Below are 1,139,041 nucleotides of genomic sequence, written 5' to 3' on the forward strand. Positions count from 1 at the left end.
TGGTGTGTGGGGTCTGTATACAGGGGGAGAGGACTGGTGTGTGTGGGGTCTGTATACAGGGGGAGAGGACTGGTGTGTGGGGGGTCTGTATACAGGGGGAGAGGACTGGTGTGTGGGGTCTGTATACAGGGGAGAGGACTGGTGTGGGGGGTCTGTATACAGGGGGAGAGGACTGGTGTGTGGGGTCTGTATACAGGGGGAGAGGACTGGTGTGTGGGGTCTGTATACAGTGGGAGAGGACTGGTGTGTGGGGTCTGTATACAGGGGAGAGGACTGGTGTGTGGGGTCTGTATACAGGGGGGAGGACTGGTGTGAGGGGGAGCTGTATGCTTATATACTATACTATATGTATGTACACTCTATATATATGCTCTATGTTATACTGTATGGCGGTGAGTGCGGCTCTCGGGGTTATACCAGTGTTATGCGCTTATGATATTATTTTAGTTATTTTAGCCTCTGAGTCTTTTTCAATGTGTTGAATAAATGTATTTTCTCCCCTCACCTTTATGACGGCAGCACAGGAGTTACCTCATGCCCCAGGGACAGAAGAGCACAGACACAAGAGGTTAAAGATCCCCCCCCGTTTGATGATTTATTTCCCCCTTACCAGCAGGGATCGATCGGGGTTTAACCTCCGTCCTTCCCAGGGAGGCGGCCGGCTGATCTTTGGATCTTGGGTAAGGGATGGCCCGCTGGTTCTTCTCGTGCCATCCCTTACGTGGCGTGGGCGCGCAAAGAGTTTTCCGTTGCTGCAACCTTCGGCCCTCTCCTTTGTATGTGCGCGTCCTGGGACTGGTCATGCTGAGGCAGGCACTGCGGCCTAATGGTTGGACGCTTACGACCTACTTCCGGTCGCAATGTACGTGCGTTTGGCGGAGGTGAGGCCTGAGGCCTAGTCTTTCAGTAGTTCGTATCTACTGCGAACGACGTCTTATTCAATGCGAACAAGCAACGATAAAAATAGGTTCAGGTCTTATAAAGCGATCAACGATTTCTCGTTCGGTCGTTAATCGTTAACTGCTATTCAACCGAACGGTTATCGTTTAGATTTGAACGATTTACCGATAATCTCAACGATGATCGTCCGGTGGAATAGGGCCCTAATATTATTTTCCTCTTTAACTTAAAGGGGTACTCCAGGCTAGGAGTATTTTCTGTGTATGGCCGGGGAGGATATAGATGCCGCTGGTCACTTACCTCCCCGGTTCCATTGCTGGGTCCCAAATTGTGCTTCCCCGTTCTCCCGTCCCGCTTCCTGACCTGAGCTCCGACTCCTGCTCCTTCATAAATGGCCGGTCATATACCAGGGGAGTTATTTATCACACTGGCTCAGCAGCTTCTCCCTAATGTCCTACATGATCCTGGGGCGACTTCTGAGGGAATAAAGGAATACTGTATATAAAGCAGCTTCTCCTGTGTGTGCAGTGGATGCAGCCAGTCTCCAGCCTCCATGTCCTGAACAACTCACAACTAGACTAGATGGAGCAGGTGGTCTTTTCCTGCTGACAATATTCTTTGTTTCTAACTAATATTCACCATACACAAAGAAACACTGCTAACAATGCCAGATACCTGTAATATAGATGTCACACATAGTGATATAGAGAGGTCACACATAGTGATATAGAGAGGGGTCACACATAGTCATATAAAGGGGGTCACACATAGTGATATAGAGAGGTCACACATAGTGATATGGAGAGGGGTCACACATAGTGATATACAGGGGTCACTGTGGGGGTACGCCAAAGCGCACACACAGCCTGCTGCAGCCATAGTGCTCTCACACACACACACACACACGCTGCTGCAGCAATAGCATGCACACACATACATACACACACAAAGCCTGCTGCAGCCATAGCACACATACACACACAAAGCCTGCTGCATCCATAGCACATACACACACACACACACACACACACACACAGCCTGCTGCAGCCATAGTACGCACACACACACACAGGCTGCTGCATCAATAGCATACATACACACACACACACACACACACAAAGCCTGCTGCAGCCATAGCACACATACACACACAAAGCCTGCTGCAGCCATAGCACACATACACACACACACACACAGCCTGCTGCAGCCATAGCACACATACACACACACACACACAGCCTGCTGCAGCCATAGCACACATACACACACAGCCTGCTGCAGCCATAGCACACATACACACACAGCCTGCTGCAGCCATAGCACACATACACACACAGCCTGCTGCAGCCATAGCGCGCGCGCGCACACACACACACACACACAGCCTGCTGCAGCCATAGCACGCACACACACACACAGCTGCAGCCATAAAACACTGGAGAAAAACACACTATCTTCTCCCAGAGAGAAAACACCACACTGATGACAGAGGTTACTGCTGCACTACTTATGCCTCCTCCTCCTCCTCTATATTACACAGGATATCTTCATATTACACTGCTGCTCATATACAGTCATCCAGCATCCAGGAAGAGAACAGCACAGATCTCCCCCCACACAATGGACTCTTCCAGCTCACAAACAAACTGCCAAATAGTGACCGACAACTTTTCCCCGACCACCCTTATGTAATAGGGCCAGTGTCCTATTACTGATATATTCCCCGACCACCCTTATGTAATAGGGACAGTGTCCTATTACTGATATATTCCCCGACCACCCTTATGTAATAGGGCCAGTGTCCTATTACTGATATATTCCCCGACCACCCTTATGTAATAGGGCCAGTGTCCTATTACTGATATATTCCCCGACCACCCTTATGTAATAGGGCCAGTGTCCTATTACTGATATATTCTCTGACCACCCTTATGTAATAGGGCCAGTGTCCTATTACTGATATATCCCCCGACCACCCTTATCTAATAAGGCCAGTGTCCTATTACTGATATATTCCCCGACCCCCCCTTATGTAATAGGGCCAGTGTCCTATTACTGATATATTCTCTGACCACCCTTATGTAATAGGGCCAGTGTCCTATTACTGATATATTCCCCGACCACCCTTATGTAATAGGGCCAGTGTCCTATTACTGATATATTCCCCGACCACCCTTATCTTATAGAGCCAGTGACCTATTAGAATGTTGCTCATAATATATATTGATGAGCAAAACTAATAAAATTCATATTAAGGGTACAAACCCACACACCGTATACACAGCAGATACGCAACAAATACGCAGCAAATACGCAGCAGATTTGTTGGTACAGATTTGATGCTGTGTTCAGTTATTTAGATATAATCTGCTGCGTTTTTGCTGCGTATTTGCTGCGTGTTTGCTGCGTATTTGCTGCGTATCGCAGCAGTAAATACGCTGCTTATACGGTGTGTGGGTTTATACCCTAAAACTCAATTCTAAATTTTTTAAAGATTTTTTCTAACTTTGACTCCAGCCAAAACTAGCAACAACTCAGACTCCCGACTCCACAGCCCTGCTTAAAGGACACGTCTGGCCAAATGTGTTTTTTAATATGTTATTACATGAGAAAAGTTAGACAAATTCCTAATATACACTAAAGTGGTATTTTCCTCAATTTAGTAGATCAGCAGAGTTCAGTTTCTCTACACAGACCGTGACGTCCCGAATCAGAGCAGGGTTGGGTGTAATTCCTATGGAGTGTCCAGCAGGGGGCGCTCTCTATGTAGAAGTCAATGTGTAATGTAGTGTCTATGTAGTGTAACCTATCTAGCTGAGCCTGCATGTATTCACGATAGGGAGAGGTGTGTAAGATGTCCACCGGCTCCCACAGATCTCTAGGAAATGCAGCTCTCCCACTCTTGTACTACAACCCTCAGCAGACTCTTATGTCCTGGCTGCTGCTCAGGCTGCACGGCAACAGGCAGCAGGGGAGAGAGATGCATCTACCTTCCCCCCTCCCTCCCCTGCTGCCCTGTGCAGGCTGAGCAGCAGCCAGGAGTGTCTGCTGAGAGTTTGTTATACAAGAGTGGGAGAGTGGCATCAGATGCCCCCACACAGGGCCGGCGTTAGGGGGGGGGGGCAAGCAGGGCAAATGCCCAGGGCCCCCATCCCCCAGGGGCCCCCTACCGCAGTTCCAGCGGAGAGGAGAGCACAGACCGCGTCCTGCAGTGTCTGGGAATGATCCCTGGCTGCTGCTATCAGGGGTCACGCAGAGGCTGCAGGATGCTGGTCTCCGTGTCTGCTCCCCCTCCCCCTCCCTCCAGCTCCTCTTACTGCACGTGACTTTCTCCTCTGGTGGAGCTGTCGGGACGATGGAGGAGAGGGCTGCCGGGTGCAGGGTGAGGATGACAGCCTGCTGCTGCTGCAAGGAACATGAGGGGGATTCACCACTACACCCAGCATGCTAGAGGGGGTAAGTATATTGTACATGTAGTGTGTAATGTGTATGAATGCTATGTGTATAATGCATGAATGTAGTGTGTGTTACATGTCCTGTGTATAGTGTATGGACTGGATGGTTTGTATCTGTATAATGTGTTTTCATGGGTGTGTGAGTGTGTGTGTGTATATATATATATATATATATATATATATATATATATATATATATATATATATATATATATATATATATATATATATATATATATATGAGTGTGTGTGTATAAGCACTGCTGACTCCAAGTGTTGAGATGAATAGACTGTATATAGGAGCTGCAGCCATTCTCCGGCCTCATCAGTCCTATGTAATTGCTGCAGCTCCTATGTATAGTGTATGATGACATCACTAAGGCAATACGGTGTATTTTATTGAGAAAAAAATAAGGTGGTATTCAGTCCTTAGGTGGTGGTCACTCTATGGCGGTAATATTGGTCTGTATATAGTGTCATTATGCAGTAGTCACTCTTTGGCATTAATATTGGTCTGTATATAGCGTATATATATATATATATATATATATATATATATATAGTCATTACTGCCATAGATTGACTACCACATAATGACACTATATACAGACCAATATTACCGCCATACAGTGACTACCACATAATGACACTATATACAGACCAATATTACCGCCATACAGTGACTACCACATAATGACACTATATACAGACCAATATTACCGCCATACAGTGACTACCACATAATGACACTATATACAGACCAATATTACCGCCATACAGTGACCACCACATAATGACTATATACACTATATACAGACCAATAGTACAACCATAGAGTGATCGCCACATAATATTGGTCTGTATATAGTGTCATTATGCAGTGGTCACTCTTTGGCGGTAATATTGGTCTGTATATAGTGTCATTATGCAGTGGTCACTCTTTGGCGGTAATATTGGTCTGTATATAGTGTCATTATGCAGTGGTCACTCTTTGGCATTAATATTGGTCTGTATATAGCGTATATATAGAGTTATTATTGCCATAGATTGACTACCACATAATGACACTATATACAGTACAGCCACAGTACAGTATATATAGTACAGCCATAGAGTGATCGCCACATAATTTTGGTCTGCATACAGTGTATATAGAGTCATTATACAGAGGTCATTCTATGGCAGTAATATTGGTCTGTATATAGAGTCATTATGCAGTGGTCAGTCTATGGCGGTAATATTGGTCTGTATATAGAGTGTATATAGAGTCATTATACAGGGGTCAGTCTATGGCAGTAATATTGGTCTGTATATAGAGTCATTATGCAGTGGTCACTCTATGGCGGTAATATTGGTCTGTATATAGAGTGTATATAGAGTCATTATACAGGGGTCAGTCTATGGCAGTAATATTGGTCTGTATATAGAGTCATTATGCAGTGGTCAATCTATGGCGGTAATATTGGTCTGTATATAGTGTGTATATAGAGTTATTATGTGGTGGTCAGTCTATGGCGGTAATATTGGTCTGTATATAGCGTATATATAGAGTCATTACTGCCATAGATTGACTGCCACATAATGACTCTATATATACACTATATACAGACCAATAGTACAGCCATAGGGTGACAGACACATAATATTGGTCTGTATACAGTGTATATACAGTCATTTATTATACAGTGGTCAGTCTATAGCGGTAATATTGGTCTGTATATAGTGTATATAGAGTCATTATGCGGTGGTCACTCTATGGTGGTAATATTGGTCTGTATATAGCGTATATAGAGTCATTGTGGGGCGGTCACTTTATGGTGGTAATATTGGCCTATATATAGTGTGTTTTCTATAATAACGGTATGGAGGTAATATTTGGTCCTGATTATAGTGATTTTTTTAAATTTATTTTTTTTAAGCAATTCATATAACTAGTTCTTGCGTTTACACCACTAGCGGCAGTCCTTACATGTAGTGGCATTCCTAGAATGTAGCAGCGGTCCTGACATGTAGGGGCAGTCCTGACATGTAGCGGCGGTCCCGGCATGTAGCGGCAGTCCCGGCATGTAGCGGCAGTCCCGGCATGTAGCGGCAGTCCCGGCATGTAGCGGCAGTCCCGACATGTAGCGGCAGTCCCGACATGTAACCTTCTGAACTGAGTAAGGGCCCTAATACATGGAGCGAAAATTGTCCGAATCAGGATGCTATCGCTCTGTGAGGGCACCGGGGAACGTGATCAGGTAGTATATATCACAGACAAGGCCTGAGGGCACCGGGGAACGTGATCAGGTAGTATATATATCTTTATTGTTTACTATATACAGGATTGCACACACATCACTAATGATATACTGTATATATACACATAGGGGGAGATTTATCAAGCATGGTGTAAAGTGAAACTGGCTCCGTTGCCCCTAGCAACCAATCTGATTCCACCTTTCATTACTCACATTCTAAGTAGGTGGAATCTGATTGGTTGCTAGGGGCAACTGAGCCAATTCTTCTTTACACCAGTTTGATAAATCTCCTCCATAGCTTTTGCTGTAGTAGGCTCTCTAAGCAAGCTCCATTCTACCAGATTGGCGCTCACTTCTGCAGAATATCAGGCCGTGTAATACGGCCTTAAAAGTGGCCGTACGCTTCCAATAACTGCTGGCTGAACAATCCTTCAGCTGACAATTATTTCTCCCATCTGGTCCCATCCTCCCCATACACAGAAATTTTGCACATCTGAGTTTTCCTGTGTTCTCTATGAGAGGGGAAAGCCATAGCCATACAGATCTGATGGCGGCTTATCTCTCTTAGAACAAAGAGGTTGGGCATTGATTTTCCATCAAGCTCGACCCCCTATGTCCACTGATATCATCTGTCAGAGGACTGTCCAGAGAGCCCCATACACCTTACACTGATGGCCGAACCCACCAGGAGCAACAGGTACCACCAACAAAAGAGTAAAATGTATGGGGACCTTAAATTGTTGCTAAAATATTTCAGCATTTGGGGCCCCACCTTCAACTTTGCCCAGGGCCACATCTAGTCTAAAACCGGCCCTGCCCCCACATATAGTATGCCTCCCTCCTACCCCCTATATACCCCAGATGCCGTAGGGGCTGAGTGGACATCTTACACATCTCTCCCTATCGTGAATACATGCAGGCTCAGCTAGATAGGTTACACTACATAGACACTACATTACACATTGACTTCTACATATAGCGCGCCCCCTGCTGGACACTCCATAGGAATTACACCCAACCCTGCTCTGATTCGGGACGTCACGGTCTGTGTAGAGAAATTGAACTCTGCTGATCTACTAAATTGAGGAAAATAGCACTTTATGTGCATTTCCCATAATTAGTGTATATTAGGAGTTTGTCTTACTTTTATCATGTAATAACATATTAAAAAATACATTAGGCCGAACTTCTCCTTTAAGATGTCATATCTCAAGCCGCAGCTCAGCCCACGATGCGGCAGCGAGACGGAAGAACGGGGCGACGCAATCCAGGACCCGATGCTGGAACCGGGGAGGTAAGTGACCAGCAGCTTCTATATCCACCCCCTCCCCGGCCATACACGGAAAATACCCCTTACCTGGAGTACCCCTTTTATTAGGATGTACAATCTCTTTACACCTGTTTGACTGTTCCTTTTTGTTTTGGACATTATGCAGTGACTGTGTGATCATTGTGTGTGTCAGGTTCCTATAAGGTGTCAGGACGTGGCGGTCTATTTCTCCATGGAGGAGTGGGAGTATGTAGAAGGACACAAGGATCAGTACAAGGATGTGATGCTGGAGGATCAGCAGCCCCTCCCATCAGCAGGTAATAGACAGGACTATATACACACCTCCTCTCTGTATTATCTGGATGGAAAGAATGAATTCAGTCTCTGTATGTGTTCCCTCCAGTCAGATCCAGTAAGAGAACAGCACCAGAGAGATGTCCCCGTCCTCTTCTTCCACAGGATCAGGTAGATGGAGATGTTCCCTATGATCTGTACATCCCACCTGACTTCTCCTTCTGTCTGATGACTTTTACAATATTTCTCTCCCATCTTATGAATCAGGGGGAAGATGGGAACAATATTGATGTTTCAGAGACAGATGTGAGCAGTGATGAGCAGTATAAAGAGGAAATTACTATAGGGGAGGATCTGAACCATAAAATGGCCATGGACAAAGTAGTAAAAGAAGAAGAAGAGGAGACAGATGACAGCAGTGATGAGCAGTATAAGGAGGACATCACTAGAGGGAAGGAGCTGAAGTCTATTAATGATACAGACATTATGGTAAAAGAAGAAGAGACAGATTACAGCAGTGATGAGCAGTGTAAGGAGGACATCACTACAAGAATGGATCTAATCCCTATTAATGATACAGACATAAGGGTGAAAGAAGAGACAGATGTGAGCAGTGATGAGCAGTATAAGGATGACATCACTACAGGAAAGGATCTAAACTGTATTAACACTATACATATAATTAAAGAAAAGACAGAATACGGCAGTGATGAGCAGTATAAGGAAGACATCACTACAGGTAACCGTCCAGGTGAGTAGTGACCACTAAATGCAGAGAACAGTCACACATTCTCCTCAGTCACCGGCTGTAACTATTTATAGTGACCATCTTGTTGTCTATGTACTTGTACTATGTATGATCATGTTACCCACTCTGCAGATACAGCAACCAGGATCGGCTTTGCATAAACTATTTGAACCAATCGTTTATACATCCTACATATACAGTATTGGGGCAGTCTGTGCGGGAACTACATGATGGTGCTGTGTATGCACGCTCAGTTATACGTTACCTGCATGAACTATATGAACATACGGACACTTAGGGCTCTATTACACGGAGTGATAATCTGCAGATTCACCCGATTATCGTTCCATGTAATAAAGACAACAAGCAGCCGAAGAACCGATCAATGTCCGATCGCCATCTTTCTAATATGTTATCGGTATGCAGGGGGTCAGTAGTCCTATGTTTTATTTGAGAAGAGTTTCCATTACTTTTCTTACTAAGGACGTCATCCCCCCGGCCTCCAGCTTCTAGATTCTTCTCCCTGACACTTCCTGTGGGTGGGAACAGATCTGATCATTCTTATTATCTATATGATAAAAATCAAAGTCTGTCTGTCTGTCCCGGATAGACTCCCAAACGCCTGAACCGTTTGACCCCAAATTTGGCACACAGATACATTGGGTGCCCGAGAAGGTTATTGCGAAGGTCCCGTCCCCGCCAGATGTACAGGACGGGAGGGGGAGGGGGAAGAGCGGCGCCCCATAGAGATGAATGGGAATATCTCCTCACTGCACACACAGGTGATATAATTAGCTGCAGCAGACACGGCAGTTGGAGCCTTAGCAACCAATAGGATTACTGCTTTCATTTTCACAGGGAGCAATGGTTGCTAGGGAAGCTGCCTCACAACATCCACAGAAATATATGGTAGATAACACTGCCACACCAGACCTGACAAATACCGCCACACTGTGACTGGATAACACTGTCATACCAGACCTGACCAATACCACCATACCGTGACTGGATAACATCACTATACCAGACCTGACCAATACCGCTAGGACCGGCTCCAGGTTTTTGCGGCCCTTGGGCGACAGAGCCTCAGAGGGCCCCTCATTTACACACTATGCACAATAACGTGAGACACCACTAACATGTACAAACAGACATTATAGACATAAACACTGACTGACTGACACTAACGCTCAGACACTGACTGACACACAGCACATACAGCTCAGTCTTCTCCCTCTTCCTCTCTGGGGCTCTCCACACTGTAAGGTTGAGGATCTTTAGGTCATGTGATCAGGTCCTTATCCCTTTTCTCTCTCTGTGTGCAGGTCCTGCTCCATCTCCAGTGTCTTCTGATGTTCAGTTCTCCCCCTGCATTACAGTGATCAGGCTGAACATCAGAAAACTGGGCCCCTCTCCCTCTCTGGGCCCCTAGAGATGCTGTGGGCCCAGGTAAGCCTTGTGCTGACGCCGGCCCTGAATACTGCCATACTGTGCTGGATAACACTGCCGTACCACACCTGACCAATACCGCCATACTGTGCTGGATAACACTGCCGTACCACACCTGACCAATACCGCCATACTGTGCTGAATAACACCACTATACCAGACCTGACCAATACCGCCATACTGTGCTGGATAACACTGTCATACCACACCTGACCAATACCGCCAAAATGTGCTGAATAACACCACTATACCAGACCTGACCAATACTGCCACACGAGGCCTGACCAATACCACCTTACTGTGACTGGATAACACTGTCATACCACACCTGACCAATACCGACACACTGTGACTGGATAACACCGCCATACCAGACCTGACCAATACCGCCATACTGTGACTGGATAACACTGCCATACCAGACCTGACCAATACCGCCATACTGTGACTGGATAACACTGCCATACCAGACCTGACCAATACCGCCAAACTGTGACTGGGTAACACTGTCATAACACACATGACCAATACCACCATACTATGACTGGAAAAAACTGCTATACCAGACCTGACCAATACCGCCATACTGTAACTGGATAACACCGCCACACCAGGCCTGACCAATACCGCCACACTGTGACTGGATAACACTGTCATACTACACCTGACCAATACCGTCATACTGTAACTGGATAACACTGTCATACCAGACCTGACCAATACCGCCATACTGTGAATGGATAACACCGCCATACCAGACCTGACCAATGCCGCCATACTGTGACTGGATAACACTGCCATACCAGACCTGACCAATACCGCCATACTGTGACTGGATGACACTGCCACACCAGACCTGACCAATACCACCATACTGTGACTGGATAGCACAGTCATACCAGACCTGATCAATACCGCCATACTGTGACTGGATAACGCCGCTATACCAGACCTGACCAATACCGCCATACCCCCCTCGAAAAGACACCAGATTTTCTGGCAAGTCTGAACGGGAGGGTACTGCCTCTCTGCAAGGTGCTACCCTACGCACCAGACCATGGGTGCCTAATAATATACAGGACACTACAGGTTTACAGGACCCCAAAACTATACCCTACAGGTGCACGGGACCTCCACCAACTATATACTACAGGTATACAGGACCCCAAACTTTACACTACAGGTATACAGGACCCAAAAACTATACACTACAGGTATATAGGACCTCCACCAACTATATACTTCAGGTATACAGGACCCAAAAACTATATACTACAGGTATACAGGACCCCAAACTAAACACTACAGATATACAGGACCTCCCTCAACTATACACTACAGGTATACAGCCCCCCGAACCAGGGGCAGATTAACTTTACCATAGGCCCCGGGCTGTTCACCAAGCCTGGGCCCCCCCACCCCACTGTAACTATGGCAGCACTAGCCTGGCGTTCATAGTACGGGACAGATAATGTCATAATGTCCTGATTTGTGCAAAATTGCCATAAAAAAAGTGACGGAAGTGTAGCCAGGAGACAGTACACCACTGAAAGTATAAGTCTTTTTGGGTGGTCATGGGCCCCCCAGGAGCTCAGGGCCCTGGGCTCCCGCCCGAAATGCCCCTATTATAATCCGCTACTGCCCCGGACTATGCACTACAGATATGCGAGACCCCTAAAAACTATACATTGTGGGTATACAGAACCCCTCCAACTGTGCACTACAGGTATACACTAATTCCACTGATTAACTCAGATGAAATAATACCTTTAGCTTGGCCTCCTGGGCACCTTAGAACAAATCTAATTAACACACTGACACTTTATACCCGGGCAGCGCCGGGTTCATTTTATAGTGTTACATAAAAAAGAGTAACTTTCCATGTCTGCAATATGTTTAAGCTTCTATTACTGGGAAATAAGATAAATGCTGTTTTCTCCTTTGCAGATGATTCTACCAGGAGCTCAGGGGGACATCAGATCTCCTCAGAGGATCATATCACACAAGATACATATGAGGAGCCGTCCACTATCCCAGATACACCCTCAGCCCCTCACAGCAAAGATCTCTCATCTCATCCTGTTATACAAGTCCCATCTTCTGATCCATCACAGCAAGCTGACATTTACAGAGAAGACGATGGACATCAAAGAGAAAATACAGGAAAGCCTCAGTTTTCAGATTTACAACTTGAAAAATGTTTTACTCACAAAAAATATCTTACAGGGAAGAAGCCATTATCATGTTCTGAATGTGGGAAATGTTTTAATTATACATCGCATCTTGTCAAGCATCAGAGAAGTCACACAGGGGAGAGGCCATTTTCATGTTCAGAATGTGGGAAATGTTTCTTTCAGAAATCCGACCTTGTTGTGCATCAGAGAACTCATACAGGGGAGAAGCCATTTTTATGTTCGGAATGTGGGAAATGTTTTAATGTTAAAGCAGATCTTGTTTTGCATCAGAGAACTCACACAGGGGAGAAACCATTTTCATGTTTGGAATGTGGGAAATGTTTTACTGTAAAATTTAATCTTGTTGAGCATCAAAGAACTCACACAGGAGAGAAGCCATTTTCATGTTCAGAATGCGGAAAATGTTTTACTCTAAAATCAAGTCTTGTTAGCCATAAGAGAACTCACACAGGAGAAAAGGCATTTTCATGTTCAGTATGTGAGAAATGCTTTTCTCTGAAATCAAATCTTGTTAAACACCAAAGAATTCACACAAAAGAGAAGCCATTTTCATGTTCTGATTGTGAAAAATGTTTTACTCTGAAATCAAATCTTGTTAAACACCAAAGAATTCACACAAAAGAGAAGCCATTTTCATGTTCAGATTGTGGGAAATGTTTTACTGAAAATTCTAATCTTGTTAAACACCAAATAATTCACACAAAAGAGAAGCCATTTTCATGTTCAGAATGTAAGAAATGTTTTACTCGTAAATCAAAACTTTGTGAACATCAAAGAACTCACAAAAGAAAGTAGCCAGTTCCATGTTTAGAATGTGGGGCTGTTTTTCCTCAGAAATCATGTACTTTTAAAAAATCTGATGAATCTGGTAATCTTGTTAAAAATCGAAGAATTCACACAGAAGATAAGCCATTTTAATATTCAGAGTGTGGGAAATGTTTTACTCCGAAATAAAATCTTGGTGCTAGAGATGAACAATTTCTCAATAAATTTCAACAAAACAGCCAAACTATAGCAGCTGCAGTACTGGGACTATTACAGAAGGACCAATGTGTTAATGCATGTTCTTGTAAAATTGTCAAAAGTTGGAAAAATCACAATAAAAAAAAAAATTAAAAAAAAGTCAAGCGTTCAATTTCCGCCATAGACAGCAGTGGACATTGGCGGGTCAGCAGCGTAACATCAATTTTCTCCCAGGAAAGCAGTGGATATTGGTAAATGAGCGGCGTAAAGTGACACTATCTCCAAGGACAGCAGTGGACATCGGTGGGCCAGCCTCATCAAATTAGGTTTTCTCCTAGGACAGCAATGGACGTTTGTGAATCAGCTGTGTATACTCACCTCTTCTCTATGGACATCATTGGACCCTGGTGGATCAGCGGTGTAAAATGTCACTTTCTCCCAGGACAGCAGTAGACAGCGGCAGCACATGGACTCTCTTCGACCCTGAGGAGCCTAGCACAGACAGCTGACGGTGGTAACTGTAGCGGGATTTACCGTTCTATATAAAGCTCCCAATGAATTTTCACACTCATCACTTTTTTATTTTAAATGTTAGGTAAAATGATTATACTACGACTATTGAGCTGAATGGGCTTCCTGATATGATCTGCAGTGAACGGACATGGAGGGTAGGTGGCACAGCTGGATTTCAAATTTTTAAGTCCATGTTGAATGCAACATCTCCCCCCCCCCTTATGTCCCCCTAAGTAGCCAGATATGTGCAGGGTCCGGGGTTGAAGTGTTGCCAATGCTCGGCCCCAGACACTGGAAAATAAGTCCAGACAGTCAGGGATTACAGGAAACAGCGGCTTCTTTACTGAAGAAATTTTCAGGTGCAAAACAATACAGACAAAGCCCCTCCCGCTGTATCCACCCTCTCCACGGAGCGGGCAGACAGTGGGAATCATTGCCGAGAGTTCAGGTTCGTACGAACCCGAACCTTGGCAGGTTCGGACCATCCCTATTTATATCCTATGAATCAATTCCATGGCTGAAGGAATAAGGGATTGTTTCCAATACTTGGCCAATAAACATTTTGCTGCCGTTAAGAGGTGAAGAAGCAACCGAGCCGACCGTTTGCACAAGAACTTAGGCGGCACATTCAGAATATATTTCAGGGGCTCTAGTGAAATTTCCTGTTGAAATATGGATGTCAACAATCCACACATACCTGTCCAGTAGGGTTTCAGTAAAGGACAGTGCCAGAATATATGTCTCAGGGTACCCTCCCCCATGTTACTCCTGCAGCAAGTGGAGGGGGTCGCAGGAAACATGCGGTGTAAGAGATCCGGGGTATGATACCAGTGAAATAATATCTTATACTGATTTTCTCTATAGGCTATGCAAGAGGAAGATTTGACCGCTTGTGACCATCTGCTAAATACTAAGGGGATGGGTCTACCTAGGTAATGTTCCCATTTAAGCATATAGGGGTGGACTCTTTCAGAGTCATCTGTAGGAGAATTTAGGATGGAGTAAATGGAGGATATCAGACCCTTGGTAGTAGACTAGCTTTTACAGAGGAGCTCGAACATAGTAGGCTTAGCAAAAGGTTGATGATCTGTAATAGCGGAGGCAAAGTAGGAAAGTTGTTAATGAAAGGTAGCTGCACTGAGGGGCAATTTAAACCTATCTCTGAGGTCTTGGAACGGCAACACCTTTCGTGAAAACGGATATAGCACGTCTGCAAATTGAAAAAAAAGGCGAGCTGTTTGCCATGGCCATATGGCTGTTCGATCATAGCTTACGTGTAACAAATCAGTGTATAGAAAAGTATCGAGAAGGGAAGGGGTAGATTTCAAGGAAAACTTAACAGCTATCACACAGGTCTCCCTGGTGTGAATGGCTGCAATTAAATAGCAAATAATTACTGTTATTTTAAAACAACGTCCAATATTTGTCATGATGGCTATACAGTCAATTTCAACAGTGGGAGAACATAGCCTTCTGTGTTCTCAATCCACTCCTGGTTTTGGTTGCAAAATACGGAGCAAAAATACTGTATGTAAACATAGCCTTAAAAATGATACAATAATGAGAAAAAAAAATCTATTTAATTTCCATCATGGGATTGAACCAGAGAATAAACTGCTGGCAGGTCTCTAGACAGGTGAGTTACCCCTAGACCACAGCTCAAATTTAATTATACCTATGTGTTTCTTTCAGACATAAACTGCCTACAGAGGACTGATCTGCAATCTGACAGCTGAGCGAGCAGGAGGCCGGGCAACATTGATTATTCATGAAGAGGGAGGAGGATGCATGTTGAGTGTGGCACGAACAACAGCTCTGTGACATAAGATTGTACATAATCCGCTGCACGGAAAATTACCAAAAAGGCACCATGCTCACTGGAAGCTGCTAGCTACAGCACACGGTCAGCACCTTAGGTAGGGCCCAGGAGCTGACAGATTCCCTTTACGTCAATTTCTGGACACAGACAGCCTGTCTCCCAGGTAGAAGGAGATACAAAGTGGCTTAATGAGCTCAATCTGTTCTTTAATAGGTTTGATCACACACCAGCTCCTCCCACCCCAGCATCAGTCTCCTCTCCTACACTAACAGGGACCTCACCTCCCGCTGGGAGCTCTCACCTCCTGATCAGTGAATGTGACAGTCAGTCATCTGACTCCAGGCTGATCTTCACAACTGCCCAGGTGAGAAAGAAACTCAGAAAGATCAAGGCTGGAAAGGCTGCAGGGCCAGATAGCATCAGTGCCCGGCTACTTAAAGGGGTTGGCCACTTTATTGTAAAATTGCTCAGTATACAGTATTAGTAAGTGTACTCACTGTATATACTGACAGCAGCTCCCTGTGTACCTCATAGAGCTAATATCAGACTCCCCTCCTCCAGGCTGTGCTGTCCTGCTCTGTGGTGTTTTGGTCCATAAGATTGCTGACATGGAAGAGCATGTGACCATGCCCCGCCCCCCAGTGTCCAACACACAGCCTGTATATGTCTATGAAGGACACAATGGACAGGGCCTGGTTACATGCTCCTCCATGTCAGCCATTTTGTGGACTGAAACTAAACAGCAGGGCAGCCCAGCCTGGTGAAGGGGAGTCTGATTTTAGCTCTATGAGGTACACAGGGAACTGCTGTCAGTATATACAGTGAGTACACAGGGAGCTGCTGTCAGTATATACAGTGAGCACACTTACTAATACTTTGTACTGACCTATTTTACTATAAAGTGGCCAACCCCTTTAAGACTTGCGGGGACCAGCTGTGTGGTATTATTATATGTAATAATGTTTAATATGAGCCTGAAGCTAGAAATGGTACCACAATTGTGGAAATCATCATGTGTGGTACCAGTTCCAAAGACACCACATCCAAGGGACCTGAACAGCTAGAGACCTGTAGCACTGACATCCCACCTGATGAAGGTCTTGGAGAGATTGGTTCTCACACATCTCCGCCCTCTAGTGAGCTCAGCCATGGACCATCTCCAGTTTGCTTATCGGCCGGCCATTGGGGTGGATGATGCCGTCATCCACCTACACAGAGCCCTTTCTCACCTGGAGAAACTGGGGAACACTGTGAGAATAATGTTCTTCGATTTCTCCAGTGCTTTTAACACCATACAGCCGAGGCTACTGAGAGACAAGCTGGCCTTTGTTGGAGTGGATCTGCATCTTTCAAACTGGATCCTAGACTATCTCTCAAATCGACCTCAGTATGTGAGAGCCAGGGACTGTGTCAGACACTGTCATCTGTAATACGGGGGTCCTCAGTATGTGAGAGCCAGGGACTGTGTCAGACACTGTCATCTGTAATACGGGGGCACCTCAGGGTACAGTTCTTGCTCCCTTCCTCTTCACACTGTACACTGCAGACTTCAGGTACAACTCACCTACCTGCTACTTACAAAAGTACCCTGATGACTCTGCAATAGTCGGCCTCATCACAGGTGAAGACGACACGGAGTACAGAGAGGTGAACAGGGATTTTGTTGATTGGTGCCAGCGGAACCACCTGAGGATTAATGCTGAAGAGACCAAGGAGATGGTGGTGGATTTCCGCAAGCGCAAATTTCCTCCAAGTCCAGTGGACATCCAGGGGACGGACATTGAGACAGTGAACAGGTATAAATATCTGGGTGTGGTCCTCAATAATAAGCTGGACTGGGCTGATCACATGGACACAGTGTACAGAAAGGGCCACAGCAGGGTCTACCTGCTCAGGAGGCTGAGGGCCTGTGGAGACCAGGGGCCACTTCTTAGGACCTTCTATAACTCTGTAGTGGCATCAGCCATCTTCTTCGGAGTGGCCTGCTGGGGGAGCGGCATATCAACCAGCGATAGGAACAAACTGGACAAGCTGATCAGAAGGGCCGGCTCTGTCCTTGGAAGCCCCCAGGAACCGGTGCAGGTGGTGGGGGAGCGAAGGATTTTGTCAGTGGTCAGCTCCATACTGGAGAATGACTCCCATCCTATGCACAAGACAGTGATAGCACTGGGCAGTACTATCAGTGACCGACTGCCTCACCCAAAGTGCGAGAAGGAGCGATATCGGAAGTCTTTCCTTCCTGCAGTGGTTAGGCTGTACAACCAACACCGACCCATGCTGAGATCACTGCATAAAAAGAAATAATAGTCTAATGTTTTTATTGTATCTTTTTTACCTTTTCTTCTCTTTGTCTACTTTAATCGTAATGCCTTTACTTTACCTTTTTGTATGTGTAATATCTATGCAGCTGTAACACACTGAATTTCCCCATGGTGGGACTATTAAAGAGGATGTACCACCAGGTACATCCTCTTTCACCTGACACAGGGATAGAACAGTGCTGTCACGGGCAAGCCGGTGCCGCGGTCCGTTTTTCGAATTCCCTCCCACTTGGGGTGGCCCGGCCGACCTCCAGTGCTTGAACACCGGCCGGTAAACGTGGATAGAACGGCGCCGTACACAGGAACTGGGCCATGGTTCAAAAAATGGACCACGGCAATGGCTTGCCCATGATGGCGCCGTTCTATCTCTGTGTCAGGTTAAAGAGGTGGTACATCCTCTTTAAGGGATTATCTTATCTTATCTCATTATGTATTGTTGTATATACATAGGTAGGGGTGGCTGTCCTTTCTACTTGTGAATATAAATAATAATGTAAATTTGTTCTAGACTAAAAATCACAATTGCTCTACTGTGTACACATACAGCTCAGCTACATGTACATTACACACATACAGCTCAGCTACATGTACATTACACATATACAGCTCAGCTACATGTACATTACACATATGCAGCTCTACTGTGTACACATACAGCTCAGCTACATGTACATTACACACATACAGCTCAGCTACATGTACATTACATATATACAGCTCAGCTACATGTACATTACACATATACAGCTCAGCTACATGTACATTACACACATACAGCTCAGCTACATGTACATTACACACATATACAGCTCAGCTACATGTACATTACACACATACAGCTCAGCTACATGTACATTACACATATACAGCTCAGCTACATGTACATTACACATACAGCTCAGCTACATGTACATTACACACATACAGCTCAGCTACATGTACATTACACACATATACAGCTCAGCTACATGTACATTACACACATACAGCTCAGCTACATGTACATTACACATATACAGCTCAGCTACATGTACATTACACATATACAGCTCAACTACATGTACATTACACATATACAGCTCAGCTACATGTACATTACACATATACAGCTCAGCTACATGTACATTACACATATACAGCTCAACTACATGTACATTACACACATACAGCTCAGCTACATGTACATTACACATATACAGCTCAGCTACATTATACACATACAGCTCTGCTACATGTACATTACACACATACAGCTCAGCTACATGTACATTACACACATACAGCTCAGCTACATGTACATTACACATATACAGCTCAGCTACATGTACATTACACACATACAGCTCAGCTACATGTACATTACACATATACAGCTCAGCTACATGTACATTACACACACATACAGCTCAGCTACATGTACATTACACACATACAGCTCAGCTACATGTACATTACACACATACAGCTCAGCTACATGTACATTACACACATATACAGCTCAGCTACATGTACATTACACACATACAGCTCAGCTACATGTACATTACACATATACAGCTCAGCTACATGTACATTACACATATACAGCTCAACTACATGTACATTACACATATACAGCTCAGCTACATGTACATTACACATATACAGCTCAGCTACATGTACATTACACATATACAGCTCAACTACATGTACATTACACACATACAGCTCAGCTACATGTACATTACACATATACAGCTCAGCTACATTATACACATACAGCTCAGCTACATGTACATTACACACATACAGCTCAGCTACATGTACATTACACATATACAGCTCAGCTACATGTACATTACACACATACAGCTCAGCTACATGTACATTACACATATACAGCTCAGCTACATGTACATTACACACACATACAGCTCAGCTACATGTACATTACACACATATACAGCTCAGCTACATGTACATTACACACATACAGCTCAGCTACATGTACATTACACATATACAGCTCAGCTACATGTACATTACACATATACAGCTCAACTACATGTACATTACACATATACAGCTCAGCTACATGTACATTACACATATACAGCTCAGCTACATGTACATTACACATATACAGCTCAACTACATGTACATTACACACATACAGCTCAGCTACATGTACATTACACATATACAGCTCAGCTACATTATACACATACAGCTCTGCTACATGTACATTACACACATACAGCTCAGCTACATGTACATTACACATATACAGCTCAGCTACATGTACATTACACACACATACAGCTCAGCTACATGTACATTACACACAGGGCTCTGCTGCAGGCATATATAACACACACATACACAGCTCTGCTCCACACACATCACACACACACAGCTCTGCTGCATACACATCACTTCAGCTCATCCAGCACAGCAGAGTCCTGCATACACTGAGCAGCAGCCCCTGATCATGTGACTCCTCCTCCTCCATGTGACTGATCACATGACTGTGACATCACGGCAGGTCCTGGAAGCACACGGCTCCTGTACAGCTCTGCGGTTGAGACTAGAATGGTAGAGCCTAGAATGTATCCTCTCCTTTGAGTTTCTCACTGTAGGGGATACATTCTAGCATCTTCAGTAGTGAAAATGCTAGAATGTATCCTCTCCTTTGAGGCTCTCACTGTAGGGGATACATTCTAGCATCTTCAGTACTGAAATGGCTAGAATGTATCCTCTCCTCTGAGTGTATCCTCTCCTCTGAGTGTCTCACTGTAGGGGATACATTCTAGCATCTTCAGTACTGAAATGGCTAGAATGTATCCTCTCCTCTGAATATATCCTCTCCTTTGAGTTTCTGCAGGGGATACATTCTATCATGTTTAGTATTGAAATGTCTAAAATATATACCCTCTCAGAGGAGAGGATACATTCTAGGCACTATAATGAATCCCCTATAGTGAGACACTCAGAGAAGAGGATACATTCTAGCCATTTCAGTACTGAAGATGCTAGAATGTATCCCCTACAGTGAGAGCCTCAAAGGAGAGGATATACTCAGAGGAGAGGATACATTCTAGCCATTTTAGTACTGAACATGCTAGAATGTTTCCCCTACAGTGAGAGCCTCAAAGGAGAGGATACATTCTAGCATGTTCAGTAGTGAAAATGCTAGAATGTATCCCCTACAGTGAGAAACTCAGAGGAGAGGATATACTCAGAGAAGAGGATACATTCTAGCCATTTCAGTACTGAAGATGCTAGAATGTATCCCCTACAGTGAGAGCCTCAAAGGAGAGGATATACTCAGAGGAGAGGATACATTCTAGCCATTTTAGTACTGAACATGCTAGAATGTTTCCCCTACAGTGAGAGCCTCAAAGGAGAGGATACATTCTAGCATGTTCAGTAGTGAAAATGCTAGAATGTATCCCCTACAGTGAGAAACTCAGAGGAGAGGATATACTCAGAGGAGAGGATATACTCAGAGGAGAGGATACATTCTAGCCATTTCAGTACTGAAGATGCTAGAATGTATCCCCTGCAGTGAGAAACTCAAAGGAGGGGATATAGTCAGAGGAGAGGATACATTCTAGGCATTTCAGTACTGAACATGCTAAATGTATCCCCTGCAGTGAGAAACTCAGAAAAGAGGATACACTCAGAGGAGAGGATACATTCTAGCATGTTCAGTACTGAAGTGTCTAGAATGTATCCTCTCCTCTGAGTTTCTCACTGCAGGGTATGCATCCTAGCATGTTTAGGGCTATGTTCACACATAGTATTTCGGTCATTCTTTCTTCGACCAAAACCGAGTGCTGTGTTTTATGTGTGAACATAGCCTAGTAATGTAAAGTCCATCGAGTATCCTCTCCTCTGAGAGGGCATACATTCTAGAATGTTTAGTACTGAAATGTCTGGAGTGTATCCTCTCCTCTGAGAGGGCATCTCCACCAGGTGTACCCTCTCCTCTGAGAGGGCATCTCCACTAGGTGTATCCTCTCCTCTGAGAGGGCATACATTCTAGCAAGTGCAGTTTTGAAAGGTCTAGACCACAGGTGTCAGACTTCATCCCTTGGCTGTTACAGACTACATTTCCCATCATGCCTTACTTGTCCAGACATGGTGGGAATTGTAGTTCTGCAACTGCTGGAGGGCCTGAGTTTGACATCTCTGGTCTAGAATGTTCTCTTTTCTAACTGCAGGGTATACAGTCTAGTATGTATCCTCTCCTCTGAGCGTATCCTCTCTTCTGAGCTTCTCCCTGAGCGGGTCATATTACACAGCATGATTAAGAGGTGAAAACGAGCGGCGATGTTTTAGGTCAGTGCTTTCTTCCCCTTTGTTCCCTGCACATTTTCTGTGTTATTACACACACAGACAGTGACTGGGGGAACTGCGGGCAGCTGCGGGAGGGGCAGCCCAAAAAATCCTTAGATTGTTCAAGCTGCCCATTCTAGACAGCAGCACTATCGTGATCTGGATTACTCGACCAGTTTGAAGACCACAATCAGCTGATAACATGGATTATTACACCAAATGATTATCAGACGTAACGGCCAGGAAACCTTTGGTGTAATACACCATTGTCTGTACAAGGAACAGGACTGGTGTGTGGGATCTGTATACAGGGGAGAGGACTGGTGTGTGTGGGGTCTGTATACAGGGGAGAGGACTGGTGTGTGTGGGGTCTGTATACAGGGGAGAGGACTGGTGTGTGGTCTGTATACAGGGGGAGAGGACTGGTGTGTGGGGTCTGTCTACAGGGGGAGAAGACTGGTGTGTGTGGTCTGTATACAGGGGGACAGGACTGGTGTGTGGGGTCTGTATACAGGGGGGAGAGGACCGGTGTGTGGGGTCTGTATACAGGGGGGAGAGGACCGGTGTGGGGGGGGGGGTCTGTATACAGGACGACAGGACTGGTGTGGGGGGGGGCTGTATACAGGGGGAGAGGACTGGTGTGTGTGGTCTGTATACAGGGGGAGAGGACTGGTGTGTGGGGTCTTTATACAGGGGGAGAGGACTGGTGTGTGGGGTCTGTATACAGGGGGAGAGGACTGGTGTGTGTGTTCTGTATACAGGGGGAGAGGACTGGTGTGTGTGGGTTCTGTATACAGGGGGAGAGGACTGGTGTGTGGGGTCTGCATACAGGGGGAGAGGACTGGTGTGTGGGGTCTGCATACAGGGGGAGAGGACTGGTGTGTGGGGTCTTTATACAGGGGGAGAGGACTGGTGTGTGGGGTCTGTATACAGGGGGAGAGGACTGGTGTGTGTGTGTTCTGTATACAGGGGGAGAGGACTGGTGTGTGGGGTCTGTATACAGGGGGAGAGGACTGGTGTGTGTGTGGTCTGTATACAGGGGAGAGGACTGGTGTGTGTGGGGTCTGTATACAGGGGAGAGGACTGGTGTGTGGGGTCTGTATACAGGGGGAGAGGACTGGTGTGTGTGGGGTCTGTATACAGGGGGAGAGGACTGGTGTGTGTGGGGTCTGTATACAGGGGAGAGGACTGGTGTGTGTGGGGTCTGTATACAGGGGGAAAGGACTGGTGTGTGGGGTCTGTATACAGGGAGAGGACTGGTGTGTAGGGTCTGTATACAGGGGGAGAGGACTGGTGTGTGTGGGGGGTGTATACAGGGGGAGAGGACTGGTGTGTGTGTGGGGTCTGTATACAGGGGGAGAGGACTGGTGTGTGTGGGGTCTTTATAGAGGGGGAGAGGACTGGTGTGTGTGGGGTCTGTATACAGGGGAGAGGACTGGTGTGTGTGGGGTCTGTACACAGGGGGAGAGGACTGGTGTGTAGGGTCTGTATACAGGGGGAGAGGACTGGTGTGTGGGGGTCTGTATACAGGGGAGAGGACTGGTGTGTGGGGTCTGTATACAGGGGAGAGGACTGGTGTGTGGGGTCTGTATACAGGGGAGAGGACTGGTGTGTGGGGTCTGTATACAGGGGGAGAGGACTGGTGTGTGGGGGGTCTGTATAGAGGGGGAGAGGACTGGTGTGTGGGGGGTCTTTATACAGGGGAGAGGACTGGTGTGTGTGGGGTCTGTATACAGGGGAGAGGACTGGTGTGGGGGGGGTCTGTATACAGGGGGAGAGGACTGGTGTGGGGGGGGTGTATACAGGGTGAGAGGACTGGCGTGGGGGGGGTCTGTATACAGGGGAGAGGACTGGTGTGTGGGGTCTGTATACAGGGGGAGAGGACTGGTGTATGTGGGGGTCTGTATACAGGGGAGAGGACTGGTGTGGGGGGGGTCTGTATACAGGGGGAGAGGACTGGTGTGGGGGGGGTGTATACAGGGTGAGAGGACTGGCGTGGGGGGGGTCTGTATACAGGGGAGAGGACTGGTGTGTGGGGTCTGTATACAGGGGGAGAGGACTGGTGTGTGTGGGGTCTGTATACAGGGGGAGAGGACTGGTGTGTGTGGGGTCTGTATACAGGGGAGAGGACTGGTGTGTGTGGGGTCTGTATACAGGAAAGAGGACTGGTGTGTGTGTGGGGGGGTCTGTATACGGGGGAGAGGACTGGTGTGAGTCTGTATACAGGGGGAGAGGACTGGTGTGTGTGGGGGGGGTCTGTATACAGGGGGAGAGGACTAGTGTGTGGGGTCTGTATACATGGGGAGAGGGGACCAGTGTGGGGTGTCTGTGTACAGGGGTTCTCTCCCCCTGTATACAGACCCCACATACCAGTCCTCTCCCCTGTATACAAACCCCACATACCAGTCCTCTCCCCCTGTATACAGACCCCACACACCAGTCCTCTCCCCCTGTATACAGACCCCCCCACACACAAGTCCTCTCCCCCTGTATACAGACCCCACACACACGCCTGTACTCTCCCCTATATACAGACCCCACACACCAGTCCTCTCCCACTGTATATAGACCCCACACACCTGTCCTCTCCCCCTGTATACAGACCCCACACACCAGTCCTCTCCCCCTGTATACAGACCCCACACACCAGTCCTCTCCCCCTGTATACAGACCCCATGTACCAGTCCTCTCCCCTGTATACAGACCCCACACACCAGTCCTCTCCCCCTGTATACAGACCCCACATACCAGTCCTCTCCCCCTGTATACAGACTCCACACACCAGTACTCTCCCCTGTATACAGACCCCACACACCAGTCCTCTCCCACTGTATATAGACCCCACACACCTGTCCTCTCCCCCTGTATACAGACCCCACACACCGGTCCTCTCCCCCTGTATACAGACACCACACACCAGTCCTCTCCCCCTGTATACAGACCCCACACACCAGTCCTCTCCCCCTGTATACAGACCCCACACACCAGTCCTCTCCCCCTGTATACAGACCCCACACACACCAGTCCTCTCCCCTGTATACAGACCCCCCACACCAGTCCTCTCCCCCTGTATACAGACCCCCCACACCACTCCTCTCCCCCTGTATACAGACCCCCCACACCAGTCCTCTCCCCCTATATACAGACCCCCCCCACACCAGTCCTCTCCCCCTGTATACAGACCCCCCACACCAGTCCTCTCCCCCTATATACAGACCCCCCACACCAGTCCTCTCCCCCTATATACAGACCCCCCACACCACTCCTCTCCCCCTGTATACAGACCCCCCACACCAGTCCTCTCCCCCTGTATACAGACCCCCCCCCACACCAGTCCTCTCCCCCTGTATACAGACCCCCCCCCACACCAGTCCTCTCCCCCTGTATACAGACCCCACACACCAGTCCTCTCCCCTCTATACAGACCCCCCACACCAGTGCTCCCCCCCTGTATACAGACCCCCCACACACCAGTCCTCTCCTCCTGTATACAGACCCCACACACCAGTCCTCTCCCCTGTATACAGACCCCACACACCAGTCCTCTCCCCCTGTATACAGACCCCACACACCAGTCCTCTCCCCCTGTATACAGACCCCACACACCAGTCCTCTCCCCTCTATACAGACCCCCCACACCAGTGCTCCCCCCCTGTACACAGACCCCCCACACACCAGTCCTCTCCTCCTGTATACAGACCCCACACACCAGTCCTCTCCCCTGTATACAGACCCCACACACCAGTCCTCTCCCCCTGTATACAGACCCCACACACCAGTCCTCTCCCCCTGTATACAGACCCCACACACCAGTCCTCTCCCCCTGTATACAGACCCCACACACCAGTCCTCTCCCCCTGTATACAGACCACACACACACCAGTCCTCTACCCCTGTATACACACCCCACACACCAGTCCTCTCCCCCTGTATACAGACCCCACACACTAGTCCTCTCCCCTGTATAGACCCCACACCAGTCCTCTCCCCTGTATACAGACCCCACACACCAGTCCTCTCCCCTGTATACAGACCCCACACACCAGTCCTCTCCCCTGTATACAGACCCCACACACCAGTCCTCTCCCCTGTATACAGACCCCACACACCACACCGGTCCTCTCCCCCCTGTATACAGACCCCACACACCAGTCCTCTCCCCCTGTATACAGACCCTACACACCAGTCCTCTCCCCCTGTATACAGACCCCACACACCAGTCCTCTCCCCCTGTATACAGACCCTACACACCAGTCCTCTCCCCCTGTATACCCCTCCATGCTACTATGGATATTGCAGCTTCCTTCACTCTGTTTCTGCACAGTAAATGGTGCAGCAGCTCACTACTTCCTACTTCCGGTCGAGGCCCCGCCCCTCCTGGTGACATCACACCTCAAAGGAGAGGATACACTCTAGCATCTACCAGACTAGAATGGAGTGTCCAGAAGGAGGTCTCCCTCTGGACACCATAATCTAGCCCATTCTGTGTATCCACCCTCTGCCCACTGGCTGCCAGACAGGTAAGAGTTTTAAAGTGTTTAGGGGAGGGGGCACTATGGATGGGGGGATATTAAGGGGGAGCAGTGTGGAGGACAATGGATAACCACTTTAACCCTTTGAGGACCAGGCCCAAAATGACCCAGTGGACCGCGCAAATTTTGATCTTAGTGTTTCCTTTTTCCCTCCTCCCCTTCTAAGAGCTCCAGCACTCTCAGTTTTCTATCTACAGGCCATGTAAGTGCTTGTTTGTTACAGGAATAGTTGTACTGTGTAATGGCGTCTTATATTTTACCATAACATGTATGATGGAATCCCAAATATATTATTTATGAAGATATAAATAGGTGTAATTGTAAATAAGAATGCAATATGGTAACGTTTGGGGGGTTCCTGTGTCTACGTAATGCACTATATGGTAACAGCGACATGATACTATTATTCTATAGGTCAGTCTGAACACAACCATATGCAGGTTACACAGATTCTCTAATGTTATATATATTTTTTAATGAATTTTTATTTATTTTTTTTGCAATTAATTAATAATAAAATGGGCCTATTGTGACGCTTATAACAGTTTTATTTTTTTTACCTACGGGGCTGTATGGGGCGTCATTTTTTTCCGCCATGATCTCTAGTTTTTATTAATGCCATATTTGTGAAGATCGGACGTTTTAATCACTTTTTTTATAAATTTTTTAAAATATATAATATAACAGAAAAATCTGTAATCGTGCACTTTTTCCCTCTTTTTGTGTACGCTGTTCGCCATGACGCTTGTTATATTTTAATAGATCGGACAATTACGCACGCTACGGTATATTATATGTTTTTTTATTTATTTTTACATCTTTTCTTTGTATAATGGGAAAAGGGGGGGTGATTTAAACTTTTATTGGGGGAGGGGCTTCGGGGTAGTGTAATAGTGTTTTTTCCTTTTTTTTATTTACACATTTTAAGTCCCTTTGGGGGATTGTTACATTCATTTATTACATTACACACTGATCACTGCTATGCCATAGGCATAGCATTGATCAGTGTTATCAGCGCTCTGCTCATTGAGTCTGCCTGTGCAGGCTCAATGATCAGATCGCCGATCGGACTACACGGAGGAAGGTGAGAGACCTCCGGTGGTCCGTTACAACGATCAGGACCGCCACAGTCACACTGCGGGGGACCCGATCGTTAAGTAACAGGGGAATCCCTCTGTCACTTACACTTAAACGCCGCAATCGCTGATTTAGTAATAAAACAGGAAACTTCTAGGCCAATCTGGAAAGGGCTCAAATCCCATTAGATTTTTTTTTTACCCAAAGCAAATAATTGACTGGCTGGGCAGGTACAATACTGACCTTTATACCAGCACTACTTCTCCCTCCCCAAACCCCGATACACTGCTCAATAAAGTTACACCTCCCCATATAACGCCAGAACAACTCAACTTTCCTAATGCCCCCATCTTCTCGACCAACGATAAAGCGACTCTGTACCCACAATCTGAACCCCCAAACCACTTGTACCTCCTGATAGCTGCTTTTAATCCAAGATCTGCACTGGGGTCCGTTCGCCAGGTGATGCAGTTATTATCCAAAAATCTACTTTTAAACTTACAACCCCGTGCCCTACGGGAGTATCTGTGCCCTAACTTTGCACCACCCCTCCGTCCCTCCTCCCCGCCCTCTTCATCATAAGGAATGCCACTGGCACATTTTCTCCATGCTGAACATTTGCACAGGTGTATTAACAATCCAGCCAATGTGCTCTGGCAACACAGGTGAGGAATAGGAGGCAATCTGCCTGGAGCATTCCTAATGATGAGGAGGGACGGAGGGGTTGTGCCAGCCTAATGCATACACAATCCAGACCACGCCGGTAGGGCACAGGGCTGCCAGTTTAAAAGTTGTTTTTAGCACTATAACTGCATCACCTGCCGAACGGACCCCAGGACAGATCTTGGATTAAAAGCAGCTATCTGAGGGTACAAGTGGTTTGGGGGGGGGGGTCAGATTGTGGGTACAGGGTCACTTTAAGGAAACCATTGTGTCTCTTAAAAACTCTTGGGCCTGCTTAAAAAGCAATTGGGCCTGATGGCTACACGAGTACATATTATAAACTCCTCAAAGCTCAAATATCAGACACTTTGATGGTCATCTATAAAGGTGCTCTTGGGCCTTAATAAAATGTATAAAACATGGCCACTTTCTTTCAGAGACAGCACTACTCTGGTCTCCAGGCTGGGTGCGGTTTTTAAACTTGGCTTAATAGTAAACCACAGCGGACCTGGGGACAAGAGTCGTGCTGTCTCTGGAAGAAAGAAAGTGGCCATGTTCTTCTAACACTGGATAACCCCTCTAAAAGTAGGAACACAGTGACCTTTGGAAGGTTGGGTTGGCGGCCAGGTTAACCTCTTGCACCAGGGCCCGTGAGACATTAGCTGCCTCGCCAACCCCCCCCCCCCCCCCCCCCCCGTCCCTCAGTGCAGTGCTGAGTTGTGAGGATGAAGTTTTCTTTCTCATCTCTACAGGGTCCTCTGCTGATATCTTCTATATAAGAGACCGACCCATCAACCATGGAGGGAGACAGAGACAAGATGGCCGAGAGGATAATAACCCTCACCCTACACATACTCTTCCTGCTTACTGGGGAGGTGAGGGATTCTGGGAGTGATGTCATCATTACATCATTCTTATCTATGGAATAACAGATGGATAGGACTGGAGAGGTGAGGGATTCTGGGAGTGATGTCATCATGACATCATTTTTATCTATGGAATAACAGATGGATAGGACTGGAGAGGTGAGGGATTCTGGGAGTGATGTCATCATGACATCATTCTTATCTATAGAATAACAGATGGATACGACTGGAGAGGTGAGGGATTCTGGGAGTGATGTTATCATGACATCATTCTTATCTATGGAATAACAGATGGATGGGACTGGAGAGGTGAGGGATTCTGGGAGTGATGTCATCATGACATCATTCTTATCTATGGAATAACAGATGGATAGGACTGGAGAGGTGAGGGATTCTGAGAGTGATGTCATCATGACATCATTCTTATCTATGGAATAACAGATGGATAGGACTGGGGAGGTGAGGGATTCTGGGAGTGATGTCATCATGACATCATTCTTATCTATGGAATAACAGATGGATAAGACTGGAGAGGTGAGGGATTCTGGGAGTGATGTCATCATGACATCATTCTTATCTATGGAATAACAGATGGATAGGACTGGAGAGGTGAGGGATTCTGGGAATGGATGGAGTGATAGTAATGTGTCTCTCCATACACAGGATTACACAGTAGTGAAGAAGTCCTCTAGTGGGCGCTGTGGGGCCCCTGGGTGTGAAGGATGGGGAAGAACCCTGAGCCCAATCCCGGGGCCCCTGATACATGAGGAAATGGAGGAAGAGAAGATCCTAGAAGTCACCAACAAGATGGTGGAGCTGCTGAGTGGAGAGGTGAGACTGTGGCTGCTGGGAATGCTGGGACATTATACAGTAACACCACTGGAGGGGCGGGGGAGATGACTGTGTGATCATTGTGTGTGTCAGGTTCCTATAAGGTGTCAGGACGTGGCGGTCTATTTCTCCATGGAGGAGTGGGAGTATGTAGAAGGACACAAGGATCAGTACAAGGATGTGATGCTGGAGGATCAGCAGCCCCTCCCATCAGCAGGTAATAGACAGGACTATATACACACCTCCTCTCTGTATTATCTGGATGGAAAGAATGAATTCAGTCTCTGTATGTGTTCCCTCCAGTCAGATCCAGTAAGAGAACAGCACCAGAGAGATGTCCCCGTCCTCTTCTCCCACAGGATGAGGATCAGGTAGATGGAGATGTTCCCTATGATCTGTACATCCCACCTGACTTCTCCTACTGTCTGATGACTTTTACAATATTTCTCTCAAATCTTATTAATCAGGGGGAAGATGGGAACAATATTAATGCTCCAGAGACAGATGACGGCAGTGATGAGCAGTATAAGGAGGACATCACTATAGATAACCGTCCAGGTGAGTCACCATCTTCTTAGGTTTTAAACCACCGCGAGAGCATTGTAACTTGTGTGATCACTTAATCCACTATACATCACTAACTACATACATACACATACAGGGGTACCTCTGTTCTCCAACTTAATCAGTTCTGGAAGGCTGTTCCAGAACCGAGCAGTTCAAGAACCGAGCTGTAAGCTCCTATAGGGAACAATGTAAATCTCATGAATTGGTTTTTAGACTCCATGGCTGAGGTGCAGAGCGCCCGGCCCACAGAGCGTAAAGACTATCAGTAAGTCCCCGCTCTGTTTTCCCCAGATAGAGAGGCAGCAGCGGGCGGCTGTTTAAAATTTCCGCGCTGCTCCTGCCTCTCTGTTACACCATGTAAAGAAGATGGGATTCCCGTCATAATGAGGGGAATCCCGGCTTCTTAGGGTCATATTCCACGGAGCGATAATCGGCCGAATCGGGCCGATTATTGCTCCATGGAATAGAGACAACAATCCGCCGATGACCATTTATTTAGGTTCAAACCTAAAATCATCGGGCACTGACCGCGCATCATTGCGTGGAATAGAGATGCGCGGCGGGTGACCGACGATTTCACAAGCATTATGCTTTACCTAAGCATGTTGCAGGGCTTCTCCTGGGCTCCTTCTTCCTCCCGGTCCTGCACGCAGCAGCAGCTTCGGTGCGGCCTATCTGAGCTGCCAGACCTCTCAGCCAATCACTGGCCGGGTCCGCCACGGCAATGATTGGCTGAGCGGTCTGTCAGCTCAGACAGGCTGCACCGAAGCTGCTGCTGCGAGTGGTACCGGGAGGGAGAAGGAGCACAGGAGAAGCCCTGCAACATGTTTAGGTAAAGTATGGTGTTTAAACTCACAGAATAGAGTATAATAGAGGGAAATCTAAAATGTAACTTTTAATAATTTAAGTTAAAATAAGTTAAAATTTATATCCAAGGAAAAATAACCAGACCAAAATAGAAACAGATGAACTAGGAAAATAAGTTTCTTACCACTCAACGGTGACTGCTGAGTTGGGATGTACTGGAGGGGTTGTGGACCATTCAGATCACCGTAGCTGTCCTTAATCTTGAATGGATACCACAGCAGGCGGCTGAAGTCTTCTGCATACGTGCAGCCTTTACCCTTTCATTTTTTGTCTAAGTGGCGCTGTAATATCTATTTCATCCCCTGATGATTCCCCTAACGGGAGATGAAATGCTTTGGGACACAGCCACATGTAATTATTAGGGTTTAACTAGGGACCCTAGGAGTGAGTGTGGCGAAGTCGCCCTTATTAGGGCGGGAGCTCTGTCTGGAGGGACCGAACCAATAGGGTGTAATAGGACAGTGTCCGGGACCGGCTGTCCTATCTCCCACGCAGTGTACACCCTAGTTTGTCTTCTACTTTTTACATTTACCAGAAGACTTCAGCCGCCTGCTGTGGTATCCATTCAAGATTAAGGACGGCTACGGTGATCTGAATGGTCCACAACCCCTCCAGTACATCCCAACTCAGCAGTCACCGTTGAGTGGTAAGAAACTTATTTTCCTAGTTCATCTGTTTCTATTTTGGTCTGGTTATTTTTCCTTGGATATAAATTTTAACTTGAGATTATTAAAAGTTACATTTTAGATTTCTCTCTGTTATACTCTATTCTGTGAGTTTTGGTACTATTTAGTGAGAGTATTCTTGTGGTATTATTATTATTATTATTGGATTAGTATGGTGTTTAAACAAGGGCTGCAAGGACATCGGTAACAATGTCCCTGCAGCCCTCGCTGAACGATTATCAGGCCGTGTAATTGGCCCAGTAAAAGAGCGACGATCTAGCAGATCGGCGCTCGGTTACATTATTGATCAGGCCCCCATCGGCCCGTGGAATAGCAATATTACAGGGTGTCCCCCGCAGCTGAGAGAAGCAGGAGCAGCACGGAAAGTTTAATCAGCCGCCCCCTGCTTCCTCTCTCTCTGTTGCGAGGAACAAAGAGCGGGGATTCCTGTCATTATGATGGGAATCCCGGCTCCTGTTTCCGAACACCTCACTGACTGTCAGCTGAAGTATTGTTCTCAGTTATCTGCTGTGATTTTGTTTCGGATACTGAGCAAAACATTAGGGCGAAATTTTGTTTGAATACTGAATTGTTCAAACACCAAAGTGTCCAGGAATCCAGTTATTACTGTGCAATATGTCAGCTAACCGGCCTATATCTGCTCGATTCTTCCCAAGGGCCCGTTCACACTGAGCAATATGAAGAGGAAAGATTGCTGCTTGAACTTCCTCGCCCATTCAGCTCTGGTAGAATAGGAGCAGAATTCAAGCCCCATTGACTTCTATAGGTTTCATCTAGCGGAATCCGAGGTGGAAATCCTATTAAACTTAAAGGGAACCAATCACGCCGAAATTGCCCCCATTGATAAGGAAGCGTGCTGGTACATCAGCCAGCACGCTTCCCAAACATCCCCCTGTCCCCTCCGTCCCCTCTTTTGTTAGCCCGTAATCTTACTTTTGCGATGTCCCGCGCCGTATGCTAATCAGCCCTAAGTAGTCCGGGTGGGCTGAACTAGTCAAGGTGGGCTGTACTAGTCACGGGCCTGGGCGCTGTAATCACGCCCAGAGGGGCGTGATTCAAAGACCTTCGCTCCACCGACGTCATCTCTGGCCCACGTTCACGTCGGCGGCGCGCCGCGTCTTTCGCATGCCGCGCATGCGCAGTACGGCGGGAGAAGACGCTGACGTACTGTGCGTGCGCGGCGTGCGGAAGACGTCGGCGTTGGAACGCAAGCGCCGCTAACGTCTTCCGCACGCCGCGCACGCGCAGTACGTCAGCGTCTTCTCCCGCCGTACTGCGCATGCGCGGCATGCGAAAGACGCGGCGCGCCGCCGACGTGAACGCGGGCCAGAGATGACGTCGGTGGAGCGAAGGTCTTTGAATCACGCCCCTCTGGGCGTGATTACAGCGCCCAGGCCCGTGACTAGTACAGCCCACCTTGACTAGTTCAGCCCACCCGGACTACTTAGGGCTGATTAGCATACGGCGCGGGACATCGCAAAAGTAAGATTACGGGCTAACAAAAGAGGGGACAGAGGGGACAGGGGGATGTTTGGGAAGCGTGCTGGCTGATGTACCAGCACGCTTCCTTATCAATGGGGGCAATTTCGGCGTGATTGGTTCCCTTTAATAGCAATTGCTCTGCACCAATTTTTCTTCGGATGTAATTTTAAGCACGGATTCACCAAGGAAATTCTTTGCCTTTTGCTCGGTGTGAACTGGCCCTAACACTTCTTGTGGATTTATAATTCTTATTATGTTACATAAAAAAGAGTAACTTTCCATGTCTGCAATATGTTTAAGCTTCTATTACTGGGAAATAAGAGAAATGGTGTTTTCTCCTTTGCAGATGATTCTACCAGGAGCTCAGGGGGACATCAGATCTCCTCAGAGGATCATATCACACAAGATACATATGAGGAGCCGTCCACTATCCCAGATACACCCTCAGCCCCTCACAGCAAAGATCTCTCATCTCATCCTGTTATACAAGTCCCATCTTCTGATTCATCACAGCAAGCTGACATTTACAGAGAAGATGATGAACATCAAAAAATCCACACAAAGGAGAAGACATTTTCATGTTTAGAATGTGGAAAATATTTTACTTTTAAAAGAAATCTTATTTCCCATCGAAAAATTCACGCAGGGGAGAAGCCATTTTCATGTTCAGAATGTGGAAAATGTTTTACACAGAAATCAACTCTTACCTGCCATCAAAAAATTCACACAAGGGAGAAAACATTTTCATGTTTAGAATGTGGAAAATGTTTTACTTTTAAAGGAAATCTTATTTCCCATCAAAAAATCCACACAGGGGAGAAGCCATTTTCATGTTCCGAATGTGGGAAATGTTTTACACAGAAATCAACTCTTACCTGCCATCAAAAAATTCACACAAGGGAGAAGACATTTTCATGTTTAGAATGTGAAAAATGTTTTACTTCGGAAGGAAATCTTTTTTCCCATCAAAAAATTCACACAGGGGAGAAGCCATTTTCATGTTCAGAATGTGGAAAATGTTTTACTTCGAAAGCATATCTTCTTATCCATCAAAAAATTCACACAGGCGAGAAGCCATTTTCATGTTCAGAATGTGGGAAATGTTTTTCGCGAAAAACAAACCTTGTTGAACATAAAAAAATTCACACAGGGGAGAAGCCATTTTCATGTTCAGAATGTGGAAAATCTTTTATTCTGAAATCAAATCTAGTTGAACATCAAAGAACTCACACAGGGGAGAAGCCGTTTTCATGTTCAGAATGTGGGAAATGTTTTACACAGAAATCAACTCTTACCTGCCATCAAAAAATTCACACAAGGGAGAAGACATTTTCATGTTTAGAATGTGAAAAATGTTTTACTTCGGAAGGAAATCTTTTTTCCCATCAAAAAATTCACACAGGGGAGAAGCCATTTTCATGTTCAGAATGTGGAAAATGTTTTACTTCGAAAGCATATCTTCTTATCCATCAAAAAATTCACACAGGCGAGAAGCCATTTTCATGTTCAGAATGTGGGAAATGTTTTTCGCGAAAAACAAGCCTTGTTGAACATGTAAAAATTCACACAGGGGAGAAGCCATTTTCATGTTCAGAATGTGGAAAATCTTTTATTCTGAAATCAAATCTTGTTGAACATCAAAGAACTCACACAGGGGAGAAGCCATTTTTATGTTTAAAATGTGGAAAAAATTTTGCTCAGAGATCAACTCTTTCTAATCATCAAAGAATTCACACAGGGGAGAAGTCATTTTAATGTTCAGAATGCAGTAAATGTAAAAGGAAACCAGAACTTGTTAAACATCATCATCAACCAGAACTTACATGGGCGATGTCAGATACTGGTTATGATGGTGAAAATTTTTTAATTATAGCACAAGTTTTGTTAAACCTCAGAGGATGCACACAGGGGAGAAGTCAGTTTCATGCCCAGAATATGAGAAATGTTTCAAGGCTAAGTAAAGCATTGTTCATGTTCAGAATGTAGGAAATGTTATACTTTGAAAGCAAGTCTTAATAATAATAAAAACTTCAGGTAGCACTGATGCAATTTTCATGCTCTCATTGTGGGAAATGTTTTATTGTGAAATCAATGCTTGTTGATCAGCAAAGTCACACAGGAGAGGAGACATTTCGATTAGAGATTCTTCACATCCGAACCTTAACCCCTTAAGGATGAGGCCGAGTTTTGTGCTTTAGTTTTTTCTTCCTCATGTTTAAAAGGCCATAACACTTGTATTTTTTCACCTACAGACCCACATAAGCCCTTATTTTTTGCAACACCAATTGTACTTTGTAATGACAGACTCATATAATTTGCTGCAAAACCGGAAATTAGCTTTTGCGCCAGGATCTGTACTTTCTATCGGTACTGTACTTGCGTATATGCCACTATTTGATCACTTTTTATTACAATTTTTTAAGATTTTATGTGACCAAAAATCAGCAATTTTGCACATTGGTGGAGTTTTTGTTCTTATGCCGTTTACTGTGCGAGATCAGGAATGTGATAGTTTAATAGTTCAATAGTTCGGGCGATTCTGCACGCAGCCATACCAAATGTGTTTGTTTTATTTAATTTTATTTATTAAATGGGAAAGTCGCTCACATTACAGATATTTAAACAGTTTCCCCGCTCCTGGGCTGATATTGATACATGATGCCGTGCGGTGAAACAATTAAGGACACGCATTCACCGTCTGTGTTTCACAGACAGGACACGGAACGTGTGAAGTCAGCTTAAAAAGTCCCTGTTTGTAGATAGAGTTCCTCTAGCACATAGCAAGGCGTGTCCATTAGGGTCTCTGCATAAAATAGTCACCAAACACCATCCTTTATAAACAGACGGCAGCAGCTATTGTGGTCGTAGCGTCTAAACCCCCCATAACAATAGGCAGTTTTACTGTAACATACATGGTGTAATGACGGGGTTCTTTTCTTTGTTTCAAACAAGACACAACTTTAAAACTTTGTCCAATTGGGCCATGACATAAAGAGGAGCTGCCTCAAGGGTGCATAACAGGGTCTCTGGCTGTCCATACTGGGCACCTCGAGGCCTCAACCTGCAGACCCCTAGAAAGTGTACAATTGGGAGTCTATGGACGTAGAAGAGGCAGCCAATATGGTTGAAGATACTTCCTTTGGTTCCGGGAGAACAATTGCCACTACGGAAGTAGGTCCTTCCCGGGGGAATATCTGGCTAGTCCTGTGTTTCAAGACTGTTAAATGAGGCACCATTGGCTTTTTTTTGCATATTAATGTTTCCCAGGGAGCAATGCATCTAGGATTTCACTGCATTGAGCGCTTTTAACCAGCAGCTGACAGTGTTATCTTTGTCTGGTCTAGATCAGTGATCTGTTTCTCTTACTACAGAAGAAGGTGAGATGATGTATCCCAACTTTGGGATTGGACCTAAAGCAAAAGGTGATATGGTGTGTCCCACTGTGGCACTGCCATTGAAGCAGAAATTGAGGTGGTGTCTAACCACCACTAGAGAATTGAGATGGTGTCTGTCCCCTTGGGGACTAACACTAGAGGAGATCATGAGATGATCTCTGCCAACTTGGGGACTGGTGCTAGAGGAGAAGTTGAGATGGTGTCTGCCAACTTGGGCACTGCCTTAGAAGTAGAAGGGATTGCCGAGGTGAATTCGGGAGGTGGATGGTGAAGGTGTGAAACACAGACCTTCAAGCATCTCCAGCAGGGCCTGCGCAGGTTGTTGTGGCTCTTCTTCCTCCCACACCACAGGTTCTTTTGCTTATGGTGGTTCCCAAGGCAACACACCCTCCCGGGTTATGGCAGCAGCCCACCATCCTCATTGCCCTCGCATAGGTGTGTACGAAGGGGCAAATTAACTTTACCATAGGCCCCGGGCTGTTCACCAAGCCTGGGCTCCCCATCCCACTGTAACTATGGCAGCATTAGCGTGGTGTTTATATAAAGTACAGGATAGATAATGTTATGATGCCCTGATTTGTGCAAAATTGCGGTAAAAAAGCAGCAATCTTTTTGCAAATCATAGCAGGACTGTAGCCAGGAGACATTACACCACTGAAACTATCTATTTTTGGATGGCCATAGGCCCCCCCAGGAGCTCAGGGCCCCAGGTTACTGCCCAAAAAGGACCTGTTATAATCCGCTACTGTGTGTACTTCACCTCCTCAACAGGTTCAAGATTGTGCATATAGTCCAGGAGGTAGCCCCTCTTGTGGTTACAAAAAAAAAAAAGCTCATCTTTGTTACCCCTGAGAAAGCCGTATCCTCTCACTTTATCAATGTCCGATTTATGACATTCCAGAAGTCTTTGCACTGTCCAGTCCTGCTCTTTCGTTTCTCTGAACAGCTCCTATACGTCTTTGGTGGACCGGAGAGAGTATATTCTGCCACAGGATTGGTATCTTTTCTCTCTGACAGCTCTCTGAGCCTAAGCCACTTGGAGGGGGCTCAGGCAAGCTTGACGGCCTCTCTGGGACTGCTGCACACTTAGTATGGCTTGACGGCCTCTCAGACTGCTGCGCGCTCAGGTATGCTTGACGTCCTCTCATACTGCTGCAAACTCATTTTGGCTTGATGGCCTTGGTGGGACTGCTGCACGCTCAGGCATGCTTGACAGTCTCTCTGGGACAGCTGCATGCTCAGTATAGCTTGACTACCTCTCAGAGACTTCTAGACTCCAGCCAGTTACTTCAGCATCTGGGCCCAATACGGCTTCCCAGTAGGATGGTGGTGGACTGCTTGAAACTGGCTGTTTATCCATTTCAGAATTAATAGCCTCCCAGTAGCTGGGGGTTGTTGTCAAGGGAGCCACTCTCCATGATACAATGTCTTCCTCCTCCTCAGGCCACCCTATAAGGACTCGTGGACATTGTCGCTCCTCATCCTCAGAGACAAGACGACGATCACTTCCTGGATGACCCATGAAGCCTATGCCACTCTTTACATGGAACTTAGAAGACAACTGCAGAAGTTCTTCAATAACCTCAGATTGTCTGTTGCATGTTGGGTGGCAAACATCCAACATCAGGACACCCAATTGAGTTCTGGCAAGTGGCACCGTTTCCCAGCTGTGTGGGTGTTGTGGATGGCAATCACATCCGGATCCAGAAGCCTCAACACATCGGCAACCAATACTACACTTACAAGAAGAACAGTACTTTTCTATCATCCTAATGGCCATCACTGATGCTCAATATAAGTTTTGTTTTTTTTTTAACAAATCTTTTTATTTGTTTTTTCCATAAAAGAGTACAAATAGGCCCAAACAAGGGCAAAGCAATAAAGGAGCAATGCACTCAAAAAGACAAGTGAACGTGCCCAAATACAAAATAGCATACAATAAGAGTAAATCCTATCATTGCCTTATATCCACCTGGTCAAATCACATGTTGAGGCCTACCATCAGGGTAGGACATGAAACAAAGGCCCATCCAAGTGCTGTAGCTAAATGGTCTCACCACTTGATGTATTTTCTCGGTGGAGTAGTGTGGCAGTAAAAACATGCGCCATTTAGAAAAAAATCTTGGCTGCTTCCTTTTCCTTGTGTTTTTCTGTTTCTATTCTGTCAATCCCTAGAAGGGATTTAAGGAGATTTGTGAGTTCCGGGATGCTTGGGATGTCCGCCTGCAACCAATGTTGAAGTAGGAGCCGTTTGGCAGATAGTAATATGACGTGTAATCTGAGGAACAGATTTCACGAGCACAGCTACCCCTTCCATGGGATCCATGTAATGAAAAATAATCACTTGTGGACTTTTCTGCAAGTCAACCTTCCAGTCCTGGTTAACATAATGTATTACCTGCCCCCAATAGCTCTGTGTTTGTGCACAGGTCCACATCCCGTGCCAAAAATCGGTGGCAGCTACATGGCATTTAGGGCATGCCGTGATACGGTCAGAAAATGCCGGGGAGGCTGGAAGGTTAAAGCCATAGATGTCCCGGTGTACAATTCGGAAATAAGTTTCTCGCCATCACTGTTTATAATACACGCTATAACCTTTACCGGCCCCTGCCGTATTTTAGTACTAATGTCGGGGTCAGATAAGATACTCTCCCATTTAAGGCCCTATTCCACGGAATGATTATCGTCCGTATTCGGCCGATATCGGCCGCTACGAACGATAATCGTCCCGTGGAATAGAGTGCAACGATCAGCCGACATCGTTCATGTCGGCTGATCGTTGCAGTCACTTGTTTTTCAACATGTTGAAAAACAAGCGACTGATATAGCAGCGATCTGCTGCCCTCGCTCCATTGAATAGGAGCATCGGCAGCAGATGCTGCTATATCCTATGGGCTGCCCGGACGATCAGCGATCCTCCGAGCAGCCCCCCCGCAGCTCCCCGCCGCCCCTCCCGCACTCACTCGCGTTGAATAGCGGCGGCAGCGAGCGGGGAACGAGGAGCAAACGAGCACCGAGAGCGCTCGTTTGCTCCTCTCAACGACCCGTGGAATTGGGGCATTAGAGAACACTTGGACAGCTGAGACTTTTAGAAACTTATCCCTGAATGCGTTATAAAGAGCTAACAAAGATATTTGGCGCGGCCCTGTCCCTATAATGTCATCAAAATCAGTGGTTAACACTTCCTTTTGTATATTCCGAAGTCTACTCTTACAATAGGAAAGCAACTTAATCGTTTGTAAGAAATGAGAGGATGGAATGCTAAAAGTTGCCTGTATTTCAGATGTTGTCATTCATCTCTTTTCAGCAACATGTATAAGTTGTTTAGCCACACAAATACCTTTTTCTCTCCATAGTGCATATTGTGGGTCCTCCCTCCCTTGTGTGAAGTTGGGATGATCCTACAATGGCATACTTTGGTGATTAAAAAGGCCAGGCCAAAGACCTTTCTCTTAGCGGTATTGATACGGTATTCTGAGAAGGTGCCATAATGTGTGATGAAAGAGAGCAAGGGGCGTAGGTGCATTCTGGGGTCAGACATTAACAGTAGTGCGTCATCTGTGAATAAGGTAAGTTTAATTTACGTTTGCCCCATCCTGATGCCTGTGTATAAGTCAGAGTCTTTGAGGTACCTCGCCAGGGGCTCCAAGGCCAGATCAAAGAAAAGAGGAGACAGGGGACACCCCTGGTGAGTTCCCCTAAATAAGGGAAAGGTCTCTGATAGGAACCCTTCTGTATGAATTCTTGCCACAGGGTTGGTATAGAGACTCTGTAGCATGGTACGGAATTAGCCCTGTAGTCCAATTTTTTGTTGAGCATCAACCCCAGCCAGTCCCAGTTGACGCTATCAAGCGCTAGCGCAAGTCTAGCGCTAGCAGAATTGGGGACTGGTCTGGCTGCATGCACAAACTAAGTCTATCTGCCATGATTTTTGACAGGACCTTTAAGTCCTGGTTGATGAGGGAAATGGGCCTATAGGAATTATGATCCAGCGGGTCCTTCCCTGGTTTCAAGAGGAGCTTTATATGCACCACATTAGAATATGCTGGCAGGGGGCCCCTTGTGCAAAATTTTATTGTACATTTTGGCAAGTGTCGTGGCCGTTTGATCCACCAAAGCCTTGTAAAACTCTCCTGAGTACCCGTCCGGGCCCGGAGCCTTGCCAGAAGGTAGACTTTTAATAGTGGATTTGTTCAGTCACCTCCATATTTAAGGCATCTAACTGGTCCTGTGTTACCGTGTGTAGGGCAACCGTGGACAGAAATGCTTGCCCATGAGTCCCCTGTGCGTCAGTGGGCCCATATAGAGTAGCAAAAAAGTCCCTGAGGGATTGGTTAATCTCTTAAGGGTTATTTATAACCTGATTTGTGGTCGTCCACAGGGCTATTATATGAGTGGGTTGGAATCTTCCCTTGGCAAGGCGGGCTAAGAGTCTCCCTGACTTGTTGCCAAATTGGAACAATTCATTCTGGTAATGAGACCAGTGCATCCTTTTCTTTCTATCTAAGCACAGGTCAAAGTCTTGTTTGGCCTGTTTCAAGATTCCATGAGGGGCGACGTGTTTTTTTTTATAAAAGCTGCATACGCTGCTCTGAGTTTTGTGCTGGAGTCAGCATAATGCTGTGCCACTTTTTTGCGTAAGCTAGTGATATAACTCAGCAAGTTGCCTCTGAGGACTGCTATTGCCGTGCTCCAGTACAAAAAGGGATCCTCTTAAAGTTAAAAGTTGTTTCGAACGCCAACCACCAGCCCCTCATCGTCCCCAGGAAACCATCATCCTTCACAAGGTAGGATGGGAATCTCCAAAGGAAGTCCAATCCCCTTGGAAATTCATCCTGTAAATCTAATAGAATTGGTGAGTGGTCAGACAGAACCATATCCATAATGTCCGCCTCCACCACTTTCCGAAGGAGTGCCTCACTGAGTAACCAATAGTCAATGCGCGACCAGGAACAATGGGCATGTGAGTAGTGGGTAAACTCTCTACTATCAAGATTCGCCAGTCTCCTTGGATCTTGTAAATTGGTCTGTTCCATAAAAGACTGCAGAATCTGATCCCTCTGTCGTGTGGTTCTATTAGGGGGTGTAGTGTATTTCCTGTCCTCTGCCACATATATATATATATATATATATATATATATATACACATATATACCGTGTTCAAGTCTCCCCCCATCAATTTTTGCGGAATAGGGTCTGCCTGTATAACAGTTGCTAGAGAGGTAAAAAAAGGATCTATTTTCCCCATTTGGGCCATACACATTATAGATGCTGTACACATTTTGCTGAGTTATGCGGACCCACCTGCCCTCCCTGTCACACAGAGAATTCCCAATAGTAACCGGATAATTTTTATGAATCAAAATGAGTAATCCGGCCTTGCCGTCTTTGGATGCTGAGCCGGCCACTATTCCCACGCAAAACCTTCGCATACGAAAGAAATCTTTTCAGGATGAAGCTTTTTAAGGTGGCGCAGAATAGCAGACCTCTTGTTGGAGGACCGAAGTCCCTTTACGTTCCACGATATAATCCTCATGGAATTACCACTAGATGCCACAGACAAGAAAAAAAGGAGTTAGAGGGAAGGAGGGGGGAGGGATAAATAAGTCAAATAAATAATAGAAAAAGAGAAGAGGAAAAAAAAAGGGGGGGGGTAGGGGCGGGTAAGTAAGAAAGGGTAGGTCGTACTAGAAAAGAACCTACAAAAACAATGAGTGTTAGAAGGGGGAGAACCCCAACTAGGGAGTCCTACTTCCCTTCACCTATATCTATCTTGATTACTACACATATAATGAAAAGACACAAAGGTTAACTGTCCTCTACACTAAAGGCCCTCTCCGGCTAATATGACTATGGTTGTGCGATTGGGCTATGGATTTCACTTTTTTCTGCCCAAAGAGTCCAGTACATAGGCCATATGCCCAACATAAACCGGGACCCACACTGGAACCCCTGCCGATAGGAAAAGGTAACAGTCTAGCAATACAACCACTATTCCCCTGTGAAGGTGCATTCTTACATATGGGGAAGCACAGGCCTGATACAGGGAATAAACAGAAAAGACAAACAATATCTGGAACAAATTCAAACTAGAAGCCTGAAACACTTTGGCATAAGGGAAAGGCACAATACCCTTGGAACCGTTCATAATACAGTTCTGGTCATCAACAGTCCCCATCTCTGTCTCCTGATGGTCTGCGGCTGTCACGGACAGAATTTCGCCTCCTGTTCAATCTTTGGGGTAAGGGGCTGAGGTTGTTCCTTTCTCTGCGTTGACGTCCATCTGGTGCACTGTGCGCCGCCCCTTCGGAAGGTAGTGTGGGTGAGCGGCGCTGTATATGAAGCTCACTTTCCTCTTCCTCCGGTGAGTGGTAGAGGTCCACTTTACCGTCCTCATGAAAGAATCTAAGCACAGCAGGACACTGTAGTTAGAAGCGTTTATTCTTGCGGTACAGCATGGTGCAAATAGAGCTAAAGGCCCGTCTCTTCTTGGCTACCTCTGCCGAGAAATCCTCAAAAAGAAGCACCCGGTAGCCTCTGAGCATGATCGCTGTATCCCTGCGCCTGAATGCCGATATCATGGCCACTTTATCATTATAATCCAACAGCTTCATAATCACCTGCCGCGGTTGTGACGCAGGTCTCGCTACGTTGGGGCCATCTCTCACCCAGCGGGATCGGTCAGGGCCTATTCTGTGAGCTCGTTCCACTCTACAATAAAAATTCAGACCCAGCGCCTCAGGGAGCTCCTTTTCACAAATACGAAACAGTTCAGTTTGTTTCACGGACTCATGTAGTCCTATTAATCTCAGATTACTTCGTCTGGACCAGTTTTCCAGGTCATCCAGCTTTGATTTCAGTGTGGCAATTTCCTTTTTCTGCAGGGACAGCTTGCACTGCAGGTCATTGCTGGAGCCCTGCAGAGAATTCACAGAACGCTCCAAAGTGTCCACTCTGCCACTAGTTAGGGTTAAGTCTGCCTGCAATTGTGAAAGGGAAGCAGCTATAACACTCTCCACTGCCTTTTTGTATATCAGGGGATATTCTCTGCGCCACTTCTGCAGCCAATTTCTGGCAGTCAACCTGAAGTGAGGGGGTGGTATGCAGGTCAGTCACCTCTATTGTGAGCGGGGGTAGGCTAAAGAGTTCATCCTCACTGTCCCCTGTGTCATGCTGCCACGCTGTCGGCGCCATCTTGGAGGCTTGCTGTGTCCCTGGAGGGTCTGCTATGTCAGCGCTTGAGAGCTTCTGAGCACTCCGGAGTTAATGTCATCTCCTGGTGAGTGGCAGGGTCAGCTGGGGGTGATGTGTGCTAGTGATAGCACGGATTTAGGCAGCCGTGGCACCGGAGCTCCCCGCACTGTGTCCTCACATGGCAGCGCTGGAACCGGAAGTCATGCTCAATATAAGTTTGTTGCTGTGGAACTAATGACTCCCCCGTCTTCAAAAACTCTGCTATGGGTCAGAGGATTTACTCTGGAGATTTTGGACTTTTTCAACCAAGGCCACTTCATAGGACTAAATGACCTCCCTTGCCCTTTGTTGTTGTTGCTGATGAAGCCTTCCAGATGTGCTAGAACCTTTTCAAGCCATACTCCAGCCCAGACCTTAATTTGTGCCAAAGGATCTACAATTACAGACTCACGAGAGCCAGACGTTTTGTAGAAGGTGCCCTTGGAACCCTGACAGCAAAATGGAGTGTAGTCACCCTGCCCATACAACTTCAACATGATGTCGTTGATGAAGTGGTCAAGGCTGCAGTTGTACTGCAAAACTTTGTGCTAACAGAAGAACCACTTCCATCTGACCCTTAGGAAATAGATAACACGTCGTCTGGAATTAGAGGCATTGTTTGCCGTTCATGTGTTGCTGTCAACCACATGAGGGACCCCAAAAAAGACAAATTTGGTCAGCTCTCCTAGAACACCATTCACACTAGGCAGGAGCACGTTGCTATGGCTGAAATTGCAAACACACAAAAACACAGAGAAAGGTAACAGCTCACCGCAATGGCATTGCAGTGAGCTGTTGCATTTTTCTGTGTTTTGCACGATTGTCAGTTACGAATCTACGTCTTCTGGTAGGGGGAGAGATCTGGCCGTCGCTGGCACTGGGCAACATCCTGAAAAAATCTGGATCATGACATACGTTTTGAACGCGTCAAAATGGATAAAAATGGTGACAAAAATGTCAGGCCTCAATAGCTTTTTTTTCTGGACTTGACTATAGATTTTCTCCCTCAAAAAAACTGCACCTTTTAAAAAATATTTTTTTCCCCAACAGGAATCACTACACTACATAGACCCCAACTTTCTATTACCCCCAAAATTTACTTTTAAATCCTCCAAAAATGTGATAAAAAGATAAAGTAATAACAGCAAACAGGGATCACTGCACCCTGCATAAAACATAACATGTGATACAATATTATTCTTCCTCCTACTGCAGAACACCTTTCCGTTACTATCCGTCATCATTGCCTAATAACAGAATCGCATCTTTCATTCTTGTTCTGTTTTTTTGAACGGAGAAAAAAAAGCTGCTGCAGGATTTTTCTTTCCATTCACAATAACTGAAGACTAATGGAGTAGATGAAAACCGAGCACGACAATGACATACGGAGCACAATAAAAACTCATAGAAATAAATAGGGCGTATGACGGATATGTCAGATTCCATTTAGGCGTTTAAAATAACTAAATTCTGACGGAGAGAATAACGTCAGTGTGAACCTGGCCTTAGAAAAGTTGCATTCAAGTTCAAAAAACAAGTTTTGGAGAAAGACTTAAATAATTGTCAAAATAAGGGGAACAACATGCAGACAAGCACAGCTTTTACACGCACAGATATCGCGCGCGCTGCAGGCATATATAACACACACACAGCTCTGCTCCACACACATCACACACAGACAGCTCTGCTCCACACACAGACAGCTCTGCTCCACACACATCACTTCAGCTCATCCAGCACAGCAGAGAGTCCTGCATACACTGAGCAGCAGCCCCTGATCATGTGACTCCTCCTCCACGTGACTGATCACATGACTGTGACATCATGGCAGGTCCTGGAAGCACACGGCTCCTGTACAGATCTGCAGGCGGAGGGAAGGAGCTGGGGACAGCGGGAGGATTAACCCCTTTAGGACTGAGCGGTGTTGAGTTGTGAGGATGTTTTTTTTATACCTTTCTTTTTTTTGACGCATCACAAGAGCCTGAACATCTTTACTTACTTATAATTAGTTTTTTTTCTATCGCTGTGTTTTGTTTGTTTTTTTTTGCCGGACAAGTTGTACTTTTTCTTCCCATTCTTTATTATCCATTGTATCCTCTACTTTCTATTCATCTCTCCAGGATCCTCTGCTGATATCTTCTATATAAGAGACCGACCCATCAACCATGGAGAGAGACAGAGACAAGATGGCCGAGAGGATAATAACCCTCACCCTACACATACTCTTCCTGCTTACTGGGGAGGTGAGGGATTCTGGGAGTGATGTCATCATGACATCATTCTTATCTATGGAATAACAGATGGATAGGACTGGGGAGGTGAGGGATTCTGGGAGTGATGTCATCATGACATCATTCTTATCTATGGAATAACAGATGGATAGGACTGGGGAGGTGAGGGATTCTGGGAGTGATGTCATCATGACATCATTCTTATCTATGGAATAACAGATGGATAGGACTGGGGAGGTGAGGGATTCTGGGAGTGATGTCATCATGACATCATTCTTATCTATGGAATAACAGATGGATAGGACTGGAGAGGTGAGGGATTCTGGGAGTGATGTCATCATGACATCATCCTTATCTATGGAATAACAGATGGATAGGACTGGAGAGGTAAGGGATTCTGGGAGTGATGTCATCATGACATCATTCTTATCTATGGAATAACAGATAGGACTGGAGAGGTGAGGGATTCTGGGAGTGATGTCATCATGACATCATTCTTATCTATGGAATAACAGATGGATAGGACTGGAGAGGTGAGGGATTCTGGGAGTGATGTCATCATGACATCATTCTTATCTATGGAATAACAGATAGATATGGCTGGAGAGGTGAGGGATTCTGGGAATGGATGGAGTGATAGTAATGTGTCTCTCCATACACAGGATTACACAGTAGTGAAGAAGTCCTCTAGTGGGCGCTGTGGGGCCCCTGGGTGTGAAGGATGGGGAAGAACCCTGAGCCCAATCCCGGGGCCCCTGATACATGAGGAAATGGAGGAAGAGAAGATCCTAGAAGTCACCAACAAGATGGTGGAGCTGCTGAGTGGAGAGGTGAGACTGTGGCTGCTGGGAATGCTGGGACATTATACAGTAACACCACTGGAGGGGGGGGGATGACTGTGTGAGCATTGTGTGTGTCAGGTTCCTATAAGGTGTCAGGACGTGGCGGTCTATTTCTCCATGGAGGAGTGGGAGTATGTAGAAGGACACAAGGATCAGTACAAGGATGTGATGCTGGAGGATCAGCAGCCCCTCCCATCAGCAGGTAATAGACAGGACTATATACACACCTCCACACTTTCCATGTTTGCAATATGTTTAAGCTTCTATTACTGGGAAATAAGAGAAATGGTGTTTTCTCCTTTGCAGATGATTCTACCAGGAGCTCAGGGGGACATCAGATCTCCTCAGAGAATCATATCACACAAGATACATATGAGGAGCCGTCCACTATCCCAGATACACCCTCAGCCCCTCACAGCAAAGATCTCTCATCTCATCCTGTTATACAAGTCCCATCTTCTGATCCATCACAGCAAGCTGACATTTACAGAGAAGACGATGAACATCAAAGAGAAAATACAGGAAAGACTCAGTTTTCACATTTGCAACATGAAAAATGCTTTCCTCACACAATATATCTTATAAGGAAGAAGACATTATCATGTTCAGAATGTGGGAAAGGTTTTACTAGGAAATCACATCTTATTAAACATGAAAGAATTCACACAGGGGAAAAGCCGTTTTCATGTTTAACATGTGGAAAATGTTTTACTGTGAAATCCAATCTTGTTGACCATCAAAGAACTCACACGGGGGAGAAGCCATTTTCATGTTCAGAATGTGGGAAAAGCTTTACTAGGAAATCAAGTCTTCTTCAACATCAAAAAATTCACACAGGAGAGAAGCCATTTTCATGTTCAGAATATGGGGAAAGCTTTACTAGGAAATCAAGGCTTCTTCAACATCAAAAAATTCACACAGGGGAAAAGCCATTTTCATGTTCAGAATGTGAGAAATGTTTAACTACAAAATCTTCTCTTGTTGAACACCAGAGAATTCATATAGGGGAGAAGCCATTTTCATGTTCAGACTGTGGTAGATGTTTTAAAAGGAAATCAAAACTTGTTAGACATCAAAGAACTCACACAGGGGAAAAGCCATTTTCATGTTCAGATTGTGGAAAATGTTTTGCTCGGAAATCACATCTTGTTAACCATCAAAGAACTCACACAGGGGAGAAGCCATTTTCATGTACAGAATGTAGTAAATGTTTTACTCAGAAATCAAAGCTTGTTACCCATGAAAAAATTCACACAGGGGAGAAGCCCTTTTCATGTTCAGAATGTAAGAAATGTTTTACTGAGAAATCAAAGCTTCTTCGGCATCAAAAAATTCACACAAGAGAGAGGCCATTTTCATGTTCAGAATGTGGAAAATGTTTTATTCAGAATTCAGCTCTTAATTCACATAAAAAAACTCACAAAAGGGAGAATCCATCTTTTTCAGAATGAGGTAAATAAATATAAAGGATTGTAAATGATCATAAAGGAAAATATATTTTTGTTAATCATCAGAGAACTTACACAGGGGTGATACTGTGTTTATTCAGTGAATGTGTGAAGTGTTTTAATTCCAACACAAATTGATTTTTTTTGTCTTATGGTGAAGTCAAACCTTGTTTAACATCTAAGAATACACACAGGGGAGAAGCCATTTTCATTCTCAGTATGTGGGAAATGTTCAAACGAAAATTAGTTCTAATTTCACATGAAAGACCACAATTTCATGACACAAACGTAGAAAAAGTTTTATCCAGATCTCACATCTTAAAATGATATAGTGCCCCCTTTCCATATCATGAGTTCTCAGCTTATATTGTGGACATTTCATATCTTACTGTATAAGGGATTTCTTTGTGGTCTCTCCCCTCAAAACTGCATATTGTTGGTGGACAATGCTATAGGGGTGTGGCTTAATGTACGTGATAACCCATATCTCCGCCCATATTGGCACCGTAGGCCCCACCCCTCTTTCACGGCATCAGCTTCTAGGCCCCCTTCACAGTCAATGGAATGGGCTGACCTAGAGGGGGGCGGGGTTTCTAGGTTGGATCATTCCAATGCCTGCAGAGGGGGTGGGGTCTACGGGGGTAAAAATGTATTTTTTACTGGACCGAGCACCAAAAAATGTATTATAAAGTAAGGTAGGAAAACGGCAGAATTTAGGCTTTACAGCTGTGTAGAGACGTCCTCATACAGAAAGGGGGGGACAGGATATGTAAAGGGGTCGGCCCCTTTATAGTAAAAAAGTTCTGTGTATAGTATTAGTAACTGTAGTCACTGCACTTACTGAAAGCAGCTCCCTGTGTTCCCCTATAGAGCTTTAATTAGGCTCCCCTCCTCCAGGCTGTGCTGTCCTGCTCTGTGGTGATTCTGTCCATAAGATGGCCACGCCCATGCCCCTCCCCCAGTGTCCTCCATAGTCATATACAGATGTATTTTAGTAGTTCAGCAGTACTATGCAGTTGGTGCTCCGTGTTCCTGTTATGTTCTGCTACATATAAATGGGGTGAGATTACCCTCTTGGCGTCCTCAGTGGGAGGGACCCTCGTTCTTATACAAGGTGATCTGAAGAGGGGGAAATGTACCTTATACCTGGATATTCTGTCTAAACGCCTACAAGTATAAGATTATAGGAGAAGTATAAAGACTTTGTAAAATGTGGTCAACAAGTATTATAGTGGGGGGAAGGGAAGCCAGGACGGGAGCCGGATAAGGGGGTGTGCGGGAACCGACTCCGATGGGCTAAAAATAACACATAGGGGACACATATGAAGAGCGGTGTACGAGTATGTCAGTGTATAGTAAAGTCAGTGCTAGATCGCCGCTCGTTTACTGGACCTATTACACGGCCCGATAATCGTTAAACAAGGGCTGCAAGGACATCGTTACCGATGTCCTTGCAGCCCTTGCATAACTATATACATTACTTATCCACGTTCCAGGGCTGCTGCTGCGGTCTTCTTCTCCCCGGGTCCCGTGCGCTGTAACGCAGGGCTCCAGATGGCGACCAAAATGGTCGCCAATGCGACTGATATTTTGCAAATGGCGCCCAGATTTATTAATCTGGGCGCCATTTGCGACTGGCCCCGGCGGCGGCGCACTGTCTCTTTAAGTATCCCCGGCTGATGCGCGGCTGCTGGGGGTGTCCCGTCCTATCCCCGGCAGCGCGGCGCATCAGTGAGCTGCCTGGGGCCCTGACTTCCGGCACAGGAAGCGCGCGTCAGAGACGCTTCCTGTGTCAGAAGTCACAGCCCCGGCGTACAGGGAGCTCACTGATGCGCCGCGCTGCCGGGGATAGGATGGGACACCCCCGGCAGCCGCACATCAGCCGGGGACAGCGCCTGAAGAAGAAGAGGATCGCCGGGGGAGCGGGTTGTCAGGTGAGTTTGTGTGTTTGTTTTTTTTAAATACTGCTTAGCATAGAGGAAAGGGGGAGGGGCATCTATAATGGGGGGAGAAGAGAGTGCCATCTATAATGGGGGGAAGAGAAGGGGGGGCGTCGATAATGGGGGGAGAAGAGGGGCCATCTTCAAGGGGGGGAGAGGGGGCTAGTTATAAGGGGAGGGGGTATCTATAAGGGGGGGAGAAGAGGGGGCATCTATAATGGGGAGGAGGAGGGGGCATCTATAATGGGGGGAGGAGGGGGCATCTATAATGGGGGTAGGGGGGGTCATCTATAAGGGGAGGGGGTATCTATAAGGGGGGAGAAGAGGGGGCATCTATAATGGGGGGGAGGAGGGGGAATCTATAATGGGGGTAGAGGGGGTCATCTATAAAAGGAGGGGGTCATCTATAAGAGGAGGGGGCCATCTATAAGGGGAGGGCAAACTGGCTGCAGACACTGGGAGATAGATATATGCACAATTATTATTATCAGGGCCCCTCAGGTGTCTGTATTGTAGGGGGTCACTTGCATTAGTCACTAGGTGAGAGATATATCTATCTATATACACATCTTGTGGGGGGTCACTACGGCTGCAGTCAAGCTCAGTATGTATAGACTGTTGCAAGCTTTTAAAGGGAACCTGTCACCCCCGGTGCCGGGGTGACAGGCTCCCAACCCCCCGTTAGAACCCCCTATACTCACCTCATCGCGCCGGGTCCCGCTTCTGGAGGTGGTCAGGTCTTGGAGATCTCAGCCGCTGCAGCCCGGCGCGCACACTGAGAGATGAGTCCAACACTCATAGAGAATGACGGAGCACTGGACTCTCCCGTCATTCTCTATGAGCGTTGGACTCATCTCTCAGCGCACGCCGGGCTGCAGCGGCTGAGATCTCCGTGACCTGACCACCTCCAGAAGCGGGACCCAGCGCGATGAGGTGAGTATAGGGGGTTCTAACGGGGGTTGGGAGCCTGTCACCCCGTCACCGGGGGTGACAGGTTCCCTTTAAGTTCAAGTTCAGAAGAGTAAGCCTCATTAAAAGGCTAGCCAAGTGAGGCTGAAGTACTGAGTCAGACTGTATATGGTTGTCAAGTTGCAAGTTTCCATGTTGAACATTTTCAAACTAAGAAAAGAAAGGATCTAAAGGAGGAAGATGCTGCCGCGGCCTCTGCACACAGTAAGTCCCATGTAACATAACATTAATTTTACATGGTTTAAAATGTTGGCGACCAAATATTCTATTTGGCGCCTAAATTTTTCAGGTTAGGAGCCAATGGCTCCCAGGTAAATTTTTTAGTCTGGAGCCCTGTAACGTCAGAGTGGCCTATCAGCTGACAGGCCACTCAGCCAATCACAGGCCGGGACCGCCTGTATATCGTTAGTCGCCGCCCGCTGATCGTTGTATTTATTACATGGAACGATAATCGGTCGAATCGGAACGATAATCGATTCGGCCGATTATCGTTCCGTGTAATAGTACCCTTAGGAGCCAGCTAACAAGGACTATGTCAGTGTGACAGATGGAAGACATGAAGCTATGAAGCTTATTTATTCCTATTATTAACCAGAGAGGAAGCCTCATCATCTTCACTCACTAGATACTGTTTTATGCTGAGGGATAATTTCTTAAGTTCTTCTGGGATCCGAAACGTTGTGGCTTACAGCCCGGCCCAGATAACTGTAAAGGACTCTCATCCCACTGGATAGTGGTTCACTGACTCCACATAGACCAACAATCTCCACGGTAACAGCAGTCACCTATTTCTGGCAGTGTTGAAAGATATTAAGCATAAAGAAACTGTTCAAGTTATATACTTCTTATGCAAGTAACAGTCACTGTTGTACCTCACTGCCCCGACTCCCTGTTGTCTGGATTATTCTGCCCCTCATCACCGTTAGAAAAATCTATATCTATGTCTATATTCATACTATAACCAATATTAGAGTCATACTAAAATATATTCATAGAATAGGTATGCGCTTATGGAACTTATGTGATTGCGCCCAATCTTGAAGATGGAGAAGCTTATTAAGGCAAGATATAATGGTTTGCAATAAATTAGAATATCAACAAAAAGTTTTTTTTGTTTTTTTCCAGTAATTCAATTCAAAAAGTGACCTTATGTATTCTATAGGGTCATTACATACAGAGTAAACTTTTTTAAGCGTTTATTTCTGTTAAAGTTAATGATTATGGATTACAGCCAAGAAAAACCCAAAAGTCAGTATTTAAGAAAATTAGAATATTAGATAAAACCAACTCAAATGTCGATGAAATAAAAGTCTGTAAATGCCCTCATAACTTGGTCGGGGCACCTTTTGCATGAATGACGGCATCAATGCAGCCATGGAGGCGATCAGCTGATGGCACTGCAGAGGGGTTAGTGATGCCCAGGTTGCTGTGATAGTGGCCTTCAGCTCGTCTGCATTGTTGGACCTGGTGTCTTTCATCTTCCTCTTGACAATACCCCATAAATTCTCTATGGGGTTAAGGTCTGGTGAGTTTGCTGGCAAATCAAGCAACGCTTCTGGCGTTGTTTATTGGTCAGGAGTGACACATGGGATGCAGCACTTGTGGCCCATGTCCTGCAGACATCTGGATGTGCTTGTGGCTTTTGAAGCACTGACTCCAGCAGCAGGCCACTCTTTGTGAATCTCTCCCAAATTTTTGAATGGCATTTTCGTTACAATCCTGTAAGTCTGCGGTTCTCCCGGTTCCTTGTGCACCTTTTTCTACCACACTTTTTCCTTCCACTCAACTTTCCATTAATATGCTTTGATACAGCACTCTGAGAACAGCCAGCTTCTTTAGCAATGAATTTTTGTGGCTTACGCTCCTTGTGGAGTGTGTGAATGACTGCCTTCTGGACATCTGTCAAGTCAGCAGTCTTCCCCATGATTGTGTTGCATACTGAACCAGACTAAGGAACCTTTTATAACTCTTAGGAAGCCACTGCAGGTGTTTTGGGTTAATTATTCTAATTTTCTGAAATACTGACTGACTAATACTAATTTCATCGACATTTGAGTTGTCTTGGGTTTTTGACTTTTGGGTTTTTCTTGGCTGTAATCCATAATCATTAACTTTAATAGAAATAAACGCTTAAAAAAAGTTCACTCTGTATGTAATGACTCTATAGAATATATGAGGTCACTTTTTGAATTGAATTACTGGGGAAAAAAAGACTTTTTGTTAATATTCTAATTTATTGCAAACCACTCTATATAACCAAGATGTAGACAATATTTATCCGAAACGTATATCATAGGTTAAGTACTGAATATATAGAGATGTTAGATAAGATAGTGAAGAGGCGTAGGTGAGCGGAAATAAAGCCTAGTGCCCTTTGTCTGCTCTCTGCACTTCTACGTTAACCACAAGACCCATGTATTTAATGTGAAAACAAGTTGTACTTTGTGGAAGCTCTTCTTGAATTAACTTGTCGACAAACAATAAATCTTAATCTTATACTCAGATCATCTGTGATTGATAGACAAAGAAATTCTCCTGCCAATCACCATCAAGGGCTTCTCCATTAACACCTCAGGCAGCAGTACAAGTACCATCATCACCACACACCTGGGTTCCGTCCCTCTCTGTAACCTCTGTGGCCGTATTTACCTCAGGAGTTGGGAGAGAGTTATTACCCCTCGGCCTGTGACAGGATATATCTTCACTTATTCATCATAACCTCCATCCTCCCTAAGATACATTTAGGCTGTACAACCAACACCGACCTATGCAGAGATCACTCCACAAAAAGAACTAAAATAGTCCAATGTTTTTATTGTATCTTTTTTACCTTTTCTTCTCTTTGTCTACTTTTATTGTAATGCCTTTACTTTACCTTTTTAGCTTTTTGTATGTGTAATATCTATACTGCTGTAACACACTGAATTTCCCCATGGTGGGACTATTAAAGGACTATCTTATCTAACCTGTGGTAGTTGTACCCAAATAGGCACGAAACTATTGCCAAAGAGTAGGGCCGGATCTGCACCTTCTCAGGGGCGCAGTGATAGTAAATGAGCCCCATAGAAGATGGAAGTAATAGAGAGGAGCAGCTGGAGGGGAAAGAAGATAGAAGTGAGAAGTGTTGTGTGCAGGAGATGGTGTCATACTACTGATACTGTTTCACCTATTGAACAGTCTGGGGAGGCTTATAGGATGTGCGGAGTCCAGTACAGCATAGGGCAGATGCACGATAACACGGCTGATGGACGCTCAGCTTGGTTGCATGTGCTTCCTGGCAGAAGGATGTTCCAGAGGAAGGTGAAAAGCAGATAAACATTACAGCTACTGGCAAATAACAATGCGGTCATAGGGTTAGATACAATGATATATAGAGAAATATAAGGGGATAACTATAAGGGTATAGGCAGTAGTAAGTCCCATAGAGTGGATATCATGAGGTCAGAGGGACAGACAGGTGACACTATGGTAAGAAATATGGACAATCCAAGTCCTACCTGGGCAATGTGAGGACCTGGAGGGGGATATTGTATCCACAAGGGAAGGAAATGTCTCAGAAAGGCTGGAGTGCCTGGAGAGGAAGGATATATAGATGTACACTGTGACACCCCCACTAGGCACAGCTGCCCTGGAGTTACCATGGTGGTGTTATAGTGTACAGGGCAGGTGTGTCTAGTGGTGGTGTTATAGTGTACAGGGCAGGTGTGTCTAGTGGTGGTGTTATAGTGTACAGGGCAGGTGTGTCTAGTGGTGATGTTATAGTGTGCAGGGCAGGTGTGTCTAGTGGTGGTGTTATAGTGTGCAGGCAGGTGTGTCTAGTGGTGATGTTATAGTGTGCAGGGCAGGTGTGTCTAGTGGTGGTGTTATAGTGTGCAGGGCAGGTGTGTCTAGTGGTGGTGTTATAGTGTGCAGGGCAGGTGTGTCTCCCCTACACAGTGTGAATAGTACAGAGACAGCCCATACTACCTGTATAACATCCGTAATCCAGTCATTGTGTTTCTGCATAAACAACACCGGCCTAACCTTCATGGAGGACAATGCTTCAGCTCACAGAGGTCACAGTATTATTGGGGAGCGGCTGCCGGAGACTGGGGGACCTCACATGGAGCGGCTGCTGGAGACTGGGGGACCTCACATGGAGCGGCTGCTGGAGACTGGGGGATCTCACATGGAGCGGCTGCTGGAGACTGGGGGACCTGACATGGAGCGGCTGCTGGAGACTGGGGGACCTCACATGGATCGGCTCCTGGAGACTGGGGGACCTCACATGGAGCAGCTGCTGTAGACTGGGGGACCTCACATGGAGCGGAATGTAATCTCCATACTTGAATCACACTGAAGACCAATGGAATGAGCTGAGTGTCTGTGTAGTGGCTGGTAACTCTCTACCCCAGAATCTCAGTGACCTGGGGGCCGCCCCACAAGTACAGTGGGATGCCATACCGCAGCAGACAAAAAGGAGACATGTGACCAGCAGGAGACGGCATTGTCATCAACATTTTACGCTTTCTATAAATTCCACCCGCAAGCAAAATATCCCTAACTTTTTGTAAGTAATGTATATATCATAATTACACACATACAGCTCAGCTACATGTACATTACACATATACAGCTCAGCTACATGTACATTACACATATACAGCTCAGCTACATGTACACTACACATATACAGCTCAGCTACATGTACATTACACACATATACAGCTCAGCTACATGTACATTACATATATACAGCTCAGCTACATGTACATTACACCTATACAGCTCAGTTACATGTACATTACACACATATACAGCTCAGCTACATGCACATTACACACATATACAGCTCAGCTACATGTACATTACACACATACAGCTCAGTTACATGTACATTACACATATACAGCTCAGCTACATGTACATTACACACATACAGCTCAGCTACATGTAAATTACACATATACAGCTCAGCTACATGAACATTACACATATACAGCTCTACTGTGTACATATACAGCTCAGCTACATGTACATTACACACATATACAGCTCAGCTACATGTACATTACACACATATACAGCTCAGCTACATGTACATTACACATATACAGCTCTACTACATGTACATTACACATATACAGCTCTACTACATGTACATTACACACATATACAGCTCAGCTACATATACATTACACATATACAGCTCAGCTACATGTACATTACACACATACAGCTCAGCTACATGTACATTACACACATACAGCTCAGCTACATGTACATTACACACATACAGCTCAGCTACATGTACATTACACACATACAGCTCAGCTACATGTACATTACACACATATACAGCTCAGCTACATGTACATTACATATATACAGCTCAGCTACATGTACATTACACAGATACAGCTCAGCTACATGTACATTACACATACAGCTCAGCTACATGTACATTACACATATACAGCTCAGCTACATGTACATTACACACATACAGCTCAGCTACATGTACATTACACACATATACAGCTCAGCTACATGTACATTACACACATACAGCTCAGCTACATGTACATTACACACATATACAGCTCAGCTACATGTACATTACACACATACAGCTCAGCTACATGTACATTACACACATACAGCTCAGCTACATGTACATTACACACATACAGCTCAGCTACATGTACATTACACATATACAGCTCAGCTACATGTACATTACACATATACAGCTCAGCTACATGTACATTACACACATACAGCTCAGCTACATGTACATTACACACATACAGCTCAGCTACATGTACATTACACACATACAGCTCAGCTACATGTAAATTACACATACAGCTCTAGGCTATATTCACACTACGTAAGAGACCGGCCGTTCCGTGACCCCAGCCGGGTTACCTAAGTGCTGGCCGGATGCTCCGTCCGGCCGTAGAGCTCTGATGCGGGCGCCTCATCCGCGCGCCCGCATCAGAGTTTCCCATAGCACACAGTGAAGCAAACGCCAGAGCCGCTCGCTTCACTGTGTGAACTGACAGGGCTTTCTGCGGCCGGAATTGACTGAATTCCGGTCACAGAAAACTGACATGTCAGTTTTTTGCGGCCCTGTATGGGATCCCGGCCTGGAGCGTGTACAATGTGTGTACTCTCCGGCCGAGATCCCATAGCTTCATAGGCTGTGTTCCTCTGCACTAAAACTACGGCCGTTGTTGCCATTGGCAACAACGGCCGTAGTTTTACGCAGTGTGAACATAGCCCTGCTGTGTACACATACAACACATACAGACAGAGTCACATCACACACACAGCTCTGCTGCATACACATCACTTCAGCTCATCCAGCACAGCAAAGTCCTGCATACACTGAGCAGCAGCCCCTGATCATGTGACTCCTCCTCCTCCATGTGACTGATCACATGACTGTGACATCATGGCAGGTCCTGGAAGCACACTGGTTCCTATTTCCTGCTTGTAAGCTCAACATAACTCCGCCCCTCTTGCTGACATCACACTCAAAGGAGACGATACACTCTAGCATCTACCACAGCTCTGCAGGTGGAGGGATAAGTGGAGTCACCGCAGGGAAGGAGGATTAACCCCTTCAGGACTGGGCAGTTTTGAGTTGTGAGGATGAAGGTTTTCTGTTTTCTTTCTATGACATCACAAGAGCTCAAACATCTTACACATTCATAACTTGTCTCTTCCTATCACTGTGCCGGGATTGTTGTAGTTTTTCTTCCCATTCTTTATTATACATTGTATCCTCTACTTTCTATTCATCTCTCCAGGATCCTCTGCTGATATCTTCTATATAAGAGACCGACCCATCAACCATGGAGAGAGACAGAGACAAGATGGCCGAGAGGATAATAACCCTCACCCTACACATACTCTTCCTGCTTACTGGGGAGGTGAGGGATTCTGGGAGTGATGTCATCATGACATCATTCTTATCTATGGAATAACAGATGGATAGGACTGGGGAGGTGAGGGATTCTGGGAGTGATGTCATCATGACATCATTCTTATCTATGGAATAACAGATGGATAGGACTGGGGAGGTAAGGGATTCTGGGAGTGATGTCATCATGACATCATTCTTATCTATGGAATAACAGATGGATAGGACTGGGGAGGTGAGGGATTCTGGGAGTGATGTCATCATGACATCATTCTTATCTATGGAATAACAGATGGATAGGACTGGAGAGGTGAGGGATTCTGGGAATGGATGGAGTGATAGTAATGTGTCTCTCCATACACAGGATTACACAGTAGTGAAGAAGTCCTCTAGTGGGCGCTGTGGGGCCCCTGGGTGTGAAGGATGGGGAAGAACCCTGAGCCCAATCCCGGGGCCCCTGATACATGAGGAAATGGAGGAAGAGAAGATCCTAGAAGTCACCAACAAGATGGTGGAGCTGCTGAGTGGAGAGGTGAGACTGTGGCTGCTGGGAATGCTGGGACATTATACAGTAACACCACTGGAGGGGTGGGGGGGATGACTGTGTGATCATTGTGTGTGTCAGGTTCCTATAAGGTGTCAGGACGTGGCGGTCTATTTCTCCATGGAGGAGTGGGAGTATGTAGAAGGACACAAGGATCAGTACAAGGATGTGATGCTGGAGGATCAGCAGCCCCTCCCATCAGCAGGTAATAGACAGGACTATATACACACCTCCTCTCTGTATTATCTGGATGGAAAGAATGAATTCAGTCTCTGTATGTGTTCCCTCCAGTCAGATCCAGTAAGAGAACAGCACCAGAGAGATGTCCCCGTCCTCTTCTTCCTCAGGATCAGGATCAGGTAGATGGAGATGTTCCCTATGATGTGTACATCCCACCTGACTTCTCCTACTGTCTGATGACTTTTACAATATTTCTCTCACATCTTATGAATCAGGGTGAAGATCTAATTGAGATTAATGCTACAGATATGACAATAAAAGAAGAAGAAGAGACAGATGACAGCAGTAATAAGCAGGATGACATTCCTATGGGGAAAGATTTGAACTATATTAATTACACAATAGTAAAAAAAGAAGAGACAGATGACAGCAGTGATGAGCAGTATAAGGAGGACATCACTACAGGTAACCGCCCAGGTGAGTAGTGACCACTAAATGCAGAGAACAGTCACACATTCTCCTCAGTCACCGGCTGTAACTATTCTGTGTGGAATATTATAAGCTCTGTGTCCTGTCAGTTTTCCAGCTATATAATCATTTAGCCTAAATTCTAATATAACATAGATGAATATGTGACACGGCTGCAGGGAATAACACATGATGTGTGTATAATATATAGAATATAGTCATATAATGTGTGTGCGCTTGGTTGTGCCACTCTTAACCCATTGTCTACAAATCACATTTTAGTTGTATATACATATATTGATATATCCTTAACCCCTTCCGGCACCACGATGTACAGTTTTGTCACTGCCGGTAAGATGGTATAGAGAGGATGGCCCTCACCTCCTACTAGTAACTGGGGGCTGCTGCTAATAGCCAGCATGGATGCGATCATCTTTTCCAACTACTTAACCATTTATAAACTGTCAAAACTGACCACCCTGTTTTCTATCACACAACCAGTTACTTACCCATTTGCATACTTTTTCCCCCGAGTCCCAGCATCCACATTTTATAGACCAACCTTTCATGCGGCACAGTATCAAATGCCTTTGAAAAGTCCAGATACACAACATCCACAGCCTCCCCCAGGTCCAGTCTGTAACTCACCTCTTCATAGAGGCCGATCAGATTAGTCTGACAGGACCGATCCCTGATAAACCCATGCTGGTGCATCTCTTACAAACCCCTCAAATACTTTACCTACTATAGATGTTAGACTTACGGGCCTGTAGTTTCCAGTAGGGCTGGGCGATATGGCCTAAAATTTATATCACGATATAATTTGATGCATGCACGATATAACGATATATCACGATATATAAATTTTTTTTTGTGTGTATACTCACCCCCCCCCTTGCCAGTCATCAGCCTTCCCCTGTGCCAGTGATCAGCCCTCCCCTATGCCTTCAGCCCCCTTTGTGCCAGTTATCACCCCCCTTGCCAGTCATCAGCCTTCCCCTGTGCCATCAGCCCACCCTGTGCCAGTGATCAGCCCTCCCCTGTGCCATCAGCCCCCCTTGCGCCAGTCATCAGCCCCCCTTGCCAGTCATCAGCCTTCCCCTGTGCCATCAGCCCACCCTGTGCCAGTCATCAGCCCTCCCTTGTGCCAGTTATCACCCGCCTTGCCAGTCATCAGCCCCCCTTGCCAGTCATCAGCCTTCCCCTGTGCCATCAGCCCACCCTGTGCCAGTCATCAGCCCTCCCTTGTACCAGTTATCACCCGCCTTGCCAGTCATCAGCCCCCCGTTGCCAGTCATCAGCCCCCCGTTGCCAGTCATCAGCCCCCCGTTGCCAGTCATCAGCCCCCCCCCAGTGCCAGTCATCTCCCCTCTCAGTTTTCCAGCCATTTCATGTGCCAGCCATCATGTCCCCCCAGCCAGGGCCATCATCAGCCCCATGCCAAGCCATCTGCCGCCCCCGACCCCTCTGCTACTTACCTTTCCTGCAGGGCTGGCTGATGGAGTCCGCGAGGCGAGACGGGCCGTGTCTTCTTCCCAGCATGCACTGGGAGACCTGACGTCACACGCATCAGCGCGCTAGCGCGCTGACTATGCGTGAACGGAAGGCCCTGCAGCGCGGTACCACGGAGCGGTAAGTGAGAAGCTTATTCACTACCGCTCCGTGGTATATCGCGATATGACGATATGCCAAAAATCTATATCGTCAACCGAATTGATGACGATATTTTGGCATATCGTTTATATCGCCCAGCCCTAGTTTCCAGGATCACTCTTTGACCCCTTTTTGAATATTGGTACCACATTAGCTATGCGCCAGTTCTGTGGAACAATCCCTGTTATAGAATCTATAAATATTAGAAATAATGGTCTGTCCAACACAGTACTCAATTCTTGCAAAACTCTAGGATGGATACCTTCTGGGCCCGGTGACTTATGGATTTTAATGTTTTTAAGGCATCTTCCCACTTCTTGTTGTGTTAGGCAGGTGAGATTTATGGGAGGATTTACATTATCCCTAGTCATGTCGTCTGTTATGGCATTCTCCTCTGTGAATACAGTAGAGAAGAATGTATTTAGTAGATTGGCCTTTTCCTCTTCCCCCTCCACCATTACACCCAGATTATTTTTGAGGGGGCCAACATTTTCGGTTTTCAGTCTTTTGTTATTTATATAGGTGAAGAACATTTTGGGATTCGTTTTACTTTCTGTGGCTATCCCTCTTTCTGTTGCAATTTTTGCTTCTTTTATTTGTTTTTTACACATTCTATTCTTCTGTCTATAGTTGCTCAATGCTTCCCCACTACCTTCTTGTTTTAGTAGTCTGAATGCTTGTTTCTTATCATTTATTGCACCCCTTACAGCTGTAGTTAACCACATTGGTTTGCTCCTATTTCTACTACTTTTCCCATATGGTATGTGTCATTCACACGATTTACCCAGGATGCTCTAAACCCCTTAAGGACCGGGCCAATTGTCACTTTTGCGTTTTCATTTTTTCCTCCTCGCCTTCTAAGACCCATTACTGTTTTATTTTTCCACCTACAGGGCCATGTGAGGGTTTGTTTTTTCAGGAGCAGGTGTACTTTGTAATGGCACCCTTCAATCTGCCATAAAATGAATGACAGAACACCCAAAATATCATTTATGGGGTGAACTTGGGTCAAAAAATGTGATTCTGCAATTTTGGGGGTTTCATGTTTACGTAATACACTTTACTGTAAAACTGGCATTTTTCCTTTATTCTATAGGTCGGTCTGAACACAGCGATATGCAGGTTTACTAGGTTTTCTAACATTTTACTATTTTTATTAGCAGTAAAACTTCTTTTTTTTTTTTGCAAATAGGTGGATTTAAAATGGCCCTATAGTGACTCTTATAGCGCTTTTATTTTTTCACCTACGGGGTCGTATGGGGTGTCATTTTTTTTCATCATGATCTATAGTTTTTATTAGTAACATTTTTTTTAGATTAAATGTATTGATCGCTTTTTATAAATTTTTTTATACATAAAATGTCATTAAAAAAAAGCAATCTCTGCGGTTTTTTACCACTTTTCGTTCACGCTGTTCACCGTAATAATTACGCACGCTACGGTATATAACATGTTAATTATTATTATTTTTATGTGTTTTATATAAAAAATAGAAAGGGGGGTTATTTCCATTTATTTCTTTTATTGGGGGAGGGGCTTTGTGGCATTTTGTAAAACATTTATTTTTTTATTTATTTACACTTTTATAGTTCCCTTAGGGAACTATCACATTCATACATTGGATAAGTAACACTGATCCCTGCTATGCAATAGCATTGCAGGAATCACTGTTATCTGTGGTCATCTGGTAGAGCCTGCCTGTGGCAGACTGAATGAGAAGATTGAAGACCTAACTGCACGGAGGAAGGTAAGAGACCTCAGGCAGTCAGGCCATACGATCGGGAGCGTGGCTGCGGGGGTCCCGATCACTAAGTGACCGGAGATGCCCGGTCACTTATACTTAAACGCCAATATACTTAAACGCAATTGCAGCATTTAAGGGGTTAATTGCGGGCGACTGCCTGCTATTGAGGGTGAGGGCCTGTCTGCAGATAGCAGCTGTTCCTCACCCGCTATGGAGCGAGCTCAGCTCGTGAGCCTGCTCCATACCCCGGCAGTGCGTACATTTACGCCCTCCTGCGTTACGGCACAGGCAGTGGGGGCATAAATGTACGCCTGTGGTTGTTAAGGGGTTAAATATGTCCCATTTCTCTTGTGTACTTTTATTTCTGAAGGCATTGTCCCAGTCTATGTCCCCAATGTCCTCTCTTAGTTTTTGGAAATTAGCCTTCCTGACATTTAATGTTTTTGTAGCCCCTCTACTAAGCATTTTATTGAAGGATAATTGAAAACTTACTATGTTGTGGTCACTATTACCTAGGTGACCCCCCCACCTCTATTTTTGATATTCTGTCTGGCCTACTGGTTAAGATCAGGTCCAGAAGTACCCCCCTCTTATTGGTTCCTGTACTAGTTGGGAAAGGTAATTATCTTTTACTATTTCCAAAAACCCAGGTAGTTAAACTCCCCCATAATAATGACTTCCCCCTGCTTTGCTGACGCATCTATTTGTCTTATAAAGAGATTTTCTACTTCTTCCACTATACTTGGAGATTTATAACTCTCTCCTATAAGAATTTTATTATTCTTCGTCCCTCCCCTTATTTCTACACAAAGAGACTCCACATTATCATCACTTATATCCTCCTGCAGAATAGGCAGACCCCTCCCCCTTTCTTATTTTTATGGTAATTTCTGAATAGACTATAACCCTGGATATTAACCGCCCATCTATAACTTTCATCCAGCCATGTCTCGCTTATCCCCACTATATCATATTTCTCTTCCACTATTATGAGTTCTAATTCCTCAGCTTTATTAGTGAGGCTTACTCTCAGATGTAATAACAGATATCAGCTCTTTATAAGGGACATATCAGAGTCCAGAACTTTCCATTTCTGCAATATGTTTATGGTTCTATTACTCCAAAATACCAGAAATGCTGTTTTCTGCTTTGCAGATGATTCTACCTGGAGCTCAGGGTCACATCAGATCTCCTCAGAGGATCATATCACACAAGATACATATGAGAGGCAAGTCTCATTTTCTGATCCATCACAGCAAGCTGACATTTACAGTAAAGACTATGAACATCAAAGAGCAAATACAGCAAAGCTTCAGTTTTCATGTTCACAGTGTGAAAAAAGCTTTACTCATAAAAGAAGTCTGAAGAGACATCAGATAACTCATACAGAGGAGAACCCATTTTCATGTTCAGAATTTGAGAAATGTTTTACTCAAAACTCTTCAGTTGTTCATCATGAAAGAATTCAAACAGGAGAGAAGCCTTATTCATGTTCAGAATGTGGGAATTGTTTTGCTCAAAAATCAGATCTTGATCGACATAAAAAAACTCACACCGGAGAGAAGTTATTTTCATGTTCAGAATGTGGGGTATGTTTTACTCGGAAATCAAGTCTTTTACAACATCAAATAATTCACACAGGAGAGAGGCCGTTTTCATGTCTGGAATGTGGGAAATGTTTTAAACAGAAATCAAGTCTTTTTTACCATAAAAATATTCACACGGGAGAGAAGCCATTTTCATGTTCAGAATGTGGAAAATGTTTTGCTCAGAAATCAACTCTACTTTACCATAAAAACATTCACACAGGAGAGAGGCCATTTTCATGTTCAGAATGTGGAAAATGTTTTAGTCATCAATCACATCTTGTTGGACATCAAAGAACTCACACAGGGGAGAAGCCATTTTCATGTTTAGAATGTGGAAAATGTTTTAATCATAAATCACATCTTGTTGGACATCAAAGAACTCACACAGGGGAGAAGCCATTTTCATGTTCAGAATGTGGAAAGTGTTTTAGTACGAAACCAATCCTTCTTAGACACTCAACAATTCACACAAAAGCGAGGCCATTTTCATGTCCAGAATGTGGAAAATGTTTTGCTCTGAAATTAACTCTTGTTAACCATCAAATAACTCACACTGGGGAGAAGCCATTCTCATGCTCTGAATGTGGAAGATGTTTTTCTAGGAAATCAGCTCTTATTGCACATCAAAAAATCCACAAAAGGGAGAATCCATTTTCTTGTTAAAAATGAGGTAAATGAATATAAAGGATTGCAAAATGATCATAAAGGAAAATAGGTTCTTGTTAAACATCAAAGAACTCTCACAGTGGTGATGCCGTGTTCATGCAGTGAATGTATGAAGTGTTTTAATTCCAACGCAAATTTTGTTTTCTGTTTTAAGGTGTAGTTAAACCTAGTTGAATATCTAAGAATTCACAAAGGGGAAAAGTGATTTTCAAGTTCAGAATGTGGGAATTATTGTACTTTGAAATCAATGCTTGTTAGACAGCATTTGGACCTGACACAAGTTTCTGACAGTGTTATATAGGTCACAGCACCCTATTCAACATGGTACCTGTAGCTTATCCGTCCATGTAGCAGAAAATGTGCAATCTTAGTGTGACCGAATGTAGGTGTTACTGAGCGCGGCACAGCCATTTGGTCACGCTAAGATTGCACATTTTCTGCTACATGGATGGATCCAAGTGCTGACAGGTTCCCTTTAAGAACTCACACAGGGGATTAGCCATTTTTATGCTCAGACTGTGGAAAATGTTTAAACCAAATATTAGTGGGAGGGACACTTGTGATCTGAAGAGGGGGAAATGTACTTAATACCTGGATATTCTGTTTAGACTCCTACAAGTATTAGATTATATAAGTATATAGGCTTAGGAAAATTTGGCCAACAAATAGCAAGGGGGGGGGGGAGGTAGGACAGGAGGGAGCTGGCTAAAGGGCATGTGCAGGAACCAACTCCTATGGGCCAAATCCTGTGGAGAACTTCAGGGCCCCGTAAGCCATATAGTAAGTGTGCACACAAAACCAGAGATTTTCTCCTATTTCCTTCCTTATCTAAATATGTATTGTGAAATACAGGCATGGGACTAACAACTAACAAATGTATATACATGTAAAAAGCACCTAGCTTGGTTGATAATTTTAACTCACATTTTGTTGTGCTCGCTATCTGTTTAAAATGGTTGATTAAAAGTTGTGTGTTACTTATTTCCCAAAGTTGTTAATGCAGATGACTTTCATCCCTAGGTCAAAAGGATAACAATCTGTTCCACTGTGTGTGTGCTCTGAAGTCTTCGTCACATTAGGAACAACCCATCTCTAGCAGATGGGCTACCTCTTAAGAGGCATATACAAAAATAAAAGTCAGATTCTAGTCTATTCCTCTCTAAAATAAAAGGTATGGGGGTGGCTTTGCTTTATCTTTGTTCATTGGCTGCAGGTTTTTAGATTCTTCTTAATCGTCTGAGAAGGTGAAATCGGCATACATAGTTGGAGTTGCTTCTTCAACATCTGGAATTCCTCCTGAAACAATATCTATTAGCATCAAGTTAATTTCAATCCTCGTCATAAAGAGCTAATAGAGAAGTTATTGAGAATTGGGCTTAATCGCTGTATAGTTCTATCGATTTGTGGTTGGTGATGGATAGATATCAAAGGGATAATGGTAATGGAGTGTATTCTGAGCAGAGACTGGTTACAGGTGGAGGCCACAAGGGTCTTTTCTGGGTACAGCTGTTTTAATATGGTTGAAAGTGACATAGAAGGTTTGGTAGGTAAAGATAGTGACATAGGGGAAGGTTTGGTAGGTAAGGATAGTGACATAGGAGAAGGTTTGGTAGGTAAGGATAGTGAGATGGGAGAAGGTTTGGTAGGTAAGGATAGTGACATAGGAGAATGGCTGGTAGGTAAGTAGAGTAACATAGGAGAAGGGTGGGTAGATAAGGTTAGGGACATAGGAGATGGTTTGGTGGGTAAGGATAGTGACATAGGAGAATCTGTTTGTTAACACAAATGTGTGCAATAGGGCTAGTATTCCTGGAAGAGTCTGTAATATGAAAATGATTTAGCTTTACTAGATAAGTGGCCCAAACAATGTATCAAATGTGTCCAAACATGTCATATCAGTAATACTGGATTAGCAAAGACTTTAGAAGAGAAGGAATGGTAAGGTTATAGGCAGTAGTGAGTCCCATAGCGGGGATACCATGAGGTCAGAAGGACAGACAGGTGACACTATGGTAAGAAATATGGACAATCCAAGTCCTACCTGGGCAATGTGAGGAGTAACGGGGACAGAAATATTGTATCCAGAAGGGAAAGTAACATCTCAGAAAGGCTGGCGTGCCCGGAGAGGAAGGAAATATGGAGTCAGAGCCGGAGGTACAAGATCTAAACTAGAAATACACTGTAACACAACCACTAGATACACCTGTCCTGGAGTTACCAAGGTGGAGTTATAGTGTACAGGGCAGGTGTGTCTCCCCTACGCAGTTTGGATAGTACAGAGACAGCCCATACTACTTGTATAACATCAGTTATCCAGTCATTGTGTTTCTGCATGGACAACACAGCCACATAATGTCATCTTCATGGAGGAAAATGCTCTAGGTCATTGAGGTCACAGCATTATTAGAGAACGGCTGCTGGAGACTGGGGGGCCTCACATGGAGCGGCTGCTGGAGACTGGGGGACCTCACATGGAGCGGCTGCTGGAGACTGGGGGATCTCACATGGAGCGGCTACTGCTGGAGACTGGGGGACCTGACATGGAGCGGCTGCTGGAGACTGGGGGACCTCACATGGAGCGGCTGCTGCTGGAGACTGGGGGACCTCACATGGAGCGGCTGCTGCTGGAGACTGGGGGACCTCACATGGAGCGGCTGCTGGAGACTGGGGGACCTCACATGGAGTGACTGCTGCTGGAGACTGGGGGACCTCACATGGAGCGGCTGCTGGAGACTGGGGGACCTCACATGGAGCGGCTGCTGCTGGAGACTGGGGGACCTCACATGGAGCGGCTGCTGCTGGAGACTGGGGGACCTCACATGGAGCGGCTGCTGGAGACTGGGGGACCTCACATGGAGCGGCTGCTGCTGTAGACTGGGGGACCTCACATGGAGCGGCTGCTGGAGACTGGGGGACATCACGTGGAGCGGCTGCTGGAGACTGGGGGACCTCACATGGAGCGGCTGCTGGAGACTGGGGGACCTCACATGGAGCGGTATGTAATCTCCAGACCTAGAAAACCTATGGGATTAGCTGAGTGGCTGTGTAGAGGCTGGTAATTCTGTACCCTAGTAACCTGGGGGCCGCCCTTTAGGTGCAGTGGGATGCCATGCCTCAGCACACAATAAGGAGACATGTGACCAGCAGGAGACAACATTGTCAGCTGTAATTGATGCTCAGGGTCACATGTTGTTGGGGTGTACAGTACCCACCACCAGGGGAGGATTTTGTTTCAGTAAATTAAAATGAGGAAATTAATATATTCCCCATGACATAATATAACTAGATCCGGAACTTTTTACGTTTTCTATTAATTCTACCACCAAGCAAAATATCCCTAACTTTTTGTGAGTAATGTATATATCATACTTACACATATACAGCTCAGCTACATGTACATTACACACATACAGCTCTACTGTGTACACATACAGCTCAGCTACATGTACATTACACATATACAGCTCAGCTACATGTACATTACACACATACAGCTCAGCTACATGTACATTACACATACAGCTCCGCTACATGTACATTACACACATACAGCTCTACTGTGTACACATATACAGCTCAGCTACATGTACATTACACACATACAGCTCTACTGTGTACACATACAGCTCAGCTACATGTACATTACACACATACAGCTCAGCTACATGTACATTACACACACATACAGCTCAGCTACATGTACATTACACACATACAGCTCAGCTACATGTACATTACACACATATACAGCTCAGCTACATGTACATTACACACATATACAGCTCAGCTACATGTACATTACACATACAGCTCCGCTACATGTACATTACACACATACAGCTCTACTGTGTACACATACAGCTCAGCTACATGTACATTACACACATACAGCTCAGCTACATGTACATTACACACATACAGCTCAGCTACATGTACATTACACACATACAGCTCAGCTACATGTACATTACACACATACAGCTCCGCTACATGTACATTACACACATACAGCTCTATGGGACTCGCAGACAGTGAAGCGGGAGAGCACAGGGGCGAGCGGCAGAATCCGTGCAAAGTTGAGCGGATTTCTCAGTGTGAACGCACCCTCAGAGCTCCATCTGGTGGAGATGAGAAAATTTACAATATAAGTGAAGCACTCCATTAGCTCGGCTTGCCAGGCTGCTGCCTTTGATCTCTGTGCCGCTCCTCTGTGGGTGCCGGGAAAAGTTGGAGCCAGTCTCGGGAAACTGGAAGAAGTTTCCCAGGACTGGATTGAGCTTTTCCTGGCACCCACAGAGAAGATCAAAGGCAGCAGCCTGGTAAGCCGACTGCTGAGCTAATGGAGCGTCTCGCTTATACTGTAAATTCGCTCATCTCTGTCATCTGGTAGAGATGAACATAAAAATTTCTCCTCCCAGTGGACTAGCTGATTAAATCTGACAAGCATTGATTTCACAATAAAACATTTCCCACATACCATAAAAATTGATTTGGTACTGTGTGAATTTCCTTATGAATAATAAGACTTGCTTTCATGGTAAAACATTTCCTACAGTCTGAACATAAAAATTGTTGCACCCCTGTGTAAATTCTCAGAATTTTCACTTAGCTTTGACATACTGCTCACATTCTGGGCACGAAAATAGCTTCACCCGTTTGCATCCTCTGAAGTTTATCAGAAAATTTGAAGTAAAACACTTTCCACATTCATTGCATGAACACTGCATTGCTCCCGTGTAAGCGTGCGGTTTTTCTTTTATAGCATTTACAACATTCTGAACATTAATAAGATTTCTCCCCTGTGTGCATCCTTTGATGTTCAACAAACTTTGATTTCTGAGTAAAACATCTCCCACATTCTGAACATGAAAATGTCTTCTCCCCTGTTTTTTTTAAGCTTTATTGGAGTAATATACAGAAAAAACAAGATTTTTTTTTACAAGACAACCAAAAGCAAAAGTGTTGTAGTAATCCAACAAAGTAATATACATCCACATAGCCCAAAACATTTAGGGAAGAGACAAAACAACGGTCCAATATGAACCTTTATACAGTCGTCACAAGTAACATATTAATTGGTTCGGCCCTGACTTCATGAGTTGAGGAAGCTGTCAGCGGAGAATCGCACCACATAAATATAAAATAATCCTGAGATCTTGCAGTTTTCATTCTCACCACTGGGGCTAAAACTAAGCTGAGACTTCCTGTCGTGTCTGTGGTGATAAGAGGAGGCTGCAGTAAAGAGATCTGTACAGCATTGCAGCATCATGTGACACCAGTAGTTAGAGGAGACAATAGCAGCTCCCTGTGGAAGGACCTCTTCACAGGTCACAGAGCGCGCTCAGTAATGTTTCACATTCATATTAAGGGGATAGACTGTCTATTGTCGTCTATGTCCATGAGTCTGTACACACATTAGTCTGTACACACCTTTAATCTCACTCAAAACTGGAAGCCTGACAGATAAAAGATGAGAATAACTGGAAAGTCAAAACTTTTTCGGTATATCGGAACACTGGAAAACTGTGTGAGTAGCGGCTTGTACTTTCCGGATTGTTTTGTGGATCGCCATAACGATGCAGTTAGTCAACTGCTCCATAGTCCTGTAAGACCGCTAGGGGCACTGGGGGGCCCCCCCATTGACGATCCGGCCCACTCTATTGATTAGCATTAGATAGGGGAGGACCGGCTGGGAGCAGATGGGGCAGGTCAGTGCTCCCAGCAATCTTAATGAACCAAAGACAAACGACCGGATGTAGCCAGCGGGGTCCAGGAGAGGGACACGTCACTGTGTTCGCACCGTAACGGGTGACTAAAACTTTTTGTTTTCCCCCCCACCCGTAATGAATTCCCCCCCCCCCCTCTGCCGGACTTCTCCTTTAAACCACAGTAGTGTCCGTAATTAGTTATGATGGAGATCGCTCTGGGAAGAGACTGGTCGGGCTGTGATAGGGCGGGCGAGCGATAAATCAGCAAGTTCGGGATGCCCGGTAATATACTATGGGGGAGATTTATCAAACTGGTGGAATTGGCTCAGTTGCCCCTAGCAACCAATCAGATTCCACCTTTCATTTTCCAGAGTCTGTGAGGAATGAAAGGTGGAATCTGATTGGTTGCTAGGGGCAACTGAGCCAGTTTCACTTTACACCAGTTTGATAAATCTCCCCCATATCTTCTGCGCAGGGTGGCCAAAGGCTCAATGGACAGGATGAAGCGTAGGGATGACAAGGGGCATCTTTTTCTCCTCCCCTGACCGAGCCGAAATGCAGGGGACAGTAACCCATTGAGGGCAATAGCAGCCTTGGGGCAATGGTATAAAATAGGACCAAAGCAGAATAGGACCGCCACGGCCTCCTGTCGCTCCTCCAATGCGATAGGGGCATCGAGTTCTAGTCTCCTCTGTGAGTTCAGGGAGTCGGCTATCGGCAAGGATGAAGGCTATATCATCTGCGGAGGGGACAAGGCAAGACGAGTACAATTCTGAATAAAAGGAAGCGAATCCACAATATTGAAGCTCGGCGTCAACACTCTACCTAGTTAAGATAATATCTTGAACACAGCTGGAGTTGCATTATTATTATCAACTGAGCATATAGACTCTGTGTGAATTTTTTGATGTTGAAGCAGCTTTGATTTTTTAGTAAAACATTTCCCACATTCTGAACATGCAAATGGCTTCTCCCCTTTGTGACTTTTTTCATGGTAACTGAGATTCGATTTGTGAGTAAAACATCTTCCACATACTGAACATGAAAACGGCTTCGCCCCTGTGTGAATATTTTGATGGTAAAGAAGATGTGATTTTTGGCTAAAACATTTCCCACATTCTGAACATGGAAATGGCTTCTCCCCTGTGTGAATTTTCTCATGTGTAAGCAGATGAGCTTTCTGAGCAAAACATTTGCCACATTCTGAACACGAAAACGGCTTCTCTCCTGTGTGAATTTTTTGATGTTTACGAAGCCTTGAATTCTGAGTAAAACATTTCCCACATTCTAAACATGAAAACAGCTTCTCCCCTGTGTGAATTCTTTGATGGTAAAGAAGTCTTGATTTCTGAGTAAAACATTTCCCACATTCTGAACATGGAAATGGCTCTTCTTTTATGTGAGTTCTCACATGTCTAACAAGATCTCTTGTCCTAGTGAAACATTTTCCACATTCTGAGCATGAAAATGGCTCCACTGTACGATATTTTTTGTTAGTTAAGCACTTTTCATCTTGTAAACCTGAAAACCGAGGCTTTCCTGTATTTTCTCTTTGATGTTCATCATCTTCTCTGTAAATGTCAGCTTGCTGTGATGAAGCAGAAGATGGGACTTGTATAACAGGATGAGATGAGAGATCTTTGCTGTGAGGGGCTGAGGGTGTATCTGGGATAGTGGACGGCTCCTCATATGTATCTTGTGTGATATGATCCTCTGAGGAGATCTGATGTCCCCCTGAGCTCCTGGTAGAATCATCTGCAAAGGAGAAAACACCATTTCTCTTATTTCCCAGTAATAGAAGCTTAAACATATTGCAGACATGGAAAGTTACTCTTTTATGTAACATAATAAGAATAAGCCCCTTGTGGGCCCCGGACGTACAGGTACACTCTGAACCGTGCGGCTCCTCGCTGCTATAAGCAGCTGGGGACTGAGGGTGTTCCTTGTAAAGGAATTAATCCTGACTTCGCACTCCATTGCTCTGGGCTAAAGCAGCTCAGAGCAGTGGAGCACTGATCTCATTGATCAATGCAGTATGTATATACTGCAATAATCTCTATGAGAGATAAGTATAGTTATAATAGAAGTCCCCCAGGGAGATTTTAAATTACTGTGTACAATAATAAAATAAAGGTTTTTTTTTCTCAATAGAAAATCCCCTCCCCTAATAAAAGTTTGAAGCATCCCCCTTTTCCAATTTAGAAATAAAAATAAATAAATAAATACATGATGTGCATAAATCGCTCGAACTATTAAATTATCACATTCCTGATCTCGCACGGTAAAGGGCGTAAGCACAAAAAATGCCAAAGTACAAAATTGCTGATTTTTGGTTGCATCAAATCCAGAAAAATTATAATAGTATATTATAATAGTATAAAAGTAATAAAATTGTTAGCAAATTAAAAAATATATCTAAATATTTTTTTCAATTCTACAATTCTACTGGTTTCGCTGCACTTTTTATGGAAAAGTTAAGGCTGTGATGTCACAAGAGCTTTATACAGCGGGATCACAAGTTCCCTCTGCCTCCCTGGGCGGTTACCTGTAGCGATATCCTTATACTGCTCATCACCGCTCACATCTGTCTCCTCTTCTTCTTTTACCCTTATGTCTGTAGCATTAATATAATTTCGAGTTTTTTCTGTAGTGATGTCCTCCTTATACTGCTCATCACTGCTGTCATCTGTCTCCTCTTCTTCTTTTACCATCATATCTGCAGTGTTAATATTATTCAGATCTTCACCCTGATTCATTCGCTGTGAATAAAATAGTGTTAAAGTCATCAGAGGAGACATTAGGAGAAGTCACATGGAAAGTTTTATATCAGCAGAAGAGACCAGAAATGAGGTGACAGGAGGAGTTATCTGAGCCCCAGAGCTGCAGGTCTCCTAGATATTAGATGACTCCGTATTAACCTCATACACAGGCTCGGACTGGGCCACCGGGGGGCCGGGGAAACCCCCGGTGGGCCCCGAGCTGGAGTGGGCCCCCTGCTCCTAGGGGGGCCGGGGGCCGCACCTCCCTTTTTAACTGGAAGCGATCGCAACAATCGCTTCCAGTTAAATGTAAGCAGTGTTGTGATTGACAGGGCGGGAAGCCTACGGCTTCCCGCCCTGTCAATCACTCTTGTGACCGCAAGCAGAGATTTGTTTGCGATCACAAGAGTTACGCAAGCTCCGTTGTGAAGTCCCGCCGGCGCCATCACTGACCTCAGTGTGCGCCGCGGCGGCTAGGACTTCCGGTTCATCCAGCCACTTTGAGGTCAGTGATGGCGCCGGCGGGACTTTACATCGGAGCTGCTGTCAGAGAAGAGGACACCGGCGACCGACGGGGGAGCGTGTGGTTAGGTGAGTTGTCTTGTGTTTTTTTGTTTTTTTTTTTATCAGAGGTAGCAAGATAAGGGGGGGCTGTATACAGGGGGAGGACAACATAGGGGGGTCTGTATACAGGGGGAGGACAACATAAGGGGGGCTGTATACAGGGGAGGACAACATAGGGGGTCTGTATACAGGGGGAGGACAACATAAGGGGGTCTGTATACAGGGGGAGGACAACAGAAGGAGGTCTGTATACAGGGGGAGGACAACAGAAGGGGGGCTGTATACAGGGGGGAGGACAACATAAGGGGGGCTGTATACAGGGGGAGGACAACATAAGGGGGGCTGTATACAGAGGGAGGACAACATAAGGGGGGCTGTATACAGGGGAAGGACAACATAAGGGGGGCTGTATACAGGGGAAGGACAACATAAGGGGGCTGTATACAGGGGGAGGACAACATAAGGGGGCTGTATACAGGGGGAGGACAACATAAGGGGGGCTGTATACAGGGGGAGGACAACATAAGGGGGGCTGTATACAAGGGAGGACAACATAAGGGGGTCTGTATACAGGGGAGGACAACAGAAGGGGGTCTGTATACAGGGGAGGACAACAGAAGGGGGTCTGTATACAGGGGGAGGACAACATGAGGGGGGCTATATACAGGGGGAGGACAACATAAGGGGGTCTGTATACAGGGGAAGGACAACATAAGGGGGGCTGTATACAGGGGGAGGACAACAGAAGGGGGTCTGTATACAGGGGGAGGACAACATGAGGGGGGCTATATACAGGGGGAGGACAACATGAGGGGGGCTATATACAGGGGGAGGACAACATAAGGGGGGGCTATATACAGGGGAGGACAACATAGGGGGGCTGTATACAGGGGGAGGACAACATAAGGGGGGGCTATATACAGGGGAGGACAACATAAGGGGGGGCTATATACAGGGGAGGACAACATAAGGGGGCTGTATACAGGGGGAAAACAACATAAGGGGGGCTATATACAGGGGGAGGACAACATAAGGGGGTATATACAGGGGCAGGACAACATAAGGGGGTATGTATACAGGGGCAGGACAACATAAGGGGGTATGTATACAGGGGGAGGACAACATAAGGGGGGCTGTATACAGGGGGAGGACAACACAAGGGGGGCTGTATACAGGGAAGGACAACATAAGGTGGGTATATACAGGGAAGGACAACATAAGGGGCTGTATACAGGGGGAGGACAACATAAGGGGCTGTATACAGGGGGAGGACAACATAAGGGGCTGTATACAGGGGGAGGACAACAGAAGGGGGCTGTATACAGGGGGAGGACAACATAAGGGGCTGCATACAGGGGGAGGACAACATAAGGGGCTGTATACAGGGGAGGACAACATAAGGGGCTATATACAGGGGAAGGAAAACAGAAGGAGGCTATATGGGGCAAGGACAACATAAGGGGGCTATACGGGGGAATAGACAACATAAGGGGCTATATGGGGGGTAGGGATGGACAACATAAGGGGGCTATCTATATGGGGGAATGGATAACACAAGCGGGCCAGTTAAAAGGGGGAAAACACAGGGAGCCATCTATAAGGGACACTGGATGGAGGCAATTTATAAGGAGGACAACACTGAGGAGGCATCTATAAAGGGCACTACACAGAGGGGGACAACAATGGGGGGCATCTATAAGGTTAACTATACTGGGTGCGGTGTGTATACAATAGGCTATAGGGGGCATCTACTTTAGTGGACTACACAGAGGGGTCATCTATAAGGGGACTACACAGAGGGGGCCATATACTATAGGGCAGGAATAGGGAACCTTGGATCTCCAGCTGTTGCAGTTGTTGCAGGCATGAAGGGAGTTGTAGTTTTGCAACAGCTGGAGAGCCGAGGTTCCCTACCCCTGATAATAGGGAATGCACAGAGGTTGTCATCTACTATAAAGGGATTACTATTTCCCTCCTGTATACTGGTTTATTGGTAATATCTGTCTTGATATACAGGATTTGGTCAGTTACTGTATAGCGGTAATATGTGTGGGGATATTTGCTCTTTATATACTGGTGTTATTGGTAGCATACAGTGTTATCATGCAAATAAAATTGTCTTATAGCGCGATTACACCGGCCAATAATCGGTAACAAGCGCTCCTAGGAAGTCTATTCAGCCGATGATCAGCCCATGTAAAAGTGCCAGAGATTGGGTAACATGCCAGCAAATGCCCCATAGTCAGCTGATTTGATCTTTTGTGCGGCTAAGATCATTGCTGTCGGCTGCACATCTCTATATATTCCTGCCCTGCTGATTAGCAATCATTTGCAGCCCTATGCTGCCCCATATCACGGCGTGTTAATGTACCTTTATTAATGTTACCGTAGATAAGTGTGGTGGCAGAAGGGTGGGCCCCAAGAATGATTTCCCCTGGTGGGCCAAGGCACTCCAGTCCGACACTGCTCATACACTATACAGTAGTAGTAGGGAACATCTCACTCCTCCATAATCAGAACCTCCCACTCCGCCTCCAAGACTTCTCTCGTGCTGCACCAGTTCTCTGGAACACTTTACCAAAAGACCTCAGACTTCTTTCCAACACCCACAGTTTCCAGTGTGCCCTGAAGACCTATCTCTTCAGGCTTATAACATTCCCTAATCTAGTCTCCCTCTCTGCTATCCCTTCTCCAGCTACTCCTCTTCGATGCCATGTCTTTTCTACCTTAACCCAGACAATGGCTTCTGACTGGCTCACTTAATAACCTATAGGCACTTTGAGATTCTATGTACAATGACTTGGAACATTGGCAAATAAAGCACTTACTGCCTCTTGTGTCACATCCAGTCATCCTAGTCTGTAAGCTTTCATGAGCAGGTCTCTAACTCTGTTTATATCGGGGTTTTTTTGGTGTTTTTTTTCAATTTATTGTAAAATGTAATATAGATATATAATCTGTATAATATAATTTTTTTTTTTTAAAGCACTGAGGAATCTGTTGGCGCTATACAAATAAATATTATTATACAGTAGTAGTAGGGAACATCTCCATCTACCTGATCCTGATGAAGAAGAGGATGGGGACATCTCTCTGGTGCTGTTCTCTTACTGGATCTGACTGGAGGGAACACATACAGAGACTGAATTCATTCTTTCCATCCAGATAATACAGAGAGGAGGTGTGTATATAGTCCTGTCTATTACCTGCTGATGGGAGGGGCTGCTGATCCTCCAGCATCACATCCTTGTACTGATCCTTGTGTCCTTCTACATACTCCCACTCCTCCATGGAGAAATAGACCGCCACGTCCTGACACCTTATAGGAACCTGACACACACAATGATCACACAGTCATCCCCCCCACCCCTCCAGTGGTGTTACTGTATAATGTCCCAGCATTCCCAGCAGCCACAGTCTCACCTCTCCACTCAGCAGCTCCACCATCTTGTTGGTGACTTCTAGGATCTTCTCTTCCTCCATTTCCTCATGTATCAGGGGCCCCGGGATTGGGCTCAGGGTTCTTCCCCATCCTTCACACCCAGGGGCCCCACAGCGCCCACTAGAGGACTTCTTCACTACTGTGTAATCCTGTGTATGGAGAGACACATTACTATCACTCCATCCATTCCCAGAATCCCTCACCTCTCCAGTCCTATCCATCTGTTATTCCATAGATAAGAATGATGTCATGATGACATCACTCCCAGAATCCCTCACCTCTCCAGTCCTATCCATCTGTTATTCCATAGATAAGAATGATGTCATGATGACATCACTCCCAGAATCCCTCACCTCTCCAGTCCTATCCATCTGTTATTCCATAGATAAGAATGATGTCATGATGACATCACTCCCAGAATCCCTCACCTCTCCAGTCCTATCCATCTGTTATTCCATAGATAAGAATGATGTCATGATGACATCACTCCCAGAATCCCTCACCTCTCCAGTCCTATCCATCTGTAATTCCATAGATAAGAATGATGTCATCACTCCCAGAATCCCTCACCTCCCCAGTCCTATCCATCTGTTATTCCATAGATAAGAATGATGTCATGATGACATCACTCCCAGAATCCCTCACCTCTCCAGTCCTATCCATCTGTTATTCCATAGATAAGAATGATGTCATGATGACATCACTCCCAGAATCCCTCACCTCCCCAGTCCTATCCATCTGTTATTCCATAGATAAGAATGATGTCATGATGACATCACTCCCAGAATCCCTCACCTCCCCAGTCCTATCCATCTGTTATTCCATAGATAAGTATGATGTCATGATGACATCACTCCCAGAATCCCTCACCTCTCCAGTCCTATCCATCTGTTATTCCATAGATAAGAATGATGTCATGATGACATCACTCCCAGAATCCCTCACCTCCCCAGTAAGCAGGAAGAGTATGTGTAGGGTGAGGGTTATTATCCTCTCGGCCATCTTGTCTCTGTCTCTCTCCATGGTTGATGGGTCGGTCTCTTATATAGAAGATATCAGCAGAGGATCCTGGAGAGATGAATAGAAAGTAGAGGATACAATGTATAATAAGGAATGGGAAGAAATAGTACAACAATCCCGGCACAGCGATAGGAAGAAACAAGTTATGAATGTGTAAAGATAAGAGATGAGCGAACCTGGAGCATGCTGGAGTCCATCTGAACCCGAACTTTCGGCATGTGATTAGCGGTGGCTGCTGAAGTTGGATAAAGCCCTAAGGTTATGTGGAAATCATGGATATAGTCATTGGCTGTATCCAACTTCAGCAGCCACCACTAATCAAATGCCGAAAGTTCGGGTTCGGATGGACTCCAGCATGCTCCAGGTTCGCTCATCTCTAGTAAAGATGTTTGAGCTCCTGTGCGTCAGAAAAAGAAAACTTGATCCTCACAACTCAGCACTGAGGGGGGGGGGGCAGCTAATGTCTTATGGGCCCTGGTGGAAGAGGTCAATGTGGCTGCCCACTACCTCCCCTCCCAAAGCCACTGTGGCCATTCACAGTGCACTTCCTTCTCTCCCATAAACGCTTTAAAACTTCTACCTGTCTGTCAGCCAGTGGGAAGATCCCTGGAAGCCGCCTGCAGAGCTGTACAGGAGCCGTGTGCTTCCCCTGTGCTTCCAGGACCTGCCATGATGTCACAGTCATGTGATCAGTCACATGGAGGAGGAGGAGTCACATGATCAGGGGCTGCTGCTCAGTGTATGCAGGACTCTGCTGTGCTGGATGAGCTGAAGTGATGTGTATGCAGCAGAGCTGTGTGTGTGTGATGTGTATGCAGCAGAGCTGTGTGTGTGTGATGTGTGTGGAGCAGAGCTGTGTATGTGTGTGTTATATATGCCTGCAGCAGAGCCCTGTGTGTAATGTACATGTAGCTGAGCTGTATATGTGTGTAATGTACATGTAGCTGAGCTGTATGTGTGTAATGTACATGTAGCTGAGCTGTATGTGTAATTTACATGTAGCTGAGCTGTATGTGGGTAATGTACATGTAGCTGAGCTGTATATGTGTAATGTACATGTAGCTGAGCTGTATATGTGTAATGTACATGTAGCTGAGCTGTATGTGTACACAGTAGAGCTGTATGTGGGTAATGTAAATGTAGCTGAGCGGTTTGTGTACATATCTGACATTGGTCGATATGTGTTACAGGTAGAGAATACAGCGTGCTGTGTGGTGTTACAGGTAGAGAATACAGCGTGCTGTGTGGTGTTACAGGTAGAGAATACAGTGTGCTGTGTGGTGTTACAGGTAGAGAATACAGCATGCTGTGTGGTGTTACAGGTAGAGAATACAGCGTGCTGTGTGGTGTTACAGGTAGAGAATACAGCGTGCTGTGTGGTGTGACAGGTAGAGAATACAGCATGCTGTGTGGTGTTACAGGTAGAGAATACAGCGTGCTGTGTGGTGTTACAGGTAGAGAATACAGCGTGCTGTGTGGTGTTACAGGTAGAGAATACAGCGTGCTGTGTGGTGTTACAGGTAGAGAATACAGCGTGCTGTGTGGTGTTACAGGTAGAGAATACAGCGTGCTGTGTGGTGTTACAGGTAGAGAATACAGCGTGCTGTGTGGTGTTACAGGTAGAGAATACAGCGTGCTGTGTGGTGTTACAGGTAGAGAATACAGCGTGCTGTGTGGTGTTACAGGTAGAGAATATAGTGTGCTGTGTGGAGTTACAGGTAGAGAATACAGCGTGCTGTGTGGTGTTACAGGTAGAGAATACAGCACGCTGTGTGGTGTTACAGGTAGAGAATACAGCGCACTGTGTGGGTGGGACCACAATGAAATTATAAAGTACTGCATTTAACTCAGTAACACAATGAAACCACAATGTGTGGACTCAGTCTAGAAGTTCTGCAACAGCTGAGCTGAGCTGTATATATGTGTAATGTACATGTAGCTGAGCTGTATATGTGTGTAATGTACATGTAGCTGAGCTGTATGTGTGTAATGTACATGTAGCTGAGCTGTATGTGTGTAATGTACATGTAGCTGAGCTGTATGTGTACACAGTAGAGCTGTATGTGGGTAATGTAAATGTAGCGGAGCGGTTTGTGTACATATCTGACATTGGTCGATATGTGTTACAGGTAGAGAATACAGCGTGCTGTGTGGTGTTACAGGTAGAGAATACAGCGTGCTGTGTGGTGTGACAGGTAGAGAATACAGTGCTGTGTGGTGTTACAGGTAGAGAATACAGCGTGCTGTGTGGTGTTACAGGTAGAGAATACAGCGTGCTGTGTGTTGTTACAGGTGGAGAATACAGGGTGCTGTGTGGTGTTACAGGTAGAGAATACAGCGTGCTGTGTGGTGTTACAGGTAGAGAATACAGCGTGCTGTGTGGTGTTACAGGTAGAGAATACAGGGTGCTGTGTGGTGTTACAGGTAGAGAATACAGCGTGCTGTGTGGTGTTACAGGTAGAGAATACAGTGTGCTGTGTGTTGTTACAGGTGGAGAATACAGGGTGCTGTGTGGTGTTACAGGTAGAGAATACAGCGTGCTGTGTGGTGTTACAGGTAGAGAATACAGCGCGCTGTGTGGTGTTACAGGTAGAGAATACAGCGCGCTGTGTGGTGTTACAGGTAGAGAATACAGCGTGCTGTGTGGTGTTACAGGTAGAGAATACAGCGTGCTGTGTGGTGTTACAGGTAGAGAATACAGCGTGCTGTGTGGTGTTACAGGTAGAGAATACAGCGTGCTGTGTGGTGTTACAGGTAGAGAATACAGCGCGCTGTGTGGTGTTACAGGTAGAGAATACAGCGTGCTGTGTGGTGTTACAGGTAGAGAATACAGCGTGCTGTGTGGTGTTACAGGTAGAGAATATAGTGTGCTGTGTGGAGTTACAGGTAGAGAATACAGCGTGCTGTGTGGTGTTACAGGTAGAGAATACAGCGTGCATACCTCCCAACTGTCCCGGATTCAGCGGGACGGTCCCGATTTTGGGGTCACGTCCCGCTGTCCCGGTACAGCCCCTGTGTGTCCCGCCGCACCCCCCGCACATTGGCAGAGCAGGAAACATCAGCTTCCTGCTCTGCTAAAACTCTTGTGGCCGAAGGCGTCATTCTGCCTCCGGCCACAAGAGGCCGCTCTCTCCCCCATAGCTCCCAGGGCCGGATTATCACAGGTCTATGGTGCGCCCCCTATACACCATCAGTACCTGACAGAGAGAGCTGTGGCCGGAGGAGGAGGCTGCCGGGGTCCAGAGCACATGACCTGCATCAGCCTGGAGGGAGGGAGAGCAGAGCAGCGGTGAGTGCTCCGGGGAGGGGGGTCTGTCAGGTGTCCCTCAGCTGTGCATGGTGCTTATCCCCCCTCCTTCCCCAGCTCTGTGCCCCCTGTGCTTATCTCCACCAGCTCTCTGTGCCCCTGTGCTTATCTCCACCAGCTCTCTGTGCCCCTGTGCTTATCTCCACCAGCTCTGTGCCCCTGTGCTTATCTCCACCAGCTCTGTGCCCCTGTGCTTATCTCCACCAGCTCTGTGCCCCTGTGCTTATCTCCACCAGCTCTGTGCCCCCTGTGCTTATCTCCACCAGCTCTGTGCCCCCTGTGCTTATCTCCACCAGCTCTGTGCCCCCTGTGCTTATCTCCACCAGCTCTGTGCCCCCTGTGCTTATCTCCACCAGCTCTGTGCCCCCTGTGCTTATCTCCACCAGCTCTGTGCCCCCTGTGCTTATCTCCACCAGCTCTGTGCCCCCTGTGCTTATCTCCACCAGCTCTGTGCCCCCTGTGCTTATCTCCACCAGCTCTGTGCCCCCTGTGCTTATCTCCACCAGCTCTGTGCCCCCTGTGCTTATCTCCACCAGCTCTGTGCCCCCTGTGCTTATCCTGGTGTATCTACTATATGAGGGCACAGAGGGGGTGTATCTACTATATGGGGGCACAAAGGTGGCGTATCTACTATATGAGGGCACAGAGGTGGCGTATCTACTATATGAGGACACAGAGGTGGCGTATCTACTATATGAGGGCACAGAGGTGGGGTATCTACTATATGAGGGCACAGAGGTGGTGTATCTACTATATGGGGGGCACAGAGGTGGCTTATCTACTATATGAGGGCACAGAGGTGGGGTATCTACTATATGAGGGCACAGAGGTGGGGTATCTACTATATGAGGGCACAGAGGGGCCTAAGTACTATTTGAGGGTCCACAGCAGGCCTAAACACTACATGGTAGCATACAATGAGCACTGTTACAGTGCAGAGCAATATAGATGGGGACTTTGTATAGATGGTGAGGATGGTGCAAAAGCAAAAAGCCTAAAATATTTGTCGGTCAGATTCTTCAGGGATGAGGCATTGCCAGGAGTGGTTTTCATGATGGACTGTACCAGATGGAGAAGAAGAGAAAAAGTGAGCAATTCCGATCAGAGAAGACCCCCCTGTGAGTCACTGAATGTAGCTGTACTGTAATCATGTATGTGGTGTAAGGAGCCTGTGCAGCATTTGTATCTACCTCCATATGGGTCAGTGTATGGGGAGATACTGGTCTTTGTATAGTGGATGTTATGTAGTAATGGTATGGGGGGGTATAAGTCATGATGTGGTGATATTTGTTTTTTATATAATGGTAATAGGTGACGTGGATATGAGGGCGTGGCTATAGGGGCGCGGTGCATTGCCATGACTGTCCCTCTTTCCTCTCAGCAAAAGTTGTGAGGTATGAGCGTGCTGTGTGGGTGGGACCACAATGAAATTATAAAGTACTGCATTTAACTCAGTAACACAATGAAACCACAATGTGTGGACTCAGTCTAGAAGTTCTGCAACAGCTTCTGGTTGGGGAATGGGCAGGGTAAAGGACTGTGATGAACGGATGAGGGAAAGCATTGCATTCTGGAACCTGTAGTACTGAGCTACTGCTCAACCAGGAAGTACAACCACACAATACAGAACTAAAACCAAATGGATTTTTGGTAATTTCAAAACTGGTTTAGCAATGCTATATGCTTCTGCAGCAGGTTTGGTTTTTTACCTCTACCTGGAGTTCTCTTTTAACAGAAACAAAGCCATGAAACATATACAAACTCTCAGAATGGGAACAGTTCAAGACATGGTCAGAGGAGGCAGCAGAGAGCACATTGTCAGCCTGAAAAGACACCAGCCATACAGCCTAGGTCATCTCTATTCATGATGAATGTAGTATCGTACAAATACAACAGAATGAGCTGTAATAGGGCTCAGAAATTATATTCTGCACTTTGATGGAGTCTGGAGACAATAACCATGTGGATACATCTAGGCCGGTGTGGTGTGTTACACAGAGCCAAGTGCACGTAAGATTTCAAATCATCACTGTGTCCAAAAGAGTCAAAGTAAGTTTAGAAACATCCAGCAATAACATTTCTGTCTTACAACACTATTCCACCTATGGTGCAGGTGGCCGTGTGCAAGGTGCTTACCTGGAGTCTGTCTGTCCACGAGTGCTTATAGGGTGGCCCAAGGAAGATGAGGAGCCCTGCTGTCGACCAGTGCTTTTAGGGTGGCTTGAGGATGAGGAGCCCCGATGTCCACAAGTCCTTATGGGGTGGCCGGAGGAGAAAGACATGGTGTCATGGCAAGAAGTTCCCCTGACACCATCGCCCAGCTACAGGGAGGCTATCCAGTCTGGTTGGGATGAGCAGCCAATTCCACGCAGTCCACCACCATCCTACTGGGAAGCCGTATTGGGCCCAGATGCTCAAGTAAGTGACTGAAGTCTAGAAGTCCCAAAGAAGCTGTCAAGCTCTACTGAGCGTGCATCAAATGCCATCAAAGCATATCAAGCAGGTGGCGGTCCCTCTGAGGCCTTCACAGTCCCAGGTAGGCCCTTAAGTTATACTGGGTGTGCAACAGTCTGAGAGACCGTCAAGCCATACTGAGGGTGCAGCTGTCCTAGAGAGGCCATCAAGCCATACTGAGGGTGCAGCTGTCCCAGAGAGGCCATCAAGCCATACTGAGGGTGCAGCTGTCCCAGAGAGGCCATCAAGCCATACTGAGGGTGCAGCTGTCCCAGAGAGGCCATCAAGCCATACTGAGGGTGCAGCTGTCCTAGAGAGGCCATCAAGCCATACTGAGGGTGCAGCTGTCCCAGAGAGGCCATCAAGCCATACTGAGGGTGCAGCTGTCTCAGAGAGGCCATCAAGCAATACTGAGGGTGCAGCTGTCCCAGAGAGGCCATCAAGCCATACTGAGGGTGCAGCTGTCCCAGAGAGGCCATCAAGCCATACTGAGGGTGCAGCTGTCCCAGAGAGGCCATCAAGCCATACTGAGGGTGCAGCTGTCCCAGAGAGGCCATCAAGCCATACTGAGGGTGCAGCTGTCCCAGAGAGGCCATCAAGCCATACTGAGGGTGCAGCTGTCCCAGGGAGGCCATCAAGCCATACTGAGGGTGCAGCTGTCCCAGAGAGGCCATCAAGCCATACTGAGGGTGCAGCTGTCCTAGAGAGGCCATCAAGCCATACTGAGGGTGCAGCTGTCCCAGAGAGGCCATCAAGCCATACTGAGGGTGCAGCTGTCCCAGGGAGGCCATCAATCGTGTAGCAGTCTAAGGGGGCATTCACACGTCTGCAATTTTGTGGACGCTACAGATGGGGAAGGCAAGAGCCATAGTGACAGAGTTGTACGGCTGTGTCATTACAGTGCCACGGCGATTCAAAGATTTTTCCCGCTGCCGATGTGATATTGACACATCATGGCCAGGCAGGGAACGAATCCATTATTTGCCTTCCCCGCCCATAAAATTGCAAATGGGCGAATGCCCCCTAAGAGAGGCCGTCCTATAAAGGGATATTGAGTGTAAAGTGAAACTGTCTCTGTTGCCCCTAGCAACCAGATTCCACTTTTCATTCCTCACAGACTCTTTGGAAAATGAGAGGTGGAATCTGATTGGTTGCTAGGGGCAACTGAGCCAGTTTCACTTTACACCATGTTTGATAAATCTCATAACCCTATTACACATACTGTCCACTACTTTTGGACCCCCCAGTTTACAGTATAACCAGTAGCGGATCATAATAGAACCTTTTCGGGCGGTAGCCCGGGGCCCTGAGCACCTGGGGGGGCCCATGGCCACACAAAAAGACATACTTTCAGTGACGTATGGTCTCCTGGCTATAGCTCTGACATTATCTATCCTGTACTATGAGCAACACGATAGTGCTGCCATAGTTACAGTGGGTTAGGGGGCCCAGGCTTGGTGAACAGCCCAGGGCCTATAGTAAAGTTAATCTGCCCCTGAGTATAACATATATAAAAGATCCTGTACTGTATCCTGGATGTACACTTACTATGAAGGCCACATCCCGCAGCCAACCAATAGTACATGTATGTATACACAATAACAATACACAGCATACATCTATCCCAACATGTATACCTAGAATATTATAATAATAATAATAATAATAATAATAATATATAAACAGATTCTGCAGCTCTTTATGTGTATTTATATGTACACATATATAGTCAACTATGATGTTATACTTATATTGCTATATACACACACAGAAGGCTGACATTTATTATAATTGGTTCTAAGTGTATGTTTATCCAGGGCCGCAGGAAAGAGAGAGCCCAGATAGTGTTACAGTATAGATCCCCTAGGATTGTCACCACCCTCTCTACGGACTCCACCCTAAATCCACTCCTTATACCTTACAGTGGGGGAAATGTAGAATGTTGCTCAACTGGTTAAACTGGTTTCTTCCTACCCTCCGGGTCTTTGAAATGCTAATGTACAAATGGCTTTTGGACACACTGAAAGCTCGCTAAATGACTCTCACTGCCTACTCAGTGTATACTATATACATCTACCAGGTATATTTATATGTGATCACATGCAGATGTGTAATCTGCCGATTACAGGACCAAGAGTCGAATCCACACCAGGTATAATAAGCGCAGGAGTATTCAGATTTGCACACAGCGGTACAACCAGGGATCATCCAGAGGTAGATGGCATAGTAAACATATACTCTTTATTGCAACGCGTTTCGGCCCTATATTGTCTAACATGGGCCTTTATCAAGCATACAGAGCAGACACTACATGAGCAATATATAGGCACATCTTAATGACATCATATTGGGCTATAAAATGCATATAGAGTTGTGCCTAAATTTTGCACAACCTATCCAGGTGAGTGGATCCCTGTAAGACCCTGCTACCATTTACCTGGTCATCTTTTATTACACGAGGAAGCGCCCCCTGTCTCTCTCTTTCTCATTATATGTGATCACGGCTCCTGTAACACTGTCTAAGCATTCTAAGCATGCAGCAGTCCCTCCGAGGCCGTCAAGCCTTACTGAGCACGCAGCAGTCTCATAGAGGCCATTAAGCCATACTGAGGGAACAGCCGTCCCAGAGAAGCCGTGAAACCACACTAAGCATGCAGAGGTCTCACTGGAGCCATCAAGACATACTAAGCATGCAGCACTCCCATTGGAGACATCAAGACATACTAAGAAAGCAGCTGTCCCAAAGAGGCTGTCAAGCTCGCCCAAGCCCCCTCCAAGTGGCTTCGGCCTAGAACGCTGTCAGAGACCAGACACCCCGTTCTGTAGCAGAACCTACTCTGTCCGGTCCACCTCAGCTATATAGGAGCTGGTTCAGAGAGAAGAAAAGGCAGGAGTGGGCTGTGCAAAGACTTTTGGAATGGCTGAAATCGACAGAACATTGTCCTGTACGGAGAAAAGCTGTGGTCCAGTAATTTGATAAAGTGAAAGGATATAGCTTTGTCAAGGATTGCAAAACTGGGCGTTCTTTTTTTTAGTCAATAATCCATAGTCTCATTGGCTGATTTCTACTGCACCTCACCAACACTAAGGGTGTAACTGTATGCCAGTGATCCACCACTGTCCACAGCTCTCCTAGGTGAAGTTTACCCAGGTGGCCTGTACTAAAACTGTCTGGCAGCAGCATAAATGTCATTGACAATTAAATTTATGATACTGCCAGACACAGTTTTAGCACAAGTTTAGAGCAGAAAATGTGTTGTACTTGTGATTGAGTCTGGTAAAATCCTTGTCGCGAATCTAACGGCAGTTATTTTAGGCGTTGCACACTGAGGAGTGGTGAGGCGTCACCACTCACCAAGTGTTAATCTGTAGTAACTAGGTGTGTGTGAAGGACGGTACTGCTCCCAAATGTTTTTTTTTTCTTTTTTTTTTTTCTTGCATATCTCTTTAAGACACAGCTTTAGAACAGGCCACCTGAGGTAACCTGACAGGTGACTCACTGGGTTAACTTCACCCAAGAGAGCTATGGACAGCCTGTACTGACACACAACGTGATTGGACAGGAGCCATTTGACAGTTATGATACTACCCTCACACAATCCTCTATCTGTCCCTGATACTGGATCCCCTCTAACCCTGCTTTATCTATATCTCTCTAGACAGTGTAAATGTATGTGTTCAAATCACTGTACAGAAGCTGACTTGCTCCAAGCTCCAACATATATGCACTGCTAAAAAAAATTAAAAAAATAAATAAAGAGAACACTTAAACAACACAATATAACTGCAAGTAAATCAAACTTCTGTGAAATCAAACTGTCCAATTAGGAAGCAGCACTGACTGACAACCAATATCACATGCAATTAGCAAGACACACTCAATAAAGAAGTGGTTGTGCAGGAAATGACCACAGATCACTTCTCACTACCTATACTTTGCCCCCAATAACACCTTCTCAGGGGGACCCCATTCGCTCCACTCACACGACTGCTAGTAGAGGTATCAGGTCTAGCAGTAGCCATAGTAGCTGGTTTTGCCTGCACATCACTTCGTTATGACTATAAATCCACCAGCTGTTCAAAGCAGACAGCAATGTACTGTACCTACAACATTGACCAGCAGCAGAAACACCAGGTGGTGTATTTTGGATTGCAGCCCATGCGCCGACACCAGTATCATCCAGAAACAAATCCCCCAACACTAAGGGTCCTATTCCACGGGGCGAGGAGGGCCCGATCAACGATGTAAACGAACAGCGATCTGCTAGATCCCCGCTCGTTTACTGGGCCTATTCCACGGCCCGATGATCGTTGAGCGAGGGCTGCAAGGACATCGTTACCGATGTCCTTGCAGCCCTTGCAGTATCATACATTACCTGGCTGCAGGGCTTGTCCTCCACTCCGTCTCCTCCCCGGGTCCCCCGCGCTCTATCTTCTGAATGGCCGGTCAGCTGACAGGCCACACTCAGCCAATCACAGGCCGCGGTGGTCCCGGCCTGTGATTGGCTGAGCGCTCCGTCAGCTGACCGGCCATTCAGAAGATAGAGCGCGAGGGACCCGGGGATGAAGACAGCGCAGAGAAGAAGCCCTGCAGCCAGGTAATGTATGATGATGCTGCTGCTGTTTCTTCTCAAATCGTCGGTCGCCCGCCGCGCACCGCTATTCAACCGTAGCGATGCGCGGTGGGGGAACGATGATTTTAGGTCTGGCCCTAAATGAACGATCAGCCGATGACACGATCATCGGCTGATCGTTCTCTCTATTTCACCGAACGATAATCGGCCAGATCGGCCCCATTTGGCCCGATTCGGCCGATTATCGTTACTGTGGAATAGGGCCCTAAGGGTCACACAGAGGACATTTCCCCTATTGTTAGCGACAGTATCCCTGGTACTTGTGCTAAGGAATAATAGTATTAGTGTCCGGCTTTTACAGACAAGCGACGTGACGTGACTGTTCTTGGGATTGTTACACTATCACGAGGGTAGTTAGATACCACCTACCATATTTAGGGTGCGTTCACACGTGGCTGGTTAGAGGAGACCAGCAGCAATATGTAAATACACTCTTGGGGGTGAAGGTTTTTTGGGAGTGACCAAAGTGAGGGTGTGAAGGTCGCTCTTATCCCCCATCAGGGGATTTCTCAGTTCAAGCCTGTGGGTTACAGGTAAAACACCACAAGACATACATGTTATGGGTTGCACGCTGCTCTTCATCAAACTAGCGTCTCTATATATCCATGTCTTGTCAACACCCGTAGGCCCTGATCCAGCAGGGTTCACACCAGAATAGTAGTGACCATTTTAAACCCCTTCAAGACTCGGCCCAAAATGACCCAGTGGACCCGACACCAATTTTCATATTTGTGTTTTCGTTTTTTCCTCCTCCCCTTCTAAGAGCTCTAGCACTCATTTTTCTATCTACAAGGACATGTAAGGGCTTGTTGTTGTTTTTTACAGGAATAGTTGTACTGTGTAATGGGGTCTTTCATTCTACCATAACATGTATGATGGAATCCCAAAATTATTATTTATGAAGATATAAATTGGTGAAATCGGGAAAAAGAATGCAATATGGTAACGTTTGGGGGGTTCCTGTGTCTACGTAATGCACTATATGGTAAAAGCGACATACCATTATTCTATAGGTCAGTCCAAACACAACCATATGCAGGTTTACACAGATTTCCCCAATTTTTTTTTTGTTGCAATTATTAACCTCTTAAGGACAGAGCCAATTTTCGTTTTTTCCTCCTTGTGTGTAAAAGGCCATAGCAGTTGCATTTTTCCACCTAGAGACCCACATGAGCCCTTATTTTTTGTGTCACTAATTGTACTTTGCAATGACAGGCCGAATTTTTGAATAAAGTACACTGCGAAACCAGAAAAAAATTCAATGTGTGGTGAAATTGAAAAAAAAACACGCATTTTTTTTTTTTATTTAGGGTTTTTTTGTTTTTACGCCATTCAACTAACTTGTTATCCATGTTCCTCATGTCGTTACGATTACAACGATATGTAACATGTATAACTTTTATTGTATCTGATGGCTTGTAAAAAATTCAAACTATTGTTAACAAATATACGATCCTTAAAATCGCTCCATTCCCAGGCTTATAGCGCTTTTATCCTTTGGTCTATGGGGCTGTGTCAGGTGTCATTTTTTTGCGCCATGATGTGTTCTTTCTATTGGTACCTTGATTGCACATATATACGACTTTTTTTATTGCTTTTTATTACATTTTTTCTGGATTTGATGCGACCAAAAATTCTCAATTTTGCACTTTGGGATTATTTTGTGCTGACGCCGTTTACCGTGCGAGATCAGGAATGTGATTAATTAATAGTTCAGAGCGCGGCCCCGCTCTGAACACCTCTTGCGGACGCATGACGTACCGGTACGTCATGCATCCTTAAGAGGTTTAATAAAATGGCCCTATTGTGACTCTGTATGGGGTGTCATTTTTTGCGCCATGATCTCTAGTTTTTATTAATACCATATTTGTGTAAATCGTACGTTTTGATCACTTTTTATCCCTCTTTTCGTTTATGCCGTTCGCCGTACGGGATGGCGATTGTCATTGGACAATTACACACGCCACGATATATAATATGTTTATTTTTATATGTTTTACTTGTATAATGGGATAGGGGGGTGATTTTAATCTTTATTGGGGGAGGGGCTTTGGGGTATTTTTGAAAACATTCTAACTTTTTTTTTTTTACACATTTTAAGTCCCCCTGGAGGGCTTATAAACTGATCATTGCTAAAGGCATAGCATTGATCAGTGTAATAGGCGCTCTGGTCATCGAGCCTAGCGCCGATTGGACCGCACGGAGGAAGGTAAGAGACCTCCAGCAGTTCAGCACAACGATTGGGACCCCCGCAGTCACACTGCAGGGGGTCCCGATCGATAAGTGACAGGAGCTGCTCCTGGCACAATTAAACGCCGGCGTTTAAGGGGTTAATGACAGGCTGCAGCAAGATCGGTGCAGCCTGTCATTAACGGTGAAGGACCGGCTCCTCATTGCAGCCGGCCCCCACCTGCTATGAAGAGCGGTCTGCTCAGGAGCGCACTTCATAGCACATCAACGACGTACGGGTACGTCCAGGGTCTTCTGGTGACAGGCGGCCAGGGCGTACCCGCACGTCCAAGGACGTCTAGGGTTTAAACCAGTAAAGTGACAAATTCTCCTCCAACTTTAAGGAGCAGAAACATTTGCCACTTTTTAGACCATAAAACAGCTATAAAGCCTTCTCGAATCTGGGCTATTTTTCTTTTGCTTTTTAAACCTCATGGATCTTGGTGGTGGGGTTGGTTGTCTATTTAGCCGTATCCTACCTGACTAGGTGTTATTTTCACCGTCCCTATGAGCTCAACGCTAACATTTCTTAATATTTAAAAACAGATGTGCACGTATATTTTTGTTTGAAGCTTTTTCTTTATTTTTTAGATGAAAAATTGAAGAAGGTGCCACTACTGATTGCACCCTCAACTGGCTGTACTAGGCCATACTGGGTTCAGGTGAGTGCTACTAATTCCACCCTCAAATGGCTGTACTAGGCCGTACTGGGTTCAGGTGAGTGCTACTAATTCCACCCTCAAATGGCTGTACTAGGCCCTACTGGGTCCAGGTGAGTGCTACTAATTCCACCCTCAAATGGCTGTACTAGGCCCTACTGGGTCCAGGTGAGTGCTACTAATTCCACCCTCAACTGGCTGTACTAGGCCATACTGGGTTCAGGTGAGTGCTACTAATTCCACCCTCAAATGGCTGTACTAGGCCCTACTGGGTCCAGGTGAGTGCTACTAATTCCACCCTCAAATGGCTGTACTAGGCCCTACTGGGTCCAGGTGAGTGCTACTAATTCCACCCTCAACTGGCTGTACTAGGCCATACTGGGTTCAGGTGAGTGCTACTAATTCCACCCTCAAATGGCTGTACTAGGCTGTACAGGGTTCAGGTGAGTGCTACTAATTCCACCCTAAAATGGCTGTACTAGGCCGTACTGGGTCCAGGTGAGTGATACTAATTCCACCCTCAAATGGCTGTACTAGGCCCTACTGGGTCCAGGTGAGTGCTACTAATTCCACCCTCAACTGGCTGTACTAGGCCATACTGGGTTCAGGTGAGTGCTACTAATTCCACCCTCAAATGGCTGTACTAGGCCCTACTGGGTCCAGGTGAGTGCTACTAATTCCACCCTCAACTGGCTGTACTAGGCCCTACTGGGTCCAGGTGAGTGCTACTAATTCCACCCTCAACTGGCTGTACTAGGCCATACTGGGTTCAGGTGAGTGCTACTAATTCCACCCTCAAATGGCTGTACTAGGCCGTACTGGGTCCAGGTGAGTGCTACTAATTCCACCCTCAAATGGCTGTACTAGGCCGTACTGGGTTCAGGTGAGTGCTACTAATTCCACCCTCAAATGGCTGTACTAGGCCCTACTGGGTCCAGGTGAGTGCTACGAATTCCACCCTCAAATGGCTGTACTAGGCCCTACTGGGTCCAGGTGAGTGCTACTAATTCCACCCTCAAATGGCTGTACTAGGCCCTACTGGGTCCAGGTGAGTACTACTAATTCCACCCTCAAATGGCTGTACTAGGCCCTACTGGGTCCAGGTGAGTGCTACTAATTCCACCCTCAAATGGCTGTACTAGGCCCTACTGGGTCCAGGTGAGTGATAGTAATTCCATCCTCAAATGGCTGTACTAGGCCGTACTGGGTCCAGGTGAGTGCTAGTAATTCCACCCTCAAATGGCTGTACTAGGCTGTACTGGGTCCAGGTGAGTGCTAGTAATTCCACCCTCAAATGGCTGTTCTAAGCCCTACTGGGTTGAGGTGAGTGCTACTGGTGTCGCCACCTTCAACTTTGTCCTAGGCGCAGTGCGATCACTTACACTGTGGCCAAATCTGTTACAGGGCAAGTAAGGTCTAAATATGTCTTACAACTGTCTGTACACAGATATCCATGTTACCATTACGGACTACTTCTTGCACTAATAAGATGCCGTCCTCCTCACCCAATACCAGCAGGATAAACAGGCACAGCTACTCCCAACAGATGAAGTATAAAAAAAATACTTTATTAAAATAATAATAACATGTATAAAAGGCTCTGCCCGGCTGGGTCACAGAACGACCGGTGTTATACGCAATGTGAATGGAGCCCTAGTCTAAGTTTGTTCACACGGTTATTAGAAATCACACTTTTTGATGCATTTTTCAGTGCAGTTTTGATGCCTGGAACAAATGCTCCTAATAAGTGACATTGGTCAACAAGTTTTTATTTCATAGTAAAACATCTCCCACATTCTGAACTTGAAAACGGCATCTCCACTATGTGAATTCTTGATGGAAAAAAATCAAATTTGTCAGTAAAACATTTCCCACAATCTGAACAAGAAATGTCTTCTTCCCCATGGGAGTTCTTTGATGGGCAACAAGATTTGATTTCACAGTAAAACATTATGAACATGAAAATGGCTTCTCCCCAGTGTGAATTCTTTGATGCTTAACAAGGTAAGATTTCCGAGTAAAACATTTTGCACAATCTGAACATGAAAATGGCTTCTCTCCTGTGTGAGTTCTTTGATGTTCAACAAGTTTTGATTTCCTTTTATAACATCTCCCACATTCTGAACATGAAAACGGCTTTTCCCCTGAGTGAACTCTTTGATGGTCAACAAGATGTGATTTCACAGTAAAACATTTCCCACACTCTGTACATGAAAATGGCTTCTCCCCTGTGTGAATTCTTTGATGGGTAACAAGCCTTGATTTATATGCAAAACATTTCCCACATGCTGAACATGAAAATGCCTTCTCCTCTGAGTGATTTTTTCGATGTGCAACAAGCTTTGATTTCTGAGTAAAACATTTCCCACACTCTGAACATGAAAATGGCGTTTCCCCTGTGTGAATTTTCTGGTGTTTAGTTAGAGTTGATCTTGAAATAAAACATTTTCCACATTCTAAACACGAAAATGGCTTCTCCCCTTTGTGAATTTTTTGATGGTAAAGAAGAAGTATACTCCGACTAAAACATTTTCCACAATCTGGGCATAAAAATGGCTTCTCCCCTGTGTGAATTCTCTCATGTTCAACAAGTTTTGATTTCCTTCTAAAACATCTCCCACATTCTGAACATGAAAATGGCTTCTCCCCTGTGTGAGCTCTTTGATGGTGAAAAAGATTTGATTTGTGAGTAAAACATCTCCCACAATCGGAACATGAAAATGGCTTGTCCCCTGTGTGAATTCTTTGATGAGTAATAAGCCTTGATCTGAAAGTAAAACTTTTCCCACATTCTGAACATGAAAATGGCTTCTCCCCTGTGTGAATTCTTTGATGTTTAACAAAATTTGATTTCTCAGTAAAACATTTCCCACATTCTGAACATGAAAATGCCTTCTCCCCTGTTAGATATGTATTGTGAGTAAAGCATGAGGATGTATCTGGGATATTGGACGGCTCCTCATATGTATCTTGTGTGATATAATCCTCTGAGGAGATCTGATGTCCCCCTGAGCTCCTGGTAGAATCATCTGCAAAGAAGAAAACACCATTTCTCTTATTTCCCAGTAATAGAAGCTTAAACATATTGCAGACATGGAAAGTTACTCTTTTTTATGTAACATAATAAGAATGATCTGATCTGTTCCCATCCACAGGAAGTGTCAGGGAGAAGAATCTAGAAGCTGGAGGCCGGGGAGATGACGTCCTTAGTAGGAAAAGTAATGGAAACTCTTCTCAAATAAAAAATAGGACTTTGACCCCCTACATACCGATAACCTGCTGGACCCCAACCACCATGGCGTTACTGGGGGCAGATCACTGCTTTTCTCTCATTTTCTGCATAAGTCACATGGTGCAGTGACGTCACCGACCCGGCCGGCCTCTGGAAGTCTCTGAGCACTTACCAAGGACATATGTAGCCAAACAGCTCTCTGGATGACCCTTCCCGAACAAGGGACGTCACAGCGACAAAGGGCAAAGTATTATGTCTGTTAATCTGGAGTTTTTACAACAGGTACGCTGTAAGATGAGGACAGTCACTATAGATGCAGCAGCAGGAGACTGATAGTGATATATTGTCCGCTGGGACTGTGCTGTATATATTAGAATTTAGGCTGAATGATTATATAGCTGGAAAACTGACAGGACACAGAACTTATAATATTCCACACAGAATAGTTACAGCCGGTGACTGAGGAGAATGTGTGACTGTTCTCTGCATTTAGTGGTCACTACTCACCTGGGCGGTTACCTGTAGTGATGTCCTCCTTATACTGCTCATCACTGCTGTCATCTGTCTCCTCTTCTTCTTTCATCATATCTGTAGCATCAATTAAGTTCAGATCCTTCCATGTAATGATGTCCTCCATACACTGCTCATCACCGCTTACATCTGTCTCCTCTTTTACCCTTATGTCTGTATAATTAATGGAGTTCAGTTCCTTCTTTGCAGTAATGTTTTCCTTATACTGCTCATCACTGCTCACATCTGTCTCCTCCTCTTCTTTTATTGTCTTGGACATAGTAATAAGATCTTGTTCTGTAGTAATTTCCTCCTTATACTGCTCATCACTGCTCACATCTGTCTCTGGAGCAATAATATTGTTCCCATCTTCCCCCTGATTCATAAGATGTGAGAGAAATATTGTAAAAGTCATCAGACAGTAGGAGAAGTCAGGTGGGATGTACAGATCATAGGGAACATCTCCATCTACCTGATCCTGTGGGAGAAGAGGACGGGGACATCTCTCTGGTGCTGTTCTCTTACTGGATCTGACTGGAGGGAACACATACAGAGACTGAATTCATTCTTTCCATCCAGATAATACAGAGAGGAGGTGTGTATATAGTCCTGTCTATTACCTGCTGATGGGAGGGGCTGCTGATCCTCCAGCATCACATCCTTGTACTGATCCTTGTGTCCTTCTACATACTCCCACTCCTCCATGGAGAAATAGACCGCCACGTCCTGACACCTTATAGGAACCTGACACACACAATGATCACACAGTCATCCCCCCCACCCCTCCAGTGGTGTTACTGTATAATGTCCCAGCATTCCCAGCAGCCACAGTCTCACCTCTCCACTCAGCAGCTCCACCATCTTGTTGGTGACTTCTAGGATCTTCTCTTCCTCCATTTCCTCATGTATCAGGGGCCCCGGGATTGGGCTCAGGGTTCTTCCCCATCCTTCACACCCAGGGGCCCCACAGCGCCCACTAGAGGACTTCTTCACTACTGTGTAATCCTGTGTATGGAGAGACACATTAAAGGGGATATCCGGGTAACAAAAGCAATATTCTAAACAATTCCCCTCCCCAATATCACCCTATGTCTAATATACTTGTATAACCTATCTTGCACCATTTCCCTGTTTTCTCTCACTCTTATATGCTCTGGATTTTTAAAAACCTCTTCTCTGGGTCCACTCTGACCACACTCCGCTCCCTCTTCCCCCCTCCCTTTGTACTCACAGGACATGTGATCTCCTCTCTGGGGGCCAGGTTAGCTGTCTATTGACTAGGTAACTTGGCCCTCAGGAGACATTATCTGAATCATCTCCATGCACCTGTGCTGCTTCCATAGACTTACATGTGTCCCTGAGCCTAGGTCTCTTTAATATGAAACGTTATAGTTCTATCTCTGCTTGCTGCCAGTGAATGCAGGCATATGTACCTGTCCATGTGTCACAGCTCTGTATATTGTGTTATAGATGTTCTTAAGAGTCTGGATGGAACTAGAATGTTTTCATTCACAGTCAGCAAGCAGAGATCTAAACCTACACCCCCCCACCCCCGGTAAACAGATGCCCGTTATGATGCACATAGCTACACCACGCACGGGTCAGCTAGTATGGAATACATATTGAGGTTACACAGTCCTGTTTAATAGTAATGACAGCAGTGGGCAGGAAAGAAAGCTAAGGGGGAGAGTACACAAACAGACCAATCAGGAAGATGCATGATGGGAAATGTATTTTTCTGTCTGGCACCATTTTGGATATAGATCGGCTTTTAGAACAACTTGTAACTTAGGAACGGCAGCAGCTAGAAAGACAGGAGACGACTGAAAATACTCAGGGGGACTTGGCGAGTTAGGCCAGCTGGCATGAATTTTTTTGCTCTCAGGTGGATAACCCCTTTACTATCACTCCATCCACTCCCAGAATCCCTCACCTCTCCAGTCCTATCCATCTGTTATTCCATAGATAAGAATGAGGTCATGATGACATCACTCCCAGAATCCCTCACCTCTCCAGTCCTATCCATCTGTTATTCCATAGATAAGAATGATGTCATGATGACATCACTCCCAGAATCCCTCACCTCCCCAGTAAGCAGGAAGAGTATGTGTAGGGTGAGGGTTATTATCCTCTCGGCCATCTTGTCTCTGTCTCTCTCCATGGTTGATGGGTCGGTCTCTTATATAGAAGATATCAGCAGAGGATCCTGGAGAGATGAATAGAAAGTAGAGGATACAATGGATAATAAAGAATGGGAAGAAAAAGTACAACAAACCCGGCACAGCGATAGGAAGAGACAAGTTATAAATGTGTAAGATGTTTGAGCTCCTGTGACCGGATCTGTGATTGTTCACCCTTTGTGACTTAAACGTCTTGGTTTACTCATATTACCTATGTACAGTAAACAAGCAGCATATATAACAGCTATTGTGATTGGCAGACATATCTTGAAGGTTGGACCCTATTGGATAAATTATAATTCTGAGTGTAAGGAAACATCCCAGGGATTTTGGAAGGTGCAGTCAGACCTCGTACATACTGAGCAGCCCTATGTGCTTTGTGCCCGGCCGGCTCTCCATCTCTCCCCCAGAAAGGTAATAAATAGAATTGGAAGCTCACAGACCCTAATATTCTGGGATCATAACTAAGAATTACTATAACCTCCTTACTATCCCCCCAGCCACAGCGCCCCCCTCCTCCTTACTATCCCCCCAGCCACAGCGCCCCCCTCCTCCTTACTATCCCCCCATCCATACTGCCCCCTCCTCCTTACTATCCCCCCATCCATACTGCCCCCCTCCTCCTTACTATCCCCCCCATCCATACTGCCCCCCTCCTCCTTACTATCCCCCCACCCATACTGCCCCCCTCCTACTTACTATCCCCCCATCCATACTGCCCCCCTCCTCCTTACTATCCCCCCAGCCACAGCGCCCCCCTCCTCCTTACTATCCCCCCAGCCACAGCGCCCCCCTCCTCCTTACTATCCCCCCATCCATACTGCCCCCTCCTCCTTACTATCCCCCCATCCATACTGCCCCCCTCCTCCTTACTATCCCCCCCATCCATACTGCCCCCCTCCTCCTTACTATCCCCCCACCCATACTGCCCCCCTCCTCCTTACTATCCCCCCATCCATACTGCCCCCCTCCTCCTTACTATCCCCCCAGCCACAGCGCCCCCTCCTCCTTACTATCCCCCCAGCCACAGCGCCCCCCTCTTCCTTACTATCCCCCCATCCATACTGCCCCCCTCCTCCTTACTATCCCCCCATCCATACTGCCCCCCTCCTCCTTACTATCCCCCATCCATACTGCCCCCCTCCTCCTTACTATCCCCCATCCATACTGCCCCCCTCCTCCTTACTATCCCCCCATCCATACTGCCCCCCTTCTCCTTATTATCCCCCCACCCACAGCGCCCCCTCCTCCTTACTATCCCCCATCCATACTGCCCCCCTCCTCCTTACTATCCCCCATCCATACTGCAGCCCTCCTCCTTACTATCCCCCATCCATACTGCCCCCTCCTCCTTACTATCCCCCCATCCATACTGCCCCCCTCCTCCTTACTATCCCCCCATCCATACTGCCCCCCCTTACTATCCCCTCCCCATCCATACTGCCCCCCTCCTCCTTACTATCCCCCCATCCATACTGCCCCCCTCCTCCTTACTATCCCCCCAATCCATACTGCCCCCTCCTTACTATCCCCCATCCATACTGCCCCCCTCCTCCTTACTATCCCCCCATACTGCCCCCTCCTCCTTACTATCCCCCCCAATCCATACTGCCCCCCTCCTCCTTACTATCCCCCCATCCATACTGCCCCCTCCTCCTTACTATCCCCCCATCCATACTGCCCCCTCCTCCTTACTATCCCCCATCCATACTGCCCCCCTCCTTACTATCCCCCCATCCATACTGCCCCCCTCCTCCTTACTATCCCCCCATCCATACTGCCCCCCTCCTCCTTAGCACAGCTGGATGCCCCCTCTCCCCTGAACACTGTAAATCTCCTACCTGTCTGGCAGCCAGTGGGCAGATCCCAGGAGGCAGCAGCAGCAGCAGAGCACACTAGCAGGAGGAGGGGGAGGGGCAGGAAGGATTTCCACATGTACCTTGTGTCTGGCCCCTCCCCCTCTCCAGTGATTGGTGCTCAGGAGGCAAGGGGCGGGGCAGAGAGGTGAGCAGTGACCCAGCATTAGTACATACTGTGGGCTGGGAACGTGCGGGACAGTCCAGCAGCAGCTGATAAGTCAGGAAGCCGCCTGCAGAGCTGTACAGGATCCGTGTGCTTCCCCTGTGCTTCCAGGACCTGCCATGATGTCACAGTCATGTGATCAGTCACATGGAGGAGGAGGAGGAGAAGTCACATGATCAGGGGCTGCTGCTCAGTGTATGCAGGACTCTGCTGTGCTGGATGAGCTGAAGTGATGTGTGTGGAGCAGAGCTGTGTGTGTGTGATGTGTGTGGAGCAGAGCTGTGTATGTGTGTGTTATATATGCCTGCAGCAGAGCCCTGTGTGTAATGTACATGTAGCTGAGCTGTATGTGTGTAATGTACATGTAGCTGAGCTGTATGTGTGTAATGTACATGTAGCTGAGCTGTATGTGTGTAATGTACATGTAGCTGAGCTGTATGTGTGTAATGTACATGTAGCTGAGCTGTATGTGTGTAATGTACATGTAGCTGAGCTGTATGTGTGTAATGTACATGTAGCTGAGCTGTATGTGTACACAGTAGATCTGTATATGTGTAATGTACATGTAGCTGAGCTGTATGTGTGTAATGTACATGTATCTGAGCTGTATATGTGTGTAATGTACATGTAGCTGAGCTGTATATGTGTAATGTACATGTAGCTGAGCTGTATGTGTGTAATGTACATGTAGCTGAGCTGTATGTGTGTAATGTACATGTAGCTGAGCTGTATGTGTGTAATGTACATGTATCTGAGCTGTATATGTGTGTAATGTACATGTAGCTGAGCTGTATATGTGTAATGTACATGTAGCTGAGCTGTATGTGTACACAGTAAAGCTGTATATGTGTAATGTACATGTAGCTGAGCTGTATGTGTACACAGTCTTGTTTAAAGGACAACTCCGGCGGGACCCCCCCAAAGAAAAGAAAACACAGACACCATACTCACCATCCCTCCGGTGACGATCGCCACTCCATTCGCCCGCCGTCCGCCTCACCGTCACCGCCGTCCAGCGATGTCTCTGACTTTCGGGTCCAGGGGATGGAAAAGGCTGCCCGTGCGCTTGCGCACGGGCAGCCTTTTCATTGACTGAAGCGCATCACATGGCTTCCAGCAACCTCATCCAATCAGGGCTGAGCAGGCTGGAAGCCATGTGATGCGCTCCAGCCAATGAAAAGGCTGCTGATGCGCATGTGCACCAGCAGCCTTTTCCGTCCCATTCACTCTCTATGAAGACGCCGAGGAGGAAGAAGACCCGGACCGCCCCCCGGCTCTGACGTCGTCGTCACCAGATGCGCCCCGGGAGAAGAGGACCGTGACGATCGTAATAGGTAATGTCATACCTCCCAACTTTTGCTGAGAGGAAAGAGGGACAGTCACGGCAATGCACCGCGCCCCAATAGCCACGCCCTCCCCATAACCACGCCCCCATAGCCAAACCCTTATATCCACGTCACCTATTACCATTATATAAAAAACAAATATCACCACATCGTGACTTATACCCCCCATACCATTACTACATAACATCCACTATATAAAGACCAGTATCTCCACTACACTGACCCATATGGAGGTAGATACAAATGCTGCACAGGCTCCTTACACCATATACGTGATTACAGTACAGCTACAGTCAGTGACTCACAGGGGGCGTCTTCTCTGATTGGAATTGCTCACTTTTTCTCTTCTTCTCCATCTGGTACAGTCCATCATGAAAACCACTCCTGGCAATGCCTCATCCCTGAAGAATCTGACCGAGAAATATTTTAGGCTTTTTGCTTTTGCACCATCCTCACCATCTATACAAAGTCCCCATCTATATTGCTCCGTACTGTAACAGTGCTCATTGTATGCTACCATGTAGTGTTTAGGCCTACTGTGGACCCTCAAATAGTACTTAGGCCCCTCTGTGCCCTCATATAGTATATACACCCCCTCTGTGCCCCCATATAGTAGATACACCACCTCAGTGCCCCCATATAGTAGATAAGCCACCTCTGTGCCCTCATATAGTAGATACACCACCTCAGTGCCCCCATATAGTAGATACACCACCTCAGTGCCCCCATATAGTAGATAAGCCACCTCTGTGCCCTCATATAGTAGATACACCACCTCAGTGCCCCCATATAGTAGATACACCACCTCAGTGCCCGCATATAGTAGATACACCACCTCAGTGCCCCCATATAGTAGATAAGCCACCTCTGTGCCCTCATATAGTAGATACACCACCTCTGTGCCCTCATATAGTAGATACACCACCTCTGTGCCCTCATATAGTATATACACTCCCTCTGTGCCCTTATATAGTATATACACCCCCTCTGTGCCCTCATATAGTAGATACACCTACACCACCTCTGTGCCCTCATATAGTAGAGAAGCCACCTCTGTGCCCTCATATAGTAGAAATACCACCTCTGTGCCCTCATATAGTAGATACACCAGGATAAGCACAGGGGCACTGAGAGCTGGTGGAGATAAGCACAGGGGCACTGAGAGCTGGTGGAGATAAGCACAGGGGGCACAGAGCTGGTGGAGATAAGCACAGGGGGCACAGAGCTGGTGGAGATAAGCACAGGGGGCACAGAGCTGGTGGAGATAAGCACAGGGGCACAGAGCTGGTGGAGATAAGCACAGGGGCACAGAGCTGGTGGAGATAAGCACAGGGGGCACAGAGCTGGGGAAGGAGGGGGGATAAGCACCATGCACAGCTGAGGGACACCTGACAGACCCCCCTCCCCGGAGCACTCACCACTGCTCTCCCTCCCTCCAGGCTGATGCAGGTCATGTGCTTTGGACCCCGGCAGCCTCCTCCTCCGGCCCCAGCTCTCTCTGCCAGGTACTGATGGTGTATAGGGGGTGCACCATAGACCTGTGATAATCCGGCCCTGGGAGCTATGGGGGAGAGAGCGGCCTCTTGTGGCCGGAGGCAGAATGACGCCTTCGGCCACAAGTGTTTTAGCAGAGCAGGAAGCTGATGTTTCCTGCTCTGCCAGTGTGCGGGGGGGCCGCGGGACACACGGGGGCTGTATCGGGACAGCGGGACGTGACCCCAAAATCGGGACCGTCCCGCTGAATCCGGGACAGTTGGGAGGTATGGGTAATGTATACATTCTTTAACTTCCGGGCGGGGGGGTCGGGGGTCCGAAAGTGGGGGAAGGGGGCCAGACCGGGTATTTAACCACATTACAAAGTTATATAACTTTGTAATGTGTGTTAAATAAGCTAAAAAAAAAATTCGTGGGAGTTGTCCTTTAAGGTCACAGAAGATCATCCCACCTCGAGCAGCTGACAAACCGCTGACAAAAAAGTAAAGTGTATGGGGACCTTAAATTGCTGCTACAATTTTTTAGCATTTGGGGACCCACCTTCAAGTTTGCCCAGGGCCACATTTAGTCTAAAACCGGCCCTGCATAGTGTACAGGTGGATGGAGAGATGTTTCCGGTCTCTTCCTGAGGTAACCGTACATAGTGTACAGGTGGATGGAGAGATGTTTCCGGTCTCTTCCTGAGGTAACCGCACATAGTGTACAGGTGGATGGAGAGATGTTTCCGGTCTCTTCCTGAGGTAACCATACATAGTGTACAGGTGGATGGAGAGATGTTTCCAGTCTCTTCCTGAGGTAACTGTACATAGTGTACAGGTGGATGGGAAATGTGGATCTGTTTGTTTTTAAGTCTTTTCTACAGATGAGCTGAGAGACCAACGGATGGAGAAGAGGTACCTGGGGAAGATGGTGTCCAGACAATAAATAAGAAACTGTGTTTGCCGCCCACCTTGTATCTTACTGTGAGTTATTGGACAAAACCAGCGGCCATGTGTAATGTGGTGTAGTATCCCCACATTGGGCAGCCCAGGGGTCAACAAATATAGCAGAGAGGGTTGTGTAGGGATGTATTATCTACACCTGTCATAACCTACTGTAAGTAACACCGTAAAGTGCCTGTCTGCATAGTCTGTGACCATCCTGCCTGTTTCAGGGAATGTAAGTGGACTTCATCCAACTGCCACAGGTGGCCTATATAGGTATGTCCTTATAGGTGGCCCATATAGGTATGTCCTTACAGGTGGCCCATATAGGTATGTCCTTATAGGTGGCCCATATAGGTATGTCCTTATAGGTGGCCCATATAGGTATGTCCTTACAAGGGGCCTATATAGGTATGTCAACAAAACACAACAATCACTGAACTCAGGGAGAACAGTGAAAAATTCCAATGGAGTACTCATTTACGAGTCTCCATTGATTGTCCCATACAAAATTTAAATATGCAAAAAAGGGGTCCGTGGAGCCTCAGTTACGAGTCTCAAAACACGGGAATAGCCAGATATCCCTCTCTCCAGAGAAGGAAGCCCATTGCCAAGGGGTGCCTCCTAGTGGGGAGAGCACCAAACCACCCTGATACGTAGTCCCTCAGGTCCTACCTCTGTTGCGAGCTTTAGGACCCAAATAGGGAAACACCAGGGTGGCCCCTGTGAGTCAAAGTCTAACTCTGTGGCGAGTATAACGACATAAGACAAGGGTTACCAAGGCTAGGCATCCATCCACAGACTGCAGTTTCGGGGTATTTGCCCCTCGTCAGTGTGGAGCAGGATTCTGGCTAGGAGGCACCCCTTGGCAATGGGCTTCCTTCTCTGGAGAGAGGGATATCTGGCTATTCCCGTGTTTTGAGACTCGTAACTGAGGCTCCACGGACCCCTTTTTTGCATATTTAAATTTTGTATGGGACAATCAATGGAGACTCGTAAATGAGTACTCCATTGGAATTTTTCACTGTTCTCCCTGAGTTCAGTGATTGTTGTGTTTTGTTGGTCTATTTATCATTGCCCCAGTAGCCAGAATCCTGCTCCACACTGACGAGGGGCAAATACCCCGAAACTGCAGTCTGTGGATGGATGCCTAGCCTTGGTAACCCTTGTCTTATGTCGTTATACTCGCCACAGAGTTAGACTTTGACTCACAGGGGCCACCCTGGTGTTTCCCTATTTGGGTCCTAAAGCTCGCAACAGAGGTAGGACCTGAGGGACTACGTATCAGGGTGGTTTGGTGCTCTCCCCACTAGGAGGCACCCCTTGGCAATGGGCTTCCTTCTCTGGAGAGAGGGATATCTGGCTATTCCCGTGTTTTGAGACTCGTAACCGAGGCTCCACGGACCCCTTTTTTGCATATATAGGTATGTCCTTACAAGGGGCCTATATAGGTATGTCCTTACAGGGGGCCTATATAGGTATGTCCTTACAGGGGGCCTATATAGGTATGTCCTTACAAGGGGCCTATATAGGTATGTCCTTACAGGGGGCCTATATAGGTATGTCCTTACAGGGGGCCTATATAGGTATGTCCTTACAGGGGGCCTATATAGGTATGTCCTTACAGGGGGCCTATATAGGTATGTCCTTACAGGGGGCCTATATAGGTATGAGACAATAAGGTGTGGCTATTTTGGTATCTATCAGGTGATTGGACGGATATGCTACCACTATGTAAATGCAACTGAGAATTGTATTTGTATCAGCAGCAGCGGCATCTGATGAGGATTATTTATTATTATTGTCATAATTAGACTCTGTAATTCTACATCTGATTGGAAGATGGTTTCCATAAGTATACATGTGCGATGTGTGTGTATATATATATATAATGTGTGTGTGTGTGTGTACTAGAGATGAGCGAGTAGTGAAATATTCGACTTTCGAGAATTTGAATCGAATAGACACCGAGATTCGACTATTTGAACGAATTTTCAATCCCATTATAGTCTATGGGAAAAAAATTGCGGCACTTGGAAATCCAAATTCGACCACTTGGAGGTCGCCAAGTCCCCCATGAAACCTCCATAAACGATGCCAACACCTCCAGAATGACACTGGGACATTAGGGGGAGCATGCCTGGGTGCACCCAACACCCCAAAATCGCAGTATAATGCCACTCTCTGCAGTTGCGAAGGAAAAATATTTGCGAATGCTTTGCGAACGTTTATGTCAATGTTCACACATTTCGTTCATATTTCTTGCGCAGCGTTACATACATGATTCCAATGTGCGTCGGCAGAGCGTCATGTTATTTGCGCGTATCACGCGTCATGCTGAACGAACGTATCAGTATTCCCTTTCGGTTATTGCAGATCTACCTACCACATCTGCTGATAGTTTGTTCCGCCATCAATAACTTTCAATTAAACAATTAGTACTATTTTTGTCTATCCTATGGTGATGCCCATAAACTAATGGGAGTCCTTCAGGGTCTCTTCCAAGTGGTCTTATGCATAATACTGATCTGTTTGTCAGTAAAAGTGTTTGTGTATTCTCTCTCTTGTATGAAACCTCGACGAACAAGGAGAAGGTCGACCATCATATAGGTGACTAATGTGATTATGTTTTCATTCTCTTATCGGTTCTCTTGAATCTGTGTGGCCTGGACATTTCTGGGGGTTGGATGCTGGACTAGTACTCGGAGGATGAGTTTGCCCATGACCCCTTGATCAACCCGCGGCTCAGGACAGAACCCTTGAAACCTCCGGCAACAAACCAACCACCAGTGATGATCCAAGTCCGTGCTCCACGGAGGTCCAATGGGGGAATGATAAGGCTAGGTGATACCGTACCTGTGGGACTACACCTATATATACAGGTCTCTGAATTAGAAGATGATCAGAGCGAGACAGAAAGATGGTCTGGAAGGAAGGAAGGAATGGGAACTCTCGCTCACAATGATATTTTCCAGGAACTCTGACGCATATGTTACGTTTGCAATACTTGAATACACTGCGCATGAGTAACACCGCCCCATATTCTGTCTATAAAAGCTAACACAAAACAATAAAGGGGGCGCTTCACCCAACTTATGTTACTGATACGTACATCAGCTGTCTGTGTCTGTGATTTTATGTTGTAAGCAGAACTGCAGCTGCTAACTCTCATTAGGAACCATTCTATCCTGGGGAAAGTCTGGCTTCATAAAGTCAGGCAAAACAAAAAGGTAAACTCATCAATGTACACATAGAGCTGTATGTGTGTAATGTACATGTAGCTGAGCTGTATGTGTGTAATGTACATGTAGCTAAGCTGTATGTGTGTAATGTACATGTAGCTGAGCTGTATGTGTGTAATGTACGTGTAGCTGAGCTGCATGTGTGTAATGTACGTGTAGCTGAGCTGCATGTGTGTAATGTACGTGTAGCTGAGCTGCATGTGTGTAATGTACATGTAGCTGAGCTGTATGTGTGTAATGTACATGTAGCTGAGCTGTATATGTGTAATGTACATGTAGCTGAGCTGTATGTGTGTAATGTACATGTAGCTGAGCTGTATATGTGTAGTGTACATGTAGCTGAGCTGTATGTGTGTACTGTACATGTAGCTGAGCTGTATACACTCACCGGCCACTTTATTAGGTACACCATGCTAGTAATGGGTGGTCTTCTGCTGCTGTAGCCCATCTGCCTCAAAGTTGGAAGTACTGTGTGTTCAGAGATGCTCTTCTGCCTACCTTGGTTGTAACGGTTGGCTATTTGAGTCACTGTTGCCTTTCTATCAGCTGGAACCAGTCTGCCCATTCTTCTCTGACCTCTGGCATCAACAAGGCATTTCCGCCCACAGAACTGCCGCTCACTGGATGTTTTTTCTTTTTCGGACCATTCTCTGTAAACCCTAGAGATGGTTGTGCGTGAAAATCCCAGTAGATCAGCAGTTTCTGAAATACTCAGACCAGCCCTTCTGGCACCAACAACCATGCCACGTTCAAAGGCACTCAAATCACCTTTCTTCCCCATACTGATGCTCGGTTTGAACTGCAGGAGATTGTCTTGACCATGTCTACATGCCTAAATGCACTGAGTTGCCGTCGTGTGATTGGCTGATTAGAAATTAAGTGGTAACGTGCAGTTGGACAGGTGTACCTAATAAAGTGGCCGGTGAGTGTATGTGTACACAGTAGGGCTGGGTTCACACTACGTATATTTGAGGCTGTATGTTTGAGGCTGTATAGCAACCAAAACAAGGAGTGGATTGAAAACACAGAAAGGCTATGTTCATATAATGTTGTAATTGAGTGGATGGCCGTAATTTAATGGCAAATATTTGCTGTTATTTTAAAACAACGGCTGTTATATTGAAATAATGGAAGTTATTTACCGTTATATGGCGGCCATCCACTCAATTTCAACATTGTGTGAACAGATCCTTTCTGGGTTTTCAATCCACTCCTGGTTTTGGTTGCTATGAGGACCACAATACTGACTGAAATATACATAGTGTGAACCCAGCCTAAAGCTGTATATGTGTAATGTACATGTAGCTGAGCTGTATATGTGTAATGTACATGTAGCTGAGCTGTATGTGTGTACTGTACATGTAGCTGAGCTGTATGTGTGTAATGTACATGTAGCTGAGCTGTATATATGTGTAATGTACATGTATCTGAGCTGTGTGTGTAATGTACATGTAGCTGAGCTGTATATGTGTAATGTACATGTAGCTGAGCTGTATGTGTGTAATGTACATGTAGCTGAGCTGTATGTGTGTAATGTACATATAGCTGAGCTGTATATGTGTAATGTACATGTAGCTGAGCTGTATATGTGTAATGTACATGTAGCTGAGCTGTATGTGTGTAATGTAAATGTAGCTGAGCTGTATATGTGTAATGTACATGTAGCTGAGCTATATATATGTGTAATGTACATGTAGCTGAGCTATATATATGTGTAATGTACATGTAGCTGAGCTGTATGTGTGTAATGTACATGTAGCTGAGCTGTATATGTGTGTAATGTACATGTAGCTGAGCTGTATATGTGTAATGTACATGTAGCTGAGCTGTATATGTACATGGACCAGACATCTATCAGGACCATAAAACTTTCACACTTCTGATCCTCAACAATTCCCCGTTATGTAATGTGTAAGAGGCTGCGGGGGTCTCCCGGCTTCAGAGATGGTGGAGATCGGGGGTCACTCTGTGTCGCCTTCAATTGTTTGTCCTTGAGAAAGTGATGTGATATCTTGATACGTGTATATGTATATGTGGATATGAAATGAATAGAACCTAGTGAAGAATATACTGAACCAGTTTTTGATTTGGATGTCCCAGTGTTTCTCTCCAGATGCTGAAAGATGTTTCAGGGAGCAGAGACTGAAATGAACGTCCACTGAAATCAGAAAGAGAACCTGGAGGTGTGTGTGTGTGTGTGTGGGGGGGGGGGGAGCGTAACCTCTGCGCTTCCTTCTACAATGATACTTACTGTCTCCTCTGATGTCACCTTCGCTCTCCATTGTTTGGTATTTCGGTGCTCGGGGAAGTGGGAGATCACCCCGGGAGGATGGCAGCGAGCCGGGCAGAGGTCTCTTTGGACGTGTTACATTGAGGAGTGACGAAATCCTCACCTCTCACCAAGTGTAATTTACCATTTCTAAAGACTAGTTCACACAGAAGACGTTTCCGCTCCCACACTCTTTTTTATTATTTTTAGCATCGCACCACATGCAGATATAGACAGTCTACGCTGCATTTTCCACATTCTTCCTTTTTCCCCATAGACTAATACAGAGGGGATAAAACACCATTTCTATATACATGTTGGGGTTTTTTGGAGTGTTTTTCCCCAATTCTTTAACAGAAATTCTGGCACAAGATAAAGAATCACATGACTTACACAAAAAACCTGTAGGGGATAAAACGCAAGAGGAAAGAAATATTTATAGTAATTTATACATAAAGGGGTATTCTGCAAATACATAACTTTTGATATGTTGCTGCCCATGGTGAGACTAACAATGCATCCTATACTTGTTATTACCTATTCAGTGTCCTTCCCCCAGTTCTGAGCTCTGAGTGTAAGCTTTTCTCTCTGTCTCCCTCTCCTCCCCCCCTCCCATCTGATATAAACAGGTACCTCGCAGGCTTTGACTATGTTCCCACAACGTATTTTTAGTCCAGATTTTTTAAAATGACATCTGTTATTTCGCGGTTTGGTCGTCTGTCAGTGCAATGACAGCTAGTAATACATTATTCCAGTTCAAGTGGACTGATCGCTCATTGGATGTGTATTTAATTAAAAAGTCCATTGAATTTAATAGTAAGGACAGTGAAAAAAACAAAAACTGTGTGTGAACAATTAAAAAAAATAACGTCCACTGTTTGCAAAAGACGTCAGCGAATAAAAAATACACCTTCTCTCATTTTTACTTGGTGTGATCATAGCCTTTTTCTGCAACTATGTAGCTTCTTTGTAATGCACAAGTTGCAGATAGGGACTTGTTTACATCAGCAGTCTCAGAAGGGAGGGGGGAGGAGGAGGAGACAAAGAAAAGCTCACACACAGATTTTCGTGTCTTTATTAGAAAGCAGCAGCTCAGAACTGGGGGAAGGAGACTGAATAGGTAATAACAAGTATGGGAGGAATTGTTAGTCTCACCATGGGCAGAGGGGAGGCTGATTATAGCTCTATGGGGTACACAGGGAGCTGCTGTCAGTAAGTGCAGTGAGTACAGTTACTAATACTATACACAGAACTATTCTACTAGACATGACCGAATTTACAGAAGGAATGAAGGGAATCACTTTGTTCCTATCTGACATCTGCTCATCAGGCTGCAATCTTTTATGTCTGCTCCGCTCCGTGCCGCTCCTCACCGGGTGCTGGGAAAAGATGGATCCAGTGCTACGAAACTGGGAGAAGTTCCCCAGGACTGGATCCATCTTTGCAAGCAGACTTCAAAGCCGGCAGTCTGATGAGCAGAAAGCAGATAGGAGAAGCCATTCCCTTCGTTTGTACTGTAATTCACTCAACTCTATTTTTAACTATAAAATGCAGATTTTTCTTCATCATCCTTTAGAATTCTTTATATTCATTAACCTCATTGTGAAGAGGAAAATGGCTTCTCCATGCTGTGAGTTCTTTGATGGACACCAAGATGTGGTTTCGAATTAAAACATTTTCCACATTCTGAACATGGAAATAGCTTCTCCCCTGTGTGAATTCTTTGATGGATTACAAGATCTGATTTCTGAATAAAACATTTCCCAGATTCCGAACATGAAAATGGCTTCTCCCCAGTGTGAGTTCTCAAATGCTTAACAAGACATGATTTATTAGTAAAACCTTTCCTACATTCTGAACATGAAAATGGCTTCTCTCCTGTGTGTGTTCTCTGATGCGTAACAAGATCTGATTTCTGAATAAAACATTTCCTACATTCTGAACATGAAAATGGCTTTTCGCTTTTGTGAGATCTTTGATGTCTTTCAAAAACTGATTTCTGAGCAAAACATCTTACACATTTTGGACACGAAAAAGGCTTCTCCCCTGTGTGAAGACTTTGATGGGTAACAAGACCTGATTTCCGAGTAAAACATTTCCCACATTCCGAACATGAAAATGGCTTCTCCCCAGTGTGAGTTCTCTGATGCTTAATAAGACATGATTTATCAGTAAAACCTTTCCTACATTCTGAACATGAAAATGGCTTCTCCCCTGTGTGTGTTCGCTGATGCTTAACAAGATCTGATTTATTAATAAAACATTTTCCACATTCTAAACATGAAAATGGCTTCTCCCCTGTGTGAGTTCTGTGATGTTGAACAAGAGATGATTTCTCAGTAAAACATTTCCCACATTCTGAACATGAAAATGGCTTCTCCCCTGTGTGAGATCTCTGATGCTTAACAAGATCTGATTTCTGAATAAAACATTTCCCACATTCCGAACATGAAAATGGCTTCTCCGCAGTGTGAGTTCTCTGATGCTTAACAAGATATGATTTCTCAGTAAAACATTTCCTACATTCTGAACATGAAAATGGCCTCTCGCTTTTGTGAGATCTTTGATGTCTTTCAAAAACTGATTTCTGAGCAAAACATCTTATACATTTTGGACACGAAAAAGGCTTCTCCCCTGTGTGAAGTCTTTGATGGATAACAAGACCTGATTTCCGAGTAAAACATTTTCCACATTCTGAACATGAAAATGGCTTCTCTCCTGTGTGAAGTCTTTGATGGGTAACAAGACCTGATTTCCGAGTAAAACATTTCCCACATTCTGAACATGAAAATAGCCTCTCGCTTTTGTGAGATCTTTGATGTCTTTCAAAAACTGATTTCTGAGCAAAACATCTTATACATTTTGGACACGAAAAAGGCTTCTCCCCTGTGTGAAGTCTTTGATGGATAACAAGACCTGATTTCCGAGTAAAACATTTCCCACATTCTGAACATGAAAATGGCTTCTCTCCTGTGTGAAGTCTTTGATGGGTAACAAGACCTGATTTCCGAGTAAAACATTTCCCACATTCTGAACATGAAAATGGCTTCTCTCCTGTGTGAATTTTTTGATGTTCAACAAGTTGTGATTCCCATTTAAAACATTTCCCACATTCTGAACATAATGCCTTCTTTCCTGTAATATATTGTTTGTGGGTAGAGCTTTTTTCACGTAAATCTGAAAATTGAGTCTTTCCTGTATTTTCTCTTTGATGTTCATCGTCTTCTCTGTAAATGTCAGCTTGCTGTGATGGAGCAGAAGATGGGACTTGTATAACAGGATGAGATGAGAGATCTTTGCTGTGAGGGGCTGAGGGTGTATCTGGGATAGTGGACGGCTCCTCATATGTGTCTTGTGTGATATGATCCTCTGAGGAGATCTGATGTCCCCCTGAGCTCCTGGTAGAATCATCTGCAAAGGAGAAAACACCATTTCTCTTATTTCCCAGTAATAGAAGCTTAAACATATTGCAGACATGGAAAGTTACTCTTTTTTATGTAACATAATAAGAATGATCAGATCTGTTCCCATCCACAGGAAGTGTCAGGGAGAAGAATCTAGAAGCTGGAGGCCGGGGAGATTACGTCCTTTCAATTATTTCTTCTTTATTAATTTTATATAAAACATAACAACTCAGATTAAATACAAGTAATAACAAACAATTAAACCCATACAGAACGGGGACAACCAGAGATTCACTGAGTATAATTGTCCAATACATTATTACATAAATTATTCTTGTTCCCCAGAGTCACGGCAAAATGACAGTAGCCCCATGAGTCTCCGGCTACTTACTAACTCCGTGTATAACACCCCACACACTTCTCCTGCCAATCTCCTTAGTACCAATTTCCAATTTCTCTTGAGACTTTTTTCCTATTTCCATAGATCTCCTCCCAACTTTCTTCTGATATCCCCTAATTCTTCTGGCCACTTCTGCTTCCTTTTAGTTCCGACCACTGTGAAGCTGTTCTAGTATTTATATATCATATATTCCTAATAGTATGCTTTCTTATCCGTACAATGAATACATTCTCAGCGCCCAAATCTAGATTTTTATTTACCTCAGTAGTTTGAATCGCATGTCCCAAGCGCCCATAGTCAATCCAAGCGCTCCCTGCTAGTTCAAATTCTACTCGGGCTTGTTCCCAATTTTTTAATGTATTACCCGCCCATATGTCTCTTATACCAGTTATCCCAGCTCCCTGTAATGTCTTCACATATCCCAGTTTCATTACTTCCAACAAGTTGTTATTATTCCATAACGGTGAAAAGCCCATAACCCCTTCTATTTTTTTATTTTTACTTCAATTCTTTCCAGGACTTAAAAGGGAACTCCGGGCACAGGTAAAAAAAAAATGAACCTTCTGCAGAAGCATATAGCATTACTTACCTATCTATCCCAGTTTTGAAACTACCAAAAATCCATTTGTTTTGGGGGGTTTTGTTCTGTTTTGTGTTTTTTGTATTTCCTGGTTGAGCAGATGTACTCAGTACTACAGGTTCCAGAATGCAATGCTTTCCCTCAGCTGTTCCATCACAGTCCCCCACCCTGCCTATTCCCATCTAGGCTGTGTTCACACATTGCAGTTTCATTGTGTTACTGAATTATTTGCAGTACTTTATCATTTCATTGTGTTCCCGCACAGCACACTGTATTCTCTACCTGTAACACCACACAGCACACTGTATTCTCTACCTGTAACACCACACAGCACACTGTATACTCTACCTGTAACACCACACAGCACGCTGTATTCTCTACCTGTAACACCACACAGCACATTGTATTCTCTACCTGTAACACCACACAGCACACTGTATTCTCTACCTGTAACACCACACAGCACACTGTATTCTCTACCTGTAACACCACACAGCACACTGTATACTCTACCTGTAACACCACACAGCACACTGTATTCTCTGCCTGTAACACCACACGGCACGCTGTATTCTCTGCCTGTAACACCACACGGCACACTGTATTCTCTACCTGTAACACCACACAGCGCTGTATTCTCTACCTGTAACACCACACAGAGCTGTATTCTCTACCTGTAACACCACACAGCTAACTGTATTCTCTACCTGTAACACCACACAGCACGTTGTATTCTCTACCTATAACACCACACAGCACGCTGTATTCTCTACCTGTAACACCACACAGCACACTGTATTCTCTACCTGTAACACCACACAGCACGCTGTATTCTCTACCTGTCACACCACACAGCACGCTGTATTCTCTACCTGTAACACCACACAGCACGCTGTATTCTCTACCTGTAACACCACACAGCACATTGTATTCTCTACCTGTAACACCACACAGCACGCTGTATTTTCTGCCTGTAACACCACACAGCACGCTGTATTCTCTACCTGTAACACCACACAGCACGCTGTATTCTCTACCTGTAACACCACACAGCACACTGTATTCTCTACCTGTAACACCACACAGCACGCTGTATTCTCTACCTGTAACACCACACAGCACACTGTATTCTCTACCTGTAACACCACACAGCACACAGTTACTACCGGTAACAACACACAGCACGCTGTATTCTCTACCTATAACACCACACAGCACGCTGTATTCTCTACCTGTAACACCACACAGCGCTGTATTCTCTACCTGTCACACCACACAGCACGCTGTATTCTCTACCTGTAACACCACACAGCACACTGTATTCTCTACCTGTCACACCACACAGCACGCTGTATTCTCTACCTGTCACACCCCACAGCACGCTGTATTCTCTACCTTTAAGGCACACACACATATGATCAAGCATCTTTTATCTTTGAAGTTGATTTCCACAAAAAGGAAATTATCCAATACCATCTTACATGGGATAAACTGTTTATGCCTTGTTTTTTTGTGCAGGTGGGATTGGCAGTGCCGGCTCTTATCCTCTCTGCTGTTTAGCATTATCTATTTGTGTTAATGCATCATTTTTGTGCAGATACTGCAGTACTGCAATGACACTCCAACATGAGTGAACACAGCCCTAATTTCTCTGTAGACTTTTGCACAATCAGTGAAGTTAAAACACCTGCTTCTGGTCTGTTAGAGATGGTGAATCACTCCCTCCCCCTCTCTGCATCATCAGCCTGTGTCAAGCAAACACACACAATGTGAGACAGAGGCATGGAAGATTTGTCTCCTAAGGGGGGAGAGCAGAAGGAGCAGGAGACAATGTGGATTGGCACAGAGGCCATTTTTCTTCACTTCCTGGATTTCTATCAGCTACCAGTGTGGTAGAACCGCACAGATACAGTAATACATTATATAGACACGACTATATAACTTTTAATGTACTTTTAATAGAAAACAATTTTCCTTATCCGGAGATCCCTTTAACCATAGCCTTGGCCGTCACCAACTTCCTCCCTTCATCTCCTCCAATATATCAAAGATATTACCATTTCCTGCACCTACTCTCTTTTCCAAGGCCAGGTAAAACTTGCTCTGACGAAAATTATGAAATTATATCATGAAAAAGCGGATTGAAGCTCTCCCCCCTGTCTTCATGGTTCTCTATGGAGAGGGGTGGAGGGAGATGAGGCACCAAAGAGTTAATTTACAGCTACATCACGGGGCTATCGCCTCTGAAGTCAGCACTGACCTCTCTGACCTCTAAATACCAGCTTTCACACAGCTCCCACTTTGTAATCCTTTGTTCTCTGCTGCCAACTAATCTTCCTCCTCCCCCCCTCCCCTCTCCATAGATTAGACAGGGCTCGACTGATTTAAACAACCGTATTTTCCGGCGTATAAGATGACTTTTTAACCTCGAAAAATCTTCTTAGAAGTTGGGGGTCATCTTATATGGCTCGTATGGTCCCCCCATTTGGTGGGAGGTTAAATATGGCCCCATCCCCATCATATGGGGCGACCACTATAAAAAAAAAAAAAAATTACCTCACCTAGGCCCCATTCCCGGCATCGGCGACGTGACGTACAGTACCTGCGCCGTAGATCGCCGAACCTCTCCCGGCCAGCTGAGCGTCTTATTGGAGAGGCTCGGAGACGCTTGGCTGACGGGCAGTCAAGCGTCTCCGAGCCTCTCCGATGAGACGCTCGTCGGGAGAGGTTTGGTGATCTCTGAAGCAGGTACTGTACGTCACACTGCCTGTGCCGGGAACGGTACGGGAGGCGTGCCGATGCCGAGAACAGGGTCCAGGTGAGTTAAATGTTAGTTTGTTTTTTAATTTAGCTGCAGTTAAAATTGCCTGTAGTTTTGATTTCTGACACTTTAACCAATAAACCTGTGAAGTAAGGAAGTAATTAAAAACATCGGGAACACTCAGCCTCCTTTAGCCGTTGGGACACACAATCCCTCAAGTTTCATCCTTACTCTCTTCCTGCCCCAAATTAAAGAGTTAAACAAAGCTCTAATCCGTATTGGATTATTCTCCAACCACACTGGAGCCGCTCCGAAAACATACAGCAATTTTGGCAGGATTACGGCCTTTATCAGGCCTATTCTATCTACTCTAGAAAGCCACAATCTCTGACAAATTCCGGCCTTTCTTTCTAAGGTAACTATACTTTATTTAACATTCAACATATTATAGTCAGCAATATTTCTGGAGACATGAATACCCAAGTATGAGAAGCTACCCCCTTCTTCCACCACACGTAAGGGCGGGAAGGATAACCCCTCATTTACTTCTAGAGGCAACAGTACCGATTTGGCCCAATTTATTTTAAGGCCTGAGAATGAGCGCAACTCCTGGATTATATCAATTACTCTGGGAATTGCTACCAGCGGATCTGCATATAAAGAGATTCTGTCCCCTCCCCCCCTCGCCCCAAACCCCTCCAACTCTGGACAGGATCTAACATTATTGCCACAGGTCTAAATACATAGAGGGGAGAGAGGACAACCCTGCCGAGTTCCACGGGACAAGTTAAACATCCTAGAATGAGTTTCATTGATGCTCACCACGGCTTTTACATTTGTATACAATAACTTGACCCACCAAATTAATCCCTCCCCAATGCCAAACCGTTTCATTACTTCCCATGCATGATTATATAGCTGGAAAACTGACAGGACACAGAACTTATAATATTCCACACAGAATAGTTACAGCCGGTGACTGAGGAGAATGTGTGACTGTTCTCTGCATTTAGTGGTCACTACTCACCTGGGCGGTTACCTGTAGTGATGTCCTCCTTATACTGCTCATCACTGCTGTCATCTGTCTCTTCTGCTTTTGCCCTTATGTCTGTGCCATTCATATCGTTCAGATTCTTCCCCATAGAAATGTCCTCCTTATACTGCTCATCACTGCTGTCATCTGTGTCTTCTTCTTCTGCCTCTTCTTTTACCCTTATGTCGGTAGCATTACAACAGTTCAGATTATTCCCTCTAGTAACTTCTTCCTTAGACTGCTCATCACTGTTTGCGTATGTCTCCTCTTCTTTCATCATCATATTTTTAGCATTAATAGAATTCTGATCCTTCCCTGTAGTAATGTTCTCCTTATACTGCTCATCACTGCTCACATCTGTCTGTTCTTCATCTTTTACGGTCATATCTGTGGCATTGATCTCAATTAGATCTTCCCCCTGATACATAAGATATGAGAGAAATATTGTAGAAGTCATCAGACAGTAGGAGAAGTCAGGTGGGATGTACAGATGATAGGGAACATCTCCATCTACCTGATCCTGATCCTGTGGGAGAAGAGGACGGGGACATCTCTCTGGTGCTGTTCTCTTACTGGATCTGACTGGAGGGAACACATACAGAGACTGAATTCATTCTTTCCATCCAGATAATACAGAGAGGAGGTGTGTATATAGTCCTGTCTATTACCTGCTGATGGGAGGGGCTGCTGATCCTCCAGCATCACATCCTTGTACTGATCCTTGTGTCCTTCTACATACTCCCACTCCTCCATGGAGAAATAGACCGCCACGTCCTGACACCTTATAGGAACCTGACACACACAATGATCACACAGTCATCCCCCCCACCCCTCCAGTGGTGTTACTGTATAATGTCCCAGCATTCCCAGCAGCCACAGTCTCACCTCTCCACTCAGCAGCTCCACCATCTTGTTGGTGACTTCTAGGATCTTCTCTTCCTCCATTTCCTCCTGTATCAGGGGTTCCGGGATTGGGCTCAGGGTTCTTCCCCATCCTTCACACCCAGGGGCCCCACAGCGCCCACTAGAGGACTTCTTCACTACTGTGTAATCCTGTGTATGGAGAGACACATTACTATCACTCCATCCATTCCCAGAATCCCTCACCTCTCCAGTCCTATCCATCTGTTATTCCATAGATAAATATGATGTCATGATGACATCACTCCCAGAATCCCTCACCTCCCCAGTCCTATCCATCTGTTATTCCATAGATAAGAATGATGTCATGATGACATCACTCCCAGAATCCCTCACCTCTCCAGTCCTATCCATCTGTTATTCCATAGATAAGAATGATGTCATGATGACATCACTCCCAGAATCGCTCACCTCCCCAGTCCTATCCATCTGTTATTCCATAGATAAGAATGATGTCATGATGACATCACTCCCAGAATCCCTCACCTCTCCAGTCCTATCCATCTGTTATTCCATAGATAAGAATGATGTCATGATGACATCACTCCCAGAATCGCTCACCTCTCCAGTCCTATCCATCTGTTATTCCATAGATAAGAATGATGTCATGATGACATCACTCCCAGAATCCCTCACCTCCCCAGTCCTATCCATCTGTTATTCCATAGATAAGAATGATGTCATGATGACATCACTCCCAGAATCCCTCACCTCCCCAGTAAGCAGGAAGAGTATGTGTAGGGTGAGGGTTATTATCCTCTCGGCCATCTTGTCTCTGTCTCTCTCCATGGTTGATGGGTCGGTCTCTTATATAGAAGATATCAGCAGAGGCTCCTGGAGTGTTGGGAGATGAATGAATAAAAGAGGAGACAATGAAAACTCAACTCATCACAAACTTGAGCAAAAAAGTAAAAGTTCTGGTCCCAGTAATGTATCAATACAGGGTAGAAAACTACCCAGTCCTGAAGGGGTTAATCCTCCCGCTGTCCCCCAGCTCCTTCCTTCCACCTGCAGAGCTGTACAGGAGCCGTGTGCTTCCAGGACCTGCCATGATGTCACAGTCATGTGATCAGTCACATGGAGGAGGAGGAGTCACATGATCAGGGGCTGCTGCTCAGTGTATGCAGGACTCTGCTGTGCTGGATGAGCTGAAGTGATGTGTATGCAGCAGAGCTGTCTGTGTGTGATGTGTGTGGAGCAGAGCTGTGTATGTGTGTGTGTTATATATGCCTGCAGCAGAGCCCTATGTGTAATGTACATGTAGCTGAGCTGTATGTGTGTAATGTACATGTAGCTGAGCTGTATATGTGTGTAATGTACATGTAGCTGAGCTGTATGTGTGTAATGTACATGTAGCTGAGCTGTATGTGTGTAATGTACATGTAGCTGAGCTGTATGTGTGTAATGTACATGTAGCTGAGTTGTATATGTGTAATGTACATGTAGCTGAGCTCTATATGTGTAATGTACATGTAGCTGAGCTGTATGTGTGTAATGTACATGTAGCTGAGCTGTATATGTGTAATGTACATGTAGTTGAGCTGTATGTGTGTAATGTACATGTAGCTGAGCTGTATATATGTGTAATGTACATGTAGCTGAGCTGTATGTGTGTAATGTACATGTAGCTGAGCTGTATATGTGTAATGTACATGTAGCTGAGCTGTATATATGTGTAATGTACATGTAGCTGAGCTGTATATATGTGTAATGTACATGTAGCTGAGCTGTATATGTGTAATGTACATGTAGCTGAGCTGTATATGTGTAATGTACATGTAGCTGAGCTGTATACAGGCCCGTATCTGCCATGAGGCGAGGTGAAGTGTTCGCCTCAGGCGGCAGATAACACAGCCCTTGAGGGGGGCGGCATCAGCGTCCTGTGTCCTTATCATTACAACTAGTTACGGCTCAGTGCCCAGCTGTGTTTCCTGTCAGTTGCCTCATGAGAAGCGCTGAGGAGGCACTGGAAGCCTCGTATTCACAGGTATTCACATCACATAAGACAGATATAGTGTCTCCTGCTGTTAACCCTTTAAATAATGCAGAGTTATTATACTCTGTATCACTTACACACTGTAGAAAAGAAAAAGTTACCAGCAACGGGGACGCTATATTATGTCTTCTCTGCACTGCCGACCTCCGAGCTGACCTCAGCATAGTGCAAGAGCAGGAGAAGAGGCATAAAAGTCATGTTCTGCTCTGCTGTTAACTCTTTCTGTATAGCAGAATGTAAGGGATGCACAGTAATACTCTACATTCTGCAGTACTGAAAGAGTTAACAGAGCAGCCCGTTTTATGGCTCTTCTTGGCTCCTGAGGTCAGAGGTCAGCAGTTGCAGATTGTTGTTTGTTTTGAAGCTCCCAGGGGGCCCATAGTGGCTCAAACAGTTAAAAAATCTGGTCACCGCACGGCGCACTGTTATCTCTAGTGCTGTCCCATACACACTGCACACTGTTATCTATAGTGCTGTCCCATACACACTGCATACACTGTTATCTATAGTGCTGTCCCATACACACTGCGCACACTGTTATCTATAGTGCTGTCCCATACACACAGCGATGCTGCACTGTGCCTGTCCTGGATCTTCTCTCCCTGATTATTGCTCTGAGGTCCCTGCAGTTTAGACTGCTGTCAGGTCACAGCATAGGATACTCAGCTGAGGCATTAATCATGTTGAATGGGGGGACCTGGGAGTGCTGGAGTTCTTGTATGGGGAATGTGAGGGGCACTATGGGCATGGTGATATTACAGGGAATGTGAGGGGCACTATGGGCATGGTGATATTACAGGGAATGTGAGGAGGGAAGGGGGCATGATAATCTTGTAGGGGGAATGTGGGGGAACAGAGATATAATGCTGAAATGCAATTTTTCAGCTCATTCAAGTACAGCTGCTAGTTCTGCTTCATCTGTGTCTTGGTGTATTTTTTCTGCTTATTTAACATAAAAATAGAAAATCGAGATTTAAATCGAGAATTGTCTCAAAATAAAATAAAAAAAAATGTGAGATTTAATTTTTTGGCCATATCGCCCGGTGGGGGTGGGTGGTGGGGTGGGGGGCAGGGGCGCTTTGTCAGTTCTCGCCTCAGGCAGCAGAAAAGCTAGAATCGGCCCTGGTATAAAGTGCAAGAATCCCTCCTAAAACACTGCTAGAAGCCAGGGCCGTATTTACCACTAGGCACCCGTGGTCCGGTGCCTAGGGCAGCACCTTGCAGGGGGGCAGCACCAGGGAGCAGGGGGACAGAAAAAAACTATTTTTTTTGTTTTTATTTTTTTAGTTTCTCTCCTCCCGTTCAGACTTGCCAGTAAATCTGGTGTCTTTTCCAGGGGGGTGGGGGGTATGGTGGTATTGGTCAGGTCTGGTATCGCCAATAGGTGCGTGTAGATAGGGCGTCTTCAGGTTTAGTGCCTAGGGCAACAGCAGCTGTTAATACAGCCCTGCTAGAAGCCCAAAAACACAACAGTAGAGAGCACACCTGCGTAACATCTTCCCCCTCCCAGCTGAAGCCTTCGGTGTATGGATCAATAAACCACTTTTCTACTGACCGGTGAGTGCGGAATTCTTTCTCTCCACTACGTACTATAACAGAAAATATACTGTTGTTGTATCACAACAGGTGTGTAGAAGAGATGAGCTGCTACATGTGCCAAGCAAAGTCAATCAGAGATAACACATCAAATGAGAGAGGAAATTCAGATAGTAAATAATACCAAGATGAGGGACTCCATGTCGGGGTCCACTAAGGGCTTAGTGGACCCCGACATGGAGTCATTCATCTTGCAGTGCCACCCGTTTTATATGGTATGCCTTTTCTGCTTTGCTGCAAGAGGTTCTTATGACACCACCGTTCACCTACGGGGGGCTATCCAATCCAGCTGGGATGAGCAGCCAGTTCCACGCAGTCCACCACCATCCTACTGGGAAGCCGTATTTGGCCTTGATGACTGGGATCTAAAAGTTCCAGAGATGCGGTCTACCTATACTCAGTGTGCAGCTTTCCCAGAGAGGCCGTGAAGCTTTCCTGAGTCCCCTTCAAGTGGCTTAGGCCCAGAATGTTGTCCGAGACCAGATAGCCCCTTATGTAGCAGAACCTACTCCCTCCAGTCCACCTGAGAAGTATAGGAGCTGGTCTTGAGAAAAGAGCAGGAGCAAAGACTTTGGGAACCGATAGAACAGTGTCCTGTATGTAGAAAAGCTCTGGTCCAGGAATTTTATAAAGTTAGAGGACACGGCTTTGTCAGGGAATCGAAAAACTTAGTGTTCTTTTTTCGCGAGTCAATAATGTCTAGTCTCTCTGTTGGCTGATTTTTACTGCACCTCACCAACACTAAGGGTGTCATTGTATGCTAGTGATCCAACACTGTCTACAGCTCTCCTAGGTGAAGTCTACCCAATAAGTCACCTATCTAGTGGCCTGTACTAAGAGTGTCTGGCAGAGCCTAAATGTCATTGCCAATGGAATTTATGCTGCTGCCAGACACAGTTTAAGAACATCCCATCTGACTCTCATTCTGTTGGACTGCATATGGTGATCTTTTCCAATTTTTTTTCCTATTCTCCATTTTTTGTGGTCATATTTTGTTTTACCGGGTCTCTGTCTAGGTAGAGATGTTGGATTTTTGTTATTGTACATACAGTCCAGAGTCAGAGTGGTAGATTAGTCCTGGCTGGAACACCAGCAGGACTTATGGTGACATTTTAGTGTTTTTAATGTAGAGCAGTATTTGGGGTGTTGTCTCCCTCATTTTACTATTCCTGTACATTTATTTATTTATGTGGTATTTTGAATCCATGTCAGTGTTATAATAAAGATTTTCTTGATGTGCTACCATTTTTGTGCATATGCTATTTTTCTTTTGAGAGGACAGTTTAAGAACAGGCAACCTGAGATAACCTGACAGATGACTCACTGGGTTAACTTCACCCAGGAGAGCTGTGGACAGCCTTTACTGACACACAAAGTGACAGGACAGGAACCATATGACAGCTACACAGCTTGAACTACTACCCCCACACTTCTTGTATAACCTAATCAACCTTATATAACCTCTGTAACCCTGACTCTCACTAGCTAGTGTAAATGTATGTGTTCAGTTCACTGTACAGAAGCGGACTTGCTCCAACATATACTTGGAGAAATTGTAATGGAGAAAGTGTGATCTGGAGGGGGGGGGGGAGCAGAGGCTTGCAAGGAACTTTAGATAACTACTTACCACTGCACTTTTGCTAAAATGTACAGTCATGGCCAAACGTTTTGTAAATGACACAAATATTATATTTTCACATGATCTGCTGCCCTCTGGTTTTTATGTGTGTTTGTCAGATGTTTTTATCAGATACAGAAATATAATTGCAATCATATTATGAGTAACAAAAGCTTATACTGACAGTTAGAATGAGTTACTGCAGCAAGTCAATATTTGCAGTGTTGTCCCTTCTTCAGGACCTCTGCAATTCTCCCTGGCATTCTCTCAATCAACTCCTGGACCAAATCCTGACTGATAGCCGTCCATTCTTGCACAATCAATGCTTGCATTTTGTCAGAATTTGTTTGTTTTTGTTTTTTGTTGATTGACCACAAGTTCTCAATGTGATTAAGATCTGGGGATTTTCTAGGCGATGGACCAAAAATCTCTTTGTCTTGTTCCCTGAGCCATTTAGTTATCACCTTTGCTGTATGGCAAGGTGCTCCATCATGCTGGAAAAGGCATTGTTGATCGCCAAACTGCTCTTGGACGGTTGGGAGAAGTTGCTCTTGGAGGACATTCTGGTACCATTCTTTATTCATGGCTTTGTTTTTAGGCAAGACTGAGAGAGCCAATTCCCTTGGCTGAGAAGCAACCCCACACATGAATGGTTTCAGGATGCTTTACAGTTGGCATGAGACAAGACTGGTGGTAGCACTCACCTCGTCTTCTCCGAATAAGCTGTTTTCCAGATGTCCCAAACAATCGGAAAGGGGATTCATCAGAGAAAATGACTTTACCCCAGTCCTCAGCAGTCCACTCCCTGTACCTTTTGCAGAATATCAGACTGTCCCTGATGTTTTTTCTGGAGAGAAGTGGCTTTGCTGCCCTCCTTGAGACCAGGCCTTGCTCAAAGAGTCTCCGCCTCACAGTGCGTGCAGATGCACTCACACCTGCCTGCTGCCATGCCTGAGATAGCTCTGCACTGCTGGTAGCCCGATCACGCACACTTTTAAGAGACGGTCCTGGCGCTTGCTGGTCTTTCTTGGGCGCCCTGGAGCCTTTTTGGCAACAATGGAAACTCTCTCCTTGAAGTTCTTGATGATGCGATAGATTGTTGACTGAGGTGCAATCTTTCTAGCTGCTATACTCTTCCCTGTTAGGCCATTTTTGTGCAGTGCAATGATGACTGCACATGTTTCTTTAGAGATAACCATCGTTAACAGAAGAGAAATAATGATGCCAAGCACCAGCCTCCTTTTAAAGTGTCCAGTGGTGTCATTCTTAATCATGACAGATTGATCTCCAGCCCTGTCCTCATCAACACCCACACCTGTGTTAATGGAGCAATCACTGAAACAATGTTAGCTGATCCTTTTAAGGCAGGGTTGCAATGATGTTGAAATGTGTTCTGGGGGATTAAGTTCATTTTCTAGGCAAATATTGACATTGCAAGTAATTGCTGTTAAGCAGATCACTCTTTATAACATTCTGGAGTATATGCAAATTGCCATTTTAAAAACTGAAACAGTAGACTTTGTAAAAATTAATATTTGTATCATTCTCAAAACTTTTGGCCATGACTGTAATGTACTGTGTTCGGCTGCCATTTCGGATGAACTTCAGTACAAACTTTTGAAAAATCTGATTCATTCCCAAACTAAGCACGGTTCATTCATCTCTAGTAAAGAATTGTCTGGTATTATCATTATACTTGTCTGGCAACTGTCATCATAAGTCAGTGATTCACCAATGCCCTCTGCTCTCCTGGGTGAAGGGAGTTACTCTGCAGTTCCTTGGCCTGTCATCACAACCAGGCTTTGTCCCCAATAATACATTCTCAGCTATTGATTCCACCCTCAAATGCTGATGTTTGACAAGCGATTTTGCAATAAAACATTTTCCACATTGAGAGCATGAAAACTGCTTTGTGTGTAAATTTTCTTATGTTTAATAAGATTTGCTTTCCGAGTATAACATTTTCTACATTCACGTTACCTTGAAACATTTCTCACATTCTGGGCATACAAATGACTTCTCCCCCATGTGTGAGGTTTGACAAAATTTGTGTTGTAATTAAAAGATTTTCAACATTCACTGAATGAATACAACATCGTTCATATGAGTTCTTTGATGTTTAACCCCTTAACGACACAGGGCATAAATATCTGCCCTGGCGTTGTTAAGGACGTTCAGAAGGGGCCCGCGTGGCGGACGATCCTCGTGCCCGCTAATTAGTTTTTTTAATGCAGCTGTCAAAGTAGACAGCTGCATTTAAAAAGCTTCTTTTCCGGTCCCCGGTGGTCTAGTGGGGGGGGGGGATCGCGAGATTGCGGAGGAGCGATCCCCACATCTTCAGCCGTCCTGGGTCTGCGATGTAATGGCGTTGATCCCGGCTCGGCATTCTATTGCTTTTGGCAGCCGAAAGCAATAAACACTGATCTCATCGATCTATGCAGTATATCTATACTTTATCTATACTGCATAGATCTCAATGAGAGATCAGGGCAGTGATACTAGAAGTCCCCCAGAGGAAATAATCCTGACCCCGGTGGAATAACAATAACCCCAGAGGGACTTCTAGAAAGTGTGTACAAAAACAACATTTTTTTTTAATTAATAAAAAATCCCCTCCCCCCGAGCTCCTGGTAGAATCATCTGCAAAGGAGAAAACACCATTTTTCTTATTTCCCAGTAATAGAAGCTTAAACATATTGCAGACATGGAAAGTTACTCTTTTTTATGTAACATAATAAGAATGATCAGATCTGTTCCCATCCACAGGAAGTGTCAGGGAGAAGAATCTAGAAGCTGGAGGCCGGGGAGATGACGTCCTTAGTAGGAAAAGTAATGGAGACTCTTCTCAAATAAAAAAAAATTGGACTATTGACCCCCTACATACCAATAACCTAAAATACAGAAAGTGCAACAGCAACCTACAGGTGTAAGCACTTACATTATATACTCCCCCCAGTGTACTCACGATAAAAGCCTGCTCTATAGATATTACAAAATGAGGATCTTCACAAACTATTTGATCCAACAGAGTGTCCCATATCACCACATTAAGGTGCCCTTAGAGACATGGTCCCTACTTCAGCCTTCTCACACTAGCAATGGCCTCTCCTGGGCTGAAGAAGCCTACAACGAGGCAGATAGGAGGCAAATCTCAAGGGCTTAGTGTGTATATATATACACATATACATACAGGGGACAAATGTAGCGCCCAGGAGTAAGGTACCTGTGATCATGGACACCTGCAGACATTCACTATAATGGAAGGCCATCACTATCTCACTTTATTGTACTTTCAGGGGATAACTTGCACTGTGTTGTTCTGTTGTGCACACTTGTACTGTTTTGTAGTATAGAACTTTGCTCGGTATTTAAGGTTTTTTTGTTATGTTCACTGTAATTGCACTGTACCTGCACCATACTCTGAAGGGGTTAATATAAAACCAAGCTATGACACAGGAAGCTTGGAAACCTGTAGTTTTCCACTGTTGCTGTGAGATAGTGTGCGAGGTGAGGTTTTGGAGGGGGGAAAAAAATAGACATGCTGATCTTTTCAAAGTTGTATATGTCTAGAAAGAAGCTGCTGTGTCGGGGGCGTGACCGGAAGCTGATGGGAGCAGACGCTTAACTCCGTGCTCCACTCCTTGCTGCCACCAAATTGCGGTTTATACCCTCCTATCCTACACCGAACCCGCCTGTCATGGGTTTCAAGAAGTCCCAGAAGTTCTTCACGAACTGGACCATCGGGTGCCCCACTAACTGGTCCCCTGGACTCTTACCTCCATGCTGCGACACAGCAGAGCGTCGGACCCAGGATCACCGCTGCTGGAGGCGCTGCAGCTCTCCCCTCCTCGAGCTCTGCTCCTCCGAGATCCACGACCGACATCATCTATGATTAAGGGCGAATAACCAGAAACGCGTTAGATGTGTACCTTTCTTATTTTTGTATCTGCCTGTCTATTTTAATGGAATAAGAAATAAAAGACAAAGCTTTTACTGGATGTGCTGACCCACGATTTTCATTTCCACTCCCGACATCACCCTGGACCTCTCTTAATGGTCAGAGAGCCAGCAGCCTGCGGCCCACTGCCATCCCATTTCGGCCTGATCACCTGACGGGTGAGGGAGACAACAAAACATGTGGTGGTTTAACGTCACCGCCTGTCCTCATGGCAGCACCAGGAGCCCTGCAGACACAGACCCCCTGCAGTCTAAGCCGCAACAAGTGAGTACGGGCAAGGGGCTCCCTCTCCCTGATAAACTCTCTGATCCCCTTACCCACCTGGCCATACCTATGCAGGCCCAGCACCGCTCTGCATCCCATAGGGGGGAGACTGGTGAGGAACCAGGGGAGTGGTGGTCCTCCCAATCCACATCTTCTGAAGGGGATGCAATGGGGGATGACAGGTGGTCCCGCTTTCTCCACAACATTCTGACCAAAGAGGACTTTAGATTCCTTATATCGGAGGTTCGTGAGGCTTGTAAAACTGAAATTACCACAATGCGACAGGGGAAGATGGGGAAGATGATCATGATCATACCCGTATATACAGGAGCTGCATTCTACTATCTCCTCACAGCATATGGCCATTTGTACTTATCAACGGCATTTAGAGGACATTGAAAACCTGGGCCGTAGACACAATACGGGGACTTCCGGAAGCCACCCATGATAATGATCCGCATGATACCGTTGAAGCCATCTTTAATCAGATCTTAGATGCTCCACAGGGTCACAAGGTCAAACTGGACAGAGCACACAGGGCATTACGCCCCAGTGAGGCCTCCTCTTTACCGAGAGACATAATATGTTGTGTAACAGATTACACCCTGAAAGAATCCATCATGGCCAAAGCCCGCACAAAATGTGATTGATTATGATGGAACACCACTCCAAATACTGTCTGATCCCTCCTGAGTGACGCTACAAAAAAGGAGAAAGCTGTGCCCTCTCTTGCAGATCCCGCGTCGCCAGAACATACCCTACAGATGGGGCTTCCCATTCATCCTCACGGCACGGCGAGATGAAAAATCTGCTACTATACGGGTCACGGAAGACCTACACATGTTCTGCAAAACGCTTGGTGTAGACATCCCCCGGCTGCAACCTTGGGAGTTGACCCCCTTCTCCTCCCCCACCTCCACCTGTGTGGACACAGGTTTCAGCTCACAGGAAACGCCCACCGCAAGGCGCCTCTCCTACTCAGCGAAGATCACCTGGCCGAAACCGTCGTGCCTGAGATATGTAGGACGTTGCCCTTTGTATCCCTTACAAACTCATGCCGTGGGTTCGGCCTCAGATTTGTGATACCGCAACATTTTCTGCAGTTTAGGGCAGCATAAGAGCTGATTTTCATCACTGATTGTTCTTATTACTCTATTGTTAACCTTTATGTGGCTACTGACATTCTCTACCTTTTCTTCAATGCAAGTTTTGTAACTGCTCAGTTTGCTTCTGCCACTCTTCCCCCTTTCTCTGCTGTTGGTCTCCTGACCCCCTCTGTTGGTGACTCTGTATGGTCTGGTCACCTGTGGGTGTTTATCCTATTTCTATGATAGCCTTCAGCCGTCACTAGGAGTGGGGGGGTTCCTCCCCTGGTATAATTCTTGCCAGTGACTTTCTCTTGTTTTTCTTTTTTCCCTTGTCTCGTCTTTTTATGTCGTCTCTCCCCCCCCCCCCCCCCGCCCCCCCTGCCCCCATGTTTAGTTGTTGCCTTCCGATGTATATCCTATATTTCTTCTGGTGCTGTGAAGCTGCCTGCAACCTAGCCGATCTCCTACATTCCACTCACAGTAGCTGTCTTCCACAATGGACGGGAGCTCACTGGGACTCTGTTCTTCCACGCTCCTTCTCTGCCTGGCAGAGATCAGGTACAACTTTGTTGTTTGGCTTCTCATCCTGAACCATCATGGTGTGATTAGTTAGTCTTAATGTAAAGGGCTTCAATTCCGATCTTAAGATGAGACTTTTACTGCGAGAGTTGACTTAGCTACGGACAGACATAGCATTTATAAAGGAAACGCATCGCAATGGGTCAGGTACTTTTAAGTTCACATACCACAAATTCCCCACTAAATATTCTGCTCCAAAAGACAAGAATAGGGCTGGCGTAGCCATAATGACAGGGGCTTCTTGCCCACTCCAGGTTGATACCAGTGAAGTAGATACTCAAGGATGTTATATCATTATCTCGGGTAAGCTGGAGGGTGTCCAGGTCACCCTTTGTAATATTTATTCCCCTAATGAAAAACAGCTGCACTTTCTTAGAAAGATCCTTGCCAAACTGTCCCGCCTTCCCCCATCTTTGCTGTTGGTGGGTGGGGACTTTAACTTGTCGCCATCTGAGACCTGGGATAGACATACTGTTACAGCTCGCACGCCCCCTAGGAACATAGCTCAACTCTCTTCGGCTTTCCGTAGGCTTATTAGGCAACACCGTCCGTTCAACCTTTGGCGAACTTGTCACCCCCCTGGAAAAGACATACAGCTTCTACTCCCACCCGCATTCCATGCATACCCGAATAGGCCTCTTTCTGGGGAATGTACTGGGCCTGCGCTCCACCATGCGGTCTGAGATTCACTTCATCATATCGTCGGATTATGCCCCAGTCTCTCTGGATATTTCAATACTACCTCATACCCATAGGGTCTGCCATTGGCGCCTGAATGATATGCTTTTTAAGCACCTTCCCCACAGAGAGGGCTTGGCAACGGGTTTCCGGGAATACTTCCAATTAAATACAGGTAGTGTTACCGCCCCTGCCTGTTATGGGAAGCCCATAAAACGGTATTCCGCGGTAACTGTATCGCCCTCTCCTCCTGTCTTAAAAAGGACGCCCCGGCCCAAGTTGTCACCCTAACGCTACAATTAAGATAAAAAGAAGCCCTTATGGCTCGACATCCCACCATCTCTCTCCTTAGTGAAATAGTGGCCATCCGTAACTCCCTGAAAGATGAAGCTATATCGCGGGCGACCCGGCTGCTGTCATATACCAAACATAAATATTATGACAAAGCTAATAAAGCCTATACGTTGTTTGAACTGAGAGATCGTATGGTCCAACAATCTTTCTTTGTGATAAAGGACAGAACGGGTAATTTACATTATGATCCCGCCTGCATAGCTTCCCCTTTCTCCGACTATTATGCCTCCCTCTATTCCCTTCCTAACTCCCTTCCCACCGGTCGATCAGAGAGGAAACACCTACTCCGATCCTATCTAGCAGAACGCCGTTTGCCTAAACTACTCCCTGAAGACTTGTCCACACTCAATGCACCCATCACGGTGGAGGAGATCGCAGACATAATTAAAGATTTTCCCTCCTGGGAAATCGCCTGGGCCTGATGGTCTGCCGTACAATTATTACTTTATATTATAACTTTCTCAGGACTGTCTCACTTGGCCTCTCTCATTAATTCTTTTCTGTCCACTATGTTAGACTCATATCACAATTATACCTAAACCTGGGAAGGACCCATCTGACCCTGCTAGTTATAGACAGATATCACTGCTAAATGCTGATTAGAGAATATTCACTAAAATACTGGCGATTAGATTGGGGGCACTCATGCTGACCAAGTTGGCTTTGTGCCGAATCGTCAGGCTGGGGATAATACGCAGCGGATCATAGATCTTTGTTGACGTCCTTACCAGGACTGACTCACAGGGGCTACTCCTAAGTCTGGATGCAGAAAAGGCCTTTGACAGGCTCAGTTGCCCCTTCTTGTTTACCGCCCTGGAGGCTTATGGTATTTCAGGGCCTTTTCTGCAGACAGTCAGGGCTTTGTACTCCACCCCATCGGCACAGGTGCGCCTGCCGAATGCTACTTCGGTGCCTCCCCGTATGCACAGTGGGACCAGGCAGGGGTGTCCCCTATGACCGCTTTTGTTCATTCTCAGTATCGAGCCCCTAGCGGCAAAGATACGTCTTTTTCCTGATGTCAGGGGGTGATGGTTAGGGGCAGAGAATTCAAACTGTCTCTGTTTGCTGATGATATCCTACTTACTCTTACAAATCCTTTGGTCTCCCTCCCTAACCTTTACTCCTTGATAGCTGAATATAGCAACCTCTCTGGATTCAAAATTAATTCCCATAAAACTGAAGCTATATCTGTTTGTCTCTCCTCCACTGTGATCCCTCCAATTGTCCTATCCATATAAGTGGGTAACTGATGGTCTACATGTAATCCGTGTACCGGGCTCCCCAGGATACAGCGAAGTTATGAATGAGGAAATCGACTCCAACACCAGGTTTAACAAAACTGTACTTTACTGAAACATATCCCAAAATTATATACAACAAGCCGAGACCCCTGTGCTACACAGCATGCCCCCGGAAATATGTTGTATAAATACAAACATACTAAATTTACCTACTAGCGAGTTCGGATAGGCCGGCCGCCATATACCTATTAATCCCCTAAATACTCAGGAGCTATCATGTATGGGTGCGTCTCATGGGCGTTTGTGGTGTAGCACAGCAGCTTACAATCTTATAAACTATTTACACTGTTATCAAACCACAAATAAGAACATAACAGGATAAATGGACGAGTATGCTGGGATGTCTCTTACACAGGATAATGTGGTCTGTCACAGACAATAGCCCTAACTAAACTATCTACAGGCCCAATATTTGTCCTGGAAAGCTTAACTTGCACGCTACTGACCCGGGTCTCTTTTAGATAGATTTAACACCTACATTTCCCACCCTCAAAACCGATAAAAAACATGAAAAAACAGTAATTTAGATATCAAATTTTATTATCACAAACATCCAGATAATTAAAAACACCCATAAAAAGTTAGGGGGGGACCAGGTATTGGAAAAAACAGGGCAAATAGAACCAAGTATATGATATGAGAAAATTATCTAAGAAAAGACAAAAAAGGGGGTCAAATAGGAAAGCTTGAAGGAAGTATTGAAGGGTCGTACATGATTAAAGTATTTGCAATCTGTGCCACATCATCCTGTAAAAAATATGCACCACCTCAAAAATATATATACACACACCTACCTAAATCTAAATAAAGTGCAAGTGCATAAAGGTAGAGATGTAAAGCATATGGCAGTGATAGTTAGCTTAAAAGATATAAAGTGCCAATGCAATGAGGTAGGTAATAATATATAACAAAAAACAGGTTAATCTAGAACGCAATGAAGCACAGATATATTCAGACCACTTCATATGCCCTGTACCTGACCAAAGTCACGAACCCCCGTTACCATGTGCGCCTCGACACACGTTTCGCTAGTCGCTTTGTCAAGAGGCCATCTACTAGTGTCTGTGCTAAGTCCCTCTGGGTCGAAGAGAATCCGTGTTCTGCCGCTGTCTACTGCTGTCCTCGGAGAAAGTGCCATTTTACACCGCTGATCGGCGTCCAATAGAGAAGAGGTGAGTATACACAGCTGATCCACCAACGTCCATTGCTGTCCTAGGAGAAAACCTAATTTGATGCGGCTGGTCCACCGATGTCCACTGCTGTCCTTGGAGATCGTGTCACTTTACGCCGCTCATTTACCAATATCCACTGCTTTCCTAGGAGAAAATTGATGTTACGTCGCTGATCCGCCGATGTCCACTGCTATCTATGGCACTTTTACAAGAACATGCATTAAGACATTGGTCCTGCTGTAATAGTCCCAGTACTGCAGCTGCTATAGTTTGGCTGTTTTATTGAAATTTACTGAGAAATTGTTCATCTCTAGCACCAAGATTTGATTTCTGAGTAAAACATTTCCCACACTGTGAGTGTTAAAATGGTTTCTCTTCTGTGTGAATTCTTAAATGTTTAACAAAATTTCATTTGTCATTAAAACATTTTCCACAATCTGAACATGAAAATGGCTTTTCGTCTGTGTGAATGCTTCGTTGTTTAACAAGATTTGATTTATGATTAAAACATTTCCCACATTCTGAACATGAAAATGCCTTCTCTCCTGTGTGAGTTCTCTTATGGCTAATAATATTTGAGTGCAAAGTAAAACATTTTCCACATTCTGAACATGAAAATGGCTACTTTCTTTTGTGAGTTCTTTGATGTTTACAAAGATTTGATTTATTAGTAAAACATTTCTTACATTCTGAACATGAAAAAGACCTCTTCTGCGTGAATTATTTGATGTTTAACAAGATTTGATTTCAGAGTAAAACATTTCTCACAATCTGAACATGAAAATGGCTTCTCCACTGTGAGATCTCTTTGATGGTCAACAAGACTTGATTTCACATTAAAACATTTTCCACATTCTGAACATGAAAAATGCTTCTCTTCTGTGTGAATTATTTGATGTTTCACAAGATTTGATTTTTCAATAAAACATTTCCCACAATCTGAACATGTAATGGCTTCTCCCCTGTGTGAGTTCTTTGATGGTCAACAAGTCTTGATTTCACTATAAAACATTTTTCACATTCTGAACATGAAAATGGCTTCTCCCCTGTGTGAATTCTTTGATGGCGAAGAAGACTTGATTTCTTATTAAAACATTTCCCACAATCTGAACATGAAAATGGCTTCTCCCCTGTGTGAATTCTTTGATGGCGAAGAAGACTTGATTTCTTATTAAAACATTTCGCACAATCTGAACATGAAAATGGCTTATCCCCTGTGTGAGTTCTTTGATGGTCAACAAGATTTGATTTCACATTAAAACATTTTCCACATTCTGAACATGAAAAAGGCTTCTCTTTTGTGTGAATTATTTGATGTTTCACAAGATTTGATTTTTCAATAAAACATTTCCCACAATCTGAACATGAAAATGGCTTCTCTTTTGTGTGAATTCTTTGATGTTTAACAAGATTTGATTTCAGAGTAAAGCATTTCCCACAATCTGAACATGAAAATGGCTTCTCCCCTGTGTGAGTTCTTTCATGGTCAACAAGTCTTGCTTTCTTAGTAAAACATTTCCCACATTCTGAACATGAAAATGCTTTTTCTCCTGTGTGAGTTCTCTCATGGCCAACAAGAGTTGATTTTGTAGTAAAACATTTTCCACATTCTGAACATGAAAATGGCTTCTCCCCTGTGTGAGTTCTTCGATGCTCAACAAGATTTGATTTTACTCTAAAACATTTTCCACATTCTGAACATGAAAATGGCTTCTCCCCTGTGTGAGTTCTTTGATGCTCAACAAGATTTGATTTTACAGTAAAACATTTCCCACATTCCGAACATGAAAATGGCTTCTCCCCTGTGTGAGTTCTCTGATGCAAAACAAGATCTGATTTTCGATTAAAACATTTCCCACATTCTGAACATGAAAATTGCTTCTCCCCTGTGTGAGTTCTCTGATGCACAAAAAGGTCTGATTTATGAATGAAACATTTCCCACATTCTGAACATGAAAATGCCTTCTCCCCTGTGTGAAGTCTTTGATGTTGAATGAGCTTTGATTTATAAGTAAAACATTTCCCACATTCTGAACATGATAATGCCTTCTTCCCTGTAAGATATTTTTTGTTAGTAAAGCTTTTTGCACGTTGTAAATATGAAAACTGAGGCTTTCCTGTATTTTCTCTTCGATGTTCATCGTCTTCTCTGTAAATGTCAGCTTGCTGTGATGGAGCAGAAGATGGGACTTGTATAACAGGATGAGATGAGAGATCTTTGCTGTGAGGGGCTGAGGGTGTATCTGGGATAGTGGACGGCTCCTCATATGTATCTTGTGTGATATGATCCTCTGAGGAGATCTGATGTCCCCCTGAGCTCCTGGTAGAATCATCTGCAAAGGAGAAAACACCATTTCTCTTATTTCTCAGTAATAGAAGCTTAAACATATTGCGGACATGGAAAGTTACTCTTTTTTATGTAACATAATAAGAATGATCAGATCTGTTCCCATCCACAGGAAAACTCTTCTCAGATAAAAAATTAGGATTAGTCCTACCAGTAGGCTGGTTTCTCCGAAAGCTTCACGACGGCAGCACAAGAGTCATGACGTACCTTGGGCAGGAAACACAACACGAGAGGTTGAAATCCCCCCCCCCTTCACTTCACTAGTGTATTATAACATAATTTCTAGCACCACGTGAGGCAAGGTGGGTCAGTGGTGCCGTTGTGAAGCTTTCCGAGAAAAAGGCTTACCAGTGGGGCTAATTCTAATTTTATCTCATCAGCTTCACGATGGCACCACAGGAGAATGCCAACATTTACCTTACGGAGGGACCACAGCTTATAGAACCTTCCTCCCGAAGGCTAGGTTGTCACTGCTCTAAGGGCGGGTTCATACTACGGAATTCTCGAGGATAAACTCAGCGGAATTCCGCAGTATGTCCACGCGCACGGGCGCGCGCCTTTCCGCCGGCTCCATAGATACCATTCTATGGGCCAGCGTATTCCGCTATCCGCCGAAAGAATGACATGACACTTCTTTCGGCGGAATGCGGAATATGCCATATGCCGGCCTATAGAATGAGAAGAAGGGAGACAGGGGGCGCTTCCTCGTGCAATAAAAGATAGCCAGGTGGATGGAAACAAGATCTTACAGGGATCCACTCACCTGGGTAGGTTGTGCAAAAATTAGGCACAACTCTATATGTAGCATGAAAGAGTATACTCCGCAGCTGTACTGGGGGACGTCACCACCAACGGTGGGAGAAGCAAATGTAGATGTGTAATCAGCTGATTACACATCTACATTGGCCTATAGAATGGTGTCTATGGAGCGTGCGCGTGGACATACTGCGGAATTCCGCTGAGTTTATCCGCGAGAATACCGTAGTATGAACCCGCCCTCAAGCAGAAGTCTGTAATGGCGAGTGTATGTTGTGATGTCCATATGTTTTATATTTTCTATGGAAGTTGAAGCTCTTTCAGCCCAGGAAGTAGAAATGGATCTAGTAGTGTGAGCTCTAATCAATAAGGGAGATGCTAAATTATAGGCCTCAATGATGGTTCCTCTAATCCATTTTACCAGGACACTTGGAGACTTTTTTGCCTTTATTACATCCCTGGAATTGAATAAACAAATTTTGATCTTTTCGCCAAGGTTGACAGATGTCTGAATATTGAAGGACAGATATTTGGACATCCAGGGTATGGAACTTTTCTTCCAGATCATTCTTTGTATTTTCACAAAAAGATGGAAGAACAATGTCTTGTGATCTGTGGTAATCTGAAACCAATTTAAGAAGGAAGTTAGGATCTGTATTCAGGATTATCCTATCATCTTGGATGACACAGTAGGGACAGGCTATGGTTAGAGAATATTTCTTACGGTAGGATTAATCCTTGATGCCGCTTTTATAAATCTCTTGATCGATGGTCGGCTAGGTTGGTATCATACATACTGTAGCAGATAAAGCAGAAACTCGAACTATAAGGAGAGCAGGTTTAAGACCTTTAACCAAACCTGCCTGCAAGAAGTCCAGAATTTGAGGTATGTTGGGTGGTGATGGTATCTGAGGTGGAGAGTCACACCAGGTCCAAAAAAAACTTTTCACACCTTCAAATATATCTTTGCTGTGACTGGTTTCCTGCTTTTTATCAGCGTGGAAATCACCACATCTGAAAGTCCGCTATTATTAAGGATGGACTTTTGAGGATCCAGAGGCAGAAAGATGAAGATGAGCTGGGTTTGGATGGTATACCGGACCCTGATGAAGGTCCTGTAGAAGAGGGAGATGTAGCGGATGGTCTATCGCTAACTTTTGAAGAAGACCAAACCAACTCCTCTTGGGCCAATAAGGGACAATTAGTATTACAGTGCTCCTTTCTGTTAGGATCTTCTGTAGGACCTTTGGCTCGGTGAAAGGACCACAGTTGGTCTAGAGCATCTACTGCTAACGGTCAATCTTTTGGATTTAGTGAAAAAAGATGTCCACTTTCCGGTTGTTCCAGGTAGTGAACGGGTCTCTCTCAGGGACTCCCAGTGAGAGGAGGCCTGATTAAAAATGGCGTTCTTCAGAGACCACTCGCCTGGATCTATGATGTTCCTGCTGAGGAAGTCCGCTTGAATATTCATTGTTCCCCTGAGGTGGGTAACAGACAGAGATCTGATGTTTTCTTCTGCCCAGATGAAAATCTTATCCGATAGGGACTGCAATGCGGTCACCTTTGAGCTGACATGTTGTCCGATAACACGTGAACGTGTGAATTCTTTAATGTATGTTCAGCTTGAAGAAATAACATCTGCACGGGCTTTAGCTCATGTGGGGAGGCCATGTTCCCTGAAATAATTGAGATCCGATCTGGGCTCTGCACCCTAATTTTCTGGCATCTGTGTACACTAGCATTTTGTGGTGTAGATTGCAGGAAACTACTTTGATTAAGTTGTTGGTCTGAAGCCACTACTTTCGAGATATTCTCACCAAGGGTGTTAGAGTGTGTTTAGGCCCCAAGTAGTTGTTGGAGGCATCTGGAATGGGCTTGGCTCCAGGACACCGCTGGTATGCAGGAAGATCCAAGGATTGATATCGCCTCCCGTATCTTGCACTTCTTATTCCGGATTCTCGAAATTAGGTTCCCTTTTTTGTCTGCTGGGAGAAAACACATCTGTAATTTTGAATCCACCAATATTCCCAGGAATACTTTCTGGTGATACGGAGTTAAATCAGATTTTTTTAGATTGATTATTCATACTACTGATCCCAGTAGTGACTGAGCCATCTGGAGATCCTCCTGTAGTTTCCGGGTACATTCTGCAATCAGAAGAAGGTCATCCAAGTATGCGATGATGTTGAATACCTTCAGATGAAGGTACGAGATTACCTCTCCCATGATGCTTTAAAAAATTTTGGGGGGCTAAAGAGATCCCAAAAGGAAGCGCTGTAAACTGAAAGTGTTTTATCTTCTTTTCCTTAAAAATCTTTGGTTGAAAAGATTAATCGGTATATGGAAATAGGCATCTTGAAGATCTAGAGCAGGGGTGTCAAACTCAAATACACAGTGGGCCAAAATTGGACAAAGTCGCGGGCCAACCTTGATAATTATTGAAGCGCAAATGCGGCCGTCCTGGCACTGTCAGAGTAGCGTGCGGTGTTCCTGGCACTGTCAGTGGTGTGTGTCTCCCAGCGCTGTGCACTATTATAAATGACATGATAAATTGCTATTATATGATTAAACTCAAACCCATGTAATAGCTAACCCCCCAAATATTGCCCTACGTAGTAGTCAACCCAACCAAAATTGCTCCACATATTAGCCAGCCTTCCCCAATAGTCTCATATAGTAACCAGCCCTCCCACATAGTCTCTTTTATATAGTAGTCAGCCCTCCCCAATAGTCTGATATGTAGCCAACCCTCCCCTGTAGTCTCTTATATAGTAGCCAGCCCTCCCCCCATAGTCTCTTATATAGTAGCCAGCCCTCCCCTGTAGTCTCTTATATAGTAGCTAGCCCTCCCCCCATAGTCTCTTATATAGTAGCCAGCCCTCCCCATTAGTCTCATATAGTAGCTAGGCCTACCCCATAATCTCATATAGTAGCCAGCCCTCCCCATTAGTCTCTTATAAAGTAGCTATGGTAGGCCAGTTGTAATTTAAACTCTGAATTGCCTGGCGGGCCAAAAATAATGGCACCGCGGGCTAGATTTGGCCCGCGGGCCAGAGTTTGACATGACTGATCTAGAGAGACCATCAAGGTGTTGACTCCGATCAAGAGGGTCGTGGATCTTATAGACTCCATCTTGAATCATTTGTACTTTATGTATCTGTTTAAGGGTTTCAGATTTATTATTAGTTGATAAGAGCCGTTGGGCTTCTGGACTAAAAGAAGGTTGGAGCAATGACCCATTTTTTATTCTTTCTTGGGAACTGGTTGAACTACTTCTTGGGAAATGAGTTTTTTTTACACTGGACACCAACTCCTTTTTGAGGGAGGTTGAGGACTGTCAGGAGACATGATACTTCTCTGGAGGACGTTGAGAGAACTCTATTTTGTATCCTTCCTTCATGATGCTCAGTATCCATTGATTCTTAGTGACGGTGATCCAGGTGTCCAGAAAATCCGACAATCTCCCTAATTTGCAAGTGTCATTGTTTGTCTTTGGAGAAAAAAACATTCTTCCCCTTGCCTGCATTTGGATAACTCCAAGGTAATTATCCTGCAATCTGGGTGTCCGGTATGGTTCCTTTTTCTTTACTGGTTTACCCTCTGGTAGAGATCTTTTCTTATCTCCGGATTTTCCTAGGATTTCATCCGGGGCTGACCCAAAGATTTATTTCCCTTAAAATGGGATACCGCAGAGCTTAGACAATGAGGTATTGTCACCCAACCAGTTTTTTAGTCACAAGGCTCTCCTGGCCGAATTGTTTAAGGCCCCGTCTTTTGCTGCTATGCGAACAGACTCTGCAGAAGAATGTGCTAAGAAGGAAATCGAGTCTTTTATGAGTGGAAGAGAAGCAAAAATTTGCTCTCACGGCTCTTGTCTCTGAGATGCTCCTCTAATTGGTTATTCCAAACTTGCATTGCTCTTGCAGCATACGTTGCGGCAAATCTTCATCCTTGAAGGGTAACGGCTCCTTATTTCTTCTCAGGATCTGCCACTCATCTCCAATTAAAGTTTGTAAGGTTTCGTGAACAGGGAAAACTAATTTCTTTTTAGATTTAAGACCAGAAAATAATTCATCTCTTCCTGGGTATCCTCTTCTGAAGAAGCCGGCTCGGTGCTTTGTCTGTACTGATTTGCACTTGAAAATTTCTTTAGTAAAGAAGCCGCTGTTTACTGCAAACCCTGACTGTCTGGACTTTTTTCCCATTGGGGTGAACCACACCTTACCATCCTATCAGCAAAGCAGCAACACGTGGTGACACCTCGACGACCACTGGCAACACTACAACCCCGGGCGCTGCGCACAACTGACTGCTTAGGGGACATAAGGGGGGGTGCAATCAACATGGATTTTAAAAATTTTAATACAGCTGTGACAAAATGATCCATCTACCCTCCATGTCTGTTCAGTGCAGATGGTATCAGGTAGTGATTAAAGAGAAGGAGGGGGAGAGGGGGCAACCGTGTGTTATTCCTGTGAAGATATTGAAGGGCAAAGTATTATGGTGCGTTTACACAGAGATTTATCTGCCAGATTTTGGAAGCCAAAGCCAAGAATAGATTTGAAAAGAGGAGAAATCTCAGTCTTTCCTTTATGGCCTGTTCTCTATTTATAGTCTGTTTATGGCTTTGGCTTCAATAATCTGTCTCTCTCTCTCTCTCTGTGTAAACGCACCATGAAGTCTGTTAATCTGGAGTTGTTGTCAGTTTCTATAGAAGCTATAATATATTGGGAGAATATAGGGCCAAACCGTCTACGCTGAATAGTGGTGGGAATACAGGGCCATGAGGTCTTGTCGGAGGCCTTTCCTGCATCTACACTAAGTATAATGGTCAAAGGTCATGAGGTGTCGTGAATTTGATCACTTATAAATTCTTAACTCTGGTAACAAACACTTGAGCATTTTAGTTCTCGCTGAACATTACGGTCAGTCATTACCGAGCCATGTCTGTGAGCGCTGGGACTTTCTGTGTTTTGTCTTTTTTTTTGAACAGAGAAAAGACCAAATATTGTCACAAAGGGAAAAAGGAACACTTTTTAAAATAAAGTGAGTATATTACATGGCTGCTAGTGATCACAACCCCTGTCGATTGTTTTTTAAAACATGTCGCAACAGGTACCGCAGGGACTGTGATGTATATTAAAATTTAGGCTGAATGATTATATACCTGGAAAACTGACAGGACACAGAGCTTATAATATTCCACACAGAATAGTTACAGCCGGAGACTGAGGAGAATGTGTGACTGTTGTCTGCATTTAGTGGTCACTACTCACCTGGGTGGTTACCTGTAGTGATGTTCTCTTTACACTGCTCATCACTGCTGTTATCTGTCTTCTCTTCTTCTTTTACCCATACGTCTGTGGCATTCATAGAGTTCAGATGTTTTCCCATAGGAATGTCTCCCTTATACTGCTCATCACTGCTGTCATCTGTCTCTTCTTCTTCTTCTTTTACTACCTTGTCTATAGCAATTTTATGGTTCAGATCCTCCCCTATAGTAATTTCCTCCTTATACTGCTCATCACTGCTCACATCTGTCTCTGGAGCATTATTGTTGTTCCCATCTTCCCCCTGATTCATAAGATGTGAGAGAAATATTGTAAAAGTCATCAGACAGTAGAAGTCAGGTGGGATGTACAGATCATAGGGAACATCTCCATCTACCTGATCCTGATCCTGTGGAAGAAGAGGACGGGGACATCTCTCTGGTGCTGTTCTCTTACTGGATCTGACTGGAGGGAACACATACAGAGACTGAATTCATTCTTTCCATCCAGATAATACAGAGAGGAGGTGTGTATATAGTCCTGTCTATTACCTGCTGATGGGAGGGGCTGCTGATCCTCCAGCATCACATCCTTGTACTGATCCTTGTGTCCTTCTACATACTCCCACTCCTCCATGGAGAAATAGACCGCCACGTCCTGACACCTTATAGGAACCTGACACACACAATGATCACACAGTCATCCCCCCCACCCCTCCAGTGGTGTTACTGTATAATGTCCCACCATTCCCAGCAGCCACAGTCTCACCTCTCCACTCAGCAGCTCCACCATCTTGTTGGTGACTTCTCGGATCTTCTCTTCCTCCATTTCCTCATGTATCAGGGGCCCCGGGATTGGGCTCAGGGTTCTTCCCCATCCTTCACACCCAGGGGCCCCACAGCGCCCACTAGAGGACTTCTTCACTACTGTGTAATCCTGTGTATGAAGAGACACATTAACGTTCGTTTTTGCGTATTTGTTTTTTCCTCCTCGTGTTTAAAAGGCCTTGCATTTCATTTACCTAGAAACCCATATGAGCCCTTATTTTTTACTCCAGAAAAAAATTATATGCACGGTGAAATTGAAAATAAAACGCAATATTTTTTATTTGGGGTGTTTACACCGTTCGCCCTATGGTAAAACTGACATTATCTATATTCCTCAAATCAGTACAATTACAATGATAGGCAACTTGCATAATTTTCATTTTATTTGACAGCTTTTAAAAAATTAAAACCTTAAAAAAAAAAAGTTCCTTAAAGAGGACCTGTCACCCCCAGTGCCAGGGTGACAGGCTCCCGACCCCCCACTGGAGCACCCTATACTCACCTTATCCCGCCAGGTCCCGCTTCTGGAGGTGGTGACTGAGATATCAGAGCCCGACGCGCGCTCCTCAGATGAGTCCAACGCTCATAGAGAATGACAGGTGAATCCGACGCTCCGTCATTCTCTATGAGCGTTGGACTCATCTGAAGAGCGCGCACCACCTCCAGAAGCGGGACCCGGCGGGATCAGGTAAGTATAGGGGGCTCCAGCGGGGGGGTCGGGAGCCTGTCACCCTGGCACGGGGGGTGACAGGTTCCCTTTAAAATTGCTCTATACTGATCCTCATAACACTTTTATCCTTTGGTCTATGGGGCAATTTTGCACTTTGGAATTTTTTATTTTTATGTATAAAATGGGAAAAGGGCGTGATTGAGACTTTTATTAGGAGAAGGGATTTTTTTATTAATAAAAAACTTTTATTAAAAAGCACTGATCCCCTGAGAGACTCCTATATACACAGCACTGATCCCCCTGGGAGACTCCTATATACACAGCACTGATCCCCCTGGGAGACTCCTATACACACAGCACTGATCCCCCTGGTGGACTCCTATATACACAGCACTGATCCCCCTGGGGGACTCCTATACACACAGCACTGATGCCCCTGGGGGACTCCTATACACACAGCACTGATCTCCCTGGGAGGCTTCTATCTACACAGCACTGACCCCCCTGGGGGACTTCTATATACACAGCACTGATCCCCCTGGGGGACTTCTATATACACAGCACTGATCCCCCTGGGGGACTTCTATATACACAGCACTGATCCCACTGGGGGGCTTCCATATACACAGCACTGATCCCCCTGGGGGACATCTATATACACAGCATTGATCTCCCATTGAAATCAATGCTGTGTATATTATACAGCACTGATTCATCAGATCAGTGTTCTATTATTCTGGTCTGTTGCAGACCAGATACATGGATCGCCAAACCGTGATAAGCGTCATTCTGATGCTGAGTCATGGCCTGGCCGGTATAACGTATCTCTTCTCCGCAACTGCATAGTGGGGGGAGATCTGTCCACTAGAACACCACAGGCTGCAAAGAACTTTTAAATGCAGATGTCATGTTTGACAGCTGCATTTAACTGTCCTAATTAGCGGGTGCGGCCACTGGCCACACCTGCTAATATTTGCGGTTCTGGGCTGTATGATGGCGGTGGTTCAGAGCGGGGTTGCGGCATAGCCCCTCTCTGAACCTCCCCACCCACCACAGGACGTGCTGCTACATCCTGCGGAGGGAAGGGGTTAATATCACTTCATCCATTCACAGAATCCCTCACCTCCCCAGTCCTATCCATCTGTTATTCCATAGATAAGAATGATGTCATGATGACATCACTCCCAGAATCCCTCACCTCTCCAGTCCTATCCATCTGTTATTCCATAGATAAGAATGATGTCATGATGACATCACTCCCAGAATCCCTCACCTCTCCAGTCCTATCCATCTGTTATTCCATAGATAAGAATGATGTCATGATGACATCACTCCCAGAATCCCTCACCTCTCCAGTCCTATCCATCTGTTATTCCATAGATAAGAATGATGTCATGATGACATCACTCCCAGAATCCCTCACCTCCCCAGTAAGCAGGAAGAGTATGTGTAGGGTGAGGGTTATTATCCTCTCGGCCATCTTGTCTCTGTCTCTCTCCATGGTTGATGGGTCGGTCTCTTATATAGAAGATATCAGCAGAGGATCCTGGAGTGTTGGGAGATGAATGGAGAGAAGATGAGACAATGTAATATATCTGGTATCGCTCAAAACCATAAAAAATAACACTTCATACATAACACTGCTCAGTCCTGAAGGGGTTAATCCTCCCGCTGTCCCCCAGCTCCTTCCCTCCGCCTGCAGAGCCGTACAGGAGCCGTGTGCTTCCCCTGTGCTTCCAGGACCTGCTATGATGTCACAGTCATGTGATCAGTCACATGGAGGAGGAGGAGTCACATGATCAGGGGCTGCTGCTCAGTGTATGCAGGACTCTGCTGTGCTGGATGAGTTGAAGTGATGTGTGTGCAGCAGAGCTGTGTGTGTGTGTGGAGCAGAGCTGTGTATGTGTGATGTGTGTGGAGCATGGGGTATATATTTATTTCCTCATTTTAATTTACTGAAACAAAATCCTCCCCTGGTGGTGGGTACCGTACACCCCAACAACATGTCACTGTCTCTATAACTTGTCATGTGACCTTGAGCTTCAGCTACAGCTGACAATGACGTCTCCTGCTGGTCACATGTCTCCTTATTGTCTGCTGCGGTACGGCATCCCACTTGTGGGGCGGCCCTCACTGAAATTCTGGGGTAGAGAGTTATCAGCCACTACACAGACACTCAGCTCATCCCTTCAGTCTTCAATGTGATTCAGGTCTGAAGATTGCAGGCCGCTCCATGTGAGGTGCCCCAGTCTACAGCAGCCGCTCCATGTGAGGTCCCCCAGTCTCCAGCAGCTGTTCCATGTGAGGTCCCCCAGTCTCCAGCAGCTGTTCCATGTGAGGTCCCCCAGTCTCCAGCAGCTGTTCCATGTGAGGTCCCCCAGTCTCCAGCAGCCGCTCCATGTGAGGTCCCCCAGTCTCCAGCAGCAGCCGCTCCATGTGAGGTCCCCCAGTCTCCAGCAGCTGTTCCATGTGAGGTCCCCCAGTCTCCAGCAGCCGCTCCATGTGAGGTCCCCCAGTCTCCAGCAGCAGCCGCTCCATGTGAGGTCCCCCAGTCTCCAGCACCCGCTCCATGTGAGGTCCCCCAGTCTCCAGCAGCAGCCGCTCCATGTGAGGTCCCCCAGTCTCCAGCAGCAGCCGCTCCATATGAGATCCCCCAGTCTCCAGCAGCCGCTCCATGTGAGATTCCCCCAGTCTTTAGCAGCCGCTCCATGTGAGGTCCCCCGGTCTCCAGCAGCCGCTCCATGTGAGGTCCCCCAGTCTCCAGCAGCCGCTCCATGTGAGGTCCCCCAGTCTCCAGCAGCAGCCGCTCCATGTGAGGTCCCTCAGTCTCCAGCAGCCGCTCCATGTGAGGTCCCCCAGTCTCTAGCAGCAGCCGCTCCATGTGAGGTCCTCCAGTCTCCAGCAGCCGCTCCATGTGAGGTCCCCCAGTCTCCAGCAGCAGCCGCTCCATGTGAGGTCCCCCAGTCTCCAGCAGCAGCCGCTCCATGTGAGGTCCCCCAGTCTCCAGCAGCCGCTCCATGTGAGGTCCCCCAGTCTCCAGCAACCGCTCCATGTGAGGTCCCCCAGTCTCTAGCAGCAGCCGCTCCATGTGAGGTCCCCCAGTCTCTAGCAGCAGCCGCTCCATGTGAGGTCCTACTAGTCTCCAGCAGCCGCTCCCTAATAATGCTGTGACCTCAATGACCTGGAGCATTGTCCTCCATGAAGATGACATTATGTGGCTGTGTTGTTCATGCAGAAACACAATGACTGGATAACTGATGTTATACAAATAGTATGGGCTGTCTCTGTACTATCCAATCTGTGTACAAGAGTTCTGAATGCACTTTGGAATTTTTTTGTGCTTACACTGTTTAGCGTGTGAGATCAGGAATGTGATAATTTTAATGATTTGGCAAACACGCACGCAGCGATAACAAATATGTTTATTTATTTATAAAAATGAGAAAACCCCTGGGGGAAAAGACAAGAAAAGATGTTTCTCCACAGATGACGTATTTTCTTGAGGTCTCCGGGGAGGAGATATACACCCCTCTCACGTCACATAAAGCAGTCTACAAGACAATAGTCACTCCATACTGTATATGAACACTATTGTCATTGGTAAACAGATAAACCAACTCATATGTCACTTATAAACATATTAAAAAGAACACACCCTTCTGGCCCCCACTTGTAACCAGCCTCTGCTTAGAATACACACTATTAACCACAACCCCTGATATTTATCCATGAGCCAATCACAAATCCACTGAACTAACAACAACTTCTCAAATCAGTGGCTGAAACTAACTTGGTTATAGATTTTTTTCCAAGAGAAAGAACAACACGTCTTCGAGGAACAGCTAGATGTTATTACCATTCCACATGGTGAAGAAGCAACTCCAACTACGTATGCTGATTTCACCACCTCAGATGATTAAGAAGAATCCAAAAGCCTTAAGTCAATAAGAAAAGAAGTGAAGTCACCCCATACCTTCCATAATAGGGAGGAATAGACTAGAATCTGACTTTTGACTTTCATTTGTATAAGGATTGTTAAGGATGTGATATTTTGTATATTTAGTGAAACCAGTACAATATGGAGCTGACCTTCTAAACATGTAGAGATGTTACATTCCGTAAAGCTTATGTAAGTAACCGCTAGTGCTATGTAAATAACTGTTCTTGTTTGTCAGCGAATGAAGTACTGACACAAGCCTTAGTAGAAGAACACCTGCCTTCAGGATCAGTGTTGGACTGGGATAACTGGGGCCAACCAGAGGAAATGATCCTTGGGGCCCACCAATATAAAACCAGTGAGACACGACATGCTGACCTGCTCCTTTCCTTGATTCATTTGTGACAAATCCCTTGTGAATAACATTTTTAGTCAAACTAAAAATCTCAGAACCCCCTACATTTATACAGCTCTCAGGGTATGCTGGGAGTTGTAGTTTCTTAGAGGACAACACTTTAATAAATCACTGTGTGCAGAGGCTCATGTGGCTGCAATCTGTGGGTGACAACCATCAGCCCTGAAGGTCCAGCAATACATCTGTCTACAGCGGCAGTTATCAGAGGATTGTACTACAACTCCCAGCATATTCTGAGGGCTGCAGACTGTCAGTACATGCTGGGGGTTGTAGTGCCTGCAGCTGTTGTAGTTGGGTCCTAGGTGCATTATACACTGGATGCTTTGTGGCATATAAGAATACATAGATCCACTGGCGTAGCCACCGTGGTCGCGGGGGTCGCCGCCGCGACCGGGCCCGCCACAAGGGGGGCCCGCGGGGCCCCCCGATCAATCACTCTTGTGACCGCAAGCATTGTTTTGCCTGCGGTCACAAGAGTCTGGCTCCGTCTTTCCCACGGCTGCTGCGCGGCTGCCGGGGGTGTCGCGTCTTACCCCCGGCAGCGCGCGCATCCCAGAACTCCCTGCGCGCCTTGGGCCCTGACTTCCGGTTTCCGGCACGCAGGGAGTTCTGGGATGCGCGCGCTGCCGGGGATAAGACGCAACACCCCCGGCAGCCGCGCAGCAGCCGGGGACAGATCGAAGGAGTGAGGATCAACGTGGGAGCGCGATGTCAGGTGAGTTTTGTTTTTTTATCAGCCTGTACGGGTGGGGGGAAAGGAGGGGGCCATCTATGAGGGTGGGGGGAAAGAGGGGGCCATCTATCAGGGTGGGGGGAAAGAGGGGGCCATCTATGAGGGTGGGGGGAAAGGAGGGGGGCATCTATGAGGGTGGGGGGAAAGGAGGGGGGCATCTATGAGGGTGGGGGGGAAGGAGGGGGGCATTTATGAGGGTGGGGGGAAGAGGGGGGCATTTATGAGGGTGGGGGGGAAGGAGGGGGCCATCTATGAGGGTGGGGGGGAAGGAGGGGGCCATCTATGAGGGTGGGGGGGAAGGAGGGGGCCATCTATGAGGGTGGGGGGAAAGAGGAGCCATCTATGAGGGTGGGGGGAAAGAGGGGCCATCTATGAGGGTGGGGGGAAAGAGGGGCCATCTATGAGGGTGGGGGGAAAGAGGGGCCATCTATGAGGGTGGGGGGAAAGAGGGGGGCCATCTATGAGGGGGGGGGGAAAGGGGACCATCTATAAGGGAGGGAGGAAGGGGATCATCTATAAAGGGGGGGAAAGGGGACCATCTATAAGGGAGGGGGGGAAGGGGACCATCTATAAGGGGGGGGAAGGGGACCATCTATAAGGGAGGGGGGGAAGGGGACCATCTATAAGGGAGGGGGGGGAGGGGACCATCTATAAGGGAGGGGGGGGAAGGGGACCATCTATAAGGGAGGGTGGGGGGAGAGGGGGCCATCCATAAGGGAGGGTGGGGGGAGAGGGGGCCATCCATAAGGGAGGGTGAGGAGAGAGGGGGCCATCTATAAGGGAGGGGGTAGAGGGGGCCATCTATAAGGGAGGGGGTAGAGGGGGCCATCTATAAGGGAGGGGGTAGAGGGGGCCATCTATTTGGGGGGGGCAACATAGGGGGAGAGGGAATACACAGAGGGGGGCATATATTATTAGGAGGTCACATAGAGTCAGGGCTACCCACTAAATGAGGGTGTAAAGGGGACAGTACAGATGTGCAGTGTGTAGAGAGATGGAGATGGTGTCAGAGTGTGGAGCCTAATATGTCTGTCTGGCAGATTCTGTGGATTCGTGGCTCAGAGAAGTTCTCATAACGGCCTAGGACGGATGGAGAAGATGATGAAAAGGAAAGAACTCCGATCAGAAAAGACGTCTCCTGTGAGTCACCTGATATAACTGCACTGTAATGTATATGGTGTATAGAGCCTGTGTAGAGCTGGGGCCACCTCTATATGACTGGATGAGGTGATTTAGTGTACTGGATTTGGTCAGTAACAATATGGTGGTGATGGTAGTGGTTGTGGTGTGGCGGTAATGTTTCCTCCCTATATACTGGTATTACTGGTAATATTGGTCTCAGTATACAGGATTTGGTCTGTAACAGTATGGCGGTAATAGGTAATATCTGTCTTGGTGTGTGTGTGTGTATATATATATATATATATACACATACAGTGGTACCTTGGTTTAAGAGTAACTTCGTTTAAGAGCGTTTTGGTTTAAGAGCTCACAGTTTTTCAAAATTGTGACTTGGTTTAAGAGCATTGCTTTGGTTTAAGAACTTCCTGTATTGGGTGGGAGCGCGAGTGGAGAAGGGGCATGGCCTGCATAGCGGGGTCTACAGCACTGTACTCTAAACACCTTCCAAATCATAGCAGATCCCCTTCAGGCTGGGGCTTACATCAGGGGACAGGACTGTGGGGGGGGGTAATCTCTCCATAGCTGTATAGCTGTAACCCCTCTCTCCCCGGACAGAGAGTGCTGCATGTATGTGCCCACATCTGCCCTGCTCATTCCTTCATGCTCCCTGCAGTCTCTGTCAGCCCTTGTGTTTCCCATCCTCTCCATTACTGTACAGTACAGAATAATAAATATATTTGGGGTGTGGAACCAATTGTCTGCATTTACATGATTTCTTATAGGAAAATTTGCTTTGGTTTAAGAGTGGATTTGGATTACAAGCACGGTCCTGGAACAAATTATGCTCATAATCCAAGGCACCACTGTGTGTATATATATATATATATATATATATATATATACATACACACACACACAACAATAGCATCACTTGGTCGTGAAAGGAGGGGGGGGGGGCCCAAGTTGGCCTCTCGCACCAGGGCCCAGGAGACATTAGCTACGCCCCTGCATAGATCTGTGGGAGCTTAGTGTAGGGAAGTGACCCCAGAACAGCACTAATAGGGGATAGAACAAAAACATCTACCATATTATCACAATACTGTGACCACCTCCATTACACCACAGGGGTCATTCACATATCTGTAGAATTTTATCCACACGCGGAATGGACCTGGGAGCTCCCAGCATCAGGATTAAGTATGATGTCGGGAGCTCCTAGGCAGTTTAAAAGTTTGCGCTAGTGTACTGTAATGACCGTGGGGCTGTGTCAGTACACTAGGGCAAACCATACACTGACCTATTTAGACACCAATGGTACACAGGCTCTGCACACTATATAAGTGATTACAGTGCAGTTACTAATGACTCACAGGTGACGTCTTCTCTGATTGCAGTCACTCACCTTCTTCTTCATCTGGCGCAGCCATCATAAACTCGTCTTGTCAACTCGTCTGCAGGGGAGGCAGCTTGGAGTGAAAGGGGCAGGGTGGCCGCTGGGGGTAACTGGGGCAGCTGGGGGTAATGGGGCTGTTGGAGGTGACAGGGGCGGCAGGGGGAGCATCTGGGCGTGACTGGGGCAGGAGAACCAACTGGAGGTGACAGGGGGACAGCTGGGAGTGACTGGGGCAGGAGGGGTAGCTGGAAGTGACTGGGGCAGCTGGAGGTGATAGGGGACAGCTGGGAGTGACTGGGGCAGGAGGGGTAGCTGGAAGTGACTGGGGAAGCTGGAGGTGATAGGGGACAGCTGGGAGTGACTGGGGAAGCTGGAGGTGATAGGGGGACAGCTTGGGGTGACGGGGACAGCTGCTGATGGGGCTGCTGGGGAGACAAATTGGGTTGCTGGGACAGACAGGGGAATAGCTGGGGGACAGTTGGGGTGACAGGGGGATAGCTGACATAAAACATCCTCTCCAAGTATGGGTCAGCTGGGCGCACGTCCAACGGAAATGAAAAAATGTTTACCATAAAGTAAAAATAAATAACCACATTTATTAATCAGACACAACACGTTTCGAGACCGGTCTGGTCTCTTTATCAAGTGTCATATACCTGGGCTGCTGGGGGTGACGGGGATAGCTGGGAGACAGCGGGTGCTGCTGGGGGGACAGCTGGGGCTGATGCAGGGACAGCTGGGGTGACAGGGCAATAGCTGGGGCTGCTGGGGCGATAGCTGAGGTGACAGGGGGATAGCTGGGAGTGACAGCGAGACAGCTGGGGGTGACAGGGGGATAGCTGGGGGTGACAGGGATAGCTGGGGCTGCTGGGGGTGACTAGGGGATAGCTGGGGCTGACAGCTGGAAGAGTCAAACAAATACCCCTCCCTCTCTTCAGCTCCGTCACACGTCTCTGGTCTCTGGAGGGAGAGGAGGCCGCAGGGACCGACTGATTCGTGTAAGGCACTGCTGGGGTGGAAGGATGGGCGGGCGTACGTGCGTGCGCCCTTGCCGACACCGTTTGGGGGGGTAAGTGAGGGCCCAGTCAGATGACAGCATTAATAGGGAGCAGCATGTAGCACTGTCTGGGGGCCCTGCCGTACGACAGACAGTGTGCTGCACTTGTGTGGGGCTGGGGCCTTACAGAGGATCCTCCGGTGGCCCAGTCCGACACTGTTCAGGATATATACACTGGCAGCCATCTTTGAATAAAGGAGATCCACCTTAACCATCAATGTTTCAGGTTGTTTGATTCTCAGTGCGCACTATAAACTTTATAATCTGTTATTTGGAACAGTCGCTATGACAGCACTCTTATAGTACATCCATAACAATGGCTTCCTGGGCCTTGTAGTTCTCCGCAAGATTTAATGTGGATTTAGGATCTGAATGAAAGATGTTTTATTGGCTGATAAAACAATAATGTGGTGCCTATTCGCGTATGACTACACCAGGTGAGCCTTTTGTTTGTTTTGTTTTTTTCAACAATCAGTGTGTGGATTCTTCTTCATGGAAAAATAAGACCTAGCGCATCTTTGGGAGCAAAAATTTATATAAGACTCTGATTTTCAGGGAAACAAGGTATTATACACATCTACAGCTGCTGGAAGCAGGCCTGGTCGGAATTAGTAAGAAGGGTGGACAGAATCACCACAGAGCAGGACAGCACAGCCTGGAGGAGGGGGGCCTGATTATAGCGCTATAGGGTACACATGGGGCTACGGTGCTCATGCGGTCAAAGAAAAGGGGCACCATGAAATGTCCACAATATAAGCTGAGAAAGGTGCGGAAAACTCCTGACATGGAAATAGGGGGGGGGGGGGGGGAGAGAGAGAGACAATATCACTTTAGGAAGATGTGAGTTCTGGATAAAATCTTTCCCACGTTCGTGTCATGAAATCTTCAGTTTAAACATTTCCCACATTCTGAGCATGAAAATGGCTTCTCCTCTGTGCGAGTTCTTAAAGGGAATCTGTCAGCACTTGGACCCAAAGCGAAATGCTATGTAGCAGAAAATTTACAATCTTAGTGTGACCAAGTGTCAAGGAGTAGTCGCTGGCAAAGATGAGACGTGCCGGAGAGCCGCAACTCTTCTTTGACATGCAATCTTAGTTTGACCAAACATTTTCTGCTACCTGGATGGATAAGCTACAGTACCCGGTTGAATAGGGTGCTGTGACCGATATAAGACTGTCAGCAACTCGCTTTGGGTCTGAGTGCTGACAGATTCCCTTTAAAAGTCTAAAAGGCAGTAAAATATTTCCCATATTCTGAACATGAAAATCACTTCTCCCCGGTTTAAATTCTTAAATGTCTAACAAGGATAAAGTTGAAATCAAAACATTTTCCACATTCTGAGGGTATGTGCACAATGAGGATTACAGACGGAACCTCCGTCGCGTAATCCTCAGCTCGCGCACGCTCACGGAGTGCAGCAGGCGGGCGTCTCCGCCCGTGTCATAGATTCCATTCTATGCACGGGCGGATTCCTTCCTCCGTCCAAATAACGAACTTGATCATTCTTTGGACGGAGGAAGAAATCCACCCGTGCAAAGAATGGAGTCTATGACACGGACAGAGACGCGCGCGCCCGCTGCAGGCGTGAGCTGAGGAGTACACGACGGAGCTTCTGTCTGTAATCTTCAGTGTGCACATATCCTGAATATGAAAATGGCTTTTCCCCGTGTGACTTCTTTGATATCCAACAAGATGTGATTTCTGATTAAAACGTTTCCCACGTTACAAACATGAAAATGTCTTCTCTCCTGTGTGAATTCTTTGATGTTGAAAAAGATTTGATTACCAAGTAGTACATACCCCACGTTCTGAACATGAAAATAACATCTCTCCTGTTTTTTTTTTAAATGTGCTACGAGATGTTTTCTGAGCGAAACATTGCCCACAGTCTAGACTAAACTAAATTTCAGTTGAAATTAAAATATTACACGCATTCACTGCATTCACACAGCATCACCCCCACATGAGTTTTCTGATGTTTAATAAGAATACATTTTCCTTTATGATCATTTACAATCCTTTATATTCATTTACCTCATTCTGAACAAAACATTGATTCTCCCTTTAGTGAGTTTTTTGATGTGTAATAAGAGCGTATTTCCGAATAAAACATCTTCCACATTCTGAGCATGAGAACGGCTTCTCCCCAGTGTGAGTTTTTTGATGGTTAACAAGGGTTGATTTTACTGCAAAACATTTTCCACATTCTGAACATGAAAATGGCTTCTCCCCTGTGTGAGATCTTTGATGTCTAACAAGTTGTGATTTTTGATAAAACCATTTTCCACATTCTGAACATGAAAATGGCTTCTCCCCTGTGTGAATGTTTTTATGTTGAAGAAGATATGATTTCTGAGCAAAACATTTTCCACATTCTGAACATGAAAATGGCTTCTCCCCTGTGTGAGTTCTTTGATGTCTAACAAGATGTGGTTTGTGATAAAAACACTTTTCACATTCTGAACATGGAAATGGCTCCACCTTTATGTGAATGTTTTTATGGTAAAGAAGATTTGATTTCTTAGTAAAATATTTCCCACATTCTGAACATGAGAAGGGCTTCTCCCCTGTGTGAGTTCTTTGGTGGTCAACAAGATTTGATTTCCGAGTAAAACATTTTTCACATTGTGAACATGAAAATGGCTTCTCCCCTGTGTGACTGCTTTGATGGTTCACAAGATGTGCTTTCCGAGTAAAACATTTTCCACATTCTGAACATGAAAAGGGCTTCTCACTTGTGTGAGTTATTTGATGGTCAACAAGACTTGATTTCTGAGTAAAACATTTCCCACATTGTGAACATGAAAATGCCTTCTCCTCTGAGTAAATTTTTTTATGCTTAAGAAGCTTTGATTTCTTAGTAAAATATTTCCTACATTCTGAACATGAAAAGGGCTTCTCCTCTGTGTAAGTTCTTTGGTGATCAACAAGCTTTGATTTCTTAGTAAAACATTTCCCACATTCTGAACATGAAACTACATTCTCCCCTGTAAGAATTTTTTTGTGGGTAAAGCATGAGGGTGTATCTGGGATAGTGGATGGCTCCTCATATGCATCTTGTGTGATATGATCCTCTGAGGAGATCTGATGTCCCCCTGAGCTCCTGGTAGAATCATCTGCAAAGGAGAAAAGCATTTCTCTCATTTCGGAGTAATAGAACCTTAACCCCTTCCCCCAAAATGACGTCCAGGGACGTCATGAAAAGCAGTGCCAGACTACCTCATGATGTCCCTGGACGTCATACTATCCCTCTGCTTCCCCCCTCTGTCCTTTGGTGAGATCGAGCAGCGGGAGGAGGCTGCCGAACATTGCCTCCTCCCACTGCTACTGTCCAGAGAGGAGCCGCAGTGAGGCAGGGCCATGATCATAAGTACTGTATGAGCTGTCAGTGTAAAACTGACAGCTCATACAGTTATAATGCATTACAGCATAGAACGATCTGTGCTGTAATGCATGAGATAGATAGGAGATAGATAGACAGGAGATAGATAGATAGACAGGAGATAGATAGATAGACAGGAGATAGATAGATAGACAGGAGATAGATAGATAGACAGGAGATAGATAGATAGACAGGAGATAGATAATAGATAGTAGATAGGAGATAGATAGATAGATAGATAGATAGATAGATAGATAGACAGGAGATAGATAGATAGACAGGAGATAGATAGATAGACAGGAGATAGATAGACAGATAGATAGATAGACAGATAGATAGATAGACAGATAGATAGATAGACAGATAGATAGATAGACAGATAGATAGATAGACAGATAGATAGACAGATAGATAGATAGACAGATAGACAGATAGATAGACAGATAGACAGATAGACAGATAGACAGATAGACAGATAGATAGACAGACAGACAGACAGATATTGTAGAAAATAGCCCACAGCACTCCAAAGGTAACAGTTAAAGTGTTCTTTTATTCCATAGTTAAAACCATTTAACACTGTGCTGTGCTGTTTCACTATGGAATAAAAGAACACTTTAACTGTTACCTTTGGAGTGCTGTGGGCTATATATAAGTGAAGTCTTGACTGGACTATACCTGCTGGCACCCACCCTGTTCCTGAGTAGTGCTGCTCCAAGATACAAAGAATATAGATAGATAGATAGATAGATATGTAAAAAAAAAAAGTAAAAAAAGCACACACAATAAACGAATAAAAATAAATAAATAAATATAAATATACACATTCTCCATCCCCCATTATAAATGATCCCCTATAAATAAAATACACAGATTTGGTATCGCACCGTCCATAATCACCCCCTCTAATAGCCTGTTATATTAATTATCCCGCCTGATTAACACCGTAAAAAAAAAAAAAAACTAACCAAAACTAAAATTTTTTGTTAATCCTGCCCCCTAAAAAATATAGAAAAAAAGCTTTCAAAATGTCACATGTACCCAAAAGGTGTACCATTAAAAAACGTCAGCTTATGCCGCAAAAAAAAAAAAAAAAGCCCTCACATAACTCCATTGCCGAAAGGATAAAAATATTACTGCTCTTATAATATGCAAAACACAAACAGTATGTATAGTATAAATGCCATAAACTATAACAGAAGCTATGGGTATCACTGTAATCGTGCCGACCAGACGGAATAACGATAACATGTCATATGTAACGTATAGTAACCGCTATATAACATGGATATCACTGTAATCGTACCGGCCTGACAAATAATGATAAAATGTCATATGTAACGTATAGTAACCGCTATATAACATGTCATATGTAATGTATAGTAACCGCTATATAACATGGATATCACTGGAATCGTACCGGCCTGACGAATAACGATAAAATGTCATATGTAACGTATAGTAACCGCTATATAACATGGATATCACTGTAATCGCACCGACCTGACGAATAACGATATAATGTCATATGTGATTTATAGCAATCGCTATATAACATGTCATATGTGACGTATAGTAAACGGCGTACAAAAAAAAAAAAAAAACAGCTGCAATTTTTTTTTTTTTATTAGTACCACCTCATAAAAAATTAAATAAAAAATGATGAGGGTGTCACATGTCCCCCAGAATGGTACCGATGAAAACGCCAACTTGTCTTGCTAAAATATTTTGGCACCGCAAGGCCTCAGTGACATGGTGTAATGGCTAAAAAAAAAATAAAAAGCTGAAATAAAAAAAAAAAGACCCCAAAATTCCCCAGGTCTCTGTCATGTCTGCAGCCTGTGGTTGAGTCAGGTGACGCACTGCGGCCACATATGGGGGATTTCTAGAAACATTGGAATAAGAGGAATAAATAGCGAGTTCCATTTCTCAGTTAGTATTTGCTGTGTTAGAGGGAAAAAAAAATGAATTAAAATGGAATATCTGCCAGAAGAATGTAATTTTTAAATTTCCCCTCCAACTTGCTTATATTTTTGCGAAACACCTTTTTAAAAAAAAAAACAAAAAAAACTACTGAGTGTATCAACCAAAGTATACCACAAACATAAATAGGAATAGTCTCAGAATTACCGCAATAGTTAAAAGCATCACAGAGTTACTACTACAAGAGAGAGACAGGTCAGATTTAAAATAGGCCCTGGGCATTAAGGCCAAAACAGGCTGCGGAGGCAAGGGGTTAAACATATTGCAGACATGGAAAGTTACTCTTTTTTATGTAACATAATAAGAATGATCAGATCTGTTCCCATCCACAGGAAGTGTCAGGGAGAAGAATCTAGAAGCTGGAGGCCGGTGACGTCCTTAGTAGTAAAAGTAATGGAGACTCTTCTCAAATAAAAAATAGGACTATTCACCCCCTACATACCCATAACCGGATTTGAGAATAATAGAGCCGATAATCTTCTTATCCTAGAATCATCCCCTGCTGATCACTTGTTCTCCCAATGTGAAAAATCTAAGAATTGTGGAGGAGCTCACAATCTACTACAGGGGACAGAGTTATCTATGCTATAACTAACCCAGAAAGTCATATAAGGCTGGGTTCACACTACGTATATTTCAGTCAGTATTGTGGTCCTCGTATTGCAACCAAAACCAGGAGTGGATTAAAAACACAGAAAGGATCTGTTCATACAATGTTGAAATTGAGTGGATGGCCGTCATTTAATGGCAAATATTTGCTGTTATTTTAAAACAACGGCCGTTATATTGAAATAATGGCAGTTATTTACTGTTATATGGCGGCCATCCACTCAATTTCACCATTGTGTGAACAGATCCTTTCTTTTTTTTAAAGGGAACCAATCACCCAGAAAATCAATGTAAAGACAAGGATATGTGCTGATAGATCACCCAGCACACTTCCCAAATATGCCCCTGTAACCTCTGTGCCCCCCTCAATTAGACAGTAATCTTACTTTGTTCAGGTCACGCGCTGTATGTAAATTTTTGCTAAGTAGTCCTGGTGGGCGTATGTAGTCCTGGTGGGCGTATGTAGTCACGGTCCGGGGGCGTATCTAGTCACGGTCTGGGGCTGTAATCACGCCCAGAGGGGCGTGATTCGGAGGCTTGCGGTCCAGTGACGGCAACCGGCGGCTTGCGTTCCGTGTCGCGGCCGCGCCGACGTGTACGGGAACCCGCGCATGCGCAGTACGGCGGGAGACGACGCTGACGTACTGCGCATGCGCGGGTTCCCGAACACGTCGGCGCGGCCGCGACGCAGAACGCAAGCCGCCGGATGACGTCACTGGACCGCAAGCCTCCGAATCACGCCCCTCTGGGCGTGATTACAGCCCCAGACCGTGACTAGATACGCCCCCGGACCGTGACTAGATACGCCCCCGGACCGTGACTACATACGCCCACCAGGACTACATACGCCCACCAGGACTACATACGCCCACCAGGACTACATACGCCCACCAGGACTACATACGCCCACCAGGACTACTTAGCAAAAATTTACATACAGCGCGTGACCTGAACAAAGTAAGATTACTGTCTAATTGAGGGGGGCACAGAGGTTACAGGGGCATATTTGGGAAGTGTGCTGGGTGATCTATCAGCACATATCCTTGTCTTTACATTGATTTTCTGGGTGATTGGTTCCCTTTAATCCACTCCTGGTTTTGGTTGCAATATGAGGACCACAATACTGCCTGAAATACACGCAGTGTGAACCCAGCCTCAATGTATAAAAACCAAATGTAACAACTGATTGTACAGTCCAAGTATCTTCTAAATGCCGATATATACGACTGGACATAAAATACATTAAGAATTTCATGAGTGTCTGTATATATAAGCACTAGAGATGAGCGAATAGTGAAATATTCAATTAGATTGGATTCAATTCCTATAGCGTCCGATATTCGACTAATCGAACGAATATCGAATCCCATTATAGTCTATGGGAGAAAAATCCTTGGGACCTGGAAATCAAGATTCGACCACTAGAAGGTCACCAAGTGCCCAATGACACCCCAGGAAATGATGCCAACACCTCTGCATGCATATGGGACAGCAGGGAAAGCATGTGTGCCAGGCTGTGAATTGGCATTACTTCGCTGCCCCCACTAGAAGGATCGTTCAATATTTCCTCCTCCTCTGCCTCCTCTTCTCCCCATCCTCGCTGGACCAATGGGACGCACCGCTAGCCTCGCCGACAGTGTGGCCAACAGCCTCCTCCTTCTCTTCTTCCTCTAGGAATCGACACTGAGAAGCTGAGTGTAGTGTGACTGTCTAGTTAAGTCACGTCTCCTCCTATCCCGACCTCCTCTGCGTGCAAGGCGTTCTCCCTGATGGCGATGAGGGATTCTTTGACGACGCATAGGAGTTGGATGGTTATGCTCACTATGGCATCGTCACAGCTGACCCTCTTGGTGGACTCCTTAAATATCCTTAAAATTTCGCATAAGTCTGCCATCCATGGACACCCATGGTTAACAAACTGAGGGAGCTGATTTGAAGGCACCCGTGGGTTTTGTAGCTGGTATTCCATGAGGGCTCTCTGCTGCTCACACACCCTGGACAACATATGATATGTGGAATTCCAGCGAGTGGTGACATCGCACAACAGCTGGTGTTTGGGCAAATGTTTTTGTAGCTTTTTAAGGCTAGCAGCCGCCACGGTGGACTTGCGAAAGTGGGCGTACAGGCGCTGCACTTTCACCAGTAGCTCCAGCAGGTCGGGGTAGGTCTTTAAAAAGCGTTGCACCACCAAATTAAAAACCTGGGCCAGGCATGGAACGTGTTGGAGTTCTCCAAGCTCCAGAGCTGCCACCAGGTTACAGCCATTATCACACATGACCATGCCTGGTCCCAGCTGCAGCGACGACAGCCAAATCAGTACTAGCAAAATAAGAGCTATTATCCCACACTCACAGTATACAGCCGTATACCAGACATCAAATTGATATTGAAAATAACCGAATTAAAGGGCTTGTCAACGCCTTCACAGGATGCAGACTGCGCTAATAAGTAGTAGCAAGATAACAGCTATTATCCTACACTCTTCTACTATCCTGCTGCAAGATGGCATCCCTTACCTCTGGGGCACTGTGCTTTTTATCACCTAAGCTGATAAGCTTGAGCACGGCCTGCTGACGTCTTTCCACGCCAGTGCTGCAGCGTTTCCAGCTCACCGCTGAGGGCGATGTTACGGAGGAAGAGGAGAAGGAGGGGTTATCAGAGCCTGTGCTGGCAATCTTAAGTATTATCCCACACTCACAGTATACAGCCGTATAAAGGATATCAAATTGATTCTGATCTGATCCTGACTCTTGCCTGTGTCGCTGACTCGTCTGTCCTTTGGACATCCCTCTGCCTCTTTGCACCGTTTTTGGTGCTGCGCGGGCCTCTACACCTCCACTATTTTCTCCACTGGACAAATCCCCCTTTGCCAGGTCGGGTCGTTCACATCATTGTCCAGCCCCTCCTCTTCCATCTCCTTACTCTGCTGATCCTCCTGCACACTGGACAAGCCAACTGTTTTGATTAACGGCAATTGGGTCTCTCTGGGGATTCTCCGGTAGCTCCGGGGATTCATCAAGTATTTCAACACTGTCCACTTGGGAAAAAGGACCCAAAAAGAGCTCCTCGGAGTGGGCAAGGGTGGGATGACTATGATGGATGTATTGTGCAGGTTTGGAGACATGAGTGTCACTCTTTGCTAGCCTCTATATTGGAGTGAGTGGACAAATAACTGGAAGCACCCTCCGCCATCCATCGTAACATTTGGTCACGCTGATCGGGCCTCGACAGTTGTGTACCCCGCCCCCTGCACAACTGTTCTATAAAGCCCAGCAGCATTTCCGGGTCCCTGTCCTCTTCGCTTCGCCTTACGCATTGTAGTAGCTGTTTAACTTTTTTCAATTGTTCTTACAATAGAATTGTTTTTACAACAATAGAAATAAAGGGCTGGTCAACGCCTTCCCTGGACGCACACTGCGCAAATCTGTAGTAGCAAGATAACAGCTATTAATCACACACACACTGTATACAGCCGTAAACCGGATATAGAATTGATTTTACAAAAATAGAAATAAAGGGCTGGTCAACGCCTTCACTGGATGCAGACTACGCAAATCTGTGGTAACAAAATAAAAGGTATTATCCCACAATAACAGTATACAGCTGTATACACTATCACAGGGTATACACACTGCCTGTCTCACAACAGCTTATACAGTGTAGACACACTGCCTGTCTTACAACTGCTTATACAGTGTGTGTATACACTGCCTGTCTCACAACTGCTTATACAGTGTGTGTGTGTGTGTGTGTGTGTGTAAACACTGCCTGTCTCACAACAGCTAATACAGTGTGTATACACTGCCTGTCTCACAAACTGTTTATACAGTGTGTATACACTACCTGTCTCACAACAGCTTATACAGTGTAGACACACTGCCTGTCTCACAACTGCTTACACAGTGTGTATACACTGCCTGTCTCACAACAGCTTATACAGTGTATACACACTGCCTGTCTCACAACAGCTTGTAAATCTCAGATTTTTTTTTATAGTTTTAGCCCTAACAAGGGCTTTTGGGGTCCCTTCCTACCTAGCTTCACCTAAAAGCTCTTTCTCCCTGGTATATAGTCTGTCCCTCTCTAGCTCCAAACAGCAAGTGACACGAATCTCAAATCACTATTCTTTTATTCAGGAGGTTACATGGTTTAGCCAGCCAATCACAGTTAGAGGTTTTTTTTTTTTCAAAGTCCTGCCTATTCCTAGTGCCTGTCGCTACCCCCTGCATGTTTATTGGCTGGAAAAAAGCGCCAGGGGATGTGGGAGGGCGAATCTAATTTTTACTGCGTTTTGGCACGAATATTCGACCAGAGTCGAATACCTCGAATAGTGTACTATTCGATCGAATAGCTGATCGGTCAAATAGTATTCGCTCATCTCTAATAAGCACATGTGGTGGTATAGGAGCCTGTAGTATAAAGATTCATAGAAAAACTGCAAAACACGATCCTTGCAGTAAATATTGTAATCTGTATTCTTTATTCTTCTTCCAGCTTCTTCTTTTCCTTCTGCGATTAATACAGCCCAAAGAACTTTGTACACAGACTTCATTTAAACTGCGTTTCGAAGCCCTCGGCGGTGACAGGTGTGCTAAGTATTTTTAGTTTCGTACGGAATTATCCTTTTTACGAAATAACGTTTAAAAAACCCTATGTCAGGTAGGGGGTCTGGGAAAACAAGACGAGTGCAGCCCTAGAACTGGCACCCACCCCAGCTGGCCCTACCTGCTTGCCGCGACAGCTCTAAACAGCTGCGGACAACTGGGCGGTGTTCCCTAACCTGGCAAAGTGCATACACGAAAAACAGAGACAAGACTAACAAACAAGCAAGGGAAAGTCAGAGGTCCGAGTCGGTAACAGCCGGTCAGTATAGGTACAAAATCGTGATCCAAAGAATAGTCGAGGTCCAAGACAAAAGGTCAAGTATCAGAAGTACAAAGTCACAGTAACGCTAGGTCAAGATACACAGGAGGAACCAGGTTCTATCGCAGGCAAGAAATGAGACCACAGGGCTGATATTTATGGAGCCTGGAGTCCCAGCCCCAGACTTGATTGGGGCTGAGGATCCAGGTCCTGCCAGATACAGAAAGCTAACTGGTAAGTCAGCTGTCAATCAATAATCAGTGCAAACACCCAACACCTATGCTGAACAGCCAGGGGAGTGAAACCCTGGCCTCTGCTATAACAAAGAACAGCAGAGCTGAGTATGTGAAAAACATGTGAAGCATTATGGCTGAAAAAGCCGAGCCGAGAGCACGACTCGAGTACTAACACCCTAATTTCCTGACCCAACTCCTGTGTACAAAAGAAGCCCGTATGATTCGGCTCCCATCTATCCCCTTGCTCCGAGACATAGTGGCAATACGCAACGAACTGAAGGAACTGGCTATGTCTAAGGCCAGCCGCCTTCTTTCATTCACAAAACATAAGTATTATGACAAGGCGAACAAGGCCCATACGCTGTTGGCATCCCAAGTGCCAGACCAGACTGTCAAGAAATCCCCATATGTCATGAGAGACAGCCGGGGCAACCTCCAATATGATCCCTCAGGTATTGCCACTATCTTCGCGGCTTACTACACTTCCCTATACTCTTTTCCTAACACCCTCCCCCAAGACCCCTGTGATAGAGTCAACCTCCTCCGATTCTACCTTGACTCTTGTAACCTGCCAAAGCTATCCTCCTCTGATCTGGACTCCCTGAATGTGCCCATCACCGCAGAGGAACTAGGGGAGGTATTTAAGGGCCTCCCATCCGGAAAGTCCCCTGGCACGGATGGCCTGCTTTATGCTTACTATAAATCATTCAGCGATATCTTACAACCTCATATGCTCTCTCTGTTCATTCATTACAGTTATCCCCAAACAAGGGAAGGACCCCTCTGACCCCGCCAGCTACAGGCCTATCTCCTTGCTTAACGCTGATTTGAAGATATTCACTAAGGTACTGGCGATAAGTTTGGGGGCCCTCCTGTCGAGTCTAGTGCAGGCTGATGAGGTCGGATTTGTGTTGAACCGGCAGGCCGGTGATAACACTAGATGTACCATAGATCTAATAGAGGTTTTAAATAAGACGCACTCCCAAGGTCTGCTCCTAGGTCTTGACGCGAAGAAGGCCTTTGATAGGCTAGGTTGACCCTTCCTATTTGCAGCTCTCCGATCCTATGGGATCTCGGGACCCTTTCTGCAAGCCGTTCAGGCTCTATATTCATCTCCTACGGCTCGGGTCAAAATGCCCCACGCCACCTCCGTTTCCATACCTATTTACAATAGGACTCGGCAGGGGTGCCCCCTCTTGCCACTTTTATTTATTTTGAGTTTAGAACCGTTGGTGGCTCGCATTCTCCTTGCCCCCGACATCTGGGGAGTACAGGTCAGAGATAGGGAGTTCAAACTTTCTTTATTTGCAGACGATTTCTTACTAACCCACTGATTTCCCTCCCCAACCTCCATACCTTATTAGAGGAATATGGTGCTTTGTCAGGTTACAAGATTAATTCCCATAAAACTGAGGCCCTCCCGGTGAACTTGTCCGCCTCCTTAGTTCAATCTCTTCAAAGCTCCTATTCTTTCCGCTGGGTGGACAGTACTTTAAGATACCTAGGGGTTAACATTTCCCAATCATTTTCCACACTCTATAAACATAATTTCCCACATTTTTCCTAGATATCTCCACACAACTTACTAAATGGTCCACCTTACCGCTGTCCTTGATTGGGAAAATTAATGCGATTAAAATGAATATCCTACCCCAATTCTTATACCTTCTGGAAACTCTTCCCATTCCCATTCCATATACTGTCTTGAGTAGGTTCCAAGGATCTCTAATGCCTTTCATCTGGGGTGTACGACGTCACCGCATAGCTAAATCAGTACTATGTGCGAGAAGGTCCTCTGGGGGACTATCGGTGCCGAATGTATCCCTTTATTACCTGGCTGTCCATCTGCATAGGATTGCCTCATGGACATCTTTGTCTGCCTACAACAAATGGACTGAAATTAAAAAACTGTGGATGGCGCCGATTCTCCCCAGTGAACTGATATGGTCCCCACAGTACTTGGGTACCACAAACTGGCCCTTGGGGCCCATGCGACACACTAGAGGAATTTGGTTAAAAGGGGACCGGAATCACTCTCTCAGGGCTCAACCGTCCTTGCTTACCCCCTTTTTATACACGGATCCTATACAGAACAGCTATGACCGCGCCACTATACTCCCGTGGCAGATTGCCCGGCTGTTTCACTTTGCTGATATTGTGTCCGATTAAAAGGCAGGCTTTGCCTTTTCGAACCCTCAGAGAGAGATTTGAATTACCCACAGGAGACGCTTTGTATCATGAACAGGTGTCTTATTTTGCTTCTAAAATCACGAACAATAGACCATTCCCAAAGCCCACGGGGTTTGAGCTACTTTGCAAGAGAACCTCCTCCACCAGGGGCCTTATCTCCGAGATCTACGCTATCCTTAACACCCCCCCCCAGCTGATAACCCGGCACCCTTTCATAGCCAAGTGGGAACAGTTTTTACGTAGACCCATCCCTCCCAACTTGTGGCAAGTGATCTGGTCCCAAGCAGCCAAATCCTCCTCCTGTATAACCTACAAGGAGAACCAATACAAAATCCTGCTACATATGGTACCATACACCTGACCTACTCCATCGCTTGTTCCCAACTATCCCTCCTACTTGCTGGCGCTGTTGCACAGATGTAGGTACTCTTCCGCATGTTTTTTGGGACTGCACGGTCCTGAGGCCATACTGGTTGGGAATCCAGGGCCTACTGAATGCAATCCTTCATGTGACTATACCTTTGGACCCCCTAATATATCTACTGAATGTGCCTCCCAAGAACATGCGGAAACCTGCAGCTCGACTTCTCCTGTATATACTTACTGCGGCTAAGTGTCTGATAGCAAAATATTGGAAGCAGGCTCTTATTCCCTTTGCGGTGGAGCTTATCAACAGGGTGCAGGAGGTCAGGAGGTGCGAGTACTTATCTGCCTCCAATAAAGACCGTGTAGAAACTTTCAATGAAGTATGGTCCCTGTGGGACACTTATTATGAGCTGTTCCGTTCCACAACGACTACTCCTGTGCCTGTCACCCAACCACCTCCCTAATGTTCCTGTCTTGTTGTTGTCGGTCTGTGTTGTACTGTGTTTTATGTCATATATTGCTAAGTTTACTCCCACCTCTTGGGACTTTTGATTACACTTGGTTATTCTTGATTTTTGATTCCTCATTCTGGGAGTTTAGACTAGCGCCTTAAAGGTGTCTTGTGCTACGTTCTTTGTTGCTCATCCTCGCTCCTTTTACCTTGCATTTTCTGGTTATTATATCTTGATTTCTGCTAGCACATGGGCATGTTATTACTTATTACTACTATTGTTTGTTATATTATTGACCAATAATATGTGTAACAGTATTTTCTATTTGTATGGAAAAACTTAGAAATAAACAATTATATATACAATATAATACAATATAAAAACAAAACCCTAATTTTCCACAGGTAATAACCGCCATACAATAGAACACTAAAAGCCAATCACAGCACATATGCAAATAGTTGCAATGTAGCAGCCAATAGAAACTCTCAGGTCTGGTCAGTCAATGCCTGACAACATCCCTGCTGTCACATGTCCACTATTGGCCAATAGAAGATGTAGAAGATGGAAGGTCCTTAACCATTTTGCCTCACTGACATAAATATAGATTTCCACGATTGTCATGGTAACCGACCCCTCTCTATACCGTCTAACCGGCACCAACATAACTGTACACGGTGGTGCCGGAATAGGTTTTATTACCTGCAGCCGTGTCACATCCTCATCTATATTATATTAGAATTTAGCTGAATGATTATATAGCTGGAAAACTGACAGGACACAGAGCTTATAATTAGAGATGAGTGAAATAGGTTTGGGTTTAAGTCCATCCGAACCCGAACGATCGGCATTTGATTAGCTGGGGCTGCTGAAGTTGGATAAAGCTCTAAGGTTGTCTGGAAAACATGGATACTGCCAATGACTATATCCATGATTTCCACATAGCCTTAGGGCTTTATCCAACTTCAGCAGCCACCGCTAATCAAATGCCGAAAGTTCGGGTTCGGAATGACTCGAGCATGCTCCAGGTTCGCTCATCTCTACTTATAATATTCCACACAGAATAGTTACAGCCTGTGACTGAGGAGAATGTGTGACTGTTCTCTGCATTTAGTGGTCACTACTCACCTGGGCGGTTACCTGTAGCGATGTCCTCCTTATACTGCTCATCACTGCTGTCATCTGTCTCTTTTTCTTCTTTTGCCCTCATGTCAGTGCCATTCATATCCTTCAGATGTTTTCGCGTATGAATGTCTCCCTTATACTGCTCATCATTGCTGCCATCTGTCTCTTCTTCTGACGCTATGTCTGTAGCATTAATAGAGTTCAGATCTTTCCCTGTAGTGATGTTCTCCTTATACTGCTCATCACTGCTCACATCTGTCTCTTCTACTTCCTTTATATCTGTAGCATTAACAATGTTCATAATTTTCTTTGTAGTGATGCCCATCAAATACTGCTCATTATTGCTAATACATGTCTCCACTTCTTCTGATGTTGTGCCTGTGTAATTAGGGTTTAGATCCTTCCCGGTAGTGATGTCCTCCTTATACTGCTCATCACTGCTGTCATCTGTCTCTTCTTTTTTTACTGTCATATCTGTAACATTGATCTCAATTAGATCTTCCCCCTGATTCAGAAGATGTGAGAGAAATATTGTAAAAGTCATCAGACAGAAGGAGAAGTCAGGTGGGATGTACAGATCATAGGGAACATCTCCATCTACCTGATCCTGTGGAAGAAGAGGACGGGGACATCTCTCTGGTGCTGTTCTCTTACTGGATCTGACTGGAGGGAACACATACAGAGACTGAATTCATTCTTTCCATCCAGATAATACAGAGAGGAGGTGTGTATATAGTCCTGTCTATTACCTGCTGATGGGAGGGGCTGCTGATCCTCCAGCATCACATCCTTGTACTGATCCTTGTGTCCTTCTACATACTCCCACTCCTCCATGGAGAAATAGACCGCCACGTCCTGACACCTTATAGGAACCTGACACACACAATGATCACACAGTCATCCCCCCCACCCCTCCAGTGGTGTTACTGTATAATGTCCCAGCATTCCCAGCAGCCACAGTCTCACCTCTCCACTCAGCAGCTCCACCATCTTGTTGGTGACTTCTAGGATCTTCTCTTCCTCCATTTCCTCATGTATCAGGGGCCCCGGGATTGGGCTCAGGGTTCTTCCCCATCCTTCACACCCAGGGGCCCCACAGCGCCCACTAGAGGACTTCTTCACTACTGTGTAATCCTGTGTATGGAGAGACACATTAACCCCTTCCCTCCTGGGCCAATTTTCGTTTTTGCGTTTTCATTTTTTCCTCCTAGTCTTTAAAAGGCCTTGCATTTTTTCACCTAGGGATCCATATAAGCCCTTATTTGTACGCTAGAAAAAAGTTATATGCGCGGAGAAATTGAAAATAAAACGCAATATTTTTTATTTTATATGTATTTATATATATTTTTTATGTTCCTCAAATCAGTACAATTACAATAAGAAGCAACTTGCATAACTTTCATTTTATTTGACAGTTTTTAAAAAATTAAAACCTTTAAAAAAAAAAAGTTCCATACAATTGCTCTATTCCCATCCTTATAAGTTATAACGCTTTTATCCTTTGGTCTATGGGGCTGTGTGAGGTGTCATTTTTTGTGCCATGATCTGTACTTTCTATCGGTATAATACTTGCCTATATGCAACTTTTTGATCGCTTTTTATCATAATTTTTCTGGATTTGATACAATCAAAAATGTGCAATTTTGCACTTTTTAATTTTTTCCCGCCTACGCCGTTTACCGTGTGAGATCAGATAATTTAATAGTTCGGGGGATTGCACAGGCGACGATACCAAATGTGTTTATTTATTTATATTTATAAAATGGGAAAAGGGGGGTGAGTCAGAATTTTAATGGGGAAGGGGATTTTTTATTCATAAAAACACATACATAATTAGAAGCCCCCTGAGGGACTCCTATATACACAGCACTGATCTCCCAGGGGACTCCTATATACACAGCACTGATCCCCTGGGGGACTCCTATATACACAGCACTGATCCCCCTGGGGGATGTCTATATACACATCACTGATCTCCCTGGCGGACTCCCATATACACAGCACTGATCTCCCAGGGGACTCCTATATACACAGCACTAATCCCCCTGGGGGACTCCTATATACACAGCACTGATCCCCCTGGGGGACTCCTATATACACAGCATTGTACACAGCATCTCCCATTGATGCTCATATACACAGCATCTCCCATTGAGATCAATGCTGTGTATATTATACAGCACTAATTCATCAGATCAGTGCTCTATTATTCTGGTCTGCATCAGACCAGATACATGGATTGCTGAGTCCCAACCTGACCAGTGTAACAGATCTCCCCCCAACCCGATCCCCCCCCCCCGGCCACTAGACACCAGGGAGAGGGGCTGTGAGGGACTTTTAACCCTTTGAGGACCAGGCCCAAAATGACCCAGTGGACCGCGCAAATTTTGATCTTAGTGTTTTCGTTTTTCCCTCCTCCCCTTCTAAGAGCTCTAGCACTCTCAGTTTTCTATCTACAGGCCATGTAAGGGCTTATTTGTTACAGGAATAGTTGTACTGTGTAATGGCGTCATTCATTTTACCATAACATGTATGATGGAATTCCAAATATATTATTTATGAAGATATAAATAGGTGAAATCGTAAAAAAGAATGCAATATGGTAACGTTTGGGGGGTTCCTGTGTCTACGTAATGCACTATATGGTAACAGCGACATGATACTATTATTCTATAGGTCAGTCTGAACACAACCATATGCAGGTTACACAGATTCTCTAATGTTATATATATATATTTTTTTTTTATGAAATCCTTTTTTTTGGCAATTAAATATTAATAAAATGGGCCTATTGTGACACTTATAACGGTTTTATTTTTTCACCTACGGGGCTTAATGGGGTGTCATTTTTTCCGCCATGATCTCTAGTTTTTATTAATACCATATTTGTGAAGATCGGACGTTTTGAACACTTTTTATAGATTTTTTTTTAATATATAATGTAACAAAATCGGTAATCTGCGCACTTTTTCCCCTCTTTTCGTGTACGCCGTTCACAATGACGCTTGTTATATTTTAATAGATCGGACAATTACGCACGCTACGGTATATTATATGTTTATCTATTTATTTATTTTTATATGTTTTATTTATATTATGGGAAAGGGGGTGATTTCAACTTTTATTGGGGGAGGGGTTTTGGGGTAGTGTAATAGTGTTTTGAACTTTTTTTTTTTTTTTTTTTTTTTTACACATTTGAAGTCCCTTTGGGGGACTTCTACATACAGTACTTAAATTTTTACACTGACCATTGCTATGCCACAGGCATAGCATTGATCAGTGTTATCGGCGATCTGCTCATTGAGCCTGCCTGTGCAGGCTAAGTGCAGCAGGTCGCCGATCGGACCGCATGGAGGCAGGTAAGAGACCTCCGGCGGTCACACTGCGGGGGTCCCGATTGGTAAGTGACAGGGGACTCCCCCTGTCACTTGCACTTAAATGCCGCGATCGCGGTGTTTAAGGGGTCAATGACACGCGGCAGCGCGATCGCTGCAGCGTGTCATTACCGGTGAGGTCCCGGCTGCTCACTGCAGCCGACCCCCACCTCCTATGAAGCGCGCTCCGCTCCGGAGCGCGCTTCATAGCCGGAGAAACACCCAGGACTTAGGGTTACGTCATGGGTCGTCTGGGGACAGACTTCCATGACGTAACCCTACGTCTAGGGGTTAAATGCAGCTGTCATGTTTGACAGCTGCATTTAAATGTACTAATTAGCGGATTCGGCCATCGGCTGCACCCCTTAATAGCTGCGATCCTGGGCTGCAGAAAGCAGCCGGGATCACGGTGGTTAGTATCACTCCAGTGGTTAATATTATTCCATCCATTCCCAGAATCCCTCACCTCTCCAGTCCTATCCATCTGTTATTCCATAGATAAGAATGATGTCATGATGACATCACTCCCAGAATCCCTCACCTCTCCAGTCCTATCCACCTGTTATTCCATAGATAAGAATGATGTCATGATGACATCACTCCCAGAATCCCTCACCTCTCCAGTCCTATCCATCTGTTATTCCATAGATAAGAATGATGTCATGATGACATCACTCCCAGAATCCCTCACCTCTCCAGTCCTATCCATCTGTTATTCCATAGATAAGAATGATGTCATGATGACATCACTCCCAGAATCCCTCACCTCCCCAGTAAGCAGGAAGAGTATGTGTAGGGTGAGGGTTATTATCCTCTCGGCCATCTTGTCTCTGTCTCTCTCCATGGTTGATGGGTCGGTCTCTTATATAGAAGATATCAGCAGAGGATCCTGGAGAGATGAATAGAAAGTAGAGGATACAATGGATAATAAGGAATGGGAAGAAAAAGTACAACAAACCCGGCACAGCGATAGGAAGAGACAAGTTATAAATGTGTAAGATGTTTGAGCTCCTGTGATGTCAGAGAAAGAAAACTTCATCCTCACAAATCAAAACCTCCCAGTCCTGAAGGGGTTAATCCTCCCGCTGTCCCCCAGCTCCTTCCCTGTGGTGACTCCACACATCCCTCCACCTGCAGAGCTGTACAGGAGCCGCCTCTCTCCTAAACACTTTAAGGCTGGGTTCACACTACGTATATTTGAGGCTGTATTTGGTCCTCATAGCAACCAAAACCAGGAGTGGATTGAAAACACAGAAAGGATCTGTTCACATAATGTTGTAATTGAGTGGATGGCCGCCATATAATGGTAAATAACTTCCATTATATCAATACCACAGCCGTTGTTTTAAAATAACATCAAATATTTGCCATTAAATGGCGGCCATCCACTCAATTACAACATTATGTGAACAGATCCTTTCTGTGTTTTCAATCCACTCCTGGTTTTGGTTGCTATGAGGACCAAATACAGCCTCAAATATACGTAGTGTGAACCCAGCCTAAGGGTAAATTCACACGGGCGGATCCTATGCGGCGGGGGGATTAATGGCGCTTTGACGTACATACTCCCAGTGGCATGTAAATCCAGCTGCGAGTATGTATCCTCATTGAATTTACCCTAAAACTCCTACCTGTCTGTCAGCCAGTGGGCAGAGCTGTACAGGAGCCGTGTGCTTCCGGTAGATGCTATCTCCAAGTGAATCTATGTACCCTTGATGACATCACGCCCATGTGACTTGTGTGGGAGGAGCTTATGGTTTCCCAGTGTTTCCTAGCAGTAGTGAGGAAGCAGCCGGTCGGGGTCAGTCAGGACTGTGTAGCTGCAGGGTCTGTCTGTGTCCCGGGATTTCTGTGAGGTAGAAGATGGCAGTAATGGCCGTGTGAGGAGTTTCTGGTTATTGGAATTGGTAAGCTTCTCTCTGGGGGCATTTTTTATGAAGTTTTGCAGGGTCAGGGGTCTGTACTAATGTGTTATGCGATGATCTGCGGCAGGGGTCTGTAATAATGAGGTTATGTGATCATCTGCAGGATCAGGGGTCTGTAGTAATGATGTTATGTGATCATCTGCAGGGGAAGGGACCTGTAGTAATGTTATGCGATGGTCTGCAGGCTCAGGGATCTGTAGTACTGTGTTATTTGATGATCTGCAGGGATCTGTAGTAATGTGTTATGCGATGGTCTGCAAGGGCAGGGGTCTGTAGTACTGTGTTATGCGATGATCTGCAAGGGCATAGACCTGCAGTAATGATGTTATGCGATGGTCTGCGGGGTCAGGGGTCTGTAGTAATGTGTTATGCAATGATCTGCAGGGTCAGGGGTCTGTAGTACTGTTATGGGATGGTCTGCATGGGTCTGTAGTACTGTGTTATGCAATGGTCTGCAATGGCATGGACCTGCAGTAATGATCTTATGCAATGGTCTGTGGGGTCAAGGGTCTTTAGTAATGTGTTATGCGATCATCTGCAGGGTCAGGGGTCTGTAGTAATGTTTTATGCAATGATTTGCGGGGTCAGGGGTCTGTAGTAATGATGGTCTGCAGGGTTAGGGGTCTGTAGTAATAATATGTGATGGTCTGCAGGGTTAGGGGTCTGTAGTAATAATATGTGATGGTCTGCAGGGTCAGGGGTCTGTAATAATAAGATATGTGATGGTCTGCGGGGTCAGGGGTCTGTAGTAATGATATGCGACGATCAGCAGGGTCAGGGTTCTGTAGTAATGTGTTATGCGATCATCTGCAGGGGCAGGGACCTGTAGTCTGCGGGGTCAGGGGTCCCTAGTAGTGATATGCAATGGTCTGCGGGGTCAAGGGTAATGATGTTGTGCAATGATTTGCAGGGTCAGGGGTCTGTGGGAGCATTCTGCGATGTGCTGCAGTCACGTTCTGTGGGAGCCAGTGGCGTAGCTATAGGGGCCACAGCGGTCGCCAAGGCGACTATGCCTGCATGCTAGGGGCCTGCCGGGCCCCCTCACCACCTCCTATCACTCTCCAGTTCTCCTGAATCAGCTGATAGTGACAGCCGGTTGGGGAGAACTGACCTGAGCCTGCAGGCTGCTCTACTTTCCTATTGTAGGAGCATTCTGCAATGTGCTGCAGTCGGGGCCTGTGCACTGCTTAATCAGCAGCTGAGGGCTGAGAACGTCCTCCCTCCACAGTGGTCCGCCAGCGGGGGGCGTCGCTTGTCACCTGTTCAGCAACTCCACCCATCCTCCCTGCGTTCTCCTCATTCTCCTTTCGGGGCAGGCCCTGTCTTTGTCCAACACTGCCGGCACCGAAAGATGAAAGAAGAATGAGGAGAGTGCGCAGAGGATGAAGGAGGTGCCAGGAGAGCAGAGCCCGAAGAGGATGAAGGAGGTGCCGGGAGAGGAGAGTGCGCAGAGGATGAAGGAGGTGCCAGGAGAGCAGAGCGCGCAGAGGATGAAGGAGGTGCCGGGAGAGGAAAGCGCGCAGAGGATGAAGTAGGTGCCGGGAGAGGAAAGCACGCAGAGGATGAAGGAGGTGCCAGCAGAGGAGATCGCGCAGAGGATGAAGTAGGTGCCGGGAGAGGAAAACACGCAGAGGATGAAGTAGGTGCCGGGAGAGGAGAGCGCGCAGAGGATGAAGGAGGTGCCGGGAGAGTGCGCAGAGGATGAAGGAGGTGCCAGGAGAGCAGAGCGCGCAGAGGATGAAGGAGGTGCCGGGAGAGGAAAGCGCGCAGAGGATGAAGTAGGTGCCGGGAGAGGAAAGCACGCAGAGGATGAAGGAGGTGCCAGGAGAGGAGAGCGCGCAGAGGATGAAGTAGGTGCCGGGAGAGGAAAGCACGCAGAGGATGAAGGAGGTGCCAGGAGAGCAGAGCGCGAAGAGGATGAAGGAGGTGCCGGGAGAGGAGAGTGCGCAGAGGATGAAGGAGGTGCCAGGAGAGGAGAGCGCACAGAGGATGAAGGAGGTGTCGGGAGAGGAAAGTGCGCAGAGGATGAAGTAGGTGCCGGGAGAGGAAAGCACGCAGAGGATGAAGTAGGTGCCGGGAGAGGAGAGCGCGCAGAGGATGAAGGAGGTGCCGGGAGAGGAGAGCGAGCAGAGGATGAAGGAGGTGCCGGGAGAGGAGAGTGCGCAGAGGATGAAGGAGGTGCCGGGAGAGGAGAGCGCGCAGAGGATGAAGGAGGTGCCGGGAGAGGAGAGCGCGCAGAGGATGAAGGAGGTGCCGGGAGAACAGAGCGCGCAGAGGATGAAGTAGGTGTCGGGAGACGAGAGCGCGCAGAGGATGAAGTAGGTGTCGGGAGACGTGTGCTGCTTCGAGAACGGGAACCAGGGAGCAGGAGACAGGTGAGTTGAAGTTTTTTTTCTATGCAGGGGACACAAAGGGCCAATAAAATATATCTGGCAAAGAGGAGGGCATAAATCTTATTGGGTGGCACAGAGGGGCATAAATCTTGCAGAGCAAGGCATACATCTAATTGGGGGGACTAAAACTGATTGGGGGGCTAAAATTAATTGGGGGCACAGAGGGGGGGGGGTGCATAAAACAATTGGGGCCCAGAGGGACATATATCTGGCACAGGAGGGCATAAATCTGTGAGGGGGGGGGGCTAAAACTGATTGGGGGCACAGATGGCTTAGGGCTAAAACTGATTGGGGGCACAGAGGGGTTGGGGGGCTAAAACTGATTGGGAGCACGGTGGGGGTGGGGCTAAAACTGATTGGGGGGCACAGAGGAAGGCCTAAAACTAATTGGGGGCACAGAGGGGGGGGGGTGCATAAAACAACTAATTGGGGGCACAGGGGGGCAAAAATCTGACACAGAGGAGGGCATAAATATCGGGGGGGGGGGGCTAAAACTGATTTGGGGCACAGGAAGCTAAAAATGACAGAGCACAGAGGGGATGAGGGCATAAATCTGATTGGGGGGCACAGAGGAAGGCCTAAACTTATTAGGGGCACAGAGGGGGTCCCTAAAAGTGATTGGGGACAGGGGGGGGGGGGGCATAAAACTGGTTGGGGGCCACAGAGGCATATATCTGGCACAGAGGAGGGCATACATCTGGTTGGGGGGGCTAAAACGGATTGGGGGCACGGGGTGCTAAAACGGATTGGGGGCACAGAGGGGGCATAAAACAACTAATTGGGGGCACAGTGGGGCCAATAAAATATATCTGGCACAGAGAAGAGCATAAATCTGATGGGGGCATAGAGGGGGGATCTAAAATGGGGCACAGAGGGGGAGGTCCCTAAAACTGGGGGCACAGGGGGGGAGGTCCCTAAAACTGGGGGCACAGGTGGGGCCCTAAAACTGATTGGGGGCACAGAGGGTAGGCATAAAACAAATAATTAGGGGCACAGAGGGGCCAACAAAATATATCTGGCACAGAGGAGGGCATAGATCTGATTGGGGGCACAGAGGAGGGCCGAAAACTGATTGGGGTATCTGGCGATGGGGGAGTGGGCATACTTGGTTGTCTCATGGCTGAAGGGGGCATAGCCGGCTACAAGAGCCATACCTACCTACTAGGGGCATACTCGGCTACAGGCCTTTCTGTCTAAAGGGGCATATCTGGCTACAGGAAGCATTGCATTCAGCTACAGGGTGGGCATTATCACTGGCCACAAAGGGGGCATTAATAATGGCTACAGGGGCATTATTAGTACAGAAGGAGGATTTATTATTGGGGAAGGGGACATAATTACTGACTAAGGGGGGGGGGCATTATTACTGGGTCCTACAGGTCAGTCAGATTGTTATGGGGGGGATCTGATCTGGGAATCCATTGCTGACAGAGCCTATGGCTCATTAAGGCAACTTTTTTTTAATCAATTGCATCCTTGGGGGTACTCAGCGGGAGCATCTCATGAAATGGGGGTACATGACTTCAGTTGGGATGTAACGCATCCTCACTTAACCCCTTGGGTGCCAGATTGTAAGCAGCTATCTGCACAGATGCTACATACTGTAAGGAGCAAAACACCTGTCAAAATGATGGGTGTTCTGCTTCTTTTTTTTGTCTCTCTCCTTTTTGTTTTTCAGATCTCTATATCCAGAGTATTCTGTATTCCATGGACTAGATCAATGTTTTGGTTTAATAAAATGATCAACGAGAAGTGTGGAGGTGTTTTTACTTGAATAAAAAATATTTTTCACTTGTGTCTTGTCTTTTTGTGTTTACTTTGCCGTAGGGCTGGGTGATCAAATTAATTCACCCAAAATGTGATAATCGATTATATTTTCTTTTTTTTTTTTTTTTGGAAAATTGATTAAAAAAAAAAAAACATTGAACGGAGGTGCGTTGTTGGCGGCTGAAGCAGAGCCTGGGGAGGGAGAGCGCCCAGCAGTGTCCTCTATCCCTGCCGTTGACCTGCCCCCATAGCGGGATGAGTATACTTAAATAAGTTCAAGGGAGGCCTGGATGCTTTTCTTGAACAATATAATATTACAAGTTATGGGCATTAGATTTCCGGTGATACGTTGATCCGGGGATTGTTCTGGTTGCCATTGGAGTCGGGATGGGGGGGGGGGGGGTGTGTTTCTCCATGTGGTGGGGCGGTTGTCGTCAGCCTCGCGGGGGTTTTTTGCCTTCCCTGGATCAACACAGTAGGGTTTCCCTAGGTTGAACCTGATGGACTCTAGTCTTCTTTCAACCTTGTTTACTATGTTACTATACGCACTCCCGGCCGCACACGCCCCCATAGCGGGATGAGTATACGCACTCCCGGCCGCACACGCCCCCAGTCTCTGGAGGAGGCGGCGGCCTCAGGGACTGCAGGATAGGGTGACTGGGGCAGAGACGGTAGCATCCTTGTGGTTAGTGGAGCTGTACAGCAGGATCGGGGGTCTGCACTGCGCCCCCGCTGTACATTTGCTATGGGACCCCATGACTCCTAGCTACGTCCCTGCCCCTCATCTGTTCCTGTACTACTATTACACCCCTCATCTGTTCATATACTATTACACCCTACCTAGATCGAGGCACAAAGAAGATCTCCTATACGATATGGGGCACAGAGGAGGCTTGTCTACTACATTGGGGCACAGGGGGGAGCACTGTTACACTGGGAAGCAATACAGTTGTCTCAAGGCTGGTGTTATTAGGGTGGGGAGGGCCAAAATAGATGCACATTCCCACTCTGGTACAACTAGTCTGCTGATTTTATTTTTATTTATTTTCCCTAGCTGGTCATGGAAATAGGGGGGGGGGGACCCTACACTTTTTTCTTCTTTTTTTTTTAATTTAAAAAGCAGGGGACCCCACACTTTTTTAAAGGGGTGTAGGGTCCCCCCTTTTCCATAAGCAGCCAGTTAAAAAAAAAAAACAGCAGCCACCTAACTACAGCATAGTAGGAGCTGAAAAAAAACAGAGAATTGATGAACTATGGTAAATGGAAGGAACATTAGAAAACACGGATCAGATAACATGCCCAAAATAAAATCTATACCAATTATCTTTACACGGGCTCAGTCATTACACCCGCTATAGGATGCTGTAGTGGCCCAGTCATTATACCTGCTATAGGATGCTGTAGTGGCCCAGTCATTATACCTGCTATAGGGTGCTGTACAGGCCCAGTCCTTACACCCGCTATAAGGTGCTGTACATGCCCAGTCATTACACCCACTATAAGGTGCTGTACAGGCCCAGTCATTACACCCGCTATAGGGTGCTGTACAGGCCCAGTCATTACACCCGCTATAGGGTGCTGTACAGGCCCAGTCATTACACCCGCTAGAGGGTGCTGTACAGGCCCAGTCATTACACCCGCTATAAGGTGCTGTACAGGCCCAGTCATTACACCCGCTATAGGGTGCTGTACAGGCCCAGTCATTACACCCGCTATAGGGTGCCGTACAGGCCCAGTCATTACACCCGCTATAGGGTCCTGTACAGGCCCAGTCATTACACCCGCTATAGGGTCCTGTACAGGCCCAGTCATTACACCCGCTATAAGGTCCTGTACAGGCCCAGTCATTACACCCGCTATAGGGTGCTGTACAGGCCCAGTCATTATACCCAGTATAACGTGCTGTACAGGCCCAGTCATTACACCTGCTATAAGATGCTGTACAGGCCCAGTCATTATACCCGCTATAAGGTGCTGTACAGGCCCAGTTATAACACCCGCTATAGGGTGCTGTACAGGCCCAGTCATTACACCCGTTGTAAGGTGCTGTACAGGCCCAGTCATTACACCCGCTATAGGGTGCTGTACAGATCCAGTCATTACACCCACTATAAGGTGCTGTACGGGCCCAGTCATTACACCCACTATAAGGTGCTGTACAGGCCCAGTCATTACACCGCTATAAGGTGCTGTACAGGCCCAGTCATTACACCGCTATAAGGTGCTGTACAGGCCCAGTCATTACACCCGCTATAGGGTACTGTACAGGCCCAGTCATTACATTCACTGCAAGGTCCATTAGCCCACTTGGATTTAGTATTATTTTGGCTAATGTACTACCCACTTTGGGCTCCATTAGCCCACAATAACTTACTTAGGCCAGTTTTGCACTTGCTGCATCACAGTGGATTTCACGCTGGGAGTTCCTCAGGAAAATCCATTGCGATGCTCCGTAATGTTTCCTATGAATGTAGCCCCCACCCACGTACCCCACCACTGCCCGGCTAATACATTACCTGCCCACGTACCCCACCACTGCCCGGCTAATACTGTCCGATCAGCCGACATAATGTCTTTCAACGGGCTGAATCAAAACAATACCAATGGTCTGCTGGCAGCTGGTCCGTGTAATAGGGGTGGTGACAGCAGACCGCTGCTATCTTCTATGGGGTCCCCCAGTCTCCAGCAGCAGACGCTCCATGTGAGGTCCCCCAGTCTCCAGCAGCCGCTCCATCTGAGGTCCCCCAGTCTCCAGCAGCAGCCGCTCCATGTGAGGTCCCCCAGTCTCCAGCAGCCGCTCCATGTGAGGTCCCCCAGTCTCCAGCAGCCGCTCCATGTGAGGTCCCCCAGTCTCCAGCAGCAGCCGCTCCATGTGAGGTCCCCCAGTCTCCAGCAGCCACTCCATGTGATGTCCCCCAGTCTCCAGCAGCAGCCGCTCCATGTGAGGTCCCCCAGTCTCCAGCAGCCGCTCCATGTGAGATCCCCCCAGTCTCCAGCAGCCGCTCCATGTGAGGTCCCCCAGTCTCCAGCAGCCGCTCCATGTGATGTCCCCCAGTCTCCAGCAGCAGCCGCTCCATGTGAGGTCCCCCAGTCTCCAGCATTGGACTTCAGGATATGGTGTGAAATCTGTAAACAACGTTACATGGGTTCCAACCTTGGATGAATTGTCTGTTTCTGTTTATACTAGTGTAACGCTAAACATTACATGGATCCCAACTTATTAAGGGGTTGATAAATGTTACACAGGTTCCTGAGGTTGATAAAACAGAATTGTTGCAATGTTGTAACCAGGGCTGTGGAGTCGGAGTCTGGAAAAAAATTTAGAATTGAGTTTTGATATGAATTTTATAAGTTTTGCTCACACTGTGTGTGTTTGTGTGTGTACTGTGTGTGTGTGTGTGTGTGTGTGTGCTATTGCTACAGCAGGCTGTGTGTGTGTGTATGCTATTGCTGCAGCAGGCTGTGTGTATGCTATGGCTGCAGCAGGCTGTGTGTGTGTATGCTATGGCTGCAGCAAGCTGTGTATGTGTATGCTATGGCTGCAGCAGGCTGTGTGTGTGTATGCTATGGCTGCAGCAGGCTGTGTGTGTGTATGCTATGGCTGCAGCAGGCTGTGTGCGTGTGTGTGTTATGGCTGCAGCAGGCTGTGTGTATGTTATGGCTGCAGCAGGTTGTGTGTATGTTGTGGCTGCAGCAGGCTGTGTGTGTTATGGCTGCAGCAGACTGTGTGTGTGTGTGTGTGTTATGGCTGCAGCAGACTGTGTGTGTGTGTGTGTTATGGCTGCAGCAGGCTGTGTGTGTGTGTGTGTATGCTATGGCTGCAGCAGGCTGTGTGTGTGTGTGTCTGTATGCTATGGCTGCAGCAGGCTGTGTGTGTGTATGCTATGGCTGCAGCAGGCTGTGTGTGTGTGTGTCTGTATGCTATGGCTGCAGCAGGCTGTGTGCGTGTGTGTGTTATGGCTGCAGCAGGCTGTGTGTATGTTATGGCTGCAGCAGGTTGTGTGTATGTTGTGGCTGCAGCAGGCTGTGTGTGTTATGGCTGCAGCAGACTGTGTGTGTGTGTGTGTGTTATGGCTGCAGCAGACTGTGTGTGTGTGTGTGTTATGGCTGCAGCAGGCTGTGTGTGTGTGTGTGTATGCTATGGCTGCAGCAGGCTGTGTGTGTGTGTGTCTGTATGCTATGGCTGCAGCAGGCTGTGTGTGTGTGTGTGTTATGGCTGCAGCAGGCTGTGTGTGTGTGTGTATGCTATGGCTGCAGCAGGCTGTGTGTGTGTGTGTGTGTGTATGCTATGGCTGCAGCAGGCTGTGTGTGTGTGTGTATGCTATGGCTGCAGCAGGCTGTGTGTGTGTGTGTGTGTGTGTGTGTTATGGCTGCAGCAGGCTGTGTGTGTGTGTGTATGCTATGGCTGCAGCAGGCTGTGTGTGTGTGAGAGAGGCAGAAATATAAGGTGTTTTCTGGGCAACAGTGAAAAATACAGGGGGGGTGGTTGGTTCATAATAAAGAAGTCCTATTTACCCGTCCCCGTGTCCCCACAGTGCAATGTGCCCCCAGTCCTGTGATGTTAAGGCCCCACTCAGAAATGACCACTCAGCCAATCAGTGAATGAGGTGGGGCACAGCTGTAGTCACTAACTGGCTGGGCGGGTAGTTCCTGTGGGTCCACGGTGATTCAGGAGAGCGGACACTGACAGAGAGCTGACACATCTGGGCCTATGGCTGAGCCCTCTATATCACTATGTGTGACCCCCCCCTATATCACTATGTGTGACCCCTCTCTATAGCACTATGTGTGACCCCCCTATATCACTATGTGTGACCCCCCTATATCACTATGTGTGACCCCTCTATATCACTATGTGTGACCCCTCTATATCACTATGTGTGACCCCTCTCTATATCACTGTGTGACCTCTCTTTATATCACTGTGTGACCCCTCTATATCACTATGTGTGACCACTCTCTATATCACTATGTGTGACCCCTTGTATATCACTGTGTGACCCCTCTCTATATCACTATGTGTGACCCCTCTATATCACTATGTGTGACCCCTCTCTATATCACTATGTGTGACCCCCCTATATCACTATGTGTGACCCCCCTATATCACTATGTGTGACCCCTCTATATCACTATGTGTGACCCCTCTATATCACTATGTGTGACCCCTCTCTATATCACTATGTGTGACCCCTCTCTATATCACTGTGTGACCTCTCTTTATATCACTATGTGTGACCCCTCTATATCACTATGTGTGACCCCCCTATATCACTATGTGTGACCCCCCTATATCACTGTGTGACCCCTCTATATCACTATGTGTGACCCCTCTCTATATCACTATGTGTGACCCCCCTATATCACTGTGTGACCCCTACATATCACTATGTGTGACCCCTCTCTATATCACTATGTGTGACCCCCCTATATCACTGTGTGACCCCTCTATATCACTATGTGTGACCCCTCTATATCACTATGTGTGACCCCTCTCTATATCACTATGTGTGACCTCTCTATATCACTGTGTGACCCCTCTATATCACTATGTGTGACCCCTCTCTATATCACTATGTGTGACCCCCCTATATCACTGTGTGACCCCTCTATATCACTATGTGTGACCCCTCTCTATATCACTATGTGTGACCCCCCTATATCACTGTGTGACCCCTACATATCACTATGTGTGACCCCCCTATATCAATGTGTGACCCCTCTATATCACTATGGGTGACCCCTCTCTATATCACTATGTGTGACCCCTCTCTATATCACTATGTGTGACCCCTCTCTATATCACTATGTGTGACCCCTCTCTATTACTATGTGTGACCCCTCTATATCACTATGTGTGACCCCTCTATATCACTATGTGTGACCCCTCTCTATATCACTATGTGTGACCCCTCTCTATTACTATGTGTGACCCCTCTCTATTACTATGTGTGACCCCTCTCTATATCACTATGTGTGACCCCTCTCTATTACTATGTGACCCCTCTCTATATCACTATGTGTGACCCCTCTATATCACTATGTGTGACCCCTCTCTATATCACTATGTGTGACCTCTCTATATCACTGTGTGACCCCTCTATATCACTATGTGTGACCCCTCTCTATATCACTATGTGTGACCCCCCTATATCACTGTGTGACCCCTCTATATCACTATGTGTGACCCCTCTCTATATCACTATGTGTGACCCCCCTATATCACTGTGTGACCCCTACATATCACTATGTGTGACCCCCCTATATCACTGTGTGACCTCTCTATATCACTATGTGTGACCCCTCTCTATATCACTATGTGTGACCCCTCTCTATATCACTATGTGTGACCCCTCTCTATTACTATGTGTGACCCCTCTATATCACTATGTGTGACCCCTCTCTATATCACTATGTGTGACCCCCTCTCTATATCACTATGTGTGACCTCTCTATATCACTATGTGTGACCCCTCTCTATATCACTATGTGTGACCCCTCTCTATTACTATGTGTGACCCCTCTATATCACTATGTGTGACCCCTCTCTATATCACTATGTGTGACCCCCTCTCTATATCACTATGTGTGACCCCTCTCTATTACTATGTGTGACCCCTCTCTATATCACTATGTGTGACCCCTCTCTATATCACTATGTGTGACCCCTCTCTATATCACTATGTGTGACCCCTCTATATCACTATGTGTGACCCCTCTCTATATCACTATGTGTGACCCCTCTCTATATCACTATGTGTGACCTTCTATATCACTATGTGTGACCCCTCTCTATATCACTATGTGTGACCCCTCTCTATATCACTATGTGTGACCCCTCTATCACTATGTGTGACCCCTCTCTATATCACTGTGTGACCCCTCTATCACTGTGTGACCCCTCTATATCACTGTGTGTGACCTCTATATCACTATGTGTGACCTCTCTCTATATCACTATGTGTGATCCCTCTCTATATCACTATGTGTGACCCCTCTCTATATCACTATGTGTGACCCCTCTCTATATCACTATGTGTGACCCCTCTTTATATCACTATGTGTGTCCCCTCTCTATATCACTATGTGTGACCCCTCTCTATATCACTATGTGTGACCCCTCTTTATATCACTATGTGTGACCCCTCTCTATATCACTATGTGTGACCCCTCTCTATATCACTATGTGTGACCCCTCTTTATATCACTATGTGTGACCCCTCTATATCACTATGTGTGACCCCTCTATATCACTATGTGTGACCCCACTATATCACTATGTGTGACCCCTCTATATCACTATGTGTGACCTCTCTATATCACTATTTGTGACCCCTCTATATCACTATATGTGACCCCTCTATATCACTATGTGTGACCTCTATATCACAGGGATCTGGCATTGTTACCAGCGTTTCTTTGTGTATGGTGAATATTAGTTAGAAACATAGAAGATTGTCAGCAGGAAAAGACCCCCTGCTCCATCTAGTCTAGTTGTGAGTTGTTCAGGACACGGAGGCTGGAGACTGGCTGCATCCACTGCACACACAGGAGAAGCTGCTTTATATCTTTCCTTATTCACTTAGAAGTTGCCCCAGGATCATGTAGGACATTAGGGAGAAGCTGCTGAGCCAGTCATTTATGAAGGAGCAGGAATCGGAGTCGGTCCTGATAAAATTCAGGAGTCGGAGTTGCAACTTACCGACTGCACAGCCCTGAGTTTAACAAATGACACTTGGATAAACTTCTGACTCCTGTGAACGTCCTTGGTCCGTGCTGGCCTTTGCATATACCCCACATTCATCTTTTTGTTTATTTTTATCCCCCAAAATAAGGCATAGTGGAGGATTTACAGGAGAACTTAACATAAGGCGCCCCCTGAAAGTAAGACCCCCACCGGGGCACACAATAACACTTTAAGAAGATGTGAGTTCTGGACAAAACCTTTCCACACGTTTGTGTCATGAAATCTTTCATGTGAAAAGAAAATTAATTTTTCGATTTAAACATTTCCTACATTCTGAGCATGAAAATAGCTTCTCCCCTGTCAGCACTTGGAGCCAAAGCAAGTTGCTGACAGTGTTATATAGATCACAGCACCCTATTTAACCTGGTACCTGTAAGCTTATCCGTCCATGTAGCAGGAAATGTGAAATCTTAGTGTCACCAAGTGTTAAGGAGTAGTCACGGCCAAGGATGAGACGTGCCAGAGAGCCACAACTCCTCTTTGACATGCAATCTTAGATTGACCTAACATTTTCTGCTACCTGGATGGATAAGCTACAGGCACCCGGTTGAATAGGGTGCTGTGACAGATAGAACACTGTCAACTCGCTTTGGGTCTGAGTGCTGACAGATTCCCTTTAAATTTTAAAAGTCTAAAAAGCATTGATTTCACATCAAAACATTTTCCACATTCTGAATATGAAAAATGGCTTTTCCCCGTGTGAGTTCTTTGCTGTCTAACACGGTGTGATTTCTGATTAAAACAATTTCCACATTCTGAACAGGAAAATGACTTCTTTATGGTGAAGATTTGATATCTGATTAAGACGTTTCCCACGAACAGGAAAATGGCTTCTCTCCTGTGTGAGTTCTTTGATGTTGAAAAAGATTTTATTTCCACGTAAAACATACCCCACGTTGTGAACATGAAAATAATATCTGTTTTCTGAGCGAAACATTTCTCACATTCTAGACTAAACTAAATTTCTGTTGAAATTAAAATACTACACGCATTCACTGCATTAACACAGCATCTCCCCCGCATGAGTTCTATGATGTTCAATAAAAACGTATTTTCCTTTATGATCATTTACAATCTTTTATATACATTTACCTCATTCTGAACAAGAAAATTGATTCTCCCTTTAGTGACTTTTCTGATGTGTAATAAGAGTTGATTTCCGAGTAAAACATCTTCCACATTCTGAGCATGAGAACGGCTTCTCCCCAGTGTGAGTTTTTTGATGGCTAACAAGGGTTGCGTTCAGAGCAAAACATTTTCCACATTCTGAACATGAAAATGGCTTCTCCCCCGTGTGAGATCTTTGATGTCTAACAAGTTGTGATTTTAGATGAAAACATTTTCCACATTCTGAACATGAAAATGGCTTCTCCCCCGTGTGAGATATTTGATGTCTAACAAGATGTGGTTTGTGATAAAAACATTTTTCACATTCTGAACATGGAAATGGCGCCACCTCTATGTGAATGTTTTTATGGTAAAGAAGATTTGATTTCTTAGTAAAATATTTCCCACATTCTTCACATGAAAAGGGCTTCTCCCCTGTGTGAGTTCTTTGGTGGTCAACAAGATTTGATTTCCGAGTAAAACATTTTTGACATTCTGAACATGAAAATGGCTTCTCCCCTGTGTGACTGCTTTGATGGTTAACAAGATGTGTTTTCCGAGTAAAGCATTTTCCACATTCTGAACATGAAAAGGGCTTCTCCCCTGTGTGAGTTATTTGATGGTCAACAAGACTTGATTTCTGAGTAAAACATTTCCCACATTGTGAACATGAAAATGCCTTCCTCCTCTGAGTGATTTTTTTTATGCTTAAGAAGCTTTGATTTCTTAGTGAAATATTTCCTACATTCTGAACATGAAAAGGGCTTCTCCCCTTTTTGAATTCTTTGGTGTGTAACAAGCTTTGAGTTCTTAGTAAAACACTTCCCACATTCTGAACATGAAACTACCTTCTCCCCTGTAACAAATTTTTTTGGGGTAAAGCCTGAGGGTGTATCTGGGATAGTGGACGGCTCCTCATATGTATCTTGTGTGATATGATCCTCTGTGGAGATCTGATGTCCCCCTGAGCTCCTGGTAGAATCATCTGCAAAGGAGAAAACACCATTTCTCTTATTTCCCAGTAATAGAAGCTTAACCCCTTCCCCCACAATGACGTCCAGGGACGTCATGAAAAGCAGTGCCAGACTACCTCATGACGTCCCTGGACGTCACACTATCCCTGCTTCCCCCTCTGTCCTTTGAGATCGAGCGGCAGGAGGAGGCTGTCAAACATTGCCTCCTCCCGCCGCTACTGTCCGGAGAGGAGACGCACTCCCCCCCGGGCAGTTAACCCCATAGACACTGCGGTCGGTGGTACCCCAGCGTCTATGGGGAATGCTGAGGGAGATTCACTTCCTCCGACCCCTCCTCTCCATAACCATAGCAACCCATACGCTGCCCAGTGCGTCTGGGTTGCTATGTTGTCTAATGATCAGGCCCCTGCTGTGAAGCAGGGACCTGGTCATAAATACAGTTATAATGCATTACAGCACAGATCGATCTGTACTGTAATGCATGAGAGATATATTATATATATATATATATATATATATATATATATATATATATATATATATATATTATAAGTAAAAAAAACACCATAAAAGAATAAATTAATCAATAAATAAAATAAACACATTCCCCATCCCCCCATTATAAATGATCCCCTATAAATAAAATACACATATTTGGTATTGCAGCATCTGTAATCACCCCCTCTAATACCCTGTTACATTAATTATCCCGCCTGTTTAACACTGTAAAAAAAAAAAAATAATAATAATTTTTTTTGTTAATCCCGCCCCTAAAAATATAGATAAAAGCTATCAAAATGTCACATGTACCCAAAAAGTGTACCATTAAAAAATGTCAGCTTATGCCGCAAAAAAAAAAGCCCTCACATAACTCTGTTGGTGAAAAAATAAAAATATTACAGCTCTTACAATATGCAAGATACAAACAGTTTATATAGTATAAATGCTATAAACTATAACAAAAGCTATATACCATGGATATCACTGTAATCGTACCGACCTGATTAATAACGATAACATGTCATATGTAATGTATAGTAACTGCTATATAACATGTCATATGTAGCGTATAGTAACCGCTATATAACATGTCATATGTAGCGTATAGTAACCGCTATATAACATGTCATATGTAACGTATAGTAACCGCTATATAACATGGATATCACTGTAATCGTACCGACCTGACCAATAACAATAACATGTCATATGTGATTTATAGTAACCGCTATATAACATGTCATATGTAACGTATAGTAAACGGTGTACAAAAAAAATTGTGAAAAACAGCTGCTAAATTGTGTTTTTTATTAGTACCACCTCATAAAAATTTTAAGAAAAAAAATGATCGGGGTGTCACATGTCCCCCAGAATGGTACCGATGGAAACATCAACTTGTCTTACACAAATATTTTGGCACCACAAGGCCTCTGTGACATGGTGTAATGGCTAAAAAAAAAAATGAAATAAAAAAAGGCCCCAAAATTCCCCAGGTGTCTGTCATGTCTGCGGCCTGTGGTTGAGTCAGGTGACGCACTGCGGCCGCATATGGGGGATTTATAGAAACACTCGAATAAGCGGAATAAATAGTGAGTATTTGCTGTGTTAGAGGTAAAAAATGGAAAAGCTGCCAGAAGAATGTAATTTTTAAATTTCTGTGAAACACCTAAAGGGTTAATAAACTTTTGAAATGTTACTTTAAATACAGTGGAGGGATTTATGGGGATAACTAACATACAGGCCCTACAAATCTACTTCAGAACTGAACTGGTCGCTAATAAAATCAGAATTTGAAATTTTCCAAAAAATTAAAAAAAAAAAAAATCGCTGCAAAATTTCGAAGCACTTTAACATCCTAACAAGTAAAAGGACATTCACCAAATGACGTCACCATAAGGTAGACATGTTATAGACGTTGCAGTAATAATTAGTTCATGTGACATGACTATCTTAGAAAAAGAGAATTTTAAATATAAAGAAACGTAAATTTTTCAAATGTTTCTGCAAATATTGTTGTTTTTTATTTTTTTACAAAAAAACTACCGTGTAGCAAAAACAGCCGTGTAGCAGTGCCAACACCCGCACTACATAGCAGAGCTGAGGCAGCCGTGTAGCAGAGACGACACCGGCACTACGTACGTAAATTGACGGTACCCAAGTCGCTCTTAAAGGGACGGTACTAAGTATTTTTAGTTTCGAACGGATTTATCCTTTTTAAGAAATTTACGTTTAAAAAACCCTAATTTACCATAGGAAATAACAGCCACACAACAAAACACTAATAGCCAATCACAGCACATATGCAAATAGCTGAAATGTAGCAGCCAATAGAAACTCTCAGGTCTTGTCAGTCAATGCCTGATAATATCCCCGCAGTCACATGTCCACTATTGGCCAATAGAAGATGTAGAAGATGGAAGGTCCTTAACCATTTCGCCTCACTGACATAAATATAGATTTCCACATGATTGTCATGGTAACCGACCCCTCTATATACCGCCTTACCGGCACCAACATAACTACATTGTGATGCCAGAAGAGGTTAAGGATATATCAATATATGAATATAAAACTAAAATGTGATTTGTAGACAATGGTCTAGTGTGGCACAACTCAGCGCACACAGATTATTATATATTCTATATATTATACACTCATCATGTGTTATTAGCTTTAGCCGTGTCACATCCTCATCTATATTATATCAGAATTTTAGCTGAATAATTATATAGATGGAAAACTGACAGGACACAGAGCTTATAATATTCCACCCAGAATAGTTACAGCCGGTGACTGAGGAGAATGTGTGACTGTTCTCTGCATTTAGTGGTCACTACTCACCTGGGCGGTTACCTATAGTGATGTCCTCCTTATACTGCTCATCACTGCTGTCATCTGTCTCCTCTTCTTCTTTCATCATCATATCTATAATGTCTGTGCCATTCATATCCTTCAGATGTTTTCCCGTATGAATGTCTCCCTTATACTGCTCATCACTGCTGTCATCTGTCTCTTCTTCTGACTTTATGTCTGTAGCATTAACAAGGTTCATAATTTTCCTTGTAGTGATGTCCATCAGATACTTCTCATTATTGCTCATACATGTCTCTACTTCTTCTGATGTTGTGTTTGTGTCATTATTAGAGTTCAGATCCTTCCCGGTAGTTATGTCCTCCTTATACTGCTCATCATTGCTGTCATCTGTCTCCTCTTCTTCTTTTACAGTCATATCTGTAACGTTGATCTCAATTAGATCTTCCCCCTGATTCAGAAGATGTGAGAGAAATAATGTAAAAGTCATCAGACAGTAGGAGAAGTCAGGTGGGATGTACAGATCATAGGGAACATCTCCATCTACCTGATCCTGATCCTGAGGAAGAAGAGGACGGGGACATCTCTCTGGTGCTGTTCTCTTACTGGATCTGACTGGAGGAAACACATACAGAGACTGAATTCATTCTTTCCATCCAGATAATACAGAGAGGAGGTGTGTATATAGTCCTGTCTATTACCTGCTGATGGGAGGGGCTGCTGATCCTCCAGCATCACATCCTTGTACTGATCCTTGTGTCCTTCTACATACTCCCACTCCTCCATGGAGAAATAGACCGCCACGTCCCGACACCTTATAGGAACCTGACACACACAATGATCACACAGTCATCCCCCCCACCCCTCCAGTGGTGTTACTGTATAATGTCCCAGCATTCCCAGCAGCCACAGTCTCACCTCTCCACTCAGCAGCTCCACCATCTTGTTGGTGACTTCTAGGATCTTCTCTTCCTCCATTTCCTCCTGTATCAGGGGCCCCGGGATTGGGCTCAGGGTTCTTCCCCATCCTTCACACCCAGGGGCCCCACAGCGCCCACTAGAGGACTTCTTCACTACTGTGTAATCCTGCGCATGGAGAGTCACATTTTTTTTATATTAATATCTTTTTATTTGTTTTGTTTATCATTTTCCCATACAAAACAATATCATTACTACATCAAAGCAATTTTTCATATACAAACATGTATTACAAGAATAACCATAAAAAAAAATTCAAGTTACCCCTCCCCTCCCTACCCCCCGATCTGCCCTAAGAGTGACATTAACCCCTTCCCTCCCAGGCCAATTTTCACTTTTTCCTCCTCGTGTTTAAAAGGCCTTGTATTTTTTCACCAAGAGACCCATATGAGCCCTTATTTTGTATGCCAGAAAAAAATTATATGCGCTGTGAAATTGAAAATAAAACGCAATTTTTTTTTCTAATTTAAGGGTATTTACGCCGTGTGTCCTATGGTAAAACTGACATGTTATCTATGTTCCTCAAATCAGTACGATCATAGTGATATGTAACTTGCATAACTTTCATTTTGTCATCTTTTAAAAAATTTAAATAAAATAGCTTTTATTATTTGGTCTATGGGGCTGTTTGATGTGTAATTTTTTCCGCCATGAACTGTACTTTCTATCGGTACCATACTTGCGTATATGCGACTTTTTGATCGCTTTTTACCACAATTTTTCTGGATTTGATGCAACCAAAACGTGCAATTTTGCGATTTTTTTTTGCTCTTACGCCGTTTACCTGTGAGATCAGATATGTGATAATTTAATAGTTCAGTGTTTTTTATTTATTTATTTATAGAATGGAAAAAGGGGGGTGATTCAGACTTTTATTGGGGAAGGGACACTAGACACCAGGGAGAGGGGCTGCAAACGACTTTTAAATGCAGCTATCATGTTTTACAGCTGCATTTAAAAGTCCTAATTAGCGTGTTCAGCGATCGACTGCAACCGCTAATACCCGCAATCCCGGGCTGCAGAAACCAGCCGGGATCGCGGTGGTTCAGAGCGGGGTTGTGGCGCGGGCCCTCTCTGAACCCCCCCACCCACCAAAGGACATGCCAGTATGTTCTGCGGAGGGAAGGGGTTAATATCACTCCATCCATTCCCAGAATCCCTCACCTCTCCAGTCCTATCCATCAGTTATTCCAGAGATAAGAATGATGTCATGATGACATCACTCCCAGAATCCCTCACCTCTCCAGTCCTATCCATCAGTTATTCCAGAGATAAGAATGATGTCATGATGACATCACTCCCAGAATCCCTCACCTCTCCAGTCCTATCCATCTGTTATTCCATAGATAAGAATGATGTCATGATGACATCACTCCCAGAATCCCTCACCTCTCCAGTCCTATCCATCTGTTATTCCATAGATAAGAATGATGTCATGATGACATCACTCCCAGAATCCCTCACCTCCCCAGTCCTATCCATCTGTTATTCCATAGATAAGAATGATGTCATGATGACATCACTCCCAGAATCCCTCACCTCCCCAGTAAGCAGGAAGAGTATGTGTAGGGTGAGGGTTATTATCCTCTCGGCCATCTTGTCTCTGTCTCTCTCCATGGTTGATGGGTCGGTCTCTTATATAGAAGATATCAGCAGAGGATCCTGGAGAGATGAATAGAAAGTAGAGGATACAATTAGAGATGAGCGAACCTGGAGCATGCTGGAGTCGATCCGAACCCGAACTTTCGGCATTTGATTAGCGGTGGCTGCTGAAGTTGGATAAAGCCCTAAGGCTATGTGGAAAACATGGATATAGTCATTGGCTGTATCCATGTTTTCCAGACAACCTAAGGCTGCATTCACACATTCCGGGAAGTTGTCGGTGCGCACGGACAATTTTACAGTCCATTGCTTTCTATTGGGCTATTCAGATGTTCCGTGATCCATTCCATTAAAAAATAGGACATGTCATTACTCGGAATGGATGCACGGGAAGGATTCCCCATAGAAATCAATAAGATCCGTGTTTTTCACGGATGTACATGGATGTTACATCCGTGTTCATCCATGAAAAACACGCATGTGATGTAATCAATGTAATTTAAAATGCTTTAAATGCATGCAGCCTTAGAGCTTTATCCAAGTTCAGCAGCCCCAGCTAATCAAATACCGAACGTTCGGGTTCGGAACGACTCGAACCCGAACCCGGTTCGCTCATCTCTAGATACAATGTATAATAAAGAATAGGAATAAAAAGTACAACAAACCCGGCACAGCGATAGAAAGAGACAAGTTATAAATACGTAAAGACGTTCAGGCCTGTGTGATGCGTCAGAGAAAGAAAGGGGGGGGGGAAACACACATCCCTCCACCTGCAGAGCTGTACAGGAGCCGTGTGCTTCCCCTGTGCTTCCAGGACCTGCCATGATGTCACAGTCATGTGATCAGTCACATGGAGGAGGAGGAGTCACATGATCAGGGGCTGCCGCTCAGTGTATGCAGGACTCTGCTGTGCTGGATGAGCTGAAGTGATGTGTGTGCAGCAGAGCTGTCTGTGTGTGATGTGTGTGGAGCAGAGCTGTCTGTGTGATGTGTGTGGAGCAGAGCTGTGTGTGTGTTATATATGCCTGCAGCAGAGTGCTGTGTGTCATGTACATGTAGCTGAGCTGTATTGTGATGTACCCCCGGGCTGATATATCGGAGGAGTGGCCGGTCACTTGCTAGGTGGTAATGTGTGACTCCACGCCGGAGGTGGTTGGCCGAGATACAGCCGGACCTTGGAATGTTACTTTGTGAGGCCAGTGCCGGATTGGCATAAAGGTGTGAGGGCACGCCTGCTTTTAGTTGACAAGGCTGGTTGTACCCTTTTCCCCTGTGGCCAGTGTCCTGCCGGGTTGCTATGGGGTCGCTTGGGTTAGGGTGATCACGGACAGTGGCGGTCTTTGGCACCAAGCACCCCAAGCGATCGCTTGGGGCCCCCAACATCCAGGGGGGCCCCCACACCACGCTCTTGTGCTCATGATCGCTGGACAGGGCCGCTGCCCCGCTCGCTGCTGCCATCTGAACTGTAATTATGAGCACTCGTAATGAGCGCTCATAGTTACATGCAGCAGCACTGACAGGGCGGGAGACATTGGCCCCCTTCCTGTCAGTCACTCTTGTGGCCGCTTGTGGCAGCTTTGTCCTTGTGGTGCCGGCGCTCCAGTGACATCACTGGAGCATCGGCGCCAGGACAAGGGGAGTGCAGCCTCCTGTGATCGCAGGGAAAACCCTTCCTGCGGCCACAAGAGTGAAAAGAAGAGGAGACGCCCGGACCCAGGTGAGTATAAGTGTTTGTTTTATTGTGTTATATACTATATGGGAGGGGGAGCACACAGGGGTCTGTTTAACTGGGGGAGTGCACATCGGGGGTCTATATAAATGAGGGAGCACACAGGGGGGCTATATAACAGGGGGAGCACACAGGGGGGCTATAGACTACTGGGGCTTCACAGAGGGGTCTATATACTACTGGGGGCAGCACACAGGGGGTCTATATACTACTTGGGGCAGCAGAATTGGGTCTATATACAACTTGGAGAGCACACAGGAGTCTATATACCACTGGTGGGGCACACAGGGGGTCTATATACTACTGGGGGAAATACAGGGGGTCTATATACTACTTGTGAGGCACACAGGTGGTCTATATATAACTGGGGGAGCACACACGGGTCTGTTTACTACTGGAGCAGCACACAAGGGGTCTATATAATACTGGTGGGGCACACAGGGGGTCTATATACTCCTGGGGGAACCACACAGGGGGTTTATATACTACTGAAGGAGCACACAGGGGTCTATATCCTAGTGGGTGAGCACACAGAAGGTCTATATCCAAGTGGGTGAGCACACAGGGGGGCTAAATACCACTGAGGGAGCACACAGGGGGCCTATATACTAGTGGGGGAGCACACAGGGGGTATATACAACAGTGGGCAGCACACAGGGGGTCTATATACAACTGGGGCAGCACACAGGAGGTCTATATACTTCTGGGGGAGCACATGGGGGGCTATATATAACTGGGGGAACACACAGGGGTCTATATACTACTGGGGGAAGCAAACGGGGTATATACTACTGGGGCAGGACACAAGGGATATATACTATTGGGGGCAGCACACAAGGAGTATATATTACTAGCGGTAGCGCACAAGGGGTATATACTACTGGGGGCACCACACAGCGGTCTATTGTTTTGGAGCGCGTCTCGAGCGGGGGGCCCCAGACATAACTTCGCTTGGGGCCCCAGAAATGCCAAGACCGCCCCTGATCACGGATGGCCAGAGTGGTGTAGTGGCCTTCCCGGACTATCGGAACCGCCACCCACAGAAAGGGGAAGTGTCCCAAGGTTGCGGTGTCTGCTGTGTCGGTGGAAGGCAAAAGATCAGTCTCTTTAACTTTAAGCTCTTCCCCAGTCTCCAGCGGCCGCTCCATGTGAGGTCCCCCAGTCTCCAGCAGCAGCCGCTCCATGTCAGGTCCCCCAGTCTCCAGCAGCTGCTCCATGTGAGGTCCCCCAGTCTCCAGCAGCCGCTCCATGTGAGGTCCCCCCAGTCTCCAGCAGCCTCTCCATGTGAGGTCCCCCAGTCTCCAGCATCCGCTCCATGTGAGGTCCCCCAGTCTCCAGCAGCCGCTCCATGTGAGGTCCCCCAGTCTCCAGCAGCCTCTCCATGTGAGGTCCCCCAGTCTCCAGCGGCCTCTCCATGTGAGGTCCCCCCAGTCTCCAGCAGCCGCTCCATGTGAGGTCCCACAGTCTCCAGCAGCAGCCGCTCCATATGAGGTCCCCCAGTCTCCAGCAGCAGCCGATCCATGTGAGGTCCCCCAGTCTACAGCAGCAGCCACTCCATGTGAGGTCCCCCCAGTCTCTGGCAGTCGCTCCATGTGAGGTCCCCCAGTCTCCAGCAGCCGCTCCATGTGAGGTCCCCCGGTCTCCAGCAGCAGCCGCTCCATGTGAGGTCCCCCAGTCTCTGACAGCCGCTCCATGTGAGGTCCCCCGGTCTCCAGCAGCCGCTCCATGTGAGGTCCCCCAGTCTCTGGCAGCCGCTCCATGTGAGGTCCCCCGGTCTCTGGCAGCTGCTCCATGTGAGGTCCCCCGGTCTCTGGCAGCTGCTCCATGTGAGGTCCCCCAGTCTCTGGTGGCTGCTCCATGTGAGGTCCCCCAGTCTCCAGCAGCAGCCGCTCCATGTGAGGTCCCCCAGTCTCCAGCAGCCGCTCCATGTGAGTTCCCCCAATCTCCAGCAGCCGCTCCATGTGAGGTCCCCCAGTCTCCAGCATCCGCTCCATGTGAGGTCCCCCAGTCTCCAGCAGCCAATCCCTAATAATGCTGTGACCTCAATGACCTGGAGCATTGTCCTCCATGAAGATGACATTATGTGGCTCTGTTGTTCATGCAGAAACACAATGACTGGATTACTGATGTTATACAAATAGTATGGGCTGTCTCTGTACTATTCGAACTGTGTAGGGAAGTTCTGAATGGACAAGACACAAAAATGCACAATTTAGCATTTTGGAATTTTTTTGCACTTACGCAGTTTACCGTGTGAGATCAGGAATGTGATAATGTAAAAGATTGGGCAAAAACGCACACAGCGATACCAAATATGTTTATTTATTTTCATTTATTAAATGAGAAAAGGGGGGTGAGTCTGACTTTTCGTAGGGGAGGGGAATTTCTAGTTATTATATATATTTTTTTTTTTACACGCACAAACTAGAAGTCCTCTGGGGGAAAAAGCAAGATGTTTCTCCACAGATTATGTATTTTCCCCTCTCACATCACATAATGCAGTCTACAAGACAATAATCATTTCGTTGTGTATATGAACACTATTGTCATTGGTAAACAGATGAACCAACTCATATGTCACTTATAAACATGATGTTATAACCATTTCACATGTTGAAGAAGCAACTCCAACTACGTATGCTGATTTCACCACCTCAAATGATTAAGAAGAATTCTGAAGCCTAAAGCCAATAAGCAAAGAAGTGAAGTCACCCCATACCTTCTATATTAGGGAGGAATAGACTAAAATCTGACTTTTATTTGTATAAACCCCTTAAGAGGTAGCCTATCTGCTAGAGATGGGTTGTCCCTAATGTGATGAAAACCTTGGAAAACGCACACACAGTGGAATAGGTTATTAGTAGAGATGAGCGAACCTCGAGCATCTCTAGTTATTAGCCTTTTTTGACAATGGCTTCAAAGGGGGAACTGTTAAGGATGTGATATTTTGTATATTTAGTGAAGCCAGTACAATATGGAGCTGACCTTCTCAACACGTAGAGATTACAGATGAGCGAACCTTGAGCATGCTCGAGTCGATCCGAACCCGAACTTTCGGCATTTGATTAGCGGTGGCTGCTGAACTTGGATAAAGCCCTAAGGCTATGTGGAAATCATGGATATAGTCATTGGCTGTATCCATGTTTTCCAGACAACCCTAGATCTTTATCCAACTTCAGCAGCCCCAGCTAATCAAATGCCGATCTTTCGGGTTTGGATCGTCTCGAACCCGAATCCGGGTTCTAGTAGAGATGTTACATTCCGTAAAGCTTACGTAACTAAACACTAGTGCTATGTAAGTAACTCAGCCAATGAAGTACTGACATAAGCCTTTGAAGAAGAACACCTGCCTTCAGGGTATATACACTGGCTGCTACTTTGAATAAAGGAGATCCACCTTAAACATCAATGTTTCAGGTTGTTTGATTCTCAGTGTACACTATAAACTTTATTATCTGTAATTTGGCAGTTTTAACAGCAGTCTTGAGGTGCATTCATAACAATAGCTTCCTGGGCCTTGTAGTTCTCCACAAGATTTAACATGGATTCAGGATCTGGATCAAAGATGATGTTTTATTGGCTAATAAAACAATAGTGTGGTGCCTATTCGCGTATGACTATACCAGGTGAGTGTGCAATGCACTAGCCTTTTCACTTTCTCAACCAGGTGTAATTTTATCTGCACTTTTAGCTTTTTTACTTTTCTGTATACTGTTTCCCTGAAAATAATAGATCCTCCAAAAATAAGGCATCCCCAGAAAATAAGACCCCCGCCGCCACCATGCCACTAAGGGGTGGGGTTGTCTGGTTATGCCGGTTTGTGAAGACAACTACTGTACAGTATATAAGAAATGTTCAAATTTTTTTTTGTTATACAACAACTGATGATTCTTCTTCATGGAAAAATAAGACCTAGTGCATCTTTGGGAGAAAAAGTTAATACAAGACACTGTCTGATTTTTGGGGAAATAGGGTATGATACACATCTACACCTGCTGGAAGCAGGCCCGGCCGGGATTACTAAGAGGCCTGCACCGGGGCTTCATTATACACTGGCGTACTCGTACACCTCTCCTCCTATATGTCCCTTATGTGTTATTTTTGACCCACTGGAGTCGGTTCCCGCACCCCCCCCCCCCCCCCCCCCCCCCCCAAATCCAGTTCCCGTCCTGGCTTGCCTTCCCTCAACTATAATATTTGTTAATTATGTTATACAAAGCCTTTATACTTCTCTTATAATCTTATACTTGTAGGCGTCTAGACAGAATATCCAGGTATGAAGTACATTTCTTCCTCTTTAGATCACCTTGTATAAGAACGAGGGTCCCTCCCACTGAGGAAGCCAAGAGGACCATCTTACCCCATTTATATGTAGCAGAACATAACAGGGACACGGAGCACCAACTGCATAGTACTGCTGAACTACTGAAATACATCTGTATATGTCTATGGGGCACCCTGGGGGAGGTGCATGGGTAGGCCATCTTATGGACAGAATCACCAAAAAGCAGGACAGCAGAGAATAGAGGAGGGGGCCTGATTATAGCTCTATGGGTTAACACACGGAGCTGCTGTCAGTAACCTAGACGCAGATAACGTCAAAAAGGGGCCAGCGGTGTCGATGTCCATGTAGCAAAAAATGTGAAAACTTAGTGTGACCAAGTGTCAAAGAGGAGTAGCGGCCAAGGATGAGATGTGCCAGAGAGCCGCAAATCCTCTTTGACATGCAATCTTAGTTTGAATGAACATTTTCTGCTACCTGGATGAATAAGCCACAGGTACCCGGTTGAATAGGGTGCTGTGACCGATATAACACTGTCAGCAACTCGCTTTGGGTCAGATTGCTGACAGATTCCCTTCAAACATCTAAAAAGCATTGATTTCACAGTTAAATATTTCCCATATTCTGATCATGAAAATCACTTCTCCCCTGTGTTAATTCTTAAATGTCTAACAAGGATAAAGTTCAAATCAAAACATTTTCCACATTCTGAACATGAAAATGGCTTCTTTATGGTGAAGATTTGATTTCTGATTAAACCGTTTCCCACATTACGAACATGAAAATGGCTTCTCTGCTGTGTGAATTCTTGGATATTGAAAAAGATTTGATTTCCGAGTAAAACATACCCCACGTTCTGAACATAAAAATAACATCTCTCCTGTTTGTTTGTTTTTTGTGCTACAAGATCTGTTTTCTGAGCGAAACATTTCTCAAATTCTAGAGTAAACTAAATTTCTGTTGATATTAATACTACAAACATTCACTGCATTAACACAGCATCACCCCCGCATGAGTTCTCTGATGTTTAATAAGAACATATTTTCCTTTATGATTATTAACAATCTTTTATATTCATTTACCTCATTCTGAACAAAAAATTGATTCTTCCTTTAGTGAGTTTTTTGATGTGTAATAAGAGCTGATTTACAAGTAAAACATCTTCCACATCTTCCAGCATGAGAATGGCTTCTCCCCAGTGTGAGTTTTTTGATGGTTAACAAGGGTTGATTTCAGAGCAAAATATTTCCACATTCTGAACATGAAAATGGCTTCTCCCCTGTGTGAATGTTTTTATGATGAAGATTTTATTACTTCACCATAAAAACCTATGTGAGTTCTTTGATGTCTAACAAGATGTGATTTGTGATAAAAACCTTTATCACATTCTGAACATAAAAATGGCTCTGTGTGAATGTTTTTATGGTAAAGAAGATTTGATTTTGATTTAAAATATTTCCCACATTCTGAACATGAAAAGGGCTTCTCCCCTGTGTGAGTTCTTTGGTGGTCAAGAAGATGTGATTTCCGAGTAAAACATTTTTCACATTCTGAACATGAAAATGGCCTTTCCCCTGTGTGAGTTATTTGATGTCTAACAAGATGTGTTTTCCGACTAAAACATTTTCCACATTCTGAACATGAAAAGGGCTTCTCCCCTGTGTGAGTTCTTTGGTGGTCAACAAGCTTTGATTTCGTAGTAAAACATTTCCCACATTCCGAACATGAAACTGCCTTCTCCCCTGTAAAAATTTGTTTGTGGGTAAAGCATGAGGGTGTATCTGGGACAGTGGACGGCTCCTCATATGTATCTTGTGTGATATGATCCTCTGAGGAGATCTGATGTCCCCCTGAGCTCCTGGTAGAATCATCTGCAAAGGAGAAAACAGCATTTCTGTTACTTCGGAGTAATAGAACCGTAACCCCTTCCTCCAAAATGACGTCAAGGGACGTCATGAAAAGCAGTGCCAGACTCCCTCATGACGTCCCTGGATGTCATACTATCCCTGCCTCCCCCCTCTGTCCTTTGGTGAGATCAAGCAGCCGGAGGAGGCTGCCGAACATCGCCTCCTCCCGCCGCTACTGTCCGGAGAGGAGACGCACTCCCCACCGAACAGTTATCACCATAGACACTCCGGTCGGTGCAACTGCAGCGTCTATGGGGAATTCTGAGTGAGATTCGCTCCCCCGGAAATGATCATGTGGCTCCGGGGGTAACCATAGCAACCCACACGCTGCCCAGTGCGTCTATGTTGCTATGTTGTCTAATCATAAGGCCACTGCTGTGAAGCAGGGACCTGATCATAAGTACTGTATGAGCTGTCAGTGTAAAACTGACAGCTGATACAGTTATAATGCATTACAGCACAGATATATGTGTGTGTGTGTGTGTGAAAAATAAGTAAAAAAACACACACAATAAAAATTAATCAATAAATAAATATAAATAAGTAAACATACAAATTCCCTATCCCCCCATTATAAATGATCTCCTATAAATAAAATACACATATTTGGTATCGCACCATCCGTAATCACCCCCTCTAATACCCTGTTACATTAATTATCCCGCCTGATTAACGCCGTAAAAAAAAGAAAAACGAACCAAAATGACATTTTTTTGTTAATCCCGCCCCCTAAAATATATAAAAAAAGCTATAAAAACGTCACATGTACCCAAAAGGCGTACCACTAAAAGCGTCAGCTTATGCCGCAAAAAAAAAGCCCTCACATAATTCCTTTGTCATAAAAATCTACATTTTACTGCTTTTACAATATGCAAGACACAAGCTGTATTTATAGTATAAATGCCATAAACTATAACAAAAGATATCACTGTAATCGTACCGACCTGACGAATAATGATAACATGTCATATGTAATGTATAGTAACCGCTATATAACATGTAATATGTAACGTATAGTAACCGCAATATAACATGTAATATGTAACGTATAGTAACCGCTATATAACATGTCATATGTAACGTATAGTAACCGCTATATAGCATGTCATATGTAACATATAGTAACCGCTATATAACATGTCATATGTAACGTATAGTAACCGCTATATAACATGTCATATGTAACGTATAGTAACCGCTATATAACATGTCATATGTAACGTATAGTAACCGCTATATAACATGTCATATGTAACGTATAGTAACCGCTATATAACATGTCATATGTAACGTATAGTAACCGCTATATAACATGGATATCACTGTAATCGTACCGACCTGACGAATAACGATAACACGTCATATGTATTGTATAGTAAACAGAGTACAAAAAACATAATGCTAAATTGTGTTTTTTATTAGTACCACCTCTTAAAAAATTTAATAAAACATGATGAGGGTGTCACATGTCCCCCAGAATGGTACAGATGGAAACGTCAACTTGTCTTGCTAAAATATTTTGCACCGCAAGTCCTCTGTGACATGACATAATTTCTATAAAAAACTGAAATAACAAAAGCCCCCAAAATTCCCCAGGTCTCTGTCATGGTTGAGGCCTGTGGTTGAGTCAGGTGACGCACTGCGGCCACATATGGGAGATTTCTAGAAACACTGGAATAAGGGGAATAAATATGGAGTTCCATTTCTCATTTAGTATTTGCCGTGTTAGAGGGAAAATGAATTAAAATGAAAAAGCTGCCAGAAGAATGTCATTTTTATATTTTCACTCCACTTGCTTAAATTTCTGCGAAACACCTAAAGGGTTAATAAACTTATGAAATGTTACTTTGAATACTTTGAGGGGTGCAGTTTTTAGAGTGTAGGGATTTATGGGGGTAACTAACATACAGGCCCCACAAATCCACTTCAGAACTGAACTGGTCCCTAATAATATCTGAATTTGAAATTTTCCAGAAAATTTGAAAAATTGCTGCAAAATTTCGAAGCCCTCTAACATCCTAACAAGTAAAAGGACATTCACCAAATTACGTCACCATAAGGCAGACATGTTGTAGATGTTGCAGTAATAAGTAGTTTATGTGGCATGACTATGTTTCATAGAAAAAGATAATTTTGAATATAAAGAAACGTAAATTTTTTTAAAAACTGAGTGTATCAACCAAAGTATACCACAAACATAAAGAGGAATATGTCACGAAAAAATAGTCTCAGAATAACGGCGATAGTTAAAAGCATCGCAGAGTTATAACTACATAAAGTGAGACAGGTCAGATTTGAAAAATAGGTCCCGGCATTAAGGCCAAAACAGGCTGAGGAGGCAAAGGGTTAAACATATTGCAGACATGGAAAGTTACTCTTTTTTATGTAACATAATAAGAATGATCAGATCTGTTCCCATCCACAGGAAGTGTCATGGAGAAGAATCTAGAAGCTGGAGGCCGGGGAGATGACGTCCTTAGTAGGAAAAGTAATGGAAACTCTTCTCAAATAAAACATAGGACTACTGACCCCCTACATATCGATAACATATTAGAAAGACATCGATCGGACAATGATCGGTTCATCGGCTTCTTGTTGTCTTTATTACATGGAACGATAATCGGGTGAATCTGCAGATTATCACTCCGTGTAATAGAGCCCTAAGTGTCCGTATGTTCATATAGTTCATGCAGGTAACATGTAACTGAGCGTGTATACACAGCACCAGCATTTAGTTCCCGCACAGACTGCCCCAATACTGTATATGTAGGATGTATAAACGATTGGTTCATATAGTTTATGCAAAGCCGATCCTGGTTGCTGTATCTGCAGAGTGGATAACATGATCATACATAGTACAAGTACATAGACGACAAGATGGTCACTATAAATAGTTACAGCCGGTGACTGAGGAGAATGTGTGAGTGTTCTCTGCATTTAGTGGCCACTACTCACCTGGGTGGTTACCTGTAGTGATGTCCTCCTTATACTGCTCATCACTGCTCACATCTGTCTCTTCTTTTAACCTTATGTCTGTATCATTAATAGGGATCAGATCCATTCTTGTAGTTATGTCCTCCTTATACTGCTCATCACTGCCGTATTCTGTCTCTATTTTAATTATTTGTATAGCGTTAATACAGTTGAGATCCTTCCATGTTGTGATGTCCTTATACTGCTCATCACTGCTGTCATCTGTCTCTTCTTTTACCCTTATGTCTGTATCATTAATAGGGATCAGATCCATTCTTGTAGTGATGTCCTCCTTATACTGCTCATCACTGCTGTCATCTGTCTCTTCTTCTTTTACCATAATGTCTGTATCATCAATATAGTTCAGATCCTTCCCTGTAGTGATGTCCTCCTTATACTGCTCATCACTGCTCACAATAGTTGTTGGAGCATTAATAGTGTTCCCATCTTCCCCCTGATTCATAAGATGTGAGAGAAATATTGTAAAAGTCATCAGACAGGAGGAGAAGTCAGGTGGGATGTACAGATCATAGGGAACATCTCCATCTACCTGATCCTGATCCTGTGGGAGAAGAGGACGGGGACATCTCTCTGGTGCTGTTCTCTTACTGGATCTGACTGGAGGGAACACATACAGAGACTGAATTCATTCTTTCCATCCAGATAATACAGAGAGGAGGTGTGTATATAGTCCTGTCTATTACCTGCTGATGGGAGGGGCTGCTGATCCTCCAGCATCACATCCTTGTACTGATCCTTGTGTCCTTCTACATACTCCCACTCCTCCATGGAGAAATAGACCGCCACGTCCTGACACCTTATAGGAACCTGACACACACAATGATCACACAGTCATCCCCCCCACCCCTCCAGTGGTGTTACTGTATAATGTCCCAGCATTCCCAGCAGCCACAGTCTCACCTCTCCACTCAGCAGCTCCACCATCTTGTTGGTGACTTCTAGGATCTTCTCTTCCTCCATTTCCTCATGTATCAGGGGCCCCGGGATTGGGCTCAGGGTTCTTCCCCATCGTTCACACCCAGGGGCCCCACAGCGCCCACTAGAGGACTTCTTTACTACTGTGTAATCCTGTGTATGGAGAGACACATTACTATCACTCCATCCATTCCCAGAATTCCTCACCTCGTTTTTTTCCTCCTCCCGTTTAAAACGCCTTGCATTTTTTCACCTAAAGACCCATATGAACCCTTTTTTTGTACGCCAGAAGAAAATTATACATGAAGTGAAATTGAAAATAAAACGCAATATTTTTTATTTGGGGTGTTTACGCCATGCGCCCTATGGTAAAACAGACATGTTATCCATGTTCCTCAAATCAGTACGATTATGGCGATATGTAACATATGTTCCATAAAATTGCTCTATTGTGATCTTTATAACGCTTTTATCCTTTGGACTATGGGGCTGTATGAGGTCTAATGTTTTTTTCCGCCATGAACTGTACTTTCTATCGGTACCATACTTGCGTATATGCAACTTTTTGATCGCTTTTTATCACAATTTTTCTGGATTTGATGAAACCAAAAATGTGCAATTTTGCAATTTGGATTTTTTTTGCCGTTTACTGTGTGCGATCGGAAATGTGATAATTTATAAGTTCGGAGGATTACGCACGCGGCGATACCAAATATGTTTATTTATTTATATTTATAAAATGGGAAAAGGGGGGCGATTCTGACTTTTATTCGGGAAAGGGAATTTTTATTACTAAAAACACATACATAATTAGAAGCCCCCTTGGGGACTCCTATACACACAGCACTGATCCCCCTGGGGGACTCCTATATACATAGCACTGGTCCCCCTGGGGGACTTCTATATACACAGCACTGATCCCCCTGGGGGACTTCTATATACACAGCACTGATCTCCCATTGAGATCAATGCTGTGTAAATAATACAGCACTGATCCATTAGACTGTTATTCCATAGATAAGAATGATGTCATGATGACATCACTCCCAGAATCCCTCACCTCTCCAGTCCTATCCATCTGTTATTCCATAGATAAGAATGATGTCATGATGACATCACTCCCAGAATCCCTCACCTCCCCAGTCCTATCCATCTGTTATTCCATAGATAAGAATGATGTCATGATGACATCACTCCCAGAATCCCTCACCTCCCCAGTCCTATCCATCTGTTATTCCATAGATAAGAATGATGTCATGATGACATCACTCCCAGAATCCCTCACCTCCCCAGTCCTATCCATCTGTTATTCCATAGATAAGAATGATGTCATGATGACATCACTCCCAGAATCCCTCACCTCCCCAGTAAGCAGGAAGAGTATGTGTAGGGTGAGGGTTATTATCCTCTCGGCCATCTTGTCTCTGTCTCTCTCCATGGTTGATGGGTCGGTCTCTTATATAGAAGATATCAGCAGAGGATCCTGGAGAGATGAATAGAAAGTAGAGGATACAATGTATAATAAAGAATGGGAAGAAAAAGTACAACAAACCCGGCACAGGGATAGGAAGAAACAAGTTATGAATGTGTAAGATGTTTGAGCTCTTGTGATGCATCAGAGAAAGAAAGAAAGAAAGAAAGAAAGAAAGAAAGAAAGAAAGAAAAAACCCTTCATCCTCACAGTCCTGAAGGGGTTAATCCTTCCGCTGTCCCCCAGCTCCTTCCCTCCACCTGCAGAGCTGTATAGGAGCCGTGTGCTTCCCCTGTGCTTCCAGGACCTGCCATGATGTCACAGTCATGTGATCAGTCACATGGAGGAGGAGGAATCACATGATCAGGGGCTGCTGCTCAGTGTATGCAGGACTCTGCTGTGCTGGATGAGCTGAAGTGATGTGTATGCAGCAGAGCTGTGTGTGTGTGATGTGTGTTGAGCAGAGCTGTGTATGTGTGTGTTATATATGCCTGCAGCAGAGCCCTGTGTGTAATGTACATGTGGCTGAGCTGTATATGTGTGTAATGCACATGTAGCTGAGCTGTATATGTGTAATGTACATGTAGCTGAGCTGTATATGTGTAATGTACATGTAGCTGAGCTGTATGTGTGTAATGTACATGTAGCTGAGCTGTATATGTGTAATGTACATGTAGCTGAGCTGTATGTGTGTAATGTACATGTAGCTGAGCTGTATGTGTGTAATGTACATGTAGCTGAGCTGTATGTGTGTAATGTACATGTAGCTGAGCTGTATATGTGTAATGTACATGTAGCTGAGCTGTATATGTGTAATGTACATGTAGCTGAGCTGTATGTGTGTAATGTACATGTAGCTGAGCTGTATATGTGTAATGTACATGTAGCTGAGCTGTATGTGTGTAATGTACATGTAGCTGAGCTGTATGTGTGTAATGTACATGTAGCTGAGCTGTATGTGTGTAATGTACATGTAGCTGAGCTGTATATGTGTAATGTACATGTAGCTGAGCTGTATATGTGTAATGTACATGTAGCTGAGCTGTATGTGTGTAATGTACATGTAGCTGAGCTGTATATGTGTAATGTACATGTAGCTGAGCTGTATGTGTGTAATGTACATGTAGCTGAGCTGTATATGTGTGTAATGTACATGTAGCTGAGCTGTATATGTGTAATGTACATGTAGCTGAGCTGTATGTGTGTAATGTACATGTAGCTGAGCTGTATGTGTGTAATGTACATTTAGCTGAGCTGTATATGTGTAATGTACATGTAGCTGAGCTGTATGTGTGTAATGTACATGTAGCTGAGCTGTATGTGTGTAATGTACATGTAGCTGAGCTGTATATGTGTAATGTACATGTAGCTGAGCTGTATATGTGTAATGTACATGTAGCTGAGCTGTATATGTGTAATGTACATGTAGCTGAGCTGTATATATGTGTAATGTACATGTAGCTGAGCTGTATGTGTGTAATGTACATGTAGCTGAGCTGTATATGTGTAATGTACATGTAGCTGAGCTGTATATGTGTAATGTACATGTAGCTGAGCTGTATATGTGTAATGTACATGTAGCTGAGCTGTATATGTGTGTAATGTACATGTAGCTGAGCTGTATGTGTGTAATGTACATGTAGCTGAGCTGTATATGTGTGTAATGTACATGTAGCTGAGCTGTATGTGTGTAATGTACATGTAGCTGAGCTGTATGTGTGTAATGTACATGTAGCTGAGCTGTATATGTGTAATGTACATGTTGCTGAGCTGTATGTGTACACAGTAGAGCTGTATATGTGTAATGTACATGTAGCTAAGCTGTATGTGTACACAGTAGAGCTGTATGTGTCTAATGTACATGTACATGTAGTGACCGGAGGAGCAGCCGGTCACTTGCTAGGTGGTAATGTGTGACTCCACGCCGGAGGTGTTTGGCTGAGCTACAGCCGGACCTTGGGGTGTTACTTTGTGACGCCAGTGCCAGATTGGCACACAGGTGTGAGGGCACCCCTGCTTTTAGTTGACAAGGCCAGTTGTACCTTTTTCCCCTGTGGTCAGTGTCCTGCCGGGTTGCTAACCCTTGGGATAGTGTGATCATGGATGGCCAGAGCGGGGTAGCTACCCTCCCACCCTACTGTGTGTTGTGTCGGTGGAAGGCGAAAGATCACAGAGTCTCTTTAACTTAAGCTCGTTTTTACTGAAGAGTACATGCTTGAGGCAAGGTTACACAATTATGATGTCTCTCTTGATAAAGCACTCAAAATACTTGACAATAGTTCCAGACAAATACTTGATAATATAGCAACTGAATCTGCAGTAGGGATGTAGTGTTGATACAAGAAAAAGAGTAGTGGAGAGGAGAGGAGGATGTCACGAGAGTCCCAACCCAAGCAGTACTTTACTCTGCCGGGATGTTAGAGGATGAGGTAGCATACTTAGAAGAAGAAGATCTGTGCCCGTGTATTGACCTTGAATAGTCTTCACACCACCTTATGCCCACTAGACTCAGCTGAACCTTCCTAGAGGGTGACACAGGCCCCAGACATTGTTACCTGGGATGAGCGGAATGCTGAGGGTTCCCTACTGACACCCATGCTGCGAGATAGAGTTCCTAGGCTTATCGCAACTTTGCTCTATCCGGATCAGTTTCTAGCTCTTTGGCTTTTGTCGTGGATACTGTCCAGCTCTTTTACTCTACTTGTTCATGGCGTGGGTTGAGGTTGACTTGGACTTGTCCTCTCTTAAGAGGGGTTTAACAGTGAATAGTGTTGTGTAGCGTTACTAGTAAGAAAGTTGTCAGAGGTGTACTGTCTTGCTTCCTACCCATACGAGGTTCTAGCTAAGACTGACCCTTGAGGAGTAAGGGGACCTGGCAGAGGGAAAGGGCCAGAGAGGACCACTATAGAGAGCTATCTAGCTTGTGTCCTTCCTCTACAATGTCCAACACAAAAGACCCTTCCTCCACCCATGTGACTTCCTATCTCCCAGCATCTAAGGTGCGCTGTGAGTGGGTGAAGAGTGCAAACAAAAGAAGTAAAGAGAGAGTTGGGAACAGGTTCCCATTGGTCTACAGATTCGTGTAACACAGAAAAACAATAACCCTTAATATACTTCAGCTGTGCAGCTTCCAAATACACATAACTAATACAGCGACATCTAGTGGGGAAACTTTAGTACTACTTTCATCACCACACAAGTACAATAAGTACAGACTTTTGCAAAGGGTGTATGTAACTGTAGCAGCCATGGTAGGATACCATAGTATGTGTACACAGTAGAGCTGTATATGTGTAATGTACATGTAGCTGAGCTGTATATGTATAATGTACATGTAGCTGAGCTGTATATGTGTAATATACATGTAGCTGAGCTGTATGTGTACACAGTAGAGCTGTATGTGTGTAATGTACATGTAGCTGAGCTGTATGTGTACACAGTAGAGCTGTATGTGTGTAATGTACATGTAGCTGAGCTGTATGTGTACACAGTAGAGCTGTATATGTGTAATGTACATGTAGCTGAGCTGTATATGTGTAATGTACATGTAGCTGAGCTGTATGTGTGTAATGTACATGTAGCTGAGCTGTATGTGTACACAGTAGAGCTGTATATGTGTAATGTACATGTAGCTGAGCTGTATATGTGTAATGTACATGTAGCTGAGCTGTATGTGTACACAGTAGAGCTGTATATGTGTAATGTACATGTAGCTGAGCTGTATATGTGTAATGTACATGTAGCTGAGCTGTATATGTGTAATTATGATATACACATAATTAGGGATATTTTGCTTGCGGGTGGAATTTATGTAAATCGTAAGAAGTTCCAGATCTAGTTATATTATATCATGGGGAATATATTAATTTCCTCATTTTAATTTACTGAAACAAAAGCCGCCCCCGGTGGTGGGTACCGTACACCCCAACAACATGTCACTGTATCTATAACTTGTCTTGTGACCTTGAGCATCAGTTACAGCTGACAGTGACGTCTTCTGCTGGTTACAAGTCTTATTGTCTGCTGAGGCATGGCATCCCACTGTACTTGAAGGGCGGCCCCCAGGTCATTGAGGTTCTAGGGTACATAGTTACAAACTAGTGATGAGCGAACATGCTCGTCTGAGCTTGGTACTCGTTCGAGCATTAGGGTACTCGATGGTACTCGTTACTTGGATGAGCATCTCACAATACTCGAGAAAATCTCATCATCCGTTTCCTGTAAGTTTGGGCGCAATTTCTCAGCCAATCAACATGCAGGAGACATTTTGGTACATCCTGCGATCACATGGGACCAATACATGTCGATAGCAGCGATTGGTTTGCCAGATCAGATGACCCTGCCTTTTAAAAATCGCGGCCGGTAGTGCTTGCTTCAGATGTATACTGGAAGAGATTAGGGACAGAGCTGCTGCTTGTCAGAGAGAGTGTTAGGGAGGGAATTAGCTTTCCAGTAGGAAGGGAATACCAGCGAAAAAACCAAACAGCCTATGTAAGGGCTTCAAATCGTTATTTTTTTGTATTACTTCAGACTGCTGGCTGGGACTTGCAGTGCAGCTACCACGATTTCAGCAACATACTTTGCTGATTGGCTGCTGGCAGAAAGGGGACATTAGCTGTAGCATACAGACACCTAAGAAGTGCTCGGTACTCTTTTATTATTTTGTGGCTGGTGGTGCTGCTGTCGTATATTGTATTGCTGTGATTTGTAGTACACCTGTATAGAACTTCACTGCTCATTGTCCTGTGTAACAGGTGCCATAGACCACAGACCACCACTTACACACAGACTCTATAGGACAGCCTCCAAATAGTAGTGTGACCACCAGTATATTTACTTATTTCTGTATTTCTTACTGAAGCCATACCCAAGCTCACTGCTAATTGCCCTGTGTAAGGGGGTGTCACACAGTGTATAGCTGCAGCCACCAACAGATTGTATACCACAGCCTCCAAAAAACTAGAGTGTTCAACAGTATATTTTCTTATTTCTGTATTTGTTACTTAAGGCATATCCAAGCTCACTACTGATTGCCCTGTGTGAGAGAGTGGCAGACAGTATATAGCTGCACTTGCACACCCAGACGCTATACGACTACCTACAATAGTAGTCTTAGTAATATATTTTCTTGGCTTGCTGTGATCTTTAGTGCAGCTGTCTCAGTCTTGACTGTGCAGTGTCCATAAAATGGTGAACCCCAGGCGTAAGGGTCGAGGGCGTGGGGTTCCAAGCGATGCAGTTAGCAGAGGCCGTGGTTCAGGGCAGGGTGACACAGCACCACCCATTGAGGAGGGAGCAGTGGCACACCGCAGATGTTTACTCCCTAGCTTACTCGTGCAACTTACGGGGGCTCAGGGTACACCGCTATTGAAACCGCAGCAGTGTGAACAGGTGATCACGTGGATAGCGGATAATGTGTCCAGTAACTTATCCACCACCCAGTCTTCCACGCAGTCCACCCACGCTACCCAAGGGAGTGGAACCCTTGCTCCAGCAGCTCAGCCTCTTTCCCCACAGCCTGGTCCCTCCAGGGAAAGGAGGGTGTAACGCCTGGAGTCGTGGATCCACTGAACCGTCACTAGCAATGGCACTAACCGCACCAGGGAGCGGAGTCTAAGGGGCCGCTGGTTTTCACCAGAGCCCGCCGTAAGGCGGGATGGGCTTGCTGTGGCAGGCGACCCCCAGGTCGCTACCCCTGGCTTGGTTGCTAGTGACAGCAGGCGAGGCGTGGCAGGAGCAGTAGGCAGAAGAAGAAGAAGTGCAGGCAGAGGTCTGTAGGCGTAACCGCAGGTGGCAGACAGTACTCAGGAACAATGGGTTAAGCAGCGGACAGGAGCTAGGGACCGGGTCAGCGGGCAGGAACTTGGAACAAGGACTGAGGTCATGAACAACAGGGAGCTGGGCCAAACGCTATGGGAAGCATGTAGAGGCTCCAACACCTGTGGTGGGGCAGGGCTATAATTTATAGGAGAGTGTGAATGCAAGAACCAATTAGGGACGAACTGCCCCTTTAACTCTGAGACAGCCGGCGCACGCGCTAGAGGAGGCGGGGACGCGCGCCGGCACAGCGACGGACAGGAGCGAGGCGAGGCGCCCCCAGGGGCCTAAGTGGCAGCAGCGCCGGGTCCCTGCATGTGGACCACTGCGGCTGCAGAACAAGGCGGGACGCCGCCACAGCCCTGACAGAGGGATTCAGATCCACCACCATGCTCCCAGGAACTATTTTCTGGACCCTTCCCTGAGTCTGAGCAACCGGAGCAGTCGATCTGTCCCGATGCTCAAACTATACAGCTAACGCAGTCAGTGAGTGATGAGAGTGGGGATGATGATGAAACGCAGGGCTGTGAAAAAGCGTGGTTAACGCGAAACAGCTGTTGCCTGATCTGTGTTCATCCACGCCATGTAAACTCGTTTGGTGAATAAAGATACTTCTATATTTTTGCTACCTGGGTGAGAGACAGACTTTTTCTTCTTGTATTGGATAGATTATTGCAAGGACTGTGTATCTTTAGTCTGTGCACCACCTGTAGCACGCTCCGAGACATTGGCTACAATACACACTGGAGGATGGAATCCGCTAGCGGTTGTGAGTAGTGCCGAGAAACTTTGTTTGAAATTAAGAGTCAGCCTATTGAGGAGAGGGAACTCTTGCGTGTTAAGACCCTGGCGCACATGGCTGACTTTGTTAGGCTGTCTTTCCCGTGAGCCTCGGGTTAAAAAATTTTTTGACAACACTGATTACTGGGTGTTCACCCTCCTGGACCCTTGGTACAAACAGAACTTTTCCACTCTCATTCCTGCCGAGGAATGCAATATGAGAGTGAATCAATATCAACAGGCCCTGATGAAGAAGCTGAAAATTTACTTCCCATCTGACACCACTAGAGTTCGTAGTTCTGTGGGCCAAAAAGTGGGGAAGAAGAGGGGTGGAGCAGGCAGCTTCTCAAGGGGCAGGGGAACACTTTCCAAGACCTTTGACAGTTTCATGGCAACCCAGCAAGACAGAGTAGGGATGAGGCCTTCAGAAAGATGGTGAGGGAGTACTTTGCTGACCATACCAACGTCCTTCCCGATCACTCTGCTACATACAACTACTGCGTTGCAAAGCTGGATACGTGGCCCGAACTGGCGCTTTACGCCTTGGAGGTGCTTGGCTGCCCTGCCACTAGCGGGTTGGCGTGGGTCTGAGAGAGCGCACTACATGTCTCCGTTGTTCTTTGGATCACCAAATAAAGCAAGTTTATTGAAGCACTGCATCGCTGAGCCCAGGTGAATTTTTTCCAGAGTGGGTCTTCAGTGCAGCTGGTGCCATCATCACTAATAAGCACACCCGCCTGTCAACTGACAGCGCTGACAGGCTGGCGTTTATAAAAATGAACAAAGCCTGGATTTCACCTGAATTCAACTGTCCACCCGGGAAAAGCAGCTCAACATGAAGATTCTTGGTATCTCCTCCTCCTTCAATTCTCAGCCAACATCCAATTCTTCTTCTGCCATGCTGTGTCTGGCATAATTTTTGAAAGGCTCATCTGCTACCGCTTCTACCTTGGTCACTCTGTCATCACCGCCATGCTGTGTTTGCCATAATTTTTGGGTGGCTCATCTGCTACTGCTTCTACCTTGGTCACTCTGTCATCACCGCCATGCTGTGTCTGGCATAATTTTTGGGAGGCTCACCTGCTACCACTTCTACCTCGGTCACTCTGTCATCACCGCCCTGCTGTGTCAGGCCTAATTTTTGGGAGGCTCACTTGCTATCTCACTCACTTTTATTGGTTCTCTGTGTCATCACTGCCATGTTGTCAGGCCTAATTTCTGGGAGGCTCACTTGCTACCTCACTGACTTTTATTGGTTCTCTGTGTCGTCACTGCCATGCTGTGTCAGGCCAAATTTTTGGGAGGCTCACTTGCTAGCTCACTCACTTTTATTGGTTCTCTGTGTCTTCACTGCCATGCTGTTTCAGGCCAAATTTTTGGGAGGCTCACTTGCTACCTCACTCACTTTTATTGGTTCTCTGTGTCCTCACTGCCATGCTGTGTCTGGCCTAATTTTTGGGAGGCTCACTTGCTACCTCATTCACTTTTATTGGTTCTTTGTGTCCTCACTGCCATGCTGTGTCAGGCCTAATTTTTGGGAGGCTCACTTGCTACCTCACTCACATTTAATGGTTCTCTGTGTCCTCACTGCCATGCTGTGTTTGGCATAATTTTTGGGAGGCTCACTTGCTTCCTCACTCACTTTTATTGTTTCTCTATGTCCTCACTGCCATGCTGTGTCAGGCCTAATTTTTGGGAGGCTCACTTGCTACCTCACTCACTTTTAATTGTTCTCTGTGTCCTCACTGCCATGCTGTGTCAGACTAAACTTTGGGGTGGTTCATATGCTACCCTTTGTTTTAATGGTTCACTGTGTTCTCAGTGCCATGCTGTGACAGTTTTTAGGTGTTTCATATGCCTTCCTCTGTTTTAACCAGGCTGTTGCCCAGAATTTGGCATAATGATGCGATTAGGCATCCTCATAGGCAACCGTACATGTTGCCTTCTGATTCCTGTCCATTTCTGTGGTGTTTCCATCATTTTCTGAGGTTGACAGGTTTTCACATGACGTTCCCTCTACCAAACTTAGGTCTCCTGCAAAAATGCTTGAGTTTCCCATTTACTTCAATAGGGTTTGTTACTCGAAACGAGCACCCGAGTATCAAGAAATATTCGTCTCAAGTAACAAGCACCCGAGCATTTTAGTACTCGCTCATCACTATTACAAACCTCTACACAGCTACTCAGCTCATCCCTTTGGTCTTCAATGTGATTCAGGTCTGGACATTACATACCGCTCCAACTGTGAGGTCTACAGCAGCGGCTCCATGTGAGGTCCCCCAGTCTCCAGCAGCTTCTCCATATGAGGTCCTCCACTGTCCAGCAGCCGCTCCATGTGAGGTCCCCCAGTCTCCAGCAGCAGCCGCTCCATGTGAGGTCCCCCGGTCTCCAGCAGCAACTCCATGTGAGGTCCCCCAGTCTCTGGCAGCAGCTCCATGTGAGGTCCCCCGGTCTCCAGCACCAGCCGCTCCATGTGAGGTCCCCCAGTCTCCAGTAGCTGCTCCATGTGAGATCCCCCAGTCTTCAGCAGCAGCCGCTCCACGTGAGGTCCCCCAGTCTCCAGCAGCCGCTTTATGTGAGGTCCCCCAGTCTCCAGCAGCCTCTCCATGTGAGGTCCCCCAGTCTCCAGCAGCCATTCCCTAATGATGCTGTGACCTCAATGAGCTGGAGCATTGTCCTCCGTGAAGATTACATTATGCGGCTGTGTTATTCATGCAGAAACACAATGACTGGATTAGTACCGTAGTATGGGCTGTCTCTGTACTATCCAAACTGTGTAGGGGAGTTCTGAAAGCACAATTTTGCACTTTGGAATTTGTTTGTGCTTACGCCGTTTACCGTCCGTGATCAGGAATGTGATAATTTAATAGATTGGGCAAATACGCACGCAGCAATACCAATGATGTTTATTTATTTTTATTTATAAAATGTGAAAAGGGGAGTGATTCTGACTTTTCTTAGGGGAGAAGATATTTTTATAAAAATTTTTTTTCCCACAAACACTAACTAGAAGATCCCTGGGGGAAAAGACAAGAGAAGATGTTTCTCCACAGATTATGTATTTTCCTGAGGTCTCTGAGGAGGAGATGTACACCCCTCTCACGTCACATAACGCAGTCTACAAGACAATAGTCTCTCCATAATGTATATAAACATATTAACCACAACCCCTCATATCTATTCATGAGCCAATCACAAATCCACTGAACTAACATAGATTTAGCCCAATTTTCACTAACTTCTCAAATCAGTGGCTGAAACCAACTTGGTTATAGATATTTTTCCAGGACAAGTCTTTGAGGAACAGCTAGATGTTATAACCATTCCACATGTTGAAGAAGCAACTCCAACTACGTACGCCAATTTCACCACCTCCGATGATTAATAAGAATCCAAAAGCCTAAAGCCAATAAGCAAAGAAGTAGTCACCCCATACCTTCCATAATAGTGAGGAATAGACTAAAATCTGACTTTTGACTTTCATTTGTATAAACCCCCTAAGAGGTAGCCTATCTGCCAGAGATGGGTTGTCCCTAATGTGATGAAGACCTTGGAAAACACACACACACACAGTGGAACAGGTTATTAGCCTTTTTTTCTATAATGGCTTCAAAGGGGGAACTGTTAAGAATGTGATATTTTGTATATTTAGTGAAGCCAGTACAATATGGAGCTGACCTTCTCAACACGTAGAGATGTTACATTCCGTAAAGCTTGCGTAAGTAAACACTGGTGCTATGTAAGTAACTCCTTTCGTACCGCAGCCAATGAAGTACTAACATGAGCCTTTGAAGGAGAACACCTGCCTTCAGGATATATACACTGGCTGCCATCTTTGAATAAAGGAGATCCACCTTAAAAATCAATGTTTCAGGTTGTTTGATTCTCAGTTCACACAATAATAATTTGTAATTTGGAACAGTCAATTTGACAGCACTCTTGAGGTGCATCCATAACCATCGCTTCCTGGGCCTTGTAGTTCTCCACAAGATTTATTGTGGATTCACAATCTGGATAATGATATTTCAGTGGCTAATAAAACAATAGTGTTGTGCCTATTTGCATATGACTACACCAGGGGAGTGTGCAATGCACTAGCCTTTTCACTTTCTCAACCAGGTGTAATTTTATGGGCACAGGCAGTACTTGTAGTTTTTTCCTTTTCTATATACTGTTTCCCCGAAAATAAGAGATCCTTCAAAAATAAGGCATAGTGGAGGGTTTACAGGATAGCTTAAAATAAGGCATCCACCGAAAGCAAGACCCCCGTCGCCACCATGCCGCTAAGGGGTGGGGCTGTCTGGTTATGCTGGTTTGTGAAGACAACTACTGTACAGTATATGGCTATGTTCACACTACGTAAAAGTATGGCCATACTTTATGCGCCTGTGAACATAGCCTTATCTGCTATGGGATCCCGGCCAGAGCGTATACACATCGTATACGCTCTGGCCGGGATCCCGTGCGGCTCCGCAAAGAACTGACAAACCCTGTCAGTTCACATAATGAAGCGAGCAGCTCCGGCCGCTTGCTTTATTGTGCGCTAGGGGAAGTTCTGATGTGGGCGCGCGCTGATGTGTGCGCATCAGAAAACTACGGCCATAAAGACCATCTGGCTGGTACGGCAGTACCGCCTGGGATGATCTTGGCAGAGACCGGCTGTTCCATGACCCGGCCGGAGTTGACAGCTGCATCTGAATACTAGCTGTCGGGCTTCCCTGGTGTCTAGTGGGGTTGATGGCCCCCCGTGATGGGGTTAGGGAGGGGCGATCCTTGCTTCCAGCACCGTCCGGGGTCCGCGCTGTGATGGCGCTGATCCCGGCTCGGCACTCGATTGCTTTTGGCTGCAGCAGCCGAAAGCAAACGAGTGCCTATCTTGTGGATCTAACTGCATAGATCTCAAAGGGAGATCAGTGTGCATATACTAGAAGTCCCCCAGGGGGAATAACCCTAACCCAAACTTCTAGTATAAGTGTAAAAAAAAAAAAAAAAAAAAAAAAGTGTTATTATTAATAAAAGGCCCCCTCCCCTAGTAAAAGTTTGAATCACGCTTTTCCCATGTTATAAATAAAAATAAATAAATAACCCCCCCATATATACTATATTTTCGAGGACTCAAGACAGCCGAATATTACCCATATATCCGGGAGGTGAAATCAGCCAATGTGGAGAACATTAAGACAAACCACACCGCTAGGTGAGTGACACCTACACTGTATTATTTTTAGACACCGACCATCACTGCGTGGATACAAACAAGGCAGAGGAACGTTTTTGGACTGCTTTACAGTCCATTTGCATATATACCATCACTTAACATAGGAAGAGGGCCAGCAAACACAGAGAGACACTCGGTGTATACTAATACAACTGTTTGTTTTATCCAGCTAGACAGTGTATCTATCTAGCAGAGTAACCTATTCCTCTAGTTGCTGCACTCACACAGGAGCGCAATTAGCAACATTTTCACACAAAAAATAAATAAATAAACATGTTTGGTATTGCCGCATGCGTAATCGCCCAAAATATTAATTTATCACATTCCTGATCTTGCACAGTAAACGGCGTAAGCGCCCAAAAAATACCAAAGTGCAAAATTGCACATTTTTGGTAGCATCAAATCCAGAAAAATTCTAATAAAAAGCGATCAAAAAGCCGCATATGCGCAATCAAGGAACCGATAGAAAGAACACATCATGGCTCAAAAAATGACACCTCACACAGCCACATAGACCAAAGGATAAAAGCGCTATAAGCCTGGGAATAGAGCGATTATAGGGAACATATATTTGTTAACAATGGTATGAATTTTTTACAAGCCATCAGATAAAAGAAAAGTTATACAGTACATGTTACATATTGTTGTAATCGTAACGACTTGAGGAACATGGATAACAAGTCAGTTTTACCCCAGGGCAAAACCCCAAAGAAAAAAAAAAGTGTTGTTTTTTTTTTCAATTTCACCACACATTGAATTTTTTCCTGCTTTTGCAGTGTTCTTTATGAAAAAATTCAGCCTGTTATTGCAAAGTACAATTAGTGACGCAAAAAATAAGGGCTCATGTGGGTTTCTAGGTGGAAAAATGTAACTGCTATGGCCTTTTAGGAACAAGAAGGAAAAAATGAAAACGCAAAAACTGAAAATGGCCACACCCCTATAGCACTGTCCACAAACAATAACATGCAATTTTGAGGGGAGAGACCATGAAGAAATCCTTTATACAGTAAGATACAAAATGTCCACAATATAAGCTGGGAATGTTGATGAGAACTCCTGATATGGAAAGGGGGGGGGGGGTAATATAACTTGAAGAAGATCTTTCATGTGAAATCAGAACTAGATTTTGTTTAAACATTTCCCACATTCTGAGCATGAAAATGACTTCTCCCCTGTGTGATTTCTGAAAAGGAATCTGTCAGCACTTGGACCCGACACAAGTTGCTGACACTGTTATATAGGTCACAGCACTCTATCCAACATGGTACCTGTAATTTTTAAATGATCAACAAGGTTTGACTTAACTTTAAAACAAAAACTAAATTTGTGCTGGAATTAAAAAACTTCACACATTCACTGCATGAACACGGCATCACCCCGTGTGAGTTCTTTGATGTTCAACAAGAGTAGGAATTTCCTTTATGAATTTACAATCCTTTATATTTATTTACCTCATTCTGAACAAGAAAATGGATTCTCCCTTTTGTGAGTTTTTCTATGTGTAATAAGAGCTGATTTCCGATTAAACCATCTTCCACATTCTGAGCATGAGAATGGCTTCTCTCCAGTGTGTGTTATTTGATGGTTAACAAGGGTTAATTTCAGCGCAAAACATTTTCCACATTCAGAACATGAAAATGGCTTCTCCCCTGTGTGAGATCTTTGATGTCCAACAAGATGTGATTTGTGATAAAAACATTTTCCACATTCTGAACATACAAATGGCTTCTTTCCTGTGTGAATGTTTTTATGGTAAAGAAGATTTGATTTCTGACCAAAACATTTTCCACATTCTGAACATAAAAATGGCTTCTCCCCTGTATGAGATCTTTGATGTCTAATAAGATGTGATTTGTGATAAAAACATTTTCCACATTCTGAACATGAAAATGGCTTCTCCCCTGTGTGCATGTTTTTATGGTAAAGAAGATTTGATTCGTGAGCAAAGCATTTTCCACATTCGGAACATGAAAATGGCCTCTCCCCTGTGTGAATTTTTTTATGGTAAAGAAAAGTTGCTTTTTGAGTGAAACACTTGCCACAGTCCGAACATGAAAATGGCTTCTCCCTTTTAGGAATTATCTGATGTCTCTCAAGATTTCTTTTATGAGTATAGCATTTTTCACATTGTGAATATGAAAACTGAGACTTTCCTGTATTTGGTCTCTGATGCTCATCATCTTTTCTGTAAATGTCAGCTTGCTGTGATGAATCAGAAGATAGGACTTGTATAACAGGATCAGATGACAGATTTGATTTGTCAGTAAAACATTTCCCACAATCTGAACATGAAAATAGCTTCTCCCCTGTGTGAATTCTTTGATGGGTAACAAGCTTTGATTTCTGGGTAAAACATTTCCCACATTCTGGACATGAAAATGCCTTCTCCTTTGAGTGAATTTTTAGATGCTTAACAAGCCTTGATTTCTGAGTAAAACATTTACTACATTCTGAACAGGAAAAAGGCTTTTCCCCTGTGTGAGTTTTTTGGTGGTCAAGAAGATGTGATTTCCGAGTAAAACATTTTTCACATTCTGAACATGAAAATGGCTTCTCCCCTGTGTGAACTCTTTGATGGTTAACAAGATGTGATTTCCGAGTAAAACACTTTTCACATTGTGAACACGAAAATGGCCTCTCCCCTGAGTGAATTCTTTGGTGTTCAACAAGTTTTCCTTTCCCTCTAAAACATCTCCCACATTCTGAACATGAAAATGGCTTCTCCGCTGTGTGAATTTTTTGATGGTGAAGAAGACTTGATTTGTCGACAAAACGTTTCCCACACTCTGAGCAAGAAAATGCTTTCTCCTCTATGTGAATTTTCTGATGTCTCTTAAGATATTTTTTAAGAGCAAAGATTTTTTTGCATTGTGAACATGAAAACTGAGTCTTTCCTGTATTTCCTCTTTGATGTTCATCGTCTTCTCTGTAAATGTCAGCTTGCTGTGATGGATCAGAAGATGGGACTTGTATAACAGGATGAGATGAGAGATCTTTGCTGTGAGGGGCTGAGGATGTATCTGGGATAGTGGACGGCTCCTCATATGTATCTTGTGTGATATGATCCTCTGAGGAGATCTGATGTCCCCCTGAGCTCCTGGTAGAATCATCTGCAAAGGAGAAAACACCATTTCTCTTATTTCCCAGTAATAGAAGCTTAAACATATTGCAGACATGGAAAGTTCTGGACCCTGATAAGTCCCTTATAAAGAGCTGATATCTGTTATTACATCTGAGAGTAATGGAGTTATCCAGAATGAGAATAATAGAGCCGATTATCTTATCCTAGAATCATCCCTGCTGATCACTTGTTCTCCCAATGGGAAAAATCTGAGAAATGTGGAGGAGCTCACAATCTACTCCAGGGGACTGAGGTTACCTATACTATGACCAAGGCCGGGGTCACACTGATTTTTTGCAGTCTGTTTAACGTTTTTGTTTCTAAATGGTTCTAACATACACAAAACATATAAAAGTGTAAAAACAACCAATACAGTCCAAGTACAGGAATAAAAAAGATAGGAGTTTTATGAATGTCTCTCTCTCTATATATATAATGACATGTGGTGGTATAAGAGCTTGTAGTATAAAGATTCATAGAAAGACTACAAAATAAACCACATGGTCCTCGCATTAAAAAAAAAAAAAAAAAAGGACAAAATATCTACATTCCCTGTTATTATAGTGCTTGAAAAATCCAGATATTGTAATCCGTATTATTTCTTCTTTTTCCAGCTTTCTTATGCTTTTAAATACAGCCCGAAATACAATACAGAATCTGTTCAAACTGTGTTTTACAGCTCTCGCACAGACAGGTGTGCTAAGTATTTTTTGGTTTCGATCGGATTTGTCATTTTTGAGAAATTTACATTTAAAGACTCAAAATTTCCAAAAGAAATTAATGGCAGAATGTTCAGCAAAGCACAAACAGCGCCCAGCACAGTAACAAGCCAATCACTGCACATATGCAAATAGCTTAAATGTAGCTGCCAATAGAAACTCACAGGCCCTCAATGACTGACAGCATCCACGCTGTCACATGTCCACTATTGTCCAATAGAAGATGTAGAAGATGACAGGTCCTTAACGATTTTGTCTTACTGACATAAATACAGATTTCAACATGATTGTCATGGTAACTGAGCAGTTTTTTTTTACCATTATAAGGCTGCTGTAGATGTCACTGTTATGGAGTCGGTATGGAAGTCCCTCTTACCGAATTCGCTCTTAAAAGACTGGCACCAAAGTCACTACGGCCCTCTCTTATCGGCACAACTGTGGAGGCGGGATCCAAGCGGACTTCAAACGGATCCCGCCTCCTTCACTGAGTGGCTGAACGGCCCTGAGACGTAGCGTCTCGGGCGGCATCAGACACCAGGAAGCAGCCGGAAACCGGGCACCTTAGCGCCGTGATGCGGGACCCGCCGCTGGAACTGGGGAGGTAAGTGGACGTCGTTTACTCCATCTATACAGTACATGTATACAGGACCCCCTACTCCATCTATACAATACATGTATATACAGGGCCCCTACTCCATCTATACAGTACATGTATACACAGGACCCCCTACTCCATCTATACAGTACATGTATATACAGGGCACTACAGGTATACCAAACTGTGACTGGGTAACACTGCCACACCAGACCTGACCAATACCGCCAAACTGTGACTGGGTAACACCGCCACACCAGACCTGACCAATACCGCCATACTGTGACTGGATAACACCATCATATCAGACCTGACCAATACCGCCATACTATGACTGGATAACACCGCTATACCAGACCTGACCAATACCACCATACCGTGACTGGATAACACCGCCACACCAGACCTGACCAATACCGCCATACTGTGACTGGGTAAAACTGTCATAACACACCTGACCTATACCACCATACTATGACTGGAAAAAACTGCTATACCAGACCTGACCAATACCGCCATACTGTAACTGGATAACACGGTCATACCACACCTGACCAATACCGCCATACTGTGACTGGATAACACTGCCATACCAGACCTGACCAATACCGCCATAGTATGACTGGATAACACTGCCATACCAGACCTGACCAATACTGCCATACTGTGACTGGATAACACTGCCATATCAGACCTGACCAATACCGCCATACTGTGACTGGATAACACCACTATACCAGACCTGACCAATACCGCCACACCAGACCTGACCAATACCGCCATACTGTGATTGGATAACACCGCCATATCAGATATGACCAATACCGACACACTGTGACTGAATAACACTGCCATACGGGTAAATACGACCCTGCAGGTATACAGGACACTACAGGTATACAGGACCCCAAAACTATATACTACAGGTATACAGGACCCCAAACTTTACACTACAGGTTTACAAGACCCCAAAACTATACACTACAGGTATACAGGACCTCCACCAACTATATACTTCAGGCATACAGGACCTCAAAACTATACACTACAGGTATACAGAACCTACACCAACTCTATACTACAGGTATAGAGGACCCCAAAGCTATATACTACAGGTATACAGGAACTCCCCAACTATATACTACAGGTATATAGGACCCCAAACTATACACTACAGGTATACAGGACCTCCACCAACTCTACACTACAGTTATACAGGACCGTCAAACTATGCACTACAGGTATACAGGACCCCCGAACTATATACTACAGGTATACAAGACCTCCACCAATTATACACTACAGGTATCCAGGACCCTCAAACTATAAACTACAGGTATACAAGACATCCACCAACTATACATTACAGGTATACAGCACCAACTATATACTACAGGTATACAGGACCCCCGAATTATACAGTACAGGTATACAGGACCTTCACCAACTGTACACTGCAGGTATACAGGACCTACCTCAACTATACACTACAGGTATACAGCCCCCCCAACTACACACTACAGGTATACAGGACCCCCCCAAATATACACTATAGGTATACAGCCCCCCCAACTATGCACTACAGATATGCGAGACCCCTAAAAACTATACATTGTGAGTATACAGAACCCCTCCAACTATGCACTACAGGTATACACTAATTCCACTGATTAACTCCTGGGCACCTTAGAGCAAATCTAATTAACACACTGACACTTTATACCCGGGTAGCGCCAGGTACATTTTCTAGTTCTATATATTATACACACATCATGTGTTATTACCTGCAGCAGTGTCACATCTTCATCTATGTTAAAGTGTATATTAGAATTTAGGCTGAATGAATATATAGCTGGAAAACTGACAGGACACAGAGCTTATAATATTCCCCACAGAATAGTTACAGCCGGTGACTGAGGAGAATGCGTGACTGTTCTCTGCATTTAGTGGTCACTACTCACCTGGGCGGTTACCTATAGTGATGTCCTCCTTATACTGCTCATCACTGCTGTCATCTGTCTCTTCTTCTTTTACTTTTATGTCCGCAGCATTAATATAGTACAGAACCTTCCCTGTAGAGATATCCTCCTTATACTGCTCATCACTGCTCACATCTGTCTCCTCTTCCTCTTTTACCTTTATGTCTGCAGCATTACTATAATTAAGATCCTTCCTTGTATTGATGTCCTCCTTATACTGCTCATCACTGCTTACAACTTCCCTCTCTTCTTCTTTTACCTTTATGTCTGTAGCATTACTATAATTCAGATCCTTCCTTGTAGTGATGTCCTCCGTATACTGACCATCACTGCTCACATTTGACTCCTCTTCCTCTTTTACCTTTATGTCTGTAGCATTACTGTAATTCAGATCCTTCCCTGCAGTGATGTCCTCCTTATACTGCTCATTACCGCTCACATCTGTCTGTGGAGCATTAATATTGTTCCCATCTTCCCCCTGATTCATAAGATGTGAGAGAAATATTGTAAAAAAATCATCAGACAGTAGGAGAAGTCAGGTGGGATGTACAGATCATAGAGAACATCTCCATCTACCTGATCCTGATCCTGTGGGAGAAGAGGACGGGGACATCTCTCTGGTGCTGTTCTCTTACTGGATCTGACTGGAGGGAACACATACAGAGACTGAATTCATTCTTTCCATCCAGATAATACAGAGAGGAGGTGTGTATATAGTCCTGTCTATTACCTGCTGATGGGAGGGGCTGCTGATCCTCCAGCATCACATCCTTGTACTGATCCTTGTGTCCTTCTACATACTCCCACTCCTCCATGGAGAAATAGACCGCCACGTCCTGACACCTTATAGGAACCTGACACACACAATGATCACACAGTCATCCCCCCCACCCCTCCAGTGGTGTTACTGTATAATGTCCCAGCATTCCCAGCAGCCACAGTCTCACCTCTCCACTCAGCAGCTCCACCATCTTGTTGGTGACTTCTAGGATCTTCTCTTCCTCCATTTCCTCATGTATCAGGGGCCCCGGGATTGGGCTCAGGGTTCTTCCCCATCCTTCACACCCAGGGGCCCCACAGCGCCCACTAGAGGACTTCTTCACTACTGTGTAATCCTGTGTATGGAGAGACACATTACTATCACTCCATCCATTCCCAGAATCCCTCACCTCTCCAGTCCTATCCATCTGTTATTCCATAGATAAGAATGATGTCATGATGACATCACTCCCAGAATCCCTCAACTCCCCAGTCCTATCCATCTGTTATTCCATAGATAAGAATGATGTCATGATGACATCACTCCCAGAATCCCTCACCTCCCCAGTCCTATCCATCTGTTATTCCATAGATAAGAATGATGTCATGATGACATCACTCCCAGAATCCCTCACCTCTCCAGTCATATCCATCTGTTATTCCATAGATAAGAATGATGTCATGATGACATCACTCCCAGAATCCCTCACCCCTCCAGTCCTATCCATCTGTTATTCCATAGATAAGAATGATGTCATGATGACATCACTCCCAGAATCCCTCACCTCCCCAGTCCTATACATCTGTTATTCCATAGATAAGAATGATGTCATGATGACATCACTCCCAGAATCCCTCACCTCTCCAGTCCTGTCCATCTGTTATTCCATAGATAAGAATGATGTCATGATGACATCACTCCCAGAATCCCTCACCTCTCCAGTCCTATCCATCTGTTATTCCATAGATAAGAATGATGTCATGATGACATCACTCCCAGAATCCCTCACCTCTCCAGTCCTATCCATCTGTTATTCCATAGATAAGAATGATGTCATGATGACATCACTCCCAGAATCCCTCACCTCTCCAGTCCTATCCATCTGTTATTCCATAGATAAGAATGATGTCATGATGACATCACTCCCAGAATCCCTCACCTCTCCAGTCCCATCCATCTGTTATTCCATAGATAAGAATGATGTCATGATGACATCACTCCCAGAATCCCTCACCTCTCCAGTCCTATCCATCTGTTATTCCATAGATAAGAATGATGTCATGATGACATCACTCCCAGAATCCCTCACCTCTCCAGTCTCATCCATCTGTTATTCCATAGATAAGAATGATGTCATGATGACATCACTCCCAGAATCCCTCACCTCTCCAGTCCTATCCATCTGTTATTCCATAGATAAGAATGATGTCATGATGACATCACTCCCAGAATCCCTCACCTCTCCAGTCCCATCCATCTGTTATTCCATAGATAAGAATGATGTCATGATGACATCACTCCCAGAATCCCTCACCTCTCCAGTCCTATCCATCTGTTATTCCATAGATAAGAATGATGTCATGATGACATCACTCCCAGAATCCCTCACCTCCCCAGTAAGCAGGAAGAGTATGTGTAGGGTGAGGGTTATTATCCTCTCGGCCATCTTGTCTCTGTCTCTCTCCATGGTTGATGGGTCGGTCTCTTATATAGAAGATATCAGCAGAGGATCCTGGAGAGATGAATAGAAAGTAGAGGATACAATGTATAATAAAGAATGGGAAGAAAAAGTACAACAAACCCGGCACAGCGATAGGAAGAGACAAGTTATAAAGACATAAAGACGTTCAGGTTCTTGTGATGCGTCAAAGAGAGAAAGGGGGGAAAAAACACACATCCCTCCACCTGCAGAGCTGTACAGGAGCCGTGTGCTTCCAGGACCTGCCATGATGTCACAGTCATGTGATCAGTCACATGGAGGAGGAGGGGTCACATGATTAGGGGCTGCTGCTCAGTATATGCAGGACTCTGCTGTGCTGGATGAGCTGAAGTGATGTGTGTGGAGCAGAGCTGTCTGTGTGTGATGTGTGTGGAGCAGAGCTGTGTATGTGTGTGTTATATATGCCTGCAGCAGAGCCCTGTGTGTAATGTACATGTAGCTGACCTGTGTATGTGTGTAATGTACATGTAGCTGAGCTGTATATATGTGTAATGTACATGTAGCTGAGCTGTATATGTGTAATGTACATGTAGCTGAGCTGTATGTGTGTAATGTACATGTAGCTGAGCTCAGGGCAGTTTTTAGGTCTTTTTGGCAACAGAACGACTGGTGATAAAGGTCTGGTCAAGACCTCCATGATTTCTTGCAGTTAGAATTCGTCCCTTCAGAATCTGCCAAACATCTCAGACTTTGCACTTTTTCAGCAACTTCCTTCCACTTTTCCTACCTATTGGCTCCCGAACTGTAATAATTGTGCTGTTTGGTGCACTAAAGTCAGTAGGTATGTGGGTCACCCCTTGTATGTAGGATCCCCTGCTGTGCCTTCCATATACAACCTCAATTCCCAAAAAGTTGGGACACTAAACAAAATGTGAATGAAAACTGAATGCAATAATATGGCGGTACCAACATCTAATATTTTATTCAGAATGGAAAACAAATCACAGATCAAAAGTTAAAACTGAGAGAATTTATCATTTTAAGTGAAAAATATGTTGTTTCAAAATTTCACACTGTCTACAAATCAGTAGCAAGAAGTGGCTGGAAAAATGACGTTGAGCACATAAGGAACAGCTGGAAGACCAATCATCACTAATTAGGAGAATTGACAACATGTTTGGGTATAAAAAGAACTACTCAGAGTGTCAGCGTCTCTCTGAAGCCAAGATGGTAAGAGGATCACCAATTCCACCATTGCTGCGCAGAAATATAGTGCAGCAATACCAGGATGGTGTTACCCAGCGTAAAATAGCAAAGAATTTCAAGTTATTATCATCAACCATACATAACATCATCAAAAGATTCAGAGAATCTGGAACAATCGCTGTACGTAAGGGTCAAGGCCGTAAAACTACTGGATACTGGTGATTTCCGGGCCCTTAAACGTCACTGCACCTCAAACAGGAACGCCACTGTCGGGAAATAAGAGAATGGGCTCAGGAATACTTCCAGAAAGCATTGTCAGTGACCACAAGCCACCGCTCCATCCGCCGTTGTCAGCTGAAATTCTACAGTGCAAAGAGGAAGTCATTTCTAAGCAAGCTCCACTGGGCCAGGGGTCATTCAAAATGGAGTGCTGCAAAATGTAAAACTGTTCTGTGGTCAGATGAGTCACGATTTGAAGTTCTTTATGGAACAGTGGGACGCCATGTCATCCATGACCAAAGAGGACAAGGACAACCCAAGTTGTTATCAAGGCTCCATTCAGAAACCTGCATCACTGATGGTATGGGGTTGCATGAGTGCTTGTGGCATGGGCAGATTGCATGTCTAGAAAGGCACCATTAATGCAGAGAGCTATGGTCAGGTTCTAGAACAACATATGCTCCCATCTAGACATCATCTCTTTCGGGGAAGATCCTCCATTTTTCAACAAGATAATTCCAGACCACATTCTGCAGCAATCACAACATCATGGCTACGTAGGAGAAGGATCCGGGTACTGAAATGGCGGCCGGCCTGCAGTCCAGATCTTTCACCTATAGAGAACATTTGGCGCATTATAAAGAGGAAGGTGCGACAAAGAAGGCCCAAGATGATTGAACAGTTAGAGGCCGGTATTAGACATGAATGGGAGAGCATTGCTATTTCTAAACTTGAGAAACTGGTCTCTGTCCCCAGACGTCTGTTGACTGTTGTAAGAAGGAGGGGGGGATGCCACACAGTGGTAAAAACTGCATGGTTCCAACTTTTTGGGGATTTGTAGACACTGTGAAATTTTGAAACAACACTTTTCACTTAAAATTATACATTCTCTCAGTTTAAACTTTTGATCTGTGATTTGTGTTTTATTCTGAATACAATATTAGATGTTGGCACTTCCACATAATTGCATTCAGTTTTTATTTAAAATTTGTTTAGTGTCCCAACTTTTTTTGGAATTGAGATTGTAGTAATAATGCCCCCTGCTGCTCACCCATAGTAATAATGTCCCCCTGCACTCCCCCCCATATGTACCCCATATAGAAAGGTGAAATAATCTGATGTTTTTATTGTATCTTTTTACCTTTTCTTCTCTTTGTCTACTTTAACCGTAATGCCTTTACTTTCCCTTTTTGTACGTGTAATATCTATGTGTCAGGACAGGGGAGGCAGGGACAAGACACGACAGTGAGCCCTGATGCTGAACCTACCAACTGTCCCTGCCTACTTGCCTCAAACAGCCCTAGGCGGCCGTGGACAATCACGAAGACGTTTCCTGTACTAGATACGTGCACACAGAACAAGACAGACAAAACAAACTCAATAGCCAAACAAGCAAGGTCAGAACCAAACTGGCAGCGCAGTACAAAATCAGGTAACGATTGGATAGTCAAAAATTCAAGCAAGAGGTCAGTTAACAGAGTCGAGCAAGCAGAGGGAGGGGGGGGGATTGCAGGAATAGAGAGGGGGAAGCTGGGATCAGGGTATGAACCGAAAAAAACAGCACTGGGACTCTGCCTTAGCTTTGTTTTATGCTGACCAAGAGCCCGGTCTGGATCCCCATTGGTCTGATCTTCCAGGTACAGACAGGCAGAGAAACCCATCAATCACAGAAACAACACAGGTGTAAAATCAAGTCCAGAAGCTTCTCAGCTTAACTCCTGCATAGCCGGAAGCTGAGAAGCAATCGGGTGTGGCACACAAAAGCAAACACCAGGCCCAGTTCACACCAGGCTAATGAAGATTCCTGACACTATGCTGCTGTAACACACTGAATTTCCCCATGGTGGGACTATTAAAGTATTATCTTATCTTATAGTAATAATGTCCCCCTACATTTCCCCCATAGTAATATTGTCCCTCTGCATTTCCCCATATAGTAATAATGTCCCCTGCATTGCCCCCATATAGTAATTATGTCCTCCTGCATTGCCCCCATATGTCCCCCTGCATTTCCCATATAGTAATGATGTCCCCCCTGCATTGCCCCAACACATAAAAAAAAAATTATACTCACTTAATCCTGGCATGTAGCCAGCCCTCCTCCCTTCTGGCCTCCTCTCTTATCCGAGGGATCCCCGAGCAGGCGCGATGACGTCATCACTGTGCCTGCAGGAGAATCCCTTTGCTGAAAAGATCAAGAGAGGCAGATGTGGGAGGTGAGGGTGAGATCTGGGCAGACAGGGCGGCTCTGAGGAGGGGGGGGGGGGGAGACGGTCTACAAGGAGATGTACATTTGTAAGTGACCATTGCCATTGCAGTGAGCTGTTGCATGTTTCTGTGTTTGCAACTTCAGCCATAGCAATGTGCTGCTGCCTAGTGTGAATGGTGTTGTAGGAGAGCTGACAAAATTTCTCTTTTTTTCTGTGGGGGAGCGGCTGCCTCTACTTGTTCATGCACTCCACCCATCCACCCAGGTGGTTATTATTATATTTGCCAGTAGTTGGTTCCTGCATGCCCAGAGCATAGGCGTATTACATGCCATGGAGAGGTGATAGAACGGTGTAGGTCCATCCCGGCATGAGTCAGTGTTACACTGACAGATCATTCAAATGATCAGGTCCCTGCCTCAGTGCAGGGGCCTGATCATTAGGAATCATAGCAGGGCAGACGCACTGGAAAGCGTCTGGGTTGCTATGGTTACCCTCCCAAAGTTGTGCGATTGCTCGCGCGGCTCCCGGGGGACAGAGTGCAGAGGGAGCACGGGGAGGGGGCGGCCACCTGGGGGAGCGCAGGGAGGGGGCGGCCACACAGGGGAGGGGGGGGGCTCGACAGCAGAGAAGGGGAGCCTGGGGGGAGCGCAGCAGCATGTGCCGCAGCCTCCTCCCAGGCACCCGATCGGCAGGGGGAGCATATCTCCCCATAGGTCGCACAGACCGCGGCGTCTATGGGGTTAACTGCTGGGGGGAGCGCGGCTCCTCTCTGGGCAGTGGCAGCGGGGGGAGGCTGTGTGACACAGCCTCCTCCTGCTGCTCGATCTCAACTAGGGACAGAGGGGGGAGGCAGGGAAAGCATGACGTCCAGGGACGTCATGATGCGTTTTTATGACGTCCCTGGACGTCATATTGAGGGAAGGGGTTAAAGAGAATCCCACAGGGTCTTACAAGTGTCACAAACAATCTCGGAGATGATGAATTTTAAAAGTCGAAACTAGAAATGAAGCAAATAAAATCTTTCTGCAGTGGCAAAATACCTTATTATGACCAGTGAAATACTATGACACAATCGGGTGTCCTGATGTTTGCCACCAAACATGTGACAGACATCTTGCTGGTGTCTCCTAAGTTTCATGTAAAGAGTGGCATAGTCTCCACGGGTCATCCAGGAAGTGATTGGGCGCACCCAAAATCGTTGTCTTGTCTTGATGAAGAGCGCCAATGTCCACGAGTCCTTATGGGGTGGCCTAAGGAGGAAGTCATTGTATCATAAAGAGCAGCTCCCTTGACAACACCCCTCAGCTACTGGGAGGCTATCCAGTCTGAATTGGATGAGAGGCCAGTTTCAAGCAGTCCACCACCATCCTACTGGGAGGCCATAGTGGGCCCAGATGCTGAAGTAACTGGCTGGAGTCTAGAAGTCCCTAAGAGGTCGTCAAGCTATACTGAGCATGCAGCTGTCCAAGAGAGACTGTCAAGCTTGCTTGAGCGTGCAGTAGTCCCACCAAGGCAATCAAGCCATAATGAGTGTGCAGCAGTATGAGAGAGGCCGTCAAGCTTGCCTGAGCCCCCTCCAAGTGGCTTAGACCCAGAAAGCTGTCAAGACACCCCTCCTGTGGCAGAATCTATTCTCTCTGGTCCACCTCCGAAGTATAGGAGCTGGTTCAGAGAAAATATGCACTATGTGCACAATCTTAAAGGGGTATTCCAGGAAAAATCAATAATTTAGCAATGGAAAGGGTTAACCAAGGTTAACCCTTTCCTAATATACTTACCTGTCCGTTTTTGGCCCCCCACGGAGATCTCCCGTCCGGTCACGTGATGGTCCAAGCTGTGACTCGCGGATCCTCTTCTTCCGGTTCGGTGACGTCACCACCCGGCCGGCGACTGACTCTTTCTTATTAGCAGCAGAGCACTGAACCCTGACTGACTTGTAGTGTGTAGCCAATCGGGGTTTAGTGCTCCTGCTGTACGAAGTTAGCCGGGTTCTGATCCCCCCGGCCCCCTCCTTCTCTATCATTACAGCGATCCCCCCCCGGACCCCTCCCTGTGCTATAAGCCCGATCCTCCTGGCCTTCTCCTTCCTATGTAATCTGTCCTGATCAAAGATAGCTCACCCGCATCCCCCAGTGTGCTGCGGCGCCGGCCCCCGTATCGGCACTTATTGTAAGCAGTTGTTCTCAGCTGACAGGCGCTGTGTGTGTGTGTGTGAGGCAGGAGAGAGTTCATGCTTGCGCTGTGTACGGAGAAAGCATGAACTCTCTCCTGCCTCACACACACACACACACAGCGCCTGTCAGCTGAGAACAGCTGCTTACAATAAGTGCCGATACGGGGGCCGGCGCCGCAGCACACTGGGGGGTGCGGGTGAGCTATCTTTGATCAGGACAGATTACATAGGAAGGAGAAGGCCAGGAGGATCGGGCTTATAGCACAGGGAGGGGGCCGGGGGGATCGCTGTAATGATAGAGAAGGAGGGGGCCGGGGGGATCAGAACCCGGCTAACTTCGTACAGCAGGAGCACTAAACCCTGATTGGCTACACACTACAAGTCAGTCAGGGTTCAGTGCTCTGCTGCTAATAAGAAAGAGTCAGTCGCCGGCCGGGTGGTGACGTCACCGAACCGGAAGAAGAGGATCCGCGAGTCACAGCTTGGACCATCACGTGACCGGACGGGAGATCTCCGTGGGGGGCCAAAAAAGGACAGGTAAGTATATTAGGAAAGGGTTAACCTTGGTTAACCCTTTCCATTGCTAAATTATTGATTTTCCCTGGAATACCCCTTTAAAGGAGAAGTCCGGCTAAAAGTATTTTTTGATATGTTATTACTAATGGAAAGCTAGACAAATGTCTAATGTACATTAATTATGGGAAGTGCACATTTACTGCCATTTCCCTTAATTTAGTAGATCAGGGAGATTTCAATTTCTCAGAAATTCGTTGACGTCACGAATCAGGGTGTAATTACAATGGAGTGTCCAGCAGGGGGGCGCACTGTATATAGAAGTCAATAAGTACCATTGACTTCTATATATAGCGCGCCCCCTGCTGGACACTCTATGGTCTCAATGGATGTGTAAGTAAAAATGTAATGTAATGTACAGTATGTTTTTGATTGAATACATTTATAGAATACTTTGGGGAGCAAGTGTCCTTGCTCCCCAAAGTATTCCATAAATGTATTCAATCAGTAAATTTGGAGGACACCGAGCAGGGAGGGAGAGAGGTGCCTGTGCATCTAACTACCTCCCCCTCCCTCCCTGCTCGGTGCTGGACACATATACACAGTACTACTACTCCCATCCTCTGCTCATAGTATGAGCAGGTGATGGGGGAGTAGTACCTGTGCTATCCCCAGCACCCCCTGCCGTGCCACTCCTCACACAAGGGCTTCAGCATGCCCCCTCCTCCGCTCCCCCTCCCAGCTTCAAACGTCAAACTATCCCGCCGCCAACTCGTTGCCCGGCCACACTGACCCACTCACCGCCCGGCCGCTGCTCTCTGCATACATGCAAGCCGACCAGGGACACCGGGAAGCATGAGTACTGTCATTGATGTTCAGCTGACAGTTAGAGGTGTTCGGGAACAGTGAGAGGCAGGAGCGGGCGGCTATTTAAACTTTCCGCCGTGCTCCTGCTCCACTCAGCTGTGGGGAACACCCTATAAAGAAGTGGGGAATCCCATCATAATGATAGGATTCCCCACTTCTTTACAAGGTGTCCCCCGCAACTGAGAGGAGCAGGAGCATGGCGGCAAGTTTAAATAGCCGCCCGCTCCTGCCTCTCACTGCAGGGACTCCTTGTAGAGACTCTGGCCGCACTGCTTCCTGCACTGATCTGTCGGCGGCCCGGATCACCTCCTGCATGCTTCTTCAGCACGCCGCACGCCTGTTCTATTGTGCCCGCGGCCCTGCTCATCAGCTCCTTAGCCGATTGCTCCCCGCCGCCTCTGCAGGGTGAAGGAGAATCTGCAGAGGCGGCGGGGAGCAGCGGGAGGAAGCGGCTAAGGAGCTGAGCTGAGCAGGGCGGCGGGCGCAATAGCACAGGCGTGCGGCGTGCTGAAGAAGCATACAGGAGGTATGCCGACAGATCAGGGCAGGAAGCAGTGCGGACAGTCTTTACAGGGAGTTCCCATAGTGAGAGGCAGGAGCGGGCGGCTATTTAAACTTGCTGCTGTGCTCCTGCTCCTCTCAGCTGCGGGTGACACGCTGTAAAGTAGTGGGGAATCCCATCATAATGAGGGGAATCCCCGCTTCTTTACAGGGTGTCCCTCGCAGCTGAAAGGAGCAGGAGCTCCGGGCCGGCGGGGGGGACGTAGAGTGTCAGGTCAGTGAGGACAGGGAGCAGTGCGGCCGGCTTCAGGTCGTCCCCACAGTGAGAGGCAGGAGCGGGCGGCTATTTAAACTTGCCGCCGTGCTCCTGCTCCTCTCACCTGCGGGGGACACCCTGTAAAGAGTGGGGAATCCATGCTTCTTTACAGAGTGTCCCCCGCAGCTGAGAGGAGCAGGAGCACGGTGGAAGTTTAAATAGCCGCCCGCTCCTGCCTCTCACTGTTGCGGGGGATATGGAGTATTTTTACATTCTGTGGGCCGGGCGCTCTGCACCTCACCCACGGAGTGTAAGAACCAATTAAAGGGAACCAATCACCTAAAAAATCGATATGAAGGCAATAATCTGTGCTAATACGCCCCCTAACATACTTTCCACACATATATCTGTAATGTCTGCCTCTGCCCCATACACCCCAAAATCATACTTTGATCTTGTCCCCGCCGTATGCAAATCCCAGGAAGGTAGTCATGTGGGCGTTTGTACAGGCTGAGTAGTCACGGCCTCGGGGGGCGGGGTATCGCTGTAATCACGCCTCTATGGGCGTCATTCACTGCCCCCTGACACTGCATCATCATAGGGGGCGAGGCCTGGGGCACTGACATACACAGCGGCACCGTATCCCCGCTGTACTGTGTATGTGTCATCTAGCATTGGCCTAATACAGCAGCACAAACCAAGCACCATTATTCCTGTGCTGCTAGCTCCTGCGGGGTTAACATCATTCAGTGAAGCTCCTATCGCCCCTCCGGCAATTACTGTGGCCCCCTCCTCTCTCCATCTCCGGCACAGCAGCATCCACCAGAAGCACAAGTGGAAGCAGAGGAGGGGGACGCTGCTGTAAGGGAGAAGGGAGACAGAGTGCCGCGGCTTCAGAGCGATGATCTGCCACTGGCCAGGACAGGGAAGGTGAGGGGGAGAGGAGGGGGGCCGCTGCTGTCACGGAGATGGAGAGACGAGGGGGCCACAGTAATTGCCGGAGGGGCGATAGGAGCTTCACTGAATGATGTTAACCCCGCAGGAGCCCGCAGCACAGGAATAATGGTGCTTGGTTTGTGCTGCTGGCTGTATTAGGCCAATGCTAGATGACACATACACAGTACAGCGGGGATACGGTGCCGCTGTGCTGTGTATGTCAGTGCCCCAGGCCTCGCCCCCTATGATTATGCAGTGTCAGGGGGCAGTGAATGACGCCCATAGAGGCGTGATTACAGCGATACCCCGCCCCCGAGGCCGTCACTACTCAGCCTGTACAAACGCCCACATGACTAAATTCCTGGGATTTGCATACGGCGGGGACAAGATCAAAGTATGATTTTGGGGTGTATGGAGCAGGGACAGACGTTACAGACATGTGTGTGGAAAGTGTATTAGCACAGATTATTGCCTTCATATCGATTTTTTAGGTGATTGGTTCCCTTTAATTAGATTTACATTGTTCCCTATGGGAACTTACAGCTCGGTTCTTGAACTGCTTGGTTCTGGAACAGCGTTCCGGAAAAGATTATGTTCGAGAACCGAGGTACCACTGTAGTGGCATATACGCAAGTACGGTACCGATAGAAAGTACAGATCATGGCGCAAAACACTGACACCTCACACAGTCCCTTAGACCAAAGTATAAAAGCGTTATAAGGCTGGGATTAGAGCTTATTTCCGGTTTTGCCTGCCTGAGTCTGTCATTACAAAGTACAATTGGTGTTGCAAAGAATAATGGCTCGTGGTACTGTAGGTTAAAAAAAATACAAGCGCTATGGCTTTTTAAACATGAGTAAGAAAAAACAAAAGCACAAAACTGAAAATCGTCTCCGTCCTTAAGGGGTTAAGGTTCGGATCTGAAGAATCTCTAATAAAAATGTCTCCTCCCCTGTGTGACTTTGCTGATGTTCGACAAGCATTGATTTCACAATAAAACATTTCCCACAATGAGAGCATGAAAATTGCGACAGGGCTGTGTGCATTTTTTAATATTATTAAGACTTGCTTTCAAAGTATAACATTTCCTACATTCTGAACATGAACAATGCTTCACTTAGCCTTGAAACACTTCTCACATTCTGGGCATGAAAATGACTTCTTCCCTGTGTGCATCCTCTCAGGTTTAACAAAACTTTTTCTATAATTTTTAAATTTCCACCATCATAACAAGAATCCGGCATCGCCCATGTTCTGGTTGATGATAATGTTTAACAAATTCTGTTTTTCTTTTACATTTACTGCATTCTGAACATTAAAATGACATCTCCCATGTGTGCGTTTTTTGATGATTAGAAAGAGTTGATCTCTGAGCAAAACATTTCCCACATCTTAAACATAAAAATGGCTTCTCCCCTGTGTGAGTTCTTTGATGTTCAACAAGATTTGATTTCAGAATAAAAGATTTTCCACATTCTGAACATGAAAATGGCTTCTCCCCTGTATGAATTTTGTGATGGGAAATAAGATTTCTTTTCAAAGTAAAACATTTTCCACATTCTAAACATGAAAATGCCTTCTCCCCTGTGTGAATTTTTTGATGTTCAACAAGTTTTGCTTTACGCGAAAAACGTTTTCCACATTCTGAACATGAAAATGGCTTCTCCCCTGTGTGAATTTTTTGATGGGAAATAAGATTTCCTTTCAAAGTAAAACATTTTCCACATTCTAAACATAAAAATGTCTTCTCCCCTGTGTGAATTCTTTGATGGTAAGTAAGAGTTGATTTCTGTGTAAAACATTTTCCACATTCTGAACATGAAAATGGCTTCTCCCCTGTGTGAATTTTTTGATGTTCAACAAGTTTTGCTTTACGCAAAAAACATTTCCCACATTCTGAACATGAAAATGGCTTTACCCCTGTGTGAATTTTTTGATGGGAAATAAGATTTCCTTTCAAAGTAAAACATTTTCCACATTCTAAACATGAAAATGTCTTCTCCCCTGTGTGAATTCTTTGATGGCGAATAAGAGTTGATTTCTGTGTAAAACATTTTTCACAGTCTGAACATGAAAATAGCTTCTCCCCTGTGTGAATTTTTTGATGGGTAAGAAGATATGCTTTCGAAGTAAAACATTTTCCACATTCTACACATGGAAATGTCTTCTCCTTTGTGTGGATTTTTTGATGGTAAGTAAGAGTTGATTTCTGTGTAAAACATTTCCCACATTCTGAACATGAAAAATTGTGTGAAATTTTCTGATGTCTCTCAAGATATTTTTTATGGGTAATTTTTTTTTCACATTGCGAACATGAAAACTGAGTCTTTCCTGTACTTGCGCTTTGATGTTCAGCGTCTTCTCTGTAAATGTCAGCTTGCTGTGATGGATCAGAAGATGGGACTTGATCTTTGCTGTGAGGGGCTGAGGGTGTATCTGGGATAGTGGACGGCTCCTCATATGTATCTTGTGTGATATGATCCTCTGAGGAGATCTGATGTCCCCCTGAGCTCCTGGTAGAAACATCTGCAAAGGAGAAAACACCATTTCTCTTATTTCCCAGTAATAGGAGCTTAAACATATTGCAGACATGGAAAGTTACTCTTTTTTATGTAACATAATATAAGAATTATAAATCCACAAGAAGTGTTAGGGCCAGTTCACACTGAGCAAAAGGCGAGGAATTTCCTTGTTAAGGCTGGGTTCACACACAGTATATTTCAGGCTGTATTTGGTCCTCATGTCAGGTCCTCATAGCAACCAAAACCAGGAGTGGATTGAAAGCACAGAAAGGCTCTGTTCACATAATATTGTAATTGAGTGGATGGCCATCATTTAATGGCAAATATTTGCTGTTATCTTAAAACAACGGCCGTTACCGTTATATGGCGGCCATCCACTCAATTTCAACAGTGTGTGAACATAGTCTTTCTGTCTTTTTAATCCACTCCTGGTTTTGGTTGCTATGAGGACCTGACATGAGGACCAAATACTGCATGAAATATACTGTGTGTGAACCCAGCCTGAATCCGCTTAAAATTACGTACGAAAAATTGAGTTCAATGGGATTTCCTTGCGGAATGTTCTGCTTCCGAGTCCGCTAGAGGAAACCTATAGAAGTCAATGGAGCTTGAAACCTGCTCCTATTGTGCCAGAGCTAAATGGGTGATGAAGTTCGAGCAGAATTCTTTCCTCTTCATTTCCTCACCTATTGCTCAGTGTGAACGGGCCCTTAGAGAGAATCGAGCAGATATAGGGCGGTTAGCTGACATATTGAACAGTAATAACTGGATTCCTGGACACTTTGGTGTTTGAACAATTCAGTATTCAAGCAAAATTTCCCCCTGAAGTTTTGCTCGGTACTCAAACAAAATTATGGGAGATAACTGTCAGCTGACAGTCATTGAGGTGTTCGAGAAGAGGAGCAGGGATTCCCGTCAAAATGCTCTTTGTTCCCCGCAACAGAGAGAGAGGAAGCAGGGGGCGGCTGTTTAAACTTTCCGCGCTGCTCCTGCTTCTCTCAGCTGCGGGGGACACCCTGTAAGGGTCCTATTCTACAGGCCAATGGGGGCCCAATCAATAATGTAAACGAGCGCCGATCTGCTAGTTTGTCTCTCGTTTACTGGGCCTATTACACGGCCCGATAATCATTTAGCGAGGGCTGCAGGGACATAGTTACCGATGTCCTTGCAGGCCTTGTTTAAACACCATACTTTACCTAAGCATGTTGCAGGGCTTCTCCTGCACTCCTCCTCCCAGTACCGCGTGCAGCAGCAGCTTCGGTGCGGCCTGTCTGAGCTGACAGACCGCTTAGCCAATCACTGGCCGCGGCGGACATTAAATTCTTCTCTAAAATTCTTGCTGCCCGTCTCACTCCATTGCTTCAGCCTATTATACATCTGGATCAGGTAGGCTTCATGCCTACCCGAGAGGCTCGGGATAACACCACTAGGGCAATTAACATTATCCACCATGTTCATTCTTCGGGCCTTCCCTCCATGCTCCTGTCCACGGATGCCGAGAAGGCCTTTGATCGAGTCAGTTGGCCTTTCCTTTTTGCCACACTTAGACATCTGGGCCTTGGTCCAAATATGTTGGAGTGGATTGGCTCTCTCTATTCTTACCCTACGGCTCAGGTCTCGGTCAACGGCCTTCTCTCTTCTGCGTTCCCCATTGCCAACGGGACGCGGCAAGGTTGCCCTCTATCCCCCCTCATTTTTATTTTGACCCTTGAACCTTTCCTCAGACATGTCAGGAACAATGTTAACATTGCCGGGGTTCGAGTGGGGTCGGTGGACCACAAAGTCGCGGCCTATGCAGAAGATTTATTGTTTTTCCTTTCTCAACCTCTTGTCTCCCTGCCCAACCTTCTTTCCGAGCTCTCCCGTTACCAACATCTCTAACTATAAAATTAATCTGCAAAAAAGCGCTCAACCTTTCTCTTTCCCCCTCTGTCGCAGCCTCTTTGGAGACTTCTTTTCCTTTCCAGTGGTCGCGCTCCTCTCTGACGTACCTGGGGGTCCAATTAACTCCTGAGACAGCCGACCTTTTTAAAGCTAACTTCTTACCCATGCTCAAGCGCATTGAAGCAGACATGCTCAAGTGGCACGGGGGTACCTTTACCAGGTTTGGGCGCTGCGCGATCTTCAAAATGAATGTCTTGCCGTGCTTGCTATATCTTTTTCAAGCCCTTCCAGTTTCGGTCCCTCTGTCCTACTTCGGGGAACTGTCTACATTCCTCACTAAATTTATCTGGGCACACAAGCAACCCTGTCCCGCCAAATCGACCATCCAAAAGCAAAAGGAGGTCTGGCTCTTCCCAATCTTTACCAATACTATGTAGCCGCACACCTCACTCGGGTACTCGATTGGCATCGCCACGCCCCCACTAAATTGTGGGCGGCCTGGAAATGATGATTTCCCAAATCCCACTGTTGGCAGCCCCGTGGATCCCAGCTTCACGTGTTTTGCCGGCTCTCATCCCACTATTGTTCCCACACTGAACATGTGCCATAAGCACCTTTCCACTGGCTTCCTGGCCCCTCCCTCCTGTTTCCCATCTTGGGCAACCCTGCCTTTCCGATCAGCTTAGAGGACCCGGTCTTCCGAACCTGGTCGCGAGCTGCCTCTTTCCGAGCCACCGCTTTCCTTCATGGCTCGGCATGGCGATCCCTTACTGACCTTAGGGACCTCTCGGACCCAGCTCCCTTGGGGTTCTGGAGGGCATTGCAACTCCGCCATTTCCTCTGCTCGCTACTGAACCCTTCTGGTTTGGCTCGCCCCTCCACACACTTTGAAACCCTCTGCTTGGGCTCTGGTCCACTCCGACACTCTCTCTCTCCTATACACTCTGTTGGGCTCCCCACCGGAACAACCGCCACCCCCCTTTCTTACTGCTTGGGAGGAAGACTTAGATATCTCCCTCTCGGCGGCCCAGGTCGACAGGGTTCTTACCTGTACCCACTCCAGTTCGATCTCTTCGCGCCTCCAAGAGGCGGGCTACAAACTACTCTCACGCTGGTATCGGGTTCCCACTCGACTCCACCGGATGTTCCGCCACTGTGCTGGAGAAACTGCGGTGAGGAAGGAAGTTGCCCCGTACTGGTACCTTTCTGGAAGGAGGTGTGTCATATCTCCTCCACTTTCACAGATCGCCAGCTTCCCTTTTCCCCAGAGCTTTTTCTCTTGCATATTGCGGACATCCCACTCAAGTCCTACCGACGCCTTGTCCTCCGACACCTGATCAATGCTGCACGAGACTGTATCCTGGCCCTTTGGCGCCGTCCTGATCCTTCCAGTATAGCAATGTGGATCCGAAAAGTTGAGGACATCAAACATATGGAAGACCTCACGGCCCAGCTGCACGGACATAATGCAAAGTTTTTTCGGACGTGGTTCTACTGGGACCAATTCACCGAGACGGATGAGTACAGGCCCCTTCTGGCTTAGTGAGGTGCGGCCTTACCTGTCCCCCCCCCCCTTCCTACCCTCTCCCTCTTATTCTTTCTTCTTTCTCTCCCTTAACTTCCTCTTTCTACTCTAGCGGTCCTCTCTAGTGGTTCCCTTTTTTGTTCCCCGCCTGAGCAGTTGTGTGCTCCAGGCTCTCTCTCACCAATCCAAGATCTCCCCTATAGGGAGCTGTGAGGTGTAAATTGCCTCTTTATTACCATAAATGTCAGATGTTTTTGTTGTCGTGGTTTAATTGGGTTCCTTTTATCAAAAGTACTGTTCCACCCTAAGGGGTGTGGTTTACACTGCTGTTTTTATGTAAAATGTTTGGAAAATTTAATAAAATTAAGAATTAAAAAAAAAAAAAAAGTGATCACACAAGTTACAGTGCTCTCATGGTGGTTAAAAACCTGAAAAGACAGTGACTGAGGAGAATGTGGGAGTGTTCTCTGCATTTAGTGGTCACTACTCACCTGGGCGGTTACCTGTAGTGATGCCCTCCTTATACTGCTCATCACTGCTGTCATCTGTCTCTTTTTTTACCATTATGTCTGTAGCATTAATAGACTTCAGATCCTTTGCTGTAGTGATGTCCACCTTATACTGCTCATCGCTGCTCACATCTGTCTCTTTCTTAACCCTTATGTCTGTAGCATTAATAGACTTCAGAACCTTCCATGTATTTATTTCCTCCTTATACTGCTCATAACTGCTCACATCTGTCCCTGGAGCATTAATATTGTTCCCATCTTCCCCCTGATTCATAAGATGTGAGAGAAATATTGTAAAAGTCATCAGACAGTAGGAGAAGTCAAGTGGGATGTACAGATCATAGGGAACATCTCCATCTACCTGATCCTGTGGAAGAAGAGGACGGGGACATCTCTCTGGTGCTGTTCTCTTACTGGATCTGACTGGAGGGAACACATACAGAGACTGAATTCATTCTTTCCATCCAGATAATACAGAGAGGAGGTGTGTATATAGTCCTGTCTATTACCTGCTGATGGGAGGGGCTGCTGATCCTCCAGCATCACATCCTTGTACTGATCCTTGTGTCCTTCTACATACTCCCACTCCTCCATGGAGAAATAGACCACCACGTCCTGACACCTTATAGGAACCTGACACACACAATGATCACACAGTCACCCCCCCCCCCCCCACACACACACACACACACAACCCGCCAGTGGTGTTACTGTATAATGTCCCAGCATTCCCAGCAGCCACAGTCTCACCTCTCCACTCAGCAGCTCCACCATCTTGTTGGTGACTTCTAGGATCTTCTCTTCCTCCATTTCCTCATGTATCAGGGGCCCCGGGATTGGGCTCAGGGTTCTTCCCCATCCTTCACACCCAGGGGCCCCACAGCGCCCACTAGAGGACTTCTTCACTACTGTGTAATCCTGTGTATGGAGAGACACATTACTATCACTCCATCCATTCCCAGAATCCCTCACCTCTCCAGTGCCATCCATCTGTTATTCCATAGATAAGAATGATGTCATGATGACATCACTCCCAGAATCCCTCACCTCTCCAGTCCTATCCATCTGTTATTCCATAGATAAGAATGATGTCATGATGACATCACTCCCAGAATCCCTCACCTCTCCAGTCCTATCCATCTGTTATTCCATAGATAAGAATGATGTCATGATGACATCACTCCCAGAATCCCTCACCTCCCCAGTAAGCAGGAAGAGTATGTGTAGGGTGAGGGTTATTATCCTCTCGGCCATCTTGTCTCTGTCTCTCTCCATGGTTGATGGGTCGGTCTCTTATATAGAAGATATCAGCAGAGGATCCTGGAGAGATGAATAGAAAGTAGAGGATACAATGGATAATAAAGAATGGGAAGAAAAAGTACAACAAACCCGGCACAGCGATAGGAAGAGACAAGTTATGAATGTGTAAAGATGTTCAGGCTCTTGTGATGCGTCAGAGAAAGACAAAATAAAAACTTCAGGTGACTCCACACATCCCTCCACCTGCAGAGCTGTACAGGAGCCATGCGCTTACACTGTGTTTCCAGGACCTGCCATGATGTCACAGTCATGTGAGCAGTCACATGATCAGGGGCTGCTGCTCAGTGGGGGAGATTTATCAAACATGGTGTAAAGTGAAACTGGCTCAGTTGCCCCTAGCAACCAATCAGAGTCCACCTTTCATTCCTCACAGACTCTTTGGAAAATGAAAAATGGAATCTGATTGGTTGCTAGGGGCGACTGAGCCAGTTTCACTTTACACCATGTTTGATGAATCTTCCCCAGTGTATGCAGGCTGTGCTGTGCTGGATGAGCTGAAGTGATGTGTATGCAGCAGAGCTGTCTGTGTGCAGGGCCGATCCAAGGGTTTCTGCCGCCTGAGGCAAACCTCAGGCGGCCGCCCCGAGTGATAGCCGGCATCCCCCCGGAAAAGCCCCCCCCCCCCCCCCGACGCCGCAGCAGCAGCAGCAGCCATCTACTCACCTGTCCCACACCGCAGCCGGCCCGCGATCTCTGCTGTCTCCACATCCCGTCAGGTCCCGCGATGTCACCCTGCAGCTGTCACGGACCTCCAGGCTGTGGTGAGTGAGTGGGGTGATCGGGTCGCGCGGGGCGGTCCCGCACGACCCGATCACCCCAGCGCGTCCCCCACCGACCCCGGGCACTCACCACAGCCTGGAGGTCCGTGACAGCTGCAGGGTGACATCGCGGGACCTGACGGGATGTGGAGAGCGCGGGCGACGGGACAGGTGAGCGGCCGCTGTCATTTTTGTTAAGTGATACTTAACAAAAATGACAGCGGGGGGACATAATGCCGCCCCCAGCCGGACCGCAAATTCTGCCGCCTGAGGCGGAAGGCTCATTCCGCCTCATGGCAGAAGCGGGCCTGTCTGTGTGTGATGTGTGTGGAGCAGAGCTGTGTATGTGTGTGTTATATATGCCTGCAGCAGAGCCCTGTGTGTAATGTACATGTAGCTGAGCTGTATATGTGTGTAATGTACATGTAGCTGAGCTGTATATGTGTAATGTACATGTAGCTGAGCTGTATATGTGTGTAATGTACATGTAGCTGAGCTGTATATGTGTAATGTACATGTAGCTGAGCTGTATATGTGTAATGTACATGTAGCTGAGCTGTATATGTAATGTACATGTAGCTGAGCTGTATATGTGTAATGTACATGTAGCTGAGCTGTATATGTGTGTAATGTACATGTAGCTGAGCTGTATGTGTGTAATGTACATGTAGTTGAGCTGTATATGTGTAATGTACATGTAGCTGACCTGTATATGTGTAATGTACATGTAGCTGAGCTGTATGTGTGTAATGTACATGTAGCTGAGCTGTATATGTGTAATGTACATGTAGCTGAGCTGTATGTGTGTAATGTACATGTAGCTGAGCTGTATATGTGTAATGTATATGTAGCTGAGCTGTATGTGTGTAATGTACATGTAGCTGAGCTGTATGTGTGTAATGTACATGTAGCTGAGCTGTATGTGTACACAGTAGAGCTGTATATGTGTAATGTACATGTAGCTGAGCTGTATGTGTGTAATGTAGCTGAGCTGTATATATGTAATGTACATGTAGCTGAGCTGTAAGTGTGTAATGTACATGTAGCTGAGCTGTATGTGTGTAATGTACATGTAGCTGAGCTGTATATGTGTAATGTACATGTAGCTGAGCTGTATGTGTGTAATGTACATGTAGCTGAGCTGTATGTGTGTAATGTACATGTAGCTGAGCTGTATGTGTACACAGTAGAGCTGTATATGTGTAATGTACATGTAGCTGAGCTGTATGTGTGTAATGTAGCTGAGCTGTATATGTGTAATGTACATGTAGCTGAGCTGTATGTGTGTAATGTACATGTAGCTGAGCTGTATGTGTGTAATGTACATGTAGCTGAGCTGTATGTATACACAGTAGAGCTGTACGTGTGTAATGTACATGTAGCTGAGCTGTATGTGTACACAGTAGAGCTGTATGTGTGTAATCTTTTTGACCCCCCCCCCCATAATAAGCAGTTTGTGTATTATGAAATAGAGCAGTACAGCACCCCTATCAGATACCATACCTCCCAACCGACCCGGATTTAGCGGGACAGTCCCGATTTCGGGGTCATGTCCCGCTGTCCCGGGACGGGCCCCAAGTGTCCCACTTCCCAAAACATGCCTGGCCCTTTAAATGCGAGCGCTCCTGGTGAGCGCTCGCAGATGTGGGGCTGTGCACTGCTTGCTCTTGTGGCCGGGAGCAGCATTCTGCCTCCGCTTACAAGAGGCCTCTCTCATCCCCTGCGTTCCGGCGCGGAGCAGGAGAGTGACGTCACCGGCAGAGCCGAGAGGAAGGAGAGACGCTGGGGCCGGCTGAAGCACAGAACTTTAGTGAGTATGTGCTTATTCTTTTTTTTTAAATCAAAGGAGGGATGGTTTGGGCAGGCTAGCTGACAGGGAAGGTGTTAATCACTCTCTGCAGGGATGTGGGGGAAACTGGTAAACAGAACGATTGCCATGAGGGGGGGGGAATCGGGAGTGTAACTGGGGGCATTACTTACTACTTATGCTGTGTGGAGACACAGTGAGGGGTCCCTGGGGGGTGCCGCAGCATTCTGACACCACTGGGGGAGGGGGGTGTTCATCACTCTGCTGTCTGACTGCTATACATTCCGTCCGGGTCGGAGGGGGAGGTGGTGCAGTCAGACAGCAGAGTGATCAGCAGTGTATTATTTACTTATCTTCCTCCTGTGTGTGTGTATACATATCTCCCCATTCTGTGTAGGCAGCAGTGTATTATATACTTATCTTTCTCCTGAGTGTGTATATATATCTCCATTCAGTGTAGGTATACAGCAGTGTATTATATACTTATTATCCCCCCCCCCTGTATGAGTGTGTATATATCTCCCCATTCTGTGTAGGTATACAGCAGTGTATTATATACTTATTATCCTCCTGTATGTGTGTATATCTCTCCATTCTGTGTAGGTATACAGCAGTGTATTATATACTTATTATCCTTCTGTATGAGTGTGTATATATCTCTCCATTCAGTGTAGGTATACAGCAGTGTATTATATACTTATTATCCTCCTGTATGAGTGTGTATATCTCTCCATTCTGTGTAGGTATACAGCAGTGTATTATATACTTATTATCCCCCCCCCTGTATGAGTGTGTATATACCTCTCCATTCTGTGTAGGTATACAGCAGAGTATTATATACTTATTATCCTTCTGTATGAGTGTGTATATATCTCTCCATTCAGTGTAGGTATACAGCAGTGTATTATATACTTATTATCCCCCTGTATGAGAGTGTATATATCTCTCCATGCTGTGTAGTTATCAGCATTGTATTACATACTTATATATATATACACTCACCAGCCACTTTATTAGGTACACCTGTCCAACTGCACGTTACCACTTAATTTCTAATCAGCCAATCACATGGCGGCAACTCAGTGCATTTAGGCATGTAGACATGGTCAAGACAATCTCCTGCAGTTCAAACCGAGCATCAGTATGGGGAAGAAAGGTGATTTGAGTGCCTTTGAACGTGGCATGGTTGTTGGTGCCAGAAGGGCTGGTCTGAGTATTTCAGAAACTGCTGATCTACTGGGATTTTCACGCACAACCATCTCTAGGGTTTACAGAGAATGGTCCGAAAAAGAAAAAACATCCAGTGAGCGGCAGTTCTGTGGGCGGAAATGCCTTTTTGATGCCAGAGGTCAGAGGAGAATGGGCAGACTGGTTCGAGCTGATAGAAAGGCAACAGTGACTCAAATAGCCAACCGTTACAACCAAGGTAGGCAGAAGAGCATCTCTGAACGCACAGTACCTCCAACTTTGAGGCAGATGGGCTACAGCAGCAGAAGACCACACCGGTGCCACTCCTTTTAGCTAAGAACAGGAAACTGAGGCTACAATTTGCACAAGCTCGTCGAAATTGGACAGTAGAAGATTGGAAAAACGTTGCCTGGTCTGATGAGACTCGATTTCTGCTGCGACATTCGGATGGTAGGGTCAGAATTTGGCGTCAACAACATGAAAGCATGGATCCATCCTGCCTTGTATCAACGGTTCAGGCTGCTGGTGGTGGTGTCATGGTGTGGGGAATATTTTCTTGGCACTCTTTGGGCCCCTTGGTACCAATTGAGCATCGTTGCAACGCCACAGCCTACCTGAGTATTGTTGCTGACCATGTCCATCCCTTTATGACCACAATGTACCCAACATCTGATGGCTACTTTCAGCAGGATAATGCGCCATGTCATAAAGCTAGAATCAACTCAGACTGGTTTCTTGAACATGACAATGAGTTCACTGTACTCAAATGGCCTCCACAGTCACCAGATCTCAATCCAATAGAGCATCTTTGGGATGTGGTGGAACGGGAGATTGGCATCATGGATGTGCAGCCGACAAATCTGCGGCAACTGTGTGATGCCATCATGTCAATATGGACCAAAATCTCTGAGGAAGCTTCCAGCACCTTGTTGTATCTATGCCACCAAGAATTGAGGCAGTTCTGAAGGCAAAAGGGGGTCCAACCCGTTACTAGCATGGTGTACCTAATAAAGTGGCCGGTGAGTGTATATATATATATACTGACTGAAATGGCTCCACTTCCGAGATGAACTTGTCATGTGAGTGAGAGCCCCCTTAGCCAATCACTAACTGAGACAGGACAGCTGTCAGTGATTGTCTAATGGGTCTCCAAACTGCGGCCCTCCAGCTGCTGCAATACTATATTTCCCATCATGCCTGGACAGCCAAATCCAAAGCTTTAGCTGTCCAGGCATGATGGGAGATTTTGGAACAGCTGGAGGGCCGCAGTTTGGAGACCCATGGTTCAAGCGAACGGTCACTCCCAATATAGGTTCATTTTAGAAGTGGAGTCATTTCAGTCAGTGGGGGACATCAGCGACACTGCAACAATACACAGTTGAAGCATGGGCAGGTAAGTATAGGCTCCTGTTATAGGTTCCTGTATGACAGCAGAAAATATTAAAAGTAATTTATTCCATGATATCCTACATGATTGTGTGAAAAACAGTGGAAGACGTGATATGGGGATTTAGGGGCGTGTCTGGGGGGGGTTTGTTTAGGGGCGTGTCTTGGGTGCTTAGGGGCGTGTCCATGTCCCTCTTTGCTCTCAGCCAAAGTTGGGAGGTATGAGATAATGTTCTACTGAATACAAAAACATCATTCAGTGTCTCACAGGTGACGTCTTCTTTGATCTAAAGGCGTCACTTTTCTTTTCCTCTCCATCTGGTCCAGACCTTCATGATGATTTCTTGCAGTTACAATTTGTCTCTTCAGAACCGGCCAGACAAACATCTCAGACGCCGCACTTTTTCAGCAACTTCCTTCCCTTTTCCCACCTATAGGCTCCAAACTGTAATAATTGTGCTGTTTGTTACAATAAAGTCACTAGGTATGTGAGTTACCCCATGTATGTAGGATTGCCTGCTGTGCCCTCCATATAGTAATAACGTCCCCCTGCATTTCCCATATAGTAATAATGTCCCCCTGCATTGCCCACACATAAAAAAAAAAAAAATATATATATATATATATATATATATATATATATATATATATATATATATATATAAAATGTGTGTGTACGCAGTGGAGCTGTATATTTGTAATGTACATGTAGCTGTAAGTGTGTAATGTACATGTAGCTGAGCTGTATATGTGTAATGTATATGTAGCTGAGCTGTATGTGTGTAATGTACATGTAGCTGAGCTGTATGTGTGTAATGTACATGTAGCTGAGCTGTATGTGTACACAGTAGAGCTGTATATGTGTAATGTACATGTAGCTGAGCTGTATGTGTGTAATGTAGCTGAGCTGTATATATGTAATGTACATGTAGCTGAGCTGTAAGTGTGTAATGTACATGTAGCTGAGCTGTATGTGTGTAATGTACATGTAGCTGAGCTGTATATGTGTAATGTACATGTAGCTGAGCTGTATGTGTGTAATGTACATGTAGCTGAGCTGTATGTGTGTAATGTACATGTAGCTGAGCTGTATGTGTACACAGTAGAGCTGTATATGTGTAATGTACATGTAGCTGAGCTGTATGTGTGTAATGTAGCTGAGCTGTATATGTGTAATGTACATGTAGCTGAGCTGTATGTGTGTAATGTACATGTAGCTGAGCTGTATGTGTGTAATGTACATGTAGCTGAGCTGTATATGTGTATTGTACATGTAGCTGAGCTGTATGTGTGTGTAATGTACATGTAGCTGAGCTGTATGTGTGTAATGTACATGTAGCTGAGCTGTATGTGTGTAATGTACATGTAGCTGAGCTGTATGTGTGTAATGTACATGTAGCTGAGCTGTATGTGTGTAATGTACATGTAGCTGAGCTGTATGTATACACAGTAGAGCTGTACGTGTGTAATGTACATGTAGCTGAGCTGTATGTGTACACAGTAGAGCTGTATGTGTGTAATCTTTTTGACCCCCCCCCCATAATAAGCAGTTTGTGTATTATGAAATAGAGCAGTACAGCACCCCTATCAGATACCATACCTCCCAACCGACCCGGATTTAGCGGGACAGTCCCGATTTCGGGGTCATGTCCCGCTGTCCCGGGACGGGCCCCAAGTGTCCCACTTCCCAAAACATGCCTGGCCCTTTAAATGCGAGCGCTCCTGGTGAGCGCTCGCAGATGTGGGGCTGTGCACTGCTTGCTCTTGTGGCCGGGAGCAGCATTCTGCCTCCGCTTACAAGAGGCCTCTCTCATCCCCTGCGTTCCGGCGCGGAGCAGGAGAGTGACGTCACCGGCAGAGCCGAGAGGAAGGAGAGACGCTGGGGCCGGCTGAAGCACAGAACTTTAGTGAGTATGTGCTTATTCTTTTTTTTTTAAATCAAAGGAGGGATGGTTTGGGCAGGCTAGCTGACAGGGAAGGTGTTAATCACTCTCTGCAGGGATGTGGGGGAAACTGGTAAACAGAACGATTGCCATGAGGGGGGGGAATCGGGAGTGTAACTGGGGGCATTACTTACTACTTATGCTGTGTGGAGACACAGTGAGGGGTCCCTGGGGGGTGCCGCAGCATTCTGACACCACTGGGGGAGGGGGGTGTTCATCACTCTGCTGTCTGACTGCTATACATTCCGTCCGGGTCGGAGGGGGAGGTGGTGCAGTCAGACAGCAGAGTGATCAGCAGTTTATTATTTACTTATCTTCCTCCTGTGTGTGTGTATACATATCTCCCCATTCTGTGTAGGCAGCAGTGTATTATATACTTATCTTTCTCCTGAGTGTGTATATATATCTCCATTCAGTGTAGGTATACAGCAGTGTATTATATACTTATTATCCCCCCCCTGTATGAGTGTGTATATATCTCCCCATTCTGTGTAGGTATACAGCAGTGTATTATATACTTATTATCCTCCTGTATGTGTGTATATCTCTCCATTCTGTGTAGGTATACAGCAGTGTATTATATACTTATTATCCTTCTGTATGAGTGTGTATATATCTCTCCATTCAGTGTAGGTATACAGCAGTGTATTATATACTTATTATCCTCCTGTATGAGTGTGTATATCTCTCCACTCTGTGTAGGTATACAGCAGTGTATTATATACTTATTATCCCCCCCCTGTATGAGTGTGTATATACCTCTCCATTCTGTGTAGGTATACAGCAGAGTATTATATACTTATTATCCTTCTGTATGAGTGTGTATATATCTCTCCATTCAGTGTAGGTATACAGCAGTGTATTATATACTTATTATCCCCCTGTATGAGAGTGTATATATCTCTCCATGCTGTGTAGTTATCAGCATTGTATTACATACTTATATATATACACTCACCAGCCACTTTATTAGGTACACCTGTCCAACTGCACGTTACCACTTAATTTCTAATCAGCCAATCACATGGCGGCAACTCAGTGCATTTAGGCATGTAGACATGGTCAAGACAATCTCCTGCAGTCCAAACCGAGCATCAGTATGGGGAAGAAAGGTGATTTGAGTGCCTTTGAACGTGGCATGGTTGTTGGTGCCAGAAGGGCTGGTCTGAGTATTTCAGAAACTGCTGATCTACTGGGATTTTCACGCACAACCATCTCTAGGGTTTACAGAGAATGGTCCGAAAAAGAAAAAACATCCAGTGAGCGGCAGTTGTGTGGGCGGAAATGCCTTTTTGATGCCAGAGGTCAGAGGAGAATGGGCAGACTGGTTCGAGCTGATAGAAAGGCAACAGTGACTCAAATAGCCAACCGTTACAACCAAGGTAGGCAGAAGAGCATCTCTGAACGCACAGTACCTCCAACTTTGAGGCAGATGGGCTACAGCAGCAGAAGACCACACCGGGTGCCACTCCTTTTAGCTAAGAACAGGGAACTGAGGCTACAATTTGCACAAGCTCGTCGAAATTGGACAGTAGAAGATTGGAAAAACGTTGCCTGGTCTGATGAGACTCGATTTCTGCTGCGACATTCGGATGGTAGGGTCAGAATTTGGCGTCAACAACATGAAAGCATGGATCCATCCTGCCTTGTATCAACGGTTCAGGCTGGTGGTGGTGGTGTCATGGTGTGGGGAATATTTTCTTGGCACTCTTTGGGCCCCTTGGTACCAATTGAGCATCGTTGCAACGCCACAGCCTACCTGAGTATTGTTGCTGACCATGTCCATCCCTTTATGACCACAATGGACCCAACATCTGATGGCTACTTTCAGCAGGATAATGCGCCATGTCATAAAGCTAGAATCATCTCGGACTGGTTTCTTGAACATGACAATGAGTTCACTGTACTCAAATGGCCTCCACAGTCACCAGATCTCAATCCAATAGAGCATCTTTGGGATGTGGTGGAACGGGAGATTCGCATCATGGATGTGCAGCCGACAAATCTGCGGCAACTGTGTGATGCCATCATGTCAATATGGACCAAAATCTCTGAGGAAGCTTCCAGCACCTTGTTGTATCTATGCCACGAAGAATTGAGGCAGTTCTGAAGGCAAAAGGGGGTCCAACCCGTTACTAGCATGGTGTACCTAATAAAGTGGCCGGTGAGTGTATATATATATATATATATATATATATATATATATATACTGACTGAAATGGCTCCACTTCCGAGATGAACTTGTCATGGGAGTGAGAGCCCCCTTAGCCAATCACTAACTGAGACAGGACAGCTGTCAGTGATTGTCTAATGGGTCTCCAAACTGCGGCCCTCCAGCTGCTGCAATACTATATTTCCCATCATGCCTGGACAGCCAAATCCAAAGCTTTAGCTGTCCAGGCATGATGGGAGTTGTGATTTTGGAACAGCTGGAGGGCCGCAGTTTGGAGACCCATGGTTCAAGCGAACGGTCACTCCCAATATAGGTTCATTTTAGAAGTGGAGTCATTTCAGTCAGTGGGGGACATCAGCGACACTGCAACAATACACAGTTGAAGCATGGGCAGGTAAGTATAGGCTCCTGTTATAGGTTCCTGTATGACAGCAGAAAATATTAAAAGTAATTTATCCCATGATATCCTACATGATTGTGTGAAAAACAGTGGAAGACGTGATATGGGGGTTTAGGGGCGTGTCTGGGGGTTTGTTTAGGGGCGTGTCTTGGGTGCTTAGGGGCGTGTCCATGTCCCTCTTTCCTCTCAGCCAAAGTTGGGAGGTATGAGATAATGTTCTACTGAATACAAAAACATCATTCAGTGACTCACAGGTGACGTCTTCTTTGATCTAAAGGCGTCACTTTTCTTTTCCTCTCCATCTGGTCCAGACCTCCATGATGATTTCTTGCAGTTACAATTTGTCTCTTCAGAACCGGCCAGACAAACATCTCAGACGCCACACTTTTTCAGCAACTTCCTTCCCTTTTCCCACCTATAGGCTCCAAACTGTAATAATTGTGCTGTTTGTTACAATAAAGTCACTAGGTATGTGAGTTACCCCTTGTATGTAGGATTGCCTGCTGTGCCCTCCATATAGTAATAGCGTCCCCCTGCATTTCCCATATAGTAATAATGTCCCCCTGCATTGCCCACACATAAAAAAAGAAAAAAAAAAAATATATATATATACATACATCAGTAGCGAAATTAGCGGGGGGCAGGGTGGGCCGCCGCCCCCGGGCCCACCAAGGCTGGGGGCCCACTGACAGAAGCCTCCAGATCACAGGGCCTGAGTGATCTTTAGCTGTGCGTATGCCTTTAAGACGCACGCACAGCTAAAGGGAATGTCCCGCTGGAGCAGAGATCGCTTCCTGTGCAGGCAGCCTCTGCAAGTCAGGCTGGCTGCCTGCACCGGAAGCTGGAAAAGGACGGCTCAGCTTGAGAAGAGCTGGGGAACGGGTGAGGTGAGTAGGTGTGTGTCTGAGTTAGTGAGTGAGTGAGGGGAAGGGGAATCTTGCACTGTACAGAGCGGGTCTTATCCACAGCGCCTGGGGAGTTGGCATCAGTAAGTTTTGCCGAAAACGTATGTCCCGGGTTGGTCCGACAGGCTCCGCCCCCGTGAAAATAAGCCACGCCCCCGGAGCTACCCGCGGGTCGGATAGTAACCAAAATAGAGTGCCAGAATAAACAGGGGAGAATAATCAGAGTAACCAGATAGTGCCTCAATAAACAGAGCCTGAGGAGGAGAGAGGAGCTGTACAGCAGCAGGTGAGATCTGATAGTGCTGCCATTTTGAGGTTACCCAGCTTCCCAGCATCATGTATGATGGAGGTTACCCAGCTTCCCAGCATCATGTATGATGGAGGTTAGGGTATGTTTATATGACGTTTTTGTCCACACGTTGGGCTGCACGTCAGGAATCAGTGAGGAAAGGATGCTGCCGTGCAGCCCGACTACGCTATTGAGTCCTGCACAAAAGCCGTGTACGTCCGGTAAATGAGCAGAACGTTGTCACATAATGACTCCATCCTGCTCATTTAAATCAATGTGGCCGTCGGGCTGCACGGCAGCATCCTTTTCTCACTGATTCCCGACGTGTGGACAAAAACGTCATATGAACATACCCTTACACAGCTTCCCACCATCTTGTATGATAGAGGTTACACAGCTTCCCACCATCTTGTATGATAGAGGTTACACAGCTTCCCACCATCTTGTATGATAGATGCTAAGGAAGAAACCATTTCAGCGGCCCTTCACCATAAAACTTCACTTTTATTCGATACAAAACATGCTTCACAGGACAATGAGAGGACACTCTCTCCCCACCAACGTTTCACGCCTGTATGTCGCTTTCTCAAGGCATGATGCAGAACCTGTATACACCTTGATCTACCTCAATACTGTCACTTCTTAGGGAGAATATTGGGCATTATATTGTGGATGTTATTCAGTGACAATATAGCGCTATTATCCAGCCAGTGTATGGTGAGGGTAGTGGTCATGGTGTGACAGTATTATTTGTCCTGTATATGCTGGTATTATTAGTAATATCTTGTTTATATAGTAGAGATTATTCATTGAACATAAAGAGCACAGGCTCCAAACTGTGGCCCTACAGCTGTTTCAGAACTACAATTAACTTGGAAGAGATTTATCTGACATATTTTTGAAGCCAAAGCCAGGAATGGATTTGGGAAGAAGAGAAATCTCAGTCTTTCCTTTATGACCTATTCCCTGTTTATAGTCTGTTCCTGTCTTTGGCTTCAAAAATCTGTCAGATAAATCTCTCTGTGTAAATAAACAATTATCTTTGGCTGTCCAGGCATGATGGGAATTGTGGTTCTGCAACAGCTGGAGGGCAGTGAGTTTGACACCCCTGTTAGGGTAAATGCGCACAGAGTAATTCTGTCAGAAAATTATGGGCGGAATCCGCCACTTATCCCTGTGCGCTCCCGCTTCACTCCCCACCTGCTCCGTAGGCTCTATTATATGCTCCAGCAAATTCCGCTGTCCGACCAAAGAATTGACATGTGTGGAATTACAGTTTGGCCCCATTCTCGTCAGTGGAAGTGAGCTGCAATACCACACACAAACTGAGGACAGGGGTGGTGCTGTTTCTGGAACAAAGCAGCTATGGTTCTCTAATCTTACATAACACCTTTAAATTTTACATGGCCATATATGTGAAATGTAGAAGACTTTCACACTGCTCTCAATTCCTATTCTAATAATGTAGTAGAATATTCCCTTTATTATTTGGAAAGCAGTGTCGTCTGTTGAGGTTCCCTATGGGTAACATAATCGGTTGGGGGCCCACTCAGACTCACTCGCCCCCCCTAGTCTGAACCCCTAGCTACGCCCCTGATATACATATATATATATATAATGTGTGTGTACGCAGTGGAGCTGTATATTTGTAATGTACATGTAGCTGTAAGTGTGTAATGTACATGTAGCTGAGCTGTATATGTGTAATGTACAGGGAAGCTGAGCTGTATGTGTGTAATGTACATGTAGCTGAGCTGTATATGTGTAATGTACATGTAGCTGAGCTGTATATGTGTAATGTACATGTAGCTGAGCTGTATATGTGTAATGTACAGGGAAGCTGAGCTGTATGTGTGTAATGTACATGTAGCTGAGCTGTATATGTGTAATGTACATGTAGCTGAGCTGTATATGTGTAATGTACATGTAGCTGAGCTGTATGTGTGTAGTGTACATGTAGCTGAGCTGTATGTGTGTAATGTAGCTGAGCTGTATATGTGTAATGTACATGTAGCTGAGCTGTATGTGTGTAATGTACATGTAGCTGAGTTGTATGTGTGTAATGTACATGTAGCTGAGCTGTATATATGTGTAATGTACATGTAGCTGAGCTGTATGTGTGTAATGTACATGTAGCTGAGCTGTATGTGTGTAATGTACATGTAGCTGAGCTGTATATGTGTGTAATGTACATGTAGCTGAGCTGTATGTGTGTAATGTACATGTAGCTGAGCTGTATATGTGTGTAATGTACATGTAGCTGAGCTGTATGTGTGTAATGTACATGTAGCTGAGCTGTATGTGTGTAATGTACATGTAGCTGAGCTGTATGTGTGTAATGTACATGTAGCTGAGCTGTATATGTGTAATGTACATGTAGCTGAGCTGTATATGTGTAATGTACATGTAGCTGAGCTGTATGTGTGTAATGTACATGTAGCTGAGCTGTATGTGTACACAGTAGAGGCTGGGTTCACACTACATATATTTCAGTCAGTATTGTGGTCCTCATATTGCAACCAAAACCAGGAGTGGATTAATATCACAGAAAGGCTCTGTTCACCAATGGCCCCATATAACAGTAAATAACGGCCATTATTTCAATATAACAGCCGTTTTTTTAAGATAACAGCAAATATTTGCCATTAAATGGCCGCCATCCACTCAATTTCAACATTGTGTGAACAGATCCTTTCTGTGTTTTTAATCCACTCCTGGTTTTGGTTGCAATATGAGGACCACAATACTGACTGAAATATACGTAGTGTGAACATAGCCTACAGCTGTATATAGTGAATGCTGCTAGTTAGGTAATATTAGGATAGTAATGGTGAATTTTAGTCTAATAAAAATGTACATTATTTATGTCTCCAAGTCTTCGGTACCTTTGGCCGAGCAGCAGATCATCTCTCTAAGGTGTAACAGTATACTATGTGGATTGGGATATGCGGCACTGTCAGTGCTGAGGGTGTAGATCACTGTACTTTAAAAGAGCTGTAAATACATAACATGATTGTCGTCGGATAGTAAAAAAGAAAGAAAAATTATCACAGATGCGACGAGACGGCAAGAAAACTGGTGCTGCTCCTGGATGTAACATCAGACTAGACAGTGCGGAGGATCCAGTAGCTGAAACTTACGTAAGGATGTAAGGGTACTATTACAAGAAACAGTTACCGGCTGATAATCCTTTAGTAGGCATGCAATGATGTCGACTGATCGTTGTCTTAAAGCGTTAAAAAAAAACAACAATGATAGCGATGGTCTGCTGGCCGTTGTTCCGTGTAATAGGAGAGGTGGTAGTAGATCGTCCAGGCAAACCCTCCCACAGCACCCTCCCCTGCTCGATGTCTGTGTGTGTAATAGCACAGACAACAAGCGGGGAACAATGACCAATTGAGCGCTGTCCAGACAGGTCACCTCTCGCTTGCTCCAAAATATCGGGCCGTGTAATACGACCCTAAGCTAACAAATAGAGTATTTGCCTTACCTTTTATTTCTTATAACACACTTATCTTTCTGCATGTTGTTCCCTTTATTTTGCCAATTATTTAAGTCTTTCTCCAAAACTTGTTTTTTGAACTTGAATGCAACTTGTCTAAGGCCAGGTTCACACTGACGTCATTCTCTCCGGCAGAATTTAGTTATTTTAACCACCTAAATGGAATCTCACATATCCGTCATACGCCCTATTTATTTCTATGTGTTTTTATTGTGCTCCGTATGTCATTGTCGTGCTCGGTTTTCATCTACTCCATTAGTCTTCAGTTATTGTGAATGGAAAGAAAAATCCTGCAGCAGCTTTTTTTTTCTCCGTTCAAAACAACAGAACACGAATGGAAGATGTGTTTCTGTTATTAGGCAATGATGACGGATAGTAACGGAAAGGTGTTCTGCAGTAGGAGGCCGAATAATATTTTATCTCATGTTATGTTTTATGCAGGGTGCAGTGATCCCTGCTTGCTGTAATAACTTTTTTTTTATCACATTTTTGGAGGATGTAAAAGTTTATTTTTTGAGGTAAAAAGAAAGTTGGGGTCCATGTAGTGTAGTGATTCCTGTTGATTCTATTGTCAAGTCCAGAGAAAAAAGCTATTGCAGCCTGTCACTTTTGTCACCATTTTTATTCATTTCTGACTGTGTTCAAAACGCATTTCAGGATGACGTCCAGTGCCAGCGACGGCCAGATCTCTCCCCCTACCAGAAGACGTAGATTCATAAGTGACAATCGTGCAAAACACAGAAAAATGCAGCAGCTCACTGCAATGCCATTGCGGTAAGCTGTTGCATTTTACTGTGTTTTTGTGATTTTAGCCATATCAACGAGCTCCTGCCTAGTGTGGATGGTGTTCTAGGAGAGCTGACCAAATTTGTCTTTTTCTTAGGTGTTCCTCATGTGGTTGACAGCAACCCATGAATGACGAACAATGCTGCGAATTTCAGGCGATGTGTTGCCTATTTCCTAAGGGTCCGATGGAAGTGGTTCTTCTTTTAGCACAAAGTTTTGCAGTACAACAGCAGCCTTGGCCACTTCATCACAACATCATGTTGCAGTTGTATGGGCAGGGTGATTACACTCCATTTTGCTGTCAGGGTTCCAAGGGCACCTTCTACAAAACGTCTGGCTCTCGTGAGTCTGTAATTGTAGATCCTTTGGCACAAATTAAGGTCTGGGCTGGAGTATGGCTTCAAAAGGTTCTGGCACATCTGGAAGGCTTCATCAGCAGCAACAACAACAAAGGAGGTCCATCAGTCCTACGTAGTGGCCTTGGTCAAGAAATTCCAAAATCTCCAGAGTAAATCCTCTAACCCATAGCAGAGTTCTTGAAGACGTGTGAGTCATTAGTTCCACAACAACAAACTTATATTGAGCATCAGCGATGGCCATTAGGATGATAGAAAAGTACTGTACTTACTATAAGTGTAGAATTGGGAGCAGATGTGTTGAGGCTTCTGGATCCGGATGTGCTTGCCATCCACAGCACCCACACAGCTGGGAAACTGTGCCACTTGCCAAAACTTCTCAGCAGTGTCCATCCACTGCTCTGGGGAAGGATGTGGAGTAAAGTCCTCTCAAAGAGAATCCCACAGGGCCTTACAAGTGTCACAAACAATTCCGGAGATGGTGAATTTTAAAAGGTGAAACTGGAAATTAAGCAAAGAAAATCTTTCTGCAGTGGCAAAATACCTTAAAGTGACCATGAGGGGCTATTCCAGTGAAATACTATGACACAATTGGGTGTCCTGATGTTGGATGTTTGCCACCAAACATGCAACAGACAATCTGAGGTAATTAAAGAACTTTTGCAGGTGTATCCTAAGTTCCATGTAAAGAGTGGTATAGGCTCCGCGGGTCATCTGGGAAGTGATTGTCGTCTTGTCTGTGAGGATGAGGAGCAACAATGTCCACGAGTCCTTATGCGGTGGCCTGAGGAGGAGGCAGACATTGTATCATGGAGAGTGGCTCTCTTGACATCACCCCCAGCTACTGGGAGGCTATTCAGTCTGAATGGCATAAGCAGCCAGTTTCAAGCAGTCCACCACCATCCTACTGGGACGCCATATTGGGCCCTGATGCTGAAGTAACTGGCTGGAGTCTAGAAGTCCCTGAGAGGTAGTCAGGCTATACTGAGCATGCAGCTGTCCCAGAGAGACTGTCAAGCTTGCTTGAGCGTGCAGTAGTCCCACCAAGGCCATCAAGCCATAATGAGTGTGCGGCAGTATGAGAGAGGCCGTCAAGCTTGCCTGAGCACCCTCCAAGTGGCTTAGGCCCAGAAAGCTGTCAAGACACCCCTCCTGTGGCAGAATCTACTCTCTCTGGTCCACCTTCGAAGTATAGGAGCTGGTTCAGAGAAAATATGCACAATCTTTAACGTGTTGAGTAGGAGGCCGTCAAGCTTGCCTGAGCCCACTCAAAGTGGCTTAGGCCCAGAAATCTGTCAGAGAGACAACACACCCCTCCTGTGGCAGAATAGACTCCACCAAAGAAGTATAGGAGCTGTTCAGAGAAAAGAAAGAGCAGGAGTGGGCAGTGCAAAGACTTCTGGGATGTTCGAAACCGGGAAAACAGTGTCCTGTATGTAGAGAAGCCATGGTCCAGGAAATAAAAAAAAAAAAAGTGAGAGGATATGGCTTTGTCAGGGATCACAAAGATGAGGATTTGGGGTTTTTTTTTGTGAGTCACCACTCTATCAAGAGGGGCTACCTTCTGGACTAGATGCACAATCTTGAATCTGTTGAGGAGGTGGAATACACACCTATGCGGGGGCCACGCGGATGGTGGGCTGCTGCCGTGAACCGGCGGGTTTTTGTTGCCTTAGGGACCACCATCAGCAAAAGAACCTGTGTTGTGGGAGGAAGAAGAGCCACAACAGCCTCGCTGGAGATGCTTGAAAGTCTGTGTTTTACACCTTCGCCAGAAGCTATCCATCCAGCTCCTGAATTCACCTCGGCAATCCCTTCTACTTCTAAGGCAGTCCTCAAGTTGACAGACACCATCTCACCTTCTCCTTTAGCACCAGTCCCCAAGTCGACAGAGACCATCTCTTCATCTCCGCCAGTGTCGACAGACACCATCTCAACTTCTCCTCTTGTGATAGTTCCCAAGTGGTTAGACACCATCTCAACTTTTGCTTTAGGGGTAGTAAAAAAGTTGGGGGACATCATCTCACCTTCTGCTTCAATGGCAGTGGCAAAGTGGGAGACACCATATCACCTTTTACTTTAGGTCCGATCCCAAAGTTGGGAGACACCATCTCACCTTCTTCTGTAAAATGAGAAACTGATCTAAAAGGGGGTCCAGACAAAGATAACACTGTCAGCTGCTGGTTAAAGCGCTCAATGCAGTGAAATCCTAGGTGCATTGGTCCCTGGGAAACATTAATATGCAGAAAAAGAGTCTGTGGAGCCTCATTTAAGAGTCTCGAAACAAAGGACTAGCCAGATATCCCGTCCCAGAGGAAGTATCTTTAACCATATTGGCTGCCACTTCTACATCCATAGGCTCCCAACTGTAAACTTTCTAGGGGTCTGCAGGTCGAGGTCTCAAAGGTGCCCAGTACGGACAGCCAGAGACCCTGTTATGCACCCTTGAGGCAGCTCCGCTTTATGTTATGGCCCAATTGGACAAAGTTTTAAAGTTGTGCCTTTTAAAGTTTTGTTTGAAACAAAGAAAAGAGCCCCGTCATCACACCATGTATGTTACAGTAAAACGGCCTATTGTTATGGGGGGTTTAGACGCTACTACCACAATAGCTGCTGCCGTCTGTTTATAAAGGATGGTGTTTGGTGACTATTTTATGCAGAAACTCTAATGAACACTACTTGCTATGTGCTAGAGAAACTCTATCTACAAACAGGGACTTTTTAGGCTGACTTCAGACATTCCGTGTCCTGTCCATGAAACACAGATGCTAAATGCCTGTCCTGGACTGTTTTTGAGCTTTTGCTTTTTCCTTTTTATGTTTAAAAGCCCATAGCGTTTGCATTTTTTTACCTAGAGACCCATATGAGCCCTTATTTTTTGCGAAACAAATTGTACTTTGCAATGTCAGGCATTATTTTTCCATAAAATATGCTGCGAAACCGGAAAAAAATCATTTGCGCTGTCAAATTAAAAAAAACAAAAACAAATTTGTTTTGATTTTGGGGAGTTTTGCATTTACGTCGTTCGCCCTATGGTAAAACTGACTGGTTATGCATGTTCCTCAAGTTGTTACGATTACAATGATATTTAACATGTATAACTTTTATATTATCTGATGGCTTTTAAAAAATTCAAACCATTGTTAACAAATATATGTTCCTTAAAATCGCTCCATTCCCAGGCTCATAACGCTTTTATCCTTGGGTCTATGGGGCTGTGTGAGGTGTCATTTTTTGCGCCATGATGTTTACTTTCTATTGGTACCTTGATTGCGCATATACGACTTTTTGATCACTTTTTATTACATTTTTTCTGGATTTGATGCGACCAAAAATGCGCAATTTTGCACTTTGGAATTTTTTTCCGCTGAGGCTGTTTACCGTGCGAGATCAGGAATGTGATTAATTAATAGTTCGGGCGATTACGTGCGCGGCGATACCAAATATGTTTATTCATTTGTTTATTTAATAATTTATATTTATAAAATGTGAAAAGGGGGGTGATTTGGACTTTTATTAGGGGAGGGGATTTTTTATTTAAAAAAACACTTTTTTACTTTTTTTTTACATAAATTAGAAGCCCCCCTGGGGGACTTGTATATACACAGCAATGATCCATAATATCGGTGATAGATTGCTATGGCCTGCTGCAGGCCACAGCAATCTATTGCCGAGCCGGGATCACAGTCAGTGCGATGCTGAGGCCTGGGCCGGCCAGAAGAACGGATCTCCCCCCCGCGGGGGGGAGATCCGTGCCACTAGACACCAGGGATGTTGTGCATAAAGCCCTTCAATGCAGCTGTCAGGTTTGACAGCTGCAATGAAGTGCTTGATTAGCCGGCGCGGCAACGGGACCCATGCCGGCTAATAGAGGCACTGCCCGGGACCCCGCTCTGAACACCCCACGTACCAGATACGTCATGGGTCGCTAAATGGTTAAACATAAGGGAAAAAAAAAACAAAAGCACAAAACTGAAAATCGGCTCTGACCTTAAGGGGTTAAGGTTCGGATCTGAAGAATCTGTAATATAAATGTCTCCTCCCCTGTGTCTTTGCTGATGTTCGACAAGCATTGATTTCACAATAAAAAAATTCCCACAATAAGAGCATGAAAAATTGCGTCAGGGCTGTGTGCATTTTTTAAATATTATTAAGATTTTCTTTCAAAGTATAACATTTTCTACATTCGGGACATGAACAATGCTTCACTTAGCCTTGAAACACTTCTCACATTCTGTGCCTGAAACTGACTTCTCCCCGTGTGCATCCTCTGAGGTTTAACAAAACTTGTGCTATAATTTAAAAATTTTGACAATCATTAAAAGAATCCGGCATTACCCATGTAAGTTCTGGTTGATGATGATGATTAACAAATTCTGGTTTTCTTTGACATTTACAGCATTCTGAACATTAAAATGGCTTCTCCCTGTGTGATTTCTTTGATGATTAAGGCTACACTTCACCTTGAAACACTTCTCACATTCTGGGCATGAAAAATTTTCTCCCATATGTGCATCCTGAGGTTTAAAAAAAACTTAATAAACTATAATTTCTAAATTTCCACAATCATTACAAGAATACGGAATGTGAGTTCTTGTTCAAGTTCTGATTTTTACAGTATTTACTGCATTCTGAACATTAAAAGGACTTCTACCCTGTGTGAGTTTTTTGATGATTAGAAAGAGTTGATCTCTGAGCAAAAGATTTCCTACATCTTAAACATAAAAATGGCTTCTCCCCTGTGTGAGTTCTGTGATTTGATTTCACAATAAAAGATTTTCCACATTCTGAACATGAAAATGGCTTCTCCCCTGAGTGAATTTTTCATGGGAAATAAGATTTCCTTTCAAAGTAAAACATTTTCCACATTATAAACATGAAAATGACTTCTCCCCTGTGTGAATTTTTTGATGTTCACCAAGTTTTGTTTTACGTGAAAAACATTTCCCACATTCTGAACATGAAAATGGCTTCTCCACTGTGTGAATTTTTTGATGGGAAATAAGATTTCCTTTCAAAGTAAAACATTTTCCACATTCTAAACATGAAAATGACTTCTCCTCTGTGTGAATTCTTTGATGGTAAGTAAGAGTTGATTTCTGTGTAAAACATTTTCCACATTCTGAACATGAAAATGGCTTCTCCCCTGTATGAATTTTTTGATGGGAAATAAGATTTGTTTTACGCAAAAAACATTTCTCACATTCTGAACATGAAAATGGCTTCTCCCCTGTATGAATTTTTTGATGGGAAATAAGATTTGTTTTACGCAAAAAACTTTTCTCACATTCTGAACATGAAAATGGCTTCTCCCCTGTGGGAATTCTGTTATGTTCAACAAGACTTGATTTCAGAATAAAAGATTTTCCACATTCTGAACATGAAAATGGCTTCTCCACTGTATGAATTTTTTGATGGGAAATAAGATTTCCTTTCAAAGTAAAACATTTTCCACATTCTAAACATGAAAATGACTTCTCCCCTGTGTGAATTTTTTGATGTTCAACAAGTTTTGTTTTACGTGAAAAACATTTCCCACATTCTGCACATGAAAATGGCTTCTCCCCTGTGTGAATTTTTTGATGGGAAATAAGATTTCCTTTCAAAGTAAAACATTTTCCACATTCTAAACATGAAAACGTCTTCTCCCTTTTGTGAATTCTTTGATGGTAAGTAAGAGTTGATTTCTGTGTAAAACATTTTCCACATTCTGAACATGAAAATGGCTTCTCCCCTGTATGAATTTTTTGATGGGAAATAAGATTTGTTTTACGCAAAAAACATTTCCCACATTCTGAACATGAAAACGTCTTCTCCCTTTTGTGAATTCTTTGATGGTAAGTAAAAGTTGATTTCTGTGTAAAACATTTTCCACATTCTGAACATGAAAATGGCTTCTCCCCTGTATGAATTTTTTGATGAGAAATAAGATTTGTTTTAAAAGAAAAACATTTCCCACATTCTGAACATGAAAATAGCTTCTCCCCTGTGTGAATTTTTTGATGGGTAAGAAGATATGCTTTCGAAGTAAAACATTTTCTACATTCTAAACATGAAAATGACTTTTCCCCTGTGTGAATTTTTTGATGGGAAACAAGATTTCCTTTCAAAGCAAAACATTTTCCACATTCTAAACATGAAAATGTCTTCTCCCTTGTGTGGATTTTTTTATGGTAAGTAAGAGTTGATTTCTGTGTAAAACATTTCCCACATTCTGAACATGAAAATGGCTTCTCCCCTGTGTGAGTTCTCTGATGCGTGATAAGATCTGAATTATAAGTAAAACATTTCTGACATTCTGAACATGAAAATGGTTTCCTTCTTGTGTGAGTTCTTTGATGCCTAACAAGATCTGAATTATAAGCAAAACGTTTTCCACATTTTGAACATGAAAATGCCTTCTCCCTTGTAAAGCATTTTTCATGTTGTAAATATGAAATTTTTTCCCCTGTATTTTCTCTTTGCTGTTCATCGTCTTCTCTGTAAATGTCAGCTTGCTGTGATGGATCAGAAGATGGGACTTGTATAACAGGATGAGATGAGAGATCTTTGCTGTGAGGGGCTGAGGGTGTATCTGGGATAGTGGACGGCTCCTCATATGTATCTTGTGTGATATGATCCTCTGAGGAGATCTGATGTCCCCCTGAGCTCCTGGTAGAATCATCTGCAAAGGAGAAAACACCATTTCTCTTATTTCCCAGTAATAGAAGCTTAAACATATTGCAGACATGGAAAGTTACTCTTTTTTATGTAACATAATAAGAATTATAAATCCACAAGAAGTGTTAGGGCCAGATCACACTGAGCAAAAGGCAAAGAATTTCCTTGTTGAATCATTGCTTAAAATTATGTCTGAAAAATTGGTGCAGAGCAATTTGCTATTGTGTTCAATGGGATTTCCTTGGAATGTTCCGCCTCGGATTCCACTAGAGGAAACCCATAGAAGTCAATGGGGCTTGAATTCTGCCAGAGCTGAATGGGTGAGGAAGTTCAAGCAGAATTCTTTCCTCTTCATTTCCTCACCTATTGCTCAGTGTGAATGGGACCTTGGGAAGAATCGAGCAGATATAGGCCGGTTAGCTGACATATTGAACAGTAATAACTGGATTCCTGGACACTTTGCTGTTTGAACAATTCAGTATTCAAACAAAATTTCGCCCTAAAGTTTTGCTCAGTATCCGAACAAAATCACAGGAGATAACTGTCAGCTGAAGTATTGTTCAGCTGACAGTCAGTGAGGTGTTTGGGAACAGGAGCAGGGATTCCCGTCATAACGACAGGAATCCCCGCTCTTTGTTCCCCACAACAGAGAGAGAGGAAGCAGGGGGCGGCTGATTAACCCCTTGCCTCTAAAGCCTATTTGGCTAATGACCAAGCAAATTTTTTAAAATCTGACCTGTCTCACTTTATGCGCTTATAGCTCAGTGATGCTTTAACGTATGCTAGTGATTCTGAGATTGTTTTTTGTCACATATGGCACTTTATGTTAGTGGCAAAATTTGGTCACTACTTTGTGTGTTTTTGTGAAAAACAGCAAAATATGAAAAATTTGCATTTTATGAACTTTGAAATTCTCTGCTTTTTAAAAAAGGAAGTGATAGCACATAAATTAGTTACTAAATCACATTACCAATATCTGCTCTTTATTCTGGCATAATTTGGGAAACATATTTTACTTTTTTAGGGTGTTACAGGGCTTAGAAATGTATCAGCAAATTATCAAATTTTCATGAAATTTCCAAAACTGATTTTTTTTTAGGGACCAGTTCTTTTTTTAAATGGATTAAGGAGGCTTGTATACTGGAAACCCCCATAAGTGACCCCATTTTGGAAACTAGACACCTTAAAGAATTAATCTAGGGGTATAATGAGCATTTTAACCCTACAGGGGCTGGAGGAAAGTGTTCACCATTAGGCCGTAAAAAAATGGAAAATTTAAATTTTCCAATAATATATATGTTTAGATTAAAGTTTCTCATTTTTATCACCGTTTGCATCAAGCTGACTGTTATCTATGTGTTTCCTACTCTTTAAGCTTTTATATCAGCACATGGATTTTCTGTGCTCTACTTTAGTGTACTTTGTTTATATAATGCAGATTGTGTATGTATGTTTTAAAAATTTTGGAAAAACTTTAATAAACTCAGAGTTAACAAAGTTTCTAATTTTTAAAAGGAACATGAGAAAAAAAATTGTAACGCAGGTTCTCCTGAGTACAATGGTACCCCATATGTGGGCGTAAACCACTGTATGAGCGCACAGGAGGGCTCAGAAGGAAGGGAGCGCTAATTAGCTTTTTTAATGCAGATTTTGCTGAAGAAGTTTCTAAGCGCCAGGTGCGTTTGCAGTGCCCCTGTAGTGCCAGCGGAGTAAAATCTCGCCATAAGTCACCCCATTTTGGAAAGTACACCCCTCAAAGAATTCATCTTGGGGTGTGGTGAGCATTTTGACCCCACAGGTATTACAGGAAAGTATTCAAAAGTAGACAGTAAAAATGAAAAACTCGAATTTTTCCTATAAAATGTTCCTTTAGTTGGAAATTTCTCAATTTCACGAGGAACAGGAGAGAAAATTCCCCCCCAAATCTGTAACGCAGGTTCTCCTGAGTAGAACGATACCTCATATGTGGGCATAAACCACTGTATGGGCACACAGCAGGCCTCAGAAGGGAAGGAGCGCCAATTAGCATTTTCAGTGCAGATTTTGCTGAAGAAGTTTCTGAACACCAGATGCGTTTGCAGAGCCCCTGTAGCGCAAGCGGAGTTAAAAAAAAAAAAAAGTAAGTCACCCCATTTTAGAAATTAAACCCTTCAAAGAATTCATCTTGGGGTGTGGTGAGCATTTTGACCCCACAGGTATTAGAGGAAAGTATTCAAAATTGGCCATTAAAAATGAAAAACTCGCATTTTTCCAGTAATATGTTGGTTTAGTTGGAAATTTCTCAATTTCACAAGGAACAGGAGAAAAAATGTACCCCAAAATCTGTAACCCAGGTTCTCCTGAGTAGAACGGTACTCCATATGTGGGCATAAACCACTGTATGGGCACACAGCAGGGCTCAGAAGGAAGGGAGCGCCAATTTGCTGGAGCAAAACCGCAGCTAGTAATAGTTATTAGAATAGCGCAGTTACTAAAATACAATAAAAAAATGAGATTACAGGTAATGTTGGGTGGTTACGGGTAATCTGGAGGTGGTTACCGACAATCTGGGGTGGTGACGGGCAACCTGCTGTGGTTACAGGCAACCTGCTGTGGTTACGGGCAACGTGGGGTGGATACGGGCAACCTGCTGTGTTTACAGACAATCTGGGGTGGTTACAGGTAACCTGCTGTGGTAATGCTCAACGTGGGGTGGTTACGGACAATCTGGGTTGGTTACGGATAAACTGAAGTGCTTATATGTAATTTGGGTTGGTTACGGCAATCTGAAGGGGGTCATTGGCAATTTGGGGTGGTTAGAGGCAGTGTGCGGTGGTTAGAGGCAACGTGCGATGGTCAGAGGTTACGTGCGGTGGTCATAGGAGACGTTCGATGGTCAGAGGCGACGTGCGGTGGTCAGAGGTGACGTGCGGTGATTACGGACAACCTGAGGTGGTTACGGGCAACGTGCGGTGGTTACGGGCAACGTGGGGTGGTTATGTGTAATCTGGTGATTACGGGCAACCTGCGGTGGTTACGGGTAATCTGGGGGGTTAGGGGTAATTTGGGAGTAAACTGCAATTATTACTATAATAAAAAGTGTGTGTTTTATTTTTTTTGTATGTTTTTCATTTTTTGGACTTTTACTCATTCATTTTCACTGTGTTAATATGATTACTGTGATATTTTCTATCACAGTAATCATAGTTCAGTGACAGAGACCAAATTGGTCTCTGTCACTTTAAATTTTCAGAGCTGACTGCTTCTGACGTGCATGCGCACTTCATAACCAGCCAGGACACCGAGGAGGACGGACCTCTCTGGATCAGGTAAAGTATATGGGGAAGGGGGGGTGACTGGGGGGGTGGGGGGCGACTTACTGACACTTTTTATCCCCTGTCACCAATGATTTATGGTGACAGGGGATAAAAAGTGCTTCTTTGCACTGGGAACAGGCGATCGGCGGTATATACTATATACCGCTGATCGCCTGTTCCCAGTGCTAAGAAGCACCCACAGGGGGGTCCGCGATCACTGCCCTATGCTCTCCGCTACCTCCGGTGGCGGAGAGCATGGTGCTTTGATCATTTATTCATTTCCATCCCTGTCAACAGACAGTCTGTTCACAGGGATGGGGGCGGCCATCTTGGATCTGATGGCCGCCCGGGGGGAGGGAGCGGGTTATTGGGGCACTAGGGGGGCTGATGATCTGGGGTCTGATGGATATATTTTCACCTCCCCCCACCGTGCAGCAGCAGCTTCGGTGCGGCCTGTCTGAGCTGACAGACCGCTCAGCCAATCACTGGCCGTGGTGGACCTGGCCAGTGATTGGCTGAGAGGTCTCTCAGCTAAGACAGGCCGCACCAAAGCTGCTGCTGCGTGTGGGACTGGGAGGAAGAAGGAGCGCAGGAGAAGCCCTGCAACATGCTTAGGTAAAGCATGGTGCTTATAAATTCGTTGGTCACCTGCAGCGCATCGCTATTCTATATACTGGGAAAAGTTTGCATCATCAGTATTGCATCATCAACTGGTATATTGCATCATCTTACAATGACCAATATGGAAAAAAGGTATCAGGGTAAGGCTAGGTTCACACTGCATTTTGGAATCCGTTTTTTTTTTGCAAAAAATGGATGAAAATAAACGTATGCATTTGTGTGCATCCGTTCTTCCATTGACTTCCATTATAAAAAAAAAAAACTGATCAAAACAGATCCGTTTTTTTGATGGACACAAAAGTAGTGTTTTTGTGTCCGTTAAAAAAAACAGATCCTTTTTTTTTTTTTTACAATGGAAGTCAATGGAAAAATGGATCAAAACAGATGCACACAAATGCATCCGTTGAAAAAAGGGTGAAAAAAAACGGATTGCAAAAACGCAGTGTGAACCTAGCCTCAATGGAACCCATCAATGCTTGCAGATTACTGTTGGACAATTATCAGAGACAATTCCATGTATGAATACAAAAGACATGTGTAAATGCACCGAGTAGCCATTGAATAAGGAGCTACAGTCCAGAGTTCAATAAACATAATTATTTGTAAAAATTCTTAGATCTGCCTGTAAATTGTAGTTGATTTCAGATAGAACTAAGTTTCCTATGAATATATTTCAGGAGTTTATGAACAGTAACCGCGGTTCCTCATGATTGCAGAAGTAATAAATCTGTCGGCTATTATACTGTATTCTATACAATTCACAAAACAGTAACATGAGAACTCCTCCATATCATAGAAACTAGAGACAATTCACATTTTTCCTTGTGATATTTGAATTCAGCAATAAAAAACATTAAGAAATGGATAATTTTATTTCGGAAACAAACAACTTTTGAAAATTTGTTGGCCAGTGTATTCGGCCGATTATCGCTCCGTGGAATAGGACCCTAAGAAGTCGGGATTCCTCTCATTATGACGGGAATCCCATCTTCTTTACATGGTGTAACAGAGAGGCAGGAGCAGCGCAGAAATTTTAAACAGCCGCCTGCTGCTGCCTCTCTATCTGGGGAAAACAGAGCGGGGACTTACTGATAGTCTTTACGCTCTGTGGGCCGGGCGCTCTGCACCTCAGCCATGGAGTCTACAAACTAATTCATGAGATTTACATTGTTCCCTATAGGCGCTTCAGCTCGGTTATGAAACTGCTCGGTTCTGGAACAGCCTCCCAGAATCAATTAAGTTGAAGAACAGGGGTATCACTGTATGTGGTGAGCTGGGGCAGCTTGTTGGGAGTAGTAGTTACTAATAGCCGGTTTAGCCCAGTTAGTCAATGGCACGAGGGGAGCTGACTAACTGACGGGCACCTGTCCAAGCGGGACCCCGCTACACCACACGATTCTTCGTTGTCCTTTGTCGAGGCACCAATAACCAGACCAATGCCAGGGTTCAGAAACAACGGTAGTTGTACGTTTATTAACTCGGCGGTTACTAATAGCAACAGTCTCTCTCTCTGGACGCAGCCAGGATTGAAGTAAACCTAAATATAACTGATGGTAGTAGATGATGCTGCAATAGGCCGTGGTGTAGTAGTGTTACTTTGAGTGAGAGGAAACTGAATGATGGGAGTAGTAGTCCCGGGACTATGATGCTGGGTAAACGGGCTGAATAGGATACTTGCTGTTAACAATGACGGAGCGGCTGCGACTGGAAACGATACCCAGATCTTAGATAAATATGAGAATTGAAGAGTCAGGATGATCTGGACTAGACCAACAATAGATAGGATACCGCAGGGTTGTGGCGTCTTTTCTTGGAGAGACGCAGGGAAACACGACCTTCCCCCTTGAAGGTAGAGGGCAGTCCTTGCTCTTGTCCAAGCTCCCTGGTGTCCCTAAATATTCTCCCCGCAGCAGCCACTCTTACGTCTTAAGCGATCTATAAGAGTGAGAGGCCACTCAGCCAATCACTGGCTGAGAAGGGACAGCACTGCAACCAGTGATTGGCTGTACGACAGGTCCCGGCACACACGGCTACAGACAGGCCAGCAGAAGCTGCAGTGAGCGGGAAAGAGCTGGAAGACATCAGAGAATGTATACAGGTAAGTATATACCTTTATTGTTTTCTGTACACATTCTTTATGTAGTTCCTGCACAGACTGTCCCAATACTTTATTTTCTGGATGTAGAAACAATATGTTAATACAGTTTATGCCAGGACTATCCTGGTAGCTGTATCTGCAGAGTGGATAAAATGATCACACAAGGTACAATGCTCTCAAGGTGGTTAAAAACCTAGGAATACAGTGACTGAGGAGAATGTGTGACTGTTCTCTACAGTTAGTGGTCACTACTCACCTGGGCGGTTACCTGTAGTGATGTCCTCCTTATACTGCTCATCACTGCTGTAATCGGTCTCTTTTTTTAACAGTACGTCTGTATCATTAATATAGTTTAGATCCTTTCCTGTAGTGATGTCCTCCTTATACTGCTCATCACAGCTCACATCTGTCTCTGGAGCATTAATATTGTTCCCATCTTCCCCCTGATTAATAAGATGTGAGAGAAATATTGTAAAAGTCATCAGACAGGAGGAGAAGTCAGGTGGGATGTACAGATCATAGGGAACATCTCCATCTACCTGATCCTGTGGAAGAAGAGGACGGGGACATCTCTCTGGTGCTGTTCTCTTACTGGATCTGACTGGAGGGAACACATACAGAGACTGAATTCATTCTTTCCATCCAGATAATACAGAGAGGAGGTGTGTATATAGTCCTGTCTATTACCTGCTGATGGGAGGGGCTGCTGATCCTCCAGCATCACATCCTTGTACTGATCCTTGTGTCCTTCTACATACTCCCACTCCTCCATGGAGAAATAGACCGCCACGTCCTGACACCTTATAGGAACCTGACACACACAATGATCACACAGTCATCCCCCCCCACCCCTCCAGTGGTGTTACTGTATAATGTCCCAGCATTCCCAGCAGCCACAGTCTCACCTCTCCACTCAGCAGCTCCACCATCTTGTTGGTGACTTCTAGGATCTTCTCTTCCTCCATTTCCTCATGTATCAGGGGCCCCGGGATTGGGCTCAGGGTTCTTCCCCATCCTTCACACCCAGGGGCCCCACAGCGCCCACTAGAGGACTTCTTCACTACTGTGTAATCCTGTGTATGGAGAGACACATTACTATCACTCCATCCATTCCCAGAATCCCTCACCTCTCCAGTCCTATCAATTTGTTATTCCATAGATAAGAATGATGTCATGATGACATCACTCCCAGAATCCCTCACCTCTCCAGTCCTATCCATCTGTTATTCCATAGATAAGAATGATGTCATGATGACATCACTCCCAGAATCCCTCACCTCTCCAGTCCTATCCATCTGTTATTCCATAGATAAGAATGATGTCATGATGACATCACTCCCAGAATCCCTCACCTCTCCAGTCCTATCCATCTGTTATTCCATAGATAAGAATGATGTCATGATGACATCACTCCCAGAATCCCTCACCTCTCCAGTCCTATCCATCTGTTATTCCATAGATAAGAATGATGTCATGATGACATCACTCCCAGAATCCCCCTCACCTCTCCAGTCCTATCCATCTGTTATTCCATAGATAAGAATGATGTCATGATGACATCACTCCCAGAATCCCTCACCTCTCCAGTCCTATCCATCTGTTATTCCATAGATAAGAATGATGTCATGATGACATCACTCCCAGAATCCCTCACCTCCCCAGTAAGCAGGAAGAGTATGTGTAGGGTGAGGGTTATTATCCTGTCGGCCATCTTGTCTCTGTCTCTCTCCATGGTTGATGGGTCGGTCTCTTATATAGAAGATATCAGCAGAGGATCCTGGAGAGATGAATAGAAAGTAGAGGATACAATGGATAATAAGGAATGGGAAGAAAAAGTACAACAAACCCGGCACAGCGATAGGAAGAGACAAGTTATTAATGTGTAAAGACCTTCAGGCTCTTGTGATGCGTCAAAGAAAGACAAAAAAAAAAAAACTTCATGTGACCCCCACACATCCCTCCACCCCAAAGAGGGTGGAGGCTAGAATGTAGTTGCCAGAGGTAGGTCTTGAGGACCTTTGATGATGTCATGCCCATGTGACCAGCCTCATGTATGGGAGGAGCTATCTTCCTCTGCTCGGTTTTCTATGAGGCGGCTGGTTTCCCGCTTTTCATGAGGCAGCAGTATAGTGAGTGCAGTGTATATGATCAGCAGGAGGTAAACCACAGTTTTGAGAGGTGTGTGGGTGCACTGTTATGTGATGCTCTGCAGGGTCAGTGTGTGTGGGTGCAATGTTCTGCAGGGAGAGGTGTGTGGGTGCACTGTTATGTGATGCTCTGCAGGGAGAGGTTTGTGGGTGCACTGTTATGTGATGCTCTGCAGGGTCAGTGTGTGTGGGTGCACTGTTATGTGATGCTCTGCAGGGTCAGTGTGTGCGGGTGCACTGTTATGTGATGCTCTGCAGGGTCAGTGTGTATGTGGGTGCACTGTTATGTGATGCTCTGCAGGGTCAGTGTGTGCGGGTGCACTGTTATGTGATGCTCTGCAGGGACAGGTTTGTGGGTGCACTGTTATGTGATGCTCTGCAGGGACAGGTTTGTGGGTGCACTGTTATGTGATGCTCTGCAGGGACAGGTTTATGGGTGCACTGTTATGTGATGCGCTGCAGGGACAGGTTTGTGGGTGCACTGTTATGTGTTATGTGATGCTCTGCAGGGTCAGTATGTGCGGGTGCACTGTTATGTGATGCTCTGCAGGGACAGGTTTGTGGGTGCACTGTTATGTGATGCTCTGCAGGGACAGGTTTGTGGGTGCACTGTTATGTGATGCTCTGCAGAGACAGGTTTGTGGGTGTACTGTTATGTGATGCTCTGCAGGGAGAGGTTTGTGGGTGCACTGTTATGTGATGCTCTGCAGGGTCAGAGTGTGTGTGGGTGCACTGTTATGTGATGCTCTGCAGGGAGAGGTGTGTGGGTGCACTGTTATGTGATGCTCTGCATGGACAGGTGTGTGGGTGCACTGTTATGTGATGCTCTGCAGGGAGAGGTTTGTGGGTGCACTGTTATGTGACGCTCTGCAGGGAGAGGTTTGTGGGTGCACTGTTATGTGATGCTCTGCAGGGTCAGTGTGTGTGGGTGCATTGTTATGAGATGGTCTGCAGGGGGGGTGTGGGTGCACTGGTATGCAATGTTCTGCAGGGTCAGGGGTGTGTGGATGCACTGTTGTGAGATGATCTGCAGGGTCAGGGGTGTGTGGATCCATTGCTTTGGTTGAAAGCCCAGTGCACCCCAGCCGCCAGCAGTGATACCCCCACCCTGTGGCACTGACCGTACCCCTTTGTCCCCTGGACCTTCAGTGCTGGCCACCACAGCCCCCAACTCCCCTTCCCCCCGCCACCTGGACCCCCCCCCCCCCCCCCCCAGTGATGATCACAAAGACCGGACACCATCAACCACCCCCACCCAGGACCGCAGTAATTATCCGGCTCTCTGAGTGGCACAACTACACCCCCCCCCCCCCCTGAACTTACTGATGAAGACGGGCTCTGGGCTTCTGCTCCTGAATCGCTGATTGACTATGACCCCCCCCCCCCCCCCCGGACCTCTGCGGTGCTGGCCGTCACAGCCCCTAACCAGCCTGTACCCTCCCCCCCCCCCCCCATCATCCCCCCCCACCCGGGTTCGCAGTTAAGATCATGCCCCCTGAGTGGCACAGCTCCCCCCTCACTGATGAAGACGGGCCCTGGGCTCCTGGACAGCTGTAATGATTAATGATCGGGCCCCCCATTCCTGGATTGTTGCCATGGTGCCCAACTGCAGCTTTAAGGAAGGCCCCAGCGGGTGAGATGGGGGGACCTCACAGTGCAGAGTGATGAGTGCCCCTCTGACCGGGAGCCCGATGGAGTGGTGCCCGTTGTATAGCGCCCTGCTTGCTTTCACCTCCGTCCACCCCCACACTCCCCCTTCCCCTGAACCTCAGAAGTTCTCCGACCCCCCCCCCCCCCCCCCCCCCCAACTGAAGGCGAAGATCCCCCTACCTCACCATACCCCAGACCCCCACCCGAACCTCAGCAGTCCCCCGGACAAAGGGGCTGATCCTCCATCCCAGGTCTGACGGACCTCAGCGGTGAAAATATCAGCAGTGACAGCCTGACAGGAGAGGTGAGATTACCCCCTAAAACTACAACCCCCACCATGTCCTGCTAACAGCTCATGATGGGAGTTGTAGTTTTGAAGCCTGTGGCCATCCAGAACTACAACCCCCATCATGCTTATAGGCTGATCATTTTGGGAGTTTTAGTTCCGCAGCAGATTAGAGGATGACAGCATAGGAGGAGGAGGCAGTGGCACAGTAGAACTACATCTCCCAGCATGGTGTGGTGATATGAAGCACTACAGTACACAAGGGGACATGTGATGTGTGTGGAATGTATGTTGGCACACTAGACCATAGGGCTGGGCGATTAATCAAATTCAATTAATTTGCCCAGAATTTTAGAATTGATTTGAATTTTTGGTGAAAATCGTAAATTCATCGTAAAAATCATCGCGGGCGGTGAGGTGTACGAGGAGAGAAATAGCTGCACAAGGCAGAACATGGGGCCGCTGAACGTGGTTCTTGTGGCCGGCATTCTCTACCGGCCAAACACCAGGAGCGAGACGCCCATCACAGTCACTCTACCGCCGCAGGCGAGTGACCATCTGAACCCATGCAGTGCGCGGGTTCAGAGGTGGGCGGTGCCTGGGAGCAGAGGGTGCACTCCGTACTGCAGGGGAGAAGGACATGTCCCAGAGAGTGCCGGCCACATGGGGACTACCGCCTCCCTGTACAGCCGGCAGCGGAGCGCCCCCAGATGTCACAGCACACTGGCAGCCGGGGGAAGAGCAAGCGGAACGGGTAAATACAGCCCTGCTCCCCGGTCTCTGGAGGAGGCTGCGGGGGCTGCAGGGTAAGGTGATCGCATTGCTACGAGTCCTGGAGCTTTACAGCAGGATCAGGGGGTGCAGTGTAAACCCCCAATCCTGCTGTACAGCCCCAGAGCCTGCAGCAATGCGATCACCTTACCCTGCAGTCCCCGCGGCCTCCAGAGACCGAGGAGCTCCATGTGCGCTGGGAGGAGGTGTGTCCAGCTACCCCAGTCCCATCTGGCACCCCCAGCCCCTCCCCCAGCTGCCCCACTTCACTCTGTTCCCCCCAGATGTCCCCCCCCCCCCCCCATTCACCCCAGTCCCCCTCTGTCACCCCCAGCTGCCCCAGTCTCCTCTGTTCCCCCCAGCTGCCCCAGTCCCCCACCCTCTGTCGCCCCCAGCTGCCCCAGTCCCCCCCCCCCCCCTCTGTCGCCCCCAGCTGAAGGGGGATTTTCTGCTTTCATGGTTCCTGGTCAGGCCACCTCCAGTTCGATCAGGCTGTCCACTGCTGATGTCTTCACTGCCGAGATCTGAGGTGGGGTAGTTGGGGACAGTTGGGATGTGGAGGATCACTCCTGAGGTCCTGGTGGGATTACTCCTGAGGGGAAGGGCAAGTAGGGGAGCACTTTTGAGGTTCCGAAGGGTCCAGGGTGGAGGATTGCTGTGGATCGGCAGGAACACAGGGGAGAGTGAGTAGTGCGCTGTGCTCTGCGTTGACACAGCCGGGAGATACAAGGGGTGCTACTCAATCAGGGTACGGAGTGCGCTCATTATTGCAGGGTAGGGTCCAGGTGGCAGGGGTGAGGGTGGGTAAGGGGAACTCATCGTTGTACAGTGAGGTCTGTAAAAGGAACACTGGGGCACCAAATCAGGAGTTCTGGATGCTTTCCTGGTGTGCATCAGGAAAGCATCCGGAGTTCTGGTGCTCCCGTATAGTTCTACGGGGGCATCTGTGCCAGAATTTCGGATGAAATTAGGACAGAATGTGAGAAATCCTGACCTATTTTCCGGAACAGACGCCCTTTAGAAAAAATCCTGAAATGTGTCCATGACTAATGTACCCCTATGGGTCTGGAAATCTGGACAGATTTTCCGGATTTGTGACACATGATAGGTGTGGGGGGGGGGGGGGGTGTTGTTTGTTAGCAATTATCACTGCTGGCGAGAATGAGATGGGTGGGGCTGTAAACATCACTGCTGCGGTCCCGGGGGACTTAGCGATCATCATTGTGCTGAGGTTGGGGGGTAGCTAGATAGAGGAATGCTGCCAAGAATGCCTGTGGTCTGCTCCCAGCCTAGTGCTCCCAGTCTAATGTCCGCTGCACTGGCACTGTGTCTGCCTGGGAGGGGGGGCTGGTGCCTGCAGCTCCATGCAGGCGCCCACCCCGGCCTCTCACATGCACCCAGCCTGGCCTGTCACCAGAATTCCGGACACTTTCCTGATGTGCATCAGGAAAGTGTCCAGAATTCCGGCACTTCCATAGACCTCTATGGGCTGTCTCAGACATCTTTGCGACATATCCCTGCATCGGATACAAAAAAACCTGTGAATATAACCTTAATTTTCAAAATAAAGGTATAATATTGATTGCATAAAAAGCCTTGTACACACTATTAGTTTATACAACCAGAACCTGCTGACAGATCACTGTGCAATATTAATCTTTAAATTGTTTGTAATAAAAGTTTATTTAAAAAAAAATGGTTTCATGTTTTTATTGGGGTGGGGGAGAGCTGGGGGTGTTGTTTCATTGTGTTTATTGGGGTGGGGGAGAGGTGATCAGCTGCTGATTGGCTGAGCTGACACTGCACAAGTCTTTGCTTAGCCAGTCATCGCCTGCAGCAATGCCCCGCCTCAGCCGCTGAGTGGCTGATGCTAGATTTGAAGAGACAGAGCCCAGCACACTAAAAGCTCAGTGTGCTGGGCTCTGGAGAAGGAAGATGTTGAAGGTGAGTATGGAAGCTTTACCCGCACTGCAGCCATCCCAGAAAGGAAGGGGGCGTTTAACCCCCCTTTCCTTGTGGGGATGGGTAAAGAGTGAGATTGGTCTGGCCACTAGGGAGTTGGTGTGGATACAGTGCATCCTCACAACCCCATCGTGGGCCACATTGTTCAGTATGGCACCAAAAGGGTTAAGTGGAGATGCGATGCATCCTCACTTAACCCCTTGTGTACTGGACTGTAAGCAGCATCTGGCAAGATGCTGTATATTGTAAGGTGCAAAACACCTGTCAAAATGATGGGTGTTCTGCTCCTGCCCTTTTTTGTGTCTCCCCTCTTGTTTTTCAGATATTGGTAAACAGGCTTGTGACTGATTCGGTGGACAATGTCAATGACCAGTGTGGTCAACGAGGAGTGTGTGTGTGTGGGGGGGGTTATTTTTTGCATAAAACATTATTTTTTTCAATTTGTCATCTTTACAGGCTGACAGATGGCATCCATGAGTCAGGGCTTAGTGTTAGCTGGTATAAAATGGCTAACACTAACCCCACCTTCCCCCATTATTACCCCAGTACCCACTGCACCAAGGTTGCTGGGTACCCTATACACACACATACATATATATTCCGAGTGAGTTGGGGATGCGTCTCCCTGCGTGCTGCTCATTGGCAGGGTTCAGAATGTAAAAGTTACAACATTTCCCCATGTGGGTTAGTTTTTTATTTTTCTACATTTTTAAGCTTTAGTCTATGTTCACACTGCGTATGAATCCGGCTGTAGTTCGTACGCCGCCGTACATGTGCGGCCAAAACTACGGGCGTGGGAAAAATCGACATGCGGCCGGATGATACAAACTGCGAACATACGCCCGTAGTAGAGTTATGCTTCCCTAGCTTGTTTCGTAGTGATCTGAAACAGGTCATTTACTTGGAAATCTTCGCCCAGCCCAATAAAACACACAGAACCTTTTGGATCGAAAAATCAAGTTCAATTTGGCTGAAATAAGTCCTCCGTACGGGACTGCACTGAAATCCACGGCCGTGATTTGTCCTCCATTGTCCTCAAACAATGGTCTTGTTCATTTTTCATGGCGCCGTATACGATCCAGCCGTAAGCTCATACGTAGTGTGCACTGTGCGGTCGTATATCGTATACTTCCAAGCGAACACATCAACCTCAAAACTACGTGCGTATATTCGCGGTTTGCACTACGGACAGAAAAATACGCAGTGTGAACATAGCCCCAAAGTGAATCCGTCAGTGACTGGACCCGAGGTGCGTATCCCCTTGTGTGCATTGAACCTGTCTACAAAGCCTCTGTGCAGTGGGATTTTTCCACTTAACAAACAGTCTAACCAAGCGTCAAAGAGGAGTGGTGGCTTGGCATTTGTGCCGCATCTCGGCCTGCCTCACCACTACTTCTTCCTCCCCTTTTTAATGCATATATACCTATTCGCCTGCCTCCTGCTCCCCGATATCATTATGTTGCTAATCGTGCATGCGTTGTTGGGCAGAAGTGCGGTGCACACATGCTGAGGGCCTGAAGCCAATGCCCTCTGCACCCTCCTCTTCCGCCCTATGGTGCATGCAGGAATGGTGTTATCAGGAGCACACCCTCCGAGGGAATTGTCTGTGCAGACATGCAACAACGTGACTACGACAGGAGGAGGAGGAGGCAGGAGGCAGGCTAATTGGTAAAATGCATGAAAATGGGGTGAGGCGGGCCGAGGTGTGGCCCAAATGCCAAGCCAGTACTCTGTGACACTTGGTTAGAGTGAGTTTGTAAGGAGTTTAAACAAATTACTGCAGGGAGGCTTTGTAGAAAGTGACCATGCACACCTATACTACACTGTCAGCATCTTGGGTCTGGCCCGGTGCTGACAGATTCCCTTTAAAGCCTGCCTATCAGAAACAACCTCTTTTAGATTATACGGCATGGAGAGAAAGGAGCTGCTGCACCTCACACCTATGGCTGACACTAAGGGTACTATTACACCAACAGATCTGACGACAGATTATCTGCCAAAGATTTGAAGCCAAACCCAGGAACAGACTATAATCAGAGATCAGGTCATAAAGGAAAGACTGGATTTCACCTCTTTTCAGATCCACTCCTGGGTTTGGCTTCAAATCTTTGGCAGATAATCTGTTGTCAGATCTGTTGGTGTAATAGTACCCTAAGGGGCTGTTCACACAGAGCAAGAACGGTGGAATGCCGCCAGCCTCCGTGTCATAATGACCTTGTATGGGATGCGCGTGCGGCTCCTCTCCCCGTGCTGAAGAATGAACATGTTCATTCTTCAGCGCCGAGAGATGCAGTGTGCACCTCCCATAGAGCGTCATTAAGACACTAAGGCTGGCGGCATTCCGCCGTTCTTGCTCTGTGTGAATGGGCCCTAATGCTTCTCGGCTACATTTAAAAACCAACGCCAGGATGATGGTATATAATTTGATTAAACATATTGCCTCGTGTACCACGTGCAGGTCCCCTGAGTCCCTACACTACACACTGTCGGTCAGTGACCGCAAACCCTGCAAAGCGAGCGCAAGCAGGGAAGGGAGGCCATAGAATGGTCCTGCAACCTCTTTTAGATTACTTTATTATTTCCAGTCTGGAGAGCAGGAGAGGTTTCTATGTGGATTTTCTACTGCTCTGAACAGTTCCTGACACGGACAGAGGTGGCAGCAAAGAGCACTGTGTCAGACTAAAGAGAATACATCACTTCCTGTAGGACATACAGCAGCTGATATATACTGGAAGGTTGGATGTTTGTTAAGGAAATTACATATCTCTGGCACTAACCCTTACAATACCCATGTGCTGGCATCTCTCCTGCCTGTATAATGTGGCAGATGGATCAGTGAGTTCCATCCACCTCCCATTCTCCTTGTAGATGGATCAGTTCACTCTGTGTGGTGCAAGGACTGTGGCTGTCTCTCTCTCTGAGCTTGTCAGGCTCAGCTTTTCAGTGAGTGATGAGTTGCCATGTAGGTTACCAAAGCCCCCCACCCCCACTCTCTGACAACCAGGGACTCCAGGGGTAGGACCTACCTCTGGCAACTACATTCTAGCCTGCTCACACTGAATAGGTTAGACTCCGGAGGTAGGAATTACTTTTTAGCCAGGACCTACCTCTGGCAACTACGGGCTCCAGGGGTAGGACCTACCTCTGGCAACTACATTCTAGCCTGCTCATAGTGAATGAGCTAGATTCCGGACTCCAGGGGTAGGACCTACTTCTGGCAACTACGGGCTTCAGGGGTAGGACCTACCTCTGACAACTACATTCTAGCCTGCTCACAGTGAATGAGCTAGATTCTGGACTCCAGGGGTAGAACCTACTTCTGGCAACTACGGGCGTCAGGGGTAGGACCTACCTCTGGCAACTACATTCTAGCCTGCTCACAGTGAATGAGCTAGATTCCGGACTCCAGGGGTAGGACCTACTTCTGGCAACTATGGGCTCCAGGGGTAGGACCTACCTCTGGCAACTACATTCTAGCCTGCTCACAGTGAATGAGCTATATTCCGGACTCCAGGGGTAGGACCTACTTCTGGCAACTACAGACTCCAATGGTAGGACCTACCTCTGGCAACTACATTCTAGCCTGATCATAGTGAATGAGCTAGACTCCAGGGGTAGGACCTACTTCTGGCAACTACGGGCTCCAGGGGTAGGACCTACCTCTGGCAACTACATTCTAGCCTGCTCATAGTGAATGGGCTAGATTCCAGACTCCAGGGGTAGGACCTACTTCTGGCAACTACAGACTCCAATGGTAGGACCTACCTCTGGCAACTACATTCTAGCCTGCTCATAGTGAATGAGCTAGATTCCGGACTCCAGGGGTAGGACCTACTTCTGGCAACTACGGGCTTCAGGGGTAGGACCTACCTCTGGCAACTACATTCTAGCCTGCTCACAGTGAATGAGCTAGATTCTGGACTCCAGGGGTAGAACCTACTTCTGGCAACTACGGGCGTCAGGGGTAGGACCTACCTCTGGCAACTACATTCTAGCCTGCTCATAGTGAATGAGCTAGATTCCACACTCCAGGGGTAGGACCTACTTCTGGCAACTACAGGCTCCAGGGGTAGGACCTACTTCTGGCAACTACGGGCTTCAGGGGTAGGACCTACCTCTGGCAACTACATTCTAGCCTGCTCACAGTGAATGAGCTAGATTCCGGACTCCAGGGGTAGGACCTACTTCTGGCAACTACGGGCTCCAGGGGTAGGACCTACCTCTGGCAACTACATTCTAGCCTGCTCACAGTGAATGAGCTATATTCCGGACTCCAGGGGTAGGACCTACTTCTGGCAACTACAGACTCCAGGGGTAGGACCTACCTCTGGCAATTACATTCTAGCCTGCTCAGTAGAGAACAGTCTAAATTCTGTACTTCAGGGGTAAAAATTACTTTTTAGCAACTCCAGGGGTAGGACCTACCTCTGGCAACTACATTCTAGCCTTTTCCTACTGAATGGGCTAGATTCCGGACTCCAGAGGTAGGACCTACTTCTAGCAACTACATTCTAGCCTGCTCATAGTGAATGGGCTAGATTCCGGTCTCCAGAGGTAGGACCTACCCCTGGCAACTACATTCTAGTCTCAACCACCCCAAGAGCTGTACAGGAGCCGTGTGCTTCCCCTGTGCTTCCAGGACCTGCCATGATGTCACAGTCATGTGATCAGTCACATGGAGGAGGAGTCACATGATCAGGGGCTGCTGCTCAGTGTATGCAGGACTCTGCTGTGCTGGATGAGCTGAAGTGATGTGTAAGCAGCAGAGCTGTGTGTGTGTGATGTGTGTGGAGCAGAGCTGTGTGATGTGTGTGGAGCAGAGCTGTGTGTGTGGAGCAGAGCTGTCTGTGTGTGATGTGTGTGGAGCAGAGCTGTGTATGTGTTTGTTATATATTCCTGCAGCAGAGCCCTGTGTGTAATGTACATGTAGCTGAGCTGTATATGTGTGACTCATCTCTTCAGGCTCGCTTATAACGTTCCCTTAACTTGTTTCCCCCTTCTGTTGTCTCCCTCGCTCTATATCTCTGACGGTTCCTGCACTTTATATGTTTACTTGCATCCGACATTGGCGTTGTTACTGGCTCATCCTGTATTTCCAACTATGTACAATGGCCGGACCATGGACAAATGAAGCACTTATGCCTGGTGTCAACCCAAGTTATAGTCTGTAAGCTCCAACGAGCAGGTCTCGTTTATACTTTGTATTTTTTTATGTTTTTATTTATTCTAATTATTTAACTGTGTATTATGTACCTCTGTACTGTATGCATAGAAAAAAAAAGCGCTGCAGAATCTGTTGGCGCTATACAAATAAAATTATTATTATAAGGATGCAGATAGAGCAATTTTATACACATTTAGTTTATTTAAAGGTTTTATTTTTTTATGAGCTGTCAGGTAAAGTGAAACTAAGTTGTCTAATATTCTAACGTTGTTATCGTACTGCCTTGAGGAACATAGATAACGTGTCAGTTTTACCATAGGGTGAATGGTGTAAACACTAAACCCCTTAAAATGGAAAATTGCTTTTTTTTTCAATTTTACCACACAAATAATTTACCAGTTTTGCAGCAATTTATATAGGAAAATTAAGTCTGCCATTGCAAAGTGTAATTGGTGTTGCAAAAAATAAGGGCTCATGTAGGTCTGTAGGTGAAAAGAATACAAGTTCTACGATTTTGCCACACTGGTAGCTGATAGAAATCTAGGAAGTGAAGAAAAATGTCCTCTGTGCCAATTCACATTGTCTCCTGCTCCTTCTGCTCTCCCACCTTAGGAGACAAATCTTCCATGCCTCTGCCTCACATTGTGTGTGTTTGCTGAGCACAGGCTGATGATGCAGACAGGGGGCAGGGCGTGATGTCACAGGAGGCGGGGCTGGATCCCCAAATCTGTGACCGGCCAGAAGCAGCTGCTGCAACTTCACTGATTTACTGCAGAGTTTTGCACAAATTAGGGCTGTGTTCAAACTTGTTGGGAGTGTCATTGCAGTACTGCAGCATATTCACAAAAATGATGCGGTAACACAATTAAATGATGGTAAACGGCAGAGAGGATTAGAGCCGGCACTGCCAATCCCACATGGAGAAAAAACGAGGCATAAACGGTATATCCCATATAAGATAATATTGGATAAACCTCTCATTGTGGAGGTCAACTTCAAAAATAAAAGATGCTTGATCATAATACAGTGGGGAAAAAAAGTATTTAGTCAGTCACCAATAGTGCAAGTTCCACCACTTAAAAAGATGAGAGGCGTCTGTAACTGACACCATATGTAGACCTCAACTATGGAAGACAAATAGAGAAAACAAATCCTGAAAATCACATTGTCTGATTTTGTAAGAATTTATTTGCAAAATATGGTGGAAAATAAGTATTTGGTCAGTAACAAAATTTTATCTCAATACTTTGTTATATATCCTTTGTTGGCAATGACAGAGATCAAACGTTTTCTGTAAGTCTTCACAAGGTTGGCACACACTGTTGTTGGTATGTTGGCCCATTCCTCCATGCAGATCTCCTCTAGAGCAGTAATGTTTTGGGGCTGTCGCTTGGCAACACGGACTTTCAACTCCCTCCAAAGGTTTTCTATAGGGTTGAGATCTGGATACTGGCTAGGCCACTCCAGGACCTTGAAATGCTTCTTACGAAGCCACTCCTTCGTTGCCCTGGCGGTGTGCTTTGGATCATTGTCATGTTGAAAGACCTAGACACGTTTCATCTTCAATGCCCTTGCTGATGGAAGGAGGTTTGCACTCAAAATCTCCCGATACATGGCCCCATTCATTCCTTCTTGTACCCGGATCAGTCATCCTGGCCCCTTTGCAAAGAAACAGCCCCAAAGCATGATTTTCCATCCCCACGCTTTACAGTAGCTATGGTGTTTGATGGCTGCAACTCAGTATTCTTTTTCCTCCAAACACGACAAGTTGTGTTTCTACCAAACAGTTCCACTTTGGTTTCATCAGACCATAGGACATTCTCCCAATACTCTTCTGGATCATCCAAATGCTCTCTAGCAAACTTCAGACGGGCCCTGACATGTACTGGCTTAAGCAGTGGGACACGTCTGGCACTGCAGGATCTGAGTCCCTGGCGGCGTAGTGTGTTATTGATGGTAGGCTTTGTTACATTGGTCCCAGCTCTCTGCAGTTCGTTCACTAGGTCCCCCCGCGTGGTTCTGGGATTTTTGCTCACCGTTCTTGTGATCATTTTGACCCCACAGGGTGAGATTTTGCGTGGAGCCCCAGATCGAGGGAGATTATCAGTGGTCTTGTATGTCTTCCATTTTCTAATTATTGCTCCCACAGTTGATTTCTTCACTCCAAGCTGCTTGCCTATTGCAGATTCAGTCTTCCCAGCCTGGTGCAGGACTACAATTTTGTTTCTGGTGTCCTTTGACAGCTCTTTGGTCTTCACCATAGTGGAGTTTGTAGTCTAACTGTTTGAGGGTGTGCACAGGTGTCTTTTTATACTGATAACAAGTTTAAACAGGTGCCATTACTACAGGTAATGAGTGGAGGAAAGAGGAGACTCTTAAAGAAGAAGTTACAGGTCTGTGAGAGCCAGAAATCTTGATTGTTTGTAGGTGACCAAATACTTATTTTCCACCATAATTTGCAAATAAATTCTTACAAAATCAGACAATGTGATTTTTGGGATTTGTTTTCTCATTTTGTCTCCCATAGTTGAGGTCTATCTATGATGTAAATTACAGACGCCTCTCATCTTTTTAAGTGGGAGAACTTGCACTATTGGTGACTGACTAAATACTTTTTTTCCCCACTGTATGTACGTGGAAATGAAAAGAAAAAAAATGTATTCAAAAAGTTCTTTATTCCAATATCCGCGTTTACAGGTAGAGAATACAGCGTGCTGTGTGGTGTAACAAGTAGAGAATAGAGCATGCTGTGTGGTGTTACAAGTAGAGAATAGAGCGTGCTGTGCGGTGTTACAGGTAGAGAATACAGCGTGCTGTGTGGTGTTACAAGTAGAGAATAGAGCGTGCTGTGTGGTGTTACAAGTAGAGAATAGAGCATGCTGTGTGGTGTTACAGGTAGATAATACAGTGCTGTGTGGTGTTACAGGTAAAGAATAGAGCGTGCTGTGTGGTGTTACAGGTAGAGAATACAGTGTGCTGTGTGGTGTTACAGGTAGAGAATACAGTGTGCTGTGTGGTGTTACAGGTAGAGAATACAGTGTGCTGTGTGGTGTTACAGGTAGAGAATACAGCGTGCTGTGTGGTGTTACAGGTAGAGAATACAGCGTGCTGTGTGGTGTTATAGGTAGAGAATACAGCGCACTGTGTGGTGCTACAGGTAGAGAATACAGCGTGCTGTGTGGTGTTACAGGTAGAGAATACAGCGCGCTGTGTGGTGTTACAGGTAGAGAATACAGTGTGCTGTGTGGTGTTACAGGTAGAGAATACAGTGTGCTGTGTGGTGTTACAGGTAGAGAATACAGCGTGCTGTGTGGTGTTACAGGTAGAGAATACAGTGTGCTGTGTGGTGTGACAGGTAAAGAATACAGTGTGCTGTGTAGTGTGACAGGTAGAGAATACAATGTGCTGTGTGGTGTTATAGGTAGAGAATACAGTGCTATGTGGTGTTACAGGTAGAGAATACAGTGGTGTGGCAGGTAGAGAATACAGCGTGGTATAATTTGATACTTACAGAGTGACTAAATTATCAGGATGTAAAAGCCTACACGTACAGCCACTCAATATAAAACAAAGACTCTCAAAACAAATGGTTTTTTGGTAGTTTTAAAACTGGGTTGCTTCTGCAGCAGGTTTATTTGTTTTTTTACCTATATCTGGAGTTCCCCTATAAGGTAGGGATCAGTAGACTCTCTACTAAAAATGTCTCCTCTCCTGTGTGACTTAGCTGATGTTCTAAAAGCATTGATTTCACAATAAAACATTTCCAACAATAAGAGCATAAAAGTTGCTGTGTGAATGTTTTAATACATAATAAGACTTGCTTTCAAAGTATAACATTTCCAACATTCTAAACATAAACAATGCTCAACCCTTCTGAATTTTAAGATTTTGGACAAGGCTACACTTCACCTTCAAACACTTCTCACATTCTGGGTATGAAAATGTCTTCTCCCATATGTGCATCCTCTGAGGTTTAACAAAACTTAATGAACTATCATTTCAAAATTTCCACAATCATTACAAGTATACGGAATGTAAGTTCAGGTTGATGATAATAATGTTTAACAAGTTCTAGTTTTCTTTAACAGCATTTACTGCATCCTGAACATTAAAATGACTACTCCCCTGTGTGAGTTTTTTGATGATTAGAAAGAGTTGATCTGTGAGCAAAACATTTCCCACATTTTAAGCATGAAAATGGCTTCTCCCCTGTATGAGTTCTTTGATGTTCAACAAGATTTGATTTCAGAATGAAACATTTTCCACATTCTGAACATGAAAATGGCTTCTCCCCTGTGTGAATTTTTTGATGTTCAACAAGTTTTGTTTTCCGAGCAAAACACTTCCCACATTCTGAACATGAAAACGGCTTCTCTCCTGTGTGAATTTTTTGATGTTCAACAAGTTTTGTTTTCTGAGCAAAACACTTCCCACATTCTGAACATGAAAATGGCTTTTCCCCTGTGTGAATTTTTTGATGTGCAGTAAGAGCTGATCTGTGTGAAAAACATTTCCCACATTCTGAACATGAAAATGGCTTTTCCCTTGTATGAATTTTTTTATGGGAAATAAGATTTCTTTTCAAAGCAAAACTTTTCTCGCATTCTGAACATGAAAACGGCTTGTCTGCCTCGTGAATTGTTTTATGACAAAGAAGACTTGATTTAAGTCTAAAACATTTCCCACATTCTGAACATAAAAATGGTTTCTCCCCTGTGTGAATTTTTTGATGTGCAGTAAGATCTGATTTCCTAATAAAACATTTCTCACATTCTGAACATGAAAATGGCTTCTCCCCTGTGTGAATTTTTTGATGTGCAGTAAGATCAGATTTCTGTGAGAAACACTTCCCACATTCTGAACATGAAAATGGCTTCTCCCCTGTATGAATTTTTTCATGCAAAATAAGATTTCCTTTAAAAAAAAAACTTTTTCCACATTCTGAACATGAAAATGGCTTCCCTGCCCCGTGAATTGTTTTATGGCAAAGAAGACTTGATTTGTGTTTAAAACATTTCCCACATTCTGAACATAAAAATGGCTTTTCTTCTGTGTGACTTTTTTTATGTTTATCAAGATTTGATTTTTGTGTAAAACATTTTCCACATTCTGAACATAAAAATGGCTTCTCTCCTCTGTGAATTTTTAGATGTTTAGTAATATTTGTTTTCCTTTTAAAACATTTCCCACATTCTGAACATACAAATGGCTTATCTCCTGTGTGAATTCTTAGATGTTCAATAAGATTTGATTTCTGTGAAAAACATTTCCCACATTCTGAACATAAAAAAGACGGGACTTTTATAACAGGATGAGATGAGAGATCTTTGCTGTGAGGGGCTGAGGGTGTATCTGGGATAGTGGACGGCTCCTCATTTGTATCTTGTGTGATATGATCCTCTGAGGAGATCTGATGTCCCCCTGAGCTCCTGGTAGAATCATCTGCAAAGGAGAAAACACCATTTCTCTTATTTCCCAGTAATAGAAGCTTAACCCCTAGACGACCCAGGGCGTATAGTTACGCCATGGAAGTCTGTCCCCAGACGACCTAGGGCGTAACTGTACGCCCTGGGTGTTTCTCCCGCTATGAAGCGTGCTCCGGAGAGGAGCGCGCTTCATAGCAGGTGGGGGCCGGCTGCAATCAGCAGCCGGGACCTCACCGGTAATGACACGCTGCAGCGATCGCGCTGCCGCGTGTCATTAACTCCTTAAACGCCGCGATCGCTGCGCGACCGCGGCGTTTAAGTGTAAGTGACAGGGGGAGTCCCCTGTCACTTACCGTTCGGGACCCCCGCAGTGTGACTGCGGGGGTCCCGATCGGTAAAACGGACTGCAGGAGGTCTCTCACCTGCCTCCGTGCGGTCCGATCGGCGATCTGCTACAATGAGCCTGCACAGGCAGGCTCAATGAGCAGATCGCCGATAACACTGATCAATGCTATGCCTATGGCATAGTATTCATCAGTGTAGAAATCTAAGTATTGTATGTAAAAGTCCCCCAAAGGGACTTCAAATGTGTAAAAAAACAAAGTTCAAAACACTATTACACTACCCCAAAACCCCTCCCCCAATAAAAGTTGAAATCACCCCCCTTTCCCATTATATAAATAAAACATATAAAAATAAATAAACAAATAAACATATAATATACCGTAGCGTGCGTTATTGTCCAATCTATTAAAATATAACAAGCATCATTGCGAACGGTAAACGGCGTACACGAAAAGAGGGCAAAAAGTGCGCGGATTACCGATTTTATGTTACATTATATATAAAAAAAAATTAATAAAAAGTGATCAAAACGTCCGATCTTCACAAATATGGTATTAATAAAAACTAGAGATCATGGCGGAAAAAATGACACCCCATACAGCCCCGTAGGTGAAAAAATAAAACCGTTATAAGTGTCACAATAGGCCCATTTTATTTAAAATTAATTGCCAAAAAAAAGGATTTCATTTAAAAAAATTTATAACATTAGAGAATCTGTGTAACCTGCATATGGTTGTGTTCGGACTGACCTATAGAATAATGGTATCATGTCGCTTTTACCATATAGTGCATTACATAGACACAGGAACCCCCCAAACGTTACCATATTGCATTCTTTTTTGCAATTTCACCAATTTATATCTTCATAAATAATATATTTGGTATTCCATCATACATGTTATGGTAAAATGAAAGACGCCATTACACAGTACAACTATTCCTGTAACAAATAAGCACTTACATGGCCTGTAGATAGAAAACAGACAGTGCTGGAGCTCTTAGATGGGGAGGAGGGAAAAACGAAAACACTAAGATCAAAATTTGCGCGGTCCACTGGGTCATTTTGGGCCTGGTCCTCAAAGGGTTAAACATATTGCAGACATGGAAAGTTACTCTTTTTTATGTAACATAATAAGAATGATCAGATCTGTTCCCATCCACAGGAAGCGTCAGGGAGAAGAATCTAGAAGCTGGAGGCCGGGGAGATGATGTCCGTAGTAGGAAAAGTAACGGAAACTCTTCTCAAATAAATAACAGGACTACTGACCCCCTACATACCGATAACCTGTTTGAAAGATGGCGATCAGACAATGACCGGTTCTTCAGCTGCTTTTTGTCTTTATTACATGGAACGATAATCGGGTGAATCTGCAGATTATCACTCCGTGTAATAGAGCCCTAAGTGTCCGTATGTTCATATAGTTCATGCAGGTAACGTGTAACTGAGCGTGTATACACAGCACCAGCATGTAGTTCCCGCACAGACTGCCCCAATACTGTATTTGATGGGTAAGTTAAAGTCTATCGGTTTGGAAAATTTAATGTGTAACTGGATTAATAATCGTACCCAGAGAGTGGTGGTCAATGATTCCTACTCCGAATGGTCCCCGGTAATAAGTGGTGTACCCCAAGGGTCAGTACTGGGCCCTCTTCTGTTTAACTTGTTTATTAATGATATTGAGAATGTAAATAACAGCAATGTTTCTATCTTTGCAGATGACACCAAGCTTTGTAGTACAGTACAGTCTATGGAGGAAGTGCAGATGTTACAGGATGACTTAGACACACTGAGTGTTTGGGCGTCCACTTGGCAAATGAGGTTCAATGTGGATAAATGTAAAGTTATGCACCTGGGTACTAATAACCCGCATGCATCATATGTCCTGGGGGGAGTTACTCTGGGTGAGTCACTGATAGAGAAGGATCTGGGTGTACTTGTAGATAATAGACTACAGAACAGCACACGATGTCAGTCAGCTGCTTCTAAGGCCAGCAGGATATTGTCATGCATTAAAACAGGCATGGACTCTCGGGACAGGGATATAATATTACCGCTTTCTAAAGCTTTAGTGCGGCCTCATCTGGAGTATGCCGTTCAGTTTTGGAACCCGATTCATAAAAAGGATGTTCTAGAGCTGGAGAGGGTACAAAGACGGGCAACTAAACTAATAAGGGGAATGGAGCATCTTAGTTATGAGGAGAGATTAAAAGAATTACATTTGTTTAGTCTGGAGAAGAGACGTTTAAGAGGAGATATGATTAATTTATTTAAATATATAAATGGCCCCTACAAGAAATATGGGGAAAAGATGTTCCAGGTAAAACCCCCTCAAAGGACAAGGGGGCATTGCCTCCGCCTGGAGAGACAAGGGTCAATCTCCGGAGGCGACAAGCCTTCTTTACCATGAGAACTGTGAATCTGTGGAACAGTCTACCACAGGATCTGGTGACAGCAAAAACAGTAGAGGGCTTCAAAACAGGGCTAGACAAGTTCTTAGACCAAAATAATATAAATGCATATGTATAGGACCTATCACCCCTCCCCCTTCCCTGTATCCATCCCCTCCTTGGTTGAACTTGATGGACATGTGTCTTTTTTCAACCGTATTGACTATGTAACTATGTATAAACGATTGGTTCATATAGTTTATGCACAGCCGATCCTGGTTGCTGTATCTGCAGAGTGGGTAACATGATCATACATAGTACATAGACGACAAGATGGTCACTATAAATAGTTACAGCCGGTGACTGAGGAGAATGTGTGACTGTTCTCTGCATTTAGTGGTCACTACTCACCTGGGCGGTTACCTGTAGTGATGTCCTCCTTATACTGCTCATCACTGCCATATTCTGTCTCTTCTTTCACCCTTATGTCTGTATAATTAATAGGGATTAGATCCATTCTTGTAGTTATGTCCTCCTTATACTGCTCATCACTGCTTTCATCTGTCTCTTCTTCTTTTACTATTAGGTCTTTAGCATTAATAGACTTCAGAAACTTCCCTGTAGTGATGTCCTCCTTATACTGTTCATCACTGCTGTCATCTGTCTCTTCTTCTTTTACTATTATGTCTGTAGCATTAATAGACTTCAGATCCTTCCCTGTTGTGATGTCCTCCTTATACTGTTCATCACTGCTGTCATCTGTCTCTTCTTCTTTTACTATTATGTCTGTAGCATTAATAGATTTCAGATCCTTCCCTGTAGTGATGTCCTCCTTATACTGCTCATCACTGCTGTCATCTGTCTCTTCTTCTTTTACCATTATGTCTGTAGCATTAATAGACATCAGATCCTTCCCTGTTGTGATGTCCTCCTTATACTGCTCATCACTGCTGTCATCTGTCTCTTCTTCTTTTACCACATCTTTTACCACATCTGTATCATTAATAGATTTCAGATCCTTCCCTGTAGTGATGTCCTTATACTGCTCATCACTGCTGTCATCTGTCTCTGGAGCATTAATATTGTTCTCATCTTCCCCCTGATTCATAAGATGTGAGAGAAATATTGTAAAAGTCATCAGACAGTAGGAGAAGTCAGGTGGGATGTACAGATCATAGGGAACATCTCCATCTACCTGATCCTGATCCTGTGGGAGAAGAGGACGGGGACATCTCTCTGGTGCTGTTCTCTTACTGGATCTGACTGGAGGGAACACATACAGAGACTGAACTCATTCTTTCCATCCAGATAATACAGAGAGGAGGTGTGTATATAGTCCTGTCTATTACCTGCTGATGGGAGGGGCTGCTGATCCTCCAGCATCACATCCTTGTACTGATCCTTGTGTCCTTCTACATACTCCCACTCCTCCATGGAGAAATAGACCGCCACGTCCTTACACCTTATAGGAACCTGACACAAACAATGGTCACACAGTCACTGCATAATATCCAGAACAAAAGGAACAGTCAAACAGGTGTAAAGAGATTGTACATCCTAATTAAAGGGGTACTCCAGGCTGGGGTTATTTTTTTGTGTATGGATGGGGAGGGGGTGGATATAGACGCCGTCGGTCACTTACCTCCCCGGTTCCAGCGCCGCGTCCCAGATTGCACTGCCCCGTTCTCCCGTCCGGCTGCCGCTTCCTGGTCTGAGCTGCGGCCTGAGACGTGACTTCTAAAGGCAGTTCAGCCATTCGGCGGTCGTAGAGGGGTCCCGCCTCAGCCGCTGAATGGCTGAGCTGCCTTGAGACATCACGCCTCAGGCTGCAGCTCAGACCAGGAAGCGGCAGTGGGAATGGAGAATGGGGCAGTGCAATCTGGGACCCAGTGCTGGAATCGGGGAGGTAAGTGACTGGCGGCATCTATATCCACCCCCTCCCCGGCCATACATGGAAAATACTCCTAGCCCGGAGTACCCCTTTAAGTGAAAGGGGAAAATAGTATTAGTCTTACTGGTAAAACATTTTCTCCAAAAGCTTCATGACGGTACCACAGGAGTTAACTCTAGGGACAGGAAAAGCACAAACAGGAGAGGTTAAAAGCCCCTCCCCTTCCACTAACACCAGTGCTTTGTAACCATTTCTGAGCACCACGTGAGTATTTTATTCAGCAATACAATATAGGGAGGGATATTGGTGCCGTCGTGAAGGTTTTGGAGAAACAGTCTTACCGGTAAGACTAATACTATTTTCTCCCCTAACCTTCACAATGGCACCACAGGAGATTAACTATATTATCGCTTCCCAATGGTCCAGGAATAAAATTTTCACCTTAAAGGGGTTGTCCGGGATATTTTAATAAACTAGCATTGTATTGATTTTGGTGGATGTTGCATATTCTACATACACTTCTATTTTTTTATTTAGAGCATTTACTGTCTTCTCAGGCTCAGTCACATGACCGCTCTGCCTGTGTTTTCTTTACTTCCTGTGATGTCACGTTCCCTTTCTGTTTCCTGTTCTTGCCAGTAAGGGAACAGTGAGTCATCAGGTGGGCGGGGTTATGCATCCACATTTCTTTAGCCACACCCCTTACATCTGAGCCCAGAAGAAACTGCAGCGGTAAGGGCAGCATGACAGACTACAATCTCTGTACAGCACTGCAGCATAGGTTGGAGCCAGGCCCGCTTCTGCCATGAGGCAGACTGAGGCTTCTGCCTCAGGCGGCAGCTCTTGGGGTCCTGCAGGGGGCGGCAGAATCTTCTCTGCTGTCATTTTAGTGAAGTTTAACTTCGCTAAAATGACAGCAGCCCCGATCTAACAGTGCTGAGTGCAGTGGTGTCCCCAGGCATTAAGATCCGGGGCCAGTGCCCCAAACAGGAAGTTCACTGCCCCGAATCTTTTGCCTAGGGAATCACTGTACTGCACTCTGCACTCCGGGGCTTGGTGCATCCGGCCACCGGGTCCTGTGCTGAGTGCTCAGCTCCCTCCAGTCTATTCAGAGGGGGGGAGGGGGGGGAGTGACGGAGGATTCAGCAGACCACCTGCTGAATGACACTTATCTGTAGAGTATGTAGAGAGAGGGAGAGAGAGAGAGCCCCTGCGCTCCCCCCTCCCTCTTTCCTGTCACTGTGAGGAGAAGCTGCTCCCTTATCTGGACGCCGCGCTGAAGATGACCTCTGACCTCCCTCTCCTGCCGGGATCTCTGTGACTGCACCACCTCTGTAAGTATACAGCACACTATCACTGATATGAGGTGTAGTGGGATGTTCTGCAACAGCTGAGGTGTAGTGTGATGTTCTGCAGCAGCTGAGGTGTATGAAGAGGTTCTGCAGCAGCTGAGGTGTAGTGTGATGTTCTGCAGCAGCTGAGGTGTAGTGTGATGTTCTGCAGCAGCTAAGGTGTATGATGAGGTCCTGCAGCAGTTAAGGTGTATGATGAGGTTCTGCAGCAGCTGAGGTGTATGATGAGGTCCTGCAGCAGCTAAGGTGTATGATGAGGTTCTGCAGCAGCTGAGGTGTATGATGAGGTTCTGCAGCAGCTGAGGTGTATGATGAGGTTCTGCAGCAGCTGAGGTTTATGATGAGATTCTGCAGAACATCATAATACATAATGAGAAAATAATAAGATTACTAATAGCTGAGGTATCGACGTGAGAATACGTGAGAAAAGTTCCTACACAAATTATACTAGTATCGGGGGAGGGGGGGGGGGCGCCATTTTAATTTTCGCCTCAGGCAGCAAAAAAGCTAGAATCGGCCCTGGTTGGAGCTATAGCTATAACAGTAAATAATGTAACTATGAGGGGGTGATTTATCAAAACTTGTGCAGAGGAACAGGGAAGCAGTTGCCCATAGCAACCAGTCAGATTCTAGGTTTCATTTTCCAAGGCCTTTTTAAAAATTAAAGAAGCAATCTGATTGGTTGCTATGGGTAACTGCTCCCCATGCCCAGGCTTTGCTAAATCTTCCCGTATAGTGTTACTATTGTAGTGTAAAGATGTACAGTGTTAGGGCAGTGCTGCCGCTGTGTGTAATATAGAGAGGAGAGGAGACTTCACCTCATGGCAGTCACCATTTTATGTATTTCTTGCTGAGGTAACAGAATCCTGCCTCATAGAACCCCACCTGTAGTATGGCTAATGTAGTGTATATGTAATCCAGGACTACAACTCCTATCATGTACATGTGTGCTGGGGCTTGTAGTCCTACAACAGACAAAGAGTGAAAAAACTAGTTGATTTCATAACCAGGGCCGGCGTTAGCACCCGGCTAACTAGGGCAAATGCCGGGGCCCACAGCTTCTCTAGGGGCCTAGTCCCCTCTGTTACTACATTTTTTTTCTGTTAGTAAAAAAAGAAAAAAAAAAAAGTGTAGTAACACAGGGGACTGGGCCCCTAGAGGCCGCATGTGTCAGTTAGGGGGCGCTAATACATACTGGAGTCCCCGGGCACGTGTCCCTGCACAAATCTTCCCTACAGCCGATTATGAAGGAGAAGGACCTTTGAGTAGGAAGGAGAAGGACCTTTGATGATGTCGCGGGTCATGTGATCGGACACCTGACCTGATAGAGGGCAGAACGGTAGGCTCTGTAAACTGATAGTCTTCTGTATGTGCTGGTGCTTCTAGTTGTTTTGTATATAGAGGTCCTGCAGTGATATATCTATCATATGTCATACAGTATATATATATATCACTGTAGGACCTGCTACAGCTCCTGCTATGTGTGTGTGTGTGTATATATATGTGTATATATATATATGTATAATCACATGCTGGTACTGCTAGTTCTGTATACAGCTCCTGCTCTGTATATATATATTCCTGTCACTTTGTCTGACTCCTCCAGAGTCCTGACTACCGTAGAGATCAGGAGATACGGAAGGAGAAATATATGCAGCAGCCGCATGTTTCTTCTGCCGCAGATCTTTCTTCGCCTGTCTCTCCATGATTTGCTTCTCAATGGGGCCCGCCGAGGCTCTGTCGCCCAAGGGCCCACAAAAAGCTGGAGCCAGCCCTGCTCATAAATAAGTAATTGGCAGACACTGAGCCACCATGCTGCTCAAAAGACACTTGTAGTAATACAGACAATTCCTGCCTATGGGTAGAGTGGGTGGAGCTAGATTCAGAGAGGAGGGGGTGGAGCTACAGGCTTGCAGAGCTGTGATGTCATTGCTGACCCCTGTGACCTGGATGTAAACAAACACCACATAAAGTCCAAAAAGCAGAAACAGAGCAGGAGGACCAGTAAGAAAAAGGCGAATAAAATGTTAGCGAAAACCACTAAGGGAAAGGGACAGATTACAAATTATTCACATTTCCAATAAGAAAAAAATGTTGGACAACCTCTCTGATAATCTTTGGAGTGTTACAGAATGGTCATAAGACAACGAAAGATGATACCACCATGGAAACAAATCAGGATCGGTATGACACTATTCTGTCCCTCTGGAAAAGACAGTAAGGGTCACGGTCACGCATAGTCAGTGTGAGGGTCCCCGATTTGTCTTATCTAAGATTATGGCCACAGGAAGGCCGTCTTGTAGAACAGGAACTTGAGGCTGTACTCCAAAATAGGTTTGAAAGGAAGACGATTAAAGGGGTACTCCGGTGTATCGTGGCGCTCCGGTCCCCGCTGCCCGGCCACTTTCTGATCTCTGACGCGGGCTCGAGACGTGACGTTTCAAGTCCGCTCAGCCAGTCAGTGACAGAGGCGGGATCCCACCTCCTTTACTGACTGGCTGAGTGGACTTGAAACGTCACGTCTCGAGCCCACGTCAGAGACCAGGAAGCGGCCGGGCAGCGGGGATTGGAGCGTCACAATACGGGACCCATCGCTGGAACCAGGGAGGTGAGTGGACGTCGTTGCCCTAAGCCACCTCCTCCCGTCCAGATCGGAAAAAAGCCCCTGCCGGAGTACCCCTTTAAGGCCTTCAAGTACAATGTTAAAATCCCAAGGGGAATGTCGATTTAAAGTAGGATTACTGTTTAAAAGCGTTCCTCATGTGTTCTAAACACATCTATGATTTATGATAAATATAGTGATAAATAGCAGATGATATATGATATAATGATAAATAGCAGATAAGGTTGCAACATGCACTTTAAGAGTGGCCGATTTGAGACCTTCAGATATATCCTAGAAGAGAATGGCCTCCTATTCTTCTAGACTGTAGAAACCTCTGCTCCTTAACATAGACTCAGGATTCCGGTTCGACATCTTGAGTGAGAGATCTTGAGAGATCCGGATGGAACTGGTCCCTGATGAAGTAGAAGGTGAAGGCTCCAATCCAAAAGTGAAAGAGCCCAGAGAGCTCAAGGACCCGTTTCCGCACAAGGCCTAACTATACCTTCTGGCCGAAAATGGTACCTGATGGTCTCCCCGTCAAGATTTCCTGTAGTGTCCCAGGAATGAGCCGAAGATAAAGAAATGTATATAAGAATGAAAATCAAGGCTGTTCAAGTACATCCACTGCCACCAGATTGTCTCTTGGAAAGAACTTCTATACCTCATTGTTCTGACAATCAGTGAACAAATCAGAAGCAGACCTAATTGAGGAATAAAATCCTTCTTGAGACACCCTTCATTCGTGAGAATGGGTTGACTGCTACGATAAACCATGTAAGATATAAGATATGTGGCTGTTAGGGATAAATATGTCGCTCCCCCTAGGTGAAGATCCAATCTGAATGGACTGAAGCGCATACCGCTCTGCACTGTCCTGGTGTCTCAGATGTGCCACAGCGGTACTGTTGTCCAATAGGATGTGAATCGTTAGAATCTAGATATTCCTCGCCTACTGTAGGGCAACCCAACTGCCTGCAGTTCTTTAAGGCCTGAGGACCTTGCTGCTGTCCCCGCTGCAGCCATCCTTCATGCCGCCCCCCCTCTGCCGCGTCATCAGCTGAGCATACCTAAGCTCAGCCAATCGCGGCTGAGCAGCTGATGACGCGACAGAGGGGGGCTGGCATGAGGGACGGCTGGAGCGGTTCGGCCGGCCTCCTGAAGATGTTGTCATTGTCCCAAGATGGCGGCCAGGGTCGACAGTAATGCGGTGAGTATAATGCACCACACTTTTTTTTTGGGGGGGGGGGGGGGAACACAGGGAAGGGGGCCATTCACATAAATAACACACATTACAAAGTTGTATAACTTTGTAACGTGTGTTGTTTAGTTTAGTGCACTACCCCTTTAATCTGAGGGGAGAGAGGACATTATTACCTAGCAATCCAGAGGATCCCCAAATATATTTTGGGTGTCTGGGTTGAGATCCAATTTCTGATTGTTTATCGGCCATTCCCAGGAGAGATCATCACTGGCTGTCGTTATAGTCTCAACACCTTCTATGCGGAATCTGTCAAAGGAAGAAAACTCAACCAGACAGGCGGAAATATTTATCCCAAACCGATGAAGGTAGGGAATCAACTCCCCCATAAAACTGGAGAAGATGCAAAAGGGCTGAGGAAATCCCGAAGGAGAGAGCGCTGAATTGATAATGCTGGACACAACTAATACAAACCACAAACCTGTAAGTCGATGAACGCCATCATAGTATCCTATAGATAAAGTGGTGTAGTGAATTCCATGTTGATTCCTCTGTATCAGACAAAATTTGATGGTTTCAGGTTCATACTAAGCCTATATGGTTCCGTTCAGTTACTAAGGACCAGCTGTCTTGGGTGACACACATCCAAGCCTCCTGAACTTCAGAATTTTTTTTTTTAAAGTGCCTTATGGCAGAAAAGGTAGAACCCAATTCCTGGCAACCATACTGACCGTCACTGCTGAGAAATCAACCAAGGCGGCTAAGGAATCGCTGAATCGCTTTATTTTGACGGTCGCCTCTGATTGATTCCCATATGTACTGCACAAGAACACATGTAGCAGCAACAATACTCTCAAGAGAAAAGTAACAGTCTATAAGACTTCTACAAATCCCCATGGCCTCAGTTGAAGAGCCTACAAGTGACAAGGTGATTAATAGTAACTCTAACCACCTGGGTGTCCAAATCCCATTCTTCCCGAGTTTTGTTAATCATCAGTGACGAGGGCCTGAAAGGTCTCCTGAAGAGGGAACTAGCTTCCTCTTATTAAAGGAGAAGTTCGGCCAAAAGTATTTTTTTATATGTTATTAAGTTAGACAAATTCTTAATGTACATATGGGAAAGGCACATATACTGCTATTTCCCTTAATTTATTAGATCATGGAGACTTCAAATTCTGTAAAATACCGTGACGTCACGAATCAGGTGTAAATCCAATGGAGTGTCAAGCAAGGGGTGCACTATATATAGAATCCAATGAGTACCATTGACTTCTATATATAGTGCGCCCCTGCTGGACACTCTATGGAATCAATGGCTGTCTATGTAACACGTCTGTATGCACACATATACACTGTACTACTCCCCCATCACCTGCTCATAGTATGAGCAGATTGATGGGGGGGGGTTGTACCAGGGCCATCCCCAGCACCAATCCAGCCCCCTGCTGCCTCCACATATGCTCTGTACTACTTCCCCATCATCTGCCCATACTATGAGCAGATGATGGGGAAGTAGTACCAGGGCTATCCCTTTCGCCCTCGATGCCGCCCCTGCACTTCACCTGATCCTGGAGCCACATATGCCCTGGTACTACTTCCCCATCATCTGCTTATACTATGAGCAGGTGATGGGGAAGCAGGACCAGGGCTATCCTCATCACCACCGATGCTGCCCTTGCTTTCGCTCGTACACTGCATACCTTCGCTGGCCGCAGCTCCAGCGGGTCCGCTGCTGTAATTGAGGCCCCGGTCCCAAGGAGGAAGTAGGCCTGAGACCGGGGCCTCAATTACAGCAGCAGACCCGCCCAGCACGCCGGAGCTGCGGCCAGCGGAGGTATGCAGCGTACGAGTGACAGCAGGGGCGGCATCAGCGGTGATGGGGATAGCCCTGGTACTACTTCACCATCATCTGCTCATAGTATGAGCAGATGATGGGGAAGTAGTACAGATCATATGTGGCGGCAGCAGGGGGGGCGGATTGGTGATGGTGATGGCCCTGGTACTACTCCCCCATCATCTGCTCATACTATGAGCAGATGATGGGGGAGTAGTACAGTGTATATGTGTGCATACAGACATGCTACACAGACAGCCATTGATTCCATAGAGTGTCCAGCAGGGGCGCACTATATATAGAAGTCAATGGTACTCATTGAATTCTATATATAGTGCGCCCCCTGCTGGACACTCCATTGGAATTACAACTGATTCGTGACGTAACAAGTATTTTAGAGAATTTGAAGTCACCCTGATCTACTAAATTAAGGGAAATAGCAGTATATGTGCATTTTTTTTAATAATTAATGTGCATTAGGAATTTGTCTAACTTAAAATGGGAATCAGAGGCGACGGTCAAAAATAAATAAATGAATAAATAAATAGGTTCCCTTGGGAGCACATAATTGATCGTCTTTGCTTTTCAGCGATTCCTTAGAAATAACATTAAAAAAACTTTTGGCCGGAGTTGTCCTTTAAAGACCAGTAAACAACTCATCTCCAATAAATCGCACCTCTTGTGTATCCTCCATGCCCAGTGGAAGTCTGACAGACGGTAAGATCAAATGGGAAAAAATATTCCCTAGACTCTGTGTATCAAATCTGATAAATTACTGGTTTCAAATAGTTAAAGACTAAGGTGAAGACAGCACGCAGAGTAATTATATACCACCCTGAAAAGGTATAGGGAAGAGGAGAGAGAGATAGAAAACTGGTACAGTCCGTTCTATACAAAACGCCCAACCACTACACCGCAGCACGACCAGTGCAGGACCAGTGCACATACAAAGGAGAGGTCCAGAGGTTGCAGTAACAGAAAACTCTCTGCGCGCCCGCGCCATGTAAGGGATAGTGTGAAGAGAACCAGCGGGCCATCCCTTACCCAAGATCCGAAGATCAGCCAGCCGCCTCCCTGGGAAGGAAGGAGGTTAAACCCCAATTGATTCCTGCTGGTAAGAGGAAAATAAATCTTCAAACAGGGGGATCTTCTCATGTTCACCATGGATCCCCCACCTCTCGTGCCTGCCCTACAGGGAAAGGGAAAGCACTGGTGGTAGTGGGAAGGGGAGGGGCTTTTAACCTCTTGTGTCTGTGCTCTTCCTGTCTCTAGGGCATGAGGTAACTCCTGTGCTGCCGGCATAAAGGTGAGGAGAGAAAATATCGTAAATCAACACATATGGAAAAAGACTCAGAGGCTAAAATAACCTAAAGACATATCATAAGCTCATAACACTGGTATAACCCCGAGAGCCGCACTCACCGCCACACAGTATAACATAGAGCAGCATAACATCATATATATATAGTGTATATACATATAGTATAGTATATAAGTATACAGCTCCGCCACACACCACTCCTCCCCCCTGTATACAGACCCCACACACCAGTCCTCTCCCCTGTATACAGACCCCACACACCAGTCCTCTCCCCCTGTATACAGACCCCACACACACCAGTCCTCTTCCCTGTATAAAGACCCCACACACACCAGTCCTCTCCCCCTGTATACAGACCCCACACACACCAGTCCTCTCCCCTGTATACAGACACCACACACCAGTCCTCTCCCCCTGTATACAGACCCCACACACATCAGTCCTCTCCCCCTGTATACAGACCACACACACCAGTCCTCTCCCCTGTATACAGACCCCACACACACCACTCCTCTTCCCTGTATACAGACCCCACACACACCAGTCCTCTCCCCCTGTATACAGACCCCACACACCAGTCCTCTCCCCCTGTATACAGACCCCCCCACACACCAGTCCTCTCCCCCTGTATACAGACCCCCCCACACACCAGTCCTCTCCCCCTGTATACAGACCCCACACACCAGTCCTCTCCCCCTGTATACAGACCCCACACACCAGTCCTCTCCCCCTGTATACAGACCCCACACACCAGTCCTCTCCCCCTGTATACAGACCCCACACACCAGTCCTCTCCCCCTGTATACAGACCCCACACACCAGTCCTCTCCCCCTGTATACAGACCCCACACACCAGTCCTCTCCCCCTGTATACAGACCCCACACACCAGTCCTCTCCCCCTGTATACAGACCCCACACACCAGTCCTCTCCCCCTGTATACAGACCCCACACACCAGTCCTCTCCCCCTGTATACAGACACCACACACCACTCCTCCCCCCTGTATACAGACCCCACACACCACTCCTCCCCCCTGTATACAGACCCCACACACCAGTCCTCTCCCCTGTATACAGACACCACACACACCAGTCCTCTCCCCCTGTATACAGACCCCACACACACACACACCAGTCCTCTCCCCCCTGTATACAGACCCCACACACCAGTCCTCTCCCCTGTATACAGACACCACACACCAGTCCTCTCCCCCTGTATACAGACCTCCCCCACACACCAGTCCTCTCCCCCTGTATACAGACCCCACACACCAGTCCTCTCCCCCTGTATACAGACCCCACACACCAGTCCTCTTCCCCTGTATACAGACCCCACACACACACCAGTCCTCTCCCCCTGTATACAGACCCCACACACCAGTCCTCTCCCCTGTATACAGACCCTCCACACACCAGTCCTCTCCCCCTGTATACAGACCCCCCACACACCAGTCCTCTCCCCCTGTATACAGACCCCACACACCAGTCCTCTCCCCCTGTATACAGACACCACACACCAGTCCTCTCCCCTGTATACAGACCACACACACCAGTCCTCTCCCCCTGTATACAGACCCCACACATCAGTCCTCTCCCCTGTATACAGACCCCACACACCAGTCCTCTCCCCTGTATACAGACCCCACACACCAGTCCTCTCCCCCTGTATACAGACCACACACCAGTCCTCTCCCCTGTATACAGACCCCACACACCAGTCCTCTCCCCTGTATACAGACCCCACACACCAGTCCTCTCCCCCTGTATACAGACCCCACACACCAGTCCTCCCCCTGTATACAGACCCCACACACCAGTCCTCTCCCCCTATATACAGACCCCACACACCAGTCCTCTCCCCCTGTATACAGACCCCACACACCAGTCCTCTCCCCCTGTATACAGACCCCCCACACACCAGTCCTCTCCCCCTGTATACAGACCCCCCACACACCAGTCCTCTCCCCCTGTATACAGACCCCACACACCAGTCCTCTCCCCCTGTATACAGACACCACACACCAGTCCTCTCCCCTGTATACAGACCACACACACCAGTCCTCTCCCCCTGTATACAGACCACACACCAGTCCTCTCCCCTGTATACAGACCCCACACACCAGTCCTCTCCCCCTGTATACAGACCACACACCAGTCCTCTCCCCTGTATACAGACCCCACACACCAGTCCTCTCCCCTGTATACAGACCCCACACACCAGTCCTCTCCCCCTGTATACAGACCCCACACACCAGTCCTCCCCCTGTATACAGACCCCACACACCAGTCCTCTCCCCCTGTATACAGACCCCACACACCAGTCCTCTCCCCCTGTATACAGACCCCACACACCAGTCCTCTCCCCTGTATACAGACCCCACACACCAGTCCTCTCCCCCTGTATACAGACCCCACACACCAGTCCTCTCCCCTGTATACAGACCACACACACCAGTCCTCTCCTCCTGTATACAGACCCCACACACCAGTCCTCTCCCCCTGTATACAGACCCCACACATGAGGGACGGCTGGAGCGGTTCGGCCGGCCTCCTGAAGATGTTGTCATTGTCCCAAGATGGCGGCCAGGGTCGACAGTAATGCGGTGAGTATAATGCACCACACTTTTTTTTTGGGGGGGGGGGGAACACAGGGAAGGGGGCCATTCACATAAATAACACACATTACAAAGTTGTATAACTTTGTAACGTGTGTTGTTTAGTTTAGTGCACTACCCCTTTAATCTGAGGGGAGAGAGGACATTATTACCTAGCAATCCAGAGGATCCCCAAATATATTTTGGGTGTCTGGGTTGAGATCCAATTTCTGATTGTTTATCGGCCATTCCCAGGAGAGATCATCACTGGCTGTCGTTATAGTCTCAACACCTTCTATGCGGAATCTGTCAAAGGAAGAAAACTCAACCAGACAGGCGGAAATATTTATCCCAAACCGATGAAGGTAGGGAATCAACTCCCCCATAAAACTGGAGAAGATGCAAAAGGGCTGAGGAAATCCCGAAGGAGAGAGCGCTGAATTGATAATGCTGGACACAACTAATACAAACCACAAACCTGTAAGTCGATGAACGCCATCATAGTATCCTATAGATAAAGTGGTGTAGTGAATTCCATGTTGATTCCTCTGTATCAGACAAAATTTGATGGTTTCAGGTTCATACTAAGCCTATATGGTTCCGTTCAGTTACTAAGGATCAGCTGTCCTGGGTGACACACATCCAAGCCTCCTGAACTTCAGAATTTTTTTTTTTAAAGTGCCTTATGGCAGAAAAGGTAGAACCCAATTCCTGGCAACCATACTGACCGTCACTGCTGAGAAATCAACCAAGGCGGCTAAGGAATCGCTGAATCGCTTTATTTTGACGGTCGCCTCTGATTGATTCCCATATGTACTGCACAAGAACACATGTAGCAGCAACAATACTCTCAAGAGAAAAGTAACAGTCTATAAGACTTCTACAAATCCCCATGGCCTCAGTTGAAGAGCCTACAAATGACAAGGTGATTACTAGTAACTCTAACCACCTGGGTGTCCAAATCCCATTCTTCCCGAGTTTTGTTAATCATCAGTGACGAGGGCCTGAAAGGTCTCCTGAAGAGGGAACTAGCTTCCTCTTATTAAAGGAGAAGTTCGGCCAAAAGTATTTTTTTATATGTTATTAAGTTAGACAAATTCTTAATGTACATATGGGAAAGGCACATATACTGCTATTTCCCTTAATTTATTAGATCATGGAGACTTCAAATTCTGTAAAATACCGTGACGTCACGAATCAGGTGTAAATCCAATGGAGTGTCAAGCAAGGGGTGCACTATATATAGAATCCAATGAGTACCATTGACTTCTATATATAGTGCGCCCCTGCTGGACACTCTATGGAATCAATGGCTGTCTATGTAACACGTCTGTATGCATACATATACACTGTACTACTCCCCCATCACCTGCTCATAGTATGAGCAGATTGATGGGGGGGGGGGGGGTTGTACCAGGGCCATCCCCAGCACCAATCCAGCCCCCTGCTGCCTCCACATATGCTCTGTACTACTTCCCCATCATCTGCCCATACTATGAGCAGATGATGGGGAAGTAGTACCAGGGCTATCCCTATCGCCCTCGATGCCGCCCCTGCACTTCACCTGATCCTGGAGCCACATATGCCCTGGTACTACTTCCCTATCAGCTGCTTATACTATGAGCAGGTGATGGGGAAGCAGGACCAGGGCTATCCTCATCACCACCGATGCTGCCCTTGCTTTCGCTCGTACACTGCATACCTTCGCTGGCCGCAGCTCCAGCGGGTCCGCTGCTGTAATTGAGGCCCCGATCCCAAGGAGGAAGTAGGCCTGAGACCGGGGCCTCAATTACAGCAGCAGACCCGCCCAGCACGCCGGAGCTGCGGCCAGCGGAGGTATGCAGCGTACGAGTGACAGCAGGGGCGGCATCAGCGGTGATGGGGATAGCCCTGGTACTACTTCACCATCATCTGCTCATAGTATGAGCAGATGATGGGGAAGTAGTACAGATCATATATGGCGGCAGCAGGGGGGCCGGATTGGTGATGGTGATGGCCCTGGTACTACTCCCCCATCATCTGCTCATACTATGAGCAGATGATGGGGGAGTAGTACAGTGTATATGTGTGCATACAGACATGCTACATAGACAGCCATTGATTCCATAGAGTGTCCAGCAGGGGCGCACTATATATAGAAGTCAATGGTACTCATTGAATTCTATATATAGTGCGCCCCCTGCTGGACACTCCATTGGAATTACAACTGATTCGTGACGTAACAGTATTTTAGAGAATTTGAAGTCTCCCTGATCTACTAAATTAAGGGAAATAGCAGTATATGTGCATTTTTTTAATAATTAATGTGCATTAGGAATTTGTCTAACTTAAAATGGGAATCAGAGGCGACGGTCAAAAATAAATAAATGAATAAATAAATAGGTTCCCTTGGGAGCACATAATTGATCGTCTTTGCTTTTCAGCGATTCCTTAGTAATAACATTAAAAAAAACTTTTGGCCGGAGTTGTCCTTTAAAGACCAGTAAACAACTCATCTCCAATAAATCGCACCTCTTGTGTATCCTCCATGCCCAGTGGAAGTCTGACAGACGGTAAGATCAAATGGGAAAAAATATTCCCTAGACTCTGTGTATCAAATCTGATAGAGCAGAGAAGCCTATAGATAAATTACTGGTTTCAAATAGTTAAAGACTAAGGTGAAGACAGCACGCAGAGTAATTATATACCACCCTGAAAAGGTATAGGGAAGAGGAGAGAGAGATAGAAAACTGGTACAGTCCGTTCTATACAAAACGCCCAACCACTACACCGCAGCAGGACCAGTGCAGGACCAGTGCACATACAAAGGAGAGGTCCGGAGGTTGCAGTAACAGAAAACTCTCTGCGCGCCCGCGCCATGTAAGGGATAGTGTGAAGAGAACCAGCGGGCCATCCCTTACCCAAGATCCGAAGATCAGCCAGCCGCCTCCCTGGGAAGGAAGGAGGTTAAACCCCAATTGATTCCTGCTGGTAAGGGGAAAATAAATCTTCAAACAGGGGGATCTTCTCATGTTCACCATGGATCCCCCACCTCTCGTGCCTGCCCTACAGGGAAAGGGAAAGCACTGGTGGTAGTGGGAAGGGGAGGGGCTTTTAACCTCTTGTGTCTGTGCTCTTCCTGTCTCTAGGGCATGAGGTAACTCCTGTGCTGCCGTCATAAAGGTGAGGAGAGAAAATATCATAACTCAACACATATGGAAAAAGACTCAGAGGCTAAAATAACCTAAAGACATATCATAAGCTCATAACACTGGTATAACCCCGAGAGCCGCACTCACCGCCACACAGTATAACATAGAGCAGCATAATATCATATATATATATATAGTGTATATACATATAGTATAGTATATAAGTATACAGCTCCGCCACACACCACTCCTCCCCCCTGTATACAGACCCCACACACCAGTCCTCTCCCCCTGTATACAGACCCCCACACACCAGTCCTCTCCCCTGTATACAGATCCCCCACACACCAGTCCTCTCCCCTGTATACAGATCCCCCACACACCAGTCCTCTCCCCCTGTATACAGACCCCACACACACCAGTCCTCTCCCCTGTATACAGATCCCCCACACACCAGTCCTCTCCCCCTGTATACAGACCCCACACACCAGTCCTCTCCCCCTGTATACAGACCCCACACACCACTCCTCCCCCCTGTATACAGACCCCACACACCAGTCCTCTCCCCCTGTATACAGACCCCACACACCACTCCTCCCCCCTGTATACAGACCCCACACACCAGTCCTCTCTGCTGTATACAGACCACACACACCAGTCCTCTCCCCTGTATACAGACCACACACACCAGTCCTCTCCCCTGTATACAGACCACACACACCAGTCCTCTCCCCTGTATACAGACCACACACACCAGTCCTCTCCCCCTGTATACAGACCCCACACACCAGTCCTCTCCCCCTGTATACAGACCCCACACACCAGTCCTCTCCCCTGTATACATACCCCACACACCAGTCCTCTCCCCTGTATACAGACCCCACACACCAGTCCTCTCCCCTGTATACAGACCCCACACACCAGTCCTCTCCCCCTGTATACAGACCCCACACACACCAGTCCTCTCCCCTGTATACAGACCCCACACACCAGTCCTCTCCCCTGTATACAGACCCCACATACCAGTCCTCTCCGCTGTATACAGACCCCACACACCAGTCCTCTCCCCCTGTATACAGACCCCACACACACCAGTCCTCTCCCCCTGTATACAGACCCCACACACACCAGTCCTCTCCCCCTGTATACAGACCCCACACACCAGTCCTCTCCCCTGTATACAGACCCCACACACCAGTCCTCTCCCCCTGTATACAGACCCCACACATCAGTCCTCTCCCCCTGTATACAGACCCCCCACACCAGTCCTCTCCCCCTGTATACAGACCCCACACACCAGTCCTCACCCCCTGTATACAGACCCCACACACCAGTCCTCTCCCCTGTATACAGACCTCCCCCACACACCAGTCCTCTCCCCCTGTATACAGACCCCACACACACCAGTCCTCTCCCCCTGTATACAGACCCCACACACCAGTCCTCTCCCCCTGTATACAGACCCCACACACCAGTCCTCTCCCCCTGTATACAGACCCCACACACCAGTCCTCTCCCCTGTATACAGACCCCACACACCAGTCCTCTCCCCTGTATACAGACCCCACACACCAGTCCTCTCCTCCCATCTTACTGTGGATATTGGAGTTTCCTTCCCTCTGTTTCTCAGTATACAGGAGTATATAGTTCGGTAGTTTCCTGCTTCCTGTAACCTCAGCACAGCCCCGCCCCTTCTGCTGACCTCACAGGAGACAATACACTCCACATCTACTCTGCTGTGCTGGATGAGCTGAAGTGATGTGTGTGCAGCAGAGCTGTGTGTGTGTGTAGTATATATCCCTGCAGCAGAGCTGTATGTATGTAATGTACATGTAGCTGAGTTGTATATGTGTAATGTACATGTAGCTGAGCTGTATGTGTGTAATGTACATGTAGCTGAGCTGTATGTGTGTGTAATGTACATGTAGCTGAGCTGTATGTGTGTAATGTACAGGTAGCTGAGCTGTATGTGTGTAATGTACATGTAGATGAGCTGTATGTGTGTAATGTACATGTAGCTGAGCTGTATATGTGTATTGTACATGTAGCTGAGCTGTATATGTGTGTAATGTACATGTAGTAGAGCTGTATGTGTGTAATGTACATGTAGCTGAGCTGTATATGTGTAATGTACATGTAGCTGAGCTGTATATGTGTAATGTACATGTAGCTGAGCTGTATGTGTGTAATATACATGTAGCTGAGCTGTATGTGTGTAATGTACATGTAGCTGAGCTGTATGTTTGTAATGTACATGTAGCCGAGCTGTATGTGTACACAGTAGCGCTGTATATGTGTTATATATATATATATATTATATATATACACATACACAGTATATGCTCTGTGATGTGGCCAAAAAGTAAAATAAATCTCTTGTGACAAGAGACAGAATCCTCCCTGGTGCTTTGTGGGTGACCTGAGGATGAGGATCGCCAACGTCCACGATTGGGTATATACACTCACCGGCCACTTTATCACCTGTCCAACTGCACGTTACCACTTAATTTCTAATCAGCCAATCACATGGCATGTAGACATGGTCAAGACAATCTCCTGCAGTTCAAACCGAGCATCAGTATGGGGAAGAAAGGTGATTTGAGTGCCTTTGAACGTGGCATGGTTGTTGGTGCCAGAAGGGCTGGTCTGAGTATTTCAGAAACTGCTGATCTACTGGGATTTTCACGCACAACCATCTCTAGGGTTTACAGAGAATGGTCCGAAAAAGAAAAAACATCCAGTGAGCGGCAGTTCTGTGGGCGGAAATGCCTTGTTGATGCCAGAGGTCAGAGGAGAATGGGCAGACTGGTTCGAGCTGATAGAAAGGCAACAGTGACTCAAATAGCCAACCGTTACAACCAAGGTAGGCAGAAGAGCATCTCTGAACGCACAGTACGTCCAACTTTGAGGCAGATGGGCTACAGCAGCAGAAGACCACACCGGGTGCCACTCCTTTCAGCTAAGAACAGGGAACTGAGGCTACAATTTGCACAAGCTCATCAAAATTGGACAGTAGAAGATTGGAAAAACGTTGCCTGGTCTGATGAGACTCGATTTCTGCTGCGACATTCGGATGGTAGGGTCAGAATTTGGCGTCAACAACATGAAAGCATGGATCCATCCTGCCTTGTATCAACGGTTCAGGCTGGTGGTGTCATGGTGTGGGGAATATTTTCTTGGCACTCTTTGGGCCCCTTGGTACCAATTGAGCATCGTTGCAACGCCACAGCCTACCTGAGTATTGTTGCTGACCATGTCCATCCCTTTATGACCACAATGTACCCAACATCTGATGGCTACTTTCAGCAGGATAATGCGCCATGTCATAAAGCTAGAATCATCTCAGACTGGTTTCTTGAACATGACAATGAGTTCACTGTACTCAAATGGCCTCCACAGTCACCAGATCTCAATCCAATAGAGCATCTTTGGGATGTGGTGGAACGGGAGATTCGCATCATGGATGTGCAGCCGACAAATCTGCGGCAACTGTGTGATGCCATCATGTCAATATGGACCAAAATCTCTGAGAAATGCTTCCAGCACCTTGTTGTATCTATGCCACGAAGAATTGAGGCAGTTCTGAAGGCAAAAGGGGGTCCAACCAGTTACTAGCATGGTGTACCTAATAAAGTGGCCGGTTAGTGTATATATATATATATATATATATATATATTGTAGGGATCTTCCCAGGGGATGGTGTGTTTGGACACAGTTCAGGCAGCAAACTTGGACTTATAAAACAGCTTTGGTGTTTATTTGTAGCATAAACAGTCCAGCAAAATAAATACAGCAACACTGTGCTTTAAGAATAAAACAAAACAAAAAGTCCTGCCCGTCTGGGCGCTTACTAATACACTGGTCATCTCTCTGGCACTTCAGTCGGCAGTATTGCGGGGTGTGAACAGGCCCCAGCAGCGACGGTCTTCCCAGCTCTCACCAAACAGACCACGCAGGCTGTTTACTCCTGTCTGAGAGCAAGGACCTGTCCACTGAGCACACCTTTTGCCTTCTCAGGCTGATTGGGATCAGAGCTCACCTGATCCCAAAACCCATACTGGATCGGGGGAAAGGAATGGCAAGTCCCACTACCAAAACCTACCTGCCATTCCATGTAAGTCCAGGCCCGGCAATAATAAATAATAGCTCAGCAGCATAACACTGCTGAGCACCGATGCCTCCTGGACTTACCATCTCACGCTATGTATTAACCTGGGTGAGATGTACATCCCCTTGAGCACTTTTCCCGTCACATGTCCACAATATATATATATATATATATATATATATATATATATATATATACATACACACACACACATACACAGTATATGCTCTGTGATGTGGCCAAAAAATAAAATAAATCTCTTGTGACAAGAGACAGAATCCTCCCTGGTGCTTTGTGGGTGACCTGAGGATGAGGATCGCCAACGTCCACGATTTGATATATATGTCTATTCACTAGAGATGAGCGAACCTGGAGCATGCTGGAGTCCATCCGAACCCGAACGTTCGGCATTTGATTAGCGGTGGCTGCTGAAGTTGGATAAAGCCCTAAGGCTATGTGGAAAACATGGATATAGTCATTGGCTGTATCCATGTTTTCCAGACAACCTTAGAGCTTTATCCAACTTCAGCAGCCCCAGCTAATCAAATACTAAATGATCGGGTTCGGACGGACTCAAGCATGCTCGATATTCACTCATCTCTACTATTCACATATGTGGACTATTTTTAAGAATTATTTTTACAAATTATGTTTAAAGTATGATTATTATTATTTTCATTTATGTTTATTTGCACTAGGTATTGGTTATACTCACCAGAATACTGTCAGATTTATCCATCATGCGGGTGATATTCATTCTCCTATGAGTTAGAGTTTTAATAGAATTAAGCAAATACTTTAAAGGACAACTCCGGCGAAAATTTTTTTGGGCTTATTTAACACACATTACAAAGTTATATAACTTTGTAATGTGGTTAAATACCCGGTCTGGCCCCCTTCCCCCACTTTCCGACCCCCGACCCCCCACCCCGGAAGTTAAAGAATATATACATTACCTATTACGGTCGTCACGGTCCTCTTCTCTGGTGTCGGGTGATGTCAGAGCTGGGGGCGGTCCGGGTCTTCTTCCTCCTCGGCGTCTTCATTGAGAGTGAATGGGAGAGAAAAGGCTGCTGGTGCACATGCGCACCAGCAGCCTTTTCATTGGCTGGAGCGCATCACATGGCTTCCAGCTTGCTCAGCCCTGATTGGCTGAGCTTGCTGGAAGCCATGTGATGCGCTCCAGCCAATGAAAAGGCTGCTGGTGCGCAAGCACGCTGGCAGCCTTTTCTCTCTCATGGACCTGGAAGAAGGAGACATCGCTGGACGGCGGACGCAGGTGACGGTGAGGCGGACGGCGGCCGAATGGAGTGGCGATCGTCACCGGAGGGATGGTGAGTATGGTGTCTGTGTGTATCTGTGTTTGTTTTTTTTTGGGGGGTCCCGCCGGAGTTGTCCTTTAATGATTTTCTATATGTAAAAATGTATGCCTAGATCATAATTTATTTAGTTTTTTATACAATATTATGGTAGGAATTTGCTTACACGTTAAGATGGGGATTCACTGTGTATATATACCCTTTGTTCCCCTGTCTTTGGGCCCTATTACACGGAACGATTATCGTGCGAAAAATCGTTACATCGGGCAAATTTAAACGATAATCGTTCTGTGTAATTGCAGGCAACAATCAAAAAATCGTTCGTATGTCTTTGATCGTTGATATAGATCTGAACCTAAAATTATCGTTAATTGTTCGCTGTAATTCCGCATTCGTTCGCTCAAGTTCTGCATTTGTTCACTAATCGTTCAGTGTAATAGCACATTGTCCATTGTTTTTCTGGGATCAGAAGAAATAAACGATCATAGTAACAATCGCAATAACGATCATAGTAACGATCGTAACTAACGATTATCATCCTGTGTAATATGGGGAACGATTTCAGGTTAACGATAAACAATCTCGTTTGCGATCGTTTATCGTTGGTCGTTAAAAATTGCTCAGTGTTATGCTGCGTTTACACGGAATGATTATCGTACGAATTTGCACGATAACGATCAAATTCGAACGATTGTACATGTAAACGCAGCGAACGATCAAACGACAAGCGAGAAATCATTCATTTTGATCTTTGAACATGTTCTTAAATAGTCATTCGCAAAAAATTTGCAGATTGTTCCGTGTAAACATTCGTTCACCGATTTTACTTATGTGCGATATAGGCTTAAGCGATCGCAAAACGTATATTTTTCCGTCTAAACGCTGATCGTTATAAAAATAAAACATTAATCATACGATCGGGCGAATTATCGTTCCGTGTAAACGCAGCATTCTAGGACCCTTTCTTGTGCCAGTAACTTGCTGCCAAAACCCGGCAGGGTGTGTTGCCTTGGGAACCTCCCTCAGCAAAAGGAAGAAGAGCCACAACAGCCTGTGCAGGCCCTGCTGGTGATGCTTGAGGGTCTGTGTTTGACACCTTCACCAGAAGCAGAAGCTATCCATCCAGCTCCCGAATCCACCTCAACAATCCCTTCTACTTCTAAGGCACTCCCCAAGTGGGCAGACACTATCTCAACTTTTGCTTTATCAAAAAACACAGAGAAGGGGTCGGCACCAACCCTATTGGTGTGTAAGGGCCCTATTCCACAGTAACGATAATCGGCCGAATTGGCCCGATTATCGCTCGGTGGAATAGAGAGAATGATCAGCCGATGATCGTGTCATCGGCTGATCGTTCATTTAGGGCCAGACCAAAAATCATCGTTCCCCCACCGCGCATCGCTACGGTTGAATAGCGGTGTGCGGCGGGCGACTGACGATTTGAGAAGCAGCAGCATACATTACCTGTCAGGTCTTGTGCTCCGCTCTGTCTTCCCCCCCAGGTCCCACGCGCTCTAGCTTCAGAATGGCCTGTCAGCTGACGGCCAATCTTTCTCCAAGAGGTTTGATAGAGGACTCAAGCCTGGATCCATTAAAGTACAAATAGCAGCCCTTTCGGCCCTTCTAGGCTTACGTCTGCTCCAGAGTATGGAAATCAGGAATTTTGGAAGGCTGTAACCAGGTTGAGACCTAACTTGGTAAGACAGGTGGACACTTGGGACTTGTCCGTGGTGTTGAGACGCCTATGCGTGATTTCTTTGATTATGCCACAAAAGTGCTGGATGAAGGTGGTGCTGTGGATATCGCCTATCTGGACTCCAGCAAATCCTGTGATACAGTTCCCCATAAAAAGCTGATAGAGAAGTTGGAGAAAATTGGTCTAAATCCCTGGATAGTTCAGTGGATTTGTGGTTGGCTGAAGGATAGATATCAGAGGGTTGTGGTGTATATTCCGAGCAGAGACTGGTTACAAGTGGTGTTCCACAAGGGTCTGTTCTGGGTCCTATTCTTTTTCATATGTTTGTAAGTGACATAGGAGAAGGTTTGGTAGGTAAAGTTTGTCTGTTGCTGACGACACAAAAGTGTGCAATAGGGTTGATATTCCTGGAGGTGTCAGTAATATGGAAAATGATTTAGCTTTGCTAGATAAGTGGTCCAAACAGTGGAAATTGAAGTTCAACGTTTCCAAATGTAAAATAATGCACTTGGGGAGGAGGAATCCTCTATCCGAGTATGACATCGGCAGTACTGTGTTGGAAAAGACTTCAGAAGAGAAGGATTTAGGGGTAGTGATTTCTGACAGCCTTAAAATGAGTCACCAGTGCAACCAGGCGGTGGGGAAAGCAAATCGTATGCTGGGCTGTATAGCTAGAGTAGGAAGAGAGAGATTGTGATCCCGCTATATAGAGCTCTGGTGAGACCACATCTGGAATACTGTGTCCAGTTCTGGAGACCTCATCTAAAAAAGGACATTGATAAAATAGACAAACATATATCTATCTTAAGATAATAAGAAAGAAAATACTAAAAGGGTAGACAAGATGGACCCAGTGGTCTTTTTCTGCCGACAATCTTCTATGTTTCTATGCCTTTATCCATTTGAACCCCTGGAAGAAACAGACTACAAATTCCTTTCATTTAAGGTTGCCTTTTTATTGGTAATTACGTCTGCCAAGAGGGTAGGAGAACTGCAAGCACTTGGCTCCACTCCTCCTTATGTCATATTCTCCCAAGATAGGGCAGTGGCTGCCAGCTGGGCCGAGCGTGCCTCTGTGCCACTGGAGGATATATGCCAGGCGGCGACCTGGTTATCTCTCTCAACCTTTGTAAGACACTACAGGTTGGAGTCGATTTTTTCAGCAAGAACAACCTTTGCAAGATCTGTACTGTCTGCATCTATAATTAATAACCCGCCCAATGAGGAACATACTTGCTAATTCCCCATATGTTGTGATGCCAATGGGACGTAAGGGAAGCGAAAATTATTATGTTAATTAGTTTTTTTCCTGAGACCCATTGGCATCACAAGACACCCTCCCTATGATTGTTCTTTATAATTTAACGGAGGTGTGTGGGGAGGTGGGGCCTATTTATACTTCCTGGAGGAGGGAAATAAAGATTTACTTTATTATTTCATTAAAATATTCCTTTGTCCCAGGGGCTGGCAGGGGCGCTAATACCCCATATGTTGTGATGCCAATGGGTCTCAGGGAAAACAAATTAACATAATAATTTTCGCTTTGCTAGACCCAAGGGATTCCCCAGTCACTCAAGATGAGGAGGGTTTCACTAAAAATGCTGAATCTAATCCCCCCCACACACACACTCGTTGCGGGTAGTAATCTAGATTTAGGTAATTGGGACATTAGGTCGTTAATTTATCCCATAAGGTAATTGAGGTCGTTAGGTCGTTAATTTATCCCATAAGGTAATTGAGGTCGTTAGGTCGTTAATTTATCCCATAAACCCCCTATAATATGGATAAAGAACAGTGGCTAGCATTGCAAGCTCTAAAAAAAAATGTGAGGATATAATCGTGAAGAGTCCTAATGACCAGAGATTATTATATTACTAATGGTGGTTTTACACGGAACGATGTATCGTTCGAATTTGCACGATAACGGTCGAATTCGAACGATAATTGCAGGTGTAAACGCAGCGAACGATCAAGCGACGAGCGTTCTCAAATAGTCGTTGATCGTTCGCTAAAAAATTCGCAGATCGTTCAGTGTAAACAGTCTTTCAACGATTTCACCTATGTGTGAGATAGGCTTAAACGATCGCAAAACGAATATTCCGTACGATGTATCATTCCGTCTAAACGCTGATCGTTATAAAAAAAAAAAAAAAAAACCTTTAATTCAAAATCGTTAATCGTGAGATTGGGCGAATTATCGCTTCGTGTAAAACCACCATCAAGCCCATAGACAATTGGATGATTCTACCAATTATCAAAAACTAAGGGTCCATTTACATGATTATCTGCCAAAGATTTGAAGCCAAAGCCAGGAATAGATTTGAAAAGAGGAGAAATCTCAGGCTTTCCTTTATGACCTGATCTCTGTTTATAGTCCATTTCTGGCTTTGGCTTCAAATTTTTGGAAGATAATCTGTCAGATAATCTTTGTGTGTAAATGGACCCTAACTACAAATCTCACAAATAAAATCTTGGGAAAACTACACACCTTTCTTAGAGTACAGGAGGAGAAGGGAATATTATCTGAACATACAGCACGTAAACTTTCCACATGATATAAAACTCCTTGTTGGTGATTTTTACCTAAGACACACAAAACCTTACACAGTCCCCCAGGCCAACTGATAGTGTCAGGTGTGTGGTATGTCGGCTGAGGGGGGGGGGGGCTTGGTGCTGGGGATCTCCCTAGTACTACTCCTCCCATCATCTGCTCATACTATGAGCAGATGATAGGAGGAGTAGTAGTGTCTACCAGTCCCACTGCACCAAGCAGGGAGGGAGGAGGTAGTTGGATGCACCGGAACTTCGCTCCCTCTCTGCTCGGTGCCCTCCATTTGGGGAGCAAGTGTCGGCAATCCTGGTGCTTTTTTCCCTCTTCGTCTATGCCGTTCACCATTAGTGATGACGATTGTTATATTTTAATAGATCAGACAATTATGCAGCATATGATATGTTTATATATTTTTATATGTTTTATTTATATAGTGGGGGTGATGCAAACTTTTATTGGGGTGGGGGGGCTTTGGGGTATTTATAAAAACATTTTTACTTTTTTTTTTTTACACATTTTAAGTCCCCATTGGGGCCTTTTAAATGCAAAACTAAGATTGCATACACTGATCATTGCTATGCCGTAGGCTTAGCATCGATCAGTGTTATAGACGCTCTGCTGATTAAGCCTGCCTGTGGCAGACTTAATCAGCAGAGCGCCGATTGGACTGATCTGTACTGCACCTGTCACATACGCTTTAACACCGCGATCGCGGCGTTTAAGGGGTTAATGACAGGCTGCAGCGTAATCGCTGCAGTCTGCCATTAACGGTGAGGGCCGGACTGCTCACTGCAGCCGGCCCCCATCTGCTATGAAGCTTCATGGCACAGGACGAACAGGTACGTCCTGGGTCATCTAGGGGTTAAGGAGGAACCGCCAACCTTTAAAGAATGGGAAGTCTTGACTGGAAAATTATGAAATATGAGAAAATATACTTTTCTACAACAAATCATCTTAAGACCTTTGCTAAAATATGGGGGAAATGGTGATTCCGTGTTGCCTTGTTTTTTTTTTTTTTTTTTTTTTTTTTAATGTGTTTGTCACCCCACTGTAGCCTTCCACTTTGGGTGGGTTAAGGTTGAGGTTGGGCTGTGCTGTGCGGGTATTGTTGGGTACTGCTAAGGGAGACAAAAGATGGCGACTCGGTAAGCAGAATCACGGACGGGGCCGCCTACAGCGAATCCACTCATCCGCCTCCTGTGCTGTAGAGAAGACAGATCTGTCACTATCCACAACTCGTGCAGGGTATGTAATAGAATAAGGAATGTCAAGTTCCTTAAGCCTGCGCTTCACCACAGGGAATGTGGCCCTTGTCTTCTGGAGGTTAGCAGAAAAGTCAGGGAATATGGAGACTCGGGCCCCATTGTAGGTAAGGTCTTGCAGCTTTCCGGCCAGCCGGAGTACAAGGTCATTACAGTTTAACATACGGGCTAGGAGTAGTCTCGGCCCAGGGTGGTAGTGGTCTGGTCGGGACTCTATGGGCTGTTCAATAGCAAAGGCCCCAGAGATCTGAGCATTTTGGAACAAATCCTGAAGCCACTTTTCAGCAAAGGCCCCAGGGTCTGTCCCCTCTGTGCGCTCAGGGAGACCAATGATGCTCAGGTTGTTGCGCCTCAGGCGGTTCATAATCAGCTTTTTGTTTCCACATATTTGTGGATTGTTCTTGACTTTGGATGGCAGTCAGGCCACGCCCCCACGTTCTGGTTTTCTTTTAGAGTTTTTACTGCATTCTGATGTTTTGTGATGATGATGATAAAGACTTGATCTCTGAGCAAAACATTTCCCACATTCTAAGCATGAAAATGGCTTCTCCCCTGTGTGAGTTCTTTGATGTTCAACAAGATTTGATTTCAGAATAAAACATTTTCCACATTCTGAACATGAAAATGGCTTCTCCCCTGTGTGAATTTTTTGATGTTCAACAAGTTTTCCTTTCTTAGCAAAACACTTCCCACATTCTGAACATGAAAATGGCTTCTCACCTGTGTGAATTTTTTCATGGTCTTTGAGACTTGATTTGTGTTTAAAACACTTCCCACATTCTGAACATGAAAATGGCTTCTCACCTGTGTGAGTTCTTTGATGTTCAACAAGATTTGATTTCAGAGTAAAACATTTCCCACATTCTGAACATGAAAATGGCTTCTCCCCAGTGTGAATTTTTTGATGGTAAATAAAACTTGATTTCTGAAAAAAACATTTCTCACATTCCGAACATGAAAATGGCTTCTCCCCTGTGTGAATTTTTTGATGGTCTTTGAGACTTGATTTGAGTTTAAAAAATTTCCCACATTCTAAACATGAAAATGGCTTTTCTCCTGTATGAATTTTTTGATGGGAAATAAGATTTTTTTTCAAAGGAAAACGTTTCTTGCATTCTGAACATGAAAACGGCTTCTCTGCTAAGTGAATTGTTTTATGGCGAAGAAGACTTGATTTCTGTGTAAAACATTTCCCACATTCTGAACATGAAAATGGCTTCTCTCCAGTGTGAATTTTTAGATGATTAGTAAGATCTCTTTTGCTTTTTAAACATTTTCCACACTCTGAACATACAAATCGCTTTTCTCCTGTGTGAATTTTTTGATGTTGAGTAAGATCTGATTTCTGTGAGAAACATTTCCCACATTCTGAACATGAAAAAGATGGGACTTGTATAACAGGATGAGATGAGAGATCTTTGCTGTGAGGGGCTGAGGGTGTATCTGGGATAGTGGACGGCTCCTCATATGTATCTTGTGTGATATGATCCTCTGAGGAGATCTGATGTCCCCCTGAGCTCCTGGTAGAATCATCTGCAAAGGAGAAAACAGCATTTCTCTTATTTCCCAGTAATAGAAGCTTAAACATAATGCAGACATGGAAAGTTACTCTTTTTTATGTAACATAATAAGAATAATCAGATCTGTTCCCACCCACAGGAAGTGTCAGGGAGAAGAATCTAGAAGCTGGAGGCCGGGGAGATGACGTCCTTAGTAGGAAAAGTAACAGAAACTCTTCTCAAATAAAACATAGGACTACTGACCCCCTGCATACCGATAACATGTTAGAAAGACAACGATCAGACAATAATCGGTTCTTCGGCTGCTTGTTGTCTTTATTACATGGAACGATAATCAGGTGAATCTGCAGATTATCACTCCGTGTAATAGAGCCCTAAGTGTCCGTATGTTCATATAGTTCATGCAGGTAACATGTAACTGAGCGTGTATACACAGCACCAGCATGTAGTTCCCGCACAGACTGCCCCAATACTGTATATGTAGGATGTATAAATGCTTGGTTCATATAGTTTATGCAAAGCCGATCCTGGTTGCTGTATCTGCAGAGTGGATAACATGATCATACATAGTACAAGTACATAGACGACAAGATGGTCACTATAAATAGTTACAGCCGGTGACTAAGGAGAATGTGTGACTGTTCTCTGCATTTAGTGGTCACTACTCACCTGGGCGGTTACCTGTAGTGATGTCCTCCTTATACTGCTCATCACTGCCGTATTCTGTCTTTTCTTTAATTATGTGTATAGCGTTAATACAGATCAGATCCTTCCATGTTGTGATGTCCTCCTTATACTGCTCATCACTGCTCACATCTGTCTCTTCTTTTACCCTTATGTCTGTATCAATAATAGACTTCAGATCCTTCTCTATAGTGCTCTCCTCCTTATACTGCTCATCACTGCTCACATCTGACTCTGGAGCATTAATATTGTTCCCATCTTCCCCCTGATTCATAAGATGTGAGAGAAATATTGTAAAAGTCATCAGACAGTAGGAGAAGTCAGGTGGGATGTACAGATCATAGGGAACATCTCCATCTACCTGATCCTGATCCTGTGGGAGAAGAGGACGGGGACATCTCTCTGGTGCTGTTCTCTTACTGGATCTGACTGGAGGGAACACATACAGAGACTGAATTCATTCTTTCCATCCAGATAATACAGAGAGGAGGTGTGTATATAGTCCTGTCTATTACCTGCTGATGGGAGGGGCTGCTGATCCTCCAGCATCACATCCTTGTACTGATCCTTGTGTCCTTCTACATACTCCCACTCCTCCATGGAGAAATAGACCGCCACGTCCTGACACCTTATAGGAACCTGACACACACAATGATCACACAGTCATCCCCCCCACCCCTCCAGTGGTGTTACTGTATAATGTCCCAGCATTCCCAGCAGCCACAGTCTCACCTCTCCACTCAGCAGCTCCACCATCTTGTTGGTGACTTCTAGGATCTTCTCTTCCTCCATTTCCTCATGTATCAGGGGCCCCGGGATTGGGCTCAGGGTTCTTCCCCATCCTTCACACCCAGGGGCCCCACAGCGCCCACTAGAGGACTTCTTCACTACTGTGTAATCCTGTGTATGGAGAGACACATTACTATCACTCCATCCATTCCCAGAGTCCCTCACCTCTCCAGTCCTATCCATCTGTTATTCCATAGATAAGAATGATGTCATGATGACATCATTTCCAGAATCCCTCACCTCCCCAGTCCTATCCATCTGTTATTCCATAGATAAGAATGATGTCATGATGACATCACTCCCAGAATCCCTCACCTCTCCAGTCCTATCCATCTGTTATTCCATAGATAAGAATGATGTCATGATGACATCACTCCCAGAATCCCTCACCTCTCCAGTCCTATCCATCTGTTACTCCATAGATAAGAATGATGTCATGATGACATCACTCCCAGAATCCCTCACCTCTCCAGTCCTATCCATCTGTTATTCCATAGATAAGAATGATGTCATGATGACATCACTCCCAGAATCCCTCACCTCCCCAGTCCTATCCATCTGTTATTCCATAGATAAGAATGATGTCATGATGACATCACTCCCAGAATCCCTCACCTCCCCAGTCCTATCCATCTGTTATTCCATAGATAAGAATGATGTCATGATGACATCACTCCCAGAATCCCTCACCTCCCCAGTAAGCAGGAAGAGTATGTGTAGGGTGAGGGTTATTATCCTCTCGGCCATCTTGTCTCTGTCTCTCTCCATGGTTGATGGGTCGGTCTCTTATATAGAAGATATCAGCAGAGGATCCTGGAGTGTTGGGAGATGAATGGAGAGAAGATGAGACAATGTAATATATCTGGTATCGCTTGAAACCATAGAAAAAACACTTCATACATAAGAGTTAACACCGCTCAGTCTTGAAGGGGTTAATCCTCCCGCTGTCCCCCAGCTCCTTCCCTCCACCTGCAGAGCTGTACAGGAGCTGTGTGCTTCCCCTGTGCTTCCAGGACCTGCCATGATGTCACAGTCATGTGATCAGTCACATGGAGGAGGAGACTGATGTTGGTTTCTTATTCATAGGATTTTCCTTTCTCCTGGTTTAGCTATTATTCTTACAGAATCCCTGAGGAGACTGGTGATAAAAGTGGCCAAAGGAGCCCAATGGCATAAAAATGGGCATCAAAGTAAAAACACAAATTTGTGATTAAAAAATAAAATTGACTTTGGGCCACTGACCTGACACTGATACTACACAGAGAGGGGGGACCCCGCATCACACTGATACTACACAGAGAGGGGGGACCACGCAACACACTGATACTACACAGAGAGGGGGGACCCCGCATCACACTGATACTACTCAGAGAGGGGGGACCCCGCATCACACTGATACTACACAGAGAGGGGGGACCCCGCATCACACTGATACTACACAGAGAGGGGGGACCCCGCATCACACTGATAATACACACATAAAATTAAATGTAAACCGACAGTTGTCAACACTGAACTTCATATCCATGACGGGAAGGGCTGCGCGGGCCCTTGCTAGTTCATGCATGCACCTTGGCTCTGTGCGGCGCACACGCTCCGGAAGAACAATTTGCGCATGCACCGTAGTGTGTAGGAGCGCTCTTACGCACTACGGTACATGCACAAATTGTTCCGCAGGACGGCCCTTGCCATCAACGGCGCATGCGCAGCGACAGATGACATCGGCAGGAAGCCGGAAGGAGGCCGTAATAAATATTTAAGTGAAGCTGGGAGGAGGAAGTAGTGGGGAGGTGTGCCGAAGTGCGGCACGACCGCAGCGTCATTACTCCTCTTTGACACTTGTGCAGAAAGTTACAGACCAGATTGGAGACAAAGTACAGCAGCGAGTGGAAAAAGGAAGGTAACACACACACACTAACAGACACACACCTTCCTCACAATGTCAGCACCTCAGAGCCAGAAAAAGTGCTGACAGATTCCCTTTAACCCCTTATGTACTGCAGTGTGTAAGTGACCCAATGTACAGAAGACAAGGAGATCTCTGCTTTACTGCTGGTGCACTGATAACCCCCGACCTCTGCACATCATCAGAGCGGTGAAGCAAAAATATCTTTGGCTTCTGCTTGTTAACCCTTTTATTGTGTTGCAGCATATATGTAAACATTGGATTACTTACACACTGCAGTACACAAGGGGTTAAGCAGGATACAGGAGGCTTTTATCTTCCTTGTGCATCCCCAGGCCCCACAGCAGCTGCCTACCCTGCCTCTAATGTCTAGTGGCCTGAGGAGGATGAGAAGCCCTAGCATTCACCAGTGCTTTGTGGGTGGCCTGAGGATGAGGATCGCCAACGTCCAGGAGTCCTTATGGGGTAGCCTGAGGAGGAGGAAGACATTGGGGGACATTTACTAAGGAGTCTAATGTGTGTCACAAAAATTGCGCAAGCATATTCACCTGGTACTGACCAGACGTCCTCCATCTGTTTGTGAAAGTTTTTAAAAAGTCGTACATGATAAATTGGGTGCTAATCCTAATCAGCGATTATGCGAATTTCGCCCGAGTACCCTCCTGGAAAACAGGGATACAGCCTAAGGGCCCTATTCCACCGGACGATTATCGTTCAGATTATCGTTAAATCGTTCAAATCTAAACGATAATCGTTCGGTTGAAATGCAGTTAACGATTAACGACCGAGCGAGAAATCGTTGATCGCTTTATAAGACCTGGACCTATTTTTATCGTTGCTCGTTCGCATTGAATAAGACGTCGTTTGGTCGTTCGCAATAGATACGAACGCAATAGCGAATAAATAGCAAAGAAAAAACGATCGCAATTAGGATAAGTAACGATTATCGTTCCATGGAAATGAGTGAACGTTTTCAGGTCTTTCGCAATAGTGGTCGTTTAAGATCGTTAATGATTATGCAAACGATAATCGTCCGGTGGAATAGGGCCCTAAGTAAGCTATCCATCCAGCTCCCAAATTCACCTCAGCAATCGCGTCTACTTCTAAGGCAGTCCCCAAGTAGGCAGACACCATCTCAACTTTTGCTTTAGGGGTAGTGAAAAAGTTGGGACACACCATCTCACCTTCTACTTTAGGGGCAGTACCACAGTGAGACACCACATCACTTTTTGCTTTATATACAATCCGAAAGTCAGGACACACCATCTCGCCTTTTCCTGTAGTGGCAGTCGTTCCCCTGGAACTAGAGGTAGTATCTTACACCATATTGGCTGCCACTTCTACACCCACAGACTCTCTGTGGACTGTCTAGAGGTCTGCAGATGGACCCTAATGGACATTACTTGCTATGTGCTAGAGGAACTCTATCTAGAAACAGGAACTTTTTTGGCTGCATTCCCACGTTCCATCTTCTGTCCGAGAAACACGGACGACAGGGACGGTGAATGTCTGTCCTGGACTGTTTTCCCGCACGGCATGATGTATCAATATGATGCCGGGAGCGGGGAAACTGTTTCAATCGCCCGAACTATTGATCTCGCACGGTAAACTGCGTAAGTGCAAAACTCCACCAATGTGCAAAATTGATGATTTTTGGTCACATAAAATCCAGAAAAATTGTAATAAAAAGTCACACAGCCCCATAGACCAAAGGATAAAAGCGTTATAAGGATGGGAATAGAGACATTTTAAGGAACATTTATTTTTTTTAAAAAGTTTTAATTTTTTGAAAGCAATCAAATAAAATAAAAGTAACATATCATTGTAATCGTACTGACTTGAGGAACATGTATAACATGTCAGTTTTACCCTAGAGCGAACAGCGTAAAAACAACTTGTATACTTGTATTACACAGCACTAGGTATGGGGTACGAACCCGAACCCTCCGCAATGATTCCCGATGTCTGCCCGCTCCGTGGAGAGGGCGGATCCAGCAGGAGGAACGCCTGGAAAACTGGGATACAGCCATAGCCATAGGCTGTATCCCAGTTTTCCAGGCGGTCCTCCCGCTGTATCCGCCTGCTGCACGGAGCGGGCAGACAGCGGGAATCCGATGCCGAGCGTTTGGGTTCAACCGAACCTGAACCTCAGCGGGTTCGGACCATCCCTACACAGCACCGATCCATAAGATCAGTGCTGTATTGCTTTGGCCTGCTGTAGACTAATGCAATAGAATACCGAGTCGGGATCATTCTAATTCCAATAGCAAAGGCCCCAGAGAATTGTGCATTTGGAAACAAATCCTGAAGCCACTTTACACCAAAGGCCCCAGGGTCTGTCCCCTCTGTGCGCTCAGGGAGGCCAATGATGCTCAGGTTATTGCACCTTTGCGGTTCTCTAAGTCATCAGCTTTTTGTTCTTACATATTTGTGGACTGTTCTAGACTCTGGATGGCAGTCAGGCCACGCCCCCAAGTTCTGTTTTTCTTTTACAGCATTTACTGCATTCTGAACATTAAAATGACTTCTCCCCTGTGTGAGTTTTGTGATGATGATAAAGACTTGATCTGTGAGCAAAACATTTCCCACATTCTAAGCATGAAAATGGCTTCTCCCCTGTGTGAGTTCTTAGATGTTTATCAAGATTTGATTTCAGAATAAAACATTTTCCACATTCTGAACATGAAAATTGCTTCTCCCCTGTGTGAATTCTTTGATGTCCTGCAAGGTTTGCTTTCTTAGCAAAACACTTCCCACATTCTAAACATGAAAATGGCTTCTCCCCTGTGTGAATTTTTTGATGTGTTGTAAGATGTGATTTCCATGAAAAACCTTTTCCACATTCTAAACATGAAAATGGCTTCTCCCCTGTATGAATTTTTTTATGGCTAATAAGATTTCTTTTCCAAGCAAAACGTTTCTCGCATTCTGAACATGAAAACTGCTTCTCTGCCTCGTGAATTGTTTTATGGCAAACAAAACTTGATTTGAATCTAAAACATTTCCCACATTCTGAACATAAAAATGGCTTCTCCCCTGTGTGAATTTTTTGGTGTTGAAGAAGTGTTGATTTCCTAATAAAACATTTCTCACATTCTGAACATGAAAATGGTTTCTCCCCTGTATGAATTTTTTGATGCACAATAAGATTTCCTTTTGAAAGAAAATGTTTATCACATTCTGAACATGAAAATGGTTTTTCTCCTGTATGATATTTTTGATGGGAAATAAGATTTTTTTCCGAAGCAAAACATTTCTCGCATTCTGAACATGAAAACGGCTTCCCTGTTCTGTGAATTGTTTTATGACAAAGCAGACTTGATTTGTGTTTAAAAGATTTCCCACATTCTGAACATAAAAATGGCTTTTCATCTGTGTGCCTTTTTTGATGTTTATCAAGATTTGATTTCTGTGTAAAACATTTTCCACATTCTGAGCATACAAATGGCTTCTCTCCTCTGTGAATTTTTAAATGTTTAGTAAGATTTCTTTTGTTTTTAAAACATTTCCCACATTCTGAACATACAAATGGCTTCTCTCCTTTGTGAATTTTTTGATGTTCAATAAAATCTGATTTCTGTGAAAAACATTTACCACATTCTGAACATAAAAAAGATGGGACTTGTATAACAGGATAAGATGAGAGATCTTTGCTGTGAGGGGCTGAGGGTGTATCTGGGATAGTGGACGGCTCCTCATATGTATCTTGTGTGATATGATCCTCTGAGGAGATCTGATGTCCCCCTGAGCTCCTGGTAGAATCATCTGCAAAGGAGAAAACACCATTTCTCTTATTTCCCAGTAATAGAAGCTTAAACATATTGCAGACATGGAAAGTTACTCTTTTTTATGTAACATAAGAATGATCAGATCTGTTCCCATCCACAGGAAGTGTCAGGGAGAAGAATCTAGAAGCTGGAGGCCGGGTAAATGACGTCCTTAATAGTAAAAGTAACGGGAACTCTTCTCAAATAAAAAATGCACTAGTCCCTAATCGGAATATCCAATAAGCTTCACGGTCCAATAATTTTCTCCGTCACCACTGACCTCTCTTACCTCTGAATAGCTCCCCGGCTGTGCAATCCTATGGTCTCTGCTGCTGACATTTCTCCTCCATCTCTCCTCCCCCCTCCCCTCTCTATAGCACAGACAGGACCCATCTGATTGAGATTTCCTGATTCTGAGCAGTGGATGACAGAATGGAGAGGAGGGGGGGGGGGCTGGGAAAAGGCTTTTTGAATGCAGATAATGGCATATTTGCCTAATAAACCCAATAACAAAGTTTCGTAAAATCGCCTAGACCAGTGCTTCTCAAACTTTTTCTACTGGAGCCTCACCTAGCAGACCAAGGCAATGCCTGGGCCTCACCATAATGACCGAGAGGGTGCCTGGGCCTCACCATCTGTGGTGAAAGTCCATTTAAAAGCTAAAAATAATGCTAGCGCTGGCTTTTACCCATCTCCCATAGTAGATACTAATAAATTAAGTACAAAATAAATTAATAATGTTGCTAAAGTGGAGATTTTTGCAAAAAGCAAAAGGACTGTGCAGAACAATGTTAATTTTGTGAATACTGGCTCATCAGCTGGGCCTCCCCAACAACTAGGGGGCGCCTCCCTGGTGAGGCCCGCCTCACAGTTTGAGAAGCACTGGCCTAGACTATTAATTTCTGCAAAAAAAAAAAAAAAAAACCATTCAGTAGTCTCCCTGTATACTTGTATACCACATAATGTTGCCATGGAATCACTTAAATTTCATCTGGAAAATTACATCAAATATGGAACTGATCTTATTGCGTTTGTTATGAGTGTGACATGGTTTCTAATCACACAATTATTTTAGGTGGAATGATCAGTTCTACACTCAAAAAAGTGGAGTCCCGATGGGGGTGAAGTAGAAGCTGTATGTGTATAATGATCGCAACCCCTTTTTGGACTGGGTGAAGTGGTATGGCAGATACATCAATGATTTATTGGTGGTTTGGAGGGGCAATGTGTCTTCCGTACCACTGTTCCTGGAGTATATTAACGACAACAGCATGGAGTTGCTGTTTACATATACAGCCAGGGGCTTTGCTAGGGTCCCAAAACATCCGGGGCATGAGCACTCTGAGTGCCGTCATAAGCGGATAGTAATAATGCCTCCTGATGTGCCCCCATATAGTAATAATGCCCCCTGCTGTGTCCCCATATAGTAATGATGCCCCCTGCTGATGCCCCCTGCTGTGCCCTATATAGTAATAATGTCTCCTGCTCTGCCTCCATATAGTAATAATGCCCCCTGCTGTGTCCCTATATATTAATGATGCCCCCTGATGTGTCCCTATATAGTAATAATGTCTCCTGCTGTACCTCCCATATAGTAATAATGCCCCCTGCTGTGTCTCCTTTATAGTAATAATGTCTCCTGCTGAGCCCCCATATGGTAATAATGCACCTGCTGTACCCACCATAGTAATAAAGTTCCCCTCCTGCCTGCAATTAACCTGACCGCCATCCCCACACACACTACCTCACCTGACCCCCTCCACCCACACACGCACATTACCCCAACGGACCCCCTCCACCTACACACACTACCCCACCTGACGCCCTCCACACACACACACACTACCCCACCTGACCCTCTCCACACACACACACACACACACACACTACCCCACCTGACCCCTCCACACACACACACTACCCCACCTGACCCCTCCACCCACACACACTACCCCACCTGACCCCCTCCACCCACACACACACTACCCCACCTGACCCCTCCTCCCACACACACACTACCCCACCTGACCCCCTCCTCCCACACACACACTACCCCACCTGACCCCCTCTACCCACACACACAACCCCACCTGACCCCCTCCACCCACACACACACTACCCCACCTGACCCCCTCCTCCCACACACACACTACCCCACCTGACCCCCTCCACCCACACACACAACCCCACCTGACCCCCTCCACCCACACACACACTAACCCACCTGCCCCCTTCTCCCACACACACACACTACCCCACCTGACCCCCTCCACCTACACACTATGCCATTTGACCCCCCCACACACACATTACCCCACCTGATCTCCGCCTCAATCTTATGCATCAAGATAGCACCATTTCGCCTACCCTGTGCTTCTCCCCTCCTCCCCCCTGCGCATTTCCCCCGCACTTCTATCCTGCCTCCCCCTGCTGCTTCCCTGTCTCCCGTGCTTCTCTTCTGCCTCCCCCGCCTCCTTCCTGGTTTTTCCGTGCTTCTCTTCTGCCTCCCCCGCGTTTCTCCCCCCTGCTTCCCCCGTGCTTCTCTCTTGCCTCCCCCCTGCTTCTTCCCTGTCTCCCGTGCTTCTCTTCTGCCTCCCCACGGCTTCTCCCCTTGGGCTTCCTCACCTCCACTTGCGGGTAGTAGTGACAGTCTCACCATAGCACCCGGACCCGCTCCTTCAATTCAATCAGCTCAGAGTGGGAGCCGAGGCACACATGTTGATTGGATGCGTGCACCGCGGCCCGCCGCAGCGGCCCCACACTTCCGCTCTGCGCTGATTGGATTGGAGGAGCGCATCTGGGTGCTAAGTTGAGGCAGACGGGCAGCAGTGGCAATCTGAGAGCCAGATGCGGCCATCTAGCTCACAAAACGAGGCAGCAAAGATCCGGGGCAGCAGACATTTTATCTGGGGCATGAGCGACGCCATTGTATACAGCTCATCAGAATCAGATTATATTTTTGGATCTTAACTTGGAAGGTTTTCCGGGTGAAAAATGGTTAATGCTACTCACAGAAAAATAATTTCAGGAAATGTCAGTCTGCATCCAAGTCATACCATTTCTTCTATACCAGAAGGGGAATTGACGCCGATGCGCCGTAATAGTAGCACGGATGAGCGATATGCTCGAGAATGTCGGGTTACTAAAGAGCGACTCAGACAAAGAGGGTGTGCAGGACGGATGCAGACTCGGTGGACAATAAAAATCGCAGTGATTTATTAAAAACTAAACAGAAAGTAGGTCCAAAAAAAGTAAACCAGTAATGGTAACAAAGTTCAGTCCTCAGTTTAGGGCCGTTAACCCTTTGAGGACCAGGTCCAAAATGACCCAGTGGACTGCGATAATTTTCATTTTTGTGTTTTCATTTTTCCCTCCCCCCCCTTCTAAGAGCTCCAGCACTCTCAGTTTTCTATCTACAAGCCATGTAAGTGCTTGTTTGTTACAGGAATAGTTGTACTGTGTAATGGCGTCTTTCATTCTACCATAACATGTATGATGGAATCCCAAATATATTATTTATGAAGATATAAATTCGTGAAATCGTAAAAAAGAATGCAATATGGTAACGTTTGGGGGGTTCCTGTGTCTACGTAATGCACTATATGGTAACAGCGACATGATACTATTACTCTATAGGTCAGTCCGAACACAACCATATGCAGGTTACACAGATTCTCTAATGTTATATATATATTTTTTTTATTAAATCCTTTTTTTTGCAATTAATTATTAATAAAATGGGCCTATTGTGACGCTTATAACAGTTTTATTTTTTTCACCTACAGGGCTGTATTTATACCAGATTTGTGAAGATCGGACGTTTTGATCACTTTTTATTAATTTTTTTTTTATATATATATAATGTAACAAGAAATCGGTAATCCTGGCGCTTTTTTTCCTCTTTTCGTCTACGCCATTCGCCATTAGTGATGACGCTTGTTATATTTTAATAGATCGGACAATTACGCACGCTATGGTATATTATATGTTTACTTATTTTTATATTTTTAATTTATATAATGGCAAAAGGGGGATGATTTAAACTTTTATTGGGGGAGGGGTTTTAGGGTGTTTGTAAAAATATTTTTACTTTTTTTTTTAACACATTTTAAGTCCCCCAGGGGGGACTTTTACATACTATACTTAGATTAAAGAGGATGTACCATCAGGTACATCCTCTTTAATCTGACCCGTGGATTGGACGGTGCCATCACGGGCGAGCCATTGCCGCGATCTGTTCTGCGATCCGCGGCCGGGTTCCCTCCCACTGGGGGAGGGCCGGCCTACCTCCTGTGCTTCAGCGGAACATGTTTATGACGCTGTTCACACTCTAGATTTTGGATTATTTATGTATTCGGACATCATGCACACAGCTGTCTCTTATGTTTTTATTATTGTATGTATTTCTGTATTAGTAATTTTATACTTTTACATATATTGTCATACCTTTGTAACAACTAAGTTGTCACCTGTTGCCCCTAATGTGATAAGAGTTGCACCTGATTGGGATGAAGTATGTCAGTCCAGGATCCAGGGGCTTATGGGTATAAATGGAGGAAAGGACAACAGTTGCAACTAGCCATGACTAAGGACGGAGCTTCTGTCTGAAACGCCTAGGAAATAGCCTGAAGCAGGGCTGATTCTAGCCTTTCTGCTGCCTGAGGCGAAAATTAAAATGGCGCCCCCCCCCCCCCCCAATAATTAGTGATCAACTGCACACATACACACATATATATATATATATATATATATATATATATATACTAGCAGCAATTATACCACACATATAGGTATATATTAGCTATAAATATACCACACACATAAAAATATACCTGCCGGCAGTGTATGTACTGCATAGTAGGTACCAGCAGTGCGTATACTCAGAGCCGTTTTAATACATTGATGGGCCCAGTGCACAGCCCTCAAGAGTGGGCCCCCCCCTTCCCTTTCGGCACATTGTATAATGTACTGAATTTGCCCCCACACTGTATCAAGAGCCCCAATACATACAGTAGTTACCTTATAACACTCCTACCACCATACAGTGATTACATATTACATAAAAACTGCACTAAACAAAACAGAAAGATATCGCCAATGATACCATTACATAATACCGCCACACCATGACCCCTAACACTACAACCCTATAACAGAGTGTAGTTACATCCAGTGACTCACCGGGGGTGTCTTCTCCGATCAGAGTCTGTCACCTTTTCTTTTTCTCTCCATCCAGCCTGGGCCACCTTGAAGTCTTCTCCTGGCTGTGAATCTTCTCTCCAGAATCTGCCAGACAAATATTTTAGGCTCCAACACATACAGTAGTTAGGTCCCTTGTACCCCTATATAGTAGTTACACCCCTCTGTACCCCTACATAGTTACACCCCTCTGTGCCTCCATAGTTTTAAGGTGTCCCTGTAGTATATAGCCCCTCATGTGCTCCTCCAGTTATATACAGCCCTCCTGTGCGCTCCCCCATTAGTATATAGCCCCCCTGTGCACTCTCCCCAGTAGTATATAGCCCCCTGTGCTCACCCACAATAGTATATAGCCCCCCTGTGCTCTCCCCCAATAGTATATAGCCCCCCTATGCTCTCCCACAATAGTATATAGCCCCCCCTGTGCTCTCCAATAGTATATAGACCCCTATGCTCTCCCACAATAGTATATAGCCCCCTGTGCTCTCCCACAATAGTACATAGCCCCCCTGTGCTCTCCCCCAATAGTATATAGCCCCCCTGTGCTCTCCAACAGTATATAGACCCCTATGCTCTCCCACAACAGTATATAGCCCCCCTGTGCTCTCCCCCAACAGTATATAGCCCCCCTGTGCTCTCCCCCAATAGTATATAGCCCCCCTGTGCTCCCCCCAATAGTATATAGCCCCCTGTGCTCTCCCCAATAGTATATAGCCCCCCTGTGCTCTCCATAATATATAGCCCCCCTGTGCTCTCCCCCATAGTATATAGACCCCTGTGCTCTCCCACAATAGTATATAGCCCCCCCTGTGCTCTCCCACAATAGTATATAGCCCCCCTGTGCTCTCCCCCAATAGTATATAGCCCCCCTGTGCTCTCCCCCAATAGTATATAGCCCCCCTGTGCTCTCCAATAGTATATAGACCCCTATGCTCTCCCACAATAGTATATAGCCCCCTGTGCTCTCCCCCAATAGTATATAGCCCCCCTGTGCTCCCCCCCAATAGTATATAGCCCCCTGTGCTCTCCCCAATAGTATATAGCCCCCCTGTGCTCTCCATAATATATAGCCCCCCTGTGCTCTCCCCCATAGTATATAGACCCCTGTGCTCCTCAATAGTATATAGCTCCCTGTGCTCCCCAATAGTATATAGCTCCCCTGTGCTCCCCAATAGTATATAGCCCCCTGTGCTCCCCAATAGTATATAGCTCCCCAGTGCTCCCCCATAGTATATAGCCCCCTGTGCTCCCCCATAGTATATAGCCCCCTGTGCTCCCCATAGTATATAGCCCCCTGTGCTCCCCAGTAGTATATAGCCCCCTGTGCTCCCCAGTAGTATATAGCCCCCTGTGCTCCCCCATAGTATGTAGCTCCCCTGTGCTCCCCCATAGTATATAGCTCCCCTGTGCTCCCCCATAGTATATAGCTCCCCTGTGCTCCCCATAGTATATAGCCCCCTGTGCTCCCCATAGTATATAGCCCCCTGTGCTCCCCAGTAGTATATAGCCCCCTGTGCTCCCCAGTAGTATATAGCCCCCTGTGCTCCCCCATAGTATATAGCCCCCTGTGCTCCCCAGTAGTATATAGCCCCCTGTCCTCCCCTATAGTATATAGCCCCCTGTCCTCCCCCATAGTATATAGCCCCCTGTGCCCCCCCATAGTATATAGCCCCCTGTGCTCCCCATAGTATATAGCCCCCTGTGCTCCCCATAGTATATAGCCCCCTGTGCTCCCCAGTAGTATATAGCCCCCTGTGCTCCCCAGTAGTATATAGCCCCTTGTGCTCCCCCATAGTATGTAGCTCCCCTGTGCTCCCCCATAGTATATAGCTCCCCTGTGCTCCCCCATAGTATATAGCTCCCCTGTGCTCCCCATAGTATATAGCCCCCTGTGCTCCCCATAGTATATAGCCCCCCTGTGCTCCCCAGTAGTATATAGCCCCCTGTGCTCCCCAGTAGTATATAGCCCCCTGTGCTCCCCCATAGTATATAGCCCCCTGTGCTCCCCAGTAGTATATAGCCCCCTGTCCTCCCCTATAGTATATAGCCCCCTGTCCTCCCCCATAGTATATAGCCCCCTGTGCCCCCCCATAGTATATAGCCCCCTGTGCTCCCCATAGTATATAGCCCCCTGTGCTCCCCATAGTATATAGCCCCCTGTGCTCCCCAGTAGTATATAGCCCCCTGTGCTCCCCAGTAGTATATAGCCCCTTGTGCTCCCCCATAGTATGTAGCTCCCCTGTGCTCCCCCATAGTATATAGCTCCCCTGTGCTCCCCCATAGTATATAGCTCCCCTGTGCTCCCCATAGTATATAGCCCCCTGTGCTCCCCATAGTATATAGCCCCCCTGTGCTCCCCAGTAGTATATAGCCCCCTGTGCTCCCCAGTAGTATATAGCCCCCTGTGCTCCCCCATAGTATATAGCCCCCTGTGCTCCCCAGTAGTATATAGCCCCCTGTCCTCCCCTATAGTATATAGCCCCCTGTCCTCCCCCATAGTATATAGCCCCCTGTGCCCCCCCATAGTATATAGCCCCCTGTGCCCCCCCCATAGTATATAGCCCTCTGTCCTCCCCCATAGTATATTGCCCCCTGTGCCCCCCCCCCCCCCCCCCATAGTATATAGCTCCCCCTCCCATATAACATTGAAAAAAACAAACACTTTTACTCACCTAGGTCCACGCGTTCCTCTTCTCTTCCCTCCTGTGGCCGCACTTCCTGCGGTCACAAGAGGCTGCATTCCCCTTACCCTCGCGCCGACGCTCCAGTGACGTCGGGCGCTAGAGGGAGAGTGCGGCCTCTTGTGACCGCAGGAAGTGCGGCCACAAGAGTGACTGACAGGGAGGGAGCCAATGGCTCTCTCTCTGTCAGTGTCGCTGCTGCTGCAGTGCTGAAGCGCCGCAGCAGCAGCGGGCGGGGGCAGCGGCGAACGCCGGGGGGGCCCTGCAGGGGGCGCCATGGAGGGGTAAGTAGATTACCCATCCATGGCGCTCCCCCCTGACAGGCTGGTGTCCGGAGCTCTGTGCGACCGCATTGGTCGCACATAGCAACGGCCGGCCTGCTCGGGGGGGCCCCTTTAACCAGTGGGCCCGGTGCACGTGCACCATGTGCCCTCTGGTTAAAGCGGCCCTGCGTATACTGCATGCAAGCACATGTACCAGCTGTGTGACCAGTTACCATCACTCCCCCTGTCTCTGTGCCTTAGGCCATGTGCACACTATGTATAACACCGGCCGTTCTGTGACCCAGCCGGATCACAGAGGGGCTGGTTTTACTGAAGATCATCAAGTCGCCACAGTACCGGATGGATGATGTTCATTCCTTCTGAATTTGGGTGCGGGCGCACTCATGTGCGCCCACATCCGGATTCACCGCTGCACACAATGGAGCGTACGGCTGGAGCCACACACTCCATTGCAAGAACTAACAGGTTCTCTGCGGCCGTTATTCAATGAATGAGATGGAGAGATGATGATGAACTATAAAGCATGGGATCCGCATAATCGCTGTACCCTCACCATGCTGTATAAGTCACCTCCCAGTGCCCAGTAGAGGATTACAGCATATGATCAGGGTAGGTGACCTATAAAGCATGGTGCCCCCTGTAATGGTGGACATCACCTAATACCCCCAAACAGCATCTTTGTTGGTGATACTGACCTCCTAATAGAAAATACCCATACCCTTCCCTCAGCAAAGACCCCCTAATACCAGTCACCCCCCACAGTAAGCACCTAGAAACACTGCATACCCACCTCAGCATATATCTACTGTATAATACACACATGCACATTTACACACACACACACAAACACACACACACTTATGCAATTCACACCATACCTTCTGTTTCTGATCTGTCTCCTGGCTACACAGGTCCTTGGAGGCTGTGGAGAGTCAGGACCTCAGAAGACAGAGCTAATGGTGCAGAGGAGGGGGGACAACACACACAGAGGAGGGGGGACAGGGCACTCAGAGGAGGGGGGCACAGGACAGGCAGCACACACAGAGGAGGGGGACAGGAAGCACACACAGAGGGGAGGGGGGCACAGGACAGGCAGCACACACAGAGGAGGGGGACAGGCAGCACACACAGAGGAGGGGGACAGGAAGCACACACAGATGAGGGGGACAGGAAGCACACACAGAGGGGGGCACAGGACAGGCAGCACACACAGAGGAGGGTGGACAGGAGACAGAGCTCTGCAGGGTCAGTTTCCTGGTCTTCTCACTGTTATGACCTCTGCAGGCTGCCCTGCTGAGTCTCCTCCTCCTCCTGCTTCCAGTCCCGACACTCAGGCAGCACACAGTGGAGGAAGCACCGGGATCACAGGGAAACTTTGTAGTATTGTGCATCCTCCACTGTTTGCTTTGCAGATAAGGCAGCCGGGACCCAGATAAGGCAGCAGGAGATAAGGTAACACTGCAGAAATGACTTAACTACAATGACAGGGCAGGATTGTGCCGCCCCCTCAGGGACCTCGGAAGCTGCCGCCTGAGGCAGGATCCTCACTCTGCCTCATGGTAGGAACGGGCCTGGCCTGAAGATTATATTTTCTTGTTTGCTCCTGTGGCTTTTATTGCACTCAATAAAGACATTCGTTTCTGCACCTTCCTTCGCTGAGACAAGTTTCATTGTTTGGATCAAACTGCACCATTTGAGGTGGGTCTCGAGCGGATACTGGTGCGTAGGGGTGAGAGAGCTGACTACAACTGTATTTGATAGTTTATGCAAAGCCAATCCTGGTAGCTGTATCTGCAGAGTGGGTAACATGATCATACATAGTACAAGTACAGACGACAAGATGGTCACTATAAATAGTTACAGCCGATGACTGAGGAGAATGTGTGAGTGTTCTCTGCATTTAGTGGTCACTACTCACCTGGGTGGTTACCTGTAGTGATGTCCTCCTTATACTGCTGATCACTGCCGTATTCTGTCTCTTCTTTAATTTTGTGTATAGCGTTAATACAGTTCAGATCCTTCCCTGTAGTGATGTCCTCCTTATACTGCTCATCACTGCTCACAACTGTCTCTTCTTTCACCCTTATGTCTGTATCAATAACAGGGATCAGATCCTTTCTTCTACTTATGTCCTCCCTATACAGCTCATCACTGCTGTCATCTCTCTTTTCTTCCTTTACCATTATGTCTGTATCATTAATAGGGATCACATCCATTCCTGTAGTGATGTCCTCGTTATACTGCTCATTACTGCTGTCATCTGTCTCTTCTTCTTCTGATGTTAGGTCTCTAGCCTTAATAGAATTCAGATCCTTCCCTGTAGCGATGTCCTCCTTATACTGCTCATCACTGATCACATCTGTCTCTGGAGCATTAATATTGTTCCCATCTTCCCCCTGATTCATAAGATGGAGAGAAATATTGTAAACGTCATCAGACAGTAAGAGAAGTCAGGTGGGATGTACAGATCATAGGGAACATCTCCATCTACCTGATCCTGTGGGAGAAGAGGACGGGGACATCTCTCTGGTGCTGTTCTCTTACTGGATCTGACTGGAGGGAACACATACAGAGACTGAATTCATTCTTTCCATCCAGATAATACAGAGAGGAGGTGTGTATATAGTCCTGTCTATTACCTGCTGATGGGAAGGGCTGCTGATCCTCCAGCATCACATCCTTGTACTGATCCTTGTGTCCTTCTACATACTCCCACTCCTCCATGGAGAAATAGACCGCCACGTCCTGACACCTTATAGGAACCTGACACACACAATGATCACACAGTCATCCCCCCCACCCCTCCAGTGGTGTTACTGTATAATGTCCCAGCATTCCCAGCAGCCACAGTCTCACCTCTCCACTCAGCAGCTCCACCATCTTGTTGGTGACTTCTAGGATCTTCTCTTCCTCCATTTCCTCATGTATCAGGGGCCCCGGGATTGGGCTCAGGGTTCTTCCCCATCCTTCACATCCAGGGGCCCCACAGCGCCCACTAGAGGACTTCTTCACTACTGTGTAATCCTGTGTATGGAGAGACACATTACTATCACTCCATCCATTCCCAGAATCCCTCACCTCCCCAGTCCTATCCATCTGTTATTCCATAGATAAGAATGATGTCATGATGACATCACTCCCAGAATCCCTCACCTCTCCAGTCCTATCCATCTGTTATTCCAGATAAGAATGATGTCATGATGACATCACTCCCAGAATCCCTCACCTCTCCAGTCCTATCCATCTGTTATTCCATAGATAAGAATGATGTCATGATGACATCACTCCCAGAATCCCTCACCTTTCCAGTCCTATCCATCTGTTATTCCATAGATAAGAATGATGTCATGATGACATCACTCCCAGAATCCCTCACCTCCCCAGTCCTATCCATCTGTTATTCCATAGATAAGAATGATGTCATGATGACATCACTCCCAGAACCCCTCACCTCTCCAGTCCTATCCATCTGTTATTCCATAGATAATGATGTCATGATGACATCACTCCCAGAATCCCTCACCTCCCCAGTCCTATCCATCTGTTATTCCATAGATAAGAATGATGTCATGATGACATCACTCCCAGAATCCCTCACCTCTCCAGTCCTATCCATCTGTTATTCCATAGATAAGAATGATGTCATGATGACATCACTCCCAGAATCCCTCACCTCTCCAGTCCTATCCATCTGTTATTCCATAGATAAGAATGATGTCATGATGACATCACTCCCAGAATCCCTCACCTTTCCAGTCCTATCCATCTGTTATTCCATAGATAAGAATGATGTCATGATGACATCACTCCCAGAATCCCTCACCTCCCCAGTCCTATCCATCTGTTATTCCATAGATAAGAATGATGTCATGATGACATCACTCCCAGAATCCCTCACCTCTCCAGTCCTATCCATCTGTTATTCCATAGATAATGATGTCATGATGACATCACTCCCAGAATCCCTCACCTCCCCAGTCCTATCCATCTGTTATTCCATAGATAAGAATGATGTCATCATGACATCACTCCCAGAATCCCTCACCTCTCCAGTCCTATCCATCTGTTATTCCATAGATAAGAATGATGTCATGATGACATCACTCCCAGAATCCCTCACCTCTCCAGTCCTATCCATCTGTTATTCCATAGATAAGAATGATGTCATGATGACATCACTCCCAGAATCCCTCACCTTTCCAGTCCTATCCATCTGTTATTCCATAGATAAGAATGATGTCATGATGACATCACTCCCAGAATCCCTCACCTCCCCAGTCCTATCCATCTGTTATTCCATAGATAAGAATGATGTCATGATGACATCACTCCCAGAATCCCTCACCTCTCCAGTCCTATCCATCTGTTATTCCATAGATAATGATGTCATGATGACATCACTCCCAGAATCCCTCACCTCCCCAGTCCTATCCATCTGTTATTCCATAGATAAGAATGATGTCATGATGACATCACTCCCAGAATCCCTCACCTCTCCAGTCCTATCCATCTGTTATTCCATAGATAAGAATGATGTCATGATGACATCACTCCCAGAATCCCTCACCTCTCCAGTCCTATCCATCTGTTATTCCATAGATAAGAATGATGTCATGATGACATCACTCCCAGAATCCCTCACCTCCCCAGTAAGCAGGAAGAGTATGTGTAGGGTGAGGGTTATTATCCTCTCGGCCATCTTGTCTCTGTCTCTCTCCATGGTTGATGGGTCGGTCTCTTATATAGAAGATATCAGCAGAGGATCCTGGAGAGATGAATAGAAAGTAGAGGATACAATTAAAGATGAGCGAACCTGAACTTTCGGCATTTGATTAGCGGTGGCTGCTGAAGTTGGATAAAGCCCTAAGGCTATGTGGAAAACATGGATATAGTTATTGGCTGTATCCATGTTTTCCAGACAACCTTAGAGCTTTATCCAACTTCAGCAGCTAATCAAATGCTGAACACTCAGGTTCGGACGGACTCAAGCATGCTCGATGTTCGCACATCTCTAGTTATTAATACGTAAAGACGTTTAGGCTCTTGTGATGCGTCAAAGAAAGAGAAAAAAAATTTCATCCTCACAACTAAAAACCGCTCAGACCTGAAGGGGTTAATCCTCCCGCTGTCCCCCAGCTCCTTCCCTCCACCTGCAGAGCTGTACAGGAGCCGTGTGCTTCCCCTGTGCTTCCAGGACCTGCCATGATGTCACAGTCATGTGATCAGTCACATGGAGGAGGAGTCACATGATCAGGGGCTGCTGCTCAGTGTATGCAGGACTCTGCTGTGCTGGATGAGCTGAAGTGATGTGTGTGCAGCAGAGCTGTGTGTGTGTGATGTGTGTGGAGCAGAGCTGTGTATGTGTGTGATGTGTGTGGAGCAGAGCTGTGTGTGTGTTATATATGCCTGCAGCAGAGCCCTGTGTGTAATGTACATGTAGCTGAGCTGTATATGTGTGTAATGTACATGTAGCTGAGCTGTATATGTGTAATGTACATGTAGCTGAGCTGTATATGTGTAATGTACATGTAGCTGAGCTGTATGTGTGTAATGTACATGTAGCTGAGCTGTATATATGTGTAATGTACATGTAGCTGAGCTGTATATGTGTGTAATGTACATGTAGCTGAGCTGTATATGTGTAATGTACATGTAGCTGAGCTGTATATGTGTAATGTACATGTAGCTGAGCTGTATGTGTGTAATGTACATGTAGCTGAGCTGTGTGTAATGTACATGTAGCTGAGCTGTATATGTGTAAGGTACATGTAGCTGAGCTATATATGTGTAATGTACATGTAGCTGAGCTGTATATGTGTAATGTACATGTAGCTGAGCTGTATATGTGTAATGTACATGTAGCTGAGCTGTATGTGTGTAATGTACATGTAGCTGAGCTGTATATGTGTAATGTACATGTAGCTGAGCTGTATATGTGTAATGTACATGTAGCTGAGCTGTATGTGTGTAATGTACATGTAGCTGAGCTGTATGTGTGTAATGTACATGTAGCTGAGCTCTATATATGTGTAATGTACATGTAGCTGAGCTGTATATGTGTAATGTACATGTAGCTGAGATGTATGTGTGTACTGTACATGTAGCTGAGCTCTATATATGTGTAATGTACATGTAGCTGAGCTGTATGTGTGTAATGTACATGTATCTGAGCTGTATATGTGTAATGTACATGTAGCTGAGCTGTATGTGTGTAATGTACATGTAGCTGAGCTGTATGTGTGTAATGTACATGTAGCTGAGCTGTATGTGTGTAATGTACATGTAGCTGAGCTGTATATGTGTAATGTACATGTAGCTGAGCTGTATATGTGTAATGTACATGTAGCTGAGCTGTATATGTGTAATGTACATGTAGCTGAGCTGTATGTGTGTAATGTACATGTAGCTGAGCTGTATGTGTGTGTAATGTACATGTAGCTGAGCTGTATGTGTGTAATGTACAGGGAAGCTGAGCTGTATGTGTACACAGTAGAGCTGTATATGTGTATTGTACATGTAGCTGAGCTGTATATGTGTAATGTACATGTAGCTGAGCTGTATGTGTGTAATGTACATGTAGCTGAGCTGTATGTGTACACAGTAGAGCTGTATATGTGTATTGTACATGTAGCTGAGCTGCATGTGTACCTCCTTTCGTGACATCACCCCTGCATTTCTGCAAAATACTAGTAACTGTATCCGCGCTCTCTAACACTATGACCGCTCTCTTTCTCAAACTTAATCTCTCTAAAACTGAACTTCTTGTATTCCCTCCCTCTAACTAACCTAAACCTGACATATCTCTCAGTCTGTGGTACTAGCATAACTCCTGTGCATCAGGCTCGATGTCTGGGGGTTATGCTGGACTCTGATCTATCTCTCACTCCCTATATCCAAGCTCTTGCAGCTCCTGTCACCTACATTTCAAAAACATCTCCAGAATCTGCCCATTTCTCACCACTGACACAGCTCAGACTCTTACTGTCCCCCTGATCCTTCCCGTCTTGACTACTGTAACTCCCTACTAATCGTCTTCCTTTCTCTAAGCTCTCCTCTCTCCAGTCTATCCTAAATGCAGCAGCCAGACTCATCTTCCTCTCCAGCCGTTACACTGACGTTTCCCCTCTGTGCCAGTCACTGCACTGGTTACCTATTAAATACAGAATACAGTTCAGACTCCTCACTCTCACCCATAAAGCTCTCCACAACTCTGCCCCTCCATACATCTCCTCCCTCATCTCCACCTCCCATCCTTCCCGTGCTCTACGTTCTGCTAATGATCTTACACTAACATCTTCCATAATCAGAACCTCTCACTCCGGTCTCCAGGACTTCTCTCGTGCTGCACCAGTTCTCTGGAACTCCCTACCCAAAGAGCTCAGGCTTATTTCCAACTACCACAGTTTCAAGCATGTCCTGAAGACTCATCTCCTCAGGCTTATAACTTTCCCCAATCTCGTCTACCTCTCTGCTTTCCCTTCTCCATCCTCTCTATATCCTCTTTGGTGCCATGTACTTTCTACCTGAAAAGAGACAATGGGGTGTGACTGGCTCGCCCAATCACCTTCAGGCACTTTGCGACTATGTATAATGACTGGAACACTGGCAAAATAAAGCACTTACTGCCTCGTGTCACCTCAAGTCATCCTAGTTTGTACACTCTCGTGAGCGGGTCTGTAACTGTTTGTATCATATCCTATTTTATTTTACTTATTTATTGTAGAATGTAATATATATATATATATATATATATATATATATATATATATATATACTGTTTTGTACTAAAATATATTTTTTTAAAAGCGCTGCGGAATCTGTTGGCGCTAAACAAATAAATATAATAATCATGGACTCTCTGTGGACTGTCTAGAGGTCTGCAGGTCGACCCTAATGGACACTACTTGCTATGTGCTAGAGGAACTCTATCGAGAAACAGGAACTTTTTTGGCTGAATTCACACGTTCCATCTTCTGTCCGAGCAACACAGTGAATGTCTGTCCTGGAGTGTTTCCCTGCACGGCATCATGTATCAATATCAGCCCAGGAGCAGGGAAACTGTTTGAATCGCCCGAACTATTAAACTATCACATTCCTGATCTCGCGCAGTAAACGGCGTAAACGCAAAACTCCACCAATGTGTAAAATTACCGATTTTTGGTCACATAAAATCCAGAAAAATTGTAATAAAAAGTGACCAAAAAGTCGCATATATGTAAGCAAGGTACCGATAGAATGTACAGAGCATGGCGCACCTCAGACGGGCCCATAGACCAAAGGATAAAAGCGTTATAAATAGGGATGGTCCGAACCTAGTTCGGTTCGGGTTCTTACGAACCCGAACCCTCGGTAATGATTCCCGCTGTCTGCCCGCTCCGTGGAGCGGGCGGATCCAGCGGGAGGACCGCCTGGAAGACTGGGATACAGCCATATCCATAGGCTGTATCCCAGTTCTCAGGGCGTTACACCCGCTGTATCCGCCCGCTCCACGGAGTGGCCAGACAGCGGGAATCATTACCGAAGGTTCGGGTTCATACCTAGTTATGGGACCATCGCTAGTTATAAGGATGGGAATAGAGACATTTTAAGGAACTTTTATTTTTAAGAAAAAAGTTAAAAATGTTTAAAAGTCATCAAATAAAATAAAAGTTATACAAGTTACATATCATTGTAATCGTACTGACTTCAGGAACATATATAACATGTCAGTTTTACCCTGGAGCGAACGGCACAACCCCCCCCCCCCCCCCCTTCTTTTTATTTTCAATTTCTCTGCATGTATACATTTTTTCTGGTTTCACAGCATATTTTATGCAAAAATTACGTCTGCCACTGCAAAGTACAATTAGTGGCGCAAAAATTAAGGGCTCATCTGGGTCTTTAGGTGGAAAAATGCAAGCGCTATGGCCTTATGTACATGAAAATGAAAATTGGCCGGGTCTCCTAAGGGTTAAAGTATTGTTTTGCCCCCAAAAAGTTATACAAATCCCCAATATACACTTATTGTAGGAAATGCACATAAAGTGCTTTTTTCCTGCACTTACTACTGCATCAAGGCTTCACTTCCTGGATAACATGGTGATGTCACTTCCTGGATAACATGGTGATGTCACTTCCTGGATAACACGGTGATGTCACGACCTGACTCCCAGAGCTGTGCGGCCTGTGGCTGCTGAAGAGGATGATGGCAGGGGGACACTGAGGGACACAGGGCACTGGAGGGACACTGAGCATCCCCCTGCCATCATCCTCTCCAGCAGCCATAATCGTCCCCAATTATCTAGCTGGAAAATGATAGAGAACTTAGGCAATCACTCCTAAGTGTGCGCCAAGACTTATGTGAACTTTGCAATACAGTGGTCTAAGGCCCCTTTCACACGTCCGGAAAAACCACTTGGATTTCCGGACGCATAGGCTTTCATTGGACACGGACACCCTTCCGGAATTTTCCGGAAGGGTGTCCGTTCCGGAAAATAGGACCGGATTTTTTAGAACCTGATGCACATCAGGAAAGCGTCCGGAGTTCCACTCACCCGGACCACCTTCCGCCGCTGCCCCAGATCTGCCCCGGCTTCCTGCTGCCTCTTCGCCCGCCACCTCTTCTGCAGGTACCGCACCGGACCACACCACCCCCCCCTGCCGCGGCCACTCGCGGCACACACATTCCCCCCCCAACCCCCCCCCCGCGGCCACTCGCGGCACCCCCGACCCCCCCCCCCCCCTGCGGCACCGCACCGGACCACATCACCCCCCGCCGCGGCCACTACCGGCACCCCCGCACCCCCACCCCTCCCGGCGACCAGGAGACCAGGACAGGTGAGGTTAAAGCTCCCACCCTGCCTATGCTAACAAGTCATGATGGGAGTTGTACTTCTGCAGCCTGTGGCCATCCAGGTTGCAGAAGTACAACTCCCATCATGTCCTGCAACCTGGGTGACCTCAGACTTCAGAAGTACAACTTCCATCATGACCTGTCAGCCAGGCATGATGGGAGATGTAATTCTGCAAGCTGTGACCATCCAGTTTGCAGAAATACATTTCTGATCGTGTCCTATTTTTCTTCTCATCAGGAAATCCTGAAGGTTTTTCCTGATGGTTTCCTGAAGGTAAAAACGGATTACTGTCAGGAAATCCTGATACTTTCCTGATGACATTTGAGGTCTCCTGATCAGGATTTCCTTAGGCCCCATTCACACGTCCGTGTCAGTTTTTACTGTCAGGAAATCCTGATCAGGAGACCTCAAATGTCATCAGGATAGTATCAGGATTTCTTGACAGTAATCCGTTTTTACCATCAGGAAATCATCAGGAAAAACCTTCAGGATTTCCTGATGAGTAAAAAAAAAGTATTTCCAACAGGGGCATGATGAGAGTTGTACTTCTGCAACCTAGATGGCCACAGGCTGCAGAAGTACAACTCCCATCATGACCTGTCAACAGGGACATGATGAGAGTTGTACTCCTGCAACCTGGATGGCCACAGGCTGCAGAAGTACAACTCCCATCATGGCCTGTTAGCAGGACATGGTGGGAGTTTTAGTATTGGGGGGGGAGAGGGCTGTGTATCTCACCTGTCGGCGGCGGAAGAACAGCGGCGGCAGCTGGTGGGAGTCCCGGGCGGGCGGGTGCAAGCTGCTGCGGACTCGGAGAGGGAGGGGGGGGGAACAGAGGTCGGGGTGGCGGCGGGGTGATGCGATGCGGCGCGGTCATCGGGCGGCGGGATAATGCGATGCGGCGGGGTCATCGGCGGGGTGATGTCATGCGGCGGCGGGGTCATCGGGCGGCAGCGGCGGGGTGATGCGATACGGCGGCGGGGTCATGCGATGCGGGGTCAGCGGGCGGCGGCGTGATGCGATACGGCGCGGGGTCATCGGGCGGCGACGGCGGGGGTGATGCGATGCGGCGCTGCGGGGTCACCGGGCGGCGGCAGCTGATGTCCGGGTGCAGGGATCCCTTGGGTGGTGGCGGCGCGGCGTTCGGGCAGCGGGGGTGCCGGCGGGCTGTCAATCATCCGGAATCACGGGCACTTTCCTGATGTACATCAGGAAAGTGCCCGTGATTCCGGCGCCCCCATAGCCTTCTATGGGGGCGTCCGGGACGGAATTCCGGACAAAAATAGGACATGTCCTATTTTTTCCGGATATATTTTCCGGAACGGACACCCTTCCGGAAAAATCCGGAAGGGTGTCCGTGACCAATTAAAGTCTATGGGTCCGGAAATCCGTCCGGATTTCCTGATAGGAAATCCGGATGGTTTTTCCGGACGTGTGAAGGGGGCCTCAGTTTTTACTGTCAGGAAATCCTGATCAGGAGACCTCAAATGTCATCAGGATAGTATCAGGATTTCCTGATGAGATAATATTGTCTAGTATGCCAACATAAATCACAGGTACCCGTGTACCTGGATGGCCACAGGCTGCAGAACTACAACTCCCATCATGGCCTGTCAGCAAGGCATGATGGGAGTTGTATGTCTGCAACCTGGATGGCCACAGACTGCAGAACTACAATTCCCATCATGGCCTGTCAGCAAGGCATGATGGGAGTTGTAGTTCTGCAGTCTGTGGCCATCCAGGTTGCAGAACTACAATTCCCATCATGGCCTGCCAGCAAGGCATGATGGGAGTTGTACGTCTGCAACCTGGATGGCCACAGACTGCAGAACTACAACTCCCATCATGGCCTGCCAGCAGAGCCATGATGGGAGTTGTACTTCTGCAACCTGGATGGCCACAGGCTGCAGAACTACAACTCCCATCATGGCCTGCCAGCAGAGCATGGTGGGAGTAGTAGTCCTAAGGGGTAATCTCACCTGTCCTGGATCCTGCTCTGTCGGGGCCGCGAGGTTGGGGTACGGGTCCGGGTCAGAGTGCAGTGCTGAGGTCCGGGCAGCGGCGGCGGTCGGAGGTGTGGAGCATCCGGCGGGCGGCCCGGTGGTGAGTTCCGGGGGGGGGGGGGGGGGGGGGCGGTGTTCCGGTGGTGAGCGGCGGCGGCGGCGGGTATGGGTGCGCGGGGTGGTTGTCGGGGGCTAGCGGGTACTGGGGGTTAGGCGGCGGCGGGGGGCGGGGGGGGATCTGCACCGCACTCTGGCCGGCCAGCCCTGTAGTGCCGGGCAGAGTGTGCGGTGCGGTGCGGGGGGGATGGGGGTGTGCGGGTGATCGGACGGCGGCCGGGGCTGGCTCTCTACCAGTCCAGAATCGCGGGCACTTTCCTGATATACATCAGGAAAATGCCCGTGATTCCGGCGCTCCCATAGACTTCTATGGGGGCGTCCGTGCCGGATTTCCGGACGAAAATAGGACAGGATCTAAAAAATCCGGTCCTATTTTCCGGAACGGACACCCTTCCGGAAAAATCCGGAAGGGTGTCCGTGTCTAATGTTAGTCTATGAGTCCGGAAATCCGTCCGGATTTCCTGATAGGAAATCCGGACAGATTTTCCGGACGTGTGAAGGGGGCCTTACAGTAAAAACTGACATGGACGTGTGAATGGGGAAGTGCTTCTCAATTCTAGTCCTCAGGCCTCACCAACAGGTCATGTTTTGAGGATTTCCTTAGTATTTAGTAATTATACTCAGTTCATCAGGTATTAGCACAGGTGATCTTTGTATGGGATATCCTCAAAACATGACCTGATGGTGAGGCCTGAGGACTGGAATTGAGAAGCACTGGTCTAAAGAATGTAGTATACTATGAGACTGTAACGAAAACATAAGAATGGCACCATCTAGTGGTCAGACATGAATATGCAATCCTACACATCAGAATACTTTAGTATAGTAAGGTATAATCAGTATAGTGGTAAGTATCCCTGAGAGTAGCGCCCTAGCATCCAAATTACACAGTCCGAGCAGCATGTTTCTCTATACTGCTAAGGGAGACATAAGATGGCGGCTCAGTAAGCAGAATCACGGACGGGGCCGTCTACAGTACTGGCCGGATGATCTTTCGGCCGCAGAGCTCTGATGCGGGCGCATCAGCACGTGCCCGCATCAGAGCTTACCATAGCCCACTGTGAAGCGAGCGGCCGGAGCCGCTTACTTCACTGTGTGCACTGACAGGACTTTCTGCGGCCGGAATTCACTGAATTCCGGACGCAGAAAAATGACCTGTCAGTTTTTTCCGGCGCCGCATAGATCCCTGCCGGAGCGTATACGATGTGTGTACGCTCCGGCTGGGATCCCATTGAGAGTAAGGTTATGTTCCACCCCGCAAAACTACGGCCGTAGTTTTACATAGTGTGAACATAGCCTAAAGGAGTATTCCCCCCCCAAAAAAAAAAAAAAAATTTTGCATTAATATGTTGCCCACCCGTAGCTTTCCATCTTTCCAATATAAAGTTATTATGGATTCAGCACAGTTTTGCTGTTATCTAGATGCATTCACCTCCATGGAATGCATAGAATCATCAGACCTCAGTCCAACCTGACACGCTCCCTGCTCCTGGCCCCCACCCTCCATATCGGGATCACGTGTCCTCCATCTCTTCTGGTTTCTAACCCTGCGCATTGAAGTGAGGGAGGATACTGACAGCAGCTGCTGATCAGTGTCTTCCGACTCCCCCTCCCCAGGTCACCGCTGTGCCCCCCTGGGATCATACCCCGAGCACCGGCCGCTGCTCTGTCTATGGAGGAAGAGGAAGGATGAGATGAAGCTGGGAAAGGAACCTGACTAACCCCCCCACGAATCACCCACGGCATTCCCCTACCGAGACTCTTGCGCGGCACATATTTACACCCCCCCCCCCCCCCCCCCGCAACTCACCAGTGGCTCGCAGCAATTCCCCCCCCCCCACACCTGGGCACACGACTCTGCTATTGCACTCGCCCAACTCTGCTACTCCACTCGCACAACTCTGCTATTCCACTCGCACAACTCTGCTAATGCACTCACTCAGCTCTGCCGCTCAATGTCACTATCAGAACTCTGCTATGTCACACTCAACTCTGATATGCAACTCACTCAACTTTGCTATATCTTGTGGATATCAGCTCTGCTACATCATGGACCAATCAGATATAAGCATTCCATGATGGGAGATGTAGTTTTCTGGTCGGCGCCATGTTGGATATAGTTCGGCTTGTTTTTTTAAAAAACTTGTAACTATGGAACGGAAGCAGCTAGAAAGACGGGAGACGGCTCAACATTCTCGGGGACCTGGTGAGTTAAATCAGCTAGGATTGGGAACATTTTATTTTTTAAGCTCTTGGGGGGGGAAAACCCCTTTAAGTCGGTGCTTCACCACAGGGAATGTGGCCCTTGTCCTCTGGAGGTCAGCAGAAAAGTCAGGGAATATGGAGACTTGGGCCCCATTGTAGGTAAGGTCTTGCAGCTGTCGGGCCAGCCGGTGTACAACGTCATTACAGTTTAACATACGGGCTAGGAGTGGTCTCGGCCCCAGGTGGTGGTTGTCTGGTCGGGACTCTATGGGCCGTTCAATATCAAAAGCCCCAGAGAACTGAGCATTTGGGAACAAATCCTTAAGCCACTTTTCAGCAAAGGCTCCAGGGTCTGTCCCTTCTGTGCGCTCAGAGAGGCCAATGATGCTCAGGTTGTTGCGCCTCAGGTGGTTCTCTAAGTCCTTGTTCTAGACTCCCACGCCCCAAGTTTTCATTTTCTTTTACAGTATTTACTGCATTCTGAACATTAAAATGACTTCTCCCCTTTGTGAGTTTTTTGATAATTATAAAGACCTGATCTGTGAGCAAAACATTTCCCACATTCTAAGCATGAAAATGGCTTCTCTCCTGTGTGAGTTCTTAGATGTTCAACAAGATTTGATTTCAAAATTTGATTTCAAAATAAAACATTTTCCACATTCTGAACATGAAAATGGTTTCTCCCCTGTGTGAATTTTTTGATGTTCAACAAGTTTTGCTTTCTGAGAAAAACACTTCCCACATTCTGAACATGAAAATGGCTTTTCCTCTGTGTGAATTTTTTGATGTGTAGTAAAATTTCTTTTCAAAGCAAAAGGTTTCTCGCATTCTGAACATGAAAACTGCTTTTCTGCCTCGCGAATTGTTTTATGGCAAAGAAGACTTGATTTGAGTCTAAAACATTTCCCACATTCTGGACATAAAAATGGCTTCTCCCCTATGTGAATTTTTTGATGTTAAAGAAGTGCTGATTTCCTAATAAAACATTTCTCACATTCTGAACATAAAAATGGCTTCTCCCCTGTGTGAATTTCTTGATGTTTAGTAAGATCTGATTTCTGAAAAAAAACATTTCCCACATTCTGAACATGAAAATAGCTTCTCCCCTGCATGAATTTTTTGATGCAAAATAAGATTTCCTTTATAAAGAAAACGTTTCTCACATTCTGAACATGAAAATGGCTTTTCCCCTGTATGATATTTCTGAAGGGAAATAAGACTTTTTTTTTCTAAGCAAAATGTTTCTCACATTCTGAACATGAAAACGGCTTCCCTGCCCTGTGAATTGTTTTATGGCAAAGAAGATTTGATTTGTGTTTAAAACATTTCCCACATTCTTAACATAAAAATGGCTTTTCTTCTGTGTGACTTTTTTGATGTTTATCAAGATCTGATTTCTGTGTAAAATATTTCCCACATTCTGAACATACAAATGGTTTCTCTCCTGTGTGAATTTTTTGATGTTCAGTAAGATCTGATTTCTGTGAAAAACATTTCCCACATTCTGAACATGAAAAAGATGGGACTTGTATAACAGGATGAGATGAGAGATCTCTGGTGTGAGGGGCTGAGGGTGTATCTGGGATAGTGGACGGCTTCTCATATGCAGCAAATTATATGGGAAAATTAAGTCTGCCATGGTGTCACAAAAAAATAAGGGATCGTGTAGGTCTGTAAGTGAAAAAATGCAAGTGCTATGACCTTTTAAAGACGAAAAGGAAAAAGCAAAAGTGCAAAAATGAAAATTGACTCCATCCTCAATCCCTTCATGTCAGCAATCTATATATATATATATATATCTGTTCCTGACAGTGAGGGGTTTGATGTGTGTGGTACCGCTGCAGTGAGAACGGTCCCACACACATCAGTGTCCAGGGAGCCGAGGATGATGTCATTAAACCCTTAAGGGTGCGTTCACACGTACAGGATCTGCAGCAGATTTGATGGCGCAGATTTGAAGTTGCAGATTCAATGCAAAGTAACTGTGGGCCATCAAATCTGCCACAGATCTGCTGCAGATCCTGTACGTGTGAACGCACCCTAAACATTGTGATCTATAGCGATCACGTCGTTTAAGGTAGTCAGTGAGAGGACAAGCCCCTGTCACGGACTGATCAGGACCCCCATAGCCATGCTGCTGGGGTCCCGATCGCTTGTACCGACGAGTGGGGGTAATTCACTTACCTCTGTTCTGTCGGATCGGCGATCCGTGTATAGAGTCTGCTCTCAGGCAGGGTCTCTGCACAGATCACCGATAACACTGATCTATGCTATGCTATGGCATAGCATAGATCAGTATATGCAATCTAATAATTGCATGTTTTAAAGTGAATAAAAGTTTTAAAAGAAACGTTTTTAAAAGTATTACCCCCCCTCCCATAAAAGTTTAATGTACCTCCATACCCATTATAAAAATATTTAAAAAAACAATTCAATAATAAACATATTATATATCATAGTGTGCAGAATTGTCCGTTCTATTAAAATATAAAATTATTATTCACACACGGTAAACAGCGTAAAAGAAAAAGAAACAGCAGGATTGCTGATTTTTTTTTAAAATCATATATCAGAAAAAAAAAAAATTATCAAAACTTTTCTTTTACACCAATATGATATTATTAAAAACTAGAGATCATGGCACAAAAATTACACCCCAACCAGCCCTGTAGGTGGAAAAATAAAAGCGTTATGGCTCTTAGAAGGCGGGGAAGAAGAATGCATTAATTTGACCCAGGCATCAATGGGCTCGGTCTTGAAGGGGTTAAGCTTCGGATGAGTAGAATCTCTAATAAAAACGTCTCCTCTCCTGTGTAACTTTGCTGATGTTCGCATTGATTTCACAATAAATCATTTCCCACAATGAGAGCATGAAAACTGCGTCAGTGCTGTGTGAATATTTTAATATTTAATAAGACTTGCTTTCGAAAGTATAACATTTACTACATTATGAACATGAATTTTAAATTTTGGACAAGGCTTCACTTCGCCTTGAAACACTTCTCACATTCTGGGCATGAAAATAACTTCTCCCCTGTGTGCATCCTCTGAGGTTTAACAAAACTTGTGCTATAATTTCAAAGTTTCCACAATCATTACAAGAATACGGCATCACCCATGTAAGTTCTGGTTTTCTTTTACATTTACTGCATTCTGAACATTAAGATGACTTCTCCCCTATGTGAGTTCTTTGATGATTAATAAGAGTTGATCTCTGAGCAAAACATTTTCCACATTTTAAGCACAAAAATGGCTTCTCCCCTGTGTGCGTTTTTTGATGTTCAACAAGATTTGGTTTCCGAGCAAAACACTTCCCACATTCTAAACACGAAAAAGGCTTCTCCCCTGTGTGAGTTCTTTGATGTTCAACGAGTTTGGCTTTCCGAGCAAAACACCTGCCACATTCTGAACACAAAAATGGCTTCTCTCCCGTGTGAGTTCTTTGATGTTCAACAAGTTTTGTTTTCTTAGCAAAACATTTTCCACATTCTGAACATGAAAACGGCTTCTGTGCCCCATGAATTGTTTTATGGTAATGAAAAGTTGATTTGAGTCTAAACAATTTCCCACATTCTGAACATAAAAATGGCTTCTCCCCTGTGTGAATTTTTTGATGTTGAAGAAGAGTTGATTTCTGTGTAAAACATTTCCCGCATTCTGAACATGAAAATGGCTTCTCCCCTGTGTGAATTTTTTGATGATGAAGAAGATTTGATTTCTGTGTAAAACATTTCCCGCAATCTGAACATGAAAAAGATGGGACTTGTATAACAGGATGAGATGAGAGATCTTTGCTGTGAGGGGCTGAGGGTGTATCTGGGATAGTGGACGGCTCCTCATATGTATCTTGTGTGATATGATCCTCTGAGGAGATCTGATGTCCCCCTGAGCTCCTGGTAGAATCATCTGCAAAGGAGAAAACACCATTTCTCTTATTTCCCAGTAATAGAAGCTTAAACATATTGCAGACATGGAAAGTTACTCTTTTTTATGTAACATAATAAGAATGATCAGATCTGTTCCCATCCACATGAAGTGTCAGGGAGAAGAATCTAGAACCTGGAGGCCGGGGAGATGACGTCCTTAGTAGAAACGTAATGGAAACTCTTCTCAAATAAATAACAGGACTACTGACTCCCTACATACCGATAACATGTTAGAAAGACAGCGATCAGACAATAATCGGTTCTTCGGCTCTTGTTGTCTTTATTACATGGAACGATAATCAGGTGAATCTGCAGATTATCACTCCGTGTAATAGAGCCCTAATGGTGCGTTTACATAGACAGATTTATCTGACAGATTTTTGAAGCCAAAGCCAGGAATGGATTAGAAAAGAGGAGAACTCTTAGTGTTTCCTTTATGACCTGTTCTTTGTTTATAGTCTGTTCCTGGTTTTGGCTTCAAAAATCTGTCAGATAAATCTGTCTGTGTAAATGCACCATAAGTGTCCGTATGTTCATATAGTTCATGCAGGTAACATGTAACTGAGCGTGCATACACAGCACCAGCATGTAGTTCCCGCACAGACTGCCCCAATACTGTATTTGTAGGATGTATAAACGATTGGTTCATATAGTTTATGCAAAGCCGATCCTGGTTGCTGTATCTGCAGAGTGGATAACATGATCATACATAGTACAAGTACATAGACGACAAGATGGTCACTATAAATAGTTACAGCCGGTGACTGAGGAGAATGTGTGACTGTTCTCTGCATTTAGTGGTCACTACTCACCTGGGCGGTTACATGTAGTGATGTCCTCCTTATACTGCTCATCACTGCTCACATCTGTCTCTTCTTTATTTATGTGTATAGTGTTAATACAGTTCAGATCCTTCTCTGTAGTGATGTCTTCCTTATACTGCTCATCACTGCTGTCATCTGTCTCTGGAGCATTAATATTGTTCTCATCTTCCCCCTGATTCATAAGATGTGAGAGAAATATTGTAAAAGTCATCAGACAGTAGGAGAAGTCAGGTGGGATGTACAGATCATAGGGAACATCTCCATCTACCTGATCCTGTGGGAGAAGAGGACGGGGACATCTCTCTGGTGCTGTTCTCTTACTGGATCTGACTGGAGGGAACACATACAGAGACTGAATTCATTCTTTCCATCCAGATAATACAGAGAGGAGGTGTGTATATAGTCCTGTCTATTACCTGCTGATGGGAGGGGCTGCTGATCCTCCAGCATCACATCCTTGTACTGATCCTTGTGTCCTTCTACATACTCCCACTCCTCCATGGAGAAATAGACCGCCACGTCCTGACACCTTATAGGAACCTGACACACACAATGATCACACAGTCATCCCCCCCACCCCCCCAGTGGTGTTACTGTATAATGTCCCAGCATTCCCAGCAGCCACAGTCTCACCTCTCCACTCAGCAGCTCCACCATCTTGTTGGTGACTTCTAGGATCTTCTCTTCCTCCATTTCCTCATGTATCAGGGGCCCCGGGATTGGGCTCAGGGTTCTTCCCCATCCTTCACACCCAGGGGCCCCACAGCGCCCACTAGAGGACTTCTTCACTACTGTGTAATCCTGTGTATGGAGAGACACATTACTATCACTCCATCCATTCCCAGAATCCCTCACCTCTCCAGTCCTATCCATCTGTTATTCCATAGATAAGAATGATGTCATGATGACATCACTCCCAGAATCCCTCACCTCTCCAGTCCTATCCATCTGTTATTCCATAGATAAGAATGATGTCATGATGACATCACTCCCAGAATCCCTCACCTCTCCAGTCCTATCCATCTGTTATTCCATAGATAAGAATGATGTCATGATGACATCATTCCCAGAATCCCTCACCTCTCCAGTCCTATCCATCTGTTATTCCATAGATAAGAATGATGTCATGATGACATCACTCCCAGAATCCCTCACCTCTCCAGTCCTATCCATCTGTTATTCTATAGATAAGAATGATGTCATGATGACATCACTCCCAGAATCCCTCACCTCTCCAGTCCTATCCATCTGTTATTCCATAGATAAGAAAGATGTCATGATGACATCACTCCCAGAATCCCTCACCTCTCCAGTCCTATCCATCTGTTATTCTATAGATAAGAATGATGTCATGATGACATCACTCCCAAAATCCCTCACCTCCCCAGTCCTATCCATCTGTTATTCCATAGATAAGAATGATGTCATGATGACATCACTCCCAGAATCCCTCACCTCTCCAGTCCTATCCATCTGTTATTCCATAGATAAGAATGATGTCATGATGACATCACTCCCAGAATCCCTCCTCTCCAGTCCTATCCATCTGTTATTCCATAGATAAGAATGATGTCATGATGACATCACTCCCAGAATCCCTCACCTCCCCAGTAAGCAGGAAGAGTATGTGTAGGGTGAGGGTTATTATCCTGTCGGCCATCTTGTCTCTGTCTCTCTCCATGGTTGATGGGTCGGTCTCTTATATAGAAGATATCAGCAGAGGATCCTGGAGAGATGAATAGAAAGCAGAGGATATAATGTATAATAAAGAATGGGAAGAAAAAGTACAACAAACCCGACACAGCGATAGGAAGAGACAAGTTATGAATGTGTAAAGACGTTGAATAAAAAAAAAAAAAAAAGAAACTTTATCCTCACAACTGTTAGGGTGAGAGTAAGGGTGGTATTCCACGGGCTAATGGGGCCAAATAAACGAGCGCCATTCTGCTAGATCGGCGCTAGTTTACTGGGCCTATTCCACAGCCCGATTATCGTTAAACAAGGGCTGCAGGGACATCGGTAACAATGTCCTTGCAGCCCTGGCTTAACTAGTATACATTACCTATGCAGGGCTCCTCTTCTCCTGCTTCTCCCGAGTACCGTGCGCTCCTCCTGCGTCAGGGCGGCCTCTCTCAGCTGACAGGCCACACAGCCAATCACTGGCCGGGAACAGGGCCTCTCCTGTATACAGACCACACACCAGTCCTCTCCCCCTGTATACAGACCCCACACACCAGTCCTCTCTCCTGTATACAGACCCCACACACCAGTCCTCTCTCCTGTATACAGACCCCACACACCAGTCCTCTCCCCTGTATACAGACCCCACACACCAGTCCTCTCCCCCTGTATACAGACCACACACACCAGTCCTCTCCCCTGTATACAGACCCCTCACACCAGTCCTCTCCCTCTGTATACAGACCACACACACCAGTCCTCTCCCCCTGTATACAGACCCCACACACCAGTCCTCTCCACCTGTATACAGACCCCCCACACACCAGTCCTCTCCCCCTGTATACAGACCCCCCACACACCAGTCCTCTCCCCCTGTATACAGACCCCCCACACACCAGTCCTCTCCCCCTGTATACAGACCCCCCACACACCAGTCCTCTCCCCCTGTATACAGACCCCACACACCAGTCCTCTCCCCTGTATACAGACCACACACACCAGTCCTCTCCCCCTGTATACAGACCCCACACACCAGTCCTCTCCACCTGTATACAGACCCCCCACACACCAGTCCTCTCCCCCTGTATACAGACCCCCCACACACCAGTCCTCTCCCCCTGTATACAGACCCCCCACACACCAGTCCTCTCCCCCTGTATACAGACCCCCCACACACCAGTCCTCTCCCCCTGTATACAGACCACACACCAGTCCTCTCCCCCTGTATACAGACCCCCCACACACCAGTCCTCTCCCCCTGTATACAGACCCCACACACCAGTCCTCTCCCTCTGTATACAGACCCCACACCAGTCCTCTCCCCCTGTATACAGACCCCACACATCAGTCCTCTCCCCTGTATACAGACCCCACATACCAGTCCTCTCCCCCTGTATACAGACCCCACAAAAACCAGTCCTCTCTCCTGTATACAGACCCCACACACCAGTCCTCTCCCCCTGTATACAGACCACACACACCAGTCCTCTCTCCTGTATACAGACCCCACACACCAGTCCTCTCTCCTGTATACAGACCCCACACACCAGTCCTCTCCCCCTGTATACAGACCCCACACACACCAGTCCTCTCCCCTGTATACAGACCCCACACACCAGTCCTCCCCCTGTATACAGACCCCACACACCAGTCCTCTCCCCTGTATACAGACCCCACACACCAGTCCTCTCCTCCCGTCTGACACCTGTGCTCTAGACATCTCAGTAGTAAACACGCTAGAATATATGCCATCTCAGAGGAGAGGAAACACCTGGTGGGGAGGACCTACTTTTACGATCCCCAGTCAATGTAGAAGTCATGAACCTACTAGTAGCCAGTCTCCCTCCTGAACTGACTAGAATGGAGTGGCTCCTGGTAGGTTCCTGACTTTTGCACAAACTGGAGCTAGTATAAGTAGTAGTAATGAGCGAACATCCCGATGTTCAGATCCTGATCATAAAAAAAAAAAATGATTGTGTTCGCTGAACATTCCCGAACAAATAACGCACATACAGTAGAAGCGAACATTTCGGTCTACGGACACGCCTACTGATTATCAGATTCAGGCTGGGTTCACACTACGTATATTTGAGGCTGTATATTTGAGGCTGTATAGCAACCAAAACCAGGAGTGGATTGAAAACACAGAAAGGATCTGTTCACACAATGTTGAAATTGAGTGGATGGCCGCCATTTAATGGCAAATATTTGCTGTTATTTTAAAACAACGGCTGTTGTATTGAAATAATGGCCGTTATTTACCATTATATGACGGCCATCCACTCAGTTTCAACATTGTGTGAACAGAGCCTTTCTGTGTTTTCAATCCACTCCTGGTTTTGGTTGCTATGAGGACCTGACAAGAGGACTAAATACTGCCTGAAATATATGTAGTGTGAACCCAGCCTCAAAGCGTAAATTACACAGTTGCCTATGTCCTCAAGTTCATATATGTTAAACAATTAGCGCCATGTTCGTACATCGCTATAAGTAGGTCCTTCATATAGCTACTCATGCCCCCATATAGTGCCCACATAGTATCCAATGCCCCATATATGCCCCACATAGTATCCAATGCCCCCATATAGTGCCCACATAGTATCCAATGCCCCCATATAGTGCCCACATAGTATCCAATGCCCCCATATATGCCCCACATAGTATCCAATGCCCCCATATAGTGCCCCACATAGTATCCAATGCCCCCATATAGTATCCAATGTCCCCATATATGCCCCACATAGTATCCAATGCCCCATATAGTGCCCCACATAGTATCCAATACCCCATATAGTATCCAATCCCTCCATATAGTGCCCACATAGTATCCAATGCCCCCATATATGCCCCACATAGTATCCAATGCCCCATATAGTGCCCCACATAGTATTCAATACCCCATATAGTATCCAATCCCTCCATATATACCCCGCATAGTATCCATTGCCCCCATATAGTGCCCACATAGTATCCAATCCCTCCATATAGTGCCCCACATAGTATCCAATGCCTCATATAGTGCATTAATCAACGAAAAAAAGGGGATAGTGCCTAAAACGTAACTTTTATTAATAATGATTAAGAAACACCAATAATAGTGTACCCATCACCAAGCTACAAATTTTAAAATGATTGGTTTGGATAGTCGCATATCCGGAATGCGTCCTCAACCAACATATTATTCAGTATGATAAACAGTATGGAGGCTAGGTGAGCCCCAAATATAATAAGATAACGTTGTATTCTCCCTCATATAGTGCCCCACATAGTATCCAATGCCCCACATAGTATCCAATCCCCCCATATAGTGCCCACATAGTATCCAATACCCCCATATAGTATCCAGTCCCTCCATATAGTGCCCACATAGTATCCAATGCCCCCATATAGTGCCCCACATAGTATCCAATGCCCCCATATAGTGTGGCCCCACCAGAAAAACAACAAAGCGCGGGCAGCGGGCTATACAGACACTGACTGCGCCGGATGTGTCCTGCAGCCTCTATCATGAATTCTAGCTGCCTGCGCCGGAGGATGACAGGAGTGCGCGTTCTGCCGGGAGAGGAGCTGCTGGGATCGGGGGACAGGTGAGTTACTGCTTTGTTGTTTATCTTTTACACCCAATAAAATGCGGGACACTGGGTGCCGTTCCGGGACAGCACCCCAAAAATGGGACTGTCCCGCCAGATCCGGGACAGTTGGGAGCTATGCTTAATTGCAAATTACACCTGAATTGGAGACAAAAGCCGTGTTGTCTCAGGAAGTAAGTGGTCATGTTTTTGTAGCGCTGGATAACCCCTTTAACAAGAGGCAAACGTCCTTACTTCCTTGTTGGTGAGGCAGGTGGATGCTGGGCAATACTCCAAAGCCCATCATTCCCCCCAGCTGTGTTTTCCTTTGTGGGGGCCGGCCAGACTGCCTATTCCCTTCCCATGTATACCTCCACCTGTGCTGGAGTCCACGCCTCCCCCAAAGTGCCTTCCTATATTCTAATTGTGAAGGGTAAAGTCTGCACCTCCCAAGGAATGCCCTCCCTTTATCTCCTGCAACCACAGTAGTTTGCTCGCACTGTCAGGCTATGTTCACACACAGTATTTTTGCCCAGTATTGTGGTCCTCATATTGCAACCAAATCCAGGAGTGGATTGAAAACACAGAAAGACTATGGGGGAGATTGATCAAACATGGTGTAACATGAAACTGGCCCAGTTGCCCCTAGCAACCAATCAGATTCCACCTTTCATTTTCCAACGAGTTTGTGAGGAATGAAAGGTGAAATCTGATTGGTTGCTAGGGGCAACTGAGCCAGTTTCACGTTACACCATGTTTGATCAATCTCCCCCTATGTTCACACACTGTTGAAATTGAGTGGATGGCCGTCATTTTATGACAAATAATGGCCGTTATTTCATAACAACGGCCGATGTTTTAAAAAAACGCCAATTATTTCCTATTAAATGGTGGCCATCCACTCAATTTCAACAGTGTGAGAACAGAGCCTTTCTGTGTTTGCAATCTACTCCTGGTTTTGGTTGCAATATGAGGACCCAAATACTGAGCAAAAATACTGTGTGTGAACTTAGCCTTACTGTGCAACGGAAAAAGTGTAAGTTTCATTGTCAGTGACCAGTGCAGCAGCTGCAGTTTCTCTCTTTTTACATAATGTTACTATGTTTTTTTATAGCGCAGCCTAACATATCCTCTATGGCAGGGGTCCTTAACTGGCGGAACCCAGACCGCAGAGACCAGCTGGCCGGACTCCTGGCCAGACTCCCCAACCGCCCGGGTCCGGCGGGACAGTAATGTCCCACCATCCCGGGACGGCCCTCGTGTACCGCTCCCCCACCGCACTGCCTCCCGCCCCATAGGCGTACTGTCCTTAAAGGTACATCCTCTTTAAGTTGGGTGGCACACATGATCTTGATCTCAGCAGGGGGAGGGGGGTTCATGTGTGGATGTGCACAGGGCGCAATGAATATGTAGCAGGAGAGGTAAAGACACTCCTACCTCACCGCCCAGCCTCAACAGGGGGCCGTCACTCCCAGTGCAGTGATGTTTTGAGACAAAATGGCCACAGCAACACCAAAAGCAGGACCGAGTGTCATTGAGAATGTTAGAAAATATAGTGGTACCTTGGTTTAAGAGTAACTTGGTTTAAGAGCGTTTTGCAAGAAGAGCTCACAGTTTTTCAAAATTGTGACTTGGTTTAAGAGCATTACTTTGGTTTAAGAGCTTCTGGTATTGGGTGGGAGCGTGAGTGGGGGAGGGGCATGGCCTGCATAGCGGGGTCTGCAGCACAGTACTCTGACCCACAAAAAAGTAATAAAATCAAAACAATGCCTTAAAGAGGATATACCATCATTTACATCCTCTTTAATCTGACCCGTGGATAGTACAGCGCCATTCCATGCACGGGTACCGGGCTGGAGCTGAAGCACAGGAGGCGGGCCCCTGTATGACGCGGCTCCGTTAGAATCAATGGAGCCGCGTCATACAGGGGCGGGGGGTTCCGCCCACTGGGGGCGGGCCATCCCGGCTCTTGTGCTTCAGCTCCAGGCCAGTACTCGTGCATAGAAAGGCGCCGTACACGGGAAATCGGACCGCGACACCGGCTTGCCCGTGGCGGCGCCGTTCTATCCACGGGTCAGATTAAAGAGGATGTACCTGATGGTACATCCTCTTTAATTGCCTTTTTTCCCCACCTTCATTTGGTTTCTAAACAAAACGCAATAAAATGTTACTAAAAAGTTGTATGCAACTTTATTCTAAAAAAAGTAGAAAAACATAAGAAAATATAAATTAGATTTTGCAGTAATTATAATGAAACCCAGAATAAAGTTAAAGCGACTCTGTACCCACTTTGTGACACCCCCAACTACTTATACCTTCTTTTAGCTGATGGGAAGTTCTTTTTGCTGGTATGTTTATCCATGCTGGTGTCGCTTTCCAGAGGCCGAAATTCATACTTTATTCGGGCGATAGTCGTGGCAAAGAGCAATCGTGCCCTTGGCCAGCGCCGCCTGTGTGGTGTGGTTGTCCGTCTCCCCCTGCCTCCCGATCTGCCCTCTGTCTGGCTGCACAGTATTAGCAGTCATTGCGCATGTGCCTCCTCCTGACCCTCCCACCGCTGCAATGACGTAGGCGGGTCCGCGTCACCTCTCTGGTGTGTCCTCACAATGCTGAATCAGCTGGTCCTGCGCATGCGCGGGATCGTAACGCAATGGAGCACAATGGCACATGTGCGGAGAAGAGGACCAGTTGATTCAGGGAGCGGGTGGCACAATGGTATGCAGGGGGGGGGGGACAGGCAGGAGAGGTGGGGAAAGGCCGGGCGCGTCACAAACTACAGGCTACGTCATTGCAGCGGCGCCGGGGGGGGTCAGGGGCGGCGCATGCGCAATGACTGCTAATACTGTGTGGCTGGACAGAGGGCAGATCGGGAGGCAGGGGGAGACGGACAACCATACCACACAGGCGGCGCTGGCCTAGGGCACGATCGCTCTAGGCCTCGCCTCTTTGGCATGGCTACAGCCCGAATAAAGTATGAATTTCCGCCTCTGGAACGCGACACCAGCATGGATAAACATACCAGCAAAAAGAACTTCCCACCAGCTAAAAGAAGGTATAAGTAGTTGGGGGGGGGGGGGGGGTGTCACAAAGTAAGTACAAAGTCGCTTTAAGTCACTTATACTGCATACCAAAAAAAAAAAGAAAACAAGCAAAAAAAAATTGCCCAGCCACAATAGTGTTTACATTTTTTTCAAAAAATAATTGATTTAAATATGCTAAAATGTATAGACAAAACAATGTCACTCCACAGAGATTCAGCACTATATAGCAAGGGCAGCGCAGGTGTACTCCTCTTATCTGCTGTCCTAAGTCCAATTCATTTCCCCTATACAATACAGCATTGTATTATGTACTAACCAGATATTGTATTTGTTACTGGGATCCCCACATGAAAAGGAAACAATAGTGATCCTAATAAAACAAAGAGAACTTATCTAGGACTCTGGTATTATTCATCCCAATGAATAACACATGCAGGAGGAAAATTTTTACTGTAGGCGGAAGGTGTATATATACACATGGATTCTGCATGGGTAATGGCAGACGGTGCTATTCGGGAGCCTCTAAAAAAAAATAAATTATAGAGCCAAAATTCACGTTCAACTGAAAGCAGTAAGTATTAGTATGCAGCAAGGTTTTCTATGATTCTCTGTAGTTATATTATTATTATTATATATAATATTATATTTGTATGTATGGCATCGGTAATGGTCATATTACTGTATATAAACAGATATTATTTTCATCTATGGCATTGGGAGCCGTCATGAAACTCTATAAAAATAAGAGATCTGCTAGAATAGTATTGACGATGATGATGATAATGATGACTATCATCCTATATTAGAACAACACATTAGCGTGGATATATGGTATCAGTGATGGTTAAAAGGGTTATCTAAGATTAGAATAAACAACGATATTTTCTTCCACAAACAGCGCCTCTCTTGTCTTCAGTCTGAGTGCGGTATTGCAACTCAGTCCCATTGATCTGAATCGAGCTGAATTGTAATACCACACACACAATATGAGGACAAGGAAGAAATCAGCTTGGTTTTCTTTAACCCTTAGAAGACCAGGCCAATTTTCATTTTTGCGCTTTCGTTTTTTCCTCCTCGTGCATATAAGCGACATATATGCGACTTTTTGATCGCTTTTTATTACAATTTTTCTAGATTTGATGCGACAAAAAAATGCGCAATTTTGCACTTTGGAATTTTTTGGCGCTTATGCCGTTTACCAAGCAAGATCAGGAATATGATAATTTAATAGTTCAGGCGAATACGCACACAGCGATACCAAATATGTTTGTTTTTTTTCATTTATAATTTATAAAATTGGGAAAATAATAAAAACGTTTAGGGGAGGGGATTTTTTATTAACAAAATTTTACACTGGGGGACTTCTAGTATTACTGCTCTGATCTCTCATTACAGGCAAGGCTGCTCTGATCTCCCAGTACAGACACGGCTCCTGCCGCCATCACGCTGACAGCCAGCACAGCTCTCCTACTGATACCAGGATCTATCAGTCTGTGCCTATACCAAGACTTTCACTCCTAGCACTGAAGCTGTTCCACAAGCTGTTCTACCAGGACTCCTCACTGTTTATATCCAATTCATGAGGAGTCTGATAAGGGTCGTATAGACCGAAACATTATTTTGTATCTGCTTTACCACCTATGCAAATAAAAATTACTTTAATTGCAACTCAGTGTGGAGTACCTATTCTCATTGAGAATAGATATATTGCATAGGTCAATTAGGTCGGTTCGTCTGCTGCAGCCGTGAGCAATAGATTACCGAGTCCGGATCAGCGACATTACGGCTCAGACCTCGGCCCGGATAAGATGCGGGGATCGCTCCTCTGTGATCATGTCGCGGGGGGCAATTTCCCCACTACACCACCAACGATGGCGGACAGCAAGCATTTAGATGCAGCTGTCAATTTTGACAGCAGCATCTAAATGCTTAATTAGTGGGCACAGCGATCGGACCGTGTCTGCTAATAGCCGCGGTCCCGAGCTGCATATAGCAAGACAGACACCATCTCATCATCTCCTCTAGTGGTATTCGACAGACACCATCTCAACTTATCTAGTGGTAGTTCCCAAGTGGGCAGACACCATCTCAACTTTTGCTTGAGGGGTAGTGAAAAAGTTGGGACACACCATTTCATCTTCTGCTTCAGGGGCAGCGCCACAGTGGGACACACCATATCAGATTTTGCTTTATATCCAACCCCAAAGCCGGGACACACCTTCTCACCCTTTCCTGTAGTGGCAGTCGTTCCCCTGGAACAAGAGGAAGTATCTTCAACCATGTTGGCTGCCATTTCTACATCCACAGACTCTCTGTGGACTGTCTAGAGATCTGCAGGTCTAGGTCTCTTGGCCCTGCATAAATGAGGGGCCCAGTAGAGACGGTTAGAGAGCCTCTGTTAAGCACCCTTGAGGCAGCTCAGCTTTAATGTAGGCTCTCTTAGGTTATATAGGCTCTCTCTCTATGTTATGTAGGAACTCTATCTTCAAACAGCAACTATTTTAGCTGCATTTACACGTTCCATCTTCTGTCCGAGAAACACGGACGACAGGAACGGTGAATGCTTGTCCTGAACTATTTTCCCACATGGCATGATATATCAATATCATGCTGGAAGCGGGGAAACTGTTTGAATCACCCAAACTATTAAATTATCACATTCCTGATCTCACACAGTAAACAGCATAGGCGCAAAACTCCATCAATGTGCAAAATTGCTGATTTTTGGTCACATAAAATCCAGAAAAATTGTAATAAAAAGTGATAAAAAAAATAAATAATCGCATATATGCAAGCAAGGTACAAAGTATAATTGGCGTCGCAAAACATAAGGAATTGTGTGGGTCATTCTGGGCATGAAAATGACTTCTCCCCTGTGTGCACCCTCTGAGGTTTAACAAAACTTGTGCTATAATTTCAAAATTTCCACAAGAATTCGACATCGCCCATGTGAGTTCTGGTTGATGACGATGTTTAACAAGTTCTGGTTTTCTTTTCTTTTAAGCTCGTTTTATTAAGAGTCATGAGGCATCGTCATAATAAACAGAAGGTTACTAAAAAAAAACCAAAAAAAAAAACCTGTGAGTCATTTGTAGAGTTACACAGCGCATACGCAGTGCTTGGAATGGTCAATATCTTATATCCATTCCAACGATGCCTAATAAACAACGTGTGAGAATAGAAATTCAAGACACAAATAGTCAGAACATAACAAAATGAAGAGAGTTCGCACAAACAAATAGGGCCTGCAGCGGAATCCGCTGGTCATCATATAACTATGTAATTATCAGTAGATATCAGTAATATGTAAGTGGCAGTATTCCTGATCAGAGGATTAGAGGGTGATACTTTAGGATATAGAAGAGGTGAGGGAGTCCCTCAGACGCATGTATCTGTTAGCGGAATAGTTAGTGGATGAATGCCGACCCCTGTCCCCACACTTTGTCAAAATTTTATGGACAACCCCTACGTTTGTATACCAAATATTCAAATGAAATAGTAGTATTAACCAAAGCTTTCCACTCCCCAATAGTAGGAAGTCTACGATCCATCCATCTAAGGGCTATTGCTTTTCTGGCTAGAAACATGGCTTCACGTATAAAGATGAGTTGGTGGTGGGTCCAAACCTTCTCATCCAGAATTCCTAACAGATAACTCTTATGGTCCTTTTACACAGAGCGATTATCGTTCGAAATTTTCGCGATAACGATCGCAATTGAGTGATAATCGGCTCGTGTAAACGATCAAACGATGAGCGAGAAATCGTTTATCTTGTTCTTTCAACATGTTCTCAAATAATCGTTGGTCGTTCACTGAAAATTCGCAGATCGCTTTGTGCAAATAGTCTTTCACAGAATCACCCTGTGTGTGAGATGGGCTTAAGCGATCTTAAAACGATTTTTTCAAACATCTAAACGATTTGTTTCTCTTGGTCTAAATACTGATCGTTATAAAAACAAAATTGTTGCCTCAAAATCGTTAAACGATCAATTAAATCAATGAATTATCGCTCCGTGTAAAAGGACCATAAGCTTCCACCACAATCGGGCGCTGTAGTATCCCGTTAGGTAGGTTAACCACTTCACCCCTATAGAAGGGCAATCCCATATCATGTGGCGGAAATCCGAACAGGGGTGTCTACACCTATGACATTCAGGGGATGGTTATTTACCCATTTTATGCAGTCGGATTGGCGTCGAATAACATTGATGGAAAAATAAAAATAATCACATGTTCTAAAAAGGTGGATCTAATGTGGGGCCCAAATGTGACAGGGATGGATCAAACCACAATGGCATATCTAGCATGATGTCTGTGATCTGTAGTATTCGTTTAGCAGCTGACCATACATGAGAGGCTAGTCTATGAAGGGGGAGCCAGTTACGCGCAGGTTTAAAACAGGCCACAATCGTCTCAACCCTAGATAGGATGCCAGGTGATGTTCTCTATTAGGCAGGACGCCCGCCTGCACCCACACTTTCAGATACCGAGGTGACCAGATAAGTAATATAGATAAAAATGGACATTACTCCCGAAGCTTTAGGTCCTTGTAGTACAGACAATTTTACCTTAGATATGCTGTTACCCCAGACAAACAAGGGAAGCATGGCATTGAGCTGTTTGAAAAAAAGACATTGGAATAGGAGAGGCGGTGTGTTCTAGGATATACAGGCACTTGGGTAATAGGACTATTTTTACTAAATTTATGCGCCGCGTACTGCTAAGGGAAGGGTCGCTCACGTTTTAAATTTATCCCTAGTATAGGCTAACGTTATATACGTTACAATGTGTATCGTCTAAGTAATCTCTACACACAATGATTCCTAGGTGCTTAAAGATGATGTACCACCAGGTACATCCTCTTTAATCTGACCCACCGATAGAACAGTGCCGTTCTATGCACGGGTCCCGGGCCGGTGCTCAAGCACTGCAGGCCGGCCCGCCCCCAATGGGATGGAATTCCCTTCTCTGTATGACGCAGCTCCATTAGAATGAATGGAGCCGTGTCATACAGGGAAGGGAATTCCCTCCCACTGGGGGCGGGCCAGAATCGGAAAACGGACCGCGGCACCGGCTTGCCCATGATGTTCTATCCCTGTGTCAGATTAAAGAGGCTGTACCTGGTGATACATCCTCTTTAAGGCTATGTTCACACCATGTAAAACAACGGCCGGACTTTTGCGACCGAAATAATTGACATGTTCACTTTTCACAGGGACGTATAAACAACGGCCGGTATCTGATACGTAGTGTGCATTTAACGGCCGTAGTTACATTGCATTCATAATAGGGAACCTCAAAACAATGGCCGTGGTTTTGCGGCGAGGACTACGGCCGTTGTTTTACGTAGTGTGAACATAGCCTAAATTGGGAGACTACCTTCAAGCCAGCTGACTAAGGATCCCAACACACAGGATTTAGGGGCATAAAAGCAGACTTTCCCCAATTGATACGAAGCCCAGAGTAATCTCCAAACTGTTCAATAATGGTGATAGGTAATGGGAGGGCAGTGCTCGGTTGGGACATGAATAGTATGAGATCGTCCGCATACAGGCCTACCCGATCTTGACAGATGCATAAGGCCAAGGGTTCAATTGCAATGGCAAACAATAGGTGAGAAATAGGGCAGCTCTGCCTAGTTCCACAGGCTAGGCGGAAATACGGAGACAGGATCCCATTGATCCGGCCTGATCGGAGTTAATAATTTCAAGAATCACTTTGTTAAATGGGTAGTATGGCGCTTAACATTTATTCACTAAATAACATACATTACAAAGTTATACAACTTTGTAATGTGTGTTATTAAAGTGAATGCCCCTTTCCCTAGTTCCCCCCACCCCAGAAGTGTTGTGCAGTATACTTACTCAATTGCTATCGACCCCAATGGCGGCTGAGCAGCAGATGACGCAGCAGAGAGGGGCCGGCTGGAGCGCTCGAGCCGGCCTCCCGAAGGGGACGTCGTCGACCCAAGATGGCGGCCGGGGTCGACAGCAATTGACTAAGTATAATGCATTACACTTCCGGAGTGGGGGGAAAACGGGGAAGGGGGCCATTCACTTAAATAACACACATTACAAAGTTGTATAACTTTGCAATGTGTGTTATTTAGTGAATAAATGTTAAACGCCGCACTACCCCTTTTAAGGCGGTTAGCCAATATTTTAGTATGAATACTATGAGACTGTAGGAAGAATAACTAAAACAGGAGAATAGTACCATCTAGTGGTCAAACATGAATATGCAATTGGTATAGTCAGGTATAATCAGTGACTGGTATGTATCCCTGAGAGTAGCGCCCCAGCATCCAAATGACACAGTCCAGGCAGCATGTTTCTCTATACTGCTAAGGGAGACAAAAGATGGCGACTCGGTAAGCAGAATCACGAACAGGGCCGTCTACAGCGAATCCACTCATCCGCCTCCTGTGCTGTAGAGAAGACAGATCTGTCACCATCCACAACTCTGAGGCGTGCAGGATATGCCATAGAATACGGAATGTCAAGTTCCTTAAGTCGGCGCTTCACCACAGGGAATGTGGCCCTTGTCTTCTGGAGGTCAGCAGAAAAGTCAGGGAATATGGAGACTCGGGCCCCATTGTAGGTAAGGTCTTGCAACCAAGTTCTGGTTTTCTTTTACAGCATTTACTGCATTCTGAACATTAAAATAACTTCTCCCCTCTGTGAGTTTTTTGATGATTATAAAGACTTGATCTATGAGCAAAACATTTCCCACATTCTAAGCATGAAAATGGCTTCTCCCCTGTGTGAGTTCTTTGATGTTCAACAAGATTTGATTTGAGAATAAAACATTTTCCACATTCTGAACATGAAAATGGCTTCTCCCCTGTGTGAATTTTATGATGTTCAACAAGTTTTGCTTTCTGAGAAAAACACTTCCCACATTCTGAACATGAAAATGGCTTCTCCCCTGTGTGAATTTTTTGATGGTATGTAAGACTTGATTTCTGTGAAAAACATTTCCCACATTCTGAACATGAAAACGGCTTCTCCCCTGTGTGAATTTTTTGATGGTCAGTAAGACTTGATTTGTGTTTGAAACATTTCCCACATTCTGAACATGAAAATGGCTTTTCCCCTGTATGAATTTTTTGATGGGAAATAAGATTTTTTTTCAAAGCAAAACGTTTCTCGCATTCTGAACATGAAAATGGCTTCTCTGCCAAGTGAACTGTTAAATGGCAAAGAAGACTTGATTTCTGTGTAAAACATTTCCCACATTCGGAACATAAAAATTGCTTCTCTCCTGTGTGGCTTTTTTGATGTTCAAGAAGCTTTGATTTCCTAATAAAACATTTCTCACATTCTGAACATGCAAATGGCTTCGCCCCTGGGTGAGTTTCTTGATGTCTCCTAAGATCTGATTTTTGTGAAAAACATTTCCCACATTCTAAACATGAAAATGGCTTCTCCCCTGTATGAATTTTTTGATGGGAAATAAGATTTGCTTTAAAGAAAAAACTTTTCTCACATTCTGAACATGAAAATGTCTTTTCCCCTGTATGATATTTTTGATGGGAGATAAGACTACTTTTCAAAGCAAAACATTTCTCGCATTCTGAACATGAAAACGGCTTCCCTGCCCCATGAATTTTTTTATGGCAAAGAAGATTTGATTTGTGTTTAAAGTATTTCCCACATTCTGAACATAAAAATGGCTTTTCATCTGTGTGACTTTTTTGATGTTTATCAAGATTTGATTTCTGTGTAAAACATTTCCCACATTCTGAACATACAAATGGCTTCTCTCCTCTGTGAATTTTTAGATGTTTGTTAAGATCTCTTTTGCTTTTAAAACATTTCCCACATTCTGCACATACAAATGGCTTCTCTCCTGTGTGAATTTTTTGATGTTCATTAAGATCTGATTTCTTTGGAAAACATTTCCCACATTCTGAACATGAAAAAGATGGGACTTGTATAACAGGATGAGATGAGAGATCTTTGCTGTGAGGGGCTGAGGGTGTATCTGGGATAGTGGACGGCTCCTCATATGTATCTTGTGTGATATGATCCTCTGAGGAGATCTGATGTCCCCCTGAGCTCCTGGTAGAATCATCTGCAAAGGAGAAAACACCATTTCTCTTATTTCCCAGTAATAGAAGCTTAAACATAATGCAGACATGGAAAGTTACTCTTTTTTATGTAACATAATAAGAATGATCAGATCTGTTCCCAGGAAGTGTCAGGGAGAAAAATCTAGAAGCTGGAGAGGACGTCCTTAGTAGTAAAAGTAATGGAAACTCTTCTCAAATAAAAAATATAGGACTACTGACCCCCTACATACCGATAACATGTTAGAAAGACAGCGATCAGACAATGATCGGTTCCTCGGCTGCTTGTTGTCTTTATTACATGGAACGATAATCAGGTGAATCTGCAGATTATCACTCCGTGTAATAGAGCCCTAGTGGCCGTATGTTCATATAGTTCATGCAGGTAACATGTAACTGAGCGTGTATACACAGCACCAGCATGTAGTTCCCGCACAGACTGCCCCAATACTGATTTTGTAGAATGTATAAACGATAGGCCGATCCTGGTTGCTGTATCTGCAGAGTGGATAACATGATCATACATAGTACAAGTACATAGACGACAAGATGGTCACTATAAATAGTTACTCTGTAGATCAATGCTGCACACCTCTTCCCACTAGGGTAGGTGCTCTGTGGTAAACAGGTTCTTCAACCAGGATACTAGCGTTGGTAGTAAGACTATGGCACTCTCCTCCCCGAATATGACGTCGCGCAAGTGCCGGGTTCCGGCATGCGCGTCATCACGTGACCCGGCCCAAGCGTCATATATAGCAACCGGAGCAGCCATGCCATTCACTCCACCAACATTCTCCCCCTTCACTGCTGGACAGGTCAGTAACCCTCCTACCTCCATACCAGTAGTTTCTGCCGTGACCCTCTCTGTACCCACCTATTTTGTCCTCTCCCTTGATCTGTTTCCTCCTTCACACCCTTACTATATTTCCACCTCTCACTTCTGTACCTCTGTCACTTCTCTCTCCTCAGCTTGATCTGGCCTCTTGCTCCTACTTGACCAATGTATTACTAGTTGTGTCTATCTATACTGATATTATGTCCGTTCTTTATAGAGACCCCATGTTACAGCCGGTGACTGAGGAGAATGTGTGACTGTTCTCTGCATTTAGTGGTCACAACTCACCTGGACGGTTACCTGTAGTGATGTCCTCCTTATACTGCTCATCACTGCTGTCATCTGTCTCCTCTTCTTCTTTCATCATCATATCTGTAACATTTATATAATTTGGATCCTTCCCTGTAATTTCCTCCTTATACTGCTCATCACTGCCATATTCTGTCTCGTCTTTAATAATGTGTATAGTGTTAATACAGTTCAGATCCTTCCATGTTGTGATGTCCTCCTTATACTGCTCATCACTGCTGTCATCTGACTCTTCTTTTACCCTTATGTCTGTATCATTAATAGGGAACAGATCCATTCTTGTAGTTGTGTCCTCCTTATACTGCTCATCACTGCTGTCATCTGTCTCTTCTTCTTTTACCATAATCTCTGTATCATTAATAGACTTCAAATCTTTCCCTGTAGTTATGTCCTCCTTATACTGCTCATCACTGCTGTCATCTGTCTCTTCTTCTTTTTTTGTCCTTATGTCTGTGCCATTCATATAGTTCAGATCTATTGCCATAAGATTGTCCTCTTTATACTGCTTATTACTGCTGTCATCCGTCTCTTCTTCTTTTATTGTCATATCTGCAGCATTGATCTCAATTAGATCTTCCCCCTGATACATAAGATATGAGAGAAATATTGTAGAAGTCATCAGACAGTAGGAGAAGTCAGGTGGGATGTACAGATCATAGGGAACATCTCCATCTACCTGATCCTGATCCTGTGGAAGAAGAGGACGGGGACATCTCTCTGGTGCTGTTCTCTTACTGGATCTGACTGGAGGGAACACATACAGAGACTGAATTCATTCTTTCCATCCAGATAATACAGAGAGGAGGTGTGTATATAGTCCTGTCTATTACCTGCTGATGGGAGGGGCTGCTGATCCTCCAGCATCACATCCTTGTACTGATCCTTGTGTCCTTCTACATACTCCCACTCCTCCATGGAGAAATAGACCGCCACGTCCTGACACCTTATAGGAACCTGACACACACAATGATCACACAGTCATCCCCCCCACCTAGGGTTAGATTACACAGAAAGATTATCTGCCAAAGATTTGAAGCCAAAGGCAGGAACAGACTGTAAACAGAGATCAGGTCTTAAAGGAAAGCTTGAGATTTCTCTTTTTTTCATATCCATTCCTGGCTTTGGCTTCAAATCTTTCTCAGATAATCTTTCTATGTAAACAGACACATCAAACTTCTTTAGCAAAAAAATATATAATTTTATTAACCCCTAGACGACCCTGGACGTAACCTTACGTCCTGGGTGTTTCTCCCGCTATGAAGCGTGCTCCGGAGCGGAGCGCGCTTCATAGCAGGTGGGGGCCGGCTGCAAATAGCAGCCGGGACCTCACCGGTAATGACACGCTGCAGTGATCGTGCTGCCGCGTGTCATTAACCCCTTAAACGCTGCAATCGCGGCGCGACCGCGGCATTTAAGTGTAAGTGACAGGGGGAGTCCCCTGTCACTTACCGATCGGGACCCCCGCAGTGTGACTGTGGAGGTCCCGATCGTTGAAACGGAATGCCGGAGGTCTCTCACCTGCCTCCGTGCGGTCCAATCGGCGATCTGCTACACTGAGCCTGCACAGGCAGGCTCAATGAGCAGATCGCCGATAACACTGATCAATGCTATGCCTATGGCATAGCAATGATCAGTGTATAAATCCAAGTAGTGTATGTAAAAGTCCCCCAAAGGGACTTCAAATGTGTAAAAAAAAAAAAAGTTCAAAACACTATTACACTACCCCAAAGCCCCTCCCCCAATAAAAGTCTAAATCACCCCCCTTTCCCATTATATAAATAAAACAAATAAAAATAAATAAATAGATAAACATATAATATACCGTAGCGTGCGTAATTGTCCGATCTATTAAAATATAACAAGCGTCATTGTGATCGGTAAACGGCGTACACGAAAAGAGGGGAAAAAGTGCGCAGATTACCGATTTTATGTTACATTATATATTAAAAAAATTAATAAAAAGTGATCAAAACGTCCGATCTTCACAAATCTGGTATTAACAAAAACTAGAGATCATGGCGGAAAAAATGACACCCCATACAGCCCCGTAGGTGAAAAAATAAAACCGTTATAAGCGTCACAATAGGCCCATTTTATTAATATTTAATTGCCAAAAAAAAGGATTTCATAAAAAAATACATATATAACATTAGAGAATCTGTGTAACCCGCATATGGTTGTGTTCAGACTGACCTATAGAATAATTGTATCATGTCGCTGTTACCATATAGTGCATTACGTAGACACAGGAACCCCCCAAACGTTACCATATTGCATTCTTATTTACGATTTCACCTATTTATATCTTCATAAATAATATATTTGGGATTCCGTCATACATGTTATGGTAAAATGAAAGACGCCATTACACAGTACAACTATTCCTGTAACAAACAAGCACTTACATGGCTTGTAGATAGAAAACTGAGAGTGCTGGAGCTCTTAGAAGGGGAGGAGGGAAAAACGGAAACACTAAGATCAAAATTTGCGCGGTCCACTGGGTCATTTTGGGCCTGGTCCTCAAAGGGTTAAATTAATACATCACAAATATAGAAAATCATGTATTCAATGTGAGGAGAAGAGGAAGACACAAGTACAGCGGAAAAAAGAGCCAACAAACTTCACTGGTTAAGCAGATAAGTATATTGTATAGAGCTGGACACTATATACACCAGAATATTAATACAGTTCGGGCTAAAAAAGTGCAAAAACAGACAATATAATTATAGGGGGAGATTTATCAAACATGGTGTAAAGTGAAACTGGCCCAGTTGCCCCTAGCAACCAATCAGATTCCACCTTTCATTTTCCAAAGAGTCTGTGAAGAATGAGAAGTGGAATCTGATTGGTTGCTAGGGGCAACTGGGCCAGTTTCACTTTACACCATGTTTGATAAATCTCCCCCTATAATTATATTGTCTGTTTTTGCACTTTTTTAGCCCGAACTGTATTAATATTCTGGTGTATATAGTGTCCAGCTCTATACAATATACTTATCTGCTTAACCAGTGAAGTTTGTTGGCTCTTTTTTCCGCTGTACTTGTGTCTTCCTCTTCTCCTCACATTGAATACATGATTTTCTATATTTGTGATTTGTATTAATTTAATAAAATTATATATTTTTTTGCTAAAGAATTATGTGGTTTATATGTATACAGTATAAAAGAGGGCAGCATAATCATAACATCAAGCTCCCACACACACACCAGTCCTCTCCCCCTGTATACAGACCACACACACCAGTCCTCTCCCCTGTATACAGACCCCCCACACACCAGTCCTCTCCCCCTGTATACAGACCCCACACACCAGTCCTCTCCCCCTGTATACAGACCCCACACACACCAGTCCTCTCCCCCTGTATACAGACCCCACACACCAGTCCTCTCCCCCTGTATACAGACCCCACACACCAGTCCTCTTTCCCTGTATACAGACCCCACACACCAGTCCTCTCCCCTGTATACAGACCCCCACACACCAGTCCTCTCCCCTGTATACAGACCCCCACACACCAGTCCTCTCCCCTGTATACAGACCCCCACACACCAGTCCTCTCTCCCCTGTATACAGACCACACACCAGTCCTCTCTCCCCTGTATACAGACCACACACACCAGTCCTCTCCCCCTGTATACAGACCCCCCACACACCAGTCCTCTCCCCCTGTATACAGACCCCACACACCAGTCCTCTCCCCCTGTATACAGACCCCACACACACGTCCTCTCCCCCTGTATACAGACCCCACACACACGTCCTCTCCCCTGTATACAGACCCCACACACCAGTCCTCTCCCCCTGTATAGAGACCCCACACACCAGTCCTCTCCCCCTGTATACAGACCCCACACACCAGTCCTCTCCCCTGTATACAGACCCCACACCAGTCCTCTCCCCCTGTATACAGACCCCCACACACCAGTCCTCTCCCCCTGTATACAGACCCCACACATCAGTCCTCTCCCCTGTATACAGACCCCACACACCAGTCCTCTCCCCCTGTATACAGACCCCACACACACACCAGTCCTCTCCCCCTGTATACAGACCCCACACACCAGTCCTCTCCCCCTGTATACAGACCCCACACACACACCAGTCCTCTCCCCCTGTATACAGACCCCACACACCAGTCCTCTCCCCTGTATACAGACAGGGGCGCCGCAATCATGAGGCGACCTGAATCGTCTGCCTCAGGCGGCGCCACCAGCTGTCATCATGGGGGCGGCATTCAGTGGCAGATTATAATATGAGCGGTTCGGGCGGCCGCCCACATTATAATCCGCCACTGACTGTACCCAGGGCCGCTTTAACCAGAGGGCACATGGTGCACGTGCACCGGGCCCCCTGGTTAAAGGGGCCCCCCCGAGCAGGCCGGCCGTTGCTATGTGCGACCAGTGCGGTCGCACAGGGCTCCGGCCACCAGCCTGTCAGGGGGGAGCGCCATGGATGGGTAATCTACTTACCCCTCCATGGCGCCCCCTGCAGGGCCCCCCCGTCCGCCGCTGCCCCCGTCCGCTGCTGCTGCGGCGCTTCAGCGCTGCAGCAGCAGCGACACTGACAGAGAGAGAGCCATTGGCTCCCTCCCTGTCAGTCACTCACTCTTGTGGCCGCACTTCCTGCGGTCACAAGAGGCCGCGCTCTCCCTCTAGCGCCCGACGTCACTGGAACGTCGGCGCGAGGGTGAGGGGAGTGCAGCCTCTTGTGACCGCAGGAAGTGCGGCCTCAAGAGGGAAGAGAAGAGGAACGCGTGGACCCAGGTGAGTAACAGTGTTTGTTTTTTTTCAATGTTATATGGGAGGGGGAGCTATATACTACGGGGGGGGGGGGGGGGGGGGGGAGCTATATACTACGGGGGGGGGGGGGGGAGCTATATACTACGGGGGGGGGGGGGGGAGCACAGGGGAGCTATATACTTTGGGGGAGCACAGGGGAGCTATATACTATGGGGGAGAACAGGGGGCTATATACTATGGGGGAGAACGGGGGCTATATACTATTGGGGAGCACAGGGGAGCTATATACTATGGGGGAGCACAGGGGGCTATATACTATTGGGGAGCACAGGGGAGCTATATACTATGGGGGAGAACAGGGGGCTATATACTATGGGGGAGAACGGGGGCTATATACTATGGGGGAGAACGGGGGCTATATACTATTGGGGAGCACAGGGGGGCTATATACTATTGGGGAGCACAGGGGGGCTATATACTATGGGGGAGAACGGGGGCTATATACTATTGGGGAGCACAGGGGGCTATATACTATGGGGGAGCACAGGGGAGCTATATACTATGGGGGAGCACAGGGGAGCTATATACTATGGGGAGCACAGGGGGCTATATACTATGGGGGAGAACGGGGGCTATATACTATTGGGGAGCACAGGGGGGCTATATACTATGGGGGAGAACGGGGGCTATATACTATTGGGGAGCACAGGGGGGCTATATACTATGGGGGAGAACGGGGGCTATATACTATTGTGGAGCACAGGGGGCTATATACTATGGTGGAGCACAGGGGGCTATATACTATGGGGGAGCACAGGGGGCTATATACTATGGGGGAGCACAGGGGAGCTATATACTATGGGGGAGCACAGGGGAGCTATATACTATTGGGGAGCACAGGGGAGCTATATACTATGGGGAGCACAGGGGGCTATATACTACTGGGGAGCACAGGGGGCTATATACTATGGGGGAGCACAGGGGGCTATATAGTATGGGGGAGCACAGGGGGTTATATACTATTGGGGAGCACAGGTTAGCTATATACTATTGGGGAGCACAGGGGCCATATACTATTGGGGAGCACAGGGGAGCTATATACTATTGGGGAGCACAGGGGTCTATATACTATGGGGGAGAGCACAGGGGGCTATATATTATGGAGAGCACAGGGGGGCTATATACTATTGAGGGGGAGCACAGGGGGGCTATATACTATTGGGGGAGAGCACAGGGGGGCTATATACTATTGTGGGAGAGCACAGGGGGGCTATATACTATTGGGGGAGAGCACAGGGGGCTATATACTATTGTGGGAGAGCACAGGGGGGCTATATACTATTGTGGGAGAGCACAGGGGGGCTATATACTATTGTGGGAGAGCATAGGGGGGCTATATACTATTGGGGGAGAGCACAGGGGGGCTATATACTATTGTGGGTAAGCACAGGGGGCTATATACTACTGGGGAGAGTGCACAGGGGGGCTATATACTAATGGGGGAGCGCACAGGAGGGCTGTATATAACTGGAGGAGCACATGAGGGTCTATATACTACAGGGACACCTTAAAACTATGGAGGCACAGAGGGGTGTAACTATGTAGGAGTACAGAGGGGTGTAACTACTGTATAGGGGTACAAGGGACCTAACTACTGTATGTGTTGGAGCCTAAAATATTTGTCTGGCAGATTCTGGAGAGAAGATTCACAGCCAGGAGAAGACTTCAAGGTGGCCCACGCTGGATGGAGAGAAAAAGAAAAGGTGACAGACTCTGATCGGAGAAGACGCCTCCGGTGAGTCACTGGATGTAACTTCACTCTGTTATAGGCTTGTACTGATAGGGGTCATGGTGTGGCGGTATTATGTAATGGTATCAATGGTGATATCTTTCTGTTTTGTTTAGTGCAGTTTTTATGTAATATGTAATCACTGAATGGTGGAAATAGTGTTATAAGGTAACTACTGTATGTATTGGGGCTCTTGATACAGTGTGGGGGCAAATTCAGTACATTATACAATGTGCAGAAAGGTAAGGGGGGGCCCACTCTTGAGGGCTGTGCACTGGGCCCACCAATGTATTAAAACGGCCCTGACTGTACCATGTACTGGAGCCCCCCGCCCCCGGGCAGTATCTGTAATGAGATGCTGTGAGCGGGGGAGACTGTATTCATAAGCGCCGCGCTGTACTAAATCAGCCGCGCGGTGCTGATACTACAGCGCGGCGCTTATGAATACAGTCTCCCCCGCTCACAGCATCTCATTACAGATACTTCCCGGGGGCGGGGGGGCTCCAGTACATGCATTCCACGTCCGTGATCCGTCAGGATCACGGAACGTGGGAATGCAGCCTTAGTCCCCCGGCTGATGTGCGGCTGCCCGGGGTGTCCCGTCCTGTCCCCGGCAGCGCGCGCATCAGAGAGCTCCCCGTGCGCCGGAAGTCACAGGCACAGGCGCACGGGGAGCTCTGTGATGCGCGCGCTGCCGGGGACAGGACGGGACACCCCGGGCAGCCGCACATCAGCCGGGACCAGACCAGAGAGGCTCGACGGGGGAACGGAGGGCAGGTGAGTTGTGTGCTGTTTTTTGTTTTTGTTTTATCTGCTGTGCAGGGGGGGGGGGGAGAGGGGGACCATCTATAAGGTAGGGGGGGAAGGGGGCCATCTATAAGGGAGGGGGGAAAGAGGGGGACGATCTATAAGGGAGGGGGGAAAGAGGGGGACGATCTATAAGGGGGGGATCATCTATAAGGGAGGGGGAGAGGGAAGAGGGGGACCATCTATAGGGGGGGGCATCTATAAGGGAGGGGGGAAAGAGGGGGACCATCTATAAGGGGGGGGCCATCTATAAGGGAGGGGGGAAAGAGGGGGACCATCTATAAGGGGGGGACCATCTATAAGGGAGGGGCGGGAGGGGGACCGTCTATAAGGGGGGGGAAGAGGGGGACCATGTATAAGGGGGAGAGGGGGACCATCTATAAGGGAGGGGGAAAGAGGGGGACCATCTATAAGGGGGCATCTATAAGGGAGGGGGGAGAGGGGGACCATGTATAAGGGGGGGAGGGGGACCATCTATAAGGGAGAGGGGACCATCTATAAGGGAGGGGGAGAGAGGGAAGAGGGGGACCATCTATAAGGGGGGGGGGGAGAGGGGGACCATCTATAAGGGGGGGAGAGAGGGAAGAGGGGGACCAACTATAAGGGGGGGGGAAGAGGGGGACCATCTATAAGGGGGGAAGAGGGGGACCATCTATAAGGGAGGGGAAAGAGGGGGACCATCTATAAGGGAGGGGAAAGAGGGGGACCATCTATAAGGGAGGGGGGAGAGGGGGCAGTAGTGGATTATAATGTGGGCGGATTGACGGGGGGGGGGGGGGGGGGGGGCGTCATTCTATAGTTCGCCTCGGGCAGCAGAGAGGCTAGAATCACCCCTGTATACAGACCCCACCACCACCAGTCCTCCCCCCCTGTATACAGACCCCACACACCAGTCCTCTCCCCCCTGTATACAGACCCCACACACCAGTCCTCTCCCCCTGTATACAGACCCCACCACCACCAGTCCTCCCCCCCTGTATACAGACCCCACACACCAGTCCTCTCCCCCCTCTATACAGACCCCACACACCAGTCCTCTCCCCCTGTATACAGACCCCACACACCAGTCCTCTCCCCCTGTATACAGACCCCACACACCAGTCCTCTCCTCCTGTATACAGACCCCACACACCAGTCCTCTCCTCCTGTATACAGACCCCACACACCAGTCCTCTCCTCCTGTATACAGACCCCACACACCAGTCCTCTCCCCTGTATACAGACCCCACACACCAGTCCTCTCCCCCTGTATACAGACCCCACACACACACCAGTCCTCTCCCCCTGTATACAGACCCCACACACCAGTCCTCTCCCCCTGTATACAGACCCCACACACCAGTCCTATCCCCCTGTATACAGACCCCCCACACACCAGTCCTCTCCCCCTGTATACAGACCCCACACACACACCAGTCCTCTCCCCTGTATACAGACCCCACACACCAGTCCTCTCCCCTGTATATAGACCCCACACACCAGTCCTATTCCCCTGTATACAGACCCCCCACACACCAGTCCTCTCCCCCTGTATACAGACCCCCACACACCAGTCCTCTCCCCCTGTATACAGACCCCACACACCAGTCCTCTCCCCCTGTATACAGACCCCACACACCAGTCCTATCCCCCTGTATACAGACCCCCCACACACCAGTCCTCTCCCCCTGTATACAGACCCCACACACCAGTTCTCTCCCCTGTATACAGACCCCACACACACACCAGTCCTCTCCCCTGTATACAGACCCCACACACCAGTCCTCTCCCCTGTATATAGACCCCACACACCAGTCCTCTCCCCCTGTATACAGACCCCCCACACCAGTCCTCTCCCCTGTATACAGACCACACACACCAGTCCTCCCCCTGTATACAGACCCCACACACCAGTCCTCTCCCCCTGTATACAGACCCCACACACCAGTCCTCTCCCCCTGTATACAGACCCCACACACCAGTCCTCTCCTCCCATCTTACTGTGGATATTGGAGTTTCCTTCCCTCTGTTTCTCAGTATACAGGAGTATATAGTTCGGTAGTTTCCTGCTTCCTGTAACCTCAGCACAGCCCCGCCCCTTCTGCTGACGTCACAGGAGACAATACACTCCACATCTACTCTGCTGTGCTGGATGAGCTGAAGTGATGTGTGTGGAGCAGAGCTGTGTGTGTGTGATGTGTGTGGAGCAGAGCTGTGTATGTGTGTGTTATATATGCCTGCAGCAGAGCGCTGTGTGTAATGTACATGTAGCTGAGCTGTATATGTGTAATGTACATGTAGCTGAGCTGTATGTGTGTAATGTACATGTAGCTGAGCTGTATATGTGTAATGTACATGTAGCTGAGCTGTATATGTGTAATGTACATGTAGCTGAGCTGTATATATGTAATGTACATGTAGCTGAGCTGTATGTGTAATGTACATGTAGCTGAGCTGTATATGTGTGTAATGTACATGTAGCTGAGCTGTATGTGTGTAATGTACATGTAGCTGAGCTGTATATGCGTAATGTACATGTAGCTGAGCTGTATATGTGTGTAATGTACATGTAGCTGAGCTGTATATATGTAATGTACATGTAGCTGAGCTGTATGTGTGTAATGTACATGTAGCTGAGCCGTATATGTGTGTAATGTACATGTAGCTGAGCTGTATGTGTGTGTAATGTACATGTAGCTGAGCTGTATATGTGTAATGTACATGTAGCTGAGCTGTATATATGTGTAATGTACATGTAGCTGAGCTGTATATGTGTAATGTACATGTAGCTGAGCTGTATGTGTGTGTAATGTACATGTAGCTGAGCTGTATATGTGTAATGTACATGTAGCTGAGCTGTATATATGTAATGTACATGTAGCTGAGCTGTATGTGTGTAATGTACATGTAGCTGAGCTGTATATATGTGTAATGTACATGTAGCTGAGCTGTATATGTGTATTGTACATGTAGCTGAGCTGTATATATGTAATGTACATGTAGCTGAGCTGTATGTGCGTAATGTACATGTAGCTGAGCTGTATATGTGTGTAATGTACATGTAGCTGAGCTGTATATGTGTAATGTACATGTAGCTGAGCTGTATGTGTGTAATGTACATGTAGCTGAGCTGTATATGTGTAATGTACATGTAGCTGAGCTGTATATGTGTGTAATGTACATGTAGCTGAGCTGTATATATGTGTAATGTACATGTAGCTGAGCTGTATATATGTGTAATGTACATGTAGCTGAGCTGTATGTGTGTAATGTACATGTAGCTGAGCTGTATATGTGTAATGTACATGTAGCTGAGCTGTATGTGTGTAATGTACATGTAGCTGAGCTGTATATATGTAATGTACATGTAGCTGAGCTGTATATGTGTAATGTACATGTAGCTGAGCTGTATATGTGTAATGTACATGTAGCTGAGCTGTATATATGTAATGTACATGTAGCTGAGCTGTATGTGTAATGTACATGTAGCTGAGCTGTATATGTGTGTAATGTACATGTAGCTGAGCTGTATATGTGTAATGTACATGTAGCTGAGCTGTATGTGTGTAATGTACATGTAGGTGAGCTGTATATGTGTAATGTACATGTAGCTGAGCTGTATATGTGTGTAATGTACATGTAGCTGAGCTGTATATGTGTAATGTACATGTAGCTGAGCTGTATGTGTGTAATGTACATGTAGCTGAGCTGTATATGTGTGTAATGTACATGTAGCTGAGCTGTATGTGTGTAATGTACATGTAGCTGAGCTGTATATGCGTAATGTACATGTAGCTGAGCTGTATATGTGTGTAATGTACATGTAGCTGAGCTGTATATATGTAATGTACATGTAGCTGAGCTGTATGTGTGTAATGTACATGTAGCTGAGCCGTATATGTGTGTAATGTACATGTAGCTGAGCTGTATGTGTGTGTAATGTACATGTAGCTGAGCTGTATATGTGTAATGTACATGTAGCTGAGCTGTATATATGTAATGTACATGTAGCTGAGCTGTATATGTGTAATGTACATGTAGCTGAGCTGTATATATGTGTAATGTACATGTAGCTGAGCTGTATATGTGTAATGTACATGTAGCTGAGCTGTATATGTGTAATGTACATGTAGCTGAGCTGTATGTGTGTGTAATGTACATGTAGCTGAGCTGTATATGTGTAATGTACATGTAGCTGAGCTGTATATGTGTAATGTACATGTAGCTGAGCTGTATATGTGTAATGTACATGTAGCTGAGCTGTATGTGTGTGTAATGTACATGTAGCTGAGCTGTATGTGTGTAATGTACATGTAGCTGAGCTGTATATATGTGTAATGTACATGTAGCTGAGCTGTATATGTGTATTGTACATGTAGCTGAGCTGTATATATGTAATGTACATGTAGCTGAGCTGTATGTGCGTAATGTACATGTAGCTGAGCTGTATATGTGTGTAATGTACATGTAGCTGAGCTGTATATGTGTAATGTACATGTAGCTGAGCTGTATGTGTGTAATGTACATGTAGCTGAGCTGTATATGTGTAATGTACATGTAGCTGAGCTGTATATGTGTGTAATGTACATGTAGCTGAGCTGTATATATGTGTAATGTACATGTAGCTGAGCTGTATATATGTGTAATGTACATGTAGCTGAGCTGTATGTGTGTAATGTACATGTAGCTGAGCTATATATGTGTAATGTACATGTAGCTGAGCTATATATGTGTAATGTACATGTAGCTGAGCTGTATATATGTGTAATGTACATGTAGCTGAGCTGTATATATGTGTAATGTACATGTAGCTGAGCTGTATGTGTGTAATGTACATGTAGCTGAGCTATATATGTGTAATGTACATGTAGCTGAGCTGTATATGTGTAATGTACATGTAGCTGAGCTGTATATATGTAATGTACATGTAGCTGAGCTGTATATGTGTAATGTACATGTAGCTGAGCTGTATATGTGTGTAATGTACATGTAGCTGAGCTGTATATGTGTGTAATGTACATGTAGCTGAGCTGTATATGTGTGTAATGTACATGTAGCTGAGCTGTATATGTGTAATGTACATGTAGCTGAGCTGTATATGTGTAATGTACATGTAGCTGAGCTGTATATATGTAATGTACATGTAGCTGAGCTGTATGTGTACATCAGATTGCTTCTTTCATTTTTAAAAAGGCCTTGGAAAATGAAACCTATAATCTGATTGGTCGCTATGGGCAACTGCTTCCCTGTTCCTCTGCACAAGTTTTGATAAATTATCCCCATAGTTCCTTTCTTTACTGTTTATATCTCCAACCTATGCTGCAGTGCTGTACAGAGATTGTAGTTTGTCATGCTGTCCTTACTGCTGTAGTTTCTTCTGGGCTCAGATGTTAGAGGTTAGGGGTGTGGCTTAATCCATGTGGATGCATAACCCCGCCCACCTGATGACTCACTGTTCCCTCACTGGCAGGAACAGGAAACAGAAAGGGAATGTGACATCACAGGAAGTAAATACAATACAGGCAGGGTGGTCATGTGACTAAGCCTGAGAACACAGTAAGCGCTCTAAAAAAAAAAAAAAAAAAAAAAAAATGTATGTAGAATATGCAACAACCACAGAGGTCAATGCAATGCTAGTTTATTAAAGTGAATGTACCACCAGGCCCAGGCTGAAGTACTGGAGGAGGCCGACCCACCCTTAGTGGGAGGAAATCCTAGCCCCTCTATGATAGGGTTCCATTGATTCTAATGGAGTCACGTCATGGAGGGGCTGAAGTTTCTTCCCACTAAGGGAGGGTCGGCCCGCCTCCAGTGCTTCAGCCTGGGCCTGGTGGTACAGTCACTTTAAAATATCCCGGACAACCCCTTTAAGTAAAGGGGCAATATATATATATATATATATATATATATATATATATATATATCTCATCAGGTATCTGTAGATTTGTGTACACAGCTTCTCACTGGAGGAATAATACTTGAATACTTTATTTGTTTAATTGTTTGAATACTATAGGTTGGCTGACTCTAAGAGGCGAGGACTGAGGGTTACTACAGGCTCATTGGGGCCTTACTAGACCCTGAGGTACTCAACTGAGGGGCTTTTAAGAGAAGATACCTACATCCATGGATATGAATCCTCCACTTATCGCTGTCTATGGGCACCTTGTGACATAGAGCAGGGACGTAGGCCCCACCTTGTGGGTAGAGCTAGCAGTCGGTGCGACCCCTAAGGAACCTAGCAATCCGCAGTGAAGTCTTTCAGCTTACCGCTTTTACCTATTCCCTGTCTTGTAGTCCTGTCTTAGTTATTAGGAGAGAAAATGGCCGCGCTAATCCCGGATTTTGCGATCTTTTGGGTGAAAACTCAAAACTGGCAGATTAAAAAAAAAAAAAAAAAAAAAAGTCGCATCTAATAAATATTTGCCTGTTCAATACTGGTTCATAAATAGAACTTAGACCAAAAATGGGTGAAAAATCCAAGTGTTCATCTAAAAATATGCGCAAAGCTCTTCATAAATATCCCCCATTGTGGAGAGCAGTTCCCCTGACACCACCGCCCAGCTACTGGGAGGCTATCCAGTCTGAATGGGATGAACAGCCAGTTCCATGCAGTCCACCATCATCCTACTGGGAAGCCATATTAGGCCCAGATGCTCAAGTAGCTGGCTGGAGTCTAGAAGTCCCTGAGAGATCGTCAAGTTATACTGAGCGTGCAGCTGTCCCATAGAGGCCATCAAGCCATACTGAGTGTGCAGCAGTCACAGAGAGGCAGTCAAGCTTGCCTCAGGCCCCTCCAAGTGGCTTAGGCCCAAAAAGCTGTCAGAGAGACAAGACACCCCTCCTGTGGAAGAAACTACTCTCTCCGATCCACCTCGGAAGTATAGGAGCTGTTCAGAGAAAAGAAAGAGCAGGAGTGGGCAGTGCAAAGACTTCTGGGATGTCCAAAACCGGGGAAACAGTGTCCTGTATGGTCCAGGAAATTAATAAAATGAGAGGATACGGCTTTGTCAGGGTTTTTTTTTTTTTTTTTTTGTGAGTCACCACTGTATCAAGAGGGGATACTACCTGGACTATATGCACAATCTGGAGTACACCTATGCGGGGGGGGGGGGGGGGAGCCACTACGATGGTGGTCTACTGCCATAACCCAGCGGGTTTTGTGTTGCCTTGGGAACCACCATCAGCAAAAGAACCTGTGGTGTGGGAGGAAGAAGAGCCACAACAACCTGCGCAGGCCCTGCTGGAGATGCTTTAGGGTCTGTGTTTGACACCTTCACCAGAAGCTATCCACCCACCTCCCGAATTCACCTTGACAATCCCTTCTACTTCTAAGGCAGTCCCCAAATTGGCAGACACCACCTCAACTTCTCCTCTAGTGGCAGTCCCCAAGTAGGTAGACACCATCTCAAATTTTGCTTTAGGGGTAGTGAAAAAGTTGGGACACACCATCTCACTTTCTGCTTCAGGAGCAGTGCCACAGTGGGAAACACCACATCACATTTTGCTTTATATCCAATCCCAAAGTCAGGACACACCATCTCACCTTTTCCTGTAGTGGCAGTCGTTCCCCTGGAACTAGAGGTAGTATCTTACACCATATTGGCTGCCACTTCTACACCCACAGACTCTCTGTGGACTGTCTAGAGGTCTGCAGATGGACCCTAATGGACATTACTTGCTATGTACTAGAGGAACTATCTAGAAACAGGAACTTTTTGGCTGCATTCCCACGTTCCATCTTCTGTCCAAGAAACACGGACGACAGGGACGTTGAATGTCTGCCCTGGACTGTTTTCCCGCACAGCATGATGTATCAATATGATGCCGGGAGCGAGGAAACTGTTTGAATCGCCTGAACTATTAACTTATCACATTCCTGATCTCGCACGGTAAACTGCATAAGCGCAAAACTCCACCAATGTGCAAAATTGCTGATTTTTGGTCACATAAAATCCAGAAAAATTATAATAAAAAGTGATTAAATAGTGGCATACACGCAAGCAAGGTACCGATAGAAAGTACAGATCATGGCGCAAAAATTAACACCTCACATCAAGGATGGGAATAGAGACATTTTAAGGAACATTTATTTATTTATTTATTTTAAGTTTAAATTTTATGAAAGCAAAACAATATAAATTGCTCACACAATGATACCACACACCCCACCTTCTTCAGAAATTTAATCCTGCCTATCCTAGTACATGCTGGAGATGCCAGTCCGCTCCTGGAACGCTATTTCACATATTCTGGGATTGCCCCCTAATCACATTATATTGGGTAATAGTGCGGAATACCATACGGGAGGTCCTGGATATACAGGTTCCCCTTACCCCACTGCACTTTCTTCTTAATGTCCCCCCCCCCCCCCCAGGTCCATTGAGTCTCGCACTGCCAGAATTCTCCTCCATATACTCACGGCTAGCAACTACCTTATTTCTCTTCACTGGAACAGCACCTCTCCTCCGTCTTCCCTAGATTTACTGACATGGTTTAGGGGCGTCCGGAGTCCCGGACGTCCTGGAATCTCTCACAGCTATTCTGAATAATACGGTTGAAAAGTTTAACAATGTATGGGCGTCCTGGGACACGTTTTGGGACAGGAGTCCGGGATGATCTTTCCCTTCTGTTCTTTCCTTTCTTATCTTCTTGCTCACCATTATACTCTCCTTTCTTCCTTACTACCCCTTCTCGCCCTTTTTTCTTTTAATTTTTTGGTACTAAAATTGGCTTTGCTCTCGTGCTACACGGGCCGGCTGCCTTAGACGGCCTTATGGCCTTACACGAGGAGGAAAAAACGAAAGCGCAAAAATGAAAATTGGCCTGGTCTTCTAAGGGTTAAAGTATTGTATTGCCCCCCCCCAAAAAAAAACTTATACAAATCACCAATATACACTTATTAAAGGAAATTCACACAAAGTGCTTTTTTTCCTGCACTTACTACTGCATCAAGGCTTCACTTCGTGGATAACATGGTGATGTTATCTAACATGGTGATGTCACTTCCTGGATAACATGGTGATGTCACTTCCTGGATAACATGGTGATGTCACTTCCTGGATAACATGGTGATGTCTCGACCTGACTCCCGGACCTGTGCGGGCTGTGGCTGCTGGAGAGGATGATGGGAGGGGGACACTGAGGAACACAGGGCACTGGAGGGACACTGAGCATCCCCCTGCCATCATCCTCTCCAGCAGCCATAATCATCCTCAATTATCTAGCCGGAAAAAGATAGAGAACTTAGGCAATCACTCCTAAGTGTGCGCCAAGACTTACTTTGCAATACAGTGGTTTAAAGAATATAGTATCCTATGAGACTGTAGAAAGAGTAACTAAAAAAGCATCCAAATTACACAGTCCAGGCAGCATGTTTCTCTATACTGCTAAGGGAGACAAAAGATGGAGACTCGGTATGCAGAATCACGGACGGGGCAGTCTACAGCGAATCCGCTCATCCGCCTCCTGTGCTGTAGAGAAGACAGATCTGTCACCATCCACAACTCTGAGGCGCGCAGGGTATGGTGGTGGTCTGGTCGGATCTCTATGGGCTGTTCAATAGCAAAGGCCCAGTGAGCGTTTAGGAACAAATCCTGAAGCCACTTTACACCAAAGGCCCCAGGGTCTGTCCCCTCTGTGCGCTCAGGGAGGCCAATAATGCTCAGGTTGTTGCACCTCAGATGGTTCTCTAAGTCATCAGCTTTTTGTTTCTACATATTTGTGGATTGTTCTAGACTCTGGATGGCAGTCAGGCCACGCCCCCAAGTTCTGTTTTTTTTTTTTTACAGCATTTAATGCATTCTGAACATCAAAATGACTTCTCCCCTGTGTGGGTTTTGTGATGATGATAAAGACTTGATCTGTGAGCAAAACATTTCCCACATTCTAAGCATGAAAATGGCTTCTCCCCTGTGTGAGTTCTTTGATGTTCAACAAGATTTGATTTCAGAATAAAACATTTTCCACATTCTGAACATGAAAATGGCTTCTCCCCTGTGTGAATTTTATGATGTACAACAAGTTTTGCTCTCTCAGCAAAACACTTCCCACATTCTGAACATGAAAATGGCTTTTCCCCTGTGTGACTTTTTTGATGTCTCGTAAGAACTGATTTTTCTGAAAAACATTTCCCACATTCTGAACATGAAAATAGATTCTTCCCTGTGTGAACTTTTTGATGGTGATTAAGACTTGATTTGTGTTGAAAACATTTCCCACATTCTGAACATGAAAATGCCTTTTCCCCTGTATGAATTTTTTGATGGGAAATAAGACTACTTTTCACAGTAAAACGTTTATCGCATTCTGAACATGAAAACGGCTTCCCTGCACCGTGAATTTTTTTATGCGAGAGAAGATTTGATTTGTGCTTAAAATATTTCTCACATTCTAAACATACAAATGATTTCACCTCTATGTGAATTTCTTGATGTCTCCTAAGATCTGATTTATGTGAAAAACATTTCCCACATACTGAACATGAAAATGGCTTCTCCCCTGTATGAGTTTTTTGATGGGAAATAAGATTTGCTTTAGAATGAAAACGTTTCTCACATTCTGAACATGAAAATAGCTCTTCCCCTGTATGATATTTTTGATGGGAAATAAGACTACTTTTCACAGTAAAACGTTTATCGCATTCTGAACATGAAAACGGCTTCCCTGCACCGTGAATTTTTTTATGGGAAAGAAGATTTGATTTGTGTTTAAAACATTTCCCACATTCTGAACATAAAAATGGCTTTTCTTCTGTGTGACTTTTTTGATGTTTATCAAGATTTGATTTCTGTGTAAAACATTTCCCACATTCTGAACATACAAATGGCTTTTCTCCTCTGTGAATTTTTAGATGTTTAGTGAGATTTGTTTTGCCTTTAAAACATTTCCCACATTCTGAACATACAAATGGCTTCTCTCCTGTGTGAATTTTTTTATGTCTAGTAAGAGGTTTTTTGTTTTTAAAACATTTCCCACATTCTGAACATGAAAAAGATGGAACTTGTATAACAGGATGAGATGAGAGATCTTTGCTGTGAGGGGCTGAGGGTGTATCTGGGATAGTGGACGGCTCCTCATATGTATCTTGTGTGATATGATCCTCTGAGGAGATCTGATGTCCCCCTGAGCTCCTGGTAGAATCATCTGCAAAGGAGAAAACACCATTTCTCTTATTTCCCAGTAATAAAAGCTTAAACATATTGCAGACATGGAAAGTTACTCTTTTTTTATGTAACATAATAAGAATGATCAGATCTGTTCCCATCCACAGGAAGTGTCAGGGAGAAGAATCTAGAAGCTGGAGGCCGGGGAGATGACGTCCTTAGTAGTAAAAGTAATGGAAACTCTTCTCAAATAAAAAATGGGACTACTGACCCCCTACATACCGATAACATGTTTAAACAACAGTGATCAGACAATGTTCGGTTCTTCGGCTGCTTTTTGTCTTTATTACATAGAACGATAATCGGGTGAATCTGCAGATTATCACTCCGTGTAATAGAGCCCTAAGTATCCGTATATTCATATAGTTCATGCAGGTAACATGTAACTGAGCGTGTATACACAGCACCAGCATGTAGTTCTCGCACAGACTGCCCCAATACTGTATATGTAGGATGTATAAACGATTGGTTCATATAGTTTATGCAAAGCCGATCCTGGTTGCTGTATCTGCAGAGTGGGTAACATGATCATACATAGTACAAGTACATAGACGACAAGATGGTCACTATAAATAGTTACAGCCGGTGACTGAGGAGAATGTGTGACTGTTCTCTGCATTTAGTGGTCACTACTCACCTGGGCGGTTACCTGTAGTGATGTCCTCCTTATACTGCTCATCACTGCCGTATTCGGTCTCTTCTTTAATGTTTTGTATAGTGTTAATACAGTTCAGATCCTTCCATGTTGTGAAGTCCTCCTTATACTGCTCATCACTGCTCACATCTGTCTCTTCTTTCACCCTTATTTCTGAATCATTAATAGGGATCAGATCCATTCTTGTAGTGATGTCCTCCTTATACTGCTCATCACTGCTGTCATCTGTCTCTTTTACCATAATGTCTGTATCATTAATAGACTTCAGATCCTTCCCTGTAGTAATGTCCTCCTTATACTGCTCATCACTGCTGTCATCTGTCTCTTCTTCTTTTACCATAATGTCTGTAGCATTAATAGACTTCACATCCATTCTTGTAGTGATGTCCTCCTTATACTGCTCATCACTGCTGTCATCTGTCTCTTCTTTTACCATAATGTCGGTAGCATTAATAGACTTCAGATGCTTCCCTGTAGTGATGTCCTCCTTATACTGCTCATCACTGCTGTCATCTGTCTCTTCTTCTTTTACCATTGTGTCTGTAGCATTAATAGACTTCAGATCCTTCCCTGTAGTGATGTCCTCCTTATACTGCTCATCACTGCTGTCATCTGTCTCTTCTTCTTTTACCATTATGTCTGTAGCATTAATAGACTTCAGATCCTTCCCTGTAGTGATGTCCTCCTTATACTGCTCAACACTGCTGTCATCTGTCTCTTCTTCTTTTACCATTATGTCTGTATCATTAATAGATTTCAGATCCTTCCCTGTAGTGATGTCCTTATACTGCTCATCACTGCTCACATTCGTTGTCGGAGCATTAATATTGTTCCCATCTTCCCCCTGATACATAAGATGTGAGAGAAATATTGTAAAAGTCATCAAACAGTAGGAGAAGTCAGGTGGGATGTACAGATCATAGGGAACATCTCCATCTACCTGATCCTGATCCTGTGGAAGAAGAGGACGGGGACATCTCTCTGGTGCTGTTCTCTTACTGGATCTGACTGGAGGGAACACATACAGAGACTGAATTCATTCTTTCAATCCAGTCTGTATACAGACCCCCCCACACACCAGTCCTCTCCCCCAGTATACAGACCCCACACACCAATCCTCTCCCCCTGTATACAGACCTTCCACACACCAGTCCTCTCCCCCTGTATACAGACCTCCCCCACACACCAGTCCTCTCCCCCTGTATACAGACCACACACCAGTCCTCTCCCCCTGTATACAGACCACACACCAGTCCTCTCCCCTGTATACAGACCCCACACACCAGTCCTCTCCCCCAGTATACAGACCCCACACACCAGTCCTCTCCCCCAGTATACAGACCCCACACACCAGTCCTCTCCCCCTGTATACAGACCCCACACACCAGTCCTCTCCCCCTGTATACAGACCCCACACACCAGTCCTCCCCCCTATATACAGACCCCACACATCAGTCCTCTCCCCCTGTATACAGACCCCCCCACCCCCACACCAGTCCTCCCCCTGTATACAGACCCCACACACCAGTCATCTCCCCCTGTATACAGACCCCAAACACCAGTTCTCTCCCCTGTATACAGACCCCCCCCACACACCAGTCCTCTCCCCTGTATACAGACCCCACACACACCAGTCCTCTCCCCCTGTATACAGACCCCCCACACCAGTCCTCTCCCCCTGTATACAGACCCCACACACCAGTCCTCTCCCCCTGTATACAGACCCCCCACACACCAGTCCTCTCCCCCTGTATACAGACCCCCCACACACCAGTCCTCTCCCCCTGTATACAGACCCCCCACACACACACCAGTCCTCTCCCCCTGTCCTCTCCCCCTGTATACAGACCCCACACACCAGTCCTCTCCCCCTGTATACAGACCCCCCACACACCAGTCCTCTCCCCCTGTATACAGACCCCCCACACACCAGTCCTCTCCCCCTGTATACAGACCCCCCCCACACACACCAGTCCTCTCCCCCTGTATACAGACCCCACACACCAGTCCTCTCCCCCTGTATACAGACCCCACACACCAGTCCTCTCCCCCTGTATACAGACCCCACACACCAGTCCTCTCCCCCTGTATACAGACCCCCCACACACCAGTCCTCTCCCCCTGTATACAGACCCCGCACACCAGTCCTCTCCCCTGTATACAGACCCCCCACACACACCAGTCCTCTCCCCCTGTATACAGACCCCACACACAAGTCCTCTCCCCCTGTATACAGACCCCACACACACCAGTCCTCTCCCCCTGTATACAGACCCCACACACACCAGTCCTCTCCCCCTGTATACAGACCCCACACACAAGTCCTCTCCCCCTGTATACAGACCCCACACACACCAGTCCTCTCCCCCTGTATACAGACCCCCCACACACCAGTCCTCTCCCCCCTGTATACAGACCCCACACACCAGTCCTCTCCCCTGTATACAGACCCCACACACCAGTCCTCTCCCCCTGTATACAGACCACACACACCAGTCCTCTCCCCTGTATACAGACTCCACACACACCAGTCCTCTCCCCCTGTATACAGACCCCACACACCAGTCCTCTCCCCTGTATACAGACCCCACACACCAGTCCTCTCCCCCTGTATACAGACCACACACACCAGTCCTCTCCCCCTGTATACAGACCACACACACCAGTCCTCTCCCCTGTATACAGACCCCACACACACCAGTCCTCTCCCTGTATACAGACCCCACACACCAGTCCTATCCCCTGTATACAGACCCCACACACCAGTCCTCTCCCCCTGTATACAGACCCCACACACCAGTCCTCTCCCCTGTATACAGACCACACACACCAGTCCTCTCCTCCCATCTTACTGTGGATATTGAAGTTTCCTTCCCTCTGTTTCTCAGTATACAGGAGTATATAGTTCGGTAGTTTCCTGCTTCCTGTAACCTCAGCACAGCCCCGCCCCTTCTGCTGACGTCACAGGAGACAATACACTCCACATCTACTCTGCTGTGCTGGATGAGCTGAAGTGATGTGTGTGCAGCAGAGCTGTGTGTGTGTGATGTGTGTGGAGCAGAGCTGTGTGTGTGTGTGTTATATATGCCTGCAGCAGAGCGCTGTGTGTAATGTACATGTAGCTGAGCTGTATATATGTAATGTACATGTAGCTGAGCTGTATGTGTGTAATGTACATGTAGCTGAGCTGTATGTGTGTAATGTACATGTAGCTGAGCTGTATATGTGTAATGTACATGTAGCTGAGCTGTATATGTGTAATGTACATGTAGCTGAGCTGTATGTGTGTAATGTACATGTAGCTGAGCTGTATGTGTGTAATGTACATGTAGCTGAGCTGTATGTGTGTAATGTACATGTAGCTGAGCTATATGTGTGTAATGTACATGTAGCTGAGCTGTATATATGTGTAATGTACATGTAGCTGAGCTGTATATGTGTAATGCACATGTAGCTGAGCTATATGTGTAATGTACATGTAGCTGAGCTGTATATGTGTAATGTACATGTAGCTGAGCTGTATATGTATAATGTACATGTAGCTGAGCTGTATGTGTGTAATGTACATGTAGCTGAGCTGTATGTGTGTAATTATATGTAGCTGAGCTGTATGTGTGTAATGTACATGTAGCTGAGCTGTATATGTGTAATGTACATGTAGCTGAGCTGTATGTGTGTAATGTACATGTAGCTGAGCTGTATGTGTGTAATGTACATGTAGCTGAGCTGTATGTGTGTAATGTACATGTAGCTGAGCTGTATATGTGTAATGTACATGTAGCTGAGCTGTATGTGTGTAATGTACATGTAGCTGAGCTGTATGTGTGTAATGTACATGTAGCTGAGCTGTATGTGTACACAGTAGAGTCAGGCCCGTTTCTGCCATGAGGCAGAATGAGGATGCCGCCTTAGGCGGCAGATTTTGGGAGCCTGCAGGGGCGGCAGAATCTTCCCTGCTGCTGTCATTTGCAGCCCAGTGTGCTGTGTCCCTGTGCTCTGTCTCAGCTTCCTCCCCAAGCAGTGTCCGACATCTGTGTAATCTCTGGCAGAGAAGCAGATAGCGTTTTGCCTCAGACAAGGCTCCTCCCCGCCTGCAGGGGGCAGTATTCTGAGAGCGGACAGCTGCTCATACAGGCCATCGATCTGTTCCTGGCATGCAGCACTGGTGGGCAAAGTTAAAAGCTAAGGTGAGTGTAATCCCTGACACTCATCTATGTTACAGGGCAACCAGGAGATAAATCATGCAGAGAGCAGGAAAGCCGGGCAGTAGAGATACAGCTGCTCTGCACTACTGTTCTTTGTTGTCAGTGTCATCCAAGGGTTAACCCCCTCCCTTCCTCCTAGTTGTATAGAAGGGCTCTGCTTCTCTCATGCAGTTACTGTGTCCTGACTCCTATAACATGTTCTCAGCAGTCGAGTCGGGGGATAAAACAGTAAGGGGAGAGTCTGTCCATAGCAACAGGCTGCTCAGTTCTTACAGGGCAGGCAGGAAACACAGGCTTAGGACCATAACAATCTGTAAGTCCTGTCCTGAACCTCTTAGAAGATCTCCAGCACTTCCCTCACTGCTCCCCTGATTTGTACACAGACCCTTCATCATGGCAGAGACCTCATATGTACAGTGTGTATACCAGTGCATGCACACAAGCTTCAGCTGCTCTATATTTCATATTTGCTGCAGTTTTTTTAAAGTATTTTTCTGCTGTAAACTTGCAGTTGTCCTGCTGTATCCAGACAGCCAGGCTGCCACTTCATGCAGAGCAGGTAGCACTGGTGTGCACAGCCTCATCATTTATTATGTCAGAATCCAGCTCTCAGCGCCTCTGTTCTATATGCTGGAACTTGTAGTACAACACTTACAGCTAAAAGATGATTCTGGTTCCTTAAAGTAAGAGACCTATGAGGTTCTGCGGCATCTGAGATGTGTAATGAGGTTCTGCAGCAGCCGAGGTGTATTACAATAATCTATGTGCATTATGATATCTGTATAGCACTGCTCACCTTTAAAAGTAATGGCCTCTTACTTTATAAAGACATCATCTTTTAGCTGCAATTGTTGTACTACAAGTGCCAGCATATAGCACAGCTGCTGCAAAACATCATAATACAGCACAACAACTACAGACCCACATAATACAAAATGACAAAATAATAAGTTTATTGATAGCTGGGGTGATGTGGGAATAGTTGCTACATAATTTAATCTAGAGTCGGGGGGGGGGGGGGGGCAAAATTTACATTTTTGCCTCAGGCAGTAGACAAGATAGAATCGGCCCTGAGTAGAGTTGTACATGTGTAATACAGAAGCGGGCTTTTGCTGGGGGGCATATGCCATGAAGGCTGGGCACACAGGGGACCCAGTACTATATAGACAACAAAGGGGGCCTCATAGTGTAGAAAACATAGAGGGGCCTGGCTACTATTTGGAGGCTCAAACTGGGCCTAACTGCATATATGGGGGCACAGAGGAGCAGTGTTACTGTGTGAAGCAATACACATGAGGATTTGTATAGAAATTAGCATGATGCTTAAAGTCACTTTCGTAATTTTTTTTTTTTAAGAAACTTTGTAATTGGGTTTATTAGCCAAATATGCCATTATCTGCATTAAAAACGCCTTTTCCCAGGCCCCCCCCTCCTTCCTCTTTTACATCCACTGCAAAAAATCATGAAATTGTTACTTGTTGCATGAGTCACACCCTGTCTGTTCCTATAGAGAGGGGAGGGGGGAGGAGGGAGTTAGACGGCAGCAGAAAGCCGAGAACAAAGGGATTACAGGTAGGGAGCTGGGTGACAGCTGTAATCAGAGCTCAGAGAGGTCAGTGCTGATGGTCAGAGGAGATACAGGGTGAGGTATTTGTAGATTAACTCTTTGTTGCCCTGTTTTGGTCTTTTATTTAGCGCTCTCCATAGGAGAACAATGAAGACAGGGGGGAGAGCTTCAAACTGCTTTTTCATGATAAAAATGCATTTTTTGGCTAATAAACCCAATGACAAAGTTTCTTAAAATCGCCTGGACTATTGATTTCTGCAAAAAAATATTTCACGACAGTGACACTTTAAATGAGGAGCCTAAAATGTCTGGTAGATTCTATGGAGATGACTGGAGCAGTCTTTCTGATAGCCGGGCCAGATGGAGAAGAAAAGGAAAAACAAACAACCTAGATTAGCAAAAACATCACTTGAAATTCATGCAGAGAAGACCCCCTGTAAGTCACTGGATGTGGCTGTACATTAATCACTTATAACGTCTGCAGAACGTAAGTAGGCTGGATCTTCCTCTATATGGTCACTGCTTAAAGAGGACCTGTCAAAGGCTCCCGACCCCCGTCTGGAGCACCCTATACTCACCTGATCCCGCCGGGTCCCGCTTCTGGAGGTGGTCGGGTGACTGAGATATGAGCGCCCGAAGCCCGGCGCGCGCGCTCCTCAGATGAGTCCAACACTCATAGAGAATGACGGAGCATCGGACTCACCTGTCATTCTCTATGAGTGTTGGACTCATCTGAGGAGCGCGCCGGGCTTCGGGCGCTCATATCTCAGTCACCCGACCACCTCCAGAAGCAGGACCCGGCGGGATTAGGTGAGTATAGGGTGCTCCAGCGGGGGGTCGGGAGCCTGTCACCCCGACACGGGGGGTGACAGGTTCCCTTTAAGGAGAATATTGGTCTGGCTTTAAAAGGTTCTTGCACATCTGGAAGGCCTTGTCAGCAACAACAACAACAACAAAGGGCATGGGAGGTCCATCAGTCCCAAATTTTCACAGTAAAGCCCTTGACCCATAGCAGAGTTCTTAAAGAGAACCAATCACCTAAATATAACTGTCCCTATTATGACAGTACATCTCTCCCTAAGTCTATTCATGAAGATACAGACTGCATTTGCAGTCTGTATCTTTATACTTTACCTGATCCGCTGTTCCCTGGCTGTTCCGGTGAGCGCCGCCATCTTGATGACGTCACTTGCGTTCCAGCGTGACGTCATCAAGATGGCGGCGCCGCCGGAACAGCCAGGGAACAGAGGATCTGGTAAAGTATAAAGATACAGACTGCAAAGGCAGTCTGTATCTTCATAGATAGACTTCATGAGGATACAGACTGCATTTGCAGTCTGTAGCTTTATACTTTACCTATCCTCTGCTTCAGTGCCGCAAGGCCGGGCACCGCCATCTTGATTACGGGCCTTGCGTTCCACCGCTGGAACGCAAGTGACGTAATCAAGATGGCGCCGCCGGCCTTGCTGCACCGAAGAAGAGGATTAGGTAAAGTATAAAGATAGACTGCAGAGGCAGTCTGTATCTTCATAAATAGATGAGAGAAGAGGGATTTTAGATAATACACAGCGATCTTGCGCTGTATAGCGCGAGATCACTGTGTGTTAACAGAGCGGCAGGCAAAGGATCATGGGAACCTTTCCTGCCACTCTGCATGACGGGAGTTTCCTGTCTCGCGCCGGCTCTTTTGAAAAGAGCCGGCTCGAGACAGGAAAGTAAAAAGGGAATAATTCAAAAACGTGACAATAAAAATAATTAATTATATTTGCAAATGTCAATTAAATTATGATTTGCATCTAATTAAGGAATAAAATTTTTTTAACTTTCGTCCATGATTGGTTCTCTTTAAAGACATTAAAGTAATTTGTTCCACAACAACAACAAACTCATATTGGGCATCAGCGATGGCCATTAGGATGACAGAAAAGAACTTCTTGTAAGTGTAGAATTGGGAGCCGATGTGTTGAGGCTTCTGGATCCGGATGTGCTTGCCATCCACAGCACCCACACAGCTGGGAAACGGTGCTACTTGCCAAAAGTTCTCAGCGATGTCCATCCACTGCTCTGTGGAAGAATGCGGAATAAAGTCTCCTCAAAGAGAAACCCACATGTGTCACAAACAATCCTGGAGATGGTGAATTTTCCAAGTCGGAACTGGGAATGAAGTGAAGAAAATCTTTCTCCAGTGGCAAGATACCTTTTGGTGAAATATTACGACACAATTGGGTGTCCTGACGTTGGATGTTTGCCACCAAACATGCAACAGACATGAGTTAATTGAAGAACTTTTGCAGGTGTTTCCTAAGTTCCTGCGGCAGCGTTCCAGTGTGGAACGCATGCGTTATCTGTGATGCAGTAGGAGGTGCCTAGACATCCAAGGCGCGAAATCTCGTTATTTAAAGAATGGGATGATAGCCTAGAGCGTCCTCGGCACTATAGACCTGACGCCTGAACATAGGGATATGTGAGTGGCTGTGATGAGCCTGGGCATTTCCTATATCATTAAACTTTATTGTTATTTGTATTTTGTCCATTGTGACTGTCAACTACGCAGTCCACCACCATCCTAATGGGAAGCCGTATTGGGCCCAGATGCTGAAGTAAGTGGATGTAGTCTAGAAGTCCCAGAGAGGTTGTCATTCTTGCCTAAGCCCCCTCCAATTGGCTTAGGCCCAGAAAGCTGTCAAAGAGACAAGACACCCTTCCAGGACATAACTTTAAAGAAGTCTGGGAAAAACTTTATTAACTCCTAGACAACCTATGACACAACTGTACGTCATGGTGCCACTAGGGGAGTTCAAAGGAGATCCGCGCGGCAACCCTGTTTTGAACCACTGCGATTCCGGGTGCTATCTGCAGCTTTGGACTGCGGCAGTTAGAAGCACGGTCAGATCGCCGTGCCCACTAAGTAAGCATTTAGATACAGCTGTCAAAGTTGACAGCTGCATTTAAATACCTGTTTTCCCCCCTCCGTGGTGGTCTAGTGGCGCGATGGCGGAGGAGCGGTCCCTGCCCCTATCTAGCCGGGGGTCTACGCCGTAATGGTGCTGATCCCGGCTCGGTGATCTATTGCTCTCGGTTGAAGCAGCAGAGAGCAATAGAACACCAATGTCATTGATCTATGCAGTATGTCTATACTGCATAAATCTTAATGAGAGATCAATGTAGTTATATTAGAAGTCCCCCAGGGGGTATAACCCTATCTTGAAGACTTCTAGCATGTGTGTAAAAAAAAAAAAAGTTTTTTTTTTATTAATAAAAAATCCCCTCCCCTAATAAAAATCAGAATCACCCCCTTTTCCAATTTTATAAAAATAAATAAACAAACATGTTTGGTATCGCTTCGTGCGTATTCCACTGTACTATTAAATAATCACATTCCTGATCTTGCATGGTAAACGGTGTTAGTGCCAAAAAATTCCAAATTGCTAAATTAGGCATTTTTGGTTGCCTCAAATCCAGAAAAATTGTGATAAAAAGTAGTATATACACAAACAAAATACAGATAGAAAGTACAGATCATGGCACAAAAAATGATACCTCACACAGCCCCATAGACCAAAAAATAAAAGCTTTATAAGCATGGTAATGGAGCAATTTGAAGGAACATATATTTTTTAAAAAGGTTTAAATTTTTTTAAAACCATTAAGTAATATAAAAGTTACACAAGTTACATAGCATCGTAATCGAACTGACTTGAGGAACATATATAGGCTGGGTTCACACACAGTATATTTCAGGCTGTATATTTGAGGCTGTATAGCAACCAAAACCAGGAGTGGATTGAAAACACAGAAAGGCTCTGTTCACACAATGTTGTAATCAAGTGGATGGCCGCCATTTAATGGCAAATATTTTCTGTTATCTTAATACAATGGCTTCTGTATTGAAATAATGGCCGTTATTTACCGTTATATGACGGCCATCCACTCAATTTCACCATTGTGTGGACAGAGCCTTTCTGTGTTTTCAATCCACTCCTGGTTTTGGTTGCTATGAGGACCTGACATGAGGACCAAATACAGCCTGAAATATACTGTGTGTGAACCCAGCCATAACATGTAAGTTTTACCCTAGGGTGAACAGCGTAAAAACAAACCCTCCCCCACAATGCTTTGGTTTTTAAATTTCACCAAACATATAATTTTTTTCTGCTTTCACAGCATATTTTAGGCAAAAATTACATCTGTCATTGCAAAAAATAAGAGCTTATGTGGGTCTCTAGGTGGAAAAATGCAAGTGCTATGGCCTTATATACACGAGGAGGAAAAAGCAAAAGTGCAAAAATAAAAATTGGCCTGGTCTTCTAAAGGCTAAAGTATTGTATTGCCCCCCAAAGGATATACAAATCACCAATATACACTTATTACAGGAAATGCACATAAAGTGATTTTCTTTCTGTTATTTTCAGATCTGTCGCCATCCACAACTCTGAGGCGCGCAGGGTATGCCATAGAATACGGAATCCTTAGAATACGGAGTTCCTTAAGTTGGCGCTTCACCACAGTGAATGTGGCCCTTGTGTTCTGGAGGTCAGCAGAAAAGTCAGGGAATATAGAGACTCAGGCCCTATTGTAGTGTAGGTAAGGTCTTCCAGCTGTCGGGCCGGAGTACAAAGTCCCGGTCATGGAACATATTCAGATTGGGTTTTAGTTACTAGTGGGGTACCACAGGGGTCAGTGTTGGGTCCACTTCTTTTTAATATTTTTATTAATGATCTTGTAGAGGGGCTACAGAGTAGAATCTCCATTTTTGCAGATGATACTAAACTGGCTAAAGTAATCACCACAGAGGAAGATATCATATTACAGAGGTATTTGGAGAAGCTGGAGGCTTGGGCGGTGAAATGGCAAATGAAGTTTAATGAAGTGGATTACGCATTTGGGCCATAGAAATAATAAGTACAGTTATGTGCTAAATAATAAAACACAGAGTAAAACTACTTCCGAAAAGGACCTGGGGGTATTGGTGGACAGTAAACTCCACTTTAGTAATCAGTGCCAGGCAGCAGCTGCCAAGGCTAATAACATTATGGGATGCATCGAGAGGTATAGATGCTAAAGATGAGAACATAGTTTTGCCTCTTTATAAATCACTGGTCAGACCACACATGGAATACTGTGTACAGCACCGGTATATAAAAAGGACACAGCTGAATTGGAGCGGGTGCAAAGGAGGGCAACAAAGGTCATTAAGGGAATGGGTGGGGTTATTTACGCTAGAAAAAAGACGTCTTGGGGGCGATCTGATCACAATGTACAAATATATGAATGGACAGTACAGAGATCTTTGTAGTGGTCTTTTTACTCCCAGGACTGTAACCATGACAAGGGGTCATCCTCTACGTCTAGAGGTAAGAAGGTCAGCACAGACGTGGGTTCTTTACTGTACAAGCGGTAAGACTGTGGAACTCTCTGCCACATGATGTTGTCATGGCCGATTCATTAAATAAGTTCAAGGGAGGCCTGGATGCTTTTATATAAAATATAAATATATATAAAATATAATATTACAAGTTATGGGCATTAGATTTTTGGTGATACGTTGATCCAGGGATGATTCTGATTGCCATTGGAGTCGGGAAGGAATTTTCTCCCTGTGGTGGGGCGGTTGTCGTCTCCCTAGGTTGAACCTGATGGACTCTTCTCTTCTTTCGACCTTATTAACTATGTTACTATGTTACAGTTTAACATACGGGCTAGGAGTGGTCTCGGCCCCAGGTAGTGGTGGTCTGGTCGCGACTCTATGGGCCGTTCAATAGCAAAGGCCCCAGAGAATTGAGTTTTTGGGAACAAATCCTTAAGCCACTTTACACCAAAGGCCCCAGGGTCTGTCCCCTCCGTGCGCTCAGGGAGGCCAATGATGCTCAGGTTGTTGTGACTGAGGCGGTTCATCATCAGCTTTTTGTTTCCACATATTTGTGGATTGTTCTAGACTCTGGCTGCTGGAAGTGGGGCTGTTCTGTCCTCCATGTCAGAGATACGGTTCCCAGCATGGCAGACGTGCTCCCTGAGGTTCTGGAAATCATGACACAGCAGACTAATGCCCACTCCCACCTCCTCCAGCCTGCCCGTTGCAGAGGTGTTACAGGTAGTTACGGCTGCTAACAGCTGCTCAGATACCTCCCTGAGTGTGGGCTCTGCGTCCTCCTCCTGTCCCTCTTGTGGCTCCTGCATCTCGTGCCGCCCTGCTGGGGGCTGTTGCTGGCCAGAGCTCAGCAGCTTGCAGAAGCCGGCGCCATCTTGGATCTCCTTGCGGGTGTATGCCTACAGCTTCTCAGCCGCGGCAGACTGCTTGCTGTTGTTCTGAGGCGTTGGGGAACACCGGGGGAAGCCAGGATCAGGTCAGGATAATTAGCCGACAGGGGTTTAGTACAGTGCGCTTGTTACATGCATCCGCTTGCTCCGGCAGTCAGGCCACGCCCCCAAGTTCTGATTTTCTTTTAAAGCATTTACTGCATTCTCAACATTAAAATGACTTCTCCCCTGTGTGAGTTTTTTGATGATTATAAAGACCTGATCTGTGAGCAAAACATTTCCCACATTTTGAGCATAACAATGGCTTTTCGCCTGTGTGAGTTCTTAAATGTTCAACAAGACTTGATTTCACAGTAAAACATTTTCCACATTCTGAACATGAAAATGGCTTCTCCCCTGTGTGAGTTTTATGATGTTCAACAAAATTCGATTTCACAGTAAAACATTTTCCACATTCTGAACATGAATATGGCTTCTCCCCTGTGTGAACTTTTTCACGTTCAACAAGTTTTGTTTTCCAAGGAAAGCACATCCCAGATTCTGAACATGAAAATAGCTTCTCCCTTGTGTGAATTTTTTGATGTCTAGTGAGAGGTGATTTCTCTGTAAAACATTTTCCACATTCCAAACATAAAAATGGCTTCTCCCCTGTGTGAATTCTTTGATGATTAGTAAGATCTGATTTCTGTGAAAAACATTTCCCACAATCTGAACATGAAAGTGGCTTCTCCCCTGTATGAATTTTTTGATGCGAAATAAGATTTCCTTTTGAAAAAAAACGTTTCTCGCATTCTGAACATGGAAATAGCTTCCCTGCCCCGTGAATTGTTTTATGGCAAAGAAGACTTGATTTGTGTTTAAAACGTTTCCCACATTCTGAACATAAAAATGGCTTCTCCCCTGTGTGAGTTTTTTTATGTTCAGTAAGAATTGATTTCCTACTAAAACATTTCCCACATTCTGTACATGAAAATGGCTTCTCCCCTGTGTGAATTTTTTGATGTTTAGTAAGAGCTGATTTGTGTAAAAAAGATTTACCACATTCAGAACATGAAAATGGCTTCTCCCCTGTATGAATTTTTTGATGCAAAATAAGATTTCCTTTAAAAAAAAAAAGTTTCTCACATTCGGAACATGAAAACGGCTTCACTGCCCCGTGAATTGTTTTATGGCAAAGAAGACTTGATTTGTGTTTAAAACGTTTCCCACATTCTGAACATAAAAATGGCTTCTCCCCTGTGTGAATTTTTTTATGTTCAGTAAGAATTGATTTCCTAATAAAACATTTCCCACATTCTGAACATGAAAATGGCTTCTCCCCTGTGTGAATTATTTGATGTTTAGTAAGATCTGATTTGTGTAAAAAACTTTTCCCACATTCTGAACATGAAAATGGCTTCTCCCCTGTATGAATTATTTGATGTTTAGCAAGACTGGATTTCTTTGCAAAATATTTCCCACATTCTGAACATGAAAAAGGCTTCTCCCTTGTGTGAATTTTTTGATGTCTAGTAACACTGGATTTCTTTGTAAAACATTTCCCACATTTTGAACATAAAAATGGCTTCTCTCCTGTGTGAATTTTTTGATGTTGCGCAAGATTGGTTTTCAGTGTAAAACATTTCCCACATTCTGAACATGAAAATGGCTTCTCCCCTGTGTGAATTTTTTGATGTTTAGTAAGACTGTATTTCTTTCTAAAACATTTCCCACATTCTGAACATAAAAAAGACGGGACTTGTATAACAGGATGAGATGAGAGATCTTTGCTGTGAGGGGCTGAGGGTGTATCTGGTATAGTGGTCAGCTCCTCATATGTATCTTGTGTGATATGATCCTCTGAGGAGATCTGATGTCCCCCTGAGCTCCTGGTAGAATCATCTGCAAAGGAGAAAACACCATTTCTCTTATTTCCCAGTAATAGAAGCTTAAACATATTGCAGACATGGAAAGTTACTCTTTTTTATGTAACATAATAAGAATGATCAGATCTGTTCCCATCCACAGTAAGTGTCAGGGAGAAGAATCTAGAAGCTGGAGGCCGGGGAGATGACGTCCCTAGTAGAAAAAGTAATGGAAACTCTTCTCAAATAAATAACAGGACTATTGACCCCCTACATACCGATGTTTGAAAGACAGCGGTTCTTCGGCTCTTGTTGTCTTTATTACATGGAACGATATTCGGGTGAATCTGCAGATTATCACTCCATGTAATATAGCCCTAAGTATCCGTATGTTCATATAGTTCATGCAGGTAACGTGTAACTGAGCGTGTATACACACCACCAGCATGTAGTTCCCGCACAAACTGCCCCAATACTGCATTTGTAGGATGTATAAACGATTGGTTCATATAGTTTATGCAAAGCCGATCCTGGTTGCTGTATCTGCAGAGTGGATAACATGATCATACATAGTACAAGTACATAGACGACAAGATGGTCACTATAAATAGTTACAGCGGGTGACTGAGGAGAATATGTGACTGTTCTCTGCATTTTGTGGTCACTACTCACCTGGGCGGTTACCTGTAGTGATCTCCTCCTTATACTGCTCATCACTGCCGTATTCTGTCTCTTCTTTAATTTTTTGTACAGCGTTAATACAGTTCAGATCCTTCCATGTTGTGATGTCCTCCTTATACTGCTCATCACTGCTCACAACTGTCTCTTCTTTCACCCTTCTTTCTATATCATTAATAGGGATCAGATCCATTCTTGTAGTCATGTCCTCCTTATACTGCTCATCACTGCTGTCATCTGTCTCTTCTTCTTTTACCATAATGTCGGTAGCATTAATAGACTTCAGATCCTTCCCTGTAGTGATGTCCTCCTTATACTGCTCATCACTGCTGTTATCTGTCTCTTCTTCTTTTACCAGAAAGTCGGTAGCATTAATAGACTTCAGATCCTTCCCTGTAGTGATGTCCTCCTTATACTGCTCACCACTGCTGTCATCTGTCTCTTCTTCTTTAACCATAATGTCGGTAGCATTAATAGACTTCAGATCCTTTCCCGTAGTGATGTCCTCCTTATACTGCTCATCACTGCTCACATTCGTTGTCGGAGCATTAATATTGTTCCAATCTTCCCCCTGATACATAAGATGTGAGATAAGTATTGTAGAAGTCATCAGACAGTAGGAGAAGTCAGGTGGGATGTACAGATCATAGGGAACATCTCCATCTACCTGATCCTGTGGAAGAAGAGGACGGGGACATCTCTCTGGTGCTGTTCTCTTACTGGATCTGACTGGAGGGAACACATACTGAGACTGAATTCATTCTTTCCATCCAGTCTGTATAAAGACCCCACACACCAGTCCTCTCCCCCTGTATACAGACCCCACACACACCAGTCCTCTCCCCCTGTATACAGACCCCCCACACCAGTCCTCTCCTCCTGTATACAGACCCCACACACCAGTCCTCTCCCCCTGTATACAGACCCCACACACACCAGTCCTCTCCCCCTGTATACAGACCCCACACACCAGTCCTCTCCCCCTGTATACAGACCCCACACACCAGTCCTCTCCCCTGTATACAGACCCCACACACCAGTCCTCTCCCCTGTATACAGACCCCCCACACACGTCCTCTCCCCTGTATACAGACCCCACACACACCAGTCCTCTCCCCCTGTATACAGACCCCACACACCAGTCCTCTCCCCCTGTATACAGACCCCCAAACCAGTCCTCTCCCCCTGTATACAGACCCCCACACACCAGTCCTCTCCCCCTGTATACAGACCCCCACACACCAGTCCTCTCCCCTGTATACAGACACACACACACACACCAGTCCTCTCCCCCTGTATACAGACCCCACACACCAGTCCTCTCCCCCTGTATACAGACCCCACACACCAGTCCTCTCCCCTGTATACAGACCCCACACACACCAGTCCTCTCCCCCTGTATACAGACCCCCCCCCACACCAGTCCTCTCCCCCCGTATACAGACCCCCCCACACACCAGTCCTCTCCCCTGTATACAGACCCCACACACCAGTCCTCTCCCCTGTATACAGACTCCACACACCAGTCCTCTCCCCCTGTATACAGACCCCACACACCAGTCCTCTCCCCCTGTATACAGACCCCACACACCAGTCCTCTCCCCTGTATACAGACCCCACACACCAGTCCTCTCCCCTGTATACAGACCCCACACACCAGTCCTCTCCCCTGTATACAGACCCCACACACACCAGTCCTCTCCCCCTGTTTACAGACCCCACACACCAGTCCTCTCCCCCTGTATACAGACCCCACACACCAGTCCTCTCCTCCTGTATACAGACCACACACACCAGTCCTCTCCCCCTGTATACAGACCCCACACACCAGTCCTCTCCCCTGTATACAGACCCCCCACACACGTCCTCTCCCCTGTATACAGACCCCACACACACCAGTCCTCTCCCCCTGTATACAGACCCCACACACCAGTCCTCTCCCCCTGTATACAGACCCCCAAACCAGTCCTCTCCCCCTGTATATAGCCCCCACACACCAGTCCTCTCCCCTGTATACAGACACACACACACACACACACACCAGTCCTCTCCCCCTGTATACAGACCCCACACACCAGTCCTCTCCCCCTGTATACAGACCCCACACACCAGTCCTCTCCCCTGTATACAGACCCCACACACACCAGTCCTCTCCCCCTGTATACAGACCCCCCCCACACCAGTCCTCTCCCCCCGTATACAGACCCCCCCACACACCAGTCCTCTCCCCTGTATACAGACCCCACACACCAGTCCTCTCCCCTGTATACAGACTCCACACACCAGTCCTCTCCCCCTGTATACAGACCCCACACACCAGTCCTCTCCCCCTGTATACAGACCCCACACACCAGTCCTCTCCCCTGTATACAGACCCCACACACCAGTCCTCTCCCCTGTATACAGACCCCACACACCAGTCCTCTCCCCTGTATACAGACCCCACACACCAGTCCTCTCCCCTGTATACAGACCCCACACACACCAGTCCTCTCCCCCTGTTTACAGACCCCACACACCAGTCCTCTCCCCCTGTATACAGACCCCACACACCAGTCCTCTCCTCCTGTATACAGACCACACACACCAGTCCTCTCCCCCTGTATACAGACCCCACACACCAGTCCTCTCCCCTGTATACAGACCCCCCACACACGTCCTCTCCCCTGTATACAGACCCCACACACACCAGTCCTCTCCCCCTGTATACAGACCCCACACACCAGTCCTCTCCCCCTGTATACAGACCCCCAAACCAGTCCTCTCCCCCTGTATATAGCCCCCACACACCAGTCCTCTCCCCTGTATACAGACACACACACACACACCAGTCCTCTCCCCCTGTATACAGACCCCACACACCAGTCCTCTCCCCCTGTATACAGACCCCACACACCAGTCCTCTCCCCTGTATACAGACCCCACACACACCAGTCCTCTCCCCCTGTATACAGACCCCCCCCCACACCAGTCCTCTCCCCCCGTATACAGACCCCCCCACACACCAGTCCTCTCCCCTGTATACAGACCCCACACACCAGTCCTCTCCCCTGTATACAGACTCCACACACCAGTCCTCTCCCCCTGTATACAGACCCCACACACCAGTCCTCTCCCCCTGTATACAGACCCCACACACCAGTCCTCTCCCCTGTATACAGACCCCACACACCAGTCCTCTCCCCTGTATACAGACCCCACACACCAGTCCTCTCCCCTGTATACAGACCCCACACACACCAGTCCTCTCCCCCTGTTTACAGACCCCACACACCAGTCCTCTCCCCCTGTATACAGACCCCACACACCAGTCCTCTCCTCCTGTATACAGACCACACACACCAGTCATCTCCCCCTGTATACAGACCCCACACACACCAGTCCTCTCCCCTGTATACAGACCCCACACACCAGTCCTCTCCCCCTGTATACAGACCCCACACACACACCAGTCCTCTCCCCCCGTCTTACTGTGGATATTGGAGTTTCTTTCCCTCTGTTTCTCAGTATACAGGAGTATATAGTTCGGTAGCTTCCTGTAACCTCAGCACAGCCCCGCCCCTTCTGCTGACATCACAGGAGAGGATGAGCTGAAGTGATGTGTATGTAGCAGAGCTGTGTGTGTGTAATGTGTGGAGCAGAGCTGTGTGTGTTATATATGCCTGCAGCAGAGCCCTGTGTGTAATGTACATGTAGCTGGGCTGTATGTGTGTAATGTACATGTAGCTGGGCTGTATGTGTGTAATGTACATGTAGCTGAGCTGTATATATGTGTAATGTACATGTAGCTGAGCTGTATATATGTAATGTACATGTAGCTGAGCTGTATGTGTGTGTAATGTACATGTAGCTGAGCTGTATGTGTGTAATGTACATGTAGCTGAGCTGTATGTGTGTAATGTACATGTAGCTGAGCTGTATATGTGTAATGTACATGTAGCTGAGCTGTATGTGTGTAATGTACATGTAGCTGAGCTGTATGTGTGTAATATACATGTAGCTGAGCTGTATATGTGTGTAATGTACATGTAGCTGAGCTGTATGTATGTAATGTACATGTAGCTGAGCTGTATGTGTGTAATGTACATGTAGCTGAGCTGTATATGTGTGTAATGTACATGTAGCTGAGCTGTATATGTGTAATGTACATGTAGCTGAGCTGTATGTGTGTAATGTACATGTAGCTGCGCTGTATATGAGTAATGTACATGTAGCTGAGCTGTATGTGTGTAATGTACATGTAGCTGAGCTGTATATGTGTGTAATGTACATGTAGCTGAGCTGTATATGTGTAATGTACATGTAGCTGAGCTGTATGTGTGTAATGTACATGTAGCTGCGCTGTATATGTGTAATGTACATGTAGCTGAGCTGTATATGAGTAATGTACATGTAGCTGAGCTGTATATGTGTAATGTACATGTAGCTGAGCTGTATGTGTGTAATGTACATGTAGCTGAGCTGTATGTGTGTAATGTACATGTAGCTGAGCTGTATATGTGTGATGTACATGTAGCTGAGCTGTATATGTGTGATGTACATGTAGCTGAGCTGTATATGTGTAATGTACATGTAGCTGAGCTGTATGTGTGTAATGTACATGTAGCTGAGCTGTATGTGTATATAGTAGAGCTGTATATGTCCATAACAAAAGGAGGAAGTGCAGGCACTTCGGTCACCAGTGCTCCTGACACCACAGCTTCTCTTATTAAACCACTTGACCGCTCTGGTGGTGCTCGCTGCTGAACGTGCAAGTCCAATGTAAATAATAGTAAAATAGATGAACAACGGCAACTCACCAATATAGAGCAGAATACGATGCTTTATTACAGGAAAAGAGCAGTGTACAAGCAGAAGGTGCGTTCCACAGATTAGAGCGACGGCGTTTCGCGCTTGCGCGCTTCAACTGGCTCACATAATCTACGTCATACAGCTGGCGCAGCTTTATGCGTACGCTATAGCTGTTGTCATGGTTACCATATTAACTCCATATGTACCAACCAAAATGTGGATACGCCATACAAAGTAGTATAATACATATAATATAAACAGTTAAAACCATTACAAAAGAAATACAAAGATGAACAACAGACAACTATATAAAGATACTCATGTCATTTTTATCATTGAGTCCTAGAGCTCCTAAGGCCCCTGTTTTCATAATCCACCAGGACTCCCGCTTCAGCAGCCGCTGATGGCGGTCTCCTCCATCACTAGAAGGTTTCACAATTTCAAGACCTAGAAATTTAAGGACACCTTTATCACCATTATGTTCCTCAATTACGTGATTTATCAAGCGTGTGCAGCCTACTCCTGTCCGAATAGAATTACAGTGTTCTTTGAACCTAATAAACAATTTTCTTATGGTTTTACCTATATAGAAGCGACCGCAGGGGCACAGGATGGCATAGACCACAAAACTAGATCTACATGTGATCAGTTGTCTAACTTCCCATCCTGTGCCTCCTACGGTCACATCCCTTCCCTCCTGCATATAGTTACAAAAGGAACAAAACCCACATCTATAGTTACCTTTAAGGGCACTGTTTTCCAACCAATTTCTGTGTCTTTTATTACTATTGGTGTTCAGAGTGGCAAGTGAATCCCTAATTGTACGTGTACGTCTATATGAAAAGATAGGCTGTTTCATAGCGATTTCTTTGACATCATCACTTTCTATTAGGTGCCAATGTTCTCTGATCGCGTTCTGGATTACCTGGTTTTGCTACACAAAAGGAGGTTAAAGAAAAGAAAATGGATAAATTTTTGCGAGATAAGATTGATTTTGACTTGGGAAGAGTCTTTGATTGGAATATCAAAAAGCAAAAACGTAAAAATAACAAACCAATAAAACGCAGTGGTGACTATTGGACTACTGACTCTGACTCTAGTGTTCCAGAGGAAAACACAGGGGGGTATCAGCAACAAGGGGCCCGTCCTAAAGTGGGGCCATCTGTCCCTTTAGGAAACTCATCAGAAGGGGCCGCAGGAAAAAGACCCCCACGTTGGCACCAGGGCCAGAAAAAGAAACAAGTCACATGGACTCACTAATTAATACGGGTACGAACTGTCAACCTAATGTGATTAATCTGACTAACATTGATTTAGGTGCAGATTGTTTGTCGGTTTTAGCCAAAGGTTTAAATTTCTGTATTGCTGAAAACTTTAAAGCCACCCAGTTTGAAATAGACTTATTTAAGGGGATAAGGAAAATTAATCTGTAAGTTTTTTTCTAAAAAAAACCCAAACCCAATGCCTAGACAAATAGGAGAAATTCCGGCTGCAATTGGACCCCTTGGTTTCAGTGTCACGATGAATATACCTGAAGAGGTATCCAGGGATGCCCAAATGCTTATGGAATTAACTAATGAAGAGGTGAGTGATCCGGACTCTCCCATTGAGGTGGGTGAATTTGAGGGAGGTAATAAATCACAATTTTGTCCCCCGATTTTACCAGAGGGCCCCTTAGACCTTTTCTCCACCTTAGTCTTGAATGATGTCAAGGCCCAACTTTATCCACCTTGTACCGATAACCTCTCGGCCAGTGAGAAGCGGGCCTTGTCTTGGCTTTCCTCTCACCCTGATTTGGTGGTGAGGAAAGCAGACAAGGGTGGAAACACAGACGTCCTTAGTCGCTCCTACTATCAAGAAGAGGCAATGCGCCTCCTGGGTGATAGATTAGTGTATCTGCCTCTAAAAGAGGATCCTACTCAAAAATACTCTAACCAGTTACAATCCCTACTTAGGAGATCGGTGGAGTCAGGTGTCATCTCAAAACGCTGTGCGGAGAAACTGTTTTATACACATCCCCGTAAGCCATCTTGGTATTTTTTGCCTAAAATCCACAAGTCACCGAGCCGACCCCCTGGTCGCCCCATTGTGGTGGCGATCGGCTCGGTGGCTGAGGGATTATCAAAATATATTGACTGGTTGTTGCGCCCCATACTACAAGATATTCCCGCTTACCTGAAAGATACAGGTGATTTTTTACAAACCTTGCAAGACATTACATGGCAGGAGGGTTACAGTTTAGTCTCCGTGGACGTGGAGGGCCTGTACACCCGCATCCCTCAGGATGCGGGGGTACAGGCCGTCCGTAAAGTCCTCGAGGACATTGGTAAGCCTGCCCTTTATGTTGATTTTGTTGGTGAGGCTTTGGAGTTTATCCTTTCCCATAATGCATTTAGGTTTCAAGAAAAGTGGTTTAAACAAATATCAGGAGTCGCTATGGGGACCCCAGTTGCATGTTCTTTGGCTAATATATTTTTGGCCGTGTTTGAGAAGAGATTTATCTTCTCACTGACCAATGAATTCATTAAATACATCGTCACATATAAACGTTTTATGGATGATGTGTTTATCATTTGGTCAGGGTCGAAGGAACAATTTACATCCTTTATGGAGTATTTGAATAAAGATGCTAAAATGAATATGGCATTTACGTCCGTTTATGGAGGTGACACACTGGACTTCTTGGACGTGCAGGTTAGGGTGGAAGATGGGCAACTTACCACGTTGGGTTTTCGTAAACCCACCGCTACTAATGGGTTGTTGCATTTTGACAGCTCCCCCCCCCCCCCCCCGCACGTCAAAAGGTCAATTCCTTACAGTCAATTCTTGCGACTTTGTCGTTTGAATAGCACTGAGGAAGGTTTTTCGACACAGGCCCAAGAATTAACCATCAGGTTACAGGAGAGAGGCTACCCTCCCAGCAAGGCAATCAAGAGAACAGGTGGTGAAATATAAAAAGAGAAGAAGGGGAGATAGGAGATTTGTGTTTTCTTTTACATATACAGAAATGAACCAGGTAATCCAGAACGCGATCAGAAAACATTGGCACCTAATAGAAAGTGATGAAGATGTCAAAGAAATCGCTATGAGACAGCCTATCTTTTCATATAGACGTACACGTACAATTAGGGATTCACTTGCCACTCTGAACACCAATAGTAATAAAAGACACAGAAATTGGTTGGAAAACAGTGCCCTTAAAGGTAACTATAGATGTGGGTTTTGTTCCTTTTGTAACTATATGCAGGAGGGAAGGGATGTGACCGTAGGAGGCACAGGATGGGAAGTTAGACAACTGATCACATGTAGATCTAGTTTTATGGTCTATGCCATCCTGTGCCCCTGCGGTCGCTTCTATATAGGTAAAACCATTAGAAAATTGTTTATTAGGTTCAGAGAACACTGTAATTCTATTCGGACAGGAGTAGGCTGCACACGCTTGATAAATCACGTAATTGAGGAACATAATGGTGATAAAGGTGTCCTTAAATTTCTAGGTCTTGAAATTGTGAAACCTTCTAGTGATGGAGGAGACCGCCATCAGCGGCTGCTGAAGCGGGAGTCCTGGTGGATTATGAAAACAGGGGCCTTAGGAGCTCTAGGACTCAATGATAAAAATGACATGAGTATCTTTATATAGTTGTCTGTTGTTCATCTTTGTATTTCTTTTGTAATGGTTTTAGCTGTTTATATTATATGTATTATACTACTTTGTATGGCGTATCCACATTTTGGTTGGTACATATGGAGTTAATATGGTAACCATGAGAACAGCTATAGCATACGCATAAAGCTGCGCCAGCTGTATGACGTAGATTATGTGAGCCAGTTGAAGCGCGCAAGCGCGAAACGCCGTCGCTCTAATCTGTGGAACGCACCTTCTGCTTGTACACTGCTCTTTTCCTGTAATAAAGCATCGTATTCCGCTCTATATTGGTGAGTTGCCGTTGTTCATCTATTTTACTATTATTTACATTAGAGCTCTATATGTGTAATGTACATGTAGCTGAGCTTAATATGTGTAATGTACATGTAGCTGAGCTGTAAGTGTACACAATAGAGCTCTATATGTTTAATAGAGGGGTGCGCTTGGCTGGGGGGCATATGCCATTAAGGCTGGGCAAAGAGGGGACCTAGTGCTATAAAGGGGGCCTTCATAGTATAGGGGAAATAGAGGGGCCTGGCTACTATTTCAAGGCTGAAACTGGGCCTAACTGCATATATGGGGGCACAGAGGAGCAATGTTACTGTGTGAAGCAATACACATGATGATTTTGATTAGAAATTGGCATGATGCTGCAATGAGGAGCCTAAAATGTTTGGTAGATTCTATGGAGATGACTGGAGAAGTCTTTCTGATGGCCGGGCCAGATGGAGAAGAAAAAGAAAAACAAACAACCTTGATTAGCAAATATGTCACTTGCAATTCATGCAGAGAAGACCCCCTGTAAGTCACTGGATGTAGCTGCACTATAATCACATATAACATCTGCAGAACCTAAGTAGGCTGGATCTTCCTCTCCTATATGGTCACTGCTTAGAAAGAATATTGGTCAGTCTTTGTATAGTGGATTTTATTCAGTAACAGTACAGTGGTATTATTGAGTTACTGTGTCGTGGGGAGGAGGCGGCAGCGGCATCAGATATACACGATCCTTCTCTGCTCGCCGATTCTTGGCGAGCAGAGAAGGAGATCATGAGCGATCTGGGGCATGGTGCCACAGGCACGTGATGCCCAGGCACTGCGGTGATTGGTGCTGTCTCGGACAGCACCAATCACCGCTCAATTCCGGTATACCCGCCCCATATACCAGAATAGTGCTGTGATTGGCCGATCAGAATTTACTGGCCAATCACAGTGATTGTCGTCACGGGGGGCAGTAAGTAAAGAGCAGCCATCTTCCTACGATCGCGGCCTGTGGCATCCTCTTAAAGGACCCGTGTACCGGTATGTCATGGGTCCTTACGTTACAGGATTCCATGATGTACCGGTACAGCATGGGTCCTTAAAAGGTTAAATCATCACCCTGTCCCATTTTACAAATAAAAAAAATAATTGGTATTGCCGCGTGTGTAATTGCCCAAAATATTAAATTATGGCATTCTTGATTTTGCGTAAGGGCATAAAAGGCTGATTTTTGGTCACATCATATCCAGGAAAATAGTAACAAAAAGCGTGGATTTCTATTAGCTACCAGTGTGGCAGAACCGCACAGATATGATAATACATTATATACACACATCTATATAACTTTTAATGTACTTTTAATAGAAAACAAGTTTTCATTATGTGGAGTTCCCCTTTAATGGCTGTCACTGTGCAGCCCATGCCCGAGACCAGTATGATTCAGAAACAAATTCCCACCAAGGGTCACAAACAGGACATTTTCCCTATTGTTAGCGATAGATGTCGGGTCAATCCCTGGTACTTGTGCTAAGGACTTTTCTGGACAAGGTGGTTACTGTTGGGAATATTATGATATAACAAAGGTAGCTATATACCGCATTATATTCCAAGGAGCGGAATAAGGGCCCTATTACCCGAAGCGATAATTGGCTGAATTAGCTCGATTATCACTCTAACATCCACTTCTGCTAAGCCAGCCCCCTCAGTAACACCCACTGCTGCTAAGCCAGCCCCCTCAGTAACGCCCACTTCTGCTAAGCCAGCCCCCTCAGTAACGCCCACTTCTGCTAAGCCAGCCCCCTCAGTAACACCCACTGGTGCTAAGCCAGTCCCCTCAGTAACACCCACTGCTGCTAAGCCAGCCCCCCTCAGTAACACCCACTGCTGCTAAGCCGGCCCCCTCAGTAACGCCCACTGCTGCTAAGCCAGCCCCCTCAGTAACACCCACTGCTGCTAAGCCGGCCCCCTCAGTAACACCCACTGCTGCTAAGCCGGCCCCCTCAGTAACACCCACTGCTGCTAAGCCAGCCCACTCCTCACCTCAATGAGGCCAATATGATCAGCCCAGGATATCATATCACACAACAGACACCCCACAGCCGCTCCTGCCTCAGCCTGCAGTGGGAATGTAACCATCACATAGTGACTTATCAGCACCTGGGAAAGCAGAAGGGCATGAGTGTATATGTTATTCCTGCACAGGCTTTCATCACAGCTGGATAATTGTGATCTTATAACAACATGGAGACAGAGACAGAAAGAGAGCGAGATATACAGAGATAGCAGGAAATGGAGAGACAGAGAAGGGGGGGGGGTGAAGTAAGAGACAGAGAGTGAGGTGAAAAGGGATAGGGAGAGAATAGACAGAGAGAGGGATGCAAATATGGAGATTATAATGCACTTCTTGATAACAACCACCCAACTTTCCCAGGTGCTGATAAACCAAACTTAGAAAGTAGTCGGAACTACAGCCACTCACAGGAATTAGGATGAGTTGAAGATGTGTCTGCACCTAAGAGAGCAGAGTGATGTACACCAACACCTCACACTCTGTCTCTTTCCCTCACACCTCCCCCCCTTCTCTGTCTCCATGATCCTGTGCAGGAATAACTTATACACTTTGGCCCTCAGTCACACATACAAGCACCCAGCTTTCCCAGGTAGCAGAGTTGTGCAAATAACAGTTAGTAATAGACAGATATATGTGAGGTAATTCCACTGGCCCATAGGAAGGTAGAGGAGCTGCTTGTGTGAGGAAACAGCAGTATATTGTAGCTAAGAAGCTGCACAGCCATTACTGACCTTCATATAGGAGAGATTCCCTAAGTTCAGCATGATGATGTGATCAGTATCCCAGCCTGCCTGGTTATTGGCCAGCAAGCACCATGTGACTAATAAGCCAATCAGAAGTGACAGGACAACTGATGCAAATTAGCCATGAGGAAGGGGGATGGTTTACAAGCCAGGACAGAGAATACAGCTCAGTGCAGTGACTGCACACTGACAGGCTGACACAAAATGGCTGCACACTGACAGGCTGACACAAAATGGCTGCACACTGACAGGCTGACACAAAATGGCTGCAGACTGACAGGCTGACACAAAATGGCTGCAGACTGACAGGCTGACACAAAATGACTGCACACTGACAGGCTGACAAAAAATGACTGCACACTGACAGGCTGACACAAAATGGCTGCAGACTGACAGGCTGACAAAAAATGACTGTACACTGACAGTCTGACACAAAATGGCTGCACACTGACAAGCTGACACAAAATGGCTGCAGACTGACAGGCTGACACAAAATGACTGCACACTGACAGGCTGACAAAAAATGACTGCACACTGACAGGCTGACACAAAATGGCTGCAGACTGACAGGCTAACACAAAACGGCTGCACACTGACAGGCTGACACAAAATGGCTGCAGACTGACAGGCTAACACAAAATGGCTGCAGACTGACACAAAATGGCTGCACACTGACAGGCTGACACAAAATAGCTGCACACTGACAGGCTGAAACAAAATGGCGGCAGCTAAAGAGGGGACACAAAATGGCGGCAACTAGCGATAAGATGGGTCACCAGTAACAGGAAAACAGTTCCTGGCCAGCAGCTGAGAGCAGAAAAGTCGCTGAAAACAGCAGAACAGATGAAACATCCCTATGTGAGTAATGTATAGGAATAGAAATATGGGTAAAATGTTTATTAGTGGAGTACCCCTTTAACAGGAGCTATTACACCAAGGATGGCCACTCAGTATAGAGGCGGTTGCTAGTGGTGTGGACCTCTGGCTATCTGCTTTAGAGGATGCTAAAGCTTCATTTATTGGTCAAAGCGAGTAATGAGCAGTCCCATGAGCAGTGTGGCCCTACGGCACAGCAGAGTTGTGCAGGCATACAGATAATGCAAGAAATCTAATAGAAACACTGATCTGATCTACTGTGACATCATACGTTAGGTAACTGATGCGCATTAAACTGTGTTTCTCTACCAAGTATTTACTGTTACACCATATATGTATTCAGATGACATCACCATAGAGTTCAAGGTTATGGTCTCCTTCCCCCTCCGTCCATGTTTCACTAGTGCAGATTTTGCTTTAAAATCATTTACCTCATTCTGAACATGAGAATGTTTTTTCCCTTTTGTGAGTTCTTTCATGTTTAACAAGATTTGAATTCTAGGTAAAACATCTCCCACATTATGAACATAAAAACTTCTTTTCTTCTGTATGCATTCTCTAAAGCTCAAAAAATAATTTATTGACTAAAATATTTCCTAAACCTGAAAATGAGTTCTTCTTTGTGTGAGTTTTTTGATGGCCAAGAATTTATTTCAGAGAAAAATATTTTCCTCATTCTGAGCATGAAAATAGCTTCACCCCTATGTGAATTTTTTTAAGTTAAAAAAGAGCTGATTTCTGAGCAGTCTTTCCCACATTCTGAACACAAAAATGGCTTCTCTCCTGTGTGATTTTTTTTTTTTATGTTCGCAAAGCTTTGATTTCTGAGCAAAACATTTCCCACATTCTGAACACGAAAATGGTTTCTCCCTTTTATGAATTATCTGATCAAGATATTTTTTGTGATTAAAGCTTTTTTCACGTTGTAAACATGAAATTTGAGGTTTTCCTGTATTTTCTCTTTGATGTCCATCGTCTTCTCTGTAAATGTCAGCTTGCTGTGATGAAGCAGAAGATGGGACTTGTATAACAGGATGAGATGAGAGATCTTTGCTGTGAGGGGCTGAGGGTGTATCTGGGATAGTGGACGGCTCCTCATATGTATCTTGTGTGATATGATCCTCTGAGGAGATCTGATGTCCCCCTGAGCTCCTGGTAGAATCATCTGCAAAGGAGAAAACACCATTTCTCTTATTTCCCAGTAATAGAAGCTTATACATATTGCAGACATGGAAAGTTCTGGACTCTGATAGGTTCCTTATAAAGAGCTGATAGCTGTTATTACATCTGAGAGTAATGGAGTTTTCCAGGATGAGAATAATAGAGCTGATAATAATAATAGATTCTCGTAGAATCATCCCCGCTGATCACTTGTTCTCCCAATGGGAAAAAGGTTCTCTATGCTATAACTAAACAGATTGTACAGTCCTCCAAGTATCTTCTTAATGACAATATATACGACTAGACAGGATTAAAATATAAATTAAAACACAAGTGTCTCTATATATAACCACATGTGGTGGTTTATCAGCCCAGGGCCATGGTCAGCACAGGACTTGCCAGGGCCTCGGCATCTCTAGGGGCCCAGAAAGGAAGAGGGGCCTGGTGTTCTAATGCTAAGAGAGAGAAAAGGGTGAAGGACCTGATCACATGACCCGAAGGTCCTCAACCTCACAGCGTGGAGATGAGATCAGCACAACAGAGAGAAAGAGGGAGAAGACACTTTCAGTCAGTGTCAAACAGTCAGTGTCTGTGTCAGTAATGTGTGTTTGTGTATGTTAGGTGTGTCTCAAGTGAAACCGTTACCTCTCAGGCCGTGACTTAGCATCACAATGACACTGATCTTGATCCCGGATTGGCAATCAATTGCTTTGGGCTCCAGCAGCCCTTAAAATCGATCTGCAGAACAATGGATATACATACTACCTAGAATCCTATGAAAAAAACTGTACCTGAATCCTATGAAAAAAAATCTCCCACAAAACTGTACAATGTTGCCCCCTAGTGGGGCTATAAGACAATGTAATGACATTTTTTTATAAAAAGTCTATTTTTATTGTAAAAAGCCCCTTCCCACAGTAAAAGTTTGAATCACCCCCCTTTTCTCATTTATAAATAAAAATTAAAGAATGAAAGAAACAAAGAAACTTATTTGGTATCGCCGTCTGCGTAATCACCCAAACTATAAAAGTATCACATTCCTGATCTCGCATGGTAAACAGTGTAACCGCAAAACTCCACCAATGTGCAAAATTGCTGATTTGTGTTCACATAAAATCCCCAAAAAAATTGCAATAAAAAGTGATCAAAAAGGCGTATCTGCAAGCAAGGTACCAATAGAAAGTACAGATCATGGCACAAAAAATGACACCAGATAGACCAAAAAGTACAGGCGTTATAAAAATGGGAATCGGGCAATTTTATACACATTTCGTTTTTTAAAATAATTAATTAATTTTTTTTTAAAACTGTCAGGTAAAGTAAAACATATAGAAATTGTCTATCGCTGTAGTCGAACGAACTTGGGGAACATAGATAATATGTCAATTTTACCATAGGACGAACGATGTAAACACTAAACCCCCTAAATTCGAAAAGATTTTTTTTTTTCTCAATTTCACCACACTAAATTATTTCCGATTTTGCAGCAAATTTTATGGGAAACGTAAAGTCAGTCATTACAGTACACATTATTACTGGTGTCGCCTTTTAACCCCTTCCCTCCACTGTGCATACCGGCATGTCCTGTGGCAGGTGGGGAAGTTCAGAGAGGGTCCACGCCGCAACCCTGATCTCAGCTGCTTTCTGCAGCCCGGGACCGCAGCTATTACCGGGTGCGGCCGATCGAAGCACCCACTAGTTGGGACAGGTAAATGCAGCCGTCAAACATGACAAAGATGTCGCCTCCCACTTTGCTGATGTTCTACAAGCATTGATTTCACAATAAAACATTTCCCACAATGAGAGCATAAAAACTGCGTCAGTGCTGTGTGAATGTTTTAATATTTAATAAGACTTGCTTTCAAAGTATAACATTTCTTACATTCTGAACATGAAAAATGCCGGCCCCTGTGTATTTTTAGATTTCCAACAAGACTTCACTTTGCCTTGAAACACTTCTGGGCATGAAACAGACTTCTTTCCTGCCTGCATCCTCTGAGGTTTAACAAAACTTGTGCTATAATTTCAAAATTTCCGCAATCATTACATGAATCAGGAATCGCCCATGTTCTGGTTGATGATGATTAACAAGTTCTGGTTTTCTTTTACATTTACGGCATTCTGAACATTAAAATGACTTCTCCCCTGTGTGAATTCTTTGATGATTAAAAAGAGTTGATCTGTGAGCAAAACATTTCCCACATTTTAAGCATAAAAATGGCTTCTCCCCTGAGTGAGTTCTGTGATGTTGAACAAGACTTGATTTCACAATAAAACATTTTCCACATTCTAAGCATGAATATGGCTTCTCCCCTGTGTGAATTCTTTGATGGTCAACAAGTTTTGTTTTCCGAGCAAAACACTTCCCACATTCTGAACATGAAAATGGCTTCTCCTTTGTGTGAATTGTTAGATGATTAAGAAGATATACTTTGAAAGTAAAACATTTTCCACATTCTAAACATGAAAATGGCTTCTCCCCTGTGTGAATTTTTTGATGTTTAGTAAGAGATGATTTCTGTGTAAAAGATTTCCCACATTCTGAACATAAAAATGGCTTCTCCCCTGTATGGATTTTTTGATGGGAAATAAGATTTCCTTTCAAAGTAAAACGTTTCTCACATTCTGAACACGAAAATGGCTTCTCTGCCCCATGAATTGTTTTATGGCAAAGAAGATTTGATTTGTTTCTAAAACATTTCCCACATTCTGAACATGAATATGGCTTCTCCCCTGTATGAATTTTGTGATGTTCAAGAAGCTTTGATTTCCTAGTAAAACATTTCCCACATTCAGAACATGAAAATGGCTTCTCCCCTGTATGAATTTTGTAATGATCAAGAAGCTTTGATTTCCTAGTAAAACATTTCCCACATTCAGAACATGAAAATGGCTTCTCCCCTGTGTGAATTTTTTGATGGAAATTAAGACTTGATTTCTGTGTAAAACATTTCCCACATTGCGAACATGAAAACTGAGGCTTTCCTGTATTTGCTCTTTGATGTTCATCGTCCTTTCTGTAAATATCAGCTTGCTGTGATGGATCAGAAAATGGGACTTGTATAACAGGATGAGATGAGAGATCTTTGCTGTGAGGGGCTGAGGGTGTATCTGGGATAGTGGACGGCTCCTCATATGTATCTTGTTTGATATGATCCTCTAAGAAGAACTGATGTCCCCATGAGCTCCTGGTAGAATCATCTGCAAAGGAGAAAACAGCATTTCTCTTATTTCCCAGTAATAGAAGCTTAAACATATTGCAGACATGGAAAGTTACTCTTTTTTAGGTAACATAACAAGAAAAAACAGGACTATTGACCCCCTACAAACCATAAAGACAGCGATCAGACAATGATCGGTTCTTCGCCTCTTGTTGTCTTTATTACATGGAACGATAATCGGGTGAATCTGCAGATTATCACTCCGTGTAATAGAGCCCTAAGTGTCCGTATGTTCATATAGTTCATGCAGGTAACGTATAACTGAGCGTGTATACACAGCACCAGCATTTAGTTCCCGCACAGACTGCCCCAATACTGTATATGTAGAATGTATAAACGATTGGTTCATATAGTTTATGCAAAGCCGATGCTGGTTGCTGTATCTGCAGAGTGGGTAACATGATCATACATAGTACAAGTACATAGACGACAAGATGGTCACTATAAATAGTTACAGCCGGTGACTGAGGAGAATGTGTGAGTGTTCTCTGCATTTAGTGGTCACTACTCACCTGGGCGGTTACCTGTAGTGATGTCCTCCTTATACTGCTCATCACTGCCGTATTCTGCCTCGTCTTTAATCATGTGTATAGCGTTAATACCGTTCAGATCCTTCCATGTTGTGATGTCCTCCTTATACTGCTCATCACTGCTGTCATCTGTCTCTTGTTTTACCCTTATGTCTGTATCAATAATAGGGATTAGATCCATTCTTGTAGTTATGTCCTCCTTATACTGCTCATCACTGCTGTCATCTGGCTCTTCTTTTAATATTACGTCTATAGTATTAAGAGACTTCAGATCCTCCCCTGTAGTGATGTCCTCCTTATACTGCTCATCACTGCTCACATTATTTGTTGGAGCATTGATATTATTCCCATCTTCCCCCTGATTCATAAGATGTGAGAGAAATATTGTAGAAGTCATCAGACAGTAGAAGTCAGGTGGGATGTACAGATCATGGGGAACATCTCCATCTACCTGATTCTGTGGAAGAAGAGGACGGGGACATCTCTCTGGTGCTGTTCTCTTACTGGATCTGACTGGAGGGAACACATACAGAGACTGAATTCATTCTTTCCATCCAGATAATACAGAGAGGAGGTGTGTATATAGTCCTGTCTATTACCTGCTGATGGGAGGGGCTGCTGATCCTCCAGCATCACATCCTTGTACTGATCCTTGTGTCCTTCTACATACTCCCACTCCTCCATGGAGAAATAGACCGCCACGTCCTGACACCTTATAGGAACCTGACACACACAATGATCACACAGTCATCCCCCCCACCCTCCAGTGGTGTTACTGTATAATGTCCCAGCATTCCCAGCAGCCACAGTCTCACCTCTCCACTCAGCAGCTCCACCATCTTGTTGGTGACTTCTAGGATCTTCTCTTCCTCCATTTCCTCATGTATCAGGGGCCCCGGGATTGGGCTCAGGGTTCTTCCCCATCCTTCACACCCAGGGGCCCCACAGCGCCCACTAGAGGACTTCTTCATTATTGTGTAATCCTGTGTATGGAGAGACACATTACTATCACTCCATCCATTCCCAGAATCCCTCACCTCTCCAGTCCTATCCATCTGTTATTCCATAGATAAGAATGATGTCATGATGACATCACTCCCAGAATCCCTCACCTCTGCAGTCCTATCCATCTGTTATTCCATAGATAAGAATGATGTCATGATGACATCACTCCCAGAATCCCTCACCTCCCCAGTCCTATCCATCTGTTATTCCATAGATAAGAATGATGTCATGATGACATCACTCCCAGAATCCCTCACCTCTCCAGTCCTATCCATCTGTTATTCCATAGATAAGAATGATGTCATGATGACATCACTCCCAGAATCCCTCACCTCCCCAGTCCTATCCATCTGTTATTCCATAGATAAGAATGATGTCATGATGACATCACTCCCAGAATCCCTCACCTCTCCAGTCCTATCCATCTGTTATTCCATAGATAAGAATGATGTCATGATGACATCACTCCCAGAATCCCTCACCTCCCCAGTAAGCAGGAAGAGTATGTGTAGGGTGAGGGTTATTATCCTCTCGGCCATCTTGTCTCTGTCTCTCTCCATGGTTGATGGGTCGGTCTGTTATATAGAAGATATCAGCAGAGGATCCTGGAGAGATGAATAGAAAGTAGAGGATACAATTAGGGCCGTTTTAATACATTGGTGGGCCCAGTGCACAGGCCTCAAGAGTGCCCCCCCCCCAACCCAGCGTTATCAGAATCGGAGCTCCACACACAGTATGATCCCCTGTAAATGACCCCACACTGTATTAAGAGCCCCAATACATATGGTAGTTACCTCGTAACGATATCACCAATGATACCATTATACAATACCGCCACACCATGACCACTATCACTACAGCCCTATAACAGTTACATCCATTTATTTACAGGGGGCGTCTTCTCTCATCAAAGTCTTTCACCTTTTCTTTCACTCCATCCAGCATGGGTCACCTTGAACTCCAACACATACAGTAGTAAGGTCCCCTGTACCCCTATACAGTAGTTACCCCCCTATGTACCCCTATATAGTAGTTATCCCCCTCTTTCTCCCTATATAGTAGTTACACCCCTCTGTGCTCTCCCACAGCTGTGTGCTGCCCCCAGTAGTAAAGACAGCTGTGTGCTGCCCCCAGTAGTATATAGACACCTGTGTGCTGCCCCCAGTACTATAGACCACTAGGTGCTGCCCTCAGTAGTATGTAGCCCCCTCTGTGCTCGCCCCAGTTATATATACCCCCCCGTGCATCCCCCAGTAGTATATATACCCCCCCCGTGCATCCTCCAGTAGTACAGATACCCCCCGTGCAGCCCCCAGTATATATATCTCCTGTGCTCCCCTAGTAGTATATACTCCCCCTGTGCACCCACAGTAGTATGTATATCCCCTGTGCTCCCCCAGTAGTATATAGTCCCCCTGTGCATTCCCCAGTAGTATATAGTCCCCCTGTGCATTCCCCAGTAGTATATATACCCCCCTGTGCACCCTCTAGTAATATATATATCCCCTGTGCTCCCCCCAGTAGTATATAGTCCCCCTGTGCACCCCCCAGTAGTATATATATCCCCTTTCTCCCCCCAGTTATATATAACCCCTGTGCACCCCCCATTTATATATATATATATATACCCTGTGCATCCCCCAGTTATATATATATATCCCCTGTGCGCCCCTGAGTAGTATATAGCCCCCATGTGCGCTCCCCGTTATATTTACCAGTTATATATACCCCCTGTGCGCCCCCAGTTATATAAACCCCCCTGTGCACCTTCCAGTTGTACTTATATCCCCAGTGCGCCCCAGTAGTGTATAGCCCCCCTGTGCGCTCCCCCAGTTATATATATACCCCCTGTGCACCCCCCCAGTAGTATATAGCCCCCCTCTGTGCTCCGTTATATATACCCCCCTGTGCACTCCCCCAGTTATATATATACCCCCTGTGCGCTCCCCTAGTTATATATATCCTCCTGTGCACTCCCCGTTATATATACCCCACTGTGCACCCCCCCAGTAGTATATAGCCCCCCTGTGCACTCCCCAAGTTATATATAGCCCCTGTGCACCCTCAGTAGTATATAGCCCCCCCTGTGCACTTCCCAAGTTATATATAGCCCCTGTGCACCCTCAGTAGTATATAGCCCCCCTGTGCCCTCCCTCTGTTATTATACCCCCCTGTGCGCTCCACCAGTTATATATACCCCCTGTGTGCTCCCCCCAGTTATATATGCACCCTATCCCCCCCAGTAGTATATAGCCCCCCCCCCTGTGGCACCCCTAGTAGTATAGACCCCCGCTGTGTGCTGCCCCCCGTTATATAGCCCCCCTTTGTGCTCCCCCCTCCCATGTAGCGAATAAAAGAAAAAAAAAAAAAAACACTCTATACTCACCTGGGTCTGCACGTTTCTCTTCTCAACACCTCATCCTTGGGGCTGCAGGCAGTGCTTTGCCTGCGGTCACAAGAGCCTGCTCTCCCCTCTCGCGGTGTCGGTGCTGATACCACTACGAAAGAGCGGCCTCTTGTGACCGCAGGCAAAGCACTGCCTGCAGCCCCAAGGATGACCGACAGGGAGGGAGCCAATGGCTCCCGACCTGTCAGTGCCGCTACTGCTGCCTGTACCTACAAGCGCTCATAGCTACAGTGCAGAGCGCAGCAGCAGGCGGGGGGCCCTGCAGGGAACGTCATGGATGGGTAACTTACCCATCCCGATGGCGCCCCCCTGGCAGGCTGGTGGCCAGAGCCCTGTGCGATCCCACTGGTCGCACAGAGCAAAAGTCGGCCCTGCGCAGGGTGGGCCCCTTTAACCAGTGGGCCCGGTGCACGTGCACCATGTGCCCCCTGGTTAAAGCGGCCCTGGATACATTGTAGAATAAAGAATGGGAATAAAAAGTACAACTTGTCCGGCAAACAACAAACCCGGCACAGCGATAGAAAGAAACAAGTTATGAATGTGTAAAGACGTTCAAGCAAAAATCCAAAAAAAAACAAAGACATTTCATCCTCACAAATCAAAACTACCCAGTCCTGAAGGGGTTAATCCTCCCGCTGTCCCCCAGCTCCTTCCCTCCGCCTGCAGAGCTGTACAGGAGCCGTGTGCTTCCCCTGTGCTTCCAGGACCTGCCATGATGTCACAGTCATGTGATCAGTCACATGGAGGAGGAGGAGTCACATGATCAGGGGCTGCTGCTCAGTGTATGCAGGACTCTGCTGTGCTGGATGAGCTGAAGTGATGTGTATGCAGCAGAGCTGTGTGTGTGTGATGTGTGTGGAGTAGAGCTGTGTATGCAGTGTCGGACTGGAGTGCCTTGGGCCCACCCTTCAGCCACCGCACTTATCTATGGTAACATTAATAAGGGTCCATTAACACGGCGTGATATGGGGCAGTGTGGGGCTGCAAACGATTGCTAATCAGCAGGGCAGGAATATATAGAGATGTGCGGCCGACAGCAATGATTTTTACAGCCGCACAAAAGATCAAATCAGCCGACTATGGGGCATTTGCGTGTCAGCTGATCTCTGACACGTTTACATGGGGCTTCCTGGGATTGGCTATAGGACAATTTTCTTTGTATGATAACACTGTATACTTAGATACAAAAGTCATACAGCTACCAATAACACCAGTATATAAAGAGCAAATATTACCGCCATACTGATACTGACCAGATCCTGTATACTGAGAGTGATATTACCAATAATACCAGTATATAGGAGGGAAATATCACCATACATATTACCGCCATACTGTTACTGACCAAATCCTGTATACCAATATTACCAATATACAAGGGGGAAATATTACCGCCACACCACAACCAATACGATAACTATATTGTTACTGACCAGATCCAGTATACTATATAGGGAAAATGGATGACAGTGTCCAATCGTGCAAACGTTTCTTTTTATTCCTCCATAAACAGACAATGTAGTAACGTTTCAACTCGTCTGACCAGTACATGCAAATTACATACTTATATAGCACAAACCATTTAGCAATAATCACATATTAAAACACACCTGAACAGACTCGCTCCACGTGTGTCCTAAGCTAGCCGGCGTTCCCTAGCACTAACGCGCATGCTTCGGCTTGACCAATAGGCTCACGGCGTCTAGGGAACTATAGTAACGGAGTCACCTGACTCCATGACATGTGTCGTCCACCGGATCACATGACACCTACGTCAACCCTTGGGCGTGCCCGGCACAAAAAGAGAAAAAGAAGGAAGTAGAAAAAAGCAGAAGAAAAGTCGAAAAAGAAGTCCCCGATGTGCCGGCATCCTACAGTATTACCGGGGGTTGGATGCACGGACATAAAGACCGTCTACATTTACTAATCAATAACCATCCATAAATATGGATGGCTAGCGGGGCTTCCTCTTTCACTAGAGATAGATGGGGCCTATACAGGAGACTGGATAAAAAAACCCCTTTATTAAATAGACACCAACAAAACAAAAAAACGCACAAAAAAACGCATGCAGGTGTGAACTAAGTCTTCCACTTCAAAAGCTTTTTATTTCTCAGGACACACGTGTGGCACCTCCGCTGTTCAGGGTTCTAAAATCCAAAAAGAACCAAAATTAAAATTATCATACTGATAAAAACATTGTCATATTAACACTATACTCCAAAGAATTAATCCACATAAAGAAAGTCCCTAAATAAGGGAAGAAAGAGAAAAGTCTAAATTGAGGCCCCTTGGGGCTAACGTCTCCAATGTGTGAATCCAGCGCAATTCTTTTGCCATAAGTAATTTCTTTCTATCGCCTCCCCTTCTCAGGGGGGGTACATGATCAATTACACGAAATTGTAGCTGGCTGATGGTGTGCTTGGCTTCACGGAAATGGTCTGGAATAGGCAAATCCGTCATATTCGTTCTGATGGTACTCTTATGTTTAGTTATTCTATTTTTTATGGGCATCGTGGTTTCCCCCACATAGTATAACCCACATGGGCAGGAGATCACATACACCACAAAGCTGGAATTACAGGTGTATCTCTCCTTGATAGCAAACCTCCTGCCCGTGTGGGGATGATTGAAGCTATCACCCCTTACCAAATTGCCACAGCACGAGCAATTCAAGCAAGGAAAGTTGCCTTTCTTTGCTGTTGACAGAACGGTTTGTACATGTGTTTTAGGAGCCCCTATGTCTGATTTGACCAACCGGTCTTTGAGGCTCCTGTTTCTCCTAAAAGAAAGAAGGGGACGTTCTTTAAATGACTGCACCTCTGGGCATCCATCACTCATGTTTATTAAACATATGAGCAATACGTTTGCTGTGAGGACTAAAAGTCAATACACACGGTATTCTCTCACCACCACTAGTGTCTCGGGGGGCCTGGTCAGTAATTCTGTACAATCCATCAGCTTTGCTCTTTCCTTATGGGACCTTACCAAGTCTTGGGGATAACCCCTATTTACAAACTTTGTTACCATATCCTCCAATCTAGGATCCACCTGTTCTTCTACACTCACTATCCGGCGTACCCTCAACATTTGGCTCCATGGTAGGGCCTGGGGTGACAGCTCTGATAGTAAAGGAGGGTATTTTTGTCTGTGCTCTTAACAAAAAAGTCTGTCTCTAGTTTTTCACCTTTTTTAATTACAAGCGTGTCAAGGAACTGCAATTGTGTGTTAGACGAGACCATAGTAAATTTCAATGTTTCATGTATATTATTCAACTCATGCAGGAACTGATCCAGCTGTTGTCCACGACCCGGGTGAAGTCTGCGTCCAGAGGGAAGCCAGATCCAGTATACTAAGACCAATAAAACACAGTACCGGATTACAAGCAACAAACACCACCACCACATACTGACTAACACCACCGCTGCTACTGAATAAGATTCACTGTACACAGGTCACCATCACCTCATCCAGTCATATAGAGGTGGACGCAGCTACACACAGGTTGTATACACCATATACATTACAGTGCAAATATATCAGGTGACTCACAGGGGACGTCTTCTCTGATCAGAGTTCTTCCCTTTTCATCTTCTTCTCCATCTGCCCTGGGCCATTATGAGAACTTCTATGAGCCACGAATCCACAGAATCTGCCAGACAGAGATATTAGGCTCCTCACACTGTCACCATCCTCATCTCTCTACAAACTGCACATCTGTATTGGCCCTGTACGCCCTCATTTAGTAGGAAGCCCTGACTCTATGTATGTATGTATGTTTTTTTATATATATATATATATATATATATATATATATATATATATATATATCCCTTACAGTATATGGTCCCCTCTGTGTTGTCCCCATTATAGATGGCCTCCCCTGTGTTGTCCCCCTTATAGATACCCCCTGTGTTGTCCCCCTTATAAATGGCACCCCATATTGTCCATCCCCCTATAGCCCTCTCATGTTGTCCATCTCCCCCTATAGCCCCCCCATGTTGTCCTCCCCCGTATAGCCCCCCCTCATGTTGTACATCTCCCCCCTATAGCCCCCCTCCTTTTATCCTCCTTTTAGCCCCCCCCCTCATGTTGTCCATCTCCCCCCATAGCCACCCCCCATGTTGTCCATCTCCCCCCATAGCCACCCCCCATGTTGTCCTACTCCCCCCATAGCCACCCCCCCATGTTGTCCATCTCCCCCCAAAGCCAGCCCCCCCATGTTGTCCATCTCCCCCTATAGCCAGCTCCCCCATGTTGTCCATCTCCCCCCATAGCCAGCCCTCCCAATGTTGTCCATCTCCCCCATAGCCAGCCCCCCATGTTGTCCATCTCCCTCCATAGCCAGCCCCCTCCCAATGTTGTCCATCTCCCCCCCATGTTGTCCATCTTCCCCCATAGCCAGCCCTCCCATGTTGTCCATCTCCCCCCCATGTTGTCCATCTCCCCCATAGCCAGCCCCCCTAATGTTGTCCATCTCCCCCCCATGTTGTCCATCTCCCCATAGCCAGCCCCCCTAATGTTGTCCATCTCCCCCCATATCCAGCCCCCCAATGTTGTCCATCTCCCCCCCATGTTGTCCATCTCCCCCCATAGCCAGCCCCCCCCCCCATGTTGTCCATTTCACCCCACCATGTTGTCCATCTCCCCCCATAGCCAGACCCCTCCCCCATGTTGTCCATCTCCCCCCATAGCCAGCCCCCCCGTGGGTCTCTTCTCCTCTCTTCTCGGACAGATGAGCAGCTCCTGGTCCCAGGCAGCACCATCAACACTGAGCTCCGTGCGCGCCGCAGCGGCTGGGACTTCCGGTATGCACTACGTGAACCGGAAGTCCCAGCTGCCGCACTGCGCACAGAGCTCAGTGGTGATGACGCTGCCCGGACCAGGAGCTGCTCATCTGTCGGGGCGGCGGCAGGCTTGTGATCGCAAGCAAGACGCTGCTTGCGGTCACAAGAGTGATTGACAGGGCGGGAAGCCTATGGCTTCTCGCCCTGTCAATGGGAACACTGCTACATTTAACTGGAAGCAATCTTGCAGTTAAAAGGGAAGGTGCGGGCCGGCAATCGGCGGCTGAGTGGGCCCCCCCAGGAGCACGGGGGCCCCTGCTGCGTGGAGACCGTGTTCCCTGACTAGGGGGCGGGGCCTACTCCTGCCCGGGGCCCACCGGGGAACCAGTCCGACCCTGCGTGTATGTGTGTGTTATATATGCCTGCAGCATATAATGTACATGTAGCTGAGCTGTATGTGTGTAATGTACATGTAGCTGAGCTGTATGTGTGTAATGTACATGTAGCTGAGCTGTATATGTGTAATGTACATGTAGCTGAGCTGTATGTGTGTGTAATGTACATGTAGCTGAGCTGTATGTGTGTAATGTACATGTAGCTGAGCTGTATATGTGTAATGTACATGTAGTTGAGCTGTATGTGTGTAATGTACATGTAGCTGAGCTGTATGTGTGTAATGTACATGTAGCTGAGCTGTATATGTGTGTGTAATGTACATGTAGCTGAGCTGTATGTGTGTAATGTACATGTAGCTGAGCTGTATATGTGTAATGTACATGTAGCTGAGCTGTATATGTGTAATGTACATGTAGCTGAGCTGTATGTGTGTAATCTACATGTAGCTGAGCTGTATGTGTACACAGTAGGGCTATGTTCACACTACGTATATTTTAGTCAGTATTGTGGTCCTCATATTGCAACCAAAACCAGGAGTGGATTGAAAACACAGAAAGGATCTGTTCACACAATGGTGAAATTGAGTGGATGGCCGCCATATAACAGTAAATAACGGCCATTATTTCAATACAACAGCCGTTGTTTTAAAATAACAGCAAATATTTGCCATTAAATGACGGCCATCCACTTAATTACAGCATTCTGTGAACAGAGCCTTTCTGTGTTTTTAATCCACTCCTGATTTTGGTTGCAATATGAGGACCACAATACTGACTGAAATATACGTAGTGTGAACCCAGCCTCAAGCTGTATGTGTGTAATGTACATGTAGCTGAGCTGTATATGTGTAATGTACATGTAGCTGAGCTGTATGTGTGTAATGTACATGTAGCTGAGCTGTATGTGTGTAATGTACATGTAGCTGAGCTGTACGTGTGTAATGTACATGTAGCTGAGCTGTATGTGTACACAGTAGAGCTGTATATAATGAATGCTGCTAGTTAGGTAATATTAGGATAGTAATGGTGAATTTTAGTCTAATACAAATGTACATTATTTATGTCTCTAAGTCTTCGGTACCTTTGGCCGAGCAGCAGATCATCTCTGTAAGGTGTAACAGTATACATGTACTATGTGGATTGGGATATGCGGCACTGTCAGTGCTGAGGGTGTCGATCTCCGTACTATAAAACAGCTGTAAATAAATGACATGATTGTCGTTGGATAGTAAAAAACTAATTATCAAAGATACGATGAGACGGCAAGAAAACTGGTGCCGCTCCTGGATGTAACATCCTGGATGTTCTGTAAGAACAGAGAAGGCCTAGTGAATCCGTCCCGTCAACAGCAAAACCATACAAGCACTATAGTGCATTACAGATTCTGCTTTTCAGAACTACAGCGGTAAGTGTGTTTCAAAATGTATTAACTTTTTTTTTTTTAAAACCTTGAAAAAAAAAAAAAAGATTTTTTCTCATAACTGTATGCAGTGCTCTAGAACCCCCCCCCCCCCAGTCAATGAGTCATTAGAGCAAGTATCAAAGGTTCATCGGTTGCAGCACCTTCCAGCGTACAACGGACAATGGGAGGATCTCAAACAAAAGACTTGCTAATGTCTAGTGCGACTGGATGATGGAATCACTCAGATCTGAGTTCAGAGGTCAGATCACATCTACAGGTCCCCTTAGGGCCCTATTCCACCGGACGATTATCGTTCAGATTATCGTTAAATCATTCGAATCTAAACGATAATTGTTCGGTTGAAATGCAGTTAAAGATTAACGACCGAACGAGAAATCATTGATTGCTTTATAAGACCTGGAACTATTTTTATCGTTGCTCGTTAGCAAAACGTTCGCAAATCGTTCGCATTGAATAAGACTTTGTTCGGTCATTCGCAGCAGATACGAACGCATTAGTGAAGAAATAGCGAAGAGAAAACGATCGCAAATACGATCATAAATAACGATTATCGCTCCATGGAAATGAGTGAACGTTTTCAGGTCTTTTGCAATAGCGGTCGTTTGAGATCGTTAATCGTTAACGATTATGCGAACGATAATTGTCCGGTGGAATAGGGGCCTATATATGACTACACCTATATTTACTGCCCTCTGAATAAGGAGATGATCAGAGCATGATCAGAGGGTGACAAAGAGGAAAGGAATGCTGGCAGCACGTCAATGAGCACAGCACCTTGAAAGTTATCATTTGTAGTCACAACACACAAGGAGAAGAGAGCCAGGAATCTATAAACAATTTATGGAGAATAACACATTGTGCTAGCTTGACTGCGCAGTACAGGAAACTGCTACCATTTATGGACTGGCCTACCAGAGTGTGACATGCTTGTGTCTTGTGACTTGGAATCCTGTCTGTATTGGATGTTTACATTTCTTATGAATATACTACGCATGAGTAGAACCGCCCCATATTTTGACTATAAAATGTGATTAACATAATAAAACTTAGCTATTAATCCAGGCTTATAATCATGATGCAATGTCTTATCTGTGTCTATGATTTATAAGTGACGAGTTGGTAATACTGCAGGTTACAGCTCTAGATATATTTAAAAACCATCCTATACCTGGGTATTTGACTTTTCTCCATATAGACGGGTCAACATCTAAATTTTTAGCTGATTTCAAAATCCTGAGCCCTAAACTGCAGTATGAGTGAAGGATATCTACTTTCCAAAAAGTGTTGGAGCTCCTAAGACTAAAAAAAAACAGCAAAACTTATTCCCCCAATCATATCCCCAGCCCCATGCTTATCCTCAGCACCAGTTCTTTTCCACAACCCCAGTCCCTTTCAAACACCAGCTCCCAGCCACCTTCCTTTTCACTTCACTTTCCCCAGGGCCATTCAATTGCCAATCCCATGCCCCAGTTATTTCCACAGCCCATCATCCAACCCCCTATCCTTTGGCCACTCTACACCTACCCATCCCTTATTTGTATCATCTTCTCACACCCCAACACAATGTTTGACTCCCCAATGTATATCATCCCCTATTAAGACACTTCCATTTCCCACCCCTTGGCCAACATTAACCCAGCTTTTCAGATTCATACTCCCTCCAACCTCCCAACCCCTTTGGTGACCATAGCTCCCAGGGACATGGCAGTGATCCGCCAACTCAGAGGCCACCAATGGCAGCAGCTACACATAAGCAAAACCCAACCTACCAGCAACTTGGCTAAAATAACAGGATTTTTTTTTCTAATTAAAATGTTATTAAAAACAAAACAGTTCATAACCAAAAATCTTTAAGTTTAAAAAATATTCCCCTAGTCATCCTCCACGACAGCACCACAGGAAGTTGACCCCATGCCCTATAGGGACAGGAAACAGAAGCAGAGAAGTTAAAAAGCCCCTCCCTACACCATACTGCAGTGTGTTTCCGGTCCCTGCAGGACAGGACAGAGAGGGGCTGCAGGGAGGCGCTGCCTCCGTGTAGTCTGAAGATTGGGGCTGAAGAGGATCGATTGAAGTGTCTCCCCCCCCCTTCCTGGTCGTCTCCTTCTTCCCTCCGCCTATGGCAAAGCTGGAGAGCATTCTACCTGACCCGGTCCCTGGCTCCCATTCTGCACTGGACTTCAGGCAACGTTCGGCGGCTCCCTGGGACACCTGCGGCAGATACACAGAACGGCGTCCGGAAGTTTGTTCTGAGCATGCCATCGCTATGGTGCCGGATTAGAGTTTATCAGCCTGTATGTTCCACTGATCTACCAATGAGGCAGCTTCAGGAAGTGCATGAGGTAGGACCTCCAATGAGAGGGGATTATTGTGAGGGGGAGGTCCGGTTGCTAATTTATAAGCCACCAGTTACCTCTCTGAGGTGTGTTTAAAGGGGTTATCCAGTGTTACAAAAACATGGCCACTTTCCCACTACTGTTGTCTCCAGTTTGGGTGGGGTTTTAAAACTCAGTTCCATTGAAGTAAATGAACTGGAGACAACAGTAGGGGGTAAAGTGGCCATGTTTTTGTAGCGCTGGATAACCCCTTTAAACTCTTGTGCAGTGTTTGTACTAGCAACTATGCCTGGAGCTGAGATTTCTTCCTGTTCTGAATCTGTGGGCCACCCCCTCCAACCCCGGCTCAGTAAATGTTTGACTCCTCCTCCACCTATATCACTTTTTTTCCTAAAGTAGCATTCTATTAATACATAGGAAGAAAGAGAAATTCGTCCTTCTAAGTCTAAAGATAAGGAGAGATAAGGATAAAGAGGAGAGAGAAAAAAAAAACCTTCTAGGAGATGTGCGCTCTGTAACTCCAGACTTCCCACTTCTCTAAAGAAGCTGGTTTGCCAACCCTGTCTGGATAAATTATTAAAGAAGGAGCAACCATCACCAATGGACAAAATCAGAACTATGATTTGTGAGGAAATTCTGGCTTCCACGAGCTCCCACCCCAAGTCTCTTTCTCCTTCTTCCCCTCCTCCTCCTTCTACTTCTTTTTCTGCTCACCCTATGCAAGCTGCTGTTAAGAGGAAGCAGGCCATAATAAAAGACTCGTCCGAGTCTGAAGAAGAGACTGGACCTGAAGAGTTAGGGTCCTATTCCACGGGCCGAGCAGGGCCCAATCAACTATGTAAACGAGCGCCGATCTACTAGATCGGCACTCGTTTACTGGGCCTATTCCACGGCCCGATGATCATTGAGCGAGGGCTGCAGGGACATCGGTACCGATGTCCTTGCAGCCCTTGCGCCATACATTACCTGGCAGGAATTCTCCTCCGGTCCGTCTTCCACCCCGGGTCTCGCGCGCTCTAGCTTCAGAATGGCCTGTCAGCTGACAGGCCACTCAGCCAATCACAAGCCGCGGTGGTCCCGGCCTGTGATTGGCTGAGTGCTCTGACAGCTGACAGGCCATTCTGAAGCTAGAACGCACGGGACCCAGGGAAGAAGACGGACCGGAGGAGAATTCCTGCCAGGTAATGTATGCTGCGATTCTCAAATTGTTGGTCGCCCGCCGCGCACCGCTATTCCACTGTAGCTATGCGCGGTGGGGGACTGATGATTTTAGGTCTGGCCCAAAATAAGCGATCAGCCGATGACACTATCATCGGCTGATCGTTCTCTCTATTCCACCAAGCGATAATTGGCCGAATTGGGCCAATTCGTCCGATTATCGCTCCCGTGGAATAGGCCCCTTAGAGGAAAGAGAGCTTCTTTCTAATCCTGGGGAATGTAGAAAATGGGAGTCAAACCTGTAGTTTATGGCTCGCCTCAAGTAGAATGACTTCAAAAGGGGTTCTTTAAAAAAATGGAGATTTATTGCTTCTTCTTCAAAAGTAATAAAAGTTACAGAAATGAACAGCTGGAAAAGTCTTACAGTCCTAGTATTTGTCAGTTCATATGAAGTGAATGGTCTGTTTGCAATGCCATGATAGTTTTCAGCAGCTGTAGATTGGTTTCAGCGTCCTTCATCCTTCACCTGTCCCGTCATGGAGCTCATCCTTCTGAAGGCCCAATCCTTCTTGTGACATAGGGCTCATACCTTCTCTACAGCCCTGATCCAACCCAACCTCCATCTTGGTGACTACCATTTTATATAGGGTTCATGACTGTAACCGTCCCCCTTTTGGGTGTGTCTTGTATAAGTGCGTTTCTGTTTATACCCTTTTAAAACGACTACAAATATAGATATTGCTGTGTTGCTTATGTATCTGTCCAACCTATACACGTCTCCCTAGTATACAGTGAATAGAATATGATATTATAATGTCAGTATTACAATTTCTTTATACAGTGAATAGTGTTGTGCTATTATGGTGAGGTCAGTAGTATATATGACTTATATTATATTATACCCAGATATTGTTCATTGTAAAACACATCGTATTTAACAGGGAAGAAGAATACAAAAGATTTGTCTTCTCAGCTTTTATGGATGAGCTCTTACAAGCGGTAAGAGCGACTATGAATATTCAGGATGTTGAAGAATCCAAGTCAGTTCAGGATGAGTTGTTTGCAGGACTAGGCGCAAAGAAGAGAAATGTCTTTCCGGTCCATGAAAATATCCAAAACATTAAGGAAGAATGGGAAAATCCAGACAAAAAATTCACCATGCCAGGAGAACTTGGGGTGAGATTTCCATTTGAAGAAGACAAAGTCAAGCTTTGGGAAGAAATTCCTAAGATTGATGTACAGGTGACTAAGAAAACAACACTCCCAATTCAAAGACTCAGCGGAATCAGTAAGAGTTGCAGCAAGATTGGCAGTATTGTCCAATACTGCACACAGGGCTTTGTGGCTGAAACACTGGTCGGGAGATGCTACATCCAAGGCAAAGATTTGTTCTATTCCCTTCCAGGGGGAGTACGTGTTCGGTCCGGCATTAGATAAGATTCTTGAAAAAGCCTCAGAAAAGAAGAAAACTTTTCAAAAATATAGAAGAAGACCACTTCTTTTTCTTCCTTTCATTCTTTTCGTACGCAGTCTCAAAATCAGGAAAGTAGAGGAAAAGGAATGTCCAGACAATGGAGTTATCCTAAAGTAGGGAAAGGCCAAAACCTCTTCTTTAGTTCCAACAAACCCTCCACCTCTGAAAAACAGTGACTGTCGTGTGGGCAGCCAGCTTTCAGTATTTTACCAGGAATGGGCCAGGATCTCCTCCAATGGCTGGATTCTGTCTTCAATTTAACACAGATTCAAGATAGAATTCAACTCCTTTCCACCTCGAAATTATGTGGTCACGAAGCTTCAGAGTTCATTTCTTCAAAAGACTCTCGGGGAAAATATGCTCAAGCTTCAGGATCTAGGTGCAATAATTCCTGTGCCCAGAGAGGATCATACATGAGGTTATTATTCCCAACTACTCCTGGTGAAGAAGCCGAACAGTTCATTCCGAACCATTATCAATCTAAAGCTGCTCAACAGGTTAGCAACCTATCATCGGTTCAAGATGGAATCAGTAAAGTCCACCATACCGTTCATAGGGTTAGATCATGTAATGGCAACGATCGACTTACAGGATGCTTATTACCACATCCCAATTTATCCTGTATACCAAAAATTTCTCAGTTTTGCAATATGGCACAACAGTTTGTTTGTCTACCTTTCGGGTTGGCATCAGTTGTAGCTTTTCTGAGGGAAAAAGAGATAAATGTCATCTCTTATATAAACAATTTTCTTATTATTGCCAGATCCGGCCAGATCCTGGAAGGAGACATATCCGCTGTGTCAGAACTTCTCCAGAGGCTGGGTTGGATAATTAACCTCCAGAAGTCGGACCTCACACCATCACCCAAAAAGGTCTTTTTGGGGATACTACTGGACTCAACTCAGAAGATGTCTTTTCTTCCTCACGACAAAGAAAAGACCTTCACCTTAAATTTCTCATTTCAGGAAGAAAAACAGGGTCTTGATAAGGACAGCCATGTCCGTCTTGGGATCCATGTAGGCTACCATCCCAGCAGTGGCTTGGGCTCAGGCACACACAAGAGTTCTACAACTGCACATCCTGTCAGTATAGGATCACAATCCTCTAACTTTGGACAGAACAATGACTCTCCCTGGTCAGGTGAAAGAGTCTCTCTCCTAGTGGCTCAACAAGAGAAATCTCAACAGAGGTGTTCTGTGGCATCAGTACCCGGTAATTCCAGTAACTACCGATGCAAGCAAGCGGGGCTGGGGCGGGGCTGGGAAGCCTGAGTTGATCAGCACTTATTTCACGGCAGGTAGCTTGAGAGAATGAACCTTCACTCTTAAAATTACCGGGAGCTTCCGTCCATTTGGGAGACACTGAAGGCTGCTCTTAACCTCATAAAATCATCGCATGTTTGAGTTTACTCGGAAAACACGACCATTGTAGCACCAAGGGTCACCCAGGCAGGGAGCTCTTCAACATCTGGTGGGGAAGATCTTCAGCTGACACAAATAGTCAGAACATAACAAAATGAACAGAGTTTGGACAAACAAACAGCACGGAATCCATTGGTCATCAGCTAACTATGTAATTATCAGTAATATGCAAATGAAAGTATTCCTGATCAGAGGATTAGAGGGTGATACTTTAGGATATAGAAGAGGTTAGAGAGTCCTTCAGACGCATGTATCTGTTAGCGAAATAGATAGTGGAAGCATGCCGACCCCACTGTCCCCACACTTTTACTTTTGGATACCAAATATTCATTTAAAATACTAGTATTAACCAATGCTTTCCGCTCCCCTATAGTAGGTGGTCCACGATCCATCCATCTAAGGGCTTAAAAAGGAACTGTCACCCCCCGTGCCGGGTCAGAGCCCGGCCGACCCCCCGCTAGAGCCCCTTATACTCACCTTGTTCCTAAAGTCCTGCTTCTTCGGCTGGTCCCGGGACGAAATATCACCGTGGGAAGCCCAGCACGCGCGCTGCTGAGGTGAGTCGGACGCTCATAGAGAATGACTGCTCCATTCATTCTCTATGAGCGTCGGACTTATCTCAGCAGCAGGAGCGGGACTTCGGGAACAAGGTGAGTATAAGGGGCTCTAGCGGGGGGTCAGCCTGGCTCTGACCCGTCACGGGGGGTGACAGGTGTCCTTTAAGGGGCTACCTATCAGGGTGGTGTGGTGCTCTCTCTCATCTGGAGGCACCCCGTGGCAACAGGCTAGGGACATCTGGCTATTCCTGTGTTTTGAGACTTGCAACCGAGGCTCCACCGACTCTTTTTGTGCATATTGAAAATTTTGGGGGCATCAGTGGAGACTCTTGAGTACTTTATTGGAATTTTTTTCACTAATCTCCTTGAGTTCAGTGATTGCTGTCTTTTGTCTATTGCTTTTCTGGCTAGAAACATGGCTTCACGTATAAAGATGACTTGGTGGTAGGTCCAAACCTTCTCATCCACAATTCCTAACAGGCAACTCTTAGGTTCCACCACAATCAGGCTCGGTAGTATCCTGTTAAGTAGTACCATCTGTATCAGGTTTACATTGTAGTAGTTCCCACTTCTGTGATTTGTGGACAAGAAATGACACCCCCCTAGAAACAGATGTCTGCCAGGAGTGGGCCGACCATTGGACCCAGGGTTTGTTTAACTAGCGATATCTATCTGAGGTGAGATGGGATTTTTGGATACAAACTATGCGTCTACGGATATAAATGTGTATCATGGATCGTTTGTGAGGGTTCCCCCGCAATGCCTATTATTATTATTATAATTTATAAAGTGCACTTAATTCCAGAGCGCTATACAGGCGACAGGGGTAACAAACAAGAACATTACAAGATCAAACACATTACATGAAGGCAGATTACAGACTTATACATGGGGAAGAGGACCCTGCCTGCGAGGGCTCTATAAGGTAATGGGAGAGAAACAGGAGGTAAAGTGCAGCCAGTCAAGTGTGATGCAGAGTTATTGTAGGTTGTAGCCTTGTTTAAAGAGATGGGTTTTCAGGTTACTTTTGAAGGACTTAATGGTGGATGAGAGACAAATGTGTCAAGGTAGCGAGTTCCAGAGTATGGGGGAGGCTCAGGCAAAGTCTTGGAGGCGGTTGTGCCAGGTACGAACAAAAGGGAGCGCAGACGGAGGTCACTGGAGGATCGAAGGTTGCGCGAGGGACGGTAGCGAGATATCAGGTCAGAGATGTACGGAGGGGACAGGTTGTGGACGGCCTTGTATGTCATGGTCAACAATTTAAAGTGAATACGTTGGGCAATGGGGAACCAGTGGAGGGATTGGCAGAGGGGACAGGCAGAGGCAAAGCGAGAGGAAAAGGGGATTAGTCGGGCAGCAGAGTTTAGGATAGACTGGAGGGGAGCAAGGGAGTTAGATGGAAGGCCAGAGAGGAGAATGTTACAGTAGTCCAAGCGGGAAATAATGAGAGCATGTACCAGCAGTTTGGTGGAGTCAGGGGTGAGAAAAGAGCGGATTCTGGAAATGTTTTTGAGGTGAAAGCGGCAGGAGGTGGTCAGGGCCTGAATATGTGGTTTAAAAGACGAAGCAGAGTCAAAGGTGACCCCAAGGCAGCGGACTTGAGGGACAGAGGACAGAGAGCAGCCATTAATAGTGACTGACAGATTAGACGGTAGGGTGGAGCGAGATGGGGAAAAAATGATAAGTTCTGTTTTGTCTATGTTGAGTTTTAGAAAGCGGAGGAGAAGAAGGAAGACATGGCCGACAGACACTCTGGAATCCTAGATAGCAAAGAGGTGACATCGGGACCAGAGAGATAGATCTGAGTGTCATCAGCGTAGAGGTAGTACCTCTATGATATGTCCCAGGCAGGCCAGAGGTGTAGATGGCGAAGAGAAGAGGTTCAAGGACAGAGCCTTGGGGAACACCAACTTTGAGCGGACGAGGAGAGGAGTTAGTGTGAGAATGGGAAACACTAAAAGTGCCTCTGACATTCCAGGACATAACTTTAAAGGAGAAGTCTTGTGAAAATTTTTATTAACCCCTAGCCAACTCAGGACGTAACTGTGTGTCATAGAGCTGCTAGGGGAGTTAAGAGGGGATCTGCGCGGCGACCGTGCTCTGAACCACCTTGTGGTGGTCTAGTGGTGCCATCACGGAGGACAGGTCCGCCGGAGGTCTGCAGCGTAATGGCGCTGATCCCGGCTCGGTAATCTATTGCTCTCGGCTGCAGCAGCAAAAAGCAATAGAACACCAATCTCATTGATCTATGCAGTATATCTATAGTGCATAAATCTCAATGAGATCAATGTAGTTATACTAGAAGTCCCCCAGGGGGTTTAACCATAACTAGAAGACAGAAGTTAGTGTGTAAAAAAAAAAAAAAAAAAGAAAGATTTTTTTATTAATAAAAAATCCCCTTCCCAAATAAAAATCAGAACCACCCCTTTTCCCATTTTATAAAAATAAATAAATAAACATGTTTGGTGTCGCCGCATGCTTTTTCACCTGTACTATTAAATTATGACATTCCTGATATTGCACGGTAAACGGCGTTAGCGCCACTAAATTCCAAAGTGCAAAATTAGGCATTTTTGGTCTCATCAAATCCAGACAAAATTGTGATAAAAAGTCGCCTATATGTAAACAAGGTACTGATAGAAACTATTATAGGTTTTAATTTTTTAAAAGCCACCAAATAAAGTAAGAGTTGCACAAGTTACATATCGTCATAATTTTACCCTACGGCGAACAGCGTAAAAGCACCTCCCCCCCCCCCCCCACAAAAAAAAAATGCTTTTGTTTTTAAATTTCGTCACACATATAATTTTTCTCTGGTTTCACAGCATATTTTATGCAAAAATTACATCTGCAATTGCAAAGTACAATTAGTAGTGCAAAAAATAAGGGCACATGTGGGTCTCTAGGTGGAAAAGTACAAGCGTTACGGCCTTATATACACGAGGCGGAAAAAACGAAAGCGCAAAGATAAAATTTGGCCTGGTCTTCTAAGGGTTAAAGTATTGTATTGCCCCCGAAAATATATACAAATCACCAATATACACTTATTACTGGAAATGCTTATAAAGTGCTTTTTTTCCCTGCACTTCCTACTGCATCAAGGCTTCACTTCCTGGATAACATGGTGATGTCACTTCCTGGATAACATGGTGATGTCACTTCCTGGATAACATGGTGAGGTCACTTCCTGGATAACATGGTGATGTCATGACCCGACTCCCAGAGCTGTGTGGGCTGTGGCTGCTGGAGAGGATGATGGCAGAGGGACACTGAGGGGGGCAGGGCACTGGAGGGACACTGAGCATCCCCCTACCATCATCCTCTCCAGCAGCCATTATCATCCCCAATTATCTAGCCGGAAAATGATAGAGAACTTAGGTAATCACATCTAAGTGTGCGCCAAGACTTATGTGAACTTTGCAATACACCAACACAGAATAGTCCCGCACTGAGGACGGTGAGGACGTACCTGGGCGTCCCGTGTCTGTTGAATGCATCAGCTGTGAGCTTCAGCATGTTACATATAAATGAAAAATAAAGAAATATATGTCATGAAGACAGTTGTGAGTATTTTGTGCTCTGGATTCTCCGAGCATGAAGGTTCCTTTCGGACCGCGTGAAATTACTGATTGGTGAGCTAACCATTTATTTTTTCCATACTTGGTGTATTACATAAACTTTGCAATACAGTGGTTTAAATAATGAAGCATACAATTAGATTGTAGGAAGAGTAACTGAAACAGAAGAATGGTACCATCTAGTGGTCAGACATGAATATGCAATCCTACACATCAGAATACATTGGTATAGTCAGGTATAATCAGTGACTGGTAAGTATCCCTGAGTGTAGCGCCCTAGCATCCAAATTACACAGTCCAGGCAGCATGTTTCTCTATACTGCTAAGGGAGACAAAAGATGGAGACTCGGTAAGCAGAATCACGGACGGGGCCGTCTACAGCGAATCCGCTCATCCTCCTACTGTGCTGTAGAGAAGACAGATCTGTCACCATCCACAACTCTGAGGCGCGCAGGGTATGTAATAGAATACGGAATGTCAAGTTCCTTAAGGCTATGTTCACACTACGTATATTTCAGTCAGTATTGTGGTCCTCATATTGCAACCAAAACCAGGAGTGGATTAAAAACACAGACAGGATCTGTTCACACAATGTTGAAACTGAGTGGATGGCCGCCATATAACAGTAAATAACGGCCATTATTTCAATATAACAGCCGTTGTTCTAAAATAACAGCAAATAATTGCCGTTATATGGCGGCCATCCACTCAATTTCACCATTGTGTGAACAGATCCTTTCTGTGTTTTTAATCCACTCCTGGTTTTGGTTGCAATACTGACTGAAATATACATATACTGACTGAAAAATACGTAGTGTGAACGCAGCCTTAGTCTGCGCTTCACTGCAGTGAATGTGGCCCTTGTCTTCTGGAGGTCAGCAGAAAAGTCAGGGAATATGGAGACTCAGGCCCCATTGTAGGTAAGGTGTTGTAGCTTTCGGGCCAGCCAGAGTACAACATCCAGGTCATTACAGTTTAACATACGGGCTAGGAGTGGTCTCGGCCCCAGGTGGTGGTGGTCTGGTTGGGACTCTATGGGCCGTTCAATAGCAAAGGCCCCGGGTCTGTTCCCTCTGTGCGCTCAGGGAGGCCAATGATGCTCAGGTTATTGCGCCTCAGGCGGTTCTCTAAGTCATCAGCTTTTTGTTTCCACATATTTGTGGATTCTTCTAGACTCTGGATGGAAGTCAGGCCACGCCCCCACGTTCTGATTTTCTTTTACAGCATTTACTGCATTCTGAACATCAAAATGACTTCTCCCCTGTGTGAGTTTTTTGATGACTATAAAGACTTGATCTGTGAGCAAAACGTTTCCCACATTTTAAGCAAAACAATGGCTTCTCCCCTGTGTGAGTTCTTAGATGTTCAACAAGACTTGATTTCACAGTAAAACATTTTCCACATTCTGAACATGAAAATGGCTTCTCCCCCGTGTGAGTTCTTAGATGTTCAACAAGACTTGATTTCGCAGTAAAACATTTTCCACATTCTGAACATGAAAATGGCTTCTCCCCTGTGTGAATTTTTTCATGTTCAACAAGTTTTCTTTTCCACGCAAAGCACTTCCCACATTCTGAACATGAAAAAGGCTTTTCCCCTGTATGAAGTTTTTGATGCAAAATAAGATTTCCTTTAAAAAAAAAACGTTTTCCACATTCTGAACATAAAAATGGCTTCTCTCCTGTGTGAATTTTTTTATGTCTAGTAAGAGCTGATTTCCTAATAAAACATTTCCCACATTCTGAACATGAAAAAGATGGGACTTGTATAACAGGATGAGATGAGAGATCTTGACTGTGAGGGGCTGAGGGTGTATCTGGGATAGTGGACGGCTCCTCATATGTATCTTGTGTGATATGATCCTCTGAGGAGATCTGATGTCCCCCTGAGCTCCTGGTAGAATCATCTGCAAAGGAGAAAACACCATTTCTCTTATTTCCCAGTAATAGAAGCTTAAACATATTGCAGACATGGAAAGTTACTCTTTTTTTATGTAACATAATAAGAATGATCAGATCTGTTCCCATCCACAGGAAGTGTCAGGGAGAAGAATCTAGAAGCTGGAGGCCGGGGAGATGACGTCCTTAGTAGTAAAAGTAAGGGAAACTCTTCTCAAATAAAAAATAGGACTATTGACCCCCTACATACCGATAACATGTTAGAAAGACAGTGATCAGACAATGGAGCCCTAAGTGTCCGTATGTTCATATAGTTCATGCAGGTAACATGTAACTGAGCGTGCATACACAGCACCAGCATGTAGTTCCCGCACAGACTGCCCCAATACTGTATATGTAGGATGTATAAACAATTGGTTCATATAGTTTATGCAAAGCCGATCCTGGTAGCTGTATCTGCAGAGTGGGTAACATGATCATACATAGTACAAGTACATAGACAACAAGATGGTCACTATAAATAGTTACAGCCGGTGACTGAGGAGAAGGTGTGACTGTTCTCTGCATTTACTGGTCACTACTCACCTGGGCGGTTACCTGTAGTGATGTCCTCCTTATACTGCTCATCACTGCTGTATTCTGTCTCTTCTTTATTTATGTGTATAGTGTTAATACAGTTCAGATCCTTCCATGTTGTGGTGTCCTCCTTATACTGCTCATCACTGCTGTCATCTGTCTCTTCTTTTACCCTTATGTCTGTATCAATAGTAGGGATCAGATCCATTCTTGAAGTGATGTCCTCCCTATACTGCTCATCACTGCTGTATTTTGTCTCTTCTTTATTTATGTGTATAGTGTGAATAGAGTTCAGATCCTTCACTGTAGTGATGTCATCTTTATACTGCTCATCACTGCTCACGTCTGTCTCTGGAGCATTAATATTGTTCACATCTTCCCCCTGATTCATAAGATGTGAGAGAAATATTGTAAAACTCATCAGACAGGAGGAGAAGTCAGGTGGGATGTACAGATCATAGGGAACATCTCCATCTACCTGATCCTGATCCTGTGGAAGAAGAGGACGGGGACATCTCTCTGGTGCTGTTCTCTTACTGGATCTGACTGGAGGGAACACATACAGAGACTGAATTCATTCTTTCCATCCAGATAATACAGAGAGGAGGTGTGTATATAGTCCTGTCTATTACCTGCTGATGGGAGGGGCTGCTGATCCTCCAGCATCACATCCTTGTACTGATCCTTGTGTCCTTCTACATACTCCCACTCCTCCATGGAGAAATAGACCGCCACGTCCTGACACCTTATAGGAACCTGACACACACAATGATCACACAGTCATCCCCCCCACCCCTCCAGTGGTGTTACTGTATAATGTCCCAGCATTCCCAGCAGCCACAGTCTCACCTCTCCACTCAGCAGCTCCACCATCTTGTTGGTGACTTCTAGGATCTTCTCTTCCTCCATTTCCTCATGTATCAGGGGCCCCGGGATTGGGCTCAGGGTTCTTCCCCATCCTTCACACCCAGGGGCCCCACAGCGCCCACTAGAGGACTTCTTCACTACTGTGTAATCCTGTGTATGGAGAGACACATTACTATCACTCCATCCATTCCCAGAATCCCTCACCTCTCCAGTCCTATCCATCTGTTATTCCATAGATAAGAATGATGTCATGATGACATCACTCCCAGAATCCCTCACCTCTCCAGTCCTATCCATCTGTTATTCCATAGATGAGAATGATGTCATGATGACATCACTCCCAGAATCCCTCACCTCTCCAGTCCTATCCATCTGTTATTCCATAGATAAGAATGATGTCATGATGACATCACTCCAGAATCCCTCACCTCTCCAGTCCTATCCATCTGTTATTCCATAGATAAGAATGATGTCATGATGACATCACTCCCAGAATCCCTCACCTCTCCAGTCCTATCCATCTGTTATTCCATAGATAAGAATGATGTCATTATGACATCACTCCCAGAATCCCTCACCTCCCCAGTCCTATCCATCTGTTATTCCATAGATAAGAATGATGTCATGATGACATCACTCCCAGAATCCCTCACCTCCCCAGTAAGCAGGAAGAGTATGTGTAGGGTGAGGGTTATTATCCTCTCGGCCATCTTGTCTCTGTCTCTCTCCATGGTTGATGGGTCGGTCTCTTATATAGAAGATATCAGCAGAGGATCCTGGAGAGATGAATAGAAAGTAGAGGATACAATGGATAAGAAAGGCTGCGAGTAAAAAGTAAAACTTGTCCGACAAACAACAAACTCCGCACAGCGATAGAAAGAAACAAGTTATAAATACGTAAAAAACTTCAAGCAAATTAATAAATAAAAGAAATTTTGACCTCACAACTGGCCAGTCCTGAAGGGGTTAATCCTCCCGCTGTCCCCCAGCTCCTTCCTTCCACCTGCAGAGCTGTACAGGAGCCGTGTGCTTCCCCTGTGCTTCCAGGACCTGCCATGATGTCACAGTCATGTGATCAGTCACATGGAGGAGGAGGAGTCACATGATCAGGGGCTGCTGCTCAGTGTATGCAGGACTCTGCTGTGCTGGATGAGCTGAAGTGATGTGTGTGCAGCAGAGCTGTCTGTGTGTGATGTGTGTGGAGCAGAGCTGTGTGTGTGTGTGTTATATATATGCCTGCAGCAGAGCCCTGTGTGTAATGTACATGTAGCTGAGCTGTATATGTGTGTAATGTACATGTAGCTGAGCTGTATATATATGTGTAATGTACATGTAGCTGAGCTGTATATGTGTAATGTACATGTAGCTGAGCTGTATATGTGTGTAATGTACATGTAGCTGAGCTGTATGTGTGTAATGTGCATGTAGCTGAGCGGTATGTGTGTAATGTACATGTAGCTGAGCTGTATGTGTGTAATGTACATGTAGCTGAGCTGTATGTGTGTAATGTACATGTAGCTGAGCTGTATGTGTGTAATGTACATGTAGCTGAGCTGTATGTGTGTAATGTACATGTAGCTGAGCTGTATATGTGTAATGTACATGTAGCTGAGCTGTATATGTGTGTAATGTACATGTAGCTGAGCTGTATATGTGTAATGTACATGTAGCTGAGCTGTATGTGTGTAATGTAATGTAGCTGAGCTGTATGTGTGTAATGTAATGTAGCTGAGCTGTATGTGTGTAATGTACATGTAGCTGAGCTGTATGTGTGTAATGTACATGTAGCTGAGCTGTATATGTGTAATGTATATGTAGCTGAGCTGTATGTGTGTAATGTACATGTAGGTGAGCTGTATGTGTGTAATGTACATGTAGCTGAGCTGTATATGTGTAATGTACATGTAGCTGAGCTGTATGTGTGTAATGTACATGTAGCTGAGCTGTATGTGTGTAATGTACATGTAGCTGAGCTGTATGTGTGTAATGTACATGTAGCTGAGCTGTATGTGTGTAATGTACATGTAGCTGAGCTGTATGTGTGTAATGTACATGTAGCTGAGCTGTATATGTGTGTAATGTACATGTAGCTGAGCTGTATATGTGTAATGTACATGTAGCTGAGCTGTATATGTGTAATGTACATGTAGCTGAGCTGTATATGTGTAATGTACATGTAGCTGAGCTGTATGTGTGTAATGTAATGTAGCTGAGCTGTATATGTGTAATGTACATGTAGCTGAGCTGTATGTGTGTAATGTACATGCAGCAGAGCCCTGTGTGTAATGTACATGTAGCTGAGCTGTATATGTGTAATGTACATGTAGCTGAGCTGTATATGTGTGTAATGTACATGTAGCTGAGCTGTATATGTGTGTAATGTACATGTAGCTGAGCTGTATGTGTGTAATGTACATGTAGCTGAGCTGTATGTGTGTAATGTACATGTAGCTGAGCTCTATATGTGTAATGTACATGTAGCTGAGCTCTATATGTGTAATGTACATGTAGCTGAGCTGTATGTGTACACAGTAGAGCTGTATATAGTAAATGCTGCTAGTTAGGTAATATTAGGATAGTAATGGTGAATTTTAGTCTAATACAAATGTACATTATTTATGTCTCTAAGTCTTCGGTACCTTTGGCCGAGCAGGAGACCATCTCCAATGTGTAACAGTATACATGTACTATGTGGATTGGGATGTGCGGCACTGTCAGTGCTGATGGTGTCGATCTCCGTACTATAAAAGAGATGTAAATAAATGACATGATTGTCGTCGGATAGAAAAAAACTAATTATCAAAGATACAACAAGAGGGCAAGAAAACTGGTGCTGCTCCTGGATGTTCTGTAAGAACAGAGAAGGCCTAGTACATCCGCCCCGTCAGCAAAACCATACAAGCACTATAGTGCATTACAGATTCTGCTTTTCAGAACTACGACGGTAAGTGTGTTTCAAAATGTATTGTTTTTTTTTAACTTTGAAGAAAAAAAAGATTTTTTTCAGAACTGTATCCAGTGCTCTAAAACTTACAACCCCCCCCCCCCCCCCCGTCAATGAGTCATTGAAGCAAGTATCCAAGGTGCCCTGAAATACTGCAGAACCAGGGTCATTGGTTGCAACACCTTCCATTGTACAACTGACAGCATATTCAGAATTCCTTTCGACAACTGTTACAGCCCGGAAAAGCAGACAGGAAGCGCCCTTAGACATGGGAGGGTCTCATCCAAGTGATTCGCTATTGTCTATTGCGATTGGATGATGGAATCACTCAGATCTGAGTTCATGGCACGAAGGTCAGGCCACCTCTACAGGTCCCCTTGCCCAAATGCAGTCTTAGGCCATGTTCCCACATAATATTTTTGGTCAGTATTTTTCAACCAAAACCTGGAGTAGATCAAAAACACAGGCTTTGTTCACACACTGTTGAAATTGAGTGGATGGCCGCCATTTATTGGCAAATAACAGCTGTTATTTTACAGCAATTGCCATTCTGTTAAAATAACTGCAATTAATTGCCATTAAATAGTGGCCATCCACTTAATTTTAACAGTATACAGTTAGGGCCAGAAATATTTGGACAGTGACACAATTTTCGCGAGTTGGGCTCTGCATGCCACCGCATTGGATTTGAAATCCATTCTGGCTGTACTGCGCCTGTGCAGAATAGCCTCGAACTCCGGCTCACAGGCTATTCGAGGCTATTCTGCACAGGCGCAGTACAGCCGGAAGGGAAGCGGCTGTACTGCGCATGCGCGGCGGCGTCCGACATCAGAATGTCACAGCTACCGTGCCATTTGAATCACTCCCAGATTACAGCGGAAGAACGCCCAGGAGACCGTGACTACCTGCTAGCCGCACGCCGCCCAGATGACTACCTCAGGTAATTAGCATACGGGGCACCAGTTTTATAAAGTTACTTTGCGGCTTACACCAGGAAGGCACGGAGGCTATGAAAACACGTGTGGCAAGTGTGCTGTGTGCTCTAACAGCACATTTCAAAAGCTCTATATGCGTTTTTCCGGTGATTGGTTCCCTTTAATGCTTTGCCACGCCTTTACAGCCGCAGCCTTCAGGTCTTGCTTGTTTGTGGGTCTTTCTGTCTTAAGTCTGGATTTGAGCAAGTGAAATGCATGCTCAATTGGGTTAAGATCTGGTGATTGACTTGGCCATTGCAGAATGTTCCACTTTTTTGCACTCATGAACTCCTGGGTAGCTTTGGCTGTATGCTTGGGGTCATTGTCCATCTGTACTATGAAGCGCCGTCCGATCAACTTTGCAGCATTTGGCTGAATCTGGGCTGAAAGTATATCCCACACTTCAGAATTCATCCGGCTACTCTTGTCTGCTGTTATGTCATCAATAAACACAAGTGACCCAGTGCCATTGAAAGCCATGCATGCCATCACGTTGCCTCCACCATGTTTTACAGAGGATGTGGTGTGCCTTGAATCATGTGCCGTTCCCTTTCTTCTCCAAACTTTTTCTTCCCATCATTCTGGTACAGGTTGATCTTTGTCTCATCTGTCCATAGAATACTTTTCCAGAACTGAGCTGGCTTCTTGAGGTATTTTACGGCAAATTTAACTCTGGCCTGTCTATTTTTGGAATTGATGAATGGTTTGCATCTAGATGTGAACCCTTTGTATTTACTTTCATGGAGTCTTCTCTTTACTGTTGACTTAGAGACAGATACACCTACTTCCCTGAGAGTGTTCTGGACTTCAGTTGATGTTGTAAACGGGTTCTTCTACACTAAAGAAAGTGTGCGGCGATCATCCACCACTGTTGTCTTCCGTGGACGCCCAGGCCTTTTTGAGTTCCCAAGCTCACCAGTCAATTCCTTTTTTCTCAGAATGTACCCGACTGTTGATTTTGCTACTCCAAGCAGGTCTGCTATCTCTCATGTCTGCTATCTCTCTGATGGATTTTTTCTTTTTTATCAGCCTCAGGATGTTCTGCTTCACCTCAATTGAGAGTTCCTTTGACCGCATGTTGTCTGGTCACAGCAACAGCTTCCAATTGCAAAACCACACACCTGGAATCAACCCCAGACCTTTTAACTACTTCATTGATTACAGGTTAACGAGGGAGACGCCTTCAGAGTTAATTGCAGCCCTTAGAGTCCATTGTCCAATTACTTTTGGTCCCTTGAAAAAGAGGAGGCTATGCATTACAGAACTATGATTCCTAAACCCTTTCTCCGATTTGGATGTGGAAACTCTCATATTGCAGCTGGGACTGTGCACTTTCAGCCCATATTATATATATAATTGTATTTCTGAACATGTTTTTGTAAACAGCTAAAATAACAAAACTTGTGTCACTGTCCAAATATTTCTGGCCCTAACTGTATAAGCATAGGCGTTTTGTGTTTTCAATCCACTCCTGGTTTTGGATGCAAAATACTGAGCTAAAATACTGTGTGGGAACATGGCCTTATATGACTACAATCCTGCCTGATTTCAAAATCCTGAGCCCTGAACTGCAGTATGAGTGAAGAATATCTACCTTCCAAAAAGTGTTGGAGCTCCTAAGACTAAACCCCCCAACCCCCCCCCCCCCCCCCCCCAAAAAAAAAAACAGCAAAAGTTATTCCCCCAATCAATCATATCCCCAGCCCCATGCTTATCCTCGGCACCAGTCCTTTATCACAGCCCCAGTCCTTTTCACACACCAGCTCCCAGCCACCTTCCTTTTCACTTCACTTTCCCCAGGACCATTCAATTGCCAATCCCATGCCCCAGTTATTTCCACAGCCCATCATCCAAACCCCGTCCTTTGTCCACTCCACACCTACCCATCCCTTATTTGTATCATCTTCCCACACCCCAACACAATGTTTGACTCCCCAATGTATATCATCCCCTATTAAGACACTTCCATTTCCCACCCCTTGCCCAACATTAACCCAGCTTTTCAGATTCATTCTCCCTCCAACCTCCCAACCCCTTTGGTGACCATAGCTCCCAGGGACATGGCAGTGATCTGCCAACTAAGAGAAAAAAACCAAATCGCACACACTGCCAATTAGGGCAAATACCACTTTCTGTTGGATCACCACAGATCCCTAGAGTCCAATGTAACAAAGAAATAGTGAGAGTAACTCGGTGTTAACCACACCTGTACCTGCGTATCCCAAGGTGATCGTCCTTTTTCAGAGCTGGATACCTGCGAAGGAAGGAATCACTTGAACTGCTGTCCAAACCGCAATTTTATTACAGATACTCTGTACAATTTCGCTCACAGGCTGATCCACACAAGCGTCCACCTGGTGTCCTGCAGACGTTTCGGAGGATAAGGCTCCTCCTTCCTCATGCGCAAGGACGTGAGGGGTGGAGGGTCAAATATACGTAAGTCAGAAGTAACGTGATACTAAATCTATAAGAAATACATAAATATTTACAAAATAGAATAACAATCAACTATTCAGATATTACACGCATGACCGTACTGGGAGGACAAACCATAAACATCTATTCTAATCCTTACAAAAATACCTTAAAGCTACATGCCTCATTGAGACCCTTAGCACTCAATGTCTCAAGCTCAGTGATCCAAAATACTTCACGGCGAAGGAGACGTCTACGATTCTCTTCGCTATCATTACATGCCTCAAGTTGTTCAATCACTTGCCACCGTAAGTCACAAATGTTGTGGCGGCATTCTAAAAAATGGCGAGCCGCTGTTGTTTCATACAGACAAAGGTGCCTTTCCGTGCTGCTGCTAAGAATGTCTGTCTGCTGTTTTTCCTCTTTTTAATGTCACTTCTGACCAGGGGCGTAACTAGAAATGGCTGGGCCCCATAGCAAACTTTTGATTGGGCCCCCCCCCCCCGCCCCCTCTCGATCGACCACTACGCCATCAACACACTCAGCTCTACACAGGTCCTGTACACCATATAAATGACAGTACAGTTATATCAGGTGACTTACAGGGGACGTCTTCTCTGATCGGAGTTCTTCCCTTTTCATTTTCTTCTCTATCTCCTTCTCCGAGCCACAAATCCACAGAATCTGCCAGAAAAACATATTAGTCTCCTCACACTGGCACCATCCTCATCTCTCTATACTGCACATCTGCATTGGCCCCTTTACACCCTCATTTAGTGGGAAGGCTGACTCTATGTGATCCCATTTTATTATATGGCCCTCCTCTCTGTCGCCCCTCCTTATAAATAGCCCCCTTATGTTGCCCCCCTTATAGAAGCCCCCCATGCTGTCCCCCTTATAGATGCCCCCCATGTTGTCCCCTAATAGATGGTCCCCTATGTTGCTCCCCCTATAGATGGCCCCTTCTATGTTGTCCTCTTATAGATGGCCCCCTCTCCCCCTATATTGTCCCTTTATAGATGTTCCCCTCTCCCCCAATGTTGTCCCTTTATAATATCCCTCTCCCCTATGTTGTGCTCCTCTCCCCTATGTTGTCCCCTTATAGATGGCCCCCTCTCCCCCTATGTTGCCCCCCCCTTATAGATGTCCCTCTCCCCCCCTTCCTTATAGATGTCCCCCTCTCCCCCCCTTCCTTATAGATGGCCCTCTCTCCCCCTCCCTTATAGATGCCCTCCTCTCCCCCCTCCCTTATAGATGCCCCCTTCTCCCTCCCTTATAGATGCCCCCTCTCCCCCCCTTCCTTATAGATGCCCTCCTCTCCCCCCTCCCTTATAGATGTCCCCCTCTCCCCCCTTCCTTATAGATGCCCCCTTCTCCCTCCCTTATAGATGTCCCCCTCTCCCCCCTTCCTTATAGATGTCCCCCTCTCCCCCCCTTCCTTATAGATGTCCCCCTCTCCCCCCCCCCCTTCCTTATAGATGTCCCCCTCTCCCCCCCCCTTCCTTATAGATGTCCCCCTCTCCCCCCCCCCCCTTCCTTATAGATGTCCCCCTCTCCCCCCCCCTTCCTTATAGATGCCCTCCTCTCCCCCCCCCCTTCCTTATAGATGCCCTCTTCTCCCCATCCCCCTTATAGATGCCCTCTTCTCCCCATCCCCCTTATAGATGCCCCCTTCTCTCTCCCCCCCCCCCCCCCCCCCCCCCCGGGGAGCAGGTTTAAAAAAAAACAAACAAACTCACCTTACAACGCGCTCCCCCGTCGCGCCTTTTTCCTGTCAGTCCCCCGTCTGATGCGCGGCTGCCGGGGGTGTCGCGTCCTATCCCCGACAGCGCGCGTATCATAGAGCTCTCTGTGGGCTTGTGCTGCGGCCGCGACTTCCGGCACACAGAGAGCTCTATGATACGCGCGCTGCCGGGGTTTGGACGCGACACCCCCGGCAGCAACGCATCAGACGGGGGACTGACAGGAGCGCTGTCGGTCGGTCCCGTGCTCCTCCTGGCCCAGTGACTCCTTTTCCCTATGGTTGGGGATAGGAGTCGCCGGGTCAGGAGGAGCACGGGACCCGTGTCACGGGCCCCCTGATGTGGCGGGGCCCCGTAGCAGCCGCTATGGCTGCTACGGCGGTAGTTCTGCCAGTGCTTCTGACCAATCTATCTGCCAATGATTTATTTTTCCTGTAACAGAAAATGGGTCTCTCTTTAAATTCTGAACCATATTTGGGATCACTACTTAACAGGTTCCGTGAAGTATTTTGGATCACTGAGCTTGAGACATTGAGTCCTAAGGGTCTCAATGAGGCATGTAGCTTTAAGGTATTTTTGTAAGGCTTAGAGTAGATGTTTATGGTTTGTCCTTCCAGTACGGTCATGCGTGTAATATATGAATAGTTTATTGTTATTCTATTTTGTAAATATTTATGTATTTCTTATAGATTTAGTATCACGTTACTTCTGACTTACGTATATTAGACCCTCCACCCCTCACGTCCTTGCGCATGAAGAAGGAGGAGCCTTATCCTCCGAAACGTCCGCAGGACACCAGGTGGACGCTTGGGTGTGTGGATCAGCCTGTGAGCGAAATTGTACCAAGTATCTGTAATAAAATTGCGGTTTGGACAGCAGTTCAAGTGTGCGGATTCCTTCCTTCACGGGTATCCAGCTCTGAAAAAGGACGATCACCTTGGGATACGCAGGTACAGGTGTGGTTAACACCGAGTTACTCTCACTATTTCTTTGTTACACTGTCAACTAAGAGGCCACCAATGGCAGCAACTACACATAAGCAAAATCCAACCTACCAGCAACTTGGCTAAAATAACAGGATTTTTTTCATTAAAAATGTTATTAAAAACAAAATATTTAAGTTTTAAAAATATTTCCCTAGTCATCCTCCATGACAGCACCACAGGAGGTTGACCCTATGCCCTACAGGGACAGGAAACAGAAACAAAGAAGTTAAAAAGCCCCTCCCTACACCATACTGCAGTGTGTTTCCTGTCCCTGCAGGACAGAGCAGAGAGGCGCTGCCTCTGTGTAGTCTGAAGATTGGGGCTCCTTCTTCCCTCCGCCTATGGCAAAGCTGGAGAGCATTCTACCTGACCTGGTCCCTGGCTCCCGGTCTGCGCAGCATCCGGAAGTTTGTTCTGAGCATGCACGGGGCCACTGAGAATCGTTATGGTGCCGGATTAGAGTTTCTCCCTCAGCCTGTATCCACTGATCCACCAATGAGGCAGCTTCAGGAAAAGTATGAGGTAGGACCTCCAATGAGAGGGGATTATTGTGAGGGGGAGGTCCAGTTGCTACTTTATAAGCTACCAGTTACCTCTCTGAGGTGTGTTTAAACTCTTGTGCAGTGTTTGTACTAGCAACTATGCCTGGAGCTGAGACTTTTTCCCGTTCTGAATCTATGGGCCACCCCCTCCAACCCCTTAGTAAATGCTTGACTCAGGGTTATCCTGAACTCCTCCTCCACCTATATCACTTTTTTCTTAACGTAGCATTCTTTTAATACATAGGAAGAAAGAGAAATTCGTCCTTCTAAGTCTAAAGATGTGGAGAGATAAGGATAAAGAGAAGGAGAGAGAAAAAGAACCTTCTAGGAGATGTGCGCTCTGTAACTTCAGACTTCCCACTTCTCTAAAGAAACTGGTTTGCCAACCCTGTCTGGATAAATTATTAAAGAAGGAACAACCATCACCAATGGACAAAATCAGAACTATGATTTGTGAGAAAATTCTGGCTGCCCCAAGTCTCCTCCTCCTTCTTCCCCTCCTTCTCTTTCTATTTCTGCTCACCCTATGCAAGCTGCTGTTAAGAGGAAGCGGGCCATAATAGAAGAGTCGTCTGAGTCTGTAGAAGAGACTGGACCTGAAGAGTTAGAGGAAGGAGAGCTTCTTTCTAATCCTGGGGAAGAAGACAAAAGATTTGTCTTCTCCTCAGCCTTTATGGATGAGCTCTTACAAGCACTAAGAGCGACTATGGATATTCAGGACATTGAAGAATCCAAATCAGTTCAGGATGAGTTGTTTGCAGGACTAGGTGCAAAGAAGAGAAAAGTCTTTTCGGTCCATGGAAACATCCAGAGCATAATTAAGGAAGAATGGGAAAATCCAGACAAAAAAATTCTCCATGCCAAGAGAACTTCGGGTGAGATTTCCATTTGAAGAGGACAAAGTCAAGCTTTTGGGAAGAAATTCCTAAGATTAATGTACAGGTGACCAAGAAAACAACACTCCCATTCAAAGACTCATCACAATGAAAAGATCCAATGGATCAGAAGGCAGAAAGTCTCCTACGTAAAACATGGGAGACCTCAGCAGCTCTACTAAAAATGAATGTGGCATGATCTATGTTTTTATGGCTTCAGAAGCTGGAAAGTCACGTAAGAGAGGGTTCTAAAAAAGAAGACATCTTAGTCTCTCTTCCAACACTTTTTCAGGCTACGGGCTTCTTAGCAGACGCATCAGCGGAATCAGTAAGAGCTGCAGCAAGATCGGCAGTATTGTCCAATACTGCACGCAGGGCTCTGTGGCTGAAACTCTGGTCGGGAGAGGCTACATCCAAGGCAAAGATTTGTTCTATTCCCTTCCAGGGGGAGTATGTGTTTGGTCCGGCATTAGATAAGATTCTTGAAAAAGCCTCAGAAAAGAAGAAAACTTTGCCAGAGCCAAAAATCTAGTAGAAGAAGAAGACTTCTTTTTCTTCTTTTTCTTCCTTTCGCACTCAGTCTCAAAATCAGGAAAGTAGAGAAAAAGGGATGTCCAGACGATGGAGTTATCCTAAAGGACGGAAAGGCCAGAACCTCTTCCTTGGTTCCAACAAACCCTCCTTTTCTGAAAAACAATGACTGTTGTGTGGGCAGCTGGCTTTCAGTATATTACCAGGAATGGGCCGGGATCTCCAATGGCTGGATTCTGTCTTCAATTTAACACGGATTTAAGTTAGAATTCAACTCCTTTCCACCTCGAAAGTATGTGGTCACAAAGCTTCAGAGTTCATTTCTTCAAAAGACTCTCTAGGAAAATATGTTCAAGCTTCAGGATCTAGGTGCAATAATTCCTGTGCCCCGGGAGGATCATACAAGAGGTTATTATTCCCGACTATTCCTGGTGAAGAAGTCGAACAGTTTATTCCGAACCATTATCAACCTAAAGTTGCTCAACAAGTTAGCAACCTATCATCGGTTCAGTAAAGTCCACCATACCGTTCATAGGGTTAGATCTTGTAATGGCAACGATCGACTTACAGGATGCTTATTACCACATCCCAATTCATCCTGTATGCCAAAAATTTCAAAGTTTTGCAATATGGCACAACAGTTTGTTTGTCTACCTTTCGGGTTGGCATCAGTTCTGAGACTTTTCACAAAACTAATGGCGGAAGTAGTAGCTTTTCTGAGGGAAAAAGAGATAAATGTCATCCCTTATATAAAAGATTTTCTTATTACCAGATCCGGCCCGATCCTGGAAGGAGATGTGTTCGCTGTGTCAGAGCTCCTCCAGAGGCTTGGTTGGATAATCCACCTTCAGAAGTCTGACCTCACAACATCACCCCAAAAGGTCTTTTTGGGGATACTACTGTGACTTTGTGGGGCGCATGCGTGCAGCTCGATGGTGAGGACGCACCTCATGTGAGCTCCGCTCCGGCTGCAGCTATCCCGGCTTCCCTTAGCGCCGTATCACGGCTCCTGAGCTTTCTACCCTGACCTACCGATTGGGGACGATGTCCACAAGAACCAAGAAGACAAAGGGCAGACTTACACAGCGTCTCTTGCCTTCTATTCCCGACATCTTCAAGTCCATGCAGGCCTCACAGGACGGAGCCGGCGCCATCTTGGACATGCTGCTGGCAGCGGAGGAGGGGGAAGGAGAGGAGATTCTCACTGAACCGCTCGATGCACAATCTTTGTACAGGTCCATGAAACAACTATTCAAACATGAACTGCAAAAAGTCCTCACAGAATTTACCACCCAGGTTCAAGAGCTGGGCCAGCGAGTCTCCGATGCAGAACATAAGCTGGATGAGATTACAGACACAATGGAGGCTAATCACTTGGACTTTATTGAACATGGTGAACGTTTGGACCTTATGGAATTAAAGCTTGAAGACCTGGAAAACAGGTCACGCCGGGCGAATATACGTATAAGGGGCTTACCTGAGTCCTACATCGCCCACCTTGTTTACAGCTTTACTCCCCTCCTCCCCAGTGGAACTGTTCAGGATTGACAGAATCCATAGAGCCCTTAACAAGCCGCGCCAGGCTGATATTCCGAGGGACGTGATTCTGAAGCTACACTATTCAGAACAAAGGGACCCTATAATGGCAGCTGACAGAAATTTAGATACCCTACCAGATCTCCCACCCTCAGTCCGTCTCTATACAGATTTGGCGCCATCTACTTTGGAAAGGAGACGCCAAATGCGTCCTATCACTTTGGTCCTTGTCAAGAATAACGTGAGATATCATTGGGGCTTCCCTTTTTCTCTGAACTTTACTATTCATAATCATACTTACGTGGTCCGCACACTTCGGGATGCACGAGAAGCACTGCAGAAAGAAGACATCACGGTGGATGACCCTGACCCGCCATCATTGTCGCAGAGACAGACTCGTCCTACGAGATCCTGGACCACTGTGAAACCAGCCCCTAGAAGACCAGCTGCCCGTAAGGGCGAGGACGCTGTATCCACATAAGTCGTCTGTGACAGTTTTTGTTTTCAGTTTTCTGCCATTTGTCTTTACCTCGTGCCTCAGTATGGGTAGTAACCAGGCCCGCAGCCGGTTGCAGTTGGTGAACCATGTTGCCTACTATACCCTCGGGTATATCTGGATTAGGTTGGTTTGGTCCCGGACCACCAACCCTTCTGGTATCCATTTGTTTTATGTTTGTCAGTTTTTTGTGTTTTCTTGTTGTTGGTGTTCTTTTTTCTTCTCCAGTCTTGTTTGTACCGGTATGTATCGTCCTTTTTCCTGTATATGTTGCTTTTAAGAGGTCCTTCTCTTGTGTAAGCTCCCCTGGTTATGTAGACTGTACTGGTGACTGCGGTTTGTTCAACTTCAGCATTGCTTCCTCCCTTTATTAGAGGTGTAGGGTATTGTCTCATAATGTAAGGGGGTTTAACTCCCCCACTAAGCGTAAAAAGGCATTCCGGGACTATTTGAAACATGCTCCTGATGTCATTGCTCTCCAGGAGTGCCATTTTACCCCTACATCCTGTCTGAAATATTTTCACCCACAATACTCTACTGTCCGTATGGCTACTTATCATTCTAAAACTAGAGGTGTTGTGTTTCTCCTGAGAAACTCCTTCCCTTTTTTAATTCAGGAGGAAATTGTAGACTCAGAGGGACGCTACCTGAATCTGATGGGTACTGTATATGAGAAACGTATATGTCTGATTAACTCCTATTATCCCACTGATGACCCTTTGGGTTTTTTTTCTAATCTTTGTAAGCATATTTCTACATTACAATATGACATGCTAATCTGGGCTGGAGATTTTAATATGGTCTACAATGGCAAGTTAGACAGGTCCAACAATGCCCCTCTGCGCCGTACTGGTGCACAGCAGTGTCTTTTGACCTCCTCTTTCTCTGAGCTTGGGATGGCGGACGTTTGGAGGGAACATAATGGTACTGCAAGAGGCTATTCCTATTTCTCCCCAACACATCATCACTACACGAGAATAGATTGGATTCCGACCTCCACGTCCGCCCTCCCTGCTTTCCTTTATGCTAGACATGTTCTATCAGTATGGTCAGACCACGACATTGTGTTGGCGGAATTTGATCTAATAGGTAAACTTTTCACTCCTTTTAAATGGAGGATGAATGATTCCTTGCTGACTAATCCTCGTATACGTCAACAGCTTCAAGACGACCTGGTGTCCTACTTCAAAGCCAATGCAGTGTCGTCTTCTGACCCTTGTTGGGTGTGGTTGGCCCATAAAGCCTTTATGAGGGGTCGATTAATTTCTATGGCTACCGGGGTGAAGAGGGAACGTAATCGGGCCCAAGTTACGTTAGAAAATAAACTTCTAAGACTCTCTATAGCACACCAACGTAGCCCCACTATTTATCTTTCTAAAGCTATCTCTGATGTTAAATTACAACTTGATGCTGTTCTTACTCACAGGACAGCGAAGGCGGTTCGTTGGACGCAAGCTACATACTATAAATGGTCTAATAAACCAGACCGGCTCCTAGCTAAAATGTTAGCTCAGAAACAGAGGATGAATCACATCCACAAATTGCAGGTACGTCCTCCCTGACCGCGTTTATCAAATTTTCCACTCCTTCTATTTTTCTATTCAACCTTTGGCCACATTTTATAACTCCTTATCCAATCACCAGAATGTCCCTTCAGAATTTCTAGATGCTCTAATAACCCTTATCCCCAAGCCAAATAAAGACCCTACCCTTTCTACGGCCTATTTCCCTAATTAATTTAGATGCTAAGATTCTCACCTCTATCCTTTCTTCTCGTCTCAATCCTCTTCTCCCTCATCTAACCTGCAATGACCAAGTGGGATTCATTCCTGGGAGGCAGGCCCCGGACAATATCCGCAAAGTCCTTGACATTATTAGTTGGTCCAACACCTCTTCTACGCCGATGATGTTATTGGCACTTGATATAGAGAAGGCGTTTGACAGCCTGTCCTGGGCCTTCCTCTTTGGAGTGTTAGATCGTATGGGCTTTGGAGGCACGTTCACTAAGATTCTACACCTTCTTTACTCTTCTCCTTCAGCTTTTCTTAAACTTCCTTCTTCCTGTGCGTCCGTAATACCTATCTCTCGGGACACCCGCCAGGGGTGTCCATTGTCTCCGGCCCTTTTCGCGCTGGCAATGGAGCCCCTGGCGGCAGCAATACGTCACAATCCCAATATTCGAGGGGTTGACATAGCCTCCCACTCCTATAAACTTCATCTATTTGCCGATGATTCTCTGCTTTCACTGACTCACCCTTTGGTTTCCCTTCCCAATCTTTTTCAGACCCTGTCTAACTTTGAGAAAGTCTCTGGCCTTCGAATCAATCAAGCGAAGTCAGAGACTCTCTATTGTAATGTTCCCCTGTCTCAGCAAAAACTCTTGTCACTAAATTTTGTTCCCCCCCCCCCCCCCCAAGTCACTTGCATATCTGGGCATTAAGCTCACTAGCTCTCTCTCCACTATGTATTCTTCCAACTACCCCTCTCTCTTTTCTGCAATCTGAAATGATCTGTCTAGATGGAACTTTCCTCATCTGTCTTGGTTGGGAAGGATAAACGCGGTGAGGATGGTTGTGTTACCCAGGGTGCTTTATCATTTTCGGTTTCTCCCAATACCCCTAGTACCCCTCTTATGTGGTCCCATACACCTACTCTTCCCAAATTGCACACCTCGGCCCAGATAGTTTTATATTCTTTGGCCCTATGGCGTAGGGTCCGATTTAAGAAGAATCTGCAGTCGCCGGTATCTCCCTTGCTACCATTGTTAGGCAACCCCTCTTTCCCACCAGGGTTGTCTCATAATGCTTTCCATTGGTGGACTACCAATAAGTATACTAAGCTTTACGACTTTCTATGCCGCAAACGATTGTATACCTTGGATGAGTTTTTGGCCCCTCCTTCTGAAATGTTCAGGGTTCGCCAGGTCTTCTAATTTTTTGGGCCATTGTTGCCTAAATCTAGGGAGATTTCTCCTACTACCTTTGAGAGACTAGCACTCTTTACCCCCTCTAGAACTGGTATGTTATCTTTTCTCTATTCTATGCTTAACACCTTACCGATAGATGTGAAACTGCCTTATATGGTACAATGGGAGGCAGACCTACATTTTTCCCTATACCACCTCCTGTGGAGGACAAGCAGTGAATTCCTTAGCAAGGGTAGCTGGCAGGTTTCTCTGACAGAAACTGCTCTTAAAGTTCTCCATAGAGCTTACTACGTACTGGCCAGGCTTCATGCCATATATCCTGACGTCTCTCCACTGTGTTTTAGGGGTTGTTTGGTAAATGGCACTATGCACCACATTTGGTGGTCATGTCCCATTGTGCAGGCGCTCTGGGGATCAGTGGTAGATGTAATTAGAACAACTATAGGACACACTTACCCTAAGACCCCTAAGGCTTGTCTTTTTGGCGTCCGCCCACCTAAGATGCCGAACCAGCTATTTAAACTTTCACAATTCATTCTCCTGGCAACACGTATCCATATAGCGTCTTGTTGGAAGCAATCCCATCTCCATTTAGAGAAAATAATAATAAGGGTGAAAAAAATTATGCTCTCAGAAAAGATAGCAGCCATACGTGCTGACGGTTGCCCTCTATGAGAAGACCTGGACCCCTTGGTTTTAACTCTCCGTTTGTTGCGGATATTTCTTATTATGTATCTCTCTAAATCTGCATAACTGGTCCCATTTTATGTCATTTATGTGATACATGTATTACCTCATGATATGTAACGGTACACTGGATTTATTTTTCCTGTTATTACCTTTTCTTTGTTTAGAGATGGCCATGTAGGCCACTGAATGATATATCTGCTAACTTTTGTCCTTTAATAAAATTAATATGTTTGACACTAAAGATGACTTTGTGGTAGGTCCAAACCTTCTCATCCACAATTCCTAACAGGCAACTCTTAGGTTCCACCACAATCGGGCGCTGTAGTATCCTGTTAAGTAGGTTAACCACTTCACCCCTATATGCACTGATAGAAGGGCAATCCCATATCATGTGGCGAAAATCCGAACGGGGCTGACTACACCTAAGACATTCAGGGGATGGCTATCTACCCATTTTATGCAGTCGGACTGGCGTCTGATAATGATGATGGAAAATAAACAATTATGTTAATTTCTTATTGATTGCGGGAGAGATGTATGAGTGAGAGGATAGGGCTCAAGAATCTCAAGGATCACTTTGTTAAGGTAAGGATTTTGTAATCAATGTTTAGTAAAGAAATCGACCTATAGGAGCTTCATTCTAACAGGTCCTTATCTGGTTTTAATATTACAACAATCGTGGTGTCATAAAATTAATCAGGCAGTTTACCCCTTTCCAGGGCGGTCTGGAGAGTTGTCAGAAGATAAGGTGCCAAAGTGTCTATATATTTAACATATACCTGAAATGCCACGCAAAGCGATCCGCAATTTCCCGTTTAGTCTTAAGAACGTTACCATGTTCGTCCCCAATTTTCAGGATAGCTAGAGGGGTCTGCAACATATTATCTCTCGAGCTCCACACATCTGGCTTCAAGATCACGGTCCTCTTTGTCGCCCATCTTTTTAAAATACAAGACAGAAGATTGGAGACAGCCACTAAGGTATGCCTTAATGGTCTCCAACAAAATAAGTTTGTCTTCATGGGCATCATTGAGGTGTAGAAACATTTGTAATTGATCAGAAATGCGATCATTATCGGTTAACAGTGTCAACCAAAAAGGATTCAATTTCCAGGAGCGCGCCCTGTTTCAGGAGGGCCCAAAGTGAGCAACAGGGGAGAATGATCCGAGATTGATCTAGCAGCATAATGAATGGTGGTAGCTCGGGATAGCATAATAGCATAATCTATACGAGATAGAGTAGTACGTCCTATAGTAAAACAGGAATATACTTGAAAAGTAGGATGCACGTGCCTAAAAATATTGATCCATCCCCATATAGTTAACAATTTGGCTAATGGTGTAATGGTGGGTCCCAATGACGGGTCTGCCCTATGTTTGTCCAGATGAGGGTTGAGAAGCAAGTTTAAGTCACCCAAACATAAAACCTGTGCCTCGGGATTAGCTGCAGCGAATACAGCCGCTTGATGCAGAACATCCAGAGTTCCAGGCGGGGGGTTATATATACCCAGCAAAATATAAGGAGAATTAACAATGAGGACATGCACAAAGACATAACGGCCATCTGTATCAGGTATACATTGTAGTAGTTCCCACTTCAGTGACTTGTGGACAAGAAATGACACCCCCCCTAGAAAAAGATGTGTGCCAGGAGTGGGCCGACCATTGGACCCAGGGTTTATCTATCAGGGGTGAGATGAGTTTCTTGGACACAAACTATGTGGGGAAGTGTGTATCATGAATCATTTGTGAGGGTCTCCCCCTCCCCCCCATACCCCTGAAATTTCAGGACATAACTTTAAAGGAGAAGTCTGGTAAAAAATTTTATTAACCCCTAGACCAGTGTTTCTCAACCTTTTCAAGCCAAGTACCCCCATGCGACAAGATGCTCCAGCCGAGTACCCCCAAGGATGCCATCCATGTAGCCACTGCCTATTTACCTAAATAGCTGTTGGCCCTTAACAGATCCTGCTTACCTGCCTGTACTTCCATCTGATTCTCTGGCTCCTGGCTCAGCCCGCTTATCCAATCAGTGGCTACGGTGGGACAGTGCAATGATTGGATGAGCAGGCCGTTAGTAAACCGGGTGCCAGAGAAGCAGGTGGGATATATCCCACAGAGCTGGATATGTCTCCCTGCAGCCAGATACCTCCCCCCATGTAGTCAAGAGGCCTTCTATGTAGCCAGATATCTCCCCGATGTAGACAGATACCTCCCCCAATGTAGCCAGATACCTCCCCCCCCCCATGTTGTCAAGATACCTCCTTATATGTAGCAAGATATCTCCCCATGTAGTCAGATACCTCCTCATGTAGCCAGATACCTCCCCCATGTAGCCAGCTAACTCCCCTCAATGTAGCCAGATACCTCGCCCTATTTAGCCAGATACCTCCCCCATGTAGCCGGATACCTCCTAATGTAGCCAGATACCTCCCCCATGTAGCCAGATACCTACCCCCTTGCAGCCAGACATCTCCCCATGTATTTAAGATACCTCCTTCTATAGTCAGATACCTCCCCCATGTAGCCATATACCTACCCCCTTGCAGCCAGACATCTCCCCATGTAGTTAAGATGCCTCCTTTTATAGCCAGATACCTCCCCATGTAGCCAGATATCACTTTTCCTTTTCTTCTTCATCTGGCCCAGACCACCATGATGATTTCTTGCAGCTCCAATTTATCTCTTGCCAGAGAACCTGCCAAACATCTTAGGCGCCACAGTTTTCCTTTAACTTCCCTTCCTTTTTCCTAACTATAGGCTCCCATACAGTAATAATTCCACTGTTTGATGTCATGCGCTGTAAAGTGAATAGGTGTGTGGGTCGTCCCTGTATTTAGGATCCCTCATTAAAAATAATATCACCTTCTATGACCCCCCGTATAGTAATAGTGCCCCCTGCCCTACCCTATAGTAATGCCCCCATTCTACTCCCTACCCCCTCCTGCCCCAACACACAAAAAAAAATTCATACTCACGTAATCCGGGCATGGAGCAGGTCTTCCTCTCTTCTCCAGCCTCTAAGCCACTAGGAGATGAAGGGGAGAGTAAGGTCTGAGGGGGAAAAGAAGGAAAGGGGGATACAGGAGGTGAAGGAGGGAGAGGAAGAAAGAGGACGTGAAGGGGAGAGAGGAGGAGAGGGGTGATAGGAGATGGGGGTGAGAGGAGGAGGTAATGGGGATGAAAGGAGGAGGTGATGTGGTTGAGATGAGGAGATGATGGGGATGACAGAAGAGGTGAGGGGATGATGGGGGTGGATTTTGCGTCGCTGGTACAATCGGGCGGGAGGGTCCTATTCCGACGTGAGAGGGGTCTGGCCAGCTGCCAGAAAACCGGGCCAGGGATGAGTCGTGGTGCGCGGGGCTACCCCGCCCGGGCTGTGACAGCAGTGGAATGAGGACCGGGAGATGGGGTAGCCCCGGCTTCTACCAGGTGGCCCTAGATGCTAGGGCTGTCCCATCTCCCGGTCCATATTCCACTCCTGTCACAGCCCCACGCACCACGACTCATCGCCGGCCCGGTTCTCTGCCAGCTGGCCGGAACCCTCTCACGCCGGAATAGGACCCTCCCGCCCCGATTGGCCCCCCGATGCTTAATCCACCCCCATCATCCCCTCACCTCCTCTTTCACCCCATCACCATCTTGCTGCCTACCAGGATCCGGCAGCCGCAGGGGGACAGCGTGCAGCAGACGCTGCTGGTGCACTGCTCCCCCTGTGATCACCCTGACTCTCTCCATCTTCCCCTCCGGCAGCATCTCCAAGCCCTGTCCCCCACAGAAGGCTGCTGCTGGGGGAATGAAGGAGAGAGCTGCCGCGGTGACTGGTGCCGGGACATTGCTGAATGATAGCAGTGTCCCGGCACCCAAAGCTAAAGTTTATTTATTTTTCCCTCCTCCCGCTTACCCCCTCAACCTGGGGTACGCGTACCGCAGGTTGGGAAACACTGCCCTGGATGACCTATGACGTAACTGTACGTCATGGCGCCGCTAGGGGAGCTCAGAGGGGATCTGCGTGTCAACCCCGCTTTGAACCACTGCGATCCCGGGTGCTATCTTCAGCTTTGGACTGCGGTAGTTAGAAGAACGGTCAGATCACTGTGCCCACTAATTAGGCATTTAGATACAGCTGTCAAAGTTGACAGCTGCATTTAAATGCCTGTTTACCCCCCTCCTAGGTGGTCTAGTGGCGCGATCGCGGAGGAGCGGTCCCGGCTCCATATCTGGCCGGGGGTCTGCAGCGTAATGGCGCTGATCCCGGTAATCTATTGCTCTTGGCTGCAGCAGCAGAGAGCAATAGAACACTGATCTCATTGATCTATGCAGTATATCTATACTGCATAAATCTCAATAAGAGATAAATGTAGTTATACTAGAAGTCACCCAGGGGAAATAACCCTAACCCCAGGAAGACTTCTAGTTAGTGTGTAAAAAAGAGAAAAAAAAAAGGTTTTTTTTATTAATAAAAAAATCCCCTCCACTAATAAAAATCAGAATCACCCCCCTTTTCCCATTTTATAAATAAAAAATCAATCATATTTGGTATCGCCGCGTGCGTATTTGCCTGTACTATTAAATTATCATATTCCTGATCCCACACGTTAAGTGGCCTTAGTGCAAAAAAATTTTTGGTCGCATCAAAAAACTGTGATAAAGGGTCGTAAATACACAAAATACTGATAGAAAGTACAGATCATGGCACAAAAAAATTACACCTTTAAGGAACATATATTTATTTAAAATGTTTTAATATTTTAAAAGCCATTAAGTAAAATAAAAGTTACACAAGTTACATAGCATCGTTATCGAACTTACTTGAGGATCATATATAACAAGTAAGTTTACCCTAGGGTGAATAGAGCAAAAACAAACCCTCCTCCAAAATACTTTTGTTTTTAAATTTAACCATATAATTTTTTTCTGGTTTCACGGCATATTTTAGGCAAAAATTACATCTGTCATTGCAAAGTACAATTAGTGGCACAAACAATAAGAGCTCATGTGGGTCTCTAAGAGGAAAAATGCAAGTGAAAGAGCAAAAAAAAAAAATTGGCCTGGTCTTCTAAGGGTTAAAGTATTGTATTCCCCCAAAAGGATATACAAATCACCAATATACACTTATTACGGGAAACGCACATAAAGTGATTTTTTTACTGCACTTACTACTGCATCAAGTCTTTACTTCATGGATAACATGGTGATGTCACTTCCTGGATAATGCGGTGATGTCACTTCCTGGATAACATGGTGATGTCACCACCTGACTCCCAGAGCTGTGGCTGCTGGAGAGGATGATGGCAGGGTAGACACTGAGGGACACAGGGCACTGGAGGGACACTGAGCATCTCTCTGCCATCATCCTCTCCAGCAGCCATAATCATCCCCAATTATCTAGTCCGATCCGGAAAATGATCGAGAACTTAGACAAGACTTATGTGAACTTTGCAATACAGTGGGTTAAATAATATAGTATACTATAAGAGTGTGGGAAGAGTAACTAAAAACAGGAGAATGGCACCATCTAGTGGTCAAACATGAATATGCAATCCTACACCTCAGCATACAATGGTATAGTCAGGTATAATCAGTGACTGGTATGTATCCCTGAGATTAGCGCCCCAGCATCCAAATTACACAGTCCAGGCAGCATGTTTCTTTATACTGCTAAGGGAGACAAAAGATGGAGACTCAGTAAGCAGAATCACGGACGGGGCCGCCTACATCGAATCCACTCATCCGCCTCCTGTGCTGTAGAGAAGACAGATCTGTCACCATCCACAACTCTGAGGCGCGCAGGGTATGTAATAGAATACGGAATGTCAAGTTCCTTAAGTATGCGCTTCACCACAGGGAATGTGGCCCTTGTCTTTTGGAGGTCAGCAGAAAAGTCAGGGAATATGGAGACTCGGGCCCCATTGTAGGATTCGGGCCAGCCGGTGTACAAGGTCATAACAGTTTAACATACGGGCTAGGAGTGGTCTCAGCCCCAGGTGGTGGTGGTCTGGTCGGATCTCTATGGGCCGTTCAATAGCAAAGGTCTGGAAGTGGGGCTGTTCTGTCCTCCATGTCAGAGATGCGGTCCTCAGCATGGCGGACGTGCTCCCTGAGGTTCTGGAAATCATGACGCAGCAGACTAATACCCACTCTCACCTCCTCCAGCCTGTCCGTTACAGAGGTGTTACAGGTAGTTACGGCTGCTAAGAGCTGCTCAGATACCTCCCTGAGTGTGTGCTCTGCTTCCTCCTCCTGTCCCTCTTGTGGCTCCTGCATCTCGTGCCGCCCTGCCGGGAGCCTGCGCCATCTTGGGTCTCCTTTCGGGCGTACGCCTGCAGCTTCTCAGCCGCGGCAGACTGCTTGCTGTTGTTCTGAGGCGTTGGGGAAAACCGGGGGAAGCCAGGATCAGGTCAGGATAATTAGCCGAATGGGGTTTAGTAAAGAGCGCTCGTTACATGCGTCCGCTCGCTCCAGCAGTCAGGCCACGCCCCCAAGTTCTGATTTTCTTTTACAGCATTTACTGCATACTCAACATTAAAATGACTTCTCTCATGTGTGAGTTTTTTGATGATAACGAAGACCTGATCTGTGAGGAAAACATTTCCCACATTCTAAGCATGAAAATGGCTTCTCCCCTGTGTGAGTTCTTTGATGTTCAACAAGACTTGATTTCAAAGTAAAACATTTTCCACATTCTGAACATGAAAATGGCTTCTCTCCTGTGTGAATTTTTTTATGTCTAGTAAGAGTTGATTTCCTAATAAAACATTTCCCACATTCTGAACATGAAAAAGATGGGACTTGTATAACAGGATGAGATGAGAGATCTTTGCTGTGAGGGGCTGAGGGTGTATCTGGGATAGTGGACGGCTCCTCATATGTATCTTGTGTGATATGATCCTCTGAGGAGATCTGATGTCCCCCTGAGCTCCTGGTAAAATCATCTGCAAAGGAGAAAACACCATTTCTCTTATTTCCCAGTAATAGAAGCTTAAACATATTGCAGACATGGAAAGTTACTCTTTTTTGTGTAACATAATAAGAATGATCAGATCTGTTCCCACCCACAGGAAGTGTCAGGGAGAAGAATCTAGAAGCTGGAGGCCGGGGAGATGACGTCCTTAGTAGTAAAAATAATGGAAACTCTTCTCAAAAATTAGGACTATTGACCCCCTACATACCGATAACATGTTTGAAAGACAGTGATCAGACAATGATCGGTTCTTCGGCTGCTTGTTGTCTTTATTACGTGGAACGATAATCGGGTGAATCTGCAGATTATCACTCCGTGTAATAGAGCCCTCAGTGTCCGTATGTTCATATAGTTCATGCAGGTAACATGTAACTGAGCGTGTATACACAGCACCAGCATTTAGTTCCCGCACAGACTGCCCCAATACTGTATATGTAGGATGTATAAACGATTGGTTCATATAGTTTATGCAAAGCCGATCCTGGTTGCTGTATCTGCAGAGTGGGTAACATGATCATACATAGTACAAGTACATAGACGACAAGATGGTCACTATAAATAGTTACAGCCGGTGACTGAGGAGAATGTGTGACTGTTCTCTGCATTTAGTGGTCACTACTCACCTGGGTGGTTACCTGTAGTGATGTCCTCCTTATACTGCTCATCACTGCTGTCATCTGTCTCTTCTTTAATTATGTGTATAGCGTTAATACAGTTCAGATCCTTCCATGTTGTGATGTTCTCCTTATATTGCTCATCACTGCTGTCATCTGTCTCTTCTTTTACCCTTATGTCTGTATCAATAATAGGGATGAGATCCATTCTTGTAGTTATGTCCTCTTTATACTGCTCATCACTGCTGTCATCTGTCTCTTCTTCTTTTACCATGATGTCTGTAGCATTAATAGAATTCAGATCCTTCCCTGTAGTAATGTCCTTCTTATACTGCTCATCACTGCTGTCATCTGTCTCTGGAGCATTAATGTTGTTCCCATCTTCCCCCTGATTCATAAGATGTGAGAGAAATATTGTAAAAGTCATCAGACAGGAGGAGAAGTCAGGTGGGATGTACAGATCATAGTGTGCTGTTCTCCTCACTTATCTGTATGTTATTCAGATGTTTTTATAACTGCATTGTTTACATTCATTCCTTGTTGTATTCATTACATGTATTCTTGCTGTGCTGCCATCTGCTGGCCAAGAGTTTAGACTCCCCTCCATTTTCACATTTTTTGGTTTGTCCCTCAGTGGGTGTGTCTTATAGCCCAGTCTCCACGTCACTTCCTGTAGCAGGCATTCTTCATCCTGCTTCTGACTGGAGAAGTAGTGCTTGCTTGGGCTTATCAGAGTCATAATCTTCTGACCAGAAATTACAAGTGTCAGCAAGGTATCTTCTAGGAAAGCAGCAACAGCCCAATATAACTACTATACCACATCTGTGACTAAGCTGTATGTGAAGTTATTAAACTACGTTCTGCTCAATTTCCTACTCTACCTGACGCTTATTCTGGTTCCTGTCTGCCTCATATGCTGGAATACAAGGTAGGAAATCTCCAGTCAGGCCCACTAGTCAGAGAAACCTTCACTCGCCGCATGTGGGGACAGAACAGTCAGAAGATTCACTTAAAAAGCCCAAAATCACAGCTAGAAATTGCCTGTAACCCAGATCAGTCAGAGGTCTCCATAGCAACAAGCACATGGTCAGCTAATCTGAGACAGCACGTCTGGTCAGGCCTCAGGACAAGCACAGTGTGTGTCTGCTGTATTCTACACCTGCATAGAAGTCTTCCACAAAGCATCCCAAGCTGTTTCTCATATCTTACATGAACCTTTCATCACTCAGTAGAAGGACAGTTTTGTGTGTGAAGCTCCCTCAGACCATACCCCTCCTAAGAGACTTGCTGCATACTACCTCCCGTTGGTCTGGCCACCCAGACTTGAAAACCCCACAAATCACTCAATTAACGCTGGGAATCATATCGGGGTGTCCTAAAGAAGCTGTGCTGCGATTTTCAGACCCCAATTCCAAAGTTAATTTTCTTAAAGAGACAGTACACTTTAAATCAAAATGGCCGAAAAGCATCCCGAGCAACTCCCCAGTGATAAAACACAGCATGGACAAGCTGATAGTGATGATTTGGAACAGCAGGAAGCAGGACTCACACTTCCAACAGACCAAGTTGTCCGACCAAGACGCTCTTTCAAACCGACACTAAAAGTAATTGAAAATTATCATACTGCTAAAAATGAGCTCTGTGATGACCTGGAGGAGAGATGGAAACGAGTTACCTCCCTCGTGGCAAGTCTTCAATCCTTCAAGGGTGACGCCGAGAGTCAACAAGATGCTGTTGCACGGCTGAATACAGAGCATGAAAGATATAAGAGACTGTTTGCAAAGTATATCACCTTCTTAAAAGCCTCTAATATCGATGAAGCCTTAACAGAGCTGATCAAGGCAGAATCATCAGAAATAGAAAGAGACACCATGGTGCAGAATGCTAAAGATAAAGCGGAACTCCGTATCTCTCATCTACAAGAGACTAGATCGCACAGATCAAATTCATCTAAACGTTCATCACGGTCATACAGATCCTCGTGCTCAAGAAGCTCAGTCCTGAGTGACAGGATACTAGAGGCCCGCATAGATGCAGAGCAATCCAAAATAAGGCGTGCCTTCAGAGAAAAGGAAGTAATGGCAGAGGCTCAGATAAAGATCCTTCAAACAGAGATGGAAGAGGAAGTTGCAATGGCCGAAGCTAAGGCTAAAAAAGAGAGTGCAGAAGCAGAGGCTCAGATAAAGATCCTTCAAACAGAGATGGAAGAGGAAGTTGCAATGGCCGAAGCTAAGGCTAAAAAAGAGAGTGCAGAAGCAGAGGCTCAGATAAAGATCCTTCAAACAGAGATGGAAGAGGAAATTGCATTGGCCAAGGTAAAAGTACTTGAGCAAGCAATGAGCCAAGGTCTCGATCCAGTTTGCTTGCCACAAGAAACAGACAATCCTGTCGATCGCACCAATAACTATGTGCTGAATCAGTTACCTGCAGCCCCCCCTATTTCTAGCACCATTCAAGCTGACAACACTGAAATCTCCAAGTCAGCTCTACCTGCAGCTACGGTGCCACCTATAGCACCCGCACAAACTGATGATCATCACCCAGATGTGCCTTCTCAAGGACAACTATCACAGGAAGATGGTTACCGAGTGTTTTCTGGCCTAGTCGCACAACACAAGCAGCGGTCGTCAGAACTTATAGAGGCTAAACCACAGCTCAACCCTGCAGCGACATCATTCTACCCTGGAACATCTCACCCTTTCACGCCAACCAACCCATACGCCCAAGGGGTACAACGAGTTGACACGGCAACAAGAAGTGAGAAAACAGATATATCTGAGTTCGCAAGGTACATGGTTAGCAGGGAGCTGATCAACACCAGTCTCTCCAAATTTGACGACCGCGCAGAGAGCTACAGAGCCTGGAAAGCAACCTTCAAGGCTGCCATCGCCAACCTCAACCTTACCGCAGAGCAGGAGCTTGATCTCATGGTCAAATGGCTGGGCCCTGGCTCTACAAATCGTATCAAGAGCTTAAGGACTGTCTATGTGGGACAAGCTGAAGCAGGTCTTGCCGCTGCCTGGCAGAGACTTGAACGTACCTTTGGCAGTGCCGAAGCAATAGAGAAAGCCCTGTTCAAGAGACTGCAGAACATCCCAAAGATTAATCTGAAGGAAGTCCACAAGCTTCAGGACTTGAGTGATCTGCTCATGGAACTGGAACTTGCTAAAAGAGATCCTCGTCTATCTGGACTATGCTATCTGGATACCGCCCATGGGGTAAACCCAATCGTCACAAAGCTGCCATACAGTTTGCAGGAGAAGTGGGCAACATCAGTCTCAAGATATAAGAGAGCACATGATGTCACCTTTCCACCATTCATCCACTTCTCCAGGTTCATCGACGAACAGGCCCAGATGAGGAATGACCCCAGTCTTGACTTCCTGGAGCTCAACATTCCAGCTGCATCATCATCAAGGTATGAAGGTGTCACACAGAAACACAGAGACTTTAAGAACTGTGCGAGTGTTAGAAAGACTAACCTGCCACCACCTGCAGCATCCACGGGTAAACACCAAACTAACTCATCAAGAGACAAGTCCTTTAATCGTGAATGTCCCATTCATAAAAAACCTCACTCACTAAATAAATGCAGAGGCTTCAGGTCCAAACCCATACAGGAACGCAAGAAAATCCTCACTGAGCTAGGAGTATGTTTCAGATGCTGCGCCTCATTGGAGCATATGGCTAAGGACTGTAAATCTGCCATTAAGTGTGAGGAGTGTCACAGCGACAGACATGTCACGGTTATGCACCTAACCCCACTCACCAGCGATTCATCGGCTGCAGTTACCAGTATTCCCACTACAAGCCATGGCGGGGAGCCTCAGAATCGTGCTAACTCTACCACTGATGTTTCCTGTTCATGCTCGGAGGTATGTGGGGAGAGCCAAAGGGACAAATGTTGTGCCAGAATATGTCTGATCAAGGTCTACCCAGAAGGACAACCAAAAAAGGCTCTAAAAATGTATGCAATCATTGATGACCAGAGCAACCGGTCCCTAGCCGGACCTAAATTCTTTGAAGCCTTTGGGATCGAGGGACCCACAAAACCCTATACCTTAAACACCTGCTCAGGCAGCATAGAGACTTGTGGCAGAAGAGCACAAGGATTCATCGCTTCTCCCATCAATGGAGACACAGAGATACCCTTACCTACACTGATTGAATGTGACCAAATACCTGATCACAGGGATGAGATTCCTACCCCAGAAGCTGCATTTCACCAACCACACCTAAGGCACCTGACCAGTGTTATCCCACCCTTGGATATGGACGCTGAAATTCTACTCCTGCTTGGCAGAGACAATCTAAGGGTACACAAAGTGCGTCAGCAGTGTAACGGTCCTGACTATGTCCCATACGCCCAGAGACTGGACTTAGGATGGGTAATCATTGGAAATGTATGCTTGGATCAATCAGGAATTGACTCCTTTAAGACTTACGTGCACAGGGACGGACGCACATCTTGCATCAAGCCGTGCCCTCATCACTATAAAGTCAAGGAGAAACCTCCAGACCTCATACAGCTGCCATACGTCATTCCCTCCCCCTATGCTGACAACTTGGGGAGATCAGTGTTCCTCACAACGAAGGATGACGATAAAGTAGCCTTGTCAGTAGAGGACAGAGACTTTGTCAAGATTATGGACAGTGAATTCTCTAAGGAGGAAACCAATCACTGGGTTTCTCCACTACCGTTCAGAGCTTCCAGGGTAAGACTCCCAAACAACCGGGAACAAGCTTTGCAAAGATTTAACTCTCTTCAGCGTTCCCTAAACAGCAAGCCTGAAATGAGAGAACACGTTGTCACGTTTATGGAAAGAATATTCCGGAACAACCATGCAGAACCAGCTCCATCTTTGAAGAAGAACGAGGAGTGCTGGTACTTACCTTCATTCGGAGTATACCATCCCAGAAAACCTAATCAAATTAGGGTTGTATTTGACTCAAGCGCCAAACATCAAGGTGTGTCTCTTAATGACGTCCTTCTCACAGGTCCCAATCTGACAAATAACCTTGTCGGAGTCTTGATGAGGTTCAGAAAAGAGCCTGTTGCCATCACCGCTGATATTGAACAGATGTTCCACTGCTTCATAGTCAGAGAGGACCACAGGAACTTCCTCAGATTTCTGTGGTACAAGGACAATGACACCACCAAGGAGATGATGGAGTACCGCATGAGGGTACATGTATTTGGGAACAGCCCTTCACCTGCTGTAGCGACTTATGGCCTTCGCAGAACCGCCAAAGAGGGAGAGTCCCAGTATGGAAAGGATGCCAGAGACTTTGTAGAAAAAGACTTCTACGTAGATGATGGACTCAAATCATTACCTACTGAAGAAGAGGCAATTGATTTACTTAAAAGGACTCAAAACATGCTGTACCAAGCCAAACTACGGCTACACAAAATCGCTTCAAACAGCCTGGCTGTCATGAGAGCCTTCGAGTCAGATGATCATGCTCCTGGATTCAAGGACATAAACCTGGGACAAGACGATCCACCAGTGCAAAGAAGCTTAGGCCTGAGGTGGGATCGGTCCGCCGACTCCTTTGGCTTTCAAGTAAGTCGTGCAGACAAACCCTTTACAAAACGTGGTGTCCTGTCAGTTGTGAACAGCCTATACGATCCACTGGGATTTGTAGCGCCCATTATCATACAAGGTAAATCCCTACTGAGACAGCTTTCTGAAACCATCAAGGATTGGGATGCCCCCCTTCCTTCTGATAAAGAGCAAAAGTGGGAAGCCTGGAAGCAATCTTTGTATGCCTTGGATCAGATCCACATCCCAAGATGCTATGTCAAAGCCTCACTTACTGCCAGCAAGGGGAAAGAACTGAATATTAGCACCAAGCCCATCCAAGATCAGCTGGCAGAGAAGGGTTGCACCTGGATTTTCAATCCTCCTTATAGTTCCCACATGGGAGGCGCCTGGGAAAGGATGATCGGGATCTCACGCAGCATCTTGAACTCTATGCTTATGGATGTGAATTCTTCAAGACTCATACATGAGACTCTGGTTACTCTTCTCGCTGAGGTTTCCGCCATCATTAACTCAAGACCCCTTGTTCCAGTATCAATGGATCCTGAAGCACCAGCTATACTGACTCCAGCTACTCTTCTCACCCAGAAAACTGGGAATCAACTGACGCCAAGTAGAGAGTACACTCATGGAAACATCTACCAAAAACAGTGGAAACGTGTACAACACTTAGCGGATTACTTCTGGAACAGATGGCGAAAGGAGTATCTTGTGATTCTTCAAGGAAGAAGAAAATGGCAACACCAGAAACCAAACTTGAAAAAAGGAGACCTCGAATTGATGAAGGAACAACAAACCGAAAGGATGGACTGGCCTATGGGACTAGTTACAAAAGTTCTTCCCAGCAAGGATGGCAAGATCCGGAAGGTGGAGTTGAAGATCTCCAGGAAGGGTGAGACCAAAACGTTTGCAAGGCCTATCAACGAACTGATCCTGATATTGCCTGTTGAGGATGTTCCTGGCGGATGAACAGGACTGAACTTTCCTTTAAAGAACTTTATTCCTCAGTTATGAAACAGGATTATCTCACGGTTTATATTGCATATTAACATGTTTTGTTTCAGGTTTTGCACTATATTTCATAGAAATTAGTTTATAGTGAAATCCCCCTAAGGGAATTTCAGACGGGGAGTGTGCTGTTCTCCTCACTTATCTGTATGTTATTCAGATGTTTTTATAACTGCATTGTTTACATTCATTCCTTGTTGTATTCATTACATGTATTCTTGCTGTGCTGCCATCTGCTGGCCAAGAGTTTAGACTCCCCTCCATTTTCACATTTTTTGGTTTGTCCCTCAGTGGGTGTGTCTTATAGCCCAGTCTCCACGTCACTTCCTGTAGCAGGCATTCTTCATCCTGCTTCTGACTGGAGAAGTAGTGCTTGCTTGGGCTTATCAGAGTCATAATCTTCTGACCAGAAATTACAAGTGTCAGCAAGGTATCTTCTAGGAAAGCAGCAACAGCCCAATATAACTACTATACCACATCTGTGACTAAGCTGTATGTGAAGTTATTAAACTACGTTCTGCTCAATTTCCTACTCTACCTGACGCTTATTCTGGTTCCTGTCTGCCTCATATGCTGGAATACAAGGTAGGAAATCTCCAGTCAGGCCCACTAGTCAGAGAAACCTTCACTCGCCGCATGTGGGGACAGAACACATAGGGAACATCTCCATCTACCTGATCCTGATCCTGTGGGAGAAGAGGACGGGGACATCTCTCTGGTGCTGTTCTCTTACTGGATCTGACTGGAGGGAACACATACAGAGACTGAATTCATTCTTTCCATCCAGATAATACAGAGAGGAGGTGTGTATATAGTCCTGTCTATTACCTGCTGATGGGAGGGGCTGCTGATCCTCCAGCATCACATCCTTGTACTGATCCTTGTGTCCTTCTACATACTCCCACTCCTCCATGGAGAAATAGACCGCCACGTCCTGACACCTTATAGGAACCTGACACACACAATGATCACACAGTCATCCCCCCCACCCCTCCAGTGGTGTTACTGTATAATGTCCCAGCATTCCCAGCAGCCCCAGTCTCACCTCTCCACTCAGCAGCTCCACCATCTTGTTGGTGACTTCTAGGATCTTCTCTTCCTCCATTTCCTCATGTATCAGGGGCCCCGGGATTGGGCTCAGGGTTCTTCCCCATCCTTCACACCCAGGGGCCCCACAGCGCCCACTAGAGGACTTCTTCACTACTGTGTAATCCTGTGTATGGAGAGACACATTACTATCACTCCATCCATTCCCAGAATCCCTCACCTCTCCAGTCCTATCCATCTGTTATTCCATAGATAAGAATGATGTCATGATGACATCACTCCCAGAATCCCTCACCTCTCCAGTCCTATCCATCTGTTATTCCATAGATAAGAATGATGTCATGATGACATCACTCCCAGAATCCCTCACCTCTCCAGTCCTATCCATCTGTTATTCCATAGATAAGAATGATGTCATGATGACATCACTCCCAGAATCCCTCACCTCCCCAGTAAGCAGGAAGAGTATGTGTAGGGTGAGGGTTATTATCCTCTCGGCCATCTTGTCTCTGTCTCTCTCCATGGTTGATGGGTCGGTCTCTTATATAGAAGATATCAGCAGAGGATCCTGGAGTGTTGGGAGATGAACGGAGAAAAGATGAGACAATGGATAATAAAGGCAGCGAGTAAAAAGAACAACTTGTCCGGCAAACAACAAACTCCGCACAAAGAAACAAGTTATAAATATGGAAAGACGTTCAAGCAAAAAATATTAAATAAAGAAATTTAATCCTCACAACTCAAAACCTCCCTGTCCTGAAGGGGTTAAAGGGGTAGTGCGGCGCTAAAAAATTATTCACAGAATAACACACATTACAAAGTTATACAACTTTGTAATGTATGTTATGTCTGTGAATCGCCCCCTTCCCTGTGTCCCCCCCCACCCCCGCACGTGTACCCGGAAGTGTGGTGCATTATACATTACCTGCCGCCCGTTGTGACGCTGCCGCCCGTCCCCCCTTCGCCGCGTCACAACTGTGCTCAGCCGCGATTGGCTGAGCACAGTTATGCTCAGCCAATCGCGGCTGAAGACGTGGCGGAGGGGGGGTGGCGGCAAGGATTCGGCACAGATCAGGTAATGTATAATGCACCACACTTCCGGGTACACGTGCGGGGGTGGGGGGGGACACAGGGAAGGGGGCGATTCACAGACATAACATACATTACAAAGTTGTATAACTTTGTAATGTGTGTTATTCTGTGAATAATTTTTTAGCGCTGCACTACCCCTTTAATCCTCCCGCTGTCCCCCAGCTCCTTTCCTCCACCTGCAGAGCTGTACAGGAGCCCTGTGCTTCCCCTGTGCTTCCAGGACCTGCCATGATGTCACAGTCATGTGATCAGTCACATGGAGAAGGAGTCATCACATGATCAGGGGCTGCTGCTCCATGTATGCAGGACTCTGCTGTGCTGGATGAGCTGAAGTGATGTGTGTGCAGCAGAGCTGTCTGTGTGTGATGTGTGTGGAGCAGAGCTGTGTATGTGTGTGTTATATATGCCTGCAGCAGAGCCCTGTGTGTAATGTACATGTAGCTGAGCTGTATATGTGTAATGTACATGTAGCTGAGCTGTATGTGTGTAATGTACATGTAGCTGAGCTGTATGTGTGTAATGTACATGTAGCTGAGCTGTATATGTGTAATGTACATGTAGCTGAGCTGTATATATGTAATGTACATGTAGCTGAGCTGTATGTGTGTAATGTACATGTAGCTGAGCTGTATGTGTGTAATGTACATGTAGCTGAGCTGTATATGTGTGTAATGTACATGTAGCTGAGCTGTATGTGTGTAATGTACATGTACCTGAGCTGTATGTGTGTAATGTACATGTAGCTGAGCTGTATATGTGTGTAATGTACATGTAGCTGAGCTGTATATGTGTGTAATGTACATGTAGCTGAGCTGTATATGTGTGTTATATATGCCTGCAGCAGAGCCCTGTGTGTAATGTACATGTAGCTGAGCTGTATATGTGTAATGTACATGTAGCTGAGCTGTATGTGTGTAATGTACATGTAGCTGAGCTGTATGTGTGTAATGTACATATAGCTGAGCTGTATGTGTGTAATGTACATGTAGCTGAGCTGTATGTGTGTAATGTACATGTAGCTGAGCTGTATATGTGTGTAATGTACATGTACCTGAGCTGTATGTGTGTAATGTACATGTAGCTGAGCTGTATGTGTGTAATGTACATGTAGCTGAGCTGTATGTGTGTAATGTACATGTAGCTGAGCTGTAGATGTGTAATGTACATGAAGCTCAGCTGTATGTGTGTAATGTACATGTAGCTGAGCTGTATGTGTGTAATGTACATGTAGCTGAGCTGTATATATGTGTAATGTACATGTAGCTGAGCTGTATGTGTGTAATGTACATGTAGCTGAGCTGTATGTGTGTAATGTACATGTAGCTGAGCTGTATGTGTGTAATGTACATGTAGCTGAGCTGTATATATGTGTAATGTACATGTACAGACGCTGCTATATCCTATGGGCTGCCCGGACGATCAGCGATCCCCCGGGCAGCTCCCCTCCGCCCCTCCCGCAGTCACCTGCTCGCTGCAGCCGCGATGAATAGCAGCGGCAGCGAGCGGGGAACGAGAAGCAAACAAGCGCTAATAGCGCTCGTTTGCTCCTCCAAACGACTCGTGGGATAGGGGCAATAGACTCTTTGTATGAATGGGTTCCTGAACTGAGAATTATCTGTCCAGAGGATGGTGGAAACAGTACTTGTATTAGTTTCACTCCTTGGGTTTGCCTTGTGGAAGGCTTACCGACATACACGGCATGGATCAGTAGATCCGTGGACGATTCTCGCCTCCTAGAAGAAGAGAGCAAAGAGGGAAGGCATCCTGCCCGCACAAGCAGGAGCCTACTAACCCCTTGCCTCTAAAGCCTGTTTTGGCCTTAATGACCAGGCTAATTTTTTGAAATCTGACCTGTCTCACTTTATGCGCTTAAAGCTCAGTGATGCTTTAACGTATGTTAGCGGTTCTGAGATTGTTTTTTCATCACATATGGCACTTTATGTTAGTGGCAAAATTTGGTCACTACTTTGTTTTTTTTGTGAAAAACATCAAAATATCAGGAAAAATTTGAAAAATTTGCATTTTATGAACTTTGAAATTCTCTGCTTCTTAAAAAAGGAAGTCATAGCACATAAATTAGTTACTAAATCACATTATCAATATGTCTTCTTTATTCTGGCATAATTTGGTAAACATATTTAACTTTTTTAGGGTGTTATGGGGCTTAGAAATGTATCAGCAAATTATCAAATTTTCATGAAATTTCCAAAATGGATTTTTTTTAGGGACCAGTTCTGTTTTTAAATGGATTTAGGAGGCTTGTATACTGGAAACCCCCATAAGTGACCCCATTTTGGAAACAAGACACCTTGAACAATTAATCTAGGGGTATAATGAGCATTTTAACCCTACAGGGGCTGGAGGAAAGTGTTCACCATTAGGCCGTAAAAAATGGAAAATTAAAATTTTCCAATAATATATACGTTTAGATTAAAGTTTCTCATTTTCAAAAGGAACATGAGAAAAAAAGCATGCCAAAATTTGTAATGCAGGTTCTCTTGAGTACAACAGTACCCCATATGTGGGCGTAAACCACTGTATGGGCACACAGCGAGGCTCAGAAGGAAGGGTGCGCCAATTAGCTTTTTTAATGCAGATTTTGCTGAAGAAGTTTCTGAGCGCCAGGTGTGTTTGCAGTGCCCCTGTAGTGCCAGCAGAGAGAAAAACCGCCATAAGTCACTCCATTTTGGAAAGTAAACCCCTCAAAGAATTCATTTTGGGGTGTGGTGAGCATTTTGACCCCACAGGTATTACAGGAAAGTATTCAAAAGTAGACAGTTAAAATGAAAAACCTGAATTTTTCCAATAATATGTTAGTTTAGTTTGAAATTTCTCAATTTCATGAGGAACAGGAGAAAAAAAGTACCCAAAAATCTGTAACGCAGGGTCTTCTGAATACAACGGTACCCCATATGTGGGCATAAACCACTGTATGGGCACACAGCGAGGCTCAGAAGGGAAGGAGCGCCAATTAGCATTTTCAGTGCAGATTTTGCTGAAGAAGTTTCTGAGCGCCAGGTGCGTTTGCAGTGCCCCTGTAGTGCCAGCAGAGTAAAATCTCGCCATAAGTCACCCCATTTTGGAAAGTGCACCCCTCAGAGAATTCATCTTGGGGTGTGGTGAGCATTTTGACCCCACAGGTATTGGAGGAAAGTATTCAAAAGTAGACAGTAAAAATGAAAAACTCGAATTTTTCCAATAATATGTTGGTTTAGTTTAAAATTTCTAAATTTCACAAGGAAAAGGAGAAAAAAATCACCCCAAAATCTATAACGCAGGTTCTCCTTAGTAGAACGGTACCCCATATGTGGGCATAAACCACTGTATGGGCACACAGCAGAGCTCAGAAGGAGGGGAGCGCCAATTTGCTGGAGCAAAACCGCAGCTAGTAATAGTTATTAGAACAGCGCAGTTACTAAAATACAATAAAAAAAATGAGATTACAGGTAATGCGGGGGGGGGGGGGGTTACGGACAGTCTGGGGTGGTTATGGGCAACCTGCTGTGGTTACGGGCAACCTGGGGTGGTTATAGGCAACCTTCTGTGGTTACGGGTAATCTGGAAGTGGTTACGGACAGTCTGGGGTGGTTATGGGCAACCTGCTGTGGTTACGGGCAACCTGGGGTGGTTATGGGCAACCTGCTGTGGTTACGGGTAATCTGGAGGTGGTTACGGGCAACCTGCAGTGGTTACAGGCAACCTGCTGTGGTTACGGCCAACGTGAGGGGGTTACGGACAATCTGGGTTTGTTACGGATAAACTAAAGTGCTTATATGTAATTTGGGTTGGTTACGGCAATCTGGCGTGGTTACGGGCAATCTGAAGGGGCTCATTGGCAATTTGGGTTGGTTAGAGGCAACGTGCGGTGGTTAGAGGCAACGTGCGGTGGTTAGAGGCAGCGTGCGGTGGTTAGAGGCAACGTGCGGTGATTAGAAGCAGCGTGCGGTGGTTAGAGGCAGCGTGCGGTGGTTAGAGGCAACGTGCGGTGGTTAAAGGCAGTGTGCGGTGGTTAGAGGCAACGTGCGGTGGTTAAAGGCAGTGTGCGGTGGTTAGAGGCAACGTGCGGTGGTTAAAGGCAGTGTGCGGTGGTTAGAGGCAGTGTGGGGTGGTTAGAGGCAGTGTGCGGTGGTTAGAGGCAGTGTGGGGTGGTTAGAGGCAGTGTGGGGTGGTTAGAGGCAGTGTGCGGTGGTTAGAGGCAGTGTGGGGTGGTTAGAGGCAGTGTGGGGTGGTTAGAGGCAGTGTGCGGTGGTTAGAGGCAGTGTGGGGTGGTTAGAGGCAGTGTGCGATGTCAGAGGTAACATGTGGTGGTCAGTGGCAACATGCGATGGTCAGTGGCAGCGTGCGGTGGTCAGTGGCAATGTGCGGTGGTTACGTGTAATCTGGCGCGATTACGGGAAACCGGGGGTGGTTACGGTCAATATGCGGTGGTTATGGGCAACGTGCGGTGGTTACGTGCAATCTGGCGTGATTACGGGAAACCGGGGGTGGTTACAGGCAACCAGGGGTGATTACGGGCAACGTGCGGTGGTTACGGGCAATTTGGGGGGGTTAGGGGTAATCTGGGAGTAAACTGCAATTATTACTATAATAAAAAGTGTGTGTTTTATTTTTTTGTATGTTTGTCACTTTTTGTACTTTTACACATTCATTTTCACTGTATTACTATGATTACTGTAATATTTTCTATCACAGTAAACATAGTTCAGTGACAGAGACCAAATTGGTCTCTGTCACTTTAAATTTGTTGGCTGGTTGTGGAGCGCATGCGCACTTCATAACCAGCCAGGACGTCGAGGAGGAAGGACCTCCCAGAATCAGGTGAGTATATGGGGAAGGGGGGGGGTGACTGGGGGACGGGGGTGACTGGGGGGGTGGGGGGCGACTTACTGACACTTTTTATCCCCTGTCACCAATGATTTATGGTGACAGGGGATAAAAAGTGCTTTTTTGCACTGGGAACAGGCGATCAGCGGTATATAGTATATACCGCCGATCGCCTGCTCCGGGACCACAGGGGGGGGTCTCCGATCACTGCCCCATGCTCTCCGCTACCTCCGGTGGCGGAGAGCATGGGGCTTTGATCACTTATTCATTTCCATCCCTGCGAACAAACATCGTTTGTTCGCAGGGATGGGGGCGGCCATCTTGGATCTGATGGCCGCCCGGGGAGGGAGCGGGTTAGTTATCGCCCTACTAGGGGGGCTGATCTGGGGTCTGAGGGGACATTTTTCATCTCCCCCCACCGTCTCACGGTGGGGGGAGATGAAAGCTATCGGCGGCGCCGGTAATTCCCGGTACCGGAGAACACCCCTATAACGGTAATAGCGGTGATCTCCGGTATCGGGGGACAAGGGGAGGGGGCCGAGGGACACACTTGTTGTGGCGGTGGGGGGAGGCAACGTGCTGCAGCCTCCCCCCGCCGCCCGATCTCCCCATAGACACTGCGGTCGCATTGACCGCGACGTTTATGGGGTTAACTGCCCGGGGGGAGCGTGGCTCCCCTCCGGGCAGAGGCAGCAGGAGGATGCTGTGTGACACAGCCTCCTCCTGCTGACGATCTTACATAGGGACAGTGGGGGGAGGCAGGGAAGCCATTCCTGGAACGTCATGTTGTGGGAACTACCTGTTTTACATGACGTTCCAGGAACATCATTTTGCGGCAAGGGGCTAGACAAGACCTAGACAGGTCTGGAGAGTCCCCGAAAAGCTATCTAGGATCAGGGTGAGAGTGGGACAGATGTTCACTAAAGAGGAACTCATCATCATCTTTATGGGAGGGCTATGGGAAATTGAATAGCTAAGATATAGTTAGCGACGGGCATGAGAAGATGCAGTGTAAGACCTAGAACAGATCTTTAGGAGGTTTGATATGAAGGCAGATATATGGCTTAGCCCCACCAGCCTCTGGCTCTCTGACCAACACCTGGGAAACTCCTCACACTCCTGTGCACACTTATTTATGCCTTGTGGGTAGGTAACCAGACCTACATGTAACATGCAGGGCAAATGGGTCCTTGGAATTTCCAGGAACCTTAGGGGTCAATGTAAGTACTATCCATAAGGGGGAATCAAGGATTAGAGTTCTAAGAGGGGAGGGTGTGGAGTAGATAGATGAGAGCCGGAGGGTCAGACAGAAGGAAAACATTTAGGATAATGGGTGGTAAGCACAGGTCCAGCTGGGGGGACATGTGGCGGTGACCAACAATATCTAGATAAGACAGAATCAGGGACGATTCTGGGGTCTCTGCCGCCTGAGGCAAACCTCAGGCGGCCGCCCCGAGTGATGGCCGGCATCGCCCCCCTCCTCCCCCCGCCCAGCCAGCCGCTCACCTGTCCCATGCCGCAGCCGGCCCGCGCTCTCCGCTGTCTCCACATCCCGTCAGGTCCCGTGACGTCACCCTGCAGCTGTCACAGACCTCCAGGCTGTGGTGAGTGAGTGGGGTGATCGGGTCGCGCGGGGCAGGCCCGCGCGACCTGATCACCCCAGAGCGTCCCCCACCGACCCCTGGCACTCACCACAGCCTGGAGGTCCGTGACAGCTGAAGGGTCATGTCGCGGGACCTGACGGGATGTGGAGAGCGCGGGCGACGGGACAGGTGAGCGGCTGCTGTCATTTTTGTTAAGTGATACTTAACAAAAATGACAGCAGGGGGGACATAATGCCGCCCCCCTGCCGGACCGCAAAATCTGCCGCCTGAGGTGGAAGGCTCATTCCGCCTCATGGCAGAAGCGGGCCTGGACAGAATATTGTAGTGTGTGTGGCAGACCCAAGCCACATCATTATGTTACACCATTGTACCCAGTTTATATCTGTATACAAACCCCAGATCCTGCAAAAAGCCAACCTACCTCCAATGGTGGCGCATAGACCCTTTGTTCTGCAGGAATCTTCCCCTTGGTCGGCTGTTGAAGTAGTTACTTTGATTTAAAGTGCCCCTTACCTGATAGTAAGACCAATGCCTTTGTGGAGGTGGGCAGCCTAACCTCAAATAGTGTACAGTGCCATATAAGTGTCTAAGTACAAAGCCACGTACTCAGACAAGGACAACAGTCCAGCTCATTGCTAGATACAGGACTGAGAGCTGAAAAAAAGGGGTTAATGAATATGCTGGAGGAGTTTGAGCAGCATACAATGTTTTATTTTTTTTTTTGTGTGTTATTTGTTATGTTTGGTACAAGGTCATAAACCAGCGGCTGCAGATCACAGAGAGAAGAAAATCACAGCTGTTAATGTAATCCCCTAAACTATATACTGTTATATTTCAGCCAGTTTTACTAAATTGGTGTTCCCTTTGGAAGTATGTGACTTGTTACAAAATGTTGATCATTTTCTGTTGTCCCGATCATAAAACATTTACTTATTTATGTACGCCACTTTTCTGTAACAAAAGATGGCGACTGAAAGCCAACCACTCCCACATATCATCCACGTCTGTATTATAATTGTGACGTCTCAAAACCACGCCCTAAGCCAACACCCCTATATCCGGTTATCTAGTCCGGTGGCCATTTTAACTCCTGGCATTTCTGTCCTCCGCCCATACTGCTTAGTGTCACTGAGGGGGCGGGCACAGGACTCTCCGATAGGGTCTAACAACTGTTTTGCACATTTATTAATGAATATTATTACCTGACGGTAAGGAAAGTCAGACAAAGGTTTGTTGGAAGGAAAAGCAAAGAGACTGTTTGAAAGAGCTTGGTCTAGTAGACCTATTAGTGTATAAGATTGTTATACGGAAGTGTCAGTAGGAGTCAGAGAGGAAAAGCACGTTTATTAGGAATGTCAAGAGAAAAGTGATAATTGGTAAAGATCAAACGCAGAATTTTGTGCACGTATTAAGAACCCAATGGTATAAGAGCCCGGAGTAACTTACTACTGTAATATATGTTTCTATGTAACTTTATAAAAATAAAAAAAATAAAAAAAATAATAATTTTTTTGTAGATATATCTATCCCAATATATATTGTAAGCAGATTTTCTTTAAGTGTGTGTCCCCGACGTATGATACTTCTATGATTTTACTGCTCACTGCTCAAGGTTAGAAGTGAGGCCCAGAGCGTTCTGCTTACTGATAAGAGCCGCTTACTGGAGGAATGGATTCATTTCAGCTAATAATGGTACAAATTAAGCTGAAGGTTCTGACAAAAAGAATTATTCTATATACAGTATGTTTTATATTTCATCTTTAGGCTGGGTTCACACTACGTATATTTCAGTCAGTATTGTGGTCCTCATATTGCAACCAAAACCAGGAGTGGATTGAAAACACAGAAAGGATCTGTTCACACAATGTTGTAATTGAGTGGATGGCCGCCATTTAATGGCAAATATTTGCTATTATCTTAAAACAACTGTTATACTGAAATAATGGCCGTTATTTACTGTTATATGGCGGCCATCCACTCAATTTCACCATTGTGTGAACAGATCCTTTCTGTGTTTTTAATCCACTCCTGGTTTTGGTTGCAATATGAGGACCACAATACTGACTGAAATATACGTAGTGTGAACCCAGTAGAGCTGTATATGTGTAATGTACATGTAGCTGAGCTGTATATGTGTAATGTACATGTAGCTGAGCTGTATGTGTGTAATGTACATGTAGCTGAGCTGTATGTGTGTAATGTACATGTAGCTGAGCTGTATGTGTGTAATGTACATGTAGCTGAGCTGTATGTGTGTAATGTACATGTAGCTGAGCTGTATGTGTGTAATGTACATGTAGCTGAGCTGTATGTGTGTAATGTACATGTAGCTGAGCTGTATGTGTGTAATGTACATGTAGCTGAGCTGTATGTGTGTAATGTACATGTAGCTGAGCTGTATATGTGTGTAATGTACATGTAGCTGAGCTGTATATGTGTAATGTACATGTAGCTGAGCTGTATATGTGTGTAATGTACATGTAGCTGAGCTGTATATGTGTAATGTACATGTAGCTGAGCTGTATATGTGTAATGTACATGTAGCTGATCTGTATGTGTGTAATGTACATGTAGCTGAGCTGTGTAATGTACATGTAGCTGAGCTGTATGTGTGTAATGTACATGTAGCTGAGCTGTATGTGTGTAATGTACATGTAGCTGAGCTGTATGTGTGTAATGTAAATGTAGCTGAGCTGTATGTGTGTAATGTACATGTAGCTGAGCTGTATATATGTAATGTACATGTAGCTGAGCTGTATGTGTGTGTAATGTACATGTAGCTGAGCTGTATGTGTGTGTAATGTACATGTAGCTGAGCTGTATGTGTGTAATGTACATGTAGCTGAGCTGTATGTGTGTAATGTACATGTAGCTGAGCTGTATGTGTGTAATGTACATGTAGCTGAGCTGTATGTGTGTGTAATGTACATGTAGCTGAGCTGTATGTGTGTAATGTACATGTAGCTGAGCTGTATGTGTGTAATGTACATGTAGCTGAGCTGTATATATGTAATGTACATGTAGCTGAGCTGTATGTGTGTGTAATGTACATGTAGCTGAGCTGTATATGTGTGTGTAATGTACATGTAGCTGAGCTGTATATGTGTAATGTACATGTAGCTGAGCTGTGTATGTGTGTAATGTACATGTAGCTGAGCTGTATATATATGTAATGTACATGTAACTGAGCTGTATATGTGTAATGTACATGTAGCTGAGCTGTATGTGTGTAATGTACATGTAGCTGAGCTGTATGTGTGTAATGTACATGTAGCTGAGCTGTATGTGTGTAATGTACATGTAGCTGAGCTGTATGTGTGTAATGTACATGTAGCTGAGCTGTATGTGTGTAATGTAAATGTAGCTGAGCTGTATGTGTGTAATGTACATGTAGCTGAGCTGTATATATGTAATGTACATGTAGCTGAGCTGTATGTGTGTGTAATGTACATGTAGCTGAGCTGTATATGTGTGTAATGTACATGTAGCTGAGCTGTATGTGTGTGTAATGTACATGTAGCTGAGCTGTATGTGTGTAATGTACATGTAGCTGAGCTGTATGTGTGTAATGTACATGTAGCTGAGCTGTATGTGTGTAATGTACATGTAGCTGAGCTGTATGTGTGTAATGTACATGAAGCTGAGCTGTATATGTGTAATGTACATGTAGCTGAGCTGTATATGTGTAATGTACATGTAGCTGAGCTGTATGTGTGTGTAATGTACATGTAGCTGAGCTGTATATGTGTGTAATGTACATGTAGCTGAGCTGTATATGTGTAATGTACATGTAGCTGAGCTGTATGTGTGTAATGTACATGTAGCTGAGCTGTATGTGTGTGTAATGTACATGTAGCTGAGCTGTATATGTGTGTAATGTACATGTAGCTGAGCTGTATATATGTAATGTACATGTAGCTGAGCTGTATGTGTGTAATGTACATGTAGCTGAGCTGTATATATATGTAATGTACATGTAACTGAGCTGTATATGTGTAATGTACATGTAGCTGAGCTGTATGTGTGTAATGTACATGTAGCTGAGCTGTATGTGTGTAATGTACATGTAGCTGAGCTGTATGTGTGTAATGTACATGAAGCTGAGCTGTATATGTGTAATGTACATGTAGCTGAGCTGTATATGTGTAATGTACATGTAGCTGAGCTGTATGTGTGTGTAATGTACATGTAGCTGAGCTGTATATGTGTGTAATGTACATGTAGCTGAGCTGTATATATATGTAATGTACATGTAGCTGAGCTGTATGTGTGTAATGTACATGTAGCTGAGCTGTATGTGTAATGTACATGTAGCTGAGCTGTATATGTGTAATGTACATGTAGCTGAGCTGTATATGTGTAATGTACATGTAGCTGAGCTGTATGTGTACATAGTAGGGCTGGGTTCACACTACGTATATTTCAGTCAGTATTGTGGTCCTCATATTGCAACCAAAACCAGGAGTGGATTAAAAACACAGAAAGGATCTGTTCACACAATGTTGAAATTGAGTGGATGGCCGCCATTTAATGGCAAATATTTGCTGTTATTTTAAAACAATGGTTGTTGTATTGAAATAATGGCCGTTATTTACTGTTATATGGCGGCCATCCACTCAATTTCAACATTGTAGCTGAGCTGTATATGTGTAATGTACATGTAGCTGAGCTGTATATATGTAATGTACATGTAGCTGAGCTGTATGTGTGTAATGTACATGTAGCTGAGCTGTATATGTGTGTAATGTACATGTAGCTGAGCTGTATGTGTACACAGTAGAGCTGTATGTGTGTAATGTACATGTAGCTGAGCTGTATATGTGTAATGTACATGTAGCTGAGCTGTATGTGTGTAATATACATGTAGCTGAGCTGTATATGTGTGTAATGTACATGTAGCTGAGCTGTATATATGTGTAATGTACATGTAGCTGAGCTGTATATATGTGTAATGTACATGTAGCTGAGCTGTATATATGTAATGTAATGTAGCTGAGCTGTATATGTGTAATGTACATGTAGCTGAGCTGTACGTGTACACAGTAGTGCTGTATATAGTAAATGCTGCTAGTTAGGTAATATTAGGATAGTAATGGTGAATTTTCGTCTAATACAAATGTACATTATTTATGTCTCTAAGTCTTCGGTACCTTTGGCCGAGCAGCAGATTATATCTCTAAGGCGTAACAGTATACATGTACTATGTGGATTGGGATATGCGGCACTGTCAGTGCTGATGGTGTCGATCTCCGTACTATAAAAGAGATGTAAATAAATGACATGATTGTCGTCGGATAGTAAAAAACTAATTATCAAAGATACATCGAGATGGCAAGAAAACTGATGCTGCTCCTGGATGTTCTGTAAGAACAGAGAAGGCCTAGTACATCCGCCCCGTCAGCAAAACCATACAAGCACTATAGTGCATTACAGATTCTGCTTTTCAGAACTACGGCGGTAAGTGTGTTTCAAAATGTATTGTTTTATTTAAACTTTGAAGAAAAAAAAATAAATTTTTTCAGAACTGTATCCAGTGCTCTAGAACCTACCCCCCCCCCCCCCCCCCCCCCCCCCCCCGTCAATGAGTCATTGGAGCAAGTATCCAAGGTGCCCTCACATACTGCAGAACCAGGGTCATCGGTTGCAACACCTTCCATTGTACAACTGACAGCATATTCAGAATTCCTTTCGACAACTGTTACAGCCCGGAAAAGCAGACAGGAGGCGCCCTTAGACATGGGAGGGTCTGATCCAAGTGACTCGCTATTGTCTATTGCGATTGGATGATGGAATCACTCAGATCTGAGTTTATGGCTCAAAAGTCAGGCCACATCTACAGGTCCCCTTGCCCAAATGCAGTCTTAGGCCATGTTCCCACATAATATTTTTGCCCAGTATTTTTCAACCAAAACCTGGAGCAGATTGAAAACACAGGCTATGTTCACACACTGTTGAAGTTGAGTGGATGGCCGCCATTTATAGGCAATTAACGGCCGTTATTTCACAGCAATTGCCATTCTGTTAAAATAACTGCAATTATATGCCATTAAATAGTGGCCACCCACTTAATTTCAACACATGCCGGCTGGGGACACCAGGAAGCATCGGGAGCCGGCATGTGTGATCGGAGAGCCAGGGCCGTTTTAATACATTGGTGGGCCCAGTGCACAGCCCTCAAAAGTGGGCCCCCCCCCTTCCCTTTTGGCACATTGTATAATGTACTGAATTTGCCCCCACACTGTATCAAGAGCCCCAATACATACAGTAGTTACCTTATAACACTATTTCCACCATAGTGATTACATATTACATAAAAACTGCACTAAACAAAACAGAAAGATATCACCAATGATACCATTACATAATACCGCCCTAACACTACAACCCTATAACAGAGTGCAGTTACATCCAGTGACTCACCGGGGGCGTCTTCTCCGATCAGAGTCTGTCACCTTTTCTTTTTCTCTCCATCCAGCCTGGGCCACCTTGAAGTCTTCTCCTGGCTGTGAATCTTCTCTCCAGAATCTGCCAGACAAATATTTAAGGCTCCAACACATACAGTAGTTAGGTCCCTTGTACCCCTATACAGTAGTTACACCCCTCTGTACCCCTATACAGTAGTTACACCCCTCTGTACCCCTACATAGTTACACCCCTCGGTGTCCCTGTAGTATATAGACCCTCATGTGCTCCTCCAGTTATATACAGCCCTCCTGTGCGCTCCCCCATTAGTATATAGCCCCCCTGTGCACTCTCCCCAGTAGTATATAGCCCCCCTGTGCTCTCCCACAATAGTATATAGCCCCCCTGTGCTCTCCCCCCAATAGTATATAGCCCCCCTGTGCTCTCCCCCCAATAGTATATAGCCCCCCTGTGCTCTCCCCAATAGTATATAGCCCCCCTGTGCTCTCCCCAATATATAGCCCCCCTGTGCTCCCCAATAGTATATAGCCCCCCCTGTGCGCTCTCCCATTAGTATATAGCCCTCCTGTGCTCTCCCACAATAGTATATAGCTCCCCTGTGCTCTCTCCCCAATAGTATATAGCCCCCCTGTGCTCTCCCCCCAATAGTATATAGCCCCCCTGTGCTCTCCCCTCAATAGTATATAGCCCCCCTGTGCTCTCCCCAATATATAGACCTCCTGTGCTCTCCCCCATAGTATATAGCCCCCTGTGCTCCCCAATTGTATATAGCCCCCTGTTCTCCCCAATAGTATATAGACCCCTGTGCTTCCCCATAGTATATAGCCCCCTGTGCTCCCCAATAGTATATAGCTCCCCTGTGCTCCCCCATAGTATATAGCCCCCTGTGCTTCCCCATAGTATATAGCCCCCTGTGCTCCCCAATAGTATATAGCTCCCCTGTGTCCCCCATAGTATATAGCCCCCTGTGCTCCCCCATAGTATATAGCTCCCCTGTGCTCCCCAATAGTATATAGCCCCCTGTTCTCCCCCATAATATATAGCCCCCTGTGCTCCCCCATAATATATAGCTTCCCCATAGTATATAGCCCCCTGTGCTCCCCAATAGTATATAGCCCCCTGTGCTCCCCCATAGTATATAGCCCCCTGTGCTCCCCCATAATATATAGCTTCCCCATAGTATATAGCCCCCTGTGCTCCCCCATAATATATAGCTTCCCCATAGTATATAGCCCCCTGTGCTCCCCAATAGTATATAGCCCCCTGTGCTCCCCCATAGTATATAGCCCCCTGTGCTCCCCCATAATATATAGCTTCCCCATAGTATATAGCCCCCTGTGCTTCCCCATAGTATATAGCCCCATGTGCTCCCCCATAGTATATAGCTCCCCTGTGCTCCCCAATAGTATATAGCTCCCTGTGCTCCCCAATAGTATATAGCTCCCCTGTGCTCCCCATAGTATATAGCCCCCTGTGCTCCCCAATAGTATATAGCCCCCTGTGCTCCCCCATAGTATATAGCTCCCCCATAGTATATAGCTCCCCTGTGCTCCCCCATAGTATATAGACCCCAGTGCTCCCCCATAGTATATAGCCCCCTGTGCTCCCCCATAGTATATAGCCCCCTGTGCTCCCCAATAGTATATAGCTCCCCTGTGCTCCCCAATAGTATATAGCCCCCTGTGCTCCCCCATAGTATATAGCTCCCCTGTGCTCCCCAATAGTATATAGCTCCCCTGTGCTCCCCCATAGTATATAGCTCCCCTGTGCTCCCCCATAGTATATAGCTCCCCTGTACTCCCCTATAGTATATAGCTCCCCCATAGTATATAGCCCCCTGTGCTCCCCAATAGTATATGTGCTTCCCTGTAGTATATAGCTCCCCTGTGCCCCCCCATAGTAGATAGCCCCCTGTGCTCCCCAATAGTATATAGCTCCCCCTCCCATATAACATTGAAAAAAACAAACACTGTTACTCACCTGGGTCCACGCGTTCCTCTTCTCTTCCCTCTTGTGGCCGCACTTCCTGCAGTCACAAGAGGCTGCACTCCCTTTACCCTCGCGCCGACGCTCCAGTGACGTCGGGCGCTAGAGGGAGAGTGCGGCCTCTTGTGACCGCAGGAAGTGCGGCCACAAGAGTGACTGACAGGGAGGAAGCCAATGGCTCTCTCTCTGTCAGTATCGCTGCCGCTGAAGCGCCGCAGCGGCAGCAGGCGGGCGGGGGCAGCGGCGGACGGGGGGGCGATCACATAGAGTAAAGTTTGGCCGGAGGGGGATGAGAGCTGCACAGTGATGAGCGGCTCCCCTGCGCCCATCAGCGGCGGCAGCGGCGATAGAACTCAGCTACTACTCTCTCTGATGAGAGTAGTAGTTGAGTGCTTACTGTTATGTACTGATTGATTACATTTATGGAATACTTTGGGGGCAAGGACACTTGCTCCCCAAAGTATTCCATAAATGTATTCAATCAAAAACACTGTATACTGTATTACATGTACATACACATCCATTGTAATTTCAATGAAGTGTCCAGCAGGGCGCACTATATATAGAAGTCAATGGTACTCATTGACTTCTATATATAGTGCGCCCCTGCAGGCGATCCATTGTAATTACACCCCCGATTTGTGAAGTCTCCCTGATCTACTAAATTAAGGGAAGTAGCCCTATATGTGCATTTCCCATAATTAATGTACATTAGAAATTTGTCTAACTTTCCGTAAGTAATAACATATTAAAAAATAGTTTTGGCCGGACTTCTCCTTTAACCCCTTAAGGACAGAGCCAATTTAGATTTTGTGTTTTTGTTTTTTCCTCCTTGTGCTTAAAAGGCCATAGCACTTGCATTTTTCCACCTAGAAACCCACATGAGCCCTTATTTTTTGCGTCACTAATTGTACTTTGCAATGACAGGCTGAATTTTTGCATAAAGTACACTGCGAAACCAGAAAAAAATTCAAAGTGTGGTGAAATTGAAAAAAAAAGCATTTTGTTTATTTGGTGGAAATGTTTTTTACGCCATTCGCCCTGGGGTAAAACTGACTTGTTATATATGTTCCTCAAGTCGTTAGGATTAAAACGATAGGTAACATATATAACTTATATTGTATCTGATGGCCTGTAAAAAATTCAAACCATTGTTAACAAATATATGTTCCTTAAAATCGCTCTATTTCCAGGCTTATAACGCTTTTATCCTTTGGTCTATGGGGCTGTGTCAGGTGTCATTTTTTGTGCCATGATATGTTCTTTCTATCGGTACCTTGATTGCGCATATACGACTTTTTGATCCCTTTTTATTACAATTTTTCTGGATTTGATGCGACCAAAAATGCGTAATTTTGCACTTTGGGATTTTTTTGCGCTGACGCCGTTTACCGTACGAGATCAGGAATGTGATTAATTAATAGTTCGGGCGATTACGCACGCGGCGATAGCAAACATGTTTATTTATTTATTTACTTTTATTTATAACCTGGGAAAAGGGGGGTGATTCAGACTTTTATTAGGGGAGGGGGCTTTTTACTAATAATGACATTTTTTTTTTACTTTTACACTTATACTAGAAGCCCCCCTGGGGTTAGGGTTATTCCCCCTGGGGTTAGGGTTATTCCCCCCTGGGGACTTCTAGTATATACACTTTGATCTCTCATAGAGATCTCTGCAGCATAGATATGCTGCAGAGATCCATGAGATCGGCACTCGTTTGCTTTCGGCTGCTGCAGCCGGAAACAAACGAGTGCCGAGCCGGGGACGGCGCCATCTTGGAGCGGTCCCCGTCCGGCTTCAGAAACGGAGATCGCTCCTCCGGGATAACATCCCGGAGGAGCGATCTCCCCACTAGACACCAGGGATGACGCTGGGTCCGGTAATCGGATGCAGATGTCATGTTTGACAGCTGCATCTGATTACTGTATTAGCGGGCACGGCGATCGGACCGTGCCCGCTAATACCTACGGTCCCAGGCTACAAGCGGCACCCGGGACCGCCGCGGTTCAGGGCGGGGTCGCCGCGCGGCCCCGCTCTGAACTCCCTTACCGGCATCAGGGCGTAAATTTACACCCGATGTCGTTAAGGGGTTAAAGGAGAAGTCTGGTTAAAAATTTTACTAACCCCTAGATGACCTAGGATGTAACTGTACGTCATGGCGCTGCTAGGGGGGTTCATGGGGGGATCCGCGCGGCAACCCCGCTTTGAATCACTGCGATCCCGGGTGCTATCTGCAGCGTTGGACTGCGGCAGTTAGAAGCACGGTCAGATCGCCGTGCCCACTAAGTAGGCATTTAGATACAGCTGTCAAAGTTGACAGATGCATTTAAGTACCTGTTTTCCCCCCTCCATGGTGGTCTAGTGGCGCGATCGCAGAGGAGTGGTCCCTGCCCCCTATCTAGCCGGGGGTCTGCGGCGTAATAGCGCTGATCCCGGCTCGGTAATCTATTGCTCTCGGCTGCAGCAGCAGAGAGCAATAGAACACCAATCTCATTGATCTATGCTGTATATCTGTACTGCATAAATGTCAATGAGAGATCAATGTAGTTATACTAGAAGTCCCTCAGGGGGTATAACCCTAATCCCAGGGGAAATAACCCTAACCCCAGGAAGACTTCTAGTTAGTGTGTAAAAAAAAGAAAAAAGTTTTTTTTTTAATTAATAAAGAATCCCCTCCCCTAATAAAAATCAGAATCACCCCCCTTTTCCCATTGTATAAATAAAAATAAACAAACAATCATATTTGGTATCGCCGCATGCGTATTCGCCTGTACTATTAAATTATCACATTCCTGATCCCACACGATAAACGGCGTTAGTGCCAAAAAATTCCAAAGTGCAAACTTGCGCATTTTTAGTTGCATTAAATCTAGAAAAACTGTGTTAAAAAGTCGTATATATGCAAACAAAATACCGATACAAAGTACAGATCATGGCACAAAAAATGACACCTCACACAGCCCCATAGACCAAAAAATAAAAGCGTGATAAACATGGTAATATAGCAATTTTAGGGGGCGGAGCTTGCTGCGGCCATGAGCAGACGCTTCTAGTGAGAGCTCCGGCTACACCGCTTAAGACCTGACCTTAAAGGGGTATTCCCCCCCAAATTATTTTTGCATTAATACGTTGCCCACCCGTAGCTTTCCATCTTTCCATTATAAAGTTATTATGGATTCTGCACGGTTTTGCTGTTATCTAGGTACATTCACCCCCAGGGATTGCAGAGAATCATCAGCTCTCAGTCCACTCCGACACGCTCCCTGCTCCTGGCCCCGACCCTCCGTGTCCTGCATCTCTTCAATGGGCCGTGTTAGCGCCTCTAACCAAGCCAAACTGAAGAGGAGGACGGTGGTGGCTGCTGTTAGAGGGAGACAGTGATCAGTGCAGCTGTCACTGTCTCCTCTAACAGCAGCCACCCCAGTCACCGGTACCGTGTGCCCTCCCCCCAGTCCCAGAGCTCTCCCCCTGACTGTGACCCCTCACTCGCGGTACCCTCGTTACCCGCGGCTCACTTCCCCCTGTCACCCGCAGCGGGGCTCAATCGCGGCCCCCGCCGGCACCCACAGCTCACTTGTGCCGCTCGCCCGCAACACCCGCCCCTGGCTCACTACCCCCTGTCACTCGCGGCTCCATCACTCCATCGCTCTAACCACGGCACCCCGCAGGCCCCCCCCCCACGACTCAATCGCGGCACCACCTGTCCCCGGTGCACTTGCGCTGCTCGCCTGCGGCGCTTACCGGCGTCACCGCGGCTGACTGTCCCCCCATCGCCCGCTGCTGGGCTCAATCGCGGCACCCGCATCACCCCAGCAGCGCTTACCGGCGGCACCCCCCCCCCCCCTTGTCACCCGCTGCTCACTGTCCCCTCGTCACCCGCAGCTCCATCACTTCATGACCGCGGCCCCCTCAACCCCCCCTCACACCCACGACTCAATCGCAGCACACCTTCCTCCCCCCACCCGGTTACTCGCTGTCAGCCCACCCGCGGCGCTTACCAGCGGCACCGCGGCTCACTGTCCCCCCCCATCAACCACGGCTCACCGGTGGCACTATCCCCACCACTGAAACCCCCCCTCCCTCTCACCTGCGCCTCCCCCCAACACCCCGGCAGCTCAACTGTGCATGGTGTTCATCTCAGCTCTGCTACACCATCTCACCATCTCAGCTCTGCTACACCATCTCACCAACTCAGCTCTGCTACACCATCTCACCAACTCAGCTCTGCTACACCATCTCACCAACTCAGCTCTGCTATACCGTCTCCGCCATCTCAGCTCTGCTACACCATCTCAGCTCTGCTACACCGTCTCCGCCATCTCAGCTCTGCTACACCGTCTCCGCCATCTCAGCTCTGCTACACCGTTTCTGCCATGTCAGCTCTGCTACACCATCTCAGCTCTGCTACTTCATCATCATCATCAGGCATAAGCATTGCATGATGGGAAATGTAGTTTCCTATCTTGGATATAGACCATCTTTTAGAAAAACTTGTAACTCAGGAACGGAAGCAGCTAGAACAATGGGAGACGGCTCAAAATACTCAGGGGGACTTGGTGAGTAAGATCAGCTAGGTTTGGGGACATTACATATTTTTTGCTTTTGGGTGAAATACCCTTTTAATCCTGCAGATATCCTCACACCACCTACCTGAAAAGCATCTTATCCCTTCCTCATCACCCAGGGATCAAAATGAACCGCACCCGGCAATCCCAGGCAGCCGAGAAGCTGAAGGAATTTGCCAGGCCTGCCCCATCACAGAGCACTGACCAGCTTCGTGCTTCTAAAGAAGGCGACCACACAGAAGCTGAGGAACATGAACTCACGCTGGCACAAGTGTCGGCTCAACTGCTGGACGCTATACATACCTCTACATCCTTAACATTAACCGGCAAGCTGGAAGTAAAGATGGATGTTGGGTTACTGAGGCAGGACATGCAGAAGCTGAGGGAGAGAGTACGTGAGACGGTGCAATGGGTATCCCAGCTTGTAGATGCTGTTGCGCCACTCCCGGCCCGCCTGGCGTCTCTAGATAAAGCAGCTGCCTCATGGGCCCAAAGGGCAGACGACCTCGAGAACCGCCTCAGGCGGAATAACATTCGCATCCTGGGGCGTTACCGGTGCGCTCTGAAGGCGATGACCTTGCACGTTCACTGAATGATGGATACGGGAGCTGCTACCGGATCTGCCGCCATCGACATTTGCAGTGGAACGGGGGGACCATGTACCTGCCAAAGCCCCGCCACCTGGTGCCTTCCCCAGACCTTTCCTGGCACGCTTCCTGAGCAGCAGAGATAGAGACGCGTTGCTCCGAGCAGCACGGCACCAGGAGACCAGAGCCACATTCACGGCGGTGAAGGCCAAGCTGCGTGATCTCCAGCTCCCGTACTCCATGTCTTACCCAACCCGATTGCGAGTGGTATCTCTTTATGTTCTTTAATTCTCCTGCGGAAGCCGAGGAGTGGGTACACTCTTTGGGCAGGCCTTCCCGATGCTAAGATGGACTGCTGCACTCCTGGATGCAGATAAGTACACTGTGGCTCTGTTATTGTTCAGCCAAGGAGTCGCATCCCACATGGAGCTGTGTCCAGGACCTCTCCAGTATATATGTTATACATTCTGGCTTTATGCAATTACAACTATCTGGCAGTTGGAGACTCTCCTGATCTCAGAACTGCTGTACATGTTTGGGGTTCATGCTATTACATGCCTATGTCTCTCTTTATATTGTACTATGGAAAGGGAAGTTCTTCTCATGACTCTGAGGGTCTTACTGTAAGCTATACTTTCTCAGCTGCCACACTACTTATCCATAGCATATATTACATGGTTTCCTACCTGTTGTAGGAGTGTGTGTGTGTGTATAGTTTCTAACATTAAGTTTTTAAGTGCATATATATTTAGATATGTAATTTAAAGTGTTCTTTCACAATGTCAGGGCCTAGGGTCGCCTAGGAAGAGATCTCTTTCGTGTTCTCCCAGATCCAGAAAAATAAGCCTCAAATGATATGTTTGCAAGGAACGCAAAACTTGCAAAACTCTACACTTCAATTCTTGAATAAACCATGGATTCAGTGGTCTCTCCACTCTACCCATACCTCTCTCCTCATTCATAAGTCACATAGATGGGAACCAGGGCCTACATATAGGAATCCTGAAGGTCGGGGTGGATAGAATCTGTGCAAGTAGTGATTATAGGCATTTATTTGCCACCTCCAGCCTACTTACAATTTATATACGAAGCAGCGAGATTTGCAGCGGCTACTCGCAAGTGCTGCTTCTAGTCTTAGGGGATTTTAATTTAATCATTAACCCACAGTTGGACAGTTTTTGGGGTGAAACACCAGCTACCGCTCACAAACCCCCTTTGGCAAGTTGTTACTGGAACTAAATTGGATAGATCTGTGGATCCTAAGGTTTAATGATTCCATCGCGTTTACCTGCCATTCTGCCAGGCATCACACCCTGTCTCACATAGACTATGCCATTGGGAATGCCAAAACGAGTACGTTCCTTATTAATATCTCACACCTGCCACGTGCCTTGTCAGACCACTCGCCCCTACTTTTAGAATTAAATGTACGTACCCTTATGAATAACAGGAATCCATAATATTCATCCCTTCTGGCTCACATTGAATTAAGGAGTCTGACCGCATCCCAGATCAATTGCAAACTTTCTTGCAGTATAACTTAACATATGATTCCCACTCCATGTACTGGGACGCCTTAAAGGCGTACTGGAGAGGATGTCTGCCGTCCTCTATCTCTTTTGTTAAACGTGAGTCAGCAAGGCAGGAAGATGAATTAGCCACCAATTGTGTCCGACTGGAGGCAGCCTATATTGCGGACCCCTCTGAGCAGAACCGGAGTAGTTGGCTACAAGCAGGGCGTAGATCTTGCTATACATGATTCTGGAAAAAGGGAAGGCCTCTGGCCCGGATGGTCTTCCACTGGAAGCCTATCTTCAATATAAAGAATTCCTTCTCCCGTCCCTACTTTTGGTTCTAAATTCCTCTTTTGAATGTCAGTCCCTCCCGGAGTCTTTCTATAAAGCTACAATTGTCCTTATTCTTAAGACAGATATAGGATCCCCTAGAAAGCGGATCCTATAGGCCGATTTCCCTCCTAAATTCAGACTATAAAATACTTACAAAACTTTTAGCTAATCTTCTTAATAGAATTATGCCCTCCCTCATACATAAAAACCAATCAGGCTTTGTGCTTGGTCGGAGCGCCTCTGATAATATTCGTAGAGCACAAATAGCAGTGCAAAGGGGGTGTGCGCAGAAGGAAGATTGGGCCTTGGCGGCGCTGGACGATGCCAAGGCCTTTGATTCCATTGATTGGCCTTTCCTGTTGGCAGTTCTTCAAAAATTCAAATTCGGGCCCAATTTTATTAGATGGATCTCATTACTATATAAATGCCCTACTGCAGCTATATCCCTTAATGGGCTAATTTCCCCTTCATTCCCTTTAGGTAGAGGCACCCGTCAGGGGTGTCCCCTATCCCTCCTTTTATTTATATTAGCTATAGAGCCCCTAGCAGCCATTCTTAGATCAGACTCGGAGTGTCGGGGACTTACACACTGGCGGAGAGGATAAAATTGGCCTCTACGTTGATGATCTTCTTTTATTTCTTTCTGAACCGAATGCCTCTTTGCCCAGAGCTATTCACCTTATTGACACGTTTGGTCTCTACTCTGGCCTAGTAATAAACTGGACTAAGTCCTTCATAGTGTACGTACACCCAGCTAGATCCCATCTTTTAGGCTCTACAGTGGAGGGACTCTCCGTAGGATCACACTTTAAATATCTTGGTGTCCATATAAGCTCCCAATCCTCTTATAGGATAAATATTAATATAGATCCCCTAATTGGCCATTTTAGAGACAAATTCAAAACTTTGAGTGCTCTCCCTCTGTCAGTAGCTGGTAGAAAAAACTTGGTGAAGATGGTAGTCCTTCCTAAGTGCCTGTATGTCCTCCAGCGCGTATATATTATACCGATCCCTAAACTTTTCTTTAAGACCATAGAATCAGCCATTATTGGTTTTATATTGGGCGCCTCTAGATCGAAACTGCAGCTAGCCAAGTTACAAAGGCCGAAGGCCCTGACCTTTATCTCTACTACTTGGCCGGTCAACTAAAATATCTAGTTACGTGGTTAGACACTTACGTCTACCGAGGGCCATCTTCTTGATAACTCAGCTCTGGTCAGCGCTGGTAGTCGACATTATACCTCACAGGCACCTACTTCCCATTCATAGAGTTGCTCGGCAGGTGTGGCAGGTAGCACATAAAATCTCCGGGTACACTGTTATTCCTGAAGAGTCTAACCTCTGGCATAATAGTAAATTCCCGCACTTACTGAATTTTCATGATGCTGCCTACTGGGAAGGGGTAGGGGTATGCAGTCTCAGGTTTATAAGAACAAAGTTGTTGTTTCTTTTGGCACACTGAAATCTACATATTTTATCCCTAATGCACACTTCTATAGGTTTCTACAGTTACGGCACTCTCTACACACACAGTGTGGGTTATAAGACCCAGCCATCTCCAGTTATCCACTAATCGGCATCAAACGCTCACAAGGTCCTGGGGGACTAGTTTTCTCTATCTACTCCCACCTCATACACACGAAATCTGCCTCTATCCCTCTATCAACCGTAGACAGGTGGAGAGACCACATCCCTGCCTTGTCAGATGACACATATGACATAATACTGGAATCAAATCTTAACCTCTTAACGACACATGACGGGTATACTCGTCATGCGGCCGTTAAGGGTGATCAGAGAGGGCTCCCGACGTGAGCCCTCTCTGCAGCCCACGGTCCCCGGTTGCTATGTGTAGCCGGAGACCGCGGGTATTAGCCACTGCGGGTATTAGCCGCCGCGGCCGGCTAATTAACTATTCAAATGCAGCTGTCAAAGCTGGCAGCTGCATTTGAATAGTGTATGTGCCCCCTGTCCCTGGTGTCTAGTGGGGGATCTCCTTCACGAGATCGCGGAAGGGAAATCCGTTGTAATGAGCCGGCCGGGGCTCAGCGTCGGAATGATGCTGATCCCGGCTCGGCAATCCATGTAGCTGGTCTGCAGCAGACCAGAATAATAGAGCAATGATCTGATAGATCAGTGCTCTATTATATACACTGCATTGATCTCAATGGGGATCAGTGCTGTGTACATAAAAGTATCCCAGGGGGATCAGTGCTGTGTATATAGGAGTCCCCCAGGGGGGATCAGTGCTGTGTATATAGAAGTCTCCCAGGGGGATCAGTGCTGTGTATATAGGAGTCCCCCAGGGAGATCAGTGCAGTGTATATAGGAGTCCCCCAGGGGGATCAGTGCTGTGTATATAGGAGTCCCCCAGGGAGATCAGTGCAGTGTATATAGGAGTCCCTCAGGGAGATCAGTGCTGTGTATATAGAAGTCCCCCAGCGGAATCAGTGCTGTGTATATAGGAGTCCCCCAGAGGGATCAGTGCTGTGTATATAGAAGTCCCCCAGGGGGATCAGTGCTGTGTACATAGGAGTCCCCCAGGGAGATCAGTGCTGTGTATATAGGAGTCCCCCAGGGGGATCAGTGCTGTGTACATAAAAGTATCCCAGGGGGATCAGTGCTGTGTATATAGGAGTCCCCCAGGGGGGATCAGTGCTGTGTATATAGAAGTCTCCCAGGGGGATCAGTGCTGTGTATATAGGAGTCCCCCAGGGAGATCAGTGCAGTGTATATAGGAGTCCCTCAGGGAGATCAGTGCTGTGTATATAGAAGTCCCCCAGCGGAATCAGTGCTGTGTATATAGGAGTCCCCCAGAGGGATCAGTGCTGTGTATATAGAAGTCCCCCAGGGGGATCAGTGCTGTGTACATAGGAGTCCCCCAGGGAGATCAGTGCTGTGTATATAGGAGTCCCCCAGGGGGATCAGTGCTGTGTATATAGGAGTCCCCCAGGGGGATCAGTGCTGTGTATATAGGAGACCCCCAGGGGGATCAATGCTGTGTATATAGAAGTCCCCCAGGGGGATCAGTGCTGTGTATATAGAAGTCCCCCAGGGGGATCAGTGCTGTGTATATAGGAGTCCCCCAGGGGGATCAGTGCTGTGTATATAGGAGTCCCCCAGGGGGATCAGTGCTGTGTATATAGGAGACCCCCAGGGGGATCAGTGCTGTGTATATAGAAGTCCCCCAGGGGGATCAGTGCTGTGTATATAGAGGTCCCCCAGGAGGATCAGTGCTGTGTATATAGAAGTCCCCAGGGTTTGTAAGGTTAGAGGGAGCTTGGCATGTACGGAGCTGTGGAATAATATTAACTTCCCTGAATTTGAGGAACTTTCTAATCAGAAGTTTTGGAAGGAGTTTGGACATAGTAAAGTTCAGTTTTTCTTTGAGGGAGGTCTTCTCAGGAAATGGGAAGATCTCTTTATAGGTTATGTAGATACCTGGCAAAATAGATTTTTTTATGCACAATTAAAACACGCGGTTAATAGAACACGTAATAAAGAGAGTTTTTTTATTTTCTGTAATGAAGGAATGGAAAAAGTTATGGCTTTGACAAAAGGGAAGGGGCTTCCTTCACGGGTGTACACAATATTATTGGAAGAAAGATATGAATTAAGGGTGCCCGCCCTTAAGGCTAAATGGGAGAGGGTGTGTGGATCACTTTCAGAATCTAGATGGAAGGGTATGCTTAAGAGTGTTAATAAAGTATCACAGAATCCTGAATACAAACTTATACAATTTAAAATATTGCACAGAGTTCATTATTCACCATTGTTTTTGCACAAGGTGGGAGTCCGGGAGAGCTCATGCTGTGATAGATGTGGAGAGGGGGAGGCAGATCTGACCCATATGTTCTGGCTATGTTCTAAGATTAAAGAATACTGGATAGGAGTAATGGAAGTTCTGGATAATAAAGGTATCTGTAAAGGGCAACTCACATTAGAGGTGGCAGTTTTGGGGGAAAAAACGGAATTACAGTTAGAGGGAAATCTTTTGGTTAAAGTATTGTTCTTGGCAAGATTGGTAATCTTGAGAAACTGGATAGGGAAGACGGGACCTTCAATAGAGGAGTGGATAAGTCAAGTGAATGTGATCAAAAGGTATGATTGGTGGGAGGCTAGGGGTATTAGGAGTAGAGAGGATAAGTGTAAGCGGTTGTGGAGGAAGTGGTGAATTTTTTTTTTTTTTTCTCTTCTCTTCTTTTGTCTCTCTCGTTCTGTGGCTGGTAGGGGGGGGGTTATGGGGGAGGGGAGGGTTTGTTTCTATGATATTACAATTATTTCTGATTGATGTATTGGGGGAAATAAGATTTGTATATGTGCGATTGTCCTGATTTTGGGACGAGAGCTAGGTGGTTTGTATTGTGAATTCTATTTATGTTAAATAAACTTTATAAAAAAAAAAAAAAAAAAAAAAAGTCCCCAGGGGGATCAGTGCTGTGTATATAGGAGTCCCCCAGGGGGATCAGTGCTGTGTATATAGAAGTCCCCCAGGGGGATCAGTGCTGTGTATATAGAGGTCCCCCAATCGCGGCTGAGCACAGTTGTGACGCGGCGTAGGGGGGACGGGCGGCAGCGACTCGGCCGTCCGTCCGAAGATGACGTTTGGCACAAGATGGCGGACGGCCCTCGACACGGATCACGTAATGTAAAATGCACCAACACTTCCGCGTACACGGGTGGGGGTGGTGGGACACGGGGAACGGGGCCATTCGCAGACATACCATACATTACAAAGTTGTATGACTTTGTAATGTGTGTTATTCTGTGAATAATTTCTGAGCGCCGCACTACCTCTTTAAAAGGTTTTAATTTTTTAAAAGCCATCAAATAATATAAAAGTTATGCAAGTTGTCTATCATTGTAATCGTACTGACTTGAGGAACATAGATAACATGTCAGTTTTACCATAGGGCGAACGGCGTGAATAAAACAACTCTTCGAAATAAAAGTAATTGCACCTTTTTTTCCAATTTCACTGCACATATAATTTTTTTCTGGTTTTGCTGCGTATTTTATAGAAAAATTATGTCTGTATTTGCAAAGTATAATTGGTGTCACAAAAAATAAGGGTTCATGTGGGTCTTTAGGGGAAAATATACAAGCGCTATGGCCTTTTTAACATGAGGAGGAAAAAACAAAAGTGCAAAAATGAAAACTGGCTCCGTCCTTAAAGGGTTAAGGTGTCACCATCCATAAACCATAAACTTACACAACTGTATATCATACATCAAAGTTAACTGACTCCTATACGCAGAAGCTGAGGGCCCCGGGCTACCGCCCGAAACAAACCTATTGTAATCCGCTACTGCCTATACGTCTGCATCGTATGGGCAGGATACCTGCGTCCACATGTCCCAAATGTCAAATGGAGCCAGCCGATTTTCGGCATATGATTTGGGCCTGCCCCTGTCTACAGGCCTTCTGGAGGAAGGTGGTCAATACTCTCACCACTATTTGCCCTATGCAACTGCCTCTTGATCCTACAGTGTGTCTCTTTGGTGCGTTGAGTGAGGAGGTGTGGACCCATCACAATATTCTTTTTATGCGAGAAACCTTGTTCCTTGCCGCAAGGCCATCGCGTTGCAATGGATAGACAGGAGACCACCTACAGTCATGGCCAAAAGTTTTGAGAATGACACAAATATTATATTTTCACATGATCTGCTGCCCTCTGGTTTTTATGTGTGTTTGTCAGATGTTTTTATCACATACAGAAATATAATTGCAATCATATTATGAGTAACAAAAGCTTATACTGACAGTTAGAATGAGTTAATGCAGCAAGTCAATATTTGCAGTGTTGTCCCTTCTTCAGGACCTCTGCAGTTCTCCCCGGCTGCTCTCAATCAACTTCTGGACCAAATCCTGACTGATAGCTGTCCATTCTTGCACAATCAATGCTTGCATTTTGTCAGAATTTGTTGGTTTTTGTTTGTCCACTCGTCTCTTGATGATTGACCACAAGTTCTCAATGGGATTAAGATCTGGGGAGTTTCCAGGCCATGGACCCAAAATCTCTGTTTTGTTCCCTGAGCCATTTAGTTATCACCTTTGCTGTATGGCAAGGTGCTCCATCATGCTGGAAAAGGCATTGTTGATCGCCAAACTGCTCTTGGACGGTTGGGAGAAGTTGCTCTTGGAGGACATTCTGGTACTATTCTTAATTCATGGCTGTGTTTTTAGGCAAGACTGTGAGAGAGCCGATTCCCTTGGCTGAGAAGCAACCCCACACATGAATAGTTTCAGGATGCTTTACAGTTGGCATGAGACAAGACTGGTGGTAGCGCTCACCTCGTCTTCTCCGAATAAGCTGTTTTCCAGATGTCCCAAACAGGAAAAGGAATTCATCAGAGAAAATGACTTTACCCCAGTCCTCAGCAGTCCACTCCCTGGACCTTTTGCAGAATATCAGTCTGTCCCTGATGTTTTTTCTGGAGAGAAGTGGCTTCTTTGCTGCCCTCCTTGAGACCAGGCCTTGCTCCAAGAGTCTCCTCCTCACAGTGCGTGCAGATGCACTCACACCTGCCTGCTGCCATTCCTGAGCAATCTCTGCACTGCTGGTAGCCCTATCCAGCAGCTGAAACACTTTTAAAGGAGACCTGTCACCCCCCGCGCCGGGGTGACAGGCTCCCGACCCCCAGATAGATCCCCTTATACTTACCTCACGTCGCCAAGTCCCGCTGCCGAAGCCGGTCCCGGGACGGAGATATCGCGGTGAGAAGCCGGGGCGCGCGCTGTGGAGATGAGTCCAGCGTCCATAGAGAATGAATGGAGCTGTGCGCACGCAGCAGAGATGAGTCCGGCTCCATTCATTCTCTATGGACGCTGGACTCATCTCCACAGCGCGCGCGCCGGCTTCTGACCAGGATATCTCCGTCCCGGGACCGGCTCCGGCAGCGGGACTCGGCGACATGAGGTAAGTATAAGGGGATCTATCTGGGGGTGGGGAGGTCCTCTTTAAGAGACAGTCTTGGCGCTTGCTGGTCTTTCTTGGGCACCCTGGAGCCTTTTTGGCAACAATGGAACCTCTCTCCTTGAAGCTCTTGATGATGCGATAGATAGTTGACTGAGGTGCAATCTTTCTAGCTGCGATACTCTTCCTTGTTAGGCCATCTTTGAGCAGTGCAATGATGACTGCACGTGTTTCTTTAGAGATAACCATGGTTAACAGAAGAGAAACAATGATACCAAGCACCAGCCTCCTTTTAAAGTGTCCAGTGGTGTCATTCTTACTTAATCATGACAGATTGATCTCCAGCCCTGTCCTCATCAACACCCACACCTGTGTTAATGGAGCAATCACTGAAACAATGTTAGCTGGTCCTTTTAAGGCAGGGCTGCAATGATGTTGAAATGTGTTTTTTGGGGATAAAGTTAATTTTCTAGGCAAATATTGACTTTGAAAGTAATTGCTGTTAAGCTGATCACTCTTTATAACATTCTGGAGTATATGCAAATTGCCATTTTAAAAACTGAAGCAGTAGACTTTGTAAAAATTTATATTTGTATCATTCTCAAAACTTTTGGCCATGACTGTACACTCCCTATGTGGATCTCCATAGTTAATTCAGTAGTGTCTTATTAACAGCTGTTTTTTAAACACAGAGGTTGCCCCAACAAATTTGGGAAAGTCTGAGACTTGTGGTGTCAATCCCCCCTGACACTTATTTCAGAATCTGAAGTACCTACGAATACGTAATATAGCTCCTTTATGTATGGAGAAACACCTCACTCCCTTTGTATATGGAATATGTTACTCCACTGTTTACTTTTGTTTCTATGATTGTCCTAGAAAGACAGTATCCTGGACTCTTGCTTATGGGCAGGGTTCCCACGCATACCCCTCTATTTGTGACATGTATATTGTGTGAACCTTGTTCATGTAATTTTATTATGCAACTCGAGAAAAATGAGTAAAAAAAAAATATATATATATATATATATATATATATATATATATATATAGCAATTTTAAGGAACATATATTCTTTTAAAAGGTTTTAATTTTTTAAAAGCTGTTAGGTAAAATAAAAGTTACACAAGTTACATAACATCGTAATCGAACTGACTTGAGGAACATATATAACATGTTTTACCCTAGGGCGAACAGCGTAAAAACAAACCTTCCCCCAAAATGCTTTTGTTTTTAAATTTCACCAAACATATAATTTTTTTCTGGTTTCACAGCATATTTTAGGCAACAATTACATCTGTCATTGCAAAGTACAATTAGTGGCGCCAAAAATAAGAGCTCATGTGGGTCTCTAGGTGGAAAAATGTACACGCTATGGCCTTATATACACGAGGAGGAAAAAGCAAAAGAGCAAAAATAGAAATTGGCCTGGTCTTCTAAGGGTAAAGTATTGTATTGCCGCCCAAAGGATATACAAATCCTCAATATACACTTATTACGGGAAATGCACATAAATTAATTTTTTTTTCTGAACTTACTACTGCATCAAGGCTTTACTTCCTGGATAACATGGTGATGTCACTTCCTGGATAACATGGTGATGTCACTTCCTGGATAACATGGTGATGTCACTTCCTGGATAACATGGTGATGTCACTTCCTGGATAACATGGTGATGTCACGACCCGACTCCCAGAGCTGTGCGGGCTGTGGCTGCTGGAGAGGATGATGGCAGAGGGATGCTCAGTGGACACAGGGCACTGGAGGGACACTGAGCATCCCTCTGCCATCATCCTCTCCAGCAGTCATAATGATCCCAATTATCTAGTCGGATCCGGAAAATGATAGAGAACTTAGGCAATCACTCCTAAGTGTGTGCCAAGACATGAATATGCAATCCTACACATCAGAATACATTGGTATAGTCAGGTATAATCAGTGACTAGCAAGTATCCCTGAGAGTAGCGCCCTAGCATCCAAATTACACAGTCCAGGCAGCATGTTTCTCTATACTGCTAAGGGAGACAAAAGATGGCATTATTACTGCATTCTCAACATTAAAATGACTTCTCCCCTGTGTGAGTTTTTTGATGACTAACAAGAGTTGCTTTGTGAGAAAAACATTTCCCACATTTTAAGCATGAAAATGGCTTCTCCCCTGTGTGAGTTCTTTGATGTTTAACAAGATTTGATTTCACAGTAAAACATTTTCCACATTCTGAACATGAAAATGGCTTCTCACCTCTGTGAATTCTTTGATGTCTGGTGAGAACTGATTTCTCTGTAAAACATTTTCCACATTCTAAACATGAAAATGGCTTCTCCCCTGTGTGTTTTTTTTTATGTTTATTACGATCTGATTTCCATGTAAAACATTTCCCACATTCTGAACATGAAAATGGCTTTTCCCCTATATGAATTTTTTGATGGGAAGTAAGATATCTTTTCAAAACAAAACATTTGTCGCATTCTGAACATGAAAATAACCTCTCCGCCCCGTGAATTTTTTGATGGTAAAGAAGACTTGATTTGCTTTTAAAACATTCCCCACATTCTAAACATAAAAATGGCTTCTCTCCTGTGTGACTTCTTTGATGTTTAGAAAGATATGATTTCTGTGAAAAACATTTCCCACATTCTGAACATAAAAATGGCTTCTCTCCTGTGTGAATTTTTTGATGCATAGTAAGATTGGATTTCTTTGCAAAACATTTCCCACATTCTGAACATAAAAATGGCTTCTTTGTGTGAATTATTTGATGAGTAGTAAGAATCGATTTCTGTGTAAAACATTTCCCACATTCTGAACATAAATAAAAAGGGACTTGTATAACAAAATGAGATGAGAGATCTTTGCTGTGAGGGGCTGAGGGTGTATCTGGGATAGTGGACGGCTCCTCATATGTATCTTGTGTGATATGATCCTCTGAGGAGATCTGATGTCCCCCTGAGCTCCTGGTAGAATCATCTGCAAAGGAGAAAACACCATTTCTCTTATTTCCCAGTAATAGAAGCTTAAACATATTGCAGACATGGAAAGTTACTCTTTTTTATGTAACATAATAAGAATGATCAGATCTGTTCCCATCCACAGGAAGTGTCAGGGAGAAGAATCTAGAAGCTGGAGGCCGGGGAGATGACGTCCTTAGTAGTAAAAGTAATGGAAACTCTTCTCAAATAAATAATAGGACTACTGACCCCCTACATACCGATAACCTGTTTGAAAGACGGCGATCAGACAATGACCGGTTCTTCAGCTGCTTTTTGTCTTTATTACATAGAACGATAATCGGGTGAATCTGCAGATTATCACTCCGTGTAATAGAGCCCTAAGTGTCCGTATGTTCATATAGTTCATGCAGGTAACGTGTAACTGAGCGTGCATACACAGCACCAGCATTTAGTTCCCGCACAGACTGCCCCAATACTGTATATGTAGGATGTATAAACGATTGGTTCATATAGTTTATGCAAAGCCGATCCTGGTTGCTGTATCTGCAGAGTGGGTAACATGATCATACATAGTACAAGTACATAGACGACAAGATGGTCACTATAAATAGTTACAGCCGGGGACTGAGGAGAATGTGTGACTGTTATCTACATTTAGTGGTCACTACTCACCTGGGCGGTTACCTGTAGTGATGTCCTCCTTATACTGCTCATCACTGCCGTATTCGGTCTCTTCTTTAACTTTTTGTATAGCGTTAATTCTGTTCAGATCCTTCCATGTTGTGATGTCCTCCTTATACTGCTCATCACTGCTCACATCTGTCTCTACTTTCACCCTTATTTCTGTATCATTAATAGGAATCAGATCCATTCTTGTAGTGATGTCCTCCTTATACTGCTCATCACTGATGTCATCTGTCTCTTCTTCTTTTACCATAATGTCTGTATCATTAATAGACTTCAAATCCTGCCCTGTAGTGATGTCCTCCTTATACTGCTCATCACTGCTCACATCTGTCTCTTCTTTCATCCTTATTTCTGTATCATTAATAGGGATCAGATCCATTCTTGTAGTGATGTCCTCCTTATACTGCTCATCACTGCTGTCATCTGTCTCTTCTTCTTTTACCATAATGTCGGTAGCATTAATAGACTTTAGATCCTTCCCTGTAGTGATGTCCTCCTTATACTGCTCATCACTGCTGTCATCTGTCTCTTCTTCTTTTACCATAATGTCGGTAGCATTAATAGACTTTAGATCCTTCCCTGTAGTGATGTCCTTATACTGCATATCACTGCTCACATTCGTTTTCAAAGCATTAATATTGTTCCCACCTTCCCCCTGATTCATAAGATGTGAAAGAAATATTGTAAGAGTCATCAGACAGTAGGAGAAGTCAGGTGGGATGTACAGATCATAGGGAACATCTCCATCTACCTGATCCTGATCCTGTGGGAGAAGAGGACGGGGACATCTCTCTGGTGCTGTTCTCTTACTGGATCTGACTGGAGGGAACACATACAGAGACTGAATTCATTCTTTCCATCCAGTCTGTATACAGACCCCACACACCAGTCCTCTCCCCCTGTATACAGACCCCCCACACCAGTCCTCTCCCCCTGTATACAGACCCCCCACACCAGTCCTCTCCCCCTGTATACAGACCCCCCACACCAGTCCTCTCCCCCTGTATACAGCCCCCACACACCAGTCCTCTCCCCCTGTATACAGACCCCCCACACCAGTCCTCTCCCCCTGTATACAGCCCCCACACACACACCAGTCCTCTCCCCTGTATACAGACCACACACTCCAGTCCTCTCCCCCTGTATACAGACGCCCCACACACCAGTCCTCTCCCCTGTATACAGACCCCACACACCAGTCCTCTCCCCCTGTATACAGACCCCACACACACCAGTCCCCTCCCCCTGTATACAGACGCCCCACACACCAGTCCCCTCCCCCTGTATACAGACGCCCCACACACCAGTCCCCTCCCCCTGTATACAGACGCCCCACACACCAGTCCCCTCCCCCTGTATACAGACGCCCCACACACCAGTCCCCTCCCCCTGTATACAGACGCCCCACACACCAGTCCTCTCCCCTGTATACAGACCCCACACACACCAGTCCTCTCCCCTGTATACAGACCCCACACACACCAGTCCTCTCCCCCTGTATACAGACCCCACACACCAGTCCTCTCCCCCTGTATACAGACCACACACACACCAGTCCTCTCCCCTGTATACAGACCCCACACACACCAGTCCTCTCCCCTGTATACAGACCCCACACACCAGTCCTCTCCCCTGTATACAGACCCCACACACACCAGTCCTCTCCCCCTGTATACAGACTCCACACACACCAGTCCTCTCCCCCTGTATACAGACCCCCCCCACACCAGTCCTCTCACCCTGTATACACCCCCCCCCCCCCCACACCAGTCCTCTCCCCTGTATACAGACCCCACACACCAGTCCTCTCCCCCTGTATACAGACCCCCCACACACCAGTCCTCTCCCCCTGTATACAGACCCCACACACCAGTCCTCTCCCCCTGTATACAGACCCCACACACACCAGTCCTCTTCCCCTGTATACAGACCCCACACACCAGTCCTCTCCCCCTGTATACAGACCCCACACACCAGTCCTCTCCCCCTGTATACAGACCCCACACACCAGTCCTCTCCCCCTGTATACAGACCCCCCACACCAGTCCTCTCCCCCTGTATACAGACCCCACACACCAGTCCTCTCCCCTGTATACAGACCCCACACACCAGTCCTCTCCCCTGTATACAGACCCCACACATCAGTCCTCTCCCCCTGTATACAGACCCCACACACCAGTCCTCTCCCCTGTATACAGACCCAACACACCAGTCCTCTCCCCCTGTATACAGACCCCACACACCAGTCCTCTCCCCTGTATACAGACCCCACACACCAGTCCTCTCCCCCTGTATACAGACCCCACACACCAGTCCTCTCCCCCTGTATACAGACCCCCCACACCAGTCCTCTCCTGTCTCCTCCCATCTTACTGTGGATATTGGAGTTTCCTTCCCTCTGTTTCTCAGTATACAGGAGTATATAGTTCGGTAGTTTCCTGCTTCCTGTAACCTCAGCACAGCCCCGCCCCTTCTGCTGACGTCACAGGAGACAATACACTCCACATCTACTCTGCTGTGCTGGATGAGCTGAAGTGGTGTGTGTGCAGCAGAGCTGTGTGTGTGATGTGTGTGGAGTAGAGCTGTGTATGTGTGTTATATATCCCTGCAGCAGAGCCCTGTGTGTAATGTACATGTAGCTGAGCTGTATATGTGTAATGTACATGTAGCTGAGCTGTATATATGTGTAATGTACATGTAGCTGAGCTGTATGTGTGTAACGTACATGTAGCTGAGCTGTATATGTGTAATGTACATGTAGGTGAGCTGTATATGTGTGTAATGTACATGTAGCTGAGCTGTATGTGTGTAATGTACATGTAGCTGAGCTGTATATGTGTAATGTACATGTAGCTGAGCTGTATATATGTGTAATGTACATGTAGCTGAGCTGTATGTGTGTAACGTACATGTAGCTGAGCTGTATATGTGTAATGTACATGTAGGTGAGCTGTATATGTGTGTAATGTACATGTAGCTGAGCTGTATGTGTGTAATGTACATGTAGCTGAGCTGTATGTGTGTAATGTACATGTAGCTGAGCTGTATGTGTGTAATGTACATGTAGCAGAGCTGTATGTGTGTAATGTACATGTAGGTGAGCTGTATATGTGTGTAATGTACATGTAGCTGAGCTGTATATGTGTAATGTACATGTAGCTGAGCTGTATGTGTGTAATGTACATGTAGCTGAGCTGTATGTGTGTAATGTACATGTAGCTGAGCTGTATATATGTGTAATGTACATGTAGCTGAGCTGTATGTGTGTAACGTACATGTAGCTGAGCTGTATATGTGTAATGTACATGTAGGTGAGCTGTATATGTGTGTAATGTACATGTAGCTGAGCTGTATGTGTGTAATGTACATGTAGCTGAGCTGTATATGTGTAATGTACATGTAGCTGAGCTGTATATATGTGTAATGTACATGTAGCTGAGCTGTATGTGTGTAACGTACATGTAGCTGAGCTGTATATGTGTAATGTACATGTAGGTGAGCTGTATATGTGTGTAATGTACATGTAGCTGAGCTGTATGTGTGTAATGTACATGTAGCTGAGCTGTATGTGTGTAATGTACATGTAGCTGAGCTGTATGTGTGTAATGTACATGTAGCTGAGCTGTATATGTGTAATGTACATGTAGCTGAGCTGTATATGTGTAATGTACATGTAGCTGAGCTGTATATATGTGTAATGTACATGTAGGTGAGCTGTATGTGTGTAATGTACATGTAGCTGAGCTGTATATGTGTGTAATGTACATGTAGGTAAGCTGTATGTGTGTAATGTACATGTAGCTGAGCTGTATATGTGTAATGTACATGTAGCTGAGCTGTATATATGTGTAATGTACATGTAGCTGAGCTGTATATGTGTAATGTACATGTAGCTGAGCTGTATATATGTGTAATGTACATGTAGCTGAGCTGTATGTGTGTAATGTACATGTAGCTGAGCTGTATATGTGTAATGTACATGTAGCTGAGCTGTATATATGTGTAATGTACATGTAGCTGAGCTGTATATGTGTAATGTACATGTAGGTGAGCTGTATGTGTGTAATGTACATGTAGCTGAGCTGTATATGTGTGTAATGTACATGTAGCTGAGCTGTATGTGTGTAATGTACATGTAGCTGAGCTGTATATGTGTAATGTACATGTAGCTGAGCTGTATATATGTGTAATGTACATGTAGCTGAGCTGTATGTGTGTAACGTACATGTAGCTGAGCTGTATATGTGTAATGTACATGTAGGTGAGCTGTATATGTGTGTAATGTACATGTAGCTGAGCTGTATGTGTGTAATGTACATGTAGCTGAGCTGTATGTGTGTAATGTACATGTAGCTGAGCTGTATGTGTGTAATGTACATGTAGCTGAGCTGTATATGTGTAATGTACATGTAGCTGAGCTGTATATGTGTAATGTACATGTAGCTGAGCTGTATATATGTGTAATGTACATGTAGGTGAGCTGTATGTGTGTAATGTACATGTAGCTGAGCTGTATATGTGTGTAATGTACATGTAGGTAAGCTGTATGTGTGTAATGTACATGTAGCTGAGCTGTATATGTGTAATGTACATGTAGCTGAGCTGTATATATGTGTAATGTACATGTAGCTGAGCTGTATATGTGTAATGTACATGTAGCTGAGCTGTATATATGTGTAATGTACATGTAGCTGAGCTGTATGTGTGTAATGTACATGTAGCTGAGCTGTATATGTGTAATGTACATGTAGCTGAGCTGTATATATGTGTAATGTACATGTAGCTGAGCTGTATATGTGTAATGTACATGTAGGTGAGCTGTATGTGTGTAATGTACATGTAGCTGAGCTGTATATGTGTGTAATGTACATGTAGCTGAGCTGTATGTGTGTAATGTACATGTAGCTGAGCTGTATATGTGTAATGTACATGTAGCTGAGCTGTATATATGTGTAATGTACATGTAGCTGAGCTGTATATGTGTAATGTACATGTAGCTGAGCTGTATATGTGTAATGTACATGTAGCTGAGCTGTATATGTGTGTAATGTACATGTAGCTGAGCTGTATGTGTGTAATGTACATGTAGCTGAGCTGTATATGTGTAATGTACATGTAGCTGAGCTGTATGTGTGTAATGTACATGTAGCTGAGCTGTATATGTGTAATGTACATGTAGCTGAGCTGTATATGTGTAATGTACATGTAGCTGAGCTGTATGTGTGTAATGTACATGTAGCTGAGCTGTATGTGTGTAATGTACATGTAGCTGAGCTGTATATGTGTAATGTACATGTAGGTGAGCTGTATGTGTGTAATGTACATGTAGCTGAGCTGTATATGTGTAATGTACATGTAGCTGAGCTGTATATGTGTAATGTACATGTAGCTGAGCTGTATGTGTACACAGTAGTGCTGTATATGTGTAATGTACATGCAGTGGCGGTCTTTGGCACCAAGCACCCCAGATCGCTTGGGGCCCCCAACATCCAGGGGGGCCCCCACGCCCCGCTCTTGTGCTCAAACCGCTGGACAGGGCCGCTGCCCCGCTCGCTGCTGCCATCTGAACTGTAACTATGAGCACTCGTAATGAGCGCTCATAGTTACATGCAGCAGCACTGACAGGGCGGGGGACATTGGCCCCCTTCCTGTCAGTCACTCTTGTGGCCGCAGGAAGGGTTTTCCCTGTGGTCACAAGTGGCCGCTCTGTCCTTGTGGTGCCGGCGCTCCAGTGACATCACTGGAGCATCGGCGCCAGGACAAGGGGAGTGCGGCCTCTTGTGATCGCAGGGAAAACCCTTCCTGCGGCAACAAGAGTGAAGAGAAGAGGAGACGCCCAGACCCAGGTGAGTATAAGTGTTTGTTTTATTGTGTTATATACTATATGGGAGGGGCAGTACACAGGGGTCTGTTTAACTGGGGAAGCGCACATGGGGGGGTCTATAAAAATGGGGGGAGCACACAGGGGGGCTATAGACTACTGGGGCTTTACAGAGGGGTCTATATACTACTGGGGGCAGCACACAGGGGGTCTATATACTACTTGGGGCAGCAGAATGGGGTCTATATACAACTTGGAGAGCACACAGGAGGTCTATATCCAAGTGGGAGAGCACAAAGGGGGTCAAAATACTACTGGTGGGGCACACAGTGGGTCTATATACTACTGGTGGGGCACACAGAGGGTCTATATACTACTGGGGGAACATAAAGGGGGTCTATATACTACTTGTGAGGCACACAGATGGTCTATATATAACTGGGGGAGCACACAGGGGTCTGTATACAACTGGGGCAGCACACAAGGGGTCTATATAATACTGATGGGGCACACAGGGGGTCTATATACTACTGGGGGAACCACACAGGGGGTTTATATACTACTGGAGGAGCACACAGGGGTCTGTATCCAAGTGGAGGAGCACACAGGAGGTCTATATCCAAGTGGGGGAGCACACAGGGGGGCTAAATACCCCTGAGGGAGCACACAGGGGGCCTATATACTAATGGGGGAGCACACAGGGGGTATATACAACTGGGGGCAGCACACAGGGGGTCTATATACAACTGGGGCAGCACACAGGAGGTCTGTATACTTCTGGGGAAGCACACGGGGGGCTATATATAACTGGGGGAACACACAGGGGTCTATATACTACTGGGGGAAGCAAACAAGGGGTATATACTACTGAGGGCAGGACACAAGGGGTATATACTATTGGGGGCAGCACACAAGGAGTATATATTACTGGAAGTAGCGCACAACGGGTATATACTACTGGGGGCAACACACAGCGGTCTATTGTTTTGGAATGCGTGTCGAGGGGGGGCCCCAGAAATGCCAAGACCACCCCTATGTAAATGTAGCTGAGCTGTATGTGTGTAATGTACATGTAGCTGAGCTGTATGTGTGTAATGTACATGTAGCTGAGCTGTATGTGTGTAATGTACATGTAGCTGAGCTGTATATGTGTAATGTACATGTAGCTGAGCTGTATATGTGTAATGTACATGTAGCTGAGCTGTATATGTGTGTAATGTACATGTAGCTGAGCTGTATATATGTGTAATGTACATGTAGCTGAGCTGTATATGTGTAATGTACATGTAGCTGAGCTGTATATGTGTGTAATGTACATGTAGCTGAGCTGTATATGTGTAATGTACATGTAGCTGAGCTGTATGTATGTAATGTACATGTAGCTGAGCTGTATATGTGTAATATACATGTAGCTGAGCTGTATGTGTGTAATGTACATGTAACTGAGCTGTATGTGTGTAATGTACATGTAGCTGAGCTGTATGTGTACACAGTAGAGCTGTATATGTGTAATGTACATGTAGCTGAGCTGTATGTGTGTAATGTACATGTAGCTGAGCTGTATGTGTGTAATGTACATGTAGCTGAGCTGTATGTGTACACAGTAGAGTTGTATATGTGTAATACAGGGGTGTGCTTGGCTGGGGGGTATATGCCATTAAGGCTGGGCACAGAGGGGACTCAGTACTATATAGGGAACAAAGGGGGCTTCATAGTATAGGGGACTTGAGGGGGCACTGTTACTGTGTGAAGCAATACACATGAGGATTTTGGTTAGAAATTGGCATAATGCTACAATGAGGAGTCTAAAATGTTTGCCTGGTAGATTCTATGGAGATGACTGGAGAAGTCTTTTTGATAGCCGGGCCAGATGGAGAAGAAAAGGAAAAACAAACAACCTTGATTAGCAAAAACGTCACTAGCAATTCATGCAGTGAAGACGCCCCCTGTAAGTCACTGGATGTAGCTGCACTATAATCACTTAAAACATCTGCAGAACCTAAGTAGGCTGGATCTTCCTCTCCTATATGGTCACTGCTTAGGGAGAATATTGGTCGGTCTTTGTATAGTGGATTTTATTCAGTAACAGTACAGTGGTATTATCCAGTTACTGTGTCGTGAAGATGGTAGTGGTCATGGTGTATTATTTGCCCAGTGTATACTGGTAACATTGGTAATATCTGTGTTTATATGGGGTATTTTATTGCGTAATATTAGTCATTATGTGGTGGAATTGGTACTGGTCATGGTGTGGTTTTGTTTATGTTACTTGTATATTGGTATTATTGGTAATATCCGTCTCGGCATAGTGGGTTGGTCAGTAACAGTGTGACGGTAACAAGTATGGTGATAATATTTGCTTCTTGTATACTGGTGTTATTTGGTAACTATGACTGTAGAGATATACAGTATTATGCAGCTCTGAACCACATATAGACTTCACAGATTCTCTTTAAAGGGGTTATCCAGGTGTAGACAAACATGGCTGCCTTCTTCCAGAGACAGCATTGCTCCTGTCTCTGATTGTATGTGGGATTTGCAGCTCAGTTCCATTGACATGATTGAAGACTAATTGTAATACCATACACAACCTGGGGATGGGGTGGTGCTGTTTGTGCAAGAAAGTATCTTGTAATCTTGGATAACCCCTTGATGACCCAGGACACACCTGTACGTCCTGGGGCGGGTAGGGGAGTTCAGATGCATTTAAATGGCTTTTTTTCCCCCATCGGTGGTGGGATCATGGAGAGGCGATCCCTGCTTGTTGCTGGCCAAGGGCTCTGTGCTGTAATGGTGCTGATCCCAACTCAGCACTCTTGCTCTGGGCTTCAGCAGCCCTTAGTAATGGATCACTGATCTCATTGATCAATGCAGCATGTATACACAGCATTGATCTCTATGAGAGATCAGTACAGTTATAAAAGAAGTCTCCCAGGAAAACTTCAAATTACAGTGTAAAAAAATAAATATTTTTTCATTAATAAAAAAAAATCCTATCCCATAATAAAAGTTTAACCTCTTAAGGACATATGCCTTACCCGTACGGCATATGTCCGAAAGAGGATTTCAGAAGGGGGGCCGCGCCTCGACCCCGCCTGCTATCTGCAGCACGGGACCGCGGCTATTAGCTGCTCCCGCTAATTAAGACTCTTAGATGCAGCTGTCATGTATGCATCTAACAGTCTTATTTGTAGCCCATGGTGTCTAGTGGCGGGATCCCTTGGTTTACCGGGCCGGGCCTCAGCGTTGGAATGGAATGAGAGATCAGTGTAGTTGTATTAGAAGTCCCCCAGGGGGACTTCTAATTAATGTATAAGTAAAAACAACAAAAAAAAAAAAGTGTCTTCATTAATAAAAAAAAACCCCTCCCTTAACCCCTTCCCGCATTAGGACGTACCGGCACGTACAAATCTGCAGCCCGTTCCCGCAGATGGACGTGCCGGCACGTCCTCTGAATGACAGGGGCGCAGGAGCTGCGCTCCTGTCATTCCCGGCGGGGCCCGGCTGTCAGTGATAGCCGGGCACCCGCCGCAACTGCCGAGATCCGGGCCAAGCCCGTATCTCGGCAGTTAACCCTATAGGTGCTGCGATCTGTGCGATCGCAGTACCTGTAGTGCTACAGGAAGGGAGAATCCTCCCTTCCTCCTCCATCGGGGCTGTGCGGTGAGATCGCACAGTCCCGATGGAGCTGTGACGTCAGGAGGCTTCCCCGAAGCCTCCTGGTGTCACAGCTACGGAAGCTGGTCAGGCTCAGCCTAAGGCTGATCAGCTTTGCCTTTTACAAGCATAGTGCATTGCAGTGCTGATGAGCTCTGCAATGCACTGTGCCTGTAATAAGGCAATTTTACAGTAAAGTCCCCATGGTGGGACTAAAAACAGTGTTAAAAAAAACACACACACACACACACACACAAAATACATTTATAATAAAATAAAATTTACACATAATCCCCATAGCCCCCAATACAATAATAAATGTAAAAAAAAAAGTACACATATTTTGTATCACCGTGTGCGTAATGACGCAGGCAATACAAATATTACATGAACCCCTTAGTGACCGCCAATACGTATTTTTACGGCGGTCACTAATGGGCTTTATTCCGATACGTACGCCTTTTAGTGGCGGACGTATCGGAATGCTCTGCCGTCCCCTTGCGGCGGCAGAGCGGGGGATTAGCTGTCAGTGTGACACCTGATCTCCCCCTGACACTACCCCGAGCGGAAGTTCCTCCGCTCCAGGTAGTTTAACCCAATGAATGCCGCTGTCGGCACCCCGGAATACCTGTAACCACCCCGCATTACCTGTAACCACCCTAGATTACCTGTAACCACCCCAGATTACCTGTAACCACCCCAGATTACCTGTAACCACCCCGCATTAACTGTAACCACCCCAGATTACCTGTAACCACCCCAGATTACCTGTAACCACCCCGGATTACCTGTAACCACCCCAGATTACCTGTAACCACCTCACATTAACTGTAACCACCCCAGGTTACCTGTAACCACCCCAGATTACCTGTAACCACCTCACATTAACTGTAACCACCCCAGGTTACCTGTAACCACCCCAGATTACCTGTAACCACCCCACATTACCTGTAACCACCCCACATTACCTTTACCCACCCCAGATTACCTGTAACCACCCCGCATTACCTGTAACCACCCCAGATTACCTGTAACCACCCCACATTACCTTTACCCACCCCACATTACCTGTAACCACCCCGCATTACCTGTAACCACCCCACATTACCTGTAACCACCCCACATTACCTGTAACCACCCCGCATTACCTGTAATCTCCCCAGATTACCTGTAACCACCCCACATTACCTGTAACCACCCCACATTACCTTTACCCACCCCAGATTACCTGTAACCACCCCGCATTACCTGTAACCACCCCAGATTACCTGTAACCACCCCACATTACCTTTACCCACCCCACATTACCTGTAACCACCCCGCATTACCTGTAACCACCCCACATTACCTGTAACCACCCCACATTACCTGTAACCACCCCAGATTACCTGTAACCACCCCGCATTACCTGTAATCTCCCCAGATTACCTGTAACCACCCCACATTACCTTTACCCACCCCACATTACCTGTAACCACCCCGGATTACCTGTATCCACTCCGGGCTACCTGTAACCACTTGGCATTACTTGGAACCACCCCAGGCTACCTGTAACCACCCTGGGCTACCTGTAACCACCCCGCATTACCTGTAACCACCACAGATTACCTGTAACCACTCCAGATTACCCGTCACCACCCCACATTACCTGTAACCACTCCAGATTACCCGTAACCACCCCAGATTGCCACACCTTCTCGATTGTCGATCACCACCCCAGATAGCCAGTAAACACCCCCTGATTGCCCATAACCACCCCCAGATAGCCAGTAAACACCCCCAGATTGCCCATAACTACCCCCAGATAGCCAGTAAACACCCCAAGATTGCCTGTAATCACCCCAGATTGCCACAGACTGCCCGTCACCACCCCAGATTGCCCATCACTACCCCAGATAGCCAGTAACCAACCCAGATAGCCAGTAACCACCCCAGATTGCCCATAACCACCCCAGCTTGCCCGTAACCACCCCAGATGGGCAGTAAACACTCCCTGGCTGCCCGTAAACACCTCGAGATTACCTGTAATCTCAATTTTTTTTAGCAACTTTGCTATTCTAATAACCGATACTAGCTGCGGTTTTGCTCCAGCAAAATGACACTCCTTCCCTTCTGAGCCCTGCTATGTGCCCATACAGTGGTTTATGTCCACATATGGGGTACCGTTGTACTCAGGAGAACCTGCTTTACAAATTTTGGGGTGCATCTTCTCCCCTGTTCCTAGTGAAATTGAGAAATTTTAAACTAAACAAACAAATTGTTGGAAAAAATCATTTTTTTCATTCTTACTGTCTAATTCTGAATACTTTCCTCTAATACCTGTGGGGTCAAAATGCTTACCAGACCCCAATCTGAATTCTTTGAGGGGTGCACTTTCCAAAATGGGATGACATTTGGGGGGGTTCTATTCTGCTGACACTACAGGGGCTCTGCAAATGCACCTGGCGCTCAGAAACTTCTTCAGAAAAATCTGCACTGCAAATGCTAATTGGCGCTCCTTCCCTTCTGAGCCCGGCTGTGTGCCCATACAGTGGTTTATACCCACGTATGGGGTACCGTTGTACTCAGGAGAACCTGCGTTACAAATTTTGGGGTGCATCTTCTCCTCTGTTCCTAGTGAAATTGAGAAATTTCAAACTAAACAAACATATTATTGAAAAAATTCAATTGTTTCATTCTTACTGTCTAATTTTGAATACTTTCCTCTAATACTTGTGGGGTCAAAATGGTCACCACACCCCAAGATGAATTCTTTGAGGGGTGTACTTTGCAAAATGGGGTGACTTTTGGGGGGTTTCTATTCTGCTGACACTACAGGGGCACTGCAAACGCACCTGGTGCTCAGAAACTTCTTCAGAAAAATTTGCACTGAAAAAGCTAATTGGCGCTCCCTTCCTTCTGAGCCCTGCTGTGTGCCCATACAGTGGTTTACGCCCACATATGGGGTACCGTTCTACTCAGGAGAACCTGCGTTACAGATATTGGGGGGCGTTTTCTCTCATGTTGCTTGTGAAAATGAGATAATTTAATGTAAACAAATATATTATTGCAAAATTTCTATTTTCCATTTTTTACGGCCTAATTGTGAATACTTTCCTCCAGCCCCTGTAGGGTTAAAATACTTATGATACCCCTAGATTAATTCTTTAGGGTGTGTAGTTTCTAAAATGGGGTCACTTATGGGGGTTTCCAGTATACAAGCCTTTTAAATCCACTTAAAAAAAGAACTGGTCCCTAAATAAATCAGTTTTGGAAATTTCATGAAAATTTGATAATTTGCTGATACATTTCTAACCCCCGTAACACCCTAAAAAAGTGAAATATGTTTATGAAATGAAGTCAGAATAAAGAAGACATATTGAAAATGTGACTTAGTAATTAATTTATGTCATGTGACTTTCTGTTTTTAGAAGCAAAGAATTTCAAAGTTTGTAAAGTGCAAATTTTTCAAATTTTTCATGATATTTTGATGTTTTTCACAAAAAAACACACAAGACAGTGACCAAATTTTGCCACTAATATAAAGTACAATATGTTACAAAAAAACAATCTCAGAATCGCTAGCATACGTTAAAGCATCACTGAGCTATAAGCGCATAAAGTAAGACAGGTCAGATTTTGAAAAATGAGCCTGGTCATTAAGGCCCAAATAGGCTTAGTCTTGAAGGGGTTAATAAAAGTCTGAATCACCCCCTTTTCCCATTTTATAAATGTAAATAAATAAACAAACATGTTTAGTATCAGCGTGTGCGTAATCGTGTAAACTATTAAATTTATCACATTCCTGCTCTCGCACGGTAAACAAAGACTAGCCAAAGTGCAAAAATTGCGCATTTTTGGTCGCATCAATCCAGAAAAATTGTAATGAAAGAAAGAACACAAACAAATGACACCTCAGTCAGCCCCATAGAGATATGATAACAGCGTTATAAGCATGGTAATAGAGAAATTTTAAGTAACTTTTTTTCTGCAAAAGGTTTTATTTTTTTAAAAGCCATCAAATAAATTTAATATAATAAATAAAAGTTATGCAAGTTGCATATCGTTTTAATCGTACCGACTTGAGGAACATATATAACATGTCAGTTTTTCCATAGAACGAACGGCGTAAAAAAACCCAAGAAAAAGAATTGCGTAATGCCCACTGCTGCTAAGCCAGCCCCCACAGTAACGCCCACTGCTGCTAAGCCAGCCCCCTCAATAACATCCCACTGCTGCTAAAACAGCCCCCTCAGTACCACCCAACTCCTGCTAAGCCAGCCCCCTCAGTAACGCCCACTGCTGCTAAGCCAGCCCCCTCAGTAACACCCACTGTTGCTAAGCCAGCCCCCTCAGTAACGCCCACTGCTGCTAAGCCAGCCCCCTCAGTAACCCCCACTGCTGCTAAGCCAGCCCCCTCAGTAACGCCCACTGCTGCTAAGCCAGCCCCCACCCACTGCTGCTAAACCAGCCCCCTCAGTACCACCCGCAACTGATAAGCCAGCCCACTCCTCACCTCAATGCTAAACCAACCCCCTCAGTACCACCCGCTGCTGCTAAACCAGCCCCCTCAGTACCACCTGCTACTGCTAAACCAGCCCCCTCAGTACCACCCGCTACTGCTAAGCCAGCCCACTCCTCACCTCAATGAGGCCAATGTGATCAGCCCAGGATATCATATCACACAACAGACACCCCACAGCCGCTCCTGCCTCAGCCTGCAGAGGGAATGTAACCATCACATAGTGACCTATCAGCACCTGGGAAAGCTGGGAAAACAGAAGGGCATGAGTGTATATGTTATTCCTGCACAGGCTTTCATCACAGCTGGATAATTGTGATCTTATAACAACATGAAGACAGAGACAGAAAGAGATATACAGAGATAGCAGGAAATGGAGAGACAGAGAAGAAGGGGGCAGTGAAGTGAGAGACAGAGAGTGAGGTGAAAAGGGATAGGGAGAGAATAGACACAGAGAGGGATGCAAATATAGAGATTATAATGTACTTTCCCAACAACCACCCAACTTTCCCAGGTGCTGATAAACCAAGCTTAGAAAGTAGTCGGAACTACAGCCACTCACAGGAATTAGGATGAGTTGAAGATGTGTCTGCACCTAAGAGAGCAGAGTGATGTACACCAACACCTCACACTCTGTCTCTTTCCCTCACACTTCACCCCCCCCCCTAGGGCTGGGCGGTATACCGTCAAAATACCGATACCGTCACTGGCGTCGGTTAACCGACCTCAACTCTGCCAGGACGGTATCTGCGGTATTTCCCCCCCTTACCCGGCGGCCGCATGCTCTGCCCCTCTCAGATCTCCCTCGCTGAGGGGGGGGGGCCAGGGCAGCATGTGACAGTGACTGGGGGCAGAGAGAGAGATGGAGAGATAGATAGTACATAGGAGTCCTATCTATCTATCTATCTCCTATCTATCTATCTATCTATCTATCTATCTATCTATCTCCTATCTATCTATCTATCTATCTATCCATCTATCTATCTATCTCCTGTCTGTGTGTGTGTGTGTGTATATATATATATATATATATATATATATATATATATATATATATATATATATAACGAACTTTGGGTGCCAGCAGACGAATCCCAGACCTTGGACCAAGTCAGCTAGTAAAAAAATACTCTGCAGCACTCTGATGGTAATACAAACGTGAAAACGTGAATTTATTCCATATAACAATGTGCAGCAAACTTCACAAGTAATATACAACGTTTTGGCGTCTCTTATGCCATTTTTAAGTGCCACTTGAAAATGGCGTAGGAGACACCAAAACGTTGTGTATTACTTGTGAAGTTTGCTGCACATTGTTATATGGAATAAATTCACGTTTGTATTACCATTGGAAAATAGGGTTTTCAAAAGGGGTGTGGATTTTAAAAGGGGCGTGTCATAATTATCGTTCAATTTATCGTTACCGCGACGACATGTATGATAAACCGCGATATTGATTTAGGCCATTATCGCCCAGCCCTACCTCCCCCCTTCTCTGTCTCCATTTCCTGCTGTCTCTGTATATCTTGTCCCTTCTCTGCCTCTCCTGCTATCTCTGTATACCTCTCCCCCTCACACCTGTTCAGCACACATGTTGTTATGAGATGACATGATCCTGTGCAGGAATAACGTATACACTTAGTCACACATACACAAGCACCCAGCTTTCCCAGGTAGCAGAGTTGTGCAAATAACAGTCAGTAATAGACAGATATATGTGAGGTAATTCCACTGGCCCATAGGAAAGTAGAGGAGCTGCCTGTGTGAGGAAACAGCTGGGTAAATGTGCAGCCATGACTGACACCCATATAGGAGAGATTCCGTTAGTTCATGATCATGTGATCAGTATCCCAGCCTGCTTGGTTATTGGCCAGCAAGCCTCATGTGACTAATAAGCCAAACAGAAGTGACAGGACAAGTGATGCAAATTAGCCATGGGCAAGGGGGATGGTTTACAAGCCAGGACAGAGAATACAGCTCAGAGCAGTGACTGCCCACTGACAGGCTGACACAAAATGGCTGCACACTGACAGGCTGACACTAAATGGCAACACACTGACAGGCTGACACAAAATGGCTGCACACTGACAGGCTGACACAAAATGGCCGCAGCTAGAGATAAGAGGGGACACAAAATGGCCGCAGCTAAAGATAAAAGGGGACACAAAATGGCCGCAGATAAAGATTAGAGGGGACACAAAATGGCCACAGCTAGAGATAAGATGGGTCACCAGTAACAGGAAAACACAGAACTTCCTAGCCAGCAGCTGAGAGCAGAAAAGTGGCTGAAAACAGCAGAACAGATATACCATCCCTATGTGAGTAATGTATAGGAATAGAAATATGGGTAAATGTTTTTTAGTTTAGTACCCCTTTAACAGGAGCTATTACACCAAGGATGGCCACTCAGTATAGAGGCGGTTGCTAGCGATCATTTTAACGGACCGCCGGAACTTTCGTGCGATCCGATCAGCGATCTGCTCATTGAGTCTGCCACAGGCAAGCTCAATGAGCAGAGTGCCTATTACACTGATCAATGCAATGCCTATAGCATAGCATTTTTCAGTGTTTGCAATCTATTGATTGCAGGTAAAAGTCCTCCAGGGGGACTGAAAATGTAAAAAAGTTTTTATAAATTCCCCAAAGCCCCTCAACCAATAAAAGTAAAAAACACCTCCTTTTCCCATTATATAAATAAAACATATAAAAATAAATAAAGATATTATATATCGTAGCGTGTGTAATTCTCCGATCTGTTAAAATATAATAATCGTCATTGCGAACGGCATAAACGAAAAGAGGGAGAAAAGTGCGAGGATTGCTAATTTTTTGTTACATTATATATAAAAAAAAATTTATAAAAAGTGATCAAAACGTCTGAGCTACACAAATATGGTAGTAATAAAAACTAAAGATCATGGCGCAAAAAATTACACCCCATACAGCCCCGTAGGTGAAAAACTAAAACCGTTATAAGCGTCACAATAGGCCCATTTTATTAATAATTAATTGCAAAAAAAAAGGATTTCATAAAAAAAAATATATAACATCAGAAAATCTGTGTAAACCTGCATATGGTTGTGTTCAGACTGATCTATAGAATAATGGTATCATGTCGCTTTTACCGTATAGTGCATTACGTAGACACAGGAACCCTCCAAACGTTACCATATTGCATTCTTTTTTCACGATTACATCAATTTATATCTTCATAAATAATATATTTGGTATTCCATCATACATGTTATGGTAGAATAAAACAGGCCATTACAAAGTACAACTATGCCTGAAAAAAACAAGTCCTCACATGGCCCTGTAGATTAGAAAAATGAAAGTGCTAGAGCGCTTAGAAGGGGAGGATGAAAAAACGAAAACGCAAAAATGAAAATTTGTGCAGTCCACTGGGTCCCTTTGGGCTTGGTCCTCAATGAGATAATGAGACTCTTTTTATTAAGAATCATGAGGCCTAATAAACAATGTGTGGGAATAGAAATTCAAGACACAAATAGTCAAAAATGAACAAAATGAACAGAGTTCGCACAAACAAACAACAGCACCTGCAGCGGAATCTGTTGGTCATCATATAACTATGTAATTATCAGTAGATAGCAGTAATATGTAAGTGGGAGTATTCCCGATCAGAGGATTAGAGGGTGATACTTTAGGATATAGAAGAGGTAAGGGAGTCCACCAGACGCATGTATCTGTTAGCGGAGTAGTTAGTGGAAGCATGCCAACACCACTGTCCCCACACTTTGTCAATTTTTGGACAACCAAAGCTTTCCACTCCTCTATAGTAGGTCTAGGATCCATCCATCTAAGGGCTATTGCTTTTCTGGCTAGAAACATGTCTTCATGTATAAAGATGAGTTAGTGGTGGGTCCAAACCTTCTCATCCAGAATTCCTAACAGACAACTCTTAGGGCCCTTTTACACAGAAAGATTATCTGACAGATTATCTGCCAAAGATTTGAAGCCAAAGCCAGGACTGGATTTGAAAAGAGGAGAAATCTCAGGCTTTCCTTTATGACCTGATATCTGTTTATAGTCTCTGGTTTTGGCTTCAAATCTTTGGCAGATAATCTTTCTGTGTAAAAGGGCCCTTAGGTTCCACCACAATCGGGCGCTGTAGTATCCTGTTAAGTAGGTTGATGACCTTACCCCTATATGCACTGATAGAAGGGCAATCCCATATCATGTGGCGGAAATCCTATGACATCCTACACCTATAAAATTCAGGGGATGGCTATCAACCCATTTAATGCAGTCAGATTGGCGTCAGATAACGCTAATGGAAAATAAATAATTGTGTTAATTTATTATTGATTGCAGGAGAGAAAAATAAATGAGAGGATAAGGCTTCTTTCTATTCATCCTCTGAGAGACACGGAATCCAAGTTTCCCAGCCCAGAGTAATCTCCAAACTGTTTAATAATGGTGATAGCTAATGGGAGGGCAGTGCTCTGTTGGGACATGAATAATATTAGATTGTCCGCATACAGGGCTACCCGATCTTCCCTGATGCCATTACCAATTCCTCCAAAGCTCCTATGTTGATGGATGCATAGGACCAAAGGTTCGATTGCAATGGCAAACAATAGGTGCGAGATAGGGCAGCCCTGCCTAGTTCCATGGGCTCGGTGGAAATATGGAGACAGGATCCCATTGACGAATAGGCATGTACTTGGACAAGAATAAAGTAAGAAAATCCAGTTCCAAAAAAACAGGCAAAAAAACAACACCTCAAAGAGAAATGGCCGTTGGATGGAGTCGAAAGCCTTGGCTGTGTCTAGAGAGACCATCGCCCAATCCTTCCCTGTCGCTCCACTAACCTGAGCAATTACCTGGGCACGTCATATATTATCCGATGTTAAACACTCAGACATGAATCCGGCCTGATCGGAGTGAATAATCTCAGGAATCACTTTGTTAAGGCGGTTAGCCAATATATTAGTAAGGATTTTGTAATCAATGTTAAGTAAAGATATCGGCCTATAGGGGCTACATTCTAAGGGGTCCTTATCTGGTTTCAATATTACAACAATCATGACGTCATAAAATTAATCAGGCAGTTTACCCCTTTCCAGGGCGGTCTGGAGAATTGTCAGAAGACAAGGCGCCAAAGTGTCTATATATTTAACATATACCTCCAATGGAAAGCCATCGAGGCCAGGTGCTTTCTCTTTTGCCAACTCACTAATAACACTGGTCAACAGCCAAAAAGGTTCCGTCATCAAAACAGTTGATCCTAACTAATTTTGGGGTGCTGAAATCGAAAATGATGTTCAAATTTTGAAACTGGCTCTAATTTTCAAGATATAGACATACTTTCTATATTTCTCACAGCCTGTGATACAATACTGGGAAAAGTTTGCATCATCAGTATTGCATCATCAACTGGTATATTGTATCATCTTAGAATGACCAATATGGAAAAAAGGTATCAGGGTAAGGCTAGGTTCACACTGCGTTTTTGAAATCCGTTTTTTTGCAAAAAACGGATGAAAAAAAAGTATGCATTTGTGTGCATCCGTTCTTCCATTGACTTCCATTATAAAAAAAAACAAAAAAAAAAACAGATCAAAACGGATCCGTTTTTTTGACGGACACAAAAGTAGTGTCAGCTACGTTTTTGTGTCCGTTAAAAAAAACGGATCCGTTTTTTTTTTTTTTACAATGGAAGTCAATGGAAAAATGGATCAAAACAGATGCACACAAATGCATCCCTTTTTTGCAGAAAACAGATGAAAAAAAAACGGATTGCAAAAACGCAGTGTGAACCTAGCCTCAATGGAAGCCATCAATGCTTGCAGATTACTGTTGGACAGTTATCAGAGACAATCCCATGTATGAATACAAAAGACATGTGTAAATGCACCGAGAAGCCATTGAATAAGGAGCGACATTCCGGAGTTCAATAAACATAATTAATTTGTAAAGATTCTTGGATCTGCCTGTAAATTGTAGTTGATTTCAGATAGAACTAAGTTTCCTATTAATATATTTCAAAAGTTTATGAACAGCTTCCTTATGATTGCAGAAGTAATAAATATGTCGGCTATTATACTGTATTCTATACAATTCACAAAACAGTAACATGAGAACTCTTCCATATCATAGAAACTAGAGACAATTCACATTTTTCCTTGTGATATTTGAATTCAGCAATAAAAATCATTAAGAAATGGATAATTTTATTTCGGAACCAAACAACTTTTGAAAATTTGTCGGCCAGTGTAATTATCTGGATCTCCTCCAATGTGATCCGACTCTCAAGTGCGTCTCTACTGTCGGCCGTCAGTCTGGGAAAAGTGATATTGTCTAGGTATTTATATTTGTCGGGAGGGTATCATTCTGTGTGGCCAATAAATGTGTATAAAACCGTGCAAAGCGATCCACAATTTCACGGTTAGTCTTAAGAACGTTACCATGTTCATCCCTGATTTTCAAGATGGCCGGAGACTGGTTATTTTGATGAATTAGGTATACAAGTAGCTTACAGGATTGGTTGCCCATCTCAAAGGCTGTGCCTTTTCCTTAAGAACATGTAAGTAGTGCCTCCCAGCTGCTAACCATGCCTCCCTTATCTGGTCCGAGGGGTCTGCAACATATAATCTCTCGAACTCCCAATGACAGGTCTGCCCCATGTTTGTCCAGATGAGGGTTCAGAAGCAAGTTCAAGTCACCCAAACATAACCCCCCCCCCAGGGCCGCCATCAGGGCAGTATTGGCGGTACAGCTGTAAGGGGCCCGGCCTCAAACTAGGATCCAGGGGGGCCCGGCCGTCCAGCCTCCCTTCATACAGGCTCCTTACAGCTGTACCGCACAGGAAGGAAGAGGTAGAGACACAGGCCCCCCCCCCCCTCTCTGTCACATGCTGTAAGGTCGGAACATATGAGAGAGAGAGAGAGAGAGAGAGAGAGAGAGACCATCCTAGAATAGTATAGCAATCTGCTACTGCTGAACCAGTCCCTACCACACTGACAACTCAGCTCTGCTGTGCCTGCCTATAGCCCAATGTAATACAGCTCATTGTCCAGGTCACCGACCACCACAATACAGTGTAGGTATGTAAAATATATATCCACAAGACCACTGCCATAGAGATGAGAAGTGTATGTGGGACTAGGGGCACCACTTCAAATTGAGGATACAGGAGGGATTATTACAGTGTATGAGGGGCTAAGGGGGCTCTGCTATAGTATATGAGGATATAGGGGGGATTATTACAGTGTATGGGGGGCTGAGGGGGCTCTGCTATGGTATATGAGGATATAGGAGGGATTATTACAGTGTATTGGGGGCTCTGCTATAGTATATGAGGATATAGGAGGGATTATTACAGTGTATGGGGGGCTCTGCTATAGTATATGAGGATATAGGGGGGATTATTACAGTGTATGGGGGGCTCTGCTATAGTATATGAGGATATAGGAGGGATTATTACAGTGTATGAGGGGGCTCTGCTATGGTATATGAGGATATAGGAGGGATTATTACAGTGTATGAGGGGGCTCTGCTATGGTATATGAGGATATAGGAGGGATTATTACAGTGTATGGGGGGCTCTGCTATGGTATATGAGGACATAGGGGGGATTATTACAGTGTATGGGGGGCTGAGGGGGCTCTGCTATGGTATATGAGGATATAGGAGGGATTATTACAGTGTATGGGGGGCTGAGGGGGCTCTGCTATGGTATATGAGGATATAGGGGGATTATTACAGTGTATGGGGGGCTGAGGGGGCTCTGCTATGGTATATGAGGACATAGGGGGGATTATTACAGTGTATGGGGGGCTGAGGGGGCTCTGCTATGGTATATATATGGGGATATAGGAGGGATTATTACAGTGTATGGGGGGCTGAGGGGGCTCTGCTATAGTATATGAGGATATAGGAGGGATTATTACAGTGTATGGGGGGCTGAGGGGGCTCTGCTATGGTATATGAGGATATAGGAGGGATTATTACAGTGTATGAGGGGCTGAGAGGGCTCTGCTATGGTATATGAGGATATAGGAGGGATTATTACAGTGTATGAGGGGGCTCTGCTATAGTATATGAGGATATAGGAGGGATTATTACAGTGTATGGGTGGCTGAGGGGGCTCTGCTATGGTATATGAGGATATAGGGGGATTATTACAGTGTATGAGGGGGCTCTGCTATGGTATATGAGGATATAGGGGGGATTATTACAGTGTATGAGGGGGCTCTGCTATGGTATATGAGGATATAGGAGGGATTATTACAGTGTATGGGGGGCTGAGGGGGCTCTGCTATAGTATATGAGGATATAGGGGGGATTATTACAGTGTATGGGGGGCTGAGGGAGCTCTGCTATGGTATATGAGGATATAGGGGGGATTATTACAGTGTATGAGGGGCTGAGGGGGCTCTGCTATGGTATATGGGGATACAGGGGGGATTATTACAGTGAATGAGGGGCGGAGGGGGCTCTGCTATAGTATATGAGGATATAGGAGGGATTATTACAGTGTATGAGGGGCTGAGGGGGCTCTGCTATGGTATATGAGGATATAGGAGGGATTATTACAGTGTATGAGGGAGCTCTGCTATGGTATATGAGGATATAGGAGGGATTATTACAGTGTATTGGGGGCTCTGCTATAGTATATGAGGATATAGGGGGGATTATTACAGTGTATGGGGGGCTCTGCTATAGTATATGAGGATATAGGGGGGATTATTACAGTGTATGGGGGGCTCTGCTATAGTATATGAGGATATAGGAGGGATTATTACAGTGTATGGGGGGCTCTGCTATGGTATATGAGGATATAGGAGGGATTATTACAGTGTATGGGGGGCTGAGGGGGCTCTGCTATAGTATATGAGGATATAGGAGGGATTATTACAGTGTATGGGGGGCTGAGGGGGCTCTGCTATGGTAAATGAGGATATAGGAGGGATTATTACAGTGTATGGGGGGCTGAGGGAGCTCTGCTATGGTATATGAGGATATAGGGGGGATTATTACAGTGTATGGGGGGCTGAGGGGGCTCTGCTATGGTATATGAGGATATAGGAGAGATTATTACAGTGTATGAGGGGGCTCTGCTATGGTATATGAGGACATAGGAGGGATTATTACAGTGTATGAGGGGGCTCTGCTATGGTATAATAGGACATAGGAGGGATTATTACAGTGTATGAGGGGCGGAGGGGGCTCTGCTATGGTATATGAGGACCAAGGAGGAACCATTAGTGTGTGGGGGCCATTACTTTGTGAAGTACTCTGAGGGCAATTAAAGGGGTAGTGCGGTGTATAACATTTTTTCACTAAATAACACACATTACAAAGTTATGCAACATTGTAATTTGTGTTATTTAAGTGAATGGCCCCCTTCCCCATGTTTCCACCCTCCGATGCTTAACCCGGAAGTGTATACTCACGGAATCACTGTCGACCCCGGCCTCCATCTTGGGACAATCACGTTATCTTCAGGAAGTCGGCCGGACCGCTCCAGCCCTCCCTCATGCCGGCCCCCCACCAGCGCGTCATCAGCTGCTCAGCCGCCATTGGCTGAGCATAATAGAAGACGTCTGGGGCTTCCCTGAATAGAGTAAGGGTGCCTGTACACAGACAGATTTATCTGACAGATTTTTGAAGCCAAAGCCAGGAACAGACTAAAAACGGAACAGGTCAAAAGGGAAAGGCTGAAATTTCTTCTCTTTTCACATCCATCCCTGGCTTTGGCTTCAAAAATCTGTCAGATAAATCTCTCTGTGTAAAGGCACCCTAAGTGTGTGTGTGAGAGAGAGAGATGATTTCTGTGGACATGGAGTCTATATCCAGTCTGTATTGTATCTGTATACTATATATATCAGCAGTGGCTGACCAGGCATGCTGGGGGTTGTAGTTGCACAGTAGGTTAAGTGTGCTGTTTGTCTGCCGAAGCACCCACGCCCCAGCTAAGCGGGAGTGATGCGCCCTGTGCAACCTCACAGGTCGCATCCCCCAAGGCCGGCCCTGAGTCAAAGATACGTTCCATATTTTTTGTTAGTGGTGGTGGTGGGGGGGCAGACAATTTGGCTGTATGGGGCCCCGAAATTTCTGATGGCGGCCCCGACCCCCCCCCCATACCCCTGACTTTCGAGGTCATAACTAGGAGAAATCTGGTGAAAAATTTTATCAACCCCTAGACGACCTATGACGTAACTGTACGTCATGGCGCTGCTAGGGAAGTTCAAGTTGGATCCGCGCGGCAACCTCGCTTTGAACCACTGCGATCCCGGGTGCTATCTGCAGCTTTCGACTGTGTCTGTTAGAAGCACGGTCAGATCGCCGTGCCCACTAATTAGGCATTTAGATACAGCTGTCAAAGTTGACAGCTGCATTTAAATGCCTGTTTTACTGTTTTACCCCCTCCTTGATGGTCTAGTGGCGTGATTGCGGAGCAGCGGTCTCCGCTCCATATCTGGCCGGGGGTCTGCGGCGTAATGGCGCTGATCCCGGCTCGGTAATCTATTGCTCTCAGCTGCAGCAGCTGAGAGCAATAGAATACTGATCTCATTGATCTATGCAGTATATCTATACTGCATAATCTCAATGAGAGATCAATTTAGTTATATCGCCACATGCGTATTCGCCTGTACTACTAAATTATCATATTCCTGATCCCGCACGGTAAACTGCATTAGTGCAAAAAAATTCCAAAGTGCAAAATTTTGCATTTTTGGTCGCATCAAATCCAGAAAAATTGTGATAAAAAGTCGTATAAACACAACCAAAATACCGATAAAGTACAGATCATGGCACAAAAAAATGACACCTCACACGGCCCCATAGACCAAAAAATAAAAGCGCTATAAGCATGGTAATAGAGCAATTTTAAGGAACATATATTTATTTCAAAGGTTTTAATTTTTTAAAAGCCATTAAGTAAAATAAAAGTTACAAAAGTTACATAGCATCGTAATCGAACTGACTTGAGGAATATGTATAAGGCTGGGTTCACACTGCGTTTTTGCAATCCGTTTTTCCACGGATTGCAAAAACGGATGCATTTGTGTACATTCCTTTTGATCCATTTTTCCATTGACTTCCATTATAAAAAAAAAAGGGATCAAAACGGATCTGTTTTTTTTTGACGGACACAAAAACGTTGCTTACACTATTTTTTTGTCCGTTAACAAAAACGGATCCAATAAACGTATGCTAAAAACGCAGTGTGAACCCAGCCTACCATGTTAGTTTTACCCTAGGGCGAACATGCTTTTGTTTTTAAATTTCACCAAACATATAATTTTTTTCTGGTTTCACAGAATATTTTAGGCAACAATTACATCTGTCATTGCAAAGTACAATTAGTAAAAAGAAAAAGAGCATGGAGAAGACTACAATGATTGTAGGTACTATATAAACAATTTATAAACAATTAATAAGATCACAAACAATAAATATATGTAATAAAAACTTTCAAAAATACAAAAACAGCATGAATGCCCCAAGATGAATAGCTGCGATCATAGGCTGGTGTTGGGAATGCCGATCTTACTCACAGTTCATTACGCTATCCGGCCGGATAAACAGCTAATGTTCACAGAGTCTAGTCCATGAGAGTGGAGCAACCAGATGGTGTAGTCCTCAGCGTGTGACCTTTCAGACGCCGTGCCGTGGCCACAGCACGTGATATCCGCACGTGATATGATTGGTTGTCTTGGACGTAGAAAGACTCCCAGCAGAGTCGTACTAGGATCGCAGTTAGAGTAGATTAGATAGATGTATGATGGGGATAGTTGTCCACCGAATTATACTGTGCTAGACGCGTTTCGGAAACTCTCTTTCCATCCTCAGTAGCGAAATGGTTAATTCATTATTAAAGGAGACAATTTATAGTAACAAAAAGGAGAGAAAAGGAAAAAGATAAAAAAGTAATTGGATGGTTGTGACCTGGGTCTTTGGTAAATTCTAAAGCCTCGATCCTGTCTGTTCAACTGGAGCTCGCATCTAAAAATTAATCCATATAGTCCAATAAATAAACAAATCAATCAATATGACACAAAAATAATCTAATCCACAAGAAACTCATATATACAATAAGAAATAGTCTAAAACATAATCTGAAACACAAAAACGTAAAAAACGCATATAAAACGCATCGAGGCTATGTTCACACTACGTAAGTTTCCGGCCGTAGCGCGCTCCGTGAATACGCTTACGTAGTTAGCGTACAATGCAAAGTATACGATCCCGGCCGCACAGTTCACACTTCGTACGAATGTACGCCGGGATCGTATACGGCGCCGTAAGAAATGAACAAGACCATTGTTTCCAGCCGGAAGGCTTGTAACTTACGCCCGTAGCGTATCCCGCGGCTCCGTACGAAGTGGTGATTTCTTCATTTTTCCACTCTTCTATGCCGATCCAAAAGGTTCTGTGGGGTGTCCGGGGCTGGGCGAAGATTTCCAAGTAAAAGACCGCTGTCAGATCGCTTCGTAGGGGGCTCGGGAAGCGTAAGTATACTACGGGCGTACGTTCGCAATGCGTACACACTGCGTACGCATCCGCCTGCACATCGAATATTCGCACGGCCGTTGTTTCAGCCGCACATGTACGCGCCGTACGAAATGCGTACGGATGCGTACGTAGTGTGAACATAGCCCTCAGACGCATATTGTGTGAATATAGTTCAAAAGCATAAGTCACTAAAACATTAATCTTTGTGCAAATTAATAATAATTCTCATAGGACAGATAATCCAACAGAGGACACATCATGGTGCTGATAATCAGCCTGACACATGATGTGTCATCTAATCTGGAATAAATATATACATATTTTAAAGAAAACCAAAAATTTGTGGCTGATTTCACTACACTTCGGGAAGCTAGTAAGACACTAAGACAGTGAAATCAGCCACAAATGACTTCCAATTACCTATAAAAGAATTATTAACCTGTAACAGCCAGTCATTTACATTATAACCTGTCTATGAATTTCAGTCATTGGTCCCTCATGGTCTTATTTCTGACCTTGAGATTTTTGGTTTTCTTTAAAATATGTATATATTTATTTCAGATTAGATGACACATCATGTGTCAGGCTGATTATCAGCACCATGATGTGTCCTCTGTTGGATTATCTGTCCTATGAGAATTATTATTCATTTGCACAAAGATTAATGATTTTAGTGACTTATGCTTTTGAACTATATTCACACAATATGCGTTTTTGATGCGTTTTATATGCGTTTTTTACGTTTTTGTGTTTTAGACTATTTCTTATTGTATATATGAGTTTCTTGTGGATTAGATTACTTTTACGTTATATTGATTGACTTGTTTATTTTTTGGACTATATGGATTAATTTTTAGATGCGAGCTCCAGTTGAACAGACAGGATCCAGGCTTTAGAATTTACCAAAGACCCAGGTCACAACCATCCAATTACTTTTTATCTTTTTCCTTTTCTCTCCTTTTTGTTACTATAAATTGTAATGAATTAACCATTTCGCTACTGAGGATGGAAAGAGAGTTTCCGAAACGCATCTAGCACAGTATAATTCGGTGGACAACTATCCCCATCATACATCTATCTAATCTACTCTAACTGCGATCCTAGTACGACTCTGCTGGGAGTCTTTCTACGTCCAAGACAACCAATCATATCACGTGCGGATATCACGTGCTGTGGCCACGGCACGGCGTCTGAAAGATCACACGCTGAGGACTACACCATCTGGTTGCTCCACTCTCATGGACTAGACTCTGTGAACATTAGCTGTTTATCCGGCCGGATAGCGTAATGAACTGTAAGATCGGCATTCCCAACACCAGCCTATGATCGCAGCTATTCATCTTGGGACATTCATGCCGTTTTTGTATTTTTGAAAGTTTTTATTACATATATTTATTGTTTGTGATCTTATTAACCTCTTAAGGACATATGACGTACCCCTACATCATATGTCCTCACTTGCACTTCAAAGCGGGGCCGCGCGGCGGCCCCGCTTTGAAGTGCCGCGATCCCGGGTGCCGCGAGTAGCCTGGGATCGCTGCTATTAGCGGGCACGGTCGGATCGTCGTGCTCGCTAATTAGCTAATCGGAGGCAGCTGTCAAAGTTGACAGCTGCCTCCGATTACCGGAGGCAACGTTTCCCTGGGGTCTAGTGGGGGAGATCGCTCCTCCGGGACCTTGTCCCGGAGAAGCGATCTCCGTTACTGATGCCGGCCGGGGACGCGTCCAAGATGGCGCCGTCCTCGGCTCGGCACTCGTTTGTTTTTGGCTGCAGCAGCCGAAAGCAAACGAGTGCCGATCTCATGGATTTCTGCAGCATATCTATGCTGCAGAGATCTCTATGAGAGATCAAAGTGTATATACTAGAAGTCCCCCAGGGGGAACAACCCTAACCCCAGGGGGGAATAACCCTAACCCCAGGGGGGGCTTCTAGTATATGTGTAAAAGTAAAAAAAAAGTGTTGTTAATAGTAAAAAGCCCCCTCCCCTAATAAAAGTCTGAATCACCCCCCTTTTCCCAGGTTATAAATAAAAGTAAACAAATAAATAAATAAACATGTTTGCTATCGCCGCGTGCGTAATCGCCCGAACTATTAATTATATATAGCAGTGGTGTAGATAGGGTACACCCACCAGTCAGTGGTATTAGGAACCTTCGCTAGAAGTACAGAAATGTGAAATATGAAGGTTTAGCTTAAAATATAACTTTTATTATGATCAAGATAAAATAAGATCCACAAATATATTGGTCCCGTCCGGGACTAGTGTAATCAAAAAAGATCTCCTAGAGTGACTAAAGATCCACTATGTCAATACGTAGCTAGCCTCTGAGTTACTATTAATTAATCACATTCCTGATCTCGCACGGTAAACGGCGTCAGCGCAAAAAACATCCCAAAGTGCAAAATTGCGCATTTTTGGTCGCATCAAATCCAGAAAAAATGTAATAAAAAGCGATCAAAAAGTCGTATATGCGCAATCATAGTACCGATAGAAAGTAAACATCAAGGCGCAAAAAATGACACCTCACACAGCCCCATAGACCAAAGGATAAAAGCGCTATAAGCCTGGGAATGGAGCGATTTTAACCCTTAGAGGACCCGGCCAATTTAAATTTTTGCATTTTCGTTTTTTCCTCCTTGTGTTTAAAAGGCCATAGCACTTGCATTTTTCCACCTAAAAACCCACATGAGCCCTTATTTTTTGCGTCACTAATTGTACTTTGCAATGAATTTTTGCATAAAGTACACTGCGAAACCAGAAAAAAATTCAAAGTGTGGTGAAATTGAAAAAAAAAAAACGCATTTCTTTTATTTGGGGGGTATGTGTTTTTACGCCGTTCGCTCTGGGGTAAAACTGACTTGTTATGCATGTTCCTCAAGTTGTTACGATTACAACGATATACAACATGTATAACTTATATTGTATCGGACGGCCTGTAAAAAATTCAAACCATTGTCAACAAATATACGTCACTTAAAATCGCTCCATTCCCAGGCTTATAGCGCTTTTATCCTTTGGTCTATGGGGCTGTGTCAGGTGTCATTTTTTGCACCATGATGTTTACTTTCTATCGGTACCTTGATTGCGCATATACGACTTTTTGATCGCTCTTTATTACAATTTTTCTGGATTTGATGCGACCAAAAATACGCAATTTTGCACTTTGGGATTTTTTTGTGCTGACGCCGTTTACCGTGCGAGATCAGGAATGTGATTAATTAATAGTTCGGGCGATTACGCACGCGGCGATAGCAAACATGTTTGTTTATTTATTTATTTATTTACTTTTATTTATAACCTGGGAAAAGGGGGGTGATTCTGACTTTTATTAGGGGAGGGGGATTTTTACTATTAACAACACTTTTTTTTTACTTTTACACATATACTAGAAGCCCCCCTGGGGTTAGGGTTATTCCCCCTGGGGTTAGGGTTATTCCCCCTGGGGTTAGGGTTATTCCCCCTGGGGGACTTCTAGTATATACACTTTGATCTCTCATTGAGATCTCTGCAGCATAGATATGCTGCAGAGATCCATGAGATCGGCACTCGTTTGCTTTCGGCTGCTGCAGCCGGAAACAAACGAGTGCCGAGCCGGGGACGGCGCCATCTTGGAGCGATCTCCCCACTATACCACCACGGATCATCTGCAGCCGGTAATCGGATCAAAGATGACAGCTGCCTCCGATTACCTGATTAGCAGGCACGGCGATCCGACCGTGCCCGCTAATAGCCGCGATCCCGGGCTACATGAGGCGCCCGGGATCGCGGCGGTTCAGAGTGCGGCCGCCGCGCGGCCCCACTCTGAACGCGGTGAGGCGGCCCTGGACGTAAGCTTACGTCCAGGGTCGCCTAAGGGTTAAGGAACGTATATTTGTTAACAACAGTTTGAATTTTTTACAGGCCATCAGATACAATATAAGTTATACATGTTATATATCGTTTTAATCGTAACGACTTGAGGAACATGCATAACAAGTCAGTTTTACCCCAGGGCGAATGGCGTAAAAACACATTTCCCCCAAATAAACAAAATGCGGGTTTTTTTTCAATTTCACCACACATTGAATTTTTTTCTGGTTTCGCAGTGTACTTTATGCAAAAATTCAGCCCGTCATTGCAAAGTACAATTAGTGACGCAAAAAATAAGGGCTCATGTGGGTTTCTAGGTGGAAAAATGCAAGTGCTATGGCCTTTTAAACACAAGGAGGAAAAACCGAAAACACAAAAATGAAAATGGGCCCCGTCCTTAAAGGGTTAATTGTTTATAAATTAGTTATATAGTACCTACAATCATTGTAGTCTTCTCCATGCTCTTTATCTTTTTTCTATTTTCTTAAAGTGTAAACAGGTGTACACTCTGGAGTATAGACTCTGATAGTAGGCAGTTACAAGTTGGTGGGGCGTTTTTCTTTCCTTTGTCTTTCTGTTTTAAAGTACAATTAGTGGCGCAAAAAATAAGAGCTCATGTGGGTCTATAGATGAAAAAATGCAAGCGCTATGGCCTTATATACACAAGGAGGAAAAAGCGGAAGCGCAAAAATAGAAATTGGCCTGGTCTTCTAAGGGTTAAAGTATTGTATTGCCCCCCAAAGGATATACAAATCCCCAATATACACTTACTACAGGAAATGCACATAAAGTGATTTTTTTTCCCTGCACTTACTACTGCATCAAGGCTTTACTTCCTGGATAACATGGTGATGTCACTTCCTGGATAACATGGTGATGTCACTTCCTGGATAACATGGTGATGTCACTTCCTGGATAACATGGTGATGTCACTTCCTGGATAACATGGTGATGTCACAACCTGACTCCCAGAGCTGTGCGGGCTGTGGCTGCTGGAGAGGATGATGGGAGGGGGACAATAAGGGACACAGGGCACTGGAGGGACACTGAGCATCTCTCTGCCATCATCCTCTCCAGCAGCCATAATGATCCCCAATTATCTAGCCGGAAAATGATAGAGAACTTAGGCAATCACTCCTAAGTGTGCGCCAAGACTTCTGTGAACTTTGCAATACAGTGGTTTAAATAATGTAGTATACTATGAGATTGTAGGAAGAGTAACTAAAAACAGGAGAATGGCACCATCTAGTGGTCAGACATGAATATGCAATCCTACACATCACAATACAATGGTATAGTCAGGTATAATCAGTGACTGGTAAGTATCCCTGAGAGTAGCGCCCTAGCATCCAAATTACACAGTCCAGGCAGCATGTTTCTCTATACTGCTAAGGGAGACAAAAGATGGCATTATTACTGCATTCTCAACATTAAAATGACTTCTCCCCTGTGTGAGTTTTTTTATGATAATGAAGACCCGATCTGTGAGCAAAACATTTCCCACATTCTAAGCATGAAAATGGCTTCTCCCCTGTGTGAGTTCTTTGATGTACAATAAGACTTGTTTTCACAGTAAAACATTTTCCACATTCTGAACATGAAAATGGATTCTCCCCTGTGTGAATTTTTTCATGTTCAACAAGTTTTGTTTTCCAAGCAAAGCACTTCCAACATTCTGAACATGCAAATAGCTTCTCCCCTGGGTGAATTTTTTTATGTCTAGTGAGAGTTGATTTCGCTGCAAAACATTTTCCACATTCTAAACATGAAAATGGCTTCTCCCCTGTGTGGATTTTTTGATGTTTAGTAAGATCTGATTTCTGTAAAAAACATTTCTCACATTCTGAACATGAAAATGGCTTCTCCCCTGTATGAATTTTTTGATGCATAATAAGATGTCCTTTTAAAAAAAAACGTTTCTCACATTCTGAACATGAAAACGGCTTCCCTGCCCCGTGAATTGTTTTATGGCAAAGTAGACTTGATTTCTGTTTAAAACATTTTCCACATTCTAAACATAAAAATGGCTTCTCCCCTGTGTGAATTTTTTGATGTTTAGTAAGATCTGATTTATGTGAAAAACATTTTCCACATTCTGGACATGAAAATGGCTTCTCCCCTGTGTGACTTTTTTGATGTTTAGTAAGATCTGATTTCTGTATAAAACATTTCCCACATTCTGAACATGAAAATGGCTTCTCCCCTGTGTGATGTTTTTGATGTTTAGTAAGATTTGATTTCTGTGAAAAACATTTCCCACATTCTGAACATAAAAATGGCTTCTCCCCCGTATGATTGTTTTGATGCAACATGAGATTTCGTTTAAAAAAAAAACATTTCCCACATTGTGAACATAAAAATGGCTTCTCTCCTGTGTGAATTTTTTTATGTCTAGTCAGAGTTGATTTCCTAATAAAACGTTTCCCACATTCTGAACATGAAAAAGATGGGACTTGTATAACAGGATGAGATGAGAGATCTTTGCTGTGAGGGGCTGAGGGTGTATCTGGGATAGTGGACGGCTCCTCATATGTATCTTGTGTGATATGATCCTCTGAGGAGATCTGATGTCCCCCTGAGCTCCTGGTAGAATCATCTGCAAAGGAGAAAACACCATTTCTCTTATTTCCCAGTAATAGGAGCTTAAACATATTGCAGACATGGAAAGTTACTCTTTTTTATGTAACATAATAAGAATGATCAGATCTGTTCCAATCCACAGGAAGTGTCAGGGAGAAGAATCTAGAAGCTGGAGGCCGGGGAGATGACGTCCTTAGTAGGAAAAGTAATGGAAACTCTTCTCAAATAAATAACAGGACTATTGCCCCCCTACATACCGATAACATGAAAGACATCGGTTCTGATCGGTTCTTCGGCTGCTTGTTGTCTTTATTACATGGAACGATAATCAGGTGAATCTGCAGATTATCACTCCGTGTAATAGAGCCCTAAGTGTCCGTATGTTCATATAGTTCATGCAGGTAACATGTAACTGAGCGTGTATACACAGCAACAGCATGTAGTTCCCGCACAGACTGCCCCAATACTGTATTTGTAGGATGTATAAACGATTGGTTCATACAGTTTATGCAAAGCCGATCCTGGTTGCTGTATCTGCAGAGTGGGTAACATGATCATACATAGTACAAGTACATAGACGACAAGATGGTCACTATAAATAGTTACAGCCGGTGACTGAGGAGAATGTGTGACTGTTCTCTGCATTTAGTGGTCACTACTCACCTGGGCGGTTACCTGTAGTGATGTCCTCCTTATACTGCTCATCACTGCCGTATTCGGTCGCTTCTTTAATTTTTTGTATAGCGTTAATACCGTTCAGATCCTTCCATGTTGTCATGTCCTCCTTATACTGCTCATCACTGCTCACATCTGTCTCTTCTTTTACCCTCATTTCTGTATCATTAATAGGGATCAGATCCATTCTTGTAGTAATGTCCTCCTTATACTGCTCATCACTGCTGTCATCTGTCTCTTCTTCTTTTACCACATCTGTATCAATAATAGATTTCAGATCCTTCCCTGTAGTGATGTCCTCCTTATACTGCTCATCACTGCTGTCATCTGTCTCTTCTTCTTTTACCATTATGTCGGTAGCATTAATAGACTTCAGATCCTTCCCTGTAGTAATGTTCTCCTTATACTGCACATCGCCGTTCACATCTGTCTCTTCTTTCACCCTCATTTCTGTATCATTAATAGGGATCAGATCCATTCTTGTAGTAATGTCCTCCTTATACTGCTCATCACTGCTGTCATCTGTCTCTTCTTCTTTTACCACATCTGTATCAATAATAGATTTCAGATCCTTCCCTGTAGTGATGTCCTCCTTATACTGCTCATCACTGCTGTCATCTGTCTCTTCTTCTTTTACCATTATGTCTGTAGCATTAATAGACATCAGATCCTTCCCTGTTGTGATGTCCTCCTTATACTGCTCATCACTGCTGTCATCTGTCTCTTCTTCTTTTACCACATCTGTATCAATAATAGATTTCAGATCCTTCCCTGTAGTGATGTCCTCCTTATACTGCTCATCACTGCTGTCATCTGTCTCTTCTTCTTTTACCATTATGTCGGTAGCATTAATAGACTTCAGATCCTTCCCTGTAGTGATGTCCTCCTTATACTGCTCATCACTGCTCACATTCGTTGTCGGAGCATTAATATTGTTCCCATCTTCCCCCTGATTCATAAGATGTGACAGAAATATTGTAAAAGTTATCAGACAGTAGGAGAAGTCAGGTGGGATGTACAGATCATAGGGAACATCTCCATCTACCTGATCCTGATCCTGTGGGAGAAGAGGACGGGGACATCTCTCTGGTGCTGTTCTCTTACTGGATCTGACTGGAGGGAACACATACAGAGACTGAATTCATTCTTTCCATCCAGTCTGTATAAAGACCCCACACACCAGTCCTCTCCTCCTGTATACAGACCCCACACACACCAGTCCTCTCCCCCTGTATACAGACCCCACACACACCAGTCCTCTCCCCCTGTATACAGACCCCACACACACCAGTCCTCTCCCCTGTATACAGACCCCCCACACCAGTCCTCTCCCCTGTATACAGACCCCACACACACCAGTCCTCTCCCCTGTATACAGACCCCACACACACCAGTCCTCTCCCCTGTATACAGACCCCACACACACCAGTCCTCTCCCCTGTATACAGACCCCACACACACCAGTCCTCTCCCCTGTATACAGAACCCACACACACCAGTCCTCTCCCCTGTATACAGACCCCACACACCAGTCCTCTCCCCCTGTATACAGACCCCCCACACACGTCCTCTCCCCCTGTATACAGACCCCACACACCAGTCCTCTCCCCTGTATACAGACCCCACACACACCAGTCCTCTCCCCCTGTATACAGACCCCACACACAGGGCCGGCGTCAGCACCCGGCTGACTCGGCCAAGTGCCGGGGCCCACAGCACCTCAAGGGGCCCCAGACACTTGCTTCCCCCGGAGATGCAGGGCAACTGGACACCCCTGGCATACCGGCCACTGCCTTCTCCATCTCACCCCCTGAAAAGTTAAAGCACCGGGTACGTTCCGGTAAGCCCCGCCCCCATCACCCCAAGCCCCGCCCCTTCCCGCGGGTGGAGGATTAGCGGAGCACTATGTAGGTAAGGAGCTGATGCACATTACAGTCGGCCAAACATGGAAGCCTCTCCTGTCTCCCTCCAACTTCACTACTCCTTGAGAAAGGAAATGTGTTGGAGGGTGAGGGGCAATGTTATTGTGGGGAAGCCTGACTCTCTTCTCTTCTGTGGTCAGTGTGATGAGGAAGACTGCACTCACCCTCACAGTTCTATCTGCCAATTGCAGTTTACATGGATGAGCTGAGTATTGTGTAACCTGGAGTTCATGAATTATAAGTAATCAATGTGATCATGAGGTTTATACCCCACTAATTATCAGTCCACATTGCAGATTAATTGGCAATTGAATATTAGCCAGTATAATGGCAGTCACCCAGCTTTCCCAGCATCTTGTATAGTACGCAGTATATGGAGGTCACCCAGCTTTCCCAGCATCTTGTATAGTACGCAGTATATGGAGGTCACCCAGCTTTCCTGATATCTTGTAGTCAGTATATAAAAAAGTAATAATCTTTCTGAAGTAGACCAGTCTTAACAATGATGCCACATGATTTGCTATACAAGGGGCCCACAAAAGCCTGGAGCTGGCCCTGCCCACACACACCAGTCCTCTCTCCTGTATACAGACCCCACACACACCAGTCCTCTCCCCCTGTATACAGACCCCACACACCAGTTCTCTCCCCCTGTATACAGACCCCACACACACCAGTCCTCTCCCCTGTATACAGACCCCACACACACCAGTCCTCTCCCCTGTATACAGACCCCACACACCAGTCCTCTCCCCCTGTATACAGACCCCACACACCAGTCCTCTTCCCCTGTATACATACCCCACACACCAGTCCTCTTCCCCTGTATACATACCCCACACACACCAGTCCTCTCCCCCTGTATACAGACCCCACACACCAGTCCTCTCCCCTGTATACAGACCACACACACCAGTCCTCTCCCCTGTATACAGACCCCACACACACCAATCCTCTCCCCCTGTATACAGACCCCACACACACCAGTCCTCTCCCCTGTATACAGACCACACACACCAGTCCTCTCCCCCTGTATACAGACCCCACACACCAGTCCTCTCCCCCTGTATACAGACCCCACACACCAGTCCTCTCCCCCTGTATACAGACCACACACACACCAGTCCTCTCCCCCTGTATACAGACCACACACACCAGTCCTCTCCCCCTGTATACAGACCACACACCAGTCCTCTCCTCCTGTATACAGACCCCCCACACACCAGTCCTCTCCCCCTGTATACAGACCCCACACACCAGTCCTCTCCCCTGTATACAGACCCCACACACCAGTCCTCTCCCCTGTATACAGACCCCACACACCAGTCCTCTCCCCCTGTATACAGACCCCACACACCAGTCCTCTCCCCTGTATACAGACCACACACACCAGTCCTCTCCCCCTGTATACAGACCCCACACACCAGTCCTCTCCTCCTGTATACAGACCCCCCACACCAGTCCTCTCCCCCTGTATACAGACCCCACACACCAGTCCTCTCCTCCTGTATACAGACCCCACACACACCAGTCCTCTCCCCCTGTATACAGACCCCCCACACACCCGTCCTCTCCCCCTGTATACAGACCCCACACACCAGTCCTCTCCCCCTGTATACAGACCCCACACACCAGTCCTCTCCCCCTGTATACAGACCACACACCAGTCCTCTCCCCTGTATACAGACCCCACACACCAGTCCTCTCCCCCTGTATACAGACCCCACACACCAGTCCTCTCCCCCTGTATACAGACCCCACACACCAGTCCTCTCCTCCCATCTTACTGTGGATATTGGAGTTTCCTTCCCTCTGTTTCTCAGTATACAGGAGTATATAGTCCGGTAGTTTCCTGCTTCCTGTAACCTCAGCACAGCCCCGCCCCTTCTGCTGACGTCACAGGAGACAATACACTCCACATTTACTCTGCTGTGCTGGATGAGCTGAAGTGATGTGTGTGCAGCAGAGCTGTGTGTGTGTGATGTGTGTGGAGCAGAGCTGTCTGTGTGTGATGTACATGTAGCTGAGCTGTATATGTGTAATGTACATGTAGCTGAGCTGTATATATGTGTAATGTACATGTAGCTGAGCTGTATGTGTGTAATGTACATGTAGCTGAGCTGTATATGTGTAATGTACATGTAGCTGAGCTGTATATGTGTAATGTACATGTAGCTGAGCTGTATGTGTGTAATGTACATGTAGTAGAGCTGTATATGTGTAATGTACATGTAGCTGAGCTGTATATGTGTAATGTACATGTAGCTGAGCTGTATGTGTGTAATGTACATGTAGCTGAGCTGTATATGTGTGTAATGTACATGTAGCTGAGCTGTATGTGTGTAATGTACATGTAGCTGAGCTGTATGTGTGTAATGTACATGTAGCTGAGCTGTATGTGTGTAATGTACATGTAGCTGAGCTGTATGTGTGTAATGTACATGTAGCTGAGCTGTATATGTGTGTAATGTACTTGTACATGTAGCTGAGCTGTATATATGTAATGTACATGTAGCTGAGCTGTATGTGTGTAATGTACATGTAGCTGAGCTGTATGTGTGTAATGTACATGTAGCTGAGCTGTATGTGTGTAATGTAATTGTAGCTGAGCTGTATATGTGTAATGTACATGTAGCTGAGCTGTATGTGTGTAATGTAATGTAGCTGAGCTGTATATGTAATGTACATGTAGCTGAGCTATATGTGTACACAGTAGAGCTGTATATGTGTAATGTACATGTAGCTGAGCTGTATGTGTGTAATGTACATGTAGCTGAGCTGTATATGTGTAATGTACATGTAGCTGAGCTGTATATGTGTAATGTACATGTAGCTGAGCTGTGTGTGTGTAATGTACATGTAGCTGAGCTGTATATGTGTAATGTACATGTAGCTGAGCTGTATGTGTGTAATGTACATGTAGCTGAGCTGTATATATGTAATGTACATGTAGCTGAGCTGTATATGTGTGTAATGTACTTGTACATGTAGCTGAGCTGTATATGTGTAATGTACATGTAGCTGAGCTGTATGTGTGTAATGTACATGTAGCTGAGCTGTATATGTGTAATGTACATGTAGCTGAGCTGTATATGTGTAATGTACATGTAGCTGAGCTGTATGTAATGTACATGTAGCTGAGCTGTATGTGTGTAATGTACATGTAGCTGAGCTGTATATATGTGTAATGTATATGTAGCTGAGCTGTATATGTGTAATGTACATGTAGCTGAGCTGTATGTGTGTAATGTACATGTAGCTGAGCTGTATGTGTGTAATGTACATGTAGCTGAGCTGTATATGTGTAATGTACATGTAGCTGAGCTGTATGTGTGTAATGTACATGTAGCTGAGCTGTATATGTACACAGTAGAGTTGTATATGTGTAATACAGGGGCGCGCTCGGCTGGGGGGTATATGCCATTAAGGCTGGGCACAGAGGGGACCCAGTACTATATAGGGAACAAAGGGGGCTTCATAGTATAGGGGACTTGGGGGGGGCACTGTTACTGTGTGAAGCAATACACATGAGGATTTTGGTTAGAAATTGGCATAATGCTGCAATGAGGAGTCTAAAATGTTTGGTAGATTCTATGGAGATGACTGGAGAAGTCTTTCTGATGGCCGGGCCAGATGGAGAAGAAAAGGAAAAACAAACCTTGATTAGCAAATATGTCACTTGCAATTCATGCAGAGAAGACGCTCCCTGTAAGTCACTGGATGTAGCTTCACTATAATCACTTATAACATCTGCAGAACCTAAGTAGGCTGGATCTTCCTCTCCTATATGGTCACTGCTTAGGGAGAATATTGGTCGGTCTTTGTACAGTGGATTTTATTCAGTAACAGTGCAGTGGTATTATCCAGTTGTCACGGGCGCGGCGGCGTCCCGTGCTCTGGCCCGACCTCTCTCTACCACATGCAGCCGCGGGGGTCCATGTGCAGGGACCCGGCGCTGCTACTAGTTGGGCCCCGGGAAGCGCCTTACCTCGCCCTGCTCCTGTCTCCGTCTGTGCCGGCCGGAGCGCGCGTCCCCGCCTCCTAGGGCACGCGCGCCGGCTGTATCATATTTAAAGGGACAGTCCGCCCCTAATTGGAGGTTTGCACCAATCACTCCCTATAAATCCCAGCATGCCCTGTCCCTCGTGTTGGAGCCTCTACATGCTTCCCATAGCGTTTGGCCCAGCTCCCTGTTGTTCCTGACTTCAGTCCTTGTTCCTTGTCCCTGTCCGCTGTCCCGGTCCCTAGTCCCTGTCCGCTGCCTTCCTATTGTTCCTGAGTACTGTCTGTCACCTGCGATTACGCCTACAGACCTCTGCCTGCACTATCTCCTGCCTACTGCTCCTGCCACGCCTCGCCTACCGTCACTAGCAACCAAGCCAGGGGTAGAAAACCAGCGGCCCCTTAGACTCCACTCCCTGGTGAGGTTAGTGCCATCGCTAGTGACGGTTCAGTGGATCCACGACTCCAGGCGTTACACCAGTTACTGTGTCGTGAAGATGGTAGTGGTTATGGTGTATCAGTGTATACTGGTAACATTGGTAATATCTGTGTTTATATGGGGTATTTTATTGCGTAATATTAGTCATTATGTGGTGGAATTGGTACTGGTCATGGTGTGGTTTTGTTTATGGTACGTCTATACTGGTATTATTGGTAATATCCGTCTCGGTATACTGGGTTGGTCAGTAACAGTGTGACAGTATGGTGATGATGCTTCTTGTATACTGGTGTTATTTGGTAACTGACTGTAGAGATATACAGTATTATGCAGCTCTGAACCTCATATAGACTTCACAGATTCTCTTTAAAGGGGTTATCCAGGTGTAGACAAACATGGCTGCCTTCTTCCAAAAACAGCATTGCTCCTGTCTCCGATTGGGTGTGGGATTTGCAGCTCAGTTCCATTGACATGGTTGAAGACTAATTGTAATACCATACACAACCTGGGGATAGGGTGGTGCTGTTTGTGCAAGAAAGTATCTTGTAATCTTGAATAACCCCTTGATGACCCAGGACACACCTGTACGTCCTGGGGCGGGTAGGGGAGTTCAGATGCATCGAAATGGCTTTTTCCCCCCATCGGTGGTGGGATCATGGAGAGGCGATCCCTGCTTGTTGCTGGCCATGGGCTATGTGTTGTAATGGTGCTGATCCCGACTCAGCACTCCATTGCTCTGGGCTCCAGCAGCCCTTAGTAATGGATCACTGATCTCATTGATCAATGCAGCATGTATACACAGCATTGATCTCTATGAGAGATCAGTACAGTTATAAAAGAAGTTTCCCAGGGAAACTTCAAATTACAGTGTAAAAAAAAATATATTTTTTCATTAATAAAAAAAAATCCTATACCATAATAAAAGTTTAACCTCTTAAGGACATATGCCTTACCCGTAAGGCATATGTCCGCAAGAGGAGTTCAGAGGGGGGCCGCGCCTCGACCCCGCCTGCTATCTGCAGCACGGGACCGCGGCTATTAGCTGCCCCCGCTAATTAAGACTGTTAGATGCAGCTGTCATGCAGTCTTATTTGCAACCCATCCCTGGTGTCTAGTGGCGGGATCCTCAGCGTTGGAATGGAATGAGAGATCAGTGTAGTTGTATTAGAAGTCCCCCAGGGGGACTTCTAATTAACCTCTTAAGGACCCATGACGTACCGGCACGTCATGGATCACTGTCACTTAAGGACCCATGACGTACCGGTACGTCAGCCCTTTAAACGGGCGCCGCGCGAAATCGCGCGGCGCTCCGGTAAAGATGGCTGCTGATTCTATCAGCAGCCATCTTCATGTGACACATAGGGGGCAATTTCCCTGCCCCCCGTGACGACGATCGCTGTGATTGGCAGATGACTTGTCATCTGCCAATCACAGCGATTTGCTGTATTTCCGGGACCGGACCCCGGCACAGAGCTGTGATTGGTGCTGTCCGAGACAGCACCAACCACAGCAGTGCCTGGGCATCACCTGCCCTTAGATCCGGCCCCCCGATCGCCCGTGATTGGCCGGCTGCCGCCAGCCGGCCAATTACGGGCGATCCACACTACTACCCCCATCATCACCTTCTCTGCTTGCTAAGAATGTGCAGCAGAGAAGGTGATGATGGGGGTGGTGAGTCCTGTGCCCGGCGCCCGATGCGGTCCTGGAGTGTGCCGGGCGCCTCCTCCCCCCGTGCTGCCTCCTCCTCCGGTAACAGGGAGATGATCATCTATCTCCCTGTTACCGGAGGAGGAAGCAGCTTGGGGGGAGGAGGCACCCGGCACACTCCAGGACCGCATCGGGTGCTTCCTCCTTCCCCTGTGCTGCATGCCTCCCCCAATCCCCCTCCGCAACCCCCCCCCCCCCCGGATACCTCCTCCTCCGGTGTCCTCTGCCAGCTCCCCCCTGTCCAGCTCCAGACTCCCCCCCCTCCCCCTGTCCAGCTCCAGACTCCCCCCCTCCCCCTGTCCAGCTCCAGACTCCCGCCCCCCCCCCCCTGTCCTGCCAGCCCCCCCCCTATCCTGCCCCCCCCTCCCCGGTCCTGCCAGCCCACCCCTGTCCTGCCAGCCCCCCCCCCTGTCCAGCCAGCCCCCCCTGTCCTGCCAGCCCCCCTGTCCTGCCAGCCCCCCCCTGTGCTGCCAGCCCCCCCCTGTCCTGCCAGCACCCCCCCTGTCCTGCCAGCACCCCCCCTGTCCTGCCAGCACCCCCCCTGTCCTGCAAGCCCCCCCTGTCCTGCCAGCACCCCCCTGTCCTGCAAGCCCCCCCTGTCCTGCCAGCACCCCCCTGTCTTGCAAGCCCCCCCTGTCCTGCAAGCCCCCCCTGTCCTGCCAGCACCCCCTCCTCTGTCCTGCCAGCCCCCCTTAGTCCTGCCACCCCCGCCGTACTGCCAGCCCCCCCTCCGTCCTGACACCACCCTCAGTCCTGCCAGCCCCCCCTCAGTCCTGCCAGCCCCCTCCATCCTTCCAGCCCCCTCCATCCTTCCAGCCCCCCTCAGTCCTGCCACCCCCTTCCATACTGTCAGCCCCCCCTCCATCCTGCCACCCCCCTCCATCCTTCCAGCCCCCCCTCCATCCTGCCAGCCCCCCCTCCATCCTGCCAGCCCCCCCTCCATCCTGCCAGCCCCCCTCAGTCCTGCCAGCCCCATCCGTACTGTTAGCCCCCCTTCCGTCCTGCCACCCCCCTCCGTCCTGCCAGCCCCCCCTCTGTCCTGCCAGCCCACCCCCCCTCCGTTCTGCCACCCCCTCTCCTCCCACCCTCTCCTCTTACCCTCTCCCCTCCGTCCTGCCACCCTCCCCTCTTACCCTCTCTCCCCTGCCACCCTTTCCTCTTACCCTCTCTCCTCCGTCCTGCTGCCCCTTTTACCCTCTCCGCTGCCACCCTCCTGTCTTACCCTCTCTCCCCTGCCACCCTCTCCTCCTACCCTCTCTGCTCTCCCCTCCGTCCTGCCGCCCCTCTCCCCTCCCCTGCCACCCTGTCCTCTTACCCTCTCTGCTGCCACCCTCCCCTCTTACCCTCTCTCCCCTGCTGCCCCTCTCCTCTTACCCTCTCCCCTCTGTCCTGCCGCCCCTCTACTCTTACCCTCTCCCCTCTGTCCTGCCGCCCCTCTACTCTTACCCTCTCCCCTCTGTCCTGCCGCCCCTCCCCTGCCACCCTCTCCTCCTACCCTCTCCCCTCCCCTGCCACTCTCTCCTCTTACCCTCTCCGCTGCCACCCTCCCCTCTTACCCTCTCTCCCCTGCCACCCTCTCCTCCTACCCTCTCTGCTTTCCCCTCCGTCCTGCCGCCCCTCTCCCCTCCCCTGCCACCCTCTCCTCTTACCCTTTTCGCTGCCACCCTCCCCTCTTAAAAATCACATGAATAAAATGTAAAAACAGTACATAAAACACTAACACTTACACGTGTAAAAGCATAACACTTACACACCCCTCTAAGGATGCCTTCACACACACTGGATCCGCAGGGGATTTCACGCTGCAGATTCGCAGCAAAATCCGCTGCGGATCCAGCGCCAGTGCATCACTGAGAATACATACACGCAGCAGGAATGACATCCCGCTGCGTGTATGTAAGTTAACCCCCCCGATGGCCGGAGCATACAGCACCTCCTCCCCGCTCTGGTTTGCTTCGGGGGTTCTCAGCAGGACATCCCGCTCAGCCAATCAGTGGCTGCGGCGGAGCTCACTGATTGGCTGCGCGGGATGAGCAGACGCCGGGAGCCCCGAAGCAAGCCGGAGCGGGGAGGAGGCAAAGTATGCTCCGGCCAGCGGGCGTTAACTTACATATAGGCAGAGGGATGTCAATCATAGGGATGCACTGACGCTGGATCTGCAGTGTGCGTATCCGGTGTGTGTGAAGGCATCCTAAAGAAAAAAAACAAAATGGCCACAGGTTGTTCTCGGCAGAGGAGGCATTTGCCTGGATTGCCTCCGATACTGAGACAACCAGTGAGGGAGAAGAGGAAGATCCCTCGTTCCCTCTTCCTTCCTCTTCTTCCTCATCGTCATCACCATTTAGTGATGACAAGCCCCCAAGGCGCTGCCCCAGGAAGCCCCACAAGCCCCCCCAAGTGACCCTACCCCGTACGAACCACAGATTCCTGAGTTCGTTGGGGTCACTTGTGGGGGGTTTCCTCTGTTTTGGCAGCACGGGGGCTCTGAGAGCCCTTCGTCCTCCATTCTGGCCAAATCCAGCTTCCAAAATCCAAATTGTGCTCCTTCCCTTTGGAGGCTTTCCGTGCGGTTACTTTGCACTTTGTGTCCCCATGTGGGGTACTCTTGTAATCAGGGGAAATTGCGCTATGTGATTAGGCGTTTATTTTTTTCTTTTAACCCCTTGTGAACATGAAAAATTCAAAGTTACACCAACGTTTTAGTGTAAAAAATTTAATTTTTCATTTTAACAGCACATTGTTCCACATTTGTGCCTGTCACCAGTGGGGTCCATATGCTCACTATACCCCTTGTTACATTCCTTGAGGGGTGTAGTTTCCATAATGGGGTCACTTGTGGGGGGTTTCCAATGTTTTGGCAGCACGGGCACTCTGCGAACCCGACATGGCCTTCGTCCTCCATTCCAGCCTCTAAATGCCGCTCTGTCCCTTTGGTGGTTTGCCCTGTGCCCACATGGCACATTATATCCACATGTGGGGTATTTTCGTACTCAGGGGAAATTACCCTACACGTTTTGTGTTAATTTTCTCTTTTAACCCCTTGTGGAAATGAAAAAATCAAGGCTAGACCAACATTTAGTGTAAAAAAAAATTAAATTTTTACACTAAATCATTGATCTAGTCTTTATTTTTTCATTTTCACAAGGGGATAAAAGATAAAAAAACATGAAATGTGTAGAACAATTTTCCCTGAGTACGGAAATATCCCACATGTGGACATAAAGCGCCATGTGGGTGTAGGGTAAGCCTCCGAAGGAAAGGAGCGCCATTTGGCTAGAATGGATGGTGAATGCCATGTCGCATTTACAAAGGCCCTGTGTTGCCAAGACATTGAAAACCCCCCAGAAGTGACCCCATTATGGAAACTACACCCCTCAAGGAATCTAATAAGGGGTGCAGTGAGAATATGGACCCCTCAATGACTGGCACATTTGTGCTGTGAAAATGAAAAAACGAAATTTTTCACTTTCACGTCACATTGTTCCACATTTGTGCCCGTCACCAGTGGGGTCCATATGCTCTTTGCACCCCTTATTATATTCCTTGAGGGGTGTAGTTTCAAGAATGGGGTCACTTGTGGGGGTTTACCACTGTCTTGGCAGCATAGGGTCTTTGTAAATGCGACATTGCCCTTGAAATCTATTCCAGCCAAATCCAGCCTCCAAAATCAAAATAGCGTTCCTTCCCTTCGGAGGCCCGTCTTGCGGCCGCATCGCGCTTTATGTGCAAATGTGGGGTATTTCCGTACTCGGGACAAACTGCTCTACACGTTTTGTGTTTTTTTCTCTTTTAAACCCTTGTGAAAATGAAAAATTCACGGCTAGGCCAATGTTTAAGTGTAAAAAATAAAATTTTTACACAACATCATTGATCTAGTTTTCAGGTTTCTCATTTGCACAAGGGGTTAAAAGAGAAGAAACAAAACAAAACACGTAGAGAAATTTCCCCCGAGTATGGAAATAGCCCACATGTGGACTTAAGGCGCTATGTAGCCGCAAGACGAGCCTCCGAAGGGAAGGAGCGCCATTTAGCTTTTTGGGGCTGGATTTGGGTAGAATGAATTTCGAGGGCCATGTTGCATTTAAAAACTCCCTGTGCTGCCAAGGCAGTAAAACCCCCCACAAGTGACCCCATTCTGGAAACTACACCCCTCAAGGAATGTAACAAGGGGTGTAGTGAGCATATGGACCCCACTGGTGACGGGCACAAATGTGGAACAATGTGGCGTGAAAATGAAATATTACTTTTTTTTACACTATAATGTTGGTCTAGCCTTGAATTTTTCATTTTTACAAGGGGTTAAAAGAGAAAAAAACACACAAAATGTGTAGAGCAATTTCCCCCGAGTCCGTAAATACCCCACATGTGGACATAAAGCGCCATGTGGGCGCAGGGCAAGCCTCCGAAGGGAAGGAGCGCCATTTGGATTTTGGAGGTTGGATTTGGCCAGAATGGATGATGAACACCATGTTGCATTTACAGAGCCATCGTGCTGCCAAAACAGTGGAAACCCCCCACAAGTGACCCCATTCTGGAAACTACACCCCTCAAGGAATCTAACAAGGGGTGCAGTGAGGATATGGACCCCTTTATGACGGCCACATTTGTGCCTTGAAAGTGAAAAAATGAAATTTTTCACTTTCACGTCACATTATTCCACATTTGTGCCCATCACCAGTGGGGTCCATATGCTCACTGCACCCCTTATTAGATTCCTTGAGGGGTGTAGTTTCCAGAATGGGGTCACTTGTGGGGGGTTTCCAGTGTTTTGGCAGCACGAGGGCTCTGTAAATGCGACATGACCCTTGAAATCCATTCCAGTGAAATTCAGCTTCCAAAATCCAATTGGCGCTCCTTCCCTTGGGAGGCTCGTCCTGCGCCCGCTTGGCACTTTATGTCAATATGTGGGGTATTTCTGTACTCGGGAGAAACTGTGCTACATGTTTTATGCTTTTTTTTCCCTTTTATCCCTTTGTGGAAATGAAAAATTGAAGGCTAGAACAACATTTCAGTATAAAGAAATAATTTTTATTTTTTTACGCCATATTGTTCAGAAAATCTGTGAAGCACCTGTGGGGTCCAGATGCTCACCGCACCCCTTGTTACATTCCTTGAGGGGTGTAGTTTTCTAAATGGTGTCCCTTTAGGGGTGTTTTTTAGGTTTTGGCACCCCAGAGCCTCTGCCAACCTGAAGTGGTACGGTCATAAATGACCAAATATAACTGAGGTGTTCAAATTCACTAGGCGCACCCTTATATCTGAGGCTTGTGGTTGCGTCAAATAGCGCAATAGGGCCACATATGGGGTATTTCTATAAACTGCAGAAACGGGGCAATCAATATTGGGGTGCATTTCTCTGGTAATAGGTTTACAATTATGAAAGATATTGGATCACAAGAAAATCTCTGCACAGAAAATTAAAATTTTCAAATTTCTTACACACTTAGCTTTTATTTCTGTGACTCCCCTAAAGGGTTAAAAAACTTTCTGGATGTGCTTTTGCAGAGTTTGGGGGGTGCAGTTTCTGAAATGGGGTGCTTTGTGGGGCTTTCTAACATACAGGCCCCTCAAATACACTTTAAACCTGAACAGGTCCCTAAAAATATCTGATTTTGAAATTTTACTGAAAATTTGGAAATTTGCTGCTTATGTTTTACGCTTTCTATTGTCTAAAAAAAAAGAAATATAGTTTAATAAATGCTGCCAACATAAAGTAGACATGTTGCTTATGCTATTTAATATATAATTTATGTGGTATAACCATTTTCTGTATAAGCAGAAAAGTTTTAAAGTTGGAAAAAAGCATTTTTTCAAAATTTTTCACGTTATTTTGGTTTTTTTCATAAAGATTCGTTAAAAGTATCGACTTCAATGTACAAGAAATGTGAAGTACAATATGTCACGAGAAAACAATCTCAGAATCAGCCAGATAGGTAAAAGCATCCCGAAGTTATTAATGAATAAAGTGACACTGGTCATATTCATAAAATTTGCTCCGGTCCTTAAGGCCATTTCAGGCCCGGTCCTTAAGGGGTTAATGTATAAGTAAAAAAAAAAAAAGTGTCTTCATTAAAGGACAAGTCCGGCGAAAATTATTTTTTTATATGTTATTACTTATGGAAAGTTATACAATTTTCTAATGTACATTAATTATGGGAAATGCTCATATACTGCTATTTCCCTTAATTTAGTGTATCAGGGAGTGTTAGAATTATCTCTGAAGCAGTGACGTCACGACCAACGGTGTAATTCCTATGGAGTGTCCAGCAGGGGGCGCTCTATATATAGAAGTCAATGAGTACCATTGACTTCTATATATAGTGCGCCCCTGCTGGACACTCCATAGGAATTACAGTGTATGTAATGTAATGTAATGTAATGCACTGTACTGTTGTGACTTTATGAATACATTTATGGAATACTTTGGGGAGCAAGTGTCCTTGCTCCCCAAAGTATCCCATAAATGTATTCAATGAATACATTTGCAGGGCACCGAGCAGGGAGGGAGAGAGGTGCCATCTACCTCCCCCCCCCTTGCTCGGTGCTGGGAACATATACAAAGTACTACTCCCCCATTATCTGCAGATAATGGGGGAGTAGTACCTTTTGCTATCCCTATCACCGCCTGCGCCGCCGCCGCTCACACAGGGGCTTCTATTCATGCCCCCCGCCGCTCCCCCTCCTCCTCCTCCCGGCATCAAACTTACGATCGCGCCGCTGATTCCCCGCCGCCCGCGCCGCTCCTAACTGCCCGCTCGCTCGCCCGCCCCGTTCCTGGCCGCCGCTCTCTGCTCATGCCGGCCGCGTCAGCCCGCCCCCACCCCGGCCGGGGACACCAGGAAGCGCCGTGCTCCCGGCCGGGGTGGGGGTGGGCTGACGCGGCCGGCATGAGCAGAGAGCGGCGGCCAGGAACGGGGCGGGCGAGCGAGCGGGTAGTTAGGAGCGGCGCGGGCGGCGGGGAATCAGCGGCGCGATGAATAGCAGCCCCTGTGTGAGCGGCGGCGCGGGCGGTGATAGGGATAGCACAGGTACTACTCCCCCATTATCTGCAGAGTAGTGGGGGAGTAGTACTTTGTATATGTTCCCAGCACCGAGCAGGGAGGGGGGAGGTAGATGGCACCTCTCTCCCTCCCTGCTCGGTGCCCTGCAAATGTATTCATTGAATACATTTATGGGATACTTTGGGGAGCAAGGACACTTGCTCCCCAAAGTATTCCATAAATGTATTCATAAAGTCACAACAGTACAGTGCATTACATTACATTACATACACTGTAATTCCTATGGAGTGTCCAGCAGGGGCGCACTATATATAGAAGTCAATGGTACTCATTGACTTCTATATATAGAGCGCCCCCTGCTGGACACTCCATAGGAATTACACCGTTGGTCGTGACGTCACTGCTTCAGAGATAATTCTAACACTCCCTGATACACTAAATTAAGGGAAATAGCAGTATATGAGCATTTCCCATAATTAATGTACATTAGAAAATTGTATAACTTTCCATAAGTAATAACATATAAAAAAATAATTTTCGCCGGACTTCTCCTTTAATAGAAAAAAAAACCTCCCCTAATAAAAGTCTGAATCACCCCCTTTTCCCATTTTATAAATGTAAATAAATAAACAAACATGTTTAGTATCAGCATGTGCGTAATCGTGTAAACTATTAATTTATCACATTCCTGCTCTCGCACGGTAAACAAAGACCCGCCAAAGTGCAAAAATTGCGCATTTTTGGTCGCATCAAATCCAGAAAAATTGTAATGAAAGAAAGAACACAAAATGGCGCAAAAATGACACCTCAGTCAGCCCCATAGACATATGATAACAGCGTTATAAGCATGGTAATAGAGAAATTTTAAGTAACTTTTTTTTCTGCAAAAGGTTTTATTTTTTTAAAGCCATCAAATAAATTTAATATAATAAATAAAAGTTATGCAAGTTGCATATCGTTTTAATTGTACCGACTTGGGGAACATATATAACATGTCAGTTTTTCTATAGAACGAACGGCGTAAAAACCCCAAAGAAAAAGAATTGCGTAACGCCCACTGCTGCTAAGCCAGCCCCCTCAGTAACGCCCACTACTGCTAAGCCAGCCCCCTCAGTAACAACCCACTGCTGCTAAGCCAGCCTTCTCAGTACCACCCAACTCCTGCTAAGCCAGCCCCCTCAGTAACCCCCACTGCTGCTAAACCAGCCCCCTCAGTAACGCCAACTGCTGCTAAGCCAGTCCCCACCCACTGCTGCTAAACCAGCCCCCTCAGTACCACCCGCTACTGCTAAGCCAGCCTACTCCTCACCTCAATGCTAAACCAGCCCCCTCAGTACCACCCGCTGCTGCTAAACCAGCCCCCTCAGTACCACCCACTACTGCTAAACCAGCCCCCTCAGTACCACCCGCTACTGCTAAACCAGCCCCCTCAGTACCACCCACTACTGCTAAACCAGCCCCCTCAGTACTACCCACTACTGCTAAACCAGCCCCCTCAGTACCACCCGCTACTGCTAAACCAGCCCCCTCAGTACCACCCGCTGCTGCTAAGCCAGCCCCCTCAGTACCACCCACTACTGCTAAGCCAGCCCCCTCAGTACCACCCACTACTGCTAAACCAGCCCCCTCAGTACCACCCGCTACTGCTAAGCCAGCCCACTCCTCACCTCAATGAGGCCAATATGATCAGCCCAGGATATCATATCACACAACAGACACCCCACAGCCGCTCCTGCCTCAGCCTGCAGAGGGAATGTAACCATCACATAGTGACCTATCAGCACCTGGGAAAGCTGGGAAAACAGAAGGGCATGAGTGTATATGTTATTCCTGCACAGGCTTTCATCACAGCTGGATAATTGTGATCTTAAAATAACATGGAGACAGAGACAGAAAGAGAGCGAGATATACAGAGATAGCAGGAAATGGAGAGACAGAGAAGGGGGGGGGGCAGTGAAGTTTAATGGCCCTTAAATGAAACGCATGTGAATAGGGCCACATGGGCAGGTGCCCTTTCCATACCCCTCATATATGTCTGTCATACATTTATGGTGGTTCCCCTAGCAACAATGTGTGTTGGTATGCGCCACTCCACCTATGGTGGGGGCTCATTTGGTCTAACCTTTCTGGAAGTTTCTGCAGGTCCAGCTATTTTGGTCATGTTCCGGTCAACAACTCAGCTGATTGGATCATCAGCTGTTCGGCGGGAAAAGGACCAACATATAAGTCGGCATTCCACAGCTGTTCCCCACTCGGCTTGAGAAGAAGCAGCTGTGAGGATCTCCGTGGCAAGTCGTCGCTGAAGCCCGGCGGCATGGAAGAGCTATACAACCGGGTCCTTATCAGGCCCGAGAAGTCCGGCGGCGAAGCATGGCTGAGGCGGATTCTGGCGGCAGCTGGAGAGGAAGAGGAGGTCTCTCGCGTTTCCCCTGCGTCGGAAGCTGAAGAAGGTGACGTCGGCGCTGATCGGGAGTCTGCCCCCCAGGAGGCCGGGCCATCTTGGAGAATCGCGGCTCCGCCCCCGGAAGAGGAGGGGCCTGATGTCCGTTCCCGTGCCGCCCGAGTAACGCTCCGGAGGGACAAGCGGCAGAGACACCGGCCATCGTCCCCATCTGGGGATGTGGGGCATCGAGCTGTGGTGAGGAAGCGGCAAGCGTCTGCTCGTCCACACAGGAGTGAAGCGGAGCGCAGGGAAGTCGGGCCGGAGCCTCCGTCTGGTGAGAACCGGGGTATTACGGGGGCGGCCGGGCAGGTTATGTTACAGCAGCCACCGGACCCTGCAGTCTGGGATGGGTTGGCTGCATTATTTAAAGAGAACCTATCATCTAAATTTCACTGTCCCTAATATTAAAGTATATCTTTCCCTAAGTCTATCTATGAAGATACAGACTGCCTTTGCAGTCTGTATCTTATGCCTTACCTACTCTTTCGTATCTGTGTAAGCAAGGCCAGGCGCCGCCATCTTGATGACGTCATTTGCGTTCCACCGTTGGAACGCAAGTTGCGTCATCAAGATGGCGGCGCCTGACCTTGCTTGCACAGAAACAGAGGATTAGGTAAAGTAGAAGATACAGACTGTAAAGGCAGTCTGTATCTTCATGAAGTCTATTTATGAAGATACAGACTGCCTTTGCAGTCTGTATCTCATGCCTTACCTACTACTTCGTGCCGGTGCAGCAGGGCCGGCGCCGCCATCTTGATTACGTCTTTGCGTTCCACCGCTGGAACGCAAGTTACGTCATCAAGATGGCGGCGCCGGCCTTGCTGCACAGAACAGAGTAAGTAAAGTAGAAGATACAGACTGTAAAGGCAGTCTGTATCTTCATGAAGTCTATTTATGAAGATACAGACTGTCTTTACAGTCTGTATCTTCTACTTTACCTAATCCTCTGTTCTGTGCAGCAAGGCCGGCGCCGCCATCTTGATGACGTAACTTGCGTTCCAGCGGTGGAACGCAAAGACGTAATCAAGATGGCGGCGCCGGCCCTGCTGCACCGGCACAGAGTAGTAGGTAAGGCATAAGATACAGACTGCAAAGGCAGTCTGTATCTTCATAGATAGACTTCATGAAGATACAGACTGCCTTTACAGTCTTATACTTTACCTAATCCGCTTGTTTGGTGTAGCTAGGCCGGGGGGGGGGGCGCCATCTTGAAGACGTGACTTGCGTTCCAGCGGTGGAACGCAAGTGACGTCATCAAGATGGTGGGCCCCCACCGGCCTTGCTGCCGCTCTGCATGACGGGAGTTTCCTGTCTCGCGCCGGCTCTTTTCAAAAGAGCCGGCGCGAGGCAGGAAAGTAAAACAGAAATATTTAAAAAACGCAGCTTTAAAATTAATTAATTATATTTACAAATATTGTTAAAATTAGGATTTACATCTAATTAGGGAATAAAAAAAAATTCATTTTCGCCCGTGATTGGTTCTCTTTAACCTCTTAAGGACATATGACGTACCCCTACGTGATATGTCCTCACTTGCACTTCAAAGCGGGGCCGCGCGGCGGCCCCGCTTTGAAGTGCCGCGATCCCGGGTGCCGCGAGTAGCCCGGGACCGCTGCTATTAGCGGGCACGGTCTGATCGCCGTGCCCGCTAATTAGCTAATCGGAGGCAGCTGTCAAAGTTGACAGCTGCCTCCGATTACCGGAGGCAACGTTTCCCTGGTGTCTAGTGGGGGAGATCGCTCCTCCGGGACCTTGTCCCGGAGGAGCGATCTCCGTTACTGGTGCCGGCCGGGGACGCGTCCAAGATGGCGCCGTCCTCGGCTCGGCACTCGTTCGTTTTCGGCTGCAGCAGCCGAAAGCAAACGAGTGCCGATCTCATGGATCTCTGCAGCATATCTATGCTGCAGAGATCTCAATGAGAGATCACAGTGTATATACTAGTAGTCCTCCAGGGGGAATAACCCTAACCCCAGGGGGGAATAACCCTAACCCCAGGGGGGCTTCTAGTATATGTGTAAAAAAAAAAAATAAAGTGTTGTTAATAGTAAAAAGCCCCCTCCCCTAATAAAAGTCTGAATCACCCCCCTTTTCCCAGGTTTTAAATAAAAGTAAACAAATAAATAAATAAATAAACATGTTTGCTATCGCCGCGTGCGTAATCGCCCGAACTATTAATTAATCACATTCCTGATCTCGTACGGTAAACGGCGTCAGCGCAAAAAAATCCCAAAGTGCAAAATTGCGCATTTTTGGTCGCATCAAATCTAGAAAAAATGTAATATAAAGCGATCAAAAAGTCGTATATGCGCAATCAAGGTACCGATAGAAAGATCACATCATGGCGCAAAAAATGACACCTCGCACAGCCCCATAGACCAAAGGATAAAAGCGCTATAAGCCTGGGAATGGAGCGATTTTAAGGAACGTATATTGGTTAACAACGGTTTGAATTTTTTACAGGCCATCAGATACAATATAAGTTATACATGTTATATATCGTTTTAATCGTAACGACTTGAGGAACATGCATAACAAGTCAGTTTTACCCCAGGGCGAATGGCGTAAAAACACATTTCCCCCAAATAAAAGAAATGCGTTATTTTTTTTCAATTTCACCACACTTTGAATTTTTTTCTGGTTTCGCAGTGTACTTTATGCAAAAATTCAGCCTGTAATTGCAAAGTACAATTAGTGACGCAAAAAATAAGGGGTCGTGTGGGTTTCTAGGTGGAAAAATGCAAGTGCTATGACCTTTTAAACACAAGGAGGAAAAACCGAAAACGTAAAAACGAAAATGGGCCATGTCCTTAAAGGGTTAATCATTTTTCTTCTCATGGTTTTGGTGGCAGCGCAGTTCAAGGTGTTAACCCTTGTGCAGCTGCCTGGTTAAATTCTCCTAGTATGCCTTCAGCAGTTTCAGGAGGTGTGTTGCCGCCATCTAGTGGCAAAATATTAAATAGACAGCCATCTGTGCCTCATGTTATTCCTACAGTTTCAAATCCTACATCTACCATTACATCTCTTGCTTCTCCTCATGCTAATGTCTCGGCTGCTTGTTTTAAGGAAGCAATGGTTTGTGAGGTTTCTCCCCTTGGTTTTCATCTACCTATGTCTACCAAGGAGAAGATTTGGAATAATGAGTTCATAGACATATTTTCCTTGCTTCCATCTCACAAGGAGCCGAGTGCAAAAGCAAATGATAAGGAGGATGATAAGAAAAAGAGTACATTCAAATCATTTTATAGTTGGCTCCAGGGTTTCTGTATCTTTGCTGCTGTGTTGGGAGAAAAATCCCCTGATAAATGTTCACTGTTATTTCAACATCTGGATATAATTTTTGAGGCTTACCGTCATTTTGGCGGAACAGCGTGGTGTACTTATGACGAGCTCTTCCGCCAAAAGATGGCTGTTCTTCCGAGTGTCAAGTGGGGGCAAAAGGACGTGGGCCTTTGGCTCAACTTGATGCTCCCTCAAAAACCTCAATTTAACAAAAACACAGGTACCAGCAATTCGTCCTTTCGTAAGGGGTTTTGCTTTGCATTCAATGACAATCAATGCAAATGGGGAGCACACTGCAAGTATAAGCACGAGTGCTCATTCTGCAGTGGAGCACACCCCGCTTCCAGGTGTTTTAAAAAGACGGCTCAGTCCTCTCAGAATGCCCCTACCACTAAAGAGGCATTATCCAAGAGCACTGACGCCAGTGAAGCTGCAAAGTATGCAGCCCTGGCTAAGCAGATACTCCGATCAACGGACAGCTAACTTATTGTCAGAAGGTTTTCAATTTGGGTTCTTTGTTCCAGAGTTCAAAGGTCCAGGTTGTGTTTGGGTAGACAATTTAAAGTCAGTAAGGTCGCATCCTACAGTTGTCGCCCAGAAAATTGCCAAGGAAATCTCAGAAGGGAGGGTTGAAGGCCCGTTTGTTTCCCCCCCTTTTGAAAATTTCCGTTTATCTCCTTTGGGCATTGTCCCAAAGAAGGAACCCAATTGGTATTGGCTTATTCACCACCTCTCCTTTCCCCCTGGGGCCTCGTTAAATGACGAGGTTGCTGGGCTAGACGCTGAGGTATCCTACTCCTCCTTTGAGGCCGCAGTCCTGCTATTGCGGCGCTTTGGTCAAGGGGCTCTCTTGGCCAAGGCGGATGTCAAAGCAGCATTCAGACTTCTGCCGATTTGCCATTCTGGTTTTCAGGTTAATGGTTTCTATTATTTTGACAAATCGCTTCCTATGGGTTTCTCTCTTTCATGTTTTTATTTCGAATCTTTTGCTACTTTTTTAAATTGGGTGGTTTCTACGCAGTGTCCAGAGGGTGGGATCCTTGACTACTTGGATGACTTTCTTTTCATTGGTAAGCGGGACTTACCTGATTGTCAGCAGTTATTAGATCAGTTTTTTCTCACTTGAGAGCTGTTTGGTGTCCCATTAGCAATGGAAAAAACAGTCTTACCCTGCACTACACTGGAATTCCTGGGAATCCAGATAGATTCTGTTGAAATGTTGTTTAGGTTACCTCTGTCGAAAATTGAGATAATGTGTCGTTTGATTGTTGCTATGTTGAAGAGGCGTAAGGTGTCGTTGCATGAGTTACAGTCATTATTGGGGTGGCTGGTGTTTGCTACCCGAGTTATTCCTATGGGAAGGGTTTTTGTTCGTAGACTTTACTCAGCCACAAAAGGTTTAAAATCCCCCCACTCACATGTTCGTTTGTCCCCCTTACATAAAGATGACTTAAGGCTGTGGTTAGAATTCCTAAAGGAATTCAATGGCCATTCTGTATGGCAAGCTGCCTTTGTTGATATGGAGTCCTTAGGGGTTTACACAGACGCAGCCGGTTCCCGGGGTTTTGGGGCTTTCTTTAACAATCAGTGGTGTGCTCACCCGTGGCATGAATCTTGGGTGTCTAAAGGTTTAGTTAAGAATATAGTTTTGCTAGAGTTATTTCCAGTTTTGGTTTCTTTAGTTATTTGAAGTTCTAGCTTTAAGGATAGGAGGATTATCATTCACACAGATAACAAAGGGGTTCTATTTGCCATCAACTGTTTGTCTTCAAGTTCGGATCCTGTCGTTAAACTTCTTAGACACTTAGTGTTACTTTGCTTACGTTTTAATATATGGTTAAAGGCTGATTTTGTACCTGGGATTCATAATAACATTGCCGACGCTTTGTCTCGCGGTCAGTTTTCCAGGTTTCGGGAGCTCGTACCTGAGGCAGAAGCGGACGGCCTGGATTGTCCCCCACACCTCTGGGACCTAGTCTGGGAGTGATCGCTGGTTATGTAGCTGACTCGGTAGCACCAGGGACGTGGTCAGGTTACGTATCGGCTTGGAATCAGTGGGTGTTGTTCTGTTCTACGAATGCTGTGGATGTTTTGAATGAGGATTTGTATGATGCTCTGTCTTTTATAGCCTGTCAGCTGGAGCGAGGTTTCTCGTCCGGCTACATCTCTAAGTTAGTCTCAGGCATTTCATTTTTTCAGAGATGGAATAACGTAAAACCTCTGTCGTCATGGTTTCAAATTAAACAAGTTTTGAAAGGTTATAGAAAAAAGGTTGGTCGTCCAGACACTAGACGTCCTATCACATACCAGCTTTTGCAACGCCTGCTTATGGCTTGTTCCAAGGTCTGTGTATCTGATTTTGAAGTTTTATTATTCCAGATTGCTTTTGCCACCGCCTTCTTTGGTGCCCTTAGGGTATCGGAGTTAGCGGCGGCAAACAGGTCTGCAGTTTCACCCCTGCTGTTGTCTGATCTGCGGCTGGGAGATGCAGTCCTATATCTTTCCATCCGCAGATCTAAAACGGATCAAGCAGGTGGGGGGTCCATGATTAAAATAAACGCTGTTGCAGGTTCACTGTGTTGCCCTGTGTCCCTTTACAAATCTTACCTACGGGTTAGGCCTAGCTTCAGTGGCCCTTTATTAATACATACGGACGGTTCCCCTTTAACTAAATTTCAGTTTAACTCCGTTTTAACTAAGGCTTTAAGTTTTCTGGGCTTAGCTGGTTCGGGATACACTTCCCATTCCTTCCGTATCGGTGCAGCTACTGAGGCCTCCCAGCTAGGTTTATCTGCAGATAACATAAAATCACTGGGTAGATTGTCCTCCAACAGATATCGCCTTTATGTCCGCCCTAATTTATGTTTATAATGTTTTTCAGGTCAGCGGAAGAAAATGGTCTGGGTATTGGGACACTCCTTTATTAAATGGGCATACAGACGGGCCAAAACACGTAGCTATTCTGCTAACCTGGGGTTGGATCCGGGTTCTTTCACTGTTTTATGGAAAGGGGTGGGTGGCCTGAAACTTTTTCAAGTGTTGGATACAATATCTAAATTGGATGCCGGCTGGTTCCCTCCGGACATCATTGTCCTCCACATCGGGGGCAATGATGTGGGGAGAGTGGGCACAGTAAGGCTTTTAACAGAATTCAAACAGGTTTTTATATCTCTAAGACACGCTTTCCCCCATGCAGTACTATGTTTTTCGGAGATGGTACCTCGCTTATGCTGGGCATCTAAGGATGCCATATTTTTAGATAAAATACGGAAGCGGCTCAATAGAGGTATAATGAAATTCTTGCCACTTTTGCACGGTTGCTCTTATAGGCACTTAGAGCTAGAGGGTTTTGGGGCTGGCCTTTACAGGGATGATTTTGTCCATCTCTCAGAGATTGGACTGGATATTTTCAATATGGGACTACAGTCCCTTATTGAAAAGGCTGCGGCTTTGGGTGGGGGGCCAGGTCTGCCTTAGGCTGCCCTGCCTGTTGGGTCACCCTGCTTAGGCAGGGGGGACAGGTATTATATTCTATTGATGAATTGATTTTAAGGTTATTTATTGAAAATTCAGTTAATTATTTATTATCTTTCAGGTTTATACATTATTTATTAAATATTTATTCATGATGGTAACCATAAATAAAGCCGCGGCTATTTTTATTCCAGCTGTTGTCAGTGTTTTATTTGGGTAAGGGCTACATGCCCATGTAATGGCCCCTAAATGAAACGCATGTGAATAGGGCCACATGGGCAGGTGCCCTTTCCATACCCCTCATATATGTCTGTCATACATTTATGGTGGTTTCCCCTAGCAACAATGTGTGTTGGTATGCGCCACACCACCTATGGTGGGGGCGCATTTGGTCTAACCTTTCTGGAAGTTTCTGCAGGTCCAGCTGTTTTGGTCATGTTCCGGTCAACAACTCAGCTGATTGGATCATCAGCTGTTCGGCGGGAAAAGGACCAACATATAAGTCGGCATTCCGCAGCTGTTCCCCACTCGGCGTGAGAAGAAGCAGCTGTGAGGATCTCCTTGGCAAGACAGAAGAGAAGTCGTCCCACCCTCCCTCCCATTAATTTCTGCTGTCGCCGGCTTTATTTGATGGTGGGTCACCCGCTTAGGCAGGGGGGACAGGTATTATATTCTATTGATGAATTGATTTTAAGGTTATTTATTGAAAATTCAGTTAATTATTTATTATCTTTCAGGTTTATACATTATTTATTAAATATTTATTCATGATGGTAACCATAAATAAAGCCGTGGCCATTTTTATTCCAGCTGTTGTCAGTGTTTTATTTGGGTAAGGGCTACATGCCCATGAGAGACAGAGAGTGAGGTGAAAAGGGATAGGGAGAGAATAGACACAGAGAGGGATGCAAATATAGAGATTATAATGTACTTTCCCAACAACCACCCAACTTTCCCAGGTGCTGATAAACCAAGCTTAGAAAGTAGTCGGAACTACAGCCACTCACAGGAATTTGGATGAGTTGAAGATGTGTCTGCACCTAAGAGAGCAGAGTGATGTACACCAACACCTCACACTCTGTCTCTTTCCCTCACACTTCACCCTCCCCCCTTCTCTGTCTCCATTTCCTGCTGTCTCTGTATATCTTGTCCCTTCTCTGCCTCTCCTGCTATCTCTGTATACCTCTCCCCCTCACACCTGTTCAGCACACATGTTGTTATGAGATGACATGATCCTGTGCAGGAATAACGTATACACTTAGTCACATATACAAGCACCCAGCTTTCCCAGGTAGCAGAGTTGTGCAAATAACAGTCAGTAATAGACAGATATATGTGAGGTAATTCCACTGGGCCATAGGAAGGTAGAGGAGCTGCTTGTGTGAGGAAACAGCTGGGTAAATGTGCAGCCATGACTGACATCCATATAGGAGAGATTCCGTTAGTTCATGATCATGTGATCAGTATCCCAGCCTGCCTGGTTATTGGCCAGCAAGCCTCATGTGACTAATAAGCCAAACAGAAGTGACAGGACAAGTGATGCAAATTAGCCATGGGCAAGGGGGATGGTTTACAAGCCAGGACAGAGAATACAGCTCAGAGCAGTGACTGCCCACTGACAGGCTGACACAAAATGGCTGCACACTGACAGGCTGACACTAAATGGCAACACACTGATAGGCTGACACTAAATGGCAACACACTGACAGGCTGACACAAAATGGCTGCACACTGACAGGCTGACACAAAATGGCCGCAGCTAAAGATAAAAGGGGACACAAAATGGCCGCAGGTAAAGATTAGAGGGGACACAAAATGGCCGCAGCTAGAGATAAGATGGGTCACCAGTAACAGGAAAACACAGAACTTCCTGGCCAGCAGCTGAGAGCAGAAAAGTCGCTGAAAACAGCAGAACAGATATACCATCCCTATGTGAGTAATGTATAGGAATAGAAATATGGGTAAATGTTTTTTAGTTTAGTACCCCTTTAACAGGAGCTATTACACCAAGGATGGCCACTCAGTATAGAGGCGGTTGCTAGCGATCAATTTAACGGACCGCCGGAACTTCCGTGCGATCCGATCAGCGATCTGCTCATTGAATCTGCCACAGGCAGGCTCAATGAGCAGAATGCCTATTACACTGATCAATGCTATGCCTATAGCCTATAGTGTTTGCAATCTATTGATTGCAGGTAAAAGTCCCCCAGGGGGACTTAAAATGTGTAAAAAAAAAACAAAAAAAACGTTTTTATAAATACCCCAAAGCCCCTCAACCAATAAAAGGTAAAATCACCACCTTTTCCCATTATATAAATAAAACATATAAAAATAAATAAACATATTATATATCGTAGCGTGCATAATTGTGCGATCTGTTAAAATATAATAATTGTCATCGCGAACGGCTTAAACAAAAAGAGGGAGAAAAACGCGAGGATTGCTAATTTTTTGTTACATTATATGTTTAAAAAAATGTATAAAAAGTGATCAAAATGTCCGAGCTACACAAATATGGTATTAATAAAAACTAAAGTTCATGGCGCAAAAAATGACACCCCATACAGCCCCGTAGGTGAAAAACTAAAACTAGAGATGAGCAAACCGAGTCCATCCAAACCTGAACGGCATTTGATTTGCTGGGGCTGCTGAACTTGGATAGAGCTCTAAGGTTGTCTGGAAAACATGGATACAGCTAATGACTATATCCATGATTTCCACATAGCCTTAGGGCTTTATTCAAGTTCAGCAGCCGCCGCTAATCAAATGCCGAACGTTCGGGTGGACTCGAGCATGCTCGGGGTTCGCTCATTTCTAACTAAAACCGCCACAATAGTCACAATAGGGCCATTTTATTAATAATTAATTGCAAAAAAAAAGGATTTTATAAAAAAATATATAACATCAGAAAATCTGTGTAAACCTGCATATGGTTGTGTTTGGACTGACCTATAGAATAATGGTATCGGGGGGTGGGGGGGGTGGCTAGCCATGGAGGCAGCAGGACGCCGCTAAAGCTATCTGCATCCAGGACCGCATGCATTTGGGGTGATATTCCCTTCCCATGGGGCTGAAGCGGGCCAAAAATAAGAGGCAGGAGCCAGAAGCACCCAGAGCATCGGGAGCGACTCTTTTCAATGACTTTTCCCCTCTGGTGGACTTACCCGGGAGCAGCGAGGCCCGCACGCCTGAGGAGCCGCTATTTTCCCTCCCCACTCAGCAGCGCACCACACAGAGGACGGAGCAGACGGAGGAAGCCCGGCAACCCCGCTCGCGGTCCCTGAGGTGCCGGACAGACTCTCCTGTGTCTGCAGCAGCTCCCCGGTCCGTCCAGGATCCCTAGCTGCAGCGTGGTACTGTGCCGACGATGGACCGCCGTTACTCCCGCAGTCCCGGACCGAAAGTTAGGGCGCAGCCATTGCTGCGCCAGAGCCGCTCTGTCACTGCAGCCCCCACAGTGATAGCTTCCCCGCCGTCACCCAGCTCCACATCGGGGACCGCATTGAGGGAGTTAGGAGGCTGCATCTCCCCCTCCACCGCCGAGCTCTGCATCCCCTCCCCAGCTGCTGACCAGCCAGTACAGGCTGACACTGGTCCCCCTGCAGTCTGTTTAACCCAGTGCTCTCCCACCAGCTCAATGGCAGCTCTAGCAGATAAGGACCCCTGCTCAGGTACCATGGTCCTGCATAAGAGCTCCTCTACTGGACTGCTACCTGGCACCCCTGGTGCTCTGCCTGTCATGTCCCAACTGCTATTCTTCCAATCTCATATGATGAATATGGGCAAGCACACCAGCATTGCCTGCAGCACCCCAGCATAACACTGTTTCTGTTGCCCCTATCCCGAGCGGTGACGCAACAACGATTCTACAGGGGCATCCTGAGCTGCAGGCCATCCTGACCTTCCTCCCCTCTAAGAACGACCTGGTTTCTCTTGATGCTAATCTGAAATCCATATGGTGGCAGGATCTGGAAGTTGTGCATCGCAACAGCAACATTTGATTTCACACACACACACACACACACACACACACACACCTGGAAAACAGGAACAGGCGTAATAACCAGAGAACCTGGAGCATGCTCGTGTCAATCCGAACCCGAACATTCGGCATTTGAATAGCGGGGGCTGCTGAACTTGGATAAAGCCCTAAGGCTATGTGGAAAACATGGATATAGTCATTGGCTGTATCCATGTTTTCCAGACAACCTTAGAGCTTTATCCAAGTTCAGCAGCTAATCAAATGCCGAACGTTCAGGTTCGGATGGACTCGAACCTGAACCCGGTTCGCTCATCTCTAGTAATAACATAAGGCTACGTGGCCTTCCTGAAGCCACAAGTGCGCCTGATCTCATTCCGACTCTCACAGGTATCTTTGATGAGTTGTTGGGAGACCCGCAGTATTCCCGCATTAAAATTGACCGCCCCCACAGGGCCCTCCGCCCTCAGAGTGCAGATCCCTCCAGACCTAGGGACGTTATTTGTCGTATCCATTATTAGGGTGGGTTCACACTGAGGAATTCCACGGGAGTCCCTCGGCTGCGCGCTTTTCCGTCAGCTCCATAGACACCATTCTATGGACTGGCTGATTCCACATTCCGCCGAAAGATGTCACTTCTTTCGGCGAAATGCGGAATCAGGCGGCCCATAGAATGCTGTCTATGGAGCCAGCGGAAAAGCGTGCGGCCGTGAGCGCGTACAGCCGACGGAATTCCGCTGAGTTTATCCGCGAGAATTCCTCAGTGTGAACCCACCCTTATGCCGTGAAGGAGCGCATTATGCAAAAGGCAAGAATGGTTAGGGAAATATACTTTGATGGAGCCAAACTCTCCCTCTTTCCTGATTTATCCAGAAGGACCCTTTGCTTGCGAGCCTCTATGAAACCACTTCTCCAGCAACTCCAGATGAGGATCATCCCTTACCCTTGGGGCTTCCCATTTACTTTGCAAGTGAATCAGAATGGAAGAGTGCTGAGCGTCCGAGTTCCAGCAGATCTCCCTGCCTTCCTTCACGCGCTGGATCTGCCGGCAGTTGCTCTGCCAGACTGGGAAGCCACTCTGAAAGATCCCTACACTCCGGCCCCGCTTCCAACCTCATCGATGCGGCGGATGAGTCCGCCAAGATACTCCCCGAGACCGCAATGCTCCAGGAGGGGCCAGAGAGCCGACTCGCAGTCTGATGTGGAAGGTTGAGGTGCATCAGGATATGTGAGACTGCCTTGATCTTGTTGTCTGGCTGACGGGATTGTTGGCCCTGTTATTGTTATATTTTGCCCATGGGAATGACAGATGTGTACTCATACTTCTCATACACCCGTCTCATTTAGCTTATTTTTTTGTGTCATTAGCGGTTAAGTAATTTAATGGTTCTAGTTTCTTCTATACAGCTGTGTTCCTAGCGTTAACCCCCAATAGTTGCTAGCTGGTTGTGTACCATTACCAAAGTGCACCTAACGGTTGCCGTATTAGTGCTACCTATTCTTGGGTTTAGCTTTTTTTGTTATTTCACTTGCTTCTCCTTTCTTTTTCTTCTTTTCTTTGGCCGGTACGATCCTCTTTCTTCCTCATCTTTTTCCCCTTTGTATGCTTATTTTGTGCCTATTACCAAGACATGGAGTCCGTTAAACTTACCTCCCTGAATGTACAGGGGTTTAACATCCCAGAGAAAAGATCACAGGTTTTGTATTCTATGCACAAAATGGGCACCAAAATACTGTGTCTGCAGGAGATTCATTTTTTCCAAGGCCCAAGGTCCCCTCCTTCCAGAACAGGTACTTCCCGACCTGGTTTCACAATAGCAACCCTTTTGGCAAAACAAAAGGAGTTGCTATCTTCATACACAAATCTTTGCCATGTACAGTCCAGGAGGTGGAGGAGGATCGAGAAGCTAGGTTTCTCTTTGTCCGTTGCTCCATTCTGCAGTCAGTCCAGTCAGCAGTTGCCTCTATTTATGCGCCCATCAGGGTCAGCACACCTTTCTTGCAAAAACGTTGGACGCCCTAAGGCTGCGTGCACACTACGGAATTGCCGCGTATAACCCGCGGCGTATTCCGTCGCTCGTCTCCGCACGCGGCGGCGCGCTTTTCCGCCGGTGCCATAGACACTGTTCTGTGCACGGGCGGATTACGCGTTCCGTCGAAAGAATTGACATGTCAATTCTTTCAACGGAACGCGTAATCCGCCCGTGCACAGAACAGTGTCTATGGCACCGGCGGAAACGTGCGCCGCCGCGTGCGGAGACGAGCGACGGAATACGCCGCGGGTTATACGCGGCAATTCCGTAGTGTGCACGCACCCTTACGGTGTTCGCACAAGGGGACATCCTTCTATGTGGGGATCTGAATGTCCCTTTGAACCCACAGATTGACAACTCTTCTGGACGCTTCTCCTACCCATACAACAAAATTAATAGAATCCGCAAATCTCTGTCTGGCTCGCAACTATGTGATGGGTGGAGACTGCTCCATTTTGATGACCGGGACTACTCATATTTTTTTTTTATATTTTTTTTTATTTTACACAATCCAAAACAAACCTAAACAATACCCCCCTATCCCAACCCCACAATCAATTTGGGACTTCATAAAGCAACAACTCCAATCTAAAATAACAATTACTCCTGTCTAATGTCAACCAGACATTCCTAGTCTTTGTACAAAATTTTTCATTTTCTCCGTGTGGTTAAACTTGCAGGGCGCCCCTCTATTATCTACACCTATCTACACCCACCACCCTACCTCTACTTACTTTATACTCACTCAACCCCCAGGATGCGGCGTAGTCGCCCCCCCACAGCGCTGAGGACGAATAAACGGGACCAGGGCCAAACGCACCCCCCCCCCCTCGCCTCACTACAGTATCAGTTGTAGACATCGACAATGTATAATAGAGGGAAAAAAAAAAAAAATTAAAGAAAAAAAAACAACTTATCCAACTTGTTCAGATAGCCACAACCAATTTCAGCTCTTTATCCTGCCAATCCAACCCCTGTCCAGGGCCACACCGGCCATGGACGGAATAAACCCACTGCACCAGCTATCCACGGATCCGGCATACCGGAACTAGTGAATAACCGCCCTGTCTATTCCAAAGGTTTCCACAATCCATCTATTATGGACTGCGGTCCCCCCCAGATGACCAAGATCAACTCGTATATTTTCCATCCAACCAATCAGTAATAACTTAACAAAGTCCGGGTAAGCTCCGGTCTATTTACTCGACCCTCTCACGGCCGACCTCCCGGGTCAAACTACTTCCAACCACCGTGTCGGCGGGACGGTCCTCCCATGTTATCCCATGCTTGTACAGATATTAACTCATTAGAATTCCACCTTTGCACAATCATCAATCTTGCAACAAAAAGTCTCTTATTTAGAATCCTTTTTTTCACGCTACCTACACCTACCAAATGGGTATCGCCGCTCAAAACAATCAGGGAAGGATATGGCTCTATTACCATTTCAAGCTCTTCTTCTATTGCCCTCACCACTCCCTTCCAAAACTCTCCCAAAGCTGGACATAACCAAAATATATGTACCAATCCTTTACTATTTCCCCACACCTCGCACAATCCGCTTCTCCTCTTTTACCTATTTTCTTCAGAAAGTGGGGGGTATAGTAAAGACGGTGCAAGATATGCAGCTGCACTAGTTGGTGGTTATGGTTCAACGAGACATCCTTGGTGTTATTTAGAATCCTCTCCCATGCCCTTTCCGAGAGATTCCCAATTTCTTTTTCCCACCTCCCCCTACACCCCAGTTCCCCTCCCTCACATACTTCTTCTCTCAGCTTTCTATACATCTTAGATAACCCTTTCTTTTGTGGCTGTCCCTTGTGTATTTGTGTTAGTATATCAGGCACGGGGTCAACTAGGAAGGGACTTTTGTCCTTAAAACTCATAAAGGCGTGTCTCAATTGCGCCAAGCTGTTGGCCTTTCGCATGGCACCCCTCCTTGGAACCCTGATCCACCCGGACCAGGTTGGATTCGTTCCAGCAAGAGAGGCTAGGGACATTTAAAATGCTTGGCTTTTGCCGATGACCTGTTAATATACATGTCTGAACCCCAGGTTTCCCTTCCTGCCCTCCTCTCTACACTGCAACCGTATAGTGGATATAGTAATTATAAACTTAACCTATCTAAAAGCATAGCACTGCATCTTAATTTCCCCCATGCCACTCTACTCACACTTTAACGATCCTTTCCCTTTACTTGGACTAATAAATCCTTTAAATATTTAGGGGTGCATGTTCCCGTAGACCTCACCAAACTGTATGACCGCAATTTTGCCCCGCTCTTGGAGCAGTTTCGGGGGGACCTGCTGAGATGGGACAGGAAAGAGTTTTTCTGGATAGGAAGAATAAATATCATTAAGATGAATCTGCTTCCCCGCTTGCTGTACCTCTTTCAGACGGTCCCCCCGATTCTCCCTCAGAGGTTCTTTAGGACGGTCTCTAGACTCTTTTCACAGTTCATTTGGAATGGGAAGAGGCCTAGAATAGCCAGGTCCAGGAACTCGACTGCGGGACGATCCGACTGTCCTGTTGTTGCTAGTTTTGCCAGGCCCAGTGCAGTCGAATAAAAAATATACAGTGCGTTACCTTCTTACAGCCGCACACAGGGTCATCCCTCGGAGAAGGAAAACTAAAGATAGCCATACGATGACAGACAGGTTCCAGGAAGTACTAGTGATCTCCAGGATGGAGGAGCATTGCGCACAATTTAGTAGGAAAGCGGTAGCAAAACTGTGGCTCCCATGGTCGGAGTTCCTGCAGACACTTGACTATCGCACTCTCGCTAATTAGATTCTGGATCTTCGGACACCGGAAGGACGGTGGCTGTTTCTATTTCCCCTTTGGCAGTTCTTTGGAGGATCGCATTGGCCTTTCTTCTCTTCTTCTCTCTCCTTTTTATTTCTAGTTTTCCCTTATGCCGTTGCCGCACAGTTGCGGTGATATACAGTACCTGTTTATTCAGATGACAGTATTGTTGGTTAGATTGCTGACTAGTCAGACCTTGTGGACGTCAGATCGTAGGCAGGCTACTGTCATTTGTAATGAACAAAATGAACAGAGTTTGCACAAACAAACAGCACCTGCAGCGGAATCCATTGGTCATCATATAACATGTAATTATCAATAGATAACATTAATATGTAAATGGGAGTATTCCCGATCAGAGGATTAGAGGGTGATACTTTAGGATATAGAAGAGGTGAGTGAGTCCCTCAGACACATGTATCTGTTAGCGGAATAGTTAGTAGAAGCATGCCAAAACCACTGTCCCCACACTTTGTCAATTTTTGGACAACCCCTATGTTTGTATACCAAATATTCATATGAAATAGTAGTATTAACCAAAACTTTCCACTCCTCTATAGTAGGAGGTCTAAGATCCATCCATCTAAGGGCTATTGCTTTTCTGGCTAGAAACATGGCTTTGCGTATAAAGATGAGTTAGTGGTGGGTCCAAACCTTCTCATCCACAATTCCTAACAGACAACTCTTAGGTTCCACCACAATCGGGTTAACGACTTCACCCCTATATGCACTGATAGAAGCGCAATCCCATATTATGTGGCGGAAATCCTATGACATCCTACACCTATAAAATTCAGGAGATGGCTATCAACCCATTTTATGCAGTCGGATTGGCATCAGATAACGCTAATGGAAAATAAATAATTGTGTTAATATATTATTGATTGCGGGAGAGACGTATAAGTGAGAGGATAGGGCTTCTTTCCATTCATCCTCTGAGAGACACAGAATCCAAGTTTCCCAGCCCAGAGTAATCTCCAAACTGTTCAATAATGGTGATAGCTATTGGGAGGGTAGTGATCGGTTGGGACATGAATAGTATGAAATTGTCCATATACCGGCCTACCTGATCTTCCTTGATGCCATTACCAATTCCTCCAAAGCTCCTATGTTGATGGATGCATAGGGCAGCCCTGCCTAGTTCTACTTGCTAGGTGGAAATACGGAGACAGTATCCCATTGATGAATAGGCATGTACTTGGACAAGAATAAAGTAAGGGAACCAAAGCGCTGCAACACCTCAAAGAGAAACGGCCATTGGATGGAGTTGAAGGCCTTGGCCGTGTATAGAGAGGCTATCGCCCAATCTTTCCCTGTCGCTCCACCAACCTGAGCAATTACTTGGGCATGTCATATATTATCTGATGTTGAACGTCCACGAATGAATCCGGCCTGATCGGAGTGAATAATCTAACTCCGAGTGAATAGGAGCTACATTCTAACAGGTCCTTATCTGGTTTAAATATTACAATAATCGTGACATCATAAAATGAATCGGGGATCTTACCCCTTTCCAGGGCGGTCTGGAGAGTTGTCAGAGGACAAGGCGCCAAAGTGTCTATATATTTAACATATACCTCCAATGGAAAGCCATCAGGGCCAGGTGCTTTCTCTTTTGCAGAGTCACCAATAGCTATCTGGATCTCCTCCAATGTGATCAGACTCTCAAGTGCGTCTCTACTGTCGGCCATCAATCTGGGAAATGTGATATTGTCTAGGTAAGTATTTACATTTGTCGGGAAGGTATCATTCTGTGTGGCCAATAAATGCATATAAAACGCAAAGCAATCTGCAATTTCCCGGTTATGGTCCTTTTACACGGAACGATTGATCGTTCGTTTTTGCACGATAACGGTCGAATTCGAACGATAATCGTACGTGTAAACGCAGCAAACGATCAAACGACGAGTGATAAATCGTTCATTTTGATCTTTCAACATGTTCTCAAATCATCGTTGATCGTTCGCAAAAAATTCGCGAATCGTTCAGTGTTAACAGTCTTTCAACGATTTCACCTATGTGTGAGATAGGCTTTTTCCGTACAATGTATCGTTCCGTCTAAACGCTGATCGTTATAAAAAAAAACATAGTTCATTCAAAATCGTTAATCGTGCGATTGGGCGAATTATCGCTCCGTGTAAAAGTACCATTAGTCTTAAGAACATTACCATGTTTGTTCCCGATTTTCAGGATGGCCGGAGACTGGTTATTTTGGTGAATTAGGTATGCAAGTAGCTTACTGGATTGGTTGCCCACCTCAAAGGCTGTGCCTTTTCCTTAAGAACATGTAAGTAATGCTTTCCAGCTGCTAACCATGCCTCCCTCATCTGGTCTGAGGGGTCTGCAACATATAATCTCTCAAGCTCCCAATGACGGGTCTGTCCCATGTTTGTCCAGATGAGGGCTCAGAAGCAAGTTCAAGTCACCCAAACATAACCCCCCCCCCCCCCCCCCCCCCCCAAATATACCCCTGACTTTCGAGAACATAACTTTAAAGGAGAAGTCTGGTTAAAAATGTTATCAACCCCTAGACGACTTATGACGTAACAGTACGTCATGACGCCACTAGGGGAGTTCAGAGGGGATCCGTGCGGCAACCTCACTTTGAACCACTGCAATCCCGGGTGCTATCTGCAGCTTTGGACTGCAGCAGTTAGTAGGCACGGTCAGATCGCCGTGCCCACTAATTAGGCATTTAGATGCAGCTGTCAACGTTGACAGCTGCATTTAAATGCCAGTTTTCTCCCCTCCTTGATGGTCTAGTGGCGCAATCGCAGAGCAGCGGTCTTCGCTCCATATCTGGCCGGGGGTCTGCGGCGTAATGGCGCTGATCCCGACTCAGTAATCTATTGCTCTCGGCTGCAGCAGCAGAGAGCAATAGAACACTGATCTTATTGATCTATGCAGCATATCTATACTGCATAATCTCAATGAGGGATCAATGTTGTTATACTAGAAGTCCACCAGGGGGAATAACGCTAACCCCAGGAAGACTTATAGTTAGTGTGTAAAAAAAAAAAAAAAAAAAAAAAAAAAAGAAAAAGTTATTTTATTAATTAAAAAATCCTCTTCGCTAATAAAAATCAGAATCACCCCCCCTTTTCCCATTTTATAAATAAAAATTAAAAAACAATCATATTTGGTATCGCCACGTGCGTATTCTCCTTTACTACTAAATTATCATATTCCTGATCCTGCACGGTAAACAGTATTAGTGCAAAAAAATTCCAAAATGCAAAATTGCGCATTTTTGGTCGCATCAAATCCAGAGAAAAAGTCGTATATACGCAAACAAAATACCAATAGAAAGTGCAGATCATGGCACAAAAAATTACATTTCACACAGCCTCATAGACCAAAAAATAAAAGCTTTATAAGCATGGTAATAGAGCAATTTTAAGGAACACATTTATTTAAAAGGTTTTAATTTTTTAAAAGCCATTAAGTAAAATAAAAGTTACACAAGTTACATAGCATCGTAATCGAACTGACTTGAGGAACATATCTAACATGTAAGTTTTACCCTAGGGCGAACAGCGTAAAAACAAACCTTCCCCAAAATGCTTTTGTTTTTAAATTTCACCAAACATATAATTTTTTTCTGGAATCACAGAATATTTTAGGCAAAAATTACATCTGTCATTGCAAAGTACAATTAGTGGCGCAAAAAATAAGAGGTCATGTGAGTCTCTAGGTGGAAAAATGCATGCACTATAGCCTTATATACATAAGGAGGAAAAAGCGAAAGCGCAAAAATAAAAATTGGCCTGGTCTTCTAAGGGTTAAAGTATTGTATTGCCGCCCAAAGGATATACAAATCCCCAATATACACTTATTATGGGAAATGTACATAAAGTGATTTTTTTTCCTTGCACTTACTATTGCATCAAGGCTTTACTTCCTGGATAACATGGTGATGTCACGACCTGGCGCCCAGAGCTGTGCGGCCTGTGGCTGCTGGAAAGGATGATGGCAGGGGGACACTGAGGGACACAGGGCACTGGAGGGACACTGAGCATCCCCCTACCATCATCCTCTCCAGCAGCCATAATCATCCCCAATTATCTAGTCAGATCCAGAAAATGATAGAGAACTTAGGCAATCACTCCTAAGTGTGCGCCAAGACTTATGTGAACTTTGCAATACAGTGGTTTAAATAATGTAGTATACTATGAGATTGTAGGAAGAGTAGCTAAAAACAGGAGAATGGCACCATCTAGTGGTCAAACATGAATATGCAATCCTACACATCAGAATACAATGGTATGGTCAGGTATAAACAGTGACTGGCATATATCCCTGAGTGTAGCGCCCTAGCATCCAAATTACACAGTCCAGGCAGCATGTTTCTCTATACTGCTAAGGGAGACAAAAGATGGCATTATTACTGCATTCTCAACATTAAAATGACGTCTCCTCTGTGTGAGTTTTTTGATGACTCAAAAGAGTTGATCTGTGAGAAAAACATTTTCCACATTTTAAGCATGAAAATGGCTTCTCCCCTGTGTGAGTTCTTTGATGTTGAACAAGATTTGATTTTACAGTAAAACATTTTCCACATTCTGAACATGAAAAGGGCTTCTCCCCTCTGTGAATTTTTTGATGTCTGGTGAGAACTGATTTCTTTGTAAAACATTTTCCGCATTCTAAACATGAAAATGGCTTCTCCCCTGTGTGAATTTTTTGATGTTTATTAAGATCTGATTTCCATGAAAAACATTTCCCACATTCTGAACATGAAAATGGCTTTTCCCCTGTATGAATTTTTTGATGGGAAATAAGATATCTTTTCAAAACAAAACGTTTCTCGCATTCTGAACATGAAAATAGCTTCTCTGCCCCGTGAATTGTTTTATGGTGAAGAAGACTTGATTTGTGTTTAAAACATTCCCCACATTCTAAACATAAAAATGGCTTCTCTCCTGTGTGACTTTTTTGATGTTTAGTAAGATCTGATTTCTGTGAAAAACATTTCCCACATTCTGAACATAAAAATGGCTTCTCTCCTGTGTGAATTTTTTGATGCATATTAAGATTGGATTTCTTTTTAAAACATTTCCCACATTCTGAACATAAAAATGGCTTCTCTCCTGTGTGATTTTTTTTATGTTTAGTAAGAGATGATTTACTATTAAAACATTTCCCACATTTTGAACATGAAAATGGCTTCTCCCCTGTGTGAATTATTTGATGATTAGTAAGATCTGATTTCTTTGGAAAACATTTCCCACATTCTGAACATGAATAAGATGGGACTTGAATAACAGGATGAGATGAGAGATCTTTGCTGTGAGGGGCTGAGGGTGTATCTGGGATAGTGGACGGCTCCTCATATGTATCTTGTGTGATATGATCCTCTGAGGAGATCTGATGTCCCCCTGAGCTCCTGGTAGAATCATCTGCAAAGGAGAAAACACCATTTCTCTTATTTCCCAGTAATAGAAGCTTAAACATATTGCAGACATGGAAAATTACTCTTTTTTTATGTAACATAATAAGACTGATCAGATCTGTTCCCATCCACAGGAAGTGTCAGGGAGAAGAATCTAGAAGCTGAAGGCCGGGGAGATGACGTCTTTAATAGTTAAAGTAATGGAAACTCTTCTCAAATAAATAACAGGACTACTGACCCCGTACATACCGAGAACATATTTGAAAGACGGCGATCAGACAATGATCGGTTCCTCGGCTGCTTGTTGTCTTTATTACATGGAACGATAATCGTTTGAATCTGCAGATTATCACTCCGTGTAATAGAGCCCTAAGTGTCCGTATGTTCATATAGTTCATGCAGGTAACATGTAACTGAGCGTGTATACACAGCACCAGCATGTAGTTCCCGCACAGACTGCCCCAATACTGTATATGTAGGATGTATAAACGATTGGTTCATATAGTTTATGCAAAGCCGATCCTGGTTGCTGTATCTGCAGAGTGGGTAACATGATCATACATAGTACAAGTACATAGACGACAAGATGGTCACTATAAATAGCCGGTGACTGAGGAGAATGTGTGACTGTTCTCTGCATTTAGTGGTCACTACTCACCTGGGCGGTTACCTGTAGTGATGTCCTCCTTATACTGCTCATCACTGCTGTATTCTGTCTCTTCTTCTTTTACCATTATGTCTGTAGCATTAATAGACATCAGATCCTTCCCTGTTGTGATGTCCTCCTTATACTGCTCATCACTGCTGTCATCTGTCTCTTCTTCTTTTACCACATCTGTATCATTAATAGATTTCAGATCCTTCCCTGTAGTGATGTCCTCCTTATACTGCTCATCTGTGCTGTCATCTGTCTCTTCTTCTTTTAGCATTATGTCTGTAGCATTAATAGACTTCAGATCCTTCCCTGTAGTGATGTCCTCCTTATACTGCTCATCACTGCTCACATCTGTCTCTGGGTCATTAATATTGTTCCCATCTTCCTCCTGATTCATAAGATGTGAGAGAAATATTGTAAAAGTCATCAGACAGTAGGAGAAGTCAGGTGGGATGTACAGATCATAGGGAACATCTCCATCTACCTGATCCTGACCCTGTGGGAGAAGAGGACGGGGACATCTCTCTGGTGCTGTTCTCTTACTGGATCTGACTGGAGGGAACACATACAGAGACTGAATTCATTCTTTCCATCCAGATAATACAGAGAGAAGGTGTGTATATAGTCCTGTCTATTACCTGCTGATGGGAGGGGCTGCTGATCCTCCAGCATCACATCCTTGTACTGATCCTTGTGTCCTTCTACATACTCCCACTCCTCCATGGAGAAATAGACCGCCACGTCCTGACACCTTATAGGAACCTGACACACACAATGATCACACAGTCATCCCCCCCACCCCTCCAGTGGTGTTACTGTATAATGTCCCAGCATTCCCAGCAGCCACAGTCTCACCTCTCCACTCAGCAGCTCCACCATCTTGTTGGTGACTTCTAGGATCTTCTCTTCCTCCATTTCCTCATGTATCAGGGGCCCCGGGATTGGGCTCAGGGTTCTTCCCCATCCTTCACACCCAGGGGCCCCACAGCGCCCACTAGAGGACTTCTTCACTACTGTGTAATCCTGTGTATGGAGAGACACATTACTATCACTCCATCCATTCCCAGAATCCCTCACCTCTCCAGTCCTATCCATCTGTTATTCCATAGATAAGAATGATGTCATGATGACATCACTCCCAGAATCCCTCACCTCTCCAGTCCTATCCATCTGTTATTCCATAGATAAGAATGATGTCATGATGACATCACTCCCAGAATCCCTCACCTCTCCAGTCCTATCCATCTGTTATTCCATAGATGAGAATGATGTCATGATGACATCACTCCCAGAATCCCTCACCTCTCCAGTCCTATCCATCTGTTATTCCATAGATGAGAATGATGTCATGATGACATCACTCCCAGAATCCCTCACCTCCCCAGTCCTATCCATCTGTTATTCCATAGATGAGAATGATGTCATGATGACATCACTCCCAGAATCCCTCACCTCCCCAGTAAGCAGGAAGAGTATGTGTAGGGTGAGGGTTATTATCCTCTCGGCCATCTTGTCTCTGTCTCTCTCCATGGTTGATGGGTCGGTCTCTTATATAGAAGATATCAGCAGAGGATCCTGGAGTGTTGGGACATGAATGGAGAGAAGATGAGACAATGGATAATAAAGGCTGCAAGTAAAAAGTAAAACCTGTTCAGCAAACAACAAACTCCCCACAGCGATAGAAAGAAACAAGTTATAAATATGGAAACACGTTCAGGCCCTTGTGATGCGTCAAATAAAGAAAGAAAAAAGCCATCCTTGGAACTCAAAATCACCCAGTCCTGAAGGGGTTAATCCTCCCGCTGTCCCCCAGCTCCTTCCCTCCACCTGCAGAGCTGTACAGGAGCCGTGTGCTTCCCCTGTGCTTCCAGGACCTGCCATGATGTCACAGTCATGTGATGAGTCACATGGAGGAGGAGGAGTCACATGATCAGGGGCTGCTGCTCAGTGTATGCAGGACTCTGCTGTGCTGGATGAGCTGAAGTGATGTGTGTGCAGCAGAGCTGTGTATGTGTGTTATATATGCCTGCAGCAGAGCGCTGTGTGTAATGTACATGTAGCTGAGCTGTATATATGTGTAATGTACATGTAGCTGAGCTGTATATGTGTAATGTACATGTAGCTGAGCTGTATATGTGTGTAATGTACATGTAGTTGAGCTGTATGTGTGTAATGTACATGTAGCTGAGCTGTATATGTGTAATGTACATGTAGCTGAGCTGTATATGTGTAATGTACATGTAGCTGAGCTGTATGTGTGTAATGTACATGTAGCTGAGCTGTATGTGTGTAATATATATGTAGCTGAGCTGTATGTGTGTAATGTACATGTAGCTGAGCTGTATGTGTGTAATGTACATGTAGCTGAGCTGTATGTGTGTAATATATATGTAGCTGAGCTTTATGTGTATACAGTAGAGCTGTATGTGTTTAATGTACATGTAGCAAATCATGTTGGATATCATTCAGAGAAGATACCCCCTATAAGTCACTGGATGTAGCTGCACTATAATCACTTATAACATCTGCAGAACCTAAGTAGGCTCAATCTTCCTCTCCTATATGGTCACTGCTTAGGGAAAATATCGGTCAGTCTTTTTATATTCAGTAACAGTGCAGTGGTATTATCCAGTTACTGTGTCGTGAAGATGGTAGTGGTCATGGTGTATTATTTGCCCAGTGTATACTGGTATCATTGGCAATATTTGTGTTTTTAACATTCTCACTTCATTCTAGCTGGTGACAGGTAAAACACCACAAGACATACATGTTTTGGGTTGCACGCTGCGCTTGGTTAGAACATCAAACTAGTGTCTGTATATATTTATGTCTTATCCACAGCCTGAGGCCCTGATGCAGCAGGGTTCACACCAGAATAGTTGTGGCAATTATTAAAGGAGAAGTCCGGTGATTTATAAAATCCGGGGGATATTTATTACAAGTAGGCACTTACCTCCACCTGTGCCTGAAGTGAGCTGCGAGACCGGCCTCCCGTCAGGCTCTGAAATCTCTAGCGCTGACACATCACAACCCGGCTGATGGGCCGGCCACTCAGCCAGTCAGTGACTGGGGCGGAACACTGCTTCAGCCACTAATTGCCTGAGCGGTCAGTCCATCATCCAGGACAGGCTTCCCCCCCCCCCCCCCAAGTCGTGATGTTAACACAACTCGGGGAAAAATGCCTGACGGCAGAGGTCACAAAGTGGGTCCTGCTGCTCACTGAGGGCACGGGGAGAGGTAAGTTCCTACTTCTAATCAATATCTCTCGGATTTGCCAGAGTATAAATCGACGGACTTCTCCTTTAAAAGTGACAAATTTTTCTCAAACGTATCCTACTTCAGTTCAACACTAATATTGCTGAATACTTAAAACCAAGGGGGAGATTTATCAAACATGGTGTAAAGTGAAACTGGCACAGTTGCCCCTAGCAACCAATCAGATTCCACCTTTCCTTTTCCAAAGAGTCTGTGAGGAATGAAAAGTGGAATCTGATTGGTTGCTAGAGGCAACCGAGGCGGTTGATAAATCTCCTCCCTTGTGTTTATGTGCGCGTATATTTTTCTTTGTTGTTTTCAAGAAAGCCACAAAGAGAAATGTACAAGCACATAAAGATGGTGGATGTTTGGATGGGGCAAAGGATTGAAGAACGTGCTGCTACTGTTCCCAGTGTCAACTGTCTGTACTAGGCCCTACTGGGTCGAGGTGAGTGCTACTGGGGCTATTGCTTCCATTGTCCACTGGCTGTTCTAGCCCCAACTGGGTCCAAGAGAGTGCTGCTGGAGTTGCAACCTTCCACTTTCTGTCCTAGGCCCGGTGCGGTCACTTATACTGTGACTAACAAGGCCAAATCTGTTACAGAGTGAGTAAGGTCTAAATAAGTCTCACGCCTGTCTGTTTTTGGCCCTGTGAGGTCACCGAGACCCCTGTTTCCACTACTGACTACTTCCCGCAGTAATACTCTGTAAGGGTATGTGCACAGTACGGAATCCCGGCAGCTCGCCCCCGCTTCTCCCATAGGCTTCATTCTATCGTTTGCCTGATTCTGCCGTCCGCCCGAAGAATGAGCGGGTGCATTCTTTCGGTGGAATGTGGAAAACCATAGAATGAAGCCTATGGGACCTGTGGGATTCCGTAGTGTGCACATACCCTAAGGCTATGTTCACATTTAGTATGAGACTGGCCATTCCGTGACCCGGCCGTTCTTAGAAAAGATCATCCCGGTCGCTACTGTAGTACTGGCCGGATGATCTTTAGCGCCGGTAAGTTCTGATGCGGGCGCATCTGTGCGCGCCCGCATCAGAACTCCCCACTGCATGCAATAGAGCGAACGGCCAGAGTCGGCCAAGAAAACTTGACAAGACAGGAGCTGTACTGAGGACCCTTAGAGTAGTAGAGCTGAGAGTAGTTTGCGCTAAGAGGAGTTTGTACTGCAAGTTCTGAGTAGTAGAGAGGAGTGTGTGCTGAGAGTCCCTGCTGCTGGAACTTTAGAAGAAGTAGAATACTGAAGACTTGAAAGTAGATATTTACTCGTGCCATGTTTTGACCTTTGTCGCTATACCACGTTTTGCTCACCAGTGTCGGATGACAAAGCCCCAGACCTCGTTACCTGGGTTGAGCAGAGTGGACAAGATTTCCTGGTTACACCCGTGCTGCGAGATAGAGTACATAATTTTCTAGCGACTTTGCTCTTTCTGGATCAGTTCCTCTGCTATAGGATACCATCTTGCACCTTTAGACTTGTTCTCGGCGTGGGTTGTGGTTTCTCTGACTTGTCCTCTCCCTTGAGTAGATTAAAGTGACACTGTCACCACCTTTTTGCATTTTGACTGCTCTCCACAGGTGTAAAGGGTAAATGTTACAGCTTTCATTACTTATTTTATATTATACGTCATGGTGCTTGTTCGGGTAAAAAGTGGTTTTTATCATCTGTGGATTGGGATATGTAGGCGGGGCTTCGCAGCCTAAGTGCCACATCGCCCCGCCCCATCCGTGACATCATTGCCACATAGGACCTGTCCCCTTAACAGCCATTGGAAGGGCCAGCCTAAAGATCTAGGCCCCACCCCCTAGATTGACCCACACCAGAATGTATAACATTTCCTTTATTCTGAACATAAAAATGCTCTGCCCCTGTGTGAATTCTTAATCTCTCAACAAGGCTTGACTTTGCCTTGAAACACTTCACACATTCTGGGCATGAAAATAATTTCTTCTCTGTGTGCATCCTTTGAGCTTTAAGAAACTTTGTGTGAGCAGATATCGTGCTGCTCACCTCCATCATCCCTAGTGTGGACATGGGTGGTCTCTGTCTTATACATTCTGGTTAATGCCCTGTATATTCTGGTGTAAATTCTAGCAGCACCTTAACAGTTAACTTTGCATTTCCAGTGATTGACAGCCCTATCCTCCTGTCTTAGTTCTTGTCTGTCTACCTCAATCACTTGTGCGACCGGGACCTGGCCTCCTTTAAAGGAGAAGTCCGGCCAAAATAAATTTTTGATATGTTGTTACTTATGAAAAGTTATACAAATTTCTAATGTACATTAATTATGGGAAATGCACATATAGGGCTATTTCCCTTAATTTAGTAGATCAGGAAGTGTTAGAATTCTCTCAGGTCCAGTGACGTCACGACGAAAGGTGTAATTCCTATGGAGTGTCCAGCAGGGGGCACTCTATACATAGAAGTCTATGGGACTTTATTGTTTCTATGGATTTCAATGTAATGTAATGTAGTGTAGTGTAGTGTACAGTATGCTTTATTGAATGAATACATCTATGGAATACTTTGGGGAGCAAGTGTCCCTGCTCCCCAAAGTATTGCATAAATGTATTCATTCAATACATTAGGATATCACAGTAAGCCCGCCGATCCGCCGCACTCCCGCCGATCCGTCGCATATACACTGAACTACAGCTCCCATCATCTGCTTATAGTATGAACAGGTGATGGGAGCTGTAGCTGGGTAATGGATATCACTTGCCTGCGATGCCACTGCTTATGCTGCCGGGTGCAGGGGGGAGCCGCTCAGTACACAAGAGCGCTCCCCCCTCCTCCTTCCGGGAACCTTCCCCCTATAGCACTGCTGACTCCCCGCCTGGCCGCCCGGTTCCCGAAAGGAGGAAGAGGAGGGGGGAGCGCTCCTGTGTACTGAGCGGCTCCCCGCTGCGCCGGACGGCATAAGCAGTGGCATCAGCGGCGGCAGGCAAGTCAGCCATAACCCAGCTACAGCTCCCATCACCTGTTCATACTATAAGCAGATGATGGGAGCTGTAGTTCAGTGTATATGCGGCGGATCGGCCGGCATGCGGCGGGCTTACTGTGATATCCTAATATATTGAATGAATACATTTATGCAATACTTTGGGGAGCAGGGACACTTGCTTCCCAAAGTATTCCATAGATGTATTCATTCAATAAAGCACTGTACACTACACTACATTACATTGAAATCCATAGAAACAATAAAGTCCCATAGACTTCTATATAGAGAGCGCCCCCTGCTGGACACTCCATAGGAATTACACCTTTCGTTGTGACGTCACTGGATCTGAGAGAATTCTAACACTTCCTGATCTACTAAATTAAGGGAAATAGCCCTATATGTGCATTTCCCATAATTAATGTACATTAGAAATTTGTATAACTTTTCATAAGTAATAACATATCAAAAATTTATTTTGGCCGGACTTCTCTTTTAAGACTCAGTCAGTGCCTGATGCCTGTTATAGCGTATACTGTGTGTGCCTATACTCACTTCCTACCCTGTGATAACCATCCTGACATCCTGGTTTTCTGACTACGGGTTTGACTTCTGACTTGGTCTGTATTTTAGTCTTCTGGAGTTTTGACTCTGGTTTGCCTCATTGACTCTTCCCACATTCAGTGCATGAATACGGCATTGCCCATGTAAGTTGATGTGTAACTAGTTCTGTTTTTCTTATACAGGATTCTGAACATTAAAATGTGTGAATTCTTTGATGTTTGAAAAGACATTTTTTCAGCAAAACATCTCCCACATTCTGAACATGAAACTGAAACTTCTGTCTTTTCTGAGTTCTTTAATGATTACCAAGTATTGATTTCTGAGTAAAAGATCTCCCACAATCTAAACATGAAAATTACTTCTCTCTTATGTGAGTTCTTTGATGTGTACCAAGAGTTGATTTCTGAGCAAAACATTTCCCACATTCTGAACATGAAAATGGCGTCTCCCCTGTGTGAATTATTTCATGTTTAACAAGTCTTGATTTCTTTTTAAAAGATTTCCCACATTCTGAACATGAAAATGGCTTCTCCCCTGTATGTGTTCTTTGGTGGTGAAGAAGATTTGCTTTGTCATTAAAAGATTTCCCACAATCTGAACATGAAAATGGCTTTTCCCCTGTGTGAATTCTTTGATGGATAACAAGCTTTGATTTCTGAGTAAAACATCTTCCACATTCTGAACATGAAAATGGCTTCTCATCTGTGTGAATTCTTTTATGGTGGAGAAGATTTGATTTGTCAGTAAAACATTTTCCACAATCTGAACATGAAAATGGCTTCTCCCCTGTGTGAATTCTTTGATGGGTAACAAGTGTTGATTTCAGAGTAAAACATTTCCCACATTCTGAACATGAAAATGCCTTCTCCTCTGAGTGAATTTTTTGATGCTTAACAAGCTCTGATTTCTGAGTAAAACATGTCCTACATTCTGAACATGAAAATGATGTCTCCCCTGTGTGAATTCTTTCATGTTTAACAAGACTTGATTTCAAAGTAAAACATTTTCCACATTCTGAACATGAAAAGGGTTTCTCTCCTCTGTGAATTCTTTGATGGCCCACAAGACTTGATTTCCGAGTAAAACATTTCCCACATTCTGAACATGAAAATGGCTTCTCCCCTGTGTGAACTCTTTGATGCTTAACAAGATTTGATTTGAGAGTAAAACATTTCCCACATTCTGAACATGAAAACGGCTTCTCTCCTGTAAGATACGTTTTGTGAGTAAAGCATTTTTCATGTTGTAAATATGGAAACCGAGTCTTTCCTCTTTGCTGTTCATGGTCTTCTCTGTAAATGTCAGCTTGCTGTGATGGAGCAGAAGATGGGACTTGTATAACAGGATGAGATGAGAGATCTTTGCTGTGAGGGGCTGAGGGTGTATCTGGGATAGTGGACGGCTCCTCATATGTATCTTGTGTGATATGATCCTCTGAGGAGATCTGATGTCCCCCTGAGCTCCTGGTAGAATCATCTGCAAAGGAGAAAACACCATTTCTCTTATTTCCCAGTAATAGAAGCTTAAACATATTGCAGACATGGAAAGTTACTCTTTTTTATGTAACATAATAAGAATTATCAGATCTGTTCCCATCCACAGGAAGTGTCAGGGAGAAGAATCTAGAAGCTGGAGGCCGGGGAGATGAAGTCCTTAGTAGGAAATGTAACGGAAACTCTTCTCAAATAAAAAAAAAATAGGACTACTGACCCCCTACATACCGATAACCTGCTGGACCTCAACCAACATGGTGTTACCGGGGGCAGATTGCGGCTTTTCTATAATTTTCTGCATAAGTCACGTGGTGCAGTGAGGTCACCGACCCGGCCGGCCCCTGGCTACATACATCCTTGGTAAGTGCTCAGAGACTTCCAAACAGCTCTCTGGATGACCCTCCCCGAACACGGGACGTCACAGCCCCAAAGGGCAAAGTATTACGTCTGTTAATCTGGAGTTGCCGTCAGTTTCTGTATAAGCTATAATATACTGGGAGAATATAGGGCCAAACCGTCTACGCTAAATAGTGGTGGGAATAAAGGGCCATGAGGTCTTGTCGGAGGCCTTTCCTGCATCTAAACTACGTATAATGGTCAAAGGTCATGAGGGGTCATATACTCAGGCATTAAATCCTTAAGACAGAGCCAATTTCCATTTTTGCTCTTTCCTTGTGCTTAAAAGGCCATAGCACTTGCATTTTTTCCCCTAGAGACCCACATGAGCCCTTATTTTTGTACTTTGCAACCGGTACGATTACAGTGATATTTAAATTGTGTAACTTTATTTTATTTGATGCCTTTTGAAAAATTAGAACCTATTTACAAAAATAAATGTTCCTTAAAATCGCTCCATTCCCAGGCTTATAACGCTTTTATCCTTTGGTCTATGGGGCTGTGTGAGGTGTAATTTTTTTGCGCCATGATGTTTACTTTCTATCGGTACCTTGTGTGCGTATTTGTGACTTTTTGATCACATTTATTACAATTTTTCTGGATTTGATGCGACCAAAAAAAGCACAATTTTGCACTTTGGAATTTTTTTGCGCTTACGCCGTTTACCATGTGAGATCAGGAATGTGATCATTTAATAGTTCAGGCGATTACGCACGCGACGATAAAAAATATGTTCATTTATTTATTTTCATTTCTAAAACTGAAAAAGGGGGTGACTTTTATTAAGGGAGGGGATTTTTTATTAATATATATATATTTTTTTAACATACTAACTAGAGGTCATCCTGGGGTTAGGGTAATTCCCCCTGGGAGACTTCTAGCATTACTACTCTGATCTCCCATTGAGATCTATACAGTATAGATATACTGCATAGATCAATGAGGTCAGTGTTCTATAGATTGCCGAGCCGGGATCAGCGATCCCCCCCACTAGAGCACCACAGATGGGGGAAAACAATGGCTAATGAGCAGGCACAGCGATCAGACTGTGCCTGGTAATTGCGGCAGTCCCAGGCTACAGATAGCAGCCTGGATCAAGGTGGTTCAGAGTAGGGTCGCCACGCAGCCCCATCTGAACGCATCAAGCGACGCCAGGGCATACATGTACACCCTGTGTCGTTAAGGGGTTAAAAAAATTCTTGACTCTAGTAACAAGCACTTGAGCATTATAGTGCTCACTGAACATTACTGTCAGTCATTACCGAGCCATGTCTGTGAGCGCTGGGACCTTCTGTGTTTGGTCTCGTTTTATGAACAAAGAAAAGACCAAATATCGCCAGGAAGGGAAAAAGGAGCACAGCTCGGCCGAATGTATAATGTTGATTTAACTAAGTAAATTTAAAAAATAAAAAATCCCAACAGGTACGCTGTAAGATGAGGACAGCCACTATAGATGCAGCAGCAGGAGACTGATAGTGATATATTGTCCGCTGGGACTGTGCTGTATATTAGAATTTAGGCTGAATGATTATATAGCTGGAAAACTGACAGGACACAGAACTTATAATATTCCACACAGAATAGTTACAGCTGGTGACTGAGGAGAATGTGTGACTGTTCTCTGCATTTAGTGGTCACTACTCACCTGGGCGGTTACCTGTAGTCATGTCCTCCTTATACTGCTCATCACTGCTGTCATCTGTCTCCTCTTCTTCTTTTACTATCTTGTGCATAGCAATATTATGGTTCAGTTCCTTCCCTGCAGTGATGTCCTCTTTATACTGCTCATCACTGCTGTCATCTGTCTCTTCTTCTTCTTTCATTATCATATCTGTAGCATTGATATAGTTCAGATCCTTCCCTGTAGTGAAGTTTTCCTTATACTGCTCATCACTGCTCACATCTGTCTCTTCTTCTTCTTTTATTGTCGTATCTGGAGCATTGATCTTAGTTAGATCTTCCCCCTAATTCATGATAAGATGTGAGAGAAATATTGTAAAAGTCATCAGACAGTAGAAGTCAGGTGGGATGTACAGATCATAGGGAACATCTCCATCTACCTGATCCTGATCCTGTGGAAGAAGAGGACGGGGACATCTCTCTGGTGCTGTTCTCTTACTGGATCTGACTGGAGGGAACACATACAGAGACTGAATTCATTCTTTCCATCCAGATAATACAGAGAGGAGGTGTGTATATAGTCCTGTCTATTACCTGCTGATGGGAGGGGCTGCTGATCCTCCAGCATCACATCCTTGTACTGATCCTTGTGTCCTTCTACATACTCCCACTCCTCCATGGAGAAATAGACCGCCACGTCCTGACACCTTATAGGAACCTGACACACACAATGATCACACAGTCATCCCCCCCACCCCTCCAGTGGTGTTACTGTATAATGTCCCAGCATTCCCAGCAGCCACAGTCTCACCTCTCCACTCAGCAGCTCCACCATCTTGTTGGTGACTTCTAGGATCTTCTCTTCTTCCATTTCCTCATGTATCAGGGGCCCCGGGATTGGGCTCAGGGTTCTTCCCCATCCTTCACACCCAGGGGCCCCACAGCGCCCACTAGAGGACTTCTTCACTACTGTGTAATCCTGTGTATGGAGAGACACATTACTATCACTCCATCCATTCCCAGAATACCTCACCTCTCCAGTCCTATCCATCTGTTATTCCATAGATAAGAATGATGTCATGATGACATCACTCCCAGAATCCCTCACCTCCCCAGTCCTATCCATCTGTTATTCCATAGATAAGAATGATGTCATGATGACATCACTCCCAGAATCCCTCACCTCTCCAGTCCTATCCATCTGTTATTCCATAGATAAGAATGATGTCATGATGACATCACTCCCAGAATCCCTCACCTCTCCAGTCCTATCCATCTGTTATTCCATAGATAAGAATGATGTCATGATGACATCACTCCCAGAATCCCTCACCTCCCCAGTAAGCAGGAAGAGTATGTGTAGGGTGAGGGTTATTATCCTCTCGGCCATCTTGTCTCTGTCTCTCTCCATGGTTGATAGGTCGGTCTCTTATATAGAAGATATCAGCAGAGGATCCTGGAGTGTTGGGAGATGAATGGAGAGAAGAGGAAACAATGTAAACACAATTCATCACAAGGTATACTAATTGTCCTTCCTCTAAACTCTACCCCCTCCAGTCCGTCCTTAATGCAGCAGCCAGGCTGATCTCCATGTCCAGCTACTATACTGATGTCTCCCTATACAGCACAGGATACAATACAAAGTCCTCCTGCTCACCCACAGTGCTGCACCTCCCTACATCTCCTCCCTCATCTATCTACCACCCTACCTGTGCTTTGCGCTCCGCTGATGACCTACGTCTAACATCCTCCATAATCCGCACCTCTCACTCCCCTCTTCAGGACTTTACTCAAGCTGCACCAGTTCACTGCCTAAGAATGCCAGACTCACCTCTAATACCTAAAGCTTTAAACGTGCCCTCAAACAACATCTTTTCAAGCAGAAATATCAGGTTCCCTCATCTGATCCCCCACGCACCTCTACCTTATTTATAAAGATGGCCGGACCATAAGAACAATGAAGCACTTTTGCCCCTTTGCCCTTTGTTTCCGACCCCTCACTCCTCATAGATGGTTTATAATTGTGTATCTCCGTAATGTCTGATTTTCACCTATGTATGTCCCCCCAGAATTGTACAGTGCTGTGGAATCTTTTGACGCCATATAAATAAAAATTATTATTATTATTATAGCAAAAAAAAAGTTTTTGCTCTAGCGATAAACCGCCCAGTCCTAAAGGGGTTAATCCTCCCGCTGTCCCCCAGCTCCTTCCCTCCACCTGCAGAGCTGTACAGGAGCCGTGTGCTTCCCCTGTGCTTCCAGGACCTGCCATGATGTCACAGTCATGTGATCAGTCTCATGGAGGAGGAGGAGTCACATGATCAGGGGCTGCTGCTCAGTGTATGCTGGATGTGCTGAAGTTAGGGCTGGGCGATATTGACCTAAATCAATATGGCGGTTAATCGTACATGTAGCCGGGGTAACGATAATTGAACGATAATTCTGATATGCCCCTTTTTTGTAAGTCACGCCCCTTTGACAAACTGGCAATATTTTGATTCACAAAAGTGAAAAAAAAAAGACAAGGCTGGGCCATATAGTGAATAGTGATTATTAGGGGGTCTCAGCAAAGACCTGGACATGTATATACAGGTATACAGCTATGTATACACCACAGGACGTGTATATACAGGTATATAGCCACTACAGGAAGTGTATACACAAGTATACAAATATGTACACACTACAGGACGTGTATACACAGGGGGTCACACGGGGTGGGGTGGATAGGGGTGTATGACTTTACGGAGAGGCAGATAGGGGTGTATTACCATACAGGGGGCACATACGGATAGGGGTGTATTACCATACGGGGGAGGCAGATAGGGGTGTATTACTATACAGGGGGCACATACGGACAGGGGTGTATGACTATAGGGGGAGGCAGATAAGGGTGTATTACTATACAGGGGGCACATACGGATAGGGGTGTATGGCTACACAGGGGAGGCAGATAGGGGTGTATTACTATACAGGGGGCACATAAAGATAGGGGTGTATGACTATACAGGGGGAGGCAGATAGGGATGTATTACTGTACAGGGGGCACATACGGATAGGGGTGTATGACTATACAGGGGGAGGCAGATAGGGGTGTATTACTATACAGGGGGCACATACGGATAGGGGTGTATGGCTATACGGGGGAGGCAGATAAGGTGGTATTACTATACAGGGGGCACATACGGATAGGGGTGTATGGCTATACGGGGGAGGCAGATAGGGATGTATTACTGTACAGGGGGCACATACGGATAGGGGTGTATGACTATACAGGGGGAGGCAGATAGGGGTGTATTACTATACAGGGGGCACATACGGATAGGGGTGTATGACTATAGAGGGGGAGGCAGATAGGGGTGTATTACTATACAGGGGGCAAATACGGATAGGGGTGTATGACTATACAGGGGGAGGCAGATAGGGGTGTATTACTATACAGGGGGCACATACGGATAGGGGTGTATGGCTATACGGGGGAGGCAGATAAGGTGGTATTACTATACAGGGGGCACATACGGATAGGGGTGTATGACTATACGGGGGAGGCAGATAGGGGTGTATTATTATACAGGGGGCACATACGGAACATACATGCTCATAGAGGTTTAAAAATATATATATATATATATATGCGGGACCAGCTTTTTGCCTTGGATGTGGGCCGTAAACTCATAAAGCCCCTGTAGTGAACTTCAGATGGCTCAAGGTGTGTGATGTTCTCTTATCTGTATTCTGTATGAAGGGCGATGGTATGTACCCTGGGTTACCGGGGGCTGCCTTAGGCCCAGTGGAATTATGGATTATCCAGAGTACAAGGACGCCACCTGCAGGAGAGAAATGACCCCTATCATATTACCGGGAAACTGATTGGATAGACGAAAATACGCGTGGAGACGTCAAGCTAATTCTGCTGCGCAGCCTCTGTTTGAAGTTCCTCCCGTTCTATAGACTCAATGATATTTGCCGGCGAATTCCGCCGTCCGCCCAAAGAATTGACATGTGAACGGGCGGAACTATAAGTGGAGGCCACATGGCGGAATCCACTTGAAGCCTCAACGCGTATTACGTAGTGTGTATGCACCCTTAAGGTATGTGCACACTACGGAATCCTGACGGAAAACCCATCACGGATTTTGCAGCTCGCCGTCCGCCGGAAAAATGAGGGGTTCATTCTTCGGGCGGATGGCGGAATCTGGCAAACCACAGAATGGAGTCTATGGTAGCAGCGAAGATGCGCACGGCAGCCAGAGTCTGCGAGCAGGTGCGTGCTGCGGAATCCGCAACGGGTGTTCTGTCAGGATTCCGTAGTGTGCAGATACAGCATTCTGCATTCCCCCCCCCCCCCACACACTTTTACACTTGAAACCCGATAGTCCCCTTCCCCCCTATGTACGCTCTGTGTAAACTCACCATTAAGGTTCGGATCAAAAAAATCTTTTGCACCAAACTTTTGAAAAGTTCTCTAACAGAAATGTCTCCTCCCCTGTGAGACTTTGCTGTTGTTTGACAAGCATTCAACAGATCTTTCACAATAAAACATTTCCCACATTGAAGGCATGAAAAACGATTCCGTCCTGTGTGAACTTTCTTACGTTTAATAAGACTTGCTTTCACAGTATAACATTTTCTACGTTCTGAACATGAAAAATGCTCCACCCGTGTGAATTCTCAGAATTTTTACAATGCTTCACTTCGCCTTGAAACACTTCTCACAGCGTAGAAATTACTTGTCCCCTTGGTGCATCCTCTGAGGTTTAAAGGAGACCTGTCACCCCCGTGCCAGGGTGCCATGCTCCCGACCCCCAGCTAGATCCCCTATACAGACCTCATCTGGCCGAGTCCCGCTCCCGGAGCCAGTCCCGGGATGGAGATATCCCGGTCAGAAGCAGGGCTCCATTCATTTTCTATGGACGCCAGACCTCTCCCCACAGCGCGTGTGTCGGCTTCTGACCGGGATATCTCCATCCCGGGACCGGCTCCGGGACTCGGCCAGATGAGGTACGTATAAGGGGATCTAACTGGGGGTCGGGAGCCTGTCACTCCAGCATGGGGGGTGACAGGTCCTCTTTAACAAAATTTGTGTTGTAATTGAAACCTTTCCGCAATCGTTGCATGGGCATCAAGTTCTGGATCAATTTTACAGCATTTATTTGTTAACATTAAAATGACTTTTCCCCTGTTTGAGTTCTTTGATGTCTAAATAGAGTTGAATTATGGGCAAAACATTTTCCACATTCTGAGCATAAAAATGGCTTTTCCCCTGTGTGAGTTCTTTGATGTACAACAAGATTTGATTTCAGAGTGAAGTATTTTCCACATTCGGAGCATGAAAATGGCTTCACCCCTGTGTGAAATCTTTGATGTGCCTTAAGTCTTGTTTTGTCAGCAAAACACTTTCCACATTCTAAACATGAAAAGGGCTTCTCCCCTGTGTGAATTTTTTGATGGCAGAGAAAATTTGCTTTCAAAGCAAAACATTTTCCACATTCTAAACACGAAAATGGCTTCTCCCCTGTGTGAACTTTTTTATGGTAACTAAGAGTTGATTTCTGTGTAAAACATTTCCCACATTCTGAACATACAAATGGCCTCTCCCCTGTGTGAATTTTTTCATGGGAAATAAGACTTGATTTCTGTGTAAAACATTTCCCACATTGTGAACATGAAAACTGAGGCTTTCCTGTATTTTCTCTTTGATGTTCATCGTCTTCTCTGTAAATGTCAGCTTGCTGTGATGGAGCAGAAGATGGGACTTGTATATCAGGATGAGATGAGAGATCTTTGCTGTGAGGGGCTGAGGGTGTATCTGGGATAGTGGACGGCTCCTCATATGTATCTTGTGTGATATGATCCTCTGAGGAGATCTGATGTCCCCCTGAGCTCCTGGTAGAATCATCTGCAAAGGAGAAAACACCATTTCTCTTATTTCCCAGTAATAGAAGCTTAAACATATTGCAGACATGGAAAGTTACTCTTTTTTATGTAACATAATAAGAATGATCAGATCTGTTCCCATCCACAGGAAGTGTCAGGGAGAAGAATCTAGAAGCTGGAGGCCGGGGAGATGACGTCCTTAGTAGGAAAAGTAATGGAAACTCTTCTCAAATAAACAATAAAACTATTGCTCCCCTACATACTGATAACATGTTAGAAAGACAGCGATCTGATCGGTTCCTCGGCTGCTTGTTGTCTTTATTACATGGAACGATAATCGGGTGAATCTGCAGATTATCACTCCGTGTAATAGAGCCCTAAGTGTCCGTATGTTCATATAGTTCATGCAGGTAACATGTAACTGAGCGTGCATACACAGCACCAGCATGTAGTTCCCGCACAGACTGCCCCAATACTGTATATGTAGGATGTATAAACGATTGGTTCATATAGTTTATGCAAAGCCGATCCTGGTTGCTGTATCTGCAGAGTGAATAACATGATCATACATAGTACAAGTACATAGACGACAAGATGGTCACTATAAATAAATACAGCCGGTGACTGAGGAGAATGTGTGACTGTTCTCTGCATTTAGTGGTCACTACTCACCTGGGCGGTTACCTGTAGTGATGTCCTCCTTACACTGCTCATCACTGCTCACATCTGTCTTGTTTTTTACTATTTGTATAGCATTAATACAGTTTAGATCCTTCCATGCTGCAATGTCCTCCCTATACTGCTCATCACTGCTGTCATCTGTCTCTTCTTCTTTTACCATTATGTCTGTAGCATTAAGAGACTTCAGATCCTCCCCTGTAGTAATGTCCTCCTTATACTGCTCATCACTGCTCACATCTGTCTCTGGAGCATTAATGTTGTTCCCATCTTCCCCCTGATTCATAAAATGTGAGTATTGTAAAAGTCATCAGACAGTAGGAGAAGTCAGGTGGGATGTACAGATCATAGGGAACATCTCCATCTACCTGATCCTGATCCTGTGGAAGAAGAGGACGGGGACATCTCTCTGGTGCTGTTCTCTTACTGGATCTGACTGGAGGGAACACATACAGAGACTGAATTCATTCTTTCCATCCAGATAATACAGAGAGGAGGTGTGTATATAGTCCTGTCTATTACCTGCTGATGGGAGGGGCTGCTGATCCTCCAGCATTACATCCTTGTACTGATCCTTGTGTCCTTCTACATACTCCCACTCCTCCATGGAGAAATAGACCGCCACGTCCTGACACCTTATAGGAACCTGACACACACAATGATCAGGGCCGTATTTGCCACTAGGCACCCGTGGTCCGGTGCCTAGGGCGGCGCCCTGCGGGGGGCGGCACCCGCAGGACACATTTCTTTTTTTATTTAATTTTTTTTTTTTTTACCCCCTCCGCCGCCCCGCCGCTGACATCCGCGCCCGGGTGGTGCGGCGGGGGGGGGGGGGGGGGGGGGGGGTCTTGTGATCAGTCGGCCGGGGGATCAGTCGGGCGGCAGGAACAGAGGCAGGCTGGGAAGGAAGGTCCCCCTATGCAGGGCCGGCGTGAGCTTCCGGCATAGACTGTCACACAGGCCGGAAGCTCACAGTGCAGCCCCGCGATGCCCGAACTTCCCTGCTCAGCAGCGGCGTGATGACGTCACACGCACGCTGCTGAGCAGGGAAGTTCGGGCATCGCGGGGCTGCACTGTGAGCTTCCGGCCTGTGTGACAGTCTATGCCGGAAGCTCACGCCGGCCCTGCATAGGGGGACCTTCCTTCCCAGCCTGCCTTTGTCCCTGCCGGCCGGCTAATCCACCGCCCCCCCTCCTCGCTGGTCCCTCTGCCCCCCTCCAGCTGGTCCCTCTGCTATCCCCCCCCCCCCCGCTGGTCCCTCTGCCCCCCTCCAGCTGGTCCCTCTGCTATCCCCCCCCCCCCCGCTGGTCCCTCTGCATCCCCCCCAGCTGGTCCCTCTGCCATCCCCCCCCCCCCCGCTGGTCCCTCTGCATCCCCCCCCCCCGCTGGTCCCTCTGCATCCCCCCCCCCCCGCTGGTCCCTCTGCATCCCCCCCAGCTGGTCCCTCTGCCATCCCCCCCCCCCCCCGCTGGTCCTTCTGCATCCCCCCCAGCTGGTCCCTCTGCCATCCCCCCCCCCCCCCCGCTGGTCCCTCTGCCCCCCCCCCCCCCGGCTGCTCCCTCTGCCATCCCCCCCCCCCCCCCCCCGCTGGTCCCTCTGCATCCCCCCCAGCTGGTCCCTCTGCCATCCCCCCCCCCCCCGCTGGTCCTTCTGCATCCCCCCCAGCTGGTCCCTCTGCCATCCCCCCCCCCCCGCTGGTCCCTCTGCCCCCCCCCCCCGGCTGCTCCCCTGCCACCCCAGCTGCCCTCCCATCTTCTCCCCCTGCTCCCCCTCCCCCTGTCGCCCCAGCTGCTCCCCCTGTTACCCAGCTTCTCCCCTCCCTGTTAACCCTAGTTGCTCCCCCTCCCTGTCGCCCCAGCTGCTCCCCCTGTTACCCAGCTTCTCCCCCTTTCCCTGCCACCCCTAGTTGCTCCCCCTCCCTGTCGCCCCAGCTGCTCCCCCTGTTACCCAGCTTCTCCGCCTTTCCCTGCCACCCCTAGCTGCTCCCCCTCCCCCTAGCTTCTCCCCCTGTTCCCCAGCTTCTCCCCTCCCTGTTAACCTGACTGCCCCCCTGTCACCCCAGCTGCTCCCCCTGTTCCCCAGCTTCTCCCCATTCCCCAGCTTCTCCCCCTGTCGCCCCAGCTTCTCCCCCTGTTCCCCAGCTTCTCCCCTCCCTGTTAACCCGACTGCCCCCCTGTCGGCCCAGCTGCTCCCCCTGTTCCCCAGCTTCTCCCCATTCCCCAGCTTCTCCCCCTGTCGCCCCAGGTTCTCCCCCTGTCGCCCCAGCTTCTCCCCCTGCCACCCCAGCTGCCCTCCCATCTTCTCCCCCTGCCACCCCTAGTTGCTCCCCCTCCCCCTGTCGCCCCAGCTGCTCCCCCTGTTACCCAGCTTCTCCCCCTTTCCCTGCCACCCCTAGTTGCTCCCCCTCCCTGTCGCCCCAGCTGCTCCCCCTGTTACCCAGCTTCTCCGCCTTTCCCTGCCACCCCTAGCTGCTCCCCCTCCCCCTAGCTTCTCCCCCTGTTCCCCAGCTTCTCCCCTCCCTGTTAACCTGACTGCCCCCCTGTCACCCCAGCTGCTCCCCCTATTCCCCAGCTTCTCCCCATTCCCCAGCTTCTCCCCCTGTCGCCCCAGCTTCTCCCCCTGTTCCCCAGCTTCTCCCCTCCCTGTTAACCCGACTGCCCCCCTGTCGCCCCAGCTGCTCCCCCTGTTCCCCAGCTTCTCCCCATTCCCCAGCTTCTCCCCCTGTCGCCCCAGGTTCTCCCCCTGTCACCCCAGCTTCTCCCCCTGCCACCCCAGCTGCCCTCCCATCTTCTCCCCCTGCCACCCCTAGCTGCTCCCCCTCCCCCTGTCGCCCCAGCTGCTCCCCCTGTTCCCCAGCTTCTCGCCCTCCCCCTGTCACCCCAGCTTATCCCCCTACCCCTGCCACCCCATCTGCCACCCCATCTTCTCCCCCTGTCGCCCCAGCTTCTCCCCATTGCCCCAGCTTCCTTCATCGCCCCAGCTGCTCCCCCTGTTCCCCAGCTTCTCCTGCTCCCCCTGTCACTCCAGCTACTCCCCAGCTTCTCCCCCTCCCCCTATCACCCCAGCTGTTCCTCCTGCCATCCCCAGCTGCCTCCTTTCCCCAGTTACCCCCAGCTGCCTCCCTTCCCCAGTCACCCTGCTCTGCCCGCCTGCAGACAAGTTGTGGTCGGAGAAGTCATCATGATGGCTGCACCAGATGGAGAAGAAAGAAAAAAGTGAGCAACGGCAATCGGAGAAGACGTCACCTGTGAGTCATTAGTAACTGCACTGTAATCACTTCTATAGTGTGCAGAGCCTGTGTACCATTGGGGTCTAAATGGGTCAGTGTATGGTTTGCGGTAGTGTACTGACACCGCCATGCGGTCACTACAGTACACTAGCACAAACTTTTAAACTAGAATGCAACTACAACAGCTGCAGGTACTAAAACTCCCAGCATATCCTGAGGGCTGCAGACTTTCAGTACATGCTGGGAGTTGTAGTGCCTGCAGCTGTTGTAGTTGGGTCCTATACACTAGGTGCTTTGTGGGAGATCAGAATACATAGATCTGTGGGGGCTCAGTGCAGGGAAGTGACCCCAGAACATCACTAATAGGGGATAGAACAACAACATCTCCCCCTATACCCTATTAGTGATGTTCTGGGGTCACGTCCCTGCACTGAGCCCCCACAGATCTATGTATTCTGATCTCCCACAAAGCATCCAGTGTATGATGCACCTAGGACCCAACTACAACAGCTGCAGGCACTACAACTCCCAGCATGTACTGAGTCTGCAGCCCTCGGGATATGCTGGGAGTTGTAGTGCCTGCAGCTGTTCTAGTTGGGTCCTAGGTGCATTATACGACATATAGGAATACATAGATCTGTGGGGGCTCAGTGCAGGGACGTGACCCCAGAACATCACTAATAGGGGATAGGAGTAGATGTTGTTGTTCTATCCCCTATTAGTGATGTTCTGGGGTCACTTCCCTGCACTGAGCCCCCACAGATCTATGTATTCTGATCTTCCACCAAGCCTCCTAGGACCTAACAGCTGCATGCACTACAACTCCCAGCATGTACTGACAGTCTGCAGCCCTCAGGATATGCTAGGAGTTGTAGTACAGTGTAGACAGATGTATTGCTGGACCTTCAGGGCTGATGGTTGTCACCCACAGATTGCAGCCACCAGGAGACTCTGCACACAGTGATTTATTAAAGGGTTGTCCTCTCAGAGACTACAAATCCCAGCATACCCTGAGAGCTGTATAAATGGAGGGTGTTCTGAGATTTGTCACAGATACAGATAAATCCAGGAAAGGAGCGGGTCAGCATGTCGCGTCTCACTGGTTCTATATTGGTGAGCCCCAGGTGCCCCAGTCCGACACTGGACAGAAGTGGTCCCCAAATTAAGTCCCCGCCCTCCTTCCTTCCTCCATCACGTCTGATGATGAGAAGAGCGGGCATCAAGCAAAAGGGCACCCCAGTACTACTGACAGTCGGGGGGTGCCGCTCAGTAGTACTGGGTGCTGGAGTGCCGGCCTGCCAGCTGTGCCAGGGTATACACCATGCATGTAACCTGCCAGTGCCGAGGGGAAGGGGGCACTAGTTCGCCGGGGGGGGGGGGGGGGGGGCGCCTCGGAATGGAAAGTGCCTAGGGCAGCATGAACTCTAAATACAGGCCTGACAATGATCACACAGTCATCCCCCCCCCCTCCAGTGGTGTTACTGTATAATGTCCCAAACAAAAGGAACGGTCAAACAGATGTAAAGAGATTGCACATATTAAATAAGTGAAAGAGGAAAATATCTTTATTCAACATACATAGAAAAAGACTAAAATAACTTAAAAACATACGGTAAGCTCATAACACTGGTATAACCCTGAGAGCCGCACTCACCTCCACACAGTATAAGAGAGAAGTGTAATCATACAAGTATACAGACCCCACACACCAGTTCTCTCCCCCTGTATACAGACCCCACACACACACCAGTCCTCTCCCCTGTATACAGACCCCACACACCAGTCCTCCCCTGTATACAGACCCCACACACCAGTCCTCTCCCCTGTATACAGACCCCACACACCAGTCCTCTCCCCTGTATACAGACCCCACACACCAGTTCTCTCCCCCTGTATACAGACCCCACACACACACCAGTCCTCTCCCCTGTATACAGACCCCACACACCAGTCCTCCCCTGTATACAGACCCCACACACCAGTCCTCTCCCCTGTATACAGACCCCACACACCAGTTCTCTCCCCCTGTATACAGACCCCACACACACACCAGTCCTCTCCCCTGTATACAGACCCCACACACCAGTCCTCTCCTGTATACAGACCCCACACACCAGTCCTCTCCCCCTGTATACAGACCCCGCACACCAGTCCTCTCCCCCTGTATACAGACCCCACACACCAGTCCTCTCCCCCTGTATACAGACCCCACACACCAGTCCTCTCCTCCTGCATACAGACCCCACACACCAGTCCTCTCCCCCTGTATACAGACCACACACCAGTCCTCTCCCCCTGTATACAGACCCCACACACACCAGTCCTCTCCCCTGTATACAGACCACACACCAGTCCTCTCCCCTGTATACAGACCCCACACACACCAGTCCTCTCCTCCTGTATACAGACCCCACACACCAGTCCTCTCCCCCTGTATACAGACCACACACACCAGTCCTCTCCCCCTGTATACAGACCCCACACACACCAGTCCTCTCCTCCTGTATACAGACCACACACCAGTCCTCTCCCCTGTATACAGACCCCACACACACCAGTCCTCTCCTCCTGTATACAGACCCCACACACCAGTCCTCTCCCCCTGTATACAGACCCCACACACCAGTCCTCTCCCCCTGTATACAGACCCCACACACCAGTCCTCTCCCCCTGTATACAGACCCCACACACCAGTCCTCTCCCTCCGTCTTACTGTGAATATTGGAGCTTTCTTCCCTCTGTTTCTCAGTATACAGGAGTATATAGTTTGGTAGCTTCCTGTTTCCTACTTGTAACCTCAACGCCCCTTCTGCTGACATCACAGGAGAGGATGAGCTGAAGTGATGTGTGTAGAGCAGAGCTGTGTATATACACTCACCGGCCACTTTATTAGGTACACCATGCTAGTAACGGGTTGGACCCCCTTTTGCCTTCAGAACTGCCTCAATTCTTCGTGGCATAGATTCAACAAGGTGCTGGAAGCTCCTCAGAGATTTTGGTCCATATTGACATGATGACATCACACAGTTGCCGCAGATTTGTCGGCTGCACATCCATGATGCGAATCTCCCGTTCCACCACATCCCAAAGATGCTCTATTGGATTGAGATCTGGTGACTGTGGAGGCCATTGGAGTACAGTGACCTCATTGTCATGTTCAAGAAACCAGTCTGAGATGATTCTAGCTTTATGACATGGCGCATTATCCTGCTGAAAGTAGCCATCAGATGTTGGGTACATTGTGGTCATAAAGGGATGGACATGGTCAGCAACAATACTCAGGTAGGCTGTGGCGTTGCAACGATGCTCAATTGGTACCAAGGGGCCCAAAGCGTGCCAAGAAAATATTCCCCACACCATGACACCACCAGCTTGAACCGTTGATACAAGGCAGGATGGATCCATGCTTTCATGTTGTTGACGCCAAATTCTGACCCTACCATCCGAATGTCGCAGCAGAAATCGAGACTCATCAGACCAGGCAACGTTTTTCCAATCTTCTACTGTCCAATTTCGACGAGCTTGTGCAAATTGTAGCCTCAGTTTCCTGTTCTTAGCTGAAAGGAGTGGCACCCGGTGTGGTCTTCTGCTGCTGTAGCCCATCTGCCTCAAAGTTGGAGGTACTGTGCGTTCAGAGATGCTCTTCTGCCTACCTTGGTTGTAACGGTTGGCTATTTGAGTCACTGTTGCCTTTCTATCAGCTCGAACCAGTCTGCCCATTCTCCTCTGACCTCTGGCATCAACAAGGCATTTCCGCCCACAGAACTGCCGCTCACTGGATGTTTTTTCTTTTTCGGACCATTCTCTGTAAACCCTAGAGATGGTTGTGCGTGAAAATCCCAGTAGATCAGCAGTTTCTGAAATACTCAGACCATCCCTTCTGGCACCAACAACCATGCCACGTTCAAAGGCACTCAAATCACCTTTCTTCCCCATACTGATGCTCGGTTTGAACTGCAGGAGATTGTCTTGACCATGTCTACATGCCTAAATGCACTGAGTTGCCGCCATGTGATTGGCTGATTAGAAATTAAGTGGTAACGTGCAGTTGGACAGGTGTACCTAATAAAGTGGCCGGTGAGTGTATGTCTGCAGCGTGTGTAATGTACATGTAGCTGAGCTGTATATGTGTAATGTACATGTAGCTGAGCTGTATATGTGTAATGTACATGTAGCTGAGCTGTATATGTGTAATGTACATGTAGCTGAGCTGTATGTGTGTAATGTACATGTAGCTGAGCTGTATATGTGTGTAATGTACATGTAGCTGAGCTGTATATGTGTAATATACATGTAGCTGAGCTGTATATGTGTGTAATGTACATGTAGCTGAGCTGTATGTGTGTAATGTACATGTAGCTGAGCTGTATATGTGTAATGTACATGTAGCTGAGCTGTATATGTGTAATGTACATGTAGCTGAGCTGTATATGTATAATGTACATGTAGCTGAGCTGTATGTGTGTAATGTACATTTAGCTGAGCTGTATATGTGTAATGTACATGTAGCTGAGCTGTATGTGTGTAATGTACATCTAGCTGAGCTGTATGTGTGTAATGTACATGTAGCTGAGCTGTATGTGTGTAATGTACATGTAGCTGAGCTGTATATGTGTAATGTACATGTAGCTGAGCTGTATGTGTTTAATGTACATGTAGCTGAGCTGTATATGTGTAATGTATACATTAAATACAAAAAGTTATGGATATTTGGCTTCATGGTGAAATTTAAAGGGTTATCTGGGTAACAAAAACAATATTCTAAACAATCCCCCTCTTCAGTACCACCCTATGTTTAATATACATATTTAACCTATCTGTTTTTTTCTTATTCTTATTGGCTCTTGTCTAAAATCCTCTACTCTGGGTCCACTCTGACCACGCTCAGCTCCTAACCTCCCCCCTTTGTAGTCACAGGACATGTGATCTCCTCTCTGGGGGCCGAGTTAACTGTCTATTGAATAGGTAACCTGGCCCTAAGGAGACATCATCTGCATCATCTCCATGCACCTGTGCTGCTTCCATAGACTTTCATGTGTTCCTGAGCCTAGGTTTCTGTAATATTAAAGATTATAGTTCTATCTCTACTTGCTGTCAGTGAATGCAGGTATATGTACCTGTCTTTGTGTCACAAATCTATGTATTGTAAGTGTTATAGATGTTCTTAGAGTCTGGATGGAACTAGAATGTTTTTATTCACAGCAAGCGAGCAGCAAGCAGAGATCTAAACCTACACTACACCCCCCCACCCCCAGTAAACAGATGCCCGTTATGCTGCATATAGCTACACCATGTGTGCGTCAGCTCTGCTACATCATCAGCTAGTATGGATATACACTGGGGGGATGTGATGCAAAATCAGTGAAAAAACAGTTTTGTGTTTACTGTGCAATGCTGTGGGCCGGAAAGAAAGCTAAGGGGGTGAGTACGCAAATGGACCAATCAGGAAGATGCATGATGGGAAATATAGTTTACTGTCCAGCGCCATCTTGGATATAGATCGGCTTTTAGAACAACTTGTAACTTGGTAATGGCAGCAGCTAGAAAGACGGGAGACGACTCAAAATACTCAGGGGGACTTGGTAAGAGCAGCTAGAATTTCATTTTTTTGCTCTAAGGTGGATAACCCCTTTAGTGGAAAACATTAACACTACAGTAGCAGTGGTGTTATAATGTACAGCGCAGGTGTGTCTAGTCCATACAGAACTCCTCTACACTGTGTGAATAGTACAGTGACAGCCCATACTACTGCCGCTGCTGGAGACTGGGGGACCTCACATGGAGTGGCTGCTGGAGACTGGGGGACCTCACATGGAGCCGCTGCTGGAGACTGGGGGACCTCACATGGAGCCGCTGCTGGAGACCGGGGGACCTCACATGGAGCGGCTGCTGGAGACTGGGGGACCTCACATGGAGCCGCTGCTGGAGACTGGGGGACATCACATGGAGCGGCTGCTGGAGACTGGGGGACCTCACATGGAGCCGCTGCTGGAGACTGGGGGACATCACATGGAGCGGCTGCTGGAGACTGGGGGACCTCACATGGAGCGGCTGCTGGAGACTGAGGGACCTCACATGGAGCGGCTGCTGGAGACTGGGGGACCTCACATGGAGCGACTGCTGAAGACTGGGGGACCTCACATGGAGCGGCTGCTGGAGACTGGGGGACCTCACATGGAGCAGCTGCTGGAGACTGGGGGACCTCACATGGAGCAGCTGCTGGAGACTGGGGGACCTCACATGGAGCAGCTGCTGCTGGAGACTGGGGGACATCACATGGAGCGGCTGCTGCTGGAGACTGGGGGACCTCACATGGAGCAGCTGCTGCTGGAGACTGAGGGACATCACATGGAGCGGCTGCTAGAGACTGGGGGACCTCACATGGAGCCGCTGCTGGAGACTGAGGGACATCACATGGAGCGGCTGCTGGAGACTGGGGGACCTCACATGGAGCCGCTGCTGGAGACTGAGGGACATCACATGGAGCGGCTGCTGGAGACTGGGGGACCTCACATGGAGCGGCTGCTGGAGACTGAGGGACCTCACATGGAGCGGCTGCTGGAGACTGGGGGACCTCACATGGAGCAGCTGCTGGAGACTGGGGGACCTCACATGGAGCGGCTGCTGGAGACTGAGGGACATCACATGGAGCGGCTGCTGGAGACTGAGGGACATCACATGGAGCAGCTGCTGGAGACCGGGGGACCTCATATGGAGCGGCTGCTGGAGACTGGGGGACCTGACATGGAGCGGCTGCTGGAGACTGGGGGACCTCACATGGAGCGGCTGCTGGAGACCGGGGGACCTCACATGGAGCGGCTGCTGGAGACTGGGGGACCTCACATGGAGCGGCTGCTGGAGACTGGGGGACCTCACATGGAGCAGCCTCTGGAGACTGGAGGACCTCACATGGAGCTGCTGCTGCTGGAGACCGGGGGACCTCACATGGAGCGGCTGCTGGAGACTGGGGGACCTCACATGGAGCGGCTGCTGCTGGAGACTGGGGGACCTAATATGGAGCAGCTACACTTTCTTCAGTGAATCCAATAGAAAACCCATGGGATCAGCTGAGTGGCTGTGTAGAGACTTGAACGCCAGAACCTCAATGACCTGAAAGCCCCTTCAAATACAGTGGGATGCCATGCCTCAGCAGACAATATGGCGACTTGTGACCCATAGGAGGAATCACTGTCAGCTGTAATTGATGCTCAAGGACACAGGACAAGTTATAGAGACAGTGACATGTTGGGGTTTGTTTTTTGTTTCAAAAAAATTGTGACATAAGGAAATAACCATTTTTGTATATATCTATATATATATATATATATATATATATATATATATATATATATATATATATTACACCCCATGATATGATGGAGCGGAATTTTTTAAGTTTGACTGTCTAACAGATGTATTATGTATAACTCTCATCTGGGGGTCTCACAATGATGTGAATCTCGTATTAGCCTAATATTACATGAGGAAAGGTCGTCCCTTATGAAAGATATTCTTTCTATTGTTAAAGATCAAATCGCCTCTTCTGTTGCTAGAAAATAAGGTCCTAGGGGTGTTTCTCTGCAGCCTCCTCGTGTAGCCGAGGTCTCGTGATTCTGAGGTTGTGAAGAGTTCTCAAAAGAAATGGAGGTGGTTTCACGACCTAGGCGACAATATAGGGACCTAATCCCATAATTTACCGTCCATAATGGTGCGTTTACACAGACAGATTTAACTGACAGATCTTTGAAGCCAAAACCAGGAACAGACTATAAACAAGGATCAGGTCATAAAGGAAAGACTGGGATCTATCCTCTTTTCAAATCCATTCTTGGCTTTGGCTTCTAAAATCTGTCAGATAAATCTTTCTGTGTAAACGCACCATTAAGGACGGTAAATTATGGGATTAGGTCCCTATATTGTCACCTAGGTCGTGAAACCACCTCCATTTCTTTTGAGAACTCTTCACAACTGTGCGACTGTGTAGACAGAAAACAGACATAGCAGGGGCATTATTACTATGTGAGGGGGTACATAGCAGGGGCATTATTACTATGTGAGGGGGATACATAGCAGGGGCATTATTACTATGTGAGGGGGATACATAGCAGGAGCATTATTACTATGTGAGGGGGGTACATAGCAGTGGCATTATTACTATGTGAGGGGGATACATAGCAGGAGCATTATTACTATGTGAGGGGGATACATAGCAGGAGCATTATTACTATGTGAGGGGGGTACATAGCAGGGGCATTATTATTATGTGTGGGGGTACATAGCGGGAGCATTATTACTATGTGAGGGGTGGTACATAGCAGGGGCATTATTACTATGTGAGGGGGTTACATAGCTGGGGCATTATTACTATGTGAGGGGGGTACATAGCAGGGGCATTATTACTATATGAGGGGGTTACATAGCAGGTGCATTATTACTATGTGAGGGGGGTATATAGCAGGAGCATTATTACTATGTGAGGGGCGGTACATAGCAGGGGCATTATTACTATGTGAGGGGGTTACATAGCAGGGACATTATTACTATGTGAGGGGGGTACATAGCAGGAGCATTATTACTATGTGAGGGGGGTACATAGCAGGAGCATTATTACTATGTGAGGGGGGTACATAGCAGGAGCATTATTAGTATGTGAGAGGGGTATATAGCAGGGGCATTATTACTATGTGAGGGGGTTACATAGCAGGAGCATTATTACTATGTGAGGGGGTACATAGCAGGCGCATTATTACTATGTGAGGGGGTACATAGCAGGGGCATTAGTATTATGTGTGGGGGTACATAGCGGGAGCATTATTACTATGTGAGGGGCGGTACATAGCAGGGGCATTATTACTATGTGAGGGGGTTACATAGCAGGGACATTATTACTATGTGAGGGGGGTACATAGCAGGGACATTTTTACTATGTGAGGGGGGTACATAGCAGGGGCATTATTACTATGTGAGGGGGGTACATAGCAGGGACATTTTTACTATGTGAGGGGGGTACATAGCAGGGGCATTATTACTATGTGAGGGGGATACATAGCAGGCGCATTATTACTATGTGAGGGGGGTACATAGCAGTGGCATTATTACTATGTAAGGGGGTACATAGCAGGAGCATTATTAGTATGTGAGAGGGGTACATAGCAGGAGCATTATTACTATGGGAGGGGGGTACATAGCAGGAGCATTATTAGTATGTGAGGGGGGTACATAGCAGGAGCATTATTAGTATGTGAGGGGGTACATAGCAGGAGCATTATTAGTATGTGAGAGGGGTATATACCAGGGGCATTATTTCTATGTGAGGGGGATACATAGCAGGAGCATTATTACTATGTGTGGGTGTACATAGCAGGAGCATTATTACTATGTGTGGGGGTACATAGCAGGGGCATTATTACTATGTGTGGGGGTACATAGCAGGGGCATTATTACTATGTGTGGGTGTACATAGCGGGAGCATTATTACTATGTGTGGGGGTACATAGCAGGGGCATTATTACTATGTGTGGGTGTACATAGCAGGAGCATTATTACTATGTGTGGGGGTATATACTACTGAGGGCAGCTCAGAGGTGCCTATATACCTTACTACTATACTGGGGCACAGAGCATACCTAATTATTAAGTGGGGGCACAGGGACACCTTAAAACTGCGGGAAGCACAGAGGACCTAACTGCTGTATGTGTTGGAGCCTAAAATATTTCTGTGACAGATTCTGGAGAGAGGATTTATAGCCGGGAGAAGACTTCAAGGTGGCCCACGCTGGATGGAGAGAGAAAAAAAGAAGTAAAAGACGCTGATCAGAGAAGATGCCCCCTTTGAGTCACTGGATGTATCTGCACTCTGTTATAGGCTTGTAGTCATAGGGGTCATGGTGTGGCAGTATTATGTAATGGCATCATTGGTAATATCTTTGTTTTGTTCAGAGCAGTTTTGAGGCAATATGTAATCTCTGTATGGTGGTAGGAGGACTACTGGGGGGGGGGGGGAGGAGGAAGTGCATGTCGAGGAAGGGGGGTACATAGCAGGAGCATTATTAGTATGTGAGAGGGGTATATACCAGGGGCATTATTTCTATGTGAGGGGGATACATAGCAGGAGCATTATTACTATGTGAGGGGGTACATAGCAGGAGCATTATTATGTGTGGGGGTACATAGCAGGGGCATTATTACTATGTGTGGGGGTACATAGAAGGGGCATTATTACTATGTGTGGTGGTACATAGCAGGAGCATTATTACTATGTGAGGGGGGTATATAGCAGGGGCATTATTACTATGTGTGGGGGTACATAGCAGGAGCATTATTACTATGTGTGGGGGTACATAGTAGGGGCATTATTACTATGTGAGGGGGTACATAGTAGGGGCATTATTACTATGTGAGGGGGTACATAGTAGGGGCAATATTACTAAGTGAGGGGGTACATAGCAGGGGCATTATTACTATGTGTGGGGGTACATAGCAGGTGCATTATTACTATGTGAGGGGGGTATATAGCAGAAGCATTATTATTATTGTGTGTGTGTGGGGGGGGGGTGCACATCAGGAGTTATTACCCTGGGAGCACATAAGGAGGCATTATTACTATGTGAGGGGGTACATAGTAGGGGCAATATTACTAAGTGAGGGGGTACATAGCAGGGGCATTATTACTATGTGTGGGGGTACATAGCAGGTGCATTATTACTATGTGAGGGGGGTACATAGCAGAAGCATTATTATTATTATTATTATGTGTGTGGGGGTACATAGCAGGAGCATTATTATTATTATTGTGTGTGTGTGTGTGGGGGGGGGGGTGTGCACATCAGGAGTTATTACCCTGGGAGCACATAAGGAGGCATTATTACTACTGTGTTTCTTCGAAAATAAGACGCCCTCCTAAAATAAGACACCTCAACTACCCTACCAACTAGCCTAAAGTAAGGCATCACCCCGAAAATAAAGCACCCCTACTCTAAACTAAGACACCCCCCGAATGTATACCTCCTCACTTTACTGCACATGACACCAATCAGCAGGATTACTACTGTATGGGAGCCTATAAGAGGGAGAAAGGGAAGGAAGTTGAAGGCAAAGTGCGGAGCCTGAGGTGTTCTGAAGAGATGAATTGTAGCTGCAAGAAATCATCATGGAGGTCTGGGCCAGATGGAGAGGAAAAGGGAAAGTAAACGCCTCAGATCAAAGAAGACATCACCTGTGAGTCACTGTGTGTCAGCTTCCTTTCCATACACTTCAGCGAGTGATCACACGCTTTGTCTGGGCTGCCTCAAGAACAAGACTGGGATGGAAGCTCTTGTCTAAGCCAAAACATCTGAGAGGAGCGGGTGTCCCGGACCGTCAGTTGTATTATGAAGCGGTGATCCTCACTCGTTTGCTAGACTCGTCGCACAATGCCCAGACAAAGCTTTGAGTGGCGCTCAAGGGGTCCGTCTCCCCCTCTGACATATTAATGGCTCCCGTACAGTAAGAAGCGACTTCTTCGCCTTTAGGCCCCCATGCTCTATGTATTTGGGACAAATTGGTTTTGAAGTTTGGTACAGTGGTCCCTTGGATAACTCGTTCCACGGCCATCCAAATCACTCTAAAAGTAAAGCAAATTTTCCCATAAGAAATAATTGAAATGCAGACAATTGGTTCCACACCCCAAAACATGATTTTTTTTTTTCATTTTTATTCTGAATACCATGTAAAACAAATGAAACAAAAATTTAAAAACAGATATATAATCACATTATAAGTTATTGTACAGTAATGGAGAGGATGGGAAACACAAGGACGGACAGAGACTGCAGGGAGCATGAAGGAATGAGCAGGGCAGATGTGGGCACATACATGCAGGAGAGAGGGGTTACAGCTATGGAGAGATTACCTCCACAGTCCTGTCCCCTGATGTAAGCCCCAGCCTGAAGTGGATCTGCAGTGATTTGGAAGGTGATGGAGACTTCCTGGGTCAGAGTTCAGAGCTGTAGACCCCGCTATACAGACCATGCCTCTCCCCCTCCAGTACAGGGAGCTCTTAAACCAAGTTACAATTTTGGAAAACTGTGAGCTCTTCTTGCAAAACGCTTTTAATCCAAGGTACCACTGTATTTCCTTTCAACCTGGCTTGATGTCTCCTGGCCTTTTCTTGGCCTGGAATAGTGCCTCTGGGTTTCACTTACAACAGGTATTCCCACTAGGGCAGGCATGTCCAAAGTCCGGCCCGCGGGCCATTTGCGGCCTGCGTTCCGAACTTTTACGGCCCCCCAGGTATCCGGCAGCAACACGCCACTCTAGTGCACAGAAAAGGAAAGCCGAAATCTCGTGATGTCCGAGATTTCGGCTTTCCTTTCCCGTGCACTAGAACAGTGTTTTCCAACCAGTGTGCCGCGGGTGCCGTCCCCCTCACCTACTGGCCCGGACGTGCTCCTGCAATCAGGGGACACCGGGAGCGTGGTGCGTGGCGCACCACGCTCCCGGTGTCCCCTGATTGCAGGAGCACGTCCGGGCCAGTAGGTGAGGGGGACGGCACCCGCGGCGAGCATCTCAAGGAAGGTGAGCAGGGATGGGGGAGAAACAGGAGAGAAGCAGGGGGGAGAGAAACATGGGGATGGGGGAGAAGCAGGGGGGAGAGAAACATGGGGATGGGGGAGAAGCAGGGGGGAGAGAAAAACATGGGGATGGGGGAGAAGCAGGGGGAGAGAAAAACATGGGGATGGGGGAGAAGCAGGGGGAGAGAAACATGGGGATGGGGGAGAAGCAGGGGGGAGAGAAACATGGGGATGGGGGAGAAGCAGGGGGAGAGAAACATGGGGATGGGGGAGAAGCAGGGGAGAGAAGCAGGGGGGAGGAAAACATGGGGATGGGGGAGAAGCAGGGGGGAGAGAAACATGGGGATGGGGGAGAAACAGGGGAGAGAAACATGGGGATGGGGAGAAACGGGAGAGAAGCAGGGGGAGGAAAACATGGGGATGGGGGAGAGAAACAGGGATATCCCTTTTGTGTTTATCGAAACAGGCCCAGGTTTCACACCGAGTATAAATACATTTAGAATCTATATTATTAACTATAGGTATAATATGTACTGTTTTAGTGTCATTTTGTGCCATTTTGGTTGGTGGTGTGCCCCAGGATTTTTTAAGTATAAAAAGTATGCCGTTTTCAATAAACTTTGTAAAAAAAAGTTTATTTGCATTCATTTTAATGGTCCAAAGAATGTCAAGCAAAATGGTCGGCCCTCGCACATGTTCACTTCATCAAATTTGGCACTCTTCGAAAAAAGTTTGGACATGCCTGCACTAGGGGCTTTGCCTTCCTTGGATTCTCTTAAGACTAGTTTTCCCGATGTCTCACTTATGTGGTTTGAATCTGTTCAAACCGTCTCGGGCGGCTCTCCCTACATCACTTTCTGATTGTGACAAATGGTTTCTCCATGGGGACACAAACTTTCTCTCGGCTTTATCAGATGCTGCAGTCGCTAAGTAATGCGGAACCTGCTCCCTTTTTTAGGAAATGGAAAGCCAATTGCTCACTAATAGAGATGAGCGAACCTCGGGCATGCTTGAGTCCATCCGAACCCGAACTTTCGGCATTTGATTAGCGGTGGCTGCTGAAGTTGGATAAAGCCCTAAGGCTATGTGGAAAACATGGATATAGTCATTGGCTGTATCCATGTTTTCCAGACAACCTTACAGCTTTATCCAAGTTCAGCAGCCCCAGCTAATCAAATACCGATCGTTCGGGTTCGGATGGACTCGAACCCGAACCCGGTTCGCTCATCTCTGCTCACTAACCTTCTCCGCAGATCCGATCCAGAAGATCTTCACGCTCACACATGGCCTTTCCATGGCCTCACACGCAAAGAAGAAAAATGTTAAAATACCGTCTAGGTGGTGTAGGTGCCCGGCTGATATACACCGCATGTACCCCACTGCCTTTGGAGATTGTTAGCAATGCGGGTCCGGTGGGCACACCCCATTATTAAAGATTTTAAGGTATATTTATTATATATTTAAGGTATAAGGTGTATTTAAGGTATATGAGGCATACTCAGAAAAACAGATGACATACTCTCCCCAAATTACACTGGGCCCTCTGTCCTTGATCAAAAACAGTGTTTTGAGGAACTTCCTGGCGGCCACACGCTTAATCATCCTTAGGGCCCTATTCCACAGGACGATTATCGCTCGAATAATCTTTAACGATAAACGATCTCTAACGAATGGTATTGCGAATAACCTGAAATCGTTCGTCCAATTACACGGAAAGATGATCGTTACTTATGATTGTTCTTGCAATCGTCTTGTCGTCGCTATTGCGTTAGTCGCTACTGTGAACGATGACTTATTCCATGCGAATGAACAACAATAAAAATAGGTCCAGGTCTAATTAAGCGATCAATGATTTCTCGTTCCTCGTTTAATCGTTAACTGCTATTCAACTGAACAATTATCACTTTGTTCCGAACAATTTAAAGATTATCCGAACAATAATCGTCCCGTGGAATAGGGCCCTTAGTCACTGGAAGACAACAGTTAGTCCCCCTATGTCTGAGTGGCTTGCTGAACTCAATGCAATTAGCACATATGAGGAGTTGATAGCGGAACATCCCAATCGTACTGCAGCATATTCTAAAGGGTGAGTTCATACTACGGAATTCTCGCTGATAATGTCAGTGGAATTCCCCAGTATGTCCGCGCGCCTTTCCGCCGGCTCCATTCTATGGGCCGGCTTATTCCGCTATCCGCCGAAAGAAGTGACATGACACTTCTTTCGGCGGATAGCAGAATATGCCAGCCCATAGAATGGTGTCTATGGAGCCGGCGGAAAGGCGCGCGGCCGTGCGCGCGGACAGCCAACAGAATTCCACGGAGGGGTTGCCTCATGTTCAGAGACTCTCCAGATCTCTTGCCGTTGCTGCGCTGAGCCCTGCAGGCTTCCTTCCTTTTAACATATGGACCTGGAGGCAGTTTCTAGATCCTTACACAATGTCCTTTGCCACCCCCAGATGGAGAGAAATCTTTCATCTTTTCTTCCTCTTTTTCTACCCTTGTTACAGCCTGGGCACAGTTTGAGCTTTTGCTTTCTTTTTCTTTACCTCTTTTTCTCTAATATTTTACGGTTTGTTCTACCGTGATTTGTGCAACTGGTTTGGTGGGTATGGGGTTACCTTGTTATTATGCTGGACGCATGACATTACATACCTCTGCAATTGTATTTTCATTTTAAAGCACAAGTGCTCGCAACGTAGGGCTATTCAAACTAATCTATTGATTTGGATGGAAGGTATTGTGACTACGGATGTCTCCAAGATGTAACTGGCGGCAGTATGCATAGTTGTCGGACTTTGAGAGGGCCTCAAAGAAGAAGGTTGGCCAAATAGGCGTATCAGCCTCCACCTCAGTCGGAGCAATATGGTTGTTGCAACACATTACGGAGGGTCAGGACGCCAGACCTCTTCACCTTGCTTGGAAGGCAGCTGCAGCCTCCCGGAATACTGGTGAATTAACTGCCTAGTTGCAAAAATTATGGCCTGTTCTTCTCCAAGGGGTCATAGCTGACCTAATTGATGCCACTCCGTGATTTGGCTTCTATAGCTGCCAGAGGTGGCTTTAGTACTTATCGCTACCACCACCACCACCCCCTCCCTGTAGACCAGTGCTTCTCAAACTTTTTCTACTGGAGCCTCACCCAACAGACCAAGGCAATGCCTGGGCCTCACCAGACTGACCAGGAGGATGCCAGGCCTCACTATCTGTGATATAAGACTATTTAAAAGCTGAAAATAATGCTAAGGCTACCTGTCACCTGTCTCCCAAGCTCTATACACTAATAAAGCAAGTACAAAATAAACTAATGTTACTAATGTTGCTAAAATGGAGATTTTGCAAACAGCAAAAGGACTGTGCAGATCATAGTTACTTTCTGAAAACTGGCTCCCTAGCTGGGCCTCACCAACAACTAGGGGGCGCCTCACTGGTGAGGCCCGCCTTACAGTTTGAGAAGCACTGCTGTAGACAAACAGGCATTCATCCCGGACAGGGATAATGCAGCAGGGCAGGCCGGGAGCTGCCGGGGAGGATGAGGTAATGCAGCATGACAGGCCGGGAGCTGCCGGGGAGGATGAGGTAATGCAGCAGGGCAGGCCGGGAGCTGCAGGGGAGGATGAGGTAATGCAGCATGACAGGCCGGGAGCTGCCGGGGTGGATGAGGTAATGCAGCAGGGCAGGCCGGGAGCTGCAGGGGAAGATGAGGTGATGCAGCAGGGCAGGCCGGGGAGGATGAGGTGATGCAGCAGGGCAGGCCGGAAGCAGACGGGGAGGATGAGGTGATGCAGCAGGGCAGGCCGGGAGCTGCCGGGGAGGATGAGATGATGCAGCAGGGCAGGCCGGGAGCTGCAGGGGAGGATGAGGTGATGTAGCAGGACAGGCCGGGAGCTGCAGGGGAGGATGAGGTGATGCAGCAGGGCAGGCCGGGAGCAGATGGGGAGGATGAGGTAATGCAGCCGGGCAGGCCGGGAGCTGCCGGGGAGGATGAGGTGATGCAGCAGGGCAGGCCGGGAGCTGCCAGGGAGGCCTGTGCACAAGCTACATGAGGTGCTAGATTAATGATATCAGCAAGTAGTTTTCATATTTTTTAATGAATTATATTGTGATTTTTATGTTTGTACAATTACACTAAAGAATAAGATTCACTATCAATGCAAAAGCCAGAAAGAGCAGTATAAAGTACAGTATATATAATAATATAGTGTATAGTACAGTATATTATCTTGAAGGAACAGAAAATCGGGTCACTGGAGCTATTGAGAAGTCGGTAGAGCTGGAGGCAAACGTCATAATCCAGGACCAGTTGAACCTCTAAACAATGGCAGCCATTTGCATTAGGGAGAACTCTGTAGACCTGAATGATGGAAGGAGACGTCCGTGTTCCCATAAAAGGTTTTTACACTTGTGACTCATTGTACATCATATTCCTGATCACGTGCCCCTGTGACCTCAGATACTTGGAGGAGACCACCCAGAGGATCCAAGATGGCGTACTACAGCACAAGTCTACTATCCTCTGCAAGACACCAGCACAGCCGCACATACAGGTCCTGGACTGTATATATAGAATTTATTAATAAATATCAAATCGACCTCTGCAAAAAATTAGACAAACTAGAATCTGAAATCATATAGAGAAAAACTAAGAAAATGCTCCGGCCTAACACTAAAAGAACAAATACCAATACTAAACCCACCAATAATTCTACACCGAAATACAGAATACCAGCACAAAACAGATAGACTCCTCTCTCATAACCTGTTGTGGAGAATCCCCCATGACTAAGCTTTCCCCCTATATGAGGGACCCCAAAAATACACAGGGAGCGGCTGTCAGTAAGTGCAGTGAGTATAGTTACTAATACTATACACAGAACTATTTTACTATAATATGCAGATTTTCCTTCATAATCATTTAGAATTCTTTATATTCATTTACCTCATTGTGAAAAAGAAAATGGCCTCTCCCTTTTGAGAGTTCTTCAATGGTTAACAAGATGTGATTTCCAATTAAATTATTTCCCATAGTCTAAACATGAAGATGGCTTCTCCCCTGTGTGAGTCTTCTGATGCTTAACAAGATCTGATTTCTGAGTAAAACATTTACCACATTCTGAACATGAAAAGGGCTTTTCCCCTGTGTGAATGTTTATATGGTAAAGAAGACTTGATTTCTGATAATAACCCCTCCCACATTCTGAACATGAAAATGGCTTCTCCCCTGTGTGAATTCTCTCATGCCTAACAAGATCTGATTTCTGAGTAAAACCCCTTCCACATTCTGAACATGAAAATGGCTTCTCCCCTGTGTGAGTTCTCTGATGCTTAACAAGAGCTGATTTATGAGTAAAACATTTTCCACAATCTGAACATGAAAATGGCTTCTCCCCTTTGTGAGTTCTCTGATGCTTAACAAGATCTGATTCATGAGTGAAACACCTCCCACAGTCTGAACATGAAAATGGCTTCTCCCCTGTGTGACTTCTCTGATGCCTAACAAGACCTGATTTGTGAGTAAAACACCTCCCACAGCCTGAACATGAAAATGGCTTCTCCCCTGTGTGAGTTCTCCGATGCTTAACCAGAACTGATTTCTGAGTAAAACATTTCCCACATTCCGAACATGAAAATGGCTTCTCCCCTGTGTGAATTCTTTGATGCGTAACAAGCTCTGCTCTCTGGGCAAAACACCTCCCACATTCTGAACATGAAAATGGCTTCTCCCCTGTGTGAGTTCTTTGATGATTAACAAGACTTGATTTATTAACAAAACATTTCGCACATTCTGAACATGGAAATGGCTTTTCCCCTGTGTGAGTTCTTTGATGCAGAAAAAGAGCTGATGTACTAGTAAAACTTTTAGCACATTCCGAACATGAAAATGGCTTCTCCCCTGTGTGAGTTCTCCGATGCTGAACAAGAGATGAGTTCCGAGTAAAACTTCTTCCACAGTCTAAACATGAAAATTGCGTCTCCCCTGTGTGAATTCTTTGATGGGTAACAAGCGTTGATTTGTGAGTAAAACATTTCCCACATTCCAAACATGAAAATAGCTTCTCCCCTGTGTGAGATTTCTGATGCAAAATAAGATCGTATTTCTGTGTAAAACATTTTCCACATTCTGAACATGAAAACGGCTTGTCCCCTGTGTGAGTTCTCTGATGCTGAACAAAAGATGAGTTCCGAGAAAAACTTCTTCCACAGTCTAAACATGAAAATTGTGCCTTCCCTGTGTGAATTCTTTGATGGGATACAAGCCTTGATTTCTGAGTAAAACCTTTCCCACATTCTAAACATGAAAATGGCTTCTCTCCTGTGTGAGTTTTCTGATGTAAAATAAGATGTGATTTCTGAGTAAAACATCTTCCACATTCCGAACATGAAAATGGCTTCTCCCCTGTGTGAGTTTTCTGATGTAAAATAAGATGTGATTTATGAGTAAAACATTTTCCACATTCTGAACATGAAAATGGCTTCTCCCCTGTGTGAATTCTCTGATGCTGAACAAGAGATGAGTTCTGAGTAAAACTTCTTCCACAGTTTAAACATGAAAATAGCTTCTCCCCTGTGTGACTTCTTTGATGCATAACAAGGTTTGATTTATAAGTAAAACATTTCCCACATTCTGAACATGATAATGCTTTCTTCCCTTTAAGATATTTTTGGTGAGGCTTTCCTGTATTTTCTCTTTGCTGTTCATGGTCTTCTCTGTAAATGTCAGCTTGCTGTGATGGAGCAGAAGATGGGACTTGTATAACAGGATGAGATGAGAGATCTTTGCTGTGAGGGGCTGAGGGTGTATCTGGGATAGTGGACGGCTCCTCATATGTATCTTGTGTGATATGATCCTCTGAGGAGATCTGATGTCCCCCTGAGCTCCTGGTAGAATCATCTGCAAAGGAGAAAACAGCATTTCTCTTATTTCCCAGTAATAGAAGCATAAACATATTGCAGACATGGAAAGTTACTCTTTTTTATGTAACATAATAAGAATGATCAGATCTGTTCCCATCCACAGGAAGTGTCAGGGAGAAGAATCTAGAAGCTGGAGGCCGGTGAGATGACGTCCTTAGTAGTAAAAGTAATGGAAACTCTTCTCAGATAAAAAATAGGACTACTGACCCCCTACATACCGATAACCTGCAGGACCCCAACCAGCATGGCGTTACTGGGGGCAGATCACTGCTTTTTCTCTCGTTTTCTGCATAAGTCACAACTCTAGTAACAAGCTCTCCAGCATTTTAGTTCTCGCTGAACATTACTGTCAGTCATTACCGAGCCATGTCTGAGAGCGCTGGGACTTTGTGTGTTTGGTCTAATTTTTTAAACAGAAAAAAGACCAAATATTGGCACAAAGAGAACATGGAGCACAGCTCGGCCGTATGTATAATGTTGATTTAATCATGGAAATTTAAAAAATAAAAAACTAATGTGAGTATATTACATAATTTCTTGCAATCACATTTCCTGTTGATCTCTTAATTTTTTTTTTTTTTTACAACAGGTGCGCTGTAAGATGAGGACAGTCACTATAGATGCAGCAGCAGGAGACTGATAGTGATATATTGTCCGCTTGGACTGTGCTGTATATTAGAATTTAGGCTGAATGATTATATAGCTGGAAAACTGACAGGACACAGAGCTTATAATATTCCACACAGAATAGTTACAGCCGGTGACTGAGGAGAATGTGTGACTGTTCTCCGCATTTAGTGGTCACTACTCACCTGGGGGGTTACCTGTAGTGATGTCCTCCTTATACTGCTCATCACTGCTGTCATCTGTCTCTTCTTCTTCTTCTTTCATCATCATCATATCTGTGACATTTATATAATTCGGATCCTTCCATGTTGTGATGTCCTCCTTATACTGCTCATCACTGCTCACATCTGTCTCTTCTTCTTTCATCATCATATCTGTAACATTAATAGGGTTCATATTTTTCCTTGTAGTGATGTCCATCAGATACTGCTCATCATTGCTGTCATCTGTCTCTTCCTTTACTATTATGCCTATCGCATCAACATAGTTCAGTTCCTTCTCTGCAGTAATGTCCTCCTTATACTGCTCATGACTGCTTACATCTGTCTCCTCCTCTTCTTTTATTGTCTTGTGCATAGTAATCAGATCTTTTTTTGTAGAGATGTCCTCCTTATACTGCTCATCACTGCTGTCATCTGTTTCTTCTTCTTTTACTACCTTGTCCATAGCAATATTATGGTTAAGTTCCTCCCCTGTAGTAATTTTCTCCTTATACTGCTCATCACTGCTGTCATCTGTCTCTTCTTCTTTTATTATCTTGTCTGTAGCATTAATAGAGTAAAGATCCTTCCCTGTAGTGATGTCCTCCTTATACTGCTCATCACTGCTCACATCTGTCTCTGGACCATTAATATTGTTTACATCTTCAATCTGATTCATAAGATGGAGAGAAATATTGTTAAAGTCAGACAGTAGGAGAAGTCAGGTGGGATGTACAGATCATAGGGAACATCTCCATCTACCTGATCCTGATCGAGAAGAGGATGGGGACATCTCTCTGGTGCTGTTCTCTTACTGGATCTGACTGGAGGGAACACATACAGAGACTGAATTCATTCTTTCCATCCAGATAATACAGAGAGGAGGTGTGTATATAGTCCTGTCTATTACCTGCTGATGGGAGGGGCTGCTGATCCTCCAGCATCACATCCTTGTACTGATCCTTGTGTCCTTCTACATACTCCCACTCCTCCATGGAGAAATAGACCGCCACGTCCTGACACCTTATAGGAACCTGACACACACAATGATCACACAGTCATCCCCTCCACACTGAGGGACAAGGGGCGCAGCTAATGTCTCATGGGCCCTGGTGCAAGAGGTCAACCTGAATACCCCTTCCCCCCACCCACCCGCTAACCCTCCTAAGGCCACTGTGTCCCCACTATTAGAGGGGTTATCTATTATTAGAAAAACATGGTCACTTTATTCCAAAGACAGCACGACTCTTGTTTCCAATTCATCTGTGGTTTGCTATAAAGCTAAGTTGAAAAATGTCACCCATACTGGAGACCAGAGCGCAGTGTTGGACTGGGATACCTGGGGCCCACCAGAGGAAATGATCCTTGGGGCCCCCAATATAGAACCAGCGAGACACAACATGCTGACCCCGTCCTTCCCTGGATTCATCTGTATCTGTGACAAAACTCTTGTGAATAATATTTTCAGTCGAACTAAAACTCTCAGAACACCCTCCATTTATACAGCTCTCAGGGTATGCTGGGAGTTGTAGTTTCTGAGAGGACAACCCTGTAATAAATCACTGTGTGCAGAGGCTCCTGGTGGCTGCAATCTGTGGGTGACAACCATCAGCCCTGAAGGTCCAGCAATACATCTGTCTACAGCGGCAGCTATCAGAGGATTGTACTACAACTCCCAGCATATCCTGAGGGCTGCAGACTGACAGTACATGCTGGGAGTTGTAGTGCCTGCATGTACTGGGGGTGACTGGGGAAGGAAGCAGCTGTGGGTATCTGAGGGAGCAGCTGGGGGTGACAGGGGCCGTGAGAGAAGCTGGGAAGGCAGGGAAGCAGCTGGGGGTGGCAGGCGGATAAGCTGGGGTGAAAGGGGGAGCAGATGGGGTGGCAAGGAAGAAGATGGGGGGGGGAAAGCTGAGGTGACATCTGCAGAGGGGCAGCTGGGGGTTACTGGGGAAGGGAGACAGCTGGGGGTGGCAGAGGGAGCAGCTGGGGGGATAGTGGGAACAGCTGGGGTGACGGGGAGAAGCTGGGGGTGGCAGGTAGAGACGATGGGGGTGGCAGGGGGAGACAATGGGGGTGGCAGGGGGAGACAATGGGGGTGGCAGGGGGAGACAATGGGGGTGGCAGAGGGAGACAATGGGGGTGGCAGGGGGAGACAATGGGGGTGGCAGGGGGAGACAATGGGGGTGGCAGGGGGAGACAATGGGGGTGGCAGGGAGAGACAATGGGGGTGGCAGCAGGGGGAACAGGGGATACAGACAGGCGGCAGGGGCAGAGGGAGTCTGGGCAGGTCCCCCCCACATTGCAGAACCAGGGTGAGCTTCCAGCACAGACAGCCTGTCACACAGGCCGGAAGCTCACAGTGCAGCCCCGCGGTGCCCGAACTTCTCTGCTTGGTGGGGCACATGATGTGATGTCATCACGCCGCCAGGAGAGAAGTACGGGCACCGCGGGGCTGCACTGTGAGCTTCCGGCCTGTGTGACAGGCTGTCTGTGCCTGAAGCTCACCCCAGCCGCAAAGCTGCACCCTGGCTGGCCGACCCATCCACCGTGCTGCTTTAGTTCACACAGTTCAGCAACTCACCCCCCAAATTCGAATGCCAGTCCGACTCCTCACAATGCTGACTGGCTGCAGAGGTGCCTGGTCCTGGCCTTGAGCAGTCGGTCCACTTCTGCTCCTCTTCGGCAAGGCCCGCGCGGCGCTGGAGTGACGTCAGCATGTGACGTGCGTGCGCCGACGCGGAGCGATGCCTCTTGTGGCCACAAGAATGATTGACACAGCCAGGAGCCAATGGCTCCTGATGCGGTGTCGATCACATCCTGGCCCAGTAGGAACTGTATGCGCTCATTAGGAGTGCGAGCACATACAGTTCTGAGTCCGACCAGTGTCCGGGGACGAGGTCAAGGTGGGGGCTGGAGCAAGGTGGGGATCCTCCGCCACCAGCAGCAGGGACCGGCCTGACAGTTGCAGCGTAGCAGCAGACGCTGGGGCCCACTGGTGACAGGCAGCATCATTCTATAGCTGTCTGGGGGCCCCAGCTGCCAGTCGGTCAATAGGAGTGGGGGCCCACCGGTGGCCCAGTCCAACACTGAGAGTGGTGCTGTCTCTAGAAGAAACTCTGGGAATGTTTAAAGGGATTTTCCACTATGATCCATCCACAGCGCCCCTCCTCCTTACTATCCCCCCCTCCATACTGCCCCCCTCCTCCTTACTATCCTCCATCCATACTGCCCCCCTCCTCCTTACTATCCCCCCACCCATACTGCCCCCTCCTCCTTACTATCCTCCATCCATACTGCCCCCCTCCTCCTTACTATCCCCCCCTCCATACTGCCCCCCTCCTCCTTACTATCCCCCCATCCATACTGCCCCCTCCTCCTTACTATCCCCCATCCATACTGCCCCCTCCTCCTTACTATCCCCCATCCATACTGCCCCCCTCCTCCTTACTATCCCCCATCCATACTGCCCCCCTCCTCCTTACTATCCTCCCATCCATACTGCCCCCCTCCTCCTTACTATCCTCCCATCCATACTGCCCTCCTCCTCCTTACTATCCCCCCATCCATACTGCCCCCCTCCTCCTTACTATCCCCCCATCCATACTGCCCCCCTCCTCCTTACTATCCCCCCATCCATACTGCCCCCCTCCTCCTTACTATCCTCCCATTCATACTGCCCCCCTCCTCCTTACTATCCTCCCATCCATACTGCCCCCCTCCTCCTTAATATCCCCCCATCCATACTGCCCCCTCCTCCATACTATCCCCACATCCATACTGCCCCCCTCCTCCTTACTATCCCCCCATCCATACTGCCCCCCTCCTCCTTAATATCCCCCCATCCATACTATCCCCACATCCATACTGCCCCCCTCCTCCTTACTATCCCCCCATCCATACTGCCCCCTCCTCCTTACTATCCCCCCATCCATACTGCCCCCTCCTCCTTACTATCCCCCCATCCATACTACCCCCCTCCTCCTTACTATCCCCCCATCCATACTGCCCCCTCCTCCTTACTATCCCCCCATCCATACTGCCCCCCTCCTCCTTACTATCCCCCATCCATACTGCCCCCCTCCTCCTTACTATGCCCCATCCATACTGCCCCCCTCCTCCTTACTATCCCCCCATCCATACTGCCCCCCTCCTCCTTACTATCCCCCCATACTGCCCCCCTCCTCCTTACTATCCCCCCATCCATACTGCCCCCTCCTCCTTACTATCCCCCCATCCATACTGCCCCCCTCCTCCTTACTATCCCCCATCCATACTGCCCCCCTCCTCCTTACTATCCCCCCATCCATACTGCCCCCCTCCTCCTCCTTACTATCCCCCCATACTGCCCCCCTCCTTACTATCCCCCCATCCATACTGCCCCCCTCCTCCTCCTTACTATCCCCCCATCCATACTGCCCCCTCCTCCTTAGCACAGCTGGATGCCCCCTCTCCCCTGAACACTGTAATGGTGTATTTACACAGACAGATTTATTTGGCAGATCTTTGAAGCCAAAGCCAGGAATGTTTTTGAAAAGAGGAGAAATCTCAGTCTTTCCTTTATGATCTGATCTCTGTTTATAGTCTGTTTCTGGTCTTGGCTTCAAAGATCTGTCAGATAAATCTCTCTGTGTACATGCACCATAAGTCTCCTACCTGTCTGGCAGCCAGTGGGCAGATCCCAGGAGGCAGCAGCAGCAGCAGAGCACACTAGCAGGAGGAGGGGGAGGGGCAGGAAGGATTTCCACATGTACCTTGTGTCTGGCCCCTCCTCCTCTCCAGTGATTGGTGCTCAGGAGGCAAGGGGCGGGGCAGAGAGGTGAGCAGTGACCCAGCATTAGTACATACTGTGGGCAGGGAGCGGGCGGGACAGTCCAGCAGCAGCTGATAAGTCAGGAAGCCGCCTGCAGAGCTGTACAGGAGCCGTGTGCTTCCAGGACCTGCCATGATGTCACAGTCATGTGATCAGTCACATGGAGGAGGAGGAGTCACATGATCAGGGGCTGCTGCTCAGTGTATGCAGGACTCTGCTGTGCTGGATGAGCTGAAGTGATGTGTGTGCAGCAGAGCTGTGTGTGTGTGATGTGTGTGGAGCAGAGCTGTGTATGTGTGTGTTATATATGTCTGCAGCAGAGCTGTGTATGTGTGATGTGTGTGGAGCAGAGCTGTGTATGTGTGTGTTATATATGCCTGCAGCAGAGCTGTGTGTAATGTACATGTAGCTGAGCTGTATGTGTGTAATGTACATGTAGCTGAGCTGTATGTGTGTAATGTACATGTAGCTGAGCTGTATATGTAATGTACATGTAGCTAAGCTGTATGTGTGTAATGTACATGTAGCTGAGCTGTATGTGTGTAATGTACATGTAGCTGAGCTGTATATGTGTAATGTACATGTAGCTGAGCTGTATATATGTGTAATGTACATGTAGCTGAGCTGTATGTGTGTAATGTACATGTAGCTGAGCTATATGTGTAATGTACATGTAGCTGAGCTGTATATGTGTAATGTACATGTAGCTGAGCTGTATGTGTGTAATGTACATGTAGCTGAGCCCTGTGTGTAATGTACATGTAGCTGAGCTGTATGTGTGTAATGTACATGTAGCTGAGCTGTATGTGTGTAATGTGCATGTAGCTGAGCTGTATGTGTGTAATGTACATGTAGCTGAGCTGTATATGTGTGATGTGCATGTAGCTGAGCTGTATGTGTGTAATGTACATGTAGCTGAGCTGTATATATATGTGTAATGTACATGTAGCTGAGCTGTATATGTGTGTAATGTACATGTAGCTGAGCTGTATATGTGTGTAATGTACATGTAGCTGAGCTGTATATGTGTAATGTACATGTAGCTGAGCTGTATATGTGTAATGTACATGTAGCTGAGCTGTATATGTGTGTAATGTACATGTAGCTGAGCTGTATATGTGTGTAATGTACATGTAGCTGAGCTGTATGTGTGTAATGTACATGTAACTGAGCAGTATGTGTGTAATGTACATGTAGCTGAGCAGTATGTGTGTAATGTACATGTAGCTGAGCTGTATATGTGTGTAATGTACATGTAGCTGAGCTACATGTAGCTGAGCTGTATATGTGTGTAATGTACATGTAGCTGAGCTACATGTAGCTGAGCTGTATATGTGTGTAATGTACATGTAGCTGAGCTGTATATGTGTGTAATGTACATGCAGCAGAGCCCTGTGTGTAATATACATGTAGCTGAGCTGTATATGTGTAATGTACATGTAGCTGAGCTGTATATGTGTAATGTACATGTAGCTGAGCTGTATATGTGTAATGTACATGTAGCTGAGCTGTATATGTGTAATGTACATGTAGCTGAGCTGTATGTGTGTAATGTACATGTAGCTGAGCTGTATGTGTGTAATGTACATGTAGCTGAGCTGTATGTGTGTAATGTACATGTAGCTGAGCTGTATATGTGTAATGTACATGTAGCTGAGCTGTATGTGTGTAATGTACATGTAGCTGAGCTGTATGTGTGTAATGTACATGTAGCTGAGCTGTATGTGTAATGTACATGTAGCTGAGCTGTATGTGCGTTATATATGTCAATATTATACCTAGATCCCCTAGTACTGTATCTAATATATAATAATATAAATCTGCTTACTGAAATTTAAAAAAAAAGCATGTTTTAGGAATTGTTTTAATTTCTTATTCGCTCCATTCCCAGGCTTATATCGCTTTTATCCTTTGATCTATGGGGCTGTGTCAGGTGTCATTTTTTGCGCCATGATGTGTTCTTTCTATCGGTACCTTGATTGCGCATATACGACTTTTTGATCGCTTTTTATCACAATTTTTCTGAATTTGATGCGACCAAAAAATGTGCAATTTTGCACTTTGGAATTTTTTTGCGCTGACGCTGTTTACCGTGCGAGATCAGGAATGTGATTAATTAATAGTTTGGGCGATAATTACGTACACAGCGATAGCAAACATGTTTATTTTTATTTATAAAATGGGAAAAGGGGGGTGATTTAAACTTTTATTAGGGGAGGGGGCTTTTTATTATTTAAAACACAGCACTGATCTCCCTGGGGGACTTCTATATACACAGCACTAATCTCCCTGGGGGACTTCTATATACACAGCACTGATCTCCCATTGAGATCAATGCTGTGTATATAATAGAGCACTGATCCATCAGATCGGTGCTCTATTATAATGGTGTGCAGCAGACCATATGTATGGATTGCAGAGTCGGGATCAGCGTCAGCCCCAGCTGGCTCAGTACACCGGATCTCCCCCCCCCCGCGATCGCATCACGGGAGGGAGATCCGGCCACTAGACCCCAGGGACAGGGGGACACAAGACGTGCCGGTACGTCCTGCGGAGGGAAGGGGTTAAATTAGTATTCCTCCAGCGAGAAGCTGTATTCAAGTCTAAGTACCCAAGCTGAAGGGATTGGATTTTTTGTATTGCACCTCTATGGAGACAACTGTTAACTGCGTTTAAGGATCTACAGTAAATTGGTTCCTGTTCAAATTCAACCAAGACTGTGATTTTCTTCACACCTAGATCTATACTAAAAAGTGTGTTAGTGTATTCTAGGGATTCATGATGCACCGAAAAATCAGTTCTATTATCCATTTGCGGGGCATATTTTCGGTTCGATACCAGGATTCCCAGGTATTCAATACTCTATGATAAGCCGCGCAGCAGTGAGGCTTATCACAGAGTATATAGCAGGAAACATGGTAGGCAGCAAGCTGAGTGCCTGCCATGTTCTCTGCGTGTCCCCCCATAGTGTCACCTCCTCTGTCCAACCGCCCTCCATCCGTTACAGCGGCACTATCTTTAAATAGCCGGCACACAGCGATCGCATATGGCGGCTAATTAACTGTACAGATGCCCCTCTCCATATGCAGCAGGAGTCGGCTACTGTGTTAAGTAGACCCCGGCTGCTAATGACTGCAGCCCGTGAACCCGCTGGCTGTAGTCATTTAACCGTTTAGTACAAAGGGCAGCGCAGGGTCGTCAGCTGGAGAGGAAGAATGTCGCAGTCCTGAAGAGGAGACTGAAGGAGAAGGCTGGAGGTGGGGAGGAAATGAGGCCACTACATCTGGCTGCACAGAACTGTGAGGTGGGGGCGGCAGAACTGTGAGGTGGGGGCGGCAGGCTGGGCCCGGCAGGACACTCCTGGTGCAGACATCAGCAATGTGGGTGGTGAAGAGAGGGTCGGCCTGGCTCTCACTGGGGAGGGGGGCTGTACCCTGCCACCCAAATCCAGGTCACCCTGCTGGGTCAGTGGTCAGCATGCTCTGACAGCAAGACTAGTGCAACTACAACCCCAAACCCATCATTCCTCTGATAGCTGAAGTGTGTGTTTCATGACTACAACCCCCATCATCCCCCTGATAGCTGAAGTGTGTTACATGACTACAACCCCCATCATCCCCCTGATAGCTGAGGTGTGTGTTACATGACTACAACCCCCATCATCCCCCTGATAGCTGAGGTGTGTGTTACATGACTACAACCATCATCATTCTGATAGCTGTTGTGTTACATGACTACAATCATTATCATCCCCTTGGCGGACATGTCACTTCTTTCGGCGGATAGCGGAATAGGCCAGCCCATAGAATGGTGTCTAGGGAGCTGGCAGAAAGGCGCGCGGACAAAATGTGGAATTCCGCAGACATTATCCGCAGTTATTATTATTATTATCAGTATTAACTCACCCAGACTCGGGTTAGGCTACATCGTATGGGTCATATACCAGCCCCTGCCTGTCCTAAGTGTCTGGCGGAACCGGACGATTTTTGGCACATGGTATGGGTATGTCCCAGGGTAGTCTGGTTTTGGAACGATGTCATACATGTATTACCTACTGTGTGTGGTATTTAAATACCATTTGATCCTTCTGTATGCCTCTTTGGATTGTTGGACGAGGAGATATGGAGCCACCATCTTTGTATCTTTCTCAAAAGAGACACTATTCCTGGCTAGGAAAGCCATCGCTTTGCGATAAATTGGTGCAATGGGTATCCCTGATAAATGTAGTAGTCTCATACGAACGTTGTGTATTCATTCACAGAAAATGTCCTGCCAAATTTTACAAAATATGGGACCAATGGTGTAGTTCCCCTCTGACCACGATTCCCCGGGAAGACTTATCAGCTTTTTGAATTGCTGCGAATAAATGGTGACTCCATGTGTCCTACTTTACATTAAAATCTTCTGTTTCCAACCTGTTTCCTGTGTATGAGCAGCTATGGTTCTGCTGCTCTTGGTTAAATTATCTGTATTAGCCAATACTTCTGATCTTTTCAACTTCTTGTAAGATCACAGTATATGCGCTTTTATATGCTTTGATAACTTTACTGGTCCTACTTTGTAATATGCTCTACACTTTAATAAAACTGAGTTAAAAAAAAAAAGGGGTATTCCGCTGATAAATAACTTTTCATACGGTGCTGCCCATGGTGTGACTAACAATTCCTTCCATACTTGTTATTATCTATTCAGTTTCCTTCCCCCAGTTCTCAGCTGCTGCTTTCTGCTGAAGACACAAAAATTTGTGTGAGAGCTTTTCTCTCCGTCTCCCCCTCCTCCCCCCTCCCCCATTCTGAGACGGATTGTATTTTTACCTGCTGACATTGTGGAAATAAAAAAACAACAACTGCCCCCCCTCATGTTACCTTTGGTACTCGATGCTGGCTGAGCGGCCCCTGTGTCAACCGCATCAGCTATATGTCAGTCACTAGAGACAGACACACACACACACACACACACAGGTATATACACACATGGACAAACATACACACACAGGCATATAGACACATACATATACACTACTAAGGTAATAAAAGATCTTTGGCTCCTATTACACATTGTGATTATCCTCCCAATCAGGCAGAATCGGGCTGGCCAATGCTGGTATAAGGAGTCCACTGACCCCACATCATAGGCCGTGTCCATTGGATTTTTGCCGAGCTTGTAAAAGCTGTAATGTGACCGACTGGAGACGTGTGATCTTCAGCTCTGAAGGCCGCGTGCATTTCTGCCCATACCCTAGACTCCATTCTATGCATGGGTGGATTCCGTCGTCCATCCAAAGAATGAACAGGTTCATTCTTTGGAAGGACGGTGAAATCTGTCTGAACAGGCCGAGGCAGGAACCCACTACGACCACTGAATGGCTGAGCTGCCTTGAGACGTCACGTCTCAAGCCGTAGCTCTGACTAGGAAGCGGCTGCGGGACAGGAGAACGGAACGGCGGGAGCCGGCGCTGGAACCAGGGAGGTAAGTCACCAGAGCCTTCTATTTCCACCCCCTCCCCGGCCGTACACAGATTATATACCTCGTCCGGAGTACCCCTTTAATTACTATGAGGGGCTGTATACAGTAGGAGTCATTACTACTATGGGGGGATCACAACAGGGGGCTGTACACAGTAGGGGACATTATTACTATGTAGTGTCAAAACAGGGAGCATTATTACTATGGGGGCACAGAAAAAGGAATTATTACTGTGGGTGAGGAGCTGTATACAGCAGAAGCGTTATTAACATGTGGAACTGCACAGCAGAGGGCATCATTACTCTGGGGGCTAATCCTAGTTAGGAACTGTACTGAGTGCATATAGATATTGCATATGTATTGGTAGCGGTATAAAGGACAGAATAAGTCTTGTACCTAACACCAGGAGCACTGGACCCTGTCAGTCCCTAGAGTGGTGCACCTCCTACACCTACTCGCTCAGGGAGTAATCACACTAAAAAGAATGGCCCCTGCCCCGTACTACCCCTGACATCAACACCTTACCCTGACCTTTTCTAGCCTCCCGCCACCGTGTTTCATATATGTACTTATCAGGGGAGTATAACAGAGGAACGGGTGAGATGTCAATCATAAATGCAGATAAAATAACGTTTTTTTTGCATCCCTGTCAAATTTTGACCCAATGGCCCCCGAACTGTTGCAGTGGTTCGCTTATGTTTCCGGTCCTCATGTTTTCTGCATGGAGGTTTAAATGTGCTAAAGTCTGGGCACGGTTGTCAGGCTCCTCCCGCTTCCGGCCCTGTGAAACGCAACCTGTGGTCTACTGCCAACACCTCCAGGGGTTTCCTATTCTTATGGCTTGGTGAAAAGATGGCCATTCTGTGCTTATGTACATATGGGGCCAACCCACACACCTACGCACTTTACTGCGCATGACACCAAAGAGGGGAATTACTACTGTATGGGACCCTATAGGAGGGAGAACGGGAAGGAAGCGGAAGTAAAAGTGCGGAGTCTCTAAGATGTTTGTATGGCAGTGAGTACAGTTATTGATACTATGCACAAAACTATTTTACTATAAAATGCAGATTTTCCCTAATAATCATTTAGAATTCATTTAAATCATTGTAAACAAGAAAGTGGCTTCTCTGATGTGTAACAAGGTGTGATTTACAATTAGATAATTTCTGAACATGAAAATGGCTTCTACCCTGTGTGAATTCTCTGATGCCTAACAAGATTTGATTTCTGAATAAAACTTATCCCACATTCTGAACATAAAAATTGCTTCTCCCCTGTGTGAGTTCTCTGATGCGAAACAAGTAGTGATTTACAATTAAAACATTTTCCACAATCTGAACATGAAAATGGCTTCTCCCCTGTGTGAATTCTCTGGTGCCTAACAAGATCTGATTTCTGAGTAAAACATTTCCCACATTCTGAACATGAGCATGACTTCTCCCCTGTGTGAGTTTTTATATGGTAAAGAAGATTTGACTTCCGAGCAAAAAACCTCCCACATTCTGAACATGAAAATGGTTTTTCGCCTGTGTGAGTTAACTGATGCTTAACAAGACATGATTTATGAGCAAAACACCTCCCACATTCTGAACATGAAAATGGCTTCTCCCCTGTGTGAATTCTTTGATGCGAAACAAGATCTGATTTCTGAGTAAAACATTTCCCACATTCCGAACATGAAAACGGCTTCTCTCCTGTGTGAATGTTTTTATGGCAACGAAGATTTGATTTCCAAGCAAAACACCTCCCACATTCCGAACATGAAAATGGCTTCTCTCCTGTGTGAATTCTTTGATGTGTAACAAGATCTGATTTCTGATTAAAATATTTCCCACATTCTGAACAGGAAAATGGCTCCTCACCTTTATGAGATCTTTGATGTCTATTAACAGCTGATTTCTGAGCAAAACATTTTCCACATTTTGGGCACGAAAATGGTTTCTCCCCTGTGTGAGTTCTTTGATGGGTAACAAGACCTGATTTCAGATTAAAAAGTCTTCCACAGTCTGAACATGAAAATGGTTTCTTCCCTGTGTGAATGTTTATATGGGAAAGAAGACTTGATTTCCGAGCAAAACACTTCCCACATTCTGAACATGAAAATGGCTTCTTGCCTGTGTGAATTCGCTGATGCCTCACAAAAGATGATTTTAGAGTAAAACATTTCCTACATTCTGAACATGAAAATGCCTTCTCCCCTGTAAGATATTTTTCATGAGTAAAGCATTGTTCACTTTGTAAATATGAAAACTGAGTCTTTCCTGTATTTGCTCTTTGATGTTCATCGTCTTCTCTGTAAATGTCAGCTTGCTGTGATGGAGCAGAAGATGGGACTTGTATAACAGGATGAGATGAGAGATCTTTGCTGTGAGGGGCTGAGGGTGTATCTGGGATAGTGGACGGCTCCTCATATGTATCTTGTGTGATATGATCCTCTGAGGAGATCTGATGTCCCCCTGAGCTCCTGGTAGAATCATCTGCAAAGGAGAAAACACCATTTCTCTTATTTCCCAGTAATAGAAGCTTAAACATATTGCAGACATGGAAAGTTACTCTTTTTTATGTAACATAATAAGAATGATCAGATCTGTTCCCATCCACAGGAAGTGTCAGGGAGAAGAATCTAGAAGCGGGAGGCCGGGGAGATGACGTCCTTAGTAGGAAAAGTAACGGAAACTCTTCTCAAATAAAAAATAGGACTACTGACCCCGTAAATACCGATAACCTGCTGGACCCCAACCAGCATGGCGTTACTGGGGGCAGATCACAAATTTTTCTCAAAGTTCTCTAAATTTTCTGCATAAGTCACGACTCGCTGAACATTACTGTCAGTCAGTACCGAGCCATGTCTGTGAGCGCCGGGACTTTCTGTAATTGGTCTCATTTTTTGAACAGAGAAAAGATCAAATATCGGCATGAAGGGAACATGGAGCACAGCTAGGCTGTATGTGTATCGCTGATTTAACCATATAAATTTAAAAAATAAAAACTAAAGAATATATTACACAACTTCTTGCAATCACATTTCCTGTTGATTTCTTATAATTTTTTTTACAACAGGTACTCTGTAAGATGAGGACAGTCACTATAGATGCAGCAGCATGAGACTGATAGTGATATATTGTCCGCTGGGACTGTGCTGTATATTAGAATTTGGGCTGAATGATTATATAGCTGGAAAACTGACAGGACACAGAACTTATAATATTCCACACAGAATAGTTACAGCCGGTGACTGAGGAGAATGTGTGACTGTTCTCTGCATTTAGTGGTCACTACTCACCTGGGCGGTTACCTGTAGTGATGTCCTCCTTATACTGCTCATCACTGCTGTCATCTGTCTCTGGAGCATTAATATTGTTCCCATCTTCCCCCTGATTCATAAAATGTGAGAGAAATATTGTAATAGTCATCAGACAGTAGGAGAAGTCAGGTGGGATGTACAGATCATAGGGAACATCTCCATCTACCTGATCCTGATCCTGTGGGAGAAGAGGACGGGGACATCTCTCTGGTGCTGTTCTCTTACTGGATCTGACTGGAGGGAACACATACAGAGACTGAATTCATCCTTTCCATCCAGATAATACAGAGAGGAGGTGTGTATATAGTCCTGTCTATTGCCTGCTGATGGGAGGGGCTGCTGATCCTCCAGCATCACATCCTTGTACTGATCCTTGTGTCCTTCTACATACTCCCACTCCTCCATGGAGAAATAGACCGCCACGTCCTGACACCTTATAGGAACCTGACACACACAATGATCACACAGTCATCCCCCCCACCCCTCCAGTGGTGTTACTGTATAATGCCCCAGCATTCCCAGCAGCCACAGTCTCACCTCTCCACTCAGCAGCTCCACCATCTTGTTGGTGACTTCTAGGATCTTCTCTTCCTCCATTTCCTCATGTATCAGGGGCCCCGGGATTGGGCTCAGGGTTCTTCCCCATCCTTCACACCCAGGGGCCCCACAGCGCCCACTAGAGGACTTCTTCACTACTGTGTAATCCTGTGTATGGAGAGACACATTACTATCACTCCGTCCATTCCCAGAATCCCTCAGCTCTCCAGTCCTATCCATCTGTTATTCCATAGATAAGAATGATGTCATGATGACATCACTCCCAGAATCCCTCACCTCTCCAGTCCTATCCATCTGTTATTCCATAGATAAGAATGATGTCATGATGACATCACTCCCAGAATCCCTCACCTCCCCAGTCCTATCCATCTGTTATTCCATAGATAAGAATGATGTCATGATGACATCACTCCCAGAATCCCTCACCTCCCCAGTAAGCAGGAAGAGTATGTGTAGGGTGAGGGTTATTATCCTCTCGGCCATCTTGTCTCTGTCTCTCTCCATGGTTGATGGGTCGGTCTCTTATATAGAAGATATCAGCAGAGGATCCTGGAGAGATGAATAGAAAGTAGAGGATACAATGGATAATAAAGAATGGGAAGGAAAAGTACAACAAACCCGGCACAGCGATAGGAAGAGACAAGTTATAAATGTGTAAAGATGTTTGAGCTCCTGTGATGCATCAGAGAAAGAAAACTTCATCCTCACAACTCAGCACTGAGGGGGGGGGGGGGCAGCTAATGTCTCATGGGCCCTGGTGCAAGAGGTCAACCTGGACGCTCGCTACCCCCCCCTCCCCCTTCCACAGACGCATGCACCCCCCTCCACCCTAAATCTCCTAGGGCCATTGTGTCCCTACTATTAGAGGGTTTATCCACTGTTAGAAAAACATGGCCACTTTTCTCCAAAGACAGCACGACCAGTTAAAGGAGTACTCCGGGTAGCCCCTGTAAAATCAAAAATACTCAGACACTGGGGGATGGTTACTGGCTCCCTTTCTGTCACATTTCTTCCCACTCTGGCTGCTCTAGCTGCCCCCTACACTGTTCTCTGTGTTCGTTATGCAGGCTGTTTAAAGGAGACCTGTCACCCCCCGTGCCGGGGTGACAGGCTCCCGACCCCCCGTTACAGCCCCCTATACTCACCTGATCCCGCCGGGTCCCGCTTCCTGATCCGGTCGGGTCACGGAGATATGAGCGCCCCGAAGCCCAGCGCGTGCGCTCACAGGAGAGTCCGACGCTCATAGAGAATGTCCGATGCTCCGTCATTCTCTATGGGCATCGGACGCTCCTGTGAGTATGCGCTCCGGGCTTCGGGCGCTGATATCTCAGTGACCCGACCGGCTCAGGAAGCGGGATCAGGTGAGTATAGGGGGCTGTAACGGGGGGTCAGGAGCCTGTCACCCCGGCACGGGGGGGTGACAGGTCCTCTTTAAAGTGACTCTGTACCCACAATCTGTCCCCCCAAACCACTTGTACCTTCGGATAGCTGCTTTTAATCCAAGATCTGTCCTGGGCTCCGTTTTGCAGGTGATGCAGTTATTGTCCTAAAAAACAACTTTTAAACTTGCAGCCCTGTGCCAAACTGGCGTGGCCTAGAGTATCTGTGCCCTAACTTTGCACCATCTTTCTGTCCCTCCTCCCCACCCTCCTCATTATTAGGAATGCCCCAGGCAAATCGTCTCCTATTCATCAGCTGTGAGAACACTGCACAAGGGCTGGACTGTTAGGGCAAATATACTCTAGGCCACGCCAGTTTGACGCAGGGCTACAAGTTTAAAAGTTGTTTTTTAGGACAGTAACTGCATCACCTGCCGAACGGACCCCAGGACAGATCCGAAGGTTCAAGTGGTTTATTCAGATTGTGGGTACAGAGTCACTTTAAAACCACATGTCTGCATGGCACTAGAGGCCATTGATCTTTCAGGAAGCATTTGGCACTGAAAGGGTTGGCCATCTCCCAGCTCCTGAAAGTTGCTTCTGTTGGCTCCCAGCTGCTGTCTTCTCCTCTTTACCATTATGCTGTGCCTGATGCCGGTCTCCTCTGCTTGTCAGTCATCCTGGAGGAGGCCAGCGACAGCCTGCACCATCGGAGGTCACTGATCTTCCAGGAGACATTGAAAGAAACCCATTCACTGACTACGGGTGGGTTCACACTGAGGAATTCTAGCGGATAATGTTTGCGGAATTCCGCTGTCTGTCCGCGTGTCTTTCCGCTGGCGTATTCCGCTATCCGCCGAAAGAAGTGATATGTCACTTCTTTCGGCGGATAGCGGAATACGCCGGCCCATAGAATGGTGTCTATGGAGCCGGTGGAAAGGCGTGCGGACAGATAGCGGAATTCCGCGGACATTTTCCGCGAGAATTCCTCAGTATGAACCCACCCTAATGCTTCCTGGAAGATCAGTGACCTCCGATGGTGAAGGCTTCTCCCGGCTGAAGAGGAGACCGGCCTCGGGCAGAGGATACTGTGTTAGGGTACAGCGAGGTGGGAGCCCAGAGGATAATGCAGGACAGAGGACGTGCAGGGGGCAGGACACAAATAAACAACGTCACGTCTCAATACGGCCCCCATGGAACAGCACTGAGACGTGACGTGTTTCTTTCATCATGAACTACAGAACTTCCAGTGGGACTAAAATGCTCTGAAAAACGGGTAACATTACAGCTGTCCTAATGAGTGTAAATGGGAAATGTTCTATAACTTCCCTCTGTAAGTGCAGTGTTACATTATGTCATTTGCCCGGAGTACCCCTTTAGGCTGTGGTTTGGTATAAAGTGAACTTGAAAAACTTCGAGAGCGAGACGAGAGCGGTGCTGTCTCTGGAAGAAACTCTGGGAGTGCTTAAAGGGATTATCCACTATGGTCCATCCACAGCGCCCCCTCCTCCTTACTATCCCCCCATCCTCCTTACTATCCCCCCATCCACTGCCCCCCTCCTCCTTACTATCCCCCCATCCATACTGCCCCCCCATCCATACTGCCCCCCTCCTCCTTACTATCCCCCCATCCATACTGCCCCCCTCCTCCTTACTATCCTCCCATCCATACTGCCCCCCTCCTCCTTACTATCCTCCCATCCATACTGCCCCCCTCCTCCTTACTATCCCCCCATCCATACTGCCCCCCTCCTCCTTACTATCCCCCCATCCACTGCCCCCCTCCTCCTTACTATCCCCCCATCCATACTGCCCCCCTCCTCCTTACTATCCCCCATCCATACTGCCCCCCTCCTCCTTACTATCCCCCCATCCATACTGCCCCCCTCCTCCTTACTATCCCCCCACCCACAGTGCCCCCCTCCTCCTTACTATCCCCCCACCCATACTGCCCCCCTCATCCTTACTATCCCCCCATACTGCCCCCCTCCTCCTTACTATCCCCCCATCCACAGCGCCCCCTCCTCCTTACTATCCTCCCATCCATACTGCCCCCCTCCTCCTTACTATCCCCCCATACTGCCCCCCTCCTCCTTACTATCCCCCCATCCACAGCGCCCCCTCCTCCTTACTATCCTCCCATCCATACTGCCCCCCTCCTCCTTACTATCCTCCCATCCATACTGCCCCCCTCCTCCTTACTATCCCCCCATCCATACTGCCCCCCTCCTCCTTACTATCCCCCACCCACAGCGCCCCCCTCCTCCTTACTATCCCCCCATCCACAGCGCCCCCTCCTCCTTACTATCCTCCCATCCATACTGCCCCCCTCCTCCTTACTATCCTCCCATCCATACTGCCCCCCTCCTCCTTACTATCCCCCCATCCATACTGCCCCCCTCCTCCTTACTATCCCCCCATCCATACTGCCCCCCTCCTCCTTACTATCCCCCCATCCATACTGCCCCCCTCCTCCTTACTATCCCCCCATCCATACTGCCCCCCTCCTCCTTACTATCCCCCCATCCACAGCGCCCCCCTCCTCCTTACTATCCCCCCATCCATACTGCCCCCCTCATCCATACTGCCCCCCTCCTCCTTACTATCCCCCCATCCATACTGCCCCCTCCCCCTTAGCACAGCTGGATGCCCCCTCTCCCCTGAACACTGTAAGTCTCCTACCTGTCTGGCAGCCAGTGGGCAGATCCCAGGAGAAAGCAGCAGCAGCAGCAGCAGAGCACACTAGCAGGAGGAGGGGGAGGGGCAGGAAGGATTTCCACATGCACCTTGTGTCTGGCCCCTCCTCCTCTCCAGTGATTGGTGCTCAGGAGGCAAGGGGCGGGGCAGAGAGGTGAGCAGTGACCCAGCATTAGTACATACTGTGGGCAGGGAGCGGGCGGGACAGTCCAGCAGCAGCTGATAAGTCATGAAGCCGCCTGCAGAGCTGTACAGGAGCCGTGTGCTTCCAGGACCTGCCATGATGTCACAGTCATGTGATCAGTCACATGGAGATGGAGGAGTCACATGATCAGGGGCTGCTGCTCTGCTGTGCTGGATGAGCTGAAGTGATGTGTGTGCAGCAGAGCTGTGTATGTGTGTTATATATGCCTGCAGCAGAGCCCTGTGTGTAATGTGCATGTAGCTGAGCTGTATGTGTGTAATGTGCATGTAGCTGAGCTGTATATGTGTAATGTACATGTAGCTGAGCTGTATGTGTGTAATGTACATGTAGCTGAGCTGTATGTGTGTAATGTACATGTAGCTGAGCTGTATATGTGTAATGTACATGTAGCTGAGCTGTATATGTGTAATGTACATGTAGGTGAGCTGTATATGTGTGTAATGTACATGTAGCTGAGCTGTATGTGTGTGTAATGTACATGTAGCTGAGCTGTATATGTGTAATGTACATGTAGCTGAGCTGTATGTGTGTAATGTATACGTAGCTGAGCTGTATATGTGTAATGTCCATGTAGCTGAGCTGTATGTGTGTAATGTACATGTAGCTGAGCTGTATATGTGTAATGTACATGTAGCTGAGCTGTATATATATATGTAATGTACATGTAGCTGAGCTGTATGTGTGTAATGTACATGTAGCTGAGCTGCATGTGTGTAATGTACATGTAGCTGAGCTGTATATGTGTAATGTACATGTAGCTGAGCTGTATATGTGTAATGTCCATGTAGCTGAGCTGTATGTGTTTAATGTACATGTAGCTGAGCTGTATATGTGTAATGTACATGTAGCTGAGCTGTATATGTGTATTGTACATGTAGCTGAGCTGTATATGTGTAATGTATATGTAGCTGAGCTGTATGTGTGTAATGTACATGTAGCTGAGCAGTGTGTAATGTACATGTAGCTGAGCTGTATATGTGTGTAAGGTACATGTAGCTGAGCTGTATGTGTATAATGTACATGTAGTTGAGCTGTATATGTGTAATGTACATGTAGCTGAGCTGTATATGTGTAATGTACATGTAGCTGAGCTGTATGTGTGTAATGTACATATAGCTGAGCTGTATATGTGTAATGTACATGTAGCTGAGCTGTATATGTGTAATGTACATGTAGCTGAGCTGTATGTGTGTAATGTGCATGTAGCTGAGCTGTATGTGTGTAATGTACATGTAGCTGAGCTGTATATGTGTAATGTACATGTAGCTGAGCTGTATATGTGTAATGTACATGTAGCTGAGCTGTATATGTGTAATGTACATGTAGCTGAGCTGTATATGTGTAATGTACATGTAGCTGAGCTGTATGTGTGTGTAATGTACATGTAGCTGAGCTGTATGTGTGTGTAATGTACATGTAGCTGAGCTGTATGTGTAATGTACATGTAGCTGAGCTGTATGTGTGTAATGTACATGTAGCTGAGCTGTATATATGTAATGTACATGTAGATGAGCTGTATATGTGTGTAATGTACATGTAGCTGAGCTGTATATATGTGTAATGTACATGTAGCTGAGCTGTATGTGTGTAATGTACATGTAGCTGAGCTGTATGTGTGTAATGTACATGTAGCAGAGCTGTATATGTGTGTAATGTACATGTAGCTGAGCTGTATGTGTGTAATGTACATGTAGCAGAGCTGTATATGTGTGTAATGTACATGTAGCTGAGCTGTATATGTGTAATGTACATGTAGCAGAGCTGTATATGTGTGTAATGTACATGTAGCTGAGCTGTATATTTGCAGTGTTCCAGAGCGGGTGTGGCCCTAATGTTTCCTGCCGACCTGTAATTATCTGCACTCTGAAACATATTCCCTATTTGTACCTGTATTTTATACTTGTGCCTGCACTATTTGTTATTCTACTAGATGTCACTGTGTCATGTGAATTGTATGCACAGCTGTGAGGAAGGGGTTAACTGCCTAACTGGCAGTTGTGTATGAGGTGATGTTTACTGTCCAATCCCTGAGCTAGGTGCCTCAGGCGATCTGGCCAATCCCTGTTCAGTATTAGGTCCTTCCAGTCTGTGTTCTGCGAATCAGGGATTAGATTATTCCCCTGAGGGACTTAGATGGATTCTCCTAAGGGAACTCAGTCGAGTGGAGCCGAGTAAGGATTTTCTATGGGAAGGGACTACACTAAACAGAGATCCTGCTGAGGTTTTCTTTCAGGGCACCTGGTATAACTGTGCAGGGCTATAAGAATATTATACCTAGATCTCCTAGTACCGTATCTAATACTTAATAATAATATTAACCCCTTCCCTCTCTGGCAAATTTGGGTTAAATTTTGGAATGTTTTTCACCTACAGCCCCACAGGAGCCCTTATTTATTTTTTTTTGCGACACCAATTGTACTATACAAAAATAGACTTAATTTTCCCATAAAACATGCAGCGAATCCGGAAAAAAGTTATTTGCGTTGTGAAATTGAAAAAAAAAGGGATGTTTTAGGAATTGTTTTAATTTCTTAATGTCTCTATTCTCATCCTTTTAACGCTTTTACCCTATGGTCTATGGTGCTGTGTGAGGTGTCATTTTTTTGCCCAGTGGGAATCAGATGGAGTACAGAATAGGACTGGTGAGACTCCACTACCTGTAAACTTATCCCTGCTGTGAGAAGTAGCCGGACTGTGATGTTTTATTACTGATGGAGTTTACTGTAAATTGAATATAGCTGAATAAATCCTGTTACACTTCACTACAATGGAGTCTGCTTAACTTCATCAGGTACGCTATAGAGAGGATATACGCTATAGAGAGGATACCTGCCTGATATCATGCCTGAATGGCTAATGCTTAAAGGGGTTATCCAGTGTTAGAAAAACATGGCCACTATCTTCCAGAGACAGCGCCGCTCTTGTCTCCAGTTTGGGTGCAGGTTTTGCAGCTCCGTTCCATTCAACTTAATTGTAAACCACACCTGACCTGACCTGGAGATAGGAACGGTGCTGTCTCTGGAAGAAAGTGGCCATGTTTTTCTAATGCTGGATAACCCCTTTAAGCGTAGGCTGTACACGCATGATGAATATTACAATGGGAGAAGAATAAAAAGCAATACCCACAGGAGGTTTTCAGTACATTTTCAGGCTCTGCATTTTTCATTTTTCCCAGTAGATTAATATAGAGGGGAAATAAACACCATTTCTATATATAGATATTGGTGGGGTTTTTTTTTGGATTGTTTCCCCCCAATTCTTTATTAGAAATTCTGACATCACATGATAAAGAATCACATGACTTGCACAAAAAGCCTGTAGGGGATAAAACGCAAGAGAAAATAAATATCTATAGTAATTTATACTTAAAGGGATATTCCGCTAATACATAACTTTTCATATGTTGCTGCCCAACGCTGGGACTAACAATTCATTCCATACTTGTTATTATCTATTCAGTTACCTTCCCCCAGTTCTCCTTAGCGGCCGCTGCTTTCTGCTGAAGACACAAAAATCTGCGTTTGAGCTTTTCTCTTTGTCTCCCCCTCCTCCTCTCTGAGATGGGTTGTATTTTTAACTGCTGACATTGTGGAAATGGAAGAAAACTGCGCCCCCCCCCCCCCCCTTCCTCGCATGTTACTTTTGTTCATGTGGGTGAGTATAAATGTGACATTACCTGTATGTATGGATTGCTGGCCTTTGAGAGGGGCCGTATAGTAGGCTTCAGACAGTGGCGTAGCTACCATGAAGGCAGGGAAGGCGACTGCTATTGGGCCCCTGCAGGAAGGGGGCCCGAGGAAGCTTGCCCTGCCTTCATGCTAGGTACCGACCACTGTACCCCCAGGGGTCCAGAGAGGAAAAGGGACCCGCCACTGCACTGTTCAGCCCCCTCACTGTAGTGCCGGGTGAGCGGGCTGAACAGAGGAGCAGGACCTGCCAGGTCCTGGACGGCACAGGAGAGGAGTGAAGGACCTTTGGGTCACATGACCCAAAGGTCCTGAATACTTCTATGTGAAGATAAGCCCGGACTACAGGAGGAGGAGGAGGAAGCCTGGGAGCTGTAAGTGCTGTGTATTTGTGTCAGTGAGTGTATAGATGTATCTGTGGGTATATGTATATGTCAGTATGTGTATGTATCTGTGGCTATATGTGTGTGTATGTCAGCAATGTCTGTAGCACTGGTGTATATGTGTGTGTGTGTGTGTGTTTGTGTATGTCAGCAGTGTCTCAAGTGATTGACAGGTTTTTATCAAAGATGTTCTGCAGCAGCTTCTATTAATGCTGGGCTCTAATAAAAGAACCCACCATTAATATCTGCTGCATTTTCTTTTATTTCTGGTTGAGTATTTCTTACTGAGATGATTTCCCTGTGTACAGTCTACTCATGTGTATACATCTGTACTAGTGTAATCACATTACAGCGTATATATGTGTGTATGTCAGTGGCGTATCTACATATATGTTAATGGTCCCTCTGTGTGTGTGTGTATATGTGTGTCATTGTCTGTGTTTGAATCCTAGCTACGCCCCTGGCCTCAGAGAAGTAGGTTGGGCAAACAGCTGTATCGGCCGCCACCTTGGTCAGAGCGATATTGTAGTTGCTCAGTGTTGGCAACAATGGATCACGGAAGGAAGAGTCTACCATGGTGGAGGGTCAGGACATCCCAGGAACACAAATGAGTGCGAGGATCACACGATCATGAGCGTCCACAGTAACAACATCGCTAGCATCAATTCTACCCAATTACCACCTTCCAGGCATCCGGTTGTATCAAAGGAAACCATTCGGAGATGACTGTCCAATGCTGGTGTAAGGAGTCAATGTCCAATAAGATGCTACCACTGACCCCCACATCATAAGCCGTATCGATTGGATTTTTGCCGAGCTCCTGGAAGCTGGAGTGTGACCGGCTGGAGGTGTGTGATGAATCTCGATTCAGACTTAGTAATGATGACCACCGCACACGTGTGTGGAGGCTGCCAGGCCAGCGGTCCGATCCAGCATTTATTGTCGAGCGGCATACAGCGATTACACAAGGTGTGACAGTGTGGGGGGCGGTTTGTTGGGACACAAGATCCTTCAAGGCACTATGATGGCTCAGAGTTACGTGGATGACATTTTAACGCTGGTTATACTGCCTATGTTATCGCCCAGGTGCCATTTATCAGCAAAATACTGGTCCACATACTCAGGGGCGGGCTGGGCCGGGGGGCAGGGAGGCATATGCCCCCCGGGCCGGTCTTCCCCCAGTTGTCAGGGCCGCATGGCTGCTGACACCTGGCTGGAGTCCTCAGTGCCCCGCCTCCCCTGCTTACAGCCCCGCCCCTCTTCAGTCATATTTACCTGTGGCTGTGCTATGGATCCGGTCTGTGCTGGAAGCGGCCGCTGAAGCCCCGCCCCATGCCGGTAAGCCCCGCCCCCTTTATGGCCACTATGCTTTCCTATAAGCCTATGAGGCTTATGGTAAAAAGCAAACTGCTGTAGGCAGTATCTTCCTCCGGCCACCAGAGGCCGCTCTCTCCTCCCAGCTGGTTCTCCTGTGTCTGGGCTAGAAGAGCCTGAAGACAGAGAAGATGGTGTCTGCAGGAAGCAAGGTACCTACACAGCAGGACATAGGGCAGGGGGAGGGAACCAAGGCTCTCCAGCTGCTGCAAAACTACAACTCCCATCATAGCTGGAGAGCCATAGGCTGTCCATGGATGATGGGAGTTGTAGTTTTGCAACAGCTGAAGAGCCAAGGTTCCCCCTCCCTGACATAGAGGATACATATATACAGGAGACCTACACAGGAGGATACATATATACAGGAGACCTACACAGGAGGATACATATATACAGGAGACCTACACAGGAGGATACATATATACAGGAGACCTACACAGGAGGATACATATATACAGGAGGAGACATACAAAGGGGTACATAGAGCATACATATATACAGGAGGAAGCATATATACAGGGGTACATAGAGGATACATATATACAGGAGGAGGCATATATACAGGGGTACATAGAGGATACATATATACAGGAGGAAGCATATATACAGGGGTACATAGAGGATACATATATACAGGAGGAGGCATATATACAGGGGTACATAGAGGATACATATATACAGGAGGAGACATACAGAGGAGTATATAGAGGATACATATATACAGGAGGAGACATACAGAGGGGTACATAGAGGATACATATATACAGGAGGAGACATATATACAGGGGTACATAGAGGATACATATATACAGGAGGAGACATATATACAGGGGTACATAGAGGATACATATATACAGGAGGAGACATATATACAGGGGTACATATAGGATACATATATACAGGAGGAGACATATACAGGGGTACATAGAGAAAAAGAAATGGTGTGGAGACAGCATCCATCCAGTGAAAAAATATTTTTACTTTATTTTAAGCCATTGCATATAAAAAGATTACCGACGTTTCGGCTCTAACACTTGAGAAAGGCTCAGGAGTGTTAGAGCCGAAACGTCGGTAATTTTTTATATGCAATGGCTTAAAATAAAGTAAAAATATTTTTTCACTGGATGGATGCTGTCTCCACACCATTTCTTTTTCGCTATTGAGTATCAGGTGTGGGCCCACCTGACGGAGACTGTGCATCCCTGGGAGGTTCCGCTGTTCCAACCTTGGACTTTACCAGGGGTACATAGAGGATACATATATACAGGAGGAGACATACAGAGGATACATATATACAGGAGGAGACATATATACAGGGGTACATATAGGATATGTATATACAGGAGGAGACATACAGAGGGGTACATAGAGGATACATATATACAGGAGGAGGCATATATACAGGGGTACATAGAGGATACATATATACAGGAGGAGACATACAGAGGATACATATATACAGGAGGAGACATATATACAGGGGTACATAGAGGATACATACATACAGGAGGAGACATACAGAGGATACATATATACAGGAGGAGACATATATACAGGGGTACATAGAGGATACATATATACAGGAGGAGACTTATATACAGGAGGAGACATACAAAGGATACATATATACAGGAGGAGACATATATACAGGGGTACATAGAGGGTACATACATACAGGAGGAGACATACATACAGGAGGAGACATATATACAGGGGTGCATAGAGGATACATACATACAGAGGAGTTAGGGTGGGCGATTAATCAAATTAATTTGCCCAGAAGGTTAGAATCAATTTCGATTAAAACCGTAAATTCAATTTTCACAAAAAATCATTGCAGGTGGAGCAGCGTAGAGTGACGGGTTGGCGGCCGGGCAAGAGGTGCAGGTCAAGCAGGCGGCGCGGAGGTGAGGTGCATGGCGGGCGGCGGTGCGTGGAGTGTCGGGCCGGAGGTGAGGTGCAGGGCGGTCGGCAGTCCGCCTAACAGAGCCGCGACTGACCTACCCCAGCTATACATATCACGTCCTGCTCCCCTCCCAACCACACGTGCAGGTCCCCGGTCTCTGGAGGAGGCTGCAGGGACTGTAGTGGTGATAACGTTGCTTCGGGTCCTGGAGCTGAACAGCGGGATCTGCATCCCCCGATCCCGCTGTACAGCTCCAGTAATGGCAGTGACGCTATCACCTCTACAGTCCCTGTGGCCTGCTTCAGAGACCGGGGACCTGCACGTGTGGCCGGGAGGGGAACCTGTGTGCCGGGGTGAGAGGAGGAGGGATATGTGCACTCCTGCCCCAATCACCCCCAGCTGCCCAATCCCTCTAGAGTCACCCCCAGTCTGCCTCAGTCCCCCTCTGTCACCCCCAGCTGCCCCAGTCCCCCTAGAGTCACCCCCAGTCCCCCTCAGTCATCCACAGTCTGCCCAGTCCCCCTCAGACACCCCAGTCTGCCCCAGTCCCTCTCAGTCATCCACAGTCTGCCCAGTCCCCCCTCAGTCGCCCAAGTCTGCCCCAGTCCCCCTTCAGTCACCCCCAGTCTGCCCTAGTCCTCATTCAGTCAACTCCAACTGCCCCAGTCCCGCTTAAGTCAACCCCAGTTTGCCCCAGTCCCCCTCAGTCACCCCCAGCTGCCCCACTCACCCCCCAGTTTGCTCCGTACACCCCCAGCTCTCCCAGTCATCCCCAGTTTCCCCCAGTATGCCCCTGTCATCTCTCATCTATACCTTTATTCCTACTACACCCCTCATCTTTACCTGTACTACTACTACAGCCCACATCTATACCTGTACTACTACAGCCCACATCTATACCTGTACTACTAATCCCCCTCATCAGTATTACTAATACCCCCCATATCTATACCTGTACTACCTCACCCCTCATCTTTACCTGTACTACTACACCCATTATCCACTATACCTCCACTACTACACTCTACCTAGATGGAGGCACCATGTGTCCCGCTACCCCCCCCCCCCCCCGCTTATCCCGGAAATGCCCCTGCCTGCATGTGTCCCTGCTACATAGAGGATACATATATACAGGAGGGCATAGAGGATACATATATACAGGAGTACATAGTGGATACATATATACAGCAGTAAATAGAGGATACATGTATACAGCAGTACATAGAGGATACATATATACAGGGGGAGGCATATATACAGCAGTACATAGAGGATACATATATACAGGGGGAGGCATATATACAGTAGTACATAGAGGATACATATATATATATACAAGAGTACATAGAGTATACATATATATACAGGAGTACATAGAGGAGGCATATATACAGGAGGACATAGAGGATACATATATACAGCAGTACATAGAGGAGACGTATATACAGAAGTATATAGATGATACATATATACAAGTGGAGACCTACACAGGAGTACATAGAGGAGACATATATACAGAAGTACATCGAGTTATATAAACTATTGTAAAAATACAGTAACCCCAGCTTTCCCAGCATCTTGCGTAGTAGTCAGTATAATGAGGGTCAGGCAGCTTTCCCAGCATCTTGTATTTGTAGTCAGTATAATGGAGGTCACCCAGCTTTCCCACCATCTTATCCTCAGTATAATGGAGGTAACCCAGCTTTCCCACCATCTTATACTCAGTATGATGGAGGTCACCCAGCTTTCCCACCATCTTATACTCAGTATGATGGAGGTCACCCAGCTTTCCCACCATCTTATACTCAGAATGATGGAGGTCACCCAGCTTTCCCACCATCTTATACTCAGTATGATGGAGGTCACCCAGCTTTCCCACCATCTTATACTCAGTATGATGGAGGTCACCCAGCTTTCCCACCATCTTATACTCAGTATGATGGAGGTCACCCAGCTTTCCCACCATCTTATACTCAGTATGATGGAGGTCACCCAGCCTTCCAGCATCTTGTACACAGTTTTATAGGGGTCACCAGCTTTCCCACCATCTTATACTCAGTATGATGGAGGTCACCCAGCCTTCCAGCATCTTGTACACAGTATTATGGGGGTCACCAGCTTTTCCACCATCTTATACTTAGTAGGATGGAGGTCACCCAGCTTTCCCAGCATCTTATACTAAATATGATGGAGGTCACATAGCTTTCCCAGTATCTTGTAGTCAGTATGATGGAGGTTACCCAGCTTTCCCACCATCTTATACTCAGTATGACGGGGGTCACCCAGCTTTCCCACCATCCTATACTCAGTATAATGGAGGTCACCCAGCTTTCACAGCATCTTATACTTAGTATCATGGAGGTCACCCAGCTTTCCCAGCATCTTATAATCAGTATGATGGAGGTCACCCAGCTTTCACAGCATCTTATACTCAGTATCATGGAGGTCACCCAGCTTTCCCAGCATCTTATACTTAGTATCATGGAGGTCACCCAGCTTTCACAGCATCTTATACTTAGTATCATGGAGGTCACCCAGCTTTCACAGCATCTTATACTTAGTATCATGGAGGTCACCCAGCTTTCACAGCATCTTATACTCAGTATCATGGAGGTCACCCAGCTTTCCCACCATCTTATACTCAGTATGATAGAGGTCACCCAGCTTTCCCACCATCCTATACTCAGTATAATGGAGGTCACCCAGCTTTCCCACCATCTTATACTCAGAATGATGGAGGTCACCCAGCTTTCCCACCATCCTATACTCAGTATAATGGAGGTCACCCAGCTTTCACAGCATCTTATACTCAGTATGATGGAGGTCACCCAGCTTTCCAGCATCTTGTACTCAGTATGATAGAGGTCACCCAGCTTTCCTAGCATCTGTCTATGGGACCGTTCTGTGTCATCACTGAGCCGCCCCATAGACTTATACAGGAAAGTGAGTTCTGACCCTTTCACAGGGCACAGTAGGATATTTGGTCACAAATGACTGGAAGGACCGAAGATGTTATAGGTAAGAGGCCAGAGTGGTCCTTTAAGGATGGGCTGCCAGCCTGCTACTCATGGGCCAGTGCTGTGTACTTGCCCCCCGGGCTAAAATTTGCCAGCCAGCCCCTGCACATACTGCACGACTCTCCCAATAATGTCTTCAAGGATATGACGTACTCCCATGGCTGCCAGGTCACCTGACCTCTCATGAATAGAGCACGTCTGGGACTGTCTTGAAAGGCAACTGCAGCCGTTCCGGAATAATGGTAAATTAACTGCCCAGTGACAAAGATAATGGCCTGATCTTCCACAGGGGGTCATAGGTCACCTAACCGAGTTGATGCCACTCCGTGATTCGGCTTGTACAGCTGCCAGAGGTGGCTTTACGTTATGTGAGTGCATATACAGCCCTTGCTGCACGATCATGGAACCATGCAATGGACTAGCTAAACAATCACCGATCTGACCAGTCTAATATGGTCCTTACTGTCAGGAGCTTCTCTAGTTGTATGGAGGACAGTGGACTGTGCAAGGATACTTGGTGTGTGTGTGTATGTGTGTGTATATATATATATATATATATATATATATATATATACACTCACCGGCCACTTTATTAGGTACACCATGCTAGTAACGGGTTGGACCCCCTTTTGCCTTCAGAACTGCCTCAATTCTTGGTGGCATAGATACAACAAGGTGCTGGAAGCTTCCTCAGAGATTTTGGTCCATATTGACATGATGGCATCACACAGTTGCCGCAGATTTGTTGGCTGCACATCCATGATGCAAATCTCCCATTCCACCACATCCCAAAGATGCTCTATTGGATTGAGATCTGGTGACTGTGGAGGCCATTGGAGTACAGTGAACTCATTGTCATGTTCAAGAAAACAGTCTGAGATGATTCTAGCTTTATGACATGGCGCATTATCCTGCTGAAAGTAGCCATCAGATGTTGGGTACATTGTGGTCATAAAGGGATGGACATGGTCAGCAACAATACTCAGGTAGGCTGTGGCGTTGCAACGATGCTCAATTGGTACCAAGGGGCCCAAAGAGTGCCAAGAAAATATTCCCCACACCATGACACCACCTCCACCAGCCTGAACCGTTGATACAAGGCAGGATTGATCCATGCTTTCATGTTGTTGGCGCCAAATTCTGACCCTACCATCCGAATGTCGCAGCAGAAATCGAGACTCATCAGACCAGGCAACCTTTTTTTCAATCTTCTACTGTCCAATTTCGATGAGCTTGTGCAAATTGTAGCCTCAGTTTCCTGTTCTTAGCTGAAAGGAGTGGCACCCGGTGTGGTCTTCTGCTGCTGTAGCCCATCTGCCTCAAAGTTCGACGTACTGTGTGTTCAGAGATGCTCTTCTGCCTACCTTGGTTGTAACGATTGGTTATTTGAGTCACTGTTGCCTTTCTATCAGCTCGAACCAGTCTGCCCATTCTCCTCTGACCTCTGGCATCAACAAGGCATTTCTGCCCACAGAACTGACGCTCACTGGATGTTTTTTTTTTTTTTCGGACCATTCTCTGTAAACCCTAGAGATGGTTGTGCGTGAAAATCCCAGTAGATCAGCAGTTTCTGAAATACTCAGACCAGCCCTTCTGGCACCAACAACCATGCCACGTTCAAAGGCACTCAAATCACCTTTCTTCCCCATACTGATGCTCGGTTTGAACTGCAGGAGATTGTCTTGACCATGTCTACATGCTTAATGCATTGAGTTGCCGCCATGTGATTGGCTGATTAGAAATTAAGTGGTAACGTGCAGTTACCTTTTAGTAAGTGAGTGTGTCTGGTTGCAGGTTTCCCCATACTCACTGCACTATCATTACTGTGGAGCAAGGGTTGATATCTTTCCTCACACAGTGACCATAGCCCCAAGTACACTCTGTACAGGAAAGTAGCCGGGGCATGCTCATTTACTGACACAGGGGCAAGTGCAAGTGAGCCGGTGATGCTTAGGGTACGTGCACACTACGGAATCCTGACGGAAACCCCGCTGCGGATTCTGCAGCTCATACCCGCTCCCTGACTCTGGTGGTCGCGTGCATTTCTGCCCGCGCCATAGACTCCATTCTATGCACTGGCGGATTCCGTCGTCCTTCCAAAGAATCAACAGGTTCATTCTTTGGACGGACGGCGGAAACCACCGGACCATAGTCTGCCTGACAAGAGTCCGCGAGCAGATGCAAGCTGCGGAATCCATAATGGGTTTTAAATCGGGATGTGTTTTATTACCCAAGCCCCTCACCCAAACTACCCTTCAACGTCCACAGCATCTGCTGATCCGTACACGGTCACAGGTAACACCCTGCAGCAGCTCTGGGGTCACCACAGGCGGATGTCATTTAGAGGAACTGAGGGAGGATGAGGTAATGCGGCAGGGCAGGCCGGGAGCTGCCGGGGAGGATGAGGTAATGCAGCAGGGCAGCCCGGGAGCATCATTTATAAGGGGGCTGTACACAGTAGGGGATGTTATTACTATGTGGGATCACAACAGGGGGCATTATTGCTATGGGGGCACAGCAAAAGGAATTATTACCGTGGATGGCGAGCTGTACACTGCAGGAGCGTTATTAGTATATGGGGCTGCACAGCAGGGGGCATTATTACTCTGGGGGCTGTAAACCGTAGGGGGAATCATTACATATCTGATCCTAGTCAGGAACTCTACTGAGTGTATATAGATATTTTTCCGCCCCTGTATAATTCTGAATGCTACACTCAAATGGCCCAATGGCCCCCGAACCGTTGCAGTGGTCCGCATATGTCTCAACTCCTCATATTTTCTGCATGGAGGTTTAAAGGGGTAGTGCGGCGGTAAAAAATTATTCACAGAATAACACACATTACAAAGTTATACAACTTTGTAATGTATGTTATGTCTGTGAATGGCCCCCTTCCCCGTGTCCCACCACCCCCACCCGTGTACCCGGAAGTGTAGTGCTTTATACATACCTGATCCGTGCCGACACGCGTCCGCCATCTTGTGCCAAACGTCATCTTCGGCCGCCCGGCCCGAACACCTCCGATCTTCCAGAGTGCCGGCCGCGTCATCAGCTGCTCAGCATAACACGAGGAAGGGGGCCATTCACAGACATAACATACGTTACAAAGTTGTATAACTTTGTAATGTGTGTTATTCTGTGAATAATTTTTTACCGCTGCACTACCCCTTTAAATGTGCTAAAGGCTGCGCACGGTTGTCAGGCTTCGCTTCCAGCCCTGTGAAACGCCTATTCTTGTGGCTTGGTGAAAAGCTAGCCATTGTGTGCTTATGTGCATATGGGGCCAACCCTCACCTACTCACTTTACTGTGCCTGACACAAAACAGGGGAATGACTACCGTATGGGACCCTATAAGGAGGGAGAACGGGAAGGAAGCTGAGAAAAAAGTGCAGAGTCTGAGATGTTTGTATGGCAGTGAGTACAGTTACTAATACTATACATGAAAATATTTTACTATAAAATGCAGATTTTTCCCTCAATCATTTAGAATTCATTTAAATCATTGTAAACAAAAAAATAGCTTCTCTGATGTGTAACAAGATGTGATTTACAATTAGATCATTTCTGAACATGAAAAGGGCTTCTACCCTGTGTGAATTCTCTGATGTTTAACAAGATCTGATTTCTGAATAAAACATTTCCCACATTCTGAACATAAAAATGGCTCCTCTCCTGTGTGAATTCTTTGATGTTTAACAAGATCTGATTTCTGAATAAAACATTTCCCACATTCTGAACATGAAAATGGCTTCTCCCCTGTGTGAATTCTCTGATGCCTAACAAGATCTGATTTCTGAGTAAAACATTTCCCACATTCCGAACATGAACATGGCTTCTCCCCTGTGTGAAGGTTTTTATGGTAAAGAAGATTTGATTTCCGAGCAAAAAACCTCCCACATTCTAAACATGCAAATGGCTTCTCGCCTGTGTGAGTTCTCTGATGCTTAACAAGACCTGATTTCTGAGCAAAACACCTCCCACATTCCGAACATGAAAATGGCTTCTCCCCTGTGTGAATTCTTTGATGCGTAACAAGATCTGATTTCTGAGTAAAACATTTCCCACATTCCAAACATGAAAATGGCTTCTCCCCTGTGTGAAATCTTTGATGCATAACAAGATCGGATTTCTGTTTAAAATATTTTCCACATTCTGAACAGGAAAATGGCTTCTCACTTTTATGAGATCTTTGATGTCTATAAAGAGCTGATTTCTGAGCAAAACATTTTCCACATTTTGGGCACGAAAATGGTTTCTCCCCTGTGTGAGTTCTTTGATGGTTAACAAGACCTGATTTCAGATTAAAACGTCTTCCACAGTCTGAACATGAAAATAGTTTCTTCCTTGTGTGAATGTTTTTATGGTGAAGAAGACTTGATTTTTGAGTAAAACATTTCCCACATTCTGAACATGAAAACGACTTCTCTCCTGTAAGATATCTACTGTTAGTAAAGCATTGTTCATGTTGTAAATATGAAAACTGAGGCTTTCCTGTATTTTCTCTTTGATGTCCATCGTCTTCTCTGTAAATGTCAGCTTGCTGTGATGGAGCAGAAGATGGGACTTGTATAACAGGATGAGATGAGAGATCTTTGCTGTGAGGGGCTGAGGGTGTATCTGGGATAGTGGACGGCTCCTCATATGTATCTTGTGTGATATGATCCTCTGAGGAGATCTGATGTCCCCCTGAGCTCCTGGTAGAATCATCTGCAAAGGAAAAAACAGCATTTCTGGTATTTAGGCGTTACCGAGCCATGTCTGTGAGCGCTGGGACTTTCTGTGTTTGGTCTAATTGTTTGAACAGAGAAAAGATCGAATATCGGCACAAAGGGAACATGGTGCACAGCTGTATGTATTACCATGATTTAACCATATAAAATTTAAAAAACTAACGTGAGTATATTACACAACTTGCGAGTAAGATGAGGACAGTCACTATAGATGCAGCAGCAGGAGACTGATAGTGATATATTGTCCGCTGGGACTGTGCTGTATATTAGAATTTAGGCTGAATGATTATATAGCTGGAAAACTGACAGGACACAGAACTTATAATATTCCACACAGAATAGTTACAGCCGGTGACTGAGGAGAATGTGTGACTGTTCTCTGCATTTAGTGGTCACTACTCACCTGGGCGGTTACCTGTAGTGATGTCCTCCTTATACTGCTCATCACTGCTGTCATCTGTCTCCTGCTTTACTATTATGCCTATCGCATCAATATAGTTCAGATCCTTCCCTGTAGTGATGTTCTCCTTATACTGCTCATCACTGCTCACATCTGTCTCTGGGGCATTAATATTGTTCCCACCTTCCCCCTGATTCATAAGATGTGAGAGAAATATTTTAAAAGTCATCAGACAGTAGGAGAAGTCAGGTGGGATGTACAGATAATAGGGAACATCTCCATCTACCTGATCCTGATCCTGTGGGAGAAGAGGACGGGGACATCTCTCTGGTGCTGTTCTCTTACTGGATCTGACTGGAGGGAACACATACAGAGACTGAATTCATTCTTTCCATCCAGATAATACAGAGAGGAGGTGTGTATATAGTCCTGTCTATTACCTGCTGATGGGAGGGGCTGCTGATCCTCCAGCATCACAACCTTGTACTGATCCTTGTGTCCTTCTACATACTCCCACTCCTCCATGGAGAAATAGACCGCCACGTCCTGACACCTTATAGGAACCTGACACACACAATGATCACACAGTCATCCCCCCCACCCCTCCAGTGGTGTTACTGTATAATGTCCCAGCATTCCCAGCAGCCACAGTCTCACCTCTCCACTCAGCAGCTCCACCATCTTGTTGGTGACTTCTAGGATCTTCTCTTCCTCCATTTCCTCCTGTATCAGGGGCCCCGGGATTGGGCTCAGGGTTCTTCCCCATCCTTCACACCCAGGGGCCCCACAGCGCCCACTAGAGGACTTCTTCACTACTGTGTAATCCTGTGTATGGAGAGACACATTACTATCACTCCATCCATTCCCAGAATCCCTCACCTCTCCAGTCCTATCCATCTGTTATTCCATAGAGAAGAATGATGTCATGATGACATCACTCCCAGAATCCCTCACCTCTCCAGTCCTATCCATCTGTTATTCCATAGATAAGAATGATGTCATGATGACATCACTCCCAGAATCCCTCACCTCCCCAGTCCTATCCATCTGTTATTCCATAGATAAGAATGATGTCATGATGACATCACTCCCAGAATCCCTCACCTCTCCAGTCCTATCCATCTGTTATTCCATAGATAAGAATGATGTCATGATGACATCACTCCCAGAATCCCTCACCTCTCCAGTCCTATCTATCTGTTATTCCATAGATAAGAATGATGTCATGATGACATCACTCCCAGAATCCCTCACCTCCCCAGTCCTATCCATCTGTTATTCCATAGATAAGAATGATGTCATGATGACATCACTCCCAGAATCCCTCACCTCCCCAGTAAGCAGGAAGAGTATGTGTAGGGTGAGGGTTATTATCCTCTCGGCCATCTTGTCTCTGTCTCTCTCCATGGTTGATGGGTCGGTCTCTTATATAGAAGATATCAGCAGAGGATCCTGGAGAGATGAATAGAAAGTAGAGGATACAATGGATAATAAAGAATGGGAAGAAAAAGTACAACAAACCCGGCACAGCGATAGAAAGAAACAAGTTATGAATGTGGAAAGATGTTTGAGCTCCCAGAGAAAGAAAACTTCATCCTCACAACTCAGCACAGAGGGACAGGGGGGGGGGGGGGGGCAGCTAATGTCTAATAGGCCCTGGTGCAAGAGGTCAACCTGGCCGAACCCTCCCCGACATCCGCTAACCCTCCTAAGGCCACTGTGTTCCTACTATTAGAGGGGTTATCCACTGTAAGAAAAACATGGACACTTTCTTCCAGAGACAGCACCACTCTGGTCTCCAGTTCACTTCACCCAAACTGGAGACCAGAGTGATGCTGTCTCTGGAAGAAACTCTGGGAGTGCTTAAAGGGATTATCCACTATGTCCATCCACAGCGCCCCCCTCCTCCTTAGCATAACTGGATGCCCCCTCTCCCCTGAACACTGTAAGGGTCCTATTCCACGGGCCGAGGAGGGCCCGATCAACGATGTAAACGAGCGGCGATCTGCTAGATCGCCGCTCATTTACTGGGCCTAATTCACGGCCCGATGATCGATGAGCGAGGGCTGCAGGGACATTGTTACCGACGGAGAAGAAGCCTGGACAGGTAATGTTTGATGCTTCTTCTCAAATCGTCCGTCGCCCGCTGCGCACCGCTCTTCAACTGTAGCGATGCGCGGTGGGGGAACGATGATTTTAGGTCTGGCCCTAAATGAACGATCAGCTGACACAATCATCGGCTGATCATTCTCTCTATTCCATCGAACGATAATCGTCCGAATCGGGCCAAATGGGGCCGATCATCGTTCCTGTGGAATAGGGCCCTAAGTCTCCTACCTGTCTGGCAGCCAGTGGGCAGATCGCAGGAGGCAGCAGCAGCAGCAGCAGAGCACACTAGCAGGAGGAGGGGGAGGGGCAGGAAGGATTTCCACATGTACCTTGTGTCTGGCCCCTCCTCCTCTCCAGTGATTGGTGCTCAGGAGGCAAGGGGCGGGACAGTCCAGCAGCAGCTGATAAGTAAGCCAGGAAGCGCCTGCAGAGCTGTACAGGAGCCGTGTGCTTCCAGGACCTGCCATGATGTCACAGTCATGTGATCAGTCACATGGAGGAGGAGTCACATGATCAGGGGCTGCTGCTCAGTGTATGCAGGACTCTGCTGTGCTGGATGAGCTGAAGTGATGTGTATGCAGCAGAGCTGTGTGTGTGTGATGTGTGTGGAGCAGAGCTGTGTATGTGTGTGTTATATATGCCTGCAGCAGAGCCCTGTGTGTAATGTACATGTAGCTGAGCTGTATGTGTACACAGTTGAGCTGTATGTGTGTAATGTACATGTAGCTGAGCTGTATATGTGTAATGTACATGTAGCTGAGCTGTATGTGTGTAATGTACATGTAGCTGAGCTGTATGTGTGTAATGTACATGTAGCTGAGCTTTATGTGTGTAATGTACATGTAGCTGAGCTGTATGTGTGTAATGTATATGTAGCTGAGCTGTATATGTGTAATGTACATGTAGCTGAGCTGTATGTGTGTAATGTACATGTAGCTGAGCTGTATATGTGTAATGTACATGTAGCTGAGCTGTATACGTGTAATGTACATGTAGCTGAGCTGTATGTGTGTAATGTACATGTAGCTGAGCTGTATATGTGTGTAATGTACATGTAGCTGAGCTGTATATGTGTAATGTACATGTAGCTGAGCTGCATATGTGTAATGTACATGTAGCTGAGCTGTATGTGTGTAATGTACATGTAGCTGAGCTGTATGTGTGTAATGTACATGTAGCTGAGCTGTATGTGTGTAATGTACATGTAGCTGAGCTGTATGTGTGTAATGTACATGTAGCTGAGCTGTATATGTGTAATGTACATGTAGCTGAGCTGTATGTGTACACAGTAGAGCTGTATATGTGTGTAATGTACATGTAGCTGAGCTGTATATGTGTGTAATGTACATGTAGCTGAGCTGTATATGTGTGTAATGTACATGTAGCTGAGCTGTATATGTGTAATGTACATGTAGCTGAGCTGTATGTGTGTAATGTACATGTAGCTGAGTTGTATATGTGTAATGTACATGTAGCTGAGCTGTATATGTGTAATGTACATGTAGCTGAGCTGTATATGTGTAATGTACATGTAGCTGAGCTGTATGTGTACACAGTAGAGCTGTATGTGTTATATATGTCAATATTATATCTAGATCTCTTAGTACTTTTTAATATTTAAAGGGAACCAATCACGCCGAAATTGCCCCCATTGATAAGGAAGCGTGCTGGTACATCAGCCAGCACGCTTCCCAAACATCCCCCTGTCCCCTCCGTCCCCTCTTTTGTTAGCCCGTAATCTTACTTTTGTGATGTCCCGCGCCGTATGCTAATCAGCCCTAAGTAGTCCGGGTGGGCTGAACTAGTCAAGGTGGGCTGTACTAGTCACGGGCCTGGGCGCTGTAATCACGCCCAGAGGGGCGTGATTCAAAGACCTTCGCTCCACCGACGTCATCTCTGGCCCGCGTTCACGTCGGCGGCGCGCCGCGTCTTTCGCATGCCGCGCATGCGCAGTACGGCGGGAGAAGACGCTGACGTACTGTGCGTGCGCGGCGTGCGGAAGACGTCGGCGTTGGAACGCAAGCGCCGCTAACGTCTTCCGCACGCCGCGCACGCGCAGTACGTCAGCGTCTTCTCCCGCCGTACTGCGCATGCGCGGCATGCGAAAGACGCGGCGCGCCGCCGACGTGAACGCGGGCCAGAGATGACGTCGGTGGAGCGAAGGTCTTTGAATCACGCCCCTCTGGGCGTGATTACAGCGCCCAGGCCCGTGACTAGTACAGCCCACCTTGACTAGTTCAGCCCACCCGGACTACTTAGGGCTGATTAGCATACGGCGCGGGACATCACAAAAGTAAGATTACGGGCTAACAAAAGAGGGGACGGAGGGGACAGGGGGATGTTTGGGAAGCGTGCTGGCTGATGTACCAGCACGCTTCCTTATCAATGGGGGCAATTTCGGCGTGATTGGTTCCCTTTAATAATAATATTAACCCTTTCCCTCCTGGGACAATTGTGGTTCAATTTTTTTGTGACACCAATTGTTCTATACAAAAATAGACTTAATTTTCCCATAAAACATGCGAATCCAGAAAAGTTATTTGCGTTGTGAAATTGATAAAAAAGGAATGTTTTAAAAATTGTTTTCATTTCTTAATTGCTCTATTCCCATGCTTATAGCGCTTTTACCCTTTGGTGCTGTGTGAGGTGTCATTTTTTTGCGCCATGCTCTGTACTTTCTATCGGTACCTTGCTTGCATATATGCAGTTTTTTTTATCAGTTTTTATTACAATTTTTTTGGATTTGATGTGACTAAAAATTGTCAGTTTTGCACCTTGGCGGGTCTTTGTGCTTACGCCGTATATTGTGTGAGATCAGGAATGTGATAATATAATACTTCGGCCGCCCAGCGTAGCCATATTTTACATGTTTCCCCATAGGAAATAATGTTCATTCTTTTTCTTCATGCTTTTTAGTATGTCCCCCCTTTAGTCCCTGTTCACCTCAGTCTCCTCTATGAGGCTTTAGTCAGACATGGCCAATATGGGGTTGCTTGGCAAGAAATAATAAAGAAATCCTTGGTTTGGAGTCTTGTACAAAGGAGCCATAGCAGCTGCTCCCTCACAGAAATCCTCACAGCAACTCACTAGATCTCCCTCAGGGAATAAACTACTCCCTGATTGGGCAGAACACAACTGGAAGGCCTTTACACTGGCCAGTGATTGGTTAGATGACCTGAGGTACCGAGCTCAGGGATTGGTCAGGGGAAAATCACCTTATACCACAGTGGCAGTTGGTTAGTTAACCCTTTGTGAACAATGTCCTTCAGCTGTGCATACAGTACATACAATATAGTGACATCTAATGGCAGATAATAGGAATGCAGGTATAAATAGTAAACAGGTATAAATAAGAAATATAGGCAGAATGCAGATACCTTTCACCCAGAGGGTCCTATACAAAGGTACCTGACTACTGTTGGGCAAGAAACATAGCAGAGGCAACACCCGCTCTGGGACACTGCGCATGCTGGGAGAGGAGGGGCATAGAAGAACTAGGAAGGGAGTCCAGTCACTTTTGTGTGAAGGAAGTTCTTGTTGTGTGAGGTAAAAGAAGGCAAGGTCCTGTTGTGCGTGAGGTAGAAACAGTGACAGAGAAAGATTGAGTTATGTGAATATAGCAGCCAGAAATCACAGCGCAGGAGCTGGATTTACCACAAAAGGAGAGACTTTAGCCCAGTGGGAATCATATGTATTGTAGGGTAGGACTCTGGTGACACTCAGGTACCTGTAAACTTAACCCCTCCCCCATGAGAAGTAGCCGGACTGTGTGGGTGATAGAAAGCATTTAATCACCACTGATGTTTTATTACTGATGGAGTTTACTGTATTGTGAATATACCTGAATAAATCCTGCTACACTTCACTACAATGGAGTCTGCTTAACTTCATGGGGTATGCTATAGAGAGGATACACCCCATTCCCTCAGAATCTAGAACTCACAATACTCCATACCGCCATACCATAAGTCTGGCTGTGGATAACAGATGCAAGCAGGGACCTTCATTTTTCTGCAGCTGGTAATGCCAACCATGTGGAGCACAGATTCATAGAAAGTATAAAGTGCCCCCTCTCCCCCCCCCCCCCCCATCCATTCTCCGGGAGCCCTATGTCTGTGTCATCACCATAGATTAATATAGAGGAGATAAAAACATCAATTCTATATACATATTGGTGTTTTCTTTTTCTTTTTATTGTTTTCCCCCAATTCTTTAATAGAAATTCTGACATCACATGATAAAAAAATCACATGACTTGGACAAAAAACCTGTAGGAGATAAAACGCAAGAGAAAAGCAATGTCTATAGTAATTATACTTAAAGGGGTATTCCCTTTATACATAACTTTTGATATGTTGCAGTCCATGGTGCCATCACAGTTTGAGAAGCACCGATCTATTCAGTCTTCCCCCAGTTCTTCTCAGCGGCTGCTTTCTGCTGAAGACACAAAAATTTGTGTGTGCGCTTTTTTCTCTGTCTCCCCCCCCCCCCCCCCCTCCTTCTGAGATGGGTTGTATTTTTAACTGCTGACTTTGTGGAAATGGAAAAAAATTAAACTGCCCCCCCTCCTCGCATGTTACCTTTGCTCATGTGGGTGAGTATGAACATGTGACATTACCTGTATGTATGGATTGCTGGCCTTTGAGAGGAGCCGTATAGTAGGCCTCGGAGAAGTAGGTTGGTCAAACAGGTGTATCAGCTGCCACCTTGGTCGGAGCGATATTGTAGTTGCTCAGTGTTGGCAACAATGGATCACGGAAGGGAGAGTCTACCATGGCGGAGGGTCAGGACATCCCAGGAACACAAATGAGTGCGAGGATCACGCAATCATAAGAGCGTCCACGTCCACACAAACAATGTCGCTAGCATCGATTCTACCCAATTACGAGGGGGCGTGGCTTGGACATGGCGCTGAGCGGCAGCACAGAGTAAGAGCTCCGTTTAGCCACCGGTGTTTTCGCCACCCGACAGCGTCTGATAGCTGTCTGACTCAGCCTGGATGCCCAGGAACGCTACCCCCGAACCTGCAGAGGTGACCCCGAAACGGAACAGAAGCGGGATTTGGCGCTTCTTCACCGACACGCCGGCTGCCAGAGCGCGCACAGCTACTCCCAAGATGGCCGACCGCTCCTCACAGCAGAGCACACGGGCACCGGCGGGGCTGCAGCTTGTTCCAGCGCTCTCCCAGGACTTCCCCCATCTGCTATGTGACCCGGACCCTCACGATCCTGCCTCCGGGTCTCCCACAGGTGCGATGCCTACCTCAGGTATGGAGCTGCAGGCCCTGTGCACCCAAATGGCGGCTATACCTATTAAAGCTGATATGGAGGGGTATATGGCCAGGATGGGGGCAGTCTGTAAGGCAGAGATCCGCTCCCTAAAGTCTGATCTGGTGTCCCTAACCTCCACAGTGCACACTTTAGAGGAGGTGTCAGCTGACATTCAACTTACACAGGAGTCGCAGCAGCAGCTGGACTTACACACACAGCAAATTCAGCAACTGTATGATATGACTGACGACGCAGAAAATCGGAATAGGTGGAACAATATCCGCGTGCGGGGGATACCAGAAGCGGTTAAACCGCCTGACCTATTTCCAACAGTGCAAGCCATAATTAATTCCCTCCTGAACAAACCACCTGACCATCATATTGAAATGGTCCGGGCTCATAGAACACTTGGCCCGCCTAACTCCGACTTGGCAAGACCCAGAGATGTTTTTTTTTTTTTTTTTAATAAACAATTTATTATTGCAGTACAATGACAGCGTACAGAGAATATAAGCTGGTTACAGATCAACTGCAGTTTTCAAATACAGTGACATGGCATGACAAGAGGTACGACGTCGCGCACCAATCATAGAGAGAAGCTGTTCCGAAGTACCCTAAAACATGTATCAAAACTAAAACAAACATAAAGTATATTTTAAAGAATAAAGAATAAAGAATAAAGACCTGCTATGAGTAGCTTGTAATATATGCCTCCGAGGAGGGAAGGGCAATGTACCAACCAACCGTGCCTAGAACCGTCCAGCGTCTCAGGGAAAGCAAAAGGAGTGGTTGTGTAATCACAATTATGAAATAATCAGAGACCATGGGATTACTGCTTTGACATGGGGACAGTGAAAGGCAAGAACATGTAAATGGTCTCATACGGAAATATACAAAAATGAAGGCAGAATCCGACCAAAAACGTGGAGAGATGAGATGAGACCGAGCGACCTCCTACTTTGTCTAGGTATGTGTAACATCTGAGATTCAAAGTTTCAAGACTCCCAGGGTACCTTTAATATCTTCCGTACAATACCAGCCGGTGAGTCTGAAATGTTGCATCAGTTGTACTCTTTCTGTTTGTGAGAGTGTATTTTCCACAAACTTCCTCCACTTCCTGAAAAAATGTTTCGTAGCAAGCTCTTTTGTTTTCAGGGTGTGGAGTAGTTCCCAGTGTAGCGTTTCTTTGAGGGCCTTAATAAGTTCCTCTATTGGGGGGAGAGTTGGTTGCAACCATTGCCGCAGAATACTCCGCAGAGCCAATAGGAGAGTTAAATGGACCCCTTTGTGCGCTACTAGACTGTCAGTAGAGTCTCCATCAGGGGAGTGCGGAATGTAGTGGAATAACACACCCAGTGGGTCCATGGGTAGGTCATAATGCCATACATGGGCTATAAGGTCTCGTACCCGTCTCCAATATGCTTGGGTATCTGGGCAGGTCCATAGAGCGTGGAATAGGTCCGCTGCCTGTAACTTACATTTAGGACAATGGGGTGTATAGGGTGTGGAGAGGGCATGAGTTTGAAAGTTAAAGGCATATATTGCTTTATGGATCAGCTTCAGGTGTGATTCACGTAAGCGCTCATTTGGGGTAGCCGATTTCACATAAGATAGTCCCTTAAGGATCTTTAAACCTACGTCTTCCCCGCACAAGTTAGGTGTCCACCGTCTCATAGTTTTGTCTATAAAGGTCTGGGAAGTGTGCTCGATGAAGAGAGAGTATATGTATGAAAGGGGGAGGTGGGTGTCAGAGGGGGCCAGCAACTGGTCAAAGTGGCCTGGTTTTTCTGTCTGAGGGAGGCTTTTAACTCTAGATGTACTGTAGCTGCAGATTTGTAAGTATTGCCATTGCTGTGAGGCGGGGAGACTATGTCTGTCTGAGAGGGTCTGCCAGGGCAAGTATGTGCCCGCTAAGGGGTCTAGTAGGTGTTCCATAGTACGTATTTGTGTAGATTTCCACGCCAGGAAAAAGGGATTATTATCACCTTGTGGAAAGGCAGGGTTATGCCAAAGAGGGAAGAATTTGGACAGTTTATAGGGAAGATGGTAAAGCTTACGTATGGCTTTCCATGCTGCCACTGTGTCTCTGAGCAACACACAGTTGCGTAGGTGTGATGGAGTCTCTTTGTACGTCGTGTGGAGCAGAGCCGGAAGGGCCCAAGGGGCCGCTATTTCGGACTCTAGGCTCAGGTTGGAGAAATAGCTGGTGTTTAAAATCCAGTCTCTCGCATGGCGAAACAAGGCCGCCAAGTTGTACAATCTTATGTTTGGTAGCTTCACACCCGCCTGATGTGTCGGGAGACACAGTGTAGAGGAGGCAATACGCACCTTTCTATTTTGCCAGATGAATTTGTTAAAAATAGATATGAGTTTTAGACCCAGAGATGTTGTGTGTCGGGTGCACTATTTTCAAGTTAAAGAGGACATTATGAGGAAGGCCAGGGACGCTGGCCCCACTGATTTTGACGGAGCCCAAATCCAGCTCCTGACGGATTTATCCCGGACCATGCTGGCCAAGAGAAGAGCGCTGCGGCCTCTATTGACCCTCCTGCGTGATAGGAACCTGCCGTACTCCTGGGGCTACCCCTTTCAGCTGCAGGTCAGACAGAATAACCAATCCTTTTGCCTGTGTACTCCTGCAGACCTGCCGGATCTCCTCGAGGCCTTACAACTCCCGCCAGTTTCTATCCCTGACTGGCCCTTCATGCCGCCGCTGCCTCCGCGTGCCCCCAGGTCCCACCAGGGTACGTCGGGACCTCCGTATCCCCGCAGACACCGCAGAAGAGCTTTGACAGCGCAGGTTCCGGATGCACGTCTTCCTGAAAGTTGAACTTTTCATGGTCCCCTTAGGTGGCGCCATTGGCGCTAGCATTCCCCTGGTCATCATCCCGACTTGGAGACTGTCTGGTTATCCCCCCTTTTTTCTTTTTTCTCTCTCTTTGTTTTGGGGGGCTCTGAATGTTGATTGCTGTGACCATGACTTTTCTTTGAGTACTCTTTTACCCTCTTTTTATCCTTTATGCTCCTGTGGCCTTATAGTGGCGCTATGTGGCACGTGACGCGCCGGATTGGGATAAGGGGGAGGGGGGGGGGGGGTTGAGTCTGCTGTGTTCTTGCTTATCTCTGTTATTATTATAATTTTGTCATGACCACACATATGCTCTCATAGGGTGTGTTAGAGACGCCTGGTGGCACGATAATGTCTCTCGGCACTCTCCAGTTACCTCCCAACTAGTCTATTACTCGTGTTAGTTTTTACACGTTTAGCCCTTAGGGCTCCTCTTTCCTTTGTCCTTAGTGGACCAAGGTGGACAGTTCTGCTATAGGCCTGTCCTGTTTGGCTGGCTTCGGCTGGCGCTGTTTCTGTCTCTTTCTCTCGTTTGGTTATTCTTCTTCTCTTATTCCTTCGTTTTCTCTTTCCCATACCCTGACCCTGCTCCCTCTCCTTTCCCACCCCTCCTCTACCACTTGGTGTCCGGTTGCATGATGGCCTCGCTCAAGATCACCTCTCTGAACATCCGTGGTTTTAATAAACCGGAGCGACGCTCACAACTGTTATATCATATGCACAAGCAGCGGACACAGGTACTGCTGTTACAGGAGACCCACTTCAAGACCGGACACATTCCAGACCTACCCTCCCGATACTACACGCATTGGTACCATAGTACCAATCCTGACGCCAGATCCAAAGGGGTGAGCATTGCTTTCCACAAATCTGTGCCCGTCTCTGTCCTGGACTCGCTAGCGGATCCCAAAGGCCGTTATTTGTTCCTGAAAATACAACTGGGTAACTGTGTATATACATTTGCTAATTTTTATTTTCCCAACCAGTCGCGGGTTGCCAAGCAGTATCTGAATGCCCTGTCGAGATTCTCAGAAGGGCTCCTTGTGACGGCCGGCGACTTTAACCTGGTGATGGATAGATCCATGGACTCTTCCTCGGGCAGGTCAGCTCTCTCTCTCCCACAGACTCGTTCTCTCCGAAAGACCTTGTTTGACAGCAGGTTAGTGGACGTCTGGCGGATTCTACATCCGAGAGACCGCGACTATACATACTATTCCGCTGTACATGATTCTTACAGCAGGATAGATATGTTTCTCATTGACCACCATCTCCTATCCTGGCGACCCGGGGCGTCCATTGACCCCATGACGTGGTCGGATCATGCCCCCATCACATTGACATTGGGCCTTCCGGATCCCACTCCCAAAGAATGGAACTGGAGACTCAATCCCACTCTGCTTAAGGATGTGGGCTGCCAGGCTGCGGTCAGGGACGCCATCAGCAACTTCCTCACGACTCACGACACTCCCCTGCCCTTCCAATGGGAGGCCTTGAAGTGTGTGATCAGAGGGGTGTTGATTCAGCACGGGTCACGCCTGAAACGGGACAACGCGGTTAAAATGTCACGACTGCTGGAAAAAATACATAATCACGAGACATCCCACAAGCAGTCCAGGGACCCTGCGGTATTGGCATCCTTACTTGAACTTAAAGGTCAATTAGAAGCCTTAATCGATCAAAAATATGCACGCTTTAGAGATAGGGTGCGACGCTTCTTCTACGAATTCTCCAATAAATGTGGGTCTTCCCTTGCCAAATTCCTACATCCCAAAGCCACACAGACTTTTGTCCCTTCCATTGTTTCTCAGCAACATGGGACATGTCACACCCCCCTGGCAATCGTGAACACATTTAAACATTACTACCAGACACTCTATAATCTCAAAGGTCCGCTAGCTGATATGTCGACTGAGGCATTCCAAGCAATAGTAGAACAGTACGTTCAGTCTACGGCCCTCCCAGTGGTCTCGTCAGACACAGCCGCTGATATGGACCTGCCCTTTTCAGAACAAGAAATGGCCCTCATTATCAAGAATACTCCCGGGGGCAAGAGCCCAGGCCCCGATGGGTTTACCGCCCAATTCTATAAATCCTTCGCACCACAACTCACCCCGTTCTTGACAAAAACATTCAACGCCATAAGCCCCTCCTGTCCCCTTCCTCCACAATCTCTGATGGCCACAATAGTAGTCATCCCTAAACCTGGGAAAGATCATAACGTTTGTGCGAATTACCGCCCCATCTCTTTAATTAATTTGGACCTGAAATTTTTCTCAAGCATTGGCCAATAGACTGGGTCCCTCACTGCCCGGTATTATTCATACTGACCAGGTCGGGTTTGTGCCGCACAGGGAAGGGAGGGACAATGTCAACAAAACGCTGCTTCTGATGTCCCACGCACAAAGGTCCAGTGTACCCGCATGCATGGTCTCTGTCGATGCTGAAAAGGCATTTGATCGGGTACACTGGACCTTTCTTCATGCCACCCTGCGACAGATTGGCCTGGGAGATGGTATGCTAGGACGAATAGCGGCGCTATACGTCGGTCCGACTGCGAGAGTCAGGGTCAATGGCATTTTGTCAACCCCATTCCCTATTGCAAACGGGACGCGCCAAGGATGCCCACTGTCACCAGTGCTGTATGTCCTAGTAATGGAACACTTGGCAGTGGCCTTGCGCGCGTCCCCTGACCTCACCGGTATCCAACTTGGACGCATTGATTACAAACTGGCGCTTTACGCTGACGATCTATTGATCTATGTATCCAATCCGGCAGCTTCCTTCCCGGTCATCCTGAAACTATTTGAGGCCTATGGGCACGTCAGCAACTTCAAAGTAAATTATTCCAAAACGGAGGTACTTAATATCTCCCTCCCCCCCCCGACCTGATCCCCGCGTTCCGCGACTCGTTATTGTTCTGCTGGCAAACACCGGTCTCCTACCTCTGTTGACTCGCACCAAAACTGACCTTGCCAAATACAATAGACCGCAGTTGTCCTGGTTCGGACGCATTAATGTAGTGAAAATGGATGTTTTGCCGCGCTTACTTTACGTGTTTCAGGCGCTACCTGTGCACATCCCGGCCACCTTTTTTAGACAGGTGCAGACTCTGGTGAGGAAGTTTGTCTGGGGCCCCCTCAAACCAAGACTGAAATATAACACTCTGACACGCTCCAAATTGAGCGGTGGGGCAGGACTTCCGGACTTCTTACTTTATTATAGGGCGTCGATCCTCCTCCGGGTGGTGGATTGGCTACATGGCGGTGGTAGCAAACAGTGGGTGAGCGTGGAGGGGGACCTGTCGCCGATTTCTTTGAAATCACTTCCATGGGTATTCCCCATTAACCGGCCGCTCTTAGAGACCTTCCCGCTCCTGACAAAATGTTTTCTGCAACTGTCGGACAGGCTGCTACCGCTGTATGGCCTCTCGCACCGCGCTGGAGTTATGTGCCCCCTCTTTGACGACCCAGCCTTTCCACCTGCCTGTGGGAGAGAGAACTTCCTGGGGTGGACATTGGCCACTGGTGTATGATTGGGTCATGACCTGGGAGCTAGTAAAACCCTCCCGCCCTTAACTACTTTGCAAGCGGCCTGCCCGGGGAAGACGCTTTCTTGGTTTGAGTATGCACAGTTGAACGCCTCTCTAAAACGTAGATTCCCGAATGGGATTTTATCTAACACCCCTACAGACTTGGAAGTAATTCTCTTGGAATCCTCTCCTCCGACCAAAGTTATCTCTCGTATTTACCGCATCCTGTTAGCAGACCTGGCGGCTTCTGACCCTTCATACATAAAAATCTGGGAGAAAGAACTGGGTCGCTCCTTCTCGGCAACGGAGAGATTGCGCATCTATACCCTGATTCACAAGATGTCCATGGCCTGTCGCTCCCAGGAAAAAAACTTTAAAATCCTCACTAGGTGGTACAGGTGCCTGCAACTTCTTCACAAATGCTACCCGAACGTGACGGATCTCTGTTGGCGGTGTCAGGCAGAGGTGGGCACCATGCTCCACGTATGGTCTTTAATATTTATACTCAGGTTACTGGCACCCCTATCTCACCCACGCCCGAAGTGGCTCTGTTATCCCTGCTCCCTGGGCCTCCCTCTGCCGTCAAGAAAGGTCTGCTGCGCCACTTCCTCACAGCGGCTCGAGTGGTGATCCCCAGGCATTAGAGGACTTCTCTCCCACCTACCATTGCCGAATGGGCTGCTGAAATGGACTTCATATACAGGATGGAATCCCTGACGGCTGAGGAACACCTACAGGGTAGCAAAGTAGACAGGCTATGGCTTGCCTGGACATTCTACAAAACTGATCCTCGGTTTGTGCAGTACCTGGCTTGAGGGGCTTGGACGTGCCCCCGGACACCAAGACGATCTTCCCTGCCTCCTTCCCCCTCCCCCTCCCTATCCAAAACTTTGCTCTCTTCCCCCCTCCCCCCCCCTTTTTTTTCTTTTCTTTTTCTCTATCCCTCTCTCTCTACTGTTTAACTCTACTCTTCACTTTTCGTTCTCTTTTTCTCAACTATTAGAGTCTCACATTTGCATTATAGTCTCACATTTGCATTATACAGTGGGCTATTGCCCCTTTTTGTGCCCCGTTGGGCCTCTTTGACATTAAGGTATTGTTCATGGGCTCAATTGCTACTTGTTTCAAATGTAAACTCTGAACATGTCCAGTTATCACTGCTCATCTGGTTCATTTACTATGTATACCAGTGCGGGGTCTGTTTCCCCCATCATATTCATACCTGTACTTTGTTTTGAAACCTTTAATAAATGCTGATTTACAAAAAAAAATAAAAAAAAATTCTACCCAATTACCACCTTCCAGGCATCCGGATGTATCAAAGCAAACCATACGGAGATGACTGTCCAATGCTGGTGTAAGGAGCCAATGTCCATTAAGACACCTACCACTGACCCCACATCATCCGCATCATCAGCCATGAATCTCGATTAAGACTCTGTAAGGATGATCACTGCACACGTGTGTGAAGGCTGCCAGGTCAGTGATCCGATCCGGCATTTATTGTCGAGCGGCATACAGCGATTACACAAGGTGTGACAGTGTGGGGAGCGGTTTGTTGGGACACATGATCATTTCTAGTTGTTCTTCAAGGCACTATGACTGCTTAGAGTTACGTGGATGACATTTAAACGCTGGATGTACTGCCTATGCTATCGCCCAGGTGCCATTTATCAGCAAAACAATACTCGTTCACATACTGCCGACTCTCCCAACAATGTCTTAAAGGATATGAGGTACTCCCATGGGCTGCCAGGTCAACCGACCTTTCATGAATAGAGCACAAGAGATGATCGAACATCGGGAAATGTCAGGTTCAATCGAACTCGAACCTTCATCATATGATATCTGATGCCGTAGGGAAGGGGGAGACAGCCCGAATACCGCCTGTTCTTCAGGCAGTACACAGCAGGGGGCATCATTTCACATCTAATCCTAGTCAGGAACTCTACTGAGTGCATATAGATATTGCTTATGTATGGGTAGATGTATAAAGGACAGAATAAGTCTTGTACCTAACACCAGGAGCACTGGACCCTGTCAGTCCCTAGAGTGGTGCACCTCCTACACCTACTCGGTCAGGGAGTAATCACAGTAAAAAGAGCCGTCCCTGCCCCGTACTACCCCTGACAAAACCCTACTCTGACCACTTCTAGCCTCCCGCCACTGTGTTTCATATATGTACTCATCAGGGGAGTATAACAGAGGAACAGGTGAGAAGTCAATCATAAATGCGGATAAAATAATGTTTTTTTTGTGTCCCTATAAAATTCTGGACGCTGCACTCACATGGCCCAATGGCCCCCGAACCGTTGCAGTGGTCCGCATATGTCTCAGCTCCTCATATTTTTTCCATGGAGGTTTAAATGTGCTAAAGGCTGCGTACGGTTGTCAGGCTCCTCCCACTTGCGGCCCTGTGAAATGCAACGTGTGGTCTACTGCCAACGCTTCCAGGAGTTTCCTATTCTTGTGGCTTGGTAAGAAAGTAGCTACATATGGGGCCAACCCACACACATACCCACTTTACTGCGCATGACACCAAACAGAGGAATTACTACTGTATGGGACCCTATAGGAGGGAGAACGGGAAGGAAGCGGAAGGAAAAGTGCAGAGTCTGAGATGTTTGTATGGCAGTGAGTACAGCTACTAATACTATACACAAAACTATTTTACTATAAAATGCAGATTTTCCCTCATAATTATTTAAAATTCATTTAAATCATTGCAAACAAGAAAATGTCTTCTCTGATGCGTAACAAGATGTGATTTACAATTAGATCATTTCTGAACATGAAACTGGCTTCTACCATGGGTGAATTCTCTGATGCCTAACAAGGTCTGTTTTCTGAGTAAAACCTTTCCCACATTTTGAACATGTAAATGGCTTCTCCCCTGTGTGAATTCTTTGATGTTTAACAAGATCTGATTTTTTTATAAAACATTTCCCATATTCTGAGCATGAAAATGGCTTCTCCCCTGTGTGAGTTCTCTGATGTGTAACAAGTAGTGATTTACTACTAAAACATTTCCCACATTCTGAACATGAAAATGGCTTCTCCCCTGTGTGAATTCTCTGATGCCTAAGAAGATCTGATTTCTGAGTAAAACATTTCCCACATTCAGAACATGAACATAGCTTCTCCCCTGTGTGAATGTTTTTATGATAAAGAAGACTTGATTTTTGAGCAAAAAACCTCCCACATTCTGAACATGCAAATGGCTTCTCACCTGTGTGAGTTCTCTGATGCTTAACCAGACCTGATTTCTGAGCAAAGTCCCTCCCACATTCCAAACATAAAAATGGCTTCTCCCCTGTGTGAATTCTTTGATGCGTTACAAGATCTGATTTCTTAGCGAAACATTTCCCACATTCCGAACATGAAAATGGCTTCTCCCCTGTGTGAAATCTTTGATGTGTAACAAGATCTGATTTCTGATTAAAATATTTCCCACATTCTGAACAGGAAAATGGCTTCTCACTTTCATGAGATCTTTGATGTCTATCAAGAGCTGATTTCTGAGCAAAACATTTTCCACATTTTGGGCACGAAAATGGTTTCTCCCCTGTGTGAGTTCTTTGATGGTTAACAAGACCTAATTTCTGATTAAAACATCTTCCACATTCTGAACATGAAAATGCCTTCTTCCCTATAAGATATATTTTGCGAGTAAAGCAATTTTCACGTTGTAAACATGAAAACTGAGGCTTTCCTGTATTTCCTCTTTGATGTTCATCGTCTTCTCTGTAAATGTCAGCTTGCTGTGATGGATCAGAAGATGGGACTTGTATAACAGGATGAGATGAGAGATCTTTGCTGTGAGGGGCTGAGGGTGTATCTGGGATAGTGGACGGCTCCTCATATGTATCTTGTGTGATATGATCCTCTGAGGAGATCTGATGTCCCCCTGAGCTCCTGGTAGAATCATCTGCAAAGGAGAAAACACCATTTCTCTTATTTCCGAGTTACCAAGCCATGTCTGTGATCGCTGGGACTTTCTGGGGGAGATTTATCAAACATGGTGTAAAGTGAAACTGGCTCAGTTGCCCCTAGCAACCAATCAAATTCCACCTTTCATTTTCCAAAGAGTCTGTGAGAAATGAAAGGTGGAATCTGATTGGTTGCTAGGGGCAACTGGGCTAGTTTCACTTTACACCATGTTTGATAAATCTCCCCCTCTGTGTTTGGTCTCGCTTTTTGAACAGAGAAAAGATCAAATATCGTCAGAAAGGGAACATGGAGCACAGCTCGGCCGTTTGTATAACATTGAGTTTACCATGGAAATTTAAAAAAATAAAAAACTAATGTGTATTACACAACTTCTTGCGATCACATTCCCTGTTAACTTCTTAATTTCTTTTCACAACAGGTACGCTGTAAGACGAGGACAGTCACTATAGATGCAGCAGCAGGAGACTGATAGTGATATATTGTCCGCTGGGACTGTGCTGTATATTAGAATTTAGGCTGAATGACTATATAGCTGGAAAACTGACAGGACACAGAGCTTATAATATTCCACACAGAATAGTTACAGCCGGAGACTGAGGAGAATGAGTGACTGTTCTCTGCATTTAGTGGTCACTACTCACCTGGGCGGTTACCTGTAGTGATGTCCTCCTTATACTGCTCATCACTGCTGTCATCTGTCTCTTCCTTTACTATTATGCCTATCGCATCAATATAGTTCAGATCCTTCCCTGTAGAGATGTCCTCCTTATACTGCTCAGCACTGCTCACATCTGTCTCTGGGGCATTAATATTGTTCCCATCTTCCCCCTGATTTATAAGATGTGAGAGAAATCTTGTAAAAGTCATCAGACAGTAGGAGAAGTCAGGTGGGATATACAGATCATAGGGAACATCTCCATCTACCTGATCCTGATCCTGTGGGAGAAGAGGACGGGGACATCTCTCTGGTGCTGTTCTCTTACTGGATCTGACTGGAGGGAACACATACAGAGACTGAATTCATTCTTTCCATCCAGATAATACAGAGAGGAGGTGTGTATATAGTCCTGTCTATTACCTGCTGATGGGAGGGGCTGCTGATCCTCCAGCATCACATCCTTGTACTGATCCTTGTGTCCTTCTACATACTCCCACTCCTCCATGGAGAAATAGACCGCCACGTCCTGACACCTTATAGGAACCTGACACACACAATGATCACACAGTCATCCCCCCCACCCCTCCAGTGGTGTTACTGTATAATGTCCCAGCATTCCCAGCAGCCACAGTCTCACCTCTCCACTCAGCAGCTCCACCATCTTGTTGGTGACTTCTAGGATCTTCTCTTCCTCCATTTCCTCATGTATCAGGGGCCCCGGGATTGGGCTCAGGGTTCTTCCCCATCCTTCACACCCAGGGGCCCCACAGCGCCCACTAGAGGACTTCTTCACTACTGTGTAATCCTGTGTATGGAGAGACACATTACTATCACTCCATCCATTCCCAGAATCCCTCACCTCTCCAGTCCTATCCATCTGTTATTCCATAGATAAGAATGATGTCATGATGACATCACTCCCAGAATCCCTCACCTCCCCAGTCCTATCCATCTGTTATTCCATAGATAAGAATGATGTCATGATGACATCACTCCCAGAATCCCTCACCTCTCCAGTCCTATCCATCTGTTATTCCATAGATAAGAATGATGTCATGATGACATCACTCCCAGAATCGCTCACCTCTCCAGTCCTATCCATCTGTTATTCCATAGATAAGAATGATGTCATGATGACATCACTCCCAGAATCGCTCACCTCTCCAGTCCTATCCATCTGTTATTCCATAGATAAGAATGATGTCATGATGACATCACTCCCAGAATCCCTCACCTCCCCAGTAAGCAGGAAGAGTATGTGTAGGGTGAGGGTTATTATCCTCTCGGCCATCTTGTCTCTGTCTCTCTCCATGGTTGATGGGTCGGTCTCTTATATAGAAGATATCAGCAGAGGATCCTGGAGAGATGAATAGAAAGTAGAGGATACAATGTATAATAAAGAATGGGAACAAAAAGTACAACAAACCCGGCACAGCGATAGAAAGAAACAAGTTATGAATGTGTTAAGATGATGTTTGAGCTCTTGTGATGCGTCAGAAAAAGCAAACTTTATCCTCACAACTCAGCACTGAGGGATGGGGGGGGCAGCTAATGTCTCATGGTGCAAGAGGTCAACCTGGCCGCCCCCGCTACCCCCCTCCCCAGCATCTGATAACCCTCCTAAGGCAACTGTGTTCATACTATTAGAGGGATTATCCACTGTAAGAAAAACATGGCCACTTTCTTCCAGAGACAGCACGACGAGTTCAGTTGTGCATTGCTATTAAGCTAAGTAGAAAAACTTCACCCAAACTGGAGACTATAGCGGTGCCGTCTTTGGTAGAAACTCTTGGTGTGCTTAAAGGGGTAGTGCGGCGCTAAGAAATTATTAAATTATTCACAAAATAACACACATTACAAAGTTATACAACTTTGTTATGTATGTGAATAGCCCCCTTCCCCGTGTTCCCCGACCCCCGCCCGTGGACCTGGAAGTGTAGTGCATTATACATACCTGGTACGTGTCAACCCCGTCCGCCGTCTTCTGACAGTGATGTAATCTTCGGAAGGCCGGCGGACCCGCTCCTGCCGTCCCTCATGCCGGCCTCCCTCTGCCGCGTCATAACTGTGCTCAGCCGCAATTGACTAGGCACAGTTATGCTCAGCCAATCGCGGCTGAGCAGCTGATGACGCGGCACACGTGTTCAGCTGCTCAGCCGCGATTGGCTGAGCACAGTTATGCTCAGCCAATCGCGGCTGAGCACAGTTATGAAGCGGCAGAGGGGGGCCAGCATGCGGGACGGCAGGAGCGGGTCGGCCGGCCTCCCGAAGATTACATCACTGTCAGAAGATGGCGGACAGGGGTCGACACGTATCAGGTATGTATAATGCACTACACTTCCAGGTCCACGGGCGGGGGGGGGGGGAACACGGGGAAGGGGGCTATTCACATACATAACATACATTACAAAGTTGTATAACTTTGTAATGTGTGTTATTTTGTGAATAATTACTTAGCGCCGCACTACCCCTTTAACCCCTTAGGGACCAAGCCTATTTCGACCTTAATGACCAGGCTCATTTTGCAAAATCTGACCTGTCTCACTTTATGCGCTTATAGCTCAGTGATGCTTTAACGTATGCTAGCGATTCTGAGATTGTTTTTTCGAAACATATGGTACTTTATGTTAGTGGCAAAATTTGGTCACTGTCTTGTGTATTTTTTGTGAAAAACATCAAAATATCATGAATATTCAACTCCTATCTGGCTGGCACTATAATATCACGAGATATGAATACAGCCGTAATAAAGGTTTTGCCCAAACCAGGGAAAGACCTCACTTCCCCAGGAGGATATAGGCCTATCTCTTTAATAAACGTTGACTTGAAAATAGCTTCCAAAATTATGGCAGATAGGCTGGCGCAGATACTGCCTAGACTAATTTCTTACAACCAGGTGGGCTTTGTTCAGGGCAGAGCGGCAGTGACCAACCTCAGAAAGGTTATAGGAGTGTTGGACGAGGTTCACTTGAGACCGGAACTACACCCCTCCCCGCCATATTATCTATTGACGCTGAAAAAGCCTTTAATAATGTGCGGTGGGAGTGGGTGTGGACTGTAATGGAGAGGATGGGATTCCATGGGGAGTTTATGGCCTATTTACATTCCCTCTATACGTCCCCGCAGGCTCGGATAGGTACCCCGGGCTTTCTCTCTTCCCCGGTTTGCCCAGAGAAGGGCACCAGACAGGGATGCCCCCTCTCGCCCTTATTATTCAATATAGCCATAGAACCGTTGTCACGGATCTTGGATCAGTGTTCGGTGTTAGAGGGTATTGCGGTTGGGGGCATCCCTGTTCGTATTGCCTTATTCGCGGATGATCTTCTTATATTTTAAGAACACCCAAGCAGAGATTTACCAGCCGTATTTAATTGTCTACATGATTTCGGAATCAAATCTGGCTTCAGGGTCAATGTCTCTAAGAGCACACTGTTGGAGTTGCGGGCCAGCTCCTCTCGACTATCACAGCAATCGTTAGGGGTCCCGGTATCCCTCACTCGCACTAATATGAAATATCTGGGGGTATTGGTGGGGTCAAGTCCCGGCACCTTGTATGGTCTAAACTTTCCTCCCCTCATCCAGTCCATTATAGCATCCTTGGAGAGATGGGCGAAACTACCCATACCCTTGCTTGCCAGATGTCATCTGGTGAAAATGATGGCCTTCTCAAGGTTATTATATCCAATGCAGACCATCCCCGTCCTACTCAAACATGATGATGTTCGCCGGCTGAACTCGGCTTTTATTAAATTCATTTGGGGAGGCAGACGCCCCAGGATTGCATTGAAAAAGTTACAACTATTCCGTGACCAGGGGGGTCTTAATTTCCCAGATGTTAGACGTTACAACTTGGCGTGTCTTATGCGCCATGGAGTGGATTGGATGAGGGGAGGTGGCCCATACTCCAATATCCGCCTGGAGGGTGCCCTTGCCTTCCCCTGCCCGTTGCAGTCGCTCCTTTACACAAAATTTCCTGCTATCCTTCCAGCTATCAAATGGAGCCTCCTTCTACGGGACACAATTATAGCATGGAAGTCTAGCTTAAAGGATGCGGGGTTGCCATTCGCCATTGGTAGGCATATGCCCATATGGCATCATCCTGAGGCACAAGAGCTATCTACTAACAAGCTATATCACAAATGGAAAGATAAGGGTATCACCCAAGTCAAACATCTTCTTCATAAGTCGGAACACAGATATCTGACTTTGGAGCAGACTCTGTCAAAATATGGGTTAACCTCGGATCATTTTTTGATTTATTCGCAGGTGGTGGCCTTTCTAAAATCTAGGCTCCGTAATCTCAAACCACTACACCAGTCATCTTTTTTTGATGACGTCATTCAAACAGAAACTCCTATTCATTCACTTATTTGGCATGGGCGTTGAGACGGCAAGCCTCGAGCCGATCGGACATGAGTGTTTTCAAATACTGGGAACATTATTTCAACAGGGAAGATCTCACCAAACCAATTCTGGATGGCTATGCTTCTGTGAGGAAGGCCATTGTAAATGAAACTTGGCGGGAAACACAATTTAAGTTAATCCATAATGCCATGTATGGCTTTACCCTACCTAAAACCGTTGACAGGCCTGATCGGATTGAGGCTTGCCCAAACTGTAATGCCCGAGGCACGGATCTGGTACATGGCCTAGTCACTTGTCCTCTGACAAGACATTTCTGGGTACAACTGCAGATTCTTCTTATAGCTAAACTACGAATTACTTTGTCGTTAGACCCACTGCAGCTTTTGTTTCATATTCCGCAATCAGAGGGTACATTGACCCAGCTTACCCATGTCTTTCTCCTAGTAGCAAAGAGATGTCTCTTAGCCAACTGGTTGGTAGCGCGTATGCCAACGATAGATGATGTGTTGCTCCAGGTAAAGCGATACCTTTATCATGATCAACTGGAGGTGCTTAGAGACAAGGAAAAATCCACTAATGGTTTTTTTAAGAAATGGAAAACCTTCATTTGTTGTTTTCTTTCCCATTCTGATATTAGACAGCTAATGTTGCCATTTGTGGATACCCTGTTGTGCCTCAAAAAAGATGTTGCTGGAACTTTAGGAAAACTTAAGGTGACATCTTAAGGTTATGGTCCATTAAGGCATCAGCACCAGATGCGTATACGTAGCCATGTGTTTACTTCGAGACCGTGAGTGGGTGGGTGGGTGAGGGGTGGGGGGTTGGGGGGAGAGTTTCTCCTATTACTTACTCGGTTTTATCTTCTATGTTGTATCATTGTTTTTTCTTTACATATATGTGGTAACCTTTGCATAGGTCTCTTGGCGGGAGTGTTTTCCGCTGTTGTGACAGATATTTGTAAAATGTTTTTGGTTAAAAAACAATTAAAAAAATTACATTTAAAAAAAATATATATATATATCATGAAAAATTTGAAAAATGTGCACTTTACGAACTTTGAAATTCTTTGCTTCTAACAAAAAGAAAGTCACATGACAAAATTAGTAAATCACATTATCAATATGTCCTCTTTATTCTGGCTTCATTTTGAAAACATATTTCACTTTTTTAGGGTGTTATGGGGCTTAGAAATGTATCAGCAAATTATCAAATTTTCATGAAATTTCCAAAACTGATTTTTTTTTTTAAGGGACCGGTTCTTTTTTTAAGTTGATTTGAGGCTTGTATACTGGAAACCCCCATAAGTGACCCCATTTTGGAAACTAGACACCTTAAAAAAATTAATCAAGGGGTATAATGAGCATTTTAACCCTACAGGGGCTGGAGGAAAGTATTCACAATTAGGCCGGAAAAAAATGGAAAATAGAAATTTTCCAATAATATATTTGTTAAAATTAAAGTATCTAATTTTCATAATAAACATGAGAGAAAATGCACCCCAAATTTTGTAAGGCAGGTTCTCCTGAGTACAACGGTACCCCATGTGTGGGCATAAACCACTGTATGGGCACACAGCGGGGCTCAGAAGGGAAGGAGCCTATTAGCATTTCCAGTTCAGATTTTGCTGAAGAAGTTTCTGAGCGCCAGGTTTGCAGTGCCCCTGTGGTGTCAGCAGAATAACCCCCCCCCCAAAGTCAACCCTTGTTGGAAAGTACACCCCTCAAAGAATTCATCTTGGAGTGTGGTGAGCATTTTGACCCCACAGGTATTAGAGGAAAGTATTCAAAAGAAGACAGTAAAAATGAAAAAATAAAATCTTTCCAATAATATGTTTGTTTAGTTTGAAATTTCTCAATGGGAACGAGGAACGGGAGAGAAAACTCACCCCAATATATGTAACGCAGGTTCTCCTGAGTAGAACGGTACCCCACACTTGGGCATAAACCACTGTGTTAGCACACAGCAGGGCTCAGAAGGGAAGGAGTGTCATTTTAGTTACAGGCAATATGTCGGTGTTTACTGGCTATCTGGGGTTGTTACAGGCAATCTGGTGTGGTTTTGGGCAGTCTGTGCCAATCTGGGGTGGTTACGGGCAATCTGGGAGTGTTTATTGGCTATATGGGGTGGTTATGGGCAATCTGGGGGTGTTTACTGGCTATCTGGGGTGGTGACAGGCAATCTGGTGGTGTTAACTGGCTATCTGGGGTGGCGACGGGCAATCTGGGGAATTGGCGGGCAATCTGGGGAGGTGGTGGGCAATCTGGGGTGGTTACAGGCAATTTGGGGTAGCTACGGGCAGTCTGTGGCAATCTGTGGTGGTTACGGGCAATCTGTGGTGGTTACGGGCTGTCTGCGATGGTTACGGTGGTGGAGAGAATGGGGCTTTGATCATTTTTAGGAATCCATCACTGTGAACAGAGTCTGTTCACAGTGATGACGGCGGCCTTCTTGGATCAGATGGCCGCCCAGGGAGGGGAGGGTCAGTGACCAGGTCACTAGGGTTAATTCTGGGGACAGGGGGGGACACGTTTTCATCTCCTCTCACCGTGGATTCACGGTGAGAGGAGATGAAAGCGTTCAGCTGCGTTGGCAATGTCCGTTACCGGTGGCCGCCGTTATACTGTTAATAACGGCGATCGCCGGTGAGGAGACTGGCCGGGACTGAGCCCACACTCTGCCCCAACCCCTCAGCAACCTCCGGTAGCTGAGAGGAGGGGGCTGCGGGCATTACCGGCACCGCTGCACTATTGTGCACCATCGCCATAAAGAGCTGATGGCAGCAGAAGAGAGAATTAGTGATCACCGTAAAAATCCGTATCGGCGGTCACTAATAACATAATACATGTATTCTCTGGGTCGCTACGGTTACGGCGATACCACATTTGTATAGTTTTTTTTTTTTTTTTTTAACTATTATCACTTTGGCGCAATAGAAATTATCTTCCTAGCAAAAACCCACAAAAACTGTTGCCACATTGCAAGATCCATAGCGTTCTTATCTTTTGCGTGACAGAGCTGGTTTTGGGCTTATTTTTTTGCGGGAAGATCTGTAGTTTCTACTGATACCAAGTTTTATATGTATATGACTTTTTGATCTCTTTTATGGCGTATTTTCTAAAGTGGATTGATAAAATACAGCTATTCTGGTACTGTTCTTTTTTATTTTTTTTTTACAGCGTGTGCCGTCCGGTATAATGATATAGTTTTATAGATTGGGTCGTTACGGACATAACGATACCAAATATGTATATGGATTTGTGTTTTTGATCACTTTTATGTAATGTTTTATAGTGTATGGGGAATGTAATGCATTTTTATTATTGGGGGGGGGGGGGGCTGTGTTGTGTTTGGTGCACACTTTTTCACTTTTTTTTACTTTTACACTAGTGTAAAATACTTTGATCACTGATACAATTTACTGCAGTACCCAATGTATTGTATCATGCCTCATGCTGACAGGCAATAGCCACAGCCACCCCTGTCAGCATGAGGCATCTCCATGGTGACCCCGGGGACCTTCATTAGGACCCTGGGATCACCATGGAGACATCGGAGGACCGGACGGCGCCGCGGGACATCGCGATCATGTAAGTGACCCACGGCGCTGACCGGGACCCATTAGATGCCGCTGTCATGGGTTGACAGCGGCATTTAACGGGTTAAACTGCCCGGAGCGGAGAATCCTCCGCTCCGGGCAGTTTCAGGAGGGTGTCAGCTGTCACACTGACCGCTGATCCCCCGCTCTGTTGCCGCCACCGGGCGGTAATTTATTCCGATGCATCCGTCGTTAAAAGGCGTACGGAATAAAGCCCATTAGTGGCCGCCGTTAAAATACATGCGGCGGTCACTAAGGGGTTAAAGGGATTATCCAATGTGATCCCTCCATACTGCCCCCTCCCCCTTACTATCCCTCCATACTGCCCCCTCCCCCTTAGCACAGCTGGACGCCCCCTCTCCCCTGAACACTGTAAATCTCCTACCTGTCTGGCAGCCAGTGGGCAGATCTCAGGAGGCGGCAGCAGCAGCAGAGCACACTAGCAGGAGGAGGGGGAGGGGCAGGAAGGATTTCCACATGTACCTTGTGTCTGGCCCCTCCTCCTCTCCAGTGATTGGTGCTCAGGAGGCAAGGGGCGGGGCAGAGAGGTGTGCAGTGACCCAGCATTAGCACATACTGTGGGCAGGGAGCGGGCGGGACAGTCCAGCAGCAGCTGATAAGTCAGGAAGCCGCCTGCAGAGCTGTACAGGAGCCCCTGTGCTTCCAGGACCTGCCATGATGTCACAGTCATGTGATCAGTCCCATGGAGGAGGAGGAGTCACATGATTAGGGGCTGCTGCTGGTAAGGCGAGATTTGCTTTTTATCTGCCATAGGCTGGGTTCACACTGAGGAATAGGTGAGGAATTGAAGAGGAATCCGCTTTTATTTCAGCTTGAAATTACTTGCATAAAATATGTACAGAGCAATATCCTATTGTGTTCAATGGGATTTCTGCTCTGTTGTTAACACTGCATAATTCCTGAGCAGAATTTTCTGCCGCTGATCCCCTTTCTGCCCAAAGAATTGACATGTCAATTCTTTGGGCCGATGCTGCTAGAGGAATCCTATAGAAGTCAATAGGGACTTAAATTCTGCTTGAATTTCGCACAAATTCCGCTTGAAATCTGCTCAAATTCAGCTCCTATTCTGCCAGAGCTGATTTTTAAGCAGAAAACTTTCCTCTACAATTCCTTGATATTTCCTCAGTGTGAACCGAGCCTTATTCCCAAGTGACTATCCCTGTCCAAATTAAGTAAGCTGAGCGCTAACGACAAGGACATGACACCAGGCAAAAAGACGGTATAACCTCCTCTCTCGGCTGAGTTTAGGAGTGCGCACTCAATGCTTTATTTGGTATTACAAGAAATATATAAACTTTCAATACAGGCGGGGTTTCAAGTCACAAGACACAAACATATCACATTCTTATAGGTCAATCCATAGATGGTCAGCAGTTTCCTGTCCTGCACAGTCAAGCTGGCACAACCTGTTGTTTACCATATATTGTTTATATAAAGTGTCTCATTCTTGTGTCTGTATTGTGACTGTGATGTAGGTTCATGGTGCTCTCCTCCTAGGCGTGCTGCCCGCATTCCTCTCCTTCTTCCAGATACAAGGCTGAAGCCATTTTAAGGATTACAATATTTTTTTCAAAGTAACATCACCTTTTATTACTGTCTCCTTCACACTGCTCAGTGTATACAGGACTCTGCTGTGCTGGATGAGCTGAAGTGATGTGTATGCAGCAGAGCTGTCTGTGTGTGATGTGTGTGGAGCAGAGCTGTGTATGTGTGTGTTATATATGCCTGCAGCAGAGCCCTGTGTGTAATGTACATGTAGCTGAGCTGTATATGTGTAATGTACATGTAGCTGAGCTGTATGTGTGTGTAATGTACATGTAGCTGAGCTGTATATGTGTAATGTACATGTAGCTGAGATGTATGTGTGTAATGTACATGTAGCTGAGCTGTATGTGTGTAATGTACATGTAGCTGAGCTGTATGTGTAATGTACATGTAGCTGAGCTGTATATGTGTGTAATGTACATGTAGCTGAGCTGTATGTGTGTAATGTACATGTAGCTGAGCTGTATGTGTACACAGTAGAGCTGTATATGTGTAATGTACATGTAGCTGAGCTGTATATGTGTAATGTACATGTAGCTGAGCTGTATGTGTGTAATGTACATGTAGCTGAGCTGTATGTGTGTAATGTACATGTAGCTGAGCTGTATATGTGTAATGTACATGTAGCTGAGCTGTATGTGTGTAATGTACATGTAGCTGAGCTGTATATGTGTAATGTACATATAGCTGAGCTGTATATGTGTAATGTACATGTAGCTGAGCTGTATATGTTTAATGTACATGTAGCTGAGCTGTATATGTGTAATGTACATGTAGCTGAGCTGTATGTGTGTGTAATGTACATGTAGCTGAGCTGTATGTGTGTGTAATGTACATGTAGCTGAGCTGTATATGTGTAATGTACATGTAGCTGAGCTGTATATGTGTAATGTACATGTAGCTGAGCTGTATATGTGTAATGTACATGTAGCTGAGCTGTATATGTGTGTAATGTACATGTAGCTGAGCTGTATGTGTGTGTAATGTACATGTAGCTGAGCTGTATGTGTGTAATGTACATGTAGCTGAGCTGTATATGTGTAATGTACATGTAGCTGAGCTGTATATGTGTGTAATGTACATGTAGCTGAGCTGTATATGTGTAATGTACATGTAGCTGAGCTGTATATGTGTGTAATGTACATGTAGCTGAGCTGTATATGTGTGTAATGTACATGTAGCTGAGCTGTATATGTGTAATGTACAGGTAGCTGAGCTGTATGTGTACACAGTAGAGCTGTATATGTGTAATGTACATGTAGCTGAGCTGTATGTGTACACAGTAGAGCTGTATATGTTATATCTCTATATTATACCTTGGTCTCAAGTACTGTATCTGAATAATAATAATAATAAATTTAACCCCTTCCCTCCCAGGTCAATTTTCATTTTTGCACTTTTTCCTCCTCATATTTGAATGGCCATAGCATAGCTTGCATTTTTTCAGACCCACATGACCCTTTTTTTTTCGACACGAGTTGTACTTTGCAACGATAGACTTAATTTTTCTATAAACATACAGTGAAGAAACAGAAGTTATCTGCATTGTGAAATTGGGGGAAAAAATGAATTTTTTTGATTTCAGGGGGTTTCTTTTTTAGCCATTTGCTTTTTTTATTTCACTGCTTTTAAAAAATTAAAACCTTAAAAAAAATAAAACAAATGTGTTAAAAATTGCTCTATTCCCAGGCTTATAGCGCTTTTATCCTTTGCTCTATGGGGCTGTGTAAGGTGTCATTTTTTGCACCATGATCTGTACTTTCTATTAGTTCAATTTTGCGCTTTGGCGGGTTTTTGTGCTTATGCTGTGTACTGTGCGAGATCTGGAATAATATGATAATATAATAGTTCAGGCGATTACGCAGGCGGCGATACCAAATATATGTAAGTATTTATTTAGTTTTATTTATAAAATGGGAAAAGGGATTAGAGCAGGGAGGCATCTAACTACCCCCTCCCTCCCTCCCTCCCGACTCGGTGCAGTAGGACAAATACACACTACTACTCCTCCCATCATCTGCTCATACTATGAGCAGATGATGGGGGAGTAGTACCAGGGACATCCCCATCACCAAGAACCCCTAGCCGACAACCCCCATCACCCAGCCAGACCTACCCTCCACACACACACCACACCGCCGTTCACCTACCCAGGTCCGATTCCCATGAGCAACCCCCCAGCCCACCGCTGCACGCCCATTCAGTTCCCTGACTGCCAGCTCGCCGCCGCCCCCGCATCCTGCCAACTCGGTCCCGGATGATGAGAGCTGCCAAGGGTGACATCGTGGGCCGAGACAGCGGAACACGGGAGTGGCATTGAGCTGGTACGGCAGGGAAGTGAATGCGCCTGCGGCAATGGGGGTCTGGGGGATTGCTGATGGGGACTGGACCTAGTACTGTTGGGGAGGTGATCGGCAGTGCTGCAGTGGCTATGAGGATTCATAAAAAAATGAGACAGAGTTCCTGTCTCGGCCAGAGATGTCAGCAGAGAGCACTGTGTCAGACTGAAAATAAAACATTTCCTGCATGACATACAGCAGCTAATAAGTATGGGAAGACTTGAGATTTTTAATAGAAGTAAATTACAAATCTATATAACTTTCTGATACCAAGTGATTTAAAAGAAAAAGATTTTTCACTGGATAACCCCCTTTAAATGATCAATATTTCAGCAGTAAAGCAAATTTATTTTTGTTAAAAAATAAAAAGTAGCCGGACTGTGTGGGTGCTAGGAAGCATTTCATCACCACTGATGTTTTATTACTGATGGAGTTTACTATATTGTGAATATACCTGAATAAATCCTGGTAAACTTGTGGAGTACAGATTCATACAAAGTGTAGTGTCCCCCTCCCCCATTCTCCGGGAGCCCTATGTCTGTTTCATCACACCACATGCAGATATAGACAGTCTATGTTGCGATAATGTAAAATGAAGAAAAAAAAAAAGCTTTTCAGATGGTATACAGCAGAGATGTCACACCTGTGTCCCTCCAGCTGCTGCAAAACTACAATTCCTATCATGCCTGGATGGTCAATGCTTAAAGGGGTTCTCCAGTGTTAAAAAAAACATGGCCACTTTCTTCCATAGACAGCACCGCTCTTGTCTCCAGTTTGGGTGCAGGTTTTGCTGCTCAGTTCAATTAAAGTGAATGGAGTTTAATTGTAAACCATACCTGACCTGGAGACAAGAGCAGTGCTGTCTCTGGAAGTAAGTGGCCATGTCTTCCTAACACTGGATAACCCCTTTAGGTGTAGGTTGTACACACATGATTGAAATTGTACTTTATCTGAGAGTCAATGGGGGAAGAATGAAAAGCAATACCCACAGGAGGTTTTCAGAATCTTCATTTCGCCTTTTTCCCAGTTGATTAATATAAAGGGGATAAAAACATCTATATTTATATGTATTTTTTGGAGTGTTTTCCCTCAATTCTTTAGAAGAAATTCTGACATCACATGATAAAGAATCACATGACTTGCACATACCCTCACACAGTAGGAGAAATGGGTTTTATTATTCAAGCCCCTCACCCAAACTTCCCATCAATGTCCACAGCTTCTGCTGCTCGGTACACGGTCACAGATAACACCCTGCAGCAGCTCTGGGGTCACCACAGGCGGCCATCATTGAGAGGAACTGGGGGAGGATGAGGTAATGCAGCAGGACAGGCCGGGAGCTGCCGGGGAGGATGAGGTAATGCAGCATGGCAGGCCGGGAGCTGCAGGGGAGGATGAGGTAATGTAGCAGGACAGGCCGGGAGCTGCAGGGGAGGATGAGGTAATGTAGCAGGACAGGCCGGGAGCTGCCGGGGAGGATGAGGTAATGCAGCAGGACAGGCCGGGAGCTGCAGGGGAGGATGAGGTAATGCAGCAGGACAGGCCAGGAGCTGCCGGGGAGGATGAGGTGATGCAGCAGGGCAGGCCGGGAGCTGCCGGGGAGGATGAGGTGATGCAGCAGGGCCGGGAGCTACCGGGGAGGACAAGGTGATGCAGGACAGGCCAGGAGCTGCCGGGGAGGACGAGGTGATGAAGCAGGGCAGGCCGGGAGCTGCCGGGGAGGACGAGGTAATGCAGCAGGGGAGGCCGGGAGCTGCCGGGGAGGACGAGGTGATGCAGCAGGGCAGGCCGGGAGCTGCCGGGGAGGATGAGGTAATGCAGCAGGGCAGGCCGGGAGCTGCCGGGGAGGACGAGGTGATGCAGCAGGGCAGGCCGGGAGCTGCCGGGGAGGAAGAGGTGATGCAGCAGGGCAGGCTGGGAGCTGCCGGGGAGGATGAGGTGATGCAGCAGGGCAGGCTGGGAGCTGCCGGGGAGGATGAGGTGATGCAGCAGGGCAGGCTGGGAGCTGCCGGGGAGGATGAGGTGATGCAGCAGGGGAGGATGAGGTAATGCAGCAGGGCAGGGCAGGAGCTGCCAGGGAGGATGAGGTGATGCAGCAGGGGAGGATGAGGTAATGCAGCAGGGCAGGCCGGGAGCTGCCGGGGAGGATGAGGTGATGCAGCAGGGCCGGGAGCTACCGGGGAGGACAAGGTGATGCAGGACAGGCCAGGAGCTGCCGGGGAGGACGAGGTGATGAAGCAGGGCAGGCCGGGAGCTGCCGGGGAGGACGAGGTAATGCAGCAGGGGAGGCCGGGAGCTGCCAGGGAGGACGAGGTGATGCAGCAGGGCAGGCCGGGAGCTGCCGGGGAGGACGAGGTGATGCAGCAGGGCAGGCCGGGAGCTGCCGGGGAGGACGAGGTGATGCAGCAGGGCAGGCCGGGAGCTGCCGGGGAGGACGAGGTGATGCAGCAGGGCAGGCCGGGAGCTGCCGGGGAGGACGAGGTGATGCAGCAGGGCAGGCCGGGAGCTGCCGGGGAGGACGAGGTGATGCAGCAGGGCAGGCCGGGAGCTGCCGGGGAGGACGAGGTGATGCAGCAGGGCAGGCCGGGAACTGCCGGGGAGGACGAGGTGATGCAGCAGGGCAGGCCGGGAACTGCCGGGGAGGATGAGGTGATGCAGCAGGGCAGGCTGGGAGCTGCCGGGGAGGATGAGGTGATGCAGCAGGGCAGGCTGGGAGTTGCCGGGGAGGATGAGGTGATGCAGCAGGGGAGGATGAGGTAATGCAGCAGGGCAGGGCAGGAGCTGCCAGGGAGGATGAGGTGATGCAGCAGGGGAGGATGAGGTAATGCAGCAGGGCAGGCCAGGAGCTGCCAGGGAGGTCTGGCCACAAGGTACATGAGATGCTGGATTAATGAAATCAACAGATAGTTTTAATTTTATTTAATGAATTATATTTGTTGACTTTTAAGTTTGTACAATTACTCTAAAGCAGTGCTTCCCAACCTTTTCCACCTCTGGGCACCCCTTGGAAAAAAAAAATTCCTCGGGGTACCCCTACTAAATAATCTAAAAATTAAGAAAACCGTCATACAGTGACTGACAGGTGACGTCTTCTTTGATCTGAGGAGTCACTTTCCCTTTTCCTCTCCATCCGCCATGATGATTTCTTCCAGCTACTTTTCATCTCTTCAGAACCTGCGAGACAAACAATTTAGGCTCCGCACATTTCTAGCAACTTCCTTTCCTTTCTCCCCCCTGTCGGCTCCCATAGTAACTGTGCTGTTTGGTGTTATGTGCAGTAAAGCGAGTAGGAATGTGGGAAGCCCCCTGTATGTAGGATCCCCTGCTGTGCCCCCATGAGCTAATAATGCCCCCAGAGGTGCCCCCATAAGCTAATAATGCCCCCTGCTCTGCCCCTAAAAAAACAAACATCCTACTCACCTAATCCGCGCTGTGACTGCAGGCAGAAGCTCTCCTCCTCCTCTTCTGGCTCCATCTTGCGAGCCGCGGGGACGGGACGTCTGGCAGGCGTGATGATGTCACATCATCACGCCTGCCAGAGAGGTCACGTGGCGGCCTCCCATAGGCTGCTGGTATGAAGTGCCGGCAGCCTATGGGAGTGAATGTAGGAGCAGGATGCTGACACTTCCTGCTCCTACATTATGCTCACTTTAATGTTCCGCCCGCTCATAGTGCAGGCGGAACATCAAAGTGATCTGTGCATCCCGAGAAGCTGCGGCTGCGCAGATGCTGCGGATGCTTAAAGTGACAGCGCACATTTCCCGCCGGGATCCCACAGCACCCCTGGCAGGTTCTCCCGGCGCACCAGTGTGCCACGGCACCCCGGTTGGGAAAAGCTGCTCTAAAGAATAAGATTCACTATCAATGCAAAAGCCAGAAACTGTTTATTGTACAGTATAGTATAAAGTACAGTATATATAATAGCATAAAGTACAGTATATACAAAAGTATAGTATAAAGTACAGTATATATAATAGTATAGTATTGAAGGAACAGAAAATCAAATTACAGGAGCTATTGAGAAGTCGCTAGAGCTGGAGGCAAACGTCTTACTCCAGGACCAGTTGAACCTCTAAACAATGGCAGCCATTTGCATCAGGGAGAACTCTATAGACCTGAATGATGGAAGGAGGCGTCCGTGTTCCCATGAAAGGTTTTTACACTTGTGACTCATTGTACATCATATTCCTGATCACGTGCCCCTGTGACCTCAGATACTTGGAGGAGACCACCCAGAGGATCCAAGATGGCGTACTACAGCACAAGTCTACTATCCTCTGCCGGACACCAGCACAGCCGCACATACAGGTCCTGGACTATAACTAAAGAATTTATTAATAAATATCAAATCGACCTCTGCAAAAAATTAGACAAACTAGAATCTGAAATCATATAGAGAAAAACTAAGAAAATTCTCCGGCCTAACACCAAAAGAACAAATACCAATACTAAACCCACCAATAATTCTACAACGACATACAGAATACAGGCACAAAACAGATAGACTCCTCTCTCATAACCTGTTGTGGAGAATCCCCCATGACTAAGCTTTCCCCCTATATGAGGAACCCCAAAAATACACAGGAAGCGGCTGTCAGTAACTGCAGTGAGTATAGTTACTAATACTATACACAGAACTATTTTACTATAAAATGCAGATTTTCATTCATAGAAAGAATTCATCATTTAGAATTCTTTATATTCATTGTGAAAAAGAAAATGGCTTCTCCCTTTTGAGAGTTCTTTGATGGCTAACAGTGTCGGACTGGGGCACCTTGGGCCCACCAGGGAAACTGACTCTAGGGGCCCACCTTACATACACAGATTTAACCAGGCCAAACCTTTTTCTGTTAGTACAGCAACTAATTCTGTTAATACTTCTGTTAATACAGCGAGAATGAGGCCTAATATCCACCATGAAAAGCATAGACTCAGACTGACATGTTAAAAGGTTTGATCAGTCAGGGTTTCAGTGCTGAGACCCCCAACAATGGCTGGATCATCACTCACCTGTCATATTGCAAGTGACGGGCTCAGCACCTATTGCAGCAGGTTACATTATAATGTATAGAGCCCATGACTTACAACATAACGGACTAATTATCCAGCCATCAGCACAGTATATACCATGAGATCAGTGATAACTGGTAACACTATACACAGCATGGGATCAGAGATAACCAGTAACAATATGTACAGTATACACCATGAGATTAGTGATAACCGGTAACACTATATACAGTATACACCATGAGTTCAGTGATAACCGGTAATACTATATACAGTATACACCATGAGACCAGTGATAACCTGTAACATTATAAATAGTATACACCATGAGACCAGCGATAAACTGTAACACTACATACAGTATACACCATGAGATCAGTGATAGCCAGTAACATTAGGTACAGTATACACCATGAGATAACCAGTAACACACTATATATAATATACACCATGAGATCAGTGATAATCGGTAACATGAGGTCGCATGGGGGATCCCGCACATGTGCAGATAACGCGGATGACGCAGATGGAGACCGAAAGTCGCTATGGTGCCTGCGCCGACTCCATTCACGCGCCAGGTATGATATAAAAAGCAAGCTTGTCAGTGTGAGCGCCATGCTCTGTCAGGGCAGCGGAATGCTCAGTTGTGGGAGGTAACTGCTGGAGTCTGGGACCTACAGTGCTATACTTGTCACACCTTCTCTGACCACTTATTGTTTCTTTGCAGATGTCACACTGCGTTTTTGCAATCCGTTTTTTTTTTTTTTTTTTTTTTTTTTTTTGCAAAAAACGGATGTATTTGTGTGCATCCGCTTTAATCCGTTTTCCCATTGACTTCCATTGTAAAAAAAACTGATCAAAATGGATTCGTTTTTTTTTTTTTTAACGGACACAAAAGTAGTGTCAGCTACGTTTTTGTGTCCGTCAAAAAAAAAACCGGATCCGTTTTGATCCTTTTTTTTACAATGGAAGTCAATGGAAAAACGGATCAAAACGGATGCACACAAATTCATCCGTCTTTTCCATCCGTTTTTTTGCAAAAAACGGATGAAAAAAAATGGATTGCAAAAACGCAGTGTGAACCCAGCCTAAGAGGAGAAGGAAGTCCAGGCACAACACGTGTGCTACTTGCCAGCAACCCATGCCGGAAGAATGGGATCATTCATCCTGTGCCTTATGCAGATCCAGTGGGTCTCAAGAATCACTGTCTACTAAAAGCTTTCTGAGCTGGTTTAAAAGAGAATTGACTGACACATTCCAGGATGTGAGAGCTAAAAAAAACGCATAAACATAAGAAGCACAAGCCAGCCTCTCCTAGGTCTTCTACTTCAGCCTCCAATGAGGATTCTGATACCTCAACATCTGAAGACTCTGATCTAGATGCCGATCAGGATGTGTTTATGCTTCAAAAGGACTCCATACCTAAGCTTCTTTCTACTGTTAAGAAGACACTGGAGACAAAGATGTTCTGCATAAGCCAAAAAAAAAGGGCAATTATTTTATTTTCCTCCAACCACAAAGTATTTCCAGCTCATCCATTAGTCAAGTAGTTGTTTCGCTAAAGATTGGCGTAAGCCATAAAAATCTGAATCAAGCTCTAAATTTAAATCTACTTACTGCTTAGATCCTGAAGTGACTGAAGAATGGTCTACTCCCCCCAAGGTGGATCAGCCTGCGGCCAGTCTGTCTAAGCGTTCAGTCTTCCCTATGGAAGAATCATCTCTGCTCTCTGACCCTATGGAGAGAAAAGCTGATGCCCTTATTCCGCAGCAGCCTGTTCCTCCAAAGTATCCATGGCTACTCTCCCAGTAGCAAGAGCGCTACGTATCTGGGTAAGTCAATTGTCTCACGACATTGAAGAAGGGGTGCCCAGAGAAGATGTCTTAGAAAAGCTCACAGTAATGAGGTCAGCAGCGGATTTCCTGTACGACAGCCCATTAGATAACCTGAAATACTCAGCAAAGTCTATGGCCCTATCTAATGCTGCCAGACGTGTCTTCTGGATAAAGCAGTGGACGGGGGACGTCCCATCCAAAAATCATTTCATAGCTCTGCCATTCCTCCCAGCGTCACTTTTCGGGCCTCACCTGGAGGATATACTGAACAAACTGGCAGAAAACAAAAGGTCCAGCCTTTCCCTACAAAAAGAAGCCATTCAGGTCCTACAAAAAAACGTTCCTTTAAGTCACCACAAAGACAAACGAATTTTCGTCCCTCAAGAGGAAGAGCGCAGTACAAAAACAGGCAGCAGTCGGGAGCAACAGCCAAGAAAAAACCTGACACCACAAAAGAAGAATGTTTATGATGCCAGGCCTATACCTCCTCCTGTGGGTGCGAGACTTAGTTCCGCAAACACCTGGTCAAAGACATCATCAGAAGCTTGGGTAATCGCGACAGTGTCAAGGGAATACTCCCTGGAATTAAGAGAGTTCCCACCGGAAAGATTCATCCTCAACAAGGTAAAAAATCCCATAATTCACCAGCTTCTACAAGAGTTCATTGTGAAAAATGCTCTGGAAAAAGTCCTAGAACAAGAAAAAGGTCAAGGAGTATACTCACCTATTTTCGCGGTCCCAAAGGATGGAGGGGGTTGGAGACTAGTGATACTTAAACAAATTCTTTATCAAGAAGAAATTCAAGATGAAGGCAATTCAGACTGCAGTCTTAACAGTCCATCATATGGCTACAATAGACTTACAAGACGCATATCTACATATTCCCATCTTAGAAAGACACAGGAAATATCTGAGAGTAGCAGTACTCCATCAACACCACATAGCTCACTTCCAATTAACATGTCTCCCGTTCGGGATCACATCAGCCCCCAGAGTATTCACAAAAGTGGCAGTGGTCCTCACGGCTCATTTGAGAGAACAGGGGATTTGTATAACACCGTATCTCGACGATTGGCTGATCTGTGCCCCATCCAGAGGTCAGCTTCAAGATCATCTGCAGACTCTTCAAGACCACGGCTTTCTAATCAATTGGAAGAAATCATACCTATCTCCCTCTACAACAATATATTTGGGATTTGTAGTGGACTCACATCAAATGCGTCTCTTTCTCACGCAAGAGAGGATACTGAAGATCAGGGAAGCCATTTCATCTCTTCACCATTGTCCCATCAGGTTTGCAATGAGAGAGTTTTAGGGATGATTACCTCCGCTATAGAAGCCGTACAGTGGGCAAGGGCTCATATCAGGATATTACAGACTCAGATCCTGAATCATTGGATGAGGACCCCGTGCGATCTAGAGTCCTTGATGCCAGTCTCCCCCAAAGTCAAGACAGATTTCAAGTGGTGGTTGCATCCGTCAAGGCTTTCTGTAGGCAAGAGTCTGACAGTTCCACAAGTAACAGTCCTCACTACGGATGCCTCCGGTTTAGGCTGGGGTGCACATGTGGACTCGCTGTGGGTCCAGAAGAAATGGTCCCCTCAAGATCAACGGTTATCCTCCAACATAAAGGAACTCAAGCCATTAGATTGTCCTTAATACACTTCAAGCCAGTGTTGTTCCAGAGAGCAGTGCAAGTACAGTCAGACAACCTAACATCTGTCTTCTATTTAAACTAACAGGGGGTACCAGGAGCCTGTCTCTCCAGAAAGAGTGTGCCCGTCTGATGCAGTGGGCAGAAGACAATCTATTGTCAATATCTGCAGTCCACATCAGGGGTTCGGCGAACATGAAAGTGGATGCCCTGAGCAGGAATTTCCAACATCCAGGGGAAAGGGAGCTGAAGGAAGAAATTTTCCACCAAATAGCCTCCAGATGGGGTCTTCCGTCAATAGATGTCATGGCCAACCGGCGCAATTCCAAGCTGAAGAGGTTCTGCTCCCATTCCAAGATGGACCATCCTGTAGCAGCGGACGGCCTATCAATTCCTTGGCACGAGACGAAGCTTCATTTATGCATTTCCTCCAACCCCGCTGGTCCCGAGGGTGTTAAGGAAGGTGCGGACGAGAAAGCCAGAGCGATCCTCATACTCCCATATTGGCCACGGCGGGAATGTTTTCAGCTCACGAGAAATCTTTCGAGCGGAGACATCTGGCGACTTCCCCTGTGCAAAGATTTAATACAACAGAACGGTTAGAATCACCCAAATATAGCTCATCTCCTCCTGACGGCATGGAATATGAACGCTCAGCACTGAGAAGTAAAGGTCTGTCAGAAGAAGTACTCCAAACGCTGCTCGCCTCCCCTAAAAAGACTACGATGAAAGTGTACTCCAGAGTATGGCGGATTTACTCAGAGTGGTGTGAAGCACATAATAAAGACATGTCTTAAGTGCCTACTGTACTGCAATTTCTACAGGAGTGTTTTCAGAAAGGCCTGAAGTTAAATACTTTAAAAGTACACCTAACAGAAATTAATGCTGATCTAGACGGCATATTCTCTAAAGTTCCTCTTGTTTCCAGATTTTTTAGAGCCATCGCAAAACTGAGGCTGAACTTCTATAGCCCTATTCCATCCTGGGATCTGTCAATGGTTCTAAGACATCTCATAGAAGAACCCTTTGAACCATTGGTCTCCTGCGATATAAAATGGTTGTCATGGAAAACTTTATTCCTCATTGCATTGACTTTAGCAATAAGCGAATTATACGCTTTGTCCTGTAAAGAACCTTATCTAAAACTTCTGCCAGATTGAGTGGAGCTAAAAACCATGCCAGGGTTCCTACCTAAGGTACCCACTACATCCAACTTAAACCAGGAAATTATCCTGCCTGTGGTACCAAAAGACCAAGACCGTCCGCTGACACTCCTGGACATTAAAAGATCAATCTCTAACTATTTAGAGAAAACAGCTTCATTCAGGCAGTCAGAAGCTCTCTTTCTGCAATTCCAGGGAGAAAACAAGGGGAAAAAAGCCACCAAGGCCACTTTATCATAATGGATCAAAGATTTAATTTGCTATTCTTACTCCTCTGAAGGCCTACAATCACCTCTCTCGGTCGGGGCCCATTCTACGAGGTCTACTGCAACCTCATGGGCAGAAAGATGCCATGTGCCTTTGGATACAATATGCAAGGCTGCCACCTGGTCGTCATCTTCAACTTTCATGAAGCATAACTGCCTTGACTTCTCCTCCTCTGAGTGTTCAGCCTTCGGCTGAAAGCGTCCTACTAGGAGCAGTAAATTCGTAACACCCGCCCTTATTATTTTCTTTCATTGCTTAGAAAGTCCCATTAGTGTGCTGCCTGACGAGGAAGTATAAAGTTTACTTGCCTGAAATTTTTATTTCCTGGAGTCCATAGGCAGCACAATATATATTCCCCCCCCCCCCAATAAATATTGCTGCATACAATACAAGGGTCTGAGTGTTTCTTTCTCTTCTCATGTCATCACATCAGGTGTATGGTATTAATCTACTTATGTTTTATTGCTAGATTAGCCCCTTCTGTCCGGGTCAACAGGAATCCATTAACCCATTGGTGTGCTGCCTTCGGACACCAGGAAGTAAATTTATACATATACAGGGCTGTGGGGAGGGTATATATATATATATATATATATATATATATATATATACACACAGGGCTGGGATATATAGAGGGCTGGAGGAGAGGGGGGCATATATACAGGGCTGGAGGAGAGGGGGGCATATATACAGGGCTGGAGGAAAGGAGGGATATATACAGGGCTGGAGGGAGGGAATATATACAGGGCTGGGGATATATACACTGCTGGGGGGGAGGGGTCGCTAATGTGCTGTGGGGAAGCACAATGTACATTGTACAATGTAGAGGGGGCAGGCACCTGCACTCTGGATGCCAGAAGGACGGCTGGAGGGCATTAGATGACAGCAGACATTACACATCATCTCACCTCTCTCTGTGCTGCTGTCATCTCCTGCTCCCTCCACTGTATACCAGTCCATACAGATAACAGCATAAAGAGCCTTCCCGCTGCCCTAAGACAAGCGCCCTGCACAGAGTAAGCCCATAGACACTCTGTATGCAGGAAGTGCGGTCTTGTCCTCTCCAAGGCCGTGCGGGGGGGGGTTACAAGGGGGCCCTGACAGGATAGTTGTGAGGTGACAGGAGTGTCCTTGGGCCCATACTCTTCAGCAGCTTATGTTGGGCTTGGAGCTGCTGAACAGGGAGCCTCCTGTTCAGGGGCCCACCAGGGGGAAGGAAGGGGGAGGGGCCCACCAGGGGTTTCCCCGACTCTCCGTTGGCCCAGTCCGAGCCTGATGGTTAACAAGATGTGATTTCCAATTGAATTATTTCCCACAATTTGAACCTGAAAATGGCTTCTCCCCTGTGTGAGTCTTCTGATGCTTAACAAGACTTGATTTCCGAGTAAAACATTTACCACATTCTGAACATGAAAATGGCTTTTCCCCTGTGTGAATGTATTTATGGTAAAGAAGATGTGGTTTCTGAGCAAAACATTTTCCACATTCCAAACATGAAAATGGCTTCTCCCCTGTGTGAGTTCTCTGATGCCTAGCAAGTTGTGATTTCTGAGTAAAACATTTCCCACATTCTGAACACAAAAGTGGCTTCTCCCATATGTGAGTTTTCTGATGCAAAATAAGATGTGATTCATGAGTAAAACATTTTCCACAGTCTGAACATGAAAATGGCTTCTTCCCTGTGTGAATCCTCTGATGCTGAACAAGAGATGACTTCTGAGTAAAACTTCTTCCACAGTTAAAACATAAAAATTGCTTCTTTCCTGTGTGAGTTCTCTGATGCGTAACAAAATCTACTTTGTGAGTAAAACATGTTCCACATTCCAAACATGAAAATGTCTTCTCCCTTGTGTGAGTTTTCCTATGCGTAACAAGATTGCATTTTAGAGTAAAACATTTCCCACATTCTGAACATGAAAATGCCTTCTCCCCTGCAAGATATTTTTTGTGACTAAAGCATTTTTCACGTTGTAAACATGAAATTTGAGTCTTTCCTGTATTTTCTCTTTGATGTTCATCGTCTTCTGTGTAAATGTCAGCTTGCTGTGATGGAGCAGAAGATGGGACTTGTATAACAGGATGAGATGAGAGATCTTTGCTGTGAGGGGCTGAGGGTGTATCTGGGATAGTGGACGGCTCCTCATATGTATCTTGTGTGATATGATCCTCTGAGGAGATCTGATGTCCCCCTGAGCTCCTGGTAGAATCATCTGCAAAGGAGAAAACACCATTTCTCTTATTTCCCAGTAATAGAAGCTTAAACATATTGCAGACATGGAAAGTTACTCTTTTTTATGTAACATAATAAGAATGATCAGATCTGTTCCCATCCACAGGAAGTGTCAGGGAGAAGAATCTAGAAGCTGGAGGCCGGGGAGATGACGTCCTTAGAAGGAAAAGTAACGGAAAGTCTTTTCAAATAAATAATAGGACTATTGACCCCCTACATACAGATAACCTGCAGGACCCCAACCAGCATGGCGTTACTGGGGGAGATCACAGATTTTCTCTCATTTTCTGCATAAATCACAACTCTAGTAACAAGCACTCGAGCAGTGTATTTTTTCGTATTTGCAATATGCAACAACGGCCGTGGTTAATACGAAAAAATACGTTTGCCAGGTGTCTATGGGATCCCGGCCGGAGCATATACACATAGTAAACACTCTTGCCGGGACCCTTAGCGGGGCCGCAAACAACTGATGTGTCAGTTTTCTGCGGCCGCTAGTCAGTCAATAACGGCCGTAGGAAACCATGTCAGTGCACACTATGAATCTATGAAACTGTGCTGCGGGGAGTTCTAATGCGCCCGCATCAGAACTCTGCGGTGGGAAAGATCATTCGGCCGGTACAGCAGTATCGGCGGGATGATCTTTGCATAGATCGGCCGCTCCGTGACCCGGCCGGGTCACGAAACGGCCGGTCTCTTACGCCATGGCCTCATAGTGCGCTGAACTGTCAGTCAGTACCGAGCTCTGTCTGTGAGCCCTGGGACTTTCTGTGTTTGGTCTCGTTTAACAGAGAAAAGACCAAATATTGGCACGAAGGGAACATGGAGCACAGCTCGGCCAGATGTATAACATTGATTTAACCATGGAAATTTAAAAAATAAAAAACTAATGTGAGAATATTACATAACTTCTTGCGATCACATTTCCTGTTAATTTCTTTATTTTTTTTTTACAACAGGTACGCTGTAAGACGAGGACAGTCACTATAGATGCAGCAGCAGGAGACTGATAGTGATATATTGTCCGCTGGGACTGTGCTGTATATTAGAATTTAGGCTGAATGATTATATAGCTGGAAAACTGACAGGACACAGAGCTTATAATATTCCATGGGAGAATGTGTGACTGTTCTCTGCATTTAGTGGTCACTACTCACCTGGGCGGTTACCTGTAGTGATGTCCTCCTTATACTGCTCATCACTGCTCATATCTGTTTCTTCTTCTTTCATCATCATATCTGTAACATTTATATAATTCGGATCCTTCCATGTTGTGATATCCTCCTTATACAGCTCATCAGTGCTCACATCTGTCTCTTCTTTTACCCTTATGTCTGTATCATTAATAGGGATCAGATCCATTCTGTTAGTTATGTCCTTCCTATACTGCCCATTACTGCTCACATCTGTCTCTTCTCCTTTCATCATCATATCTGTAACATTTATAGGGTTCATAATTTTCCTTGTAGTGATGTCCATGATATACCGCTCATCATTGCTGTCATCTGCCTCTTCCTTTACTGTTATGCCTATCGCATCAATATAGTTCAGATCCTTCCCTGTAGTACTTTCCTCCTTATACTGCTCATTACTGCTCACATTCGTCTCCTGGGCATTAATATTGCTCCTATCTTCATCCTGATTCATAAGATGTGAGAGAAATAATGTAAAAGTCATCAGACAGTAGGAGAAGTCAGGTGGGATGTACAGATCATAGGGAACATCTCCATCTACCTGATCCTGATCCTGTGGAAGAAGAGGACGGGGACATCTCTCTGGTGCTGTTCTCTTACTGGATCTGACTGGAGGGAACACATACAGAGACTGAATTCATTCTTTCCATCCAGATAATACAGAGAGGAGGTGTGTATATAGTCCTGTCTATTACCTGCTGATGGGAGGGGCTGCTGATCCTCCAGCATCACATCCTTGTACTGATCCTTGTGTCCTTCTACATACTCCCACTCCTCCATGGAGAAATAGACCGCCACGTCCTGACACCTTATAGGAACCTGACACACACAATGATCACACAGTCATCCCCCCCACCCCTCCAGTGGTGTTACTGTATAATGTCCCAGCATTCCCAGCAGCCACAGTCTCACCTCTCCACTCAGCAGCTCCACCATCTTGTTGGTGACTTCTAGGATCTTCTCTTCCTCCATTTCCTCATGTATCAGGGGCCCCGGGATTGGGCTCAGGGTTCTTCCCCGTCCTTCACACCCAGGGGCCCCACAGCGCCCACTAGAGGACTTCTTCACTACTGTGTAATCCTGTGTATGGAGAGACACATTACTATCACTCCATCCATTCCCAGAATCCCTCACCTCTCCAATCCTATCCATCTGTTATTCCATAGATAAGAATGATGTCATGATGACATCACTCCCAGAATCCCTCACCTCTCCAGTCCTATCCATCTGTTATTCCATAGATAAGAATGATGTCATGATGACATCACTCCCAGAATCCCTCACCTCTCCAGTCCTATCCATCTGTTATTCCATAGATAAGAATGATGTCATGATGACATCACTCCCAGAATCCCTCACCTCCCCAGTCCTATCCATCTGTTATTCCATAGATAAGAATGATGTCATGATGACATCACTCCCAGAATCCCTCACCTCTCCAGTCCTATCCATCTGTTATTCCATAGATAAGAATGATGTCATGATGACATCACTCCCAGAATCCCTCACCTCCCCAGTAAGCAGGAAGAGTATGTGTAGGGTGAGGGTTATTATCCTCTCGGCCATCTTGTCTCTGTCTCTCTCCATGGTTGATGGGTCGGTCTCTTATATAGAAGATATCAGCAGAGGATCCTGGAGAGATGAATAGAAAGTAGAGGATACAATGGATAATAAAGAATGGGAATAAAAAGTACAACAAACCCGGCACAGCGATAGAAAGAGACAAGTTACGAATGTGTAAGATGTTTGAGCTCCTGTGATGTCATAGAAAGAAAACTTCATCCTCACAACTCTGCACCGCACTGAAGGACAGTGGGGGGCAGCTAATGTCTTATGGGCGCTGGTGAAAGAGGTCAACCTGGCCGCCCACTACCTCCCCTCCCACAAGTGTATGCCCCCCCTCCCCCCAACACCCGATAACCCTCCTAAGGCCATTGTGTCCCTACATTTAGAGGGGTTATCCACTGTTAGAAAAACATGGCCACTTTCTTCCAAAGACAGCACGACCAGTCTCACATTGTGTGTGTTTGCTGAGCACAGGCTGATGATGCAGACAGGGAGCAGGGCGTGATGTCACAGGAGACGCAGCTGGATCCCCCAATCCCCTGAGTGATTCACCATCTCTGTCGCCCAGAAGCAGCTGCTGCACTGATTTTAATAATTGTGCAAAAGTCTGCAGTGAAATTAGGGCTGTGTTCACACATGTTGAAGTGTCATTACAGTACTGCAGCGTATTCACAAAAATGATGCAGAAACACAAGTAAATTATGCTAAACGGCAGAGAGGATAAGAGCCGGCATTGCCAATCCCACCTGGAGAAAAAACAAGGCATAAACAGTATATCGCATGTAAGATCGTACTGGATAAACTCCTTATTGTGGGAATCAACCTCAAAGATAATAGTTGTTCAATCATAATATGTGCATGGAGATGAAAAGAAAAAAAAATTAATTCAAAAAGTTCTTTACTTTATTCCAATATCAGCGTTACAGGTAGAGAATACAGTGTGCTGTGTGGTGTGACAGGTAGAGAATACAGCGTGCTGTGTGGTGTTACAGGTAGAGAATACAGTGTGCTGTGTGGTGTTACAGGTAGAGAATACAGCATGCTGTGTGGTGTTACAGGTACAGAATACAGCATGCTGTGTGGTGTTACAGGTAGAGAATACAGCATGCTGTGTGGTGTTACAGGTAGAGAATACAGCATGCTGTGTGGTGTTACAGGTAGAGAATATAGTGTGCTGTGTGGTGTTACAGGTAGAGAATACAGCGCTGTGTGGTGTTACAGGGAGAGAATACAGCGCTGTGTGGTGTTACAGGTAGAGAATACAGTGTGCTGTGTGGTGTTACAGGTAGAGAATACAGCGTGCTGTGTGGTGTTACAGGTAGAGAATACAGCGCTGTGTGGTGTTACAGGTAGAGAATACAGCGTGCTGTGTGGTGTTACAGGTAGAGAATACATCGTGCTGTGTGGTGTTACAGGTAGAGAATACAGCGTGCTGTGTGGTGTTACAGGTAGAGAATACAGCGTGCTGTGTGGTGTTACAGGTAAAGAATAGAGCGTGCTGTGTGGTGTTACAGGTAGAGAATACAGCGTGCTGTGTGGTGTTACAGGTAGAGAATACAGTGTGGTGTTACAGGAAGAGAATACAGCGCTGTGTGGTGTTACAGGTAGAGAATACAGCGCTGTGTGGTGTTACAGGTAGAGAATACAGCGTGCTGTGTGGGTGGGACCACAATGAAATGATAAAGTACAGCAAATAATTCAGTAACACAATGAAACTGCAATGTGTGAACACAGCCTAGATGTTCTACAACAGATGTGGGCAGGGTGGGGCACTGTGATGATCAGCTGAGGGAAAGCATTGCATTCTGGAACCAGTACTGCATTCTGGGAACTGCTCAACCAGGAAGTACAGAAACACAATACAGAACAACCCACCCCAAAACAAATGGACTTTTGGTAGTTTAAAAAGTGGGATAGATAGATAAGCAATGCTGTATACTTCTGCAGAAGGTTCATTTTTTAACCTCTACCTGGAGATCAGAGCAGTGCTGTCTCTGGAAGAAACTCTGGGAGTGCTTAAAGGGATTTTACACTATGGTCCATCCACAGCGCCCCCTCTTCCTTAGCATAACTGGATGCCCCCTCTCCCCTGAACACTGTAAATCTCCTACCTGTCTGGCAGCCAGTGGGCAGATCCCAGGAGGCAGCAGCAGCAGCAGAGCACACTAGCAGGAGGAGGGGGAGGGGCAGGAAGGATTTCCACATGTACCTTGTGTCTGGCCCCTCCCCCTCTCCAGTGATTGGTGCTCAGGAGGCAAGGGGCGGGGCAGAGAGGTGAGCAGTGACCCAGCATTAGTACATACTGTGGGCAGGGAGCGGGCGGGGCAGTCCAGCAGCACCTGATAAGTCAGGAAGCCGCCTGCAGAGCTGTACAGGAGCCGTGTGCTTCCCCTGTGCTTCCAGGACCTGCCGTGATGTCACAGTCATGTGATCAGTCACATGGAGGAGGAGGAGTCACATGATCAGGGGCTGCTGCTCAGTGTATGCAGGACTCTGCTGTGCTGGATGAGCTGAAGTGATGTGTGTGCAGCAGAGCTGTGTGTGTGTGATGTGTGTGGAGCAGAGCTGTGTATGTGTGTGTTATATATGCCTGCAGCAGAGCCCTGTGTGTAATGTACATGTAGCTGAGCTGTATATGTGTGTAATGTACATGTAGCTGAGCTGTATGTGTGTAATGTACATGTAGCTGAGCTGTATGTGTGTAATGTACATGTAGCTGAGCTGTATGTGTGTAATGTACATGTAGCTGAGCTGTATGTGTGTAATGTACATGTAGCTGAGCTGTATATGTGTGTAATGTACATGTAGCTGAGCTGTATGTGTGTAATGTACATGTAGCTGAGCTGTATATGTGTAATAATGTACATGTAGCTGAGCTGTATATGTGTAATAATGTACATGTAGCTGAGCTGTATGTGTGTAATAATGTACATGTAGCTGAGCTGTATGTGTGTAATGTACATGTAGCTGAGCTGTATGTGTGTAATGTACATGTAGCTGAGCTGTATGTGTGTAATGTACATGTAGCTGAGCTGTATATGTGTAATGTACATGTAGCTGAGCTGTATATGTGTAATGTACATGTAGCTGAGCTGTATATGTGTAATGTACATGTAGCTGAGCTGTATATGTGTGTAATGTCCATGTAGCTGAGCTATGTGTGTAATGTCCATGTAGCTGAGCTGTATGTGTAATGTCCATGTAGCTGAGCTGTATGTGTAATGTCCATGTAGCTGAGCTGTATATGTGTGTAATGTACATGTAGCTGAGCTGTATGTGTGTAATGTACATGTAGCTGAGCTGTATATGTGTAATGTACATGTAGCTGAGCTGTATGTGTGTAATGTACATGTAGCTGAGCTGTATATGTGTAATGTACATGTAGCTGAACTGTATGTGTGTAATGAACATGTACATTTGAGTTTGAGGCGATCAGAACCGTCATCAAGAAGCATTTGGGCATCCTTCGCTATGATGAGGCCTTGGCCGACATTCTAGACGAGGGATGCCATTTTGTTTCCCGCAGGGGTCCCTCTCTGGGCACACTGCTTTCCCCAAGTCTATTCACTAGCACAAAATTTACTAGAAATTTGAGGTCCACGGGAAAAGGAGGTTTTTCCCTATGTGGGAAACTGCGGTGTGGGATGTGCCAATATGCCAATAGATGCAAAACCTTTTGTTCTAGTAATGGAGGAAAAATTTATAACATCTATCACCCCCTCAATTGTGAGTCCAATCACATTATATATGTCATTTATTGCCGTGATTGTAATTTACAGTATGTGGGATGCTCCATTAGAAAGCTAAAAATAAGAATTGCTTAACATGTTAGTAGCATCAAGCACGGAGGGGTACAGCTATCTGGGGCGGCCAGACATTTTTGCACCACTCATGGGGGCAGCCTTGATACGTTTAGCTGTTTCGCTATAGAGAAAGTACAGAAACCCATCAGGGGAGGAGACTGGAGAAAGAAACTACTTAGGAAAGAAGCCGAGTGGATTTTCAAACTAGGCACACGAACATCACATGGACTTAACATCAGGAGCGATCTAATGTTACTATACTGATGGTTTATTCAATCTCATACTGTGTGGTTTGCAATTACAGTACATTATATGATTACATTGTGATCACGTTGTTGTTTTTTGCCCTATTTGTGATCTTAGCACGGGTTTGTCTTATTAGATTTCTGTTCCTGCCACAGTATTTTTGGTTTATGTTCTGCTCACTTCTCAGATCTGACCTGCGGGTGTTTTTCTCCACTGCTTTTTGTTTTCCCATGGTATGCGCTCCACACTGCTACATAATCCTTGGACAGCTGAGTACGTACATTCTGACCCGCGGGTGCTCTTCTCCACTGCCCTTGTTCCCCATAGTATGCGCTCCACACTGCTGTATTGGACAGCTGAGTACGTACATTGCCGGCGGTGGAACGCATGTTGCTTTCCACCGGGCGGATATGACACATGGTACATGCGTTCCACACTGGAGCGCATCATCACTGAATCCTCAGGCAGTGGAACTCGCATTGCCGGCGGTGGAACGCATGCTGCGTTCCACCGGGCGGATATGATGTATGAGGCCACTTCCGGTTTGCTCTCACATAAGGTTGGACACATGGCCATTTGCTCCAGACGCCGGCAAGGTGAGCGGCGGTTTGTCTAATCTCTCCTGCAGCCATGGTCCCGGAGGTCAGTAAGAGGGCAGATTTGCCCCCTCTACATATGTGTGTTTCTCTGATGTTTCCCTGATTGATTTTCTTGCATTTGGCTGTTAGTATTACCTAGCCAGGTCATTGTATTCACATTATTTCAGAGTTCTGATGCCTCCTGGTGACCTTTTTGGGACGAATCATGTGTATTTCCCCTAGATTTGTGCGGATTCAGGTACTATGTTTCTCCCCTTTTCTTTTTTCCCTCATGTATATTCATGTATTGTACCTTAAGCTCAGTAACTATATATGCAATACCTAGCATTATTTACATATTTAAATTTGGACATGCTATTTTTAGAGCTAACCACCCATTATGCAATATGGGCTACTGCACTGGGCATTGGATAAACATCCATCATGAGGACAAACAGTTTGTTTATCTATGATGTACACTAATTTGTTCCTGTGTTTGTGATTTCTATGTATGTGCACTTATGTATATATGTTTTTAATCATGTCTGTAACTTTGTATATTAACACTTAGTCTGTTTGTCTAATTGTATAGATGCCATGACTAAGAGCCGAGTAGGCTCGAAACGCGTTGGCTTATTTTAGACGTTTGGAATTAATAAAGTGGAATTTTATATGAGCTGGAGGAATCAAGTTTCTTTTCTTGCTAATGTACGTAGCTGAGCTGTATGTGTGTAATGTACATGTAGGTGAGCTGTATGTGTACTATTTCCAAATTATCCAAAGATATTCTGGTGCCTTCTAAAGACGGGTCTAGCTTAAAAGACCCTATGGACCGCAGAATTGAGGTCACACTTAAAAAAAGCTTATACTACTGCCGCTCGACAGACCGCCATTGCTGTGGCCAAGACTAAAAAAGTGGTTGTTTAAGATCCAGGATGACATAGACTCTGGTATAAGTAGGCATACTATATTAGTTCCTTTAAGAATATATCCTTGGCTGAAGATTATTTATATGACTCTGCTTCTCATCAACTAGACTTGGCTATGGCTCCTACATCGGCATCTCGCAGAGCATTATGGTTATGTCCCTGGTCTGGGGACAACCCGTCAAAATATAACATTTGCAATTTAGAATACTCACCAGTTAAACTATTTGGTGCAGAACTTGACACGCTCTTGGAGGAATTATCCGATAAGAAAGTTAAATCTTTGCCTAGCTCTCAGAATGCCTTTCGGAGGAGACAAGCTCTACCTTCTCAGAGCAGTAGACAGTACCGCTGCAGAGGATATGGTAGTTACAAGAGAGGAGGTCAGAATAAAGGCCCTATTCCATGGAATGATTATTGGCCTGTTGAATAGAAGGCAACGATCAGCCGACATTGTTTGCGTCGACTGATCGTTGCAGTCGTTTGTTTTCCAACATGTTGATAAACAAACGACAAATATAGCAGCCATCTGCTGCCGTTGCTCCATAGAAGCGTTGGCAGCAGACGCTGCCATATGCTATGGGCTGCCTGGAAGATCTAGCGATCTAGCCTCCCCGTGTTCAAGGCACATGGTCACCCTTAGAAAGAACCCTTTTTTCAAACGAAAGGGAACTGAAAGTTATTCACAGAGTCCTGCTACAGTTTTCTTCACACCTTCAAGGGTTGGTGGTGAAAGGGAAGACGGACAACATGGCGTCAGTCTTTTACATCAACAAGCAGGGTGGCACCCGATCGAAACCCCTTCTATCAGAAGTAGGAAAAATCTTGTATTGGGTGGAAAGGAACATACCTCGCATCATGGCTGTACACATCAGGGGGACTCACAATGTGTTGACAGACCGTCTGAGCAGAAAGATGACGATCCCAGGAGAGTGGTCTCTGAACAGGTCCATCTTCAATCAGATTATCAGAAGATGGTGTCAGCCGGAAATAGACTTCATGGCGACACTTCATGCGTTGTCTATACGGTGGAACTTCGCCTACATTTTTCCGCCCACTGCCATGATCGCTGAAGAAGATCAGGCAGGATCAGGCCTCCGTAATAGCGGTCATACCCTTTTGGCCAAAGAGGTCTTGGTTTGCCCAACTCATATCTATTAGCAAGGGAGACTACTGGGAATTACTGATGGTACACAACCTGGAGTCTCAGGGAACTCACTTGTGTCAGGATCTGGGGTCTCTCCACCTAACAGCTTGGAGATTGAAAGGACCTTATTGAGAAATAAAGGTTTTTCCAATAGAGTGTTGGAAACACTTTCTCACACAAGAAGTGATGCTATCAACAGGTCTTACTCCAGAGTCAGAAGTTTTCCAAACTTGGTGCTCTCCCAGACAGAAAGACCATTCTGATCCCTCTACTGCGGACATACTAGAATTTTTACAGGATGGATTGGATATGAGCCTCTCACCAAGTACCCTCCAAGTCCAGTTAGCCGCCATGTCAGTTTTCCTACAGAAAAGACTTCTGCAGATCCCTGAAGTGAAGAACTTTATTAAGGCAGTTTCCCGTATATGTCCAAGAATCTCCAGGCCAGTTTGTCCAAGGGATCTATCCTTGATGTTAAAAGTTCTGGCTGACTAGCCTTTTAACCCTTAGACGACCCAGGGCGTATAGTTACGCCATGGAAGTCTGTCCCCAGACGACCTAGGGCGTAACTGTACGCCCTGGGTGTTTCTCACGCTATGAAGCGCGCTCCGGAGCGGAGCGCGCTTCATAGCAGGTGGGGGCCGGCTGCAATCAGCAGCCGGGACCTCACCGGTAATGACACGCTGCAGCGATCGCGCTGCCGCGTGTCATTAACTCCTTAAACGCCGCGATCGCGGCGCGACCGCGGCGTTTAAGTGTAAGTGACAGGGGGAGTCCCCTGTCACCTACCGATCGGGACCCCCGCAGTGTGACTGCGGGGGTCCCGATCGGTAAAACGGGCCGCCGGAGCTCTCTCACCTGCCTCCATGCGGTCCGATCGGCGCTCTGGTCACTGAGGCTGCACAGGCAGGCTCAATGAGCAGATCGCCGATAACACTGATGAATGCTATGCCATAGGCATAGCATTCATCAGTGTAAAAATCCAAGTAGTGAATGTAAAAGTCCCCCAAAGGGACTTCAAATGTGTAAAAAAAAAAAAAGTTAAAAACACTAACACACTACCCCAAAACCCCTCCCCCAATAAAAGTTGAAATCACCCCCCTTTCCCATTATATAAATAAAACATATAAAAATAAATAAATAGATAAACATATAATATACCGTAGCGTGCGTAATTGTCCGATCTATTAAAATATAACAAGCGTCATTGCGAACGGTAAACGGCGTACACGAAAAGAGGGAAAAAAGTGCGCGGATTACCGATTTTATGTTACATTATATATATAAAAAAATTAATAAAAAGTGATCAAAACGTCCGATCTTCACAAATATGGTATTAATAAAAACTAGAGATCATGGCGGAAAAAATGACACCCCATACAGCCCCATAGGTAAAAAAATAAAACCGTTATAAGCGTCACAATAGTCCCATTTTATTTATAATTAATTGCCAAAAAAAAGGATTTCATTTAAAAAAAATATATAACATTAGAGAATCTGCGTAAACCTGCATATGGTTGTGTTCGTACTGACCTATAGAGTAATGGTATCATGTCGCTGTTACCATATAGTGCATTACGTAGACACAGGAACCCCCCAAACGTTACCATATTGCATTCTTTTTTGCGATTTCACCAATTTATATCTTCATAAATAATATATTTGGGATTCTCTCATACATGTTATGGTAAAATGAATGACGCCATTACACAGTACAACTATTCCTGTAACAAATAAGCACTTACATGGCCTGTAGATAAAAAACTGAAAGTGCTGGAGCTCTTAGAAGGGGAGGAGGGAAAAACGGAAACACTAAGATCAAAATTTGCGCGGTCCACTGGGTCATTTTGGGCCTGGTCCTCAAAGGGTTAAACCCATTTCAGAGATATCTTTTTAAGCTTCTAACTTTGAAGACAGTATTTCTGTTGACCATTATATCAGCTAAAAGAATAGGAGAACTTTAGGCTCTATCTTCAGCCGAGCCTTACACTACCTTTCTGTCGGACAGAGTACTATTACGATACTTACCTACCTTTGCTCCGAAGGTGCCTATTTTCTAACCTGACCCAACTTATTTCCATTCCTATCCTATCTCAGGAGGCCATCACGGAGGACCAGACTTTGGAGAAGTTGGATATTGTGAGATGTTTAAAGATGTATTTACACTGTACGGAAGAATTCAGAAGATCTGAGAATTTATTCATCTCCTTTATGGGAAGAAATAAAGGGAAGAAGGCTTCTAAGCCTACAATTTCAAGATGGATCCTGGAGTGTATTAATGTGTTACTCTCTCAGTAGTATGGAGCCTCCTTAATTCACCAAGGCACATTCCACACGCTCAGTGACTTCCTCTTTTGCAGAAAAGGCATTGATTCCTCTTGATTAAATCTGTCTATCCAAAGAAGGGGTCCGTGGAGCCTCAGTTACGAGTCTCAAAACACGGGAATAGCCAGGATATCCCTCTCTCCAGAGAAGGAAGCCCGTTGCCAAGGGGTGCCTTCTAGTGGGGAGTGCACCAAACCACCCTGATACGTAGTCCCTCAGGTCCTCACTCTGTTGCGAGCTTTGGGACCTTCAACCAATGAAGTAAGACAGAGACAGAACTTAGCAGAAATTTTCCTTGTTATTGTAATTTTCATAGTACATAGCAGTACAACTTTAGTAAATAAATAAATTCACCACAGTGCTGTAGACGCGGGGTTGGTCTTCACGCCGCGGCTGCGGCGCTCTTCATACCCTCAAGTCCATAGAGGCTCTCACCCTCCAGATGGCCGGAAGTGAAGATTCACGCGACGTTTCGGGATTAACCCTTTCTCAGGCGTATGAGAAACGCCTGAGAAAGGGTTAATCCCGAAACGTCGCGTGAATCTTCACTTCCGGCCATCTGGAGGGTGAGAGCCTCTATGGACTTGAGGGTATGAAGAGCGCCGCAGCCGCGGCGTGAAGACCAACCCCGCGTCTACAGCACTGTGGTGAATTTATTTATTTACTAAAGTTGTACTGCTATGTACTATGAAAATTACAATAACAAGGAAAATTTCTGCTAAGTTCTGTCTCTGTCTTACTTCATTGGTTGAAATTCATGTTTGCTGGGGCTAGCGACCCAGAACGGGACAGCATTCACACAGTGCGCTTTATGGCACAGGACTGCATTTACTAGAGTGAGCTTTGGGACCTTAATAGGGAAACACCAGGGTGGCCCCTGTGAGTCAAAGTCTAACTCTGTGGCAAGTATACCGACATCAGACAAGGGTTACCAAGGCTAGGCATCCATCCACACACTGCAATTTCGGGATATTTGCCCCCCGTCAATGTGGAGTAGGATTCTGGCTACCGGGGGCAATGAAAATTAGACCAACAAAACACAACGATCACTGAACTCGGGGAGAACAGCGAAAAAAATCCAATGGAGTACTCATTTACGAGTCTCCACTGATTTCCCCCTACAAAATTTGAATATGCAAAGAAGGGGTCCGTGGAGCCTCAGTTAAGAGTCTCAAAACACAGGAATAGCCAGATATCCCTCTCTCCAGAGAAGGAAGCCCGTTGCCAAGGGGTGCCTCCTAGTGGGGAGAGCACCAAACCACCCTGATACGTAGTCCCTCAGGTCCTCTGTTGCGAGCTTTGGGACCTTAATAGGAAAACACCAGGGTGGACCAGAGGGACTACGTATCAGGGTCGTTTGGTGCTCTCCCCACTAGGAGGCACCCCTTGGCAACGGGCTTCCTTCTCTGGAGAGAGGGATATCTGACTATTCTCATGTTTTGAGACTCGCAACTGAGGCTCCACGGATCCCTTCTTTGCATATTCAAATTTTGTAGGGGGCAATCAGTGGAGACTCTTAAATTAGTACTCCATTGGATTTTTTTCGCTGTTCGCCCTGAGTTCAGTGATTGTTGTGTTTTGTTGGTCAAATCTGTCTAACAGCATCTTGGTCATCTCCTAAGACCTTTTTCAAATATTACAGGATCAACTCCTTATCTTGCACAGTATTTTCTTCTTCAGTCATACAGTCTGTTATGCAGGTGGCCTTCCCTATGGGGGTTCGTACATGCTAAATCCCCATTATTGTGCCGCTGTGGGAAGTCAGGGAAGTTAACATTCTGTATGTTAATGTGTTTTCCCTAAGGGCCCTATTCCACCGGACGATTATCGTTTGCATAATTGTTAACGATCTCAAACGACCGCTATTGCGAAAGACTTGAAAACGTTTACTCATTTCCATGTAACGATAATCGTTACTTTTGATCGTAGTTGCGATCATTTTTTATTCGCTATTGCGTTCGTATCTATTGCGAACGACCGAACAATGTCTTATTCAATGCGAACGATTTGCGAACGAGCAACGATAAAAATAGGTCCAGGTCTTATAAAGCGATCAACGATTTCTCGTTTGGTCGTTAATCGCTAACTACATTTAAACCGAACGATTATCGTTTAGATTCGAACGATTTAACGATAATCTGAACAATAATCGTCCGGTGGAATAGGGCCCTAAGTTCCATCAACGGCACAAGGTTCCCTCCCTGTATGGAGATGCATTTGTATATGTAATTGGATTTTTTTGTTTATGTTTGGTCTTTATAATAAACTCAGTGTGTACCAGGATAAGCCTTCCTTTATACTCCTGGAGGGTAGGAGTCTTTTCTTTTTTTGGTTGGTCTATTAAAGATTCCTTTTTGTCCTGCCCAGTACACAGTATTGTGCCGCTAATGGGACTTAGGGAAAACACATTAACATACAGAATGGTAACTTACCTGTCCACATGTCTCTCGGTAGCCACCACTGAATCTTCTGAGGTGATCCCTGAGGTGACACACTGCTCAGTTAATCACTAGCCGCAGCACTATCTCGTCTCGGTCAGTGACTGGCTGAATGGCCAGTCACTGCAGAGATGTGTCAGTGGCGCTAGAAAAACACCAGGGAGCGTGCACAGGTAAGTATTACTTTATTATTTTCTATATATGCAGCAAGGGCTGTACAGACACAGCTAACTATATATATATATATATATATATATATATATATATATATATATATATATATACACACACACACACACACACACACACATACATACACACATACTCAGTCACAAAAAAATTATATGCACCTAGAAGAAATTAAGCCACAATTAGAAAACTAGGCACGTATGTAGTCTGGTAAGAGATATGCAAATGATTAAAGTTTCAATGCCAATGAGACAAGGGTAAGCCCGCGTGAGTGCTCGCACCGTTGGGCGGATTCCCATCAATGTCCACAGCATCTGCTGATCCGTACACAGTCACAGGTAACACCCTGCAGCAGCTCTGGGGTCAATACAGGGGCTGTCATTTAGAGGAACTGGGAGGATGAGGTAATGCAGCAGGACAGGCCGGGAGCTGCCGGGGAGGATGAGGTGATGCAGCAGAGCAGGCTGGGAGCTGCCGGGGAGGATGAGGTGATGCAGCAGGGCAGGCCGGGGAGGATGAGGTAATGCAGCAGGGCAGGCCGGGAGCTGCCGGGGAGGATGAGGTGATGCAGCAGGACAGGCCGGGAGCTGCCGGGGAGGATGAGGTAATGCAGCAGGGCAGGCCGGGAGCTGCCGGGGAGGATGAGGTAATGCAGCAGGACAGGCCGGGAGCTGCCGGGGAGGATGAGGTAATGCAGCAGGGCAGGCCGGGAGCTGCCAGGGAGGATGAGGTGATGCAGCAGGGCAGGCCGGGAGCTGCCGGGGAGGATGAGGTAATGCAGCAGGACAGGCCGGGAGCTGCCGGGGAGGATGAGGTAATGCAGCAGGACAGGCCGGGAGCTGCCGGGGAGGATGAGGTAATGCAGCAGGACAGGCCGGGAGCTGCCGGGGAGGATGAGGTAATGCAGCAGGACAGGCCGGGAGCTGCTGGGGAGGATGAGGTGATGCAGCAGGGCAGGCCGGGAGCTCTGGGCACAAGGATTAATAAAATCAGCTGATAGTTTAATTTTTTTTTTTATGAATTATATTTGGTGATTTTTAGGTTTGTACAATTAGGTTTGTAAATAAGATTCACTAGCAATGCAAAAGCCAGAAACAACAGTATATAGTACAGTATAGTATAAAGTACAGTATATATAATAGTATAGCATTGCACACCTTTGGCATTCTAGCTATTAATCTGTTGAGGTAAGCTGGAGAAATTGCCCCCCACGCTTCTAGAAGCAGCTCCCACAAGTTGGATTGGTTGGATGGGCACTTCTGGCGTACCATACGGTCAAGCTGCTCCCACAACAGCTCAATGGGGTGGTGATCTGGTGACTGCGCTGGCCACTCCATTACCTATGATAGAATACCAGCTGCTGCTTCTGCTGTAAATAGTTCTTGCACAATTTGGAGGTGTGTTTAGGGTCATTGTCCTGTTGTAGGATGAAATTGGCTCCAACCAAGCGCTGCCCACTGGGTATGGCATGGCGGTGCAAAATTGAGTGATAGCCTTCCCTATTCAGAATCCCTTTTACCCTGTACTAATCTCCCACCTTACCAGCACCGAAGCAACCCCAGACCATCACATTATCTCCACCATGCTTAACAGATGGCGTCAGGTATTCTTCCAGCATCTTTTCATTTGCTCTACGTCTCACAAACGTTCTTCTTTGTGATCCAAACACCTCAAACTTGGATTCATCCGTCCACAACACTTTTTTCCAGCCTTCCTCTGTCCAATGTCTGTGTTCTTTTGCCCATCTTAATCTTTTATTGGCCAGTCTCAGATATGGCTTTTTCTTTGCCACTCTTCACTGTAGATGTTGACACTGGTGTTTTGCGGGTACTATTTAATGAAGATGCCAGTTGGGGACCTGTGAGGTTTCTGTTTCTAAAACCAGAGACTATAATGTGCTTATCTTCTTGCTTAGTTGTGCAACGCGTCCTTCTACTTCTTTTTCTACTCTGGTTAGAGCCTGTTTGTGCTGTCCTCTGAAGGGAGTAGTACAAACCGTTGTAGGAAATCTTCAATTTCTTAGCAATTTCTCGCATGGAATAGCCTTCATTTCTAAGAACAAGAATAGACTGTCGCGTTTCAGATGAAAGTTCTCTTTTTCTGGCCATTTTGAGCATTTAATTGACCCCACAAATGTGATGCTCCAGAAACACAATCTGCTGAAAGGAAGGTCAGTTTTGTAGCTTCTGTAACGAGCTAGACTGTTTTCAGATGTGTGAACATGATTGCACAAGGGTTTTCTATCATCAATTAGCCTTCTGAGCCAATGAGCAAACACATTGTACCATTAGAACACTGGAGTGATAGTTGCTGGAAATGGGCCTCTATACACCTATGTAGATATTGCACCAAAAACCAGACATTTTCAGCTAGAATAGTCATTTACCAAATTAGCAATGTATAGATTCTATTAGTTTAAAGTTATCTTCATTGAAAAGTACAGTGCTTTTCCTTCAAAAATAAGGACATTTCAATGTGACCCCAAACTTTTGAACGGTAGTGTATATAATAGTATAGTATATAGTACAGTATATAGTATTGAAGGAACAGAAAATCAGGTCACTGGAGCTACTGAGAAGTCGGTAGAGCTAGAGGCAAACGTCTTAATCCAGGACCAGTCGAACCTCTAAACAATGGCAGCCATTTGCTTTAGGAAAAACTATAGACCTGAATGATGGAAGGAGGCATCCGTGTTACCATGAAAGGTTTTTATACTTGTGACTCTGATCACGTGCCCCTGTGACCTCAGATACTTGGAGGAGACCACCCAGAGGATCCAAGATGGCGTACTACAGCACAAGTCTACTATCCTCTGCCAGACACCAGCACAGCCGCACATACAGGTCCTGGACTATAACAACCAAAGAATTTATTAATAAATATGAAATCGACCTCTGCAAAAAATTAGAATCGGAATCCAATCCAATACTAGATCCACCAATACCGACATACAGAATACAAGCACAAAACAAATAAGACTTCTTTTATAACCTGTTGTGGAGAATCCCCCACGACCAAGCTTTCCCCTCTTAGGGTTAGGGTGAGACTTAGAATAAAAATCTCTCAGCTATACCTGGGCCTTGCCATATTGGTAAAGTAGTATGGCAGCTGCAGTCTGCCACGAGTATCAACCAAACACATGAGACCGTGCCAGTGTTCAAACGGATTCTGTTTATTATGGGAACAGCCCTTAGTTTATATCTTAAGGGTATCGCAGTGGATTTTCTGCTGCGGATCCGCAGCTGATCCGCAGCAGATTAGATCTAAATAACTGAACACAGCATCAAATCTGTTGCAGATCTGCTGTGGACCCGGTGTGTGTGAAGGCACCCTTAAAAGAAAGTTTCAAAAAGTAGGAGGAGGAGGAGGAAAAGGGGAGGAAACAGGTGTATTCACACATTCTACATAAGAAGTCATTGTTTTAGTCTCCATCCTCCCTAGCTGTTATCTATTGGCAAAGACTCCTAGTCCAGACCTTGAATTAAAGCAAAAAGCATAAAATAACAAAATTCCAATACAGTAACAGAGCGGGAGGGGCCTCTCCTTCGCAGCTACTTGTAGAGCGTTACACAAAGCAAGTATACATTTTAAGGATATAACACATATATAAAATACACTCTCAACTCCACAATGGCTTCTCTCTTTTGAGAGTTCTTCGATGGTTAACAAGATTTGATTTACAATTAAATTATTTCCCACAATTTGAACCTGAAGATGGCTTCGCCTCTGTGTGAGTCTTCTGATGCCTAACAAGATCTGATTTCTGAGTAAAACATTTCTCACATTCTGAACATGAAAATGGCTTTTCCCCTGTGTGAATGTTTTTATGGTAAAGAAGACTTGATTTCTGATAATAACCCCTCCCACATTCTGAACATGAAAATGGCTTTTCCCCTGAGTGAATTCTCTGATGCCTAACAAGATCTGATTTCTGAGTAAAACATTTCCCACAGCCCAAACATGAAAATGGCTTCTCCCCTGTGTGCGTTCTCTGATGCTTAATAAGACCTGATTTATGAGTAAAACATTTTCCACAGTCTGAACATGAAAATGGCTTCTCCCCTGTGTGATGTCCCTGATGCTTAACAAGATCTGATTCATGAGTAAAACATCTTCCACAGTCTGAACATGAAAATGGCTTCTCCCCTGTGTGAGTTCTCTGATGCCTAACAAGATCTGATTTCTGAGTAAAACACCTCCCACAGTTTGAACATGAAAATGGCTTCTCCCCTGTGTGAGTTCTCCGATGCTTAACAAGAACTGATTTCTGAGTAAAACATTTTCCACAGTCTGAACATGAAAATGGCTTCTCCCCTGTGTGAATTCTCTGATGCATAACAAGCTCTGCTTTCTGGGCAAAACACCTCCAACATTCAGAACATGAAAATGGCTTATTCCCTGTGTGAGTTCTTTGATGCTTAACAAGATCTGATTTATTAACAAAACATTTCGCACATTCCAAACACGGAAATGGCTTCTCCCCTGTGTGAATTCTTTGATGCTTAACAAGATATGATGTATTAGTAAAACATTTTGCACATTCTGAACATGAAAATGGCTTCTCCCTTGTGTGAGTTCTCCGATGCTGAACAAAAGATGAGTTCCGAGTAAAACTTCTTCCACAGTCTAAACATGAAAATAGCGTCTTCCCTGTGTGAATTCTTTGATGGGTTACAAGCCTTGATTTGTGAGTAAAACATTTCCCACATTCCGAACATGAAAATGGCTTCTTCCATGTGTGAGTTTTCTGATGTTGAACAAGAGATGAGTTCCGAGTAAAACTTCTTCCACAGTCTAAACATGAAAACTGCATCTTACTTGTGTGAATTCTTTGATGGGTTACAAGCCTTGATTTCTCAGTAAAACATTTCCCACATTCCAAACAAGAAAATGGCTTTTCTCCTGTGTGAGTTTTCTGATGCAAAATAAGATGTGATTTCTGAATAAAACATTTTCCACATTCCGAACATGAAAATGGTTTCTCTCCTGTATGAGTTCTCTGATGCAAAATAAGATGTGATTTAATAGTAAAACATTTTACACATTCTGAACATGGAAATGGCTTCTCCCCTGTGTGAGTTCTCTGATGCTGAACAAGAGATGAGTTCCGAGTAAAACTTCTTCCACAGTTTAAACATGAAAATGGCTTCTCCCCTGTGTGCGTTTTCTGATGCAAAATAAGATGTGATTTATGATTAAAACATTTTCCACATTCCGAACATAAAAATGGCTTCTCCCCTGTGTGAATTCTTTGATGCAAAACAAGGTTTGATTTCTGAGTAAAACATTTCCCACATTCTGAACATGATAATGCCTTCTCCCCTTTAAGATATTTTTTGTGAGTAAAACGTTTTACACGTTGTAAATCTGAAAACTGAGACTTTCCTGTATTTTCTCTTTGATGTTCATCGCCTTCTCTGTAAATGTCAGCTTGCTGTGATGGAGCAGAAGATGGGACTTGTATAACAGGATGAGATGAGAGATCTTTGCTGTGAGGGGCTGAGGGTGTATCTGGGATAGTGGACGACTCCTCATATGTATCTTGTGTGATATGATCCTCTGAGGAGATCTGATGTCCCCCTGAGCTCCTGGTAGAATCATCTGCAAAGGAGAAAACACCATTTCTCTTATTTCCCAGTAATAGAAGCTTAAACATATTGCAGACATGGAAAGTTACTCTTTTTTATGTAACATAAGAATGATTAGATCTGTTCCCATCCACAGGAAGCGTCAGGGAGAAGAATCTAGAAGCTGTAGGCCGGTGAGATGACGTCCTTAGTGGTAAAAGTAACGGAAACTATTCTTAAAGGGAATCTGTCAGCTCCTGGGCACTACCTAAGGTGCTGGCAGTGTGCTGTAGCTGGCAGCCCCTAGTGAGCATGGTGCTTTTTTGGTAATTTTCCATGCAGCGGATTATGTACAATCTTATATCTCCTACTGTACTGAAGAGGCAAAGAGAAGTTGTTCATGCCACACTCTGACACACCTTCCCACTCCTCACCCTCCCTTCTCTTCATGAATAATCAATGCTGCCCGGCCTCCTGCTCGCTCAGCTGTCAGCCAGTGTCTCTGATTGCAGATCAGTCCTCTGTAGGAAGGTTATGTCTGAAAGAAACACTCAGGTATAATTGAATCTCTTCTCCCAAATGTGTTGGAGCTGTGGTCTAAAGGTATCTTACATATATAGAGACCTGCCATTCTCTGGTTCAAGTCCCCTAATGGAAATTAAATTGAAGCCCCCCCCCCCCATTTTTGTATCATTTTTAAGGCTATGTTCACACACAGTATTTTTGCTCAGTATTTTGCAACGAAAATCAGACGTGGATTGAGAACACAGAAAGGCTATGTTCTCACACTGTTGAGATTGAGCGGATGGCTGTTACTTAATGGCAAATATGGGACGTTGTTTTAAAATAACAGTAATTATTTGTCACAGAATGGCAGCCATCCACTCAATTTCGACAGTGTGTGAACATAGCCTTTCTGTGTTTTTAATCCTCTTCTGGTTTTGGTTGCAAAATACTGAGCAAAAATACTGTGTGTGTGAACATAGCCTTAAAAATGATACAATAATAAGGAAGACATAAATAAATAAATAAATAAATAAAGACATCTATTTCATTCCCATCAGGGGATTTGAACCAGACAATGAACTGCTGGCAGATCTCTAGACAGGAGAGTTACCCCAAGACCACAGCTTCAACTATATCTGAGTGTTTCTTTCCTACATAAACTGCCTACAGAGGACTGATCTGCAATCAGAGACACTGGCTGACAGCTGAGCAAGCAGGAGGCCGGGCAGCCTTGATTATATTCATGAAGAGGAGGGAGGGGAAGGAGAGGTGTGTCAGAGTGTCGCACGAACTTCTCTTTGCCTCTTCGGTACAGTAGGAGATATGAAATTGTGCATAATCCACTGCACAGAATATCACCAAAAAGCACCATGCTGATTAGGGGACTGCCAGCTACAGCACACTGTCAGCACCTTAGATAGGGCCCAGGAGCTGACAGATTCCCGTTAAATATAACAGATAACCTGCTGGACCCCAACCAGCATGGCGTTACTGGGGGCAGATCACGGCCTTTTCTCTCCTTTTCTGCATAAGTCACATCACAGTCATGTCTGTGAGCGCTGGGACTCAATGTTTGGTTTCGGTTTATGAACAGAGAAAAGACCAAATATCAGCACAAAGGGAACATGGAGCACAGCTCGGCCAGATGTATAACATTGATTTAAGCATGGAAATTTAAAAAATAAAAAACTAATGTGAGTATATTACATAACTTCTTGCGATCACATTTCCTGTTAATTTCTTACATTTTTTTTTACAACAGGTGCGCTGTAAGACGAGGACAGTCACTATGGATGCAGCAGCAGGAGACTGATAGTGATATATTGTCCGCTGGGACTGTGCTGTATATTAGAATTTAGGCTGAATGATTATATAGCTGGAAAACTGACAGGACACAGAGCTTATAATATTCCACACAGAATAGTTACAGCCGGTGACTGAGGAGAATGTGTGACTGTTCTCTGCATTTAGTGGTCACTACTCACCTGGGCGGTTACCTGTAGTGATGTCCTCCTTATACTGCTCATCACTGCTGTCATCTGTCTCTTCTTCCTCTTCTTCTTTTTTCATCATCCTATGTGTAACATTTATATAATTCGGATCCTTCCATGTTGTGATGTCCTCCTTATACTGCTCATCACTGCTCACATCTGTCTCTTCTTTTACCCTTATGTTTGTATCATTAATAGAGATCAGATCCATTCTTGTAGTTATGTCCTTCCTATACTGCCCATTACTGCTTACATATGTCTCTTCTTCTTTCCTCATCATCATCATATCTATAACATTAATAGGGTTCATATTTTTCTTTGTAGTGATGTCCATCATATACTGCTCATCATTGTTGTCATCTGTCTCTTCCTTTACTTTTATGCCTATCGCATCAATAAAGTTAGGATTCTTCCCTGTAGTGATGTCCTCCTTATACTGCTCATTACTGCTTTCATCTGTTTCTGGATCATTAATATTGTTCTCATCTTCCCCCTGATTGATAAGATGTGAGAGAAATATTGTAAAAGTCATCAGACAGTAGGAGAAGTCAGGTGGGATGTACAGATCACAGGGAACATCTCCATCTACCTGATCCTGAGGAAGAAGAGGACGGGGACATCTCTCTGGTGCTGTTCTCTTACTGGATCTGACTGGAGGGAACACATACAGAGACTGAATTCATTCTTTCCATCCAGATAATACAGAGAGGAGGTGTGTATATAGTCCTGTCTATTACCTGCTGATGGGAGGGGCTGCTGATCCTCCAGCATCACATCCTTGTACTGATCCTTGTGTCCTTCTACATACTCCCACTCCTCCATGGAGAAATAGACCGCCACGTCCTGACACCTTATAGGAACCTGACACACACAATGATCACACAGTCATCCCCCCCACCCCTCCAGTGGTGTTACTGTATAATGTCCCAGCATTCCCAGCAGCCACAGTCTCACCTCTCCACTCAGCAGCTCCACCATCTTGTTGGTGACTTCTAGGATCTTCTCTTCCTCCATTTCCTCATGTATCAGGGACCCCGGGATTGGGCTCAGGGTTCTTCCCCATCCTTCACACCCAGGGGCCCCACAGCGCCCACTAGAGGACTTCTTCACTACTGTGTAATCCTGTGTATGGAGAGACACATTACTATCACTCCGTCCACTCCCAGAATCCCTCACCTCTCCAGTCCTATCCATCTGTTATTCCATAGATAAGAATGATGTCATGATGACATCACTCCCAGAATCCCTCACCTCTCCAGTCCTATCCATCTGTTATTCCATAGATAAGAATGATGTCATGATGACATCACTCCCAGAATCCCTCACCTCTCCAGTCCTATCCATCTGTTATTCCATAGATAAGAATGATGTCATGATGACATCACTCCCAGAATCCCTCACCTCTCCAGTCCTATCCATCTGTTATTCCATAGATAAGAATGATGTCATGATGACATCACTCCCAGAATCCCTCACCTCCCCAGTCCTATCCATCTGTTATTCCATAGATAAGAATGATGTCATGATGACATCACTCCCAGAATCCCTTACCTCTCCAGTCCTATCCATCTGTTATTCCATAGATAAGAATGATGTCATGATGACATCACTCCCAGAATCCCTCACCTCCCCAGTAAGCAGGAAGAGTATGTGTAGGGTGAGGGTTATTATCCTCTCGGCCATCTTGTCTCTGTCTCTCTCCATGGTTGATGGGTCGGTCTCTTATATAGAAGATATCAGCAGAGGATCCTGGAGAGATGAATAGAAAGTAGAGGATACAATGGATAATAAAGAATGGGAAGAAAAAGTACAACAAACCCGGCACAGCGATAGAAAGAAACAAGTAATGAATGTGTAAAGATGTTTGAGCTCCTGTGGTGTCAGAGAAAGAAAACTTCATCCTCAACTCAGCACTGAAGGACATGCGCCTGTGGGACGGAGTAGCAGCCGTCCAGCTGCCCCTCCCACAGGCGCATGCAACCCCCCAACATCCGCTAACCCTCCTAAGGCCATTGTGTCCCTACTATTAGAGGGGTTATCCACTGTTAGGAAAACATGGCCACTTTCTTCCAGAGACAGCACGACCAGTTAAAGGGGAACTCCAGGTAGAGGTTAAAAAAAATGAAAATTCTGCAGAAGCATAATGCAATGCTTTCCCTTTAGCTGATCATCACAGTCCCCCACCCATCACAATCAGTAAATTAGTGCTGCACCTGCTTCTGGCCATTCAGAGATGGTGAATCACTCAGGGGATTGGGGGATTCAGCCGCTCCTCCTGTGACATCACGCCCTGCCCCCTGTCTGCATCATCAGCCTGTGCTCAGCAAACACACACACAATGTTAGACAGAGGCATGGAATATTTGTCTCCTAAGGTGGGAGAGCAGAAGGAGCAGGAGACAATGTGAATTGGCACAGAGGCCATTTTTCTTCACTTCCTGGATTTCTATCAGCTACCAGTGTGGCAGAACCGCACAGATACGGTAATACATTGTATAATTGCCTTAAGATGAAAAAAATGCTGACCTTATGAAGCCAAAAAAATAATCTTTATTAAATACAATATTAAAAACAATACATTCTTTAAAAGACAGAAAAACCCAACAGTAAAGAACAGTGGCTATCCCAGAGGAGGTATTATATTATACTGTTTTTCCACATGCCGTGTCCCCGACCAACTAAACACACCATGCCATAGGCAAATAGTTAAAATGCTAGTGCATAATTATAAACAATCTAAATTCATCTAATCATACATTACATTGCCAAATAGCCCATAAGTATAGGCTGTATCCCAGTTTTCCAGGCGGTCCTCCCGCTGTATCCGCCCGCTGCACGGAGCGGGCAGACAGCAGGAATCCGATGCCGAGCGTTCAAGTTCGGACCATCCCTAATAGCTACTGTTCTTTAATGTTGGGTTTTTCTCTCTTTTAAAGAATGTATTGTTTTTAATATTGTATTGAATAAAGATTATTTTTTTGGCTACATAAGGTCAGCATTTTTTCCGTCTTGAGGCAATTGTTGGAGGAGCTGTAGTAGCATTACGACTATATGCATAAAAAATAGGCACATGCCAAAAGATAATAGATATTGATTAATGCATGTAGACAAAAGTGTGGATAATACATTGTATAGACACATCTATATAACTTTTAATAGATAACAAGATTTTCTTTTTCGGAGTTCCCCTTTAAGCTGTGTTTAACCATTGAGCTGAAAAACCTCACCCAAACTGGAGACCAGAGTGGTGCTGTCTCTGGAAGAAACTCTGGGAGTGCTTAAAGGGTAAGTGCGGCGCTAAACAATTATTCACTAAATAACACACATTAAAAAGTTATACAACTTTGTAATGTATGTTATGTTACTGAATGGCCCCCTTCCCCGTGTCCCTCCCACCCCCTGAAGGGTAGTGAACTATACATACCTGATTCGTGTCGACCCCCATCCGTCATCTTGTGACAACGATGTCATCTTCGGGAGGCCGGACAAACCGCTCCGACCGTCCCTCGTGCCAGCCCCCCTCTGCCGCATCATCAGCTGCGATTGGCTGAGCATAACTGTGCTCAGCCAATCGCAGCTGAGCAGCTGATGACGCCGCAGAGAAGGGGGGGGGGGGGGGGGCGGCATGAAAGACGGTCGGAGCGGTTTGTCCGGCCTCCCGAAGATGACATCATTGTCACAAGATGGCGGACGGGGGTCGACAGAAATCAGGTGAATATAGAGCACTACACTTCCAGGTCTAGCTTGGGGGGGGGGGGGGGGGACACGGGGAAGGGGGCCATTCACTAACATAACATACATTACAAAGTTGTATAACTTTATAGTGTTCCCCGAGGAAGCGTGCAACAGCGAAACGTACGTAGGAACGGCTTGTGCGGTGTCAGACAAACATGGGTATGTGCAATATGTTTTGAACGCTATAGTGACCACTTGGTTTTCTTTGTTCACATACGTAATGATACTGAGGTAATACTAGAATAGTATATAACTTAATGCACCTTATATCTATATTCCCACATTAGGAAATTGTTGTGGGTATAATACCATATTGCTGACACCGATTTTATATGTGTTTTTACTGGGGTAATATTTTTTAATACTTCATTTTATATTGGTAAAAATTATCTGTGTATTGGTACCTATTATATACAATAAAAATTCTTTACAATTTTTATGAATTAAAGAGTCACTGTCGTATTTTTTTTTTTTGCAGAAATCAATAGTCCAGGCGATTTTAAGAAACTTTGTAATTGGGTTTATTAGCCAAATCTGCCATTATCTGCATGTAAAAAGCCTTTTCCCAGGTCCCCCCCTCCTTCCTCTTTTTCATCCACTCCAAAAAATCTGAAAATTGTGACTTGTTGCAGGAGACGTCCCCTGTCTGCTCTAGGGAGAGGGGAGGGGGGAGGAGAAAGGAGGGAGTTAGCCGGCAGCAGAAAGCAGATAACAGAGGATTACAGGCAGGAGCTGGGTGACAGCTGTAATCTGAGCTCAGACAGGTCACTGGTGATGGTCAGAACAGATAACGGGTGAGGGATTTGTAGATTAACTCTTTGTTGTCCTGTTTTGGTCTTTTCTTTAGCTCTCTCCATAGGAGAACAATGAAGACAGGGGGGAGAGCTTCAAACTGCTTTTTCATGATAAAAATGCATTTTTCGAATAATAAACCCAATTACAAAGTTTCTTAAAATCGCCTGGACTATTGATTTCTGCAAAAAAAAAATTCACGACAGTGACACTTTAAGCCCATTGTGTTTTTCTATTTGTATATAACTTTATAGTGTGTATTATTTAGTGAATTGTGTAGCGCTGCACTACCCCTTTAAAGGGATTTTCCACTATGACCCACCCACAGCGCCCCCTCCTCCTTACTATACCCCCATCCATACTGCCCCCCTCCTCCTTACTATCCCCCCATCCACAGCGCCCCCCTCCTCCTTACTATCCCCCCACCCACAGCACCCCCCTCCTCCTTACTATCCCCCCACCCACAGCGCCCCCCTCCTCCTTACTATCCCCCCATCCACAGCACCCCCTCCTCCTTACTATCCCCCCATCCATACTGCCCCCTCCTCCTTACTATCCCCCATCCACAGCGCCCCCTCCTCCTTACTATCCCCCCATCCATACTGCCCCCCCTCCTCCTTACTATCCCCCATCCACAGCGCCCCCCTCCTCCTTACTATCCCCCCATCCATACTGCCCCCCTCCTCCTTACTATCCCCCCATCCATACTGCCCCCCTCCTCCTTACTATCCCATCCACAGCGCCCCCCTCCTCCTTACTATCCCCCCATCCATACTGCCCCCCTCCTCCTTACTATCCCCCATCCATACTGCCCCCCTCCTCCTTACTATCCCCCCAATCCATACTGCCCCCCTCCTCCTTACTATCCCATCCACAGTGCCCCTCCTCCTTACTATCCCCCCACCCATACTGCCCCCTCCTCCTTACTATCCCCCCATCCATACTGCCCCCCTCCTCCTTACTATCCCCCCATCCATACTGCCCCCCTCCTCCTCCTTACTATCCCCCCATCCATACTGCCCCCCTCCTCCTCCTTACTATCCCCCCATCCATACTGCCCCCCTCCTCCTCCTTACTATCCCCCCATCCATACTGCCCCCCTCCTCCTTACTATCCCCCCATCCATACTGCCCCCCTCCTCCTCCTTACTATCCCCCCATCCATACTGCCCCCCTCCTCCTTACTATCCCCCCATCCACAGCGCCCCCTCCTTCTTACTATCCCCCCATCCATACTGCCCCCCTCCTCCTTACTATTCCCCCACCCAAAGCACCCCCCCTCCTCCTTACTATCCCCCCATCCACAGCGCCCCCCTCCTCCTTACTATCCCCCCATCCACAGCGCCCCCCTCCTCCTTACTATCCCCCCATCCATACTGCCACCCTCCTCCTTACTATCCCCCCATCCATACTGCCCCCCTCCTCCTTACTATCCCCCCATCCACAGCGCCCCCTCCTCCTTACTATCCCCCCATCCATACTGCCCCCCCTCCTCCTTACTATCCCCCCATCCACAGCGCCCCCTCCTCCTTACTATCCCCCCATCCATACTGCCCCCTCCTCCTTACTATCCCCCCAGCCATACTGCCCCCCTCCTCCTTACTATCCCCCCATCCATACTGCTCCCTCCTCCTTACTATCCCCCCATCCACAGCGCCCCCCTCCTCCTTACTATCCCCCCATCCATACTGCCCCCTCCTCCTTACTATCCCCCCATCCATACTGCCCCTCCTCCTTACTATCCCCCCATCCATACTGCCCCCCTCCTCCTTACTATCCCCCCATCCACAGCCCCCCTCCTCCTTACTATCCCCCCACCCATACTGCCCCCCTCCTCCTTACTATCCCCCCACCCATACTGCCCCCCTCCTCCTTACTATCCCCCCACCCATACTGCCCCCCTCCTCCTTACTATCCCCCCACCCATACTGCCCCCCTCCTCCTTACTATCCCCCATCCATACTGCCCCCCTCCTCCTTACTATCCCCCATCCATACTGCCCCCCTCCTCCTTACTATCCCCCATCCATACTGCCCCCCTCCTCCTTACTATCCCCCATCCATACTGCCCCCCTCCTCCTTACTATCCCCCCATCCATACTGCCCCCCTCCTCCTCCTTACTATCCCCCCATCCATACTGCCCCCCTCCTCCTTACTATCCCCCCATCCATACTGCCCCCCTCCTCCTTACTATCCCCCCATCCATACTGCCCCCCTCCTCCTTACTAACCCCCCATCCATACTGCCCCCCTCCTCCTTACTATCCCCCCATCTACAGCGCCCCCCTCCTCCTTACTATCCCCCCATCCACAGCGCCCCCCTCCTCCTTACTATCCCCCCATCCATACTGCCCCCCTCCTCCTTACTATCCCCCCATACTGCCCCCCTCCTCCTTACTATCCCCCCATCCATACTGCTCCCTCCTCCTTACTATCCCCCCATCCATACTGCCCCCCTCCTCCTTACTATCCCCCCATACTGCCCCCCCTCCTCCTTACTATCCCCCCATACTGCCCCCCCTCCTCCTTACTATCCCCCCATACTGCCCCCCCCTCCTCCTTACTATCCCCCCATACTGCCCCCCCCTCCTCCTTACTATCCCCCCATACTGCCCCCTCCTCCTTACTATCCCCCCATACTGCCCCCCTCCTTACTATCCCCCCATACTGCCCCCCTCCTTACTATCCCCCCATACTGCCCCCTCCTTACTATCCCCCCCCATCCATACTGCCCCCCTCCTCCTTACTATCCCCCCATACTGCCCCCCTCCCCCTTAGCACAGCTGGATGCCCCCTCTCCCCTGAACACTGTAAATCTCCTACCTGTCTGGCAGCCAGTGGGCAGATCCCAGGAGGCAGCAGCAGCAGCAGAGCACACTAGCAGGAGGAGGGGGAGGGGCAGGAAGGATTTCCACATGTACCTTGTGTCTGGCCCCTCCTCCTCTCCAGTGATTGGTGCTCAGGAGGCAAGGGGCGGGGCAGAGAGGTGAGCAGTGACCCAGCATTAGTACATACTGTGGGCAGGGAGCGGGCGGGACAGTCCAGCAGCAGCTGATAAGTCAGGAAGCCGCCTGCAGAGCTGTACAGGAGCCGTGTGCTTACAGGGGGGAGGCTGGATTTAGTTGCTAGATTAATGTGAAGGACCTTTGATGATGTCATGCCCATGTGACCAGTCTCATGTGTGGGAGGAGCTATCTTCCCTCTGCTGGTTTCCTGAGAGACCGCTTTGGTACATGGGACTGTGTGTTGGACAGGCTGAGGGGACGCTCTGTTACATGGGACTGTTGGTTGGACAGGCTGAGGGGACTCTGTTACATGGGACTGTGTGTTGGTCAGGCTGAGGGGACGCTCTGTTACATGGGACTGTGTGTTGGACAGGCTGAGGGCATGCTCTGTTACATGGGACTGTGTGTTGGTCAGGCTGAGGGGATGCTCTGTTACATGGGACTGTGTGTTGGACAGGCTGAGGGCATGCTCTGTTACATGGGACTGTGTGTTGGTCAGGCTGAGGGGACTCTGTTACATGGGACTGTGTGTTGGACAGGCTGAGGGCATGCTCTGTTACATGGGACTGTGTGTTGGTCAGGCTGAGGGGACTCTGTTACATGGGACTGTGTGTTGGTCAGGCTGAGGGGACGCTCTGTTACATGGGATTGTGTGTTGGGCAGGCTGAGGGGACGCTCTGTTACATGGGACTGTGTTGGACAGGCTGAGGGCATGCTCTGTTACATGGGACTGTGTGTTGGACAGGCTGATGGGACGCTCTGTTACATGGGACTGAAATTTATCAGGACCGACTCCTGCTCCTTCATAAATGGCGGTCAGACACCAGGGGACTTTTTTGTCCAACTAGTGTACAGTATATCGGGCTCAGCAGCTTCTCCCTAATGTCCTACATGATCCTGAGGCGACTTCTGAGGGAATATATACTGTATATAAAGCAGCTTCTCCTGTGTGTGCAGTGGATGCAGCCAGTCTCCAGCCTCCATGTCCTGAACTACTCACAACTAGACTAGATGGAGCAGGTGGTCTTTTCCTGCTGACAATCTTCTATGTTTCTAATATTCATCATACACAAAGACACACTGCTAACAATGCCAGATACCTGTGATAGAGAGGGGTCACACATAGTGATAGAGAGGGGTCACACATAGTGATAGAGAGGGGTCACACATAGTGATATAGAGAGGGGTCACACATAGTGATATAGAGAGGGGGTCACACAGTCATATAGAGGGGTCACACATAGTGATATAGGGGGGTCACAGTGATATAGAGAGGTCACACATAGTGATATACAGGGGGTCACACATAGTGATATAGAGAGGGGGTCACACAGTAATATACAGGGGTCATACATAGTGATATAGAGAGGTCACTCATAGTGATATAGAGAGGTCACTCATAGTGATATAGAGAGGTCACACATAGTGATATAGAGAGGGGGTAACACATAGTGATATAGGGGGGTCACAGTGATATAGAGGGGTCACACAGTGATATAGAGGGGTCACATAGTGATATAGAGAGGGGGTCACACAGTGATATAGAGGGGTCACACATAGTGATATACAAGGGGTCACACATGGTGACATAGAGAGGGGTCACACATAGTGATATAGAGGGGTCACACATAGTGATATAGAGAGGGGTCACCCATAGTGATATAGAGGGGTCACACATAGTGATATAGATGGGTCACACATAGTGATATAGAGGGGTCACACATAGTGATATAGAGGAGTCAGCCATAGTGATATAGAGGGGTCACACATAGTGATATAGAGAGGGGTCACACAGTGATATAGAGGGGTCACACATAGTGATATACAAGGGGTCACACATGGTGATATAGAGAGGGGTCACACATAGTGATATAGAGGGGTCACACATAGTGATATAGAGAGGGGTCACCCATAGTGATATAGAGAGGGGTCACACAGTAATATAGAGAGGGGTCACACATAGTGATATAGAGAGGTCACACATAGTGATATAGAGAGGGGTCACACATAGTGATACAGAGAGGGGTCACGCATAGTGATATAGAGGGGTCACACATAGTGATATAGAGAGGTCACAGATAGTGATATAGAGAGGTCACACGTAGTGATATAGAGAGGGGTCACACATAGTGATACAGAGAGGGGTCACGCATAGTGATATAGAGGGGTCACACATAGTGATATAGAGAGGTCACACATAGTGATATAGAGAGGGGTCACACATAGTGATATAGAGAGGGGTCACCCATAGTGATATAGAGGGGTCACACATAGTGATATAGAGGGGTCACACAGTGATATAGAGGGGTCACACATAGTGATATAGAGGGGTCACACATAGTGATATAGAGGGGGATCACATAGTGATATAGAGAGGTCACAGTAATATAAAGAGGTCACACAGTAATATAGAGAGGTCACACATAGTGATAGAGAGGGGTCACACATGGGGGGGGGGGGGGGGGGATTTATGATTACCGGCGTACAAGTAATGTGGTCTTATGTTAGGCCCCGCCCCTTTCCCCCTGCAGGATTCACTAAGAGGCGCACGCCCCTTAGTGAATCCGGCCGGCCAGGTGCCCGAACCTGCACCCGGCGTACTAAAGCTACACCTGCCTCCAGCATGCCTCCTCCCCATCTCATCACGCCCCCTCCCCCAAGCTCCCTCAGTCCGCCCATCAGGTGAGCGGGGCTTACAGCAGGCGTACGCCAGAGTGAAGGGGCGAATCTGCACCTTCTCCCTGACGTACGCTTGATAAATGTCCCCCATAGTGATATAGAGGGGTCAGCCATAGTGATGTAGAGGTCAGGCATAGTCCCAGATTTATGAGCTCTCTGTCAGTGTCCATGCTCCTGAATCATTGCGGCCCCACAGGAACTACCCAATCAACCAGCAGCCAAACCACACACACAGCCTGCTGCAGCCATAGCACATGCGATGCCCGGGCCCCGAGGGGCCACTCCGCTGAGAGGTGTTGTTGCGGGCAGGAACCGGGGCAGCTGCTAGCTAGATGGTTGTCACAGTTTAGGCAGGAGGGATCACAGCTGGAAACCGGGCTCCTGACCGAGCGGAGACTAGGCATGCAATTCTTCGTTGTCCTTAGTCAGGGCACCAATAATTACACCAATGCCAAGGTTCAGAAACAACGGTAGTTGTATATTTATTGTAACGGTGGTAACTAGTAGCAACACTCTCTCCGGATGCAACCGGGTATAAGGCAAACTTGAATAAGGCAGAGTAATGGGTGATGCTGCAATAGGCTGTGATGATAGCGTACTGAATGATGGGAGTAGTAGTGATACTGGGGATTCTGGGTGGAATGGAACTGAGATGAATACTTGCTGTTGATGATTAGAGAAGATGATGAGAGGAATGACTGAAGAACGGCACCAAGATCTTGAGAATAGATGAGAATCTTGAGGACTTGAGAATAGAACACAGCCAGGAACACTTCTTGTGGAACTGGAGCAGCAGATACCGCAGGGCTGCGGCCTTGTGACACAGGAACAGCAGCAACACACAACCTATCCCCCTCTGTGGTAGGAGATAGACTGAGGTAGAACAGTAAGTCACATGGTATTCCCCAACCAAAGCTGGATGACCATTGGGGTTACCATGGAAGCAGGGGCAGTCACGTGACACCCAGCCATTGCATCATCACACCATTAGGCATATACAGAGAAATATACATGAGAAGTACCATACTTGAACACTGGGGGGGCAACATAATATCCTTAGGCACTGATAACTGAATATGCATACAAGAAATGAATGGAACAGCAGACCTGAACACTGAGAGGTGACACAATACACACAGTTTGCAGTGGACCATAGCTTTCCAGAACAGGAATGGTTATGACAAAAATGTAGGGATAGAATAACAGACAAGATGGCCTGTTCTGGTACACTGCACACACACAACCTGTTGCAGCCATAGCGCACACACATACAACAAACAGGTTGCAAACCTCAGGAGAGGAAAAATAGTAAGAAACAATCAGACAGATTGCTCATCTATGCAGCTGAACTTTAGTAAAGGTAGGCCTGCTGGAATAAGATTAGAGGTCCCAGCAAAGAAGCACGCCACTCCAATCTCTAAGAGGGCTAGCGGGGAGATCCACTTGAGTCACGAAGGGAGGGTGAAGAGTTCTGCGACCTGAGTCTTCGGTGCTTCTGCCTCGCTGGTCTCTGCACTTCTCCAGGAGGAGGTAGCGGAGGTGGGGCAACAGTACACTCAGCAATCTGTGGCATGGGGATGCCAAGTGTCTTGCAGAATGCAGGAAGATCAACCGGGTTGTGTAGGGCAGTCTCTCAAAGTTGTGAGGAGCGGACGGAAATGCCTTCGCTTTTGCAGGGTGGTCCAGGAGAGATCTGGGAGAAGAGTATGGGCTGTATGGGTATGGGCACCATCAAACTCAGAGGCCTTAAGGGCTCGTGATTTAATCATGATGTGATCTTTCAAGGCATAGTCGTGCACACAGCACATAACATCTCGTGGGTCGCCAGAGCTTGGCTTAGGATTGTGCGAAGATGGCTTTCCTAGCAGAGCATTGAAGATGTCTTCTACAGCAGTGCTTCTTAAACTTATTCTACTGGAGCCTCACCCAACAGACCAAGGCAATGCCTGGGCCTCACCAGACTGACCAAGAAGATGCTGGGCCTCACCATCTGTGGTGAAAGTCCATTTAAAAGCTGAAAATAATGCTAGGACTAGCTTTCACCTGAAATAAATTAATGTTGCTAAAATTGAGATTTTGGAGGACTGTGCTGATCATAGTTACTTTTGTGAAAACTGGCTCCCCAGCTGGGCCTCACCAACAACTAGGGGGCGTCTCACTGTTTGAGAAGCACTGATCTAAAGTAATCGACAGGTCTTCATCCTGCATAGCTTCAGGAAGTCCCCTGATTCTGATATTGTTACAGCGACCTCTATTGTCTAAGGACGATTATCGTTCAGATAATTGTTAAATAGTTGGAACAAAGCGATAATCGTTTGGTTGAATAGCAGTTAACGATTAAATGACGAACAAGAAATCGTTGATTGCTTAATAAAACCTGGACCTATTTTTATTGTTGCTTGTTCGCAAATCGTTCGCATGGAATAAGACATTGTTCGCAATAGCGACGACAAGACGACTGCAAAAACGATCATAAGTAACGATCATCGTTCCTTTTAAATGGGTGAACGATTTCAGGTCGTTCGCAATAGCGGTCGTTTGAGATAGTTTATCGTTAAAGATTATGTGAACGATAATCGTCTCGTGGAATAGGGCCCTTAGTCCTCCAAGTGGCGGACATCATTCAGTGCAGTGGACTGTGCAGCTACAGTAGAATGCAGTTGGGTAATATAAGAGCTAGTAGCGTCATGCTCCTCTTCCAAACTTTCTACCTTGTTGGTTATGTGCATGGACCTCTCCTCTCTACAGGCATCTTTGTCTTTAATCCTGGACAACCCTTATAACCTGACTATCTCTGCCTTGTGCGTGATAAGCTGAAAAGATAACTATTTAATACCAGGTCTATTTACCTACCTAATATCTCAACTTTATCATCTATCTGTCTCCTTTCTATATCATATATGTATGACCTCACCAGGATAGACCCTACACGAAAGATCACACTCAAATATTCACATGGTCTGCATGGTATGGGCCACATCTGTCCGTCACAGGCTACAGCAACGTTCAGAGGCATAAACAGGGCCCCAAGGAAAACTCTAGGGTATACAAATAAACAAACATGTATGTAGTTAACATAGGTAAGACAATATTTATCTATAATACTGTATATATCTACAGTCATAGTTACCACATAAAACCAGTATACAAGAAGCAAATATAATCACCATACTTGTTACCACCACACTGTTACTGACCAACCCAGTATACCGAGACGGATATTACCAATAATACCAGTATACATAGTAACATAAGCACAACATGACCACTACCAATACCACCACATAATGACTAATACTATGTAATAAAATCCACCCACTATAAGAAGACCAATATTCTCCCTAAGCAGTGACCGTATAGAGGAAGATCCAGCCTACACAGGTTCTGGGATATTATAAGTGATTATAGTGCAGCTACATCCAGTGACTTATAGGGGAGTCTTCTCTGCATGAATTGCAACTGACATCTTTGCTAATCAAGGTTGTTTGTTTTCCTTTTCTTCTCCATCTGGCCCGGCTATCAGAAAGAATTCCCCTGTCGTCTCCATAGAATCTACCAGACAAACATTTTAGGCTCCTCATTGCAGCATCATGCTAATTTCTATACAAAATCCTCATGTGTATTGCTTCACACAGTAACACTGCTCCTCTGTGCCCCCATATATGCAGTTAGGCCCAGTGGGAGCCTCCAAATAGTAGCCAGGCCCCTCTATGTCCCATAAATTATGAGGCCCCTTTTGTTCCCTATATAGTACCACTGGGTCCCCTCTCTGCTTCCATATAGTAATAGTACCCCACATAGCATAGCCCACCCGTGTAGCCCCCACATAGTATAGTTCCCCCCTGTGTAACCCCCACATAGTATAGGCTTGCCTATGTAGCCCCCACATACTATGTGGCCCCATATAGTATAGCCCCCCTCGTGTAGCACCATTCATGTGAAAAACAGAAATCAAAAGTATACGCACCTCTCCTACATCCAGCAGCAGAGTCTCTATTTTCTGGAGCTCTGGCCTGGTGGCCGTTCTTACCATTTCACTGAGCTTCCGGAACAAGCAGTCTGATGCACACCACCAGCAAGTTCACTCCACCATCCCCGCAGAGCCTGTACTTCTCTCCTCTCCTGCTCAGCTGTGGACATGTGACGTGAGCTGCGTTGATGATGTCCGCAGCCAAGCAGGAGAGGAGAGAAGTACAGGCTCCGCGGGGATGGTGCAGTGAACTTCCAGGGCTCCCTGTGCCAGAAGCTCAGTAAACTTGTAAGAGCGGCTAATGGTACCGGAGAGGAGCCCCAATAGCCATGCTGTCAGCCAATAGCAGGGTTTTTGAAGTGGTGACGTGGTTGTAATAGCATATGCCCCCCCGTCCCAGCTCACCCCTGTATTACACATATACAGCTTGAGGCTGGGTTCACACTATGTATATTTGAGGCTGTATTTGGTCCTCATGTCAGGTCCTCATAGCAACCAAAACCAGGAGTGGATTGAAAACACAGAAAGGATCTGTTCACACAATGTTGTAATTGAGTGGATGGCCGCCATATAACAGTAAATAACGTCCATTATTTCAATACAACAGCCGCTGTTTTAAAATAACAGCAAATATTTACCATTATATGGCGGCCATCCACTCAATTACAACATTATGTGAACAGAGCCTTTCTGTGTTTTCAATCCACTCCTTGTTTTGGTTGCTATACAGCCTCAAATATACAGCCTCAAATATACGTAGTGTGAACATAGCCTTACTGTGTACACATACAGCTCAGCTACATGTACATTACACACATACAGCTCAGCTAAATGTACATTACACACATATACAGCTCAGCTACATGTACATTACACATATACAGCTTAGCTACATGTACATTACACACATACAGCTCTACTGTGTACACATACAGCTCAGCTACATGTACATTACACACATACAGCTCAGCTACATGTACATTACACACATATACAGCTCAGCTACATGTACATTACACATATACAGCTTAGCTACATGTACATTACACACATACAGCTCTACTGTGTACACATACAGCTCAGCTACATGTACATTACACACATACAGCTCAGCTACATGTACATTACACACATATACAGCTCAGCTACATGTACATTACACACATACAGCTCAGCTACATGTACATTACACACATACAGCTCAGCTACATGTACATTACACACATACAGATCAGCTACATGTACATTACACACATACAGCTCAGCTACATGTACATTACACACATACAGCTCAGCTACATGTACATTACACACATACAGCTCAGCTACATGTACATTACACATATACAGCTCAGCTACATGTACATAACACACATACAGCTCAGCTACATGTACATTACACACATACAGCTCAGCTACATGTACATTACACACATACAGCTCAGCTACATGTACATTACACATATACAGCTCCAGTGTTAGACGGGAGTGCCTTGGGCCCACCCTTCAGCCACCATACTTATCTTTGGTAACATTAAAGGGGTAGTGCAGTGTAAAGCATTTATTCACTAAATAACACACATTGCATGTGTGTTATTTAGTAAATAAATGCTTTACACCGCACTACCCCTTTAATAAGGGTCCATTAACACGGCGTAATATAGGGCAGTGTGGGGCTGCAAACGATTGCTAATCAGCAGGGCATGAATAATGTATATAGAGATGTGCGGCCGACAACAATGACTTATATAGATGCACAAAAGATCAAATCAGCCGACTATGGGGGCATTTGCTTGTCAGCTGATCTCTGCCACTTTCACCTGGGGCTTCCTGGGAGCGCTTGTTACCTATAATTGGCCTGTTTGATTGGCTATAAGACAATTTTCTTTGCATGATAACACTGTATACTTAGATACATAGGTCATACAGCTACCAATAACACCAGTATATAAAGAGCAAATATCCCCACACAGATATTACCACCATACTGTTCCTGACCAAATACAGTATACCAAGACTGATATTACCAATGATACCAGTATATAGGAGGGAAATATTATCACCATACATATTACCACCATACTGTTACTGACCAAATACAGTATACCAAGACTGATATTACCAATAATACCAGTATATAGAAGGGAAATATTATCACCATACATATTAACACCATACTGTTACTGACCAGATCCTTTGTACTATGACCAATAATACCAGTATACAAGGGGGGAAATATTACCTCCTCACCACAACCATCACTACCATATTGTTACTGACCAAATCCAGTACAACACAGTATCAGATAAGTAACAAATAATACCACCACGCCATACTGACTAACACCACCGCTGCTACGGAATAACACCACATCATACTGACTAACACCACCACTGCTACTGACTAATACCACCACATACTGACTAACACCACTGCTGCTAATGAATAACACCACCACATACTAACACCACAGCTGCTACTGACTAATACCACCACATACTGACTAAAACCACCACTGCTACTGAATACCACCACCACATACTGACTAACACCACCGCTGATACTGAATAATATTCACTGTGCACAGATCACTATCACCTCATTCTGTCATACAGAGTTAAACGCAGCTCTACACAGGCTCTGTACACCATATACATTACAGTGCAGTTATATCAAGTGACTCACAGGGGACGACGTCTTCTCTGATCGTAGTTCTTCCCTTTTCATTTTCTTCTCCATCATCCCTGGGCCATTATGAGAACTTCTCCGAGCCACGAATCCACAGAATCTGCCAGACAGACATATTAGGCTCCTCACTCTTGTACCATCCTCATCTCTTTACAAACTGCACATGTATATCAGCCCCTTTACACCCTTTTTCAGTGGGTAGCCTTGACTTTTTGTAGTATATGTGTGTGTATATATACCTTATAGTATATGCCTGCTTATACACCTTATAGATTGCACCCCTCTGCCTCCCTTATAGATGTCTCCCTATGTTGTCCAGCCCCCATATAGCCCCCTTATGTTTTTCAGCCTCCTACCTCCCATACAGCCCCTGTCACGATACTGGTGTACGCACCTGGAATCCAATGGCCAGTAGAGATTACCCCAAGGAATTTGGATTCAGAAAGGATGGATGTTGGTTGTGTTACCAAGGAAGAATCGTTAGAGAACAGTCCAGATAAGGCATCAGCTTTACCATTTCGTGAACCAGGCCGGTAAGAGATCACAAAGTTGAATCGATTTAGAAACAAACTCCACCGTACTTGGCGAGGAGACAAACATTTGGCAGATCTGATGAATTCAAGATTACGAAGGTCAGTCAGAACCACTATTTGCTGTGAGCGCTTCTTCTAAATGATGTCTCCATTCTTGGAAGGCATCAATAATAGCTAGAAGTTCTTTGTTCCCCACATCATAATTCCTCTCTGAAGAAGTCAGTCTACGAGAGAAGTAAGCACAAGGATGCAACAAGTTCTTATCTCCTGTTCTTTGTGATAGAATACCCCCTATTGCACAGAAGCATCCACTTCAACAATAAAAGCATGTTTAGGGTCAGGATGAATTAGTATAGGAGCTGTGGTAAACTTGGTCTTTAGACAGGTAAAGGCATTCTGTGCCTCAGGAGACCAAACAAAGCGTATTCTTTTCTTCGTTAGTTGAGTAATGGGTGCAATTATCGCTGATAAATTCTTGATAAATCGTCGGTAGAAATTAGCAAATCCTACAAATCGTTGAACTTCCCTCACATTCTTTGGAGTTGGCCAGTCAATAATTGCTTGAATCTTGCTATTGTCCATGTGCAGACCTAGGGCAGAAATGGCATAACCCAAGAACTGGATCTCTGTTTGATGAAATTCACATTTCTCTAACTTAATGTAGAGTTGGTGTATACTTAGGCGCTCCAGTACGGCTCTCACATGATTCTGTGGCTCTTCTTCAGAATTAGAAAATATCATTATGTCATCCAGATAAATGACCACGAACTGATTTAGCAAGTCTTTAAAGATGTCATTGATAAAGTGCTGGAATGTTGCAGGAGCGTTACGGAGTCCGAACGGCATTTCTAAATAATCAAAATGTCCATAACGTGATCGAAATGCTGTCTTCCATTCATCACCTGCTTTAATCCGTACCAGGTTATAGGCACCCCTTAGATCCAGTTTGGTGAAAATCTTTGCATGACAAACTCTGTCCAGTAGCTCAGGAATCAATGGCAGTGGGTAACGATTCTTTATGGTTACTTTATTTAGTTCTTTGTAGTCCACACAAGGTCTTAAGCTGCCATCCTTCTTTTTAACAAAAAATATAGGTGCACCTGCCGGGGAAGTAGATGATCGGATGAACCCTTTAGCTAAACTCTCATCAATGTATTCTTTAAGTGCCTTCAGTTCTGGTTCAGCCATCGGGTAAATGCTTCCAAAGGGTATAATTGCGCCAGGAAGTAGTTCAATGGGACAGTCATATGGTCGATGTGGAGGCAGTTTGTCGGCATTCTTTTGGTCACATACATCTGTAAACTCAGCATATATAGATGGTAGTTTAGATGATAATTCAGGTTCTTCTGTCACATTGTTACACTGTTGTTTTGGTACAGTCTCAGAGGAGTTCTCCAGTGGAAAGGACACTTGTTTGCATTCCCAGTCAATTGTGGGGTTTTGAGCTTGCAACCATGGAAGTCCCAAGATAATAGGAAAATGTGGAGAAGAAATTAGTTAGAAAGATAAGACCTTGCGATGATTAGGTTCCATAATTATTTCTAGTGGTACGTTCTCTTGGTCCACCGGGCCTGAACTCAGTGGAGATCCATCAACCGTTTCCATAAGAATGGGTGATAGTCTCTCTTGAAATCTTACTCCATGTTTCTTCGCAAAAGAAATGTCCATAAACTTCCCATTAGCTCCAGAATCCACCATCGCAGAGGTGGAAATCCACTGAGAATCAATCAGAAACTTCATGTGCAAAAAGCAGTGTGAATTCTTGTCTTCTTTTCTAATATATGGTGCTATAGAAGAAATGGGGCGGATGACTGCATTCACTAGTTGCACAGGTTCTGAGGAAACTGACTCATCTTCAGAAAGATCAGGATCTGTTATTACGGCCACCGCCTTGCGCAACCGGTTCGGACAATTGCTGAGGAAATGGTCAGGTTTACCACAATAAAAGCACTGGTTATCCCGAAGCCTACGTTCTCTCCTATCAGCACTCTCACGCTTCTGTATACTGTCAATCTGCATAGGTTCAGTGTCAGGTTCATGATGACTCTTTGTCTCAAATTCTTTAGAGCCTTATGTGTCAGTAGCATGATAATACAGAGCACCTTGGATTTATCAGTAGGGAAGTGAGCAGCATGTGCACCGAAGTATAACTTGCATTGGTTAATAAATCCACGGTACTTGTCACGGTCCCCACCAAACCTGAATGGTTGACGTGGCAGATTAGATGAAGGTGCTGGAACCACAGCTCGGTCCCTAAGTTCCCAGATCTGCTCTGTATGTTGAGTCACAATGTTTCGTAAGTCCTGTGTAGCTTGTCCAAAACTCTGAACATTTTGAGATGCCTGATTCTCAAAAGCCAAATACTTTGTCTTTAAAGTTTGCATCTCTGCATAGATGTTAGTAAGATGTAAGTAAACAATTCATATTGGTTACACGAACCTCCAAACTCACTTCCCCGGCGGATTCCATGGAAAGGCTTGAGTATTCTGTCACGATACTGGTGTACGCACCTGGAATCCAATGGCCAGATGGAGTGAGCCAAGCACACGGATAAACTGAAGAGAATGTCCGGAGGGGTGCAACTAGAATGTTGATGAGGATAATCCAACTTGAATGTAGAACAGTCTGGAGAAGATAGTTCTCTGGATCAGGAGACTCGAACAAGTCACAATACTCAAGCAATGTTTGCATTGCCTCATGGTCAGAAGTAGGCCCAAACAGGAAGCAAGATGGCTGCCACACCATCCATAGTGACCATTTTGGAAAAGGGCAAAACTAGGGAAAAACAACAGCATCCAGTGGTAAGGTATGGAACTGCAGCACAAATTCGCATAAACTACAAATGGCGGCCTCTAGTAGTCAAATGATAAAATATCAGGATACTCACAGCCCCCTTATGTTGTCCAGCCTCCCCCCCTCCTCATATACCCCCCTTATGTTGCCCAGCTCCCCCCTCTGATAAAAAAAACAACACATAACTCATCTAACCACACGCTCCCCCGTCGCTGGTCTCTTCTCTCTTCACCGCCCGATGAGCAGCTCTGTTGTGGAGTCCCGGCCAGTGTGCACCACTGAACTCGGTATGTGACGCGGTGGCTGGGACTTCCGGTTCAGGGCGTGCATACCGGAAGTCCCAGCCACCAAGGCGCACACTGAGGTCAGTGATGGCACTGCTGGGACTCCACAACAGAACACTACATTTAACTGGAAGCGATTGTTGCGAACGCTTCCAATTAAAAAGGAACCTGGCGACCGAGTAGGCCCCCGAGGAGCACGGGGCCCCGAGTGGGCCCCCCAGGAGCACGGGGCCCCGGCTAGGCTTGAGTGGAGACCACATTGCTGCAGTCTCCAGCCTTGTGTCCCCTGACTGGGGTGCGGGGCCCACCGGGGAAATCCCCGGCGGCCCAGTCCGGCCTGTACAGCTCTACTATTTACACATACAGCTCAGCTACATGTACATTACACACATACAGCTCTACTTTGTACACATACAGCTCAGCTACATGTACATTACACATATACAGCTCAGCTTTATGTACATTGCACAACGCTCTGCTGCAGGCATATTGTCAGAACTGACTAGGGAAGACACAGACAGTGTGGTGCCTGATACTAAACGCGCCCCAGCTGCCCCTACCTACTTGCCACACTCTGCCCTATGTGGCAGTGGGCAACTGGGCGGCGTTCCCTATACTGCAGCAAGTGGTAACATAAAAAGAGACAAGACAATACAATACACACAATAAAAGGGGGGTCAGCGGTCCAAGTCGGCAACTTATGGGAAGCAAAGGTACAAAATCAATATCCGGAAGAGAAGTCGAGGTCACAAAAGCCAAAGATTAAAATACACAGAATAGTCAGGTCACAAAATGCTAGATCAAGGAGGCACTAGGAAACTAGGCTTTTTCACAGGCAAAGAGCTTAAAGCGTAACTGTCATGTTTTTTTTTTATTGCAGAAATCAGTAGTATAAGCGATTTTAAGAAACTCTGTAATAGGTTTTATCAGCCAAAAAAGCCTCCTTCTGTATTCAAGAAGCAATCTCCCAGCCTCCCCCCCTGACTTCTTATCTGTGCATTATCAGGCAAATCCGTCTTCATTAGAGAGAAGCCAGTGAAGACGGGCTCTGCTCTCTCTATTGTAAGCCTATGAAGCGGGAGGGGCTGAGGGAGCAGGAAGAGGTGACATGAAGGTCAGCTGTTTGTAGACTCTCTGGGCACCTAATACGCTGGATTCAGGTGTCAGAAAGGTCAGTGCTTATCTATGAACTTACTGAGAGAAGATTGCAGGGTGTTGTGCTGTGCAGGACTGTTCCGTGCTCAGTCACTCCTAACAGCCCCTCCCCTCTCCATAGCCACATAATGGACAGAGAAATCCTGCTTCATCTGAGGTGAGGGGGGAGGCTGGGAGATTGCTTTTTCATTACAGAAGGAAACTCTTTTAGTACATAAAACCTATTACAGAGTTTCTTAAAATCGCTTGTACTGTTGATATTTAATGTTTTCAGAAAAATGACCCTGAAATGACAGTTACGCTTTAACCCTTTAAGGACATGGCCCATTTTCGTTTTTTACGTTTTCGGTTTTTCCTCCTTGTGTTTAAAAGGTCATAGCACTTGCATTTTTCCACCTAGAAACCCACATGACCCCTTATTTCTTGCGTCACTAATTGTACTTTGCAATTACAGGCTGAATTTTTGCATAAAGTACACTGCGAAACCAGAAAAAAATTCAAAGTGTGGTGAAATTGAAAAAAAAAACGCATTTCTTTTATTTGGGGGAAATGTGTTTTTACGCCATTCGCCCTGGGGTAAAACTGACTTGTTATGCATGTTCCTCAAGTCGTTACGATTAAAACGATATATAACATGTATAACTTATATTGTATCTGATGGCCTGTAAAAAATTCAAACCGTTGTTAACCAATATACATTCCTTAAAATCGCTCCATTCCCAGGCTTATAGCGCTTTTATCCTTTGGTCTATGGGGCTGTGCGAGGTGTCATTTTTTGCGCCATGATGTGATCTTTCTATCGGTACCTTGATTGCGCATATACGACTTTTTGATCGCTTTTTATTACATTTTTTCTGGATTTGATGCGACCAAAAATGCGCAATTTTGCACTTTGGGATTTTTTTGCGCTGACGCCGTTTACCGTACGAGATCAGGAATGTGATTAATTAATAGTTCGGGCGATTACGCACGCGGCGATACCAAACATGTTTATTTATTTATTTATTTGTTTACTTTTATTTAAAACCTGGGAAAAGGGGGGTGATTCAGACTTTTATTAGGGGAGGGGGATTTTTACTATTAACAACACGTTTTTTTTTTTTTTTACACATATACTAGAAGCCCCCCTGGGGGACTTCTAGTATATACACATGGATCTCTCATAGAGATCTCTGCAGCATAGATATGCTGCAGAGATCCATGAGATCGGCACTCGTTTGCTTTCGGCTGCTGCAGCCGGAAGTAAACGAGTGCCGAGCCGAGGACGGCGCCATCTTGGACGCGTCCCCGGCCGGCATCAGTAACGGAGATCGCTCCTCCGGGACAAGGTCCCGGAGGAGCGATCTCCCCCACTAGACACCAGGGAAACGTTGCCTCCGGTAATCGGAGGCAGCTGTCAACTTTGACAGCTGCCTCCGATTAGCTAATTAGCGGGCACGGCGATCGGACCGTGCCCGCTAATAGCGGCGGTCCCGGGCTACACGCGGCACCCGGGATCGCGGCACTTCAAAGCGGGGCCGCCGCGCGGCCCCGCTTTGAAGTGCTAATGAGGACATAGGACGTACCGGTACGTCCTATGTCCTTAAGAGGTTAAAGGACAACTCCGGCGGGACCCCCCCAAAAAAAAAAACACAGACACACACAGACACCATACTCACCATCCCTCCGGTGACGATCGCCACTCCATTCGCCCCCCGTCCGCCTCACCGTCACCTGCCTCCGCCGTCCAGCGATGTCTCTTGCTTCCGGGTCCATGAGAGAGAAAAGGAAGCCAGTGCGCTTGCGCACCGGCAGCCTTTTCATTGGCTGGAGCGCATCACATGGCTTCCAGCAAGCTCAGCCAATCAGGGCTGAGCAAGCTGGAAGCCATGTGATGCGCTCCAGCCAATGAAAAGGCTGCTGGTGCGCATGTGCACCAGCAGCCTTTTCTCTCCCATTCACTCTCAATGAAGACGCCGAAGAGGAAGAAGACCCGGACCGCCACCCAGCTCTGACGTCACCCGACACCAGAGAAGAGGACCGTGACGACCGTAATAGGTAATGTATACATTCTTTAACTTCCGGGGTGGGGGGTCGGAAAGTGGGGGAAGGGGGCCAGACCGGGTATTTAACCACATTACAAAGTTATATAACTTTGTAATGTGTGTTAAATAAGCCAAAAAAATTTTTCGCCGGAGTTGTCCTTTAAGACAAGTGAAACAACTTATATGACTAGAAGGCCCCGCCCAGCCCAGATACCGACAGCTAACTGGGAGAGTCAGTTGTCAGTCAAATCACTGTGATAAGAAACACCTAGTGCTGATCAGCAGAGGGAGAGCAACACTGTACTGTGCTACATCCAGCAATAGCAGGGGAGAGAAATACATAAAAGCAGTATGACCAGTAGTGGATTATAATAGGGGCGTTTTGGGCGGCAAAAAGACTTATACTTTCAATGGTGTACTGTCTCCTGGCTACACTTCTGCCATGATTTGCAAAAAATCACTGCTTTTTTATGGCAATTTTGCACAAATCAGGACATCATGACATTATCTATCCTGTACTATGAACGCCAGGCTAGTGCTTCCATAGTTACAGTGGGGTGGGGGGCCAGGCTTGGTGAACAGCCCGGGGCCTATGGTAAAGTTAATCCGCCCCTGAGTATGACTGCTATGAACAACGAGCTGAACGCACGGCTCGAGTCCTGACACGTATATAACACACACATACACAGCTCTGCTCCACACACATCACACACAGACAGCTCTGCTCCACACACATCACACACAGACAGCTCTGCTGCATACACATCACTTCAGCTCATCCAGCACAGCAGAGTCCTGCATACACTGAGCAGCAGCCCCTGATCATGTGACTCCTCCTCCATGTGACTGATCACATGACTGTGACATCATGGCAGGTCCTGGAAGCACACGGCTCCTGTACAGTTCTGCAGGTGACTTCCTGACTTATCAGCTGCTGCTGGACTGTCCCGCCCGCTCCCTGCCCACAGTATGTACTAATGCTGGGTCACTGTTCACCTCTCTGCCCCGCCCCTTGCCTCCTGAGCACCAATCACTGGAGAGGAGGAGGGGCCAGACACAAGGTACATGTGGAAATCCTTCCTGCCCCTCCCCCTCCTCCTGCTAGTGTGCTCTGCTGCTGCTGCTGCCTCCTATTTTAGCAAAGCTCTAAGTGGATTGGTCAGCCTGGACCTGCAGTAACATCTGGTAATGAACCCTACATTGCCCGTGTGACCCTCAAGACATGACCATACCTCCCAACTTTTGCAAAGAGCAAAGAGGGACATGTGCGCCGCGGTCCCCATAGCCACGCCCCCATAGCAAACCTCCATAGCCACGCCCCTACAGTCACCACATGCTGCTGACTGAATAGTGCCCTATACAGTATCCAATCCCCCAAAAAATGCCCCACATAGTATCCAATCCCCCATATAGTGCCCCACATAGTAGCCAATCCCCCATATAGTGCCCCACATAGTAGCCAATCCCCCACATAGTGCCCCATAGTAGCCAATCCCCCACATAGTGCCCCATATAGTATCCAATGCCCCATATAGTGCCCCACATAGTAGCCAATCCCCCACATAGTGCCCCATATAGTATCCAATGCCCCCATATAGTGCCCCACATAGTAGCCAATCCCGCATTATAGTGCCCCACATAGTAGCCAATGCCCCCATATAGTGCCCCACATAGTAGCCAATCTCCCACATAGTAGCCAATGCCCCCATATAGTGCCCCATATAGTATCCAATGCCCCATATAGTGCCCCACATAGTAGCCAATGCCCCCATATAGTGCCCCACATAGTAGCCTATGCCCCCATATAGTGCCCCACATAGTAGCCAATGCCCCCATATAGTGCCCCACATAGTAGCCAATCCCCCCATATATGCCCCACATAGTAGCCAATCCCCCAGATAGCGCCCCACATAGTAACCAATCCCCATATAGTGCCCCACATAGTAGCCAATGCCCCCATATATGCCCACATAGTAGCCAATGCCCCCATAAAGTGCCCCACATAGTAGCCAATCCCCCCATATATGCCCCACATAGTAGCCAATCCCCCAGATAGCGCCCCACATAGTAGCCAATCCCCATATAGTGCCCCACATAGTAGCCAATGCCCCCATATATGCCCACATAGTAGCCAATGCCCCCATAAAGTGCCCCACATAGTAGCCAATCCCCCCATATAGTGCCCCACATAGTAGCCAATCCCCATATAGTGCCCCACATAGTAGCAAATCCCCATATAGTGCCCCACATAGTAGCCAGTCCCCCCATATAGTGCCCCACATAGTAGCCAATCCCTCCATATAGTGCCCCACATAGTAGCCAATCCCTCCATATAGTGCCCCACATAGTAGCCAATCCCTCCATATAGTGCCCCACATAGTAGCCAATCCCCCATAGAGTGCCCCACATAGTAGCCAATGCCCCCATATAGTGCCCCACATAGTAGCCAATGCCCCCATATAGTGCCCCACATAGTAGCCAATGCCCCCATACAGTGCCCCACATATTATCCAATCCCCATATAGTGCCCTCCATAGTAGCCAATGCCCCCATATAGCGTCCCACATAGTAGCCAATCCCCCCATATATTGCCCCACATAGTAGCCAATCCCCATATAGCGCCCCACATAGTAGCCAATCCCCCATATAGTGCCCCACAGAGTAGCCAATCCCCCCATTAGTGTGGCCCCAGCTAAAAAAACAATGAACCAGTAACTCACCTGTCCACCGGTCCCAGCAGCTCCTCTCCCGTCAGAGCGCGCACTCCCGTCATCCTCCGGGTCGGGCAGCGGGGTATACAGTCACTGACTGTACCGGAAGTGAGTCATGATAGAGGCTGCAGGTCACTTCCGGCACAGTCAGTGTCTGTATACTCCGCTGCCCGCCCCGGAGGATGATGGGAGTGCGCACTCTGCCGGGAGAGGAGCTGCTGGGACCGGAGGACAGGTGAGTTACTGGTTTATTGTTTTTTTTAGCTGGGGACACACATAATGCGGGACACGGGGGGCCGTTCCGGGACCGCGGGACAGCACCCTGAAAACGGGACTGTCCCGCGGAATCCGGGACAGTTGGGAGGTATGCATGACCATATTAGGACTTCCTGTCGTCCACCATTTTGGAGGTCAGAAATTTACTAGGTGACAGCACAGCCCTATACTCAGTGTAAGATGAGAGAAGAGAATGATGCTGGAAACCACAATATACTGTGTATATATAGGCTGGTGTGCAGGGGGGAGCGGGCGGCCAGCATGAGCTCTAGCACCAGGGACCGTGAGACATTAGCTGCCCCCCCCCCCCCCCTCAGTGCTGAGTTGTGAGGATAATAATAATAATATTTATTTGTATAGCGCCAACAGATTCCGCAGAGCTTATTTAAATATATAAATACATTACAGGTTATATATTAAGTATAAATAAATTAAAATACCAAATTAGAGACCTGCTCACGAGTGCATACAGACTAGGGTGACTGGGAGTAACACGAGAGGCAACAAGTGCTTTATTTGTCAATGTTCCAGTCATTGTACATGGAATCTCTAAGTGCCTATAGCTGATTGGGCGAGCCAATCACAAGCCATTTTCTGAGCTCAGATAACAAGGATGAGGATGAAGTTTTCTTTCTCTGACATCACAAGAGCTCAAACATCTTTACACATTCATAACTTGTCTCTTCCTATCGCTGTGCCGGGTTTGTTGTACTTTTTCTTCCCATTCTTTATTATCCATTGTATCCTCTACTTTCTATTCATCTCTCCAGGATCCTCTGCTGATATCTTCTATATAAGAGACCGACCCATCAACCATGGAGAGAGACAGAGACAAGATGGCCGAGAGGATAATAACCCTCACCCTACACATACTCTTCCTGCTTACTGGGGAGGTGAGGGATTCTGGGAGTGATGTCATCATGACATCATTCTTATCTATGGAATAACAGATGGATAGGACTGGAGAGGTGAGGGATTCTGGGAGTGATGTCATCATGACATCATTCTTATCTATGGAATAACAGATGGATAGGACTGGGGAGGTGAGGGATTCTGGGAGTGATGTCATCATGACATCATTCTTATCTATGGAATAACAGATGGATAGGACTGGGGAGGTGAGGGATTCTGGGAGTGATGTCATCATGACATCATTCTTATCTATGGAATAACAGATGGATAGGACTGAAGAGGTGAGGGATTCTGGGAGTGATGTCATCATGACCTCATTCTTATCTATGGAATAACAGATGGATAGGACTGGGGAGGTGAGGGATTCTGGGAATGGATGGAGTGATAGTAATGTGTCTCTCCATACACAGGATTACACAGTAGTGAAGAAGTCCTCTAGGGGGCGCCGAGGGGCCCCTGGGTGTGAAGGATGGGGAAGAACCCTGAGCCCAATCCCGGGGCCCCTGATACATGAGGAAATGGAGGAAGAGAAGATCCTAGAAGTCACCAACAAGATGGTGGAGCTGCTGAGTGGAGAGGTGAGACTGTGGCTGCTGGGAATGCTGGGACATTATACAGTAACACCACTGGAGGGGTGGGGGGGATGACTGTGTGATCATTGTGTGTGTCAGGTTCCTATAAGGTGTCAGGACGTGGCGGTCTATTTCTCCATGGAGGAGTGGGAGTATGTAGAAGGACACAAGGATCAGTACAAGGATGTGATGCTGGAGGATCAGCAGCCCCTCCCATCAGCAGGTAATAGACAGGACTATATACACACCTCCTCTCTGTATTATCTGGATGGAAAGAATGAATTCAGTCTCTGTATGTGTTCCCTCCAGTCAGATTCAGTGAGAGAACAGCACCAGAGAGATGTCCCCGTCCTCTTCTCCCACAGGATCAGGTAGATGGAGATGTTCCCTATGATCTGTACATCCCACCTGACTTCTCCTACTGTCTGATGACGTTTACATTATTTCTCTCACATCTTATGAATCAGGATGAAGATAGGAGCAATATTAATGCCCAGGAGACGAATGTGAGCAGTAATGAGCAGTATAAGGAGGAAAATACTACAGGGAAGGATCTGAACTCTATTAATGATGCAGACATAAAGTCAGAAGAGACAGATGACAGCAGTGATAAGCAGTATAAGGAGGACATTCCCACAAGAAAGAACCTGAGCTCTATTATTGCTACAGACATAACTTCAGAAGAAGAGACAGATGATAGCAATGATGAGCAGTATAAGGAGGACATAACTACAGGTAAAGATCTAGACTATATTATTCTTACAGACAAGAAAGTAAAAGAAGAAGAGACAGATGTGAGTGATCTGAACTATATTTATACTTCACATATGATGGTAATAGTAAAAAAAAGAGACCAATGTGAGGGGTGATCAGCAGTATATGAACGATATTCCTACAGGTAACCACCCAGTTAGTAGTGACCCCAGGGCAGGGCTGTTGGGTCAGCTGCCGGGGCCCACAGCACCTTTAGGGGCTAAGAGAGGGACCCGGCACTGTAATGTCCCTGCACTACAGTGAGCGGGCTGAACATCAGAAAACAGAGGAGCAGGACCTGTGAGCGTCCTGCTTACAGAGAGGTCCTCAATATTTCCCTGTGGATATCAGTCAACAGACAGAAAGAGGGAGGAGACTGAGGTGTAAGTGCTGTGTGTATGTGTGCGGGTCAGTCAGTCAGTCAGTAAGTGTCTGTTTCAGTCAGTGTCTGTTAGTAATATGTGACCTCAGGGAGATCAACCAAAACACAGTGGAGACACCATCACATTTATCAACGTCGGTGAGCTCGCCAGACCTACAAGGAAGGAACAACAAGCCAACGGGGTTCTCCAGCCAAAGAAACCATCTTCCAACAAGCCACAGTCAAATAATGACAGGATTTGGATACTTTGCTTGAGTATTTCCCATCCACAGACAGCTGTTTCGGGGTTTTTGCCCCTCATCAGTATAGAGCAGGATTTTGGGGAAATCACCCTGAAACAGCCGGCTGTGGATGGATACCTTGCTGAGGTATTTCACAAGTCCTGACATTTTTGACTGTGGCTTCTTGGAAGGTGGTTTCCTTGACTGGCGACCTCCCCCTTGGCTTGGTTGTTCCTTTCTGGAGGAAGGTCTGGCTAGCTCACTGACATTAAGAAACATGTGATGGTGTCTCTGTAGTATTTTTGCATCTGAGTTAGTGGTCCTGCAACAGAGAACAGTCACACATTCTCCTCAGTCACCGGCTGTAACTATTCTGTGTGGAATATTATAAGCTCTGTGTCCTGTCAGTTTTCCAGCTATATAATCATTCTGCCTAAATTCTAATATACAGCACAGTCCCAGCGGACAATATATCACTATCAGTCTCCTGCTGCTGCATCTATAGTGACTGTCCTCCTCTTACAGCGCACCTGTTACGAAAAAATCGACACGGGTTGTGATCACAAGCATTTATGTAATATATTCACTTTTTTATTTATTTTCATTTCCATTATTAAATCAATGTTATACATACGGCCAAACTGTGCTCCATGTTTCCTTTGTGCCGATATTTGGTCTTTTTTGAAAAGCAAGACCAAACACAGAAAGTCCCAGCGCTCACAGACATGGCTCAGTAATAACTGACAGTAATGTTCAGCGAGAATTAAAGGGGTACTCCGGGCAAAATGTATTTTTAAATATTTTATTACATAAAGAAAGTTATACAAATCCCTAATATACACTTATTATGGGAAATGCACATAAGGTGCTATTTCCCTCAACTTAGATCAGTCAGGCTCACTTCCTGAAAAAAAAAAGTGACGTCTCGTCTCAAGTGTAGGGTCCAGCGGGGGGCGCATGTAAAAGTATAGAAATAGATTAGACGTCTATTCTCCCTCCCTCCCTCTGTCCCATCCCCCTACCCAGTCATATTACAGCTGCTGCAGTGGGGTGAGCGCTCCTTATGTGATGCTCACCCCAACTAGCCACCCCTCATCTAAGCCAGTCTCCCCCCTGCGCCTCAGCGCTCACCCTGTCGCCCGGTCCCGGCAGGGTGAGCGCTCCTGAACCTTCCTCCAAGTTCTCGCCTGTGCTTGCCCGCTCTCCCGTGCCCGAGCGATCACCTGCCGCCGGGTCCCGGAGGGGTGAGCGCTCCTGCACCTTCTTCCAAGTTCTCTCCCGTACTGCCCACTCTCCTGTGCACCTTCTCCCGTGCTTGAGCACTCACCCGCCGCTTGGCCCCGGCGGGGTAAGCGCTCCTGCACCTTCTTGGGAGCTTGGGAGAAGGTACGGGAGTGGGCAGCATGGGAGAGCAGGCACAGGAGCACGGGAGAGAACTTGTAAGAAGGTGCAGGAGCGCTCACCCTAGTGGCAGGTGAGCGCTCGTGCACAGGAGAGCGGGCGACACGGGAGACGGTGCTCAGGAGAGCGGGCAGCACGGGAGAGCGGGCAAGCACAGGAGAGAACTTGGAAGAAGGTGCAGGAGCGCTCACCCGGGTGAACGCTCGTGCACGGAAGAGCGGGTGACACTGGAGAGCATGCAGCAATGAGAGAACTTGGAGGAAGGTGCAGGAGCGCTTACCCCGCCAGGGCTGGGCAGCGGGGTGAGCGCTGAGGCACAGGGGGGAGACTGGCTTAGATGAGGGGCGGCTAGTTGGGGTGAGCATCAGATAAGGAGTGTCACCCCACTGCAGCAGCTGTAATAGGACCGGGCAGGGGGGTTGCACAGAGGGAGGGAGGGAGAATAGACATCTAATCTATTTCTATACTTTTACATGCGCCCCGTGCTGGACCCTAGACCTGAGACGTGACGTAACATTTTTTTTTTTGGAAGTGAGCCTGCCTGATCTACTAAGTTGAAGGAAATAGCATTATATGTGCATTTCCCATAATTAGTGTATATTAGGGATTTGTAGAACTTTCTTTATGTAATAACATATTTAAAAATACATTTTGCCCGGAGTACCCCTTTAAAATGCTTAAGTGCTTGTAAGTAGAGTGGAGATTTTTTCAGTGATCGAGTATATGACCCTTACCTTTATCCTCAGCGCTGTTTCCTAAAGGAGGGTGAGGGGGCTAAACATTAAAGTGAAGAGAATGTAGGAGCAGGAACTGTCAGTATCCTGCACCTACATTGAATGCCACTTCATGCCGTCAGCCTATGGTGAGTGTGATATGTTTTTTCTATACAATTAGGGTCGTAGCATGGAGGGACATCATTACTGTGGAGGGCACAGCAGGGGGCAGTTTTACTATAGCGGCCATTGCAGGGGGACATTATTAATGAGGCGTACAGCAGGGGGGAATTATTTCTAATACGGGAGCGGCAAGGTTGCATTAATACTATGGGGGGCCACAGCAGGGGGAGGCATTATTACCATGGAGGGCACAGCAGGGTGCACTATATTACCATGGAGGGCACAGCAGGGGGTAATATTACTATAGAGGGCACAGTAGGGGGAACATAATATTACTATGGAGGGCACAGAAGGGGGTAATTAATTTGAGGGGCACAGCAGGGAGTGACATCATTACTATATATAGGCCACATCAGGAGGCATTGTTACTATATGGAGGCAAATTAGGGGGCATTGTAACAAAATGGAGGCACAGCAGGAGCATTATTACTATAGGGGGGCACAGCAGTGGTGATTATTACTTTATGGAGGGGCACAACAAGAAGCATTATTACTATATGGAGGCACAGCAGGGACATTATTACTATATGGAGGACACAGCAGAAGGCGTTTATTACTATATGGGGGCACGGCAGAAGCATTATTACTGTAGGGTGGCACAGCCGGGGACATTATTACTTTATGGAGGGGCACAACAAGAGGCATTATTACTATATGGAGGCACAGCAGGGACATTATTACTATATGGAGGACACAGCAGAAGGCGTTTATTACTATATGGGGGCACAGCAGAAGCATTATTACTATAGGGTGGCACAGCCGGGGACATTATTACTATATGAGGGCACAGCAGGAGACATTATTACTATATGGAGGCCCCAGCAGGAGGCATTATTACTATATGGAGGCACAGCAGGGGGCATTATTAATATATGGGGGCACAGCAGGGGGTGTTATTAATATATGGGGGCACAGCAGGGGGCATTATTACTATATGGGGGTACAGCAGAAGGCGCTATTACTATATGGAGGGCTCAACAGGGGTTATTATTACTATATGGAGGGCACAGCAGGGTACAGAGAGGGCTCACGGCTATTAGCCGCCACAAACTAGTTAAATGTAGTTAAGAAGACATCCCTAGCAGTCTTGTGGGAATACCAGCTTCCCACGATGTGAATACCTAAAGGAGTACTCCGGCACTGATAAAAAAAAACAAAACAATCGATCATAAACAGAGTTTTCCCACTTACCATACCTTTTTTATTCTGTCTCCGTTTGAATTTCCCGCTGTTTTGCAGCTCCCTGAAGCTCCAGTTGGTGTCTTCATTTTTTCTTTACTTCCTGGTTTGGGCTTTCCCATGATGCTTTTTGTCTCCTGTGATGTCTAACTGACTCTGTAAAGTTGTTAGATGGCTTACAGCTTGCTCAGCCAATCAGAGCTAAGCAACCTGAGAAATCTGACAAAGGGAGGCTGGCCCAACAGGGCTTAGACCCGCCTCCCTCTTGATGATTTTTTTGTCTAAAAATGGCTGCCACAGAGCAGCCTGGGGTCAACACTCATTAGGTCAGAATGAGTTTACTTCACTTCCTTGTGGGGGATTGAGGGGGGGGGGGGAGATAGGTGATTGAAGCATATTACAAATTTATATAACTTTGTAATGTGTTTCAGTTACTGGGAAAAAGCTTTTCGCTTTAATACTTACCTCAGCGATGTAATGACACTGGTCCTGGCACGTGGATCACTAGAAGCTGCCTTCAGCAGCCGCTACTAATCAAGTGCCAAGATCATTGATCAATACAGTACATGTGCACTGCATTGATCCCTACGAGCAATCTACATTGCTCATAGGAGTCCCCTAGGCGGACTACAAATTAGTATTAAAAAAGTTTTTTTCATAAATAAAAAAATCTCTTCCCATATTAACCCCTTGCTTCTTCAGCCTGTTTTGGCCTTAATGCCCAGGGCCAATTTTTTAAATCTGACCTGTCGCTTTTTATGTAGTGATAACTCTGCGATGCTTTTAACTATCGCTGTTATTCTGAGATTGTTTTTTCGTTACATATTCCTCTTTATGTTTGCGGTAAACTTTGGTTGATACACTCAGTAGTTTTTTGTAAAAAAAAAACACACCATTTGTGCAAAAATTAGAAAAATTTACAATCCTTTATATTCAAAATTCTGTTTTTCGGAGAAAAATAGTTATGCCACATAAACTAATTATTACTGCAACATCTACAACATGTCTGCTTTATGGTGACGTCATTTGGTGAACGTCCTTTTACTTGTTAGGATGTTAGAGGGCTTCGAAATTTTGCTGCAATTTTTAAAATTTTCAGGAAATTTTTATATTCCGATTTTATTAGGGACCAGTTCAGTTCTGAGGTGGATTTGTGGGGCCGTATGTTAGTTACCCCCATAAATCCCTCCACTGTAAAAACTGCACCCCTCAAAGTGACATTTCATAAGTTTATTAACCCTTTAGGTGTTTCGCAGAAATTTAAGCAAGTTGGAGGGGAAATTTAAAATTTAATTTTTTTTGGCAGATATTACATTTTAATCCATTTTTTTCCTCTAACACAGCAAATACTAACTGAGAAATGGAACTCACTATTTATTCCCCATATTCCAATGTTTCTAGAAATCCCCCATATGTGGCCGCAGTGCGTCACCTGACTCAACCACAGGACGCAGACATGACAGAAGCCTTGTGTATTTTTGGGGTCTTTTCTTATTTCAGTTTTTTTTTTAGCCATTACACCATGTCACAGAGGCTTTGCGGTGCCAAAATATTTGTGTAAGACAAGTTGACGTTTCCATCGGTACCATTCTGGGGGACATGTGACACCCTGATCCTTTTTTATTACGTTTTTTATGAGATGGTACAAATTAAAAACACAATTTAGCAGCTGTTTTTCATCCTTTTTTTTGTACGCCTTTTACTTTACGTTACATATGACATGTTATATAGCGGTTACTATACGTTACATATGACATGTTATATAGCGGTTACTATACGTTACATATGACATGTTATATAGCGGTTACTATACGTTACATATGACATGTTATATAGCGGTTACTATACGTTACATATGACATGTTATATAGCGGTTACTATATGTTACATATGACATGTTATATAGCGGTTACTATACGTTACATATGACATGTTATATAGCGGTTACTATACGTTACATATGACATGTTATATAGCGGTTACTATACGTTACATATGACATGTTATATAGAGGTTACTATAAGTTACATATGACATGTTATATAGCGGTTACTATACGTTACATATGACATGTTATATAGCGGTTACTATACGTTACATATGACATGTTATATAGCGGTTACTATACGTTACATATGACATGTTATATAGCGGTTACTATACGTTACATATGACATGTTATATAGCGGTTACTATACGTTACATATGACATGTTATATAGCGGTTACTATACGTTACATATGACATGTTATATAGCGGTTACTATACGTTACATGTGACATGTTATATAGCGGTTACTATACATTACATATGACATGTTATATAGCGGTTATTATACGTTACATATTGTGACGTTATATAGCGGTTACTATACGTTACATATGACATATTATATAGCGGTTACTATATGTTACATATGACATATTATATAGCGGTTACTATACGTTACATATGACATGTTATATAGCGGTTACTATACGTTACATGTGACATGTTATATAGCGGTTACTATACGTTACATATTACATGTTATATAGCGGTTACTATACGTTACATATGACATGTTATATAGCAGTTACTATAAGTTACATATGACATGTTATATAGTGGTTACTATACGTTACATATGACATGTTATATAGCGGTTACTATACGTTACATATGACATGTTATATAGCGGTTACTATACGTTACATATGACATGTTATATAGCGGTTACTATACGTTGCATATGACATGTTATATAGCGGTTACTATATGTTACATATGACATGCTATATAGCGGTTACTATAAGTTACATATGACATGTTATATGGCTTTTGTTATAGTTTATGACATTTATACTATATATACTGTTTGTGTCTTGCATATTGTAAGACCTGTACTATTAAAATTTTTTCACCAATGGAGTTATGTGAGGGCTTTTTTTTTGCGGCATAAGCTGACATTTTTAGTGGTACACCTTTTGGGTACATGTGTCATTTTGATAGCTTTTTTCAATATTTTTTAGGGGGCAGGATTAAAAAATGTCACTTTGGTTAGTTTTTTATTTATTTTTTTATGGCATTAATCAGGCGGTATAATTAATGTAACGGGTTAATAGACGGGGTCATTACGGACGCGGCGATACTAAATATGTGTACTTTATGTATAGGGATTTATAAGGGGGGATGGGGCATATGTATGTATGTATATTTATATATATTTAGGTATTTTAATTATTTGTGTGTGTGTGTCTTTTGTTTTTTGCTTTTCAGGTGTATATACAGTATAATACATTACAGCACATGATGAGTGCTGCAATGCATTATACTGTATATTGAATGAGCAGTCAGTGTTACACACTGACTGCTCACTCAAACGATCAGACCCCTGCTTCAGTGCAGGGGCCTGATCATTATATATCATAGTAACCCAGACCCACCGAAAAGCGTCTGGGTTACTATGGTAACCCCTCCGAAGCCACGCAACGGGCTGGAGCACGGGAGGAGATCAGAGGACGGAGCACGGGGATCGGGGGGTGGGCGGCCACGCGAAGGGAGATATGGGGAAGGGGGGGGGCGCGATCAGGGAGGAGGCAACGTGCCGCAGCCTCCTCCCACCGGCTGATCGGCGGGAGGCCACTGAATCCCCCCATTGACGCTGTGGTCGCATCGACCGCGGCATCTATGGGTTTAACTGCCCGGGGGGAGGGCGGCTCGCCTCCGGGCAGTGGCAGCAGAAGGAGGCTGTGTTAAAAGCTTAACTCGCCCCTTTTTTCCAATTTTATAAATAAAAATAAACATAGTTGCTATCGCTTCGTGCAGAATATCCCGAACTTTTAAGTTATCATTTTCCTAATTTTTTATGGCAAACATCTGATCATTCTTATTATGTTACATAAAAAAGAGTAACTTTGCATGTCTGCAATATGTTTAAGCTTCTATTACTGGGAAATAAGAGAAATGGTGTTTTCTCCTTTGCAGATGATTCTACCAGGAGCTCAGGGGGACATCAGATCTCCTCAGAGGATTATATCACACAAGATACATATGAGGAGCCGTCCACTATCCCAGATACACCCTCAGCCCCTCACAGCAAAGATCTCTCATCTCATTCTGATATACAAGTCCCATCTTCTGCTCCATCACAGCAAGCTGACATTTACAGAGAAGACGATGAACATCAAAGAGAAAATACAGGAAAGCCGCAGTTTTCAGATTTACAACGTGAACAATGCTTTACTAACATACACTATCTTACAGGGGAGAAGGTATTTTCATGTTCAGAATGTGGGAAATGTTTTAAAAGGAAATCAGATCTTGTCAACCATCAAAGAATTCACACAGGGGAGAAGACATTTTTATGTTCAGATTGTGGGAAATGTTTTACTTTTAAATCAAGTCTTGTTCACCATCAAGGAATTCACAAAGAGGAGAAACCATTTTCGTGTTTAGATTGTGGGAAATGTTTTAAAACGAAATCAAATCTTGTTAACCATCAAAGAATTCACACAGAGATGCCATTGTCATGTTCAGAATGTGGGAAAAGTTTTAAAAATAAATCTAGACTTGTTGAACATAAAACAATTCACACAGAGGAGAAGCCATTTTCATGTTCAGAATGTGGGAGATGTTTTAAAACGAAACCAATACTTGTTCAACATCAAAGAATTCACACAGGGGAGAAACCATTTTCATGTTCAGAATGTGGGAAATGTTTTCTTAAGAAAGCAACTCTTGTTAGCCATCAGAGAACTCACACAGGGGAGAAGCCATTTTCATGTTCAGAATGTGGGAAAGGTTTTATTGAGAAATCAACTCTTGTTAGCCATCAGAGAACTCACACAGGGGAAAAGCCATTTTCATGTTCAGAATGTGGGAAATGTTTTATTAAGAGAGCCACTTTTGTTAGCCATCAGAGAACTCACACAGAGGAGAAGCCATTTTCATGTTCAGAATGTGGAAAGTGTTATATTCAGAAAGTAAATCTTGTTAGCCATCTGAGAACTCACACAGGGGTGAAACCATTTTCATGTTCAGAATGTGGGAAATGTTTTATTTGGAAATCAACTCTTGTTAACCATCAAAAAACTCACACAGGGGAGAAGCCATTTTCATGTTTAGAATGTGGGAAGTGTTTTATTCTGAAAGCAACTCTTCTTAGCCATCAGAGAACTCACACAGGGGAGAAGCCATTTTCATGTTCGGAATGTGGGAAATGTTTTACTCAGAAATCAAGTCTTCTTAGACATGAAAGAACTCACATGGGGTTTGGCTTTAATGGCTGACTGAGAAGACATGGTTTGCTCAGCCATTTCTAAACATACCAGTCCTCAAAGCAAAATCTGATAATATATGTCAATTTATTGTAATAAAAGATGTTATCTTAAACCTGAGGTATTTTTTTGTCCTTTCCAGGGTAAAATACTCAGAAACACATAAAAAACATAGAACATACAAATGCATAAGGCCCGGGACTATTATAGTGCAATGGATAAACACAGAGGGCGAGGGAATGCGGTACAAAAGCATGTCCTCTGACCTGGGCATGAGAGGCTAAAAGAGCGGCACTCAGAAGTCCTAGACTGTGAGATCCCTGGCAAAATAGTGATGCCTTATGTCTACAGGTCTACAATACCGCTGGGCTAATTTATTTATTCTTTTGTTAATGATGATGGATGTAGTAGTAGAAGTATAGTGGATGAGGAGTGTAGTAGTAGAGGTATAGTAGATAAGGGGAGTAGTAGTAGTAGATAATGAAAGTAGCAGTAGTGGGAGTAGTAGAAGCAATAGTAATGGGAGTAGTAGTAGAAATAGTGGAAGTAGCATTGAGAGTAGTAGTAGAAATAGTGGAAGTAGCATTGGGAGTAGTAGTAATGAGAGTTGTAGTGGGAGTAGTAGTTCGTTGGCAGGCATGGTGGGGGAGATGCAGACCTTCAGGCCGGGTCCTCACCCGCTCTCCGGTGATGACGCTCTGGGTGTCTCCTGTCCGGCTGCTGCTCCTGAAGGATCTCCCATGTGCGGCACAGTAGCAGTGGATCCAGCAGGTGGCGTTTATCTCCTATGTGCAGACGCAGAGGCACATGATCAGGCAGGGGGCAGGGATCTCCCGTGTGCATGATCGGCCATGGGGCGCTCAGACCTGCAGGAGGAGCAGCTTGCAGCTCCAGGCCCAGCCAGGCTCCATGGTAAAGCTGGGAGCCGCTGGTTATCGCATCGCCCCGGCCCTGAGCGGCAACTGCTTTCCCTGCAGGTTTTGAATATCGAATTTGTGATTATGAAAGAAAGTGTTATCGATATTCAAGTTAAGGTGAATTAATGGAATGAATTTGATGAAACGCCCAGCCCCAGTCTACAGTAACTCCTCCTTCCCTTCATGGTAGTTAACGTTTTCATCTAGTCAGGTTTCGTAGGAGCTGACATGAATGTTGGACTCTACTTGCCTTTCTCTGTATCTTAGTTGGGGTATAGGTCTACTTTAGTAAAGAGCGAGTACTAAAATGCTCGGGTGCTCGTTACTCGAAACGAATATCTCCCGATGCTCGAGTGCTCGTTTCGAGTAACGAACCCCATTAAAGTCAAAGCATTTTTGCAGGGGACCCAAGTTCGGTAGAGGGAAGGTCGTGTGAAAACCTGTCAACCTCAGAAATTGATGGAAACACAACGGAAATGGACAGGAAACAGCAGGGGCAGCATGTATCTATGCCTCTGAGGCTGCCTAATGGCACCATTTTGCCTAATTCTGTGCAACAGCCTGGTTAAAACAGAGGTAGGCATATGGACCACCCAAAAACTCAGCCTGACACAGCATGGCAGTGAGAACACAGGGAACCATTAAAACAGAGGTAGCATATCATGAACCAGCCAAAAATTCAGCCTGACACAGCATGTTGGTGAGGACAGAGTGAACAAGGTAGAAGCGGTAGCCAGTCAGTCTTCCAAAATTTATACCAGACCTAGCATGGCAGTGAGCACACAGAGAACCATTAAAAGTGAGTGAGGAAGCAAGTGAGCCTCCCCAAAATTAGGCCAGACACTGCATGGCATTGAGCACACAGAGAACCATTAAAAGTGAGTGAGGAAGCTAGTGAGCCTCCCAAAAATTAGGCCAGACACAGCATGGCATTGAGCACACAGAGAACCATTAAAAGTGAGTGAGGAAGCAAGAGAGCCTCCCTAAAATTAGGCCAGACACAGCATGGTATTAAGCACACAGAGAACCATTAAAAGTGAGTGAGGAAGCAAGTGAGCCTCCCAAAAATTAGGCCAGACACAGCATGGCATTGAGCATACAGAGAACCATTAAAAGTGAGTGAGGAAGCAAGTGCTGTCCAGGGGCTGGGATATTTAGTGGACACGAACCCGGGTGCTGACAGCTAACTGGCTAGGCCAGCTGTCAGTCACCATCAAGGGTACTCCTGATGCCTCTCGACCGGGGAATTGTGAGGCCCCGGCTAGACAAAAAAATAAATAAAATAAAACAGCTGACTGGTTGGCGAGGGCGCGATCGGCGGGCCCCCGGCAACCAGTCCCGCTCCTCCGCAGACGTAGTGTGACGTCAGAGCATGGCAGTGAGGACACAGAGAACAATACAGTTTTCTTAAGTGGCCCCGGAATGTGAACGAATACACCTTCAATCCTTTAAAGAGTCTCTAAGAGACGGCAAGTGCGGTAGCCTGTGTATTAAAAAGACCTGGTGGTCAATCCTGCCTTCAAAAAGGCTACAACATCCAAGGAAGGTAGACGGTACTGGTGAAAGGCCTGGCCAATCCTGCCTTCAAAAAGGCTACTACAACATCCAAGGAAGGATAGAAGCTGCTGGTGAAAGGCCTGGCCAATCCTGCCTTAAAAACAGCTAAAACAGCCAAGGAAGGTAGAAAGTGCTGTTCATCACTTTAAGCACCGCCTGCAGCTGCTTACCCACGGCAGTGCTGCTGCGCCTAAAACTAAAATAATCGGATTATGGCTAGATTTAGCCTCACACCCTCATGCAGTTTTGCGTGAGAGGCATCTCTTTGGAGGTAGGGACGAAGAATAACAATACAGTCTTCCGGAATTTGAACAAATACACTTTCAATCCTTTAAAGAGTCTCTAAGAGAGGACAAGTGTGGTAGCCTGTGTATTAAAAAGACGTGGTGGTCAATCCTGCCTTCAAAAAGGCTACTGTCAAGTAGGGGGTCTGAGAAAACAAGACGAGTGCAGCCCTAGCACCCGCCCCAGCTGGCCCTACCTACTTGCCACAACAGCCCTAAGTATCTGCGGACAACTTGGCGGCGTTCCCTAACCTGGCACAAGTGAATACACGAAAACAGAGACAAGACTAACAAACGAACAAGGGGAAGTCAGAGGTCCGAGTCGATAACAGCCGGTCAGTAAGGGTACAAAATCGTGATCCAAAGAATAGTCAAAGTCCAAGCCAAAACGTCAGGTATCAGAAGTACAAAGTCACAGTAACGCTAGGTCAAGATACACAGGAGGAACCAGGTTCTTTCGCAGGCAAGAAATGAGACCACAGGGCTGATATTTATTGAGCCTGGAGTCCCAGCCCCAGACTTTGATTGGGGCTGAGGATCCAGGTCCTGCCAGATACAGACAGCTAACTGGTAAGTCAACTGTCAATTAATAATCAGTGCACACACACACAACACCTATGCTGAACAGCCAGGGGAGTGAAACCCTGGCCTCTGCTATAACAAAGAACAGCAGAGCCGAGTATGTGAAAAACATGTGAAGCATTATGGCTTAAATGAATGCCGAGCGCATGGCCCGAGTCCTAATAGCTACAGGCCAATCCTGCCTTCAAAAAGGCTACTACAACATCCAAGGAAGGATAGAAGCTACTGGTGAAAGGCCTGGTCAATCCTGCCTTCAAAACGGCTACAACATCGAAAAAAGGTAGAAGGTACTGGTGAAAGGATGGCAGAGGACACTCGTAAGATAAGATGACATCCACAGATAATATGGTTCGAAATAGACAAGACAAGGAAGGTAAATTGAATTTGACTGTAGCAGTTGGGGAAACATTCCCTGCCTCATGTAACTCCCTACTTCTCCCCCTACTGTTGTTTTGAGTTTGAATTTGACTGTAGCAGTTGGGGTTAGTTTAACTGGTTGACTTGCGGAAATGCGCACAGATGCGGTGCACCTTGGTGAGCAAGTCAGCCACATTGGGATAAGTTTTAAGGAACCGCAGCAACACTAGGTTGAAGACGTGGGACAGGCATGGTACATGTGTGAGGCTGCTGAGTTGCAGAGCCGTCACCAGGTTCTGCCCCTTGTCACATGCAACCAAGCTCACTGCTAATTACACACGAACCCGGGTGCTGACAGCTAACTGGCTATACCAGCTGTCAGTCACCATCAAGGGTACACCTGATGCCTCTCGACCGGGGGTGGTGAGGCCACAGCTAGACCAAAAAAAAAAAACAGCTGGCTGGTTGGCGGGCCCCCGGCAACCAGTCCCGCTCCTGTAGCAGTTGGGGTAACATTACCTGCATCACGTGACTCCCCACTTTTTCCCCCACCACCGCTTCGACTTTGAATTTGACTGGAGCAGTTGGGGTAACATTCCCTGCATAATGTGACTCCCCACACCACCGTTTCGATTTTCAATTTGACTGTAGCAGTTGGGGTAACATTCCCTGCATAATGTGACTCCCCATTTCTCCCCCCCCCCCCACCCTTTCGATTTTCAAATTGACTGTAGCAGTTGGGGTAACATTCCCTGCATAATGTGACTCCCCACTCCTACCCCCACCACCCTTTCGATTTTCAATTTCACTGTAGCAGTTGGGGTAACATTCCCTGCATAATGTGACTCCCCACTTCTACCCCCTACCCTATACACACACTCTGTGATACCCCCTTACAATGAGCAGTGAGGTTCTATGCAGGTGTACTACAAATCCCAGCAATACAATGTAGTACCCACTAGTTTTGGGGGGCTGTGCAATACAATCTGGTAGTGGCTGGACCTAGACACACACTCTGTGACACCCCATTACAATGACCAGTGAAGTTCTATGCAGGTGTACTACAAATCCCAGCAATACAATGTAGTAACCACTAGTTTTGGGGGCTGTGGGATACAATCTGGTGGTGGCTGCACCTACAGTGTACACACTCTCTGACACCCCCGTACAATGAGCAGTGAAGTTCTATGCAGGTGTACTACAAATCCCAGCAATACAATGTAGCAGCACCACCAGCCCCAAAATCAAAAAAGAGTACACTGAGCACTTCTTAGGAGTCTGTATGCAACACCTAATGTCCCCTTTCTGCCAACAGCCGATCACCACAGTGTGCTGGTGAAATCGTGGTAGCAGCACTGCAAGTCCCAGCCAGCAATCTGTAGTAATACTATTAAAAAACGCTTTGAAGCCCTGAAAAGAGCTGTTAGTTTGTATTGCTAGTATATACCCTGCCTACTGGAACGCTAAATCCTACACTGACACTCTCCCTGACCAGCAGCAACTCTGTCCCTAATCTCTTCCAGCGTCTGAAGCGAGCACTGCCGGCTGCGCGTTTTATATGGCAGGGTCATCTGATCTGGTCAACCAATCGCTGCTATCGACATGTATGGGTCCCACGTGATCACAGGATGTACCAAAGAGTTTCCTGCATGTTTATTGGCTGAGAAATAGCGCCCAAACTTACAGGAAACGGATGATTTTCTCGAGTATCGCGAGATGCTCGTCCAAGTAACGAGTACCATCGAGTACCCTAATGCTCGATCGAGTACCAAGCTCGGACGAACATGCTCGCTCATCACTAGTCTACATGATTTGGGCTTTGTGTTAGGGCCCGTTTACACAGAAAGATTATCTGCCAAAGATTTGAAGCCAAAGCCAGAAACAGACTATAAACAGAGATCAGGTCATAAAGGAAAGACTGAGATTTCTCCTCTTTATAAATCCATTCCTGGCTTTGGCTTCAGATCTTTGGCAGATAGTCTTTCTGTGTAAATGGACCCTTAGATATCTCCTGACTTGTTCTCCAGTTGAGGCATTACCTCTTCACTATGTTTTGGCTGTGTATAATGCATTGTATTTGCCTTTCTTACAGGTTCTGAAGGTCTATTGAGTACGTGTGGTGTGTGCTTGCTCTGTTGTTTCCTGGTAACCTCTCTGTGCTGGGATCCCGCACCTCAAGGTGGTCCTCCTCCTCCTTCTCTCACCAATGCAATGGTATCCCTTGAAGTACTGGCCAGGAATGTTCAAGGCCTTAACCTCTTAGGCTGCATTCCCACGTTCCGTGTACCGGAGTCCCCCCGCGCCCGGACAGCATCTGTAATTAGATGCTGGGAGCGGGGGAGACTGTATTCATAAGCGCTGTAATGAATCAGCCGCACGGTGCTGTTACTACAGCGCGGTGCTTATGAATACAGTCTCCCCCGCTCCCAGCATCTAATTACAGATGCTGTCCGGGTGCGGGGGGACTCCGGTACATGCATTCCACGTCCGTGATACGTCAGGATCACGGAACGTGGGAATGCAGCCTTAAAGGGGTAGTGCACCAAAAAATTTTTTCTTTCAAATCAACTGCTGCCATGAAGTGCCAGAGATTTGTAATTTACTTCTATTAAAAAATCTCAAGCCTTCCAGTACTTATCAGCAGCTGTATGCCCAGCAGGAAGTGGTATTATTTCCAGTCTGGAGAGCAGGAGACGTTTTCTCCTTCTCTGGACAGTTCCTGACATGGACAGAGTCGGCAACAGAGAGCACTGTGTCAGACAGGAAAGAAAACACCACTTCCTGCTGGACACACAGCAGCTGATAAGTACTGGAAGGCTTGAGATTTTTTAATAGAAGTAAATTACAAATCTCTGGCACTTCATGGCAGCAGTTGATTTGAAAGAAAAATTTTTTTGGTGCACTACCCCTTTAACCTCTTAAGGACATAGGACGTACCGGTACGTCCTATGTCCTCACTTGCACTTCAAAGCGGGGCCGCGCGGCGGCCCCGCTTTGAAGTGCCGCGATCCCGGGTGCCGCGTGTAGCCCGGGACCGCCGCTATTAGCGGGCACGGTCTGATCGCCGTGCCCGCTAATTAGCTAATCGGAGGCAGCTGTCAAAGTTGACAGCTGCCTCCGATTACCGGAGGCAACGTTTCCCTGGTGTCTAGTGGGGGAGATCGCTCCTCCGGGACCTTGTCCCGGAGGAGCGATCTCCGTTACTGATGCCGGCCGGGGACGCGTCCAAGATGGCGCCGTCCTCGGCTCGGCACTCGTTTGTTTCCGGCTGCAGCAGCCGAAAGCAAACGAGTGCCGATCTCATGGATCTCTGCAGCATATCTATGCTGCAGAGATATCAATGAGAGATCCAAGTGTATATACTAGAAGTCCCCCAGGGGGAATAACCCTAACCCCAGGGGGGAATAACCCTAACCCCAGGGGGGAATAACCCTAACCCCAGGGGGGAATAACCCTAACCCCAGGGGGGCTTCTAGTATATGTGTAAAAAAAAAAAAAAAAGTGTTGTTAATAGTAAAAAGCCCCCTCCCCTAATAAAAGTCTGAATCACCCCCCTTTTCCCAGGTTTTAAATAAAAGTAAACAAATAAATAAATAAATAAACATGTTTGCTATCGCCGCGTGCGTAATCGCCCGAACTATTAATTAATCACATTCCTGATCTCGTACGGTAAACGGCGTCAGCACAAAAAAATCCCAAAGTGCAAAATTGCGCATTTTTGGTCGCATCAAATCCAGAAAAAATGTAATAAAAAGCGATCAAAAAGACGTATATGGGCAATCAAGGTACCGATAGAAAGATCAAATCATGGCGCAAAAAATGACACCTCGCACAGCCCCATAGACCAAAGGATAAAAGCGCTATAAGCCTGGGAATGGAGCGATTTTAAGGAACGTATATTGGTTAACAACGGTTTGAATTTTTTACAGGCCATCAGATACAATATAAGTTATACATGTTATATATCGTTTTAATCGTAACGACTTGAGGAACATGCATAACAAGTCAGTTTTACCCCAGGGTGAATGGCGTAAAAACACATTTCCCCCAAATAAAAGAAATGCGTTTTTTTTTTCAATTTCACCACACTTCGAATTTTTTTCTGGTTTCGCAGTGTACTTTATGCAAAAATTCAGCCTGTAATTGCAAAGTACAATTAGTGACGCAAGAAATAAGGGGTCATGTGGGTTTCTAGGTGGAAAAATGCAAGTGCTATGACCTTTTAAACACAAGGAGGAAAAACCGAAAACGTAAAAACGAAAATGGGCCATGTCCTTAAAGGGTTAAGGTCCCATGCCTTACCCTTACGTCATGGAGTCTGGCAGTGCTTTGAAGTGAGCTCAGGAGCTAAGCACGTGGGGACCAGCTGCTATATGCCACCAGGTCCTCACTGTCAATGACGGGCCGCAAAAAAAAAAAATTCCGCACCAAAAGAAAATTACGCACAGGGCACCAACTACCCTTAAGCCGGCCCTGTAGAGCTCTACCGTGTACCCATACAGCTCAGCTACATGTACATTACACACATACAGCTCAGCTACATGTACATTACACACATACAGCTCAGCAACATGTACATTACACACATACAGCTCAGCTACATGTACATTACACATATACAGCTCAGCTACATGTACATTACACATATACAGCTCAGCTACATGTACATTACACACGTACAGCTCAGCTACATGTACATTACACATATACAGCTCAGCTACATGTACATTACACATATATACAGCTCAGCTACATGTACATTACACACATACAGCTCTACTGTGTACACATACAGCTCAGCTACATGTACACTACACACATACAGCTCAGCTACATGTACATTACACATATACAGCTCAGCTACATGTACATTACACACATACAGCTCAGCTACATGTACATTACACACATACAGCTCAGCTACATGTACATTACACATATACAGCTCTAGGCTGGGTTCACACTACGTATATATTTCAGTCAGTATTATGGTCCTCATATTGTAACCAAAACCAGGAGTGGATTAAAAACACAGAAGGGATCTGTTCACACAATGTTGAAACTGAGTGGAGGCCGCCATATAACAGTAAATAACTGCCATTATTTCAATATAACAGCCGTTGTTTTAAAATAACAGCTACATATACATTACACACATACAGCTCAGCTACATGTACATTACACATATACAGCTCAGCTACATGTACATTACACATATACAGCTCAGCTACATGTACATTACACACATACAGCTCAGCTACATGTACATTACACACATACAGCTCAGCTACATGTACATTACACACATATACAGCTCAGCTACATGTACATTACACACATACAGCTCAGCTACCTGTACATTACATATATATACAGCTCAGCTACATGTACATTACACATATACAGCTCAGCTACATGTACATTACATATATATACAGCTCAGCTACATGTACATTACACACATACAGCTCTGCTACATGTATATTACACACATGTCAGGGTCCCAGGCCAAAACTAGAATCCAGGGGGGCCGCTGAAGCTCCTGACAGCTGTACCGCACACTGCTCTTTCCTGTCATAGCTGACAGGCAGGGTCACAGTCCCCCCCCCTCCCCCACCTCCTCACTAGCTTCTCTGGCTGCTTTCTCTCATTCGGGGACAGAAGAGGAGAAGGAGGGGGAGGGGCCTAGAGCAGCTGTGTGCAGAATACCAGAAGATAAGGACACACCACATGGCCCCCAGGAGTTTCCCTGAGAAGAGTGTAAGTAAGTAAGTGTGTGTGTGTGTATATTACAGCTAAAAGATGATGTTAGGTGAGGTTCTGCATCAGCTGAGGTGTATGATGTTCTGCAGCAGCTGGGGTGTATGGGGTTCTGCAGCAGCTGGGGTGTATGGGGTTCTGCAGCAGCTGGGGTGTATGGGGTTCTGCATCAGGTAAGGTGTATGATGTTCTGCAGCAGCTGAGGTGTGTATAAGGAGGCTCTGCAGCAGTTGAGGTGTATGAACAAGGCTGAAGTTGGTTTCTTATTCGGAGGATTTTTCTTTCTCCTGGTTTAGCTATTATTCTTACAGAAAATGTATAATATTCATAACCTGCTGTAACTGAGGAGCCCTGAGGAGATTGGTGATAAACATGGCCAAAAGGAGCCCAAGGTTGGCATAAAAATGGGTATGAAAGTAAAAACACTAAATTATGATTTAAAAATAAAATTGACTTCGGGCCACTGATCTCACACTGATAATATACAGAGAGGGGGGACCCCGCATCACACTGATACTACACAGAGAGGGGGGACCCCGCATCACACTGATACTACACAGAGAGGGGGGACCCCGCATCACACTGATACTACACAGAGAGGGGCGACCCCGCATCACACTGATACTACACAGAGAGGGGGGACCCCGCATCACACTGATACTACACAGAGAGGGGGGACCCCGCATCACACTGATACTACACAGAGAGGGGGGACCCCGCATCACACTGATACTACACAGAGAGAGGAGGGACCCCGCATCACACTGATACTACACAGAGAGGGACCCCGCATCACACTGATACTACACAGAGAGGGGGGACCCCGCATCACACTGATACTACACAGAGAGGGGGGACCCCACATCACATCCAACAGAGTCCAGCCTGGCCCAAAGTGGTTCTGGGTGTAAAAACTGGCATCAAAGTGGGCACATAGGCGTTTTTTCCTAAATTGAATAAGTAACAGGTGTTTTCAAAGGGTTAATTGACTTCGGGCCACTGATCTCACACTGATACTACACAGAGAGGGGGGACCCCGCATCACATCCAAGAGAGTCCAGCCTGGCCCAAAGTGGTTCTGGGTATAAAAACTGGCATCGAAATGGGCACATAGGCATTTTTTATGATTTGAATAATAACAGTTGTTTTCAAAGGGTTAAATGAGTTCGGGCCACTGATCTCACTGTGATAGCACACAGAGAGGGGGACCCCGCATCATATTGATAATACACAGAGAGTGGCTCCAGTGCTCCTAATGGTCTGTATGTACAGTGGGGCAAACGCCAAACTGCACCACAACGGCATCGAGGATGAAGATAAGAGACATCGCTTCATTCATGGCGTCTCCGCTGCAATAGGGACATATCAGCAGGTTAGATTTCTCTCACCTCCAGGTAGTTCCCCTTTAAGGTCAGCTCACACAGAGTAAAATTGGTGGAATTCTGCGTCGGAACTCTCCGCTGCAGAATCCCGCCTGCCTCTGCTCTCCGCGTCTCTCCACTGGAGTCGAGGAGAACGTAGGCGCGTGATCCCTCCCATAGACAGGCTGTATATCACTGATTCGGCAGCGGAGAGTTCCGACATTTGCATTTGCCATTTGCTCCATTGTACATAAAGACCATTAGGAGCACTGGAGCTACTCTCTGTGTATTATCACTGTGATGCTGGGCGTCCCTCTCTGTGTAGTATCAGTGTGAGATCAGTGGCCCAAACTCATTTAACCCTTTGAAAACAGCTGTTACTTATTCAAATTAGGAAAAACGCCTATGTGCCCACTTTGATGCCAGTTTTTATACCCAGAACCACTTTGGGCCAGGCTGGACTCTCTTGGGTATGATGCGGGGTCTCCCCTCTCTGTGTAGTATCAGTGTGATGCGGGGTCTCCTCTCTCTGTGTAGTATCAGTGTGATGCGGGGTCCCTCTCTGTGTAGTATCAGTGTGATGCGGGGTCCCCCCTCTCTGTGTAGTATCAGTGTGATGCGGGGTCCCCCCTCTCTCTGTGTAGTATCAGTGTGATGCGGGGTCCCCCCTCTCTGTGTAGTATTAGTGTGATGCGGGGTCCCCCCTCTCTGTATATTATCAGTGTGATGCGGGGGATCCCTCTCTGTGTAGTATCAGTGTGATGCGGGGTCCCCCCTCTCTGTGTAGTATCAGTGTGATGCGGGGTCCCCCCTCTCTGTGTAGTATCAGTGTGATGCGGGGTCCCCCCTCTCTGTGTAGTATCAGTGTGATGCGGGGTCCCTCTCTCTGTGTAGTATCAGTGTGATGCGGGGTCCCCCCTCTCTGTATATTATCAGTGTGAGATCAGTGGCCCAAAGTCAATTTTATTTTTAAATCATAATTTAGTGTTTTTACTTTGATGCCCATTTTTATGCCAACCTTGGGCTCCTTTTGGCCATTTTTATCACCAATCTCCTCAGGGCTCCTCACTTACGGTAGGGTACGAATATTATACATTTTCTGTAAGAATAATAGCTAAGCCAGGAAAAAGAAAAATCCTCCGAATAAGAAACTGGCCGAATAAGAAACCAACTTCAGCCTCGTGGTGTATGATGAGGTTCTGCAGCAGCTGAGGTGTATGATGAGGTTCTGCAGCAGCTGAGGTGTATGATGAGGTTCTGCAGCAGCTGGGGTGTATGATGAGGTTCTGCAGCAGCTGGGGTGTATGATGAGGTTCTGCAGCAGCTGGGGTGTATGATGAGGTTCTGCAGCAGCTGAGGTGTATGGTGAGGTTCTGCAGCAGCTGAGGTGTATGATGAGGTTCTGCAGCAGCTGAGGTGTATGGTGAGGTTCTGCAGCAGCTGAGGTGTATGATGAGGTTCTGCAGCAGCTGGGGTGTATGATGAGGTTCTGCAGCAGCTGAGGTGTATGGTGAGGTTCTGCAGCAGCTGAGGTGTATGGTGAGGTTCTGCAGCAGCTGAGGTGTATGGTGAGGTTCTGCAGCAGCTGAGGTGTATGGTGATGTTCTGCAGCAGCTGGGGTGTGTGTTATGATGTTCTGCAGCAGCTGTGGTGTATTATGAGGTTCTATGTGTATCTTTATAAGCAACAGCCTCTTAACAGACAACAACTTTTAGCTGTAATTGTTGTAAGTTCCAGCATATAGCCCAGCTGCTGCAGAACCTCATCATACACCTCAGCTGCTGCAGAATCTCATAATACACCTCAGCTGCTGCAGAACCTTATAACACACTTTAGTTGCTGCAGAACCTTATAATACACCTCAGCTGCTGCAGAACCTTATAATACACCTCAGCTGCTGAAGAACTTCATACGCCTCAGCTGCTGCAGAACCTTATAATACACACATCAGCTGCTGAAGAACCTCATACTATACCTCAGCTGCTGCAGAACCTTATAATACACCCTAGCTGCTGAAGAACCTCACATACCTCAGCTGCTGCAGAACTTTATCATTCTTGCATTAAGCCACAGCGGGCTTATCGGACCATCGGGTCCCGGCTTGGTATGGGCGAAGGCGTCCAGTAACCACACTGTATCGTGGTTCGTTTAGGTAGTGGGGATTTTATTTATTTAATGTATACAGTATGTGTTGTGTGTGTATATGATGTATTAAATGTATACAGTATGTGTGTTGTGTGTGTATGATATATGTAATGTATACAGTATGTGCGTTGTGTGTATATGATGTATGTAATGTTTACAGTATGTGCGTTGTGTGTATATGATGTATGTAATGTTTACAGTATGTGTTGTGTGTATATGACGGTATGTAATGTATACAGTATGTGTGTTGTGTGTGTATATGATGTATGTAATATATACAGTGTGTGTGTTGTGTGTGTATATGATGCATGTGTGTTATTTTAATGAGGTCAAAGTGTTCGTCATGGCCTTAAAGTGTCACTGTCTTTTTAAAAAACATTTGACATGTCATAGAGACATCATAGAGACTTGTCAAAAGTTTTGATCAGTCCGGGTCTGAGTGTTCACACCTGTACTGGTCAGAAGAACGAGTAGGGAGAGGACTTTGGGGGAGATTAACAAACATGGTGTAAAGTAAAACTGGCTCAGTTGCCCCTAGCAACCAATCAGATTCCACCTTTCATTCCTCACAGACTCTTTGGAAAATGAAAGGTGGAATCTGATTGGTTGCTAGGGGCAACTGAGCCAGTTTTACTTTACACCATGTTTGATAAATCTCCTCCCATAAGTCTATGGAGCGTGTTTCTGTTTTTCTTACACAGAGTGGGGAGAGGATGCGCTGCAGCGGTCTTCTCCTGATCAGTACAGGTGTGAACACTCAGACCCGGACAGATCAAAACTTTTGACATGTCTCTGTGACGTGTCAATTTTTTTAAAAAACAACAGGTATGTTTCAAAGGTTACCTGTCACAAAGTTGGTGTCTCTGGAGTGATGTTCAGACGCACAGGCTGCTGGGAGGTTGGGTTACCATGTTTTTTTGAAAGTATGGATCATGCATGGAGCTGGTCTGGCGTGGGACGTATCCAAAGCAACCAATCTTCTACAGACAGCTGCACGCCGCACCAGAGACATCAGTCACAGATATGTCACATTGTTAATGGGGGGGGGGGGGGGGGGGGCCCAGACACTCCGGGTGTATGGGGCCCCAAAATTCCTGATGGCGACCCGGAGCACAGTAACCCAGTCAAGGCCACCAGTCCTAACTGCAGTATGCCACAGGACTGTAACAACACCTACAAGTCCATCAGTAAAGGAGTTATTGTTATACCGCCTCCCTCCTTGTCTCCCTGTTGTCCTGGCCTACCTGCACCACACCATTATCGAGGGCCTGATTACCGGACAGCAGTATATGGGGTTGGCCCCGGGAGAACTACAGGTCCACACCACTGACACACAGGTGCAGCCCCCCTACAGGAACCTCTGCAGTAGCCCACAAGAGAGAGAGAACTCATGGAAGTGCCAGAGAGTCCCTGTACCTGCAGAAGCTCTCGTGCCCACCTGTGACAAGACAGAGCCCAGGGCTGCGGTGCACCACAAGACCCAGCCATCCTGCAGGTACAGCATGCTCTCCCCCTGCATCCATTAGTGTATCCCCTCACTTAGGAGCTCAGCGCTACACTCAGGAGAGGTACAACCAGCGGACAAACCAACAACCACCACCACCATCATCCTCTCCTCATCCCCTCACTCTCTTCCACACACCCCGGCTCACTGCAATTACACACATACAGCTCAGCTACATGTACATTACACACATACAGCTCAGCTACATGTACATTACACACATACAGCTCAGCTACATGTACATTACACATATACAGCTCAGCTACATGTACATTACACATATACAGCTCAGCTACATGTACATTACACACATACAGCTCAGCTACATGTACATTACACATATACAGCTCAGCTACATGTACATTACACATATACAGCTCAGCTACATGTACATTACACACATACAGCTCAGCTACATGTACATTACACACATACAGCTCAGCTACATGTACATTACACACATATACAGCTCAGCTACATGTACATTACACATATACAGCTCAGCTACATGTAATTACACACATACAGCTCAGCTACATGTAATTACACACATACAGCTCAGCTACATGTACATTACACATATACAGCTCAGCTACATGTACATTACACATATACAGCTCAGCTACATGTACATTACACACATACAGCTCAGCTACATGTACATTACACACATACAGCTCAGCTACATGTACATTACACACATACAGCTCAGCTACATGTACATTACACACATACAGCTCAGCTACATGTACATTACACACATACAGCTCAGCTACATGTACATTACACACATACAGCTCAGCTACATGTACATTACACACATACAGCTCAGCTACATGTACATTACACACATACAGCTTAGTTACATGTACATTACACACATACAGCTCAGCTACATGTACATTACACATATACAGCTCAGCTACATGTACATTACACATATACAGCTCAGCTACATGTACATTACACACACATACAGCTCAGCTACATGTACATTACACACATACAGCTCAGCTACATGTACATTACACATATACAGCTCAGCTACATGTACATTACACACATACAGCTCAGCTACATGTACATTACACACATACAGCTTAGCTACATGTACATTACACACATACAGCTCAGCTACATGTACATTACACATATACAGCTCAGCTACATGTACATTACACACATACAGCTCAGCTACATGTACATTACACACATACAGCTCAGCTACATGTACATTACACACATACAGCTCAGCTACATGTACATTACACATATACAGCTCAGCTACATGTACATTACACACATACAGCTCAGCTACATGTACATTACACACATACAGCTCAGCTACATGTACATTACACACATATACAGCTCAGCTACATGTACATTACACACATACAGCTCAGCTACATGTACATTACACACATACAGCTCAGCTACATGTACATTACACACATACAGCTCAGCTACATGTACATTACACACATACAGCTCAGCTACATGTACATTACACACAGGGCTCTGCTGCATACACATCACTTCAGCTCATCCAGCACTACAGGGTCACTGCTCTCCTCTCTGCCCCGCCCCTTGCCTCCTGAGCACCAATCACTGGAGAGGAGGAGGGGCCAGACACAAGGTACATGTGGAAATCCTTCCTGCCCCTCCCCCTCCTCCTGCTAGTGTGCGCTGCTGCTGAGATCTCTGTGTATAAGTGCAATAGCAAGACACTATAGATCAGCAATGTGATCAGCGTCTGTAGGCCCCCATGTATATCTGCTGGATGTGTCATGGAGATGGTAAAGAGCTTATCCGGCGAAAATCATTTTCTTTCAAATCAAATGGTTTCAGAAAGTTATATAGATTTGTAATTTACTTCTATTTAAAAATCTCCAGTCTTCCAGTACTTATCAGCTGCTGTATGTCCTGCAGGAAGTGGTGTATTCTTTCCAGTCTGACACAGTGCTCTCTGCTGCCACCTCTGTCCATGTCAGGAACTGTCCAGAGCAGCAGCAAATCCCCATAGAAACCCTCTTCTGCTCTGGACAGAGGTGGCAGTACAGAGCGGGCGGCCAGCATGAGCTCTAGCACCAGGGACCATGAGACATTAGCTGCCCCCCCCCCCCCCCCCCCCAGTACTGAGTTGTGAGGATGAAGTTTTCTGTCTCTGACATCACATGAGCTCAAACATCTTACACATTCATAACTTGTCTCTTCCTATCGCTGTGCCGGGATTGTTGTACTTTTTATTCCCATTCTTTATTATACATTGTATCCTCTACTTTCTATTCATCTCTCCAGGATCCTCTGCTGATATCTTCTATATAAGAGACCGACCCATCAACCATGGAGAGAGACAGAGACAAGATGGCCGAGAGGATAATAACCCTCACCCTACCCATACTCTTCCTGCTTACTGGGGAGGTGAGGGATTCTGGGAGTGATGTCATCATGACATCATTCTTATCTATGGAATAACAGATGGATAGGACTGGAGAGGTGAGGGATTCTGGGAGTGATGTCATCATGACATCATTCTTATCTATGGAATAACAGATGGATAGGACTGGAGAGGTGAGGGATTCTGGGAGTGATGTCATCATGACATCATTCTTATCTATGGAATAACAGATGGATAGGACTGGGGAGGTGAGGGATTCTGGGAGTGATGTCATCATGACATCATTCTTATCTATGGAATAACAGATGGATAGGACTGGAGAGGTGAGGGATTCTGGGAATGGATGGAGTGATAGTAATGTGTCTCTCCATACACAGGATTACACAGTAGTGAAGAAGTCCTCTAGTGGGCGCTGTGGGACCCCTGGGTGTGAAGGATGGGGAAGAACCCTGAGCCCAATCCCGGGGCCCCTGATACATGAGGAAATGGAGGAAGAGAAGATCCTAGAAGTCACCAACAAGATGGTGGAGCTGCTGAGTGGAGAGGTGAGACTGTGGCTGCTGGGAATGCTGGGACATTATACAGTAACACCACTGGAGGGGTGGGGGGGATGACTGTGTGATCATTGTGTGTGTCAGGTTCCTATAAGGTGTCAGGACGTGGCGGTCTATTTCTCCATGGAGGAGTGGGAGTATGTAGAAGGACACAAGGATCAGTACAAGGATGTGATGCTGGAGGATCAGCAGCCCCTCCCATCAGCAGGTAATAGACAGGACTATATACACACCTCCTCTCTGTATTATCTGGATGCATATCGTGGTAAATACTTGAAATCAAAGTATTTTAGGAGTGATACCTTTATTGGCCAACAAAAAAAAAAACTTTTAGAGCTGTGAGCTTTCGGGATTCACAAGATCCCTTCGTCAGACAAGTTCACAAAAAAAATTTTTTTTTTTTGTGAACTTGTCTGACGAAGGGATCTTGTGAATCCCGAAAGCTCACAGCTCTAAAAGTTTTTTTTTTTGTTGGCCAATAAAGGTATCACTCCTAAAATACTTTGATTTCAAGTATTTACCACGATATGGATTTTTCTGGCTAACACGGTACCATACTATACATTTTTCAAGTATTATCTGGATGGAAAGAATGAATTCAGTCTCTGTATGTGTTCCCTCCAGTCAGATCCAGTAAGAGAACAGCACCAGAGAGATGTCCCCGTCCTCTTCTTCCTCAGGATCAGGATCAGGTAGATGGAGATGTTCCCTATGATCTGTACATCCCACCTGACATTTACTGTCTGATGACTTTTACAATATTTCTCTCACATCTTATGAATCAGGATGAAAATAGGAACAATATTAATGCTCAGGAGACGAATGTGAGAAGTGATGAGCAGTGTAAGGAGGATATCACTACAGGGAAGGATCTGAAGTCTAATAATGATGCAGACATAACATCAGAAGAAGAGACAGATGACAGCAGTGATGAGCAGTATAATGAGGACATTCCCACAAGAAAGAATCTGAGCTCTATTAATGCAACAGACATAACATCAGAAGAAGAGACAGATGATAGCAGTGATGAGCAGTATAAGGAGGACATTCCCACAAAGAATCTGAGCTCTATTGTTGCTACAGACATAACTTCAGAAGAAGAGACAGATGACAGCAGTGATGAGCAGTATACTGAGGACATCACTACAGGGAAGGATTTGAGCACTATTAATGCTACAGAAATAACGTCAGAAGAGGAGACAGATGACAACAGTGATGAGCAGTATAAGGAGGACATCACTACAGGTAAAGATCTAAACTATATTATTCTTACAGACAAGACAGTAAAAGAAGAAGAAGAGACAGATGTGAGCAGTAATAAACAGTATAAGGAGGACATTCCTATGGGGTTAGATCTGAACTATATACTTCACATATGATGGTAATAGTAAAAAAAGAGACCAATGTGAGGGGTGATGAGCAGTATATGAACGATATTCCTACAGGTAACCACCCAGTGAGTAGTGACCCCAGGGCAGGGCTGTTGTCAGCACCCGGCTTACCCAGGCAACTGCCGGGGCCCACAGTACCTCTAGGGGTCCAGAGAGGGATTCAACACTGTAATGTCCCTGCACTACAGTGAGCGGGCTGAACATCAGAAAACAGAGGAGCAGGACCTGTGAGCGTCCTGCTTACAGAGAGAGAGAGGGATGAAGGACCTGATCACATGACCCACAGGTCCTCAATATTACCCTGTGGATATCAGTCAACAGAGAGGAAGAGGGGGGAGACTGAGGCGTAAGTGCTGTGTGTATGTGTGCGTGTCAGTTAGTCAGTAAGTGTGTGTGTCAGTCAGTGTCTGTGTCAGTAATGTGTGACCTCAGCTCAACCAAAGATCAACCAAAACACAGTGGAGACACCATCACGTTTATCAACGTAAGTGAGCTTGCCAGACCTACAAGGAAGGAACAACCAAACCAACGGGGTTCTCCAGTCAAAGAAACCATCTTCCACCCAGCCACAGTCAACTGTTTCGGGATTTTGCCCCTCATCAGTGTAGAGCAGGATTCTGCCTAGTGGGAGAAAAGCCGAGGAAGTGCAGTCAAAGGAATGATGGTTGACCTCAGGGAGATCAACCAAAGCACAGCAGAGACACCATCACATGTTTGTCAACGTCAATGAATCTAAGATTATTACCCCGGAGGAAGGTCTGGCTAGCTCACTAATGTTGAGAAACATATGATGGTGTCTCTGCAGTAGTTTTGCATATTTGATTTTCCTGGGGACCATGTTCCTAGATTCACTGGTGTTGAGAAACACATGATGGTGTCTCCACTGTGTTTTGGTTGATCTCTTTGAGGTCAACCATCATTCTTTTAAATACACTTCCTAGGCTTTGTTTCTTCTAGCCAGAATCCTGATTGACACCGATGAGGGGCAATCACCCTGAAACAGCCGTCTGTGGATGGATACCTTGCTGAGGTATTTCACAAGTCCTGACATTTTTGACTGTGGCTTCTTGGAAGGTGGTTTCCTTGACTGGCGACCTCCGCCTTGGCTTGGTTGTTCCTTCCTGGAGGAAGGACTGGCTAGCTCACTGACATTGAGAAACATGTGATGGTGTCTCCGCAGTATTTTGCATGTGTGAGTAATGTGTGTTAGTGGTGTCTCCAGTGATTGTGCATAGTGTACGGATGGATGAGGGGCCCATTAAATACCTGAAGCCGGCCCTGCCCCAGAGAACAGTCACACATTCTCCTCAGTCACCGGCTGTAACTATTCTGTGTGGAATATTATAAGCTCTGTGTCCTGTCAGTTTTCCAGCTATATAATCATTCAGCCTAAATTCTAATATACAGCACAGTCCCAGCGGACAATATATCACTATCAGTCTCCTGCTGCTGCATCTATAGTGACTGTCCTCGTCTTACAGAGTACCTGTTACGAAAAAATCGACAGGGGTTGTGATCACTTTATTATTTTTTTATTTTTATTTCCATGGTTGAATCAATGTTATACATACAGCCAAACTGTGCTACATGTTCCCTTTGTGCCGATATTTGGTCTTTTTTCTTAAAACGAGACCAAACACAGAAAGTCTCAGCGTTCACAGACATGGCTCAGTAATGACTGACAGTAATGTTCAGCGAGAATTAAAATGCTTGAGTGCTTTTTACTAATGTGGAGATTTTTTCAGTGATGGAGTATATGACCCCGCGTGACCCTTACCTTTATCCTCAACGCTGTTGGACTCCAGTGGGAATTATTTCTATGAGGGGAGCGGCAAGGTTGCATTATTACTATTGGGGGGGGCACAGCAGGGGGAGGCATTATTACCATGAAGGGCACAACAGGGTGCACAATATTACCATGGAGGGCACAGCAGGGGGTAATATTACTATAGGGGACTATATATAGGCCACATAAGGAGGCATTGTTACTATATGGAGGCAAATTAGGGGGCATTATTACAAAACAGGCACAGCAGGAGCATTATTATTATAGGGGGGCACAGCAGTGGTGATTATTACTTTATGGAGGGGCACAACAAGAGGCATTATTACTATATGGAGGCACAGCAGAGACATTACTATATTGAGGGCACAGCAGGGACATTATTGCTATATGGGGCACAGCAGGGGGCATTATTACTATATGAGGGCACAGCAGAAGTCATTATTACTATATGGAGGGCCCAGCAGGAGGCATTATTACTATATGGAGGCACAACAGGGGGCATTATTACTATATGGGGGCACAGTAGGGGGCATTATTACTGTATGGGGGTACAGCAGGAGGCGTTATTACTATATGGAGGGGACATCATTACTATATGGAGGGCACAGCAGGGTACAGTGAGGGCTCACGGCTATTAGCCGTCACAAACTAGTTTGTGCTGGCTAATTAGCCAATTGAATGTAGTTAAGAAGACATCCCCAGCGGTCTTGTGGGAATACCAGCTTCTTACGATGCGATTATGAGAAGCTGATACTTTAAGGGGTACTCCGGCACTGATTAAAAAAAACAATCCATTCCCGGCGGACCCCCCTGGACATGGTTACATGCACAAGTGGGAATGGGACTTGGGTATCACGATCTCGGGCCCTATGTGGCAGATAATATGGAGTAAGGCGGCCAAATCTTCTTTATGTACCCAATACAAAGAAACGCAATATAAATTACTCATGCGCTGGTATCATACTCCTTCCCTTCTCCACAAGTTCAGCCCTGCCTACCCCATTACCTGCTGGAGATGCCAATCTGCCCCGGGTACCCTCTTCCACATTTTCTGGGAATGCCCTTTGATCAAGACGTACTGGGTGATGGTCCGGAACACCATACAAGAGGTTTTAGATGCACAACTCCCTATGAATCCTTTACACTTTCTTTTTAATGTCCCCCCTAAGTCTGTCGGGAGTCGCACGGCCTAGATGCTACTTCACATCCTTACAGCTGCCAAATGTCTTATTCCCCTTCATTGGAAGAGCACTTCCCCTCCTTCCTCGATGGATTTGCTGACACGAGTTAGGGACGTTCGTAGTATGGAATCGCTCACAGCGACTTTAAACAACACAATTGAAAAATTTCATTTGGTTTGGGAGCCTTGGGATGCGTTCTGGGACAGGCGTTCGAGATAACTCCCCCCCCCTTACTCCTCCCGCACACCTCTTTTATTACACTGTCTCATCTTTTCTCTTCTTCTCTCTCCTCTCCTTTTATTATTGGCTATAGTGGTGAGCCTACAGTACTACTATATAAGTTTACCTTCCAGGTCTTGGGTGATACCATACGTTTTGTTATTATGTATCTTTCCCTTGGTTCCGGGATGACATTTATGAGCAGGATTTTTTGCTCGCCTCCTTTGTTATATTTGGTTTATGTTTTCTTATAGCCCGAATCATACAGCTGCTACTCGCACTTCCTCTTTTTGTGAGCGGGCGATTGTATTTCTGTTATAGGACAGTTTGTTCATTGTGTATATGCATATTTTTGCTACATTTCTCCTCTATATCTGTGTTTTACTTTGTTTATACTAAAAACTTTAATAAAAAGACAATTTATTTAAAAAAAAACAACAATCCATCAATCATAAACAGAGTTTTCCCACTTACCATACCTTTTGAGTCTGTCTCCGTTTGAATTTCCCGCTGTTTGCAGGTACCTAAAGCTCCAGTTGGTGTCTTCATTTTTTCTTTACTTCCTGGTTTGGGCTTTCCCATGATGCTTTTTGTCTCTTGTGATGTCTAACTGACTCTGTAAAATTGTTAGATGGCTTACAGCTTGCTCAGCCAATCAGAGCTAAGCAACCAGAGACATCTGACAAAGGGAGGCTGGCCTAATGGGGCTTAGACCCGCCTCCCTCTTGATGATGTCATTGTCTCAAAATGGCTGCCACAGAGCAGCCTGGGGTCAACAGTCATTAGGTTAGAATGAGTTTACTTCACTTCCTGGGGGGGGGGGAGATAGGGAGGGGGGGATTTTAGGAGATTGAAGCATTTTACAAAGTTATATAACTTTGTAATGTGTTTCAATTAGTGGGATAAAGCTTTTTGCTTACCTCAGGGATATAATGACACTGGTCCCGGCACGTGGATCACTAGAAGCTGCCTTCAGCAGCCGCTACTAATCAAGTGCCAAGATCATTGATCAATACAGTACATATGTACTTCATTGATCCCTATGAGCAATCTACAAATTAGTATGAAAAAAGTTTTTTTCATAAATCAAAAATCCCATATTAAAAGCTTAACTTGCCCCTTTCTTCCCATTTTATAAATAAAAATAAACATAGTTGCTATCGCCTCGTGCAGAATATCCAGAAATTTTAAGTTATCATTTTCCTAATTTTTAATTACAAGCATCTGATAATTCTTATTATGTTACATAAAAAAGAGTAACTTTCCATGTCTGCAATATGTTTAAGCTTCTATTACTGGGAAATAAGAGAAATGGTGTTTTCTCCTTTGCAGAGGATTCTACCAGGAGCTCAGGGGGACATCAGATCTCCTCAGAGGATCATATCACACAAGATACATATGAGGAGCCGTCCACTATCCCAGATACACCCTCAGCCCCTCACAGCAAAGATCTCTCATCTCATCCTGTTATACAAGTCCCATCTTCTGATCCATCACAGCAAGCTGACATTTACAGAGAGGACGATGAACATCAAAGAGGAAATACAGGAAAGACTCAGTTTTCAGATTTACAAAGTGATCAATGCTTTACTAACAAAAAATATCTTACAGGGAAAAAGTCATTTTCATGCTCAGAATGTGGAAAATGTTTCATTAAGAAATCAAATCTTGTTAGACATGTGAGAATTCACACAGGAGAGAAGCCATTTCCATGTTCTGAATGTGGGAGATGTTTTACTGAGAAATCAAAGCTTGTTATCCATCAAAGACTTCACACAGGGGAGAAGCCATTTTTATGTTCAGATTGTGGGAAATGTTTTACTTTTAAAACAAGTCTTGTTTACCATCAAGGAATTCACAAAGAGGAGAAGCCATTTTCATGTTCAGAATGTGGGAAATGTTTTAATCAGAAATCAAATCTTGTTAACCATCAAAGAATTCACACAAAAGAGATGCCATTGTCATGTTCAGAATGTGGGAGATGTTTTAAAACTAAATCAATACTTGTTAGCCATCAAAGAATTCACAGAGGGGAGGTGCCATTTTCATGTTCAGAATGTGGGAGATGTTTTAGGAAGAAATCAATGCTTATTAACCATCTAAGAATTCACACAGGGGAGAAGCCATTTTCATGTTCAGAATGTGGGAGATGTTTCACTCGGAAAGCAAGCCTTGTTGCCCATCAAAGAATTCACACAGGGGAGAAGCCATTTTCATGTTCAGAATGTGCGAAATGTTTTTCTCGGGAATCAAATCTTCTTAGTCATGAAAGAACTCACATGGGGCTTGCCTTGGATGGCTGACTGAGAAGACATGGTTCGCTGAGCCATTTCTAAACATACCAGTCCTCAAAGCAAAATCTGATAATATATGTAAATTTATTGTAATAAAAGATGTTATCTTAAACCTGAGGTATTTTTTTGTCCTTTCCAGGGTGAAATACTCATAAACACATAAAAAACATAGAACATACAAATGCATAAGGCCCGGGACTATTATAGTGCAATGGATGAACACAGAGGGCGAGGGAATGCGGTACAAAAGCACATAAAACAGAAAGAAATCATAAAGGTGTATATAAAACAAGGGGATAATCATATAAATAGCCATATAGTCATTATACTGAGATACTTCAAGTGTGTGGTCAGCATCAATGTGGTAGGTCAGACCTGGAGTGGGATTCCCATCATCCTCTCACTGACTTGTAATAATATCACACAGTAAGAGCAGGCAGATGGGGGTAGTAGTCCTGGCTCACTGGACTGATCCACTTTTGTTGTAGGTAATAATAATAATTATAGTGCTTGAAAAGCACTATATTGTAATCCGTATTCTTCTTCTTCCGTTTCTTCTTCCAGCCATTTTTCTGCGCGTAATACAGCCCGAACCGCTTTGTGCACACACTCCGTTCAAACTGCGTTTCGAAGCCCTCGGCGGTGTGTGGTGTGCTATTTTTCGTTTCGATCGGATGTGTTTTTAAGAAATTTACGTTAAACGACCCCAAATTTCCCATAGAAAATAATGGCCCATTGCAAATAATGGCCACACTCTAACCGCTGACAGCCAATCACAGCACATATGCAAATAGCTGAAATATAGCAGCCAATAGGAACTCTAAGGTCTCGTCATGCAATGTATCACACCATCCACAGTCACATGTTCACTATTGGCCAATAGAAGATGTAATATATGGAAGGTCCTTAACGATTTTGTCTCCCCGACATGAGTAAGATTGTCATGGTAACCGAGCAATGATCTTTACCATTATAAGTACTCAGATCGCTCTTAAAGGGACCCAGGTCACCCTTAAAGGAACGCAAGTTGCTCTTAAAGGGACCCAAGTGTCTCTTAAAGGGACGGGAGCCATGTCGCTCTTAAAGGGACCCAAGTGTCTCTTAAAGGGACGGGAGCCATGTCGCTCTTGAAGGGACCCAAGTCGTTCTTAAAGGGTCCCATGTAGCTCTTAAAGGGATCCAAGTCGCTCTTAAAGGGACGGGACCCAAGTTGCTCTTAAACGGACGGGACACTCCAAAAGGTATGGGACCCATGTTGCTCTTAAAGAGACCCATGTCGCTAGAGCGACCTGGGTCCCTTTAAGAGCGGCCCGGGTCCCTTTTAAGAGCAACCTGGGTCCCTTCTAGAGCAAAATATGTCCCTTTAACCCTTTAAGGACATGGCCCATTTTCGTTTTTACGTTTTCGGTTTTTCCTCCTTGTGCATAAAAGGTCATAGCACTTGCATTTTTCCACCTAGAAACCCACATGACCCCTTATTTCTTGCGTCACTAATTGTACTTTGCAATTACAGGCTGAATTTTTGCATAAAGTACACTGCGAAACCAGAAAAAAATTCAAAGTGTGGTGAAATTGAAAAAAAAAACGCATTTCTTTTATTTGGGGGAAATGTGTTTTTACGCCATTCGGCCTGGGGTAAAACTGACTTGTTATGCATGATCCTCAAGTCGTTACGATTACTATGATATATAACATGTATAACTTATATTGTATCTGATGGCCTGTAAAAAATTCAAACCGTTGTTAACCAATATACGTTCCTTAAAATCGCTCCATTCCCAGGCTTATAGCGCTTTTATCCTTTGGTCTATGGGGCTGTGCGAGGGGTCATTTTTTGCGCCATGATGTGATCTTTCTATCGGTACATTGATTGCCCATATACGTCTTTTTGATCGCTTTTTATTACATTTTTTCTGGATTTGATGCGACCAAAAATGCGCAATTTTGCACTTTGGGATTTTTTTGCTCTGACGCCGTTTACCGTGCGAGATCAGGAATGTGATTAATTAATAGTTCGGGCGATTACGCACGCGGCGATAGCAAACATGTTTATTTATTTATTTATTTGTTTACTTTTATTTAAAACCTGGGAAAAGGGGGGTGATTCAGACTTTTATTAGGGGAGGGGGATTTTTACTATTAACAACACTTTATTTATTTTTTTTTACACATATACTAGAAGCCCCCCTGGGGTTAGGGTTATTCCCCCTGGGGTTAGGGTTATTCCCCCTGGGGGACTTCTAGAATATACACTTGGATCTCTCATAGAGATCTCTGCAGCATAGATATGCTGCAGAGATCCATGAGATCGGCACTCGTTTGCTTTCGGCTGCTGCAGCCGAAAACGAACGAGTGCCGAGCCGAGGACGGCGCCATCTTGGACGCGTCCCCGGCCGGCATCAGTAACGGAGATCGCTCCTCCGGGGCAAGGTCCCGGAGGAGCGATCTCCCCCACTAGACACCAGGGAAACGTTGCCTCCGGTAATCGGAGGCAGCTGTCAACTTTGACAGCTGCCTCCGATTAGCTAATTAGCGGGCACGGCGATCCGACCGTGCCCGCTAATAGCAGCGGTCCCGGGCTACTCGCGGCACCCGGGATCGCGGCACTTCAAAGCGGGGCCGCCGCGCGGCCCCGCTTTGAAGTGCAAGTGAGGACATATGACGTACCGGTACGTCATATGTCCTTAAGAGGTTAAGAGCGACCTGGGTCCCTTTAAGAGCAAAATATGTTCCTTTAAGAGCGACCTGGGTCCCTTTAAGAGCGAAATATGTCGCTTTAAGAGCAAAATGGGTCCTTTTAAGAGCAACCTGAGTCCCTTTAAGAGTGAAATGGGTCCCTTTAAGAGCAAAATGGGTCCCTTTAAGAGCGATCTGGGTCCCTTTAAGAGCAAAATGGGTCCCTTTAAGATCGAAAGGGGTCCCTTTAAGAACGAAAGGGGTCCCTTCAAAAGCGACCTGGGTCCCTTTAAGAGCAAAATATGTCCCTTTAAGAGCAAAATATGTCCCTTTAAGAGCAAAATATGTCCCTTTAAGAGCAAAATTGGTCCCTTTAAGAACAAAATGGGTCCCTTTAAGAGCGACCTGGGTCCCTTTAAGAGCGACCTGGGTCCCTTTAAGAGCAAAATATGTCCCTTTAAGAGCGAAATATGTCCCTTTAAGAGTGAAATATGTCCCTTTAAGAGCAAAATGGGTCCTTTTAAGAGCGACCTGGGTCCCTTTAAGAGTGAAATGGGTCCCTTTAAGCGCAAAATGGGTCCCTTTAAGAGCGACCTGGGTCCCTTTAAGAGCAAAATATGTCCCTTTAAGAGCGAAATATGTCCCTTTAAGAGTAAAATATGTCCCTTTAAGAGCAAAATGAGTCCCTTTAAGAGCGAAATTGGTCCCTTTAATCGTGAAATTGGTCCCTTTAAGAGTGAAATTGGTCCCTTTAAGAGCGACCTGGGTCCCTTTAAGAGCAAAATGGGTCCCTTTAAGAGCGACCTGGGTCCCTTTAAGAGCGACCTGGGTCCCTTTAAGAGCGACCTGGGTCCCTTTAAGAGCGACCTGGGTCCCTTTAAGAGCGATCTGGGTCCCTTTAAGAGCGAAATGGGTCCCTTTAAGAGCGACCTGGGTCCCTGTAAGAGCGATCTGGGTCCCTTTAAGAGCGAAATGGGTCCCTTTAAGAGCAAAATATGTCCCTTTAAGAGCGAAATATGTCCCTTTGAGAGCAAAATATGTCCCTTTAAGAGCGAAATATTTCCCTTAAAGAGCAAAATGGGTCCTTTTAAGAGCGACTTGGGTCTCTTTAAGAGCGACCTGGGTCCCTTTAAGAGCGATCTGGGTCCCTTTAAGAGCGAAATATGTCCCTTTAAGAGCAAAATGGGTCCTTTTAAGAGCGACCTGGGTCTCTTTAAGAGCGACCTGGGTCCCTTTAAGAGCGATCTGGGTCCCTTTAAAGAGCAAAATATGTCCCTTTAAGAGCAAAATGGGTCCTTTTAAGAGCGACCTGGTCCCTTTAAGAGCAAAATTGGTCCCTTTAAGAGTGAGATTGGTCCATTTAAGAGCGACCTGGGTCCCTTTAAGAGCGAAATATGTCCCTTCAAGAGCGAAATATGTCCCTTTAAGAGCGACCTGGGTCCCTTTAAGAGCGACCTGGGTCCCTTTAAGAGCGACCTGGGTCCCTTTAAGAGCGACCTGGGTCCCTTTAAGAGCGATCTGGGTCCCTTTAAGAGCAAAATGGGTCCCTTTAAGAGCGAAATATGTCCCTTTAAGAGAGAAATATGTCCTTTTAAGAGCAACCTGAGTCCCTTTAAGAGTGAAATGGGTCCCTTTAAGAGCAAAATGGGTCCCTTTAAGAGCGATCTGGGTCCCTTTAAGAGCAAAATGGGTCCCTTTAAGATCGAAAGGGGTCCCTTTAAGAACGAAAGGGGTCCCTTTAAGAACGAAAGGGGTCCCTTCAAAAGCGACCTGGGTCCCTTTAAGAGCAAAATATGTCCCTTTAAGAGCAAAATATGTCCCTTTAAGAGCAAAATTGGTCCCTTTAAGAACAAAATGGGTCCCTTTAAGAGCAAAATGGGTCCCTTTAAGAGCGACCTGGGTCCCTTTAAGAGCGACCTGGGTCCCTTTAAGAGCGACCTGGGTCCCTTTAAGAGCGAAATGGGTCCCTTTAAGAGCGAAATGGGTCCCTTTAAGAGCGATCTGGGTCCCTTTAAGAGCAAAATGGGTCCCTTTAAGAGCAAAATGGGTCCCTTTAAGAGCGACCTGGGTCCCTTTAAGAGCAAAATATGTCCCTTTAAGAGCGAAATATGTCCCTTTAAGAGTGAAATATGTCCCTTTAAGAGCAAAATGGGTCCTTTTAAGAGCGACCTGGGTCCCTTTAAGAGTGAAATGGGTCCCTTTAAGCGCAAAATGGGTCCCTTTAAGAGCGACCTGGGTCCCTTTAAGAGCGAAATATGTCCCTTTAAGAGCGAAATATGTCCCTTTAAGAGTAAAATATGTCCCTTTAAGAGCAAAATTAGTCCCTTTAAGAGCGAAATTGGTCCCTTTAATCGTGAAATTGGTCCCTTTAAGAGTGAAATTGGTCCCTTTAAGAGCGACCTGGGTCCCTTTAAGAGCAAAATGGGTCCCTTTAAGAGCGACCTGGGTCCCTTTAAGAGCGACCTGGGTCCCTTTAAGAGCGACCTGGGTCCCTTTAAGAGCGATCTGGGTCCCTTTAAGAGCAAAATATGTCCCTTTAAGAGCGAAATATGTCCCTTTAAGAGCAAAATATGTCCCTTTAAGAGCGAAATATTTCCCTTAAAGAGCAAAATGGGTCCTTTTAAGAGCGACCTGGGTCTCTTTAAGAGCGACCTGGGTCCCTTTAAGAGCGATCTGGGTCCCTTTAAGAGCGAAATATGTCCCTTTAAGAGCAAAATGGGTCCTTTTAAGAGCGACCTGGGTCTCTTTAAGAGCGACCTGGGTCCCTTTAAGAGCGATCTGGGTTTCTTTAAAGAGCAAAATATGTCCCTTTAAGAGCAAAATGGGTCCTTTTAAGAGCGACCTGGTCCCTTTAAGAGCAAAATTGGTCCCTTTAAGAGTGAAATTGGTCCATTTAAGAGCGACCTGGGTCCCTTTAAGAGCGAAATATGTCCCTTCAAGAGCGAAATATGTCCCTTTAAGAGCGACCTGGGTCCCTTTAAGAGCGACCTGGGTCCCTTTAAGAGCGACCTGGGTCCCTTTAAGAGCGATCTGGGTCCCTTTAAGAGCAAAATGGGTCCCTTTAAGAGCGATCTGGGTCCCTTTAAGAGCAAAATGGGTCCCTTTAAGATCGAAAGGGGTCCCTTTAAGAACGAAAGGGGTCCCTTCAAAAGCGACCTGGGTCCCTTTAAGAGCAAAATATGTCCCTTTAAGAGCAAAATATGTCCCTTTAAGAGCAAAATATGTCCCTTTAAGAGCAAAATTGGTCCCTTTAAGAACAAAATGGGTCCCTTTAAGAGCAAAATGGGTCCCTTTAAGAGCGACCTGGGTCCCTTTAAGAGCGAAATGGGTCCCTTTAAGAGCGATCTGGGTCCCTTTAAGAGCAAAATGGGTCCCTTTAAGAGCAAAATGGGTCCCTTTAAGAGCGACCTGGGTCCCTTTAAGAGCAAAATATGTCCCTTTAAGAGCGAAATATGTCCCTTTAAGAGTGAAATATGTCCCTTTAAGAGCAAAATGGGTCCTTTTAAGAGCGACCTGGGTCCCTTTAAGAGTGAAATGGGTCCCTTTAAGATCAAAATGGGTCCCTTTAAGAGCGACCTGGGTCCCTTTAAGAGCGAAATATGTCCCTTTAAGAGCGAAATATGTCCCTTTAAGAGTAAAATATGTCCCTTTAAGAGCAAAATGAGTCCCTTTAAGAGCGAAATTGGTCCCTTTAATCGTGAAATTGGTCCCTTTAAGAGTGAAATTGGTCCCTTTAAGAGCAAAATGGGTCCCTTTAAGAGCGACCTGGGTCCCTTTAAGAGCGAACTGGGTCCCTTTAAGAGCGACCTGGGTCCCTTTAAGAGCGACCTGGGTCCCTTTAAGAGCGATCTGGGTCCCTTTAAGAGCGAAATGGGTCCCTTTAAGAGCGACCTGGGTCCCTGTAAGAGCGATCTGGGTCCCTTTAAGAGCGAAATGGGTCCCTTTAAGAGCAAAATATGTCCCTTTAAGAGCGAAATATGTCCCTTTAAGAGCAAAATATGTCCCTTTAAGAGCGAAATATTTCCCTTAAAGAGCAAAATGGGTCCTTTTAAGAGCGACCTGGGTCTCTTTAAGAGCGACCTGGGTCCCTTTAAGAGCGATCTGGGTCCCTTTAAGAGCGAAATATGTCCCTTTAAGAGCGAAATATGTCCCTTTAAGAGTAAAATATGTCCCTTTAAGAGCAAAATTAGTCCCTTTAAGAGCGAAATTGGTCCCTTTAATCGTGAAATTGGTCCCTTTAAGAGTGAAATTGGTCCCTTTAAGAGCGACCTGGGTCCCTTTAAGAGCAAAATGGGTCCCTTTAAGAGCGACCTGGGTCCCTTTAAGAGCGACCTGGGTCCCTTTAAGAGCGACCTGGGTCCCTTTAAGAGCGATCTGGGTCCCTTTAAGAGCGATCTGGGTCCCTTTAAGAGCGAAATGGGTCCCTTTAAGAGCGACCTGGGTCCCTGTAAGAGCGATCTGGGTCCCTTTAAGAGCGAAATGGGTCCCTTTAAGAGCAAAATATGTCCCTTTAAGAGCGAAATATGTCCCTTTAAGAGCAAAATATGTCCCTTTAAGAGCGAAATATTTCCCTTAAAGAGCAAAATGGGTCCTTTTAAGAGCGACCTGGGTCTCTTTAAGAGCGACCTGGGTCCCTTTAAGAGCGATCTGGGTCCCTTTAAGAGCGAAATATGTCCCTTTAAGAGCAAAATGGGTCCTTTTAAGAGCGACCTGGGTCTCTTTAAGAGCGACCTGGGTCCCTTTAAGAGCGATCTGGGTTTCTTTAAAGAGCAAAATATGTCCCTTTAAGAGCAAAATGGGTCCTTTTAAGAGCGACCTGGTCCCTTTAAGAGCAAAATTGGTCCCTTTAAGAGTGAAATTGGTCCATTTAAGAGCGACCTGGGTCCCTTTAAGAGCGAAATATGTCCCTTCAAGAGCGAAATATGTCCCTTTAAGAGCGACCTGGGTCCCTTTAAGAGCGACCTGGGTCCCTTTAAGAGCGACCTGGGTCCCTTTAAGAGCGATCTGGGTCCCTTTAAGAGCAAAATGGGTCCCTTTAAGAGCGAAATATGTCCCTTTAAGAGAGAAATATGTCCTTTTAAGAGCAACCTGAGTCCCTTTAAGAGTGAAATGGGTCCCTTTAAGAGCAAAATGGGTCCCTTTAAGAGCGATCTGGGTCCCTTTAAGAGCAAAATGGGTCCCTTTAAGATCGAAAGGGGTCCCTTTAAGAACGAAAGGGGTCCCTTCAAAAGCGACCTGGGTCCCTTTAAGAGCAAAATATGTCCCTTTAAGAGCAAAATATGTCCCTTTAAGAGCAAAATATGTCCCTTTAAGAGCAAAATTGGTCCCTTTAAGAACAAAATGGGTCCCTTTAAGAGCAAAATGGGTCCCTTTAAGAGCGACCTGGGTCCCTTTAAGAGCGAAATGGGTCCCTTTAAGAGCGATCTGGGTCCCTTTAAGAGCAAAATGGGTCCCTTTAAGAGCAAAATGGGTCCCTTTAAGAGCGACCTGGGTCCCTTTAAGAGCAAAATATGTCCCTTTAAGAGCGAAATATGTCCCTTTAAGAGTGAAATATGTCCCTTTAAGAGCAAAATGGGTCCTTTTAAGAGCGACCTGGGTCCCTTTAAGAGTGAAATGGGTCCCTTTAAGCGCAAAATGGGTCCCTTTAAGAGCGACCTGGGTCCCTTTAAGAGCGAAATATGTCCCTTTAAGAGCGAAATATGTCCCTTTAAGAGTAAAATATGTCCCTTTAAGAGCAAAATGAGTCCCTTTAAGAGCGAAATTGGTCCCTTTAATCGTGAAATTGGTCCCTTTAAGAGTGAAATTGGTCCCTTTAAGAGCGACCTGGGTCCCTTTAAGAGCAAAATGGGTCCCTTTAAGAGCGACCTGGGTCCCTTTAAGAGCGACCTGGGTCCCTTTAAGAGCGACCTGGGTCCCTTTAAGAGCGACCTGGGTCCCTTTAAGAGCGATCTGGGTCCCTTTAAGAGCGAAATGGGTCCCTTTAAGAGCGACCTGGGTCCCTGTAAGAGCGATCTGGGTCCCTTCAAAAGCGACCTGGGTCCCTTTAAGAGCAAAATATGTCCCTTTAAGAGCAAAATATGTCCCTTTAAGAGCAAAATATGTCCCTTTAAGAGCAAAATTGGTCCCTTTAAGAACAAAATGGGTCCCTTTAAGAGCAAAATGGGTCCCTTTAAGAGCGACCTGGGTCCCTTTAAGAGCGAAATGGGTCCCTTTAAGAGCGATCTGGGTCCCTTTAAGAGCAAAATGGGTCCCTTTAAGAGCAAAATGGGTCCCTTTAAGAGCGACCTGGGTCCCTTTAAGAGCAAAATATGTCCCTTTAAGAGCGAAATATGTCCCTTTAAGAGTGAAATATGTCCCTTTAAGAGCAAAATGGGTCCTTTTAAGAGCGACCTGGGTCCCTTTAAGAGTGAAATGGGTCCCTTTAAGCGCAAAATGGGTCCCTTTAAGAGCGACCTGGGTCCCTTTAAGAGCGAAATATGTCCCTTTAAGAGCGAAATATGTCCCTTTAAGAGTAAAATATGTCCCTTTAAGAGCAAAATGAGTCCCTTTAAGAGCGAAATTGGTCCCTTTAATCGTGAAATTGGTCCCTTTAAGAGTGAAATTGGTCCCTTTAAGAGCGACCTGGGTCCCTTTAAGAGCAAAATGGGTCCCTTTAAGAGCGACCTGGGTCCCTTTAAGAGCGACCTGGGTCCCTTTAAGAGCGACCTGGGTCCCTTTAAGAGCGACCTGGGTCCCTTTAAGAGCGATCTGGGTCCCTTTAAGAGCGAAATGGGTCCCTTTAAGAGCGACCTGGGTCCCTGTAAGAGCGATCTGGGTCCCTTTAAGAGCGAAATGGGTCCCTTTAAGAGCAAAATATGTCCCTTTAAGAGCGAAATATGTCCCTTTAAGAGCAAAATATGTCCCTTTAAGAGCGAAATATTTCCCTTAAAGAGCAAAATGGGTCCTTTTAAGAGCGACCTGGGTCTCTTTAAGAGCGACCTGGGTCCCTTTAAGAGCGATCTGGGTCCCTTTAAGAGCGAAATATGTCCCTTTAAGAGCAAAATGGGTCCTTTTAAGAGCGACCTGGTCCCTTTAAGAGCGAAATTGGTCCCTTTAAGAGTGAAATTGGTCCATTTAAGAGCGACCTGGGTCCCTTTAAGAGCGAAATATGTCCCTTCAAGAGCGAAATATGTCCCTTTAAGAGCGACCTGGGTCCCTTTAAGAGCGACCTGGGTCCCTTTAAGAGCGACCTGGGTCCCTTTAAGAGCGATCTGGGTCCCTTTAAGAGCAAAATGGGTCCCTTTAAGAGCAAAATATGTCCCTTTAAGAGCGAAATATGTCCCTTTAAGAGCAAAATGGGTCCTTTTAAGAGCGACCTGGGTCTCTTTAAGAGCGACCTGGGTCCCTTTAAGAGCGATCTGGGTCCCTTTAAGAGCGAAATATGTCCCTTTAAGAGCAAAATGGGTGCTTTTAAGAGCGACCTGGTCCCTTTAAGAGCAAAATTGGTCCCTTTAAGAGCGAAATTGGTCCCTTTAAGAGTGAAATTGGTCCATTTAAGAGCGACCTGGGTCCCTTTAAAAGCGAAATATGTCCCTTGAAGAGCGAAATATGTCCCTTGAAGAGCGACCTGGGTCCCTTTAAGAGCGACCTGGGTTCCGTTAAAAATGACCTGGGTCCCTTCAAGAGCGAAGGGACCCACGTCGCTCTTAAAGTGACCCATGTCGCTCTTAAAGGGACGGGAGCCAAGTTGCTCTTAAAGGGATGGGACCCAAGTCGCTCTTAAAGGGACGGCACCCAGGATTAAAGTTAAATGGAAGTCACTGGTAAAGGGGCGCTCTTTTCAAGCACTATGTATTTCCCTGGAAATGCAAATCTAGTATTATATTGTAATCCGTATTTTTCTTCCAGCCATTCTTCTGCGATTAATACGGCCCGAACCGCTTTGCGCACAGACTTGCATTTTGCGCAGACTCAAACTGCGTTTCGAAGCCCTCGGCGGTGTGAGGTGTGCTATCTATTTTTGATTTCGATCGGATTTGTCGTTTTTAAGAAATTTAGGTTTAAAGACCCCTAATTTCCCATAGAAAATAATGGCCCATTAGAAGTAATGGCCACACTCTAAACGCTAACAGCCAATCCCAGCACATATGCAAATAGCTGACATATAGCAGCCAATAGGAACTCTAAGGTCCTGTCAGGCAAAGTCTCACAACATCCACAGTCACATGTCCACTATTGGCCAATAGAAGATGTAATATGTGGAAGGTCCTTAACGATTTTGTCTCACTGACATGAGTAAGATTGTCATGGTAACCGAGCAATGATCTTTACCATTATAAGTAGCAGAGTTCGGGATGGTACCCAAGTCGCTCTTAAAGGGACGGTACCCAAGCCACTCTTAAAGAGACGGTACCCGAGTCGTTCTTAAAGGGACGGTACCGAAGTCACTCTTAAAGGGACGATACCAAAGTAGCTCTTAAAGGGACGTACCCCAGTCGCTCTTAAAGGGACAGTATCCAAGTAACTCTTAAAGGTACTGTACCCAAGTCGATCTTAAAGGGGCATTAAATAAGTCGCTCTTAAAGGGACGGTACCCAATCCACTCTTACAGGGACAATACCCAAACGGCTCTTAAAGGGACGGTACACAAGTCGCTCTTAAAGGGGCATTACATAAGTCGCTCTTAAAGGGGCATTACATAAGTTGATCTTAAAGGGACGTTACCCAAGTTCCTCTTAAAGGGATGGTACCCAAATTGCTCTTAAAGGGACAGTACCCAAGTCGCTTTTAAAGGGACGGTACCCAATTCACTTTTAAAGGGACGGTACCCAATTCACTTTTAAAGGGACGGTACGCAAGTCGCTCTTAAAGGGACAATACCCAAGTCACTCTTTAAGGGGCATTACATGAGTCTCTCTGAAAAGGACTGTACCCAAGCTGCTCTTAAAGGGACGGTACCCAAGCCGCTCTTAAAGCGACGGTACCCAAGCCGCTCTTAAAGGGACGGTACCCAAGCCACTCTTAAAGGGACAGTACCCAAGCTGCTCTTAAAGGGTCAGTACTTAAGCTGGTGTTCAAAGGGTGGTAGCTAAGTGCTTTTAAATGGAGAGTACTTAAGCTGGTCTTAAAGGGACAGTATATAGGTCACTCAAAGCGTTGTCACCAAAGTCCCTCCTTAAGGGACTGTACTTAAAGTCGCTCCTAAAGGGAGGGTATCAAGGGTTAAAGTTTCTCTTAAAGGGAAGTCACTGTTAAAGGTGCGCTCTTTTCAAGCACTATGTATTTCCCTGGAAATGCAAATCTAGTTTTTATTTATATAGCGCCAACAGATTCCGCAGCACTTTAAAATTCTGAGGGTACGTACATAGACATTACAGAGATATACATATAGTTATCCATACAAGAGAAGTGAGGTCCCTGCTCGCATGCATGAGCTTACAGACTATCAGGAGGGGGTGCGAGACAGAATGGCAGAGGGGCAAAGTGCTTCATTGTTCTTATGGTCCGGCCATCATTAAAAATAAGGCAGTGCAGGTAAGGGGGGTGAACCTGTCACCAGCCAATGCCTGCATGCACAGGTCTAAGTGCTTAAATGCTTGGTGTATGTGTGTATGTATGTGTGTATGTGGTGGAGGTGTGTGTGTGTGGTGGAGGTGTTAATGTGTGTGTGTGGGGGGGGGGGAGGTTGAGGGTAGCAGTGAAAATTAGGGAACCTGGTAAGCCTGCTTGAATAGATGAGTTTTGAGGGCACGTTTGAAGCTTTGTGTATTGGAGGTGAATCTGACAGTCTTGGGTAATGGATTACATAGAATTGGTGCAGCTCGGGTGAAGTCCTGGAGACGGGAGTGAGAGGTGCGGATTAAGGTGGATGTTAGTCTTAAGTCGTTAGAGGAGCGTAAGGCACGGGTAGGACGGTAGAGAGAGATGAGGGAGGAGATATAGGGAGGTGCAGCACTGTGGAGAGCCTTGTGGGTGAGCAGGAGGACTTTGTATTGTATTCTGTGCTGTATAGGGAGCCAATGTAGTGACTGGCACAGGGGGGAGGCATCTGTATAGTGACTGGCACAGGGGGGAGGCATCTGTATAGTGACTGGCACAGGGGGGAGGCATCTGTATAGTGACTGGCACAGGGGGGGGCATCAGTATAGTGACTGGCACAGGGGGGGGCATCAGTATAGTGACTGGCACAGGGGGGAGGCATCTGTATAGTGACTGGCACAGGGGGAGGCATCTGTATAGTGACTGGCACGGGGGGGGGCATCAGTATAGTGACTGGCACAGGGGGGAGGCATCTGTATAGTGACTGGCACAGGGAAGAGGCATCTGTATAGTGACTGGCATAGGGGGGAGGCATCTGTATAGTGACTGGCACAGGGGGGAGGCATCTGTATAGTGACTGGCACAGGGGGGAGGCATCTGTATAGTGACTGGCACAGGGTGAGGCATCTGTATAGCGGCTGACACAGGGTGGAGGCATCTGTCTAGTGACTGGCAAAGGGGGGAGGCATCTGTATAGTGACTGGCACAGGGGGGGGCATCTGTATAGTGACTGGACATGGAGATGAGCCTGGCTGCTGCATTGAGAATGGACTGGAGAGAGGAGAGTTTAGAGGAAGGAAGGACCGATTAGTAAGGAATTGCAGTATTCTAGATAGGAATAGATCAGAGCGACAATAAGAGTTTTAGCAGATTCGACAGTAAGGAAGGGACGGATTTTAGAGATGTTTTTTAGATGCAGATTACAGGAACGTGAAAGGGATTGAATATAAGGAGTGAAGGAGAGATCTGAGTCAAACATAACCCCAAGGCAGCGGGCTTGTTGTGTAGGGGTTATGGTCGCACCACAGACAGAAATGGAGATGTCAGGTCGGGGGCGGTTAGCAGAGGGAGGGAAGACAAGCAGCTCAGTCTTAGCAAGGTTTAGTTTTAGGAATAGGGAGGACATAATGTTAGAGACGGCAGACAGTTTCTGGTGTTCTGTAGAAGAGCGGGGGTGATATCAGGGGAGGAGGTATATAGCTGGGTGATATTACGGGAGGAGGTATATAGCTGGGTGATGTCACGGGAGGAGGTATACAGCTGGGTATCATCAGCATAGAGATGGTACTGAAAACCAAACTTACTGATGATTTGTCCGATGGGTAAAGTGAGAAAAGGAGAGGGCCCAGGACTGATCCCTGAGGAACCCCGACTTGTAAGGGGGAGAGAAGATGAGGTGGAGCCAAAAAGTGATACGCTAAAGGAGCGGTCAGAGAGATAGGAGGAAAACCAGGAAAGAGCAGAGTCCTTGAGGCCGATAGAGCGGAGTGTGGGGAGGAGCTGGTGGTCTACAGAGAATGGTCACCTTTAGATTTGGTGGAGAGGAGATCATTAGAGACTTTAGTTAGGGCAGTTTATGTAAAGTGGTGAGGATAGAAACCAGACTGAAGGGGGTCAAGTAGAGAGTTGTCATAGAGGTAGCGGGTTAGGCCCTATTCCACCAAAAGATCTGACGACAGATTATCTGCCAAAGATTTGAAGCCAAACCCAGGAACAGACTATAAACAGAGAACAGGTGATAAAGGAAAGACTGAGATTTCTCCTCTTTTCAAATCCACTCCTGGGTTTGGCTTCAAATCTTTGGCAGATAATCTGTCGTCAGATCTGTTGGTGGAATAGGGCCTTTAGGCGGGAATAGACCAGACGTTCCAAGAGTTTAGAGATAAAAGGGAGATTAGAGACAGGTGGATAGTTGGCTGCACAGGAGGGGTCTAGAGAGGGTTTTTTCAGTAATGGAGTGATGACGGAGTGTTTGAAAGTCGAGGGGAAGATGCCAGAGGAGAGGGAGAGGTTGAAGATTTTAGTAAGGTAGGTAGTGACAACAGGAGAGAGAGACTGGACGAGGTGTGAGGGAATAGGGTCACTAGAGCAGGTGGTGGGGCGAGAGAAGGCGAGGAGTCTGGAGACTTCCTCCTCTGTCACTGGTTCAAAGGCTGAGAGGGATGAGGAGGAACAGTGAGAGGGAATAGGATTAATATTACCTGGGGACTGGGAGATGATCTCCTGGCGGATTGTAGGTCAGTTTGTTTGTAGGTAGGTGGAGTGGAGTTCCAGAGTGAATTATCTCCTTATGTGGAGCGTATGGCTATTAGACCAGTGTGACTGATCCCGCTGATCCCCGGCATTCTTTCTGAGATGGATTACATACACTGGATTTATCAGTCTATCAATGTATGCAATCCATCTCAGACAGAACGCCGGGGATCAGCGGGATCAGTCATACTGGTCTAATAGCTGCTGGTGGGGGGAATTTCATCTCCAGCTTCCAGAGGGATCCGAGTGACCGGAGGAAACAGTGCACCCCCCCCCCCTCCCACAGCCCGCCATGTCCTCTGACCTGGGCATGAGAGCAGGGCCGGCTCCAGCTTTTTGTGGGCCCTTGGGCGACAGAGCCTCGGCGGGCCCCTTTGAGGAGCAAATCATGGAGAGACAGGTGAGGAAAGATTTGCAGCAGAAGAAACATGCGGCTGCTGCATATCTTTCTCCTCCTGTATCTCCTGATCTCTGCAGTAGTCAGGACTCTGGAGGAGTCAGACACAGTGACAAGAATATATATATATATATATATATATATATATATATATATATCATGCTGGTGCTGCTAGTTCTCTAGTATACAGCTCCTTCTGTGTGTGTGTGTGTATATACATACACACACACACACAGAGCAGGAGCTGTATACTAGAGAACTAGCAGCACCAGCATTATATATATATATATATATATATATATATATATATATATATATATATATTTTTTTTTTTTTTTTTTATTTATAATATGAACATGGTGAGACCTCTAGTTCTCCTATATACAGGCCCTATATATATATATATATATATACACACACACACACTGTATATCACTGCAGGGCCTGAATATAGGAGAACTAGAGGTCTCACCATGTTCATATGATAGATAGAAGATAGGGAAATAGATAGATAGATAGATAGATAGATAGGAGATAGATAGATAGATAGATAGGAGATAGATAGATAGATAGATAGATAGATAGATAGATAGGAGATAGGGAAATAGATAGATAGATAGATAGGAGATAGATAGATAGATACAGATATCTAGTTGTTTTGTGTATAGAGGTCCTGCTGTAATATATATATATATATATATATATATATATATAGATATATATATATATCCTGCTGTAATAGATATATATATATTACAGCAGGACCTTTATACACAAAACAAGTAGAAGAACCAGCACATACAGGACACTTAGTTTGCAGAGCCTACCTGCTGCCCTCTATCAGGTCATGTGTCCGATCACATGACCCGTGACATCTTCAAAGGTCCTTCAGACTCAAAGGTCCTCTTTCCTACTCGGCTGTAGGGAAGATTTGTGATGGAAGACAGGTGCTCGGGGGCCCCAGTATGTATCGGCGTGGCCCCTAACTGTCACATGCGGCCTCTAGGGGCCCAGTCCTCTTTGTTACTACACTTTTTTTTCTTTTTTACTAACAAAAAAAATGTAGTAACAAACGGGAGTGGGCCCCTAGAGGAGCTGTGGGCCCCGGCATTTGCCCTACTTAGCCGGGTGCTGACGCCGGCCCTGCATGAGAGGCTAATAGAGCGGCACTCAGAAGTCCTAGACTGTGAGATCCCTGGCAAAATAGTGATGCCTTATGTCTACAGGTCTACAGTACCGCTGGGCTAATTTATTTGTTTAGCTAATGATGATGGATGTAGTAGTAGAAGTATAGTGGATGAGGAGTGTAGTAATAGAGGTATAGTAGATATATGCCGCCAGGTACTCACTGTTAATGACGGACCGCCGCAATTGCGCCGCAAAAATAAAATTACGCACCAACTACCGTAAGGCCGGCCCTGTACAGCTCTAGGCTGGGTTCACACTATGTATATTTCAGTCAGTATTGTGGTCCTCATATTGCAACCAAAACCAGGAGTGGATTAAAAACACAGAAGGGATCTGTTCACACAATGGTGAAATTGAGTGGATGGCCGCCATATAACAGTAAATAACGGCCATTATTTCAATATAACAGCCGTTGTTCTAAAATAACAGCAAATATTTGCCATTAAATGGCGGCCATCCACTCAATTACATCATTGTGTGAACAGATCCTTTCTGTGTTTTTAATCCACTCCTGGTTTTGGTTGCAATATGAGGACCACAATACTGACTGAAATATATGTAGTGTGAACCCAGCCCTACTGTGTACACATACAGCTCAGCTACATGTACATTACACAGATACAGCTCAGCTACATGTACATTACACAGATACAGCTCAGCTACATGTACATTACACATATAAAGCTCAGCTACATGTACATTACACATATACAGCTCAGCTACATGTAATTACACACATACAGCTCAGCTACATGTACATTACACATATACAGCTCTACTGTGTACACATACAGCTCAGCTACATGTACATTACACACATACAGCTCAGCTACATGTACATTATATATACAGCTCAGCTACATGTACATTACACACATACAGCTCAGCTACATGTACATTATATATACAGCTCAGCTACATGTACATTACATATATACAGCTCAGCTACATGTACATTACACACATACAGTTAAGCTACATGTACATTACACACATACAGCTCAGCTACATGTACATTACACACATATACAGCTCAGCTACATGTACATTACACACATACAGCTCAGCTACATGTACATTACACACATACAGCTCAGCTACATGTACATTACACACATACAGCTCAGCTACATGTACATTATATATACAGCTCAGCTACATGTACATTACACACATATACAGCTCAGCTACATGTACATTACACACATACAGCTCAGCTACATGTACATTACACACATATACAGCTCAGCTACATGTACATTACACACATACAGCTCAGCTACATGTACATTACACATATACAGCTCAGCTACATGTACATTACACACACATACAGCTCAGCTACATGTACATTACACATATACAGCTCAGCTACATGTACATTACACACATATACAGATCAGCTACATGTACATTACACATATACAGCTCAGCTACATGTAATTACACACATACAGCTCAGCTACATGTACATTACACACATACAGCTCAGCTACATGTACATTATATATACAGCTCAGCTACATGTACATTACACACATACAGCTCAGCTACATGTACATTATATATACAGCTCAGCTACATGTACATTACACACATACAGTTAAGCTACATGTACATTACACACATACAGCTCAGCTACATGTACATTACACACATATACAGCTCAGCTACATGTACATTACACACATACAGCTCAGCTACATGTACATTACACACATACAGCTCAGCTACATGTACATTATATATACAGCTCAGCTACATGTACATTACACACATATACAGCTCAGCTACATGTACATTACACACATACAGCTCAGCTACATGTACATTACACATATACAGCTCAGCTACATGTACATTACACACACATACAGCTCAGCTACATGTACATTACACATATACAGCTCAGCTACATGTACATTACACACATATACAGCTCAGCTACATGTACATTACACATATACAGCTCAGCTACATGTACATTACACACATATACAGATCAGCTACATGTACATTACACACATACAGCTCAGCTACATGTACATTACACATATAAAGCTCAGCTACATGTACATTACACATATATACAGCTCAGCTACATGTACATTACACACATACAGCTCAGCTACATGTACATTACACATATAAAGCTCAGCTACATGTACATTACACATATACAGCTCAGCTACATGTACATTACACATATACAGCTCAGCTACATGTACATTACACACATACAGCTCAGCTACATGTACATTACACATATACAGCTCAGCTACATGTACATTACACACATACAGCTCAGCTACATGTACATTACACACATACAGCTCAGCTACATGTACATTACACACATACAGCTCAGCTACATGTACATTACACACATACAGCTCAGCTACATGTACATTACACATATACAGCTCAGCTACATGTACATTACACACAGGGCTCTGCTGCAGGCATATATAACACACACATACACAGCTCTGCTCCACACACATCACACACAGACAGCTCTGCTGCATACACGTCACTTCAACTAATCCAGCACAGCAGAGTCCTGCATACACTGAGCAGCAGCCCCTGATCATGTGACTCCTCCTCCTCAATGTGACTGATCACATGACTGTGACATCATGACAGGTCCTGTACGCACCCTCACCTCTCTGCCCCGCCCCTTGCCTCCTGAGCGCCAATCACTGGAGAGGAGGAGGGGCCAGACACAAGGTACATATGAATAATTTTCCTGCCCCTCCCCCTCCTCCTGCTAGTGTGCTCTGCTGCTGCTGCTGCCTCCTGGGATCTGCCCACTGGCTGCCAGACAGGTAGGAGATATAAGCTCCTATTATAGGGGGCGACATAGAGGAGCTGTCAGCGCTTGTTTGCTCCTCATTCCCCATTTGTTGCCGATGCTATTACATGGTAAGTGCAGGGAGGCCGCGGATGGGCAAGTTTGTTGTTTTCTGGACAGGTTGTACTTTTTCTTCCCATTCTTTATTATACATTGTATCCTCTACTTTCTATTCATCTCCAGGATCCTCTGCTGATATCTTCTATATAAGAGACCGACCCATCAACCATGGAGAGAGACAGAGACAAGATGGCCGAGAGGATAATAACCCTCACCCTACACATACTCTTCCTGCTTACTGGGGAGGTGAGGGATTCTGGGAGTGATGTCATCATGACATCATTCTTATCTATGGAATAACAGATGGATAGGACTGGAGAGGTGAGGGATTCTGGGAGTGATGTCATCATGACATCACTCTTATCTATGGAATAACAGATGGATAGGACTGGAGAGGTGAGGGATTCTGGGAGTGATGTCATCATGACATCATTCTTATCTATGGAATAACAGATGGATAGGACTGGAGAGGTGAGGGATTCTGGGAGTGATGTCATCATGACATCATTCTTATCTATGGAATAACAGATGGATAGGACTGGAGAGGTGAGGGATTCTGGGAGTGATGTCATCATGACATCATTCTTATCTATGGAATAACAGATGGATAGGACGGGAGAGGTGAGGGATTCTGGGAGTGATGTCATCATGACATCATTCTTATCTATGGAATAACAGATGGATAGGACTGGAGAGGTGAGGGATTCTGGGAGTGATGTCATCATGACATCATTCTTATCTATGGAATAACAGATGGATAGGACTGGAGAGGTGAGGGATTCTGGGAATGGATGGAGTGATAGTAATGTGTCTCTCCATACACAGGATTACACAGTAGTGAAGAAGTCCTCTAGTGGGCGCTGTGGGGCCCCTGGGTGTGAAGGATGGGGAAGAACCCTGAGCCCAATCCCGGGGCCCCTGATACATGAGGAAATGGAGGAAGAAAAGATCCTAGAAGTCACCAACAAGATGGTGGAGCTGCTGAGTGGAGAGGTGAGACTGTGGCTGCTGGGAATGCTGGGACATTATACAGTAAGACCACTGGAGGGGTGGGGGGGATGACTGTGTGATCATTGTGTGTGTCAGGTTCCTATAAGGTGTCAGGACGTGGCGGTCTATTTCTCCATGGAGGAGTGGGAGTATGTAGAAGGACACAAGGATCAGTACAAGGATGTGATGCTGGAGGATCAGCAGCCCCTCCCATCAGCAGGTAATAGACAGGACTATATACACACCTCCTCTCTGTATTATCTGGATGGAAAGAATGAATTCAGTCTCTGTATGTGTTCCCTCCAGTCAGATCCAGTAAGAGAACAGCACCAGAGAGATGTCCCCGTCCTCTTCTTCCTCAGGATCAGGATCAGGTAGATGGAGATGTTCCCTATGATCTGTACATCCCACCTGACTTCTCCTCCTGTCTGATGACTTTTACAATATTTCTCTCACATCTTATGAATCAGGGGGAAGATGGGAACAATATTAATGCTCCACAGACAGATGTGAGCAGTGATGAGCAGTATAAGGAGGACATCACTACAGGAAAAGATCTGTACCATAATATTGCTATGCACAAGATAGTAAAAGAAGAAGAGACAGACTTCAGTGAGGATAAACAGTATAAGGAGCACAACACAACATGGAAAGATATGAACTATATTATTACTACAGATATGATGGTAAAAGAAGAGACAGATGACAACAGTGATGAGCAGTATAAGGAGAATATTACTACAGGGAAGGATCTGAATTATATTAATGCGACAGACAAGATAAAAGAAGAAGAGGCGACAGATGACAGCAGTGATGAGCAGTATAAGGAGGACATCACTACAGGAAAAGATCTGTACCATAATATTGCTATGCACAAGATAGTAAAAGAAGAAGAGACAGACTTCAGTGAGGATAAACAGTATAAGGAGCACAACACAACATGGAAAGATATGAACTATATTATTACTACAGATATGATGGTAAAAGAAGAGACAGATGACAACAGTGATGAGCAGTATAAGGAGAATATTACTACAGGGAAGGATCTGAATTATATTAATGCGACAGACAAGATAAAAGAAGAAGAGGCGACAGATGACAGCAGTGATGAGCAGTATAAGGAGGACATCACTACAGGTAACCGCCCAGGTGAGTAGTGACCACTAAATGCAGAGAACAGTCACACATTCTCCTCAGTCACCGGCTGTAACTATTCTGTGTGGAATATTATAAGTTCTGTGTCCTGTCAGTTTTCCAGCTATATAATCATTCAGCCTAAATTCTAATATACAGCACAGTCCCAGCGGACAATATATCACTATCAGTCTCCTGCTGCTGCATCTATAGTGACTGTCCTCATCTTACAGCGTACCTGTTGTGAAATTTTTTTAATGCAATCAACAAGGGATGTCATGTTAAGATGTTATGTATTATACTGGCTTTAGTTTTTTTTTTTTTTCATTATATGGTTAAATCAAAGTTATTCATACAACTGAACTGTGCTTCATGTTCCCTTGGTGCTGATATTTGTTTTGTTTTTTTAATAAAAGAGACCAAACACAGAAAGTCCCAGCGCTCACAGACATGGCTCGGTAATGACTGACAGTAATGCTCAGCGAGAACTAAAATGCTCTAGTGCTTGTTACTAGAGTTGAGAATTTCACAATGCCCGAGTATATGACCCCTCATGACTTTTGACTAGAGATGAGGCGACGCGCTTATCAAGCGAAGCGAATCACTCAGTTTGATCGGCGCTCTGCTGATCATGCCGCCGAGCTTCGCGCGTTGCTCCGCTCCGTGCCACTCCTCCCAGGATGTGGGAAAACTTCTCCCAGTTTTCCAGGAATGGATCCAGCTTTTTCCTGGCACCCGGAGTGGTGCGGCAGGGAGCGGAGCAGTGCAGGAAGCCCTGTGGCTTGATAAGCGGAGCGCTGATCAGACAAAGCTTCGCTTGATGAGCGCTTCGTCTCATCTCTACTTTTGACCATTATACTTAGTGTAGATGCTGGAAAGGCCTCCGACAAGACCTCATGGCCCTTTATTTAGACGGTTTGGTCCTATATTCTCCCAATATATTATAGCTTATACACAAACTGACCGCAACTCCAGATTAACAGACGTAATACTTTCCCCTTCGACATCTTCACAGGAACAGCACAAGGTTGCCCCCTCTCCCCCTTCTCTCTAATCGCTCTCTCAGTCTCTTACTATACCACATACCCCCTGTAACACCCTCCGCACAGTCACCACCATACTCTGTGATATTACCATGACTGCATTAGCAGAGGATGTACTTCTTATCATCAGGAACCTTCTCTCTACTCTCTCCCCTTTGTTGGGCGACCTCCAGGCTTTAGGTAAGCCTTCAGGTTATACCATATACCTATGTCTTCCTGTTCCTCTGGTGTTCCTCCACAATCACATATCTGGAAGAATGGCAGAACAAGTATCCTGTTCTTCTTTAACAACCCACATGCATAGCTCCCAACTGTCCTGGATCGGCACCTAGTGTCCTGCATTATACTGGGGGAAAAATGAAAAATAAAAAAAAGAAACTCACCTGTCAGTTGGTGCCAGCAGCTCCTGTCATCCTCCAGCACAGGCAGCAGGGTGTAGAGTTGCTACCTGTGGCAGGTGTCCCTGCACCTTCTATATTTCGCGATAGAGGCTGCAGGACACATACGGCGCAGTCAGTGTCTCTGTACCCTGCTGGTGGATGATGGGAGTGCACGCTCTGCAGGGAGAGGAGCTGCTGGGACCAGCTGACAGGTGAGTTACTGTTTTTTCTTTTTCTTTTTCCCCCAGTATAATGCAGGACACTAGGTGCCGTTCCAGGACAGTTGGGAGCTATGCATGTGGGTTGTTATATGCATGTTTGTACATGTGTATATATATATATATATATATACACACTGTGCCCTCAGAGTAGTGGTAAATACTTACATCTCATATTTCATGTTCCTGGATCTGGAAGTCGCTGTGATGTCCATTGTTCAGGGAGGGTCATCCAGAGAGCTGTGTGGAAGGTTCTGAGCACTTACCAAGGACATATGTAGCCAGAGGCTGGCCAGGTCGGGGACATCACTGCACCACGTGACTTATGCAGAAAATGAGAGAAAAGGCTGTGATCTGCCCCCAGTAACGCCATGTTGGTTGGGGTCCAGCAGGTTATCGGTATGTAGGGGGTGAATAGTCCTGTTATTTATTTGAGAAGAGTTTCCATTACTTTTCCTACTAAGGACGTCATCTCCCCGGCCTCCAGCTTCTAGATTCTTCTCCCTGACACTTCCTGTGGATGGGAACAGATCTGATCATTCTTATTATGTTACATAAAAAAAGAGTAACTTTCCATATCTGCAATATGTTTAAGCTTCTATTACTGGGAAATAAGAGAAATGGTGTTTTCTCCTTTGCAGATGATTCTACCAGGAGCTCAGGGGGACATCAGATCTCCTCAGAGGATCATATCACACAAGATACATATGAGGAGCCGTCCACTATCCCAGATACACCCTCAGCCCCTCACAGCAAAGATCTCTCATCTCATCCTGTTATACAAGTCCCATCTTCTGCTCCATCACAGCAAGCTGACATTTACAGAGAAGACGATGAACATCAAAGAGAAAATACAGGAAAGCCTCAGTTTTCAGATTTACAACGTGAAAAAAGCATTTTTCGCAAAAAATATCTTACACGGGAGAAGGCATTTTCATGTTCTGAATGTGGGAAACGTTTTAGTGAGAAATCACATCTTCTCAGGCATCAGAGAACTCACACAGGGGAGAAGCCATTTTCGTGTTCAGAATGTGGGAAATGTTTTAGGGAGAAATCACATCTTGTTATGCATCAGAGAACTCACACAGGGGAGAAGCCATTTTCATGTTCAGCATGTGCGAAATGTTTTGGTAAGAAATCACATCTTGCTAGGCATCAGAGAACTCACATAGGGGTGAAGCCATTTTCATGTTCGGAATGTGAGAAATGTTTTCTCCAAAAATCAGATCTTGTTTCGCATCAGAGAACTCACACAGGGGTGAAGCCATTTTCTTGTTCGGAATGTGGGAGATGTTTTCATCGAAAATCAGACCTTGTTAGGCATCTGAGAACTCACACAAGGGAGAAGCCATTTTTATGTTCGGAATGTGGGAAATGTTTTGTTCAGAAATCAAGTCTTCTTCACCATAAAAACATTCACACAGAGGTGCGGAGTGAGCTGGCCATTTGAACGGACGTGTGAGAGCACCATCCGTGCAGCTTTGCATCTGGGCTAAAATTCCACATCCCGGCACCTATATAGTGTGATTTCAACCCACGTTGGACGTGTCTAAAGACTTTATGCCACTACGACTCACTGGGTGATATGCTTGAATTTTTCTATTATGAACATGTATATGTTGAAGATAAAAAAGGATACTTTATGGTGTGTGTTCTCTGTTGGATTTTTTGAAGTGTGAGGCAGGAGCTCCAAACCTGGGGACCTTTCCTCACTCAGGGAGCCGCCCGCATCTGTCATCCTCAGAGCCAGACCAGGGACTGGTACACGGAAAATATTTACAAAAATCCTGGCTACTCGCCTTGGTGGACAGTGGACCCGGCATGCTTTGTGACAGGTCGGCAGAGAGCGGACAACACGAGAAGGGTGATTGACTGCATCTATTATATCTATCTCCAATGGGACTGGGCCTTGGCTTTTGGCTATCTTCCTTGGTGGACAGTGGACTACATGAGAAGGGTGATATTAGGCTATATTAGATGCAGTCAATCTCCAATCGGACTGGGTTTTGAGCTTAGATGCAGAAAAGGCGTTTGATCTCCTAGGGTGGCCTTTTTTATTTGAAACACTTCGATCCATTTGGCTTTTCATGCTCCTTTTTATGGCCGTAAGGGGTCTATATTTCCATCCAACTTAATCTATTAAACTGTCACCATCACTTGGGAGTGTTTTAGCTCTCTAATGGGGCCCATCAGGGATGCTCCCTTTCCCCATTGTTTGTTTTGTGTATTGAGCCCTTGGGGGTGGCCATTACAAACAACGCTGATATCCGAGGTGTCAGCATCATGGGGAAAGAATACAAACTGATGCTATTTGCTCACAACGTTCTCCTCGCTCTAACTAACCTCTTAATGACCCTCCTAATATTACGCAACTCATTGAATGAATTTGGAGTGCTGTCGGGGTATAAAGTCAGTAAAGCTAAAACGGAGGTCATGCCTCTGAATTTGTCGGATGAGGAGTTTTGACAGCTAAGTGCCAACTTTAACTTTCGGTGGTCCTCTGTCTCCATACGGTATTTAGGCATACACTTAACACCAACTTATACTTCTTTATAGCTATCCAAAACTTTTTAGGGACATTAAAGCCCTTTTAGTGAAATGGACAAAGCACTACATCTCCCTTCTAGGTCGAGTGGCAGCGGTCAAGATGACTAATGTCCTGAAACTACTCTATCACTTTGCAAAATCAGGGCAACATAAGATCCCTATGTCTGTTGTGATTGCTAGCAAACACCAGGGAGGCCTGGCCACCCCTAACATTATACATTATTATTGGGCTGTCTGTCAGGATCAGCGGGCGTGAGCCCATTGTGTCACGTGCCCGTCTATCCCTAAGGGCATTGTCTAAGCGTATCCTCTCTTCTTCACAAGATACTCCTGATGGTGGAGATAGACTTTCCCAGAGGATATGCCAGGTCGCTACCTCCTGAGATAGATATTAGGAGCGTGTAAAAATCAATACATGTTGATTCCTACACAATAAGTCATGTGTCATTGTCAAGACATCAAGAATTGTCATATACTTCAACACTAACAACCTATGTGTAAATACAGTAGGGCCACACATCAATAAAATTGGATGTCTGTCACAATATGCAGAGGGCTAATATGTCCCAAGGGTTGAAAACAGCAACAGCAAGGAATTGGAGTACCCAGTCACATGATGAGATGAACTAAGGGAACTATCCAAAAATGTATACAATTACCAGTATAAATGACTAATGCTGAGCATTGGAGCGATACTTGTCATTCATTCTCTGCTGGAATTCAAGGGTCTGAGACCCTCGAATACGAGCAGAGAATGAACGATAGGTATCGCTCCACTGCTCAGCATTAGTCATTTATACTGGTAATTCTGTATATTTTTAGATGGTTCCCTTTTTATTTTATTGATGTGTGGCTCTACTGTATTTGCACATAGGTTGTTGGTGTTGCAGTATATGACAGTTTTTGATGTCTTAACAATGACATATTGGGGGAGATTTATGAAAGGGTGTAAATATACACCTGGAGTAAACAGCCCACAGCAACCAATCACAGCTCCTCTTATATTTTACCAGAGCTGAAAGCTGAGCTGTGATTGGTTGCTGTGGGCAGTTTACACCAGGTGTATATTTACACCCTTTCATAAATCTCCCCCATTGTGTATGAATCAACATGTGGTGATTTTTACACACTCCTAATAACGTTATCTGTATGCCACTAGGCCCTCCTGTGTAGCAAGCTCAGGGCATCTAAGTGAGACAGACAGACCCCCTATCTATAAGGTCTTGGATAGGAGCAATAGGGGTAGGATCCAGTGCAGGGCTGCCCTTATCAGGATGATAACCCTGCCTAGGTTACACGAGGGTAGGTCTCCAGTATAAGGGTGCAGTCAGACACGTCCATGCATTGGTCTTGCACCTACCCGGCCAGACGTCTCCCCCATATCCTATATCCCACGGGTCTAGGCATAAGGACCCCCATCTGTTGTGTCCTTCAAGCCTTGGTAATTTTTTTTAGCGCAGCAAATATTGTGTTATGTTTGTTTTGGTGATGGTGATTATTCTCATGGTTTAAAGTGCATTTGGTCTTGTCTTATTGGGTAGACAATTTAGATTTTTAATAAAAATTAAGTTTTAGTTGCAGTGATTTATATTCTTGGATAGAGGAAAAGGATTATCTACGAGGCAATGTACTCACTGCACTTACTGACAGCAGCTCCCTGTGTACCCCATAGAGCTATAATCAGGCTCCCCTCCCCCAGGCTGTGCCGTCCTGCTCTGTGGTGATTCTGTCCATAAGATGGCCACGCCCATGCCCCTCCCGCAGTGTCCTCCATAAGTATATACAGGCTCTAATGGGCCAAAAATAACACATTTTGGACACTACAAGAGACATAGGGGGAGATTTATCAAACATGGTGTAAAGTGAAACAGGCTCAGTTGCCCCTAGCAACCAACCAGATTCCACCTTTCATTTTCCAAAGAGTCTGCGAAGAATGAAAGGTGGAATCTGATTGGTTGCTAGGGGCAACTGAGCCTGTTTCACTGTACACCATGTTTGATAAATCTCCCCTATAGAAGATGGATGTAATAGAGAGGAGCAGCTGGAGGGGAAAGAGGATAGAAGTGAGAAGTGTTGTGTGCAGGAGATGGTGTCATACTACCTGCTGGACCTTTATTCCATTCATCATATCGAAACAGCGAATAAAAACATAAGGGAAAATTTTTTTATCAACATAATAAACCAATATGAACAGAGTGATGGCCTCATGTCCTTAACCCCTTCGGGACCAGGCTAATTTTCGTTTTTTCCTCCTTGTGCTTAAAAGGCCATAGCACTTGCATTTTTCCACCTACAGACCCACATGAGCCCTTATTTTTTGCGTCACTAATTGTACTTTGCAATGACAGGCTGAATATTTGCATTTGGTACACTACGAAACCCGAAAAAAATTCAAAGTGTGGTGAAATTGAAAAAAAAAAAACGCATTTCTTTTATTTGGGGGCAATGTGTTTTTACGCCATTCGCTCTGGGGTAAAACTGACTTGTTATGCATGTTCCTCAAGTGGTTACGATTAAAACGATATATAACATGTATAACTTATATTGTATCTGATGGCCTGTTAAAAATTCAAACCATTGTTAACAAATATACGTTCCTTAAAATCGCTCCATTCCCAGGCTTATAGCGCTTTTATCCTTTGGTCTATGGGGCTGTGCGAGGTGTCATTTTTTGCGCCATGATGTTTACGTTCTATCGATACCTTGATTGCGCATATACGACTTTTCGATCGCTTTTTATTAATTTTTTTCTGGATTTGATGCGACCAAAAATGCGCAATTTTGCACTTTGGGATATTTTTGCGTTCACACCATTTACCGTGCGAGATCAGGAATGTGATTAATTAATAGTTCGGGCGATTACGCACACGGCGATAGCAAACATGTTTATTTATTTATTTGTTTACTTTTATTTATAACCTGGGAAAAGGGGGGTGATTCTGACTTTTATTAGGGGAGGGGGATTTTTACTAATAACAATACTTTTTTTTTTTTCTTTTTAAACATATACTAGAAGCCCCCCTGGGGGACTTCTAGTATATATAATTTGATCTGTATATATAATTTGATAATTTTGTATAGATATACAGCAAAGATCAATGAGATCGGCACTTGTTTGCTTTCGGCTGCTGCAGCCGATAACAAACGAGAGCCGGGGACGGCGCCATCTTGGACGAGTCCCCGGCCGGCATCAGACAGGGAGATCGTTGTCCGAGACGTTGTCCCGAAGGAGCGATCTCCCCCACAACACCAGGAAAGTGCTGCGTCCGGTAATCGGATGCAGCTGTCATGTTTGACAGCTGCATCTGATTACTGTATTAGCGGGCACGGCGATCGGTCCGTGCCCACTAATACCAGCGGTCCCGGGCTACTAGCGGCACCCGGGACCGCCGCTGTTCAGAGCGGGGTCGCCGCGCGGCCCCGATCTGAACGCCCGCACCCGCGCGAGGACGTACAGTTACGTCCTCGTGCGGGAAAGGGTTAAAGGAGAACTCCGGATAAGAAAAACTTGTTTTCTATTAAAAGTACATTAAAAGGTATATAGATGTGTCTATACAATCTATTACCGTATCTGTACGGTTCTGCCACACTGGTAGCTGATAGAAATCCAGGAAGTGAAGAAAAATGGCCTGTGTGCCAATCCACATTGTCTCCTTCTCCGGCTGCTCTCCCACCTTAGGAGACAAATATACCATGCCTCTGTCTCACAATGTGTGTGTTCGCTGAAGACAGGCTGATGATGCAGACAGGAGGCTTGGCTGGATCCGCCAATCCCCTGAGTGATTCACCATCTCTGTTGGCCAGAAGCAGGTGCAGCACTAATTTTACTGATTGTGATGGGTGGAGGACTGATGATCAGCTGAGGGAAAGCATTGCATTCTGGGAACTGATCAACCAGGAAGGCCAGAAACACAAAACAGAACAAAACTCCCCCAAACAAATGGATTTTTGGTAGTTTCAAAACTGGGACACACAGGTAAGTAATGCTATATGCTTCTGCAGAAGTTTCATTTTTTTAACCTCTACCTGGAGTTCCTCTTTAATGGTAAAATATCTTATATTCTCTGTTGAAGCTCCAAGTGTGTATCCAGAAGAACTCTAATGCTATTAATCCTTGTATCCTGTTACCCCCACTGCGTGGCATGGGGATATAGTCCAGGGCCTGGAACTGTACATGTACCCAACATGAGGTGAATGAAGGTGTAACTGGCCGATAGTGACTGTGAGACTTTCCTACCTTCATATCAAGAATGTGGAGCAGACCGGACCAGCACCAGCTCAGCTTCAGAGACTGCCAGGATAACACTTAACCATCCAATACCCTTAGTCCCTTGCTATAACCCATAATAAAACACGGACAGAATAACTTTTTGTTGGGTGGTATAAGGCCACAGCTTTATCTCTATTGTCATAACCTTTTCCTTTGAACCATTTAGAATTGCCAGAAAATGGAGGTCTCCACGCAGGGTATTCCAGCCTCCGCTCCTGGCGGGCACTACCACCTTCACAGCCTCGTGGCTTAGGTTCTCATAACCGCCTACTTCTGTGACTTAACTTCAGAATCTAGTGACAGAAAACATGTGTTAGAATTCCAACCATAACTATGGTGGGAGGGAGGGACGTCCTCGCTTGTCTGAACCGAAAGAAGAAGCTCACTGACAGGAAGGGGCTAAAACGAGTAGCAGCCTCTGCTGATTGAACCGGTACTTACATACACCCCCTAACAACCAATCCTCCAATATAACTGAGGCACGGGACTGTTAACTCCTTACTACCAGAACCAATTAACCCCTGGCAGTCCCTGTACACCTCACTTAAGCAGATCGCTGTCCACCAAGACTCATATAGTACAAGTTGGTTTATTCTACTTGGATACAGCAATAATGGATGATACAACACTGTAGTTACTAATGCTGTTACTGAGGTTATTGCTGGTCAGAAATGGATGCCTACATAAGGCCAAGACCAATGTGTTCCTTCTCTCACAGTAAGGACCAAACTACCTCAGAGCAGGTAACTAGGAGACGCTTTGCGGGGTTAGCGGTCGCTGACAGACACAGTGTGGAGTTAGTGTAGGGACCCATGTGAACCAGGAGACCTGCACGTTGGTACATGGGGCAGTATGGTTTGATCAAATTATATACCAACATCCTGGCGTTGGTTTTAAAATTTAGCCTAGCAGCATTAGTATCAGCCATGGGTGTGATGTGCAGCAGCTCCTCTCTCTCCATGTCGTACTGTAGTTACTCATGCTGTTACTGAGGTTATTGCTGGTCAGAAATGGAGGCCTACATAAGGCAAAGACCAGGTGTGTTCCCTGTCTCACAGTGAGGACCAAACTACCTCAGAGCAGGTAACTAGGAGACAGAGCTGCCAGAACACGCCCAGTTTGAAAAAACTTAATTGAAAGGAGCAAGAGCGAGCACATACAATCTCTGGCCAGCAGATGGCAGCACAGGAAACAATGCATAGAATAGACAATACAAATTAATTCAGAGCTCATGCAACAATATGAACAGCTGAAAAACTGTATATATATATAAAAGAGAAAACAGAAAAATGGATTCCGGCTACAGATAGTGCTTCAGTACGTCATCTCAGTGTGGGGAGCTGCTGGAGGGGATGCCTGGATGACCTTTGGAACGTCCAGGTGACCCATAGAAGATAGCGGATACACAGTGTGGCGGCCATCAGACATGTTGAAAAACAAACATCAGCCGACACTGCATGTTGGCTGCTCGTTGCCTTTTAACACTACGTATTACACCAACTCTCCTACAGTACTAGGAGACCTCAGAGTATAAAATATATCACATATACAGCTCTACTGTGTACACATACAGCTCAGCTACATGTACATTACACACATACAGCTCAGCTACATGAACATTACACATATACAGCTCTACTGTGCACACATACAGCTCAGCTACATGTACATTACACACATACAGCTCAGCTACATGTACATTACACACATACAGCTCAGCTGCATGTACATTACACACATACAGCTCAGCTGCATGTACATTACACACATACAGCTCAGCTACATGTACATTACACATATACAGCTCTACTGTGTACACATACAGCTCAGCTACATGTACATTACACACATACAGCTCAGCTACATGTACATTACACACATACAGCTCAGCTACATGTACATTACATATATACAGCTCAGCTACATGTACATTATACATATACAGCTCAGCTACATGTACATTACACATATACAGCTCTACTGTGTACACATACAGCTCAGCTACATGTACATTACACACATACAGCTCAGCTACATGTACATTACACACATACAGCTCAGCTACATGTACATTACATATATACAGCTCAGCTACATGTACATTATACATATACAGCTCAGCTACATGTACATTACACATATACAGCCCAGCTACATGTACATTACACACATACAGCTCAGCTACATGTACATTACACACATATACAGCTCAGCTACATGTACATTACACACATACAGCTCACCTACATGTACATTACACATATACAGCTCAGCTACATGTACGTTACAGACATACAGCTCAGCTACATGTGCATTACACACATATACAGCTCAGCCACATGTACATTACACATATACAGCTCAGCTACATGTGCATTACACACATACAGCTCAGCTACATGTACATTACACACATACAGCTCAGCTACATGTGCATTACACACATATACAGCTCAGCTACATGTACATTACACACACATACAGCTCAGCTACATGTACATTACACATATACAGCTCAGCTACATGTACATTACACACAGACAGCTCAGCTACATGTACATTACACACATACAGCTCAGCTACATGTACATTACACACATACAGCTCAGCTACATGTACATTACACACACAGCTCTGCTCCACACACATCACACACAGACAGCTCTGCTGCATACACATCACTTCAGCTCATCCAGCACAGCAGAGTCCTGCATACACTGAGCAGCAGCCCCTGATCATGTGACTCCTCCTCCTCCATGTGACTGATCACATGACTGTGACATCATGGCAGGTCCTGTAAGACAGGGTGAGTGCCCTCATCTCTCTGCCCCGCCCCTTGCCTCTTTAGCACCAATCACTGGAGAGGAGGAGGGGCCAGACACAAGGTACATGTGGAAATCCTTCCTGCCCCTCCCCCTCCTCCTGCTAGTGTGCTCTGCTGCTGCTGCTGCTTTCTCCTGGGATCTGCCCACTGGCTGCCAGACAGGTAGGAGATTTAGGCCCCTAATACACAGGGTGACATAGAGGAGGCTGTCAGCGCTTGTTTTCCCCTCGTTCCCTGTGCTATTACACGCGGGGGCAGCGAGCAGGTAAGTGCGGGGGGTGTGCCTGGGTGATCGCTAGATCGTCCGGGCAGCCCATAGAGGATAGCGCTGGTCTGCAGCCGCCGCTCCTATTCCACGGAGGGACGCCAGCAGATCGCTACTATCACAGTTCTTTGTCTTACAGTATGGTGAAAGACAAACAACAGCAACAATCAGCCGACATTGTTCATGTCGGCTGATCGTTGTCTTCTATTACACGGGACAATTATCATCCGTAACGGCCAAGTACAACCGATAATCATTCCGTGTAATAGGACCTTTACAGTGTTCAGGGAGAGGGGGCACCCAAGCTATGCTAAGGGGGGGGGGGGGGGGGGGGGGGGGGGGGGGGGGTGACTGCGCTATAGATGGAGCACATTGGATAATCCCTTTAAGCACTTCCAGAGGCAGCACCACTCTGGTCTCCAGTTTGGGTGAAGTTTATCAACTTAGCTGAATAGCAAAATACAGCTGAACTGGAGACAAGAGACGTGCTGTGTCTGGAAGAAACAGTGCTAAGTTGTGAGGATGAAGTTTTCTTTCTATGATGAATTACAAGAGCTCAAACATCTTTACACATTTATATACGTACATGTTTGTTGTTGTCTGGACAAGTTGTACTATTTATTCCCATTCTTTATTATACATTGTATCCTCTACTTTCTATTCATCTCTCCAGGATCCTCTGCTGATATCTTCTATATAAGAGACCGACCCATCAACCATGGAGAGAGACAGAGACAAGATGGCCGAGAGGATAATAACCCTCACCCTACACATACTCTTCCTGCTTACTGGGGAGGTGAGGGATTCTGGGAGTGATGTCATCATGACATCATTCTTATCTATGGAATAACAGATGGATAGGACTGGGGAGGTGAGGGATTCTGGGAGTGATGTCATCATGACATCATTCTTATCTATGGAATAACAGATGGATAGGACTGGAGAGGTGAGGGATTCTGGGAGTGATGTCATCATGACATCATTCTTATCTATGGAATAACAGATGGATAGGACTGGGGAGGTGAGGGATTCTGGGAGTGATGTCATCATGACATCATTCTTATCTATGGAATAACAGATGGATAGGACTGGAGAGGTGAGGGATTCTGGGAGTGATGTCATCATGACATCATTCTTATCTATGGAATAACAGATGGATAGGACTGGAGAGGTGAGGGATTCTGGCAGTGATGTCATCATGACATCATTCTTATCTATGGAATAACAGATGGATAGGACTGGAGAGGTGAGGGATTCTGGGAGTGATGTCATCATGACATCATTCTTATCCATGGAATAACAGATGGATAGGACTGGGGAGGTGAGGGATTCTGGGAATGGATGGAGTGATAGTAATGTGTCTCTCCATACACAGGATTACACAGTAGTGAAGAAGTCCTCTAGTGGGCGCTGTGGGGCCCCTGGGTGTGAAGGATGGGGAAGAACCCTGAGCCCAATCCCGGGGCCCCTGATACATGAGGAAATGGAGGAAGAGAAGATCCTAGAAGTCACCAACAAGATGGTGGAGCTGCTGAGTGGAGAGGTGAGACTGTGGCTGCTGGGAATGCTGGGACATTATACAGTAAGACCACTGGAGGGGGGGGGGGGATGACTGTGTGATCATTGTGTGTGTCAGGTTCCTATAAGGTGTCAGGACGTGGCGGTCTATTTCTCCATGGAGGAGTGGGAGTATGTAGAAGGACACAAGGATCAGTACAAGGATGTGATGCTGGAGGATCAGCAGCCCCTCCCATCAGCAGGTAATAGACAGGACTATATACACACCTCCTCTCTGTATTATCTGGATGGAAAGAATGAATTCAGTCTCTGTATGTGTTCCCTCCAGTCAGATCCAGTAAGAGAACAGCACCAGAGAGATGTCCCCGTCCTCTTCTTCCTCAGGATCAGGTAGATGGAGATGTTCCCTATGATCTGTACATCCCACCTGACTTCTCCTGCTGTCTGATGACTTTTACAATATTTCTCTCCATCTTATGAATCAGGGGGAAGATGGGAACAATATTAACGCTCCAGAGACAGATGTGAGCAGTGATGAGCAGTATAAGGAGGACATTACTACAGGAAATGATCTGAACCATAATATTGCTATGGACAAGATAGTAAAAAAAGTAGAGAAAAATGTCAGTGATGATAAACAGTATAAGGAGGACATCACAACAAGGAAAGATATTAACTACAGTATTACTACAAATATGATGGTGAAAGAAGAGACAGATGTGAGCAGTGATGAGCAGTATAAGGAGGAAATTACTACAGGTAACTGCTCAGGTGAGTAATAAGAATTTTTCAGTGATTGAGTTCGTGACCCCTCATGACCTTTGACCATTATACTTAGTTTAGATGCAGAAAAGGCCTCCGACAAGACCTCATGGCCCTTTATTCCCACCACTATTCAGCATAGATGGTTTGGCCCTATATTCTCCCAATATATTATAGCTTATACAGAAACTGACTGCACAGTCACCACCATACTCTTGTGATATTGTGGCATATGTCCCTCTTTGCTTTTAGCAAATGTTGGGAATTATGCCAGATCTTATTGGGGCCTGAACTTTCCAGGTGTTCCGGCATATAAGATAGCAATAACCTTCAGTCCGGAGGGTAGATGGATCAATTTGTTGTATTGGATCAATGTGTTGAACAGCTGTATTTCAAATTTTAGAGTTTTAAAAGTCAACACCCTCTCCCCCCCCCTCCGGATGCCCCCTGTATGTACATGTGTGTATATATATATATACACACTGTGCCCTCAGAGAAGTGGTAAATACTTACATCTCATATTCCATTTTCCTGGATCTGGAATTCGCTGTAACGTCCCTTGTTCGGGGAGGGTCATCCAGGGAGCTGTGTGGAAGGCTCTCACCACTTACCAAGGACGTATTTACTACTAAGGACGTCATCTCCCCGGCCTGCAGCTTCTAGATTCTTCTCCCTGACACTTCCTGTGGATGGGAACAGATCTGATCATTCTTATTATGTTACATAAAAAAGAGTAACTTTCCATGTCTGCAATATGTTTAAGCTTCTATTACTGGGAAATAAGAGAAATGGTGTTTTCTCCTTTGCAGATGATTCTACCAGGAGCTCAGGGGGACATCAGATCTCCTCAGAGGATCATATCACACAAGATACATATGAGGAGCCGTCCACTATCCCAGATACACCCTCAGCCCCTCACAGCAAAGATCTCTCATCTCATCCTGTTATACAAGTCCCATCTTCTGCTTCATCACAGGAAATACAGGAAAGCCTCAGTTTTCATCTTTACAACATGAAAAATGCTTTACTCACAAAAAAATATCTTACAGGGGAGAAGACATGTTCAGAATGTGGGAAATGTTTTACTTATAAATCGGATCTTGTCATACATCAGAGAACTCACACTGAGGAGAAGCCATTTTCATGTTCAGAATGTGGGAAATGTTTTAGTGATAAATCACTTCTTGTTACGCATCAGAGAACTCATACTGGGGAGAAGCCATTTTCATGTTCAGAATGTGGGAAATGTTTTGGTAAGAAATCACAACTTGGTAGACATCAGAGAACTCACACAGGGGAAAAGCGATTTTCATGTTCAGAATGTGGGAAATGTTTTATTGATAAATCACATCTTGTTAGGCATCAGAGAACTCACACAGGGGAGAAGCCATTTTCATGTTCAGAATGTGGGAAATGTTTTGTTAATAAATCAGACCTTGTTATGCATCAGAGAACTCACACAGGGGAGAAGCTATTTTCATGTTCAGAATGTGGGAGATGTTTTCTTCGAAAATCAGATCTTGTTTCGCATCAGAGAATTCACACAGGGGTGAAGCCATTTTCTTGTTCAGAATGTGGGAGATGTTTTCATCGAAAAACAACCCTTGTTAGGCATCTGAGAACTCACACAAGGGAGAAGCCATTTTCATGTTCGGAATGTGGGAAGGGTTTTGATCGACAATCAAGTTTTCTTTACCATAAATACATTCACACAGAGGTGCGGAGTGAGCCGGCCATTTAAACGGACGCTTGAGGCAGGAGCTCCATCGATGCAGGTTTGCACCTGGCCTAAAATGCCACATTCCGGCACCTATATAGTGTGACTTCACCTCGTTTCCGTAAGCGGCTTCTGAAGGGCTATGAGCTGAACCAGGACGTGTCTAAAGACTTTATGCCACTACGACTCACTGGATGATATGCTTGAATTTTTCTATTATGAACATGTATATGTTATAATACAGAAAAAAGTTTTGAGCAGATAAAAAAGGATACTTTGTGGTGTGTGTTCTTTGTTAGATTTTTTGGAGTGTGAGGCAGGAGCTCTGTCCGTGCAACTGTGCACCTGGCCTAAAACGCTGTATCCCGGCACCTATATAGTAACCCAACACATGGGGAAGAAGAACCGCGTCCAAACCTGGGGACCCTTCCTCACCCAGGGAGCCCCCCGCATCTGTCATCCTCAGAGCCAGAACAGGGAGTGGTACATGGAAAATACATTGAAACCTCTATGAGCCGACGACCCAATTTTGCACAAAAAAATTGTTTTTTCATGGGGGTGGTCTGGTCAAAGAACGATGTATAGAAAATGCAGAATTAAGTGTCTAAGTGAAGCAGGAATATGTAGAGCAGGAGCCCCCAAACTACGGCCCGTTGGCCACATGCGGCCCCCTGAGGCCATTCATCAGGTCCTTGCCAACCCCCCCGATACTGCAGCGTGGCACCATCCCCCACCCCCTTAGCATCTTCCAGCCAACAAATGCCCCAACCCCTGCCCCCTCTCAACAGAGACAGATGAGGAGTATGATCCTCCGCTAAGAGACAGTGTCATCCTCCACTGCTACTGCTGTGTTGGTGACATGTATGTTTATGTATGTATCTGTGTGTGTGTTAGTGCTCATGTGTGATAATGGATTGTCCAGTTGAATAATAGATGAACTTTATTTCACATCTTTAAAATGGATAACAAAACAATAAAATCATGTGCCGATGCGTTTCAGGACGTAGTCCCTTAATCATGGCATAGTGTGAGTGTGAATAAACGAAACATTTATAGCCATACAAGATGTGGAATAATATGAGGACCGCCCTCACTACAGGTGGAACAAATCGTATATGATGCACCACGGAATTAACCACTTGTGCACCATGGTTGGGATTATGAGGATCAACTTGCAACACATAAAAGTGCTCATGTGTGGCCGTGGTAGAACTACAGCTCCAAGCATGCTCCTGTGTGGCTTTGGTATAACTACAGCTCCCAGCATGCTCCTATGTGGCTGTGGTACAACTACTACTCCCAGCATGATCCTGTGTGGCTGTGGTAGACCAACGACTCCCAGCATCCTCCTGTGTGCCTGTGGTAGAACTACAACTCGCAACATGCTCCTGTGTGGCTGTGGTAGAACTACAACTCCACCATCCTAAGCCACCTTCCTTGTGTTCCCCCCCACCCACACTAAACCTGGAAGTGTGGTGCATTATACTCACCTGATTCGTGTTGACCCCCGTCTGCCATCCTGTGACAATGATGACATCATTGTCACAAGATGGCGTACAGGGGTCGACACAAGTCAGGTGAGTATAATGCATCACACTTCCGGGTCTGGCATGGGGAAGGGGGAACATGGGGAAGGGGGCCATTCACTAACATAACATACATTACAAAGTTGTATAACTTTGTAATTTGTGTTATTTAGTGAATAATTGTTTAGCGCCGCACTTACCCTTTAACTCTCAGCATAGTGCTGACAGTTGTGGCGTGCCTCGGCTATCACTGATGGTCAGTCTGGGGGAGCTGCTCCCTGCACAGCTCCACTTTGGGCTATGGCGCTCCTTCTTCCTCCTCCAGGCTTAGCCATGCCTCCACCTTCCGCCCTCCTCTCTCTCTCACCCTGCTAGCATGCTTCGTCCATCTTCATCGTGGCCCTGTCAGCGCTGTCGGGGAGCAGTTTTAACTTGTCCTTTGTGTCTTTTTATGGGGTTTGCAACTACAAAATCCGCACAAAAAAAGCGGTCATTGGTCGGATAAGGGGTTGGTCTTCTCAAAGAGAGGCAGTGTCCATAGGAAATAATGGTTATAAAATCGGTCTGGAAGGGGGGTGGTTTTCTCGAAGTGTTCTGCTTGAGAGGTTTCACTCTATTTGCAAAAATCTTGGCTACTCGCCTTGGTTATTGACTACCTTCCTTGGTGGATAATGGACCCAGCATGCTTTGTCACAGGTCGGCAGAGAGCGGCAGAGACCTGTGCGAGAAGGGTGACTGCATCTATTATATTTATCTCCAATCGGACTGGGCCTTTGTTTTCAGCCTGTTTAGTAGTGGTAATGTAACTGCTCTTGATACACAGGATCCAGAGTTGAATTACCACTTGATATTTACTATACAATTAAAAATTGATAAACAAACCCTTAGAGGGGTATTCCCCCCTCCCCAAGGGTCAAAAAAATGAAATGTTCTCAAACCTAGCTGGTCTTGCTCATGGAGTATGTTAAGCAACTTCCTGTCTTTCTAGCAGACACCATTACAAGTTTTTCCAAAATCTGGTCTATATGCAAGATGGCACTGGTCTGGAAACTACATCTCCCATCATGCAGTGCTTCTCCCTGATTGGTCCATTTTGGGCACTAATAGACCTTTTAGACTAGGAGCCTTCCTGAAAGTTATTTTTGGCTTGGTAGGTAGTTCTTTTTCCAGAAAAGGGTCCAGTTTTAGGATATGCCAATGTTTCTGGAGGATGTTCTGTAATTGTTTGTGATCCGTAGAGTAAGTTGTAATGAAATTAGAAGAATGATCCATTTTTTCTTTTTTTTTTGTGTGTGTGTTTGTTTCATTACTTGTTCTTTCTTGAAGGAACTGTTCCTATGTGAATGCGGCGGCCTTCTCTTCTGCATGTAGAACTAGTTCTTGCGGGTACCCTTTAGCGAGAAACTGGTTCCTAATTGTTATTGCTTGTTCATGGTATTTGTTAGCTGTGCAATTTTTACGGATACGCTTGAATTGTCTAAATGGGATATTTAGCTTCCATTTCTTTGAGTGGTTGCTATTAAATGGTAGATAGCTATTTGAGTCTACCGGTGTAAAGTAGGTGGCCATCATTAACTCCTCGTTTTCATAAAAAAATTAGTAGTGCTAAAAATTCGACACGTTCTTTGGAAAAATGTGGGACTAGGGTGATTCCCCCAATTGTTGTTAATAAGATCTTCTAGGAATGTTTGTATTCTACTTATGTCACCCTCCCAAAGGAAGAAGAGGTCATCTATATATCTCTTGTAGAGTTTTACATTTTGCTGGAAAAGGGGATGGGTGATGAGGTTCAGGGTCTCGAATCTACCAATGAAAAAGGTTAGCATAAGCTGGTGCATTGCTGTGCCGCATGTTCGGTGGTAGATGGTTCCATTGTACTCAAATTAGTTGTTTTTTTAGAATTAGCTCCAGGCAGTTTAGTAGGAATGCTCTCTGTGTAGGTGGTATGGTGGGATCCTGTTCCAAATAGTGGCTGATGGACTCCATTCCCAGGTTATATTGAATGTTCGTATAAAGGGCTGAGATGTCCATGGTTAAAAGGACCATATTCTCTGTCCATTAGTGTTTTTAAAGTGTCACTGTCATGAAAACATTTTTTGCAGAAGTCAATAGTACAGGCGATTTTAAGAAACTTTGTAATTGGGTTTATTAGCCAAAAAAGGCATTTTTATCATGAAATAGCCATTTGAAGCTCCCACCCGTCTTCATTGTTCTCTATGAAGAGGGTATAGATGAGGCACCAAAACGGGACAATAAAGAGTTAATTTACAGCTACATCACTGGCTATCTCTAGAGATAGGCGAACCTGCCGGGGTTGGGGTTCGCTCGTACAGGCGGTCCTCCGGCTGTATCCACCCTCTCCACGGAGCGGGCAGACAGCGGCAGTCAGAAGCCAAGGTTTCAGGTTCATTTGAACCCCGAACCTCGGCCGGTTCGCTCATCTCTAGCTATCTTCTCTGAAAGTCAGCACTGACCTCTCTGACCTCTGAATAGGGGCTTTCAGGGCCTCCCTGTTGTGAAATCCTTTGTTCTCTGCTCTCTTCTGCCGACTAATCTCCCTCCTTCCCCCCCCCCCCCTCTTCATAGCACAGACAGGATCCGACTGATGTAAAACTGTTGAGATTTCCTGATTCTGAGCAGTAGATGACAGAAAGGAGAGCAGGGGGGACCTGGGAAAAGTCTTTTTAAATGCAGATATTGGCGTATTTGCCTAATAAACCCAATTACAAAGTTTCTTAAAATCGCCTGGGCTATTGATTTCTGCAAAAAAAAAAAAAAAAATTAACGACAGTGACTCTTTACAGTAGTTTTATTAAAGCATCTGAGTTTTTGAGATATGAATCAAGGCAGAGCACATATTCTTGTAGTTTTCACCCTTTAGGTTCCTCATGGCTTCTGTATTGTAATCGATGTTATCTTGTAGGACGATACCACCTCCCTTGTCCACTGATCTAATGATAAGACCATGGTTGGCCCGTAGGTCTTTTAAAGCTTTCCTCTCTCCGGCAATGAGGAGTCTATCTGTTTGCTGATTCTTAGTTGTAGTAAGTTTACGTAGATCTTTGGCTACTGCGTCATGGAATGTTTTGATCGAGGGGCCATGGCTGACCACAGGGTAAAATCTAGACTTTGTTTTAATTGTTGGATGTTTGCAGAGGTTCCGGCATTAGTTCCCTGATTTGCAGGGATTCCCTTGTAAAACATAAGTCCATAGTCATACACATTAACCCAATCGGATACCTGGAAAGTTTGAAGTCCGCTGACATGCGCACCATGCAGTGGGACATATCAGAAAAATGCATTAATCCATCGTCATGCGCATTATACTCAACTTGATACCTGAAAAGGTTGAAGTCCACTGACATGCTGTCACGATATTGGTGCACGCACCTGGAATCCAGTGGCCAGTTGGAGTGAGCCAAGCACACGGATAAACTGAAGAGAATGTCCGGAGGGGTGCAACTAGAATGTTGATGAGGATAATCCAACTTGAATGTAGAACAGTCTGGAGAAGATAGTTCTCTGGATCAGGAGACTGGTACAAGTCACAATACTCAAGCAATGTTTGCATTGCCTCATGGTCAGAAGTAGGCCCAAACAGGAAGCAAGATGGCTGCCACACCATCCATAGTGACCATTTTGGAAAAGGGCAAAACAAGGGAAAAACAACAGCATCCAGTAGTAAGGTATGGAACTGCAGCACAAATTCTTCTAAACTACAAATGGCGGCCTCTAGTGGTCAAATGATAAAATATCAGGATCCCGACACATGCGTACCATACAGTGGGACATCTCGAAAAATGTATAAGTCCATTGTTATGTGCATTATACTCAACCCGATACCTGAAAGCTTGAAGTCCGCTGACAGGCGCACCATGCAGTGGGACACTTCGGTAAAATGTATAACTTCCTGATCATGCGCACAACATCAACGGCGTTCGGGTAATTCAAGTACAAACGGATGTGATGTTCCGCTAACTAATCAGTCACTGTCAAGGACTGAACAACCAGTAAAATTCAAACACATCTATGTGCAAGAGCTACATTGGTTTAACACTAAGTAGTATCCTCCCTATGCCCTCGTTCTGGACTCATGTATCCTTTAAATATAAGCCCTGATGAGCCCGAACCGAGCTTGCCGTAATACTTTGAGAAAGCAAGCGAGTGGCGAAACATGTCAGTAATAGGCAGCAGTATGTTTTTAGATTAGGATATGGGTATTCACTGTGGGGGATAAGAGCTATGTGTACACCAAATCGCATGTTCTGAGACATTCAGTGTGATCCCGCTAGGACACGTCTGCATCTCTCAGCGTTAGGAGCAATGTGAGAGACCAGGAGGAGAAAAATTACAGCGGCCGGAGACAGCAAACGTGTTTTGTGCTTATCGTTTGTTTGTCAAGTCTTGGAAAATTCAATAGAACAATTGTTCTCTAGCCTAGTAGGAAAAAAGGAAATTACTAACTTGAATAAATAACTTTTGAATTTATTTTCTCCAGAGTACCCCTTTAACAAAAGTTTGTTATATAATGATCAGATGTATTAACTATATCTGATCATTTTAACAAGACTATAACTCATCCTAGGAGCCAGAGCTTCTGTGTAATGAACTAGAACTGTTCAATATCTTCTCAGCAGAATCCAGAGAAATACTGAACTAAGTGAACTAATCACCAAAACGAACTAGATTTCCCATCACTAATACACTGAGTAGCAGCCCCTGATCATGTGACTCCTCCTCCTCCATGTGACTGATCACATGACTGTGACATCATGGCAGGTCCTGGAAGCACAGAGGAAGCACACGGCTCCTGTACTTTCTATTCATCTCTCCAGGATCCTCTGCTGATATCTTCTATATAAGAGACCGACCCATCAACCATGGAGAGAGACAGAGACAAGATGGCCGACAGGATAATAACCCTCACCCTACACATACTCTTCCTGCTTACTGGGGAGGTGAGGGATTCTGGGAGTGATGTCATCATGACATCATTCTTATCTATGGAATAACAGATGGATAGGACTGGAGAGGTGAGGGATTCTGGGAGTGATGTCATCATGACATCATTCTTATCTATGGAATAACAGATGGATAGGACTGGGGAGGTGAGGGATTCTGGGAGTGATGTCATCATGACATCATTCTTATCTATGGAATAACAGATGGATAGGACTGGGGAGGTGAGGGATTCTGGGAGTGATGTCATCATGACATCATTCTTATCTATGGAATAACAGATGGATAGGACTGGAGAGGTGAGGGATTCTGGGAGTGATGTCATCATGACATCATTATCTATGGAATAACAGATGGATAGGACTGGAGGGGTGAGGGATTCTGGGAGTGATGTCATCATGACATCATTCTTATCTTTGGAATAACAGATGGATAGGACTGGAGAGGTGAGGGATTCTGGGAGTGATGTCATCATGACATCATTCTTACCTATGGAATAACAGATGGATAGGACTGGAGAGGTGAGGGATTCTGGGAATGGATGGAGTGATAGTAATGTGTCTCTCCATACACAGGATTACACAGTAGTGAAGAAGTCCTCTAGTGGGCGCTGTGGGGCCCCTGGGTGTGAAGGATGGGGAAGAACCCTGAGCCCAATCCCGGGGCCCCTGATACATGAGGAAATGGAGGAAGAGAAGATCCTAGAAGTCACCAACAAGATGGTGGAGCTGCTGAGTGGAGAGGTGAGACTGTGGCTGCTGGGAATGCTGGGACATTATACAGTAACACCACTGGAGGGGTGGGGGGGATGACTGTGTGATCATTGTGTGTGTCAGGTTCCTATAAGGTGTCAGGACGTGGCGGTCTATTTCTCCATGGAGGAGTGGGAGTATGTAGAAGGACACAAGGATCAGTACAAGGATGTGATGCTGGAGGATCAGCAGCCCCTCCCATCAGCAGGTAATAGACAGGACTATATACACACCTCCTCTCTGTATTATCTGGATGGAAAGAATGAATTCAGTCTCTGTATGTGTTCCCTCCAGTCAGATCCAGTAAGAGAACAGCACCAGAGAGATGTCCCCGTCCTCTTCTTCCACAGGATCAGAATCAGGTAGATGGAGATGTTTCCCATGATTTGTACATCCCACCTGACTTCTCCTCCTGTCTAATGACTTTTACAATATTTCTCTCACATCTTATGAATCAGGGGGAAGATGGGAACAATATTAATGCTCCAGAGACAGATGTGAGCGGTAATGAGCAGTATAAGGAGGACATCACTACAGAAAAAGATCTTATTACTATGGACAAGACAATTAAAGAAGAGGAGACAGATGTGAGGAGTGATGAGCAGTATAAGGAGGAAATTACTACAGAACAAGATCTTATTACTATGTCCAAGACAATAAAAGAAGAGGAGGAGACAGATGTGAGCAGTGATGAGCAGTATAAGGAGGACATTACTGCAAAGAAGGAACTGAACTCCATTAATTATACAGACATAAGGGTAAAAGAGGAGACAGATGTGAGCGGTGATGAGCAGCGTATGGAGGACATCATTACATGGAAGGATCTGAACTTTATTGATGCTACAGATATGATGAAAGAAGAAGAGGCGACAGATGACAGCAGTGATGAGCAGTATAAGGCGGACATCACTACAGGTAACCGCCCAGGTGAGTAGTGACCACTAAATGCAGAGAACAGTCACACATTCTCCTCAGTCACCGGCTGTAACTATTCTGTGTGGAATATTATAAGTTCTGTGTCCTGTCAGTTTTCCAGCTATATAATCATTCAGCCTAAATTCTAATATACAGCACAGTCCCAGCGGACAATATATCACTATCAGTCTCCTGCTGCTGCATCTATAGTGACCGTCCTCATCTTACAGCGTACCTGTTGGGATTTATTTTTTAAATCAACAGGGGTTCTGATCGCAAGCAGTTATGTATTATACTCACTTTAATTTAAGAAATAATTTATATGGTTAAATCAACATTATGCAACTGAGCTCCATGTTCCCTTTGTGCCGATATTTGGTCTTTTTCAAAATAAGACCAAACACACAAAGTCCCAGCGCTCACAGACATGGCTCAGTAATGACTGACAGTAATGTCCAGCGAGTACGAAAATGCTCCAGTGCTTGTTCCTAGAGTCGAGAATTTTTCAATGATAGAGTTCATGACCCCTCATGACCTTTGACCATTATACTTAGTGTAGATGCAGGAAAGGCCTCCGACAAGACCTCATGGCCCTTTATTCTCACCACTATTCAGCGTAGACGGTTTGGCCCTATATTCTCCCAATATATTATAGCTTATACAGAAACGGACCACAACTCCAGATTAACAGACGTAATACTTTGCCCTTCGACATCTTCACAGGAAGAGCACAAGGTTGCCCCCTCTCCCCCTTCTCTCTAATCCCTCTCTCTGTCTCTTACTGTACCACATACCCCCTGTAACACCCTCCGCACAGTCACCACCATACTCTGTGATATTACATGGCTGCATTAGCAGAGGATGTACTTCTTATCATCAGGAACCTTCTCTCTACTCTCTCCCCTTTGTTGGGCGACCTCCAGGCTTTAGATAAGCTTTCAGGTTATACCATATACATAGACAAGTCAGAAGCCCTATTGCTTCCAGGTCCTCCATTTCCACGCTTATGTCTACCTGTTCCATTGGTGTTCCTCCACAATCACATATCCGGGAATCGCTGCCTCATCTGGAAGAATGGCAGAACAACAATCCTGTTTCTTCTTTTAAAACAACTCAAATCTATTTGGGGCCAGAACTTTCCAGGTGTTCCGGCATATATCACATCGCAATAACCTTCAGTCCAGCTTCCTGATACCATCTGCAGTGAACAGACATGGAGGGAAGATGGATCAGTTTGTCAAAATCTATTCCCACCTACACCCCATATGTCCCCTAAGTAGCCAGGTATGTCCTCCTTTTGTTCCCCTGTATGTATATGTGTATATATACACTCATACACACTGTTCCCTCTGAGAAGTGTTATGTACTTACCTTTCACGTTTCAGCGCTATCTCCTGCCTCACATCCAGAGCGGCTGCCAGCTGAGAGCACTGCTGCTGGAGTAGACACAGAGTATCCCAAGTAGCCAAGGAGGGGGGTGTCAGTGCTTTTTGCATTGGGGAGAAACCTGCTCCACACTGACAGTATAGACCCTAGACCAGGGCTTTGCTGTGACGTCCCTTGTTCGGGGAGGGTCATCTAGAAGGCTCTGAACACTTACCAAGGACATATGTAGCCAGAGGCTGGCCCGGTCGGGGACGTCACTGCACCACGTGACTTATGCACAGTATGTCAAAAAAATCCAGTAACGCCATGCTGGTTGGGGTCCAGCAGGTTATCGGTATGTAGGGGGTCAATGGTCCTATTTTTTATTTGAGAAGAGTTTCCATTACTTTTCCTACTAAGGACGTCATCTCCCCGGCCTCCAGCTTCTAGATTCTTCTCCCTGACACTTCCTGTGGATGGGAACAGATCTGATCATTCTTATTATGTTACATAAAAAAGAGTAACTTTCCATGTCTGCAATATGTTTAAGCTTCTATTACTGGGAAATAAGAGAAATGATGTTTTCTCCTTTGCAGATGATTCTACCAGGAGCTCAGGGAGACATCAGATCTCCTCAGAGGATCATATCACACAAGATACATATGAGGAGCCGTCCACTATCCCAGATACACCCTCAGCCCCTCACAGCAAAGATCTCTCATCTCATCCTGTTATACAAGTCCCATCTTCTGATCCATCACAGCAAGCTGACATTTACAGAGAAGACCATGAACATCAAAGAGAAAATACAGGAAAGCCTCAAATTTCATGTTTACAACGTGAACAATGCTTTACTCATAAAAGATATCTTGGAGAGGAGAAGGCATTTTCATGTTCAGAATGTGGGAAATGTTTTACTCAGAAATCACATCTTGTTAGGCATCAGAGAATTCACACAGGGGAGAAGCCATATTCATGTTCTGAATGTGGGAAATGTTTTAATGGGAAATCAGACCTTGTTATTCATGAGAGAACTCACACAGGGGAAAAGCCATTTTCATGTTCGGAATGTGGGAAATGTTTTACTAATAAATCAGGCTTTTATAAGCATAGGAGAACTCACACAGGGGAGAAGCCATTTTCATGTTTGGAATGTGGAAACTGTTTTACTCGGAAATCACACCTTGTAACACATCAGAGAACTCACACAGGGGAGAAGCCATTTTCATGTTCAGAATGTGGGAAATGTTTTAATCGAAAAACAACTCTTGTTACGCATCATAGAACTCACACAGGGGAGAAACCATTTACATGTTCGGAATGTGGGAAATGTTTTAGTGAGAAAACAGAACTTGTTAGGCATCATAGAACTCACACAGGGGCGAAGCCATTTTCATGTTCGGAATGTGGGAAATGTTTTAATCAAAAATCAATTCTTGTGAAGCATCAGAGAATACACACAGAGGAGAAGCCGTTTTGAAGTTCGCAATGTGGGAAGGGTTATGTTCGGAAACCAAGTCTTCTTTACCATAAAAAGGTTCACACAGGCGGGCTGAGCAAGCCGGCCACGTAATCGGACATGTGAGGCTTTTTTAAAAAAAATATCTTTATTTTTCAAAAATAGGTCATCATATACATTAAAAAGGACTAGACAAATCTTCCAATTAAATTATCCTCCCACCCCAATACCCCAACCCTCCCCACAGAGAGGGACACAAGCAAAGCCAAAAAAAATAAAAATAAAATGCATAATAATAAATAATAGTATAATAAATCCAAATAACTACGTAAATGCATAAATATGATGTACATTGTTGTGTGTGTTTTAAGATATTAAAGTATTACTGTATCCGAACTTTCGGCATGTGATTAGCGGTGGCTGCTGAAGTTGGATAAAGCCCTAAGGCTATGTGGAAATCATGGATATAGTCATTGGCTGTATCCATGTTTTCCAGACAACCTTAGAGCTTTATACAAGTTCAGCAGCCCCAGATAATCAATTGCCGATCGTTCGGGTTCGGATCGACTCGAACCCGAACCTGGTTCGCTCATCTCTAGTGATTTCTATTCATTGAGGCTCTCAACCCACTGTCCAATATATCAAGCCATTCCTCATCTGTAATTGGAACAAGGTCTGTCTCTCACCTCCTTTTCCTGTTATCTCTGTCTCTTAATTGTTTACAGTCTCCAATAGCGTTATACATAAATCTTGTCCCGCCCTTCCCTCTTGACTTATTACCGTTTAGTGCTCTCCGAAAATCTGAATTTGCTACTTAAATTTATCCTAATCAAATGCTGATCGTTCGGGTTCGGATGGACTCAAACCCGAACCCGGTTTGCTTATCTCTAGTCCTTATCCTTTGTGCTATGTGTTGCATAATAAATCTGTTAATAGGAATACTTATGTGAATCTACTTACATATATTCTTCTTTAAGCTCGTGAAACGGTCTCAGCTGGCCGTGTGAAAAAATTGCGCTACATTTTTAAGCCCTCTACTCTTCCAAATGTGAATATTTGGTATTGTGAGAAATTCGGGAAAATTGCCATTGTGGAGCACAGTTTGGCTCAGCCAATCGCGGCTGAGCAGCCGATGACGCGGCCGTGTCATCGGCTGCTCAGCCACGATTGGCTGAGCACAGTTATGTGCAGGTTTGAAGAGGGCGGCCGGCACTCAGGACGCTCGGAGGGATTCGGCCCGGCCGTCCGAAGACGACATCGCAGACTGAAGATCGGAGACGAGTCGGCACGTGACAGGTATGTATAGCGCACCACACTTCCGGGTACACGGGTGGGGGTGGTGGGACACGGGGAAGGGGGCCATTCACAGACATAACATACATTACAAAGTTGTATAACTTTGTAATGTGTGTTATTCTGTCAATAATTCTTTACCGCCGCACTACCCCTTTAAGTGTTCTTTCTATAGACTCTCCGCTATCCATCTTGGAGCCGCTGTTAAAACATAGGTGATTTGAGGCTGAATAATCATTTTTTATCAAAGTATCACAATCCGCCATGGACAGCGGGAGTCTACTCCATACTTTTGCTTTTTTTTTAATTTTGTATAGGAGAGGTTTCAAGATATATTCTGACAAGAGACGAACGTCGTTAGTTACCTTTATCCCCAAATAGTCTATTGAACCGTCTGCCAGTTGCACACCAAAGCCCTTCAATGGTTCTTGAGGTGTCCCTGGCAGAAGCATCAACAGAGATTTGGAACAATTAATCCCAAATCCTGACACAATGCCAAATTCCTGGCAAGTACTCAGCACATGCGGCAAGACCCTCTCAGGGTTGCGAACAAATAATAAGAGATCGTCCGCATACATTGTGATCTTGTCGTGTCGGCCACCCATACCGAATAATAATAATAACAACAATAATAATTTTTATTTATATAGCGCCAACAGATTCTGCAGCACTTTACAATTCTGGGGGTACATACATAGACATAAATCAGACATTACAGAGATCTACATATAATTATCCATACATGAGGAGTGAGGTCCCTGCTCGCATGCATCAGCTTACAGACTAGGAGGGGATGCGAGACTAAATGGCAGAGGGGCAAAGTCCTTTCCTTTTAGCATGGTCCGGCCATCTTTATAAATAAGACAGTGCAGGTAATGGTGGGATAACCAGTCACCAACCAATGCCTGCCTGCTACAGGTCTTAGTGCTTGAATGCCTGGCGTATGTATGGGGGGGGGGGGGGGGGTTCAATTTAGGGAACCTGGTAAGCCTGTTTGAACAGATGTGTTTTGAGGGCACGTTTGAAGCTTTGTGTATTGGAGGTGAGTCTGACAGTCTTGGGTAATGGATTCCATAGGACTGGTGCAGCTCGGTGAAGTCCTGGAGATGGGAGTGAGAGGTGCGGATTAAGGTGGATGTTAGTCTTAAAGGGGTACTCCCCACAAGAGCTAAAAAAATGTAATGCTCCCAAACCTAGCTGGTCTTACTCACCAAGTCCCCCTGAGTATTTTGAGCCATCCCCCATCTTTCTAGCTGCTGCCGTTCCTGAGTTACAACTTTTTCTAAAACATGGTCTATATCCAAGATAAATAACTACATTTCCCATCATGCAATGCTTCTGCCTGATGATGGTGAAGTAGCAGAGCTAAGACAATGAAGGAGATGATGACAGAGTAGCAGAGCTGAGATGGCTGTGTCGGTGTAGCAAAGCTGAGTTGGAAGTGACAGTGTAGCAAAGCTGAGTTGGAAGTGACAGTGTAGCAGAGCTGAGTTGGCGGTGACGTCGTAGCAGAGCTGAGTTGGCGGTGACGTCGTAGCAGAGATACGGAGGCTATGCTGCAGGTGAGTGAGGGATGCCAGGGGTGATGAGGGGGCGGTCGGTTGTGGGGCGGGGGGCTGTGTGCTGCGGGTGAGTGCTGGATGGTGGGGAGGCTCTGGACACAGGGGGTGAGCTCTGGGCTGGGGGGGACCGGGTGGCTGCTGTTAGAGAGGGATGCTGTCACAGCTGCGCTGATCACTGTCTCCCTCTGTAACAGCAGCCACCGCATCAGTGACACGTGATGCCGACACGGAGGGTGGGGGCCAGGAGCAGGGAGCGTGTCGGGTTGGACTGAGGTCTGATGATTCTCTGCAATCCGTGGGGGTGAATGCAGCTGGATAACAGCAAAACTGTGCAGAATCCATAATAACTGTATATTGGAAAGATGGGCAGCGTATTAATGCAAAAATAATTTTGGGGGGAATACCCCTTTAAGTCGTTAGAGGAGCGTAGGGCACGGGTAGGGTGGTAGACAGAGATGAGGGAGGAGATATAGGGAGGTGTAGCACTGTGGAGAGCCTTGTGGGTGAGCAGGAGGACTTTGTATTGTATCCTGTGTTTAATAGGGAGCCAATGTAATGACTGGCACGGGGGGCGGGGGGGGGGTATAGTGACTGGCAAAGGGGTGAGGCATCTGTCTAGTGACTGGCAAAGGGGGGAGGCATCTGTATAGTGACTGGCACAGGGGGGAGGCATCGGTATAGTGACTGGCAAAGGGGGGAGGCATCTGTATAGTGACTGGCACAGGGGGGAGGCATCGGTATAGCGGCTGGACATGGAGATGAGCCTGGCCGCTGTATTGAGAATGGACTGGAGAGAGGAGTTTAGAGGAAGGAAGGCCGATTAGTAAGGAATTGCAGTAGTCAAGACGGGAATGAATCAGAGCGACATTGAGAGTTTTAGCAGATTCAACAGTAAGGAAGGGACGGATTTTAGAGATGTTTTTTAGATGCAGATGACAGGAACGTTAAAGAGATTTAATATAAGGAGTGAAGGAGAGATCTGAGTCAAACATAACCCCAAGGCAGCGGGCTTGTTGTGTAGGGGTTATGGTCGCACCACAGACAGAGATGGAGATATCAGGTCGGGGGCGGTTAGCAGAGGGAGGGAAGACAAGCAGCTCAGTCTTAGCAAGGTTGAGTCTTAGGAATAGGGAGGACATAGCGTTAGAGACGGCAGACAGACAGTTACCGGTGTTCTGTAGAAGATCGGGGGTGATATCACGGGAGGAGGTATAGAGCTGGGTGTCATCGGCATAGAGATGGTACTGAAAACCAAACTTGCTGATGATTTGTCCGATGGGTAAAGTGAAAAAAGGAGAGGGCCCAGGACTGATCCCTGAGGAACCCCAACTGTAAGGGGGATAGATGAGGTGGAGCCAGAAAGTGATACGCTAAAGGAGCGGTCGGAGAGATAGGAAGAAAACCAGGAAAGAGCAGAGTCCTTGAGGCGGATAGAGCGGAGTGTGGGGAGGAGGAGCTGGTGGTCTACAGTGTCAAAAGCTGCAGATAGATCCAGAAGAATGAGCAGAGAATGGTCACCTTTAGATTTGGTGATAAGGAGATCATTAGAGACTTTAGTAAGGGCAGTTTCTGTAGAGTGGTGAGGACGGAAACCAGACTGAAGGGGGTCAAGTAGAGAGTTGTCAGAGAGGTGGCGGGTTAGGTGGGAATAGACCAGACGTTCCAACAGTTTGGAGATAAAAGGAAGATTAGAGACAGGTCGATAGTTGGCTGCACAGGAGGGGTCTAGAGAGGGTTTTTTCAGTAATGGAGTGATGACGGAGTGTTTGAAAGTCGAGGGGAAGATGCCAGAGGAGAGGGAGAGGTTGAAGATTAGGTAGTAAGGTAAGTAGTGACAACAGGAGAGAGAGACTGGACAAGGTGTGAGGGAATAGGGTCACTAGGGAAGGTGGTGGGACAAGAGGGGGAGAGGAGTCTGGACACTTCCTCCTCTGTGACTGGCTCAAAGGCTGAGAGGGATGAGGAGGAACTGTAAGAGGGAATAGGATTAATATTACCTGGGGACTGGGAGATGATCTACTGGTGGATTGTGTCTATTTTGTCCTTGAAGTAGTTGGCTAGGTCTTCAGCGCAGAGGTTAGTTATGGGTGTCTGAAGTTTGGGTTTAAGGAGAGAGTTGAGGGTATCAAAGAGGCGTTTCGGGTTATGGGATAGAGAAGAGATGAGAGTGGTGAAGTAGGATCGCTTAGCAAAGTGAAGAGCCGAGTAGTAGCTTCTAAGCACGAACTTATAATGTAGGAGGTTGGCTGTTGTCTTGGATTTCCTCCACAGATGTTCAGCACACCTAGAACACCGTCTAAGAAAACGAGTTCTGGGTGTGTGCCAGGGTTGTGGCCGTCTGTGCTGGGCTGTTTGGGGTATAGGGGGTGCAAGTTTGTCCAGGGTGGTTTTGAGGGTGTTGTTGTATATTTTGGCAGCCAAATTAAGACAGGAGAGGGAAGAGGTGGGGGGCAATGATGACTGTACAGTATCTAGCAGTTGTTGGGTGTCTATAGCATGTAAGTTCCTATATGTGAGTGAGGTCGGGGTGTTAAGAGGAGGACAAGAATTTGTTATGATAAAGGAGAGGAAGTTGTGGTCTGAGAGGTCAGTGGTAAAGTTAGTAAAGTGGGAAACTGGGCAAAATCTGGAGAAGACCAGGTCCAGGGTATTCCCACCCATGTGGGTTGTAGAGTTAGAATGCTGAGAGAGGCCAAGGGAGGAGGTTAGAGAAAGAAACTGAGCGGCTGATGGGGAGATTGGGGTGTTAATTGGGATTTACATTTTAACGTTTCAATAAGTTTTTTTATTAAGATTTTCAGGTTTTTAACAGAAATATAACAAGCAGGTAGTATATAAAGGAAGGTACAGTATAATAATGCTAGTCATAACACAATAAACAAACATACTAACAGTGCCAATATGTATACGAGTGGTGTCCTGTGTCGGTAGAGGAAGGAATAACAGAGCTGGTAAGTTCACATGGACACATGTACGGATTACTATTCAGTAAGTGCAAGGCAATAATTCACAGGTGTTTGATGGAGAATTATGCTGGTGTGCAGTAGGTAATGTCAAGCAGACAGACAACAAAATTATGTGCGACAAAATATGCAGGGAGATATATATATATATATATATATATATATACACAGAGCACAATGGAAACATAAATGCTAATGATTCATGCTAAAGTAAGCAAGAAAAATGCAGAAGTCACCAAACATATAGTAAACACTATGCCATAAAGACGCAGGGGGTGGTGTCTGGGAAATGAGTATATAAGGTTGCCTAGACATTACCGAGGATAGGATCCAAACAGAAATAACCGACACATGAACACAGGACAATAAGAAGACACGCAAAAGACTGAAGACACAGTCAATGAAACATGCTGAAATAAGTACGCACAGGGGAGTAGGAACGCAAACGCACAGACAAGCATCAATAGAGTCGTGCATAAGCACAAACAATGAACAGACAAGAGACAAGCGGCTGCAATATGCACCACAGTCAGCTCAGATATAGATACTAACACGTAGGTTGCAGCCTTGTGAGGGGGCACACAGTTCGGAATAACCGAGGCAAGAGACTAAAAACATCGTTGTTATCAAGCCACGGAGTCTTGACATGTCCATAGAACTTGCGGATTTGGAACAGTCTGTTCAAGCAGTAATCAGAACTGTCTGCTTTACTGTGTGGTGGCGAATGCGGAGCAGGAGTCACCGGAGAGGCAGGGAGAAAGTTCCACTCATATAGTAGATGGAGTCCCATTGTCGCGTCTCGAATTAAGAATGAATCAAAACCTTTAAATACGATGAGCGGGGCTGGGTAGCCCCATCTATAGGTGATACCATGAGAGCGAAGTGTAGATGTAACGTATGCCAAGGATTTGTAGCGTTGATGGAGAGAGGTCATGATAGACCGAGATGTTCTGGTAGGAGCCAGAGTGAGCCGTGCGTTGATATCGAAGAGCAGAAAAGAGAGCCTTCTTGGTACCAAGATGTCGTAAGCGGAGAATTGTGTCCCTTGGAACACCAGGCGGTAAGCTTGCGGGCTTAACAATCCTTCTGGCCGATTCCACTGATAAATCCTCTGCTTTACAGTTAGGCAGTACTTCCCTAAGAAAGCCAGTGGCAAACCCATGCAGATCTGTGGCTGACACTTTTTCAGGGATGCCCCTTATTTTAAAGGAGAAGTCCGGCCAAAATTAATTTTTGATATGTTGTTACTTATGAAAAGTTATACAAATTTCTAATGTACATTAATTATGCGAAATGCACATATAGGGCTATTTCCCTTAATTTAGTAGATCAGGGAGTGTTAGAATTCTCTCAGATCCAGTGACGTCACGACAAAAGGTGTAATTCCTATGGAGTGTCCAGCAGGGGGTGCTCTCTATATAGAAGTCTATGGGACTTTATTGTTTCTATGGATTTCTATGTAATGTAATGTAGTGTAGTGTACTGTGCTTTATTAAATGAATACATCTATGGAATACTTTGGGGAGCAAGTGTCCCTGCTCCCCAAAGTATTGCATAAATGTATTCATTCAATATATTAGGATATCACAGTAAGCCCGCCGATCCGCCGCATATACACTGAACTACAGCTCCCATCATCTGCTTATAGTATGAACAGGTGATGGGAGCTGTAGCTGGGTAATGGATATCACTTGCCTGCGATGCCACTGCTTATGCCGCCGGGCGCAGGGGGGAGCCGCTCAGTACACAGGAGCGCTCCCCCCTCCTCCTTCCGGGAACCGTACCGTTATAGCACTGCTGACTCCCCGCCTGGCCGCCGCTCTCCGCTCTCATATACTGGCTCCCGATGCATCAGCGCGGACACCAGGAAGCATCGGGAGCCGTTATATGAGAGCGGAGAGCGGCGGCCAGGCGGGGAGTCAGCAGTGCTATAGGGGTACGGTTCCCGGAAGGAGGAGGGGGGAGCGCTCCTGTGTACTGATCGGCTCCCCCCGGCGCCCGGCGGCATAAGCAGTGGCATCGCAGGCAAGTAATATCCATTACCCAGCTACAGCTCCCATCACCTGTTCATACTATAAATCCATATACAAGAGACAAAGGTATGTCATAACTCACCAAGCACACAAATACAAATTCAATAAGTATACATAATTTGTATTCATATATCTGTACATACACAAAACAACCCTGCACAAACCCAAAATTTAAAAACACTTAAAACACCCAAGCATATTCAGGAGGGACTCTCAAGCAATACATAGAATCCCTCTTTATGTGTGTATGTATGTACGTGTATATATGTGTACACATGTGTATATATATATATATATATATATATATATTTGTCTGTATATTTTTCTACATACCTTTATACATGTGGGGGGTTTACTAGTCATATCTGACACATTTTCATGGCAGGGATCTTTTATTCCCTTCCTCTTATTGGTCACTAGAGTGGTTGCACATATTCTTCTAATTTGAGGGTTGGTGCTTTACCTATATTTATCCTTTGTGTGAGTGTAAATAATTGGTACTCCTATGTATGTGGGAGCCCTATTTACACATGCCAATATTGTGGCAATATATTCATTGGCTACATTTATCCATCCTACTCTCTTTTTGTTATGTTACTACCTGTTTGTACAATAGCGCATGCGTACTATATTTTCAAATGCTTTATTATTTAAAGGTAATATATATACGTCTTGATTCACACATGGAGGAGATTTATGGTTCATATAGTGTATATACATTTGGGCATCTAGGTGTGATCTCTCCATGTGAGGATGCTATCTATTATTCCCTGGTTGTTTGCGATCTACTGCGCATGCGTGGGCACTTCTAAGCGCATTGCAAATCATATATATTGTGGTGATATTGTTATGGGCTATAGTTCTGTGTTGATTTGAGTATTGCGGACATTATTTTGGTATACGTATTGACGCATGCGCAATAACATATTGTTGGACTTGTATCCCGGAGTACTATGTGCGCATGCGCCAAAGTTATAAAGTAATTTCTGATTGTTCGTCTTGCTACTTAAGTCTATAGGAATATGTGCCCACAGTATGATTGCTTTTATAAGAGTATATTTACGCCTGTATATCTTGGGCTATTAAATCCGATAGCAGCATTGGCGCATGCGCGGAGTGCCCTAAAGTATTGCGGGCGCCATTTTTTGATATATACTGGATGGCGTAGACGCATGCGTAATACCAAGGAAGCTTGACGTGGCCACTTTAGAATTGGGCATAACCTTGGAGCATGCGCAGAACGGGCGTGAGCGCCATTTTGATTATGTACATTCCTAGGGACATGCGGATTAGAGCTCTCCTCCACCTGTAAGTTATTTTGACTTGTTGATGCCGGGTGTTTAATATGATGTATTACTTTACTGGATATATAAGCAACTCTGTATGACCGGTTTGTACCCCTGACGAAGTTCCGGGTTCGGGACGTAACGCGTAGGGTGTTTTGACCCCATTCAGCTGACCACACTCTATCAGGGATTATTTTTTGATTCTGTTGATTTGGGTTACCACTTGGATATATGGTTATTTATCTATTTATTTATGCATATTGCACTTTGAAGGTCTATGCACTTGCACTTTGTATATATACAGTACATATACATATATTTTTGTATATTTATTTATTTCTAGATGGGTGTATTGCATATATATATTGTATAGAGTGTTGGTTCTAATATAGTAGCTGAATAAGGGGAGGTAGGGATTCTATGTATTGCTTGAGAGTAGGGCTGGGCGGTATACCGCAAAAATACCGATACCGTCACTGGCGTCGGTTAACCGACCTCAACTTTGCCAGGACGGTATCTGCGGTATTTTTCCTCCCCTCACCCAGCGGCCGCATGCTCTGCTCCCCTCAGGCTTCCTCGCGTCCCTCTTCCTCCGCTGCCTGGCCTGGGTAAAACTATTCTGCTGTCTGGGGGAGGGCGTGCGCCATGTGTGACGCTCGGCTCAGGACACTGTTAACAGTGCTGCTGGGGGTAAGGAAGAAGGCTGGAGATGTGACAGGCTGCTTCCAGGTAGCAGCTCCCCCTCCAGTGTGTGTTCATCGCTGCTGCTGCCGGACGGCTCTGGAAGCTGCACTCACAGCGAGCCGTGGCCCCCCCTCTCCCTCACATACAGTGGCTGCAGGGGGTCAGGTATAGGTCAGCACATCCTCCATCCACCGGGCACCGCACTCTGTCCCGCGCAGGAATCCTCGGGGCCTGTTATCATTTGTCAGTGTTAGATGCAGGCATGCGTGACGCTTTGCCCAGGACACTGACAGCAGATATATGTGACAGGGAGGATTCCTGTGCGGGAGAGAGCGGTGCCCGGGGGAGCAAGGAGGTGCCGACCCCATACCTGACCCCAATTGTATGTGCGGGAGGGGGGAGGGGTCAGGGCAGAACAGCAGGTAAAATAGATAGATTGATGTGAGAGAAATTAGATAGATTATATATAGATATAGATATGTCTCATATATCTATCTATCTCCTATCTATCTATCTATCTATCTATCTATCTATCTATCTCCTATCTATCTATCCATCTATCTATCTCCTATCTATCCATCTCCTATCTATCTATCTATCTCCTATCTATCTATCTCCTATCTATCTATCTCCTATCTATCTATCTATCTATATATCTCCTATCTATCTATCTATCTATCTCCTATCTATCTATCTATCTAGTATCTACTATCTGTATATAATCTATCTCCTATCTATCTATCTATCTATCTATCTATCTATATATCTCCTATCTATCTATCTATCTAGTATCTACTATCTGTATATAATCTATCTCCTATCTATATATCATCTATCTCCTATCTATATAAAATCTATCTATATTAGATCGATAGATTATATATAGATAGGAGATAGATGATATATAGATAGATATGAGAGAGGAGATATATTATAGATAGATGATATACAGATCGTAGATAGATACAAGATAGATAGATAGGGCTCCTATCCATATATAATCTATCTATAATATATCTCCTCTCTCTAATATCTATATATTATCTATCTATCTATCTATCTTAGATAGAGAGGTTGATCAATAGATAGCTATAGCAAACAATATAGGCAGCACTGTGGGTGCCAGCAGACAAATCCTAGACCTTGGTTCAAATCAGCTAGTAAAAAAAACTCTGCAGCACTCTGATTGTAGTACAAATGTGAAAATGTGGATTTATTCCATAAAATGATGTGCAGCAAACTTCATAAGTAAACCACAGGGTTTTGGCGTCTCCTATGTGCCACTTGAAAATGGCACAGGAGACGCCGAAACGTCGTGTTTCAAATGGGTGTGGTTTTCAAAAGGGGGCGTGTCATAATTATCGCTCAATTTATCGTTACCGCGGCAATATGTACGATAAACCGCGATATTAATTTAGGCCATTATCGCCCAGCCCTACTTGAGAGTCCCTCCTGGATATGCTTGGGTGTTTTAAGTGTTTTTAAATTTTGGGTTTGTGCAGGGTTGTTTTGTGTATGTACAGATATATGAATAAAGATTATGTTTACTTATTGAATTTATATTTGTGTGCTTGGTGAGTTATGACATACCTTTGTCTCTTGTATATGGATTTGTGGTTTGTATAGTATGTCACACCGTTAGCACCAGTGATTTAGCTGTGCATTACCCTCCCCCTTGGGTGGTATATAGCTGTTCATACTATAAGCAGATGATGGGAGCTGTAGTTCAGTGTATATGCGGCGGATCGGCGGGCTTACTGTGATATCCTAATGTATTGAATGAATACATTTATGCAATACTTTGGGGAGCAAGGACACTTGCTCCCCAAAGTATTCCATAGATGTATTCATTCAATAAAGCACTGTACACTACACTACATTACATTACATAAAAATCCATAGAAACAATAAAGACCCATAGACTTCTATATAGAGAGCGCCTCCTGCTGGACACTCCATAGGAATTACACCTTTCGTTGTGACGTCACTGGATCTGAGAGAATTCTAATACTTCCTGATCTACTAAATTAAGGGGAATAGCCCTATATGTGCATTTCCCATAATTAATGTACATTAGAAATTTGTATAACTTTTCATAAGTAACAACATATCAAAAATTAATTTTGGCCGGACTTCTTTAATATTATAACTTCTAGAGTGATTGTCCAGGGCTGCTATGGAGTTATGCAAGTGCTGCAGTTCAGTGTCTAGAGAGTGCTGAGACTCTAGTAAGGTGTTATTATCAGCAATGACAGCAGTGATTTTGTCTTCCGCAAATGACAGTCTTTGCTCCACAGCTCGTATAGACGCCTGTATTGCAGATATAGTATGTTCAAATGCAGCTTGAATTGTTGCTTGTAAGGAATGTAGATCTGTTAAAGAGGAAAGTGTGAGCGGAGCATCTGCTTTAAAGTGACTGTACCACCAGGCCCAGGCTGAAGCACTGGAGGCGGCCGACCCACCCTTAGTGGGAGGAAATCCTAGCCCCTCTATGATAGGGTTCCATTGATTCTAATGGAGTCACGTCATGGAGGGGCTGTGGTTTCTTCCCACTGGGGGTGTGTTGGCCCGCCTCCAGTGCTTCAGCCTGGGCCTGGTGGTACAGTCGCTTTAAGTGAACTCAGGAAAAGGCTGTCTGATGGTGGCGTGACAGGGAGAGTTCCAGTGTGACAGCGCTGCTGCTGAGGGCGGCTCACCTGGTCTGCGCTGGGAGAGGAGGAAGGAGTTTGATTGACCAGAGCGGTGGAGGATATCCATGGCCGCTCCGATTGGCCTGGGGGATGTCCCGTTTCATTGTCTGAGCTTCCTCCGGCTGACTCTGCGGGAGACCGCTCTGAATAACAAACTGACAGGCTCGGGCAGGAGCAGAGCTCTTAGTGGAGCCCCTCCTCTGTTGCTGCTCATCTTCTGACATCGGGGCAGCCTGCCACGCCGCCCCGGCATCAAGAGAAAACCGGTCCCATGGAGAGGAGAGAGAGGGGCAAGCGCCATGTTGTAGTGGCGCAGGCTGAGCTGACTGCTTCTTCCTCCGGGTGGCCGCTGACGCCGGTTTAGACGTGGTCCGCATGTCAGGAGCAGGGGAGAGTAGGGAAATACTCGCCGGGTGATGAGAGGAGACAGTTCTGGTGCAGGAAAACTTAGTGAGATGCCGCTGTAGCAGGAGCTCCGGTCCGATGCAACTGCTCTCCTCGGCCCCCGGGATTTACGTTTTAAGCCTCCGGGCTAACCATAGGCATTCAGGTTTTTACCCACACAGTAGAAACATGTACATCACACATAGAAAGCTCTGCTCCACACACATCACACACACAGACAGCTCTGCTCCACACACATCACACACATACACAGCTCTGCTCCACACACATCACACACAGACAGCTCTGCTCCACACACATCACACACAGACAGCTCTGCTCCACACACATCACACACACAGACAGCTCTGCTCCACACACATCACACACAGACAGCTCTGCTCCACACACATCACACACAGACAGCTCTGCTCCACACACATCACACAGACAGCTCTGCTCCACACACATCACACACACAGACAGCTCTGCTCCACACACATCACACATACACAGCTCTGCTCCACACACATCACACATACACAGCTCTGCTCCACACACATCACACACACACAGCTCTGCTCCACACACATCACATCAGCTCATCCAGCACAGCAGAGTCCTGCATACACTGAGCAGCAGCCCCTGATCATGTGACTCCTCCTCCTCCATGTGACTGATCACATGACTGTGACATCATGGCAGGTCCTGGAAGCACACGGCTCCTGTACAGCTCTGCAGGCGGCTTCCTGACTTATCAGCTGCTGCTGGACTGTCCCGTTTGCTCCCTGCCCACAGTATGTACTAATGCTGGGTCACTGCTCACCTCTTGTACTTTTTATTCCCATTCTTTATTATACATTGTATCCTCTACTTTCTATTCATCTCTCCAGGATCCTCTGCTGATATCTTCTATATAAGAGACCGACCCATCAACCATGGAGAGAGACAGAGACAAGATGGCCGAGAGGATAATAACCCTCACCCTACACATACTCTTCCTGCTTACTGGGGAGGTGAGGGATTCTGGGAGTGATGTCATTATGACATCATTCTTATCTATGGAATAACAGATGGATAGGACTGGGGAGGTGAGGGATTCTGGGAGTGATGTCATCATGACATCATTCTTATCTATGGAATACCAGATGGATAGGACTGGGGAGGTGAGGGATTCTGGGAGTGATGTCATCATGACATCATTCTTATCTATGGAATAACAGATGGATAGGACTGGAGAGGTGAGGGATTCTGGGAGTGATGTCATCATGACATCATTCTTATCTATGGAATAACAGATGGATAGGACTGGAGAGGTGAGGGATTCTGGGAATGGATGGAGTGATAGTAATGTGTCTCTCCATACACAGGATTACACAGTAGTGAAGAAGTCCTCTAGTGGGCGCTGTGGGGCCCCTGGGTGTGAAGGATGGGGAAGAACCCTGAGCCCAATCCCGGGGCCCCTGATACATGAGGAAATGGAGGAAGAGAAGATCCTAGAAGTCACCAACAAGATGGTGGAGCTGCTGAGTGGAGAGGTGAGACTGTGGCTGCTGGGAATGCTGGGACATTATACAGTAACACCACTGGAGGGGTGGGGGGGATGACTGTGTGATCATTGTGTGTGTCAGGTTCCTATAAGGTGTCAGGACGTGGCGGTCTATTTCTCCATGGAGGAGTGGGAGTATGTAGAAGGACACAAGGATCAGTACAAGGATGTGATGCTGGAGGATCAGCAGCCCCTCCCATCAGCAGGTAATAGACAGGACTATATACACACCTCCTCTCTGTATTATCTGGATGGAAAGAATGAATTCAGTCTCTGTATGTGTTCCCTCCAGTCAGATCCAGTAAGAGAACAGCACCAGAGAGATGTCCCCGTCCTCTTCTTCCACAGGATCAGGATCAGGTAGATGGAGATGTTCCCTATGATCTGTACATCCCACCTGACTTCTCCTACTGTCTGATGACTTTTACAATATTTCTCTCACATCTTATGAATCAGGGGGAAGATGGGAACAATATTAATGCTCCAGAGATAAATGTTAGCGGTGATGAGCAGTATAAGGAGAACATCACTACAAGGAAGGATCTGAACTTAATCAATGCTACAGATATGATGTTAAAAGAAGAGGCGACAGATGACAGCAGTGATGAGCAGTATAAGGAGGACATCACTACAGGTAACCGCCCAGGTGAGTAGTGACCACTAAATGCAGAGAACAGTCACACATTCTCCTCAGTCACCGGCTGTAACTATTCTGTGTGGAATATTATAAGCTCTGTGTTCTGTCAGTTTTCCAGCTATATAATCATTCAGCCTAAATTCTAATATACAGCACAGTCCCAGCTGACAATATATCACTATCAGTCTCCTGCTGCTGCATCTATAGTGACTGTCCTCATCTTACAGCGTACCTGTTGGGATTTCTTTTTTAAATCAATAGGGGTTCTGATCGCAAGCAGTTATGTATTATACTCACTTTAATTTAAGAAATAATTAATATGGTTAAATCAACATTATGCAACCGAGCTCCATGTTCCCTTTGTGCCGATATTTGGTCTTTTTCAAAATAAGACCAAACACAGAAAGTCCCAGCGCTCACAGACATGGCTCAGTAATGACTGACAGTAATGTCCAGCGAGCACGAAAATGCTCCAGTGCTTGTTACTAGAGTCGAGAATTTTTTAATGATTGAGTTCATGACCCCTCATGACCTTTGACCATTACACTTAGTGTAGATGCAGGAAAGGCCTCCGACAAGACCTCATGGCCCTTTATTCCCACCACTATTCAGCGTAGACGGTTTGGCCCTATATTCTCCCAATATATTATAGCTTATACACAAACTGACCGCAACTCCAGATTAACAGACTTAATACTTTGCCCTTTGACATCTTCACAGGAACAGCACAAGGTTGCCCCCTCTCCCCCTTCTCTCTAATCCCTCTCTGTCTCTTACTATACCACATACCCCCTGTAACACCCTCCGCACAGTCACCACCATACTCTGTGATATTACCATGGCTGCATTAGCAGAGGATGTACTTCTTATCATCAGGAACCTTCTCTCTACTCTCTCCCCTTTGTTGGGCGACCTCCAGGCTTTAGATAAGCTTTCAGGTTATACCATATACATAGGCAAGTCAGATGCCCTATTGCTTCCAGGTCCTCCATTTCCACCCTGGACCTATGTCTATCCGTTCCACTGGTGTTCCTCCACAATCACATATCTGGGAATTGCTCCTTCGTCTGGAAGAACAACAATCCTCTTCCATCTTCTATAACAACCCAAATCTAATTGAACTGAACTTTCCAGGTGTTCGGGCATATAACATAGCAATAACCTCCAGTCCAGCTTCCTGATACCATCTGCAGTGACCAGACATAGAGGGAAGATGGATCAGTTTGTCACAGCTGGATTTAAAATTTTAGAAACCATGATGAAGATATCCATCCGCCAAACCTACCCCCACCCCCATATGTCCCCTAAGTAGCCAGGTATGTCCTCTGTTTGTCCCCCTGTGTGTATATATACACTCATACACACACTGTCCCCTCTGAGAACTGTTATGTACTTACCTCTCACGTTCCAGCGCTGTCTCCTGCCTCACACCCAAAGCGTCTGCCAGCTGAGAGCACTGCTGCTGGAGTAGACACAGAGTATCCCAAGTAGCCGAGTGTGGGGGGGGGGGGTTTAGTGTGTTCTGCATTGGGGAGAAACCTGCTCCACACTGAAAGTATAGACCCTAGACCAGGGCTTTGCTGTGACGTTCCTTGTTCGGGGAGGGTCATCCAAAGAGCTGTTTGGAAGGTTCTGAACACTTACCAAGGACGTATGTAGCCAGAGGTTGGCTGGGTCGGTGACATCACTGCATTTGATAATTTTTACATAAAAAAGTAACTTTCCATGTCTGCAATATGTTTAAGCTTCTATTACTGGGAAATAAGAGAAATGGTGTTTTCTCCTTTGCAGATGATTCTACCAGGAGCTCAGGGGGACATCAGATCTCCTCAGAGGATCATATCACACAAGATACATATGAGGAGCCGTCCACTATCCCAGATACACCCTCAGCCCCTCACAGCAAAGATCTCTCATCTCATCCTGTTATACAAGTCCCATCTTCTGCTCCATCACAGCAAGCTGACATTTACAGAGAAGACGATGGACATCAAATAGAAAATACAGGAAAGCCGCAGTTTTCATATTCACAATGTAGAAAACGTTTTACTGTTAAAAAATATCTTACAGGGGAGAAGGCATTTTCATGTTCAGAATGTGGGAAATGTTTTAATCATCAGTCTTCTCTTGTTAGGCATCAGAGAATTCACACAAAGGAGAAGCCATTTTCATGTACAGAATGTGGAAGAAGTTTTAGTCGAAAATCATCTCTTGTTTACCATCAGAGAAATCACACAGGGGAGAAGCCATTTTCATGTTCTGAATGTGGGAAATGTTTTAATCGAAAATCAGACATTGTTATTCATGAGAGAACTCACACAGGGGAAAAGCCATTTTCATGTTCGGAATGTGGGAAATGTTTTACTAATAAATCAGACTTTTGTAAGCATAGGAGAACTCACACAGGGGAGAAGCCGTTTTCATGTTTGGAATGTGGAAACTGTTTTACTCGGAAATCAGACCTTTTTACGCATCAGAGAACTCACACAGGGGAGAAGCCATTTTCATGTGCAGAATGTGGGAAATGTTTTAATCGAAAAACAAACCTTGTTATGCATTATAGAACTCACATAGGGGAGAAGCCATTTTCATGTTCGGAATGTGGGAAATGTTTTACTGAGAAATCAGATCTTGTTATGCATCAGAGAACTCACACAGGGGAGAAGCCGTTTTTAAGTTTGCAATGTGGGAAGGGTTTTGTTCGCTAATCAAGTCTTGTTTTCTATTAAAAGTACATTAAAAGTTATATAGATGTGTCTATACAATGTATTATTGTATCTGTACGGTTCTGCCACACTGGTAGCTGATAAAAATCCTGAAAATTGAACAAAAAAATGGCCTCTGTGCTAATTCACATTGTCTCCTGCTCCTTCTGCTATCCCCCCTTAGGAGACAAATATTCCATGCCTCTGTCTCACATTGTGTGTGTTTGCTGAGGACAGGCTGATGATGCAGACAGGGGGCAGGGCGTGATGTCAAAGGAGGAGCGGCTTGATCCCCCAATCCTCTGACTGATTCACCATCTCTGACTAGCCAGAAGCAGGTTCAGCACTAATTTACTGATTGTAATGGGTGGGGGACTGTGAAGATCAGCTGAGGGAAAGCATTGCATTCTGGGTACTGATCAACCAGGAAGGACAGAATCACAAAATGGAACGAAAACGCCCCAAACAAATGGATTTTTGGTAGTTTCAAAACTTGGATACACAGGTCAGTAATGCGTAATTGCTTCTGCAGAAGTTTCATTTTTTTTAACCTCTACCTGGAGTTCCCCTTTAAAATGCCATATCTTGGCACCTATATAGATACCCAGCACATTAGGGAGAAGATTGGGGGACGCACGCTGACATCCAAGCCACTCACCCGCTGGCGGAGCTGGGTTCAAACCTTGGAAATTCTTCACTCAGGGAGCCCTCAGCATCTGTTATCCTCAGAACAGGAACGGGGATCCAGCCTTTTTTTTATTTTTTTACCCTGGACCCTGCACGGGCATCCAGCTAGCCACCCTTAGATGTTGTGACCCGCCATGGAACACCATCAGCCTCCTCAACACCAGAGGGAGCAGGGCTGCAAATACTGTTTACTCATCGGGGCGCCATCTTGCCCATGTGGGTGGCCCAATACAGAAGAGGGAAGAGCCTCTGCTGAGCCTACTGAACACAACCCAGCCGCTGTAAGTGTTACTCCTGGGTTTCAGAAAACCACACTGCCAGTGACTGTGAGACACTGTAACAGGATAAAGGGGAGACGCCATCTTGCTTCCAGGCAGGCTCTGATCTGCAATATCAGGGGGAAGACACAGAACAGCTGCAGCCTTATACAGTATTACACAGGGCACCTGACACTTCTCCCTGCTTCCTAACTATACAGAACCAGCCCTGGTCAGTCTCATCTGCTTCAGGAGACACTTTGGGGGAGATTTATCAAACATGGTGTAAAGTGAAACTGGCCCAGTTGCCCCTAGCAACCAATCAGATTCCGCCTTTCATTCTTCACAGACTCTTTGGAAAATAAAATATAGAATCTGATTGGTTGCTAGGGGCAACTGAACCAGTTTCACTTTACACCAGTTTGATAAAGTTCCCCTTTATCTATATTTCTGACCCCTGGTGTCACTGCAGGGAATACTGCTACCGCTATCCTTGCCTGACCTCTCGTCTATATCTCTACCTCCTCTGCTTTCCACTCTTACTATGGCTACGGTTCCTAAACCACCTAGGGGAGATAAGTCTTGCTCTAAACTATCAACTAGCAACCCCGTCCTAAGGCCAAGGATTTAGGGATTTCATTCTGATACAGTGAATTCTCATTCTGATGTGTGGCAACCTGCGGGAGACTCTGACTCTTCTCTCTTTGGACTCTAGTCACAACGTGGCATGCGTAAGATCCTTTCATAGCAGCCTACAATAAGTGACTTCCAGGCTCGCATAAGTCAAAGATGTCTGTAGAGCGGAGATCACAGAGGTCCACAAGGATATCCAATGTATCACTGACCAGGTTGAAGGTCTGGAGGAGGATCATGACGCCACTCGCTCTTATGTTACCCAATTGCATTTTACTATGGCTGTGCAGTCCAATGCGTTGAGTGATATGCAGCCATCTTTAAAGGAGAAGTTCGGCCAAAAGCATTTTTTAATGTTATTGGTTAGAGAAAGTTAGACAAATTCTTAATGTACATTTATTATGGGAAATGTACATTTATTATGGGAAATGCCCATTTACTGCTATTTCCCCTAATTTAGTAGATCATGGAGACTTCAAATTCTCAAAGATTCGGTGACGTCACGAATCAGGGTGTAATTCCAACGGAGTGTCCAGCAGTGGGCGCACTATATATAGAAGTCAGTGCGCCCCTGATGGACACTCCATTGGAATAACACCCTGATTCGTCTATGGAACAGGTGAATCTGCACATTGTACTACTTCCCCATCATCTGCTCATAGTATGAGCAGATGATGGGGAAGTAGTACCAGCGCTATCACCGCCACCGCTGCTCCTGCTCATCCGGCGGGTCCGCTGCTGTAATTGAGGCCCCCGGTCTCAGGCCTACTTCCCCCCTGAGACCAAGCCTCAATTACAGCAGCGGATCAGCAGGGGCGGCATTGGCGGCGGCGACAGGGGTTCTGGGTGGGTCCGCTGCTGTAATTGAGGCCCTGGTCTCAGGGAGAAAGTAGGCCCCGGTCTCAGGCCTACTTCCTCCCCCCTGAGACCAGGGCCTCAATTACAGCAGCGGACCAGCAGGGGGCGGCATCGGCGACAGGGGTTCCGGGCGGGTCCGCTGCTGTAATTGAGAGCCCGGTCTCAGGGGGGAAGTAGGCCTGAAACCGGGGTTAATTGACTTACACGCAGCGGAATGTTAATCCCGATGCGTGTATGTATTTTCATAGGGATCTGCAAATCCACAGTGTGAAATCCGCTGCAGATCCGGTGTGTGTGAAGGCACCCTAGAGAGAAAAACAAAAAAATGGCCCACAGGTTGTTCTCGGCTGAGGAGGCATACGCCTGGATTGCCTCCAATACTGAGACAACCAGTGAGGGAAAAGAGGAAGACCCCTCGTTCCTTCTTCCTTCCTCATCGTCATTATCATTTAGTGATGATAAGCCCCCAAAGCGCCGCCCCTGGATGCCCCCTCAAGTAACCCCACCTGGACTCCAGTCCCTGACACATACAAGCCATAGATTCCTGAGTTCGTTGGGGTCACTTGTGGGAGGTTTCCAATGTTTTGGCAGCACGGGGGCACTGTGAACCCGACTTGGCCTTCATCCTCCATTCTGGCAAAATCCAGCTTCCAAAATCCAAATGGGCTCCTTCCCTTTGGAGGCTTTCCGTGCACCGGCTTTACACTTTGGGCCACATGTATCATCTGCGCAAAAAATGTGCGAACATTCATGTTGTATAATGATTGGAATCCAAGCAAACAATGCTTGCGTATGTATGAATATTCGTACGCTTTTCTATAAATCAGCGGATGTGACTTCCTTGGTTTCCTGTTCGCCTGACTTACGCATCAGCCGCCTTGTGTGTCCGCAGCGAACGCTCCCTAAAATGTCTGCTGGCACAGGTAACGAGCAACAGCAACTGAGCGCGTTGTTTAATGAATTCATTCGTGAGAAATTTCCAAATCAAACTGTTCCGAATCTCCCTAATGATGAATGTGCATCATCCTCGCTACAAGTATCTCATGGGTTTGTGTCTGGAACCTCATTCCCAAACAATCCGAACACTACCCCACCGAATGTTTCCACTGCAGTGTTTAGCAGTGATGAGGATTCCTTACCTTCCCCGGCAGCACCCGGTCGTAAGTGGAGGGCTCGCAAGAAAAAAAACTTCACTTCCTTAGAAAAAAAGCTGCTTGTGGAACAGGTACTTTTCCTAAATTTTTCTAAAAATAACTAATATACCTAGTAATCATTATTGTGATTGTCTGAACGTGAACATGATTATACCAAAAAAAACATAAATATTTTTTTCCTGCACAAGGACTCATACATTAAATGATAGTATTGGACGTTTAGACTAATTCTGATGTCACGTGTTTGTAATTTTGTTGCACTTCTACAGACAGACGTTGTCAATCCTTGTTTCTTCAGCTCCTCCACATATTTGGTTCATAGATCCACTCCCTGATTAGCATATGTATTTGTTATATTTACTCTAGTGTTTAGTGTGTAATCTGCAGCGCTTCCAGTTCTAGTAGATAGTATGTTAAAATCACCTTTTGTGCTAATCTGGATAATGTTATTATATGTAAATAATAAATTTTGTCCCCTAAATGTTATAATTATTATTATAATTTTATGTGAAAGGCTGGAATAATGACATAATAATGTAAAAATTGTGATGTGTTATTTTAAAATCTGACGTATCGCCTCAGAATTATATAGTGAAACTACACACCACAGTGTAAAAATGGTACTAAATACGACCTCCTGTGTGTCTCTATTCCTGTAATGTCTCAGTGTGAATTATACAACGTTTTTCACATCGCTAAGTTCTGATCATGCGTTTCTAAAACATAACCATACCCTTTCTACAGACCTACATGGCTCCTCCGTGTCGGCACCATAACATCTGATGCGCAATGCACCCCCAAAAAGTAATGTTGCGTTTACACATATGTTTTATTTTTAAATGCTTTAAAGGCAAAGTCATAAATGTTTGTTAAAATAGGATATATGGCAGTGTTTATTGTATGATTTGATCCCTGTTTGTAATATGTTCCTGCCTTTTGCTTCAAAGATATTATTAGTAAATACTTCATTTTAAACGCACCATTCGACTATGTTCAAACTACGTATATGTATGGCAGTGTTAAAAATCGACATGCGACCGCGAACATACGCCCATAGTAAGTATTTAATTAACTAGTAAATGTTTAGAAAAGATCAATATAAAATAAAGTTTAAGCCATCTTTACAAAGTTATGCAAATAGCTCTGTAATGCATATTGTAAATAAGCTAAATAGTATGACAGGAATCCCTGTTACCGGGTTAGCGATCCTCTACAATAATCACAATGGCTCGAATATTAAATATATTTAAAGAATATAAATAATTTTATTGTTATTCAAGTCCCTTTCGTATTTAACGATTTATGTTAAAAATAATAAATAATTGTGGAATAAAAAATATCGTTGCCAAATTTATAACAAAATAATAATAGTAAATTATTGTTTCCTCTCTATATCTATATATCTCTCTGTCTCTGTGTGTAAAAAAAAATATCTCAAGGTTTGGCCTAAGGGTATATTCACACGGACGGGCTCGCAGCGAGATTCTCGCTGCGAGCCCGGCAGGTCCTGTCAGTTCCCATACACTACATACTTGCTGCGGACCGCAGCGAGTATGTAATTATACCGCGCTTAACCCCTTCTGCCCCCGCCGTCTCCCCCGCTGTAAGCAGCATACATTACCTCTCCTCGCTGCACGGGTCTGGCGTCCTGCTCTCCCGTCCGGCCAATTAGTGTGTTTCCCAGCCGCAGCCACTGATTGGCTGGGCAGGAGAGCAGGACGCCGGACCCATGCAGCGAGGACAGGTAATGTATGCTGCTTACAGCGGGGGAGCCGGCGGGAGTAGAAGGGGTTAAGCGCGGTATAATTACATACTCGCTGCGGTCGTTTACACCGCAGCAACTATGTAGTTTATGGGAACTGACAGGATCGGCCGGCCTCGCAGCGAGAATCTCGCTGCGAGCCCTCCCGTGTGAATATACCCTAACACTATATTTCCTGGGCCAAGTATGGATTTGTTTAACTTAAATTATTGTACCTGAATTATTTTCTTACTACTAAAATGTGTTATATCAATTGTATCTTATTTAGTGCTGTAAGCTCCTATTAAGGTGTTGTGATATTCCCTTTAAAAATGTATGAACTAATAATCAATACTTTACTCAACTTAAAACAGCAAAGGTTTATTGTAATTATGTTATCACAATACCATTATGCCAAGAAACTTATTTTTTATTATAGTAAAGTATTGATTACATAAAGCTATTTTAGCCTTAACGCCATAATATGAGTTAACATTACTGAATAATCTTTAATGATGAAACAAAATAATTTGATGATAAAATCAGTTGAGTTAAATCTTTACAATAAAAATAAGTAATCAGTGTGCTGTTAAATATCAAGTAATTTACATAAATATTTGTAAACAAATATATCTATATATATATATATATTATTTTTTTTTTAAATGTATATTTAATTGTCCAAAGATGTAATCGTTAGAAACCATGAGAATTGCCACACTTCCGGAGTGTTAAAATGCTCGATTTTGTCACGTGTCCGTTTACGATAGTGACGTGGGCTTATACGTAGTGTGCAGGCGTATATCGTATATTTTCGACTGTACGCCGAAACCGCGAACCTATGGCCGTATATATAGTGATCACCCTCCAAACGGACGTATCTAGATGGTTACATCTACGTAGTGTGAACATGCCCTTATGTTAGGTTATTTTCCATATAAAAATCGGCGTATTGCGCCATTAAGGAATTTAACTATAACTAATTTTTAAACGATAATCGTTTCGACGGAATTATAGTTGCTCCAGAAAGTTGGTATTGCGATCTGTTTACGATCGCATAGCGCACATTTCGCCTATCTGACACAGGGCGATTCGTAGAAACACTGTTTACAGTGAATGATTTTACAATGTTTTAAAAAACATCTACGAGTATTTGGCAACATGTATAAAGATCCAAATGTATACATTTTTTTACATCGTTTGATCGATCGCTGTGCTTACACGTCGGATTATCGTTATAATTAAAGCGTTATGTTGAAAATTTAAACAATCTATAGTTTTTGTCAAAAGGACCATAAAGGCCCTATTTCACCAACAGATCTGACCACAGATTATCTGCCAAAGATTTTAAGCCAAACCCAGGAACAGACTATCGACAGAGAACAGGTCATAAAGGAAAGACTGGATTTCTCCTCTTTTATAATCCACTTCTGGGTTTGCCTTCAAATGTTTTGCAGATAATCTGTCGTCAGATATGTTGGTGGAATAGGGCCTTTATACTGGGTTTACACGGAGCGATTATGGTGCTAATTAGCACGCTAACGATTGTATTGTTACGATAATCGTACATGTAAAAGCATGGAACGATCGAACAAACCTATCAAAAGTGTAAATTTTTATGCTAAAAATGCTTTCGAAATCGTCGTTACCAACAATTTTGCGATTATTTTGATAATTTTATGTTGATTATCTTGTAGGTTTATCAAAATTATGATAGTTTATTTGGGAAAAAAGCTGACCGTATCCCGCAGAATCTTAAGAATTCGATTTGGAGGAACATTACTCAGACAATTAACGCCCAGGGGATAGATAAAAGATCAGAAAGTGAGCTAAAAAAAAAATGGAATGATTGTCGAAGGCATTGTAAAAAAAAAATGTCTAAATACTATAAAGCAAGCAAAAAAACTGGAGGAGGTGAAGCCAATACCTTGGATCTTGATCCGTTGGATGAATTGGTCTGTAGAACCTTTAACATAGAACAAATAACCGGCATAGGAGATTTGGACACTATGGAGTTGCACGAAAAACAAGGTATCTTCTGACGGGATTTAGTATGATATATAATAATAATAACCCCAAAATAGGTTGGGTGTGTGTAAATACACATAAAATGTGAATTGTAACATTCGGTTCAAATGGTATTTATGTCGATATTTTAATTATTTGTTTCGATTATGTTAAGACCAAGATATATTTCGACTAACAAACAAGTTTAAGGCATGTGAACACACCATAATTTGTATATTTTTTATATGTAGAATCTGGAAGCCAGTCCACCACCAACAACATCGTGACTAAGGAGTTACAAGATATCATCAATGCTAACGTTGGTGTTAACATGGATGAAAATGTTGAGACACCAAATGATGATGACTTGGAACAACAGCCAGTGTTGGGTTTGTCAGCCCAAACAGTTCTTCAGACCTATATTGATTTGATAAAAAACCTTGGTCAATCCTTCTTGGAATGTAATGAAAAAATTCAGCAATCAATTTCCGATTTAACTTCGGTGGTTCAGCATGGTTTCCTACTCGTGTCGCAAAACTTAGAAAATATTAATCATACTTTTAGTAAGTTAATATCTTCTAAAGCTATTTCGGGAAATGTAAACAATAACAATGTTGAGACTGAGCCAGAAATTGTATGTCAAAGTCCAAAAAAATTAGCTCAGGATATTTCCATAGACCAAAACATTTTTACAGATGACATAGATGTATCACCTATTACCAATTCGCCTCCCATAGACCTCACTTTGTTCGGCCAAAAATCCACCATTGTCACGCCGTCGACATTATCTCTTGAGGAACCATGTCCTCCAAAAGAGAAAGTTATTCAGGGCGTCGAGGTTTCTGCTGTCCTTTCTCCAAGCACAAATAGCTTAGAGAAGGTAATTCAGTCAAAAAATGAACAAGCAAAATACTTGTTAAAGGTCAAAAAGGAAATGGAAGAGCCTTCCTCCTCGGTCCAAAAGAAAAAAATGCGAGTCAAGGACTCATCTGTTACAGTCTCCAAACCCAGCCTTAGAGTCAACATTCGGAAGGGAGCTAAATTAAGGAAAACAACTAAATAAATATGTTAATAAACACATGATTAAAATTTGTATCTGTTTCGGTTTTGTATATGGCCCTTCTAATGTATGTGTAGAAACCGAACGGGAAGGCGAATTTGTTTTTGATAACTGAAAATACAGCTAGGTCATACTTACAAACATAATAATGTTACTTGTTAATATAATAAATAATGGCTAAAAGGGTCACTAATTATAATTTTTGACTACTGAACCCACTATAAATATGATTACCTGACCTAAATATATATCTTTTACAAAGAATACTAGCATATGATTTGGATTATTGTTAGATTGTTCTCTAATTTATGTTAATTATGTGACTAAATGATGATTAGCCATGAATAATAAATATTGATTATATTTTTGGATCAATCATGTTTCATTCATACTCTACAGCCTGTTGCACAACATGTGTAGGTTGGTTGGTGTTTCATCTCTACAAATGTTAAAACCAGGGAAGGTCCTACACTCACACAGGGCAGGTTCCTCTGTGCCTTGTCACACGAGGATACATAGCGGTGGATGTGACACAGCATTGACTCTGAGATGTTTCACAACATTAAAATACTGGCAATTACAAACCTTTCTCTGAATCATTATCCTACGTTTCCATATGCTAAATTATATTGCAGCTTCCTGAATATAAATGCTGGAATGGATTGAGAAAGAGAAGACATCCAATTTGTAAACTTATCACTTTGTCCTTGTTTGGAGTGTTGTTCTTGCTTTTAAATTGAGTAACATTTATAACTTTTTATTGACCAACAACATTAGTGTTCGTTTACATCGAATGATTATATGACACATAATGCTACAAATATTTTCACATATATAACATTAAATATAAACTGTCATCTGGTTATAAATCCAAAGATGATAATTGTAGCCTTCTCAAATACATTCATTGTTTTTTATGTTAATTTTTTGCTGATCATATGTCACAGCTTTGTAAGTACATTTATCCTTAGTCATAGGGGCTAGATGGATTTAACATGGTATAAAGTTGTACATGATCAGTTGCCCATAGCAACATATCTGAGTAAAAGATTAAAAAGTCCCACACCTAAAAACTTGTGTTTAGATATTATATTTGCCGAGGGTCAAGTTATGCATATTCAATTACCACCATCTTCGGCAAATGTTACATAATGTCAAACTTCAGCTAAGATAGCATAGTTGAATGTTTGTATAGTTATGTAATTGTTTTTTATTTTTTTTTATAACTTAGCGGACCAAACATAATTGTCAATGTAAGTGAAATTACTTATTTAGGATCTAATAATGTTTGCTGGGTTGATTTTACCAGAGTGACAATTTGTGTACTATTCCACGGGCCGAGCAGGGACCGATCAACGATGTAAACGAGCGACGATCTGCTAGATCGCTGCTCGTTTACTGGGCCTATTCCATGTCCCGATGGTTGTTGAGCGAGGGCTGCAGGGATCTCGTTCTCAATGTACTTGCAGCCCTTGCAGCTGCATACATTACCTGTCAGGTGCTCTTCCTCTCCGCGCTGTCTTGGTCACCGGTAACACGCACTCAATCTTACAAATGTCCTGTCAGCTGACGGACCGCTCACCCAATCACATGGCAGCCCTGTGATTGGCTGAGTGGGCTGTCAGCTGACAGGACATTGTGAAGAGAGACTATTATAGAAAATGAAGCGCCCGTGCCGACCTGAACATAAACATCTCCAGTACCGATCAGTGCATGACCCAGTTAACCCATACATCCCTCTGCGCCATCATTGTACAAAAATTTGCCCTGGCCGTGACTGTAATGACCACTTTTACATTGCATGCCACGAGTACCAATCAATGATGTTTTCATAGGGTACTTACAAACGAGGGGACGGTAACGGAGACATACCGCACAACATTCGCGCAAGATAGCCATGTTATGACCGACGTAGGTGTGTGAGTTGTTAACCCTCCCGAAGGGCAACGAGGGCTCTAACAGTACGTAATTGTAGCGTGAAATCCATGCAAAATTACGTCAGCTGTCCGGCCGCACATCTGTGCGCCTTTCCGCCGGCCCCAGCGTTCTATGGGCCCGCGTATTCCGCTATACGCTGAAAGAAGTGTCATGTCACTTCTTTCAGCGTATTGCTTAATCCGCCGGCACATAGAATGGTGTATATGTAGCCGCCGGAAAAGCGCGTGCTCGTGCGGCCAGACAGCTGACGAAATTCCGCAGACATTGTCCGCGATAAATCCATAGTGTGAACCCGCCCTTATTGTGATTTACTGTACCGTCACTGTGATTAACGCTGGCCACACATACACTGAATAGAACGCTGACAGCGGCAAAAAATTTGCTTTCACATAGCATGTACAGTGATTAAGGCAAGATAAGTCAATTACAGTAAGCCTTTCTCACAATTCGATGTAATTTGACACATTTAATGTCGCCCACAATACCCAGATCTACTGTGAAGTACCCCATCAATAACATAATCCGATACTATGATAAAAGTGAGTATTTATTGTCATGTGTTATTCAGATTCTACAGTCTATGTAATCCAATAACCAATAGAAAGTTAGAATTATATTAATTAGCACTCCTGCGGCCCAGCTGAAAATAACAGTAATAGTTAATTCTCTCATTACATCAAAGTGGATGAGTGATCTGATTGTAAACACTGCAATCAGTATAGCTATATAAGCAAGTACAGATGTGCATTTCTAACTATTTAAAAATAAACAATTATTAGCTTCCCTGTATTGTTGCTGATTATTAAAAAAATCTTTACCAGCTGACCTCATCAATGTTTCTACTCTGTTAATGTTTATTTTTCTTTTCTCTTCTATATAGAAAAAGGTGTGTGTGTAAACGCAACATGAATGTGTGTGTTACGCACACCGGATAGCACGGGAATGTCCAATTTTCGCCCAATCTATAACAATATAGTGAAGAATGTCGAAAAAGTGGTTACACGAAAGATATTATAATTAACATGTAGGTGAAAGTGTATTTACAACACAGTTTATTGAAACCAAAAAATAGACATTACATATTTTTGAAACATTAACAAAATATGTATACAAAACATAAATAAACAATTAAATACGTTTGATTGCGTTTATGTTAGCATTTTTTAAATTCCTGATAACATTCGCACTTATCTCATTAAAATATTCTTTGAGTATTGAAAGTAACATCTCCAATCATGCAGTGAATAATGTAATCACACGGTTAATTATATTTTACTAAATTGCATTACTTTTTTTGAGTTAGCATAACCACTGTTACGTACATACTATTTCTGTGAAAATTTTTTAGTATACTGATGTAGTATGAAGTACTTTTGCTCGGTAAAAAAAGGAGAAAATGATACTATTAATTCCATTTCACTGAAGCTTGCACGTCTTAATAAAATAAATGTATAAAAATTAGTTGTTAAAGTACATTGTTCGTATGTGTTCACGAACATAATGGCCATCTTCATTTTGGGACGGTGTGCTATCCCCTTGATAAGCAATGTGCTCACGTAGATCCGTTGCAATCTGTATATTTAATTTATGCTCCATAGCTATATTATGTAGCACTGCACATGCTACTATAATTTTACACACTTTCTGGGGGCTATACAGTAGTGTACCTCCACTTAAATCAAGGCAACGAAATCTACTTTTAAGAATTCCAAAGAGGCGCTCAATAGGTGCCCGAGTTCGGCGGTGTGCTGCATTGTATTTTTCCTCAGACTCATTTTGTGGAAAGAGGTATGGAGTCAGCAGCCATGTAGTTAAGCGATAACCATTATCACCTGTAAAAAAATGAAATAACATATTACATACATACTTTGTGATTAAACAAAATGTAATAAAGTCGAATAGTCTTCGTTAATTGTATCAAACAATCACATCATAAATGTATGTACTATCACAATATGACAACTATTTCCGTTGCAATGTGATTTTTTGCTAGGGGCAAGTGAGCCAGTCTCACTTTACAACATGTTTCGTAAATATCCCCCATAGTCAGAACATTTACATATGTATCGCTGCTCAGAAACCTAAATAAACATCAGAAATAGAATGTCTAGATAATGTGGATTTAGAGAAATAATTTTATATTTAGATCTGCAATATTGAAGAGCATTAATGTGGTGACATGAAAGTATTTGTCATGCGCTAAAATAAGAAATGGGCACTTTTCTAAATACTATTACCTCTATTTAATGTGTGTTTAGCAATGAAACTCTAGTTTCTTAAATGTTACGAAGTCTAGAAACCACACATAAAAAGGAGACCATAGTAGGGGGAAAGTGTCCATGTTTTTTCGCCAATGGAGAGCACCTTTATGTAGTCAGCATCATAACCCGGTCACACTTTATTGTTGTGTGCAAGACAATGTTTAAAGATGGGGAAATTATATATTACACATTGTGGTAGATTTATGTCAAATGCAATAAATATACATCAAAACATGCAATATTAAATTTTACATTCAGACATTATAAGTACCAGTTAACAACCACAAAATTTATATGTAAAATTATACATAATAAGGTTGGGTGCAACATCTCACGGCTGTGCACCTTTCCTTACGATCAAACATTTTACTTTATTGTGTATGCATAATTTAGCTATCATGCGTCACAATGTACACTTTTTACATTTACTAATACTGTGTGATCATGAGGAGAACTATATATTTGCTGTGTAGACTACAACAAGGAGCGCGACCGTGAGCGGATACAGGAAAAAGAGTGCTGCATAATTGTTACTGGCATAAAGATCCTTGTTAACACAAGCTAAGGTGTTGTTCACACAAGGTTGAAATCACATCATTAAATAGGAAAACACCATGATTTGCTGTAACAAGTGAGGTAGTTTAGCGAAATTAGTGTGAACATGGGCCACATATATAAAAGAGTTGTCCAATAACTAACTTGTGAAATGGTTGGTAACATAGGCTAATGTATGAAACAAAAAATAAAACTAAACATTTTTTACTTACCAAGGAGCACACAATCTTCAAAATCTCCATTTTCAAAACGTTGTCCCAATCTGCTATTCTCCAAAATGTAAGCATCATGTGTTGATCCAGGAAATTTAGCTACTATGTCGGTTATCATCAAATCTGAGCCACAGGTCACTTGAACATTTATAGAATGAAAAAGTTTGCGATTGCGGAAGCTAACTTCATGAGCAGAAGGGGCATTAAGAGCAACATGTGTGCAATCAATTAATCCCACAACATTTGGGAATCCAGCTATTTGATAAAAATTTGACTTTGCGGTTAATATATCCTGCGGACTTGTTGGGAACTTTATTTTACTTGCAATTAGTGTCAAAATTGCATCCAGGACTTGAACTAACAATCTGCTGAAAGTGGGTTGTGTAAAACCCAATTTTGAGGCTACACAATATTGGAAGGATCCTGATGCAAAGTAGTGTAGCGCAGCCAAGAGCTTGGTAATGCCAGGAATAGAGTTGGTTCTTTTAGTTGGACTGTCAATAATGTGACGCAAACTGCGATATAATTGTCTAATTGCAATGCGACTTAATCGAAAATGTTGAACCATTTCCTCTTCCGTGAAACCAGATAAGGTCAATCTTTCCTTAAAAAATCTTTGTCGTCGAGATCTCCTATTGGACCTTACATGTGTTCTGTGTTGTGTTGCTGACGATACAATCAGCAGAGGCAAAATGATTGACATTACTTTCTTCTGTAATTACAATATCAAGACAGATCTGTAATAAAATATTATACACACATTAGCAGCACACAATTATGAAACATTAACGAACATATATTTTTAGGATAGAACGTGACTATCAGTTGGTGTGTTTGGCGCTATGATTATAATGTTTTGGTAACTTAAAACATGTGTGTGTGTGTCTCTGTGTTTGGGCTAAGATAATAGTGTTGGGCAATATGCGTGTGAGTGTATCCATGTGTAAATCGCTATGTACGTACCGATTGGACTCAGTTTGCGTGTGTCCTTGTTTATTTTTTCAAAAAACCTTGTTGGTCACTGTAGGAATGGCTGCAGACTCATACCAAGAAGGCCTGTGCAAGTAACATAATGGGTGTTGGCTTTTTATGCACAAGCTGGGTATGTCATATGACATTGATGAGACAATTAACTAATTTTCAACACTTGTGACCCTTTCAAAACAGACAGGTACTACTTGTGGTTTGCTTTCAGTGTCCAGGTCAGTCTCAGCACGTGTGTGTATACCTACTGAAAGCTGCTAACCCCATATGCGATTTTTGCAGGGACGGAATATTACAAATACCCCAACGATAAATCGGTAAGTTTTTTATGACCTCGGTGCCTTCACACATAACGGATCCGCAGCGAAGCTCACTTCTGCAAATTGGGGGCCAGATCCACTACGGATCCGGGACCATTCACCATAATGTGAGCACATACCGGCAGCATGATTTAACACTGTGATTTCCGCTTCCCCGCCTCCGGCAGCGCCGCCGCTGCTCCCATTAGCCTCGGCTACGCATCTGTGATGATCGGCCGCATCACCCATCATCTGTACAGACCCTCCACATTCCTGATCATCCACGATCGCCGCCCGCAGCCCCCTGGTATCATCCCTGCCAGCAGGCGGCCGCCGCAGAGACCATACATTACCTGCTCCACGGCGCAGCTGCTGTGATGAAACGTCCGGCCTGCAGGGATGATGGAGGAAGCGGCCGGGCGGCAGACGATCGGGGATGCCGCCGTGCTGCGTGCGGCGATTGTGGATGCGGTCGCCGGTGATGATGGGGGCAGCATCGGAGCGACAGGAAGCTGGGATGGTGCTGGGATGCGGCCGCAAGGGGGTGGGGTGCCTTCACACCTACCGACTCACATCCCAAATGACGCAGCGATTCGTCTAGGTCCAGCAAGATCACTTTCACTCCATACACACAGCAGGCTGACCGACCGCGGCGTGTATGTAATTCTGCAGGCCCCTTCAGCTTCCGCCCGCCTCCCGCTCCGCTATGTATACATACCTCTCCTCGCTGCACGGGGTCCTGGCGGACTTGTCTCCCGGGCGGACAATGAGTGGCTGATTAACATCCCGCTGTGAATATGTGTTTTAACTCCCTGGTGGCCGCAGCCCCGCCGTCGCATCCCCCATCCCCGTCGGCGGAACATCGCCCCCCATCCCCCCATCAGCCCATCTCCGGCCGCCTCCGTGAGCATACATTACCTGCAGTGAGACTCCAGGCTCCGGGCCCGTTCAGCTGATCTGAGCGGGAGCGGAGCCGGGAGCCTCACTGCAGCCGGAGTGATGGGGGGATGTGGGCGGGATGGGGGTGATGCGACGGAGGGGCTGCGGCCACCAGGGAGTTAAACCACATATTCACACCGGGATGTTAATCCCGCTGCGGGTATGTGCTATCATAGTGATGAATTGATCCCGGTTCCGCAGCGGTTCTCGCTTCGCATCCGCAGAAGTGATATCCGCTGTGAATCCGGTAGGTGTGAAGGCACCCTAATGGTGCGTTCACACCTACAGGATCTGCAGCTGATTTTCACCAGCAGATTTAATTTTCCTAAGTGAACACAGCATCAAATCTGCTGCAGATCCTGTAGGTGTGAACGCACCCTGTTTATTTAGAGATGTGTGATGGGCCGAAAAATGTGGAAAAACCAAATTTGAACATTAGAAGTGTAAGTACCTTGGACTATCCAGAGTTAAACTTTGTTTTTATGAATTGTATTTTCTAACCCCCAAAAAAAAAAAAAAAATTTTTTTCTAGATATAACCATTGACATATCTACATTGTGTCAACATAGCCGCATTATGGGTTAGCTCTGTATGGTCACACAACATCTAATAATAGTGTCCTGATTCCTTAATGTCTTTGAAATCGTGTACCACGGAATGTATAATCACGTCCGGTGTGTCTTATTGTAGCAGCCACTTACCTAGTAACAACTGGGTTATGAGACTACAAAAATGTAAATCTTTGGAGTAAGGAATAGATAATATCCAAACATTACTTACTTAATTCATGAACCACGATACCAATTTTGAACCGATTACGTGCCAAATTTTGTGACAATAGCGAGCATTCTTCTCTAGGGAATAATTTTTAAGGGTTATCAGAATTGTTTTTACGAAAATCGCAAATTGACCTTACATATGTATGTTTAATGTGTTTGAGTTAAATATCTTTATTTTTCGATTATGTGTTTAGGCTTCCTACATTACCACCTAGTCTGATTATTTGAGATTGTGTGATTTTTATAAGAATCATCATGTCGCTAAAGGGTAAATATGATTTAAAAAAAATTATTACAATCATGATTGACAGTTCAAACGTAATTAAATTAGTTTTCTATTATTTTTAATCATTAGTCACCAAACGAAAGATAAAAAGGGCTCCCCAATTCCACAAAGCCGAAATAAAAGAAATAGTCAATTTCTTAGATGACCACGGGTACGAGGACAACACGAAAGGCAAAGTTCATCAACGTAAAAAACGCATAATGTTGGCTCTAGCTCAACACTTAAACAAGACGTTTGGAACAACACGATCTCCCATGCAAATAATGAAACGCTATTCTGATCTTAAAGTGAGACAACATTGCACTCTGGGAGCTATCCGACGGGAGCAATGTTTAAGTAAGTGATATAATAGTTTGTTGACACTTGGTGGTATTTGGTCATTTGATGGAACAATGGCATTTTTGATTTATCCTTGACATTCCTCATAATAAGAACACATGTTACAGGGGTCATTGACATAGCGCTGGTAGTATGTGAGTGAAACCCACATAGGCTGCATGGCAATTAGGAGAGCAAGAAGAACATATTCGCCAACGCTGAGGCTTTTCAGTGTGACTGCTAGATTCCTTATGTTAGAATTATTCTTGGCAGACAATGATTGGCATAGCGTTACCGGAGCATGTAGACTGACATGCCTCAACATTGGCGAACATGTAATTTGTGTTCTTATTATTGAAATTTAGCCTCTGTGGATTCAAATCACATACTCAAGGCACTATGTCATTTACCCGGGGGAGGATGTGTTGTAAAGAGGAATAATAGAAAAAAAAAATTATACGAATTATAATGATTCATGTAAAAAAATACAATCAAATTTACCAAAAGAAAATGTAATGGGCCAACAAATTATACTATTTTTGCTTTACTAGATACACACATTTCTAACATAGACAAGGAGAATACTTCCGAAGGGCAAACAAGTCAACAACATCCTGAGGCTGAACAATACTGTAATAATCAGGTAAATAAAGTAAGGGATAAATGATCATATCAAGAAATAATCAGGATGTGAACCGAACATTTGGTCCGGCCTGTTGAGTGTTACAATTATATATAGTTTTTTCTAATGGGGCATTTACACAGCGAGATTTATCTGACAGATTTTTGAAGCCAAAGCCAGGAACAGACTCTAAACAGGGAACAGATCATAAAGGAAAGACTGGGATCTATCCTCATTTCAAATCCATTACTGGCTTTGGCTTCCAAAATCTGTCAGATAAATCTGTCTGTGGAAACGCAGCATTAGAATATAATATGTAATCAATCATTATAAACGAGAGATTTGACGATGTGTGAACAACGTCTGGATCTTTCATAGACAATTTAGTGCCCAAGACATACCTGTTTAAAATACATTATTAAGGAATTGTAAATGTGTTATCAGGAGTCACATATGTTAATCAAATTTTTCTTCGAACAGTCTGGATGTGATATAAGCATTATGTCATATTTAGGTGGAGATTGGCAATGAAGAAGAATTTGTTACTCTCCATCTGGAACCCATCTGTAATGAAAATAATAATATCCAAGACAATGGAGGGCAACATGTGCATACATGCGAAAAAATGAAGTTGGAGATAATGGAGGCCATAGCAGATACCCAAAAAAATATCATGGAGGAACTTCGGGGGATCAAACAACAGATTTTGGAGCTTCAATCAAAATTATGACCATTCACACATATGCCTAATGCTGCTGGGTGTTTCTCAAAAATATATATATATCCATATTTTTGAAACATGGACCTTAACCTAAGCACATTTGGACTTTAATAAACATATTTGTTAAAAATGTATTTGCACATGGAAAATTTATTGATTTACCTCGCCATACATATTATGAAATATATCCTGAAGGATGTTGACGTTCAATCAGTCATGGGGAACATGGAAAAATAGTTATTTCTGGCTAAGGCTAGATACCATACTTGCCACAAAGTCCTACATATTTATTTTTAGTGCGATTTAAATCAGAAAATGCACACTATTGGATGTGTATATACAGTGTTATTTTTACATCGACACGTGTTATTGATTTACCTGCAGTATGTTGGTTGTTCTGTATACTTAAAGGACAACTACTAACTACATTTGTTTAGCCTCATTGAACACACAATGTTCATGTCTAATGTTGTTGTGCGTGTTCCGATTACTCTGCGGTGGATGGTGTGCGTCAGAGCCAGTGAGGATTAATGATAATTCAGTTGTTGATTCTTTGTGTAATTGATCTTAATAATATGGTAATTACTGTGTTTGCGATTGTATACTTTATAAAGGCACAGTTTTTCACATATATTAGCTCTTTACCCGTAGTTGTGTCCTTAATTCTAATTGTAATTGCAGTTATTTCTGTAACAATTATGGTTATTTATGTCACAATTGTTATATAGTCGATATAATTTCTCCAGCTGAAACAGAAAGTTGTTTATTATTCTTATGTGTTTTAAGCATCAATTCACAATTGCTGATATAATATCTGTAATTATGATGATTACTGTAATGTAATGTCACGCTTAGCCGTATTTGTGATTATTGATGATGCTAGTAATGAGACGTCACACTTTACCACAGAAATAATGTAGCTAAGTGGGTTCTAATATAGAGTTCTGTGGTTTGGTAACTGACAAAATCAAAGTCTGTGCATGAATCTTTAATATATATATACTGTACTTAGCCAGCAGGCCAGACGGTGACGTTAGAAGCCGCGATCGGCGTGCATTCCTAAGGGTGGTATTACACGGAACGATAATCGTCCGAATTGGCCCGATTCGGCCGGTTATCGCTCCATGTAATAAATGCTACGATCAGCCGATGACAACGATCATCGGCTGATCGTTGATATAGTTTAGACCCTATTTTTGTCGGGCGCCGACCACGCACCGCTGCGTGGAATAGCGGTGCGTGGCCGGCGACTAACGATATACATTACCCATCCACGTTCCAGGGCTGCTCCTGCTGTCCGCTTCTCCCGGGGTCCCGCGCGCGCTCTAGCTTCACAGAGGCCTGTCAGCTGATAGGCCGCTCAGCCAATCACAGGCCGCGGCGGTCCCGGCCTGTGATTGCCTGAGCGGCCTACCAGCTGACAGGCCGCTGTGAAGCTAGAGAGCGCGCGGGACCCCGGGAGAAGCGGGCGGCAGGAGCAGCCCTGGAACGTGGATGGGTAATGTATGCCAGTTTAGCAAGGGCTGCAAGGACATCGGTAACGATGTCCTTGCAGCTCTTGTCAAACGATTATCAGGCCGTGTAATAGGCCCAGTAAACGAGCAACGATCTAGCAGATCGCTGCTCGTTTACAGGTATTATCGGGCCCTGCTCGGCCCGTGTAATAAGTGTCCAGTCGGCGACGATCACAACCATGTTGGTGGTGTGACTAGCAGTACAAGAGTATTAGGTTAAGTGCTAGGAGAATCTCTGTACAACGCTGCTGCATCAGCTATCAGAAGCCGCTATCAGCGTGGCGATTCTGTATGCATAGTGAGTGCTAGCCTGCAAGAGCGCGAAAATGTAAAAAATGTGTGACTTAGCTGAAGAAAATATTGATAAAGGTGGCTATGGCACTTTTATTGTAGACAGGTGGAGAGATGTTTGGGTAGTTCCAATCTTTAGTACTTGATGCATTTGTGAAGGGCATCACGTTAAGGATTACTGAGTAGTGCAATACTTTGCTAAAGCTGATAGACAGCATGAGCGTTGCGGAGAGGTAGAACGATCGGACCCATAACACTTATCTAATTTTAACATAGCTTACTGGTGACATCATCTGAGTACCAATAATAACAATATATAATCCTGATTATTTACACTATCTATTGATCGTCTGAGCCCAGCGGAAACTGGATATATCTTACGGGAAGTAGACTAGCACCTGGTGGACACACATTCAAGATTGTGTCTGGGAATTCTTGCTGTATTGTTATACCACCATCTAATCACCGTTACTTTCAACATCATTTTATTCCAATCACAATAAAGGGCTCTTGCAGGCTAACACTCACTATGCATACAGCATCGCCACGCCGATTGCGGCTTCTAACGTCACCGTCTGGCCTGCTGCCTAAGTACAGCATATCTAATTAATATTCATGGACAGACTTTGATTTTGTCAGTTACCAAACCACAGAAATCTATATTATAACCCACTTAGCTACATAATTTCACAGGTAAAGTGTCAAGTGTCATTACTGTAATCATCAATCATCACAAATACGGATAAGCGTTACATTACAGTAATCATGATAATTACAGATATCATAACAGCAATTGTGAATTGATGCCTAAAACCCATAAGAATAAGAATAACTACGGGTAAAGAACTCATATCTGTGACTCACAGTACCTTGATAAATTATACAATTGCAAACACAGTCATTAGCATATCATTAATATCAATTACACAAAGAATCACCAACTGAATTACCATTAATCTTCAGTGGCTCTGACGCACAGCATCCAGCGCAGAGTAATCGGAACACGCACAACAACATTAGACCAGCAGCGGCTCTTCACAAGCATTTTATTTGTTGTTAAGCATTAAGAACTACCAACATTACACAGCTAATTCACTACCACGTGTCGATTTTAAAATAACACTGTATATACACAGCCACTAGTGTGGGTTTAAAAAAATACATATTTACCTTCGCCCAAGTCTAGTATGTAGACTTAGGCATAAGTTACAAATTGTACAAGAGCTCAAACAAGTTTCGGATCTTCGCTAACAATATAAGGTCAAAACATTAGCGCAGCATTCACGTATGAATGAGATCGGTGAATAAGGCAACATTCGCAACCTAGATAAGAATCTGATTTCTTATGCTTAGTTGACTCCGACCTTACAAAGGATTATGAAGTGCAGATTTACTATTTGAGTTTTTTCTATAAAGTTACGCCAAGCTGGGACTGGAGTCATTTTGCGCATGAAATTGCGAAAATTATTCAGAGCGCAGATCATAAATCCGGCGTACGAATATTCTTAGATAAACCACGCCCATCAGACGGATAAAAACAAGTTCGACGGCGGACGAGGTCTTATTCTTACCTACGATGCCCTGCACTAAGTGATAAATGCTACGGACATACGTTTTGCCTGCAGATACGCCAAAATAATGGTTGACGCTACTTCATACATGTCCCCCTTTGTGTCCACATGTGGGGTACTCCTATAATCAGGGGAAATTGCTCTACATGATTGCTCTACATGATTATTATTGAATTATTGAACAACGAAAGGGACTTTATTACAAAGAAAATGTGTTTTATTAATTTAATATATTAACTATTAGAGGCATCGGCATTATTGCCGGCTATTTTTTAAGTACTCCATACGGGATCGCTTGTAAATTCACGGCCGTGAATTTGCACAGTTCCGGCCGCAAACAATGGTCTTGTTCATTTTTTACGGGTCCGTTTACGATCGGGCCGTAGGCTCATACGTAGTGTGCACTGTGCAGCCGTATATCGTATACTTTCCAGCGTACGCATTAACCTCAAAACTACGGGTGAATATTCGCGGCTCGCACTATGGCCGTACATATACGTAGTGTGAACATAGCCTAAGGGTGTAACTGTACAGTGGAGCAAATGCTAAACTGCACCACAACGGCATCGAGGAAGAAAATAAGAAACATCACTTCATCCATGGCGTCTCCATGGATGCAATAGGGACATATCAGCAGGTTACATTACTCTCACCTCCAGGTAGTTCCCCCTTTAAGGCCAGTTCACACAGAGTAAAATCGGCGCAATTCGGAGTCGGAACTCTCCGCTGCTGAATCCCGCCTGCCTCAGTGACATACAGTCTGTCTATGGGAGGGATCGCGCGCCTCTGCTCTCCGCTCTATCACTGAGGCAGGCGGGATTCAGCAGCGGAGAGTTCCGACTCCGAATTGCGCCGATTTTACTCTGTGTGAACTGGCCTTAAAGGGGGAACTCTCTGGAGGTGAGAGTAATGTAACCTGCTGATATGTCCCTATTGCATCCATGGAGACGCCATGGATGAAGTGATGTTTCTTATCTTCATCCTCGATGCCGTTGTGGTGCAGTTTGGCATTTGCTCCACTGTACAGTTACACCCTTAGGAGCACTGGAGCTACTCTCTGTGTATTATCACTGTGATGCTGGGCGTCCCTCTCTGTGTATTATTAGTGTGAGATCAGTGGCCCGAACTCATTTAACCCTTTGAAAACACCTGTTACTTATTCAAAGTAGGAAAAAATGCCTATGTACCCACTTTGATGCCAGTTTTTATACCCAAAACCACTTTGGGCCAGGCTGGACTCTCTTGGATGTGATGCGGGGTCCCCCCTCTCTGTGTAGTATCAGTGTGAGATCAGTGGCCCGAAGTCAATTTTATTTTCAAATCATAATTTTGTGTTTTCACTTTGATGCCCATTTTTACGCCAACCTTGGGGTCTTTTTGGCCATTGTTATCACCAATCTCCTCAGGGCTCCTCAGTTACAGCAGGTTATGAATATTATCAATTTTCTGTAAGAATAATGGCTAAAACAGGAAAAAGAAAAATCCTCTGAATAAGAAATCAACTTCAGCCCCGACTAAGAAACTGGCCGAATAAGACCCCTTCTTACTCCACCTTATATTCAGAGAACTTTCCCCCTCTATTTCGTGAAGTGAAGTCCCTCATGTCCAAATGGTCTTCTCACTACATATCCCTTTTGGGTCGCATTGCCTCTGTCAAAATGACAATTTTCCCTAAGCTTCTCTATCACTTTGAGACTCTACCGGTTCAGGTCCCTATGCGCGAACTTAAGGCGGTTCAGAATGCAATATTTAAATTTATATGGCACTCAGGGCGCCATCACATTCCGAAATCTGTAATGATGAGTGGGAAATCTCAAGGGGGTCTAGCAGTGCCGAATGTACTACACTACTATTGGGCGACTCACCTGCGACAGATTACGGCATGGTCCAAGTATTATGCGTACAAAAAATGGGTAGAAATAGAAAAAATTTGGCTTGCCCCCTTTCACCCGAATTCCTTCCTATGGCACGTGGCTCCTCCCTCCTGCTCGCATCTCTCCCTCCTGGGTCCTATGAGGTTCACCCTTTCCATTTGGTCCACGTGCGCCTCTAGATTCGGTCTCTATTCCCCCGTTTCTCCCCTTAATTACTTCCTGCTCTTTCCAAACTTCTCACCGGGACTGGACTCTCTTACTGTTCGGGAATGGTCTGTCCGGAAGCTATTTCAATTTGCAGACGTTGTAGACCCTATATCCCGTACGCTACTCCCCTTCGGGAAGCTGGTGGACAGGAACGAGCTCTCCGCTACAGATAATTTCTTCTATCTTACTATCCGTCACTTCATGCTGTCCCGCTTAGGTTCACTCACTGTCTCTAAACTGACTGCTTTCGAGCAATTAGTCAGACTGGGTACATCCACTAGCGGGCTGATCTCTTCCATTTATACTATCTTGAATTCGCCTTGTGGGGACACTCCTGTCCGACACAGATACATGGACAAGTGGGAGGCACTATTGGGCAGGCGACTATCCCCTGAGTGTTGGAGCATTGTCTGGGACAGGGTGGCAACATCGTCCATCTGTACAACGTATAAGGAGCTACACTATAAAATTATGATGTTCTGGTACCATACCCCTGAGCTCCTCCACAAAATGTATAGCTCAGTCTCCCCGCTTTGTTGGCGCTGCAGAGGAGCCATAGGCTCTTTGTTTCATATATATTGGGAATGTCCTCTAATCGGAGGGTACTGGTCTGAGGTCTGTAGCCTTTCTTCCAGACTCTTTCGAACTACTATCCCCATGGATCCTGCTTTATGCCTTTTGAACTTGACACCCAAGACGCTAGGCAAAAAGGCCTCCAAATTACTTCTTGTAATCCTAACGGCCGCTAAATCACTGATAGCTAGATCCTGGAAGCAAACCTCTCCACCATCTCTACCTAACCTAGTGGACAGGATGAAGGAATTGAGGTCCCTGGAACGCTTAACTGCTTCTCTGAATAATACTATTGATACCTTTGACCAAACATGGTCGCCCTGGGATGAGGCTTACCTCTTCACCTTTAGATGACTAGGCAGAATTTATTGTTCTTCCCTCCTCCCCTTTCCCCTCTTTCCCCTTGTCTCCCCCGTGTCTATATGGAATATACTTGTTCAGCATTCTTATGCCTTTCTAATGGTTACTCCACGTTAATTTTCCATGTCGCAGCTTTGCTTTTTCGGACAAACCTCACTGTACCGACAGGGACTTGTTAATGTATGAGTATGTCCTACTCTATTGTGTTACGCTTTGTGATACATTTATTGTTTGTTTTCTTTTCTGTATGTCTTACTTGGAAAATTGGAAAATTTCAATAAAAAGTCATTTATATAAAAAAAAAAGAAACTGGCCGAATAAGAAACCAACTTCAGCCTCGTCCTGCTCTCACACTTGCTCTATAGCTCCTGAGGCTGTAAAATAAGGTAGTAAAACACTATACCGCACACATCACATACAAATATAATAGTAATAATATTAATAACATTGAAATTGCACAGTAGACAGACACAGCCCATATGTGTGTATGAGAGAGAGAGTTTCTATATGTGGTTCATGTCCCTCACCTGTCTTTGTGATTAGATCGGCCTCCTGGAGCCTAGAAGATCAGTCTTGCTAAAATCTTTACCCCCCGGCTCCTGTTCTGTACTCACAATGGTGGCTGCTGATCTGCTTCTCAGCTCCCTCATACACATTCATTATGAGTCAGTACTCTACACTACCACAGGGGGCAGTGCTGGGCTCAGTCATATGCATCACATTGAACTAGACCTGATTCCTGATTCACTCTCAAACCATTTTGTTCAGCAGTTCATCTAGTTCATTTAGTTCCCAGGTCCCATGATGCCTCTCTCTATCAGCTCCTCATAGGATATGGCTGGAGAATCAGCAGGCTGTTTTAGAGGAAGATTTTCTTTGCCCCCATAGCAACCAATCACAGCTCAGCTTTCTGACATTGCTCTGGCAAGCCAGGTATGGAATCATTTCACACTTAGGGTACTATTACACCAAGCAATTTTCCGACGACTAACGATTAACGATGAACGATCTAAACGACCGCTAAGGCAAACAACCCGAAATCGTTCGCCCAAGTACACGAAACGATGATCGTTCTTGCGGTCGTTTAGTCGTCGCTATTGCGTACTCTTCAGCTGTGAATTCTTATTCCACCGAACGATGTGCGAACGATCAAACGATAAAAATAGGTCCGGATCCTATAAAACGATCAACGATTTCTCGTTGGTCGTTTAATCGTTGCCTGCTATTACACGAAATGATTATCGTTCAAATCCGGACGATTTAACGATTTTTCGAACGATAATCGCTCCGTGTAATACCACCCTTAGGGAAGATCAGAAGAAAGCAAAATGTTCCTACTGTTCAAATGTGATAAGCGTAGCTGGCGGTTCTGTGGGTAATCTGTCACGCCATTTAAATAGTAAGCATCCAACAATATCCACTACTAGGAGTCAACCACAACAACCAATCTCATACACCATGTGAAGATGATGTTCAAGACAATCCACTTGGACCACCACAAGGCACAAGTGCAAATACAGATGGAAATCAAGTAGCTGCAATATGTTCCTCAGCTGTACAAACTATCCAAAAGCAACAAACTACCATAGGTAGTTACTTCAGCAGCAATAAACCATTGTCTGTTAGGCGATCAAAACAGTTGGATGAGCAGCTGCTAAAATGTATTATTATGGGTTTCCATTCATTTAGTATTGTGGAGGAGAAAGAGTTCAAAACACTAGTACATACACTTTGTCCAGGATATAATCCTCCCACACGAAGGATGTCCAACTGGCGACATCTACCATGTTTTGCGCATTGTGTAAACTTGGTTGTTCAGGCTGGAATTTCTGTTAATGGCATTAACAGCATCATTAATAAGATAAAATGTATTGTAGAAATTTTCAAAAGAGGTTCACAAGGCCTTTTCGAAATTACATGATACCCAAAAACAAATGGGATTACCAGAACTGAAGCTCACCCAAGATGTCCCTACTAGGTGGAACTCAACTTTGGACATGATATCCAGAATTGTCAAAATAAAGAATGCAGTAGTTGCCACCTTGGCTATGCTACACACAGAAATCACATGAGTGGACTGTTGCAGAAAAAGCAATAGAAGTGTTGCAAATTTTTCAAGAAGTTACAGCAGACGTTAGTGCTAAGAAATCTGTGCCCAGATCAAAAGTCATATTATTTGTCAAAATAATGAACAGGAAAATGGAGTCATTGAAGAGGAAGTCAACAATTTCAGAAATACAGTCAATGGTGACAACACTAAAAACACAACTTGCGACACGATTCCGGGACCTAGAAGACAACGAACTTAACAATCAGGCAACACTTTTAGACCCAAGATTTATAAAGTACGGGTTTTCTGATAATGCAAAATTTAATCTGGCTTACGAAAATCTGAAGAGAAAAGTATGTGGTATAAGAATTGCTGAAGAGAGACCAGCAATATCTGTGGACGAAGCACAGACATCACAATCTTCCTCAAGCTTATGGGAGGATTTCGACACAGAGGTGAGAAATGTCACTACCGTGCAGAATCCAGTGGCAGCGCGAATTATAGAACTGGACAAATATATGCAACAGCCACTTTTACAGAGGAAGGCAGATCCACTACTTTGGTGGAATGAAAGAAAAGCCATTTATCCAAGACTTTTTCAACTGGCAAAGCGGCGACTGTGTATTATGGCCTCCTCTGTTCCCTGTGAGAGAATATTTTCAAAGCCGGACAAGTTGTCACTGAGAGAAGAAACAGAGTTATAGACTCAAAACTTCCAAAGTTGGACAAATCCTGTTCTTGAATCATAATATGGACCTATAGTTATTGAAGCCATATAGGATGTAACATTTGTTCTACCTTAAAGAAGCAGTTCAGTTTTGTTTTTTTCGCCCCCCCCCCCGGGTAGCCGCTGTCATGTATACTTACAGAAGATGATCGGTGTCCCGTTCCCGTCGGTCAGTTCCCGTCCCGCGGTGCCGTTCAAATCGGGCGCGCTCACATCCGCCAGCTGCTGCTAATCCTCTTCTCTGACCAGTGATTATATGCCAGAAGTCACTCGCTTCCATGCATTCGCTATGGAAGCGCAGGACTTCCGGCGTTCAAATTACAAGGCCGAGAAGAGGAGTCACAGCGCCGCGGACGTGAGCGTGCCCGATTTGAACGGGACGGGAACGGACCGACGGGAACGGGACACCGATCATCTTCTGTAAGTATACATGACAGCGGCTACCCGGGGGGGGGGGGGGGGGGCGAAAAAAAACAAAACTGAACTGCTTCTTTAATGTCTCTGTTCTGTGGGATTTTCTATATTTAACATAGGTGTTTTGTAGTAGGTGGCTTACAGTAAATTACCTATATAGTGACAAATTAATATGTTAGCTAGATCAGACAAGAATAGGGCTGTATAGCTGTGTTTTTCATAAATAAAGATGAGAAGTCTTGCTTTGAACTGTGTAACTGTCTGCTGTTTGAAAATGCTTGCCTGCCTTGGACCAAGACAGAAACTGTCAAGCAATCCATCACAGAACAGCTTTCAAATCTTAACAAACTCCGGCTGAGCTGTGATTGGTTGCTGTGGGCAAAACTAGACAGTTTCTGTCTTTGACAGATAGATAAATCTATAGGTGTATACTGTACCTGTGGGTAGAGTGATGCGCTCTGAGACCAAATGATAACATTTAGGGTCTCAGAGCTGACCACTCACAAGACATAAATATAGTTAAACAGGGTAATATTGTGTACAGGGTAACAAAATAGGTATTTTCAGGTACCCAGTAAAGTTACAGGGGTTTTTTGAGATTAAAAAAAGGTTATCTATGTGTGGGGGGTGCCCATAGTTTTGCTTAGTAGGCAGGTCTTTCTGAGATAGGTCCTGGATGCAACTAGAGGAGCTATGGGGGACTGGGATCAGCAAGTTCAGGTTTTTTTTTTACCCCCACCAACATTCATAACATTTTTTAATCCAGGCTGACCCCTTTAAAAGGGGTATGGGAAATCTGCATATTAAAGGGGTCCTCCGGGCTAGGAGGATCCCCTGCCCAGGAAAGTATATTAGAAAGTTAATCAACTCTGTAATATACTTTGATTACCTATAGATTACCTGGGCAGGGATCCCCTGGCGCTCCGTGCAGCTGGTGACGTCACGACTCCTGCTCCGACCCGTAGCTCCGTATTATCCCTATGATTAGCGCAGCGCCATCTAGCGCTAACCATAGCGGAATTGCAGCGCTGCGGGTCGGAGCTGGAGTCGTGATGTCACCAGCTCCAGACCCGCAGCTGCACCGGAGCGCTGCAGGATCCCCAGCCCAGGTAATGTATAGGTAATCAAAGTATATTACAGAGTTGATTAACTTTCTAATATACTTTCCTGATCAGGGGATCCTCCTTGCCCGGAGGACCCCTTTAATGGCCTACACTCAACAGGCCACCAATATCTGATCAGAGGGTGCCAACAAACTGAAAGAAAATGTTTTCAAATCAACTGGAGAATGATGAAAGTTAAACATTTAAAAAAAAGTAAGCTTTCCAGTACTTATCAGTTGCTGTATGCCCTTCATGAAGTCATGTAATCTTCCCAGTCTGACACAGATCTCCTTGCAACATGACATTCTGTGGGACATACAGCAGCTGATAAGTACTGGGAGGCTTGACTATTTAAAAAAGAAAAAAAAGGAAATTACTAACTTGAATAAATAACTTTTGAATTTATTTTCTCCAGAGTACCCCTTTAACAAAAGTTTGTTATATAATGATCAGATGTATTAACTATATCTGATCATTTTAACAAGACTATAACTCCTCCTAGGAGCCAGAGCTTCTGTGCAATGAACTAGAACTGTTCAATATCTTCTCAGCAGAATCCAGAGAAATACTGAACTAAATGAACTAATCACCAAAACGAACTAGATTTCCCATCACTAATACACTGAGCAGCAGCCCCTGATCATGTGACTCCTCCTCCTCCATGTGACTGATCACATGACTGTGACATCATGGCAGGTCCTGGAAGCAGACAGCTCCTGTACAGCTCTGCAGGTGGAGGGAAGGAGCTGGGGGACAGCGGGAGGATTAACCCCTTCAGGACTGAACTGTATTAAGTCTTATGTATGAAGTGGTTTTTTTTTCCCCCTAAGGCTTTGTGCGGTGTCAGATATATTACATTGTCTCCTCTTCTCTCTATTCATCTCCCAACACTCCAGGATCCCCTGCTGATATCTTCTATATAAGAGACCGACCCATCAACCATGGAGAGAGACAGAGACAAGATGGCCGAGAGGATAATAACCCTCACCCTACACATACTCTTCCTGCTTACTGGGGAGGTGAGGGATTCTGGGAGTGATGTCATCATGACATCATTCTTATCTATGGAATAACAGATGGATAGGACTGGAGAGGTGAGGGATTCTGGGAGTGATGTCATCATGACATCATTCTTATCTATGGAATAACAGATGGATAGGACTGGAGAGGTGAGGGATTCTGGGAGTGATGTCATCATGACATCATTCTTATCTATGGAATAACAGATGGATAGGACTGGAGAGGTTAGGGATTCTGGGAGTGATGTCATCATGACATCATTCTTATCTATGGAATAACAGATGGATAGGACTGGAGAGGTGAGGGATTCTGGGAGTGATGTCATCATGACATCATTCTTATCTATGGAATACCAGATGGATAGGACTGGAGAGGTGAGGGATTCTGGGAGTGATATCATCATGACATCATTCTTATCTATGGAATAACAGATGGATAGGACTGGAGAGGTGAGGGATTCTGGGAGTGATGTCATCATGACATCATTCTTATCTATGGAATAACAGATGGATAGGACTGGAGTGGTGAGGGATTCTGGGAATGGATGGAGTGATAGTAATGTGTCTCTCCATACACAGGATTACACAGTAGTGAAGAAGTCCTCTAGTGGGCGCTGTGGGGCCCCTGGGTGTGAAGGATGGGGAAGAACCCTGAGCCCAATCCCAGGGCCCCTGATACATGAGGAAATGGAGGAAGAGAAGATCCTAGAAGTCACCAACAAGATGGTGGAGCTGCTGAGTGGAGAGGTGAGACTGTGGCTGCTGGGAATGCTGGGACATTATACAGTAACACCACTGGAGGGGTGGGGGGGATGACTGTGTGATCATTGTGTGTGTCAGGTTCCTATAAGGTGTCAGGACGTGGCGGTCTATTTCTCCATGGAGGAGTGGGAGTATGTAGAAGGACACAAGGATCAGTACAAGGATGTGATGCTGGAGGATCAGCAGCCCCTCCCATCAGCAGGTAATAGACAGGACTATATACACACCTCCTCTCTGTATTATCTGGATGGAAAGAATGAATTCAGTCTCTGTATGTGTTCCCTCCAGTCAGATCCAGTAAGAGAACAGCACCAGAGAGATGTCCCCGTCCTCTTCTCCCACAGGATCAGGTAGATGGAGATGTTCCCTATGATCTGTACATCCCACCTGACTTCTCCTGTCTGATGACTTTTACAATATTTCTCTCACATCTTATGAATCAGGGGGAAGATGGGAACAATATTAATGACAGCAGTGATGAGCAGTATAAAGAGGAAGTTACTACAGGGAAGGATCTGAATTATATTAATGCTACAGACAAGACAAAAGAAGAGGAGACAGATGACAGCAGTGATGAGCAGTATAAGGAGGACATCACCACAGGTAACCGCCCAGGTGAGTAGTGACCACTAAATGCAGAGAACAGTCACACATTCTCCTCAGTCACCGGCTGTAACTATTCTGTGTGGAATATTATAAGTTCTGTGTCCTGTCAGTTTTCCATCTATATAATCATTCAGCCTAAATTCTAATATACAGCACAGTCCCAGTGGACAATATATCACTATCAGTCTCCTGCTGCTGCATCTATAGTGACTGTCCTCATCTTATAGCGCACCTGTTGTGAAATTTTAAATAAAGGGGTTGTGATCGCAAGCAGGTCTGTAATATACTGGCTTTCATTTTTTTTTTTAAATGTATGTGGTTCAATCAACATTATACATACGACCGAACTGTGCTCCATATTTCTTCGTGTCGATATTTGGTCTTTTCTTTGTTCCAAAAAAAGTGCTTACTAGAGTAGACAATTTTTCAATGATCGCGTATATGACCCCTCATGACCTTTGACCATTATACTTAGTTTAGATGCAGGAAAGGCCTCTGACAAGACCTCATGGCCCTTTTTTTCCCACCACTATACAGTGTAGACGATTTGGCCTCATATTCTACCAATTTATAGCTTATATGTAAAGTAACGGCAACTCCAGATAAACAGACGTAATACTTAATACCAAAGCCAGGTATCCATCCACAGACAGCTGTTTCACAGTTCCATTGATGGATACCTGGCTTTGGGAGGCTCTGAACACTTACCAAGGACGTATGTAGCCAGAGATTGGCCGGGTCACTGCCCCACGTGACTTATGCAGAAAATGAGAGAAAAGCGGTGATCTGCCCCCAGTAACGCCATGCTGGTTGGGGTCCAGCAGGTTATCGGTATGTAGGGGGTCAATAGTCCAATTTTTTATTTGAAAAGTTTCCATTACTTTTACTACTAAGGAAGTCATCTCGCCGGCCTCCAGCTTCTAGATTCTTCTTCCTGCTGCGAGTATGTAATTCTGCCGGCCCCTTAACCCCTTTGGCTCCTGCTCCGCTGTGTCTGTATACATTACCTCTCCTCGCTGCACTGGTCCCGGCGTACTGCTCTCCCACCCAGCCAATCAGTGTGTTGCCCAGCCGCAGCCACTGATTGGCTGGGCGGGAGAGCAGTACACCGTGACCCGTGCCGTGAGGAGAAGTAATGTATACAGACACAGCGGAGCGGGAGCTGAAGGGGTTAAGGGGCCAGCAGAATTATATAGACCGCTGCGAGTATGTAGTGACAGGGAACTGCCAGGACCTGACAGATTAGCGAAATTTACGTTGCGAGTCTGTATGTGTTTTACAGACCCTTAGGATGTCATCTACCCGGCCTACAGCTTCTAAATCCTTCTCCCTGACACTTCCTGTGGATGGGAACAGATCTGATCATTCTTATTATGTTACATAAAAAAGAGTAACTTTCCATGTCTGCAATATGTTTAAGCTTCTATTACTGGGAAATAAGAGAAGTGGTGTTTTCTCCTTTGCAGATGATTCTACCAGGAGCTCAGGGGGACATCAGATCTCCTCAGAGGATCATATCACACAAGATACATATGAGGAGCCGTCCACTATCCCAGATACACCCTCATGCTTCACCCACCAAAAAAATCTTACAGCAGAGAAGGCATGTTTAAAATGTGGGAAATGTTTTACTAACCAATCAAATCTTCTTCGCCATCAAAGAACTCACACAGGGGAGAAACCTTTTCCATGTTCAGAATGTGGGAAATGTTTTGCTAATAAATCAGATCTTTTTATGCATCAGAGAACTCACACAGGGGAGAAACCATTTTCATGTTCAGAATGTGGAAAATGTTTTTCTCAGAAATCAGTTCTTGTTACGCATCAGAGAACACACACAGGGGAGAAGCCATTTTCATGTTCAGAATGTGGAAAATGTTTTTCTCATAAAAAGAATTTTATTTACCATCAAAGAACTCACACAGGGGAGAAGCCTTTTTCATGTTCAGAATGTGGGAAATGTTTTACTCAGAACTCAGTGCTTGTTACGCATCAGAGAACGCACACAGGGGTGAAGCCATTTTCATGTTCAGAATGTGGGAAATGTTTTACTCAAAAATCAGAACTTGTTAGGCATCAACCAACCCACACAGGAGAGAAGCCATTTTCATGTTCAGATTGTGGGAAATGTTTTATTTGGCAATCACGTCTTAGTAAACATCAAAGAACTCACAAAAGGGAGAAGCCATTATATTAATGAGGTAAATGATTATAAAGAATTCTAAATGATTATGATTGAAAATCCGTATTTTGTAGTAAAACAGTTCTGTGTATAGTACAGTCCCTGACAGAAGTTCTGTCGCTTATCCATGTTGTGGAAACCAAAGCTTATAACCTGACTTAAAATTCATCCATTGGTTTTAGTAATGACTCATATGAAAGCTGAATCCCTTCCAAATGAGTTTTTTTTAACAAAAATAAATTGCGTCACTGCTGAAATATTGATTATTTAATGAACACAGAAAAGTCAGATTTTGTCAAGACAAAAGTTTTGTCACCTTGTCATATAAATCAGCCAATCCTAGTTTCCAGCCTCCCCTGTGCTCACTAATTGATCGGTTAATTAGTGGGTGTGTATAAAAAGAACTGCAGCACCCCAGACCTTTACTTGAACTGCAACTTGACCACTGACACCAGGCCAAAAATCCCCCCTGCAACTAAAACCTTGATTATCAAGAGGCTGAAGACCAGATTCACTGCAGAGGTGGCCGGCACCTTTAATGTGTCAAGTACAAAGAATTAAAAAAAGATTTGAAGAGACTGTAGATTGTTTTGATGAGCCTAGGTCCGGCAGACCCTGCAAGACAACAGCTCAGGAGGAAATCTGAAGCCAGCCCCTCTCCCACTGCAGCACAGCTCCAACAGGCCTGGTCACCTCAAGTCCCAGTGTCAACTACAACCTCAATTCCAAAAAAAAGTTGGGACACTAAGCAAAATGTGAATGAAAACTGAATGCAATAATATGGCGGTGCCAACATCTAATATTTTATTCAGAATGGAAAACAAATCACAGATCAAAAGTTTAAACTGAGAATGTATCAATTTAAGTAAAAAATTTTTGTCACTGTCTACAAATCCCCCAAAAAGTTGGGACAAGTAGCAAGAAGTGGCTGGAAAAATGACATTGAGCACATAAGGAACAGCTGGAAGGCCAATCAACACTAATTAGGAGAATTGACAACATGTTTGGGTATAAAAAGAACTACTCAGAGTGTCAGCGTCTCTCTGAAGCCAAGATGGTAAGAGGATCACCAATTCCACCATTGCTGCGCAGAAATATAGTGCAGCAACACCAGGATGGTGTTACCCAGCGTAAAATAGCAAAGAATTTCAAGTCATCATCAACCATACATAACATCATCAAAAGATTCAGAGAATCTGGAACAATCGCTGTACGTAAGGGTCAAGGCCGTAAAACTCTACTGGATACTGGTGATCTCCGGGCCCTTAAATGTCACTGCACCTCAAACAGGAACGCCACTGTCGGGAAATAAGAGAATGGGCTCAGGAATACTTCCAGAAAGCATTGTTAGTGACCACAAGCCACCGCTCCATCCGCCGTTGTCAGCTGAAACTCTTCAATGCAAAGAGGAAGCCATTTCTAAGTAAGCTCCACAAGCTCAGCCGTTTGCACTGGGCCAGGGGTCATTTACAATGGAGTGTGGCAAAATGGAAAACTGTTCTGTGGTCAGATGAGCCACGATTTGAAGTTCTTAATGGAACAGTGGGACGCCATGTCATCCATGACCAAAGAGGACAAGGACAACCCAAGTTGTTATCAAGGCTCCGCTCGTTCAGAAACCTGCATAACTGATGGTATGGGGTTGCATGAGTGCTTGTGGCATGGGCAGATTGCATATCTAGAAAGGCACCATTAATGCAGAGAGCTATGTTCAGGTTCTAGAACAACATATGCTCCCATCTAGACATCATCTCTTTTTCAACAAGATAATTCCAGACCACATTCTGCAGCAATCACAACATCATGGCTACGTAGGAGAAGGAACCGGGTACTGAAATGGCGGCCGGCCTGCAGTCCAAATCTTTCACCTATAGAGAACATTTGGCGCATCATAAAGAGGAAGGTGCGACAAAGAAGGCCCAAGATGATTGAACAGTTAGAGGCCTGTATTAGACATGAATGGGAGAGCATTGCTATTTCTAAACTTGAGAATCTGGTCTCTGTCCCCAGACGTCTGTTGACTGTTGTAAGAAGAAGGGGGGGATGCCACACAGTGGTAAAAACGGTCCAGACTTTTTTGGGATTTGTAGACACTGTGAAATTTTGAAACAACATATTTTTCACTTAAAATGATACATTCTCTCAGTTTAAACTTTTGATTTGTGTTTTATTCTGTATAAAATATTAGATGTTGGCACCTCCACATCATTGCATTCAGTTTTTATTCACAATTTGTTTAGTGTCTTAACTTTTTTTGGAATTGAGGTTGTAGAACAGTTTCACAAAAATAATGAGGCTCTTGGTAACCATTTGCGTTACGGTGGCCTCATATCGGGGCAGTCCTACACTGTACTATGGCCTCTCCATGGCATGAAAAACACCTATGCTCTGGGCATGCAAGATCCATCTTATACTGGCACAAGTAATTACACCACCTGGGTGGAATGGGTGGAGCGCACGACCAAGTAGAGGCAGCCACTCCCCCATCTGGAACACAGAAAAAAGACAAATTTGGTCAGCTCTCCTAGAACACCATTCACACTAGGCAGGAGCACGTTGCTATGGCTGAAGTTGTGTTTTTGTATATTCCAAGATACTCGCTATAAGAATGAAGAATATTTTACCTCATCTGATTCAACCAGATCAGGTTGGATTTGTTCAGGGTCGTCAGGCTTTCATGAAGTTATATGATTTCTCAAAAACCCCAACTCCGGCGGTAGGAAAAAAAAAATCACCATCTATCCTGAGTCATTTACCATTCGAAATTCCCGCCCGCCGCAGTCCTTTCAGCCCTGTCCACGTCTTCGGATCTTCACTTCCGGATTCCTTTGGCATGAATGGGAGCGAAAAGGCTACTGGTGCACACCGGCAACCTTTTCATTGGCCGGAAGCCATGTGATACGTTCCACCAGTAGCCTTTTTGCTCCAATTCATTTCAGACATTGTCACAAAATGGCGGTGGGAGAAGAGGACGTGGTCAACAGTGAATGTGTAACGTTTATTTCATCTCATGAGGGGGGAAGGGCGGAACAGCTACAAGCAAATGATTCACACATTATAAAGTTATATAACCCTTTAACTCTCCTAACAGATCTTTGATCAGAATGTTATAGATTATCACAATTCCCTTTTTCTTGGATGGCCAGAGTAAATGTGGTAAAGATTGTATTGTTACCTAAATTTCTTTATTTTTGTAGAACAATACCATATACCATCCCAACCCTTAATTTTTTGTCAGCTCCAAACATTATTAAGTTAGCTCCAAGCACGTGTCATGAAGCAGCTTCTACTTAGAAAGCTCAGTACTGGTGGCCTAGGAGTTCCTGAACTAGTATCTTATAATAGAGCGGCAATTTTAGACCAGACAATTATTTTCTGGACCTCATCTCCATCCCATATTTGGTCTACTTTAGAGGATCATCTTGTTTCTGATTTTACCCTTACAATCATTCCTCCTATGTAAAAAATTGTTGGAGAAAGGCATTGGGTTCATCTCACTAAAAGACACATTCCCCTTTCTTTTCTTAAATCTCTTCTCTCCTTTAATGGATTTCCCCACATGGATGTCCTTAAACTGCCAACCTCTACAAGACCTATATGCAGGGCCGGACTGGGGCTGAAAATCCGAGCACACAGGGCCACTCGCCGTGCGGTGATAAGTTATGAGACGATGTTGTGAGTGCAGCATGGCTGCATGTTGTATCATCACAGCCATGACTGGAATTACAGATAATAACACAGTAAATGGGGTCAGAAGCTTCTGTCTCTGTACTTTGTAGCGGTGCTGCAGTTACAGGTCGTCACCACTACACAGTGTACAGAAACAGACTGCTTCCTGGTCACCGTGCTGAGTTTAACACCACCCCCACATACTGACTTATACCACCGCATACTGACTAATACCACTGCATACTGACTAATCAGTATGTGGTGATATTAGTCAGTATGCAGTGGTATTAGTCAGTATGAGGTGACATTAGTCAGTATGTGGTGGCATTAATACCGCCACATACTGACTAACACCACCGCTGCTACTAAATAACATCCACTGTACAAAGATTACTATAACCTCATACAGTCATATAGAGGTGGACGCAGCTCCACACAGGTTCTGTACACTGCAGTTACATCAGGTGACTCACAGGGGACGTCTTCTCTGATCAGAGTTCTTCCCTTTTTATCTTCTCCATCTGTCCTGGGCCAGTAGAACTTCTCCGAGCCACGAATCCACAGAATCTGTCAGAGAAACATATTAGGCTTCTCACACTGGCACCATCCTCATCTCTATACACACTGCACATCTGTATGGGCCCCTTTACACCCTCATTTAGTAGGTAGCCCTGACTCTATGTGATCCCCCTTATAGTATATGCATCCCTCTATGTAGCCCCCTTATAGATGGCCCCTTCTCTCCCCCCCCCCCTTATAGATGCCCCCTTCTCTCTCCCCCCCCTTATAGATGGCCCCTTCTCCTCTCCCCCCCCTCCTCGTAGATGGCCCCTTCTCTCCCCCCGTCCCTTATAGATGGCCCCTTCTCTCCCCGTCCCTTATAGATGGCCCCTTCTCTCCCCGTCCCTTATAGATGGCCCCTTCTCTCCCCGTCCCTTATAGATGGCCCCTTCTCTCCCCCTGTCCCTTATAAATGGCCCCTTCTCTCCCCCCCTGCCTTATAGATGGCCCCTTCTCTTCCCCCCTTGTAGATGGCCCCTTCTCTCTCCCCTCTTCCTTGAAGATGGCCCCCTCTCTCTCCCCCCTTATAGATGGCCCCCTCTCTCTTCTCTCTACCCCTCCGTTGTGGATGGCCCCTCTCTTCTCCCCCCCCCCTTTGTTATAGATGGCTCCCTCTCTCTCCCCCCCCCTCCGTTATAGATGGCCCCCTCTCTCTCCCCCCCTCCGTTATAGACGGCCCCCTCTCTCTTCTCCCCCCCTTATAGATGGCCCCCTCTCTTCTCCCTCCTCCCTTATAGATGGCCCCCTCTCTCTTCTCCCCCCCTGCCTTATAGATGGCCCCCTCTCTCTTCTCCCCCCTCCCTTATAGATGGTCCGATCTCTCTTCTCCCCCCTCCCTTATAGATGGCCCCCTCTCTTTCCCCCCCCCTCCATTATAGATGGCTCCCTCTCTTCTCCCCCCCGTTATAGATGGCCCCCTCTCTCTTCTCCCCCCCTCCCTTATATATGGCCCCTTCTCTCTTCTCCCCCCCTCCGTTATAGAAGGCCCCCTCTCTCTTCTTACCCGCCCCATCTCTCTTCTCCCTTATAGATGGCCCCCTCTCTCTTCCCCCCCCCCTCCATTATAGATGGCCCCCTCTCTCTTCCCCCCCTCCATTATAGATGGCCCCCTCTCTCTTCTCTCCCCCCCTCCCTTGTGGATGGCCCCCTCTCTCTTCTCCCCCCCCCTCTCCCACCCCATGCAAAGCAGATAAAAAAAAAAAACTCACCTAACAACCCGCTAACCCCCACCCCCACCGTTCCTCTCTTCTTCTCCTCCAGGCTACGTCTGTCCCCGTCTGATGCGCGGCTATCCCAGGCAGCACGGCCATCATAGAACGCTCTGCGCGCTGGGGCTTCCGGTACAGAGAGCGTCTCTAACGTGCACTCTCTGTACCGGAAGTCACGGCCACAAGGAGCTCTATGATGCGCGCGCTGCCGGGGATCGGACCGGACACCTCCGCCAGCCGCGCATCAGCCGGGGGTGACTGGAGCGTTGTGGGCCGGCGATCCAGTCTTTCTCCTAGCCCAGTGACTCCTCCTCCCTACGGTAGGGGAAAGGAGTTGCTGGGTCAGGAGGAGCATGCCCTTCTGGCATTTGCCAGAAATGCTCTATGGCCAGTCCGGCCCTGCCTATATGATTCGGAGCCTGATAAGCAGTTCTCTGAGTTATCGTCCATTTTGTCTCTCCAACATTCTCATTTCTTCTAATAACTCCAAGCTAGATGTTTCCTAGATTCCTTGAACTGGCCCCCTCCTCATCCTAAACTTACAGATTTTCACAACTATTTTTTAAGACGGAAAGGTCACACTAAAGGTTTAACGCAGCTTACAACTTGTTGGCAAATACATATCCTAATACTAAACTGACCTTTATATGTAAGTGGGAGGAGGAATTGGCAGAAAGCTTTGAGCAAGAACAATGGCGCCAACTTTATAATTGGATTTTAAAAAACTACATGCATTAACCAATCAATTGGTAAATGAGAAAAATTCAGATAAGGTGGTACCTCACCCCAAGTAGACTAGCACATATGACTTGAAATGACTCCAATTTATGTTGTCGATGTTGCGCTCAAAAAGCTACCCAGTTACATATGTGGTGGTTTTGTCCAAACCTCACTGTTTTTGGGGAAGAAATCCTTACATTATTTGCTCACTTTAAAATTCCCAGCTCACTGAACACTCCGGCCTATTAGCGGATAGACTTGCTATAGCCCAAAAATAGAAATCCCCTACTCCTCCATTATTGGATGAAGTGATTTGCAGAGTTAGGCACATATTACTTATGAGACCGGCCTTTCCGTGATCCAACAGGGTCACAGAACGGCCGTTCTCATTAAAGATCATCCTGACATCTTTAGGGTTTTAGAGTTCTGATGCGGGCCCATCCGTGGGTGCCCGCATCAGAACTCCCCACACCACACTATGGAGCAAGCGGCCGGAGCCGCCCACTCCACAGTGTGCACTGACAGGGTTTTCTGCAGCTGCTATTCAAAGAATAGCGGGCGCAGAAAACAAATGTCCGTTTTCTACGGTGCCGCTGGGGATCCCGGCCGGAGTGTATACTATAAGGGAGAGAGTTATTACCACTCGGCCTGTGACAGGATATATCTTCATTTATTCATCATAACATCCATCCTCCCTGATATCCTCTCACTACGGAAATAAAATTTGTCACCTGTAATTTTCTTTTCCTGGAGTCCGAAGGCAGCACAACAATGGGTTAAGTTCAGGTTCCCTGGAACAAGTCAGAAGAGACTAATTAGCAGTAATTAACAATCAAAGATAATTAAGCTCCTATAAGACTGCAGAGAGACCACCAACACACTGAGTAGTATGCAGCAAAAAAACTACTTTATTGGGGGGGCCTTTGTGCTGCCTTCGGACTCCAGGAAAAGAAAATTACAGGTGACAAATTTTATTTCCTTCCTGGACGTCCTCCGGCAGCACAACAATGGGATTTGTGAAGCCTTTTAAGGGGGGGGAATACTCTCTGCAGCCCTTTGTAGCACTTTTTTGCCGAAGGCTGAGTAGGTAGACATGTCTAATCTGTAATGTCGGATGAAGGTGGCCGGACTTGCCCACGTCGCCGCTCTGCAGATTTCTTCCAGCGGAACGCATCTGGATTCGGCCCAAGAGGTGGCAGTAGATCTCGTCGAATGAGCTCGGAGATGACTTGGAATCTCAAGACCTTCTTTATTGTAGCAGAAATCTATAGTGTCTCTAATCCACCTGGACAGGGTGGGCTTGAATGCTTTATTACCTTCTGTTGATGAAGAAAAAAGAAGGAAGAGGTGTTCAGATTTTCTTACTGCACTGACTCTGCTCAGATAGCATAAGACTGATCTCCTCACATCCAGTAGTGCCACTGCAGGATCCGTAGAGTCAAGGGAAGGCAGGACGATCTCCTGATTCATGTTGAAGGATGATGATACTTTGGGGCGAAACCCCGGAAGGGTACGTAATACTAAACAGTCACCCAGGTCTCTCAGGTAAGGTTCCCTCGATGACAGCGCTTTGAGTTCGCTCACCCTTCTTGCTGAAGCCATAGCGACCAGAAAAAGTGTTATCCATGACACATATTTTATGTCTGCCGTCTCAAGTGGTTCGAATGGTTCTTGAACCAGATGCTTTAACACCAGGAGTAGATCCCAGGAAGGCAAGGGACTTCTTACTGCAGGTACTATATTCTTCACAGCTTTGAAGAAAGTCTTGACCATCGGATTATTAGAAAATTTCCCATTAAGATGTGCATTAATCGCTGTGAATTGCAGCTTCAAAGTATTTAGTTTCAGACCTTTTTTCAATCCTTCTTGCAAGAAGTGTAGAACTGAAGGGAGGGAAACTTCTGAGGTAGAAGGGCTGATGGTAGACTTAAAGACCTTCCAGATTCTTTCATATGTCTTGAGCGTGTTTGGTTTCCTGGCTTTCGCTAAGGTTTGTATGACTTCTTCTGAGAAACCTTCTTGGCGAAGTTGATCTAGTTCACCAACCAGGCTGTTAAGTGGAGTCTCTCGAGATCTGGGTGGTATAGTCCCCTCTGGGAAAGGAGGTCAGGAGGAGGTGGTAGCTTCCAGAATCTTCCTCTCAAGAGTGACCAGACAAGCGAGAACCAGGCCCTGCGAGGCCAGAACGGGAGAATTAAGATGGCTTTGGCCCTCTCTTGTTTGACTTTTTCTAGAACCTTCTGAATCAGAGGAACCGGAGGGTAGGCGTAGACAAAAGCTGTCTTCCAAGACATGGACATCCCCTCCAGCACGTAGGGGTTCTGATGACGGACCAGGGACCATTCTGACTGGTGGCCATCACGTCTACTTCTGGGAGACCAAACTTTTGGGTTATTTCCCTGAAGATCTTGGGGTTCAGGCTCCATTCGCCCGGCATCAGGCGATGCCTGCTGAGGGCATCTGCTATTACATTTAGGACCCCTCCTATGTGAACTGCTGAAATGGCAAGAATGTTCTTCTCTGCCCACTGGAATAGTAGTCTGCATTCCGACATCAAGGAGTCGGATCTCGTTCCCCCTTGCTTCTTCAGATAGAAGACTGTTGCCATGTTGTCTGACTGCACCAAGACCTCTTTGTGGCGAATCAGAGGAATAAAATGCTGTAACGCCAATCTGACTGCGTGCAGCTCTTTCCAGTTTGATGACATCATCCTCTCTTGTGGGGACCAAGCATTCTGGATCCACCTTTTCCCTACATGGGCACCCCAAGCCCAGAACGAGGCATCCGTGGTGACGGTCACTTTCGGACGAGGTAAGAGAGACACTCCTGTCTCTAGACGGCCTGGATGCAACCACCACGTCAGGTCTTGTCTTGTCTTGTGAGAAATGAATAGTGGCTTGTCTAAGGTTGAAGAAGTCCTCTTCCATGACGTCAGGATGTCCTCCTGAAGAGCTCTCGTGTGTGCCCGCGCCCAGTTCACAGCATCTATGGATGATGTTAGGCAGCCTAGAGTCCTCATCGCTCGTCTTACTGAAGAATGAGGATGGACTAATAAATTTCGGACTTCTGCTCTCAGTTTCCGGATTCTTTCGGCTGAAAGAGTAAGAGTCATTTGGTGCGAATCCAGAACAAATCCTAGATATTGGACCCTTTGTGCGGGAACCAGTTGAGACTTTTCTCTGTTTATGATAAACCCGTATTTTTGAAGAAAGCTTAGAGTGGTGGCCAGCTGAGAGCGAAGGAGAGACTCTGACTGTGCTTTGATGAGCCAATCGTCTAAGTACGGTATTACGGTTATTCCCTATAGACGAAGAGCTGCTGTTAGAACAACGGCCACTTTTTTTAAATACCCTTGGCGCGGAGGACAGGCCGAAGGGAAGGCATGTAAACTGGTAGTGATTCTGAGTCTGATGATCGAGGATAGCTACTCGCAGAAACTTCCTGTGAGCTGGAATCACTGGAATATGCAGGTATGCATCTGTTAAGTCTATTAATGCAAAAAAATCGTTTGGCTGCAGACAGGCGATTACTGATTTTATATTTTCCATTTTGAAGTGTTTGGATACCAGGTGCCTGTTTAGGTAGGTTAGGTCTATTACTAGCCGGAACTTTTTGTTTGGCTTTGGCACGGTGAATAGTCTGGAATATACCCCTCGGCCTCTTTGACTGAATGGAACCTCTTCCAGGGCACCATTCAACAGGAACTGCTGGACCAGGGGGGGGGAAGGTGAGGATCGGATGAGGTGTTTATGAAGAACTTGTCCTGAGGAATGGTTCTGAACTCTAGTGAGAGACCCACGGAGACGACTTTGTGCACCCACAAATCTTCTGTAGACTTCCGCCAGTTGGAAGAAAAATGTAGCAGCCTTGCCCCCACTGGTGGAACTGATAGCCTGGCGTCATTGCTCTGTAGATCTTTTGGACTGCGGCTTTTCCTTTTTAGGATTGTATGTTGTCGAGTCTCTGGTCTGTCGGGAATTGCGAAAGCGAAAAGGCCTATAGTTTTTCTTAAATTTTGGTGAGGTGCGTCTCCGATGAAACGGTTTCCCAGTTTGTTTCTTCACAGATGAAGGAAACACCGCCCCCTTGTCTTCATTGATATCTTTTAGAATTGGGTGAAGTTGGGGTCCGAACAGGCTTTCTGGATCAAAGGGGAGAGAGCAGAAATTATTCTTAGAGGAGAGATCACCCGACCATTGTTTAATCCAGAGACACCTGCGTATGGAATTCGTTAATGCCAGAGTGCGAGAACTCAAACGGAGAACATCAACCGGATAGTCACATAAAAATTCAGCGGCTCTTTTCATCTGAGGGATTTTATTAATAATATCCTCACGTGGTATTCCTTCTTCCAGATCTCTGGTCAGATGACTGAGCCAGGTGCGGATAGCTCGGGCGACTGGGACTGCTGCAAGTGAAGCCTTAGCTGTAAAGGAAGCAGAGGAATAAGCTTGTTTAGACAGCGTATCTGCTTTCTTATCCATAGCATCCTTCAGTAATGTTGCTTCATCAGAAGGATAAACAGAGTTCTTGGATAGCTTAGCTACAGCTAGGTTTATTTTAGGGGGCAACTCCCATGCTTCACACTCTGTAGCATCTATTTTATACAGATTTTTGAACCCGACCCCAGGGTCCACCCTTTTCTTGGGTTTTTTCCAGTCTGCTTCAAACAAGGTTTTTAACAGTGGATGACTCAGAAAAACTTTTTCTTCCCCTGCAGGATAGTAATATAAAGCCTCTTTCTTGGGTCTCTTAGGAAGGGGCTTTTCTGATTCCACTGTAGTTTTCACCGCTTTAATCAATTTATTTAAGTCCTGCTTATTAAATAAATAATAATCTTCAGAACCTCCCTCATGCGGATCATCAGAAGACGAATCAGAGGAAGCAGCAGAGGAGCGTGCTGGAGGAGAGGGGGATCTGTCAGACCTTGACCTCTAGCTGGTTGCTGAGAACCCATAATGTTGCCACACTGATCTTTAAACCAGGTGAAGAAATCTTGTGCCTGAGACTGGAAATAATTGACAGCAGGAGGGGCAAAACAGGCATCACAAGTGTCATCCCGGGCATCATCAGGCATAGGTTGCCGGCAGGATCTACAACTCCTGTGCCTCGCTTTCCTGCCTCTTTTCCCAGAGTGACCAGACATCTAGGGAGAAAAAAGTATGGCATTAATATGCTGGAATGGTCGACATACAATCTGGCCCCAGCACACAGTACTTACTATTGGTGTCTAAATACTCGGCTGCCTGGCAAGTGGTAGAGCACTGCCAGCAAGCCAGACGCCAACTAAATACCTTTCCAGCGCTTTGCGCATGCTCCGTCGGGCCGCGAATCACTTCTGGTGTGGTCACTTCCGGTGACGCCACTTCCGGTGACGTCACTTCCGGATTTCCTGGTGCGCGCGATTGGTCTGCAATTTTTGTGCCTCCCGCCGGAAGCACGTCATCCCCGGCCGTAACGTCACATCCGGTCTGACCTCCGATCCCGGAAACGCCATCTTGACACGTGGAGGACGCCGGAGGACCCTAACTTCAGCAGAAACACCGGGGATATGCGGGACCGTACACAGGATAGAGTTATTGCAGGTACTCGCTGCATGGAACTCTAGAATAAACCTTCCTTAGCAGGAACCCTCGCTGCTATATTTAGGAAGGTTTAAGCCCACAATAGTGATCTGAAACAAATAAAACATAATATTAGTATAAGACAAAAGAAAAAATATATATAAATATAATAATAAAAACCTGACTCCTAAGAGTCCACAGTCTCTTCTAAGATGTTTGCAGAAGAAATAAAACTCAGTGTGTTGGTGGTCTCTCTGCAGTCTTATAGGAGCTTAATTATCTTTGATTGTTAATTACTGCTAATTAGTCTCTTCTGACTTGTTCCAGGGAACCTGAACTTAACCCATTGTTGTGCTGCCGGAGGACGTCCAGGAAAGAATGCTACATATATATATATATATATATACAGCTCAGCTACATGTACATTACACATATACAGCTCTACTGTGTACAAATACAGCTCAGCTACATGTACATTATACATATACAGCTCAGCTACATGTACATTACACACATACAGCTCTACTGTGTACACATACAGCTCAGCTACATGTACATTACACACATACAGCTCAGCTACATGTACATTACACATATACAGCTCCGCTACATGAACATTACACACATACAGCTCCGCTACATGTACATTACACATATACAGCTCAGCTACATGTATATTACACACATACAGCTCAGCTACATGTACATTACACATATACAGCTCAGCTACATGTACATTACACACAGCTCAGCTACATGTACATTACACACATATACAGCTCAGCTACATGTACATTACACACATACAGCTCAGCTACATGTACATTACACATATATACAGCTCAGCTACATGTACATTACACATACAGCTCAGCTACATGTACATTACACATATACAGCTCAGCTACATGTACATTACACACATACAGCTCAGCTACATGTACATTACACACATACAGCTCTGCTACATGTACATTACACACATACAGCTCTGCTACATGTACATTACACACATACAGCTCAGCTACATGTATATTACATACCTCCCAACTTTTGCAAAGAGTAAAGAGGGACATGTGCGCCGCGGTCCCCATAGCCACGCCCCCATAGCCACGCCCCCATAGCAAACCTCCATAGCCACGCCCCCATAGCAACCCTCCATAGCCACTCCCCTACAGTCACCACATGCTGCTGACTGAATAGTGCCCTATACAGTATCCAATCCCCCATTATAGTGCCCCACATAGTATCCAATCCCCCATTATAGTGCCCCACATAGTAGCCAATGCCCCCATATAGTGCCCCACATAGTAGCCTATGCCCCCATATAGTGCCCCACATAGTAGCCAATCCCCCCATATAGTGCCCCACATAGTAGCCAATCCCCCCATATAGTGCCCCACATAGTAGCCAATCCCCCCATATAGTGCCCACATAGTAGCCAATCCCCATATAGTGCCCCACATAGTAGCCAATCCCCTCATATATGCCCCACATAGTAGCCAATGCCCCCATATAGTGCCCCACATAGTAGCCAATGCCCCCATATAGTGCCCCACATAGTAGCCAATGCCCCCATATAGTGCCCCACATATTATCCAATCCCCCATATAGTGTCCCACATAGTAGCCAATGCCCCCATATAGTGCCTCACATAGTAGCCAATCCCCCATATATGCCCACATAGTAGCCAATCCCCCCCCCATATAGTGCCCCACATAGTAGCCAATGCCCCCATATAGTGCCCCACATATTATCCAATCCCCCATATAGTGTCCCACATAGTAGCCAATGCCCCCATATAGTGCCCCACATAGTAGCCAATCCCCCCATATATGCCCCACATAGTATCCAATCCCCCATATATTAGCCAATCCCCATATAGTGCCCCACATAGTAGCCAATCCCCATATAGTGCCCCACATAGTAGCCAATCCTCCATATATGTCCCACATAGTAGCCAATGCACCCATATAGTGCCCCACATAGTAGCCAATCCCCCATATATTCCCCACATATTATCCAATCCCCCCATATAGTAGCCAATCCCCCATATATGCCCCACATAGTAGCCAATGCCCCCATATAGTGCCCCACATAGTAGCCAATCCCCCCATATAGTGCCCCACATAGTAGCCAATCCCCCATATAGTGCCCCACATAGTAGCCAATCCCCCATATAGTGCCCCACATAGTAGCCAATCCCCCATATAGTGCCCCACATAGTAGCCAATCCCCCATATAGTGCCCCACATAGTAGCCAATCCCCCATATAGTGCCCCACATAGTAGCCAATCCCCCATATAGTGCCCCACAGAGTAGCAAATACCCCCCATTTGTGTGGCCCCAGCGGAAAAAAACAATAAACCAGTAACTCACCTGTCCTCCGGTCCCAGCAGCTCCTCTCCCGGCAGAGCGCGCACTCCCGTCATCCTCCGGGGCGGGCAGCGGGGTACAGAGACACTGACTGTGCCGGAAGTAATTCATGATGGAGGCTGCAGGTCACTTCCGGTACAGTCAGTGTCTCTGTACACCGCTGCCCGCCCCGGAGGATGACGGGAGTGCGCGCTCTGCCGGGAGAGGAGCTGCTGGGACCGGAGGACAGGTGAGTTACTGGTTTATTGTTTTTTCCGCTGGGGCCACATATAATGCGGGACACGGGGGGCCGTTCCGGGACCGCGGGACAGCACCCCGAAAACGGGACTGTCCCGCGAAATCCGGGACGGTTGGGAGGTATGATATTATACATATACAGCTCAGCTACATGTACATTACACACAGGGCTCTGCTCAACACACATCACACACAGACAGCTCTGCTGCACACACATCACTTCAGCTCATCCAGCACAGCAGAGTCCTGCATACACTGAGTAGCAGCCCCTGATCATGTGACTCCTCCTCCTCCATGTGACTGATCACATGACTGTGACATCATGGCAGGTCCTGGAAGCACAGGGGAAGCACACGGCTCCTGTACAGCTCTGTAGGTGGAGGGAAGGAGCTGGGGGACAGCGGGAGGATTAACCCCTTCAGGACTGAGCTGTATTAAGTCTTAGGTATGAAGTGTTTTTTTCTCAGATTTTGAGCAATACCTGATATATTACATTGTCTCCTCTTCTCTCCATTCATCTTCCAACACTCCAGGATCCTCTGCTGATATCTTCTATATAAGAGACCGACCCATCAACCATGGAGAGAGACAGAGACAAGATGGCCGAGAGGATAATAACCCTCACCCTACACATACTCTTCCTGCTTACTGGGGAGGTGAGGGATTCTGGGAGTGATGTCATCATGACATCATTCTTATCTATGGAATAACAGATGGATAGGACTGGAGAGGAGGGATTCTGGGAGTGATGTCATCATGACATCATTCTTATCTATGGAATAACAGATGGATAGGACTGGAGAGGTGAGGGATTCTGGGAGTGATGTCATCATGACATCATTCTTATCTATGGAATAACAGATGGATAGGACTGGAGAGGTGAGGGATTCTGGGAGTGATGTCATCATGACATCATTCTTATCTATGGAATAACAGATGGATAGGACTGGAGAGGTGAGGGATTCTGGGAGTGATGTCATCATGACATCATTCTTATCTATGGAATAACAGATGGATAGGACTGGAGAGGTGAGGGATTCTGGGAATGGATGGAGTGATAGTAATGTGTCTCTCCATACACAGGATTACACAGTAGTGAAGAAGTCCTCTAGTGGGCGCTGTGGGGCCCCTGGGTGTGAAGGATGGGGAAGAACCCTGAGCCCAATCCCGGGGCCCCTGATACATGAGGAAATGGAGGAAGAGAAGATCCTAGAAGTCACCAACAAGATGGTGGAGCTGCTGAGTGGAGAGGTGAGACTGTGGCTGCTGGGAATGCTGGGACATTATACAGTAACACCACTGGAGGGGTGGGGGGATGACTGTGTGACCATTGTGTGTCAGGTTCCTATAAGGTGTCAGGACGTGGCGGTCTATTTCTCCATGGAGGAGTGGGAGTATGTAGAAGGACACAAGGATCAGTACAAGGATGTGATGCTGGAGGATCAGCAGCCCCTCCCATCAGCAGGTAATAGACAGGACTATATACACACCTCCTCTCTGTATTATCTGGATGGAAAGAATGAATTCAGTCTCTGTATGTGTTCCCTCCAGTCAGATCCAGTAAGAGAACAGCACCAGAGAGATGTCCCCGTCCTCTTCTCCCACAGGATCAGGATCAGGTAGATGGAGATGTTCCCTATGATCTGTACATCCCACCTGACTTCTCTTACTGTCTGATGACTTTTACAAGATTTCTCTCACATCTTATGAATCAGGGGGAAGATGGGAACAATATTAATGCTCCAGAGACAGATGACAGCAGTGATGAGCAGTATAAGGAGGATACAGGGAAAGATGCTATAGAGAGAGAAATTAAAGAAGAGCCAGATGTGAGCGGTGATGATATGGAAGATAATACTACAGGGAAGGATCTGAACTCTATCAATGCTACAAATATGATGTTAAAAGAGGAAGAAGAGACAGATGAGAGCAGTGATGAGCAGTGTAAGGAGGACATCACTACAGGGAAGGATCTGAATTATATTAATGCTACAGACAAGATAAAAGAAGAAGAGACAGAATACGTCAGTGATGAGCAGTATAAGGAGGACATCACTACAGGTAACCGCCCAGGTGAGTAGTGACCACTAAATGCAGAGAACAGTCACACATTCTCCTCAGTCACCGGCTGTAACTATTCTGTGTGGAATATTATAAGCTCTGTGTCCTGTCAGTTTTCCATCTATATAATCATTCAGCCTAAATTCTAATATACAGCACAGTCCCAGCGGACAATATATCACTATCAGTCTCCTGCTGCTGCATCTATAGTGACTGTCCTCATCTTACAGCGCACCTGTTGGGAATTTTTTTTTTAAAAATCATAAGGGGTTCTGATCGCAAGTAGTTATGTATTATCTCATGAACAAAGAAAAAAACTCAGCTCACCATAGGTGGTTTGTTGTGTGATGGTGGACATTCAGGTAGGAGCAAGTGGAGTAGTAGCGGGCCGCACCCGGTAATAATGGTAAAAAAGAGGAGAAGATCCACAGCGTCCAAAAAAGGTTTGTTGTCTTTATTATGAGGCATATAAAAAGTTACAAAAGATAAAAACGTAGGCCTACATGTTTCGGGGAAGCACACCCTCTTGATCACGGCAGTACAGACTTTTACAGAATCACAGGTATATATGCCAAACATCTAGATGCAGTGGGGAAGGGAACGCCCTGTGAGTGGGTGTGGTTACATATGTGGTTAGGCACAATTGAAAAACCTGCTCCACACTGACAGTATAGGCCCTAGACCAGGGCTTTGCTGTGACATCCTTTGTTCGGGGAGGGTCAACCAGAGAGTAATTTGGAAGTCTCTGAACACTTACCAAGGACGTATGTAGCCAGAGGCCAGCCGGGTCGGTGACGTCACTGCACCACATGACTTATGCAGAAAATGAGAGAAAAAGCTGTGATCTGCCCCCAGTAACGCCATGCTTGTTGGGGTCCAGCAGGTTATCGGTATGTAGGGGGTCAATAGTCCTATTTTTTATTTGAGAAGAGTTTCTGTTACTTTTCCTACTAAGGACGTCATCTCCCTGGCCTCCAGCTTCTAGATTCTTCTCCCTGACACTTCCTGTGGATGGGAACAGATCTGATCATTCTTATTATGTTACATAAAAAAGAGTAACTTTCCATGTCTGCAATATGTTTAAGCTTCTATTACTGGGAAATAAGAGAAATGGTGTTTTCTCCTTTGCAGATGATTCTACCAGAAGCTCAGGGGGACATCAGATCTCCTCAGAGGATCATATCACACAAGATACATATGAGGAGCCGTCCACTATCCCAGATACATCCTCATGCTTTACTCACAAAAAAAATCTTATAGTGGAAAAGCCATTTTCATGTTCAGAATGTGGAAAATGTTTTGCTAAGAAGTCAGATCTTATTATGCATCAGAGAACTCACACAGGGGAGAAACCATTTTCAGGTTCGGAGTGTGGAAAATGTTTTACTCAGAAAGCAGCTCTTGTTACGCATCAGAGAACGCACAAAGGAGTGAAGCCATTTTCATGTTCAGAATGTGGGAAATATTTTACCCAGAAAGCAGCTCTTGTTACGCATCAGAGAACGCACACAGGGGAGAAACCATTTTCATGTTTGGGTTGTGGAAAATGTTTTACTCAGAAAGCAGCTCTTGTTACGCATCAGAGAACGCACACAGGGGTGAAGCCATTTTCATGTTCAGAATGTGGGAAATGTTTTACTCATAAAGCAGCTCTTGTTACGCATCAGAGAACGCACACAGGGGAGAAACCATTTTCATGTTCGGAGTGTGGAAAATGTTTTACTCAGAGAGCAGCTCTTGTTACCCATCAGAGAACGCACACAGGGGTGAAGCCATTTTCATGTTCAGAATGTGGGAAATGTTTTACTCATAAAGCAGCTCTTGTTACCCATCAGAGAACGCACACAGGGGTGAAACCATTTTCATGTTCAGAATGTGGGAAAGGTTTTACTGAGAAAGGTCACCTTGTTTCGCATAGGAGAACGCACACAGGGGTGAAGCCATTTTCATGTTCAGAATGTGGGAAATGTTTTACTGAGAAATGTCACCTTGTTTTGCATCAAAGAACCCACACAGGGGAGAAGCCATTTTCATGTTCAGAATGTGGGAAATGTTATACTCGTAAAAAAAATCTTATTTCCCATCAAAGAACTCACACAGGGGAGAAACCTTTTTCATGTTCAGAATGTGGAAAATGTTTTATTGACAAATCTCACCTTGTTTCGCATAGGAGAACTCACACAGGGGAGAAGCCATTTTCATGTTCAGATTGTGAGAAATGTTTTACTCGTAAAAAAAATCTTATTTACCATCAAAGAACTCACAAAGGGGAGAAACCTTTTTCATGTTCAGATTGTGGGAAATGTTTTACTCGTAAAAAAACCCTTATGGACCATCAAAGAATTCACACAGGGGAGAAGCCATTTTGATGTTCAGATTGTGGGAAATGTTTTCATTGGCAATCAAGTGTTTGTAAACATCAAAGAACTCACAAAAGGGAGAAGCCATTATCTTAATGAGGTAAATGATTATAAAGAATTCTAAATGATTATGATTGAAAATCCGTATTTTGTAGTAAAACAGTTCTGTGTATAGTACAGTCCCTGACAGAAGTTCTGTCGCTTATCCATGTTGTGGAAACCAAAGCTTATAACGTGACTTAAAATTCATCCATTGGTTTTAGTAGTGACTCATATGAAAGCTCAATCCGTTCCAAATGAGTTTTTTTTAACAAAAATTAAATTTGCGCCACTGCTGAAATATCGATCATTTAATGAACACAGAAAGGTCCGATTTTGGCAAGACAAAAGTCTTGTCACCTTGTCATATAAATCAGCCAATCCTAGTTTCCAGCCTCCCCTGTGCTCACTAATTGATCGGTTAATTAGTGGGTGTGAATAAAAAGAACTGCAGCACCCCAGACCTTTACTTGAACTGCAAGTTGACCTCTGACACCAGGCCAAAAATCCCCCCTGCGACTAAAACCTTGATTATCAAGAGGCTGAAGAGCAGATTCACTGCAGAGGTGGCCGGCACCTTTAATGTGTCTCTGTGTCAAGTACAAAGAATTAAAAAAAGATTTGAAGAGACTGGAGATTGTCTTGCTAAGCCTAGGTCGCAGTGTCAACTAGAACAGTTTGTAGAATTCTGTCTTGGAATGGCCTCCATGGTGGAATCAGTGCCCAGAAAAGGAGAGGTTTTTCCCGAAACATGTCAACCTCGTGTTTATTCTTGATGAAGTGTTTTTTTATTCTCCCCTACATTGGAGTCCTTTGATAGTTTACAGCAGTAGCAGCGCTGGAGTCACTGAACCAAAAACTTTTTTACCATTTTTTACTCTGTTCCATTTCTATACGGGCCCCGACTTGGGGAGCATCCCGTCTGATGGTACATCTAGCTTAGCATCCGCTGTGACCTCGATTACCTACTCCAGCTGGACATCTCCACTCCTCCAGTACCCTTTTTAGGGTTATATGTATCAAGCCCAATTGGCTTCAAGGTGAGTGCAATACCTCTCTCCCCGCTGTCTACATTACCCTCTGATATTACACAAGGTTCTTTTTCCCCTTCTGTTTAGTCAATGAGGTTCCAAGTGTGTATCCAGAAGAACTCTAATGCAATTAATTTTTGGATCCTGTTATCACCACTGTGTGGTATGGGGATATAGTTCAGGACCTGCGAAACTTCACCCAGGACTGTATCCCACTTTTCTAGGCACCCGGAGCAGAGCTCAAATACAGCCAGCTGACAAGACGTCAAGCATAGTGAAGCACTTCGCTACTACCATAAATTTGCTCACACACACAGCTCATACATGCACACTCACACAGAAAGCTCATACAGACAGAAAGGGGATTAATGTTCAGTTCTTTCGGCGGATGGCAGAATCCCCGACCATAGACTAGAGTCTATGGTGAGGGTGGAGATGCGCACTGCCATGAGCAGCGGAATCCGCAGCGGGTTATCCGCCCAGATTCCGTAGTGTGAACCCACCCTGACATCACAGAAAGGAGAAAAAAAGCAAAAAAAAATAAAAAAAATTTAAAGCGAAACCAGAATTTTTATTTATTTTTTTTAAACAAAAAAATATTTAAGGAAAACGCATATCACTGTTGCGTTACTCCACCAGTATCCCTGGGACCGTCTGACATGTGTTTCGCACTTCCGTGCTTCATCACGAGCTCCTGAAATCTCATGCAGCAAAACATAGAATAGCATCTAACAAATCTCAGCCAGGTCATCTTATTTTCAACCCGTTTAATATAGCAGAATAATCTGCATCTTACTATAGCAACCCCTATAATTTAGCACAGGAACTTAACACCTACACCCCTTCTTCTCAGGACATAGACACCTATTTATCTCGCCTATTGTTACCCCATTTATCTCCAGAACAGCTTGATTCTCTTAATACTCCCATTACGGAATCTGAAGTGCGTTTAACATAAATCCCCCGGCCCCAACTGTCTCCCTGATGAGTACTACAAATAAGTTTTAGATGCCCTTTCCCCTATGTTGACAAAAACCCTTAACACTATCATACAACACAATGTTCCCCCTCCCGAAATGTAACAATAACTATCCATAAACCAGGTAACTCTCCGGAACATGCAAGTCATTGATATCAATATATATATATATATATATATATATATATATATATATATATATATATCAAAATATATTCCAAGATAAAAAAAAAGACAAATTTGGACAGCTCTCCTAGAACACCATTCACACTAGGCAGGAGCACGTTGCTATGGCTGAAGTTGTGTTTTTGTATATTCCAAGATACTCGCTATAAGAATGAAGAATATTTTACCGCTTCTGATTCAACCAGATCAGGTTGTATTTGTTCAGGGTCTAGGAGAATTTTAGATTTCATTGAGTTATCTGATTTATCAAAAACCCCAACTCCGGCGGTAGAAAAAAAAAAAAACACCAACAGACACAGATCCTATACTCACCATCTCTCCTGAGTCGTTTGCCATTCGAAATTCGAAGAGGCGGAACAGCTCCAAGCGGATGATTAACACACATTACAAAGTTATATAACCCTTTAACTCTCCTAACAGATCTTTGTTAAGAAAGTAATAGATTGCCCTAATTACTATGGCAACAGTAAATGTGGTAAAGATTGTATTGTTACCTAAATTTCTTCTTTTTTTTTTGGAGAACAATACCATCCCAACCTCAATTTTATGTCAGCTCCAAGCGTTATTATGTCAGCTCCAAGCACGTGTCATGAAGAAGCTTTTACTAAGAAAGCTCAGTACTGGTGGCCTAGGAGTTCCTGAACTAGTGTCTTAGAGCGGTAATTTTAGACCAGACAATTATTTTCTGGACCTCATCTCCATCCCATATTTGGTCTTTTTTAGAGGATCATATTGTTTCTGATTTTAACCTTACAATTATTACTCCTATGGAAAAAAAAACTGTTGTAGAAAGGCATTGGGTTCATCTCACTAAAAGACACATTCCCCTTTATTTTCTTAAATCTCTTCTCCCCTTTATGGATTTCCCCACATGGATGTCCTCAAACTGACATCCTCTACAAGACCTATATGATTCGGAGTCCGTTAAGCAGTTCTCTGAGTGATCGTCCATTGTGTCTCTCCAACATTTTCGTTTCTTCCAATACCTCCAAGCTAGACGTTTCCTAGATTCCTTGAACTGGCCCCCTCCTCATCCTAAACTTACAGATTTTCACAAGTACTTTTTAAGTTGAAAAGGTCACACTCAGGGCCGGCTCCAGGTTTTTGTGGGCCCTTAGGCGACAGAACCTCAGCGGGCCCCTCATCCATCCACTATGCACAATCACTTGAGACACCACTAACATACACACACACACACATGAAACAGACACTGCCTGATTCTGCCTGACTGACACTAACTTACTGATACTGACTGACACACTCAGACACTGATACACAGCACTTACAGCTCAGTCTTTTCCCTCTTCCTCTCTGTCTGCTGCTCTCCACACTGTAAAGTTAAGGACCTTCAGATCATGTGATCAGGTCCTTCACCCTCTATGTGCAGTTCCTGCTCTGTCTTCTGATGTTCATCCCGCTCACCCTGCACTACAGTGAGCAGGCTAAACATTAGAACACTAGGCCCTTCTACCTCTCTGGGCCCATAAAGGCGCTGTGGGCCCCGGCACTTGCCCAGGTAAGCCCTGTGCTGACGCCGGCCCTGGTCACACTAAAGGTTAAATGTCAGTTTACAACTTGTTGACAAATACATATCCTGATACTAAACTGACCTTTATATGTGGGTGGGAGGAAGAATCGGTAGAAAGCTTTAAGCAACAACAATGACGCCTAGTTTATAATTGGATTAAAACAAAACTACGTGCATTAACCAAACAATTGGTAAATGAGAAAAATTCAGATGAGGTGGTAACTCATCCCAAGTAGACTAGCACATATGACTCGAAATGACTCCAATTTATGTTGGCGAGATTGCACTCGAAAAGCTACCCAGTTACATATGTGGTGGTTTTGTCCAAACCTCACTATTCTTTTAGAAGAAATCTTTACATTACTTACTCACTTTAAAACTCCCAGCTCACAGAACACTCCCGCCTTTTCAATTCTCGATCTACATTTTTCTGATATCTTTCCCTCTTACAGAACAGTGGTTCACCGTATTCTATTAGCGGCTAGACTTGCTATAGCCCACAAATGGAAATCCCTACTCCTCCATTATTGGGTGAAGTGATTTGCAGAGTAAGCTAACATTTATTATGTTAAATTGTTTTCCCTTAGTCCTATTGGCATTACAATAGCTGGGGGGGGGGGGGGGGGTGTTCTCACCCCTGTGGGCCACTAGGACGAGTGGAATTTTAACGATAAACAAAATTGCAGCTCCTCCCACCCCTGTATATAAGGGTGCGTTTACACTGAAAGATTTATCTGACAGATTTTGGAAGCCAAAGCCAGGAATGGATTTGAAAAGAGGATAGATCCCAGTCTTTCCTTTATGACCTGATCCCTGTTTATAGTCTGCTCCTGGTTTTGGCTTCAAAGATCTGTCAGATAAATCTGTCTGTGTAAACGCACCATTAGGCCCCTCTACCTTAGACTCCTCAGTTTATTAACAAGTCAATTTATATTTAAGGGGGGGACTCTTGTGATGCCAATAGGACTAAGGGAAAACAATTTAACATAATAAATGTTAGATTCCCTGTCGTCCTATTGGCCTCACAATAGCAGGGGAATTAGCAAGTACAATAAACGCCCTAGGGTGGGATCTCAGAGACGGAACTTAACACTGATTTTGCAAATACAGTAGATGCCGATAACAAGGAGTCAATCCGGTAATGTTATAAAAACGTAATGGGGTAGACCATGTAGCAGCCATGCAGATATTCTCCATAGGAATAGCATTCCTTTCAGCCCAGGAGGTAGAGACCGATCTGGTGGAATGTGCCTTTAAAAACTCAGGAGTTTGAGTCTCTGCCATGGCATAGCAGACCCTGGTACATTCGCATATCCATCTAGAGATGGAAGGTTTTTAGGCCTTCTTACCTCTGTAACTTCCCTGGAAGAGGATTAGAGGATTTTCGTCCTTACGAAACTGTCTGGTCCTATCCAGGTAGATACATCTTACCTGGATGTTATCCCGGAGGAGCGATCTCCTTAACTGAAGCCGGCCCGGGACTGCTCCAAGATGGCGCCGTCCCCGGCTTGGCACTCGTTTGTTATCGGCTGCAGCAGCCGAAAGCAAACGAGTGCCGATCTCATTGATCTTTGCTGTATATCTTTACAGCAAAGATCTCAATGAGAGATCAAAGTGTATATACTAGAAGTCCCCCAGGGGGGCTTCTAGTATATGTGTAAAAAAAATAAAGTGTTGTTGTCAATAAAAAGCCCCCTCCCCTAATAAAAGTCTGAATCACCCCCCTTTTCCCAGGTTATAAATAAAAGTAAATAAATAAATAAACATGTTTGCTATCGCCGCGTGCGTAATCGCCCGAACTATTAATTAATCACATTCCTGATCTCGCACGGTAAACGGCGTCAGCGCAAAAAAATCGCAAAGTGCAAAATTGCGCATTTTTGGTCGCATCAAATCCAGACAAACTGTAATAAAAAGCGATCAAAAAGTTGTATATGCGCAATCAAGGTACTGATAGAAAGAACACATCATGGCGCAAAAAATGACACCTGAAACAGCCCCATAGACCAAAGGATAAAAGCGCTATAAGCCTGGGAATGGAGCGAATTTAAGTGACATATATTTGTTGACAATGGTTTGAAATTTTTACAGGCCATCCGATACAATAAAAGTTATACATGTTACATATAGTTTTAATCGTAACGACTTGAGGAACATATATAACAAGTCAGTTTTACCCCAGGGCGAATGGCGTAAAAACACATTTCCCCCAAATAAACAAAATGTGTTTTGTTTTTTTTCAATTTCACCACACTTTGAATTTTTTTCTGGTTTCTCAGTGTACTTTATGAAAAAATTCAGCCTGTCATTGCAAAGTACAATTAGTGACGCAAAAAATAAGGGCTCATGTGGGTTTATAGGTGGAAAAATGCAAGTGCTATGGCCTTTTAAGCACAAGGAGGAAAAAACGAAAACGCAAAAATCGAAATTGGCTCTGTCTTTAAGGGGTTAAACTGGATCCATCCTCTGCAGGTACCATAGTACGTTTAGATAATTTTGCTACAGCAACATCGACCTTGGGAGGTGTTAGCCAATCTCTGGCTTTATCTTCCACCAAAGGAAACATGGATTTAAATCTACGACTGAGGATCGGAGCTTTCTCAGGCTAACACTACTCATTTTTTAACATAAACATAGATGTTTCATCCACGTCAATAGCCCTTCTAGACGTGAATGGTCTGTCATCATCATCAAACTCAGGTTCATTTTGTTGTCTGACCACCTCAATGAATTTTTGAACCTTTTCTACAGGAAAATAAGTTCTAATGGTCTCAATATCCTCCTCCTCATCATCCGTAGATGAGCCCACTTCGTCTACAATCTTGTATTCACTTCCAGACGGTGACACACACATAGGTTGCTCCTCCCTTCTGGATCTTTTAGAGGATTTCTGGATAGATTCCTTGAGTTCAGAAACCGAATCCTGAATTCCTGTCAGGGACTGCTTCACCCATACGACCTATGAGGATAGAACAGGGTAAGTATATCTGCATTATAGTAACAGGAATCACGTAATGAATGGTAGGTTCATCTTTAGAAGCTGTCATACGACATTATTGGCACTTTAAATATTCCCAGCCATCTGGCAGGCTCTTTTCACATTCAGCACATGAAAAATGTTTTCTTTTAGTAACCACCTTGCGTCCATCAGAAACCCTGATGTCAGAGCCCTCCTTAGAAGACATCTGATAATCAGAGTACATTAAAATGGGTAACAAGTATAAAAGTTAACAACCAAAGGAATCGCCAACTTACATTAGCCAAGATGGGGACACAATAAGAAAGCTGCAAGCACTGTAAGGTCGTTCTCAGCTCTAAGCAGAGTGAAGTATTCAGCAGGACTGGTGAAGATCTGTGTACCTGGGGGTTTAAATCCTTCTTTTGGCGCCAAATAGCCAAAACTCCACCCCCATTCCGCCCCCCCCCCCCCCCTCAGGACGGAACCTTCTCGTCAGCTTGAAAGACTAATTTATAGAAAACAGACCTCAGATCAGTCATGCAACAGAGAGGATGTAAACCGCAGCACTAGACTGCAAAAACGGGAAGAGTAAGGCTAATAAACATCCTAATCCCCGTTCTCAATCCGGAAAAGCGACAATTATGTCACATCCGATTCTGACTACTAGGCTCCGCCAAAATGGCGCCGCCCATACCCGGAGACAGAAGACACACGCAGCGGCCCGAACACCACAAGATGCCGGACCGCAGAGGACAGAACGCCCCTAACAGCGGAGCTGATGCCAGCCCCCAGGACTGGACAAACCACTCTTACCTAAATAAGAACTGAGGAGTCTAAGGTAGAGGGGCCTTATATACAGGGGTGGGAGGAGCTGCAATTTTGTTTATCATTAAAATTCCACTCGTCCTAGTGGCCCACAGGGGTGAAAACACCCCCCAGCTATTGTGAGGCCAATAGGACGACAGGGAAACCAACATTGCTATAATTAAACTTCTCTTTCTCCTAACATTTTAGTTGTTCATTTTTTAAATGTTCCATCATCACCAAACACCTGCGTGCCGTCCCTCTCTGTAACCTCTGTGGCCGTATTTACCTCAGGAGGCGGGAGAGAGATATTACCACTCGGCCTGTGACAGGATATATCTCCATTTATTCATCATAACCTCCAACTTCCCTGATATCCTCTCACTACAGACTGCTACATATACTTGCATGGTGGAGGCTAGAATGTAGTTGCCAGAGGTAGGTCTTGAGGACCTTTGATGACGTCATGCCCATGTGACCAGCCTCATGTGTGGGAGGAGCTATCTTCCTCTGCTCGGTTTTCTATGAGGCGGCTGGTTTCCCGCTTTTCATGAGGCAGCAGCATAGTGAGTGCAGTGTATATGATCAGCAGGAGGTAAACCACTGTTTTGAGGGGTGTGTGGGTGCACTGTTATGTGATGCTCTGCAGGGTCAGTGTGTGTGGGTGCAATGTTCTGCAGGGAGAGGTTTGTGGGTGCACTGTTATGTGATGCTCTGCAGGGAGAGGTTTGTGGGTGCACGGTTATGTGATGCTCTGCAGGGTCAGTGTGTGTGGGTGCACTGTTATGTGATGCTCTGCAGGGACAGGTTTGTGGGTGCACTGTTATGTGATGCTCTGCAGAGACAGGTTTGTGGGTGCACTGTTATGTGATGCTCTGCAGGGAGAGGTCTGTGGGTGCACGGTTATGTGATGCTCTGCAGGGTCAGTGCGTGTGTGGGTGCACTGTTATGTGATGCTCTGCAGGGACAGGTTTGTGGGTGCACTGTTATGTGATGCTCTGCAGGGACAGGTTTGTGGGTGCACTGTTATGTGATGCTCTGCAGGGACAGGTTTGTGGGTGCACTGTTATGTGTTATGTGATGCTCTGCAGGGTTAGTGTGTGCGGGTGCACTGTTATGTGATGCTCTGCAGCGACAGGTTTGTGGGTGCACTGTTATGTGATGCTCTGCAGGGACAGGTTTGTGGGTGCACTGTTATGTGATACTCTGCAGAGACAGGTTTGTGGGTGCACTGTTATGTGATGCTCTGCAGGGTCAGTGTGTGTGTGTGTGTGTGCACTGTTATGTGATGCTCTGCAGGGAGAGGTGTGTGGGTGCACTGTTATGTGATGCTCTGCATGGACAGGTGTGTGGGTGCACTGTTATGTGATGCTCTGCAGGGACAGGTTTGTGGGTGCACTGTTATGTGATGCTCTGCAGGGAGAGGTTTGTGGGTGCACTGTTATGTGATGCTCTGCAGGGAGAGGTTTGTGGGTGCACTGTTATGTGATGCTCTGCAGGGAGAGGTTTGTGGGTGCACTGTTATGTGATGCTCTGCAGGGAGAGGTTTGTGGGTGCACTGTTATGTGATGCTCTGCAGGGTCAGTGTGTGTGGGTGCATTGTTATGAGATGGTCTGCAGGGGGGGTGTGGGTGCACTGGTATGCAATGATCTGCAGGGTCAGGGGTGTGTGGATCCATTGCTTTGGTTGAAAGCCCAGTGCACCCCAGCCGCCAGCAGTGATACCCCCACCCTGTGGCACTGACCGTACCCCTTTGTCCCCTGGACCTTCAGTGCTGGCCACCACAGCCCCCAACTCCCCTTCCCCCCGCCACCTGGACCCCCCCCCCCCCCCCCAGTGATGTTCACAAAGACCGGACACCATCAACCACCCCCACCCAGGACCGCAGTAATGATCCGGCTCTCTGAGTGGCACAACTACACCCCCCCCTGAACTTACTGATGAAGACGGGCTCTGGGCTTCTGCTCCTGAATCGCTGTAATGATTGACTATGCCCCCCCCCGGACCTCTGCGGTGCTGGCCGTCACAGCCCCTAACCAGCCTGTACCCTCCCCCCCATCATCCCCCACCCCCCCCACCCGGGTTCGCAGTTAAGATCATGCCCCCTGAGTGGCACAGCTCCCCCCTCACTGATGAAGACGGCCCTGGGCTCCTGGACAGCTGTAATGATTAATGATCGGGCCCCCCATTCCTGGATTGTTGCCATGGTGTCCAACTGCAGCTTTAAAGGAAGGCCCCAGCGGGTGAGATGGGGGAACCTCACAGTGCAGAGTGATGAGTGCCCCTCTGACCGGGAGCCCGATGGAGTGGTGCCCCTTGTATAGCGCCCTGCTTGCTTTCCCCTCCGTCCACCCCCACACTCCTCCTTCCCCTGAACCTCAGAAGTTCTCCGACCCCCCCCCCCCAACTGAAGGCGAAGATCCCCCTACCTCACCATACCCCGGACCCCCACCCGAACCTCAGCAGTCCAACCGTCCCACAGACAAAGGGGCTGATCCTCCATCCCAGGTCTGACGGACCTCAGCGGTGAAAATATCAGCAGTGACAGCCTGACAGGACCGGAAATTGACAGGAGAGGTGAGATTACCCCCTAAAACTACAACCCCCACCATGTCCTGCTAACAGCTCATGATGGGAGTTGTAGTTTTGAAGCCTGTGGCCATCCAGAACTACAACCCCCATCATGCTTATAGGCTGATCATTTTGGGAGTTTTAGTTCTGCAGCAGATTAGAGGATGACAGCATAAGAGGAGGAGGAGGCAGTGGCACAGTAGAACTACATCTCCCAACATGGTGTGGTGATATGAAGCACTACAGTACACAAGGGGACATGTGATGTGTGTGGAATGTATGTTGGCACACCACTAGACCATAGGGCTGGGCGATTAATCAAATTCAATTAATTTGCCCAGAATTTTAGAATTGATTTGAATTTTTTGTGAAAATCGTAAATTCATCGTAAAAATCAATGCGGGCGGTGAGGTGCACGAGGAGAGAAAGAGCTGCACAAGGCAGAACATGGGGTCGCTGAACGTGGTTCTTGTGGCCGGCATTCTCTACCGGCCAAACACCAGGAGCGAGACGCCCATCACAGTCACTCTACCGCAAGTGACCATCTGAACCCGTGCAGTGCGCGGGTTCAGAGGTGGGCGGTGCCTGGGAGCAGAGGGTGCACTCCGTACTGCAGGGGAGAAGGACATGTCCCAGAGAGTGCCGGCCACATGGGGACTACCGCCTCCCTGTACAGCCGGCAGCGGAGCGCCCCCAGATGTCACAGCACACTGGCAGCCGGGGGAAGAGCAAGCGGAACAGGTAAATACAGCCCTGCTCCCCGGTCTCTGGAGGAGGCCGCGGGGGCTGCAGGGTAAGGTGATCGCATTGCTACGAGTCCTGGAGCTTTACAGCAGGATCAGGGGGTGCAGTGTAAACCCCCAATCCTGCTGTACAGCCCCAGAGCCTGCAGCAATGCGATCACCTTACCCTGCAGTCCCCGCGGCCTCCAGAGACCGAGGAGCCCCATGTGCGGCCGGGAGGAGGTGTGTCCAGCTACCCCAGTCCCATCTGGCACCCCCAGCCCCTCCCCCAGCTGCCCCACTTCACTCTGTTCCCCCCAGATGTCCCCCCCATTCACCCCCAGCCACCCCAGTCCCCCTCTGTCACCCCCAGCTGCCCCAGTCTCCTCTGTTCCCCCCAGCTGCCCCAGTCCCCCACCCTCTGTCGCCCCCAGCTGCACCAGTCCCCCCCCCCCCCTCTGTCGCCCCCAGCTGAAGGGGAATTTTTCTGCTCTCATGGTTCCTGGTCAGGCCACCTCCAGTTCGATCAGGCTGTCCATCACTGCTGATGTCTTCACTGCCGAGATCTGAGGTGGGGTAGTTGGGGACAGTTGGGATGTGGAGGATCACTCCTGAGGTCCTGGTGGTATTACTCCTGAGGGGAAGGGGAAGTAGGGGAGCACTTTTGAGGTTCCGAAGGGTCCAGGGTGGAGGATTGCTGTGGATCGGCAGGGACACAAGGGGAGAGCGAGTAGTGCGCTGTGCTCTGCGTTGACACAGCCGGGAGATACAAGGGGTGCTACTCAATCAGGGTACGGGGTGCGCTCCTTATTGCAGGGTAGGGTCCAGGTGGCAGGGGTGAGGGTGGGTAAGGGGAACTCATCGTTGCACAGTGAGGTCTGTAAAAGGAACACTGGGGCACCAAATCAGGAGTTCTGGATGCTTTCCTGGTGTGCATCAGGAAAGCATCCAGAGTTCTGGTGCTCCCGTATAGTTCTACGGGGGCATCTGTGCCAGAATTTCGGATGAAATTAGGACAGAATGTGAAAAATCCTGACCTATTTTCCGGAACAGACGCCCTTCAGAAAAAATCCTGAAATGTGTCCATGACTAATGTACCCCTATGGGTCTGGAAATCTGGACAGATTTTCCGGATTTGTGACACATGATAGGTGTGTGGGGGGGGGGGGGGGGAGTTGTTTCTTAGCAATTATCACTGCTGGCGAGAATGAGATGGGTGGGGCTGCAAACATCACTGCTGCGGTCCCGGGGGACTTAGCGATCATCATTGTGCTGAGGTTGGGGGGGGTAGCTAGATAGAGGAATGCTGCCAAGAATCCAAAAATGCCTGTGGTCTGCTCCCATCCTAGTGCTCCCAGTCTAGTGTCCGCTGCACTGGCACTGTGCCTGCCTGGGAGGGGGGGCTGGTGCCTGCAGCTCCATGCAGGCGCCCGCAGCTCCATGCAGGCGCCCACCCCGGCCTGTCACTTGCACCCAGCCTGGCCTGTCACCAGAATTCCGGACACTTTCCTGATGTGCATCAGGAAAGTGTCCAGAATTCCGGCATTTCCATAGACCTCTATGGGCTGTCTCAGACATCTTTGCGACATATCCCTGCATCGGATACAAAAAAAAACTGTGAATATAACCTTAATTTTTAAAATAAAGGTATAATATTGATTGCATAAAAAGCCTTGTACACACTATTAGTTTATACAACCAGAACTTGCTGACAGATCACTGTGCAATATTAATCTTTAAATTGTTTGTAATAAAAGTTTATTTAAAAAAAAAATGGTTTCATGTTTTTATTGGGGTGGGGGAGAGCTGGGGGTGTTGTTTCATTGTGTTTATTGGGGTGGGGGAGAGGTGATCAGCTGCTGATTGGCTGAGCTGACACTGCACAAGTCTTTGCTCAGCCAGTCATCGCCTGCAGCAATGCCCCGCCTCAGCCGCTGAGTGGCTGATGCTAGATTTGAAGAGACAGAGCCCAGCACACTAAAAGCTCAGTGTGCTGGGCTCTGGAGAAGGAAGATGTTGAAGGTGAGTATGGAAGCTTTACCCGCACTGCAGCCATCCCAGAAAGGAAGGGGGCGTTTAACCCCCCCCTTCCTTGCGGGGATGGGTAAAGAGTGAGATTGGTCTGGCCACTAGGGAGTTGGTGTGGATACAGTGCATCCTCACAACCCCATCGTGGGCCACATTGTTCAGTATGGCACCAAAAGGGTTAAGTGGAGATGCGATGCATCCTCACTTAACCCCTTGTGTACCGGAGTGTAAGCAGCATCTGGCAAGATGCTGTATATTGTAAGGTGCAAAACACCTGTCAAAATGATGGGTGTTCTGCTCCTGCCCTTTTTTGTGTCTCCCCTCTTGTTTTTCAGATATTGGTAAACAGGCTTGTGACTGATTCGGTGGACAATGTCAATGATCAGTGTGGTCAACGAGGAGTGTGTGTGTGGGGGGGAGGGGGGTTATTTTTTGAATAAAACATTATTTTTTTTCAACTTGTCATCTTGGTATAAAATGGCTAACACTAACCCCACCTTCCCCCATTATTACCCCAGTACCCACTGCACCAAGGTTGCTGGGTACCCTATACACACACATACATATATATTCCGAGTGAGTTGGGGGATGCGTGCTGCTCATTGGCAGGGTTCAGAATGTAAAAGTTACAACATTTCCCCATGTGGGTTAGTTTTTTTATTTTTCTACATTTTTAAGCTTTAGGCTATGTTCACACTGCGTATGAATCCGGCTGTAGTTCGTACGCCGCCGTACATGTGCGGCCGAAACTACGGGCGTGGGAAAAATCGACATGCGGCCGGATGATACAAACTGCGAACATACGCCCGTAGTACAGTTATGCTTCCCTAGCTTGTTTCGTAGTGATCTGAGGCAGGTCATTTACTTGGAAATCTTCGCCCAGCCCAATAAAACACACAGAACCTTTTGGATCGAAAAATCAAGTTCAATTTGGCTGAAATAAGTACTCCGTACGGGACTGCACTGAAATCCACGGCCGTGAGTTACAACATTTCCGTCCTCAAACAATGGTCTTGTTCATTTTTCATGGCGCCGTATACGATCCCGCCGTAAGCTCATACGTAGTGTGCATTGTGCAGGCGTATATCGTATACTTCCAAGCGAACGCATCAACCTCAAAACTACGTGCGTATATTCGCGGTTTGCACTACGGACAGAAAAATACGCAGTGTGAACATAGCCCCAAAGTGAATCCGTCAGTGACTGGACCCGAGGTGCTAACAGTGTGTATCCCCTTGTGTGCATTGAACCTGTCTACAAAGCCTCTGTGCAGTGGGATTTTTCCACTTTACAAACAGTCTAATCAAGCGTCAAAGAGGAGTGGTGGCTTGGCATTTGTGCCGCATCTCGGCCCGCCTCACCACTACTTCTTCCTCCCCTTTTTAATGCATATATACCTATTCGCCTGCCTCCTGTTCCCCGATATCATTATGTTGCTAATCGTGCATGCGTTGTTGGGCAGAAGTGCGGTGCACACATGCTGAGGGCCTGAAGCCAATGCCCTCTGCACCCTCCTCTTCCGCCCTATGGTGCATGCAGGAATGGTGTTATCAGGAGCACACCCTCAGAGGGAATTGTCTGTGCAGACGTGCAACAACGTGACTACGACGGGGAGCAGGAGGCAGGCTAATGGGTAAAATGCATGAAAATGGGGTGAGGCGGGCCGAGGTGTGGCCCAAATGCCAAGCCAGTACTCTTTGACACTTGGTTAGAGTGAGTTTGTAAGGAGTTTAAACAAATTACTGCAGGGAGGCTTTGTAGAAAGTGACCATGCACACCTATACTACACTGTCAGCATCTTGGGTCTGGCCCGGTGCTGACAGATTCCCTTTAAAGCCTGCCTATCAGAAACAACCTCTTTTAGATTATACGGCATGGAGAGAAAGGAGCTGCTGCACCTCACACCTATGGCTGACACTAAGGGGCTGTTCACACAGAGCAAGAACGGCGGAATGCCGCCAGCCTCCGTGTCATAATGACCTTGTATGGGAGGCGCACGCGGCTCCTCTCCCCGCGCTGAAGAATGAACATGTTCATTCTTCAGCGCCGAGAGATGCAGTGTGCACCTCCCATAGAGTGTCATTAAGACACTAAGGCTGGCGGCATTCCACCGTTCTTGCTCTGTGTGAATGGGCCCTAATGCTTCTCGGCTACATTTAAAAACCAACGCCAGGATGATGGTATATAATTTGATTAAACCATATTGCCCCGTGTACCACGTGAAGGTCCCCTGAGTCCCTACACTACACACTGTCGGTCAGTGACCGCGAACCCCGCAAAGCGAGCGCAAGCAGGGAAGGGAGGCCATAGAATGGTCCTGCAACCTCTTTTAGATTACTTTATTATTTCCAGTCTGGAGAGCAGGAGAGGTTTTCTATGTGGATTTTCTACTGCTCTGGACAGTTCCTGACACGGACAGAGGTGGCAGCAAAGAGCACTGTGTCAGACTAAAGAGAATACATCACTTCCTGTAGGACATACAGCAGCTGATATATACTGGAAGGTTGGATGTTTGTTAAGGAAATTACATATCTCTGGCACTAACCCTTACAATACCCATGTGCTGACATCTCTCCTGCCTGTATAATGTGGCAGATGGATCAGTGAGTTCCATCCACCTCCCATTCTCCTTGTAGATGGATCAGTTCCCTCTGTGTGGTGTAAGGACTGTGGCTGTCTCTCTCTCTCTCTGAGCTTGTCAGGCTCAGCTTTTTAGTGAGTGATGAGTTGCCATGTAGGTTACCAAAGCCCCCCACCCCCAATCTCTGACAACCAGGGACTCCAGGGGTAGGACCTACCTCTGGCAACTACATTCTAGCCTGCTCACACTGAATAGGTTAGACTCCGGAGGTAGGAATTACTTTTTAGCCAGGACCTACCTCTGGCAACTACGGGCAACTACAGGCTTCAGGGGTAGGACCTATTTCTGGCAACTACGGGCTTCAGGGGTAGGACCTACCTCTGGCAACTACATTCTAGCCTGCTCATAGTGAATGAGATAGATTCCGGACTCCAGGGGTAGGCAACTACAGGCTTCAAGGGTAGGACCTATTTCTGGCAACTACAGGCTTCAGGGGTAGGACCTACCTCTGGCAACTACATTCTAGCCTGCTCACAGTGAATGAGCTAGATTCCGGACTCCAGGGGTAGGACCTACTTCTGGCAACTACGGGCTCCAGGGGTAGGACCTACCTCTGGCAACTACATTCTAGCCTGCTCACAGTGAATGAGCTAGATTCCGGACTCCAGGGGTAGGACCTACTTCTGGCAACTACAGACTCCAATGGTAAGACCTACCTCTGGCAACTACATTCTAGCCTGCTCACAGTGAATGAGCTAGATTCCGGACTCCAGGGGTAGGACCTACTTCTGGCAACTACAGACTCCAATGGTAAGACCTACCTCTGGCAACTACATTCTAGCCTGCTCATAGTGAATGAGCTAGATTCCGGACTCCAGGGGTAGGACCTACTTCTGGCAACTACAGACTCCAATGGTAAGACCTACCTCTGGCAACTACATTCTAGCCTGCTCATAGTGAATGAGCTAGATTCCGGACTCCAGGGGTAGGACCTACTTCTGGCAACTACGGGCTTCAGGGGTAGGACCTACCTCTGGCAACTACATTCTAGCCTGCTCATAGTGAATGGGCTACATTCCGGACTCCAGGGGTAGGACCTACTTCTGGCAACTACAGGCTTCAGGGGTAGGACCTATTTCTGGCAACTACGGGCTTCAGGGGTAGGACCTACCTCTGGCAACTACATTCTAGCCTGCTCACAGTGAATGAGCTAGATTCCGGACTCCAGGGGTAGGACCTACTTCTGGCAACTACGGGCTCCAGGGGTAGGACCTACCTCTGGCAACTACATTCTAGCCTGCTCACAGTGAATGAGCTAGATTCCGGACTCCAGGGGTAGGACCTACTTCTAGCAACTACGGGCTCCAGGGGTAGGACCTACCTCTGGCAATTACATTCTAGCCTGCTCAGTAGAGAACAGTCTAAATTCTGTACTTCAGGGGTAAAAATTACTTTTTAGCAACTCCTGGGGTAGGACCTACCTCAAAAACTACATTCTAGCCTTCTCCTACTGAATGGGCTAGATTCCGGACTCCAGAGGTAGGACCTACTTCTAGCAACTACATTCTAGCCTGCTCATAGTGAATGGGCTAGATTCCGGACTCCAGGGGTAGGAGCTACTTCTGGCAACTACAGACTCCAATGGTAGGACCTACCTCTGGCAACTACATTCTAGCCTGCTCACAGTGAATGAGCTAGATTCTGGACTCCAGGGGTAGGACCTACTTCTGGCAACTACGGGCTCCAGGGGTAGGACCTACCTCTGGCAACTACATTCTAGCCTGCTCACAGTAAATGAGCTAGATTCCGGACTCCAGGGGTAGGACCTACTTCTGGCAACTACGGGCTCCAGGGGTAGGACCTACCTCTGGCAATTACATTCTAGCCTTCTCACACTGAATAGGTTAGACTCCGGAGGTAGGAATTACTTTTTAGCCAGGACCTACCTCTGGCAACTACAGGCTCCAGGGGTAGGACCTACTTCTGGCAACTACGGGCTCCAGGGGTAGGACCTACTTCTGGCAACTACGGGCTCCAGGGGTAGGACCTACCTCTGGCAATTACATTCTAGCCTGCTCAGTAGAGAACAGTCTAAATTCTGTACTTCAGGGGTAAAAATTACCTTTTAGCAACTCCTGGGGTAGGACCTACCTCTGGCAACTACATTCTAGCCTTCTCCTACTGAATGGGCTACATTCCGGACTCCAGAGGTAGGACCTACTTCTAGCAACTACATTCTAGCCTGCTCATAGTGAATGGGCTAGATTCCGGTCTCCAGAGGTAGGACCTACCCCTGGCAACTACATTCTAGTCTCAACCATACTTGCATATACTGAGCAGCAGCCCCTGATCATGTGACTGATCACATGACTATGACATCACGGCAGGTCCTGTAAGCACAGGGGAAGCACACGGCTCCTGTACAGCTCTGCAGGTGGAGGGAAGGAGCTGGAGGACAGCGGGAGGATTAACCCCTTCAGGACTGAACTGTATTAAGTCTTAGGTATGAAGTGTTTTTTTACTCAGGTTTCGAGCGATACCAGATATATTACATTGTATCCTCTTCTTTCTAGTCATCTCCCAACACTCCAGGATCCTCTGCTGATATCTTCTATATAAGAGACCGACCCATCAACCATGGAGAGAGACAGAGACAAGATGGCCGAGAGGATAATAACCCTCACCCTACACATACTCTTCCTGCTTACTGGGGAGGTGAGGGATTCTGGGAGTGATGTCATCATGACATCATTCTTATCTATGGAATAACAGATGGATAGGACTGGAGAGGTGAGGGATTCTGGGAATGATGTCATCATGACATCATTCTTATCTATGGAATAACAGATGGATAGGACTGGGGAGGTGAGGGATTCTGGGAGTGATGTCATCATGACATCATTCTTATCTATGGAATAACAGATGGATAGGACTGGAGAGGTGAGGGATTCTGGGAATGGATGAAGTGATAGTAATGTGTCTCTCCATACACAGGATTACACAGTAGTGAAGAAGTCCTCTAGTGGGCGCTGTGGGGCCCCTGGGTGTGAAGGATGGGGAAGAACCCTGAGCCCAATCCCGGGGCCCCTGATACATGAGGAAATGGAGGAAGAGAAGATCCTAGAAGTCACCAACAAGATGGTGGAGCTGCTGAGTGGAGAGGTGAGACTGTGGCTGCTGGGAATGCTGGGACATTATACAGTAACACCACTGGAGGGGTGGGGGGGATGACTGTGTGATCATTGTGTGTGTCAGGTTCCTATAAGGTGTCAGGACGTGGCGGTCTATTTCTCCATGGAGGAGTGGGAGTATGTAGAAGGACACAAGGATCAGTACAAGGATGTGATGCTGGAGGATCAGCAGCCCCTCCCATCAGCAGGTAATAGACAGGACTATATACACACCTCCTCTCTGTATTATCTGGATGGAAAGAATGAATTCAGTCTCTGTATGTGTTCCCTCCAGTCAGATCCAGTAAGAGAACAGCACCAGAGAGATGTCCCCGTCCTCTTCTCCCACAGGATCAGGATCAGGTAGATGGAGATGTTCCCTATGATCTGTACATCCCACCTGACTTCTCCTCCTGTCTGATGACTTTTACAATATTTCTCTCACATCTTATAAATCAGGTTGAAGATGGGAACAATATTAATGACAGCAGTGATGAGCAGTATAAAGAGGAAGTTACTACATGGAAAGATCTGAATTATATTAATGCTACAGACAAGATAAAAGAAGAAGAGACAGATGACAGCAGTGATGAGCAGTGTAAGGAGGACATCACTACAGGGAAGGATCTGAATTATATTAATGCTACAGACAAGATAAAAGAAGAAGAGACAGAATATGTCAGTGATGAGCAGTATAAGGAGAACATCACTACAGGTAACCGCCCAGGTGAGTAGTGACCACTAAATGCAGAGAACAGTCACACATTCTCCTCAGTCACCGGCTGTAACTATTCTGTGTGGAATATTATAAGCTCCGTGTCCTGTCAGTTTTCCAGCTATATAATCATTCAGTCTAATTTCTAATATACAGCACAGTCCCAGCGGACAATATATCACTATCAGTCTCCTGCTGCTGCATCTATAGTGACTGTCCTCATCTTACAGAGTACCTGTTGTGAAATTTGTAAAGAAATTAACAGAGGTTTTTATCGTAAGAAGTTATATAATATACTGGCTTTCGTTAAAAAAAAAAAAAAAAAGTATACGGTTCAATCAACGTTATACATATGACCGACCTGTGGTCCATGTTCCCATTGTGCAGATATTTGGTCTTTTCTTTGTTCAAAAAAGAGACCAAACAAGAGTGCTTGTTACTAGAGTCTAGAATTTTCCAATGATTGAATTTATGACTGTTAGGGACTTCAGAGGTTCCCTCAGAGTCTGTTGTAAAGATTATGCAGCAGGCCGGGAGAAGACTCACACTAACACACAGCAGTCTGTGTATCATGCGAGAGTTCTGTTTATTGTGTCAGCTTGAACATCTTTTTAGGCAAATTTCTGGCTCCATGGCCCCTTCATTCAATATCCAACTCAATTATGAGTCCGATGATATGACCAGGAAAATACCAAAGCCAGGTATTCATCCACAGACAGATGTTTCACAGTGCTATGTATGGATACCTGGCTTTGGAAGGGTGTGAACACTTACCAAGGACGTATGTAGCCAGAGGCCGGCCGGGTCTGTGAAGTCACTGCACCACGTGACTTATGCAGAAAATGAGAGAAAAGCCGTGATCTGTCCCCAGTAACGCCATGCTGGTTGGGGTCCAACAGGTTATAGGTATGTAGGGGGTCAATAGTCCTGGTATTTATTTGAGAAGAGTTTCCATTACTTTTCCTAATAAGGACGTCATCTCACCGGCCTCCAGCTTCTAGATTCTTCTCGCTGACACTTCCTGTGGATAGGAACAGATCTGATCATTCTTATTATGTTACATAAAAAAGAGTAACTTTCCATGTCTGCAATATGTTTAAGCTTCTATTACTGGGAAATAAGAGAAATGGTGTTTTCTCCTTTGCAGATGATTCTACCAGGAGCTCAGGGGGACATCAGATCTCCTCAGAGGATCATATCACACAAGATACATATGAGGAGCCGTCCACTATCCCAGACACACCTTCATGCTTTACCCCCAAAAAAAATCTTACAGGAAGGAAGGCATTTTTATGTTCAGAATGTGGGAAATGTTTTGCTAAGAAACAACAACTTGTTAACCATCAAAGAATTCACACAGGGGAGAAGCCATTTTCATGTTCAGAATGTGGGAAATGTTTTGCTAAGAAACAAAAGCTTGTTATCCATCAAAGAAGTCACACAGGGGAGAAGCCATTTTCATGTTCAGATTGTGGGAAATGTTTTACTGACCAATCAAATCTTCTTCGCCATCAAAGAATTCACACAGGGGAGAAGTCATTTTCATGTTCAGAATGTGGGAAACGTTTTACTCATAAAAGAAATCTTGTTTACCATCAAAGAGCTCACACAGGGGAGAAACCGTTTTCATGTTCAGAATGTGCAAAATGTTTTGCTTATAAATCAGATCTTGTTATGCATCACAGAACGCACACAGGGGAGAAACCATTTTCATGTTCAGAGTGTGGAAGCTGTTTTACTCATAAATCAGATCTTGTTTCACATTGGAGAACTCACACAGGGGAGAAACCATTTTCATGTCCGGAATGTGGGAAATGTTTTACTCAGAAATCCGTTCTTGTTACGCATCAGAGAACGCACACAGGGGAGAAGCCATTTTCATGTTCGGAATGTGGGAAATGTTTTACTCAGAAATCAGTTCTTGTTAAACATCGAAGAACCCACACAGGGGAGAAGCCATTTTCATGTTCAGAATGTGGAAGGTGTGTTTCTGATAAATTCCTCTTTGATGCACATCAGAGAAGTCACACAGGAGAGAAGCCTTTTTCATGTTCAGATTGTGGGAAATGTTTTAATTGGAAAACAAGTCTTTATAAACATCAAAGAACTCACAACAGGGAGAAGTCATTATCTTGTTCATAATAAGCTAAATGAATATAAAGAATTCTAAATGATTGTCATGGAAAATCCACATTTTATGATAAAATAGTTCTGTGTATAGTGTTAGTACCTGTACTCACTGCACTTAATGACAGCAGTTCCCTGTGTACCCCATAGAGCTATAATCAGGCTCCCCTCCTCCAGGCTGTGCCGCCCTGCTCTGTGGTGATTCTGTTCATAAGATGGCCGTGCCCATGCCCCTCCCCCAGTGTCCTCCATAGACATATACAGGCTCTAATGGGCCAAAAATAACACATTTAGGACACTATAAGATACATAGAGGATGGAAGTAATAGAGAGGAGCAGCTGGAGGGGAAAGAGGATAGAAGTGAGAAGTGTTGTGTGCAGGAGATGGTGTCATACTACCTGCTGGACCTTTATTCCATTCATTTTATTGAAACAGTAAATTTAAACTTAAGGGAACAATCTTAACCCCTTAATGGTGCAGGATGAGTATGCTTTTAGGGTGAAGCAGAGAGGGCTTGCAGTTCAGGCCTTCTGCAGCGCACGACTCCCAGCTGCTGTAAGCTCTGCCCGGCTATATAACCATTTAGATACATCTGTTATAGCCATCCCTGGTGTCTATTGGGGGAGGATCGCCACCTGGAATGTGTTTGTGGAGGGGCGATCCCTTCATCCTACCCAACTAGGCCTCACCATTGTAATGACACTGATCCTGGCTCGGGGATGGATTGCAGTGAGCTCCAGCAGCCCGATGTATTCCACCACTGATCTTATCGATACGGCACTGATTTCTATGAGAGATCAGTGTAGTGATAATAAAAGTCTCCCAGGGGGCCTAAAAGTTAAAGTGCAGTTAAAAAAAAAAAAGTTTTCCTATTAATAAATTTAATAAATTAATAAAGTTTTAATCACCCCACTTTTCCAATTTTATAAACAAAAATAAGTTACAAAATAAACATGTTAGAATTGCCTAAACTGTTAAATTATCACATTTCTGATCTTGCACGGTAAACTGTGTAGTGCAAATTTTTTGTCACACCGAATCCAGAAAAATTGTGATAAAAAGTAGTAAGTAAAGTAAGGTACGGATAGAAAGTACAGTTCATGTTAAAAAAATGGCACCTCCCACAGCCCCATAGACCAAATGATAAAAGTGTTCTAGGGATCAGAATTTAGCAATTTAAAGAACTTTTAGGCATTTAAAACATTTTAAACGTTTTCATTTTTTAAAAGTCATCAAATCAAATAAAAGTTATATAAGTCGTACTGACTTGAGGAACATAGATAACGTCAGTTTTGCCATAGGGCGAACGGCGTAAACACTTAACTCCCCACAAAATAATAGGATTAGTCATACTGGTATGCCGGTTTCTTCGAGCCTTCACCACAGCACAATAGGAGGATGGGTTGTACCCGAGGGGCAGGAAAAAGCACAAGTTAAAAGCCCCTCCCCATCCCCCAAGCACTAGTGCCTTTATAACAAAAAAAATAGCCCCACGTGATTATCATACATTATATATTGTGATATAAGTCACTGGGATCGCCTTTGCTGGTGTTAAAGGACATGTATCTGGTTCATCCAAATCAGGCCAACAGCATAAATAGGTGCAGTCTGACACGTACTCAGGTTTATTTAAAAGGTTGCAAGCAGAAAATAAAACAAAACAGCAACAAAAGAAAATCCTTGCCTGTCCGGCACTTACTATACATTCAGGTATCCTGACTACCAACTGGAGAGCTACTCACTGCCAGCTTACAAAACAATTAAGCAACCAATCTCTCACACAGACAGGCTTTCTGTGTCCCCAGTCAGAGAGATCTATCTGCCCTCCTGGCTTCTCTTAAAGGGGAATTCCGGATTAGAAAAACTTGTTTTCTATTAAAAGTACATTAAAAGTTATATAGATGTGTCTATACAATGTATTACCGTATCTATGCGGTTCTGCCACACTGGTAGCTGATAGAAATCCAGGAAGTGAAGAAAAATGGCCTCTGTGCGAATCCACATTGTCTCCTGCATGTGTGTTTGCTGAAGATGCAGGGCGTGATGTCACAGGAGGCTTGGCTGCATAACCCAATCCCCTGAGTGACTTACCGTCTCTGACCGGGGGGGGGGGGGGGGGTCTGTGATAATCAGCTGAGGGAAAGCATTGCATTCTGGGAACTCATCAACCAGGAAGGACAGAAACACAAAACAGAACAAACAACACCAACATAGAAAGGTAAGTAATGCTATATGCTTCTGCAGAAGTTTCATTTTTTTAACCTCTACCTGGAGTTCCCTGTCTTCACTGGCTTCTCTGTAATGAAGACGTGTTTGCCTGATAATGCACAGATGAGAAGTCAGGGGGGGAGGCTGGGAGATTGCTTCTTGAGTACAGAAAGAGGCTTTTTTGGCTAAGTAAACCTATTATAGAGTTTCTTAAAATCGCTTATACTACTGATTTCTGCAATAAAAAAAAAAACATGACAGTTACGCTTTAAATCTCTTCTCATCTTTGTGGATTTCCCCACATGGATATCCTCAATATGCCAACCTCTGCAAGAACTCGGATGATTCGGAGTCCGTTAAGCAGTTCTCTGAGTTATCGTCCATTTTGTCTCTCCAACATTCTCGTTTCTTCTAATACCTCCAAGCTAGACGTTTTCTAGATTCCTTGGCCCCCTCCTCATCCTAAGCTTACAGATTTTCACAAGTATTTTTTAAGATGGAAAGGTCACACTAAAGGTTTAACGACAGCTTCCAACTTGTATACAAATACATATCCCGTTACTAAACTGACTTTTATATGTAAGTGGGAGGAGGAATTGGCAGAAAGCTTTGAGCAAGAACAATGGCGCCAAGTTTATAATTGGATTTAAAAAAAACTACATGGATTAACCAATCAATTGGTAAATGAGAAAATTTCAGATGAGTAGACTAGCACATATGACTCGAAACGACTCTAATTTCATGTTGACAAGGTTGCGGTCAAAAAGCTACCTGGTCACATATGTGGTGGTTTGGTCCAAACCTCACTGTTTTTGGGGAAGAAATCCTTACATTACTTACTCACTTTAAAACTCCCAGCTCACAGAACACTCCGGCCTTTGCAATTCTCCATCTACATTTGTCTGATATCCCTCCCTCTCATAGATCAGTGGGTCACCATATTCTATTAGCGGCTAGACTTGTTATAGCCCAAAAACAGAAATCCCCTCCTCCTCCATTATTGGGTGAAGTGATTTGCAGAGTAATCCAACATTGCTATACTGAAACTTCTCTTTCTCCTAACACTTTAGTTGTTCATTTTTTACATGTTCCATCATCACCAAACACCTGCGTGCCGTCCCTCTCTGTAACCTCTGTGGCCGTATTTACCTCAGGAGGCCGGAGAGAGTTATTACCATTCGGCCTGTGACAGGATATATCTACGTATGCTACGTATACTTGCATACACTGAGCAGCAGCCCCTGAAAATGTGACTTATCACATGACTGTGACATCATGGCAGGTCCTGGAAGCACACAGCAACAGCTGTGCAGGTGGAGGGATGTGTGGAGTCACTGCAGGGAAGGAGCTGGGGGACAGCAGGAGGATTAACCCCTTCAGGACTGAACTGTATTAAGTCTTAGGTATGAAGTGTTTTTTTTTTCTCTCTCTCTGATTTTGAGCGATACTTGATATATTACATTGTCTCATCTTCTCTCTATTTATCTCCCAACACTCCAGGATCCTCTGCTGATATCTTCTATATAAGAGACCGACCCATCAACCATGGAGAGAGACAGAGACAAGATGGCCGAGAGGATAATAACCCTCACCCTACACATACTCTTCCTGCTTACTGGAGAGGTGAGGGATTCTGGGAGTGATGTCATCATGACATCATTCTTATCTATGGAATAACAGATGGATAGGACTGGGGAGGTGAGGGATTCTGGGAGTGATGTCATCATGACATCATTCTTATCTATGGAATAACAGATGGATAGGACTGGAGAGGTGAGGGATTCTGGGAGTGATGTCATCATGACATCATTCTTATCTATGGAATAACAGATGGATAGGACTGGAGAGGTGAGGGATTCTGGGAGTGATGTCATCAGGACATCATTCTTATCTATGGAATAACAGATGGATAGGACTGGAGAGGTGAGGGATTCTGGGAGTGATGTCATCATGACATCATTCTTATCTATGGAATAACAGATGGATAGGACTGGAGAGGTGAGGGATTCTGGGAGTGATGTCATCATGACATCATTCTTATTTATGGAATAACAGATGGATAGGACTGGAGAGGTGAGGGATTCTGGGAGTGATGTCATCATGACATCATTCTTATCTATGGAATAACAGATGGATAGGACTGGGGAGGTGAGGGATTCTGGGAGTGATGTCATCATGGCATCATTCTTATGTATGGAATAACAGATGGATAGGACTGGAAAGGTGAGGGATTCTGGGAATGGATGGAGTGATATTAAAGGACAACTCCAGGGTCTGATAAAAAAGAAACCAATTACCAAATACACAAGAGATCATCAGGGGTGTAGCTAATGTCTCTTGGGCCCTGGTCCAAGAGGCCAACTTGGGCCCCCCCTTCCTCGACCAAGAGATGCTACTGGTATATATATATATATATATATAAAATCTCAAGACCGATATTACCAATAATACCAGTATATAGAAATATTATTACCGTACATATTACTGCCATATTGTTACTAACCAAATCCTGTATACTTAGACCAATATTAACAATAATACCAGTACAGTCATGGTCAAAAGTTTTGAGAATGACACAAATATTATATTTTCACATGATCTGCTGCCCTCTGGTTTTTATGTGTGTTTGTCAGATGTTTTTATCACATACAGAAATATCATTGCAATCATATTATGAGTAACAAAAGCTTATACTGACAGTTAGAATGAGTTAATGCAGCAAGTCAATGTTTGCAGTGTTGACCCTTCTTCTCCAGCACCTCTGCAGTTCTCCCTGGCTGCTCTCAATCAACTTGTGGACCAAATCCTGACTGATACCAGTCCATTCTTGCACAATCAATGCTTGCATTTTTTGTTTTTTGTTTGTCCACCCGTCTCTTGATGATTGACCACAAGTTCTCAATGGGATTAAGATCTGGGGAGTTTCCAGGCCATGGACCCAAAATCTCTGTTTTGTTATCTGAGCCATTTAGTTATCACCTTTGCTTTATGGCAAGGTGCTCCATCATGCTGGAAAAAGCATTGTTGATCGTCAAACTGCTCTTGGACGGTTGGGAGAAGTTGCTCTTGGAGGACATTCTGGTACCATTCTTTATTCATAGCGCTCACCTCGTCTTCTCCGAATAAGCTGTTTTCCAGATGCCCCAAACAATCGGAAAGGGGATTCATCAGAGAAAATGACTTTCCCCCAGTCCTCAGCAGTCCACTCCTTGTACCTTTTGCAGAATATCAGTCTGTCCCTGATGTTTTTTTCTGGAGAGAAGTGGCTTTGCTGCCCTCCTTGAGACCAGGCCTTGCAACAAGAGTCTCCGCCTCACAGTGCGTGCAGATGCACTCACACCTGCCTGCTGCCATTCCTGAGCAAGCTCTGCACTGCTGGTAGCCCGATCCCGCAGCTGAAACACTTTTAAGAGACGGTCCTGGCACTTGCTGGTCTTTCTTGGGCGCCCTGGAGCCTTTTTGGCAACAATGGAACCTCTCTCCTTGAAGTTCTTAATGATGCGATAGATTGTTGACTGAGGTGCAATCTTTCTAACTGTGATACTCTTCCCTGTTAGGCCATTTTTGTGCAGTGCAATTATGACTGCATGTTTTTTTTTTAGAGATAACCATGGATAACAGAAGAGAAACAATGGTGCCAAGCGCCAGCCTCCTTTTAAAGTGTCCAGTGGTGTCATTCTTACTTAATCATGACAGATTAATCTCCAGCCAGGTCCTAATCAACACCCACACCTGTGTTAATGGAGCAATCACTGAAACAATGTTAGCTGGTCCTTTTAAGGCAGGGCTGCAATGATGTTGAAATGTGTTTTCGGGGATAAAGTTCAGTTTCTAGGCAAATATTGACTTTGCAAGTAATTGCTGTTAAGCTGATCACTCTATAACATTCTGGAGTAAATGCAAATTGCCATTTTAGGAAGCAGTAGACTTTGTAAAAATTAATATTTGTATCATTCTCAAAACTTTTGGCCATGACTGTATACAAGGGGGAATATTACCACCACACCACTACCATCACCACCATATTGTTACTGACCAAATCCAGTATACTAAATCCAATAAAACACAGTACCAGATAACAAGCAACAAATATTACCACCACCTCATGCAGTCATATAGAGGTGGACGCAGCTCCACACAGGTTCTGTACACTATATAAATTACAGTGCAGTTATATTTAGTGACAAGCCACAAATCCACAGAATCTGCCAAACAGACATATTAGGCTCCTCACTCTGGCACCATCCTCATCTCTTTACTAACTTCACATCTGTATTGTCTTCTTTACACCCTCATTTAGTGGGTAGGCTGACTCTATGTGACCCCCCTTATACTATATGCTCCCTCTGTGTAGCCACTATAGTACATGCATCCCTCTGTGCATGCCCTATTGTATACCCCCCCCCCCGTGTATTCCCCCTTATAGTTGGCCCCCCAATGTTTCTCCTTATAGATGGCCCCCCATGTTAACCGTTTGAGCCCGGAACTGCTACTCTCTGACATCCACATGTTCTGATCATCAGTTGTTCTGCCATCACTTCCTATTTCAGCTGCAGCTCTTACTACATTTCCCAGCGTCCTCTTCCTTCCTTCAGTTACTGTTTGTAACGCCCACTGTACACTCCCTTCTTCTTTTCCAGCCCACTCAGTCCTCTTTGTCCCACCCCCTGAATGTTACCACCCCCTTGTGTCACGCCTTATTTTTGTGTATAGCCCAGCATCACTGCAGTTCTTGTACAGAGTCTGCAAGCCTACCAGCTGCAGACTTCTGGAACCAGCATCTACCATTGTCTTAGCAAAAAAATCACCACATACACCTCAGACTGTTCTGTTTGCATCCACCTCCTCTCTTCTTGTTCTGGTCTGTGCTGAGACTGTTCTAGTTTCCAAGCAACAAAACAAGCACCTCCCCTCTGGTCTGTGCTGAGGCTGTTCTAGCTTCCATCCATCTCCCCTCTCCTCCATTCTGGTCTGTGCTCAGACCAGGGCCGGCTCCAGGTTTTTGTGGGCCCTTGGTCGAGAGAGCCTCGGCGGGCCCCTTTGAATAGCAAATTATATGGCATCATTGTTAGAGGGTCTCTAGCTCTTGATTCTGTGTAGTGGATCAGCTGTGTTATATACTTATTACCCCCCCTCCTGTTTGAGTGTGTATATATCTATCTCTCGAGCACATATATACACACACTCATACAGTAGGAGGATAATAAGTATATAATACACTGCTGTATACCTACACAGAATGGAGAGATATATACACACTCATACAGAAGGATAAAAAGTATATACTACACTGCTGATTACCTTTTTCACCTCGGGGCACACCTACCAAATAAAGTTTGACAAAATAACAAAAAAAACAACAAACATAATTCGGTAACTCACAGGTGACGTCTTCTTTGATCTGATGCGATCGCTCTCTGTTTCCTCGCCATCCGGCCCAGACCACCATGATGATTTCTTCCAGCTACAATTCTTCTCTTCAGAACCTGTGAGACAAACATCTTAGGCTCCGCACATTTCCAGCAACTTCCTTCCCTTTTCCCCACCCATAGGCTCCTATACATTAGTAACTCCGCTGCTTGGTGTCATGTGCAGTAAAGTAAGAAGGTTTGTGTCCCCATGCTGTGCCCCCATATAGTAATAATGCCCTCTGTCCCCATAGTAATGCCCCCTGCTCTGCCCCATAGTAAATGACCCCTACCCTGTCCCATAGTAGATGACCCCTGCCCTGTCCCATAGTAAATGACCCCTGCCCTGTCCCATAGTAGATGACCCCTACCCTGTCCCATAGTAGATTTCCCCTGCCCTGTCCCATAGTAAATGACCCCTGCCCTGTCCCATAGTAGATGACCCCTGCCCTGTCCCATAGTAGATGACCCCTACCCTGTCCCATAGTAGATGACCCCTACCCTGTCCCATAGTAGATGGCCCCTGCCCCATAGTAGATGCCCCCTGCTCTGCCTTAACACAAAACAAAAAATCATACTCACCTAATCCAAGGGACGGTCCTCTTCTTCCTGGCTTCTCCCTTCTGCTAGCAGGGACGGATCCGCTAGCAGGCGCGATGACGTCATCGCTCTGCGCCTGCTGAGGGGATCACGTCCTGAAGCGCTGCGGAGGAAGGCCCAGCCCAGGACGTCATTGAGGACGTCGCATCCGCCCAGCAACGCCACACCCCCCGGATGTCGCCAGCAACGCGGCCCGCCGCATCCCCCGTACTCACTGTCGGCACGACAGTGAGTACGGGGGATGCGGCGGGCCCCATTGCTGGCTATATCCAGTGGCTCATTGCTCGGGCAAGTGCCGGGGGGCCCCTTGAGAGGCTGTGGGCCCCGGCACTTGCCCGAGTACGCCACGTGCTGACGCCGGCCCTGGCTCAGACTGTGATGTTTTCACGCACCTCCCCCGTTCCGATCCCTGCATAACACAACATGAATACATAGCTGTTGCTAGCACTGCTGTGTATACATAAATACTTGTGCTATTAATCGCTCTGTACTAGTTCAGTTATATATACCATGTGACCGGGCTGGACATCACATGAGAGGCAGGAAAAGACTCAGCAGTGGTAGCTGATAGGAGCAGGAAAGAGGGAGGGAGTTTCCGTGCTGAAGCCTAGGTAAACAAGGAGGCATACATGTCTGGCCTAACAACGCCCAGAGGGTGTTACTACCGCAGCATAAACACACCCAGATAATCAAGGAGGTGTCTCTGTCCCTGCTCCAGACACGCCTCGGATCGTGATGTGGATAGTAACATCACGAATCAAAATGGTGGCTGCGGTTCGTGATGAAAGCAATTATACCTAAACTACAGAACTTCCGGTGGCACAGGAGGGGGTGAAAATTTAGGTAAGATGCAGGAATCAGTTGTTATTGTATATTAGGCTTTTATCTAACTTTGGCTTGTGAGCAGGAATTTAAAAAATAGAGTTGGGACAGACTTCTCCTTTAATGTGTCTCTAATACACAGGATTACACAGTAGTGAAGAAGTCCTCTAGTGGGCGCTGTGGGGCCCCTGGGTGTGAAGGATGGGGAAGAACCCTGAGCCCAATCCCGGGGCCCCTGATACATGAGGAAATGGAGGAAGAGAAGATCTTAGAAGTCACCAACAAGATGGTGGAGCTGCTGAGTGGAGAGGTGAGACTGTGGCTGCTGGGAATGCTGGGACATTATACAGTAACACCACTGGAGGGTGGGGGGGATGACTGTGTGATCATTGTGTGTGTCAGGTTCCTATAAGGTGTCAGGACGTGGCGGTCTATTTCTCCATGGAGGAGTGGGAGTATGTAGAAGGACACAAGGATCAGTACAAGGATGTGATGCTGGAGGATCAGCAGCCCCTCCCATCAGCAGGTAATAGACAGGACTATATACACACCTCCTCTCTGTATTATCTGGATGGAAAGAATGAATTCAGACTCTGTATGTGTTCCCTCCAGTCAGATCCAGTAAGAGAACAGCACCAGAGAGATGTCCCCGTCCTCTTCTTCCTCAGGATCAGGTAGATGGAGATGTTCCCTATGATCTGTACATCCCACCTGACTTCTCCTACTGTCTGATGACTTCTACAATATTTCTCTCACATCTTATGAATCAGGGGGAAGATGGGAACAATATTAATGACAGCAGTGATGAGCAGTATAAAGAGAAAGTTACTACAGGGAAGGATCTGATTTATATTGCTGCTGCAGACAAGATAAAAGAAGAGGAGACAGATGACAGCAGTGATGAGCAGTATAAGATAGACATCACCACAGGGAAGGAACTGAACTCTACCAATGCTACAGATATGATATTGAAAGAAGAAGATGAGACAGATGACAGCAGTGATGAGCAGTATAAGGAGGACATCACTACAGGTAACCGCCCAGCTGAGTAGTGACCACTAAATGCAGAGAACAGTCACACCTTCTCCTCAGTCACCGGCTGTAACTATTCTGTGTGGAATATTATAAGCTCTGTGTCCTGTCAGTTTTCCAGCTATATAATCATTCAAAATACAAAGAAATACTGACTATATAAGGCTTAAAACATAACTTTTAATAGCTCATTAAAATGTAACACTAACGGTGACCAATAAAACTATTGTGACAACCAATGTGACAACTCACTCCCATGCAATTAAACGGATGATGAATAATGGGACCTGTATAAGATGTAAAGATAATGGAGGGAAAGGTGCACTCTACACTAAATGTGGATGACCTATCCCTGCCTTTTGGGGTGATAACAGGGTGGCCCCAACCACGATGACGGTCCCTACCCTCAAATAAGTGCACGGGAAAAAACAATAAACACCAAGTGTCACTTCAAATATCCCAACCCAAAATGAAAAACAAAGTAAACCGTGTACACACTGTGAACTATGTACAGTACTGATCAAACAATGGATTAAAATATTAATGTTCCAATTTAACCCATTGTTTGATCAGTACTCCCCGGTTCCAGCGGTGGGTCCCGTATCCCGGCCGCTTCCGGGTGTCTGACGCGCAGCCACTCAGTGAAGGAGGCGGGATCTGATTGGACTTGAAACAGATCCCGCCTCCTTCACTGAGTGGCTGAGCGGACCTGAGACGTCACGTCTCGGGCCCGCGTCAGACACCCGGAAGCGGCCGGGCACCGGAGCCCCGCGATGCGGGACCCGCCACTGGAACCGGGGAGGTGAGTTGACGTCTTTTCCCTCAACCACCTCCCGGTCCCAGCGAAAAACTGCCCCGACGCTGGAGTACCCCTTTAATACTTTGCCCTTCAACATCTTCACAGGAACAGCACAAGGTTGCCCCCTCTCTCCCTTCTCTCTAATCCCTCTCTCAGTCTCTTACTATACCACATAAACCCTGTAACACCCTCCGCACATTCACCTCCATACTCTGTGATATTTGTCACCGCTGTATTTCAAATTTTAAAATCCATGTTGAAGGCAACACCTCCCCCCTTCTCTTATATATATATATATATATATATATATATTTATTTATATAGAGCGTCTGCCAGCTGAGAGCACTGCTGCTGTAATAGAGGATGAGTATCACAAGTAGCCGGGAGGAACATGCGTATTCTGTGTTCGGGAAGAACCCTCCTCCACACTGACAGCATAGGCCCTGGACCAGGGGGTCACTGTCATGTCTCTTGTTCAATAAGGCAAACAGATCACTGATCTCAGGGAGACCGGCCTAAAAAGACACTGTCAGCTGCTGGTTAAATGGCTCATTACAGTGAAATCCTAGGCGCATTGCCCCTGGGTAACATCAATATGCGAAAAGGTCCGCAGAGCCTCAGTTACGAGTGTCAAAACACGGGACAAGGCAGATATCCCTGCAGGGAAGGGCCTAGAAGAGGGATGGCTCCTATAGAGAGATCCACCAAAACCACCATAGTAAGTGGCCTATTCAGTCAATATCCAATGATATGACCAGGGAAATACCAAAGCCAGGTATCATCCACAGACAGCGGTTTTACAGTGCTATGTATGGATATCTGGCTTTGGAAGGCTCTGACCACTTACCAAGGACGTATGTAGCCAGAGGCCGGACGGGTCGGTGACGTCACTGCACCACGTGACTTATGCAGAAAATGAGAGAAAAGGCCGTGATCTGCCCCCAGCAACGCCATGCTGGTTGGGGTCCAGCAGGTTATCGGTATGTAGGGGGTTAGTAGTCTTGTTTTTTATTTGAGAAGAGTTTCCATTAATTTTCCTACTAAGGACGTCATCTCCCCGGCCTCCAGCTTCTAGATTCTTCTCCCTGACACTTCCTGTGGATGGGAACAGATCTGATCATTCTTATTATGTTACATAAAAAAGAGTAACTTTCCATGTCTGCAATATGTTTAAGCTTCTATTACTGGGAAATAAGAGAAATGGTGTTTTCTCCTTTGCAGATGATTCTACCAGGAGCTCAGGGGGACATCAGATCTCCTCAGAGGATCATATCACACAAGATACATATGAGGAGCCGTCCACTATCCCAGATACACCCTCATGCTTTAGCCACAAAAAAAATCTTACAGGAGAGACGGCATGTTTTGCTAAGAAACAAAAGCTTGTTATCCATCAAAGAAGTCACACAGGGGAGAAGCCATTTTCATGTTCAGATTGTGGGAAATGTTTTGCTAAGAAACAAAAGCTTGTTATCCATCAAAGAAGTCACACAGGGGAGAAGCCATTTTCATGTTCAGATTGTGGGAAATGTTTTAATGACCAATCAAATCTTCTTCGCCATCAAAGAATTCACACAGGGGAGAAGCCATTTTCATGTTCAGAATGTGGGAAAGGTTTTACTCATAAAAAAAATCTTCTTTGTCATCAAAGAACTCACACAGGGGAGAAACCTTTTCCATGTTCAGAGTGTGGAAAATGTTTCGCTCATAAATCAGCTCTTGTTTCGCATCAGAGAACTCACACAGGGGAGAAACCTTTTTCATGTTCGGAATGTGGGAAATATTTTACTCAGAAATCAGTTCTTGTTACGCATCAGAGAACGCACACAGGGGAGAAGCCATTTTCATGTTCAGATTGTGGAAAATGTTTTACTCAGAAAACAGAACTTGTTAGGCATCAAAGAACCCACACAGGGGAGAAGCCATTTTCATGTTGGGAATGTGGAAGGTTTTTTTCTGATAAATACCTCTTTGCTACACATCAGAGAAATCACACAGGGGAGAAGCCATTTTCATGTTTAGATTGTGGGAAATGTTTTACTTGGAAATCAAGTCTTTATAAACATCAAAGAACTCACAAAAGGGAGAAGCCATTGTCTTGCTCATAATGAGCTAAATAATTATAAAGAATTCTCTATAATTATGATGGAAAATCCGCATTTTATAGTAGACTAGTCCAGTGTATAGTATTAGTAACTGTACTCATTACACTTCCTGACAGCAGCTCCCTGTGTACCCCATAGAGCTATAATCAGGCTTCCATCCTCCAGGCTGTGCCGTCCTGCTCTGTGGTGATTCTGTCCATAAGATGCTTTAATGGGCTGATTTTTTTTTTTGTCACATCAAATCCAGAAAACTTGTAATAAAAAGAAAAAGTGATCAAAAAGTAGCATATACGCAAGTAAGGTACCAATAAAAAGTACTGATCATGGCGCAAAAAATGACTCCTCCTACAGCCCAAGAGACCAAAGGATAAAAGCGTGCTAAGGATCAGAATTGAGCAATTTGTAGAACTTTAAGTCATTCTAAGAATTTTAAAAGTTTTCATTTTTTAAAAGTAATCAAATAAAAGTTATATAAATTGAATTTCGCTGAAATCGTACTGACTTGATCAACATAGATAACGTGTCAGTTTTACTTGCGTTGGAACGCACGTGACGTCATCAAGATGGCAGCGTCCGGCCTTGCTGCACTGAAGAAGAGGATTAGTCTGTATCTTCATAAATAGACTTAGGACCCTATTCCACAGTAACGATAATCGGCCCCATTTGGCCCGATTCGGACGATTATCGTTCGATGCAATAGAGAGAACGATAAGCCGATGATCGTGTCATCGGCTGATCGTTCAATTAGGGCCAGGCCTAAAATCATCGTTCCCCCACCGCGCATCGCTACGGCTGAATAGCCGTGCGTGGCGGGCGACCGACGATTTGACAAGCAGCAGCAGCAGCATACATTACCTGCAGGTCTTCTCTGCGCTGTCTTCGTCCCTGGGTCCCGCGCGCTCTATCTTCAGAATGGCCACTCTGAAGATAGAGCGTGCGGGACCCGGGGACGAAGACAGCGCCAAGAAGACCTGCAGGTAATGTATGATGCTGCAAGGACATCGGTAACGATGTCCCTGCAGCCCTTGCTCAATGATCATCGGGCTGTTGAATAGGCCCAGTAAACAAGCAGTGATCTAGTAGATCGGCGCTCGTTTACATCGTTGATCGGGCCCTGCTAGGCCCGTGGAATAGGACCCTTAGGGAGAGATGAACTTTGGTAATAGGGAAAGTAAGATTTAGGTGATAGGTTCTCTTTAATTCTCTTAATACTTCCATTACGGAATCTGAAGTGGGTTTAACATAAATCTCCCTGATGAGTACTACAAATTCTTTTTAGATGCCCTTTCCCCTAAGTTGACAAAAAACGCTTAACACTATCATACAACACAATGTTCCCCCTCCCGAAATGTAACAATAAGGCCTCATGCACACTGAGCAAAAGAGGCGGAATTTCTGCTTCAAATTCCTCTTCTATTCTGCTCTGGCAGAATAGAAGCAGAATAGGAGCGGAATTTGAGCAGAATTCGAGCGGAATTTAAGCGGAATGCAAGCCTCATTGACTTCTATAGGATTCCTCTAGCAGATTCTACCAAAAGAAATAACATGTCACTTCTATGGGCGGAAAGTGGATCCGCGACGGAAAATTAAAGGCGGAAATTCCGCTGTGTGAATAGCACAGTGCAAAGCCCATTGAAAACAATTGAAAAATGCATTGCTCAATTTAAACGGGCGGAATTTTGAGCAGAATTTTGCGCAGAATCCGCTCAAAAATCCGCCTCTTTTGCTAAGTGTGCATGAGGCCTAAGGCTGGGTTGCAATCCGTTCAACCTATCCGTTTTGAGTTGGTTACTTTTAACGGATAGAAAAACATAGTCAACACTACTTTAGTGTCCATTAAAAAAAAACGCATCCGTTTCAATGGAAAAATGGATGACACACAATTGCATCCGTTTTTTCCATAAAACGTATACTTAAAACGGATTGCAAAAATGCAGTGTGAACCTAGACTTACAACTATCCATAAACCAGGTAACTCTCCGGACCATCCAAGTCATTTCCGCACAATTTTCTTTATTAAACTGTGATATCAAAATACATTCCAAGATACTCGCTATAAGAATGAAGAATATTTTACCTCATCTGATTTAACCAGATCAGGTTGGATTTGTTCAGGGTCGCCAGGCTTCAGACGGCACTAGAAGAATCTTAGATTTCATTGAGTCATATGATCTCTCCAAAACTCCAGCTGTATTTTTATCCCTCTACACTGAAAAAGCATTTGGGTGAATTGGAAATTCTTAGAGGCAACTTTAGATAAATTTAGACAACTCTGGCGGTAGAAAAAGAAAAAAAAAACACCAAGAGGCACAGATCCCATACTCACCATCTCTCCTGAGTCAAATGCCATTCGAAATTCCCGCCATTCTTCGGATCTTCTTCCCTTCCCGGTTCCTCTGGCATGAATGGGAGCGAAAAGGCTACTGGTGCGCACTGGCAGGCTTTTCATTGGCTGGATCGCATCACATGGTTTTCAGCTTTCTCAGCCAATCAGAGCTGAGCAAGCTGAAAGCCATGTGATGCGTTCCACCAGTAGACTTTTTTCTCCAATTCATTTCAGACATTGTCACAAAATGGCGGCGGGAGAAGAGGACGTGGTCGGCAGTGAATGTGTATTGTTTTTTTCATCTGGGGGGGGAAGAGGTGGAACAGCTCCAGGCAGATGGTTAACACACATTAGGGTGCGTTTACACAGACAGATTTATCTGACAGATCTTTGAAGCCAAAGCCAGGAACAGACTAAAAACAGGTCATAAAGGAAAGACTTGGATCTATCCCATTTTCAAATCCATTCCTGGCTTTGGCTTCAGAAATCTGTCAGATAAATCTTTCTGTGTAAACGCAGCATTACAAAGTTATATAACCCTTTAACTCTCCTAACAGATCTTTGTTCGGAAAGTAATAGATTGCCCCAATTACCTTTATCTTAGATGGCGAGAATAAATGTGGTAAAGATTGTATTGTTGCCTAATTTTTTTTATTTTTGTAGAACAATACCATATACCATCCCAACCCTTATGTCAGCTCCAAGCATTATTTATAAAACTTATATGGAATGGAAGAAGAGCACGTGTTACGCAGCAGCTTCTACTTATATAGTTAAGACCTGGTGGCCTAGGAGTTCCTGAACTAGTATCTTATAATAGAGCGGACAATTATTTTCTGGCCCTCATCTCCATCCCATATTTGTTCTACTTTAGAGGATCATATTGTTCCTGATTTTACCCTTACAATTATTGAAAGACTCATTCTTCCTATGGAAACACATACACATCACACACATACACAGCTCTGCTGCACACACATCACTTCAGCTCATCCAGCACAGCAGAGTCCTGCATACACTGAGCAGCAGCCCCTGATCATGTGACTGATCACATGACTGTGACATCATGGCAGGTCCTGGAAGCACAGGGGAAGCACACGGCTCCTGTACAGCTCTGCAGGTGGAGGGAAGGAGCTGGGGGACAGCGGGAGGATTAACCCCTTCAGGACTGGGTAGTGTTAATTCTTACGTATGAAGTGTTGTTTTTTTTTTTTTTTCATGGTTTCGATTAATACCAGATGTAATACATTATCTTATCTTTTTTTCTATTCATCTCCCAACACTCCAGGATCCTCTGCTGATATCTTCTATATAAGAGACCGACCCATCAACCATGGAGAGAGACAGAGACAAGATGGCCGAGAGGATAATAACCCTCACCCTACACATACTCTTCCTGCTTACTGGGGAGGTGAGGGATTCTGGGAGTGATGTCATCATGACATCATTCTTATCTATGGAATAACAGATGGATAGGACTGGGGAGGTGAGGGATTCTGGGAGTGATGTCATCATGACATCATTCTTATCTATGGAATAACAGATGGATAGGACTGGAGAGGTGAGGGATTCTGGGAGTGATGTCATCATGACATCATTCTTATCTATGGAATAACAGATGGATAGGACTGGAGAGGTGAGGGATTCTGGGAGTGATGTCATCATGACATCATTCTTATCTATGGAATAACAGATGGATAGGACTGGAGAGGTGAGGGATTCTGGGAGTGATGTCATCATGACATCATTCTTATCTATGGAATAACAGATGGATAGGACTGGAGAGGTGAGGGATTCTGGGAGTGATGTCATCATGACATCATTCTTATCTATGGAATAACATGGATAGGACTGGAGAGGTGAGGGATTCTGGGAGTGATGTCATCATGACATCATTCTTATCTATGGAATAACAGATGGATAGGACTGGAGAGGTGAGGGATTCTGGGAGTGATGTCATCATGACATCATTCTTATCTATGGAATAACAGATGGATAGGACTGGAGAGGTGAGGGATTCTGGGAGTGATGTCATCATGACATCATTCTTATCTATGGAATAACAGATGGATAGGACTGGAGAGGTGAGGGATTCTGGGAGTGATGTCATCATGACATCATTCTTATCTATGGAATAACAGATGGATAGGACTGGAGAGGTGAGGGATTCTGGGAGTGATGTCATCATGACATCATTCTTATCTATGGAATAACATGGATAGGACTGGAGAGGTGAGGGATTCTGGGAGTGATGTCATCATGACATCATTCTTATCTATGGAATAAAAGATGGATAGGACTGGAGAGGTGAGGGATTCTGGGAGTGATGTCATCATGACATCATTCTTATCTATGGAATAACAGATGGATAGGACTGGAGAGGTGAGGGATTCTGGGAGTGGATGGAGTGATAGTAATGTGTCTCTCCATACACAGGATTACACAGTAGTGAAGAAGTCCTCTAGTGGGCGCTGTGGGGCCCCTGGGTGTGAAGGATGGGGAAGAACCCTGAGCCCAATCCCGGGGCCCCTGATACATGAGGAAATGGAGGAAGAGAAGATCCTAGAAGTCACCAACAAGATGGTGGAGCTGCTGAGTGGAGAGGTGAGACTGTGGCTGCTGGGAATGCTGGGACATTATACAGTAAGACCACTGGAGGGGTGGGGGGGATGACTGTGTGATCATTGTGTGTGTCAGGTTCCTATAAGGTGTCAGGACGTGGCGGTCTATTTCTCCATGGAGGAGTGGGAGTATGTAGAAGGACACAAGGATCAGTACAAGGATGTGATGCTGGAGGATCAGCAGCCCCTCCCATCAGCAGGTAATAGACAGGACTATATACACACCTCCTCTCTGTATTATCTGGATGGAAAGAATGAATTCAGTCTCTGTATGTGTTCCCTCCAGTCAGATCCAGTAAGAGAACAGCACCAGAGAGATGTCCCCGTCCTCTTCTCCCACAGGATCAGGATCAGGTAGATGGAGATGTTCCCTATGATCTGTACATCCCACCTGACTTCTACTGTCTGATGACTTTTACAATATTTCTCTCACATCTTATGAATCAGGGGGAAGATGGGAACAATAATAATTTTCCAGAGACAGATAACAGCAGTGATGAGCAGTATAAAGAGGATACAGGGAAAGATCGGAACTATATTGATGCTATAGAAAGAGAAATTAAAGAAGAGCCAGATGTGAGGAGTGATGAGCAGTATATGGAGGATATTACTACAGGGAAGAATCTGAACTATATTAATCCTACAGACAAGATAATAAAAAAAGAAGAGACAGAAGACAGCAGTGATGAGCAGTATAAGGAGGACATCACTACAGGTAACCGCCCAGGTGAGTAGTGACCACTAAATGCAGAGAACAGTCACACAGTCTCCTCAGTCACCGGCTGTAACTATTCTGTGTGGAATATTATAAGTTCTGTGTCCTGTCAGTTTTCCAGCTATATAATCATTCAGCCTAAATTCTAATATACAGCACAGTCCCAGCGGACAATATATCACTATCAGTCTCCTGCTGCTGCATCTATAGTGACTGTCCTCGTCTTATGGCGTACCTGTTGTGAAATTTTTTAAGGAAATCAATAGGGGTTGATGGCTGATGTCTCTTGTTCAATAAGGCAAACAGATCACTGATCTCAGGGAGACCGGCTAAAGAAGACACTGTCGGCTGCTGGTTAAAGCGATCAATAAAGTAAAATCCTAGGTGCATTGCCCCCTGGGTAACATCAATATGCAAAAAGTTCGCGGAGCCTCAGTTACAAAGTCTCAAAACACGGGACAAGGCAGATATCCCTGCAGGGAAGGGCCTAGAAGAGGGATGGCTCCTATAGACAGATCCACCAAAACCACCATATTAAGTGGCCCATTCAGCCAATATCCAACTCAATTATGAGTCCGATGATATGACCAGGAATATACCAAACTACTCTACACTGACATGGGGCCAATACCCCGAAACGGCTGTCTGTGGATGGAGGCCTGCCTTGGCAAGCCCTTGTCATGATCGCAATACTCGCACCTTGAGTTAGACATTGATAAAAAGGGGCCACCCTGTTGTTTCCCTATTTATGTTCCAATACTCGCAACCGAGTGGGACTTAAGGGGCTATTTATCGGGGTGGTGTGGTGCTCTCCCCATCATGGAGGCACCCCGTGGCAACAGGCTAGAGATATCTGGCCATCCCCTGTTTTGAGACTCGCAACCGAGGCTCCACGGACTCTTGTTTTGCATATTTAAATTTTTGGGGGCATCAGTGGAGACTCTTGATTGAGTACTTCATTGGAATTTTTTCACTGTTTTCCTTGAGCTTAGTGATTACTGTGTTTTGTTGACCAGGGTAAAACCAAAGCCAGATATACATCCATAGACAGCTGTTTCACAGTGCTATGTATGGATACCTGGCTTTGGAAGGCTCTGAACACTTATCAAGGACGTATGTAGCCAGAGGCCGGCCGGGTCGGTTACGTCACTGCACCACTTGACTTATGCAGAAAATGATAGAAGAGGCCGTGATCTTCCGACAGTAACGCCATGCTGGTTGGGGTCCAGCAGGTTATGGGTATGTAGGGGGTCAAGAGTCCTATTTTTTGTTTGAGAAGAGTTTCCGTTACTTTTACTACTAAGGGTCTGTTCACACGTACAGACTTGCAGCGTAAATCTCACTGCGAGTCTGTCAGGTCCTGGCAGTTCCCTGTCACTGCATACGTATGTAATTCTGCCGGCCCCTTAACCCCTTTGGCTCTTGCTCCGCTGTGTCTGTATACATTACCTCTCCTCACTGCACTGGTCCCGGCGTACTGCTCTCCCGCCCAGCCAATCAGTGTGTTGCCCAGCCGCAGCCACTGATTGGCTGGGCGGGAGAGCAGTACACCGTGACCCGTGCCGTGAGGAGAAGTAATATATACAGACACAGCGGAGCGGGAGCTGAAGGGGTTAAGGGGCCAGCAGAATTATATAGACCGCTGCGAGTATGTAGTGACAGGGAACTGCCAGGACCTGACAGATTAGCGAAATTTACGTTGCGAGTCTGTATGTGTTTTACAGACCCTTAGGATGTCATCTACCCGGCCTACAGCTTCTAGATCCTTCTCCCTGACACTTCCTGTGGATGGGAACAGATCTGATCATTCTTATTATGTTACATAAAAAAGAGTAACTTTCCATGTCTGCAATATGTTTAAGCTTCTATTACTGGGAAATAAGAGAAATGGTGTTTTCTCCTTTGCAGATGATTCTACCAGGAGCTCAGGGGGACATCAGATCTCCTCAGAGGATCATATCACACAAGATACATATGAGGAGCCGTCCACTATCCCAGCTACACCCTCATTCTTTACCCACAAAAAAATTCTTACAGAGGAGAAGCCATTTTCATGTTCAGAATGTGGGAAATGTTTTGCTAAGAAATCAAAGCTTGTTATCCATCAAAGAAGTCACACAGGGGAGAAACCATTTTCATGTTTTGAATGTGGAAAATGTTTTATTCATAAATTCGATCTTGTTACGCATCAGAGAACTCACACAGGGGAGAAACCATATTCATGTTTGGAATGTGGGAAATGTTTTAATCAGAAATCAGTCCTTGTTACGCATCAGACAACTCACACAGGGGAGAAGCCATTTTCATGTTCAGAATGTGGGAAATGTTTTGCTAAGAAACCAAGGCTTGTTATCCATCAAAGAAGTCACACAGGGGAGAAACCATTTTCATGTTTTGAATGTGGAAAATGTTTTACTCATAAATCCGATCTTGTTACGCATCTGAGAACTCACACAGGAGAGAAACCATTTTCATGTTCGGAATGTGGGAAATGTTTTAATCAGAAATCAGTTCTTGTTACGCATCAGAGAACTCACACAGGGGAGAAGCCATTTTCATGTTCGGAATGTGGAAAATGTTTTACTCAAAAATCAGTTCTTGTTAGGCATCAAAGAACCCACACAGGGGAGAAGCCATTTACATGTTCGGAATGTGGAAGGTGTTTTTCTGATAAATACCTAATTGTTACGCATCAGAGAAGTCACACAGGAGAGAAGCCATTTTCATGTTCAGATTGTGGGAAATGTTTTAATTGGCAATCAAGTCTTTGTAAGCATCAAAGAACTCACAAAAGGGAGAAGCCGTTATCTTGTTCATAATGAGGTAAATGATTATAAAGAATTCTAAATGATTATGATTGAAAATCTGCATTTTATAGTAAAATAGTTCAGTGTATAGTGTTAGTAACTCTACTCACTGCACTTACTGACAGCAGCTCCCTGTGTACCCCATAGAGCTATAATCAGCCTCCCCTCCTCCAGGCTGTGCTGTCCTGCTCTGTGGTGATTCTGTCCATAAGATGCCCATGCCCCTCCCCCAGTGTCCTCCATAGACATATACAGGCTCTAATTGGCCAAAAATAACACTTTTGGACACTATAAGACACATAGAGGGTGGAAGTAAAAGAGAGGAGCAGCTGGAGGGGAAAGAGGATAGAAATGAGAAGTGTTGTGTGCAGGAGATGGTGTCATACTACCTGCTGGACCTTTATTCCATTCATCATATCGAAACAGTGACTACAAACATAAGGGAGCAAACTTAACCCCTTAATGGTGCAGGATGAGTATGCTTGTCCTGTCGCTGTTAAGGGGAAGCAGAGAGGGCTCACAGTTCAGGCACTCTCTGCAGTGCACGGCTCCCGGCTGTTTTCAGCTGCTAATTAACCATAAAGATGCAGCTGTTAAAGACATCTCTGTGGGGGCTCGCCTCCCGCGATGTGTTCGTGGAGGACACGATCCCTTCATCCTACCCAACCAGGCCTCAGCATCTCAATGACGCTGATCCCAGCTTCGGTGATGGATTGCAGTGGGCTTCAGCTGCCCGTTGTAATCCAGCACTGATCTCATCGATACGGCACTATGTGAGATCAGTGCAGTAATAATAAAAATCTCCCGGAGGTCTAAAAGTTAAAGTGCAGTAAAAAAATATATATATATGTTTTTCCATGAATAAAAAAATCCCCTTCCCTAACAAAAAGTTTAATCATCCCTGATAAGTGCAGTAATAATAAAAGTCTCCCAGTCGCATCTAATCCAGAAAAATTGTAGTCAAAAGTGATCAAAAAGTCGCATATACACAAGAAAAGTTACAGATAGAAAGTGTACAGATCATGGCGCCAAAAAAGACACCTCACACAGCCCCATAGACCAAACGATAAAAGCGTTATTAGGATAAGGCAAGAACTGAGCAATTTGAAGAACTTTTAGTTATTTAAAAAAAATGCCATCAAAATAACAGTTATATAAGTCGCCTATCGTAATCCCACTGACTTGAGGAACATAGACAACACGTCAGTTTTACCATAGGGTGAATGGTGTAAACTCATGGGGGAGATTTATCAAACATGGTGTAAAGTGAAACTGGCTCAGTTGCCCCTAGCAACCAATCAGATTTCACCTCTCATTTTCCAAAGAGTCTGTGAGGAATGAAAGGTGGAATCTGATTGGTTGCTAGGGCAAACTGAGCCAGTTTCACTTTACACCATGTTTGATAAATCTCCCCCATTATATCTGCCGCAACTACAAGTTAATACATTAGCAACAAACTTGGTCCTACAGGTTATAAAATCGGTAACTCTATGTACATTACCCCCCCATTTTTACATATTGGGAATCATTCAGTGATTTGCAATGTCCATACGTAAAGTTCCCCTTTGCCCCTGTGGACATAAGCCAGCAGTCCTCCTCCTTGTTATCCGTATACAAATCTAAACTGCCATGTCCTAGCAGGTCCTTTATGTTTTGTGTGCGTGTTAAGGTGACAATGGGTCGATCTGAAATAGTCTTTCAAATGTTCATCCTGTTCCACTATATGCCAATATTTATGGATTGAATTTTTGAATCACTATCTAACGGCGAATACGCAAAAGAAAAAACAACCCTCTTTTTGTGTCAGCATCACTAACATTTTTCTTTCTATGTGTTTTAGGTCTCTACTCTATGCAGATTATGGGCTCTATGGAAACCTTCATCAATAAGCTTTTTGGGGTAGCCTCTTTTTCTCAGTCGGTGGCTCGGTTCTTCTGCCTGTTAAATAAATAAGTTATCGTCATTGTTTATACATCTGAATCTAATAAATTGATTATATGGTAGAGACCTTTTTGTATGAAGCGGGTGAAAACTCTCATAGTTCAGCAAGGAATTTACGGCCTAGTTCTCGTAGGCACCATCTGACAGCCTGTACACCCTTGTCCTGCGGGATCCGGGTGTACAGGCTCCCAACCTCAATACTCACTTGTCAGTGGTCTTCCTGCCAACAAAACGACTCCAACGTAGCTAAAAGATCACTAGTGTCCCGGACATAAGAGGGGATGATTATTAACATAGGTCTCAGAAGCCAATCTAGATATTTCGAGAGAGGTTCCATTACAGACCCTCTTCCAGCCACTATGAGGCGTCCTGGCAGTTGCTCAAAATCTTTGTGGATTTTAGGTACCCAATACCAATACGCAGTGGCGTAGCTACCATAGAGGCAGGGTAGGCAGTTGCTATGGGGGCCATGGGAGAGGGGGGGGGCAGGGATGCACAGGGAAGATAAGAGTCTCCTGTGTCCTTCTGCTGAACCCCTTATGTACTGCAATGTGTAAGTGACCCAATGTTTACTTACATGCTGCAACATAAAAGGGTTAATATGCAGAAGACAAGGAGATCTTTGCTTCACTCATCTGATAACCCCTGACCTTTGTTCTCCAGCTGCTGCAATCAAGTAGGAAAATATGGCAGAGGTCAGGGGTAGAGATGAGCGAACCTCGAGCATGCTTGAGTCCATCCGAACCCGAATGTTCGACATTTAATTAGCGGCTGCTGAAGTTGGATAAAGCCCTAAGGCTATGTGGAAAACATGGATATAGTCATTGGCTGTATCCATGTTTTCCAGACAACCTTAGAGCTTTATCCAAGGTCAGCAGCCCCCGCTAATCAAATGCCGATCGTTCGGGTTCGGATGGACTCGAACCCCAACACGGTCCGCTCATCTCTAGTCAGGGGTTATCAGTGCACGAGCAGTGAAGCAGAGATCTTTGTCTTCCTTTTTAACTTTTTTTTTTTTTTTTGAACTTTGGGTCACTTACACACTGCAGTACATAAGGGGTTAAGCAGTACATGTATTGGGATATCACTTTACAGACCCTCAGGCCTCTAAGTACTTTTTCATGTTGGCTGTACGATTGTAATGAGTGTACTGTCGAGAACAGCTTTGTTTCTATCTTAGCGTGAGTTAACCCTCTAGATTCCAATGCCTTGATGCTGAGGAGTTTTAAAACGTCCTTTTCCTTGCATAATGCAAAAAACTCCCCCATTCCTTCTCTACTAGGGATGGTCCGAACCTGGTTCGGTCCAGGTTCGTACGAACCCGAACTCTTGGCAATGATTCCCGCTGTCTGCCCGCTCCGTGAAGAGGGTGGATACAGAGGAAGGACCGCCTGGAAAACTGGGATACAGCCATAGCCATAGGCTGAATCTCAGTTTTCCAGGCGGTCCTCCCACTGTATTCACCCGCTGCACGGAGCGGGCAGACAGCCGGAATCTGATGCCGAGAGTTCAGGTTCATACGAACTCGAACCTTGGCAGGTTTGGACCATCCCTACTCTCTACCTGTTACCATAGTCTCTGGCTCCATATCAGGTTGTGAAACATGTTAGTGCCTGTTGCTGCGTCCATATCCATGTCTAGGGCCAAAGGTTGGCATGCTTCATCTGAAAAGTCGCTCAATCAATCAATCAATCAATCTCATGCATAGATAACAAAAGATAACACAGGCTGGCTCTCCACTCACAGGGTATCGGACCCGAATGCATGTGACGGTAGATACGTGGTGCTCTGTCTTCAGAGACCGCAAGAGATCCAATATGTAAATGAGGACGGCACTCACCTTGTGTGAATAGACAATCCGGCTTTATTCAGGCATTAGAGGTAGTGGGGGAGAGGAGACAGGGGAGCACAGTTTTGTGGCTAGTGTCGCTTTGATGGATGCTCATGTGACTCCTATGTCACTCCTTTATATACACACAACTTTAACAATGTGAACATGTCTGAATAAAGCCGGATTGTCTATTCACACTTGGTGAGTGCCGTCTGAAATTCCTGACCTGTATAAAAAAGAAAAAAAAATCCTATCAACATAATAAATCAATGTGAACAGAGTGATGACCTCATATATCTCGTATTCCCTGTCTATGGGACTCCCAAGTGTGTATCCAGAAGTATACTACTGCTAATAATCTTTGTATTCTGTTACCACCACTGCGTGGCATGGGGATATAGTCCAGGACCTGTATGTGCGGCTGTGCTGGTTTCTGGCAGAGGATAGTAGACTTGTGCTGTAGTACGCCATCTTGGATCCTCTGGGTGGTCTCCTCCAAGTATCTGAGGTCACAGGGGCACGTGATCAGGTATATGATGTACAATGAGTCACAAGTGTAAAAACCTTTCATGGGAACACGGACGCCTCCTTCCATCATTCAGGTCTATAGAGTTTACAGTAGTAGTGAAGTGCTTCACTGCGCTCGGACGTCAGCTTGTCACCCGGCTGCACTTAAAGGGAACCAATCGCACTAAAATTGGGCATAAAGGTAAGGAAACGTGCTGGTTCATCAGCCAGCACGCTTCCTAACCATCCCCCTGTCCCCCCCGTCCCATGAACATTCAGCCCGCAAAGTTAGTTTAATCATGTCCCGCGCTCTATGCAAATTACCATACAAGTAGTCACGGTGGGCGGGACGGCTGTTCGAGTAGTCACGGTGGGCGGGGTCTTCGTCAAGTAGTCACTGGGTCCTGGGCCGGCTCCTGCGCTGTAATCACGCCCCTCTGGGCGTGTTGTAAAGCGGCGCCTGGTGACGTCACTCGGGGGGGGGGCGGCATTGCACGTCGGCCACGCCGACGTCTTTACTAAGCTGCGCATGCGCAGTGCAGCCTGAGTAGACGCTGCTGTACTGCACTTGCGCGGCGTAGTACAGCAGCGGCTTCACCCACTGTACTGCGCAAGCGCAGCTTAGTGAAGACGTCGGCGTCGGACACGATTAAACTAACTTTGCGGGCTGAATGTTCATGGGACGGGGGTGGGGGGGTGGGACAGGGGGATGGTTAGGAAGCGTGCTGGCTGATGTACCAGCACGTTTCCTTACCTTTATGCCCAATTTTAGTGTGATTGGTTCCCTTTTAAGTTGTGCTCCAGATGTCTGAAAAATCTGGGGACAGTCCTGCGAAACTTCATCCAGGACTGTATCCTACTTTTCTAGGCACCAGGAGCAGAGCTCAAATGCAGCCAGCTGACAAGTCGACGGCCGAGCGTAGTGAAGCACTTCGCTACTACCATAAATTTGCTCATCCCTAATGTACAAGGCTCATACACTCGGACAGCTCATACACGCACACTTAGGCTATGTTCACACTATGTATGTGTGCGGCTGTATTTTTTATGCGGCTGGAAATGTGTGGCTGAAACTACGGCCGTGGGAAAAAATAGACATGCGGCTGAAAACATACGGTCATTTACTTGGAAATCTGGTTCAGCTAAAAATAACAAATAAAATCTTTAGAAAGTGATGGAAACACCTCTGGATGCATCTGGGAAAGCAGGGAAACAGTTTACATGAATCGCTATTACCGGGGTTTGCGATCCTCTGCAGTAATGACGATGCCTCTCATGGTTAATATATTGAATTAATAAAACACATTTTAGTTGTAATAAAGTCCCTTTTATTGTTCAATAATTAAATTTAAACGAATCTATCATTTTGAAATTAAATATACTGTTAAAACAAATATATATATAAATAAATGTATATTTATATATATATGTATTTTTTGACAGTATATTTAATTGCACAATGATGGATTCGTTTAAATTAAATTATTGAACATTGAAACTGATTTTATTACAACGAAAATGTGTTTTATTAATTAAATATTAATTAGTACAGGAAGCTCCATAAGCCGTTAATTCATATTGCCGGCAATAGAGCTTTCTGTACTACTCATCACTTTACTTTAATGAAAACATCAAATGTTTCTTCTAATTATGTTATCACAATAGCATTATTAGAAGAAACATTTTGAATTATATGTGCGCTCAGCTGATTGGCTGATCAGCTGAGCGCACATATAATTAGCGGGTCCGCAGCACAGTGACTTCATCGTGCTGTGGACCAGCGAAGAGGACACATCGGGGTGAGTATAGAGCTCTCCCCACCCCCTCCCCAGCACTGCACCCCTCCCAGCAAGAAAGGGGGGTCACTTAACCCCTTCCTTGCTGGGATGGTTGCAGTCTGCAATCAGTCTGGCCCCCAAGGGGTTAAGGGTGATGCAATACATCCTCCCTTAACCCCTTGGGGGCCAGACTGTAAGCAGCGATCTGTAAAGATGCTGCATACTGTAAGGAGCACAACACAGCTCACAATGATGGGTGTTGTGCTCCTGTTTGTGTGTTTTTTGTGTGTTTCTCCCTTTTTGTTTTTCAGATATCGGTATCCTGTGGATTACGTGGACTACGTCGATGACCAGCGGTTGTTTGTTGTTTTTTTTTTTATAAAATGGTCAATGAGGGGTGTGGGGGTGTTTTTATTTGAATAAAAAATTTTTTTTAACTTGTGTCTTGTCTTTATTTCTTTACTTTATAGACTTAGTAGTGGAAGCCGTCTAATAGACAGAATCCATTACTAAGTTGGGGCCTAGTGTTAGCCGGTATAAAATGGCTAACACTAACCCCCTATTATTACCCCAGTACCCAATGCCACCAGGGGTACTGGGAAGAGCCGGGTGCCAGTGGTCCCGGAGCGTCAAAATTGGCGCTCCTGGACCGGGCGGCAGCAGGCTGGTAAGATTTAGGCTGGGGAGGGCCTAAACCAATGGCTCTTCCCACCCTGGTCTTACCTGCCTGCTGTCGTTTAGTTTTTAACCCGGCTGGTTATAAAAATAGGGGGGACCCTATGCATTTTTTTTTTAATTATTTATTTAAAAAAAAAAAACGCATAGGGTCCCCCCCTATTTTTTATAACCAGCCGGGTTAAAAACCAAACGACAGCAGCCTGGTAACACCAGGGTGGGAAGAGCCATTGGTTTAGGCCCTCCCCAGCCTAAATCTTACCAGCCTGCTGCCGCCCGGTCCAGGAGCACCAATTCCGTCTATTAGACAGCTTCCACTACTAAGTCTATAAAGTAAAGAAATAAAGACAAGACACAAGTTAAAAAATGTTTTTATTCAAATAAAAACACCCCCACACCCCTCATTGACCATTTTATTTAAAAAAAAACAACAACAAACAACCGCTGTTCATCGACGTAGTCCACGGAATCCGACGTAATCCACAGGATACCGATATCTGAAAAACAAAAAGGGAAAAACACACAAAAAACAAACAGGAGCACAACACCCATCATTGTGAGCGGTGTTGTGCTCCTTACAGTATGCAGCATCTTTACAGATCGCTGCTTACAGTCTGGCACCCAAGGGGTTAAGGGAGGATGTATTGCATCCCTCTTAACCCCTTGGGGGCCAGACTGATGTCAGACTGCAACCATCCCAGCAAGGAAGGGGTTAAGTGACCCCCCTTCCTTGCTGGGATGGGTGCAGTGCAGGGGAGGGGGTGGGGAGAGCTCTATACTCACCCCGATGTGTCCTCTTCGCTGGTCCGCAGCACAATGAAGTCACTGTGCTGCGGACCCGCTAATTATATGTACGCTCAGCCGATCAGCCAATCAGCTGAGCGCACATATAATTCTAAATGTTTCTTCTAATAATGCTATTGTGATAACATAATTAGAAGAAACATTTGATGTTTTAATTAAAGTAAAGTGATGATTAGTACAGAATGCTCTATTGCCGGCAATATGAATTAACGGCTTATGGAGCTTCCTGTACTAATTAATATTTAATTAATAAAACACATTTTCGTTGAAATAAAATCAGTTTCGTTGTTCAATAATTAAATTTAAACATCCATCATTGTGCAATTAAATATACTGTAAAAAAAAAAAAAAATATATATATATAGAAATATACATTTATATATATATATATATATATATATATATATATATATATATTTATTTTAACAGTATATTTAATTGCACAATGATAGATTCGGTAGAATTAAATTATTAAACAACGAAAGGGACTTTATTACAAAGAAAATGTGTTTTATTAATTTAATATATTAACTATTAGAGGCATCGGCATTCGGCATCATTGCCGGCTATTTTTTAAGTACTCCGTACGGACCGCCTGTCAATCCACGGCCGCATTTCCAGACGCAAACAATGGTCTTGTTCATTTTTTACGGGTCCGTTTACGATCGGGCCGTAGATTCATACATAAAGTGCACTGTGCAGCCGTATATCGTATACTTTCCAGCGTACGCATGAACCGGAAAAATCCGGCCGATGATTTACCGCCCGCAACACAGCCGCACAGATACAGAGTGTGAACCTAGCCCTATACAAGGGGATTAACCCCTAGGCAACCCTGGACGTACATGTATGTTCAGGGCCACCTATGTGGGTTTAGACCGGGGCCGCGGTCCCGGGTGCTGCATGAGGCCCGGGACCACGGCTATTAGCGGGCACGGTCCGATCGCTGTGCCCGCTTATAAAGTAATCGGATGCAGCTGTCAAAGTAGACAGCTGCATCTGATTACTTTAATGCAGCCATCCCTGGTGTCTAGTGGGGTGGATAGCTCCTCCGGGACATTTTTCGGAGGAGCAATCCACACATCCTACTCTGTTCGGGCTCAGCGCTGTAATGGCACTGATCCCAGCTCGGCACTCGATTGCTTCCGGTTGCAGCAGCCGGAAGCAATAAAAGTGGCTATCTCATCGATCTATGCTGTATAAGTATACAGCATAGATTTCAATGAGAGATCGGAGTGTTTACACTAGAAGTCCCCCAGGGGGAATAACCCTAACCCCAGGGGGGCATCTAGTATAAGTGTAAAATTAAAAAAAAAAGTGTTGTTATTAATAAAATGCCCCCTCCCCTAATAAAAGTTTGAATCACCCCCCTTTTCGCATGTTATAAATAATAATAAATAAATAAATAAACATGTTTGCTATCGCCGCATGGGTAATCGCCCAAACTATTAATTTATCACATTCCTGATCTCACACGGTAAATGGCGTAAGCGTAAAAAAAAAAAGCAAAAAATGACACCTCACACTGCCCCATAGACCAAAGAATAAAAGCGCTATAATCAGAAGTGTAACAGAAGACCTGCACGTGGTACATGAGGCAATATGGTTTGGCCAAATTATATACTAACTTCTGATGTTGGTTTTAAATGTAGCTGAATAAGCTTTTGTGTCAGCCATGGGTGCGATGTGCAGCCATTTCTGTCTTTTTGGCTTGTGCATAAAAGCGCTATAAGCCTGGGAATGGAGCGATTTTAAGGAACATATTTTTGTTCACAATGGTTTGAATTTTTTAAAAGCCATCACATAATATAAAAGTTATACATGTTACATATTGTTGTAATTGTAAAGACTTGAGGAACATATATAACAAGTCATTTTTACCCCAGGGCGAGCGGCGTAAAAACGAAAAACCCCAAATAAAATAAATGCTTTTTTTTTCAATTTCACCACACATTGAATTTTTTCTGGTTTTGCAGTGTACTTTATGAAAAAATTCAGCCTGTCATTGTGAAGTGCAATTAATGGCGCAAAAAATAAGGGCTCATGTGGGTTTCTAGGTGAAAAAATGCAAGTGCTATGTCCTTTTAAGCACAAGGAGGAAAAAACGAAAATGCAAAAAATAAAATTGGCCCAGTTCTCTAAGGGTTAATGTTCAATTCTTTCGGCGGATGGCAAAATCTGCCCGACCATAGAATGGAGTCTATGGCACGGGGGGAGATGCACGCCGCCACGAGTGGGGGTGAGCAGCAGAATTTGCGGCCAGTTATGCGGCCTGGATTACGTAGTGTGAACCCACCCTAACACCGACATCACAAAAAGGAGAAAAAGCAAACGAAGCACTAAAAAAAGCGAGGAGAAAAAAAAAAAGAAAGGTAAAGTGAAACCAGAAAAACTTAAATTACGTAGGGTAATTGTTTTTCTTTAAGCCCATGACAGCACCTATGGAGAATGTCCACCTCCTCCTCGCTACACAGGAAACAGTCACCAGGAATTTTGCATAAGTAGGCCGGATTTCCCATCAACCCCAGTGGTCAACAAGAGTCGAAGAGCCTACAAGAGAACACATTCTGCTACCTAGCCAGACTAAACTAAGGACTAATTCCTTCATTAAGTCCTAATAGAGTATTTTAGATTATCTCTTTATGTAATCATTTCTGTTTAACCTTTTATAAATATATATTTTTAATTTTATATATACATTATATACACAACCAAAAACTGGGCGGGAATTAGGTGGGTGCTGTCACGAGCTAAAAGAAAAACAATTACCACACGTCATATAAAGTTTTCCCTTTTCACTCTATGACGGCACCCATGGAGAGTAGACTAGCTAATTCAGGGATGGACTACTGCCTGTAGTACTTTTCTACCGAAGGCTAAATCCTCAGAGGCAGGAAGGAGTAACCTATACGGGGAGATTTATCGAACATAGTGTAAAGTGAAACTGGCTCAGGTGCCCCTAGCAACAATGATTGGTTGCTAGGGGCAACTGAGCCAGTTTCACTTTACACCATGTTTGATAAATCTCCCCCATAGTGTCTAAAAAATGTATGCGGAGAGCTTGATATTGCTGCCTTGTAGATCTGTTCTATAGATGGGGAAGCTCTCTCAGCCCATGAGGTGGCCACTGCTCTATTTTAAAATCAAAAAGGGCACTCAAGGCAGAAATATGAACTTTCAGAGCACTAGGCCTAAGACTCTTATTAAGGCCTTCCTGAAGGAAATCTAGCACTCTAGGGATATCCAGGGGGAACCAGGACGTTAACCTGGAGCCTATAAATCTACAGAAAGCCTTTCAGGTACGAAGGTAAATCTTTGAAGTGACTTTCTTTCTGCTAGTCAGGAGAGTGGAAATAACTGACTTGGATAGCCCACGTTTCCTTCTCAATAGCCATGCCGCCAGATAGAGGTTGTGACACTGAGGATGAACAACTGGGCCTTGATGGAGAAGACCTGGAAGGACACAACGCGTGGCTATCGAGAGTCTTTGGAGCCAGGAATAGCAAACCCTTCTAGGCCAGAAGGGTGACACCAACACAACTTAGGGCCCCGTCTTCCCTGATTTTCGAGGACTCTCAGAATTAGTCTCAGTGGGGGGAATGCATAAAGAAGCCCTGTGCTCCAATCCTGTGATAAGGCTATGTGATGTGATTCTACCTATCTGTGGAACTACACCTATATATACAGGTCTCTGAATCAGAACGTGATCAGAGCGTGAAAGAAAGATGGTCTGGAAGAAGGAGAGGAATGCGGGCAGCAGGCCAATGAGCGCAGAACCTTTAACTTACATCGCAGCCACAATACAGATGCAAGAAAGAGACACTGTTATATAAACAATTTATGGTAAACAACATGTTGTACCAGCTTGACTGTGCAGGAAAGGAAACTGCTGAGCATCTATGGATTGACCTATCAGAGTGTGATATGTATTTGTCTTGTGACTTGAAACCCCGCCGGTATTGAAAGTTTATATATTTCATGTGAATACACTGCGCATGAGTAGTACTGCCCCAAATTTTGTCTATAAAAGTTAACACAAAACAATAAAGGGGGCACTTCCCAAACTTATGTTACTGACACGTACATCAGCTGTCTGTGATTTTAAGTTGTAAGCAGAACTGCAGCTGCTAACTCTAATCTGGAACCATCCTATCCTGGGGAGTGTCTGGCTTTATAGAGTCAGGCAAATTAAAAGGTAACCTTATCAAATGTCACGACCCTGCTCTCTAATGCCAGTGCCTTCCCCCCATACCCCGCCTCTGGCTACCTTTCTGTAGTGATCTGCAGGAACATTGCTCACCCTGCTGTCCTGGAGCTGCGACTAAGGATGGTCCGAACCTGCCGAGGTTCAGGTTTGTATAAATCCGAACGCTCTGCATCAGATTCCCGCTGTCTGGCCACTCCGTGCAGCGGGTGGATACAGCGGGAGGACCGCCTCGAAAACTGGGATACAGCCTATGGCTATATCCCAGTTTTCCAGGCGGTCCTCCCGCTGTATCCACCCTCTCCACGGAGCGGGCAGACAGTGGGAATCATTGCCGAGAGTTTGGGTTCGTACGAACCCGAACCTCGGCAGGTTCGGACCATCCCTAGCTGCGACGGCTGTACATGATAACTGATGACAGCTTAGGCAGAGGGAGCCTGGAGGTATGGGCAGATGCAGGCTGTAGGGCTGCAGGATGAGGTGTTCTGTTATCAGCTTCGGCATGAGCAGTCAGAGGGAGCCCAGAGGTGTGGGCTGTGTGTGGAGGTGCGGGTTGTAAGCAGATTGAGGAGGGAAAGAGTCGCCGGGATGATGATGATGATGATTTGAATGTTACATCATCCCTGTGACATCCTCATGCTGGAGTTTTCATCATGTGTCTGTTCCCCCATCAGTGTGCCATTGTTCCTTATAATCAGGAGATGATGATGGTTGTAGTTATGGAAACTGGAGAGTCACAGCTTGCCTTATAATCAGGATATGATGGTTATTGTAGTTTTGCAAGCTTTGACTCTCCAGTTTCCATAACTACAACCACCATTATATCCTGATTATAAGGCATGATGATGGTAGTAGTAGTATTTCTTCAAGCTGGAATTCTACAGCTAGCAAAACTACAACTCCCATTATAAACTGATGAGCAGACTAAGATGATTGGAGTAGTACTATTGCTAGAAGTGGAATTCCAGCTTGAAGAAAAAATACTACTCCCACCACCATTATTATGCTTTATAATGAGGATATGATGTTGGTTGTAGTCATGAAAACTGGAGAACTAAAGAGTCACAGCTTGCAAAACTACAAGTAATGGCTCTCCGGTTTGCATCACTACAACACCCGTCATGTCATGCTGATCATTTATGATGATAGTTGTGTGTTACATGGTAGATTGTGTTGGGCCTTTCCTTCTTAGCAGGAAAGGGTCAATTACAGTGCACACAAGATGGCGGCGGGCCACAGCTCAAGGGAGGCAGGGAAGTAGGCTGAGACTGTGCAGTGAGGCATGCTGGGAGTTGTAGGCACTGACAAGAATTCAGACAGATATTTGTTAATAGCTTTTATTTTTCAGGGGGTGGGTGAAATTCTTCAACTATTTTGCTATAAATTGTGGATTTTCCTTCATAATCAATTAGAATTCTTTATATTCATTTACCTCATTGTGAACAAGATAATGGCTTCTCCCTTTTGTAAGTTCTTTGTTGTTTAACAAGATGATTTCTGAGTAAAACATTTCCCACATTTAGAACATGAAATTAGGCTTCTCCCCTGTGTGAGTACTCTGATGGTGAACAAGAGATGATTTCCGAGTAAAACATTTTCCACAGTCTGAACATGAAAATGGCTTTTCCCCTGTGTGAATGTATGTATGGTCAAGAAGACTTGATTTCTGAGTAAAACACCTCCCACATTCCAAACATGAAAATGGCTTCTCCCCTGTGTGAGTTCTCTGATGCTTCACAAGATCTGATTTCTGAGTAAAACATTTCCCACACTCCGAACATGAATATGGCTTCTCCCCTGTGTGAGTTCTCTGATGGAGAACAAGAGCTGATTTCCGAGTAAAACATCGTCCACAGTCTAAACAGGAAAATGGCTTTTCCTCCATGTGAATGTATGTATGGTTAAGAAGACTTGATTTCTGAGTAAAACACTTTCCACATTCTGAACATGAAAATGGCGTCTCCCCTGTGTGAGTTCTCTGATGCTTCACAAGATCTGTTTTCTGAGTAAAACATTTCCCACATTCCGAACATGAAAATGGCTTCTCCCCTGTGTGAGTTCTCTGATGCTTCACAAGATCTGTTTTCTGAGTAAAACATTTCCCACATTCCGAACATGAAAATGGCTTCTGCCCTGTGTGAGTTCTCTGATGCCTAACAAGATCTGATTTCTGAGTAAAACATTTCCCACAATCTGAACATGAAAATGCCTTCTCACCTGTAAGATATTTTTTGTGAGTAAAGCATTTTTCACTCTGTAAATAAGAAAACTGAGGCTTTCCTGTATTTGCTGTTTGAAGATCACCATAACCTGTGTGAGTTCTTTGATGGCGAAGAAGATTTGATTTCCGATTAAAACATTTCCCACAATCTGAACATGAAAATGGCGTCTCTTCTGTGTGAATTCTTTGATGCATAACAAGATTTGATCGCTGAGCAAAACATTTCCCACATTCTGAACATGATAATGCCTTCTTCCCTGTAAGATATTTTTTGTGAGTAAAGCATTGTTCATGTTGTAGATAAGAAAACTGAGACTTTCCTGTATTTTCTCTTTGATGCTCATCGCCTTCTCTGTAAATGTCAGCTTTCTGTGATGGATCAGAAGATGGGACTTGTATAACAGGATGAGATGAGAGATCTTTGCTGTGAGGGGCTGAGGGTGTATCTGGGATAGTGGACGGCTCCTCATATGTATCTTGTGTGATATGATCCTCTGAGGAGATCTGATGTCCCCCTGAGCTCCTGGTAGAATCATCTGCAAAGGACAAAACACCATTTCTCTTATTTCCCAGTAATAGAAGCTTAAACATATTGCAGACATGGAAAGTTACTCTTTTTTATGTAACATAATAAGAATGATCAGATCTGTTCCCATCCACAGGAAGTGTCAGGGAGAAGAATCTAGAAGCTGGAGGCCGGTGAGATGACGTCCTTAGTAGGAAAAGTAACGGAAACCCTTCTCAAATAAAAACAGCACTATTGACCCCCTACATACCGATAACCTTCTGGACCCCAACCAGTATATGGTTACTGGGGGCAGATCACCGCTTCTTCTTTCATTTTCTGCATAAGTCACGTGGTGCAGTGATGTCACCGACCCGGCCGGCCTCTGGCTACATACGTCCTTGGTAAGTGCTCAGAACCTTCCAAACAGCTCTCTGGATGACCCTCCCCGAATAAGAGACGTCCCAGCGACTCCCCAGTCCAGGGCCTATACTATCAGTGTGGAGTTTTATACCACCTGGGTAAAGTATCTCTATCAGGTAGCACACAAAGGGGATGAAGGTAATGAAAGTCCATGTAAAAAAAAAACTATTGCTCAGATTACCCTTCTTGTCTTCTAAACTTTGTATAACATTAAAATTATTTCAAAATGAGTCAGTAATGTTGATATTGATGCAGCCAGGAAACGGACTCTGCAGCTTATAGTCACTTTTAGTAAAACTGCAGCTTCAGCTGTGCCGCACCAGCAACTAGGGGGCCCCTCACAGCTTGAGAAGCACTGCTCTAGGGTACACCTTGTCCACTCCAGGGATCCTTCTCCTCTATACTCAGGACAGTTACCAAAGCAAGGAACTGATCCCCAGTAAGACAAAAAACAGCAAGCTGAAGTATCTTACTGACTGTTGCAGGGCTATCCTGGGAGGTCTTGTTCATTTGTGTCACCCCACCGGCACCTACACCCTCATATTGTGCTACCCTTTTCAAGCAAAGTGCTTGTGTGTCCAGGGATGGGTATCACCACTCCTGACCACTGTGACAAGTGAACAAGAAAAACACCAAGCCCACCTGCTCTACTAACACCACCACACAGCACCCCGAGCCACGGAAGTTTCTTCCTAACACAAAACACAGATGCATAGTTGCCAACATTTGAATTTTTTTCCAGGGACACTTTAGCGTTGAAAGGGGTGTGGCTTATTGTGGGTGTGGTCTCAGTGGGGTGTGGCCTATCATGGGTGTGGGTTCAAATTTTCCAGTTAGAATTTAGTCAGAACAACACAAAAGGAGCATTACACACTCCAGTATCAGGTTCCCAATATACTACACAACCCAGTATATTACACACCCCAGTATCAAGTTCCCAGTATATTACACACCCCAGTATTAAGTCCCCAGTATATCACACACCCCACTCAGAGCATGCTGTGGCTCAGAGATAGCATTCTACTGACTGACTGTATATACTGGTAGTTTGTGCCCATATGATGCAGCTGCACCCCATATCATCACACTATTACCCCCTTCATTAATCCTTAATCATACTACTACCCCCTTCATCCTCCTGCCCTTCCATCATCATAGTACTACTCCTCTCATCCTCCTGCCCCTCCATCATCATACTACTTCCCTCTTAATCTTCCTCCTGTCCCTTCATCATCATACCAGTAACCCCTTCAGCACCCTCTTGTCCCTCCATCTGTATTTAAAACAAAAACACAAGAAAGCTATACTTCCCTCACCAGTATGATTCCTCTAGTCCCACAGGGACTCCTTTCCCTGCTCTGCATCACTCGCGCTGGAAGGGGGTGGAGCTTCAGACAGCAGGGGCGGAGCTTCCCTGGACATACCTGGGACATGGTTTTGCCGGGGCTGTCTCCTCAGAATCAGGACAGTCCCTGCCAAAACCGGACTTTTGGCAACTATGCAGATGCCCCTGGCTATTTGCAATACTCGTCATTTATTCCAGCAGTGGTACTCTCAACTGACAGGCATTGTGTGTGTGAGGCAGGAGACAGCGCTGGAACGTGAAAGATATCTCACACTGCTGGTTACCTAGGGATATGGGGGGGAGGGGATTTATCAAAGGGGTGTAAAGTAAAACTGGCTCAATTTTTTTTTCATAACAGGTACACTGTAAGATGCGGACAGTCACTATAGATGCAGCATGAGACTGATAGTGATATATTACAAAACAGAAAATGCTGCAGCAAAGAGCAAGTGCCATATAACATTGTAGTGTTTTTAGATTTTTTTTTTTTTTTTTTAAGTCTTTAGAAAAATCTTTTTGAAAAATCTTTTGAAAAAAAATGAGGTTCTTAGCAGGCTGTTTGATCAAACTAAATGTACCAAATCACCATGTTAAGGTGCCCTCAGAGAGTTGGACCTACACTAACAATGGCCTCTCTCGGACTATAAATCTACATATCTGGGCATATAAGGGTAACATAACTCTGTGTAGCACACCTACAGGAGCTGGATGAAGTGCACGGCTATAAAGAAGGAGCCACCCCCACACATGTGAAACATAACCCGCACATTCATACTTGTTCACACTATGCAATTTGCACACAGCCATGGCTAACAGTAATTACAATTATATTGCATTATATGGCACTTGCTCTTTGCTGCACCATTTTCTGTTTTGTAATTACTGTTAGCCATGGCTGTCTGCAAATTGCATAGTGTGAACAAGTATGAATGTGCAGGCTTTAATTGTTTTGATAGTAATATATTGTCCGCTGGGACTGTGCTGTATATTATAATTTAGGCTGAATGATTATATAGCTGGAAAACTGACAGGACACAGAGCTTATAATATTCCACACAGAATAGTTACAGCCGGTGACTGAGGAGAATGTGTGACTGTTCTCTGCATTTAGTGGTCACTACTCACCTGGGCGGTTACCTGTAGTGATGTCCTCCTTATACTGCTCATCACTGCTGTCATCTGTCTCTTCTTCTTCTTTCATCATCATCATATCTGTAACATTAATAGAGTTCAGATGCTTCCTTTTAGTGATGTTCTCCTTATACTGCTCATCACTGCTGTCATATTTATCTTCTTCTTCTTTTACTGTGTTGTCTTTAGCAGTTATATGGTTCAGATCCTTCAGTATAGTGATGTCTTCCTTATACTGCTCACCACTGCTCACATATGTTTCTGGAGCATTCACATTATTCCCATCTTCCCCCTGATTCATAAGATGTGAGAGAAATATTTTAAAAAAACATCAGTAGGAGAAGTCAGGTGGGATGTACAGATCATAGGGAACATCTCCATCTACCTGATCCTGATCCTGAGGGAGAAGAGGACAGGGACATCTCTCTGGTGCTGTTCTCTTACTGGATCTGACTGGAGGGAACACATACAGAGACTGAATTCATTCTTTCCATCCAGATAATACAGAGAGGAGGTGTGTATATAGTCCTGTCTATTACCTGCTGATGGGAGGGGCTGCTGATCCTCCTGCATCACATCCTTGTACTGATCCTTGTGTCCTTCTACATACTCCCACTCCTCCATGGAGAAATAGACCGCCACGTCCTGACACCTTATAGGAACCTGACACACACAATGATCACACAGTCATCCCCCCCACCCCTCCAGTGGTGTTACTGTATAATGTCCCAGCATTCCCAGCAGCCACAGTCTCACCTCTCCACTCAGCAGCTCCACCATCTTGTTGGTGACTTCTAGGATCTTCTCTTCCTCCATTTCCTCATGTATCAGGGGCCCCGGGATTGGGCTCAGGGTTCTTCCCCATCCTTCACACCCAGGGGCCCCACAGCGCCCACTAGAGGACTTCTTCACTACTGTGTAATCCTGTGTATGGAGAGACACATTACTATCACTCCATCCATTCCCAGAATCCCTCACCTCCCCAGTCCTATCCATCTCTTATTCCATAGATAAGAATGATGTCATGATGACATCACTCCCAGAATCCCTCACCTCCCCAGTCCTACCCATCCGTTATTCCATAGATAAGAATGATGTCATGATGACATCACTCCCAGAATCCCTCACCTCCCCAGTCCTATCCATCTGTTATTCCATAGATAAGAATGATGTCATGATGACATCACTCCCAGAATCCCTCACCTCTCCAGTCCTATCCATCTGTTATTCCATAGATAAGAATGATGTCATGATGACATCACTCCCAGAATCCCTCACCTCCCCAGTCCTATCCATCTGTTATTCCATAGATAAGAATGATGTCATGATGACATCACTCCCAGAATCCCTCACCTCTCCAGTCCTATCCATCTGTTATTCCATAGATAAGAATGATGTCATGATGACATCACTCCCAGAATCCCTCACCTCTCCAGTCCTATCCATCTGTTATTCCATAGATAAGAATGATGTCATGATGACATCACTCCCAGAATCCCTCACCTCCCCAGTAAGCAGGAAGAGTATGTGTAGGGTGAGGGTTATTATCCTCTCGGCCATCTTGTCTCTGTCTCTCTCCATGGTTGATGGGTCGGTCTCTTATATAGAAGATATCAGCAGAGGATCCTGGAGAGATGAATAGAAAGTAGAGGATACAATGTATAATAAAGAATGGGAAGAAAAAGTACAACAAACCCGGCACAGCGATAGAAAGAAACAAGTTATCAATATATAAAGTTCAGGCTCTTGTGATGCATCAAAAAAAGAAAAAAAAACAACTTCATCCTCACAACTCAAAGGGGTTAATCCTCCCGCTGTCCCCCAGCTCCTTCCCTCCGCTTGCAGAGCTGTATAGGAGCCGTGTGCTTCCCCTGTGCTTCCAGGACCTGCCATGATGTCACAGTCATGTGATCAGTCACATGGAGGAGGAGGAGTCACATGATCAGGGGCTGCTGCTCAGTGTATGCAGGACTCTGCTGTGCTGGATGAGCTGAAGTGATGTGTATGCAGCAGAGCTGTGTGTGTGTGATGTGTGTGGAGCAGAGTTGTGTATGTGTGTGTTATATATGCCTGCAGCCTGCAGGGACTCCACCGGGGGGTCGGGCGGACTTCACCCTGGTAGCCGGGGTGACAGGTGTCCCTTAACTGAGTTTTTGAGAACAAAGGCAATATAGAGACTATCAATCCCGTAATCCTCCACTAGCTTGGCTCATCCTTAAAGGGGTTATCCAGTGCTACAAAAACATGGCCATTTTCCCCCTACTGTTGTCTCCACCCTACTGGGCGGGGTTTTGAAACTCAGTTCCATTAAAGTAAATGAAGCTTAATTGCAAACTGCACCTGAACTGGAGACAACAGTAGGGGGGAAAGTGGCCATGTTTTTGTAGCGCTGGATAACCCCTTTAAGACAGTATGTGAGCCCAGCTGGGGGTCATTAAGCAGCCAACACACTCAAGTTTACCAATTAACCTTTTAGCAATAGGAAAACAATATACAGAAAACAGTAAGATACATAACATAGATCATGTTTGTCACACACACCGTGGGTCAATGAGATTTCATCTAACCGCATAGAAGAGGGATAACCTAGCAATAAACACAGTTAATTAGTAAATTAAACAACCACAAGATGGTGTTTTAGGATCTTTCCTGAAGATGCCCTTAGTAGCCAGTCGTCTAGGTAAGATGTGATGAAAATCCATTGTAACCTTAAGGATGCTGCCAGGACTACTGACACCTACGTGAACACTGGTGCTGAACTTATGCCAAATGGGAGGCAGGTGAACTGAAAATGAATGGTCGAGAGGTACGAACTGCTACGCGAAGGTACTTCCAGTGAGCTTTCAGAATTGGAATATGTTAATACACGTCCTGAAGATCTATCTTTGCTAGAAGATAGAAGAAGAGGGATCCGCCAGGAAGACTGATTTCTTTGATAAACGTGCAACCGGGAGATCAATTTTCGAAAGGGTTCTCCCACTCAGAAATGAAGTCAGGTTCTAGTTTGTAGATGAACTTGAACGTGGACCCTTGGTCAAAGCGTTTTTCTGGTTTGACCCAGTCTTTCTGTAGCCAATCTTTAATAATAGGATGACTAGGCAGCACTCTATGCTTAGAGATTGGAAAGTGGAAAAGTTGTTGTCTTTTTGTACTTTGACTCATATCCTCCTCTGATTCTAGAGTCTGCTTGATGGATGATATCAGGTTAGACCTATTATCTTTATGAAACAGATTACCTTTGTCTCTATCTTCTGGTTCTGAATCAACATCCTCAGAACCAGCCTCCGAGTTCTCTAATGAGGTAGATGGAGATGCCGCCTGAGGTTGAGCATGATGAGCTGGGTGAGCATGCTGGGGTTGTTTCTGAGAAGACGAACTCCTGGAAAGTATCCAGAAGTTGGCCCTTGAACCATGTCAAAAAATCTGCTGTTTCACTCTGCGAAGACTGATCTATAACCATACATGTACATGATTTTTTGGACGGAGGGCTCAACATCTGAAATATATTGAAAAACAGCGCATACGTCTGTGTAAGGCGTCCACGTCACTTCCGGCGCAGCACTGAAGATTTCATGAGATGTCCGCATCATTTCCCGCGTGGCACTGATGAGTTTGTGAGATGTCCGCGTCATTTCCGGCGTGGCACTGATGAGTTTGTGAGATGTCCGCGTCATTTCCAGCGTGGCACTGATGAGTTTGTGAGATGTCCGCGTCATTTCCGGCACGGCACTGATGATTCCATGAGGCGCCCTCATCATTTCCTGACGCGGTATTGCCATCATCTCCCGGCAAGTGATGAATTCCGTTATTTCATTTCCAGGGGGCGGCTATGCGCAAACTCTTCTGCTGACCGAAGCCCCAACCAGACCCCGGCGCAAAAATACGCCATGGGACTCCTGTCGCTGAGACCCGCACCCCCATGACACAGACTGGGGCAGCAAGTAACAGTAAACACTGATACCTAAATCCCACATCACTGGGTATCACCGGAAACCCAGGACTGCAGTCTGCGGACCCTAGAGCCCTCTCCTTATAAGCATGGCCACATACCTGGATAAAATGATTATTTAAGGGATTTACCTGTACGAGTAAAAGAATCCGGGGGGGGGGGGGGGGGGGGGGCTTTTTAACTGCTGACATTGTGGAGATGGGAAAAAGATAAAACTTACCTTTGTTCATGTGGGTGAGTATGAATGTGACATTACCTGTATGGATGGATTGCGGGATTTCTGTAGCATCAATCGTAGATTTTATTGGCACCTGATGCTGGCTGAGCGGCCCCTGTGCCAGCCGTGTCAGCTTAATGTCAGTCACTAGAGACAGACACGCACACGGGTATATACACACATGCGCACACACATACAAGTATATACACTCTGGTAGACACACATTATGCATGTACATACATGGGCACATAAACACATACATATACACTGCAATACATGTAGTCCTATTACACAATCAGGCAGGATCGGGCAGATATCACATGTTGTAATGATGATAACCATGAGCCAAGAAGCCGATTATCAGCTGATCATTGGCTTTCAGCAGGTTTAAAATTATCAGCTGCTGACCGTCCATCGCTATATAGAATATAGAAAATAATAAAGTAATACTTACCTGTTCACATGTATCTCTGCAGCCGCCACTGAAGTGTCTTTGAAGTGAAACACCGCTCAGCCAATCTCGTCTCGGTCAGTGATTGGTTGAGCAGCCTGTCACTGCAGAGATGTGTCAGCGATGGCTGCAGTGAGAAGCTAGAAGAACACCAGGGAGTGTGGACAGGTAAGTATTGCTCTTTTATTTTCTATATACACAGTGAGGGCGTGGCTAATATATACGCACAGCCCTTGCTGCATGGAGCCATGTAATGGGCTTGCTAAACAAAAGCCGATCTAACGTCTTTGTATCCTGGCCAATACAGTCATCTGGGGAAGTGATTTACCCACCACTTTCAGCTGAGTCCTGATTATCTAATATATATTTCACTGTCTGTGTAACACTATTGCATTGTATATTGTGCACTTTATGATTATATGATTCACTTGTAATTTTTATGGACCACAACATATTTTACTTTTTTACACTGATGCACTTATTTTCACTGTGATTTTTGTATTTATGAATGAATTGATTGTAATTTTGTTTCAATCATCCTAATTTGTATACCACATATATATACCTGTTGTAGATCACATGTATCACCACTGCTTGAAAAAGCTCTCAGTGTGGAGAGCGAAACGTCGCGGTTTGGGGAAATAAACACGTTGTGTTGAATTCTATCCCATGAGTGCTGCGGTATTCTTCTGATTTATATTACCTATACCGGGTGGTCGCTGGTATATACCGCCTGGCACCACATTCATCGCTACACGAGTGCTGCATTCATTCTGAATTTCTCTTATATATATATATATATATATATATATATATATATATATATATCTCTCCATTAGTAAGTGAGTGTATCTGGTTGCAGGTCTCCCCATACTGCACTATTACTACTGTGTAAGCTAAGGGTTAGCAACTTTCCTTACACAGTGACCACAGCCGCTAGTACCCTCTGTACAGGGGAGCAGCCAGGGCACGCTCATTTACTGACACAGGGGCAAGTGCCGGGAGCCAGTAGTGCTTACACAGTAGGAAAAATGTGCTTTATTACCCCCTGAACTTCCCATCAATGTCCACAGCATCGGCTAATCCGTACACGGTCACAGTTAACACCACTCATTGAGAGGAGCTGCCGGGGAGGATGAGGTGATGCAGCAGGACAAGACAGGAGCTGCCGGGGATAAGGGGATGCAGCAGGACAGGCCGGGGGCTGCCGGGGAGGATGAGGTGATGCAGCAGGGCAGGCCGGGAGCTGCCGGGGAGGATGAGGTGATGCAGCAGGGCAGGCCGGGAGCTGCCGGGGAGGATGAGGTGATCCAACAGGACAGGCCAGGAGCTGCCGGGGAGGATGAGGTGATGCAGCAGGGCAGGCCGGGAGCTGCCGGGGAGGATGAGGTGATGCAGCAGGGCAGGCTGGGAGCTGCCGGGGAGGATGAGGTGATGCAGCAGGACAGGCCGGGAGCTGCCGGGAAGGATGAGGTAATGCAGCTGGGCAGACCAGGAGCTGCCAGGGAGGATGAGGTGATGCAGCAGGACAAGACAGGAGCTGCCGGGGAGGATAAGGGGATGCAGCAGGACAGGCCGGGAGCTGCCGGGGAGGATGAGGTGATGCAGCAGGGCAGGCCGGGAGCTGCCGGGGAGGATGAGGTGATGCAGCAGGGCAGGCCGGGAGCTGCCGGGGAGGATGAGGTGATCCAGCAGGACAGGCCAGGAGCTGCCGGGGAGGATGAGGTGATGCAGCAGGGCAGGCCGGGAGCTGCCGGGGAGGATGAGGTGATGCAGCAGGGCAGGCCGGGAGCTGCCGGGGAGGATGAGGTGATGCAGCAGGGCAGGCCGGGAGCTGCCGGGGAGGATGAGGTGATGCAGCAGGACAGGCCGGGAGCTGCCGGGGAGGATGAGGTGATGCAGCAGGGCAGGCCGGGAGCTGCCGGGGAGGATGAGGTGATGCAGCAGGGCAGGCCGGGAGCTGCCAGGGAGGATGAGGTGATGCAGCAGGGCAGGCCGGGAGCTGCCAGGGAGGATGAGGTGATGTAGCAGGGCAGGCCGGAAGCTGCCGGGGAGGATGAGATGATGCAGCAGGGCAGGCCGGGAGCTGCCAGGGAGGAGTCTGCACAAGGTACATGAGGGCTGGGTTAATGATATCAGCAGATAGTTTTCATAATTGTTTATTAATTATATTTAGTGTTTTGTTATGTTTGTACAATTACACTAAAGAATAAGATTCATTATCAGTTCGTGCTGACTGGTTCTCTTTAAGCTCCGGTTCAGAGACACCTTCCCATAAGTTGTGTTCCATCTTCCAATATGAAAAGTTTGTGTTTCAGAAAGAACGGCAGAGAAATCCAAAAGCCAGAAACAACAGTATATAGTACAGTATAAACTAGAGTATTTGGTATTGTATATAGTACAGTATATAGAATAGTACATAGTACAATATAGGGTATTGTATATAGTACAGTGTAGTATAATATATGGTATTGTATATAGAATAGTATAATATATAGTACAGTAGAGTATAGTATATGGTATTGCAGAAACAAAAAATCAGGTCACTGGGGCTATTTAGAAGTCGGTAGAGCTGGAGGCAAACGTTTTCATCCACGTCTAGTTGAACCATTAAACAATGGCAACCATTTGCTTTAAGGAGAACTCTATAGACGTGAATGATGGAAGGAGACTAGGGATGGTCCGAACCCAGTTCGTTTCGGGTTCGTACAAACCCGAACTCTCTGTAATGATTCCCGCTGTCTGCTCGCTCCGTGCAGCGGGCGGATCCGGCGGGAGGACCGCCTGGAAAACTGGGATACAGCCATGGCCATAGGCTGTATCCCAGTTTTCCAGGCGGTCCTCCCGCTGTATCCACCCGCTCCACGGAGAGGGCAGACAGCGGGAATCTGATGCCGAGCGTCCGGGTTCATACGAACCAGAACCTCGGAGGGTTCAGACCATCCCTAAAGGAGACGTCCGCGTTCACATGAAAGGTTTTTATACTTGTGACTCATTGTACATCATATACCTGATCACATGCCCCTGTGACCTCAGATACTTGGAGACCACCCTGAGGATCCAAGATGGCGTACTACAGCACAAGTCTACTATCCTCTGCCAGACACCAGCACAGCCGCACATACAGGTCCTGGACTATATCCCCATGCTAGGCAGTGGTGATAACAGAATACAAAGATTATTAGCATTAGAGTTCTTCTGGATACACACTTAGACTAAACAGAGAATACAAGATATTCTACCATTATGGACATGAGGCCATCATTCTGTTCACATCAGTTTATTATGTTGATAGGATTTTTTTTTCTTTTTTATCCAGGCTTTAGGATTGTTCCCTTATGTTTGTAGTCAGTGTTTCCATAAGATGAATGGAATCAAGGTCCAGCAGGTAGTATGACACCATCTCCTGCACACAACACTTCTCACTTCTGTCCTCTTTCCCCTCCAGCTTCTCCTCTATATTACTTCCATCCTCTATGTGCCTTATAGTGTCCAAAATGTCTTATTTTTGGCCCAGTAAAGAGTCTATGGAGGACACTGGGGGAGGGGCATGGGCGTGGCCATCTTATGGACAGAATCACCCAAGAGCAGGACGGCAGGAGGGGAGCCTGATTATAGCTCTATGGGGTACACAGGGAGCTGCTGTCAGTAAGTGTACTGAGTACAGGTACTAATACTATACACTGAACTAAAAAATCCAAAAATATGGCACAAATAAATAGAAACATAACAAAAAAAAAATTCTCAATAATTATTTATCAGATCATAAAAGCATATAAAAAGTAAGATATGGGATAGAGCACAGAGGTCAAACAACCAGAGGGTTTATCAAACATGGTGTACAGTGAAACTGGCTCAGTTGCCCCTAGCAACCAATCAGATTCCACCTTTCATTTTCCAAAGAGTCTGTGAGAAATGAAAGGTGGAATCTGATTGGTTGCTAGGGGCAACTGAGCCAGTTTCACTTTACATGTTTGATAAGTGTAGAATTAAGTACTATGCTGGGTGCAGGGATACTCTATTCTACAATAAGTGAGTTACGAGATACCACACTGATATTTTCCTCCCCCTCTGGTTGTTTGACCTCTGTGCTCTATCCCATATCTTACTTTTTATATTCTTTTATGATCTGATTAATATTGAAATAAAGGATTATTATATTTCTATTTATTTGTGAATTTTTGGGGGATATTGTTGCACTATAAGATATATGTGTTGGCAGAACTTTTGATGGGGTTATACACTGAACTATTTTACTATAATATGCAGATTTTCCTTCATAATCATTTAGAATTCTTTATATTCATTTACCTCATTGTGAACAAGATAATGGCTTCTCCCTTTTGTGAGTTCTTTGATGTACTACGAGATCAGATTTCTGAATAAAACATTTCCCACATTCCGAACATGAAAATGGCTTCTCCCCTGTGTGAGTACTCCGATGGTAAACAAGAGCTGATTTCCGAGTGAAACATTTTCCACAGTCTGAACATGAAAATGTATTTTCCCCCGTGTGAGTGTATTTATAATACAGAAGACTTCATTTCTGAGTAAAACACTTCCCACATTCCGAACATGAAAATGGCTTCTCCCCTGTGTGAGTTTTCTGATGCTTCACAAGATATGATTTCTGAGTAAAACATTTCCCACATTCAGAACATGAAAATGGCTTCTCTCCTGTGTGAGTTTTCTGATGTGTTACAAGATCGGATTTCTGAATAAAACATTTCCCACATTTTGTACATGAAAATGGCTTCTCCCCTGTGTGAGTTCTCAGATGTATTACAAGATCAGATTTCTGAATAAAACATTTGCCACATTCCGAACATGAAAATGGCTTCTCCCCTGTGTGAGTTTTCTGATGGTTAACAAGAGTTGATTTCCGATTAAAACATCTTCCACAGTCTGAACATGAAAATGGCTTTTCCTCTGTGTGAATGTATGTATGGTAAAGAAGACTTGATTTCTGAGTAAAACACTTCCCACATTCCAAACATGAAAATGGCTTCTCCCCTGTGTGAGTTCTCTGATGCTTCACAAAACTTGATTTCTGAGTAAAACTTTTCCCACATTCTGAACATGAATATGGCTTCTCCCCTGTGTGAGTTTTCTGATGCCTAACAATAGCTGATTTCTGAGTAAAACATTTCCCACATTCTGAACATGAAAATGCCTTCTTCCCTGTAAGATATTTTTCATCCGTAAAGCATTGTTCACGTTGTAAATATGAAAACTGAGGCTTTCCTGTCTTTTCTCTTTGATGTTCATGGTCTTCTCTGTAAATGTCAGCTTGCTGTGATGGAGCAGAAGATGGGACTTGTATAACAGGATGAGATGAGAGATCTTTGCTGTGAGGGGCTGAGGGTGTATCTGGGATAGCGGACGGCTCCTCATATGTATCTTGTGTGATATGATCCTCTGAGGAGATCTGATGTCCCCCTGAGCTCCTGGTAGAATCATCTGCAAAGGAGAAAACACCATTTCTCTTATTTCCCAGTAATAGAAACTTAAACATATTGCAGACATGGAAAGTTACTCTTTTTTATGTAACATAATAAGAATGATCAGATCTGTTCCCATCCACAGGAAGTGTCAGGGAGAAGAATCTAGAAGCGGGAGGCCGGGGAGATGACGTCCTTAGTAGTAAATACGTCCTTGGTAAGTGTTCAGAGCCTTCCACACAGCTCTCTGGATGACCCTCCCCGAATAAGAGATGTCACAGCCACTCCCCAGTCCAGGGCCTATACTGTCAGTGTGGAGGAGGTTTTGTAGTCTTCCGCTGCGGGTGGTCCACTAAGTTTTATACCACCTGGGTAAAGTATCTCTATCAGGTATCGCACAAAGGGCATGAGGGTGATGAGAGTCCATGAAAAAAAAACAACAAAAAACTATTGCTCAGATTACCCTTCTTGTCTCCTAAACTCTGTATAACATTAAAATAATTTCAAAATGAGTCAATTGTGTTGATATTGATGCAGCCAGGAAAAGGACTTTGCAGCTTATAGTTACTTTTAGTAAAACTGCAGCTTCAGCTGTGCCGCACCAGCAACTAGGGGGCCCCTCACAGCTTGAGAAGCACTGGATCCTTCTCCTCTATACTCAGGACAGTTACCAAAGCAAGGAACTGATCCCCAGTAAGACAAAGAGCCGCAAGCTGAAGATATCCTGGGAGGTCTTTGTCTTTTGTGTCACCGCACCAGCACCTACACCCTCACATTGTGCTACCCTTTTCAAGCAAAGTGCTTGTGTGTCCGGGGGTGGGCATCATGTATATTATATTAGAAAATTGGCTGAATGATTATATAGCTGGAAAACTGACAGGACACAGAACTTATAATATTCCACACAGAATAGTTACAGCCGGTGACTGAGGAGAATGTGTGACTGTTCTCTGCATTTAGTGGTCACTACTCACCTGGGCGGTTACCTGTAGTGATGTCCTCCTTATACTGCTCATCACTGCTGTCATCAGTCTCCTCTTCTTTTGCCCTTATGTCTGTAGCACTCATACAGTTCAGGTTATTCCCTATAGAAATGTCCTTTTTATACTGCTCATTACTGCTTATATCTGGCTCTTCTACTTTTACTGAGTTGTCCTTAGAAGTAATATGGTTCAGATCGTTTCCTGTAGTGATGTCCTCCTCATACTGCTCATCACTGCTGTCATCTGTCTCTTCTTCTTCTGCCTCTTCCTTTACCCTTATGTCTGTGATATTAAAACAGTTCAGTTTCTTGCCTCCAGTAACTTCCTCCTTATACTGCTCATCACTACTCATGTATGTCTCCTCTTGTTCTTTTCCCACCTTGACCAAGGCATTAATATAGTTCAAATACTTCCCTGTAGTTATGTCCTCCTTATACTGCTCATCACTGCTCACATGTGTCTCTGGAGCATTAATATTTTTCCCATCTTCCTCCTGATACATAAGATGTGAGAGAAATATTGTAGAAGTCATCAGACAGGAGGAGAAGTCAGGTGGGATGTACAGATCATAGGGAACATCTCCATCTACCTGATCCTGATCCTGTGGGAGAAGAGGACGGGGACATCTCTCTGGTGCTGTTCTCTTACTGGATCTGACTGGAGGGAACACATACAGAGACTGAATTCATTCTTTCCATCCAGATAATACAGAGAGGAGGTGTGTATATAGTCCTGTCTATTACCTGCTGATGGGAGGGGCTGCTGATCCTCCAGCATCACATCCTTGTACTGATCCTTGTGTCCTTCTACATACTCCCACTCCTCCATGGAGAAATAGACCGCCACGTCCTGACACCTTATAGGAACCTGACACACACAATGATCACACAGTCATCCCCCCCACCCCTTCAGTGGTGTTACTGTATAATGTCCCAGCATTCCCAGCAGCCACAGTCTCACCTCTCCACTCAGCAGCTCCACCATCTTGTTGGTGACTTCTAGGATCTTCTCTTCCTCCATTTCCTCATGTATCAGGGGCCCCGGGATTGGGCTCAGGGTTCTTCCCCATCCTTCACACCCAGGGGCCCCACAGCGCCCACTAGAGGACTTCTTCACTACTGTGTAATCCTGTGTATGGAGAGACACATTACTATCACTCCATCCATTCCCAGAATCCCTCACCTCTCCAGTCCTATCCATCTGTTATTCCATAGATAAGAATGATGTCATGATGACATCACTCCCAGAATCCCTCACCTCTCCAGTCCTATCCATCTGTTCTTCCATAGATAAGAATGATGTCATGATGACATCACTCCCAGAATCCCTCACCTCTCCAGTCCTATCCATCTGTTATTCCATAGATAAGAATGATGTCATGATGACATCACTCCCAGAATCCTTCACCTCCCCAGTCCTATCCATCTGTTATTCCATAGATAAGAATGATGTCATGATGACATCACTCCCAGAATCCCTCACCTCTCCAGTCCTATCCATCTGTTATTCCATAGATAAGAATGATGTCATGATGACATCACTCCCAGAATCCCTCACCTCTCCAGTCCTATCCATCTGTTATTCCATAGATAAGAATGATGTCATGATGACATCACTCCCAGAATCCCTCACCTCCCCAGTCCTATCCATCTGTTATTCCATAGATAAGAATGATGTCATGATGACATCACTCCCAGAATCCCTCACCTCTCCAGTCCTATCCATCTGTTATTCCATAGATAAGAATGATGTCATGATGACATCACTCCCAGAATCCCTCACCTCTCCAGTCCTATCCATGTGTTATTCCATAGATAAGAATGATGTCATGATGACATCACTCCCAGAATCCCTCACCTCCCCAGTCCTATCCATCTGTTATTCCATAGATAAGAATGATGTCATGATGACATCACTCCCAGAATCCCTCACCTCCCCAGTCCTATCCATCTGTTATTCCATAGATAAGAATGATGTCATGATGACATCACTCCCAGAATCCCTCACCTCCCCAGTAAGCAGGAAGAGTATGTGTAGGGTGAGGGTTATTATCCTCTCGGCCATCTTGTCTCTGTCTCTCTCCATGGTTGATGGGTCGGTCTCTTATATAGAAGATATCAGCAGAGGATCCTGGAGAGATGAATAGAAAGAAGAGGAGACAATGTAATATATCAGGTATCGCTCAAAATCTGAGAAAAAAAAAAAACACTTCATGCCTAAGACTTGATAAAGTTCAGACCTGAAGGGGTTAATCCTCCCGCTGTCCCCCAGCTCCTTCCCTCCGCCTGCAGAGCTGTACAGGAGCCGTATGCTTCCAGGACCTGCCATGATGTCACAGTCATGTGATCAGTCACATGGAGGAGGAGAAGTCGTCACATGATCAGGGGCTGCTGCTCAGTGTATGCAGGACTCTGCTGTGCTGGATGAGCTGAAGTGATGTGTGTGCAGCAGAGCTGTCTGTGTGTGATGTGTGTAGAGCAGAGCTGTGTATGTGTGTGTCATGGCAGTTTCTAGGTTATTTTGGCAACAGGGCGAACCTTTATAAAAGCCCCCCCCCCCCCCCCACTCAGTTCAGTCCTGGGGAAGGAGGGGGGGGGGGCTATTAGCAAGATTCAGGTTACTAGGAAGAAGCAGTGTGTGTATTGCGGCATAGAGGCAGTGTTGCTCACAGGCGACGTCTTCTTTGTTCTGAGGCGTCACTTTCCTTTTCCTCTACATCCGGCCTAGGCCACCAGGAAGATTTCTTGCAGCTACAATTCGTCTCTTCAGAACCTTCCAGAAGAAATCTTAGGCTCTGCACTTCCAGCAACTTCCTGCCCTTTTCCTACCTATAAGGTCCCAAACTGTATGGTGGAAGAGCTGTGTGACCTCCATTATACACTGACATAAAGGATGCTGGGAAAGCTTTGTGACCTCCATTATACACTGACATACAGGATGCTGGGAAAGCTGGGTGACCTCCATTACACTGACATACAGGATGATGGGAAAGCTGGGTGACCTCCATTACACTGACATACAGGCTGCTGGAAAAGCTGGGTGACCTCCATTACACTGACATACAGGATGCTGGGAGTGCTGTGTGAGCTCAGCTACACTGACATACAGGATGCTGGGAAAGCTGGGTGACCTCCATTGCACTGACATACAGGATGCTGTTAGAGCTGGGTGACCTCCATTACACTGACATACAGGATACTGGGAAAGCTGGGTGACCTCCATTACACTGACATACTGGATGCTGGGAGTGCTGTGTGACCTTAGCTACACTGACTTACAGGATGCTGGGAAAGCTGTGTGACCTCCATTACACTGACATACATATCGGCTCCCTCTGTGCAGGCTTCCCCCCCCCCCCCCCTCCTCATTATCCCCAACCAGCTACTCACCTCTCCTGCTGCCTCCAGCTCCTCTTCTTGGTATGTCTGTCCTCTTCAGGCTTCCGGTGCAGGCAGCCACCTGTCATACAGAGGCCACCTGCACAGGAAGCCCCTGTGTCTCTGTCCTTGCACGCTGTTCCCTTTAGCTGTGCGCGCGTACGCACAGCTAAAGGTTGCTCTGGACAGGGGATCTGAAACTTAGATTCCAGATCCCAGGGCCAGCCCTGAGGGTGCGGGCCGGGTACTGTTGGGCGCCCCCTAGCTGTGGGCGCCCTGTGCGGTGCCCCGGCACGCCCAGCCCTAGAAACAGCCCTGGTGTGTGTTATATATGCCTGCAGCAGAGCCCTGTGTGTAATGTACATGTAGCTGAGCTGTATATGTGTAATGTACATGTAGCTGAGCTGTATGTGTGTAATGTACATGTAGCTGAGCTGTATATGTGTAATGTACATGTAGCAGAGCTGTATGTGTGTAATGTACATGTAGCTGAGCTGTATGTGTGTAATGTACATGTAGCTGAGCTGTATATGTGTAATGTACATGTAGCTGAGCTGTATATGTGTAATGTACATGTAGCTGAGCTGTATGTGTGTAATGTACATGTAGCTGAGCTGTATGTGTAATGTACATGTAGCTGAGCTGTATGTGTAATGTACATGTAGCTGAGCTGTATATGTGTAATGTACATGTAGCTGAGCTGTATATGTGTAATGTACATGTAGCTGAGCTGTATATGTACAGTATCTGGACCATGGATGTCTATCAGGACGTTGAAAATGTACTTACTGGTAATTTTCATTTCCTAGAGTCCGTAGGCAGCACACTGTCACGGCACACTACTCCAGACACCGTACTTCCTGAACCCACCCCTGGCTCAGCCTATAGCTGCTTTCCCCTGGGTCTCTGCAGGGGGTTGTCCCTAGACTACTCAGGCTATCTAAAGTCTGCTACAGTACTGTAATCTCTGGGACCCCACCCTTACCCGCCTATGCTAGAAGTATGCCCACTCACTGCGCAAAACTATAGGCCGTACCCCACTCAGGTATCCTGTAGCTGAGGCATTGTACTGTTATACACACAGTAGACTATAATACTAAATATATCCAGGTTTCATCAACACAGCAGCTATTAAACAAATAGATTTAATATGACTTAGCAACAGTGCATAGAAGTTACAAAAGGACAATACAAAGGAAGGTAAATAAAAGGGGATTTTCGTGTTCGTCTGAGATGCCATTATGTCTATCGCTGGATGTCCCCATTTGTCCACAATGTCCCTGAAGATACTGGGGTTTAACTCCCATTCCCCGGGAAGCAGGAAGTTTCGGCTTAGCCAATCTGCCTGAATGTTCAGTGTACCTTTGATATGAATGGCTGACATGGATGTCACTGACTTCTCCACCCATTGCATTATTTGGAAACATTCTTTCTCAAGCTGTAGGCTCCTCATTCCCCCCTGCTTGTTGATATAATACACTGCGGAGAGGTTGTCAGATTGCACTTGTACCGAGTGATGTTGAAGGACGTGCTGAAAGTGGTTCAAAGCTAGTTTGACGGCTCTTAGTTCCCTCATGTTGGATGAAAGTTTCCGTTCTTCTGGTGTCCACTGTCTCTGTACCCAATAGTTGTTGACATGGACACCCCCAACCCAAGCATGATGCATCCGTAGTGATGACTGTAGGGAGAAGATGAATCAGAGATTTGCCCTAAGTCAGGTGAGGAGTAGTCAGCCACCAAGTGAGGTCTCCTTGACCGATGGGAATAGTGGTATCTGGGGATTGTTGGCATCTGTCCCAGAAATGGAGGATATGCCTCTGTAAAGGTCAGAAGTGAGCACTGGCCCATGGTACTGCCTCTATGGCGGATGTTAGTAAGCCCAAAACTTTCATGGCAAAGCGTATCTTGCAAGACCTGTGAGTCTTGAGATAGGATACTTCTTCTCGTATTTTCAAGATCCTGTCTGATGGGTCATCCGTTGTGTGTTGCTTATAAAGCCGAGGAACTGGATTCTTGGAGTAGGAACCAGGTTTTACTTCTTGTGGTTTACAAGAAATCCATGGTCTGCTAGGCATTGTTGAGTTATTACAGGTTGGTGTTTTAAGATCTTTCTTGAAGATGCCCTCAGTAGCCAGTCGTCTAGGTAAGGTATGATGAAAATCCCTTGTAACCTTAAGGATGCAGCACTGCTGCCACCTTCGTAAACACTCTGGGTGCTGAACTTATGCCAAATGGGAGGCAGGTGAACTTAAAATGAATGGTCGACTGGGAGGTACGAACTGCTACGCGAAGGGACTTCCAGTGAGCTTTCAGAATTGGAATATGTTAATACGGGTCCTGAAGATCTATCTTTGCTAGAAGATCGTTCTCCTGTTCATGATTGCCGACAGAATTGACTCCATCTTGAAATGTTTCTTTAATAGAAATTTGTTCAGGTAAGTAAGGTCGATTACAAGACGCCAATATCCCCCTGATTTGGGTATCACAAATATTGGGGAATAGACTCCTCTCCCCTGCTGATATAGCGGTACAGGTTCCAGGGCATGTTTCAGTACGAATTGGTCTATTAGGTAAAAAATGACAGGTTTTACATTTTTGTTCACCATAAACCTTTCTGGGGGGAAGCTTTGGAATTCTAGGGAGTAACCTCTGGCGATGGTGGATGTTACCCCGGCATCTTGAGATGGTGTCAACCAGTGATCTGCAAAAAAACTTAATCTTGCTCCCACTGGTGGAATGGTAGACCCAATGTCATTGTTCAGATTTCTTGTTCTGGAAGCACTTCCTCTTGTTAAAATTGTCCTGCTTCGGCTTGTATCCTCCTCTTCTGCCTGGGGGTCAAATATTACTAATTCTAGATTCTGCTTGACAGATGATATCAGTATAGACATATGATGTTCATGAAACAGATAAACTTCATCTCTCTCTTCTGGTTCTAAATCAACATCCTCAGAACCAACGTTCCGAATTCTCTAATGAGGTAGATGGAGGTGCCGGCTGAGGCTGAGCATGATGAGCTGGGCGAGCATGCTGGGTTTTATATTCAGAGAAGACTTGACCTCCTGAAAAGTATCCAGAAGTTGGCCCTTGAACCATGTAAAAAAATCTGCTGTTTCATTCTGCGAAGATTGATCTGTAGCCTTACATGTGGCACAAGAGTCCTGGTCCCGTGAATGACTCACCAGTCCGACACACATACATGACTAAGTGGGAGACGATCCTGGCCAAACCAATCCCCCCCCAGCACTGGGAAATTATTTGGGACAGGGCGGCTAAGTCTTCTCCATGTGTTACCTATAAAGAAACCCAATATAAATTACTAATGTTTTGGTACCACACCCCCGAGTTGCTCCACAAACTAAATAGATCCATATCACCCCTGTGCTGGAGGTGCCATGCTGGGGTGGGGACTCTATACCATGTTTTTTGGGAATGCTCTGTTATTCGGCTTTATTGGACCACCGTATGCGAGGTATTTTCCTTAGTATTGCAACACCCCTTTTCACCTGACCCAGTGTCTTGCCTCCTTAACCTGACCCCTAAGTCGGTGGGAAAGAAATCCACCAAGCTGCTCTTGCAAATGCTGACAGCAGCTAAAACCTTGATAGCTAGACAATGGAAGTCAGTTCTCCCTCCCTCCCTTACTGACTTGGTTGCGAGGATTAAGGAGGTACGAACGATGGAATCGCTGACGGCAATGCTGAATAATAGAGTGGTTGCCTTTGAGACTGTATGGGCCCCATGGGATGCGTATTGTTCACAACAGGGTTATACCTGATTGACTCCAGAACTGATCCCCCCCCCCCCCAACCCCCTCTCTACCTTCACGATCCCTTCCCTATCTTCTCCCCTAACGTATCTTTGGTGTTTTATTGTCCATGTACGTCTTCCCCTGTAGGTCCTTGTGTTGTTCACCTAAGTTTGACTTTTTGTATTTGCGGTTTTGAGACATGTCCACGATTATACTGCATACTGCAGATTGCTTTGTACTACCGCTGTTTATTGTGCACTGCATTCTTTTACTGTTTATATGAAAACTTTAATAAACATTACAGTTATAAAAAAAAGAGTCCTGGTCCCAGGATTCAGGCATTGGTTGTTGATCTCTTGCACATATGTTATGCTTTGCCTTACGTGATTTTTTTGATGGAGGGTTCGCCATCTGAAATATATTAAAAAACAGTTCATAAGAATATAAACAACCAGGGGGCATCAAGAGTAAAACTAACATCTTAAGCCCATTGTCAGGACAGGGAGGTATGGACAGGACAAGTCAGTGGGCCCTAGGTCTGAACCCACCCACTGTCCCTACCTACTTGCTTCAATCGGCCCTAGGCGGCCGCGTACAACCACAAAGACGTTCTTTATACTGAGTATGTGGAACACAAAACGAGACAGACAAACACAATATCGGATAGTAAACAAGCCAAGTCAGAACCAAATGAGCAACGCAGTACAAAGTCAGCAAACAATCGGGTAGTCTAAAGTCAGACGGGAGGTCGGATAACAAGTCGAGCAAACAGAGGGAGTTAGGAAGGGAATCGCAGGAATAGACACAGGGAAGCTGGGACCAGAGTATTAACCTAATAGCCAGCTCTGAGAGACTCCTTCAGCTTTTATGCTGACCAAGAGCCCAGTCCGGATCTTCATTGGACCGGCACTCTGATCTCCCAGGCTTCAGACAGGCAGAGGAACAAGTCAGTCAAGAAGCCCGCTCAGCTGCAGTAATTAGGTCTTTGCAGGGCTCTGGTTAACTCCTGCATTGCCGGATGCAGAGAAGCATGTGTCACATAAATTCAAAAACCAGGCCCAGTTCACACCAGGTTACTGCCTGATCCTGACAGTAGCCCTCCCCCCCTCTTATGAGGGGCCTCAGGACCCTTATCCACTGGACCAGGCTTAGAAGGGTTTAGTGCATGGTAACGCCAAACCAGGCGAGGAGCATGCATGTCCTTAGCAGAAACCCATGTACGCTCCTCTGGCCCGAAGCCCTTCCAGTGGACTAGATACTGCAATGAACCCTGTACCCAACGAGAATTCTGATTCTTCTCCACCTCATACTCCAACTCACCCTGGATGATCAGTGGAGCAGGGGGAGACACTGGAGGAACATACTTTTTTAGGAGAGCCTTTTGGAACACATTGTGAATTCGGAGTGATACTGGCAATTGTAATCCAAAAGTCACAGGATTAATTATTTCCACAATGGTTACCAAGTCTGGTTGTAAGACTAACAGAACGACACTAGGGTTTAGAATTTTATCGGGCTGGTTCCTAGGAGAGCTCTCGATGTCGAAGCTGCGAGACAAGGCGTCAGCTTTGACATTTTTGGAACCAGGCCGATAAGTGATTTCAAAGTTGAACCGAGTGAAAAACAAGGCTCATCTAGCCTGATGTGGTGTGAGACGTTTAGCACTGTCTAGGTACACCAGATTCTTATGATCGGTAAGCACAACCACCTTATGTTTTGCACCCTCTAGGAAGTGCCTCCATTCATCGAAGGCCATCTTTATAGCTGGTAACTCCCTGTTGCCAATATCGTAGTTACATTCTGCTTGTGAGAACTTCCTAGAAAAGTATGCAACAGGACAAAGGTTCGTAAGAGTGGCTAATCCTTGAGACAAGACCGCTCCTAGCCCCACCTCGGAAGCGTTCACCTCCACAACAAAAGGACGCTCAAAGTCCGGCTATGCCAGTACTGGAGCTTCTGAGAAACACCGCTGAAGTTTTTCGAAAGCCTTGATAGCTTCCTGGGTCCGGTTCACCAGATCCACCCCTTTTATAGTCAAATCAGTAAGAGGTTTGGCTATAAGCGAGAACCCCTTGATAAACTTCCTATAGTAATTGGCGAATAATAAAAACCTCTGCAGGGCCTTCAGGTTATTCAGCCAGTTATGTAGCCAGTTTTCAGTGGCTACAACCTTAAGTGGATCCATACCAAACGGGTTGGGGGTTATACAATACCCTAGAAATGAGACCTCCTGGATACCGAACTGGCATTTTGACAATTTGTCACAGAGATTATTTTGTCTCAGAAGCTCCATGACTGTACAGACATGCACAATGTGAGAAGCCAATTCGGGGAAAAAAAATCTAAATATTGTCAAGATATACAAGAAGGAAACGACCTAAATGCTCACGAAAAATATCATCAACAAAATGTTGGACGACCGCCGGGGCATTAGATAATCAAAAGGACATGACGGGGTATTAAAGGCGGTCTTCCATTCGTCAACTTCCCTGATTCTGATTAAATTATGCGCTCCCCATAAATCGACCTTTGAAAACCATTTTGCTCCCACTATCTGGTTAAACAAATCCGGGATAAGAGGCAGCGGGTGCGATTCTTAACCGTAATCTTGTTTAATTCTCTGTAGTCTATAAAGGCCCGAAGCCCACAAAAAAGAATCCCGCCCCCAAAGGAGAGGAGGAGGGGCGAATATGGCCCTTACGTAGACTAACTTTTATGTATTCCCGCATGGCCTCCCTCTCAGGACAGGGCAAGTTGAATATATGTCCCCTGGGATATTTGACACCGGAAATTCAATCAATCGAACAGTCATATGGTCTGTAGGGAGGTAATCCATCCACTGCCTTTTCATCGAATACATCCACATACATTCTGAGCAGTAGTCCTGAGAAGCCGATTATCAGCTGATCATTGACTTTTAGCAAGTTGCCTATTGCTATGTGTATTAGTAGGAGAAATAGGCTGGTTTGCGGCCGATGAAACAGAATATAGAAAATAATAAAATAATACTTACCTGTTCACATGTATTGCTGCAGCCGCCACTGAAGCTTCTGAGGCAGTGTCTGAAGTGACACACTGCTCAGCAAATCACTGGCTGCGGCACTGTCTCGTCTCGGTCAGTGATTGGTTAAGCAGCCTATCACTGCAGAGATGTGTCAGTGATGGCTGCAGTGAGAAGCTAGAAGGACACTAGGGAGCGAGGACAGGTAAGTATTACTCTTCTATTTTCTATATACACAGTGAGGGCTGCACAGACATGGCTAACCATATATACACACAGCTGCTGCATGGAGCCATGTAATGGGCTTGCTAAACAAGCACTGATCTAATGTCGGGGGGGGGGGGGGGGGGGGGGGTTGGGGTTTCATACAGTCCTTACTATCAGTAGCTTCTCCAGCAGTTGCAGGGTGGACAGCAGATTGTGCAGACGGCTGCTTTTTCTCCTCTCTCCAGCAGTAATGGCCTCTCACAACAACCCTACAACCTGTGCTGTTGGTATGGGGGACAGAGCACAGGATTCTTGGTGTAGATATATCTCTATCTATCTATCTATCTATCTATCTATCTATCTATCTATCTATCGCAAGGTAGCAGCCGCACATCCAAATCCAAAGCGATGGGTGCTGTGCAGTGAAAGTCCTTTGGCATAGGATCCCCAATGTAGAAAACGGCAAGAGTCTGCAGCACACCGGAGTAAAGGTGAAAAGTGTTTATTCCATCATCAAGGTACAAATGTTTCGATTCAATCCAGAATCATTATCAAGCATCATGGCAACTTCCTTCATACATATTTATAGGGCTAAATTCATTAGCATACATAATTACCCAAGTGAAAAAAGTGTATAAAAAACATAATTCATGAAAAGTTAAGACATGTTGAATACATGATAATAAAAGAGTAAGTGCATCGTGCATATCAACATGTTTTCGTGCAAAACAAAACAAAGATTGCAGATGAAAAACTTCAATAAGTTCATTTAGTATTCATGACGTATTTCAAGAGGGAGGGGTCCACTCACCACTCGTAACAAGTGTCAAGAACGTGACAGCTAAGATGGCCACCGGAGTCTGCATTCGGCGTTGGGCGGATGAAAGGACGCATGCGTGAACCTAATACCGCCCCTTAGCAACCAATGGCCAACCAAACTTGCTGCTTAGACGTTCATAGCGACTGACCAGGACCGTAAACAAAACAGGAGGATCGCGCTGTGGACATCCAAATACCCTGAAGTCCTGAAGCTGGTAATCGGGACAAGAGTTGCATACGGCACCCGGGACCAGGTGCACTTTGCCGCTCCTCCAACACACCCCGCTTTGGTGCAGAACCGTATCCGTTACTAGGTCACTCGGAACGTCCACATACCGGGGCCGGGCTTAAAGGGGGAGGCACGTCTGGTCGGCTTTGATCCAAAACATATGTAACAATTGTGGTCCATAGTCAAAAAACGCATAAAGTGAACACTTGTATATCAGAGGTAGATCGTGAGCGGTCCCCTTCTCCTTCAAGATCTAAAAAATAAGAGATACAGATTAAGAACAAGGATATACAGGATAATTAAAATAGACACTTCTGTTTTGTATCCAAATAAATAGGTAATTGTTCAGGTGAACATTTTATGATGTACCCTAAATTCAACATTCAAACCCTTTGGTTTCAGTGTCTGCAGCTCATAAATCCATTTCAACTCTTTTTTTCATGAGAACAGTTGGACAGTCACCCCCACTTTTCAGGGGTGGAACATGGTCAAGCAGCATAAACTTTAAGTCCCTCTCACCATGGCCCATCTCTGAAAAGTGTTTAGAGACTGGTAAATCCAGTCTTTGTCTCCGGATGGTATACCGATGGTGGTTGATCCTGGTCTTAAAGTCACATTTCGTTTCACCAACATACAATAATTGGCAGGGGCACCAAAGAACATAAACCACATATTCGAAGCAAGTGCGGGGGAGCCAGTGGTGCTTATAAAGTAGGAAAAATGTGCTTTATTACCCCCTGAACTTCCCATCAATGTCCACAGCATCTGCTGATCTGTACACAGTGACAGGTAACACTCGGCAGCAGCTCTGGGGTCACTACAAGCGGCTGTCATTGAGAAGAGCTGGGGGAGGATGAAGTAATGCAGCATGACAGGCCGGGAGCTGCTGGGGAGGATGAGGTGATGCACCAGGGCAGGCCGAGAGCTGCTGGGGAGGATGAGGTGATGCAACAGGAAAGGTGGGGAGCCAGGGGTGCAACTAGAAATGGCTGGGCCCCATAGCAAACTTTTGATTGGACCCGCCCCCCCCCTCGACCGACCTCTACGCCATAAACACACCCAGATCTACACAGGCTCTGTATTCCATATAAATTACAGTGCAGTTATATTAAGTGACTCACAGGGGACGTCTTCTCTCAACAGAGTTCTCCGAGCCACGAATCCACAGAATCTGCCAGACAAACGGCACCATCCTCATCTCTCTACAAATTGCACATCTGTATTGGCCCCATTACACCCTCATTTATTGAGTAACCCAGACACTATGTGATCCCTAATATAGTATATGCCACCCCTGTGTAGTCCCCCTTATAGATGGCCTCTCTGTGTATTCCCCCTTATAGATAGCCCCTCTGTGTATTCTCTCTTATAGATGGCCACTCTGTATAGACCCCATTACATATGCCCCCCGTGTTGTCTACCTTTTAGATTGCCCCCCTTTAGATGCCCCCTTGTGTTAGCTCCTTTATAAATTCCCCCGTGTTGTCCCCCTTATAAATGCCCCCATTGTGTTGTCCCCTTTATATGTGTCCCCCTATTTTGCCCCCCTTATGTTGTCCCTGCATAGATTGCCGCCTCTGTACAGCAGATGAAAAAAACACCAAATACACAACTCACCTAACAGCTAGCTCCCCCGTAGCAGCTCTCTTGTCCTCTCGGCTCCCTGGTGGTTTAAAAGGGATTCCCTGGTACGTCCGGCACAAGGAACATCTCTAACACGCGCTCCCTGTGCCGGAACTACCAGCTGCCTGTGCACACTGAACTCACTGGTGCCTGCGCCGCCCGGGGATAGGATGGGCAGCACAGCTACCAGGGAGCTCAGTGTGCGCCGGCAGACAATGAGCCTGCACACCCCAAACAGCTGCAGCACCAGGGAAGCCTGCTCGGCCCCCGGGTGCTGCAGAAAATTTTAGCTCTGGGGGCCCGGGCCTAGTAGCAGTCGCTACGGCGATTGTTCCACCCCTGCCAGGAGCTGCCGGGGAGGGCGAGGTAATGCAGCATGGCAGGCCAGGAGCTGCCGGGAGGATGAGGTAATGTAGCAGGGCAGGCCGGGAGTTGAAAAGGAGGATGAGGTAATGCAGCAGGGCTGACCGGGAGCTACCAGGGAGAATGAGGTAATGCAGCAGGGCAGGCCGGGAGCTGCCGGGGAGGATGAGGTGATGCAGCAGGGCAGGCCGGGGAGGATGAGGTAATGCAGCAGGGCAGGCCGGGAGCTGCCGGGGAGGATGAGGTGATGCAGCAGGAAAGGTGGGGAGCCAGGGCAGGCCGGGAGCTGCCGGGGAGGATGAGGTGATGCAGCAGGGCAGGCCGGGGAGGATGAGGTAATGCAGCAGGGCAGGCCGGGAGCTGACGGGAAAGATGAGGTGATCCAGCAGGGCAGGCCAGGAACTGACGGGAAAGATGAGGTGATGCAGCAGGACAGGCCGGGAGCTGCCGGGGAGGATGAGGTAATGCAGCAGGGCAGGTCGGGAGCTGCCGGGGAGGATGAGGTGATGCAGCAGGGCAGGCCGGGAGCTGCTAGAGAGGATGAGGTCATGCGGCAGGGCAGGCCAGGAGCTGCTGGGGAGCACGAGGTGATGCAGCAGGACAGGCCGGGAGCTGCCGGGGAGGATGAGGTAATGCAGCCGGGCAGGCCGGGAGCTGCCAGGGAGGATGAGGTGATGCAGCAGGACAGGCTGGGGGCTGTCGGGGAGGATGAGGTGATGCAGCAGGACAGGCCGGGAGCTGCTGGGGAGGATGAGGTAATGCAGCAGGGCAGGCCGGGAGCTGCCGGGGAGGATGAGGTAATGCAGCAGGGCAGGTCGGGAGCTGCCGGGGAGGATGAGGTGATGCAGCAGGGCAGGCCGGGAGCTGCTAGAGAGGATGAGGTCATGCGGCAGGGCAGGCCAGGAGCTGCCGGGGAGGATGAGGTGATGCAGCAGGGCAGGCCGGGAGCTGCCGGGGAGGATGAGGTGATGCAGCAGGACAGGCCGGGAGCTGCCGGGGATGACGAGAGGATGTAGCAGGACAGACCGGGAGCTGCCGGGGAGGATGAGGTAATGCAGCCGGGCAGGCCGGGAGCTGCCAGGGAGGATGAGGTGATGCAGCAGGACAGGCTGGGGGCTGTCGGGGAGGATGAGGTGATGCAGCAGGACAGGCCGGGAGCTGCCGGGGAGGATGAGGTGATGCAGCAGGGCAGGCCGGGAGCTGCTGGGGAGGATGAGGTAATGCAGCAGGGCAGGCCGGGAGCTGCCGGGGAGGCGTCTGCCCAAGGTACATGATGGGCTGGGTTAATGATATCAGCAGATAGTTTTCATAGTTTTTTATTAATTATTTTTAGTGTTTTTTTATGTTTGTACAATTACACTAAAGAATAAGATTCATTATCAGTTCCTGGTGACTGGTTCTCTTTAGGCTCCGGCTCAGAGACACCTTCCCATAAGTTGTGTTCCATCTTCCAATATGAAAAGTTTGTGTTTCAGAAAGGACGGCAGAGAAATCCAAAGGCCAGAAAAATAGTGTAGTATATGGTACAGTATATAGAATAGTATATAGCACAATATAGGACATTGTATATAGTATACGGTATTGTATATAGTACATTGTAGTGTATAGTATATGGTATTTTATATGGAATAGTATATAGTACAGTATAGTATAATATATAGTACAGTATATGGTGTTGTATATAGAATAGTATAGTATAATATATAGTATAGTATATGGTATTGTATATAGAATAGTATATAGTACAGTATATGGTGTTGTATATAGAATAATATATAGTACAGTAGAGTATAGTATATAGTATTGCAGAAACATAAAATCAGGTCACTGGAGCTATTTAGTGTCTTCACTGAACCACGCAATAAAATGTAACTTATATTAAATATATTTAAAATAATTTCTTTTTTATCCAGGCTTGAGGTTTGTTCTCTTATGTTTGTAGTCAGTGTTTCGATATGATGAATGAAATAAAGGTCCAGCAGGTAGTATGACACCATCTCCTGCACACAACACTATCCTTTCCCCTCCAGCTACTCCTATTACTTCATTCCTCTATGTGTCTTATAGTGTCCAAAATGTGTTATTTTTGGCCCATTAAAGCCTGTATATACCTATGGAAGACACTGGGGGAGGGGCATGGGCACGGCCATCTTATGGACAGAATCACCACAGAGCAGGACAGCACAGCCTGGAGGAGGGGAGCCTAATTATAGCTCTATGGGGTACACAGGGAGCTGCTGTCAGTAAGTGCATTGAGTAGTTACTAATTCTATACACTTATGGGGTATTCCGGCCAAAAGCTATATTAAAGTATTGTACTGTCCCATAAAAGTTATATAAATGCTTAATAAACATGAATCACGGCTTTTTTATGTTTAGTGTTTTTTTTCTTGCACTAACCAGCACAGGAAGTCTTGTAGTCCTAGCTGAATCTGTTTCGTCACGTCACACTGTCTGTGGGCGCCATCTTGGTGGATGTAGGGCTGGGCCTGAACCTGGGGGGCGTGTAAGCAGCTCACCGCCCACTTCCCGTCTCGCATACTTATCTCTAGCCCAGACAGAGAGCGCTGCATGTATGTGCTCACCCTATACCCTGCTCATTCCTTCCTGCTCCCTGCAGTCTCTGTCCGCCCTTGTGTTTCCCATCCTCTCCATTCCTGTACAGTAACTTATAATATCACAGATTCTGCTGTTTCTAAATGTTTGTTTCATTTATCTTACATGATATTCAGAATAAAAAAAAATTATTGTTTTTGGGGTGTGAAACCAATTGTCGGCATTTCAATTATTTCTTATGGGAACATTTGCTTTGGTTTAAGAGTGGATTTGGATTACAAGCACAGTCCCGGAACGAATTATGCTCGTAATCCAAGGCAACACTGTATACAGAATAATATAAAAAGAGGAGATACAGCTCACCATGAAGCAGGTGGGATGACAGCAGGCAGGATTTAGCAGAGGAGGGTGCTCGATCTTCAAGGCGTTGGCCAGACGCCGCATGCAAGGTATAGCTGAGAGGAAGTGGTGTGGAAGACGGCACTCCTGGACGTAGATACTAAAATTTAACTTTTATTCGTGCATATTAAAATATTTTGGTGAGCATAGCAGGACCTACGCGTTTCAGCTACTGCGCTTAATCATGGTCTAGTTACAAATGAATCTTGTGGCGAATAAAAACAGGTGACCAACCAATGAAAGGATCCCTACGTCATGGATCATGTGCCTGAGTGGCACAGGTGTAGCATGAGTGCTGCTCCCTCCCATTACATGTATTTGGAAAAATGCTAGGTTATCTATGGGGTGGGAGTACATGCTGGAAAACCAAAAAATGTTTCTTTTAAGATTATAAATAATGATACAACAGGTCATTTTTGTAATTGAGACCTTTGGGGTATCTGGTGTTTAAGCGAAAGATCATTTCTGCTTCTTTATGTAAGACTTGCTTATGCCAGTCACCTCCTCTCAATGGTTTATTAACCCTTATTATGGCATATGTGCTGAAGGTGCTGACATCCCCTCCATGTTCCTCTATAAAATGCTTTGCTGCCCCTGATGCATTGGTTCTGTGTTGTTTCCTGATGCTAGTGAGATGTTCGCTGATACGTTGTTTGTATTTCCTTATTGTGCATCCCACATAGAATAAGTTACAGGTAGTACAGCCTATAATGTAGATGACATGGTCACTGTTGCAATTTAAATAGTTTCTAATCTCATAAGTTTTTAATCCTGAGCTGTCACTGAAAGTTTTTTTGTTGTGGGTAACAAACTTGCATATGGGGCAACGTGTGTCTCCGCATCTGAAGCAGCCCGTAATCCTACGGCTGGTATGCAATGGCTCTGAAACCAACATGCTAGGTGATAGCAAGTCTCCAAGTGATTTGCCTCTGCGCGGCACACATCTGAAACCCTGATCCAAGATCTCGGACAGGATTTCATCCTGGCGCAGGATGGCAATGTTTTTTTTAAGAATATTAGTAATTTGTTTGTATTGGGGTGAGTACATAGTGGAGAATGTGATTGGTGTATGTGATTTTTGTGTAGTATGTACATTGTTAGTTGATTTCGAGAGCAATAGATCCCGGTTCTTGGTGGAGACAATGTTATGGGCTCTGCGTATGATTTGTCTGCTGTAACCTCTGTTAGATAGACGGGTTGCAGTTTCCTTACACTGTGTCTCAAAGACCGTGTTGTCTGAGCAGATGCGTTTAACCCTAGTAAACTCCCCGACTGGAATAGCCTGTATGGTGTGAAGGGGATGTTCACTTGTAGCATGTAAAATAGTGTTTCCCGCAGTGGGTTTGCGGAAAACTGAGGTGGTAACGTGTTCATTATTGGACGAAGCTTGCAAGGTAATGTCCAAAAAGGTGATATTTGTTTTGTGAAAAGTGTGAGTAAATGATAGGTTAAATGCGTTGCTATTTATGTATCGGACAAATTGCTGTGCCTCCTCCTCCTCTCCTCCCCAAACCAATAGCAGGTCGTCTATGAAACGGCCGAACCATTTAATGTGATGGAGAAAAGGGTTGATGGGAGTGAAAATGAATTGCTCCTCCCACCAGGCCATGTAGAGACCTGCTAAAGTTGGGGAGAACCTGGCCCCCATAGGGGCTCCTTTGGTCTGCAAAAAGAATTCATTATTAAAAGAAAAATAATTGTGTTTCAATAAATATGTTGTTAAATCTATAATGAACTCTTTTAATTCGTGACTATACCTGCTATATTTGTACAAGTGATAAGACAAGGCTGTGATTGCCAAGTCATGCGGTATAGACGAATATAAAGCTGTCACATCACAGCTTAGCCATGAAAAATTAGGATTCCACACAAAGTTTTTAAATATGTTCAACACAGATCCTGAATCCTTCAGATACCCTGGTACTCTCACTACCAGGGGCTGAAGCAACGAATCCAGCCAAGCACATACCCTTTCATTAAGGGAGCCAACCCCCGAGATGATGGGACGTAAGGGAGGGGGGTTGGCTCCCTTATGGATTTTGGGTAAACCATAAAAAATTGGCAAGGTGGGATTAGCAGGAACAAAATAATTGTATTGTTTTTCTTCCATTATACCCAGTGCTATTCCTTCCTGTACTATGTTGGATAGTGTATTTCTGAAGGTCAAGGTGGGGTCTGACTGTAATCTGCGGTAGGTTGTGACGTCATTTAGAATTATGTAGGCACTGTCACAGTAAGACTCACGGTCAAGTAGTACAATTTTTCCGCCTTTGTCGGCCATCTTGATTATTAAATTTTTGTTGGCCTGTAGTTCCTTTATTGCCTTTCTTTCCCCATGTGATATATTGTTTTGGATTGAGTTGGTGGAAAGCTTTTTCAAGTCTCGTTCCATGGCAAATTGGAAATGATCCAACGCCTCAACACGAGACCTGAATGGGTAGAACGAGGGATTAGATGCTACAGTAGGTACACTATGTATTTGTTCCTGTTGTTCCGTTTCCCCATCTATGCCGAGCTCAATGAGTTGCAGGAGATTCACTTGGTCCTGAAAGAGCAATTCCACAAATTCATTATTTGTTACATCATATTCTTTCATGAGTGTGGACGTGGGCTCAGAGCAGGAGTGAAAAAAGTGTCTCCTGACCGTGAGCAATCTAGCAAAGCGATTGATGTCCATTAGGGTATGAAACATGTCAAAATGGCTGGAGGGTACAAACGTGAGACCTTGCTACACCTGTGCCACTCAGGCACATGATCCATGACGTAGGGATCCTTTCATTGGTTGGTCACCTGTTTTTATTCGCCACAAGATTCATTTGTAACTAGACCATGATTAAGCGCAGTAGCGCGAAACGCGTAGGTCCTGCTATGCTCACCAAAATATTTTAATATGCACGAATAAAAGTTAAATTTTAGTATCTACGTCCAGGAGTGCCGTCTTCCACACCACTTCCTCTCAGCTATACCATACAGAATAATAGCTGTATTACATATCCTGACTCCTGACCAAAAGGGAGCAACGATCTGCCAGATCGGGACTCGCTTATCCAACGTACATGCGACTTGATTATCGTGTATGTATACCGTTAGCGATGTCCATGCAGCCCTTGTTTTTTAAATGAAAGCAATAAAGATTATAATTACCTATTCATCCATCAGCGTGTCATTGTACAATCTTCCCCCATCAGTATGCCATTGTTCCTTATAATCAGGAGATGATGATGGTTGTAGTTATGGAAACTGGAGAGTCACAGCTTGCCTTATAACCAGGATATGATGGTGGTTGTAGTTTTGCAAGCTGTGACTCTCCAGTTTCCATAACTTAAGCCACCATTATATCCTGATTATAAGGCATGATGATGGTGGTAGTAGTAATATTTCTTCAAGCTGCAATTCCACAACTAGCAAAACTACAACTTCTATTATAAACTGATGAGCAGACTAAGATGATTGGAGTAGTACTATTGCTAGAAGTGGAATTACAGCTTGAAGAAAAAACACTACTACCACCACTATTATCATGGCTTATAATGAGGATATGATGGTGGTTGTAGTCATGCAAACTGGAAAACTGGAGAGTCACAGCTCCACAAGATGGGGGAGGGCCACAGATCAAGGGAGGCAGGGAATTGATGGCAATTAGTGTGCAATTGATATTCCTGTTTTCACGATATGCACTTTATTTTATGCACTTAAAAGATTTTTTAGAACAAACAACAAACACAGGTAGTACGGATTTGACATGAGGTGCGAACTTTGTCAACATCTATACTGTGATCAAGAGTTATAGGGGACACCGTGTGTGGGAACTGTCTGGGAGTAAGAGATGGCGGCCGGCTCCTGATATTCCTGTTTTCAAGACAGTGCAGTGAGGCATGCTGGGAGTTGTAGGCACTGACAAAAATTCAGACAGGAAGTAGAAGCAGCAATCAGCTAGAAGATAGCAGGGTGTAATGGGCACAGACAGCAGACAGTCCAGGCACAAAATGGACACAATAGAAGCCACTAATGATTCCTCGATGTGTTAATAGTTTTTATTTTTCAGGGGGTGGGTGAAATTCTTCAACTATTTTGCTATAAATTGTGGATTTTCCTTCATAATCAATTAGAATTCTTTATATTCATTTACCTCATTGTGAACAAGATAATGGCTTCTCCTTTTTGTAAGTTCTTTGTTGTTTAACAAGATGGTTTCTGAGTAAAACATTTCCCACATTCAGAACATAAAAAGATGTCTTTTGCCCTGTGTGAGTTTTCTGATGGTGAACAAGAACTGATTTCCGAGTAAAACGTTTTCCACAGTCTGAACATGAAAATGGCTTTTCCCCCGTGTGAATGTATGTATGGTCGAGAAGACTTGATTTCTGAGTAAAACATTTCCCACATTCCAAACATGAAAACGGCTTCTCCCCTGTGTGAGTTCTCTGATGCCTAACAAGACGTGATTTCTCACCAAAACATTTCCCACATTCCGAACACGAAAATGGCTTCTCCCTTGTGTGAGTTCTCTGATGCTTGACAAGATCCGATTTATAAGTAAAACATTTACCACATTCTGAACACGAATATGGCTTCTCCCCTGTGTGACTTCTCTGATGCCTAACAAGACGTGATTTGTCACCAAAACATTTCCCACATTCCGAACACGAAAATGGCTTCTCACTTGTGTGAATTCCCTGATGTCTAACAAGATCGCATTTATAAGTAAAACATTTCCTACATTCTGAACATGAAAATGCCTTCTCCCCTGTAAGATATTTTTCATGAGTAAAGCATTGTTCACGTTGTAAATATGAAAACTGAGGCTTTCCTGTATTTTCTCTTTGATGTCCATCGCCTTCTCTGTAAATATCAGCTTGCTGTGATGGATCAGAAGATGGGACTTGTATAACAGGATGAGATGAGAGATCTTTGCTGTGAGGGGCTGAGGGTGTATCTGGGATAGCGGACGGCTCCTCATATGTATCTTGTGTGATATGATCCTCTGAGGAGATCTGATGTCCCCCTGAGCTCCTGGTAGAATCATCTGCAAAGGAGAAAACACCATTTCTCTTATTTCCCAGTAATAGAAGCTTAAACATATTGCTGACATGGAAAGTTACTCTTTTTTATGTAACATAATAAGAATGATCAAATGCAATGACGTCCCCGACACGGCCGGCCTCTGGCTACATACGACCTTGGTAAGTGTTCAGAGCCTTCCACACAGCTCTCTGGATGACCCTCCCCGAACAAGGGACGTCACAGCCACTACTTAGTCCAGGGTGGATCTATACAGTCATTGTGGAGGAGGTTTTGTAGTGTCTCGGTACGGGTGGTCCACTAATTTTTTTTTTTTTTCTTTTAATAAACATTTTATTCAGTTTTACAGAAAGAAAAAAAAAATAAGCAGCTACAACAAACTGCGAATCCAACGAAATGAAATAGGGAGGACAGGAGGATGTGCTACAGGAAAGTACATGCATTCTCGCCGTACAATGAGTCCAGCAAAGTCCACATATAGAAAAACGGGCAGCAAGAGCCCGACCGTTGTGAAGGGCAGTGTCCATCTATTCATGGAAAATGAGATGGTCCACTAAGTTTTATACCACTTATAGTCCCTTTTAGTAAAACTGTCACTTCAGCTGTGCCTCACCAACTAGGGGGCGACTCACAGCTTGAGGAGCACTGCTCTAGGGTACACTTTGTTCACTTCAGGGATCCTTCTCTTCTATTCTTAGGACAGTTACCAAAGCAAGGAACTGATCCCCAGTAAGACAAAGAGCAGCAAGCTAAAGTATCTTACTGACTGATGCATAGCTATCCTGGGAGGTCTTGGTCTTTTGTGTCACCGCACTGGCACCTACAGCCTCACATTGTGCTACCCTTTTCAAGCACAGTGCTTCTGTGCACAGGGGTGGGTATCACCACTCCTGACCACTGTGAAGAAGAAAAACACCAAGCCCACCTGCTGTACTAAAACCACCACACAGCCCCCTGGGCCACTAACACAAAACACAGATGCATAGTTGCCAACATTTGAATTTTTTTTCCAGGGACACTTCAGCATTAAAAGGGGTGTGGCTTATTGTGGGTGTGGTCTCGGTCGGGTGTGGTCTATCATGGGTGTGGGTTCAAAATTTTCCAGTTAAAATTTACAGTCAGAACAACACAAAAGGAACATTACACACTCCAGTATCAGGTTCCTAGTATATTACACACCCCAGTATTAGGTCCCCAGTATATTACACACCCCAGTATTAGGTTCCCAGTATATTACACACCCTAGTATTAGGTCCCCAGTATATAACACACCCCAGTATCAGGTTCCCAGTATATTACACACCCCAGTAGTAGGTCCCAAATATATTACACACGCCACTGTGGCTCAGAGATAGCACTCTACTGTCTGACTGTATATACTGGTATTTTGTGCCCATATGATGCAGCTGCACCCCATATCATCATACTACTACCCCCTTCATCCTACTGCTACTCCTTAATCATACTACTACCCCTTCATCATCCTCCTGCCCCTCCATTATCATACTACTACCTAGGGCTGGGCGATATTGGCCTAAATCAATATCGCAGTTTATCATACATGTAGCCACGGTAACGATAATTAGACGATAATTATGACACAACCCTTTTCTAAGCCACACCCACCTGGTCGTGCCAAACTGGCAATATTTTGTATCTAAAAAGTGGGGAAAAAAGATAGCTCACTGAGCAGCAACCTGAGGCTGTGGCATTTAGTCTATTTCTATTATTATTTGTCATTATTAGGGGGTCTCAGCAGAGCCCTGAATGTGTATATACAGGAATACAGCCATATACTTACTACAGAACATGTATACACAGGTATACAGCTATGTACTACAAGACGTGTAAATACAGGAATACAGCCATACACACAGTACAGGACGTGTATACACAAGTATGCCAACATTTGACCATTCTGGCCCCCAAGAGTTATATAGTGGTACATGCTTTATCCATATGATGCCCATATAGTGCCCACAGTGTGCCATAATGCCTTCCCTGCTGTGCCCATATATTAATAATGCCATCCCAGCTGTTCCCATACAGTAATAATGCCATCACAGCTGTGCCCCCATATAGTAATAATGCCATCCCAGCTGTGCCCATACAGTAATAATGCCATCCCAGCTGTGCCCATACAGTAATGCCATCCCAGCTGTGCCCATACAGTAATAATGCCATCCCAGCTGTGCCCATACAGTAATAATGCCATCCCAGCTGTGCCCATACAGTAATGCCATCCCAGCTGTGCCCATACAGTAATAATGCCATCCCAGCTGTGCCCCCATATAGTAATGCCATCCCAGCTGTGCCCATACAGTAATAATGCCATCCCAGCTGTGCCCATACAGTAATAATACCATCCCAGCTGTGCCCATACAGTAATAATACCATCCCAGCTGTGCCCATACAGTAATACCATCCCAGCTGTGCCCCCATACAGTAATACCATCCCAGCTGTGCCCATACAGTAATACCATCCCAGCTGTGCCCCCATACAGTAATACCATCCCAGCTGTGCCCCCATACAATAATAATGCCATCCCAGCTGTGCTCATACAGTAATAATGCCATCCCAGCTGTGCCCCCATATAGTAATAATGCTTTTGATTGGCGAGTGAGGTTAGGAGTTATAGAGATGGAAGGCTGGGATGACACTTAACTGCGCTGGGGTGGGGGGGCTACCGGCCTGGAGGGTATAAGCCACCCTGCCCAGCCGCCCTGGTACTTTTAGTTCCCCCATGTGGCCCCGTTCTGCTCATACCTGGAGATGGGAGAGGGGGGAGGAGGAGGACGGGAGCACTCACCTCATCAACGGTGCATCGTAAGAGGTGCAGCATAACGGGCGGTCCGTGGGCAACGAGGCGATGCTGGGGGGCGCCCACAACTCGTCCGCTGAGCCTAACTTATTGTGAGGGGGGGTTCGGGGCGGTGGAGACAAATGGACACGGGAGGGTAGGGGATCAGGGGACCACGGACACGCCAAGCGGGGGGTCAGGGGTTAGGGGACGCACAGACACGCTGGGAGGGGGGGCAGGAGGACAAACGGATATGCTGGGCAGGGGTGAGGGGGACGCAAGGAGGAGTCTGACACGTCGGGGGTGAAAATACCGCAGATACCGTCCTGGCAAAGTTGAGGTCGGTTAACCGACGCCAGGGACGGTATTGGTATTTTCACGGTATACCGCCCAGCCCTACTACTACCCCCTTCATCCTCCTGCCCTTCCATCATCACAGTACTACTCCTCTCATCCTCCTGCCCCTCCATCATCATACTACTTCCCCCTTAATCCTCCTCCTGTCCCTTCATCATCATACCAGTACCGCCTTCAGCACCCTCTTGTCCCTTAATCTGTATTTAAAACAAAATAAAGCTATACTTTCCTCACCAGTATGATTTCTCTAGTCCCCCAGGGACTCCTCTCCCTGCTCTGCATCACTCGCACAGGAAGGGGGAGGGGCTACCGGAAGCAGGGGCGGGGCTTCCCTGGACATACCCAGGACATGGTTTTGCCTGGGCTGTCTCCTCAGAATCGGGACTGTTGCCAACTATGCAGATGCCCCTGGCTACTTGCGATACTCATCATCTATTCCAGCAGCAGTCCTCTCAACTGACAGGCATTGTGGATGTGAGGCAGGAGACAGCGCTGGAAAGTGAGAGGTATCTAACACTGCTGGTTACCTAGGGAGATGGGGGGATTTATCAAAGGGGTGTAAAGTAGAACTGGCTCAGTCGCCCCTAGCAACTAATCAGATTCTACCTTTGATTTTCCAAGGAACCTGTGAAGAATGAGAAGTGGAATCTGATTGGTTGCTAGGGGCAACTGAGACAGTTTCACTTTACACCATGTTTGATAAATCTCCCCCTATGAGGTTATAGCGCCCAGTGAGTTATTAATGTACAACAGACGCCCAGTTACTTGGCTTGACAGCTCCCACAGAAAATCACCCACAATGCACCCTCCTCTCCGTCACTATATCTCTCTGTATTTCTCTCCCTGCTACCATCCTGCTCTCTACCGCACATACAGCCGACTGGCCGCCTCCAGGAAGCAAATCACCTCATATAGTGGGTGATGTGTGACATCACACAGGGGCTTGCAGGTGATTGGACAGGCACAATGGATTATGGGTAATCCCTTGCTCCCACCAAGTGACTGTTCTGTAAGCTAACATGTGCGGCTGCTATAGTTAGTGAATTTTGTTAACCCCTTAAGGTCTGAGCCAATTTTAGTTTTTGCGCTTTCGCTTTTTCCACTTTATGTTTAAAAGTCCATAGCACTTGCATTTTTTCACCTACAGACAGACATGAGCCCATATTTTTTGCAACACTAATTGTACTTTGCAATGACAGACTTTATTTTCCCATAAAATATGCTGCAAAACCAGAAAAAAATCATTTGCGCTTTCAAATTGAAAAAAAAAAGGAATTTGTTTTAATTTTAGGAAGTTTCGTGTTTACGCCATTCGCCCTGGGGTAAAACTTACTTGTTACACATGTTCCTCAAGTCGTTAAGATTACAACGATATGTAACATGTATAACTTTTATTTTATCTGATGGCTTTTAAAAAATTCAAACCATTGTTATCAAATATATGTTCCTTAAAATCGCTCCATTCCCAGGCTTATAGCGCTTTTATCCTTTGGTCTATGGGGCTGTGTGAGGTGTCAGTTTTTGCGCCATGATCTGTACTTTCTATCGGTACCTTGATTGCGCATATGTGACTTTTTGATCGCTTTATATAATTTTTTTTTTTATTTGATGCAACAAAAATGCGCAATTTTGCACTTTGGAATTTTTTTGCACTTACGCAGTTTACCGTGCGAGATCAGGAATGTGATTAATTAATAGTTCAGGCGATTACGTATGCGGCGATAGCAAACATGTTTATTTATTTATTTATATTTATAACATGGGAAAAGGGGGGTGATTTGGACTTTTAATAGGGGAGGGGATTTTTATTAATAAAAAAACATTTTTTTTACTGTAACTGGAAGTCCCCCTGGGGGACCTGTATATACACAGCATTGATCCCCCTGGGGGACTTGTATATACACAGCACTGATCTCTCATAGAGATCAATGCTGTGTATATATACACAGCAAAGATCCATCTGATCGGTGATCCATTGCTTTGGCCTGCTGCAGGCCATAGCAATGTATTGCCGAGCCAGCATCATTGCGACGATGAGGCCCGACACGGGCAGAAGGACGGATCTCCCCCCCCCCCCCCCCGCGATCGCATCACGGTGGGGAGATCCGACCCAATAGACACCAGGGAAGTGTGAAGCAAAGCCTTTAAATGCAGCTGTCAGTTTTGACAGCTGCATTTAGAGGCTTAATTAGCCGATGCGGCAACGGGACCCGTGCCGGCTGAGAGGTGCTCCCCGGGGCTGCAGATGACCCCTCTCTGAACTGCCCCCGCGGCACCATGACATATTAAATACGTCATGGGACGCCAAGGGGTCAATGAATTTCTGTGAATTTGCTTTGCAAATAGAGTCATGGACAAAAGTTTTGAGAACTTGATACAAATATTCATTTTTACAAAGTCTACTGCTTCAGTTTTTAAAATGGCAATTTGCATATACTCCAGAATGTTATAAAGAGTGATCAGCTTAACAGCATTTACTTGCAAAGTCAATATTTGCCTAGAAAATGAACTTTATCCCCCAAAACACATTTCAACATCATTGCAGGACAGTCTCTTAAAAGTGTTTCAGCTGCGGGATGGGGCTACCAGCAGTGCAGAGCTTGCTCAGAAATGGCAGCAGGCAGGTGTGAGTGCATCTGCACGCACTGTGAGACTGCGGAGACTCTTGGAGCAAGGCCTGGTCTCAAGGAGGGCAGCAAAGAAGCCACTTCTCTCCAGAAAAAACATCAGGGACAGACGGATATTCTGCAAAAGGTACAGGGAGTGGACTGCTGAGGACTGGGGTAAAGTCATTTTCTCTGATGAATCCCCTTTCCGATTGGGACATCTGGAAAACAGCTTATTCGGAGAAGACGAGGTGAGCGCTACCACCAGTCTTGTCTCATGCCAACTGTAAAGCATCCTGAAACCATTCATGTGTAGGGTTGCTTCTCAGCCAAGGGAATCAGCTCCCTCACAGCCATAAATAAAGAATGGGACCAGAATGTCCTCCAAGAGCAACTTCACCCAACCATCCAAGAGCAGTTTGGCGATCAACCAATGCCTTTTCCAGCATGATGGAGCACCTTGCCATAAAGCAAAGGTGATAACTAAATGGCTCAGGGAGCAAAACATAGAGATTTAGGGTCAACACTGCAAATATTGACTTGCTGCAGTAACTCAGTCTAACTAACAATATAAGCTTTTGTTACTCATAATATGATTGCAATGATATTTCTGTATGTGATAAAAACATCTGACAAACACACATAAAAACCAGAGGGCAGCAGATCACGTGAAAATATAATATTTGGGTCATTCTCAAAACTTTTGGCCATGACTGTAGAAGCAAATTGACAGTGGGATTCACAACGAATCTTGCATCGCTTATTTCTATTCAAACCCCTGTTGATTTTTTTTTTTTTTAATTCACAACAGGTGCGCTGTAAGATGGGGACAGTCACTATAGATGCAGCAGCAGGAGACTGATAGTGATATATTGTCCGCTGGGACTGTGCTGTATATTAGAATTTAGGCTGAATGATTATATAGCTGGAAAACTGACAGGACACAGAGCTTATAATATTCCACACAGAATAGTTACAGCCGGTGACTGAGGAGAATGTGTGACTGTTCTCTGCATTTAGTGGTCACTACTCACCTGGGCGGTTACCTGTAGTGATGTCCTCCTTATACTGCTCATCACTGCTGTCATCTGTCTCTTCTTCTTTTTTCATCATCATATCTGTAGCATTAATAGAGTTCAGATCCTTCCTTGTAGTAAAGTCCTTCTTATACTGCTCATCACTGCTGTCATCTGGCTCTTCTTCTTTTACTGTATTGTCCTTAGCAGTAATATGGTTCAGATCTTTCAGTATAGCGATGTCTTCCTTAAACTGCTCATCACTGCTCATATCTGTCTCTGGAGCATTAATATTGTTCCCATATTCCCCCTGATCCATAAGATGTGAGAGAAATATTTTAAAAAACATCAGTAGGAGAAGTCAGGTGAGATGTACAGATCATAGGGAACATCTCCATCTACCTGATCCTGATCCTGTGGGAGAAGAGGACGGGGACATCTCTCTGGTGCTGTTCTCTTACTGGATCTGACTGGAGGGAACACATACAGAGACTGAATTCATTCTTTCCATCCAGATAATACAGAGAGGAGGTGTGTATATAGTCCTGTCTATTACCTGCTGATGGGAGGGGCTGCTGATCCTCCAGCATCACATCCTTGTACTGATCCTTGTGTCCTTCTACATACTCCCACTCCTCCATGGAGAAATAGACCGCCACGTCCTGACACCTTATAGGAACCTGACACACACAATGATCACACAGTCATCCCCCCCACCCCTCCAGTGGTGTTACTGTATAATGTCCCAGCATTCCCAGCAGCCACAGTCTCACCTCTCCACTCAGCAGCTCCACCATCTTGTTGGTGACTTCTAGGATCTTCTCTTCCTCCATTTCCTCATGTATCAGGGGCCCCGGGATTGGGCTCAGGGTTCTTCCCCATCCTTCACACCCAGGGGCCCCACAGCGCCCACTAGAGGACTTCTTCACTACTGTGTAATCCTGTGTATGGAGAGACACATTACTATCACTCCATCCATTCCCAGAATCCCTCAGCTCTCCAGTCCTATCCATCTGTTATTCCATAGATAAGAATGATGTCATGATGACATCACTCCCAGAATCCCTCACCTCTCCAGTCCTATCCATCTGTTATTCCATAGATAAGAATGATGTCATGATGACATCACTCCCAGAATCCCTCACCTCTCCAGTCCTATCCATCTGTTATTCCATAGATAAGAATGATGTCATGATGACATCACTCCCAGAATCCCTCACCTCTCCAGTCCTATCCATCTGTTATTCCATAGATAAGAATGATGTCATGATGACATCACTCCCAGAATCCCTCACCTCTCCAGTCCTATCCATCTGTTATTCCATAGATAAGAATGATGTCATGATGACATCACTCCCAGAATCCCTCACCTCCCCAGTCCTATCCATCTGTTATTCCATAGATAAGAATGATGTCATGATGACATCACTCCCAGAATCCCTCACCTCCCCAGTAAGCAGGAAGAGTATGTGTAGGGTGAGGGTTATTATCCTCTCGGCCATCTTGTCTCTGTCTCTCTCCATGGTTGATGGGTCGGTCTCTTATATAGAAGATATCAGCAGAGGATCCTGGAGAGATGAATAGAAAGTAGAGGATACAATGGATAATAAAGAATGGGAAGAAAAAGTACAACAAACCCGGCACAGCGATAGAAAGTTATAAATATATAAAGTTCAGGTTCTTGTGATAAATCAAAAGAAGAAGAAAAAAACAAACTTCATCCTCACAACTCAAAGGGGTTAATCCTCCCGCTGTCCCCCAGCTCCTTCCCTCCGCCTGCAGAGCTGTACAGGAGCCGTGTGCTTCCCCTGTGCTTCCAGGACCTGCCGTGATGTCATAGTCATGTGATCAGTCACATGGAGGAGGAGTCACATGATCAGGGGCTGCTGCTCAGTGTATGCAGGACTCTGCTGTGCTGGATAAGCTGAAGTGATGTGTATGCAGCAGAGCTGTCTGCGTGTGATGTGTGTGGAGCAGAGCTGTGTGTGTGTGTATGTGTTATATATGCCTGCAGCAGAGCCCTGTGTGTAATGTACATGTAGCTGAGCTGTATATGTGTGTAATGTACATGTAGCTGAGCTGTATATGTGTAATGTACATGTAGCTGAGCTGTATATGTGTAATGTACATGTAGCTGAGCTGTATGTGTGTAATGTACATGTAGCTGAGCTGTATGTGTGTAATGTACATGTAGCTGAGCTGTATATGTGTGTAATGTACATGTAGCTGAGCTGTATATATGTGTAATGTACATGTAGCTGAGCTGTATGTGTGTATTGTACATGTAGCTGAGCTGTATATGTGTAATGTACATGTAGCTGAGCTGTATGTGTGTAATGTACATGTAGTTGAGCTGTATGTGTGTAATGTACATGTAGTTGAGCTGTATGTGTGTAATGTACATGTAGCTGAGCTGTATATGTGTAATGTACATGTAGCTGAGCTGTATATGTGTAGTGTACATGTAGCTGAGCTGTATGTGTACACAGTAGAGCTGTATATGTGTAATGTACATGTAGCTGAGCTGTATGTGTGTAATGTACATGTAGCTGAGCTGTATGTGTACACAGTAGAGCTGTATGTGTGTAATGTACATGTAGCTGAGCTGTATGTGTGTAATGTACATGTAGCTGAGCTGTATGTGTGTAATGTACACGTAGCTGAGCTGTATGTGTGTAATGTACATGTAGCTGAGCTGTATGTGTGTAATGTACATGTAGCTGAGCTGTATATGTGTGTAATGTACATGTAGCTGAGCTGTATATGTGTGTAATGTACATGTAGCTGAGCTGTATGTGTGTAATGTACATGTAGCTGAGCTGTATATGTGTAATGTACATGTAGCTGAGCTGTATATGTGTAATGTACATGTAGCTGAGCTGTATGTGTGTAATGTACATGTAGCTGAGCTGTATGTGTGTAATGTACATGTAGCTGAGCTGTATATGTGTAATGTACATGTAGCTGAGCTGTATGTGTACACAGTAGAGCTGTATGTGTGTAATGTACATGTAGCTGAGCTGTATGTGTGTAATGTACATGTAGCTGAGCTATATATGTGTAATGTACATGTAGCTGAGCTGTATATGTGTAATGTACATGTAGCTGAGCTGTATGTGTACACAGTAGAGCTGTATGTGTGTAATGTACATGTAGCTGAGCTGTATATGTGTAATGTACATGTAGCTGAGCTGTATGTTTAATGTACATGTAGCTGAGCTGTATGTGTGTAATGTACATGTAGCTGAGCTGTATATGTGTAATATACATGTAACTGAGCTGTATGTGTGTAATGTACATGTAGCTGAGCTGTATATGTTTAATGTACATGTAGCTGAGCTGTATGTTTAATGTACATGTAGCTGAGCTGTATGTGTGTAATGTACATGTAGCTGAGCTGTATATGTGTAATATACATGTAACTGAGCTGTATGTGTGTAATGTACATGTAGCTGAGCTGTATGTGTAATGTACATGAGCTGTATATATGTATAATGTACATGTAGCTGAGCTGTATATATGTAATGTACATGTAGCTGAGCTGTATATGTGTAATGTACATGTAGCTGAGCTGTATATGTGTAATGTACATGTAGCTGAGCTGTATATGTGTAATGTACATGTAGCAGAGCCCTGTGTGTAATGTACATGTAGCTGAGCTGTATGTGTGTAATGTACATGTAGCTGAGCTGTATGTGTACACAGTAATGCTGTGTATGCAACTATTAGGAAAGAGGCCCCCGCTCTGTCTACCATCTTTATTACAAGGAGAACTTGTTTTTCCCTTGGCTCTTTTATGTACTATGTTTATGGCTAGTAGAATTTGTTCTTTACTTTAGGGTCTGAGGATCCTTAAAGCGTAACTGTCATTTCAGGGTCATTTTTTTTAAAACATTAAATATCAACAGTTCAAGCGAGTTTCCTTCTGTACTGAAAAAGCAATCTCCCAGCCTCCCCCCTCACATCAGATGAAACAGGATTTCTGTCTCCATTATGTGGCTATGGAGAGGGGAGGGGCTGTTAGGAGTGACTGAGCACGGAGCAGTCCTGCACAGCACAACACCCTGCAATCTTCTCTCAGTAAGTTCATAGATAAGCACTGACCTTTCTGACCCCAGAATCCAGCGTTTTAGCTGCCCACAGAGTCTACAAACAGCTGACCTTCATGTCACCTCTTCCTGCACCCTCATCTCCTTCAGCCCCTCCCCCCTCCATAAGGATAGAATGGGAGAGCAGAACCAGTCTTCACTGGCTTCTCTGTAATAAAGACGTGTTTGCCTGATAATGCACAGATAAGAAGTCAGGGGGGGAGGCTGGGAGATTGCTTCCTGAGTACAGAAGGAGGCTTTTTTGGCTGATAAAACCTATTACAGAGTTTTTTAAAATCGCTTATACTACTGATTTCTGCAATAAAAAAAAAAATATGACAGTTACACTTTAAGTATAGATTAGAGCAAGGACAGCTGGGAACAAATATCATGGCCGCTGTTGCAAGATATGTAAACTCCCAGGGTTCAGATCCCTTGAAAATAACATGTTGTTTAATTAATCTTCGCCCCTCACATGCTGAGTAATAGAATACATAACTGACACTCACTCCAATCAGAACAAGAATTACTATGTATGTAACATCTAACCAATAGGAGCTTGGTCACTGCCCATGTCCTTCTTGGTTGGACGCCAACTTTCTTTGTTATGTATAAATATGTGTTTTTGTCCAATAAATGATGAGCTTGATTCACAGAATCCTGTGTCCGTGTCATGTCTCCCAAGCTTGTAAAAATACCCTACTGATAATTTAGAGTCCCGCTAAGACTGGGGGTGGGTGTTTCCCCCACAGATAATGGCACCCCAGATGGGACTGGCATCATATCTGCATTGACGACACCCAAACCTGGGAGAATTACGGTTCAGAGACCCACAGACCAGACCAGCTGCAGTATAAGGCAGCACCCAGGTATAGCGGGGAGACTTTATTCTAAGTGTCACCCTAACACTGTGAAAATGACAGCCAGTTTGGGAGAAATGCGCTAAGCCCTCCCTGCCCGGACTGACAATCTGGCAGACCAGTGTGCTAACCAGATTCCTGTGAGCAGGGGCGCAGCTAGGATTCATGCCCCCCCCCCCTACACACTATAATATATAATATATTCGGTGATGTGGCAAAAAAAAGAAATCTCGTGGCCTGGGTCAGAATCCTGCGTGCAGTCACAACAGTGAGTGGCATAGGAGAAAGCCAATGTCTGCTTGTTCTGTCCGTCCGCTGTATTTAACTATAACAGCCTATTAGGAGCCTCATGGTTATTTACCAGGAGCAGACTAACTTTTGCTTAACCCTTTATTAACTGCAGTGTGTAAGTGACCCAGATTTCTCTTACATGCTGCAACACAAAGGGTTAATACAGAAGACAATTAGCTGTCTCTCCTTCACTACTCCTGCACTGATAACTCCTGACCTCTGCAGGAGCTCAGAGGTTATCAGGGTAGTGAGGCAGAGAGCTAATTGTTAACCTTTTTTTGTGTTGCAGCATGTAAGAGAACACTGGGTCACTTGCACACTGCAGTTAATTAAGGGTTAAGCAAAAGGACACGGGAGGCTCTTATCTTCCCTGGGCCCCCTCCCTCCATGGGCCCCATAGCAACCGCCTTCCCTGCCTCTATTGTAGCTACGACACTGCCTGTGAGGCCGCCTGATGTAAGATATAATGCTACATTTAAAAAAAAAAGTAACAGGCCCCCCTCCTGACCCCCTTACATGGCTCTAGGAAGAGGAGGGATCTGCTGCACTGGTCCCAGGACGCTGATCAGTGAGAGAGGACAACATGTGCCCCTGCAGGAGGAGGCTACACTCACAGACTGCCCAGCAGGAGAGAAGTGTGTTTCTGTATGGGATATGTGCCTGACTGTATATGTACATGAGACTGTATGTAGACTTTATGTGCCTCTGTGTACAGTATGTGTGTGTGTCTGTATGGGTATATATCTGTCTATATGTCATTGTATGTGTCTCTCTGAATGTATGTTCATGTCCATATGTGTATATGGGACTGTATGTATGTACCCTTGTGTACAGCATGTCTGTTTATGGGTATATATGTGCTTGTCTGTATGTGCCTCTATGTATGTATGTGCTTGTGTGCAGCACATGTGTGTCTCTGTATATGTGCCTGACTCTGTGTATATGTGACTGTATGTGTCTCTATGTATGCATGTGCATCTATGTGACTATGTGCTTGTGTGTACAGCATATGTGTCTCTGAATATGTGACTATGTGCCTGGCTGTATATACAATATGTGCCTCTGTGTGTGTGTGTGTGTGTGTGTGTGTATGTATATGTATATATATATATATATATATATATATATATATATATATATATATATATATATATATAAATATAAGCAATAGAATGGAGTGCACTCACAGGAGCAGTGTACAGAGTGCCAGCAGTGGAGACTGGATCCACGTCCCCTCTTCCATCAGCTGATTTTTTTGCTGATGATTTACGAGTAAACACTACAAGTTTTTCACTATTTGGATGTGCTGCAGCCTCGTAATTTTATATATATATATATCACACACAGTATGGGGGACATTTATTAAGTCCGGCGTTTTCTGCGCCGGACTTAACACTGTCCCCGCAGCTCCGGCACTACGGAGATTTATGTAGAGGCGTACTGCCTCTACATAAATCCTGTGCGCGCCGGTGCGCACGGCAGGAAACCTACACCAGCTGAGAGCTGGGGTAGGTTTCATGCTTATTTTTTAGCGATTAGCCCCGTCCCCATACACAGGAGCCAGACCAGAGAAGAGCAGGAACCTGGACAGGTGAGATTATCCATAGAACTACATGTCCCATCATGACCTACTAATAGTTCATGATGGGAGTTGTAGTTTTACAGCCTGTGGCTCTCCAGGTTGTAGAACTACAACCTCCATCATGTCCTTCTGTCAGTTCATGATGGGAGTTGAAGTTTTTCAGCTAGCGAGTCAAAGATTGGGAAACTGTTATTAGAGAATGACATAGTACAGTCCATTAAATATAGTAGACAGTGGCACAGTACAAGAGGTGGAGGCAGTAGCACGGTACATGAGGGAACACAGTGACAGTTCATTAGGACACATTGGCACATAAGGGGGCGTCACCTTACAGTAATTGGATATAATGTTTTTGGCCGCTGACTGCGCCTGATCGGTTAGGATGGGGGGAGGGACCATCAGCCTTTAGCTACACCCCTGTGCAGTAGTAAGTGCAGGGAAAAAACCACTTTATAAGCACTACCCGTAATAAGTGTATATTGGGGATTTTTATGGATTTGAGTGGATTCCGCAAGCATTTTGACTTAGACTCTGCTCAAAATTCCTCAAGAATTGTTTAGTGTACACATACCCTCAAACGTCTATCATTTAAAAGAAAAAATCATTGTCGTTCGCTAAATGATCATTTAAGAGATTTATCGGTAAGAGTAAAAGGTCCCTTAGGGCTTACTTTTTGTAGAACACACACACACACACACACAGGTAAATACACACATACAGGTATATATACTCTGGTACACACATTATGCATGTACATACATAGGCATATAAACACATACATATACCCTGCAATACAGGTAATACAAGGTCTTTGGGTCCTATTACACAATCAGACAGGATCGGGCAGATATTACCCTGTGTAATAATGATAACCATCAGCTGATCATTGACTTTCAGCAGGTGTAAAATCATCAGCTGCTGACCGCCCATCGCTATGTGTATTAGTAGGAGTAACAGGAGGTGTCTGGTTTGTGGCCAATGAAACAGAATATAGAAAATAATAAAGTAATACTTACCTGTTCACATGTATCCCTGCAGCGGCCACTGAAGCTTCTGAGGCAGTCTCTGAAGTGGCACACCGCTCAGCCAATCACTGGCTGCTGCACTGTCTCGTTTCAGTCAGTGATTGGTTGAGCAGCCTGTCACTGCAGAGATGTGTCAGCGATGGCTGCAGTGAGAAGTTAGAAGGACACCAGGGAGTGTGGACACGTAAGTATTTCTTTTTTATTTTCTATATATACAGCGAGCGCTGCACAGACATGGCTAACAATATATACGCACAGCCCTTGCTGCATGGAGCCATGTAATGGGCTTGCTAAACAAGCACCGATCTAATGTCGGAGGGGTAATATGGTCCTTACTGTCTGGAGCTTCCCCAGCATTTGCAGGGAGGACAGCAGACTGTGCAGATGGCTCCTCTTTCTCCTCTGTCCAGCAGTACAGGCCTCTCACGACAACCTTACAACCTGTGCTGCTTGGATGGGGGTAGAGCACAGGATTTTTAGTGTAGATATATATATCCTTTAGTAAGTGAGTGTGTCTGGTTGCAGGTCTCCCTATACTCACTGCACTATTACTACTGTGTATGCTAAGGGTTAATAACTATCCTTACACAGTGACCACAGCTCCTGGGGAGGATGAGGTAATGCAGCAGGGAAGGCCGGGGAGGATGAGGTGATGCAGCAGGGCAGGCCGGGAGCTGCCGGGGAGGATGAGGTGATGCAGCAGGGAAGGCCGGGGAGGATGAGGTGATGCAGCAGGGAAGGCTGGGAGCTGCCGGGGAGGATGAGGTGATGCAGCAGGGCAGGCTGGGAGCTGCCGGGGAGGATGAGGTGATGCAGCAGGGCAGGCAGGGAGCTGCCGGGGAGGACGAGGTGATGTAGCAGGGCAGGCCGGGAGCTGCCGGGGAAGATGAGGTGATGCAGCAGGGAAGGCCGGGAACTGCCGGGGAGGATGAGGTAATGCAGCAGAGCAGGCCGGGAGTTGCCGGGGAGGATGAGGTGATGCAGCAGGGAAGGCCGGGAGCTGCCGGGGAGGATGAGGTGATGCAGCAGGGCAGGTCGGGAGCTGCCGGGGAGGATGAGGTGATGCAGCAGAGCAGGCCGGGAGCTGCCGGGGAGGATGAGGTGATGCAGCAGAGCAGGCCGGGAGCTGCCAAGGAGGATGAGGTGATGCAGCACGGAAGGCCGGGAGCTGCCGGGGAGGATGAGGTGATGCAGCAGGGAAGGCTGGGAGTTGCTGGGGAGGATAAGGTAATGCAGCAGGGAAGGCGGGGAGCTGCCGGGGAGGATGAGGTAATGCAGCAGAGCAGGCGGGGAGTTGCCGGGGAGGATGAGGTGATGCAGCAGGGAAGGCCGGGAGCTGCCGGGGAGGATGAGGTGATGCAGCAGGGCAGGTCGGGAGCTGCCGGGGAGGATGAGGTGATGCAGCAGGGAAGGCTGGGAGTTGCTGGGGAGGATGAGGTAATGCAGCAGGACAGGCCGGGAGCTGCCGGGGAGGTGTTTGCACAAGGTACATGATGGGCTGGATTATAATATCAGCAGATAGTTTTCATATTTTTTTTATTAATTTATTAAATAATTATAAATAAATTATTTAATTTATTAATTTAGGCTCCAGTTCAGAGACACCTTTCCAAAAATAAGGACAGCAGGAGGAGTCCAAAAGCCAGCCTGTGCGCGTCTGTGCGTGTCCTTTTGGCCTGTTTTTTTTTCCGTAGACCTTAAGGAAACAGGTTCAAGAGGCAGACTCCTCAGTTCTCTCAGGACAGTAACGTTAAGAAGAGATGAGGACAGTCCACATACCTCCAGCTAGAACTGCTGAACAAGCGGGCATTCCCAAAAAATATAATACAAGGGGAAAGATTTATCAAACATGGTGTAAAGTGAAACTGGCTCAGTCGCCCCTAGCAACCAATCAGATTCCACCTTTAAAGAGTCACTGTCGTATTTTTTTTTTTTTTTTTGCAGAAATCAATAGTCCGGGCGATTTTAAGAAACTTTGTAATTGGGTTTATTAGCCAAATCTGCCATTATCTGCATGTAAAAAGCCTTTTCCCAGGTCCCCCCCTCCTTCCTCTTTTTCATCCACTCTGAAAAATCTGAAAATTGTGACTTGTTGCAGGAGACGTACCCTGTCTGCTCTAGGGAGAGGGGAGGGGGGAGGAGGAAGGAGGGAGTTAGCCGGCAGCAGAAAGCAGATAACAGAGGATTACAGGCACAGAGCTGGGTGACAGCTGTAATCGGAGCTCAGACAGGTCACTGGTGATTGTCACAGGAGATATCCCGTGAGGGATTTGTAGATTAACTCTTTGTTGTCCTGTTTTGGTCTTTTCTTTAGCTCTCTCCATAGGAGAACAATGAAGACAGGGGGGAGAGCTTCAAACTGTTTTTTCATGATAAAAATGCATTTTTCGGATAATAAACCCAATTACAAAGTTTCTTAAAATCGCCTGGACTATTGATTTCTGCAAAAAAAAAATTCACGACAGTGACACTTTAATTTCTCACAAACTCTTTGGAAAATGAAAGGTGGAATCTGATTGGTTGCTAGGGGCAACTGAGCCAGTTTCACTTTACACCATGTTTGATAAATCTCCCCCAAGGAGCCTACTTCTTTTGAACAAGGCTAAGCACCAGGGCACTCCTCTCTTGTTGGGACACTACATCTATGAGATCTATAGCTCTCCGCGTGTTCCCCACTCTGCCTACTTGGGAGGAAGCCTACTTGGTCCGCATGGATTAAAGATGGTAACCAATGCCCCATCCGTGTTGCCAGAATTCAGAAGAGAGATAGGTCTATAACTGGCACAATCCTGCGGTCCTTGCCTGGTTTAGGATAAGGGTAATGTAGGAGTGAGACATGGAATTGGTATAGGCGTCCCCTGCATAAAGGAGTTAAAGAGAGAAAGAAAAACTCAGAAGAAAAAGTTTTATAATAATACAGATAAGTAAAACCATCAGGGCCTGTCGGAAGTGACTTTAAAACTTCAGCAAGTTCCTCTGCTGTAATCGGCGAGTTCAAGTCCTCCAAAGCACTAGCGCATAGAGAAGGTAGTTTACATTCTAACAGAAAGTCCCTGAAACATTTGTGACGGCTCCTGGATCAGAGGGCAATGCAGAAGATAGGGAGTATAAATTAGCATAGTACTTAAGGAAAATAGAGACGTGCAGACATTAAAGAGGTAGTGCGGCGGTAAACAATTATTCACAGAATAACACACATGACAAAGTTATACAACTTTGTAATGTATGTTATGTATGTGAATGGCCCCCTTCCCGTGTTCCCCCACCCCCGCCCGTGGACCCGGAAGTGTAGTGTACTATACGTACCTGACGCATGTCGACCCCCGTCCCCGATCTTCTGCCAACGCCGTAATCTTCGGGAGGCCGGCCAACCTGCTCCTGCCGTCCAACCTGCTCCTGCCGTCCCTGATGCCGACCCCCCTCTGCCGAGTCATAACTGTGCTCAGCCAATGACGTGGCAGAGGGGGGCCAGCATCAGGGACGGCTGCAGCGATTCGGCCGGCCTCCCGAAGTTTGCGCTGTTGGCAGAAGATCGGGGACGGGGGTCGACATGCGTCGGGTACGTATAGTACACTACATTTCCGGGTACTTGGGCGGGGGTGGGGGAACACGGGAAGGGGGCCATTTTCATACATAACATACATTACAAAGTTGTATAACTTTGTAATGTGTCTTATTCTGTGAATAATTGTTTACCGCCGCACTACCCCTTTAAGCCGTTTAGGTAAAAGGGTGTGAACTTTGTTCCCCTTCTCGTAAAAGCGCTGTTTAGAATAAAGAAGCAATTTCTCAACTTTCATTGACGAGGTGTGCCCTCCCCAATAGAAACCTCCACAGGACACCCAGAGAAGGCTGTCGAGCCAAAGTATGCTCCAAGGCCAAAACCTTTTCTACATTCGGAACATAAGAATGGCTTCTCTCTTTAGTGAGTTTTTTGATGTTGAACAAGACTTTTTTTCCATTTAAAACATTTCCCACAATCTGAACATGAAAACTGCTTCTCCCCTGTGTGAGTGTTTTTATGGTAGAGAAGATATGATTTCTGACTAAAACATCTACCACATTCCAAACATGAAAATGGCTTCTCCCCTGTGTGAGTTCTTTGATGCTTAACAATATCTGGTTTGGGAGTAAAACATTTCCCACATTCCAAACATGAAAATGGCTTCTCCCCTGTGTGAGTTCTCTGATGGTTAACAAGAACTGATTTGTTAGAGAAACTTTTCCTACATTCTGAACATGAAAATGGCTTCTCCCCCGTGTGAGTTCTTTGATGCTTAACAAGATCTGTTTTGTTATTAAAACATTTCCCACATTCCAAACATGAAAATGGCTTCTCCCCATGTGTGAGTTCTCCTATGCTTAACAAGATTGCGTTTTGGAGTAAAACATTTTCTACATTCCGAACATGAAAATGCCTTTTCACCTGTAAGATATTTTTTTGTGAGTAAAGCATTTTTCACGTTGTAAACATGAAAACAGAGGCTTTTCTGTATTTTCTATTTGATGTTCATCGTCTTCTGTGTAAATGTCAGCTTGCTGTGATGGATCAGAAGATGGGACTTGTATAACAAGATGAGATGAGAGATCTCTGCTGTGAGGGGCTGAGGGTGTATCTGGGATAGTGGACGGCTCCTCATATGTATCTTGTGTGATATGATCCTCTGAGGAGATCTGAATAATATATTTCCCATATTCCGAACATGAAAATGGCTTCTACCCTTTGTGAGTTTTCTGATGGTGAATAAGAGCTGATTTCCGAGTAAAACATCTTTCACAGTCTGAACATGAAAATGGCTTTTCCTCAGTGTGAATGTATGTATGGTAAAGAAGAGTTGATTTTTGAGAAAAACACCTCCCACATTCCGAACATGAAAATGGCTTCTCCCCTGTGTGAGTTCTCTGATGCCTTACAAGATCTGATTTCTGAGTAAAACATTTACCACACTCCGAACATGAAAATGGCTTCTCCCCTGTGTGAGTTCTCTGATGCTTCACAAGAATTGATTTCTGAGTAAAACATTTCCCACATTCCGAACATGAAAATGGCTTCTCCCCTGTGTGAGTTCTCTGATGCTTTACAAGATCTGATTTCTGAGTAACACATTTCCCACATTCTGAACATGAAAATGCCTTCTCCGTCTCTGTAAGATATGTTTTATGAGTAAAACATTTTTCTTGTTGTAAATATGAAAACTGAGCCTGTCTTATATTTGCTCTTTGATGTCCATCGTCTTCTCTGTAAATGTCAGCTTGCTGTGATGGAGCAGAAGATGGGACTTGTATAACAGGATGAGATGAGAGATCTTTGCTGTGAGGGGCTGAGGGTGTATCTGGGATAGTGGACGGCTCCTCATATGTATCTTGTGTGATATGATCCTCTGAGGAGATCTGATGTCCCCCTGAGCTCCTGGTAGAATCATCTGCAAAGGAGAAAACACCATTTCTCTTATTTCCCAGTAATAGAAGCCTAAACATATTGCAGACATGGAAAGTTACTCTTTTTTTATGTAACATATTAAGAATGATCAGATCTGTTCCCATCCACAGGAAGTGTCAGGGAGAAGAATCTAGAAGCTGGAGGCCGGGGAGAGGACGTCCTTAGTACTAAAAGTAATGGAAACTCTTTTCAAATAAAAAATTGGACTATTGACCCCCTACATATCGATAACCTGCTGGACCCCAACCAGCATGGCGTTACTGGGGGGAGATCACGTCTTTTTCTCTCATTTTCTGTATAAGTCACATGGTGCAAAGACGTCACCAACCTGGTGCTCTCTGGATGTCCCTCCCCGAACAAGAGACGTCACAGCCACTCCTTAGTCCAGGGCGGATCTATACAGTCATTGTGGAGGATGTTTTGTAGTGTCTCGGTACGGGTGGTCCACTAAGTTTTTTTTTAATAAAATTTTATTCAGTTTTACAGAAAGAAAAAAAAATAAGCAGCTATAACAAACAGCGAATTAAACAAAATGAAATGAAAAAGGGAGGAAGGGAGGACGTGTAAGTAAAGTACATGCATTCACGCCGTACAATGAGTCCAGCAAAGTCCACATATAAAAAAACGGGCAGCAAGAGCCCGACTTTCGCGAAGGGCATTATCCATCCATTCATGGAAAATGAGATGGTCCACTAAGTTTTATACCACCTGGGTTAAGTATCTCTATCAGATATCGCACGAAGGGGATGAAAGTCCATGTAAAAAAAACTATTGCTCAGACTACCCTTCTCGTCTCCTAAACTCTGGAAGGCCCCCAGTGTGAACGGGGCCTTATAACATTAAAATAATTTTAAAATGAGTCAGTAATGTTTGATATTGATGCAGCCAGGAAAAGGACTGTGCAGCTTATAGTCACTTTTAGTAAAATTGTCACTTCAGCTGTGCCTCACCAGCAACTAGGGGGCCCGCCTCACAGTTTGAGAAGCAATGCTCTAGGGCAGGGTTTCTCAACCTGCGGTACGCATACCCCAGGGGGTACACGCTGCAGGCTGAGGGGGTACGCCGGAGGGGGGGGGGGGAAACAAACTGTTGCCTGGGGGGCCAAGACACTGCTATCACTAAGCAGTGTCCCGGAACCAATCACCGCCGCTGCTCTCACATCCTTCCCCCAGCAGCAGCTCACTAGTGTTCTGTGGGGGATGGGGCTTAGTGAGGCTGCTAGGGGAAGGATGAAGTCGCAGCAGCCTCCAATGCACGCTCTTCCCCGCGGCTGCCGGGTTGGGCAGTGGCGTCTAGCTGCAGGCTCCCAGAGAATAGGCGGCAGCCTGGGGATGAATGGCCGGAGGTGACCCGTGCAGCGGAGAAGAGATGTGGCAGCGGCAGGAGGCTGATGTCATCCCCCATGTTTGCCGGCTGCCTCCGCTTCTCCCCGGCCGTGGAGTCTCTGCCCCATCATCTCCTCTCTACCCCTCCACCTCCTCTCACCCCCATCACCTCCCTCTGCCCCCACATCTCCTCTTACCCCCATCACCTTCTTTCTGCCCCATCACCTTCTCTCACCCCCATCATATCCTCTTTGCCCCATCATCTCCTCTCTGCCCCCATCTCACCTCCCCTCTCCTCCTCCTCCCTGCCCCCTTTTTCTCTCCCCCTCACCTCCTCTCTTTCCTCCACCTCCTCTCTCCCCTCTCACCCCCTCTCTTGTCCTCTCCCCATTACCTCCTCTTTCCCTCATCTCTCCCCCTCACCCCCTTTACCTCCTCGTCTCTTCCCCTCACCCCCTTTACCTCCTCTCCTCTGTTACCTCCTCTCTCTTCCTTGTTACCTCCTCTCACCCCCTTTACCTCCTCTCTGTTCCTCTCCCCCTAACCCACTCTCTCCTCCTCTCCCCATTACCTCCTCTTTCCTCTGCCCCTTTACCCCCTTCACCTTCTTTACCCACTTTGCCTCCTCTCCCCCTTCACTTCCTCTCTCCTCTTCTTTCCTTCTCTCCCCCCTCTGCCCCCTTGTGCAGCGCCAGGCCTGGATGTGATTTTTCACGTGGCTCAGAGGCTGGAGAAAAGAGGAAGACCCGCTCCATGGCCAGATTAGGCAAGTATGACTTTTTTTTGCTATGTTATGGGGGCAGTATTAAGAGGGCACAGCATGGCAAGGTGAGGGGGCATTTACTATGGGGACAGGGAAGGGAAGGCAGTATCATTACTATGGGGGCACAGCAGAGGACATTATAACTATGGAGGGCACAGTAGGGGGACTTTATCACTATATGGACGACACCGCAAAGGACATTATTACTATATGGAAGGCACAGCATGGGGCATTATTACTATATGGAGGCACAGCAGGAGGTATTATTACTATATGGAAGGCACAGCAGGAGGTATTACTATATGGAAGGCACAGCAGGGGACATTATTACTATATGGAGGCACAGCAGGAGGTATTATTACTATACGGAGGCACAGTAGGGGGCATTATTACTATATGGAGGCACAGCAGGAGGTATTACTATACGGAGGCACAGTAGGGGGCATTATTACTATATGGAGGCACAGCAGGGCACATTATTACTTTATGGAGGACACAGCAGGAGGCATTACTACTACATGGAGGGCACAGCAAGGGACATTATTACTATATGGGGGCACAGCAGGGGACATTATTACTATATGAGGGTATAGCAGGAGGCATTATTACTATATCAGGGATCCTACATATGGGGGCAACCCACACACCGAGTCACTTTACTGCGGATTATTACTGTATGGGAGCCTATAGGTAGGAAAATGGGAGGGAAGTTAAAGGAAAAGTCAGGAGGCTAAGTTCTTTGTCTGGCAGTTTCTCTGGCAAGAGATGAATTGTAGTTGCAAGAAATCATCAGGGTGGTCTGGGCCGGATGGAGAAGAAAATATGGGGAGCAGGGGTGGAACTACCGCCATAGCGGCTGCTACGGGGCCCCTAGCATCAGGGGGCCTGTGACCTGGGCCCCCGGAGCTTACTGCCTACAACACCCGACGGCCGAGCGGGCCTCCCGGGTGTTCAGTGTTCTGATTGACAGCATAAGAAGCCATAGGCTTCCCGCCCTGTCAATCACTTTTATGACCGCAAGCAGCGTTTTGCTTGCGATCACAAGAGTGTTGCCCCCGCCAGATCCGCAGCTCCCTGTTGACGTCCAGGCAGCACCACCACTGAGTTCAGTGTGCGCCGCGGCAGCTAGGACTTCCGGTACAGGAAGTGACGCGCTCCCTGTACCAGAAGTCCCAGCTGCTGCGTCGCACACTGATATATTTATGGGGGAGGGACAACACTCGGGGCTATATATGTGGGGGAGGGACAACACTGGGGGCTATATGGGGGAGGCACAACACTGGGGGCTAGCTATAGGGGGAGGGACAACACTGCAGGCTGCCTATGGGGGAGGGAAAACACTGGGGGCCATTTGTAAGGGCTCGTTCCCACTGAGCAAAAGCAGCTGAATTTCTGCGCTGAATCAGCGCTGAAATTTCAGCCGTTAAAATAGGTGCAGAGCTAATTTCCATTGTGTTGAATGGAAATTTTGCTCTGCAGTTCACACAGTGGAATTTCCGCACTGAACTAATCCGCTTTCCGCCAGAACATGTTCATTCTTCCGCTAGCGGAAGCCTATACAAATCAATGGGGCTCTGATTTTCTGTTTCAGCGCGGAATACAAGCGTAATACAAGCGGAAATTACTTGCTGAATCAGCGCGGAAATGGGGAAAAGAGGGGGGGGAAGGAGGATTCGAGTATATGTTCTGGTATAGTCAAGTTTACTAACCAAATACTCGCTGAATTTCAGCGCTGAATGCATGCGGATTCAGCGCGGATTCCTCGAGTATTCCGCGCTGAATTTGTCAAGAGCTGATTACGAGCTGAACACTTTCCTAGCAGAATACGCAGGGATTCTGCTTACATTCTGCTTATATTCTGCTCGGAATTCAGCGTCAGTTGATTTCAGGCGGAAATATTTCCTTACGTAATCTGCTCCTTTTGCTCTGTGTGAACGTAGCCCAAGGGGAAGAACACGGGGCTACATATAAGGGGGCAATCTATAAGGAGGACAACACAGAGGAGGCATCTATAAGGGGAACTACAGTGGGGGGGGTGTATTTAATAGGGCATGCGCAGAGGGGGGGGGCATCTACTATAGTGGACTACTCAGAGGGGTCATCTATAAGGGGACTACACAGAGGAGGCCATATACTATAGGGCAGGGATAGGGAACCTTGGCTCTCCAGCTGTTGAAAAACTCAGTGCTCAGTCACTCCTAACAGCCCCTCCCCTCTCCATAGCCACATAATGGAGACAGAAATCCTGCTTCATCTGATGTGAGGGGGGAGGCTGGGAGATTGCTTTTTCAGTAGAGAAGGAAACTCTTTTAGTACATAAAACCTATTACAGAGTTTCTTAAAATCGCTTGTACTGTTGATATTTAATGTTTTCAGAAAAATGACCCTGAAATAACAGTTACGCTTTAAAGATGCCAATACAGATGTGCAGTTTGTAGAGAGATGAGGATGGTGAGGACCCTAATATGTCTGTCTGGCAGATTCTGTGGATTCATGGCTCGGAGAAGTTCTTATGATGGCCCAGGGCAGATGGAGAAGAAGATCAAAAGGGAAGAACTCCGATCAGAGAAGACGTCCCCTATGAGTCACTAAATATATCTGCACTGTAATTTATATGTAGTAAAGAGCCTGTGTAGAGCTGGGTGTGTTGATGGCGTAGTGGTCGGTTGAGAGGGGGGGGCCCAAATCAAAAGTTTGCTATGGGGCCGAGCCACTTCTAGTTACGCCCCTGATGGGGAGGTATCTGACTAAATGAAGAGATACCTGGCTATATGAGGACATATTTGGCTGCAATAGGGGGAGACATCTTGACTACATGGGGAGATATCTGACTACATGGGGGGAGGTATGTGGCTACGAAGCAGGGCTGTGGAGTTGGAGTTGGAGCTTTAAAAAATGTAGAATTGAGTTTTGATATGAATTTTACAAGTTTTGCTCATGAATATATATTATGAGCAACATTCTAATAGGACACTGGCCCTATTACATAAGGGTGGTCGGGAATATATCAGTAATAGGACACTGGCCCTATTACATAAGGGTGGTCGGGGAGAAGTTTTGGTTCACTATTTGGCAATTTGTTTCTGAGCTGGAAGAGTCCATTGTGTGGGGGAGATCTGTGCTGTTCTCTTCCTGAATGCTGGATGACAGTATATGAGCAGCAGTGTAATATGAAGATATTCTGTGTAATATAGAGGAGGAGGAGAAGACATAAGTTGTAGCAGTAACCTCTGTCCTCAGTGTGGTGTTTTCTCTCTGGGAGAAGATTGTGTATTTTTCTTCAGTGTTCTATGGCTGCAGCTATGTGTGTGTGTGTGTGTGTGTGCTCGTGCTATGGCTGCAGTAGGCTGTGTGTGTGCTATGACTACAGCAGGCTGTGTATGTGTGCTATGGCTGCAGCAAGCTGTGTGTGTGTGTGCACACACTATGGCTACAGCAGGCTGTGTATGTGTGCTATGGCTGCAGCAATCTGTGTGTTTGTGTGCACACTATGGCTTAAGCAGGCTGTGTGTATGTGTGCTATGGCTGCAGCAGGCTGTGTGTGTGTGTGTGTGTTATGGCTGCAGCAGGCTGTGTGTGTGTGTGTGCTATTGCGTGCCCCCACAGTGACCTTCTATATCACTATGTGTGACCTCTCTATATCACTATGTGTGACCTCTCTATATCACTATGTGTGACCTCTCTAGCTGTGTGTGTGCGCGCGCTATGGCTGCAGCAGGGTGTGGGTGTGTGTATGCTATGGCTGCAGCAGGCTGTGTGTATGTGTGTGCTATAGCTGCAGCAGGCTGTGTGGGTGTGTGTATGCTATGGCTGCAGCAGGCTGTGTGTGTGCTATAGCTGCAGCAGGCTGTGTGGGTGTGTGTATGCTATGGCTGCAGCAGGCTGTGTGTGTGCTATTGCGTGCCCCCACAGTGACCTTCTATATCACTATGTGTGACCTCTATATCACTATGTGTGACCTCTCTATATCACTATGTTGACCTCTCTATATCACTATGTGTGACCCCTCTATATCACTATGTGTGACCCCTCTCTATATCACTATGGCTGACCTCTATATTACAGGGATCTGGCATTGTTAGCAGAGTTTCTTTAAGTATGGTGAATATTTAGTTAGAAACATAGAAGATTGTCAGCAGGAAAAGACCACCTGCTCCATCTAGTCTAGTTGTGAGTTGTTCAGGACATGGAGGCTGGAGACTGGCTGCATCCACTGCACACACAGGAGAAGCTGCTTTATATCTTTCCTTATTCCCTCAGAAGTCGCCCCAGGATCATGCAGGACATTAGAGAGAAGCTGCTGAGCCAGTGTGATAAATAACTCCCCTGGTATATGACCGGCCATTTATGAAGGAGCAGGAGTCAGAGTCGGGAGTCGGTCCTGATAAAAGGAGTCAGAGTCGGAGTTGGAGCTGCGGCTTACCGACTCCACAGCCCTGCTACGAAGAGGGAGGTATTTGGCTGCAGGGGGATATGTTGAACTCCATGGGACAGATCTGACAGTAAGAGGTATATCCAGCTTCAGGGGACAAATCTGTCTGGAAGAGACAAATCCGGCTACAGGGGACATACCTGACATCTAGAAACATATCTGACTGCAGGGGGCATACCTAGCTACAGACAGCGTATCTGGCTGCAATGGGCATATCTGACTCCAGGGGGCACATCTGGCTCCATGGGACAAACCTGGCTGCAAGAAGCATACCTAGCCAAGAGGGGTATATGTGGCTGCAAGGGGCACATCTGGCTCCATGAGATATACCTAGCTGAAAGGGGTATGTGTGGCTGCAAAGGATGTATTTGGCTGCAGGGGCATACCTAGCTGAAAGGGACATATCATGCTTACCTTCCTGCGCTCCCACCTGCTTCTCTGGCTCAAGGCTCACTGACAACCTGCTCAGTACGCTGTCCTGCTGCAGCCACTGATCCTCCATCATCATACTACTACCCCCTTAATCCTGCTCCTGTCCCTTCATCATCATACCAGTACCCCCTTCAGCACCCTCTTGTCCCTTCATCTGTATTTAAAACAAAAACAAAATAAAGCTATACTTCCCTCACCAGTATGATTCCTCTAGTCCCCTAGGGACTCCTCTCACTGCTCTGCATCACTCGCGCTGGAAGGGGGTGCGGCTTCCGACATCGGGGGCGGAGCTTCCCGGGAAATACCCGGGACATGTTTTTGCCTGGGCTGTCTCCTCAGAATCAGGACTGTTGGCAACTATGCAGATGCCCCTGGCTACTTGTGATGCTCGTCATCTATTCCAGCAGCGGTCCTCTCAACTGACAGGCGTTGTGTGTGTGAGGCAGGAGACAGCGCTGGAACGTGAGAGGTATCTAACACTGCTGGTTACCTAGGGAGATGGGGGGATTTATCAAAGGTAGAACTGGCTCAGTCGCCCCTAGCAACAAATCAGATTCTACCATTGATTTTCCAAGGAATCTGTGAAGAATGAGAAGTGGAATCTGATTGGTTGCTAGGGGCAACTGAGACAGTTTCACTTTACACCATGTTTGATAAATCTCCCCCTATGAGGTTACAGCGCCCAGTGAGTTATTAATGTACAACAGACGCCCAGTTACTTGGTTTGACAGCTCCCACAGAAAATCACCCACAATGCACCCTCCTCTCTGTCACTATATCTCTCTGTATTTCTCTCCCTGCTACGATCCTCCTCTCCACCTCACATACAGCCGACTGGCCGCCTCCAGGAAGCAAATCACCTCATATAGTGGGTGACGTGCTGACATCACACAGGGGCTTGCAGGTGATTGCACAGGCCCAATGGATTATGGGTAATCCCTTGCTCCCACCGAGGGACTGTACTGTAAGCTAACATGTGCGGCTGCCATATTTAGTGAATTTTTCTAATGAATTTCTGTGAATTCCCTTTGCAAATAGAAGCAAATTGACAGCGGGATTCACAGCGAAACTTGCTTGGCTTATCTCTATTCAAACCCCTGTTGATTTTGTTTTTTTTTTTATTTCACAACAGGTATGCTGTAAGATGAGGACAGTCACTATAGATGCAGCAGCAGGAGACTGATAGTGATATATTGTCCGCTGGGACTGTGCTGTATATTAGAATTTAGGCTGAATGATTATATAGCTGGAAAACTGACAGGACACAGAGCTTATAATATTCCACACAGAATAGTTACAGCCGGTGACTGAGGAGAAGGTGTGACTGTTCTCTGCATTTAGTGGTCACTACTCACCTGGGCGGTTACCTGTAGTGATGTCCTCCTTATACTGCTCATCACTGCTGTCATCTGTCTCTTCTTTTATTATCTTGTCTGTAGGATTAATAGAGTTCAGATCCTTCCCTGTAGTAATATCCTCCATATACTGCTCATCACTGCTCACATCTGTCTCTTCTTCTTCTTTTACTGTGTTGACCTTAGCAGTTATATGGTTCTGATCCTTCATAATAGTGATGTCCTCCTTAAACTGCTCATCACCACTCACATCTGTTTCTGGAGCATTCACATTATTCCCATCTTCCCCCTGATTCATAAGATGTGAGAGAAATAATGTAAAAGTCATCAGACAGGAGGAGAAGTCAGGTGGGATGTACAGATCATAGGGAACATCTCCATCTACCTGATCCTGATCCTGTGGGAGAAGAGGACGGGGACATCTCTCTGGTGCTGTTCTCTTACTGGATCTGACTGGAGGGAACACATACAGAGACTGAATTCATTCTTTCCATCCAGATAATACAGAGAGGAGGTGTGTATATAGTCCTGTCTATTACCTGCTGATGGGAGGGGCTGCTGATCCTCCAGCATCACATCCTTGTACTGATCCTTGTGTCCTTCTACATACTCCCACTCCTCCATGGAGAAATAGACCGCCACGTCCTGACACCTTATAGGAACCTGACACACACAATGATCACACAGTCATCCCCCCCACCCCTCCAGTGGTGTTACTGTATAATGTCCCAGCATTCCCAGCAGCCACAGTCTCACCTCTCCACTCAGCAGCTCCACCATCTTGTTGGTGACTTCTAGGATCTTCTCTTCCTCCATTTCCTCATGTATCAGGGGCCCCGGGATTGGGCTCAGGGTTCTTCCCCATCCTTCACACCCAGGGGCCCCACAGCGCCCACTAGAGGACTTCTTCACTACTGTGTAATCCTGTGTATGGAGAGACACATTACTATCACTCCATCCATTCCCAGAATCCCTCACCTCTCCAGTCCTATCCATCTGTTATTCCATAGATAAGAATGTCATGATGACATCACTCCCAGAATCCCTCACCTCCCCAGTCCTATCCATCTGTTATTCCATAGATAAGAATGATGTCATGATGACATCACTCCCAGAATCCCTCACCTCTCCAGTCCTATCCATCTGTTATTCCATAGATAAGAATGATGTCATGATGACATCACCCCCAGAATCCCTCACCTCTCCAGTCCTATCCATCTGTTATTCCATAGATAAGAATGATGTCATGATGATATCACTCCCAGAATCCCTCACCTTTCCAGTCCTATCCATCTGTTATTCCATAGATAAGAATGATGTCATGATGACATCACTCACCTCCCCAGTCCTATCCATCTGTTATTCCATAGATAAGAATGATGTCATGATGACATCACTCCCAGAATCCCTCACCTCCCCAGTCCTATCCATCTTTTATTCCATAGATAAGAATGATGCCATGATGAGATCACTCCCAGAATCCCTCACCTCTCCAGTCCTATCCATCTGTTATTCCATAGATAAGAATGATGTCATGATGACATCACTCCCAGAATCCCTCACCTCCCCAGTAAGCAGGAAGAGTATGTGTAGGGTGAGGGTTATTATCCTCTCGGCCATCTTGTCTCTGTCTCTCTCCATGGTTGATGGGTCGGTCTCTTATATAGAAGATATCAGCAGAGGATCCTGGAGAGATGAATAGAAAGTAGAGGATACAATGTATAATAAAGAATGGGAAGAAAAAGTACAACAATCCCGGCACAGCGATAGAAAGAGACAAGTTCTGAATGTGTAAAGATGTTTGAGCTTGTCAGGGACACGCGCGCCAACCTGCGCCGGCCCTGACAAGGGGGAGGGCAATCCTAACCACACCAGGCGGAAAGGATCTAAAACAAGGTCCAAAGAGGGGAGAAGGACAAGACAAGGGGATGGGAGGAACTTGGGGCTCTGGACTCCCCTGGGTTGCTCTAACCCTACAGGTCGATACACCTCACGCACTCACGCTTTACGCCCTGCTCCCGGGCCGTAACTCGAGCGTAAATCTCCACCTGCCGCCTTCCACACACCCAGACACCAGACACCCACTTGGCCACGAACACTGCCTGCTCGCTGGCCAACACAAACACGACACTTTGCTGTATCTGGACCCACCAGTCGCTGTCATGCACGTGATCCACTGACCGCTGCCAGACACACATCCACGAAGCACGCACACAGAACTTTGCTATGTTGGGACCCACCGGCTGTCGTCATACACGTGACCTTCCAGCCGCTGCCAGACACCCAAACACAACATACATACACAACTTTGCTGCCACCACCCTATCTATTACGTTACTGGGGAGACAGGGAACCCCAAGAGTGTTCCACTCACCAGCAGACACACCACACGGTAGAGTAAGCCACCCGGTCATACACTATACGGTCACACACCGCACATGCACTCTTCCTGGAGCTAACTAGGTTCGTTTAGGCTACAAGACAAACCATCAAACTTTTAGGTTTAATGCATTAAAATGGACAGTACTTGGTTACAAAAAGATGGTTACAAAAAGACATAAAGACACTTCAAACAAAGAAAACAAAAAGGATAAAATAAGAAAGTTCTAATACTTAGCACAGGGATGCGTTGTATAGGTTCTTCCTTCCCAGGGGATATAGGCTTAGAAAGTGGTGCACAAACCAATTCGATTGGATCCCCAACTTTGTGACAATTACATGTTCCCTAGGTCTCACTTTTATGTCAGACCTGAAAGGGTTGGCCTGAGGGGCGTCACCTGACATCTCTGACTCCGCCCCTCTGGGCAGAGCTTCAGTCACCGCCCTAAGGGCCCTTTTACACAGAAAGATTATCTAACAGATTATCTGCCAAATATTTGAAGCCAAAACCAGGAACAGACTATAAACAGAGATCAGGTCATACATGAAAGCCTGAGATTTCTCCTCTTTTCAAATCCAGTCCTGGCTTTGGCTTCAAATCTTTGTCAGATAATCTTTCTGTGTAAAAGGGCCCTAAGGGTACTATTACACCGAGCAATTTTCCGACGACTAACGATAAACGATCCGACCCGAAATCGTTCGCCCAAGTACATGAAACGATGATCGTTATTTATGATCGTTCTTGCAGTCGTTTAGTCGTTGCTATTGCGTACATTTTAGCTGTGAATTTTTATTCCACCGAATGATGTGCGAACGATGAGTGAACGATCAAACAATAAAAATAGATCCGGATCCTATTAAACGATCAACGATTTCTCGTTGGTCGTTTAATTGTTGCCTGCTATTACACGAAATGATTATCGTTCAAATCCGAACGATTTAACGATTTTTCGAACGATAATCGTTCCGTGTAATACCACCCTAAGCCATCAAGGGAACACACCTGGGAATATCAAAAAGATACTTTCCCAGGTGCCATATCAATGGTACGGGCCCCAGCCCTTCCTCATAATTCATATCTCGCTGTTCTGATTCCTGGCATATCAAACATGATGTGCCCCCGGACACTCACAAGGTGAGATCCCCCGTATGGCATGATGAGGACAGGTAGACAGGCCATGTTTGGACTCCCTGCGATGTCCTCATTATAACCAACGCTAGGAAATTGGTTCTGTGGCTCAATGTTTTATTTGTACAAAGTTATGGGAGATTTCATATTCCTTTTCTTAAAGAGAATCCACCCCCTGCTGGCACGGAGTCAGTGAGCCTGCCTCAGAGGTGCAAAGTCAACACTAGCCACAATCTACTCCACCATCTTCTTCACAGCTCCATGCAGAGAGACTTTTGGTCTTTTACGCAGGGTAATCAGACGGCCTGACTCCAAGCTAATCAATAAGTCCATATGATTAACTTGCGTCAGCTATGGGCTATTGCTATTAGACTAAATCTAATCTATAAAATATCCACTGCACGAATACATATAAACCACATCACACCTAAAACCACTTCACATATTTATGAATAGGGACAGGGCTGTCCATATTCCTCACAGAGCTCCTGTGACCTGATGTGAAGTAAACATTTTGGTTTCCTCATAATCTCCTACCTGTCTGGCAGCCAGTGGGCAGATCCCAGGAGGCAGCAGCAGCAGCAGAGCACACTAGCAGGAGGAGGGGGAGGGGCAGGAAGGATTTCCACATGTACCTTGTGTCTGGCCCCTCCTCCTCTCCAGTGATTGGTGCTCAGGAGGCAAGGGGCGGGGCAGTCCAGCAGCAGCTGATAAACAAGTCAGGAAGTGTGGAGTCTGGAATGTAGTTGCCAGAGATCGGTCTTGAGGACCTTTGATGACGTCATGCCCATGTGACCAGTCTCCTGTGTGGGAGGAGCTATCTTCCTCTGCTAGGTTTTCTATGAGGCGGCTGGTCTTCTAGCTTTTCTGCCGCGAGTATCAACCAAACACATGAGACCGCGCCAGTGATCAAGCTGATTCTGTTTACTCTGGGAACATCCCTTAGTTGATATCGTAACAAGAAAGCTTCAAAATGTAGGAGGAGGATGAAGGAGGAGAACTCAGATTCTACATTCTGGTCTCCTAGTCCTTATCTATTGGCAAAGATTCTTAGACCTTGAAGGACCTTGACATGTGACTATGATGTTCCCGCTGGTCCCATATTGTACTACACTATGGAGGAGGGGAGGACAATTAGGGGGGGGGGGCACAGAGAGTAACCAGCCTGGGGTGGAGAGGGGGACAGGGGCGCACAGTTGGGGTCTAGTGTCTGTATTTAGGGTCTGGTTATACATCATTCTATACTTAAAGGGAACCAATCAGCCCAATCAGGCTGATATGGTTCCCTGAACCGCTGTATACAGCTCCTACAGCAGGAGCTATATACCCCAAAAAAGCACTTTAGTCCCCCGAGCGTGTGACAGGCACAGGCCGGGAGGTAGTCATCTGGACGTCTCCCTGCTCGTATGTAGTCACCACGCTCTGCCTGTCAGCGCACTCCGAGGGATGAATGACAGGCTGAGAGGTCCATTACTGGTCTCTCTGCCTGTCAATCATCCCTCGGAGCGCACTGACAGGCAGAGAGTAGTGACTAGACACGGGCGTGGAGGCGCCCAGATGACTACCTCCACCCCCGTGCCTGTTATGCCCTCGGGGGATTAAAGTGCTTTTTTTTAGGTACATGGCCGCTTCAGGGAACCATATCAGCCCGATTGGCGAATCTGACCGCCCAAACCGCTTGTACCTTCGGATAGCTGCTTTTAATCCAAAATCTGTCCTGGGGTCTGTTTGGCAGGTGATGCAGTTATTGTCCTAAAAACATATTTTAAACTTGCAGCCTCGTGCCCTACGGGCGTATCCATGCACTATCTTTGCACCACCCCTCCGTCCCTCCTCCCCACCCTCTTCATCCACCCTCCTTCCTGTCTGAACATCTGAACACTGCACATGTATCTGAACGGGCTGACACCTCTGACGAATAGTAGGCAGTCTGCCTGGAGCATTCCTAATGATGAGGAGGATGGGGAGGAGAGACGGAAAGGTGGTGAACAGGGCACAGATACACCTATAGGGCACGAGGCTGCAAGTTTAAAATATGTTTTTTTTAGGACAATAACTGCATCACCTTCCAAACGGACCCCAGGACAGATCTTGGATTAAAAGCAGCTATCCGAAGGTACAAGTCCATGGTAAGTATGACATTATGTATCCCATATAGTGAACATCGCACTAGTGCTGTCAGCATTAGTAAAATGGGAAGAGGGGGCAAGTTTTCTGAACTGCCCGAGGCTTAGGTGACCAGAGGCCTGATACACAGCAGCCAGCCACAGTAAGGCCGGGTTCACACTGTGTTTTTGCAATCCATATAACATATCCGTTTTCAAATGGTTGCTTTTAAATGTACACAAAAACGTTATCAACTACGGTAAGGCTACGGTAAGGCTGGGTTCACACTACAAAAAAGAAAAAAAATTATTTATATTTTTTATAATGGAAGTCAATCGAAAAAAGGATCGAAACATTGCACAAATTGCATCCAGTTTTCCATCCTTTCCCCCCATAAAACATATACGTTAAACTGAATGAAAAAACGTAGTGTGAACCCGGCCTAATCAGCTGCTCTCATCGCTGACAGCCGCTGCAGAGCTGAAACCTTTACTTCAGTGAGAGGGACTGCCGGGGGACTAAGTCAGGAGGAGGACGACTCATCAGTGGGAGAGCGGACATACAATGGGAGGACAGAGCACACAACTTGTCACTCACCACTCACATTGCCGTGTAGTGAAAGGACATCAAAGTTCCAGTCCATCCAGTAATTGAAATAGTCCGGCTCCACCCTCCAAGCACTTCAGGTCTTTCTTCTCAAGTCCCTCCCCAAGTCCCAGAAAGCAGTGGTGCGTGACCGGACGTGAGGACAGGCTATTGGCCCTATTCCACGGGCCGTTTAGAGGAGCAAACGAGCGCTCTCAGTACTTGTTGCTCCTCGTTCCCCGCTCGCTGCCGCCTATATTCCACGCAGAAGCAGCAGCGAGCGGGTGAGTGCGGGAGGGGCGGCGGGGAGCTGCGGGGGGGCTGCCCGGGTGATCGTTGATCGTCCGGGCAGCCCATAGTATACAGCAGCGTCTGCTGCCGATGCTCCTATTAAACAGAGCGACGGCAGCAGATCGTTGCTGTATCAGTCGCTTGTTTTTTAACATGTTGAAAAACAAGCGTCTGCAACGATCATCTGACATGAACGATGTCCGCTGATCGTTGCACTCTATTCCACGGGACAATTATCGTTCGTAGCGGCCGATATCGGCCGAATATATATATATATATATATTTTTATTTTTTTTTTCTTTAAGTTAAGTTATGTTCTAAAGAAATAATTTCATTAACGCAATATGCATATGTGTTAATTGTTTTATTTTACATTGTTATGAGGATAGGGAGGTCAGTCAATCCAGGCAGGTGGAGGAGTCAGGAGGTCCAGGAACAAGAGAAGGAGACTGCAGACTTAAGGCCCTATTCCACGGAACGATTATCGTCCATATAAATCCGCAATGGAGTGCACTCTGCAGTGGTGTGTCAGGGTGCCAGCAGCTGAAGACTGAATCCACGTCTTCCCATAAATAATACAGAGTTCCGCTGCAGAAAAAATCCAAAGTGTTTGTTACATATCAAAAAAGTTTTACATGCTGCAACGTTTCAATCTCTTCCCGAGACCTTTCTCAAGCACAGTGTTAGTGAGTATCACATCATATTTATACACACGTGCATTAAAGGACAACTCCCACAAAAATTTTTTTTTGCTCATTTAACACACATTACAAAGTTATATAACTTTGTAATGTGGTTAAATACCCGGCCTGGCCCCCTTCCCCCACTTTCGGACCCCCGACCCCCCACCCCGGAAGTTAAAGAATGTATACATTACCTATTACGATCGTCACGGTCCTCTTCTCCGGGGCGGCATCTGGTGACGACGACGTCAGAGCCGAGGGGCGGTCCGGGTCTTCTTCCTCCTCGGCGTCTTCATGCAAAGTGAATAGGGATGAAAAGGCTGCTGGTGCACATGCGCACCAGCAGCCTTTTCATTGGCTGGAGCGCATCACATGGCTTCCAGCTTGCTCAGCCCTGATTGGCTGAGCTTGCTGGAAGCCATGTGATGCGCTCCAGCCAATGAAAAGGCTGCCGGTGCGCAAGCGCACTGGCAGCCTTTTCCATCCCCTGGACCCGGAAGTCGGAGACATCGCTGGATGGCGGCGACGGAGAGGCGGACGGCGGGCGAATCGAGTGGCGATCGTCACCGGAGAGATGGTGAGTATGGTGTCTGTGTGTGTCTATGTTTTTTTTTTTTTTTGGGGTCCCGCGGGAGTTGTCCTTTAAATTCAATCAGGTGCCCACTGCTAGTAAAGAATTCTTCACAAATAATCAACACAGAGTTATGCAAATAATTTTAGGTATAGAAAAGGTCTCTCTCTAATATATAAAAGCATTCTGGCTAGCATTGGTCCCCATAAAGTATTGGAGAAAGTAAGACAGAAATGGGAAAGTCAGCTCGGCCCTCTTTTGGAGGAAGGTTGGGAGTGTATAAATAGGAATTTAATAGGGGTCTATATAAGTTATGTATACTTTCATTTATGGCTCCTATCTGCGTATATGCGAGGGAGCCAAATAGGTCATTTGTCTTTTTGGAAGGTGTGCATATTGGCGATACGATCGAAGGTATGGGTCTGGATAAATTGCCCCAGGAGGACTATGAGTAAGTCCTAGGATAGTGCAGGGGATAGATTGATGGATAAAATATTGGATATTGGAACTGCAATGTAAACTGGATCCATGTCTTCTGTTGTGTTAAATCTGTACTGTTATATGCATATTGGTTTTATGTATCTCGTGTTATAAAATAAAAAAAATTCAATCAGGTGCGAACACACTCCAACCAAATGGTCTGAACATGGAGTTCAAAATTAATGCTAGAATGTATAGGTAAGACAGATATAGGTGCACTCCGGCTTTGACCCCGCCATGATTGTTTTGTAATCTGGTTTATAATTGAGTATTCACATCCTTTCTTTTTTCTTAGATGTAATCTTTGGAGCGTGAGGAAACCACCATGAACCTCTGCTAGATTACCTTACAACATCAAGTGGGACAAGACATCTTAACCGGTGGGGGGTATTACTGAACAGGGGGAGGGATGAGCTACGACTATTTAAAGGGAATCTGTCAGCTCCTGGGCACTACCTAAGGTGCTGTCAGTGTGCTCTAGCGGGCAGCCCCCAGTGAGCATGGTGCCTTTTTGGTATTTTTCCGTGCAGCAGATTATGTACAATCTTATGTCTCCTACTGTCACAGAGCTGTTGTTTGTGCCACACTTGTCATGCATCCTCTTCCCTCTTCATGAATAATCAATGCTGCCTGGTCTCCTGCTTGCTCAGCTGTCAGATTGCAGATCAGTCCTCTGTAGGCAGTTTATCTCTGAAAGAATCTCTCCTCTCTAATGTGTTATAGTTGTGGTCTAGAGGTAACTCACCTGTCTAGAGACCTGCCAGCAGTTCATTCTCTTGTTCGAATCCCCAGATGCAAATTAAATAGATGTCTTTTTTCCCCTCATTATTGTATCATTTTTAAGGCTATGTTCACGCACAGTATTTTTGCTTAATATTTTGGTCAGTATTTTGCAACCAAAACCAGAGGTGGATTCAGAACACAGAAAGGCTTTGTTCTCACACTGTTGAAATTGAGCGGATGGAAGTCATTTAATGGCAAATATCGGACGTTGTTTTAAAAAAAACTGTAATTATTTGCCATTATATGACAGCCATCCACTCAATTTCAACAGTGTGTGAACATAGCCTTTCACTTTTTACAATCCACTTCTGGTTTTGGTTTCAAAATACTGCCTAAAATACTGAGCAAAAATACTGTGTGTGAACATAGCCTTAAAAATGATACAATAATGAGGAAAAAAAGACATCTATTTAATTTCCATCAGGGGATTCAAACCAGAGAATGAACTGCTGGCAGGTCTATAGACAGGTGAGTTTCCCCTAGACCACAGCTTCAACACATTACAGACAGGGCCGGCGTCAGCACCCGGCTAACTAGGGCAAATGCCGGGGCCCACAGCTCCTCTAGGGGCCTAGTCCCCTCTGTTACTACATTTTTTTTCTGTTAGTAAAAAAAAAAAAAAAAGTGTAGTAACACAGGGGACTGGGCCCCTAGAGGCCGCATGTGTCAGTTAGGGGGCGCTAATACATACTGGAGTCCCCGGGCACATGTGTCCCTGCACAAATCTTCCCTACAGCCGATTATGAAGGAGAAGGGCCTTTGAGTAGGAAGGAGAAGGACCTTTGATGATGTCGCGGGTCATGTGATCGGACACCTGACCTGATAGAGGGCAGAACGGTAGGCTCTGTAAACTGATAGTCTTCTGTATGTGCTGGTGCTTCTAGTTGTTTTGTATATAGAGGTCCTGCAGTGATATATCTATCATATGTCATACAGTATATATATATCACTGTAGGACCTGCTACAGCTCCTGCTATGTGTGTGTGTGTATATATATGTGTATATATATATATATATGTATAATCACATGCTGGTACTGCTAGTTCTGTATACAGCTCCTGCTCTGTATATATATATTCCTGTCACTGTGTCTGACTCCTCCAGAGTCCTGACTACCGTAGAGATCAGGAGATACAGGAGGAGAAATATATGCAGCAGCCGCATGTTTCTTCTGCCGCAAATCTTTCCTCGCCTGTCTCTCCATGATTTGCTTCTCAATGGGGCCCGCCGAGGCTCTGTCGCCCAAGGGCCCACAAAAAGCTGGAGCCGGCCCTGATTACAGAGGAAAGATTCTTTCAGACATAACCTGCCTACAGGGGACTGATCTGCAATCTGACAGCTGAGTGAGCAGGAGGCCGGGCTGCAATATCCACAGTAGCATGGAGGGGTATACAGGGGACGTGTGTGTGTGTGTGTGTGTGTGTGTGTGTGTTGGTGTGTTGGGTCTGTATACAGGGGGAGAAAACCCCTGTACACAGACACCCCACACTGGTCCCCTCTCCCCCTGTATACAGACCACACACACCAGTCCTCTCCCCCTGTATACAGACCCCACACACACCAGTCCTCTCCCCCTGTATACAGACCCCCCACACACCAGTCCTCTCCCCCTGTATACAGACCCCCCACACCAGTCCTCTCCCCCTCTATACAGACCCCACACACCAGTCCTCTCCCCCTGTATACAGACCCCCCACACACCAGTCCTCTCCCCCTGTATACAGACCACACACACCAGTCCTCTCCCCTGTATACAGACCCCACACACCAGTCCTCTCCCCCTGTATACAGACCCCCCACACACCAGTCCTCTCCCCCTGTATACAGACCCCACACACCAGTCCTCCCCCCTGTATACAGACCCCACACACCAGTCCTCTCCCCCTGTATACAGACCCCACACACCAGTCCTCTCCCCCTGTATACAGACCCCACACACCAGTCCTCCCCCCTGTATACAGACCACACACACCAGTCCTCCCCCCCTGTATACAGATCCCACACACCAGTCCTCTCCCCTGTATACAGACCCCACACACCAGTCCTCTCCCCCTGTATACAGACCCCACACACCAGTTCTGTTCCTTGTACAGACAATGGTGTATTACACCAAAGGTTTCCTGGCCGTTACGTCTGATAATCATTTGGTGTAATAATCCGTGTTATCAGCTGATTGTGGTCTTCAAACTGGTCGATTAATCCAGATCACGATAGTGCTGCTGTCTACAATGGGCAGCTTGAACAATCTAAGGATTTTTTGTGCTGCAGCTGCCCACAGTTCCCCCACTCACTGTCTGTGCGTGTAATAACACAGACAACGAGCGGGGAACAAAGGGGAAGCGAGCACTGACCTAACACATCGCCGCTCGCTTTCACCTCTTAATCATGCTGTGTAATATGACCCGCTCAGAAGAGAGGATACGCTCAGAGGAGAGGATACATACTAGACTGTATACCCTGCAGTGAGAAAAGAAAACATTCTAGACCAGAGATGTCAGACTCAGGCCCTCCAGCAGTTGCAGAACTACAATTCCCACCATGTCTGGACAGGTAAGGCATGAAGGAAAATGTAGTTTGTAACAGCCGAGGGACAAAGTCTGACACCTGGTGGAGATGCCCTCTCAGAGGAGAGGATACACCTGGTGGAGATGCCCTCTCAGAGGAGAGGATACACTCCAGACATTTCAGTAATAAACATTCTAGAATGTATGCCCTCTCAGAGGAGAGGATACTCAATGGACTTTACATTACTAGGCTATGTTCACACATAAAACACAGCACCTGGTTTGGTTGAAGAAAGAATGACCGAAATACTATGTGTGAATATAGCCCTAAACATGCTAGGATGTATACCCTGCAGTGAGAAACTCAGAGGAGAGGATACATTCTAGACACTTCAGTACTGAAATGCCTAGAATGTATCCTCTCCTCTGAGTATATCCTCTCCTTTGAGTTTCTCACTGCAGGGGATACATTCTAGCATCTTCAGTACTGAAATGGCTAGAATGTATCCTCTCCTCTGAGTCACTATAGGGGATTTATTCTAGCATGTTGAGTACTAAGAGGGTATATATTCTAGACATTTCAATACTACACATGCTAGAATGTATACCCTATAGTGAGAGACTCGGAGGAGAGGATAAACTCAGAGGAGAAGATACATTCTAGCCATTTCAGTACTGAAGATGCTAGAATGTATCCCCTGCAGAGAGAGCCTCAAAGGAGAGGATACATTCTAGGCTCTACCAATCCTGCATACACTGAGCGGCCGCCCCTGATCATGTGACTCCTCCATGTGACTGATCACATGACTGTGACATCATGGCAGGTCCTGGAAGCACACTGTTCCTTTATCAGCTGCTGCTGGACTGTCCCGCCCCCTCCCTGCCCACAGTATGTACTAATGCTGGGTCAGTTCAGGAGAAGGGGGGCACCCTGGATGGATCACATTGGATAACCCCTCTAAGCACTTCCAGAGTTTCTTCCAGAGACAGCAGCACTCTGGTCAGTTTTGGTGGACTTTTTCAATTTAGCTTAAAGGGAACCTGTCACTGGGACACGGGCACAGAGCCCGCCCGACCACCCTGTGCAGCTCTCGGATACTTATCCTTTGTGATGAGTGCCATTCCTGGAGATGGTCCCGGGACGAAGATATCAATGCCCGAAGCCATGCGTGCGCCGCTGAAATAAGTCCGACTCCCGTAGAGAATTACGGAGCCGTCATTCTCTATGGGCATCGAACTCATTTGTGCTGATTTGCATACAACGCGCGCACAGCTTTGGGCGTTGATATCTTCGGCTTAGGGTTACGTCCCACTGATTTCTCATGTTCTAACCCTCCCCACAGCCCCAACCCTAACCCTCCTCATTAGCACCAATCCCGAGGGTTAGGGTTGTTGTGTGGGAAGGGACTAGTTAAGTCATGTTTGTAGTAACCTTAATCTGACTCCTAACCCTAATACTAAATGTTCGGATTAGGTTCGGGGGTCCGGCAGGGTCTGATTTTGGCTGCTAGGAAGCCCGGAGTGGAGCAGCCAATGAAATCCGGCTGGGGCGGGGTTTGCCTGGGAGCTGTGTGCGCGCACCCAGTGAGGTCCCTTTGCGGTATGGGATTTAGTCACTACTATAAGATATTAGGTTCTCCCCTGCTCTTTAGTGCGGTGCAGAGTTTTACGTTTTATTCCCATTCTTTATTATACATTGTATCCTCTACTTTCTATTCATCTCTCCAGGATCCTCTGCTGATATCTTCTATATAAGAGACCGACCCATCAACCATGGAGAGAGACAGAGACAAGATGGCCGAGAGGATAATAACCCTCACCCTACACATACTCTTCCTGCTTACTGGGGAGGTGAGGGATTCTGGGAGTGATGTCATCATGACATCATTCTTATCTATGGAATAACAGATGGATAGGACTGGGGAGGTGAGGGATTCTGGGAGTGATGTCATAATGACATCATTCTTATCTATGGAATAACAGATGGATACGACTGGGGAGGTGAGGGATTCTGGGAATGATGTCATCATGACATCATTCTTATCTATGGAATAACAGATGGATAGGACTGGAGAGGTGATGGATTCTGGGAATGGATGGAGTGATAGTAATGTGTCTCTCCATACACAGGATTACACAGTAGTGAAGAAGTCCTCTAGTGGGCGCTGTGGGGCCCCTGGGTGTGAAGGATGGGGAAGAACCCTGAGCCCAATCCCGGGGCCCCTGATACGTGAGGAAATGGAGGAAGAGAAGATCCTAGAAGTCACCAACAAGATGGTGGAGCTGCTGAGTGGAGAGGTGAGACTGTGGCTGCTGGGAATGCTGGGACATTATACAGTAACACCACTGGAGGGGTGGGGGGGATGACTGTGTGATCATTGTGTGTGTCAGGTTCCTATAAGGTGTCAGGACGTGGCGGTCTATTTCTCCATGGAGGAGTGGGAGTATGTAGAAGGACACAAGGATCAGTACGAGGATGTGATGCTGGAGGATCAGCAGCCCCTCCCATCAGCAGGTAATAGACAGGACTATATACACACCTCCTCTCTGTATTATCTGGATGGAAAGAATGAATTCAGTCTCTGTATGTGTTCCCTCCAGTCAGATCCAGTAAGAGAACAGCACCAGAGAGATGTCCCCGTCCTCTTCTCCCACAGGATCAGAATCAGGTAGATGGAGATGTTCCCTATGATCTGTACATCCCACCTGACTTCTCCTACTGTCTGATGACTTTTACAATATTTCTCTCACATCTTATGATTCAGGGGGAAGATGGGAACAATATTAATGCTCCAGAGACAGATGTGAGCAGTGATGAGCAGTATAAGGAGGAAATTTCTATAGGGGAGGATCTAAACCATAAAATTGCTATGGACAAAGTAGTAAAAGAAGAAGAGACAGATGACAGCAGTGATGAGCAGTATAAGGTGGACATTCCTATGGGAAAGAATCTGAACGATATGAATGACACAGTTATAAGGGCAAAAGAAGAAGAGACAGATGACAGCAGTGATGAGCAGTATAAGGAGGACATCACTACAGGTAACCGCCCAGGTGAGTAGTGACCACTAAATGCAGAGAACAGTCACACATTCTCCTCAGTCACCGGCTGTAACTATTCTGTGTGGAATATTATAAGTTCTGTGTCCTGTCAGTTTTCCAGCTATATAATCATTCAGCCTAAATTCTAATATACAGCACAGTCCCAGCGGACAATATATCACTATCAGTCTCCTGCTGCTGCATCTATAGTGACTGTCCTCATCTTACAGCGTAGCTGTTGCAAAAATTCCAGGCACCTCCAGATTAATAGACTTAATACTTAATAATAGGTGGTCAATAGTCGTATTTTTTATTTGGGAAGAGTTTGTTATTTTTACTACTAAGGACTAAAGATGATCGAGTAATGAAATATTCGAGCTTTCGAATATCGAGTCGAGTAGACCCCGATTGAATATTAAATCCTATTAAAGTCTATGGGAGAAAAATACTCGATACTTGGAGGTCGACTAGTCCACAATGACCTCTCAGGAAATGATGCCAACACCTCTGGAATGCAACTGGGACAGCACGCCAAAGTTGCAGTTTTACGCCACTCTCACAGCCTCTCAACTAAACACTGCAAACACAATATAACCTCTATGTCAAATGGAAAAAATACATGGAAACCTTTTCCTGCACCCCTTTAAATCACATTGCCTATGACAACCCCAGATGGCATAGGCAAGGGGAAAATCAAACAGCACCCACCGCTCACAGTCATTGTGTGTGTGTGTGTGTTTTGCGGTTAGACGCGTCCTCTTTGGGGGGGTCACTCCATACTGTCACTGGACGCTGCGAAGGCGTTTGACAGTGTGGAGTGGCCCTTCCTATGGAGAACACTAAAAGAATTCGGGTTTGGGGAGGTATTTCTTAGATGGATGCAAATAATATATTGCAAACCAAGAGCTAGGGTTACACTTAATGGGTGCTTTTCGGAGTATTTTCCCCTGGACAGGGGGACTAGGCAGGGTTGTCCCCTTTCCCCCCCTGCTCTTTGCTCTGGTAATGGAGCCACTCGCTAGATGTATCAACAACAATGAGAGGATAGAGGGTTTTGGGGCCGGGGGAGAGGGGACAAAATAGCCTTATATGCCGATGATCTTTTGTTGTTTTTGGGGAACACTGAAAAAGGTTTAGAAGAGGTGATGGGTGAATTACAAAGATTTGGTCAACTATTAACTGGGGAAAATCGGTTTTGCTGCCTCTGGATGCCAAGATAGGGTGAAGACCCACACAGATCTTAGTATATTGAGCCCAGACGGAGTATTTAAATACCAGGGGGTGTGGATTGCGGCAGATATGAGTAGATTTAAACATTTAAACATTCACCCGAGACTAAAAAAGATGAAACAGCAGATTAGCATCTGGAGTAAACTCCCTTTGTCCAGGGCAGACATGGTGGGTCTAATAAAGATGATCTGGCTACCACAGTTGAATTATGTGTTAGGGGGTTCCCCCGTCTGGGTAGATAGAAAGATCTATAAGAAAATAGATGGGCTACTAAATGAGCTTATTTGGAACAGAAAAAGGGTGCGACTAAAACTAGAGATCCTTGAATTGCCAGAGGAGAAGGGTGGGTTGGCAGTGCCCGATTTCTTTGGCTATTTTATTGCCACTAACCTAGCTTGGCTGGTAAATTGGAGAGAGGAAAAAGGGGCAAGGGGACCCACTACAAGGTATATGGTACATAAAGAATTAGGTGGAAGTTCGGGGATGGCCGGGCAAAAGAAGTACTATTTAAAAAAAATAGTGTCAGTAACCTAGGGTTATTAACAAAAGCTTCTGGTTCACTTTAACTCGGTGACACATATCTGTCATCTACTATGACACCTTGTACTTTCTCACAAGGCCCTTGATGTGAGTCTTTTGAAAGCGAAGTTGAGGCCCTTGAGGTGAGCCCTCAAAAATTGTATAGTTGGCCCTTGAAAGAGCCCCCGATAAAATTCTGAGCATAGCCTTTGAAAAAATTATATGGAGTGATAGAAGTTTTGCGAGGGGGTGCCATGAACGTGTCCCACACATTGGAGAGTTTTCCCCTGGTGGCTGTGGACTTGATAGATGTTGTCAGGCTCTGGGAGGAACTCTCCTCTCTGCCCCCAGTGATGGTAGTCTGGAATATTTCCATCATGTTCTGCAAGACTTCTTTATGGTATTTCTGCTATCCATGGCTCCTCTCCTCCAGCGGAATAAAAGAGGACACCTTATCTTTACTCCGGGGGTCGAGTATAACGAAACATCCAGTATTGTTTTTTTGCCTTGGCACACAAGGAGTATACAGCCGTATACCCTCTCTGATGTATAACAAGAATGCCCTACATCAGGCAACAGGCATCGACTTTATTATGTGGCGCACAGCACGCAGAACAGTGGCAACAGTGGGGAGATAGGGATTAATTTGTTAATTATGCCTAGGTTGAAACCCTATGATATTTTGTATAGAGATAATTATGTTTTGGTACGCCGCATGTTTAAGCATGTTGGTTAGTAGACATAGGGTATATGAATGTGCTCTGTTTTTAGCAGATTTGATGTATAGGATAGGTGGAGGTTGAGGCTTATAAGGCCGGAGCCCGCTTCTTGTATATGTATGTTAAATTCTAGGCGTGGTGATATTTTGCTTGTTGCTAGGTATTTTCTTTCTTATTGTTTATATATTTGGAAACTTATGAAATTTTCTAATAAATACTAAATAAATAAATAAATATATTCCTTCTATAATTTTAGCCCTAACAAGGGCTTTTGTAGGTCTCCTGCCTTAAATCACCTAATACCTGACTGTCCCTGCTACACATTGTCTCCCTGTCTAGCTCCAATTCTCATCTGAAATCGAATCTCAAATCCATTATTCTATTAAAGGTCACATGGTTTAGCCAGCCAATGAATGCAGATGCTTTTTTTTCAATGCCGGTGTGCTCCTAGTGTGTACCCCCCCCCCCCCCACACACACACAGCCCAGCCCCCCACCACCCACCGCATAGTTATTAGTTAGAAAAAAAAGCCGGGGAGGGTAGTAGGGGAATCAAATTTTTACTGTATTTTTGATTGAATACGAAATCGAATATTTCGAATAGTGTACTATTTGATCGAATACCTACTCGATCGAGTAGTACTCGCTCATCTCTACTAAATACGTCATCTACCCGGCCTACAGCTTCTAGATTCTTCTCCCTGACACTTCCTGTGGATGGGAACAGATCTGATCATTCTTATGTTACATAAAAAAAGAGTAACTTTCCATGTCTGCAATATGTTTAAGCTTCTATTACTTCAAAATAAGAGAAATGGTGTTTTCTCCTTTGCAGATGATTCTACCAGGAGCTCAGGGGGACATCAGATCTCCTCAGAGGATCATATCACACAAGATACATATGAGGAGCCGTCCACTATCCCAGATACATCCTCAGCCCCTCACAGCAAAGATCTCCCATCTCATCCTGTTATACAAGTCCCATCTTCTGATCCATCACAGCAAGCTGACATTTACAGAGAAGACGATGAACATCAAAGAGAAAATACAGGAAAACCTCGGTTTTCATATTTACATATTACAGGGGAGAAGCCATTTTCATGTTCAGAATGTGGAAAATGTTTTTCTCTTTTATCAAAGCTTCTTACCCATCAAAGAATTCACACAGGAGAGAAGCCATTTTCATGTCCAGATTGTGGAAAATGTTTTGCTCACAAACCAAATCTTATTCAGCATCAAAGAATTCATAAAGAGAAGCCATTTTCATGTTCAGAATGTGGTAGATGTTATAAAAATATATCAAAACTTGTTGAACATAAACGAATTCACACAGAGGAGAAACCATTTTCGTGTTCAGAATGTAAAAAAAGTTTTACTCACAAATCAAAACTTGTTACCCATCAAAGAATTCACACAGGGGAGAAGCCATTTTCCTGTTCAGAATGTGAAAAATGTTTTAGTAAAAAATCAAATCTTGTTGACCACCAAAAAATTCACACAGGGGAGAAGCCATTTTCATGTTCAGAATGTGGAAAATGTTTTTCTCTTAGAGGAAAGCTTAATAACCATCAAAGAATCCACACAGGAGAGAATAAGTCAGTTTCATGTTCATCGTGTAGGAAATGTTTTTGTCGTAGATCAAATCATGTTAACCATTAAAGAATTCACACAGGGGAAAAGTTGTTGTTTTTTTAACTGTAATTTCTATAAAAATTTTGAAATGAAAGATAAAAAAAACAATAACAAACATACACTACAATGTGGGCCATAACAACAAAGTAGGACATGAAAATTTACACCTTCAGCAGTGGTATTACAGGGAGATAACATGTTATCCACACATGTCCTAAAAGAGGAGTATATTTACCACTAAATAGGCGAGCAACTGTAATATAATCAGTCCAACTACATAACACATAAAAGTATGTTACATAAAAGGACATAAGAGAAGAGAAAGAACAGACAAGCTAGGAAGCAGAGGAAGTAAGGGTCAAGTTCCAGGGATCCGTAAAGGGGCTCTGTCACCTCCAAAACACCTGCAAATTTAAAGGGGTTATCCAGTTAACAAAAATAATATTCTAAACAATTCCCCTTCCCAATACCACCCTATGTCTAATATACATATGTAACCTATCTTGCACCCTTTCTCTGCTTTTGTCTCATATTCACCTGTTCTGGATGTCTAAATTCATCTTCTATGTGTCCATTCTGACAACACGCTGCTCCCTCTTCCCCCCTCTCTGTGTAATCACAGGACATGTTATCTTTTCTCTGGGGGCCGGGTTAGCTGTCTATTGACTTGGTAACCTGACCCCCAGGAGACATTATCTGCATCATCTCCATGCACCTGTGCTGCTTGCATAGACTTAGGGCCCTATTCCACAGTAACGATAATCGGCCGGATCGGCCCCATTTGGCCCGATTCGGACGATTATCGTTCTGTGAAATAGAGAGAACGATCAGCCGATCATGTCATTGGCTGATCGTTCATTTAGGGCCAGACCTAAAATCATTATTCCCCCACCGCATCGCTACGGTTGAATATCGGTGCGCGGCGGGCGACCGACGATTTGACAAGCAGCAGCAGCATACATTACCTGTCCAGGCTTCTTCTCCGCGCTGTCTTCATCCCCGGGTCCCGCGCGCTCTATCTTCAGAATGGCCGCTCAGCTGACGGAGCGTTCTGCCAATCACAGGCCGGGACCGCCGTGGCCTGGGATTGGCTGAGTGTGGCCTGTCAGCTGACCGGCCATTCAGAAGATAGAGCGCGCGGGACCCGGGGATGAAGACAGCACGGAGAAGAAGCCTGGACAGGTAATGTATGATGCTGCAAGGACATCAGTAACGATGTCCCTGCAGCCCTCGCTCAACGATCATCGGGCCGTGGAATAGGCCCAGTAATGGAGACGCGATCGTTTACATCGTTGATCGGGCCCTCCTTGGCCCGTGAAATAGGACCCTTAGGGTCCATTTACACAGAAAGATTATCTGACAGATTATCTGCCAAAGATTTGAACCCAAAGCCAGGAATGGATTTGAAAAGAGGAGAAATCTCAAGTCTTTCTTTTATGACCTGATCTCTTTTTATAGTCTTCCTGGCTTTGGCTTCAAATCTTTGGCAGATAATCTGTCAGATAATCTTTCTGTGTAAATGGACCCTTAGGTCCATGTTGTATGTCGTTGATCGTTGCTTTAGATCTGAACCAAAAATTATCGGTAATCGTTCGCTGTAATTCCACATTCGTTCGCTCAAGTTCCAAATTTTTTCACTAATTGTTCAGTGTAATTGCACATTGTTTTGCTGGGATCAGAAGGAATAAGCGATCATAATAACGATCGCAATAACGATCATAACTAATGACTAATGATCGTTTATTGTTAATCGTTAAAAAATCATTCCGTGTAATAGGACTCTAAGGGCCCTATTACACAGAGTGATAATCAGCCGAATCAGGACAATGCGTCCGATCATCGCTCTGTGTAATTAAGAGAACGATCAGCCGAAGAACGATCGGCTGATCGTTTTTTTAGCTCCTGACCTTAAGTTGTCAGACACGCATCTCTAGTGTGTAATAGCGATGCACGCCCCTGGAGTCTTCGGAGACCTTCCCCGGCGTCTGCACCTCTGCCTTCTCTGCACTGACAGGCTGCTGGCCGCTCAGCCAGTCACTGGCCAAGACAGGATGAGTGTCCAGCAGCCTGTCAGTGCAGAGAAGGCAGAGGTGCAGACACCAGGAAAGGTCTCAGAGGACCAAGGGAATGTGGTGAGTTATTGCTATATTAAAGGGCTACACGGACATCACTAATAATGTCTGTGCAGCCCTTGCTGCCTGATAGTCGGCCTATGTAATTGCTCAGTAAACGGTAGATCGGCACTCGTTTGCAGTTTATGATCGGCCCATTTAATAGGATCCTAAGGCAGGTTTACTGACTCCATGCCAGCAGGGGGTGGGGATTCTCTTTCAAAAAATAAGTAGGAACATAGAATCTTTCATAACTTCAAATAAAACATATTGCCACAGAACCAATTTCATAGCGTTGGGTATGACGAGGACATTGTAGGGAGTCCAAACATTATCCATCTACTTGTCCTTATCACGTAAGGGGGATCTCACATTCTGAATATTAGCACATATAGTGTTTGATATGCCAGGAATCACAACATGGAGATATGAAATTCGCAGATCGTTCCGTCTAAACAGTCGTTCACCGATTTAACCTATGTGTGAGATAGGCTTAAGCGATCGCAAAACGATTTTTTCCGTACGATGTATCGTTCCGTCAGGGAGTGTTAGTGGCAAAGTGGGTGTTGGGGTGTGTGAAAAGCGCCAGGTGGCGATTTACGCTCGAGTTTTGGCCCGGGAGCCGGGCATAAAAGCATGAGTGCGTGAGGTAAATCCTTGTGTTGTCCACACCACTTTGGTCTTTGGTTTGGTTTTTCCTCTAATTCCCCCTCCCCCCTAGTCACGTAATGGCCGGTGTTGGCGCACATTTGTGACAGACCCCACCTGAGACATCATAAAATGGCTGAACTGCATATACGTAAAGCGCTCCAAGGTGAGAAGGTTGCACTTTTCTCTTAATTTATCAAAAGAGAGCAAGGTGCGAGTCAGGTTTAACCGCAAATTGAAAAAGCCCTCTGTCCCACCATGTTCGGACCTCCATGGACTCCAAGCCAGGAGAGAAAGGTGGGGGAAAGGAGAAAGGAAATCAAAGGGGAGGCTGCCGAAAAGAGCTTAAATCCAGCAGAGCAAGTCACCCAGATTTGTCTTGTAAACTTAATAGGGCCTAGGACTGAGGGTAAGATTTGGGTTGGAAAGCCACAACAAAGAGTTCTGATGTATTTGCGCTAGCCATTTACTGTAGGCATGATAAGAGGTCCAGGAAGGAAAACATCATAAATGAGCAGCCAAGTGATAATGAATGAAATTCAGAGTAAAAAAAAAAAAAAAAAAAAAACACCCCTTAATTTTTACTAGCCACCATGACAGACTTTGGGATTCTGTGACGCCTTGAGTTCCAGAAGAATTTAAAAATGGCAGTTTGAATGGATTTAGGCTCATTCATAGGGGTCCTTACTGGCAGGGTTTCAAAGCAATATAGCAATTTTGGGAGGATAGTCATCTTAACCGCCGCCACTCGGCCCAGAAGTGTTTGTTCCATGAATGTTTGTTCCATGACTCTTAAAGAGTTTTGATGTCCCTAAAAAGCTTTGGGTAGCCGAGTTCAAGGGAGTATAAATTGGGGTTAGGTGTACACCTAAATACCGTATGAAAACTAAGAAAACTTTAAATTTAAAAGTTAGCACACAGCTGGCAAACCTCCCCATGAGATACATTCAGAGGTAGGGCCTCCATCTTTGCCGTATTTACCTTGTACCCTGATAGTACCCCAAACTCCTTCAGGAGACTGTATAGGATAGGGAGCGTCGTGGAGAGGTTAGTTAGGGTGAGTGGAACATCATCCGCAAATAGAATCAGTTTATATTACTTCTGCCTAATGCAAACACCTCTGGTATCGGGTATTTCTAATCGTCAAGGGCTCAATACAAAAAGCAAACAACAAAGGAGTTGGAGGACATCCCTAACGGGCGCCATTAGAAAGCAGGTGGTGAGATTATTTAATAGATGCAGTGAGATGGGAGTATAATCCCCTCACGGCCGTAAGAAAGGAGCCTGAAGGGCCATAGGATCGGAGTGTTTCAAACAAAAAAGGCCACCATGACGATCAAAAGCCTTTTCCACATCTAGATTCAAAACGAAGGCCTGGTGTGATTGGAGATTGACTGCATCTATTATATTGATCACTCGCCTTGTATTTTCTGCTCCCTGTCAACCCATCACAAAGCCTACTTGATCCTTGTCCACCAGAGAAGGTAGCCAGAACCCGAAGTGAGGGGCTCGGATTTTCGTAAATAAGATCAGCATTTAGCACTACTATGAGTCGATCTCCGGAGCAGTCTAGAGAGTCCATATCTGTCTTGGGGATAAGCGTGATCATAGATGTTGGGATAGGAGAACCATAACAAAGTAATTACAGCCTGCACATTTATTCTAACACTTGTTCACACTATGCAGTTTGCACTAAATCAAAAACAGAATTTTTTTTGCAGCGAAGCGCAAGTGCCATATGACATTTTAGTTTTTAAGGAAATTTTTTTAATTTTTTTTTAAATATATATATTTTTTTCATAGTGTGAACAAGTGTTAGAATAAGCACGCTGTAATTACTTTATGTTTCACATGTGGGGGGGGTGGCTCCCTCCTTTATAGCCGTGCACTTCACCCAGCTCCTGTAGGTGTGTTTCAACGTCCAACTCTCTGAGGGCACCTTAACATGGAGAGTTGGTATATTCAGTTTGATCAAACAGTTTGCTAAGAACCTCATTTTTTTCAAAAAACTTTCAAAAAAACTTTTTCTAAAAATATTTTTAAAAAATGTTTCAAAAATTTCCTTTAAAAACTAAAATGTCATATGGCACTTGAGCTTTGCTGCAGCAATATTTTGTTTTTGATTTACTGCTAGCCATGGCTGTGTGCAAACTGCATAGTGTGAACAAGTGTTAGAATAAATGTGCAGGCTGTAATTACTTTATGTTTCACATGTGGGGGGTGTGGCTCCCTCCTTTATAGCCGTGCACTTCACCCAGCTCCTGTAGGTGTGTTACACAGAGTTCAGTTGCTCTTACATGCCCAGATAAAGACTTGTAGTCCGAGAGAGACCATTGTTAGTGTAGGTCCAACTCTCTGAGGGCACCTTAACGTGGTGAGTTGGTACATTCAGTTTGATCAAACCGTTTGCTAAGAACCTCATTTTTTTCAAAAAACTTTTTTCAAAAAACTTAAATTACTTACGGTAATTGTTTTTCTTTGAGCCCATGACAGCACCCCTGGAGAGCGTCCATCCCCCTTCTCATGAGAAAGGAAACAGCCGCCAGGCAATCAATCAATCAAGCTTTAAAAGGAGCCGCATCAACCCCTTACACCAGTTCGTTCCACAAGTATCCTGGATTCTAGAAGATATAAACACAACTCTGCTCTCCAGCAGAGAAAAATAGCTCACTTTCCACCTAAGGAGGCAGAAGCAACTAGAAAAAGGTTTTCTACATTCATTGAGAACTGAATGAATAATCTTATCTCACATGTTTAATGATAATACCAAAAACCCTACTTAGACACACCCGGTGAAGAATTTTTTTTTAATTTTTATATATATATATATATATATATATATATATATATATAAAGGGTGGGTATTTAGAGGGGTGCTGTCATGGGCTCAAAGAAAAACAATTACCGTAAGTAATTTAAGTTTTCCCTTCTCGCCCTATGACAGCACCCCTGGAGACTAGACTAGGCTAAATTAGGGGGGGGGGGACTACTGCCTGCAGGACTTTTCTCCCGAAGGAGAGATCCTCAGTACCTGGCAACTGCAACCTATAATGCCTGAAAAATGTGTGAGGTGAGCTCCAAGTAGCCGCTCTGCAGATCTGAGGGATAGATGCTGCAGCCCTTTCGGCCCAGGAAGACTGCTCTAGTTGTATGGGCACCAAAACCTGTTGGAGGAACCAATTTAGAAGAGGTATAGGTTAGGGAAATAGTATCCTTAATCCATCTGGCTACAGTGTTTGCGGAAGTTGACTGGCCCCTATTTTTGCCGGAAAAAAGGACTAGCAATTGTTGAGATTTCCTCCATTCCTTTGTTTTTTCTAAATACATGATAAGGCACCTTCTAACATCTAATGCATGAAATCTTCTTTCTCCATCGTACTTAGGCTCGGGACAAAAAGATGGTAAAATCACCTCCTGAGAGCGATGAAAATCAGTTACCACCTTAGGTAAAAAAGCTGGGTCTGGTGACAGGACAACTCTATCTGGAAGAATGTTCATATAGGGTTTATTAATGGATAAGGCTGATATTTCCCCTACTCGTCTAGCCGTCGTAATTGCTAATAAAAAAGCCAATTTTAAGGTTAAGATCTTATCTGAGAGTTCTTCTAATGGCTCAAAAGGTGATACTGACAGGGCTGTCAAAACGATGTTTAAGTCCCACGGTGGAGTTCTAGGTGTAATCGTGGGTCTAAATCTGCCTGTAGCTTTAATAAACCGCCTAATTCATGGGTGGTCTGCAATTTTATGATCAAATAAAGCGCTAAAGGCAGATATTTGTACTTTTAATGTGGTAGGTTTTAACCCTAACTCAAGACATTTCTGCAAAAACTCCAAGACTTTAGGAATGTCTGGGGGTATTAACACGTTTACCGGGACAGACATGAATTTCCAAAAAGCTTTCCAAGTCCTCAGATATATTTGGGAAGTGACTTTCTTTCTGCTAGCTAATAAGGTATCAATGACTGAATCTGATAAACCTCTATCTAGCATTAGTCTCCTCTCAATAGCCAGGCCGTCAGATGAAGATTTAGGGATGATGGATTAAGAACTGGTCCCTGAGATAGAAGATCCGGAACTTCCGGAAGGACCCACGGTCTGGCTACTGAGAGCTTCCTGAGCCAAGAAAACCAAACCCTCCTTGGCCAGAAGGGTGCCACTACTATGACTAGCGCTTTGTCCTGACGTATTTTTCTCAGCATCCTCGGAATCATCCGAATGGGAGGAAAAGCATAGAGCAGGCCCTTGCTCCAATCCTGAACAAAGGCATCCACTCCCGACGGAAGATCCCTGGGGTTGAGGGAAAAGAATCTCTCCACTCTCCTGTTGTCCCTGGTAGCAAAAAGATCTATTAGAGGGACCCCCCACATGGTCGTGATCTGCTGAAATACTGCTGGACTGAGAACCCACTCCCCCTGGTTGAGTGACACTCTGCTCAGGAAGTCGGCCGTGATGTTGTCCGTCCCCTTGAGATGAAGGGCTGAGATGGAGGCTACATGATTCTCTATCAACCGGAAGATGAAATGGGATACTCTCATTTACTGAGCTGACCTGGTTCCCCCCTGATGGTTCAGGTATACCACTACTGTAGAATTGTCTGTTAGAATCCGAACATGTCTGTTCGTGATAATGTGTAGACAACGAGATAGGGTATAAAGGACTGCCCTTAATTCCCTGAGATTCTGAGGGTCCTGACACTCTGAGCTGTTCCATTTTCCCTGTAGGAGTAAGGATTCTGCGTGAGCCCCCCACCCCGTGGGGCTGGCGTCTGTCGTGATTTGAAATATATCTCTTTTCTCCCAAGGAATGCCTTCCGTCAGGTTCTTCAGTGTCATCCAACACTGTAGGGACCTTAGTACTGGGGGAGATAGTGTAAAAGTCTTGTCTAGTGACTCTCTCTGTCTGTCCCAGGTGTCTAGAATCTGTGCCTGTAGAGTCCCGGAATGATACTGTGCCCATGCTACTGCTGGAATGGCAGACGTCATGAGTCCCAGGACTGACATGGCCTGTCTTAGGGAACAGGAACCCCGGGTTAAAAGATCCTTTACCCTTGTTATGATCAGGTCTACCTTTTGGGGAGGAAGAAAAGAACGTTGAAGCAAAGAATCTAGTCTTATCCCCAAAAAGGAGCAAATCTGGTTTGGGCACAGGCAGGACTTCTCTAGATTTACTTCCAGACCTAGTTTTGAGAAGATGTTCTGGACTGACAGGCAATGCTGGGAGACTACCCTTTCTGATGGCCCTACTATCAGAAAGTCTAAGTATGGAATTATGACAATGTCCTGCTCTCTGACATGAGCCATGACCTCCGCAATCAGTTTTGTGAATACTCTGGGTGCCTGGCACAAACCGAAGGGGAGAGCCCTGTACTGATAATGGTGAATCCCCCCCCCCCATACGAATTGCCACTCTCAACAGATTCTGGTGGTCCGGGTAGATGGGGAGATGGTAATATGCATCTCGAAGGTCCAGAGTGCACATGTAGAAATTTTTTGAAAGGTTCAGGATGGCCGACTGAATAGTCTCCATCCTGAATTTCTCGTAGCAGAGGTGCCGGTTCAGGTCCTTCAGGTTTATAATTGTGCGAAACGCACCGTTGGGCTTCCTCACTAGGAACAGGGTTGAGTAAAAGCCCAACCCCCGTTCTGAACTGGGAACCTGAACCAGCACCTCTTTCTGGAGAAGAGTAAGGACTTCGGACTCTAAAGCCGCTGGTTTCTCTAGATATCGGCTCAAATCTGTTATGATAAAACGATGACCTGGGGGAGACAGAATTTTTAGTTTAAATCCATGCTTTATTGACTCCTTCACCCAACTGCTTGAGGTTATCATCTCCCATTCCTGAGAGAATCGCATCAGGCGTCCCCCCACAGGTCCCCTGGCGTCATTTTTTATCATCTTTTTTGGAGGCGTTAATCTTGGAGAACAAATAACCCTTCCCTTTACCAGGGGCTTTCCAATTTCTTTGCTTTGGATAAGATGTTTGAGCCCCCCCTTCCCTTGCTATGAAAGGGCCTCTTGGGAGGAGGAGGAACAGAGGGGAACTTCCTCTTACGGTCCGAGGCTTTTTCTAATATAGAATCCAACGCTGGACCAAACAACAACTCTCCCTGACATGGAAGGGCACATAATTTGGATTTAGACGTAGCTTCCCCCTGGCAATCTTTTACCCAGACAGCTCTACGGGCTGAGTTGGAGACTGCTGTAGCTCTAGCGGCTAACCTAAGGGTGTCTGCTGAGGCGTCAGTCATAAAATCCACCGCCCCAAAAATAGTCGGGAAGGCTTTTAGAAGATCTTCCCTAGGCGTACCATCTCTGATATTGGATTCTAATTCTTCTAACCAGAGCTTCACGGATCTAGCTACCAAAGTGCTGGCTACCATGGGTTTGAAAATAGCTGCAGCCGCCTCCCAGTCTTTCCTAAGAAAGCTATCTGCCCTTCTATCCATGGGATCCTTCAATGTGCCCGTATCCTCAAAAGGCAAAGCCCCCTGATTTCTCATTATCTTAGAAACTGGAGGATCAATCCTAGGGGCTCTATCCCATCTTTCAGTCTCTGTTTCGTCAAAGGGATATTTGCGTTTCATAGCCCTAGGTACAAAAAATTTTTTATCAGGTTTTTTCCACTCTCTATCTATAAGATCCTTCATAGTATGATGGATTGGAAAAACGTTCTTCTTCATAGGGGCCAAACTTTCAAACATTTTGTCTTGAATAGTTAAAGTCTCTTTAGATTCCTCCATATTCATTGTGGCTCTAACCGCCTTAACTAGGGACTCTACTTTGTCCACCGGGAATAACGGCCTGCCCGATAATTCATCTGATGAATTGTCAGAAGATGCTTGACATTCCCCCCTCTTCCTCTGTATCAGATTCCAGCGTAATAACGGGACTGGAAGAGTGGGATATAGCCACCTCGGTTCTAGATGTAGAGGCTGAAGAAGCTGAGGTAGAGGCTGGGGTAGAGGCGGTTGAACCAGACCTCTCCTTAGGCATAGCCTTTGTAACTTCATCTCTAATTAAACCCCTGTAAGTACAAGTGAGATAACCTTTAGGACCAGCATAAAACACAATCTACAAAAACAGATAAATCTCACTTAATGCTCTTCATAAAGGAAGGAGACTCCTCTTCCATAACTTTAGAAAGGCACATATTGCACAGGGACTTAGAATAAGAGGAATACAGTTTCTTATGACACATCAGGCACTCCTTTCTACTCTTTCCTTTTTTAGAAGAAACCTACAGTAGTAGAAAAAAATCAGGAAAGGAAACACAGGAAAATTATTTGGGGTACAACCCCTCTCACTACCATGCGAACCTCTGCCTGGGATTACTGTGTCTCAGTGTGTTCTGCTTCCTCCTCCATGACTGAAGCTGAAGAAGCTGTAGTAGCAGTAGTGGGAAGCACCTCCACCTGCTGTAGTATGCTGGTCCAGAAGCTGGCTGGGTTCCTGTTCCAGTTGGCACACACTTGAAAAAAACCACACTCCCGCTTTAAATTCATAGAGTAGGCCCGCCCCCCCCCCTACCTCTCACCAATTGGTGGCGAGCTGCCAAACACAGCCGACAACGGACTGCCCCTCCGAGCCCCTGATAGATTTTTGAAGCCATCAGATGGGAAAGTCCTCCCCCAAGCCCCGGAGCCCCCAGCGCAGCCAGGCCCCAGTCCACGCCGGCGCCGTAAGTAGGCGCGACACGAACCGGAAGTCATACTGCATGACAACTTCAGCCAAATGTCAAGTTTCTCTGCCCAGAACTGCATCGGTTCTGTTACATTTAGGGTCAGGGGTGAATCCAAATACTCCACCTGGTGTTTCAGTTGCTGCTGGTCGACATCGTAGATACGTTGCTGGTGGATTCAAGTTGTTCAGGAGTGACTGCAGGCTGAGCCAGTTACCACGGCTACTACTAGACCAGATACCTCCACAAGCAGTTGCAGGAGTGGAGCGAATAGGGTTCCCCCTGAGGAGGCTGCGGACATATGACGTGAGCCGCATTGATGAAGTCACATGTCCATAGCCGAGCAGGAGAGGCCCTACTGTCAGCCAATAGTAGGGTTTTTAAAGTGGTGGAGCGGTCATATGCCCCCCAGCCCAGCATGCCCCTGCATTAGGCATACACAGCTCTACTACATGTACATTACACATATACAGCTCTAGGCTATGTTCACACTACGTAAGTTTCCGGACGTAGCGCGTTCCGTGAATATGCGGCCGGAGATTTACGTAGTTTGCGTCAATGGAAAGTATACGATCTACGGCTGCACAGTTCACACTACGTAAGAACTTACGCCCGGATCGTACGCTGCGCCGTAAAAAAATGAACCAGACCATTGTTTGAGGACGAAAATGCCGTAACTTACGCCCGTAGCATAACATCCGGTCCCGTACGTAGTGGCGATTTCTTCATTTTTGCACTTTTCTTTACCGATCCAAAAGGTTCTGTGGGGTGTCCGGGGCTAGCCGAAGATATCCAAGTAAAAGACCGCTGTCAGATCGCTACGTAGGGCGCTCGGGAAGCGTAAGTAGACTATGGGCGTAAGTTCGCGGACCGTACGTAGCCAGCCGTAACTTACGTAAATCCCCGGCCGGAGTTTAACACCTATATGTCCGGCCGCGAAAATATGTGGCCGGACGTATACGTGGTGTGAACATAGCCCTACTGTGTACACATACAGCTCAGCTACATGTACATTACACATTGTAGGGATCTTCCCGGGGGATGGTGTGTTTGGACACAGTTCACAGCAGACTTGGCTTTGTAAAATAACAGCTTGGCGTTTATTTGCAGCATAAACAGTCCAAAAAACATAAATACAGCAACACCGTGCTTTAAAAAAAAAAAAAAGGTCTTGCCCGTCTGGGCACTTACTAACCAACAGGTCACCTGACACTTTGATCAGCGGTATCGCACGGTATGAATAAGCCCCAGCAGTGGCAGTATTCTTTGCTCCCAGCAAACACAGCATGCAGGCTGTTCACTCCTGGCTGAGAGCAAAATCTGGATCCTCTGCAGGGCTTTTACCTTGTCAGGCTGATTAGGGTCAGAGACACCTGACCCCAAAACCTGACCTGGATCGGGGGGGAGGGAATGGCAAGTCCCACTACCAAAACCTACCTGCCATTCCATGTAAGTCCAGGCCCGGCAATAATAAATAATAGCTCAGCAGCATAACACTGCTGAGCACAGATGCCTCCTGGACTTACCATCTCGTGCTGTACATCCCCTCGAGCACTTCTCCCGTGACATGTCCACAACATATACAGCTCTACTGTGTACATATACAACTCAGATACATGTACATTACACATATACAGCTCAGCTACCTGTACATTACACACATACAGCTCAGCTACGTGTACATTACACATATACAGCTCAACCAACAAAACACAGTAATCACTGAACTCAAGGAGAACAGCGAAAAAAATTCCAATGAAGTACTCAATCAAGAGTCTCCACTGATGCCCCCAAAAATTTAAATATGCAAAACAAGAGTCCGTGGAGCCTCAGTTACGAGTCTCAAAACACGGGATAGCCAGATATCTCTAGGCTGTTGCCAACGGGGTGCCTCCATGATGGGGAGAGCACCACACCACCCTGAAAAATAACCCCTTAAGTCCCACTCGGTTGCGAGTATTGGAACATAGACAGGGAAACAACAGGGTGGCCCCTTTTGTCAATGTCTAACTCAAGGTGCGAGTATTGCGATCATGAAAAGGGCTTGCAAAGGCAGGCTTCCACCCACAGACAGCCGTTTCGGGGTTTTTGCCCCTCGTCAGTGTGGGGTAGGATTCTGGCTAGTTGGGGCAATGAAAAATCAACCAACAAAACACAGTAATCACTGAACTCAAGGAGAACAGCGAAAAAAATTCCAATCAAGTACTCAATCAAGAGTCTCCACTGATGCCCCCAAAAATTTAAATATGCAAAACAAGAGTCCGTGGAGCCTCAGTTACGAGTCTCAAAACACGGGATAGCCAGATATCTCTAGCCTGTTGCCAACGGGGTGCCTCCATGATGGGGAGAGCACCACACCACCCTGAAAAATAATCCCTTAAGTCCCACTCGGTTGCGAGTATTGGAACATAGACAGGGAAACATCAGGGTGGCCCCTTTTGTCAATGTCTAACTCAAGGTGCGAGTATTGCGATCATGACAAGGGCTTGCAAAGTGATTACTGTGTTTTGTTGGTTGATTTTTCATTGCCCTAACTAGCCAGAATCCTACCCCACACTGACGAGGGGCAAAAACCCCGAAACGGCTGTCTGTGGGTGGAAGCCTGCCTTTGCAAGCCCTTGTCATGATCGCAATACTCGCACCTTGAGTTAGACATTGACAAAAGGGGCCACCCTGTTGTTTCCTTGTCTATGTTCCAATACTCGCAACCGAGTGGGACTTAAGGGGTTATTTTTCAGGGTGGTGTGGTGCTCTCCCCATCATGGAGGCACCCCGTTGGCAACAGGCTAGAGATATCTGGCTATCCCGTGTTTTGAGACTCGTAACTGAGGCTCCACGGACTCTTGTTTTGCATATTTATATATACAGCTCAGCTACATGTACATTACACACATACAGCTCAGCTACCTGTACATTACACATATACAGCTCAGCTACGTGTACATTACATATATACAGCTCAGCTACATGTACATTACACACATACAGCTCAGCTACATGTACATTACACATATACAGCTCTACTGTGTACACATACAGCTCAGCTACATGTTGATTACACATATACAGCTCAGCTACATGTACATTACACACATACAGCTCAGCTACATGTACATTACACGTATAAAGCTCTACTGTGTACACATACAGCTCAGCTACATGTACATTACACACATACAGCTCAGCTACATGTACATTACACATATACAGCTCAGCTACATGTACATTACACAAACAAAAATTGTACTAGCTGATATTCTACCCCAAAGGTATAACAAGCAAGTGCAAAATGTAAATATATGGGGATAACCTACTGGGTGCTATGACAGCAAAACAATACCTATACACCTACAAAAAAAAAACCTCGAGAAAGGCGTGTTGCCGAAACGCACCTCATGGGTATTGTATGAACATACAGCTTAGGTAATGTTTCAGTAATAGGGCTTTCTGTGATATTGGTTCATGGTCCTTTGGGATATGTTGCTCACTGTAATGAACCCTTGCTGAACATGTAGACTCCATTTATTTATCGTGCCAGGCACTTTACTTGTAGTACTTACAGCACTTGCATTTTTGCACACTCTTGCTATTTGCCGGCACTCTACTATATGCACTTTACCCATGTTTTTGTAATCATCCGTTCTGATTCAGTTTGTGTTTTTATGGTATTTTTATATATGTCTTTGTTATCAATAAAATTCATTCGTGATTATATTATATCTATGTACATTACACACATACAGCTCAGCTACATGTACATTACACACATACAGCTCAGCTACATGTACATTACACACATACAGCTCTACTGTGCACACATACAGCTCAGCTACATGTACATTACACACATACAGCTCAGCTACATGTACATTACACATATACAGCTCAGCTACATGTACATTACACACATACAGCCCTACTGTGCACACATACAGCTCAGCTACATGGACATTACACACATACAGCTCAGCTACATGTACATTACACATATACAGCTCAGCTACATGTACATTACACACATATACAGCTCAGCTACATGTACATTACACACATATACAGCTCAGCTACATGTACATTACACATATACAGCTCAGCTACATGTACATTACACACATATACAGCTCAGCTACATGTACATTACACACATATACAGCTCAGCTACATGTACATTACACACATAATGAACCCTTGCTGAACATGTAGACTCCATTTATTTATCGTGCCAGGCACTTTACTTGTAGTACTTACAGCACTTGCATTTTTGCACACTCTTGCTATTTGCCGGCACTCTACTATATGCACTTTACCCATGTTTTTGTAATCATCCGTTCTGATTCAGTTTGTGTTTTTATGGTATTTTTATATATGTCTTTGTTATCAATAAAATTCATTCGTGATTATATTATATCTATGTACATTACACACATACAGCTCAGCTACATGTACATTACACACATACAGCTCAGCTACATGTACATTACACACATACAGCTCTACTGTGCACACATACAGCTCAGCTACATGTACATTACACACATACAGCTCAGCTACATGTACATTACACATATACAGCTCAGCTACATGTACATTACACACATACAGCCCTACTGTGCACACATACAGCTCAGCTACATGGACATTACACACATACAGCTCAGCTACATGTACATTACACATATACAGCTCAGCTACATGTACATTACACACATATACAGCTCAGCTACATGTACATTACACACATATACAGCTCAGCTACATGTACATTACACACATACAGCTCAGCTACATGTACATTACACACATACAGCTCAGCTACATGTACATTACACATATACAGCTCAGCTACATGTACATTACACATCTACATTACACATATACAGCTCAGCTACATGTACATTACACACATATACAGCTCAGCTACATGTACATTACACACATACAGCTCAGCTACATGTACATTACACACATACAGCTCAGCTACATGTACATTACACACATACAGCTCAGCTACATGTACATTACACACATACAGCTCAGCTACATGTACATTACACACATACAGCTCAGCTACATGTACATTACACATATACAGCTCAGCTACATGTACATTACACACATACAGCTCAGCTACATGTACATTACACATATACAGCTCAGCTACATGTACATTACACACATACAGCTCAGCTACATGTACATTACACACATATACAGCTCAGCTACATGTATATTACACATATACAGCTCAGCTACATGTACATTACACACAGGGCTCTGCTGCAGGCATATATAACACACATACACAGCTCTGCTCCACACACATCACACACACACAGCTCTGCTCCACACACATCACACACACACAGCTCTGCTGCATACACATCACTTCAGCTCATCCAGCACAGCAGAGTCCTGCATACACTGAGCAGCAGCCCCTGATCATGTGACTCCTCCTCCTCCATGTGACTGATCACATGACTGTGACATCATGCCAGGTCCTGGAAGCACAGGGGAAGCACACGGCTCCTGTACAGCTCTGCAGGCGGCTTCTGTGGGTAAGTTCAGGAGGAGGGGGGCACTATAGATGGAGCACATTGGATAATCCCTCTAAGCACTTCCAGAGTTTTTTCCAGAGACAGCAGCACTCTGGTCAGTTTTGGTGGACTTTTTCAACTTAGCTTAAGGGTATATTCACACATAAGCATACATTACCTGTCCTTGCTGCATGGGTCCGGCGTCCTGCTCTCCCGTCCGGCCAATCAGTGTGTTGCCCAGCTGCAGCCACTGATTGGCCGGGTGGGAGAGCAGGACGCCGGACCCGTGCAGCGAGGAGAGGTAATGTATGCTTACAGCGGGGGAGCCGGGCGGGAGCAGAAGGGGTTAAGGGCGGCAGAATTACATACTCGCTGCGGTCGTTTAGACCGCAGCAAGTATGTAGTGTATGGGAACTGCCAGGACCTGCCGGGCTCGCAGCGAGAATCTCGCTGCGAGCCCGTCCGTGTGAATATACCCTAAAGGGGTTATCCAGCGCTACAAAAACATGGCCACTTTTACCCCCCTCTTGTCTCAAGATTGGGTGGGGTTTTAAACTCAGTTCCATTGGAGTAAATGGAGTTTAATTGCAAACCGAGACATTAGCAGACCCCCCCCCCCCCCCCCCAACCTTCAGTGCTGAGTAGGGATGGTCCGAACCCGAACCCTATGGCTATGGCTATATCCCAGTTTTCCAGGCGGTCCTCCCGCTGGATCCGCCCGCTGCACGGAGCGGGCAGACAGCGGGAATCATTACCGAAGGTTCGGGTTCGTACGAACCTGAACCGAACTTGGTTCGGTCCATCCCTAGTGCTGAGTTATAGGGATAAAATTGTCTTTCTTTGACGCATCACAAGAGATCAAACATCAGTGTGCCGGGTTTGTTGTACTTTTTCTTCCCATTCTTTATTATCCATTGTATCCTCTACTTTCTATTCATCTCTCCAGGATCCTCTGCTGATATCTTCTATATAAGAGACCGACCCATCAACCATGGAGAGAGACAGAGACAAGATGGCCGAGAGGATAATAACCCTCACCCTACACATACTCTTCCTGCTTACTGGGGAGGTGAGGGATTCTGGGAGTGATGTCATCATGACATCATTCTTATCTATGGAATAACAGATGGATAGGACGGGAGAGGTGAGGGATTCTGGGAGTGATGTCATCATGACATCATTCTTATCTATAGAATAACAGATGGATAGGACTGGAGAGGTGAGGGATTCTGGGAGTGATGTCATCATGACATCATTATCTATGGAATAACAGATGGATAGGACTGGGGAGGTGAGGGATTCTGGGAGTGATGTCATCATGACATCATTCTTATCTATGGAATAACAGATGGATAGGACTGGGGAGGTGAGGGATTCTGGGAGTGATGTCATCATGACATCATTCTTATCTATGGAATAACATGGATAGGACTGGAGAAGTGAGGGATTCTGGGAGTGATGTCATCATGACATCATTCTTATCTATGGAATAACAGATGGATAGGACTGGAGAGGTGAGGGATTCTGGGAGTGATGTCATCATGACATCATTCTTATCTATGGAATAACAGATGGATAGGACTGGAGAGGTGAGGGATTCTGGGAATGGATGCAGTGATAGTAATGTGTCTCTCCATACACAGGATTACACAGTAGTGAAGAAGTCCTCTAGTGGGCGCTGTGGGGCCCCTGGGTGTGAAGGATGGGGAAGAACCCTGAGCCCAATCCCGGGGCCCCTGATACATGAGGAAATGGAGGGAGAGAAGATCCTAGAAGTCACCAACAAGATGGTGGAGCTGCTGAGTGGAGAGGTGAGACTGTGGCTGCTGGGAATGCTGGGACATTATACAGTAACACCACTGGAGGGGTGGGGGGGATGACTGTGTGATCATTGTGTGTGTCAGGTTCCTATAAGGTGTCAGGACGTGGCGGTCTATTTCTCCATGGAGGAGTGGGAGTATGTAGAAGGACACAAGGATCAGTACAAGGATGTGATGCTGGAGGATCAGCAGCCCCTCCTATCAGCAGGTAATAGACAGGACTATATACACACCTCCTCTCTGTATTATCTGGATGGAAAGAATGAATTCAGTCTCTGTATGTGTTCCCTCCAGTCAGATCCAGTAAGAGAACAGCACCAGAGAGATGTCCCCGTCCTCTTCTTCCTCAGGATCAGGTAGATGCAGATGTTCCCTATGATCTGTACATCCCACCTGACTTCTCCTACTGTCTGATGACTTTTACAATATTTCTCTCACATCTTATGAATCAGGGGGAAGATGGAAACAATATTAATGCTCCAGAGACAGATGTGAGCAGTGATGATCAGTATAAGGAGGAAATTACTATGGGAAAGGAACTTAACCATAATATTGCTATGGAAAAGATAGTTAAAAAAGAAGAGACAGATGTAAGCAGTGATGAGCAGTATAAGGAGGACATTACAGCATGGAAAGATATGAACTATATTAATGCTACAGATATGTTGATGAAAGAAGAAGAGGAGGAGACAGATGACAGCAGTGATGAGCAGTATAAGGAGGACATCACTATAGGTAACCTCCCAGGTGAGTAGTGACCACTAAATGCAGAGAACAGTCACACATTCTCCTCAGTCACCGGCTGTAACTATTCTGTGTGGAATATTATAAGTTCTGTGTCCTGTCAGTTTTCCAGCTATATAATCATTCAGCCTAAATTCTAATATACAGCACAGTCCCAGTGGACAATATATCACTATCAGTCTCCTGCTGCTGCATCTATAGTGACTGTCCTCATCTTACAGCGTACCTGTTGTGAAATTTTTATTTAAGAAATCGACAGCATCACAAGCAGTTATGTAATATACTCACTTTATTTTAAAAGAAAATTTCTATGTTTAAATCAACATTATACATACCAGGTGTTCTGTCTTCCTGCACGTACTTACAGTGTAATCTGACATCCAGCACGAACCTCTTCCTGTCTTCCCAATAAGCACAGAAAGGCTATGTTCTCACACTGTTGAAATTGAGTGGATGGCAGTCATTTAATGGCAAATAATTACTGTTTTTTTTAAAACAACGTCCAATATTTGCCATTAAATGACGGCCATCTGCTCAATTTCAACAGTGTGGGAACATAGCCTTTCTGTGTTCTCAATCCACTCCTGGTTTTGGTTGCAAAATACTGACCGAAATACTGAGCAAAAATACTGTGTGTGAACATAGCCTTAAAAATGATACAATAATGAGAAGAAAAAAAAAAAGAAATCTATTTAATTTCCATCAGGGGATTCGAACCAGAGAATGAACTGCTGGCAGGTCTCTAGACAGGTGAGTTACCCCTAGACCACAGCTCCAACACATTAGGGAGGAGAGATTCGTTCAGACATAATCTGCCTACAGAGGACTGATCTGCAATCTGCAATCTTACTGGGGGCTGCCCGCTACAGCACATTGTCAGCACCTTAGGTAGTGCCCGGGAGCTGACGGATTCCCTTTAACTAACAATATGGTTAACCTGTGGATAATACATTTCCATATGTTTGGGACAGAACAGTTGCGACCTTCCACCTTCTCAGGCATGCCAATAAGCCGCCCATTATTTCATCTAAGTCTATTTTTTATGTCATCAGCTTTGGCTGCGAGGGCTGAGACATGTGTGATCACTCTCTTCATGTCCCTCCTCATTGGGGGTATTTGGTCCTCCAGCTCACTGACACGGCCCTCCACCACTTCCATGCGGCCGGACATTTTCTGTAGATCATGTCTCAGGAGAGTAATGTCGTCCCTCATAGAGCCCAGAAGCATTTTCAGCTCTGCGTTCCCTGCAGCAATGGCTTCCATAATATCTTGCAGAGTAGGCTCAGCAGCAGGTGCAGCAGCGTTCTCAGTATGTCCCTGAGCCCCCCCGTCCATCTGGGGCCCCCTCTGTTACCTCCTCCTCAGCCTCCATCTTACTCACTGCGCCCTTAGTAAGTGTGTAACAATGTGCAGCCGGACTCAGCCAGTCCGTATGCGCTGCTCCGAGGCCCCGCCAGTCCTCCTCATCCTCCCTCTGCTCCTCCACTTCAGCTGTGTGGGCGAATTTCATCAGCCGCGCCTGGATAGACACCGCTGTACTGGGCTGCAAAGATGGCGCTGATGGACCCGGCCCCACCACGCTGATGGTCTTTCCACTATTCTCCTTGCTCTGCACTCGCTGTTTGCCGGCCATATCGCTGTAGGGCGGCTCCCACACTCGTCCTCTCACAATTTTTGGATGTCCTCTTTATATGGCCAGATGCCCAGGATATCTGCAGGATGAGGTGAGGAGCTATCTGCAGCACGTCCGCTCACCACACCATCTAAGCCACGCCCCAGTTTCCATTACTTTTACTACTAAGGACGTCATCTCCCCGGCATCCAGCTTCTAGACTCTTCTCCCTGACACTTCCTGTGGATAGGAACAGATCTGATCATTCTTATTATGTTACATAAAAAAGAGTAACTTTCCATGTCTGCAATATGTTTAAGCTTCTATTACTGGGAAATAAGAGAAATGGTGTTTTCTCCTTTGCAGATGATTCTACCAGGAGCTCAGGGGGACATCAGATCTCCTCAGAGGATCATATCACACAAGATACATATGAGGAGCCGTCCACTATCCCAGATACACCCTCAGCCCCTCACAGCAAAGATCTCTCATCTCATCCTGTTATACAAGTCCCATCTTCTGATCCATCACAGCAAGCTGACATTTACAGAGAAGACGATGAACATCAAAGAGCAAATACAGGAAAGCCTAAGTTTTCAGATTTACAACGTGAACAAAGCTTTACTAACAAAAAATATCTTACAGGGGAGAAGGCATTATCATGTTCAGAATGTGGGAAATGTTTTAAAAGAAAATCAAAACTTGTTGAACATCAAAGAATTCACACAGGAGAGAAGCCATTTTCATGTTTAGAATGTGGAAAATGTTTTACTCGGAAAGCAGGTCTTGTGAGCCATCAAAGACTTCACACAGGGGAGAAGCTATTTTCATGTTTGGAATGTGGGAAATGTTTTGCTCGGAAAGCAGGTCTTGTTAGCCATCAAAGACTTCACACAGGGGAGAAGCTATTTTCATGTTTGGAATGTGGGAAATGTTTTCCTCACAAATCAAATCTTGTTACCCATCAAAGAATTCACACAGGGGAGAAGCCATTTTCATGTTCAGAATGTGGAAAATGTTTTAGTCAGAAATCAAAGCTTGTTAACCATCAAAGAAATCACACAGGGGAGAAGCTATTTTCGTGTTCAGAATGTGGAAAATGTTTTATATTTAAATCAAGTCTTGTTGACCATCAAAGAACTCACACAGGGGAAAAGCCATTTTCATGTTCAGAATGTGGAAGATGTTTTACTGTGAAAGCAAATCTTGTTGACCATAAGAGAACTCACACAGTGGAGAAGCCATTTTCATGTTCAGAATGTGGGAAATGTTTTAAAGGGAAATCAAGACTTGTTTCGCATCAAAAAATTCACTCAGGTGTACTCTCGTGTTCAGAATGTGGGAAATGTTTTACTCTGAAATCATATCTTCTTTGCCATCAAAGAACTCACACAGGGGAGAAGCCATTTTCATGTTCAGAATGTGGAAAAAGTTTTATTAAGAAATCAATTCTTGTTGAACATCAAAGAATTCACTCAGAGGATAAGTTATTTTCGTGTTCAGAATGTGGGAAATGTTTTACTCAGAAATCAAAGCTTGTTCAACATCAAAGAATTCACACAGAGGAGAAGCCATTTTCATGTTCAGAATGTGGGAAATGTTTTGCTCAGAAATCAAAGCTTGTTCAACATCAAAGAATTCACACAGGGGAGAAGCCATTTTCATGTTCAGAATGTGGAAGATGTTTTACTTGGAAATCAAATCTTGTTGACCATAAGAGAACACACACAGGGGAGAAGCCATTTTCGTGTTCAGAATGTGGAAAATGTTTTACTAAGAAATCAAGTTTTGTTCACCATCAAAGAACTCACAGAGTGGCAAAGCCATTTTAATGTTTTACTGGGAAATCAAGGCTTGTTTTACATAAAAAAAAACACTCAGAGGCATTTTCATGTTCAGAACGTAAAATGTTTTACTCTGAAATCAAATCTTGTTAGACATTAAAGAATTCACACAGAAGAAAAGCCATTTTCATGTGCAGATTGTGGAAAATGTTTTACGAATAAATAAAATCTTTGAAACCATGTGTTTTTAAAAAATCTGAGAACTCACACAGGAGAGAAGTCATTTAAATGTTCAAAATGTAGTAAATGCTGTCAAAGAAAATCAGAACTTGTTAAACATGAAATAACTCGTATGAACGATGTCGTATTCATTTAATGAATGTTAAAAGTCTTTTAATTACAACGCAAATTGTCAAACCTCAGAGGATGCACAGAGGGTAGAAGTTATTTTTATGCCCTGAATGTGAGAAGTGTTTCAAGGTGAAGTAATTGTAGGAAATGTTATACTCTAAAAGCAAATCTTATTAAACACAAGAATATTTACCGTATTTTCCGGCGTATAAGACGACTTTTTAACCTTGAAAAATCTCAGAAGTTGGGGTCGTCTTATACGCCAGGTATGGTCGCCCTATACGGTGGTGGTGGGGCTAAAAAATGGCCGCATCCCCACCATATGGGGAAACCACTGTAAAAAAAAAACAGTTAACTCACCTGGCGCTCGTTCGCGGCCTCTGCCCGTCTGCTGTCCCCTTCCCGATACAGCCAGTGTGATGTACACTGACTGCTCCGGGGATTTCCGAAGCTCAGCCGAGTGTCTAATTGGAATGGGACAGAAGACGCGCGGAGGCACCAGGTGTAACTTACCTGCCCTGTAACAGATTTGGCCTTGTTAGCCACAGTGTAAGTGACCCCACAGGGTCTAGGAGAGAAAGCTGAAGGTGGCGACACCAGTAGCACTCTCCTCAAGCCAGCTGGGCCTAGAACAGCTGGATCATAACTCCACATGATGTGTTCTCAGAGGGGTGCTGATTCAGCATGGAGCGCGCCTGAAGAGGGACGATGCGGCCAAGATGACACAACTTACTTCCAAGATACATGAGGCAGAGACATCCCACAAACAGACTCAAGACCCACAGTTGCTAGCGACCCTAATAGACCTAAGAGGCCAGTTGCAAAAACTTGTAGACGTTAAATTTGCTAGGTTTCGTGAAAGAACCAAGCAGTTCTTTTATGAGTTTTCCAATAAATGCGGAGCGCCCTTAGCACATTTCTGCATCCAAAATCCACACAGACTTTTGTGCCCTCCATCATATCCCCCATAAAGGGACCTTTCATATGCCTACAGATATTGTGAGTGAATTCCGACAATTTTACCATACACTATACAACTTGTAGTGCCCAATGGCAGATATGGCCCCAGAGGCCTTCCGGCTATTTTCTCCCCAATTAGCCCCCTTCATGACCCGAGCTTTTAACGCAATTGCCCCATCCTGCCCCTTCCCGGCCCAGTCTCTCATGGCCACGGTGGTAGTCATCCCCAAGCCCGGAAAGGACCCATCCTCCTGCGCCAATTATCGGCCTATTTCACTCATAAACGTGGACATTAAGTTATACTCCAAAATGATTGCAAATCGGCTAGGCCCCTTACTATCAGGAGTTATTCACACCGACCAGGTGGGCTTTTTCCCACATGGAGAGGTGAGGGACAACTTGAACAAAACCCTCTTATGCCTGTCTGGTCTCAGTCGACGCAGAGAAGGCGTTCGATCGTGTACACTGGACCTTTCTGCAGGCTGCATTGGAGCAGATTGGGATAGGAGTGGAGTTCCGCCACAAAATTGCGGCACTTTGCCACAATCCCATGGCCAGACTACGGGTCAATGGGGTGCTTTCTGCGCCCTTTACCATTGCTAACGGAACCCGCCAGGGTTGCCCGTTATCACCGATGCTCTATGAACTTGTGATGCAACATTTGGCCGTGGCCCTGAGGGCCTCGCCAGATGTATCTGGAATCAAGTTGCCCCATTAACATCACAAACTGGCCTTGTATGCAGATGACCTGCTATTGTACGTGACAAACCCGCTGATCTAGTTTCCGACCATCTTAAGGCTAACTATTCCAAGACAGAGGTCCTTAACATCTCCATGCCCGACACCTTAATCACACAACTACAGGGCTCCTTTCCCTTCCGCTGGCAAAAGCCAGCTATTAAGTTTCTGGGTGTCTGGGTTCCAATGGACCTGTCCACCTTCGTCGCGCTAAATCTCCTTCGCCTACTGGCCCTCACTAAAACAGATCTCTGCTCATATGATAAGCCTCAGCTCTCATGGTTTGGAAGGATCAATGTCATCAAGAAGGACATCCTGCCGAGGTTTCTTTACCTCTTTCAGGCGCTTCCTATCTCTGTCCCTGTTGCCCTTTTCCAACAACTGAAAGGTGTGCTGAGGAGGTTTGTGTGGAGTCCCATTCGGCCACGCATCAAATACAAGACGCTTACCCGGAATAGGCTCGCTGGGGGTGCTGGGTTGCCGGATTTTTCCTTATATCATAATGCTTCTGTTTTGCTGAGGGTGGTGGACTGGTTCCATCACGCTGATAGCAAGCAGTGGGTGGCGATCGAGGCGAATTGTCACCTATCGCCCTGAAATTGCTACCATGGATTTTCCCAGTCCACCATCCTCGGCTGGATGCTTTTACCTATCTAACCAGATGTTTCCTGAAGCTGTGGGACAGATTACTATTCTCCCTCACCATCTCACATCAGGCTGGGGTAATGAGTTTGATAATCTGGCGTTTCGGACAGCATGTGGGAGGGAGCACTTCTTGGGGTGGTCCCGGTCCGAGTGGGTCAGGGTGTGCCAGGTCCTAGGTACGGGAGCAGCTCTTGCCCCATTAACCAAGCTACAGGAGGCCTGCCCGGAAAAGACCCTATCATGGCTGGAATACGGCTAGCTAAAAGCCTTTTTGGTGGACAGCTTCCCGCAAGGTATCCCCGCCAGAACGCCTACAGAGCTAGAGTCGCTCCTCTTGGAATCCTCCCCTCCAACACGAGTACTATCTCAGATATATCGCATTCTCCTAGAAGCAGACGTGGACCCGGAGCCCTCATATATTGCTGCTTGGGAAGATGAGCTAAATGTTAAGTTCTCAGACCTGGACAAACAAAACATTTTTTTGCTGACACATAAAATGCCAGTGACGTGCTTAGCACAAGAGAAGAACTTTAAAATTCTCTCTCGGTGGTACACATACCCACAATTTCTACATCAATGCTACCCTGAAGTCCCTGACACTTGGAGGTGCGAGAGAGAGGTTGGTTCTATGGTGTACGTCTGGTGGAGTTGCCCAGCGCTGACACTGTTCTTGGATGCCATCTTTGAAATCTACACTCAGGTGATAGGGAGGACTGTCACGCCTACACCTAGCCTAGCTTTGTTATCTCTGATCCCGGGCCCTTCCTCTGGCGCCAGGAAGGGACTGCGCCACCATTTTCTCACAGTGGCTCGAACGGTTATACCCAGGCACTGGCAGTCAACCTCCCCACCTCCCATTTCGGAATGGGTAGCTGAGATGGATTTCCTTCATCGCATGGAGACCCTGACGGCAGAGGAATATGCTCGAGGAACGAAGGTGGACCGACTCTGGCTACCTTGGACCTCTTATAAAGAAATTCCTCATTTTGCCCACTGGTTGGTTGTGTAGGCGAAGGCCGCTCCCAGCCTGAGGTTTCATTCCCCGGAAGTCTACTCCTATACAGATACGGTAGCCCCTATGGGCCTACCAGTCTGCTTTCTTGTTTCTTTCCCTCCCTTTTTTTTCTTTTTTCTCTGTCTCTCCTTTCCTGCCTCTTACCTCTCCTTGACTTCACCTACCCCCTTCCCTACCGGTCACCACGAGGAGGTTTGTCGTTCGCTGTTGATTTGGCGTCAGATGGACGCCTTAGTTACACTTTCATTTTATTGTTATTGTTTTAAGGATATGCATCAGATATGTCGAGATATGTTGATGGCGAGAAGGAATGTTCCTTGTTTAGACGTTGCCACATCCATGGCTTTGGTCAGTGGGCTCAGTAGATTTGGGATGGGGGTGTTTGGGGGTGACTAGAACAAATGCTGGTGACAAAATGGAATCGTTGCCCTTTCCATTCTTAGTTGAATGGGGGCATTAGTTGTATGTAGAAGTGCAATAGCTCTACATAAGTGTAGCGCCTCGTGGAGACTAGACATCATTTACTGGTTTTGCGGAAAGATGTATAGATTTTGTTGATACCAAATTTTACATATATATGACTTTTTTTTTTAATCTCTTAAATGACATTTTCTCTTAGGAGGATTGACAAACGACATAAATTCTGGTGCTGTTTTTGTTTCCAGCATACGTTGTGCGGTATAAATTATGCCCGATACATACCACTTTCATGACTACACAGCGGTATATAACAGGTTAAACTACCCAGAGAGGTTAATCACTGCTCCTGGTAGTTGCGGCAGGAGATCAGCTGTCATACTGACAGCTGATCTCCTGCGATGTTGGTGGGTGATGGAGTGCGACATTCACTTATTCTGACCCCGCTGTAAAAGGCCAACGGGGTGAGAATAAGGCCCATAAGTGACCACTGTAGAAAGCTGTACTGGCGGTCGCTAAGGGGTTGAAGTTTGTAATTAGCCAAATTTTACGCCAAACTTCAGCAAATCTGCCGAACTCTCTTGTTGAGGGGTTTGGGGTGGAGGAGATAGGGTGACACTTTATGCTGATGATGTGCTGCTGTTCCTGAAGGAGCCTAATGTAGCTATACCCAAAGTAATGGAGTTATTTCAAGAAAATGGGAGGTTTTCCGGGATATTGATAAACTGGAGCAAATCCATTCTGATGCCACTAAGGGATAAGGAATTCAGAGATCTAGGGGAGTTTAATAGACTAAAAATTTGGGAAAAGTTATTAAAGAATTAGAAAATAAGATAAATGTCTGGCTAGGCCTGGACGATTAATCGTATTAATTTAATTAATCACCCAGAACGTTGAAATCGATTAGATTTTTTGTGAAAATCGTAAATTCGATTTTCGCAAAAAATCATTTCGGTCTGCGGTGTCAGGTGCGGGCAAGCCAGAGAGGAGCTGGGAGAAGGGGGGTTGCGGTGCGGGCCAGTGGGCAAGCCGTAGAGGGGCCATGTGGGGCGTGACGCAGGCACACTGGAGAGGGGTGAGCGGAGGCAAGATGTTGGGTAGGCAGGCTGGAGAGGGGCGATACGGTGCCGGCGGCCTCCAGCCACATTACAGCGCCGCTGCTGACCTGCCCCCGCCCCTTCCACTGAGCATCCCGCTCCCCTGCCGGCCAGACATGCAGGTCCCCGGTCTCTGGAGGAGGCCGCAGGGACTATAGGAGAAGGTAATCACATTGCTGCGGGTCCTTAAGCTGTACAGCGGGATACGGGGGTTCAGTGCAGATCCCCGTTCCCGCTGTACAGCTCCAGGACCCGCAGCCACGCGATCACCTTCTCCTGTAGTCCCTGCGGTCTCCTCTAGAGACCGGGGAGCTCCATGTCTGGCCGGGAGGGGAACGTGTGTGGATGTGCCCCCAGCTGCGCCAGTCACCCTCAGTGCCCCCCCCTCAGTGTCCCCACAGTCCCTTCAGCGTCCCTCCAGTTTCCCCCAGTCACCCTCAGTGTCCCCCCCAGTCCCCCTTCAGTTTTACCCCACTCCCCCAGTCTCCTTCAGTGTCACCCTAGTCCCCTTCAGTTTTACCCCATTCCCCCCCAGTCACCCCTCATCTATACCTGTATTATTATTACTACTACTATTACTACACCCCTCATCCTTACCTGTACTTCTACACCCCTTATCCACTATACCTCCAATACTACACCCCTTATCCACTATACCTCCATTACTACACCCTTTATCCACTATACCTCCACTACTACACCATACCTAGAAGGAGGCACAAATAAGATCTCCTATATTATATGGGGGCACAGAGTCGCACATATTTGGGAAAGCTACTTATATGGGGCACAGGGGGGGGGGGAGCTCTGTTACAGTGGAAAGCAATACAGTTTGTTGTCTGAAATATTATTAAAATAGTATCTGATGCTGCAGGGAGAAAAATGTTCTGTTTATTTAGCAAAAAAAATTTAAATTTAAATTGAGAATCGTCCAAAAAAATTTTAAATCAAGATTTTATTTTTTGCCCATATCGCCCAGCCCTATGTCCGGCATAGATTACCAGTAGATAAAGCTGACAGGATAGTTTTGTTAAGGTCTATCTGTTTGCCAAATTAGTTGTATATATTTGCGGTGGCGCCCTTATGGATTGGGGATACATTTTTCAAGAGAATACAGAGATTAGCAAATGATCTAATATGGGGAGGTAGGAGGGTGCATCTAAAGTTAGTGGCTCTTACTTTGCCAATGGAGAGGTATTAGGTATTCCTAACTTTAGTACTGGGGGTAAAATTGGGAACGTCAGAGCCCAGGACCCCAGAGGCCAATCCACTAACTTCCCTCCAGAATAATTTAATGATGGGGCATTCCCTCAAATATATGATAATGTGTCCCTGTGGCTCCCAAACATCTCCAACATAGTGGCGGGACAGCAACATTTAACTTATGAAGGAGCTCGGGGGTATGGTACCACAACATCATTAGCTTATAGTGGGATTCTTTATAGGTGGTGCAGATGATGACTTTACTGCTCTTTCCCATATAGTGGCCCAACATTCTGGCGGGAGCTGCCTGCCCAACACCTCCTCCCATTTGGTCATGTAAGGATGTCTAGCCTGGGATCCATTAGATGGAGAGTTAAGAATGTGGTATATATCCGGAATCAAACCGGACGTGGAGGTGCCACACCTCACAAGCTGTTCAAAAGCAGAGGGTTTTGACACCGTGAGAGATCATCATGTGACGAATCTGCAGGTAGGTATAGCGCAGCATGTCAAATTTATCCATTATTTTCTCAAACGTGAAAAGAGTGCGAGTAAGGGGGTCTACAATCTCTGCAAATTGGAAAAGTCTTTTCGCACCCCAGAGCTGAACAGTGCGAGATTGTAAACCTGGTTGAAAGTCGGGAAAGAGGAGGAAGGAGTAGAGGGGGGAGGCTTTAGATATTAACTTAAATTTGAGAGAGCAGGAAGTCCAAATATGTAGGGTAAAGTGTATAGGGCCAAGAAGGCGGAGATGAGAAAACCGAGGGGGGGAAAGATGCCAGAGAAAAGAGTTAGGGTGGGATGGTGCTAACCAAATTTTTTTCTATTTCAGTCCACTTCTTGTAAGCAAGGTACTTAGACCATGCGGTAATTTGTCGCAAGTGGGTTGCCCAGTAGTAATGCAAAATGTTAGGTAGAGCTAATCCCCCTGAGTTTTACTGCACATCATCACTGAGGCAGAAATGCGATGCCTTTTTGAGGCCCAGATAAACTTAAAAATATCCCTTTGCAGGGCCTTTAACTCAGACAGGGGTATGCGTACGGGAAGGGTCTCGAAGTAGTACAGTAACTTCGGAAGGATGGTCATTTTTACTGACGCCACTCTACCAAGAAGTGAAATAAAGTGAGAGTCCCACATTGTTAGCAAATTTTGCAGTTCTTTGAAAAGGGCAGGGAAGTTAGCTGAGTAAAGAGAGGAGTAAGTGGGTGTGAGATGTATCCCTAAATATTTGATGGAGGACTTCGTCCATTTAAATTTAAAAACTGAGCGGAGGTGAGTCACCATGGAGCTAGGTAGGTTCAGAGGCATGATTTCTGACTTGCTAGTGTTGACTTTATAGCCAGAGAGGACTCCGAACCGGGAAAGCAAGTCTCTAAGCGCCGGGAGGGTGGTGCGTGGATAAGACAGGGTGAGGAGTACATCGTCTGCAAATAGCATAATTTTGAACTCCTTACCAAGAACAGAGACTCTGCGTATGTCAGGGCAATTCCAGACGGCAGCCGCCAGGGGTTCAATACAAAGGGCGAACAAAAGGGGTGAAAGCGGACAGCCCTGGCGGGTGCCATTTGGAGTTGGAAATGTCTCCGACATCATATGCGGGAATTTGATTGCTGCGGTGGGTCGCGTATATAAGGCCTCAATAGCAGTCAGGAAAGGGCCCCTAAATCTACAACAACGGACAGTCTCGAACATAAACGGCCACCCAAGGCGGTCGAAAGCCTTCTCGGCATCCAAACTGAGTATCAGGGCCCCATCCGACTGCTGATTGACCACATCGATGATGTCGATGGCCCGTCGAGTGTTGTCTCCAGCCTGCCTTCTGGGCACAAAGCCCACCTGATCTGTGTTAACAAGTGAGGGGAGCCAATAACCTAGGCGAGTGGCAGTTTAGTAAAAATTTTAAAATCTGAATTTAAGAGGGAAATTTGTCTAGGGGGTCCTTTTCAGGCTTTGGTATAAGTGTAATATATGAATGTGAAAGGGAGGAGGGGATAACAGCCCCCTGTAGAAAGGAGTTAAATAAAGAGAGGAGCTTGGGGGACAGTTCAGAGGAGAAGGTCTTATAGTAGAGATATGTGAAACCACCTGGCCCGGGAGCCTGACCCGAGGGGAGAGATTTCAGTACCTCCAGAAAGGTCCTCTTCCGTGATAGGGGCATTCAATTCTTCTATGGCACCCTCTGGTAGGGATGGGAGATTACAGTCAGATAAAAATTCCCTAAAGCGGTGGGATCGGGCCTCCGGGTCTGAGGGAAGAGTAGAGGGCAGGGAATAGAGGTCAGTATAATACTGTAGAAACAGAGAAGAGATGTCATTAGGGTGTTATAGAAGCTTTCCAATGGGATCCCTAAGGACCTGAGGAGACTGGGCCATCGCTTTATCATTAAGCATTTTCGCCAGAAACGTATGGGCCTTGTTTCCTTTCTCATAAAACTTCTGTTTAGAGTAGAGGAGTAACTTCTCCACTTTAAAAAGAGTCAGTTCCTTTAAGTGCGCTCTCGCCGCCACAAGTCTCCTCAAGGTTTGAAGGGATGAGGACTGGGCAAGGGACCTTTCCAATATTTGAATATCCTGCTTGGCATTTTGTATCGCCAGTTCGGAGTCTCTTTTCTGGCGGGAGCCCAAGACAATACAGTGCCCCCTAATGACCACCTTATGTGCCTCCCATAGGATCGACTCAGACTCAACTGTTCCGTTGTTTTACAAAATATAGGAGGTGATACATGACTTGATCGAGTCACGGGTAGGCGAGTATTTTAGCAAACTCTCGTTCAGACGCCAATGACAATGGCGAGTAGGTGAGTTTAAACTTAAGACAAACCAACACTGGCCCGTGATCCGACCATGAAATCGGGTCGATAGAGGTTCGATCTAGGAGGTGGACAGTAGGGACATTGCCAAAAAAGTAATCTATTCTGGAATGTAAATGATGAGGATGGGAATAAAATGTATATTCCCTCTCCGTAGGGTGATCAATGCGCCAGTGGTCAAACAGGTGATGTCTGCAAATCAGTTTGCGAAACTCCCCAGAGAGCTTGGCCTGGTCCGCCGGGGTGGGGCGATTACTTATGGAGTGTCTGTCCATTGTCTCTGAAAAGGATAAATTAAAGTCACCTCCCAACAGTCTCGGAGCTGGGGGATATTTGGCGAGCTTATTTAGCACCCTATGGAGAAAGGGAATTTGGGATTTGTTAGGGGCATAGACATTGCAAAACACAAGAGGTTTACCATGGAGGAGACCTTCCAAAATAACATAACGTCCCCTTGGGTCAGAAAAAGACGAGATTTGGATAGGGAAATTCCGAGAAAAAAGAATCGCAACACCTGCATTAGCACCACTAGAAGCAGAAATAACAGTGGGGAAGGCATGTCTAGCAAAGGAAAATGTCACCGCATCTAAGTGCGTTTCCTGGAGGAAGGCTACATCAGCCTTCATGGTACGGAGCTCCCTCAGGGCCAATCTACGTTTTAGGTTACAGTTAAGGCCTTTCACATTCAGGGTCACACACTTAGCCATCAGAAAACCATAGAGTACAGGACTCGTAGACTGCCCTAGAACCTCAGGAGTCACGGGACCACAGAGGCAGATCCTGGAAGAGACCCCAGAAAAAGGATGGGAGAGACAAAAGGGAAGAGGGGGGATACATACAGACAACAGAAAAACAACAAACATCGTATGGACCCGTCAGGGTCAGAAGCACTCGGCTCGGATCCTGGACACCGGGGACCAGGAGAAGGGAAAAAAAAGAAGAAATAGGCAATAAGCAATAAAATGCGAGAGACAATATACAACACTAGGGTTGAGCATAGGTACCCCTTTAGGGAAGAGATAGGAACTACCAACGGAACATGCATAGTTAAATGAAAAGAACAAGTGAGAAACCATGTCACCCAGCTATGAATAACCGTAACAACGATACTTAAGGCCAGTATGAAAGTGGAGCAATGCGGCAGGTCAGCCTATGGAGGCAGGAAGGGGCCGACAGCCCAGGGTCAGGAGCTCAAGAGGCTGAGTCCAAGTCCAGCCCAGCAGCCGGTCCAGGGTCATCAGGGTGCGGACGTCCCCTCTTCTTGCGTGCAATACGCCACACCAGCGGCGGGGATGGAGGGGGGGGAGCAATTGTCCAATCCGTGATCTTAAGGATGGGGATCTCAAGAAGGTTGCTAAATTTTTGAAGGTCCGCCAGGTTGCGCAGGATTGCAGAATCCTTTAAGAATCCTTTAAGGTGATGGTGTCTCTGGGGTGGGAGGCCCTTAGGGTAGTGGGGCAAGGGGTCAGGAGGGGATTATGGCACTCCCGGATCCCTGGGGTGCCAAGATCAGTACCTGGGGTCAGCGGAAGTGAGGGGATAGAGGAAGATCCGTCCCTCCGTGCGGCGTAGGTCGCAAGATGGCGGCTCCACACTTGTGCCTCTTCTCCCTCCTGCATCACAAGGCGAGCCGGAATCCGCTCCCCTCTGATTCCTGCGGCCGGCGGATGCGGGATAGGCTCCGGGACCGAGCTGGAGCCGGATCGGAGCTGCTGGATGGGAGGAGGCCGTGCCGCCACATGTCAGGGAGCCCGGAGCACTGTGCGACCATGCCACGTGTGAGGTACGGGGTGAGCGGGTGCGGGCGGGAATGTACACCGGAGCAGTCCTGGGGTGCTCTAGGGGTCCCCCTGGTCTCCCTCGCCATGTAAGGAGAAAAACTGCCGCAGTCAGCTTATGCTTTTGGCCGCAAATGTAGCTGGGTGGCCGGGAGCTCCTCTCTCAAGCTGCTGCTCCCATCGGCGGTTCGCCACGCCCCCCCCTGGTTTTAATTGTTCTAGAATTTTTGATCAGCAATGACACAGCTCTACTGTGTACACATACAGCTCAGCTACATGTACATTACACATATATACAGCTCAGCTACATGTACATTACACACATACAGCTCAGCTACATGTACATTACACATATACAGCTCAGCTACATGTACATTACACATATATACAGCTCAGCTACATGTACATTACACACATACAGCTCAGCTACATGTACATTACACACATACAGCTCAGCTACATGTACATTACACATATATACAGCTCAGCTACATGTACATTACACACATACAGCTCAGCTACATGTACATTACACATATACAGCTCAGCTACATGTACATTACACATATATACAGCTCAGCTACATGTACATTACACATATATACAGCTCAGCTACATGTACATTACACACATACAGCTCAGCTACATGTACATTACACATATATACAGCTCAGCTACATGTACATTACACACATACAGCTCAGCTACATGTACATTACACATATACAGCTCAGCTACATGTACATTACACACATACAGCTCTACTGGGTTCACACTACGTTTATTTCAGTCAGTATTGTGGTCCTCATATTGCAACCAAAACCAGGAGTGGATTAAAAACACAGAAAGGATCTGTTCACACAATGTTGAAATTGAGTGGATGGTCGCCATATAACGGTAAATAACGGCCATTTTTTCAATATAACAGCCGTTGTTTTAAAATAACAGCAAATATTTGCCATTAAATGGAGGCCATCCACTCAATTTCAACATTGTGTGAACAGATCCATTCTGTGTTTTTAATCCACTCCTGGTTTTGGTTGCAATATGAGGACCACAATACTGACTGAAATATACGTAGTGTGAACCCAGCCCTACTGTGTACACATACAGCTCAGCTTCATGTACATTACACATATACAGCTCTACTGTGTACACATACAGCTCAGCTACATGTACATTACACATATACAGATCTACTGTGTACACATACAGCTCACCTACATGCACATTACACATATACAGCTCTACTGTGTACACATACAGCTCAGCTACATGTACATTACACACATACAGCTCAGCTACATGTACATTACACACATACAGCTCAGCTACATGTACATTACACATATACAGCTCAGCTACATGTACATTACACACATACAGCTCAGCTACATGTACATTACACACATACAGCTCAGCTACATGTACATTACACACATACAGCTCAGCTACATGTACATTACACACATACAGCTCAGCTACATGTACATTACACACACATACAGCTCAGCTACATGTACATTACACACACATACAGCTCAGCTACATGTACATTACACACATACAGCTCAGCTACATGTACATTACACACATACAGCTCAGCTACATGTACATTACACATATACAGCTCTGCTGCAGGCATATATAACACACACATACACTGCTCTGCTCCACACACCACACACAGACAGCTCTGCTCCACACACATCACACACACAGCTCTGCTGCATACACATCACTCCAGCTCATCCAGCACAGCAGAGTCCTGCATACACTGAGCAGCAGCCCCTGATCATGTGACTCCTCCTCCTCCATGTGACTGATCACATGACTGTGACATTATGGCAGGTCCTGGAAGGGAAAGCACATTTTCCAAGTGAATCTATGTACAGTTGATGACATCACGGTCATGTGACTTGTGTGGGAGGAGCTTATGGTTTCCCAGTGTTTCCTAGCAGTAGTGAGGAAGCAGCCGGTCGGGGTCAGTCAGGACTGTGTAGCTGCAGGGTCTGTCTGTGTCCCGGGCTTTCTGTGAGGTAGAAGAGACAGTAATGGCCGTGTGAGGAGTTTCTGGACATTGGAATTGGTAAGCTTCTCTCTGGGGGCATTTTTATGAAGTTTTGTGGGGTCTGTAGTAATGTGTTATGCAATGCTCTGCAGGCGGCTTCTGTCGGTAAGTTCAGGAGGAGGGGGGCACTATAGATGGAGGGATCACATTGGATAACCCCTCTAAGCACTTCCAGAGTTTCTTCCTGAGACAGCAGCACTCTGGTCAGTTTTGGGGGATTTTTTCAACTTAGCTTAAAGATGACCTGTCACCCCCGGTGCTGGGGTGACAGGCTCCCGACCCCCCGCTAGAGCCCCGTATACTTACCTGATCGCGCCGGCTCCCGCTTCTTGAGCCGGTCCGCTGACGGAGATTTGAGTGCCCGAAGCCTGGCGCGCGCGTTCCTGAGATGAGTCTGACGCTCATAGAGAATGAATGAGCATCGGACTCATCTCAGGAGCGCGTGCAGCGGGCTTCGGGCACTCAAATCTCCGTCACTGGACCAGCTCAAGCGGGACCCGGCACGATCAGGTAAGTATAGGGGGCTCTAGCGAGTGGTCAGGAGCCTGTCACCCCGGGAGCGGGGGGGGGGGGGGGGACAGGTTCCCTTTAATAGCAAAACTGAACAGGAGACAAGAGTCGTGCTGTCTCTGGAAGAAAATGGCCGTGTTTTTCTGACACTGGATAACCCCTCTAATAGTAGGGACACAGTGGCCTTAGGAGGCTGCACCAGGTCCCAAGAGACATCTGCCCCCCCCGTCCTTCAGTGCTGAGTTATAGGGATAAAATTGTCTTTATTTCACACATCACAAGAGATCAAACATCAGTGTCTCGGGATTGTTGTTTGCCGGACAAGTTGTACTTTTTATTCACCTTCGTTATTATACATTGTATCCTCTACTTTCTATTCATCTCTCCAGGATCCTCTGCTGATATCTTCTATATAAGAGACCGACCCATCAACCATGGAGAGAGACAGAGACAAGATGGCCGAGAGGATAATAACCCTCACCCTACACATACTCTTCCTGCTTACTGGGGAGGTGAGGGATTCTGGGAGTGATGTCATCATGACATCATTCTTATCTATGGAATAACAGATGGATAGGACTGGAGAGGTGAGGGATTCTGGGAGTGATGTCATCATGACATCATTCTTATCTATGGAATAACAGATGGATAGGACTGGGGAGGTGAGGGATTCTGGGAGTGATGTCATCATGACATCATTCTTATCTATGGAATAACAGATGGATAGGACTGGAGAGGTGAGGGATTCTGGGAGTGATGTCATCATGACATCATTCTTATCTATGGAATAACAGATGGATAGGACTGGAGAGGTGAGGGATTCTGGGAGTGATGTCATCATGACATCATTCTTATCTATGGAATAACAGATGGATAGGACTGGAGAGGTGAGGGATTCTGGGAGTGATGTCATCATGACATCATTCTTATCTATGGAATAACAGATGGATAGGACTGGAGAGGTAAGGGATTCTGGGAGTGGATGGAGTGATAGTAATGTGTCTCTCCATACACAGGATTACACAATAGTGAAGAAGTCCTCTAGTGGGCGCTGTGGGGCCCCTGGGTGTGAAGGATGGGGAAGAACCCTGAGCCCAATCCCGGGGCCCCTGATACATGAGGAAATGGAGGAAGAGAAGATCCTAGAAGTCACCAACAAGATGGTGGAGCTGCTGAGTGGAGAGGTGAGACTGTGGCTGCTGGGAATGCTGGGACATTATACAGTAACACCACTGGAGGGGTGGGGGGGATGACTGTGTGATCATTGTGTGTGTCAGGTTCCTATAAGGTGTCAGGACGTGGCGGTCTATTTCTCCATGGAGGAGTGGGAGTATGTAGAAGGACACAAGGATCAGTACAAGGATGTGATGCTGGAGGATCAGCAGCCCCTCCCATCAGCAGGTAATAGACAGGACTATATACACACCTCCTCTCTGTATTATCTGGATGGAAAGAATGAATTCAGTCTCTGTATGTGTTCCCTCCAGTCAGATCCAGTAAGAGAACAGCACCAGATAGATGCCCCCGTCCTCTTCTCCCACAGGATCAGGATCAGGTAGATGGAGATGTTCCCTATGATCTGTACATCCCACCTGACTTCTCCTACTGTCTGATGACTTTTACAATATTTCTATCACAGCTTATGAATCAGGGGGAAGATGGGAACAACATTGATGATCCAGAGACAGATCTGAGCAGTGATGAGCAGTATAAAGAGAAGATTACTATTGGAAAGGAAATTATCCATAATATTGCTGTGGAAAAGATAGTAAAAGAAGAAGAAGAGACAGATGTGAGGAGTGATGAGCAGTATAAGGAGGACATAACAACATGGAAAGATATGAACTATATTAATGCTACTGATATGATGGTGAAAGAAGAGACAGATGACAGCAGTGTTGAGCAGTATAAGGAGGAAGTTACTAGAGGGAATAATCTGAACTGTTTTAATGCTATCAACATAAGGGTAAAAGAAGAGACAGATGACAGCAGTGATGAGCAGTATAAGGAGGACATCACTACAGGTAACCGCCCAGGTGAGTAGTGACCAGTAAATGCAGAGAACAGTCACGCATTCTCCTCAGTCACCGGCTGTAACTATTCTGTGTGGAATATTATAAGCTCTGTGTCCTGTCAGTTTTCCAGCTATATAATCATTCAGCCTAAATTCTAATATACAGCACAGTCCCAGCGGACAATATATCACTATCAGTCTCCTGCTGCTGCATCTATAGTGACTGTCCTCATCTTACAGCGCACCTGTTGTGAAATTTTTTTTTAAGTAAATGACAGGATCACAAGCAGTTATGTATTATACTCACCAGGGCTGTGGAGTCGGTAAGCCGCAGCTCCCGCTCCGACTCCTGAACTTTATCAGGACCGACTCTTGACTCCTGCTCCTTCATACATGGCCGGTCATATACCAGGGGAGTTATTTATCACACTGGCTTAGCAGCTTCTCCCTAATGTCCTACATGATCCTGAGGTGACTTCTGAGTGAATAAAGGAATATTGTGTATAAAGCAGACTCCCCTGTATGTGCAGCAGATGCAGCCAGTCTCCAGGCTCCATGACCTGAACTACTCACAACTAGACTAGATGGAGCAGGTTGTCTGTGATATAGAAGGTCACTGTGGGGGCACGCAATAACACACACACACACACACACACACACACACACAGCCTGCTGCATCTATAACACACACACACACACACACACAGCCTGCTGCATCTATAGCACACACACACACACACACACACACACACAGCCTGCTGCATCTATAGCACACACACACACACATCCTGCTGCATCTATAGCACACACACACACATCCTGCTGCAGCCATAGCACGCACGCACGCACACACACACACACACACACACACAGCCTGCTGCATCTATAGCACACACACACACAGCCTGCTGCATCTATAGCACACACACACACATCCTGCTGCAGCCATAGCACGCACGCACACACACACACACACACACACACACACACACACACACACACACACACACACACACACACACAGCCTTGTTTCTTTAAGTATGGTGAATATTTTGTTAGAAACATAGAAGACTGTCAGCAGGAAAAGATCACCTGCTCCATGTAGTCTAGTTCTTAGTAGTTCAGGACATGGAGGCTGGAGACTGACTGCATCCACTGCACACACAGGAGAAGCTTCCTTTGTATGTTTCATAAGTCGCCCCAGGATCATGTAATACATTAGGGAGAAGCTGCTGAGCCAGTGTGATAAAAAAAAACTCCCCTGGTACATGACTGGCCATTTATGAAGGAGTCTGAGTCGGTCCTGATAAAATTCAGCAGTCGGAGCTGCGGCTTACCGACTCCACAGCCCTGTATCTCACAGCAACAGCGGAAAACTACCAGCTTCTAAGCTTCCTGTTTCATAGCTTGGCTTTATATTAACCCCTTCAGAGTATGGTGCAGGTACAGTGCAATTACAGTAAACATAACAAAAAGACCTTATATACCGAGCAAAGTTCAATACTATAAAACAGGACAAGTGTGCACAACAGAACAACACAGTGCAAGTTATCCCCTGAAAGTACAATAAAGTGAGATAGTGATGGCCTCCCATTATAGTGAATGTCCACAGGTGTCCATGATCACAGGTACCTTACTCCTGGGCGCTACATTTTTCCCCTGTATGTATATGTGTATATATATACACACACACTGAGCCCTTGGAGCAGCGTTATTGTCCTTTTACACACACCGATAAATGGCTTTTTTAGCGAACGAAGTGATGACTTTTTTGTTTTAACCCCTTCCCTCTAAAGCCTGTTTTGGCCTTAATGACCAGGCTCATTTTTCAAAATCTGACCTGTCTCACTTTATGCGCTTATACCTCAGTGATGCTTTAACATATGCTAGCGATTCTGAGATTGTTTTTTTCGTCACATATGACACTTTATATTAGTAGCAAAATTTGGTCACTACTTTGTGTATTTTTTGTGAAAAACATCAAAATATCATGAAAAATGTGAAAATTTTGCATTTTATGAACTTCTGAAATTCTCTGCTTCTAAAAAAGGAAGTCATAGCACATAAATTAGTTGCTAAATCACATTACCAATATGTCCTCTTTATTCTGGCATAATTTGGGAAACGTATTTTACTTTTTTAGGCTGTTACGGGGCTTAGAAATATATTAGCAAATTATCACATTTTGTGAAAATTTCCAAAACTGATTTTTTTTTAGGGACCAGTTCTTTTTTTAAATGGATTTAGAAGTCTGGTATACTGAAAACCCCCATAAGTGACCCCATTTTTAAAAACTAGACACCTTTAAAGAATTAATCTAGGGGTATAATGAGCATTTTAACCCTACAGGGGCTGGAGGAAAGTATTTACAATTAGGCTGTAAAAAAAAATCGAAAATGTAAATTTTCAAATAATATATACGTTTAGATTAAAGTTTCTCATTTTTAAAAGGAACATGCCAAAGCATGCCAAAATTTGTAACGCAGGTTCTCCGGAATACAACGGTACCCCATATGTGGGTGTAAACCACTGTATGAGACGGCACTGGCACCTCCTGAGAGCAGACACAGATCTTGCCCATGTAATTAGTACTCATCCGAGTGTAACATTCAGGAGAGGGCCGAATTTAAGGGATATTTTGGTGCATAGTCACTTACAAACATCTTCCAATCCACATACATGGTTGGAAAATAGAGTGAAAGGTTTTTTCCCTTGTGGGCACTGTGGATTATGTAAATTCATGTGTAAAACAAAAATGTTTCAGAATCCAGTGGATGGTAGGAATTTTGAGGTGAGGCAATTTCTTAATTGTAGTAGTAGGAATTTGATATATATTGCACGATGCACCTGTCCACGTTTATATGTTGGAAAGACAACTCAGGAGTTGCGACGTAGGGTATCCAAGCATATTAGTACGATACGTACGGAATCGGATGCCACTTTGGCCAGACATATTCGATATGTCCATAGTGGCAGATTGGAAGACATCCAATTTTGGGGTCTTTGTCAGTTGAAGTTGGGACCACGAAAAGGAGACATTGATAGGATTCTCCTTAAGGAGGAGGCGAGATGGATATTTCGTCTCAAGAGTCAGGCCCCTCTAGGACTTAATGAGGGTTTTTCTTATGCTGCTTTTCTCTAAATTAGCTATTTAAGATTTTTTGTTATGGCACTAGATGTGCAATTGGAATTATACGTATAACATGAATATAAATATATATGTTTTTGGGTGTCTCTATATTGGTTGGTGACATACTGGCTATTGATATTTACAATATGAATTAATTATTTCTATGAGGGATACATCTATAACCTCGGTGGTCTTTAGTTTACTGTGTATAGAACATAGAGAGTTGGATAGTGAGAGTTAAGCAACTATCTATTATCTTTATTGTACTGATGGTTGCAAGTTGGTGATCTAATAATGATGTTCAATCTATGCTGTATCGAGATTCGAGCAATGAGAGTGTTGGGCTCACACTCATTCATACATGTATAATGTGAACTTTGTTTGTGGAGATGGTGAGAGGGTACAGCGCTAGTAGTTAACATCTTCTTATACATGTGGATTATGTACTTACCTGTCAATTCGGTGAGAGGGTACAGAACCATCATACTTGCTTGCAGCATCATCATCTCGTAATAACATGGTGTTCAGTATATACATCTTCATGAGAAAATGAATTTCTAATAGTACTAGTCATAGTAAACAATGTAGGACATATTACAACGTATTCAATCTCTCAATAGATTTCATGTAATTGTATATAGCTATTGGTGACATTGTATGACTAACAAAACATATCGAACGTCTGTTATAAGATCCTACCGACCGTGACATGCGCAGTCAATGAGGATGTAGTGCGCTAAATTCTAAGTGCGGTGACATGCGCAGTGGGGATGAGCTCTGTACGACAATGTCTAAGTTTACTGCCATGCGCGGACCTGAGTTTAGCGATCATGTGATTGTATCACATGACCGTTCATACCACGTCATTACGGGATGGGACTATCAGGTAGCGGAGGTAGGTCATGGATTGTGAGATCATTGTGACGTGTGTTTGTTGTTATTGCAGCTGATAGGCGCATTGGCTAAGTAGGTGGTACAATGATGGAATCAGGACACCTATCCGTAACAAGTATGGCCATGGGTTACAACAATATCATCAGCCATTGGTGTAAGATCGATCACCGTTTGGGGCGGAACCAGGGTCCAATTTATGGACCCATTGTATAAAAAGCCACCAGTATAGAGACTCAGTGCTGCCAATTTTTCTCCTGATGACGTTGTGTATACAACGAAACATGTAGAGAGATGGCACTGTGTTGATTTTAATTGCATCTCATCCAGCTCCATTGCGAACTAGGCAGCGTATATCTGCAGTGTATGCTGTATCCTAGACAGATATATTTAGAGTATTTTTCCAGTGTTAACTGGTTTCTAGATAGAGAGATAGTTGTATCCTCCTAGCAAGTGTTACGCAGTTAGAGGGCTGGTTGTCTTGTAATTTTAATAGTTTCATGATATTTTATAATAATATATATTAAAAGTTACATTTTATTAATAAGGGGGGTTTCCATAAGAAGGGGGTTTTTGTACCCCGGACTTCGGTCTGTGGGTTTTTGTAATTGATTTAGTTTGTGACCCCTACCCGCCTACGAGAGGGGTGTTTTGTTTGATTAAACCACTGTATGGGCACACAGCCGGGCTCAGAAGGGAAGGAGTGCCAATTAGCTTTTTTAATGCAGATTTTGCTGAAGAAGTTTCTGAGCGCCAGGTGCGTTTGCAGCGCTCCTGTAGTGTCCGCAGAAGAGAAACCCCCCCCCCCCCCAAAAGTCACCCCATTTTGGAAAGTACACCCCTCAAAGAATTCATCTTGGGGTGTGGTGACCATTTTGACCCCACAGGTATTAGAGGAAAGTATTTAAAATTAGACAGTAAAAATGAAAAACTTGAATTTTTCCAATAATATGTTCGTTTAGTTTGAAATTTCTCAATTTCACAAGGAACATGAGAGAATCCGCACCCCAAAATTTGTAACACAGGTTCTCCTGAGTACAACGGTACCCCATATGTGGGCATAAACCACTGTATAGCCACACAGGAGGGCTCAGAAGGGAAGGAGCGCCAATTAGCATTTTCAGTTCAGATTTTGCTGAAGTAGTTTCTGAGCGCCAGGTGCGTTTGTAGTGCCCCTGTAGTGTCCTCAGAAGAGAACCCCCCCATAAGTCACCCCATTTTGGAAAGTACACCCCTCGAAGAATTCATCTTGGGGTGTGGTGACCATTTTGACCCCACAGGTATTAGAGGAAAGTATTCAAAATTAGACAGTAAAATTGAAAAACTAGAATTTTTCCAATAATATGTTCGTTTAGTTTGAAATTTCTCAATTTCACTAGGAACAGGGGAGAAGCTGCATGCCCAAATCTGTAACGAAGGTTCTCCTGAGTAGAACGGTACCCCATATGTGGGCATAAACCACTGTATGGGCACACAGCCGGGCTCAGAAGGGAAGGAGCGCCAATTAGCATTTTCAGTGCAGATTTTTCCGAAGAAGTTTCTGAGCGCCAGGTGCGTTTGCAGAGCCCCTGTAGTGTCAGCAGAATAGAACCCCCCCCCCCCCAAAAAAAATGACCCCATTTAGGAAAGTACACCTCTCAAAGAATTCATCTTGGGGTGTGGTGACCATTTTGACCCCACAGGTATTAGAGGAAAGTATTTAAAAGTAGAGAGTAAAAAAGAAAAACTCGAATTTTTCCAATAATATGTTTGTTTAGTTTGAAATTTCTCAATTTCACGAGGAACAGGAGAAAAAATGTACCCAAAAATTTAACGCAGGTTCTCGTGAGTAGAACGGTACCCCATATGTGGGCATAAACCACTCTATGGGCACACAGGAGGGCTCAGAAGGGAAGGAGCGCCAATTAGCATTTTCAGTGCAGATTTTGCTGAAGAAGTTTCTGAGCGCCAGGTGTGTTTGCAGAGCCCCTGTAGTGCCAGTGGAGTAAAATCTCGCCATAAGTCACCCCATTTTGGAAAGTACACCCCTCAAAAAATTTATCTTGGGGTGTGGTGACCATTTTGACCCCACAGGTATTAGAGGAAAGTATTCAAAAGTAGACAGTAAAAATGAAAAACTCGAATTTTTCCAATAATATGTTCCTTTAGTTGGAAATTTCTAAATTTCATGAGGAACAGGAGAGAAAATGTACCCCAAAATCTGTAACGCAGGTTCTAGAGTAGAACGGTACCTCATATGTGGGCATAAACCCCTGTATGGGCACACAACGGGGCTCAGAAGGAAGGGAGCGCCAATTTGCTGGAGCAAAACCGCAGCTAGAAACAGTTATTAGAATAGCGCAGTTACTAAAATACAATTAAAAAATGGGCAATGTGCGGTGGTTACGGGCAACGTGTGGTGGTTACGTGTAATCTGGCGTGATTACGGGCAACCTGGGGTGGTTAGGGGCAACATGCGGTTGTTACAAGCAACGTGCGGTGGTTACGGGCAATGTGCGGTTGTTATGGGCAACGTGCGGTGGTTACGGGCAATGTGCGGTTGTTACGGGCAACGTGCGGTGGTTACGTGCAATCTGGCGTGATTACTGACAACCTGGGGCGGTTATGGGCAACGTGCGGTGGTTACGGGTAATCTGGGGGGGTTAGGGGTAATTTGGGAGTAAACTGCAATTATTACTATAATAAAAAGTGTGTGTTTTTTTTTTGTATGTTTGTCACTTTTTGTACTTTATACATTCATTTTCACTGTATTACTATGATTACTGTGATATTTTCTATCACAGTAATCATAGTGTAGTGACAGAGACCAAATTGGTCTCTGTCACTTTAAATTTTCAGAGCTGGCTGCTTCTGGCGCGCATGCGCACATCAGAAGCCGTCAGGACGTCGAGGAGGACGGACCTCGGTGGATCCGGTGAGTATATGGGGAAGGGCGGGTGACTGGGGGACGGGGGTGACTGGGGGGGTGGGGGGCGACACTGTATCACTTTTTATCCCCTGTCACCAATGATTTATGGTGACAGGGGATAAAAAGTGCCGGCAGCACTGGGAACAGGCGACCAGCGGTATATAGTATATACCGCCGATCGCCTGTTCCGGGACCCCACAGGGGGGTCCCCGATCACTGCCCCATGCTCTCCGCTACCTCCAGTGGCGGAGAGCATGGGGCTTTGATCATTTTTTCATTTCCATCCCTGCGAACAAACATCGTTTGTTCGCAGGGATGGGGGCGGCCATCTTGGATTTGATGGCCACCCGGGGAGGGTGCGGGTTAGTGATCTGGGGTCTGATTATTAAATTTTCATCTCCCCCCACTGTGGATTCACGGTGGGGGGAGATGAAAGCTGTCGGCGGCGCCGGTACCGGAGATTGCCGTTATAACGTTGATAGCGGCGATCTCCGGTACCGGCGGCAGGGGAAGGGGGGCCCGGGGACACAGTGACAGTGGCGGCGGGAGGAGGCAACGTGCTGCAGCCTCCTCCCACCGCCCGATCGGCGGCAAACATCACATCTCTCCCATAGATGCTGCGGTCGCATCGACCGCGGCGTTTATGGGGTTAACTGCCCGGGGGGAGCGCGGCTCCCCTCCGGGCAGAGGCAGCGGGAGGATGTGGTGTGATACTGCCTCCTCCCGCTGCCCGATCTCACTTACTGACAGCGGGGGGAGGCAAGAACAACATGACGTTTGGGGAACGTCATGTTGCATTAACTACCTACTTTACATGACGTTCCCCAAACGTCATTTTGCGGCAAGGGGTTAAACGAGAAGATAAATTGCTATGAAAAGTCGTTAATGCGATCATAATTTCAATTGTAAATGCAGTTGTATATATTCTGTGAATATCCGTAATTGCGTTCGTATGTATATACTGTGAGCGACGAGCGTTTACACTGAAAGACTAGAGAACGATTAACAATGATTTTGAGGTCGGCCCAAAAGATGCGATCGACGACATACAAGTGAATATTCATTGGTAGTTTGATTGTTGCAGCATTTACACCAGAATATTATCGCTTAACTTTCAACGATTTAACCATTTTTTGCACGATAATCGTACTTACCTCTCACGTCATGTCCATGTAGCTGCAGTTCCGGTCTCTGCTCCGCTGTGCTGACATATCCAGGCAGAGAGGAGGAGCACCGAGCAGCAGCCTACACAGACTGGTCCATACTATTCCAGCTGAGCACTGCTACTGGTATAGGCATCGAGTATCGCAAGTAGCCAGGTATTTCCATCCTTGGGGAGGAGGGGGGTCAGTGTTTTCTGTGTTTGAAGAGAAACCTCCTCCACACTGACAGTATAGGCCCTGGACCGGGGAGTCGCTGTGACGTCCCTTGTTCGGGGAGGGTCATTCAGACAGCCGTTTGGAAGGCTCTGAACACTTACAAGGACGTATGGAGCCAGAGGCCTGCCGGGTCGGTGACGTCACTGCACCACGTCACTTATGCAGAAAATGAGAGAAAAAGCCATGATCTGCCCCCAGTAATGCCATGCTGGTTGGGGTCCTGCAGGGTATTGGTGCTTTTCTTTCTGTTATATGTGGGAGGTGCGGCTGCCTTCTGTTGGCTTGTACTCCACCCATGTCCTGCAAGTGTTATAAATAGAGATTTGGCTCCTATCTGCCCAGTTGTAGGCTTATTCAGCCCAGGAGAGGCCATTGCTAGTGTGAGAATGCTGGAGTAGGGACCATGTCTCTGAGGACACCTTAACGTGGTGACACGGTGCACTCTGTTGGATCAAATAGTTTGCGAAGATCCTCATTTTGTAATATCTATAGAGCAGGTTTTTATCGTGTGTGTGCACCGGGGGGAGTATGTACGGTAAGTGCTTGCACCTGTAGGTTACTGTTGCACTTTCTGTTTTTTAGGGTATTGGTATGTAGGGGGTCAATAGTCCTATTTTTATTTGAGAAGAGTTTCCATTACTTTTTTTTTTTTTTTTTTGTCAGATAATTTTTATTGAACATTTTTCAATTTTACAACAAAGTAATCCCACCCTCACCCACCCACATCCACCCGCAACCCATCCAGTCTATAATCCCTAGAACAGTATGCACTACAATGTTAAACCCCTCAAAGAGAGGAAATGGATATCCATAATACACAACTAGTACATAAAAACAGTATATCCAGCCGTAGGATTAAACGTCAGAACTGACTCCCGACAGGCAGGAGGTCCAACCCACACAAAACATTCATGCCATCATTCATTCCAACACGTATCGAGAACTAGAACTTCCAAAGAATGTTCAATTAAGGTATCAGTGGTCTAAGGCCTACTTCTCATGGCCACTATATTTTGGTCAGCTAACAGAAATGCTTCCATGGATTTATGTTTAAGGAAAAGAGACGGCAGACCAGGAGTGTCCATCCACGGCCCCCATATGGCTTCATACTCTTTTTATTGCTTTCCTCTTTTTATATCCCCCCTTTCTCCAGTCTGATTACAGTGTTCCATTGATTAGTCAATTCAGCCATTGTGGGAGGCTCAGCTTGTAACCAGTGCTGAGCGATCAATTTACGGGCCTGGTATAATATTCTGCACACCGCCAGTTCCACTTCTGTGGGCTCAGATGAGTCCATCATGAAACCCAAAACACACTACAATGGCTCAAGGGGTATCATTATTTTGTATACTTTTTTACTTAGCGCAAGGACACCTTTCCAGTATTTCTCCAATTCTGTACAGCTCCACATAACATGGATTATATGGGCTCCTTCTAAGGCTATGTCATATAGAAATTTCAGGGTACGATAGACTCTATGGAGGAGAAACAATTGAGATTTCCTGTGAGTTTCGGACAATGCTAATTTGGGGGTCAGTGCCAGTATATGAGCCCACTGTTCCTCCGTATGAGGCCCCACGTCTGCCACCCACTTAGCCTTAACCATTAGAGGTTTGGTTGCATAAAATGCAGACAAGAGACGTTGATAAATAAATTAAATAAGACCCCTTGAGTCCTCTGCAGCCAGCACCAAACGAAGCATGGCACTGGTAGCTACCACCGGTGGTGTGGTGAATTGTACAGCGAACAGCGGAGTCTCTGCCAAATGTAATCAGCAGCCAGTTTTCATAAAACTCCCTGGGTTGTGACCTTCCACCTTCTCAGACACGCCAAAAAGCCGCCCAATATTTTGTCTGTCTACTTTCTATGTCATCACCTTTGGCTGCAAGGGCTGAGGCATGTGTGATCACTCTCTTCATGTCCCTTCTCATTGGGGGTACTTGGTCCTGCAGCTCACTGCCACGGCCCTCCACCACTTCCATGCAGCCGGACATTTTCTGTAGATCATGCCTCACGAGAGTAATGTCGTCCCTCATAGAGCCCAGAAGCATTTTCAGCTCTGCGTTCCCTGCACCAATGGCTTCCATAATATCTTGCAGAGTAGGCTCAGCAGCAGGTGCAGCAGCGTTCTCAGTATGTCCCTGAGCCCCCCGTCCATCTGGGGTCCCCTCTGTCACCTGCTCCTCAGCCTCCATGTTACTCACTGCGCCCTTAGTAAGTTTGTAACGCTGTGCAGCAGAGTTCCCGCCAGTCCTCCTCATCCTCCCTCTGCACCTCCACTTCAGCTGTGTGGGCAAATTCCTTCTGCCGCGCCTGGATAGACGCCGCTGTACTCTGCTGCAAAGATGGCGCCGACGGGCCCAGCCCCGCCAGCTACCGGTCTTTCCACCATTCTCCTTGCTCTGCACTCGCTGTTTGCCGGCCATATCACTGTAGGGCGGCTCCCACACTCGTTCACTCATAATTGTGGGGTGTTTCGCCTCTTTCTATGGCCAGATGCCCAGGATATCTGCAGGATGAGGTGGGGAACTATCTGCAGCACGTCCGCTCACCACCCCATCCAAGCCACGCCCCAGTTTCCATTATTTTTACTACTAAGGACGTCATCTCCCCGGCCTCCAGCTTCTAGATTCTTCTCCCTGACACTTCCTGTGGATGGGAACAGATCTGATCATTCTTATTATGTTACATAAAAAAGAGTAACTTTCCATGTCTGCAATATGTTTAAGCTTCTATTACTGGGAAATAAGAGAAATGGTGTTTTCTCCTTTGCAGATGATTCTACCAGGAGCTCAGGGGGACATCAGATCTCCTCAGAGGATCATATCACACAAGATACATATGAGGAGCCGTCCGCTATCCCAGATACACCCTCAGCCCCTCACAGCAAAGATCTCTCATCTCATCCTGTTATACAAGTCCCATCTTCTGATCCATCACAGCAAGCTGACATTTACAGAGAAGACGATGAACATCAAAGAGCAAATACAGGAAAGCCTCAGTTTTCATCTTTACTACGTGAACAAAGCTTTACTAACAAAAAATATCTTGCAGGGGAAAAGGCATTTTCATGTTCAGATTGTGGAAAATGTTTTACTCTAAAATGCAATCTTGTTACGCATAGGAGAACTCACACAGGGGAGAAGCCATTTTCATGTTCAGAATGTGGTAAATGTTTTATTCAGAAATCAAAGCTTGTTAACCATCAAAGAAATCACACAGGGGAGAAGCCGTTTGTGTGTTCAGAATGTGGAAAATGTTTTATAGTGAAATCAAATCTTGTTGTCCATCAAAGAACTCACACAGGGGAGAGGCCATTTTCATGTTCAGAATGTGGAAGATGTTTTACTGTGAAATCAAATCTTGTCAAACATCAAAGAATTCACACAGGAGAGAAGCCATTTTCATGTTCAGAATGTGGAAAATGTTTTACTCTGAGATCAAATTTTTTAATACATCAAAGAATTCACACAGAAGAGAAGCCATTTTCATGTTCAGAATGTGGGAAAGGTTATACTCTGAGATCAAATCTTGTTATGCATCAAAGATCTCACACAGGGGAGAAGCCATTTTCATGTTCAGAATGTGGAAGATGTTTTACTAAGAAATCAAGTCTTGTTGACCATAAGAGAACTCACACAGGAGAGAAGCCATTTTCATGTTCAGAATGTGGGAAATGTTTTATACAGAAATCAATTCTTGTTCAACATCAACGAATTCACACACAAGAGAAGCCATTTTCATGCTCAGATTGTGGAAAATGTTTTGCTCATAAATCAAATCTGTGTACACATCAAAGAACGCACAAAAGAAAGTAGCCAGTTTCATGTTCAGAATGTGGGGGCTGTTTTTCTCAGAAACCATGTGTTTTTCAAAAAATCTGAGAACTAACACAGGAGAGATCATTTTAATGTTCAGAATGTAGTAAATGTTGTCAAAGAAAACCAAAACTTGTTAAACATCAAAGAACTTGTATGAACAATGTCGTATTCATTCAATAAATGTTGAAAGTCTTTCAATTACAACACAAATCTTGTCAAACCTCAGAGGATGCACACAGGTGAGAAGTCATTTTTATGTCCAGAATGTGAGAAGTGTTTCAAGGTGAAGTGAATGTAGGAAATGTTATACTCTGAAAGCAAATCTTATTAAACATAGAGTTTACACACAAAGCAATTTTCATGTTCTCAATGTGGGAAATGTTTTTTGCAAAATCACTTGTCAAACATCAGCAAAATCACACGGGGAGGAGACATTTTTATTAGAGATGAGAACTTTTCAAACGTTTGGTTCTAAATATTCACAGAGCTTTGCTGCAACGTTCTGGTTTGACCAAACTGAACCATTATCGAACCACAATAAAACAGCTAAATGATTGCAGCTACAATATCGGGACTATAGGGGCTTTTATGCTGCGAGAACACCTCCAAAATGATGTGGTTTTCATAGCAAAAAAGTACTAGCAGTCTCTGGATCTCTGTGTACCTTACCTGCCCTGTAACAGATTTGGCCTTTTAGCCACAGTGTAAGTGACCCCACAGGGCCTAGGAGAGAAAGCTAAAGGTGGCAACACCAGTAGCACTCTTCCTCAAGCCAGCTGGGCCTAGAACAGCTGGATCATAACTCCACATGATAAGCTTAAATTGTGACCAAGGAGCCCAGAAGTGTTCAAATTTAGTATGGGTTCTCCTTGTCCAACTGACTAGCTCTTCCATACTACAGATTTGGTTTACTTTGACATACCAACTTGTCAAAGATGGTGGGGTAGTCCTGTCTCCAGAAGGTTGGAATAAGGAGTTTTGCAGCAGTGAGGAGGTGAACAAGAAGGTTGTGTTTAGATAAAGGGGTGTGCGAGGCGGGTAGCCATAACAAAACCAGCCGCGGTGTGATTACCGTGGTCCGACCACACATCTCCTCAATGTCTTTAATCACCTGTTCCCAAAACATTTTAAGAGCGAGCAAGTCCAAAAGATGTGTGTGAGGATTCCTCCCATTTTGCGGCATCTCCAGTAGGTATCAGTGGGGAGAAGTCCCCATCTTTATAATTGGTGCGGGGTGTTGTACCAGCGAGTTCTCTTGTGTGGTGATTGAGTTGGAGAATCCATGTGAGTGAGAGAGTATAGATTTAGCTTCCTCGTATAAAGCTCGTTTTCCCAAGCGAGGAGGAAGCTAGGTTTGGTTGGGAGACCCAGAGTTAGAAGGTGTGAGTGTAGTTTGGACAAGCATTTCGAGATGGGTTGCTTCAAAGTCAGTAGGGTTTCAAAGCTGGTTAGGGGTGCAGGAACCTCAGCTAGTGTTTTTGTTAAAAGTATTGTGTGCTAAAAAGAGTGGCCAAGTGATCCTTGCTTTAGGAGTTGCTTTAGGTATCGTAGGGGCATCAGGGGGGAAGGTGATGGCGAGAAGGAATGTTCCTTGTTTAGATGTTGCCACATCTATAGAGTGGCTTTGGTTAGTGGGCTCAGTAGATTCGGGATAAGAGTGTTTAGGGGTGACCAGAACAAATGCTGGTGACATAATGGAATCGTTGCCCTTTCTGCTCTAACTTGAAGGGGGGCATTAGTGGTATGTAGAAGCGCAATAGCTCTACATAAGTCTAGTGCATCGTGGACTCCAAAAAAAAGAACACCCATTTTTGCGGTCCCTGACAAAGCCATATCCTTTCACTTTATCAAATTCCTGGATCACATTGATAATAAATATGTAGGTTTTTTTTGTCTTTTATTTATTTCCACTTTGGCACAATCTTCCTGAAAAACAAACAAAAAAAAAAAACGATCACCACATTGCAAGTTTTTTGTAGCGTACTTCTCTTTCACATGACAGAGCTGGTTTTGCAGGAAGATGTATAGTTTTTATTTTTTCCAAGTTTTACTTATATATCCACTATAGAAGCCCCTAACAGGTTAAGGAAGAAAATCGGTAGACTTCTTTTCTATGGGCGATTGGTAATAGTAAGAAAATAGATGACTTCACACTCTCTAACTGTTAGCGAATGGGAAAAATGTGTAAAAATTTAGGAAGCATATTATAATTAAGAGTTGATATGGGAGGCTCAAAAAATTATTTGGTTGTCTCCTCTCAACCTTGGAGGGGAGGGTGTACAGGGGATAAAATTGTTGTTGTTGGAATTGTGATGTTTTTATGTTAACACAAAAGTTTTAACACAGATACACAGTCCATGTTGCATAGGCAATACAAATCAAGAAATGAACAGGTGAATATTGAAATAATATGTACCAGCATGGAGGAAACAAAAACAAGTAACATCCAACCCAGTGTATACGCAATAACAGGCATAAACATCCAAAAAAAAAATACTAGCATCTGACCCTAACAAGGAAGAAGTTTCAAAGTTTGATAAAGTCCTGGTAGCAACCAATGACCAGAAAGCAGGGACTCCATAATATGTATATAACAAGACATGTGACACACACACACACACACAAATAGACAGGAAACACAAGGAAGTAATATATAGTGTAGAGAAACAAACCCTTAAAGAAAAAAAAAAGGGGGGGGGGGATCGCCCGGAATGGGTTATATTGGAGCTAACGTGTCCCAAAGACATTTGGATAAAAGGGGAGTCAACGAATCAAGTTTGTGAAGTTGGGTGAGTCCACAAACAGAATCCAAGGATTCCATACCTGCGAAAATTTTCCGGAGCAGTCCTGTGCCTCAGCCACTAGTTCTTTGGCCCTTTGGATATTTTTAAGCTCACTGTACCGTTCAGATAATGAGGGAGTATGAGTGGTCTTCCAGTGCTGCGGAGTCACTGTACGGGCTGCCGCTAGTAAATGTCTCAGCATGCCTTTCTTCTGGCCTGCCAGTGTACCAGGTAACAGGGATAGCAACACAACCTGTGGTGTGTTCGCCAGTGTTTTACCCAAATAAGCCTCATAGACCTTCAGGACCCCTTCCCAGAATGGTCTCAATTTGTCACAGCTCCACCAAATATGTAAAACTAGAAAATGTACCCGGCGCTGCCCGGGTATAAAGTGTCAGAGTGTTAATTAGATTTGTTCTAAGGTGCCCAGGAGGCCAAGCTAAAGGTATTGTTTCATCTGAGTTAATCAGTGGAATTAGTGTATACCTGTAGTGCATAGTTGGAGGGGTTCTGTATACCCACAATGTATAGTGTTTAGGGGTCTCGCATATCTGTAGTGCATAGTTGGGGGGGCTGTATACCTATAGTGTATCGTTGAGGGAGGTCCTGTATACCTGCAGTGTACAGTTGGTGAAGGTCCTGTATACCTATACTGTATAGTTCGGGGGTCCTGTATACCTGTAGTATATAGTTGGTGCTGTATACCTGTAATGTATTGTTGGTGGAGGTCTTGTATACCTGTAGTTTATAGTTTGAGGGTCCTGGATACCTGTAGTGTATAATTGGTGGAGGTCTTGTATACCTGTAGTATATAGTTCGGGGGTCCTGTATACCTGTAGTAAATAGTTTGAGGGTCCTGTATAACTATAGTATAGAGTTGGTGGAGGTCCTGTATACCTGTAGTGTATAGTTTGGGGTCCGATATACCTGTAGTATATAGCTGGTGGAGTTTCTGTATACCTATAGAATATTTGGGGTCCTGTATACTTGTAGTATAGAGTTGGTGAAGGTGCTGTATACCTGTATTATAGAGTTGGTGTAGGTCCTGTATACCTGTAGCGTATGGTTTTGGGGTCCTGTATACCTGTAGTGTATAGTTTGGGGTCCTGTATACCTGTAGTATATAGTTGGTGGAGGTCCTGTATACCTGAAGTATATAGTTGGTGGAGGTCCTGTATACCTGTAGTATATAGTTTTGGGGTCCTGTATACCTGTAGTGTAAAGTTTGGGGTCCTGTATACCTGTAGTATATAGTTTTGTGGAGGTCCCGTGCACTTGTAGTGTATAGTTTTGGGGTCCTGTATACCTGTAGTGTCCTGTATACTTGCAGGGTTGTATTTACCCGTATGGCAGTGTTGTTCAGTCACAGAGTGTCGGTATTGGTCATGTCTGGTATGGGGGTGTTATCCAGTCACAGTATGGCGGAATTGATCAGGTCTGGTGTGGCGGTGTTATCCAGTCACGGTATGGTGGTATTGGTCAGGTCTGGTATAGCAGTGTTATCCAGTCACAGTATGGCAGTATCGGTCAGGTCTGATATGATGGTGTTATCCAGTCACAGTATGGTGGTATTGGTCAGGACTGGTGTGGCGGTGTTACCCAGTCACAGTTTGCCGGTATTGGTCAGGTCTGGTATGGCAGTGTTACCCAGTCACAGTTTTGCGGTATTGGTCAGGTTTGGTATGACAGTGTTATCCAGCACAGTATGGCGGTATTGGTCAGGTCTGGTATGGCAGTGTTATCCAGTCACAGTATGGCGGTATTGGTCAGGTCTTATATGACAGTGTTATCCAGTCACAGTATGGCGGTATTGGTCAGGTCTGGTATGACAGTGTTATCCAGTCACAGTATGGCGGTATTGGTCAGGTCTGGTATGACAGTGTTATCCAGTCACAGTATGGCGGTATTGGTCAGGTCTGGTGTGGCAGTGTTATCCAGTCACAGTTTGGCGGTATTGGTCAGGTCTGGTGTGGCAGTGTTATCCAGTCACAGTATGGCGGTATTGGTCAGGTCTGGTGTGGCAGTGTTATCCAGTCACAGTATGGCAGGATTGGTCAGGTCTGGTGTGGCGGTGTTATCCAGTCACAGTATGGCGGTATTGGTCAGGTCTGGCAGTGTTATCCAGTCACAGTATGGCGGTATTGGTCAGGTCTGGTATGACAGTGTTATCCAGCACAGTATGGCGGTATTGGTCAGGTCTGTTGTAGCAGTGTTACCCAGTCACAGTTTGGTATATCTGTTGTGCCCTGTATATACATGTACTGTATGGATGGAGTAGGGGGTCCTGTATATACATGTACTGTATAGATGGAGTAGGGGGTCCTGTATATACATGTACTGTATAGATGGAGTAGGGGGCCCTGTATATACATGTCCTGTATAGATGGAGTAGGGGGTCCTGTATATACATGTACTGTATAGATGGAGTAGGGGGTCCTGTATATACATGTATTGTATAGATGGAGTAGGAGGTCCTGTATATACATGTACTGTATAGATGGAGTAGGGGGTCCTGTATATACATGTACTGTATAGATGGAGTAGGGGCTCCTGTATATACATGTACTGTATAGATGGAGTAGGGGGCCCTGTATATACATGTCCTGTATAGATGGAGTAGGGGGTCCTGTATATACATGTACTGTATAGATGGAGTAGGGGGTCCTGTATATACATGTATTGTATAGATGGAGTAGGGGGTCCTGTATACATGTACTGTATAGATGGAGTAGGGGGCCCTGTATATACATGTACTGTATAGATGGAGTAGGGGGCCCTGTATATACATGTACTGTATAGATGGAGTAGGGGGTCTACCAGTTATTACTGTGCATGTTGTGAGGCAGCTTCCCTAGCAACCATTGCTCCCTGTGACAATGAAAGCAGTAATTCTATTGGTTGCTAAGGCTCCAACTGCCGTGTCTGCTGCAGCTAATTATATCACCTGTGTTTGCAGTGAGGAGATTTTCCCATTTATCTCTATGAGGCGCCTCTCTTCCGACTCCCCCTCCCCTCCTGTACATCTGGCGGGGACGGGACCTTAGCAATAACCTTCCCGGGCACCCAATGTATCTGTGTGCCAAATTTGGGGTCAAACGGTTTAGGCGTTTGGAAGTCTATAGAGGACAGACAGAAGGACAGACAGACAGACTTTGATTTTTATGATATAGATGGAGCCTTTCTCTGTGTTACATCGCCAACATCTATCTGATACCTCTGGGTAGATACGGTGGAGTAGCGTGGGGCACCTGTACCATCTGGACATAATTTTATAAATCTTCTTTTTCGAGTGAGAGTCCAGGGACAGGCCATGGGAGAATGTACATATTTTGAAAATATCTTCCGATGAGAAAGTGACATTGAGGTCCCTTTCCCAAGCAGCAAAGAAAGTTGCTCTGGTGGAGTTACAGATGGATAAGAGCAACGAATACATCCGCGACAGTGTCCCTGTACTCTCCTCGTCAGACAAGATCCAGTGATCAAATTCCGTCATGTCAGGGCTCCAAGCAGATCCCATCCGGGAAGCACGTACAAAAGAACAAAACTGGTTATATGCAAACCATGACAATACCCTGTCGGGAAATTGTGTCTGTAGGGCGGGTAGTGAGGGGACGGCAGAAGCCACTCCCAGGTGGTGAAGCCTAGGGGCGTCCGACCGTTTCCACAGCAAAAATGTTTGGTTAGTGTGACCAGGTGCAAAAGATGGATTGGAGAATAATGGGGTCATAGGACCCGGGCTAGAAGATAACTGATGTCGATGTCGAGTCACCCATTTGTTCTAAATGCAAAGTGTATGCTTAGTCAGATAAGCCCAAGAGGGTAGAGCATCTGTCGGTTTTAGCAACCCATGGGGCCCCACTTAGGTCAATGGACGCAATTTGTGACTCCACATCAACCCATTGTTTAGTATCCGACCCCGCTTCCAATCTACAATCCTCGAGAGAACAGCGGCCTCATGGTAAAGTTTCAGGTCAGGTAAACCAGCCCCCCCCCCCCCCCCCCCCTGGTTTTGGGCAGAGTGAGTATTTGGGCTCGGATCCTCACTCTTCCATTGCCCCACACATATTGGGAAAATGCACATTGCTTGAAGTAAGCAACAGGGATAGTAATTGGAACGGTCTGAAAGATGTATAAGAAGCGTGGGAGGATATCCATCTCAAGCACATTCATGCGGCCGAACCTGCAGAGAAATTTACGGTGGTAGGCCTGCAACATGTCCAAAGTCTTCCGGTTCAAGGGGAAGTAATTAAGGGTTTACAAAAGTTCCAAGCGTGCCGGGACCTGTATCCCCAGATATTTGATGCTCTCAGGCTGCCATTGGAAAGAGAAATTGGATTGGGTAACTGACAGATCTGAGTGCTGACAGATAGATATTGAGACCTTCCGTCTTAGAGATATTAACTTTGAAATTGCTTAGCCTGCCAAAGATGTCAAATTCATGTAAGACGGAAGCAATAGTGATATGTGGATGGGTAATATAGAGCAACAAGTCATCCGCAAACAATGCAAGTGTCAGGTAGGGTACTGGAAAAACACGTAGACAAGTGCAGCCCTAGACTGGCACCCGGCCCACCTGTCCCTACCTACTTGCCACATACAGTACTAAAGATTTACTGCAGACAACTGGTCGACAAACCTTACACTGAATAAGTGCAACACAAAACAAGACAAGACAAACAAACACAATAAGGAATGGTCAGGATACTAGGTCAGCAACAGACGGGCAGCAAAGGTACAAAATCAGAATTCAGGAAGCAAGGTCAAGGTACGAAGTCCAAAAGTTCAGAATAACAACAACAAACAGTCAGGAGAAGGCTAGGTCAAGGCACAAGGCGCTATCACAGGCAATGGGATATGACCAGGGGCTGGGATTTATAGTAAACAGGAACCTAGGTGTTGACAGCTAACTGATGCCGATCGACCGGGGGTGGTGAGGCCCCAGCCGCAGCTACACACGAAAGAAAAGATAAACCTAGCAGGCTGGTTGCCATGGACGTGATTGGCGGGCCCCTGTCAACCAGTCCCGCTCATCAGCAGAACGTAGTGACATCTGAGCACGGCCTGAGACCTGGACGTACAGGGCAGCTGCCAGCGGCGCCGTCGGCACGCCCCCAGCAACCAATCCTGCCTGTTGTAAAGGACGCCGTCGGTGTTACTTCCAGCTGAGCTGTGCGCCTCGGCAGTGGCAGGTACCGGGTGCACGACTCTGCTCCTGACAGAACCCCCCCTCTGAGGAGGGGCCTTGACCCTCCCGAGAACCCCCAGGCTTGGAGGGAAACTTAAAATGAAATTTCCTAAGCAAATCAGGGGCATGGAGATCTCGTGCAGACACCCAAGTACGCTCCTCTGGACCGTAACCCCTTTCAATGGACTAAATACTGGACTGAGTTACGTATCTTTCTAGAGTCCAAGACACATTCAATCTCAAACTCAATCTCCCCTTGGACCACAACTAGAGAGGGAGGAGAATGAGTACTCACGGGAGGAATGTATTTTTTCAGCAGGCTTTTGTGGAACACTGGATCTATTCTAAGTGAGCGTGGTAATTGTAATTTGTAGGAGAAAGGACCAATGAACCTGGGAGCCAGTTTGGCAGAAAGTATGCGGAGGTGTAGATTTTTAGTAGATAACCACACTTTGTCTCCTACAACATAGTCAGGCCCAGGACGACGTTAACAATTGGCGAATTTTGTACATTGTTCCTGTGAAGCAGTTAGTCAGCAGACTCTCTGCCCACACTGCACAGTTTCTTGGTCAATTGATGGATGTAAATTGTGTTTCGGAATTGGGTAAGGCGGATTATTTGGGATGAAATGCGTAATTATGAATGAACGGGGGGTACTCCGTCCTTGCCCTCCAATGCAAGGGCAGGATGAACAACCGGGTAGGTAACACAAACTATAAACAACAAAACAGGTATGTAGACCATAAAGAGACAAATCCCTGAATCACCAATTACTGTAAAGCACTTAGTGGGAAGAATAAATTATAGTCTTCAGGTGACATTCCTAGAGTGACTACAGTAAGGTTCAGTGTGGCAAGGGTAATGAGGCGACCAGTTCAGGTGGGGGTATGGGTTCTCATATTATCTTATGGTAGCGAAGCCAAGTTTGCCACTCTTTTAGGTTTCATGTGAGCCTCTATCCCAACTGAGTAACTCCTCTAATCTGGCTAGCTGGTCACACTTCGCCTGCCATTCTGAGAGTGTGGGAGCATCCTTGGATTGTCAATGGAGAGGTATTTATAACTTTGCAGCAGTGAGAAGGTGAGTGGGAAGGTGGTAGCAGAAGGGAGCCAAGGCAAAATCGTTGGGAGGGTTAGTTGGAACTGTTGTCCTGTTACAGTAGAAAGTGTGGCCTGTATTTCGTCCCAGAAGGCTTTGATGGCTTGACATTCCCACCAGATATGCCTATAGGTGCCCGCCTCCCGTCCACAACGCCAGCACAGATCCGTTGCAGACAAGCCGCTTTATAGAGAAAGGAAGGTGTATTGGGTATGGTACCTAGCTCTAAAAGCGAGGTTTCCAAATCTTGGAAGGATTGGGGATTATTTGTTTCGACCGGAGCATGGAAGACAGGACCGCAGTGGTGGAGGGGCAATCGCCTTATTAACCCCTAGACGACCTAGGACGTATCGGTACGTCCTGAAAGTCTGTCCCCAGACGACCAAGGACGTACCGGTACGTCCTGAGCTATGATGCACAGGCAGGCTCAATGAGCAGAGCGCCGATAACACTGATCAATGCTATGACTATGGCATAGCAGTGATCAGTGTGTAAAATAAAAGTAATCAATGTACAAGTCCCCCAAAGGGACTTAAAATGTATTAAAAAAAAAGTTAAAAATCACTAACACACTGCCCCCAAACCCCTCCCCCAATAAAAGTCTAAATTACCCCCATTTACCATTATGTAAATAAAACATGTAACAATAAATAAATAAACATATAATATACCATAGCGTGCATAATTGTCCGGTCTATTAAAATATAACAAGCGTCATTGCGAATGCTGAAGACGGAAGAGGAAAAAAGGGCGCGAATTACCGATTTTATGTTACATTATATATAAAAAAAATATTAAAAAATAAAACCGTTATAAGCGTCACAATAGGCCCATTTTATTAATATTTAATTGCCAAAAAAAGGATTTCATTAATAAAATATATATAACATTAGAGAATCTGTGTAAACTGCATATGCTTGTGTTCGGACTGACCTATAGAGTAATAGTATCATGTCGCTTTTACCATATAGTGCATTACGTAAACACGGGAACCCCCCAAACGTTACCATATTGCATTCTTTTTTACGATTTCACCTATTTATATCTTCATAAGTAATATATTTGGGATTCTATCATACATGTTATGGTAAAATGAAAGATGCCATTACACAGTACAACTATTCCTGTAACAAACAAGCACTTACATGGCCCTGTAAATAGAAAACTGAAAGTGCTGGAGCTCTTAGAAGGGGAAGAGGGAAAAACGAAAGCGCAAAGATCAAAATTTGCGCGGTCCACTGGGTCATTTTGAGCCTGGTCCTCAAAGGGTTAAGGACGTACACCGGGATCCAAGGGCATCTTAGGGAAGGGGGTGAATGGGGAAGGTAGGGCTTTCAGTATCGCTCGTAGGGGTCTTCAGGGTAGCGTGCAGGACAGAATATTGGGCTAGAGGATGTGTAGGCAGCACATCATGCTTCCATAGGCAGATTAGATGTGATGGTGTTAGAAGTGAATGTTCCATGTGCGCCCACAGAGGTGCCTAGGGTTTTTGTGCCTTAACTAAGTGGCACCATTTATTGAGCATGTTAGCCTTGTAGTAGGTGTGTAGGTCTGGTAGGCCAAAGCCGCCGCTCCTCTCTTATTGATAATGTGTCTATGTGCCAATCTAGGGGCTTTTTTTGGCCCATACAAAAATGGATAGTGCGCGTTGGGCTGATTTAAAGAAGGACACCGGGACAGGAATTGGAAGTGTTTGGAAAAGGTAGAGGAACTGGGGAAGTATGTAAGTCTTAACATAATTTTTACATCCCATCCAAGACACAAAGGGCAAGTGTAGTTTAGAAAGAGCAAGTTTTATTTTAGCTAGTAAGGGGGTTAATTGGCTGAGAATAATTTTGCAGGATCTGGCGTGATGTGGGTGCCCAAGTACTTCAGGGAAGATGTTGTCCATGTGAAGAGAAATTGTGTCTTCAGGTGTGTCAACACTAAAACAGGGGCTGAGATATTCATAGCCTCAGACTTGGCAAAATTGATTTTAAAATCTGAGAATTTGCCATAAGTCGTGAAGATCTTAACAAGCTTAGGCATAGATCTCAGCGGGTCTGTTGCATTTTTTTGTGTTTGCAACTTCAGCCATAGCAACGTGCTCCTGCCTAGTGTGAATGGTGTTCTAGGAGAGCTGGCCAAACTTGTCCTTTTTTTTTTTTCTGTGTTCCAGATGGGGGAGTGGCTGCTTCTACTTGGTCGTGGAAAGTAAGAAAAAAGGACTATTGTGGTGAGCCCAGAGTATTATACAAAAAGCAGCTTTATTAGGTATTCATAATGTGCAGAGTACGTAGAAAGTGCAATTATTCCATAAATGTGCAATAGAGGTGTGTATAAGTTATAAAAAGCTAGGGTGTTGTCGGGTAAGGTGACCCTGTTATACCCTACCTGTACTAGTTGAGGGACCGCTGGGTAAGGCGTCCCTCCGCCAGACAGTTTCTGGCCCTGCACTAATCAGTCATAAACAGGTATGTAGGCTGTCAAGAAAATATGTATGTCAGATCGATGTCTTTGGTAAAGAAAGGCACCGATCAGTGTGCAGTAAGGAGAGTTAGGAGACTAAGATGGTGTCTCAGGTCAGTACAAGGCAATAATGATTCTTAGTGTTTGTATGTGCTGTCTATACTTCCTGTGATATTAGGAGTGTGTAGCAAGTTTCCACTTCTTCCAGTTACTCCGACGCATTTCCCCTCGGTGGTGTACAGAGGTTCATCAGGGAGATGTCATGGAATGGTTGTAGTTTTGGTAGTCAGGACAATCTTATTGTGGAAATGGTCTTGGTAGCAATTGGTATTCCATAGAAGATATTGATCGGTCCTGGTGTAGGTTATTGGAGTATAGTATAGATAATCTGGTAATCAGGTGCAGCCTTTTATCTGTGTTGGCATAGGTCACAGGATAGCTCCTAATGATCAGCCCTTTTCTGTATATGTAGTTGGGCGGGGAATCATGTGGTGATGTGTGTAGTTGATTAGCACTTAGCCTAAGGTCACAAATGTAGCGTTGTCATGCTCGCGACGTATGGCACGCCAACAAGGTTGAGACCTGGGAGGTAGGAGGGAGTGTACCCCCTTGTTTGGATGATAAGTTTGGCAGATTTAGAGATGTCTTGGCATGTCAGTGATGCGTGGGATGCCGTCAGAGCAATGTCCTCAAGGGAAAAAGAAGATACTGTGTCCCCTCCTCAGATGACCGATAAACAGGATCTAGTGGTGCAGAGGCAGCCGAGCGGCCTTTGATAAAACCAACTTGGTGTGACTCTATGATAGATGGCATTAAGTCGGCTTAATTTAGAAAGAATTTTAATGTCCTGATTAATAAGTTATATGGGGCGATACGCCCCTGGGTCTATTGGGTCCTTTCCTTCTTTATACTATACTGTTATGTGGGCCATGTCACCCGAGGGTAAGGGCATCGCATCCGAGAGGATCCAAATGAATACTGCTGTCAGAGTAGAGGCAATTTCCTTGGCTAGGGACTTGTAGAACTCCCCAGGGAATCCGTCCGGACCTGGGGCCTTACCCGAGGCCAGACATTTGATTGTGGCCTCTACTTCTTTTTCAGTGATCGGAGTGTAGTATACCAGAGCATGGTTCCTGTGGCTGGGCTGAGGATGGCACCTGTCAACAAGTGTTATTATATATTTTAGGAGTTAACATGTTTTATGTGCCACTATTCTGTGTATTTCTCTGTACCAGTAACTGGCAGGCAGAGATGGGTTACATGCTTTTCACTGCACACAACACACTACAGCGACATCTACTGACCGTAGTGGGAACTGCTTAGGTAGTGTGGTAAGCTTAGGAAGTTGCTAGAAGGGGGTGTGGTTATGCAGATAGGCCCCCTATATAAGGCTGGCTGTTGCAGAGTTTAGCTGAGACAGGCGACAAGAGACTAGTGAGACAAGTGACAGGAGACAAGTGACCAGCTGTAGAGGGGATAACATCACCTCAGGAGATCACCACAGAGAGAGAAGCTGCTGAGGGGAACAAGGAGAAAGATCTTAAACAGAGCAGCAAGAGGAAAAACAGCTGGAGGTGAGAGAAAGAGAGACCTTGAGAGACAGTTTGTCAGGTGCCCCCTCAGGAAAGGGCCAGCACAGTCAGTGGGAATCCTAAAGACAGACACCCTAAGTGGAGAGACTTGGCTGTAGGAGGGAGCCGAGTTAACTTAGGCCTCGGCACCCATCTTCCTGACATTCGGGGGTAGGATTGACTAGGACCCCTGGATCCTCTGGGACCCGAAAGTTGTGGCCTAAGGCCCGGCCCAGTAACCTAAGCAAGAAGCTCCCTAGCAGACAGGGAGGGAAAAGCAGGCTCAAGCGCCATTGGGGAGAAGTCCACAGGATCACAGTGCCCACCAGCGTCCCACACGTACTGGCAGACCAGGACCTAAGGCAGGTCGTCTCTCTACACACCACCAGGCTCTCACAAGTACAGTAACCCAGTCAAAGCCGCCAGTATTCACCACTGTATGCTAAAGGACTGTATAACATCTGCAAGACTAACAGTAAAGGAGTTGTTGTTACACTGCCTCCCTCCTTGTCTCCCTGTTGTCTGGTCCACCTGCACCACACCACCATCAAGGGCCATATTACCAGGCAGCAGTATTTTGGGGTTGGCCCCGGGGGAACTACAGGTCCACACCACCGACCACCTTAGACACGGGTGCAGCCCCCCTACAGAAACCGCTGCAGCAGCCACAGAAGAGAGAGTGATACCCGGGAAGCGCCAGAGAGTCCCCCTGTACCTGCAGAAGCCCTCGTGCCCACCTGTGACCGTGACAAGATCCAGTTATCCTGCAGGTATAGCACACTCTCCCCCTGCAGCCCTCAGTGCATCTCCTCACAGAGGAGCTCAGCGCCACACTACCAGGAGAGACTACCATCACCATCATCCACTCCTCATTCCCCTCACTCTCTTCCTATTACCCCGGCTCGCTGCAGGAGCGTCCAGAGCAGATAGGTCATCTTCCTGCAAACTAGGGATATCTACTCGACCCAGGAACTCCCGTGCCCGGTTTATGTCCCGCTTTGGGGCAGTGTATAGATCTTTATAGTAGTTCCCTAGCCCTAGTAGTTCTGGCCATGCGCGCTAGCATTAAGCCCGTTTTGTTCCCATATCTAAAGAAATCCACCTCCCTCTGATTTTTCCTCATGCCCTCCGATCTCTCCAACCACACCTCATACTCCATTTTAGCTTTGGACCAGGTCTCCTTATCTTCCATCGTCAATGATGATAAATAGGTTGTGTAAGCCTGTCGCACCCTCTCTATCGCCTCTCTCACTGCCTGCAGCGTTTTCTTTTTAGCTGAGTGGTGATAGGCTAGTATCCTGCCGCGTAGAACCGCTTTGTCAGTATCCCAATAAAGATGTGAGTCCTCTCTTTGTTGTGCATTATTTGGCGTGAACTGGAGCCACCACCCTCTAAGCAAATCCCTAAAGTTCTCATCCCTAGTCAAGTAAGAATTAAATCTCCATAGAAAGTCTGTTCTTTTATGGTATGTATCAGATAGTGTGACTGTTACTGGAGCGTGATCCGAAATCACAAGGTCCTCAATGGTTACTTTGTGTAATCGGTTAGACAGGTCTGGGGATGCAAGCCAGTAGTCTAGTCTGGACCATGCCAGGTTGGCGTGTGAATAGTAAGTATATACCCTTTCCATAGGATGGGCTGCTCGACATACATCCACCATACCTGTCGTAGAGAGGAAGGGATAGAGTACTTTATCTCGTGTTCTATCTGGCACCCTCACAGTATTGGTCCTCTTTCGGTCCTCAGCATTGGACAGCACTGTATTGAGGTCTCCCCCTATTATGATGTGGCATTCCCTATCCTCCAACAAGCATTTCCCAGTGTCTAAAAGAAAGATGTGTTAGTTTCTGTCCGGCCATATGCACCATACAAACTGAGTCTACCCATTTGGCCCTCCAGTATCGCATGAACCAATCTCCCTTCCTCATCGTGGTAATGTGATACCACTTGATAGTGTAAGTTTTTGTGGAGAAGGAGTAGGACTCCAGCTTTGCCATTCTTAGCCGGCAATCCCAACATCTGGCCTACCAACAATTTTTGCATTCTAGGGAAATCATTTTCCTCCAGGTGGGTTTCTTGTCAAATAGCACAATCTTAAAGTGACTCTGTACCCACAATCTGACCCCCCCAAACCACTTGTACCTTCAGATTGCTGCTTTTAATCCAAGATTTAATCCTGGGCTCTGTTCGGCAGGGGAAGCAGTTATAGTGATAAAAACAACTTTTAATCCGGCAGCGCTGTGTCTAACGGCCAGGGCTTGCATTTGTATATGCATTAGGCTGGCACACCCTCTCTGTCCCTCCTCCCCACCCTCTTCATCATTAGGAATGCTCCAGGCAGATTGCCTCCTATTCCCTACCTGTGTGTATAATGAACATGGGCTGGATCGTTAATACACCTGTGCAAAGCTCAAACAGCAGTAAATGTTCCTGGATCATTCCTAATAATGAGGAGGGTGGGGAGGAAGGACGGAGAGGGTGTGCCAGCCTAATACATATACAAATGTAAGCCCCAGCCGTTAGACACAGCGCTGCAGGATTAAAAGTTGTTTTTATGACAATAACTGCATCCCCTGCCGAACGGATCCCAGGACAGATCTTGGATTAAAAGCAGCTATCCGAAGGTACAAGTGGTTTGGGGGGGACAGATTGTGGGTACGGAGTAGCTTTAACATTTTATATTTTACCTGACTATAAAATGTGATTACCATAATAAAACTTGAGCCATTATTATCCAGGCTTATAATCCTGATACATTGTCTTATCTGTGTCCGTGATTTATAAGTGATGAGTTGGTAATACTGCAGGTTGCAGCTCTAGCTATCAATTGGGAACCATCCATCCTGGGAGGACCTGGCTCCATAGAGTCAGATCAACATCAAAGTGTAACCTTAACACATTTCTCATATCAAAACAGCGACTACAAACATAAGGGAACAATCCTAAAGCCTGGATAAAAAAAAAATAAAAAAAATAATGACAATTATTCACAGATGTTTTTTTGCAACCAACATACGTTTTTTAGTTGTTCCCACAGTTTTTCTTTTTCAATTATCTTTACTATTTAATTCAATGGACTTTTCAGTCACAGACACATCCTGACCTAGAGTAATGCACCAACAGCCGACATTGCACTGACGGACGACCAAACCACAAAATGACAGACGGCAATTAAAAAAAAAATGGACAGGAAAAAACATTGTGGGAACATAGCAAAAGCCAGCCAGGGACTTGTTTACATCAGCCATCTCAGAAGGGAGGGGGAGAGGCTCAGAGGCTTGTGTCTTCAGCAGAAAGCAGCAGCTCAGAACTGGGGGAAGGAGACTGAATAAATAATAACAAGTATGGAAGGAATTGTTAAACTCACCATGGGCAGCAACATATGAAAAGTTATATATGAGCAGAATACCCTTTTAAGTAGAAATTCTTTCCTCTTGTGTTTTATCCCCTACAGTCATGTGATTCTTTATCTAGTGCCAGAATTTCTGTTCAAGAATTGAGGGAAAACAATCCAAAAAACACCAATATGTATATAGAAATGGTGGTTTTTATCCTCCCTATATTAATCTATAGAGGAAAAAATCAAAAAGAAGAGACGGCAAACTTTGTGAAAAACACCATAGAAGAAAATCTCCTGTGGGTATTACTTTTCATTCTTCCCCAGTTGACTCAAACGAACTACAATCTCCATCATGTTTGTACAGCCTACGCTTAAAGGGGCTATCCAGTGTTAGGAAAACATGGCCACTATTTTCCATATCCAGATTTACAAGTAAGATCCAGTCACTTTAATGGAACTGAATTACACCTAAACTGGCCATGTTTTTCTAACGCTTAATAACCCCCTCTAAGCATTGGTTATCCAGCCATGATAGGAATTGTAGTTTTGCAGCAGCTGGAGGGCCACAGGTGTGACATCTCTGCTGTATACCATCTGAAAAGTTTTTTTTTTTCCCGGAGAATAGACTTTGTATGCAAAAGAAATTGCTGAGGCAATATCTGAAGGCCACACAGAGTGACCCCGATCTCCACCATCTCTGTGGCTGGGAGACCCCCGCAGCCTCTCACACATTACATAACGGGGAATTATTGAGGATAAGAAGTGTGAAAGTTTTACTGTTCTGATAGAAGTCTGGTTCATGTACATATACAGCTCAGCTACATGTACATTTTACACATATACAGCTCAGATACATGTACATTACACATATATACAGCTCAGCTACATGTACATTACACACATATACAGCACAGCTACATGTACATTACACACATATATACAGCTCAGCTACATGTACATTACACACATACAGCTCAGCTACATGTACATTACACACATACAGCTCAGCTACATGTACATTACACACATACAGCTCAGCTACATGTACATTACACATATATACAGCTCAGCTACATGTACATTACACACATACAGCTCAGCTACATGTACATTACACACATACAGCTCAGCTACATGTACATTACACACATACAGCTCAGCTACATGTACATTACACATATATACAGCTCAGCTACATGTACATTACACATATACAGCTCAGCTACATGTACATTACACACATATACAGCTCAGCTACATGTACATTACACATATACAGCTTAGCTACATGTACATTACACACATACAGCTCAGCTACATGTACATTACACACATACAGCTCAGCTACATGTACATTACACACATATACAGCTCAGCTACATGTACATTACACATATATACAGCTCAGCTACATGTACATTACACATATATACAGCTCAGCTACATGTACATTACACATATACAGCTCAGCTACATGTACATTACACACATACAGCTCAGCTACATGTACATTACACATATACAGCTCAGCTACATGTACATTACACATATACAGCTCAGCTACATGTACATTACACACATATACAGCTCAGCTACATGTACATTACACACATATACAGCTCAGCTACATGTACATTACACATATACAGCTCAGCTACATGTACATTACACATATACAGCTCAGCTACATGTACATTACACATATACAGCTCAGCTACATGTACATTACACACGTACAGCTCAGCTACATGTACATTACACACATACAGCTCAGCTACATGTACATTACACATATACAGCTCAGCTACATGTACATTACACATATACAGCTCAGCTACATGTACATTACACACATATACAGCTCAGCTACATGTACATTACACATATATACAGCTCAGCTACATGTACATTACACATATATATAGCTCAGCTACATGTACATTACACATATACAGCTCAGCTACATGTACATTACACATATACAGCTCAGCTACATGTACATTACACATATACAGCTCAGCTACATGTACATTACACATATACAGCTCAGCTACATGTACATTACACACATACAGCTCAGCTACATGTACATTACACATATACAGCTCAGCTACATGTACATTACACACACATACAGCTCAGCTACATGTACATTACACACATACAGCTCAGCTACATGTACATTACACACATACAGCTCAGCTACATGTACATTACACATATATACAGCTCAGCTACATGTACATTACACATATATACAGCTCAGCTACATGTACATTACACACATACAGCTCAGCTACATGTACATTACACACAGGGCTCTGCTGCAGGCATATATAACACACACACAGACAGCTCTGCTCCACACACATCACTTCAGCTCATCCAGCACAGCAGCCCCTGATCATGTGACTCCTCCTCCTCCATGTGACTGATCACATGACTGTGACATCATGGCAGGTCCTGGAAGCACACGGCTCCTGTACAGCTCTGCAGGCGGCTTCCTGACTTGTTATCAGCTGCTGCTGGACTGCCCCGCCCCTTGCCTCCTGAGCACCAATCACTGGAGAGGAGGAGGGGCCAGAGGTACAGATGGAAATCCTTCCTGCCCCTCCCCCTCCTCCTGCTAGTGTGCTCTGCTGCTGCTGCTGCCTCCTGGGATCTGCCCACTGGCTGCCAGACAGGTAGGAGATTTACAGTGTTCAGGGGAGAGGGGGCATCCAGCTGTGCTAAGGAGGGGGGGCGGCTGTGGCTGGAACATAGTGGATAATCCCTTTAGGCACTCCCAGAGTTTCTTCCAGACACAGCATCACTCTGGTCTCCAGTTTGGGTGAAGTTTTCCAAGTTAGCTTAAAAGCAAAACACAGCTGAACTGGTCGTGCTGTCTATGGAAGAAAGTGCCCATGTTTTTCTAACAGTAGCTAACCCCTCTAATAGCAGGAACACAGTGGCCTTAGGAGGGTTAGCGGGTTGTGGGCAGGAGGTGTTGCTTTCTTTCTCTGACGCGTCACAGGAGCTCAAACATCTTACACATTTATAACTTGTCTCTTTCTATCGCTGTGCCGGACAAGTTGTACTTTTTCTTCCCATTCTTTATTATACATTGTATCCTCTACTTTCTATTCATCTCTCCAGGATCCTCTGCTGATATCTTCTATATAAGAGACCGACCCATCAACCATGGAGAGAGACAGAGACAAGATGGCCGAGAGGATAATAACCCTCACCCTACACATACTCTTCCTGCTTACTGGGGAGGTGAGGGATTCTGGGAGTGATGTCATCATGACATCATTCTTATCTATGGAATAACAGATGGATAGGACTGGGGAGGTGAGGGATTCTGGGAGTGATGTCATCATGACATCATTCTTATCTATGGAATAACAGATGGATAGGACTGGAGAGGTGAGGGATTCTGGGAGTGATGTCATCATGACATCATTCTTATCTATGGAATAACAGATGGATAGGACTGGGGAGGTGAGGGATGGTGGGAATGGATGGAGTGATAGTAATGTGTCTCTCCATACACAGGATTACACAGTAGTGAAGAAGTCCTCTAGTGGGCGCTGTGGGGCCCCTGGGTGTGAAGGATGGGGAAGAACCCTGAGCCCAATCCCGGGGCCCCTGATACATGAGGAAATGGAGGAAGAGAAGATCCTAGAAGTCACCAACAAGATGGTGGAGCTGCTGAGTGGAGAGGTGAGACTGTGGCTGCTGGGAATGCTGGGACATTATACAGTAACACCACTGGAGGGGTGGGGGGGATGACTGTGTGATCATTGTGTGTGTCAGGTTCCTATAAGGTGTCAGGACGTGGTGGTCTATTTCTCCATGGAGGAGTGGGAGTATGTAGAAGGACACAAGGATCAGTACAAGGATGTGATGCTGGAGGATCAGCAGCCCCTCCCATCAGCAGGTAATAGACAGGACTATATACACACCTCCTCTCTGTATTATCTGGATGGAAAGAATGAATTCAGTCTCTGTATGTGTTCCCTCCAGTCAGATCCAGTAAGAGAACAGCACCAGAGAGATGTCCCCGTCCTCTTCTTCCACAGGATCAGGATCAGGTAGATGGAGATGTTCCCTATGATCTGTACATCCCACCTGACTTCTCCTCCTGTCTGATGACTTTTACAATATTTCTCTCACATCTTATGAATCAGGGGGAAGATGGGAACAATATTATAAAGAAAATAGTTAAAGAAGAGACAGATGTGAGCGGTGATGAGCAGTATAAGGAGTACATCACTAGGGGGAAGGATCTGAACTCTATTTATGCTACAGGCAAGATAATAAAAGAAGAAGAGAAAGATGTGAGTAATGATGAGCATTATAAGGAAAACATCACTACAGTGAAGGATCTGTACTATATCAATGCAACTGACAAGATAATAAAAGAAGAAGAGACAGATGACAGCAGTGATGAGCAGTATAAGGAGGACATCACTACAGGTAACCGCCCAGGTGAGTAGTGACCACTAAATGCAGAGAACAGTCACACATTCTCCTCAGTCACCGGCTGTAACTATTCTGTGTGGAATATTATAAGCTCTGTGTCCTGTCAGTTTTCCAGCTATATAATCATTCAGCCTAAATTCTAATATACAGCACAGTCCCAGCGGACAATATATCACTATCAGTCTCCTGCTGCTGCATCTATAGTGACTGTCCTCATCTTACAGCGTACCTGTTGTGAAATGTTTTAGGAAATCAATAGGGGTTGTGTTCCCAAGAAGTTATATATACTGGATTTCTTAAGAAAAAATATGTATGTGGTTCAATCAACGTTATACATAAAACCGAACTGTGGTCCATGTTTCCCTCGTATCGATATTTGGTCTTTTCTTTGTTCAGAAAAGACTACAAACAAGAGTGCTTGTTTCAAGAGTTGACAATTTTTCAACGAGCGATCGATATATGACCGCTCGTGACTTTGACCCTTTGGGTACAAACACACACACACCATATATGCAGCAGACTTGGTGGTTCAGATTTGATGCTGTGTTCAGTTATTGAGATCTAATCTGCTGCGTATCGCAGCAGTAAATACGCTGCGTATATGATGTGTGTGTTTTTACTCACTTAGTTTAGATGCAGGAAAGGCCTCCGACAAGACCTCAGATTTACTGACGTAATACTTTGCCCTTCTACATCTTCACAGGAACAGCACAAGGTTGCCCCCTCTAATCACTCTCTCTGTCTCTTACTATACCACATACACCCTCCGCACAGTCACCACCATACTCTTGTGATATTTGTCACAGCTATATTTAAAATTTTAGAATGCATGTTGAAGGCAACACCTCCCCCCTGTTTGTCCCCCCCTAAGTAGCCATATGTTCCCCCTGTATGTGTGTTTGTGTATGATATATATATATATACACACACTGTGCCCTCGGAGCAATGTTACATACTTACCTCTCATATTCCAGCACTGTCTCTGGCCTCACACACAGAGCGTCTGCCAGCTGAGAGCATTGCTGCTGGAAAAGACACAGAGTATCACGAGTAGCTGGGAGGAGCATGAGTATTCTGTGTTCGGGGAGAACCCTCCTCCACACTGACAGCATAGGCCCTGGACCAGGGGGTCACTGTCATGTCTCTTGTTCAATATGACAAACAGATCACTGACCAGCCAAAGAAGACACTTTTGGCTGCTGGTTAACCCCTTAAAGACTTAAGATTTAAATGTACGCCCTGGCGTGGTTAAAAGCGCTCAGAAGGGAGCTGGGCGGCAACCCCGCTCTAAAACTTCGCAATCCAGGGTGCTATCTGCAGCCCGGGACCGCGGCTATTAGCGGGCACGGTCAGATTGCCATGCCTACTAATTAGCCTTTTAAATGCAGCTGTCAAAGTTGAAAGCTGCATTTAAAAGGCTTCTTTTCCATCGGTGGTGGTCTAGTGGGTGGATTGTTCCCCCCCCCCCCCCCCCCCACGAATCGCAGAGGAGCGATCCCCGCATCTGCACGTGCCGGTTGTCTGTGCCGTAATGGCGCTGATCCCGGCTCGGCAATCTATTGCTCTCGGGTGCAGCAGCCGAGAGCTATAGAAAATAGATCTCATTGATTTATGCAGTATATCTATACTATATCTACAGTCATGGCCAAAAGTTATGAGAATGATACAAATAATATTTTTTTACAAAGTCTACTGCTTCAGTTTTTAAAATGGCAATTTGCATATACTCCAGAATGTTATAAAGAGTGATCAGCTTAACCGCAATTACTTGCAAAGTCAATATTTGCCTAACAGGGAAGAGTATCGCAGCTAGAAAGATTGCACCTCAGTCAACAATCTATCGCATCATCAAGAACTTCAAGGAGAGAGGTTCCATTGTTGCCACAAAGGCTCCAGGGCGCCAAGAAAGACCCAGCAAGTGCCAGGACCGTCTCTTAATTTCAGCTGCGTGATCGGGCTACCAGCAGTGCAGAGCTTGCTCAGGAATGGCAGCAGGCAGGTGTGAGTGCATCTGCATGCACTGTGAGGCGGAGACTCTTGGAGCAAGGCCTGGTCTCAAGGAGGGCAACAAAGAAGCCACTTGTCTCCAGAAAAAACATCAGGGACAGACTGATATTCTGCAAAAGGTACAGGGAGTGGACTGCTGAGGACTGGGGGAAAGTCATTTTCTCTGATGAATCCCCTTTCCGATTGTTTGGGACATCTGGAAAACAGTTTATTCTGAGAAGACGAGGTGAGCGCTACCACCAGTCTTGTCTCATGCCAACTGTAAAGCATCCTGAAACCATTCATGTGTGGGGTTGCTTCTCAGCCAAGGGAATCGGGTCTCTCACAGTCTTGCCTAAAAACAGCCATAAATGAAGAATGGTACCAGAATGTCCTCCAAGAGCAACTTCTCCCAACCGTCCAAGAGCAGTTTGGCGATCAACAATGCCTTTTCCAGCATGATGGAGCACCTTGCCATAAAGCAAAGGTAATAACTAAATGGCTCAGGGAACAAAGCATAGAGATTTTGGGTCCATGGCCTGGAAACTCCCCAGATCCTAATCCCATTGAGAACTTGTGGTCAATCATCAAGAGACGGCTGGATAAACAAAAACCAACAATTCTGACAAAATTTAAGCATTGATTGTGCAAGAATGGACGGCTATCAGTCAGGATTTGGTCCAGAAGTTGTATGAGAGCAGCCAGGGAGAATTGCAGAGGTCCTGAAGAAGGGTCAACGCTGCAAATATTGACTTGCTGCATTAACTCATTCTAACTGTCAGTATAAGCTTTTGTTACTCATATGATTGCAATTATATTTCTGTATGTGATAAAAACATCTGACAAACACACATAAAAACCAGAGGGCAGCAGATCATGTGAAAATATAATATTTGTGTCATTCTCAAAACTTTTGCCATGACTGTATATTATACTGCATAGATCTCAATGAGAGATTAGAGCAGTAATACTAGATGTCCCCCAGGGGCAATAACCCCTAACCCCAGGGGGACTTTTAGTATGTGTGAAAAAATAAATAAATTAAAAATGTATTAATAAAAAATCCCCTCCCCCTTATAAAAGTCTGAATCATACACCTTTCTCCATTTTATAAATAAAAATAAATAAACATGTTTTGTATAGCCGTGTGCGTAATGGCTTGAACTATGAATTTATTTGATTCCTGATCTCTCACGGTAAATGGCGTAAGCGCGAAAAAATTCCAAAGCGCAAAATTGTGCATTTTTGGTCCCATCAAATCTAGAAAAAAATTAAGTGATCAAAAATTCGCATATACGCAATCAAGGTACTGTTAAAAGCGCTATAAGCATGGTAATAGAGCAATTTTAAAGAACATTTATTTTTTTAAAAAGGTTTAAATTTTTTAAAAGCCATAAAAAAATAAAAGGTACACAAGTTACTTATCATTGTAATAAATACTGACTTGAGGAATATGTATAACAAGTCAGTTTTACCTAGGACGAACGGCGTAAACACGAAACCTCCCGAAAATAAAATAGAAAAAATTGTTTTGTTTTTCTATTTCACTACATATTTAATTTTATTTCTGGTTTCACAGCATACTTCATGCAAAAATTAAGCCTGTCATTGCAAAGTACAATTAGTGGCGCATAAAATAAGGGCTCGTGTGTGTCTGTAGGTGAAAAAATGCAAGTGCTGTGGCCTTTTAAGCTCAAGGAGGAAAAAAGGGAAGCACAAAAATGGAAATTGTCCCGGTCCTTAAGGGGTTAAAGCGCTCAATACAGTGAAATCCTAGGTGCATTGCCTCCTGGTTAACATCAATATGCAAAAAGTATCCCCGGGTGCTGATGGGTTCCCATATCTATAATATAAATAATTTGGAGAAATCCTTAACCCACATCTCCTGAAACTGTTTGCTTCCTTCCTCCGAGGGGATCCCATCCCAAATACAATGCACTACTCGCATATTGTCGTGATTCCTATATTGTCGTGATTCCTAAATCGGGGAAGGACAGTTCGGTATGTGCTAATTATAGACCCATCACTCTCCTCAACTCCGACCTTAAAATCTCTGCTAAGATCTTGGCCCAACTGCCTTAACGCTTGGCTCCCTCAGCTCATACACCCTGACCAAGTTGGCTTTGTCCCCTTCCGTCAAGCAGGGGACAATACGCGCCGGACGATTGATCTGATTGAAGTGGTAAATAGACAGCGCTCCTCCATGCTCCTCCTCCAGCCTCGACGCCGAAAAAGCGTCCTGGCAGTTACACCTGGGTTTCTGAGGGGAGTTTCTCACCTCTTTACATGCATTGTACTCTGCTCTGATGTCTGCTGTTAGGCTACCACATGCTACGTCCTCCTCCTTCCCTGTCCGCAACGGCACACGCCAGGGATGTCCTTTATCCCTGCTAATATTTGCGTTGTGCATTGAGACCCTCGCGGCCGCTATTAGGGCCAATCCGGACATCCATGGGGTGCGCCTTCATGACAGAGAATTTAAAATTGCCCTCTATGAGGACGATGTCGTCCTTACCACCCAACCATTAATCTCTTTGCCCTCCCTGCACCCTCTCATCTCTTCCTTTGGCAAACTGTCAGGCTACAAAATAAATAACCCTAAAACTGATGCCCTTCCTATAAATATCCCTGTCCCTCTTCTGACGTCCCTACAGCACTCATTCACATACACGTGGCAATCCTCCTCCCTCACGTACCTTGTGGTCTAACTCACTCCTTCGTACTCCCTCCTTTTCCAGGCTCATTTCACCCCACTAATTGCTGAGGTTTCTAAATTATTGAATTCATGGACTCACCTTCCCATTTCTCTTATAGGCCGCATTAACACGATAAAAATGGCAATCCTCCCCAAATTTCTTTATCTGTTCCATCCCTGCGCCCTCCTCTGGGCACCAAAACGTGTCCTCCCTGACTGCACTCTTGGCCACCATGGCTTTCATTGTGTCCATTTGGTCCCAATGTCGCACTAAATATGACCTCTCTGCCCCTTCTCCCCACTAGAACCTTTTCTTTTCACTCCTGACTTCCCTGTGAGTATAACCTACTGTATGGCCCAACCTTGGTCCGCCGCGGGTCTGTTCCGGTTTTATGACCTTGTCAACTCTGTTAATAGGACCTTCCCGGACTTCTCGGCCCTGCAAGAAAAATATGGCCTGCCACAACGTTCCTTCTCCTACATGCAGATTCTGAGCCTCTTCCGCTCTCGTTTGGGCTCCCTAACTAGTCCTCACCCTAATCAATTTAAGCTGTGCAGTGTTTGGGGTGCGTCCTCCAAAGGACTCATTTCAGACATTTACAGCTTGCTTTTCCCAGTGGATCCCCCGGGACATGGCTATATGCACAAGTGGGAGCGGGACCTAGGCATTAAGATTTTACACCCAACGCTGTAGGTGATCTGGCGCAAGGCAACCACATCATCTTTGTGCACACAATACAAGGAAGCACAACATAAATTACTCACACGCTGGTACCACACCCCCACCTCCACCACAAATTTAACCCCGCTTATCCCAGTACTTGCTGGCGATGCCAGTCTGCTTTTGGAACACTTCTCCATATATTCTGGGATTGCCCCCTAATCACACCATATTGGGTAATGGTACGAAATACTATGCAGGAAGTCCTAGATATACAGGTTCCCCTTACCCCACTGCACTTTCTCCTTAACATTCTTTCAGGTCCATTGGGTGATATGACCAGGGAAATACCAAAGCCAGAGATCCATCCACAGACAGCTGTTTCATAGTTCTATGTATGGATACCTGGCTTTGGAAGGTTCTGAACACTTACCAAGGACGTATGTAGCCAGAGGCCGGCCGGGTCGGTGACGTCACTGCACCATGTGACTAATGCAGATGAGAGAAAAGCAGTGATCTGCCCCCCAGTAACGCCATGCTGGTTGAGGCCCAGCAGGTTATCGGTATGTAGGGGGTCAATAGTCCTATGTTTTTATTTGAGAAGAGTTTCCATTACTTTTACTACTAAGGACGTCATCTCCCCGGCCTCCAGCTTCTAGATTCTTCTCCCTGACACTTCCTGTGGATGGGAACAGATCTGATCATTCTTATTATGTTACATAAAAAAGAGTAACTTTCCATGTCTGCAATATGTTTAAGCTTCTATTACTGAGAAATAAGAGAAATTGTGTTTTCTTCTTTGCAGATGATTCTACCAGGAGCTCAGGGGGACATCAGATCTCCTCAGAGGATCATATCACACAAGATACATATGAGGAGCCGTCCACTATCCCAGATACACCTTCATGCTTTAACCAGAAAAAAAATCTTACAGGGAAAAAGACAGTTTCATGTTTAGAATGTGGGAAATGTTTTGCTAAGAAATCAAAGCTTGTTATCCATCAAAGAAGTCACACAGGGGAGAAACCTTTTTTATGTTCAGATTGTGGGAAATGTTTTACTGACCAATCAAATCTTCTTCGCCATCAAAGAATTCACACGGGAGAGAATCGATTTTCTTGTTCAGAATGTGGGAAACATTTTGCTCATAAATCAAATCTTGTTTATCATGAAAGAATTCACACAGGGGACAAACCTTTTTCATGTTCAGAATGTGAAAAATGTTTTTCTCATCAATCAGATCTTGTTATGCATCAGAGAACTCACACAGGGGAGAAACCCTTTTCATGTTTGGAATGTGGAAAAAGTTATACTTATAAAGCAGATCTTGTCACACATCAGAGAACTCACACAGGGGAGAGACCATTTTCCTGTTCGGAATGTAGGAAATGTTTTTTTCAGAAATCAGCTCTTGTTGTGCATTATAGAACTCACACAGGGGAGAAGCCATTTTCATGTTCAGAATGTGGGAAATGTTTTACTCAAAAATCAAAACTTGTTAGGCATCAAAGAACCCACACAGGGGAGAAGCCATTTTCATGTTTGGAATGTGGAAGGTGTTTTTCTGATAAATACCTCTTTGCTACGCACCAGAGAAGTCACACAGGAGAGAAGCCATTTTTGTGTTCAGATTGTGGGAAATGTTTTAATTGGCAGACAAGTCTCTCTAAACATAAAAAAACTCACAAAAGGGAGAAGCCATTATCTTGTTCACAATGAGGTAAATAAATATAAAGAATTCTAAATTATTATGATGATTATAGTAAAATAGTTCTGTGAATAGTATTAGTAACTGTACTCACTGCACTTACTGACAGCAGCTCCCTGTGTACCCCATAGAGCTATAATCAGCCCCCCCTCCTCCAGGCTGTGCCGCCCTGCTCTGTGGTGATTCTCACACAACACAACATTTACAAAGAAATTGCCACACTACTAAATTATCAATATATTAAATCTTTATTAAATAAAACTATATTATAATACATAAAAAAAAATGAAAGGAAAGAAAAGTCAGCACCGATAAAATAAATGGCATGGGACAGACAATGTATATAAATGTCATAGAGCAGCATAAATAGTAAACAATATGTAATCGAATTGTATAGATGTAAACTACAGCATGAAATATATCACAAGATCACCAATCGAATAAAGTGCAATCTTCAATGCCATTACCTGTATACAATCCCAGCGGCCACCTGCTCCGACGCCCTTTTCGGCATCCACCTTTGTCAAGGAGCATGTGGTGTTTTTTACGTATCATATTATAATATAGTTTTATTTAACAAAGATTCAATATATTGATAATTTGGTAGTTTGGCAATTTCTTTGTGTTGTATGATATATTGGCCTACAGCTACAGATACACATTTGTCTTTATACTAATATATATAGATTATTGATACACCTAGCAAGCTTAGGTACTTACCATTCAGCTATATAGCAGGTGTATCATCTAAATGTGCATTTTCTCTGTGGTGATTCTGTCCATAAGATGGCCGTGCCCATGCCCCTCCCCCAGTGTCCATAGACATATACAGGCTTTAATGGGCCAAAAATAACACATTTGGACACTATAAGACACATAGAGGATGGAAGTAATAGAGAGGAGAAGCTGGAGGGGAAATAGCATAGAAGTGAGAAGTGTTGTGTGCAGGAGATGGTGTCATAGTCTGCTGGACCTTTATTCCATTCATCTTATCGAATCAGTGAATACAAAATAAGGGAACAATCTTAACCCCTTAATGGTGCAGGATCAGTATGCTTGTCCTGAGGCTTTTAAGGGGAAGCAGAGAGGACTTGCAGTTCAGGCTCTCTCTGCAGCGCACGGCTCCCGGTTGCTGTCAGCTAATTAACCATTTAGATTCAGCTGTTATAGCCATCCCTGGGGTCTAGGGGGGGGACCGTCCCCGCGATGTGTTCATGGAAGGGTGATCCCTTCATCTTACCTAACTAAGCCTTAGCATTGCAATGACGCTGATCCCGGCTCGGTGATGGATTGCAGTGGGCTCCAGCAGCCTGTTGTAATCAAGCACTGATCTTATCAATACTGCACTGATCTCTATGAGCAATCAGTGCAGTAATAATAAAAGTCTCCCAGGGGGCCTAAAAGTTAAAAGTGCAGTTAAAAAAAATAAAAAGTTTTCCAACTAATAAAAAATTCCCTTACCTTATACCCCTTTTGCACCGGTCGTTAAGAGGAGCAAACAAGCGCTCTCAGCGCTCATTTGCTCCTCATTCCCCGCTCGCTGCCGCCACAATTCAGCGCGGCGGCAGCGAGCGGGTGAGTGCAGGAGGGGCGGCGGGGAGCTCCGGGGGGGCTGCTCGGAGGATCGCTGATCGTCCAGGCAGCCCATAGGATACAGCAGCGTCTGCTGCCGATGCTCCTATTCAACGGAGCGACGGCAGCAGATCGTTGCTGTATCAGTCGCTTGTTTTTCAACATGTTGAAAAACAAGCGACTGCAAATAAAAATAGGCTCAGGAGGGAAGGCGATAAAGCCTGTATGAAATGGTAGAATATCTTGTATTCTCTGTTTAGTCTATGGGGTTCCAAGTGTGAATCCTCAAGAATGCTATAAGTCTTCGTATCCTGTTACCACTACTGCGTGACATGGGGATATAGTCCAGGACCTGTATGTGCGGCTGTGCTGGTTTCTGGCAGAGGATAGTAGACTTGTGCTGTAGTACGCCAACTTGGATCCTCGGGGTGGTCTCCTCCAAATATCTGAGGTCACAGGGGCACGTGATCAGGAATATGATGTACAATGAGTCACAAGTGTAAAAACCTTTCATGGGAACACGGACGCATCCTTCCATCATTCAGGTCTATAGAGTTTTCCCCAAAGCAAATGGCTGCCATTGTTAAGAGGTTCGTCTGGTCCTGGGCACGGATTAAGAAGTTTCCCTTCAGCTCTACCGACTTCTCAGTAGCTCCAGCGACCCAATTTTCAGTTTTTTTCGATACTATACCAGGGGTACTCAACAACTTTTAGTGAGGGTCCACTTACTGGCGTCTATTGTCAGGTGAAGGTCCAAGCTCAACATCAGTAATAAACGTGTTTTGTTAACTTTTCACAAACATTGTTGAACTATTTACATACAGAATAGATGCTTAGTGGAAAAACTGGCTTTTTTTTTCTCTCTCACCAGTCTTTATGTAGCCCCCCTTTGCGCTCCCCCAGTAGTATATAGACCCCTGTGCAGAATGAAGAATCCTGTATCCGCTACCTATTCTCCATAGGACTATTTCTATTGACCAGATGTCAAAGCCTTGACGAAATGAAAAGTTTAATAATATTAAAGGGGTACTCCAGGCTGGGGGGATTTTGTGCCTATGGCCAGGGAGGAGGTGGATGAGGGCAATGACTTCCCCTTACCTCCCCGCTTCCAGGGCCATGTCCTGGATTGCGCTGCTCCAGTCCGCGCTGCCTGGGCGCTTCCTTGCCTCTGACGCTGACTTGAAACGTCACGTCTCAAGCCTGCATCAGAGACCAGGAAACGCCCGGGCAGCGCGTACCGAAGCTGCACGATCCGGGACACGGCACTGGAACCGGGGAGGTAAGGGGAAGTCATTGCCCTTATCCACCTCCACCCCTCACTCAGGTAACTTCCGGCTTTCCTTACAACAGTTCAACCAATCACGTCATTGGTAATATGATAGGGGTCGTTTCACCAGCTTGTATCGATATTCCTCGATCTCCTGCTGGTGGCGTCCTTTAACTTTCGGATACCCACTGGGCCTGAGGCAGCCTCCGTTAACCCAGGGTATGTATCAGTTGGCCACCTCAATTGCCCTCCACACAGATAAGAGGACATCACACTCCTTGAGTCTTCTGTAGTGCACAGCAGGGGCTGAGTTTATGATCCAAATCCAAGGCAAATAATATGGCCCCACATATAAGTTGTGGGTTATCCAACTGTCCATTGTATGTGAACTAGCATGCGATTGCTGACGATAACCTATATCTTACATACAATCTCACATTGTCCATTGTAGTGGTCAGTGTTGGACTGGGGTATCTCGGTCCCACAAGATGAAATGATCCTGGGAACCCACCAATGAAAAACCAATAAGTCAGTGTTAGTGCAGCTTCTAAAGCTGGTGGCCGGTCCTCTCGTGGGCCAGTCCAACACTGGTAGTGGTCTGATGACAGCAAGCACCTAGGTGATCTCACATAAGCTTGATGAATGCCCATTGTACTGATATTCCAGGCTGCCAATGTCTCAGCCAGATCTTGTCCATCCTGTAACCTTTCTTGATATCAGGTCTTATTTAATATTTTATATAAAAAACATAAATTACTAACCGGTAATTTCTTTTCTTTGAGCCCATGACGGCACCCCTGGAGAGGACCACCTCCTACTCCCATTGGACAGGAAACAGGACCCCTGGACCTGAAAGAATCGCCTCGCCTCTCCCACACCAGTTCTCAGCAAGGTTCTTAGGAGCGAAGCTTAATAACAAAACACAACATAGAACAGGACATCCCTATACTTATGTGAAAATATATGCCTTATACTATAGGTTGAGTATTTGGCAGGGTGCCGTCATGGGCTCAAAGAAAATAAATTAGCAGTTAATAATTTGTTTTCTCCTATCGCCCTATGACAGCACCCCCGGAGATTAGACTAGGAATTTCCCGCCTGGAGGGGGCTACTGCTTGAACACTATGACCAAAGGTAAGATCTTCAGTAGCTGTAGTCTGTAATGTCTCAAAAAAGTGAGGCGTACTCCATGTGGCAGATCTACAGATTTGATCTAAAGGAACAGAAGCCCTCTCTGCCCATGTTGTGGCCACTGATCTAGCGGAGTGTGCCCCAAACCCAACCAGGATGTCCCTCCCACTATATCTGTAACACTCTCCAATAGCCTGTTTAACCCATCTAGCGATTGTTTGTGAGGTTGCGGCTCTACCTCTATTCTTTCCCTGGAAGGAAATAAGGAGGTTATCACTACGTCTCCAGTCTTTGGTCACATCAAGGTAGTGAAGGATAAGCCGTCTAACATCCAGAGTATGGAAGGCGGCCTCTCTCTCATTAAGAGGCATTGTCACAAAATGAGGGAAGAATTACCTCCTGGGATCTATGGAAATTAGTCACCACCTTAGGAAGAAAAGCAAGGTAAGGTGATAAAATGACTCTGTCATCCCTAATCATCATGTATGGGGAGATGATAGAAAACACTCTGATCTCCCTCTCACTTCTAGCAGATGTAATAGCTAATTTAAAAAATGAAAATTTGATGGGTGACTAGGACAAAGGTTCAAATGAGGAAAGGGTTAAACCCGAGAGAACAATATTCAGATCCAACGGAGGAAGTCTGGACTTTAGACTGGGACATAGTCTAACAGTGGCCTTAGTGAATCTTTTAATCCATGGAGGTTCTGCTAATTTGAAGTCATACAAGGCAATGAGAGCTGATATTTGAACTTTTATGGTGCTTGGTCTTAGATTCTTGTTAAGGCCCTCCTGCAAAATATCTAGGATTAGGGAAATATTAGGGGGAGGTAGCACATTAACTGGTTGGTTCACAAATCTACAAAAAGCTTTCCAGGTTCTATGGTAAAACATAGAAGTCACTCTTTTTCAGCTTGCCAGCATTGTAGATATGACTATGGATCCTGGCAGAGAGATCCTGTCTCTCCAGAAGGAACACAAGTGTCTGATATTGACATCTTCCTCAACCAGGCGAACCACACCCTCCTGGGCCAGAATGGTGGAATGAGGATAAAGTGAGCTCTGTCTTTGTCTGATTTTGCGAATAACTCGAGGAAGAAGCCAGATTGGAGGAAAGGCATATAGTAGGTTCTTACCCCAATATTGTGCTAGGGCATCTACAGCTGTCGGTCTGTCCTCCGGGCAAAGGGAATAAAATCTCCGAACTTTCCCGTTGACTCCAGTGGCAAATAAGGCCATCATCAGGATTCCCCAAAGTCTGCAGATCTGACTTTAGTTGTTTCACATTTGCAATTTCCATCATCACCAAACACCTGGGTTCCGTCCCTCTCTGTAACCTCTGTGACCGTATTTACCTCAGGAAGAGGGAGAGAGTTATTACCACTCGGCCTGTGACAGGATATATCTCCATTTATTCATCATAACCTCCAACTTCCCTGATATCCCCTCACTACAGGCTGCTATATATATATATATATATATATGCAGCTCAAATACATGTACATTACACATATATAGCTCTACTGTGTACACATACAGCTCAGCTACATGTACATTACACATATACAGCTCAGCTACATGTACATTACACACATACAGCTCAGCTACATGTACATTACACACATACAGCTCAGCTACATGTACATTACACACATACAGCTCAGCTACATGTACATTACACACATATACAGCTCAGCTACATGTACATTACACACATATACAGCTCAGCTACATGTACATTACACACATACAGCTCAGCTACATGTACATTACACATATACAGCTCAGCTACATGTACATTACACACATACAGCTCAGCTACATGTACATTACACACATACAGCTCAGCTACATGTACATTACACATATACAGCTCAGCTACATGTACATTACACACATATACAGCTCAGCTACATGTACATTACACACAGGGCTCTGCTGCAGGCATATATAACACACATCACTTCAGCTCATCCAGCACAGCAGAGTCCTGCATACACTGAGCAGCAGCCCCTGATCATGTGACTCCTCCTCCTCCATGTGACTGATCACATGACTGTGACATCTTGGCAGGTCCTGGAAGCACACAGTAGATGCTATGTACCGTTGATGACATCACGCCCATACGACCTGTGTGGGAGGAGCTTATGTTTTCCAAGTTTTTCTTAGCAGTAGTGAGGAAGCAGCCGTTCCAGGTCGGTCAGGACTGTGTTGCTGCAGGGTTTCTCTGTTTCCCGGGATTTCTGTGAGGTAATGGCCGTGTGAGGAGTTTCTGGACATTGAAATCGGTAAGCTGCTCTCTGGGGGCATTTTTTTTGCTTTGTTCTGCGGCATCAGGGGTCTGTAGTAATGATGTTATGTGACAGCTCCTGTACAGCTCTGCTGCAGGCGAATATAACACATACAGCTCAGCTACATGTACATTACACATATACAGCTCAGCTACATGTACATTACACACATATACAGCTCAGCTACATGTACATTACACACATATACAGCTCAGCTACATGTACATTACACACATACAGCTCAGCTACATGTACATTACACACATACAGCTCAGCTACATGTACATTACACACATACAGCTCAGCTACATGTACATTACACACATACAGCTCAGCTACATGTACATTACACATATACAGCTCAGCTACATGTACATTACACATATACAGCTCAGCTACATGTACATTACACACATACAGCTCAGCTACATGTACATTACACACACATACAGCTCAGCTACATGTACATTACATATATACAGCTCAGCTACATGTACATTACACACATACAGCTCAGCTACATGTACATTACACATATACAGCTCAGCTACATCTACATTACACATATACAGCTCAGCTACATGTACATTACACACATACAGCTCAGCTACATGTACATTACACATATACTGCTCAGCTACATGTACATTACACACATACAGCTACATGTACATTACACACATATACAGCTCAGCTACATGTACATTACACACATATACCGCTCAGCTACATGTACATTACACATATACAGCTCAGCTACATGTACATTACACACATACAGCTCAGCTACATGTACATTACACATATACAGCTCAGCTACATGTACATTACACACATACAGCTCAGCTACATGTACATTACACATATACAGCTCAGCTACATGTACATTACACATATACAGCTCAGCTACATGTACATTACACACATACAGCTCAGCTACATGTACATTACACATATACAGCTCAGCTACATGTACATTACACACACATACAGCTCAGCTACATGTACATTACACATATACAGCTCAGCTACATGTACATTACACACATACAGCTCAGCTACATGTACATTACATATATACAGCTCAGCTACATGTACATTACATATATACAGCTCAGCTACATGTACATTACACACACATACAGCTCAGCTACATGTACATTACACACACATACAGCTCAGCTACATGTACATTACACACACATACAGCTCAGCTACATGTACATTACACACATACAGCTCAGCTACATGTACATTACATATATACAGCTCAGCTACATGTACATTACACACACATACAGCTCAGCTACATGTACATTACACACATACAGCTCAGCTACATGTACATTACACATATACAGCTCAGCTACATGTACATTACACACATACAGCTCAGCTACATGTACATTACACACATACAGCTCAGCTACATGTACATTACACACATACAGCTCAGCTACATGTACATTACACATATACAGCTCTGCTACATGTACATTACACATATACAGCTCTGCTACATGTACATTACACATATACAGCTCAGCTACATGTACATTACACACATATACAGCTCAGCTACATGTACATTACACACATATACAGCTCAGCTACATGTACATTACACACATACAGCTCAGCTACATGTACATTACACACATACAGCTCAGCTACATGTACATTACACACATACAGATCAGCTACATGTACATTACACATATACAGCTCAGCTACATGTACATTACACACATATACAGCTCAGCTACATGTACATTACACACATACAGCTCAGCTACATGTACATTACACACATACAGCTCAGCTACATGTACATTACACACATACAGATCAGCTACATGTACATTACACATATACAGCTCAGCTACATGTACATTACACACATATACAGCTCAGCTACATGTACATTACACACATACAGATCAGCTACATGTACATTACACATATACAGCTCAGCTACATGTACATTACACACATATACAGCTCAGCTACATGTACATTACACACATATACAGCTCAGCTACATGTACATTACACACATATACAGCTCAGCTACATGTACATTACACATATACAGCTCAGCTACATGTACATTACACATATACAGCTCAGCTACATGTACATTACACATATACAGCTCAGCTACATGTACATTACACACATACAGCTCAGCTACATGTACATTACACATATATACAGCTCAGCTACATGTACATTACACATATATACAGCTCAGCTACATGTACATTACACATATATACAGCTCAGCTACATGTACATTACACATATATACAGCTCAGCTACATGTACATTACACACATATACAGCTCAGCTACAAATCGATTTTCCAGGCATATTTTCCGGGTGACACCAGGATTTCCTGGCATTAGATAATTTTTGATAAGACTCGCAGCAGTGCGGCTTATCATAGAGTATACAGCAGAAGACATGGGGGCAGCAAGCTTAGTGCCCGTCATGTTCTCTGCGTGTCCTGTCCCCCCTGGTGTCACCTCTGCAGCACGCCCTCCCTTAGTTACAGCGGCGCTAATTTCAAATAGCCGACACACAGCGAACGCTTGTGCCCGCTAGGGTTGCACGAGGCACCGAAATATCAATACCACTATCGATATTTTGGGCTGAAAAACGGTTCGGTGCCAGGATTTCCTGGTATCGATACTTTATTTTAAGCTGCACTATTAGGCAGCTTAATATAAAGTATAGCGCAGAGAACACGGCCGGCGGCTATCTGTGCCTCTCACTGCCCCTGCAGTCTCCTCCTCTGCCCTTCCTTCCTCCGCTCCCATCGGCGCCAATTTTAAATAGCCAGCACTTTGCAATCGCTAGTGCAGCTATGTAACTGTGTAGATGCCGCTGTCACACTGACAGCGGCATCTGACCCCTACTAAGCCTGCTCCATATGCAGCAGGGGTCGGCTACTGTGTGTAGCAGACCCCCGCTACCGGTTTGTCTCTGATAATAGAGGCAGGCTCGGCCAGACTCTGTTATCAGGGTAATGATTTATGCTGAAGAGTCGGAGCTGCACGGAGGTGTTCGCGGCTGGAGAGGGAGAGGAGGACGGAGAGGGAGAGCGGGAGGTCAAGGAGAGAGGACGGAGACGGCTGGAGGTGGGGGAGGCTGAAGAGGGAGAGCGGAGGTCAGGGAGAGGAAGACGGAGAAGGGAGAGGAGGACGGAGAGGGAGAGCGGGAGGTCCAGGAGAGAGGACACATGTGAGGATCCAGCCGGTTGGCAGGTGGGGAAGGTGCGCTGGGGCTGTGAGGTGCAGACATCAGCGCAAGTATAAGTAGTGCATAGCAGAGCCGAGTGGGCAGTGCATAGCAGAGCCGAGTGGGCAGTGCATAGCAGAGCCGAGTGGGCAGTGTACAGCGGAGCCGTCCATGATCACTGTACAGCAGAGCCGAGCATAGCAGAGCTGTCCATGATTGCTGTACGCGGTATAGCGGAGCTGTCTAAGTGATCACTGTGCTCTGTACACAATTATGTAAAAAACGTAAACCTTTATTTTTAACGTAATAAAATTAATAAAAGGTCCATAAATTGGCATCTCTGTAATAGTGCAGGCCTGAAGAGTATAGATAACATTTCAGGTTTATAATATTCGCAGTCTAGGGAGTATTATATTTCTATTGTTTTAAAAAAAATATATTTTAGTAAGTATCAAATTGGTATTGAGTATCGAAATAAAAAAGTTAGTATCTGTATCAAACTCGAAATTCTGGTATCTTGACATCACTAGTGCCCGCTATGTAACTATATAGATGCCACTGTCACCCAGACAGCGGCATTGCCACCATCCTGAGCTTGCTCCATATGCAGCAGGGGTCAGCTACTGTGTGTAACAGACCCCGGCTGCTAATGACTATAACATTGCATTGCAGAGCAGGCGGCTGGAGAGGGAGAATGGTGCGGTTTGTGTGAGGAGGACAGAGGAGAAGGCTGGAGGTGGGGAGGTAGGAGGAGATGCGGCCACCGGTAGCGCTGTGAGGAGGAGGAGGGGGGGGGGCGGCCAAATCAACAAGTGTGTTACATGACTACAATCCCCATCATCCCCCTGATAGCTGGTGTGTTACATGACTACAATCCCAATCATTCCCAGATAGCTGGAGTGTTACATGACTATAATCCAAATCATTCCCCTGATAGCTGATCATGGCGCCAAAAAAAAAAAAAAAATGGTCCCGCACCCCACAGCCTGACAGGCTGAGAGATAACAAAGTGTAAGGAGTCAGAGTAGGGAAAATTTTTTAATCACATTTATTTTAAATAATGTAAACTTTATTTTTAAACTAATAAAAGTTAAAGGAACGTAAATTGATTTGTACAGACATGACAGTCGGGGGGGGGGGGGGGCATTTCTATTCTTCTTTGTGCGTTTTTTTTAATATAATTTAATTAGTATCGAATTGGTATCGGGCATTGAAAAAAAAGTTGGTATTGGTATCGAACTCAAAGTTCTGGTATTGTGACATCACTACTGTGTACACATACAGCTCAGCTACATGTACATTACACACATACAGCTCAGCTACATGTACATTACACACATACAGCTCAGCTACATGTACATTACACACATACAGCTCAGCTACATGTACATTACACATATACAGCTCAGCTACATGTACATTACACACATACAGCTCAGCTACATGTACATTACACACATACAGCTCAGCTACATGTACATTACACACATACAGCTCAGCTACATGTACATTACACATATACAGCTCAGCTACATGTATATTACACACAGGGCTCTGCTGCAGGCATATATCACACACTCATACACAGCTCTGCTCCACACACATCACACACAGACAGCTCTGCTGCACACACATCACACACACACAGCTCTGCTGCATACACATCACTTCAGCTCATCCAGCACAGCGGAGTCCTGCATACACTGAGCAGCAGCCCCTGGTCATGTGACTCTTCCTTACAAGTAGGAAGCAGTGAGCTGCTGCATTATTCACTGATATCCACAGTAACATGCAGGGGATACAGGGGGAGAGGACTGGTGTGGGGGGTCTGTATACAGAGGGAGAGGACTGGTGTGTGTGGGGTCTGTATACAAGGGGAGAGGACTGGTGTGTGGGGTCTGTATACAGGGGGAGAGGACTGGTGTGTGGGGTCTGTATACAGAGGGAGAGGACTGGTGTGTGGGGTCTGTATACAGGGGGAGGACTGGTGTGTGGGGTCTGTATACAAGGGGAGAGGACTGGTGTGTGGGGTCTGTATACAGGGGGAGAGGACTGGTGTGTGGGGTCTGTATACAGGGGAGAGGACTGGTGTGTGGGGTCTGTATATAGGGGGAGAGGACTGGTGTGTGTGTGTGTGGGGTCTGTATACAGGGGGAGAGGACTGGTGTGTGGGGTCTGTATACAGGGGAGAGGACTGTTGTGTGGGGTCTGTAAAGAGGGGGAGAGGACTGGTGTGTGGGGTCTGTATACAGGGGGAGATGACTGGTGTGTGGGGTCTGTATACAGGGGAGAGGACTGGTGTGTGGGGTCTGTATACAGGGGGAGAGGACTGGTGTGTGGGGGTCTGTATACAGGTGGAGAGGACTGGTGTGTGTGGGGTCTGTATACAGGGGGAGAGGACTGGTGTGTGTGGGGTCTGTATACAGGGGGAGAGGACTGGTGTGTGTGGGGTCTGTATACAGGGGGAGAGGACTGGTGTGTGTGGGGTCTGTATACAGGGGGAGAGGACTGGTGTGTGTGGGGTCTGTATACAGGGGGAGAGGACTGGTGTGTGGGGTCAGTATACAGGGGGAGAGGACTGGTGTGTGTGGGGTCTGTATACAGGGGGAGAGGACTGGTGTGCGGGGTCTGTATACAGGGGGAGAGGACTGGTGTGGGGGTCTGTATACAGGGGAGAGGACTGGTGTGTGGGGTCTGTATACAGGGGGAGAGGACTGGTGTGTGTGGGGTCTGTATATAGGGGCAGAGGACTCCGGCACGCAGAGAATGCTGGTCTATGTTATTTAGCAGGTTCCTTGCTCAAATGATCCAAACCAGACCCAGTCTAGGTCGTAAGGCGTAGCAGTAGTGATGCATAAATCTCTGGCCCACACAATCTGCTGTGGACCCTGCTGACTGTTATAATCAGAGATGAGCGAACCGGGTTCGGGTTCGGGTTCGAGTCCATCCGAACCCGAACAATCAGCATTTGATTAGCGGTGGCTGCTGAACTTGAATAAAGCCCTAAGGCTATTAGGAAAACATGGATATAGTCATTGGCTGTATCCTTCTTTTCCAGACAACCTTAGAGCAAGTTCAGCAGCCACCGCTAATCAAATGCCGATCGTTCGGGTCCCGGTTCGCTCATCTCTAGTTATAATACTTAACCCCTAGGCTGACTTCAGCTGATTCCCTGGTGTCTAGTGGGGAAGTCACGGAGGGGCGATCGTTCCATCCGGCACCGACCGGGGTCTGCGCCGTAATGGCGCTGATCCCAAATCGCCACTCGATGACTTTCGGCTGCAGCAGCCTAAAGCAATCCAGTGCCTATCTCATTGATCTATGCAGTATAACTATACTGCATATATCTAAATTAGAGATTAGTGTGCCTATACTAGAAGTCCCCCAGGGGGGCTTCTGGTATATGTGTAAAAAAAAGTGTCTTTATTAATAAAAATAAAAAGCCCCCTACCAATAGAAAGTAAACACACAGCCCCATAGACTAAAGGATAAAAGCGATATAAGCCTGGGAATGAAGCGATTTTAAAGGTAACCTGTCACCCCCCGTGCCGGGGTGACAGGCTCTCGACCCCCCGTAAGAGCCCCCTATACTCACCTAATCCCGCCGGGTCCTGCTTCTGGAGGTGGTCGGGTGATGAAGATCTCAGCCGCTGCAGCCCGGCGCGCGCGCTGAGAGATGAGTCCAACACCCATAGAGAATGACAGGAGAGTCCAGCGCTCCGTCATTCTCTATGAGCGTTGGACTCATCTCTCAGCGCGCGTGCCGGGCTGCAGCGGCTGAGATCTTCATCACCCGACCACCTCCAGAAGCGGGACCCGGCGGGATTAGGTGAGTATAGGGGGCTCTAACGGGGGGTCGGGAGCCTGTCACCCCGGCACGGGGGGTGACAGGTTCCCTTTAAGGAACATAGATTTGTTAACAATGGTTTGAATTTTTTACAGGCCATCAGATAAAATAAAAGTTATACATGTTATATATTGTTGTAATTGTAACGACTTGAGGAGCATATATAACAAGTCAGTTTCACCCCAGGAGAAACTGCGTAAAAACAAATACCCCCCAAATAAATAAAATGCGTTTGTTTTTTTTGTTTTTTTATTTCACCACACATTGAATTTTTTCCTGGTTATGCAGTGTACCTTATGAAAAAATTCAGCCTGTCATTGCAAAGTACAATTAGTGGCGCAAAAAATAAGGGCTCATGTGGGTTTCTAAGAGCTATGGCCTTTTAAACACAAGGAGGCAAAAAATAAAAGTGTAAAAATGCAAATTGGCCTGGTCCTCTAAGGGTTAAAGGGAACCTGTCACGCACCACCAGTGGATCCCTGGATACTTACCCTTTCCTGGAAGTCCCGCTCCTGGACCTGGTCCCGGGACGGAGATATTGCCGTCGGAAGCTGTGCGCACTCACCAGAGATGAGTCCGACGCCCATAGAAAATTACTGCTTCAGTCATTTTCTATGGACTTTGGACAGATCTCTGGCAATTAGCATACAGCGCATGCTCAGCTTCTGACGGTGATATCTCTGTCCCGGAACCGGGTCCAGGAGCGGGACTTCCAGGAAAGAGTAAGTATCCAAGGCTCCACCGTATTAAATTGGCATGGTTGTGGAGACTGAACTGAGATTGAGTCTTTGTTGCAAAATGTTGGCTGCACGGCTGACCTTAAGCGTGCAATCACAGGCTTTGTTCAGGACCATGCCACTGATTCCACAGCCCCCTTTCTGAAATGGGAAGCATTAACCCCTTAGTACCTTGTACGTCATGGCGGTGCGAGGGGAGTTCAGAGAGGGGTCCAGCTGGGGAGCTCCTCTATTAGCCCTTGCGGGTCCCATTTTCACCCCAACTAATTAAGCATTTAAATGCAGATGTGAAACCTGACAGCTGCATTTAAATGCTCTGCTCCCAGTGTCCCTGATGTCTAGTGGGGAGATCCGTTCTTCGGGCAAATTATTTCTTTCCCGGTTTTGCAGCATATTTTATGCTATAGGGAAAAGGCAATGTAAATGCTTTGCTTTGGTGGACGATCTTTTGGTCTATATCACCAACCCCCGATCTCTATCCCATCTTTGGCCCACTTGTCGGAATTCCGCTCTAGGTTGAATTATAAGATCAACCTATTCAAATCTGAGGCGCTGGATGTCTCGTTGCTCACGCAAACTGTTTTCTCCCTGAAGGTCTTTTCATTTAATTGTCCCTCCCAAGGGATCACATACCTAGGAGTCAAACTCCCTCCTGACTTATTGTCTCTATTTACGACAAATTTTTCTCCTATGCTTTTCCGATTACAAAAAGATCTGGAAGACTGGGATTGCTCCAAGTTCTCCAGGTTTCAGTTTCTTTTCTCTTTTGTTCTCCAATTCTTCCATTTGATTGCTGAGAAGGTATACTTTCTTATACTTGTACACATTTTGAATAACAGGAAGATATACCCGTTTTAGTTTTTGTTTCATCCTTGTGAGTTGCGGTTACTACTCTACCTAATGTCCCCATTAGCTAATTATGCTCACCTCGGTGCCTTGATCATAATTCTATAACTGAGAACATTGGTTTTTGACTTGATGTATGTGGTTTGAGCAAGTTACATAATGTGCAAGCCTCATAGCCTAGATATGCTAACGGACTCTACAGTTCTTGTCACGTGTAATACTTCTGTCTCTGTATTTAGTTGTATAATTAAAATAAAATACTTATTGTGTGTCAGGTTCCTATAAGGTGTCAGGACGTGGCGGTCTATTTCTCCATGGAGGAGTGGGAGTATGTAGAAGGACACAAGGATCAGTACAAGGATGTGATGCTGGAGGATCAGCAGCCCCTCCCATCAGCAGGTAATAGACAGGACTATATACACACCTCCTCTCTGTATTATCTGGATGGAAAGAATGAATTCAGTCTCTGTATGTGTTCCCTCCAGTCAGATCCAGTAAGAGAACAGCACCAGAGAGATGTCCTCGTCCTCTTCTCACACAGGATCAGGATCAGGTAGATGGAGATGTTCCCTATGATCTGTACATCCCACCTGACTTCTCCTACTGTCTGATGACTTTTACAATATTTCTCTCACATCAGGCTGACGATGGGAACAATATTATAAAGATAATAGTTAAAGAAGAGCCAGATGTAAGCGCTGATGAGCAGTATAAGGACATCACAACAGGGAAGGATCTGAACTCTATTTATGCTACAGACAAGATAATAAAAGAAGAAGAGACAGATGTGAGTGATGATGAGCAGTATAAGGAGGACATCACTACAGTGAAGGATCTGTACTATTTCAATGCAACTGACAAGATAATAAAAAAAGAAGAGACAGATGACAGCAGTGATGAGCAGTATAAGGAGGACATCACTACAGGTAACCGCCCAGGTGAGTAGTGACCACTAAATGCAGAGAACAGTCACACATTCTCCTCAGTCACCGGCTGTAACTATTCTGTGTGGAATATTATAAGCTCTGTGTCCTGTCAGAATTTAGGCTGAATGATTATATAGCTGGAAAACTAATATACAGCACAGTCCCAGCGGACAATATATCACTATCAGTCTCATGCTGCTGCATCTATAGTGAATGTCCTAGTCTTACAGCGTACCTGTTGTGAAATGTTTTAATAAATGAACAGGGGTTGTGTTACCAAGAAGTTATGTAATATACTGGCTTTCATTAGAAAAAAAAAAAGTATGTGGTTCAATCAACATTATACATACGACCGAACTGTGGTCTGTGTTTCCTTAGTGTTGATATTTGGGCTTTTCTTTTTTTTAGCAAAGAGACCAAACAAGAGTGCTTGTTACTAGTGATGATCGAACAGAAATTTTTGAGTCGAGCCTTGAACAGTAGTGGTGTTTGGTTCGAGGTTCGACTCGAACTCGAACCCCATTAAAGTCAATGGGAGATGTTTGGGTAAATTTTTATACCTATACAGGTGCGGAGAAGCTGTAATTACCATCCAAAATAATAAACTGGATACAACAACTTAGTGAGGAAAATTTTGCACTAAGAATGATTGAAAAAAAAAATTGAGAGTAAAATACTTCATTCCTTTCAATGGATAACTGAGGTAGCAGAGTTTAGATTGTGACATAGAAGAGCTGAAATAGTAAGGTAGTGACGTAGCAGAGTTGAGGCAGCATTGACACCAGTTGTAGGTTACTTAGCTTTCCTAGCATGTAGTATAATGAAGGTAACCCAGCTTTCCCAGCATCTTGTATAGTAGTCAGTATATGGAGGTCACCCAGCTTTGATATTGCAAAGATGGAAAGCTATTAATGCAAAAAAAAAAAAAAAAAAAAAAATTTTTGTGGGGAATAATACCCCTGTGAAAATTACACTTTTTCCCATTGAGACAGATTTAGCAACAGAGAGAACTCTATTCCTGGATATCTATCTATCTATATATATGGTATATATCTATCTGTATGACTATAAAACATGGTATATATCTACCTGTATGACAGTATATTTGAACGGCATTTCACCCTCAAAACTGACAAAAATGAACTTTTACAAACTCAGGATAAATGTAACTAAGCAACTCCTATGTATGATTGATTGATTCGTATGACAGATGGGGAGACTGTTTTTATACTATTCAGCAAAAATATCTGACACAAATTGACTTTTGGACTTTTTAAGTGTGAATAAGAAAATAATGGAGGTCACCCAACTTTACCAAACCCAAGTATTGCTGTCTGTGTAGAGGAAAATGCTATCTAACGAAGTCTACGCTTCTCCCTAAGTCCCTGAGCTTCTCCCTAAGTCCCTGAGCATGCTAAACACCCCACTAACTAACTAAGCTAAATAGCAGCATGCAAGCAGATACAGACAGAGCAGTCTGTAGAGCACAGTGAGTGAGCAGAAATTGGCGCCCAGAACACATCACAGTGATATATACAGTGGTTTGCAATATATATTCTATAAAGTCATTACATACAGAATGAACTTTTTCAAGCATTTTTTTTTTCTGTTAAAGTTGATGACTATGGATTACAGCCAAGAAAAACCCAAAAGTCAGTATTTCACAAAATTAGAATAATTAACCCAAAACACCTGCAGTGGCCTCCTAAGTGTTACAAAAAGGTCCCTTAGGGTCCATTTACACCCACAAAGATTATCTGACAGGTTATCTGCCAAAGATTTGAAGCCAAAGCCAGAAACAGACTATAAACAGAAATCAGGTCATAAAGGAAAGCCTGAGATTTCTCCTCTTTTCAAATCCATTCCTGGCTTTGGCTTCAAATCTTTGGCAGATAATCTTTTTGTGTAAATGGACCCTTAGGGCCCTATTCCACGGGCCGAGCAACGATTTAAACGAGCGCCGATCTAGCAGTTCATTTACTGGGCCTATTTCATGGCCCCGATGATCGTTAAGCAAGGGCTGCAGGAACATCGTTACCGATGTCCTTGCAGCAATACATTACCTGTCCGGGCTTCTCCTCCGCTCTGTCTTCCTCCCCGGGTCCCGCTCGCAGCATCAGCTCCAGAGCGGCCCGACTGAGCTGTCAGACCGCTCAGCCAATCACTGGCCACGGCGGTCCTGGCCTGTGATTGGCTGAGCGGTCTGACAGCTCAGTCAGGCCGCTCCGGAGCTGATGCTGCACGCGAGACCCGGGGAGTAAGACAGAGTGAAGGAGAAGCCCGGACAGGTAATGTATGCTGCTCTGCTTGAATCGTCTGTCGCCCCGCGCACCGCTATTCCACTGTAGCGATGCGCGGGTGGCGAACATTGATTTTAGGTTTAAACCTAAATGAACGATCAGCTGATGACACGATCGGCTGATCGTTCTCTCTCTTCCACCGAGCGATAATTGGCCGAATGGGGCCGATCGGCCGATAATCGCTCCCGTGAAATAGGCCCCTTAGTCTGGTTCAGTATGCAACACAATCATGGGGAAAACTGCTGACTTGACAGATGTCCAGAAGGCAATCATTCACACACTCCACAAGGAGGGTAAGCCACAAAAGTTCATTGCTAAAGAAGCTGGCTGTTCTCAGATTGCTGTATCAAAGCATAATAATGGAGAGTTGAGTTGAAGGAAAAAGCACAAGCAATCGGGAGAACCGCAGTCTTAACAGGATTGTAAAGAAAATGCCATTCAAAAATTTGGGAGTGATTCACAAAGAGTGGACGGCTGCTGGAGTCAGTGCTTCAAAAGCCACAAGCACATCCAGACGTCTGCAGGACATGGGCTACAAGTGTTGCATCCCATGTGTCACTCTTGACCAATAAACAACACCAGAAGCGTCTTATCTGGGCCAAGGAGAAGAAGAACTGGA

The 1,139,041-nt window shown here is 45.5% G+C and overlaps 29 protein-coding genes, 1 long non-coding RNA gene and 5 pseudogenes across 36 annotated transcripts in view; 11 read left to right on the forward strand and 24 right to left on the reverse strand.

The window, feature by feature from the left end:
* LOC138786766 (gastrula zinc finger protein XlCGF26.1-like) overlaps positions 1–50,727 on the forward strand; it is a 223,792-nt gene extending 173,065 nt beyond the window's left edge. For all 3 annotated transcript variants that reach the window (XM_069963804.1, XM_069963801.1, XM_069963803.1), the window contains one exon: positions 48,066–50,727. In XM_069963804.1, coding sequence (XP_069819905.1) covers positions 48,066–49,210 — 1,145 coding nt within the window. In that variant the 3' untranslated portion in view covers positions 49,211–50,727. The remainder of the gene's footprint in view (positions 1–48,065) is intronic.
* LOC138786591 (oocyte zinc finger protein XlCOF7.1-like) overlaps positions 1–79,978 on the reverse strand; it is a 496,490-nt gene extending 416,512 nt beyond the window's left edge. Inside the window, exon 1 of the mRNA XM_069963574.1 lies at positions 79,944–79,978. The gene's annotated coding sequence lies outside the window, so the exon portion shown is untranslated. The remainder of the gene's footprint in view (positions 1–79,943) is intronic.
* On the forward strand, positions 8,271–36,091 carry LOC138787579 (zinc finger protein 585A-like). The gene is made up of 10 exons (XM_069964925.1): positions 8,271–8,330; positions 8,427–8,910; positions 12,304–13,342; positions 16,060–16,210; positions 17,010–17,237; positions 17,350–17,796; positions 30,924–31,014; positions 32,426–32,536; positions 33,233–33,301; positions 34,330–36,091. Exons 2-10 carry the CDS (start codon positions 8,526–8,528, stop codon positions 35,811–35,813), a joined length of 4,005 nt encoding a protein of 1,334 aa, XP_069821026.1. The 5' UTR covers positions 8,271–8,330; positions 8,427–8,525; the 3' UTR covers positions 35,814–36,091.
* Positions 53,160–66,851, forward strand: LOC138786595 (gastrula zinc finger protein XlCGF26.1-like). The gene is made up of 3 exons (XM_069963576.1): positions 53,160–53,177; positions 60,026–60,227; positions 64,771–66,851. The coding sequence occupies exons 1-3, from the start codon at positions 53,160–53,162 to the stop codon at positions 65,865–65,867; spliced, it is 1,317 nt and encodes a 438-aa protein (XP_069819677.1). The 3' UTR covers positions 65,868–66,851.
* Positions 79,979–94,193: 14,215 nt separating the features above from the next.
* LOC138786743 (oocyte zinc finger protein XlCOF22-like) lies at positions 94,194–242,318 on the reverse strand. 4 transcript variants are annotated; one of them, XM_069963760.1, is made up of 4 exons: positions 241,997–242,318; positions 241,608–241,879; positions 241,229–241,511; positions 94,194–95,675 (listed from the first exon to the last, which is right to left on the reverse strand). In XM_069963760.1, the coding sequence occupies exons 3-4, from the start codon at positions 241,299–241,301 to the stop codon at positions 94,597–94,599; spliced, it is 1,152 nt and encodes a 383-aa protein (XP_069819861.1). In that variant the 5' UTR covers positions 241,302–241,511; positions 241,608–241,879; positions 241,997–242,318; the 3' UTR covers positions 94,194–94,596. The 4 variants fall into 4 exon arrangements, with proteins under 4 accessions (XP_069819861.1, XP_069819859.1, XP_069819858.1 ...); XM_069963758.1 differs by lacking the exons at positions 241,229–241,511; positions 241,608–241,879; positions 241,997–242,318 and adding exons at positions 96,386–96,764; positions 118,557–118,624; positions 118,711–119,171; XM_069963757.1 differs by lacking the exons at positions 241,229–241,511; positions 241,608–241,879; positions 241,997–242,318 and adding exons at positions 118,037–118,460; positions 118,557–118,624; positions 118,711–119,171.
* On the reverse strand, positions 110,489–113,416 carry LOC138786731 (oocyte zinc finger protein XlCOF7.1-like). The gene has a single exon (XM_069963741.1). It carries the CDS (start codon positions 113,328–113,330, stop codon positions 111,462–111,464), a length of 1,869 nt encoding a protein of 622 aa, XP_069819842.1. The 5' UTR covers positions 113,331–113,416; the 3' UTR covers positions 110,489–111,461.
* On the reverse strand, positions 133,976–138,141 carry LOC138787580 (zinc finger protein 665-like). Its single transcript, XM_069964927.1, has 5 exons — positions 137,958–138,141; positions 137,092–137,292; positions 134,504–135,939; positions 134,254–134,441; positions 133,976–134,132 (listed from the first exon to the last, which is right to left on the reverse strand). Exons 1-5 carry the CDS (start codon positions 138,139–138,141, stop codon positions 133,976–133,978), a joined length of 2,166 nt encoding a protein of 721 aa, XP_069821028.1.
* Positions 154,030–168,550, reverse strand: LOC138786757 (gastrula zinc finger protein XlCGF26.1-like). Of its 2 annotated transcripts, none has more exons than XM_069963790.1 (3): positions 167,902–168,550; positions 167,316–167,805; positions 154,030–155,210 (listed from the first exon to the last, which is right to left on the reverse strand). In XM_069963790.1, the coding sequence occupies exons 2-3, from the start codon at positions 167,770–167,772 to the stop codon at positions 154,159–154,161; spliced, it is 1,509 nt and encodes a 502-aa protein (XP_069819891.1). In that variant the 5' UTR covers positions 167,773–167,805; positions 167,902–168,550; the 3' UTR covers positions 154,030–154,158. The 2 variants fall into 2 exon arrangements, with proteins under 2 accessions (XP_069819891.1, XP_069819890.1); XM_069963789.1 differs by having other exon boundaries at positions 167,304–167,805; positions 167,902–168,549.
* Positions 185,392–198,062, reverse strand: LOC138787581 (zinc finger protein OZF-like). The gene is made up of 4 exons (XM_069964928.1): positions 197,955–198,062; positions 189,441–189,849; positions 189,093–189,106; positions 185,392–186,457 (listed from the first exon to the last, which is right to left on the reverse strand). The coding sequence occupies exons 1-4, from the start codon at positions 198,060–198,062 to the stop codon at positions 185,630–185,632; spliced, it is 1,359 nt and encodes a 452-aa protein (XP_069821029.1). The 3' UTR covers positions 185,392–185,629.
* LOC138786738 (oocyte zinc finger protein XlCOF7.1-like) lies at positions 217,638–220,433 on the reverse strand. Its single transcript, XM_069963749.1, has one exon. The coding sequence runs from the start codon at positions 220,254–220,256 to the stop codon at positions 218,544–218,546; it is 1,713 nt and encodes a 570-aa protein (XP_069819850.1). The 5' UTR covers positions 220,257–220,433; the 3' UTR covers positions 217,638–218,543.
* Positions 242,319–262,199: 19,881 nt separating the features above from the next.
* On the reverse strand, positions 262,200–318,099 carry LOC138786596 (zinc finger protein 850-like; annotated as a pseudogene).
* Positions 290,544–292,367, reverse strand: LOC138787582 (uncharacterized). The gene is made up of 4 exons (XM_069964929.1): positions 292,223–292,367; positions 292,069–292,136; positions 291,285–291,972; positions 290,544–290,620 (listed from the first exon to the last, which is right to left on the reverse strand). Exons 1-4 carry the CDS (start codon positions 292,305–292,307, stop codon positions 290,544–290,546), a joined length of 918 nt encoding a protein of 305 aa, XP_069821030.1. The 5' UTR covers positions 292,308–292,367.
* Positions 317,593–964,564, reverse strand: LOC138786597 (zinc finger protein 208-like; annotated as a pseudogene).
* Positions 336,190–355,518, reverse strand: LOC138786822 (uncharacterized). The gene is made up of 4 exons (XM_069963888.1): positions 355,077–355,518; positions 337,205–337,589; positions 337,057–337,118; positions 336,190–336,961 (listed from the first exon to the last, which is right to left on the reverse strand). The coding sequence occupies exons 2-4, from the start codon at positions 337,287–337,289 to the stop codon at positions 336,476–336,478; spliced, it is 633 nt and encodes a 210-aa protein (XP_069819989.1). The 5' UTR covers positions 337,290–337,589; positions 355,077–355,518; the 3' UTR covers positions 336,190–336,475.
* Positions 387,824–477,970, reverse strand: LOC138786860 (zinc finger protein 585A-like). The gene is made up of 5 exons (XM_069963928.1): positions 477,306–477,970; positions 404,659–405,235; positions 402,989–404,023; positions 402,725–402,907; positions 387,824–389,230 (listed from the first exon to the last, which is right to left on the reverse strand). The coding sequence occupies exons 2-5, from the start codon at positions 405,119–405,121 to the stop codon at positions 388,104–388,106; spliced, it is 2,808 nt and encodes a 935-aa protein (XP_069820029.1). The 5' UTR covers positions 405,122–405,235; positions 477,306–477,970; the 3' UTR covers positions 387,824–388,103.
* On the reverse strand, positions 389,885–402,061 carry LOC138787583 (uncharacterized). Its single transcript, XM_069964930.1, has 3 exons — positions 401,869–402,061; positions 391,053–391,120; positions 389,885–390,956 (listed from the first exon to the last, which is right to left on the reverse strand). Exons 1-3 carry the CDS (start codon positions 402,059–402,061, stop codon positions 390,087–390,089), a joined length of 1,131 nt encoding a protein of 376 aa, XP_069821031.1. The 3' UTR covers positions 389,885–390,086.
* Positions 420,037–444,509, reverse strand: LOC138786864 (zinc finger protein 84-like). Its single transcript, XM_069963932.1, has 3 exons — positions 443,760–444,509; positions 442,943–442,946; positions 420,037–421,187 (listed from the first exon to the last, which is right to left on the reverse strand). The coding sequence occupies exons 1-3, from the start codon at positions 444,503–444,505 to the stop codon at positions 420,342–420,344; spliced, it is 1,596 nt and encodes a 531-aa protein (XP_069820033.1). The 5' UTR covers positions 444,506–444,509; the 3' UTR covers positions 420,037–420,341.
* On the reverse strand, positions 508,598–543,878 carry LOC138787584 (oocyte zinc finger protein XlCOF7.1-like). The gene is made up of 3 exons (XM_069964931.1): positions 542,917–543,878; positions 513,538–513,640; positions 508,598–510,493 (listed from the first exon to the last, which is right to left on the reverse strand). Exons 1-3 carry the CDS (start codon positions 543,790–543,792, stop codon positions 509,583–509,585), a joined length of 1,890 nt encoding a protein of 629 aa, XP_069821032.1. The 5' UTR covers positions 543,793–543,878; the 3' UTR covers positions 508,598–509,582.
* LOC138786810 (uncharacterized) lies at positions 544,424–548,486 on the reverse strand. Its single transcript, XM_069963873.1, has 3 exons — positions 548,445–548,486; positions 545,781–545,848; positions 544,424–545,684 (listed from the first exon to the last, which is right to left on the reverse strand). The coding sequence occupies exon 3, from the start codon at positions 545,568–545,570 to the stop codon at positions 544,716–544,718; it is 855 nt and encodes a 284-aa protein (XP_069819974.1). The 5' UTR covers positions 545,571–545,684; positions 545,781–545,848; positions 548,445–548,486; the 3' UTR covers positions 544,424–544,715.
* On the reverse strand, positions 581,214–623,364 carry LOC138787585 (zinc finger protein 585A-like; annotated as a pseudogene).
* LOC138786816 (gastrula zinc finger protein XlCGF8.2DB-like) lies at positions 599,140–600,196 on the reverse strand. Its single transcript, XM_069963881.1, has one exon. It carries the CDS (start codon positions 600,095–600,097, stop codon positions 599,306–599,308), a length of 792 nt encoding a protein of 263 aa, XP_069819982.1. The 5' UTR covers positions 600,098–600,196; the 3' UTR covers positions 599,140–599,305.
* On the reverse strand, positions 624,162–702,354 carry LOC138786838 (kinesin-like protein KIF20B). The gene is made up of 2 exons (XM_069963907.1): positions 702,263–702,354; positions 624,162–624,887 (listed from the first exon to the last, which is right to left on the reverse strand). The coding sequence occupies exon 2, from the start codon at positions 624,681–624,683 to the stop codon at positions 624,195–624,197; it is 489 nt and encodes a 162-aa protein (XP_069820008.1). The 5' UTR covers positions 624,684–624,887; positions 702,263–702,354; the 3' UTR covers positions 624,162–624,194.
* LOC138787586 (zinc finger protein 850-like) lies at positions 635,655–675,915 on the reverse strand (annotated as a pseudogene).
* LOC138786800 (oocyte zinc finger protein XlCOF6.1-like) lies at positions 699,249–700,675 on the reverse strand. The gene has a single exon (XM_069963861.1). It carries the CDS (start codon positions 700,561–700,563, stop codon positions 699,604–699,606), a length of 960 nt encoding a protein of 319 aa, XP_069819962.1. The 5' UTR covers positions 700,564–700,675; the 3' UTR covers positions 699,249–699,603.
* LOC138786727 (zinc finger protein 271-like) lies at positions 718,321–974,961 on the reverse strand. The gene is made up of 3 exons (XM_069963737.1): positions 974,869–974,961; positions 722,498–722,996; positions 718,321–720,540 (listed from the first exon to the last, which is right to left on the reverse strand). Exons 2-3 carry the CDS (start codon positions 722,838–722,840, stop codon positions 718,628–718,630), a joined length of 2,256 nt encoding a protein of 751 aa, XP_069819838.1. The 5' UTR covers positions 722,841–722,996; positions 974,869–974,961; the 3' UTR covers positions 718,321–718,627.
* LOC138786768 (gastrula zinc finger protein XlCGF26.1-like) lies at positions 759,319–760,793 on the forward strand. Its single transcript, XM_069963808.1, has one exon. The coding sequence runs from the start codon at positions 759,373–759,375 to the stop codon at positions 760,729–760,731; it is 1,359 nt and encodes a 452-aa protein (XP_069819909.1). The 5' UTR covers positions 759,319–759,372; the 3' UTR covers positions 760,732–760,793.
* LOC138786892 (uncharacterized) lies at positions 770,125–805,398 on the forward strand. Its single transcript, XR_011362246.1, has 3 exons — positions 770,125–770,176; positions 777,488–777,610; positions 805,064–805,398. It is a non-coding gene; the product is annotated as an uncharacterized lncRNA (long non-coding RNA).
* Positions 805,804–809,646, forward strand: LOC138787587 (zinc finger protein 436-like). Its single transcript, XM_069964933.1, has 2 exons — positions 805,804–806,377; positions 808,648–809,646. Exons 1-2 carry the CDS (start codon positions 805,804–805,806, stop codon positions 809,451–809,453), a joined length of 1,380 nt encoding a protein of 459 aa, XP_069821034.1. The 3' UTR covers positions 809,454–809,646.
* Positions 820,818–833,302, forward strand: LOC138786866 (oocyte zinc finger protein XlCOF7.1-like; annotated as a pseudogene).
* On the forward strand, positions 849,739–947,867 carry LOC138787588 (uncharacterized; the record flags this gene model as incomplete). The annotated part of the gene is given in 19 exon segments (XM_069964934.1): positions 849,739–850,662; positions 853,996–854,328; positions 857,289–857,432; positions 857,696–857,822; positions 858,257–858,885; positions 866,455–866,500; positions 867,388–867,654; positions 877,456–877,874; positions 883,522–884,161; positions 901,991–903,071; positions 907,204–907,282; positions 922,047–922,185; positions 922,785–923,062; positions 923,401–924,436; positions 939,500–939,629; positions 939,965–940,016; positions 942,799–942,927; positions 944,926–945,889; positions 947,714–947,867. Coding segments are annotated over 18 exon segments (7,413 nt in total), but the record flags the coding sequence as incomplete, so codon positions are not given.
* Positions 936,391–937,852, forward strand: LOC138786802 (oocyte zinc finger protein XlCOF22-like). Its single transcript, XM_069963864.1, has one exon. It carries the CDS (start codon positions 936,466–936,468, stop codon positions 937,405–937,407), a length of 942 nt encoding a protein of 313 aa, XP_069819965.1. The 5' UTR covers positions 936,391–936,465; the 3' UTR covers positions 937,408–937,852.
* On the reverse strand, positions 958,937–960,512 carry LOC138786772 (oocyte zinc finger protein XlCOF22-like). Its single transcript, XM_069963814.1, has one exon. The coding sequence runs from the start codon at positions 960,423–960,425 to the stop codon at positions 959,133–959,135; it is 1,293 nt and encodes a 430-aa protein (XP_069819915.1). The 5' UTR covers positions 960,426–960,512; the 3' UTR covers positions 958,937–959,132.
* Positions 974,962–994,358: 19,397 nt separating the features above from the next.
* Positions 994,359–1,025,015, reverse strand: LOC138786598 (zinc finger protein 605-like). The gene is made up of 7 exons (XM_069963577.1): positions 1,024,385–1,025,015; positions 1,024,000–1,024,288; positions 1,014,973–1,015,675; positions 1,014,181–1,014,703; positions 1,002,809–1,002,901; positions 1,002,425–1,002,716; positions 994,359–995,630 (listed from the first exon to the last, which is right to left on the reverse strand). Exons 2-7 carry the CDS (start codon positions 1,024,208–1,024,210, stop codon positions 994,735–994,737), a joined length of 2,718 nt encoding a protein of 905 aa, XP_069819678.1. The 5' UTR covers positions 1,024,211–1,024,288; positions 1,024,385–1,025,015; the 3' UTR covers positions 994,359–994,734.
* Positions 1,025,016–1,038,380: 13,365 nt separating this feature from the next.
* LOC138786599 (gastrula zinc finger protein XlCGF17.1-like) lies at positions 1,038,381–1,042,687 on the forward strand. Its single transcript, XM_069963578.1, has 2 exons — positions 1,038,381–1,038,564; positions 1,041,858–1,042,687. The coding sequence occupies exons 1-2, from the start codon at positions 1,038,381–1,038,383 to the stop codon at positions 1,042,676–1,042,678; spliced, it is 1,005 nt and encodes a 334-aa protein (XP_069819679.1). The 3' UTR covers positions 1,042,679–1,042,687.
* Positions 1,042,688–1,063,097: 20,410 nt separating this feature from the next.
* The window catches only part of LOC138786600 (uncharacterized), an 87,877-nt gene continuing 11,933 nt past the window's right edge, over positions 1,063,098–1,139,041 (forward strand). The window contains 18 exon segments of the mRNA XM_069963580.1: positions 1,063,098–1,064,620; positions 1,065,601–1,065,746; positions 1,066,033–1,066,280; positions 1,066,375–1,066,584; positions 1,066,692–1,067,032; positions 1,067,559–1,068,213; positions 1,079,817–1,080,213; positions 1,089,082–1,089,088; positions 1,089,382–1,089,471; positions 1,090,538–1,090,721; positions 1,091,208–1,092,365; positions 1,092,547–1,092,603; positions 1,112,918–1,113,206; positions 1,114,187–1,114,262; positions 1,118,311–1,118,452; positions 1,119,314–1,120,262; positions 1,123,034–1,123,113; positions 1,135,837–1,136,134. Of these exon segments, the coding sequence (XP_069819681.1) occupies positions 1,063,110–1,064,620; positions 1,065,601–1,065,746; positions 1,066,033–1,066,280; positions 1,066,375–1,066,584; positions 1,066,692–1,067,032; positions 1,067,559–1,068,213; positions 1,079,817–1,080,213; positions 1,089,082–1,089,088; positions 1,089,382–1,089,471; positions 1,090,538–1,090,721; positions 1,091,208–1,092,365; positions 1,092,547–1,092,603; positions 1,112,918–1,113,206; positions 1,114,187–1,114,262; positions 1,118,311–1,118,452; positions 1,119,314–1,120,262; positions 1,123,034–1,123,113; positions 1,135,837–1,136,134 (6,838 nt within the window). The 5' untranslated portion in view covers positions 1,063,098–1,063,109.

The sequence above is a fragment of the Dendropsophus ebraccatus genome, chromosome 3 (genome assembly GCF_027789765.1).
Source record: "Dendropsophus ebraccatus isolate aDenEbr1 chromosome 3, aDenEbr1.pat, whole genome shotgun sequence".
Taxonomy (NCBI): Eukaryota; Metazoa; Chordata; class Amphibia; order Anura; family Hylidae; genus Dendropsophus; species Dendropsophus ebraccatus.

Bases quoted from the DNA above. Each gene is read 5' to 3' on its own strand.
- LOC138786743 (XM_069963757.1), bottom strand. From the start codon at position 118,795: ATGGAGGAGTGGGAGTATGTAGAAGGACACAAGGATCAGTACAAGGAT. The intron at 118,625-118,710 runs GTAATAGACAGG...TGTTCCCTCCAG, and splicing joins GCAGCCCCTCCCATCAGCAG to TCAGATCCAGTAAGAGAACA. The intron at 118,461-118,556 runs GTAGATGGAGAT...CTTATGTATCAG, and splicing joins TCCCACAGGATCAGGATCAG to GGGGAAGATCTAATTGAGAT.
- LOC138786810 (XM_069963873.1), bottom strand. From the start codon at position 545,570: ATGGTAAAAGAAGAAGAGACAGATGACAGCAGTGATGAGCAGTATAAG.
- LOC138787584 (XM_069964931.1), bottom strand. From the start codon at position 543,792: ATGTTGCATCAAAACAATCATACGGGGGAGAAGCCATTTTTATGTTCA. The intron at 513,641-542,916 runs TTTTAATGTTGA...CTGTGACGTCAG, and splicing joins CTCACACAGGGGAGAAGTCA to CAGAAGGGGCGGGGCTGTGC. The intron at 510,494-513,537 runs GTAAGATGGGAG...TCTCCTTTGCAG, and splicing joins AGGAAACTCCAATATCCACA to ATGATTCTACCAGGAGCTCA.
- LOC138786800 (XM_069963861.1), bottom strand. From the start codon at position 700,563: ATGTTTAAGCTTCTATTACTGGGAAATAAGAGAAATGGTGTTTTCTCC.
- LOC138787579 (XM_069964925.1), top strand. From the start codon at position 8,526: ATGGCCATGGACAAAGTAGTAAAAGAAGAAGAAGAGGAGACAGATGAC. The intron at 17,238-17,349 runs GTGAGAGCCAGG...GGGGCACCTCAG, and splicing joins TCTCAAATCGACCTCAGTAT to GGTACAGTTCTTGCTCCCTT. The intron at 31,015-32,425 runs GTGAGTCACCAT...TACATTTACCAG, and splicing joins CACTATAGATAACCGTCCAG to AAGACTTCAGCCGCCTGCTG.
- LOC138786822 (XM_069963888.1), bottom strand. From the start codon at position 337,289: ATGGAGGAGTGGGAGTATGTAGAAGGACACAAGGATCAGTACAAGGAT. The intron at 337,119-337,204 runs GTAATAGACAGG...TGTTCCCTCCAG, and splicing joins GCAGCCCTTCCCATCAGCAG to TCAGATCCAGTAAGAGAACA. The intron at 336,962-337,056 runs GTAGATGGAGAT...CTTATGAATCAG, and splicing joins CTCTTCTCCCACAGGATCAG to GGGGAAGATGGGAACAATAT.
- LOC138786860 (XM_069963928.1), bottom strand. From the start codon at position 405,121: ATGGTTAAAGAAGAAGAGACAGATGACAGCAGTGGTGAGCAGTATAAG. The intron at 402,908-402,988 runs GTCTTCTTTGCC...TTTTTTCAAAAG, and splicing joins ACGTTTTAAACACAAATCAA to GAAATCTTATTTCGCATCAA. The intron at 389,231-402,724 runs ATCAAAAAATTC...CTCTTACTAGAC, and splicing joins GAAATCACCTCTCACTAGAC to ATAAAAAAATTCACACAGGA.
- LOC138786864 (XM_069963932.1), bottom strand. From the start codon at position 444,505: ATGTTACATAAAAAAAGAGTAACTTTCCATGTCTGCAATATGTTTAAG.
- LOC138787580 (XM_069964927.1), bottom strand. From the start codon at position 138,141: ATGAATATTCAAGCGGACTTCCTCAGCAGGAACATCATAGATCCAGGC. The intron at 137,293-137,957 runs GTAGATGCTCTA...AATTGGTTTCAG, and splicing joins CAAAAGATTGACCGTTAGCA to ATTACCACAGATCACAAGAC. The intron at 135,940-137,091 runs GTAAAATGGATT...TTAAGCTTCTAT, and splicing joins AAAAGTCTCCAAGTGTCCTG to TACTGAGAAATAAGAGAAAT.
- LOC138786595 (XM_069963576.1), top strand. The intron at 60,228-64,770 runs GTGAGTAGTGAC...TCTGCTTTGCAG, and splicing joins CACTACAGGTAACCGCCCAG to ATGATTCTACCTGGAGCTCA.
- LOC138786598 (XM_069963577.1), bottom strand. From the start codon at position 1,024,210: ATGAAGGATCAGAACCATATAACTGCTAAGGTCAACACAGTAAAAGAA. The intron at 1,002,717-1,002,808 runs GTAGATGGAGAT...CTTATGGATCAG, and splicing joins TCCCACAGGATCAGGATCAG to GGGGAATATGGGAACAATAT. The intron at 995,631-1,002,424 runs GTGAGTAGTGAC...TCTCCTTTGCAG, and splicing joins CACTACAGGTAACCGCCCAG to ATGATTCTACCAGGAGCTCA.
- LOC138787582 (XM_069964929.1), bottom strand. From the start codon at position 292,307: ATGGAGGAGTGGGAGTATGTAGAAGGACACAAGGATCAGTACAAGGAT. The intron at 292,137-292,222 runs GTAATAGACAGG...TGTTCCCTCCAG, and splicing joins GCAGCCCCTCCCATCAGCAG to TCAGATCCAGTAAGAGAACA. The intron at 290,621-291,284 runs GTGAGTAGTGAC...TACCCTCTCCAG, and splicing joins CACTACAGGTAACCGCCCAG to CTCTAGAACATCCTTTTTAT.
- LOC138787583 (XM_069964930.1), bottom strand. From the start codon at position 402,061: ATGCAGGAGCCACAAGAGGGACAGGAGGAGGACGCAGAGCCCACACTC. The intron at 391,121-401,868 runs GTATCTCTGACA...TGTTCCCTCCAG, and splicing joins CGTCTGCCATGCTGGGAACC to TCAGATCCAGTAAGAGAACA. The intron at 390,957-391,052 runs GTAGATGGAGAT...CTTATGTATCAG, and splicing joins TTCCACAGGATCAGGATCAG to GGGGAAGATGGGAACAATAT.
- LOC138786802 (XM_069963864.1), top strand. From the start codon at position 936,466: ATGTTTAAGCTTCTATTACTGGGAAATAAGAGAAATGGTGTTTTCTCC.
- LOC138786727 (XM_069963737.1), bottom strand. From the start codon at position 722,840: ATGATGGACATCACTACAAAGAAAAATATGAACCCTATTAATGTTATA. The intron at 720,541-722,497 runs GTGAGTAGTGAC...TCTCCTTTGCAG, and splicing joins CACTACAGGTAACCGCCCAG to ATGATTCTACCAGGAGCTCA.
- LOC138786738 (XM_069963749.1), bottom strand. From the start codon at position 220,256: ATGTTTAAGCTTCTATTACTGGGAAATAAGAGAAATGGTGTTTTCTCC.
- LOC138786599 (XM_069963578.1), top strand. From the start codon at position 1,038,381: ATGGACAAAGTAGTAAAAGAAGAAGAGACAGATGACAGCAGTGATGAG. The intron at 1,038,565-1,041,857 runs GTGAGTAGTGAC...CCTTTGCAGATG, and splicing joins CACTACAGGTAACCGCCCAG to ATTCTACCAGGAGCTCAGGG.
- LOC138786772 (XM_069963814.1), bottom strand. From the start codon at position 960,425: ATGTTTAAGCTTCTATTACTGGGAAATAAGAGAAATGGTGTTTTGTCC.
- LOC138786816 (XM_069963881.1), bottom strand. From the start codon at position 600,097: ATGTTTAAGCTTCTATTACTGGGAAATAAGAGAAATGGTGTTTTCTCC.
- LOC138786838 (XM_069963907.1), bottom strand. From the start codon at position 624,683: ATGGACAAGGTAGTAAAAGAAGAAGAAACAGATGACAGCAGTGATGAG.
- LOC138787587 (XM_069964933.1), top strand. From the start codon at position 805,804: ATGCACAAGATAGTAAAAGAAGAAGAGACAGACTTCAGTGAGGATAAA. The intron at 806,378-808,647 runs GTGAGTAGTGAC...CCTTTGCAGATG, and splicing joins CACTACAGGTAACCGCCCAG to ATTCTACCAGGAGCTCAGGG.
- LOC138786768 (XM_069963808.1), top strand. From the start codon at position 759,373: ATGTTTAAGCTTCTATTACTGGGAAATAAGAGAAATGGTGTTTTCTCC.
- LOC138787581 (XM_069964928.1), bottom strand. From the start codon at position 198,062: ATGGTCCTCTTGGCTTCCTCAGTGGGAGGGACCCTCGTTCTTATACAA. The intron at 189,850-197,954 runs GTATAAGATTAT...CTTCTGAATCAG, and splicing joins TTCTGTCTAGACGCCTACAA to GGGGAAGATCTAATTGAGAT.
- LOC138786731 (XM_069963741.1), bottom strand. From the start codon at position 113,330: ATGTTTAAGCTTCTATTACTGGGAAATAAGAGAAATGGTGTTTTCTCC.
- LOC138786757 (XM_069963789.1), bottom strand. From the start codon at position 167,772: ATGACAGTAAAAAAAGAAGAGACAGATGACAGCAGTGATGAGCAGTAT. The intron at 155,211-167,303 runs GTGAGTAGTGAC...TCTCCTTTGCAG, and splicing joins CGCTACAGGTAACCGCCCAG to ATGATTCTACCAGGAGCTCA.